The sequence below is a fragment of the Coloeus monedula genome, assembly GCF_965178545.1.
Source record: "Coloeus monedula genome assembly, chromosome: 3".
NCBI classification, from domain to species: Eukaryota; Metazoa; Chordata; class Aves; order Passeriformes; family Corvidae; genus Coloeus; species Coloeus monedula.
Window position 1 is genome coordinate 76,059,200 of NC_138783.1, and position 1,153,433 is coordinate 77,212,632.

General features: G+C 36.7%; 2 protein-coding genes across 2 annotated transcripts in view; both read left to right on the forward strand.

The window, feature by feature from the left end:
• Nucleotides 1-354,185: 354,185 nt before the first annotated feature.
• On the forward strand, nucleotides 354,186-968,901 carry GPC5 (glypican 5; the record flags this gene model as incomplete). The annotated part of the gene is made up of 8 exons (XM_082277454.1): nucleotides 354,186-354,351; nucleotides 369,112-369,273; nucleotides 453,244-453,938; nucleotides 471,427-471,560; nucleotides 475,640-475,765; nucleotides 554,202-554,322; nucleotides 678,849-679,011; nucleotides 968,744-968,901. The coding sequence occupies 8 exons, from the start codon at nucleotides 354,186-354,188 to the stop codon at nucleotides 968,899-968,901; spliced, it is 1,725 nt and encodes a 574-aa protein (XP_082133580.1).
• Nucleotides 968,902-1,087,857: 118,956 nt separating this feature from the next.
• GPC6 (glypican 6) overlaps nucleotides 1,087,858-1,153,433 on the forward strand; it is a gene marked incomplete at both ends in the record, with an annotated part of 751,009 nt that continues 685,433 nt past the window's right edge. Inside the window, one exon of the mRNA XM_082278450.1 lies at nucleotides 1,087,858-1,088,239. Coding sequence (XP_082134576.1) covers nucleotides 1,087,858-1,088,239 — 382 coding nt within the window. The remainder of the gene's footprint in view (nucleotides 1,088,240-1,153,433) is intronic.

Sequence of the window (1,153,433 nt, forward strand, 5' to 3'; positions counted from 1 at the left end):
AAGAAACGTCAGGGTAGGAGGAAAAATATGTCACTCTTGCAAGAAACGAAATGCAGAATTAAACTGTTTTGGTTTTCCCTATTTGCTTAAAACTGAGGAAATTGGGATAAGTGCCTCCTTAATAGTGATTCCAGAAAAGTAGCCCTGCTTTACCTTTCACATAAATGTCCATGTTCAATCAAATGTAGAACACATACTTTTCTGATTACCTAAGGATGAAGATGACAAATATTCTTATCTTTCTTCAACTACTTAAAACACATTTTCCCCCCATATTAATTAGAATAAAGTTGATTTTTTTTCCAAGGTGATTCTCACTTTATGGGTCTATAAAGTGGTCATATAACTAAAGACTTTAATCTACATGTCTTGTTCTCAGAAGCATTTTTCTTTCAGGCAAAACTAAGCGGCTGTTCCAAACAGCCTAATTTCTAATTACTCCATCCTGAGTAAGAGGCTGTTTTATTCTTATCAGCAGAATTTTATTAAAAGTGAATCTGCAATCTTCAGCAGACAAGATACATTTTCTGAACTCTGCCTTCATCACCAAATCAGAGCTGATTTATAGAAAATCGTGCATGTCTAAGGTACTGAGTATTTTGTTGAAAAGACCATATTGCAAAGTGATGACACCCACATCATCAAGGACAGAATGCTACTAGAGTTATATGCTGCCAGGCACCACAAAAGACACTGCTGGCTGAAGCTATACTGTTTACCATGTGATGTCACACTGGATATAATGTAACAGGATCTGGTGATACGATCAAAGGATAATATTAGTCCTGTCCCTTTTTAACTAAGGAATAATTCAATTCCTATGTAGACAAATGAGGCTGAATAGATAGTAGTTTATGTCCTGAAATTACTGCAAGGAAAAATATTTCATGACTGTCTTCAACTCTTATTTTATGAATAGGCATCAAAAATTGGTTTGATAATTGATATTTGCAACTATTTCTGGGGTTAAATTATGTATTTAGAATTTGCTTTTTAATTACCTACCCTTACTTAAAATAGTCATCCTGTTAAACCTAGAAACATTCATTTTAGGAGAATCCGTGCTTAGAATGTCACTTGAAGAAATGGAACTTCAGTCTCTGTTCACTTAACAGTTATAATTCCAGTTATAAAGGGATCAAATTATCCATCCATGTATCAGCTCTCCAAGCTGATACCTTTTCACCTTTTCTTTCTGAAAAGCACAGTTTTCTTGAAATGAATTACTCTAGCAGTATCATGCTTCTCTCAGGTACTTGCTTACTTCATATATTGCAACATAAAACCTTAAACCATAAAGCTGATTCTTTCTCTTTGGTCTCTATATAAATTTTGCCTTGTGTTCTGTGCTTACAGCTGTAGAGACAGTATTCGATGTGCTAATAATACAGATAGCAGACACCAAGAGCTTTGTTGGAAACAGCTTCACCATTTTACTGAGAAAACAAACTCCTTGGCTTCTACTGTTGGTATCTCTCGTTCTGGAAATGACTCAATCACAGGAACACAAACTGAAGTACTAACACACGGTGGCAAAACTGTAACTTCAGTGAATCTAGGATTTTTTTTTTTTTTCACAGATGATATTTTTAACAATCAGACAATTCAGGGCATAGCTCAAGGAACAGCATATGAAAGAAACTGTTGTTAATGGGCAACCTTAAGGGGAATCACACAGATGGGGGTGTCTGGGGCATGGGAAAAAACCTGGAAGGGGAATTGTATATGCTGTTTGGCCCTAAAACCAGCAAAAATGTTACTGGCCCATTTATTTACCAATAGAGACATAGCCTTGAATTACCTTTAGCTCTCAGTTCCCCAGATTTAAGATATTACTATGAAAGTTTTTTTGCAATGCATTTTGTTATCTACTTAGAAAAACATACCACTTAAAACAAGAAATTTCATTATTATGCTCTTTAAACCAGCTAGTATTCTATTCTGGAAAATCTAAGTTTTTCACTATATTAAGGTCTCCCATTTTCAAAAACTTTTTCAGCTCAATTTACCCCTACTTACAGATTTTTATCTCCTATCAATTGTTGTTTAACCCCAGCTGACAACTGAACACCACACAAGCTGCTCACTCCCTCCAGGATGGGGAAGAGAATTGAAAGCATAAAAATGGGAGAACTTGTGCACTGAGATAAAAGACAGTTTAATATTAAAAGCAAAATCCGTGCACTCAAAGGTGTTCAGCCATCTCCAGGAATGTTGTGCTTCATCACACATAACAGTTACCTGGGAAGATAAATCCCGTAACTCCAAACAGACCCCTTCCATGAAACTCTCCCAGGATATATACTGGGCATGATGACCTATGACATGGAATATCTCTTGTGCCAGTTCTGGTCACCTGTCCTGGTTATGTTCCTCCCAACTTTTTGTGCTGCTCCTCACTAGCAGAGCATGAGACACTGAAAAGTCCTTGGCTAAGGGCTGTTTTGGCTTAGAAACAGCCAAACATCAGGGTATTATCAACACTGTTCTCATACAAAATCAAAAAACCCCAGCACTGCAGCAGCTACTACTGTCCCAGACAAAACCAGGACAATCACATCACCACCAATGCACTGCCTCTGCTCTGCAGATGATGCCAGCTTTAATTGGTTGCTTGCTTTTCTCCTGACAAAAATCTCTCTGGCCTTCCTACTGAGGCCATGTCCTAGAGCTGGCTGATAAATTTAATGTCTTCATAATTAATGTATTTAATGTATGTACCTTCAGTCATCTCTGAGGGCCCACTTTTATGCAGCTTTTAGAGTAGATCATCAATACATACTTAGAAGTGGACAGCTCGAGAAAATGGATGTTTTTTTATGTAATCACTAAACTAAAAATATTAATAAGCAAACATGATATGTGGTGTTTTCTTGCTTTTTCAATTGTTTTGTTTTTAATTAGACAGGTACCATAACTATCTCTTTATGTTTATAAGCTCATAAATTTATAGGCCCCAAGCAAAGGGGTACATGGTAAACAAACTTAAATTACAGCATAAGTACTTAGTGTATCTAAATTATTAGCATACGACCACACCTGTACGGTCCAGTCCTTAACATACATTCTCGTTGTGCTGTTTCTTGTGAGAACAGGTGTAGCTAAAAGACAGAAACTGCAAATATTGTGGGATTAGGTTTATTTCAGACTTTTTAAACTAGTGTGTGAACATGTTTATAACAGTCATAATCAATAATTCCTTTTACCAGATGAGAGTAGCAACAGCGGTATTTTTTTTTTTAGTTTTCCAACAACTTGCCACTACTTCATTTATAAGTTACCTAAAATGTTATTACAATTTATGCCCGTACTCTGGTTCTTGGTACTTCTCAGTATTTAATGTCCCTGTTTTGTTTCTCTAATAGGTTTCCTCCCATATAAAGCTTTTTTTTTCCTTCTCAAATGTACTGGATCTCTTGGTCCAATACCTGTAGTTCCATTTTTTCTGACATTTTCTTTTCATCTACATAATTGATTTACTGTGAGACTTATCTAACATTAAGAAAGAAACAGAAGGTTTTATTTCTGGGGCTAAACATTTAACCTTATTTGTAATCTACTAGCTTCTCTATTACATGGATTTTTCATAATTTGATCACAACTAGCCAATTCCAGACATCACTCTGAGCAAAAAGCCTGTAATTACATATACGATGATATGTTACGGAATATATAGAATTCTAAAGCATTATTGTTGGCCTCGAAGCACTGTTATTTAAGGTGGCTCACACCTGTAACTGTGAAATAAATATGTAGTCACTGCACTAGTTGATGTAACCTGCCATATCAGTTCTCCTTGTTAAAATTATCAGTGTGAAATGGAATGATTCTTGTGTAGACCAGAAAGCAAGGAGAGCTATACAAGGATAGCTTAAATTTCATGTGAAGTTTGTTTCAAGTAATTGAATCTAACTCTTTTTTTTCTGATATTAAGACACCTAAATCCAATTATCTACCTATGGGTCAGGAATCTTTTCCTTCAGAAAAATAAAGAGAAGAATAAAAAATGTAAAAAAAAAAAAAGCTATTTCTACTCTCATGGGAGAAATATGAGGTATTCTGGAAGAAAACTTCTGTCCACAGCACGCCAGATATGAGAAAAATGTGGATTTATATGAATATTTAATACTTAGTACTACTGCCAAGTATCCTACACCTCATACTGTGTGATTACAGTGTCTAATAATTTTCCTAGTTTAGCTCTATGAATAGAGAACATATTTCTTAAAAATAAAAGTTTCTTTAGTGCTTTTCAGAGTGCAGGATGTATATCTTGTTTTTTAATAAATAATTACATATTCAGAAACAAGTATGGCTCTAACATTTTAAAGGAAACAACTAGAGGATATTTGCTTAACTGCTACTTTTCAGATCCCTGTTTTAGGTCAAAAAAATTACAGCCAGTGCATAAGTACATTGAAAGTTCAGGTACTCGTATATATCTAAAGTAAAAAGGCAGCAATAATACATATTTATGTATATTTGTCATCGCTGTGCATAATCAGATACTCCAACCCTCTTGGTCAAAGCTGGTAGTGGTAAGAAAAATGTAATATGCTCTAAATATATCCAGTGGCTGGCTGCTTAGAGGATATTGATGAAGTAATTCCTTTCACCTCTGGGGAAGGCACATGAACCACCTGTCATCACTGATAACAAATAAAAAAGGCTGTCTGGGATGACAGAGGTAACAAGATTCTCAATTCCCTGAAGCTAAACAGAAGTCTTTGTATTCTGTGTTGCTGGAATAACTCAGTGTACCCTATACAACTGCACCTAGGAGAAAGGACTGCTGAGTTACAGGGTATACTTCAGTGTTGTGGTGCTTGGTTTCCTGCATTGGTTTAGCAAGCCGCAAACCTTCCTGGCGAGCACTGCGGGGCTGCTTCGGGGAGAGCGGCTGTTCCGCTTCCCACAGTCCTTCCGGACAGCCCCACGCTCCTGCTCCGGCCAGCCATCGGCTCCTCAACACGGTGGTGATAAAGAGGCGAGAAGGGTCCCTGCACGGGGACCTCAGAGGAACTTTATTCACACGACGACGAGCCGGTTCCCAGAGGCAGAGAGACCCCGTGGTCAGGGATCCGGGGGTTTTATATGGGGATGAGGGGGGCGGAGAAAGCCCATGGACTATTGGGCTCAGGGCTAGGGGCGGTACATGGGCGGAGTTGGGGTACTGGAACCAATAGGGAGAACCCGAGGGTGTGGCCAGGACAAGGGGCAGGGAAGGGGGGACAATGTGGGAAAGGCAGACGGTTTAGTAAGAAAAGGAGTGGGGAAATACCACACTACGCTTCAGTTATTTTAAAAATGAAATTATTTATAATAATTTGGTAGTGCAGGAAATGGAAGCTGGAAAATTCCCTAATCACAAGCCCTTAGAGGGACACTAGATGCATTCTCTGCTAAGCAGAGGCAAATTGAAAGGCAATACAGGTTTCTAGACCAGTAATACTGTATTGCCATGGCTAGGAATGGCCACCTGAGTGTGCAGGTCCTCCCTCAACACAGAGGCTAGTCACACTTGTCTTGTCTGAACCTGTTGTGAATGTTTGCAACTTTACTTATGTTAGCTGTGACAATATTTTTTCTAGTTCCTTTCTTTTTCTAAAACAAATAATACAATTTTTTCTTTCTCAGACTGTGTCTTAGTCTACCTTTGCTTATTTCTATATGTTAGGTTTAGTTTTTGTATGAATAGTAGCAGTAAGCATTTTCTCTTTTTAAAGCAAGGCTACTTATGACTGAGGTATTGATGTTGTGCAGAGAAATACAGTCCTAGACTCCTAGCAGAACCCCCAGGAACTGGGGACACACGATGTGGAGGATGGAAAACACGCAGAGGATGATGGGAAACAGGGACAAGGCTGACACTGGCCATCCCACAGTTGTAACACACTCATGATGGGTTAAAGAAATGCACCACATCATAGTGTAAAATTGCATGTAGCTTACAGATCAAGAACAAGGTTTACATTTTATCAAATCTATAAAAACCAGACAAAGGGAAATCCTAGAAGGTAGAAAAGGAAATGGCTGACATCATTATGCTCTATTCAATCAAAGAGAGATGCTGATGATGCCCCAAACAGATTGTATTGACCTTAAGACCCACAGAGACTGTGGAAGAGTGAACATAGCAAGAAGAGGACTGGACACTGGGATGCACACACCGTGTGTATAGCACTGTACTGTCTTTATTCACTGTGTTTGGTACAGACACTGCCTATGTTCTTTGAATAAAAAGTGCAGACACTTGTAGTAACTGTTGGACTAGATGATAAAGGTCTTTTCCCACCTTAATGGTTCTATAATTCTGTGATTCTAACTGAATTAATCAACAAAAGTACTTGGAGAAAGGTGAATACTCATTGCAAATTTAGTCTTAAGTATATTGCTGATTTTTCAATTTTAATTTCTTCTATTAAGGGAGAAAATAGTGGGGAAAAGATACTCAGATAGACATCGTACTTAACAGAAAGAGACGGAATTTGAAAACAAATAGAAAATATCTCTTTCATTTACATGCTGGTTTTTTTACAGGGTTGTGTTTCTCCTGACACTAGATTGATTGCATAGACTTCAAATATTAAAGTTTCTCTTTAAAGCAAATGAATAAACAATTTATCTTGGCCATGCACAGAAAACAGTTATGAACATTTTTAGAAATCATATTTTCAAAGTGATAAAGCAGTCACTAGAAAAAGAAAGAATTTTTATCCCATGCATCAATTTATACTATCAAAATTAGAATATTTCTCACTCTTGTCTGAAAACCATGGTTTCTTTAGATAAAGGACTTTTTCTACCACCAGAATTACATATAGTTATACTCTAGACTTTAATTAAAAAACTCGTGTGTTACTCTCTTTTTTTGGGTGGACGTAAGTTACCATATGGCTTTTCTTTAAATAAGTATGGTCTGAAGGATTATATTTTCTCCTGACAAACTAATACACAGTCTGAGAAATTAAGGAAGTAAGTTCAAAAGGTGTGCAAATAAATAATTTCAGTGTTCCACCATTCTGTGTAACATTTCAGTTAATACTGGAAAAATATAGAATGCTTTAAAGTATTAAACCTAACATAAAATAAGAGTACAAGCTGGTAGTTACTTCCAGCAGAGTTCAATACCTTAATCATACTCAATAATATTTTGTTTTGAAGATAACATCAATAGAAGAAAAATAACTAATTATTTAAGTTAATTGGTGCTCAACATGTGCAAAGCTTCCACACTTTGGCCCTGCATATTTATTCAGAAATTAAAGAATATAGCAGTTCTAGAAATATTGGATTAAATTTATCCCATTAGAAAAAAAATATTTTGAAACTTTGAAAAGTTATCGTGGGAACTGAACTTCTGAAATGAAGGTATGACACTGTGTTTGATTTAATAGGTAGTGCTTATCTTACTGGAAAAAAATGGAAAAATAAGTTTCTTCCTGTTGGGTTTGATTATCTGGACAAAATAAGTATGCTATTTGCAGGCATCACTTGGATTAATTCTGCAAGTACAGATATTTTTTTCTAAATCCTTTGAGTTTCAATCTGTTTGCCTCATTTAGAGTGTTCTGTCATTGATTCTATGATTGTGTGAATGCTCCAGTTTCCATCCACCACAGCTCCATCTGTTATTAGAAGCAAGACAACTTTGGCCACTCTAAGAATGTAGAGTAAGTAGCAATTTAAGAGATAGTGTATAAATGTGAATCATCAATGTGTGGCCATAAAGACTTACCACCTTTTCTACCATGGATGTTATCAAATAGCATTCAAATGAAAGGCATGGGAAAAAAAAGACAGGATTTTTTTGTTCCTGGGAGAGAATGGCTTCCATCCGTGCCTCCTAAAATATCCGCCTAAAACAGAAGGATCATGTCTCTACCTATTAACATGCCTTTGACATGTTACTGGTAGGTCAATATTGCAGACTTCCTTTAGTTTTGTGCCATATCTGCCAACCCCACAAGGATATTTTTGGTGTTCCTTTGTATGACTTCAATAGCTGAATCTAATCCTTGGTCTCCACAGGGACCACAACATTTTAATTATAGTTTGTGTGAACTTCCATATGCAGTTGAGTTCGGTTCTTGATCTGGAACAGAAAAATATCTGTGACTGAAGACGTTACAATCTCTTCTATCACATATAGTATAGACAAGAGCAAACATGTCTGAGGTCTGATGAAATCATTGTTGGGTGAAAAAGAAGTCAGGGATGCAAGATACTTTTTTGTAAGTAAATCTGCATATGAAAAAATAGGAGCTATTCTTCTATGTCTTAGCATACAAAAACAGAAGTCTGGCAGCAGTGACGAGCTGGTTCCACTAAGCAAAAAAGCCCCATATATTATAAAAGGTATGTGTTCTTTTGACAAATGGAAGGTAACTTGGAACACAGGGAAAAAATGACTTTTTTTCCTGTCTTATTCAGAGTCCTGGGATTCTGAATTCAACCCTTTGATATTTAACTAACTTGCAGGGCACATGCTTTTTGGAAAACAGTCTATGGATTCTGTATAAAAGGCAATCCAATATTTGTATTTTATTTCCAATACTACCTCAGTTAACATTTACAAAGCTTTAGCCTCTAGGAAATACTTAGCACATTATTTAGTATGGAATATTTTTTTTTTATCAGTGTTCAAAATCATATACTTATTTTTGAAGATTCAGGCTCTAATTCCCCTTTTTTTTAATGTCAAATACAATAATTCTTTCAGGCATCTCATGATTGAATTTAAGCATTCAACTAAATATTTATTGTAGTAAAAGATCAACATTTAGCAGTTTCTGGGGGTTTTTGCCCTGTTTTTATTCTTTGAAGTACAGGAAATCTGCCTCTCTTTCATTTAAAAGAGTCTTAGTCAAACACATCTAAAATTTTTTTTACATATATTTGCTGATTATTACTAAGTGTTTATTACTAAGTATTTTAAGTGCCTAATAGACTATTTCCTATGGTCTTTTTCTCTTTCATTGCAGAAGACAACTATACAATAGAAAACTCATTATACAGCTCTTTTAAAAAAAGTAATTAACATTTTTACTGCTCTATGGAAATTATCATGTAATTTTTTATGTCATTTGTCCTACATGCATAAGTCATATTAAAAGTCTCTGTTGTATTTCAGATTTGGGATTGCTTTAATGAATGTTTACAATCAGGTTTTTGTGTGAAATAATTCCCTCCTTTGGATATTTTAGAAGGAATTGATTTCATAATAATGACATTAAACTTAGAATAAACTGTATAAATTTTATTACTGATCTATCCAGTGCTTTCAAGTCGTTTGAAAGAAAAAATAAAAGAGGATCTTTTAATATTATTTTTAAAAATATAAAAGGTTTCATAGAGCTCCAAAAGCAGAGCAATTAGTTAGTTATTGAGTTCACCTACAGTTAAGAAATGTAAAAATGGCATCTAATCAATACTCTTCATTGTTCAGATATATTATGAAGGCATTCAGATGCTTTGATAATCACTGTGAGCTTTAAATATATATGGAAAATCAGACAATTTTTAAAAGGAAGGTCTTGAAAGCCCTACATTGATATTAAAATAAGTAGAAAAAAACCCAAAAACCAGCAAAACTAAACCATCTTAGTTGCATCATTACAATGATATATAACGACTCACAAGTCAAGGAAGAGACATTTAACATCACACATATAACTAAAAGAATTTGGTAAAAGTATTTAGCAAAAAAATTAATTTGAAATAAACTGCTTTTAATTAGAATGTCTTGAATTTCTTTTCAGAAAATAATGATGCTTGCAGTTGTGGGAGCATCTATAGAGTTTATTGAATTATACAGTGCAGTGTGATACAACAGAATAACAGAGCTCTAGGATTAAAGCAGTAGGTAAAGAGAAGGAAACAGACAAATATGGATTCAGGAGGAGAATATAAGTCAGAAGATGATAATGAGATAGATATGAGTGCACAGGTGACTGGTCTAAGGGTCTCAGATTTCCTGAGAACAGTCAATGGCAAAACAGAGGCTAGTCAAAAAATTAATTACGGAGAAGAAAAAGTACATGTGCAGCATCTGGTAGTTTTGCACAGCTGCTACAGGGTCCTTTTGCTGATTAGAAGAAAAATACAAACAGCAAGTAGGTTGTTTCAATTTTGACTACACTACCACTGAATAAATGGGAATATGCTTTTCTCTTCTACCTTGCATCATTTATAGTTTGCCTCCACAGCTGGTGACTGAGAATAATTTCTGTACTATTTCTCCCAGTTTCCCTCTGATCTTTTATGATATGTATTCTATTTACTATCTTACTCTCTTAGATACATCAAGAAATGAACTAAAATGCCATACTGAAACAAGGGACAAAATTAATACTAGCAAGGTGAGTATTATCACTTGTTCACTGAAACTTGTGAACATCCCCCCCATTCTCCCTTGGCTTTGCTGTATTGTTTTGAAAAAACCATTTTCTTTTTCACAGGACAGGATGTCTCATTACATAGCAGGTGCACTTCTCTGCTTTGGAGCACTACATGGATAAGTGAGTGGCTTTGTAAGTCTCAATGATAGTTGCAGGTAAACTAAAAATCCAAATGATCCCTTCTATGCTTTAAAACTGGTTCCTTTCCTCTCATACCCTTCTGGTTTCTTGCAAATTACATGTTAGGGTCTTTCAAAGGTGAAACTTGTGTCTGGCTCATGAATGGTTCTGGTCCATGACAAATAATCAGAACAAATTAACTCTATGCACAATTTAGTGTTAACTTAGGTTAAATGTGAGAAGCTATAGAAATTAAACATGCAATTTTTTTTCATTCTCAATGTCTTCAATTGGGAGACCTATATAGTCATTTAGTAGCTGAGCAAGATGGTACAGCATGTAAAAGTACCTAATATGTACTCGTTAGGGGTTATTATGCCCATTTCTGTACAAGGTATAATCAGTAATGCAAGCTGAAAAGACAAGATTGTATTATTCTGGCTTGGTTTGAGCATTACAACAGTGATTACACACAGAAATTCATGTATTTGTACGTGCAGCTCTGTAGCTTGCTGAGTTCAAGGACATGATAAAATGGAAAGAGAAGTCATATTTAGTCACTTCACCGTAAAAATATGTAATGATATTGGAGTTAGTTTGAAGATACTGACTCATCAAGGATTAAGTGGCAGCTGTAAGTCCACATTTCCCAGTATTTATAACACTCAGTAGCATCTTTAACTGTTTGTTGATTTGTTTTTGTGATGAAAGCTGCATAGAAGGATTATTTATTGCCTCTGTGTTCTGTGCTGTTATCCTTTTTGCTCTTCAAACCTTGCCAGGCCAATTAATATTCCTTATCTCGAAGAAGGATAGTTCTTCTTATCCCTGAATAAATGTAGTTTTACAGCAGCTCCCAACACACCAATTATTCTAGAATACCTGTATGATTCCATTATATTATGGATAAGTGCAGACTTTGCTCTACTTATCAAACTCAAGACATTCAGAATATGTTATATAAAGCATTAATATAATACTTTTCATTTTCTGCCTCAATTTTTCTAGCTTATCCTTTTTGAGAAAAATGATTTCTCAACACAGCTGAAAGCAAAAGTCCGAAGACTAAATATCTTTTGAAACTGTAAGGATTTTTTGTTTTTCACAAGTGATATTGTCATTTTCTCTTTACACTTGAAGCTGAGCTGATGAGAATTTACTCAAGTAATTGACTGATGGGGAAAAGGGACCTAAATATCTCAAATCATGCACAGGAATGGATATCCAGCTTCACACAGGTGATGTCCAACCCAGTGACCTGGATTTTCAGCAGATGTCACATGGGTTTTCTAGACGTGTTTTAAAATAGATCTACATTAATATTTCATTACTGCCTTTCTTCTCTAATCACTACAGCTATAATATAAAACTCCAGTGTAGTGCTCCTTATGGCACCATATTAGATTCAAAAGTGTACCCCATTTCTCCAGGTCCTACAACTGTGACTACCTTCTCTAACACTAAAATATCTTGTCTCCTGTCAGGAGTGATGAGAACTGAGATTGCTTAGCACTATCACACAATAGTAGTACTAAGTATGTAATAAAACAAAAATTAGATTATATTTCGATACCTTTTAAATTATTTGAACTAATAATTAAGTGTGTGAATTGATAGAAAATGAAGATAAAATGCCTTTCTGACATGGGCAGAGCAGTGCATTTTGCAGAATCTGTTATGTGGGGGGTTTTAGGCACCATTTTACAAGTCTCTTCTCAGAAAACTGCCTTACAGCAATACTTACAAATAACAGTGGATTCACCCTAAAATGAGAAGATCTCAACTGAAGCACATATTCAATTTGTGTATAAAACCAGTCTGAACCACATTTTTCTCATTTTGAGAGTTCATAGAACTAATTTTATGTAATTAATTATTAATATTCACATGGTTTCAGAAATCTTAGAAAGCATTTTTTATTCATCGAGGTATAACTTGATATATATTTAAGTGCTGCTTCTTATAGCACAAATCATTGAAGAAGGTCAGACTATAAGATTCATTGCCCATTTTTCTAGTTCCAAAACATTTCAGAATAATTTACTGTTGTGACTTTTTGCTTACCTTTAATTTTTAGGTATCAGTAACTGTCTTAAAAAAAAAAAAAAAAAATCCTCGCAAGTTATTTCCTAAATTTTTTCACTTCTTATGACCAGATAAGGGGATGATAGGCCGGGCTCTGGAGTGAAATTCGTTTAGATTTGAGAGTTCTCTGCCTTATGTAAAAGCTTTTTAAGACCAAAATTATATATATTTAAAACAGCAGTTAAAACAAAAAAAATAAAGACCAAACAAACAAAAAAGAAAAATAAAGACACCACAGAAAACAGAGAAAAGAGTCTTGTTTACATATATTTTTTTCACATCACCATAATTTTACCAAATAATTTTTTGTGTGTGTGTGTGTCTTGATGGAAACTGCAGAAAGAAGCTTTCCTAATAAGATTCACAAAAGATATGATCCATCTCACTCAATTTAAGCACATAAATTCAGGCTGCTAAGTATACTGATTCATCAAGCTCCATTTATATTAAATGGAGAGACCTCTGTACTTCCATTTGAAAAATGAAAGGAATTCTATTTCTCTTGATTGTCTTTCTCACTCCATTTAATAAAGTGGACTATTTTATATTACCTCATAAGAAGAAAAAAAGCCATTTTAAAAATAAAACATTAACATTTCCGTCTAAAAGCATTTCTTTGTCATTAAGGGGTTTTTTAGAATTTCCTTCTGAAGCAAACAATTTGACAGACTGTCTTTATCTGTGTACATTTATATTTTGTTATCTTTTTTGAAAGTATTTCAGGATCCTGAAGACTAATCAGAGTCTTGATGGACTAAGTTAAAAAGAAAATCAAAATATTTTCGCACATTTTCTGTGTATGTAGCTGATTTGATATATACATCTCTGTGTAATATATGAACAACTTCAAAGATATATATTCACTTTTATCCTCTCTCTCTTTCCTGAAATAACTTGTACTCTATTTATCTGAAACAGTTCCAGAGAAAACTACAGAATTTCTGTTAATATATCCAAACCAAAGAGAGGCACTCCTTATAATTCTGATCTTTAATGTGTAACCACTTATTTTACAGCAGAATATTCCTCTGACTTCTATAATGTCTCTATAATGTTGTAAACTACAATGTGGGGTTTTTAAAATTTTTCTGTTCTTGCTCAAGACACTAGATATCATATCTAAAGGTTCATGCTGCAAAATACTAGCAGCAGTATGATCTTTTTATTCAGAAGAAAGTCCCAAAGTCACTTAAAAGCATGTCAATGGTAAAATAAGGAAACTTCTCTCAGTGACCCTAACAGAAAGCAAGATATTTTGTTCTGCATGATAGCTGCATTGTTGTATTCCATGGTTGTGGAGAGAGGTTCGTGTGGGCCATATTGCAGACTGGCATAAATAGGTATGCTACAATAGGTAGCCAAAATATTCAAGGTTTGGGTTGGGGCACAGAAGACTGACTTAAGTAAGGAGAGGACAGATAAAATCATTGATGGGGTTAGGGGTTTGCTTTCAATTTTGAAGAGAGTGCTCTTTTTGGAGACCTTGTGTGTTTTGAAGTTATGTAAGTAGGAGGGGAAGAGAGTTGACAGAAACAAACTAGGAAAACAAAGCTTTTCCAGTATTTTCCATTAAAGAAACAGAACACAGGCAGAATTCTATTTCAGTGTCACCAGCTACTGAAGATTCCAGGCAGTGTTCTGTATTTTCTGAATTCTCAGCACTGTCCCTGGGTGTCACTGGTGTGACAACTGGTTGGAATTAGGAGACATTTAAACAGTTAATTGAATTAATTGTTTAGGAATGAAAATATGAAAGCAATGTATCACTTACATGATTAAGTGGTGTTCTCCAAGGAAGAAAATGCAGTATGTCCCAGTGAGGATATTAAGGCTGAAGCATGGTCAAATTTATATGTTTATGGCAATCTGTATTGTTTCCATGAGTATTAACTTCTCCGTTTTGAGGGGTTTCAGTTTTAGAGATGAACTAACTTTTCAGAAAGAAAATTATCTATTTGGAATACTTGTGGTAGATTTTTTAAATTTCTTGTTCATTGAAGATAAAAATCATATAGAGAGAAGAAATTCGAAGCAGATTTGGTAGCTCATGTAGAAAGATAAACAGCTTCACTATGTCTTGAGCCATATTTCTAAGGAAAACCACACGGGATGAATCAAAATTTTTGAGAAAATCGAGTACATAGGGAGGTCACTTTAAGCAGTCCATCTTAGTCATTTACTAGTTTTGCTGCCTTTTTATTTACTAGTTTTGCTGCCTTTAAAAGTATTTTGCCAGGTACTTAGGTCTTTGTTCTGGGCTGAAAGGGTTAATCTTAACTGGCCAAAAGTTTAATAGTTCAACATTAGGTCTCAGAATAAAATATCATCTACACAATGCTTCATTTCACATATGAACAGATTATTTCTCAATGTTAGATTTTTTTCTTTGTTTAGTCTTTATCAGTGATATAGAGCAATAGTTCCTGAGTGCTAAGTTGTCACTAATGGAAGTAACATTATGTGTATATAAATATATAGGTTTTGTGTCTAAAATATATACAGTTTAGATAAGCAAAGTATGTAGAACAGAAATATTTCAGGACTTTATTGAAAAAAGGGGGGAAAAAAGAAAATGAACACACAGGAGAAACACTTGTGTCAAAATACAGCTATATGACCTGGACAGGGCAATCAGGTTTTATTAATTTGTGGCAATTAGGCATAACCTGTAGTAATAAGGAGAAATTTTTTTTATCAGAAACTGACATTGTTTGTTAATTATGAATCATCAGAATTTTTTTATATTTCAGCAAAAGCTTTTACAATGTCTTCCATTTGCAAGACTAATGTTAATTACTGAACAGGTTAATAGCTGTCTAGTATGTCTTACATTCAGTAATACTGAATAGAAATTGTTCTTATATTCAGAAAATAAATAAACTCTATTGTTTACAGTCTGCTTTTTGCTCCTACGTACCTGCATAGACATGGTACTCAGAGTAGCCATTACACTGCCTTTTGCATTAGTGAGGGTAAGGAAATACACATCTCATTATGCTATAATGCAGAGTAAAGTGATCTTGGCTCAAGACACGTGAAACGGTAAATGCTGAGATAGGCAGTGGGCAGGCTCTTGTTTTTGACTGGTTACTGCTTGAACACACTCTCAGTAATTTAGTTCTGACAAGTGCTACTGTCATCCTTAGGGTGGCAGAGAGACTAATTGCAGTAGTGAGCAAACTTGCTGATATGTAGAAAACTTCTTGGTTTTGGTCTTCTCTGTTTCATTATGAACCAAGAAGTTATTTTTAAAATGTGCAGGTTCACATTTTTTATACAAAGGTATCCTTCGACAGGTCCTGTCACAGTCCAAAACTACCTCAAGGTCCCACAGGAGTAATATACACCAGCCTTGTCTCTTTATATAATTGACTGTAGCAGTGAGAAATGTGTGAATGTGAAACAGCAAGCTTTGGAATCTTTTTTTTTTAATATAAAAAAGAGACCAAGTGCTCATGTGAAAGAGAAATAATTATATTTTTTCATCTACAATTAAAAATATATGACAACTAACAGTTGATAATAATCTCTCTACAAGAGCCCAAATTTTATCAATTTAGTCTGTATTTTACTCACTGTTGCTCATGCAAAGTGGGAGTGAGTAATAAATGGTGTTCTCACAAGTCACTCCACAAGTTCACTCAAGAACAAAACTAAAAAATAGAATAATATGATTAATGAATAAAATTATCTTGGGGCAAAGTTAAGTTGCATAGGTAATTTCACTGTGCTTCTCTATGCCTTAATATTTTTGTTAATTTTTAAGTACTCTTTTTTATAGTTTAATTTGTGGATAATTATAATGTATTTCAATAATAGATTGCAGAGACAGTATTTTTTGTTGGACTTTTTCATATAAATTATTCACATTGTTCAGCACAGGCTCTTACATTTAAATCTTCTCGAGTAAAGATTTTCTTTCTCTGAATTTTTTTTTTATTTTTACTTTCTGTTCTTCCTCTGAGAACACAGAAGATTGGGTTGGTTTTTTTTTCCTCCAGAGCTTTTTTGTTTTGTTTATCTTTACACGTTATTGCTTCACTTGAAAATGGTTTTACTCCTTTGGGCTTCTGTAACAACAAGCCTAGAGCCTGGCTGTAGAACACTTAACCTCTGATTCTGACCTTTCACACACAGGATGAAATTCTTATAAGAACTCTTTTCTAACACGAATTGTCAGTCAGGTAGAGTTATAACTTTTGCTGAAAAAAAAGAAAAAAAGTCAGTCTAGATTTTTTCTTGACTAAAGCAGGCTGCTGTGTTTGTCTCAGTGGGATTTAATACCACTTAGATTGCAAGTCTTAAAGTTTGTGCACCACATACCAATAGACCACTTGGGGAATAATTTTCTTTTTAAAAAATTAAAAGCTGTATCTGGAATGTAACCAAAGGATGGATCTATTTAAGAAAGAATTGTAAGGTCTTTTCCTTACTGGACATGCATAATAAACATGGAAGCTATTTGCAATCAGACAAATGGTTATATGTCTGCTACTATAATAATATTGTTTAAACATCTCTGCATTGATTGTATAGTCCATTCGCTAAATAAAATATGGGGGTTTGTGACTGAGTCTGGGAAGGGAATATTTCTTTCTTCTTGGCTGTAGGGAATAGAATCCCTGTAAATAAAACAGAACAAGTTTTATTCTGTGGGAAGTGTCAGGGTTCAGATTTTATGCCTAAGGCTCTTTCTTCTAACCCAAGGTGACCTCACCCAGACTGCATATAGGAGACAATTTCCAGCCTTTCCCGAAGCCTGTAATTTATCTGTGTGCTGGCATCCTGCTGTCCAGCACAAACCTAACCTGTTCTTCCCCACAGTTAAGAATACCCACAACCCCAGGCACGTGCTTGAGTTGAATGCTCCAACTTTTCTAGGTTTTCCAACAGGGGTATTATTCATCAGACAGTAAAGGGACCCACCCTTTAAGCAAAAGCACAGCTTCTTGTACCGGAGCAATGGTTTGTGTTAATTTTTTTCAGCATCAGAGGAAAAAAAAGCACAATAAACTTCAAGATTCACACAGCAGGGAGGAAGCCTTGAGTAATGTTGCTGTGATTCCCTCTGCAATGGGAAGGATTCTCTTCTCCTTTAGGGAAATTTGGTAGTACATCACAGAGGACTAGGACACTGCTTTTACTAGAGTCCACTTGTAAATTTTGCCTGCCTAGTATGATGTACTAGGCTATAATATGCTAGAAAAAAACCTGGCTAAAATAATCCTCAACACTCTGATTTCCTTTGGTAACTGAGAATAAAGCAGTGCAAGGAAGCAGCTGCCCCCAAATCAAAAATATTGTTCAGAAATATGGCATCTCTTAAAGGAATATTTAGGGCCTTGACATTGACATTACCATCCATGGTTGAGAACAGAGCACCGTATTTTCCAAATAAAGTGACCAGATCCTTCAGAGAAGGATCATTGGGTAACAGCAGGATAAGGAATCACAAAACACTGCAGATTTTAAACTGAGGGCTGTCTTGGGAAGCATTTGCAACAAGGTTGATGTTGTTTAAAAAAGAAAAACATTAATAATTTCATAAATAAGCAGTGTCATTAACAAATAACAGGGTGTGTTATCACAGGGTCAGCTATTATGAACTGTAGATTGAGACACAGACGTAAAAAGTTCACTTATAGATATTTTTGAAAGTCTATATATGTCATTGGCAATATAGAAGATTATTTCTCTGTCAAAGAGAAGGTTATTATTTTGTCCACAATTTTATCTCCTCTTTAAAGTTAATATATATTAGCTTTACTTTTAGGTGAGACATTTCTAGTGTCTTAGAAGAACTTTTCACAAATAAAATTCCTACCATTCTGGAGAAAGTACAGATTTCTAAATAGACAATAAGGTAGAACTTCACATTGCCTTACCTCTTTTGAAATATATGTGAGCTCTTGAACAATTTAAGAGTTTAAAAGAGCCAAAACCCCTATCTCTTTGGTAGATGTGTGCCACAGCTTTGTTTGCAACTAGTGAGAACAATGAGATGGAGATTATTATAAACAGCCACACTGAGAAGTTTAAACTCAATTTGAACATTAGTGACATGAGTCCATGGTTCATTTTATAATGTAGTGCCCAAGTCTGTGTAATTAAATCCTCAGGTGGCAATGGTAGCATTCTACAATGATATAAAAAAAAATTGCTGCCAATGTAAATTAGTTTAAAACCTGAGAGTCAATCAAAATACAAAATCTTGTCAGGGAGGTCAAGGCAGAAAAATGCAATTTTGTGTGCAAGATACATCACAGTTCTGACTCTTTCCTTAACAGAAATAGATCCTTTTTTTTTTTTTTTTTTTTAATTGGCTATGTGAATAGCATTGGTACCTTTTTTGTTTGTTCGTTTCGGGGGTAGGGGGTGGTGATGGTTTGAACATATGTGGACTAAGATTCCTGGGAACAATTGATAAGAAAAATAGGCAACTGAGGTTGCTTCATATAATGATAGAAAAAAACATGCAAAAAAGGGCATGGATTGGTGCTTTGCCAATTAGTAAAATAAAACATTTGAAGACAGATAAACATTGAAAAAGGGATATTCTTAAAGATAACCAGGAAAGACTAAATTAAAACTTAAGATGTTATTACAACTTTTACTTACTCAATACACAAAAAATCTACATTATCTGTATGGCAGGTGAATGCTTATATCCAGCCTAAAGGGTGTAAAATTAAGCACCTCCTTCAATTTTTGTGTAATACGGTTTTTATATTTGTATATATAATGTGTTACAGATGTATTTGTTTTAAAATCAGCTTCTCTACTGGTTCCCATAGACAAGACTTACACTGTCCACTAGATAGAGACTTAGGAAACTCACCATCACCTTGAATATCAATCAACAGTTGAATGAGTTTTGAATATCAGCATTTTTGATTTTCACCTACAATGACGACTAGGTACTTTATCTATCTACTTTTGAAGGTCTTGCTCCTTATACTTGTCCATTAATATGTACTAAAATCCTTTTTAATTTCACAATTTAATTTCACAATCAATCACATACTGCAAATAGATCATCTATGTTTAAATATGTATATGGATATATTTCTTCTCCAAGAGGCACTGAATGCTAATATTACTTTCACAGCCATGAAATATAAGGATCACTAAATATCTCTGGCCTTTAAGGTGACTGCAATAAGAAAGTCTTATTTTGACTCAGAGGCAATCATGGTCTGTTGTTTTTCTCAGCCTTTATTCTATTGTGAGTGTTTCTTTCAGGTGTAGTATTTTCTCTTTTCCACAATCTAATGACATGTTGTGATCTCTATATGATAGTATGATAAAGTGCATTGCAGATTCTGATTTATTTAAGTAAACTTAAGATCCCTTTATCAAGCTATTGCTGTGACTTTATTATTCCTGCTTTGCCTTAAAATTACTCAAGAAATATTCTGTGGTCCATTATGCTAAAACAATAGCTTTTAAAATGTGAGTTAACAATCCACACACTGTATTTTCTTCTCCAAGTAGGAGCAGCATATCGAAATATGTCCTCATAGACCTCTTCAGATCTGGATTCCCACAGACTTCAACATTATTATTCATATCTGTTTTAAACTGCTTTGCAGAATTGTTCTTGCTGTGCTCAGTTTGAGAGAATAATACACTTTCATAGTGTGTAAAACCTCTCTGCATAATAGTTGAAAAGAATTTTTTCTTGTAATGAATATGAAGCATTTTGGGTTTATTGCCAGTGAAATGCAGAAAATAAGTGTATTATAAGCATTTGCTTTTTAGGGGGCTGGAGTCAGGGGATTAAGTATCTATGAAATCAGTTGCATGCTTGGTGCCTCTACTCTGCATCATTCATTGCTGCTGCTTCTTCTGTTTCATTACATTGCACGACTTTTCACCTCATAGTAGGGATATTAAGTATTTCATCAGAAGTAGGGAAAAGATTTAGTATCTGCCTTATGTTGAATTCATTCTTTAAATTGATTCAACTAACAGCAATTTTAACGTAGTGAAAATCAAAGTACTTTAAAATTCTCCCAAAACCTGCCACCAGGGGGAGGAAGGGGTGGGGATGTAGAAGGGGGTGAGGAAGAAGAAAGTAAAAGAAAGTTTTCTGAACAATTTCTGAGTCAGAATCCAACACCTAAATCCATATTCTATATCAAGCAGTGGCATATCAATTTTCTTCAACTACGTGTTGGTACTGAGTGTAAGAATTGACCAGGGATTCTTATGAGCAGGAACTGCCATTATTGTTTTTCTCTCCAGTATTCATCTCAAAATGGCAGATCCTGCTTGAAATAAAGAAATGAAGAAATCACATATGTGAGACTGAAACTAGATAACATAAATTCATATCCTTATATAAGTTCTAGCTCTCCAGCAAAATACAGGAAAAAAAATTATATTTGGTAAAAAATATAATTGAAACATATTTAAATGTTAAGCATAATAACATTTTCATATCACTATATATTTGAAAATCTTAAAAATAAGTGAATAAATAATGGATAACGAGTATATGCTTAGGATTTTGAATCTGCAATATATCCTAGTCAGTCAGCTAAACACGAGAACATTAAAATTTACTCTTTCTTAAAAAAATAAGATTTTATGCAAACTTTTAATTGGCATTCATATTTTAAAAGAAATATAGAATATCTCCCTCTTTCACATAACATAAGGAACTTATGTTAGAAAGAAAGGTGTGACCTTTCTTTCTAGGTTACATTTTATAATGCATTCTAAAACATTATTTTTCAGCTGGATGGAATAATACCAGAGATATAGGGTGTTAAACTAAAGGGTGTTTAGAGAATTCCTTATTACCCCTCAGAAGATGAGAAAGCAGGCAGTTGGCAATTCCTATCCCTTGATAAGTCTGTTTTATTCCATGGTATTGCTTCACTAGACTTTCATATTTTGCCCCACTGCTACCAACTTCTCCATTCTTTAAAAAGAAGAATCTGCAATATGTACCTGTGTTGTCCTCAAATTCTGCAATAATTTACTGCTAGTCCCTGACATGTAATAACTTCCTCTTATGGATGCATTTGTTTAGGTTCTAGAAAATAGCTTTCATGTCTTTTAGTCTTCTACAGGGATGACAGTATTGCTTTTGCTCTTTAAACTATCTTGATTCAAGCTTCTATTCTTTAAGCTCTTTTCTTACTCGTAAGTCATCAGTGTATGGAATAAAGGACAATACAATATGAATGCTTTGGTTTGTTAGGGAGCAATGCAGTGAAACAAAGGATTACATTTCAAAGTCATGTTCATTTTAACATTTTTCTATGCAGTCTTTCACTAGCTTTATATTTATATAGCTATCAGCTGATCAAACTCCCCCAGGTTTTTTACTGCAACTAAAGGACTTGGAAAATCAGAGACACATGAGATGATTCTTCTCTTCTGACTTTATGCACCTAAAACCTAGGGAGCTTAGAGAAATACTTTTAACTGAGCAAATCACTCTAGGTTTTCTATTTAATCTTCTGAGAAGAAAAAGGCTTCTGTGCAGAAGTGTCATCCTGGACATTTATTTCTGGATGAAAACAAAATAAACCCATTCTAGTGGTGTGCTTATTCTCCACATGCTAAGAAGAGAATCTGGTATCTCTAGCTCAAAAGCAAATGTCTGACAGGGTATCTCAAAGAACTGGGTTATTTGTCAAGTTATTAAGCTTTATGCTTGTGGTTTTCAATTCTTTGGCTTATTTTTTTTAAGCTTTAGTTAAATTTCAGATAAGCTGTTTGTAGCTGCAGTTGATACATATGTGTTTCTAAGGGTTCTATATGTAGCTTTTGAGACTGAAACCAGTTAAAAATGTCAGAACATCTTCAGTGACAGTTTGATTTTTAAAAGCCTGTTCAGAAGGAAAAAAAAAAAATTGAATGATTGGTATATTTATATGTTTGTTTTCAGGGAATTATTTAATCTGTCATTAGAAAAGTTATTTCTTAATTGATATCCATTTTTCTTTGGTTCTAATTGTCATTTTTTAATATGTTCTTTAGAAGCATGAAATACATAAAATAATACATATAACTAGATAAGATGTTAATCTGATTGAAGGATAATTAGTGAAGATCCAGTTGTTGATCTGATACATGTCTGAAAAGTACTTTCTGTACACCCAGGTGTTTGGTACCCTTGTAACCCTTGTACCAAGGAATCACAGTGTTAAGCACAAGAATTTAGGTGATTGATACCAGTCTAACTGTAGATCTTCATTAATTTATCCTAGGTATCCATAATCATTTACTCTTGATCTGGGCTTGGACCTCATTGCCTCTCCACTATTTTTTGCAATAGGATGGCATTTCTGTAAAACATTTTTTTTGCTTGCTATCTTTTCCTGGGTTTTTTTTCCTGAAATTTCTGAAGCACACAACTAGCCCCAGTCAGAATGGCCTTTTAATTAAAAAAAAAAAAAAAAGAAAAATAAAATTAGGATATATCTTTAAAGCAGCTTTCTTTCTGGCTTTGTGTTTCAGAACTGTGTCAAGAAAAGCAAGGTCAAGTTGATGGTAATTAAAAGAAGTGAAAAATTGTGAGTTATGGGAGACAGAGAGGGGGATGAAATAAACAAGGGACCAAAAAAAGAATCTAAAATTTAAGGCTATTAATGGCTACCATATGAACCGTTGACTACAGCCCAGAACATGACTAAAATTACTAGACAATGAATAAAGATTTGTGTGTGTGTCTTGATTAAGATGTTTGATTACTAGATATAATTAATTGACTTTTTCTTATGTGAGATTTCTTTTTTAGACCATAAGGATTCAGACTTACATATCATTGTTTTTGGTGTGTGGCTTGTAGAGGATGGTACTTCTCTTGTGGTTAAGAACATTCCTAGGGTGTTTTTTTATAGGGAAGAAATATACAGTGAGACTTAGGAGAAATACTGAATGTGTGGGCAGCAAATTAGGAATGAAAGACCCAGAATTAGCTCTTTAATCAACAAACTAAGCCTAATATTTTGAGATAAAAGTGATGTCTTCTGAGTCACTGCCTGACTGGTAATACTAAAACTCACTATTCCACCAAGAAAGTACAAAGAACATGAATATCTAAGGTGTTTTAATTTATATGTCATAAATAATCTCAACAAGTCCTTGAGCTGTTTATTTAATTTTTTTTCAGAGTCAGGATAGAGAAAACTTTCATCTATGTCCATTTAAACTACAAGAAAGCAAGAACTCACTGTGCTCGCTCAAGTAGTTTCACTGACTTCATAACTTCTGATATAAAAAAGCTGAAAGACTCAGCAAACTTTAAGAGCTAAACCCTTTATTTATTCAACTTGCCAGAGAAGATTAATTTATATCATGTCAAGAGAAAACAGAGTGGAAATGTAAGGAAAGGAATAGCAGGTAAAGATTTTAGATATTATAATATAGGTGAACACCTGCCTGTAAATTAAAAGAGATTAAAGACTCATATTTGGTTTTCCTCTTCTCTTGTGTAAAAGGTCTGTCTTTTTACATCTGTGTATAAATTTGAGAAAACAAGAGCAGTTCTATATTATTTTACAACTGAAAAAATATATATATATACGCACACAGAGTGAAAAACAAAGAAAAAACCTGATTACTGTGACAAGTGCTTAGAAAACAGATAAGCCAGATGGCCTTTTAACTTCAAAACCTGTGTCTACTAAATTCATTCCTTAACAGCACACTTCATGACAGTGCTTAGTTATTGCACATTAAAAATCAGTATTGTGTTAAAATTTATTACATTGTCTTCTACAAAGTCTCGACACAAAGTATACAATGTGGCTTCAACACCTAAATTCTGAAATAGCTGTGTGCATGCAACTCCACATCACTGATGCCACTGCTGGCTATGGTTTGTGGTGGTCCTTGGTGAGAACAAGGTGATCAGCCTTGAGAGCTGTTGGCAGGATAAGTCACATGTGCATTGTTTTATCTTGTTTCTTCTACAGTTTTCCTCACTTGTGCCTGCTGTTTTCATGCTATTTGCTACTACAGTTCCTTCTCCCACCCTCAGGTGGGGAATCATCTCCTCCTGATGCGGCTTTGAGGGTGAAGGATATTTTTCCAGTTATCCTGGTATACTTCGTTGGAGGTCCTGTGAGTTTGCAGACCCTTGTGCTTATATTGTCCTCTGCAACTTTGTATTACTTGGATGCCTCTTACATGCAACTTCTCTTTTCCCCTTTGGTGGTCACATCATTCTCATACTTACATAAATTGCGGAATTCTCTGGCTCACAGTGTTATTCCCTAACAATGCTACAAAATGCTTGCATACTTGTTCCTTACTTACTTGTTTCAGTGTGCTTATATTTGAATTAGAATTAATTGCATGATGATCAATACATTTATAATTTCTAGATGTCACAGTCCTCTATTTTGGTTCCAGGTAGTTGTAATACACTGTCTCTGTGCCTGCTGTGGAACATACGGGCTTCTCAAAACAAAAGAACACCCTCTCCATTCTAGTTATCAAAGCTGCATAAAGCTTTCCTAGCAAAGGGGTTCCGGACAGTGTCTCTCTAAACCGGGTTGTTAGAAACCTCCAGCTTCTGGCCTTCCATGTTTAGCAAGCACTATTTATACCTGCTTCCTTTTTGCAAAGATTATTTCTAGGATTTTGTCTAGACCTTAATGTAAATTTTAAAGAACAAGCATAATGATCAGGTGTACAGTTCAGATGTGCTGAGGTCTTTTGTGCCTTTTTTTCATGTCACAAAACCTTAAATCTTTCTGGGTTGATAAAATATATCATCTTTGTCTATGCTATTGGGAACTGCCTCCTGTTTCTCCTAAATAAAAAGCTGATTATAACATTAGGGACGTTTCGGCATCGAAAGCCAAGGAGATTAATGTCTGCACTGAAAAGTCTTGGCTAAGAAAAGGTAAGTGATGAATGAAAGAGATGGGGTTGTTTGCAAAGAGAAAAGAGATTTAAATGGAATGCAGAAGAACTGGAAGTACAAATTAACTGTGATGGAATCTAATTCTACTCACAAGTTTTCTTTTAGTCCTTTTGGCACACAAAGTCCATAAATCCTAATCAGAAAACCACATTCTATAGGTTGTGTATCCACAGTAGCTAGGTGCAAAGTGATGATATCAGCTAAACTCTTTCCTTTGCAATTTAATGCAAAAAGAACATATAATTCCATCCTATAAGTCATCAGTAGAACTTTTTATATAATCAACTGAGTTTTCCCAAATTATCCATTGCAAGTAAATCAAGCATCTATCTTTTTTTCTTTTCTCTCATTTAATAAAGAATTGCAAAATTACTCTGATTTCTCCATACATGTTGGAGAATTATTTTTCAAAACTATTCTAGTGTGGGTTGAAATACATGGTATGGGTAAATTAATCTTTGGAATTCTTCACAAATTATGCATGTTAAGCGCTTGCAGTTGGTGTTACATATTTTTGGTATCTAATGACCAATTGCATTTAACTGTTTCCACTTCTCTCTGTTTTGTCTCATTTAGGTGGAAAGTAAATAATCAAAAGTGCAGAAAAATGCTATGTCCACAATAGAAAGCAATTTTGTACCATGGGACAGGCTTTGTACATCAAAATAAAAAAGGTGAAGTGCCTACATTGATAATGTATGAAATGTTTTATATACAATATGGCTTTTGCTTCCTCCAGGTTAGATTTACTCCATTTCACTGGATAAATGTCCCCACCATCCTCCTGATACGAAGATACCCAAAAGGAGAAATCGTTGGTTCAAACACTTAAATCTGCCCCAGCAGTGTAAGTGCATGTAAAGCTGATTTGAGACCAGATCTCCTGTTATGGTTAACTTCAAAAATAATCAAATACTTGTTAAGGAATATCCCTTTCAAACTGAATCAATGTTCAGGGATATCCAAGTTATTCACTTTGAAACCTCATTACTGCTCTTAGCAAACACAGTAATGCGGATAAAGATTTTTAACAGATGTCTGTGTTTTTATTTCAATAAATTTTGTCTATAAATGTAAGCTATTACACACAGAAATATAATAACAAACCACATTAACAAATGTTTTAAAAGCCCAACCATTCCTCCAAACACACATTATTTATAGGAATATTATTCTTAGCAACAAAGGGATGTGAAAGAAAAAAAAAGTGCAATTGAAACAAATATTCACAAATAATCTTTTTTTTCAACTTTCCATCAGCTTCCTTTTAGTTGTTGTTATTTTTGGTTCGGTTTCAGATATTTTTTAATAAATGTAAGGTTATTGCTTGTGATATACCAATAGCTAATTTGATTTCTGCTAGTTTAAAGTAAATTCTTTTTTTTTCTTTTCTTTTTTTTCTTTTTTTCCTTGTTTCTTGTAGGTTGGGAATGATTGGGGCTGTCTTAAGACTATTGCTTAATATTGTCTGCTTTAACCTGTGCTGATTAGTACACATATCAGTCATTTAGTCAAACATTGTAACTATGCCCTGAAAGATTAAGTGAATTTCCATGGTAGAATACATTTCTTTTCAACTAGAGACAGGTTTTATTGTGCTAAAGACACAGATGCATGTTTCATTATGCGGTTTCTCAATACTACTAATGAAATGACATTAGAAAGGCATCAATTACTTAAATATAGCACAAAACATACAGAGTACATCTACACCAGAATTAATTTTGTCCCTCCTAAATTGCTTTTCTGATCTAAATTAGTTTTTTATATAAGTAGCATTACTGGGATAATCTATAAATTAATAAATCATGCTACACTGAATAAATCCTTAAATGCAAAATTTTATTCAATAAAAATTTTTGTTTCCATGGTTTTCTAAAAAATGAATATAAAAAATAACGTGTATTTTAGTGACAGGGATAATGTAACTATTACAGCTATAGATGCACTCGAAAAAATAGTTAATATGGAAGCTTCCTGAGAGTATTTGTAAGATGCTTTACTGTATGAAGTTATGTTCTTTTCTTTGTTTCCTTTTGTTTATGAGTTGCATCCTTTTATGATATTTTTTCTCTGTTCTCTGCCCACGAGATTTATATTACTGGAATGATCTTCTGATATGTAATGTTATGTTTGTGAGGTACTTCAAGTTAAGGCTAGAAAAGATCGAGTTGCTAGTAATTTTAATGCCTGTGCAAATAATGCTGATTTAATCTAAACCCATTTATATTTAGAAAAAAAATCTATTTTAGAAGAAAATACACTTTAGAAATACTTATATCTAGGCTTCTTCCTGTGCTAAACTCTGTTATGGCCCTAGAATTCCTATTGTCCTTTCCATGTACTGCCACCAATAACTTGCTTCCTCTAGAAGTGAGGGGAAATCTACCAAATTGTTTCACTGAAGATTTGATAGTAAAGCGCATGATCTCAAAGGGATTAAGCTGTTTCATGAGAAAACATGGTATTTCCTCTGGAAGGAAATAAGATTAAATAAATGCACTCTTATGTCTTCCTCTGTGCAGTATAAAGCTGTTTAAAGATTATCAAAATTAACATGTACCCATAATTCTGTAATAAATCCACTAACGACTGTTTTGTTGGAGGTGGGTTGTTTTGGGGTTTTTTATCAGCCCTTCTGCTAATGACACTGAGGAATCATTCTTCCATTGGTTTTTGCCAGCTTCATGCTAGGTTTAACCTTGTTTAGCCTTACTTCTGTGTCCTATTTTGTTGTGTCAGCCCAGTGGCTTCTGTCTGCCAGGTTGTGCTGTTGTAGGTGTAAAACCATCTTGATGCTCCTAGGGAAATGTGTCCCACCTAACCAAAGCCATGTAAAATTTTGACAGTCAGTTTAAACTCCATCACAGTCATTGCAGAAAGAGAGAAAGAACAAAGCATCTATAATTCAGACTGTATAGCAATATATATCTCTGAGGGAAAACAGGAGTCAGTCTTTGGAAGAACCTGCTCTGCAGACTATCAAGGGAACCAAGATGATCATGCTAGATAAAATTCCCAGCTCTTACAAGATTAAAGTAAATGAGTTGAAATTGACTCTTTATTCCAAAGCAATCATAATTTTCTCTATTTCTTGCCCTAACTCTTCTCATGCCTCTTCATTATTTATTGTTTTCATTCTTAAATCTCTCTCTGCCCTTTTGCTATCTCAGTCTCTCCCCTTTGTCAGCTTTCTCCATTCTCACCATTCAAACAGATGATTAACAAATGCTGATTTTTATTTCCAGCAAAATTTCTTCTATCTCTGACCCTTGAAAAGTTTCCTAACTGCTGTAGTTGTTTAGTTGTTTAGTTCTTCCTAGCAATTTCATAATACGAAATAGTTTTGTTAATCTATTTGCTGCAATTTTTTTATTCTTCCTTCTATAATGCATTTATTTCTTCATTGCACTGCCATTGAAACTGAAAAACATTATGTATTTCTGGTCTCAGGAGCTCTTCAATTTGACTTAGTGACCTGAATACAATTTTAATATATTGAAGATAAGCATGCAAAAACTATATGTTTGTTGAATGGCATTTTCCCTGCAACATTTTAAGAATAAATGGTGGCTTAAATGTGTTGACAGCAGCTAATCTCGGAGGATGAAGTATGCATCCCTAATAAGCTCTTTACTCATGTTAAAGGAGAGTGAATGACAGGCAGTGCAAGATCTTATCTAAAAGGCAAAATACATTGCGGTGCATAATAATGCACGTAACAGGTCTGCTCACTTATGAGCTGTGGATAAATGCAAGAAATCACTACAATAATATGCCTGAAGACAGAACACTTACTCTCATTATGTGGGTGAGTGTGCTGTAGAGATCAATTAGATCACATAACTGCTGCAGACAGTAAGAATAGCAGTAATAAAACCTAAAGCAAAGAACATATTGCACAGTGTGCTGACAAGGTCAAATTGATAGTAGTGATATGTGGTGGCAGCACTGCAATAAGGTTGTCTTATACTGTGTGCATCTGATATTGGCTTTCATTACCAATATCCTGGAGTACAGTCAGAAGCTTACTAAAATGATAGTGATTACCCAAAGGGCAAAAGCAAATACGACAGGCATTTCAGTTCTTGTGCACCCTGCAAACTACATGAAGGCAGAAAAAATTGTACCTCATGCTAGATCTACAATGCTTGCTACCACTGGGATCAAATTGAGTTTACACTGCCTTTTGCTCATCTTTAAGCTTTAAAGCATGTCTACACTCAGTGAGTTTATTAAGATAGACCATCAGAGGCCATGATAGCTCTCTTCAGTACGAGTCTACAAGTATGTACTCTAAATCAGCCTGTAAGACGTATCATACACAAGATGTACTGTTCTGGAAGCTTCAAGTTAATACTGGGTGGGCACTTAAAAACTTGGGGTTGGGCCTGGTTCAAATCAACCCCAAATATTTGGATGAGTGTCTAGTATTTTTGCAATACATCACCTTCATAGCTTTTTAAAAACCAAACAATACCAAACCAAAACTAATCCTATGCTTTAGATGTGTTAAAATACCTTCTACCACTCCCTGAAATTCTTCTTCCCTTAAAAAAGAAGTAATTTAATCACCAGTAGCTTTAGTCTCTACTGAATAAGACATGCTCATAGACAGAAAGGTTAATGAAAAACAGAGTGTCCTTGGAATGATATATCAAACATTCCAAAGAAATGCATCTGGGAAGTTACTTCTGGTCTTATCTGATGTCCTCATAGCTCAAGCAAAATGTGAGTAAATGCATAAAATTAAGCAAAGAATTTTTCCATGTGGTATTTCTCTGGCTCATTTAAGCATTTAGGCAAACAGTAGGTTTTGTAATGTGGTCATGTACAGTGTTCCTGTCCACACAAAAACAAAGAGAGTAAAAGTTTTAATCCTTAAAATATTGAGGTGATATTCAAAGCAGAGGTGAACATTCAGAAAATGGGAATTTGTGAACTTGACTGCTCTTGGCTTTCCTCCTCATTACAACATTAAAATGAACAGCTGCTCTTTCCATAATGCATGACATTTTCTGGCTGTTATGATTCTTCTCTTTTATGGTGTTAACTATTCAAGGAATCAAGGCTGGCATAATAGGACTTCAGTGAACTGTGTTAGTCAGGTCTGCCCACATACTCTAGATCTTTCTGTTTGTGCACATGACACTGCTTTGAATTTTTGCCTGATTTCTCTGACACAGCTGAGAGAATTTTTGTGACTTCTTGTACAACTGTGTCATGTTGGGGGAAAGACACCTGTGAGGAAAAGGCTGGGTGTTGACTATGATTCAGACACGGTAGACGTGGGTAGGAACAAAAAGGAAACAGTGCTACTGACATTTGGATTACTCAGATGAGTCACATCAGGTATTCAGTTGTTGCAGAAGGAAAATCATAGAGTCATGGAATGGCTTGGGTTGGAAGGGACCACCTTAAACATCATCTAGTTCCAGCACCCCTGCCATTTAAACAGGTTGCTGAAACACCCACCCAGCCTGGCCTTGAACACTTCCAGGGATGGGGCATCCACAACTTCTTTAGACAACCTGTTCCCCTGCCTCACCAGACTCACAGTAAAGAATTTCTTCTTCATGTTTAATCTAGATATTACCCTCTTTCAGTTTAAAGCCATCAACTGTTCTCCTGCCAGTACATGCCCTTGTAAAAAGTCCCTCTCTGGCTTTCTTGCAGTCTGGCTTCTGTGTGTTTCATGCACCAATTTAATATTTTAAATAAAGGCTTCTCTGTACCTGATGCATGATTCATACAGACTAGAGGCTTCTGGAAAGCTGGTCTTTAAACCATGGCAAGCATATGCCACCTCTCCACTCAATGGCCCCATTTCCACCCTCAACAACCTCTTACCATGCAGCACTGCCATGGCTGTGGCTATAATGCCATCTCCTACTATCATACTCCCAGTTCCTTGTTCCTGTCAATCTCCTGTCCCTCGCTTCCTTCAAAAACTTATTTTATAAAAATGTGTGGGCTCTCTCCTCTGTCATTACTCAACTGAGGAATTATATTCTGTTTGGAGAGTCCTTGCTGGGTATACACATTCAGGAAAACGATTTCATTGTCATTATGTTACATGTTCTGCCTTAAACATGCTTGATATGCTTTCTGAATACTGATTAAGTTTTTAATTTACATTGTACACTTTTTCCTCCCAAAGGCTGGATTTCTCACAAGACTTCTTGGGAAACAAAAGCGTAATCTTAGAAAATACCACAGTAACTTGTCCTTTTAAACAACTGCCTAAGAATTTACTTTCACACTTGAAAATGTTCAGAAAAGTTGACATAAATTAATAACCCTTCTGAAAAACTCTAAGAACCTAAAATCATCTTTTTAAAAAATTTTAGTATGAATTTTTCAGTTTTTTTTAATCTATGAATGATTTTTGTAAAAAATTTACACATACTGCACTTCAGTTACTAAGCATAATATTTTCTTTTGCCCTGGGTTTTCTTTTTAAAAGAAGAAAAGCCATTTTCTTAACATGTGTCTTTTATTATTTTCTTCCTTTTCAGATTAACTGTAAACAGACAAAATCATTACTTACACAGATACAGCATTTCGAAAATTTGCTAATATCAGTTTATTAACAACATAATAGTACCCTAACATCTGCTCTTACACACGTTATGCATCTTTGATCAAACAAAGAGCCTAAAGATTTGTTGGTGCTTCAGTTATTCCATTCACCCTCCTTGCAGCAGCAGGTATGATTATGGCTAATGCAGCCTGCATCAAGATGACTTCCTTAATGTGCTGAGATTAAAAAGGAAAACAAAACCACATTCATCATGTTGCAGCTCTGAGTTTCTATGCTGAACAGGAAAACTTATATATGTAAGCAGTATTACAACGGTTGTAATTACTTCTGCAGTAAGAAATGTATTAACAATTTACTGTTCCTTATCAGCTGGAAAACCCTTCCTTACGAAACACTGCATGTGCTTTCATGAAGAACAGAACAAGAGAGACTCCTGCTGGTTCAAACTCTACAGAAATTAACACTTTTAAACTAATTTTCTTTTTTCTGTTCTTTGTGTACTTGCACTACTCATTTCTTCCATAATACTGAAAGGCTCTGAAGCTGAGTGAATACACTAGCCACTCTCCTGCAGCTTGGAAGAGCTGACTATTTGATTTTTTTTAAATTCCTGAGACAAAAAAGTAGAAGGAAGAAGGGCAGAAGTTAAGGGTGCATACAATCACACAAACTACTACATCATAGTTTATGTGGTTCTAATAGGTCTGTAGAAAATTATAAAGTTATTTATTCAATATATGCTGCTCTTAGTGGAGAAAGTGATTATTTGGTGCATTTATGTATGCATATACTTCTTATGCTAAAGTAAACTAAATCAAGCCATCAGGAAGTGCACAGTTGACAAAATTGTTTCATTCAGCTTAGTTCTATTCTCAGGCAAAATTTTAAATTATTGTGACAAAGTATTATGAGTAACAACTTTATCACATACTGTTGTTTTCCTCACAGGATGTTTGCTTTGTTCAGTGCATGGGAGATTGGTTGCTGCTCAGAGGAGGAAGAAGCTGTGACTGACTATTCCCTCATCCTCCTGCTGCAGTATGTCCATACATACTACACAAACCTGTATTGGAAGGAAGTTTCCACTTTAACTCTTTTTATAGTGCTCACCTCTGTATTTGAGGGCTAGATCTTTAAAAGAATTTAAGGGCTGGACAGACAAAGGTATTTAATATCCAAGTCCAATTAATGTAGTGAGAACTACACAGTGTGCAGAAATACTGGTGTGTCTTTGAGGACTACAGCTCAGGAGTGTGAGTATCCACTAGCATAGCCTGTACTGCACCACAGGGACTGCACAAAGACACCTATGGAAGCCTCAAATCCAGACTGGTATTTTGAAATAAAGGAGCAAACTCTCATGCAAAGATAGTAGTTGCACTCCGCAAAATACTGAAAATGACAGTTCACCTGAGCCACCTCAGAAGGATAAATTACTTCAGCAACTCTTGATTTTGGAGGCAGTAAGTGTTTCTGTCCCTTGCTGTTTTATGTACTCTACAAGGAGATATACTAATTACAAAATTAATATGGTCAAGTTAATTAATTTTTCCAGTTTCCCTTCAACCCTAGCAGTACCAACCTCCACTGCTAATAACGTTTTGGGGTGCCTAAGTATCTGCATCAAATTATGGTGTTTTGTCAACAATGAGAAGACTCTTCCCAATCTCAGCAACCACTGGAATTCAGTATTAAGAGTTTTCCCTATTATGTCAGCTAGGGTTAAAAGTGGGTTTTCTCAGAGATGGTTAACCCAACAGAAAATATAAATGGAAGAACAGTAACATTTCCTTTTATTGAATAAATTAGCAGCTATATACTCTTCTGTATATTGAAAACCCTTCTCTTTAAGGGGACTTGAATGCACATATTCAGAGCCCTCCTGGTTCTCACTGATTTCAGATTACAGTTGTTAAGATGAGACATTTCTGAAAATAAATTTTATGTACTTCATCTTGAAAAATGTGCCTGTACTACATTAAAGCAAAGGGAGAAATGTCAGTGATTTTCTCAGTATCACAGCACATATTTATAAAAGATTTTACCATAGAATCCTTTTTGCAGTATTTTTCAAAAACTTCTATAAGTCTGAGTCATCCTCTCTCCCTCTCTCCCTCTCTCTCTCTCTCCCTCTTTATCTTTGATGTCTTTCCTACCTTCTTCTAGGAATAGTAAAGGACTTCGCTAACACATCCAAGGTAAATGCAAGAAGTCAGCAGTCAAAAAGGAAAGATGATATAACACCATGCAATTAGAGTTGGCATTGAAGTGTGCAGGAACATCCAAATGTAAATGACATGATGCTGTCAGGTGAGGAAAGTCTCAGGCAGTCTCTGAGGTCACAGGCTTTAGCTCAGCACGATATATCCCAGCTGGGAGATCTGAGAGCACCTCCATGCTCCTCTGTTGGGGGCTAACAGCGCATGCCTCTTGTGAGGATGTACCTGCCACATCAGGACCTTCCTTGCAAGGAAGCTGCAAGCCAACAAAGAATGTTAAGGCAGGTGGTCCAACTCCCCAAATAGACAGCACTGCACCACACACAGCCCAGCTGAAGCTAACCTGATCTGCTCTGCCATCATGGAGGGTAACAGAGTAGGGGAGGATATATAGGAGAAGCCCACCACAAGGTGAGCATGCTCAGACACAATGTGCACTAGGGCAATAAGCTTTGCCTCTCCTGCAGCTCATTCATCTGAACTGACAGAAGGCCAATTTTGTTTCAAGATGCTGCTGCTGATTGCGTTTTAATCTGTATCTGGGAACCAGATACAGAATATAGTTTTGCTTTGTGCGTACAACTGCATGACAACTTGCTACAATATATGTTTTCTGAATAATTATTGGCTGTTCTATTCTTCAATATCATCAACTTTTTTAGCAATCAGTTAAAGTGCTAACTCACGCTGCATCTGTGGTCTAGACCAATTTTCAGCTACTCGATACCAGTAAATTATTTAAAGCACTACAGAGGACTTGTGTTTTCTTACTGCTTGACAACTTGCAATACAGGAGCCAAGGATTTAGTAAGGCTGGGAACTTCACAGCAAAAGTGGATGATTGCAAGCATTTTCCTCTGAAGTCTGAAACAGCAGGGTATAAGGGTACGTGCAGTAGACAGCTGTCACCTGCTCGAGTACATGTATGTTGCTTTGCCCTGGTGACACTGGAGGTGTATATCGGTTCAGAGAACTCATGTTTTTATTTAGGCTTTTGATAGTGTGCTATTTAGAGCTTCAGCTTAGCCTTCAAAGCAGAGATGAAGTTAAATGTATTTTACCACCTAAAGAGTTAGATGGGACATTGATGTATTAAGTTGGAAACACAGATTCAGGCTGGAAGACAAATTCATGCTAGGAAGTCAGGGGCAAGGGCAGGGGCAGGACAGTGGAAGGACAGAAACTCTCTTTGGTTCCTTTCACATCATTAAAATACGACATGAAGGGAGATTCCAGGTATAGTTATTTTATTCTTCATTTCAGAGAGGCAGTTGAATGTCTGCAGTACTATGAGCGAAAGGTTTTACTGATGTCAGTATTGCCATAGCTACTTCAGAATGTGCAGTAGTAAACTGATACGCTATGAGGATATAGCAAGGAACATGCTTGACTTTTCTGAGAGGTATTAATTAAGACCTAAGCAGAATTTCCCTGTAAGTAAAAAATCATTAATCTTAAAGTTTCAAAATCTCTGCTTACCTTTACCCAATCCATTAAATTTTCTGCAGCTGGGCAATGTAAACAGGTTCATTTAATAAAAAAAAAATTTTGTATTTCACAAAATTAAGGTGATTTTAAAAGTTCATTAATATTGTATTATGTATAAATTTATCACCACAGTTACAAGATAGTCTTGTAATGCTTTTTTACTTTTGCATGGTTGAGATAACAGCAAAAACTATTATCAGTTGCTAAAGCTATCTAAATGTAAATATGAAGCAGAGCTAGGTCTCTTATATAAGTGGGGACTATTGTTTGCCATCCGGAAACTTTTAAGAGTATACCCAAAAGCGTAAATATTTTTCTATTGCTACTGTTAGGCCTGATCTTGAAGTTGTTAATCAGAACAAATAGATCCTTTTCTCTACTCAGACTGGATGTAGCCAATATGGAGTATGATGATGCATGTGTTTATTAATCTTTGCCTTCCTCTGCATTACCACTTGGGACTCATTAAAAGTAGCAATCTGGCTTTTAAGTGGAGCTGTGAAAGTTAGATAATAAATGTTATTGCCAAAAACAATACAATGATGTATCTGTTTCTGTGTTTGACCCAGAGGGATTGGCATAAGTTTTCAAATTAATGTTTTTAAAATAAGTTATAGCATCCCTTAGGTCACCATAAATTTAACACTCCCTTGCTTCTGTTGAGAATATGCTAATTGCAGATTTTTTTGCTGATGAACATCATATTGTATAATAAATATATGGAAGTGTCAGTGGAGCATCCTTTCTTTTCAGCATATTTGCATGTAGAGGACATTCTCTAAACATACTCTTTAAACTTTATTAAGAAAGAAAAAATACGAATTGGTTCTAGATGAAATGATTTTATAATTATTTTGATTTACAATTTCTGAACAAAAAAATAATTCTAAATAATGTTTTTAATGCAGATGAATAACATATAATTAGTAAAAGAATTAGATTCTCCTGCCTCAGATAATAACATATTTGTCCAAAAATTGTATGACTGACATTGTTAGGGCAAATTTCAGGGAACAGTACTACTAAAGATGACTGAGTGACATAATCTAATCCAAATGTATTTTACTTCAGTGATGGTCTTCAAATATTTTTGTGCTGAAGCAAATATTCCAACTATATAAAGATAAAAAAATTATTTTGAATGATTTTTTTCTCACACCGATCACCAAAATTCTGAATATTTCATCCAAGCATGGAAATCTTAGTGATATTGATGTGTTAAATTTAGAAGAGATTGTATTACCTTCTGCATCTGCACATTCACAACTCATATTTTCAAATAAATCTGTAGTGATGTTTTCTATTACATTTGATGCACAATATTAGGGATTCTAGAAGCAGTAAGAGAAGATGAAATTTGTGATAGAAAGATGCTGGTAAAACTCAGACTTCACAAAAGCAGAAGTAGGCTTGAAGCTGGATTTTGAAGAGTCATCAGAAATTAGTGCTAGGTTTCAGTATGTGAGCATAAGAGAACAAAAATCAAAAATAATAGTTCTGGTTTCAGAGCGATTGTTTCCCATTTTAGACTTAAATTTTGTTTGAGAGAAAAAGAGAGAAAAAAATACTCTTTTTGTATGAGGAAAAGAAAAGAAAAAATCCACGAACCCAATACCCAGATATTATTATGTTTTGCACGATTTGTACAGTGCAACTTTTAAAACCAGGAGATTAAAAAAAAAAAACCAAAATAGAGGAAGGAAGTATGCTTTTTTGCTGCTTATTAGACTGTATTAGTCTGCACAGTTTTTAAAAAGGCTGCTTGCATCCTGTTTCAGGCAAAGTGCTGTTTGATAAATGAGTTTAATACACAGATGTTTACCTCAGAGAAAATTCTGCCTATATTTCAGAGAGGCTTTTGTGCATAAAATCTGTTTATCACATTTTCTAATACAGAATGTGGTCAGCATTTGTACCCTGGAAAAAGCTAAAACATTTCCCATTTTTCTTTACAACAAATTATTTATTAATTACAGAATCTAAAATAAATGTAACTAAATACTTAATGCACTGAAAAATACCATGATACTTTTATTTATACATTGCTTTGGGAAACTGATGTACATATGTATGCAGATGACAGCACCTTCCTGGCCACCAACATCCTAATCCAGCTCTCATTTCACAGGAAACTGGAGTAAGTGGGGGTTTGTTTGTTTTGTGAGGGTTTAGTTTGGTTTGTATTGGTTTAATTTTAATTTTCCTTTTTAATAATATAAGGCCAAATTCCTTCAAAGAAAGAAAGTTTTACTACAGAGAAGCTACTGTTTTTCTGATGTGTATGCTGTCATTTCAAGGGATGCTCTGATGACATTGACGTCTGAGAGTGATTGAATCAATGAGCAGACTTGGAATTTGCCCAAATCATGTTTTTCCAGAATTACCTATCACATCCTCTACTACTGCCATCCATTACTCTCTACTTTGTTTCATCTTCACATCACAGTTTGCGACAGGAACATGTTCCACAGAATCTGAATTTTGTGATTTTCCTTTGCAAAAAACATTATTGTTTTATACAGTTCCTGATCATATATACTTAGTGTAAAGTCCATCAAGACTTGCTCTATGTCTTTCAGTTATTCTGCAATAATTCAGTCATGGCTATTAAAAAAAAAAAAAAAAAAAAAAAAAGAAGCTATTTTACCAGCAATTCTTATATAAAAATGAAAAAGCAATTGTTACAAAATCAGGATATTAACATGGATGCCTTTATGCAAGCTAATATGTGAGAGGCATTGTTTTTGAAATTAATGCTAAGGGGACTACAGAATTAGAGATTATAAAAAGAACTGGACATTGTAGTTCTTGATATACTTGAAGCTTTATAAAACATTAAAAAATACATTTGTAAAACCTGGATGACCTAGTGCAGTTATTTTTAGGAGCTCTGTGATTTAATATTTTAATAGCTATTGACTTTCATGCATTTCAACCAATGCCATGTTCAATATATTTTTCAATAATGAAAATTTTTCTTTAATATTCCATACTTTAAAAATTTGATTGATATAAGACTGACTGTCAGCTCAATAGTAGTGGTGTGTAACATTGTAAAGTAAAGCTTTATTGAAAGCTTTATTGAAAGATTGATCGAATAATGGTGGGATTCTTGGGGTGCCATGGTGTGATTCTTGGGGTGTCCTGTGCCGGGCCAGAAGTTGGACTTGATGATGGTTCCCTTCCAACTCTGCATATTCTATGACTGTATGAAGCTGTGAGAGAGACAAGGCACAATGTGCCCACACAGTCACTGACTCAATCTCCAAGAGCAAACAGAGGGTCACAAGTGATGCCATGGCTCTGCTGGACTGCTTGGGATGATGAGTCTGGGTCTACTGGCAGCAGCAGTCAATGATGCAAATGGCATGTGGAGGTGAGTAAGGGTCACAGCAGCCCTTGGCCCCACTGGTGGCTCTGTGATTTGATACAGGCATGACCTTTATGGTTATTATGGGCAGTATCCTGCTGACATCTGCCAAAGGGCAAGGTGCCAAGAATGGGTACAAGCTGGGAGCAGAACAGATTGACAGTAGCCCTGAGGAGAAGGACTTGGAGGTCTTGTTGAATGAAAAACTTTATATGAGCCTTCAGTGTGCACTTGCAGCCCAAAAAGACAACCATCTCCTGGGCAGCATCAAAGGAAGTGTGATCTGCAGGTCAGGGGCAGTGGTTCTTGCCATATACTCCCCTCTTGTGAGATACCACCTGGGGTACTGCTTCCAGCTCTGGGGACAACATTAGATGGGCGTGGACCTGCTGGAGCAAGTCCACGAAGATGATCAGAGGGATGGGATATGCAGACAGGCTGAGACAGTTGGGATTGTTCAGAATACAGAAGAGAAGACTCTGGTGAGATCTTCTAGTATCCTTCCAGTGCCTAAAAAGGCCCTGCGAGAGAGCTGGAAAGCAACATTTCACAAGGTTGTGTAGTGATAGGATGAGGGTGGTGAGGCACTGGAATAGGTTGCCCAGAGAAGTTGTGGAATGCCTCATCACTGGAAGTGTTCAAGGCCTGGCTGGATGAGGCTTTGAGCATCCTGGTGTAGTAGAAGGTGTTCCTTTCAGTAGCAGGGAGGTTGGAACTAGATGATCTTTAAGGTCCTTTCCAAACCTCTATAATTCTATGATCAATTCAATAACCTTGCATATGTGAAAATCCTTGATTTTAATTTTGTAGAAATGTTTAACAGTGACTAATTGCGAGTTGATTATGTAAGACAAAGAAGGAAAACATAGGTATCAACACTGGAAAATTAATCTAATTTTCTGATAACTGAAAATTGCTATGCTCAATTCAGAAACTATGAACCCACAATAGGAAATTATTCATATAACGATATTTAAAAGTTCTGCTGTTTAGAATTAGGATTTCAAGCTGTTTGTTCTCCTGTGCTACGTTTAATAGCTTGATTCTGAAAATGCAGAAGTTAGCAGTTCCACTGAATGTAAAGAAAATATAAATATAAGTTGCTTGCCTGAATATATGATTGCTGAACTGTCTCTGAACATCTCAATTTTCAGGGTAGAGTGTGTTCACTTAGGTATGTGATATATTCTAATAGGAGACATACTACTAAATCTCTGTGAATCCACTTGAAAATTGAGATATGGTAGAAAAGGTATTTAAAGCTTTTATTTGTAATACTACCATAGTTATTATGATGAATAAATGGCTTAAGCTATTTGACCTTTTTTATGAATAGATGTAAAACTACTTTGTTCCTTAGCTAGACAAGAAAAATGACTTGTTTGTTTGAGGTTTTTTTAAAGAATAAGTTATTAACAGGAATATGTCTTCGCATAGTGTAAATGATTCAGTACTAAAAATCCTTCTTTTATGTGTTTTTGGATTCATACAGGGCTCAGAATTTGGCATATTTGGAGTTAGTTCACCATTTTTCATCATCCAGAATCTAGAAACTTTGAAGACAAAGACTAAGGTATCGCCAAACCAATAGTCTTCTGAAGATATGAGAAAGCATTCCTTTCTTCTGAGGACTTCTCTACTTTAAAAAATATTAGTCTGTGACCCCTGAGAAATATATATTTTTTTTATATTTGAAATGGAGCTCTTCCAGGGTTGCCTACCAAATTGCTCAGTTCAATTCAGAAAATATTCTGCTGGACATTATTTAACCATATTGCATAAAGTTCCTTTTTCCGATACCAAATTAATTTATTCTGAAACATCTCAATAATATTGATTCTGTAGCAGCTGATGTATTTTTCTGGCATGTACCTGGTTTTAAACACTGTAGGTGACTCATATGTTTTGGATATTGAGCACAAGCCTCAATAGAAATGAGGCTAGTACCTTTTCTTCATGCAGGTCTGGTAAACTGCAGATTACTTCAGCAATATTTTCCATCTGTGCCATTTCTTCTACTACAACTTGTCTGATATTATCAATCTCCTTATACCTACAACAGCTCTTTGGAATTTCTTAACATCACTATCCACACGAATGAAAATTGCAACTATCCTCAAAGGCATAGAATATATAAATGCTGTAGTCACATTTTTAGGTATATTGACTGCATTTTAACTTTTATTCCTCATTTTATTTTTATTATTTCCCTTTGCTTAACACAGTCCTATTGCTGTTGCTTCAGAAATCTCATCTGTAATTTACACTCTCAGATCACATTTATTTCTCATTCATTTATGTGTCTTCATTCCTCTCCCTTGAAAATTTATTTATTTATTTACTATTTATTCCCTTGAAATAGCCTCAATATTTTTATCTTTTTCTAGAATTACATAGGTCAAATTAAACTTACTTTAGAAGTATTAATTTTCCTCCAATGGCAATACACTGTCCTTGAGTGAGTCACTGAGGTACAGGTTCCCAGACTGTAATTCTATTATTTATTTAAAATTAACTTTACCCCTAGGTTTCTTTCCAAATCCAAAACAAAAATTCCATGGCAATAAGTCTTGATGAAGCTGTACGGTAAGGTAGTGCTTCTTCATACCCGTTTCCCTTGCATTTTTAAGAATTCAGCTCTGTAATGAAATTGCTTTAGCTGAGTTCATCTCTTGACACTACTGTTTTAGTCAATAGTTAGACTACAAGAATGTTTCTGGGAATATTAGAAAATAAAGCTAAAACCTGGATTTTGAACTCAATAACATGAATATTCAATACAGAACTGCAACCCCAAGAGTTTGCTTACTAGTTTGGTCAGTGAGTTCCAAGACTTGCATAACTGAAAAAATTCATTTAACACTGAATTACTTATTTTCCCTGGAAAAAAACTGGAGTAGACCTGTCAACAAAGGAAACAAGTGCAATCCATGTGTTCCTGACTGCGTTATACTCATTTATTGAGACAAAACCTGTTCTCATCACACCTTCACTATATATTTTATGTACACTGATATGTGAGAACTTAGAAGGGAATATTTGATTTATGATTTTCTGATCTATTTTGCTCCTGAACTCCACTACAAGTAAATTGAAAATGGAAGAAACAGAATCTAAATCTCTAATCATTGCAAAACACTCACCACAGGAAGCTGGTCAGCCACTAGGTTACAGGGAGGTTTTCATATTTACAAAGCCAAAGAAACACAAAGTTGTTTTTTTTTTTTTTCTAGAAAAGCAGCTAAAAAAGAGAAGAATTTATTTTGGACAAGAATTTGTTTTGGACAAGGCCTTCGAAATCAGGGCTACAATGTGCTGCATGTTTTTATATTTTCAGAAGACTGTGGGATCTTTAAAAATCATGTAGAGTGTCATTGGGGACAACACAAAATGGTTCAGTTGGATTTATCTGAATGTGTTTATGCAGTTCTGTTTTCAGAGCAATCACTGATTAAAAATATGCATTTATCTCTGAGAGGTATTTCTTTTGCTGCTTTCTGGTATTAATTAAGTAATTATTACTTTATCACATATGTCTACATTACATTCAGGTATTGAAATTAAGTAGCCACACGAAAACATGAATCACTTGTCACAAAAATAATCCTAGAAAAGATAAAATGTTAAAAAGAAGCTTTGAAAAATATATATATGAGGAGATATAAATGAGAAAACTCTATTTTCCTGTGTAACCTGCTCTGATCAGTTTTGAAACACTGTAGAAAGTTTTCTACACAGTTGGCAAGCTATTCACATGCCAAAAGTGACTGCATCTTTTAAGGGAAAGACACCTTCAGGTAGTTACTGTGCGAAACAAATCTGTCAGTAAAGCTCTTATTTCTTTATTGATTAGAATTCTATTACGTCAAAAAGAAAGACACTAAGATTCCAGAAGACTTTTTGTGACAGAAAATTGACTATAGCAAAAAACATGTATGGCAGGACCTAAAGAGATTTATTTTTATATGAGTTGAGGAATTAGGAGTTACACATAAGTTTTTTCACCACTGCATGCCCATGAACATGTGGTGGGTTGAGGTGAGGTCTGCTATTTTTAAGAACAAAGAATGATTTGCATGTGCAAAAGCATTAACAGTAAAGAGAGAAAATTAACACAAGAAATTTATAACTTGGCAGCAAACTTAAATGCCTTGATTATTATAATTAATGCTGGTGTGAGAAATATTCCTATCACCAAAGATATTGTATAAGTGTTTTTACAACATGGACTAATTTTAACTGCATCTTTGACGGCACAAAGTGCTTTCAGTATATCCCTGGACAATTTCCATAGGCTTATTTCTGTTGGGTTTGCTTTCCAGTGTACACTGTCCCACTTTGACCTTCTCACTGAGATGAAGACCATGTCCATTCCTCTCTTGTACTCTGACTACCCTCACCCATCACAGGTGTCCACATGCTATTTTCATGTATATCTTTCAACCATGTTTCGATGCCAATATTTCAGTCTCCCTAAAAAAAATTGGAGGACTAAGAAGAAAAAGCATCCTATAATTCATGCTACTGTGATCAAACTTCCACTACCTGCACCATTCAGTGGTACAGCTTTGATAGTCCAACTGAAATAAAAATGCTATATCTGAAAAGACCTGATCTGAATTCTTTTACTAAAATGCAAATCTCTAAATATTTTTAAATGAACAACTAAATAATTACTAAATAATTACTAAATAAACAGTACTCTTTCACATGACCTGAATATTACTTCAGCCCCTAGAAAATACCTAAAACATAGTCTGTATTACTTTAACTTTACAACAAACTTACTCAATGGTCATTATCTTTACTGTTTTGCTTTTAAAATCCTGAGCCCCTTGATTCATCATAAAATAAATTTTTGAAGCACAGAGAGGAAACAAAGTAGGCAAGCACTTTATTTAACACTGGATAATTTTTTTAAGAAAGTTTTATCTTGCTTGTTAAATTGAGAAGTTTTCTATTAACTCTGCTGGGAAGCCTTAGGGGCCACTGAAAGCTTTTTAATTGCATATTTAATTAGAAATGTGCTAGAGAGCTGGTGTTCAGCTTTTTCCAAAGCTCATGGCTCCTGACAAAATGTCTGCTTTTAAGCCATTTTGTCTCTTGAAATGCTTTCTAAAAAGTGGGTTAAACAGAAGAAGCTTTAATTTTGCCTATTTTCACTTCAAAGGGATTTTACTGTTTTATCAATCCTACTGTAAAACCAAGGTGAAATGACACCTTCAAAAGTCAGCATTTTCAGGTAAAATAAATCTCCTAAAAGAGCAAACTTTAAAGATTCTAACAATTTGTTTCTCTGCCTATCCCACCAGAGTGATGGAAGATGAAAGAAGGAAAGAAGAGGAGGATTATGTCTGGCTACTAAAGGTAGAGTTTGCAGAAGCAAACCACCAGCCACTTCATCCAGTAGCCAGTGTCTGGAGGTGAAGTGAAATAAATTCATGCATCATTGGTGGATCCATGCATCATGATAGTCCATGTATTTGATGACAGAACATGGCAAATATATTTAAAGGGTAGGAAATAAAGTTTGTTGGAAGTAACTTGATTTGAGGAAATAGAGTTGAATATCACCCAAGACTAGCTCTTAAGAGGCTGTCATTTAATTTCTGTCATCCATGATTAATTGTCAAGCTTATCCAAAATGTGATCTGTTTAGAATTTTTTCAACTTTACATTTAAATGCTCAAAGACTGACCTCTGACAATAATATGTCCAATTTTCTCCTGGCAACTTCACAATATTTTTCATTTATTTATTAATTAATTTATTTATTTATAAATGAGGAAGTTCTTTAGTAAGTGTTTGCGCACTCATTCCAGTAGCATAGGCTAAGCAAATGCTTCAGACTTGGCTATGTAAAAGAGAAAAGTAATTCTGGTTAGTAAATATGTTCACACAATAGGGAGAAGTGATATCACTATTAATATTAGGTGCAAGAACAGTACTTATAATTTAATCATGACCTACGCAAATTAAAATTACAGAGTTGACACAGTTTTATTAAATTAGAGTAGGGTGAGTTCATTCACATCTTTTGTTATGAAACCAGAGTTGGATACATTGATTAATTTGTCCTCCATTTTTAAGATTAACACAAGTAGAATTTGGTCTTGTCACTTCCTACACAAACCTGTAAAACAGAGGTGTGAGGTGAGATGAGTGCCATTATCATGAGTAATCCAACAATGTTCAGCTTTGTGTTTCCACACCAAAACCAAATAAAGCTGATTCTTCAGTAACTCTGTGTTTGGAACAGAGTCCTGAGAGGAAGCTGACTGGTTTAGCCTAAATCCTGTTAAATACTGATGTCACCTGGCAAGAAAAATTCTTTGAAGTAGTGGCTGATGGCCGTGACTGCACCTTCTGTTGAAAGCACCTGCTAAAGGAGTTCCAAGGTTATGATCAGTCCTAAACTCTTACTAGATTATTGTTGATGTTGGATGCACAGACAACCACAACAGCTGAGAAAAACTTTAATGCCAAGTGGCTAAGAGTGACTCAGCTTTTGCATTAATATCTTTCCTTCTTCTTTCAAGTTCCCAGGCAAAGCTAAACTTCTCTAATACAGTCTGTCTAATTACGTTTGCATATGTGGGAATCATTATATACTAGATATCACACAAGGACAAATTGAAAGAGCGCTCAGGTGATTATGTTTGACTTAGAGTTTTCTGAGAGAAAGAAAAGAAATTTGTCTTAGTGGCCCTTCAATCCAGGCTTCTACTGAACCAGTAGTGCTTCTACTGAAAACCCATTTGCAAAAATCCCAAAAGACTGAAAAGGCAAGTGCAATAAAATCAAAGCTATCATCTGTCCCTATAATTTTCCTTAAAAGCTGTAGTGAATTTGTTATCCTGCAAAAAAAAGAAAAAATCCACTGGGTGTTTTGTGTACCACAGCAATAGATTTAAGAATCAAATTCAGTGGTTTTATCTCAAATATTTTTAATCTAGATTGACATTTTAGAGATGAACAATGGAGAATGAGATACAGTTGAAAGCACTATGAATAAATGATAATGTTTTACTCGTTTCATATTAGTTTCAGATTCTTAAGCTCTTTAGTAACCGAATTAGTGATCATGTCTCTGCAGATACGCTTAATTCATAAGACTTAAATTAAGAAATATCTTAAATGGAGCAGGGCTGAAAAACAGTCTGGCTACTTGCCTTATTGGTTTGAACTGCAGACATATTTTTACCCAGTTTTGTAACATTCAGTTTTACCAGTAACAAATGAACAAAACATTGTCCTTACTGAAAAGCATTCTTCTTTCAAATAAGCCCTAGTTTACATCCAAGATAAAAACTCATAACTGGTGGGAAAAAAACAACTTAAAGTATTGTAACCTGTCATTTAAGGCTTCCCAGATGAAGTCATTCTCTTTAGAAAGAAATATTGTTTCTACGTTGGATGAAATCCGCAAGCAAAATCTTTGGAATATCTTCCATGGTTTGTTCATCAGATTTAAGAATATCCTATTTACATATGTTGGCATAACTCCTTCAGCTTATGAAACAGGCTGAACACCATTGTTCTCTGCTTTAAGTTTTTCCAACTATTCTGGATAAATTCAGGTTTCTTTCTTTTTTTTTTTTTTTTTTTTTTGCTGTCTATGAAGAGAGATGAAGACTTGTGATTTCTAATTTTTTTCTTTGTTTTTTTCCTGTGGGTCATAAGTTGGTTCCAGAGTTTCTGGAGCGTGCTTCTACTTTTAAGAAGTTTCAGGGAAGAGGTAGTTTCCTTTGAATGCTTGCTCATTGCTCAAGGAATGATTTGCTAATAACAGCAAATAAAAGACACTAAGGGCATAGCGGGTTTTTAGAAGGATGGAGTCTACAGAGGATTAGAGGACATCAAAAAAAGTGCAAAGAGAACTAAAATCAGATATGGAAGCTAAGAAAATCTGAAAGGATTTAAAATAGGAGGTGAAGCAGAGTGAAATATCACTACACTGCATTTTCAAACAAAGATTTTTATTCTCAATGACACTTTCTGTATTTTTCCTTTATTTTACTTTATTTTCTGACAGCACCAAGCTTTTGCCTCACAAAGAGAAAGGCAGATTCATTGAATCTGAGGGAACTCAGCAAGATTAGGAAGGCTTTCCTTTTCCGAGAACAGATGATTGTCTACATGTAGCAAGGCGCCTGCTCCTATCTTAGAGTTTCTCTAAGTTCCCATTTTGCACAGACTGACAGCTTGTGGTATGTAAAGTGGCAGTATTCCCACCATCAAGAGATCAGCAGGAGTCCTGCAAGGTAGATACTATCAATCAGTTGATCATGAGTCAGTAAGTGCCAAGGTTATCTCTTTGCACAGAGCCCAGCACTGCCTTCTTGCAAAGCAGCTCCAGGAGTCAACAGGAGCTCAGCAGCATGCTTCCACTTCCCCAACACATAATTTGTTGGAATTGCTAGAGAAATTATAGCAAGCTGAATGCATGTCTATGTGTGTGCATACCTTTGCATGCGTGTCTGTGTGTGCAGGTATCTCTATACACACACCTGTGCTTCAGAGTATGTTGAAATGGTTGTTTGGGGTTTTCCCCAATTAACTTTCTTGAGATCTAAACAGCTGCGTACAATCCAAGTGGCCTTTTTCTCTAATCATGCCCCCTATGTCTCAAAATCACCTCTGAATTCAGCAGATATCTGCTTGGAGGAACTCAGAGGAGCCAGTGATTTTTTCTTTGTCGGTGTGTGGATTATCAGCGTTGGATTCCTACAGTGTTGAATTGAGACAATGAGGTGCCAACACTTGAGTTTTAATTAATTTTGCATCTTGCCTATTTAATTAAAAGAAAAACTACCTAATGCACCTACCTAATGCATAACAATAGACAATTTACAAAATGTAAATAATAAAGTTGGTTGCAACATCTACAGTTGGAATAAGGCATTTCTGTTTTGCAGTGCCATTTTAATTTCTTCCATCTCCCCCTCTGGAGGTTTTGGATTTTATAATGATGCCTCTAAATTTCAAATTTAGTAATTTAGTTTTTCAGCTATACAGTCCCATTTTGATGATCCAGTCTCATGGAGGAGTGGTTATATTTTCCTTTACACTCAGCAATTGTGCTCTTTGCCTAGTGGATATTATGTATAAATAGATTGCTTTAAATACATATTTTTTGGTAGGAGATAGGACTTTTTAATAGATTTTTTTATTTCCTGGTGTGTTATTATAGGAAAATTAATTTTAAAACTTAGAAAAATGTTGGCCAAATAGACAGAAACCAATACTTGTGGTAGCATTCTAGTGCTTCATTTGTCCACTGTAGTCCTAAAATGAACGAGAATTGCATTTATATATAAAATATGAAAGATAAATATAATATGAATTGATTACTTTAATCCAAATCTGAATCTTTTAAGATGATTCTATTGCTCTTTCACTTGCTAATTCTCTCTCCTAGTTTCTCTTATCATGCCATTCCAAAGAATTAAATCAAAATTATGTATGCATATAAATTTCCCCAAACAGCAAGTGCTAATTATTTCTTTGAGTGCAAAGAGTTTCTGGAGGGTTTCTTGATGAAGAACCAGATGCTTATTGTGAAAAATAAATACTGTCTATTCTTGTAGGAAATTCCAAACCAACATCTAAAGCCTTGGGACATCTTTTTCCTGAACAGCCAAGAACTGCCACAGAAAATTCATTATTTTCTTATTGATTGGCCTCAATATGTAAGAAGAGACCACATGAAGGAACTGTCACCCTCAAACACATTCACTGTGTAAGTATTTGAACCTTGAAATGCAGTTGAAAGGGAAACAACTTTCCCCTTTCCTGCTGTGACTGAAATTTCAAGAGTAACTGATGCCCAAGCATCTTATCAGGACTAAGGACATTACAAAAGAGCACATCAAATTAATAATCTGCATCTAGTAGCACTACACAGGGTACTGAATCACACTATGAAATGTTACACTTCAGGACTTTGATCCTGCCTGAGACTCCATACAGAGAGTACGAAAAAAATATAATTGTACTTGAAAAGGAATAAAAGTGATTGCTTATGCAAAACAAGCCTTTAAAATTTCCTACTGTGACAAGCCTAGAAGCTGTGGTATATTTAGGAGCAAATTAATAGTGACATGGTCTTCAGACTCATCTGAATGCACAGTGGGAAGCAACATCAATCACTTTTCTTGCTTCTTTCCACTCTCTCAGTTGATTCCAAAACACGCATCTAATCCATTTATATCATAATTAACCCTGGCCTTCCCTGAAATATTACCCTTTTCTCCTTGATGTGCTCTGACTCCCACAAATGTACATTAAGATGCATCAGAGAACAGTATTTTGAGTGCAAAAGAGGCCACAGATATCATCATACCATCTACATATGAACAAGTCTATGGGAAAGAATATTTGTGATGTTACCTTAGATAAATCCCAGGATCAACCTGTTAGAACAGGTTGAAAGGTACCTTAAAGATCATCTAGACTAAATCCCCTATTGTGGGAAGGGACACCTTGCATGAGATCAGACTGCTCAAAACCCCAACTAATCTGGTCTTGAACACTTCCAGGGATACAGCATCAACAGCTTCTCTGAGCAATCTGTTCTGGTGCTTCACCACTCTCACAGTAAAGAATTTCTTCCTAATATCCAGCCTAAATCTATTTTCATTTATTTTTAAACCACTGCCTCTTTTCCTGTTACTAGAGGAGTTGGTAAAATGTCTTTCCCCATCTTCCTTATAAGCCCCCCTTCAGATACTGGAAGACTTTTGTGAAATCCAGGTAGACGACATTTGTAGTTCTTCCCCTATCTGATTTGATGGACAAGGGAAAATGAAAGGGAACATAATTTTATTCCTAAAATTACTTCTGTGTTGGGAGGTAGATCTATAAATTCTGCAAATTAGAATTGGCTAATACCTTACGACCAAGCAAAGACCTTATACCTAATTAACAGAGATGGGGAATTAATTGTGTGTTTGGGGATTGTTATTTATTTATTTAATTAGTATATCAGCAGGCAGGTCAGAGAAAAAGCACAGAATCTTAGAACTGTGAACTCTCAAACTTTCCAGCAGAAGCCTTCTCAAGTGTCAAAAAAGGCTACAAAGGTCCTTGGGAGGGTGGAGGGTGTTGACTCATCTAAAATCACACAAAATTTAAATCTAGGTGTTCAAAACTCTTTTAGTCTTATCATAAATGCAAAGATGGTTTATAATTACTGAAAGTTACTTGCAATATTAAGAGAAATCAGGTAATTTCTTAGCTGTTTAGACTACTCACCAGATCTACTGATAAATCTTAGTTCTCACTGGAACACCATTACAGACTTGTGGGATGCATTCTTTATTAAATCTCTGAATAAAATTCACCTATTTTGAAATGTTCTTTTAAGAACTTTTGGATTAAAATATTTATTTATTCTCTATGTCCCTAATCCATGTTTGAATTCTTTTTCTGTGCTCTTTTTTTTAAGATATATAAAATTAAAGGATTTCTATTTACTGTACCATCCATAGGGTATAAATCTTGTGATGTAGATCCTATGAATAAAATGTTATTGTTTTTATTGACTCATTATGTTTTGATTTAAAGCTTAACACATACACTGATAATTATTTCACTATGTCGAGTGCAATGTCAAAGCATTTTCTAAGCTGAAATGTGAATGTTATGCAAAATCCTTATTAGCCTCTATTAAAATTCAGCTATGTTAACAGCAGTATTTGCACACTCTCTAAGAATTTTGTTTCTAATCAAGCCTTAACAAGCCTTTATGTATTCAGAGAGGCTAGTCTGCAGTGCATGCATTCAGGACATTGCACAATGGATTCAATAATCTTTTGTACATCCAAAATAGAAGAAACAAATAGAAGAAACAAAATGCAATAAAAAAAAACCCAAAAACAGTATACTACTTTGCTAATCTAGAATGGGTTGTCATATAAAAACAGAAAGGTAAATAAAATGTAGACTTTAATAAATTCCACAAATATTTTCAATGTAAAAAATGATTTTTTTTCTACAAGTACAATGTTATTGGAGAGCATTCCATATTTAAAGGTGCTGTCTCTTGGCTGCAAGAGTCTGAGAAACCTCACTCCCTCCCCCAAAGTTCATCATGAACTGAAAGATGCTTGGAACCTTGCAGGTGCAAGCCAAAAGCAATTACCTAATACAAAATTTGTCAAACTTCCTACCAGGGATGATGGGGAGCAGTAAGATTTATTTTTATGCTGTGGAAAGTGTGCTTTGTGCTTTGTAGACAGAATCAAGAAAAACTGTTTGCCCTGAGGATCTTGCAGGCTGCTTACAAAAAGCTTTCAGTGTTGCACCTTCTGTGTAAGCCCTGAGGAGCAAAGATCTTCGAGCATTAAAGAGTCAAAAATATTTATAAACTATGTCTTCAAAAAGGTCAAGAACAGGAGCTGATATTGTAAATGCTAGATACCCCTCCTGTTCCAGGCTGGCAAAGGAAATTGAACATAAGGGACAAGAAATATAGAATCTGATATAAATCACAGAAAGGTAAATAAATTATGTCATTGGTTTCTCTGAGCTTTGTAAATAGGCTACAGTTACCTGTTTAATCAGTGTGTTGTTCCTTCTGTTAGTCCCTCTAGGGAGCTGGAAGCAGTTCCACATCTATCAGTAGACAACTTCAGGTTCTCCTGACTGATCACTATTTTTCTCAGTGCTCTGGAAATAAAAATGAATAATTCTGTCATTTTTCTTTACAAAATAACTTTTGGTGCCTTTCTGATCCTTCCAAAAGAAAAAAGAAGGACTTAAATAAATACGTAAGCTTCCACGCAAATTTTATTAACTTACATTGCTAAGGGCTAAAAAGGCAACTTCAATGTTCCTGAACATATATGAAAATATATTCACATTTTGTATATAATAAGAAAGGTTAATGCCTGTGAAACTAGTTGAGTATTTTACTTTGTGCTAGAAACTTCTATTTAAAAAGTGTAAGGCCTTTTCTGAATTTTGAAGTCTTAAATGTTCTTTACTTTTCCACATTTACACCATAATACATTTTTTTGAAACCCATACATACTTTACTATATTTTTAAATAATGTTCTATCTATCAGTTTCTTCAGTATTTGGCCTGAGTAAAAGATGTCAAGCATTTCATAAGGTATCTCTCTTTGCACTTTGCTATTGGCACATTTGTGAAGGAAGAGTTGAAATAACTTATATTATTTCAATCTGGATACAATTTTCATCAAAATAGTCTGAACAGTTAGAGAGAGGGTGTCTCATTTTTCCCCCTCTGAATCTGAAATTAGGAAATTTAAATACTTATATCATTTTCCCCTAAATAAAACTTTGACAGCTAAGTTCTAAATCCTTGTAAATACTTCATATGATCAATACTTTTTGGTTCAGTGTGGGAATTGAAAAATAGTATGAAACTTGAAGCTAAAATCCAAGGAGAAATATTTTACTCTAGATTCGTATTGTTCCTCCACTAAACAGCGTTCTGGACAAAGAGGGAGTAGTGTCTGATTTCTGTCTTAACGCACATGATGTCAGGGCACAAAGCTTATGGCATTGTCCTGTACCTCTTTTCTGTTTCTTCTAACCTTTCAAAGCTGAAGAACTGACATTCATTAAATATATGTTTTACATCAGAAGGAAAGTAATGGAAAATGGTTGATTCCAATAGCCTTGAATATTTTATCCTGTTACCATGCAACGCTCAGATATTAATAATGATGGTAAGGAGTTTCCAGTCAGTTAAGTAGAAGGAAAGAAATCCTCAAATCATAAGACATTTCCTACAGGTGAGACTTTAACATCATTATTTTTGAAATATGACCTTCTCAGCAGCATTTGTAATTTTACTTCAAATTAGAACTAATATACAGTCAAAATCAGTCTCTCAGTTGCTGAGCATAGCTATTCCATTCCATGGATAAAAAGGGAACATGCAAAATAATGTTGGAAACTTTATATCACAAAGAAATTCAGGTATCCTTGAATCCTAAATAATAATAAATAGCATCTATGCACTAGCAATGAATGTTAAATGCAGATTCATCTTGTTGTCAGACTTGAAAATAAGACGTAAAATGAAATAAAATAGAATTTACTCATATTAGGAACATTTTTTACTCTTCTGCCTACTTCTATAAATTAGTATAATAAATAGTGAAATAAAAACACCCATAGTGTTCATAAGCTAGCAGTTATTTGTTGCTATATTTCTTTTGTCAGATGATTTAACTTACATTGTGTTGTATTTATGATGTTAGGCTAAATCCTGACTCATAAGTTAATTGCGACCTTACAAGAAGGAACGGACAGACAACACGTTGGGAAGAAAGTAGTATATTCTGGAGATTGTGACTGAACCTCCTGTGGTAGTGGATCTTTAAAGTAGAAGAAAAACAGTTCAGGCTAATGAAAAAAAAATCTGCTTTGTGACACTGAAGTGATGGATTACCCCAGAGCAAGAGGGTAAACATTTCTGAGGTGCACAAACCACTTTCCATCTTCTTTATTTTAATTTCATCTTATAAGATTTGGTTCTTATCTCTAGAAAGAGAAGACCTCTGTAAGTATTCTCAAACATTAAATCAATTCAGATAGAGATTAGAGGTAATCATATCTCCAATCTGTGAGAATGACCTCATGTTCAGCTTGTAAAAATGTACTCATCTGAGTACACACCTAATGGCACTCATCCAGCTTCTGAGGCATTTATCTAACACATAAAGTCACATGAACTGAGCACTGAAATTATATTTTTGAACAAATGCGTATACATCTTTTGCCTGTGGCCCCCAGAGGCATAGCCATAGACTAAAAAAGACACCTGAAACAAGGACCCAAAACCTTTTTCACTAGCTGAGCCTTAACTGCTAGGAACTGTAGATCAGCGTATCTGTTCTCCTGCTCTCAATTTAATCCTATTATTCTTATTCAACAAAGAAAAAAGGCAGAAAACTCTTTTGTAGTGCACAAGACTAGTCTTTTAACTGCCAAGGGGTTTTCTTGGAGGATGGCAAAAAGTGACGTGGGGGTAGAATCAAGCTGTTACTCTTCCCAGGAGAATATTTTTACCAAGAATCACGCAGCAGTGTATCATCTGTCTTTGTTTTGCATTGACAGCCAGTGCAGCTGCTGGGCACTGAACTCAGTGCTGCCTGCTGTGCAAACATCTACGAATATTAGTTCCAGAAAGATTATTTTGAAGCAAATCTCCTGATATCCTCCACTCACTATGCTTTGTATCACAGAAATGGGTTTATTCTTTTAAATGAAACAAGAAAACACACTCCAGAAGAATGCCTAATGTGGTACTGTACCGAGAACTGGTGAGGTCACTCCTTGAGTCCTGTGTCCAGTTCCAGGCCCCTCACTTCAAAAAAGACATTGAGGTGCTGGAGCAATTCCAGAGAAGTGATGATGAATGGTCTAGAAGAGTAAGTCTTATGAGGAGCAGCTGAGGGAGCTGCCAGTGTTTAGTCTGGAGAAGAGGAGGCCCAGGGGAGATGTTATCACTCTCTACAACTGCCTGAAAGGAGCCTGCAGCCTCTTCTCCAGGAAACTACCAATGGAGCAAGAGGACATAGCCTCAATCTGCACCAGGGGAGTTTCAGGCTGGACATCAGGATGAATTTCTTTACTGAACGGGTGGTTAAGCATTGGAATGGGCTGCTGAGGGAGGTGGTGGAGTCTTGATCCCTGGAAGTGTTCAAGAAATGATTGGATGTGGCACTTGGTGCTAAGGTTTAGTTGACACATTGGTGTTTGGTCAAAGATGAGACTCAGTGATCTTGGAGGTCTTTTCCAACTTTAATGATTCTGTGATTCTGTAGATCAAATTTTCCTAAGGGGAACAAATTGCATCATCCAAAGTCACTGTAAAAATAGTTTGAGCCATCTAAGGGTAAATTCATACTACATAATAAATATTCTGAGGCATGCTGAACCAGGCTGTGGTGTGACTCTAGAATCAGATGGCACAATCAGACCTTGGCAGAGATTTTTGGAAGCTGAATTAGCTGTATCACCTATACTTGAGTGTCACCCAAGAGTAGGACCTCACCTGGCATTATGCAGTCATAGGTCCACTCACAGAGCAAGTGCCTTTACCACCAGCTGAGAATGAGGGCTGTGGTCAAATGGGGCAAGTGCCACCACTCCTTTATACCACTGTTGGCTGAGAAATGAAAACAGAGGATATGAGTAAAAGGTTCATTGTCACAGTGCAGGGAAGCCACCTGAAGAGCTTCTAGGCTATTTTAATATAGAAAAATAAGTGCACACATATATAAATAGCTGTATACTTATATAAAAATGATATATATATGTGTGTGTGGGTGCATGTATGTATATATATGTATATATGTATATATATGTATATATGTATATATATATATGCATATATATGTGTACATAAGTATATATATGTGTATATATGTATATATATGTATATATGTATATATATGTATATATGATATATAATTATAGATGTATCTGAACAGATGAGTAAAGAATGAAAAGTTGGCTGCTTATATAAAGTTATTCAAGGGATTGAGGATACAGCTACTATGAAGGGCATTATGATATAGTATAAGGCAATAGATAGAAGATGAAGTCAACTGTAGATCAGTGCAAAATGTAGCACATGCACAAAGACTATACCACCTTCATATGTTGAAAGCTGGGCCTGGTAATGAACATCACTGCTCAGAACCAAGACAGGGAGTTTCGTAAAAATACCAGCTCTGTTCTTGGCAGAAGTCAAAAAGACCTGAAGTAAAATGTAAAGAGTTATTAGGAAGGAATTAAGGAATATATATTCATTACACAAATATACATATATGCATTACAGCACTGTGAAGTTCTTGTCCCCTCAGCTCTAAAAAGGATATGGGAGAACCTGTCATGTTTTCAAGGGATACAAAAGCTAACCTAACCAAAGGGTATATTATAAAAACATGCAGAATGAGTGGTTTTAAGAGCATGAACAAGAACAAACTGTTCTCTGACTTTTCTCATGTAAATTCTAGGATGATGGAAAGAAGTGTGTGAACACTATATAAAATATTAAACTGACCAAATAGGAAGGCTTTATTATATTTTGAGTTTCTTACTGAACAGACTCTTTAGTCCTTCCTACACTGACCCTCATTGACTTGGAAAAAATTTTTAATTTACCCATGAAATTCTAAGTTGAGATTTATTTTATCAAATGAATGCACTAAGGAAAAGAAAAAAAAAATTGTTGTATATATTGCAGGCTTCTTTAGCAACCATCAAAGTTTCATATTGTGACAACTTCAGCTCCTGAGTATCAGAGATAACATATTGTTTAATCCCACAAAGAACAAGGCTCTGAAAGGGCCTCATGTCCCTTAAAGGAAAAAATATATGAGGGCATATAGTCCTGAAATAGTGCAGAAAGTTTGGTAGTCATCACTAGGTACTATTTATACTTGCTAATTTCTTTTCCATTTAGTATTAATTATTTTTAGTGTATACAATACTGTAGAATACTGTTCCCTTAATGGCAACCACAGTAGTCTTCACATCCATGTAGCAAGGGTAAAATAACCCTATTTTAAAAAAAATGTATTGTTTTCCTTGATGAAACCTCAGATCCATCCACACAGCTATTCAAAAATATTTAACCATACCTAGGCTTAACATTTCAATGATCAATCAGTTTGAAAAACAATGTCCAGAGACTAATTAAGGTGGAGTACAAATAACTAAATCTGTACTGTAACTCTCAAGACCTCTTAAGAATATGAATCTCTGGGAAGCTCAGCTTCTTCAGGTAACCAAAATTCTGCTTATGTTTATGTCTAAAGGCACTCTGAAATTGACTGTAATGATTTACTACTTTCTGGATCAAGTCTGTCTTCCACAAGAATCCTGAAAGCTTTTTATTCCTTTTTTTACTTTTTGCACTTTCAAGGTCAGAGGTTTAGAAGGAGAACAGGCAAGAGAGTGTTCACAGAGTACATTTATTGGATAAGTACCCTTAAAAAAACCCCAAATTTAACTACTGTTTTCCTGAAGAAGGAGTCCAGAAGAGTTATCAATGTCCTTTAGATAAGGATTTAGTGCTTAGGACATTCATCCAGTACAAGAGATGTTCTTGGTTTATTTCTCCTCTGTGTGAGGATGTTGTAATGCTAGGTTTATGAGGAGACTTAAAACGAGGGTTTCTATTTATGTGCTTTACATTTCAAATACTTAATCAGCCCTCGAAGCTGAATGCAAACTCCAGATGGCCCAGAGGAAAGTCGTAAGCACTAAATTACAGCCCTTGTTTGCTTGCTTTTTCTGTATTCCATCTCGTCTTCTCCAATACAGTCCAGAACTGCTTTAGACCAAGTGGAAAAACTTCATACAATGCAGATGGAACTCCTCACACTCTCATTCCTCATTCCCCAGCCTAACTTCCTGTTGCCTGGCCCCATAACTCCATCCCACTGTGTGAAAAATGTGAAAGATGTGAAAAAACAGCAAGGACCCAGGATATATATTCATTGGGCAGCTCAGTGTTTCGGTACTTGCCTGACTTGTCTTAGACTAAGATAGTTTTAGTCTATTCCTCCTGCCTGAGCTGTTTTAGCTTAAACTGTGTCTCGATACCGTAAAAGCCCAGCAGTCTTTGCCTAAGAAAAGTCCTGTTATGCCAGAGGAAAGGTTCTTCACCTTGCAAAGTTTAGCAAGCAGTTAATAAGCAAAAAGTAGATTGTTTTAAGAAAACATATAAAATATCATCCACACAGATGCAAGACTGCAGTGGAATAGGCCCCCAGGACCAATACAGGACTCCTCCTTTGGATGCTTGATGTCCTGCTCTGTTAACCCATCTCTTTTCCTGAGGAGGACAGTCTGCACTGACCTTAAAATTGAAGGAGTCTTAGGAAGGGTGAGCAGGGAGATAAGATACAGTAATTTGTCCTGTGTAACAGTTTTAAGAGCTTTATTAAACTCTTATGTATTCATACAGGCTATGGTTGTTAGTGTTTCTGTGTCTGGATTAGTATAACTGGTTTTATTATCACTAAAATATTAATTAGATTTACAATAAATTCTTACATACCTGTACGTGGATTCTATTTCATGCTTTAAAAGATTTTGTTTATAACAAAAAGAACTGACTACTGTCCAATTTGTGAAGAAAAAGTTTTCACTTTTGCTGTGGAAAGTTACAAGTTGTAATGACAAGTAGAAGATGCTAAATTTTCAGTGTGTGAAATACCTAATCCAAAATGGACAGGGTTTAAGACACACCCTTTCCTTCTTACTTTGCTTTTGTATTTCCAGACAAAGTTCATGTTCAATTTTTTGACCTTTTGCCAGTATACCATTTCTCGTACTTATGTTCTTGTGAGAAACCTATTCCAGCAGTTGGGAAACTAATATTTAAATATTAAAAATTTTTCAAGCAGCCTTTGTTATGATCTTTTCTCTTTAATGAAATGACCTACTGAAAAGTAGTTCTGGTTAAGGTTTTCTTTATTGACCTTTCAATGTCCTAAAAAATACACATGGTTCCAGAATACTCATCAAGTCCTCTGCTACACAAACAAATGTAATTTAATTACCTCATTTTGTAGTCTAAGATTAAAGGTTGGTGATAATAAATTTCGGTATAAAAAGAACATTCAGATACTTAACAAACATGTAAGTTAATTAACTATTAGTTCCCTTCTTAAGAAATTGCTTCTCAAAATCTGTTACCAGCAGTTAACAGCTGGTATATTAGCTAATGGGGAGAAACACTTCCAAGGACAAGGATAATATAAAAAACAGTATCTAACTTTAGTAGAGTTTTGGTTTTTTTCTGAAAACTGCTGGTATTGTACAAGGTAGCAAATATTCTGTAAAATAAGAGAATTTGGCAGCAAGGAATACTGCAATATATCTATGTAGCATCATTAAAAAATGTCTGGTTACAAAGACACAAATAATTTTATTAAATTTAAGATGGCCTCTTGTTCCAAATGTTACTATTTAAATTTATTGCATAATCTTGGGTATTAGTCTGATTCCAATAAGAATATTCAACTCTTTCACACACACAGAAAACGATTGTTTTCTTGAATAACAAATAGTACTGGTATTAATGCAGATATTGTCAAAAAGGTGAACTTATTATTGGTGTATATTTTATCAATTGAAAGTGAAGTGAATTAGAACTTGGTATGCTGAATTCATGGTTTGATGCATCTTAATGATTATAAGAAAATGTATTTTTTAAATTATTACATAAAAATCTGTTTTGAGTGTTCACATGAAAAAGAGGATAAACAGAAGGAAACACTAATGTTCCTTTTAAAACCCGTTTGTGATTTTGCTTTTCAATTTCAACATTTTTTATTTAATAAGACATTAAATATGTAAAAATGTAAATTTGTAATTTAATATGTAAATATGTAAATAGAGCTATTTACAAAGTTCTTAACCTATGGCATTACAGTAATACCATATAGGGTTTTGGTTTGTTTAAGAAAGCACACATTCATATAAAAAAAATAAATAAAGCTTCAATAAGCATTTTTCTTCATCTTTAAAAAGGGGGAGAAGAATTTTCAGATGTGAAAAGTCTAAGAAGCGATTTCAAAGTAATCTTGTTTTCCTGAAGTGAACAACTAGAGGTTTTCAGAAAGAATGTCTTGTTTTGCATATTTTTATCTGCAAGGTGGAAACAAATAGATGGCAATCCCTAGAAGCTTTACATCAGATTTATAATATAGTTGTATAATTCTGTTATCTCCAAGAAACCTAATAGAGTTACTACAACCATGGGATTGGCAGTTTGTTTTCATGAATGTTTAGATTTTCCTGGGGAAAAAAAAAAATTAAAGGACAGCAAAATGTATTCTATTAAGTAATAAATTATTTCATCTGTGAATTTTTGGCTCATATACCTGTATAGATTAAGATAGAATAGCCAAAGAGCTCATGTGAACATGAAGTTTGCACTATATAGTGCCATATATGTTTTATTTCATAGAATAGAACCATAGAATTGTTTGGGTTGGAGGGGACCTTAAAGATCACCTAGTTCCAACCCCCCTGGCATGAACAGGAACACTTTCCACTAGACCAGGTTTCTCAAAGGCCCAATGAATCTGTTCTTGAACACTTCCATGGATGGGACATCCACCACTTCTTTGGGCAACCTGTTCAGTGCCTCACACACCTCACAGTAAAGAGTTTCTTCCTACCATCTAATCTAAACCTATTCTGTTTCTCCTTATTTATTGGAGGTCTGATTAGGGAATGACAGTATGACATTTAACTTTCCACAGAAATCTTTGTGGTTCACAGTTATAGCTCTCAAAAAAATTTTAAAAGGCAAACATCAAAATAATAATATTTATAATCAATATTATTTAATCAGGCTATATTCATAAATTCAAGTGAATGCGATAGGTAGAATGCTGAGTCAACGACAGCTTGAGACTAAATAACCCAAAAATTCCTTAATAAAGCAAAGAATGGAAAAATTTCCATGTCTTAATTTTTGTTTCCAACACACTTTTGAAAATCAGTTTTACTTTTCTTTTGCAGCATGTCCTGAAACACAATACAGATTTTCAGTATGGCTTGTAAAATATTTTCATGGTGTATCTCCATAATCACATGCTCTGCTATTTCAACAGTGTGTAAAAACAAACAAACAAACAAACATACAAAAAAACTGTGAAAGCATTGTGATATTGAGAGAAGGTCTAAGTGACTCAATTCACTCTAGGTTTCACAACTGATAATTGATTTTTTTCTAGGTTCTACCTCTGGCTCATTCCTTGACATGAGCAAATTACTAAGGAATGCTTCAAAAAAAAGTCTGGGTACCTTGATTACTTCTAGAAATAAATACAAGGTGCTCAACATTAAATCTGACAGCAATGAATGAAATATTTTACCTTGTTCATATCTTAGCACATCTGAAGGCAGCAAAAATTTTGATAAGCAGTAAAACTGAGGGGAAGGAAGGAGAAAGGGTGGAACATTTTGAGTGATGACATTTGTCATCCCAAGTAACTGTTATTTATGATGGAGCCCAGCTTTCTGGGAGAACACTTGTCTGCCTGTGGGAATGGTGAATGAAATTCCTTGCTTTGCTTTGTGCATGAGGCTCTTGTTTTACCTAATAAACTGTCTTTATCTCAAACCACAAGTTTTCTTACTTTTACCCTTCTGATTTTCTCCCCATCCCACCAGGGGAGAGTGAGTGATCGGCCGTGTGGGGCTGAGCTGCCTACTGGGGTTAAATGATGACATTCCCTCTCTTTGGGAGTGTGAAATACTTGCAGAGATTATTTTCTCTGAACTGATTTAGACAAAACGGAAGAAAGATAATTGCAATCTTAATAGATATGCATGATACAAAGGCAAATACTTCTTAGGAAGAGATTTGTTACTGTATAAAACATACCAAGTTACCAATTGCTTTACTTATTCAGTGATGAAAAATTCAGAGAAACAATCCCAAGGTTAGTATTCCATAAACAACATGACTGACAATTTAACAGAGTGCTGTAACTCCTCCTAGCTCCATTGACTGTTAATAAAAAATTCTAATTTCCCTTCAGAGATAATTAAGAAGATAATTTCATATTCCATTGAAATTAAATTGGAAACCATGTGAAAAGACCTGAGAATAAGTGAGTTTATTTTATTGGGTTTTATCTTTATAATGGAATTTTTTTTATCTGTTCTTATTCAATAGTAATGTAATGAACTTGTATTAACTGTTAGCATCTTGGAATCTTGTACTATAGGATCTGTGTATATGAATTCATCTACATGTGCAGAGAAAAACAAAAGAAAAAGATAAAAGTTATTTTTCCAAGAATGGTAAATTAGGAGTTTGAACCCCAGATGGTAATCTTCACTGGGCGAGATGTTAATTTCTCTACAATATGGTCTTATGGGTAATAATAATAAAATTTAGCTTTATTTTCTGTAAATTTTCTAATTTTTTTCTCTGGATATCTCTGTCACTTTTGACAACAAAATTGCAGTGATTAGCTGGGACCAAATAAATATCCTGTTCACAGATGAAATCAGCATTGTTTTATTTGTTTTCAAACTCCTAGCAGTGCAGAGTTTTACCTAATTATTTTGAATTTTACCTAAGTAATTTGAATTTATTGCTTTGCACAGACATTTTCAGGGATAGAGCTGAACAACTTAATAGAAATTATAGGATTTGGGAATGTTCACTTTAGTTTAGCTGCAATATTCCACTCAAATGTGCAAAACAATGCCCAGTGTTATTTGAGGTTTTATGTTGGGTTTTTTTAGCATCTGCATTTTTTGTCTCCATTTTCCCTGTTTTACCTCAGTAAATGCAATATATCTGTGGGTGAAATATTTGGCCTTTAAAACATTCCAGTTAGAAAAGCCTACATAAATTTCAACACAGATTGAAATTAATCCGTCTCATCCTTCGTCCTTGTTCTGCTTTCCCTTATATCCAAATCACAAAATCACAGAATCACAGAATGGGTCAGGTTGGAAGGGACCACAGTGGTCCTGGCCCCCTGCTTATCTGGTCCAGCCTCCCTGCTCAAGCAGGGTCATCCTGAAGCCCATTGCACTGAACTGTGTCCAGACTGGCACAGCAACTTTTAGAAAGAAATGTTGGCTTTGGCTCAGCTGACAACTTGAGAGCCAGTGAGTTCTTTTAACACCTTATCTGTTGCTCACTATCTTTTTTTTGTTTTAAATATATGAGTCATGGATAATGTGTTTGAAGAAAAAAATTGAAAATCTCTGGTAAAAGACATGCTCAAACCCATTTGTTTGCATGGCTGAAAACATATCTGAATTAAATTGCAAATATACATATTTATAGACTAAAATTTTAAATAGCTGCATAACCTAACAAATCACATGACTTCAGACAAGATTTTTGCATTATTTAGAATAAATATATTTTCTCTGCTATCATATACAAATATGCTCTCTCTAATTTCATTTTCATTTGAAAGGAAAAGAAAACAGTTCTTGATACACACAAGCCCCAATGTATTTACTGATATACCTAAATACCTGATCAAAAATCCATCTGGAACTTTAATCCCAGGTCATCAATACCAAACATAAGCAGATTGAAATGTAAATTTGGAGAAATTTATTGATATTTTCATTTTTCCCAGTTAATCCTATAATTTATTCATGTCAAGATGCAGACAATTTTTTCTCTTTTCAAGCTGTTTACTTTACAGAATTTATCCTCTATTACATTTCAAGAATTTTGGCTATGGTTGTAACAGTAGTAGAATTTTATTATTTTTTTGAAAATCAAAAAATCCTTCCTAAATAGGAATTAATTATATCCATCCTGTGAAATGAGTGATGCACTGGGGTCTATTTACTCAGCATGGTGTAGAACTAAGCAGCTGTGTCTTGATATGCACAAACAGGTTTAGATGAATATCATTCATTCAAGGATTATGTTGGTATTACCTGTAATATCTGCTATACCACCTCTGAAATTGGAAAATGAGTTGTAAATAGAAGTGATCCAGTTGGAATTTATGGTCAGAAAAAAATTAACTTGTTTTCTGCTTCAGAAAGTGAAAATTTGACACCTTTAATGAGAAACAGTGATCAGGATCTCTTTCACACTTCTACCAAATGCAAGAGTAAAGCTATACGTAGATACATACTGTGGTAATACTTCACATTAAGAGAGATACCTTGAATATTGTGTTCGGTTTTGGGGCCCTCAAAGCAAGAAAAACATTGAGCTGCTGGAGTCCAGAGAAGGGAGACAAATCTGACAAAGGGTCTAGAGAAAAAGTTTTCTGAGGAGCAGGTGAGGGAGCTGGAATTACTTATCCCGGAGAAAAGATGCTGGAAAGAATGGAAGACCTTATTGCTCTTTACGAATAATTGAAAGAAGGTTGTAGCAAGGTAGGAGATTGGTCTCTTTTTCCAGGTGAAATGAGATGAGAAGAAATGGCCTCAAGTTGTGCCAGGTTTAGATTTATATGTCAGGAAAAAAATCTTCACTGAAAGGTGGCAAAGCATTGGAACAGGCTGTCCAGAGAGTGGTGGAATAAACAACCCTGAAAGTGTTCAAAAGTCAGATAGATGTGGTGCTTAGAGACATGATTTAGTGGTGGACCAGACAGTGCTAAGTTTATGGTTTGATCTGATGAACTTAAACGTCTTTTCAATCTAAATGATTCTGTTATTCCTTCTTCTGTGCTACTCTGAAACTGAAAAAATGCAAATATGGAGGTCCAATTGAAAAACATGCATTTTTCAGAGTGGGAAAAGACACTCATTCCTGAATTACATACCCTGAATGCTTTTTGGAATGTTTTTTTCTTTGATTTTCTTTTTACTTTGTTTTGTTTTTAAATGAGAATTGTTTTACTATGTCATGTCTGGGCATCCCTCAGACTGATCAGAGCTATGTTTTCATCCCCTGAGAGCAGAAAAGAAGTCTGACTCTGATATTTTTTGGTTTATCAGAAAAAGTAATACAGTGTTATTATCAGTATTTTCTCAGGTTTAGCTTTTAGGAAGTTTATATATAGTTTGACCATGTTTATGAGTTTGTATCTCAAACACAAATATAAGGAGAATACCTTCTCTTCTAAGTATGAAAGGGAACAAGGTCAATGCCATCACCACTGGCAGCTCTTTGCAGTTTTGCACTTTACCAGTACTATGTAGGATTTCAGAAAGGGCATTATTTTTCCAATGCAGAAACTATTCCAGTATTTCAATGCACAGTGGAATATGTAAGTTTTATTACTTGTACATAACTTATGGTTACATTATATCTTCTCCAACTCTGCACAGGAGAGAAATTGTTATAGAACAAGAATAATAGAAAACAGTAAGTCATAAATATCATTACTTTTTTATTCTTCTCACTGCTATATAAAAGAATTGCAGAGTTATTTCATGACTTATATATAGAAATAGTACAATAAAAAAATCAGTCTGATGGTTCTAAATTTAACAAAGTAATTTTAAACTGCCAGAAAAAAAAGCCTTGTTTATTCTCCAGTAACAATCAAAGTATTGAATATCAACTGCAGTATACTGGTATGAGAAAAAAAATTGGTGAGTAACACCATTTTAATACAATATTCTTAAGACTGTGCTTTCTGAATGCACTAAGGTCTCAGAAAAATAGAAATTTGTAAGGATGCCTAAATATTATATGCTGACACACACCCTACAGAACCAGTTTGCACAATAGAATGCTATTTCTTTCAGAAAAGGGTAAAAGATTGACAAGAAAATATAAATTTTAATATAGAACTCCAAATAAAAATTATTGAGATAAATGTTTAGAACTTCATGTGTGAGATAGGGGAATAGAATTGTTAAGTATGTTTTTAAAAAGTTGTCTTCATCATCTCAATTCTGCTGCTGCTCTCTCAGAAGTATTGAAATCATTGTTCTAACATTTTCAATTCTTTCTGGTTTTTGCTTCAGCTTAAGTATAACTTTTATTTCCTAACTCTTGTTTTGGCCTCTATTTTTCTTCTTACAGTAATTTACCTTCCTTTTATTTTTGAGTACAGTCATGCCAATTTTTGCCTGGTTTTTGTCCTGAACTAGATTTAAAAGTATTAAATTCTATGAGTAGTTACTTTTAATGCCATTAGTGGTGTGGAAATTTATTTATGCCTTTCTAAAACACACATATAATTAATTTGGTACACTCCAATTAGCTGTGTAGGAGTGTGGTGTCACTTGTCCTACGCAATGTTTGCAAGCTTAAGGACATCAAGAAGTCTTTGACTACCACAAAAAGTTTTAAACACCCTCTACCATAACATCTGAGCCTTTCCCCCTGCTTTAAGTATAAATGTTTACTATTGGTGTCAATGGTGACATCTACATCTGCTTTCTAATCACCAGGCCAAAGCCATAAGCCCATTTCATATCTCCCAGGGGGAGCTGCTGGCCTTCGAGGCACCTTGTAGTCAGACAAAAGTGTTGTGACCTGTCACTGTCTCAGGACTAGTGTGTGTTGGAGGACAGCTTGTATTCTTTTTAACTGATGCAGTGAGGGCTTGGCTGGTTGGCTCATTTTCTTCTGCCAAAGATCTATGCAGCTAAAAATAATTCCAAATTCATGGGATTACTTTGAATTTTGTTACTTTTTCTTACAAAACCATTAATTTTTCTATTTCTTGCCTTGTGTTCTTTAATTTCTAAGCTGTGTGGAGCAGGCCACTCATTCTCATTATGTAAGGCAAACCCCAAAGCCTGCATAGTACTGACAAGTGCAAGACCTACGTGTTTACACACTATTAGTTGAAAAGTACAGAGGCTTAGAGAGGCTGTGTCCTGTTTGACCCTGTGGTGACACCCAAGGCTAGGTTTTTGGTTATAATACAGTAATTTGGAAGAAGTTTCTTTTTTCCAGTGAAAACCTTCCTCTATTGTTTTCTCCTCATTGCAACTTAGTACTTATTAACAAACTTTGGGAAAACCTCACTACATATATTATATGGATCGAATAAAAGACAGCTGTTTCTAACAGTTATTAAATAAACTGATGTTCTACAAAGGACAAGAAACAATACCTCTTATAATGGAAAAGTAATAAAAGAAGAATTAATGCAAAAAAAATGTGTATCTATGGGTGTAGAATTAGTGCTTAGAAGCAGCAAGTCTTTCAGTATCTTCTGATGCTACGTGCAGTATGATGAGGCCAAAGCATCTTGTTTCGTTCACTGATTTCACAGTCAATAAGAGGCTCTGCAAATCCCTGTCCTAGGCAACATTTTACCATTCTCCTGAGGTGTGATCTTTTCCAGCTTGCTGTGTTTCTGATTCTCTTCTCATTATTTTGATATTTTTAAAATTTATTTGTTTATTTTTCTATGTATTTTAGTGACTGCATGGACTTCAACGAAAATGATTTCTCATGTCTTTCCAAAGTTCTTGGTAGTAACACAATTGTTGTGTAATATTAAGTGAAATATGTTGGGGACTCAGATAAGAGAAGATAATTAGAATTTCAGATTTGTATATGCTTTTTCCATTTGTTTATTAGAGGATTTCAAACAGCATAAGAAAAGTGAAGCAACAGTTCAACAATCTTAAATCTCTAGATCAGTTGGAGCCAGGAGCATTTATGTAATCTTTCTCTTCTTTCTCCCTAAAAAGCTTTTTATTCTTGGCTCCACAGAAATGATGGATAAAATTCCCCTGGGAAATAATGTAGAGCCTAGTCATTACAACGCATAATAGGTAGAGATTTCCATTTTTCTCTGTAAGTTATGTAACTGCTGGCTAATTCATACCTGTACTTTTTTATGTTTTCAGTGCAACTTAGCTGACCTTCAGGTGGTCTACTTAAATTTGTTTCATATCAGAGCTAGAGGCAAGATAAAAACCCTTATCCACCCATCTCCTCAGAATAAATACTTCTAAATACATTGGAAGACAAAATACCTGTGTTGGCAGGGTTGGTAAGAATCCGGGTTATAAGAAAAGGGAGAAGAAATTAATCATGTGAAACACTGTAGTAAGGCTCTCATAAGACTGAAACTCACACGTCTTGTGTGGAGATTCACAGAAGTAGCTTAATCTTTGCATCATAAACTTGCACAGGTTGAGATGTTAAAAGCAACACAATCTGAGAAGTTTTAGTTTCATAGAACTTGAAAGCATACAGAAAAGGCTGTGTAAGAACTTCAAATAATTGTACAAGTCTTATTTTGCAGTTCATTTGTTCTATTGTATTTGTTTGAGCTTTGTTTATTAACATAAAACATGTAAATCCCTGTGGATTATTGCGTTGTTGTAATTTTGCTGCCTTTCTGTACTTTTTAAGTCTTCTTCCAAATTTCTTTCTTGACACTAAGGAGAGCTCTGAAACCTGGATGCATTTTATCTTTGAGTACTCTCACATAGGAACCGATTGATATGAGACAACCACTTCAGAATTAGGTCCTGGGTGTCTGTCACATGACATTATTCTAGGAAAAACATGCAAGGTAAAAGCACTTGACATAAATACTTAATCAAGAATTAGAGTCTAGATGAAGTTTTACTGTGTTCCTAGAAAATTATTCTAGTTCACAATATAGAAGGTCATCCTTCAGAGGCTTAAAACATTTGAATTCACTTAGGTGTGACTACCAGCAATTCCCTTGTTTTTGCTCCCTCCATCCCTGAGTAGAAACTATTAATATTTACATATCACTTATTGCAAAATATTTCATAAGATACATGTCAAAGGCTATTGTAAATGCTCAAAGTGCTAAGTTCTAAACTACTGTTTATATATTTTAGAGGTTATCTGGAAGGTTAACTGACTCTGATTCAATTCTAAACCTGCTCTTCCTAGGGACCTGGATAGCCTCATAGGTCTCAGACTTTCCCTTCTTGTGGAACTGGTTTTGGGACATAGAAAAACACATATGGACTTCCTAATATACTTATATAGCTATTAAATTTAACTCTTCAATTTTAACTGTCTTAGCTATGTACCTATTTTTCTAATATTCTTTTCTATATACCACATATAAAATTGTTGCAATGGAAGTTCCATGAAAACACCAATAAAAGTGTCCAAGACAGTATTTTTAACATAATGCAGTTCATACTGCAAAAAGATAGCACTGTAATGGTCATTATTGCCTAAAACCATCTTCCTCTGAATTACAATCAAGAGTGCACAGCTTCAATATTTATATATTTTAATAGATATATATGATCTTCTTTCTGTTTTTCATTAAGCTTCCAAAAGAGCTAATGTTCCTTTTGCAATTCTGTTGATCTAATGAACTATAAAGCAGAGACTGTGGATTCATACCTTCTTTGGAATATACTGGTTTTTGGGGGTTTTTTTATAATGATATGGAGTATTTTCCTTGTTCAATCAAGCAAGAGACAATGCATTCAAGTGAGCAAATCTAGCATTTATGGCGGCCCCAGTGACCCCCCTTTGACCACTGTTAAGCTCTTGTATGGTGTTAAACAGGTCTAGTCAGGCACCTTGCCTAGTAGGCTCACTTACCAGTTAATCAGGAAATTCTTTTCCACACAGCCCAGGAACCTCCTAGACTTCATCCTCTCTGCTGTGTTGTAATTTCAGTGGGCATCTGGCAAATTGAAGACCCCCATGAGTACACGAGCTGGTGACGGTGAGAATTCTGCCAGCCATTCTGTAGAATTTATCATCTGCCTGTTCATTCTGGTGAGGAGGTCTGTAGCAGACACCTACCAGGACATCCACCCTGCTGCTCTTCCCCCTGATTTTTACCCACAGACTCTCAACCTTGTCATCATCATCATCATCATCGTCATTGATTTCAATACAATGAAAACATGTGACTAAGATGCCACTTTAAATTGCAGTCTTATTAGGAGAGATATTTTGCCCCATCTTCATGAATATTCAGATTTCATCTTTCAGTGCATGCTGGTATATAAGGCCTTTTTGCCCAATGAATGATTAAAGCCATCAGAGGTTTCCAGAGTAGTAAAAAAATCACAACAGTCACTCACATTCAAAACAAACACTCAACTAACATTCTGAATTCAATTTGTTTTGAGGCTGAAGGTAATGTGAAGAAGCATTACAGCAAGAGCCATGTGAATCTTGACATGTGCATACATGTCTTCTAAAAATCATATACTGTGCAAACTCTACACCATAAGAGCTACTAGATAACCTTACAGTGCTGAAGTCTACCTTTCTGATATCTTAGGGGTTTATTTCCCAAGGAAATTATTACATAGAAGATATATGTTTATAAGGTCCTAAATTAATTTATCAAAATTTAAATATGAGCACAATGTACTAAATTTCACATAATGCCAAATTACCTTTTAAAACAATCTTTACGTGATTACTTTATAATGATGTTTAAATTTTTAATTGCTAATAAGGGTGTAAAGGAGGTATAAAATACAAGGACATAAATTGGTAGGCCGAATAAAATCACCTGCAGATATTTTTCTACATTTGCTCACTAACAGATCAGGAAACACATTTAAATCAAGATACCAGTAAAACTAGCAAATCCTCCTTTTCTATTTAGGAAACTTATTATTGTCAGCAGTGAAACATATCACCCAATATGATGCTGTTTTTAAAAGCATATTTTATTGATATTGTTTATTGATGCATATAGAAAAACCACACACATCCTCATGGCAATACACCTATGTTACGCTCTGCCCAGAGACAAAACTGACTAAAAGGAAAGGCATTCAGTAACCCAGGCACAAAAACCAATACCAAGCAGTAATTGGAAATTATGTGTTTGCTTGGAAACTGCTGAGAATACTGCTTTGTTTCAACTGAAGAGAAAAATAAGGTAGGCAGTAAAATAGCAAAACCTTTTTCTTCTTAGGCACGACTGATCTCAGTTTGAAGAAACGGCAACAGAGAACATTAAACACAGTTCTTCAGCCTCAAAAATATCTCCCACAAATATTAGAAGACATCCTAAGATTAGCTAGATAACATAAGACAATTCAGATGGAGTTATTAGGTTATGGGTGCATAGATTTAAACTCAGATTAGCAATAATGAAATATGCCTACTAAGAATAATGGCCCTTTCAGAAAAGAGTATATCTAATCAAGTATGTTATGCACCATTGAGTTTTTGTTCAAGGGGCTTGCTGTTTAATAGCTGTTTGGTGGCATTTGGAACTGGATGCAGTTATTAAACAACGTAAAAAGCTAATTTGTTTCTTGGCAGGAGGAGTCAGCCCTTTTGCTCTCACTCAAATTCAAATAAAATGACCCTCAAGTAAAATAACTGCGGAGAAGGAGGGGATACGCATGTGATAATGAAGGAACTGACAGCCTATTATTTGCAATCCTGCAATCTTCTGTTGGAAAATTAAATTGAAAAGAAGTGTAGATATATTTCCAAGTACTCTGAATCTGAAATAATTCTGAGTAAAATATGAAGAATGGAGACAAAACCAAGAATATTTTCTGTAAAAAAAGGTTTGTTTTGCTTATTTTTCATTTGTCTAATGAGTGTATACTACAATATAGCTCATGATAGTACATCATAAGATATTACAACAATATAAAAACTATAGGATGGCAAGATTTCCCTGGCCTGGCACTTTTATTCAAGAAAACCCTTCCTGAAATTAGTTTAGGATGATATAAGAACAGTATTCATAAGATGTATGCAACTGGTTCATTAATGAATCCTTTCAGGAATTATGAGGTTTATTTTAATTTTTACTTGGTTTCACAGTATCAGGGTAGAGTCCAACATATAGATGCAATGAAATCAATAAAACAATTAGCTTTTGCTAGAAATAATGGAATTATTCCCAGTACCTTCTTTATAAAATAGCAAACAAAAATATAATTACTACAGACGTCTGTGAAAATCTGACCACTTATCCTCAAAGGTGGTCTACAAACACAGTTTAGAAAGTTAGGGTAGGTATTCCATAGCTGCCACACCACTGTCATTTATTGCATCCATTTTGGGAAACTTGAGGTTTATCTGACCAAACAGGTATGGATAAACAAGCAAACACACATCATTAAAATGTGGATGTGAGCCCACAGTGCCTATTCATTTATATTGTGTATAAAAAATTTCTAATGCCTAGCTCAGATTTTGTTATTCACATTCTGTTCAATAACTTCAGCCACAATGATTATGTCTGATCCTTCTGTGGACCAAGTCAAAGATGGACAGTTTAAATTGCCTCTGAAAACACTCATACTTGATTTTGATTTCTGAAATACACTAAGAAAATTCATAAATACTAATTTTTTTTTCTATCTGTATACTTAACTAAAGTGGGTCCATCTGATCTCCCTATGTACACCAGCCAGTTTAAAGCCCATACTGACAGGATCAGTCTGGCTTTATTGTAGATCTCCTGAGAGTACAGAACTGAAATTGTGTGGAAGGGTTTAGGGCTCTATTGTTGCATAAATGTGGATGGTCATATAAGCTTCAGCTCAAATCGGAACAAGTTTATCGTCGATCCACTGAGGCTTGCCCCTTGTTTCTCTGGATATATTTGCAAGCTAAATGGGGACAGATTGCTTTTAGCAGTGGTATGAAATTTTCATACTGTTAAATTATTAGCATTGCCCTTGATCCAGTTCTAGCCTGTCCTAGCTTGTGGTCTTGAACAAATGCTCAGGTAAGACAAAATTTGCATGTAACTGAGATTATTCTCAGTAGATAACTTGATTATGGCCACCCTGTTGGATCAACATGGACACAAGCTGTGCCCTGCAACTTATTTTTAAGGTCAGAGGACTGCTTCTGATCTGTTTTGTTTACTAGTATAGGTGTATTCTGTATGAATAGCATAGTGTCTGGCTCATTTTGGACCTTTTCAACTACTACTCTCAAAAGGCAGTATGGACAAGACTGTATCAATTTATACTCCATCCTGTGTAGTCCTCTAACATTATTCCAGGAGTCTTTGGGCTATGGCTCAGCTTTCCCTCGCTGCAGACACTCCAGACTAACATGCTCCCACGACTGTGCTTACATGTGTCCTAGAAGAAACCCATAGCCAAGTACCATGAAGACATTCAGACTTGGGGTCAGAGTTAGAGGATAGCTACAGGCTCTGTTTTACGTAGCTGTCCATTTAAGCTCAGTTATCATTCTTCTACTCTGAATTATGAGTAGGTGTGGACTGCCACCTCAGCCCACTTGTCAATGATATGATTGTGATGAGCATTATAAAGGACTTGAGTCAGTGATTTTTTCTCTCCATATTTCAAGATTCATATTTTAACTTGACTCTTCCCCTAAAATGTAAATGAGCACTCAAAATGTCAAGACTACAAAAAATTAAAGGTTTTAGAAAAATTCTGTTCAACAATATCATTAATTTCCTTTTGAATTTTTTAGAATTAAAAAAAATTCATAGATGTAGATAGGAAAGGTTTCTATCTTGAAGGAGCTGCACAGAGAAATTTCATGCATCCATTTCCTTTCATGTGTCAAACACTTTAGTCACACTATGTCTAAGACTACTATAGCATTATGCAGGTATTCTCATTTGCATAAATCCTTATGAGTCCATATGGGAAAAAAATACAGTATGATAACCTACTACTGTTACTAGCTTAGTTGATAGGATTTACAGCATAGTATTTTCTTCCCAAGTGTTTGGGAAGAATAGATGTCTCCAAATAAAATTCTGTCTGAGGTAGATGTGGCACAAAGGAGGTGATTCCACAAAAAGAAGGCTTTTAGCAATCACCAATCAGCAATTGTCCTGGAAGCAAAAAATGCCAGAACTGCAGACTCACAAAAGTCTGAATTAGTTGCCGTCAATGCCTCTGATGTTTTTTAATAAAAAACTGATGTTGAGGAAACCTGTTGAGGAGCAAGTGCTTATGGGATTTATAAGCATTGTTTTTGAGGCAGGTATCAGAAAGTACAGGCTAGTTTGGAAAGAGACTTAAAGCAACCCATGTACATAAGACAAAACCAAGCACACCATAGTAACCGTTCTATGACACAAAATCATTTCACATACAGCCTATTCTTAATTTTCTCAGTCCTTTTCAGTTTTGTACAATGCTTTGAGAAAATGTTTGGAATATTGTAAGACTAAAGGGGTAGAACAGTAAATGGTTTAGACTTTTTAATTGTACTGTTTTATGGGAAATACATAAGAATACACTCCTTCATTGTAAAGTATTTATCTCAAGAGGTATACATCCAAGATTTCCCATACAATAATGCATGGCATTTCTAAACATAAAACTTCCAATTCAATGCGTAAAGGAATTAAACATAATTAACCTGGAGAATACTTTTCTCAAATTTTCAGCGATTTTTGCTGAAATATATTTTATAATTTTCTCCAGAATTTCCATCTGAGTTTCTCTTCTTTATGAAGTACCAGCAGTGAATAAGCAATTTTAGCCACTTCAAATTCTAAGGAATATGAAATTATATCACTTTACATAGAAAATCTGGGGTTTTTTAAAACATGAAACACTTGGAAAACAGTTTCAAATTCTTAAAGGAAGAAATATCAATATGAAATCCTCTGAATGGTTCAGAATACTTACAACAATTAATTCATTTCATAATTATTTCAAAATATCAAGAGAGACCTTGGCAGTGAATGATGTTGTTTTTCATACTGCTATTTATCACAACAAATGAAGTCAAATTTGGAGAAAATCAAACAGAATCCTATTATTCTCATCAACCTGTTGTTTGCTGTAGTACCTACCTTAATTTTATTTTAGCACTATTCTGTGAATCCACATAATGTGTTAATTAAGATGTTAAGTGTGTTAGGCAATTTTAAGATTCTGATATGTTTAGTAGGAATTCAATGTCAGAAAAATGCAAAAGAATTTATAATAATTTTTAACTGTCAGTTCTAATATTTTTATGTTTCTATTTAGGGACGTTTCTGCCAAACTACAGTTTGAGATGCAACAAAATACATTATCTGATAAAAGTCACATTCATTTAACAGATTACTTGAAGAAGAAATTTGGTACCAGATACTAACGCCAAATTCTGGGTGTACTCAGCAGTCACTCTCTTAGGGATTCTATCAGTGTTTATCCCCAGAAATGAAATAAATAAATGAGGTTTCTGAAGACTTTAATTAGAATCCACCTGGAAAGAGAGAATTTTTTTCCTGTAAAACATAATATTCCAGGCTTTCATATCAGGTGGCAGCTAATAACACTCCCAGTTATAAATACTGGTCCTGAATCTGCTTCAGTCTGAGTTACATTTTCATACCAAGCACAGTCCAGTAGCAATCCTATTATAACTCTATTTTTCTTTTCTAGGTCATGCCCAAAATTAACCACAGACATAGCATCTTAGGATAGTGACACTGAATCCTATACACATAGTATTTAACTGTCATCTCACTGTCAGGATCATTTTGTACTGTCCTAAAGAGCTCTCTTCAAAATAAATGTGCCACAGAAAAGCCCACTTCTCAGCAGTGTGGGAGGAAACCAGCTTGTTGTCCTTCGGGGCTGGGCTAAGGACCAATCCCCCTGGGTTTTTAGCAATATCATCATAACTGTAGGATTCTGCTGTCTCTGAGACATACACAGTGTCATGGTATTTCAGTACATATCTTCCACGCCCTAAGGGAATACTCAAAAGTATTTCTTTCACTTGGCTTTATATCATCAGCAATTTTCATTTTATAGAGAGTTGAAAATAGGATTTTTTTTCTGGTGGCAAGTTACAGCTAGAATCCAGATTGAAGTATACAAAGATGTTGGAACACAGTACAAAATCTAAGTAAACTAGGTCAAGAAGCTTAGAATTTTTTTTTCATCAGGTTTTCGGTAATTTCCTGCTCCTTTGTGAATAAAATATTCTTTTAAAAAATGTAAAATTATTGATATTTTCTGGGTTTTTTTCAAGATAAATCTATCTTGTTAATGATTCTGTTCCACAAGTATTCTCTTTTCAATTTCTCCTGAGTTAAGGTGAAAGTGCTAGTAAAGTAAAAGACCATAATTTTTTTTAGTCTTTGAATCTTCAATCTGACCACTTCGACAGTCCTGTTATCAGGTTTTAAGTGATGATTTCTAGAAGCCAAAATACTTGATTTAGAATAATGTAGCATAACTAATAATAGAAACCAGGAATACATGGAATGCTGCTTTAAGTAAGTCAGCAGACTTCAAAAGCATCTAAAAAGTTGTTGCTACTGGATTATTTTTTTCATACTGAAAACTACTTCACACCTGTTCACCAGTCTTGAGATGACATGCCATATTTTGATACTGTTCTTTTCCAAATTAATTTTGCCCTCATATCTGCTTCCCTTTTATTCCAATGAAATCATGTTGGATAATGACTAATAAAAGCCACTAGGGAATTTAAACTGTAAACAAAGGAGATATTTGTGGGAGCTTTCGCCAAGACAAAATGTTAAATAATTTTAAGTTTTTCAGACTCAAGGGATAAACCTAATATTATGCTCCATTTTAGGTGACTGGTCATGTAATAGATGCCCTATCACTGTAAATAAACATTTTAAAATTGTAGATAGAAACAGTCTACTTGAGGATTTCACTTTCAGTCTGTATTCATGGTGCTGAAAATTATTAAAATGCAATAGACTAAGAGGTTGGCAGGAACAAGAAAAAATCTTTGCTCACGAATCTTTCAGAAAAGACAAAATTGCATGATTCTATTAACAATTAGGTAGAACAGGCATATAGGATTAAAGGTTTTAATTTCTACTGCATAAATATACTATTGTATCTATGCCTGTGAAACTCATTACTCCTGGAAGAGCCTTTTAACAGGAAAAATTAATGACTTGTACAATCAGCATTCACTCTTGTACATTCCTATCCATCACCCTCCTTTAAAATGTTGAAAATAAGTAAATTGTACATCTTGCAATTTTTTTTGCCCTGTAAGGTGTTTTGCAACTTCTAGAAACCTGTTTCAGGGAACTGTCAATCTGAGAGTGTTCTACTTTCACACAGAGTGAGCAGAAAATCTACATCCACAGAAGGAAAGGATACTAATAATGTATGTAAAAGAATCTGAGAGGGACCATGGGCAAAATTCTTGGAGATTATCAAGATCATTGTGACTCAGCTGTGGAAAAGTGTATTAAATATTTCCAGTTGTTTGTTTTTCTTTGTTGTTCAGTATTTACCCCTGAGCAAGTGCAGTGATACAGACATGTTATGCAACAAAGCATGCTATTTTAATTACAATACTTTTTCCTTTAGTAAAATTCCTCTTAATATCAGTATAGTATGATACCATAGTCATTTCATCTGAAATGATATTTCTGATGAAAATTTATTTGAGATTTCCTTAATACATTACCTCATTGTGTCATTTTTTTTGAAGGGAGACTATTTCCTTCTTTTAGATTTAAAAACAAAGTATTTAAAAACAAAATAAGAAGAACTGTCAATGTAGGAAGAACTCTGCTATGCTGAAAGGACAGAAATATATATATATATACAATGCTTTAATGTGCCATGATGTTTCTTTCCAGACCCCTTCTTCCTACATGCAATAGAACATGCTAAGCACAACCACCTTCATGCAGCATAGGTGTCCCAAAGGAAAAAATGAGGAGATGTAAGGAATCTTGTCTTTGTTCACATACTGCAGTTCAAATTAATTAATTAAGAATTAATTTTGAGTTGCCCAATAACCTAAACACAGTGCTCCCTCCTGATTTGTTGGGTTAGGAGTACACAAACATTGAGCAGCATAACAGATGTCCTGGCTTTGTATAAAAGAAACTATACATTGTATATTTCTGACAGTGTCAAGAAAATCTGCAGGGAAATATCTGGGCCATATGTTTGATGTTGCATATCAGGCAAGAACTGACCTTCTAGATAGGAATATTCAAGCCAAGAGCCTTAGAAATGTCCTTTTCATTTGCTTTACTTGCTCTGTATTCAGTATACAATAAGCATGCTAGAGGATTAAGAGCTGATATCTGTCACATGTGAGAGGCAGTAATAGCTCTCATTACATCTGCCACTGCAAGTAAAAATGCAGATTCAGCTGACAAACCATCTAAATTTGGCTGAAGGATGGAAAGCGACTTGGTGGATCAGAAATTAAAAATACTGCAAACTTTGGTTTTGTTACTCCATCTTAACAGAAGTCCTGAGCTGAATTCAGCAAACTACACTGGCACAAAGTCATAAAACAGCAAGTCAGGCCTATATATTTTATTATGAGAAAAGAATTGAATTCTTAAAATATACCCATAATCAAAGACAAGTGGATGTTTTGCAGAAATTCAACTTTAAAAAAAAAACCCATTGCCTTCTCCACAGTAATGTCACATAACTTTTTAACGCAGTTTGTAGAAGTGTGGTTTAAAAGGCTTACGTATTTCAAGTTGCCATAATTTGTCATAATGAGGATCCTACTGGGAAGAGTCAGGCTGATGGACAGTCATTATAAAGACCCTTATTTCCACTTGGCAAAGAGGTTTCTAAATGCTTCCAAATGAACAAAATGGACTCAGGTGAAAAAGAAAACTTTCTTTTAGAGCAATATTATATCCATTTAAATGGAGGCAACTGATTTGTTTCACTGAGAAATGTTAAGTCTATAAACATTCAAGTATATATCTACAATCTGACTATCTCACATTCAGTATTTTGTTGTCCTGCGTGAATGCTGCCTGAGGGGGTTAAGGGATGATGAGATACTTCTTTCTCTGGGTAAAATATTTCTTAATGCACACATAGATTATTAATGTGTCTTTTATTTCTTTCAACCCTTCTTTACACCTAGCAAAGAGAATGAATTAACACAAAACACACCAATTTACGGATTCTATTCTTTCAAATGACCAGAAGGACTAACTATAGGTAGACTATGTCTCAGGTTTCAACTGTAAGCAAAACCATCCCATCCTCCAACATGGTAAGAAAACCATCCCACCTCAGAGCTCCAGAGGAGAGTACAACCCTAAAAAGGGAGTAGCTTGAGTGACAGGTGCAGTTGTGGAAGCAAAGCAAATGGAAAGGCCAGTGTGTAGGCCTTAGCAGGCATGCTTGCTTTTGGTAGTATTGTGTCACTGTGTTTGAAAGACATTCCTGTTAAAAATCAGATTATAGCATAAGAGTGTGTTAGCAGTGCAAAGAAATCTAAGCCACCTAACTCTACCTAAGTGTGGCAAGGTAGGTTCAACTATAAACTATAGAACTAGTTTATAGTTGAACAATAGAAATAGTTTATTTTATTGACATACAAATTTTCAAGAGGCAAAGAATCAGCAACTTTTCTGTAAGGGTCCTTCAAACCAGAAGGAAATGGAAGAAGCTGTGAGTAACCTCCTGTGTAATGGGAGACGGCATTTATTTTCCAATTTATTTTCCAATTCCGTGCATATTCTCTTCAATAAAATGTAATAACCATTTTTATTCCTAACTACATAAAAATTTTAGTACATATTGGAGTTTTCCAGAGGGGCTGGAAGAGTGCAGAGTTGCTAGAGGCATGACTAGAAAACATAGGAGCACAATAAGAGGTGGGCAGTGATAGCTGCTAGAGAAAGAAGGACCTTCTGGTAGAAGAAACTATGCACATGTGTACTACTGGCAAAAGCAAGTACTACTAAAAGGTTTTCAAAACCTTAAAATGTAAATGAAGGTTGCTGCAGCAAGGGCAAGTCAACTAGATGGTCAACTGCTAGAGGAAAGACTATAAAACCATTATGATTATATACTAAGGATTAGTTGTTATTATTACCCCTCTTATTTATTTATATCTTTGTTAGGGTTTTTATATTGCTTGAATAAAAACATTATTTTTTAAACTATAATTCATGTCTGCACATAGAAGACTTAGCTATTTGAGTCCCAAAGGCTTAATATAATTATCCCAGGTCTGATTGAGCTGGTGTTTTAGAAGCAAGCCCTTAAATGTCATTTCAGCCTTTGTTGCTGTCTGTCAATTTTTGCCAGGAGGATTACACAATCTCTTTTTAAAAAAAGGATTATATCAAATTACAAAATGAATCCAATTGTCAGATTGATAATATTCTTTCTAAATTAATCCTTAGGCTCCATAGGAAAAATTTGGATTGTGGTAGTTCTGCTTATCTATTAGTCCTCAGAATAAAGAAGTGTTTTTTATTCAGTGGCATTTGATATAGGAAAGTTCCAACCATGTAACAGATGCAACATGAACAAAGTCACTTGCAGGTTATAGTGAATGTTGATACTATGGCTTAAAGGTATCCTGCCTGAATTATATGTTGATTAGGGTCAGAAAATAACCTGATTCCCAACACTGAGCTTTCCTACAAAAGACTTAATATAGGTATTAATTAAATAAACAATATCAATTCAAGAAGTAATCAAGCGGTACAGATTAATAAATATCTGCTGCTAAACAGAGAGACAGTATTGTATATAAATTTTGAACATTGTTCAACAATTCCTGTTGAAATGTTTTAAATGTTTGAAAAAAACTGCTCAATAGTGGTCATAGAAGAGGGAGTTTCAACCTAGTTGAGAGTTGATAACTTAGAATTTAAGTTAGTGATTTTTTAAGATTCCAGGATTAAATGTTAAGATTCCAGGATTAAACCTTGACGGGTTAGGAGTTACTTGTTTGTGAATTTGTAGCCATAGATGTTGCTGAAGCTGTCAAAGGATTTTAACAATGCAGAAGAATCACAAGTCTCTGTATCAGGTATGGTGATATTAAGAGGCTAGAGAGCAGGAATCATTGCACGAAAGAAAAATAAAAAAAACAACAAAACAACAACAAAACCCAGGATGCAAAACTGGTTTTTAACAAGAAATTGCATTTCTCATGTTTTTAAGATGATGGTTTCATTCATTTCTCTCACTGTTAGTTCTTCAAAAGCTATTTAAGAAACTGGGGGTCACTTTTCTCACCTTAATAACTTCCCAGAAGAATACCTCATAATTAAAAAAAGTCTTCCCATTTCAGATATTTTGGGTAAGAAATTGTATATATATAATATCAATAAGTAGACTCAATGGATAAATCAGGTGTCACAGAGATGTTGAAAATTGCAAAGGTTAAGGCATTGTTTTTGCTTCCTTGAAAGCCCTAGTTCAAAATTCTAGACTCAAAATTCAAAATAATTTTTAAAACACAAGCTAGACAAAAAAATGCAATCAGAAGAATACACCAATTATGCTCCAAATAAAGAGAGATTATATACCTATATATGGTAAGTCAGTGTTAAAAGTTTTTTTTATCTAAAATTATATTTCGAAGGCTTAATATTTATATGCTTATATCCCTCAAAGGGACAGATTCATGTCTGCTACATCTCTTGTAAAAATTTATCTTAATTCCTCACATCATGGTTCTGATTAAGCGCTTTTTCAGGTCTCAAAACTTTATTTAAAACTAAATCTTCAGATTTCTCTTCCAGTACTTTTTATCAAGCATCATTATGACTGTGATCCATGAAGCATAATAAACTTTTCATATTCCCAAAAGGGGAAATGCAAAATATGAATCTAAATTGCTAGCATGATGAATATCTATGAATATATAAACATTTAAAACTACAATGATGTTATAGAGAAAAATATATTTCCCTAGAGTATATATTCAAATAAGGAAGACTGGACAAAAGAGTTATCTCACAAAGAAGATAGGAACTGTGAACAGCTTTTGAATTAAATAGTTTCCCTAATCTGCAGCAACCTAATAAAGCCTCTTGATGAAGCCAATTGCCAAGACAATCTCTTCTGTGCCAAATCTGTAAGAAGTTTAGACTGGAAATAAGTGAAAGGATCTTCTTTCCTTTAGGAAGAATCCTTGCCCTTTTCATACTGCTATCCTTCTGTGCACATTTTAGTGGGCAGCTTTTGTCTTATCATTTTCTCCAGACCCCCATGACTTTAGAGCACAAGCTGAAACACTTGCTAAATTAATTAGCACCATAAGATGTTAGTCATAGTGAGGAGTAGCATAACACTCAGCATTTAGCGTAGTATTTGGGGTAAAAAGGAAGAATCCTTTTTTTCTCTACCCTATCTCTGCTTCTAGCACTTTGTTCTCATCCTTCTGTGCTTAAGGAATGTAGCTCTAGCTGGAAGAATTTTGTGCATATTTTCCTCTCCCTATAGATTCTTTTCACCCTACTATCATTGACACATAATCTGAAGCTACCCGACACACTTGTTTTGTAATACATATAAGTAAAGAGCAGTCTGGGTTTCTATCAACGCATCAAGTCCAAGATGATTTCTTATAAAACTGGGAATACGCTTTCAGAATTTTCTCATGTTCTCTAAGAGATGCTTGATCCCACTGAAATGAAAAATAAAAAAAGAAAAACCTTTAATTTCAATTGCTACAATTTGGACACTAGATAGATTTATTTAAGATACTGTCAGAAATTATTTGAATCACTGAATTTTAAAAATCATGCCTCTGACACTTGTAACTTAAAATACTTTTACCAGTTTGAAAATTTTTGCTGCTTCAACAAATATTTTCTATTGCTACTTACTGTAATCTTTGAGAAATTTTAATTGCCACCCCCTCTGCTACTACCTGGCACATATTTCACAGGTACTTCATGTGGTGGTTAATTCATAAACAGTTTCAAAGTAAAATACAATCATAAATCATAGAATCACAGAATGTTCTGATTTGGAAGGGACACACAAGGATCATTGAGTCTGACTCTGGCCCTGGGCATACCCAAGAGTCACACCACGTGCCTGAGAACACTGTCCAAATGCTTCTTGAACTCAGACAGGTTGGTGCTGTGAGCACTTCCCTGGGGAGCCTGTTTCAGTGCCCAACCACCTTCTGGGTGAAGAATCTTTTTCTAATATCCAACCTAAACCTCCCCTGACACAACTTCACACTGTTCCCTTGGGTCCTGGCATTGGTCACTACAGAGTAGAGATCAGTGCCTGCCCTCCTCTTCCCTTCATAAAGAGGTTGTAGACAGCAATGAGATCTCTCTTCAGCCTCCTCAAGGTGAAGGATCCAAATGACCTCAGCATCTCTTTGTAAATCTTCCATATTGTTAAATGTAAGAAGAAAAAGAGTGGCTGACATGTCAAAACTGATATAAGTTCTATCCATTAAAAATGCAAGTCAGCAAACATTAAGACGCAATCTAACACTTTTATATTATTAAACTATTTTGCATAATTATGCATATGCATAAGTGGCATGCCAGATGAATGTAGAGTAATATACATATAGCAGACACACAGCTACTGACCCAGAGTGGAAATTACTGAAATGTGCTGTAAAGTTCCCCTTCTAGTGATAGTTTTTCCCTGAGGGATGACACACGCTCATACTCCACATGATAGGAAATGCTGTGATGCTGCATGATCCCCAGAAAAGCCAGGCCTGTCTACTTCTAGCCCTGCCTGGCCAATTTATTACAAAATGCTTTAAAAAGTTACCAAGAAACACTCTTTTAGATTTGATAACTAAGATTTTTTAATTTTCTTTGTTCCAAAGATAAGAAAATTAACAGAAAATACCTTAAGTCCTCTACTAGACTTACAGCTAGTTTCCATGAATGTATAAAGATAAAAATGGAACACAATTTGAAAAAAGCCCCATAAAGTTATAAGGAACCTTATAAAGGATAAATTTAACACATCAATGGAAATACATCAGGACTGACAATTGTCATTGGCATTTTGTAAAACTGATTTGTTCTTATCATTTTTTCTTAGATGCCTGTAAATGTAACTTTATCAATCAAGTAATATTTTTGGAAAAATTATTAAAAACAATACTTATAAAATCTTTAAAAAATTATGAAAATTGCCTAAAATTATTGATCTGAATTTTGTGAAGTTAATTAGCCTTGAGATGCTTTTAAATATGAGAAGCATATATTGCAGTTATCCAAGATTAACCTGTATCAAATATCAAAGAGAATTTCACATATAGTCATATATATAATGTCAAACTTGTTGAGAATGATTACAGTAGGAACTTCTATCACTAAAGATGTCCTGACATCTTTTTTATCTCTGTAGCTTACAGTCATGATGGACTTTTAACTGATATATACATATGTGCAAAGACAATTATTAGTTGCTATGCACAGTGAGTCACATACAGACCTCAGTTTCCTTACATCTCTAGCCACTCATTGAGGGCACATGATGGTTGCACATGTCTGGAGTTAAGTCTACAATAATATTTCACACTTTGGATAAAGTGGGATAAGTGGGGTTATTAGTTTTCATATTATGTAGTGGAGCAAGACTTATTTTACTACGCTTAATAATTGCTCCATTTAGGACTCTTTTAAACATAAAGCCTTTTTTGTTCAGTAAGATGTGTTTCACTAAAAGAATGTGTCTCCTATAATTTTTATCAATCCTGTCATTCCCTTATTAGTCAAGCATAAACAGTCCTGCATAAGTTACATCTTAAATTATTAAGTTTTATTTAGAGCATTTCTATACACACTTCCATGTAATTTAAGGGCAACTGAATCTATTAAACTGCAAATTCTTCAAAAAATTGTGAGGAATTTCTTTATTATTCTTTCCAGGCAGTTACTAAAGGACTTCAGTAGAATTTTTGCTGGCTTTTTTTTTTTATTCCTTCTTTTCTTTTCCCTCTGGATTTTTTTTCTCCTGAAAGAACAGGACTGTTTTACTGCAGAAGACACAAAAAAAGTACTTGCTTATTACATTAGGTATCGCTTCTACCTGGCAATGACAATTACATTTGCTCAGGAGAGGTGGAGAGGATTGTTGGAATATTATTACGAGCAGTCATGTAACAGTTATCATAGTCAGGACAAAATAACCTGTTATTTTCCTTAATTCAATTTTGTTTTTTAACACCAGCTATTCAGTAGAACCAACAGACAGGGCCTGAGGGATATTATTTTCACCCGCAATATTTTCATTACAGGTGATTTGTAGTAGCCATTTATACTCACATCTCTTATGTCAGTCGGCGCATAAAATACAAGCACTTTGTTTTTTTCAAATTGGAATAGTTGCAATTTCTATTGGTAATATTTATGCCCTTTTTCTCAGAAAACCTACATTCATGTTCACAATCTTTCATAGGCAGAGCAGGGTTCTGAATATTGGCTTTCCTTGGTCCAATTCAATTCAGTACAATTCCACAGAATTCAATAGTTGTACCTACATGTGACTGCAGCACCCAGCTTGGCACTTTAATTAATGGAGATCACAAATGCCCCCAGTGTAGTCCAGCCTCATGACAGACACATCCATTAAGCTGGATTCCCAGCCTCATTAGGAGATATATTTTAGATATTGTAGGCAAGACTCAGTTCTCTAAAAATTGATTTCTTGCACATTTTTTCTACCTTATTGCATCCTGTCTGGTCTCCAGCTGCCACCAAGAAAGCCACAGGTCTTCCCTAAGTTCTGTATTTTATCTTTCAAACGTCTGCAGGTGCCTCAGAACTATTACGGCATCAATAATGATACTAGACAGATATGCTTAGACAGGTGAATCCCTCATGAGGCTATCTGGATATGAACTCTATTATTCGGCCTGAAAATTTCATTCCCATTCTCATACTGTTTTCAAAGAGATATTAGAGCATGAGGAGTTCACCCACACTTTTTCCGAGCACAGGCTGACAACACCAATGTTCCAATGACAGATAGTAGTGAAGGCTTTTAGAAAACTACAGGAAAAAGCTATATGATGGAAAGGGTACTGAAGTACTACTGGTAGAGCCAATCTCAATCTTCTTTACAAGATATTTTTAAGGCACAGATAAATCAAATGTCTCTGACAGTGACTGTAGTGATCCAGAATTAATGCCTGGGCTTGGGTTAGATAATATCTTGAAGTGCATTCGTGCCTTTCATTCATATGTTGCTCAAATTGTAGAAAAGAGAACGGCAGAAATTAAGATTATGGATTTGTGTTTGGTTAGGGTATTCTTTTCTCTTTGTTTTCCGGCCAAAATGAAAAAATCTTCATCAAGTATTTCCCACTCCTGAATAACACAGCAAGTAGCCCATAGCTTTGAACTTTTATAAAAATGTGAATAAAAAATTATTAAATTTCAATATATATATGGATATTAAATTTTACCATTATACATCTATAATATTAAGCTAAGATCTACTAAAAATCCTTACAATTTTTGAGAATCAATTGAGGTTGGTCATAAAAAAATCCAAAACTTCAAGAACAGATCTGATCATAATGGTTATTTACACACATCACTCCTGAAAAAGGAGCAGTTATTCACCAAACACTGGTGGGTTTTTTTCTTACTCAAACAGATACTTGGAACATATGTGAGCACAACAAGCATAATTTATTTCCTCATGAAAAAGGACTTTAAAATCTGCAGATAAGCCCTTTTCTTAATTCAGGCGGGTATCAAGACTTCACAAATGATGTAAAACTTATTTGGCCTCTTAGAGACAATATCAGCTAAAGAAATTTCTTTCTTCTCCTTGCCTCAGGGTGCCCAGCCCAGTTTTGAACACAATTACAGTAAAAAAACACCAGCTACCACACAAAATGTTCTATCTTTAAATATGTATAAATTCAGCTTCCTTTTATTTGTTTCTGGTCTGGCTTGTAGAAAAAAAAACTACTCTTTTCTCCTAGAAAACCAGTTGTGGATAAACATGGGAAATGCTTATAAAGGACTACAGACTTTTTAATTTGAACACGGTTAATAATTTTGGTCATGGTTTCACCATACAAAAAGGTAAGGAGAAATTTTCAATATAAGTTCTTACCTAAATAGGGAATCAATTAAGTAATCTACATCAGTTTAGCCACAGACCTGTCTGAACTCTTGATCCAGTAACTGTGTCTGGGCTTCAAAATCTCAGTTTTAAAATTCTCAATGGCCTTTATTCAGCCATCAAGCCACCCTCATTACAGCTACTTAAAGAATTAGCGAACTCTTAGGAGTGTGACTTGAGATTGTTACAATGTTCGCTACTGATTTTCTATAGCAGGAAAGTAATCAATTTCCTTCTCTCATGGACAATCTCTCATTTTTATGAAGTACTTTACCTCAAAAAAATTAAATTATGTTTCTATACAGTACCTTCATTTTCACTTAGAAAATGAATTGAATCAACACAATCCAGCCTTCACCACTGTAAACTGGGGAGAGGGGTGTCATGTTCTTTAATCACTTCTAGCTCAAGGTGTTTGACAGAGATCCACTTTACCTTTTTACTTAGTCAGTATGAACTACTCTAACAGAAAATATGCTTTTTCACTGTACTTTCTTCAGAATCTTCTCTCTGATATGATGCTTTAACAGTTAAAAGTGTAATTCCCACTAACACAGAAAACACCAGAAACCCTATAGCTGTATGTACTGTTAAATGGATTTGAGTTCCAACAAATCCTTTGCTTTTATTCTGGCATTGTTTTTTTAAGGGATGTCTACCTAGCCTGAAAGTGAGTAAAGCAACTTTTAAATAATTACAGAAACATAATGAAGAGTTTATCACCTCCTATGAATCTATATGCAGCTGTCATACCTGTCAGTAAACTGAATGAAACTCTTTTACAGAATTAGAAAACAAAATGCTATCTTCAGGAATTATAGTTTTCTTAAAATCTGGGTGTTTAGGTCTAGCTAGTGAATCTGGCATTCCTATCTGTGAATCAAAGAGATGGAATCTGTCTTTACAGCTAGGAAGGAAGGAAGGAAGGAAGGAAGGAAAGGAAGAAAGGAAAGAAGGAAAGAAAAAGAAAGAAGAAAGGAAGAGAGAGAACCAGGCCTGTAGTATTCCTTATGTGATATTTCTTGCGGTGTGGCAAACACACAGTTCAAAGGTGAGAAAAAGATTCTAGTGAGCCAAACAGTTATCTTCAGTCCTAATGGAAATAACTCATATTCCTACAGATAATACCAGAGATAACTCACTAAACACACAGTATTTGCTAAAAGAAAAAAAAGTGAGGAAACAGCTCTTAAGCAGCGTATGTTTCCACATGTGTCCTAGGTTACAATGTAAGGTGTAAACAAAAGCATGTATTCTATTATCATCTTCACAAGCTGTTAAAGCAGGTGGGTCATTGTTTGTGACTCATCCTTGATAACTCCCTCCAGAAGATATCTCTGTTAATGGGCAATCAAGGACCCACCACATGACTCACAGAATTACATCAACCCATTGTGAGATGCTTTAGCCAGGGGGAGGAGCCAAGCATTCCCACCTGGATATAATCTGGGGTTTGGAGCAGCATAAGCAGCTTTTACCTATGGGACTCCTGCAGGACAAGAGCTACTACTGGACCTTCAGGTGAAGACTAGACCCTTTTCTATAGGATCACCACTTCAACTGGATCACTTTATCTGGGCTGCTACCACCACCCTGAATAACAGGGTGTCAGGTTGTATCCTGACTCTGTCAGTGTTCTTGTACTACTGCATTTATTTTAATTTTCCTTTTAAATTATAATTCTGACTTGCGATCTCCTACTAGTTTGTTTTCAAACTAGCACAATGTGGTAATCTTAGCTGCCTTTCATGGATAGCATGCAAGTGAACAAGACAAATCCCTTTGTTCCAGCTACCCAATGTTTGCAAAGCTGAAAAGTATCTCCACTTCCTACAGCTTTTTGTCCATTCAAGAAGTCTCTAGTTAGGGTGTGTGACATACTGGGAGGTGAAGCACTGGGTATGAGGGTGGTTTATTAATGTGCAGGACATGAAGGAAGGATTGGAAGAAAAGATAGGAAGCCAAGGAACATGATGATAGAATCATAGAGTGGTTTGGCTTGAAAGGGTCCTCAAAAATCACCTAGTTCCAACTCCTGCATGGGGGGCAGAGATGCTACCTGCTAGATCAGGTGGCTCAGGGCCCCATCCAACCTAACCTTGAGCACTTCCAGCTTCTCTGGAGGCTCTCCTTTAGTGTCTCAGAACCTACTGAAGAGCTTCTTTCTAACGTGTAAGATCATGGATCAGCTGGACCACATGTAACAAAGGCACACATCACAGGAGCAGGCCAGAAGGAGACAAGATTAAAAGTGACAAGAGAGCAATTATGGACAATGACAATAGACTGTTGCAAATGGAGAAGCCTGAAGATATTAATATGTTTCTAGAGAACAGATAACAGAAATCTGTAGGAAACGAGATAGTGAATTTTATTGAAGATGAAATAATTTGGTTTTTGTTTAATACTATACTTCCTTACAGCAAAAATCCCTTCATCTTTTTATGACAATGCATTGGCCACTTCTGGTAACTAGTAGCTTTTGCAGGGCAACTTTATGTTTAAATTATAACAGAATGCATAGATCTGGATTATAATTTTATCATTTTCTTCTATCTTTGTCCATGATGAATCATATCTAATACTGAAGAGTATTTTATTTTGGAAAATATGTTCCTCTAAACAGAGAGTGAGGTAATAAAACAACAATCATTAGAGAGAAAGATAAAAGACTAAATCACCTAATGCATTGCACTGCTATTGTACCACTGATGCCTGAAAGGTCTGATTCATTTGTTCATAGTAATAATAGTCCTGAACAAATCAGTTTCTGTGACTGCCTTAGGAAGTTAGCCCAGAGATTGATTTATCTCTATCAGGAAATTTTGTACTCTTCATTCTAATTTTTTCTGTCCTTTGTCTCACTCTGTTATTCCTTATTAACCTCCATTTATCAGCATAAATCATTCCACTTTCTCCCTGGAGTTTTGTTTCCTGAATATTTGTAGATGCTAAGTCTTACTCTTTTCTCAAAACTAACTCCTCAGAAGTCATTGTTTATACTCCACTGGAAGTGATTGTTTTCTTGTACTCTGAACTCTGTCTAAATTGTCGGTATCATTCTGGAATGGGGTGGCAAATAGAAGAATTCAGCTGGAGGAAATAATTTCAGTTCTATGTTAAAAGAGCCACCAGGATGACTAAGGGGAGCATCTCTCATATGAAGAAAGGTTGAGAGAGCTGGGTTTGCTTGAGAAAGGGGTTGACCTCCAGAGATCCCTCCCAGCCTCAATCATTTTGGGATTCTGTGATTCTACAGCTTTATAGAAGACAAAAAACATTATGTCCTTTTTCTAGTACAAATGTGCCCTTGTACAGACCTTGAAGATTTTTTTTCATGTTTCTTCATTCCAAATTTTTCCTTCTTATTTTCCTACTGAATATCAGTGGTTTAGAACAGATAATTATGTCCCAATGTCTTATTTCTGGAAAAATATTACGTTGCTTTAATTTCTGATCTTTCTCATTTCTTTAATTGTATTGCTGTTTCACTGCCAATTTTAATGTTTCTTTAATTATCATCCACAAACTTGTACGAATGTGTTCTAGTTCACATTTAAATCTGAACTGCATTTCTTAGCAGTGAATCAGGGTGATCTTAAAATGTTCCTCTGAGAACTACCAGCTGAGACTAGAGAAAGGGCAGGAAACAACGAGTTCCATGTCATCTTGGGCATACTCCTGATCTTTGGTTGTTCCAGGACCTGAATGCCAATATGCACACAAAAGAGTGTTCAAATATTTTCTTTGGCAACTCCAAGAAAGATCATCTTAATTGGAGACCCACAGCATGAAGGAAGAACACACTTCTTAGCAGAGAGATTTGCTACTTTCTTACCCTGTAAAATATATATATATTTAGTTGACAGATTTGTCAGTTCTTTGTCTTCTCTTTGTCTATCCCTTTTCTTGACATTTAAAATAGGGAAAATATCACATGCAGTTTACTGTGTGTATATTTAAAAAACCCAAAATTACTTGGCATATGATGTCTTGCAGTGATGCATTCATTATTCTTTGTGATTTGGAACTAGCTTTTTTTTTATTTTTAATTTTTATTTCTGTACTAATCTTCCCCACTAGTATATTGCTAAAATTTTTTTGAGTATGTATCTCGATATTACTTTTTATGTTCATACTGATATAAATTGACCTCTGTTGTCTTTTTATCTATCTTCAGACTTGTCTAGGTTGCATTTCAACTTTTTCTAGAATCAAAGCTGAAGTCTCCTGGAAAATGTTGCAATGCATTCTATTAAAAGCCAGTGACAATTAAAATATTAGTGTTTGGAGACTCCTGCTTTGTTAAAAACATTTGGATAAAAATGATTTATTTTCCTTTTATGTTTTCACTTGTTCCTTCTTCCTATATACGTTTGTCTGCTCTTTCTCTAGCTTGTAAAAGTAAACATCTTACCCCCAGAATTCGGGTTGCTTTTTAACTCTTCAGTATTTGTCCTGTAGAGATACTGGCTCCACAACAAGGAAAGACACAGGTCCTTGCAGACTCTTTCTGGACCTTCTGTAGAAGAAAACTTGAACACATTTTCCAGAAGATAACTCTCATATGTTACTAAAGACCCTTCATCTTTTTTTTTCAACCTACCCTGTAAGTTGCCTGAAATACACCATGCTATATTGACCATGTGTCATTTTCTTCTTCCTGGACATTTTTTTGTCCTTTCCTCTGATGCCATGAAGATTTTTGCCTTTTCTTTTATACCCCTGTTATACCTTTTTACAACTTCTGTATTCTTACTGCTTTTTGCCTACATTCTTGGACTTGTTTGTTCAGCTAAGAGACTAAACATTTTAGAAGCTTCATAAGTAGAGGATAGTGTGCCCCAGACCCCAAGGTCCTCTCCAGAACGCATTCTGTAAACTTAGATAGAACCATCCAAGGTTGCTTGGGGAGGGGGCCTCATTCAAGCCTCTCATTGGGGAATCTTTGATAGATATGCTAAATAGTAAAACCTATAATGTTATACCAGATCTTTTGGGGGTGTGCATTTTGGCGCATTCCACCTGGATGTGGTGCACCTAAAATAAATACTGAGGTAAAATCCCTTTTTCCCTTCTAACTGTGTTTGACTCTTGATTTTAAGAACGGGAAAAGGCATCAGCTCTCTAGCTGACTGTAAAAGATACCAATTTAGCTTTCAACAGTATTTTTTTTTCTTTATATCCAGCCTATTTTTACTGCCACCTGTTATTCTGACTCAATCTTCCCTTTCTGTCTCATCTCTAATAATTTTATTTTTGGAGGGCTTCCCATAACATTGCCTTCTTCAGAAGCATTAAAAGCAGCTCACACAAGCAAAGATACAGTAAGACTTTTTAAGGCATTGATAAAACTTAGTAGAGGACATTTTACTTATTTAAAAACTCTTTCAAAGTAAAAATACAGTATTCATTATGTGAAAAATTTTGAGAACTGGCTGCTAGCCCTGTAATAGTCACCAGTGTGAAATCTTCATCAATGGGTGGTTTTCCTGTGTTCCAGAGCAGTAAATACATTTTCCCTGTTGTCAAGGAAGAAAACACAGTAACAAAAAACTTTTTGATGGCAAAACACTGATAAGAAAGGTAAAGAGCAAAAGAACAGAAAAGTCAGATGAATGAATCTGAACAAATTTTAACTCTTCAAACAGAATTAATTCCAGAAGATCATGTACAAAGCATATATTTAAGAACAATTAATAACAACTGATGGAGTATATATTCTGGAAATACCTAATTAGCCATGCAATAAACTGTTAGGTCAATGCTATACCCACACAGTTAAATGTAGTACTTATTTTAAAGCAGTAAGAAAGAGTACTGATTTTAGCATTATATGCATCACTGATGAGATAGTACAGAAAAAGTCTTCTGGATTTGCCATTTGTGGATAAATATAAGTTATTCTGTCGAGCTCAGTTATTGGGAGTTGATAAGAAGTTTCCTGGTATTGTTCCAATGCATCTATGACCGGAAAATTAATACTAAAGAGTTTTTTCTCAGGAGTGGAAAAGGTAATAGTGAATATACCAAACCAAAAGGGAAGCACAAGCAATAACTTTGATTATAATAGTGAACATGAGATGCTGTGGGTTTTTTGTATCTGCAAGTGTGTCATCATTTTTGTGCACAAATGTAGTAAAGGAGAGTTTAATGGTTCCATGCCTCTTTTGGGAGAGCAGTGAGATGTCGCTATGGATGTTCAGAGTCAGTTCCTCTCATATTGAAAATGACAAGAAAGCATAGAAGTTTAGCCTGAGGAATTATTAAGAGGGCAAAGCAGACAACCTACAAAGTAGTCTCCTGACAGTTCTTCACATAGGAAAGTATGAAATTAGACCATGTAGTTCTGAGTCACAGAATCACAGGATAAGCTGAGTTGGAAGAGACCCTCAAGCATCATCAAAGTCCAACTCTTGGCCCTGCAAAGCAACATCCCCAAGAATCACACCATGTCCTTGAGAGGGTTGTTCAAATTCTTCTTGAGGTCTGTCAGGCTGGTGCTGTGACCACTTCCCCAGGGAGCCTGGTCCAGTGCCCAAACACCCTCTGGGTGAAGAACCTTTTTCTAATATCCAACCTAAATATCCTCTGGCACAATTTCAGGCCATTCCCTCAGGTTCTGTCACTGTCACCACAGAGAAGAGATCAGTTCTTGCCCCTTCCCTTCCCCTCATGAGGAAGTTGTAGACTGTAATGAGGTCTCCTCTTTTTGAGGCTGAACAGACCAAGTGACCTCAGCTGCTCCTCATATGGCTTCCCCTCAAGGCCCTTCATCCTTTTTGCTGCCCTCCTTTGGATGCTCTCTAATGGCTTAATGTCTTTCTTGTGTTGTGGCACCCAAACCTGCACACAGTGCTCAAGGTGAGGCCCCCCCAGTGCAGAGCAGAGTCAGACATTCCCCTCCCTTGCCCAGCTGGTGATGCTGTGCCTGATGCTCCCCAGGACAGGGTTGGTCCTCCTGGCCACTGGGACACTGCTGACACACATTCAACTTTCCACTGACCAGGACTCCCAGGTCCTTTTCAGCAGCACTTCTTTCCAGCATCTCATTTCCCAGTGTGTACATCCAGGGCTGCTCCATCCCAGGTGCAGAATCTGGCATTTTCCCTTGTTGAACTTCATATGGTTGCCATGTCCTTTAATTTGCCAAGGTCTCTTTGCAGAGTGGTGTGAGGATTTGATTATGTTTTGCCTATGCTGAGCTTGGACTGTCGAGTGGAGGGAATCACAAATACACAGCATTTCAGTCTGCTTTATTCAACTGATTCCATGATAAGTTTTCCATCTTTTCTCTATAGTCACTTCCCAGTATCTCCAACTGAAACATGATATCTCTACATGTTTCTATACTTGAAGGCTCATATTGCTTTAATATTAGTTTTACTTTTGTATTTCTTTCTCAGTCACAGATTTCAGTGCAATTTTTACTCTTTGTTTACCCTAGTAATTTTAAAATCTAGTCTATTAGCCTGAATGACTTACATACTGGTTCCCCTTCTTGTCACCTTCCATTTCTCTTGCTTTCACCTTCTGCCTAACATGTCAACTCTTGTTCTATGAAAAATGAAGTAAAACAAAGATTGTGTTATGTGCCCAGAAAACACATTAAGATGTTTTTTCTTTAACTAATTTTGCACAGAACTTTGGTGTTTTTCCAAACTGAAGAAAACTCTGTATTTCTAAGAGAGGTCATCATATGATAATGTGGAAAGACCTTTTCTTATATACTACTAAAGATGGATTTATTTGTCTGCAGCCATGATTATGGGTGGAGAATGGAAGATGGAAAACGCACTTATTCCTGTTCTTTATTGCCACAACAAAACAAGCAGCAGTAAGGCCAGCAAGTCAGACAACAATCCTGGACATATCTATCTGGTGTAGATGGATGCCAATGGAAATTGGCATTCAGAGGTAGCAGTTTTAGTGCAAAAGTGTCATTGTAAGAAGAATACCATGTATGCACAAAAAAAATTGCATTCATAAAACATAACACTCACCTACCAGCCACCTTCATACAAAGCTGATCTTTCTTGTTTGTATCAGTCCATTCAGCACTGAATGAAGAAGTAGCAGAGCAGTAAGAAAGATTATGATCGTGGACTTCCAGAGGGCTACCTTCAGCCTCTTCACAGACCTGCTTAAAGGAATCCCACAGGATAAGGCTCTAGAAGAGAAGGAAGTCCAAGAGAGCTGGTGAATATTCAAGCACCACTTCCTTCAAGTTCAAGACCAGTATATCCCATGATGATGAAATCTGGAAAAATGGGTAGGATGAGCGTGGACCTGCTAGCAAATATCAAGCAGAAGAAAGAAATTTATGGGATGTGGAACATCCCACAGGACACATGGGAGCTCTATAGGAACACCATTAAGGTATGCAGGAATACAATGAAGAAGGTCAAGGCCCACTGGGAATTGACTCTGGCAAAAGATGTCAAGAACAACAAGAAAAGTTCTACAAGTACATCACCAGTAAAAGGAAGATTAGGGAAAATGTGGGACCACTGCTGAATCACGTGAGTGTTCAGGTATAGCAGGATACAGAGAAGTCAGAAGTACTGAATGCCATCTTTGCCTCAGTCTTTACTGCTTAACTCAGCCCTCAGGAGTCCCAGAGGTAAGAGAAGAAGGCTGGAGAAAGGAAGATTTATCCTTGGTTGTAGGGGGTTGGGTTACAGGTAAGATAGGCAGACTAAACATCTATAAATCCATGGGCCCTGATGGGATGCACCCATGAGCGCTGAAGGAGCCGGCAGATGTTTCTCTGCAGCTCTCCATCATCTTTGAAAAATCATGGCGAATGGGAGAAGTGCCCAATAAATGGAGGAATGGTAATGTTACTCTCATCTTCAAAAAGGGCAAGAAGGAGGACACAGGAAACTATTGACCAGTCAGTGTCACCTCCATCCCTGAAAAGGTGATTGAACAGATCATTCTGGAGGTAATCACCAAGCATGTAGAAGAAAAATGGTGATCAGGAGTAGCCAGCATGGATTCACCAAGGGAAAATCACGCTGGACAATCTGATCCTTTTATGGTGACATAGCAGGATGGGTAAATGCAGACAGAGCAGTGGATGTTGTCTGCCTCAACTTCAGAAAGGCTTTTAACACTGCCATAACATCCCCATAGGTAGGCTCAGGAAATGTGGGTTAGGTGGATGGACAGTGAGGTGGACCGAGAACCGGCTGAATGGCAGAGCTCAGAGGGTCATGATTAGCTGAGTGCGCTTGGAGTCAGGGGCATTCCCCAGGGATCAGTACTGGGTCCAGTCTTATTCAACTTGTTCATCAATGACCTGGACTAAGGAATAGGTTGTACCCTCAGCAGTGTTACTGATTATACAAAACTGGAGTTTTACTGATTATATGAAACTGGAGGCTGAAGGCTGTGCTGCCATTCAGCGGGACCTTGATAGGATGAAGAATTGGGTAGAGAGAAACCTAATGAAGTTCGACAAGGGCAAGTGTAGGGTACTGCACTTGGGGAAGACTAAACCCAAGTACCAGCTGGGGGCTGAACTATTAGAGAACATCTCTGCAGAGAAGGACCTGGGAGTCTTGGTGAATGACAACTGGCACTTAGCCAGCAGTATGGCCTGTGGCCAGGAGGGCCTGGGGTGAACTAGGAAGAGTCTGGCTGGCAGGTCAAGGGAGATGGTCCTGCTCCTATACTCAGCTCAGCCCTAGTGAGGCCACATTTGGAGTGCTGTGTGCAGTTCTGGGATCCTCAGTATGAGAGACAAGGAGCTACTGGAGAGGGTCTATTGGAGGCCACAAAGATGATGAGAGGTCTGGAGTATCTCTTATAAGGAGAGACTGAGGGAGCTGGGCCTGTTTAGTCTAGGAAGAGAAAACTGAGAGAGGATCTCATCAAGGCACATAAATATCTCAAGGGTGTGGGCCAAGAGGATGGTGCCAGACTCTTTTCAGTGGTGCCCAGAGATAGGATTAGGAGCAATTGCCATGAACTAAAACACAGGAAGTTTCACCACAACACAAGGAAGAACTTCATTACATTGGGGATGGCAAAGCGCTGGGACAGGCTGCCCAGGAAGGGAGTAGAGTGTCCCTCTCTGGACACATTCAAAACCCACTTGGATGCATTCCTATGTCCCCTGCTCTAGGTGACCCTGCCTTGGCAGGGGGGGTTGGACTGGATGATCTCCAGAGGTGCCTTCCAACCCTAGCAATTCCGTGCTTGTGTGATTCTGTTAATATCCTAATTCAGAAGTTTACGCATTGATTTTACCTTTTTTGGGGGGCATGTACTCAGTCCCTGGTGAAATCAGCAGCACCTTAGAATTTGGTTATTGTATTTCATTTAATAAAGATGAATTTAAGAATATGGTTAAAATACATGAGTGAACTGAGGTCTAGGATTGATTCAAAAATTCTCTTAGTGTTTAAAGAGTTTCACTGACTATTAAAAATGGTAGACATTACTCTGATAATGGTAGACTGTGTGCATGTCTCAATTGTCTCTATGTATAAGTTAAAAAAAAAAGTCATCTGAATGCTCTGAAGTGAAAACAATTGTCAAAGCAGAGGAGATTGGGCAAAAGGAAGATAAAAATTTTTATTGAAATAGAAATAAAAGGAGACTGTAAAAGTAAACTGTAAAAAAAAGGTTGCTGCTACATAAATCAGTGAAAACCAACTTTGAGATCTAGGACACAACCATATCTAAGGAAAATATAGAATAAAATTCTATTTTTTCATAGAACCATTTTGTCCTTCCTTTTTTGCCTTTTTTTTTTTTTTGTTTATTGACCACACAATTTCATATTACTCTCTTAGAGTGGGAAGTTTGGCTTAGTCTCTGACAAGACTATGAAAAAAAAAAAAAGAAAATATTTTATAACTTTCCATCTGAAAATATGGGGTGTCTTCTGTAAGTTTCAACAACATGCCAAAGATGGATTCCCAAGTAAAACACATTTGGAAAGACATTGAAGTACTGTTCCTGAATCCTAATGTGACTTCCACATGTGTCCCAGTATTTTTGAGTTTAAATTTGAGACCCTGATTAATTCCCAGTTTTGAATGTATCACGAGTATGATGTTCTGTATTATTACTACTGCTTCCAAAAAGCACTAATAATTCTGTTAGATTTTTCAAACTTTCTTGCTGTAAACCAGAACAGGCCAAATAAAGGGGGAAGAAAAACTTTCTTTAGAAACAACAACAACAACTAAAAATAGAAAAATAAACACAAAAAAAATCCCCCAAAGCCATGATTTTTCACTTCCTCTCCTATAGGTTTGATTTCTGAAAATACTCTAACAAAAGTTTTCAATAAAATTACTGAGAGACAATGAATTCTTGTTGGAAGCTTTTTTGCAAGAATTCAACCTTAAATCAATATGAGCATTGTGTCATATATGTCAGAAACTATTTATCTTCTCAATCATAACTATGAAATAAAAACTAAGCTTTGAATTATCACAATCAATGGAAAGGAGGTAAAACACAAAGCGGATAATCAGTCCCCAAAGTCATGCTCTGACTTTAGATATGTTGCATAAGGAGAAAGAACCTGAAAAGAAATTGAATTTATTACTTCTTGTGAATTCTTTGTGCAAATCCATCAGCTCTAAACCTTTCTCCAGATGCAGCTCCATGTTTTTATCTGGTTTTTGATTAGGTTTTTTTTGTTTGGTTTGGTTTTTTCCTAGTTAGTTAGTTAACAAATATATCAGGTACTATGTTGAATGTTTCAGCTAATTAGAAATGCCTGAGAATACAACCTAAAATAAGAAAATGTGCACTATGGGGCAAAGATGCCTGGTTTTACTGCCCTTCCAACTGCAGGTTTTATATATTGGGAAAAGTAGCTTACAACTGCAGCAGTATAGAACTCATGATAATAAAAACTTTAGGGCTTACAAAATGTCATAAAAAGCTCGTGAACTATTTCTAGAAACGTCATGAATTATTTATGAAGCAACTTTCAGAACTAGGTTTTCTGTTCTGCTTCCATTTATATGTCTCAGAGTCATCAATTTCAGTTTATTTTAACATATGAAAGACAATCTTTCACTTTTTCACTAGAAAGTAATAAACTTTGAGCACAGTTTCAATTAAAAAGAAGCCAACCATTTATGATATATACGTAAGAGACGGTTATTAATTAAACATAGAAATTTAAAAAGAACAAACTTTTAAGTGTTCACAGCTTCAAGGCAGCTTAAAATTTGTGAGAGCTTAAATGACTTATTCCTGTTTCATCTGAAAATTAAAGTTGAATAAACAATTTGCAGCTAATATTTTTTCCCTAGGAAAATCATCCTCCTCTTCTCTTTGAAAACTGAGTAACAATTTTTGGGTCCTGCAGTGAGTTGATCTTGGTGGGATTTCAGGTGTCCACCAAGCTGCTCTATCACTCCCCCTCCTCAGCAGGACAAAGAGGAAAAAACAGGGTGAGAATAAAACCCTTGTGGATTGAGACAAAGGCAGCTTAACAAAGAAAAGCAAAAGCAATGCTGAGGAGCAAAGGAAAAAGAGATCTATTCTCAACTTCCCCGTCCCTTCCTAGGAAGAAGGGCCTCAATATGCATAGCAGTTGAAGACAAATACCTTAATGACAAATGCCTTACTAACAAATGCCCACTCCACTCCTTTCTCTTAAGGTTTCATGCTGAGCAGATGTCATCTGGTAAGGAGCACCTCTCTGGTTATCTTGGTTCAGCTGCTCCAGCTGTGTCCCCTCTCAGCCTTGCTCACCCTCAGCCTACAGGCCATTGGAGGGTAAGTTAGAAGAGACAGCACTGATGCTGCTATGGGCAGCACTGCTCAGCAGACACCAAAACACCAGAGTGTTACCAACATTGTTCTAGTTGCAAACACAGAGCACAGCAGCGTAAGTGCTGCTATGAGGAAAGGTAACTCCTTCCCAGACAGACTCAATAAAGTTTCCTGATCAGAGAAATAAAAGGTTATATGCTAGTGACTTCCAATGTATTAGCACATGAATAAAAAGGGCAGAGTTTCTGTGGACTAAAATGCTACTACATTACACACTGTTAGTCAGATCAACCACACTCCATCCTCACAGCCTAGAAATATCTTCAAAAATTGTTCTTCTCTAGCAGAACTTTGGCACCAACAAGTGCAGCGACATCTCCATCAGACACAGTCCAAAGAGTAAGAACTGATCTAGAAAGTATGTTCATCACTGAAATGTTAGCATCTCCATGTATGAGGGAGTTTTCAGGTTGTGGCTTTGAACCATCTAAAGGAAGTTAGTGAGGGAATAGAGGACAAGAGAAGCCTGAATTGGAGAAGAGACGCTCCCTCTCAGTGTTTGTGAACTGAAAGGACAAACTGGTCAGCTTTGTCGTGGGAGGGATAGGAGGGTTTCTATTTGTATTTTAGTGCAGACAGTGTATCTCAGATCATCTGTCTAGATTCCCCTTTATAGAACATGGGGAGCAATTACAGCTTCTACAGTACAGCTCATCTCATTTTAGTGGGATCAGCTACATTTGATCAGATTCACTATGCAACAGATGCACATATTTCTCTCAATTGAACAGAAACAGAGCTAAAGGCAGACATCCCAACTGTACGTGTTTAAAGCCAAGTAAGAGGAATCCTGCCTGGGGTCTTCACCTTCAGAATGTTCACAAACTCCTAAGTTGTCTTTTAAGATTGGAAAAAAATTCTTAACTAATAATCGCCAGAAATTGTGGAAATTGTAGCATATGGTAATGAATCATCAGTTGCTGACTACTGTTGAGTCACTGCACATGTAAACAACGTACTGTTTACCACTTCTGGAAAGACCAATTGTTAATATCTCTTCAAATAATAAAAAGTTCTGGTAACAAAACAATGACGATAAATCACTGTATAATGTCAATTTTATGGGGTAAAACATTCCTGGTATGAGTTGGCTAAGCTGATATCACTGGCCAAAATATTTTTTGGGACTCAAATAATTTTCACCTATCTGTCACAATAAGAAAATATCAGGTTATATAGCACTGAACAGAATGCAGAAAGAAGCTGAATTTTCTAGCTCAAACACTGAATTCTCTGCCTTAATGCTGCAGTTATTTACCTAAATCTAGCTAGGTATTTTAAAGCCATTATAAGAAATGGAAGGGTGGGGAGGGAGGGAGGGAGAAGCAGCCAGAAGTTAAAAACCTATTGTTAAGCTTAATGTAGTCACCTTTCCTGCTCAGCACAGGATAGGATTTCTCCAAGTAAATACATATTCTTTAACAAGAAAAGCAAACTAGACCTGGGATTAATCATAGCCTATCACAGGTTGAAAGGGACCTGCTCCTTGCAGTGGGGCTGCTCTCCAGGCTGTTATCTCCCAGTCTGTACGTACAACCAGGATCACCCTGCTTGAGGTGCAGAATCTGGCATTTTCTCTTGTTGCATTTCATATGGTCATAGAATAATAGAACTGTAGAATCACAGAATCATAGAATGGTTTGGGTTGGAAGGGAACTTAAAGGTCATCTAGTTTCAACCACCCTGCTATGGGCAGGGATGACACCCACTTGGTCATATCATTGCTCAGCTCCCTAGTCTATTCAGATCTCTCTGGAAGGCCTCTTTTACCCTTGAGGGAATCCATAGCTCCTCCTATAGTATCATCAGCAAAATTCTTTGATATACATTTGACTCCAGCCTCCAGATCATTTACAAAGGAAAGAGAAATAAAAGGGGAATGAAAAGAATGAAAATAAAAATTTTCTTGATAAATATTATTTTTAAATGCTATGAAAAGTGAAAGTTTTAGTCTTTTGGTTGAAGAAAACAAAACAATGAAGTTAATTTATAAATATTACAGGTGGTGTTAATTTCATATATCATTGACTTAATTTCTTCATTTATTTCTGTAGTCATTTGACTGTACATACTATTTCAAATCAAAAGTAAGTCTTTACTATGACCCTTTTTTAAGACTCTGAAAGATTTGACAAAGGGTCTGTTTCAAACTGAAGTTACCTTCCTATATTGAAGTCTTTACTCCTGAAATGAGAGAATCAAATACCATATAGAGTAGGTAAGCCACTTCTGCAGGGAACTCAGTCCAGCTTGAGCATTCAGTTCTCAAGAAAAAAAAAAGATGAAACCACACAGTAAAACTTCTTTCTTCTACTCTCTTAAATAATTTTTTCACTTGGAAGCTTTTAGGTAACCAAAAAACTTTCCAGAAACAGCATCACTGCAAGCTTAGTAACTTACTCATATACTCACAAGTGGAGTTAGCTACAATAGTGCTAAATGATGATGCCTGCTAGAACCAGAGCTTGTCAAAGAACATTTCAAATAGTATTAAACTGTGATATCCTTCCAGACTGATGCATAAAAAGGATTGTCTGGTCATAAAAATGGAACACTGCGTGTACACGCTACAGTATTCCATGGATCTGCATTACATATTGATCCATCTCCATTATAAATAATAGGTAGAAATACATGCAAAATTTAATATGGAGATACAAACACTATAATAATGAACAAAGTTATATTTTGTTTTTATATCTCCATTCAGAATTGCAAACTGTTTTTATCCTTCCATAAAGGATAAAATTACTAGAGCATACTACAAGTATAACTAGAAAAATTCTAGAAGTTGATCTATTTGATTTTTTAAAAAATTTTTAAATTCCCTTTCAGTATATGGAGTCCTTAATATCAGGTGATAAGTCTGCACCATTTTGAAGTCCATATAATCCAAGGTCTATAAACTGTACTTTGCTCTAGCACTCTACTTGATGTCCACTGCAACTACAGAGTCTGAAATCCATACACTGCACAAGTTTTCTCTGCAATACTGCAACAGCCTGTAATTACTTCAGATTGTTTCATCAATGACTGCAGATCGCTTCTTCACAATACTTCTTTTTTAAATCCTGGCAAGCACATGGAAGTTTGTTTTCAGTATAGCAGCTTAAGCTGTAGACAGTTGCCAAAAATCTGCATATTCAATCACTATTTCTTCACTCTCTGAAATACTGCCAAAATATCTCTAAGACATCACTATAGAATTCTAATGACACTGTCAACCTGTTACATATAACTGACAGTTTTAACCTTTATGTTTTGAGAAACATTCAATAGTTTTTCCCATAACATTTCCCCAAAATAACTGGTTTTGTATTTCTGGATGATGGGCTTCAGCCAGCCTCCTGCATGCCAGGTTATTCAAAGCTGCAATATAACACACTGTTAAATAGAGAATTATATGACATAGATTTCACCATCTGGCATAGGAGCACAATATTTTTTACGTGTTCTAAAATTATTTTGCAACCAAGAATATTTCATTAGATAGTTGTTCATACAGACCTGACACTCTTCATTATATGAAAGTATGTAAAAATAGCACTAAAGTTCAGGCCATACACACTTTATGCGCATCTGTGTAAGTGTACAAAGACATTTTGTGATGATTCCAAAATACTTTATCTTTGTGGCCACTTAGACCTGTAAATACTATAGCTGCATTTAAATAACAACAAGCTGAAGCCTGCAAGTTCAATTTACAAGGAAATCTTGCAAGGGCGCAGCACAATTTCTTAGTCACAATAGTGCTAAGTATGTAGACTTCAGGTAGGGGGTGATCCAGACATTCTTGTACAATGTCATTAATACATTCCAGCTCTTCACTAACTTAGAAATTTTTCTGTTGGACTTCACCCTGTAGACTTGTCTTCTGATATCATTCCTAGTTGGTAAGAGGAATTAAAAATATGATTTTAAATTTTTTGCTAAGGTGAGGTTCTTGGGTCACATAAATAAAGTAACCCTGTGAATTTCAACAGAGCTCTATCAATTCAGTTCTGTCATTCACTTACTGAAGGAGTATATCTATTTACAAGTTTATTTTAATTTGCATTACCCATGAGCAAGGTTTTGCTTAGAAATCCAAAACTAGGAACAGGTTGTCAGTGCTTTTCATTAGCATTTAGTGCTTTACTACAGTACACTTTGGGGAATTACAGACTCCAAAAGTGGAATGTGATAAATTGCTGGAAATACTTTTTCTTGTGGTTTTAGTGATTGAAATAGATTTGTATACAAGAAAAACAGTGGTAGCAAAGAATCCAGGGAGAGTTTTCAAAAAAAATGCAAATTCACAGAGAGATGCCTGTTAGGACTGGTCAAGATAAACCTTGTAACTCTCAAGGGATCAAGTGAAAACCTCAGTCAGTGAGTGTTCATGCCCTCTTACAGGTAACTTTTCCTTAAATCTGTCTGACACTCCTTAAAAACGGTGAAAAACTTCTTTAAAAGTGAATTTTTTAAAAAGAATACCTTGATCTATTCTCTTAATTCATGAGAACCTGTTTTAAGCTCTATAATAAAGCAAGCCAACAGATCAGTCAAGTTACCCTGCTGCTCCATTGTCCTGACACTGCCAGACTGGTAGTTCTTCTCTTACTAACTTTGCAACAGTGACTTCTAATTCTGAGTAACCAGAGAGGAGGCTGAAACAAAACAATAAAAAAGGAACCATATAAGGAGGGAAGGAGCATAAGCTTCAGGCAAAAAGGCTTGAGTGGGAAATTGCTTTTGTTCCAGGAACCTGCTGTTCTGACGAGCCATTGGTGCTTGAACAGCTCATGACTGATTGTTCACAGAAGAAGCCAAGTCATTTGAACTATGAGTTGGCCATCTAAGAAGGAAATCTGACCACCAGATATGCTCAGCTGCTCGACTGCAGTGCAGGGACTCTTTCACCTCACCAAATCCATACACGGTAAACAAATGGTACTGAAAGCAAACAAACGTGATGGATCCTTATTGCCACCTCTAACCTTGTCAGCTTCTTCAGCTGCCAGGTGGATTAATCTAATCTGTGTATTTTACTGGAGCCTAACACTGCGGGGGTAAGAGCACTGTAACTGAATATATAAGATCAATCTTTCCTGGAACTGTTGAATTATCAGGACAATTACTTGCACTAACATCTCTGTGTCAAATTATGTGATAAGTGAATAGTCAGGAAAAGTGAAAGCAGAAATACTTCAATTTTATCCCTCTTCTGCCAGCATGCATATCTTATTTCTGCTAAACAATCTATAGAATACTTTCTGGTTGTCTACAGAAAGCTTAAGGTATTTTTATGTATCATTAAAGAATCTAACAGGCTATTTCCACGTGTGATGGGGAGGTCAGATGGGCCCAGTTAAAACTCATAAAAAACCTACTTCAGCTCTTCCAGGTACTTGGACTGAATCCGTTATGCTATTGGCTTTTTTATCGTCAGGCATTTGTCATGGTCAAGTGTATGAATGCAATCAGCTAAATGCTGCTTATCCTTTATACAAGAATAGTATTTGCTTAACCAAAGAAACTACAGTTAGAAGTCATAGACTGTGGTTTAAACAGAGGATAGTATGGTTTCAGCTACACCATTTTAGTGTAGTCTAATATTTTTTCTATAATCTTGAACCCTTAAAAAGAAAATTCTCAATGTCCATACTGAGGTAACTAACTTGAGTAAGAGTTCCAGCATTTGGTCCTCAATCCAAAATTATATTTCAAACTGTAAATGTTTGCTAATGGACTTGTCAAAACCCATGTGATACAGAAAAGGAGAAAATGTTGTGTACAAGCCTGAATTCCTTCTTCTGGAAAAAGGTCTTATGAACCTAAAGAAAATGTCTGAGAGAAAAATGCAGTGATGGACATTTTTAGCTAAAATATTATGTATAGATAAATATAAATCCCAAATCTATTATGCACAGCGTGTCTACTATCTATTGATAGAACTAATCTCATTTGGGCAGGAGGGTGGGGCCGGAAAGGGGTAATGCAATGGCCTACCTTCATTTTTTGTGAAAAATCTGTCCAGAGCTTGTTTTCCTTGGCTGAAGCATGGCTTTGCCAAGTAACTACTGTTATTAGACTATATTTCTTTCCTCTCTTTCAAATATTTTATCCAGCTCAGCACAAGCTTTAAGACCCCAGAGGAACCTAAAACTTCTAAGAGCTTTTGCAAAAATAAATGCCTCAAACCAAACAGCACCTCAACAGGTAAGTTATTTGAAGTTGGTTTCTCTCAAAGAGAATTTCATCTCTTAAGGAGAGCCAACATTTGAGAAACACCTTATATATGCATCATCCAGCTCAAATTAATAAATTCTCTAACATCTCTGTAAAACCAGGATAAATTCGCTCTTGTTTCTGATCTGAGAGACTTGCAAATATTTTTATTGGCATTTATTTCACCTTTTTTCATTTTGCAGAAATATGATTTTTTTTCTGCTTACCTAGTATACCTAGAAAGGACACAATTGTTTTCATTGCATAAGTTTCAGAATCACTTCACTATTAGTGTGTTTTTTGTTTTTTCTCAGTATCATTGAAAATATCAGAATTTATTTGGGATAATATTAGTCAACCAATGTTTCAGGAACATAAAAGGGAAAAACAGCTATTTTTTGTTGATGAGTTTTCTTCCTCCTGAGGAGGAAATTAAGTTGAAATATTTAGGGAGGAAATTTTTTCTGTCTTTTTCATGGTGATAAAAGGGTACAAAGCAGTATTACTAAAATAAGAGATATATTCTGCCTGAAACGCAAGCACAGGATAATCTGAACCAGAAGAAGGCATTGAAGAACAATTATTTTCTGCACAGGAGCTCAAAGAGACAAAGGGACTGTGTGCTTTAACAGATCCATGCAAGAAAACCCCTCATCTGTTCCTTTGTGCAGAAGCCATCACCTTCAGCGTATATACAGGCAATCGGATGAAATACAGGAAGTGGAAAGCTTCTTTTTCTCTGGCAAAGCAACTCTGTCATACAAGAGTAATGGTTTTATTCCTCTAAAGTAAAAGACGAGTCAGTCTTTTTCAGGTAGAGTGAAATGCTTTATTTATCCCACTCTATTTACTTTGGCAAAGGTAATTAACATTTTCCAAAAGTGAAATGCTTCATCATAGGTCAAAGAAGGTCCATACATATAAGACAACATGTTTGCAAAGACTGGACTAACCTCATCCACTTAGTTAAAAAAAGATTTTGAAATTAATGTCTTCATACACATTAAATTTAATATGTATTAGTGAATAGGGTTTCGTTTTTGCAATTGTTTTTTGGGAAGCTGAATTAAGGAAAAATTATATATTTTGAACAAAAGAAGAAAAAAATTATACTATTAAATTTCTCTTTCTCAAAGTAGAATAACTTACCCTTCAATCACCTTTATAGGTTTATAAAAAGTGTCCTGGATAATTCCAAGGAAAACCATGTTTTGTACGATATCAGTATTACAAGAAAATCCAGAAAAGTAAAGCAAGTGAGCCCCCTTGTGTCCTGCTTCTAATCTAATAAAACTGCCATTCAGAGGTTCTAATAAAATACAATGGAAATAATTACATTTTCTATAAGCAAGTATGATAGATAGTAAACAATCCTAAATGCTGATAAAATCAATATATAGATTTTTGGCATAAAATAGCATATCTTGGTTTTACTCATGGATTACATAGAAATACGTAGTTCTCTTCAGTCTCTAAAATGGAGAGTGCTATCTCTCAGATAATTCATGTTCTAAAAAGTCCCATTGATTTTTTTAACTGAAAATCAAACCTATCATTACATTTTCAGAATATTTTGATGACAAAAATAGTCATTTCTAGGTGGATTTTTAAACGGTGTTCTTGTGTCTGTAAGCCAAAACATTGCTTGTTAAAAATTTACAAATATAAATTTCTGACTTTTGTAGACAAAATTGTGCATGAAATTTTTCTGATACTATAATAAACATCATCACTGATAAAGTTTCTTTTCATTAAATACTTATGAACTGAAAAAATAATAAAAAAAATAATTATCTGACAACTGGCAGGGTAAAGCAGACTGTCTAACAAATCTACTGGGGTTTTTTTAGGTTTTGGGCTTTTGTTGTTTTTTGGGTTTTTTTGCTTTTGTTTTTTTGCTTTTTTTCTTGCTTTTTTTTTTTTTTTGCTTTTTTTTTTAATGTAACGTAAGAGAGTTTGCTGTAGAGAAGCAGATAATCCATAAGCAGTCAGACAACCTCAGGCAGAAAGCAAAATCTCTGGAAGAAAATGAAGGGAAAGAGAGAGCAAAAAGATTAGAAAAAGACTGTCAGGCCCTCAAGATGAATTCATAAGCAATAAGGAAAGAGAATTAATGACTTTACAAGATGAGAAAGTAGCTTATACATAAAGGAGAAACTATCATCCTATCTCACTTAGGAGAAAAATTATAAAAGCCTGGTGGCAGTGAGAGATCAATGCCTCAGCAGTGCTAGTTAAAGATACAGCTGCTCTAGATTCCTGAGCAATGTTATTTTCTCATGGGGAATAGGGGCACAAGAGGAATCAGCCACTCTGCTCTTAGCTAAAATGGTTGATCTCCACTTGTCTTTTCTCTATGCTTTCATTATAGTTAATTCTATGAAGTGTTCACAGTAAGCCACAGATAATAGACACCTTTTGTAAAGCACAGATCTCTCTCACCAAGGTTCCACTCACTGCATTAACAATCCCTTCCACACAACTTGAAAAATTTGGGATATTTTCCAAAGTAAAACACTTTAATAATTCATGGGGCACTAGTAAAACAAACAAGCGAATACCCTAATAGTTGGTTCTTGAGGCAATCATGCAAATATTTTGGCTCTTTCTTCATATTATATAAACATTCTGATGAGAAACTTGGCTGCTGTAGCCACACAGACCTGCAAAGGAAACATTCATGTCTCGAGCAGGCAGATCACTTGTTGTATCATGTTATAACCAAAGTAATCAAATTGCGCCAGTAATCATCTTATAACTCAGTTGCAAAGGCTTGGAAGTGTAAGGCTAGATGAAAGCAGAAAACCTGGCCTCTGGATTAATGCATAAACTGAAGTTACTACACTGTGAGAATGCGGAACTTTCTTCATGACCCCTTCTAAGAGATTTTTCTTCATTATTAATGCCAGGAGCTATGCTAGGGTGAGGATGCAGTCCCTGTAATCACCCTGGCTACGGGTGATTACAGGAACTGCGACCTCACCCAGCCACGGACTTCGTTACACCAGTCCTACGGTGAAGCTTCTGCTCTTGCAATTCTCAGAAACTCATTATGGCATCAGCAAAACACCTCTCATGTGAGCCAGGAATTTATCACTAGCCCAATTAATATTCTAACAGTCTAAGAGTCCACATAATCTAATTATTACAGAAAAGCTCATTAATCATCTTCTTACATCTTTTAAAGAGGAAATCCTTCTTAGATTCTACCTTTCTTTTCCCTAGTATTATGCTCCCCAGTCCAGTACTTCTTGGGGGCATTTTATGCTGACCATTTCTGTAGGTACAAAAATGTTGTTAGTGAGGATTTTCTTGTTACTTTTCTAAGTCCGTGAGAGACTTTTCTCTCTCACAGAAGAGGTAGCAGGGAATGTAAACAACCAAGCCACCTGCAACCTTGAAAAGTCTTGTTTATGGTATAGTAGAAAATATTTTGATAATGGATGTTTTAGGATTTTGGCCAATCACCCCCACGGAGTGGCTGATCCTTTGTCCAATTAGACTATGAAGAAAAAAGTCTATAAAAGAGTTCGTAAAATAATTAAATAAATCAATCTTGCTGCACAATTCCTGCCTGCTGGATCTTCTCCTCCTCCTCCTCCCTATGGCTGCGGGACACGGTGATATACCATAGGAACCAGGCCTGCAGTAATACATTTCAGCCTTCCTCAGGAAGGCCAGGGCTGACTGCAACGAGTGGGGCATATGCACAGGGTATGGTCCCATGACTACTGTCCTGTTTGGGTCTCTGAAGGTACATTTCTTTTCCCTTCCTGCCACTTCCTTCTGGAGATCCCTTGAGGGAGTGCAGCAAGTGCCCCTTCACCCCGTGACACAATGGGCAGATTTTCTCCCTGTTTGTCTGCTGACAAGAGATAATTAGTTTGTCTTTCTCAAACTTCAGACTTTTTTATGCATGATATGCATACCTTTCTTCCTAACAGTCACACTTTGGTTTTTTTCCCCATAACTCATGTGGTCAGGACTACAATTGTATTTGTATATGTATGTCTATACTGGATGAGTTCAATAAACTTTCTCCATAAGTGACCCCTCGATGACTCCTATGAAGAGCAATACCTAGATAAACATAAAATGCAGGTCCCACTACTCTGGCAGTCTAAGATTGTTCTCAGCTCCCAAATACCATCCATAGATTGAGGGTTGTCTTAGACCTGTTAAATCTTCTTTTTAGTGACCAACATTTGATCAGCCCTTGAATACTTGTCCAAACTCCTTTAATCTTGAAAGCTTGAATCTGCAATTCCCTTTGACAGTGTTCCACAGGCTATTGACAGGCACTATGCTTCAACGCTTTTCTAGTTCTTGTCTAGAAAAGACAAATTATCTTTTACCCACCCTCTTCATGATGCTCATTTTTCAGTTCTTTGCCACATACTTCCAAAACTGGGTCAGACTTTAAAATATTTAAGTAGATAGAAACTCTCGAGATATTTAGAAACTGTTTTGCATGTAAGTCATGCCACAGAAATCGCACTAGATGATTTGCTGTATCTTGATATGTCTAAACACTTACAAAAATCTGCTCAAAATGTGTAAAATGATGAAAAGCAAAAATGTACCTCACTGCTTTTAGCAGTTCATCTTACTTTAAGCTATCATAATGAAAAGGGCTTGCATCAGGCTGACTGAATTTACAAGGTGACTGAATGGTTGCTAGGATCAGAAAGACAATTCTTCTCAAAGAGAATACTGAGAGATAATATTTCTGAGCTTCCTTTCACTGTGGAGGCATGTTCTCTCCCCATATCATTTATAAATTACATTGATTTAAAACTGAAACAGAATCATGACCACTAGGTTATACCATGTCTTGGCTCTCATCCCCTGTCCTTCCAATTATAAGCTACCTAGGAATTCTGATGACTGTGGTGCCACTACAAAATATAACCGATACTGTTGTTTTGGAGATTAAGTGTTGTTTCCTTTTTTTTAATTTAGCCTGGACAGATATTTAGATCTACACATTGCCAATGCTGATCCAAGGCATAAAATCTAATAAAACTTTCTTTTCAAGAGTTTTAATGGCTCTGTAGCCAGCATGTAACTCTCCCTGAGGCATCATATGTCTAGAATCTGCCTTTTGTGGTTGTATAGTACTTTGTATGCCCTTTTCATGGCTCTGAATTAAGAATGATCTCATATGACCATTCCTTGTTTCCACAAGGAGTATAACATCACAAGAACTACATTTTAAGCTCCATGCACATTAATTCTGTAAGTCTCATTAACCTTTTTTACTGGAAAGTTTTTTTTGTTCTCCACTTTTAAGCCTTTAATACCATGACAAAATACTAACATAATTTCCAGTAACAGACTTTAGTAATTGTCACAAAATTCCACATTATCTAGGTAATTACGCATTCTGGTAGGCCATCTAAACCCCATTATTCTCTGTATCATATACGTAGCTAAACCAAATTTTTAAAATCTCTTTCAAAGAAACAATACATAGAGAATGCCACTGTTTCTTTTCCTTAATTAGTTTTACAATCTTAATTACACTACATTTTGAAAAAAAATAATATATACAAGCCGTTAACATGTTAGTCATTAAGAATGCTTAAAACCAAGTAAATAGAAGAAATCCTATGCTATTTCTTTTATCAGAAAGTAAATGGACAGATTTTTTTAAAGAAGTCACTAATTAAGCAGTGATAATATTTCACTTCTCTCTTTTCTTCGTAAGGTAAGCAGTGCTCACTGGCCAAGGCATTTTACCTTTGTACGCTATTTTCTGTCCTATGTACACAAAATGACAGGAAATAAAACAGAAGCTGAAGACATCTGCAAGGGCTGAATGAATTTATGGATATTTAGGCATGAAGAAAACCTGTTGGATCCCTGTGTTTGAGGAATAGGAACAATAGTGTAATCTCCAGATGAAAGCCACTGACAAGCAGAGAATTCAGGGGTCAACACTGAGTCCTGTTTTTTCAACATCTTTATCAGTGAACTGAACAATGATAGCAGTGCAACATCAGGAAAGCTTTTAGGGCCACTAAACTGGGTGGAGTGGCTGACAAAATAAGTGGCAAAGTGTCAATTCAGAGCGACCTCAGAAAGTAGGATCAATAGAAATATCATGAGGTTCAAAAATCATGGAATCACAGAATCATTTATGCTGGAAGGGACCTCTTGAAATTATCCAGTCCAGCTCCCCAGTTCAGGCAGAGTCAGAGTAAGTATATTTGCTAAGAGTCTTCCTTCTCTAGGCTGAATGGTGCCAGCTTTTAGGCTCTTCTCATATGAAAGAAGTTCCAGTTCCTTACCACAAAGACTTTATGCTGGACTTACTTCAGTAAGTCTGTCTTTTTCATACTCAGCAGTTCAGAGCTGAACATGGCACTCCAGATGCAGTCTCAGCAGAGCTGAGTAGAAAAGGACTGCCTCTCCTGAACTGATGGTAGCACTCTCCTTGATGCAGTCCAGGACACTTTTGGCCTTCTTTGCTATGAGAAAGGATTGATGCTGTCCACCAGAACCCTAAAGTTCTCTGTAGGGCTGCGAAATGCTTTCCAGACACTTGGCACTCAGAGCATCCTGGTGTCTGGCGTTATTCATCCCAGGAAGAGAACTGTGCATTTCCCTTCGCTGAACTTCACAAGATTGTCTCAGCCCATTTCTCCAGTCTGTCTAAGCCCCTCTGGGTGGCAACACAACCATCCACCAGCTATTCCTCACAGTTTTGTGTTATCTGTGAGAACTTGCTGAGGGTGTGCTCTGTCCCAGCATCCTGGTCTTTAATGAAGGCACTAAAGGGTTGTCCTCAGTATAAACCCCTGGGCTATGCCCCTAGTGACTTGCCTCCAGCTGGGCTTTATGATGCTGATCAAAACCAAGTGGGTCTGGTTATCTAGCCGGTTTTCAATCCACCTCACTGTGTACTTATGTAACTCAATTTGTCCGCTTAGATTTGAGGATGTTGTGGGAAACAGTGCCAAATGCTTTACCAGTCAAGGTAACTTCATCCAAAGATGAATTTGAGCAATATTCAAGTGGCCTTTCTTTTTTCCAGAACAAATGTTCAGTACTCTTTAGAATTCTGTTTCTTGTATTGCCCAAACAAAAGTCAAGGAACTTTCATCAATAGGTAATTGAGAACGTTTTGAACAAGATGTTCTTCTATCTGCAAAAGTTTATCAGAATTTGAATATTAGTATTAAACTAGATACGTATAAACAACACAACTTAAGGAAAAAATAGACCATTACTGTTCTATATATATGTGATTTTATCATCAATTCAGGGTGTTTACAATCCCATCTATATTAAAAAAAAGTACACTTCTTTCTCTTCCTTTTTATCCAGATAGAGGTGCCTTTCCAAAGGTCCAGCTTACTAAATTTCAGCAATGACCACCAAATTCTCTTTCCAGTTTAAGAATATACATGGGATGAGATTCCTGGGTAGACAGAAAGAGCTAACCCTGATTCCTACTGACACTGCACACAGTGTGTAATTCATGCAGAATTCACAGTCGCAGGATGTTGTGAACTCTAAAAGTATGTTTGAGTTCAAGTAAGGACAAGTAGACAAATTAATATAAGAAAAAAGCAAGTAGATAGGGCAAAATGGAATATCTTGCTCAGGAAAGCAAGAAACCTCTGACTTCTACAAATTGAAAAGTTTTATGATCTACAGGGTCAGTCTGTATGTCTTTTGTTGGTTACAATTTTTCTCTAAAAATCTGCTACCATCTCCAGTAATATCATTAATACTTTGTATTTTAATCTTATCAGCATCATGATTCATTGTTCTTATGCTTAAAAGAAGAAAAATAAAAAAGCATTAGGAGAGCATCAATAATCTTGTTGAATTCAGTAGGACTACTCAAATACTACGAGTTAAGAATGTTCATAAATTGAGCATGGGATATGAGCCTTTCTCATGTTTCAAGCACAAGTATTTATTTGTTCAAAAGCTATATAAGTAAAAGCTAATATAAGTAAAAAATTGTATAACATCAAAATTCTACATCATAGATAGACAGGAATTCCTTTTATGTTTTTTACAGGGAAGTACTTCACTTGACTTTAAATGAGTATGGTTGTAGCTGCAGTTCAAATCAGAAATTGATTATATCACCTCTGTTGAAAGTAAAAGGGTTTTCCAATGACTAGTTCCACAGATGGCTGAACTCTGAGTGGTTTGTACTGCTGTTGTAGGAATTTTGAAAACAATCATTATTTCTTGTTACCATTCTGTGACAACATTTTACACTGCCTTCAAAATAAAGACTTTGGTTGCCAGAAAGTGATTTGATTTCATTTTCCAATTTGTGTCCATATAATATTCAAATAGAGTACTCTGTTTTGAATAAAGTCTCCATTTTGTTACTGTAAAGTGCAAGATTATATGTTAATTAAGGTCATACATTCTGTTATTTAAAGAGAAAATTAAGAATGGTCAATGTCTTATGTTCTGTCAGCCATTAACTGATATCTGAAATCAGCACACATCTATATGGATTGATAAAAGTAGTTAAATCATTAAGCCACAAGCAATGCAAGGTTGCTTATAATAAGATTGACAAACCAATGAAAAATAAAATTTGAGTGTGAAAAGACAAGGAAAGAAATAGTATATTCTTTCCTAGCTTACCAGTGAAGTGTTAATAAAGGTAATGAATATGCATGTTGTTTACAGTTAAGCCTACTTATGTTATTTCAACTTGCTCAAATGTCAATATTTTTAATATTCCCTACTGATGGTAGTACTCATGCAGAAGGAAGAGTCATTGTATATTCAAACTTCAAGTCACAGAATTATTAGTGAGAAATAATTAGATAGGTTATGCCTTTTTTGTCTCAATTAATTTTTATGCTTTGATGTAAGTTACTTTCATCATCATTAATATCATTGCAAATTTTCATTATTCATAAACTATGAAATAATAAGAAGGCTTCATTACAACACCAATGCAAAATTACTCACTTCAGTTACCAGTCCATGAATGAATGATTCTTGGAGAATTCAAACTTCATGATAGATTTTTCTATACAGAATATCAAAACCAAGGTAGCACCTGTAGTGCCGTCTTTCTATTATTTGTACTTCGTTCAAAAAATAACAAACTGCAGGAGTACTTTTTGTAAAAAACCCAGATTTATATTTATATGTAATTCAGTGTGCTTTTTCATGTTCAGTTTCAGCAAAAAATTTAGTTCAGCATATATGATAAGTAAAGCTTGAGGAATACATTTTCTGCCAATCAGTGTGGTCATTAGAAGCTGATGGTTCATGACTAAGGTTAATAAAAAAGTAGGTCATACAAATGCTTCATCAATAGCTGAGCTTTCTCACTCAATATGAGGACATCCTCATCTAAATGTGCCAATGAATAAACATGACATAAACTAGACTTATCTTGTATATGAAACATAACTCATCAAGGACGGTGTCTGGGCCATATAAGTCTGCTTTCCTCCTGAAATCAGGTGTTCACTATAGTTACTCTTTTTCCTAATAGGGGGAAAAATCAAATTAGAGAAAATGGTGGTACACAGTCCACTTACTTACTTCTTACCTTTCTTTAATTCTCTTTAACATTTCCAGATGTAAAGTAAGTTTTTGGTTGAAAGTGAATGTATTCGGGCTCCTGTCACTTAGATTTAATTTTTATTGTATTCTAGGATGTTGTTTACTGCTCTAGAATTGTAACTTACATGGTTTTCCTTGATCTAGTAGGTCACCTATATTTTTCCATAAGAATCAAAACATGAGAAGGCAATTCAGAGGCATTGTGAAATGGAACATTACATGGGATTTTACTTTAAAGTATTTTTGGTTTGATCTCAACAAGAGACACTACCTGCATTTCTTATTATACAGATACTAAATTAAAAAACAGAAAAGAATTTGAGAAACAACCCTCAGTGGAGAAAATACGAGAACATCTGTTTCTCATGTGAATTCTTCATTTACTAAATTAGGAACAGATTTTTCTTCTGTTCTCACTTCACGGTACCTTCAGTTTTGAATATTAATCTACAGAAGAAGTATAGGCAGTCCTCAATCTGTTCTTGATGATCTTTTCAGCCTGAACAGGGAGGGTACAAGCATAACCTTGAATCCTCTTTTTTTCTGATACTCAGGAGAAAGAGCAATTTAACCAGACCTTGCACTTCATGCTCTCATTGATACTAGCAAATGAAAGGAATTGGTGTATGTACTTCTTTTCAAAGTGGAGAGCAAATGATTCCTTTCTCTGAAAGGGTGGTTATTAAATGTCCATGATCATAAGAAGATTAAGGGTAAATTTCCCAAATAATTTAAGTGCCTAACCTTTCAGGAGAGGTAGGATTTCAAGCAAACCTTCTTGACTACCTCTACTCCACCTAATATCCAGTATGTAATTTGGACAAGAAACTCTCCTTATATACTGAATAAGATACACAGGCAGCAGCACTTCAATTTCGTATTTTTGCTTTGAGGTGTAGAAAATGAAGCACTAATTCATTTGTCTTAGTGTCATCAACTTTTTGTTTTGGATGGTCAGTTATAACTTTTTAGCCAAATTTATTGGAATACATAAAAAAAAAACCAAAGTCTACAGCTGCAGTTAGCATTTTTATCAAATCAGTGAATGAGATTGGGTGGGAAAAAAAAGAAAAAATTGACATTTTAAGTTAAGATTTTTCACTTGCAGCTCTATAATCATTTGGCGCAGTAAATTATGTAAATAATTTCCCCTGAAACAGGCATATTGGTTTTCAATTTAAATGACATAAAGCAAAACAGGTTTAGATTATTCAAAATCCTGCCTTTTTTTTTAATTATTTATTTGGAATAAATTATCTTAGGTTAAAAAATACAGTAGTCTATGCCTCAGCATTTTTCTTTTGCTTTTGAAAGTTTCTAGTTTCTAGCAGTTGAGTAAGCAAAGCCAGAATGTTTGTGAGTCTCATGTAGTTGTTCTGTAACATTAAGTTGATCTAGTTCGTGAGAGGAAAAAGGTGCAAAGAATCAAAAGCAAACTAAATGAAAGCAAACAAGAAACACCTTTCTGTTGGATTATTTTCATGGAGTAATTCTAGGAAATTCTAACCCTTTTTCTTTAGTTGACTTTATTGTGTTTGTCCTGTAGTTCACCTTTTGAAAAGAAAAGAAAATATTTTCTTCCCCATTTTCTTGGTCTGCTAGGAGAATAGCCAAAGCTTTTTTTTCGTGTTTAGCAGTGTAACTTATACAGTCTTGGCATAAGGCTTTGATTCTTTGTTTGATTCTTTGTCAGCTGTTTTCTGCATTGTTTAATGCCACTAAGAAAGAAGAGGAAGCTTTAGTCACCCACTGAGATAGATTTCTATCCAGCTGGATCTCAGATTGACCAGAGACATTGGCTATCAAAGACAAGGCAAAAAAACTTGTCCTGGAACTGTCAAAAAATCTTCACATTTACAATCGATCCTTGAGGGAGAAACCTTTTTCTCTGTCTTTTTAAAATGTTTTCCTCTGGCCTTTCTTGTTAATATATGTTCTCTGATCATAGTTGACTTTGAAAACTGATTTGTGAAAAAAGGAAAATATTCCTTTTTGAGTAGGCTAGGAGCAGTTTGCTGTAACACAGTTAACACTTTTACCATTGAAGAAACTGCTAAGAGAAAAATGTAGGTTTTTAATTTGCTCCCAAATTACAAACTTACATTTAGAAGATCAATTAGAGAGGAAGCTCAAGTGGTGGGGTAATGCTAATACCAGCTGATACCGAACAAATAGAAATTTCTTGTTGAGCGTATACTATATGAGGTGACGCAGATACAAAAATAAAACAGATCACAGCCCTGCCTTGACTTAGTACTGATGAGGCCAAACATGAAGCACAGTGTCTTGTTTTGGGCTTCCCAGTATAAGAAAAGTATGGAACTGCAGGAGACAGTCAATTGAAAAGCCACGAAGCTTACTAAGAGACTGAAGAAACCTCCTCAGTGAGCAAAGGATAAGAGTGTTGGGACGCTTCAGAAGGGAGAAGAGAAGGATCAGGAGGAATGCCATCAATGTGTACAAATACCTGAGGATAGAGCCAGGCTCTTTGCAGTGGTGCCCAATAACAAGACCGGAGACAATGAGCACCAACTCAAAACCAGGAGTTTCCATATGAACATCGGAAAACACATTTTCACTGAGAGGGTGCCTGAGCACTGCAGCAGATGGCCCAGAGAGGTTCTGGAGTCTCCATCCTTGGAGATATTCAAAAGCTGTCTGGACATGGTCCTGGGCAATCAGCTCTAAGTATGTGCTTCTGTACTTTGGTATTTACCTCTCTTACACCACCACCAGCACTTAGTTATACAATCCAGGAGCTGACACAGCTGAAACACAGCCCACCAGAAAACAAAAGAAAAAAAGAAAAAAAAAAAAGAAGACATTTATTTTCTGCTGTATCTGATTCAGATATCTTGCAGCCACAGAAATCTTAGTGCCCAAAGAAAGAGACCAGGTGCTAAAGGAGAAGAGGAAAGGACCACTTAGCAGCACGGGTGCTAACCAGCTGTGAGGCAACACAGCTAGTCTTATTGTAGCCACAGTGGGACCTAACAGGCAGCCCTATCCTTTACCATCCAGCTCTTCCAGTTGTAAGAAAGTGTGCTGTGCAATGAGCATGTAGGAAGCCAGGAGCAGAGAATAAAACCATCCATCACCATATGAAAGGGTTTTATTACATCCCCAGACCCAAAAGTACTGTAGAGTCAGATGTAGAGACATCCCAATACAGTCAGCTTCACTTTAGCAAGGCTTATTAGTTCTGCCTCATTCTCAGCTTTGCAGGGCTCAGACAGCTTCTTGCAGAGCAAGTCAACTGTTTCTCCTAAGCTCCAGAGCCAGAAGGGCTCATTACCTGGGACACTGGAAAAATGCACAGAGACAGCTCTTGCCTGGCACTGTGACTGACCTAGTAAGGTTGCTCAGGACTTGGTGCTCTGGAGACCTAGGCCAAGAGCAGCTGACATTGAACCAGAGCTAATAAGCTGTGCAACTTTGAAACTGCTGGTGCATTTGGATCTGTTTCTGACATCCTCCTTCATGCTTATTTGAGGAGCACAGTGGAGTGGGATCAGTAGCTTTTAGACCTGAGCTGTCTGTGGAAGTAATAAACTTACAAGGCTTAATATATATGTAATGTATTGCAGCTCTGTAGCAGGGCATCTAAATCCCCTAATAGCTTATTTATTGTTTGTAAACTGGTCAGATAACTCAAACAAGACAAGATGTCTCACAGTGAGTTTTTAGGCACCATGGGGTTAACACTGGTCTGGCATGTCCCAGCTGCCAATAAACATCTTACTCTTGAATGAAATTTGGCCAGCTAAGCTGGATTTCTGACTGACACCCATCCACTTCACAACTGTAAAAGTCACACCAAACTTCCACAAAGCAGAAGTCTTCTATATATTTTCCTGGAAAAGTGTGGAGTTTCTCCCATGAGTGGGAATGCCTATTTCGCAATTGCTTCCCAAGGGATTAAGGGAAGGAGTCTGTGTCCAGTATTGTCATTTCGGTGGCAAGTTACATTTGATTCTTAATAAATATTATTTCTTTTGCTAGCTTTAGTATAGGTCCCTTGATATAGTGCACTATTTAATGTAATACTGTAATCCACTAGCAGTTCTTTTAGTTTTGTACTGTGTAGTAAGCAATTCTGATTCAGACATTTCATCCATTATCTTTTGTCTATTCCTTTGTCTTAATAAAGAACTCATCTTTTATAAATATATGTGATTTCCCATCATTAAAACATAATTAAAACAAAACTTAAACCATTGATAGACTGAGGCTAAGATAAGATCCTAGACTTCTCCCTCTGAGAAGAGTTTTAGAAAGCAAGAGGGTCTTCTCATCATCTCATGACTCAGTGGCAGGGCTTCTATAAAAATTTTTGTCGAAAGCTCCCACTCCATCCGTGACAAGGTCCTTTATAAAACAGGGTAAGCAGCCATTGCTGGCATCCCCAAATGCATACACATATAGTCAAACATGCCTCGAGCTTGTTTGTTTGGTTTGTACTCACTGCTTCTGTCCCTTTCCATCACACTCAACAGCGCTTGCAACCGCAAGGGCCCGGTGCAGGCCTGCTTGAGCTGATTCCTTGTTGTGAAGGTTAGGATGGGGAGACATTATGGGCTCATGTGCCATAGTACACACAATTCCCAGTAGTTACCATTTCCACTGCCTTTCTTTCCCTTTTCCATACCTGCCCAGGAGTGTTTCTTTCCATGTCTCCCACATTACCATTAGCTTGCTCCCACAGCAAGAAAAAGAGGCAGAGGAAACACCAGTCATAAGAAGTAAGAAGTTTCAAGAGAAGGAGTTAGGAAAAAAATGTAACAAAAGAAGAAGTTAAAGTGACAAATAATTGTATGCAGAGTGAGAAACCCTGAAAATGGCATCTGATACAAGCATGAATATGCTAAAAAGACCTTACTGGATGAATCTGAGAGAAGCTAATCCCATATAATTCCAGTATTTCCACTAATGCAAAAAGTCCTGATAAGGTGATAATGTAATTAACAGCTATTATTAATTTCATGCTTTTTTTTTTTTTTCTAAATACTTTTTATTAGAAGTTACTTACTTACTCCACATAATCCTCTTCTCTTGGTTCTCAGAGATTTAGTTTTTTTTACTTTGGTTTCCCCTAATCTTTCTAATTTCTTTTTAACTGTCCTGGGTTTTATTTTAGAAATACTCTGCTGTGGCTATTTTAACTTCTTCTTTTTTATTTTTTTATTCCGTGTTTTCCTATACCAATTTATTTTTCTATTCTTTCTCTCCAATAACTTTTTCTGTTGACCTGTCACATCCTTTGTCCTAGCCCTTCTTCAACCTCTACCTTAGAACCTATTTTCCCCTACTCCTTTTCATGTTCAGAAAGATCCAGGAATGAGTTAGAATGCCTCAAGAAATGGATATAGCAGTATAGATGAAAGAATAAGGTGTTAAAACTGACACAGACCCCTAAAGTTAGACAGTTTCCCCTAAAACCAGGAGACAAAAGTATACCTTAGCATTCACTATGCTGCACTAAAAAAAAAAAAAAAAAAAAGGTAAAAAAATCCTGTTTCTATATAATAGGAACATAAAATGTTCCTATTTATGTGTAGATCCTTAGGAACTGAGAGCAGCAACCTCCCTAAACTAGCCAGTAGGAGTGTATGAATAAAAAGAAGTTATGTGAAAATGTCTATCGCTGGGGTTTTTTTTCCACTGCTCCTGAGACAGAGGAACATCCAGACTCCTTGCAGTATGTAAATATTGTATCTGAAGCTGTATTATCCTCTCTTCTGCATTCAAGATTTGTCACCACAGAAGTCAGCTGATGTGCACTAGCATGTAGCCAGGGTAAGTAAAACAGTTACCTGAGTTTCAACAGTGTAATTCAGGGAGGTGTGACTTAAAGTAAACATATCCCAAATCAGCTGGAAAATGTGCCAAGCATATAAATGAAGGTAAATGGGAGTGACCTTCACATTCAAACATCTCAGAGGCATTTCTGAGGAGCTAGCAGCCCTGCCAAAAACATTCCCACTGTTCTCTATGAGTTTTTAAGTCAGACCACATAGGAGTCAGCCTACCAAATACATAGAAAAAGGCTAAAAGGAAAATGTTCATTCTCTATATGTGGGTTTGCAGGAAAAAGACATCTGTTATTTGAGAATTCATTGATCTAGAAGACAAAAGCAGAGAAAAATTCTGTGGTCATATGTCAGTAATGGACTCTCTTGTCTTTGACAGGTGTTGTTTCTATCTTAAACTTTGGAGTTGATTCCATCAGCAGGCTGGAAGTCATCAGCAAGGGGTACATTCACAGAGCTATTTACTGAGAAAGGATATGAATAACTAATGCAAAAGGAAGACTAAGTACATCACCATGCACTAGATTACACATCATGAGATCTGACTTCTGGGGTGACAGAAAATATCACTGGATGGGAACACACATGGATCAAGAACTCAGTGCACTCCTGAAGAACCATTGTATTTCAGGAAGATGCTGTTCTTGGGAAATAACTTGCAAATAACATCAAATAATGCATCCCCAGTAGGATATAAGTCTGCCTTTAGGTTATTGTAAACTTCTGATAACAGGTATCAAACAAAGAAGCAAGCCTACCTTAAAATTGCTAAATAGAAATTCCTTGTCATGAATAAATATTTGATTAAACTGAGTTTATTATATAATTTTCCATTTTCAAAGACAATGCAGTAAAGCAACTAAATTTATGAAGAATCGAGAGTAAGTTCAGATAAGTATCATCATTTAGCATTACATTAACCATAACAAAAATATAAGTAGGAATATATGGGTAACAAAAATTATAGTACATAATCTAGATTCCTGAATAATTTGAAAATAGGTTCAGGAAAAAAAATACCTATAGTAATTAATTTACACTGTTATGGTCAAGTTAGATAAAGTTATCAGCCAGGCTAAAACTGTGCCAGTGAGACTTACAAGGTGCTCAAGATGATGTAAAATAATGTCAGGGTCAATGGTATCTGGAGAAGATGTTAAATTGAATAAAATGAGCCATGAAAGGACATTGTTAACAGCCTGAAGCTGAAGAACATTATAAATGTTTTCAAGGGCAATGTTGACAGAGCACTCCCATTTTAAATTAACACTATTGTCAGGAGATAGTAGGCAAGGAAGTGAATCTCTGTGTTGTGATTTTTTTTTTCTTTGAGCACCTCTGCAGGAAGAATAATCAGTTCTCCTTACTGCTAAGTCTTGAAATTATTAAATAGTTTATAATACTTAAATTTCCAAAATGAATGTGCCTGTAACTATAATCTATAAGGTATTACTCCCTCTAATAGGAAAATAAAAATTAACACATTACAAAATAAAGATAGATACAACAGAGAGAAAAACTTGTAACATCACATAGTAGAAATACAGGAAAACCTTCCTCCATTCTTGAAATAGCTTAAAATAAATATTATTGAGTGCTGTTTCACAGGAAAAAAAAAAATAAGATTTACATTAGAAATGTAAAAGATGGCATAGAAAATAAATGGTTTAGCACTACTAACAGCTTTCTGTGAATGATAAAAGATATATATGTGTTACAATCTATGTTCTCATAGAGAAGGAAATATTAAAATCTGGTGTGTAGGTTGTACTTGTCACTGTTTACAGCAACATGAATGATGTTTTCACAAAAACCACCAATATTCTTACACAGTAGTTGGCAAGAATTTCCTTGGTTTCAATAGATTTAGACACAAAAAATCATTAGTGATCCTAACCATTATCCTTATTTGGATAATTGAAAATAAATATCTAGAAAAAACCTCACCCAGAACTCAATCTACACACATAAGTCAGAAAACCCCGGTCTTTTCTCAGTCACATATTCTCACTTACAGTGTTTAGAAGAAAATGCGGGGTTGAATTTATTCTGAAATACAGCAAATTACAGTTCCTTGCAAGAATTATTTAATATTGGTGTCATAGTAGCCAAATCATAGTCAAAACACCAGAAAAGTTAGAAAATGTTGTATGAGACCGTCGATAGTAGTAGAACAAAAGTTGATATTTTAAGGATTCATACACAGTACTCTGAAAAGGATAGTAAATACAGTGTGTTGTGGGTTGATCTCAACTGGCTAACAGATGCCCACCCAAATGCTCTCTCATTCTCCCTCCTCAACAGGACAGGGGGAGAAAATTAAACAGGTTAAATTAAATTGGTAAGTTACTGTTCTGTCTTAGTCTTGAGCTTGATGCTCAAGCATCAAGATTAAGACAGGAGAATTACTTACCAATTATTAAAACAGGAAAAATGGGAAAATTAATTTAATTAATTGCTAATTAAATTAGATTTGGACCATGAGAAACCAAGACAAATTAAGACCACAGTTTTCCCCCTTCCACTCCCTCCTTCCCAAGTTCAGCTTCACCCTTTCATTCCTGACTGTTCTACCATCACCTCACAAACAATGCAGGGGGCTGGGGAGTTTATGGGAGGTATGGTCATTTTTTAGGTTTTTATCTACCTTTCTTCCTCTGCATGCTTTTTCCCTGCTCCAGCGTGGGCTCTCCACAGACCACTGTTCTTTCAGGGTATATCCACCTGGTCTAGTCTGGGGTTATCCACAAACTGCAGTGTGAATATCTGCTCCACTGTGTTCTTTTCCATGGGTTACAGAGGCATACCCACTCCACAGAAGTCAGAGAAATACCTGCTTCTCCACTTGTATATGGGTATGGCTATGATCACAATATTTGTACCCTTTCTTCTATTGTTATTTCACACCCATATGCCAATTTGAGGCTTTTTTTCATAGCCTACTTATTTGGTATAACAATAATGTGCATGTAAACCCAAAGCAAGAAGCATTGACATTGAAATGAAGAAAATAAAATTATAACTCTGTTAATGGATATGAGGGGAAGACCCTGAGTAAACAAGGACCCTCAGTTCCTTCTCCTGTGGTATCTACAAACAATGGAAATAAAAACAATAATCTTTGAAATTTTGTATAAATAACTGTTTGCCATAATAATAGACTTATATTATACACTTTCCACACATAAATGCTCTATATAACTCATACCCTGGGACACAATAAGTATGCTTTTGCCAGATAAATAGCAGTTTTGGCTTTCGTTAATGATGACAGGGTTCACAGGACACTCATATATTGTTTAGACAGTTGCCCTGTTTAATGTAGCTATCACTGAATTCTTAGTCTTGAAAACTTTTATTAAAGTACCTAGTTTTAGTAGTGAAAAGAATGTTTTTATATTAAACTGGCTGCAAGATGAGGCCTGCCATACCGATTTTGACATACAATAAATAAAAATCAGTACGGAATACATATGGGAAGTTGCTGGACTTTCTCTGAATCCTTAACAAGTAACTGTGAGATTAGAACAAGTGTATGTATTTTGTCCAATGGCATTGTTCTTTGTGAGAAAAATTATTATTTTTGCTTAGTAAATATTTGATAATTATAATTTTATTATTTTATTATCTCTCATTCTTTAATGTCAGAATCATTTTAGCGGTTGTCAAGCATTTTGTTCTGTTTAATTAAACTACATCTCAGCTGATATTCTCAGTTTCTTGTAGAAAGCCAATAGACTAAGAAAAACATCTAATGTTGTGTTTGTAATAGAAATATTGACAAACAATTGAATACAAAGATGCTGTTGAGAATCTCTCTTTTTCTTTTAGATTTTCTCAGTACTAATTTGTCCTTTGTCAAGGAGTTTTGCAATAGGAAATAAATCTGAAATGTGTTCATTTTGATTTCAATAGAGAATTTTATATCAAGACTACAAAGGAAGAAATTAAACCAAGAGATAAAATCACATCATGGCAACTGGTTTTCTGTTCTTTCTACTTTTATATCATTTCATGTTATAGAAAAGACCAAAACAATATTATAAACTGAAACCAGCTAAGAACTCTGCAGATGTTCAGACTCTGAACTAAGTATGTCTCAGTAGTCTCTGGTTATTTTATTACACAAATTGAGATCTGAAATACCTTTGGAGGCAGAAACTTGTTATCCAAACCTTCACTGTATCATGAAGAGCCAGTAAAGATCTAATACTAGAACAGAATGATTAGAAGTCAGAAAGGTCTGAAGAATTCTGCTATTTCCTACTAGTCACAGTCTCTTTGATTGTCCCTTTTCTGATAGTTTTTGAGTATAATTTTGAACACTTGTTCATAAAGTAATGATTTGCCTTACTTTGTGCTATGGTTAGACTTGTGGTCTGCAAGCCCAATAGTCCATCACCACTCCAGGCCTACCTCACCCTTTCCTATTCTCTACAATTATTTCCAGGTGAAGCTCAAGCTGTAGCTCCTGATTCTGTGCATGATAAATGCACAAAGCAAAAAATTTTCCTGCATACCTGTATGGAAACATCAGGAGACCACAAGACAAAGCAAAAAAAAATAGTTAAATAGTATGAATAGTATGCAAGCATTGTACCAAGAATTTAATTAATTCTACTGCATGTATAAAAGGAAACCATGAAAACCATGCTAGTGAGCATTTTGAAGGCATCATCTCTATTACTGGCAGAGGTTTTTATGATTTTTTTACTGAGTCAATAGAATTTCACTGACCTGAGGGGCCATCATCTCATTAATCTGAAGAATACTTTGAAAAAACAATTTATTTACCAAATGAGATTTTCTTCTGGCATAACAGTGACAACAGGATTATAATTTTACACACATGGGAGCTGTATTACATCTTACACCTTTCTTTTAAACATGCATGTCCATACATGAATCATCTTAAATCTCGTAGGTTTTTTAAATCCAAACTCCTGAAATTTAAGGACAAGTTAAACTCTTTTATATTGATTTATCTATTTGTAATGGGTACAAAAGAAATCCTGGGAAGAAAAAGAGCTCCCATGCTTCCCAAAATCAACAATAAAAAGAAAAGGTTGAAATATCAGAAATTGAGCACTTCTTATATTCTTACTATTTGGTATTTTCAATCTTCTAAGTGTAACATATCTCGATGACAAAATTAAAACATTTCTGAAAAGCAAAAAATCAGGGATGTGAGTTATCAGAATATTTTAAATTTTGTTTTTTATTTTAACGTAGTTTGACGTGCAGTATAAATTTCACCTGATTCATACGTATTACTGGCCTTTTTTGGCTTTACTCTTGAATTAATCTTGGTTCTGTCCTTAAAATACATTAGAAATTAAAGATTTCCTGTGATTCTTTAATGAAGGTTTGATTTTAATTATATTCACTTACTATGTAAATTAGGTCTAAATTACTCAGTTTATTAATAACATATCTGGATATGCAAAATAAATGTCATTTAAATTTCATTAAACATGCTTGCAGTTTTGAGCTTTTACAGAAATGCATATTTAATTATGTCACAAATTAACAGATTGCTTTACTTGGTAAAACAATGCTTCGTGTTAACTGATTTGAACATTTACGAATGTGGTACAGATGTGGACACTTTTCTTCTCTCACAACTAATAGGAGGAAAAATCTATGAAGTCAATTTTCATTTCAAAATGCAAATTAGGCTACACTGATTTCCCCATTGAATTGCAATCTGTAATCATATTAAATTTATACTATGTTCCTTCATGCTTTTCTGAACAACATTTTCTGATGAAAACTTGTTTCTAGTGTGTGAATCAACATTTTCTAACAATGTTTCTAATTATTTTGATTTTTAAGAATCAAATATGTAAGATTTAATTTTTTCAGACTTTCAGAATGTTTGAGTTGCATTTCAAGAATTGAAAATAAGGACAAATTATATGTCAATGATGCAATACATACAGTTCAAAATGAAAAGCTAACAAATGTAATCTTCTGTTTGCTTATTGCAATAAAGAAAAGATGAAAGAACAGTAAGTCTTCCTATTTCTATTGCAGTTTCCTTTAAAAATCTGAACTCAGTTGATAAATATAACTTCTGGTTATATTCCCATTTCCAAAAACCAGAAAAGATGCTCAGAGAGGTAAAGAAATTTGTTTAATGCTTCAAGGGCAACTAGTGGCAGAACTGGCAGTAAAATACCCAAGTTCTTTAATTGTTAGGTCATACAAATGTTCTGCTAAAACAGGAAAACTTCCCTCTGATATACGCAGAGAAGGCTGCACTTTACATATTTGAATCTGTTCCAGAAATAAACCTCAATATTTTGTATATTTTTCTTTAAGCTTTATTCTGTCTGTAATGGGGAAGGTCTTAATTCTGCAAAGATTTTCACAAGGTTCTACACAGCATGAAGTACTGCAGGGAAGATATTGGAGCAGCTCACAAAGAATAAAGCTCAGCATATGTAAATCTTTTATAAGCAAAGCTATAGTTTCGGTACCCCAATCTTCTGTGCACTGCAAATTATTTCTTTGTTGCTTTTTATAAACATATTTTCAGAAAGTAGCTATGTTACAGTGAAATGGTAATTAATATTTAATTAATTTCATTTAATTGGAAATTGAAATGAGGTGTCTGTTATACATATCTGCCTTAAATCAAATGAGTTCATCATGATAAGTACTATTACACCACATGACTAAGGAAGGCAGAATTAGAAGACAGAATGAAATTCTGGTGAAATTTTATTTCTACTTTCAAAGCAAACGGAAGAAGCCTTACAAAGCCTTTATATCTCCATTACTAATATTACTGCAGAACTGATAAGAATTATTCAGCTACTATTATGGAGCAGGGAAGTGGGAGATAAAACAGCTTTTCTCCGTTCTCACAAAATATGTTCCAGTCCTCAAATCCTCCCATTTCTAAAAACTCTCCTGTTCCCTGATGTATATATGTGATTCTGCACAGATAAAGGAAAGTTCAGTCAGCACATGTCTGCCTAAAGCTCACTGTTTCAAACAGCTATTCAGTCTGCCTGCTTTTCCAGCTTAGTTGACCCTGTTAATTGCACCATTTCAGCTAAAAGTTAATTATGTCACCCAGGCATGATCAGACCTACTTGTTCTGAGAAGATGGACCCCTGCCTCTTGAAGAGAACGGTACTGAAACTCTGGGCAGACACTTGTTTTGTGGACCATGTTTTGGAAAAATAGTCTCATGGTAAAAGTCTGCAATGTGGGAAAACCCGTGTTTTCCCCCTGTGTTTGAGAGTGAAGATACGTACCAGAAAGGTGACCTGGAAGTGTCAACAGCACTCCCCTGAATGCAATTTACATTAGATAAACATTGAATTAAAGAAAAACATTTCCAGGGGTCATGATTTGTCTGTGTACTAGCTTTGTCTTTTTTGCCTTTTTTTTTCCCTACACCATGATACTTGGTTACAGCACAGCTTTGATTCAGAGTCAGATAAAAAACCAGCACAGAACACAATTTTTCAGTTTCCTGGAGGAATGCTCCAAAAAACTAAATCATTGTGTGGAAGGTGGGCAGTCCTGCCTTTATGCTGTTTTATTACATCTCTCTCTCTGGTGTCCCTCTTCAGAACAGGACTCATTTCCTACATGCTTACACGACCATTCTGACATGTCTGTGTTCACAGCAGTCAATGCAGATTGAATGACTAAGGAACAGTTACTCTCTGCTTTTAGATGTACCTTCTTCCTTCCTTGGACTTTACAGGGAATTTAAGTGGGATTTTTTTAAGTAGATTGAATCAACACCATTTAGGAATATATCTAACACTTTAGTTAGATACTAAACTTTAGTTAGTAATCATGAGCAATGATTACTTTCACTAGTCATATAAAACTGGATTCCAAGATTTCTTCAAGTTACAGAAATATAGATCTTCTTATTCTGTGTTTACAGTAGAAGATATACAGGTTTAACTCAAATTAGATTTTTAATAGAACCTCATAGCAATTACAGCAGCAAAAATTGCTGCTGCATTTAAGTGCTTAAGTACTTCTTTATTTAAGCAAACTAAAAAGTATTTTGGAGATCTATATACAGACAGAAGAGAATCAGAATATTGGAGTAGGCTTTTTTTTAATCTTTAGTTTTCACATTATTCAATGAAGTAAAACTAAACTTCAAAGGGTTGCCAAATTAATTAATATTTAAAATTAATTTTAGAATTATTTTTCCTAATATTTAATTTTGCCTGTTCCTCTACAATTTTGGCTATTGTTTTAGCTGTTGGTTGCAACACACTGTAAAACCTTGGTGGAAAACTCCTATGTGAAAGTAATCTAAATGTCAATAATCTGTATTTCTAGCTGCATATCTCTTTCTTGTGGTTGATATTGTTATGAATTTTAGCTGCCAGGAGACAATATGCTCAGAAATAGTTACTGTCCTTTTTACACTGGAGATTTACATTAATAAGTCTTTGCTTAACATCTTTCATTTTTGTTCTTGTCAGTTCTGTTGTCATTAGGGAAACGTCAGATAAAAAAAAAAAAAAAACCAAAAAAAACAACAAAAACCCCCAAATGTATCCTCTTAAAAATGTGAAATCACTTCATCTAAAAATTCTGCACAAGAATTTCAAAGGAAATCAGGATCAATTTTTTAGGTTTTAACAACTTAACAATTTCATATTTAACAATCAAACTGGACAAAGCTTCTAAGAAATTAAAGGAGCCATTACTTAATATTAGTACAGCTTTAGGTTCTACACCTAAAACTACATTTCAAGCAACCAATTGGAAAATGTGTTATGGCACAGCACATTATTAAGCATTCTTTCAGGTCCTAATAATGTTAACTTGTTACAGATGTTACTTTTGAAATATGTTATGTCAGAGCTGATTTATTACTACTATTATTATTATTATTATTATCATTGTTATTACTATTTTTTAAAAAGTGCAGATATTGCTCCTGTGAATTTTTCATCAGTTACTCTCTGGTTTACTTTGTGCAGGGTATGCTGTTTTACTTATTTCTTAAAGATAAGCTCTGAAATATGTTCCACTTACAGGAGATGCTGGTCACAGCCTGCTGCAATCCAGGAGAGCTCAAAGGCCATCACTTAGGACCATTGTCTATAGGGTCAGATGATGATTGGCCTTAGTCATCCTTAAATTTCCACCCTGGCCATAATCTAAGATGGTAATTGCTGGGATTTTTCAAAAGTGTAGTAGCAGCAATACTGTTCCACTCTGGCTATGACTCAGGAAAGCAACGTTCCAAGGCTAGCAAGGGATGACTGATCTCTCTCATCCCCTTCCTTGGTTAAGCAACAGAAGTTCCTGGTACAGACAGTGTTTCCGATAAGGTCAAGGGGAACAGCATCACCTGGGAGTCACTTATCAAGGCCAAGGCTAACAAGAATTCCTGACACTATAGAGCAGTCTGAGTTGGGGGGAGGTGGGGATGCACCACAACAGTGCCTTAAACTACATTTTTTGGACAAGATACAAACATAATTATATTCCCCTGAGAACTGATAATCAGAATCAATACAACTAAAATGCCCTCTGTGGAATAAAGGACAGTTACTGTTTTCACTTCTGAAATTAATCTTCCTCATAGTTAGACCCCTAATGGCATGTGCCTTTAATCACTGACATAGACCCTCTCCACAGACTTATCACTTGCAAGTGTTAGATGAGAGCAGGATGAGAATAGATTTCCTTAAAAGGATGGCATAGCCATCATGTATTCTGGATCAGAGCATATCAGTTCTGCAATGACAAAGTTGTGATCTAATAATGGCATTAGAAGGAATCAGGAAAGAAAACTCATTTATAAAATATTGTTCAAAATGGGTAACCCCAAAGGGGGGGCTGTAAGACATAGATCTTTGGCTTTGTCACTTCATTCATAACAGTCACACAATAAGCATAGGAGAAATCCTTGTGCCTCTGAATTACCAGTTTATGTAATTGCTCTCATACAGGTCCCAAAAGCTATGGTATAAGGGACAATGACAGCATCTGAATCAGGAGCTGAATGCACTTGACTCCAATTGTTCTACAGGAGTGGGATATAAAATGATCCTTAACTGACCCCTCAAAAGAATATAAATAATATAAAATGTATCTTTAGGTGGAGGGCATGGGGGGGTTGTTTATTTGCTTGTATGTATGTTTTTAAATCAAATTCTGCCCAAGTTACTGCTTTAGCACTTTGAGTACATTTGTTGCGAGTAGTTTGGTCTAAAGATTAAGACATTATTTTTCATTTACACACAGATTCACAGCTAATTGGAAGTGGTCACTTATTAATTCTGCAACACAGATGCAAGTTTTACAAGCACACAAGGAATACCATTTTCCAATATTACTGAGTGTCCAAGCTACATTATTCATATCCTGTCAAACATTTCTTTGCACTTTTTAGTAGTTTTGTCTTCATTCTAACACAAGAGTTCAGTTATCTCATGGAACTGGTCCTGGAATATAGAATCATTTGTTTTCAAATGGCCTTCTCCTGTTCAGTGATCTGTGTGAAACTAACCAGTAGCTGAAATTCAATTCCCGCAGCACAATTGCTCCACAAAAAGTGAAACTGTCATCACTTTTATCAGAGGGATTAGGCAAACCCTTAGAGACAGTGTTAGCACTGAGATAACTTTCTGTCAAGCAACTTACAATATTATTTCCTCTTTGTGTTACTCTGCAAATACATGGAGCACTAAAGCCATGAATATTGCCAACTTGTCAAACTACAAAAGCACTACAATAGCTTTCTAACTATTATATATCTGACATTAATTATCAGGCAGCCCCTAATCAACATTTCCATGCAAGGAACTGAGAGAGAACATAGAATGCCACACAGCACACTTCTGTGTTTTTCTTACTAGAATTACTTTTAGTATTATTTCTTGGGACACCAGCTGCTCCAAAGACATAACCCAGGTCCCATCTTCAGTGCCAGTTATGTTCTCAGGAGCAGTGCATCTGCTGCATCCCTCGTTGGCACTTCAATAGGACGTTTCAATAGGCTGTTCCTCCAGCAGGTGGTTTCCAACTTCCACCATGACACTGGGCTCTGCTACTGGAGTGGTCCAGTCATATCATCAGAGGGGGTTTTTGATATCACTGTCCAAAGATCTTCTTCACATATTTGGCTCCCTAGCTACCTACTTCTCTGGAAGGGTCTGAAGCCTTCTGTAACTCCGTACTATATCCGTCAGCTGCATGTGGAGTCCTTGGACATCTTAGGTATTTAAAATATCATTCAAAATAACCATTTTTAAGTAGATGGCCTCTCATCTTACCTGACTCTTCATTTTCATTTGAAGATTTTAAAAAAGTGGTTTTATTTGGTGCTTTCTTTTCTTATGTCTCTGCTTTTATGTTAAAATGAGGTTTTTGCTGTGGGATTCAGCTTGGGTTTTTTCTAAAAATGGAACAAAAACTCTTGACATTTTGGATGAAAAGGTATGGATATTGTGCTGGTATTATAATGTCAAAATTCCAGCAATAATCCTTGTCTTTACATTTTCCTTTCTGCTTAGTTTTTGATTGGTCTGCACAACTCCTGAAGGCTTGTGTTACCTAATCTAGAAATGTATTAACAGTTCAAAGCATATTTGCTTTCGGTGAAGAAGTATGTATCTTGAAGGCAGTTTATCTTATATAGGCTTAAAGATTGTAGATTTTTTTTTGATAGGTTGCAGAGCATAAAACATGCAATGAAAAATTACTGCAACATGACTTTTGAACTATTCTGTCAAAACACTTTATCACTCAGCTACTGGGACTAACTTTACTGCAGTGAATTAGCACCTCTTTTCTCTCTACTCCATCCTAAAGTCTCTTGATGTGAAAGGGTGAATGTTGCCAAAACCAACAAAGGATAGAAAGTCTAATATACAATGCAAGATACATCACAGTGACAAGTGCTATTTCAGCATCATTAAAAGGAAGTAATTTTCCGTTGTTGAAGTGCAGGACAGAACAATTCTGTAACTGGATAGCACAAGATAGCCTGAGAGCACAAGCATTTGATTTGTGTTCTTACCAATTTCTGACCTTAATAGTTGTGTTTGATAGATACAAAATTGTCTAGATACCTTTCATTTTTTATCTATCTAACATGAGTTTGGGGGGGGGGGGAGGTGTGTTATTATTTTTCTCATGATTCACAAAGCAGACATTATTTTTCATGCTTCTGTGAATCTAAATGAAAGTCAGATATCAGAAACTACATTGTCCGTGGCCTATCTATTTTAAATTATTTTCTCAGTTAAGTTACTGCAAACTAAATACTGTTACTATACACTATTAAATGTAAAGTATTCTGGATTTTGTAGCACCATTACAAAAAAGTACATGAGTTAATAAGGTTGGAAAAATACAGCAGGAGCGTTACAAGGCCTTCTGAGAAAACTAACCACATTCTGTGATTCCAATTTTTAGGAACATTGAAGAACCCAGGAGGAATGTAATAACTTCTCTCTGTGCAGAAGTCTTGGAGATCCAAATCTATAATAACTTTCTTTGTAAAATTCTCATTGAAGTCCATGTAGTTTTGAACCCTTATCAAGCAAGATTAAGCTTCATTGCCTCTTTATGTTTTCTATTCTATAATAATTTCCTTTTTTCCTTATTTAACAGAAGTACTGAAAGTGCTGAATTTAGACATTACAAAGGAAAGAGAAGTTAAAATGTTTGGTTCCTGCAAAGGTTTGGTAAATGCGAATATCATTACATCTGAGTATCAGGATCCTTACTTAGATGTCTAGAAATATTAGAGGAGTTATTCAGAACACTTCCTACAAACTGAAGCATTATGACTACTGTGGGACAAGAGCTTTAGGGAGCACGCTTTCAAACCTCTTGGTAACAAAGACTGCTGTGCTAGGATTTACACCTGTCAGGGAAGAAAAACTTTCCCAATGTCAGCAAAGCAGATATTTCAAACACAGTTGTTTTCATTTACAAGGAAATATTTCAAACCTCTGATGTGATCAAAATGATGGGAATGCTACTCGACCTGAGTATGATTGTTTTCTCAAACAGAAGGCAGCGTTCTAGAAATCTGCTGCCTCCAATGCTGTTACACTCTATCATGTGACATCAACAGCACATGTGCTGATGATAACTTGTGCAGTAACCTCAAAAGACTGCATACTGAGACTTTTTATAGAAGGTCTATAACTAAAATGCTCCATTAATTGATTAATATTGCTTTCTATCACCCTATAAATTGATTAGGCTACAGTATTTGTTTCTTGCTTACTGTGGTGCACTAAGCAGCTTTCTTCTATTTAGAATTAGTTATCTTTTTTTCTCCATCTTCTGGGAGGAGGGATTTTTTTAAATGATTTCTTAAAGCTTCATAGGAAGGGTAAGTGCACACCTGCAAAACAAAAAAGACACAGACATGGACCTTAGCAGTGGCGCATAATTGTCCACACTCCTGATTATTAGCACCGGCCATGTCATACTTTTAGCCCATGCAGACTAGCATATTCTAGATTAAGACAGAGGCAGGTTTGGGGTTATCTGTTGGAGCTAATCCTAATAGACATTTGAATTCCCTCCCTTATTTGGGGAGGGAAAGAAGATGTGACCATGATGTATGTATGTGAATTGAATGGATATGGGCTTACCATGTCATTTGACCCCATAACCAAAGATCACTTCCTAGACCATATAACTAGAATGAATTTAAAATTCGAGTACCACATTGCACATTATAAAATATCATTTCTATTCATCTTAAAATCAAAGAGAGTTGTGGCATAATCTATGATAAATTTGTATTCAAAATCAGTTATAATGAATGACAATGAGTAGAAAGAACTAAACTGCACCAGTGTTATTATTCCTGAAAATAAACTATTAAATAATTTTGTCTCTTTGCTCTCTTAGGAATTTGTTTGTATACAGATGCTGATTTCTATGAAAGTATTCACAATACATTTACTGAAGAGCTGAAATGCACAATGCATTTAATGTACACAATACCTTTACTGAGAAGGTGAAAAAATGTCCAATTTATGTCATGATTAGTATGGCATATACTAGCAAGTATGACTGCTGATTTGTATTAAAAATAGTCAAGTATACACTACAATGAAAAGACTATTTGAAATACAGAGGAGTGTCTTTGTAGCAATGGTTTATTGCTTTTATGTAGTTCAACAATATGCTGATACAAATGCAAATGCACTGATGTGTGTTATGGGGTGTGTTATGAAACCCATGTCCTTCTGCCCTCCAGTTAAATCTGTGATCCTGTTTCCAATTTATAATGATGAATTTGAGGTATCACTGCTTTCAGAATCTAGGGGGGGATTTAAAATTTTATTGTCGAAGAAATAAAACAAAATTTTCTGATATATCCTTTCATGATAATCTCTTTATGCTCTAATTGTCATTAAACTTGAAGTTAAAAAGTGTCAGGTTGAACTGAAAAAAGGGAATTGGATATGAAAGGATAACAGTTTCTCGTTTTTACTTCACAGAAGCGATATTTGTTGCCTCATTCTCTAAGGAGCTATGCTTTTACATCTTCAGTTAAAATATTGCTGACCATTAAAAAAAATATTTTCTGAGTCAGCTTTCTTAATTTCAATCCACTAATTGGCATGAATCAATAGAAAGATATGAGTTTTTCACAGCACAACTTAGCCAAAGCACTTTCTTAGTAAATTTATTTATGTCATATCTCCTCATTATGAAAACATTTCAAAAAAACGGTATAAAACCTGATAAATTTTGGGTTACTTACTATCAAATTCTGTACGATTTGATAGCAAGGTTGTATTTTCACAAATGTTATGGATACATTTAGAAAGCAGAGTAAAAGTAAAATGCCTATTACTAAAATAATAATAGAGGAATGCTTATTCCAGTTCTAAACAGAATGCTGTTTCACAAACCATTGCTTACCTAGCAAAATAAAATTACCCCTCTATTACTTCCTCAATATTTCAAATAATTTTCTAGGACGGTTTTGCTAAGTAGGAAAGTTTACAGCAAGGAATACCTCCAGTCAGTATATATAGGAAGAGAATCAGTGTTTTCAGGGCCTGGACTTCCACAATTCATTTGCATTTAAGCTGATGAGCAAATTCAGCAGGGATTTAGGACCAAGGGGATTAACTGTGACTGGTAATATGCATCTTCTTGCTTAACTTTTTGTTTATTTTTCTACAATGTTTTGTAAGAAGCCTGAGTCTCCACTAATCCTTCAGTATCTACTTTTGCCAATCCTTGACAGGGAAAGGATAAATATGAACGTAATAATTGGTGTCACTGGCACCCCCCAAGGATAAAAATCTGTTTCTCCTCTTCTACACCATAGGGAAAATTGCTGAAAAACTTGAATCCATACTAAGGAATTTTAAAGTTTTATAACCTTCATCAGTTTTCCTGGTTCAGGCACCATATTGTTCTGGCTATTTTTCCAGTTTGATAAGATTTGTAAATTAAGGTATTCTTAATAAGACTGGAAAAAATTTCAGAAGGATTGGAGATTTTGGCTGAAAAAGCAAAAATAAAATATCATTAAGCAAGTCTTTCCAAACTATGAACTATTACATTATCTGTATCCAGGAAGAATTCTTATCTTCCTTACATATACTATTTTTAAAGAAAATTCTTCACTTTTTTTCTTACATAGCATTTTCTTCATATATAAAAAAGTATACAGAAAAGGAAAACACGTATTTTTCTTGACTGTAAAAATGAACATGCCTTTTCATTAGTTGTGAGAATTTTTAGCCAATAAAGAAAAAATTTTGCAAGTGGATATAACACAATAAAGGTGAGGCAGCAGATAAAATGGGGACTCTTCAAAAAGAGATGATGGGACAGAATGCAATAAAGAAGGTTTGTGTTCCACAGAAAACAGGAGTAGTAACTGTTTTGACATCTATTATATTTTACACTGAACTATGAATTAGAGAATCTATCACTCTGCTCAGGGAAAACCCAAAGAGATCCAAGGAAGTGCCAAGGCTGAATAAAGAGTGAAGCATAAAACCTACATATTCCTATCCAGGTTAGGCAATGCGAGAAACAGACACAACAACAGAGATTGCATAAATGTTAATAAGCTATATATTAGGGAAAAAACTATGGATCCAGAATATTTGCGCATGAGTCTGCATGAGTAGAACATGAGAATTTCTATAAGGATCTGAAGCCTTAACAAGTCTTTATAAAACTACATCAAACAACAAAATGTAGAATCAAAAGGAATTTAGAGAATTCCCAATTCAGTTATTTTCCTGCAGACAGTATGCCATATGGCCAATTCCATAACATAACCTACCTCATTTTGCAAACTCTTAACTTTTCCAATTTTTGTCTTTCCAGCACTGTGCTTGAAAGGCTTTTCTAAAAGCTGACTCCTTTTACTATTATAGATGTCTTTTTTATTATCTTACTCTAGCATTTGTTATGATGTTTAATTGACTGGTTTAATTCATATCCAAATCATTCAGAAATGAAACAGCGATAGACAAATGTTCTAAAACCATCATGGATTTCGCAGTAAATGTAACACATTTGAGGTAGGTAGGAGACCAAGGAGGTGACAGGAAGTAGGGTGCCAACTGCTGCTTGGTCTCACATGTGGAGAAAGCCCAAGAACTTGACCTGGGCTGCATAATGGTGGCTTAATGCGCCTTTAGTGACTTAAGTTAAAAATCTCATTTATAAAATAAATAGGTAAACCAAAAGATACAGGGAGGAAGTGGCCTCACACATGAACACCTGACACTGCATCAATGGCTCAGTATGAGGCAGATTCCTTGTACCTATGAGAAAAGCCACCAGGGAAGACTTGCACGAGCATTTATAAAAATATTCATAGACACTCACCTATGCCTCACAAGTTGCACAGCAACTCACAAGGTTGTTTACAGCTGCACTTAATCTAGAAGAGTATTGAAAAATCCAATATTCATCCATTTGTGGATTCCACAAGTAGTCAACAAGTGTCCTTGTTAGAGTGACACTTCTACGCTTTCTTTCTAAGATAACTGAGTGTTCATGGTTAACCACATATTTTATCCATAGATCTCTTGTCCAGAATAAATTTGTCAGTTGTTTCGGGAATTCACATAAATGTGTCTGTGATGCTGCTCATACCCATCTTTTTTTCTAGTCCAAGTAAAATATTAAGCAAAATGATTCAATACTTGCAATGACTTTAGGCCTTGGCTGGATACTACTAGGAACATTAAGATTGTGGTGATGGGAGGGGAGACCTGTTCCAAACAAAGTTCTGCCAATGGTATGAACCTGTGATCTAATTCAAGGTTTCAATTTCCTTTTGATTTCTCCTGTGGAGTTTTATATATTATTCCTTTAATTTTTGGCATGTGTACCTCCAACTAAATTTTATCGCTCTATTTAATTAACACTGGAGTTCATCTTTGGAAGGTATTCAATCTTTACATTACTTTTACATAGTTGCCTCTTATAAACATTCCCACATTAGTCAACAAACATGGAAACTGAATCCTCAATATCTCTGCTGTGCTCTCAACAACTCAAAAAATCTTTTTATCTTTTTGCACAAGTCTCCCCATTATCTGTGCATTACAATTACGAAAAATGAACAAAGAGGTGTCTGCACTTTCAGAAAGCATAAACAAGACCATAAAAACCCAGAAACACTATTCACCAGTATCCTCTAATGAGGATTTAAGTTCTCATTTATTAATGGGACAAGTGATGCATACTAAGCTGAAATGTGTGATAAACAGGTAGCAACTAACCCTTTTAATCTGAGACAAATTCATTATACATTTTAAAGGACAATAAAAACTCTCTCATATAATCCATCAAAAGTTATTTTTAATTTATTCAGTAGGATGCCATGTTAATAAAACCCAAATTATTTTTTAATACCCTACAGCTTTGAGGTGTGCCTAAAGCCTTAGCACAGATATTCGCCTGATAATATAAAGTTCATGGTTTATTCAACCACATCAGCTGTTGTAAACCCTAGGTTGTCATTTATTTTTCAGCTCTAGAAAAAGATTTATAATCTGATTTTAAATGCAACAGGTATTTAGCCCTCAGATCTGTAGCAAAAACAATCAAGTCAGTACTACTAGATCCAGAAAAACAGGGGGGGAAATACTGTCACAATAACAAAGAAACAAAGTGAAAATAAAAGGATTTTCCGCCTTTTTTTTCTTTTTAAACACTTCTTCTGAAATCTTCAGTAAAAACATGAAAAAAAAAGTTAAAGTACATTGAGATATTACCAAAATTATTTCTTTTACTTATTCTTGCAAAGAACTGATGAATATGTTTAATGAGGATTTTCTTTGTCTCTCTAAGAGAGATTTGCTCAATGGAGCAGAGTGATTTGGAGAGATTTGCTCAAAAGTACAATGATTTGGAATGCATATTGGCATTCATCACAAAAATATGAGGATTTCCATATTTAAAATATACTTTTTCTTTTTTCATTAGGAATTAAGCCTCCATCACCTTCTCTGATGTCTTTGGAAAATTTTAAACATATTTTAAGGAGTGATTAAGCATTCTCTAAAAATCATTTTAAGAGGACAGCCTTTCTTAAACCCAGCAGGAAAAATTGAATTGAAGGAAAAAAGATACCTTTTCTGAAATAACGAATGTTTGGAGGTGACTAATGTTATAAGTCATGATTTGGAACCAGCAAGAGAGGTAGTGTACTATGAGAAATCATTACAGAACTTATGCATATCCATCACTGAGCACTGCACAATGCACATATGCACAATGCATTCCTTGGAGTCTTGGCACTATGATGTTAAAAGACCAGACATGCCAATTCAAAAGTATTAAACCCTCATATATTTATTTACCAATTTACTGCATTAAGACATTCTGATGAGTCTAAGTACATGAAAATCATGACAGGCATCAATGATTTCCTTTTTACAAGATTCTTACTCACACACTAGCAAACAGGCGGAAACAACAGGACTCTTCATGTGGAAGCCCTCATCCTGGTGCAGCAGGGCCAGTTTCCAACTCTGCAAAGTCCTGCTCTGCCTGGCCTCCCATAGCCATGTCCCAGCCCAGCCTTAGCCCAATCCTGTCCCCAAGGAGGTGAGCAAACCTCAGGGCTGAGACTGCCCCAGGGTCTGCCCTGGCCACTGGGGAGTGGGACAGGCCCTTGTTCCTCTCCTGACACCCCACAGGGACACCCCACTGCTCCCAATACCCCAGAAAACAACCAGCATACAAGGTACCTGACAGACTAATAATTACCTTGACAGGAGTTAATCTGTATTTTTGACTACAGATTTGATTTACAGGATTCATAAACCTGCAAACCAGAATTAAATAAGTGCAGAGTGTTTATGTTTGTATTTCAAAAGGGAAAATGCCTAGAGAGTCATCATATCAAAACTTTCCCAAAGCATGCTTTTTTCTAACATAGCTAGATATACTACTATAGAAAAGCTGCATGAACACTGACAGTAACTGTCATATTTTGTTTGGGTTCAGGAGCAAAAAACATGAATAAAATAACAGTATTTTCACATGAACAATAAAAACATGCTTAAACATCCTTTCCATATCTACTGCATGCTACAAATGTATACTTTTCATCTATATCCTAATCACTCACTCTAAGCCCAATCACACACTCTAAGCCAAATCCACCCATGTGAGCGATTCACCTGTTTCCTCAGGCTGACAGAAAGTTAATGCACAACAAACTTACTTTTCAGATATGCACAGTCACATTTCTCCATCTTCCCATGCATTTCTAGAAGTGCTGTGGTTTAATTAATACTCACTGTCTGAATATGTTTGGCTTCTGTGAAACAGCAGCTCAATAAACAAAGAAGTTACTGGACTTTTATTCACTTCCAAGAGGTAGAGGTTCAATAGGTTGAAAAAGTAATGCACAGCATTCATCATAATTTCTCACCATGACTCCAAATTGGATGCTTGCATTTAAGCTTTTAAAAAGTGATTTAAGGCCTCTAGGTAAACTGACCACTTTCCAAAGTCACGAGAGATTCTAATTATATTGCAGTACTATGAAATTCAGGTCGCTAACTTAGGAGCTTGGATACAGATATACAAGAAAAAGTCATAGAATGCACTCATAAAAAACTAGACTGTGACCTTCCTTTACCAGTTTGAAATAAGGAATATTTTCAGAAATTTATTGTACTTTTTTATCAGTCATGAATGAATTAGACACTCTGGTGCTGACTCCCCAGGTCAGTCAACAAAGAAAGCTACGACCATTTTAGTTACAGTATTTTCTTCAGCCAGTTAATAAATATATATTAAACTCGCTGATTAAAACAAGTATGTAACACCATTAGATTCGCTCATTAACTTCAGCTACTTCACAAGCATTTGCCATAAAATTACTTTTTCATCCTCATTTGGATAAATTAAGCAGATTGTTTTACTGTCTGTCTGTATGAAGCCATTTTCTTCGTCTCCAAAACTTCTTATCGTTCTTTTCAGAATCTACATGTATTTTCAGTCATTTTCACATGTGCAGCCAGAATACATTCACCAAGGGTAGAGGCAGTGATAATGACACCTTCCTAATGTTTTTTCTCCGTTATCTACTTGCAAATTTATGTTATTTAGAGCACCTGAACAACACATCTTTTTGAAGGATTTATTGACAATGTTCACGATCCAAGAGACATCTTTCTGTTTTGCAAATGTGATCACCATTCTTAGACTGAATCTTAGAAATTGTAAGCAACTTTCTATATTAAATCTCATCTTTAGAAGATTGGATTAGGTAAACATAATGCTTCCAGCTTTCCTCTGAACATCTGGGTGAAGACCCCAGAGGAGTCACATCTTTAGAAGATTAGATTAGGTAAACTTAATGCTTCCAGCTTCCCTCTGAACCCCTGAATGAAGCCACTGGAGGAGTCACGGGGAACAAGGATATCCTGCAGTGGAAGGACAAGTATTCATCTAAGCATATAGCAGAGAGTAGTAAATTTTTGCTGTATTAAATAGTTCAAATATTATATAAAATAAATCATGTTCCAAAGATCACTTTGGCAAAGACATCAGCATTGGGTTATCGCATTCTGATTATAATCTGTATGTAACACAAGACTGATATTCTGATACCCTCAAAACTTCAACTGACCACGTGTGGAAGCCTACAGCCTTTAGTAGATTTCAGGGAATGCACAGTATCAGGACCTAAAATTTTAAACTCAGCTGGAGCCATAATCAGTTGATGCTTCAGAGACGCAGCTGCACCCCATGTCCCTAACATGTCAGAGAAGTCTGTGTTTGATAGTTTCCTATTCTTCGTTCTCCTGCACAGAATAAGGAGAGAAGTAACAATCAAATCAACCACACTCTCCACTAAAAAATGTAAGATTCACTTTCTGATTGATTCTACTCTTATCATCCTCCAGAAACCACTGTGGCCTTAGACATTCTTCAAGTTTGAAATCAATATAAAAGCTTAGTGCACATAAGTATTAGTTCTTATCTCTTGCTTTCCAGGTTGATTATATGACAGTATTGCCAAGGCATCTTTCTTAGTGTCTTAATCAGCACATACGTACAGCTGATTCTAGTGCTATCTTTTGCCTTTTTTTTCCTTGGGAGGGCTGTTCTCATTCTTCTTTTTTCACATGTTTTTCTAAGTCATTCTGAATTGTCCTCTATTGCATACATGAGCTCTCTCATTTTCTGGTGAGTAATTTTATATACATTTTATGTCACTTTCCTTCCTGATTTTTTTTAATTACCCAAAAAAATTTTTCAAGATCCTAATTTTTTTTTTTCCATTCCTTTGGACCTACAGATTCACTAGTATTTTTGGAACAGGAGGGTAATTAAAAAAAAATGTTTTCAGAATTATCATTTCCTGGAAGTGATTAGTAAATGCAAAAGAAAAAAATTTTAAAAATTAAGCTAGGGTTTACATATCCATGATGGTTTTTAACCTGATACACCCATGTATTTTTGCTGTATTGCATTAGAATTGATGAATCTCTACGTCATGATCTATGTTAATCAGGAGGTAATTCTGTTCTTTGGCTTCTCTAACTTCTCACTGTCTTTTCCTATTTTTAAATCTTTTATTGTTATCGGTAGGCTTTCTTACCTTTTGTTGATCGTTTGTTCTGTATGAACACCACTATCAGACACAGGAGAAACTTCTGGCATCTTCTCACAGAAGTCACCCTGTAGCTACACGTTTCCTTACCGTGAAAATCCAGTACACTATGTAGGAAAAACAGACAGCTTAACTAGAATGTTATCTTAGGTACATCATTTAAAATCCTCAATTCAGATTGGCTAATATTTGGTCAACACAATAACTTTTACATGGAAATTGCACTGATAATAGTGGTGGAAAATGATGGCGGCAAAACCAAATAATACTGATATTTACTTTTAAATAGCATGAAAGAAAAAATGTGTTGCCCTTGCATAGAACTTCACTTTTAAATCATTTTAATGAAAATACATATTGGAATCATGATTCTCATAACCTGAAAGAAACTATATTTAATCATTAAACTTATCATAAAAACTTTTTTAATCTTTCTGGGAAATTTAAAATTCTGACTCCTTGGATCCTCCTCCCACAATTTTTTATGCCAAGGATTAACTCACCACGGACCTCTCTTCCAAGGTGAAGTAAATAGTTCCTCCTAAGGTGAAAACCAAGCATAGTACAAAGGACAATATACTGTAGAGTTGATTCTCAAGAACAGGAATGGATGTGGAACAAAACTGAAGCATCTGTATCCGTTCAATCCCAGCATTCTACAGAGTGTTGTATCTGAAAGGTCCGCACATATGCTTCATGCCACACTTTTGCAAATTCATTGCATGCCTTCAGTTCCATATTATATCAAGTTAATTCTAATAGGCCAAAAGATAGTCTCACATTATTTCAAACAGTTTTAACAGATAAAAAGCATCAAGACATTAAGAATTATAACCTAAGGCCAGAAAGGTTCAGAGAAGCCCCAGGACCAAATACTGTGTACACAGATATGACAAGTCTCTGCTAGACTGTTTTAGCCTTGCAGGGTGGGTTACACTGAATCAGTCACTTCCTGGTGGTGAAATCAAAATGTCTCAAGTCATAACCAAGTTCTTTCTTCCCTTAGGAAACCCATTTAAAGAAACACGTAACAGCAAAGAAGCTGACCAAGTATTGCCTTCTGTTATTACTACATTGAATCACTGACTTTCACAAAAAGCACTTAATATGAGTAATGAGTGGGAGGGAGGATATGCATTCTTCCAGGTAAGATGCAAAAGAAAAAATTTTCTATATTAGTAAATTTGATTCCCTTAGACTTTATGAATCCACTTAAACTCCACATTCTAGATGTCTAAAATTGAGTACCTATATATAGTCAGCTAAATGCATCTTCAAGTTTCATTCACTATGTTGACTAGGGACTTTATTTACTTCCATTCATGTGGGCATTTAGTGCCTGGTCATAGAGTCTGAGGAACAAAATATGCAGAGATATGGCTGGCAGATGCAGCATAGCACCAACAGAAGACATGGCTGTTCCGAATATAAGGTAAGAGAACAGTCAGGAGGATCTCCTGGGGCCCATCAAAGGGTATTGGATGCCTATATTTGGGCAAGTTAATTAAGTCCTTGACTTCCAATGACTACAAGGCCTTAGACATTAATTTGAATATAAATGCTTGTGTAAAATCCTCTTAAATTGGAGCCAAATTTGACTCTGGGCATCTCCACTCTGAAGTAATTTTGAAATCATTCATGCTTGTCCTGTTTGCATATACACTGGTGCCTAGACTAATTTCAGACATCTAAGGTATCCAGGACATCCACTCAACACTGGTAAATAGGGTGCCTGACTTACGGCAGTACAAAGCTTTTTTGGGAAGAAGATAACCAAGGATGTGCAAAATAGCATCCCAAATATTATTGCATCCTTTGGCAGAATAAAATCTTACAAAAACTGCCATAGGAACTCTGCTAATAACACCTGGCAGGATTCACCTAAGTTTTGCACAGTTAAGTTCAGTCAATGAATATAGTACCAGGTGACTGACATAGATCTGTAACATTTTCTTATAGCAATGACACTTTGCTAATTTAATTCTAATTCACTTAATTGTAAGTTTTATGACTAAAACCCCTCTGGATGTTCTATTCAATACAACTTTTTCATTTCCTTCCTGGAATTGTTAAAAAATTATTTTGCATACCTTATTTTCTCAGCTGCAGGTATCACATTACTGTAGGTTGAATTTCAGTAATACACTACATTATTTCTATGTGATCTTTATGTACCTCTAAGGGATGCTATAAAACATAATAAATGTGTTTGAATTATTTGGAAAATTTTAAGTGGAAACCAATGGAGACGACTAGAAAATCTTAAGACACAATTGAGAAAATCATAGAATCATAGAATATACTGAGTTGGACGGGAAACACAAGGATCATTGAAGTCCAGCTTCTGGCCCTGCACAGGACACCCCAAGAGTCACACCATGTACCTGAGAGCATTGTCCAAATGCTTCTTGAACTCAGACAGACTTGGTGCTTTGACCACTGCCCTGGGGAGCCTGTTCCAGTGTCCAAGCACTTTCTGGGTGAAAAACCTTTTTCTAACATCCAACCTAAACCTCCCCTGACACAATTTCAGGCCATTCTCTTTGGTCCTGTCACTGGTCACCACAGAGAAGAGATCAGTGAGGAAGCTGTAGGCTGCCCTTTTCCAGGTTGAACAAACCATCAGAGGAAATGGCCTTAAGGTGCATCAGGGGAGGTTCAGATTAGACACTGGAAAAAAAATTTCACTGAAAGAGTGGTTAGGTATTGGAATAAATTTCCCAGGGAGATGGTGGAGTCACTAACTCTGAAAGCATTCAGGAAGTGTCTGGATGTGGCACTTGGGGATATGGCATAAGGGTAACTATGGTGGTGCTGGGTTGACTGTTGCACTAGATGATCTTGAAGGTCTCTTCCAACCTTTATAATTCTGTGATCAGGCATAAGACTAGCATAAGTACAGTAGAGTAGATAATCCTACTGTAGATAACTAGTCTTACCCTAAATAGCTGTAACAACTTTGCTCGCAGACACTTGTGAAATAAAAACTATTATTTTCATTCCATCAGAATTAAATGCAGAAAAAGCATTCTCAGTTAAAATGGAGGGTGCTCATAGTACAAGTTCCATCAGATTAAGCAGACTGGTTTTAAAAAACTAGTGTAAATTCCATTTGCAACAAAGGTCCATGGTATACCACTTCTGAGTAAAAGTGTTATGCTCTTTCCCAGGTTCTTAGATAACTTACAATAGTAACAAATAGCAAAACTTTTCAATACTAGCAAAGATTTATTTTTAAAACTAAAATTTAAGTTATACAATTTGGACTTAAGCAATATTTAATACAGAGGGTGGAGTGGTGATAACATTACCAGGCTAAAATAAGATTTTGTGAAAATCAATGCAAGATAGTGAGTGATGAGGGATTTAGGCGTATAACTAGAAAGCCTTGACTCCTTGTGAGGCTTCAGAATATGTAATCCTGTAAGAATAAGGGTTAGATAGCATTGCTGTAAAAAACTTAATTATTCCCTGACTATTCAAATTACAGTAAGAAAACCTTATTCTTGTAATCCCTTTTAGTCAGGGGAGATCTCATTGCTCTCTACAGTTACCTGACAGGAGGTTGTAGGCAGGTGGGGGCCAGTCTCTTCTACCATGCCTGCAGTGAGAGGACTGGAGGAAACGGCCTTAAACTGAGACAGGGCAGACTCAGATTAGATATTAGAAAAAATATTTTCACTGTTAGAGTGGTCAAGCATTGAAATAGGTTGTCCAGGGAGCTGGTGGAGTCCCCATCCCTGGAGGTGTTCAACAGATGTCTGGATCTGGCACTGGATGATATCATTTAGTGATTTAGGGGTTGATGGGAGGACTTGATCTTAAATGTCTCTTCCAATCTTGATGATTCTAGGGAAATCTCACCGAAAAAATAAAACTGTCTCATATAACTTGATCTAGTCCTTCTCTCTGTGTCCTCAGCCTTTACAGAAAGAAGAAAATATCTTATTGCTGTAAAATCTCTGAAGGAAAATACAAATTAAGCACAATCAATACTTGATTATGTAACTCCTTTAAATAAAAATTTCACTGATATTATGTCTTATATTTTAATTGCATATATTTGCAAATTACTTAATCAATTTAGAAGAAAACTTGCCCTACCATGGAGACATTAATAACATCAAGTATTTCCAAAATACTTCATATCACTGACTTAAAAACTTACTATTTTGTTTTAGGCTCATTTATTATTTAAACAAAAAACAATCAAAAAAAAAAAAAAAAAAGAAACCAGAAAACCTCAAAACAAAACCAACAACCAGAAAATAAAACCTAGTCTTATTGATTTGAATTTACTGAATCTCTCAAAAGGAAATTTACTGTTCCATAACCATCTTGGAAGCCATTCATGCAACTGACAAAGTTATTGCTAGAATGTTGCAGCTTGCTCTTAGACAACTTCTTTCACAGTCATCTTAAAAGCAGGTTTCCATGGCTTCCATTTCCCCATAAATGAAAGCAGCAAGTCAAATAGCATTCAAAGACCACTCTCGCTCAAAAATAATTGCTAACACAGAAAATTACTTTGAGAGGTTCTAAACTTCATACCATCAATAAATCCACAAGTTTTCTCACATTTATTGCTTTTTTTTCTCTGTAGGCTTACATGAAATGTCAAGAAAAATCAATGTGACAAAATGAACTTGAATATAAAGATGAACAATTTCCATTGCTGTAAAAAAAAGTCATGAATACATACATACTTGAGAGCAGATTTTAGCTCACTGAATGTAAAAAAACTCCACCAACATTATGAATTTTCATGGACAACGAAAATGAAGCAGTAGCATCTCACTCCTTTCCATATTCCAGTCATTAAGGTGATATTCTAAATTGGAGTGCAGAACTGTGATGAAATTAGCATTTGACAGTAAATACCTTAAACACTTCCCTAAGCATCCATTGCTTCTCTGTGCTAGATATCTAAAGAACCTAAGCATTTGGTCTGAAACAGTGAAGTGATTCTATTATTCTTATGGCCAAGTTCTCAGAAGTCAAGAAGTGAAGTCTCTTTATTGTGTCACTGACTCCACATGAGAATGGTTGAAATGGAAGAGTGCATTGGCAGATGTTATTATACAGGATTGATGAGTGAATTCAGAGGAAAGAAAGGACTGTTCAATTACATTTAGAAGGCAAAAAGCACAGAACATTACCTATGAAGCTGGCCAGAATGGTTCAGATGAAAAAGTTGTCTGTTATGTATTACTTCTGCTGAAAATAGATGTATTTTGCTATGTTGTGGATTTTTATTACTCCCAGACACAACACAAATAACATGACTTTAAGATGTGCCTTGATTTCTGGACATCTCTGACATTTCATCTTCCCGTTTGCAATATTTAAGTATGGATCTGTTTACAGAGCTTTGATTTATTTTTCCACAATATTATTCTCCTGCTCTATAATTAACCTTTTCTTTAGCAATAGCAATTATAATTAAATTAGCATGCTGAACCATATAATATTTCATGCTAAGCCTACAACTGTTGACTTCATTTTAATTTGAATATAGCCAAAGTACTGAAACAGATTTTCCTCTGGATCATCTTATTAAAATAATTATAGGCATCTTTTAAGAAGTCAAATTTTAATGGACTTAAACTAACTTTTAATTTTAACATATGACCTTGCCACTAATATATTGCGGGTGGTGTGGCTCACCAGGAAACATCAGATATTTAAGGAATTGTATGGAATACAATTTTAATTATATCCTACATACTGTTATGGTGTTTAATTGATTCTGATTTTTAAAATCTGTTAAATACACTTTTGGTTTTTGTCAAATCCCTTATAATTTCTTGTTGTTCTTTATTTTTCACTTATAGCCTTCTTGACACTTACCTTTTCCACAGAACTGTTCGTAAGTCTGTGATTAAAACTGTCCCATAATGGTCCAGTGCATTTATCTGCTGAAAATTCTGTTCTGCTGCATTAGATAACAGTTCTTACTTCTTACAGAAGTCTTTAGTTCAAATCTATTTCATTTTATATCACCTCAGCCATGATCCACAGCTTCTTCCCCTCCAGAGTAATTTGCTTCTTCGCACGTTTTTTTTCCCATTCTACTCTCGTGAATGTAATATCTGATTTGAATAAACCCATTAATCCATTAGCAACTTTTTTAAAATATAAATTTATATTCCATCCACAGGTGAATACTATAATCCCTTCAAGCATTGGTCTGGCTGCCACATAGCAGGAAACAAAGAAATATGTGGGTTTCCTGCTAATTCCTAGATATGTATTCCCAAAATTGAACTTTTTTCTTATGTGAAATAATGTCAACCTTTCAGTTCTCCAAGACGATCCCAGTCATACCTCAGCTAGTTTATTCTTCTTGCCATGATAAAGTTCTTATATTTCAGCTTCTTGCTTAGTCAGACCTCCATTAAGAAGACCTTAGATGACACGTCACCTACTGACACGAAACACGTAATTCATCTGCCTAAATAGTAGGAAACACATTTTGGGAGGGTGATTCACCTCAAGTTGGAAATCTGGAATAGTTTAGATGACTCACATTCTATTTCTCCCATTCAGTACAAAGGAACAGTACGTTACCCAAATAACTTGAAAGCATTCTGCTTTTGCTACTTCCGCAGTAGCATTTATCTGCCAGAAACATCTCCACTGTGTCACAGGTTGACCACCTGCCAGTGTAACTGATGTGTTACGACACTTTTAGTCAGAAATCCAAAACACAGCGCCACACTGACTGCTCAAAAAAAAAAAAAAAAAAAATAGCCTTTCTCTCCAGTTAGAGTAGTTTGAATTGTAAAGACAGTGAAGAGAAATGTTGTCCTATGACCTAAATTTCTGCATCTGTGAAGAAAGAAAGGAACAGCTTTTGTGTTTCATGTTGCATGCCCACTAACATATGGACCATCTTTGCTTGTGCACTTGCTTCTAGTGGTAAAAGCTGGTGTTAAACAGAGTAGCTAATGTTCTCATCTCCTCTGCCCTTCTTTCCACCAAACATAACAAAGGCAGGAATAACCAGCCAGCTGTCATACTGAAAGCCAAGCAAGTCTTTATCGCTTCAAATATAAACAGTCATTATAGACTTCTTTTTAACTGGGCATGTTTTCCCTACAAACAGAGCTATAAACTAGGTACAATTTTATAATTGAGTTGTAAATCTTAGAAATTAAAAGAAGACATAACAGATGACTATAGATTAAACTTTCTGTGCATGTGTTTTCTCTCTCTCTCTCTCTCTACTATGTATCATTCTATCAAGGTGCTTACTAAAGTATCTCTGCTCCAGAAAAAAATCCGCAGAACTCTAAAATGTTATTGTTTTCTACTTTTTTTTTTTCCCTGCACAAATATAGTGTGCTTTGGGGGTAGTAGTGCTAATTGCATTTAACCAAACTGAGCCCTGTAATTGCCTTTTCTACTTCTTCAAATCTTCATTGGTCCTCATGACCAGCCAAAACAAAACAAAACAAAACAAAAGCAAACAAAACAAACAAACAAATGCCTTTCCAGAAGGTTTTCCATCTCTCTGCAAAAATTTCCCATCTACCTCCTTTGGTCATAAGTTACCCCTCTTTTTAAAAAATCATTTACTTGTCTATTACTACACACCTTATTTTTAGACATTTAGTTGTCTAGTGTAGCATAGTTTGTTTTGATACATTCAAAATAAAAAAAAAGTTAATTGGTTAAGAAAGGAAAAAGATCCTGCATGCAGTATGTAGGGAATTTACCTGCCTGATGCCCAAGCTATTCACCCATTTTAATCACTGGGAAGAGGTAGATATGTTCAAAGAAAAATTTGCCTGTACTGTCTCAGCTTTTTGTCACCCCCTAAGGATGACAATTTCTCTCTTTTGAATATAAAGATTACTGGAATGACCAAATAACTTGTAGACAGTTAATCATAACAGAGAACTCCTGGACTTAAGAATACACCTTCCATTATACTCCATCTGTTCTCAGAATTCATAGCCTTTAGAACAGAACTGCAACTTATATCTCAGTTCTTTCTTCTAAAAGTGACTCATTTCTTCCAAACATTGCAGGCACACAGAAGATTTTAATTCTATTCCTTATTATTTTCCCTTCATTTATGTATTTATACACTTATTTGTTTATTTATTTATCACAGAAGCATAGATACATAGTGATCTTTGATTAAATACATAATTTCCAATAAAAACAAGGACTTAAACCTGGAAGTCACATTCTAATTACTTAATGAAAAGTAAAATTATCTTGCCAATATGAATCCTAGTGATTTATAGCAGAATGTTATAATGTTATGATGTAACAGGGTGCTCTACTGGATAAAGTAGGTTTAACCAACCATACTCCAACCAGGAAACTGGACTCCAGGCTCTGGAATTGTAAGTCCAAGTATTTCTTCAGCTGTGGTACATTTTGTTCCAAACAGACTAGTAGTCCAGAACAAAGCACAAATCTGAATGTGAAAAAGACTGTGTTGGATGCTTCTGTAGTTGTTCTTATTACCTGAGTCTCCACTTGGCTCTTTTCACTGTCCCATCAAAAGCCTGTTTTATTAGCATCTGAGAATGCAGAACAGATCTGAGTTGGCAGACAAGGTATGCAAAGGAACAGGTTGTAGGTATTGCAGTAAGTGCATACCTATTATGCTGTACTAGATGTAAAATGTTTTTGGCACACTAAGATTCTCATATTAAAAATCTCTCTGTTTTGCACCAATAAATGTTTACACGGTCAATCAGCAGCTAACAGGCTTGGCATGCAGGCATTAGCAGTTTTGGATTAGGAAAACATGTAGAGGTAGATACTTAAATCTCATGCAAGTCTTCCTGTGGACCTAGCCAGAAGACATTTTTTAATATTTAACACATTGAGGCAATTTGCTTTTGCCTGCACTGACTAGCAGTTTATCCATTTCCATCTAAAATACTCCTCAGAATGTCTGATTCCTTTTGAAGACAAGCACAATAACCATTCTGCCAAATGTTGACTGAGAGCCAAGCTGGTCAGGATCAGTTTCTGAACACTCTTTCTAAAAAAAAGAAATAACATTTAAACAACTCAAGCCTCCACCTAGACATCCAAGAATTTACCAACATTATTATGAAGTCCTGTTAGCAGAAAAAAAGCTGGGAACTACAGATCGCAAATAAAACACTTAAAGAAACTGGTCCAGTTCCTGGTCCAGCACCTTTTTCCACTTTAGACTAAAAATGCAGCACCACATTCTCTCTAACTTGGTCCTTTCTTTCCTCACTTAAGGTAGTCTTTTCACCTGGAGTATGGAGAGGGACTCTGTCTTTGCAATCAAAGACAGTATTGGAAAGCCTCCCCTCCCTCAGACAGACCATTACTTTCTAGACATCACAGAATTTACAGACATGTCACTGAAAATTATGAACATACACCTTCTAATACTTCATGCTTCCACTTTTGGTTAATCAATTCATTAATACATATTAGATGGCACCCTTAAGCCAAACTGATGATTCCAGATATACCATCAATTATTATTTAGAATTTTTACAGTGGTCCTGTAGCTCCAGTGACTTGATGAAATGATTCTTGATTTACGTTAGAATGAAAAATTAAAGTCAGTCTAGGATACCAAGACTTGTAAAGACCAAGAGGACAAAACCTGATGGTTGTCAAGTTCTTCAAAAATTAACTGAGTAACAATGGATAGATGAAACACCATTACTAACTACTTTTAAGAATAATTATATAGCTTATTAGAACTGCTGGCTGTATAAATACTAGAGTTTAAAATAGCACGTCATACTAGCTATCTGCTGTAGAAGCTAAGAAGAATTAAGGAAAAGAAACTCAGCTTTTCATCTACTGTTAAGGAAACTTCCCACTCTGACCATTCACGGGGCTCCCTGGCAGTCACACTCCCAAGGCCAGACCTTCATTGCTGGGACCGAAGCCCCTTCCCAGCAGGCGGCTCCAGTGACCCAACAGGAACCGCGCTTGGCTCCCCGCTCGCCCCACTCACACAGCCACACCAGGTTTCCCATGGCAGGCTTGGAGGTCTTGTTCCATAAAGCCGTTTATTCCCCACCCAATAACACAGAAACAAGCCAACCAAGAAACCCCTGGGCTTTTATCCCCTCAGTCTCCCCATGCTTCTGCCCCCTCTCCGTGTCCATCCACCCCACTGGCATCACCGGTCTTCATCTCCTTTGTAATCCAAACGGTCGGTAATTCCCGGCTCCTGCTGTGTCTCTCAGTGTCCATTCACCTGGCTGGCACCACCCATCTTCATGTCTTTTGTTATCCCAAAGGTTGGCAGCTCCCAGCCTCTTGTCTCGGGCTCCCACTCCGAGCTGAACCCACATCTCAATGTGCATCTCAATCTGCATCTTGCAAGCCCAAATACCCACAATCATCGTGGTCCATTAATGTCAGTACAGATAACTCTGTATAGATTGGCAGATTTACACCAGCTAAGAATTTTAATTTCCTTTTTTTGCTTTCCCTGGTGTGGGTTGGTGGTTTGGATGGATTTGAGGTCACTACCTAGCTCTGCCTTGTTTACTTTCTGAAGATGAGCTGCACAGTACAATGAAATTATGCTGATATAAAAGTGACATCAGACAGCCCTTGGGGAAATTTCTTTCTTGTGTCACCCAGATTTAATTAGGAAAAGCTAGAAGATGGGGGAAAAAAAATCTTAGCTGACATTGATTGCCATTAATGTAGTTCTAAGACTATAATTCCCTGTGACTTGGTACTGAGAATAAAGGAAGTCATATTATACTTGATTATAAATCAATTTTAAGAAAGCATTTTATTTTTTCAATGTAATCAACTGAATAATGAAAAATAAATTAATCAATTCCAAAGTGAAAATGTTTTTGCAGCTCTCCCAAGCTCTTTGTTTTGCAGTATATGATACCATTTCTTTCTCTCCTTTTTGGTTTATTTTTATGTTTTAGGTACGTACAATATCTACAGAAAAGAGTGGCTAGTTTTCTTTTTCACTCATATGGAAAAAAGATGACACTGAGAAATTTATTCCAGTTCAAAACATTTAAATTTTTGGTTTCATGTAACAGCCTGATTAAATTCAACATTTAGCATTGAAACTCAGGGTAGATAATTTTTTAGTAATTATAGCTATAGACAAAAAGGATAAAATACAATCCTTATACAGTGATGGCCTCTGAGCTGACTATTCTATTCAGGGAGAAGATCATAAAAGTATAATGTGTGATTCTCTGAAAAGATGTCTAGTGCTCAGTAGTAACAAAACATTCAGCTGAATTTTAAAATTTTATATGAAAAATTACAGACAGCAAAGGAAAAAAAAGCGTCTGCAAATTAATATTGCATGTCAATATATAAAACTTTGTACAGCTCTTGTTCTTCCATTTCAAAATTGATGTAATTAAATAAATCTTCAGAGAGGAGAAAAGTCATCATCAACAAGGATCTGAAGGAATGTGGAATTAAGAATATATAGACTGGTAAAGCAAAAAGCAGAGCCCGTGCTGGAGAGAGAGAGAGAGAGAGAGAGATGATGCTGAAGTATTTGAAGTCATGAACATCACAAAGAAGGTGAAGTATATGTCTGTTCATTGTCTTCACTTTTCAGGAACTAGAGGTAACTTTCACCTGGCTTTTCTACATCATGGTCTCATACAGAACATAAGAAAAGAAAGGAAAAACACTGGGAAAAAAAACAATGAAAGTGGACTTAATTTATAACTTCTATACTCCAGTCAGAAGTAAATGTCACAGTAGAGCCACTGGCCTAGTTAATAATGAAATTTGTAAAAACTATACTTCTTGAGTTCATTCAAACACATCTGAAAGTCTGACCTCTTTGTAGGACCCTATGGAATCCAGATCAGAGATTTCAGAAAGTGCAGGGAATATGAAGAACTCATACATTAGAATTAAATTTTGGTAAGAACTGTTTGCAAGATCTTTCTTCTCTACAATCTTTCCCTCCATTTCAAAAGGAAATCACATTGTTCTTTTTCCATCAAACATTGTGAACATAACAAATTTTCACATCACATGATTTGACATAAGGTGCAAGAAAACTAGGACATACTAGATGAATGTAGTGTGGGAAGGACACTCTGAAAGAGTAAATCCTGGAAGACAGATCACAGGATTTTAAGTGTTTTGCTTACAGAAGCTATTTTTCCTTTTACTATTCCTTTATAAGCAGTATTAAGTGTCATGATTATGGTTCCCAGCTCAGTCTTCCGTGCTCCTGAGACAGATGCTGAAAGAATTCAGGTTACTTACATCACAATAATGTAACAGTTTCATTCTCCAATACTAAAATAGCATTTCAAGAATACGATATGTTTCATGTTATATGACTCGTGTATGAGCTGTGAGGCCTTTTAAGAACCACTTTATTTCATTTAAGCATTTTCAGTGTGGAAAAATTAATGAAATAAAACTTGCTCATTTAAGTCATTAAACCGAATAGTTTCTGCCACAAGCTAGAGTAGCTGCTGGATGGATAATGCAGTAACAGCCATTCCCATGGTTCCAAAACAGCAAGTTAAACATTGAGCAGAAGGGCTCTATTACAGGAACTCTCTTATCACATTCGAACACTTGTGGGTTTTACTTGTCAGAGTAAATTTTCTGCACTGTGTACCCCATGGACTTTACACATAAATAATCAAGTTTTTTAAAAACCAAATGGACATTTAATATAATATTGTTAAACAACATATCCTTCTCATTCTTCAACATAACTTTTTTTTAATTCTTATGAGAATCAATTCTTGTAGCTAAGCTAGATATCGCTCATTTACTTAGATATTCCCTTAATTATCTTACAACTTTTCGTAAAGACACTGAATTATTATGAACTGTACATAAAAGTGTATATAATCATTTACAAATGTGGTGCATCAACTTTATTAGAAATGGAACCTGTGTGCTTACAGGAGTTTGCCCTTTTTGGTCACTCTGCTACCTAGCAAATAATTTCTGCTGTTTTTAAAACCTGTGTGAACTTAGTAGCTTTGCCATCAGATAATTCTGGCTTGAGATTTGCTAAAGTAGGTCACCATGTTGTACGCTCTCCTTGCAAATTTTGCTGGTGCTAGTCCATTCAGAGCGGCAGCACCAGGGGCTTGTTTGCATGTTCAGATTCCAGTCTGTCTTCCCTATTTAAAAAGGAAAGCAAATCAGAGACTTAGACATGTGCATAGCAAAGAATCCTGTTGACTTGGTGTACTTTTTGAAGCTAAATATGTAATTGGGAGGAGTGAGCCATGTGTCAGTTTAACTAAATTTGTTAATCAGTCCTCTAGGCTATGTTATGCAGTTTTGAAGAAGGTAAGTTCTGCAAGTGTGTAAAGTTTCTTGGTGACTGAAGAAATGCCATTTTAATGCTCTTTCCCACATTCTTCTTAGGTTTAAACAGTTTAGGCTGATAACTTCAGTTTTGGGTAATCCAAGGATCTGTCTCTTCTGACAAATAAAATATGATAAAGCCTGGAATGCTGATCAGATCCACACAGCATTTACAAACTGGATTAGTCCCTTGCTCTGTTATGAGGTGCTCAAATGACTCGTCTGTCTCCAAGCAGGGCATATTCTGGAGTAAATTCATCCCACTCATTGTTTCAAAAAGTACAGCTTGCAGAAAACTGAACCAGTGCTGATTCCCTCTACCCTTAGTAGCTCTCCAGTGTTACTCCAAAATGTTTTGTTGTTGCAAACAGCCTGTGTGCCATAATGCCATTGCCAGATTGAAATTTTTAGTAACTGAATCCCTTCTTGAGTTCAAGAGTGGATTTCAATTCACTTAAATGTAGGTTACTGTGCTTCTACCATAATCAGTGAAAATCTAATAAGTACAATAGGTGGAATTTGGGCAGATTTATCATACCCTAAGATAGACAACTTTTATCTGAATATCCTTCTAGACTCATGATTGTATTGTGATGGGGATTATTTCCCTTTTGAAAACATGAGAGTCTAACACTGTATGAAATACTTGAAGCTTTTCAAATCACCTGCCTGATGCCGACTGACATAAGATGGGACCTGTAGGAAACCGATGCCTGCAGGTGGGCACGGGTCAGTGGTGCTCACAGTCAGGCAGAACAGGGCTGAACAGGAGGCCAGCCCTTCTCCAGCATCACTGGGGCAGGGGGTGATGGCCTCAGGAGGGAGTGATTTGGGAAAAATCTAGAAAACAGTTATATGATACTCATATTAACATAAGATATTCTCACATCTACTGATCAATGGAAAGTCAGAGATTTGCTGAAGTAAATTTACACATGCCTAGACTCAGATGATAAGATTTTAAGATGCATGTAGCCAAAACTTCCTACATATTTATTTTTCAAATCACTAAAAACATTCAGAGGGACCAAAAAGTGTATTCCAGACAAATCTGCCAGGAAGCTCTGTTATATTAATCAGTATCTTACACAATGACAGATCCACAGTGTTAATAGTTTTGCATTAAAACATTATTCGAATTCTTAACACATCCTTTAGGTGCTGAACAAGTTATTATGTTACAGCCAAAAAATAATTTTTGTTCAAGTACCCACAGGCAATGCAGAGTTAAGCAAGAAGCAGTGAATTGCAAATATTACTGAAATACCCACTGTGCAGATCTGAAGATAATTTATGGTTTAGAGAATACATCGAATTAATCTGAAAAGATGTAGAAGCAATTTCTGAAACACACATGAAGGGATTCACTTAATTCTAGATTCAACACTTAAGTGCTAGCATATGGCGTAACAATTTTTGTAACGTGCAAGTGCTGACTGTCTGAGATAAAGTCATTTTTTATTCTTCATTCATTAATTTCAAACTGCTTGAGCTCCTCAGGAGAAGGGGGACAATAAAAATAGCTTTTTTACATATGTCAATAGCGAAAGGCAGTCCAGAAATAACACTGGTGTTTTACTTGATGAGGATGGCCACCTCACAAACGAGATAGACAAGGCAGAGAAGCGTTAATACCTTCTTTGTTTCAGTTTCCAGCACTTATGATGGACTAAGAGGGCCTCAGTGCCCTGAGCTGGAGGACCAGAATGATAAACTCCCAGGGGACCCTGAAGTTCTGCAGGAACTGCTGCTCCAGCTGGACCCCTGTAAGTTAAGGGTCCTGATAGGATTCATACAAGAGTATACCCAAAGAGCTGGCTGATGTCTTTGTGAGGCCTCTCTTTGATTTCTGAACAGTGTTGGGAATCTGAAGAAGTCCTGTGACTGGAAGCTGGCTAACATTGTCCCAGTTTTCAAGAATGGCAAGAAGGATGACATTGGAAAACATAGGCCTGTCAGTTTCACTTCAGTGGCTGGTAAAATTATGGAGATGATTATTCTGAGAGTTATTGAAAAATGCCTGAAGAAAAACACAGTCATCCATTACAGAGCGCCTTCATGATGGGAAAATCCTGCTTGTTGAACTTAATTTACTTTCACAATAAGGTAACCCACCTAGCTGATCAAGGGAAGGCACTTGACGTAATCTTTTTGGATTTAAGTAAAGCTTTTGCTGCTGTCTCTCACAGTATTCTTCCAGGCAAAATGTCCAGGAAACAGCTGCATAAATGCATCATGTGCTGGGTGAGAAACTGGCTCACGAGTTGGACACAAAGAGTTACAATGAATGGGGTGACATCAGACCGGTGACCTGTCACTAGTGGAGTTCCACTTCTGCAACATATTCATAAATGACTTGGATACAGGATTTGGACAAACACTAAGTAAGTTTGCTGACGGCACTAAATTGTGAAGAGTTGTCAACTCCCTTGAAGGCAAAGAAGTCCTGCAGAAAGATGAAGACAAATTAGATGACTGGGCAATCATCAACCATATGACATGTAAGAAAGGAAATTGCCACATACTGCACCTGGGACAGAGCATGGTCAGAGCACCACTGGATGTATGTACAGACTGGGGAACTGGGTTCTGAGAACAGTGCCACAAAGAGCAGCCTGGAGGTCCTGGGCATTGATAAGTTGAATGTGAGTCAGCAGTGCCCGGACAGCCAGGAGGGCCAACCGTGTCCTGGGGTGCATCAGGGGCACAGCATCACCAGCTGGGCAAGGGAGGGGATTGTCCTGCTCTGCTCTGCACTGGGGTGGCTTCACCTCAAGTATTTTGTGCAGTTTGGGGCACCACAATAAGATAAGACATTAAGATATTAGGCAACATCCTAAGGAGAGCAAAAAAATGGTGAAGGACCTCGAGGGAAAGCTCTATGAGGGGTGCTTGAGGCCACTTGCTCTGTTCAGCCAGGAGGAGATCAAGGGGAGACATCATTGCAGTCTACAATTTCCTCACGAGGAGAAAAGGAGAGACAGACACTGATCTTTTCTCTGTGGTGACCAGTGCCAGGACCTGAGGGAATGACCTGAAGTTGTGTCAGGGAAGGTTTAGGTTGGATATTAGAAAAAAGGTTCTTGTGTCAGGGAAGGTTTAGGTTGGATATTAGAAAAAAGGTTCTTCACCCAGAAAGTGGTTGGGCACTGGAACAGGCTTCCCAGGGAAGTGCTCACAGCACCAAGCCTGAGTTCAAGAAGTGTTGGGGTCCCTCCCCTGCCATGGAGCCCTGGGAGAGGGACCCTGGGGGGGAGACACGGGATTTCTGTGCCCCTGCTCAGATTCATTCCCCATTGGTTGGTTTGGGTTCCCTGATAACGCCAAGGACCCTGGGGTCCCGTGACTGCGAACTTCTGGGGCAGAGCCCCGGCCATGCGGCTGGGGAAATAAAGACCTCTGAAACATCTACCACGAATCTGTCCATATATACTTCGGTTTCCACGGGACTCCTGGTTTGAAATATAATTGTTGCAGTAATCCCCTCTGCGACAAAGAAGCATTTGGAAAATGCTCTCAGGCACGTGGTGTGACTCTCAGGGATGGTTCTGTGCAGAGCCAAGAGTTGGACTTCAACGATCCTTGTGTTTCCCTTCTAATTCAGGATCATCTATGATTCTATGAGTTACAACTTAACATTTCTTTTACCTTTCGGTGTGTACATGGAGAAGTGTTTGTCACAGCCCAAAAAAAAGGTACCATTAAAAATTATAACTCTTTTCATGCCCAGCCTTATCATGGCAGTATTGAGTTAGTTGCTAGCTAGACAAAAACAAAACTGAGAAACCTTATTTTATAAATTCGAACTTTGGAAAGATTGACTTCAATATGAACTATTATAGAAGCTGTCATTATTCTAGTTTATTTCTAGCTGCAGCACTACGACTTTCATTTTGTAAAATATTGTGTAAATTTTAAAATTGAACATTTTCTGGTTGTGTTCGTACAGTGTCTATTAATCTGTAGTGCATTTTTTCTACTAGTTCTGGTACACCTTAAGTGGATATGATTGTATGTGAAATACTCTTTTTTTCCTTTTTATTCACTATTACTCCTTTATGTTATTTGAAGGCATTCTGACCTCTCAAAGTCTCAGAAAGCAGAACTTGAAGAACTTATAATAAGAAATGTCTACTCAATGAAAAAAAGAACGTGTCATTTTGGCAGAAGCACTATGTATTTCTGAAGCACTGTGTATTTCTGTTATTGTGTCACAGCAAGAGAACAGTCTCTTCTCAGGGATAGCAAGGGAAGGGAATGGTATTTTGCCTTAGAGCTTTCTCTTATGTTGATCTGTTAAAAATGCACAGGTTCATAAATATGTAAGATTATATGTGCTTGCAGGAATGGGCTTTTGAAAAATACAGCTATAGTGCTTTCTTTAGGACTTATTCAATGAGTTAAAAATTATTTCAAAGAATTATTCTAACTGAACTCCAGTTTTTGTCCAGGTGAGGACAAGTCTGGGGGGGGTCTTAATACGTGGTTATTAGACTCAATCGGAATGTGCTCTTTCATATATTAACTCTTAATTTCAGTGAAATCCATCAAATATAACCTCTATTTTTTCCTAAAATTAATGTTAAAGTAATAAATCTCATGTTTTTGTAAAAAAGAAGAATAAATAAAGCAACAACTTAGTCTTCCAGACCTTGGGCATGCTATGGAGATTTCGTATTGTCAGTATTTTTCCTTACCTTCCTCCTGTGTCTTTCCTCAACTTGAGTATAGTCTCGTGACTTTATCAGGTTGCCAAGTGATAGATTTTTATACCCTAAAAAAATTCTTCCCAGAAACAGCATAAAGTTTAGCTGGGAGGAGAAGTTCAGTCTATTACCTTTTTGACAAAGCCTTCCTTGATCTGCTTAAACTCACTCCTCTAAGTCTCTGTCCTGAGGTTAAGGTCTGCAAACTGCAAAAGCTACTTCACTGAAATGATTTAACTCTCACTTCTGCCTGTCTGTACATCCTTTTATGGCACTAGCATCGATCAGCATGTCAATAAGTATTTTTCCTGTCATTTGCACTCTGGTTGCTAATAACGGTATGTGAAAAGACATTACAGAACAGAATGGGATTTCTTTCATATCTAGTCATATGAGATTTCTCATCAACTTGAACCCCAAACATAAGATGAGTGAAACCTTACAAAGAAAACAGTCAGCTGGACAGTATAGTGTGTCATTTTTAGTAGCATTTTCTACAGTTTCACACTAGAACAACTGTGAGTGGGATGGGTGGGGTGTGGTGTGGCATAGATACAAGATACTAGCACAGAAAAAATGAAATTCAAAATTCTTCCAGATCTAAAAACATCTAAAGCTTTTTTTTTTTTTTTCCCTCCCTTTTCCAATAAAAGTGTGGATAAATTTTACAGTGATATCTTGAATCTGACCTCTGGAATTGATTCTTGAAATCTGAGTGGAGCTTATCAGAGATCTTGTTCTGACCTGGCTCCTCTTCTGTAAGCTAATAGAGAAAAAAATCAATAAATTAGTTATTTGCCCAGTTTTACAGGATTTTAAATATATTTCCTTATGCACTTTTTCATTTACATACTTCCAGGTGAGAGCAGTGATGACATTTTAGAGATATGAGGGTCTCTCAAAAGGCAGATGGGTGTTGTAGATCTGAAACTCACTGTCACAAAAATAGTTTGGCAATTGTCTCTGGTCTTGGCCAACATCTAAGAAGACATTTAAACTAATGTTTTCTATATCTGGTAACTACTTAATATAATCCATTTATAGATTTCAGTATACAAAGCATGCTAATATGACAAGCAGTCTTCTCTTTCACACCTTGGTAATACACAGTATTCACATTATATTAGAAACTTGGTCAATTACCAGGACTATTAACAACAGTTTTTATCTGTGATCAGATTGGGAGCTAGACCTACTTACAAAAGGCTAACTGACATTTACAGTGGAGTGATAATGTCACTTCTGAAAGATAAGAAGTGGCAGTGACTAATCCTTCAAGAAAGCTGCCAGAGCATATATTCAGGCTTAGCCATGAAAATCTGTCGAAAGGAGTTTTTAATCTGTGTATACCACATTACATGAATTTTCAAATCCAGATCTTATTCAGCAAACCAGCACATAAGACAAATAATTTAGTTTTTTTGTTGTGTTTGTTTTTTTTTTTTTTTTTTTTTTTTGTGGTTTTGGGTTTTTGGGTTTTTTTTGTTTGTTTGGGTTTTTTTGGGTTTTTTGGTTATAATACAGATGAGGTAGCAGTTTTAAGGAGCTCATATATGATACAGGTAGCTATGAACCTAATTCTAAACTCTTGGTGCACAAAGCATAGAGCAAAATATTGCTTAATTTCTACTCAAGTTTGTCTGATGCAAAGAGTAATTTCAGACTAAAAATAGCAAAAAAATTTATACCTTCCATTCCTTAATGTAGATAATAAAAATCTTAGAAAACAGGTTGCAAACCATCTTTTCAGGGCGCAGTAGCCCAGCAATCATTGAATGTCATTCTGTTTCTCTTCTCTTAATCAGCATGGACCATTTTGTTCAGAGGCAATGTAGCACAATGCTCTCAAACAGATCTTTGACACTACCTGATCTTAAACACAGGTTTTTAAATGTATTTCTGGACACTGCAGAATATGCCTAAACATCAAGGTCGCCCAGGGAATTTGTAAACCAAGTGAGAATCAATCAGATTTTTAATGTTTTCTTAAATAAAAACAGTATTTCTGGGAATTTCTTTCTTTTCTTTTAAACTGTCAGTTTGGGCAACTTATTATAATATATGATATTAAAGTGGACTAGTTGTCTGATACATAACACTGTCATTCTTTTTTACAGATTTTTTTTCTCTTGTAGCAATAAACCTTTTTACCAAACTGTATTTTAACACAACTATGTTGGCTTTACCATCACAGAAATGTGAATGGATAGTGTTGAAAAAATCATTGAGCACAATAAATCTTTTGAATTCTGCCAGCACTCACAACATTTCCCTTAAGTTTGGGGTTTTCTTCATTCAAAATGAAATTTCCTAGTCAGCAGCAAACAGCCAACACCTGGCTTAACACCAGATTGGTTAGTCTGGTTGTGAATTAAATCATGCTAACAGGTTTCTTCTTGTGCACCACAATAAAGATAGTGGACAGTATTTTCAGGTTCAGCACGTTCCCTTTGATGTTTCCTCATGACCTTCTGCCTCCAATAGGTTTCAATGCTTTCAGAAATATCAACACCACTGCAGAGTTAATGTATGTTGTAGTCTGCCACCATTTGTCTGCATTCAAAAAATAATTTTCTTATCTATTTACATTATATCTTACAATATTCATTACATTTTATGTAGTCTTGCAGGAAAAACTTCTTGAATATGTCATGTAACTAGAACTGGAAATGCTCCCTCTGCAACTGAGTTTATGCCATTGAGAGAACCATGGCTATAAGTTTTCAGCTTAGTAATAGGTATAGCTTTGAAGTCCCCTGTAGGAATATTTATGCATAGATGTGCCACAATATGAACATGAAAAAGACCAAGTTCAAGGAACCACAAAAATTCTGCTACAAGATAGTTGTCAGAAATTATGTAATTTTTTCTTTTTCATTATCACTGCTTAATGTGTTATTGCACAGGTGTGTACATTCCTAAAATTCCATAGGTTCTTTACTTAATTAAATTATTTTGGTGTACCTACTGGAACAGAAAGGCAATGACTTATGATTCTATACATTTTAAGTATGAAATGCTCTCCATGCAAATGGAGCAAAACTTATCCAATTGACTAAAGAGATACTGATAAATCATCATGTGCAGTGAAATGAGTTATTCAGCTCTCTGAGGGAGGTAATCTTAGAATACTGCTCCATGTTAAAGCAAACCTCTTTCAAATGCAGGGCTTTGCAAAGCCCTTATCGACAGCAAAACCCCATTAAAGGTCTCAATCTCAGGTAATTTCTTTTCACTAATGAAGATCATCCAATCATTTGGTTCATTTCTAAAAGGTTTGAAGAAAAGGAAATTAAGATTTCAAGGCAGATATAGTACTTGTACTGAGTAAGCAATTTCTAATGTCTAGATTACAATGATGCTAGCTTCACAATAGTTTTAAAAACAAGTCTTTTGGATCTTTTAGAAACTAATCTTTGAATTTCTCTTCTGTGAAATCTGAAGAATGCTTTTCATGACAAGTTCCAACTTCTTGTAAGACACAGATGATTTTCAAAATATTCATATGGCATAAACGAAATAATTTATCTGTTGACAGGATACAAAAAATATAAAGCTTTAAAAAATTCTCAAAAATGTTCCAAAACAATCAGAAAAAACATGGAGAAAAAAGAAAAACATATTGATGATTTTTAATTTTAGTTAAAACAGATGATTAGTGGATGCTTTTTAAATGAAAAATACATGAAAAATTATTGTTAAAAACAGCTATAACACTGATAAACGGTAAAATCTACACAAATAAGAGTCATATCATAGATACCAGTGTCAGAATAGGAACACAAACATAGGTGCAAATTTTAGCTTTTTAAATTCTTGGTCAGAAAGTCCAGTCTGGGATACATTTCATCTCCAGTCTGAGACAGACACAGTCAGGTATTTAAAGGTTGTAGCTGAACCCCATACTTGGAGCCTTCACTCAAGCACATTTTTAGGTAGGTTTGTTTTTGGTGGTTTCTTTTTTTTTTTAGATTGTAGGTATAGAATTTTGATTTGTTCCTTTCTAAGTAGCTTTTCATAGAGTATGGCTACAGATCTGTGTTCAGGAACATGGTATATTTTGTATCACGGAAAACAATACTACTGCCTCTAGAAGTCTCCAGCTCAAATTCAGAGTGTCTGCTAAGATACAGGTAAAATTGAGCAATGAGCACATATAGAAGCTTACACATATGCCCTGGTTTTGCAAATTTATGTAAATTTTTGTAAATCTATTCTCTCAGTGAAGTTAAAGGTGAGACTGGAGGGAAACAACCTCATCTTCTTCCTTAACCATCTGGAAAAATGTTCCAAAGGTTTTCCACCAATGTACAGAATTTGCTGCCACTTTACAACATATTTTTAAGCCAACAAAATAATTCAAGGAGGTAACACTAATAGAGACTGAACCAGGATACTTACTGAATTGCTACTCATGCACACCTACAACTTCTTTGCACTACTGAAACAGAAGATTTCATCCAGCTTTACTATATTACACCTTAATATCCCCTCTCACTTTCCTAAAACGTTATTAAAAGTGCCTGCCAGCAGATCCATCTCTTTCAGACTGGAGCCTACTCATCCTGAACAAGCCAGCTGATGGATTATGGTGATCTGCCACTGGCTGAGAGCAGCTACCTCTCAAGTCATTATGTTTTATTTACAGTGTGGTTTGAATTTTATTTTTGCATTTCTTATTAGTCATAAATTGATTTTTCAGGTTCAAAAAGAAAATAAATAAAGGGTAGAGCATGGGTTAAGAAACATCTTCTGTTTACCTATATAGAATATATGGAAGGAAACATATGCATGGTGCAATAGTAGTTGCAGTATTGTTGTTTAGGTATTCATCAAATTCAAGGAACATCGATCTTCTAACCTAAAAGATTACATAGAAAAGTGGAACATATAAACTGCAAATTAATCACCGAGGGGTCTGGGAGCCTGTAACTGACTCCAGCTGACATGTTCTGGTAGAAGAATGTACAGAACTTCCACTGTCATCCTACACATCCCCTGCAGCTCTGCCTACAGTGAGCACTGATAAACACGGAGTGTTGCACAGATTATGGATACAGCTTCTAGGGGCTATTGCTATGAGAATATTCACAACACAATTCTAAAACTATATCCACACATTCATTAGGGAGAAAAAAATGTTTATTTGTTGGCAATCAGAATGAGACCTAATGGTCTTCAGTTCCTGAAGGAACCCTACAAGAAAGATGGAGAGGGATTCTTTACAAGGGCATGTTGTAGGACAAGAGGGAAGGTCTTTAAACTGGGAGTGGTTAGGTTTAGGTTAGATATTAGGAAAAAAATTATTTACTTTAGGGTGATGAGGCACTGGAACAGGTTGCCCAGGGAAGTTGTAGATGCCCCATAATAACAACAAAACCTGTTTAATCATTTCTGTTCCCAGCATATACTTTAAAATCAACAGAAAAAACCTACCCAGGTAATCTAGAAAGGAACTTTTCAGAAACAATTCAAAATCTGGTTGACTTTTTCCAAAAGTTACTCTCTCTCTTTTTTTTTCAAACTATAATTTGGTTTTGAAATATGAAAAATTTTTAGAAGTGTTTTTTTTTTTCCCCTTGGTAGCTTTAAAAAATTGTCAAAGGGCATTTTTTCTGCCTTGTGGCATTGGACCAAAAATTCTCTTTACTTGTATTAGTCTAATAGAGTTGATCCTATGAAACTGTTTAAAGCTTTCCATAAGCATTTAACTTTTCAGAAATTTTTCAAATACCATCTAATAATCAAATACCATCTAATACTCAAAATTTTGGGGGTCTGTATTAAACTGTGTGCTGGGGAAACGATCTCCAAAGAACAATACATTATTATGTGGTTTTTCAATTTTGTCATCTGTTTCCACACAATGTTACACTTTACAAACCTCAGCCAAATAGATCTGCAAGCAAGGAAGCTGTAGTAAATGGAAATCACCGTGAGTCCAATGAATTACACACTGACACAAGAAAAAGAGGAAAAAAATATTTATATGCACAATCCTGCCTTCTTATTTTGAGACATAATCCAGCTGTCTCTGAAAGCTATAGCAATTTTTCCATTGTCTTCTGAGACTTTGGAATAAAATTTAATAAGCCTTTGGTACTTATAATATTGATAACATGCTGGTACCCAGGACTCAGATTTTCATAAATGCATGAAATCTACTTCCCTTCATTCATTTTTGAAACCAGGGGAAGTACCCACAAAATTAGATGCAGTTTCTTATAAGGATGTCAGAGTCTTGGCATTTTACAACTTAAAAGCAAGTTAAAAGTGGTGATAGTGGGTTTTTTTTCCTATTATTATTCCGTAAATAAAATATGGTCTTATAATTAGACACATGAGATAAATATACTATTCAAAATCTAGGAACACAAAAATAAGATGTAAAATTATGATCCTTCTAAACTAGTTATTACCTATGAACAGTGTGAGCTTGATATGAACAAATCTCTCTTAGATGTATAATGTCTTAAACAATATTTAATTCAATTAACTTTCATCCTCCAGTGCATTTCCTATTATACTGTAGAAATATCATTCTGCTAGATATGCTATTTACTGTTCAAGATTTGGGTAGCTCAAACAGTGAATTCTCAAAAGAAAATTATATAATCCTTTTATGTGCATTAACTTTCTAGCATTTGTTTAATCTCTCCAATCAGCACTGCTTCTACTAAAGAAGTAAAATGATGGTTAAGAGTGTAGCACACACAGACATGAGCAAGGGCATAAAAGAAAGACAGAAAGCACTTTGGAATTTAAGTTTTCCATTGTGGTTTGATATTTGGCTCAGAAAATCTGGGCCACTATTTCTTCATCACATACACTTTTATTTCCATGTTAACTAGTTGTCCTGAACAACTTTGCTACTGATAAATGCTAATTTCATAGTGGTTGCTCCATGGCTTACTTCTAGTAGTATACACAAATTTAAACTCCCTCTCTCTCCTGAAGAGCTTCTGATTTTTAAATTTTTTTCCATGAAAATGCATTGCCAGTCTAGTTCATTCTTCTTAACCCATAAATACGAGTGCAGTTCTGCAAGTTCAGCATGCATTACTGAATTTAACCTAAGACAAATGCTCCACAAGTATTATCTAGATAATTTTCATATTCTTCATGTTTTTCAGTGTGAAAGAACAATAGAGGCTGCCTCTGCCTTTCTCCTTGAATACTCTTTTAGCCTGTCATGTTATTGTTCATGCCTATAAATAAATTCTGAAACTTAAATGGTTTGTTAGGTTTATACCCTCAACCAGAATTCAAAAAAAAAGTTATAATGTGATCATAGTGTAATTTAAACCCTCAAACTGCTAACTAAAGCTTCAGGCACCTAATTCTATATTAAAAGCTGCCCTGACCCATCCAGTCTTTTTTCCTCTGCAAACCTACAGTCTTCACATATATCTCTTTTTTAAGAGCTCTTGTTCACCACAAATTGAGTCTACTTCTAGATTTCCCTGAGAAGCTCAGTTTGGAAGGGATTCTGTTGAATCCATCCTGCTGTACACAGTGTTTAAAATGTTTTACCACTTCAAAGAACTGATGTTTTAGTCTCCCATTTCCTAGGAGTTTGCCACAGCTGTCAGGCATTCAAGATTAGTGGAATGCCTGACTGACAGCAGTGCACATATGGGACACCTGACACCAGTTGATCCAAGGGATATCCTACGACATCATGTTCAGCATATAAAGGCAGATGAAGAAAGAAGGGAGAAGTAATGGCATTTGCCTTCCAAAGCAACCATTATGTGTGATGGATCCCTGCTTTCCTGGGGCCGCCTGAGCACCTGACTGCCCATGGGAAGTGGTAGTTTTCTTACTTTTCTTTGCTTATGTGCATGGTTTTTGTTTTACCTATTAAATTGTCTATATCTCAAATCATGATTTTTCTCTTTTACTCTTCCAATTGTCTTCCCCATCCCACCACAAGCAGTGAGTGAGTGGCTGTGTCAGGCTTAGTTGCCAGCTGAGGTTAAACCAGGACATTCCTTTTGTGTACAAGTGATTATTTATTAAGCTAAAAGGTGGCTGTAATGAAGTACAAGACTGCTCCTTTCACTGAGAGTGTGGGCTATGCACCTGTGTGGAAAACTGCACCTAGATTTCTGCCCCCTCTCCCAAGACTTGTTGATGGAGTCTGTGAAGTGTTTAGGAATGGAGAATTCATAAGGTCCTTCTTGCTAAACAGAGGCCTTAGAGGCTCCAGAAAAGATGGAGCCCTCTGTGATGACAGTTTATTGGATGTTTCAGAATGCACACTTGCTCTGTTACAGCTTAAAATAAATGTTTTTATAATAAAAACATCAATTATTTATGTTTGATATTAAATGATATCAGAAAGGAAGATAAGGTGTTTGGCAGGAAAAATCATCCTTCACGGTGCCAGAAACGGCAGTGATGTCTTATAGGTGCCAGAAAGGAAAATAAGAAAGGGACAACACAAGATGCCTCTGTTTTTCAGTAAGAGCTAGGATCTTGCTGAATGTTTTTTTTCTGCTTCAGAGAGTTGTCATACAGCAAACGTTCTTTTAGGTGTCCAGCAGACCAGCAGACATTGGCACATGGATTTTAGTAAACTAATCTGAACAAGGAACCATTCTCTGTCCCTGAGGGAAAGTGGCATGGAAAAGCATAGCACTTGGCTACATGTCTTTTTCAGGCCTTATGTCGTACATTTCTGGCAAGGAGACCTGGTGGTTATTTTTATCTATTTTTACCAGTTCAAAATCTCTGAAGAAAAATCTACAGCTCACTCTGAGATTACATGACACATACACTGAAGATCTGCAGTGTATCATAAAAAATATGTGGAGTTTGAGGATTCAAAGCCTGCTGGGATAGTGCTAGGGAATTAAACAGAGCAAAGAGACCCAAATGTGGAGCAGTGCTGTCCATAATGCCTTTTGGGAGTGCTTCTTGGCATCTTCTCTTGTCAGTTTGTGTTCAGACAAAATTTGAGTGAACACTTTGGCACAGCCAAAACTGTAACAGTGATGACACTAAGAATTCAGTAGCCAAAACAATCACAGGTTGGTGCAGAAGACTACCCCTTGGGGATATTTTTTTGTGATGGTGTTCCTTCTGTTTGTTCATGTTTTGCTTGGGTTTTTCTTAACACAGACATAGTCAGCAAAGGTTTAGTTGAAATCACAACAAAAAACTGATGACAGCTGTCCTATTTCAACTAGGAAGGCAAATAGAGTTCTTATGCCAAAGTAAATACAATTCTTGCTGATCTAGTAAAGTTTTCAAGCTAAGCCAGAGACTCAGTACTACTCGCCAGACACAGCCAAAAGAAGAGATTGGATATATAGAGGCAGCTACTGCAAGCATCAATGTGCTGGCCTTCTCTAATAGTGTGTAAGTCCATAGTTGTTTCAACACAAAGAGGTCCCACAGGCCTAAGATATTCTCTTCCAGTCCCTCTCTTCATGGTACCCTCAACCTTGCACTCTTTTTTGTACACTCTGTGTGTGATAAGTTTGGTCTGAATCACAGACTCAATCGTACCTTCTATAGTTGCGGTAAATTTAGCCAGATAAATCCTTGCAGCAGTGAAACAAAAGTAAGGTGCAAAGGTTTTCCAGGGAGACTTTTAATTCCATCTGAATTTAGGGTACCTGTGGGGATTAAGTGCATATGCCCCCCACTACAAACCAAATAAACAGAGCTGAAAGCATCTTTTTTCCAGGTTCAATGCGCAATGTTTGAAAAGACAATAGATCGTCTGAGTTTTTAGGACTGGCACAACAAATTCAAATAAAGCTCTTCAAATACAGCTCCAATATATATTGATTCATTACATGCTAAGCTGACAGCTGCAGTAGAAATGACCTTTGATTTTTGCTCTCCTGTTAGGTATTTTGGAAAATGGGAGATATGTAGATAAACAGTACTAGTTTTCTACCTCCCTTACGAGTTCATCCTTGTATTTTAAATCTTAATGTACAGCTTCTGGGGATTCTAAAAACATTCTTTATGACTAATCAGGTCTTTATCTATCACCAAATGCTTTCCTTCTGCAGTAACTGTCCTTGAAATTTGAAAAATTAAGTCTTTGCAGCAGCCTAGCTTAAAGTAGTATGCAATCCTTTTCATTTAGCATTCCCAGAAGAATTCTCATTGTTAAATTCTTGCCTTAAACTTCTTAGAATGTCTTCCTCTAACATCTCTCTGCTTTATCTCAGCTTGTTTTTCAGCATAAAAGAGTAGCACATATTTCAGTAACTGTTTGGCCCTGTTAACTAGGACAGCTTCCTATTCAGCTGGGCAACAACACACTTCTTTTGATTTATTCTTTACATTTCTCTCATTCTCTCTCATAAGTTATAAGAGTTGTTTTCTTTTCTATATATATTTATATACAGTTCCTCTAGACTGGGTGTTCTTTGTATTTTTTTCCTCCTCTGACAAGGAACTATCCATTTCAATTTCATTTTCACTTATTTCATTAAGCATAACTACTGTTGGCATTTAAAGCACTAGCTTACAGCAACAATTAATTACAATCAGTCAAGCTGCTTTGCCAAAGGACAAGAATTGCTCAGTTAAACCAGAGGAATAGACTACAAGGGCAACTAATACTGCATATGCAGGTCATCTGTTCCATTGCTTGAAACCACTTGTATTAAATCAGACTTTTAGCATTTTAGAATAAAATATTTTAGGGTCTAGAGACCAAGGCATATGAGGAGCAGCTAAGGCATTTTGTGTTGTTTAGCCTGGAGAAAAGGAGGGTGTGGGGGAAACTTTGTCACTCTCTACAACTACCTGAACAGAGGCTGCAGCAAGATGGGAGTTGACCTCTTATCCCAAGCAACAAATGACAGGACAAAAGAGGAAATGGTCTCAAGCTGAATCAGAGGAGGTTTAGGTTTTTCACTGAAAGCATGGTTAGGCATTGGAACAGGCTGGCCAGGGAGTTGGTGGAGTCACCATCCCCGGAAAAGTTCCGAAAAATCACCAGACTTGGTATATAGCACTATGGTTTAGTTGATATGGGGGTGTTTAAACAAAGTTTTGAGTTGATGACCCTGGAGGTCTTCTCCAAAGAGAAGTAAAGATTCTATAATTCTATTTGGCCTTCCACCTTTTCTGCTATTTTTGCCTCAAAGAAAATGAAACTATTACACTTCCCAGCACTCCTTCTGTCCTTACCAATAGCTAAATGCTTAGAAGTATATCAAGTGTCCCAAAAGTCAAAAAAAGTCACTTCCATTTTATAAATGCTGACGTGAGCTGTGTTTTTTCACAGAAGCCATACATACTCCCTTTCAAAAGATCCCTACACCTCACCTTCTTAATTCTTTACCATCCCAGGCTCCTCATGAAGATGTTGAATCCTGATCTGGTCACATTTGTTCTATCCATCTTTCCTGTCTATCGATAGAAGTGACTTCTTAACACTGCATGAATATACTCCTCCCTCTGCCCCCACCAAAACAGCAGTGAATCTGTGAATTTCACAACTGCTCTTCTACTTAGTTGCAAGAGTGTGAAAACTTTCCCTTTATCTAGGAATATTCTTTTGTTGTTTCTGCCTTCTTGTGCCACTCTTTTCTCCATTGATCTCCAAGGTTTAGATTAAGGAGCATTTCCTTTCCTAATCTAAATGACACCCAAATACATTGTAGAGAGGCACAATATAGAGAGCTAAACCCAGGATCTGGAAGACAGGAATTTGACCTATATTTGACTCAGGTCTATTCACGTTTCTTATTTCTACACATTTCATCGAAAAGTTGAAATCCAACTTCATGGATTGGTGATCCTGCTTGAGCAGGAGGGTTGAAATAAATTAATTCCTGAGGTCCTTCCAACTTTATCTATTCTATGATTCTGTGATATACCTGGTTTTTGACTACAGGTTTCTGTGATTTGACTATATTAAAAAGAAAAAAAATTGTCTTAAAGAAAAGAAAAATCAGTGGAAGACAATGATCTAGATGAAACCAGATGACAAGAAACTGAGGGGTCTGTACCTCCAAAGCAACAATATTGCACAATAAATTTCTCAAGTAGAGATGGATTATAACCTGCTTTCCTCTCTGTTTACAAATAACTGGTGAGACAGAATTTTTAGCTTTTGAGTGAGGTTACCGGTCAGCACATGAAGTGCTTATTACAAGAGGCCTCTGTATTGGAAAGCTTTTTTAAAGTGACTGGATTATTCCAAAATCTATTTCTAAGCTTTATGGGAATTTGGACTCTTATCCATCCAGTCCAGTCAATACCAGTGGGATGTCCCAGAAAGATTCCAAAATATGTTGTTAAACTGTGGTACATTCTAAGAAAACTGCAGCAGAAGGCATTTAAACTAATGCTAGTGTGGAAGAGGATGAGAGTTCAGAACTGTAATCAATATAATATGGCTAATGTGATTTTTTAAAAGCATTATAAGAGATGTTGCTCCTCCAGCTGGTTCCTCTTCTATCTTTCCAATCAAATTTTGCCTAAACTGGAAATGAGTAATAATTTAGATTCATAGTTAGCAAAACATAACCTGGGATATGTGTAAATGCTGATAATTTCTGTGTCATTCCTACAAAGTCTGTAAAATAAAACAATAAAAGCTGCAGAACTTTAAATGCTTTAGTAATGGGTCTTTTCTTGTTGATTCCAATAAAATAGTCTCCATTTAAAAAAACAGAATTGTGATTTTACTTTTTTAAGACTATTTTAATGATACTGTTTCTTCTATACATAGAGATAGACTGGGTTTTTTTCTTTCCTTTTTTAACCAGATTGCTTTGTTTCAGTGTTTCTTCAGAGTACAAGGAAGATACATTGTATTCTGTTCAGGAAAAATGCATTCAGTCTTTTCAGATAAGTGGCTTATATGTGGAAAGAAAGAGCAGGATTAAAGAAAAAAAACGAGGACAAGGAAAGGGAATGCATACTAAGTGGCCTTCCATCACACAAGAGATAGAAGAAATCTCCAAAGCCCGCACTTCAGAGGAGTAATAAAGCAAACAAGAGAAGAGTGCACAATAGTAGAGTACATAAATGTCATGAGTAGATAGAAATAAAGAGAAATTAATGAAATGTTCTTTTAGAAGAGACTGAATTATAAGTGCTATTCATATTTGTATTTATCTCTGAATAGAGCTTACAGGAAAGGCAAAGTAACAGGAGAGAACACAGAGGGTAATATAAGAACTCAGGCTGTTATAATAACTGTTCAGGTGGTTAAAAGAAAAGTCTGCATAGGAAAAAAACGTGAGGTTGGCCTACTCTAGTGGTGGCAAAGTTCTGAAAACAGTCGAAATTAATCTAAACCTTAATCAGGGCTATTATGAACCACCACCAGAAAGTTACAGAGAAGACTTCTGAAGTATTATGAAATGTTACAAAGTGTTTAGACTAATTTTTGAACACACGTCTATGCTGACTATATGCTATCACAAAGATATAAAACAAGATTATAATCTATAGAGACATACAAAATGCATGCTCCTATCTTCAGATGCATCACATTTCTAGGGGTCCCCTTTAAAAAATAGTTGCCATTTTGTGGGTAACAGGGATGTGACATCTTAGAGAGGATAAAGACTATTGGTCCCTAGATTACACTCATTCATTGACTAATTTGATCTCAAGCCTCAAGCACGCAAAATAAGGAAGAGGGAGTGTGACTAATTACTTACCATCTCCCCATACACCTGTCACTATTTGAAGAAGACAGACTTGGGAATGTCCATGCTTATGTCCTCCACTTATTAATGCCTACTGGTTTGTCCTATATCATCCTGTCAATGCTAAGAAAGAAAGTCACACAAGTTTTCAACTGGAAATGTCTCAAACAATCTCAGATTTATAAGAAGGGGCATTTCATGCACGTGAGGACATACTGACTATCCACAGTGATAAGTAGTAAAAGAGCAAGGCATGGTCCTAAGTGAAGTGACTTCAGCTGATTTGTACCCATATTGCTTAGATTTAGAGCCCTGTAGGCAAGTTTTATCTTGGAGAGACCCAGCCCAGCCCAAATCCAGGGAGCAAACTGACATTTGGGCAGCGAAGGCAGTCATGGCTCCAGTCCCTGACCACTTCTTATCTAGTAACACACACATACCCTGTCGAGGGCAAACCACTTGCTTTATAACATTTCATGTAACTGAAGGACACTTGTAAACAACCTCTTTAACGGTTCAGCTGTGCTGTATCACAGTGTTGTTCTCTCCTCTTAAAATCATAGCTCCACAACAGCTCTTTTTCCTAGGAATAAACCCTGTGCTTTTCCTTCATTGCAACATACAACAGTTTACAAGTCCATTGTTTTCAGACCTGTGTCACTTCAAAGAATTTGTAACTAACAAAAGGAGACCAGAAGACTTATATTTGAAGATACTAAAACAATAAGTTGATTCAAACTAGAAGATGAAGAACTAACTGGATCCCTACACTACATCCATCAGAGCTGGGTAGTAAGTTATGCTATGGTATAGAATTAGTGGCTTTGAAAAATTCAAGTGTCAATGTGTAGCTGAAATACAGAACTCTGACCTATCTGAAAGAAGGACGGAAAGTGTAGGAACAGGCTTTATTTTATGAGCTTCATCTGGAATTTAAAATGGACACAAAAGTTCTAACATTGGACAGCACTGAAGTAATCCTCAAGTAGAGCATCCTTATCTGAAGAAATGAAGTGGGCTACACTGTAAAGAGAGTGTCAGGCTTAAAAAGTCGATCTGATCAATATTTAAAGAGACAGTTTGTTTATTTATTTATTAATAGAAAAAGGCTTTTTAAATTTTGTCTGTAATTCATCAATATCATTGACACAGCTGTAATTCAAGCTCAAGTATTTTACCCAACAAAACATTTTCTCTGAACTAATACATATTTCTCCACGCAGTGCAAAGGAGAGTTGCCTCCATTCTTTTCAGTTCCAGTTCTCTAGATCACATGATTAATGATCTAAAGTATTGACCAAGACTCAGAATCTTGCTTTATAAATTCAACTTGGATGTTTTAACATAATGTTGTTTATATTCCAAGCACTAATAACAAAAATAACAAAAAAAAAGATGAATTATTGACCATTTTTAAAACAATAAAAGCTTAGAGAATGATTTCTTTTTCATGAGATATAACTGAATCTGTAGCCACATTTATTCATTACATTGCAAGCAAAGCTTCAATTTTGTTTACAACAATCATCCCATGATCTTCAAATAGATTATTTTTTAATATAAAAATATCTGTAAGTTTAAGTATTTTTGGGATTGAGGATGGAGTCTGGTTTTTTGACAATGACTTTTCTTCTCTTTTTCTTTTACTCTTTGTTTTGTTCTGGCTACTAATCTGGTGGTTGAACAGGTATCTTTTCTGATCTGTTTTCTATTTCCTCATGATGTATACATGTATATATATACATGTATATAAAAGCAAGGTTCTAACTTGACAAGAAAGTTGAATTTCCCAATGTCTTAAAAATATCATGGATTTAACTACCTGTCCATATAAAATATGAAAGAAAAGCAATTCAGTTACATCTCCATCCCAAATGAAAGGTGGGGGAGGGGAAAAAAAAGTCACACACATTATTAAAGAGATTTCATCACTGCAGATTTAATGAAAGATGCACCACACTGAACCCTAGCATTTCATTACTTACAAAAAGCTCCATACGCTTACATGAAGAAAATCAATGAGACTTAGACAGCCAATAATGCTGCAGGTTTAAAAAGTCTAGAGGAACAAAATTACTTTTGTTCACTCCAGACATATATACATAACAATGGCTTTTATCAATATTGTATTAATCTGTGCTTAAAAAGAATTCATTTCCTAAAGTGATAAGAACAGTGATTGTTTTCTATCAAGAGTGAAAACATAATAAAATGAGAGAGAAAACACATATTGCCAAAAAAACCCAACAGCATTTCTTTGGTTGCAAAGCAGCTTTCTCGAACAGAAAACTCAGTCAAGAGTATCTGTGGGATAGGGGCTGCATTTTTTATATCTGTTGTGATAAATCTCTTTTTTCTGTTTTTATACAAATCATTGTGTAGAACACATAGGTAGAGACCATCTTTATTGTTCTATACAAATATTCTGTACACAGAATACTTGGTAAAATGCTTCTTATTTTAAAGAAAAGAAGCTGAGAGACTTGAAATTCCTCTTGTGCTCTATGCTTTAGCTGGATTCTTTTGTAGTAGGTGAGACATCCATAGGAAGTCCACAGGGACAAGTTTTTAGGATGTTAGAAAAATCTGTTGAAAATTTTAGGTCATACCATGGAAACAATGTACAACTAAAATATTGATTCTTAACAGAAACAAAATGCATTTATCAGGGGAAAGTAAATAAATACTCAATGACACGAATAAGGCTATCATTAATAATGCTAATGGAGAGATATTTTATCTCTTTGCCTCTGCAGATAAAGTATTGTAGTGATTTAACACCAGCTGGGAATTAAACTTCAAATAAGCCATTCCACATCCCCCCAACCCCCTCCAGCAAGAGAGGGACAGAGGCAGAGACTGTGGGTTGAGATAACCATTTACTGAAATGCAATGGAATCAGGCTCAGTAACAGCAACAATATTAATAACAAAAGTATAAAAAGAGAGGGTGCTTTACACAAAAAAGGTGTTCACCACCTTGACTCAGTTGCCAGAGTCAGAGACAATGAAAAACAGTGATGGACAGACCCCTGGAAAGCTGGATCATCTGCATTGCACAGCACTGCCTGCTTCCAGACCGCTCCACTGCTCTGGTTCGATTGAGATGCAAAAATCAAATGTGCAGGGTAGTTCCTGCAGTGGCCACTATGCCCTGTAATAAATATTATGGCATTTCATATCCAGAGAAATAGATCCTCTCAAAACATTCTATAACTTGAGAAGGATACAGTATAAGAAAATTAAATCCAGAGGATAGGAAGCTAACTTCCTTTTGAACAAACTGTAGAGATTGGCAAAGAGTTTTAGCACTTCTAAATCTTATCTTGTCATCAATTATTCAATAATATCAGGATTATTCTCAATAAAGCTTTTTAAGCGCACTAGATCACTGAAAGTCTTAACCTATGGAGCTCACTGGCTACAACTTGTGTCCAGACAAATGTATAAGATTGCATTCTTCTTCAGCAACCTTGTTTAATTACTAATTGTATGGAAAATTTGGGTCCTTAAACATTGACACCAGAGGTGAAACAGGTAATCAATACAAAGACATGATTTACACTTACCACTAAAGTCTTCCCATTTACCCCCTATTTCGTACATTAGACTGGCAACTTTTCTGCTTCTCTGTATTTAGGAATTAAAAGTCACTATAATTTTGTATGACCTTATTCCTTGGATAAAGTTTTATGCCTGTAAATTTTATCCCTTTTTTCAGAGACCTGATTTATTTCTTACACTTAATCAAAAAACTGTCTTCACAATCTGAAAAGAACTGCAGAAAGTTTTCAGGACATTCCTTCCTTCTTTGGGAACTTGGTAAGCAACCATACTTCATTAAACTGATTCTCTCAAAATTACATGATGGTTTACAGAGAGTAAATCAATTGCAAATTCTTAAATTACACTAAAGCTTCTTCCTAAAAGAGCAAGAGAAGCCAACATAGTAATTTCCCCCTATTTGATCTGCAGTTTCCACATCCAGACAGTCCACTACATTACTGTTTCTGTATTTTATTCAGTGTTCATTTCTTGTTCCTCATTTCCACCTGTTCTTTTCTCTCATCTAAGTTTAGATTGAATATTAGGAAGAAATTCCTTACTGTGAGGCACTGGAAGAGATATCCCAGAGAAGTTGTAGATGGCCCATTCCTGGAAGTGTTCAAGGTGATGTTGGATGGAAATCTGATCAGCCTGGTCTGGTGCAAGGTGTCTATGCCCATGGCAGGGAAGCTGGAATTAGATGGTCTTTTAGGTCCCTTCCAAACCAGGCCATTCTATTATTCTATAGCAATTTCTTTTTATAACACTTCTACCAAAAGTTTGGGAAGGGTGCAGCTGAATATGTTCTTTACTGGCTCTGGGTTTGAACTTTTGCTTTAATATGAAGATATCCATTCTTTCACCTTCTTTTTTTTTTTTTTTCTCATTTATATCAAAAAGTTCTTTGAGGCATAAGCAGTTTCTCTAAAAAAAAGCAAAGCCCAGTGAGAATCACAACATCTGCCAGGGCTTATACACGCTGTTATACACCATTTAGTTAACACTAATTGTAACCAGTCCATGAGGCACAGTCGTTGATTGATGAAATTAATGGTCAGTTGCTGGCTGATAGTAACTGAAGCAGCAGGATTCATATATATCTATCCAACTACAAAACTAATGAATCACAAGTCACAGCTGCATTGCTACTACATGCTTAACAAAAATGTATTGTTAACAGGGCAACTGGGGAATGTAAGGGATGGCTGCTTTTTACTACCCACCTCTTTTTGAAGAGCAGCCAGGGCACTTGAAGGGCAGAAAATTGGCCTGTTTCCTCATCACAACAAATCTTTTTTTATCAATGGTACTTGAAGATAGCCTGCTGTTGTGATTTAATCCCAGCTGGCAACTGAGCACCATGGAGCTGCTCACTCACTCCTCCACTAACAGGACTGGGGAAAGGATCAGAAGAGTAAAAGGGAAAAAACTTGTGGGCTGAGATAAAGACAGTTTAATAGGGAAAGCAAAACTCATGCATGCAAGCAAAGCAAAACAGGAAATTCATTCACGATTTCCCACGGCAGGCAGGTGTTCAGCCATCTCCAGGAAAGCTGAGGTCCATCATGTGTGACAGTTACTTGAGAAGACAAATGCCATCACTCTGAATGTGCCCTTCTTCCTTCTCCAGGCTTTATATTCTGAACATGATGCCATCAATTTTGGGACATCCCTTTAGTAAAGCTGCAGTTAGATGTCCCAGCTGTGTTCCCCCCAACTCTTTGGTGGGATGTAACAGAAACACAAAAGGCCTTGACACTGTGTAAGCACTGCTCAGCAGTAACCAAAACATCCCTGTGTTATCAACACCGTTTTCAGCACAAATCCAGAACACAACTCCATACTAGTTGCTGTGAAGGAAATTTACTCTACCTCAGACAACATTAGCACACCCACTGAGCTGATTTCCTGCTTCTCTTTTCTGGTCTCTGTCTGCACAGAGGACTGGCCATAATTTTTCTGGGGGTAGCTCTCCACTTTTGCAGAGATGCCCTATGGCAGTGCACTTAACCAAAACACTTCTATTTCAGTATTTTTAGTGCTCACCTCTTTTTCTTACGAAACAAAAGACATCAAGACATGCCTGTAGAGATTCTGAGCACTGGTCTAGAAGGCTTCACTGGCATATTTTCAAAGGCAAGTGACTCTTCTCCACTAACATTCTTAGGAAGAAGTGCAAGTACAAATCTTTCTTGCATAAGGCGATTCCCACTTCCTGGAAAGTGGGATCTTCATCTGGGATCACAGCATTACTTAGTCAAGTTTAATAAAGAGTTACCAGCATCATCTGTTTAATTTTTGCAGGTATTTTTGGAATTTCTCTGTGGAAGTTAAACTTTTTCAGGAAAGAAGTGTCATTAAATATAAAAAAAAAGTTTTGAATACATTTTAGGTTTTGTTTTCAAACTCCAGTGAACACAATTAAGAAAGTAAATAATTCTGCACAGCTATATGCCTCCTGAGGATGAACAATTGGTGAAACTGATTAGTCAGTGAATTTCACATTTTTTCTACCTGCAAAAAGATTCCTGGTCTTTCCAGAGTCAGTCCTGCCTGATGGATTGAGCAAGAGGCATGTACACTATAATTTTTCACTACATTGGAATAAAGTGAACTTTCTCTAAATGTCACCGTTTAAATTTCATGGGGCATGAAATCTGCTTTTGAAATGAAAATTAAATCCCTTTTCCCAAATAAAAAGTCTAATCTTATAGTCAAAAACACTTCATATTTCCTGACATTATTAACTTTGGAGGGCTGCCTGTAAGATGATAAAACTATCTGACATATTAAAACTGAATTTCCTTATATAATTATGTTACAGAATATTTAAAATATAGAAGGTTCTAAGAATAATATTAATGTGAATTTAGCAATATTTTTGTTTACTAATGATAAATCTAAACACCCTTCATTTTAACATGCTAGTGGTAACACAAATACTAACATATTACTTCTAAAGAAAACTATTTTTGGACTAAAAATGGTGCTTAATGTCAAAAAAAGATAACACTGGAGTAATCTCAAGGAAGCTCAATATTAAATATACTACTTGCTATTGAAGTTACAATACATCTGTATTTTCTGTTTGAATAGGAGAACAAAGATTTTTATCACATTCTAATCAGTTGTAATAGCTCTCACACTTTATAACAATCCATAATTAATTTATTAATTACTGTGACACCTAAAGCCAAGGGTTTTTACAGTGATTTAAGAAGAGACATATAAACAGAACTGAAGATTTTCGAATGTCCTCAGCCTGGAATTTCTAAAACCCAAACAAGAGGGAAAAAATGAGAAATCTGTAAAACACTTACAAAAAAACCCCATAATATCTCTTTGGAGGCTACTAGGTCTTAAGAAAAATCATAAAAAAAATTTTCCTTTTCTTTAGTTTGGCTTTTGAACATTAGACTTGATGTTATTTCCATTTCAACAGTCTGTCGCATAAGCAGAACAGTAAGATAGACAGACGTATAAAAATCAAGTTTACTTTTTTTGTCGGTATATCATTCTTCCCTGATGCAGAACAAATACTGAAAACCTTGACCATGTGTTATTTAATATCTTACTTTACCGTAAAGCAGCCATATATTCAAGGATAAAACATCTTCAGAACATAAGCGTGAAATATCAACTGTGTTCACAGCTTCTTTATAGCAGAAAAGTATAAAAAGTTACCAGCTTTTCTTATAGGTACCACTAAAATGTGCTTTCAGATGTTTAATTGGAAAGGAAAAATAAGTCTGATGGTTTTAGAAATGAGGCTGAAATTTTGAAAACCCAGTTTTAATTTCTGAATTCAGAGCTCCTCTCTACTCACATATTTGTTAATTTTATCATCATCTGATCTACACTGAATTTTACCATTGTCTCAAGAATTGGCCCTGGATCAGTTCCTTCACATTCCAGCTGAGAGATCTGTGCTTTCCCTGACCCTTTAAACTTGCAAATCTTCTTTTTACCTTTTTTTGCAGGTAATGTATCTTTCACAGGTTTGTACAGGATAAAGCTGCACTCAAATCAGCCTGCTGGAACCAGGTGCAGCTCAAAAAAGCTTCTGCCAGCCAAAGAGTTTTTTATCTCAGTTGTTATCTCTTGCCTTGGGTGTAATGGGATCCATCCCCATTAGATGTTGCAAGCTCCCTCAGTTTCATTTTCCTCTGCCACTGAGGGCAGATGACACCATGCCAGCACCAAAGCCAGCACCATGATACATCACAAGAGGAAGTGGACAGTGGCACAGGGAGCACAGACCACAGCTGGGATTCCCCTGGCTACCCCCAAAGCCACAGAGATGGGTAGGCTGTGACATGAAAAGCAGTGAGCTGGTTGGTCCTACTACCCCTTTTCTCCTGTGATTTCATGCATGAGGTGATTTGTGAGACTTTATTCTGTTAACTGTCTGCCTTGACCCTCCTTTGCATTATGAAATTGAAAGACAGAAGTTTGGTGCTGAAAAAACAAGTTCAGTTACAGCACTGGTGAGTCCCCATACTTCCATGCACCTGTGCTGTAGAACTCAGTGTTGCCAAATGCTGACTGTCCCAAAGATCACAGAAACAGGCCTGTGGCAGCACAAGCCAAGAATGAAAAGGAAGGAAAAATAGAAAGCATCAATGCCCTTTAACCTTGATCAGGGTCATTTTGGGGTGTTTCAACACAGACCCTTTAAATATCCTCCTTGAGTTAGTACTGTCATGATAACTTAATTTATACTGTTCTTGTTTTGTATAATACTATTGTCTTAAATTTCAAGTGTCTTATATGTAGGCATGCACAGGCACACACACACACCTACCATGAAATGGTTTTTTGAGATACCCACTAGATCAAAAGCACTTGAGTCACTGCCTCTTGCAGGCACCCAATTGCAGTTGCCAGCTATAAAACAGCAGTAGTGAGAACTCTCTGTGAGAGGTATTTAATTCCAATTAAAAAGAAATAACTGCAGCATAAAATCATCTTTATCAGCTATTTAAACTGTCCTATACTTGACATGATTTGGGTAAGGACTGTTCACATGATCCCTTGAACCATCTGAAGCTTCTGTTGTCTTTAGGAATCAAAATCTAGAAGCACTCAAGGACAGGTTTAAGCATAATTAACTTCAGACTTGAAAAAGCTGTGTTCACATCTGAAGCCAGAGGCTCCTTTATTTGGAGAAGACACACTCCTAGACAATTCAAGGGACTTATCTTAAAGGCACCTTAGGAATGAATCACCCTTAGGAGGTACATAACTTTCTTACTTGGCTGACAAGGGAGCCTGGGCTGTCTAGATCAGATTTCAACATCTGACTTTCAGATGTTTAACTGAGGACAGATGAAGCCAAGCCCATTTGTCTGTGGGTTTAATTGTCACTATGAATTGTTACAATAGAAACACCTCAGTTTCCTGCCGTTAACAATCTTAAAGACACGGGTTACCATCCATTAAAGGAAAAACACTTTGTCCAATATCTTTCAAGATTTCTTATGTGAATGTGAGATTTGAAGCCTGCTATATATGCAGACACCAGACGTCCTTTTCAACTACCAGGAAAGGTAATAAAAGACAGCAAGGAATAGGGAAAGGCATTATGTCTACCTGAATGCTGCAAACCTGCAGGAAATGTAAAGTTGTTGCAACTGTGATACATGCAAAAGATGCATGTGGCATGCCACAGCATATCTGTAAAGAACGGTAGCCAAAAAATGTTTTGAAGATGTCAGATCAAGGAAAGTACATTCATTCCTATTTTATTGGAAGCATTTTTAAATTACAGTGCTGTCTCACTGTCATGAATATAAAGCTGTGACTTCCTCTGGTTTTCTATATCACTTCATGCAGATTTTCTAAAAATGCTTATGTGACAAATGTTTTCAGAGACTAGCCCTATCACAGAAGCTCCAGCTGAGCTTTCATGCAGGCTAAAAGCAAGTACTCATTTGAGCAGCACTGACTTTTATCACATTTATTATCTGTTGTCTTTTCTGTTGCAATCAATAAGGTGAATATCTATGCAAATGAAACATTTTCAGTGCTGAGCTGAGATGTGTATCCTGCAGGAGGCCACTGTGCAAGCCTTACCCATCCGATACAGACTGCAGCATTTTGCTTTTGAAACATGAGGTGTCTCTCAACCTGTAATATTCCCAGAGCATGCTGAATAAGGAAGTGAAATTAGGGCAACCCATACTTCACCAGAGTCCAGAAAATTTTAATTCAGTCTCGAGAGTAATAGATTATTTCTAACCTGATGTAAAAATAATCACTAAAACCTGCAATTGCTTGTTTTCAGGGGCATGGTGGAAATGAAAAGGGAAAAAACAGAGACAGACATTGTAAAAGAAGCAAATAAACAGATCAAACTTGAAGTTTCTTTAAACCTTCTGAGAGGAATTTCCATGAAACTGAGAAAGGAAACACTTCTTGATTTATGTTTTGTAGGATGTGGTTCCATTTCCTCTCTTATATTATGAGGAGTCGGAAAGACAACTTATCATCTTCTATGATCAGTCTGTGATGAGGGATCTTGCTTTCATTAGGCATGATTTATATCTAAAATTCTAAGTTATTGCTGTTTCATACTCTGCTTCTGAATATGTTCCTGTAAAGATATTAGTATTCAATGTTAAATCACTTTTTCCATATTCTTTGAGAACACAAAATGTCCAACAAAAGCCACTAACTTGCCAAATAACCACACTGTGTTAGATTCTCCACAGGCTCACTGAGTTCCAATGAATTAATATTGGATCACTTGAGTATATGATAAGAACTTTTCAATGGGGGGGTTGCCAATATTTCTTGGGTTTTTTCTATCCTCTGATTGATAGTTTAACTGCTGAAAACTGTTAGATTATACCAATGGATTTTCATAGCTAGTCAAATTAAAGTCAAATTACTGAATTAATGTATTTTAAAGTGAGTTAAATAGAAAACACATTAACAATTGTCCTCTATATTCTGGAACAACACCAAAAAGACAGAATTAAAGCTCTACCAAAGCCAGAATGATTTGCATTTTTGAAATCACAGCGTTAGTCAACTAAAATAAGAATTAATCTTGTACTACCTAAAAGTATTCCTCTCCTAATCAAATTAGGCCAACAGCATCTTATGTTTTACATCTGTTTATACTGAAAGAGAGGTATAATCTGTTGCTGTGTGTTTTTGTAAAGCCTGGCAAAATGAGGCTGTGAGCTCAGCTGGGGACTCCAAATGTTCTTGAAATATTTTTCAACATATCATTGATCATAATAATTGATAACAATAATAACAGTGAATAATTGATGCCAGTGGGATCTCTATACATGTAAGAACTCAGTAAAGCATTACAAAACATTCTTATAATTTATAATTACAATTCTAACAAGGAAAATTATAATTAATAATAATAATATTAATAACAACTAATTGTAATAGTAACCAAAATGGTATCTCTTGATGCTGCACTTATAGAAGCTCTATAAATATGTTTTCTGAAACCTAAAATAAAATTCTTTAAATGTCAAGGAGTTGGATCTGATGCCTAAGAAGATTTGTGTGTGCTAAAGTCTTCAACAGCTGCTTAAAATTAAATACCAAGAGTTTAAGGGTCTCCTTAACACTAATATCATAATTTACATGGCAACTGAGGGAAATAAGCTGTCACCTAAAGACCCCTATAAAACATCATTACAGAATTCCAAACTCAGAGAATACTCTGCAGGCATCTATATGTGTCTCTTCTGACTTGAATTTTACAACCAATTTCATCTTGTGCCAAACGAAAGTGGAGGCAGCTTCTCTCCTGTACCGGGATTTCCTTCCTTCTTGAATAAAGCCCATAATTTAGAACAACCATATTGAAATTCTGGCTTTATATACCTGCCAAAAGCCCAGAAAGACTTTTAGTTCCTAGAGACAGTGATGCTTCTGACAAGTGGTGAATGTCCCAGCATTGAAAGGGTTTAAAGCCAGGTTGAAAGGAGCCCTGGCAACCTGGTCTAATGGAAGGTGTCCTCGCTCACAGAAGGGTGTTTGGAACTAGATGATCTTTAACGTCCTTTCCAACCCAAAGCAGCCCATAATACTATGACTTTTTCTTCTGTGGTAGTGATGATGAGTTTGGTGTCAATGCATCAGTTAAGAGAAGGATCCTAAAAATATTAGTAGCTTCCCTTCTTTCCCTTCTTGGACTTTTCTTGTGTATTTCTTATTATTATATTTCTTATTATTTCTCTTATTTAGGTAGGGCAAATTTGGGTTTTAGTGAATATAGTTTATTGAACTAAAGCTTTAGTATGCCTACTTTTAAATAAAGAGGTATTCAGAATTAAAAATGTATATACAGGCAAATAAATCCAAACATATTTTTAAACACTATCCCCCTAAATTCTTTGTGAATCTAAAGTGTGATTTTGATAATCAAGGCCTGATTTCTGAAGACATTGAAAAAAACCAGAAAGTAAGGCCAGTCAATGGTAACTGGTGACGAAAGGGATATAGCCTCTTTCTAGCCCAGATTCTGCATTCCTGTTTCCTTTCCTGCCACTATCTCTTTAACTCAAAACATACAGAATGATCCCAGAGCAATACCAGGGCTGGAGTTTTGTCTCATCTTTGTCTAACTTCAAAACCACAGCCTTTTTTGCATTCCCTCTCTGGATCATTGCCCATATTTTATTTCTGTCACTGGAACAGCTTCCACTAGGACAGGAAAAAAAATATCCCCATCTCATCCTTGCAGTACCTTACATTTTCTATGACAGCCTGAAAAATGTGAGAAGCCAACCAGTCGCTACATCCACTACTCAATTTTCAGAACAGCAACTTTCTCTTGGCAATTCTGAAACTCTTTCCTGTCTTATCTCCTCTTCTTCCCAATAGTTCCCACAGTACTGGAAAGAGATACCTATAAAGCCAATCTTAGTTTTTCATTTTTGTTAGCATAACCATCTCTCATTTTTTTCAACAACTTCTGGATAACCATATTTTGGGTTTCATTGTTATTTTAAAAAGTAGTGTGTCCTTCTACAAATGCACGAGCAACAAGGATCATTCAGGCTCATGGTGAGGTCCTGGGACTTGGATTACATGTGCCTTTTAGGTCATGTCTACTATCGAATTAATTTGACATTTGCACATGTAAGAACAGGCTGACAGTCTGCTGTGAACTTAAGAGGAAAGGAGGAGTCGGGCAATTTGGGCTCACCCTGCCCTTAAATATAAATCAAGGATCCTTCCCAGATGCAGTTTAGACACAAACACTGTCTGCTCAATTGACTGTACTCAGACGCCATCCACTCAGTGTAATTGTCCTACCTAGCAGAACAGCAGTGCATAATATGCCTTACAAAAAAAAACAAAAACCCAAAGTAAAACAAAACCAGAAACCTATGTAAACATCTGAAGCACTTTCCAAGACCAAACTCAGAATAATAGTTCATGATGCTTTCAGATTCACCAGATAATTATCTTCTTGCTTGAAGGATGACCATGAACAAAATACATTCAAGAATTTAAATACAGTGAGCAGAATTTAATTAGCCTGACTCTGCTAATCAAAGTATCAAAGCAGATGGACTAGATCAACAGGAATCTGTGTTTAATTTGAAATAAACTGCATAATTCCAATTTATTTGCACAATCTCAAGTTAGTTCAGGCAGTAGCAATTTTATACATTAGTACAAATGGAGACACAGTTAAATATAGAGCCTAAATCGAGTCAGACAAATAAAAAAAAGAAAATAAAGAGAAACCATTGCACAGCAATCCAAAGCAAAAAAGCAGAATGCAGATTTGAATAATGCACCACAATTTGAATAAAGCACCAGAATATTAGTATGTATTTAATTAAGAAAAAATACACTCCAAGGACTAGGTCAAATTCTTTCTCTTTGGGGACAATGTTAATGCATTTGTATTTGATTTGGTTGACTGTCAGAAATTTTATGTCTGTGAGGCAACCAAAATCAGCAGACTTTTTTAAAATGGCCCATATTTTGATTCATCATTACTATAAATTACTAATGGCTGAGGACTACATTCTGTTAGCTTAGTAACAAACTGGATTACGTTTAAGGTTTAATGAAAGATGGAATTCATAATTCAAAAAAGAAATAAGGTTTTTCTTCTACCCTTTCTTATGACAAATCTAAGATCAGCATCCTACAAGCCTCACGAATGATGCTGAGATGGAAATCTAGACAACAATTATTATTTATTAGTTTTATTTCTTCTTAAGGCCATTTTATTGTTTATAAGAAAGGATCCAGCTATTTCATTATTGTTCATGGCAATGTTTACACTGTGATGACCCCAGCATCCCAGTAAGTAGTCAAGAAAGCCATAAATAAACAGAGATGAGAGACAACAGCTCAGCCTAAGTATCTCATGAAGGAAGGTTTAGCATTATTATAGACATCTCCTTCATTGTGTGGTTTTTGGTGGTTTGGGGTTTTTTTCCCATTCTATGGATGAATGAAAAGCCAGGATTTCTGAATTCAAAATGGAGCTCTTATTTTTCTTTATACAAATTCACTTCTTGTTCCTTATTTTATACACTCATGTAGGCTCCAAGAATTTTTGGTTTGTTTTTACAGTACTGCACATAACAGAAATATTGGGACTGTGATTCTTAGATTATATGATAATACAAACAATTAACTGTAAGAAAAACAGAAAATAAAAAATCTGATTCAGCTATTCTATTTTTCTTATGAGGGGTAAACAAGAGTTTTGCATCTTTGTTCATTAGCTGAAGAAAAACAATTAGACTGAGATTCCAGACTCTGAATGGCAGTCTAATGGGGGAATAAGGCACACAAATGATCACAGAATTTGCTATTCCTCTCTACTCGGTATTGCAAAACATTGGTAGCTGGATACAAGTACATTTGACTACAATTAACTATTATCAAGGATCAGATCAAATGGAATCATCTGTAATGTCAGTAGGAAGAAGGTGTGGTGAAGAGTGAAATTTATAAAGAAAGGGATAATCTGCTCTTTATTTTTAATGTAATTAGAGTAAAATCCAGAACAGGTTTGGATAGGATCCAACATCACTACTTAAATAGATTTCATTCTCGATGGCAAGGGTTCTCATCTATTCCATCCACAGTGGCAGTTGTTATACAAATTGGTCAGGCGGTTACCTATAGAAGAATTTATCGTGCACACATGTTCCAGTAAATAGCTTAATGCCCAGAAACAGCAATCATGAAAACATGTATCACCCTTGGCTAATCTGTCAATACAACCATCTGATTAGCAAGAATAGAAGGAACAATGAAAGAAGAAGAAAAAAAAGAGAGAGAGAAAATGGGATGCATTTCAAGATAATATACTTGCTTCCTACAGCAGAACTTTAAATAATCATTTGAAGAATACTGGCACAGTAAGACTGCAACAATTTATGAAATATAAATTGTATAGAGAACAGTATAGGATTTCCTTCAAGTTCTCATTGTAATTCTACTGATTTCATTGCAAGTCTGTTAAATAAGCATCCATCATTTCTGCATTAACACACGGGAGCTAAAATTTCTATAAATATGTTCTCATGAGACAATGGTGCTTCACCCTTTTGCAAAACACTCAAATGTACAGAACATACAGCTAGCAAAACCTAAAAGCCCTACCATAGGAACTAAAGAATCATCAGATCGCTCTAATTGCAAGCCATAGTTCTCAGAGTGTGCCCCTTCTAACCCACATCACTGCGCGCGTGTGCATTGCTTTAATTGCCTGAAATAAAGCCCTACCTCACACACACTTGTCTCCTTGGGAGAAGCTGACAGCACAAATATGCAGTGGATGTTAATTATTCAGTGCACTTACCATAAGACACTCAGGTATAATGACGATAAGCACAGTGTAAGAGCACATATAAAAAATAATAGAACAACCCACACCGCAAGAGTCTGACAAAGCTGGAATAAATTAAAAGCTGGAGCAGCAAGTAAGAATTAATAACTCTACTAGAAAAATGTTCTTTAACAGATTTTTAAAACCTATGTCCCTGTTTCTTTTCTATCATTCATATTAGCACTAACCCATATTGCTTTTCAGACTGATTGATTTTCCTTTGGTCTTTCAGAGTACTTAAGTATTATGTGCCTCTCTGAGGTCATCTGTGGCTCAACAAGACACATACAGCATCTGCCATGCGTTCAACAGCTGTGCCATGAAGTGAAATACCTGTGTAATACTTTAATTTTTTCCTTAAAATTCTACAATTGTAAATCTATTCTAATCAGAAGAGTGTATTGTTGCATAAAGGCACTAGAAGAAATTAAAACAGCTTCAGACAACGTATTGCTTATGAGATCTAGTGTAGTGCTTGTTATATATATGAAAACAACTATTCTTTTACAGAAACATTTTTGCTCACTCTTAACTCCAGGAAAATGAAAACATGAGAAATGAACAAGTTTTACTTCAAGGTTAATGCAGCAGAAATCATTTAATTCCAATCCATTCTCTTTCTAACCCGTGATTTAATTATTATGATGAATATTTAAGGTATTGTGAGAGTTCATCAGTACTTAAAAAAAATATTAGGAGGGAATAACATTTTTAACATGCAGGTGCTCCTAAACATTAATACAAATTTGTAGAAAATAGAATAATCCTCTAGTTGAGATATTTACAAAATTACAAAGAAATATGTAGTCTGCATCTGCCACCTACTGTAAGAAAAAAATACTGCTGGCCTCCTACTTGAACCAAAATAGAAAGATTAGATTGTCTTTAGATTAAAAAAAAAAAAAAAAAAAAAAGGCAAATATATAAACTAAATTCAAAAATTAAGACTAAAGATTTTAAAAAAAGGATTACCAATAAAAAAGGGATGAATTCATAGATGTACTATAAAAATATATAGATCTATAGATTGGAAAACATATTTTTTACTTGCTGTAATTTTAAAAATGGGAATTCAAACAGCATGAAGAAATTGAGCCTATAATTTTAGAGTGTTTGGCACCACTGGGAGATTGCATATGAGAAACAATTATAAGCATCATAGCAAAGGTATGAACTGTTGGACTTACTTTAGTGCTTGCATACTTCTCTTCGTATATAAATATAATTCCAGCTTTAAAATCTCATTAATGTATCCAGAAATAGTGTAAAAAAAAGTGACTCTGAGTTGTGGTGTGATTTTGTTGTTGGGCAGTCCCTATAGATATGTCCACATTCAAACACTGATTTCCCTATCATCTATACCATTTTTCAACTTTCTCTGTGGACCTGTGCTGAACTAGTCCAACTGTATATATGCATGTCTATAGGCTTTGAGGCCATGGATCTTTTTCTGACTGTCCTATTTAGCAGCAGAGACCAAATTTGCATGAACTGACTGCAGTGGCACACAGTCATCAGATTCTTTTACATAATCAGGCCAGTAATAACATCACCTGGGAAAAGAAGTGATGTCAAAGAGATACTAGTGCTGTATTCGTGGAGCTTTCTTTAGAACACAGGCAAAAATTTAGCGTTTGCTTGGGCAGATTTGGCCACATTCCTTATTGCACACCCATCCACGGACCCAGATCCTGAACAGGAAGAAGCTTCTTCAGTCATTCACAGGTTCACAGAATGTTCTGAGTTGGAAGGGATCATCAAATCCAACACTTAATTCAGCTCCTCCTTATGATTGCTCATCAGCTTTGGGGAAAACCAAGATGGCTTCCTTAGGCTTCAAAGACCATTTTTTAGAATCCTGTATGAAGAAGAGCATTAAAACAAAATCAAGTCAACTTGGAATAAGACTGTGACAAGCCCTCACAGAGGCATTGTTACTTCAGTGCTTCTCCTTTGCAACATTCAAAGCTAGACATCTTCATCTTACCACACAACAGAGACTTGAGTGCTACCCTTTAACAGATTAATGCCTGAAGAAAACCATCTGCGAACTGAATAAACTTTAAGCCACATTACAGATGTGAGAATTCTTTTTTTTTTAATCACAAAATATCCTTCTAATCTATTTCAACCAGGGAAGATAATATTTTTTCATTTTCAAGGTATCAATCTAATTTATTCAACAATTCTTATGCACACAATAAGTATAATTTTTATATTGTTCTTTGTGTACAAGGATGTCTCATGAATGAGACCTCTACCTTGAAAAAGACAATGATATTGAGAAAGAGGAACTTTTACAGAATGTGTTTCATTTGAAATATGTCAACTGTATATAGAATACATATATTTTTATATAAGCATTGAAGTTCATGTGTTTTTTTTTTTTAATATATTGCTCAGAAGTGCTTTTGAAATGTGAACATATAATGTACCATTTGGGGGAATTATATCAAAAAAAATGTAGTCTGTTCTTTTTCTCTTCTGCTCTTGGTTAACTCTCAGTTCTCACCCTTCAAGTCCAATTATCATGCTGGTCTCTTTCACTAAAATACCAGAATGGGCAAAGTTACTTTCATTACTTACTTATGTTTTCCTGGGAAGGAAAAAGACACAGGGGATTTTTTTTTTTTTTGCTAACACTGTTGGCAACAAGACAGGCCAATGCGATTGGCTGTTTTCAGATGGGTGTTTCATCCTCCAAGATGCTTGTTTTCCACTCCTGGATCAGGGAGATGCTGCCATTCATTCCTGGCACCATCTTCTTCTCTTTCACGGAGACTGGGGAATAGGTGAGTAGAGGATGATATACATCACACATCAGCTGGATTCAAAATGTAGTCTCAGGCCAGGCAGCTCATTTCAGTCCCACTTGCTGCTTCTTCTTGGGTAGTCGCTGTAAAACTCGAGCTCTCTTGTGTACTGAGTTCTGCTGAAAAAAAAAAGATATGAAGGGAAAAAAAAAAGAGAGCATACTAATGGAAAAAGGCCTATCTTTTGCTGAAAGATCCAATATGAACAGAGTGTCTGAATTAATTCTTTTTGACAAGAATCCCTCCCAAACATGACAGGAAGCTACATTACCCGAATAATGAGGGCTCCAGCTGAGGTAAGTCGGGGAAACGCATGGACTAGTTTATGCAAATACAATGCCTCATTTAACATCATAGAATATACTGACAAGTTCAAGAAGGCTCAGTGTTAATAAAAGCACATTAGAAGATGTTGAGTATATTCAAAATCCAATCACATTTTGCAATAGACATACCTGTCCTAGAAATTCAGTATAGTCTCTAGGGGATTTACTGTATATTTCTCAACAGCAGAGTAAGTACAGCATGGTTTAGAGATTTGCTACTATAAAAATGCAGAAGACAGTGACCTGTATAACTGCATATAAGGCTTCTATCCAAGTTTGCATTAAGAGGAATTTCTTTCTCTGACCTTACCCCCCTCCCTCTGCAGAAAGGGGATTTGAATTGCAGATAGCATCAGTCATCTCAATGCCACACTGTTAACCACCTGTGTGTTTCAGGTACTAGACACTAATTTCAACAGAAAACTACTCCTACTCCAGCAGAAGATGTGTCATCTAAGAAATAACCTTTAATTTTCTTATTTTTTCCTTATTAGGTTTTCCTTATTAGGAGAATTTCTATCTATGCCTTTTCTATCTGCTCTTTCCATTTCAGAAGAGCCCTTCCTTAAACACTGTGTGACACCAGCTGGCAATGGAACTTCAGTACTTGTGGAGAGAATTGCTCTGAAATCATGGCTGAATGCAGTTGAAATGTCCAGGGTCATGGTGGGGGAGTGCCTGGTTCTGTTCACATTTCAAGTGAAGCGTGCACATGGGAGAAACTACATATGACCAAACTTTTCTAACTCTTCCTACACGCAGAAACTTAAAAGACATTTGTCAATTTAAAGTAAGTCTCTCTTACTTTAAGTAAATGAAAACACTATGCATCCCTTTTTTTCCTCAAACAATAATTCCCAAAAAATACTTAAGATTTTAAGACTAGATAAAGTAAATATTTTTTTCATTTACCACTATGAAGTACTCTTATAGCACATATTGGTCTGGATGCGACCTACCATTTGGTTTTTTTTATTTTTTCAATCCACATAGTGAGCACACAAACACCCTTTCTCTCATACAGTTGCAGTATCTCCCTCAGGCAAAAAAGGTAGCTTGCAGTAGCTTGCTCAGCCCACTGCTAATTTTCTTAATAATTGAAGTTAAGCACAAAAAGCAGGAACAAGTGGATTATTCCCCATTAAAAACAGTGTGGTAGAGAGGAAAGTTCCATCTGGTTTTTATCTTCCAAATATTGATCCAAGGCTTACTGTCTCTACTTCTAACACAGAACTCAAATTTGTGTGCTGTGTGCATGTATAAACCTTACTACTGGTTTTGCCACTGAGACCTATTCTTGTTCAAAAAAGGGCTATATTTGGCCCAGCAATTTGCTGCAAATTATAGGACATGACTTATAGGGTAGCTGGTGACCTTCTAGACACCTCTGTCTTTGGGGCCTTTCTTCAAAATTGAACATAAAACAAGTTGGTAGTGCAAGACAAAAATATAAATAAATTATATTAAAAATATGTATATTTCTGAAGACTCCATCCCAGGCTGGCTTGTGGTTTAAATATGTCACTTAAATTAAACTACAGCTGAGGAAATCATGAGAAAAGGAGCAACCTGCTGAGTATCTTGGTGTCAAAAAGACAGGACTACGTTATAAAAGGACTCTTTGCTAACAAATTATCAGGTCTCAGGGTTACCACTGGAGACTGCAGCAAAGCCAGAGATCCTTTGAAAATAAAAATCTCAATTGTTACAATCACAAAGAGTGGACTAATTCCCTCCACTCTCTTTTCTCTAATCCCTGGTCAGTGAAATTTATTGCTTCTAGTTACAAGGGCAGTATAGCAGAATCATTCACCTTATGTTGTACTATGAGGCTATAAGAAAAAAAAAGGTCAATAGCTGGATTGTTCAATCTATTTTCAATATCTATTGTTAAAACAAGCTGCATTGCTACTTTCTCAGGATTCTTTAGAATCTCTTTGTGTATTTCATCAGATTTCAGATTAAATTGATTATCCCAAATAAAATACAAATATGAATCATGTTTTCCCACTGAAAAAGAAAGAAAAAAAGAAAAAAAGAAAAAAAGAAAAAAAGAAAAAAAGAAAAAAAGAAAAAAAGAAAAAAAGAAAAAAAGAAAAAAAGAAAAAAAAAAAAAAAGAAAAAAAGAAAAAAAGAAAAAAAGAAAAAAAGAAAAAAAGAAAAAAAGAAAAAAAGAAAAAAAGAAAAAAAGAAAAAAAGAAAGGGGAAAGGGGAAAGGGGAAAGGGGAAAGGGGAAAGGGGAAAGGGGAAAGGGGAAAGGGGAAAGGGGAAAGGGGAAAGGGGAAAGGGGAAAGGGGAAAGGGGAAAGGGGAAAGGGGAAAGGGGAAAGGGGAAAGGGGAAAGGGGAAAGGGGAAAGGGGAAAGGGGAAAGGGGAAAGGGGAAAGGGGAAAGGGGAAAGGGGAAAGGGGAAAGGGGAAAGGGGAAAGGGGAAAGGGGAAAGGGGAAAGGGGAAAGGGGAAAGGAAAGGAAAGGAAAGGAAAGGAAAGGAAAGGAAAGGAAAGGAAAGGAAAGGAAAGGAAAGGAAAGGAAAGGAAAGGAAAGGAAAGGAAAGGAAAGGAAAGGAAAGGAAAGGAATCTGCTTTGTGCTACTCCTGTGGAGAAAATCAATTATTGAGTTGGTGTATCCTTTCTCCTTTGGAATCTCCCCTTCCACAGGGACTGCATAGATGGCACACACCTACTGCAATTATTCCTAGACTGCAAAAGGACCCCCTTTTCTGTTGAGGATGGCACTACAGGGAGTACCCAGCTGATTACACACCCATATTTTAGAACATGAAGACTCTCAAGGAGAAAGCAATACTTCAAAATCTTCTAAGCTCATCATCTGTGCTTTGCTATCTGTGTTACAAAAGGTCTGCCTGGCTTTTAACTGAGAAAATTACCTATAAAATTCTCAGCATCGGAAAAAAAATTCATTTTACATAGTGTAGGACAGCTGCTCCTGAATTCCCGTGTATTTCATAGCACCCTCATCCATAGAATATGGTCTTCAGGTGCTACCTACCAAGGCCATGTGAAAAGTGATTCTGCACTTATCAGCCAGCAGAGGGGGCAAGATGAGTAAGGGACAGTCAAATAGAGAACAGGAAATTTGTCAGCTTTTTTATTTTTTAGGGAAAGCACAGAAGAAGTTATTAAAATCAGTTTTGAAAAGTAATTAGTTCCTTATAATAGTCTTGTCTGCTCTGTGCACGGTTATGGTAAGTGTGCAACTTCATGTCAGGCATTCTGCTCTGGCATGTGCTTCGTTCAATGAAAATGTAGACTAGAGGTGATGGATTCCACAGTAGATCCGTAAATCTGCCACATAAATGAGCCCACTTTGTAATGGTGTATTAAAAAGAGATAGCTCGTCCTGCACAGTCCCTTACATGTATTAAAACCTAGGTGTTTCTTCCTCAAAGATAAGGATTATGGCATGAAACATTACTAGTAGTAGAAAAAATGAGCAGAAAGATGATGTCCCTTGACAGGAAATGTTGTGTAAACCCTTCTGCCTCAGAATGAGTATTTCTAAAAGCCTAAAATTTGTCATTACTGATTAAAAGTCAATGACACAACACCGACAAAGACTGTGGCCACTGAGCACAAATGCAAAACTCAACACAAAAGAAGATATTATTATTATCATTACTGTTTTATTTTATTTTCTGTGCAAATGCTTAAACATAAAGCAAATCAGCAAGGGGGTAAACCACACGCAGCCTTACAGCAATGTCTAGCTATCTCAAAGGAAGTAATATTCATTATACAGCCCTGCAACCATCCAGCCTCCCCCTGCCCTAAGACCTGTCCCTTGCATGCATGATGCTCTGTTGTTGCAAAGGACACGGTTTGTCTCACCTAACCTGGGATGCCAACAGCATGAGCTGCTCACTGCAGATGCTGTGAAAATCCAGGGAGACAAATAGGCAATTCTTGAGCACAGTCCTTGCCATTTATTTCAGACCTGCAAATTAGGATAAGATGAGCTGCACCCTAGAAAGGGGCCCCGGGCAATTAGAGCACACGTAGGAGTCTGCATTTGGGAAATGAACCCCACCCACTCTGCTGCGAGAGGGCCCACTGTCCCCACACACCAGGCAGGCAAAGAGCAGAAGCTGAAGCACTGGCAAACTATCACAATGCTCTTATGGCTTTCATTAGGAAAGCTGGCTTTGGGGGGATTTTTTGTCCATAGTGCCTGTCTTATTTTTAGTTAAAGTATTCTAAATTCAATGAGCAAATTTGTCCCAAAACCAAAAGTAAAGAAATAAAAAAACTAATAAACCAGTATGATCTCCAAAACTGACCTACACTCTAAAGTTGTCTTCATGCTTCATCAAAGAGCTGCTGACTAGAATTTTGCTCCAAACTGGCTCATTTCCTGATACAGCTGTAGAGAAAGATTACAAATCTGGTCACAATTTGTACTGTCATTACCCCTCTGCAACCAGCACATTAAGGTTCAATTTACCTGCTATTGTGAGACTCAGAACATTTTAGCCACTATTTTAGCAAACTACCTTAATCACAAAAGTGATGGAGAGATAACAAATGAAAAAAGTCTGGGATTTGGGGATTCTAATGGTCATTTTGAACTCAGACTGAATCACAGCAATGTTAGAGTGGGTGAAGGAATTATATCTGTTCCTCTTATTGCAAAATATAAGAGCTGTGTTCTATTTTCAAGGGGGTTTTTTTAAGGACCAGAAGCTATATTTGATGTTAATGTTGAATTTCATTGGTTTTGTTTGTTCAATTTACCTGAGACGTCCAGACATTCCCATTTTCAAGTAGAGATTCTCTGAAGGGAATAGAATAGCAAGCAGCACCTTGTGTCATTTACTGATGGCTTCTTTTATTTTTTTTGTTCTATTGGTTTTAGAAGTTTATTTAATTTCAGACAGTTTATTCCTGCCTAATAAACTGGTCCAATAGCAGTGGCCTATAGTTGCAGGACTGGTTTTTTTATGATAACATCAAGGAAAACAACACTTATCTAAGAGCAAACACTAACACTGATGCACTCTACATAATATCTACCCATAAAGTCATTCACAGTATTTTTAACTACACAGAAAATATGTCTCTTTTCATACAGTATTTCACTTTTAATGCTCCTATGTTCATGCCTTTGAGTATGCAGAGGATAGAGGAGTTTTGGTCTAGTTCGGAGAAAAGAGATCCTGTCAAAGTTCTTGCTGATATGGCCACATCCCATATGGCAACCAAATTATTTTCTCAGGCTGCATGATTCTAATTCTGCATTTCAGTAGTACTCTAAAGCTGCACAGTTGCATAAAAGAGGTTAATTATATATAGAGTCTCTGAAAAAGCAGCTCATATTCTAAGACTTTATTCATTAGGGAATTTTAGCAGGTAGTTAACTGCAGGCACACTTTCTTTAATTTCATGGGGACTACTTGAGCATTTGAAGCAATATATCTCCTTCAGTACCCTGGTGAACTGGGACCTAAATGAATAAAAGGCCATTATGCAACTGAATGTACCATGCTTACTATATGTTCTTATAGAACTGGCTTCGAAGAAGGCAAATATTCTCCTCTCCCTAAGATCAGTTTAGTGGATGCTGTATCCAGAGTATAAGTGGACTTTTATAGCTCTTCTAAAAATTCTGGAATTGGAGTTTTGCCCTAAGGATAGCAAAATCCATCCATTGAATTTTCATGAGGAAAATTAAATCTGCAACAATCTATATTCTTAAAGAGGCATGTAAGGAGATTTTAGTTTTAATGTCAGTTATATGCACAGTCATATCTGTATGCATATCAGTCAGATTTAACTTTACCAGAAACAGTTACTTATTTAAATTAGGGCAGTTGCAATTTAGACACAAAACTACAGACAAATGCCACTAGGGCTTTCCTCAGACAAAACCTCAATACCAAACAAGTTCCTCTGACAACGCACCATGCACTCTGACATAGCACCCTTGTACAGTCCAGGAGTTCACATACAATCTCTGTAAATTTTTTTGGAATAATAACAATCCCACTGTTAACATGAATTATTTTGGTGCTGTTTAAGTATCAGAAAATCCTCACTGTAAGCATCAAAGAGTTAACTTAGGTATTCATGGCTTCAAAAACCTGTAATCTTACTGTTTGAACTCCTTACCCAGGTCCTGCAGACACATGTCAAGCGACCCATCATAGTCAGTTCTCATTGCCATTACCTAAAAGGATTCCCTGCTGCACAGCAGTCCTGTGCTGCAATAGGAATTGCAGGATACTGAAAACAGACTCTTTTATAACAACAGGAGCTTCATTTACAGTGCACACATACTGTAAGAGCAGTCCTGGGTTTCCTACCAGCATGCCCAAGCTTAATTACACCTGCTGTAGTCCTGAATCACCAGGCAAATACCTGGAGTAGTACTTCAGTGCCTTGCTGAATTCAAAGAATAGCTGAGATGGAGCCTGCAGACAACTAATGTGCTCCAAGAACAATGCAACATTCGTTTCATGGGGTGAACTGAGGGATTTCAAGGGAGCTGCCACAGAGACTACATATTGTTGAGAAGCGAGAGATACTGTTTTGTGTAGTGCTCTTCTCTCTAACACTTACACTTAAGCTTTTCAAAATTAAATGAAACATGAAGTCTCCTGGATTAAATTTTAACATCGGGGGGTTATTTGTTTGTCTTTTCAGCTGCTGGGTTGGGGTTTTTTTCAGTGTATGCCTCCATCATTTTTCTGCCTTGTAAATAAGTCTCTTTCCAGTTTACCTTCTTTCTGCAGTGTCCAATGCTTTCTTCATTTTTTGGGTGTTCATTTTTGCTGCATGGCACAAGTGAAAATTGGGGTCAGCACTCTGGTTTGCCTTCCAGTTTTTTTTCTGTAGTCTGAAATTTCTGCTTCTTTTGCAGTCCACCTTTCTTGTAATGCAAGGGTGGAAAGTCTCTAGCTCCTGGGCAACTTCTGACTCTCAAGACATTCAAGACACAAGACTTGCTACTGTCACAAGTGACACATCTTGCTTGCGAAGGCCAGTACCCTTCATGAGCCAAGGATGCTCATCTGGCCTGGCCTTAGAGAGGAGAGTGTCCCTTTCTTCATGTAGTCATTGCCATCTCCAATGTCCCTGCAGCTGCATTCAGCATCATTTTAAGGCTCTCAACCAAATAAAAATAATTATTTTCCAACTAATTTTTGAGAAAGCTCAAAAATCCTACTTTACTGTGTCCTTGTTTTAAACTGCCTCAACCATATCCCAACATAGGAATTTTTTCTGCTAGATCAGATAAACAATTTATTTTGTCCACAGCTTCACTTACATACACTGCTAAACTTCTCAGTTCTTTGTCCTGGTAAAACCCTAGTTCTGCATAAAACTTAACTGTATCTGTTGACTGAAATCTGTATTCCACTGAATAAAATAACTGTTGAAAATGCACTGGAGTAGAAATACAGACCATAGTGAAACTCACTGACAAGTTACACACAATTTCTGTTTTCCTATGATGTTTTAGACAAACGGTAAGGTACTCTGGCCTGTACATGACACATCTCCAAGACACAAAAAAGAAGGACAGACCATATTAAATCATTTTTCAAAGGTTTTTCTGGGACAGCAGACTAATAAAAGTTATATATTCTACAGAAAAAGCAAAGAAGGTGCTAGGGGGAACTCCATACAAGGATTTAAAAATCTAGGGATAAGGAACTAGATGGTTAGCTTGCCCTAACTTGAAACAGCTTCAAAGAATAAACATGTCTTTATGAATAATATAATATTCAACCATGTTTGACCCCACCACAAAAACTTATGCCAGGATTTCCCTTCGGATAAAAAGTAAACACATCATATTTTCAAGTTACCTTCCCCAGAAACTCAAACAGAAGCTATGCTATAACCTCACTGGGAAAGCCAGGCATCAGTCTGTGCATCCAAAATACTGCTAAACACTCAAGGCAAGAAGCTTGAGCAGTGGTGCTTCCATCACCTGAACTGCTTAACCCTTAGCTACAGAGGTGAGGTTTAAGCTGTGCCAAGTAGCATCCCCTGGGGCAGTGCTTAGGCAAAGATCAGTAGACATCACATGCTGTCTGCCATTCCTAATACGTAGTCTGAATTAGACTGCATCAGGCTTGGCTCCCTTCACACACTGTATCTCAACAGGACTTGCAGAGACTGAAGTGTCCCTGCTGACCCCTGTGACACATCCCAGACCTTGTAAATACCTTGTAAAAGGTATTCTCAGACTTGTGGTACGAAAATACCAGTGAACTGTCCTCATGTTGTTTCAAACACTCTGAACCGAAAAACAAAGAGAAAAAAAACCCAAACAAACAAAACACCCACAAAATTATAACTATTTTCTAGGAACAAAAAAGCATGGCATGAAGCCCAGAAGAGATGCAGAGCCAAGTGAAGTTTGGTTTCAGCCAAGATGTAACACTTGGCCTCAAGGCCAGAGGAAGGTCTCTTACCATGATTTATTTAGCAGTAGAGAAGCAGTCATTGCATCCTCCTATCCTATAATCCTCACATTTGCCAGTAGCAGATGTTAAGGTGAAATGTGTATGAAAAGGTTCCACAGGTACATCTTTCCATATTCTAGAAATCCTCTGGTTTAGGATTTCCAGGTTCAGATGTTGACTCCAGAACACTGTACTTGATAGATGATTTTGTTCAGTACTATTATTTGGACTAACACACACTTTCTGTTTCCAGAATGCCTTGTCACAGAGGAGTCCTATAACTTAATGTTTTGTCTCTGTAGAGAAAAAAACCCCAAACTTCCTGCCATTTTAAAATCTACTGTGCAATTATTTCATTGGGGGACACCTTGAATTTCTTTTCAGTAAAGAGACTTTTTCTACAAAGCTCCTTCTCTCTGAAACTCTTCCATATCTCGACCCACGTTGCCTTATGTTTCTTATCTTCCCTAATTTTGTTGTGGGCCTTTCTTGTCCTACTTAAATCCTGTGGACTTTACTGCATACATTAATCAAGATGTGGGTGATTGTATGTTGTTTTAAATATATATATATATATATATATAAAATAACATATATACATTGTATGTAGTGGATACACCATAGCACAATGATGTCCTTTCTCAATAGGCCTAACATTTCCTAACACTGTTCTGCATTTTGAGCCATTGAGCATTGAGTTGATGTTGTCAGAGAACTATCACAAGGTCTCCAGGACTTCTGCTAGTCATGGATAAATTACAGCTCAGTTGTGTACATATAGAAGTCACATCAACAGACTATCACCTTTTCTTTCTGTCCATTTTTAATAACCTGTAAAGCACATACCCAATAAATTAATCATTCATTTAAAAAAAATACTAAGGTACAAGAATTTATTATTATCTGAAAAATATTGATTTTTCTCATGTTGCCAACTTCATTGAACAAATAATACTTATCTACAGGAATAAAACACAAACTTTAGTTCATTAAATAGTTAAACTTCTAACTCTTTCAAATCCATCATCCTATGTCGCCCTGATGCCTTATGGCTGATTCTGCACTACTTTCAAACTATAAATCAAGAGCAGAATAACTCAGATAACATGACTGATCAACTCAATATACCAGCTTCTACTTACTCAGTATAATAGTGGTCATGGAGAAGCACAATTCCTTACCATTAATAGCACAGCTGCAGCTGCACCTATTTATTTCTCTGTATTACTCATAACAAAACAGTAGCATTTTCTGCCTCCTTTGCACTCATGCAAATGACTTCATAAGCAACAAGATAATGATGAAGCCCTCCTTTTTCAACACGCTCTAGTTTAATAGCCCCTGAGGCTGCACAAGACAAGATTTTTGTCCGACATAACTTACTTTTACATGGAAAAGACAGCAATCTATTAAAAATAAATAAATAAATATTTAAGGAGACTGTGTGAAGCAAAGATTTTAATCTTAAACAGGTAGGAGCAAAGAAGGAACTTTCTGTCATGTAATCAGCCTCCCCTGGATACTACTTGAATATCTTGAACTAAGCATTGCTGCACAGATACTACTTAAACAGCAAGGAAATAACAAAAATTCTGTGTGGCAACCGTTTCCCAAATAGAGGATCAAAGAAGTCTCTACAGACCTATACAGTGCATTCCTGACAGAAACAGCAACATAACATGTATTTAAAGCAACTGAAGAGAGAGAGCATCCAACTTTTACTCAAAACAGACTCATAATATATTTAATTATTCATTAAATCTTTTCCTTATCAAACTCTATAATTTCCTACTCTGAAACTATAATTCACATGTAAAATAAAAGGAAAGTTTTAGTAAATTGCAATTCAAATATAATTCTATTTCTCTTCTACTGAATTACACTCCATCAAGCAATAATTCTCTTTACTGTATCTTTACTTAATAACTCATTTTTCATATTATTCAAGTGCTTTCAGGGCTTTGGTATTGTATTTCTGGGGTTTGATTTTTTTCGTTTCTAATATAACCTTTATACAGAGTCTCCAAAGAATAAGTCAGAAAGCAGTTGGCACAATAAAATAAAAATGGCACCATATTGGTAAAGAGCTGATTTTTGGAGAGGGCCACTCAGTGAGATTTGAAAGTTATCATTATCCCTATAGGTCAATTAAATTTGGAACTTCTGAAGTTAGTTATACACTTTATAAGCCATTCCAAAGACGAGAAGAAAGACTGTTTGGAGCTTTAAGAAAATGTTGGTGGCATTTAAATGAAAGGCTACCCACATCTTTTCATAATTTTGTTTCAGCACGTTATCCTTGTGTAAATAGGACTACTAATTTCTTCTTAAGAGTGGTAAATACTGAATAGGATTTAAAAAAAAATCAGAGGAACAGCATTCTATGATTTTCTAGTTGACTTTATTTGGTCTCAAGATATAAAGGATCTAGGCAAAAAGAGTGGGTTTTAGTTCAATCTTTCGCCACTCTTTCTTGTAATATACAAATGAGCTATTGTCAACTGGAACCACTACTTGCTCTTGCAATACAATGCATAGCTTCATTATATATTTCTTAAAATTTAAAAGAAGGCTAAAAAAGGGATCAAAGAATACTGAAATTCCAGTGCTGAGGTCAACCCAGACATGCCCAATAAAAGCTAGTTTTTATTTTAGCTCACAACCTGAGGAAAAGCCCACTGCTTTTCCTTGATGAAGAGACGGCGCTGCATACCTGAGTACACCATTCACAGTCCTGCCAGTGGAGCAGAGCCTGGAAGGCCACCAGATGTGCTGCACATGCAGAACTGCAGGATCTCCACTACACTTCTGGATCAGAAGATGTTATATTGCTTGGTATATGACACTGATTGGTATACACCATTTGGATAAGGAGAACAGTTGCAATGGATTCCAAATCCCATTTTCTAGTGACCTTAAGGCATCCTTTTTCTTGCTGTTTTAAACACTATAAATTTGTGTTGTGGGTTGATGCTGGCCAGAAGCCAGGCACCCACAAAAGTTGTTCACTGACTCCCCTCTGCAGCTGGGCAGAGGAAAGAAAATTTAACAAAGGGTTCATGGGTTGAGATAAGAACCAGGAGAGATTGCTCATCAAACACCATCATGGGCAAAGCAGCTTCAGATTAGAGATATGAAGGGAAATTTTTACTAACGAAATCAGAGCAGAATAATGAGAAGTAAAATAAGCCCTCAGAAACACCCTCCCCCCACCCCTCCCTACTTCCCAGCTCTACCTCCTACCCCAGACATGCAGGGAGACAGTGAATGGGGGTCAGTTCATCACCCTAGGCTTCTCCTGCTGCTCAGGGAAAGGAGTCATTCCCCTGCTCCACTGCTCCCTCCCACAGGAGACAATTCTCCATGAACTTCTCTGACGTGGCTCCATCTCACGCGCAGCAGCTCCCTTCAACCTGCTGAAACAGGGCCCATCGCATGGGCAACAGTCCTCCCAAAATTGCATGGGTCACTCTTCCACTGGGTGCAGTCCTCCAAGGAAAGGCTGCTCCAGCATGGGAGCAGGGCTTCTCTCTCCATAAGTCTCCCATGTGGTCACAGCCTCCTCAAGGCATCCACCAGCTTCAGTTCGGGTACCTCCACAGGCTGCAGGGACGCAGCTGCTTCACCATGGTCTGCACCACAGAACACAGGAGGATATCAGCTCTGGTGCCTGGAGCACCTCCTGCCCCTCCTTGGTGTCTGCAGAGTTGCTCGTCTCACATGTTCTCACCCCACTCTTCTCTGGCTGCAGTTAGAACTGTGCCCTCACTTTCTGTTTTGATTTCTTCTTAAATATGCTATCACAGGCATTACCACCATTTCTAATTGGCCCAGCCTAGGCCAGAGGCACATCCATCTTTGGAGCCACCAGGGACTGGTTCTGCTGGACACTGAGGAAGCTTCTGCCAGTTTCTCACAGGATCCACCCCTGTAGTCCTCCCACTACCAAAAACCAGGCCATGCAAACCCAATGCAATCTGATTAAATCAAAATCATGGCAATGATTTTAAGCTGCATGAGGTTTTATTGTACACAAGAGGATATTTTCAGTCCATTGATGTTTAAAACTCTGACAATATAATACACACCACTGTTTTCATTGTCCACAATGACTTACAGGGTTTGGTTGGAGAAAGAACAAACAAAAGAATAGCTTCACAGTAGTTGTCTCTATGAATTTAATGGCTAGAGATCTATCCAGTGTGAGGCTCCCATGCTTCTGCATGCCTGAAGCTTTTCAATCAGTGGAAAGTTAGCAGTGAGTTTGTCACAATCTTGTGCTATCAGGCTAAACTAAAGATCCTACACCAATATACATTTAAATATTTCATAGAAAAAAAATTATACTGACACTGAACTGTGCCATAAATCAAGTCCCTCCAGATGGGAGAGAATTTTCTAAAAGTCCTTGCAAGGAGTTTCAGTGATAAACCGTGACTTTTCCTGGAGTTTCAATGCTGCTGGATAGTTGTTTATTAAGTCTTATCAGAGGAACAGAGCCACCAGCGTGACCCAGGTACAGCATAGAGCATAGAAAAGCAGGAGTGAAGGCTCTCTATCAAGATTTACACAGCCTTTTAAAGATATTTTAACCAATGGTTACTAAAAACATACATTATTTTCACTTTCCTACCAATTATTCAGTAACATGACTAGGAACTGCGGAATTTTCTATCCAATCATTCCAAACTACTTTTACTTCAGAACATGGAGTAGTAGAAGAAGGAGAAGAAGGTTTAGAGAACAACAACAATCCTTCATTTTGATATTTTTTACTCTTATCTATTTACTATAAAGAGAAGCCTAAAACCTCTAAATTTTTCACCCTGTGACAATCTTACATAGTAGCCTATCACCTAATTCACACCACTGTATTTTCTAGTTCTTGTCTGACTGTTGGTAATTTTTTCCAAGGTTTAAAGCTAAAACAGTGTTGTTCAGGGGGGTAAGAAGCCTTAAAAACAGGCAGAGAAATATTCTCGGCACTCTGGGTTCCTACATTATACCGTTTCCTCATAAGAGGGACAGTTTATTGCCACCAGCATTCATCCTCCTCTCCCTTCTGAAAGCATTTGTGCCACAACCTTTAGGAATGGAAAATCATGTGCAACCTGGGGAAATGCATGGTCAACTCTAAGATCGGGAAGAAGTCGCCTTTAGCTAGCTGTTACCTGATTATGTAAAAACAGACTCAATATTCTTATCTGCTGAAACAAGTACTACCTTTCACAGTCTTTCCCCAGGTGAAATAGTTAAATTATCTGACACCCAGTTTGAAAATTTAATATTTACATACTGGCATCAGGCTTTTCAAGGCATAGATTAACAGCAGAAAAAAACCTGCCCAGACATAATTACTATATTAAAAGACAGCAGGTAGCAAGCTTTTGGAAGCCTTTTTACTTAGAACACAGCAGAGGGTAAAATTAATTTCTCAATTATCTTAAGTCAACCTGTTATACCACATTTCTGAGTCACAGGTATACTTATCAACAGCATCAATTTTTCACTAGATTTCTCCATTTTTTTCAGTCCCAAAAAAGTTAGCTAGACCTACTGGTGAGCATTAATCACAGTTAACATTGTGCACTTTTTCAAAGTATACTTTTTCAAAGCCAAACTGTATTAGTCAGAAGTAGGAGTGAGAAAATGTATCAAGAGAAATTTTTTGTTATTCCATTTCCCACCTCCTACTCATCTCTCCTCTTAATTCCCATCTCACCCTTCCCCTCCTCTTCTTCCTGGAAAGAATCACATATAAAATTCCTCAAGTTCTTAATTAAATGGAACTAGGTTGATAGAAATGATCAAAAAATCTAATATGATTTACTGACAATTTTAAGATAACTAAACATACTTAAATATTTAGGCATTTCTGAAGCTGGACAATTAATTTTTTTCAGAACAAAACCCCATATCTCACAAGGTAAGATGACTGACATAGTACTCAGTATTTTGGAGGCTTATTCAGCACCTTGTTCATCGTAACAGACCAATTTAGTATTCTTTGGAAGTTCATTAGTATGTTCAAATGAGTAAGCACTTGGCAAACTAAAGTGGTGAACCACATAGTAATCACATTGTAATATCTAAAAAAGTGAAAACATCTGAAAATCTGAATTTGTCACTCTGTTTTAGAGAAGCAGAATAATAAAGATAATAAGCAATCTGGCTCTAGCAATCTTTATCTGTGGATAACTCTCATTCAGACCACTGGCAGTTAGATAACAGTAAAAGCCACAAAAAGAGAGAGAAACAAACAAATCAAAGTATTTTCAGAGGCACCCACAGGCTATCAGAGCTAAGATTTGCCAATGTTACCTGTGATAAAATCTCAAACTGTCTTGCATAACTATCACATTAAAGACTTCCGATTTCCTTGTTATTAATAATGAAGCTGCCATTAACATCTGAAGCAGAAACACACAAGAAGAGGAAAAATGTACCTCTGGAAGGAATTAAACACTTCTGAAGATCATTAGAGTTGATGTCAAGCTTTTTATTGGAAACACTGAGACTGATCTTTCAGTTAATGAAGCTCAGCTTTTGAGTTTGGGCTTGATTAATTAAGTCTGTAACTGAACAAAAACAGCAGCAATGAAGAAAATGTGCAGCCCAAAAACAGATTGTCAAAAAAACTGTCAAAAACAGTGGTAGAAAAGGCACAAACACTCTGTAAATTTTTTTGGAAATTCAGGGAAGTAGAATATCAATAAATTCAGTCATGATCCTGAACTTAAGTAGGTGGACTCCTGATTTCACTCTGTGGCTACACCTGAGCAGCTTTGTCAAGTACAGATCCAGGGGCAGGGCCCTGTATGGTCTATGGTTTTCATGGCTTATAACCACGGGTGCAGCCCTACAGCGTCCATTGTGGAGTGGCACAGATGTGTGGCCAGGTACCTTGACATAGGCTCACCCAGGCCATTCCCAGAATTTGCTGCTCTCAGCCAGTGTTTTCTGTGTTTATGCTTAGAGCTGGCACTGGAAGATTCATAACTGCAACAAGAACTGAAAATGACTCAGCTTTGAGACGCAAGTCTTCTGTCAGTTTTTCCACTTGTCTTAGCTGAGAGTGCAAAAATGCTAACATTCCTTTACCTTACCTTTAGCATGCATAATATGAAAATTCTGCCATCCTTTAATAAAACACTGAGATCAAAAAATGCAAACAACCATAGAAATACATAATCATGTTATGTAGGTTGTTTACGTGCATGAATGTCAGAGGTATCAATAAGAACATAGAAGGCACACAGCACTAAAAGCAGCATGTTTGCAATTGTAGCCAGGGAGCCTTTCTTATTGCATGCCTTAAATTTCAACAGTCATGAAAATGATAATGGGAGATGTGACAGTCTTTCACCTGAATAGAGATATTAATATTTAACCTTTTTTAGTTAGCAAAATTTTAAGTCTGAACACAGTATTTTTCTTCGAATTTTTGATGCGTGAATCTTCACATTTAATCATTTCATGGCTACTGATGTGAAATAAAAAACCCTGCTACTTCTGTTTCTGTAGACTTCTCCCATACATAAATATATGGATGTACGCACACCCCGTAGAGACAATCTTGTTACAGTACCAAAATCCATTTTAAAAAAAACAAAACAGAAGTTATAAAATAGAAACTGATTTTCATTCTTCAGGGCATGTTATAATAATGAGATTAGAAGAAAAACTTTTTCCCTTCGACACATTGTACCTGCTGAATGAAAGATTTCCTGTGTGAAGTATCTGGGACGGGGCCAGACTTGTACCCATATTTAAAAAGGGTAGAAAGGCTCACCTTGGGAACTACTGACCTGTCAGCCTCACCTCTGTGTCTGGGAAGATCATGGAGCAGACCCTCCTAGAAGCTGTGCTAAGGCATATGGAAAACAGGGAGGTGATTCCAGACATGCAGCATGGCTTCATCAAGTACAAGCGTGGGTGGACTAGATGGCATTTAAAAGGTCCTCTTCCAACTCAAACTATTCTGTGATTCTAATAATGACTATGCCACTCAGTATGACATTTTCTATGATCCTGATCCTGTGTATGAGTAAGGAAGATCTAAATATTGGTGGTTTTGAGGAAGTAACTTATCAGCTTTTGTTTCGCACATACCAAAGAGCAATTATTTGCAGTAGAGAAGAGTCTTGTTAAATAACCTCATTTGGAATACCAAATTTGTGTCCTGTGTCATGGGTTTTGACACAGAAGCCAAAAATTACTTCATGGGTTAGTATGCGACCAGAAAGTGGGAATAAGATGCTATGAGCAAGTGAGAACAGGGTGTTACATATACTGTTTCCCTGTTACTCTTTATTGAAAGAAAGGGTCTCCTTAGCTCAATTTTATTTCTTACTTGCATTTGCAATACTCAGACATTCAATGAGCTCAGCAATAAATAGTCAGTGGCAGTAGCTTGAGAAGCAGGACTGTATCTTCATCCTAATCTATGTTTGGCAATAGAAGCTATTAATTCTCAGGACACTTTTCTCTTTTTTCTCTTTTCCCTTCCCCTTCCCCTTCCCCTTCCCCTTCCCCTTTCCCTTCCCCTTCCCCTTCCCCTTTCCCTTTCCCTTCCCCTTCCCCTTCCCCTTCCCCTTCCCCTTCCCCTTCCCCTTTCCTTTCCTTTCCTTTCCTTTCCTTTCCTTTCCTTTCCTTTCCTTTCCTTTCCTTTCCTTTCCTTTCCTTTCCTTTCCTTTCCTTTCCTTTCCTTTCCTTTCCTTTCCTTTCCTTTCCTTTCCTTTCCTTTCCTTTCCTTTCCTTTCCTTTCCTTTCCTTTCCTTTCCTTTCCTTTCCTTTCCTTTCCTCTCTTCTCTCTTCTCTCTTCTCTCTTCTCTCTTCTCTCTTCTCTCTTCTCTCTTCTCTCTTCTCTCTTCTCTCTTCTTTTCTCTTCCGTCTTCCCTTTTCTCTTCTTTTCTTTTTTCTTTTTTCTTTTTTCTTTTTCCCAGAGAGACTGGAGAGCAGGTATCTGGTTCATACTAAAAGGGAGAAATATTACTTCCCTGCACAATTAATCTCATAATCATTTTTAGGGTTCTCAAGACTAAGTAGAAGAATTAAGGTAATAAACCATGTAAATGGGCATTATAGAAGTAAAACATTTTCAAAATCAGATAATAAAAGACTAGAAATTAAATGAAATTTAGAATTGCCATCAAATATAATAAAAGACAGGTGTTTAGCAATTAAAAAGGATGATCGTTGTAACTGGGGCAGCTGAAAATGGTAAGAGAACAGATGTTCCTCAATAGTACTTCCATATTAATTCTATTTTAACAAAGAATGTTTGATTTTCACTTGCTTCCCTGAAAATATTACACTACTGTTAACTCGTTAAAAAAATGGAAGCTAGTGATAATACTTTCATTACCAGTTTCATAATACTATAAAATTGAACAATAAAAATAATTGTGCACTGGTTTTACACATCAGTTAGGTGGCTATTGCATAGTTATTTGCTAGACTTACTGAACATAAATAATGTTTCTCAACTACAATTTCTAAAAAACCCATCAGATGGTGGAGAAAACAAACCAAAAATTCTTCTGGAGAATCATCTGTTGACGTAATGAATGTGCTTTCCTCCCTCAATCTTTCTGATCCTAGCAAGTCCTAATGATACAATATCTCACTTAATATTAGTCTCTTTCCAGAAGACATTTTAATGACCAGGTATTTTACATTATTTATTTTCCAATTGGTGAAATATTAAGAAGAATTATATTTGCACTCTAGCATTTCATAACACTAAATTCATAAGGATGATTCACATTTTTGTCTGGGTAGCTTGAGAGAGATTGTCTAATGACCAATGCTAGCCTTATATACATACAAACATACAACAGATATAAGGTTATATTTTTTTTAGATTTAACTTTTTATTTTTGTAAATGTCATTTTACACACAGCTTGAGTGAAGAGACATTTTTTTATATATATCATTTTTATATTCTTGCTTGACTACCCTACCACCAAAGGATCTGACAGCAAGCTGAAGAGAAAGATTTCCCAATTCTGTAGATTTATGCCTATATCTGGAAGTTATACTGTATATAATGCATTATAGATCACAGAGATAAGTCAAAACCCACTTTAAAAAATATGTGAAATATAATTATGAAAAATACACATGAAATAAAATATTTACCTCAAACTCATCTGTACCTGATGCAAATTTATCTCCTTTATTTCTCCCCTTTTCCTAATCTAATTCTCCTCTGCCTTCAGTGTCACTGCCTAGTCGGCTTTTAAAAAGCACGTGAACTGACTGCCAGGACTGCACAGACTGAGAAAAGGCCTGTGCTGTTCTGTGATAACATGATCTAACACCCAAATATTAAGTGAGAAAGTACAGACATCAGCTGTTGAGTCTATTGGTAGCTCCAAAGTGTTCCAGGTGGGACCATAACAACCATTTATTGAGTTTGCTATGAGCTGGCATTGCCAAAAGTACATAATTTTCACAATGTTCACAACGTTGTTCACAAATTTAAAAGAATTATGAGAAAACTGTATCTCAATCTGTCATTTATTTATTTTTATGCAGTTGGAAGTTATTGTACATGAACTAATTTGCAGGAAAAAATACTAATCTTTTTAGAAAATATAATAAACATACATGTTCAGAAGTAAAATACCCATATTGAGTCAGCCTGATGAACTGTATTTAAGCTAAATTGTTGTCACTAAGACCTAATACAGTTTGTATTTGCCTAAAATTCAGAGATTACAAAGCATAGCTTTTAGATGCCTCGGGGATGATTAAGTCTTATATACCACATGAAGAAAATATTGGGAGAAGGGAAATTATTTTTGTGTCAGTGTTGAACTCTTGTTTTTTAATTTCCTGAAATGGGATTGAAAGGTCCATTCTGAAAAAAACAGAACCAACTGATGTGCAGTCAAAGAATGGTATCAAACCATCAGCTTCTAATGCTGCCTTTTGAACAGCAGATAAAAGACAATTATAAGATAATGGAAGACAGGGAAATGTCAAAGAAAAGTGTGAATAATATAAAGCAACAGAAAAATTTGTCTAATAACTGAAAAACTATAAAGTGACATGGCTTTCTCAGTCTGCTGAGAAACAAACTGCATAATAAAATTTAGATGTATTTTTGCTTTCAGTAATTGAATTCACTAATAATTATTTGGAGAAAAAAACCTGTTCAAAGCAAAGCAACAGTATACTGTTTACATCATTATCAGCAGTGTAATTTGGCACTTAATTTAAACATTTAGAAGGGCACAAATTGTTTCAACTGCATAAAAAGATTTTTGGTGTGAAAAGTAACTTGGCACTGAGATTAAATTAATCTGTTGTCTAAGATTTCCATTTTAATAGGGCAATTTAAAAAGAGTGATTAATACATTTTAGTGGTTCTAAACTAAATATAAAGGACAAACCCAGCATATTTACATGACCATTTCCCATGTGTTTGGCATTCTGTCCATATAATTAATACCTCATTGAATTTAAAAGGCCTTTCGTGCGGTGACTTTAATGTGCTTCACAGTTATTAAAAACCCCCCCACATTTCATGATACCATATGAACCAACAAACATCCTGAGATGAAGCTGTTCTTTCTACTGAGTATTGATTTTACTGGTTTTGTACCACTGACCTAAACGGGCCAAAAATTTTACACTTGCAAGTTTCCATACAGTTTGTTCCTATTCAAATGAGTATCTATAACAAAACCACGTACTAGTGTGGGTTCTTCCCGAACTATCTTAAGGCACTTTACAGTCTGAATGCAATGAGAATGAGGCCTTTTAGCAACTGTATTTCAGCATGGTGAGTTAAATGTTTTAATGATTTCATACTGTTCCTTTCACTGTTCTCCATGAATACAAAAAAAGTGAGTCTATGCCAGAACAATATTTATTTTTCTTCACCATGACCCATTCACTTAACAGCAGGAGAGATACCTATAAGAGGTATTTGGAACAAAACTTACCTCTAGGGTTATGCTTTGTGTGGGGAATATCTTAATTAAGTTACATTGCAATATTGAAACTTGAGAATGAGGTCGTAGCCTGCTGTAGCATGAAAGCCTTTAATTTGCACACTTCTGTTATATTGAATAATCAAGGAAACTTTAATTGAGCACTTCTGAGCACTCTAGAGCCCTGGGTGTTCAGAGTTTCTATGCACTTATATTGTGCTCTCTGTGCTGTGGTTTAACTCTGCATAGTTATTTAGGAGCTCATTTAAGGCAATTAAAAACTACAGCTGGGTTTTTGTTGGACTGGCTGTGCTCAACCGAGTTGGGTAATTAGACTCAAATGGATACCTTGTACCCACTTCAGCCTCAGAGTTGCGTGTGAAGCAGAAAATCATTTTTTTCCTGAGTTTTTGCTCTTACAGAGAACAAACAAATATGTGTGATTTACAATAGGGTCATAAAATTATTTCTTCGTTGCTAATAACAATTCACACTAACTTGACATTTTTAAAAAAATCCAAGGTAGCTTATATTCAAAATATTTTGGCAGCTCTTGGTATTTCCTAATATTGGCTTAAATGCCATTTAAGATTCTTTGAAAACCTTACCAGTCTCAGACCTCAATAACTTGAAATGTTTTCTGGGGCTCATAAAACCACCTAAGTGACATTTATGTCAGTAGTTGCCTAGGTCTGAAAAGTAGGTCCTCAGGAGCCTGCCTCAGCTGCCAGGCATCCTCAGGGCTCCTGCATTACTTATGCAAACAGCTTCTGCAAAGCAGGTAGGCTGGCAGCAGAGCCTCTGTTTCCAGACATGGCCACAAATCCCCAGGCAACATCCTGTTCAGGGCCATCAAGAGTGTTTCACAGCTGTGTCCTACAGGGAGTTACAAACAACACACCATCCTACCTGCTCTTCCCCAAGCAGCTGGGAGGCACAAAGAAAGAGGCACTGAAGGGACATCTGTGCTACGTGGCACACAAGGATGAGGGAGCCAGCTCAAACACTGAGCCCTTGAGCATAGAAACTGCTCCTGCATTTACTCCCTGAACATGTTTTGTACCATCCCAATTCACTCCCCTAAAGATGAATCTGCAACATAGAGGGCTAGTGCTCGCTGGCTTGCAGGAAATCAGCATTACCCATCTTGAAAGGCCAGGGGTCAATTTTTGACTCAATAATCTCTGAGAACAGACAGTGAGACCCTTTCCATTGCACTGAGCTTCCACCAAAATGCAGCCAGGGAAAACAGCTGGGACTATATCATCCTATGATAGCATTCCGAGGCTTAATTCTCAGCTAAACATGAGGAGATGTAGAACACCCTCAGCCTACAAATACAACATATTTTAAGGCAGAAATTCCTTTCTGAAAGTAGTGGGGGGAAATTCATACAAGAAGAAAAACAAAAAGGAAAAAACCCCGATTTTTCAGTCTTGGAGTCTGCCCTTGAGGGGACAAAGATCAGCTGAAACACAGATGAGTTTAAATCATATTCCCCAGATACCACATATTTTGTATGAAGTGGAATAAATTCATCCAAGGAGCTGCAGTAGGAATAAGATTCCTCAAAAAACCCCATTGCCTGGCAAATAGACAGCAGTTTTAGAAGGCTGGAGTTGGAATTCCAGAACCTACTCCAAATCAGTCAAAATAAAGGCTTAAAAGCCATTTTCTGAACTTCAAATGTGACCATCTTGAATCCCATTGTGCTGCTTCATTGTGGAAAAGCCCGAGGAAACTGTTCTCCTCTTTAATATTTTCTGTTGATTAACTCATACATCCTCCTTCTCAATATAATGACCCCTGCTAAAATCATGCTCAGAATGTGATTTTCCCTATGCATGCTTACAGACACGTGTATCTCTGACCCTTCCAATGGCAGATAACTGCTTGCAGCAATTCAACACATTTCCATGACTAACTACACCAAGCACTGGAAATACTATGGGTAAGTTTTTCACTACTTGGATTTACACAACACAGTGTTGCTTGCCCTGCCCAAACTGTTGCAGCAATGTCACTATACTGCTTCTTGATCTGAGCTCCTTTATATCTTTCCATAGTAATGCTACCAGGTAGGCAGAAATTTATAAAAATAAAGCATCTCAGTGTCTTTATCAAATACAGGTTTCTATCTCCAGTTTTTGGAAGAGCATATATTTAGATCTAATAAAGGATGTAGACGCCTAGCTAAAAAGAGAGTCAAATATTGGAAGAGATGGCAAAGAGAAATATGGTAAGAGCGAGAAAAAAAACCCTTACTTCTAACTGCAGATTTGATGTGTTCTGAAGACAAAGATATATTGGGGTCTAGAACTAAAAACAAGGTAGTTGCAACAGTAGGACAGAAAGAGAGAATTTACTCATAGAATCCAGGAGAGGAGGCATGAGAATACCCACGTCTTTTTTCTTTTTCCTGTGAAGCACTTGCATAATGAATTTCATTGGAAAGAGAACTGAGTATTAAAGCTGATTTGCTCTATTGAAGAGGTTTAGACTTTCTGCTCCATTTAGTTATTCTTTATGATGCCAAATTCTGAAAGTAGAGAGCTGCAACTGGTAATCCTATTATGCAAGATAATATATGAGAAGTAAATGTCTCCAGTAAGTAAACTATAAAGGAAAACTATTTTTCTTTAAAATGTTCTTCAGTGATTTCAAAGAAATATAAAGAAGCTGTGTTCTCTCAAAGGCACAGAATTAGACCAATTTTATAGAAGTGGAACTACAAATGTAGTTTTGCTTACTCCTCCTGCTTCATACTTTTACTTCTTTTACTTCAAGAGATGTATGTCAATTGTACCAGTAGTGCACTTTTTTTTCTTCCTCATAGGAAATATAAAAAAAATTCTGATTATAGCCTTCATTTTCATGCTAACAAGTAAAAAATAAAAGAATACTGAAGGGAGATTAAAAAGGATATGTATGCCTCTGCATGCACATGCACTGTGACCTACTTAGTTATGTTAATAGGGCAGAAGTTTGCAATAAAACTGAGGCAGATCTAAAATACTCCCAAACTGTCATCAGTAACAAAGACATAAATCACTCAATTTATTTATTAATTTTGTACTTCAATAGCATCAGGTGTTTAAGTATTTACAGTTGTGGAAGTGTAACTACAAGTGCACAACCTCTTGGATTTAGAGATAACCAAAGAGAAGACAATAAGAAATGAAAAAAAATTCTGTGGAAAACAATCACAAAGGGAAACTTGACCTTCAGGCCAACAGATTTTTCATTCAGCAGTATAGTAAGAACAACGTGCATTTTTAATTGGCTTGTGACTCCTTTCCAATTTCCTGAAATTATGTTGATTGAGACAGTTAAGAATATAATCAAGTTTGCAATAGTAGCTGATAAATTACCTGTATTATTGTTATATAACATTAGGATTAAAATCTTAATTAAGTAGACTCAATTAAAAAACAGTTTGTGTATGCCTCTCTGTTCACCAATGAAAAAGGAATTTACCAAATGTGTTCAATGAAGGAGAACTTGTTTTGAGAAAAGTACTTAGAAACTTGATTTATGCTTTCTACAGTTTTAATTTTAAGGTCCTGAAAGTGGATAGTGCAAAACTTTAGAAGATTCAAAGTCTCTTTGCCTACAATTTAGTTTACTTCTCAGTCATGCCTGTCTCCTACATGGTTTAACATATTCATATTTTATTCCTGCTTGCTTTTGGCCTGTACTGAGAAGTGAGCTGCCCATTAAATAAACCTGGACATTTTTCATATTTAAGAAAAGCAAGCACTCTATATATTCATGTTTTTCTACTGGTTCGGAATCCATTTATGCATATTATTTAGTACAGGATGAGGCAACAGGATTGATATGCTAAAAAAGAAAGAGAAAGAAAGTGTAAGCCTTTCAATTTTACAAAATAAAGCATTTGAGAATAGTAGCTCCAACAAAGCAACTGACCTGTTCAGGACAGCAGTCAAAAATTTTAAATTACATACAATGATGCTAGGTAGAAACAAACAAAAAAAAAGAATGTAAAATCAGATACCAGCATAATGACAGTCTTTTGCTTTGCTACTCTTCACATTGTGCTACAGTAAAGTTATTCCCCACTCCTACCTTAGCCCTATCGCATCCAGTGGTCTAAGTTCCTCTCCTTCCCTGTCAGTGGTGTTAACTTCACCTGGAAAATGCATAATTGTGACAGTGAATTCAAAAGATTTAAACTTTCACATAAGAGTTCAGCACCAATGTAATTTTACAGTTTTTGAAAGAGCTGCAGAATAAAATCTTATGGCCTGCTCTTTGCAAGGTCAGGCTAGCTGGCCTTGGAATGTATTATTTCTAGGATTCTTCTTATCAGGATACATTTGAGACATCATGTATGGCACAGAGGTCAGAATTGTTTTGATCGCAGCTTTTCTTTCCTTCAGTAAGAATACTCTCAGATGCCGTGAGTCAAACCCTGTACAAGCCCAAAATATATCCAGACATGTTCACCAGAAATCCAAAACAGCGAAAAGTCCTTAGTGTATCTTAAAGAGCCATTGCTTTACAGACTCTAGGGAGCAGAGGGCCAGGGAACAGTCACATCACAATGTCATCAGTAAATCCACAGATATATCCACTGTGGCAGGTGATAACCTATCCACACACAACACTTTGCTGAGGCAGTGCTGCCTGAGCTCTGAGCAGATCTGCAGTTATTCTTCTCAGTTTTCAGAGAAGAGGTGGGTCAGCTCCAGTCCTGAAGTCTGTATTAGCTGTAACTTTATAAACCCATCCTCTTTGGGTGTGATGCCAGCCTCGTTGATGTCAGGTTTTTATAATCATCTCAGAATAACCCTGTACTGTCACTGAACTCACATCTGCCTTACACCTGCCCTCTGTACACTGTGTCACACTTCATGCTGCAGAATAACAAGGATGTCCTAAAAGGCCATATCATCATTGTCTACTCTTAACTATTTTTGTTTCTTCCTAGAGAATACTTTAGCTACCATTAGCTAATAGAGAGACTAAATGTAAAGTGTCTTCCCTCATCAAATGCAAATGTAACAAAATTCACAATTAGAAACCTGCTGAATTAGAACAGTACTTATAGGAAGTTATAATGATTTAACTGGAAGAAGGGCATATAACCAGGAGCCACATGTAAGACAGAAATAAAGGTCTGGCAGAATATATAGAACTCCTAGTTGTGAATGTCCCATAATTGTGAAAAAGTGAGTGAGGCAAAACACATCAATATTGAGAGTAATCCATGCGTCTGCAGAGGTAGTACAATCTCGCAGCTGCAGACTTACTTTTGTTAAGATGAAAGAATTCTGCAGGCCATAAGGGAAAATAATGGGTGCAAATACATGAAGAAAATAAATGGAAATAGCAAGAAGTGTCTGAAACTCATTAGTTGAATAACAGTTGAAAGTAGGAAAATTAGAAAAGAAACTTCTACTTAAATGTGCTATAGTTAGAGGCTGTGCAGGAGAGACTATAATGCAATCTCCACATTTTGAAATATACAAGAAGTCAAATGTACATTTTAAAACCTTTCCCCAGTCATGACTGTAATTCCCATTCTGTGCTTTTGTGTAGCATTAATAATTACTAAGAAAGTCATAGCCCAAGAGAGAGTATTTAATAAGCACATTTTTCAGTTCGTAGAGTCTTCAGGAAATGAACAAGAAAAAGATCAGTCTTTGGGAAATGGCTAAATACAGGGCTCTCTGTGTTTTCTTAAGATGAGCAGTCATCAGAGTGTAGATCTGTAATGGCACACATATGACTGTGAGTGAATATATTATTTTCTTTGACAGAGCTAGAAAATCCAATAACATTGCAATGTCAGGAACAATAGTTAAGACAAAAAAAAAAAAAGAAAAAATAAATTAGTGACAACAAAGCTAAAATTTTAAGTACAAATGTGGAAGTCCTAAAAGAAGTCTAGGAAGTATGATTAGAGTGATAGCAAAGCATTCAAATCCCTTTATTCTTATAATTTCCTAAGGTGCTTCTTTCTGCTTCATCTGAAGAAATCAGTATTTTATCTGGCAAAGTTTCCTTATGTTCCCCAACTGTCTTTAGAGGACATTTTTAGAGGGCTTTGAGATTGATAGCTCATCTATATATATATTAGCATCAGGTCTTCGTGGTCAACTAATGACAGCTGAACCAAATAAGTGACTACCCAGAATCACCAAACTATCAAGTTTTAAATGGCTTTGCTATTTTTTTCCCAAAAATACAAACATATTCCTCTTGATCCTGGGCAACGACTGATTTCCCCATCCCAACTTTTGGATTCCTACACTGTTAAAATTATTATCCTGCGTCAAATGCCCGTTAGGTCAGATGTTGCCACGGATGGAAGATGAGAAATTAGATCAGTGTTCTGGAGCTAAGGAAGAACAGGAAAAACAGTTAAGTGCCAGGCCATGTATCCTGCAGCCATGAGGTCTGGTACCCCTGTGATGGATGCAGGCTGACTGGTTTCCAAGGGTATGGCATGAAAACCTCACTTGACTTGTTCTATTTATCCATGTGTGGGGTTTTTGCCTATTAAAAAAAAATCCAAAAATGAGTAAAATGTGAACAATCACTTTTTTTGCTTAGCAAGCTGCTCTCTGCCCACTAGTCCTAAATTAAGTTCATCCTCTGAATCTTTTAGTGTGTCTTGCCTTCTCTGTGCTCTTTTAGTTGTTTTCTGCTCAGCAGGGGACCCTATTGGATTGCTTACAGTTGCACTTCAACTAGAAATACAGAAGAGAAGCAAATCTAATAAAAGTCCCAGATCATCCCTATAACAAAACTCTAAGAAGTTTCTTATTTACAAATATTATAGCCAGTATCATCTGATTTTTACCTCTTCTGCAGAATTCTGAGGTATTTGCCAGGTTTTTATCCAAGCAAAGGGAACAGAGAGTGCATATGTAGTTATTTTATGTGTAGATGTCAAGGTTTTGGCAGTGGGGGGCCACAGGGTTGGCCTCTCTGAAATGAGAGCAGTGACTGACCAATGCCAGAACAGCTGGCTGCAAAACGGACCCCCCACACAACACTGTTGAGCTCATCAGCCAAGCCTGTGGTGCCTCTGTGATGACATATTTAAGAAAGGGAAAAAACACAGAAGAAGGAGGAGGTCCTGCAGGCACAGGAGCAGAAACTCCCCTGCAGCCCATGAAGGACCCTTGCTGGAGCAGGTAATTCTCTGCAGCCAGCTGAGGATCTCATTCTGGAGCAGGTGGATGGATATCCCTGAAGGAAGTTATAGACCATGAGGAGAGCCCATACAGGAACCGAGGAAAGTGTGATGAAGGAGAAGGAGCACTACAACCCCCTTTGCCAGCCCTCCTGATCTTCTCTGGAAGAAAGGGAGAAGTCTGGGATGAAGTTGAGCTTGGGAAGACACAGTGGAGGAAAATTGTTGGTTTAACGTTTGTCTTTGGTTCTCACTCCCTGAATCTAATCTAATGAGAAGGAAATAATTTTTTGCCCACAATAGTCATTGGCAAATGTTCTCCCTGTCTTTACCTTCGACCCATGAGCTTTCTTGTCCCATTTTCTTCCATTGCCCCACTGAAGAAAGCACAGGAGTTTCTGGGTGGGAGTGTAGCCCTTATCCAAGGTCAGTCTACCACAGTTGTTCAACATGGTAGGCATGACTCAGGCCTTCCTACCCCAATCTCTTTTATGCACAACACTGAGACTGCAGAGAAATTGGTTGTCAACCAGTCACTCTGCTGCCTCCTCCACTTTTTCAACTGCCATGTTTGTTTTTAGAGCAGCCTTAGCACTTCTCCTCATTATATTCTCAATGGGGTTTTTCACCGTCTACAATTCTCCATAGATAATTGAGTCTAGTGGTAACATTCAACATAATTTTGAAAAGACAATGATTAGATGAGGTCTGCATTCAGAGATAGAGTTTCTCTATATTGTTTAAAATGGGATAGAGCAGAGCATAATAGTGCAAAGGGAGCATAAGGGTAAATAGTGTTTATAAGGAAATCTTCCATTTGGAAGAGCAGATGCATGCTTGCATGACATTAATCTATTTTTGTGATTCATGGACCATAAAATGTTTAACTTTGATGCCCTAATACATAATTTACTTAACCATAGAGAAATGTCTAAGAAAGCAAAGGTGATAAAAAGATGATTAAGAAAGCAAAGATGATAAATAAATACTATCTTGCATAATATTGTATAGAATGTATTTTTGTCACCACAAATTTACCTAAATGTTGTGAAAACAGTGCAACAGAATTCCTTTGGAGTGTCAATAACCTGATTCATTGAGCACATCTAATGCAGGTCTCCTCCCAACTATTACTGCAATTATTTAAAGATTAAGACTCCCTAAAGGTACACAATATGATAAACTACAATAAATCCTCTAAAATGTATGGTCTGAAGATACCCCACTGAACTACAGATAATGATTTATAGTCTGTTGGTAAGAGATGCAATTTAATTGCACATTGAAATATTCCTAAAGCAGCAATCATCATGTCACAGAGTACCTGCAAAATGTCAAACTCTAATTATTTTCATGACAGTGTTTCTCTAATTTGTCTGTGGTAATCTTTCACTCTGAAGGCTTATCCACAGAAAATGAAATATCAAAAAAATTATGCTCAGCTGTCATTTTTACCACATGCCATTTTGTCTAAATTTTGTCAGAATGTGAAAACAGGAAGGTGATCTGAACTGTTATGGAACTAATCCTAATTTCCTTCATACTTACCAAGCTACAGTTAGTTTAGAAAATTATGCCTATGAATTTAGAGGTAGATATATAGATAGAAGATATATGTACTTCAGGAAAAAAAAACCTCCAAATTTTTAACCCTGTGGTCAGATTCCAATCTGCTTTCCTGTATTTTGGCACCTCTGGAACTGTAGTGCTTTTAATGGAATTAAAGTATACATCTGCATACATCTGGCCAGAATGAAGTCCATCTTTCTCAGTTTCATTGGAGGAAACAAAACCAAACACATGACCCCAAAAAACCAACCAACCAGGCAAAAAAACCCCCAAACCCCTCAGCCAACAGCAAATTAGGTACTCTGTGAAATTCCCATCCCCTTACCTCAAACTCTAAATTTTCAAATATATTATTTTAGTCTATCCTCTTCAAGCAGATTCACTGTCTCTCTCCCTGTGCTTCTCTAGCTCTTGTTTGTGGTGGGGTCTCTGATGCTTTTTTTACAATTTGGAAGTGCCCCAGAGATTTTCCCTTTATCTCATAGTTGCCCTTTGATCTTTCCCTCACAAGAATACCTCCTCAGCTGGTGCTGCAGGTTCATGCTGTGATTATGTCTGGATACACTCCCCTCCGGTATCCACACAGAGATTGTTCTTGGCTGTCCTAGAGGCATGTTATTCACACCACTGCAATTCAAACAGGAGCCTAAGGGCAAATCTTAGTTTAAAATTCAGTAATTTTGAGTCTGAATGAAGTTATTACTCGTTCCTATATTCATGTCACATGCCTCCAAAAATCTCTGCTCATGGGCACAAACCATAAAGTTAGAACACAAGAATAACAAACCTGATAGGCCTGCAATCAGAAAGTATGGGGGAAGACAGGAAAGCTTATCTGAAGGTCAGTAAGAAAACTGTGGAAGAAAAGTTGAAAGACTTCACTGAAAGCAATGGTATTGTGTCTGGGCACTGCAAAGCAGTGCACATGGCTCTCAGAGACACTGGCCCTATACATACACTTTAAGTCCAGGAGCGACTTAATCACAATGTCTCAAAAGAAAGAGAGAATTAGTCCCCTTCATTAAAACTGATGACAACTATGTGTGATTTGCTTTTTAAACTATTCAAATAGTATATGAAGAACTGGTGGAAATGCAGAGATCTTTACTATACAGATATGCTTATAACAGTTTACACAACCATATTTCCAAGTAATTCCAGAGACAATTTATATTGTATTTCTCACTGTGTGCAATACAGCTCTGTTGCAAAGGTTTTAAATTTATTTTATGTGTAAAGTTTTTGTAATCAAATATAAGTAAAATTCCTCTTTTCAGGGCTTGATGCTTATGTGCCATGTAAGAATTTTGAGTGAAACTTTTGCATGATTTGTTACTGCTCTACCACCGGGAACCTTTGAATCATGAAACAGAACCACTGAACAACTGAGGTCAGAAATGGCCTATAAGACCATGAAGTCCAAAATTAACTGATCACTTTTAAGTCCACCACTAATCCACATCCCTAAGTGCCACATCTACATATCTTTTGAATACTTCCAGGGATTGCGACTCTACCACATCCCTAGACAGCCTGTTCCAATGCTCAACTGTTGCATATAGGTAAAGCCTAATAAAATGAAGGCCTTGTTGCCTTTGTAAAATCATGGTTCAGGCCTATTACTCCAGTTAGTAGAGAAGGACTGTGGGAAAGAGACATGTGGGAACCAACAGCTGGCCTGAAGGCCTCACAGGCATTGACCTTGACACAATCAGTTTGTACCCTTGAGAACTGCAACATCAACAGAAGCAAGAAGCAAAAACAACAGAAAGAGATGTGGCAGCTGCAGAAGGGAGGATACTGGCTGATATGTAGCAAGAGTGTGTGCACGCTATAGACAACCAATAATATTGTATTGTAGTAAGCTAACACCCAATGAACATGTAATACAAATGCTAAGAAATTGTATAAAAGAAGCTGTGTAGTATTAAAGGGGGCTTTTTGCTTGGAGCTGTTGGTGTGTGTATGTCGTGTCCATCTCAACACCGACACTCAACAACCCTTTCAGTGAAGAAATTTTTGCTAATGTCCAATCTAAACCTCCCCTAGCACAGCTTGAGGCCATCTCCTCATCCTGCCACTTGTTACCTGGCAGAAGACACTGACCCCCACCTCAATAGGTAGCTGTAGAGAACCATACGGTTCCTTCTGAGCCATCTTTTCTACAGGCTAAGTGACCCCAGCTCCCTCAGCCACTCCTCATAGGACTTGTGCTCTAGACCAGAGGAGGAAGTTGCCTTACTTCACATTTATCTGAGCCATGGACTGACTCAGCTGGACCTTGCAGGTGAGAAGAATGGAGAAAGCATCTTCTTTCTGTCTTCTACAGTGTTTTGGGCACTGCATTAGCCCACAGTGAGCTGCACAGGAATAGAAATGAATAGGCACAGAGAATGTTACCGCTGTGTGCATATTCAATACCACTGGGTATTCAAGGTAGCCTAGATACTAAACAAGAAGTTTGAGAACCTACCTTTTGCACATAAATTGCCTAATTTTCTTTGTGAGTCTTCCCCTTATTTCTTACTTGTGATACTGTTCAAAGACCTGGTCTTACTTCGTGTATGTTTCCTTATACAGAGAGAGCAAGTCCACATTCTCAGATGTATTACACAAATGGCTTTCTTATTACCCTTTTATGGATGAGCTACCATCGTAACCCTTAGAAGAAACAATTAAAACCAGTTTGAGGCAAAGGAGGTATGTTGCAAGACAAGAGGATACATCACTGAAAAGTGTCCTGTAATGTAATATTAAGCTCTAAAATTTATGGCTGTTTTCTTCCTTGTGGTGTTTTTCAATACACTTTTATTACAGGCTCTAAATTACACTCTCACAGGAAAGGTCTCTCTTTAAACCTTTAGGTCTGAATTGTTCAGATCTTTTCACACTGAATCAAACAGTTTTAAGCTGGCACAATCCTTGGCAGGCTTGTAAATCTTTCAAAAGATCTTATCCAATTACCTTTCATGGTCCACAGGCTTCTACAGTGTGATTGTTTCCTACCATGTGAGGAATTAAGTGCTCATGAAAGGTTAGGAACCAATAGAGTTGAAAAGTAAGCCAGCACATTTTTCTGTAGTTCATATACCATGGTTGTACCTTCAGAGACAGTGTAGAGATCGATAAAGAAATTCAGTCATGGTCAAGAACACTGATGGTTTTGAGTCCAGAACTCAAAGTAAGGCCAGAAGTTTTTAGTTTATTTTTGCTTCTGACAAAGGATATCAGAAGAAATCCAAGGCTGACTACTAGGGTTTTGTAGCCAGGGTCAGAAACCCTCTATACTCCAACTGAAAAAAAGATATTACCATCCTATGAGATCTGAGCTCCCTCAGAAGTTGTTGGGACAGAAGCATGTCTCCTCTTGGCGCCATGATTGCCGTGCTACACTGGATGTTCAAAGGAAACATCCCCTCAACACATCGCAACCAGCGCTACACTGGGTCACATTGATTACACAACAAGCCCAAATTGGAAAACCCAGTTCCTCAGGAAGAGATTATGGACTAACTAGAAGGAAGAGATTTTGGAGTACTGCATGAGAAGGTGACTCTTGCTCAAGAAGCCCCACCAAATAATGAGTTATCAGAAAGTGAAAAAGGCTATGCTCTACCTACTGATGGACCCTGTTGAGTGATAGGAAACCACTGGAGGTGAAAAGCTGCTGTGTGGAGTCCCACACAATGAGTCTTTGAGGCTGCTGAAGGGAAAGCCATCCAACTAGCCCTATAGATTGCTAAATTACCAAATTGGCCTGTACTCTATCTCTACACTGACTCCTGGATGGTGGCTAATGCCCTGTGGGGGTGGTTGCAGCAATGGAAGAGCAATTGGCAAGGCAGGGGTAGACCTCTCTGGGCTGCTGCATTGTGGCAGGACATCACTGCACAGGTAGAAAACGTGACTCTGAAGGTATGTTCACGTACCCAAATTCTGATATCCACATGCCCAGAAGTAGTGTCACTGAAAAACATCAAAACGATGAACAGGTTGTTGTCAAAATTGCAATAGCTCAGGTGGCCTTAGACTGGGAGTGGAAGGGTGAGCTACTTATAGCCCCATGGGCCCATGAAATATCAGGACATCTAGGAAGAGATGCAACATTCAGGTGGACTTGTGACTGAGGGGTAGACCTGATCATGGAGGCTATCAAAGAGGTCATTCATTAATGTGAAACGCGTTGCAAACAAGCAAGCTACATAAGTAAAATCTCCTTGGAAGCTCAGATATACAAATCTAAGGAAAGGAGGAGGAAGTGATGGGAGCATTTATTATTTACAATGCTTGCCTTCCGGAGAAACCGCTACAGGAGCTGAAGCCCTGCTTCCTTGGAAGTGGCTGAACATCACTTGCTGATCGGAAACTTGCTGCCTGCTCCAAGCTTCCCTTCCCCCTCCCCAAGACAAGCCAGGACCTGCCTCTGCCATGTGCTCTGAGCTCCTTTGTTCCAAGTGTGGGCAAAAACAAATGTAACTCAAACTCTTTAGCAGTGTCTGATTGGCCGCTCACCCCGGGTCCGCCCCCAGTGCTCCCCTTTCCCCTTCTCCCAGTAAAAGAAAGGGCCCGAGAGGGGGCCCGCGCTGTTTGGCTTTCATCCCTTCTGTGAAGGTCTGTGTGTCTGTCTCTGTTTGAAAGCTTCTAATTGCAGGAATTAGGCAAGCCAAAGACTATATTTCTCCCTCTTTGCTTCTACTGGTGGTATCAGCTTTGCAGCTACTATTGGCCGCTTTTAGAGCTACTGATATGCTGGATTGCCCGTGCTACCTCTCTAGGCTGCCCGAGGCTTTCTAAGGCATTGAACTACGAGTGCTAGCCGGTAAAAAGCTGTGAGTATTCCACAAGAAACAGAGAATAAACTTTTATTTTCTCTGCTTGTGAGGGTGCAAACTTTCACTTTTACTTTTGTAAACTGCTTCTCAACCTACGAGACATTTTCCACCTTCTTTTCTCTCCCCATCCGGCTGGGAAGGGGAATGATAGAGCAGCTTGGGCACCCAGCATCCAGCCAAGGTCAACCCACCACAACATCTAAGATCTTAAATCTTGTCTAGGACCACAAACTATCTCTCATTTTATCTGTACTGATCATAAACCTTGGTCTTTGTTACATGTAATATACCTTCTTTGGGAAAAGTGACAAGAGGTCACAGACTTCCTAGGGTTTTTAAATATGAAAAGGAATACAGTGAAGAGTGAAGAAAACCCTTCTTTTTGTTATTTTATATACTTATGTAACACCTTTATTAACTAAGGGAATATAAAAAATAAATATTTACTAAGGTATTTCTTAACATCAGAAAGAATTTTAGATGTCAGCAGTTTTAACCGCAGTATTTATTCCACTGACCTATAAACTGCAATTACGGCTCTCACAGAAATGGAAGAAAATCACTAAATCAGTTTCACACGTAGCATAAAAAATATTATTTCATCTCACCCTCTTGGCCAGGATTACTAGAAAAATGGTCCTTCAAAAACATTACACGGGTAATAAAATCACAGTTAAGAACAAATGAGGAAATGTGTTCTGTAACTTTGAGGGAGAGCTTAAAGAATTCTTTTATTTGTAATACAAAAACAAAAGGATATTGCAGTGAGAGAAATCCAGCTGCATCTTGAACCTATGTTAGTGACCTGTAACTAAGCTCTGACATGCTGTAATTTCAAATTGATATATATACAAACACATGTATTAAGATATACATATTCATTTTGTTAGGTACATATATGTTTATATATATAAAATATTCTCTTTTCTTGCACTTCATAGTGAAAAGGACTTATTTTTCAACTGAGGAGTTATATGGAATCAACTGATACTCCAAGACCTTTCTATGTCTGATTTTCAATTGTATCTTTTATAATTATTCATTTATATTGGCACAAGACAGCAGGATCTCGAAATGGGAAACTTCACACTATGGAACTAACTGAAAAGCAATCAACACAAGTAGAATTAGCTCTTTGTTAGTTCATTTATTTCAAACATGCTTCTGCTCTGAATAGGGAAATTAAGTTACAAGAAATTTTCCTATGCAGCTTTTAAAAAGCTTTCAATTTAACAGATTGTGTTTTATTGTATTGTTACTTCAACAAAACTTATACTTATTTCAAACAAGAGTGTAAAATGGAGGAAATAAAAGCTGAATATGATCCCAAAGTCTATAATTAGAGGGCTTATATATGTATAAGAAAAACACTGTTAGTCATTCAAAGAAAAGTATTAAGGTGGTCTGGGTTTCTGCAGAGTTCAACATTTCTGGGACTTTCATGTTTATAGGTAAAAAAATATTCCAATTAATGAAACTTTGTCCAGTTCAGATGCTGGAAAGCTTGTCAATGTCATGTCTTCCAAAACTAAATTGCATTTATAAACTCATCTGTCAAATAAATAAAAGGTCACTTCTTGGTTTACAGTAAGAAATTGCTAATTATTTAGAAGGAACTTTCCAGATCCAGTGGGAGACTAGTGCTGCATTCTGAAGAGAGGAAAGATCATTACTAATTCTGTTGCTCATGGTTATTCCACAAAATTATAAATTACAGCACAGAGCTAGAATGAAGCTGACAAGTTTTTTTCTATGTTTTATTTACCAGGGCTGTACTTTACATTTTGAGTACATTTTGTTGACAATTGCACTGAACTTTTTTTTTTTTTTTAATATTGTGTTTGACCATAACCTTGGAGCTTTTTACCTTGATGGATGTAAAGGAAAAAAATGGAATGAAGAAAGTTGCATGGGAGCACTCAATAGAGGTAATAAATTTGGATGCTTATCAGCTAGGTGAGGTATCCAAAAATTCTGTATAGAACAGCACTTCACTGAAATCACTTGCAAAAATATTTCACCTCAACTAGTAATGCCTATTAGAGCAGGAGCAATAATTCTGTGTATCATAAATGTAAACAAAACCTTATAAAATTTGGTATTTGTTAAAGAAAAAGAAAATGAGAAAAATATTTCACTTTATGAATTCAGAAAGGAACGTAATTTTAAGGATGAAACATAAATAAAAATACTGCTCTAAAAAGTATATTGATGCTTTTGTTCCTCCTTTATTTCCATCTCTTTTTGTACAAAAAGAAAAATAACAAAATCACTACTAACTGAGTTCCGTAAGCATTTCCCTGACATTTTCATAGGTTTGATTTTTTTAAGATTATTTGAATAATGATTTTTATTAGAAAAGATTGAAGACCAAGGAAGGGGCCAACAAGGGAAACATCACCCCTCTTCTTAAAAAGGTGAGAAAGGAAGGTATAAGTAACTACAAACCAGTTAGCATCACATCTCTGCCTGGGAAGATCATAGAGCAGAATCTCATGGAAGCAATGCTGAGACGCAAACGAGACACGGAGGCAGAATGGCTTTTCTAAGGCCAAATGTAGAACAGTCTCACAGAGAAAACCATCAGAATGAAGTGAGCAACTGAAAATTCTGGCCTATAGTTTTGATTTTGATACTTTCAGGCTCTAATTCAACTCATTCAACTTAATATATAGGCCTCAAGAGTAAAGAAAACCTCTGTTTATATCTTGTATCTACAGTCATTGTATACTACCTTTTCTGGAATGAAAAACGTTATGCATCCTCAAATCACTAAAACTTGATATAAAATCATGGTGCCATTCCAAAGATTATATTACCATGTCATAGTTATGTCAGTCATTGAGATGGAAAGTGTCTGCTCTTACTGTTAGCTTTTGCTAAGACTTGAACCATTTAGAGTCTGGTTTTCCATTCAGTTGTGGGCTGACAGTCATTATTGATGAATATGTATAAACTGCCAGCTCAAGCTATACACAGTTATGTCATGAGTAATGCTTCAAACCTTGAAGGATTAGTCATTATGAAGAGGGAAGGCACAAAACAAATACATATCTGTCCAAGCAAATGAGAGTTATTGCAGTTCCCAGTATAATTCAGAAAGATTTTTGAGCCTGTTCAACTTGTGAATGGCCACGTACAGCTCTAGAGGCATTCAGTGATGGGTTGGGTTTTTGGAAGACCTATTTGCATGATCCCTGGATGAGGGAAACAATAGATTCAGTCGTTCTTGAATTATTTCCACATTCACTTGGAAAACAAACAGATAATCGGTTTTCCCCAGAGACTTTCCCAGAAGAGGTACAGACCATTTTATTCACACCTTCTACAATTTCAAACTGAGCTTTCATCATTTTTTATTGTCAAGTTTGAATTAAATTCAAGATTAAACATGCATTCCACATTTTGCCAATATTATGACTGACTTGAGTAATTAATCTGTTGATTTTTTACTGTCTCATTTCATCTGTCTTTTTGATTTATTAAACTGTGACTAGTACAAAATAGAATAAAATTTATAAAATGTCAAAAGTTTTTAACTAAGTTCATTCAGGTAAGTTCAAAATAATTCATTTATTTAATTCTTAGTACTTCAGTGAAGATATGGTAATTTTTTTTTTTTTAATTTCAAAGTGTCCAGATCCTGTGAAGTCCTTATTCCATTCCTCATGCTTGTCGACATATATTGTTTAGATTTCCCACAGTTCATGTGAGTAAAGACTAATCTTCACTTCTACCTCAGAATCACTCCATGGTTGAGCTTGAACAGGACCTCTGAAGGTCATCCAGTCTAATCCTCTTGCTCAGTTCAGGGCAGCTAGAGCAGGTTGCCCAGGACTATGACCAGTAGAGTTTTTAATATCTCCAAGGATGGAGCCTCCACAGACTCTATGAACAATCTGCTCCAGGGTTTCATGGTCCTCACAGTGAAAAATTTTTCTTATGCTTAAATGGAGTGCGATGAATTTGAGTAATTCTCAGTGTGGTGAGTTAACCTACATTGTCTCCCAGGTTCTGACCAAGCCTCTCACTCCTCCTCAGCCAGATGGAGAGAAAACAATATTTAAAATCTCATGGGATCAGATAACCACAGGAAAATCCCTCACCTTTACAATTACCATCACCAGCTGCACAACCAGTTCAATATACAGGATCCATACACTCCTCCACAGTCCTTTCCCCTTTGCCAGAAAGATTAAGAATACCAAATATTGCATTAAAAAATAAAGCACTAGTAAAACGAAGATGGCAGATGTTCTAATTTGAGTGGCAAAGTTGTTTTAAATGGAAATGCTTTTGAACTCAGATGTTTTTAAATCAGAATCTGCCCCATGAACTAATAAATAAAACAAACTATAATTTCTATTTTTCTCTATTCTCAGTCCTTTGTTCTATTTTTTTTCCTTGTAAACTTCTGGGTTTTTTTCACTATCTGCACCACTCATTCAATAACCTTATCACCAAACATGGCCCCAAAAGATGCTCAAAGCAAAGGAGAAAGTGTGATATCTATTCTCCTTCAGTAATGACTAAATTCTCCTTAGTTACAGAGGAGCCCTTATGGAAAAAATCAGACTCTAGCAAAAAGTTAGAAGATGGAGTCAAGCATCATATTTACCACCATGAGCACATAGGAAGATCCGGTCAAAGGACAAAGGAAACAATTTGCAGGGATGCATCCTTGAAAACAATAGTTTGATAGTTAAGGTTTTCTACTTCTCCCATATGTTTAAACTTTGGAAATGCAGGAGTGAGTACATACTTTATGTCATGAGATATGCTTGAGTCATCCCCTTATAACCTAAAACAGAAAAATCAATGACAGGCCAAGATTTTCTTGCAGGAATCCTCTAGGATCATGCTGTAGGAGAGATGATGTACTGTCTTCTATGGAAAATAAAAAACACACCAAAAACCCCAAAACCAACTCACGGACAGTCCCATAATCCTGCAAGCATCCATGGGTCTTTTTGCCTCACACAGGAATTCATAATCTCCCTGTGATATTCTGTGATTTAGACATTTTTTTGTTCTTTCTACATAGGGTACTCCCAAACTCTATGTTTTCAGTGTATCACTGTATATTTCAAACAACATTATAAAGATACCCTTCTAAAATCCATGGTATCTTAAAATATTTTTATAAATATAGCATTAAAAGTAACAAGATGCCAAAGTCTATCTCTTTGATCATTTTTATATATTTGACAACATCACAGAAAATGAGTGATCTGTGTTACTTGAAAATTTATCTATTTGAAAAACTGTGATTGACTGAAAGGAGTTGTACAAAAAGAAACAAGCCAGAAATAAATCACATCAGACAGAAAAACCCAGAGGCTCAAGAAACCTTAAGAAATGAAAATGGTGAAAATTCCTTATTTGGGTTTTACTATTAGGGCAAACATCTCTGAGATGTGTACACTGTGTGTATAGCCCCATCTCACTGGCTGTACTCCTTTGGGTGCATCCATTTAGAATTAACTAATCTGAATCAGTTTTAATCAGCTCACAGGATTCAGGAAAGAGGTGTCTCAAAGACGATAATTATCATTAATAGGCAGAATATGGCATTATGTGAGAAGATGGAGGAGGGCAACGATATCTTGCATTCTTTCTATTTAACCCTGACAAAAGAGCAAAATTATTGGGTTTGCAGAGATGTGATCCAGATTCAACTCATCTACAAAATGTACAGGAGAAGATTTGAAACTTGGAGGTAGGGTTCAGGGGAACTAGGGAGAGTTCATACAATAAGCTTTCCTGTAGGTCATTACAGGAACTGAAAAAATGTCTTATTTTTCTCTGTTTCTAAAAAGTGTTAGAACTCTAAGAGCTTATTCTTTAGTACACTTGAAGAAAGGTCTCTCATTTACAGAAAAGCTTCATGGGCAGTTCTTTTTAGATATCTCTTACTGTTATTAACTTCTGTGTTGAACAAAACTGATTCAGCAGCAAGTCTTCTAGAAGTAAACTCTTTGGGATTTGTCTGTGTAGGATTTCTCACAAGATTAATTCTGGCTTCTTTTAGTGACTATTCCTTTGGTTTCTTGAACCTATCTTTAACTACAGATACTTTTTTTTAAAAAATAATACTCTAAAAATATTTCTCATTATTTCCAGAAGTTGAAGGAAAACTGACATTTTTAATGTCTACTTCCATGAGAGTTAAATGTGAAGTTCTTTGTTATTTTTTATTCTGAGATACCTTCCAATTTTTACTTTTGGATACGAACAGTTTAGACTAATTATGTATGTGCAAACAAAAAAAATAGGAAAGAAAATACATGCATTCTTACTCTGGACAGAAAACTATAGTTGTGAGGCTTTCAGGCAGGGTTTTCTACAGAATAGTAATTGCATTTATTTGATAATATTCTACTGATACACTTCAATATCAGAGACAACTATTAATTAAAAATACCAGTGCAATAATTCTGCTGTGATGCTGTAGAGACAACCCCACACACAGGAAGCTAACAATGCAAAGCTCAGAAGTACCTGTTTAGGTAATCATTACTATACTTCCTAGTGGCTTTCACAATTTCAAAGGAAAAACTGGTCAATTATTTCCATATGGGTGGACATGGAAATCTAGAGAGTTATGGATGTGTGATTCCTTCATTCCAGTACTGAGCTGAGTTTGACAAGTCTATTGCCAAAGGAAGAGTGATTCGGATAAACAGTCGGTAGCACAGATGGTTTAGGGCTTCATATTAAGACTTTTTGATGCCCAGAAGCACCAGATGAATGACATAAACTTCATTCATATGAAGAATAATTTTCAATATCTCTGGGGAACAAAAAGGGCTTTTATCCTGGCTAGCAAGGTAAATGCTGGCCTATTTCATATAAGGAATTTGCAGCTCTCAAGTGTCCAAGGATGCTCACGTATGAATAAGGATTTGTACAGTATCAGTTAAACCATCCAGAAAAAAACCAAACCAAAACAAAAACAAACAAAATAATTAAAAAAAAAAAAAACAAACCAAACAAAACAAAAAAAAACACACCAGGGAAATGAAGCACAGTCAATATTTTTATAATTTTACAAATTTTCTAGTAATTATGCTTCTGAGTATATAATAATAATTTGTAATACTGTAATGTCTAAAGTCTCTCTAAGCAGTTACGAAAGAATGAGTCCATTGTGTCAGGAGCAGTCAAATTTAAAACAAAATACAGCCACCATTCCAGAGAACTTTCTACTACAAAGGTTGAATCAATAATCTTTAATCCACTTGTCTTACCTTATTAACTCTGTTGAAAATATAGTAAGAGGAACTATGCACTTAGCAGAATTACACCAGCTGAGCTAAATTATCCTGTGGCATGCCAATCATTTTCTCCCAACAAAGAAATAACCCACTGCTGAAATGTCACCTGTGATCCAGGAAACTACTATCAAAAAATGAGGCACTGAATATAATACATCACAGAGGATAGAAGAAATCATCCAGGGAAGGATACCTAAGGAAGCACAAATGAATGTCACCAGAGATCATCACCTCCACCTGTCCTGTTGAACTTTTCCTCTTTAACCAATTTTAGCCTTGGATAACATTTTTTATTTCAAGCTGGACTTAAAAGAGATCCTGCTGATGTTAACAGGCAAATGTGAATTTTTTGGTTACTTGGAAGTCCTAAAGTGCAATGGTTATATTGAGTTTAAGGCAGATGAAAACTTTGTTTTCACTGACCATTTCAGTAGGACACATTTTCACATTAAGTATTTAAAATTCATCAAAACCAAAATGATAATACTATGAGTTACTTCTTTATATGATCTTTTCCAGATTACTTGAGACCTTTCCTGAATAGTACAAGAAAACAGTCACTAAATAATACATCCTCTTTCTCAGGAAAAACCAGTATAACATCTCAGATTACTTGATATTAATTATATCTCCTAATTTTCTGGACGTGATTAGAGAGTGGCATAGAACACAGTAATAAAACATGATAATTACATTTTACTTCCTTTGGATTTTTTACTTAGCTCTAGGATTTTGCTTAGATAAACTGGAAACCTCTCAGATTCACAGGAATAGATAAAGCCCATGATTTTTAAGAAGGCTATAAAAGTTACATGCAGATTTCATTTAAATTGAGGGGAGTTTTTTCATTTAAATTAATGCAAAACAGAATCTACAGAGGAGTAGGTTATCCCAATTTGCAAAATGGACCATACACTTCCAATATACATAAAATAGCATTATTTTGGAGAAATTCTTCAAAACTAGAGTGTATGTAGTCTGGGAATGCAGACTTTTGCTTTTCCAGAGAGAAGCAGTGGCAAAGACAGTTCATACATGGCCAATCATTTAAATCTAGGCTTACTCCTTGCAGCATGCTTTTGCTTGCTCATTATTCTTGTGAGAGTCTACCCTTAATTCCATTTATCTGAATATTTCAATGGACTTTAAACATTTTGAATATCCAGAAACGGGTTTGATGAGTTTCATGGATTTTCAGTCCACAGGTAATGACTGGACAGAGCTTTGATCTTTCCTTAACTGTAGATCACTAGTTTTCATCTACTTACTTCCAGTCTTAATAATCTGCCTTCATTATATCACTTCCTTGGAAGTTCATTCTAGAATTCCTCTACTCCTACTATGAAAATCTTCTGCTCATCCTTTCCTTTGGATTTTCCCAGTTATCTACAACACAAAATTGCAGACTATGGGCTATCTTCTTTCGTGTGCCTGGGTGAACAGTGCCAAGCACAGTATCCGTGGTCAGCACTGCCGTAAGTCTACTCAGCAGTAATAGAAGGTAAAGCCGTGCCTGAGTGCGTGGGCTACTTCCAACACCAGCAATGCAGTGTCTCCAAGGGTTAACAGAAGCCGGAGGAACCTAATTTAGCTCAATGAAATTGTGGGTGTGCTCATTTCCTGGTGCTGAGCATCCTCACTTGGGCTATTCCACTGAACACAAGGCTACATTGGGGGTGTCTTGTGATCAGAGCAGTTCTGGAGAGGTCAAACACCCTGCTGCAGTGTCAGCCTTTGAAACTGAAAAGCACAAAGAAAGCAGCAGGGAGCCAGGCCTCTCCTGCGGTGAAGGCGGCAAAACGGCCTTTGCTCTATATGTGCTTCATTTGATTGTTGCGTCTTTTGTTCTCCTGTTAGTGGGCTTGGTTCTACCCACCTTACCAGAGAAAACTAGCCTGATTTCCAAGAATTTTTTTGCTTTTCAGGACCAACAGGTTTGGGCATAGGTTTTCTTAGTGGAGTGAAAAAAAGGGATCTTGATCTGTTTTCTGTATCAAAATGTAGTTTCATTTTATTTTCCTTGAGGATACATTAGGATGGTACTTAAGGAAGAGGTAAAATTATCAAAAATTATACAAAATTGTTAGGATAATGTGTAAATTCATTACTTTCAGACAATGCATCTATTTTACAAAATGGAATACATACTGACATGTCAGGAAAGCTCTTTATTTACCTTAATGACCTGTGAATAGATCTGTGTGACAGTATTTGAACTCATTTTAAGTTTTTAATTTGAATTAATTGTCATTAACTGGAGTTTTCTGTTACCTTTGTAACAACCCGCAATAAAATCTCATGATGTGACAAGCCACTACACTACATTTAACCTTGTTTTTTAGTAAGGGCAGCCCTACAGCCAACCAACAAAGTGAAAATTGGTAAACCCTACTAGCATGGATTATGAAATGACTGATTTAAAAAGCCTGTTGCAAAATTACTGTTGATTTGCTGAAAAACTTGAAGAGCTTTACTACTTACAGTGAATTTCTTAAAAAAGTCTATATTTCTCACAGGGAAAAAAAATGTATAGAGGGCAGGGGAGGTTATCTTAAAGTAGATTTGAAACTGTTTTATCTAAGAAAAGCGATGGTTTTCTTAGTGCCTGGAAATTAAGCACCAGTATGGTAGCTTTTGTATTCATAAATGTAAAGCAAAAAGATTGATACTAACATTAATGTAATTCAGAAGAGGCAGCATTAATAAAAATAAGAATTAAAGAATGGAAATACGTTCTATCTAAACTCATTAATAATACGTTTTTGCTTTTAGAATTCTCCTTTAGAAAATATTAAGAGCATAATTCACATCTCTAACTGGGCAGAACTCTATATGGAAAACAAGGCAGAAATACAAATGGAAATGTATAGCTCATTTGTGGAGGGAGTGCCAGAGGATAAACAGCATATCTGGGGACTTTTCTTGGCCCTGGGACCTCTCTAGCGTGCAGGGATAAGCAGGGGATGGGACACCCAAGGAAGCCATCCTTTTTTGTCTTTGCTCCCCCAAATGGAAAATTTTGAAATGCAGCCACCATTGCAAATACTGTTTTCAAATCAGTTTGATTTGGGACCCCCAGAGTGAGAGGCATTAATCTGAATCATAAGTGAGCCAACAGCAGTATAGAGAGAAATTAATAATTGCACCATAAAAATACATTTGCTACATTTTTTCAGCTGCCAAACCCTTAAAAAATGACATTGCTTCTGACCTGAAGTAAAGGCATCTTGAAAGACAACTTGATCTTAGAATAGTACAGAAGACCCAATTAGCAAAGTATAAGTAACTTGTTCTTATGTGAAACTTTGAAAGTAAAACTTCTGTGTGTCCATTCATCACGTGTGCTCCTTTTACCAAATGAGAGAAGTAAGCATTTTCAGGAGATGATACATGTGATTTTAAGACAGGTGTATGAGAGATGTACTGCTTTTAGAGGTGACATTTTTCTCTCCATTGATCACCAAGATGATCTAGCATGAAGTAGATCAGTTTTCGATGTCTGCTGTGTAGATAAGTTGAGAAAAACTGTTTCTCAAGTTAGGTTTTTTCCATTTCTTTCTGAAATAAAATGTTCCAGTCCCTCCAATCACAGAGGAGTTATGAGAAATATTTTTTCTTCAAGACTTATATTTCCCTTTCCTGGCAATATTTTTAAATACCCATTTGCTCTTCAGGAACCAAATCACATAAATTGAAAAAGACAAAAAAAAAAAAATTAAAATGCTCAAAAAATAATTGAAAATAGAGAAACAGATTTCACCCAAACAACATTTTCTCAGCAATATTAGAAAGCCTCTGCCCATCTTTTTTGCCATGAGCATATTAACAGTTTCAAAAAAACAGCTGTGATAGAGTCCTAAGATACTGTGTTTGTTCCCCTCATTCATTTCAGAAAACATAAAGAATTCTTATCATGATGTTGTGCCTTCATAAAAAAAAACTAACTCTATAAAAATGGCAAGTCATATTGAATAGGTTATTCATTTATAGCTATCACGGATTCACTAAAATAATCCATTTCAAAATAAAAGTATGATTTACAAAACAAAGAAATGTAAAATATATGTTATATATAGACTTTTTTTTTCTTAATATATTTGTGAAAATGATGGTGAAAGAGAGCCAAGGGTTTTGGGGTTTTTTTTCCCATAATTTCCTGAAAAAGCAGCTGTGGAAACTAAGCTAATAACCTCAGGTGAATTTTGGTTGGTAGTGTAAAGAATTGTGTTGGGTTTGGCTGGGATAGGGTTAATTTTCTTCACAGTAGCTGGTATGGGGCTGTGTTTTGATTTCCTGCTGAACACAGTGTTGATAACTCAAGGAGGTTTTTGTTATTTCTAAGCAATGCTTGCACAGTTCCCTGGCCTTTTCTGCCTCTCAGCCCACTCCACCAGGCTGGAGGGCACAAGGATTTGTGAGAGGACACAGCTGTAACAGCTGACCACAACTGAGCAAAGGGAGCACAGCACACGGCTCGGTGAATAAACTAAGGGGAATGAGCTTTGCTTTGCCTGTGCACACAGCTTCTGCTTTACCTATTAGACTGTCTTTATTTCAACCCACGAGTTTTCTCATGTTTACCCTTTCTGTTCTCCCCTCCATCCCTCTGGGCCAGGGGGAGCAAGCAAACAGGTGCATGGGGTTTAGTTGCCAGCTGAGGTTAAACCACAGCATGAGGTTGTGTGGCTCTTGGTGGAAAACAGTGATTTTGACCATGTTTTGGTTTTAGCCCCTCTGGATTCCACCATCTCGTTCCATATCGGTGTGGAGTGAAAACAAGGTCCAGAGCACAATTCACATCTATCTTCTTGTCTGAGACTTTCTTTTGAAATCCTAGGACCACTACAGCAAGAGAAAACATCTGTTAAGAAGTTAGAAAGGTTTTAGACTGTCTTTTTCAAAACTACTTTCTAGTGACAGAGTCTCACAGGCACGTCAAACTGAGGTGAACAAAAAAGCTGTGGTTGGTAAACACAGCATAAACATACACAAAGGGGATCACAAAAACCTTTTCTGACATAGCTTTACACTTAAGACAGAAGTGTACTATAACAAAACAAAACAAAGAAGAAACAAACAAGTGAAAAAAAGCCATTTTCTGGCATTCGTTTTTTGGAAAACATGAATTTTCATATCTGAGGCAAACTATCAGACCTTACCTATTTCTTCTGTGGTGATCATTGCCATCCACATTTGATTTCTCCATGTCAAAGTGCTAGTGATAACAATGGGAAATCTTTATAGACAGCATTTGAAATTTAATGCAAAGGTTCCATCCATGCAAACTGTCACAGCTATAGATTAAACAACAACAAAAAAGTGTATTCATAACAGCTGGAGAGTTGCTTCAAAAAAATATGCTGTCTTTCTCTAAAAATTCCTTGGTAGCATGGATGAACCCTGTATTTCTTTAAATTTCTAAACAGATAGTTTTGCCCCTCTCTATGAACAATTTGAACAGTCCTTAAGGAAGAGTACCTTAAGGATCCTACGCAGATTCAAATCTACACGGTATGTCTCCAACACAATTTTTTAGGCTTTAACTACTAAATAATTTTTCTGATGAAATTATTTAGTTAATTTAGAAAATAAAAGGGTGCAGCTAGTTCCTTTTTTATTTCTTGATTTAGAAGGTTCATTTTACTGTATTTAGTGCAGAAGAATATTTCTGTTCTGACAAGTGAAATATCCTGAGGAAAAAAAATGTGAAGTACTTCATTTTCACTAGCAGAAGGCCTATGGCACTCCCCTAACCAAGATACTGCTTTTCTTAAAGGAAAAGAAAAGACAGGAAAAAAGCTAAGTCCGAAGAGCAGGGACTTTTTAATAGAATTTTTACAGATAACATATGCTGGAGTACCCTTAGCCTGCCTACAAGAAGGGAAGAATTTAAAACTATAAAATAGGGGAGTCTGAAAGGAAGGACCTTGATACTTACTTTTTTCTTTCACCGTACATTATTCTACCTTTTTCTTAGTCAGAGGTTGAATACAGATATACAGTGCAAACAATGAAATAGGTTGTCTTCCTCTTCCTAGAATAATCAAATTTCATTAAAATGTTAACACTGAATTTTAAATTTTAGAATTTAGACATAAAAGTAGTGATTTTTTAAAGTAAAACTATTTTGTAGATTTGACTGATTCTAAATTAGCCATTTAAAATGGGTCACTTAAACAGAACTTGAAAACTTTCAAAGAATCCCAGAATGACTGAGGTTGGAAGGGACATCTGGTGCTCAGCTTGTCAAACCCCCTGCTCAAGTAGGGCCACAGAGAGTCTCCTGTCCGGGACCATGTCCAGATAATTTTTCATGTCTCCAAGGACAGAGACTCCACAACCTCCCTGTGCAGCCTGTGGCATTGCTTAGTTACCCTCAAAGAAAAAAAAAAGCCACTTCCTAATGTTCAGAGGGAACCTCCTGTGTTTCAGTTTGTGCCCATTGCCTCTGGTCCTGTCAGCGGGCACCACCAAGCAGATCCTGGCTGTGTTCTCTACACACCTGCTCTGAAGGTGTTTATATACACTTTGATGAGATTCCCCTGTGCTTTCTCTTCTCCAGGGTAAACAGCCCCAACTCTCTCTGCCTTTCATCACTGTGAGGTGCTCCAGTCCCTTCATCAATCTTCTCTCCACTTATTCTTTAAGAATTCTAAGTTTATTAGCACAGTCATGCACAATGGGGACACTACACCTAGACACACGTGCTGAAGTGACCATACTACTTAAAACGAAATTTACTTCATTATATTCTGCAAATATTCATTTCTGCTTTATCCTTCAGACCTATTAACATATTTAACAGAGAAAAATTTACCGGAATCTTCGGCACACGTAATGGACAGCCATTCTAGCAGTTTATGTTTTACAATGTACTACCTTTTCCTAGCTCTAGGGGATTTGCCTTCTGAATGTTTCCAAAATGTGATCTTTTAATACAATTTCCTTCTGATCACCAGAATACTCCAACATTTTCTTCCAAAATACTCATTTGTTCTGCATATCAGTGGATGATCTGGTCCCTTCTTTGAACCTCACAGGCTGAGCTTTAGACAAAACCCAGAGAAGTAGCTTAACATGACCACTCATCTCTCCAGAAGTCCCACAGTAATAACTGGTAGAGAAGACGGTGTGAATCCTCCTATCAGCATTATAATATTTTTGGACTTTACAGCCTGTATAAGGCAGAAAGAAGCAACATACAAGTCCAATACAGAAACTTTGAAACTTTTTGGTTTAAAATTTAAAATAAAGGCCTGACAGATTAATAATAATAATAATAATTAATATAATAAATTAATAAATAATAATAGCATATTAGAACAGAATTAATTGCAATCAAAGAACTTCAGAGATAAACAGGAATTCGTTTACCAGCAATTTGTTATGATATTTTCAAAATATTTTTTAAAATCTGAGGATATTAAAGCTCAATCACATTGAGCTCTAAACATTAAAATTCCAGCTGTTAGGGGGTTTTTAATGGTTATTTTGTTTGCATTGTAAAAAAACAGATGAGGTGGTGATGTGTTTTTTCCTCATGCCTCATTACACAGCTAAGGTGTACATAAGTCTGCACTACTTGATGCTCTACCTGGCCTTGACCTGATTACTTAAATGAAGTTTTATTGGGGAAACTGTAATAATAAAGACTAAGCTGTGGCTCTGAAGCAGTCCTGCAGTGCATGACATTACAGGAAGAGAACCTCAGGGGTCTTTTTTAAGTGTGGTTTCTTTTAGCCTTGTATTAAAAGGAAAAAGAAAGAAGAAAAGTGATAAAACACTAATGCTTAGTATAAGAAATAAACAAATGTATAGAAATACACAATGACTTAAAGTTTCCAGCAGTGCTGCAAAGGTACTGCCATGTAAACATTGCCATCTAATGGTTTTTTTGAGTTTAGTAGGCAGAACAACTTGCCAGCATTCCCATGTTGTGGCAGAGTAAATATCTAAGCAGCATTAGGAACACTAACAAAATATTTCTTGGTAGAATCCTGCATTGTCCCAATTTGGAGAAATTACATGTTTATATTATTTTTATTGTGCTTGACACTGTTCTTACTTTAATATATAACATTTAGAGTTGATTTCAACATGTAACAATCACACAGATTTGTTTTAAAAGAAAACTGCAACCATTTCAGTATTGAAATCATAAAAATAAAAATATCTTTTGATACTGTAAATTAAAATATTTTTTTACCTAGGAATCAAGAAATAAAATTTCAGAATGGAAAATAAAAGTAGTACTGACAAAGCAGAAAAACAGGGAGAAATCTCTGAATTAGAGTTTTATGCCATTCTTAGCTAAATGTAAAAACTGAACCACAAGAACTGAAGAACTCTTACTTCTCTAGTCCTTTTGATCTCTAGCTTCTTATTATAGCTTCCTTTAATAATAAAATACATATAGGGGTGTTTTTACTTCATGATTTTACTTCAAGCTGATTTTGGCTATGCAGCAGTATTTTCAGTGTAGTGTAGTGACCTTCATGGAATTTAATGTTGAAAAATAACCTTTATACACAGCAAGAATTCTACAAAAGGAATATGTCTCTCTTGCACTAAGATGGCTGTTAATTAATAGAACAAGAAGCTTCCTATGAATCCAGTATTCCTGTCACAGAATCCTGTAAAAGTCTGTAGGGATGACAACATACTCTTAAACCATACAGTATTTTTTTTCTGCAGGGGAAAAGAAAAAAAACCAACTGTAGTCACAAAAAAAAAAAAAAAAAAAAAAAAACCCACAAGGATGATTGCTGTAATAAAGCTACAGGCCATGTTTTATTAAGCTGTAAACACAACCTTCAGCCACAAAATAAGCTAGCTGTCTTTATCCTACTCACCAAATAGAAACATTGCCAGACCCTATAAGATATCACTGAGCTTCTAATTAATAAAATTCCAAGCTATAACCTGTGCAGTTCAGGTAATGCAGAAATATCTAGTAATGATGTGTACTTGATGCTACTGATACCTATGTTGCAATATCTCAAGGAATCTTAACAGCAGTTAATGAAGCGTAATTAAGGATGACCTTGCTCTTGAGGTCTTGAGCTGTGCATGGATTCTAGTACAAAATTCCATCATAACATTTCCACCAAAGGACATTTCCACTAAAGCTCTGCTCTCCTTACAATGCCACTAATGTTAGAGAAATAAGAAAAAATATATACATATTAAAACAAAAACAAAAACAAAAAATTGGAAGTGGTTCATATCTGCCATGCCATAAAAATGAGGGTCTGGAAGATATTTCAAGAGACCAGAAATTATGGAGGCAGACCATTCTCTATACTTACTGTGCAAAAATGCAGTGAACCACACACCACAGTCTCACAGTGTTGCACCACTCTCAAATTTAGAATAACATTTCTCATATGAAAAATAAAGCTGTTTTTTTCTTCCAATTAAACTAGTGTCATACACTTTTTCTCTGTGTAAGTGATCATTTCCTAAAAATTACATCTTAACAATCTTCAAGATCAAACAGTGTAGAGCAGGCTTTCTCCCTGCCTGCTTCATGCTTTCCAAACCTTTCAGTATATTTTATTTCTATCCTGTGAATTCTGTCTAAACCATTTATGTCTTCTTTAACGCCAGGTGCTGAAAGTGGAATGGGTTCTCTGTGTGAGGCCTCTCCTGTTCTGGTCAGAGTGTGACAATGAATTCCTCCCCATGGTTCATGTGCAGTGTTGCTGCTAATGCACTTCAGAGTGGGAATTGAGTGTTTAGTGGCAGACAGCATGGATGACTCAGTTTTGTGTTCAAGCATGATTTAAAAATTACTTTCTCCAGTACTGTTGCCTATCGAGGTTTTCCTCAGATTGAGGGTTTTCCACCAGGCAGTGGGACAAGGGCTGGCCAGCCAGAGATCATTACAGCCCCCTGCCGGGAGCAGGACAAGGGGGAACACTGGGGCAGCCCCAGCCCCTGGCACTGGGCAGCTCCCTGAGGATGGGGTCAGGATGGGGATGGAGATAGGCTGAGGCCAGGACAGGACATCAGTTCAGCGAGATAGGGTCAGGATCAGCAGGAATGAGGCCAGTCAGAGACACGATAGCTCAGGCCTGAGCAGTTCCCAAGGGTGGGAAGCGGGAGCATCCCCACTTCTCCCTAATTTCTCCCAGCTCTTTCTCCTCCCACACTTCCTCAGCAGTCGGGTTGAAGGCCACAGACCCAAGGAGTATCAGAGCTGGCCACTGCAGGCTGCCAGCCCAGCTCCTGGGGAACAGGAAAGGCAGACATGGCCCTGGACACCGTCACTTTCAATCCCATTGTATGAAGTTTGTATGGCCAAGCTTTGGTAGCAGGGGGCTAAAGGGGTGACTTCTATGCAAAGCTGCCAGAACCTTCCACCATCTCCAGCAGAGCCAATCCCTGGCAGTTCCAAAGGTGGACGTGATGCTGGACAAGGCTGGGCCAATCAGAAATTGTGATAACACTTCCATGATAACATAGTTAAGAAGAGAATAAAAAGTTACTGTGCAGATGTGATTGTGGCCAAAGAGGAATGGAGTGAGAATATGCAAGAGGAACAGCTCTGCAGACACTCAGGTCAGTGGAGAAGGGGCAGGAGGTGCTCCAGGCACTGGAGCTGAGGGTCCCCTGCAGCCCATGGTGCAGACCGTGTTGAAGCGGCTGTGTCCCTGCAGCCCATGGAGGATCACAGGAATGCAGAGATCCACCTGCAGCCCATGGAGGAGACCCACACCAGAGCAGGTGGATGGCTGAGAGGAGGCTGTGACCCTGTGGGCAGCCTGTGCTGGAGCAGACTCCTGGCAGGGGCCCGCAGACCCATGGAGAGAGGAGCTCCCACTGGAGCAGTTTCCCTGGTACGACTTGTGAACGCATGGGGGATCCACACTTGGAGCAGCCTGTCCTTGAAGGACTGCACCCTGTGGAAGAGTGACCCACATTGGAGCAGTTAGCAGAGAGCTGTTGTTCGTGAGATGGACTCACACTGGAGAAGTTCAAGGAGAAATGTCTCCTGTGGGAGGGACCCCACACTGGAGAAGGGGAAGGACTCCTCTCCCTGAGCAATGGGAAAAACAATGTGCGATGAACTGACCATAACCCCCATTCCCTGTCTCACTGCACTGCTGGGGGAGGAAGTAGGGCTGGGAAGGAGGGAGATGTGGGGGGAAAGTGTTTTTTAAGGGCTTTTTTTACTTCTCAATATTCTGCTCTGATTTTGTTAGTTTGAAATTCAGATCATGTGTCTAATTCTAGCCTGTTTTGTGCATGACAGTAATCAGAGAGTGATGTCTCTCTGTCCTTATCTCAACTCATGAACCTGTCCTTATATATTCTTTCCCTTGTCCCGCTGCAGAGGGGAGTGACAGAGCAGTGTTGGTGGGTGCCCGTCATCCAGCCAGGGTCAACACACTACACCCACCTAAAACTAATTCCCACTTTGACCAGAAGTAACCAAAACCTCTTTTTTGTCTATGGCTTTGTGACCCTGCTGTGTGCGAACTTCATGGTAATTTCATCACCATAATAAAATTTTGATTCATCACCACCACTTGCTTTTTCTGCTGAGCAGAAAAAACAAGCTAAAGAGACTTGTTAGGCTGAATAGGGCATTTCTTCTTTTCTCTCCACTGAACAAGAGGGTTATGGTCACAAAGACAGAGGTCACCCTAGTTTGCAGACAGGAGTTTACAGAATTTTGACCAGTTTATCAGGCACCAGCTGCACAGAGGTGATGGCTTGGCAGGCAGTTTTAGCATCCTCTTGGGAATTACTCTGACCAGCAGTTCGGTGACAGGTATGTAGGCAGATGGATTTCAAGGTAAAAAGCTGTCCTGAAGCAAGTGTAGTTGCTAAGATTTGGGAGTGACTCAGGTGGGTGAGTCGTTCTGCCATCATAATCTCATGAGTCAAGCAAATAAACTGTAATGACTCATTTTGAAAACCCAGGCACTGGGCAACGACTGCATAGCTTATGATTTCATCCTTGTCAATTATTGAGAAAATACAAAGAGTGAATTCAAATTTCTTTTTAAATAGTAGTAGGTCACTGAATGTGAGTCAGTTAAATGATCAGTAATTCTGATATGTAAGAAGCAAAACCTGTCGGTTTGATGCCCACATCCTTTACTCAAAATCTTATGATCCCCCATGCTTTTCCACTAATCTCCACTGCTTTTTCTGGCATTGCCTGTGACCTCTCCAACCTTTACTCCTCACTTTGAAAAGTATGCATCCTTTATCCCTTCCACCTGTATCAGTTCTATATCAAGACTTTTTCCACTTCCCTCTCTTTATTCTCCCGGGGTTTTAATTAATCTCAGTTCCAAAAGCATTATTTGCCCTTTCCTGTACCACTCACACAAACAGATTTTATGAAGTCATAAACCCTGGAAATTGCATAAGTTTGCAATAAATATTTAATGTGAATTCTTGTTCAAAATAGGACAATAAAACTAAATGTTTCACGATTCTCCGGGGGTGTCTCGCCCTTACTGGAACGCCCTGAAGTGAAGCAGTCCCTTGATTAATGCTGCCATCTCGCGGCCGTCCGAGAAATTAAAACCCCTGACCTACTTAAGACCCATTTAGCTCTTTCATTGACTCAATTACTTCAGAGCAGACAACCAGTGAAGTGTGTAAGGAGATAGCTCCGAAACTGTCATTTGACATTACATTCTAGTTTCATGTGATGAATTTAGATTTTGTGCCAAATAGTGCACTTACTAGAAATATTTTGGGGGTTTTCTCCCATAAAAGAATATATAAAGACAAAACAAAAAATAAAATAAATCAAAAATTTGTTATTTAACAGGAATAAAAATGTTTATTCAAATGATTTGTATATATTTCATTTTCTCAAATATCTCCCAGCATCAGTTTGTAAGACAAAGGATTTTTTCTTATAATCTGTGAAAAGTAATAAAATTACAGCCAAATAAGTACCATTGACTTCAGGGGAGGAAGACCAGACCTATTTCAAAAGCTATAAAATAATTGCAAGGATATCATTATATTTTAGAATAAATCTAAAGCATGAGTGTTCCAGCATTTTCAGGGTAAGAAATCTGCCTTAACAATTCATGAATCAAATTCCTTTTCTCCCAGGATAACTTCATTTTTGTCTACACTCAAAGTTAGAATACTGAACAAATCTCTCAGGAGTCTTTTAATGGCATCTGCTTTTCTCCATTTATTTTACAGGTAGTTAAATGTTAGCTTTAAGACTGAGTGCTAAAACTTGATATGCCTTCCTCCATCAGAATCCCTGCTAGATTTTTTTCATCCGTGAAAGACTGTGGCATAGATTAAGAGCATTTGCCTACCAACCAGTCTTGCACTGCCTGCAAGTGTTTTGTGTCAGTGCATGGGATGGCAGGCAGATAGTTTGAGGGACTGCAGAGGGATGGAAGTGCTAAACTTCTTGGGCATGAACTGGCTGAAAGATAATAAAAAATTTACAACTCTGAATGAATATGAAAACTTGAGCAGAATCTATTCATTATCATTCTGAAGAGCTTATAATTTGTTCATTCCAAAACCTACTCATCACTAAGAATATTATTGGTCTTCCTCCTATATTTCCATGACAACTTCCCTAGAAATTCAATCTTTACTCCAACAGCTGTATTAGTAAACAACATAGACATTGCCAGTGCAGCTACTTGTCATCAAAAAGTCATCTTCCCTAATTCATAACCCTGGAATGGAAAGGGGATCTCTTTTCTCAAAGCCTTGTTTTCATACACTTCTGTAAAGTAAATGGAATTGCTTTATAGAATCACAAAATGCTTTAACTTAGCTAAAAGCCTGTTTTAGATATTTTTATACCTAGTCACAATACTGTGAATCATTATCACTGTGCTAAGCAGCTCCAAAAAATAACAAGGGTAAAATAGTTCAGTGCATTTAATAACTAGGCTTTCTTTCAGATACAATGTTTTATTTCTTCCTTCTTGATAACCATCAAAATAAAACTAGCATTAGGAGCAGTTCACAGAAAAGGGGATGGGGAAATGACCACATCTATGCTTAACTCTACCATTTTGTTCACAGTGATGAGAGTCAGCTGCCAAACGAGAAAATTGTTACAGGCTCAAACAGAGGACTGGATGAAAGCGGTGAAAAAGATCTCAACTCTAAAAAGTCTAGTAAAAAACATGCCATATTGAGAAGTTTATTATTTGCACAAGGATACTGAGATTAGTAGATGAATTAGTAAATTAGTTGAGTGTAGTAAATTACTTCCTAAATGAACTGAGGGTCTGGACAAAGTGAACTTCTACAAGTTATGCAGAAAGGGAAGTTTCACCATCCAGATTGAAAACAGGGGGAAAACATATTATTCCAGATAATTCTTAAAACTGGTTTCATATAACATTTTGGTTGTAGGAGCGTCACACTAAAAGCCAGGATCTGTAGATGGATTTCGAATATGGTGTAATGGGGATGTTCAATACTGGAACCACTATTAAAGGCTGGATTAGTTGAATGGGAAGTATAGAAGTAAAAAATGGTAGATCACATTCAGAGACCCAAACAAGAACACTGATACTCTGAACTGAAAATTTAGAAGCCTTAAAATGAAAGAGGATGAAAACCAATTGTGTTTCCCCTGATCCTATAAGTTGTCACTGTAGTATAACCAAAGCAAATATAATCCTTTCCAGCTAAGAAACTGTTCTGTTGTCCTGCTGACAATTTGAGGAACTGTGCATAATTGCAATAGATCTGTTGAAGAAAGGGGTTGTTCATTAAACAAAATTTCAAATAGACGTAGAGGAGATCACATGGGCTTAAGAGGAAAAGGAAAGAAGCCCCAAAGACCAGGCTTGCATAGTTTAGTGAAACAAAGGCTGAGAAAGGATATAATTAATGGCACTTTACTTCTCCTACTGGGAGAAAAGTGAACAATGAGACCTTAAGTGAGTATCATTTCTTGTGATTAAAACCAGATATATTCTGTCTATTCTGCTTTGCTTCCTTCCAGTGAGGAGAGAATTCAGGGGGAGAAGAGGAAGTAAAAGGCAAGTGGTTTTGGCCCAATGGAATGATCCCCGAGTGATCATTCCACCCAGCACCACTTTAAAATTAGTTGCAGTTTTCCATAAAGCTATTTTTTACACTGCACTACTGGATCTTGGGGCTTTCACTCTTCAGCTGTGCCTACCATGAGTTCAATCACAGTGTAAATGTCTAATTATATCAACTAATATCATGCATTCAGGCTGCAGATCTCTCACTAGTCACCTAAGGCTACCTTCAGAGTCAACAGGAGAAAAGTGGGATTTACAGGCACAGTTTATCTGCCTTACCATAAATTTGTGCTGCAACATCAGTTAAATGGCATCGCAGATGCTCATGCTGAATGATTAGCTGAGAAATGGACTTCTAAAACACAGCAAGCAAGATGAATCTTGATCTATCTTTCTAAAATACACGTTAAAACACAGGCTGTATGTGGTGTCCACATGCCCCAGACACCACGGACTCAGGAGAAAATGAAAGCCACTCTGTCTGTGATAGAGATAAAGAAAGAACTCAGAACAGCTGTGGTCTGAGCCATTTATTTAATGCATATTTTAGTAAGAGCTGCACATGCTAGAAGCAATTAACAGAAGTCAAAAAAAAAAAAAAAAATAGCTCCAGAATGAATGCAAGGACTGAAATTATTTTGGGAGTCCTTTTATCATCATAAGCTATCATCATGAGAATACAACTGGAATCAGTTTCTGTGAATCAGCAAATCCAAAGCAATGAATGTAGCTCTGCATGCACTTTGGGACCGCATTATGCCTTTTATAATTTCTGTTTACCACTTGGCATCCTGAAGTATCATAAAAAATCAACAGCCTTCACCATTCACTGTGTAGGGCTCTGAAATGCTGCAAAACACTATGATGAGCAAGAATGAATACTGCCAATTAACTTCATTTATAGAAACATTCTGTCCTTAAAAGTCCATTACCTACAGAATATGGGTTTGATATTTTCCTTCTTTTGCACACAGATTGCAAAGGGATGAACATTTTTCTGTGTTTGTAGCTGTGATTAAAAATTATTTTAACTTTCTTTTGTTAGTTGTACATAAACAACAATGTTAAAGGCTGTGGGTTGACAGACAAGCATGTAAGTGACAACTTTCCTCTGCTCTTAACAGTTGTTTAATCAATTCTGAGATGAATAATAAAATGACACTGAATAATATAGTCAGTTAATATTCTAAGAACTATGCATAACTAATAATTGCCCCTTTTTATAGTATATAGTATGTAGGTCATGGAAATTCTCATTTCTTGTTGGGTTTCTTTTTCTGAATTCAATACAAAACAAAATAATCACAATTATCACTGTGAAATCAGCATATACAACTACATACTCTTGTAGATAAAAGTGATTAAGTACATATATCTCCATGATCTGTTCCAGGATTTTTTGGGGGCCAGCAAAGCCAGATTTTCTGCCACCTTCTTTTCTACCTTGAGTAGCATATGAATTTGCTTTAGGCAATTTATTTTCCTAAGTTAATTTCTTGTAATGTCCAATGAAGCTCAGGAAGAGAAGTAATGGTTTTGTGAACACAGTGACTACCCAAGTCACCTGTGATACATTTAATTGAATAAAATCCCACAACCTAATAAAAAAGACAGCTATCCACAAAATGATACTCCCTGAACTTCAAAAATCTTATTGCCTTTTATTAAATGAACTGAATTAAGATATACTGCTTTACACAGATACAAGATATGACATTGTCTTGGTTTGAGACAAATTTGGAGGAAAACGCCTGAAATGAACGTCACTCTGATGGAAGGCAGGTTTCAGCAGACCCTCCCCCACCAGGTTCAGAAAGAAATTCATCGGAGGAAAGTGAAAAAAACCCTATTTATTTAACAAGCAAAGTGCACGCAGGCACGGAAAAAAAAATGAATAATGTCAAATTATAAACTTCTCGCTGTGGAGAAGACCTGGGTAGATTCAAAGTCCTTTGTGGGTGTGGCTCTCTCCTCTCCGGAGCTGGGGTTTGGTGTGGGCCCCTCCGGGCCACAGTGTAAGCCCTCCTGGTCCCTTCTGGTGTTGCTGAACAGTCCAGAAGAGAAGAAGAAGCAGCCAAAGCCCCAGGAAATTCCTTGCTTTAGCTAACGAACAAGAAGCTAGCTAAAAAGCAAAAGGAATGTAACTCTCTTCCCTGCTGCAGAAGCCGAGAGCTGAGGAGAAGAGCCGGTGAGTTATGTCTATTTTTTGAACACAAGCCACCAAAAGAATTTCACTGCCTCCCAACCCCTCCCCAAAAGGTACAGAAAGCCACAGGATTCATGTCTGGGCATAGCATCATAAAGTCACCCCACGACAGACATGCATCTGACTAGAATATGACATCTGAAACAAACAAACAAAAAATCTTAAGCACCCAGTTTTTTATTATTTTTGAAAAAAAAAAAAAGAGTTTCTGATATAGTGTCAATGTACCTAAGAGCTCAGCTGCCAAAATATAGCATGTTCTTGTGAGATACTGTGGTACTGTTGTAGGGCAGTATATCTCCATAATCAAAGTGACCCAGGCATGTAATTCCTCTGAGATGAGTAACAAAGTGCTTGTTTATGTCAGCTGAGGAGTTGATCTAATATATGAAAGTCATAAATGAAAATATTTAATTATCCTCTCCTAAGTTGTCTAGTTAACAATGGCCTCTTTTTAAAAAAAAAAAAAAAAAAACAGCAATTTTATTCCTTGCATTCATTAGATGAATGGTGTGTGTTTTTTTAAAAAGAACACTTGTGGGAGAGCAGAATACATCATACAGGACTAGTAATGCTCTTTCAAAATTTTCTAAAATCAGCAGCTCCTTAGTTCCAAAGAACCCAAAGACCAATTCTGCTTCTGATACCAACCCAAATGGATTCATATGAACAATTCTCCATATTTCCTGATCTAAGAGGTCAGTAGGTTTTTGAGATTTTTAAGAAAAATAGAAAAATTCTGAGTATGGACATTTTCTTCACCATAAAGTATTTGCTGATTAATCAGAAGAAATTTAGGGAAAACCCCTCAACTTTTATCTTGTAATTAAATTATTAAATAATAAATTATTTATATAAGAATAAAAAAAACAACCTAGGAACTTACATTTCAATGTTCTTAACTGACTACTAAAGCTATTGATAATATCTTGGATCCTGGAAGTTCTCCCACACCTACTTTACTTTTGGGTGTTATGCTAATTAATAAAACTCTATTTGATGTAAAATGTAATGTCTTGTTTAACTTCTGTCATTATTCTGTTACTTTTGCATGATTGTCCCAAATCTTAATGGTAGGTAAATGTTGGAAAAGGAAAGGAAAAGGAAAAGGAAAAGGAAAAGGAAAAAACAAAATAAACTCCAGATCAAGTCAGTCAGTTACAGTTATATTTCATAGGAGATTGGAGCTAAATTCAAAGAAAATCCCTTTTGATCTCCTCTCTTGTCCATGTTACCCTGCCTAAAAATTTCATAGCTAGAAACAGATACAAGTTATGGCTGATCAAAAAATATGGACCATGAGTTTACATGATTAGAAGAAACTTGGGTGGACTTATTTGGCACTTGGTTGGGAAAAGAGAAAATCCTTTCCTTTCTCAGCTTTTTTTCAGTTCTTATTTACAACTTGGAACAGCTGGAAAGTATGTTTAACACAATCAACTACAACTCTCCAATTTAACAATTAAATTATTATACCGGCCTTCCACATACAAAAATGGGATTTTAATGTCCTCTGAGATAGAACATGAAAATGAATCAGCAGAGGGATCCAACTAATATTTTAGGCCCCAGTGCAAAAAATCTCTCTTTTTTGTTTTAACTAGGAGTTTTATGAAGTGAAGACTTCGGAATAAAATACAATTCAGTTATCTCAGCACTGTTAACACAAAGTGCCAGCTTAGAGCAGACATGGCCAAATTAATAAAAACCTCACAGTTTGTCTCATGTCATTTACTCCATGGAAGCCTGGACCATTGTTTCAGCAGCTCTTAATAGTGCAACTTCCCTGCTCTGAAGTTAAAAAAGGACAACTTAAAAAGAACATGTGTTCCTTTTAACTCTCTCAGGACTTTAAACCAACCACAGGGACTTTGCTCTTGGTACAGAGACCAAGCACAGAACACTTCAGCTCCAAAGAGAAATATGTCAGAAAGTTGTGAGAACACCAGGATATCATGGAAATTGTTCTACGACCTTCACAACAGTGGAGACAAGTAACAGCTACTGCAATTAAGAAGTCCAGTGGAAGCAAAGTGACAGAAGTCAAACTGTGTACCCTTTTTGATCTCTGTCAAGTCCTGATGCAGAGATAATAAGCATGTGGACCAAATTCTATCACTGTGATGTTGAGTTTCAGGAGAAATTCACATTATACATGTCTGCAAGATAATAAAGACTTTGTGTCACACTGCCAGCATCAGCTCTGACTTTAAGGTAACTGTTTGGTCCATCATCTTCTGTGTGATGCACTATGAAAATGATGTTTTCATGGAAAAAGTATTTGTACACTGATAAATCTCTGCACACCAAAATAGCACCTCTGTTTGAGCTTTTTTATTGTATTCTAAATAAATATTAAGGGTATCATTTTGCTTTTTAAAAGAATATGCAAATCATGCTTTGTTAAAAATTGTGAGTTGGAAAAACTCTGACAAGTCAGAAGAACATGAAAAAGAGTATAAAAGAAATGCAAATTCCAAGCAGCTGTTTCAACATCTACCCAAGAAATTATTTTCACTTATTCTGATAATTAGGGGCTTCTTAATTGCTAAAAAATTTAACTTCAACTTTTTTTTTCCCCAATTCTATTTAAATTGAATCCAGGAATCACTCTATCTCATGTTTTTTTCTTTAACCAATTTTTTTATATCTTTTCTACTCCACTTCTTGGATTTTTTTATCACATGTAAATAATCAAATCTATCCAGAAGCACTAGTCATATTTATTATCCACATAATAACAGGAGAGTTAATATCTCTCTAAACCACTCAGTTGTGAGTACTGCTCAGTTATCTATCAAAACAAATATCTCTACTACTATCTCAACCTAACCCTGAGATCCCACAGCTGAGGTTCTGTGTCTAGTGCCTGAACTGTAGTTGTAGCTGCCAAGGATGATTTCAGATGTGTTGAATACATGAGCCTTCGTGGAAACACAACTCAACAATTTTGAAAATGTGATCTTGCACAGGCATTCGTAAATACTAAGAAAAAAAATGTATTTGCAAATACTTCTCAAATAACCTACAGTCTTGGTCTGAAAAATAGATTTTTCACCAGTGTTAATCCACAATATTTTCCTAAATTTAATGGGGGTGGCGGGGGGGTAAAGGGGGGCGGTGCGGAAGGGGGGTGGGGGATGGAATCCACCTAAACTCTCTCTAAATGGCATAAACCCTGAAGTTGCACCACTGACTGATGCACTGGATTGCCCTGCTGGCCTCCGTGTGTTTTCCCTCTGTCCCGGTAGGTGGCAGCCTCAAGAGGCGCTGGTTTGGAAGGATCGTCCTTTCCAGGCTCAGAAGGGACTTTCATTGTTACATAAAATATTGTTCAAATATCAAAATGTAAACGATTTTTTAAGACATCCACTTAAGCTGAACAAATTGATGAATACTCAGCCTCAGGTTACTGTCAATTATTTAAGAGAGTAACTTCCCAAGACAATTTATTACATCTGGTGGATTTCTGGCATGTGTCCACTTCACATATCCTGTGCTAAAGACACAGTCTGTACTACATCTCACACAACATAGTCAGTCTTACCCTTGAAATAACTAAATGTACTTTCAGCACTTCGTTAAGGGCTTTCAAGCTCATATGTAGACAGACTGGCCTTAAACGACACTGAAAGAATACTGTGGCTACTCTCTTAGCTGGAAAAAAATAACAAAAATTTTTTTTCCTATTCCTACACCAATTTTTTAAATCTTATTCAGGCTAAATAATTCTTGAGAAGAAACCACACTCTGAACTTAAAAAAAAAAAAAAAAGGAAAAAGAAAAAAGAAAAAAATATTAACAAATTAGCTTTTGCAAAGACTGTGGGTCTGGGAAGGTGGTGTGTTAATTCAGTGCTCCAGTGCTCCCACTCCCAGCCTGCAACAAGTATCTGATAGCAGGTTTTAAACTAAGGATTTTGTAAGTTGTGACTATGTCCAAAATCACATTACTGCTAATGGAAGCTTCCTACACACTCTCTGGATATTTTTTGATTTTTTTTTTCATTTCCTTGAAAAGTACATTATCTAAAGCACTTAGCACTGTGGTAGCTAATAGCAAGCGCAATTTAAACAGAGAAGCACTAGTGATGCGTAAAGCAGATCTCAGTTTGTCTGCTTGACATGATTCTGTGTTTCCACCATCTTTTCTCTTTTCTTTTTTTATGGTGTTAAATATTTTAATTTACACTGAATCTATAAATACTGTAAAAAAGCAAAATTACCACGAGAAATAGCTTATTTCTCAGTTTGGAAAAATGCTAAGATTTATGGCCATGGATGTTTCCTGTTGCCTATTTTAAAATTGTTAAACTCCACTGAGAGCAGAGATTTTTAGCATTATCAGTAAGAGAGCAGCCTGACCCTCTTTGTTTAAGTCCTACCAGCCTCAGCCAAGGAGCTCTATCCACATGGGGAATCTCCTCTTAGTTATACAGGGCATTACCTAAAAATCTTCATATACCTTGTACTATACTTTCTGCAGCCAAGCTACATGACTAGGAGTAGACTAAACCCCCATATTGTTAACAATCTGTCCGTTTTTACTTGATCTTTTTATTTTATCCCAGGGAGAACAGTTTTGCATGATATCTATGTGCCTCTAGACACACAAGCAGAGGAGACAAATTACTACATCACCTACAAGTAGCTCTGCCTTCAAGAAATCACGTTTTTACCAGAACTTTTAGGTTAATACACTTATTTTACATGGTTGTATGTATCCCTTGTTCTAGTACACAATTGTATCTCTGATCTTCTCATTTTCTGTAGGCATGGAAGAGTCAGCAATTCCTCCTCCCAAGGCCAGGAGCAATACCCCTTGCATGGCTCAGCAGAGGTGATAGTCTTTTACTGTGTGGCATCTGTCCATGTAAATCTTTGTAAAACCATCACATGAGCTGGGCTGACAGGCTTATTTCCCCCCAAAGAACAATGTATATCTCTTTAAAGAAACATAATCTGTAGAAGAGTGGAAAAAAAAGAGGCACAGAGAGAAAAAATTTCTTATTCAAAGGAATTCGACACTCTTCCATAGCATTCAAGAACATGCTTTGGTTCAAAGTGCAGTAATTAGGCTTGTATTGTTTAGTATAAACTATTTTCAAGTTATAGTCTTGAAAAGTGCTCATTAGCATCGTAACCCAAAAGTAAGTAGATAATGTCAAGATATGCAAAGATATTTACAAAGATAACTTTCCAGATAAGCTGTTGTTTCTGCTGAGAATGAATCAGTTTCAGAGTGTTCCCAACAGACACACACAAAAAAAAAACCCACACAAAAAAGAAAAACAAACAAAAAACCCCCAAAACAAAGAAAATCAAAACAAAAACCAACAAAAACAAACAAACAAAAACAAACAAAAAAGCCACAAAACCAAAACAAAAATAAACCAACCAACCAAAAAAGCCACAAGAGGAACAAAAAATCTTTTTTCAGTTATCTCTTTAATATAACTCAGCCTATTTGCAAAGGAAGATTGCATATTCTCCTTTCTTCAAAGAGAATAAACAAGAGGAGGCTACCTCTTTATTCATAAATCCAAGTCTGGCTTTTGGTCAGCTCTGAGACTAAAATGAGCTCTCCTTTTCTCTCTCTTGGCTTCCTCCTGCAGCAATGCTCCCACTGTTTCCCTCACTGTAGAGTTGTTTATATAAAATGTGTAAATATACTTACACATGGCTCTGGATGTGTATGCACATGCATTGCTTTGTTCATTTTAATTCAAATACAGTAGTGATCATCTCCATTTATGCAAAGTATATTCAGTTACTTGGGCCAGCTAATGTTCAATGCTGACCTATGACTGGGCACAAGTGTCCTAACACTTCAGGCACAAATTAAAAAAGGCACTTAACCGTGCCTTCAAACAGTTTGAGTAAGACAGACATTAAAAAGTTATTCTCTGCATGAGCCTGGCAGCAGCAAGTTTTAACATCATGATTTCGGGTCAGAAGGAGTTTGTTATATTATTTAGCTCTCACCTGGTGTCTTCATCTTTTATGTAGAATTAGTCATTTGCTAAGGTGATGTGTATGCATGCCTAAACTGGACACAATCTGGTGCACACCTCACCTATCCTGTCCTTGTTTTCCTCAGGTTTTTTTCATATGCTGCTGTGATGGTTTTATCTCTGTCCTACTCTTACGTCCATGTACTGGCACAGGAGTCACTGGCCCTTAATGCCAGGCATATGAGCTGACTTCAGGATGTTTCTCTTAGAACAGCTCTGCTGGAGCTGTCTTTACAACGCCATTTAAACGTTTATGCCTTCTGAGGAAGGATGATTCTCCATGGAATAATCTCCTGAGCTGTAGATTGGAATAGAACGAGACATGGATCATCAAGGGGGAAAAGGTAAATTATTGCTGTCAGCGTTGAAACAAACAAACGAAACTATAATAATAATAAAAAAAACCCCACTGGTAACTAGAGTGCCAAAGCTATTACTTGTGTAGTTGGGTATAGCATTGGGTCATTTACTTTTTAGGGCCTATTTTATTTTTCTATTGTCTTAACAATGCTCAGTCTTGGATACAGAATTAAACTACTTCCTTGCCAATGTTCTAGGCCTAGCCCTCTATTTTGATATTGGTTTTGATTCAACATCAAAGGATCTGAAAATATTTGAGTTTGCAAGCAATCTTGTAGATTAACCTAACTTTAAATATAAACTCAAATATAAAAAACCTTCCCAAAAAAATCTCCCTTCTAAATACTAAAACTCCTATAGTGGTAGGGGGTAGGGGAGATGACCAGAAAAATATTTACAACAAATAATTCTTTAGAAATCAATTTTTAAAAATGAATATAAAAATTATTCTGAACTATTCTGTTAAGAATACCTAAGTCAGGAATGAGAGAGCAGCAGACATATTTAATTTTTTTATATCCACCTTCACATGTTCATCTCTCCTCTTTGGCATGTCTACAAAAGCCACTTTCATGACCTTGTTTCAGACTTTAGTTCCACTTGTTCTATTGCTCTGCACCTGAGAACTCTGAAAAATTGATTAGAGGATATAGATGAGAATTTCTTTGTGTTTAGAAGCAGCAGCTTGACAGTGAAATAAAAAAAGAAGCAGATAATTAGCAAGTAATGAAGAAAGAGGTGGTAATCAGCAAGTTTTAATGCCCTTGAGCCTTGCTGTGATGCATGTATCTTGCATGTGATGCTGTATTGATTTTCCATTCTCACTTTCATAAGCTACGTACAGGTATTACTGTATTTCTGGGGACACACTGGGCTTCAGAAGTTTTGGAAAGGCAAGTTCTCCATCCTGTCAGTGATGGGACCAGCCAAAACACCTTTGCTATATCAAGTGGCAAGAGCATTTCTTTACTGGAAGAAGAATTCTTAGCAATAAACATCTTTCATTTTCTGACCACAGCTGATGTTTTTATATTATCTATCATACTACTCTTTTAGGAAAATCTGATGGAAGACGAGCACAACTTTTTCCTTCAAAGAACCTTTGTCATTAAATTCTGAGAACTTAAAATAGCTGCTAGATTACTGTGAAGGTCAATGAAACCCTTCACATTAAGGCATCAGCCTGTTTTTCAAATACCATTTTCCTGATGGAGTTCCTCTGAAATGCACATTTTTTTGACTGTTCTTATCTGAAAGTTCCCACTACACTATTTAATTTTAATTTACTTTTACTTCACATTGTTACTTAAAATATATTCTTCCTCTCTTTCACAAATAGGCACTGTTGTTGGAGGACAAGCAAGTTCACAGAAAACAGGACAAAGCCAGTCAGATTAAAAGATATAAATAGTTATTTAGCAGAATATCTAGCAGTCAATACTGAATGTATAATAAGCATAGCATTTAAGTCACTAAAGATTGTTGCATCAGTACAGAAAATTTTGGTGTGCAAACATACCATCATTTAATCCAACTGTCAAGGATGAAAAATTAAATTCTTCCCTTATTTGGGAACTGGAATTGCCGTATAGATAAAATTATGATTAAGACTATCCCAGTATCTCTTGCCATGTGTCTTGGTTTGAGACAAACTGGGGAAACGTCTGAAACGAATGTCTTCTCATGGAAGGCAGGTTTCAGCAGCCCCTCCCCCACCAGGTTCAGAAAGAAATTCCTCGGAGGAAAGTGAAAAAAACCCTATTTATTTAACAAGCAAAGTGCACGCAGGCACGGAAAAAAAAATGAATAATGTTAAATTATAAACTTCTCGCTGTGGAGAAGACCTGGGAAGATTTTCAAAGTCCTTTGTGGGTGTGGCTCTCTCCTCTCCGGAGCTGGGGTTTGGTGTGGGCCCCTCCGGGCCACAGTGTAAGCCCTCCTGGTCCCTTCTGGTGTTGCTGAACAGTCCAGAAGAGAAGAAGAAGCAGCCAAAGCCCCAGGAAACTCCTTGCTTTAGCTAACAAACAAGAAGCTAGCTAAAAAGCAAAAGGAATGTAACTCTCTTCCCTGCTGCAGAAGCCGAGAGCTGGCTAAAAGCAGGAAGGTGCTTCCTCCGCTCCGCCACAGGAACGCAGGGCAGTGTGTGTCCTTGAACACAAACCACTCTGAAAAATTCACCTGGCTTCTCTCCCCCCTCTCCTGAGAAACAGCTTAAAGACACAGGAAGGCACAGGACTCATGTCTGGCATAGGGCAGATGATAGGGGATACAGTATCATTCAGTCACCCCGGGGACATTCCACCCCTTATTCCACATCGTCAGCTTAATGCCCAAAGTAATATATTCTAACTCTACACACACACATTTATACATACATATACATAAATTATTTACTCTGTCTTTGCATACATAATTATATGTATACACAAAGAAAGGCTCATTTTTCATTCTGTAAAATGAGAGAATGAGTACCTTCTAATCCCACATGGTACTGGGAATTAGGGCTACTTCTCTACTTTAAATGTGACTTCAAAATCATAGATTGTAGTAAAGTAAGTAAAAGTATCCCATGTATGTCTTTAAGTTGCTGTCATCAGGCTTCTACTGATGGCATGTGTAGTTATACATATATGTATACATATATACTGTGTCCCTGTTTAAATAACAGGATGTTATTTATGACACAAAGTAGTCAGAAAGTCCAGCATCATATGCTGATTTCTCAGTGTTTTTACAATGTACTTGTTGAGCTTGTTTTTAATAAATTCAGCTACTTTTCATGAACTGAGACCAGTAATTTTTAGTGTTTCCATGTTCTGTTGAAAAATAACCATTAATTTAGTTACTCTAACTGTTGGATGCTATATGCATCTAGAATGCCCATTATCCAAGCTGTACTAGTTAACTAAATATGCTGTTTCTTCCTTTCCTATTAGCTAAATATACAGGATGTATGAGTTACTGACTATTTAAAGAAATGAGCAATGCAGGACAAGCTTGTGCAGTCTTGCTTAATTTTATGCACAGTTAATAAACCACACAGTTGTTAAAAGCTGCTATCTAGTTAATTGTGGAGAGTCCACTCTTGAGACTAGTACAAGAAACCATTCTTTTCATTTGTTGTGAATGCATTGCTCTAGGTACCACTGAGGACTTGTCAACAGAAGGGAAAAATTTAAACGAATTTCTAAATTTTTCTGAGTTTTGCTTGTTAGATTTTCTTTTATTTTTTCTTTGCCAAACTAATAGTGAAATCCTACATTTTTAAGGTATTTTGAAATAAAATATTTTTGTTATAAATTCTGAGATTTACAGAAAAATATTTCAACTGGACAAAAAATTAAAGTGCTTGTTCAAAGAATGTCAATACACAACATTTTTCTTTTCTTTAATAGGAGGAAGTCATGATTTCTTTTTGTCTAATATATCTGTAGAAAAATCTTGTTTATTCACCATTATCTAATTCTGAACATACAACACAGGATGCAACAGGAGTGCAGTACTGGATACCACCTGCAGTCCCCATATCATCATCATTAACTAGCTTATTTATGAAAAACAAACAAACAAAAACCCCTCTTAAACTCCTTTCTCCACTTTTTTAAAAAATAAATTACACTTATGATATTCTCCCATGTTTCAACACTTTGAAATCTAAATTACTTTTGTTGTCTATAGGACATATAAATGTAAATGACTAGCCTGTAGCTGATACAATGTATTCATTTTCTCCAGAGTAATCAAAGGTCTGCATTTATACACCAGCAGTGGTTTGGAGCTTTGCAGTAGTAAACTAAGATCTTCATAAAACAGGAAAAGAGAATCATGATTCTTTAATAGCCATGCAGCTTCTTCGAGAATATCTCTGGAAAGTCCCTTCTGTGAGTCCAGGTAATTGTCCATGCCTCAGTTCCTTCAGCATTAAAATCCAAACTATAGTTGCTGCTGCCATGATATGCTCAGCAGCAAGTTAAAAAGCCCAGATTCTCGTTTTCATCTCTACTACTGTATTAAATTTTTATTCAATGCCTAAATGTCTATTCAGAGTTAGTAAGAGTTTTGCTTCTGATTCAATGAGATGTTAGTTGTCTGTAATATAGTTGAATTGAAAGCCCCTGATCTCCTGGAGACAACGGCCAGCACTAATCAGATCCGGTGGTAACAATGATCTCCTGGCTGTGATTGACATGCCTCTCACCACATCCTTTAATCTTTCCAGGTTATAAAATCTTTTGGTTTTGAGGGTTCAGTTATGAAATTAAAGCTACAGTCTTCCTTTGTGTTTAGTTGGTTTAGTTGGAGGGGCTAACTAAGCTAGTTAGATACCCAGCTAACTAAGGCTGAGACTTGTTAACATCTTCAGGATTAACAGGGTCAAAATGTTTCTGAGTAGGTAAATATACCTAAATATATAAACATATAACTATAGATGGTTCAAAAGCAATCTAATGATCATTGTGGTACCAATGGAGAGAACATGCTCCACAAGACCATTTAAGTGTACTTAGCTCTAATTTATTAAGGACAATAGATAACAACCAATCATTGTTGTTTTCAACTAGTTCTAGTTACATTAATTAGGCATGGGGGCAGGGAGGAAAGAGATAAAGGTCTACAAGGACATGAAGAGGAGTACACCCAGATCTTGCTGGCAAGTAAACATGTCAGAAACTAAGAGTGAACTATAGTAAAAAAATTCTGAAGCTCTAATTCTTTAATGAATAGGAACTTTTCAGCTATGAAAATTGATGAAAAACAATACCGAATTGGAAATTAGCTGACTTATTCCATTGTAGTCCATAAACATAACAGCTAAAGGTTTCCATAGAGTCATTAACTCATAAATGCACAAACTATTCAGCAAAGTACACAGTAGTCCAGTAAACAGTTGCAAAGCTTCAGAGGCATAGTACTGGCAAACTACTATTGCTATAGAAAACTTAACTTGCATTCTCCATTTATCTTTATTTTAGGTTTACAATGCAAATAGCTTACAATATCATTTTCTATTGCACTTTCTCTCCACCACCCCCCATTCAACCTAAAAGAAAAACGAAAACTGTACTTAAAGGTGGTTTACCACAGCAAAGCATGCAAATAGTTTTCTATGGTCTCAGCTCACAAAATATTTGGGTTTTTCTTCTTTACTACTTCAAGTCTGCCTCTTAAAATGCATGTATTTCTCCCACTTAAACCCAAAAATATTTAGAATAAATTTTGAGATAAATTACAGATAATGCACAGTAGCTGCACCAATATATGGCAGACCCAAATGTTCAAACTAGATACATGCTTCCACGGTGAGTAGGTTGCAGAGTTAGACTCTGATGCTCCCCGGATTTTTTTTTTTTGGTGTAGTGCACAGGTTGCCTCCCCATGCACTGGAAGCTCAGCTTTTCCAACATGAGTTTACCAGTCATGAAGAGAAGCCTCTGTTATTGCACACACGGTACCACACATTGAACTAATGCCATCCGTGACATCACGATTTCTTGGACATGATTTTATAAAGCATTCAGCACTATTTCCATCTGGGAGTTCTCACAGGACACATTCTAGCTTAGCCTATGCCAAGCAGTGCTGCACACATGCAAATCAAAATCTAACAAATTATGTCAATTCAGGGACAAGCCCCAGTACCAATTCCTGACTCCTATTTCATGAACTATGACACGTCTCTTATGCCCTCTAAAATTGGAGCATAACTTAAGATGGTAAAACTTAATCACACGAACTGATATATGTATCATGTCATTCATGAATAAAATAAGGAAAAAATAAGGAAATAAAATCAGTTGTCTCTGGTCCATGTTCCCAGCACTTCTGGTTTTGGCCTCAGGATAAACAAAGCTTTCTTTGGTGTCTCTGGCTTGATCAGTGGTATCTTTTGCTTCACAGTGCACTGGTTTCATTGCTTTCATGTTAACTAATCACTAATTAATGAAGAACAAGTAAATCTACAACCATTAGAGAGTGCCTAAATAAAATAATAAAATCAAATCTTTAGACTGAAGTCTTCTTGAAGTCTTATTACACTTGTAAGAAAAGGCTTATTTTTTTCTGTTAAATCTGAAATACCATAACTGTGAAACTCTCATTTTACTCTGACATTTAGTTTTCCAGCTGAAACCAAGAAATCTACAATTTGTGAAAGAGAAATGAAAGTATTTTTCAGATCTTTTGCTTTCTTTATTCTCATTGAAATTCACAGCCCTGGAAGAATTCAGTTCCACTTAACTGCCTGCTATTTCTTCTAATCATTTTGCAAGTTTCCTTAACCTGGAATATCACAAACAGGAAATGCCTTGCCATTCTCTACTAAATGTGTTTTGGTATCTGGAGGCAATGATGTTGGCAGATAATACATCAGTGCAGATGGCAGTTGGTGTTCAATGCAAACCACAGGTCAATGTGCCGCACTGTTAGTGGCCATCATAAATTATTAAGAGGAACTACCTATGACACTTTCAGGATGTGTGTTAGCCCTACATGGAATGTTTTTATCACAATTCATAAATATCTTCTTAATTACATGCAAAGTGACACAATCATGTGCAATGATCTATAGCTGTTCAGGATTTAACTAGATATTATTGAAGGAACAGAAAAGAAAAGCCTTTCTGTTTTTTGCCACTTTAACCTTTCAGGCTGAAATGCTTGACTTAGGAAATTCATTATAACTGCTAAAATGAGTTCTTGACCTATGTGTGAAATGTACAATCTATCTCTTAATTTCTGCATGAAAACTAATTAAATGTAAATTGATAAGAACATTTCTGGTAATTCATATAAAAATTTTGTGCATGAGTTCTTCCAAGGCTGCCATTCCATTTCTTTTAGAATCAAAATGGCTTTTCAGTACCAGGAAAAGACATTTCTAAGCCTTGTATTGTGAGACATGTTGTTATTATAAAATAAAGCTTTGTTTGAGCAATAGCAAATACTCAGTAGGTTCCTAGACTCTAAATAGCTCAATTTTACCATTAATGCAATGCAAAACAGCTGCTGTTCACCTACATGAAAGGGCTTTCCAGATACATATCCTTGTGTAGTCTATATAGCATTTGGTCTATATGATCCCATGTCTGTATTGTAATCCGGGTGGATTACCTTTGATGTGAGGGACATCCTGAGTCTGATTGACTCAAGGGACCAACAACAACCCTGTAAACCTTTTCAACAGATTTTAGCACCAGCTAAATATTGACTAAATATCTTTTGTAACCATTCTTAATGGATAGAGAAGTTTCATCAGTTTGGATTAGTTAAAAAACTTTTGGTGTACTACTTAAGTGGTTGTTCATTATCACAGACACTTTTACTGCAGTTATATTCTGAGATACAGCCTCTCCTCACAGGGCAAGTAATCCACTTCCAACCAAGTCTGGTGACCATCCTTTAGGTTTGCCCCAGCCTGATGATGTCTTTCTTGTTTTGAGTGAACAACTGTATGCAGTAGTCTGTATGTGGCCTGAAAAATGGAAGACTAAGGGCAATATTCAGCCTTCTGGCTACAGTCACTCCCGGTCACTCTGCTCACATCTGTTTAGACACCTATCAGTACCAGAGAGCTCTGATTTTCCCAGAGACCAAAGTAAGGAAAGTCCTTTTGTCACATGAGCACCTTCTAGCTTGCCAAATACTGTCCTTTTTCCTCTTTTAGAAGACAGGGCCACAGTTACCTTTTCTCTTCATCGGACACTTCTCCCAGTCTCCACAACCTTTCAATTATCATTGAGTAATATATGAATATAAAATATTCCAGATGTTGCAGAACGACAAAACTCACATGAAATCATGTCTGGCTGGCAGATGGGTGCCTCCATATCCTACAGGAGGGAATTTCTGATCTCTACCACCCACCATTTCCTTCTGGAGCTCATGCTCAGTGAGTACTTTGAAAACTCTAGTCAGCACATCAAAATTTCTGTGTGTGTATATATACATATTTAAAGGCCTTAAGCTATGGCTTACATGTGTTGTTTTTGAAAATTAATTACAAAACCATGTTGACCTAAATTGACCATGAAAAAACAAGTTAGATCAAAACTAGGAGCCCTTGTCAAATTCAGCTCTGTGTGTGCAAGTCTCTTCTTCCACTTGAGTAAAACAGATAGCAATTACTTCACAGAAATGACACATAATTTGGGTTGAAAAGTTTTAACTAATTTTCACTTCAGCGATTTCACAAGAAAAAAGGAAAAATCTCATATCTCTGTTCTTTGCCAATGCCTGTGTTCTGTGACTAACTAATGGTTCTCCATGTGTTTCAGTTTCAAGTCATATTGAACCCACAATGACTAGCTTTTCAGACTTTTCTCCTGTCAGATTACTGATACCTTTTACTAAAAAAACCTGTCAGACTCATAACTTCAATATACCATAAAATTTTACTTTATATTCTCCGCAAATGGTGTTGAATGACTTGACTTCAAAGGTTTGTAGAATCAGCTGGTATTCTTTTTTGGTGAACATGGTATCAATCAAATACAAACACTTTATCTGCATAAGTTGTCCTGGTAAGATCTGTGACACAATTAATTAAAGGAACTTATCCACAGATACTGATATAGAATGAAAGATATCTATTTGATTGTGTGCCTTGTACTAATTCACATTTTGCAAAAGTATAGTCTAAGTAAATGTTGGCTATTAACTATTTGGTTTAATTTAAATTTTTCCCTCTTTCCCTCTTTAATGGTTTTAACATCTCTCCATAACTATAAAATCTCTTAACAAACACAAACCTGTTTTTACCACTTATTCAATATATATTCTCATGCTATATAAACTTTTCTAAACTTCTAGGGTTATTCTTTATTTAAATTGTAGTGTTTTCAAAATACAAATTTTATTTATTGCTCTGTCTCCAAAATAGGATGACATATATATTTAAATTGGAAGGAAAGAGAATGTTCCTAAGAGAAACTAATCTTCTTGGCTCCATAACAAAGCAACCTCGCTAGGAAACAAAATAAGAAGGGGGAAAAGCACCAAACAAACAAACAACAACAAAAAAAAAACTACAAAAAAAACCCTTTTACTAATTTCAGAACATTGAAGATACAGCATATATTACATTTCTCCTTGGTGACTGTGTATCAAAAATATTAAAACCATATATAACCAAAGAAGTCAACAGATTAAGAAGCATTCTGTAAACCACCAACACTCTGATACTTAAAATTTTCCTTCTTCTTAACCTTCTCAAGATACCTAGAGACTTATCAGCTGGAACATCTTGTAATCAATTAATATTGAGTTAAATTATTTTTTCCAGATAAAGATTGTTTCTATCACTCCTGGGATTACTAGAGGTAGCCTAAGTTCTAATGTCACACTATAATACATAACTGCAGTGTTAATACGGTCCAGTTTCTTATTATGTTTTTTCATTTCATATTCTATTTAATGATTGACCTTCAGGTTGGAAATATAGTTTTAAGACTTATTACATTTTTTCAGATATCATTGTCACAAAATAAGAGAAAGTTTCAGAAAGGAAATATGTTTAAGTATTACCTAAAAGATTATATATTCTATTAAACAGTTTATCATCTAAATAGGTAAATTTCAGAATCTAAATAATGGACTTCCAATTTTAAAACTTTCCCATTCATCTTCGTAACTGTCACAGCTACTGCTAATTATTTGTTGCATGCACAAGTTTATCCAGATGCTTATATGGACTTTAAATTGATTGTGCATACAGCATAAAGAATGCTTCTTAGGCATTTTCCTGGAAGTCATTATTACTTTTTTGCATTTCATCACTTTATTATGCTGGACCTATAAATTTGGCCAAGATTTGCCCTTAGTTTAATTTTCTTCAGATCTGAAGTACAGATTTCAAAAGGATAATAACAGAAAAACTACAAATCTTCCAGAACTGTACGGAATGAGGCTGAGCCTTGCCTTCAGTGATTTCAGTCTTTTGTGACTCAGAGAGACAAAAGACTCGCACAATGACTACAGCTAGTGACTGATCGAAGTCCCAAACACATTGCGTTCTCCAACAGACACGTTCTGTGTTCCTACTTGCTCTAAGGATAATAAGGAAAATAGGGACTGCTCATGTATAGGTTAATGTTAGAATTTGAAGTTTCTTAGCTCTCTCTCATTGCATTAACCCTAACAGCATATTCCCTTCTTTTACAGGACTACTTTTCTCATACTGTCCCTGCCCGGCTCCGTGGGTCCCGCGTGCCCCCACAGCCGCACGGGTGGGTTCAGCAATGCCGTCGGTACCAAAGAGTCCAGAAGGGCATTTGTGTGCGTTCCGCCAGCAGCATTTATTGCTGCTACGCTGGCGAAGGGTGCAGAGGCAAACACCAACGTGATCCCGCAGCTCACAGTTTTATCCGGGGGTGGGGAAAGGGCAGGACTGGAACAGGGACCAATGGGGAAGATCTGGGGGAGCGATGAGGGGTAGAGGCTGACAGCCAGCTGGGGAATCCAAACTGGGATAGATTCACATAACAGAACATGGCATCCTGGGAGAAGCCTTTCTGGTCACCCTAACCTAAAGTGGTTCTTGTGGTACTAGGCACTTGTCTTACTGAAAACTCTGTCCCTTGTAATGTGTGTTCACCGGCCACCACACTTTTCCTCTTTATTGTTGTAGCATTCAACTTGAAAATATGGAGTGTTTCGGTTTGTTTGCATACACTCTAAACCTCTAAATTCTGTCAATGGGCTTTGGATTACATCTTTTTCTCCCAGTTCCAACCAAATTTGGTGTCATACACTCTGATTTTCTAAAATATCCCTGTTCAACCAGCAAAAGAAAGATATAATGTCAGAAAAAGAGTGCGTTTTTAACTGAAGGGGTTTTGTTCCCTAGTCCACAAGATAGGCTTAAACAAATAAATAGAAAGAAGAACTTGTGCTGAAGAGCCTTTTCAATTTGCTTCAGTTCAGCTAAAGTGGCAGATGGTAGCTATCTCTGTTCTTCTCCCAGTCCTGCTCTCTGTATGGCTTCTCTCTGCTGTTCAAAGGAACTCCACACTCTATACAAATTTGAGAAAAAGGAATATTAAGGTGGTAGCTGAAAGAAGTGCTTTCACGAAAAGCAGGAAGCTGCTTTGCGGAGAAAAAACAAGCTCGTTGTTGATGGAACAGGATGGGGCAGGGGGCAGAGCAGCACAGGTTTGAGTGGCAACAGAATGCAGCAGAATTTGAGTATCACCCTAAAGCACTTACTAATATTTGATTAAGCCTAAATTACAATAATACTGAAATAAAAATGGATGCAAATGCTTCTGAGTCTTTTACTACATTAAGAACAATTTCTCACCTCACATGGTACTTTGTTGAACAGGAAATTCAGTTTGTGCATTTCCCAGGACCAATTGTATATTGATATTTTGAGAATGCTCATTTTATTTTAAAATAATCAGTTCCATATGATTCTTTAGTTCACTTTAATTAGCATAGTAAATCCAAATTAATGACATACATTCTGGTATGAATATCTAGTGGCTTGAAATACTAATTTCTCAGAATTTAAGTAACACCAGGTACCAATTTTAATTTATCTCAATTTAAAAAGAACTTTTTCCATAGATAATTGCATAGATTTTCAATAGGTAACTTCCACATTTTAATTTGTACCAAATTTATCCACTGTAAAACAATCAAATATTCTATTTCCTACTGCCACTTCACTTACAAACAGTTTGCTTCTGGCATATCTAAGGTTTGAATATCATTCAAATTCCACTGTGCTGGGTGCTGTGCATATGCAATAATAAGAGATCCTAAACTACCAGATTCCACTAAACATGGAAAAAAACTAAGAGGAGAACAGTAATTTATTGGTTTTAGATTACAAAATAAAATGGCTAAATACTTACGCAAAATGAATTTGCAAAGGGTTATGATTTTTAATTCTTTGGAATTTTTCTAATTTAGGAACAATAATGCTTCAAAGGGCATTTTTTTTCCTTCCATGTTCCCTTTCACTTAAAAAAAAATTATAGAGGAATTGGAGAACAGGATCAAAACCCTTATTTACTCTCTTCCTTCTTCCTCACTGAAAATTAAAAGGAGAAGTTTAATGCTCAAAGAGAAATGAAAGACAGGATAAGAATAAGAAGTGGAAGGTAAAAGTGGGATTTGAAAGAAATGTTTTTAATCAATTTTCCAGAAGAAAGGGAGGTAAAAGCATGGAAAGAACATTTAAAATCTTCACTTTGTCTCTGGTTGCTTTTTTCCACAAACATAGCTTCTTCTCTGAGATAAACAATCATGAGAAACAGGGAATCAGTAGAAAGACAAGCCCTGAAATCCTAAAAAGAAGTTATGATTTTGAAAATAAGTATATATCTCTGCTTCAAATACCTTTTTTTCTTTTACCATCGAAAATGAATTCAAGGTTAAAGTGTTGACTAGAATATTTTAGTGGAATTTAGCTCTCTCACTAAGTTTATACAGCTACTCTCCAATACCATTTATCTTTGCAGTTGATCAGGAGATACATACCTGAAGGAACACATAGAACTGCTTTAATACCCATCAATTGGAAGAGTTAGAGGAAAAAAACAACAAAGCCAAACAAAACAGGTTCATGTGTCCCTTTATGTGCTTTTCTCCATATGAAATTTCCTAATCATATGAAGAGAGGGATCAAATAAACAAATTCTGAAATAACAAAGCTTTTTTTTTAAAAGCTTTTTAAGGAAGACAAGCATATGTTACCAATATTTTTGTCTATAGTTTCATCCATAAAGAAAATTCATCCTTTATTTTACCCAAGCAATCTAAAGTTGAATCTAAAGTTTTATGAGGTTTTTTTTTTCTATTAGGTAAATATTTTTGTGACATATTATATAAATAATACTTTCTTTCCTCTCAATGTCAACAAATTAAAACAACCACTGGTGCTTAGAATCCCAAATCTCATTTTTGCTAGCACTGTAGTCTCTTGTGGCTAAAGCAGTATGTTACAAGACAAGGGCTTATATTCACAGATTCACAGAATATTCTGAGTTGGAAGGAATCCACAAGGATCATTGAGTTCAACCCTTAAGTAAATGTGTATGGGGATTGAACCCACAACCTTGATCTTATTAGTACCATGCTCTGTTCTTTCTGTGAGTCTTTCTCTTCTCTCTACCTTCCATAGGTAGGTCATTTTCCTAGTCCATCATGCATATAGCTCCAGCAAATATTGGCACAGTGCTCCATCTAAATTTCTATCTTAAGGAAACCCCTTCCAACAACAAAATTTACTTCCACTTTTACTTCCACTAACTTTGGAAGCTGCTCTGTGTTTTGAATGCTGGCTCCTATTTTTTCAGTTATCTACTCCACAAACCACTGTATTTACCTCTCACATCTATTCTGGATATATGGCAAAGGTAATGTCCATAAGCTTCAGAAACGCTTCCATTGTCCCTAGGAGAAAACATCCAGTTGCCCATATTTCAGTGTAAGCTTCTGAAGTACAGCAGGGGCTGAAAGCTTTTTCTTTATCAAAGGATAAACTTCTGCTTTTCACTTCCATCTGCGCTAGCCCACACTCCTACAGCTTACTTAAAACAAGTGTTTGTGATAATTTGATCACAAGATAAACTGATTCACCTCATTAAAATGGCAAAAAAAAAACCCTCCCTAACTTTGCAGAAAAGAAAAAAAAAAACAACACCAAAACCAACAAGGGCTGCATGGAGGACTTAGCCAGGTTAAAGATACAGAATGTTAAAGCCAGTACCAGGCAGGAGTAAATAATTCAGCTGATAGCAGGAACAAGTACAGGAAGGAATCAAACAAAAAATGAATCAAGTGAGCTGATAAAAAGGTACTTTTTTAAAATTTCTTTTTTCTTTTTCTGCTACTGCTAGCCAGTAATTTGGCACAAATGTAAAGAGAAATCTTACATTAAACTGAGCAGGCGTTGTCAACTCATATTTAACTTTGAAGTCTGTTTCTTCTACAACAGACTTAAGAAGGGATTGTATGTTCTATTTCCAACTATACAGGCTATCCTAAGAAAAGATATTGCCTCTACCTACATGTCACACCTTTTCTAAGTACAACTGACTACTTGATTTGCTGACTATGGCTCCTAAGGCTGCTTGTAGTATTCCAATGTAGAGATAAGACATTAAAATTGCTAATTTTTGTTGATGATGTCGGTTTCAGTTGAAGGCATTAAGTAAGACAGTAGCAGCTATGTTCTCCTTAGCAGAGACAAAGCCTCTGTCAGATTTTTTAGGATTAGGAACTGTGACAGTTTGCAGAGGCTAATCAGTACTGCTTAGGTCTATGAAAAGTTGCATCTTGTGTTACCAGTGTGTTAAAGAACCCCATGCTGATTGCCAGTTGCTAAAGCTTCTGTAAGGAAGCTTCAATCCCATCTGAAGTGTAAGAGAGGAGATCTGGAGATGACTAAGAAAAAAACAGGTGTAAAATGTTGAAGATGCAACTGAGGTATGGGGTAGTTTATAAATGGGGAGTTTGCTGAGTGTGTCAAATAATTTCAGAAGTCTTGGCTAACTGACACAACCTGACAGTTCAGCTCCTTACAGGAAACTGTTAATACATTTCTATGGTAGTGTGTGACCAAAACTGGGTCTTGGTGTCAGGCAAAAGAAACTGATGGCTCTGATCTCTTTGTCAGGAAGCCTTACTGAAGAGAAATAGTGACAGCCTCAATCACCTCTAAAATGAACTATTTTAACCAAATATTCCACTTAGCTCTATTGCCAAATTCATTTGACATGCTCAGGAAAGGTCACAGAGAAGACTGTGCCAGTGATTAATCCCACTGCTTTCCCACTATGCCATAAGGCCAAAATATTCCTAGGTCCTGACTACAGGAATGCCAAAGGTCGCTTTTTGGAAAAGCATGTTTGAGAATCACAAAATTGTTAGGGTTGAAAGGGACCTCTAGAAATCATATATATATGATTTATAAAGGATTTCCCAAAGCATCACAAACTCAGGAGAAGAGAAGGAAACCTCAAGCTTTGTTGATCTAGGAAAACAAACAAAAAGTCTTCTATGACCCAGAGAGAGTGAAAGAAACAGAGTTTTCAGATTCTGCATACTTTTTTTGCATGTGCAAAAAGTGCTGCTCCATTTGATTTGGTCCATTTTATCCATGTTATATCAAAACTGCAAAATTCATTGGTATGGTCTCAAAATTGCATTACTGAGCAATTGCTTAGTTGAGCAAAAGATACATGCTGGGGCCAGTGTTAAAGAAACTGAACCCATCAAGATTATGAGATAGTTTAGGTGACAGCTATAGTCTTTCTGCTTGCCAAAGTAATTGTTTGCTCTTGTACATCTACTATGCATTTGACAAACCTATTTTAAAAATATCAAATACTTGTATTTTCACTGCTTTCCCTGAGAGACCATTCCACAGTCTAATAAATTTAGCTGTCATAAAGTGAAAGACTAATTCTGAGTATTACCAGTTTCTTACATACAGTTGTGTCTACATTAATTCTCAAGCCTAAATTAGTTATTTTTTTATCCTGAAAAATTGCTTCAGAGTTTGCTATTCTAGCTCTGCAAGTTTTAAATGATACATGACTACATGTACATAACCTACATCAGGGACCAACTGGAAGTACTAAAGTTGGAACTACTGACTGTTTCCAAATATTGTATAATCTTGAGAGAATGAGAGGAAACACATTTTCTTTCAAAGGCCTCTGCAGAGAGAGCCCTCTTAGCATGTCTCAGATTACATCTCTGACATCCCTTTGCATGAGCCTCAACACTGTTTAACTTCCTTCCAGAACAGTACGTAGCTTGATGTAAATGTTTACTTTTTCTTTTTTTTTTTTTTATCAAATTGTATGCAGTTTTTTTTCCATAAATTTCACTACAGTGTTTTTTATAGTGTATTATATTTAATATATGTTGAGAGTGCTTTGGAAATGAAGTCCAGTCAACTGGAATGAATTGCTATTTCATATTTTATTTCTCTCAATCTGAAAATAATAGCCAAAAATTTATACACATATTCAATATGATCTTCTGTAAATCAATCTTCCAGTCATCCTTTAGTCAGAACAATACACAGAACAATTTTTCTTTTTTGTGTTTGTTGTATTTTAAATAACTTTGGTCATTCATTTTGTGCTTGACTGTTTTGCCTTTTATTATTTGGCACCATTACTGCCTCTTCATAATCTGGCATTATGACTTCAGACTTCACTGGTTAAATGGATTCTTTTTTTTTTTTTTCTTTTTAGTACACATATTGGAAAAGCAAACAAATTATTCTTTCATATGATCCTTTCAACAAGTTGGAAAAAGATCATCAGGAAATAAAAGGATTGATTTATGCTAATTTCTCTTTTGCCTTAATGGTTACAATCAGACTGCAATCTGAAAAGATAATAAAAATAGAAGGCTACCTGAAACATAGTACAGACATAGCACTGTGTCACTGCCAGCTCTTTGGAGCCTAGTGGTGTGAGAAGGTTCTAGTTTCTGATTTGATAGCAGCTAAAAATTAATACATTTCAGCTGGTCAGCTTGATCCAATTTTAGAAATTAGGGTCTGTCATGAAGTCCAGTTTTGGGTTATCCAGAAGGAGCTTATTCAACTTCAGAGGATACAAGGAGGTTCTATCAGCTGATTAGCAGCTGCCTCTGGTCATTGTTGGTCAAATCTTGAAAGGTTCACCATTAAACTGCTCCTTGCTTAAAAACAATTACACCCTTTCTGTGGTTAGTGAGAGATCTGTTCTCATACTTTAGTTCAGCAAATTAAAGTTACTAAACACATTTTTAAATACTCAAAATATTAGTTTTACATTAATACTTTCAAGTATTTCTGTCTTGTTCTAAATGGAGAGAATATTGTCTTATCACTCCACTGTGCCTGAACTGAACTTGTTCCTTCACAAATCTGTGGGTTTGAACCTATATTTCAGTATTTAGTTTAACTAGAGGAAACCTAATATGTTCCTATAAAATAGTATGTCCCAGTACCCTGTGAAAAATAGTAATTTAAACTCTTGCCAGTAACTGATACTAAGGTTAACCACCTCCTCAGGAATTCCATTAAGCTTGACGTTGATTGATATAACCAAACCAAATTTGAGTAAAGTAATGTAACAGGCAACAGATGATATTCACAGATGGGATTTCCCACTTGTGTCACTTTGGGGATGGAGCTAGTGTTATGAAAAAAATAAATCATACCATTTTTTAGATGTGTACTATAGGAACTCCCCTAAAAAACACTGAAACTGACTAGATTTTTGTGGCAGAATATTAAATCAATCCTTTTTCAGATAGATGCAACCTTTCCGAGGAAATCAGAATTTAATCCAACTTAATTTATGTATTTTTTGATAGTAATATGTCCAAACTACAGAGAAGCATTGAAAATATATTTAGCTGCCTTCTTTGACTACTTTTTTCAGTCAACCTGTTCACCCTCATCACACACTAATGAGCAACTGTTCCACTTAAACTGTTAGCAGATCATCTATAAGCAAAATTAACAACTAAAATTACATAGTTTAGATGTAACAATAGAAGAAATGTATTCAAAATACAACCCCACATTTTATTCTAGGTGTGTAAGTTAATATACAGAAAAGTTGATTTTCAGTGCTCTTGTTATGTAATGGTGTGAATGTAAATATGAATTGGGAATTTGTATCACAAAACCCAAAAGGTCATAAATATTTATTGTTCTTATTTAAATAAATACAATTGCTTATGTGAGTAGCTACAGAAGATAAGGATCCCAGTGTTCACAGTATTCAATAAATACAGGAGAAAATACATGGCACAGCCCCATTCCCCAGAAGCCAGAATAAGAGCATGCCTCATAATTTCGTAATTTTGAATATTTACAGTTTTATCAACAACACTGGTTGATTGATTGTTTTTGTTTTTAAAACCACGTGTAAGACAAGGACATCGACTATAACATTATAATATATCCTAACAGAAAGAAGCACATACATCCCTTCTTGCCTGACAGCTGAAACCTACATGTTCCCAAAAACTTACAATCTAGGACTTGTTCACATTGTAGTTTATGCAGACCCCAGACTTCCAATAAAAATGTTCCAGAGAACTTGATTAAGATTTACCTTTAAGATAATCTACTGGTTTTCTAGCAACAGTTGGTTTGATTTTGTTTTTTAAATCATTAACACACTCCAATTTACAGTGGGAATACTGGTACCAAAGAAAGTACCAAACAGGTGAAAGAAGGTACTAAACAGGTGAAAACTACCTTACCATTACTGTCAGCCATCTATGCAGATCATTCATTAATTCTTGGCAACTGCTCTTTTGCTCATATTCCAGCTAAGGTTACACTACTGCACCTGATTTGACTTTAAAATCCTGCTGCAGAGCTGTATTTTCCTTCTATCTGAAGTAGACTGACATACTGAGAGTGATTTACATTAGAAGTTATGCAATTGCTCTTCAAGCATCTGAAGAACTTTGCTATACCACCCTATGAACTCTAGAGTTTGCTTTTTCACACCTTTCACTGCTTTGTACAGCAGGACAAGTCTGAACTTTTCTGTGACAGAATATATGGAGTTTGATTTGCAACTGAATTTCCCAGTTTTATGACAAATGAGGTTTCACTGAAATCAGTGAGATCCAATTGCAACTCAAAATTGCTCTTTGCTGGCACAGCACCATTTGGAACAGGGAGGAATAGGCAGTAGATGACCTGTTTCTGGCTATGTTCACCTCTGAGGGGAAGCAATATGGGTGAATAGAGTACCCCCAGTGTACCAGTTTGAAAACAAACCAGTGGGAGGCACCAAGTCAGAATAACAATTTAATAGGGAAATTAAAATAAATAAAGGCAGAAAACACTGGTTCAAACTGACAGAGTCAGGATACAACCTGACACCCTGTTAGTCAGGGTAGGGGTAGCAGTCTGATAAAATGGTGGCTGCAGCCCCCTGAAGTGGTGGATGTGGTTCTGTTGAAGCAGTGATCCTGTAGAAAGGGGCTGCTCCTCTCAGAAGGTCCAGTGGTGGTTATGTAGCTCCTGTCCTCTGGGAATCCAGTGGAAAGGGTGTCTGTGGTGTTTGGAATCTCAGATTATATCCAGGATGGAACGCTTGGTTCCTCCCTCTGGGTGGAGCATCTCACAATGGGATGATGAGTCATGAGGCCAGGCATTGATGGGCTCATTAATCAGAGGATAGTCTGGGGGGAGGAGGCAAGGGAACACTGCCCCCCTGGTTTCAACAGCTCATGAGGGTGGTAATAGAATACACTGCAACCCAGGACACCCAGCATATGTAACTCAGAACTTGAACTGAAAATGGGTGTGTTATGTTTTACACACTTGACTATAAACTGCACCTGCTCAGGTACAAGTGGAGTTCTGCTTAGCACAGAAGGTACGCTTTAGGGGGAAAAAACCAAATTTGGGTTAGATCCAACTCACCTAAATCCATGCACATATTTGAGCTACTATCCTAGCTGTTATAACTAAGTCCCTAGAAATCAAATTAAATCTCTCCCAGTCTGATTCTCTTGCATAGAACCTTCTTTTATAAAACCATAATATACAGATTAACTTTCTTTTCAATGACCAAAGCAGAAATCTAGCAAGTTAAATTTTGGTGTGTGGAGTGTGTAATTGGAATATAATGTCTATAAACATTAATTTTATCACACTGAACCTTATTAGGTTTCAGGTATAAAATGGAGGGAAAATAGAAAAAGAGTTAAGTACAAAAGAAAAAGGGATGAAAGTGATAATTAAACACAACAGAATGAGAATGAATTAGCAAATGCTCTCAGTGTACTGTCTGCATAGCAAGAAGAGAAGACATGCTCATTTGAGTGAGGGGCTCATTTTGCAGCCCAAATGATGTTAGGGATATTCAGTAACTTTTTTGCGCAATGGCGTTGAAACTGGCACCAGTCATAGACAGTACTGCACTGTGCCATTGCAGCTGGGTAGGAATCCAAGTGCTAGCTTTTTGAAAACCTAACAAAGATTCTTTTGGAGTCTTTACATTTCAATGTAACTGAATTAAAGTACTGACACATTCCAGTTTATCTGTCATCCTTTCTGCCAATGCAGGAGCTTTAACAGTAATGGACATTGCATTTTCTCTGGGTAGTTGCTTAGGAAACATTAACATTTTCACTAATTTGGGGTTTTAATAACTACTATATCAACCAAATATGTTAGAATAAAGAACTTCTTTAAAAAAAAAATCAATGAAACAGTGAAATTCTGTGTATACTATACCTATCAAGAAACAATGATGTAAGAAAATTTCCCCTCTTCTTAACTATATCATAAAGAATTTACTATAAACAATTGAAAAATTGTTCTTCTGATCATTTTTCCCAAGGTAGGAAAAAAAAATCCAAAAGATCATTTTATTAATAAATTGTGGAAAAGATACACATTAAGGACAAGATTGCAACACCCTTACTCACTCTGAATAGTAATGTTGATCATAACTGGTTCCACTGTAGTCAAAGGGATTGCCTACAAAAAGAAGGCAGTTTTTATATGAGGAAGAAAAATCTAGATCTAGGAAAGTAATAAGATTATGTGATTAAAAATATACACAGATAAATATCACGGTGACATTTACTGTTTTCTACAAGCCAAATAATGAGAAACTCCTTCTGTAGGCAACCAAGAAATATTGTGACCAAACGAGAAATTTAGAGAAAAGAATGTATGTCATATACTCACCAAAGACAACACACACTCTCTATTTTATTTTGTTGCATCACAAAAGGAGTGCACAAGTATAACTACTGGGGGGTGGAACCCAAAACATAGACACATGTTCTTAATATTTTAGTCACAGCAACATCCACGTAGTATCTCCTACACATCAACCTGTCTTCATTCTTTAAATGATGTCATCACTTATCAACTCTCAGATATTATGTACCCATTACTGCTATACTCCCTTGTTCCACAAATTGGATTTAACATGATTTCTCTATTCACTCAAAACCCAAAATCATTTTCTGTCAGAGGGCTGTACTACTAAGGTTTGTAGCTTTGCAAATTTCAGAACTCAGAGGGACCTAATCTTATTTTCAAGCAATTTCAAGTGCAATTACAGTTCTACCTAAATATTTAAAATTGATTCACTGCAAATTGAACCTGTTACAGCTAGGTCTCAGTTTACAAAAACTAGATAACAGTTGCAAAAATACCCAAATCCTATGCAAATTCTTTGTGCGGTCCAAATATAAAAGCAAGCTCTTTTTTCCTGGAGATCTATGACTGTGATTTTTCAGGTCTGTCAGACTTTCCCACAGCTCATCTTTGTCAGCAATTTGACCAAAGTTTTCTTTGGAGGACACTTTTTCTAAATGACAAGTAGTTAGCCGGCCACCTATTCTATCTGCCTGTTTTACTCTGGAACCTTTTCAGTTGTGCTTCGCTAGACAACTAGAGAAAATCCTTACAGTGGGCCAGAATTTTCAAGGAATTTATTCTTAAAGAAAATACATCTCTGATCTTACTGTAAAACCAAGTAGAACAAGATACTTCATGAAAATGCAGAATCCATCCAACTTGACAGATGGGATACAGTGTAGAAAACAGTTTTGCTTACAACATCTTTCCAGTCTTGCTCTCCGTTTAGCAAATTTCAGTGGGTTTTTTCGGTTGCAAAAAAACAACACTTCATTAGAGGTCTTAAGCTCTAGGAAAAGCCTCCTCTTGGTCACTGTCTTGAGTTTGGCAATTCATGGCAATTCATCTGTTCTGCTTTAGGGATCACCCCTATGTGTTTTCTTTCACTCCTCTCTGCCATAAGTTTCCCACTTGTGGGAAACAGTGAAAGTTTCCCACTCAAGCCTACCCCGAGCTGTTGAGTGGCATTTTGGGATGGTGCTCCCTGGCACACTACCTTGGAATTAATCTTGGCACAATGTGCTCCACCTGGACAAGGCAAACAAGCATTCTGGCTTTTTTGGACACCTACAGAAATTTCTTGGACACAGCATGAAACATATATCGCGGTTCTGGATTTTTTTTTTTTAATGGGGAGAAAGGCAGTGTCAGATTGTCTTTAATTTTATTTTGCCTTCATTTTGGTATCTAGGTGGTTTTTCCCATTTTATATTTCCCCAGGCATTTTCCCTGAATCACTAATTCACTTTGGTTCAGCAGAATTTGCTTCCATTTTGTTAAAAGCACTCCCATCAGTGACAAAATTTCTGTCCCTTCTTGAGATAAACAGCCATAAAAAAATCACAAAACATAAACTGTTTCCATTCAGAAAAGAAACTGATGAATCAGTCACTTATTTGGTGTAATTTTATTTTTTTCTTTTAAGGGGTGTACACAGTAATCCTCCCTAGAGCTGCAAGGTTGGAACTATTAGCATTCCACATAAATGCTCACTTTCTTCAGTTTTTACTCAATAACAGATACATTTATCACAGAGGTTATGGCATGTTTTGTTACTTCCTTCTGCTCTTGGGAATTTTCTCTCTGAAGGTGTAATTCAGTGACAGATATGAGCCAGTTGTTACTACAGGAGGTAGCTGTGGACACCCAGCCCTTCTCCTCATTTTCTGCCTGCATACCCAACTGTGCAGGTCACATCCCTCTTTTACTACATCTCTGGCTCTTCCTGGAAATGCCCTTTTGATTGATTTCAGCCTCTGAAAGAGCCGAAAACTACACTTTTCTTTATCATGTAAATTTTCTGTTAATTTATCAAACAATCTGTTCAGCATGTCTGCAAAGTGCTAGTGGATGCAGAGAGGGACCACTGGGATGGGCATAGTCAGAAGCAGAACCATCTCACCACTTAGGTGGCAGTTGGATATTGCATTAGCTATTTTGCTGATGTGTATCTACACATGCAGCATTTCACTAGAACAAGTTTCACAAGCTCTACACCTACTTTATTTACATTTCTGTCAGATAACCTCACACTTGTATCCATTTGGGGTGCTGACATGCAGGTATGTCTGAACTGTGAACTCTTTTTGTTTTATTATTGGGAGGTGATTATAAGGGATTCTAAAACGCCCTTTGAATTAAAATTACACTTTTAAATGAAGGCCAAAGGCTTCATATGCCTCATTCAGAGCCTATTAATATATCCAAAATTTGCTGTGCTCTGACTGATGAGGCCAATAGTAGGTACATGCTACATATTTTTATTGATAATAGCCCACCACCACCAAAAAGGGATTAAAATAATTAAAATAGTAACCCCTAAAAAGAAACATGCGATGCCAAAAAATGGATAACAGCACCGACACAAAATGGTATTTGGTGGCAGTATAAAGGATGATTTGCAGAATTCTACTTGACTACAATATGAGATATAGCATCTCTCCCGCTTACTTCCACTGGGAATATTTTATCTCTGACCATGTTTTACAACCTATTCTGGGTTTGGATGTGGTCCCTTGTCTTTTATTCATTTTTGGACAATATTATTCCCTCCTTGCTGTTGTTATTTTCTTTGAATGCTATTGTTTTTCTTCTTCTGCCAGCTTTAGCTCTTGCTTGATGCTAAAATTTCAGTTTGTTTCTTTCTGTTCAGCAATAAAATACAGCATTTAGCTAATGTATTTGTGCCAGGCATAGGTGGAGAAAGCTAGCTGCAGGCTGCTTTTTTGTTCCCTGAACTCCTGATAAACTGAGGATTCATCTGCATGCTTTTGAGCTGTCTGCTGTTATGCCATTATGCATGAAACACAAATAGAATTTTGGCACATTCATCCATTGCTTATACTGTGTCTGGTTCTTTTAGTGCTTTTACTGATTTACCTTGTCATGAACAGGGTAACACTATAAAAATAAAGTAGATCTCAATATTCAGAAAGCCAGCATTTGTCTTGGGGTTTTGTTGCTGTTGTTCAACATTCTGTATTTTGTTTTCCTTTTTTTCCATTTATTTAAAGAAGGAAAAATAGCTGGACTTGCTACTAGCACAGCCTACTTCTCATTTAATAGGTGGTATCTTTCATTACATAAATTTAGCAACAGAGGCACCATAGTAGGACTACAGTCAAACATAGCAGGAATAAAAGTTCCCTATTCACAAAGTACAGTAAAACAGGCAGATTTAAAGTGTGATTCAACACATTTACAATTACTCTAGTCCTGAGAGATATATACTTCTCTCAAGTGGATATTCAGGGAGCTTTGAACAACTGCACTCTTAACTGGGCACTTCTCTCAAAGTTAGCTGGGTCAGTCTGTATTTTTGTCACTTTTAGAGACAAAATACGTCTTTGTCTGTTCCTTTGTTAATCAAAGTAAAAATCTTTTTTTACAATTATGTGTCCAGATCTTGTCCCATTATGGTCTGCCTGTAAAGAAAAACTCATTCTTGACATATGGAAGATGAAGTTTGCTTCAAAATAATCACATCAGGTAGTTTCTGTTCCATATCAGGAGCATGCTATTCCATTTTTAAAAATTTAATTAATTTCCATGATGTACTGAGTTTTAGCAATCCTAAATTTGTTTTCTACAGATTGATTGATACTTACATATTTGGCAGAATATTTTGGCAGAATATTTTCTGAGTAACACACACAGATCTCTGGAACACAATTCATGTAGAACTTTTTTAAAGTTACAGCTGTGGATTTCAAAGTATTTCCTAAATATTATTTGTGTCTCTTTAAACCTCTGTGAAAAATTAATCCTGTTTTACAGTTGAAGAAACTCAGGCCCAGATCATTACAAAAAAAACTTAAGAAACATATTCAAGTATTCAGACTATTAAAATAGGGGACTTAGAGTCATCAGATTTTTCATCCCTCCAGTAAGCAAAAAAGCAGCAACTGATAGCAACTCAATGAAAAGAAACTGAATTATTTCAATACATTTTATTTACTGTCTCTGTCTTATGTCAGAATAATTTGTAAGTTATTATCTGGCTTTTACTACTGGAAAGAGAATCCCTTGGCAAATTCTGTCTTAAAGAATATCAGAAGTTATAACATTTTCCATCACTCCTTCTAGGCAATCCTAATCATCTGTCATATATAATTACCCTAGAAAAGTGAGCTGATTATTAATCAACATCAATAGAGAGATGAAAGCCCAAATAGTGAAACAGAGGAAGAAGTTGCTGTCTGACCCAATGGGTTTGGGGTTTTATTCTTTAAATTAGAAATACATTGTCAGAATGTTTGACTGATTTCTCTTCCCTTTAAATGTGCAAAAAGACATTATTCAGAAAGTTTTAACATCTTTTTTTTTTTTTTCCACCACAGCAAATTTTAGTAATAGGGTGAGACACACTGTCTGTGAAATTTTGAACTATGCTGGTACAGACTAAGGACTGAGCTTAATCTAAACTAGATTGACTTTGCTGATGAGAAGGTCATCCTTCCCTTACTCCGACTGTCTTCCTTGTGAGTACACAAGGATTCAGGCATTGAGACAGCTCTGGGGCCAACACAGGCTCATTCCATGTAGTGTGAGGTCTCTGCCAGAGTAGCTCCCTGATTTGGCAATGGTCTTGCAAACACTCATACCACTGAAAGCAAAGCGGTGGAAATTCTGCTTCAGACTGGGGAGGGCAGACATCACTTCTAGAGGAGCAAGGCATCATTGTCTCATGAAATATGTTAGAGAAAAACATATACAATTCAGTTCAATATTTGCACAAAGCAACCTTTGATTTAAGCATCCAGAGTACACACAGTTAGCATGATTTGGGCCATCCTGTACCCTATGTATTTTTCTGGGTAGGAATAACTGTATGTAAACCTCTGACTCACCTGTGACCATTGTTGCCCTAGACCTGAGATTTCATAAAGGCTCTTGGCAAAAGCCAAAGGCAAGGCAGTCCCCTTACAGGCTCAATGACTGGGTCAAGTGAACCTGTATGGAAAGTATACAAGGAAAGACCCTTTCTGAGCTGGTATTGCAGAAAGATGCCTAGGATTTTCAGGACTGGTTTGAATCCATAGATTAAATCCGTAGTACAGGTCACAACAGCAGCTACCTTTCAAAGCATCTGCTCCTCAAAAGCTATGTCGTAATTTCACTAATTCCTGTGATTTTATCCATATGCTAGTACTGCACATAATGCTCCAGCACCCATCCTACATAATTCTTAAATGAATTGAAAATGTTCCATATACTCTAAAAAATTGGAAAAATCTCCTAACTAAGTATAGATACTACATGAGATCTTTAAAATATGGATAAGACTATGTGTATTTCAAGATTCCCTGTTATGTCAAAGATGACACAAGAAGAACAAGTTCTTCAAAGGGAATCTACAGGATGAAATAATCACAAAGGATTTTGTCAAGGGGAAAAAGATGTTTCTCAGTGTGTAACTATGTGACAACTATTCTAGCACTAACATAAACAATCCGATTTCTTAAGGAATAGTTTACAGAAGTAATTTCTCCTCTGAATATGGAGTAAGGAATCAATTCTTTATTAATCAATTCAATTTTTATGACCCTCTGCAGCAAAGTAATATCACTGTTATCTTCCTTGCCTTTTATCTTACTTACTACCCTTCTTTAAAACAAGTACTAAGTGAGCAAACACTTCTGTTTTACAGCATTTTACATTCAAAGTTAGCACAGGTGGAAACAAGTTTAAAAGATTCAAGACAGTACAGTATTATTTTCACAGCATCTAAGAGTTTGTATTCATCATAGAAATTTGCATATGGAAGTATCTAACAAATTTAGTTGTCTTAGTGCAAACCTCAGTTTAAAATAGGTTAGCAAACATATATAATGTACCAGTACCATTCTAAGTAAAATAAGGTGACTTCATTTAATGTAGGAGACATTACAACAACATTGCAGGCCAGATCTTCCTCAACTGAAACTGCTCTAACTCTGTTGCAGCTTTATTTCAGCAATAAAAAAATCCTTATATGTAGAGAGAACTTTTTTTTTCAGAACATATACAAAGTCAGGCTAGGGCAGATATTGAGTGAGATTCACTTTACATAAATTTAGTGTCTAAAACTAGTCAATAGAGAGAAAGAGAAGTTTTCTGGCTGAACCTGTCCTAAATGCCTACTTTAGGATGAAATTAATTACTTTTTGAATCTGCCTGTTTTTTCACAGGAAAGGATCGAAGAAGTCTGAGGTGACAGTTCCAATAATGGACGACTAACTCTCAGAAATCTAGTTTAGCCAGATGAATTCCAACCATCCCTTCTATACAGCCACCTCTGATCTATAGTTACATTTTACATAGTACATATTTTTATACTTCCCAATTAACAGTTTTTGGCATAATTCCCTGATCTAAGCAATATAAATGACAAAGATGGTGGTGGTAAAGACAGTCTGATGCTTTTGTTACACACCTGACTAATTCTGGGAGACAAGGTCTCAGTACTGATAGGAGAAGCCTGAAACTGGTAAGTTATCCTACAGGGCTCATCTAGCAGCTAGAGATCACCAAAGTGCTCCACCTTACGTGTGCATCCTTTCCTCACTGTCAAGTGCAAGGTTTTATTAAGGAGTACTGTGATGTTTACTTCCTACCTACTTCTCGTTCCTACAAAAGCTGGTTGACTGAGTCCTAAAGGCAAATATGGCATTCCTAATGCATTACAGTAAACATTTAAGGAGTTTAATAAAGAGGTATTGCATGAAGCATATTCGGACTGCTGACCAAACACCAACACCTTCTGCAGAAGATGCAGCACTGCAACATCACACCCTGTCTCTTTCCATAACACATCCAGGATTTTGCCACATAGCTCAGCTCCAGTGTTGCCTGCACTTGTTTGTGGCTGGACACTACAAGCAGGCTCCAGAAGTCTGAGCACACCACAGTAGTGTGATATATAACAATTTCTGAAACTGCCACCGTTCAAATTCGGAATTTTGCATTCCAAATAGCTAAGAGGCATCCTGGAGTTCTGTCTTTTTCCATTCTTCCTGCACTAGTTTCTTTGCCTCATAAGTATTTTTTCAAAAGAAAGATCTACAGACCTCCTTATGCTATTTATACTTTAGAGCTCAGCCCCTCCACTAGTCTTTTAACCTTCAGGTTTTTATCTCAAAGAAACCAGCTAGCAAACTCCTCTACTGCACTCTTAACTCTCACATATCTACATATCTGCAGCTTTTATCTGTTTGCTACAGTGAAATCAGGTGGCATTTTTTCTACTGTCTTCCCTGCTTGAGTCATCTTAAAATCTCTAGTCAACAGTGAGCTCATCTTCATCCTTTTGCCATCTCAAAGGAATGCCCACAGCTTTTCCACTATCAGTGTTCACCAAAGCCCAGATGTCTTGATCTCTGCCTTCCCTTTCCGTATTTATTAGCATCAGGTTCCCCTGCATTTCTCCTAATCAGATCCAGAAGGCCAAAAATACAAGTTCAACGCTTCCTTTTTAAGAGGGCAAATATACAGTGCTGAGAAATCTATCCCTAAACCCACAGACTTATCCTGAGGCAAAGTGTATGACTAACTTAAAAACATTTGCAGACGCGTTGCCATAAAACTGCCACTTCCGCCCCTTTTCACTGCCCCCTCCCATTTTTTCTTAGGGCCACACTTCACAGCTGGTTGAGCTCCCCAGATGCAGAGCTTATCCTCAGCATGCTCAGGATCATATCACCAGATCATCTCTTCATTTAACAAAAGTGAGGGAGAAACTACTTCTTTTGAGTAATTCCTCAAGAATCCACAGTGGAAGTTTCAGGGGAAGATACTATGAATAAACCTCCTGGGCTGATTTACCAATCTGTCAGATTCTGCTGAAACAAATGAAGGTTAAAGCCTTCCAATAAAGTATCAGTATTTCTTTTTATAGAGAAAAAAGTCAAACTCATGTATAGAAACAAGGATATCTCAAGTGTGTTATATGGCTGAAATAGTGTCTCAATTCATATATTTTTCAGTAGGTGCACACAGTATTTTCTAAAATGGTATATAAAAATATATAAGCTCCAGATGTGCATAAAACCCCTGAGTTTCTATTTAATGTTTTCAAGAAAATACAGTCCATCTTTTTATTATAGTATACTAGAACAGAAAAAGATTAAACCAAGTTTAAAATGTATGAACAGGGGAAAATACAAGTTTTTGACTGAGATGCCTGGAAAAATGTCTATTTTAACACCCTGCTTATATCAGTTGGTGTATGAAAGATACTACCTATCCTGACAGATAAGTTCTTCCTGTATTTTCAATCATCACTTCTACAACAGCATCTCTACCTCTAACATATTCTACTTAATTTTCCATATTAGTATTGCTCATTGTTTTGGAAAATTATTTTTGCTATATTGTATTTTAATTTGTGGTCAAACCAGAAAATGTAATGAGTCAATATGGAATTTCAAAGTCTTAATATAGAAAAGTAAAAGTCACATTTCCTACAGTAATTTATGTGAAAAATACTAATTTATTTGGGAAATCCTTTTACAGGTTTTCTTGATGTAAAAGCCCATGTGATCATTGATTATAGGCAAGTACTTATGCACTGAATGTATTATAACTGATTATTTTTTAACAAATTTACTTCTTCCAATTTGATAGGATTTCCTTAATTATATATTATGTTACACTTATCAACCCTGAAAAAAATTCAAGTGAAAAGAGTGAGTAATTTCACTTTAAATACCTTCTGGAGACTGCCAAATTCAATGTTTAAAAGTACTGCAAACAGATTGACAATATTTCTTGCAATCTATTGCCATCTAGAGGAAAAAATGTATGTTGGTACAAAAATATGAGGGTTTAGGTGCTATTTATAATTCCAACATTTTAGTGTGGAAAACACACACTGTGTTTTCTAGGCAAACTGATGTGCCATATTCACAAAATCAGATGGATATAAACGCATAAGCACAAAACATACAATAAGACATAAGTATGCAGTTGTTGAATACTGTATGTGATCCACTCACACACACACATTTATATATATAGGTATCTGTATATAAACCAAAAAAATATCATTGGGAATTTCAGTCTGTTGCAACAAATAAAACAGTTCCTAAATAATTCACTTTGTACATCCCAAACCTGTAACTGAATTGCTAATTAAGATTAAGTAACACTCTTTTCAGATAGTGGCACCAAAAATATTAAAATTTACTGATTAGATGAATAGAAATAATTGAGATGCACTGCGGGGTAGCTCTGTAGCTATGCAGTTGATTGTGCCTAGAAATAAATGGGATATATGAGTCTAATACAAATAACTGAGGGTATTAGGGCTGAGTTCTCTCATGTAATATATAATAAAAATATACAGTATATGTTACTGAAGCAGTTTGGATATTGAATTGATTAGGACTGTCAGGACTGTAAATTAGGCACTACACACTTTGCTGAATCAAGACCTCTATTTTCTCCTGTCATTCTTAAATATGACTACGGATATTTTAAATATGAACTAATGATAAAAAACTATTTTGTTACATGTACAGTTCTTTTGTATTAAAGGTTTTTAGCTGTGTTTCAAACATTAAAATAGTAAAAAAGAAATACACTCAAATATACAAGTGAGGGAAATGGAAAATGGTGTATAAAACCCTCTAACCCAGTATGAGGTCAATTAGTGCAACTCACATATAGCAAATTCCATTGCAGGTACTGCTTATCTCAGACTCCTCAAGTGCTGATAAATACAGACTGATTTGTACATGCCAAGCAGTGACCTTAGTCTTTCCAAAATGTGGCAAAAAATATGAATTTTAACTATCTCAAAGAAGCAAGAATGTGAACTCCTTGTATACAAGAAAAAAAAATGCACACACTAGCATTTGAGGTTCCACCTGAGAAGGAACAACCCGAGGCACCAAGGACAGGCTGGGGGCCACGCAGATGGAAAAGACCTGAGTGTCCTGCTGGGCACCAAACTGAACATAAGGCAGAGCTGTGCTGCTGTGGCAAAGAGGATTATTGGTGTGCAGGGATGCTTTAAGGGTAGCACTTCCAGCAGGTCAAGGGAGGTGGTTCTGCCCCTCCACTCAGCACTGGTGAGGACACACCTGGAGTACCACATCCAGTTCTGGACTCCTCACTCCTCAGTACAAGAGACACATGGACATGCTGGACTGAGTCCAACACATGGCCACAAAGCTGGTGATGGACTAGAGAATCTTTCTTATTAAGAAAGACTGAGAGAGCTGGGACTATTTGGTGTGGAGAGGTCTCAGGGAGTAACTCATCAGTGTGTACAAATACCTGAAGGATGGGTGCAAAGAAAACAGAGCCAGGCTCTTTTCAGTCATTCCCAGTGACAGGACCAGAGGCAACGTGTGCGAACTGGAACACAGGAGTTTCCCTCTGAACATCAGGAAATACTTTTTCACTGTGAGAATGACCAAGGACTGGCACAGATTGCCCAGAGAAGCTGTGGAGTCTCCATCCTTAGAGGTATTTTAAGAAGCCGATGTGGGCACACACCTAATAAACCTGCCACAGGTGACACTAATTTTCACTTCTGGTTTCTTTCTGAGACATACCCTATACTTATATACTCTGTATTTACTAATTTTTTTTTTCACTGAAGCAAAGCAATACAAGCATATAACTTTGTATTTCATCAGAAAATAAAGAAAATCATGCATTCACAGCAAGGAGTTTCATTGGAGGTCATTTTTCTCCTGAAAAACACAAAGTGATAAGAACTGATGTCTTCCTATAGATTGCTTCCTTGCATTTGAAACTGACTTGAAAATTAAAAACCAGGCCACAAAGAAGTGTGGGTCTGGCTATTTCAGCAGGAGACTAAGTGAACTTACACATTTTCAAAATAAAGGAAAATAAAAACTTCCCTTTGTTGGCATGAGTGCTGCATTTGGAATTTGGATGACCTCTGGACATCAAATTATTCCAGTTGTGTTTTGTTTGCTTTTCTTAAAGCTGTTATTTTTGTAAGATAATCAGTAGCAACTTAGGCAATAATATGACAATAGTACCTGTAACAGAGACTTCATTAAGTTTGTCAGTGTCTGTCTGTATTACACATTAATGTTAGCAAAATAAAAAAAAAGTAATATTAATACTCTAATTTTATTCTGTTTTCACTTTTAATTGAGAGTCAAGTAAATCAAATCTCATGTTTAGTTATCTAAAAATATATCAAACATGACATTTAGTGGGAGTTTTTACTGAACAAAAATTGAAGCTAATAGTATAGCTAGTAAATAATAGACTGCAAGAAAAATGTCATGAAGAAAATGACAAATGAAACTGGAAAACTAGGTTTTTTATACCATAAGCAGAGACTTACTGGTTGGTGATAAATATCCATTTTAATACAAACCAGCAGCCTATGAGACTAACAAAAGGTGCAATTTCTCTGAAATCAGTTATTCTAATTGTCAAATTTTGTATATATTTAGATACATTAAATACACCTTCTGTTACAATCTATGGACACAAATGACCACAGCACTTGCCTAAACTAGAAGACAAGAAAGTGAACTTTCATTAATGCTTGATAATGATTTGTTATCTTGCCTACATATGCTTTGGCACTGCTGGGAGCCAGCTTACACATGCCCTGACAGCAGGTTTGAAAATACTAGAATTGACAGGGGTTTTTTTCCAGAATGTTGTCACACTGTTTAGAAATTATGGTGATGTACAGTCAGTTCCTACTGCATCTACCATTGATACACTGAGATTTGTTAAAAAACCACAAAATTTGTTTTGATTGCTGTAATTTGTACACTTGATTTACACTTCAACACTGAGTGAATCTAATATCAAAGATTGGTTAGTCTTGGTAATATCCATTGCTTTAATACTACTGTTTTGTCATAAAAAACAAACCACAGCCATTAAAAGCATCACTTTGCCAAGTTTAAATAATCCTTGCTTACAAAGCATATTCTGACAGTCAAACCCAAGGCTTTCAGAAGTTACTTTTGGTTGTAGTGATGTGGCTGTTCAATCCTGAAACTGAGATGCTGTAACAGCATCTAACTAAAATAGATAAAGAATTAATTCTGAAAATCAGGGCCCTGTCTACAGGCAAGCAATCACATATATGGAAGAGATGAGGATAAGCACAAGGCTTGATAAGCTAGTATGTAGACAACGTGTAAATTCCTGAAAGCAAAGTTGTATATAAGTGTATATAGCCTGTGACAGAAGCACATTGAGAATAAGTGCAAGTTCAAACCTCGTCTCTGAACCTGCATCACTTCACAAAGTCTCCAAAGGCACTTCTTATTTCCTCATCAGTTATTTCAGGGATTTGGAAAAAATAAGAGATCTAGCATGCTTTATACATGTATTTTTTAAAAGCAAACTCATTATATTCCACACATTTCTTCTTTTGTCCTACCAAATCTAGAATACCATGGAGGTAATCTGTTTTGGTTTGGTTTAAGTTAATGCTGACTATCATAGTAATTAGTCATTTGATAATGAATAACTAGCTATCATAGAGGGTGCCAGTGAAAGAAGTGAAAGCCAAGAACATCCAATATTTTTCTAAGAAAAACTTTCTTTCCAAGAGTCCCAAATAACTTATGAGGTCTTATTCCCTCATAGGCTTATATTTCACTACAAGCAATTTTCCCCTTGTGGCTGTCCCTGCACAATTTTCTTTAAAGTGCTTCATGGCAACCTATATTTTGTTCCTTGGCTTCTTTTCTGTATCTTTCTATAATGCGTGTGCCACCTCCCTTTTGCACTGGCACTCTTCCTCTGCTGCTATATTAGCTGTAAAATTCCACCTGCACTGCAGCCCTCACCATGCATCAGCAATTAGGGACTGTCTGCTTCAAACTTACTGGAATCAATTGACCATAGTAGTCATTTTTCCTAGTAGAAAACCAATTTCCTTCTCCTTTGAATTTGGAAAAAAAAAAAAAAAGGCTTCAGTTTAATCTGAAACCTTGTTTTAGTTCAATTGAAGACACTGCAGAAGTATCTGCTCTAGTAAAGGCACACAGGAGAGATCCTGCCACTTCCTCCGATACTGCAATCGTGTTTAAAACAAACCCAAATCCCAAAGCCATGTTACTCATGGGAGGTAACACTGAAGCCCATTTTCCAGCTACATTTTAGTATTTTGCCACCTGTTGTCATTACGAGTATTGACCTCTTCAGAAAACAATCCTCTGAATTTCATATTCAACATGGAAGGGCGAAAGAGCAGTATCTTCTAGAGAGACAAATATATTAAAAATTATTGCTTATTTTATTGGTATTTTACTTAATACTGTATTATTTTAATTGCAGTATTTAAATGAACAAGGACAAGCTGGTTTCAATACTAGAACTGAGCTCACCCTTATTGTTACTTCCAAGTTATTTGACATTTCTGTGCACCATGAGAACTGCAGGTGACTGAGATCACCTTGAGTGAAAGAGAACATAGGACTGAATTATCTCTCTTTAATTGTCACACATAAAAAATATCAGATGAAAGAGACCATGTCAGAAACATCAGTTAATATTTTCAATTAAGTTTGAACACTTCATGGAAGCTCTTTACTCCTTAAAAAAAAATCTAAATTGACACTTGTAACAATTAAATCGAATCATGTCTTCTTTGGCCATAGCTACAGTATCTGAGTATCTGACCATATTTCCAAGGAAAAAATCAGGAAATGGTACAGTAAATTAAATAATTAATATTTCTTTTAGTGTTAAGATAGCCAAAACCGCTGAAAAATACTATCCTGTAAATTTTATAAAAACAAAAGCCATCACAGATTGTTCTCCAGTGCCCAGATTCCCTTTGCTGGGCAAGTGTTGGTGAGCACATTTCAGTAGCTTCTGTCCTTACTCCTCTTTGGTGAAGGCTGAAGTCAGGACACACCAGAACGAGCTCCTTGTTTGCACTCTGCAGGTGTGGAGAGACACAGTCCTTCAGTATGCAGTTCTGTGTATCGGTGTAATTTATACAGATTTATGGACGGAAATAAAGAAGTGCTCTGTCATCGGGGGTTTAGGTTTTTTTCAGGTAGATTCCAGCTTGTCAGAATTCTGAAGTTTTAGGAGTATTAATATTTTACACGTTTGTACATACTGCACAGCATGCACAGCTTAAAAAGAACATGTAATCTAAAGAACTTTTAGTGTACCCATAATAGAGTGGAGGATATAGATCTTTCTTATTCTATACATTTCCTACATATTCTTCAAAAAACACTAATATTTTTTTGCCTAAGAGAAATGAGCAAAACCAAAGTCAACTTTTAAACTGATGAAGTGCTAGAGTTTGGAGGTAGCTTCCATCCTGTAAGACTGCTGCTGCAGCAGTTACAGTTCTGAGTCGAATTGGAAAGGTTCAGAGAAATTATAAAGATCCCAATTTGTAACAGAATATTTCCACTTTGGAAAATAATCCACCTTTCTAACATTTTTTTATCATTCCTAAGAGCAGTAACACAAACTTTTACAAGTTTTAAGTTGAATGAAAATCTAGCAGAGAAGAAGCAGAAGGAGAGCTGTTTCCAAAGTGAAACACCTAGGGTCCATGGTGCCTGGGAATTCTTCCTTCCTGAGTCAAACTTAAAAGTCCTTTTACTCAGGATCTCAAATCACTCCGGGTCTGTCTGAAAAATTAAGAATCTACTTCCAAAATTACCAAAGAGATAAAGACGCCAAGTTCTCACTGTTATATACCTGGGGTGTGTGTCCCTGTGTGTGTAGGATGTTCCAAATGGCAGGACATCCATGATGCAACTACTTACCAAAGTATTACCACTTACTATTATCTTGAGCATGTTCAGATGAAAAAGCAGAACCCACCCCCTTTTTTCTTCTCGTTTCCTGTTATTGTTGCTGCAGCTGTATATTTCTTCTTCCATTTCACTTTGTGCCTTCAATAAAGAGCTAAGTTGTGACTCTTGCCTTAAAATTGTGTCAAAATTGCGAACGTTGGTTTTGAATTACTTTGCTACCTGAAGATTATTGTCAAAGTGACTGTTACTTCTTAGGAAAGGAGGTAAGAATATGTCTGTTCTACCTACATCATGTTCAGATTCTTGAAGTTCTAGGAATCTCTCCTGGGTTTGACAAATTAAATTTGGAGTGATTGATGAAAAAGTAAGTTGATGATAAAATATTTGATCCTTCTCAAAATATTTAAAACATCTTTCCTCAAAGTTTTTAACTAGAACAGGTTAAAGCTTCCTTCTTCTGAGGATTTTTTTTCACCTTACTATAGAACCATAGAAATGTGGGGAGATTGCTAATATCCATAGGAGATTGCTCTCATTTCCACTGTATTTACTATATTATAAATTTTTCTGGAAGATAAAAATATTAGTTTTAAGGCAAACAAAACATGCATTTGTAATCTTTTGCTTGCTACACAGCTTTTCAAGGAAGATGGTTACATTTCCTTCAAGACTGTTCTGTTCTAACGTAATCTCGATAATTCCACATTCTTCAGTTTACAATACAGATGTCTAAAATGGTCAACAACTGAAAAAACAGTATTTTTTGTTTCCCAGCATAACTGGAAATACATCTCTCATTTTTGACAGCTAAAGCATCCCTCTGCAAGCACACACCCATGCACAAATACACACATATATTATACAAATGAGAACATATTTAACATTGACATTTTAATAACTGTAGGAAAAGATTTCTGTGTTATACCTTTCCTTGCTTTTTTGGAGGTGGGGGGGTGTTACAGCTGGGACGCGGGGGGAGTCAGCGGCTCTGACCCAGGGAGAGGTGACTGGTCCAGGGCGATGGTCCCAAAAGGAATCGCCTTCCCGAGGCCCGGTGTGTTCCCTCAGCTGCTGGCAGGAGGGCCCTTGCAGAAGCTGTCAGCTCTTTAGTGATTATCAGCTTGTGATTCCAGCTCAGCTCTGCAGGGCAGCCTCCAGGCCAGACCAGAGAGACGAGAAGGCTCGTGTGGCTGGTTCCGCACAGAGGTAGCTTTATTGTGGGTCCCCTCCGGCGAAGGGCAGAGCCAGGGACGAGAACCCTCTCTCTCACAGGGCCCCATTGGGCTTGCTTTTATAGGGATACAGGGGATCAATAAAGGCCAATGGGTTACAGGGGATCTGGGATGGGAACAGACCAATGGGTTACGATGAAATCTGCTAGCGTCTCCTAAAGGATTGTGGGTTTGTCTTTTCTCGCTGTGACCAAAGTGGTTGCCTTTCCAGGGAGTCCTGCTGGGCAATTGCGAGATCTCTTATCTCAGCAGAGATCCCTCCAGGGCAAGGGCTGGGCATACCCCACAGGGGGGAAAGGGGGCTATTGGTTGGTTGGTTTGGTTTGTTTGGGTTCTTTGGGTTTGGTCTTGGTTGTTTTTCTTTTTTTGCTTTAGTATCTTCTTTGAATATCATCATACATGGAGCTTTTTTTACTGGTCTCAAATTAAAGTGAAGTAATTTGCTATAGAATGCTGTGGAATAAAATACTTAAGCTTCATGACTGGTTGAAAATAATTTCAAAAGGAGATAAGTAGTACTTTTTAGGGAAAAAGCATTACTATGTATTTCCTCAGTGATCAGGAACGTGGGATTTAGAAATGCAGTAACATTTGGAGCCTAAAGTAAAAAACATACCGCCTCCTGTTTGGTTACAGCTGAGCACTCAAAATCATTTTTTTATCATTCCTTCAACAGCTATGATTTTGCTTCCCTTCCAGAGTATTCATCCAAGGGGAAAAATACAACCCTTTTTAAACTTGGTCTCCTACTTCAAATACTACCTTCCCCTAAAGCAGACAAACCCATTGCAATCACAATCCCTCTTCTCATTTTACATTAGTCTGGGTCCACATTAACAAGCACAGTGTGAGAAGGAACCATTTTTTCTTTTACGATTTATTATAGTATTCTGAAATTCATATACCATGCATGTGAACCTCAAGTGCAATTCATGAGATGAGGCTGTTCTGTAAACTACCTTTGCAGTTGATTCTTTGTTAGGTGCTTAACAGTTGGTTCCTATAGCTGATATGGGAAAAGCTGACTGAGTTAAGAATATTGAGCCATGAGAGGATCTGAACAGGTTGTTCTCTGGCAGGTAGCTGCCTCTGGATCATGTTCAAACTGCCCAGACTAGGCTCTGAATTTTCACTTTTGCAGGACAAGAAGGGCAGTCAGCTAAACCTAGCAACCTGATTCTTAGCACATGAATTAGAAGCCTGTATTCTGAATATAATCGGTCATAAAAAACTAACACAACTGGTTCTTGAAGAGGCTTTGGTTGAAATTTATCACCCACTATAATGAAATATGTGTGGTTTGCTAACGTCAGAAGCTGGGATGACTGAGACAGCTTTCTCCTTTCCTCACAAGCCATTTTTCCCAAATGTTTTCCTTCTACCTGCTGTTACAGGATACAGTCATCAGAGTTAAAAACATTAATTCTAACTCTTTACGAGTCTATAATGAAGAAAACTCTACAGCTTCCTCCTAAGGCATCTCTGAGATCCTACAAAGGGTAATTCAGTACCTTCATTAGGAGACAGTCTCTCTCTGCTTACTGTAAGCCTAGATGTCTCTGCAGAAGGATCGAGACACCTCACAGTGAGTTTCCCCAAAGAAGTTCAGCAGGTGATGTTGGGAGAGAAATGTGACCAAAATAGGTCCTGACCCCCAGGCTTCACAGCACTTCTTTTTGTTCAGAAGGCAAAATCCTCTTCCCAGGGTGCAGTCTGGGAAAAGCAGGAGCATTGGTGGAGGGAACGCTCATGGTTAGAGGACTCACCTGGGAAATGAGGGGCCTGAGATGCTGGCCAGTACCCTTCAGAGGGGATTTTACCCAGTAACTCTGTTTTCCTGGAAGGTGCCTTAAGAGCAAGTATGGCAAGGCTGCTGGGTCACCCCACAAGAAACAGTATCATGAACTCAAAAGAGAAAGCTGGAGAAGAGGCAGCTTTGTTCTCCAATCTCTGTGGGAAAGTGGAAGCCCTGGGGTCTGCTCACAATAACTGAAAGGAGCAAGTAGGTTGTGACTGGTAATAAAAACAGGGTAAGTGGCAGTGATGCTAGGTGGCATGAGAAATGTGAGCCAGGGGGACCAGGGAGCATAGAGCAGATTGTGGTGGTTGTTACACAGCTCCAGGGGTTGGAGTAGAGGGTGAGTTTTGGCATCCCTGAGCTCCCAGGTGGTGATGGAGCATTGCTTCCCACAGCAAAAGGGTGGGTGATAAGAGAAGCTGTGCCCCCACAGACAGTAAAAGCTTTTCCTTCCCTATCCCAAAGCTTGAGAAAGATCTGTAAGCTCATTCACACCACATCATCAGCTTGTGTGGGGATTAAACAATTCATGAAGAGCCTTTACTCCAGTTGTTCTCAAGGGTTTATCAAAAAAGGGGGAACCATAACCCTAATCAGTAAGCATACACAAACTAGATTCTGAACAAAGTTATACATCTTGTTTACTTTCTTGAAAACTACCTTTTCCCCTGAATTGCATACATAGACTTCTGGATTAAAAAGAGATTTAAATAACTGTATGTAGTAGAGCAATTCTGTGACTTCCCTATTACAGAGGAATAAGGTATCATAAAACACCTCCTACTCGCCGGCTGGAAGAAGAAGAATACGTGAGGCAATTTTCCCCTTTCCCATGCATGTGGGCAGAGGGTGGGCTGGCAAGTGGAAAAAATAGGAGAAAGACTGATTGATACGCTACTGAAAAGGCAAAATAGACTAAATAGGACTGCAAAACCCACTATTAGCCCAGAAGTAAAGACAGACCAGTCTGTCTAGTGAATAATAAGAAGAACAGAAGTGATCCATTGGATATTTCTTATCAGACAGTTATCAGAAGCTTTACTTAAAACTTGAGTTTCTTCAATAAAATAAAAACCCTTCAATTTATTCAAGAATTATAAATGAGTTAAAAAATGCTTGTTTACCCAGCCACTCCAAAAATAAAAATTTGTAATAACTGAAGCAATATACCACAAGGACAAAATTAGTCCACCACACTTCCTTAAAAATCATTTTAGTTTCCAAAATTAATGTTCATTTGAGTAGAGTACTATACTGTAACACCGACGTTAGGCAGGATTTGTGCTGACTGATTGATGCCATCTGTTCGCGACTCGGATGTCACTTTCTCTAGCTTTCAAATAGGGAAAACAAAAAGCAAAACTAGCTCTTCCCAATCTCAGCTAAGGTATTTAGTGAATTTAGTTGAATTTGCAACATTTACTGAACCGTTTCTTTGGGAAAAAAAAATAAAATAGCACTGGTACCATAACGTTCAGTCACAGTTTAGCAAAAAGGACTCTGCAAGTTATCCGTGCTTTAAAGAGAAGGAAGCATTGTAATTAGCAAGTGTTTTGCTAACAGCTAGAAATGTACATCCACTCTGTAGGCTTGTTGGAACATAAACGGCTTTTTTCTCCCGACATCTGGTATCCATTAAAAAAAAAAAAAAAAAAAAAAAGGGACCCAGCAACCAAACTTTACATATAGCATCTTAAAGAGGCAGCATACAATGGATCACTCCCTTCCTTAAGTAACGGGGAACCCCCTTCCTGAAACAAACGGAATGAGCAGAGCTGGGGGTATGGGGAGTGCCAACCAATTCAGATATAAACCCGCTGTGGGTTACCAATCTGCTGTCAGCAGTGTGAGCCTGGATTATTGACACTCACAATTTGCAGGCAAAACTCCCTCCCGGCTTAATTCGTTTGATTTCATCTGATTCCCCCGACTTCCTTGGATCCCGTTTTCCAGCGGAAAGCCCGGCGCCCTCGCAGCCTGTCCCTCAGCGGGATCGGGAGCCGCTCCCTACCGCACCCGTGCAGGGCAGGGCAGGGCAGGGCAGGGCAGGGCAAGGCAGGGCCGTCCCGCCGGGTGCGGTGCCCCTCACCGCCCCGGGGAGGAGCCGGCCGGGCGTCCCGGCCCTCTCCCGGCCCGCTGCCGGGGCTCCGCGGGCCCGTCCCGCGGCCGCTGGGGGGCACCCGGGCGCTCGGCGGCGGCGGCAGCGGGAGGGGCTCGGTCGGGGCCGGCGGCTCCCGTCAGGGCCGAGGGGCGGGGGGTGTCCCGGGAGGAGGGGAGCTGCGGGGAGCGGCAGCCGGGCGGCGATTCCCGGCCCCCGTTCCTCGGCAAGTAGCAGCCAGGGGAGGCCGAGAGCGAGACCCGCGCCTGCCTGGCCGGGAAGCGGCCCCGCTGCCGGTGCTGTGCCCGCTGCCCGCTCGCCCCGACGCCGCGCTGCTGTGCCGGGAACAAAGGGCCCCTTACCGGCACTCAGAGGTGTCCCGGCCGCCACTGCGGCTGCAGAAACGCCTTGTCCCGGGTTGGGTCATGGCCAGAAAGCTCCCAGGAGTGGCGGGGCTGGCAGACACCTCTGCGGGGAAGGACCAAGGTCTGCACTCGCTATGGCGTCAAACTGCACCCCGGGCAGTGGGCTCGGGGCTGGCCCCAAGGAAAGCACCAGGCAGAGACCGTGGCGCGGGCCCAGAGTATCCCGTCACTGGCCGATCGCGTACGAGAAGGGTGGCCAAGAGACTGAGGAAAATTACAGTGCCCCTCTATTGCACTCTGGGAGCTGGCAGATGACAGGCAGTGGTGGGACCCCCAGGAGAAACTGGTACGGTAATGGGTGTCTAAACAGGTCGGTGCCTAAAACACACCCTACAAAAAAGACGGGGCGGGGGCGGGGGTGCTGGGCTTTGGTGGTCCTGGGAAGAGGAGGGGCCTGGTGATTGCTTCTAACTACTTGTAGGACTACTATGAAGGTGGCGGTAGTGCCAGATGCTGTAGCAAAAGTGCTACATGTGCAGGCTTGGGAGGTTCAGTCAGGAGGATTGTTCAAGACTATGAATACCTACAGCGTGAAATACGTGAGGGGGTAATTAACATTTTTAAATAGTTTAGCCCCGGAGGTGATGCTACATTTCACTGTGAGAGCTGAACTGTGTCTATGTATATAGCTAACTTTTCCTGACCTAACAGCACTACTATGAGTAGTTCTGTAATCAGGAATTCCTCTATTCAGCCAGTCACATCACAGCTGACTTTGGAGTGGGGTAACAGTCCTCCTTCGTGTAGAAGATTGGACTCTTACAACCTCCAGAAACCTTCCAGCCGTTATTTAGTGACTGCATTATTGGTATGCTTGTCAAGTTTGACATCTCTGTCTCTACACAAATTAAGAATATACATAAAAGGAAAAAAAAAAAAAAAGTAGTGTAACATACCAATAAAGTTTTGTATTTATGTTGTACAAAGGGTACAGTACCATACACAGTTTATTATTTTTGCACATTATTTCTGTATGTCCCAGCATCTGTAAATACTTTCATAGTTAGGTGAATGAGATTAAGCATTCATTTTTTCTATGTTGGAAGAAAATTCCTTTGGGACAAACCTTATGTCCTGGTTTAAACCACTTGGTTAAACTACGGTACCTTAATACAGGAATTTTTGGCTTATAGACATCCCTGTCCTTCAACTACTTATGAAATAAATTAGTTGACCCATTTGGGATCTCTGAAGTGAAGCGGGTGTTACGTTATGCTTCCTTAGTGCATGTAGATCTATGGATAGATAATAGGAGTAATCAAATGATAAATCTGAATCTAAACAACAGTGAATTTTTTACCTCAGTACCACAAAGGAACAGCATTACCAATAAGAACTTTAACTCCTGAGTACAGAGCCTAATTTATCAAGATACTGTATAAACAAAATTAATTGAATTTGTGATAATACTCTTCACTATATTCAAGTGGCCTCCTCCAGAAGCAGACATGAGTCTTGAACAACAAAAATTTAATTTAGCAAATTCCAGTGTAGTCCCAACATGTGTGGTTTTTCATGCTTTTCTTTATTTTTTTTTTTTTTGAAGCAAAATTGACTTTTAGTTTCCACAGAAACTTTAACTGTAGTCAAAAGTAGAAATTTGAAGCATTACTGTCGGCACCTACAATGAGAAATACCCAACTGCACTATTTAACAAGGAAGAAAAGACTAAGCAGCTGAAACTTTCTTATATTTTTGCAAACAGTGTTTAACAGTGATAGCTAAGAAATTTGGGTGTTTTTGTCATTTCACTGATTTATAAGTAATCAGTGCATTTCAACACATTAAAAGACCATCCCAGCTTCCCTGCATTTTAGCCAAGAAAAAAGATACTGTTTTGTAGCATCCAGAAGTGTGAGATTTGATGTGGAAAGTTACTTCTTTATGGTTCAGCAGTCATAGACTAAAAATACATTTCAATGTATTAATAAAAAACCCCTTATAATTAAATCTACAACTCTGTATATTTTTTCTCATTCTTCAGACATCTCATTTACATAAGTGACCTAACACAGTTCACAGTATTTGTTACTTCAACAAAATACCTGCTGAAATGTTTTTTCAGGGTTAGTGTCTCTGTGCCAGTTGGGATGACTGGAATTAAAAATGAACTCACACTGGATCTCACACTAAATAATATTTATTGTTGCATTCTACATCTTATCTGTGCTCTGAGCCCTCAGCTGGCTTCTGTCAGGAGTGCTGTGGCTCAGGCAGTTAACTTCATCCACAGAAAACCATGAATATCAAGTTTTCCTTGGGAAGTAGATACTACCTGCATGAGCTCCCTTTTCAAAATGTAATATAACTAAGCAAGAAACAAGTACTAACACCCTTCTCAGAGGTGAAGAATGGCCTCAGGGAATTCCTTTCCCAGGGATGTTCTCAATCCTCTCTGAAGGCAAAGTGGTAATAGAATAAAAGAGGTATGTCTGAATGACATTTTACTTCACCCTAATGACCTCAATATTGTTCTACAGCCTGTAGCAAAGCACAAAAAAATGCATGGAGGTTTTCACATACTCACGGAATGGTTGAGGTTGTAAGGGACCACTGGAGGTCATGGAGTTCAACCTCCCCGCTCAAGACATTGAAGAGGTCCCCTCTCAGATGTCTCTTCTGGAGGCTGAACCGGACAGGTTGTTTTCCACCAGGACTCCCAGTCCTTCTCCACAGAGCTACTTTCCAGCAGGTTGGTCCCCAACCTGTGCTAGTGTCTGAGCTTATTCTTCCCCAGGTGCAGGACACTGCATTTGCCTTTGTTGATTTTTATTCAAGCTCCATTGGTGGTGTTAAAGGTGGTGGTGTTTGTTTGTTTGTTTTCAAGGAAAAAACAAACCTTTCACACCAGCAACATGAATGGAGATACATGAAAATATCTGAGAGCACAGAATCGCCTCAGAGACAGAGAGTGTGGAAGGGTGTTAATCCTATCCACACACCCTCTGCAGTGAGCTGGCGTGGTTCATCCTTTGCAGATGGTGGGATCCCATTCCACTCAAACCTTTGGATGCCTTGGTAAAAACATCATTAATATTACCTCTCTCTCGTGCTGTGTAGACAGTGCACGTGCCAGCAACAAGCCTGGCACTGCAACACACAGGAACCAGATGTGAACACCAGAGTGGGTGTGTGCTGTCCTCAACTGGGATTTCACTGGCTGTTTCCAGCACCACAGAGACAGGCATACAGCAGCTCAAGCTAAACATGAAAAAGGGAGCATAGGAAAATGTTATCAAATCTTTTAAAAGATAAAAGGCCAAATTTTATGTTTTCCAACTTTAAAAAACCTGAAAGTTCTCAAGTATTTTTAGTGTTGTGATAATAAATACTGATAATAGAATAACTAGTACTGGTTTTGCATTGTACAGATTTGCTTTATCAAACTGCTGGTGTGGATATGTATTTGCATGCATGCCCAAGTAGACTACAGAGATTTCTGCTAAGGGCAATGTAGCGTTACACCTAAACAATGTGAGAACTCTCTGTAGAGTGAACTGTCCCCAAAACTGTATCTGGCTTTGTTGCAGAAGAAACTGGGCTTCTTTGTTTGGGTTTTTTTGTCCAGAAAAAAGACCATAAATGAGTTAATGCGTATATAGTGTGAATGATAAGGAGATGGGGGCTCAGAAGTAAACTGGGGAGGAATGCCATTTCATACAGAAGCAGGTGTATCTTTTGAAATTTAATTTGAGATTTACACAAGCATCCAAAACCAAATTTAAATCATGTTTAATTGTTTATATGGATTGGGGATTTTTTCGGCTTTTCAAAATGCTAGGGAAACATGAATGATAAAGTCTACACATAATTTTTATAATGGAATTATAATGGAGTTGGGCACTTCTGGAATTAGTCTTAGACTGATGCTTTTAATGACACTTGGACAGAGAGCACTTTCCCAGTTACACCAAATGGCAATTCTTGCTATTAATAATGTTGGAGTCTACATTTTTTTCTATGAGGATGTGTTTTTGAGGAAAGGCCATAAACAGAGGGGTTTTATTTTAGAAATGCTTCAGTGGTTACTTAATAATTGCAACATCCAGTCATACATTAAACTTTGAACAGCTTCATGATAATCAAAGGGTTATTCTTCATATTTCAGAATGTGCCAAAGGCCTTATGTTTAAAGCTTAAGAAATTAGTTAAACAATTACCACCTTATTGGTTTATTAAAAGACAATATAAATAATAATGTATAAACAATACATATATAAAAATGGAATAAATTAGCTTTAATGCAAGTATAATTTTAGATTTCCTCAGAATATAAAAAGAATAAAAATAGTTTTTAAATGGTAGAAATATTTTTAAAGACTGTGTTAAGTTTTAAGGCATGAAAATGGTGTTTCTGAAAATTACCTTAACAGTCCTTATTAATTATGTGGACAAAATGGTAATTAAGAAAGGAATTTTAGAAAAAGACATATTTGGACAAATTATTTCAGCTAAATTTAACATTGCACTGGTATCTATGTAAATAAAACAGAGTTAATACTCCCACTTTATCCCAGCTGCATTGAGAACATGATTATACTCCATATATTTGAATGCGTTACTTTGAAAACAGCTGGAAAGAGTACCAGCTCACATTGCTTTTTAAAATTCAAACTGTAAGACAAACTATTCTTTCTATGAATAGGTTACTTTACGTGTGATATCAATATCTACATTAACAAATTCAGGTTTTATTTTAAACCTTCCTAAATATGTCAAATTTTTTACACTTAAAACTTTCAGGTATACAAAAGCAATGAACCTTTGTTCCATAGTGATTTTTAGGGTAAAATTCCTCTCAGCAGATTGTAGACATCAGTCATGCAAACAAGTGCATCTGAGCTAGTCATGGTAGGCTCTCCTTGGAGAGAACTTTTGGCATACAATTCATCTGGCCAGCTTGATATGTGTTAAATTACACCAAAGAATTACCTGCTTCTTTCCACTGACTGCAAAGGAAAGGACTGGCACACATCCTACCCTTTGCCACCAGCTGTCCTTTAGAGCTTTGCCTTGTATTTAAATATAATCAACAGAGTAGATTCTCCCTCCATTCCTAAAAAGCTAGATTTATTGGATTATATATTTTGACATGTAACTGTTTCAACATCATTTTGATTTCTCGAAGCCAGAATAGCCATGAAAATACACCAGAATAAGTTTTATCTACAGTATCTTGGATTACTGAGTGTTAGCCTTTCTTTTTCTACTTGACTTGTTTGGGTTTTTCTTTCCATGATTTTCAATAGTTGTTTTGAAATATTTACAAATACTGTAAAGTTGTTTCTGTGGGTGTCTCAAATTGAAATCTTCATCACTCCAAAAGAACAAATATATACATGAAAACCAAAATTTATACAAAAACTGCTGAACAGGAAGATCCATGTATGTAGCTGGAACTTTGCTATATGAACAAGCATTTGAGAGTGTGTTGTACTAAATACTGAGTTTGGGAAGAACATAGTGTAACAAGAGCATGTTCCAAAGCTGCATTTACCTGGGGCTCTTCTGCATGGTAGATGTTACCACTATCTCAAAAACATACATAAAAACCCAGTACAGCACTCACAGTCTGTAATTTTAAGATACATCTCATTTGAATCACTGACAGATATATCAATTTACAGAATTTTACGTCATAACTTTACCTTGTCGGCAAAGCTAAAAAATACGAGCAAAACTATCTCAGATTGATAAAGTAAAAAATGGTTATATATATTTATAAGAGCTGATGTGAACAGTCTGCATCAACTGGTATGTATCAGGGAAATAACAATTCCTTGCAGAAGCCTGAAGAAATGGAAAAAAAAAAAAAAAAAGAAGAAGACTGGAAATTTAAAATGTAACAGAAGATTTTATTTTGTGTAAATGTGAAGTTGTATTATGGCATCTACTTCACCAAAACCTAAAAACTGCAAAACCCCTAGTAAAGCACTCATTGCCGTATTAACAGAAAAATGCAGTGATTAATATCACCTGAATTTTTAATGCAACTAGTTTTAAATAGATTGTTTAGAACTACTTCCATGTTTTTACAGCACTAGGAAGAGAGAAATCGTCAACAAAGTAAATCTAACTTTACAAATTAAACATTCATCCCTGATGGATGAGGGAAGTCTCAGGGGGAATTGGACTAGATGGTCATTATAGGTCCCTTCCAATTGGAGTATTCTCTATTCTATTCTCACATTATTCCCTTTTCTACTGTCTCCTCACAACTGTTTCCATATCTGAGGTTCTAGCTGCATTGTCATGGTCTGCTCTTCTGTTTTATCCATTTTATATCAGAATTATTTCAACAAAATCTCAAGCCCAGGCTTCCAGGGAGGGATAAGCCTTCATCTTTTGAATGATTTTCTCTGGTCCTTCAGATTTTTAGGAGACATGCTAATCAGGTTCAGCTGTCTCCTAATCAGAATGAGAAGCTGTTTCAGTCTTTGTTTTACAATACATCCATTCTGTTAATATTTTCCCTGGTGGAAAATCCTGCAATATTGGATGATTATAGCCTGGAATGTATTATAGAGGTAGTTAAAGCAGATGTGGAGTGATGCATCAGATATCAATTTGAAACAATTATTAAAACATAATTAATATTTTCATAGATAAATATATATCTCTTCTCCAGGCTGAACCTTTAATTTCCCATCCTTGCAGCTCTAAAATTTTCAGTAGCACTGTCATCTTCAAGTGACATCTTAATCAAAATACTGCTAAGAGAAACTTCCAAAAACTATTATTTAACTTACTAGCTTTCCTATTTTTAGAAAGCAAAATTATAGAACTGAAAAAGTGTGTGCAGTAACTGTTGCTATGTCTGTTTGGAAAAGTAATTTCATTTTGGCTGACTTTGCACCCTCTTACTTCACTTACCCTAAAATTTCTGTCTATCTTAAACAAATGGTTCTCCAGAAACCAAAGACTACATGGCTCAGTTTTACTCTACTTCAGACTCCTTGGAATTTGCACAGTGGCACTAGTAAATAGCTTTGGCTGAGGAATTGACAGCCTAATATCATGTTTATCTGTGAAGGATGCTTGAACTCATTAGAGAAAATATTGTGTATAGTACATTACAGACAAAACTTTGCCAACTAAAACCAAATTTTGGTTGAATTATTTGTTAGCTTTTCCTTTCCAATGTGTAAAAGAATGATCCCAGCAATTATGGACTGAAAATCTATTGAATCCTTATATAAATGTTGAGACAGATAAAATGGTGTTTTGTGAGTTAGAATCTCAGCCTTCAAACAGCACTGACAGTGGCAGCCCCTCTGAACCATTCTTTAGATGTCCATGATGAGCTAAACCTCTTGATTCTTGGTTTCTAGACAAAACTGAAAAACTGCACTACTGAAATAATTGTGTTAAAAACAGAGATCCACTTTCCAGCATGTCTGTTTCTCTGTGTGTTTCATTACTTTTTTCCTAAAGTACAGAATTTTATGAATGCAGCCACTTGTGAATATTTAAAAATATTTTAGGTATTCTGTGACATACAATAGCTAAGGCTACTGATATGTTGCATGCCATTAACCAGTGATTAATTATTCTGAATATGTTAAGAACATAGCTTTCTGTAATGCAATGTGTTTAATATGTCGGGGTTTTCCTTAATACTTAACAGAGGAGGTCTTTTTTTTATATGTTTTAAGTAGGACTTTCTACATAACTGCACTTCTGTTCTTTTTTTGGAGGTTGGTTTTGGTTTTATATTGGAAATAGTGACTCTATACTAAAGATTGCTGTTTCCCTCTATTTTCTCCTAGCAAGCCTTCGGAGGAAGGAGATGGAGAAAAAAACAGTCTTGGAAGGAAGCCTAAAATATACAGGGGGGAAGTGAATGGTATTGATATTTTTCTTTCTTTTTAGCTCTACTTCCCAACTCCTAGTATGGACAACTTCTATTATATGACCAGACACAAATTCTGTAATAACCTAAGATAATTAAGGAAACAGAATTGTTAAAAATGCTATCCCCTCAGTCATGCCTGGACCCTTCTGTGATGTCTGTAGTACTAAAAAACAGGATGAGGGGATATATGCTCAAGCACCACTAGCAAATGATCTCCTGTATAATGCGATTTGCTAGCACACAAGCTTCTCTGCTTTCGGTCCTTCATGAGGCTCTGTCAGACAATGTTTAGATGCTGTCTAGGAAATTCCACTGGACAGAGACTGTTCTCTGCTGGGCAGTAAGCAAGAGGTGATCCTGTGTGGAAATGAGAAATTATTTTATCTTTGTGGGTAGATTTGCTGCTGCCATCAGGACCAGTAGACCAGCCCTTATCCCTTTCATTTATTCATACAGCTGTAGCCTCAGGGTTTGCTCTAGGTCATTGGCAGCCAGATGATAACCAAATAAAAGATCATTGCTTTAATGGGAGTGCCATTGGTTTAATGGGCTTATGATCTGTTTGTTATCTGTGATTCTGCTAAAGTTTGCAGAAAAGCCTAAAGGAGGAAATGAGATTGTCCTAGCAAAGGAGGATAAACTACTCAGTGAAAGAATTGGAAAAAAGAATTAAAAAGTTAGGAAAGGCATTAAAAAAGTCAAAGGGGGATTTAGAATATGCCTTTAAATAACTCCCTAAAGTCTGCTCATGGTTGATCATAAGGGTTTCCTAGTGTATATGTTAGCCATAGACACTGAGGAAACAATTCAGCTACAGCCCAGAGTACTACCTTTTGGAATCAGCTCCAAGCTTTCCCAGGGACAGGAAAACACTACCATTTCTCCCAAGCCTCCACAGTGCTGCAGCCTTGAGCAATTTTATTTCCGTCTGGTACAAACGCATCCTCTTTTCTTCTTTTTTTTTTTCTTTGTCTTCTGCTATTATTCTCAGTCTGACATATCTGCTGTTCAGAGCAATTCCATCAAGTAGACCTCATTTTTCTTTCAGGTAGCTTGTTTGATTCCTTCTGTATCATTTATTTGCATGTTTCTTCTACCTTAATGATCTTCTAGTTAACAAACTGCTTGAAAAACTCATATAATGTTTTATGGATATTCTTAAAGAAGTATTTTTATATATGTGTGGTATATGTATGTGTATATACACACACCCCCCACAAAAATTGCCATTCCTAAACTTCTGTTTAAATCGTCACAACATAAACTAAGAAGATGATGTGACAAGCAAGGGGTCTTAATGACTACACCACAGTTTCTTCTCTGCTCATCCAAAGAGCTATAATTGCTGTCATCCAACTAGAAAGCAGCTGGATCATACACCTGGATCCACTAGATGGAAAATGTTCCTAGGTTCCTCAATTTAGACAAGTTCTTAATAATACAAATTATATTAACAGTATACATGAAAAATGAGACATGTTAGAATTGGTCAAGTTTTGCCTTCTCCTGCATATGTTTTGTAATTTTTTTGTTATCTTCTGCTATTGTGTAACAGATAATAAAAATGACAGTATAAATATTATTTTAATACTAAATACTTAAATTTAGTAACTCTAATGTTGTTAAGGTTTTTCAATGAGCACAAGAACTAATGAAATTTTAAAAAAGAAATCTGCTCATCTTTATTAGACACCTAAATGCCTTGAGTTTGTTGAAGCTACCTTTCTAAAGCAAGTGGTTAAGTTTCCTGTATGTTCAATAGTCAGACTTTTTTTCACAAGAGGGTGATTCTGCCTTGTTCAGTTTAACAAGCAAAGTTAAGCTAATTGGATTTCCTTATGGTATCTTCAAAAAAACCTAGCCTTTGTCATTGACTACCAGGTATTGTGAGAACAGTTCAGTAGCTTCCAGGATGGGATTAATCATACCTAATTTAAACTGTTTAAAAGGAGATTGTCTAGTCTAAGCTTATTGCATGCATTTCCATCAACAGCAAAGGTTAAGTCTTTTCTCAGACAATTCATCTCATCCTCTGGAAATGTCTTTTAGTTCCAGTGACCATGGATACCATATTGTGAAATAAAAAAATCATCAGAGAATGAGTTCAAACACTGGATACATACTTAAAATACTTAATTCTTTACTGTCTGGAAGTGCCTCAGGTTTAAAACTTATTTTCTGCTAGCCAAAGCCACTGTATAAGATGTGGAAGCAACTATTGACATTAAAATTGTTAAGTGAGCACCAGAATCAATTAAATTCTGAAGCTGAACTCTGTCTATCTTTATCAGATACCTTACACCTGGGTTTCGTGTGTTTGTAGAAGCAGGCCTTCTCAAAAAAGTACCTAAGTGTCCTGGAGAGTGAACAGTGCTATTAGTCAGGGCTAGTCTTTAGCCATGTTTCACTCAACACTACAGACATAGCCAATATGACTAGTCTGGGTAAATAACTCTCAGATGTCCAGTGATGGTGAGGTAACTCTTATCTAAGGTGTAGGTGGGAACAAGATATCCAAGTCAGGTAAGTTGAATTCTTGTACTGACAAGTTTGTAGCAGGCAGTGAATTGCTAGCCCTACCTAAGCTGCTTATTTGGTTTGATTTGTTTTTACAGCTCTTTCCCCTCTGCAGTCCCTGGCCTTTATGATGGGCTGAATTCATGCTGAAGATTTTCTTTTATGTATATTAATAGGGTCTTCTCTTCCCAAGTACCAATTTTTATGAAAACTCTGAGCTTACATACCTCTGGTACTTCCAGCTCTCTGTCAGAAGTAACTGATCAAGCAGAAAGTGACTGAAATTAAGTTAGTAGCGTATACATCCCATACCCACACAGTGAGTGTTGCCACAGGAGTCTTGTTTCCTTAGGGGATCATCTGAAGATGTTCTACTAATGATCAATAAAGGCAATGACAATGTAATGTCTTGTCCCTGGTTTGGGACAAGAATTTGAGATATTTGTTAAAAAATAAGTGTTCTTTCAATAGGTCTTCAGCTTTTATGAGAATGTATGCACAGTTGGTCTGATAATAATTTATCATTGCGTGTCAGGGTAGCTTGCTTATACCAGTATTTTTATAAACCAGGTTTATTAGGAAATAATTTAATAAGAAAATATATTGGAATAATAAAGCATGTTAAGCATACAGAAAGGCATCAGACCTAAAATAATAAATTTTTCCAAAAATTATCATCATCCACCTCCACCCTTAGAGTCACAGGACTGGTCATTCTGAAGGTTTTCTACACACATTCTCTTAGGCTGACTGTTCGCAAACTATGACAAATGAGAGCCCAACAGGGTGATAATAGACTTGAACAGCAATATATTTCTCCCAAGAGTTAGAGCAAAATGAAAGTTTCATAAGTATAGTTGTTTCATGTATCACTAAACACACACAAGCTCTGAAATGTGCTTTTCTCTTAGCTTATCATGCTGTGAGGTTACTGACTCTCTTTGAGACCTTTCAACTTCAGCTAGTGTCATTTATACCATTTCATAAGACCAAAGGCCAAAAATGTTGTAACCAGCTGGAAGCAGCAATACCCTTACATAAACAAAAAGAAAAATAACTTTTTTTTGTTTCCTCTCCTTCCCATAAAACTTCTGTCTAAACCAATTCATTTTAAATTCTGTTACCTTCAATTTCATGGTTTCTTCTATGCTGCCCTTTAAGTCTTGAATAAAATGTATCACTAAAATATTTCTGTAAAACAGCCTTTTATTCCTTTTGGCAGAATTCCATGTTATAATCAAATTTAAAATAAGATGCACACCAATTTTAAACTTGGTCTTTAAAATTTTCTGTTTGGACTGCATTATCTGTCTAATTGAACTGCTCTCTGAGCAATGCAGATTGTGGTGAAAGGTGCCCTCTAGCAAGATGGCATTTCTAATTGACTCATCTGAACTGTAACATTATTGCTGCCTTTGATTTGATTGTGTCATGGTGAGTACATCATGATGCCTGCGATCTTTAGGGAGGGTGGATCACCTCCCTAAATTTAGGATGTTATGAATTATGGGCTACAAATCTGTCATTTGCATACAAACAACCAATGGAATTTCTTCCTGGCATGGTCTGTTACTACAAAGACATTAGAGATGCTGTTTTAAGTCACATGTGCAAGCTGCCTGGAGACTATAATCAGGTTGACTAATCAGGTGGCGTGGCAAATTTGGCCTGTCATATGGTACATTGAATCCACTGTCTTTGTATTCAACTCTAATATTTTTTACTTACTGAGGAAATAAAATCTCCTTTCTCTTCACTTCTGTTTAAACTCAACTCATTCAGAAAAGTGGGTATACAGTTCACTAGACTAGTCAGTTATGTGTAAGCATCAGATATAGGGTAAAGCCTCAGGGTTTTATCCAATGTAATAACTAGGGGCTTTTATAAGCATTATTATATTGCATCTGCTCTTGTTTCAGAGCCCTAATTAAAGACAGAATGAAGTCTGTGTTGCTAATGGTTTGCCAGTTTGTGGCTCATTTGCTAGTTCTTCCTTTCCAAAATATTGCTTGCATATTTTGTAGTCCATGATTATGCAGAAACAAAACCACAGATGTTTGTATTACTGAGGTTTCCCTCTTCTAACTGCATACTCTCTTAAGCACATCCTGTGAAAAATCTATTTCTTGCCCATTCATTTCATAGTCACATTAGAGGTCTTCTAGAAGCAGCCTTTTATGGCCTTTTTTTGTGATTCCCCTCAATCTCTTTGCCTTCCATTCTTCATTTCTTTCCTTGCATGTCTCCTATCTCATTGGCATGTCTGACTTCTGGCAACATTGTCAAGACATCCATTCACTTCTGCTGCTGTGCTTCATATTCATTAAACAATCACTGGCATGATTATCCAGTGGCCAAACCTCGTCTGGATGTTCTTCACAAGGTCAAACTAGTCCCCAGTGGCACAGTCATACCAACGGTAGGAACTTTGGAACAAAAAAATACTTGTTGTCTTTATCCAAAGATACAATACAAGGACATATGAAATTTGATTTGCCTTCCATCTAATCAAAATATTTCTGTAGGGAAAGGGGGTTGAGAGGGATAATTAACGGGAAGATCAGTTTGAGATCTGACTGTAGCTGTGTAAATCATAGCTGGCCCAATCTTTTCATCTAGGCTTCTTAATGTAGAAAAATAGAAATGTAAGAATGGTGCATGCCAGTTGTCCTTAGCAGACAGGAGTCATTCATTTGAAAGACCATGAATCATTGCCCATAAAGGGAACTAGCTTATAATTCTAATGCATCTGCGATGTTAAAAGGATGTTCTGCTTCAGATCCAGTGGAGGAAAGGCTAACTATTCAAGACAACTTCTACGAACCTTGGGAAAAAATGTAACGGGAAGGGCTTTCAAGTTACAATGAAGTTACAAAGGAGGCTTCCTTTATCAAATAATTTCAGAACTCATGTATCTCTTACTGAGTTAGGAAAGCATGTTTCATCACTATGCAGAAACCGACTAAAGTGGGAGCAATGATAGAGCAACTGCTATGCTGACAAGAGGCTGTTGCATTATTCAAGGAGCTTAAGAAAATACTGAGTATGTTTAATCACACTTTTCTCATAATTTGTTGTTTGCTAAGGACTTACATGTATACTCTTAAATATTAACATAAATACTGTTGCTCTATATAAATATTGCTGTTCTCTCCATTAAGGCACTGTTGTTCTCTTCAGTTTCAAAATAATCTTAAAATACATTTTGCTTTTGCTAGCCACACTAGCATAGCTAAAAGCAAAAACTGAAAGGAAGTAGAACTGTGAGTGAAAGCACAAACTCGTTGGTACTACAGCTGCCCTCATCTGATATTAAGATTGCAGGTTAGTAACAAGCCAAATATTTCATAATATGCTCCATGATAAAGAAAAAAAATCTTCTTTTTATGAAAATTGGGTTCCAAACCACTGCCATTTTTTCAGAACAATTTCTATCAAGTTATGTCTTATCACATCTTCACAATCATTCAAGTTACAAAGCAACGTATTTCATTGCTTAAAGTGTAGTTCTTTGCTCACATCAAAGTTCTCCACAACTGATAATAAAAGAAACAATTGTAAGGCACCAGAAGGTCAGTATTTCTGCCTGTGCTCTGTTTCTAGAAACATACCTTGAACCTCTTTATCTTCTTTCTAGAGAAACATCCTGTCTGAGTAGTCCCAGACTGAAACTGTGGAGGTATAATTTGACACAATTCAGTACTCTTCATTGAACTCTGAAAGTTATACCATTTTCTCACCTCAGTTTGAAGCTCTTCAAAATTCTTCTATTTGAAGACAATAAATACACCAACATAGCACTAATAACCCTTTTGTTTCAAACTAATAATCCTGTTGTTCCAACCTCTAGAGACATGAATCCCAAAGATTGAGTGAGATGGGAATGTAGACACTAAGGAACTTGGAAGCTGGATCGTGTTTAGACAGAGTTTAGATCAAAAATAGTGTGTATATGCCAAAGCATAGAAGCCTGTTGTTCAAGAGGTATCTGGGAGGAGTTTGATGATCCATGATATATAAGTTATTGTGAATGTCAGACGCAGTGTTAACCTTTGGGGGAACAAAGTATAATCAAAGGTATTTGTGGGTTGCAAGGCTGAAAGCTACTTTTTTGGATTAGATCTTAGTGGCTGACCTGCAGATATATGAAGGCATGCTATTTTGAGTGGAAAACAGAATGAAACATTTGCCAGCACATAGTAAATACAACTCATGTAGTTTTAGGTATCCGCAATACCTAAACTTGAGCTAGTCAGGGTAGATTTCATTTATATGTAGAGGAAAGAAAAGGCACTTTTAGGAATTTATTATGCACTTCAGTATGTAAAACGTCCACTCTAGAAGGAGCTGTGCTCTATAGTGTGAAAAGGAAGCCCAGAGGACTACATCAAGTGTAGAGTCCTACAGTTTACATCTGTGTATTTACTAGGCAACTATTTGCATTTACTAGCAACACTGTTGGACTTGCCTTCACCTATGGTCAAAAAAGGTCTTGACTTATATTGGCTGACCACACCTCAATAACTAAATACTGAAATTATTTCTCAGTTAGTGACTGATGAGGAAATCAGTTGGAATTCACATTAAGTCTTTGGCTTTTTTTTGGTTCAGGAAACATGTAATAGAGTTTTTGTTTTGCTGTAGCTTTTTTATTTGTTCTTTTTTTTAATCTAGTTTGTGGTATGAACATGGGTAGATAGTACCTATAAAAAACCCAATATATTCAGCATGTTCACATAAATTCATAAGAATATTAGAAGGTAGAGATAAATGCAACAGATTTTAGAGGAAACTTAAGATAAGTTTTACATTGGATGGAAAAACATCAGGACAAAACTACTGGCATTTATAATAAAAGAAACAAACAAAGGAACCATTCTGTAAAAACACAGACTATACTGCTGCCCAGTTTGTGCAGTAGGATAAAAAATGGGCAGAATAGAATTCATTAAGTATTCAAGATCCACATCCAAAAAGTAACTTTATGGGGCAAAACTCCTGTCTAACTAATAAATGTGTGAAACAATTTTGAATGTACTAAGCCGGGCTGCCTTGGTGTTGATCAGTTTGACCTACAGTCCTATGAATGAGTTAAACGATCTTCTACACTGAGGGGACATTTTGACAAGAGAAGTGGAGGTGTCATATACCAGCACCATTAAGTTATGTGATAGCTCTTTTTTTTTTCCTTCCTTTTTCATTATTTTTCTCTCCAGAAAGCTGAGGATTAGATTCTTATTAAACTTGAGAACACAAGTCTCTCACTCTGTCTAGTCTCTCACCACTGACTAGTGGTGTAGTAACTTAGCAGTAGCAAAAAGCAGGACCCAGCACCAACACAGAATAACAGAAGTCATGCTTGTAATTACTGCTGTTAAATGTAATGTCATCCATCCATGTAAGTGTTCTTCTGGCATGTAGCTGTGGAGACACTTTGAATCTCAAATGGCTGCAGACATGATGGGTGACTGAAGATTTCAGTATTTTCAGGTGGCAGAACTTCAGCAACAAGAGTACCTCTGTCAGCAAAAAATGAAGATGCATTTTTGCATTTCACCTTTATCTCTGATGGTGCTTGCAACAACTCTATTTTATTATGTCTTGTTCCAACCCGATAAAGACAGGATATCCTTTCTGTGAAGCTTGGCCCTGAGAGGCCCCACATTGTCTTTTGTACCAAACTAAAGCGTAACATGCCAAAAGCTAACAATAACATAGTACATGATACACATACTATAACCAACTGGACACGAACTATGCTAACACTGCAGGAAAGTGGTCATTATAAAGAGCCCTCCAGAATTACAGACTTGCTGTAACCTGGAGAGGTTAAGCCCTGGTGTACTGAAGCTGTGCAGTCCCACACGCTCTGAAGCTTTAAGGCCTAATTTATTTCATTCTCCCACTTAATCATCCATAGGTAGAGATGACTCCAGCACTTTTCCTTTCAGTTTCTGTTTAATAAATATCAAAGCAAGACAAAACAAGCTTTCTAAGTGCTATTCCACAAACTGAATGTTACATATGGACTAGAATCTGGTTTGCCATCATTTTTTACTAAGTACTTTAATAATGATCCCATTGTATTAGATAAGATATATGCAGACCCATGCTTGCATATCTAAACTTATATTTCAAATCAAACAAAGAAAATTCATTAAACCCCAATCGAACAGTGTCAAGCACCTATAAAAGCAGAACAAACATGCAATCACCTATTTAGTTTCTACTTGAGCTACTGTTTGAAAATGAGAAAGTCTAGAACAAACAAAACAGTCAGATTTCTATTATATTTTAAGAAACATAGAAACATTTATGGTCTGAGAGCATTTTCCCCCTGTCATCTACATAGATTCTTTCACTTCATTTCACTTTTATGTGGCCTTTATATTCTGTATTTATAACTATGAAAAAATGAACTCCATATTCTCAGGGTATAGCAAAGCATTTGCTAGATCTTTTTTGCCAATAGTAGTAATTATTTCCTGATTAATGTTAGTTAATAGCACATACCCCTCCATAAATAAAGAAAGAGAAACAGTTACAGGCATGACATAAAAACTGAATTTCCTTTCTATTTGAGCTTCCTGATCCTCAGGTGTTGTTAATATTGATGCATAAACTGTGTGTTCTATTTCATCCATACAAAAATGAAACAATTTCTAAACTTTCCTGGAGTCATCCAACAGCAACTTAGAGAACTGCACACATTTTCACATCATATCAGTATTTAAGCATCCAAGTTATGCCTTCAGTTTCTCAGCTTTTCCTAGCTGAATATGTGAATCTTGCTATTTGCCTTTCATTTTCACTGGATATCTTTGCACAGAAATGGTATCTGGGTGCCAGTCAGGATACCTATACTGCTAGAACTAATTTTGTGGCATAGGTTAGCATTTCAAGGATTTATATGCAGCACCCAGTATCTAATGGTATCCAATACTTGAGATATTTTTTTATTCTCTATCCATTTCCAGCTAGGTATGTATGTATAAAGACAGAGTATTCAAGCAGGGTGTCCAGCATGTCTGAGAAACTTGGTCCTTAATGGGAGTCTGCCATATTACAAGCAGCAGCCTTCTCCTATTTTTTCCATTTTCTGGATTTAAAAGTTTTCAACTGTTACCAAATTGGATATGCATATCTATCTATCTATTAAATAATCATTTATAAAATATGAGATATCAATAGCAAATAAAAGATAAAAATTCACAAAGATGAAACATCAGTCAAAACCTAAAATTGTACTGAAAACCCAATTAAAAAAAACAAAAAAACAAAACACAGAATCAAAATACAGCCTCACAGAACCAAACCAAAACACTGATTCAAAGTAATATGAAATAATATTATTTTCTTATTTGCATTCACTTTTACAGCATCCAGGGCTTCAAGTTTTATTCTACACCCAGGAAGATGAAAACTTTTTTAAAAAGAAGGTTGAACTATCATGTGATTGAAGAGGGACCTAAAAAAAATACCACAAAAATTGTCTGTATTTCGTAAGACATGGAATCAAATAATGAGATAGCACACTATACAAGTTTGAAATTCTACTCTACTTAGCAACAATTCATAACTGGTGAACAGTTAATTTTCAAAATGATGAACTGAAAATACAGTGAATTTGGAGAAAATAAGTAAGCTCATACAGGAACTTTCATACATTTCAAGAAAATAGATAAATCAGAGATTATTGTGTGAAAGGTGTAGGAACAAGCAAATTTTGCATGTGTGAAATTAAAATAGATATATTTGAAAATTTAGCATTGAAAACCTTGAGAAGTACAGATTTGTTTACAATAAAATATTTAAGGATTTCAAAATAAACAAGATCAAGATATCAGGAAAGGCAGTGGCATCAACAAGACGGACTAAAGGTGTTGAGATAATGGATATTTTGTTAATGTAAGGAAAGATGACAAAAGTAAAAGGACTATAATAGATAATTCTGTTTACTGATTTTTAAGGTCAGGAACTTGTTTTAACCTCTGTGCTTGCAATGAATTGTATCACTTATTTGTTCTGCAGAAGACTTCTTATAAAACAATGGGGAAGCAGATGCTGGCTTTGAACTCAAGCAGAGTATCAAACCAGAATGTGAAAAAAAAGGGCTGTGTCTAAAAGTCAAAACATTTGAATTAACAAGACAAAAACACATTTAACTATTTGAATATTAAATTCATTACAAAAATGTATATATGTGAAAAGAAAAAAACATTAGCACTTCCTAGGCTATAATGATATTAAATAGAACACTATCATAATATGATGCCTGATGTCTTTAAATCTAAGCATATATGTACATACTCACATACATAATTTCCCAAATACACTATACTTTGGGATTTGTTTTCCATAAAGCTACAGCATGATCATTTGAGAAAAATCCAGCATCTTTTTTTTTTTTTTCCAGTGAAGAGCAGTAGAGATTAATGTCCGAGTGGATGCAAAAGTCTATGTTTGTTGTTAATTTTTATTGTATCTATTTGTGTTATAGATCCATAAATGCTGTCATTCTGGATCATTTGATGCATCTAGCTCAGTCTATTTGACTGTGTTAGTTGACAACAAATGTTATTACATCTTGTAACAGATGTTGTATTTACTCTAAAATAGAAGAGGAACTGAAAAAAACATAAAACAGAAAGAGAAGGCAGAATCCACCTTTCCCAAAGATAACTTCTTGAGATCCACAGGTCTGAACAACAGCACATGCCAATAAAAACATTTAGCTCTCTGTTGTGGATGTCTTTACAGCAGCTCTGTTGCTCAATTCTGGCCTGACATTTTCATCTTAGTTTCATTTCTGGTCACCTCTGCTTGTTTGAATCATGTTGTCCTGTAGTGGGGCATTTTTGACAGGATCATCCTATCTCATTTTTGTACTACCTTCTTACCAGAATCAAGGATTTACAAATGTAATGAAGCTCACCACAAAGTCCAGATAATTAAGTTTTGGGCTGGGTTTTTGGTGCTTGGGGGTTATTGTTGTTTTCCTTGTTGCTTTCATATGTATAAACACAAATAATTAAATGCTGTTTTAAAAAAAATCTGTAATTAAGTGGGAAATTTCTGGAAGACAGATTTCAACGGAGTTTTCCAAAGAGCTGTCTCCTCGTTTCTCCTCTCCCCTCAAATCAGCATATTGGAAGTATGCATTTGTACTGTAGTAATGAGGAGTTAATTTACAGCTCCTTCATTCCTTATTTGGAGAAATCCATATGAAGAGGGGAAACTATTTTTGCTCTGGAACATATGGAAAGAAACAGGAGAATTCACATCTTACGTTATCCATAATCTTTGAAATCAGAATAAAGACAAAGATATTAAAGATGAATGAACTGAACACCTTTGTATTTTTTGAAAGTATGATTAAATATCATCACATTTCTCCCACTGTTCTATTTCCCCTTATTATTATGATTACATCTACAACATTCTTATTCTCTTCTGTTGCCTATGAAAGTTGATTCCTCAGTTTGATAGAGCATAAGGTCTTGGGTTGTAATTCACTTTATATTGTCAGTATCAGTTTGACTACACCCTCTTCTATTCTGCAAGGAATTTGTTTTTATCTTCAGTCGTTCATTTGTTGGATCAAGTTGCTAGCTACCATAAGGTGTCAAAGTCTACTAAAATTATGTTACTGATAAATCTGTCTCATGTTTACTGGCCAGAAAAAGCTATTGAGAAGAGTCAATGTTACGTTAAATATTTTGCTTAGATACTGGGCTGCAGAAAAAGACAGAGTAGAGCAGAGTAGTGCAACTTTTTTTTTTCCTTTTGGTAAAGCACTATCTTAAAATAGTTTAGATTACAAATTGAAAAAAAATTAATCACTTGTACATATTGTACAAGCTCATTATTTCACATCGCTTATGCTTCTTATTCACAAGAGTTTGAGCTGATGTTCTCAGTTTAGAGGTTCTAGAAAACTTCTTCCCCATTGTGATAAAAAGTAAACCTTTTTGTAGCTGCTGTAATTGCATAGGCACATTGCAACACTCAAAATATCCAATTCATCCTATATAAAATGCAAGAGTTTAAGTTCAGATTTCTTTTAAGCTATTAATATGGCTTGTCTGCTGACCAGATAAGCTTATTGGAGGAAAGTTGACTGGTGTAACTGACCAAAGCTGAAACTGTTTTGTAAAAATAAAAGGTATGGGTAATTTTGTGTTCTGCATTCATCAGAGAAAAATGATACAATATCTAAGGAAATATTCATCTGTCTAACCACAATTATCACTGCAGATTTTTTTGTCATGAATATCATTTTACCAATAACATATGCATATGTGCATTATAAAAATAAATTTGTATGTTTTTTTTGTTTTGACATTACATCAAAATATAATTTTCAGTCTAAGAGACTGAAAGACAATAAAGCATGCTGATGATACCAGTTTGCAAATACAGCTATACAATAAATATTGTAAGCACATTTCTGAAATTCTTAATAACAAAGTAAAATGCCATGGTCAAAATGTGGCGCTCATATTTCTGATTTGTTTTTATTTGAGCACATAGGGAGGCAATGAGTGTATTAAAACCCCATCAGGAGCAATCAGGGCATTTAGCATCTTGCAAGTTACTGGTGCTCAGCAGTTTTGGGGGAAACAAAAAAAGCGCTTTGCTAGTGCATCCACAGGCTACTACGCTGCAGCGTGGTGCTGTGATACCTACAGTAGCTTTATTTGTGTACCAGAAACATGTTCATTATGCTTGGGCTAATTATAGGCTGAGAAGTCTTTTTGAGCGAAAAACCTAGAGAATGATGCGGATGGAAAGAGAGATGATGGAATAAAACAAGAAAATATTTTGAAGATAAGTAGAGAAAGTATAATTTGAGGCTTTTCTTAAATATGTTTTCATTAAAACACTTTATCTTACAAGGTGGAACAAGATTTGCTCGTTTTGATTAATTTTTTTTCTTTAAAAAAAAAAAGAAGTAGGCTAAGATATTTTTTGGACAATCAGCATTTCATCAGAGCTAAAAATAGAGATGGTAATATTGTTTGCTCATGTAGGGAAATGGTACAGCTGAGGTCAAAAATAGCTTTACCATTGCTCCAAAAGGAACATGACTAAGCTTAATTAGTGTGTAATTCTACAAAACATTTTTAAACATATATCTAACCGTCATAACTGTTGTGTTTCTTAATGATTACAATAAATTCATAGAGAAGAATGGGATATTTTTATTTTTTTCTCTTAATAAAATTCCTGTTTTACCTCTTCGTTTGTCTTGTATTTATTCCATTCCAATCATAATGTTAGGTCAAAGTATTACAAATTATTTGGCTTATAAGCCAAATTATTTAACATATTTTTAATTTTTAGTGTGTTTTTCCATGCCAAAAAAATCCAGTTTCTTCACTGTTCAATGTCTATATATTTTTTTTATTTTAATAAATCTGAGGTCATACTCCACTGATTGAACTTAACATTACTGCCAGATTTTTTTCATTGTAAAAATGACCAATCAACTGAAACTGCAATAGCTTGTTAATTTTCAGAATTATTAGATCTTTATTTTTACACACACACATGTACAACACTGACAATTCAACATTACAGGCTTCAATTTTTAACTTGACAGTTAAGAGTTGTAATACATTGTTGTTCTAACTTAACACTCAAACTCTTGTATAGCATAAGCAAACTAAAATTATGAATTTGTACAATATATAACTTCATTCACATGCTTTCTTTCATTTAAGGAAAGTCATCACTTAAAATATAGGTAGTTAATTTATCCTAAATAAAAAAATGAACATAGCAAATGCAATTGATTTGTTTTTTTGGTTGTTGTTGTGTTCAGCGACTTCAGAACATTGAAATAGTATGAAACTGTGCTCTTTGTTTATGTCCCTGAAGAAATAAGGAGCTTTTACAAATTAAACTCATTTAACAGCTCAGTTGATGACGGAAATAAAATTGAGAAAAGTATATCACAATATCTCACAGACACCCTTTTTTTCCCCTTAGGTTTCATGAATAAGGACTACATCAAGCAGATTTTTTAAATCAGTAGACTAGATATGACACGGATTATATGCAAGGAGCAGATCCACTGAATAAGCAGAGTCTATTTCTACAGGCATACTTCACACTATAAAAACACAGTCAACTTCAATCCTATTGTAACAAGAAAAACTTAATTTATTTCATTAGAAAAAACTGGGGACTCTCTCATTGTGTTTACAGATATGCATAACATTTAAAAGCAAAAGTTATGTTAAAAAGATATTACTTCCCAGAGAATTTGAAGGAGTCTCTTAATACAAAACAGTCAGTACATTTGAATAAACAAAGTTATTTTAAAAATTAATTCCTATTGTAACTTAATAAAAAGTTATCTGTCCTCTGAATATGAAAGTTATGATTTCTGTATTTTTAATTTTCAAATAGTGTTTGTCAGATCCTCCAGAATAGCATTTGTTTATTACTTTTTTATATCTATATTTTCATTCACTCATTACATTCATATTTATTGTTTCTGTATTTTGCTACCTTCAGATAAGCATATGAATTTCTTTAAAGCGTGGATTTATTTTGTTTTGAAAAACCAGTAAGATCCAGGTTAACTTTTTTTCAAATTTACTCTGCTAATAAACACTGTATGTAAAGGGCATGAAAGTGACTTGTAGTACATGAAAGCTCACTGAAAGTGGCATTTGTTTTGCTGTAGTTCAATATGTTAAGTTCCATGCTACATTTCAGCCCAGCTCTTGAACACACTATATTCAGTTAAGATAAATCTCTGTTCATGAGAGAATCTAGATTAGCTTCAAAGTAGTTGCAGACAGTACTGCAAAAACATAGCTGGAATATGCACAACTGGAAAAGATTTAAGAAGCTGACAAAAAGGTGATGGAATTTGTCTAAATGTAGTTGAAAACACATCTTTATTTGCATGTGATATGTATGTACCTATCTACACAAGTAGACTGCATGTCTAAAGTATATGTCACAGATGATGGTCAAACTAATTAATCAAAGGTGCTGACACCTTTTTTCTTCTTTTTCCCCGCTCTGTTACTACACTGCTACTGACCAGATCACTCTTGTCTAAGCCTCCATTTCTGGAAGAAATTGAATTTTCTTTCCTACTGATGCAATATGAATTGTAGAATAGGAGACACAGAGAATGGCAGGTTTTGCTGTCAGTGCAGTGGCAGCATCTATTATGTTATCTCATTTCTAAACCTCTCAGTAGCCTCCCTACCACTTTGAGTAGGAGAAAAGAAGAGAACATAATGAATAATCACAAAATTCAGCTAAATGTTGTCTACTCTATACTTACTGAGCACTATGGGCTAGGCAGAAATACCTTCCAAGCAACAGAGCACTCTCCTTAAGTCAGGTGAACTGACTGATACAGACATCTTCTTGCTAGTAACATCTAGTGAAAATCACCATTAGAATAATGGAAATATTTTTTGTTCATTGCTTGCAGACATCTAAAATGGGAGGTAAGCAATTCAGAATTTCCTCTTAAGAAATGTCCTATCATCTTTCTAGAGGCAGTGTATTCAACCCAGCTTGCAACTGTTGAAAATACTCACAGGTTGCTGACCTGACAAAGGATTTTAATCAATGTGCACATTGATGTCACCAAGAACCACTAGTCTCACTGACACAAAGCTACTGAGAAAGCTAAAATCTTGGCCAAATATTCTACAGGAGATTAGGGCAGGTTGAATGCTTATGACATCATTACCACTTCTATTGGTAGATACATGCATCCACACATATCTTTATTTTGGTATAGTCTTTTCAGCACAGTCTCACAATGAAGGGTAGAGTCACTGTGCTCTTCACTACATGCATATGAACAGCCATATACTTGAATTCAGTGACTTTTCTCACTATTAAGAAAGAATGCTTTTGAAAAGTCTACACACAGCTAGCCTACCTCCCCCGATAATGTTGGGAAAAAATGAAACTAATATATTTTCCTGTGATAAGTGGTTTGAGCTAAAGCTACATTAAAAGGAGAGAAAATAAACACCTGCAGTTTGTTCCTACCTTATGTCCTAAAATTATTTAAAATGAGAAGAGTATGTATATCCTTTTCATCTATGCTTTTTTCACAGTTCCTCACCTCAGAAGAAAGGATGTTTGCTTCACAGAGGTTCGTAAGAGCTCAGGATGCCACTGGAAAGGAAAAGAAGGACCAAATGTTTGCACAAGTGCTAAATAAAGGCAGGGGTGCCATGATGGAGAGCAGGCAGCTCACAGAGGCTGAAGAGCTTCATTCTCCATTGGGATGAGGACACGCTGGGTCTACCCAGATCCAGATCCCCTCCTTACAAGGGGTTGTTAAAGGATGTCTAAAGGTTGTTAAAGGTTGTCTAAAGGATGTTTATGTGTAACAGTCATTGTTAATACAGATGCTGACAGTAAATGGAAGTATAACGTTTGTCCATAAGCACTTATTTCTGAAGCATCTCAGTCCATCGTGCTTCCCAAATATTCAGGACTGTGACTGGACAGCAGGGTTATGTTTGGTCAACAAAGCCGCCAAATCCTTAAAAAAAAATTAGCATCAGCTCCTCTGAGGTAGTACTTTGATCCTGGTGCCGGGGTGGTCCTTTATGCACTGACTTATTTCAGAGTCAATGCCCTAATGGAGCAGAACACCTAAAGTACAATTTAACATCAGTACTGCAGATTCTGGGGACAGTCAGGGGTGTAAATTTCTTAAGTGCAAATATCACAAGCTTACAGATACTATTCTGAAAAACATCTATAATAATATCTACAGGTGTTACTGTAACATTCAAAAGGTCCCACTGAGCCTTGGTATTCAGCTCATGCTCTCACATGAACATAGGAAGTCTCTCAAATTCACAGTTTTTTCACCACTCATAATTTTCTCTTTATTACACAATAATTCCCTCTTCCATACTAATTCTCTCTCTCCCTTAGTCTATTAATAGCCATATTCCCAAATCCCTACAGTACATTATGTTGCCCCAGCCCTTCCATCTACCATAGTCATCCTTTTCCACTCCTTCATTGTTAATCTTCATTCTCTAATTAATCTAGGAGACAGGTGGCTGTATTAAGCATGTGAGTTAGCTAGCCCAGGTACAGGAATCCCTAAAAGATAACCATGTGTCTATAACCACATGTATTTTACTAATTGCTCTTACACATTGGTGAAGGTATATCCCATAATTATTTGCGTTTATGTGCCAGATTGATTCCTACACAACAGTTGAAAATCACTCCTATTGAGTGTGGAGAGGGAATTTTGGGGCAGGGTACAGCAGCCACTTTGATTTATCTCTCCTGGCATGTTCATTTATTTAGCCTCAATAAAGCACTGTGAGGCTTTAAACCATGCTCTTAGTAATTCTCAATGTTTGCAAAGCAAAACAAAAAGTATCTGCTTTTTGCATGGATGCCAAGGGAACAGAAGGCAAGAATTACATCTATCAGTACCTAGAAAGGCTGAATTATGGACTGACTTATTGAACATTTATAAAGACCATGTCAGAGCACAACTTCATCCTGGAGACATTCTGTCCCAGTTGCTCTCAACCTTTACCCCTCTTTTCAGCATCTGTTTTTAAACATCTTCTTCTTACTTTCCAAATCCTTTCTTACCACTCTCAACCCGCGCTTTCCCCCTCCCCCAACAATATTTTTAGATCCAGTTTGGTCTGAAGCAAATCCTGTGGCTTCTCCTATTTTCCAGCTGTTTGGTGTTTTTCATGCTACCTCCCTCTAGACTGTGTATTTAAGAGAACACAGGTAAGGTACTTTTCTCTTAGGAATTGTGAAAAGGAAAGGCAGTGAACACGCTGAAACAGTAAGCAAGAAAGAGAGTTTCAACAGCCAAGAAAGTAAGATTGTGAGACAGAGGACTGAACAGTTGAACATGAAGAAGCATATCTTCAGTCTTTCTCTCCCCAGTAATGTTTGCTTCCTATAGCTGAGTCTGGATCACAGTAACAGCAACATCTCTCCAAACTACTTCATAGTAGCCCAAAATCCTATTGGGGAATATTTCCAGTTTCTTACTAGCATTCCCAAGAAACCTAAGGCACATCTTGCAGCAAAACTTGGCTGTGTAAAAATCAAAAGCAGCAGAGGCTTTTGGCCAGCTTGAGAAAGAGAGGGATGTAAGGGTCCTCCTGCCTGAACCCAGCACTCCAGCCTCAGAGTGCACAAAAATTGAGCTGCAAAGGACAGAGGTAAGGGAAACACTGCTGCAAATGCAACACTCTCCAGTTACAAACGTTCCTTCTTTTCATGCTGCTTCAGCTCTTAAATTTTCATCTCTCCACAGTTGCTGAAAAATACCCACTAATTAGAGACTTCCATACCTCAAATGAAACTAACATATAAAGGGGAACATTTTTACAAGTGAAATGAATAGCTAGAGTCTGTGCAAACACTGATCTCCAGATAGGATAACATCCTAAACACTGGGAAATAAAATTAATGGTTGAATGATAGCAGTACTATGCTCCCAAGAATAATAATCAGATATAGATGTTTAACTACCTGTGACTGAGGACTCCTGTATCTCACCTCCCTACAGAGTACATGCCTCCTTCTAAATATAAATATTTGAAATTATGATTCATGTGTATTTGAGCATGCTAAAACGAGCAGGAATTTTAAAGGCTTGATTTAAAAAAAATTGTATGACTGAAAAGGATAATCTAATCCTAAAACCAAAGAAGCCTTTTTGCACCATTATGTTTACTGTTTGGCCAATTTTATGTAGTGTTTTTGAAACTGCAAGTGGAATAGCAAGAACTATCTCTGAAAAAATCAGTAATTCTAAAATGTTTTACTTTAGATGAGTTAATTTTTAAAATTTTAACTCGTTCATGCATTAGCAGTGGCAAGTAAATATAAAAAGATATTGGTAAATTTTTCATCCTGTTTTTTTCTGACTGAAATCTACTAAATCTGTCACCCCTGTTACAGATAAACCGTTTGTAATACTTTGAAAGAATAGCACGTATTTTTTTTTAAATGGAAATTTTTAAAGTTGGGAGTAAAATACCAAACTAGAGTACTTTCTGTTGGTCTGTCACTACTCATTTATTTTTTTTTTAGAAATAAAAGACCCTAAAAGCACCAAAAAGAATGCTGCAAATTCTTTTTAATAAATCTCACTCTAATTGAGTAACTGCAAAAAGACAAGGGGCTGACATCACTACTGTACATCTCACTAGATATAGAGGTTTAGCAAACTTATAAAAGTTTTATTTTTCCTTCAGATAATATTTTTTTCTTTTCTTTTTAATGGTAGCTCAATAAAGTAGCTAATTCCTAAGAATTCTTAGTAGTGTGTACTGCGTAACATACACATTACCTGTGATCTGGAGTGATGTATAAAGGGTACTGATTTATTCTATATTCTTTTTATCAATTTAAACAGAACAAACTGGCCTTTGTTAAGGTGCCAGTCTTGGCTTTGAACATGCTAATTTCTGTACCTTATTACATCAGATTCCTAATTTGTTACATGGGAATAGTAATTGCCATGTCACACTATTGTGAAGGTAAATATTATGATGTGATGGTCTCACCTATTGTAGTAAAGAAAAATAATATCGGCAGTGTTCTATAAAGGACAAACAGGTAAGTTTATACATGTTAAAGGACAGTGACCTTAGGGCCTTAATTTCTGAGTGTTTTTTTCAAGATACAGAACAGTATTTACTGTTTTAAAATTTTTCCTTTAAGGGAATTTAGAGTTGTGCCACTTTTTCCTTCAGAAAGCTGTTCTCGATTTAGTGGATTTTACTCCAAAGTTACATTCAAGTGAAGTTACCTGTAGAGCTATGAAACATGAAATACAGCAACATGTGTGCTTGTGGATGACCAGTGCACACAATGGCTTTAGAAAGACCATTCCACTGGTTTCAGTAGAAGATGGATTGGAGTCTATGAGCCCAACCATTTGAATCAGTGAAATAACACATTTTTCTTCATCAATAGCCTGTTTCTTCTAGGTGTGGGAAGAAGAACACAAGACACTTAGGTCCTGAATGCAGTATCCCCTCTGAATAAAGTCACTGAAAAAAACCACCATCAGTCTAGTCTTCTTCCTTGCTTATGCTTTTATTGGCTCCTCAGCCAGTGGAAAGTTTGGTATGCTGGGATGTTACTTTCCCTATCACTTCATTTACTTTAGATTCTGAGGAGGACACCTGCCCAGCTTTGCAAAAGCCATTTGGAATCTTTGGATATAAGACAAGGGTTGAAACTTTACCTATTCAATCAGTGGGACTATTGCCACTAACTTTGGCAAGGCATGGAGTCCATTCAAAGCAGCAAGAACAAAAATATCCTTCTATTTGCATCTTACTATCTTTTGTTGGCCTTTTTTTCCAAAACTTAGAGGATTTTAGGGGGAAAAAAAAAAAAGAAAAAAGAATTTTAAATTTTAGAAATGTTTTTGGGGCTGTGGGGGGGGGGGGGCGGGTAAACAGGATTAAAGGTGCAAGAAAGGGCCTCAGATGCAAGGAAGAACAACTTCAAAACTACTAAATCAAAATGTAAAACCAATTGCATTTCCCGTTACTGTGGTATTAAAAAGCAGCTATGGTTCTGAAAAGGTCATTTATCAAACACAGAATTGTAAAATATTTTTTTGTGTACATCAGTAAATATACATTTAAGAGGAAAAAAACCAAACCCAAACTACAAGGTGTGGATGACAAAAAACAGTCTACTTCTGTGACATTTGACATCATATACAAATACTAAAAAAAAATCCCAAACACAATTCCGGTTTATTATACTCCAAAGGTTCAAACACAGCGAAGCCACCTAAAAGATACTGTTGTAGGTTTAATGAAATGTATTTACGAGCTTAGGAACTACTGGTGTCCTATTCTGAAATCAAGACAAACTGAGAACAGGCAAACTTTTTCTGCTATGTGCCGAAGATAACTAGAATAATTTATAAAAACAAATATGCTACTGTCTGCAGAAATCACTGGACAAGAACATAACAGAACACCAAACAAACCCTCCAAGTGCGTTAGAAAGGGCAAATTCAGGCTACAGTTTTTCTGGTGTTTTATTCAGAAGGCAAAGTGACTTTTCTGTTTATAATGACATAAAGAACCGTAGATCAGTAAATGTTGATATATAAAATACCACTGTTGTGCAAAATAATATGATTTCAAATATAATATCAATAACTAAAGGCACGTTCACCTTTTAAAATACAGGATTGATCTAGTCTGCAAAATAAGCATCTATGTAATGGAAACGTACGTTGATGTCCCAGTATCATTTTCTATTAGAGTCCAGAAAACTGAGGCAAAAACCAGGGCCATAGGAAAACCTAGTCACACACTTCACTTAAGCACTTTGGCTCCTCATCTACTCAGCTTTGTGACAATGAACACCCATCCGTCCCACAGGTCCTGGCACTTTCTGCCGGCCCCGGCCGCGGGTCCCCGCCAGCCCTCGGGGCAGCCGCAGCCGATGGCGGCTCCGAGCAGGACTCAGCTCCCGGGGCCCGCCCGCAGAGAGCCAGCCCAAGACGGCGGGTGCCATCGGCCAGAGCCAAGCGTAGCCTCCGGGATTCCCACCTGGGGTCCGTCGGTCTCGGGTGGGATCCCCATCCGAAACCGGCGGCCCGGGATGCTGCTGCTGCTGCTGCTGGTCGCCTTTCCACACGTCTCCCACTCGCACCCTCGCGACTCGGGCTTCCTATCCTGCCTTTCCACTAGATCCAAGCGCAGGAGTTTCCCCCTGACAAGTGCAGCCACATGCGGCACCACCCCCTCCATCCCAGAGCTCCGCGTGGGGCCGCGGACGCAGCCAGGGCGGGACGGGCGCGGCATCCCCGCTTTCCCAACCGCGCGCAACTTCGCAGGGCGGTGGCAGCGGGCGGGCCCAGCCCAGCCCAGTCCTGCCCGCCCCCCGTGGCCAGGCCTCCCCCGGCCCTCCCGTGAGCGCGGGGCCACCATGTGCATCTCCCACCCCGTGCCTTCCTCCCTCCCTCCTTCCCTCCCCTTCCCCACCGCCTGCGCAGGCAGGATGCGCGCGGCACCGCCATCCTCCGGCGGGAGCCCTGCGCGGTGCGGTGCGGTGGGGCGGGCACCCCGCTCCCCCGCCGCGGCCCGGCCCCAGCAGAACCGCGGAGACAAAGTTTGCGGCGGCGGTGCCCGTACAGCGCGGGCAGGCCGGGCGGGCGGCGGGCTCGGTGCATGCCTGGTGCGTGGATGAATCGCAGCAGGCGGCGGCGGGCGGGGGCGGGGGCCGCGGCCGGCGATTGGGCGGCGCGGCGCTCGGAAGCACTTTGTTTTCTATTCTAATGAGGGCGGAGCGGGGCTTGTGGATATTTACGTTGAGGCGGGAGCCGCCGCCCTTCATTCACCCACATGGTCCCCGAGCCCGGCCGCTGCTGCCGCCGGGACCTGCCTTCGCGCCACTTCCCTCCCCCCCCGCCCCCCCCGGTCTCCTCCCCCCCCCCTTATCCGCCCCGCCGGGGAGCGGCGCGGAGCGGCTCCCCTCGACCGGGCCGGCCACGCCGCGCCGGGGCCGCGAGAGAAGGAGGAGGGAAGATGGTGGCGGCGGCCGCTGGCTGGTGAGTGTCGCTGCTGCGCGCGTGTCGCTGATAGGAAACCTGTTGTGAGGCGGCGGCGGCCACCCGGCGCGGGGGGCGAGCCCGGGGAGGCAGCGCGGCGGCGGCGGGGGCCGGGCGGGCGGCTCGGAGGCGGCGGCGACGGTAGCTGGTGGGGCCGCTGCGAGTGGCCGGGGCGGTAGGAGGGGGTGTGGGTGGGCGGCGGGGGGAGCCAGGAGAAGGGCGCATGGCGCGGCGCCTCCCGAGCTCGCACACGGGGCGGGAGGGGCTGGAATGAGGGAGATTTGAAAAAGCGTGCGCGCCGCTCGCCGCTGCAGTGAGTCCCGCCGCCCCCTTCCCGCCCCCCCTCCTCCCGCCGCGCTCTGGGCCCGGGGCGCCTCGCCGGGCCAGGGTGGCGCGGGGAGCGGCCGAGCCCCCGGGACGGGTAGGGCAGGGCGGCGTGCGCGGCACAATGGCAGCGGCGGCCGGGGGTGGGCGCGGGCGGGGGTTCTGCCCTCACGGCCCGCGGGGGGAAGGCCCGTCCGGGAAAGTTTGCGCCGTGCCCGGCGCGGCTGCGGGGGGGAGCTGGCGGCGCCAGAACAAAGCCGCACGTGGGGCAGAGGCCGCGGCGGCGGCGCGGGGGCTCTGCTCGCCGCCCACGCCCAGCTCGGGAACGGCAGCGGCGGTAAAAGAGGCGGCGGGCGGGGAGGGACGGGGGGGAGGGCGCGGGTCGGGGGGGGGGGGGGGGGGCTCTCGGGGAGTTCCCGGCGGAGGCGCTTTGTGCTCCGTCGCCCCCCGGGGGAGGGGGCGCGGGGCCCCGGGGAGGGGGCAGCGCCGCGGGCTGCGAGCGCGTCCCGGGCCCCTCCGCATGGGCTTTTGTTCACAGGAGGGGCGGGGGCGGCGGGCCCTTCTCTTCCCCCTCCCCCCCCTACACACACTTCTCCGCCGAGCTGCGGGACCTCCCGCCTCTCCCGGGCAGGCGGACGGGGGTCAGCGGGCGGGCCCCGCGCCGCCGCTCGGGAGCCGCGAGCTTCATTACGAAATCGGCGCGGCGGCGGCAGCTGCGGGCCCTCGGCGGCGCCATGTTGCTGAGAAGGGGGAGGAGGCGGGGGACATGGCGGCGGCTGCGTGCTGAGGCCGATTGTTCCCTGTTAGGCCCGGAGCCGCGTGTGGGCAGCGGCGGCCCGGGGAGCCGCTTCCCCTCCCCCCCGCCGCGGCCCCTTCCCGGTCCGGGCGGCCCCCGGGCGCGGGCGGGCCCGACCCTTTCGCGTCCGCCCGGGCTGCGGGCCCCGGGCGGGCGCGCGGGGGGGGCATCACGCCGTAGCCGGGCTGTGACCTCCGCGCTGCCGGCGGCGGCGCCCCCTGGCGGCCGGCCCTGTGTTCTCGGCGAGCACGTGCTGCGCGGTGCGGGGAGCGGGCCCGGCCCCGGCAGCGGCCCCGGCGCCCCCCGCCCGGCCCGGCCGCACGGGACGCACCCGGCAGCGTGCGAGGGATCCTGCCGAGGCGCGGGGGGAAAGACTTACCGGGAAAAAAGGGTGAGCCCGCGTGCGGGGTGTCGCACGGGGCGGTTCATGGCCGCCCGAGGGGGTACGGAGCGTTTCGCGGGCTCCACGGAGGGGTGGAGTGGGGATGGGGAGCGCTGGGTTTGCGAGCTTCCTCGGTGACTTTGTTCACGCCTCAGAAACAGAAAGCAAATAACTCGGTGATTTTTTTGCAGTATCCACACGTGCAGCTGGACATAATGAAGCTTTCTGTGGATGTTGCAGCAGTGTGTTTGCGAAGGAAGTTGGTTTCAATGGATGATGGTAAGTTTTTATTTTTAATAATTTTTTGTTGTTTTAAATACAGGGGTAGAAGCAGTTCTTTTGAGGCTTAGGCTTAGACTTCAGTTAGGACCACTAAACTCCACATAGTTCCTTGGTATTGGAGGCATGCATAGCAGTCCACAATATCTCATTTAGAGGAGGATAATATGAGTTTCCCAAGCAATCTTTTTTTTTTTTTTACTAAAGCAGCTGGACAGTGAGAAAGTTTTAAAAATGTTTAAAGTTGATATTTTGTATTTTTCTTTTTTCTTTAAACAAAGCTCCTTTTTTTAGTCAGTCTAGCAGAAGCTAGTTTTATCGTAGTTCTAAAGTATGATATTAAACTGGCTGTAAGTATCAGGTAAGGGAGACTTTGTTTACATGTTCCTTCAAGTCTATGTTCCTATTAAAGAAGGAATAAAATATGCTTTCAGATTTTGAATATGGCACTGTCCTGCTTTACTGAACCTCAGTTCATATGTTCAGTATAGGTGGGTGTAATTTGGCTGTGGTAGTTTATTTTACAGCCACCATTAGAACCTGCTTTTTGTTGCTATATAGACCAATATAAATGCCTTGGTAGGAATTGTAATTTGAGACAGGGTATCTGTGGCAGTAGCAGCAGATACTCTAACTGGACAGCAAAGCGAGGAATTGGGAAATTTAGGTACCTGCCACGTCATAAGGTGCTTTCTGGACTTCAGAAAGCTGATGGTAGGATGTGTTCAATCTAATTTAAAAATTCCTGGTGTTCTGGAATTGGGTGTAAACTTTGATTTAATACTTATTTGCCTTATTTTTTTTATTTAATTGAAGAGATTAGGTGGGAGCTCCCAATCAATTTCAGGTTTCTCTTGGAAGACTCAGTTATTTTTAACTTTTCAAGTTGTGGCATTCTGAGAACTGTGTGGGAGAAGCATTTATTTAATTTTCTCATTTGGGTCTTCTACTGTGAATTAGCATTGATTTTGATACTCCTTACTATTGCATATGAGTGTGCTGGATTGGGCTGAGGGGCTGCTTCAGTTTACTCTGAAGGATGTCTTCAGCCCAGAAATGTGAATATTTGTTCCAGAGCTTGCAATTCGAAACCTGATCAAATACTCACTTTGTTCTTTTCTTTCAGCAGGTACAAGGTAGACAACGTATCTTGAATTACTAAAAAAACGCTGTTTGCGTCAGAGTAATGTCAAAGTGCTTACAGTGCAGGTAGTGATATATAGAACCTACTGCAGTGAAGGCACTTGTAGCATTATGTTGACAACTGCCTCAGGAGATCTTGCAGGACTTCAGAGAATGGAAAGGTACAGTGTGGTGGTGTCAAGTGCTTTTTGTACTAAGGTGCATCTAGTGCAGATAGTGAAGTAGATTAGCATCTACTGCCCTAAGTGCTCCTTCTGGCATAAGAAGTTATGTCTTCATCCAGTCACTCAGGTTAAGACTGTAGATGTTCCAGTAGTTTTCTGCTTTGCAGACTTCTGTTAGTTTTGCATAGTTGCACTACAAGAAGAGAGTGGTTGTGCAAATCTATGCAAAGCTGATGGTGGCCTGTTATAATCTACATCAAGGACTCTGAATGCTTTCTGATGGTTATGGGATATTTTGTGGCCTTCCTTATCTTAACAGCAGTCTAGTGAATGACAGCTCTTGTAGCACTAAAGTGCTTATAGTGCAGGTAGTGTTCACTAATCTACTGCATTATAAGCACTTAAAGTACTGCTAGCTGTAGAACTACATATTAAGTGTGTATTAAAATTTATTTGTTGTTTAATTGAACACTGTTCTCTGGTTAGTTTTGCAGGTTTGCATCCAGCTGTATGATACTCTGCTGTGCAAATCCATGCAAAACTGACTGTGGCAGTGACAAATCAGTCAGTGAGTGTGGAAAAATTATACCCCTTTCTACACAGGTTGGGATCAGTTGCAATGCTGTGTGTGTCTGTGGTATTGCACTTGTCCCGGCCTGTTGAGGTTGGTGGGGATAGAGGCTGAAACACCCTTGTAGCTTTAAGGAATTTCTCCTTCACTGATCCATGAAACTTTTAATTTCTAAGTTTCTTTTTGAAAAAATGTCATGTAATTCTCTGTGTAACCAGGCTTTGGTTGTTTTGTATTTAGCTTCTTGTTTGTATGTATTGGATTTGTTGCTGGACAGTATGTATTCACTGAAATTCTTGAGTGGATTTTTTTTTTAAGGTTACATAATTTTCTATTAAACTGAGGTGGATGACTGTTCACAGTTTCTTCATGAATTTGTTGGGAAGAAATGGATCTTGAGTACCAAAAAATCTGGATGAAAGTCCAGACTTCTTCAGTAGAAGGTTGCTTTGTAAATTCAAATTACATGAAGGATTCAGCAGCTTCCTTTTGTAATGCTTCTTACCATATTGTAACTGCATTTTTTAAATGGTAATGGGGTGCATTTTTAGCCTTAGTTCTTCCATCCAGAATTTGTCAAATTGAAGAGTAACAAATGAGGTTACAGGCAGAGCCTTAATCATTTCATGAAATCTGTAATAAGTGTCCACTTATTGTGGAGTATCTACATTCATGATGTGTAACAGTGGTCAGCTTATAACTCTTAGCATGTGACACATAGCAATGAAATAAAACATCTCTTGAGCTTGCTGAAGAACTTACCTGAAGGAAAACTCATCCAAATAACTGCTTCAAGAAGCTGAGATGGGTTGTTTAGGGAAGATGTGGTAACCAGCTCTATAAGGAATAGTCACTGAAATCTGAAAGTGAAGCATTCAACACATCTTGCATTGTTGAACAAGATGCATAGTAGTAGTAAATTACACTCATAGCTCGAACGTTAATGGGTTTAGTTCTAAAACAGGCTTCCAGAGGACTAATGCTATAAATTCAAATTACTCACTTGCTGCTTGAACCTGCCAGATCTTACATAGTATTTTAAAGTAGAATAGAGTTCCTTTGTGGTGGGAAAATTTGGGTCAATGCTGCCCTCGCTCTTCCTACTTCACATTAAAATGGAATATCAAGCTAAATGGGTCATTCATAAAGTGTGTTGAACACTCTGTATTGCAATGCTACCTTGGCTTATTATCCGTCCTCTAGCAAGAAGCTGAAAATACATAGATGGCTTTGGCATCCTTAAACTTCTTTCTGAAGTAAGCAAGCCATGTTGGAGTTGTACATGCTGCTTGGTTTCTACCCCTTTTTCTGTCTCTTATCTATTCAGAAAGTATTGCTCAGATAGGTTTCTTGCCTCAAATACTCAATTCCCAAGCTTAAAAGTTTCTTCTTAAGTCTTGCTGATTAGAGGAAGCTTGTGTCTGTGGAGTCAGCAGATGAAGGTGTGTGTCTTGTTCTGATTCCTGGGTGCTCAGTTTCTTCAGTAATCTGCTGGTGATAGCAGATTTAACTCTTTCAAGTGTAAGAGCAGTATTCTCAAAAGTTGAAATGCAGAAGATGTTTTAATATGTGATCATGATTATACTGCCATGTAAGTATCAAATTTTGAAATGCCTGAAGATGTATATTACTGTTAGACAATGAAGCTTTTTAAAATCAAGTGCTTGCACAAGCAGTTTTTATGCCGGTTGAGCCTTGTCCATCAAGTGTGCTGCAGTGTACCTAGTTTTAATACCTTTTTGTGGAAACTGGCATTTGTTTGTGTTTCCATCATAAAATCTTTCTATGCCTGGACTCCAAAAAAATACCTTCTATGTGGTGCAAGTATGAGAAATTATTCTTACTTGTATGCTTTCAATACAGCATTGGCTTATTGGTTGTAGAACTGAGAAGTTTCAAGTTACTCATGGTCTTTTTGGAAAAAGTGTAATATTTTAATACTCTGTTTATACTTTTACACTTCAGCTTATACTTGATGCATCAGTAGTGTTCTCATTAAATGTAATGAGTAAATCCAGTCCTGTCTTACATCAGGTTCTGTGTAAACTGGGCTTTTTCAGTCATTCGAATGTTTCCTCATAAATAATTATCAACTCTGTACATTGGTTTCAGTGTAGCTGAGGCACTGAACTAGTTGACAGCAGACTGTAGGGAGAGAAGTAATGCTGCTAACTGGTTTTACTTTGTTGAGCCTTGTCTCTGATCTTCATGCAGAAGATGTGACTAGAGAGGAGAGGTTAGATGGCTGAAACAAGTGCCAGTTTTAAAATCCTGGAGAAATATGAAGAGGCATTTTCTGCAGATGTATTCAGCTTTTCTGTTAAAAATGTCACATGTATGGGAAGTGTATTTCTACTGGCTTTGATACAGGTATTCATTTTTACAGCGAGTCTTGCTAAACACAAAAATTCCAAACAGTATTAACACTTCCCTGGGGTTCTAGTATAGCACAGTAAGCCTTATAAGAAAAACCATGTCTGTTAACCGTAGAAAACTCCGTATACTCAGTATCTGAAAGCATGCTGGGAAATTAAACATTTTTTCACAAATTCGTCACTGGATGATACTGAAAAAAAACAGGTCAGTTTTTCAGAATTTACTTTCCTATGCTGACTTTTGAATATCAAAATTGACTAGTGAGGTGACTGTCAGGCACAGACATTTTGAGTAATAGCTTGTTTCATAGGCATTAAATGAACAGGACTAGAAGGGAGTCTCCCCTGCTGTAGTGGCATGGAGTTGGATTTCTCTGGCATAGCTGACTTTCTACCATAGAAAAATAAATGCAATGCTCCATCTTCAGTACGTCACTTACATTTGTGTAGTTCATAAGTGGTCTTGTGTATGAAGTCTTTGTAAAGGTTCACAGCTTTCTTTAAGTCTGGGATCATTGGAATTTGTTTCCATACCACCTTTCTCTTCCATATCCTCCCCCAATCATAGAATTCGTTCCCTGATGCCTTTTTTCTGTTTGGTTCTGGTAGCTTCATATGCATAGGCTGATAGTGTTCAGTATATGAAACACAGAAGTGTCATGGATCCAGAGCATAAAGCAGTGGACTGCATCATGTTGTGACTCTTCATTGAAGCCTTGCTATGAAATCTGCATTTCTCTGAAGAGCCAGTTTCTGGTAATTTCCTTTCCTGTTCCCATTTTTAGATGTCTAAAGGAAAAGATACTGGAGGGAAATAAAAGTGCTGTTCAAATTATCCATTTACTACATCCTATTTTTCTAATGGGTGTCTGCTGCTGTTGTGTGTCTTGTATCTGTGTAGCATCTGTCTGTTGATGGGAATAGGAGTGTTGAAGCTGGTACCTGTTAATGTAGTGCATGAGAATTGTCTGGAATATGTGAGACTATGCATGCATTCACACCCTGCCATTGCTGCGTGCCACAGGTTCTGAAACTCAGAATGTAGTTTGGAGCAGGGCAAACAAAAAATATTGCATACATTAATTCCAATAGAGTAATACAAGGCTGTTAAATACTACAGCTGGTTGAGTTCCTGGTGGGAGGAGAGCTGACTAGTAGGTAGAGACTAAGAGTTGCAAAATGAATCTTGGTTATTCTGGATTTTTCACTGTTGTAAGGAAGACAAAACTACCAAAGCCATTATAGCATTTCATTCTTAACTGTTTAACAAAACTTAATTTTGCCTAGTTCCCCTTTCAAATGTGTGAGCAATTCTGTGAATTTTGGGCTCATCTGTTGGGTTTTTGGGTGTTTTCATTCCTTGGGGTGGGGGTGTTAGGGTTTTTTCATTATGTTTAACTTGCTAGGATGACATGACATGTAATTCTAGTCTTAAATGCCCAAACACAGAATGCTTGATTAAAAAATTTTAATATTAAAAAATTATTTCAGGCTCTGTGAGAGTGGGTCAGGTTCTTTACATTGGTAACAAACTACAGGCGAGAGCTGTAAAAGCAAATAGTTGTGACTTAGGTAGCCTTCGATGGCATTTTATGACTCAAGGAGATTAGCACTGGAAGGACTGATTCCTTTGAGCATTACAAATTTGTACCAGGTTCAAACATCCACTTTAGCTGAGGGAGGCAATCTCCCTAGTTAATTAAAGGAAAAAAATGGGTTTAACGTGTGGCCAACGTGCTTTGCATGGAACAGTCTTTCCACAAGTTTTGTAAACACCCAGCTGAGACTTTGAACTGAAGAAATGATTACTTGGGTCATTGGTGTTTTGGTAGTATCTGGGATTCAGACTGGTTTTGGTTACTATCAGCTGGCCCAGCCAGTTAATGCTAGCTATCCATGTATAGCTTGAATTAATGGGGCAATGTTTGGAAAGAAAAAAAACCAGTCTGTGATGAATGCTTAAGTGCTATACAAATCTATATTGTAGTCAGTGCAAAATACATCTCTAGTGATTTTAGTTGATTAGAAGAGTGTTTGGGGGAATCTGACCTACAGGTAAGTGGTAGCTGGTCATGTCCCACTTCTAGCAGAAAAATTTCGGCCTATTTTGTCTTGGAAATAGTGTGAAACTCCGTGGGAGGTGGAGGGTGATCAAGGATGCAAGTAAAGGTAGGGAAAATGAAAAAACTGAATGGATGGTAAAAGAGTAGAAAGCTCAGTCAAGTCAGAATACTAGCATAACTTGGGTTACTTAATCTATTTTGTATGCTTTGTATGCTGCTCTGACTGACAAGAATGTTAGAGCAACTGTCCTGCTGTGGGGCATGTCAGCAGTTGGAACAGAAATGATCAGGAATTTAACAACGGATAAGATGCACAACAATAAGAAATCCCTTGGGTGACATGTTATAGAATCTTTGAAAGATTCCAGATACTCACATCTTTTAAGTGTATTTATGGGAGTCCTTTTTCCTGCTACAGAACAAATTAACTAGTTCCTGCTTATTGTACTTGATGCAGAGAGAAAGCTGCTTCTACTGTTGCAGAGGACTGGAATTTTTCTAGTCACTTCTCTGATTCTTTTAGAACTGTCCTCTCTGCAGAGATGTAAAATATAAGCACTTAGGAAGCACTGAGTCACTATTTAGTTGTTTTGATATGTGTGTTATTTTATTTTCTCACCCCATACTACTTTAACAAAGTCCTGTGTTTTATGTGGGAAATAACACTGTAGTTCCTGAATATTACTGTAATAGTTGGAAATAAAAGATATTTGTGTTAAACCCTGTAAAACTGTGAGTTAAAGTTGGGATTTTTTTTTTTTTTAGCTTTCCTAGTAGTTTTCAAAATACCAAAAAATGTGTTTTGAAGAACTTCTTTTGTGTATCTCATTTTCCACAGTCAAACTTGAGAACTTGGCACTACTAGGTGGCTGATGACTTTTACATTGACATGAAAAGTTTCATAATGAAATAAGAATGGCTTAGGGACAATTTTCTTAACTGCAGAAAAGAGTGTCAATGTGTGTGATAAGCTCTGCTAATAGGGTTTTAATTTAGGCTAAATCTTAAAACTTACTTAGCAAAAGCTTATGAAACACAGGTTGATTAAACAGTAATTGATACCTAGATTTTATGATTGGAATTACTCTGGGGTAAAGGTGTATGGTTGTGCTATATTAAATCATTCTTGATAGAACATAATGAGTGAGATACTACAGTTGTGGGATGTAGTTTCGTGCATCAGTGTTACCAGATGAAGCATAAAAACAAACCATTATTATATATCTTGTGTGTCTATCAAAACAACTGCTGCACTGGAAGTCATGAATCTCTTTGAAATTACATTACACTTACGTTCCCAAGGCTTGTGGAGGATTTTGTGTTAAGACGTGTTCCCTTTCAGCCATCACAAGGAAATTTTGCAGTATAATACTGCACAGGGTGCTTAACTTCCATGAACAAGTTGTGCCCTCTGAACTGCTCAGTTTATAATTTAGTCCAGTCTGAAGGTCCTACAACTGGTTTTTAGTGTTCTTCTGTATGTCACCAAACTGTGCTCTATTTGTCAGCATCTTCTGGTAGAGCTTTAGCTCTGATCTTCAATTAACAAATATCTGGTGCTTCTAGAAGTATTGGACTGGATTTGTGTGCAGGTGGGTGTGCTGTAAGAACTGATTAGGTGTTGGAAAGCTCAAATATGCTTATTGACATAATTATGAGAACAGATGTAGATTATGATTAACAATCCTACCAGAGGGTCTTGGAGTGTTTTCAGTGGTCAGCCGAGAAGCTTGAACACCTCAGACTTTGGGGAAAACTGGAACTTAGATGTGGTAAAAAAAATGGGCTCAGTCTATGTTCTTTAATAACTGGGTGCCTGTGGAAGTATTCAAGGGAGTTGTTCTTTCCAGTTCTCCCCATTCAGGTGTCTCGATTTGCAAGCTCACTGATCCCAGGTTAAATCGAATAGATCCTGGCAGGCATTTGAGAAGCTGCTCTAGCAGTGTAGCAAAAGGAGGTTTTGCTCAGGGAGATGCTTGAGCAGTCTGGAATATGGGTTATCCGTGGAGATCAGTGCAAACAAAAGTGAGCATGTTCTTTGTCTGGCCAGGTCTGAGTCAGCTCTTGTTTGAAGCTGTATTTTGAATGAGGATGATTCTTTTTACCTTTATTTCCTAGCAACTCATGTCTGAGGATTGTACAGATCACTTTGACAACAGATGTTCACTTGTTGGCATCTACTATTCAAAGTTATTTTTGTCCCTTTTAAAGGTTTGTTTATTAAATTCAGACTGTAATTAAACACACAGTCAGTAGAAAGATGCATTCAAGTATGTACTGCACTTGGAATCTGGAAGCACATACCATAGTTTTGTGTGACTGATGTGTTTCTAAATAGGAGGTTGAGGTAGATGTAGGTTAAAGTAGTATGTAGATAGATGTAGTTAAAAAGGGTAGAGTAGGGGAGGAAAGGGGAGAAAAATAATTCCTGGAAGAGAACCCTGTATGGTGGGGAGATTAGAACTGTGATCTCTCTAAGAAAGCTTAGAAAGTCTAGGTAACTGTGCTTGGTGTGATAGTGTTTTGCCTTTCTTGGGTTTGTAATACTGCAGTAGTTGTATTTATCGCAAACTTGCTTTCATTCTAAGAGTGAAATAAATTTTTGTGCTTTTTGTTTGGTGGGTTTGGTTTGGTGTTTTGGGGTTTTTTTGGAGGGATGGGCGGGCTGGTTTGTTTTCCAGAGAAGTAAGAGAGGTGAAAAAAAGCCTGCAGGACTTTATCTGCTGGACAAAGCCTAGACTACTCTTAATTCTTAACTTGTGTTAGTTCTAACATGGCACTTGAGTGTGCCCAGGAGTACTTTGACTTTTCTGAGGTAGCCCATTCTGCTCTGGTGATGTACTTTACATAGGGAAGCTGAGTGGTTTTGGGCAGAAGGGGTTTTTTTGGCATTTATAAGAGAAAATGTGGGAGTGTTAAGAGTTTTGAACTATACCATTATAGGGCAAGTGAAGAGTTCCCCTTCCTTGTACCATTGAGTTCCTTGGTTACAGAGAACAGAATCTTTATAGGTTGCTACTTCAAATTGGTGGTTCTCAATTTTTTTTTCTTTTCATAAAAATCAAAAACTTTTAACTTTTCACTGTGAGTATGAAGAGTGGTTAAAAAAGGAATCACAGCTTTGGAGAATACTTTCTGCAGTATTTTATGATGATGTATTCAAAGACTGTCCTGAATTCCAACTGAAGATGATGATACTCTGGTATTAACACTACTTTCTCTTCCTCACCAAATCATGAAGTTATTTCCTGGCAACATACCCTAGTATATCAAAAAGTAAGCCTTCTTGCACTGAGTGGATGTTTCTCTGGGTTACTTCAATGTAGCAGTTGTCAAAAGACCATGTCTGGACTCAACCTGGAATTTGAGCTCTGTTCTTCATCTACTGAGAAAATTCCCATGCAAACTTAAGCAGCATCACTGGCCTTGAAAGACATGCTCTTGAAAGACACTTCATGCTCTGACATACAAGTGGTTACCTGGGAAAATAGTTAATGGGAGCTGCCAGCAGCATTGTATGGACTGAGGTGTTCAGTATTGACAGCTGGGTATCTGCAGCCATGTGGAGTAAAGTTTGAAAATTATTTTTCCATGTGTACATGTGTAGTTCCACTTGCTAAGTGCTTCTCTAGTACTAAATTAAGAGCTTGGTCTAAAATGTATGGATCTGTAGGCCTGTTCCCTTTGGAGATAGGAAAGATACAGGATGTTAGGGATCACCTACTTCTAGAAATCTGCTGATTTCTAGGACATTTAAATTAGGTTACATTCTATCTTAAATTCTTTTGTAAGAAGCACGGGGAGCAAACAGGAATGTAAGCATGTTTTTACAGACATAGCAGAAGCAAAAGAACTGTCTAGCATTCAATAAAAATTTCAAGGATGTGCTATATTCGTAATACATATGAACTATGTATTTCAGAGTTCTTCTAGTGATAAACTGAGCCTTCTCTCCATAGCCTGACAGTGCTTGGAAAATCTGCCCCTTCTCTCTCCCTTATAAAAGTTAACTGGAAGGGAGCTTTGGCCAAAAAAAATCTAAACAGCAAATGGGTAAAATTAATTTACTAATCATCTTCTGGAGCGTTCTAATAAAGCACAGTGGAACAAAACCTAGATCAAAATTATATAAAAATATGCGTGTGTATTTCTTCCCTGTGTGGCTATGCAGGAGCATTCCTTGGAATTAGGTGGTCCTTGGTGGTGTGATAAAACCAGCTCCTGCTTGAATGCATGACTTTTAAAGTCTCCTGCTCTCCTAAGGTGGTTTGAATTTCTTGTTTATGGATGTCTGGTTTTGGTGTGACGGCGGCACTGCTGAGGAATACACGTGGTGTACGTAGCTTGAAAGCTGCACATTGAGATGCGGGTTGAACTCCAAGTGGGAGCCCGAGACAAGAGGCCGGGAGCTGTCAGCCTTTGGGATTACAAAGGGCATGAAGATGGGTGGTGCCAGCCAGGTGAATGGACACTGAGAGCAGGAGCTGGGAATTACCGACCGTTTGGATTACAAAGGAGATGAAGACCGGTGATGCCAGCGAGGTGGATGGACACGGAGAGGGGGCAGAAGCATGGGGAGACTGAGGGGATAAAAGCCGGAGGGGGTGGGGGTCCCTTAGTTAGGGGTTCCTCCTTGGAGGCGCCAGCTTGGGCTATTTCTGTGGTACTGCGCTGGGAATAAATGGCTTTATGGAACGAGACCTCCGAGACTCTCCTGTGGGAGACCTGGAGCCGAACCGGTGAAGAAACCTGGTGTGGCTGTGTGAGTGGGGCGAGCGGGGAGCCAAGCGCGGTTCCTGTTGGGTCACTGGAGCCGCCTGCTGGGAAGGGGCTTCGGTCCCAGCAATGAAGGTCTGGCCTTGGGAGTGTGACTGCCAGGGAGCCCCGTGAATGGTCAGAGTGGGAAGCTTCCTTAACAGCACTTGATAAATATATATGATGCCAGAACTTGAGCTGGTGTGTGGTGTGCTCAAACTACCAGAGTGCCATTCCATAGGGCAGCAACACCACTATGTCTGACTGGCAAAGCCGGGCAAGTGGTGATCTTTCATGTGGTAGCTGTAACTTGTAGAACTGCTGCATTAATCAGTAACTGAATCTCCCTGTATGATTTGTACACGCTGTCAGAGCCGCAGCTCTCTGCTCCACTAGTCTCCTCACTAACTAGAGATTTATCTCTATTTTACGCAATGGGAACATTCTCATCTATTGGCTTTTTATGGACCCAACAAAATCAGAACTTCCCTGGTGTCTGAGTCTCTGGTGTGATAAGTGAGAGGTTTGCATGTATATGGTAAGGATATAGACATTTATAATCTTGATTGATCCGACTGGTTTGTTCTAGTATCAGGGTTATGTTTGTCTTTTGCTAAGAGTTCTCAGGTTCTGTTTTTTAGATCTGCAAACAAATCTGAAAGTGCAGCATTTGTATCAGTCTTATAAACTTTGTTTAAACATTTTCTAGTCTGCTCTTTGTATAGAGAAAATTAACCTTTTATAGCATTTCTTAGGAATATTACAATATTAGTTTAAACTTGCCGTATTTTAGTCAGAATTTTAACAACTACTGGAGCTTCCAGGGAATGTTTCGGGGAAGCTTTTAGTAAAACTACAGATACTTGCTATTTCTCTGATTTCCCTGGACTTGCTTTCAGAGCTAGCCTTTCCCTAAGCATACAAGGTCAAAAAAAGTAACTATGCTCCCAAATGACATTTCTTCTTTGTCCTTGAGGGGGCTGAGAAATGGGTTATAGACAAACCAGGAGCTTTTTTACTTTCTTCAAACTTCAGGAATTGTTCTTTCTTCACAGCTGCTTCTTGTTTCCCTAGTCTATACTTCTTCTCTTTTACAATATATGTATGTGTTTCCCTATAGGTACATATATTTATTGTGCATATAAATAGATGTATGGGAATGCTACTAATAAACAAAAGCTAATATATATTTATATCCGCAAAATATAAGGCAAAGAACAAGTAAAATTGTTTGCTGCCTAATATCTACTAAAAATGATCAGGAAATGGAGAAGGAATCACTAGTTTGACGTGACATCAGCATTGCATGTGTATTTTCCTCATTCTTACTAGTGGTATCTGTGAAACTTAAGTTCTTACTGGAAATTTTTGTTTGGAAGAAGAAGAAAGTTTGGTGGGGTTTGGTTGGCTGGTTGGTTTGACTTCCTGCTCTTTCTGAAATCCTGAAATACTGGCAGAGTGAGCTTATCTGCCATACCTAGACTGCGAACATGGGAAGATGCCCAAATCCTGTGGCAATGGTAGGGGGTGCAATTGGACAAAACAGGGGGAGGATGTGGATGGAATCCCTTAAGGGATGATGAAAGAAAGTGTGAGCAGTTCTTCAAGTAGTCCTGAAGTCACAGATGGTTGGAAGCACATGAAGGGAAAACATATTTTTTCCTAGGGATCTGCTATTACAGTTGGGATATTGAGTGAACAGTTGTACCTTGCCACAGTCGTCCTTAACATACTCATGCAGGGGTCTTTCTCCATCAAGGAATTGGGTGGTTATGCAATATTAACAGAGCTAGGGTGGCTTGAATATCTAAAAAAAGTTTTGTGTCATGAAACATCTTATAGTTGATTTAATAAGCTAGTTCTTCCTGTGGAGTCTGCCTCAGTATATATAATTTCTTGGATGCTTGAGCTAGTATTTTAGAGTAGTGAGTGCAACATTGTGTAAGATAAATTACACCTGATCTAAATTCTGGGTTTCTCATAGCTGAACTGTGTGGTTGACTTAACCTTGTAGCTTTCTTGTTCTGTGTTCTACCTGAAGACGGCAGTGCTGTAGCATAAACTCTTCTTGTTCCAAGATGCTTTGCAAACTGAAATTAGCACTATATACTGTTGCCTACTGGTTAAAATTCTCTAACTTTAATGTGCTCATTTTTTAGGTGTTCCTTCTCTTGTGCTGATTGAATTCAGGTAAAAGTAGAATAGTTCAGTTGGAAGGGACCCACAACAATCACCTAATCCATCTGCCTTGGCCACCTCAAAAAAATTAAGGTGTGTTCCCCAGGGCATTGTCGCAGTGCCTCTTAAACATTGAGAGGCTCAAATCATTAGCCACCTCTTTAGGAAGCCTGTTTCAGAGTTTGACCACTTTCTCAGTAAAGAAATGCTTCCTAATCTCCAGTCTGAACCTCCTGTGGTGCAGTTCTGAGCTGTTCCCACATGTCCTATCGCTGATCTCAGAAGAGATGCACCTCTCTCTTCACTTTTCCTCAGGAAGCTGTAGAGAACAATGTGGTTGTTCCTCAGTCTCCTTCCTTCCAAACTAAAGAACATCAAATCCTCAGTCACTCCTCATAGAACATCCCTTCCTGCCCTTCCACCAGCTTGGTTGCCCTCCTCTGGACACATACAAGGACCTCAGTATCCTTAAATTGTGGACCCAGCGCTGCACACAACAGTCAAGGTGAGGCCACATCAATGCTGAATACAGAGGAATAATCTCTCTTGACAGGCTGGTGATGCTGTGTTTGATGCACCCCAGGATGTGGTTTGACTTCTTGGATGTCAGCACACAGCTGACTCACACTGATCCTGCTGCCATCCAGCATCCCCAGACCCCTTTCTGCAGGGCTGCTCTCCAGGCACTCCTCTCCCAGTTTGTCTTGGATGCAGAATTTGGTATTTGGACTTGTTAGATTTCACCCTATCGATTATTACTCAATGCTCCAATCTATCTAGATCCCTCTGCAAGGTCTCTTGCTCTAGAGAGTCAACAGCACCTCCAGTTTGGTGTCATCAGCAAACTTGCAGATGGTGTTTTCAACTCCACAGAATGTCAGAGCTTGAGACAACTGAGACACTTGGCTGCCTTAACTGAGTTAGCAGAGATCAATGACAGAAATTTATGGTTAAAGTAGGCGCTGTAAGGAAATGAAATAGAGGGAATTAAAACATACTTGGATCTGAAGACAAAAGTTCAAGATAAACTTCAAAAACGTCAAGGTGTTCTTCTAGCAGAACATGTAGGTGTTTTAAGAGTGTGCTCTGAAGTAATTCTGTTTTCATTTTGCTCATTAATATATTAATTACCTTTAAGTATTTAAAAATTCTGGCTATAATTGTTCGCAGTAACAAATGTATAAAATCCTTTATGAAGGGCTTGTGTGAACTTTTTATGAACTAGTGTGCAAGGAACTACATCTGCTGTGTGGTCATATGTAACTGTAATTTGAGTGTCTAATTGAAAGGAGAACTGGAAGAGCTTCTAGGGTATTAGGTAAATGTCGTATCTTTAGAGGTAGCAATGTAATAACTCAAGATAGATATCCTTTTTATGAAGTAGAAATTTTTCATAATTTTAATGAGATAAATATGATTTTGTGTCTTAAGTAATGAAGGAAACTCAGTAGTCCCAGAACTTAGCATGATGTGTTTTGTATTTACTACTCTGGAACAGAAGTAAGGTAGCTGTTGCTGTGTTTGAACAGTTGGTGGCTCCAATGCTTTGTAGCTATTACTATACATACTGCTGAAACAAGTTAGTTCAATTCTAGCTGTACCGAACTAGTTAGGAGCATAAAAGGAAAATTGGAATCAGGAGCTTAGTAAACAGCCAAGCACTTGCAACTTGCATTTTAAGGCACTAGGTAAATACCGCTTTTTTAGTTCTTTGATAAGCGTAAACTCCAGTATTGCTGTCTAGCTTAAGATAAATTATAAAGAGGCTCCTTTACAAAGTGCTAGTTCAGAATCAGTAGCATTATTATTTAAAACAGCATAGCTGACAGCATCCCTGCTCCATATTGCAGGATTATACGGTTAGGAGAGATGACAGCTATCCTGACCAAGAAAAAGGAGGGAGAGAATAGTCAATCTGTTTCTTGAAAAGAGGCAGAGGTGAGCATGTAGACAGTCTTTAAACTGAGACTTACCCAAGTGTTTATGTACATAAAAAGGGAAGTGCTTTTGTTTGGGTGTGGAAATAAAGGATTTAGTGAGTACTGGAGCTCGGTAAAGCAAGATGATAACTTCTTAACAGAAGAGCAGGTGCTACTTTTAGCTGTCTTTTCAGTCCTTGCAGGAACACTTAATAAACACAACACTTGAACAGGATGAAAAAGGTTGTGAAAAGTGTTAGTCCTAGAAGTCTGGAGAAAGTGTAAAGATAAATGTGTAGATGTGAGACCAGAAACTCCTGGTGATGACTTTTTCCAGCTTTTTGACCCCCAAAAATATGACTGGAGAGATGGAACATTACTCCACAGGTTTTTCATGTTCTAGAGAAAAGGAAAATGTAGAATTTATTTTTGTTGTCCAGTGTTGGAAAACTACAGTTTGTCTATTTTTGATGAAATACTTGTATTATGCCATCCTGAACTAGTATGGGTACTCTGTTACTGTTTTCTTTCCTGGCTTGTTTTTCATCTGGATTGTTATTACCATGCTTTGTTCTTGAAACTTCTGTAGTTTATGGTGGAAACAGCACTGCAGGACAATCACCGGGAATGCAGCCTTGCAGTACAGCTTGGCCTCCAAATCAGAATGAGGTAAAGAGCAGTTTGAGAAGACACAGTCAATGAAATCATACAGTGACCCAAAGTTACATGCAAGTGCAGTCTGGGTGTAGCATTTTGTTTCTGTACAGTTGAATGTTTGTTACATGCTGATGAAGTTCTGTTTGGGGCTGAAAAAAGGGAGGAAAGGATTTGAAGAGTCTTTATAATGTGCAAACTTATTAAGACCCTTCATTTTTATTTCCTTCTGTCTCCTGGAGGAGACAAAGGAACAAAAATAGCCCTGCTGATCAGAATTTTTTTTGTCAGTTTTGGTTGCTGAATAGCATTATATTGTCTTAGCAATATTTCATCAAACAACATATACTAGCAAAGTGAAGCAAAAAAAAAAGTATCAGTTCAATACCTACCCTCACTTTTTTTTTTTTTTAAATTAAGACTTTGGAACTAATTTCCTTATATTACTAAGTCATCTAAGACCTGCACTTGAAGACAAGGCTGGAATATAGTTAGAGATACAATATTTACTGGAGAACCCCCTTAGCTTTTCTTCTAAGCCTGTAAAATTCTTTCCAAGTATGTTCTGTGATCACTTTTCACTATTTTAAACAATATTTCTATTATTTTAACATTAATTGTTGATAAATTTTACTGAAACCAGGTAGTACCAAGATTAAACTTATATGCTTGTATTATCTACACAGTATACCAGAACAGCCAGTGGATAACAGGAGACTAACATCTCAAAGTATTTACATGCTGCACTGACTAATTCTTGTTCCTACAATGGACTCCTAAGTTGCACACATGTAATGTATAGCTTCCATGAAATATATATTCATGCTATTGGCAAGACAGGAAAAACAAACCACTCTGAGACCTTCATCCAGGACTAGTCAGCTCATTCATGGGGATCAGTTTGGTTTCAGTTTGTGAAAGATTTTGTGTCTATGTAGGAAAAAAAAGCAAGTCTTTTGTGTGGTAGTAAGATGTAGTAGGAAAATTTGTTGTACCTATGTATCTTCTTAAGCACACAATTCTTTTTTTCTTTAATGAGGACCTTGGTCTTACTTTTTCCAGATACTGGTCTCATTTTGCTGTTTAATACAAAATGAGAAATAAACTTGAAGTATGCTTCAAAAGTAGTTCAGGGATAGCAATATTCATGAAACCTTGTGTAGTGAATGGCTTTGGTATTCACATGATTTCCACTTGAAGATTTTTCCTATAACTAAGGCATTTTGGATATCTCATACCTATAACAGCAGAGAAATACCTATTAACAAATAACTGTAGGCATTAGGCACATAGGCATTAATGTCATTACACAGTGTGATTTTTATTTTTTAAAAATGAAATATAAGATTGGAAATTGACTTCATATTGTGAATTTCATTATCAAGTTAATAACGTTTTTGTGTGCTGATGGAAATTGTGTCCTGACAAATACAGACTGATCCATAAAAAGAGCACATGGTATGGTTCAGCAGGAGGTTCAACAGCCTTTGAATAGAAAGCTGTGGCTGTATTTTGTGTATTTATAATTCAGGAAAAGATTAGTGCTAGCGTTTTTATATTAAATTATTGGTCATGTGTAGAAAGGGTATCCCACTTGGTAGACTGGTGTTCTGGTTTTCCCCAGACCAGCTGCTACAACTACTACAGTGCATGTTAAGATAACATCAGAGACTTCATTGCATAGCCTTTGCACTTAAAAGTACATTAATATCTCACATGTTCACTTGGCAGAGGTGGGAAAGTTTGGATCTGTGTCAAGCAGACAGAGACAACCAGTCACTTGAATCTTGAATGTATGAATGGTATTAAAGAAAATGAAGGTGACTGCATTAATTTTCTTTGATACTTAGTCACATCAGGTGTAACAGAATTACTGTGTTGTGGTCTGAATTGGAGATCTGGTAGGAATTCTTTAACTTAGTGTGTTAATTCAGAGGGGACCTAGTGGTGAGGTAGGTCACCTGTCCAACACTGACAGCATGTAGCTGCTAGTAATCTAAAAATAAATGCCTGGGAGTTGTTACTAATGGAAACTTAAACCTTTACTGACTTTCAGGAGTGCCTAGGTCTGTGCTGATTTTTAAAATGAAAAGAAAACAAAAGATTAAGAGTGTTCCCCCCAGAATATCTAAGGAAGTCTCCATGGAAACAGTGTACCTAGCAGTAAGGAGAAGTACTTTTGAAAGTAAATGGCTGACTGCTGTGTTATGTTTGAAGTATAAATTATTAAATGAATAGAACCTTTTTGAAAATAGATGTGCAATTATCTTCTGGATACAGTACTCTGAAGTTAGTACTGGAATTTGGAATTAGTGTGAAGAACAGAAGCTGTGCCTGTGCAGGCAGGATCCCAGGTGCACTTCTGCACCCTTTTCCCTCTTACTTTAAGGGGGAAGGCAGTACTGCAGAGCTCGGGGGCGGGGGGGTGGTGGTGTATGACGGGGAGAGGACCTTTCCCCCACTCCATGTCCCCAAGCCGAGGGTGCACCTGCGGAGCCGGGGGCGGTCGGGCACTCCCCGGGAGCAGCGGCAGCAGGCACTCACAGCATCTCTCGGGTCTGCCTGCCAGCGGCTTTTCCTGGGTGACGGCGGCCGGCTGATTTCACTGGGAAGATGAAGAGCATGTGGAGAGTTATGGAGAAGCCGGGAGCTGGGACAGAAGGCATGATGGGACCGTAATGCGCGGGGGAAGCCTCAGCTGGAGTTTAGATTGGAATAAAAGTTAATGGAAGAATAGCATTTGCTGCGTGCTTGGGAGCAGGAGGAGCAATGCTGGTTCTGTGATTCCTGAAGATGTCCCTGCTCATCACAGGGGAATTGGACTAGAGGACTTTTAAAGGTCCCTTCCAACCCAAACTTAACTATGATTGTAATGTACTCCTCTCTGGTCGGCATCTGCTTCCCCAGTGTTCTCGATCTCATCTGCCCCTACCTGAGTTCTCAGCTGACAACTCTTTGTTGTTGCAAGCATGAAGTAATAATGCAGTTTTCTCATCAAGATTTCAAAAAGATTTTGTTAAAATTCATATTTTTTTCCTTCTTTAAAAAAAAAAATCAAAATATCCCAACCAACATTTTTGAGAATTTATCTCAAAATCAGGTAAAACTTTTGCAAGACTAGTATCAACTCTTTCAGCTCTACTTTTAATGAACCATTAGATGAATTAGACTTAAGAGGCGTGTGTGAAATTTTACTGACCTCACTAAGTTTATGGGATTGTTGGTAAGTGTGGCATTGTTATGAATGCAAATGCTGTGTAGCTTTTAGTCCTACTTTACTAGCTTAATTGTCCCAACCTAAAATAAGAGAACTGTTCAGGGTTGGTTTTTTTTCTTTTTGGTTGTGGGTGGGTTTTTTTTGTTTTTTGTTCTTGGTTTTTGTTTTTTTGCTTACTATCTATATAATCATTATAATAGTTCTGCATAACTGAAGAAAAAGTGGGTTTTGTTTTGTTGTTGTTCCTCCCCATTCTGTTGCTGTAACTTCAAGAAGTTCCATTTCAGTGCTAGGATCCCTGCTCTTCTCAAAGCTATGTAAAAATTAAAAGGATAGTATCAGAACCAAGAACTTACAGAGAGCATATATTAGACCAGAAATAGAATTTGGCACTGAAAGATGATGTGAACATACTAGTCAACACAGACGCTAGTCTGTGTTCTTAATCAATAGAGAACTTCCTTAACTACTGTGGTATGCATAAAAATAATAGTCAAAACACTTATTCTTCTAAATCACACTTCAGATCTTTTTTTACTATGAGGCAGCTTAGTAGATGTTTGAACTACTTTCAGGTACATGAGACAAAATGGAATATAGCATAAAAGTATTTGATCATTCCAGAACTTGGAGACAGATGCTGTAGTCCTTTGGAAGTGGAAACTCCTCTTTGCATCCTGAGATGGGACCACTTAGAAGGATATGCAATCGAAGCAAAGCAACTTGTGTTTGATACAATAAGGAATGTGAGAAAAGTGAATGTGGTCAAAGCAACAGGTTGGAAAGGGTTATTTTTGCAGTAGTTCTCTGAAGGGAAAGCAGGAAAGATGGCACAGCCCTATGAAGTGTTTTCAGTAGTTACAAGATGACAGTCCAAAGGAGAATGTCATTTGTGTAGATGAGAAGGAAACTTAGCTGTGTGCCAAAAATAATAGAAGCTTCATTTTAGCTTGCTGTGATTTAGATAAATTTAAGATCCTCCTCTGGCATTGCACCAGTGTTTCAGGTAGTAGAGTGGTACTGTTTGTGATTAGGGAAAAGAGGCAAAGGGAGAACTAGTGGAAGGGGTATTCTTAAGTCATCTTGTGCTAACAGCACAGTCCTTTCAACTCAAGTTCAGACTGAAGTTCCAGCCTGGCCAGTACAACAGGACAAGAACAGCAGCCACACTTTGGCCACCTGCCATCCCATGGAGGTACATCTGCATGGCTGTTATCAAAGCATTCCCAGGCACAATACAGTAAGGTGATAAGCAGTATACCACTACAGCAAGCAGCAAAAGCAAAATATGCTCACTAAAAAGCACTGGACTCAAAATACAGTCACAAAAGTGAGCCCCATGGCAAGTGCTGACCCTGCTCATTACTAACTAAACAGCACTAGCAAATATAAATTCAATTTAGTATATCCCAGAATAATTAGTTCATGAAACTTGTTAGCTAAAATACACATTTTAAGACTAAAATCAGGGAAGCTTTGAAGCATAAAACATGAAAATAAATTCAATCTCCTAATTAAGGCAAAAAGAATTATTTCCTTCACACTTCCTATGCTAAAGTTATTAACAAAAAATAAAAATCAAAAAATCAGCTCTCCAAATCCCCAAACAAACAAAAACCCATTTCACCTTTTGGGCTAAACTAGAATCTTACTCATTGTGTAAGAGCTAGTTAAAACATGTACATTCAATATCTTACCAAAAACCTCCCTTTTCCCTTAGCCTGCAGAGTTGGAGGATAGAGGTTTCTCTGAATTGCTATTAGTGGAAGATGTGAGAAAGTACTGGTTCAAATTGAAGCAATGGGGTTCTAGAGATTTCCCAACATCATTTGTTGCTGTAGGCAAACTTCCATGTGGTTGCGAGGTAAAGAAGATATCTGTAAGTAGGAATACTTATCTGTATTTCTTTACTTGCAAGAATTTTTCCCTGAATACTAATACTTTCTTTTCCTATGTTTACTGTGAGTGCTGCACATCTTGTATTAGGTGTTGAGGGTGGCATTTCATCATTCCTAGAACTTGCTTTACCATCTTTAAGTTGCTGAATAAAATCCTATGTTCTCTGGCTCCCATGCTCAGGTTGTTTTCCTTAGTGGTATGTTTCAATATTTTAAAGAAGTGTTTTGTTTAAGAAAGAGTATTTTACTGACTGACAAGAAGTTCACTGCCTACTATCGGCTTCCGCACAAGACATTGCAGTTTTTTTATTCTTTTTTTAAATCTAAACCAAATCTTTTTATTTGCAGTAGGACTCACTGTTTTCTCTACCCCCCCCCCTTCCCCTCCCTCCTTTTTCTTCATGGGAGGCCTAGAATGTCTTTCGCTGTAGTTTGCTTTATCTAGAAGATTGTAACCTGTCATCAGTGTTCACTCTTTATACATCAAAGTATAAGAACAGTAGAACAAATTCTGTTAAAGGACATTTCATATCATGTATGTTGGAGCTTGCTGACAGAGGGAAGTTGCCAAGCCCAGGAATACGATGATTCAGAAATACTAGTCCTCTCCCCCTCTTACGAACTGTCATTCAGTAGACTGGATAATGACATTGTTTTATTGCTTTGCTCAGTAGTGAAGTGGTTGATCTCTAGTGCAAATTTTAATAACTTATGTTTCAGTTTGTTAACTGTATTCAAATGAATGTGTGGAATAATCCATACTTAGAACTGGATTTGCAATCTTGTGTAGAAATTGCTGGCATGGATTAAAGTTTTCTTTTAAATTGAAAGCTTTATGTTTTACAGTGCTGAATGACCACTGGCAGCTTCAAAACGCACTAAGAAAAAATTCTGGCTATAAGGGGCAAGGTGTGACATTTAAAACTTGTGCATGGAGAGGATTCTTGATTTTGGATCAAGGAAGCTGTTCTAAAGATAACCTGATGCATCCCAGCTGCTTCCTTGGCTGCTCTAACAGTTCCCATCGGACTTCAGCTTGTAGACAGGACAGGGTTTTGTAAATTGGTCCCGTGTCACTTTCGCATCGGGAAACTGAAACATCTGAAGATGCCTTGAAGACTGCCGAATTCTTGGAAACTTTTCTCAGAAAAACAAAAGTTCAAGTCAAACTGAATGGCGTACCTTACTGACAGTGTGAAGCCTGTTGCTAGTAGTTCCCTAAAGCGCTAGAAGTTTATTTTTTTGCCCTTTTTTTGCGTGTTTATGGGTCGAAATTGCTCCTTTACCATGCCATCGCTTCCTGTGCCTGTGCGTTTCTCTTACGCAGCCCGCACTCCCAGCACCCCGGGTGTACGTGGGGGGATCTCCTCCCCAAACAGCCCATGCCCAGCCTCAGCCCCAACACAGGCGCTGGACAGCGCCCTCCCGCTGCCGCCCCGGGCGTGGGGGCCCCTCCTCGGGCGGGGGCCGGGCCGGGGGAGGGTCCCGGCGGGGGCGGCGGGCGGTGCCTCCCCCCGCGGCGGCGGCTCGGGGCGCCTCGGCCGCGCTCCCTGCGGCAGCTGGTGGCGGGCGCGGGCCATGGGGGGGAAGAGCCTCCGCCTCGGCTTCCTGAGCCTCGCCGTCCTGCTCCTGGCCGCCGCCTCGGAGGGTGCGGAGCGGCCGCCGAGCTGCGAGGCGGTCCGGAAAGTTTTCCAGCTGCGGCGGCTCGGCCCGCTCGGCGGCGTCCCGGAGTTCCCGCGGGCAGGTAAGGCAGAGCTCGCGGGGCAGGGGGCACCGGGAGCGGCGGGGCCGGCAGGTTTGAATTTGGTGCCGCCGGCGGCGATGGGTGGGTGGTGCTGGCGGCGGGGCTGGGCCCCGCGGGCACCTCGGGTCCTCCGCTGGCTCCGTAGCGACATCGGGGCTGGGTGAAGGGGGGCTCCCTGGCCCCTCACTCAAGAGAGAAAACGCTCTTCTCGGGCCGTGGGCACTGGAGCACCCCGACACCTGCCTAAAACCCCCTTGTGCCCAGCCACTTCCACTCCGTATCGCGCACAGCAGAGCGAGCCCGCTTCAGCTGGTGTCATCCTGCTTCCGGGCGGCCGTGGGCAGGCACTGGTCCATCGGTGCCAGCGCGAAGCCTGGAGGCTGGGGAGAGCCACCGAACTGCGTCTGGGGCTGCTGGAGTTACTCTGCTCTGAAATGAGAATGACTTACACGGCTGCAAGTGGTCGGGCTGCGCATTTTCTGTACTGGATATCTGCCTGTCGCTGTAATGGAATAAAATTCCTGGGAAAGTAGAATCTTTATTGCAATTTGAGTATATCTAGCATTTGTATCAATAATGAGATTTTTTTTCTTTTTTTAAGCAGTTACTGAATGACGTTGCAAAGCACGCATATAATAAGGTATACGTTTTTAGATTTGAGGTTTTGTTTTCAGGTTTGTGAGAACCTCAGTTGAACTGAGGGAATTAAAATGCAAGTATTTTTGTGATCAGCGATATAGGATGAGAAAATAACTTTTTTTTTTTACACATCTGTAAAGCGTGTTCATGTTTGGATGACAAGTTAACTAGTAAATGTGAGTTAGTGCATTTTTTGGCAGAAAATGCAACAAAAGCTGAATTAATGTCCCCCTCACTAAAATATCAATAGCTACCCTCATACTTTTTTTTAAAGTTAATCTGTATAGTTTTTATTAACTCTGCAAGTTGAGATAAGGCGTACTAGTTTTATTTTAAAGGAATCCCTCCAATATTAAATATGACAGATGATTCTTAACACAGTCAATATTGTAGTGTATAGTTTATACAGAGTACTGTATTTAGGTTACTAGTAAATTTATCAACATGCATTGTTGTCTTCCTGCATTGTCTTAACCTAAAGATTTTATAGTTGTCTTTGATAAGAAAGAAAATTAACAATTCAGTTGGAAGCCTGATGAGACAGGTACTGTACAAATGAAGGTGTCTGGAAAGTGAAATCTGAGTTAAAGAGATTAGGTTTTTTTTGTGCTGATTGTTTGTCTGAATAGTATCAGTATGAATGATATGGTATCACTTTATCTATGTTCTTCTCATTCCATAGCCTAGTGTAATTATTATGCTTTCTCTGTCGTTGTCATGTATTTTGATTACTATACCATTCATGTGTGTGGTAGGGATAGGGAGGAAATATGTTGACTCAAGAGAAAAGAACTATAGTACCTTATGTATGTTTCTTTTGCTCTGCTCCTCTGATTTCCTCCTTTCCCCTGTAATATCTTTTATACCACCACTCACTTTCTTCTTTTGATTTTGATTTTTCTGCATTTCCTGTTCGAAGGGAAAGCTGTGTTTGAATTGTAAGAATATAAAAGAATTCCTTTCTCTGCTGCTGCCCTTGCAAACAGTGGGCAGCAGGAGGTGTGGTACAGCTGCATGGTCCGCAGCCTTTCACTCTTTGAAGGAATTATATTTCTTTGGGCAGCCAGAGTTCTTGCTCTGAATAGCATTGATCTCAGATATCATGAAACAAATAATTGCAAACAGTAAAATCTATCCAGAATTGGCAATGACAAGAAAATGGGGATTAAATGAGCATTTTAGAAGGTTTAGGTGCAATTAAAGGTATTTCTAGGCTGAAAGCATAATGTGAAAAGAAATGTCACTTTTTGCTACTGATCTTCTATATTAAGCCTTCTTTTGAGGCAAGATGTAAAAATATTTTAAAACCTTTTCTGATGGCACTTAGAAATGTGTTTGTATACAAGACACACACATGCACCTATACAACGCACATTTTTTGTAGGTGTCTAAGCTGCCTTTGTAAGGTTTAATTTGGGTGCTGAAATGTGGGCATCTGGCAGCATTTAAATTTTCTTAGGGTTTCTGTAGCATTCCCAGTGGGGCTGAGACATACAATAACTCTGGGAAACTTTCTGGTAGTGCAGTGTGTGGTGGGTGGGATACCTCTGGCATCTCAGGGGCTCCTTGTGGGCAGCCACAATGCACAGCCAATGCAGCTTGTGGAATCTTGGAGCTACTCCGTTGTCAAATGTTGGTGGTGTCTTCAGAACAAGTTGCATAAATGCCTCCACTGCACTGCCTCTGTGTCTTTATTTTAATGATACCTTAGACATAACTTGTTTAAGAACACTTTCATTTAAATGTCTTAAGCTGAATCTTTGGGGTGGAGTAGGATCACCAGCTGAAAAACAGCAGAAATGCTGGTTGATGTACGGATTTGTATACAGTGGAAGTCAATAAAATTATAGGGCTTATATTGACGTTGTTTTCATTCCATGTATTGAAAAAAAGGCTATACCATTTACATTTCTTCTCTTCTTAGTAGGAATAAAAACTAAGAAGCCTTATATCAGTAAATCATGCAAATTCTAGTTCTGGAGATTGCCATGTGTCTGTATTTTGAATATATGTTAGCTCAAAAAACTACGCATTATTTTATATAATTAGTTTTGCAGCTATTGTATAAAAGTTGTGTATCTTTAAGGGAGAAAAATAATACCTGTGTCATCCTCTGCAAAAATGACACACACACATATATATATATATACGAAGGTGACGTTGAAGGATATGGGAACTACAAATTCGAGTTTGTGTTGTCATTCACATAGCGCAGGATATCATATGTTGAAAATGGTAACTAATAATCAAGATAAATTAATATATTTACCAATCCCCAGATACTTATTGCTACCCCTAGAAATCAAGACATTTGACTAATTGTTCTCAGTCTTTTGTAAAAGAGATTTGGGAACTATAGTACAGACTTGTGCTCAGCACCATCACATGCTTTATTGGAACATTTATCACTTTTCGTACTGATTTTAAATGTTAGTTGCAAAAATACTTTGGTTTTTTCCTGTCTGGTTCTGTGCTACAAGTACATTTTTGGTGGGACTGTACAGAATAACCTCAGTAATTAAAAATCTAAAAGACACTTTTTTGCTGTATGAAGAATGCTGTATGAAATATGCAAAGCATGAAATAAGTATAAAAAGGACTCATAGGTTAGGTTTGGAGTTTTTTATTTTATTTCTGTGGATCAATATGATTTGGATTATTTGAAAAAAAAATTGTTGTCTGCAAAATACTCTTTAAAATATTTTTATTTCGTATGTTCAAGGTATTATATATCCATTATGGTACTGTAACCTAAGCAACTTCCTTGAAAACTTACACTCTTTCACCCCATATATGCTAGTAAATCTAGAGCTTTTAGCTGATTTCAGCAGCTCATTTTTTTTCAGACAGATTAAATGGGAGCGCTGAACTCTTATTATCTTGGTTGCAAATAATATTTCTTCTCTGGTTTCCTTCTCTCGGAATACGTAGGACAGAGAAGTTGTGGATCCCCAATCCCTGGAAGCGTTCAAGGCCAGGCTGGATGGGGCTTGAACAACCTGGTCTAGTGAAAGGTGTCCCTGCCCATGGCAGAGGGCTGGAACTAGATGTTCTGTAAGGTCCCTTCCAACCCAAACCATTTTATGGTACAATTCTAGCACCAGCAGAATAGGATGGCTGGTAAACCATTCACTCTTGCCTTCTTGACAGAGAGCCTCTGGTATGTATGTCAGTGAACAAGCTTCCAGGCTTCTGTTTGCACCAAAAAGCTGAATTCTGTGGCTTATTGAAAAATGTTACATTTGCTGTCGCTGTAGAATCAAACAATTCCCAGTGAAGTGGGGGAAAAAAGTGCTGAAGATATTTTTTTCTCAGCAGTTTGGTTGGTTGGTTGGTTTCTGTGTGTTTGCTTTTTTGGTTTTGAGGTTTTTTTGGGTTTTTTTTCAGGACCCAATCTAGGCTTCCTATCAGCAAACATTGGGAGATCACGTGTGCAATTATGAGAACAAGAAACGTAAAAGAGTGAAGACTGTGATTAGTATACATTTTAATGCAAAGGCTTTTTGATAGAGAACCATTATGAATATGAAATTGAGTAAATGAGAAAAACTGTGCTAGAAGGATGAGATAATGTCAGAAGAAGTTGGTCTGTGGTGCTATTGTTAAGTCAAGTTAAAATATTCTTGCTAATTCCCCTTAAAGTAACAATAGAAGTCAGTTTAAATCTAGCAGGTTAGTTTACTGCAATTCCAAGATCATATTTGAATTTTAATTTGGGTTTCTAATATAATTTACATTCGGGTAATTTGTATTTTGGTTCTACCTCAAGTCAAATTAGTTTGGTTTTTTTTCTGTTTGGTGTGTGCAAACAGGGACACTTCTTACTCTGTTTGTTTAATGGACATTCAGAGCTCTGGAAAAGGATTCAGTCAGAGACAGAAAGTGAATTGCTCTGTCAAATCAGTTACTGATGTTCATTATATCACATCTGTTTTTGTAAGGACCTCTGCCAACAACGTAATTTTGTATGTGTGTCAACATTTCACCTCTGAATCCACAAAATGATCACTGTTAAAAAAACTTGACAATGTTTTGAGATTAAAATCAACAAAAAAATTGGCTCAACTATGTAGCAGTTCCCCTATCTCTATCTCCAATCTTTCAGTTTCTCTAGGAAGTCATCAGTGCTCAGTAGTCTTAGGACTTGATCTGACTGGGTTGACCTGAAAGGTGGTGCTGCTCAATAGAAGATAGAGGACTGACTCCTGACTCTCATGGTGAGTGGAATAGACAGGTTCATGTCTACATTGCTAAAGGCTGGTGTCCTGTAGAAGGAATGGTCTTTCCTCACTCAATGGAATTTGCTCTTGAATCTTCCTGAGAACCAATATGATGCTTTTGTAACACCAAGACACTGTAGGTTCCACTGCCCTGAAATTCAAGCAAAATGGGAAGGCTTTTGGACAGGATGAAATGTTTTGCTCTGTGAGCTGTAGCATGGGTGTATGGAGGGATGGCTTCACCTTGCTGGGGTGCCTCCTAGTAGGCAGGAGGATGATCTTGGACTATATAAGGAAGGAGCCAAATTGTACTACAGTTGTCTGGAGTGTCCTTTGAAGGCAGTGTATAGAATGCACCATCTCGTGAAGTGCAGGTGAGAGAAATACTGGTGCCTTCTGAACGGAGCCACAGAAAGAAGTGAGGTGATAGTTCAACAGTGTCAACAGTCAGGGCCAGGTGCTCGAGGCTGATCCCCATTTCTTTTACTGAGCAAAACTGAAGTGCTTTGCAACAATCATAACGATAGCAAGTAATGCTTAACCAGAGTGGTGCTTGTAACAAAAGTAAGTTAATAAATATTAAAGGATAAGCATGAGAAGGACTCATGTCTGATACAGGTTCCAAATCCATTTTGAAATAAACCACGGATTTGACAATTGCTTCCAAGCCATATGGCATTTCTGTGCTGGCTTTTGAAAGACTGTTTGTCGTGACAATCCTAAATTCTGGGATTTTTCAGACCTTGGATTTGATCTCTTGGAAGTCTAAGTATACAGGCAGAAATTTACCACACATCTGGCATTTTCTCTTCCTGGCAGTTAACGTCCTCATCCTGTCAGCATTTGTTTATATCAAGGTACTGAAAATAAGGATTTGTACAGCTGAGACCATGATTAAAAGTTTGAAATCAGGTCCAGATAGGTAAGCTTACACCTCAGAATAATTATGTTTTTCTTCCCAAACTGTCTTGCATAGATTCATCTAGATTGTTTTCAGTTCTAAAACCTTTCCTGTACCGTAACTGTTTACATCAATATATTTTTATTACACTCCCACTTATTTCACTTCTAGCTGTCTTGTGATCTTGTCTCAAAGTATATCACAGTGTAGAGCCATCAGAATTTGGTACTGAAAAGAGCCAATATGCCTTTTTGGAGTAGAAAGTGTTTTGTCCCTCTATTTCAAAATTGGTTATTGACAAAATAATTCTTATGGAAGATGGAAAGTTTTTTAGATGTGAAAACTCAGAAAATAATTGTGTGGGTTTTTTAGTATTGGTTGTACTGAAATGGATGGACCTGTTTCACTTTTTGGTTTATGTATCTTCTTCTGAAACATCTGTAAGCTGTTTCTTGTTCTCTAGATCGCTAAAGAAACAGCTACAAAACCACTCTGTGGGTTTTGAGCGACAATTTAATTTTTAGTCATTTGGGTTCTTTGCATGTTGTATTTGGTTACTTTTTCCTGGTCATTGAAAGCAGCTGTGTTTAATGAGCTGGATCAAAAGTAGGTCAATAAAAATACTGTATATGTACGTGATTAGCACATAAAGTTAAAAGTATAAAACAAAATTCCCTTAGGGTTGGGAAAGAGATCCACGTTCAAAAGATGCTGCTTAAAAAAGTGCTTTTCATAAAATCAAGGGAATAAAATAATACTGAAGAGTCATCTGAAACCATATACAAATATTCATTAATATTCATTATTTTCGGGTTTTGCTGAAAGTGTGTGTGTCTTCTTGAAGCTATACTAAAGTCCATAAAGCCTAGATAAAATTTCAGATTAGCTTCTGCTTTGCAAAAGGCTAGGTTTAAAAGCTAAGCATTGCCTAACAATTGTTTAAAATACTAAGAGTTTGGGTAATAGAGTTAATCTTTAGCTTATTTCATTTTAATATTGGACAAGTATTATGCATGTCTGTGCCTGTGTACACAGGAAACTGCATGTGAGCAGTTACCCCATATATTATTAGTTAGTAACTAAAATGTAGAAGTTGAAAGGTCATGTATATTGGAAAAATGGCGCAGTGGGTTTGTGGAAGATCCACTTTACTGAAGCTCATAGGGAAAAAGGAGAACTGTGCCTTTGAAAAATGAAGTTATTCTTGTGAAAAAAACATGTCAAGTTAGTAGGAGAATAAGGAATAGCACTCACAAGTTCTAATTTTTGCTTGGTTTGACAATTCAGCTACACACTTTTTGTTATGAAATTGTGGTTTGTTATATAACGATGCCATTGTCTAAAATGTTGCTGTATGCAACACAATGTTATTTGTGTTTCAGGCAATGTGATAATAACACTTGGCCAAGTTTTCTTACATTTTCAGTTCCAAGCAGAGGGAGGACATTCATATGTAATTATTATCTGCTAAGATTTAGAGGGTGAGGTAGGTCATCTTATATAGTTGGCAGTGGGGTGGGGTATTTTCCCAGTTTTTAAATACTCGGTAAAACAAAGCAAAATCCTTCCCAAATCCACACCAGCAATATTCTTCATTTGGAATAGTTGTAAGTCTCCTTATTTGGAGACTGGTATATGGTCTCATATGTAAGCTATATTGAAGTTTGAAGATGGAGCTGTTGTATTGCAGAGACTTTTGTACTGTACAAAATTGTATCATGTCTTTATAATAAATCACTCATCATAAAACTGTAAGTCCATAGTGATGTAAGGGAAGCAGAATATATCTGCTCAATAGTTTTCTTTTTTTCAGCCTTTCCAGAGTTATTTTCATTTTATGTAGTGAGTTTATTGAAGAGCTTGGTACTCATCCACTGTGTTATTGTCTGGAGTAGTGTGAACCCCTTACAGTTAGTGATGATGGGGTTGAAAGCCTCTGGGTGAGGATTAGGGGGATGTAAAACAAAGGAGATGTAGTGGGGGTCTTGCTACTGACCACCCAGGCAGGGTGTAAGCGCTGATGAGTTATACTATAGGCGATTAAAAGAAATTTCACAATAGGTAACCCTTGTCCTTACGGGACATTTCAACATTCCAGATACCTGAAAATATTTGGGAATATCGTGCTGCTGTGATAAGCAGGTCTTGGAAATCCTTGCAGATTGTAGGAGATAACTTCTCATCACAAGTACTCAGCCAATGAGGAAAGATGACCTCTTAGACTTGCTATTTTTGAATAGAGGGATCTTGATCTACATTATTTCATGGGCACTCTGCCAAAGCTGCTGTTCATTACCTTCTGTGTGACTAGATCCTTCTCTGATAGTTTCAATCCAGAGGAGTGCCAGGCTTGGTTGATCTGTCTAGTTCCTGTGATAAGAACTTTTCCCCAGTCCTTGCCAAAAATCTTGCTTGAATCCTTCTGTGAGGTTTAAAATATCTTGTAAGAACCAGGGTCTTGCTTTAAAGAAGACTCAGTCCACTTCCTTTTCCTGACTTTTCATGGTATCAAATTCATACCACAATGTCATCCTCACTGGGATCTTCTTTGGTCCTGGGTCACCTTTTGTCATAAACCAGCTTGTCCATTCCATACCTTCAGTGATTTTCTTAACATGAAGAGCAACGTTCTTTCTTTTCTCCTCATCTTTACTGACAAGTTAATATCTATCCATTGATGCACAGTGGCCACTCAAGTTGTTTCATCATGTCTCAGTTATTCCAGCTGTATCTGGTTTTTCTGGGCATGTGCAGAGTTCCAGCTTTGCCTATTTGTTTTCCAGTGTTAAGGTTGTTATAGGAATTGTTGAATACAGCAGGTGCTGCTCTCAGAAATTCTTCCTGGGAGCTGAAGCATATCTGGATGCACTCTGAGAGTTCAGTAGTGAAATTCACTAGTGAAAACACACCCTCCCTATCCAAATTAAAAGCACTCATCCACCACTGTGGTGCTGACAGGTTAAAATTCAGGAGCCCCCTTTTCAACTGCAGAGAAGCAAGTTGTGAAATGAGTGCATGAATCTTCATTGAGACACTGCATAGTTCTGTTTCCTTTGTATTATGTTTTCAGCTCGTGAAAAAAAGCAGAAGAAAGTCTTACTGTAGACAATGCTTAATTAACCTAGATTAATTTCTCTTTTTCTTTGTCATTTCCTTCTAGTTCAGGCTACTGCTGTGTTTCTTATTCTGACAGATTTGTTGGGCTCTTATAATCATACTTAAAATTTTCTGAGGTTAGGAAGAAAGTAAGGCTATTTAGGCATATTAGGCTTCAAAATATGAAATCAAGAAACAGGAAAATTGCTAAGAATTGTGCTAGAAAATAAATATTTATAAATGTGTAAATATATAATTATGTTTAATATTTATAAAAGAGAGGTGCCTAGGATGAGTGGATCAGTGTTCTCAGGATGCCTTGGGAAATTGGAAGCGAGAGGAGTATATTGAGAATATTTGCTTCCAGTGTCTGGTAGAATAAAAGGATTTGGAAGCCAAAGTGATCCTGAGGAATCTCAGCAGTAATTGTAAACTGAAAGAGAACATTGAAGGAAGAGTAGCGAGCTCTTTTAAAAGTAATGTAGGATCAGTGGTTATTTCCTGGATATCTAGAAATTAAATAATCTATTTTGTGATTTTGTCTCTGTAAAATGTATGCAGCTTTGAGGGAAAGTCACATTCAGGGTTGTTCTGAGTCACTGTTTATGTCAGTTTCTTCAGTAGGTGCTAATCATGTTTCTTTAGAAAGATTTGTGTTGGGCAGGGTCAGGCATGAATTTGACATATAGTAAAATTTCTAATAGCCCTTGAGTTTCAGCAACATAGGAGTTAACAATTTAATCCAAATGTTAGTGTGATTAGATGAGTTGTTGAAATTATGAACTTGTGCCTAACTGTTCAGTTTGTTTCTTGAGGTCATCTGATTGCACAAAATACTCTCTTAACAGGGTATTCCCACTGCAGAGTCCCAAATTGGATGTACCTAAATTAATGATACATTAGTTATGAAACATAAGTTTGAGCAGCTGTATTAATAATGATGTAACAGATGCCTCAAAATTCATGTGTGTGAGTTAAAAAAATACCTCATTTTAGATTTCCAGTATCACAAGTGACCTCCTTTCCCCAATACTCTTTCTTCCTAAGTCATGCTGGTTTCTTTATGAAGATAAAAGACTTTACTGGAACAGCAAATTTTGAATTTTAATAAAAAAAAAAAGTGCTGCAAAGAATTGTGAAATTGCTTGGTTTGTCAATGTGAGACCAATAAACAAACTCTAATACCAATTGAAAAACTCTTATTGGGATTGGGTTATATGACTAATTCTTTCTTTTTGAGTTCTATGCTGATTTGTTTGAAAGTTAGGAAAAAGAAATGATATGCTCAAATAACTTTAAAAAAGTTGAAGAGGGAATCTATTTTTAAATAAGCAGGCATAAATTAAACATCTTCTTTTCTTTTTCTAGAAGACATCCTAAAGAACTTGTGCAAGGGATTAGAGAATATAGTAAGTCTGAAACTGGTGTGGCACTGAAATGTGTCCAGAGCAACTTAATAACTCTTCTACTATCTTCTCTCTTCAGTGTCTGTTACATGACTAGATAGCTGTCTTTTTTCAACGGTAGTTAGTTGCTTTGTGTTACATGCAGAAGATAACATTGCGTAACCAAATAGGAAAAAAGGCTGTTTTAATGCAATTCTGTGAACATGTTCTGTGAGTTCTATATTTCTATAACATTTCTATCAGTTCTATAAACATTTTTCCTCCTGATGTTTGTCAGGTGTATCACTGTTGGCAAGCTACAGGCTATACCTTGGCTTATCTTGTACTGTGATATTTTTTGTGTGATAAACTCTTTGGGAATAATGAAAAAACGCAGAGGGAAAACTGTGTTTCATACCTGTGGCTAGACCTTCCTGGTATTCTGAGTAAATGTTGCTGCAGGCTTATTTATCATTCCTTTAATTTTTTTATAGGTTGGTGGTATATTAGTCCAGTTTGCTGCTTGTTGTTTTAACAGTTTGCTATTTTACAATTCCCATCTACTGTATTTAATTTTTAAATTAATTAGTGTTCTGGTATTCTGAGTAAATGTTGCTGCAGGCTCATTTATCATTCCTTTAATTTTTTTATAGGTGGATGGGGTGGTATATTAATCCAGTTTGCTGCTTGTTGTTTTAACAGTTTGCCATTTTAAAATTCCCATTTACTGTATCTAATTTTTAAATTAATTAGTATTCAATAGATCAGCAAATTTATCTAATTATGAGTGAGAAGATTTAAAAGGATTAATGGAAATCTGCTGTGTTTTATTTCTGTAAACAATGTCAGCTTAGACCTAAGTTTTGCATTGGAGTTACCACAGTTGAAGTTATATGTGTTTTATAAACACGTAGCATAACTCATCCATGGAACGTGAAGTAGTAGCACAGATTTAATCCTTATATTTCTTGATTTGAGCTGTGCACTACTAACCTCTTCTGTTGACCCCTTCCCCTGAGTAACCTGCTGTCTCTTCCCAGAACCAAAGTGTGCTGAAGTCATCATCACTTCCCTGATAATAAGATTTAACTTTTAAACCAGTATCATAAGAGCTGCAGATGTAGGTTGCAGAAAACAAACTTTCCTGTAGTTCAGTTGCTCCTTCCCTGCTTTTTGTGGAGTTTTAGCTGCATTGCAGCAATTGCCCTCTGCAGACAGGCCTGTACCCAAAAGCAGCTAATCTGCATTACATTGCTCTTGGGTGATGCTACAGTTTCTACATCTGCTTTGATTTATATCTGGGTCTGTGATTCGAAATATTGTGGGGCATGCCATTGTTTTGTGAGGAGGAGTGGGATGAGAGGAGTCTTGACTACTTTGGGAGTAGGGACAGAACTGGGAATGTGGGAATGCAGGAATGCAGTAGGGATGGTCTACAGTGCAAGTGCCTCAATGTGGAGAGCTGGGAGGTTGGAGTCAGTTGGGTCAAAGGATTGAAACCTGGACTGGAGAAGTGTGAGGCATGCAGTGCAGATAGTGAGGGTGACTCTATACAGGCAGTCACGTGGATTCTGAGAGCAGTGGTGAACAGGATTTTTAATATTCATAATGAAAATCATTATAAGATGCTCATTACCTCCTGTTTCTTAGAGGCAGAAACTTTATTAAAGGCTGACTCTGACACAAAGCACCTTATTTCGCATGCATGATGTAAACACTAGAGTAGCTAATTAATAGATAATTTAATGGCTTGTTTTTTGCGGCTTTATTTTCACTCTTTGCTTGAATTGGAATGTCAGAGGATGGAATATCAAGGTTTTCACATGGCAGAAGATTTGTAAAAGCAGCCAGATGGATAAATTACTTTGTAAATTGTAAAAATGTGCGTACTGAAGAACATAGAAATTATATTTTAAAATAAATTATGAGGATAAATAGCCTTCAAAAGCATTAAACTATATGAGGAAAATAAGATACATTGTAGCAAATATAGCACTTAAAAAAAAGAGTTTCTTACTCTCAGAATTTCAGTGATTCATCCCTGCATTAGAGTTTTAACTTTCCATTGGGATAGTGGAGGTGTTCAGCTTCCTGCGCCGTGGCTTGTAGGTGTACCAGTCCCTGTGTGTTAAACTGCTATTGGAAATCACTTCAGAGTGATTTACGGGGGTATCACTTGCTTTAGTTAATTTCCACATCTGGAGGTTAAATTTTTAATTTTGCACGCCACCATGAAGGCAATGTCAGACTTGTAGATTCTGTGTTGTATTCTTAAAGTACCTACTGCTTTTCCTTTATCATAATGATACTGCTGCTAATGTCAGCAAAATGGATTTACTTCAAGGCATACATTTTTATCATGGGCAGTAAACCGTTCTTGTGTATAGAGTCAAACTTTTGTCTTCATAAATATAGAATTATATAAACTCCCAAGTAGCACTCCTTACTAAAATTAATTACTTTTGCTTGGAAACATCATATGACCTAAAGCGTGAAGCAGAAAAGATCCTTTAAAAATTGAGAGAAATTCTGTAGTCTTTAATACTGAAGGTTCAAACATATCCTCCTTTCCACACCTGCTTCATGATGGAAGGAGACCAGGAATTGTGAAGGTTGAAATCAGTGATGTTAGAAGGAATTATTCAGCAAATCAAAGACCAGATTATCTGCAATTAGCAGGGGAAATTTGTTTATTTGTCATGGGAATCAGATTACCTCTGTGTAATATTTTAAAGACAAGTATTCATCCAGGATTCTGATAACTCCATTTTTCTTAATAGCCCATATAAATTACCTATTTCATTCTGGTCTCATGCTTTTCTAAATGTGATTTCTAAGGAATCTTCTGTATCTTTTCTACCTGTCTAAATATGTGCAGTGGGTTGCTGCTTTAGGATTGGGATTGCTGTATGTAAATAATAACACCTTTTCACACTGTGCAGCTGAAGTGCTTCAACCGACACATGGATAAATGGGATATGAGTTTGCTATGATGTATTTAAACATTTCACCATTCTTCCAGAATGCTCCAATCCAGTCATTAGTAGCTTAACATTTTCCTTCTTAACTTTCTGAAATACATTATTTAAAACACCTAATTTACATAAGACAATTTATATTTAGGGTACAAAATGTGTAAAGCCTCCCTTTCCCCATAATTATATTCATACTTAGAATGATTTATCAGAAGAAAAAATAGGAAAGATTATTTTAAGGGAATGTTAAATCTTGTAGATTTACTGGTAGAAAAATAAAAGTTTAAGTACTAAGAGGTGATATAAGAGCTAAATGTGGCTACAGTCACAAGCTATATGGATTTAAGTTGATTTTTTAGTTGCTTACTTTTTTTTCCCAATCATAGTCTTCCTATTTTACCTATTATGAAGAAAGAGTGATGTTTATACACACAACTGCAGGATTAGAATTTAGTCTACAGGGCAGATTAAAAAAAATTTCTCAATATGTTTCCTAGAAATCTTGTCATATCTGTCCGTGAAACAACATACTTGAGAACAGAATTTGGATTGGAGTGTTAAATGTTGTATTAATATAATTCAAATTCTCATATATTTTCTTTCATCATATGTTTGTTCCTTGTATTAGAAAGCATTGTTTAGATAACAGTATTAAAAAAAAAAAAAAGATTTTGAATACCACATGATAACAAAGAAGGTGAATAATGCTTTTTGTGCTTGACTGTGATCCAGTTGTAAAGTTATAAAAGAACTGAATTGCCCCTCTGGGATTTCAGTGTGCCCAAAATTTTGAAAAATACTCCCTTCTAGCAATGTCTCCCAACCTAGCAGGGAAGTAGGGAGTCAGTGTCATGGATTCATGGGAATGTTTGACATTAGAGAAAGACACAGGGAGATTAGACTGGAAGTTAGGACTGCTCCATGTAGAAGTTAATACAAGCGTTTTCATTACGAACCTGTCACGAATGGGCTTTCCACTGGTGTGTTTCTAGTGTTTAGAAGTAGTTAGCTTTTTCTAGTCAAGATTTAAAGAAGCACAAGAGTGCCAGCCATGAGCTGTTCCAGCAGTTCAGTATTCTAGAGGATCATAGAATCACAGAACAGTTCGTGTTGGAAAGGATCTCTGAAGGTCATCTGGGCTGCAATGAGCAGGGACATCTTCAACTAGAGCAGGTTGCCAAGAGCCCCATCTAACCAGATCTTGAGTGTTTCCAGGGATGGGACATCTACCACCTGTATCGTGATGTATAATGCATATTCAACATATTTTACCAACATTAGTTAGCACTATTCACAGCTGGAAAAAGATTACAGTGCCAGGGAAATTACATTGTATGACATTAATTAACTGTAATAAGTGTATTCTTCTCACAGAATTTTAATTAGTACCCCCTTCTGTTTACAAGACCAAGTGTTTTAAAGCTTTGGGTATTTTTTCAATGTGTCAATACCCATTAAAAAAAAAAAAAGCTAGCTGTTTTTTAGGTGTTTGTGTTTTGCATAATACTGTTTTATATTAATCAATGTAATTGCCTTTTCCTTAGGTGTTGATCTCCAGGTTTGTACTTCCAAAAATCCAACATGCTGTACCAAAAAGATGGAAGAAAGGTATCAGACTGCAGCAAAGCAAGATATACAGCAAGTGCTTCAAACATCAAGTGCTACATTAAAATTTTTAATATCTCATAATGCAGCTGCTTTTCAAGGTAAAGCTTTCTGCTTTTTGTTTCCAAACTTGTTCATACTTTTCTTGATTTTCATCTTTGGTTATTTTATGATGTAATGAAAGGTATCTATTAATTTTTAGCTTTTCCCTAAGCTTTTATGCTTTCAAATAAGGAGTATTAAATCATGCAGGTGATTGGAAACTGCATTGCTTTTGGAATTTGTGACTTTTAAAAACTTATATTTAAGAAACAGTAAGACATCATTTTAGTAAGATGCTTTGATTTTGATTGTAAACCTGTAACTTGATGTTCCTCTTTAACTTCTTTAATTTAGGCCATACTAAAATGCAAAATTAACACCTGGAGTGCTACAAAAGAGAGATTTTTGTTATACCATTGTTTCCACCCTCTATATTCTTTGTCTTTTTCTAGTAGACATACTTGGGTAGTTTGTTTTTGAGATTTGAGGTTCATTTTTGGGATCTAGTTTTGCAGACTTTTGAATTTCTAAATATAATTGAAAAAAATTGTAGGTTTGGCAATAGTTGTTTTAATAAACAACACGAAGTTACCTAATAAATAATAGTTATTTGGACTGGTGGTGGGGTTGCTTTTTTGCGATTACCTTTCATATAGTATTAATACCTTTTTGATTTAAATAGGCATAAGTTAATGCAGAAATTGGTTAGGAGCTGAGAAGATGTGAAAATAGTGGAGATATGAGGTTGTATGTGATTGAAAGAGATAGAGTTCACATGTGCTGAGGAAAAAGCCCTAAAGTCTTGTCATTTGTCTGTTAATGTGTACTTAGTAACCTTTATGACCACTTGATTCGAAAGGATAATGTGGTAACTTCATACAGGCTTGGGAAGTTGTCCTTCTGGTAACTCTCTTGTTTTTAACCTGTGATGCTGAAATAATTAGCAGAATGGGGTCCTGAAATGGGCAGCAAAGTTGACTTTGGAGTCCTGAAGCCTTCCCTTTTTTAAAATTTAGTCTGTCTCATGCTTAAAACAAGCTAGGGTTGCACTCTGCTTTTTGGGAGTTTTGCCATTTAGCCTGCCTAACGCAGCTGTCAAAGGGTGTTACAATCAGGGGATCATTGGTAAAATGCACAAAGAAATCTCTCCATCTCTCTTCTGCCTTTGTTCTTCCTTTCAATTTCTGTGTATTAGCTTTTTCTTGGTACTGTAAGAGTTAACCAAGAGTTTGGTACATATTATAATATGCTGTATTGCTTTGCTGACCTGGGGCTGTAGACTCTGCAGAGCTCAGTAACCAACTGTGCTTTACTTAAGTGAGGGCTGTTTTATTGTCTCCTCCTTTCTCCCAACCCAAGAGAAAAACCAACATGCAAACCCAAACTTTAGTTACCTAGATAATATATTTGTGCAATCCCAAGAATTTCAGTCTTCACAAGGTTGGGATTTAAATGACAGCTAAATGAAACTAAGTGAAATCAGGACCCAAAACCTGTATATCTGTTGCTTTTATGTCCTGTGGGCCTTAGTCAGTGATGTATTTGCATAGTGCGTGCAGGGTATATCTCATTCTTAGGTGAATTCTGCCTGAAAGACAAGGACATAAAGGCCTTTGAGGAGAAATAATTGTGGCTCCGTCGTAACAGTCTGAGCAGTTACTCAGAGTTTTAGGTTTTAGGCCCTTCTCAGCTAGTACACAATCAAACTGTGGTCTTGATAGCCCAAGGAGAAGCCATAAACACCATGTCAGAGGCTAATGTGAGATGTGTGCGCTTTTAATTCTCCAAGCAGTGCTAATTTACAGTGTAGAAGGGAATTCAAGAAGCAGTGATGTAAAGAAAGGAGCCTGCCTTTGTAGCCTGGTGACTATATATCCTCCCTCTAGAGGGATGGGTTCAGGACTGCTTGACAATTAGGTTTTAATTTTTTGTAAAACACTTGAAAGCAGTTCTTGTTGCAGGCGAGCAAGCCTTGCTTGCCAAACATGTAGTCTAACACTACTTGCTTCTCCCACTGTCTTTGGTCCATCATTTGCATTTAAACAAATACTTTTCGAAGCATATACTTAAAAGTTGTATGTTTTATATACCTTATACACTTCACATATTTTTGAAGTACATGCTTTAGTCTTTAGTAGTTCTGTCTTTATTTTCCTTTTAGGTAAAGAATTATAACTGAGAGAGAATGTTGCATGGATTCTGGTATTATTTAGATTTAAAACTATGTTTAACCTTGAAGTAATTAATTGTGGAAAAACATGCTATTGAATATACCCCTCATTTTTGAAGAATTGCAACCATTGCTAACTAAAATTAAAGCTAAATTATTTCAGATTCAGAATAATCAGATGCTGCTGATGTTTTTTCAGCTTGGAATTCTAGGAACACAGGAAGACATTATATCTGACTTGAATTCAGTTTTGACCCTGCTTTGAGCAGGACTTTGACTGAAGACCTCCTTAAGGTCCTTTCCAATCTGAATTATAGTATGACAGGGCGCCTATCTCACCATCAAATGTTCAGGGATTCCCTTTATGTTTAGATGAGGCTTGGCTGGGCAGCTAGGAGTGTGATTACATCTTCTGCTACTTTGGCAACTGGGCAGGTATCTCAGGAGTCACACAGAAAGCATGAAGGGGATTGTTGGGGTGTGTAGAGAAGGGAGCAGATGACATGGACTTTGCCACTGCTGTCACCTGCCTCTTTACAAAGTATGTTGAGGTTGGATGCCTTAGCTTTAAAGGGGTGGACTGGATCCCAACAGAACAAATAGCTCATGCTTTGTCTCAGTTTCTTACATATTCAGTAGAGAGAAGGAGGCAGTTAAAATAAGGGATCTGTATCTGACTCTGGAGGTCTTCAGAGATGTGTTTTCACTCAGCTTTAAATACAGTCTAAAGATGCTGAGTCTTCAGGATGACTAACTACCAGAGACTTTAGGGTGACTGTAACGGTGAAATGAGGCAGCTGTCTGCCCATCTGTCTGTGTGTGCATGTGTCTTTATATGTCAGTAAATTCGTCTATATATATTGACATATCTTCGCGACCTTCTAATGTTTGTCAAAATTCCATGGTTCTGTACTGCGGTAAGTGCTGCCTCCTGACAGTAACTATTGGCAATTTTCAAATATTGCAAAAATTCCATGTCTCTTAGGACATGTCAAGCTATGTGGTGCAAAGTGCTCCACTTGTGTACTGCTTCCTACTGAGTACTCTTTCAGTTTTTTCCTTATGTTTCAGGGTGTTTCAGAATGCATGTTTTCTTTTTCATTGTGAATCTGTTTCTTTTTAATACCTTTGAGGAATGGTAAAGGAACAGAAGGAGAGGTGATAATGAAGTTCATTAAGATATTAATCTAGTAAGTGGGAGATACATTATGGAGAGCAATAAATCATTTTTCCCTTGGGAAAAGTGACTAGAGAACTTAAGCTGTATGATAATTGTGTTTCAAGACAGTCATTTGATAGGATAACATTCTTGCACATTTCTGATTTCTAGTATTTCTTATCTTAATATTTGAGGAAGAGATTGTGACGGCCGTACAGGGATTGCTATAACATCTCCATTCCAGTAACCATAAACCCAAATCCTTTTTAAACCTTACATTACATGCTGTAGACCTCTCTCTTTCTGTACACACACACACTTCTTTTGTACAGTTCTTAGATGTTACTCAAAGTTCACACTGACCCTTGTCTATATCTCTAATCAAAAGACTAACAAGTGCCATCAGGGTTACACTCTAGTCACAATGCAGTGCTGGTTTTTGTGTAGAGAAAAAAGAAATCCCTATAATTACTAAAATTTAGAGAGGAATTGAATAGGCATCTAGGCATCTGGTGATCTGCAGTAGGATGGAATGCTGTGCAACAGAATAGCAGATCTTGTGTCACTTCACTATTTTTCCACAAGAGAGCTCATAACCCTTTAAAAAGTGGCCATGTATGACATAGAACAAGATAACAGCTAGTCTGGTTGAAAGGGAAATTTAGAGATAAGAATTTAGTTGTAGAGTGCAAAGAAAACGGACTTTCCTTTGTGCTACAATATTTGGCGACTCTAGTGCTGTGGCATGCTTTTTATAAATATGGAAGCATCAATCATTTCTGAATGGGGCTGCCTGTCGCTGAAACAATGGACTTGGCAAGTGTGTGTCTGTATGCAATAGGTAATAAACTGCACTCCTCAATACAGCATTACCTGACAATTCCTACTGTGTAGGAAAAATTTAATGCCTTTGCCATGTAGGTTCTGAAGTATATTGAATCAGACTTTCTTGATGCAGTTTCATGTTTTTTTCTGTGAAATTATTGCTACACAATAGATCAATTTCCACTTTATCCTAGAGCAGAATTAAATGAAGTCAAATTGTTACATCATATTGTTTGAGATCACAGTACAATTATTACATTTAAATAGGATAACATTTTAGTCAGTAGCTAAAGTAAATTGTATGAACTAGAAAATGTGTTGAAATCTTCTGAGCTGCTTTCTCTGGTAAGCCATAAGAAATAATGGAATTTCTGTTCATCTTTGTAAAATTAAATGTGCCCTGGCACTGATTCAATTGCTTTCCACTTGTGAAGTTTTCTGAGAATGATTTGAAGATCAGAAAACGTCCAGCTAGAGCTGCTGTATCTCTCATGGTTTCAAATGGTATGTTGCCCTTCAGATCATTTGCAAAATGAATGGCTTTGATGTTCCAACATTTTCTTCTTTCTCATCTCCATAATCCTTTATATTTTAAGTGTGATAGAAATAAGCCTAAATCTAAATACTGGTGAATCCCAACTTCTTTTAATTAAATGACCTGTAAGGATTCTACTAAAAGACAAAAATGTGGACAGGTTAAGAGACTCCATTTGTCACTCTGTTATATTGAGGGATGAGGGTCTCAAAAATATCTGTGATTCACCAGAGTTATGTTCCTCTTTCTCTGTTGTTCTGCAGCCCTTCCCCACAGCTATGATCATGCTTCCCTCTGGACTGAGGAAGTAAGCAATTTTAATAACGCAGAAGAATGATTATACCCAGTGATTGGTCTAAGGGACAAAGCTGTTATACAAACTTTATTAACTTCAGAAATCATCTATTCATATTGTATTTTGAGTCCTTTATAATAAAAAAGCAGGATAAACCATATGATAATGTAACTTAGATTTGGACCCAGTATGTCTATATATATATAAAACACAGCATTAAAGGGCTGCTGTAAATGCAGAAATCTGGAGATTTAGATTAATACCTAAAATTCCATTATTAACCCTGAATTTTATTTCTTTTATTGCAAGCAAGTCTTATCATTCCGAAGGGATTTGCTTCCACTCTATCTCATTCTTATCTTTAGATACTTATTTGCCTCCATGTGTGCTGTGCCTGTAGGCACTCCTGGGGTGTGTGTATATATATCTATATATGCACAGGGATTTAATGGGCTTCTGTAACAGTTTTCACCCCATCAGTCTTTTCTTAAATTGTAGTTTTTAAGTGTGCACTTGTGCTCCTGGATTCCAGTCTCCGCCTGTTTGTTTACTATCAATTATTTCTCCTAGTTACAATAATGTCTGAGTTACAGTTAAGCTGATGTTGGTGCACTGTTCAGTCTCGTTCTTGGTGAGTACTAAGATTTTTTTTTCATATTTTTGTTAGTACCCAGCTCACTACTGCTTTTGTTTATGTTTCTGTAGCACAGCGATCAGTGTAGACATATGCTAATTTAGATGTTTTTATGCTTTATGTTGTTCTTATGCATTAGAAAAAAAAAAGTGAAGTACAAATTTAATTCCCTTGGGAGAAGTGGCCATAGAAAATTTGCATTTTCATGGATGCCTGCTTCCTGCTTATTCTGAGAACTTTGGAAAACTAATAGCTGGCAAAATGCAGGAGTTTGAAAGAAGACTGAACTCCAGCAGAGAACGCAGTATAAAGCTGCTGGTTTTGAATGAATGTTTGGTCTTGTTTCAGAGATAGAATTGCCTGCAGCCTTTTAGATTTCCGAGATTTTCAAATACACATGGAAGTTTTCACTTACTATTTTTATTCTGTGTTAAGAAAAAGAAAAAAACCGAAAGGTTAGCAAGTCTTGTTGAAAGACAGAACTCAGAACTCAAAATAGTGCTGACACGATAGAGACTAAGTGTGAAAAAATTGTTGTTCAATAGGAGCAAATGCAAGGTGCTCCATTTAGTTGGGGAGGTACAGTGGAAGACGTATAGGGGATAGCTTGCAGTGGATTTGTTCTGTAGGAGAAGTTCTGGGAGTAATGACAGATCAAAAGATGACAAAAGTCAGCAGTTTCATACTGTTGTCAGGCAGAATATCTAGTTCATAGTAGCATAAGTATCTATAAGTATCTAAACAGAAAGACGGCAGAGATCTGTGAATTGAAACCTCTGTTTTGCGTTTGTAAACTGGAGAATATTGTTCAGTTTTGGGTAGTGTAATTGAAAGACATGGACCAACTGAAAAGAAGAGGGACAAAATATGCTCTGAAATATACGCAGGAGAAACTACATATAAGAAAGTACTTACCTGTACTCCTTTATGGTAGATAAAAACCAGTGGTGTCATACTGGAGCAAAGAAAATATAGGCTCAATATTAGCAAATACTTTCTGAAGACAACATTAAAATGCTTTTGGTTAAAAATTTTGGGGATTCTATGTCTTAGAAACAAGCTGGACAAGAAAACAGTTGCCAAGAATTCCTTGTAAATAAGATTAATTCTGCTTGCGGGCCAGGGGTTAGACTGGACTGCTCAACAGACTTTTCTTGGCCTTGGGTTTAAAATGTGATTTACAAAGAAAAGCTAAGTGATTTGAATGTTTTAACTAATTCTAAGATTAATCTGTGGGTGTTACGCTCTAGCAAAAAGGGTTTGTTCATTAATCTGTCTCCAAGAAGATTACACAGTTCTTTACTATAACATAATGGGACGGGTTGCTTCAGTCATAAAGACTCTTGCAGAATGGGTTTAAATTTAGAATATTATATATCAGTATTAAAAGAACATGAATTTGTTCATGTCTCGGTACATGATTTTTTTGCATTGTTAGTCCTACAGTGGAACTATTGTGTATAGAGCTAATAGATCTGTACACCGTCACTTCAACAGATACTTATGCTATTATGAACTACATATTCTACCTGAGAAATTCTAAGAATTTTGCAGTTTTTGCAGTACAGACAGTCTTTTTTTTAACCTTTTTTTTTTTACAATTTGCATCTCGGTGAACCTGACATACTGCTTAGAAGTGGAAGAGGTAAAACCAGTTTTCTTTCCCAACAGAAGTAAACCTAATGTTATCTGGTCTTACATGGAATTTTTAAAGGTAGGTATGTTTACATCTAGAGTGGATAAATCTGATTTTATTTTAAGTGACTTTTTAAATTAGAAAACCATCTTGTCAAAACAGCAAAACAGAAAAGTGAGGGAGGGTGGAATTGCATCAAATTGGATTTAATCAGACATTAAAATACATTATTGCAGAATTTAGAAAACCAAGCACTGACTTTTCCTGTAAATAACTATACCTGTTCTTGAAGTGGATGAAATATAATAAAGAGAGAATTAAGCCAGGTAATATGCAAAAAAGCACTGTACTGTACACATGAACCTGGGAGGAGAATTTTGCTCCTGTGGAGACAAAAACCCAAGGTTATCTCTAAGGACCTCAGGACTTGCCAAATGTCACTGGAAACCTATGGTTAGACAACTGAGCTGAACCCACTGTCACCCTTGCCTGTAATGACAGCTCGGACACTTAGCTAAATTTCACATATTTAGATACCTACCCTGAGGTGAGTCTGAAGCTGAGCTCCAGTGAGTCTATTCTACCCACCAAAGTAAGAGCCCTCAGAAGTTCCCTACTCTCTGAAACCTTACAGCCACCCTACCTGACAGCTCAAGGGTGTGAGTAAGGTTTGGAAACAAAAGCAGGCTTTTGAGCAGTAAGCTCACACAAGTTTCCAGCCTATCAACTAGTTGGAGGTGATTGCTTTTATCCTGATATAAATGAAAGCTGGCTTACTCCTTAGAGCATCCCTCCTGCTGGAGAGGTGGAAATGTGCAAGAAGGTTCTGTAAACATATTATCAAATCTATTGTTCACACCTTTACTTATCATGTGGCAATTTGCTTACATGCAAAATAAGAAGTGATTATCTACTTTTTGTTCTGTTCTTTTTGAATTAAGCAGGAGGGTATGTGTGCCATATGGTGAGGTAGGTGACAGTGATTTTAACAGTGGTAATGAAACAAACTTACTAATATAAAACAGGTCATGAGCAAGTGTAAGTAGCTATACTTTGATTTTTAAAAGAGCTGTTGATACAAGTAATATCCATTTTTTATTAATCTACAAATCTCATCTTGCATTAAAGGCTTGAATTTAGGTCTGTGCAGACTAGAGGAGTGCCATGATAGAGATCTGCTGATCCTTGAGTTCTGGAAGAGAACATTTTGTATTCACTATTTCAGTGCATTTGAAATGCATATGCATTGCAGGTCACAATCCAGCATGCTACAGATTTGCTGTCCATCAGCTGCACAGCCATTCAGCACTTGTACAGTAGCCATTTATGTAGGGGTTTTGGATAGTGTCTAAAAATACAGCAGAATTTACTGAGGAGAGTGGGCTATTTTCTGGGTTATCTACTTTGCAGTGTGTAACTCTTCCCTGTTGCAGCTGTCCTTGTCTGTATAGCTACATAATATCCACTGTGACAGGAGCAAAGTGAAAAATTAGCTCTGTAGTTTGGTGGTTAGGGTACTTCTGTGCCACAAAGGAAGGGTGCTGCTCCAGTGAGTATTTTTAATTAATTGTATAATTCATAAATACAGTCTGCACTCACAGGCCTGAATCACTGTAGAACAAGTGTTTTTCAAGATATGTAAGAGCTCTGGGCTGGAAATACTTCTAGTGTCCAGATCTCATCAATTTTGTTGCCCTTTTCAGTGAATCCTCTAAGGTCACCAGACCTTAAAAAAAAGGAATTTGCTGAATGGGAGACAATTAACTTAAGTTCTCTTAAGAAAGAAGAGAAATGTATCTAAATTTCAGTGGACATTTCCCTCCACTGCTACCACTGTGATAGCCACGGGCTGGCTGCTTGTGAAAATGAACTTGTGCAAAGTACAGCAAAGATGTTCTGCAGGTACAGGTTTATGTATTATGTGGCTGAGAAGATTTCTTTCAAATCAAGTTGATGTGTTATTTTTAAACTGAAGTATGCCAAGTCTTTGTTCCTTATTTGTGTAAAACACATTATGGATATGTAAATATATTTACTTATTGCTAGGTATCTGAAAATAATGAAATATTTGAAGTATTCCTTGTTCTTTATGTTGTGCCTATGAGGTCTTTTGAGTTTTGTAAGATGGAATAATTTAGTTATAATTTACAAGATTTGTAGATGTACAGAGAAGGACTAGAAATTTGAAGTTATAGCATGGCTTTCCTTTGTGCTTCTGTTATGTCATGACAGTTTTAAACTAAAATAGTTTTCAAACTAATTTTCTTTGTTTTGCCAAACACAATTTTAATGTCATGTTATTTTAAACAAATTGCTGGTAACATAAATTGCCTCATTATCACTAATGAGTAGTTTTTTTCACTCCTGATCTGTTACCTAAAAGTTGCAAGACAGAATCCTATAAGCAAAGTCAGGCCTGGTTCAACCATATTAAAATTCTATGTACATTTTAATTTGATTTCGGCTGTGTGACTGTGTTATACTGAAGCTATTACCTGGCTCAGTGGTCCCACAGACAATTTCCCTTTCTCATTCCGATTTTATTGTAAATGATTGTCAGCATAGTACAGGAAACTGCAAATTCAATTTTGATCAGTCCCATGAGGGACTTGATTCTTCATGACTTATTCTTGTTGTTTTGAAATAAATTGAAATAGCCATCTAATTTAAGGGTTTCCTTCAGAGTAGAGGATTAAAAAATCTGTAATTTGTTTTATGCAAAGTCTTTTTCTTTATTGTGTTATTAGGTAGAAGCTAATATTTAAGGAAATTTCGTAGTGATTACTCCCTTGAGAAAGATTTAGTTCTTCATTTAATATTTCCATTTTATATTTAATGGTTTATTAAGCTGGCTTTTTTCTTTCTTTCTTTTACATCTGGGGATCATAAACCTGCTGTTTTCTTTTAAAGATAATGTTTTTTTGAGTACTAATTATAATTTAGGGTTTAAAGGTAGCTCTTCCTCCACTCACTGCGCTTAGTCCTTACTGTGAGGCAGATTAATGACCCCTTTGGTTTAAAGAACTTTGATTTTGCTTCCTCTTTCTGTGCTGTGTTACTGTGGTACAACCTAGCCAAGAACATGGAAGATGAAATAGTGAGAAGTTAGAAGGGCACCATGTAGAGAAAAGGTAACTGTCTAAGAACAAAATGGGTTAATGACATAGTTCAGTGTGACCCTTCCTGAGACAAAGGCGTTAACAGTAGATCATTTGGATGAGATTCAGGGCTTGATTCAGCTGCACAACAGGCATCTATCTAGTGCTGTTTTATCTGTCACAGGGTGTCCTTTCTGTACTCCAGGCCTAACACTACAGCAAGGTGCTGATCCCACAGAGGATATCCTGCAAAACCTTGAGAAAAACAAATGACACTGTATTCTGGGCGAAAGATTCAAGTTTACTCTTTCAGAATGTAGAAGTCAACACTGCAGTGTCTACATGAGAGGTAGGGGCATTTAGTCCCATAATGTTCAAAGGAAATGAGATCAAATATATCTGTTTTAAATGGAGTCAAATAACTCCAATGATTACACCTTTTTATTTATATGAACTGTATATAGTGTATATGCATATTCTGAAAGTAAGGGGCTAAGTTATATTGAAGCCCTAGACAACATCACTCCTGCAAAACAGTTGCTGGAGCCTAGGGGAAAAGAGATTAAAAAAATTGCAATTCAAATTGCTGCTTTTCAGGAACATCCCAGTTTTTGAGTTAAGATACAGAAGGGACAAGGTAGTAGGGTGAAAAAAAAGTCATGATCATAGGTTTGTTCTTGCTTCTAACTACAGATTTGCTTCACTAGCTGAAATAGTTCTTTGATACTCGGCTTCTTTTCCTGCAGTTGCTATGGTTCCTAATGCAACTGGAACAGGAACATTCAGTCAAAAAGGTTTGGGAAGATGCACAAAGGTGCAAGCTTTTTGCATATTTTCTTAAAACTTAACACCTTTTGTAAAACCAGTCAAGGGATCCAATACTAGTGACATGAATAATTAAAAATATCCATATCAATTAAAGATCTTTAAAAAATATCTGAGCATTAGCTTATGTCTGTGCACTCATCACAGGAGTGGATTAAAGAAACCAAAGAAACAAATCTGAAATGAATAAATTCTAAAAAGCCAATCTTTAGAGAAGCAATAAGAGAAGTATAAAATAAGGACATTAAGCAGAAAGAAGAGAAAAGGGCAAAATAGGTGTGTCTTTTTAATTTCTTCATTTCTCCAGAACTTTACAATTTCAGTTCCCTCACCTGCCCAGTGTACAATTAAAACCAGCAGTTCTTTCTTGAGAAGACCACAATCTAAAATGACAGAAAGTATCAGAAAGGAAGGTGAGAATCAAAGGCAGTATTAAGAATAAATCAACTGTTTTTTGCAGAGAATCCAGCAAGTTTCTTTTCTGCTTCTCAAATGAGGACACTACTCTCCTTATGTAATCTAAAGAAAAAAACTTTGGGTTGTGTTTAGGAGACTGACTCCTTTCTTCTCTGTTTTATCTAGCTCTGAATTTCAGTGAAACACAGTACAGCTAGAAGCTGCAGCTGTAGTAGCAGTAGTTCCCCAACCCGACTTATTTACATGAAAGTATCTTCTGTGGCTCTGAAAGAAGTCCAGCCTTGGCATCTTCTCACTGCACATGTTGAGAATTCAGAACAAGTGATAGTTTTTAACTTACCACACCTGAAAATGTAAAACCTCATACAGTGTGAGAACAAAATTACAACATTTTCCTGAAAACTTAAAAATGAAAATTCTTAAGAATTTTTAAGAAAACTCTATTTGATGTTGTAGGAAAATGAAACAAGGAAAATATTCTAAAGAGAGCATGTCAAGTTTAATTCAAAGTTTAAGTAGTTTCTCAAAAAACCTTCTTACTTGCTTCTGTTCCCATAATAATATAGGAAAAGGTGGTATTGGTTGCTCTTGACTCAAAGCTTTAGAGCATGGACAAATTCTGGGAAAAATGTGCTGGTTTGTTCTACAGCTCTATTTTCCTATTTTCTATTTTTCCTTTACTATGTAGCCTTCAGAAGTTGACACTATCTATTTAATATGGAAATGCAGTGTTAGTAGCATTCTTTTGCTGTCCTTTTGTATCCACATTGACAAAGTAAATACTCAGCATATGACCCTGGTGAGCTCCTAAGCAAATCTACTGTGGTGGATGCATCTTCTAGGCAGGGTGATCTCTGGCCACGAGGAGGTACTCAGCTGGCTGAGATGCATTTCCAATATCCAGGCAAAAGCAGTATCTAGGCCAGTGCATCCCCATTTGTTAAATACACATGGGCCAGATGGACCCAGGTGAGAAATAAGCCATACATTTTAGTAGTCAAGGTGATTAGCCACTGGAACAGGCTGTTTGGAGATGATGGAATATCAACCCGATCTCAAGTCCTTCAGTTCAGGTTTAGCATCCATCAGCTTTTGAAGATGCACTGCAATCAAATGCCAGCCACTGCCTTATTTTGTAAGAATTATTTTGCAGGCCCGAGGTGTGTTACAGCAGTCAGATCTACAATCCTGCTCCAGTCTTAAAAATGGTGAGTGTGAATGTAGGAAAGCATTCATCATAGTACAGTCTGGCACTAGAATGATTCTTTGAAAGATGTATAGTGTTGATTTAATCAGAAAACTGAATGAAATCTATTCCACACACTTCCCCCCGGTTTCTTTCTCATGCAAAGATTTAAGGAAAGACCACTAAGTTATTCAATCTCTCCAAGCAGCCTTGCAACTAAGTGGGATTTAGTATTGCATACCTCACAAAATTCCTTTCAAGTATAAATAACACATCAAGTGTTTATGGTTGATTTGGATACTCTTTGCATGCTTTATAAATTTTTAAGGACCTTAGGATCCATACATTTTTGTATCCTGAATGAATACTTTCTGGATGGCTAGGGTTAGGGTTATCAAGTCACGTTACCTACTGAAGTGCTGAAGTCACACTTACTTCTTTTAACTTCACAGGCTTGTACACCACTGACATTATTGCCCTGTACAGTCAGTTTTTGTATAGTTATTTATTAAGGGTTTTTAAAAAACAGATAATGGCCAAAATGTCTTCCTTTTTTTTTTTTTTGCATTCTTCTCCATGATTCATACTGTCTAACTGAATTTGTCTCAGGCTTTTAAGAAAGTAGTAAAACCTGAGATCCATTGATGAGACTTCAAACTATCAAGTTTTACAACAAAACAGAACTTTAAAGGTTTTGTCAAACATTTTATTACTTGATCACAGATGGAGAAAGGTTATGCATGACAACTACTTTATTTTTTACAAAACCGAGATACTTTGAGCATCTTGACATCCTCTAATACTGCTATTTCACCATGAAGAAACAATTCCTGCCTGTTCCTGCCCCAGTCATCTTCAGGTTATCAAAAGAAATCTGTAGCACTATGAAGGGAAAGAACGACATTCGGAGCAATCTTCCATGATGTATTATTAATTACTAAATGAGTCTATACCTTACCTAAGTAACATTTTGCCTCCATTCTGTAGCAGGCTAAAGCTTAACATGCCTTATTAAGTGAAACCAGGTTATTTTTACTGTGATTCTCTAGTGAATGTTTTTTGAGCTATTTTTTGGGTTTGCTTTCAACTATCTTTTTTGATTCATTACTCTGTTGCTATAGTAAGTATATAGGATTGAGAACATTCCTAGCTGAAGGAACTAAAAAAATGGTAGAAAAAAACCCCAGGACTTCTGTATTGTATAATTTATCATTAAGTATTTTCACTTATTTTTTTACTGGATTTTTTTATATAAAATAAGTTAGGCAGAAGTTTGTAGATGGGGATAACTTCTTTTATGATCTGTACTGAGTGGATAAACTTTCAACTATGTTTTTTGAACTCATAAAAAGTTACTATCCATATCTACAAATCCTAGTCTTATCTGTGTAGTTAGGCCACCAGAGTTATAAGAATGGTACAGTAGTACATAGCCTACTTTAGATGTAAGAAAATTAATCTAAAGAGAAAATTCTTGTACTCCATGCTGTCTCAAATAAGTTCTGCTTCAGGAATTTTTCTTTGAAAGAGTGTTTCCTCTTGTCTGCTCCCAGATCTGTTCCAGCACCAGTATCTAGTTGCCCTTTGAGCATCAAGTCCTGTTCTGTCTACTTGTTACTACCCTAGTAAAGTTATGCCTCGGAGGACCTTCGAGAAAAGCATTAAGTGAAAACATTTTTACTTGTGATTTATGTTTTTCTCTTGTCACTTCAATAAGTTTTCAAAAATTAGATGTAGTAGCTGCTTCCAAGTATTTACGTCGTGACAGCACAACAGGAATCTTTTCTAACACTTTAATTATGCTAATTTTTCTGCAAAACTTTGTGTTTGTTTCCCTCCCTTTCTGCTCAGGCGCCTACCTAGAAATGGACAGCAGGGGGACTTGGACTTTGCTCTCTTTTATATTTATGTATCGGTTTCTAAACAGACAGTGGATTCAAAACATAGAATGCTTCAAACACTGACAAGACATCCTTGTTCTGTGTCTTCAAAGCAGGGCCTAAACTCCTAGTTCTTTCTGCCTTTATCTATGAATTTTTGATGATAACGCTAGAGCGAGATTTCTACCTGCTCTCCTTCCCACCCTGAGAATTTTACATCCCAGGGCAGAGGATGGCTGGCTGACCTTTCACAGGAATAGTGAGAGGTGCTTGCTCCCACATGGCTTGTTAATCCCAAGGAGAAACCTCATCTCTCTCTTTCCAGACTTAAAGAAAATAATTTGAGGTTTGGAAAAATGTTTGGGTTGTTGTTTGGGGTTTTTTTTAGATCTATATTTATGTATTTGTACTTCAATCATCTAGTTGCTTTTCCTCTGAGTGATGTGTACAAAGAGTTAATCCACTTCTGTCGTGTTTTAATGCATCTCAAAGAGAACCGTCAATGTTTTAGGTGTTAGATATTTTAACAACATGGACATCCAGATCTGTTCTGTTGCTGCTTTTTTTTCCTGTCTGTGTACAGCATAGATATCATATTGTTCCTTGCCTGAGGAGGCCACAGACAACTGCTTGGCTAAGGATACAGCCAGGGTCTAATATACAGAGGAGCTTGAACAATGAGCTAAAAAGTGATTGAAAGGCTTGTTTTGAAGCTGGAGGGAGAAATGTGTTCTTCAGGGAAGAAGATTAAGCTTTACTCCCAAACACTGTGCTAGGAAACTCTAGCATATCTAACTTCAGGAGAATGCTGCAGTATGTGTACAGACCTTTTATTTTAACAATTTTCCTTTGTGTCTATGGATAACTTGGGGTTTTTTTTCCTCTGTGTGTGTTGGGGGGCGGGTTGTTGTTTGATTTGGTTTTGGTTTTGTTGGGTTTTTTTTCTTTAAAAGAGATTGGGGTCTGTCTATATGAGCTTTAGACCAATTTCACAAAATTAATCTATTGCAAAAATAAACTCCATTATTTTGCCAAGGAAACACAGGTGGTAGTCAGTCTCACATTAGATTCCTTGATAATGTCTTTGATAGATACACCAAGTTCCGCAGCAGAATAAAGTGAAGAAACAAAAACATATCCAGTCATAGAAAGATAGCAATTCATAGCCAGCTCACAGAGCATGAAGGGTCCTGGTTCTTTTTTAATGTAATTTTCTTTCTTTATATCAAACTTGCATGCATCATTCTCTTGCTCATCCATGTGCATTGCTTGTCTGATTTATCTGATGTTCCTCCTTATGCTCATAACTTTATATGTTTTTACTTTGGTTATTTTTAGTTAGTGCTTTCATTTGACTCTGAGATTACAATCAGTAATACTAAAAGAAAAGTTGTTCTGTTCCTGTGTATTACACAAATAAAGCATTTTTTTTTGGTTTGGTTTCCTAGGCACAAGCATTGATACTATATTAAATGGCCTGAAACCTCTTACCTGGCGTCAGGGGTTCTTCTGGAGAAGCACAGGTCTCCTGTGAATCCTGTGCCATGTCTTCCTATCACAGATACTCTGGGGCTCCTTCTGTTGCATTGTGTATTTATGGTTAAGTAGCATTAACCCATTCAAGTTGCTTTTGGGCAGATTTTATTGATATTACTGTTGATGGCTGTTGAACTGCTGGACAACAGCATTTTTAACACTGCTGTTTAGGAATTAGCTGAATGCAATGAGACAGGGAGAATAAGCTATTTTCTACTCAGGAAGCATGGAAAGCTTAGTATATATCTATAGTTTGCTGGGATGCATGCAGAAATCTGGCTTTCCAAGGAAGAACAAGGTACATGATACAGCTGCATCCTCTTAGGGTCTTTGCTGAAGTTATACGGTTGTTTTGCCATGTTAAGCAGTCAGCAGCCCCATAATGACTAGGAAACATCTTGATTCCTCCAAGGAGAGATTGGATGTCAGCACTAGAATGGCAGAGATAGGCTAATATCTAGTCATATATTTTTTGAAAATTTCCTTTTTCTGTTTCAGATATTGTTGCTCATTGAAATATGTAGGAGCCAGATTCAAATCCTGTTGGGGGAGTGTTGGACGATGATGTGGATCAAGGCTTGAAACATTCAGTCTGATATTCCATATGTAGAGATAGAATCATATGCTCCCTCTTTTGTGGAAGCTGGGGCTGTTGCTGAGGGAGCTGGGGATATTCAGCCTGGGGAAAAGAAGGCTCAGGAGTGACCTTACTGCTTTCTACAACTACCTGGGAGGAGGCTGTAGCAAGATGGGGGTCAGCCTTTTCTCCCAGGCAATCAGTAACTGGACAAGAGGAAATGGCCTCAAGCTGCAGCTGGGGAGGTTCAGGTTGGACATCAAGAGGAATTAATCAGGAGGAATTTCTTATCTGAAAGGATTATTAAATGTCAGAATGGACTGCCCAGGAATGTGGTGGAGTCACCATCCCTAGAGGTGTTCAAGAAATGACTGGATGTATAGTCTAGTTGACAAGGTCATGTTTAGTCAAAAGTTGGACTCGATGATTTCAGAGGTCCTTTCCAACCTAATTGATTCTGTGATTCTTTCAATGTTTAGTGTTAAGATATCAGAAACTCAACCTGATAACATTCATTGTTTCAATGTACTTTTTTTCTAACTAGACACCATTTGTTTCATCATTTAGATTCTTCTAATGACAGTACTTATGGTTACTGCATCCTTTCCCATAAAGGCTTAGAAGTCAAAAGAAACAGCATTTTCTTAGGCGTCCCTGAAACCCTTTAAAAAAAATGAAGAGCTCTCTTTTTAGACAGTGTGAGTATTTCAGTCAAAACTAACTTGATCAAACATAACAGATGATGGAGATTTTAACTGCACTTTCAAAAGACAGCTTTGTTGATAATGTGAAAGTTAAGCAATTAGTTTGCTTTCCAGACTTCTCAGCTGTTATTCACAAGGAAAGTATTGTGAGAAATTCTACTCTTGCCTTTGACCCTTTCCTTCTCACTTACAAATACATGAAATGAAAACCAATGTTCTCTGTTCTTTATAAATTTTTCACTTAAAGCTCTCTTAAGAATAACCATGGAGGATTGCATATAATGGTTTATAAATATAGTTACTCTAATACTTCTCTTTCAAGAAGAAGAATAAAGAAGACTATTCAAGAAGAATAAAGAAAACCATTGAGGTTACATTTGCTTCAAAAGTTAAAATTATTTGTGTTGAATGTCTGCAGTATCAGTCTGAAGGGAAGTAGTTTAAAGAAATGTTTTATAGCTAAACAGTTTTCTGTACTGTAGCTCAGAACCTACAAGCACAGTAATCCATCAGTTTTCAATTTATGTTGTCTTTTCTGGTACAGTAAAAGCAGGAGGTTTTAAAACATATGCTATTGTGTTATATCCTTTTTTCTTTTTTTACCAATTCTTAAAGAAAGGATAGGTATTTTTCCCACCCTCCTATTCATACTTTGAACATGTGAAGATCTTGAAGTCCAGGATTTATATTTTTCATCTGAGAGGTGTCAAATGAAAAGTACAACTCATTGAGATTAGTTTCATAGCATGGTGATTTGGCATTGAGTTACTCAAGACAGCTGAGTGATGTAATCATTGAGATAATTAATTCATCTGTTGAGGAGGTGCTGAAACACTTTGCCGAGACATGGCATCTGAATTTGTGATTGAAAGGTACCTATTTCTTACTGTTGTTCACTCATACTTAGTGATGATAAGTGTTAGTAATTTTGCTGAAAGTAGTTCTGTCCTAAAGTAGGCAGTTTAGCCCTCGGTGTAGGCTGTGGAGAGAAAGGACTGTGGGGTGCGCCAGTCATGACTCCTGGAGGTATCTTTCTCTATTAACAACAGAAAAATCCTAGAGCCATGAGACTCCTTGCTGTCTGTACTTAAGTGGAGTGCATTTGAGCAGCTCAATTAAAGATATCCACAAAGATATCAAAACCTATCTTCCTCCAATGTAATTTGGACACCTAAGTTAGGAGCCTAGCTTTCCTGAGTTCTTTTTTAGTCAACAGTGAGAGAGAAGTACTTGCAGAGGAAGAATTAGCTGGCTTCTTCATCTCCTGCCTCAGTGCCTCAATTGTTCCCTGAAGTTAGACAATGTCAATTGAGGTATCAAGTCACATTGATTTCAGTAAGAATTGGGTTGCCATCATGAATTTGAGTATTAAAAGACGTATTCATTGTCTTTAAGTATTTTGTTTTCTAACATCTATGTTCAAGCTCCTTGGGCAAATAGAGGTTCAGCAGATTCAGTTAAGAACATACTTCTCTCTGTTGGATTTGTGGGGTGCCCTGTAATCCTGATTTCCTTATTTAACATAGGTTCCTGAATTAAAGTCAGTGTGAGTTTTTGAAGCATGGCTTGAAATTGAATATTTTCGTCTTCCACACTTGCATACCTCCTTACTTTTTGCGTATCTGGGGTACTGGAAGGATAAAATTCATTCCAAGGCTTGTCAACCAGCTGTGTATTGGAGATCTCTTAACAAGGGTAATTAGTTTTGCCTTGTTTGACTTACTCCACATCATTTTCATTGATTTGTATCAGAAACATTTATGCCAAAGAACAGTATTCTGTTCAAACAGAATGGGATACCTTTGTCTGGCAATTTCTCATTTAAGTGCCAGTTTTGATCATGGGTATTCCTTAAGCTCTTTTTGTTTTTCTCTTTGTTTTTAGCATTAATATGAACTTTTAAGTTATTCATGTTCCTTCCTTGCTGACTTTTTGACAGTATGTGCTGTCCTCTGCTCTTTGTAATATCCCAACCACTTTTGTGCCTTCTTAGTGAAATACAGTGGGACACTAACACTGGATAATTTTTCCTGCTGTATTATATTTAAGTTGGATACTTTCCCTGATCTGCTTCATGGAGCAGCTGCACAAACAGTAGTGTGTCTGTCTGGTACTGGAGCCAGAGACTTGTGAAACCATAGCCTAAGTCATGGTGCTTTTGAGCTACCTCCAGTGCTTATAATTAAAAGGCAGCTATGATTACGTGTCTGCCATAACTTACGTTTCTGGTGTCTTTCTTATTAGAGTAGGTACTCACATTCTCCCAATGTAGTTATTAACCCCATCTGTTTTACTGAAAATCAAATGGGCTACTTTAGGTTCAGGGAAGGGAAGCAATAGGGCAGTCTTGTAACTTTCAGTGCTTTGTATAATTAATGCTAAAATGTATTGTTTAATTAAAAGGTTGACATAGTTTGTCTGTAGTATAGTATAATTCCTACTGAATATTTATAATCAAGTAAATGCATCAGAACTGTGTTCTACTTCATACAGATTTGTTTGCAAATTTTTTGCATGAGTTCTCTACAGTGCAGACTAAAAATATAGAGGTATTTAATTAATATACAAACTTCTCTCAAGACAATTGACAGAAACAATTCTAGTATAAAATGTGACAACAACACAAATTAGATCTGTAAGTTACTATAGAATTTCCGAATTCAGCTCTGAAATCCAGAAGAACTTAATTTGGGAATAAATGTTAAGGTGCATTGAAGTTACAGCAATAGAAGATCTAAATATTTAATTTAAAATATTTCTTCTATCCTGTAAAGTTGCATCCCTCTGAAGAAAATAGAGTTTTGAAGTTTAGCATCTGTCTCAGCTTAAAATAGAGATGTGGTCTATCCAAAATAAATATTCATATTTAAGGTGATAATTAATAATTCAGAAAGCAGTTATGAATCAAAAGAAGAAGGAATATATTTCCTTACTCTTGTATCTGACCAGCAAAATCTCAGAAGTGGGAATTAATCTATAAGTAATACTTGTTTAGAAATTAGCTTAAATACCATCAATTCTTTTTCTTTTTTACTTTTTTTTTTTCCCAAGTCTCTCCCATCCAACTCTTGCTTCACATATATGTCAGACATTTGTTGGGGACTTTTTGCACAGAATAAACTTGGAACTGATCCATGTTAAGTATCTTCACTTTTTGCATTACGATATAAAAGAGGGCTTGTATTTTCATTTTATCAGTAAATAAGCATACAACTGTTGTTCTTGGTCAAGTGGGACTCTCAGCAGATTTGTAATAGTCCTTAGTGATGTGGCACTCTGACTCTGCTAGGTTTTAGTGTAATTGATTTCAAAAGATTGTGTTTCTTATCAATGAGGAGTGTGAAACATGTCTTTTTCTTGGGAGCTGTATTACAAAAATGTGGTATAGAGATTTTAGAAGTGAAGGAGAAAAAGAGGCACATGTTTGTATTAACATTCTTTTTGATCCAGATGTCGCAGGTCCTTCTGGAAGTCTCTTGTTCCTAACCAAGCCTCTGCTGCTTGCAGATACATCAGCTCTCAGTGATTTGCAAACGAAGTGTAGCAAAGGAATACAGTGGGAAATCAGCAAGCTTTTGAACAAAAAGGAGCATAATTTATCTAGTGAGCATAGGGGTAGATTTATGTGGGAGAGATGGAACTCACAGACGCTCACATATGGTTGCAGAGGTGGGACATCACACCATGGCCATGCCTTCAGCACCTAGTTACTCTCACTCAGGGTGACAATACTATGATCTTAGGCTGATACTCATATTTTGTAGCTTAAATTTGAGCTGCATCTGTACTGATAAATAGCACAATGCCTGGGAGGAAGATTGAAATTATTACTCATTCGTGTTGCCCAAGCATTAGTGTTTTCCCAGAAAATGTTTGACTTGTGCTGTGTTGTGCTTGCTAAAATGTTCATCACAGAGACAAATCCCTAAAGGCCATTGGATGAGACTGTGGTAAGTTTGGCTGTGTTTACCCTGCGTAGACCTCAGACATTATTGTCACGACACGTTATGTTCTGTTCTATGCTATGGAAAGGTGCTGCAACTGACTGTGACACACCTTCAGACACTTTTGAACTGAAATGAAAAAGGAAATGAAAATTAGGTGCTGATGGCATAAGGTTCACCAGCTACTTGTTGGGCAGAACCTGTGCTTCAAAGGCTGTACAGGCCACCCAAAGCTTACCTGATCTCCAGGATGCCTCTCTTATTGGTACAGAGTCTGAAGTGGCTTTGGTTTTCATTTAGGCACCCAATGCCAATTTAATATGAGATCATCTCTGAGTTTTTCATATCTGAACATGCTGAGTTTTATGAAGAGCTTTCAGAGTATATAAAAAGTGGAAGATTGAGTGATACTAGTACATTTTTCATGTCTATCATGTATAAGAGCTTTTTGGTTCTCTGTAGAGGTCTGTACTTGAGGTATCAGCTGAAGAGGAAAAAGTATCTTGCCATGAATATAATTTTCTTAGAATCGCTTATACACTATGGCAATGAGCATGATAGATAGAGAGCATGACCCACTTCTTTTATCTTACTGCATTTTATGGCTGACATATTTTAAAGTACTCCCTTAAATATTTTTGTGTTAGGTCAGAACGATCTGGTTTCTTGCAGTTACTGCATACTCACCATCACACCTAAACAAATGCATTCTGTTGATTTTGTCTGTTAAAGTGTTTTTTTCCCTAGTCAATTGGCTGACTTGTAGTAATGCACATTAAAAATGTGGAATCCAGAACACTAACCCTTCTTGTCTGTGTAGTGTGCAAATTCACTCACAATGCCGAAATAGATTTTAGAGCTGCCATTCAAATCATGAATTATTCCCATAGTAGTTAAACATAAATAGAATCTTTTTGCTTTTTTAAAATTGTGTAGATTAAAATACATATCTAGCAAATGAATGAACATAAGAAAAAAGCAACATTAAAAAATATTATGTGATGGATTAAATGTAATAAGCTTAAGGAAGCAAATTTCCATTTTGTATTGTGATACCTTCAAGGGTTGATTCAGTTGTAGTGTTAATGTACAGGTTCTGGACTGTGAAATGGAAAGGATGTATTTTCTAAATGAGGTCAAGCCTGCAAGACTGAGGTATTCCTCTTGTGCCCACTACTGTTTCTACAGAAATACAGAATGCTTTAAGACACATGACACTATTTCCTGTGTCAGCTTGGGTGTCTTGCCCCACAGCAGTACTAATGCATAACTCTGTGATGTGTGGCTGGTTTGTACTTTCTGATTACCAGGGATAAGTTTGGGAGAGTCACTGTCATCTTCACCTGCTGCATGTGAAAAAAAGCATCTTCTTCCACAGATCTATTCATATAGTTCCTTACTTCTGGTTTTTGACATTTGAAGCCCTGTCCATACTGTGACAAAATATCTCACTAATATGTGTCAGTAGATCATCTAGTCAAACATTATGTTTTTACATCTATATTGAGTTTAATAAGTAAAATTTAGCTAAAACTATTTTCCAGAGAGGTATCCAATTTTGTTTTGAAGCTGTAAGGAGGGAGATATGGAGCCATTGTTTTTTTTTGATAATTTTATTCAGTAGGTAATCGCACAGCAAATGAACATCTTTGCTGTTAAAGAGCCCTTTAATATCCAGCATTTTCTCCATATGAATGCAATCATATCATCCTCAATAATTGTTTCAGTAAGCTAATCAACCCACTAAGTGCTTTACTGTAACACATTTTTACAGTACAAAACTGTAAAACATTACTAATTTTAAAATAGTTTTACTGATGGAAATTATGTATCAATTATGTATACAAATCACCATAGCACTGTATACAGAAGTTAAATTTTCTCCATACTTCTTCTGCATTCTTAATAATACATACTTGTATTGGGATTTTTCCTGAACCTACCCGTGATATTTGTTACCAGATCTTACATTGCAGCTTTTCCTTTCATGATTAGCTGAGTGTGATGAGGGGTGACTGCACTTCTTCCTCCATAGTGTCATCTATGGTGTTTTTGTCCTAAAGACTTAAAGCTTTCACCTGCTGCTCAGTGGAGCTTTTGGAGAACTTGTAAGGAGCAATACCTGTAGTGTACAGATAAAGTTGCTCTACTCTGATCCTGAAAATATATAAAGTCGTGCTGATACTAATAAAAAGTTAAAGATGAAAAGTTGAAAATCCAACCCAGTTTAGTTACATGCAAATGAAATTATCATTAAGTCCAATAAACTGGTTTTTTTTTTCTATAACCAAGAAGCATTAAGCCCCCTGAAAATACAGAGAAGTTGGTGGGTTTAGGAAAGACTTGGTTGTAAGCCTTGTGCATTCAGGATGAATGCAAGATGGAATGACAGGATGATAATACTTTCACTGCCAATAGGGGCAGTATTTCCCATCATCCCTTCCTGACATGAGAAATGAAGTGCTCTTGCAATCCAGCCATCATCTTCCAGTGTCAAGAGAATGAAGAGAATTTCCTGGGGTTTTTTTCCCAGCATTTCCAACATCTTGGAAAAAGAATTAGCAGAAAAATGGGGCCCACATTCTTTTTTTTTTCTTAGTGTATGTGAGAAAAGAGGAAGGTCTCCATGTCCCATGTCAGGTGAAGAGAAGAACACAGAGAATCTTCAAGATTTCTTAGGCTGAAAATATTTAACAACAAATTCTGGCACATCTGGTGTATAAAAGAAATTTTGGTGTCCATATTCCTGGAATTTTCAGCAAAAGTGTTAGCTGAGAGATAGCTAAGAAACACTGTTGGGTTTTTACTTTTCATGTGGGCAATGGAGGAGTATACAGTTGAGGAAGAAATCAAGGTGGAAGTCAAGAATTTCAAAATATGGACAAATATGGAGTGCAAGGAAAGGCTGCCCTGGTGAGAGGCTACACGGGCAGTTGAACAGCTTTTAGATAGAAGCCTGGTCATGTGGTATGTACGTGGGCTTAAGTCTGTAGGCAGAGCAGGCTTAGATCACTGCAGGCTTAGCTCACTTACAGTCCTGAGCGGACATATCCTTCCACTCGGATTCATTCCTTCCAATTCTAGTCATGTAACTTGCGAGGTTAAACACAGTGGCCTTACTTGTTCAGTCCAGGGAGAGAAGTAGAATGGGCCCTTAGGGCTGTGGGAACATGACTAGTCTTTGTTCTGAGCTTGGAATAATCAAACAGGATGTTAGAAACTTACGGATATCACATGAGATACAGATGTTTGTGATGAATGACAGTGTGTGAAGCTGACAGAAATTGCAAATAAGAAATGGCTGGATTTCTTAGGTAGGTAAGCAGGAGTTATGGGAGAAATGGCTGAATGTCACAGATGAAGGGAGGGGAGCACTGAAGATCATTAGAGGTGCAGAGTCTTGCCAGGCTGGCAGTACATACCAGTTACAGCTACTTGGGTAATGGTATCAGATGTTCGGAATTTGAGTGTGAGTGTGGCAAAACAGGCGCCAAAGGGGAAAAGCTAGAGATGTGTGAGAGGAGACTGGGTGGAGAAAGGGACACCCAAGAGTGGTAAAAAGGAGAGCAAAGGTATGACAGAAGGGATAAGATGCTATTCAAGCCATGTCATGGATGGTGGCCAAGAGCACCTGTCAGACAGACCTGTCAGGTCACAGCAGATAGGGGAGGACAGTAGACTGAACCCCTGGTCCTGACCATACCATAAGTCAAACTTTTATGTCAAGGAGGACTGGATCAGGGAAGCATCCTGTGTTTAATCTTTTTTTCTCACAAATCCTTTTAATGTTTGCAGCCTTTTTATTGATTATTTAGGACACTGAATTCTGATGTACTCAATGGCTGAAAGATGTCTGCTTCTATGAACAATTATGCATCTATTGGTCTTGCATGGTAATGCCAAAACCACTCCTTTTTAGATCCCTATTACAAGTTTTTCTTCAAAGAATGTATTCTATCTGCATCTGATATATTAATCTAATTCCCATTCATTTATGCTTTTTTTTATTGAAATGAAAGTGTAGCCTTTGCCCTTAACTATTGCTCATCTTCCTTTTAACAGTGTGAAGAAAAGGCATTTATGCATACATCATAGTAAATTAAGAAGCTTTTCTTTTGTAGAGCCATATTAATGTCTTCTATTTATTAATTTACAATGCTATTCTAATTCCTTTGGGAAAATAGGATCTTTTATTTTCATTACAGTCTTGCTAGATCCCTTTATCTTCTGTCTGCTTAAATCTCCAAGGAGAATATTGTATAAACAAAGTCATATTTGCCTTTTAAACATTCTCATGGTCATTTCCTTCTGGAGTTTTTGATATTCTGTATTTGTTTGTCATATGCAGGATGGTTTAGAAACAATTTGGATCGTAAGCTAATTGGTATCTCTTGTAACACAGTTGTTTAGGAGGTTTTTTTGCATGTATATTGGGTTTTTAAATTTATTTTAATTTTTTAGATTATTTATAGTAACCTAATTGCTTGTACCCCCAGAGTCCTATTAACATTTAAAAAAAGAGTTTTGTAGGGATGATACATTAAATTGTGTATGTATGTTTTTTCTTTGCATGACTGGAGAGAATTCTTGAAGTATTTGTAACCATAGACTATTTATCTTTACAAAGGTTAATGAACGCTAGTTAATAACTAAAAAAAAAAAGTTTTTCTGGCATTTGGCATCTTTTTCTTTCTTCTGAAATATTACATATGCCAGAAGTGACTGTGATTTGGCTGTCTGTGGAGATTCATTTCATTTTTCAGTTAACAGAAATTTCAGAGAATAGCTGATAATTATTAAAGCCATTCAGGAGGAAAGAGTAATTGAATGTTACACTTAGACTTTGGTACCCATATATCCTGTGTGTATGTATTTTGTTGACTTTGACTGCACAGTGTTGGCAGTTGATAAAGTTTTCTTACTATCATACACACAAATCCCAACTCTTTATCTTAGATTTTCCCTTTAAGATAGACCTGTCAGTGTTTCAGCAGACTTCTGTTTCCAGTTGTGTTCAACCCATAATGATTAAACCAAGTATGTGTTAGCTCAAAATTTTATTGTTTAGGGATCATGTTAACTGTTTTCACAGAGGATAATTAAACCATTTTCAAATTCTTCATTATATTTTTTAAAAACATTTTTTCCTGAGATGATAGTCAAGTTTTCATGGTCAAAGAAAGTAGTGCTTGAAGATGAACTGATAGTGGCAATTGGAACTTAGCTTGTTACCTCAAAATTCATCAAAAATTCTCCTATCTTTTTATAGGTTAATAGGCATTAGAAAATATACTATGCATGTTCCTATATATAACAGAAGATAGAACTGGTGCTGTATGTTAATGAAAATGTGCTCAGTAAGGTGTGAGAAGTTACATTTATTACAATATTTTCCAGTTGCTGTGAGAATGAATCTAGACTGCGAGAGAAGATTTCTGAAGCTGGTAATAGTGTGACCAAATGGCTTTTAAAATGAGAGAGAAGTAGTGTAGCTTTCCAGAAAACATTGCAGAGAAATGAGGATGGTGTGAACGTGGCAGATTGTAGCTGTAAATAATATGTAATTTGATAAAAAATATGAGGACTTTCAGGTGTTGAATCAGAATAAAGGAGAACTTTATTTTCCTTTTAATCAAGAGTTTGAAGACCTACAAAGAAATCAATCCAGAGCTGCAAACTGTTGTTGATTTCTCTGTTCAGTCCTAAACACACTTGTCTTCTGTTGGAAATCCACTGCAGTAGTTTTCAGTGATTTACAGGATACTCCTGTTCTGTAAAGCTGGCTGCTATTACCAGTTAATGAAAGTGTGATCAAGTACTAATGTGTGCTCTAGAACCACATAAAATAGTATGTGAGAAACAGTTTTCCATACCTTTGTACTGACTCAAGTACCATGATTTTTCTGAGAAACCTACAACTGAAAGTCTGTTAATATAAAAGACGGTGAAAACATTGAAATTTCAAATGTCCTACATTTCTGAGTGTAAAATACCATTTTATTTATAGATTGATTCGTGATTTCAACCTTCTAGTTTGAAAAGAAGTTAATGTGTTCTTTTAATATGGGAGCATAGGTTATAGACACCCTGAGGGAATTCATTAAGGACAACTCAATGTAACCAGCCTCTCATCAAACAGTTTAGGGAGTTACCAGTGCAATGCAGAACACTTTCAAGGAACAAACACTTCACATCAAGGTGTAAAGAGAATCCTGGATATTTTTGTAGAAATGCCTAATGTTGTGCTACTACGGTGAGTAGCACATACTAGCACCGTGCCTCTACATTTTAATATTTTATTGCTTCCCTAGATGCTTGGATTTTGGTTTGCTTCTTTTTGTTGGTTTTGATTTTTTTTTTTTAGTTGTGGCTTTTTACAAATAAATAAAAGAAGAATGCATGTCTTTGAATTGTTGTAAAATGTTATGTAATTGTATGAAGGGTTCATATAAGAACATGTTGTCTGCCCTTTTGTTATATATTTTTCTTGCAAAACAGAACATAATAAATGAAGAAGCCCATTAGTTTGTTACTGGGAAAAGATTGTTTATTCTCAGGTGACAGATCAGTTTTGTCAGCAGAGCTTTATGGGAAGGATCACATGCCAGATACTGACCTTGCTCATCTTGGTGATCTAAGCAATATCCTTTAAAGCTCATAAAATCCTTCCGGTGGCAAAGCAGCAGAGTCTAATTATTCTATTCAGCCTCTCTGCCACCAACGAGGGAAGCATTTAAACAAAGGGGTTTTTTCCCCCCCTCTATTAAAAAAACAGTTTCCAGAGCATAAAGCAGAGTCGAGAGGCTCTACACCAACATCTTTATATGAGTATCTTGAGATAGAAAAACATTTTATCAGCAAATGAGCAAAAAAGGAAAGAAAGACAGAAGTGTTCCTTTTCTTTAGTACATTAGATTGTCAACAGCCCTTTCAGTTAGAAAAAGACAGGAGCCAGCCATGCTGTTACAAAATGAAATGAAATGAAATCAAGTTGCCATTTATGTTACTCTGGGAGCAAGTATTAATATTTTCCTGTAAGTTTCACGCTTGTGAGAACTATGCTGAAAAGCGAATTGCATTTTCTTTCTGTTCACATGTGATTATGTTTGCTATTTGCTAATTGGGAGAGTTCAGTGTAACTTAAAATAGAACTATGTTTAAAACAGGAGGTAATAAGGTGAATATTTATGATTTTGCAATTTATGTTGTTTTTGAAGGATACATTTTAGAAATTTAGAATTAAATTTCTCTTCTTTAAAGTTTCTGTATTGACCAAAGAATCATTTCATTGATTCACGTGGAAGTTAATTTACATTTCATATGTTTTGCTAAAGATTGTAAAACCAGAACATGGTAGTGATAGATCATGTTACAAAGGTTTTTTTGATTTGCAAGCACTGTGCAGCATGTTTACAAAGAACATCCTATATTAATATACTTTTTAACATAAGTACTTTGAAGTACATTTAAAAACCTTCAAAGGATTGTTGTGATGAATGAGACATTCTCTTGCATTTATATGCTGATTTGCAGTGTTGCAGGTGCTCATCTGTTAAGCCAGTTATTATTGTGAATTAACAAAATTCTGTCTGGTAAGAAAATTTGTGAAACCATGACTTCTCTTTCTATTACATCCCAGGTCAGTAGATGCTTATTAATGGAAAAAAAGCTAAGATGGCACATTAGAATGCATTTGGATTTCTAATCTCATGCTTTGATATATTTGTCCTTATTTCCTTATGTATTATTCACTAAAGGAATTATGTTTCATCCTACTGACTATATCCTGTTTATGTCCTATGATAATTTTCTTGGGTAGGGTACACATGTACTTTTTTTCTCTTAGTGGTCAGTAATGACCTGTTTCCTTTTGGTGTATTTTTGTTACTTTATTTAAGATTAGCCCCATGTTTAAGCTGTATATTTGTCTGAAATGAGAACTAGAAAATATAGTGCACTGTCTCCAAAATAAAAAATTGATCAGTCGCCACAACTTTTATGTCTTTATACATTAAAAACTAAGATTTTCCTTGAAAAGTAAATCGAATTTGAATATCTAAGTTTCTTACTTTCTTGAGCACAGGGAGTTAATGCTACACTGCTTCTTCCCTGAACAAGATGGAGGTTTTGTACACAGCTACAGCCACCACTAGTGACATTTTAGGGCTTAATAAATTTAATTCCAAATTTCAGTATCTGGTTTTTGGTTATGGAGAGTTAAGTGGCAAACATTTATGGCAAGTAGACATACTTAATAGAGAATTCTGACTATGGCAAAGAAGCTCCACAGAAGATTGGAACTCCAAAATATTTTTGTGTTCAGCATTTTCCAGCATTTACTAAATATAAGTTAAATCTCTCTGGTTGAACAGCAGCAGAGCTTATCTTATCAGCCTTACTGAAATATTAATTCAATATTTAATAAATCATTGTATAGCTCAGAGGTTTACACCTAGCCCCATTTGTGTGGGGTTTTAGTCATGTACTACCATTCCTGAGAATCACCTTTCCGAAGTCAGGGACATAACTTCTAAATGTTTTCTGGTCCAGGTTAAAGATGCTAAAGCATTTTCTCTGCATTCATCAACACTGTATGTTTATTAATGGCTTTCCACTTGTCACTATTGGCCTGTGGAAAGGTCAAGCTCCAGCTAAGAACTTTAAGTCTATGAAAATACAAGCTGTGTTTTTACTAATTAATCAGTAGCAGAGTATTCAGGCAAATGCCTGTGTTCTGGAATTGACCATCCCTATGATTGACAACTATGTCAGAACATAATTGCTTGTTAGTCCTCCAGCACAGTATCAAAAACTTCCTGTGTATACTTCTGCAGTTATTATGGTTCAAGAACACCTACTGCTGGAAGCCAGCATGCTGGTTCAGAGTGGATATGGGTCATTCCACACAAATTGTCTTCCATGACAAGGTACACAGCCATGTTTAATTCATTAGTAGAGATGAAGGTTAAGTGTTACAGATATCTGCAGTCTTGAAGTTCTCAAAATTATGTTTTTGCCTCTTCGATCAATCTGTGCATAGTCTGCTTTTAAAGAAACAATATCATACCAGCACATAATAATTAGAATTCTTGGAAAGTTTAGCTACTAATATTGGCATTTGGGGATTGTTGGTTTCTTTTTTTTTTAACCACAGAAGATTTGAAGCTGTATTTTAATATTGTGCTGAAGTGAGCTTTCTTCTTGTCTGTGATATCTAAAGGAAAGAGCTTTTATGTGGGATTTTTATCAGAAGCTGCATCTGATTAGGAATTGTGTTAATGCGAATTTAAGATTAGGTCTTTTCTTTTTTGCCTTTGCTCTCTGGACTCGCCATGGTAGAAATTGAGTACAATGATGAAATGCTCTAGTTTTAATCTTCCCAGTAAGAATCAAATGATCAAGCTGCTACCAAGCAACATGTTGGTCAATTGAATAAGTCTCCTAGACTTTGCAAAAGAATGTGCTGAGCAAATGTGAAGGTTTCACAAAGCCATTTAATAGCAAACTGCTTGCAGAGCAGTTCATTATTGTTTGAAGGAATCACTGCTGAAGTATAGGAGTCATATGCTTTGTATTTCATAAAGGCTTTTAAAACAATCCTCAATCCAAAGGTGAGCCTGACATTGTTCAGAAAAGATTAGGGAAATAGCATGTGATAAACCGTAGCTCAGAGTTTCAGTAATTTCAGTGGAATCCTACCATAAAAGTGATTAAGTCTTAAACTTAATCCTAATGAAAAAGTAGTTCATTAGCAATGGCACTACTTTATATCTGCTTCAGAAGTGAAGAACCAGTTATGGCTGAGAAAAGTAGGGGAACAATCAACTTGTTTTTTCTGGTAAGTTCTTGGAAGTCTGATATATTCTATTTATTCAGTTAACTTATATTTAAATATTAAACTATTTATAATGATCTAATTATTTGTCAGTACGAAATGATGACTTAGGTGATTCTTGAGGCTCTTAAGAGTCTAGGATCTGTGTAATGGTAAATTTACCCTGCAGACTGTGCCAAAGAGCTAGAAGAATAAAAACCTTGCATTGCACTGAGAGTGAGGAAAAAGAAATATGAGAAGTACTTTGGTTTTCCATCACCTCTACAGTGTATATAATAAGAAAGCAAGTAGCAGCTTGTCGAGAGTCTTCTAAACTTTACTATGTATAGGATCTGTAATGTTTTCTTTTGTGCATATTCTCCATTGAAGTTAGCTGACCCACTGGACATGACTCAAGTGGGATAAAGTTACACATTTTATTTATATTTAAAGGATGTGATCTCTGAATGAGAATAAAGAAAAGCATGGAACTGAAAGTATTTGCACTAACTTGAGGGAATATTAATAGATTCTCCAGGTATATAATAGCAAGAACATATACTTTAGGTCTTCTTAAAAATAATTATGTACTTTTATAGCCTGTAAGATTTTGATAATGTGGCTTTTCTGTTTCTTAGCTTCTTTATAACATAGTTGTGGATATATAAATATTGCATAATTGTAGCATCCCAACATTTTATCAGAACTCACTTGTTTTAATATTTCTGTATAATTCACAATTAATATTGAAACATAATACTCAGAAAATACAGTCTAGCCAACTATCATAAAGGTAACCAAATAGAATGAAGTTCATAAAGCAGTATTTATACTCAAAAATTGATCTTAATTATCTCAGTTAATAAAAAGTGACAAGGAGATTTTCATAAAGATTATTTTAATGAGATGTGTTCACACTGATAAAAAAAAACCAACTCGGCTGATAAAGCAAATAAGATTTTGCCAATGATGAAAATAAGTAAATAAAATACAATTGCTTTTTTAACTTAAAATGAGATTTGAAGGAAAAAAATATGATCAAAATTAGTTTAATTGGGTACTCTCACCTAGTCCTTAACTGCCTGTCAATATGACATGCAGAAGGAGTGATGACTTAAAATATCTTGCTTGTTTTCTTTGTACTTGAGATACTGAAGCAATGTGTTACTGTCATCTGCACGGAGTAATCTCTACCCGATTGATCTGTTGTCTTATTTCTCTATGTCTTTGAAAATGGTTGAAGCAGAGGTTTCTGTCACCGTTAAACTCTGCAGAGAAAACTTGGAACTTGTCAGGAGAGACTATTAGGTACTTGAATTATATATTTCACTTCTTGACCTTGAACCCTGAATTTATTTGTCAGCTTTGTGATTAGTATCAAAATTTGGACACAGCCAGTATAAGATACATGTGATTTCTTGTACTGTCAGTTAAATTTCTGGAATTGATGTTTGAGGTTACCTATTTGTATATATTTCATCAAAACACATTTATTCTTGTATATGCACATGAAACCTCTCACAGGTTATCAATATTAAATGCAACTTCTGACAGATTACTTCTGAAGTTACTTTGTCAGTCACATGTTGCTTGTTGTAGTGATTTGCTGGTTGGTTGGTTTTTTTCTGTTTGTGTTGGTAGTGGGTTTTTTCCCCTGTCGTATGCTCTTCTTGCAAAGAATCATTTCTCTCTGTCTTGGTTTAAGACAATTTAAAGGGGAACACTCAAAAATGAGTTCTCCCCCTTTGTTTTAACCAGTCTCTTTCCACCAATGAGGAGAAACTAAATACAAGTCGATATAAGCAAACAAATAACAATTTACTAAAAAGTGAAACTGCAGGGGGAAAAAAATAACAGTAAATTATCCCTAGATACAAAATTCCTAAATCTCACAATCTCCCCAAGATGAAAGAGACACCCAAAATGGCAGAAATACGCTTTTCCAAGATGGTGTCCACCACAGGCAACCGTGTGCAGGGAGACAGGGAAAACGGTGTCAGACCCTCCCCCCTGGCGACCTTTGCCGGTGACTGTGCTCTCTGGGAGACAAAGGGAAAGGATGGTGGCAAACTCTCTTGGGAATGTGGGAGATTACAGAGCAGTTCTAGTGGCAGATGAGAAGGGCCGGCATGTGTGGGGTCAGCGTTGCTGCCTGCTGCCTCCTCCTGCTGCCTGCCAAACTCTGCCGGTGCTGGTGCTGATGTGCTCCATGCTGTGCATGTCGGGTCTGGGGCAAAAATGGTTTGTCGGCGCCGACACAGGGTGACCTGGCCCCAGGCACTGGCTGGAATATGATAACATTTTGGGTTACCCACCACACAGTCTTGACCTGCAAGAAACATAGTTTCAGTTCATGTTATGGCCTCATTCATATCATTTTTAGGAAATTCCGAATTTTTATTGCAATCTTATGCCAAATTATACCAAAAAACAAGAAGCATAAAAAATACGAAACACAGGCAGACATCTGTCTGGTTTTGAGAGCATTGAGATACAATTCCTTTGAACAGTATATAAGTGTTCAGACGTATGTAAAAGGTTTTGGAAACATTTTGATATTACTAAAGGATCTATTAATCTAAGTAATATATACAGGGAGCTTTTAAAAGCCAGTGGTAATCTAGTGTTAATAACTTCGATATACATGGCATCAAATTTCACCTAGCAATTTTTGCATTGACATGTTTTTTTTGATCTTTACCATATCTTATAAAGAGATTTCTGTTCTTGAATGAAAAGCTTCAAATCATAAAGGATTTGTGGTATTTTTTAGGTATGTTACTTCAGTAATTAATGTCCTCAGTCCTGAAAAAGGTGTACTTTATTTCTCTTATTATTTAGCCTAGTGTGAGCTTGCTTCACTCAGTCTTTTCAGTCACTTACTGTCAAACATCTCTTACCCATGCAGGTCAGGGTAAGATACTTCGCCTGGAAAATTTTTGCAGACACTCTTGAAGATTCTGTACTTTTACCACCATTTTCAGGGGTTTGGCATTTGTTACATGTGTATATACATGAGGAAATAAACTGTTGTTACTGCGCTGGTGATGAGTGTGCTTGGTCTGTAATAAGTTACCATGACAACTTAGTGCAAACGTCCTGCAACCATAAGCCTTGTATCTGAGGATTTCAGAAGGTATAGCAGTCACTATTTATGCACAGTTAAAGCTGTAAAAATACGGAAAACCCTACGGAAATGTATTACTCATTATCATGTCATCTCTTGACTTCTTAATTTGGGCTGAACTTCTTAAATGTCTTACTATGAAGTGTAGGTTATAGAATTGATTTGATGTTGTCATTGTTTTCTGAATTGTTTCTAAGTTTTTTGCATTCTTCTTAAAAAGATGCCATGTTATTTTAGTACTGCTTTCACTGGGTTTATGTATGGGTGCATCAGTTCTGACTTAATATGATCCCAAGGACTGAGTTATCCTTTATAAATGCACTGTCATAAAAACAATTTGAACTCAGCTCTCTGTATGCCAATATTTCTAGGTCCCTCAGCATCAGTTTATTTAAAGATATTGCATTACCTGTCTTATATTCCTCTGACTCTGCATTTGGCAGTATATTTCATCTCTGTGCAAATAACTGCATATTAGCAAAAGATCCAGATTTAGCTGTATGATTGGCCTCACCACACCATTATTTGTATTCTCACCAATTTTATGTCATCTACAAATTGTATCAGCAAAGATTTTATCTTTTGTTCTATTAAATGCAGTTAGTCACAGCACAGGATCTTAGAGAATCTAGTTAATTTTAGTCATCCAAGAGGGGTATTTGCTTTGTTTTTACTTCAAGTGCTTGTTCTTGTCTTAGTTATTAATTCAAAGCTTTTAGGTTCTCATCTCATTTACCTTTGTGAACTGAAAGATCTTGGGATCTTATTATAAAATAGCAGTCTTGCCAAGAAGACCTATCTTACACAAAGTCACACTTCTTGGAACTAATTGTGATCTTATTCTTACTTAAGAACATTTTGTTTTCCCAGAAAAATACTATTTTGCCTGTAATCAATATCAGGTTAGTTAAACAATATCCAGTTAGCACATATAGCATTTATGAGCTCTTTATCTTTATTTTAAAAATAATTATTATTACAATGTACATGTTTTTGAATTTTTCAGAAATTCCGCAGAGTCAACTATTTTTGAAAGATACAAGTATTTTTTGAAAGATTCAAATTACTTATTCCAGAGGTAATTTGTAATAGCCTTAGATGAACACTATGTTGTTTTGTTCATTTAATAAAATTGAATACTTTCTTGTCATTGTAGTTATCATGCAGACTAAAATGTTTTTTTCAGTTACTATTTCTGTAACAGAATTGTCTTTTGCCTACCAGTTTTCTTGAAGGCTGTCAATACTTGTCCTTAACTCGTGATTGTAAACCAGTTTGGTGTTGTTCTCACAGGGAGGTTAGCCTCTCACAACGGGTCTGAGTTATTTTGTATTTTGTGGGGAATTGGAACTTTGTCCAGATTTAGGTATCAAAGCTTTGGAGGTCTGTATCTGAGCTAGGTGCCCGGGTACCATTTAAAGTCACTGGAGAGAAAGAGACACACAGCAACACATTCCTACTTTAGGAGCAGGTGAATGGTGCTTTAAACATCTAAGTTGTCCATATTGATCCTACAAGTATAGACTAGTAGGATTAGTTCAGGTGCAAATATTTACATCAGGACAGATGAATTTTAATGTGTTTCACAGTTTGCATGCATGTATACAGGGAGAGGCTCTTCTTGGACCTCTGGAATCATCAGAACTTAGCAGTGGTCAATCCACATAACCTGTTTAAGAATGGAGTGAATTGTCTTCTGGATCTACCTCTTTATTTCTTGTGAAGTGAATGTGTAGAATTGATTTAAATTAAAACAGGTTTTTTTAAAACAGCGGTATTAAACTTGGTGAGATGAAAAACTCGTCCTGTGTGGCTAATTTCCATCAAGGATGGACACTGTGTATTTTTTGCTTAAGACAGAGCTAAATCAAGTGCCTGCTATGAAGGTGGTTCTTGAATGAGAACCTAAACATTCAACTCTGTTCAAGTAAAATTAGTCTAGTGGTAAAACGTGGCACACAACACTAAGATATCAAGGTTCAGAGGTATCAGAATGAAGAAAAGTAAGTAAACAATATGTTGCTGTTGTAGTTCATGTTATGGAGCTGCAAGGGATACCATTCTCCTTGCTAATGGTTAAGCTAGAAGACTGCTTTTTCCTGTAATCAGATACTTTTTCTTACACTCTTCTTGCTTTAAAATACTCAAAAGCAGTCATCAGAGAGGGCAGAAGCTGTCAGAACATCGTTGCAAGTAGCTGTATAAGTAACTTTGATCTGCTTGGTTGAAAGATAATTACATGTTTGCCACAGAGAGGAGAGCCACAGTTTCACACATCCAGCAATATGTGAAAAGACACTCAGAGTCAGAAGATTTAGCAGATATTGCATAAGATTTGCTAGCAAAATATAGAAAGTGCCATTTTAGAGGCCTCTACAATACCCTGTCTGACCATTAACTGTGCCCTCAGAACAGGCCTTAGAGGCTCGTGTCACACCTGCCAGTCTCATGTGGAATTCACTCCTAAAACAGCTTCTGTTGTCACTCTGCTTTAGACAACTGAACATAACTTCTTGGGCTGCTTTATTAGAGATCCATTTTCCATTCCCCTGGACAGAATCAAATCCAACTGAAATAAAGGCAGAGGTTGGCATGTTCAAAATCTGTTACTATATAAGATGTAAATTATCACCTCTTTTAAGAACTTTGGAAAGATCCTGTATTGTGGTGTGAGGAGGAAAAATACGAACAACACAATAGGAGTATGCAGTAGTCATGAAATTTGACCATTGTGTGCTTAAGTGCTATTCAGCTCACTATTTTTCTTAATTCAGACTTGAGATATGTTGACTGCAATGGACAGGACAAGAGGCAATGGTTTTAAATTAAAAGAGGGCACTTTTATATTAGATTTAGGAAAAAAATTCTTTATTCAGAAGGTGGTGCAGCACTGGAACAGGTTGCCCAGAGAAGTTGTGGGTACTCTACCTTTTTACACACCCTGAAAGTGTTCAGGGCCAGGCTGGATGTGGCCCTGAGTGACTTGCTCTAGAAAATGGCATTCCTGCATATGGTAGGCAGTATGGAACTAGATGATCTTTAAGGTCCCTTCCAGCCCTAACGTTTCAGTGATCTATGATTCTCTATCCAGATTTAAAAAAACAAAATGGAGTGTACAGTAACTAGTACTGATTTTTGCATCTTATGGAAGTTGCTTATAATTTCTAGATTTTTATGGTACGAGGTCAAAGAATCCACAGTTTTCAATAGTTCATGCTCTGTTTTTCAGGTAAAGATTGACATTTTGAAGGTGAGGTCATCTTACTGCAAAATGGTGAAGCATCAGTTACAGTGTAACTTAGTTTGCTTGTTCTTGAGCATCTTCCCTCAAGCAGATTTGCCCTCCCAGAATTTAAATCTTACTCTTTGGAGTCAATTAAGATTAGAGTTGAAAGTTTAAGAAATCATTAAAGCAATCCAAAATTCACAGTTCCGGCAGCTGCAACTTCATTTTATCATCTTAATAAATACTGTGTAGCAATAGCATATGGTTAGCTTTTCAGCAGATAACTTAAAGAATGAAAAAATCATCACCTCTTATATCATTGTGTGGCTCTTCTGTTCATGTTTTCCAAAGTCCATCACTAACAGGTCTTTAAATAGAGAAATAGATAAGGACACTAGTAAGTGGTCTTATCTTTATACTTTCAAACAGATGCATGACATTGTTATGAAAAGTCAGTGCTATTGAGAAAACTGTGGTCACGTTATTTAGGCACCACATAAGAAAGTAAATTGTAATTTATCAGAACAGTGACTCCCTTAGGCATAATTAGTGTTGAGATCACAGTAAATCAATTGCTGTCAGTTGCTGACAAAGGTAATTGCTCTCAACTGGAAGCTCAGGGAAAAGATTTACTGTATATGCCTGCTCTTGTACTTCTTGGTGTTAAAGAGACCTCTGCTGCATATGCATTATCTTAAGAAACATTAAGAACTCTGTCTTCATGTGGCTGCTCTTTAAAAGCAGTAATGACAGTAAAACTTTGGCCTAGGACTTGGCTCATGAAGTTCTCTAGAAAAACAACTTGCATTAAGAAGCTTATGTATGTGGACGATAACACTGAGATTACTTCTCACTTGGCAAGAATTATTCAACAAAGTTATTTTTTAGTTCATGTTTGTGTCCTAAATTAAGGTTTTTCAGTTCATTATGAAATGAAACAAACACAAGGATTTAGCCTGTAGAAAAGTTGTCAAATGAATTAAAAATCAAGTAATTAAGGGAATTTGTGTCACACTTACGTAGCTACAATTCATTCTTGAGTAGCAAAAACAAACTTTGAAACCAATGAGATTTTTCTTCTAGAAGAAAATAGTGACATCTTATATTACTTTGATGTTAGAAGAATTTATTGTAAAAAATATCTGGGAAGGTCTTTGATCCACTTTCAAAAAAAAATTCCGAAGAGAGTTAGGAGCACTGAATGGCACACAAACATTAGTGCTCTCATTTCCTTCCCCTGAGCTTTTTCTTCTTTGTTCGAGATGGTTTCTGATTTTTGCGAGGGGGGTTTTAGGAAATTCAAATAAAACAAAAGCTGTGCATATAGCAGATGACTAAAATGAGGGAAAAAAACCCCTAGGAATCTCTCTTTTTTATCCTACTCATTGCTTTATACATTGTGATTGCTGAGAAAAAGTAAGCGAAACAAGAAAGGCTTCAACCCAAAGTAGCAAAATATTACAGATTGGAAAGAGGGAGATGTAATCCTTATTTGGTGGAAACATACAGTTGAAATTAGTTTAAATGTGCTTCATTATTTTGATCCTCAAAACTTTCAGTGGCTGTACAAATACTTAATCTTAACTGGGTTGTAAAGCCACTGTATATCTGTGCTTTTTAATTAGGCTGTATCTTCAAAATTTCCTTGATGCTCAAGATAATACATACATTGGTCTGAATTTTGATATCTTATTTGGCTTTGGAGAAATTATTTATGAATATGATAATTTCAAGCATGAATTTAAACTTTGTTTAGTTAAAAATAGTAATTTGTTAATATAGTGATCTTTTTTATTAGTTTAAGTGATTAACTTGGGATAGTATTAGTTTGTTACGGAGTTTTTTATCTTCACGATAAACATGCTGTTCTGCTAAACTTGGGGAAAAATCAAAATTTCTAAGATATTTCCCTGATTTTTTTTAGATCATTATGCGTGAATAGGGGTTGATTCAGATGTGTGGAAGATGTTCCATTCACTTTTTAAGAAACAGTTACATCTGCATAAATTAGATTCTCTCTTCAGCTGAAAAAACACGGTCTGTCTGTTCCAGTTCCAGAAAGATTAATTTTCCTTTGGTTTGCCTAGGATTTGACACCTATTTCTGATATCAAAATTAAGTATTATGGAAAATTTGGGTAATACCTGTTACCCATCCTGCTGCAGATGATGCCAGTTTCTGGGGCTTCCCTAGTGGGATTTGGATGCCTGTCTACCTAAACATCTATTGAAATGCTATTATAGGAAGAAGGAAAGTGTAAAACTCTCAGAAATAAGCAAATGCAGTGGATTGTAATTAAATGGCAAAAGAGCCTCCAGAGCAAAGAGGATGCTGCATGAATAGATACTCACAAAGTTAGGCAGACTCAGAAAGTAGGGGAATGTATTATGTTCTGAATTATTTTTTGTAATCCTATAAAAACATAAAAGGGATTTACATAAACTAGTTCCCATATTCATTTTCTATCATAAAATCAAATAAGTTAGTTCATTTAAAAAGTAAATGATCCATTTCAGGACTGGCCACTTGGCTACTGTGAGTGATAGTTAGTATTCATGGCCATCCTTTTAGTAAGTAACAACTTTTTAGTTTCCACAGACAACTGTACCATAGAAAACAACATCCCTCACACTCTTTCTCCTGCCTTTCCTTTTCTTTTCCTTCCCATTTCCTTTATTTTCCAAATATTGAAAATGCCTCTGGAAACAAGCAATAAATTTCATTACCAAGAGAACTGATGAAAAAATGTTTTGTAATGAGAATAAGCTACAATTTTCTTTTTTTGTTACTCAGACTGATCAGCAGTTTATTGCTAAAGCTGAGTGGAAGAGAGAAAAGCCATGCTTACATTATGAGGATCTTTGTAAAGAATTTCAGTTCCTTGCAGGCTTTCAGATGTATACTTCTAAAAGATTTTGATGATAATTCGTGCTATATTCAGTCAGATCCACATATTGTTTAGTAACACTACTCACTTTTTATTTTTCAGTATGTAACGTGATTACACAGTATTTTTTTTTTTTGTGTTACAGAAAGTACACTTCAAAAGTCCATGAAGATAAAAGCCTTTCAATTTGCTGCATCGTAAAAAATAATGGATTAGACTGCAATACAAATCCAATTCTCAGAGTTTGCTACAAGCTCATAGATTTTACTTGTTGGTGATTAATAACCATAATAATTTTGTATCACATTCTTGCTGACCTCAGTCTCCAGTGAAGCTAAAGGGCGTCAGGTTTTGTGAATAATACCACTGGAAGACATTAATACAAAGTTTCCTTAATCTTAGAACCTGAAAACATCTGCTTGAATTCTGTAGCATGTTGTGTAGGTTTTCAATGAAGGCAGCTTTTAAAAAATTGGCTGATTTTGCTCCCTGGAGTGGCTTTTGCTCCAGCCAGTGGGAAATCATTTCAGAAGGATTTAGATGGTGCAGGTATCATTGGTTTAATAAGAAAAAAGTAAGTCAAAAGTTAAAGTCAAGCACTTTTCCATTACATTCATGTATCTCTTCATACATCAACTGTTCTTTAAAAGTATTATACCTTCTTTAATTCTCTTTCGTGCTAACTTAATGGCAGCAGAACAAAAAAAAATGGGTGACACTGTAGTTGTTTTCTCAGTTATTACAGTATAATAATTTTACTGATGCACATTCTATAATATTTTCATGATCATTAATTTCACAGTAAAGAGTACTTTCTCATTTTCTCCTATCATTCAACAAACAAAAGGTACATAATTATTTACATTTTACAGAAAATCAGTCTTAACATTTGTTTTCAAAATGGTAAAAACACAGATTATGATGAAAATATAATAGTGACTTTAAAATACAATGTGCTAATGAGGCAGAGATTGCATTGGTGTAAATGCTTGAAGTTGCTTTAAATACACAGATTAATCTGCTACAGTACAGAAAGTTCTATTATATCAGACTTTTTTTTTAAGTAACATTTACTAGTAGGAGTCTGAAATACAACATTCCTCAAAATTCATAATAATTCCAGGCCACCTGAACGTTGTTTATTTGGGTCTTGGGCATCTGCAGTGTTCCCAAATCCTAGTCAACAGTTCAGTGTGTCTCTCTTCCAACATTCTGTGTCTTGACAAATTCATTAGGCATTTCAGATTTTGGCTGAGAATCACTTGTTAGCTCAAATTTAGTCTGTAACTGAAGAAGTGCCTATTCTAGGAAAAAGAAAGCACCTGCCTTACTCCACAGATGAGGAGTTTTGCAGACAGCCTGAAGCAACCTCCCACATGCAGGCCCTACTCCTCATGGGGAATTTCATCCATCCAGTATCTGCTGGAGAGACAATGCAGCAGGACATAGGAAATCTAGAAGGTTTGTGAAGAGAAACAATTCCTGACACAAGTGATAGAAAAGTGGATAACTAGACCTCATATTCAGGAATGAGGAAGAGCTCATTGGGGATGGGAACACAAGGCAACCTTGGCTGCAGTGACCATGAGATAGTGGAGTTCAAGATTGCAAGAGGAGGGAGCAGGGCAAAAGGCAAGATGTCAAGTCTGGACTTCAGGAGAAGAGACTTTGACCTCTTCAAGGATCTTCTTGAAAGAGTCCAGTGGGATAAGGTCCCAGTGGACAGAGGAGCCAAGAAAGCTGGTTGATATTTAAAGATCAAGTTTAAGAGGTGTCCATTCCACTTTTCAGGAAGATAGGAAAAACACGCTGAGAGTAGTTGCTGGCAAAAGTCAAATTTAAGAAGGAAGTATTCCAGAAGGTGAAATCAGGGACACATGACTCATGAGGAGCACAGAATTGCTGTCCAGTCTTACAGGGAAGAAGTTAGCAAAGCCAAAGCCCACTTGAAACTATGGAAGAAAGAGAAAGGCAACAATAAAGGAGACTATGAATATATAAACAGCTAAATGCTAACTAGGTGTCGTGGTTTGACACTGATCCAGTGCCAGGCACCCACAAGAGTTGCTCACTTACCCTCCCCTGCCACAGCTGGGCAGAGGAGAGAAAGAAAAAAAAGTTAATGAAGGCTCCATAAGTGAGATAAGGACCGGGAGAAAACACTTCAAGGGCAAAACAGGCTCAACTTAAGGTTGCAAAGTGAATTTATTGCTAACAGAATCAGAGGAGGATAATGAGAAGTAAAATAAACCCTTAAAACACCATCCCTCCTCCTCAGCCTCTCCCTCCTTCCCACCAGCTGTGCAGGGAGACAGGCCTGGGGTGGGGGTTTGTGGTCAGTTCATCACCAAGATTCTCTTCCACTGATCTGGGAGAGGAGTCCTTACCCTGTGAGACCATGGGGTCCCTCCCACGGGAGCCAGTTCTCTGTGAACCTTTCCAACATGGGTCCACCCTCACGAGCAGCAGCCACACCGCACCTGCTGCAGTGTGAGCCCCTCCCACAGGCACACAGCCCTCCCAAAACTGCTGTGCTGTGGCTCTCTCTTTCCGCATGGTGCAGTCCTCCAAGGACAGGTTGCTCCAGCCTGAAAGCAAGGGCCTTCTCTCTCCACTGGGTCTTCCCCTGGATCACAGCCTCCTCCAGGCATCCACCCGCTCCAGCACGGGCACCTCCCCCACAGGCTGCGCATGGATCTCTGCATCCCCAGTGGATCCATGGGCTGCAGGGCACAGCTGCTTCACCATGGTCTGCACCATGGCCCGCAGAAGAATCCCAGCTCTGGCGCCTGGAGCACCTCCTGCCCCTCCTTCTCCACTGGCCTTGGTGTCTCCATGTTGTTTTCCCTCACATGTTCTCACCTCCTCCTCTTCTCTGACTGGAAGCAAAAAACTGTGACTTTGTTTTGATTTTCTTCTTAAATATGTCATCACGGAGGTGTTACCAACCTCTCTCATTGGCTCAGTTTTGGCCAGCAGCATATCCATCTTTCAGAGCCATCAGAGATTGGCTCTGCTGGACATGGTGGAAACTTCCAGAGGCTTCTCACTGGAGCCACCTCTGTGCTCCCCTGCTACCAAAAACCAGGCTGTGCAAAACCAGTACACCCGGGAAAACCTGTACCTGCTGCTGAATGGGCAGTGGTCGTGGTGACAAAGGACGTGGAGTATGCTGAGGTATTCAATTTCTTCTTCTCCTCATTCTTTACTAGTAAGACCAGTGTCCTGTTTTGGCTGCTCCTCTCAGCATAGATGAAGCCAAACCGTGAGTACTGTGTTCAGTTGGGGCTCTTTAGTACAAGAGAGACATGGATATATTGGAGAGACTGCAGCAAAATTCCACAAGGACAATTAAGAGACTGGAGCATTTTTCATATGAGGAAAGGCTGAGAGAGCTGAGACTATTCAGCTTGGAAATAGAAGGCTCAGGGGGATGTTACCAATGTCTGTAAATACCCAGAGGGAGAATGCAAAGAGGAGGGGTCAGGCTCTTTCCAGTGGTGTCCAGTGACAGGAAGAGAGGCAATGGGCACAAACTGAAATACAAAAGGTTCCCTCTGAAAATGAGGAAGCACTTGTCGTGTTGGGTGGCCAAACATTGCCACAGGCTGCCCAGAGAGGTTGTGGAGTGTCCATCCTTGGAGAGTATGAAAGTCATCGGGACATGGTCTTGGACAATTGTCTCTGGCTGCCCCTGCTTGAGCAGGGGGATCAGGCCTGCTGAACTCTAGAGGTCCCTTCCAACCTCAACTATTCTGTGATTCAGTGATAGAACGAGCAGTTTTTAACTAAGTGTCCCACCATTACTTCCTGTTTCTCCAGCTTGAGGCAGAGACATATGAATTCTTTCAATTCCAACCGGAAAAACAGAGAAGTTAATTGTGGCCAAGACTATAAACTGTTTCAGTTTATTTTCTTTATATCCTAGAAGAGGTCTCTCATCCCTGGTCTGTCTTATACTGAAGATAAGTACTTTTAATATGTTTTTCTTTTTTGTTTCCACCTGGCTGTTTTATATGGGACCTGATCTAGTACAGGTAAGTAAAAAACTGTTTTTAGTGTGAATGCACAATTTTGTTTGGAAAGGGAGGTGTAAGGTTCCATTCCTAGGAATTATATTATTTTCAGAGTGCATGAATTCAAAGAGCAAAGATGCAAACCCAGTTCTGTCCTGTAGCATCTGGATTATGTTTCTCATTAATTGTATTTAATGTGACAGCAATAATTTTGGCAAGAGGTTAAATAATAAATTTAATTTCTGATTTCTCTAGGTAAATGGAGGCGAGTTACATTTGTTGCTAGTTTGGGAGCATTTGTGTGACTTTTTTTAGGCATTTCTTTGTATTAAGTAATAGTAACAAAAAAAGAATCAAATGACCAGACTTTAAAGAGATCAACAGTGATACTGTGGATTTATGACTATGTTGGAACCTCTTCAGACTCAGTCTTGTGGATGTCTAAATTGTAGAAGGAGAGTGACATGAGTTGAGAGCTGCAAATTTGGAGGATTTCCTGGTAGGGCTCTCTAGTCTCACACTTAGTTAAAACTCTCCAAAGAATTATAACTCTATATATATTTTATTATATGTCAGTTGCAACAGCTAAACAGCTAGAGATAATGAGGGAGTATGTGTTATCTTAAATGTCTTTGAAAGTGTCTAGAAGAGCTTGTGGAACAGAAATGACATAATATTTGGGGTTTGCAAAGATTATGGCATGGCACACCAAGCATTTAACTGTGTCCTTAAATGCATTCCAAAGTGGCAATATACATGAGACCATATTTAAATGCTCTGTTGTGTTGGAATTTTAATTCTGCCAAGTCAATGAACTTAGCAGTCTAATGTAAGAGTTAATGGAAGCAGGACAGGTAGTAAAACTAATGCACCTGAACAGAGTTGCTGGAGGTTTCCAGGTGCAGTTTGTAGTGTTGGCAGTGTTCAGCTCTCCACAAGGACTGCAAGGATGGTTGGAGTCCCTTTATCTGGGGTCTCTCAATAATTTTTAAGAGAAATTGTTCAAGAAAAATGAAGTAAGAGGACTGATTTTTGTATCTACTGTCAATCAAATGGGTGGGCTAGTAACACCAGCCAAAGTCCAGCATAGCAGTACTTAAAACAGCAGCTACAAAGAGGACAGAGGCTCTCTCTTTGTAAAAAGCCACATGGAGGTGACATGAGGCAATGGCTTCAAGCAGCATTTGGAGACGTTTCATCTCAATATAAGAAATAAAGATTTTACAGTGAGTAAATGCACTTTTTACAGATGAGTCCCCGTCACTGGAGGGTTTCAAGATTCAGTTGGACAGGGTGTCTGATAATCTGATCTAGGCTCCGTTTTCCACAAAAGGCTGAACCAGTTGATCTTTCAAGATCCCTTCCAACCTGGGCTGTTCTAGGTTGATATATCTTATTCAATTCTCTTTTTGTTTCTCTGTTCCTTTATTTGGCTTTATCCAAGTCACCATCTTAAGCAGAGTACACCAAATTAAAAATTACTGCATTATGGAACAAAACATGATATTTTCACAATTATCTGAAATACATACAGTACCTTCCAAAATGATAAATGGTACCATTTCTATGAGTTCTTTCCTGAGGCTGAAATGAAGAAACCTCCATTTTTCTTTTGTAAAGTGTTGTCTCTTTGAGGGAACTGAGAAAAGCATAGTCAAAGATTGTGAAGAAAAACATTTATTTTACACTTTAGTATTTGAATTTTTAAGTCTGAGTTTACCTTCCTTAAATGGCTTATGGCAATATACAATACATAACATGTACTTTCACATCCCTTACACAAGCTGAAAAAGATGTTAATGTTTTAAAAATATATTGTTAGACACTATTTTACATGGTTTTGCTCTTGATAATTTTGAAGTATCTGGAAGTTCAGAAGCTTATAATCATAGTGATGTTCTAAAAATATATTGTTAGACACTATTTTACATGGTTTTGCGCTCGATAATTTTGAAGTATCTGGAAGTTCAGAAGCTGATCATCATACATATTTACCTGAATTAGAAACCTTATTTTGCATGTATATATGATTTGATTTATTTAATTTATGCTAAAAAGATAAATGTCTATTTTCCCTTCCTCTCGCAGCAAATCACAAGCAGGTAAAAAACCACTTCATATATATTGTAACTTTTAACTTAAAATGGCATTTGTTAACTAAATTCTTTTTATCATTTTCACGACCAATCATTAACATAATATACTATAAATGTAAACTGCAAATAATTGCAACATTCAAAATTTTACACTGTCAAAAAGAGAAAAAGAGCAAGAACATTCTACATGTGGATGCTAGATTTCATTCCAGTCTGAATGGAAAAGGTTACTGTGTTGATAACCTGAAAAATGCTTTTTTGTCAAGCATTCAGAAAAGAAGTCATGAGACTAGAGACAGACACCAGTTTCTATCTCTTGAGTGCTTGGACATTTTACATGAGTCTCTGGAAAGAAAGTAAATGAGAGTTTTAGTTTTCTCCCTTTCAGCTTGGTGTCCTTGCAACAAATTATGTCAAGTTTCCTTTTCCTTGCTCTCTGTTGGAACAAGGATTGTTGCATTTCTGCCTTTGTCTCCAATGACAAAGGGACTGCTGCTGGATTGTCTGGAGCAGAATGATGTGTGTTAGGGCTGCTAAGGGTTGTTAGGTTTGTGGGTTCAACCACTAGTGAAGCTGAGCATGTGTCGCAGGGACACACGGATGTGGGGACACAGGCACTCACTGAGGACACCGACACGGCTGATCACACAGGCTGCCTCAGGAGGTCACCAGCAGAGCACATACACAACACTCTCCAGATTCACAAGCAAATGGACATTTGTGAGATCTCTGGGGTACCAGCATGGCCCCTTTACACAACTGGCACCTCTGCCTGGATCCCAAACCCTCTCATCTGCCCCACAGGTCCCCAGCTCGCCAGCTGGTGCAGCTGGGTGCTCACTGCGAACATGCAGCACTCACACACTCCTCCCACAGATGCCCCACACTAAGTACCAGCACAGACTCTCTGCCTGTCTGAGACCTCTGCTGGGACCTGAGGCCCCTTCACTAACACTCACACTGCCCCAGCAGTGAACACCAGGCACACAGGCTGTGACACAAACTCCACTCCAGCCAGTAGCTCTGAGCCCCTCACTCACCCCAGTACCTCAAGCTTATTTTTTACACATACACCATTCACAGTGGCTGTAGGATAACCCGCACTTCCTCTGTCCAACACTGATTAACAATACAATTATCTTGTTTTATACCCCTCCTGCCTACCCGTCTATCTGTTTCCTCCTGCTCCCCCTTCCCCTGCTCATTGCCTCACCATTTGACACAGTCGCACCAAACCCTTCCAAAATGCAGGACCCCCAGGTTTGCATCCTCATCTGTTGAAAAGTACAGGTCTTTAATAGCCCATCCAATGGTGTGACTGACCAGGTTTGTTTCTGGTTATTGTTTGCTAATGCTAATTGGCCTGGATTTATGTCCCTCCGTGTTTTGTCTCCCTTCCTTTCCTTATCCTTCCAACTGGAAAAATAAAGATTCTCACACTCCACATATCCTTATTAGTTATGCCACTGACACAGTTTGTTCCATGACCACCTTTACTATGTGTTGTTCGTGTCTTTATGACTTCTTTGGCCAGATACTCTAAAAAGGAGCAGGCAGTTGTTGCATGTACCCGGAAAAGAACATACACCTGAGATGGAGTATTTGTGTTCAAGCGGTATCAAGTTGAACGTCTAGATTAGAGTTGTCTTACTTGCTAGGAAAATAGTGTTAAATATTTGCATTAAAGCAAAATAATGTCTGACTAGCATCACTTTGCAGGAGATGTAGGTAGCTGCAGTGAAGACTCAATAATGAGGGTTCTTTCAGACCTTAAGGCTGGAGGAAGATGTAATTTAATTTGACCTTAGGTTGCTTAGGAGTATAAGAGGGAAACAGCTGGCTGTGTTCTTGTCTCAGGACACTTCTGACCTAGGATGTGGGAATGTCAAATTGTGGCTATCCAGAAAGCTGTCAGGACAAGTGAGGAAGTATGTAAAAGAGTGTATAAAGCTCTAAGAGTAAGCGGTGATAGAAAATAAATGCAAGAGCTCATTATGGCTAAAATTGCTACTGGATCACATTGAAGTACATATTTCTCCAAGTCTCCCATGCTACTGATACTGTGCAGAGACATAACAAGGAAAGTCTCATAAGAAGTTCACAGTGTAAGTAAGTGAGAAAGAAAAGCAAAGCACGAGTAGTAAATTTATTTCCTTTAAGTCCCACAGGTGATCACTGGCAGATGAAAGAACAAAGTCTTTTTCTGAATTTTGATCTAGAGTCCATTAGCCATATTTCATTATATGCAGGGTATTATTGTTATTCCATTCCACTCCTCCTGTTCTTAAATGAGTGATGTAATATAATATGAAATGCGGTAAAAGTTCGCCCAACAATATTGAGTCATTTACTTCTTTTGAAATTTTGTTGCATGCATATCAAAAAGTGATGTTTTAATAGCAGCATAGTTTGGTGTTCTGCATGTCTTTGTGGTAGGATTTTTACTAATCTTTCCTGTTGCAGCTTGGATTATGCCTGTCATGCTTCATGTAGATCAGCAAAGACATTCTTGTAATATTGTAGAATCCCTGAGCATTTCTTTGCGCCTTTTGAACTGCATTGGGCTGGTTTTTTTAGTTCTTTTGTTCTTCAGATTTTCTATTGAGCATGGAATTCCTTGAGTAAGCAAAGATTTTTGTTTAATACCCAGGGGTAGTAGAAAAATTCTCATCATTGTAGTTAACGGTGAGAATTTCTAGTAACGATTTGTGACTATATCTTTTAGAAAAAAGTCTTTGAAAATGTTGATGTTAGTAACTTGTAAAGAGTTAACTTATTATCAGATTGTTCTTTACATCCCAATGCAGCAATGTTTCAGTGCAGGGTAATCTGTATAAGTGCCCAGTCCTGTCACCTATAAGACAGAAGATGTTTACCTTCTGAAATTGCAAAACTGTAGAAATTCAGAATATTTATGATTAATACAAAATTATGTATAACAAAAGATTCTTAAACCAGGTGTAAGTAGCTAGATTGTAAGGTAACTGACTGTTTTAGACAGTTGTAGGCTGTTTGCATTTGACAAACAAGAGGAGTGTACTGTGACCATGAAAACAATTGGTTGTTAGCTCTTTCAGAGAGTTGTTTTTAATATATAAGTGAATTGCTGAAGGTTAAAATGTACAGTTTTCATTGTAGAAACATGAAGGAGAACTGGAATCAGTTTTCAGTTACTGGTAACATTTTGGGATTTTGTGCGACAAAATAGCCTTATTTTGCTGTTAACTTGTCATCAGCCATTTATCAGTTATAGTTTTAGTTTATTCTGTGATGTCCAGAGACCTGTACTATGTCATGGACCAATCTGTAGTGGCTGCAGTTTACATGCATTTGTGAATTCCTTGAACTCAGATGTGGTGCTTGGTCCCATCAGTCTGGCACAGGCACACTCTGTTATGGGCAAACCCTCAGCCGGAGTGTGGCTGGAAAGAGCATTAGCTTGGAGTCATGGGACTAAATCACCCTGAGTCAAATTTTGAATGATTCAGACCATTAGGAACACTTTATTTTGAGGTGGTTTTATTTACGTACTTTTCTAGAAAGAATGATGCTTTGCACTTGCGTTTCATGAAGGAATAGTGTGAGAGTATGGCTAATTTTCTCTACAGATGTAATAGTAATGTAAGATTCCTACCTACCTACCTCATCTCTTGTCTACATTCATAATTCTCTCTTTGCTTTTGCACACCTACAGAAAATCTATTGACCCTTGTGCTATTATTTATGTGTCTGTTTTACCTGGTTTGTCTCGTCTTCACACCTGTTTGAATCCTGTCTAATTGCCATCCTTAATGCATCCTCTCAGTGTCAATCCTATATTGCTGCCTCACAGCTCCATTGTTCTAGTTTTATAGCTCCTTCAACAGCAGCCTCTTCGCTGGTTAGAGATGTTACTTTGGTATTCTTTTTCTCATGTAGGACATTAAGCTGTATCTTGCCACTAAAATTACCTCATGACTTTGAAGAAAATATTAAACAAATCACATGAAATAAAAGATAAATTTGATGTCAGAAATCATGATCAAAAAGATGTCCTTAATGCTTGCACTGTAAAAGACAAAATATGGCTTTGAAGCCCTAGCAAGAGGACACAGGATACAGTGGGTCCTCACATCTCCACATGCCTTTGCAAAGTCACTGCAGCTCCAGGGCATTGCTGACTCTGGGGCTAATCTGTCCCAGTAGAACAGTCCTAGCACAGTAATTCTGCACACCAGGAAGTATCCATGAATAGTGCTATATATTTAGGTAGTTCTCACCTCTTACAGGCTAAATTCCTAGGAGAAACAAAGTATATTAACATTCCAAAATCTGTGTAAGAATGATGCTTAACATGTTGCTTTTCATCACTTACATACTTTATTGTAGTGGTAAGTTTTTAAAAACCACTGTAATTCTGTATTTTTTTAGTTAAAAGATGCTGCTCATTTATTTATAGCTTGCTTGAAGAATGAATCCATAATGGTTCAAAAAAGAATCTTCAATAACTGAAAGTTGATCAGGACTGAATGAACTCTGATGGCGTTTCAATGTCGCATTTCAGCCATCTTACTGTTTTTATAGTTCCACAGTCTCTTCACACAGGCCTTTTCAGCCATCTATATTTGCTACTATCAGCCATCCAGACTGCAGCTAATTCTGCAAGTACCTTTCTGAGTGACTGTCAAGTGGATAGCGACCAATAAAGCAATTACTGCATGTGCAAGCTTTCACCCTTTAACATGTAAACAGGAGACTGTGCAAAGAAGAAACCAAGTGGTGTTTGCTTACTTGCAAGTTGTTTCTTGGGGTACCTTTGAATGGACTCGGGGTCATTTATAATTCGGGGAAAAGGTAAGGATAGCAAAACATAAGAACAGATTAGTGGCACCTGGAGCAGTTAAGAGTCAATACAATTTTTACAAGAGTGTCAAGGGAAAGTGGAGGACCAGAGAGAAAGTAAGCTTGTTAATAAATAAGGTAGTTTAAATTAATGATTAATGACTCTTAAGTAGCCAAGTGCCTAAGTGATTTAAAAAAAACCAAACAACTCAGTCTTGGTGGGGAGAAAAAAAAGAACAAGGAAGGTCATGAGCAAACAGAAGCAGGATGGCACATCAGGATCTATTCCAAGTCTCAGGAGAGACACAGTTGTGTCATCTGGGAAAAAAAAAAAGGTATTGACTCAGGAGGCTGAGATCCACACCTGACCATGGCTTGCTTTTTCTTCTCAAATCATGCTCATGCTCATGATTATCTGCCAGTGCACACTGTCTCAGCTGTGCAGTGAGGAATGGCAGCTGATGAGGCACCGCTGCCTCTGCAGGGCCGGCTGGTTGATGCCTGGCTTTGGTTGATCAGGCAAACTCCCCCTACTGCTTTTCTCTGCATTATGGCCTGGCCCTTAGCAAATATGAGGGGTAAATGGCAGCTGGGTAAATGACCAAGTCAGACAGAAATTTGCAAACTGTAAAAACATGAATAGACCCTGTGAATTTAAACACAGTTTATTACAACTGTACTTTATTCTAAAAAAAAAGAAAATTAAGAAAAAATGTGTAGTCACTGGAGGATTAAGAGAGAAAGTTAAGGTGGAACTGATCTTCAAAAATTGAAGGGGCTAGGAGGGAAATGATCATTATGAGTTCTGTCATTCTAAATTAAATCCTTGATGGAAAGAAGAATACTCTTAGAAACAAATTAAAGTGTAGTAGCAGTTAGTTTAGCCAAAAACCCCTGTTCACTAAGTAAAATGATATTTTAATTATTGAATCAGATTACCAGAATGTTATTCATGTCATTGATTAAAAAAGAAGGAATAGGGGAATAGATCTGATATATGTAGATGTCCTTATCCCTGTTGAATACAATTCAGGCTATTGGTAATTGTCTGCTGAGTCCTAAGAATCTATAACAAAGTAACCAGAAGGCATCTCTCACCCTGTATCCACTCAAAGCAGTTCTATCTTGACACAAGCTAGATTTGCATCCATATATGAGTACATATATCTGCAAATAAATTAGCAATGTATATTTACAGTATTTGTCTTTTTCTGCATGTGTAAATATATGTATTTATGGGTTTTTTCCCTCTTCAAATATTTCTCAGGCTGTGCAGTTGGAATGGGACAGTCAGAATAATAATAATAAGTAAGAAATAACCTATTCACCAACTAAGGAAGAGCGTAGGATAAGACAAATGGGTTTATTTTAAATCAGCTTTTATTTTACATATTTAATAATACTTAAGTTTAGAGTGTGCTAGGTTATAAACAATTCAGTGGGTCTGAGGGAGGTTAATTTGGGAAGAAAAGGAGAAAGAAAACCATAAAACAACTTCACAATAAAATCTGAAACACAGCCAAGAGTGAGAACAGTTTCAGTGGAACTGTGTCTATTCTTCAGCATTAACATCTGTACAGTTATGTCAGATGGTTTGGTGCTTTAAAAACATTGAAACGACATTTATTTCTATAACATTTTCATTAATACTGAAAAATATTTGTTGAAATGGACACAACTTTTCTAGCAAATAATGCTGAAGGACATCTCTTGGAGATTTCACCAATATTGAGGAGTATTTCTAGGAATGATAAATATCCAGGAAATTCAAGTATATGTTTGAATTTACCAGAAATGCTTATAGTGCCAAGTTTTACAAGAATACACTGCTAGTTTTCTCATGAAGGCAGCCAAGTGTATGATATAGCGGTGAAATCACTGGATGCAGTCACTAGTGAGTCACTTATGGGTCAGTCCTACAGTATGACTGATAGGGTTTTTCTCTCTGTTTTATCTTTGAATTGCAAAGGCAAAATTAGAAATCATGCCTATTGCCAAGTCTGTAGTTGTTTCATCTTTAACAGATTCCAGGTACTCTCTTTCCATTTTGTGGGAAGTGCTCTTGAAAACCAACAGCAGTGCACTTGTTGATAAAGCCATCAATATTACCAGCTTAACCTCACTCCAAAGTACAACATGAAATATTTGCTAGGTACACTATTATACATATGTATCAAATGACTGAAAACTCTTCAGGCACTTGGGTCTTATTACCTTTCTTGATTACTATCAGTTTGCTGCATGTATAGTTCCTTCTGAATTTTATTCATGGGCTTAGGGTCATTACCTTAAGATAATGTGCATTCATGGTAATTAAAAACCAAAACAGACAGAAAGCATCAGAAACTAAAATAAATAGTAATTGTGTTTAATTTATTTAAAATAATTTTATTTCTTTGAACTGCTGCAATTTGATAATTAGCTATTAAAAATGCATGGAGAAGTAACTTGAGAAGGGATATATCAATTGATGTCCATACTGAAAATTGCTTTTAAACATGGCTGCTCTTGGCTTGAATGAGTGCACTTTCACTGGATAAAAATCTGTCTGGGTAGCTGGGCCTAGAGAGTCTTGGTGAGTGGAGTTACACACAGCTGATGGACAGTCGTCAGTGGGATTCCCCCAGGCTCAGTACTGGGGCCAACCTTGTTTAATATCGTTATCAATGATGTGGATGAGGGGATCAAGTGCACCCTCAGTCTGTAGATGACACCGGGTTTGACAGGAGCGCTGATCTGCTGGGGGTAGGAAGGCTCTGCAAAGGGATGTGGGTAGGATGGATAAATGGGCTGAGGCCAATGGCTTGAGGTGCAACAGTGTGAAGTGCTGGGTCCTGCACATTGGTCACAACCTCATGCAGTGCTACGGACTGGGGGCAGATTGGCTGAAAAGCTGCCCATCAGAAAAGGACCTGGGGGTGCTGTTTGACAGTGGCTGAATTTGAGTCAGCTTGTGCCCAGGTGGCCAAGAAGGCCAATGGCATCCTGGCTTGTATCAGCAATAGGGTAGCCAACAGGACCAGGGCAGGGATTGTCAACAACCTCGAGTGTTGCGTCCAGTCCTAGGCCCCTCACTGCAGGAAAGACGGTGAGGTGCTGGAGCGTGTCCAGAGAAGGGCAATGGAAGTGGTGAAGGCTCTGGAGCACAAGTCCTATGAGAAACAGCTGAAGGAGGTTGGATTGTTCAGCCTGAAGAAAAGGAGACAGCTGGAAGACCTTATCACTCTCTACAACTATCTAAAAGGAGGCTGTAGCCAGGTGGGGGTTGGCCTCTTCCTCCAAGTAACAAATGATAGAAGGAGAGAAAAGAGCCTCAAATTGCGTGAGGGGAGGTTTAAATTGGATATCAGGAAAAATTTCGGCTTGAAAGGGTTGTTAAACAGTGGAACTGATTGCCCACGGAAGAGGTGGAATCACCATCCCTGTAGGTATTTAGAAGACATGTAGATGTGGCACTCAGGGACATGGCAGTGCTAGGTGAATGGTTGGACTCAAAGATCCCGAGGCCCCTTTCCAACTGAAATTGTCATTCTATGATTTTTCTTTTCCTCTAAATAAAAGATACATAAACCCCAGTGGTCCCTGAAAACAAGCATTTTTAATAAACTTAATCATCTTCCTGTTAACAAATTTTAAAATGTCATTTATGCTAAATAGATCCCCATTTTTTATGTTTTAAGTAAGCTGATTGTTTCAGAGCTACATAAGTGATTTTTTCCTAAAATAACCCACAGAAATAATGGTTTCAAATTAATTGCTTTCCTCAATTTCTGTGTGAAACAAAAAAATCTCATTTATAATAATGTTATTGAGTTTATTATAAAACTGTTAAACTGCATTAACTTATTACAGCTTACTTACTACGTATTACTCAGAGCTAGTGTGTACAAAAAACATCATTAAGTCAGGAGATTTGTTTTATTTGTTGCTTGTTACTGTAATTTAAAATGAAAAATTGAGGAATCTATTCTGTATAACTTCAATTCTTGCTCATATGCAATTTGCTAAAATTTGTTCTCTGTCAGATTTTTTTATGATTCAGATGTGGGGCCAGAGGACACTATAATTTTGCTATAATGTTGCAATCAACATCAGCAGGCAGCTCATAGAAGTTAAGTTGTTAAAATTGACATGATGAGTTACAGTACTCACTGAAAGGTAATGTATTTTCAATATGTAATTTTATAACTGAACTTTACCTGTAGAGATTGCTCTGCAGAGAAAAAAAACCCCTTTTATTTGCCTTCCTAATTCAAGAACTGAACAATTATGAGTTTATGCATGATACATGTGCTGTATAAATTTCCTGTGATCCCAGTTTCTGATAGACACTTCATAAAACATATAGAAATTCAAGGGACCCATTTGTGCACTGAAAGATAAACTAGGCTTCCTTTTACTTGCTTAAACATCTGAATCTTTCTAGATCTAACGCTGACCTAGTTTTTTCATGAGAAAATCGGCTGTTGGCCAAAGTAGCTAGAAGATGTAAAACCCCCTGCAAGCTAAAGCTGGATTTAAACCATTTAGTTTTCTTAATCAAAATCTCTTATTTTAGGTTTCAACTTTTCAGCATATAATTTAGGTTGCATTTTTGGTAGCAGCTTGAAAGACTGAGATATAGGTGAAAAAAAGAGAGCACTTGTATATGTGTATTTGAATTTTGTCAGTATCAGAATTCAGATTCTAAATCTGAAGCACTACCTGAGTAATATGTAGCAGACATATGAGAAAAATACATATTGAATACATGCTGAAGAAAAAGGGCTGAAACATTAGTATAGCCTGAAAAGACAAACAGCTAATGATGACATCACCTAAACAATAGAGATACTTAAATTTTTTCTTTAAAAGATACCTACCCAGTGGACTTGAGAAGTACATTCACATGCAGAAGGAAAGAAACTGATCCTATACTTGGAATTTATTCCAAATTTTTTAGTAATTTTTCATCTTTAAAGCTCCTAATCATGCAATCAGTTCATGCAAAAAACTCCACTGAGTTAATGGTATTAATCAAGAGTTTTCAGGATTGGGACCCTAATCAGCATTTTCTTGCTTTCTCACTTTTGCAGCATGTGTGCAGCTAATTGGTGTTTTGACTGAGTCAACATACAAATGGTAACACCAATGAATCAAAGGAAATTGTTCTCATTAGAATGTGGAGCTGGAGAAGTACTGCTTTCCAGAATAAATATTATCCTCAAAAAATGTTCTCATTAAAATAAATTGCCCTTTGTGGCATAATAAAGTTTGTAAAGAGAAACATCTGGCAGAAACCTACTGTAGTGTAACATTTGAAATGAATTAATTTATTTTACTGTCATAAACTGCTTTTTGAGCTTCTATATATTTTATCCAGATTTAAATGTATCAGTATGTTGGTTTATATTATTTTATTATATTCAACTTATAATTCCTCTAAAATAATTTTATTCTGCACATAACAACCCCTGGAAAATGGGATATGTTGGAGTTAAAGAAACTTCAGGCAGGGTTTTAGACTTTGTGTACAGTAGCACATTTCATCACTAAGTATTTTACAATGCTTCCAGCATCTGGAGGCACTAAAGTGCAGGTGTCCCAGCGCTGACAGGACAATTTGCCTTACAGTAAGCAATAGAAAATTCATGTTCAGGAACTTAATCTGGAATTTCTTCATTGTATCCTTTATGTTTATTATATAAGTAGTTCCTACTCCTTTTATAGTCAATGGAAAAAATGAGGCATAGTCCAGATTTACTCCACTGGAACTGTACTGGATGTAAAGCAAAATCTAGAATTTGTATCTGAAATACACACCTACATTGAAGATGTCTGTCTTTTCTTAGATTAATTCCACCATGAGTGGTAAACTGTGATGGAAAGATGAGATAAAAGAGTGACTGAATTTTTACATTGTTGTGAAATGTGCTCAGAATGGTTACACATTTTCTGTCATGTGCCTGTAGTTGCTGGACACTTAAAATATTTAGTCCATACAGGTCATAAAGATACCAGAACAGATGCTGAGTAGGTATCTAAAGTGTTTATACACAGTAATAATATGAAATGTAAATAATGTAGAGTAATATAGATGCCAAAGAGATGGCCAAATTAACCAACTTAATTTTATACCTGATCTTGTCAGCATTTCTAACCTGAGCCTGCAATCATCAGGCTGCTCACTTCAGAAGCAGGGCAGTAGAACACATGTTGCTTATCCATCTATGTTGTATGCAGCAATGTTTTTGTGAATTAAGCACTGGTTCATAATTCTAAGTACCAAGAGAAAAAGAAAAACAAACAAAACACCACATTTATTTAAAAGAGAGAATGATTGGTTGAGACAGAGGAGAGAAATACAGAAAGATTTAAATCCAAAATAATCTAAAAGGCCAAACAGAGCAACACTTTCTAGACCCATCTGCCCTCTCAATGCCCAAGGATCCAGATGTTAGATGTTAACAGATGTTAGATCCATCTTTTAACTGGAGATAAAGGAGAGTTATTCTGAGGAAAAGCACTGTGAGCTTGTATGTTAAGCTCATTAAGAAAATTACATTACAAATTTCACACAAAGACACTATTTGTAACATGTAAATGAAAGATCTGATATAACCAGCATATATACAAAGACATAAAATTTCATATGCCCATCACAGTCATGGTATATTAGTTCAGTGTATAAGTGTTATAAGCTATGCAGCAATATGTTCAGATGTTGCAGAAGTTATACTTCAAAGCTGTTTTTTGAGAGAAATGAAAGGGAGTAAAATAACATTACGTTAAATGAAATAGAAATTTTCATCTATTATATTTTTCTTTTCTATTAAATTAGTCATCTATTTTCTTTCCAAATATGTCAGAAAAATTCCCACTTGCTGACAAAGGTCAAGAACCATGGAAGTTTCTCATCATTCAAAAGATTCATATAGTAAAATATTTCTTAAAAATAATCATATATGTCCAGATTCTAGATTACTTTTCATCCAATAAGTTCCTTTCATTTGCTCTGGGCAGCAAAGAAGTGAATGTATATTTTCTCAAAGTTGTTCTTTATCAGGCTACTCTGAGCTCTGCAGCCGGCCATGCAGGGAAATGAATAAGCATGACATTGATAAAGCAGCTGTGATACAAGAATTTAAAGGTAAAAGAACCTAATAAACAGCTCACACACTGAGGACATACATCCAGTTGTAAAGTAATAATGTTGCTCAAGGAAATGCCAGTGGATTAAATCCTATTATATATGTACATACATACATACATATGTATGTATAATGCTTTTTTTCTTTTGGTGACCATAAAAACTAGTTTAATGCATACAATTTTGTGCTCTTTGCACTTCAAAAATTACTTTGAAATATATTCCTGGAAGCAGATTTGGTCTTCTGTCAGTATTCCTCTATATGATATGTGCATGCTGCATATTCAGTGTTTGTGTGTAGATACAGAACATAAAAGCAGTTTTGTTGTCTCGTCCAAAGTCTATTTAAGTCAGCAGAATTACAGCAATTTGTATGGGCTCTGGAGACAGAGCCCTCTCCACCTGTATTTTTGATCTGAGTAGCTAGTGTATGCAAACCTTACTCAAATGATTCTTCCTAGGAACATGAGTAATTTCGTTAGAAATTGTGCAGGTTTCGGTTTGGGTTTTTTTTCCAATTCTTAATAATTTGACCTTGATCATAGAATCTTAGAGTTGTTAGGGCTGGAGGAAACCTCCAAAGAACATCTAGTCCAATCATTAATCTAACATTGCCAGGTCTGTCACTAAACCGTGTCCCTCCCAATCTTAGAAGACCTAAGGAGCACATCGAAGTCACTGAAGTAGTGTGAATACTTTGTTATGGGCATCCTTGGTAACAGTAAATGCTTCTAGCAGTATATGGCTTTATGTTCAAGCATAGTTTTTCTGTTAATCAAATTACATGAATATGAAAAAGTTTGAGGTTAATAGAGACACTTTTTTCAGTAATTGTGTTGGTTTAGAGTTAATTTTGTCACGCTTTGAATATTACTTCTGAAGGAAATTGAGGTATTTGAGGCATTTAAAAGGTAAGACAGTGATGTTCTTAATAATTTATTGGGTTATATTTATTGTTAGTATACTTGTTATGTCTTGGCATCAAGAACATGACTGTGTGACACAGAGAAATGAGGAAAGAAGAATACATATTTAAAGAATCTTTCACTATAAAACACCCCCCCCCAAATATGATATTGAAAATTCTGTTTGAAAATGTCACCTATGCTTAATGATTTGCCTGTTGTAGAGAAATTCTAGAAATGCAGTTTTGTGAATTCAAGATGTTTCTTTTAAAATGGCTAGTACAGAACAATAATATCAGATGAGAGACTGTATAATTTTGTTGTTTTGTTTTGTTCTGTTTTTAGTACACTGTAAGTAATAAATAGAATATATCCGGTAAAGTAATTTAACTAAATACTGCAGCAGGCTTTCATGAACAATTCTGATAATTGCTTTGGTGTTTTCTGACGAACAAGGGACAGGTGGAGAAGTTTTAACTTCATAAAGGGGTTGCCACCCTTTGATGAACTGTTTGCATACACAACTGATTCCACAAAGCACAACAGAGCAGTAGTTCCAAATGACAGTGATATAACAAACAGCATTGTGTTATCAGTTAATGAGGGAAATTTCAATCCAATATTTAGTAACAAATGCATAATGGAGCCCTGGCTGCTGCTGTTGGAATGCGAAACAGAACAGTTTCTGATGCACAGTGTACTCACTATCATTGGCTTTTCTGGGTGATACGCAGAAGTTGTGCTGTACTCCTGAGGTCCCGTAGGGGTTCATTCATTGGCTGTGTGAGTGAAAATCTGTTGTATTAATGTGACAAAGAGTAACAGGAAAGTTCTACAAGTCAGCCTCTGTAATAGGAAGGGCAGGTATCCAAGTCTGAAGGTGGTGACTTGTTTGTGCAAGATTGCCTTCCATATTTAATCAAGACCTAGGACACATTCATGGGCATACAAGTATAGATAATAACCAATTCTGTGTTCACATCAAAATAGGAAGATAATAATACATTTGGCTTAAGAAAAAAAATGTGATCCTTGACCATGTACTCAGACTGCAAGAATCTTAGTGATATTTTTATGATTTTTATGAACTTCTATGATAACCACAAAAATCAACCTATTTAATTCTGCCATGAATTCAACCACTTTTTAGGTACATAGCTTGACTACCAATGTACATGAATGGTTCTGAATAACATTTTAAAAAGAGGTTTTATAGTGCAAAGGGCTGTGATTCAGCTCATCTAATTATAGATGTTTTCAACATAGTTTTCTACAGCTCAGGTAATATTTTTTACAGTTGGGGAGAGAAATGGACATCTGCAGGTTATGCCTGATCTATTCCATATTAGTTGTACGTTTTAGAGTGGGTGGATTCATACAGGAGTATGTTCCACTGTATTTCTCTCCATAAAAGGGCTATACAGCTAACTCGTATCTTGATGCTTACACTGACGATGTAAGGGGAGAGAAATATTCTTCACAAGTTAAAAGTTCAGGATAGAAGTTTTCGGAATTGAGGCATTCTTCTGAGAGTGACATTCAGAATTCTGTGTGAGGTAAAGCTATCATATTCCCTATTAAAAAACATAAAAAGAATAACAACAAAAAAAAAGGAATAATGTGGAAAGGAGGTAAAAGCATGCACAGCAGTTTTATCCCAACTTGAGGACAAGTTGTGTGTGTGATCGCTCTTCATATCAAGATCACTTTATAGATGTTTAGAGGGAAGAAGAAGTTTTTAAAACTCATTATTGTCATGACTCAAAGCCTTTCGTGTGCCCAATCATAATTCTTCTGCCCAGAATTGAATTATTGCCACAGCTGCGCTAGAACCTTGAAGACTTCTCAATGCAGAGGTTCATTAAGTCTCACGTAAGTCTCCCTCTCCTGCTAGCTCTAAAGCCTAGGTTTCTGTAAGTCAAAGCCCCACAACTTGTATAATTCCCTCTTAGACAACTCCGAATTCCATCTTGTCTGAGACTCCAGCTCTACCTACAGTCCCCCAAACCTTATCTACACCAAGTCCCGCAGTATGTTCTGTCCTGAGACCTTAGCCTACTTTCTTGTGAACTCCCTTAACACATCACAGGGCTTCCCCATTTCTCCAAATGCATGCCCTCCCTGTGCTGATTGCTCACCCCAGGGCCATCAGCAGGGCTGCTCAGCTCCTCCTGACCCTTGTGCTGCCAGCATCCGTGTCTGTGCCCCACTGTGTTGCTGATAGCTGCTGTACTCCGCCATTGGTGTAACCATTGACTAAAATAATCTCCAGATTTGTTTTTTCCAGCTGAAATTCTGGGACAGGTAAGAAATACAGAACCACTACTAAGGAGAGGGAGCAAAACATCTGGGTCAGCCATGGCCCAATCACCCCCGTAATTATGTTCACGTGAAAAATGACATGAGTAAGAAAGAGGATCAAACATTAACAGTCAAAAGATCTTTCTCATTTCTTTATTCAAATGTTACTCACACTCACTTAACTGATACTCCTGTACTTAAAAATATTAACCACTTCATTCTTACCTGATCAAGTATTTGATCCTTTTTTCCTTTAAGATTTAACACAGTCCCTCGTGACTTGGTGAGGTCTCATTCATTACAGAAAACTGCTTTTCAGTATTTTGGTAGGTGGAGCAGTTTCACTGCAAAATTCTGATCCAGTGGCAGTTCCTACATTCCACTAGCATATAGTGATTGACGAAGACCTTTCATCATAAAAATCAGTAACTGTTCTTGATTTAACCTGTTTCTGGTCTCATTTTCTACAGGCCTTCCACATTCTCTCAGGTCTTTGACCTTTGGATCTTTTCACTAATTTTTTCACTCTTCAGTATTGATCTGTCTCCCAAGCTCCTCCCTGTCCTATGATTATCCGTGCTGAACGGTTCATTTTTCACGCATCCTTGTTATCAGACAGCTGAGCTCAGGTAGACCCTTGATTCTGAATTTGCTGGGCTATTTGCCAGGTCACGTGTCAACCTCAGCTTCTTATCTCTGTTGCCATTGTGACCAACAGTCAGCATTTCCTCATAGCATTTCCTTTCCCATAGTAACATCATCTTGTGGAACACCAGACTTCTCTCCTGATTTGTCATGATGGTACCAAGTATCCTAACCAGCTCAAGAATTCAGAAAACTATAAAGTCTGGGAAATGAAGCATTGCGTTGTCAAGACAGAATCTCTCAAAATGTTTTAGGTTGAAAACAACAAAGGACAAAACTGAACAGCTTTTGTCTAGCTTGTTTTTTAAAATCTCACTGATGTTTACTCTGCACTCTCATATGGCAATCTGTTCCAGACCATAGCTATTACTTCTAGTAAGCTTTTCTTTGTGCCTAAATTAATCTCCTTTTCCACAGTTAAAGCTTCTTACTACTTGCACTACCCACGATGGACATGAAGAATATTTTTTCTGTTCCTCTCTGCACTTACCTTCTATCATGCTTTCCTGTTTTAGGCTGGATTTAACTTTTATTACTTGTATGTTTCATTGTAAGTCATATTTAAATCATCATCTCTGATGACTTTTTTTGTTCTTGTGCCCTCTATTACTTCTAGGCAATCCACATACTTTAGGGATTCTGGTACCAAAAGTAAATTTAATGTTGCAGGGAAATGTGTCTTAAAGCCAGCTACAGCAGAAAGATTATTTACATATTTTACAGGCTATGTTCTCTTTTTTTTAATGCACTAATTGTATAGTCTCTTCCTTTGCAACTTGGCATAGAAGACTCATGTTCAACTTCATATCCATGAAAGGACCCAGATGTTTTATTTCTTGCAGGCAGTTATTCTAGAGTCTGGATTTGTGCCATTGATTACTTCTGCCTGAGTGAAGTATTTTTCACTTCTCTTTGGGGAAATTAACTCTGGTTTTGCAGAACATGTATCCACTATGTTCTGGTCATTTTGAATTTTAGTTCTGTCAGCAAAAGTGCGCTTACTGTTAGCTCCAGCTTGGCAATACCTTTGTATTTAGTAACTTCACATTTATTAAAACTATGCCAGTATTGCTTATTAAGGAAAATACTGATTAGTCCAGCAGTAGGTTCCCAGGAATCACAAATCAGAATATTCTTGTTTATCAGGGAACCATTTTCATCTCTCTTAGTATATTGTTTAACAGGGAACCGTTTTCATCTCTCTGAATATAGCTTTCCAACTGGTTTTGCATATAAGAGTAACTTAATTTAGACCATTTTAAGTCAGCTTATGAGAACTTAGAGAACATTATGTTAGTATCAGAAGCTTCAATAAAGCTTGCTTTTTCCTACTAAACAAGTAAAATCATGGTTTAGTCCCTCCTCTGCCCCCCATAGAAATTGGCTTTAAAAAATTGTTTCACTCTTACTCATCATCCCTTCTGCTGAGGCTTGCAGTTTTTTGTTTTCTGATATATTCCAGAGTTGTTTTCTAGAAATGAGGAGTAGTCTGACTGGTGTATATAGTTTTCCAGCTTTTTCTACTTTCCCTTTTTCAAGGATAGATAGGTATCTTGTTTGATTTTTTCACAGTCTTACAGAATCTCATTCATCATCCATGAGTTTTTGAAGTGCCTCTGAAATTACTTCAGCAAATTCTCTATACTCCCTGAATTTCTTAAGTTCTGAATGTTTTGAAGCCAACTAATGGGTGTATTCTCCAACCTGTTTCCTTTTTTCTGTCTTAAATGCATTGTTGTTTGTGTTATTTGCATTATCTGCCTGATTACATCTAACTCTGTTAGTGAAGACTGAAGCAGTAAATGCACTAAACATTACGGTTTTCTTAGTGCTATGACTTGATAGCTTTTTTCCCTATTGAGTAGTGGACCAGCTTTCCTTTGTCTTCCTCTTGCAGCTAATGTTCCTGTTGATCTTCTTCTTTGTTTATCTTGCATGTTTCTTGCTAGTTGTTTCACATCTTGTGCCTTCACTTTTCTCAGCGTGTGCATCCATCTGTCTTCTTTCGTAAGGTCTATGTCTTGTTGCTTTCTGTTTTGTGTAACAAATTATTATCAGTCCATCCAGAGAGATTGATATATAGTCTGCATTTTGCTGTATTACTTTCCCGAAAGATACTTGGTTAGTTAGAGATCGGAATTGTCTCTGATTTTATTTTTCAGGCAGTATTTCTTAGATGTGTGTAAGAATTATCTGTTCAGTCTTTCTGGTTTGTCAGTAGTGCAATAGCCCCCACCTTTCTTTCCTCAGTGTTATAGAAGATAATAGAATAACCAGGCTGTAATAGAAAACATGACAGTCACATATGACAAGTCATATACTTTTCTATACTTTTGGAATATGTAAACAAATGTGTAATATTAATGATATTTCAGACAAATTTCCTGTCTTCATTTAGTCATGAGTGTAGATAGAATATATATGTCTCTTGATGTATAAAACATGCTGATCAAATAATAAACAATCATCATAGCCTCCTTCTTATATAAGTAAGTATATTATCCTAACATTGCAGAAGAATAGAATGGGATGAGAGAAGATGGCTTCAGGTTGGGCCAGAGGATGTACAGGTTGGATATTATGAAAAATTTATTCACTAAAAAGGTTGTCCAGCACTGGAACAGGCTGCCCAGGAAAGTGGTATGTTACCATCCCTGGAGGTTTTTAAAAGACATGTAGATGTGGCATGCGGGGACATGGTTTAGTGGTGGACACTGCAGTTCTGCATTAATGATTGTACTTGCTGGTCTGAGAGGTGTCTTCCAAATGATATGATGTTATGGCTCTATGAAATAGAGGGAATTACAGGACTTCCCCAAGTCTTCACAGATAGTCAACATCTCATAATTTTGGGGATAAGGGAACTTGAATCTTCACCATTCCCAGTACTATTCAGTGATCCAAACTGTCCTGCATTACTGTGGGAAATACTGTTTTACTTCTATTTCCACATCTTCAGTTCTTAGTCCTAAATAACATAACATACATTTCAATCTGTCATCTCAGAAGACAGCTTCCCACTGTAGCTTAACTGTATTGCAGTACTATGAAACAGATTCTGCATAATACTCTATCATACAAGCATGTATGATGAGAGTACCCATTAGTTTTGTATGGAGTCTACCAATATTTCTGTTACTGAAATACATATGGCTCAGTAGTAGACCTTTACTTGAAAATGGAGCCATTTTTGCATGATCTAGAAGCTGTTGAAGTTTTTTTTACAAAATACTGTGCTGTTAACACCTATAAGAATCTAGTAGATCTGAGATTAGATAGCTTTTAATAGCATAAGCAGTCTAACCTGTTCACTCAATTAAATAAACCATTTCAAAGTGCTATTTAATTGCTCATTATTGCTCTATCACTGACAAGTGATTTGTACACTATTATTTATTATTGCACAGTAAGAAAACTAGGATTTTTGTTCAGATTTTAGCATTTGACATTCAGTGAAAGCAAAGCTTCTAAGTCTGCAAATCATCTTTAAAACATTAGATCAAGAAACTAAGTCTAAAGAAGCAATTAAACACCAAACATGGTAGTTAAACACCAGCTTCAGTGGGTTCCCACATTAAGATCTGACACACAAATTGCAGTGTGATGTGTGACAGACGGATGAAGCACAGTATTCTGTATCAACCTGTAAACTGGCAGACATTCTTGATGCAAATGAGTGAATAGGCTTAGTGTGTCCAGCAGATAACTCTTTCCTGTGATGCCAGGAAGAAGTCAAATTCTATTGAACAGTAATGGTCTTGATTACTCATTCACAAACTTACCTTTGATAGCAAATACCAGAAGCTGGAGAAAACTTCATTGCCTAGCTTCAGAACTGTAATCTGAAAACATGCCATTTCTCTGGTGCCTAACTCTGCAGGTGCTGCAGTTTCTAAATTCCCAAAGGTGCTCAAAAAGTGTACTTCCATAAATATGGAGAAACATATCAATTTCTAAAGTTTCAGCTTTTAACTTAACTGTGGTGGTGGCATACAAAAATTAGAGCCCCATGCCAAAATCTCTTGGATCCTGGTTCTCACAGAGTGTACTCGATTGGTCTCAGTACAAAAAACTGTAACAGCCCCGGCTTTTCTTGGAGGCTTACAAGGAACTGGTAGTCTTATTTTGTGTACTAATCTATAACACTGAACAGAGTATAAAAAATCCAGATGCACTGGCTTTCTACATGAAGGAATTAGATACATTTCTTTCCTAATTTTTAATACATTCAGCATGAAACTGTTAGCTGGAACTCAAGCAGCTTTGAAAACTTCTCACACTCCCTTCTCCAAAGCAGACTTCTTTCCTGCTTTCTAAATAATAGAACAAAACTGTTCTCACTATTAAGCCATATAATTGATTTCCTTCAGATAAGTGTACACAACACATTATTTGAAAATGCAGTATGTTTTTTTGTCAGCATTTGATCCATGATCTCTCTGACTAGCTCAGGTTTTTCCTTCCTGGTAAGAAGTAATCACCGAGTTCCATAAATGCACAACATGAATGAATTTCCTGTGTGTTTCACAGTCAAGGATCAGATGTAGTACAGCACAACAAAAAAGATCAAGGGCCAGTAACATCAATAAACAATGACTTCTTATCACTACGACCAGTATGAGATTCTAAGCTCAGTCTCCCTTCTGGCCTTTGAGATCAAACGTCAGCAAATGATTATGTGATAAAACAGAAGTAGGTGATCCCACACAGCATTGTTTTTCTCAGTGGAACTTAGAAACTGTTACTGGGTAATTTCTGTTCTGGTCTGAAAACTATTATCTGTGGAGCATTAGTGGAACTAGGCTATTTATTCTGTCCCATGCTGTACTGGAAGCCACTTTGGGACGTAGATGGATGCCACAACCTTGGCTACACTTACGCATTAACAATATATTATGTTGTGTGCTGTTTTCAACTGATGCTCAAAAGTAACTCTCAGAATATTTTTAGAACTTTAGTTTTTAAATAATAAATAATCTTCCTAAAGTGAGATAGAAGTGATTATCAGAAAAGGATATGCTTTGAAGAATTGGGTGAGCTGTTTTCTTCATCTTCCACTGAAGGGAGAAGTCTCTGCTGGCCCAAGTGTTGTTAAAACTCATAGTTCTCATCAGATTCTGGCTAAGTTAGAAAGACCAGAGAACACTGGTGTACAAAAAGGTTTTCATTCACCTCCAGCATGCTTGGATGCTGCTTAGAAATCTTTCTGTAGAGCTGGCTCAACTTCGTATACAAGAATACTTAAAAAATTTAAGTGCTATTATTGAATAATCAGTGAATTCCTACTTTCATGTCTTCCTTTCCTGGATGTTTTGATCATAGACCTTCTAAAGGAAATGAAGTTTATTTTCTGAAACAGGGAGTTGCTGCATACCTGGATTTTATCCTAAATTCAGGAAATTAGCTGGTCTTGCAGCCAGACCCAGAACAAAAAATATTCTGGAATCTTAGTGTGTATGGAGATGCAGGTATTTAGAATACTGGTTTTTAGGTGGATTTTTGGACATAAAGATTTAGTTCAGAAAGTTGTTTCAAGTGGGACTGCAGTGGATATAGTAGTTTGCTAGTAGAAGTATCTTAAAGTCAGCGCAGTGCTGACTTTTCTCTGCAGTGTTTCTTTTCTATGGGAAGTATTCTATGGGAGTATATCTATTTCTGTGGGATGAATTAAAAAAAAGTCATGTCAATCTGGTAGAATATTCTTTAGGAAAAAATATATTGAAATAGCAGTGTGCTACATCCTTACTGTAGGAATGGGAAATGGGTATTATTAAATTCTTAAATGGATGATAACTGACCTGTATATCAAGAAACACACATTTATTGAAGTTAAAACCAAATGTATTACTGGTAGATATAAAGATATTTAACACCTAAAGGTTCCCAAACAGTAGAGAATCTTATAGTAAAATAGTGTTCATTTTTTTATTTCCTCTCCCTCTGCCCCAGTGTATTAATTAAATTAATTTTGTGGCAATTAAAGATCCATGAGCTGGGTAAACTTAGCACTAAACTCACCTAGAACTAAACCTGATTGAATTTGCAGACTCTAAAAGTGGGATTAATTTAATTTTAATTACCTATAAAGTGGCTGAAAGAGTGTCTATTCAGTTGCCTCACTTAGGCTCAGCATAGTTCATGAAGAAAGAAAAGGAATTCCAGAGTTCAACTCATCCCATCCTAAGGTCGATGGTTGCCATAATCAGGATGAATTGCCCTGCAGAGTTGTCTGTGTGAGTGGGAACTGTGGCTTGCACAGTTAAAACACCTTTTTAATTAATCAGTAACCTTAGATTTGCCTCAGGGATAAAATAATGAGGAGGTGCCTGTCTGATTATCCACTGATTATCCAAATAGCTGAGGGAGGTGAAGTGTTTGACTTCTATATGGCTACAGTAAGGTGAAATCAATCCTGCTTTAAACTTTGAAAAAATGACATTTTGGCAATAATTGTCTCACTGTTTTGATACTGCAAATTACAATATTTAAACATATAGAAAGAAGAAAATATTGTCCACTTTATTTTTCCCCCATCCCAGAACACTGTTAGGAAGAATACAATTGCATTTTTGTCTTACCTGCCTATATAAACTAAGCCATACAGTAATACTTGTTTATTTACTTATTTATTATTGAAAGCTATCGATTTGGTGAGATTGTAGCAGCAAGTTATAAATGATACATAAACTGCATCAATGGATAAAAGACAGAATGAAGCCAGAACTTTGCAATTTTAGAGTCGTATTATTTATTGTGGGTTTAGAAAAGCTAAAACCAGTAAAGCCCAAGAAGCAGGGAGCATTCTACATGAAATAGAAAAAAAAAATTCTTTTATATAGGTTTTTTTTGCCTTTTTTAATTACTCCTCTGTGTCTTTTTTTGTATGTGCCATCTATAAAGACATATGACTGTAATATGAGTGCTCACAGACCTGTGTCTGCTCAGTGGAATGGTTTATGGTGTGGTGCATTTTTCCACAAAAAATATATATGGGTGTAATCTTTTCTCATGTAGATGAAAGTTTCCTAATCCTCATATTTTCAGTTGATCCACAATGACTCTTATAATGCTACTTCTTTTTTTCATGCTTCCTAAATGACCCATGATTATTGCTCATGCCATACAGAAAGCCAATTAATTTATGCACATGGAACCAAACCCTGCAGCAAAATGCCAGGTGAAAAAAAAAAAAAAGAATTGAAAAATCCTCATGATGGGAATAAGTCAGAGAATCTAAGAAACAGTTGTTTAAAAAAATGTTCTGATACTCAGCTTCACATATGTAATGTTCGTTGCAGCTTCAGAAGCACACTTCTGCTCCTTGTACACGTGCTCTGTTTTTGAGCCCCCTACCATGTAAGTAGTGGCATCTTTATTTTAGAGCAGCATTAAGATATTTTAAGGTATAGTGGTTTGCATTATCTGCCAGCTAGAAGAGAAAGGGATGGCTTCCTTGCTGTTTGCTCTGAGTCAAATGACCAATTTCAGGAGGCAGTTTCTCATCTTCGAGAAGGAGAGTCCTTCATCAGCAGCTACACTGGTTCAAATAGTCTTGAACCACTGAGAGCAATATGTAAGAGTCTTAAGAAAGAACAGGATGATCCTGTATCTCTGCTGTAAATGTCATCCCACTAAGACCCACTAAAAAAGAGAAGAAGGAAATTACTTCTCAGAACATTCCTGTAATATTAAATATGCACAAACTACCCATATGAACTTCTGGTCACAGAAGAAAATAGTGGGGCACTTGTAAGAGTCTCAAGAGACTGAGAAATTCCCTGGCTGTTCACCTTCCTCTTGTTTTCACAGTATGTTATTTGCTAATTTGGAAATACAGTCATTCCTGCATGCATGGGATTTGAGAATGGAGTATTTTATTGCTTTGTAGACAAATTATTTTCATGGTTATGGAGAAAGGTTTTACATCTTTTGTATATCCTGTGTTCAGAGTAACAGTCTGTGTTCAAGAGCTGGAATTATCACTCATCCCTTAGGATTAAAGTAGGACTAATTTCCATGGCTTTCTTTTAAAAGAAACATACCATTGGAACTGAAATGAAAATTTTCTTTCCTTGGATGGTGATGGCAGATCAGTGCTCTTGGTTTTTCTTCTCCCATCCCATTCTTTATAGATGGCAGTGTGGAGAAGAGCTGTGGTCTACTTCGTCGCTGCTAGGAAAGTGGCCAATTCAGAAAATAGTTTCATATTTGATCTTCTTGTCAAACTGGATTTGGCAGGGAGTTAAAAGGCATTTGGTAAATTGAGTGGAGAATAGGGATGCTACTTTCAGTCTTCAGTAGACAGCAATACACGATGTGTATTGCTTTTCTCTCCTGTACCTCTTTTATCTGTTTGATCTCTATTAGTAAAGGGTGAGGGAGCTCTGTGACGAGTTCTGAAACTATATATAAAATTCAGAAGTGAAATGAAAGGCACACAAGAGGAAGAAAACACTACAGCACTGCCCTCAGCATTACAGAAGGAAGATTGCCCAGAACTGAACATGTTTTCTGCTTTGTAACTGCATTTCAAACTGCACAGGTGTCAATAGATACCAGACTGCAGACCAAACAATGTGACTCATGTCCACACAGCTTAGGACTTCTTTCTAGAGCAGGATGGCAACATCCTTTTCATGTGCTGCTTGGCTGTGAGTGCACACTTGATTTTACATTACTTTTTTTTAAAATGCATTTTTTCAGTCTGCAATAGTAGGAAGGATGCACTACACCCACCAAAATGAATCCAAGGTGCTTTTTTATATGCCATGGGGTGTCAGAAAGATAAAGGGAATGGGAAGTTTTAAGGAGCAATATTGGAAGAGTGTGGAGAGTGCTGAAGCTTACACAGTTTCAGCTATACTGTTTTTTCAGAGTAGTCCCTGAGATAAGCCTGTCTGTAGAACCACACAGGCATTCTTGGAAAGAACTAGTAGGAGTGATCTGAAACAAATCTGGGAGTAAGCCATTAGTTATAGGTCCAGTGGTAAGTATGCATCTATAAAAGAAGATGCCTACACATTTATTTCATGTGACTGTTAGGTCAACATGAAACTAAGTGACATCAAAAAGAAGTGGAACATGATGTCCAACTTACAGAGGCATATTGTCCATCATCTGTACAGGTTGTATATTTTCTTTAAGAGTTCATTACTTTCACCTGAAATTTATTCTGTGATATAGGTTGCATTCATGCAGTGGAAGTTAGAGGAATACATAATTTAAAATATTTTATCTACTTGCAAGAAAATAAATCTTTGTGCAAATAAACCTCTGGGGCAAACAGAGTTTGATCTAATTTTCTACAGTGGGAATTCAGATACAGCTCTTCCAAGACAATAATATAGAAGCTGTAAGTAAGTTTGTAACTAAGATAACCAAGATATTCATGTGAAATAGCAAAACTAATAATGATTGGTATACTAGAGTGGATTGTTGAGCTTGTCACCATCAGCTCCCTCAATATAAAATGGAGAGAGGCACTTTTTTGGCATGATTCATGCCCACATAAATATTTTTGCGTGATTCATTTTCCCATAAACATCTAAAATATGTCAGATGAATCATACCTTAAACATCCCATAAGTTTCTACTGTTGAGAAAAAGAGAATATGATATTTAGCTGAGGTGGTAGCTGAGATGAATCACTACCCTGTATACTTATGTGACAGGTGTGATAAGCAGATGTGATCTTTATCTGCTTATCTTTATCTGGTTTTGAGTTTGGCATTGTCATTATTTAGTGAATATCAACTGCTTTCATTAATATTGACGTGCAGGCATCCAAAAATATATATGAACTGGAAAATATAAAATGGAAACCTCCATAATGAACCTTTTACTTTGTATTACAGAGGTAAAATGTGTTTTAATGGATGATATCACAATATATGACACTCCGGGAACATAAATCAGATTCTCATGCAGAGCCATTAAAAAAAGGAGGAAAGGGCAAAATGTTCCCACATGTCCTATCAGGTTCCCCTAGAAACAGTTTTGTTCAAGCCCATCTATCACCCATATTGATCAGTCTATTATCAGGTAAAGGACCCCCATGTACAGCTATGGAGCAGCATTTGTAAGATGTTAAGCATGTTCACTTCAGAATTGTTTTCCACGTGGTTTTCATTGATTAGTTTCTTTTGTCAATATACACATTCTGAAGTGCCCTAGTACTTTTCATTGGATTTCTAGAGGTAGTAAAAGACTGAAAAAGGTGAATGTTTTATTTTTTATTAAACAGAAAAGGAGGAAACTAGAGCATTTTAGACTTCTTAGCCTAATTTCAGTTATGGGGAATGAAAAGCTGAATTATTTAGGAGTCAAACACAAGAACATACCAAACAATAACAATGAAACTGTATTTACTGGTAACAAGTTGGATTAAACTAATCTAATTTCCCTGTAGGGAAATGGAACCAAAATGTGGGTCTGTGAGAAGTACAGGTGGTAAGTCAACTGGCTTTCCTAAGTCTCTTTATGATCTTCAACACGGCATTCACACAAATAAGTTGGGAACGATCTTGATTAAATTGCCATTAGACATGTACTAAGGTTTTTGTAAATGTCAAATTGATTGGTTAGCAAGTGTTCACAATCAGAATAGAAAAAGACACTTCAGATGTGGTTCTTGGGCAAGTACAGACACCATTTTCACTACTGTGTTGAATGGTGCAATAATCAATGGGCTCTCAACAAGTGAGGGAGGGCAACAAGAGCTCATGCCTAGACTGGAAAATAGAGCTAGGATTCAAAACGGGGATGTAAGTGGATTCTGCACTGAGGTAGGGGTAAGATTGAGTTGAAGACTAAAGAAGGACTGGCTCAGTAGTTTTTCTGTTGAAATGATGTATAAAGTTTAGTGTTTCCCACAGTAAACATGACTTAGAGAAGCCATGCAATTCTAAAATAGTTTAACAAAACATTTTTGAAGTACATAGTCAGGCATGGATGAATTTGGAACTCCTAAACACAGCTTGTCCACTTAAGCACATAATTTGGGCAATTTAGACTTTGCTTTGGAAGTATTTAGAGTTAAGTTTGACTACATAGTGGCAGAATGTGCCCCTGTTATGTCTAAGAGAAGTAAGACTGTTCATTGTAATAAAAAGAAGATAAAAGATTTTTAACAGTTTTCAGGAGTAAGATTCATCTCCCAGCTTCTCTGAACTAATCACCCTCTTTCTCTGTCTAAATAGAGGAGAAAAGCAGCATGATTCATCTTATTTCTATGTGGACATCTAAACTAGGTCAGATGAATCATGCCATCATCCTCTCTACTGTTAGCTGAGATGTAGACACATCTGCTTTGGAGATGCATTTGGTCTTTCGAGATGTCTGCTGTCATTTGGAGAGGATCTAATCTGAAATAACTGAGAGGAGGAAGAAGCAAATGGTTTGTTCTCATTGGTAAAAGCAAATGAGAATACAGTGAAGCACTGGAATTATTTTCTTGAAGGTTGTGGCTTGTCTGTTAATGTGCATTTTTTAAGAATAGTTTAGATGAAGATGTTAAAATATAAGGTCATAAATCTAGTTGAACCTGCCCTGGATTTAAAGGATGGGTTAGAACATATCTCAGGTGCCTTCTAGCCCTGTGTTCCTGCATGGTTTCATTCTTTAGTGATAGATATTCCAGTCCTATGTAATCTAGGATACATAACTGTAAAGGGAACAGGGAGGTAATGATCCAGTTTCGCGTGATGCAAGAAATGCGTACCCCTTGTCACGTTGCATGATGGGGCAAATCACTGGATGAGGAAGAAATTCCTGTGGGGTCCTAGTTTGGAGGGGACAGATATAACATCCATCAGCTACTATCTCCAACTCCTTCCTGGAAAGCATTACATGCCTAGAGAATGTGTGAGTCAGCAGTGCTGCAGCAGCACTTGCAGAAGAGGGCTTAGCAGAGCATCTGCAAACAGTGGCAGGGTGAAAACAAATAAAGCTGTACAGTAAAAGTAGATAATGTACTGATTGTATTCATAATATTTCTGAAAGTAAAAAAAGTAACAACATTTAAAAAGGCAAATTATCTTTTGTATATTTGAAAAGAACTTGGTGAAGTCTAAAGAGCATTAAGATACAAGTTTTAAGAGAATAATTTAATGATATTCAGCCCATACTCAGCCCATATTTTTGTAATTACACAGTAAAAAATTGATACGCATTTAAATCTAACATCGGTTGTTCTCTGGTCCATTGAGTGAGCTCTGGCTAAACATTAATAGTCATAAAAAGGCATAATGCAAAACAAAATCAGAAAATAATAGGTGAGATAATAATCCCATGAATAAAATGTGTTGGTATTTAATAAGAGAATTTTAAAAAATTTCACGGAGTAGTTTGCTTCTTGGAAACATTTTTAGGCTATAGAAAGAAATCCAGACTTAATAAAGAAATCCAGGGTTTGACTTCTTCTTGTTGCCATGATGTCAGAGAGCTGGACTGAGAATTCAGATAGGAATTCCTTTGTTCTGCTGCCTCAGCAGAGGGAGGGCATGGAGATCCATGGCCTGCAGCAGACGGAATAGAAGGGGTCTCAGTGGGACCTAAACAATTCTTTGATTCTTTCATTCTAAGTGCCAAAGCTGCTAGCAACTTTGGATCATTTAGCATGTATTATTTAATCCTTATTTTCTAAAGAATGTGTCACAAGTTGGTGTAGAAATCAATTATATTAAAATCAGGAGTCATACAGGATAAGGAAGGATGAAACAAAGTAGACTAGACTGTTCCAATCCATATCAATATTTGATTTTAAGATGTTATCATCAAAAGCAGCTACACAGAATATTCTGTACATCTGTCATTAAAAAAGTCCTTCTAGAAGCAATTGCTCTTTCCTGGGATTTCTCTAGACTTCAAATATTTTCTGAATTTCACTTAGATAAGTTTATGTACTGAAACCGTATGTCCTTTCCTAACCAGTTTGGAGAACTGGAGTTTTATATTGTTGACAGGTGCTATTTTCTGCTTGTAATTGTGAAAGAGCACATTTGACTGCCAGGTTATCCAGCTCCTTTGAGTTTCTGTCTTGTCAAGTGAGAAATACTACATTTGTTTACCTGTCTGAAACTTGGAAGTGCATGCTTCATTCCTTTTTATAGCATGTGGCAAAATAGGTACTGAAATACATGGCATAGACGAAAATGCTTTTTGTATCACCTGCATTAAGCAGAATTTTACACATATCAGTAATCACTAACAGTGATTAGGTCACTAATTGCTAATATTCCAGAGCTGTGCAGAGTGCCATGCAGTTTTTCTTCTTGCCATCCAGTAGTTACAGAGGAACATGGAACTAACTTAAGTACAATATAGATGCAGTCATAAAATTCATTGTTCCTGAATCTTCCATGAAAAACATGGATGTTTGTTTAAGAAATGCAGCCTTAAGGGAGTTTTTTTCATCTTTTTTTTTTTTTTTCTCAGTAAACATGAAGTTAAGCAAAGTGAATTGAAAGATAATAAATGCATCTAATCCCTTACCAAGCTCTCTGGAGGATCTTTGAAACCCATTACATGTAATCATGTGTTAAGTAAACAATCTCCTTAAATTCCTTTGACTGATTGTTCTGATAATTTTTGGTGTGGAATTCCTCAGACTGTCAGATGCAGGAATTCACCAAACCTCAACCAACACTTAGAAAAAGTCTGTGAGATTAAATATTCAGTGATACAAAATGAATATATTTACTTGTTTGATGTGCAAGAAATGTTGATCTGTAGTGTTGCATCTGCTAGAACCTGATTAACATTTCACTTTAACTTGTATAAGAAAAACCCAGCTTACTGAAGTTGAGTGTATATTGTCACCATAAAACTGGGATAATTGGGAAAAATAAATAAAAAGTCAGGTTTTAAACTTTTAAATAGAAAGACAAAAGCTTCATCTGATGTCAGTCATCATGATAGCTTTTTGGAAGTCTTCCTGAGGTTGTTCTTTCTTTTCAAGTGTAATTTCTCTGTGATTCCCTAATAATTATTTCCTCTAAAGTTAGCATGTATAGACATAATACTCCGGCAGCTCCCTGGAACAAACTACATATTTCATTCTAAGAAAAGCACATTACAGGTGTGAAGAGGGAAAAAAGATTTGCATAAATGCATAAGAAGTTTGTGATTTATCTACCATTAGGACCACTTTATAGAAGCATCATCATCTCAGCTCTTTATTTGTATGAATTGCAGTACTGAATTATATTTAAGGACACTTCCCTTAATATCAGTTCCTTACAAAATCTTAGGGCTTCACTGTCACGTTCTTTATAGTAAATTGGAGAGGAACAAGCACTTCCAGCAAGCACTTCATCTCAACACAAAGTAGTCATCTAAAGTCAGAGAGATGAATCATGACTTAGAAGTGCTTGTTAGCTCACATATATATAGTTTGAAATTATGTGAATTTATCCTTCTTATCAATTAATTTTCTGACCCTCCTATCTCAACATCATCTTGCTATAAATTCTGTATTTCTCTTTTCAAATAATACCCTTTTAATACATCTGAGATGACTTGCTGTCCTTATATATTATGGCAAATGTGTAAAAATGGTTATCTTAAATCCGTATGAATTTAATGTCCTTTTGCAAACCATGCACAGCATTTTATGTCAAAATATTTTCAAACAATTTTGTTATAAGATACCAGTTTTAAAGCTCTGACTCCCTGGAGTGCTCTGCTTGCAACTCTAAGCATATTTCGTTCCATGGTAGTAAGCAATATATTCAGAATTTAGAAATATTTTCCTCTGAGAAAGTATTGCCTGGGGAGCAATGCAAAATCAGAGAGAACATAAGCAGAATCCAAGAGGAAAAAAAAAAAAGAGGCTTGGTCGATCTCTGTTAATTGGTAGTTATTTCTTCTCCTGGCACCATACAAAACAATCTGCTCATGATGCTTCCAAAGTGACAAGATGAATGGTTCCATAGTCATAACTATTAAAAGGATAACACCAGACTGAAAAGAAAAGGGAAGAACAGTTTTGAGGGAAAAGTGGAATCACTGCTTATAACTAGATAAAATGATAACCTTGCATTATTCATTCATTCTTCATATGACAGACATTCAATATTAAAATATAATCTGTCAAGGTAGGATTAAATAGTTTACATTCCAGTTACGACTTAGGGGTAAGTTAAATAGCGAATTCTAAGGCTAGGGATTTTAAAATCAACTGCAGTAAGTTTCAATGAAAAGTTAAAAAATAATGTTTTGAATCAATTGTGATGATTTCCATTAAGTCATAAAAATTAATGTAACTCTGGAGAACTGGATAAAAAATAAATTTATTCCAACTTTCTTTTGAAAACAAAACAACAACAAAAAGCCAAACAACCCCCCCAAAACAAAAAACAAACAAGCAAACTAACAAAAACCAAACCCCCCTCTCCCCGCCAAACCAACCAAACAAAAGCCCACAAAAATACCCCAAGCGAATTAAAAGATTTGGATCATTTGGTCAAATCAGCTGAATTTGAGACCTCCTGCATTGTTGGGTCTTTTCTCAAATGTACACCTGGGAAGATGGAGAAGGGAAGGAAAACATACCTAAATTTGTTGATTTAGAAAGCAAATTCTACATGGGAAAATAGTTTGTATAAGGATTAGTAAGTAAAAATTAACACTGAGTGATGATATTAAGTAGATTATAAAACAAAAATGTGAAGTACACTTATCAATTCAGACTAGTGAAAAGATATAGCACAATAATGAGTGAAATTCATCTGACTTGGCTTTGGGACATACTTTCTGCATTCTACATATTGGTTAACTGGGGAGCGAGTTTCTTATGAGTCCTCACAATTTCATTGGGGGAAAAAAGGAAGACACATCTTACATATGGATTTGAGACAATTTCTTTTCAAAGTGCAATCATTCTTTTTAGTGTAAATAGTGCTTACAGCCTGAATTACGGATGATTGCTAATTCCTGTTAATATTCCAACTAAAGCTGTTGTATGCCAACTTTCTTGTGTCCTGATGCTAAAAAGACCACAAAAAGTTTCAACGCAAACCCCAACTAAAAAAAATTGAAGTATGACTAAACCAAACTCAAAATCACAGAATACGTAGGAAACTCCTTAAGTATATGAATAATATGCCACTGAACACAGAACAACTTAGACAATAGTCAACCAATTATAATTCAAGTTTCTTGAATGTTTATCGGTTTTTTTCAAAGACAGGTGAAATGAATTCAAGACCAAACAAGACCTGACAAACTATAAAGACTGTTATAGGTACTTTGAGCTATAGAAGCCTGAGGTGCCTCTCTATCATTTGGCAACACAAAGGTGGTTATGCTGCAGGTTTAATCTGTTACACCTGTTTTCTTACTGACTTCAGTGATGAGTCTGCAATCTATGAAATGGATTAATTTGAAATTTGTGTTAATGAGGAGCAATTCTAGTGAGTCTCAAATCTATTCTGCTGGCACTTACCCTATTGATCTCTCTCCCATATAACCTTCACAGGTAATGCCCTAATGAGTTGATTCTTTGTAATTCATTTATATGTCTTGAAGACATTATTCTTCCAGCTCATTTTTCTGGTATGGTAAATGATTCAGGGATTTTGCATTATATCTGTCACTATGTACTACTTTGTAATTAGGAATAGCTGCACTGAATTTCCCACCTATGCATATTTCTCTGTTTGGTGTATTTTAAACAAAGGTAGTATGAATGTAATACTGTGTGGATTAATTTCTTTTCCACAATTTTTTTTTCATAATTTTTGAATGCCTTTTGCTTACTTGGCTGTAACTTGCACCTGAGACATTCCCTGTGTCTCTAGGAGGACAATGTATGCAAGGTACATTTGATCATGCTATAAACCTTTAGAAGAGGGAGTGTGATGATTCTGGTGAACAGAATAAACAGAAGGAAAACTTACAAGATTGCCAAACATCAATGGCAGCTAGCAGTACTTTCCCATAGGATTTTTCAAATCAGAATAAATTTATAACGTTGCTAGGTTTTCCAGGTTTGCTTGGATTTAGTAATTGATTCCTGTATATTATCGGCTGATCCTTAAGATAGTCCAGGCTCATCAGTGTTGAATCTCCTCTGGACTGTGAAAGGCAGTCTTGCTAAATACAGTCATAAATCAAGGAGGATCTTAACCTGTCTTTTTATAATTTATTGAGTTCTGCATGTTACCCTAAGTGTGAATTGATTTATAATACGTAATTTAAGACAGTGAATTATTGCCAAATTATAAGACTTCACAATTTGTTGGCCTACTAATACGGGATTTTTAATTTATTACACTATCACTGCATTAAGTACCACATGTACTTTCAAAAGCTAGTGTTCAGCATTTAGGTGCATTTTCTTATCTAGCAGATTTACAGAACATTCATCTGTGTAAAGAAAGGGTAAACTTAAGAAAATATAGTTGTTTTACAACAGCATGGTTCCATAGAAATTTATTTCAAATTATTGTATAAGGTACCTATAGTATAAAGACACTTTGCCAAAACTATTAAGGATGAGAGTTGCAGAGCTGATTTAAAATCTAATCCAAATTCTGTTTCATTCTTTGCAATATTTCCGTTAAATCTGATTAATGTCCAGGAATAAAAAACTAGATTTCTATTTTGTTCTCTTTGTTCTAGTAAACAAGGCATGTGTGTACTTTTGATTTTTATTTTAAAGCCATTTATCCACTGGACTAATTTCTACCTTGGAACTTCTTTATAATTTAGAGCTACCCATGACTCTCAGGAGCAGAAAGGTTAAAGGAAGGGAAGAGAGCAAATCTTTTAAAGCAATGATCTTTAGCAATAGTTATTATACATCACTTTGTAATCACTTTGTTAAATACACTATTATCAAAAAATAATGTTTAGATACACTGGTATGAAGTATCAGCTGAATAAATGCTATACATAAAACAAACAAGTTCTCATGTACATTTTTTCCTGGCCTTGTGTTTTGTTCTTAGTAAAATCAGGAAGAGAAATACTACTGTTCTTTCAAAAAATTAATTGGTTAAAATATTGACAACCCTGAATTTTGATATAGAAGCATACAAACAATAATTTTAATTGTTGTCAAAGAAAAAATCGATATGTCATCTGTGGTAAACACTAGACATTATTAACAGTAGGGTTACATAAAATATCTATAGGATATTATATAGCAGTTAATATGAAGATCTCATAAATTATGGAGATAAGAGACACTGACCCTGAAGATTCAAAAATCATTTGATAAGAATAAAAAGAGCTTGTCTAGCTCATCTTAGTTATACTTAAAATGTATTTTATATGTATTAGATTTATAGTGATTGAAAACTCATCACTTCTTTTATGTTGCTGAATAATTAATGCTGATTATGTTAGTGTCAGCCCATAGATTTAAAAGATAAACACATTGCTACAGCTTGCAGTATTGAACCAGTATAACTTGATTTGTCTCTGAAGTATCAGAATGTGTTGTAAATGACATAGATTGCCATCGTAAGGTACTCACAAAACCTATTCAATATTGAAAGTAAACATAGGTCTGATTTGCTGTCTGTCAGCAAATTTGCTGAGAGCAAAACAAATCTCTGCAACAGCCACGGTTATAAAGTAGAAAATGTGCCAGTACAAAAAAACTGATTAACAAATTCTGTAAGAAATTATAAAATGACAATTAAACAACATGATGCAGAATTGCAAACACAAGTGGCCAGTATCATCATATCCTGCTTAGAAGGCAGAAATAGTCAGTAAATTATGTAGTTGATTATTGTACTCGTTCATCTGGGGGTTGCTGAGGCGCTAGCAATATAGTTCAATATTGGAGATTTGTTACTGTTTAGACCACATTGTAAAATCTATTGATTACCCATGTGCGGCATGATTTATTCTTTCAACTAATATTTGTGCTCTTGGTAATAGGATACTGCAGCCATGGATTGTAACAGACATTTTAGACCACAGACTTTATGGTTTCCATCTAGGAAAAGTACTAATAAAAAAGCTTTAATATTCTTCACATTTTATTTTTTAAGCCATCTCAACCATGGATCAATTTTACTTAAATTTTTGTCTTTGCTCTTCTGAGCTGCTCCAGGATTTTATATGAAAGGTTGTCAAGTTTGTGATAGCTAGATATCTAGAATTTAATTCAGTGGTCTCAGCACAGCCATCTAGTACAGTTTTAAATGCAAAATGTCCATAAAGAGCTTACAGATATGATACAAGACTTCCAGAACACATATGCCCTTTTGGACAGGCAAATAAAAAATGGCATCTACCATTAAAAATGCTATGAAACACTCTTAGGCAACTAAATGAAGTTTCTGTAGTAGGATTGCATGTTCTTTGCATTCCTTATTTCTCCCAGTAAAAATGAGATACAATATAGTTAGATATTTAGGGCTGTAATTTAGTTTCCCATGTATCTGTGCCTCCAGGGTAGCTGGGTGTCCAAACTGCCTCTATAGCTGGTGGAGATCTCATCCTTGGTTCAGGTGCCTTAAAGTGGGCATCTCGATCAGTTTGATCTACCCTGTCTGGTTTGCTGTGCCTGATTTGCTGCTCCAGAAGGAAATGGGTCTCCCATACATGCATGCACACCTGCTGACATGGGGTGCAGTGCAGGTGTCTCGGGTACAAGACATGAGGTACTGAGGTTGAAGACACACTCCTCTTGTTTATAGATCTATATCTGTATAAGAATCTAGCTCAGATATGAGGCATGAGGGGCTGGTGGAGATGTTGGGAGCTGCAGAGGTACTCAGCTGGCACCTTCTGCATGTTAATTCACTGGATAAACCCCAGAGGCTTTTCTGTGTTGAGTAGGTCTCCATTGGTGGCAACATAGCTTCATGAAGGGTACTGACTTCAGGAGTCTGACTTTTGAAACAAATTAATCCCTTTGCTGAGTCACTGTGGTATTTGGCATGTATGAATGACTATGGTGAAACTCACTTAAGGAGAGGTTCATATATGTATGTGACGTAACGATAAAATCCCCAAGAACCAGACAAGTGGGATGCAGCATTTTCTGACTCTTCACTGTGAGCTGTCAACACTTTTTTCCCCTACTCATGTGAATGCTAGTTAAGAAAAGAGAACAGCAAATTCAATTTTAAGAGTGGTGTGAAGTACAAAACTGAGACAGATAGCAATGATTTTGATTTATAAGCATGTATCTTGTTTTTATTGGAGAAAACAGAGACTGAATACGAAGTATATGCAGATCAGTTTAATATGTTTTCTCTGTGATGTTTTCACAAAGCATGTAGTTTCAAACCCACTGAAGTCAGCAAGAATCCTTTCACTGACCTGAACTGAATAAACTTTTTATCATAATATAAGGCACTTATGCATAGATATTTATTAAATACGGTTTTGCCAGTCTTGTATTTTTTACATTTATTCTGGTGTTTCTACTACTCCTTTCAGTCAGTGACTTACCAGCAGACTTCAGATTGCTTCAGAAATTGCTTGACATTGTTTGACATTATTTGATTCTGCCTGTATTTAACATCACTGTTTAGGTGGTATTAACTGTACCTCATGCTTTTCCTTACTTTATTTTTACAGTCTTAAAAATAAAGTCTTAAAGTCTTAAAAAGTCTTAAAAAACTTGTAAAACTTGAAGTAAAAGTTACTGAGTCATAGCCATTCAGTGTATAAAATGGGTTAATATTTGTAATATGTGTTTCTGTGTTTTTATTCTCAACTCTGAGCTAAGTGTCTTTTTGATCCATATATAGCTTCATTGCCTTTCCTGAAGTGCAACCTTCTCAGGCAGATCTAGGGAATTCCTCAATGTAAACATTCATTTTTTGTTTTGAAAACTGACATTTTTTCTTACCTGCAAATCATAGATCAAGTCAGGAGAGGATTTTTTCTGGTATACTTTTAACTGCTTTATTAAACACTACTCAGTGTATTTAAGGATTACCACCTAACACGTGAAATGCCGATTTGTCCACTCAGGCTTTATTCATTATGCAGTTCTTGAGGTTTAGGGAGGGATTATCCATCAGTTCCTGAGGAATGCAATTCTTGACCACACCAATTGCCAGACCAAACAGCCCTATTTAAAATCGTGTTCCCATGTGTGTTTGGTCCATCTGCTTCATCTGGAAGACACGAAATAAAAACTGGTCTTTTAACAGTTAAATTTTAATAGAATTGAAGAGTTGCTTATATTGTTTAATGTTAATTTTGCCCATCAATTTAGGATGGTAACAGGAATGACTTGGAGTTACTGAGAGCATTCAGCTTTTTATTGCAACTTGCAAAATGAGTCATGAGATGAGAGAACTGATGTGTTTATATACATAAACAGATGAAATAGGACTTTGCTGTATTTTGTAACTTAGTAACTCAGCTTACAATTATTTCCTGTTGTATCTTTTTTAGGCTGTGTTTAATGTAACCTGCAAAGAAAACATGGATTTTATTAATTGTGTTGTAACATTACTTGTAAGGTGTTTCCCTACATAGAAAAGACAGTTGACACAGTTTGTGAGAAGTTGGTCTCGTCAAAAATTCTAATGCAAAAATTCATTTGGGATATATATAAGTTGTCGTAATGTAACTGTTTTAACTTCTTACTCTAATTTCTTATTTTTTTAAACCTTAAAAATAAGGACTGATCGATTGATTGATTGATTGATTTATTGCAGAAATGTTTGAAATGCTTATCAGACTGGCTGAGAATTACACGAGCACCCTTTTCTGCAATGCATATAGAAACATGGCTGCTGAGGCTACTGTGCCTGTGCAGGAGTTTTTCACAGATGTTGGACTCTTCTTATTTGGCACAGACGTTAGCACAGAGGAATTTGTGAATAGATTTTTTGACACCCTGTTTCCAGTAGTCTACAACCATGTGTTGAACCCTGGTCCAACTGACATTTCACTGGAATATGGGGAGTGCCTCCGAGTGGCAAGAAGAGACATCAGGCCCTTCGGCAACATTCCCGAAAAGGCCATAGGACAAATGGGAAGAGCACTCTTACCCAGCCGGACTTTCTTGCAGGCTCTGAATTTGGGGATTGAAGTGATCAATACAACAGATCACCTGCACTTCTCCAAAGACTGCAGCAGAGCTTTGCTGAGAATGCAGTACTGCCCACACTGCCAGGGTCTGACACTGAGCAAGCCCTGCATGGGCTACTGCCTCAACATCATCCGAGGCTGCCTGGCTGACGTAGCAGAAGTTGATCTCCATTGGCGGGGGTATATCCAGTCCCTGGAGGAGCTCTCAAGAGCCATGAGCGGAGCATACAGCATTGAGCACGTGCTGCTAAACTTCCATTCACTTGTTAATGATGCTCTGGTACAGGCTCGGATCAACGGGCCAGAATTATCTGAGCAGGTAAGACGCTGGTTTTATCCGCAGTTGGGGCTAACATGACGGTAGGAAAAGTATCACTGATAGCTGTTATTTGTTTGGCCATTTTTATGGTGAGGAGCACATTTGTATCTGAGTTCAGCTTTATTTGACAATTTCTATGAGCACAAAAAATATTTTTCATGAATGTAAGAAAATTTTTTCATTGTTGTCTTGTGTGCACATAATGATAAATGTAAACAATCCTTATTTTAGATATCAGTGGCCTGCCTTAAGGAACCTATGACTTTGCATATATTATTTCCATAATTTTGTACATTTCAGAGGAAGCAGCACAATTCATTTGTAACAGAAATTAAGTCCTTCCTTACACTTAAGAGAAAAAACAAGTTGTATGACAGCTGTGTTAACTAAATGCATGAAGTGAAGAATTTTAGGATACTGCTATGGAAAGTGCACACTATTTAACTACACTTCAGGGAAAAAAAGCTGGTATATATGCTAACTTATGAAGGTAAGTACTAAAATCTGAATTTTTCCTGTATTATATTTAATCCACAATATGTTGCATAATTGTATTTTTCTCTGTATTCTTACATGCAGGCTTCAGTGACATTGACATATTCTGTGTTAAGTGCTGGATTTGACAGCTTGGTTTGGGGAGATGCCTTTAGTTTGATAGTACACACAGGTCTGAAGAGGGTGTCCCTGTGCTGTGGCATCAGCTGAGGTGCAGTAATAATTCTAGGACTGCCTCAATATGTGATTACCTGAAGTTAAAGCATTGTCTTCTGTTAAGAAGCTGATAGGACCTCTGACAATAAACAGCTTGACCTAATATAATAAATAGAGGATTCTTCATTTCTTACTAAGACCCAGAGTCTGATAAAATGGGTTCTTCATCCTGCTGCAATCAGTGAGTAACACCATTCATTTCTACAAATTTTCTATTTTATACCAGCCAGCTACATGAGCCATAATATCCTGCTGCTCATTCCTTGGGACAAGCTGTCATTTTTTTGGAAAAGGGTTTTTCACTAACAGTTTGACTCAAAAGTGGCTCACTGATATCTCTCTAATTCCCAAGTTATTTGAGATCTACAGTTGCCTCTTAGGGATATTCCCTGTTGCTCCTTTGATTTCTGTGGGATCTTTTTTGCCTATCATTTTCAGGAACAAGCTAGAACAAGCAAGTAAAGGTTCAAGGGACGGACTTGTGTTTCCAATTTCATCCTGGGTCATTTAATTTGAAAAGTTTTAGACTTGGATTTTCAACAGTGAATTGTCATTGGCCCAGACTTAAAAATCTCTCAGCACACTCAGGTTTTCAAAATGAAAGTTTTACACTCCAGAATAGTATATTGCACTGAATTTTAGTAAAAAGTTGAATGTGTGAAGAGCCCTACTCTTAGTGTTTTTGCTTAATGAAAAATCCATATTGATCCAAAATAACGTGCTTTTTTTTGACACTCCTGAATACACATGCCTTCCTACTCCCCTTCCACCATTCAATGTAAGGAATACTAAAATTTCTTATACTTGTTGCCAATGTGTTTGTTTGAAGATCATGTGTTTACCAATGTTACATTAAAATCATTTGATATAGAATCACTTCTCAACTTCAAAACCCACATACTTCATTTTTGACTCCAACTGCACCAGACCTAGACATCTCTTTCACCTAATTTCTCTGTTACAATTGACCAGTCCTTTCTCTCTTTGAGCTCTAATTTGGTCAAATAAGACTATAATGCAATGATCCCTTGAAACATAGTGATCTAGTCAGTATATTTCATATTTTCCCATTTATTAGGTATCAGGACTTAATTCTGACATGTAATAAATACAGTCTTTCAGATTTAAGAGGCAGAGGACATGAATTCCATTGAAATTGGCTCATTAATATTTATTTATCTTCAGAGTGACTCATGAACTGTTTCAAGTTTTGATAAGCAATTAATGCATCAGTGACTCTAACAGACAGGGAAAAGATGATTATGAGCCAGCAAATAATGGCTTGCGTAGGCACGCAGCAGTCTCTGCAGTTTTAAAAGAGAATTCCATTACATTTTGTGAATTTTAAAGAAGTGAACAGAGAAAAAAAAATTTAAATGTTTGGAAGTACCATATATAATTATGCAAGTGTTAATGTGAGATTCTACAGTGTATCCTGCTTAATGATATATGTAGTTGTGCGGGTTTTTTTTCATTCATGGGTATGTTTGTGTAAATAACCATATGTAAAGGATTTTTTCTAACACTTCACAGGAATATTTAAATCTGATGTATGTTCATGCTCTAAGCTCTGTGTCTGTGGAATGACCATTAATGCCTGTATAGCATGGCTTTCTTTTACAAAACTCTTTTTTTTCTAGTAATTTGCAGCTTGTTCCCTTTTCTGCTTGGGTCAGCAGAGCAGTGCTGCTCTGTCTCCATCTGGAATTCATTTTTCCCTTTCTTCCTCCAGTTTCAAAATCGCCCTTAATTCTTGCTTCCCACAGCTCTGCTGACTGAAAAATAAGTGCGGCACCCGTTCGTCATCTCAATACCTGTGCATTATTTGATGCTGTTCTGCAGAGTCTAGAGGAGATGTGTGGGTGGTGCAACTATTCATGGATTTATGTATTTTCACCTACATATTGTCATATATTTAATGCCACTTCTGTTCCTGAAGTCTATATATGTCCATTTATCTACTGGTATTGCTCACCCTATTTGTACCCTATGCTTTTTAGCTGGAACAGAAATTTCTTAGCAAACATCTCCAGGAATACTCATGCAGATGTAATGTAATAGAGGTTTAAGAGAGCTGCATCATAAAAAACAAGAAAAGTGCACATTATTAGGATAACCTGAAGAAGATGGTATGTAGTTCTTACACACTGGCTAGCAGCTGAAAGTACCCGTTGTTATAGAGCACTTTGCAGAATCATCCTGTGCTGCTTTTGTGCTCGGCTTGAGTTGCCACATGCTGGTCTCTGAGCTTGTGTATAGCCAAGGAAATCCCCTTGGAGGGCACTGTACAGCTTGATGAATGCACAAGAACTTTATGACACTTTTAAGCTGTACATACATGTAAAAAAGCCCCAAGCCAAAACACCACAACAACCAAAAAACAACCAAAAAACCCATGGAAATTTGTTTACAAGTTATAATGAATTGTTTCATGTCACCTCCATGCTGTTATCCAAACCACTGTCAATGTTAAGACAGAAGGACAAAGAGAGATTCTAGCAAGATTTACAAAGTTTTGGTATGGATGGAGCCTACCATCCCCAGGATGAGAGCATGTTTCCATTCCCTTTATATATGGATTAATGGAACCGCCCCAGGCCATGGAAGCCTCTTGTGTCACTTACAGTGTGATTCAACAGCAGTTTAAGCCAGTCTCACCCTGGATTGTCCAAGTCCTGCTCTGGCACCTTCCTCAGCTCTCTGTTGCCACCCCTTTCCCTCTGTGCTGCCCCGGCAGCTGAAAGTCAAGCTGGTTGAGGGAGTGTCTGTGCTCTTAGCCATAGTTTTGTTTTGGTGTTTGAAGGCTTGTGCTGCCACACATTGGGTAACCTGCAGGTGAGAGGTTCACTGGTGTGGAACAAACAGGATCTGAGAGGAGGGGAAATGGATCTGAGGTCAGGCAAGAGATGAAGGAAAAGGGGGAAAGGGGGAAAAGGGGAGATGAGGAGAGGAGAGGAGAGGAGAGGAGAGGAGAGGAGAGGAGAGGAGAGGAGAGGAGAGGAGAGGAGAGGAGAGGAGAGGAGAGGAGAGGAGAGGAGAGGAGAGGAGAGGAGAGGAGAGGAGAGGAGAGGAGAGGAGAGGAGAGGAGAGGAGAGGAGAGGAGAGGAGAGGAGAGGAGAGGAGAGGAGAGGAAAATTCACAGGGCTTTGTAGTTAAATCTTCCCTGTAAACTTTACATACAAGTATTGTTCTTGATTCCCAAAAGATCAGTGGTGTCTGAGTTTAATATTGAATAAAAGAGATGAAAAAGAATATTGATTCGTTGTTCATTCACTATTCTGAGCACTGATGATTTTGGGATCTGAAGGAAAATGAAGTATGTGACCATGATACCAAAAGACACATATCCATATAAAAATGTGGGAATTTGCAACACAACATAAAAAAAATAAGATCACACAAATTCTGACATTTCCTCATTTTTATTCTGAGAAATTTGTGCTACAGGTGTGGTAAAATTCTTGTATGTACTTTTGTATGTATTATAAGCCTACAAAAATTCAGAATGGGATTTTCAAAAGCACTGTGTCTTCACTGTGTTCTAACAGTTTCCAAACAGTTGTAGATAAAAATATCAAAATTCTGGAAGCTCTCAAGTCCTTTCATGTCAGTCTAATCCTAAATTACGCGTCTTCTAAAAAATAGGCATAATTATATTCTATTAAAAGAGACTTTTGTCTTTTTTTTTTTTTTTTTATCAGCTGTCTAATACTGGAAAGAAAGCAAGATCTTTCTTGTGGCATAGAATGGTAGCAGAAAGAATTTAGTAGACTGTGTTTAGAACTTCATTTTTCTTACTGGTTATTTTTGCTAGAATTAACTAGCTATAAACAACCAGAATTGCTATAATAAAGTGATGTCTTCAAAGAGGGTAAGAAAGACGACACAGGAAAATACAGGTCAGTCATCCTTACCTCTATCCCTGGAAAGGCAATGGAGTAACTAATCCTGGAAACTATTCCAAACAAATGAAGAAGTTGATTGGGAGTAATGGTTAACCTACTTGATGCCCTTGATAGGGCAGCCAGATTGATAGGATATGGTTAGAGGAAGGGATGATGTCTACCTCAACTTTACCAAAGCCTTTGAGACTGTCTCCTACAACATCCTTAAATATAAACTGTCAAAATGCTCAGTGAGGAAGACAGAAAAATGGATGGGTGGTTGGGCCCAGAGGATTGTTATCAGTAGCACAAAGTACAGCTGGAGGCAAGTCAGTAGTTGTCTGACCCCCAGGGGGTGATACTGGGGCAGATACTCTTTAATGTCTTCATTAATGGTTGGGGTGATGGAACAGTTTACCCTCAGCAAGTTTGCGGACAATACAAAACTGGGAGGAGTAGCTGATACACCAAATGGTTGTGCCATTCGGAGGGACCTTGGCAGGCTAAAGAATTGGCCTGAGGGGAATCTCATGAAGTTCAACAAAGGGAAATGAAATGTCTTGTACCTGGAGAGGAATAACCCCATGCATCAATAGCTGCTGGAGGCTGGGAAGCAGCTTTGGAAGAAAGGGTGTGAGGCTCCTGGAGCACACCAAGTTGACCATGAGAAATGTATTTGCACAGTAAAGAAGGCCAACAGCCTCCTGGATTTCACTGGGAAAAGTGTTCCCAGCAGTTTGAGGGAGGTAATCCTTCCCTTCTCCTCAGCACTGCTGAGATTGCATCTAAAGTGCTCTGTCTGGTTCTGGGCTGCCCAGTACAAGAAAGTTATGGAGTGACTGAAGCGAGTCCAGCCACAAAGGCGGATATGAGACTGGACCATCTTCGATATATGGAGAGGCTGAGAGAGATAAGACTCTTGAGCCTGGAGAAGAAGAGGCTCAGGGGGAATCTTATCAATGTGTATAAATACATGTTATGAGCCAGTGAAGAGGAAAAGGCCAAGCTATTTTCAGCCTTGTTCACTGAGAGGACAAGAGGCAATGGGCAGAAATCAAAAACCATGAAATTACATGGAAGGGGTTGTCCAGAGAGGTTGTGGAGTTTCCATCGTTGAAAATTTTCAAAACCCAACTAGACATGAACCTGGACAACAAGCTGTATCTGACCCTGATTGAATAGGGATGTTAGACTACATAACCTCAAAAAATCCCTATGAAATAAAGCTGTGATTCTGTGAAATGGTTTAGAAGGTGACTGCATCAGGGGAATTTTCTTACTGAGGAGCCAGCCATCTTCGACTCATTAGCTGCAGTAGGATAGGACCAGCATACAGGCATCATGGACAAGGCAGGAACATATCCTGTTCATGGTGTTCTTCTAGTGCAAGATGTGGGCATTGGCTTCATCTCGTGGCTGGTGAACATTGCCATGCAAGCATGTTGCTAAAACGGAATCTTCACAAGTCTATATGCACTGTCTCTTTATTTGACAGATCTTTGGTCAAAGCAAAAGGATGAATTGCTCCTTATACAACCTCTAAGCATGGATAAAATTCCCCACAACAGGGTGATAAAGTCTGAGACCAATGGAGTGATAGCCTGGAGGTTCTCAAAGGAATTGGGAGCCAAGCTGTATCTCAACAGTAGTACTTCTGTTCTCAAGAGAAGTGGTGGTATTGATGTAAGCTAGGAGGGAAACACTTTATTGTAAGGAGGGGAAATGAGTTTTGGTTTAGAGATTGCGCAGATACTGCCTGAATTTGATGTTGTAGGAAAACTAATTATATTGTTCCTGTCACCAAACTATCTATCTGGACTCAGCTTTGTATTCCTTGAACTTTCAGCAAGTGTGTGTGGTTCCCATTATCAATCTGTAAAAGACAACCCCCAAGTAAACCATTTGCCATATATTTCTTTCATACTTTAAAAAAAGACCAAAAAAATCCCAAACCCCTACCATTTTCAGCAAAGTAGATTTTTGGAATAAAATTGTGGAGTTCTGCCTGAAGCTTTTGGCATATGACTGTGCCATCATTACATTGCTGGATTTAAATTACTCGATACATTGATGAATTTAAATTACTTCACAAGATCAATAGAAACTGATTTGTGAAAACTGCTGAACAGTAATGGAATTTAAAGTCTAATACAAATCTGTTTGAAAAGAAGATTTGATATCTAAGCTAACACTGAGTTGAAGACCATTACCTTTCCTTTCTCTGCATTCAGATACGCATCCAGCTGTAGTTGTGAAAAACTACATCCTAATACAGGATGGCATATACATCTTTTATATACATATACATCTTTTCATATACATTTTTATGCATCTGTCATTTTTTTAATGTAGCATGAAGTAAGACTATTGCAGTCATGACCTCCATCAAATTCAGATTCTTGTAGTGTTGTATTTCACTTCCCCATTGTTTTATCATGGAAAAGCTCCTTGCATCTATCAGAAAGTTTTCTTCTGAAGCTAAACTGGGTTTTGTTCATCAGAAAAGAGAATGGAGAACTTTGAAAACAAAGTGAAAATCACCAAATAAAGTGTTTGTGGCTTGTTTCTAACTAATGAAAAGTTGTTTTCATTAAATAGTGGGCTTTATTCCTACCTCAACATACTTCACAGTTGGACAGCTCTTCCATCTTTTTGGTTTGATCCATCCTTTCTATATATTCCATTAGCTTGCATTTACTGAGGTCTGAAGTAATACTTTTATTTCTGGCATCTATACCACACACTATATATTAGTACAAGTCCCTAGGCTGGTTTTTTTGTGACTGAAATCAGTGTTTATCCAATAACAAGAAGATATCTGCTACAACATTTAACATAAAAATTGTGGTAATCACAGCTCAGCGCATTTTGTGTGTTGGAATGGCAGTTGTATGCCTGATGTTGCTGGATTATCCTCAAAACTTACGTCCTTTTGCAATTGGTCTACTTTTTTTCTAATGTGTAAAAACAGGGCTTGAAATCATGTCTATAATTTTGGCAGAGGCAGTAATACATGCATAGTTATGCACAGATTGTGGAAAAATGGGTGTATGATCTGCTCCTTTGATTTAGCCAGGCATTGTACCCAAATGCAATTTGGAAAGACAAAATACATACACATTGCTGGACATACACTTGGTAATACCCTGTTTGTCTTTTATTTTAAGGTTTATGATACACTGGGAAATGTGTGGCAAACACTGGAAGCATTTGTTTCTGTCAAGAACTTTTTAAACATAATAGCAAACATGAAGCCACGAAACCATGACTGTCTAAACAAAATCACTTGCTATGTTGCTCAGCTTCTCAGCATTTGAGTATATGGTGTCTCAGCTTTTGGTACCACTTTCAAGATGCATCCTTTTCTATTCCTCTTCTTTTTTTTCCAATTTTCCTTTCATTTATGGAAATGACAGAGGACCTATTTCTCACCTTTGGTGAGAAGACGTTCAAATCCAGTGTCAAGTTCACGTCTCACACTTTTCTGAAAAGTGCTTTCTTAAAATTCATTTGCCAAATTGCCCAGATTCCTCCCCTGTCTCTCTTAGGGTGGAGTTACTTGTTGTATGGGCTGCAGTTGCACTGGCAGAGTGTTACGGACTGACAACAATCCCAGGCCCCAACTCCCCTGCAGCACCTAGGGGACTGAAGGGCAACAGAAGAGCTGGAAATGAAGGAATGAGATTTACCTTGAGATGAAGGAGGGAGGAGATAGGAAGAAGGTGTTTCTAGTCTGAACTTTGTTTCCCACCATTGTAATCTCTTTTTAATTGGCAATATATTAATTAGTCTTCCCCAAGCTGTTTTGGCCATGACATTAATTGGTGAGTGATCTCCTTGTCTTTATCTCAACCCGCAGTCTTTTTCTTCGTATTTCTCTCCCCTTATTCTGTAGAGGGGAAGAAGTGAGAGAGCAGCTGGGTGGGCCTTTGATTCTTAGCCAGGTCCAACCCTTCACAATTATCAACACACATGCGTGGCTTTGGCAAGCAATGCTGAGTAGTGCAGGTTTACATGAGGTATGTTCAATCTAGACTGCCAAGTAAATAATGTAGGAATATATCATGGCATGCATTATGTATTGGTATTTAATGTGTTTTGAACAAGCCTGCTTCACAATTTAAAATTACTTGATTCTTATGTTACATTTCAATGTTGCTGCATTTCTTTTTTCAGATTGAGATCTGTTATGTCAGGAAAGCATAGGATCTTTAATATACCTTCCCTTTTTTTGTCTTTTTTTATAACAGAAGATTAGGCAAAATTTGGGCAAAATGCATAGATCTGAAATGGTTTTTCTCTTTCAATTGACTGCATGGGGGCTCAGAGGTCTGAAAAATGTGCAGTAAGCAGTCTGGGCTGCCATCACGTTCTGGGTTTAGGTGATGTGGTAGATATCTGACTCTGCTTTGGCACAATGGCAGGCTTGTCTCAATGTGCCCGCTGGGCATTTGGACTGAAGGTAAAGAAGATTCTCTAAGAGGCTGAAAATGCTGCAATCTGATTCTTCATATTTGCAAAAAGAGAAGAAAGGAGACTATTCTCTCCTTCCCCAAAGCTGAGTAGAAGGCATGAACAAGTGTAAAAGAACACTTAACAATCCTTTCTGTAAGCTGTGTATGTGTTTTTCATTGTGAAACAGAGTAACTGTTCACAAAGACAAGTACTGATCTGAGCAGACTTCTGGTATCTCTGTTGGCCTTTAAATCACTACCAGCCCTTTGTAATGAAAGAGAAAAACTTTGTTGAGGGCAAATCCAGAGATTTTGAAGCAAATGAGCTTTTTGGACTATTTTGGTCCCTGACATGATATGAACATGTATGAATAACTGACTGTCTTGTATGTCACAAAAGATCTTCAAAGAAAACTGTTCTTCCCAGGTTCAAAGAAGAGAGTGAGGAGGCACTGAAACACTTAATATACAGATACAGGAAGCAGAAACACTGATCTCATAAGCTGCAGTTTGGAATGGGGAAGAAACATGTAGGTCCTCTGAAATACTAACTAGGTAGTGGATTTTTCCCTCCTTTTTTCTGATGTTTTTTGACTCTTGTTAACATGAAAAGGTGACACTCCAATTATACAGAGTTACCGACAGTGCCTTATGCTAAATGAAATAATGCATTATGACTGTTAATTTAAGTGGACATGATTTTATTAACTTACACACTTTTGTTACAGAATTTTGCTAACAAAACTGCACTGCTCTTCACAATTTTGGAACATAAATTGCAGCCTGCAATAAAGTGTAAACACATTGTGCAGATATGCTGATGCAGCCAGCTTGTTTTGCTTTCACTAATTTTTTATGTATTGTAAATTGTAATATGCTTTTTAAGTGAGTTGCATGCCTGATAAAGGTTATAGAGCCCCAATTCTGCCTTCATTGACAATCACATTTCTACTGAATTTCTTTTGGTTTACACAGGTGACCCTGCATAGTCTTAGACCTAGATTTAAAGAACAGTTCTGCCTGTGTCCTACAAGACAGCGAGATGTTAGCTCTCTTGTGTCAGAGCTGTACTTGCTGGGAACGCAGAAATAAGGAGTAATAAAGTATATTTGAACCACAAGAAAGCATAAATAAATCCATCAAACCTACACACAAGCAGCTGATCTTTGGAAAGGGCTACTGCCGGTTTTATAAAATTTCTTTTCAGAAAAGAACCACAGAGTGTTTTCACTGAACATAAATGAAACACCTTGGCATCCAGTAAAGCAGACTTGGATCAGGAGAGCTGGCAGCCTCTCATAAGAAGCAGTTTTTGTTGAACTGCCTTTGAAGAGTTTGAACTGGCAGTGCTGTGTTCTGGCTACAGGGTAACTTGGCTGAGAACATTAGGATTTCCCCTGACATTCAGTCATTTAAAGTAAAAAAAAAAAATCATTTCCTTCCCTTCCAGCTCCATTCAGGAGGAGAAACTATTTTTACTGCCAGACTTGCTGAGTGTTAATCCCTCATGAATGGAGCAGCAGAATTAAAACCATTTACAATTTTAGTAATTAAAGACCAGAAGACACAAATTAAAAGTATATTAAGAAGCTCATATTTAATGGGCTCTTAGATTTCGTTTTGCAATCCTAACATGCAAAATTATGAAGGAAAGCAGAGATCATTAAACATTGAAAAGATATGAAAACAGTCTCAAGAACTTGGACAGGAGTACCGATTTTGATAAATGTAGTGGTAGGAGGAGGAGATGAGTCTCAATCGTGAAAGCTGGGGACTGTGGCTCCTAGAATCCAACAGCTTGAACAGCAGTCTTTTACAAAACCATATGAAAAAGTTCTGATTATAAAAAGCTGATTTGCAAACTCTTTGCATTTTTGTTTCTTTCCTTGATCTTTACTGAAGATTTTGTAAAATCACAGGATGGTTTGCATTGCAAGGGACTTTAAAGATCATCTAGTTCCACACCCCTGCCATGGACAGGGACTCTTTCCACCAGACCAGATGTTCAAGGTCCCATCCAACCTGGCCTTGAATACTTCCAGGGATGGGGCATTTCCCCATGGCAGTGGTGCTTCATAGTGCCAAACAAAGTGGAATTATTAGTTCAGTATCTCCAAGTTGTACTTCAGTTTATGTATCACAGAATATATATAGATATATGTATTTTATATATCAAAAATTGTATTTTTTTATATAATAAAAGTATAATTTTCCGTATACTTATATTTTCAATATGTAATCCTTTCTTTTTTTTCCTGAGGAGGGTACCACTGCCTTGCTGGTGCGTGTGCATTCTGTACATCTGCAGTTTACATTTATTTTTCCTCTATACCACCTGGTTGCATGTGATACAAACTCTTATATTTCACAAGTTTTCTTTGAATTGGATTTGTCCTTTTTGAGCTTGAAACCACTTCCAGCTCTATCTCTCTTGGATATATGATTGGAAAATTATAACTGCACATTTTCATGTATCATCTGAAATTTCAATTCCCATTTTGAATAAAATTTCTTTGAAAATATCATTAGCTGGCAAGTCTATTTAAGATTTGTCTTGCAGGGGATTATAAATTGTTTAGTAATTTGAGCAGACATTATTCTAAGTGTAATCTTCGCTCTCTAATTCTCCTCCTGCCTTTTGTTCAAAGTGTTATACTCTTCACTGGTCACGGACGTCTCCTGCAAATTCTGTAAAATGCTTAAGCCTAGGTATGAAACTTGTTATTTGCCACTGTAACTCCAGAACTTGCTTATTTCTGTATGTCTGAGACATATTGTTAGAGTCAAGTATTCACAGATAAAGAAGACAAAATTTGCAGAGAAAGTAAAGAAAATAATACAGAATTTTTTCATGGTTTTCCTGGGTTGCAAACCCTGGTGGTATTCCACCACTCTTTCCTGAGACAACCGCACATCAGCATTTTTCCTTTTCTGAAGGAAAAATAGATATTAGTACCTCATGCTTGATCTCCTTGTTTTCAAAACCTTGGATTTTGTCTCAATAGGGAATACTTTTAATCTCCCATGCCATGTGCATGGAGAGATTATCTCATATATCAAAATGCATTTTTCTTTGAAACAAAAGTTTGACATTAAATGAGCAACTCTTCAAAACAAAAACAAAGCAAAACCAAACAAAAAAAACAAACAAAAAACCCCCAAAACCAATAGAAGGCTGCTGAAGTGCTTGGGAATACTGAAATGCTGATGCTCCCTCTCGTGGTGTAGATGAAATAAAACAAACCAAGGAAACTATAATAGTTTAATGCATTGTTTTCCTTGATCAATATGTTTGGTAGTTTGATTAGTAATCTGGTGCTGGAAATGCTGGTGACTCGTCAAGAATCTGTTTCTAAAAGAAAGAATTCTATTGTGTATTTCTACAAAAGAAAATAAAATTAACCACAATTTTATTTGTAACCATTGTGTTTCCAACCAGCCTGATGATTCATTCTAGCTTTGTTTTAGAGTTCAGCTGTCCATTTGCTCACAAGTGTTTGGGGAGATTTAACAGTAAGAAGTGTGGCAAATCTGTGGTCAGACAACTAGAACTGAAAGCCACCAGACTAATCACTAACTAGAAAATGAATTAAATAAAATCAGATTATGGGTTAGCTAGTCACTGAGACTATGCTGTGCATAGAGGACAAGGGGAGAAGACACCTCTCTGGGTACAACACCTCTTGAGCTTTTACTCAGATCTAGCTGGGAGCCAGAACCAGGAGTCTGAAAATTGCTCTTTCCTTTATGTTTAACTCTTTCATGATTGTTTTGGTAAGTTTAGCAAACAGTGTAAGTTTTTGATACATATGTGTATATATCTCTAGAATTTCCTGTAAATGGGGTATGTGTCAAGTGTTAGCTAGATTGATCCAGTCTCCCAGACCTGTGAGGCATCAGTGTGGCCATAGTCCATGCAGGCATTTAAAACTTGAGCCTACTGAGACTTGGAAAATCTAGTTTGAAGTGCAACACAGGACAAGCTTTCAGTTTGCTTTAGTCATTTGATGTAAAAATAATTTCAGTAGAAATGATGAGGTAGAAAGAACCATTTGTATAGTGGGAAAAAAGAGCAAAAGCCACAAACCAAAACCAAAACAAAAAATGTGACCGATTTCTCATAGTGAGCGTCTGAACTTAGAGGACAGTGTCTGACCATTATTGATGTGATGCTCCTATCATTGTGCAGTCCTGTTTAAATACAAAGGTTTGTAATGCTCCAGTTTTCCAAACTGTTAGTAATTGTAAGTAGACATTCTAAGGAATCTCACCAAGCAAAATCAAACTGCCGTAAAGTTCATGTGTGGCACTAATTGCAATTTAACTGCTTGGTTATTACAAGAGCTTTTAATTAACTCAGTCATCATACTGTGGCACACAAATTGTGCATAATAGCAGCATGCTGACTACAATGACAATAGGTTTGTCTGAGCTGTGAAAATCAGGAGTTTTGTAATTTTCTGAGGTTTCTTTTCATGCCCTTAAATATTGTGTGGTATTTAAGAATATTTCAAAAAAGGAAAAAAAAAAAGAAAAAATTCTAGCAAGTTGCTGAGGCTTGCCTGTTTTAAAATTTTGTAGAAGTCTTTAATTCTTCTAAAATTCAGCGAGATGTATCTCACTGAATTATATTTCTGACAATTTTTCAGTTTCACTTTTCTATTTTTAATCCCGTTTGAGGTTCATTTTACTCTCCCTTTTGTTTTTGAAGCCTAGAAAAAAGCTCAGTTTGTGGAAACTTTAACAGGGAATACCATTCCAGTGAAACACATTCTGATCAGATATTGCTGCAAAATGGTCATATATTAGTTCGTTAAGGTAGTGAGACCATTGCCTTTCTCTCAAAGTTATGATTCCAGTTTCTCAAGACTGGCAATAATAGCACTGAATGATTTTTCACTTGGAAGGTTAATTTTGCAGTCCAAAGACTAAAAATTAAGAAACAATGGAGCTAATGGACATAGTTGTAGTCCTTCAGAAAACATAGAAAATACAACTGAGTGGTGTTACACTTAGCACATATATTTCTTTCTGTAGATAAAAAAAGAATGCATAAAAAAAATAAAAAGCAGGCATTATTATGGAAACTATATTTATCTGGGTTTTAGATTATCACCAGCCCTTTACTGGGAAATGAGATACTGGCATATTTTGATTATAAAATATTTGGCTTACAGTCAGAACAGACACCTGAAGGCAAGACAAGAGTACATGACATTTACATGTGCACAAGTTTACTGAAGAAACCAGGTGATAAGACTCTGCTAGTGAGGGAGGCAAAAGTAAATTTGCCATGCATATAAAGTTAATGGTTTAAACATGGCATAAAAGTGACAGTACTGAAGAGTTAAAAAACCCCAGGCTAGGTTCAGCCAGGTGAGCAAGATGAACCAACACCACACAAAGCCAGGGGTCCCAGAGATTTAAATATCACAGATATAAGAAAGGTAACAGAGATGCTGACATCACCATTGTAAATGCTGAAGTAGCTCATCCTTCAGAAACTATGTCTGAATAAGTAAGTGACTGCTAAGGAACTAATCTTGTGCTGCTTCTCTCATTAACAGAACTGAGTTCTCAGCAGTATGATTACTGTCATGCATATCTTTGTGAGAATGGCAGAGGTGTATGTGGTGCTGTGCAAATGCTTTTTATTAGAATTTTCATAATTTCCCAACCCTGGGGAAAAAATAAGTTCTTAAAAAGACCTTTCGGATAATTAACTAGCATTTAATGTTATTTTTATATATAACGTTTACCCAAGATTAATTTTTAAGAAAGATTTTGTATTTGAAACTAAGGCTTGCATTTACATGTGTCAGTGAATGGAGATTTCCTAGTATTGCAAATGTATTTCTTGAGACATTGACTCAAAGAGAACAACCAGAGAAAGGCTGTTAGACAGTATTTTGAAACAACTGTTTATGTACAGCACATATAAAATAAGTATCATCCATATTCCAAGGCACTATGACTGTAAAAATTATTGATTTTCTTTTTTTGTTCAGTTTAGTCAGAGCAAAATATAATGAGACTTTACTCTAAATTCAAGAAATATTGAAATCCTGTTTTCCTAGTGAATTTGAATGCATATAGTGGGGTTTTTTTAGTTTACTGTAGGTGGAGCCAATTTATTTATTTTGGTCTTTCTTTTTTTTCCTTGACCTGAAGGACTGGTACTCATCTGCTCAGGGGCTGCAGTAGCCAGCAGGTCATCTCCACCCTGTTTCTCCTCTCCCCACAGGCTCCCACCCTGCAGTCAGGCTCTGAGAGTGCCTGGACAGCAAAGGTGCCTTGTTCAGATATGCCAGGCACCTGAGACCTGCAACAACCTACACACCTGACCCATGCCTGTCATGAGACAGAGCCTCCTTCCCAAACATCTGGATCTGACTCTCACTCTCACTCTCTGTTAAACCCTTTTTTTTTATTCTTGGTAAGACAAAGAGTAGTTCAAGAGTGTATGGCAAGCTGGAACTGAGGCAACTCAAATCAATCAATTGCTTTGGCATAAAAGCTGATCATAAGCATAATGCTCCCTGTGTTACATCAGTGAGCATAGAAGAATGTGATCAAATGAAAACATTTTGTGTCTGTGGTATATCTCCATTATAGAGATATATGGCATAGAGTGGCTGATAGGATAAGCTGCAACAGAGGCTGCCACTGAAGGAGCAAACTCACATAAGGATGCATGAAGCATAGAAAAAGTGTAGAGACTTACGAGAGGAAAAATGGGGAGTCCAGTTAAACTGGTGGAATATGCTTTAATGTGTTCTGAAGAAGATGTAAGGGGGGAAATAGTGTGAGGGATGTTTGAAACTGAATTTAAGGACAAGAAGGAATGTAGTAAGATGCTGTCCAAAGAGACACTGCCTCTAAGAATAAACGGTGAAATGAATGCTTTGAGTGATGTTGAAAGTGTGATCCCTTAAAGGACATTAGTCATATGTCCAGAGATAATTGTTTTGCAGGTAAATTCATGCATGTCATTTGAAGGGAGTTTAAACTATAACTTGGCTGCCTGAGTTGTGACATGTGAACCACAGCCTAAAAGGACTACTCAGTTTTAACTTTACCCTCAATTTCAAATCATAAGGTGCACATTAATTCTTGTGTAGTAATAATGCTGATTCTTTCTTCTTTTCACTGGCCTAAGCAAGTGCATTCAATGAATCTTTCATTATCACCAGTTGCAACATGCATGGCAACAAACTCATCAAAGTTAGATGTGTTTATTCTGTTTTGAATTTTAAATGTATTTCTTACCTAGCTCTAGCAGTTCTTAGTTGGAAAGATGGTCCTTAAGACTTGCACTACTCTCTTTAATGCATGATGATAGCTTGAAAATGAAATTTATTTACTCTCTCTGTTCTTACATGTGGGAATATAAAATGCAATAGGAAACAATAATCCCTGTTGTGTAGCATACACGTTCCTTCCTTCACATGGTAGGATTTTGAGTATGTTTCTGCTTCAAAGTTGGATGCCTGTCTTAGAGGCTGCATTGATCTTTTCTCTCCCTTTTTCTCTGTAAAAGTTCACTACCTTTTGACTACCAAGTTTTCATAAATCACATACAGTATTAGTTTTTTCACCAGTGCTAGCTTACACAAATGCATGCTGTTCAGCCTGCTTAGTATATCTTGTCTATTGTGATTACAAGCATAACTATCTCCTATTTAATAAATATATATATAACCCTAATTATTTTTATTTAATGACTAGGAAGAACAATGAGCTATGAATGTGAATGAATGTCCTCTGTCATACAAATCACTCAGTATCACATTTTACAAAGAAGAAAATGAGAGCTCATGTGAATTTTTATCTATTGACATCAGAAAGCTGGATGTAAAATTATTTGATATTTTCAACGTCTGTGCTCCAATATCATTAAATTTACATCTTGAGTCATTACCTTAACATCTTGCAATGTTGTAATGCAAGTTTCCACTATGCTAACTGTTCACTATATGCTTTGTGTCACTGGGCTGAACATGCCATATAACATCAACCCTGAAAGAAAGCACAAAGTTCAGTGCATATTAAAAATGTGATTGGGATATATTACAGATAAAATGAAAACATGCTGCTGTTCACCACACATCATATTCTCTGAGGTTATGATATTGTCTGCATAATAATACACTTCCCTTATGGGAAAAAAAAGCCACAATCAATAAAATACATGGTGACTTTCTTATACACTTGGTATCCCTTAGAAAGGAATGCTTTTATTATTATTTTTCCTGACTAATTATGTGTTTGCTGCATTCATTATGGATACAATGTTACAAAGTATGATAATTAAATATGCTTTTCTTAGCTTAGTCTTTCTTTCTCATTAAAATGTATTGAAACTGAATTGAGAGATACATAAGAATTGTTGCTTACATGTGTTCTTTCCTTCTTCTTGTGGCTTTTTTTTCCTTTTAGGTGAATAAAATGTGTGGTCCTCCTGTAAGGAAGCCTAAAGAGTCTCCAGGTTGCTCCTTTGATCAGAACAAAGATAATCAAGTGTTGAAGATGTTCTCCAGAGACAGTGAAGGAACACTCACCAACAGAAGAAAGTAAGACATTAGTTTTACAGCCAGAAAGAAAGAATAAAGTAAGCCATTAATTTTACAACAGAGTAGATTATGCTCAATGCAATGGCATGTATTACTAGAGAATAAAGTCTCCAAAGAATGAAACATTTTAGCAACACAGTTACATTTTGGAAAGGGTAACTTCATGACTAGTTTTTGTTTTCAGAAGTAATAGAGACATGACCAGAGTCACTTGGTGTGGTTAAAATATTTATGAGAGTGGATAGCATTGATAGAAGGTGAGTGTTAGCCCTGTGTGTAATTTTTAAAATTACATTTGACTTTACATATCAGCAGGCATTATTAAATCTGACAAAAAGTATCTGTAGCTTTTTACAGAAAATTATTTGTACAAGCTGATAAGACAGAAAAAAAAAAAGAATTATTTTCTTACCTACCTTTCTACTGTAAAAAAGGAGACAACTAAGCATTTGGGACTAAATCTTGAAAGCCTTGTTCAAGCAAGACCTGCTGATTTTTTTTTTTTTTTTTGGCTTTTTTGCTGGTATATAGCAAACTGAAGTGACTGCAGAGGCTTGGAGATTTCATTTAAACCTGGTTCAGCATTGCGGTATGAACTTTGTGTAACTATATGAGTTAGGTGTTTGAGCTGTCATTATGGTCTGTGGAAAGGAGACCTCATTTTAGTTGTCCACACATCTACAAGCATCCAGTGCCACTTAAGGATATCATGGGATATCCCAGCTGATCTTCTCCTGCCAAGAAGGATGCAGGTGTCCCATAAGTTGTATCATAAAGTTCAAGCCTGACAGAGTTCAAGAAGTGTTTGGACAATACTCTCAGGCACATGGTGAGACTCTTGAGGATGGTCCTGTGCAGGGCTAAGAGATGGACTCGATCCTTGTGAATCCCTTCCAAATCAGCAGATTCTGTGATTCTGTGATGGCTTCCAGCTTTCTGCAGGTACCTTAGGTAGCTGAAGGAAACTCAAAGGCCAATCTATATTTAGACAAGTTAATCAGATCTTCAATGACCGTTAGTAGTAATAGCACTGCAAGGCATTAGGAGTGTTGCAGTTAAGACTAAAAGCTTCATTATGCAAATGAAGTACAAAGTTAAAATCAGAAATTTCATTTCTGTAATAGTATTTGCTAAAATACAGAGAAGTTTTCTTTGTCCTCTTTTTCCTCACATTTCACTTTGTAGTGCACAAGAAAACAGAAGTGAGAGAATTGCAGGTAATAACTGCTCACTCCTGATGTCTGGAGAAGAAAAAATGTCTCTAAGCTTCAAAGGCAGACCATTCTTCTCAGTGTAAGGACCTTCTGTTACTAAACAGTGGAGAAAAAAACACAATCAGAAAAACAAATACAGGTTTTTCAAAACATTGTGGGAACAGAAAGATATGCAAACCAGAAGTTTGCTTTAGGCAGCACAGAAGTTTTTCAGGGAATACCCATTACATGGCTGCACGTTTGTCAGTTACATGTAGCTAAGCAAGTTCTTGATGTTTTCTGATTGCTAACACTCTGCAAACACAATACCATATTCTAAAAATCTCACTTAGATCAGGACTGTTCCGTGTTTCAAAGCACGGAACACTGGATTGACTGGTGACAGGGAGATTGCCTCAGAGACCTTAGGGGGCATGAGTGGCAGTGGGCAACACAAAGCAACACTGTTTTCCCTTCCCTTCCCTCTCACCTACCTGAGATTCTGGAGACACTTCATGGCATGCAAACTCTGCACCAAAAAGGGGAAGGGAAAGAAAGTTTGAGATCCACTGATGCAGATTTCAGTTTAACAACTTCTTAGTTTATATCATCTGTAGTTGCTACCTCCTGGATCACCTCCTTCCTTATTAGTCACAGTCACTTTACATTTCACTTTATATTGCCATAGCAACTGTTAGAACCTCACATGCAAGTGTGACTTCAGCAAGTGCTTGCAGCCTGCTTTTAAGGAAGTGCTCTTCTCTAACTCCACCTTATTTACCTCCTGTGGTACTTCTGTTTTCCAAATGCATGTCCAGATGAAAGTTTACATTTTCAAGTACATTATTGGGCTGCCACTATCTGAACTTTTCCTGAATTATTTTTACCATTGGACCTAAGCTGATACTTTCTGGTACTATGTGGTACAAGAAGAAAATGAAATTTCTCTGCTCTTTTGATGCCAAAAAATTGTTAGATGAATTTTAAAAAATCTAAGCAGACCCTTCCATAGCAACATAGAAAGTATATAATGCTTTTTTCTCCAGAACTTCAGACAGCTTCTAGTACAGAGAATGAAATTGTAAATAACCAGCAACAAAAAAAAAGGACATTTCTCAATAAACAGATAAAAAGTATCTTCAGCTTCCACTGACTGTAATTGTGCATTTGTGCTCAGCTGCCTATCGTTACATACTATCTGGTCTAGAGAAAGATCATGTGAAAGTTGACATTCATACCATCTGCCCTTCTAACTACTTTGGTCAGACATCAACAGGGGCTGAAATCAGTTATTACTTCTCTATTAAATTTAGCTTTGCCTCAGGATGTATTTACTAATAAACTGAATGGCCTTTCTGTTAGAATTCAGTTTGTGACAGGATAATATGACAGGTATATTTATTTTTTTTTATTTATTCTTCAGAAGAAATTCCAACGTTCGCTTTGAGAGGACTCTCTAAACACTACTTTTCATCCAAAATGTAAACACAGAGCATACACAAAATCAAAATCAATCCCACTCAATGGGATTTAGAGGGAAATTGCAAACCCACTGTGCACACTGGATTCAATTTGGATGTGGAGAAATAAAAGATAATGGCTATTCATGGCTAGGAGAGTGTGGATGAATCATGTTTAAAACCTAATGCACATAGGCAATTATATGATGCGTGGTCAAAATTGACCCTACATGAGATTTTTCAGAACAGCAGTTTCAGAATTAGTAGGGCACTCACATCACCTTTAATAGACATAGTAAATCAAGACCACTGTGGTTTGTGTAAAAGATGAGCCCTATTACATGAAAGAGCATATGACTTTTTAAATGATGGACTGTATATACTCACTGATGTTTTACCTGTTTTAATTTGAAGTAAACTATACTTAACACTTAGTTCCTTATAGAATTTTAGGCCTGTGGTGACTAAATACAGGGAAATATATATTATTTCTGGCATTTTTTCACAACTCCAGACATTATACAAGAAGTTAACATAAAGTGAAGCTTGCTGGGTTACAGAGCAATGAGTACAGCATTTGGTGGTGCTTTTCTGTGTGCCTGCAGGTCATAGATAACTCAGGAATGTGTCATGTTCCATTCCAGAATGAATAAGTATTTTCATTTTTCACAGTAGGAAGGGGTCTCCCAGGAAGAGATTTTCAATACATAAACAAACAATTTATATTAAATATCACAATTTTGTTGAGAACATACCAACTAAAAAGTAATTAATTTGTTTTGAATTAAGTAAAAAACCTTATCATTACCTCTGGGCATCTTGAAAATTATTTAAAATAACAATTCATAATTTATAACCTGCCAGCACAGCACATGGTAGAACTGATATAATATTTCAGACAGTTATTTTAATCTTTACTAAATATTTAATATCTACATCTTCAAGCCATTTTACCTAAATCTTGCATTGCTGCATAACTTTAACTAATATTTTTTGTAGTATTTGTAAAGATATGTAAGGGACTTCTTGTTAGCACTTTCGAAAAACAAGAGACTTATTCATGTGCACCTTGGTTTTGCTGTGCTTTTTTTTTGGAGCATTTTTCGTTTATTTGTCCAACTGTAGCATTGCAAACTGTATCACTACTACGCAAAAAAAATTCAGGTTGAAGGAAAATAGTTCCTATTCCAGAGCATAGGTAAAATAGGGGGTTTTTTTAATTTAATGGGAGTATCAACTCTGTAAACAAAGAAGTGTATCTAGAAGAATCAAACTCACCTATTGACAAATCGATTTAAAATATCACTGGAACCAGTGGAGAGTAATGGAATGAACACATTCCTTATCTTGTAGAAATCCACAGCAGCAAGACGGCTCAATGTTGCTGGTTGACACTGACAGCTCTTTCTCGTGTTCCTGTGTGCAGGGAATTTATCAGCCACCTCCGGCTCTACAGAGCCTTCTACGGCGGCCTGGCAGATCAGCTGTGCGGGAATGAGTTGGCAGCTGCCGACGGACTCCCGTGTTGGAACGGAGAAGATGTCGTAAGAAGGTACCTTTCTGACTCACTTTGGTCCTCTTTCGTTCACAAGTCGTGTTGCACTAAAACAGCTTCTGTTCGAGTCGGGTGTGGTGTTTCCCTGTGTCCGTGTCATGATTGGTTTGAAAAATAAATAAGCATGGGTTCCCTTCTCTCAGGCTTTACGTGTACACAGTAAATAAAATCTCCCTGCATCTCTGTTTAGGAAAAACAGAAGAATTCTAGTGTTCTTCAGACATTTTTCCTTCGAATTTACGGCACCTAAACATACACTGGAAAAGAGGCTGGACTGACATTTACAAAATACAGTTGGATAAAAAGGATATGGATTTTTGTTTGAACTTCATCTTTATAAAATGCTCCTTTCAATGCAGCATGTGGTAACAGACTCCAGCTTAAAACCTTCTCTGGCTGTGAAGTATTAAGTAATCTCTTAATATATATAGTTTCCCATGAGAGAGTTAAAAGTTAGACATGAAGATAAAACATTTCAAAAGTGAAACACGTATTTTTTTATATATGCAGCAGCTTGGGAGACATCATTCAGCAGCAATGGCAAAGAAGAGATAATAAACAACTGCAGTCCTAGATGTGTGTCTCTGGAATCAATATATTACACAGGTTATAAAACACTAGCATTTTTGGATGGCAGAAAGATTTTCAGAGAGCTGATCACTATGTTTTTGCTTTATTGCTTTGGTCACCCAAACAAGTATTTTTCTGAGCAGGAAATCCTTTCCTTCCTGATGACAGAGACCAAAATATTGAAAAGTTCATTGCAATTATTTGTAATAAAAATCATGATGTTAATGTGGTGTGTATTTGTAGGTAGTATCAAAGGTCATATCAAAGAGGGCTGTGAGTTAATGAAGTGGGAGATAGCTGGTGCCAAGTAAAGGCAGCAGTGGACAATATGCACCTTAGGTATCTCTAAAAAGTTGGGTAGGAGCTGTCATATATTGATTGATACCTAAGGAAAGTTAATGGACATCTTTTCAGCAAACAGCTACAGGCCCACTTTTCTTTATCTTCTTGGGCAGTCCTGTGCTTTGGCAGCCCCAAAGTCCAGTGAGTGGTTGACTCCCTTGTCTCACTGGCAACCTTTGTCCAGAGATTTCAACAATCTTCTGAAGATGCCATGTTCCTTCTTTAGGTAGCTGTATTTGAGATTTAATCTCAACTGCACATCCTTGCTTTTGTTTTTCTGCCCATCCCCTGGTTGATTTAAAGTGTTCCTACCAAGTGTTTCAGTAACAATATAAAGTGAGGGTCTTGTAATTACAGATTTCCTAAGAACAAGGTTCTTCTACCATTACTTTTGGCTGCTTATATACTTACTATTCATATATTATGTATTTTCAAACCTGTATTATATTGTATGGTACTATTATATTGTCTCCATTATTACATTATATGATTATACTTTTGTTTTGTTTATACTGTTATACTGTACTGTTTGATTTTGATTGATTAGACCCTAGAGCCCTGTTAGAGGAATGAAACATTCTCCACATTCTCTAAATTCATGGTGTTTTTAAAAAGTATTTTAATATATATGCTAATATATATATATAGGCTATATATATGCTAATACATATGCACTTTTATATATATCTATGTGCATATATATATATATACACACAATATATTTATTATTGGATCCACCCAAAGATATAATGGGTGACAAAAGCACTGTATCTTAAAAGTTAGGAATACCACTTAAAAATTTCCTTAACTAAAATATTTTGTCTTTGTATCTATATTAGTGTATATATATTTATATTTTTGGTCAGTAAATGTGAGTGTCAGCTTCCTGAAAGAGCTGAGATGTAGAGAATAGAAGTACAGACCGATGATTAAAACAAGAAGAGCAGGATACTCTGAATTGCTCTAGATTATCAACTGGAGCTGAGACTTGCAGATTTGTTCCTACACCTCAAGACCACTGATTGTACACTAAATACATTGTGGTACATTATGTCCTGTTTCAGTATCTTTATGAAGGCACTCAGATCTGTCCTCTTCCATCCTTTCATTTTGCCTTCTTGTTTAGTCAAAATGCCCTTCATTCAATTTTGTTTATGTTTGTTCTCTTGTTACTGAAGGGGGAAATCTTTCCTGCAGTTTGACTGAGATATGGGGTTTTTTACTATTAGTATTATTATTACAGAAGTGATGATCTAGGGAGAAGTGTCTATTATCTGCTTTCATAATGGCTAGGATGCATAGCAAGCATTTGAAATATATTCTGCTTAAACATTAGCAAGAGTTTTCTAGTGACAAGGGTAAAAATAAGTAGTTCTGTTGTCCAGTGTCTGCATGAAGAAGGATTTTTAAGAATAGGCAAGGCAAGGCACTGAGAAATGATGCAGCAGAAGCTGATTTTTCTTAGAGATATGGAGATAAATTGGATAGCTCCTTAAAATCTCCCTAAGCCCTATGATTCTGAATCTAGGATTATCTAAATCCTGTGTTGCTCAACTTCTCTTGCCATGATCCCAGGATACTGTGACATTTTAGAAGCCATAGTGACCTGAGCAGGCATCATCGCTTTTCTCTCTAAATACTGAAGAACTGTACACTCACTCACTTTACTTTTTTTGTTCTCCCCTCATCCTGCCTTCCCACTAGTATAATAGTAAATAACGATATTGATGAACTCATTAGTGCATCTCACCAGTGTTTCTGGCACTGATGGGGAAAAGTTTGTATTGGTCAAATTAGTTAAAGACAAATAGATTGTATCCGTTCTGAGATTCTTCATTCTTTCCATCTGTTTTTGCCTTCTGTTTCAAAACCATGTGCCGTAACTGCTGGTGACTGGAAGTTTGGGCTTGACATGAGAAAACAATATAATGAACTATGTATTTCTGGTGTATCAGGACCTGAAGAGATTTCTTGGACTGCTTGCTGTATCTGTGTTTCAAGCTGCAAGTAGCAAAAAGCCCTGGAGACAAAAGACAGATTAATGGAAAAAAAAAAATCTTTGCAGTTCTTAATTTTCCTCTTTGTGCATCTTTCTAAAGCAAGCAATTTGAGGGTTTTAACAGCTATCACATTGTATATCAGTTAAATCTTATAACCTTTTCCTTCTCTAATACTATCCAAGAGATTATCAAGCCTGGATGGAAAAAGGTCAGAAAATGAAAAAGGGTATTATTGAAATGAAAGCTTATTTAACAGTTTACATTTCATATGCTTCAGCTGTTCCATTTTTGGTTTAAGCTTTATTTTTTTTTTCAAATCACAATACCATGGAAATATGGCCCTTGATTCTGCAATTCTAGAAATTGTTCTGGATCTAGCATTTCACAGAGTCCAGGCTCACGCTTTCATAAAAACCTCAGACCGGAATTCCCACACTCCTGTATTCATGCCTGAAAAGATCAGTAGTGGCCAGGACTTGTGGAAGCAAGACATCTCAGAGGAGTCTTCAGCCCTTCCACTGTCTTACCCAATTGTGTGACTGCAGTGGCCTTGCATGAAATTGAAATTCAAAGTTCACCTTCAAAGGCATGGCTGAGTGTCATGATGAAATACCTGGAATTTAGTGTTACAGGATTCATTAGGTTCAATGGAAAAAGAGGTATTGAAATTAATAAGTTATTCACTATCAAAGCATATGAATTTGGAATTTCAGTGGCATCTTAGCATTAAAGCTAAAATAATGGGAGCTGTGCAAATAGACTGAGCTTGTTCCACTTCACAAACATAAAGAGGTTTAACTGAGATTTATACAGCTTTGGTGATCCAGAGAGCCTGGCTAGAATGTGAAGAGAGATAAATTAAAAATACACAGAGGAGAGCATAATATGTACTGTACATCTTGAGACCAGTGATTTAACTGAAATAAAAATAGATGTGAGTGAAAAATATAGTAAAATTATGTGTGTTGAAGGATTCACGACTAATGGAGATTATTAAAAACAGCTAATCAAGTTTTGAAGGAAGAGTTTCATATAAAACGCATATCTGAAGTATCCAAATTAAGAGAAATTAAACAGCATGATTGATTTTAATTGCTGAGCAAATTGTTACAAAGTGATTATAATAAGCATCTCTAATCAAATATAAACGCTTAGCTGTAGCACAGCTCTTAGGCTGGGAAAATTTTCTCTTTAGATTCTTAAATATTCTGAAACGAGTACAATCCTGATGCTGTTCTTATCCAACAAAGGAATAGAAATGGTGATATAGGGGAGATTAATAAATTGATTCTAATTTCCTTCTGTTTGAACTAATAATCACTTTTTAAAATAAGGAAGAATGTAAACTGTTGTCAAAGGCACCACTTGACATCTATGCAGAGGATTTGTTTGAGTAACTTAAAGTGTAGGAACAGCCCATTATGGCTCTTACTGCTTAGCCTAATAGGCTGCTGCCAACAAGGGCCAGCGACAGATCATAGAGAAAAAGCAACTGTAAGTTTGTACTTCCTCAAAATATGCAAATTTGCAAATGCCTGACCCGGAACTGTGAGCATTCAATCTTCCCATGAACTCAAAAGTCTTCTCACCAGTAGCTTTCCACAACAAGAGAACCAGAAGTTTTCAAATACCAAAGCAGAGTCAGTTTAAGAGGGGCTTATGATACATATTTCTGTGTCAACATAGAAAAGACATGAAATGGCATATGTTCCCTTCATTTATAGTAATTGTGGGGTTTGTTCCCTATTTCACCATGAGTTATAACAATAAAAGTCATTCCTGCTTTAATATTGTTAATATCTGTCCTCAGTATACGCTTAGATAAATCTCATGAGGCTTCAGGATGGAATGGATTTCATTACATAAAATCAGCAAAATATGTGTTGCATTTGATAACCTCAAAATAAATGTTCTACTTTTCCTTTTGTTTGTCTGAGCAAATATATCATTTTCTGTAGTGTTTGCCCTAGAATCATTGAACTTGTTTGTCATGCACAGCAGAAGTTCTAACACTGGGTGAATTAATTTCTATTCGGTCGGTAATAATTTACAAATTGTATTGACTTTTAAAATTAAAAACATTATTAGCACCATGTTAAATAAACTGTAGCATTTATAAAGTCACAGGAGACTGTTCAAAGGTAGGCATGAGAAAGAACAGTAACAAAGGATATTCCAAGTTTGAATTATTGCATCATCATACCTTCATTGTGGAAGGTTTTGGTCTTTCATATCATAAAGTGTGGTAAAGTAGTCCTGAATTCACTTGGAAAACCTTGAAGAGTCATAGATGACTAATATTAAATTGTGATGCCTATTTTTCTATGACTGTGTAAAATGAAAGAATGAAGGCAATAAAAATAAAAATCTATTGTCTCCTTTTTTGTAAGGGTTAACATTAAAACCAAGGAAAACTCATGCAGAAGACTTTGATGCATAATTCAAAGATAAACCTTGCATAGAATAATTAACTATGAATCATAGTAGATTATACTAAACAGAAAGTTTGGGCCCCATTGAAGTTCTTTTAAAAGAAATATGCTCTTAGTGATTTCAACTTAGATATAGAGGTTCTCTTTCAAATAATAAGTTTAGTGGTATTTTACAATGAGACTTCTTTCACACGCTGATACTCTGAAGCATTTTATATTTCTAAACTCAAGTTATTTATCACCTCTAGCCATGGAAATTTGGTGCAGCAGCTCTCAATGAATTATTTAAACAATATTTTGGGTTATGAAATATTGTCTATGAGGTCTTCTTTCACTGTAATGCCCATAGCAGTTTTCTATAAACTCTGCAACTTTACCAGTCCAGAGAGGAAATTTCAGTGTAATGATGTTCAGCACCGCATCATTTACAGATGTTCCTTTCAACCTTTGTATTATTATGTAACATCTGCTGAAGGCTTTTCTCTTGGCAGCTATAGGTCAGATTTTCATTGAGCATCCTGCACTGGCTGTGAAAGTATGCTATTGAAACTTAGATTGTGCTGAGGGCTTTGCTTTTTTCATTTTTACAGATGACGTAGATACTCAAGCAGGGTGACTTTAAAGATCTGGAAATTGGTTGTGAGTCTTATGTGAAAACCACTAATTTTTCCTATGAGTCTAATTGTAAAAGTTTGCAGAAAGCTTTTCTTTATATAAGAAAAATTTGCTTTATGTAGTCCTATTTTGATTAATATTCTATAGATTTTTATGTGTATGGATTGATTTTGTTACTGTCATTTATATAATACAGATGATAAAAAGTTGGTATTCATACAGTTTTATCAATGCATTCAAAAAATGAGTTCGTTCATTACTTTTTCTAGAAATAAACATTATTCTTTCCAGTTTTACCAAATTTTTCTTGCTGCTTTTATAGTCAAAAGAATCATTAGATCCTCTGTAATGAAGTAAAACTAACCTGCCATTCACGACTGTGAGGCTACGAGCATAACATATCGTTATGTCCTTCTTAATAAAAGTTACAGTCTCTTATCTTCTTTAGCAGCTCAGCTTCTACTTGTATTCCTTTAGAACTGGATGATTGGAAGCATAAATTGGTTTATATTCATTAAAATTACTATTTTGTTCTGTTTCTGTTGTAACACTGCATTTTTAAGGTCAAAGATTTTAGCACTAGTCCACATGTGGGCTCTCAGGAAAATTAAGCTGCATTAATGAAGACCGTGAATTTAGAAATCAGTGATGTTAGCTCTTTTTTTTTTTCTTAGTTCCTTAAATAACCCAAACTGAAGATACTTTAATTCAGAAAGAATTTTAATTTTTAAAGTGTAGTATCCCACACAGAAATTTAATGAGGCAACCCAATTAATGCCTACTGCTATGAGTACTTCTGTGACAACTCTCTCTGAAAAAAAACTGAAACAAAACGCAGTGAAAAGGACATAGGTGCACACATGTATGCCATGCTGCAGCCTTAGTACATGATCCAGTCAACATTAGTGTGAATAGTCACATCCAAATCTGAAAGGTTTCCATGTTCAGGTAGCACCTAAGATATCAGAAGTTACTATGAAGAACAGATCAAAGCAGCTGAACTAAATTGTTAGATTCATGCAACAGAAGACTGTGCAGATTCTTCCCAAAAACATGCTTTATACCTGTGAGGCAGAGAAAGGAAATAAGAAGCATAAAACCTAGTCCAATCTCACAGTGAGTTGTTTTTCTTTCAGAATAAACAAGACCTCTCTGCTACCAGCAAGACCTTCCTTCAAACTGTTAGGAATCTTTATGCATATTTGAGAAAATCCCTTGGATGGCAGGGTTGCACTCTAGTGTTCTGTGTAACATGATGAAGCTTCTCCTCTTAAGGAGTTTGTGTCATGTTAAACACATTTATGTCTTATGTTAATAAGAGCTGTGTTGAAACTTGTGTTATTCTTCATCATATCTACTCCAGGTATTTGTGTGAAGAAATGCATGTCTGAATGGGCCTCTTGGCCTCTTTTTCAGTGAAGAGTTAAATGGACCCTTGTAGGATGCAATTAGTTTAGTCTTCCAATTAGTTGGATACAACTTCCTAGGACTTTTTTCTCCCCCTTGTCTGTAAAGGGCATCAGTCTGAAAGTACTGGTAGAATTTACATTATCAAAGTTTAAAATATCTAGTAACTCAAGCTCATACAAAGGGTCTATGCTGAGACAAAAAACTAAAATAAATCTAAAGACTAAATATTACAGCTGGTAGACTGATCCAGAACAGCTATGCTTTGAGTGTTTTGAGATATTTCACTTGAAAACTAGGTATCCATGTTGATCCATATACTGCAAGTGATACCATATAACACTGTTGATCTATTTTTACTAATACTGATCTTCTGGTCAAAGTGATGTGTTAAGCTCACTGAGCTAAGCTGTATAAAATAATCATGCAAGACATAGCATCAGTTTAATTCTTTCTCAGTACCTTAGGTCAAGGGTGAAACATGTTCTTGAATAAGGCACAAAACCTTGTGTTTCGCATAGTTTCTCAAAGTTTCAGTTTAAATGTTAGATAAAATTGGAAACAGATTTGGAGAGAATTAGAGTGTTCATGGAAAGAAGATCGACTTTTCCTTTAATTTTCCCTCCATTTCCTTAGCCTGTTTTCACTGTAGGTGATGTTATGGTATCTAGAACTCCAGGTTTTAAGTCTCTAGTCATAGAATCACAGAATGGGCCAGATTGGATGGGACCACAGGGGTACATCTGGTCCAACCTCCCTGCTCAAGCAGGGTCATCCCAGAGCACATCTCACAAGATTGCATCCAGAAAGTTCTTGAAAATTTCCAGTGAGGGAGACTCCACAACCTCTCTGGGCGAGGTTCAGTTCTTATAAACAATTACTATAAACTGTTATTAACAGTTCTTACAACAGTTCTAAGAAAGTGTTATAAAAACTGGTATGTTCGTGTCCTTTTTGCAAATATGTCAATGACAGTATATGAGAGATGCTTATGTTCCTGTATAAAATAGGTTCCCAGCAATCCTTTTTTTAATATGTCTCACTTTCATACCCTGGTGTCTTTAAAACAGCTGAATCGCACATTAGTACTACAGTTACAGATGAAGTAACAAGCCTATCCTATATTACATCTACCAAAAATGCATTTTTTCATTGTTTAAGTAACTGTTTCTGGAATCTACAAAGATAGCATGGCAGACAGGTAATATTATTAAGTGCAAACATCAAAGCAACTTGCCCTATTCTACTTAAGGAAGAAAAGTATATTAACAGTGCCTCCTGAAATCCTTGTACAGAAGATGTTTAAAATAAATAAGAAATAATTAACAAATCCTACCAATGTTTTTGATATAAGGATGTTTCATTTTCCATTGAAAAGTATTAAACATGGTCAGTTAACACACTGCAATTCTGAGTGGGGGAAGAGCAGCACTGAATGGTGCAGGGGTGCTAGACAGCAGCTAACAGAGAGAGGTGGCATAAACCATTACAGGGGGTTTTGAACAGGAATGTCTAGAAAAATCATTACTGGCTCTGTACAACATATATTTCTAACACAGGAAATATTTTACTATGATCAAACCCAACAAAAGCTCATTCTGGAAGACTGCCCTTCAGCCTTTTGACAGCACAGACTGTATTCACAGAGATTCGCCGTAATCATTTAATTTCAAATAAATATTTTAATACAGAGAGAATTAGTTTTTCAAACGAGAATTTTTTACCAGTCACTTCAAGAGCTCTGCTCTTCACTTCAGGGCTCTGCTCCCTCTCTGTAATTTTAATTGCTTAGTAAAGGAATATATTTGCAGTGAAAAAGAGTTGAATCAAACAGCCAGAAGTTGTTTATTTGCTTTGACACCTGTGAAGAATTTAAAGTGAAAATTAATTTAGCTCATGTTTCAGTCAATATAGTTAATTCTTTCAAATTCATATGTTGACAATGCCATATATGAGTGTACAAGGAAGTGTACAACAATTTGAGTGTACAACTTTATTTTTTAGGGTGAGATTCAACTGACGTCTATAGCTATGCAAACATAGGCATCTAATTTGGACTTGAGTCTGTGCAGTCAATGGAGAGAGACACATCTACTTAGTGCTAGTGGACCACTGTAATCACTTGTAACTGTGCAGCACAGAGTGGTTGCATAGCTTAGATCATCTGAATCTTGTCCTCAAGAGCATGTAAGTCTGATGGTAAAACATCTTTTCACCCTAAGGGAGCATTGTCATGGTTTAACCCCAGCCAGCAGCAGAATTCCTCGCATCTGCTTGATTCATCGTGTGTGCTGCATCTACCACTTGCAGCCACTTGCTCATTGCCCCTGATGCCTTGAAGTGGCTACCTGAAAACAGAGACATGACAAGATGAAGAGAATAAAGCAGGTATTTATTTGAAGGGCCTTCAAAGGTACACCTTGGGAGTCAAAAGCCTCCAAGGGGCTCCACCCAAGATGGACGCTGGGTCATGGGTTTTTCACACTTTTATAAGTTTGGTCCATTTGCATATCAGGGTTAATTCTCCAATTACAATTTCAGGTAATTAAGTAATTACCCCAAGTTCTCTTTCCAGAGACTTTAGTTTACATATTTTGGGGCCTGGGACAACAAGGTGTCCTTGAGTTCAGGCCCAGAGAGGGTTTGTTATGTCTAACCAGAAAGAGAGGACAGTAGCTAACAGTCTGTATGAAGTTTCAGAGTTGCACACTAAGCAGCACAGAATCTGAAAAATATAGAAGTTAAAACCTAAGGCATCACCCCAACAGCAGGATTGGGGAGGGAATCAGAAGAGTGAAAGCTAGAAAACTTGGGGGTTAAGACAGTTTAGTAGAGAAAGAAAATGCCACTCACAAGCAAAGCATAACAAGGTATTACTTCACTGCTCCCCACGGGCAGGCAGGTGTTCAGCCATCTCCAGGAGAGCACATCCCCATCACATCTAACAGTGACTTGGGATGACAGAATTTCATCACTCCAAACATTCCCCTTCCTCCTTCTTCCCCCACACTCTATACACTAAGCATGATGCCCTATGGTCTGGAATATCCCTTTGGTCAGTTTGGGTCCCCTGTCCTGGCTGTGTCTCCTCCCAACTTCCCCAGCTTCCTTGCCATCATGGCAGTACAAAAAGCAGAAAAGGTGGTGTCTCTGTGCAAGCCTTGCTCAGCAATAACAAACATCTCTATATTATCAATCCTGTGTTCAGCACAAATCCAAAACACAACCTCACGCCAGCCACATGAAGAAAATTACCTTTACCCCTGTTAAAATCACCAGAAATGCAGAGACAATTCAGAGCATGTTTCATGGCTACCAGAAAGAAACTACAGAAATGGGTCACTTCTACCCTGTGCCTCAGGGAGCTGTTGTTACAAGGGCACCACTGTGCACCACCCTTAGGTGTTAAAAAGATCAGAAGGTAAAAAAACCCCAAGTTTTCTGGACTCCAGCTAAAGCTCATTGATTTGCTGTTCCCTGCTTCGTGTCAGAGTCCTCTAGGCTCTGAATTCCTCTGTAGAGAGAGCCTGTGTGGCAGATGCTTCAACAGTGCCATTGGAACAGTTCACAGTGGTAGATGCAGCACACACGATGAGTCAAGCAGATGCTCGCGACAAGAAAAACTCTGGTCTCAGCTGTGTACACAAATTGTACTGGAATACCTGAAGAGAAGCCATATGTAAAAAGATCCTAAAGTTGTTGTTCAGATGAGCACTTTTCTCTAATAATTGCATCAATCCCCAAAAGGTTTAAACTATTTGGGATTTACACTGCCCATTTTTCCATAAATATTAAATAGACCTTGAATAAAATAGATTACCATTTCATAGAAAGAGAACAAAATCTTTTTCTAGGTACAGAACAACTCATGTCCTAGAAAAACATCTCCTGATAAATAGGGAGTGTGTTTAAGTTAATTTTTCTCATATGTATGTGTGTTTGAAATAATTCTGAGCTTATGCACTTGTGTGGATGTGAGAGTAATGTTCCATCACCTTCACCTGTCTGCTGGAAATTAAGAGATACAGATATATACTGTACTCATGTAATAGGAAATTTTGTCAGAGAAAATACATTGTGTATTTTAAGGAAATCAGAGACATAGTCGTTGTGGGACTTTTTAGTCCTTTTTAACCTTGTGTCTTACATTTTCTTGCTATAAGTTAAAATTACTTTAAAAATCATTCATTATAAAAAAATTGCAGAACTGTAGCCATGGTGTGTGTGAAAAACCACTTATGAGAAGTCAGCCTTAGTTTCCAGCATATCTAATGGTAACTCTAGTTTACATTTCATGACACTGTTATGATGAAAGAGAAAAAAATTGGATTGGGGGGGGAGGGGGCTGTGTTAATACTTGTTGAACTGCACCAAGTCTGATTAGCCCATAATCAATCACCTGTGTTCAAAGCTGCCTTTTTTTTTTTTTTTTTTTTTTTTTTTAACACACGTTCACAGCATTGCAAAGTGAAACAGCAACAGGAGCAAAATCCCTTGTTTTGGTGATCCTGTGGAGAGAGCTGTTCTTGCTGTTATTGTATCCTACGTTGCCACCCAGTGGAGAAGACTGTAACTTCTCCTGGTCACAATCCTGAAAATGGGAAGCCTTATCACAGAATCATAGATTGTCCTGAGTTGGAAGGACCCACAAGGATCATCGAGTCCAACTCCTGCCCCTGTGCAGGACACCTCCAGAATCACACCATGTGCCTGAGAGTGTTCAAACACTTCTTGACCTCTGTCAGGCTGGTGCTGTGACCACTTCTTACCCCCTGGACAGCAGCCCTTTATTCTGCAAGCAAATACTTGGGGGTGGTCTTTCTGGGGAAACATTGACTGCTTTTGTTGTTTTCAGTTGCTCTGGTGTTTGCCCCTTTTCCGTACATATTTGCTGAGCTTGGCCGGTGTTCTAATGCCATATAACATGGAACAACAATGCAGTTCCATTTACATTAATGTAAAAACTGATCAACATGGCAGTGGGTCAGAGCTGTGATTTGCAACAGTGCCTTGTATTTTAGGAAAAAAATTACAATATTTTTGACTTCTTTCATTATGCCATGTGCTGTTAAAATCTCTTCTAACACAAACATCTTTTGGCCTTAGCTGTGTTTAAACAAGCAGCTCACTACTTTGAGGAAAGAAAAACAAACCACCCAAACAGCGAACCTGTTTTCCACTTCATATTACTGAATTTTCTGACTCATTCTGTACTTATTTCAGCTAAGTGTTTGCAATTGCTGTACAAAGCTAATATAGGCAAGGGTTGGCAGCCACTGGTATTTGAGTAGTGAATCATGAGGAAATACTCTGAGTGTTTAACAAAAGGAGGACAAAAGAGAAGGTTGAATTAGAGTACAGAAAAAAAAGGAAGGGGGCTGATGACTCTGAGGAAGAGAGATATGGATGGAAGACAGTGACCAGTAGCTTCCATATCAGAAGCAATCCCTGAATAGCCATCACTTTGCCCTGGTCCACAACCCCAACAGCATCCAAAGGAGACCAAACTCAAATAGAGAAAGATATCTGGTAAATCCTTTTTCTTTGGAAGTTTGTAGTAGGCCATTGCTGCAACAAAGGCCAACTTACCGAGCAAACAATTTCAAAGAGTTCTTCCTTTCTTTAGAAAGATTAAAACCAACAGAAACTCAACATCTTCAAATTGTCCCTCACATTTTCAGCTGAAAAGGAGCCTCCTTATCTAGCGTATTGCTTTCTATCTCAATTTTTCAATTTCTTCCCCTGAAGACTTTATCAGGAGAGGGAAGGAGAGGAGGGCAGGGCTGATTCTGCCCTCAAATGCTCATGGAGGGTGTTTAAACTTTTGTGAGGGATTCTGCTTCTTTAAAGCCCCCTCAACATTAGCATTCTCCTTTTATCAGTCTTTTACTGATCAAACCAAGTTGTAGCAGATAAGGCAGAAACTTGGGAGGATGTAAAACCTATGTCTCTGTATCGTCCTCATTGTTTGCAGTGTGAATAAAGAAAACCAAAAAACATGCTATTATGTATCATTTTCAGAGTAAAAATGTGCATGAACTGCTACAGTTCAGTAGTCCAATGGGAAAAAGACAGGTATATTTTTTCCTCTTTGTGTGTAGAACTTTTGTTGTTAGTCAGGGCTCAGAAACACAGAAGAGCCTGCATTAGGAAGGGACCTCTGGAATTATTGGTACAAACTTCAGTAACAAGTCAAAGCCGTAAATTGGGATATTCTGGACAATGTCAAGCTGAGTAGCATTTTCAATGGCAGATATTTCACTAATTTTTATAGCACCCTATTCCAATGTTCAGCTGTTCAGGTGCTTTTTCTTTTCATATATCTAGACAGCATTTTCCATGAGTAACTTTTACATGTTACCTCTTGTTCTGTCACTGTGCATCCTTGTGAAAACATTATACCCTCCTTCTCTGTACCTATAATTTAGGTATTTTTATAAAGTGTGTGGGGAGATCCCCCCTTAGCCTGGTCTTTCCCAGGCTGAATAAATACAATTCATTCATCTTCTCTTTATATATCAAGTTCTCCAGCTCCCTTAACATCTTGGTGGCATCTTAATGGATTCACTTTTCAGGCCCATAAAGGCCCATATGTTGCTGTGACATTTGCAATTATGGTTTTGGTTTGTGTTACGTTCTTTTTTTTTCCCTTCAATGCTCTATCTGTCTTCAGTGTAATTGGGGGAAGGTAACAACTGCATACTCTGAAATCCACTGCTCACCCTTAACATGACCTCTGACACACTTTGGACATAGATCTAAGTATTTCTCTAAGATCAGTCATTTTATTATTCTATTTTATATAATTTCCAGAACTAGTTACATAATTATTCAGCCTTCAGACTCTTTTTATTCTTATATATTCCTTAAGATTGCAATACAGCATAAGGTTGTGAGATTCGGGCTTAATTTGTTTTGCTTTTCTCCTATATTCCTATAATCAAAGCTGTGTAAATTGTGGCCAGATATTATTAATGTTTGATATACAGATGTATATACCAAATGATTGATAGAGAAATTAAACAGTCAACAGCTAAGATTTAGGAGAGTTCTCAGAGGAGAAAAAATTTCCCACTAATTTTAAATCCTGAGTATATGCAGAAACTGGAGAGGGATTCATTCCTCCTAAATTATGGACTTGTTACTCTCTTTCTACTTGAAGAAGCAGATACAGATGCATCTACAGTTGCATTTTAATTTGGATCAGCAGTATGCTTTTGACATAAATCTCTCAGTCATTTCCAGTTACTTCAGTTCATGTTGTGGAACAGTCTTGGGACAAATAAACAGGATTCCTTTTAGATGAAACTAAACAGTAAGCTGTGCCTGAAGATCACATCTAACACACCCTGACTACTAATGGACATTCAGTTTCTTGGGATTAAAATAGGTCTAATCAAGTATTCGCTTCCCTACAGATATCTGTAGTCTAGATATTGGACCCTAAGCATCGAGGAAAAAAAAAGTCTTTAAATTTGTGGTTATATAATTTAGCTACTTGCTAATATTGGATGCAACTTGGCTTGTTATGGCTCACCACAGGGAGCTGTGCATGTGTGTGGGAGGAAGAGAGACTAGTAGGAAAACCAGTGTACAAAACCTGGCAAACAGGCACATGAGGTGAATTGTGTGGATTTCATTAAAAAAAAGGAGGGTCAGTGTGTGATATATTTGTATTCAGCCTATATTGCCTGTTCATTATTCTAAGACTCATTATTTTAATGGATTATATAACAATTAACACTCTTTTTTTTAAAAGAACCTTGTTGACACTTGTATTCAGAAGGGAATTGTTAAATTAAGTGCTTGATATAAAGGCTTGTGATTGTTTGAAATAATCATGTTTATGGCAACACAAACCTCTAATGAGGCATGATGAACTGGGACATCTACTTCAATGGAGGAAAATAAAGTGAAACACTTTTCCTCCAAACAGAGTACATGCTCTGTTGTTTCAGTGGGACAATCATCACGTACAAAGCAGTGTATTGGGATGTTTGTGAGCCCTAATTGCCCTGTCAGTTACAATTAGAGGTGTTAATGTAACTGTGAAATGCTACAAATTACTTGTGGCTTTTGCTCCTTATGCATTCTCAGCCTGTCTTGCACAGAAGGATATCAGAATGACTGAGATCTCTTGCTGAGCCTGTTATTAAGGTTTGCTTGTTCTGCTCCCTGGGTACAGTTACTCACTCAGTGTGGATTCAGTATTATGGGTGTAAAGATGCCTGCAGCAGAATGGATCCTTTAAACATAAAGGGAAAAATGTTCATGTATTAGGCATTTCTTCTGAAATAGCTGGAGCTGTAACAGCAATTTTTATTGCTATACTGGTTAAAAAATTACAGTTTTTAACTGAAGTTGTTATTGGTATGAAATAATATAATTTTCAGAATCTTACAGATGCTTACTGATTTATAGGGTTTCGACATTATGTTTTTATTATACTTAAGGAGCAGATGTATTTCAAAATCCTGCTAGTGTGGTTGTCTAGGACAAAGGGATATCTCAGCAGGATGACACAGAAATGTTTGACTCTTGGAGGAAACATGAACTTGAAAGGGGAGATCTGAGGTCAGTGTATTTGCCAGTCCTCTCATTTCACTAAGCAGTATCAAAAGGTTATCTGGTCCAACGCTAATAAATAAACCAAAGGGGACAAATCAAATGAACACTGTGCTACTGTACTCTGTGATAGACAGAGAAAATGAAGAAATGCAGGATTCACAGAAGGGTGGCCAAATGCTCTTTGTAGGTTGGATTTTATTTTCTTCCACTACTGAAAACTACCAAGTGCAGTCATTCAGTGAACTAATAGACTTACTTCATCTTGTTTTGAAACAGCTGCTTTGCATTTCTGCAGTCTTAGAGATTGCATTGTTTTTTGAAAGGGCAAATGTCTCTGACAGTGGATTAAACTCCCTAGTGCTTACTTCAGGGCTGGAAAAAAACCTCACAGTGCAAGATGGTTTTATCCTATTGCCTGAAGTCTTGGAACACTGAATAAATTGTACACAGTCAGGGACACTTCAGTTTCATCACCAAGTGATGGATGGCTAGGTAAAGTGGCAGATATGTTCAGTTTTGAAGTATGTATACTGCTTCGTGAAGGAATTTAAAATATCACTCATCATTATTGTTTGTTTTTTTGGATTAAAAACTGATTACTGAAGCCCATTATTTATAAGGTAACATTTTAAATGGAATTAATCCAGATGAAATAGTTTGTCGTTAATATTTTTTTTCTTTTACCTGTGCAGTACAAATATCCTGGTAAAATAAATGTAAATTTTAAAGACTGTTAAGTCTGCCTATGCTTATAAGGGGAGATGTCAGCATTTGAAAATATTTTGAAAATAGGAGAAAAGTCTTTAAAGTCTTTATTAGTCTTCAAAGACATGAATGATTTTCAAAAAGGCTTTTTTAATTTTCTTGGAAATTTTGAAATTTTTAGGGCAAACATGTTTTGTATATTAGGGAAGTTTTTATCTTATACCATTTTTCTCAGCAAAACAAATGAGCAATTGGCTAAAATTATGTAATGGTTAAAAATCGTAAATACATAGTTGTTTACAACAATTGTTTAAGCCATGAGAAGTAATGATAAAATTGGCAGCTACTAAGACTTTGTTTTTTGCATATTGACAGGTATAGATTCTTGTAGAGATGTAATGACCCTGACTATGTACCTATATTTGTGTGTGTACTGACACATGTGAGATAGGAAAAAAGACAATTCTGTAAACTGAAAACATTAATGTATTCTCCAAGCAGACTAAAAAGATTGTATCACTAGTATGTGACATAGTATGTAAATGAAATCTAACTTGATACTCACCAACAACAATTTAATTAGATAGATGCCAATCCCGTATGTGTGCATGTGTGTCAATTTAGCATAGTATTAAAGACCAAGTAGCAAATTTGTCAGACCTACAACATGTAATAATTAAAATTGCCTAATATTGTAACTTTTTATACCGTAATAGCTTGATTTTCAGTACTTCCTAACTGTAGAAAGTGTTTTGAGGGCTGGACGGCAACACTAACACTAACACCACAAATATAGACTATGAAATATTTTTCTTGCTGAAGGGAAATGTTTCTCAAATTAGAATCTCTGCATGCCTGGCCTATGGGAGAAAAAGAAAGCTGATCCTTTTTCTTTTTAAAATATCTTGGGGATGAAGCTTTCATGTTTGCTACTTTACATTTCTAGTCTGGTCAGAGAAATGGATTTAGAGACTAAAAAAATACATTTTAATGCTGCCCCAACATGGTGGATTATATGCTTCAGTTCCTGGTCTGCAAACACTGGGAATAATGGAGCATGGTTTTAACCTGGGCTTTAGTCATCTGACTTTGGGCTTTTTGATAGGCTAATCTCCTAAACAGCAGCCAGAGCTGGACAGACTCTGCAGGAAGGTGATTGGGAAGCCCTGAGTTAAGCTTCTTCTCTAAGCAGCTCTTTTGGAGAAGCAGCCACAATTCTCCCATGATAACATATGAAGCCTTGCCCAAATCCCTCCGATTCATCTTTCTTGAAGGCTGCCTTTCCCTTGACTTTATCATCTGCTTAACTCAGACAAGAAAAAGACATTTTGGAAGGTAAATGCAGTCAGAGAATTGTTGCTGAAATCAAAGGAACTAGTTATGTGTGTAACCACACACAAAAAAGTACTTGCAAAGCTGGGGTGTTAGATAATGAAATTTTTGAGGAATATGCCCTCTGTTTGGCAGAGTTATTTGTTAAATAAATAGTAACCAGACAGCACTACTTTGGCAACCAATAACTGTAGTATTTCTTTTCGTGTTTGTGTTTAGATAAAAATGTATTTATGCTGAAGCTGTTGCAAAGAGTGACTGAGACTTTAAAAGTGGCATAGTCACTCAAATATTTCACATGTGCTTTCCACCAAGGGATGACGTTTTATTTTTGTGTAAAGGGTCTTATGATAAACAGAAAGAACTATGCTGCTGTGTTTCACAGATATGGCTGATTATTAAAAGAATTTTCATCTGTATTTTCACATCAACCTGCAGAAGCATAAAGACATTAGTTCTTTTTATTTAACACTACTTGTTCAGATACTGGACAGTTACACTTGACCCATTTCTGATCTCTAGAGAAGAAGGTGATTAACTGCAGTTTTTGCTCCCTTTCGTGATTGTAGCTGTCTAGAAATAAGCTATAAAAAGGGCTATTCAAGGGAAAGAAAGAAGGTCAGGCATTCAATCAGGCTGTAAGAGCTGGGATTACTGTCAAAATCGAAAATCTTTTCTATAAAATAATAATTTTTTCTGTAATAGTTTTTCCTATTATGAATATAAAATTAGCATAGGTTTTGTACCAGGTTTTTTTTCTCATTTGAATCTGTAATTCAACTATTAACCTGCTGACAGAAAGAGCAGGTTAAGCTGTGGAAGACCAATGGCATCCTGAAATAGAATGGAAGATGTAGCATTGGTGATTTCTGGGTTTTGGGTATTTGTGTAGGATCCCTAATGGCTCATGGAATGGAGAATAACACTAAATTTTTAAAATTATATTAGCATAGCGTGGAAGATACCTAAAAAAAAAGAAATTTAATGGGGATAACTGCAATGAGCAGCAGGTAGACAGAAATAAATGTTGTGTGCTTACTGGGTGAACTGATTAGGTAACAGCTCTCCAAGGAAAGGTGAAGAAGCTGTGCTGTATCACAGTCAGAATGTATTCCAAGAGAGATGTGCTGTTGGGAAAGAGGCAAGCATGTATCACAGGATACCAAACAGTTGTGTGTTTTCAACTCTATCAGCACAAAGAAAGGGTCAGCCAGAATAGGATGGCCAGCCAGGGTAAGGAGGGCATGGAAAAAGCAAGTTCCTGCTGAGAGCTGTTTGACAAAGTGTTCGTGCAGCAGTGTTGGGCTGTGGCTCACTCACAGAGTTTGGGGTCTGTTTAGTTGCTAGTTCTTTTGTGTTGTTTTGTTATGATATTGGCACCATAATGCTGACCAGTGTTCCTATAAAAACAGAAAACAGAGAAGGATTACTGTGGGAAAGATATAGAAAGAAGTAACAATGGTTGTCAGAGATAAATGATGATAGTTATGTCTGAGAAAAAAATTGGTGATCTATGGAGGCTTCACATATCTCAGGTCCATCTAATTTATTCTGGCAGCACTCCATTTACTCCACATTAAATTAAGTGTCTCCATAAGGGCATTAATAGGCAATGGCATTCTCTCTCTGCACAGGCAGAAGTCTTCTCTAAGTTCTCTGATATGCACAACAGTAAAGGTGCAAATTTATGTATTTTGGTAGTCAGTTACTATTATATGGGCATGTGCACAGGACAGAAATTGTTTTTACTTCTTCACATTTCCTTTGCAAAAGAAAAAGCCAGGAAGCATCCTGCACTGTCAGTGATTCCTGATGAACAGGACACAAAGTCCTTTGAGGTCAGCTATGGCTCAGGGATTTTACAGCTGTATAGCAGATGAGTATGCTAGGGTTGTCACATGGTCATAGGATGCTTGCAGGGGCCTCTGGAGAACAGTCTAGCTCCCTGCTCAGAGCAGGGTCACCTAGGGCTGGTTTCTCAGGGTTCTATTTTGTCTCACATTTTCCTTAGGCTTTCTTTTGCCCCTGTAGAAACTTCCCTTCTTATTCTTTGTGACTCTCTCCAGATGTAACTCCAGGGGGTTTTGACTTGCCTCCATCCCTGCACCCCATCTCTGTATATGTCCTTGGTGCTTTGACCCTACTTCCACCTCCTACAGACTTTCTTTTGTGTTTGAGGGTAGTCAGATGCTTCTTGTTCATCCATGTAAGCCTCCTGTCTCCTTTGCTTGATTTCCTGCACAAGAAAGTGGACTGTTCTCAAGCTTGGATGAGATGAACCATCTTTTTTTGGACCTTTTCTTTCCCCAGAACCATCTCCCATGACAATTGTACAAGCAGATCTGTGAACTGACCAAAGTCTACTCTCCCTTTCTCTCCCATTATGCAGGGCTCTTGAGAATAGTAGAAAATATGTTTAAAGCTACTTGGAGGCCTTTAAAGTATCATACATCGGAGTTGAGCTTCGTGCACTGCTACACAGCTTGCAGAATGTTGAGGCTGTGTCCTGTTCTTGTGCCACCATCTACCTGACTTCTAAATTGCATTTGTATACCTCACATCCATTCCTGGTTTTGGACAGTGTGTCCATATGGAAGCAACCATCTTCTCTTAGCCTGTGTGTGGTTCTGCTAAACTAAAGAAGCTCTTCCAGGACATACGTTCCCTGCTCAAAGGAGTGCAATATAGAAGGTTCCTAGATGAGCTGGCACATTCCCCCTGCGCTGTATGGAGATGCCATTCCCTGGCACCAGCATAGCTAAATATTAACTCATACCTACCAATGTTCATTCTGCTGTTGCATTCGAAGGTCCTGTTTTCATGGCTGCAACATTTGGTAGCTCACTGTGATTATGTGATCAAGTACACTTGATAGGGGAAAGAGTTTCTGTTAAGTACATAAACCTAATCTTGGGAAAAATGTAAATGGCATGAAGTGTAATGATATAGAGCTCTGTCATTTAATTTCTGACTCCTGCTACTCTACTCATATTAACCACCCGTGACAGTCTCTGGTACAAATATCAGACGTGATGAAGGCAAACTGGGTACAATAAAGTAATGTTTATGTTTCCATTATGAAATAATATATATGTGGCATGAGCTGGCTGAGTTTATCTAAAATATACCTGTTTGGCTACCTGTCAAAGCAGTTTTAGAGCACTTTAAAGATTCTTCTTTTTGTTTTAGATTAAGTATCCATTTCAGGACTCCAATACCATTAATTTATCACAAGCTGTTTAGTTACAATGCACATTTGGTTCACAAGAGGAATAATTCCTTTTTATTATATTGATACACTTGACATAATTAAAATCAAGATTCGGATTTTCTTTTCAAGCATGTCCTCCTTATTTTGTAAGCTATGAAGGAGACTTGAAAGTGACTAAAGTGATAAATCCACAAGTTAGGATTTTTTTCCTTAAGAAGCTCGACATCTCTTTCTTCTTGTTAAAATCTTGTCCTTTTTGCTCTTGCTGTAACAGAAAACAACATGAGTTTTTCTCAGCACCTTTGCTAGTAAGTAGATGACATACATATGATTAATTAGACTTTTTGAATTACTGTTGGTAAAAATATTAAAAGACGAAGGATCTTTGAAGGCAGATGAAATAAAAAATTATGGAATGTAAATGTCAGTCTCCTTGGGAAAGAAATACTAAATGTAGTAATTCATATGAAGATTCAATTAAACTTCAGAAGGGGTTCTGAGTACTTTCTATGTAATTGGAGAGAGTTAAGTTTACAGAGTAGTAAAGTATTACCTGAAAAATTTCTAGCAATGGAAAATTATGCCCAAATCACATGTCTGAGAATATTAATATTGAAGTTGGTGATTTGTCAATCTGTGGGCAACAGCTTTTGCACAAAAAAAAAATCAATCTGAAATGTGCTCAAAAGATTCCTACCAAAATATTTTTTGTCTGAAATCTTTTAAGTTTTGAAATGTTCATATTCCTTTGTTTAGTCCATATTTTTTATTAATTTAGGATCTTTTTGGGGTATAGTGCACTACATTACTCTTTGTATTTTGCTATTATTATTTCAGTTTTAAGCTATAGGTTTGTCTTCATTCTAGAAGGTATTATCAATCACTAATTACAAAAGCCAGACAAGCAAATATTGAGTGATAAGATTCAGTTCTTAAACTCATTTTCCTTATCTTCCTCCCATTCATCTTGCCAATGGAATCTATTCCTTTACCTAGATAAAAATAAAATTCAATACATAATAATATTCCTGACCATTTCCCCTAAATACTAATTATGGTATCAAACAATAAAGTGCAGAAAAGAAAAAATAAAATCAAATACCTGCAAATTATCAGTCTCTACAATGTTCTTTTCTTCAAGTGTATATGAATATTGGGAATGACTATAAACGGTTGTAGAGCTGAAATAGCAAAGGGTATAAATTAATTATTTGTGCATAAAAGTAGCTCCTTACACATTTATACCTGTATGTAAACTATTTATGTATTATTTATGCTTAGGCTTGTAACTGTCAAACATACAGAGTGGGGACCTACACTGGGTTCCATAAATTTTTGTATGAACTGGGTTTAAATCCATCAATTGAGCAAAAGAGTTAATAAAAATGCCTCCCAGATTCCCATATCAGGTGTTTCCTTCCTCCCTGGCAATGTCATAAAACCCCAGTGCACCTACCGGTGTTGTGCAGCAGTCACAAGGGTTATCTTTATATCAACCTACAATATTTCAGGCTCACCTCACTGAAGGTTTTGGATGGAGTACAGCTGGACATGGCATCACCTAAGTTTACCTAAATAAGTTTACCTAAAAGGCTCACATGAAGACTCTTTAATTAACTCTCCATAACTGTGCTGAATAACTAACCAAACACTATTTGTTCGAAAAAAAGTGGTACAAATCAGATGGATCAAGCAGAACCAGAATGGTTATATACATACATATATATATGTATATATATATATATATATATATGGTCCAACATCACTGACTGGCTTCCAAAATCCTTGGAGTAGGGTGGTGTGTTCAACAGGGTGCCATGGCGTGATTAAAGCCCAGGCCATTTAAAGCAGCCCAGTGTCTGATGATCTGGTTGGTGAATCAGCTGTGGTCAAGCTTAGCTCCAGTCATTGGATGGAAGTGTGATGAGGAAAAGGCACAGTTTGAGTTGGAGCAGAACACAGGTTGTGTGGCAAAACTATAGGCTGTGATTTAGTGAAAAAACAGAACTGGAGACTATTACCATGTTGTAGCAGGCAGGAAAAACTGTGCATATGAAGATTTTTCACTACTGCTCAGTTAGGGGGACAAAAGATGAAAGATACCATGAGACAAATTATTAAAAGTACAAATGGACTAACTGTATAGAATGGGGGAAGAAAAGAAAAGGAAATTCATTTGAATAAAGCTCAGAAAGTCAGCATCTGTGTTGAAGACCATTGTATAGTGGCATCAATTCTTTAAATCAGTTTAATTGTCTAAAATGTGGCATCCTTTCATGGCTTTAACTAGCCTGCTGCATCTGAAACCAGGGGTCACATCCATATTTTTTAAACTACAGAAAACTCTGAGTAATTAATTAAACTTCAACATCTTGTGGAGTTAAACATACATAAGCTGTCTATTACTGTTTTCTAGGGAGTATCAGAGAAAAAATAAATGTAGGAAATACAGAGGCTGTTGAGCAATTTTCATAACTAAACAATCAATGATAACTACAAGTGCAGCCAATCAAATATTTACCCTTCTCCTTAAATATTTGTATGAGATAATATTTCATAATGTCTGTTTTCTTTCTTCCTGTTCAAAGATTCCTAAAAAATAGGAAGAAATGTCCTGGTATATATTTCAGCACTCATTTGGTGCATTAACTATTTTTTATTAGCCAGGTCAGTGAAAGCAGAATTGTGCATTACCTTGAAAAATGAGGGAGTTTCTTTCCTTACTGATCTCAGTCCTGTTAATTTCCTTATCAGTTTGTGTCTTTCAGATGTAGACTTTTGACAGTCATCTCAGCATTTTAAGTGCCTATTTGCTCTGTCTGGTAGCATCAACTTTTGCCCTAGAGCTTCATGAATCATTGAAAATGACCATTCAGTCAACTTTTAAAAATATATTGTCAGAAGATTTTAAGAACATTGTTAGTGGTTCTGACTATTTTACGTAAATATAGTAAAACACATTCCACACAGTAAATTAAGATGTCTTAGGTTAATGTAATTGTTCTGTAGATTTGCAGAGACAGGTTTTTTTCAAAAGGTGTAGAACACCTAATTCTTTCCACAGCATAGTCAATTCTTGTGTGTCTGTCTTTTCTGGAAGTCTTTTCCTAAGCATGAATTCTTGAGTTTTATAAGAGTCATAATTTTTGCTTGGTTTATTTTTTTCCTTGTTTTTTATTTTTACTTTGTAACCTTAAGGGTACCCCCATGTGAATATTAATTCTTGTCATATACTACAGGTGTGGGAAATGGGGATGCTGAAAACATGAAGTGCAGCTGTCCCAGTGAAACTTGGGTCTGACTCCAGCCCTGAATAATATATTCTGTCTTAGCTGGGTTTGTTCTGATTTGAAGCAGTCCTTGATGATGTCAGGGAAAGCATGATAGAAGGGAAAAGGGAAGGATGCATTCCAAAAGTTAAAAAATTATTTTAATGATTTGTGGCTCGTTTATGATAATTTTCCTACAGTATCCTCTAATGTTTCTTTCGTATCTGAAGAGCATGCTAACGACTGTGCCGTAAGCTGCACTGTGGAATTCTCCAGTGTGCAAGCTCACAGGGATCGCCCTTTTTCCTTTCTGCTTACAATGCACGAAATTCACAAGAGAATTGGGAGAGGGTACTCAGAACCCATCTGTGCTTTCACTAGCATTACCTCCAAAGCACCTTTATTAGTAACATAGTGCAGTCATGCATTTTAAAGTCTGGTTTACCATTGATCACTTGTTCTTTTTTATTATGTCTTGAAGCAATTCTGTACATTGATATGGTACCTGTCACTCTGATATCCAAATACTAAACAATATTGAATGCTGCTAGGTCACAGTATAAGTAGCACTTTAATCTCTTCTTCTGTCATGAGAAACGGGGACGGGTTGTGTCTGTGGTTTGCTTAGTTGCACTTTTTAAAATAGCAGCATCGCTCTTAGGGATGCAAGCTGGTTTGAGGTTGTTTAAGAATGTAGAGTCAGGGCATTCTCAGAGAATATTTTGTGGATAAAGATGTGACACAGCTGGCCTTTCTGTGACCAGGGATTTCTAGGCCCTCACTTTACCAAGGAAAGGAGTTCACTAGTTTTCTTAGAACAGTTGCATTTTGCCATGTTATCCTCTAAAATCAGGCAGCATGGCATTAGAAATACGGCAAGTAAATCCCTTCAGTGAGTCTTCCATGTCAGTATCCCAGTAAAGGAAGGTAGGTATCATCAGGGAGATTTGTGGAAATCTCGTTATAGGAATACCTGAAAACTGAGCAATTTCCTGTTTTCTTGCAGTGACTTCACTATTCTAATAGCAATGAGGACAAACCTATGCAAAAAGAAAAAAAAGTGTGTTAAACCCCATGTCTGTTAAATAGTCTCAAAATGGAAAGGTGGTGCTGTGTTTTAAATGTGCTCTTGTTATTGAAATCTCATCTTAAAATTAAAAATCTATATACCAAAATAACATTAGAACACTTCATTGTATTTTTAGTAAAATGTTAAACTGCTTTGGAATGTTGAGGGCAGCTGTTCTGGTACTTTCTGTACCTACACAAGGCACAGATAAATGGACTAGCGAAATGTGCCCTGGGGCAGCCTAAAAATTTATAAATGGCATATTAAAATGTTGTTGGGGGAGCAAAATGGTTACTGATACTCAAATGAGATGTTACTCAAAAATTCATGTTATTTCTTCACAGTCCAACCTGTGTTGATCAGTGCTGATGGGATGATACCTATAGGAAACAGATGGAATCATGCATGTATGTGATAGAAAACATTAATTTAGGCATACTTTCTTCTGTAGATAATGTAATCCTCAGCATGAAAAATAACTGTATGATTTGCCCTTATATAAGGTCCCTCCTTTGTCCGATTTACAGAAATTTTATGTACTTACTGTAAAATAGCTCAGGTGACTTAAGGTATAGAAAATAAAAGTTTTATTTTAGAGTTGATTATGTTTTTTCTTTGAGGGAATTGAGAGAAATAGAAGCTATGTATATCCCGTGCCCTACATTTTGAAGTCTACAAAATTATTTTTAACGGTGAAAATAGTTATTTACTATATTGCAATTGAAAACAGAAAGTAGGATACAGAATACCAGCTAATTCCAAGTCAAATTAATTTCTAATCCATCACTTTAAATCCACATTTTGCCTATGAAAATGGAGAATTCAGTAGTTTTTGAACAATTTGATTGAAAAAAGCCAGGATTAAAAAAAACTACTGAAAAGGCTCTTTGAAACCTGAAGATAAATAAAAGAAATGCACTAAATGAGTAGCAGAAAAAGTCAAGTTTTCATTTGCCTGTACTCACAATCTGAGATTGAATTTCAACACCTTTTGATACCTTCAGCTCTCGGTAAAGTCAGTGCAAGTTTCTTATAATTGCACTGCAGCACTACAAATGGGACCTTCCAAATTTGGTGGTGAAGTCTGGAAATACAAGTTTTATCCTTAAGCAGATAATTTTAAAGTCAACTAATGTTAAACCTCTAAGAGGGTTGGAAGTCAAATGAATGCACATTAGGGAACAGATTAACAAATCACACAGACTGAGAAGAATCTGAAGTAACTAAAAAATAAGACCCTAAAGATGTTTAAAAAAAAGGGAGGAAAAGGAAGATCACAAAGGTGACAAGAAGTCCAAAGAAACCACCATATGTCATGCAGTAAAACAGGGTTGAGCTGAAACTTTTAAGAGTTGGATGTATGAGACAGGAGAATAACACCAGGAAATAAACATACAGGAGAAAAGGAACCTGTCAAACAGATCAAACATTAATTTACCTCTGAGTCACATACTTTCTGCTGTTTGGAAAAAAATACTTCTCTACATTCACTAGAAGATGGAGAATAAGTCTCCCTATTTGCTCAAATGCATCCCTCCTCTGGCCTTAGTTGTATCCTCAGGCATATACAGGCATCTCAGCCTTGCTAATTCTGTTGAAAATATTTTTCGCTACTCAAGCAAGGCTGTCATTTCTATCCCCCTGCCAGCTGGCCCTCTGCTGATATATTGGAATAACCTGTCATCTGAATGACAGCTGGCAGTAAGAGGACTTCTGGTGATGGAGTTGATTACTAAGCCTCATTGACAGAAATAAGTGGTTTTGCTCAGTCTTTCTTCAGCCTTCCTTCCGGGCAGAAGAATAAAGATAAATATTCATTGACAGACTTCGAGTTTAATGAGAATACTCAGCCATGTGGGTTTTTTTTTTCCCTTGTCTTCTCTCTTTATTTTAATTGATATGATTCTTGGGCACAGTTTCTAAATCCTTTAAAGGTGATTCCTTTCTCTGATGCTGTTTTTATCCTATAATAATATATATACATGCTATACTATATGTTAGAATAATACAGTCAAAGTTACTTGGATTTTTTTTCTTTGTCTCTGAAACATAGAAACAAAGCCTGAACTGATACTATTTTATGCTTTCAGACAAAAAAAAAAATTCATTATTCAAACTATAATACAGGGTGTATTCACAACCTTTGAAGGCAAGAAGTGACAATGGAAGATAAAAAGAAACTATATACTCTTTGCCACTAAAAGACACTCTCAAAAACATGCAAGCAGAGAGCATATTAAGAAGGATACGGCTGCAATTATCAGTGGAACTTTAGAGACTCTTTTCAATTACTTCAGCAGCTGATTGTAGATAAATTAATCCACAGATAATAATAATTTGAAACTCAGCAAAGCTGTGTGTTCCCTTGGCTACATATCATACTGGCAAGCATTGCATCAAAAAAAAACCCAAACAAAAACCTGGTGTATAATTTTCAGGACTTTCTTCTTCTAAAGAAATGTCCAATACATTTATTTTTAAAACTATTTATCCTTCTCTCACATTCTTCTTCTCTTTCAAAAAATAGTTAATTCTTTCTTTTAACAATACTAGATTTCTTAAAAACCTTTCTAAAACTGAAGTGTTCAAGCAAATTTTTTGAGATGAGGCAGGTGGGAGAGACCACTACACCCCTTAAATCAGGATAGTGAGGGAGTCAGACCACAGATAGCAAGGACCATGCTGCAATGCAGAGGATAAACAGTTCTTAAGAAGGCTTAACTCCGAGGAAGTCTTCAATGGCATCATATAAACTGAAGTGAAATGTCTGTTTTTTTACAGCATATACTTGTGAAGACTGAAATTTTCTCAGGTATTTTTTAAAATGAAAATAAAAGGTTTGGACACATTTAATGAGTTAATATTTTTAAGATCTTGGGTGTTTTTCTGGGTATTCAATACAATGTAATCATAGAAAGAGCAGAAGGAGAGATGACAATTTGTTACAATGCTCCTTTAACAGCTTTCAGATTTGGTAATAACTGCTAAACCCAAAATACCCAAAGCTTTCCCAGAACTATCAGGCTCACTTAGAAAACCAATGTTATTTCTCACTCTCTCTCTCATATATAGTTACTTCAGATGCTTGATGACTGGAAGGAGTGTTGATGTTGCCAGCATGACTTTAAAAGGGACATTTGAAACTCTAAGTAAGGACCAATTTTTAATTAATTTTAATCACAGAACTAAATGTGAATAAAAAGGTATCTTCTAAACACCAGTGCACTTGCACTTATATGTTGTAAAAATATTATCCTTAGTATCAAAGACTTTTATTGTAAAATCACAGAATCATAGAATGGTATGGATGGGAAGGGAGATTAAAGATAATCCAGGTCCAACCCTCGCTGCCACGGGCAGGGACACCTCCACTAGGCTGACCAATACATGGGGCAGGAACTATAATCCCGAAGAAAGGATATATGGTTAGAAAAGTCTTGGTCTTAATCTTGTAAGTATGCATTGAATCATTGTACAGCCTTTTGCAAGTCACTTTGCCTTTCTCTGATTCCCCACAGAAGAGCAACATCACTTACTGAGCTGCCTTATGGGGGTAAAATGAACATAAATTAAATCATGCTTCTAAAGTATTCTGATAAATTATCATCACTGTGTTAGTTATCATGAGGATAATCAAAACTGGGTGAGCAAAATTTTACAGAGCATTGTCAATTGATATGAGAAACGACAGGATAAAATTTGTCATTGGATTCTTAACTTCATATACCCTTGTCAGACTTTGCAAGCAGACTCAGGATAACGTGTGATATTTCTTATCTAGACATAGCAAGCTGAATAAGGAACAGATTGTCAGCTTAATATATGTATCACAGTAGCCCCAGGGCAGAGCAAATCTTTATGGTCAATTTATGAATGCCTGAAAGGTTTAGCTAGGAATAAAATAATGCAAACTGGCAACCTTAACTGTACTGTAATTTCCCAGTTTAAAATCTTTCTTGTTAGAATGAATCAGTTTGGCAGTGCTAGCACAGAATTTATTGTATTCTTAAACCCTCAGAATAGTCATCACTTTTGCAGTTAACACTGAATTAACTTTTAATGCATTTATTCTATTCATTTCAATAAGTACTTGTACTGAATTTGTATTGTCTCCAGTCACCCTCAGGGAATGTTAGATCTAGATCTGTGGTCCAGCTTTAAATTAAACAAGCTTGTACACACACATAGATACTACAACAAATAACCAGAATGGTTTTACCTTTAAGATTCTCAAAGAAATAACTCAGCATAAGAAAATAATTGTTTGTAAGTGAATTTAATGATCGATGACATGTAATTCAAAGTAATATATTTATCTCACTTTGTAGATTGTTCCAGCAGAAAAAGAAATTGTGTCTACAGTGTTTCAAACAGACAGTGTTTCTGTCTTATCAGACCATGAATTTGCTTAAAAAATGAAAAGCTGTTCTAGTAGGCAGATGTATTTTCATCTTTGTCAATACTATATTAATTGTATTTACTTTTTTTTCCACTGTGATGTTTTATATGGAAGCCATCATTTTACAGGATATAAAAAAAGGTGTTAAGCTTCCCGAAATTAATATTGGGAAAAAAATTAAATCAAGCCCATTAGTAGATTGCATTAGCCTGTAATCTTTCTGCTGGGAGAGGAGGCTATGGACAAAGCTGTTGATACCTAACCGAGAATGAAGGCATATAGCAACTGGAAAATTGCTGGATAGTTCTCTCTCCTTATATTCTCACATTGGCCACATCGTGGAGCTACAGCTAAATGAGTCAGAGACTTTGAAGCACCCTACCAGGTCCACTGAAACAGCAAATACATAATTGAGACAAAGCATTAGTTAATCCACAGTGTGTGCAAGTGCATTTAAATTTTATTATGAATTTTTTTTCCTTAAAAATAATATGCTAATAGGAATGCCTTCTACTTTTTCAAGACTGAGATAAAACATTCTCTGGAAAAATAAGATACATTTCAATTTTTCTCCTGTCTCATGCAGCTATAGTTTGAAACTAAGGCACGTTACCATAAGTAAGCAGTAATGGAGTACCATAAGAAATCTTCCTTATTGCCATCAGTCTACGCCCAGAGAAAGAGAGTTAAGAGTCTGCCTTAATTGCTGTAGTTACTGAAATTGCAGTTACTGTTCTCACTCAAACATTTGGTCACATTTTTTAAGAGGCGTTAATAAATTTTCCTACATAATGTCTTAGGTGGTCTTCCAGATTTGTTTGCTTTTTCTTGTTATCTTTACCGTTTTTCAGAGCATTACTGATTTTCATAGGGTATACTTAAGGTATTTAAACAACTTTAAAAAAAATAGACACTTGAGTAAATTTTCAGTAAAGAAGCCAGGGCCCTGGCTCAGTATCCAGATTATTGACTGAAGTGGTAAAAGCTTGGAGAAATTTCTGTCTTTAAGGAAATGCCACGTGTTTGTTTTCAGAAAGTTCTGGGGTTTGATCTGGGGCTGAATAAAGGATTCTGACTTAACAGACTGGCTTTCTGAAGTATTTGCCTTGAAAAGTCACTTCTCCCCAGGCTGACTGCTTCAAAACAGCCAGTTGTCTAAGCAAGTCCAGTTTGGCTTGAAGTGGATGATTTTGTAAAGATCCCAAAGTACTCAGATATATTTTCTCTTGAAATAAAGAACTAGGAATTTGGGGTTGTTTTTTGGGGTGTGACTTTCTGCTTTTTTTGTTTATTTGTTTGAGGTTTTTTCCTCTCTCATAGGACCTAGTAGCTACTTTTTTCCTGGTTTTTTTCCTGTCTTCTTTTTCAAGAATCAAAAGTGAGCATAGTGGTTAAAATTTGTGAAAACAAAGGGGGGAGCTCTTGCTGCACTGGCAGGTGCTGCAGAGAGACTGCTGCAGGAAGGTATCTGCTGCTTGTTTAAAACACATATCAGAAGGGGAGATTTCCTAAAGGGTTTTGGAGTGATCTTCTGGCCACTTCTCCTCTAACCCTTGCCTTGCCCATGCAACTACAGGTGAAGTTACTAAAAGATTTGTGCTTGAAGCAACATTTTAGAGCAAATGAAAGCATGCCATTCAGGACAGAATTTTTCCTCTCTTGGATTCCTTCTTGTATCTGCAACTTTGTAAATATTGTATAAAATGTACATACATATGTAGAATTGAAAGCATTGGATTTGATATTCTTTGTGATTTGTCATTTTCTTTTTTGATACACAATATTAGTAACAGAAAGCTTGACTCATGTTTGAGAACAGCTTTTTCTATACAAAACTTAGCATATATAATGCAGACTCTGTTTCTTAAGTGTATTTATCTTGATTGTTAGGTTAATATATGAAAAATTTTAAACTCTCAGTAATTTAAAAGGTCATGGCAAATCAATCCACAGTTAAATGGAAATTCATATTGTTTTAGTGTATTTTTTTCAGAGCAGTACAAGGGAATTTTGAATGTACAACATAGTACATATGCAAGTGTGGCATCTAATTCCCTTTGGGTCTGCAGGCTGAAAATATAGCTCTCTTTTTAAAGACCAGACTATGGAACAGCTAAATATTTGCAGTTCAAGAGGCATTTACACTGCAGGAACACAGAATGCCATCCATGTTTGTATGTTTCCTCTTCAGTCCTGACAGGTTCTTAAATGTTTAATGTGAGATGTATTTCTTCTGTCCTTAGGAAAAAAAAAATCACTTTCCCTCTGCTGCTACCTCCTTTAATAGAATCAACCTCCTTTAATAGAAACAACCAACCTGGAAGTATTGGGAAATACTTATTCCTCCTAAAATACATATATAGTGTTTTTAACCTTCAATTTTAGTTATCTCCAGAAAATAAGGCCTTCTTTTTTTGTTGCTGTTATTGGTGGTGTTTTTCTTTTTACTTAGGTGCTTCTGTTATGATTCCACTGACAGCTCTGTCACTTTCTGCAGCTCCAAGAAGAGCCTTGTATCTTTGAAATTGTCATTACCTTTTGTCTGGATGCCAAGATTTCTGCCACTGTAGTCTTGTGATGCAATTGCAGTACCTTGTACTGCCAGCCCAGAGACTCCTGATTATGGGGAGTGAAGCTCCAGAATGTAGCAAAGGTATCAACATCCTTATTTTTTAAATATATTTTCACTGTCTGGTTGGTTACGGGGGCTTCTGGTAGAGCAGGGACTCAGCCTACTGCTGGCATGGAGTTAGCCAAGAAAAAAGCCCAACCCAAAGCCCTCTGGATTTAGCAGTCTTCTCTAGCAGATTGGAACCAAAGGTGAAGGGAAGGAGAAAAGGGAAGGAGTGATGCCTAATAATGGTGATGGTCCCTGTATGCAGCATTGAATCAGCTATATATTCAATGCCTTCTTGAAATGGATGAATTAGAAACACCAATATTGTTATAGACATCTACACCTATATTACATGCAAGGACTGTTTCACCTGGAGAAGAGGTGACTGAGAGGCAGTCTTGTCAATCTTAGATATCTCAAGGCCAGGCAAGAGTATGGAGCCACACTCTTTTCAGTGGTGCCCAGCAACAGGACAAGGGGCAGCAGGCATAAACTAAAACACAGAAAGTTTCATCTGAACATGACAAAAAACTTCTTTACTTTGAGGGTGATAGAACATTGGAACCAGCTGCCCAGCAAGGTCGTTGAGTTTCCTTCCCTGGAGATAATCAAAATCTGCCTGGATGTTATCCTGTGCAACCCGCTCTAGGTGATCCTGCTCTAGCAGGAGGGTTGAGCTAGATGATCTCCAGACTCCCCTTCTAAACCCAACCTTTCTGTGATTCTGTGACATGACTGCAATTCACTGTCCAGTATATATGTTTGTATATATACTGAACTGATTTAAAACTAGGTGGTGTGGAGTCCAGGACACATTGGACTGACAGGAACCTGGGTGAATAGTCAGGCTTCTGGCTGCAAAAAAACCCCACTACAACCAAATTCCTGTCAGGATCTCAGTCATCTGAGTATAGACGAGCTGTAGAATATTCATGGTTACGCTAAATGGTAGCATTATGTTAGATAGTTATTTGCTAAAAAGCACCACGTGCAGGTTACCCTCCTCACACTGCTATTAAACATGATTTCCTGCAGAGTACTTTGTCATCCAGGGGGAGTACAGCCACTGTTTGGAGGAGGGCTGTGTCCATTCTTGCAAAGCTGAGGGAATGATGTCTGCAGCCCTAGTGCCTTCATCTGTATGTCATAAGAAATAATGATACTGATAATAGTTGCCTTGCATATGGCATATACAGTGGGAATGCAGGGAAATTACTCTTACTGAGGATATTACTGGTAAGTTCACTTTTATTATTCTGTATTTTTTAAAGCTTGCTATCTTTTAATTTCAGAAGGTATGTGGTGTTGTATTTCCCACTGATTCATTTATTAAATGCCTCTCACATTGTTTCCCCCCCCCCACTTTCCCCTGCCCCTCGCCCTGGCCACTCCCTCGGGTCCTCCCTATTGGTTCCTGTACCCCAACTCTGCCCGTGTACCGCCCCTGCGATCTGAGAAATCCCCCCTGTTCCAGGGTCATGCGGTCTCTCTGCCTTGGGGGCTGTTGGGACAAGATGTAGCCATTAAAAGTCCTCTGAAACCCTCATGGAGAGACCCTTCTCGCCTCCTTCACCGTCACTGTGTTGTAGAGCTGAGAGCTGCTGGAGCAAAACCGCGGAATTGTCCGAAATGGACTGCGGGAGGGTGACAATGGTCACACTGCCCTAAGCAGCTCTGCTGAGCTCTCAGGGAAACCTGCAGCTTGCTAAACTAAACCTAGCATTACGACAAAGGTCCTCTCCCAAAAATTGCCAGTCCAGAGTTTGTGTATCTCCCTTTTCAAAAGACAAGAAAAAGCAGGTAAAAACCAAACTTGATCAAGCCAGCAGCTTTTTGCTTCCCTTCCAGCCAGATGGTACTCATTAGCAGTGGACCAGCTTAAAAAATTTCCCACTGCATCCCTTTTTTCTCCCCAACAGAAATTCCACCCAGTGTAGGTTTGAGAAGATGGACTGCACAGCCTTTATGAAATATTATGGAGTGTGTTAGATCCAGAAATAAAGGGATCATTTAAAAGGGAAGGAGTTCATATGTGTGAACTGCCTTGGCAGCCATTTCTTGTACGCATACAGGAATTCTTTCACACCCATTGCTCATCATAGCAGTGCTGCCTAAATTTAGGACAAGAACGGTCTGCAAAGTGAGTTGCAAGATATTAGTGAATTTATAGATCTAAAATAAAATTATATGCTCTGACCAGTGTCTGGATAACTTATGTCTAAATACTCTTATAGAAGCTGACATGTACCTCTTCTGCTGATAGTTTTCTTTTTTATTTATTCACCGTGATTGCTCGTTTGGTATTTAAAATTTAGAAACAAGTAAGTTTAAATTATTGTTATGGGCTATACCAGTCAGTTCCCTATCCAGAAACTACACTTCTATAAGTAGAAGTTCCCCATTAGAATGGGCTGAACTGGTATCCTTTAAGTCCTACTTTCCAGCTGACGGTTTCCAGTGGGGTCTGACAGGAGAAAGTGGATAAAGCAAAATGATTTTTTAAAGTTTTGCACTAGGGTTTCTGTGAAATTAGGAGTGCTGGCCAAGCAGCACTTCTGGTCACATGAGCAACCATTTTAATATGTTTTTATATGTTTATCTGTACATATTTATTTTTTATATGTGTGTATAAAATAACTAATGCTCAGGAATGTGTCAGGGCTTTGGAAAATTCTCATCTCTCCTGTTAGGTTATTAGAACAGTCCCTGGAAGAGTTTTGATTTATATCAACTGGCACTTCCCCAAGCAATTCCCAGGCATAATTTGGGAGTTTGAAGGTTCTAGGCACTGTTCCCAATAAGCAATATGCTGCAATCACCCTGTTTTGAAGGCTGGGAGATCTCGCTAGCATAGGCAAGGGCTGCTTCACACCTGTTTTTCTTGGTGTCAGGAAATGTTCACAGCACACAGATGTCAATTTAATATAATACAGATAGATCACATATACCAGAGAATGAATTGAAATATTCAGGCTCTCTGTGTGTTGGACACTCACCATTTCAAAGTAATTATCTTTCCTTCAATTTTCCATCTCCCAAACTCACACTGTCTTTGCTGGAGAGTTTAGGGTTTAGTTTGCTCATTTTTTCATTAAAGCAAATGATTACAGTGAATCCTAAATTGAATACATCTAAACAGATGCATTCTGAATTAGGTTCTGAATTGAGATGTGGCAACACCATGTGGTAACAGCATCTGTGGTGTCAGTATTAGAAAACTCAAAATCTTTTTTGTCTTTTTATTAGTGGTACAGGGAATACAATTGCATGATGAAAAACTGATGTTGTATGTTTAGCATAATGAGCTCCTTTTCACTTCCAAAGTTTTTAACCCATCTCTTCAGCTTCTGAGCTATACATATAGAAGCAAAGTAACTGTTCACATCTGCACTTTGCTGGAAAATGCCATGCTTGCTATCCTATGGCATTTTCCTGGACATTCTTTGGGAATGATCAAGCAAGTCAGCAAGAGGATGGACAATATGCCCTTTTGTCATACCTTGTAAACATTTGCAATTCAGACAAATACTAAATTGCCCTTGAGAACTTACAATTGTTTGTGGCTTGCACGGTCAGACAAGTATTGTTAGGTGGTCATTTATCCATTAACTGATTTGTCTTCCCAGAGTTTCAGTAAGAGAAAAACAATATTGCTGCACTCAACAAATGGAAAATAGAAACATTAAGAAATGAAAAAGTTTTTCTGGAACTATACAGCTGTGCTACACCTGCCAACACATTTCTGGAATTTTAACAAGAGTTTAAAGGAATGTGTATAGTGTGTATGTGTCTGGTGTATCAGTTCTCTTCTTCAATGACAAAATCCTCCACCCTCCATCTAAATACTAAGTTCCAGTCTAACTCTCATGCTTGAGCCTCAACTGTGCCTTTGTTTGCACCCTTGCAATTCAGCTTTACTGGATGTAGTGTACCATGGTGTTACGACCTGCCCCCGAAGGTGAGAGTAGCTGAGGTTCCTGTTCACAGATCCCTTGGGGCAGATTTGAGTGAAACCACCCTGAATGATGGGTGTTTATATACATAGCACTACCCCAGCTCCAAAGGGTCGTCTTCTTATCATCCTTTTCCCTTACCTGGCTAAAAACACAGGTTGTTGCTAAATGAAGCTGTGATCATCCTCTGGTGGCAGGAGGGAAGCTCCTCTGCACCTGAGCTGTTCTTGTGCACATCAGAGGTTTTGCTACCACACACCCAGAAACCCTTCTCCTCCCCTTTGGCTGAGAGGCTCAAACCTGGCCTCAGCAAATGCTTTTGCAAATGGCTGATTGTTTGAGTCACTAACCTTTAACATTTCAGTCGCTCACACATGGGTGTTCAGTGCAAACTGTGAAATAGAGGTACACAGCTGACTCTTAAATTTCTTGTTCTATTCATTAATCAGATACTGAGTTTCAGCTTCAGTTTCTTGGGGTTTTTTCTCCCTAAATCCTTTCTTCACCATATTTAATAGACCAGACAGATTATTTGTAACTTCCCATAAACTTTATGCTGCAGTGAGCTCTATATCCAACTGAGATGGCTGCAGTTTAGTGATAACCAGGTAGAAATTTCTTTTGCTGCATCTGCATTTGTAATAGTTTCCTGCCTCCAAACAATGTTACAATGTACAAATGTTACAAAAATTGGTCACCCTCTGGATGACCAATTCTCCTATCTTTTGGGGACCAAACAGTTAGCCCTTCCTCTGGCTGTTTAGTGGTTATTCCCATATCTAGGTTGTGGTCTTCAGCACAGAAGAAACCCAGGTGGTACAGCCAGTCTGAAACAGCCAAAACATAACACCAAAAGACCTTAAATTTCTGCTAACCTGCTCCCTGTCTTTGGCTGGCAATCCAAAAGACAGAGGCTGCCCATATTTTGCTTTTCAGTCGTTAAATCTTTGGGTGACTTTGTTTTGATAGCAGTTACAGGGGAATGTCTGCTTTGGAATTACCTGCTCATAACACTGAGGCAGCAAGAATTTTCCTGGTGGTATTGAGATATATCATCATCTAAATGACTCCATGCAAATACACTTTTGCATTTTTGTTGCAGTGGCACTTAAAAACAGAGGGTCAAAGTGAAATTTATGTTTAAAGTTCAGATCTTCAAGATCTCTAAGATGAAGCAAAGTGATTTCCCTGGCTAGCAGGTGAACAGCTCAGACAGATTTAGTGTCATGGTGTCACCATTTTGGTCTCCTCCTCTCTGTGAGTGAGCTCCTAACTCCTCAACCAGGTCAAGGTAGCCATTCTGCCTTTTTGGAGAAACAATGTAAATAAAGGCTCTGGCTTTGGACCCACTTTGGGAAGCCAACACAAGAAGCCTAGGATGGGAGCAGGTGACTTTGATCATGTACCCTTTTTTTGTCAGCAGCAGATGTGCTCTATTAGTCCTTTCATAACCTTAGTAAGTTCTATTTAAAGTTGATTAGTCCATGTTCCAGTTTTTCATATTTGGAATACTATTATTAACTGTGATTTACTAATGGTGGATAGCACCTTCATTTACATTCTTTTTTTTTTTTCATTATTCAGTTTATCTTTTCCTTCTATTTAAGTAATTCTCTTTTCCTAAAGAAAGAACTGATTAGACAGGAGAAAAAAAAAGTATTATCATCCAACTTAATACCCCGTTATAGTTTACAGAAGTATATTTACTCCTTCCATCTTAGATTGTTGCTGAGATTTAAAAAATGAAATCTTTCTTGGTGTATATTTCTGTCTGGTGGTATTAATCCTCACTTCACCATCCTCCAACTGTACTCCAGCATTCTGATGACTGGAATCTATCTTTCCAGTTTGGTGATGATGTTTGGCACTGTACACATTTTTTTCCAAAGAAAGTTGGATGATAATACTTTTTTTTTCTCCTGTCTAATCAGTTTTGTTTCCCTTTCTTTGGGATCCCTTTCTCTAATGTCCTTGTCCTCAACTAATATATTCATGTTTTTCTTTTATTTTCAGATGAATTCTCAGCTTCATACATCTTAAATCCAGGAATATTTTCATTTTCAGTGTTCTCTAGTCCTGTTTCCTTCTTTCTCTCCTTTATTCCTTTTGTTTCCTCCCTCCCTTTTATTGTTTTTTGTTATTATTACCTCCTTCACAGCTGATGGTTTGCGTCTCTTGTGTTCCATGTTAACTCCATTTTGGTTAATAGCATTCTTCCTAATAGCACACATACATGTGTTTAAATACATAGTTTCTGCATCTAGGCAAACAATTACTGAGCTTTTATACTTACCAGGGTTGCACCAAGTAGTGGTGTCAAACACAGGATCTGACTCTTACCTGTTTATCTGACATCATGGAAAGTTCACCCAGGCTTTAGATGTTCCTAAAATTTCTGCAGAAATCTTCTAGTCAAACTGTTGGCTCAGTTCCTGACTGCTCTTATTATTCTCTTCACTAAAGGAAAAATTTAGGTAAACAGGGATTTTTAAAATATTTATATGTATCTGCAATGCAAAATGTCTAAAATTATTTATCTAGAGTTTTCCTTTCTTTGTAAGCTACAAAGCTGATATTTTATCAGAGTGTATATATATATATGGATTTCTGCTTTGAGTAGGAGTTAGCTGTATCCTTTACTGTTAAACACAACCCAGAATGGAACAAAGTATTTCATGAAATTAGGGTAGTCCAGATGATTAGGATTTTAAAATTTTTATTCTTCTAGTTTTCAACCTCCTGCTATTAGCATTTGATGTAGTAATCAGGAGTCTTGCCTAATACATGTGTTGTTTTACTACAGCTTCTCACAGTAATGGCTGTCTGCTCATAGTACCTACCAAGAAATGAGATGTCCTGTAGAGTTACCTAGCTAGAAGTGTAAGAGCAGGACTTTGCATTTGCCTTCCTTGAACTTCAAGGGATTCCTTCTGTCCCATTTCTCCAAGTCAGGGAAGCCTCTGAATTGCAGCCCAATTCCAACCTATAGATTGCTCTTCCACAATTTGACATCACCCACCAACTTGATGAAAGTGTGTTTCCTTCATTTGTTAAGGTCATTAATAAAGCCATTAAACAGTATCAGCCCCAACTTTGACTCCATTGAAGTGGTTTTCAATTAAATGTTGTTCTGCTGATCACAACTCACTGAGAGATACAGCAAATTTTACAACTACTTTACAGTCCATTTACCCAACCTATATCTCATCAGCTTGGCTATAAGAATCCTGTGCCAGGCCATTTCAGAGTCTTTGCTGAAGCAGTTTGTACAGCACACTTTGTTCTCCGCTACCCACAGAGCCACCACGACAGGTGATGACCCCAGGAGGGTCAGGCCCAATTTGCCTTCCCTGTACCTGTGCTGCCTGTTCTCAGGACTGCCTTCCTTTCTCCTGTTTCTGCCCACTCAGAAAAAAGGTCTGTGAGTATAATGAACTTCAGAATCTTTGAAAGCATATCATGATGCATCATAAAGACTGTTAAGTCTATTTACATGAATTTATTTAAGAATGTACAATCTCAGAGCAGGGAGAACACTGCAGTTTACATTCATGCTTTCAGGTTTCTGTTATCTCAGTTACAGCTTCCTTCTCTCATTGGACCTTGTACAGGAGGCAGTACATTTTCAATGCCAATTCCACTAGAAATGCAAATAAAGCATAGCTTTTGGGAGTGAACTAGTGACTACATCTGGATTCAGGATGATATTTGCAGAAATAAAGAGTTGCAGTTTTTGCAGTACAAAGTATATCTTGAACAAAATTTTAGTGACAAGTGAGATAATGGAATTCCCTAGGGGGTATAATGAAAGCGAAGAGAAAGGGGAAAACAAAAAGGGCCGTAAACCAAAATCCAAATCAGATTGGACTGCATCTGTCTAATCTTAAATCAAGAAAAGTGAGCAGAAGAAGAACCTCACAAATGTTTGGATGATCTGTGAATGTAAAAGCAATGCAGGGCTGTGCCTGAGGATATGAATTACACCTCTAGGATTTTCCTGGCATTTCTCAGGAAAACTGTAGCAGAACAGTTTACCTCTCATAAGATTTTGGTCAGTCTGTCCAAATCAAACAAAATATATCATCTGGGGACAAGGGAACAGTTTGTCTTGTGCAGCAAAATTCAAGGAAGTAATTTAGTTTGCAGAGGAAGGGGTGGTGTGTGTGGAGGGGGTGTGTATGTGTGTGTGTGTGGTGTGATGGTGATATTATAAGAAAAAAAACCTAATTCAGTTTCTGCCAAACTGGTGAGAGTCTTTTATTTGATCTCAGTCATGGAGGAACTGATCTCCAGTGGTTAAACTATTAGTATTCCAGTCTTAGTCAGTGAAATAAACATATTAATTAATATCCAGGAGAGAACCTTCATAGATTGAATTAGATGCATTTAGGAATGCTTTTACACATGTCTGTAGATGGCATCAGTGTACTATATGCAAGGCAAAAATAATTAATTATGATGGTAAATCTTTCTTTCCTGACTTTTGTGACCAAGTAATCAACCTGGACAGTTGAGCAAGTGCTCCAACATCTAGGATAGCAATCTTCTGAAATAGAATACAAGTTAAGAGGAAAAGCAATGCATTCTCTCTTGTATTACAGATAAGGATGGACTCCCTCTATATTGTTGGAGTCAGCATTTTTCATAAACATTGTCTAGCAGGCACTCAGAGAGACATTCAAGTTCAACATTTATTGATTTTTCTCCTGTTGGGCTATAATAGAAAATTCTTCCTGGACTCTGATTTACAAAAGCAGAAGGTGGACTTGATGTTCTAAACTAGAATATATGTAAATATGTTTTTAGAATCTAAGGAGAGAAGAAAAGCTGCTTGTGCTCTTTCTACCCTCCCAAAAGTAAATATTTTTTGCAAGAAGTGAAATATTAGTGAAGAATGTTTTTAAATGAAGCTTTTGACAGTAGAGATTATGCTGAGGTAGAGCCTATATTGCCTGCCCCTAAGCAGGTTCCAGGCATCAGTCTTTTTCAGCAGCAGCTGAGAAATGTCCTCTGCAGCACAGAGTATATTTTACCATCAGGTGGGAACTAGTGACCTGTCAGGATCTGCACTTTTGACCTGCAGTACAACAACAGAAAGATTTTCAAGCTTTATAGTAGGCTGAAACATGACACTTAACCTCTTAAGGGCATTGAACACAGGACCTATAAAACTGTGACTTAGAAAAGTATACACAAATGTGCAGCTTATCTTAGATAAATCTCACAGTATGGAAACTATGAGGTGGAGAGACTAGTTTTTCTTAAGCAGAGGCCAGAAGCTGCAAAACGCTGGAATAAATAATCAATCTTTTTATATTAATTATATTATTTGGAGAGTCTTCAACAATCCTGTAATACTTTCAGAGCAGGGTCCACAGTATTGTCATGGAAGTGTTCAAGGCCAGATTGGCTGGGGCTTTTAACAACCTTGTGTAGTGGAAGGTGACCCTGCCCCTGGAAGGGGGGTTAGAGCTAGGTGGTCTTTGAGGTCCCTTCCAACCCAAATCATTCTACGATTCTATGACAGACAAGATGACTGGGATCCCTGTATGATCCCAGAAAGCAGGACATACTGTTACTAAGTCTTTTAAAGACATTCAGTAAATCTATTGCCATATTTAGGATGAATTCTAAGAGTGGATATCTGTAATTGTGCTAAACTCATATTTAGTGAACTTAGACAACTCCCAACTAGCCAGATATACGTACATAGACCTAGAAGAGGTCTGCTGAACCTCAGCTGTGCTCTGCTATCAAAAGCAAAATCACATAATCACTCCTGCATGTTTAGTAAGCTTTATGCTGCAAGTAGTTTGACTTTGTAATCTCTTCACTCTCTTGAAAAGCTATTTTTTTAATTTCCTCATTCAAGTTATTTCCAGGAATATGTCCTTGGCATATCAAAGTACGCAAAAACACAGTATTATTGATGCACAATTCAGTGATAAGAAACACTGATAGTTTTTGAGTTTTGCTGTCTCCTGTGCCTTTAGCTTTCTTTACCTTAGCGCTTTTTTATTATTATTATTATTTAATTTCCTTTGCAGACATGGACTTCATTATCATTTTTCAATAATAAATACTCAATGTTGTAACATCACTTAGTTCTAAACATGAACTTAGTTTATGTGGCTTCAGTCATTCTTAGTAGGTTAAAGTGAATTTTTTTGCTGTTTAAGGTGGTGATTTTTAAAATAGTTCCCTCAAGTAGAAAAGCCATAACTTTACTGGGTTCACCTGTTCTGAGTGACCTGAGTTGTGTCCATTCCTTTTTCCATACAGGACTGAACAACATTGTTTAGTACCAGATTTTCCTAATTATACTTTCATATAGTTTTTACCATTCTGAAATGTCTGAATAGCCAGGGCAACCTTAATCTGCTCTTTCTTTTCCCTCACGTGATGGTAAACATCAATGACTATAATCTATCAGGGGTATGGTAGAAGGTGAATTAATTCTAAATAGTCAGCATTTGCTCAGTGAGTTGAGGCAGTGCAGACTTTATTTTTATTTTTTTTCATTGTACCTTGCAGATGCTTTAGAATTTTGAAAAACAAATACTACACCACTTTCTCTTGAGTACTGTAAATACACCTGCTCGGTGTAGTGGCAACAAATGCCCGGTGGCTTATACAGAATACCATCTGTGTTGTATAAATTTGTAATAAGCAATTTGGGGACAGAGATTGCTGCAATCTCAAAGAAGAAAATCCCCATATGATCTCTGTGCACACTCCAGCATAATGAAAATAATCAGAGTGTTCCAGTCACAAGTTTCAGAATATTAGAAGAAAAAGATTGCAAAATGTGTGTCTATTACTTTTCCATTCTGGTTTTACATTTTGTCACAGCCTTAACCTGCTCACAGCTACCAAAATACTATTGTCCAAGAGCCTGATTTTTTTAATACACACAGGATTTTAAGAATGTCACCATTCCAGAGAAAGAGGGCCTTTGGTCACACTGCCAGCCTGCAAAGCTCATAGGGGATTTATCAATACATCCACATTTGCCATGGAACGCTTTCTCAGCTTTCTCTTTAACAGCTTTATTCAAATCACATATTTCATCTCTCTATCCTCAGATAATGGGCTGTTTTCACAGGAAAGTAGCCAAGGTCATAGATTTTATTTTCTTTGCTAATAAAGAGTATGGAATACCCTCAACACAACAAGCTAGGTTAGTTAATGACTTGGTTTAACCCCAGCCAGTATCCAGGCCCCACGCAGCCACTCGCTCACTCCCTCACCAGCAGGATTGAGGAGAAAATAGGAAGAGTAAAAGCTGGAGAACTCATGAGTTGATGTAAAGACAGTTTCATGGGGAAAGCAAAAAATGCACACATAAGCAAAGCAAGAACAAGGAATCAATTCACTGCTTCCCATGGGCAGGGAGGTGTATTCAGCCATCCCAGGAGAGCAGGACCCTACTTAATGGTGACTTGGGAAGACAAACACCACCATTCCAAATGTCCCCCGCTTCCTTCTCCTTCCCCCCGGCTTTATATACTGGACATGATGTCCCATGGTCTGGAATATCCCTTTGGTCAGTTTGTGTCACCTGTCCCAGCTGTGTGTCCTTCCAACTTCTCATGCTCCCCCAACTTCCTTGCCAGTGTGGCAGTACAAAAAGATGTTGTCTCTGTGTAAGCACTGTTCAGCAATAATGAAAACATCTCTACAACCCTGTGTTCAGCACAAATCCAAAACACAGCCCTGTACAAAACACAGCCATGATGAAAACTACCTCAGCCCAAACGAGCACAGCCAAGAAGAAAGAATTTGTACAGCCAAGTAAAAAGAATTTGCTGTAATTGGACTTGGTTCCCATTTGGTGTAAACTGGCAATGGGGGTTTACACCATCACAGAAAATGCCCCAAGTACAGCCAAATTCTCTCAAACTTCCAGATTGGTAGTGACCCAGTAATATTAATAATGTAGCTACACTAACTGGGGTCACTGAACTGCCATGTCTAATTTTGCCCCAGTCATTCATCCTGCAAAGATCATTTTCTTACACCATCCTTTGGCTTGGTCAGTCTTTATCAGTCTTTATGTCAGGTCCTTTATGTCAGGTCCACTTACTCAATCACATCTCAAGTGATACTTGTATTCATTACTGCTGATGTTCAATTTTATCGCAAAACTGAATATGCTGATTCCTACAGGATACCAAAATATTTAAATAAAGCATAATTGGCAAATAGGATTTGAATTAGGATTGAGGGTCCATGCATCTCATTCACTGTTTAGAACTGTAGCGGTTCTGCTGCTGTCCACTCTCTTTCTGGTTGTGAGGAAGTCAAGGGGAAATGACATTAAATGTTGTTGGTGTCTTCATTGCTCATGCTTTAAATTCCAGATTCATGTTGACTTCTATGTATTTTGGGTGTTTTCTTTTGCTCTGTCTCCAGCATTTTGCTGTATTGCTGATGTGAGTGTGTATGGCTTATAAAAACTATGAGTGCATCTGAAAGGTGAATAGTGTGACTATTTGAGTCTTTGTCATTAGCAGTGAATAGACTGTCTTGGAATACAGAAAATAGATTCTGTGTTTAAGTAGTTGTTTCTATAAGGCTTTGGGATGGGTTAAAATTTTATCATAGCAATGGCAGGACAAATCCTATTTTTTCATCTGTTATTATCAAGTGACGATTTTTTTCTGTTTTCTGACTGTTTTGCTTTGATAAATGGAAATAGGTCAAGCTGTATGAAAATAAGGCTGAGCAGATGGTGTCACAATGATTTAGTAAAAAGAAAAATTTCACATGTTCATGTTTGCACAGCAATATCCGTACTATCTAATGGATTTTCCCTCTGCTTCAAGTTGCCATCAAAAAAACATTTGGGACTGAAGTGACAAAAAAGATCTGGATCAGTCTCAGGCCCATGTTTCAGCTCTTTCATGCTTTTCCACAGTTTTGAAAACCGAGCCAATTGAAAGCTGCAATAAAATGGAAAATATCTAAGTGGATTAAATTGGCAAATCTTCTATTGAGAAGCTACTGAGTCTACTACTATATAAATTTTCAAAGGTCTTCAAGCAGCTTCTATTAGGTATTCCTGGTCATTTTCCAAACTAAAAGTTAGGGTTGTGTGACACTCTTGGTTTTGCATGGCTTTTAATTTTGTTTTTACAAAACTTTATGTTCTAGCTTTTGCTGTCTTCATTCAATGATCATGTGTCTAGGGAATGAGGAATATCCACAAATATATGGATGGGTGATTAGAAAGGAGACCAAAGTTCAGATCTATCAGCAACCGAAATTGACTTCACAATTCACATATTTATTTATTTATTTATGTTTGCATTTTTTCATATAACCTCTTTAGTTCATGTGATTATTCTTAACACTCCTCGGCATCATTTTCCAAATATAGATTATATTTTTCTCTCAGTCTTCAGATGTAGAGCTGAACTGATTTGATAAAACAGAATGAGGTAGCAATAATTCAAACGAGTTTCTCAAGTGCAGTATAGAGGATTTGACGTGGTTAGTATGATCTATTATCAAGCTGTTGGGGTTTTTTTCTTGTATGATATTTGCTGAAGGATAGCATCAAGTATAATAAAATCTGTGTTAATTCTGGGTACTGATGAAAAGTTATCTTGTTATATTTTGAACAGAAAAGAAGCTTTATGGTATTCCTATCAGAAATGCACTCATCCTTTGAACATCTTCCCTGGCATGAACAGCTTTTTAATTTAATTGGCAGATCAAACTACGCATTTACCAATGGAAAAGGTTACTGTACATCACATAAATTAAAGGCCACCTAGCAACATCTTTAAGAATGAAGCTTGGTACTAAGTTTATATAGGATTTCAAAAATTAATTATTTTAGCTGACATTAATGTTTCAGTTATGCGTAAATTATGCATTAGAATGTAACTGCAGAACAGGGAGAGATCAACTCTTCAATTTTGGTGGAACGTAAATTACATTTACACTCATTGAAAGTCCCTTTAACCCTGCCAGTAACATGTAAATGGCCTTCAGTATAAATGAGAAACAGGCTCACAATGGAATTTTGTCATAAAGAGGTAAAAGCTTTGCTTTTTTTTGTTTAATTTAGAATCTTAAAAATAATTCTTTTTAAATGAGGAACTAAGTGTACAAAACCTGTTAATTGTTCAGTGGCTGTTTTACTTTCACATACTAAAGATATTTAAAATATAACCTTTAAATACTGTCTTGCACTGATAACTAAGTCTTTTCACTTTCCCTTTCCCTCTTAATTTATGATTTTTAGTATTACTACAGAATGAGTATTTATAACATTGTTACGGAAAGAGTACTTTAAGACAGTCTTTCTCTTGTAAGAACCCCATTATATAGCCCTATACATCACTCTGAAAGCATTATTTAGGAACCAAGAAGGCCAAATGGAGTAGTACAGTACTTCATTTTAATGTGTAATTATGGAGTTAGAACTTAATGTGTAGCCTATCAAGTGGTTATTGAAATCCATCAGGAGTTTTGTTATTTTTTGGTTGCTTGCTTGCTTTTGTTTCATTTTAATGTGAGAGAGGGCATTTTTTGTTCTTGCAAAGATTAAACTAATTTGAAACATGGCTTTTCCCAAGTTTGTGTCCTAAGGATCACAAAGTTTTGTTTCTTTTTTCAGTGATAAGAATTTATAGATCATGAAGGGAGGACTACATTGTGAGGCCCTTTCAGTGTGGGACAAAGATTTTAAAAACTGTATTTATTTGTTACACCAGTTGAAGAGGAGTGTGTCTCTTGGCCTGTGAAAGAGAAAGAATCACAGAATTCGTGTTAATAGTTGTGGTCCTACATACTCCATCATAATGGAGTAAATACATTAATTTAGAACAGACTGAAATGCTTCTTAAAATTCTTCTCAGAGTTTTAAGTAAATGAGAATATACTGTACTGATAACAATTTTAAATGGCTTTCCTAGGAGACTATAGTTTTGCCAACTCTTCCATTTAATGTGACTCAGAAGATTTAAAATTGGTTATTCAACGTGCTCTGTACCACATTTTACAAATCATTAGTTTCTCAGATGAACAAGTAAAAACATCATTCAAAATTTGTGTTTGTGGACAAAAACAATATGTTCTATTATACCAAATTATATACCTAAAAAAACAGACATTTTTTGAGGATACAGATCTGAAAGAGTTGATCAAGTAGAAATTTTCCTCCTTCAGAGAAAAACCATGGCTGAGACCCATTTGGTTGTCTTGGCCTGAACCACACTCTCACCATAATATGGAAGATATTAATATAATTTTTTTTCAAGAGTGTACACTACCCAACTGGTAAAAATATTATCCTAATTTTTATTACAGAGAGAAAATAAAGTGCTCAGTGTTAAATCTCCAGTGACCTCCCATTATTTAAAATGCATATTTTAATAGCCTGGTGTTTTAAAGCATTGCCTGTCTTGTGAAGTAGTTAGAAATACTCAGGAGTACCAATATTTTTCTCCGAAGTGCCAAGAAAATTCATGATATTTCGAGTATTTACTAGACAATTATCTATCTATTTATCAATCTGTCCATGCATCTAAAATAAAAGCTGAAGATTCATTGCACAAATATTTTCTGTCAGATTCCATATAAGATTATTTTATTCTTTTAATTAAAAGTTCATTCCATATTTTGTCTTTCTGGTTCTCAGAATAAAGCCTTTCTTCTGTCAATTTTCATGAGCACTTTTTTATTTCAGTTTTTAGTCTTGTGGGAATATTTTCAAACATTCGAAGACAAAGGCAACAACAACTGTGAGTTAAAAAACAGCAGGTATTTAAAGTAAATGCAGACATCAAGCTTCTTTTAAGTAGAATGCACACACTTTACTTGTACCCTGGCTACTTTGCAAAGAAAAAAATGAGCAACAAGGAATTCATCTGCCAGCAAAAGAACTGAAAAATATTTCAGTTTTTCAATGTAGGAGGAATGCTATGTTTGTGGAATGTGGTTATGCATATAGAATTATCCATTAAAGTAGTCTGAAACAAAATATGGATGGAGCTTCTCAAAAAAACCAGATGAATTAAGATACTCTCTGACAGGATTGTTGCTAAACTTCTGATAATAAAAATGGATTCTTAGTGCAGGGTTGGAAAATACATGGGTTTTTTAAATCACAGATTAGAGTGTAGAATTCAATGAATCTTGTCATAAGTTCTATGCAAACCACATATAACCATGCCTTGCAACAGGAAAAGTGAAGATGGGGTTCTGCAACAGTAAGTATAGTAAGCAAAGAGAAATGTGTTCTATTTAGCAGAGAGGACTTTAGAATTAAAGTGGAAAATTCAGTGTATACATTATAGTTTGCTTTATGTGTCATGGTATTTGATTCATTAATGTTGCCCAAATGCTTTTGGATTCTGCATCTGAAACACAGATGTGATGCTTAAGCAATGTGGTTAATGCTGCCTAAATTAGAAGGCTGTGCTCACCTGTTTTATTTTCCCAGAAAGTGAAGTGCCTCTGACGGCCTTTAAAAAGTAATCCAGAGGGCCTGGGGTGAGAGATTTCTTCTCCTGATTGTGTGTAACAGAGCCTGGAACCTGCAGGACAATCCCAGGCTTCTTTTCTCTCAGTGAGGAGCCGGGCAGCACTAGACCTACAGAACATTTCTAATGATGAGCTTAAGACAGCTTTAGAATTTAACCCTGAACTAATGAACAGTATAATTATATTTCATCTAAAAGTGTAACAGAGGTGGCCTCCAGGTAGCTGTGGTATTTTATGGAGAGGGATATACAAATGGGAGATGAAATGGGAGATGTTGAACTATGGCACCTCAAGGTAAACAGCATGAGCTATGCATAAGGTGTTACTACTCAAGGCTGTGAAATATTTATACTTACGGACAATTTAATTAATCAATTGGAAAATGAGAGATTTACACACGAACGTAATAGTCTATAGAGTCCTTTGTTGGACTGATTAAAAATATATTTATATATATAGATATGTATTAGATTACTTGGTTTGAGACTTCCTGTCATCTATTGTTCATTTTTTAGTACACAGTAGTATGATATTATCTTCCAGATGGCCCTAAATAAGGAAGCTTGTGAGTGGAATTCTGTTTGATATGACACTTAATTTAGGTATCTATATACATGTATTTATTCAGTTTTGACTGTTCTTTGCAAGGAGAATAAAGGTTATGTTTTAGACAGAAGGTATTTTCATCCATATAAAAATTATGATGATACAACTATGACTGAAAATTTTTGAAAAAAAGTGTATTTTTTATAAGCAAAAAAATGCAAAAGGGTTGCAAAGCAGCGGTCAGTAGCAGAATGTGGGCTTAAGAATATAATAGAGAAAAAAGCAAGTTCAGGAGATCATGTAATGACAATAGGAATGTAAAGAAAACCTGAGGGAGTGGGTTAAAAATGGGTCATCTAGGCAGGAAGCAACTGTTGTGCTCTATGACCATATTTCTTTCCCATGTGGTCAGAAATTCAGAAGGAGTTCCAAAGGCTGCTCCTGATATGTAATGAATAGGTCAAAGGACAAAAGAAGCCTTTATAATTCTGCACCTCATTGTAGTCATTGCACCATCAAAGACTTCTGATGAAAGATGGAAAGTTTCAATTGTTCTGTAAAGACTGGAAAAGGTCTCTGCAGGCATCTCAAATTAATAGAACTGGGGGAAATTGTAAGTCTGCTAAAGATAAGATTGCAAACTCCAAATCCTTGCTAAGGAACAATTCAAAACACAATTTGACCCTGCAGGATATAAATATTCTCTTTTCTGTTTCTTTTCCTACCTAGCTAATTATGTATCACCTTACAATTTGACATGGCAGAAGCCAAAATCTATTGTGATTTTCTAAAATGCATATGAAGAGAATACAAATGTCAAGCTAGGAGTGTGTGTCCTTCTTTATATAATGTAATGATACTGTGGTCCTTTTTTCAGTACCCAGAAATCAAAAAGATATGACCAGTGTACAGAGAATTCAATTTAGTTTTGACTAATTGGATGTGAAAACAAACTTTTGTGTTGAAAGATAAAAGATTCTCTTCAATGTATTGAAAGGAATGTAAAGGCAATGAAAGTAAGAAATGAAATATATTCCCATTGAGAGAGATAACCTGTTATAACTTACAAAAAAAATGAAGGAATTTCATTAAGTAAGATACTGTTAACTGGAGTAAAAATAGTAGGGAAAAAACCCTATAAAAACAGACTGTTCTTAAATTCTCTTTTTCAATGGAAAATACATTTTATGTATTTTATGATAGGCCTATCCTGTTCTTTTTTCTTTGTTTGTTTTTCCTTTTAAACACATTTTTTGTGTTTTATCATTTTGAAATCATTTCTTTCAAGATAATTTATTTCAATTTAGGTAAATCCAGAAAAATTCTTTCAAATTGCATTATTGGCCTGGTACAATTCATGCTGGTCTTGTCTGTAAAACAGATGGCCCTTCAGATTTCTGCTGGATCTGTAAATGCAGAATAAAAGATGAGACAAAATTCAGATACCTGCATAACCAACAGAGCACACGTGATTTCTTTTGAGTTTCTAAAGGGAAAGCATGGGGTAGGTGTCATTAGGGTAAAGAAATGCTGTAGAGTTGATTTGCAAATAAGACATTTTTAGATGTAGATGCTACCTTAAGTTTTGGCAATATCCCAAATAGTTTTTTCAGTTCTTAAAAATTTTATTGCCAGTTGGATTAATTTCGTTAATCTTCCAAGCACTGGAAATGAAAAGCAGATGAATCCATGATGTGCCCAATTATCTACTCCTTAAATAGCTCTATTAGTTGAAATAATAGCCAAGAATACTTGATGACTGTTCTGTTGAAGCTGCTTCTTTATGAGGAAAAGATGGCACACTGGAACAACTTGTCTTTCCCAAATGAGTCTTCCAAACTTGAATGTGGGTCTAGAAGATCATTCAGTAGCTATGGCCTTTGCATAGTGAAGAGGATAACATAGGCTTTTTGAATTATACTGGATGACACTATGGTAATTGGACAAAAAAAGTCCAGATTTTAAAATAAAGTCTTTTGAATTTCTGTACCATTCCTAAAAGTTCCTTCTGTCACATTTCCTGTTTGAAATTCAGCTACAGATAGTGTTGCCACACTCTCATTGGCAACTGGTATGACTTTAGAGTGGCAAAAACCAATGCCAAATTAGCCTCCATACAGTATTCAGTACTAAACTGGCTACCAGATTGGAAATTATTATGGAAATTACCAAACAAGCATTATGGAAACTAGAATTCTTAAAGGCTGGCACTCTTTTTCAAAATTGTTTGTCAACTGATGAGTCTGCAAAATTCAGATTATTGCCCTTATTCTGTAAAATGGCAAAATAACAGAAGGAGAAGCAGCTGGAAGAGGAGGAACAACAGCAGGAGGGATCATAAAAACACCAGTTTGGGGGTGATTTACACCCTGCTCACTGGCTCCAACATACTACTAATTGCAGAGGGGACTTGAAAGGAGAACATGAGCATGAGAAGAGCAATGGGAAGCATTAAGCCATGACCATATGTAGAAATGTTTTGAACTGACAGGTGTTACAAAACCATATTTTTATAATGATCCTCTTGGGTGCCTGTTCTTAGTCATATCTTTTCGCAACATATCTTAACTGTTCTTTGCTTGGTAAGGTTGGGATATATGCTAATGAAAACTTACTGTAATTAGAAGTCATAATTATCTGAGGCAAAGAAGTCTCAACAACTCATGATTAATTTTGGAGCATAAGGAATCTCTATTTCTTTTTTTTCACAGATTAAGTAAAAGGAGTTTTCCTTGCTTGTAGGATGTGCTATTCTTTTGGCTTAAAAGCAGTAGGGTTTGTAGGGTAGTAGAATTGATTTTGCATGTGAAGGTACTTTTTTTAACCTAACCTCTGTTTTACTTCATTTGTATTTGAGCCTATAATGTGATAGAAGGTGGAGGTTGTAGTAAGACCTTTCTACCTTGATGGAGTATACTGATACATAATGAAGACAGCTGTTCTCAGCATTTGCTTTTGGGACACTGCTACCTGGGAGAGCTGTGAGAGTGTGTCTAAGTGGCTGCAGTGATGTTCACTTCTGCTTGGGTTTGTCACCCTCATGGAAGAACCTGCTTTAAAAAGGACTTAGCATCAAGGTCATACAGGCTATTTATGAGCTTGGTCTCAGCGTTGGTAAAACCTCTAAGAATTTTGTCTCTGAAGTTGATGTCAGAATTTTACTACTCAGACCATGGACTCCATTTATCTGCAGTGTCCTGGATACTGGATATCTTTCCTCTTGCTTTTGCCTTTATTTATGAAAGACTGTGTCCATTCTGTACTAATTTTCACCCAATTTAAATTTCACCCAGATGTCTGCCCAAAACCACACCACTCAGAGCAGCCTCAGGGGCACTCCAAAATAATGAAGATATATGAGCTTCTCAAACTCTGCTGGTCCTTGAGCGCTCCTAAGAAAAAGTCAGCTATGCTTACAGATTTGGTTGTGTCATACAGCCTTCCACTTCTGGAGAATGTAAGGTGCTAAGGGGGAGACTGCTAGGAGGAGGAGGAGAAAAAAGATGAGAAGAAGAAATGTAAGAAGACTGTTTGGACTCTGTAAGGAAAAAGGACAGGACCCCACATATGTTAGAGAAGGCATATGAGGTGTTTGAAAGAAAAATTCTATAGCAAGCAGTCAGCTGAGCTAACTGGAAAAGGCTGACAGAATATTTGCTCACATGGCCAGAAGCCAAATGATTATCTGGCACACCACTGAGGATAGGATTTAATGGTCCTTTAGATAACATGTAAATGTAATTTATTTATTACAAACATAATAAATTTAAAAAAAAGAGACTGGAAAGCAGAAATACACAAACACATAAAATGTGAGGTTTTCTATCCTGAAGTATTTATCTGAAAGTAATAAAGAAGAAAATAATCAAATTAAGATAGAAAGGCATGGGAGTATCTGCCTTTCTTGGCAGCCAGTGCTTCTAACAAAGGATGCAGAGGCAGCACGTGAGAAAACAACCAGATTCAATCACCAGTAGATCCTTGCTTGGACACTAGCAATTTCTGTCACCTGGTATATGACTTTAGAGACAGAGGTGGAACATGAACTATCTGGAGCAATCTGGAAGATATACTTTAAAAAAAAAAAAAAGGGAAGAAACAAGAAACAGTCCCTGTCAAGTCTGTTCCCAGACACTAAAGAAGGTTCTTGCAAAGTCTTCTCTCTATACTTGGGTGAGCAAGGAAACATTCTTCACAAGCTGCAGAACAGAGCAGTTCCTGTGGATATAGGCCATAGGCATGGCACAAGTGATGGAGGAGCAATGGGCAAGAATATGCCGATTTTACTGTGAAAATCAGAAATTATTAAGGACACTCTGAATAACAGCTCGTGATGGTCAGGGAAGCATTCCATCCATTCAGAACCTCTTTTTTTATTTGAAACTAAAACACATATAAAAGAAGAAAAATAAAAATCCTGGGGTTGTTGCTCTTCAGTTGTTCAGCTTTTTTTGACTCAGGCATTGAGGTGTGAGTACCTGAGCACCATACAGACTTTATCAAACAAATAACCTGCCACAGATCTAGGGTTGCTTCTTTAGCAAGCAACCCAAACTGCAGATTGTTATATTATTATAATTTTATATATATATATATATATATATATATATATATAAAATGTGTTTATACTTCAGTTAAATATTCAAGAATATCTACTTGGCTCTGCAGGACTTAATGCACTATGCAGAAATTTGTTTCATGTTTGTTTCCATGGTTTGGAACTGCAAACTTGACATTCACAGTGTGTCCCATGAGTCAGAATAAGCTACTGTACAGCTCAGACATAATCTGCATTTTATTTTTGCAGCAACAACTGATAGAGAAGGCTATTTTTCTTGAGAATTTAACTGAGATATGTCTCTGAGCAAGAGAAGTGGATGTTTTTTACTCCCTTGCTGACTTGAAGTTAATTACTGGCATAGCAGCATGCATGAATTGGCTGTGACAGCCAATAATGCCTTCAACATCTAATGAATGAATAGAAGAGTTTAGTTTGGTAGGCTTTTAAAGGGCATTACATGGCATTTGAGCACGTTTTCATAAGAGAGAATTTTCCTTGAAATATTAGTTTTCTTTTATGCTTTAAAATGTCTGCGCTCTTCAGGCAACAGTGTTTTATGGATTTCTTTATATTAAACCTTTAATGTTACATGAGTATTATAATTTTCTGAAAGGCATTTCCAGTGGTCAGTATTTAGCTGATCCATGTTGGAGTCAAGCACATTAAGTCATTCAGAGGCCTGTACCGTAGAGAGTTTTTTCTAGGTCATAGAGTTTTATTGTCGACAATCACAAAATGTGGTGTGGTTGGCAAACCCTGCATTGGTTTTTGAAATTACTGTGCTACCAGTATGTTCCAATCAATGAGAACCTCTGAGCCATGAACTTTATTGATTTCTATTCTCCTGGGTAACATGAATGGCCTTCTTTAAGTCTTCCAATTTCACTATCAAGATTTTTTTTTCTGAAAACACAGCTTAAAAGAATGACAGGTTTATTTATGCAGCTTCTTTGTCACCCAACTCTTGCAGAGCCTGAAACAAAAGCAAGTGCTGCAATAGGAATAGAAATGCAACAGTAACCATATTTTTGATTTTGAAACCATTGGTTAGGACACTTTTGCAGTAGCTTCTGACTTCTGGAAATACATAACATCAAATTAAACCTGTTTAACCCTTTTTGAAATGTTTTATTTTTTGTTCCTTGGAATTTATTGTAATGTTTTCATTACTTTGAACCAAAGAAGTGACGAAACAAAATTCTAGTCATGCTATCATTTTTAAATTAAAGATGTTTGAATAGCAAATTTCAACTTCACAGCTCAAACTCAGTCAGTAGTCTAGAGAACCATGGCTATCTGTGGAATGAGCAATTTAATGTTCTGTACACATGATTCAGTAAAACTTCCTTCTCCATTTGCTAAACATACACTACGGAAGTAACAGCCCTGTAAGGAGTAAAATTTAACCAGAAATACCATCTGGATTGTGTCTGTATCAGAGTGATGAAGTGTCTTCAGTGTTTTCAAATAAATATTTGGTTCATGCTGAGCAGGAAAGGAGCAAAAAAGAAGGTAATGGATAATAGAATGGCTTACTTTTTTCTTTTCTTTTTTTTTTTTTTTTTTTTTTTTCATTGAGAAGGATATCATCGCTGCTAAAACTTAATTATTTTAGATCTTTTCAGTCCTGGAATCCGGCTGATAAGGAATTACTGGAAGAGAAATTGAGTGAATTAGCTTCCAGAGTGCCATGCTTCACAGATGTGTGTATGCAACTGTGCTGCTTCAGAGGTTCACATTGATTCATTTAGAAAAAAATCTGGAGATAGCTACACATATAAATAGATGTATCCACCAGGACTTGGTGAAGGTCACAGAAAGTTTGTGACAGAGCAGGGAATTAAACTAGCCATTTCCCTTAATTCCAGATCAGGTCTATAATCATGAACTGCCTTTGCTTCGAGGAATCAAGTAATTCCCTGCCTGTGCCAGAGATTTTCTGCATCACAGGTTGGTTAATAAATTTGGCTCTGGTCCACAGAATTTATGTGCACATGTAAGAAGCTGTGATTGTCAAAATGCCTACCTCAACACCAACAGTAATCAGAAAATTTAACAGGGAACCAAAAGTTCTGCTTCTGTGCATAGGCAGAATTATCTTAGGCAATTTCAAGCTGAGCAGCTACGTGATTATCTCATGTCAAATCTAAGTACTGATCATTAAATTAGGCTTTCTTCTCACTAAATCCCCTACAGGCCCTATCTGAAGGCATGTTCTCAACACACCTATCAAACACTTTCTGGATGAGATCCACACCTAACATTATAATGATAGCCAGTTTCATTTTTAAAAAAGGTGGTAAGCTCCACTTGCTCTGTTAATTAATTCTCTTAAGTAATTGTTCCATTGCTCAGCATTGCAAAAAAAAAAATCCTATTTCTAGTTTGGGAATAAAGCAGTATTTTCCCCATTTACTGCTATAGTTTAGTATCACATCTTCAAGCAAAGATCAGTCTTGTTTTATTTTTGCTTTATGCTGTATGTAGGAGAGCAAAGATCCAGTTTGCATTGAATTATTTAAGGTCCTCTAAATTATTGGCTGGAACACATTGTGACAGTGATTTTAACACTGAAAACTGCTTGCTATAAGATGTGTAAAAGCAGCGTATCTACAGAAGTTTTTTAATTTTCTATAACTGTAGACTTGAAGTAATGCCACAGATATAGATGTTTTTCTGTAGATTTTGGATAAGAGATATTTAAAATTTTCTTCAATTATGCCATGTTTTTTCAAGTATTTTAATACTACTTTCCAGCAGAAATGACAGCTGTTCTTATTTTCATGTCTGTCTTTGGCTTTTAAGTTCTTATACATACCAGCTTTGCTTCCCTTGCTCTTAAATTTTAATTTTGTTCTAAAATTAAAATTTAAAATATAAAATTACCTTCTATTTTCTACTCTCATTAGTATTTTACTTATATGATTCTAATTTCAAATTACTTTTATGAATATTTTAATTTAGAGACACGAATCTACCTAGAAAAGTTTTTACATGTACTTCTCCCTCTTTGAACCTTTTTTTCCCAAAGGTTTATTTAAGCCAGAATGTTTTGTTTATATATCTGTTTTCCTACCTAATACTCACACCTGCTCATGGACCAAGTGCAATCTTTAGAAACATGAATACACAGAGCCAAGTTTCTTTAAACCTTACAAGTGACTCAGCCAAGCGAGTAGAGTTCTGCTAGAGCTTCATTATCTGAAAGTGCACAGAAGTAGAGTAGCGTTTATGTGAAGTAACATATGGTGTTGGCATGAACTACAGTGATTGTACTGACAGCAGATAAAATTAAAAATTCAGGAACCTGGGCCAATCAATTCATTGGTCTGTAAATTACATGATACTGTGATGAATTTTTTCCCTGCATAATATATGGTTGCACTTTCTCTTCTCCGTTGAGTCTTCCTATTAGAATCAGTTATTTTGACAGCTAGAAGTGATTGCTGAAGTGCAGCTCCTGTACTGATGGTACTGTCTCTCTTTTTTATCATAACATACATAACACTTGCATTTTCTTTAAAGGGATTAATGCAGTTACATATTCTAGAGGGTGTACACTGGCCATCATTTGCTCACAGAACTATCTGGAAAATGTCTATTACTTGGTAAAGGATAAGGACCAGATGAGAAATAGACTTTTTTCCTTACTTAGAATTTTTCTTTTTTTTTCTCTTTGCTGACAGATAATTACTCACAGAACATCCTAAGCTCCCCAGAAATGCCAGTGTATATAGGGAGACACCCATATGGAAAAATGCTGCTCAAAATGGAATTATGCTGCATTCTTTCCTAAATGACTGTCCTATACTGATTAAACCCAGCTACGTGTAGTCCCTGAAATCCTATTAGGCACCATGCTACTTGAAATCCAGTGACCTGAATCCTGAACATCTCATTTGTCCCTTATTCATCACATCTTAATTAAAAGACTTGCCTGTCTCCTAAACAAGGAGTCTGTGTCCTCCTGCCTCCTATGTTCAGTGGTGTCAGAGCCCAATACTGTCCGACCAGGTTTTTTAGGTATTTTACACAAGGACACCTTAATTTTTAATATCAAATTTACTTATGTGAAGATAGTTGGCATTACGTGTGATTTTGACTTAAGAAACTAATACAGCAATATTCTGAAATCACAACAAAACATAACATAGTGATTGAAATATACAGCTGAACCACAACACAAACATGATTGCCATTACTGATCTGTGTGTCCTTACTGACATGTCATGACACCATATGTGCCCAATTTCCGTGAAGGAGCTTGTGGATGAAAGCCAACTCAACCCCATTTCTCTGTTCGAAGTTCCTTTCATTAACTGTGGAGCTTTAATAATTTTTGTTGGGTTGATCCACTGTACAGTGGTCTGGCTAGCTCAGGAAGACATTGCTCTCTCCTAATTATCACAGGGAAGGCTGTTTTACAGTCTGCAGACCCACTGGTACAATGGATATCTGCAACAAAGGTCACCCTCCTGTCCCTGCCATGCTGAAATCCATTCCGTGTTCTCTACAGTGACTGGTGACCACTCCTTACCTGCTTCCCTGAGCTCATCTTTCTTGCCTGCCCCCTTCAAGTCTTCCATTTTGGTGGGGTGTCAGTTGTCTCAAGTGGAGAGATAGAGACTCTTAAAAAGCTGAATCAGACTTACATGGGATAATTTTCCCTTTGAAGTTTTCCCTGTCTCTCTGACTACAGAGGAACTCAGCAACTGAGCAAACAGTATTGGCACTTTTAGACAATTCCTTAGGCAGAACTAACCCAGGCCAATCTATGTACCCCCAGATAATGATCTCCCACTGGAGAGCTGTCTAACAGCTGCTAAAATAATTTTTTTAAAGTGGATCAAAAGTCTTTTTTTCCTCTACATTATAATCACTCTGACCGCTTTATTACACACTTGGTTCTGCTAACATTATAGCAGGCTATCCCAAGAAATGGTGTGTAAAATCCCACTTTGGGGATTTGATCAAGTGCCATAATTTTAGCTTGATAGACATGTATGTCTTTTCATGAATATATGCATATGCATTCCCCAGGTATGGACATGTTCACTGTATGTGTGGGTGCTGAACAATTCGTGTGCATGCTAGATGATAAAAATATCATAGAAATGCATCACAAGATGCGCCACACATTACATTACACTGTAAGGTGTGTGAAAAGCATAGGGAATTTTTGTATCTCTCTGCATTGAAATAGATGCATATTTTATTTGGTACTTTTCCTGGGATTATTCAGTTAAACAGTAGTGAAAATCTGCTAGCACTTCTTGTTTGCCTACTAAGTGTGAAGAAGCTGATTGGTATGAACTTAAATTATTTTGCTTTAAACCTAAGGAAATCTAGTCAACTGGATGTTGTTAATATAAAATCCACAAGTTTACAATAAACAGAAAAAGATTGTTGATTGTTTATTATGATCTTTCATACCACATTTCAAAATGTGGTATGTGCAAAATACGCATTTTGAAATGTTTGCTTCCTGCTTATGTAAGAAAAAAAAATTCTTGTGCTGTTTATTCCCCTCCATCCAAAAGTATATAACAGCATAACAACAGGAAAATGACCTCTTTGTATGTATTGGAAGTGGCAGCCTCATTAGAATTAATATTAATGAAGTTCTTGACTGATTCTGATTAGGTTAAATAGAACTATAAACTTTTGCTGCATACATCTTTTTTTCAGTCACTAAAGTTATTGTAAAATGTCACACATTTCTCATTACAGAAATATGAAGTCATGAGTAAACATTATTTTGTTTGAAGTTACTATCTTCCATAAAAAAAACTGTACACAGCAACAGACAAAATCTTCTCAAGTTCTGTTATTTATGCTTATATATAAAGTCTTGTTTTCTCAAGTTATATGGCTTGACAAAATGGGTTTTCATGATGGTATAAATATAATTTCTCATAACCACCTATACCATATTTTATCTCCTGCAAAATTTTCATTTTCCAAACATTTGTAAATCATGTAAGTATGAAATTATGGAATTGCATTCACATTAGTTACACAGGTACAAGTGCATGACTGTTTTAATGTAAGTGCCTTCCAAAGTGCCCACATGTGAAACAGTCTGGATATCAGGTCCACACCTGCTAATGAATAAGCATTTTTATCTTTGTGTCTCATCCTCAGTTAACATAGTCTCTCTGGGTACAAAAACACCTGCATGTATAATTCTTCTATCAAATACACATTTTCTAGTTTCCTAGATCTCACTGGGACTTAATTTTTCCTTCTTGCATTTCTGTGTAGTTCACAGTCTTATTATGCCAACGAAGGTCTCTTGATATATGACGTATTTATTCAAACACTAGCCACAGATGCTTTCAGAGATTTTGCCATCCAACACCTGGCGGTGCAAAGTGTGATCATTTTATGAAGTGCTGGGAATCTGACTTACTGCAAGTCACAGCAAATCTTCCTGGCCTTTTACAGACAAACCTACACTCACTTCACTTGTGCTTGGAGCTGGCTAAAGGCCAGTGAGATTCAATCTGAAAGCTGTGCATCTTTGTTAGCACAGTGCTGTACTCTCATTAGGATTACTAAAGTAGCTGGAGCTCACATCCCTTGGATCAGGATTGGCTGGCATCTATCCAACTTGGAGCATGGGCAAAAGAATCTCTCAAAACCCAGAGGTTTTGAGAAAAACCCTGAAAATTTGAGAAGTCTCCATATGAAGGTTACACAAATACATAAAAACAAAACAAAACAAAGCCCAAAACCCAACAACAAAAACAAAGCAAGAAATCCAAGGGCTAAACTTATATCTGGTTTATGTCTAATTGTTATTTAAGTGCAGTCATGATTTAAATAATAAGTAAAACAAACCTGTCTAATTCAATGTAGGTGTTGGAAATTGCTGCATATATTAATATTAGTGTTAGTTTACAACTATGGCTAAGCATGTTAGGTTTTCCCAATGCAGTTCAGGAATTTATAATGCTGAATTTTTTTTAATAAGGTATGATGCTTGTAATGTGTTTCTTTGCAATACCCAGAGTAACTAGAATGACCTGTTTGGAGCAGGTACACACACTGTGGGAGATTTGCACAGGTCTGAAGCAGCAGCTGTTGGCCAGCTGTGGTACCTGACAGGATCTCAAATAGCATATATATATCTGAGGAAGAGAAAGAGTCCTTCTGGATACTGCCGATCTTCTAGTGAAAGGAAAAGGAAATACTCAAGTGAAACGAACTAAAAGCTTTTCAGAAAGAGTTCAGCTGTTTAGAAAATCAACCCCTAGCCCAGTGTGCAGCTGAGTTTATGGTCCATGCTGTTTGCAAGATAAATCTGTAAGTGTTAACTTTAGAGAACATCTCAAAACTCTTCCGTGTCTTCTTGATTTTATTTTGCTCAGGTCTGTGGTGAGCTGTTCCTGGCTGTATTCCAGATGCCCACCAAAGCTTCTCTATCACTCCCCTCTTCAGCTGGACAGGGGAGACAAAATATAATGAAAGGCTCCTGAGTTAAGTGATTTTGATGATTTAGTGAAATATGTCTCCTGGTACTATTTATTGATCACAGTGTATGGTTAATAATAGTTAATCAGAATGAGGCACAAACTTAACAGAAAAAAACCTGTTAAATTCATTAAGATGGTGTTATCGTTAGGAGCAAACTGGCACCCCCCAAATCAATCTACAGTTAATTATATATATATAAATTATATATTATTATATTATGTATTATATATAAAATATATGATATATTTACATTTACAAAATTTAATTAAAAAACAAGGAAAAAAGCAAATTTAGTATAACCATGCCTGAGAATAAAATCTTGGCCATATATCTAAATTTTATTGAAGATCAAATTTTTACCTGAATATTTGGGAAATAATTGATGTAATTATTATCTCTTTTTCTCCAGGGACAAAAAAGCTTCTGTTGATATTCAGATTTCTGTCATCTCATACGAGTTTTAGAATTACAAAACTGCGTTCCTCCAGAGGAAAAAAATTTAACTTCATTCCCATGGTGCACTAGCCAGTAGTTTTAATTGCTTTTTTTTTAATAAACTAGTGAAATTCCAGATAAATAGTGGAATAATTGTCCACTGTTTATGTCACAGCTTGAGAACTGAGAAATTTAAGTTCACTTCTGTGCTTTCTTTCAGTCTCTTCCTTCAAATTAATCTTTTATCAAAGGTATGTTTAATTTTTAAACTTTGCCAAAGATCTTTAGCAGAATGTCTAAAGGACTCTGAAACTGTTTCTTACTCTGAACAATGGTTTTGAATTCATAAATTTAGATGACACTTGCCAAAATTCATTTAAGACAAAAGAAAATTGGGGTCCCAGGGCAAGATACGCACATACCTGTCTTGGTGAGCAATGTACTCATTTGATAATATCAGAGGCTGTTTAGGAAGTCCTTGTTCTGTCTTTTGGTTTATAGAATTGCTGTTGTATTTAAAAAGCACTCCAACAAATAAATTAAAAAGCAAAACATGGCACCTTTTTGTTTCAATATTTTTCTAAGGTGTCTGAAACAGTGAGATTACAAAACTAATCCTATTTGCAGTTGAGGTCTGCATTTTCACTATCTGCCTGGACGGAGACCTCTTTGAATAGACTCATTGAAAGTTCAGGACCTTAAATTGAAAATTCCTTTGAATGAAGAGCATAAGATTGGGTCTTGCTTAAGTCAGAGAATATAGATTGCATTAATACCGCTCTTTGTGAATGCTGCAAACCAAAAAAGAAATATTTGATGCTCTTTTGGTGACTCAGTCCTATTCTGAAAACAAAGTAGCAAGATCAATGACCTGAATAATGAGTATTTCTGAGATGTGTCCTGAATATTTTGACCCAAGTCTTTTTTCTTTATTTGACTTTCACTTTGTTCCTTCTACATTGGTTGAAAAGTTAAATCCTAATGAAAAGTACATCCTAATGCTCACTCAAAATTAAGTAGGAAGTGGCCAAAAAAGTTGAACTAATAGACTATGTTACCATATTATTCACAATATTGAGCATATTAGGATTTTGCCTTATTGTGTGTCGGGCTCAGCAGTTCAGATGAAATTGCTGTTTCCATGCTGTGTTAGGGTGTTTACAGCAGACTCATGGCAGTATGAAATTGCTAAATCCCAAATGGGAAGTCGCCAACTTTTCCCAAACCTATTCCAGTGCTTCACAGTACTTGTGATAAAGTTTCCCTAATAACTCATGTTTTAGGCTTTCATCTCCTTCATAGAAAAGCATCTGTTGTACAGTTAGTCAAATCAGGCCTTATGCTATAGGGAGGATACTTAAAGGGAAAGAAAAAAAGTATTTTTTCATTTGTAAATCAGTATTTTTAAATGGTCATAATACTGTTGTTTCAACAGTTATTTTGCTGACAGGCTACATGCTTCTAAGGAAAACATAAGATCAGGGGAGGAAACACCACAGTCTGAAGAATGGCCTTAAGATGTTGATACTAAGGCCCCTGTATACAATAGTTCTAGCTCCTAGAGAGGGGAGATAATTGTCAGTAGCACTGATTTAAAAATATAAAAGCACAACCCTCTGTACATCAGAAGTTTGCATGGCTATTCATGCTGCTCCATCTCTTTATTGCTTGACTTTATATGGCACTTCCTCTTTAAACTGCTTGCCAAGTTTTTTTTTATCCCTGGCTATTAAAAGCCTATTTCAGAGATAAGCGAGCTGAATTCTAGCTCAAGCATCAACCTCTTTGGGCTTCACAATTTGAAGGATTCAGCTGTTTTATATGCAATAAGCAATTTAAGAGTTATCAGAGCATGTGTAATGGAATAGGATGCATTAAAAAAAACCAAGCCCCAAACCAAACCAAAACAAAGCAACAAAAAAATGGAGAGTTTTCTGCTTCCTTTAATTCAGCAGTTAGAAACATACTACTAGGGTAGGGAGTAGATTCATTTCTAATGACTGAGGGTACAGGGCTGCTGCTCATCTCAAAATCCACAGGGATAAAGGCCATTGCAAGCATCAAAACCACAGTTCTTAGTCTGTCTCACTTATATTTCTTTAGGTTATATGGAATAATTTGAGATTCATGAGTTGAAAAAAATGTTTCAGGAATGACCATGGGCCTCTAGCCTAGTGATTACGATGGTTTGCTAGGAATTAGATGTCTTAGTTTCTCCTGTCATGCATATTTCATCATTGTATCCAGGAACTGTAAAAGAAAGAATATGTACTTTTATGTAAATATCTGGGAACTTTTATCTTTCTTCATTTCCTCCCCAACTATTTACAATAAACCACAGTCCTTTTTCTCTCTGATCAAGTTAGTCTATAGGTGAATGACCTACTGATGTGACCAACACTCTGTTAACAGAGAGGAGAATTTCCTGTTAGCAGCTCTTTCTTGTGTTACAGTATGAAATAAATCTGAGGCACATCAATCACTTGAATCATTATGTTTAATCCCATCAGCTGACAATGAAGTAAACTCCACAGAATCGATAGAATTAATATAATACAATCCACTGAAGAGAAATATTTTTAAGGTGCCTTGAAATTTGTGTATATTGACAAACATGAAGTGATGTTTAGCTCAAGAAACATATTAATTTCTGTGACTGTGCAGGTGATTGTGAATCCTTTTTTAAAACTGCTGTCTCTCCAAAGATTTTGCATAAGAAATTAGTCTGTGGTTCTCCTGACATCAGCCAAGGACTTAAAACTTATGACTAAAATGTCACTGTAGCACTCTTGTAGTGTGGAAGACTTAGTTTCCAGCTGCTTGTTTACTGTTACATCAGGAATACTTAGAGACACAAATGAAACCCTACTTTCCCAAGTCTCATGATACTGAAGCATGTTTTACCTCTCAGTGAAATTCCTCACTGTTACAATGCTTTTAAAATCAAGGCATTTTTTCATAAACATTCTGACCATTTCATGATACAGAACAGGGATACTTGAGTTTGGCTTATTATGTAGATCATAACAAATGAGATGTCTGTACATATACATACATACAAATACATAACTATACAGAGGAATTTTAGATATATTTTTGCAACACAAGGTTCTTTTAATATTTTCAGACATGCAATATTTGCTTTAGGGTGCTGCTTTCCTGAGGAATGTTTTTGGCAACACTTGGACTGCACTTTCTTGTCTTCCTTTGACAGTGTTTCCTATACCGAAGATAGCCTGCTTGACTTACATTATCCTTGAACCCCTTGTTGCCTACTTGACATTAATTTCTGTAACCAAGGCAATATCACAAGTGAAGTTAAAAATCAAATGTCTAAGAATAGCCTTATCTAGATTGATTCTCTCTTCAGACTGCATACTAAGCAGTCACACAGAGCTTCCAAACTTATAATAGATGATAGAATTCCTCTCCTCTTGATCCCAAAGGAAGAAAGTGGAACCCTTCTCTTTCTTGTTTCCAGGATTTCATTACAATCTATATCAATTTCTTATAAGTTTTGTCCTTCAATTTGTCTGGTTCTGCTGAATATTTAAGTAAATTACTTAGGGCTTCTTTAGAAACAGAAGGGAAGATAAAAGCTCGTCATTATCTGTCCTGTTTTCTAGAATGCACTGAACTGTGTGTTCCAGAAAAAAATGCCAAGTTCTTTGACATTTTATTGATACTCAGGTATACAGTTCCCATTACTGAAATAGCTGGACATATAATATTTAGCTCTTGTCTTTTCATAGAGTCTTTCATGATACAAGTAAGAAGAATTCTGATGACTTTAAAATGCAAAACTGAAAAACAGAGAGATTAATAGGCTTGCTTCAGGAAGCTTACCACTTCAGCAATGAGTACCCCAAGGGTAATGCAATCTAATTTCAGTTTAGTTATTCAAAAATTCTGTATTGTGTCTAGACTGGTTGTTTAGGAGGCATGTCCAATGGAGAGGACAAGTCATCATTTCATCCTACACTAGTGCTTTATTTCCCACAGGAGGCCCTTCTTTTTTCTTTCTCTTTCCATACTCTGTAGGCAATAGATGCTTAGGCAATAGATGTCTTATATTTACATAGCTCAAAATAGGTAAGTGGAGTACAGTTGCTAATAATTTTGTAATATTCCTTCTTGTTATGGGGGGAGGGCATTCTCAGGGGAAAAATGTGTGATATTTGTCTAAAAGCTCTATTATATTAAGATTTGATTGAATAGGAGTCACTACCACATTTCCATTGTAATTTTGTCACAAATAAAGAACAATTACAGTGATTCATGTGACAACAAAACTGAAACAATTGTTTTAGGATGTGGAAATATGATCTTCCTATAATTCAGTTGAAATATTTTTATGACTATGGTCCTGTGAACCTTTTCCCACTGAAGAGAAAATAAAGTATTTACATCCACTCATTAATATCTAAAAGAAAGCAGTAATTAAATGTGATAATTGAAATTTGTAGAAAGAAGACACAAGGAGGGGTGGTTGGAAAGAAGGGGAAACACAAAAGTTTATTAAAGCTCTTAAGCCTCCAGTACACTCCCTGCCTTTAAACACTGAAACATTAGCTATGTCAGCTTTCTTAGCTCAGTATGTTTATTGAGTGTACCCACAAAGGGTAAAGACTGAGTTCATCTTTTTAAAGAAACATTAAAAGATGGCTCCACATTGTACATGAATGCAAGAACCATTGGGCTGAAATGTTGTGGACAACACTGAAAGATCCTTGAATGTGTTTGTATCCCTGCTTATGTCCTCTGTGCCATGATATGCTTTGTGTACAGTGTTTACATTATTCCTATTTTGTTAGATATTAAAGATGTGAATCTAAAACATGCTTTTGTGGTACTGATAGGATTTTGTATAACAGAATTTGAAATTAACTACACAAGTCTTAATAGGCCAGTTCAGATAACTGCATAGTGACTTCACAGAGTATCCTTCAGCCTTCTCCAGAACTTTGTTACACAGAAGTTCAGTTCATTACTCTGCTACTAATAGCTTCTGAAAATGAAGCTCTTCATGCATATGCCACTGTCTTTGAGTATTTTATTTAAATCCATACTCTTTGTGGCTTGTCCTGAAATGCTTTAAAAAATATTCGTCATGGCTCTCATGGAGGGTGAAAAGCATCAAAGGTTAAGGCAACTGTACTTGTCTTTGGTATAAGGTTAGTTAAGCACCAGTGCAAAATGAAAAGTTACTTTACTGTAATTGCTAAAATATGGCTTTCTACAAAATGCTTAATTTCCCATAAAGATTAAGTAACACTAGCACATAAATGGCATTATAGTGTAATGCTTGGTTCTATTATTTAATAAAATACAGCATGCTGTAGAACTTCTGATACATAACTCTGTATTTGCTCTTCATATGAGCTATTCCCTGCTCTCTGAGAACAGGCAATGCAGGTAGTTTGCAAATCAGGGAATGAAAATGCTTCCAGCAAAGGTGCTGTGAATAATAAAGCTGTGAAATGAAAAAAAGTTATGGGTTAACTGCTGAACAAACTTCTAGTTGCTGAGAACAATTTTCTCCAATCCAAACTGTGGAGTAATCCAGAGGACTGATTTTCTTTCCACACAGATGTATATGAAGTAAGTACATTTGAGTAAGTGTAAAACTGGTTTGAATGAAGAGGAAATTACAGCCAATGTCTCCTCAGGAAAATGTTATATTCTCCAAGACTTGGTAGTACTGAAAATGGGAACAGATTACATTTAAGTGTTTTATCTGGGGGAAAAAAACCCAAACTGACAAAATCAAAACAGAAAACAACAACCAACAAACCAATCCACTCCCATCCTCCCATGCCCCCCCTCCATTACTATTAATCACATAGATTTCAAAAAACATTTAAGATAAAAGAGTAATCTGTTGTATACGTGTCACCGACTCCTAGTTTGCATCATCATCATTCATCCACATCTAGGTAAATTAGGAAGATACAATGAATCCAAAACCATGGAGGTGGATTGGCTGCTTACACTGATTTATTAATAATCCACCAATATTTTGCTAACTCTGAGTGTACTTGGACAACAGAGAAGGACAGTAAAAAGCAGCTTTTTTACCACATGGGATTTAATTCTTTAGAATAAACAGGAAAAAATCTATCGAATGGCTCATGTCAGTGAATTTGCTGAAATAGCACTTCACTCTTAGCATTGCACAGTGACTTAAGTTGATTCCTTCATATGACCTTTATTTGCTGAATGACCTTTTTTCCTTTTATCAATAATCATATTCAAGTTAATTATCTGCTTGATAGTCCTTCACCAGAACTTTACTCTCATTTTGTGCTAATTTTCCATAAATTACCTCAGAAAAAATCCCAAACCAGTCAATAACAAAGAACAGATTGTGAAAGTGCACTTTTGACATCATTAGTAGTGGTGTACTTCTTATGGGGCTGTGAGATAAGTATTGACTGTGTCAGGTATCAGTCCCAAAATTATCAGGTGCATTCCAGGTTCCTAGAGGAGGACCCTTTGGTCTCTGCACTGAAGCATTGTGTTGGACAAAATATGATATGTCATACTTCTGTCTTCAAGGTTTGGTGTCCTACATAATGCCACAGTTACATGACCCTTTTGTTATTTCCAAGCAGAAATATTTTAGTATCCTATAGGGGAAGCAGGCTTCTCAATTTTACACTAATTAGGCTTGACAGCTTTGTCTTTCCAAGTTGCTTGAATTGTTTTTCCAAGGTAATTCCTTTTGTTTCTCCAGCTATTTGCTCTAAACATTTATGTGCTTGCTTATGATAATTAATATCTCTCATTTCCTTGCTCCATTAAATGAAGGTACATTGGAATTATTACGGTTGTTAGAAGATTTCCAGAATACTACAAGAAGAAGGAAATACTGTTGTCCTCATTTATCTAGATTTATTGCACTTGCATATGTCTGCTGTTTAGTTATTTTCTAATGTAATAAGAATTTATTTTCTCAATTTTAAACATGTGACTTGCCCAAGGCACCTAGTTTAAATGAAATATCTGTCTCAAAGCTCCTCTTTTCTCTTCAACAGACCTTGCAATTACTAGAACACATTTATTTGTTAAGGTGCATTACAGACGTGTTTTGTCACACTTTTTGGGGCATTGATTTTGCATCACATATAAGAGTAGTGTCTCTGTCCAGAAAATAGTTACATACTGTGGGGATAGGTACAGATAGATAGCTATTACAGTAATTACCATTAGTTGACAAGAAGACTAATTTCCGTGGCATCTTTCAAGTGAGAATTCTTAAAAGTTCTGGAATTTTTGAAACAGTATAGAAATTAGATTTTGAAGTAACATAAAACATAATTCTCTGATGTTGAAAACATGGTATCGATGTTTTCTTTACAGTAGGAAATAAGAGCAGTTTCAGGGAAATGTATTTAGGGTTTTATAATATTGAGTCAAAATTGTTCCAGAATTCTTTCAGCTAGTGTGGACTAATTCATTCAAAGTATCTCCAAGAAAAGGAATAAGGAAAATCAGCAGGAAAAGATGGTAATTTAAAAACAGTGTATATAACCTTAGCTTGAAATAGATTACCTTAACAAATTAATGCAGATTCAGGCAAATTAGGTGTATTTCAAAACTGTCTCAATGTGCTACTGACCAATTTTTAAATGTGAGCAGAATTTATTTGTTGTGGTAGAAAATATCTTTAAATAATGAATTTTCAATGTGTAGGCTACAGCATTTTTTCTTCTGAAAATTTAGCTGTTGATAGAAGTTACATTTTTTGCAAAAAGGATAGTCTGACTTAACAGACACACATCCTGTAGAAGATTTCACATGCATAGTAAAACAATCCTTCTAAATACATGTTCCATTCATAACAACTGGAGACAAGTTGATGCTTTTGAAAGTCTCTAGAGGGAGACCTGTCTGCTTAAGGAAGCCTTTGGGACATCATTAGCACTTCTTATTGCTTATTAAGTACTTATTTTTAGATGACACAGCCAATATCAAAACTATGACCAACTGGCTTCCAATCACATATTGAATCCTTTCAAAAATGTTAGTATTCAAAAAAAGATCATGATGGAATTTTGGGGGTTTATGAGCTTTAGAAGAGCTAAAAAATGTTTTGTAGGATTAGAACATAATGGAAATTATTGATGATAAAAGATTTTGTACTGTACAAAGTGAAAAACAGGACTGGGCCACACTTGGAAATTCATTGAAAGAAATACTCTCAAAGACTCTATAATACTTTGTTACATACTTTAGTGTTATTTGTTTTATTCACATGAACCTAGTTTCAAATAAATTATGTTAAAATGAAATATCAGTTTTAAAAAGAGTATTTCAAAGACATGTCACTTAGTCTTCAAATGTAGAAAAGTCCGAAGGCTGATCTGCTATTTTTTTTTTCCTTTAGTAAGGCAGGTCTGATCAATGCTAAAAAATTAAATACATATTTTTATTAGCCATGTTTTAGCCTGAATAATTATAGGAACATATTTTTTCTGAAACACAAATTGTACAACTTTTACTCAGTTTGTTTTCCACACTTCATGTTTTCTGTAACAAGTGTATATGCAATCTGGTTTCTCTATGTAGAGGGATTCCTTGCGGAACAGGGGCATGTGATACCCCTGGAAAGATTGGACAACCCAGGGTTGCTGAGGAAAAACCCCTGAACTGGCCCCTGGCTGCAGGCAAGCCTGGAGAGCACCTGGCTGCAGGCAGCCTTGAAAGTCCTTGGCAAAGCTATAGACTGGTCAGCTCCCCTGCGGATTAGAGGCCGTCTAGAGGGACTGGGCATGAATCTTTGCAAAAGTAGATATGAGCTTGTATAGTTGAACAATAAACGGAGAACGATGCTCAAATCGTATCGGTGCACGTGTCGTTACTCTGGCCAGCTCTTCAGACTCGGTCCCAAAATCTTTAAACATATATCTAATTGCAGGTCTAAAAAGAAACTCTCATTGAAAAATTCAAATACATTTTATTTTACATTTTATTTTATTTTACGGAAATTTTTTATCAGTTAAAATATATTGAAAATATGTAGGGCAAATGGGTCTGTCCTAGAATTAGTACAAGTACTATCTCTGATAGCTAAGTGTAAGATATTTTTTACAAACTTTCTGAAGCTAATTTTGCAATATCTACTCTTAAAAAACTACGTAAGACTAAAAAGTAGCCAAGACATCTGGCTAAGTTCCAAGTGGTTTTTATTATTGCAGTGATTCTTTGATTCGTTCATCTTTGCTTATTAAAATTTACACCACTGAACACTCTTACTCATTTGTGGCTGCATATGTTTATTTTTTACTAGTATTCAGGTAATTGTTAATTTCTCAATTAACATTACCCAGAATTTTGAAATGCCCAGCCGTGATGAAGATGCTAGCAATAGCAGGTGTAAACCAGTAATTATCAGCAATTGTAAAACAAGCAAGCTGAGAAGGAGTTATTAAAAATCATATCCCATGTCTGAAATAAAACAAAATGTAGTGGGCACACTGTGCTATTTTGCTGTTTTTAAACACAATGAGGCTATATAAATACAGGTGCTTGCATGAAACTTGTAAGTGCCAACAACCTAAGTTCTGAAGTAATTTAGAATTCAATTAATGTGAGAAGCTGAACAAAACAAATCCCTTAACAAGGCCAGTACATGAAGGCTTACTTTTAAAAACTAGAGGATGCAAAAAAGAAAATCCATTTCATGAAGGAGGGAACATACTGAAAAAGTTGCATTTTGTTTACTGCATCAATGCCAGTTAAAGGAAATGAAAACAGGAAGGTAAATACAGTAAATAAAGATACTATTTTAAAAGTTATTTGGTCTCTTGAGCATTATATTCTCATCATCTGGATCTTCCCAAAGAACCCAGCGGAAGCAAACAGTTACTTTAAAAGTAGTTCCCTGGAATTTCACTGCTTACTTCAAACAGTCAGATGAAAACCAGCATTGCATCATTTACATCAAATTGCTTTCAAATGCAGAAAATTAAGTTGATGGAGAGACACTTCTCCATTATTACCAGATGAGGGGTTAGTGGTTGTTTTCTGTTTATTGTCATGGAGATTACTCTAATGCAGTAAGATCTCATTTGAGATGAAATGTGAAATGAAGATGAGAATCCTAGTGGCCACAAAGTGATTAACAAAATGAGCTTTGTCAGGCAGTGTCTCTGTACATCTGCAGCAGCTATGACCCCACTGAACCTTCTATAGCTCTGTGACTACCTGACACACACCTTTCAGGGGTAAGGCAATGTACCCTGGTGTAAACACTTCACAACCAGAAGAGTTGTCTCAATTTCACGACCCTGTAACTTGACAACTTAATGTAGAAATTCCTGAGTAGCTCTTGATGGTGTCAATTGAGCCTAGCACTCAAAAGCCCAAGAATCACACAGAATCAGAATTAAGGTTGGAAGAGACCTTCAAGATCATCTAGTCCAACCATCAAACTAGCAGCATGATCACCTTAAACCATATCCCCCCCAGTGACACATCCAGACTCCTCTCAAACACTTCCAGAGGTGATGACTCCACCACCTCCTTGAGCAACTTACTCCAATGCCTAACCACTCTTTCAGTGATTTTTTTTTTTTTTTTGATAATCTAATCTGAACTTCTCTTGGCACAACTAAGGCCATTTCCTCTTGTTCTTTAACTTGAGACATGGCAGAAGAAACTCTCACTGCAGTCTCCTTTCAGGTAGTTGTAGAAAGCAATGAGGTTCCCTCCAAACAACCTCAGTTACCCCAGCAGCTCCTTTTAGGATGTTTTCTAGACCCTTCATAAGCCTTGTTGCCCTTTTCAGGACATGTTCCAGCACCTCAGTGTCCTTTTTGAAGTGATCACCCAAAACTGAACATAGGATTTGAGGTGTGGCCTCACCAATGCAGCATACAGAGGGACAATCACTGCCCTGGTCCTGCTGGCCACATTATTCTTGATACAGCCCAGGATGCCATCGGCCTGCTTGGCCACCTGGGCACACATTGGCTCATGTTCAGCTGTGCATCAGCCAGCACCCCCAAGTCCCTTTCTGCTGATCATCTCTCAAGTCACTCTTCCTTGAGCCTATGGTGCTGCATGAGGTTGCTGTGAACCAAGGGCAGGACCCAGCACTTGCCCTGGTTGAACCTCATGCTATTGTCCTCAGCCCATTGTTTAAGTCTTTCCAGATCTCTCTGCAGAGCCTTCCTACCCCTCCAGTAGATCAACACTCCCACCTAACTTGGTGTCATCTGTGAACTGACTGAGGCTGCACTTGAGCCCCTTCTCCAAACCATCGATAAAGATGTTCAACAGGATGGAACTCAGTACTGATTCCTGGGGAAGATCTCTGGTGACCAGAAGGCAGTGACAGAAGGTGATGGTAGCAGTTGAAAGAGATACATCAGGATGAGGTGACCAGCTAAACTTGATAAAGTGTAGAATATCACCAGGTCTCTTGGGAGAAGCTTGACTGCCAGTGCACTTAGGAATGTTCTGGACAATAGCTTTTCTGTCTTAGTACACCTTTTGTTACTTTAATCTCCCGCTTGAAACATGGCCAAAGTACCTAAAAGTAGCTCAAAAAATAAAATCATAATCATAATCATAAAAAATATGATGTATTAGTTGTCATCACAAGGTAATACAGATTGTTTTGTGCTGGAGGGATATACATGTACAGATCTTCCTGAAGCAACACATGCAAAATGGCTGAATCATACAATAATTGATGTATTTATTACTTCTAATAGCTTTTCCAACTGCATGTACCAAGAAATCGGTGATAGCCAATAAAGCATGATTTTCTCTTTTATCAGAAATTTTGAAAGAATCAAAAGTAAACCCTACCAATTTTATTCATAAATACAGTAGAGAGTAATAGGTAATTTATATGAATATTCATATATTGAGCTCAGAAAATGGGCACCTTGTTATCCATCACTTTAAAACATGTTTATAGAATACAAATATGTTGGTTCTTGGGTTTTTTTCCTAATGCTGATGAAAATGAATAGTACTTGGGGACCAAGTCTGCCTATTAAAGTGATGTGATACATTACCATGCTTGTACAGAAATGAGCACAGATGGCGGGTCTATTATTTCTCTAGCAAGAAATTTGTCATTTTTTTTTCCCCAGGATTCAAATCTGAGCAACACTTGCTTAAGTCAGGCTACCTCTGTGGGGATCCTTAAAATATTTTTCCCATTACTTGTACATTAGGAATTAGAGAAACAGAAAGTGATTAATGCCATATTAAAACTTTAAAATGAATGAAGTCTTTCAAACCAAGAGTCTGAGATTTTCATATTTCCCCCCACCTCCAAATAAAGGGAAACATATTTTGCATGTAAATGTGAGTCTGCAGGGATGAAGTTTTGTGCATCATGCTCAAGATTCCCAATAGCCTGTTTAGCTTTGACAGATCATTTCGTTTACATTAGAATATTTGCAGATGTTAGATTTATAGACATTTGTTAATTAAATACAATTATGTGGAGTATGAAACAACAACTTAAAAGTAATTTATAGTTTTTGTATGCAAAAGATACCTTTTCAAGCAGAAAAATAGTAGATTAAACAAAAAGATGTTGACTTCCATAATTTTGCTTTTATGATAAGAATCAATAAAGCAATACTTCATAAGGTTTTGTCAATGCCTTATTATACACCTGAAGAAAGAAGAAAGGTTTTCAATCTGCTTTATGACTTTATGACTCAGAGCATATAATTACAACAAACTCAAAGTTAAATGAGAGCTTTTAATGTCAGTTGGTCAAAGCTGGATCAGCTTGCAGTGAGAACAAATTTAATATGGGTTAGGGTTTCCATTAACAAGAAAAATGCAAACATATATATTAATTTACATCAATATATGGAGTGTACTCACATTTGGGCATTACATGCTGTCTCTACATTCCTTCCTCCTCACACTCTTCCCCTGCTCCAGGATGGGATCCATCCCATGGGAGAAAGTTGTCCTTGAACTTCTCTGTCGTAGGTCCTTCTTACAGGCTGCAGTTCTTCACAAACTGCTCTAGCGTGGGTCTTTTCCACAGGATGCAGCACATCAGGAACAGGCTGCTCTGGCATGGGTCCTTCAGAGGGTCACCTGCCAGCAAACCTGCTTCAGCACAGGCTCCTCTCTCCATGGGTCTGCAGGGCTGTTTCTCTCATTCTCAATTCATCTTGTCCATCTCCTCTTGTACAGCAGTTTTTCCTCCATTTTAAATCTGTTGTCACAGGAGTGCTACCACCATCACTGATGGGCTTGGGCTCGGTCTGCTCTGGAGCTGGCTGGCATTGGCTCTGCCACACATGGGGGAAGCTTCTAGCATCTTCTCCCAGAAGCCACTCCTGCAGCCTCCCCTGGGCTTTGCTTTTGCCAAGCAAATCAAATACATTTCGGGCAAAATATTCTTCCAAATGGAATTCCATTTAAATGAATCTTAATTTTTGATATTCAGCTCTTCGTTTTCCATATGTGATGGTTGCTCCGTGTATGTTCCTGGGAGGGAACTCACATCCAGAACCTGGAGGATGAATTTCAAGACTGAAGTCTCGGAATACAGGATTAAAAACTCTCGAAGGAGTAAAAACGTTAAAAAGCTAGAATAATAACACATCACTTCAAAAGTATAAGGATTTTTGGAGAGAAATATCAACTCCTTTAAGAGTCAAGGTGGGAATGTGGTAAATATCTAGTAAACTTGATAAACCAGAAAACTTTGGAATGTGTAGTGATTATACCAGTACTGAGTCCAAAGGGTTGGTATATAAGGATTGGTATTTTCTCTGTTGACATAATCTTGTATGTTATTTGGGAGCTTCTGGAGCTTGTAACAGACAAAAATGTCTAGAGAATGGGATGAAATGTGTCAGTTTTCACAGAACTGGGAAATTTGAAGAGTTTTCGGGCAGCCAGGGTGAAGGTTTGTGGTGGTGTGAAGGTTTTAGGTGGAAAGGTTTACTGTTCTGTTTGGAAACATTGTGGAGGATAAGGAGGCCTGCAGGCAGCAGGAAGCAGGGAAAATAGCAAATTCGTTTTGTAAGCACCAGAAAGGATTATGCAAGCTGTTGGTGAGAGAAAGGTCAGTAGTGAGAAGGAAGGTAGAAAGGTGCTAAACAGCTCAGAGCAAGTAAGAACAAATAATACCAAGGTTATTTACACCAGTACCTAATGATCTAATATTTGTTCAGTGCCAATAGACTTAAAGATGTGGTGTTATCAAGCACTAGTGTGCTACTTGTCACTGTTTCAACGCACATCACCTCTGCTCCAGCTTCTTACCCTTCCCCACTCTCAATTGAAAAAAGCTGAAGAGGAATTTAGAGAATGTTAACTCTGAAGAGGTTGGAGAGCACGATTGGAGCTCCTAATATCAGGTCCACTCACAAGACAGCATTACTTTGCCAGCTACTTTCTCTCATGTGAAAGAAGGGAGTCATTCCTACAGCAACTACCAGCTGTGCAAGACTTCTGATTTCATTGCAGAAATAGCTGAAAAAGAAATGATATCCAGTCTTGAATGAGTCATTGCCAAATAATTCCCAGGTGAGCTAAATTAATAAAGTTGTAGTCTAGGGAAGTTTCAGCTTCTGTATGATTTATTTCTTCCTGCATGGTTAGAGAAATGAGTGTCATTGAATTAAAAAAAGAGAAAGGGTATTCTTTTTCACAGTTATGCATTTCACAGGCAAATGTGCAATAGTTGGGTTTGCAGCATTTGAAAAAAAGGTGTTAATTGAAGAATTCTGAGTGACAGAAAGTGAGAACACAGACTTTGCATGCTGTGAAACAGAACAAGACCGCTATATAGAAAGGATAGACATAACCTTCAAGATTTTTTATAATGTTATGGTATGAAAATATATTTTGATATTGCATTAAACTAGTATGTTCAGTTAAACCAGTTGTTTTTTTCTGGTGAGTGCAGCACTGTTCAGCTGGAATTAATTCCTTATTTATTTATATATTTTATTTTATACAAATGACTGCCAAAGAAAATTTTTTAAGGTTTTTATGTTTGCTTTTACTTTTTTCACACTTAGAATTACCAGATTTGTTGACCCAGCCCAAGCTGTTGCATTAAATAATGGCCCAAGACTAGCAGGCAGGCTGCAAATTTTGTACACACCCCTATACAAAGCTTTTCCCCATCACTTCAAGCTGGCAAACAGTTCCATTGCTACAAGACAGCACAAAAATCTGTCTGCTGTGAATCAAAATAACACCTTTTAAAGAATATGAGTCATTCATATATTCAGTGTGTACACTTCCTTAGGAATGAATATCCGAAATGTCGTTTAGGGTGATATTTAAATAAAGATAAAGGACAAAATATTGTTGTTATGTGGCAACCTTGTTTTATTGAACTGCATTCATTGTTTAGCATATATACAAGCTTTTCTGCAGAGCTAAGAGGACCCGTAATGTTTTTCATAAAAGAAATTCTGCAAAATTTGAATATGCTGTCTTGTCTATGCTTATATGTGGATCTAACAGGCAAGAATTAGACATTTCTTTACTCTGATAAGGTTATTTCCTTTCTTTTTCTTACAGCATAGCAGCTGGCAAAATACTTTTGAGACAGAGACATGTAGAGCTATCCTCTTATAGAGTATGCAGAAAAAGTATAGCATATGGAGAGTATTTGCATAATGTACAATATCTGTGATGAGAAGGTAGATATTCAGTCTTTCTTGCATAACTTGAGTATTACATATAATATGGTAACTTGAATGAAGAATTGCATCTTAAGCTACAGAATTCTGCTTGATGGTTAGTATATTTACTGTATTTTGAATTTTGATGTATTAGAAACAATGTTTTACTTCACCAGTTCTTTTTTGAATCAACTTATATCTGTTTTTCATTTCTTCTTTTTATATATCTATATATCAAGTATGATTTGGCCTACTCTTACTTAAATAATTTATGTAATGCTAAATAATTTATGCACAATTTGGCTGTTATCCTTCAACAAATATTCTGTCTGCACGTGCACTTACACAGATACTAGGAAACTTCAGTTTTATTTCTGATCATACAGCATGTGTAGAATGTGGAGTTTGTTTTAAAAACCTGAATGCCGTACATTTCAGCAGTCTTCATGCAGTTGGTATTTAGCAAAATCAAAATGGAGGAAAGTCTTTTTGCACACATGCAAAAAGCCATACACAGGGCTGAATGCTTCATGCTACAAAATGTAGATAACCTTCCTTATTAAATTTTGCAGTAAAATTAAAGCTCTAATAAATAACAGAACTTTGTGGAATGTAGTAATTCTATTTTGTTGTATTTCTTTTTTGTGAAAAATATGTGCACAAAATTAATGCATCTCATTAAAGAGGTATGCTGGTGCCATGAGAGATAATACAAACTGGAAGATGAGTCTCTGAGAGTAGAGTGAGTTACTAAACCATTTTTATGTGTGTTTCTGTATTAAACTAGCTATACGCACCGTGTGGTTGGCAGTGGAATCAAAGCTCAGTCTGCAAATCCAGAAGTAAAAGTGAAGGGAACAGATCCTGTAATAAGTCAAATTATTGACAAGCTGAAGCATGTTATTCAGGTAAGATGCTTTTTCCTATAGATACAGTGTGGTTCTAACTACCACTCTAGTAATGAAAGTATTAATTTACTGCACCATAAAGGCTAATTGTTAATTCAAGTTTCTGCTGAGTACACAGCAAAACACTAGTTGCTCTCTGTCTCACTTCAGTTATTCCAAATGATTTAGTTAAAAGGCTTGCAAATGGTAGATAAGTGTAGGAAGTGAGGCCCTGGCAGCTGGGCCATCTGTACCTGCAAATACCTCAGCTCGGCATTGCAGTAAGCAACAGAAGCACAAACAGTGTGATTTAGGGATTTTAACTGGGTGCATATGTTTAAATAACAATAAAACATAATTTCCCTCTTCCCTCTTTACTAAGTCTGGGTTCTTTCTTAACTTATATTGCTGCAATGTTTTTTCTTTAGATGCCAGATAGAAAAACAAGGAAGCTTGAATGAAATTACATGCCTGCTAAACGGGTTGGTGTTCATTACCTGATGTACATATCTGTGAGTTACTAAGTTTAAGGCTTACAGGAGTAAATTCCAATATGGTTCTGTACAATCATAATACTGTAATAAGTTTACAGGATTACAGGTATCTCTGGTTACATGCTGCATTTGTATGCACAGATAGCCAGAACTGGAGGACAAAAACATCATTCTGTTGAAGCCAACAGCTTCAACTTATTTGCAGCTCTGTATTTCAGTTTAAAAATGTAAGTTTTCGCTCTGATCTGAAGACTCAGTGATATGAAAGGTTCTACTGACATTTCTTGTCCATGACCCATCTAACCCAGTATCCTCTCCTCTGCACTGGTGAAAGGAGAGGCTACTTAGGGAGACCATGAAGCTTTGCACTTTTATGGTCTCCACCTCCTTTCTCTACCCCATTCCCCAAACATGAGAATTAGAGATATTAAATGCCTTCTTGCCTAGTGCATTTAGTTCTGTCTAAGGACTTGCTCTAATTCTGTTTATACAACTTCTTAACAGCTTTTAAATACAGTTTCCCACATGATTTCTGGGGTTGAAATATTACTGATAGCTTCACAGTAAACCCTCTTGGTTCTTATATCTCTAATTGTGAACAATAACTCTTCTCTGACAACAAAACAAAGAGTGATGATATAGAAAAAAGAAGAAAACCAGAAAAATTTCTTTTTCATCAGTAGTGTTGTTTTGTGGGAGAACTGGCATTAGAATTGAAGTTCAAAGGCAATTATTATTCCTTCCTTCTTAAAAGAAATATCTTTTGTATCCCTCCAGCTTCAGCATCATGCTTTTGTCTCTGTCCTTTATTAAAACGGTAACTACAATGGTGGGAAAATAGTGCAATTTTGCCTACAAGAGATGGCATGATTTAATTAATAACTACAAAATACTGTGCAAAGATAAAACTTTGCAAATCTTACTTGGTTAAGCTCCAAGGTCTTTTATCTATCAGGAATGCCTTCCTCCTTTGATATTAAAACTTCACTGTAGAGTTTATTGTGTTGGTTTCCTCTAGAGACTTGGAGTTGTGTTGTTTTCTCCTTGAATGAGTATCTAAAAGAGTTGAATAGAGTATTTCCATTATAAAGTATTTAATTTTGAGAGCTTACTTGCCCTTGTCCCTAAAAACTTGAGTAGATCTTGGGAAAAAGAACATATAATTTACATACTGAATTCTTACTAACCTCCAAATATATTATCTTTCTGTGGGATAGCTTCTTTCCTTGTAGCTCTGAGTATGAAAATAGGGTCAAGGGATAAAGAGAGCATCAAATTCCTTAGAGACCTGACATATAACTGCTTTTCATCAGGGAAAAAAAAAAAGGGCTGGAGAAGCTGCAGAAAAAGCTTTCTTCTATACTATTTGCCATTTGGGAAAGTAGGATGAGGAGTGCAAATTAGAGATTCAATTACAAAAGATCACCTTTTTGTCCTGTGTGATATGAAAAGAGATGAATCACATGTTAAGCTTATGATGGGCAGAAAATAAGGGGAGATGAATGGATTGTTTTGTTGCCTCAGAGATAGAAAGAGTCATACTTAAAGCTAACACTCTATCCAAGCTGTATTACTGAACTTCAAAATTTTAAATAGCTAACTTAGTAGGAACAAAATGTATTTGTCAAGTTTTTCAAAACTAATCATTCCTGAAATTAATAAAACTATATACTTTAATTCAGCTTTAAGGTGAAACAGATTTTCAGGTTGCTATTTATGGAGGAAACAATATATATTTTAATAGAAATCACATGTTGCTGTAACCTTGCTAAATAAGTACATTTTCGTTACTTAGTTGTGTTTTGTATACAGCCATTTTCCCTCCATAATAGGAGAGAGGAAATTAGAGTGGTAATTCAGCTTTACTTGACTTTCCACATCAGCTTTTAAACATTTCAAGATTCAGGATATCAAAATAACATTTCCTACTGTCTCATCATGTCATGATATGGTCCTTCCTTCTCAACCACTGTCAGAGCTCTGTGTATCTGTGGTAAGTACAGCCTGATTTTCTTTTCCTTATAAAACCTGTGATGGTACCAAGGCCTTCAGGACTGAACAGTCTCTACCACTTAGTAAATATCAACATGCACAAAGAATCAAAAGTTTTGCTTCTAGTACTTTTCATAGTAAGAATGGTGAAATGCACTGAAATGCAATTTAATCAGTGATAACCTATAGTATTTATTTGCAGCAGAGGTGGAATTCAGTTCTTTAATCAGATACCTGCATTTCAGTGTTTAAGTTTCGCTTATATGTAGTACAACTCAGCAGACCATCGAGAGCTGTTCATTTGGCCCTGTGTAAGTGTATGCATCAGGATTAGAAGAACAGTAGTTCTTTAATGTTGTACAATATAAAAGGAGTTTGGGTACTTCACCCACATGTTAGCATCTGCACTGTGACACCTGCTGTTGGTGTCAGTTCTGAAGGATTGTCAGGTTTCTGAGCCCTTTCCAGAAGGTTGTCAGTTTCAACACACAAACTATTTTCAAAACTATTCTCGAATAACTTTTTATATAAAAACTAGACACATATAGTTTTCTAAAGAGAAATATTTAGCATATACAAAGATATTTTTACATATATATACAAACTTCATTTTATTCTTTTGGTTTTGCAATTTTTAAAAAGTATGATTAAACTATGGAAGTGCTAATATCAAGAAGTTGGCCAGTTTTGCATTTAGAATGCGTAATTTAAGACAAATTGAAAAGCATCTCCTGAATAAATTTTGTCCTTCCAAATCAGAAAAAGTCATTCCTTCTAGTAAATCCAGAGTATAAAAACTCTGTTAGGAAGCTTCATTGTTTTCTGATACCTTATTTTATCTTTGCCTTCAAAACAGATGACCACTTTTATCACCAACTGCATGTAATTTCCCTTCTTACTTTCAAGATTCCAAGCAGAAAGGAAGTATTTTGAGGTGTAAAGGGAGAGCCCATTTAAGGGAAGGTGCAGTGAGCTCTCTGAAAACCAGACAGCACATATTAACCATAAAAAATGACTAAATATTATTAAGTAGCAAAAGAGAAGATATCTTTGAGATCCCTTTCTGCTCATGTTTAATGTTTACTTAGGAAAACAGATTAAGACCATTCTATCCTGCATACAGAAAAAGAGTAATTTCTTACTATCTCCTCTGTTTTTGTCAGTTGGATATACAAAGGCATAAAAATCCCAAGCAAAGAATTAGCTTTAAAATATGTAAATATACAATGCTTAAACTCTGTTTTCCAGGTTAATAACTTTAACTGTTAAAAACTAAACCCCTGAAATCAACCCCAGGTTGCATAAGTGACAGTATCTCTTTTCAGCAGGCTGTGGTTTCTGGGCAGTTCTCCTTTGTGAGAGGCTCTCAGTAATCCTCCCTTTTCTGTAAATAGCAGATTTACAAAATAATCAATAGAACTTTTTGATTCTGTTGGACCCCGACGGCTGTATTCTTTGCCCTGGACTCCACAGGTTCATATTCACAACAACAAAGTGCAATTAGAGGAACTGATATGAACTCTGCTGAACCAGTCAGTGCTGAATATGGCTTGACAAAGTCACCATCTTCTGTAAAACTCCTTACTTGTACAGACTGGTGTTTTGGAGAGTTTTAAATGATGGGCTCTTCTTCATTCATTTATCTTCACAGCAGGCAAATTACGGGTTCAAGTGCATATTCTTTTATGTACTGCAATCTGCAACTATCACTCTAATAGGTAATCAAGATAAGCAAAGTCAGTTGCATATGGCCTAAATGGTATTGGGAATTATTTTCCTTTCTTCCTCAATAATTTAAAACCATGATTAATTAATCATTCCTGCAAGTACAAATACTAAGGTTATGAAGTATGATATTCTGGAGCTGTGATTACAGGCAATTGGACCTCGGTCATTTCAGTGTGTTTCTTCTTTCAGAAAGTAATCTCAAAAAGATACTGCTTTTGAAAATAATAGACATTATTTGTACCTTCTATTTACAGTGTAAGTAAAGTCTTCCTAATTTTAGGAAATCTTGCCATAGCAGAAGATACTCCTATGTCTGACCGTCTAAATTAGGCAGACCAAATCTCCCTCTGGAGATCTCCAGAGGCACCTACCATTAGTGATGATACTGGAAATTTAAATGCTTCTATCAGGATAAATTATTACCATATTCTTGGTGCAGTAAAAGGTATGTCTGAACTTATTTGGAAAAGATCCCATCTTACACTGCTATACCACCAGAGTGCTAGCTGATATGCACAAAATAATATTTACTTTCTCCACAAAGGGCTGCAAACTGTCCCCTAATGGAATTGATGCTTACATTCCTTAAAAAAGTAAATGCCAGTACTTCATATGACATTAAATGTTGGTGACAGTCTAATTTTTTCTTTACTACTTGTCATTATTATGGCATGGTGAACACTCTGTTTCACCATGCTGCCATTTGCCCATTTACATGTCTCAAAAAGGTTGCAAAAATAGTGAGATGAGATTTTGTTTTGACACTGATTTGGCATGCTAACAACTAAATTTTCCATCTGCATTTTTTAAAGCTTTTATCAGTGTACCACAGCACAGGCAAGTTAATATGTGTTTTTGTAAGAGCTGTCCAAGTATGGATTGGAAATGGGGATGGAATATATTACCTGAATCCTCACCTGCTCTTACAAAGAACCATGTTTTGAAATTATTCATGCAGAAGGTGTGGCACTTGGCAGTTGTGCCTACTTACTGTAGTGTTACAATAATCAGCTAATAGTTAAAACCCCTCTGTCTCTTAAAAGAGTTCCAACACCTGTATAAAAGTCACAAATTAGACATTTTGATGACTTTTTTAATGACTGAAATGCAATACTTTCTCATGGAATGAGAGAATTCTCAAGAGTACAGCATTAGACAGATACTTAGTTTGATACACTCAGCATGCTCTTGGAGACTCACTTTCTAAACTTTTCTTTCCCTTTCTTTTTTTAAATGCTTTTTGTTGATATAGCATAACCTGCAGTTTGTAGCTTTCAATAACAGGTAAATGGGAAGCAAAATTTCAGTGCACTTCATGCAGCAGCTATTCAACTTTCACTGGTATTAGAATTGCTTTCAGCTGTGTTTGCTCCTAAACTGCCTATTTATCTGTTGTTGGACTAGGAAAGACTTCCTCACAAGTTTTTTTTTGTATTCATAGTACAAATGCATATCTAAATGTTAATTTTGCCTTAGATTTTGTTTTTATTGGTTTTTTTTTTCACTTTTTAGTTTCATCCAAAGTTAGAACAAACCTGCAGGTACAGAATAGCTCAGTAGAGCTCAGTAGGTTGATTGTGTTAATTTTTTCCCCAGTGATTTGTTGGCACACCTTCTGGTTTTATTTTGGTTTTAGTTTGGGTTTTTTGTTTATTTGGGTTTTTTTTTTATTTCTGGAAGTAATACAATGCTACTGTCTTTTTGAAATCAAACCCTTGGAAAAATTCTGGTTTTGTCAAGGCATGACAGGAGAGTACTAGTGATGTCTCACATTGGAATATTCCTACTTGACAAAGAAGTCTATTTCTTATTTTTTGTGTGAGCTGTTTCAGTCTTTTATCACATCTATGGAGAGCTGGTTTATCACATGGTATTGACCTGAGCTGCCTCTGGCTGCTGGCTGGTGCCAACGATATACTAAATACTTGATTATTACCATTGCATGTCAAATATTGGCAGAATTCCTGTAAAAATATTAAGCAGTTAGAAATGAGGTGGAAAGTTACTTTCTGAGTTTCATACTCTTCCCTTTAAAATATAGTTCAACTTCCAGCCTCAAAAGTACACAAAACAGTGCGGGATTGCTGATGCTTTTGTATCTCTTGAGAGTCAAAAGGTTTTCTTCACAGTTCTGTGACGATAGTGAAGGAATGTTGCTGTTGAGATGGATGCAACACGCACAAACCACACCAACAACCCCAGGCAAAAAGCATCTCTAATTCTACAAAGCCTCTGTTATATACTTTTCTTGGCACCCGTGCTGTGTATCTATTGGCTCCTAAGTTACTACATTACAAATTGTTGGTTACCTACAACTAACACCCATTCTAAAACAAAAACCACCTCCTGCAAACAGCTGTGCATTCTTCTTCTATTGTTTTGGTTTCTTGCTTCTGTTGATGCTAAAATTCTCATGGGTACAAACTGAATTCTCATGGGTACAAAGTGATTGTGTCCAAGTTGAAATCTGTGAGACTTTCAGTGCAGCTGTCAGTTCCCACAAAGGTATAAACCCTTTTTGTTGCTCAAAAAGGTGGTCCTTCTGTATTTGTAAGTCAAACACCAAAAGTTATATGAAAATTCTGAGATGACTGTATGTCTTGGAAAATTATGTGTAAACTCAAACCTTTATATAGTTTACAGGTAGAAGGCAGAGAAAAAAAGTGATTAGGAGGGTATGCAGTTCAGCTGATCCATCTCCCACTGTTGGGATGCTCAAGAGATAAATTAAAAAGAACAGTCACCAGCCACATAGTCCTTCTGATCAGTAATTTAATTAAAACACCAATGATAATTTCCCCAGCTTTTGTTTTTCACTAACTGGATTACCAAAGCTATTAAGGGCTAATCAAGGTCCCATTCATTTAGAACAAATGATCATTTTTTTGAGGTATCCTTTTTAAATAGGATTTATGCTGAAATGAAGAGTCTACATTGCACAGAGCTTTCTGAAATTGTTTGTTGTTCAAATTTGTATAAAACTCTTAATAATGGGCTAATAAAAAAGTCCTTAATATTTGATTTTTTGCTATTTTTCTTCTTGAATTTCTTATAAAGCCCTTCACAGTGCACAGTGAGAAAACATATTTGTTGATGCAGCAGGGAGATACTGTCAATTCTTATCCGTTTTGTGAGGAGAACAGAAGCAGAGAAAATAAAACAGCCTTTTCTAGCTACTTAGGTGGATAGTGACACTAACTGAAGTATTCATTATGGTGCAGATCCTATCTACAAAAGTCTATTCTGCACCTAAATTGTTTGCTGTTATAGCTGGTAAAAACTGCTTGTGTTGGGTTTTTTAGCAAAACAGGACCATTGTTCTACCTCCTCATTTTTAAGTACAGTATTAAGGGAAGGAGAGTTTTGAGATTTTGTGGAGCCTAGGGTAGCTCCACATGCTCCTCATAAAGACCACCACACCCCATTCACTATTATAATACATACTTCTGAAATCAATATTCTTATTTCATTAATAACAGAGGAATATTCTCAAATTTGACAGGCTTGGAACAACATGTTTGGTAAAACGAGAAGAGAAATGTAGACTGGTATCAAATAAGGCTTTAAAAGGTTTAAGTAAAGCAGGATATAAACTCTCTAGTCAGAAGTGAAAATCAAATAGTGGTTCTAACTTATGAAACCTGACACATATCACAAAGCCATCCCATAGTTAGCTTAATTGACAGCCTCTTCAGAGTAGGGGCTCAGCAACTAAATAGAATAATATCACGTAAGATGGAAAGTATCAACAGAAATTTGAGTAGGAACTTCCTGTTAGTACTAATTAATGACAGATATAATCTGTCAACATCTCAGTAACATTAACAAAATACTTTGTATTAAAGCAAATACATTAAAAAGGAAAAAGAAGAGTGGGACAGTAACTGGCGTTAACAGTAGGTACCATTAAGATGTAAGTGCCATTTACATGATCCTGTGGTAGTGGTTTCCCCTGCACCATGGAAATTCGGATGTGAGCAGTTCCACTAGGCTGATATCAAGGGAATAAGCAGGGTGGCTGTACTTTGTGGACATTTGTGTATTGGTGCTGGCTGAGCACTCTGTCCCACCTTGGTTTGCTGGCTGTGGATTGTGTACAGGAGCAGAGATTGTTCAAAGATAGTGACAGTTCTGAAAATGTTGAAGGATACAGTGGGAATGCATTGTCTCTTGTCAGTCCTAGTGTCACAGCTGAGGGGAATGCTACTGGGGGTTGGGCTAGATGATCTTTAAAGGTCCCTCCCAAGTGAAACTAGTCTATGATTCTATTGACTCTATGACTATACTGTGTGAACTCATATGCTATTAGCAGCAGGTAATACACCTGGGAAGAGCTGTCATAAATGCTATGGACATGAAAAGATGCTGTCAACAACTATAAAAAAGCACAAAGGAAACAGGCTTCTTTATCATCAGTGATCATAAGACCATTTCGTAGGATATGTGCAACAGTCATTATGCAAAACTGTGATATCTAAAACAAAACAGGTACCACAACAACACAAAATAACAAAAAAAAAAAAAAAAAAAAAAAAAAAAAAGACAGAAACATTTCAATAATTAACTGTTAAGGGAAAAAAGTTGTTGACCACAGACTTTCTGGCCTGAAAAGCAATGCATCCTTTTTGAGCATGTTGAATGTTTCCTATTTGAGACAGGCTATTTGCTTTTGGTCTCAGTCCTGGGAAATCCTCGGAGGCAGTGACCTGTGGAGAGCAATACAGAGCAAGTCATTTGCTGCAAGCATCATCATAATTTGTTACCCTTGCCAGTTTGTAAAATAAGCAATGTGTTCTGTAGGCACGAGAAATATCAGTCTGGAAGGCAATCTGTTGCTCTGAAATCTTATAAACAGAAATCTCATGTTATCTATGAGGGCTGTTTGTTGCCTAAAGAACTAATCTGCTCTCTGGATGTTTCAGAAGTTGTAGAAAGCAGCAGCAGAATGCATGGAGCATTCAAATGCTTTTAAACCCTGTGGGTCTGAAATCTATGTGGATAACACCACCAGTATTTTAAACTGTACCATATAGTTTAAGGTCACAAATTTTGCTCACCCCAACCCTGGTTTTATCTTGAGAGAGTCAGTCAGCAAGCAATTGAAGAATCAGTACCAAAGGTGAAGTATTTAATTTGCATGAAGTCTCAGCAAAGCTGTTTAGGACTATGGATTAAAATGAAGTGCCAGAAACAAGCTGTGCTGTGCATTTTTTAAAAGTTTTTGTTTCAAGACAGAATGTAGAAAAATACAAATATATATTCTGGCAGACTATGATTATGTGCTAGGTTTGTGGGTAGGTTTCTTAACTTCTCTCCAGTACAGAAATATTACACTGCTCTGTTTTTAACTGACACGTTTAAAAAACAACAAAAAAAGAAGCCTGATAAATATGCTGATTCTGAATTCCTTCTAAAACAAGAATATAATAAAAATGCATTCAGAGAAGAAAACTTATCAGGATATATTATATATAGAACAAATAATAACTTTGATTGTAACCTGATCAAATATACATTTACATATTTCTTTACAAGACAGGTTAGCTATTACTTTTGAAAAATATTTTTCAATTTTTGTCTTTAAAAAACCAAACCATTCTTAATATAATTTATTAAACTGATTGTGCACTCTAATTTATTTAATGTGTTCATTTCTTTAAATGACTTTTCAAAACCTTACATCTTAAAAGTAATATTACCTTATTTGTTGGCTTAAAACCAGCCTGCTTACCAGATCCTTAATGCTGTGTTGTGGCCTTCTTAACTCTTGTCTGTGTCTGTTAAGCTTCATCTTTAAGAGCAGACAGATGAAAGCTTTGAAGAAGAGCTAAACATTCTGCTGCCAAAGACCCACCCTAACTTGTTTGCAAAGTTCCATCCTTGTAGGTCATACTTTGTAAAGAAAATGGAGACACTTCTTTCTCCTTCCTTCTCTGGAACTGGTGATAATTGTAGCAAGTGCTTTCCTGGTAGTGGGACATTGGTGGGACACCTCTGCTTCTTCTTTTCCCTGCGCTTTTCTTTTTTCTCTCAGTGAGTCATTCAGCTTGATCTATGGACTGTCTCACTGATGTAAACAGCTGTAGGAAAGAAAACCTCCAAGGAATGAACAATTAATTGAATCTCTAAAGAGAACTCTAAAGAGAACCCTAAAGCAATCCTGTATCTGTAAATTCCTAAACACAACATATAGACTCCAGTTTTTAATGTATGGTAATGTTTTGATTAGAAAATTCTCTTCCTGTAACTCTCTTGTCACTTCAGTTGAGCAAAATCATTAAAAGTAATCACTATCCTCATCTAGTTTACTTGACATGTGATTACTATATAAATTTTCTCACAGGTACACTGGCCTATAGTCCAGCCTGTGTAAACGACGAAAAATTTTGTGAGGACTAGAGCCTTTTGCTGATAGAGGTACTGTAAGCTAATTTTAGAAAAAAGTGTTTTCCTTTATTTTCTGCCTGTTAATGGGATGTATATTTGCAGTGAATACAGAACTGTCCTATCCTTCTTCTATAATCCTTTAAGTACTATTTTGCCAGGTCCAGTTTCCCCTTTTCAGCTTCTTATTTCTGCTTTCTGACCCTCCCCAGTTCCTTTTCTTCTTTTAAATAATCACATGATTTTCACCTAATTCCATAAATATTTCCCTGTCCTATTCAACATTTAACAGGTGTCTGAACTTCTATGTTTCCCATTGGTATGCAGGTCTGGGACAATGACAACCCAGCTCAAAAACAAGAATGTTGCTTCCCAGTCAGTCAGGACTATAACTGAAAGAATTAATTTTAGATATCTGAAGTAAGGTCTTACTGTTAGGTACTAACTAGTCCTGCAGGAAAGCAGGAGAGAAGTGTATTACAGCCTCTGTGAAAACTTTTGCCTTGATTGTGGTGAAAGATAGGGAGACATTTTAAAGTGCAAATAATGAATGACTGTGATAAAAATACAGTGATAAGATTGAAAGAGGCTGCAAAATTCCAATTCTGTTACCTCGAACTGTAATTTCCTTCTTAAAGTGGCTGCTTTGCCCTAACTCTGCCTTGAAACAGACCTATTTACTCAGGTCTGTGCTAAATTTATCAAAGCATACAGATCTGTGCAAACAAAAAACTGCAGCATAATATGTCAATAAATGCAACAACATTACTTTTTTAGTGAGAATATGCAAACTTCTCTACCAGACCTGTAGAACAGCAAGACTACTGTTCATAAAACTATCCGTCATTACTTTATTTCTTCACCCCCTGATTCAAACACCCTTTTTATATACAGAAATCTAACAATCTGCTTTCCAAGTAGGTCTCATAGGGATTTTGAAGAATCAGATAGCATCAGAACCACGGAGCATGGCATTCAATAGTTGCATGGAAGCACTCTGGGAAGTGTTTTTATTTATTGTAACAATTTAATCCATTTCATCTGTTGGATTTTATTTTCACTTTCCATTTGACTCTTGTTCTCTGTCTTTTCCTTCGTTAGAAGTCCTCCTCTAAACTTCTGACCTCCATGCCACAGTTCAATGTTACATATAGTACATACATACAATGTTACAATAGTACATATATTATCATAGCTGTCAGTTTTTCCCTATTCTTCCATTTAAGAACTCTTTTACAGCCTATTTGAAGTCTTGTTTGAAGTGCCAGACATCTGGTTCCCTTACAGTTCAGCTGCAATTAGTTCCTTCTGTAACAGCTCTCTTAATTTCTAATGTCTACTGTTCTTAATTAATCAGATTTTTTGCTTCCTTGCACTTTTTCTTCAATTTTCGATTAATATTGTTCCTCTACTTCTGTTTTTGGAGCCATGTGTGATTCTGAAAGTGTGTCAATAATGTTACCATGGAGGACTTGGGCTTCAGTTTTCTTCCTAACAGTTTAAATGTTGTCTTCAGAACTTTTTTGATTGATTTTGTATAAATCTACCTGTACCCTTAATACTTTTTCTTATCCAAAAATTATTACTTATATTATCTAGACAACTCACAGTGTTCACCATAGCCAGGTAATGTACTGTGATCTCTTTAGTTACTATATGTAATATTGAGAGTGCATTTGTTCTTGCTTTTATTGCTTATACTGGCATTCTGTGCAGATCCTTCAAGAAACTACTTGATTTTATTTCAGCCCTTTTAAGGAAGTCTTGTATGAGGAATATGCCAAGATCAGAGTGTAAATTTGGGATTTAGCTGGTGAAGTGTGTACATATCCATTTAGATACTTTCTAGAATATACCATAATAGTCAAGGAACAGATTTGTCTCCTTTTGCAGTTCCAGAGCACTGGGTTGGTCAGATTTATGTGTATGTTTCTCGTAGTTAAACTCTGCAGGTGTTGTAAACAGACACTTGTATTTTTGGTGTAAGTAAAATAAAATCTCATAAAATAGTCAGTTCTTGGGAGCTTATATGTGTAGAGGTCAACTCATAAAACATCAGTTTTAAGAAAATTGTTTTCATATACATTAATAAAAAGATGTGTATCTTCCTATCTAGGAGGAAATCTTTTCAGTTAGAAACTTTTGTGTGACAGAAGTTTTATCAAGAAATAATGGTGTAGGAAAACATAGCAAGTAATAAAAATGACAGTTTGGGGGAATTTTGAGGAAACATTTATTTGTAAGTTCTAAAGGAGAAAAAGTATTGGTTTTAAATGAAACTTCTAACTGAAAAAATTATCTTTACTTCATATACTTTTCATTCCTTCTTATGTTTCCTATTTAATTTGGTTTCTAATTTTTCCTAAAACTGTTTTTTGACATAAAGGAAAAACCCCTAGAAATAAATGATTTAATAGAAACAAAAAAATAAGAGAAAGTGTTAATAACTGAAATATAGGAACAAATAAGAATCTACGAATATTTCAATTCTATTTTATCTTTTATTAGCTGTTTGTATAACAGTTTCTCTTAAAAAATTTTTCCCCTCAGCCATTCTTTTGATTTTTGATTCCATATTCAGTTTTAAAAGACTTCATTGAAGATTTTTAATTTTAAAAAATGGCATATCTTAGTCCCATCTTATAATGAATTGCATCTCAATATAATTATCTTTTTTGTCTGTGTTTTGGTTACTACTTTCAAAATAGCAGGAGACTGCATTTTCTTGAATATTCCAGAATTTTTATTGGAAGACCATGTGAATCAACCCAGAAACTTTCTATCAAATTTCTGGTGAAGATTTCAAATAGTTTTTTTTTTTTTTTTTTTACTCATATCTGATCCTAAGACTTCATTAGTGTTGTGTATGAAATTCACAAAATGTGCTGCCATGGTATCTTGTAGTGATTTGAAATTCTGAGTTCTATTTTTCTTTCATATTCTGTGAATTCTTAATATTTTCAATCTTTTCATGGCTTATTGGTCTCGTCTTTGTTCTGCCACTTTTTCTGTCTACTCAATTAATATTTGCAGATTTCTGAACTGCACAGTCTGCATTTCAGGCCCTTAGCCATACTCTCTAGGGCCCCTGAATACAGCAAGTTGCGTTTGCCCGTCTCCTTATTCTCCAGGTATAAAATCTTCCACCTTGTATTTTACTGTAATTTAATGTAAGAATGGATAGCATTACCTCCAATGGTAATTCAACATTGTGTCCTGGAAATGTTATTCAGAACCATCCCACATCCCCTGTACTCCAGTCATCAACAGGTCTCATCTTTAGTAAACCCCCTTACTCTTCGTTCCTTCATCAGTGGGATGAAATGCAGCTTTCCTCATGGCATTAATGGCCAGCTGCCTCAGATCACCCTCCTGGCTCAGATTATTTTGGAACTGTGGGCAGTGGTGAAGTAAAGGGAAAGAAGTGTTTTTACAAGGACCTAGAAGAAAGGTGTCTGGGTAAAAAGGTCTGCAAAAATAAAGAAATAGATAAAAAGTCGAGCAAGTGGACTATACTATTTTTCATCTTTAGTTGTCTTAGATGTTATTTGTAGCAAAAACCATCAAATAATTTTGAAGAAATGCTTTAGAATTTTTACTGCAGACAATTCATGTCATTCCACTTTGCTGTTGCTCACACAAAATAATTTAATTTTCTTTCCTGTGTCTAAATAGGACTGAGAATACTCTGAGAAAATGGAAGAGTACTGTTTTAGAAGCAGGATTCATTACTGTGTATTTACTTTCTGGATTCTGCTCACAGTAGTGAAATTTAGGGGATTCGTCTTGTATTTTTTGTTTAATATTTTAGGCAATTTTTTGGATATAAAAATTGAGTCTGTTTACAGGGAGCAGCACCATAGAATGCAGGAAATCATTTCATTGCTATATATATTATTTTTCATATATACAGAACTATACCCTCATTTGATATTTCAAGGCAATTTTCCTTAAGAAATTCTGGTATTATAGATCAACAAGGAATGTCACCTGTGTGCCCCAAGATTGTGCTCTTTTCCTCTGTACTTCTATATTTTACAGGAATGTGTAGCTCAGATGAAGACTTCATTTTATAAAATTCTGTTATTTTTTATTCTGCTCAACTTCTTTGTCTTTTCCCCTTCCTCTCACTCTCTCTCTTTTGTTTGCCAATACATTTAAAATAATAAGAAGTTTCAAGCACTACAATGATTATTTTCGAGTCTTGCCTTTATTGCTTTCTAACTTGTATGACAGTTCCATTATTCAGGCTGTGAAATATGCAAGTTCCTTCAGGATAGGAAAATAGTATATTGGTATTGTTTGTATTTTTAGAAAAACACAGCATAACATGAATATCTGTCATTACTTTGACACTGAAAGCAAACTTGTAGCCTGGGCTCAAACCTAGCATCATTTAAATCTTAAGTCCTCTAAATTGATTGCTTTTTCTGTAACAAAGGGAAAAAGACACCTCTAGAGGCAATTCAGGCTTGAGATGGTGTGAATCATACTCTAGAATGTCTCATTTTTCTATTTTGGCATTCTAGAATAACAGTGCAAACTGAGGTACCTTTGTTAGATATATTTGGCCAAGGATACAGAATTTACTTCATTGTGGGCAACACTGAATTCTGTTTGCGTTCATGTGGACCTAAGGCAGCTGTCTTTAAAGAACAGATTGACTGCTTTTCAGGACCAAAATATTCCTGCAGGTTTCTAGAACCTCTTAGCAGCTCCCCAGACATGTAAACTTCATTAAAACCCCCTGATAAGCTAATTTATTGGGAGTAATTTGAATCACCATAATTAAGTCAGGATATATTTTCAGGACACAAAATTGTAGCAGAAATGCCAATCTGACAAATGTCTCAGTGCACTTTTCCTTATTCTCTTCAGAGTTTTATATAGCTGGTTTGGGGTGATTTGGAGGATTGTTTTTACCAAGCTGTGATCTATTTTCAGTATGAAATTAGGGATATGAGATCAAATCTGCTAAGGTAATGATATTGAGTACAAGGTGTATCTGAATTGTAGAAATTCAAGTTTAAATGTCAAAAAACAAGAGGAAAACTAATATAACAAAGTGAGGATCCAAATCAAAATGGATAAGCAAAAATATAAAGTCCTAGTGAAAATAAGAAACTTCATGGAAAGATGTTGTTAGAAACTGTAGGGATTACATTAAATTTCTAGAAGCCAAGCTGACTTAAACTCATGGGCAAGAGTAAAACAGTAACAAAAATCTTCAGCAAGATAAGTAAGAAGCCTCTTTGAGAGAACTGAGCTTCAGTACATCTATTTAACTAAAAAAGATGATGATGATTATGGAATCTAAAGGGCAGTGAATGGCAAGGAGGTTTTGGAAATAAAATGTAGATGATCAAGTAAAAAATTTTAACTCTCAGTTCATGCTTCCATGTACCAAAACATGGACCACACAACCATGAATCAATTTAGGGAAAAATGAGGAGGAAAGGAGTAAGCAGAAAATGTGCTAAGAGACAACATGTGTTTACAGAGAGCCTGAGACAGAGCAGTATGATATCCTGTCAGCAGTATAATTCCTTGTCAATATACCATGAAACCATCATGTTGTAGAATCTTTGCTTGAAGGAGTATCGTAGAAAAATTTCAGTGGGTCGGTAAGGTGGCTGCTAAAATGTTATATGAATTAAGTTTGACCTAGTTGGAAGAACAAGGAGTATAAAGCTTGTAGTTAAGAAATTAAGTTAAAAAGAACAAAAATAGAAAAAGTGTCACCATCTAAAGAACAGTTATTAGACTGCAGAAAGATTACTAGAATAGCCCCTCAGAGTTTGGCATTGCAGCCAGTATTAAATGATCTTGGCTTAAAAAAGTGGTGTTTTACAAATTTGGAAGTTAAAAAATTTGGCAATCTGAAGAAAAGTCAGGTAATATAGAAATGCTTAAGGGCCACAACAATAGAACTAGAATGAAATATAAAAATGTGCAACGAGAGCTTTGGCTGGACAGGTTTCTTGTTACAATCAAGAAATTCTGTGAGGTTGAAACCCATCAGCTGGAGGCAAATGAGGACACCTGAGTCTAGTAACTGATCAAAAGATGAATTTGAGCCATTTCCCAGTAATTTGGATTCATAGAAGGCTGATTTTTTTCACAGCTGTAGGTCCAGAAACAGGTTCTTATCACACATTCATGTTCTTCCCAATAATTTTCTATACAGTATTTAAATACGTTGACATATGCACTCAGGGAAGGGTGGAACATAACTGGGTTTTATTATTTTGGGTTTTTTAAATCTATTTCAAGCTTATTCTTGAATTACAAACTATATAAAAATGAAATTTGATTTTTTTTTTACAAATTCTATGTGCTAGTTCTATAGATTTTTATTTTTATACCTTATTCTTTAAAAGCTTGAATAATGTTATTACTAATATAGTACTGTATTTCAGTGTAATTGGAGAACCTGTGGATATATATATTAACTGTTTATTTCATTAATCTAGTTGCATTATGGTATTACATTTCCTAATTTCTTTTCAGAGTCTATATTTAATTTTAGTGTTTCATATTATCACAAGGAAAAGATGGTAGTGAGAATTTATATTTTCAGTTCTTTCTGCTTCACTTAAATTCCTAAATATTTCCAAACCATCTGTAAATATTAAACTGTTCTGTTCTAAAGTTGGTTATGTTAGCCTGATCCTTGAAAATAAGAGATTAAAAAATCTCTTATCTGCTTTTTCAGTATTAACAATGTAAAAAATGTTGGGTATTTTTTAGAAAATGAGGATTGTGTTGTTGTGATGAGCTTTTAATGAAACCAAGTAGATAATGGCTGGGACATAGGGAAAAAGCAACACTGCTTTAAAAATTACTGTAATAGTATTTTCCACTTTCTGTTGAATGCTTCTGAGATACACTAATCATCAGTGCATCAGTTGATCAAGTGATTTTATTTCAGAGTTTATTGCCTTTATAGGATCAATAATCCTACTATTAGTAAACTCAGTAGAACTAAAAGGCTCAGAGTATTCCCAAATTCCACACACTTCACTAAAATATATTAAAATTTTTATTAACATTGAATATCTGCTGAATTTTTAATAGTTGTGTAGATTCATTTTAGCCATTTTCTGCTCTACTGATATTTCTACATCTAATTTCACAATTACATAATTTAAAAAGGTAGAATTAAAACATAAGGGACTTCCTTCTACCTTGAACTTTCCATAGGAAATTATTGCAATCAAAAATATTTCATGAAAGCGTTTTGAGAACATTTCATTGCTTTTGCTATCCTGATGGCATTGAACATTTTAGACTGTAGAAGTGGAGAAATTTGAGCCATGTTTTTTGTAAAACTCTTGTAAACGACATGAGTCTTTGCAAAATGAAAAAGAAAAAAATTGATCTTGCATTTATGCCATGACTAGGTAAGCCAATATATATTTCTTTCCTAGCTGGATACTGCAAAAAGGCTTCTAAACAAAAATCCTCTTCTTGTTGTTGTTGTTATTATTGTTGTTGTTGTAGAAATAAAGTTACTATCTTAGAAAAAAAAAATCTCTTAAAGTCTTAAGGTACTTTCCAACACTTAATTATTTGGTTAAGCAGTTTTGAGATATGAAAAAGTAGAAACAGGCTTTGAAAAAGATGTTTAAATATTTATCGCTGGTGTCTTTTTCATTTGTATCAGACTTGATCAAAGATCTTTGTTTTTGTCACCTATTTTATAAAGTTTAATAATAATGAAAAGGGTTAACTACAGTATCTAGTTCCATTATTGGCATATGACATATGGCATTCAGGTATTGTTTTATTTTTTAATGTGTTATGATTAATGCAAACCTGGGTTTAATTTTTTTTTTTTTTAACTTGTGTAATGCTACTAATGAATTTACTTTTACAGGAAAATATTAAAATGACAATTCTGAAAGAATAGTTTTGGATTATGAGCTACTCAACTTTTGGAAGCTTATTCAATTATTATTATGAATACTATAATGAAAAAAATTTAATCGTATTTTTTGTTTTGATTAATGGCCATTTTTTTCCTCAGGCATAGATTTACACAAGTATCTGTATTTTTAATTGTTAATTATTCTTGCCAAAAATATTTTTTAGTGTTTGTATTTTTATGTTTTTTTTCAAACTGCTGATGAAATTTTTGCTTAAAAACATGCTGAAACTTAATGCAGAAATCCCTTTGCCATTAACCGTCACTAAGATACTAGTTTGGAAAATTAACATAGAATTAGCATAAAATGACTGGTTTTGCAGACTATTCTCAAGAAGACCTCTGATCTAAAATAAAAGAAGAGACATTAAAACCTTTTTCTTCTTTGATTTTTTTTTGCTAAGTGCTGATTAGCTTGCACATATTGGGACCTCTGTTGAAAAAAAAATTTTGCAGATGGATCTACGTAATCACACCTCCTTTATCTTATTTTTTCTTAAGAAAATATATATATGAGAGAATATATATGACATTAATACAAGTCAGTTATTATTAGATAATTCAATTAATATAATTATTGGTTTTATATTTAAAATTTTGACTATGAACCTATTATTTGTAAAAAGGCACACTCTTTCCTGTTTATTCACAATTAATTGTCTACCAATAAGAACAAATTCAGCATTTCTTTTAATTTCTGATTTTAATGGGAGTTTGATTTAAGGTGTACTCAGTAAGACAACATAATGTATGTGTTAGAAAGAAGTAATAAAGGACAGTTTTCTTAACAAGATCTGAAAGATGGGAAATTGTGGGTTCCTAATTGTTTGTGAGATTTGTTTATTGTCTGTTAAGTTTTGCTCTCTTTTGACATAAATTTTAATTTAACCTTAGTTCTTTAAATGCCATAATTTAGCTGAAATGTATATGGTGTTTACTCCAAAATGATTTATACTAACACTTCTTTCTCCTTCCCTTGGTTTGTTTGTTATTCTGAGGTACTCTTTAGGATACTAAATCTTCTTGTGTTGTGAATTACATGTTTCTGCAGTTTGAATTTCTGTTGGGAATTTTGGTATGGATAGTATTAAAATTTGGAAAACAATTGGTCCATTAACATAAAGTAAATGAAGTCATGACAATGTTGATTAAAAATCAGATAAACCTTGATTTTTCTCCGCTGCTATATATTTAAGGTGGGCATATAGATGCTAGTGAGAAAGTATTAGATCAGATTCAAGAAGAGTTATGAGAAATGAAAACTACAAACCAACAGCTAAAAATGGGCTCTTACATACCACAGCCATCCTGCCAAAAGTGTTGCAACTGCACAGCAATACACACAAACCAAGAGCAACTCGGGCTGAAAGCATTGGAGCCTGAAGACAAATTATCACAGAATCACAGACCAGCTGAGGGTAGATGGGACCTCTGGCGATCGTACGGCCCAACTCCTCTGTTCAAGCAGGGCTACTCAGAGTGAATTGCCCAGGACCATGTCTAAACAGTTTTGAAATACCTCCAAGATGGAGACTCCACAACCACTTCAGGCAACCTATGCCAGTGTGATCACCCTCACAGGAAAAATTGTTTCCTGATGTTCAGAGGGAACCTCATCTGGTTCAGAGTGTGTCCTGCCACTGAGCACCATCAAAAAGAGCCAGGCTCCCTATTCTTTATACCCTTCAGGTATTCATACACATTTATGAGTTCTCCTGATCCTTCTTTAGGCTAAACATCCTCAGCTCTTATAACCTCTCCTTACACAAAATATAGTCCAGTCACTTAATTACCTTAGTGACACTGCTGTATTCTCTCCAGGATCACCTACCCTGACTTGCTGACAACACTTGTAAAGTAGCCCAAAAGACAACTGGTGGTCTTTGCCACAGAGGCACATCACTGGCCCATGTTCTACTTGGTGTCCACCAGCACCGTCAGGTCCTTTTCTGCCAAGCTGCTTTCCAGCTGTATGGTCCCCAGCCTATATTTGTGCCTGGAGTTATTCTGCCCCAGGTGCAGGACTTTGCACTTTACTTTGCTGAACTTCATGAGGTTCCCATCAGCCCATTTCTCCAGCCTGTTGAGGACCCTCTGAATGGCAGAAAAACCCTCTGGCATATCAGCCCCTTCTCCCTGCTCATTGTCATCAGCAAACTTGCCCATCAAACACTGTCCCATCATACAAATTGTTAATGAAGGTGTTAAGCGGGACTGGATCTGGTACTAATCCTTGGGTTACACCACTAGTTATTGGCCTCTAACTAGACTGTGCCACTGATCCTTGTTTTTATTCCCAGACAGACAATTTTCAATCAACTGTCATTGATTATACAGTCCTATGACAGTGTGGCTCTATTACTATAATTAGGTCCTTCAGTTTAAATATAAAATGTTCTCACCAAAAATCATTACATTTTACTATTGCTATATCTTTGTTGTGGTTTTGGTTTTGGGATTTTTGGTTGGCTTTTTTTTGTTGTTGGTTTTGTGTGGTTTGGTTTGGGTTTGGGGTTTTTTTGAGGTTTTTTTGGGTTGGTTTTTTGGGGGGGTTATTTTGCTGTTGTTGTTGTTGTTGTTGTTTGGGGTTTTATTGTTTGGAGTTTTTTTAATGACTGATTTTGATTCATGTTTTGGATCAGTATGTAGCTGTGAATCATGAGTTCCTATAGGCATGTCTTGGCAGCATGTTTAATTGCACTGTATTATTAGAAATGAATCTGTGCACTTGGAAAATAAATAACATGTACTTGAACACAAAATGTAACTAATTCAAAATGCATATAAAAATATTTGGGAAATAGTGAATATAGATACTGTGCCTTCAGAGAGGAAAATAACTAGGTCAATCTTCAACCTTTAAACTCCAAAACTAACTGTTCATAAAAATTGCAGTTCCATCTCTCCAGTCCATTTCACTCCTGTCTCTCCCAAGTAGAAGAAAACAAAAATATCCAATGCACTAGTAATAGAAAATACTGAGAAGCGTCCTCCAGAAGTGTTTAGTATAACAGTTGTCTCTGCAATATGCTATCTGACATGAAGAGGCAAAAAAATGCATTAGTAAGTGTTTACAGCACAGTTCTCTCCTAGAAATATCCAAATAAAATTAAATTGCTATCTTAAAAAGTCCTTTATTACAGTGACTACAGAGAGAAGTCTGTTGCTGTATTAGCAAGAAAAAAATAGGGTCAAATGAACAGTAGAAAATAAGTGAGAAAGTGAAACTATTATCAAAAGACCTTTGAAAGTATTCAATCTGAAAAATCATTAATTCAATACTTCATGCTCAGAAATTTTCATAAAATGTGCATCTATTTCAGCAAAAGAAGAGAATTTTATTCTTGTCATGCCATTTTTCTATTCTTTTTATCACTTTTTAAATGCTTTTTTGATAATATTTCTGAAAGCGCTCAAAATGTGTGTCTCATTTTATATAAGTTGTTAATGGGAGACCAAGCAATGGTGAATACTGAGGAAATATCCAATCTAACCAAGCTATCAGCAGCAGCAGCAGCTTGCAGAGTAGTCTGCAAGGATGAGGCCATGATGTTCCCAATAAAGCCTACTGTCTGTGGAGTACACAACATAAAGTCATGGGAAACACAGGTGAGACAATATTGAGAGGTGGGAAAATTAACACCTGTCCAAACAGCATTTGCCAGCTGGCGCACCATATTCTTTGATTTAAAGTTTGGAAGAACCCTTAGACCTGGAAAGATTATTTTCTCAGCTGATGTCTCCTAATAGTTTGCCAAAATAACAGAGATCTGCTGTCTGCAAGAGTTTTGTTAGACCCTTAATTGAATCCTCTGACTTACACATCTGCACTCTATAACTTTTGTATTTCCATCCATCATGCAGTCTATACATAGTTTTTCCAACTAGTTTAGCTGACTGGAACAAGACTTATAAAATACACTGGCAGTGTAGAATAAAGCAAGCGATGATCTTCATAGAGTTCTTGGGTTTTTTTGGGAAAGAAGTTACAGTAATTTTATTGTTGGCTATACATGTGTGTTCCAGTGCATTTAGAAGCAAAGAATGTTCTACCATTTATCATAGTCTTCTGTAACAGTACTGTCTTTAGTGCTACTGTGTAAAACCCAGATAGAGTGAAGCTTTTTAAAAGTAAACTCTCTAAATATCTTTTCATTTTCTTTGATAAGCATCTGGAAATGATTCTCTTGTTTTAACCCAAAACTGCTTCTAAACAGGTCATCCATGGTGCCAAATACAAGTTATGGTAAATTTGGCATTTTCCAAATGTCTCCCATGTTCAAGGGAAAAAGGAATCGTTGTCATTTTTGAAATTATGTGTGATTGCCTGCAGGAATATGTACTTCCAGGGTATGAAGAAATACACAGGGTTCTCTTCGCCTTTTTCTGTAGTTTTCTTATGGTACAACAGTGAGGTGCTTGGTATTTATGACTTTTCCCTCTTTGAAACAGAGGAAGAAGGGAACAGTTGTCCAGAAAAGTCTCATGCCATTGTTTGTGCTTGCTTATGAATTTGACTGCATATTGATCTTGTTTCACTAGATTATACTATTACCTGTCTAGCTGATCTGGAAGACAGAAACCCACATAAATAACTGGCTTCCTCCCAAGCCTAATCATGACCTTATTGATAGAATGCAGTAGAGAAAACTTGTAGTAACCATAAAGCAATCTGGAAAAGCAAAGAACATACTTGTTGCACTCATCACAGCAACTGAATTATTATATTCCTTCATCTTCCTTACTTTACTCTGTATCTGAATTTAGTAAAGTTAACACACTTTGGTTGTTTTCTGAGTGTGGCTGTTTGCCAGGATCAAGTTTTCTGTGCAGGTGCTCTGATGTCACAGTATCACTGCTCAAGATTTTGAAGTAATATCATACTGGATTTTTTAAAAACTATATTGTCTTTAAAAAGATTAATTTCTAAAAGGGACTAGTTGATCATCATCAGTTAAGTCAGTTCCAGGAAACAGATGAAATATCAATTTGTAAGCCATGAGTTCATTAATTATTACAATATGTGCTATTGTTAACGAGGTCTTATGATACAAATCTATTCCATTATTGATATATTCTCTTTCATTAAGCTAGTTGTCTCATAGGTAATTATGGGGAAAATGGCAATATATACAAGCATGGAAAAAAATCTAGTTAATATCTGTTTCTGTATAGGTTTTCTTATCATTTTCCATCTTCTTTTTAGCAAATTATGTAAGTGTATACACTTAAACACATACATGCATACATAAAAAAACTTTATACATAATCACTGAAATATCCTATATCATATGTCTGCTTTTGTGGGTAGAGATAAATAGCTATGGTGGAATTGTCCTCTGCTTGAAGGTGGCAGATAACAGGGGCCTCTTTTGTCTTTTCTCTAAGGAAAAAGAAACAAGCATTATCTGGAATTTTATTAGTGCTTCTGTCCTGTAACAGTTCCAGTCCAATGGCATGAAAGTAAATTAGTTTACAGAAATTTTTGGCACAAAACTGTTATCTACTCCTGTAGTCTAACATTTCCTGAATAATTATTTTTAATAAGAGAAAAAAATCTAAAAAACAACATGTTCAGCTCACTATCCAATAACCTCCATTTCAATGACAGCTTTACTTAGCAAGTCTAATAATGTTTTGGCCCTTGCTGAGATAGCATTTATCTCTATAGGGAGAAAAAAAAAGAATCTCAAAGTCCAGTAGGGAACAACTTTATGTGGTCATTCTTGTCAAACTAGGACTGTGTACAGTGGAAGTGTTTCACTTGCTGAATGCCTGTCACAAATACCTCAATTCATTTCTTTCTTGCCCCCTAAACATTGTTTCACTTGCTGAAAATTAATTTCTGCAATAGTTCTCTTTTCTGAGCTGCTCTGTCTGAAATGGAAAATGTTTCCCTTTCTGCTTGTTTACTTTATAGGTTCCTGCAGAATTTCTTACATTAGGTTTGATTGTTGCATTTAATTTCAGGAAGGCTTTAATTCTTTTAAGATGGCTTCACTTTTCAGTCACTCCTAGTTACAGACATTTAATCATTCACCTCAGTGCAAACAGTCCATCAAGTTTTTAACAACAGAACAATGACACACAAAAATGGAAATCCATATTATGAAAGAGGCCCTAAATCAACCCTTACTGATTAATTTCCCCTTTATTCACAAAGCTTAACTCATTCTGACTGAATCAATCAAAAAGCTATTACCTTCATACTTGCAAGTGTTACTTTCAAAATCAATAAAAACTGAATTTATTTTTAAGATGCAATATATTACCAAAATAAAAGTTCCCATTTACTTAGGCTGGAGATTTATCAAAAACTGTTACAGTTGGTAAAATCTTGGAGTTTGACCTGTGTATTTTTGGTGGTTTTTAATTTTCAACTTCATCCACATTTTCCAGTTTCATTTACTTCAATAGCTGGTTTGCTGTTAATTCTGTGAAAGTGTTTTTATTGCTTCTGTACATGAGGGCATTTTCTTTATGATTTCAAGGGAATTCTTTCTGCACCATATGCTATGTTTTAATTCTGTTTTTTAAATAAGGCCACATTGAAATGGTCTAAGTTTGAGGATTAATGGGTAAAGAGAAGAACTTACCTGTCTTGCAGAGCAAAAGCAGCCAACAGGCTGACAAACCTGGTGAGGAGAACTTTAAACTACATCCAGTAGTGGAGGGAAATTACAGCTCAGTTAAGTGTGGAAGCAGTGGACAGAGATGCATAGCAAAGGGTGCAAGGTGACAAGAACAAGAGATGCTCCAAGAACAAGAAAACGGGAAAAGAAAGCTCTCCTGAAATATGCACAAACGTACAACCTTGGAAACCAGCAGGAAGAACTAAAGCTCCATGTGCAGATGCTGAATTGTGACATTACTGGTGTTGTAATAAATGAGATCTGGCAGAATAACTCCATAACTTGAGTGCTGCAATGCATCAATACCGACTCTTCAAGAAGGGCAGGCAGGGAACTCACATGAAGAATACTTCTTTGCTTCCTCCTCGTAAGATTGTAAATTTCACTATCCTTTGGTATTCTGAGTTGTAATTGTAATTAAAAAGAAAACGCTTTTATTTTTGAGAATCAACATGTTATGCTCAAATGTAGTTGAATCCCAGGAGCAACAACATCTTTGTCTCTGAGCTGTTGTCTTGTGCATCCAAGTGACTATATATGGGATATAGAAACTATGTGGGGGAAAAACAAAGTTGTAACATAGGAACAAGCATACCTGATGCTAATGACGCATCTCATTATGCTGTTAAACAAGAGAGTGACAGAAACCCACACCAGTTGCTCCTTTGCTCTGCTTTGTTCAGACATCTATATACTTTTTTACTGACTACTTCTTTCCTGCATTGGTCTGGTAGGCTCTTAAAGTTAGCAGTATTATTATTGCTTTTGCAATTTTTTCACATTAGGAAATAAGAAAGATGAAAGTGAAGAAGACAAGGACAGAATTTTGCTTTTTTCATGTAGTGAGAAAATTAGTAATAATTTATGGCATGATGTTGCTAAGCATGGAGAAATTCCTTATTAGGAGGGATTCAGGGAGTAATCTTCTGCAAGGGGTTGTAAGAGAGGATGTGGTAGCAAAATATTTATGGGATACTGAAAGGAAGGGGTTGTGGGTAATGTGTGGCCCAAAAATAAAAAAGTATTTTAAATATTTAAAAGCCTTGTTCATTCCCTCAGAAAGGGGAGAATGGAAAGAAAGAATAAGAAAAAATATTACTACCTTAAGCTATGAGAAAGCCAAGAAGGAAGTAATTCATCACTTCAAAAAATGAAAATATCTTAAGATTTTTGCTTTGGTTTTTGAATTGCTTAGCTCAGAAAGATTTCTGAAACAGAATTACCTCTGTACCCTCATGTTTATTGAAGTTTCTTGCAATAGCCACTGTCACTTGGTGGAATTTATAACATTTCTGTAGAACATCAGCATTTGAGTCAAAAGTTGGTATTTTAAAAATGCACTGCTAGAGGTGATGCATGATGCAGTACCCTTCCGTGTTACTTTAGGTATGTGTGAACAGTACGAGCTCTCACACAGTTGGTGAGTAAAAGCGTGCCAAACATTTATTATGTTTCAAAGACAAAATATCGCCAAAAGATTCACTGCAAAATTTGCCCATGACAAATTTTTCTTCCATTAGAGTGTTTTTCTGAGAAATAGTTTTTCCTTTACAAAAGAGAAGTATTAAAGTCTTATGTGTATGTGTATCTGAACCATCTTATGAATCAGCTAACAGCTTTCATTTAGCAAACAAGCTGAGCTCTTAGGCAGTGAAGTTCCTTCCAGCATGCTAAACACAAGTTTTCTGTTTTTAAATAAACACATCCAACATCCTAGCCTCAGTATATATGCCTTCAGTATAATTCCATTATATTTAAATATATTACAGATAAAATATTTATATAATAGGAGTATATTGAATTTAAAAAATCATATCTGTCTGCTTTTATTGCAAGAGGGTGGGGAAGGGCAACTATGAGTAGACAGTTTCTCTCTTATTCTGATAGAATCACTTGCAAGGCAAGTGAGGTAAATTCTTGTGACAAAAGGAGCAAACTTGCAGAAGCTGAATTTCAAGCTCTTCAGGAATGGATTTATTAGTGCTGTCATCCTCTGCTTCCTCCTTAGCACACATCAAAGTGGTTCTTCTCCTGCTACACAGGACGTGGTTCATGGCTGCTGCTTCTACTGTAGGTGTTCAGAAATTAAAGTTCTAGATTTGCACCTGTATGTCCCTACTGCTGTTACTCCAGTGAGGATGGCAGTTTTCCTTCCCTATCCAGAAGCTATTTTACTGAAATTTATTTCACTGAAAGGAAACTGTATGTTTCTATGTTCACATTCATATTCAAGGCAGCAGAAACTCAGGCAGCACTTGACTCACATTTTGAAGATCTTTCAGTTTTTATTTTTAAATAGAAAGTGTAGAATTTAGTGCAGTTAGTCATGCTTATTTTAGAAAACTACCTTTTAAACTCAAAAAAATAAGATTCTTCTGATCTTCCTAGAAGACTTCCTACCAGATATTCAATTTCATTGCAATTTAGTCATATCAGACTCCAACTGGCCTTTTGGTGGATTCTAAGAGGCACAAATTAACAGGAAATAGAGACTTCACTAACATTGCAATCCTTTCCTTTTCCATGACAAATTCTGAGAAACAAAAAAAGCTTATTTTCCATATGAATTGCAACTTAGTGTTTTTTTGGTAAATTGAAACAGGAATAATTTATACTTTTTTTTTCCTTTGTGCATCTATTTTGGTTTTTGTTTGGTTGGTTTTTTGTGGGTTTTTTGTTGGTTTTTTGTTTGTTTGCTTGTTTACTGTACTGTCTTAACACAAATATTGATGTAGGTTTGAAAACTTAGTTTCCACTCAAGAAAGAATGCTTTTTCTTATTTTTTTTCACACAAACTCTACCTCCTAAATTTCTTACCTCTAGTTCTTTTGTCTTTCACAATTTCTTGTTTATTATGACTGCCACATTTTTTTCAGTCAGCATTTTCCAACATGTAGAGGAAATACAGAAAGTGATATGATGAAATTATAAAGTGATAAACATGTATGTCACATACATGTGCAAAAATCAGGACTGCTTTAGAGAACAATGTTGTTTTCCTATTTGTGTGCCTGCCTATTGCTGTGGAAAACGTTTAATCTAAGAGAAAATGAACTATATTAAATTTGTTTCAACTCTAGTTCTTTTTAAAGGCAGGACCACAGCACAGATTCTCCTAAGAAAAATAAACTAGTCACTGAGGTTTATTTTTAAAGTAGACAAAATGCTGTCATATATGTTTTCCTTCCCATCTGAATGCTGTGCTGATTAATTTTAGTTTTTACAATACTAACTAGATCTTAGTATGGTTTAGTGAGAGCAGACTGCTCATTTGTGTGCAATCCTTCTGTGTCCTTTAGAAAACATTATTCTAATGTCAATAATATACTAGTTTCTTTTATATGATGCCACGTTTACTATATATAAACAAATTTCAAATTTATTTTAAGAGCCAGCAAAGTCTTGGCTTCTCTATTTATTAAAAAAAAAAAAAAATTACTCTCGGACATATAATGGCTTTGGTTCCTCCTGTGAGGAGTAGTGTCTGAGTGTCTTGGATCTTACAGGATCTATACACATGCTTGTGCAGTAGAATTATGGAATATGCAACAATTAGATGAATTCTTAGAGTCATAAGTTTATACCACTGAATAAGCAATAGCAAAACCATGAATTTAGTTTGTACATATGGGATTTTAGCCAAAGTAAATGAATCAGTGTTTTAATTCACTTGGGTTCAAATTTAGACATGTCATATTTAACAAAAGAAAATCATCAGCCATAAAGAAGCAGTCAGGCACGATATTAAACATCTGAACATGTCAAAATAATCAGCATGTAGTTATGAAGTTTCATTCAGTACATCACTGCTCTACAGTTATTGGTTTGTGTGTGATTTGTACACGCTTTCGATAAATTGATGTTGGGTGTGGAAGGCAACCTTTACTTAGCTTTTGTCCACTGAGCTAGGGTATTGTTTGGACAACATTCTCAGGCACATGGTGTGACTCTTGGGGTGTCCTGTGCAGGGCCAGGAGTTGGACTCAGTGATCCTGATGGGTCCCTTCCAGCTCAGCATATTCTTTCATTCATTGATTTTATGAATAGTTCCCCTGTTTCCTCAAAGGCACACTCATGTAAAGATCCTTTTTTTGTTGTTGTTGTTATTTATTGTTATCCATGGCCATTAGGTATTTACAAACAGTTTTTTTACTCGTCGTATTCCTCTGCTGAATTTTCCAACAAACTAAGAGTCTTGCATATGTTGCACATGCACATGCAAATCAAATTGAACCCTTTATTCTATGCAGCTGTATAAAACAGAATTCAGTTCTAGGTTATTTATTACTATTCCTTTTTGATCTCGGTGCCCTGCTAAAACTTTAAATTTTGAATTTTCATAAGCAGGCAACTATTATTAGTAAGTTACTTCATGAATGGTAAATGGCTTCACTACATTTCCAAACCATGTATTTTCCTGTCAATACTCTTTGCAGTGTGTTGTGCTCTGCCTCATCAGAAGAAAGGAGAACAGCTTATGTAATATTAATAAGTAACTCATTTATAGATAGGAAGTTGGTAATCTTTGAATATTAATTGGAAGAATTCTAAAGGAACAATTATAAAACAGACACAGAAAGAAGATTCCTTCCTCTAAGTGTTGAATAGCATATTATTTTTGGACTATAAATTATTTACATGGAGTAGCTGCTTAGAACCAGGAAACTTTTATCTTTCAGTCCTTGTTTTAAACCTGATCAGCAAAATGACATCTATCTTCCCATTTTCCCTAGAGTCTGACAGTCATGAAAGCACAGCCATTTTCAGGCAGATGTTTGCTGCTGCTAAGATGCATTAAAGCATGGACCATTAGCTGAACTGTTTTGTAAGTCATCAAAGATTCAGATTGTTTAACAAATTGATATCTATGCAGAAAACAAAAGACAGAGAAGGTCTGTATAATGCTGCAGTAGTTCTTATTGACTGTCTTTAACATCAACAAGAAGTGCTACATTGGGCAGAGTACGAACAGAATGACAATGGGGCTTGTTTCAAAACAAGCTTGAAACTGAATGAAATCAATCATTTATTAAAGTAATAGATCCCCGCACTACATCTCCCAAATATGCTGAAGCAGGTGGGTTTTTTTCTGCCTACTCACATCTATTGCTGTCATATTTAAATGAATTAAAATGTAACTTAAGCTTTGCATTGAAACACATCCTAAAACTATAATGTGATGCTTATGTGTGTGTGCTGCATGCAGTTTACAGCTACACAGGCAAAGTGTGACCTAAAGGTAAATATTACAAATGGAAAGCTGAATAGTAATAACTAAATAGCTGAATGGAGGAGAAACAAAAGAGAAAAAAAAAAAAGCAAAGGATCTGGAAAAGAGTAAAGATGAGTAGAAGTGGAAAATATTCACTGAAAGGCACATTAAAAGTGTGGCAAAATGCAACAATAGGTCTAAAGGGAAAAATAGGAAATATGAGATATATACTAGTAAATATTTAATGGAGAAAGACAAGCAAGAAGAAAAAACATTGGAAAAATGGAAGACAGTATATACCCCAGAAATTTAAAACGGAATATACAAACGAAGAAAAGAAACAAACAAGGGAGGCAACGTGGCTGACAAGACCTGTACAAGAGAGGCAAGGAAAGCAAGAAAGAAATAGTTAATGTTACTCTGTCTGCATGTATCTAGAGATGAGAAATTTCCTAGTTACATGCAGACTAGTTACATGTATATGTATATGTATATGTACAAGTCATTTCATGGTATCAATTATGACTGTATATAGTTTAAGTCTTTAATGTCACAGAGTCATAGAATGGGTAAGGTTGGAAGGCACCACAGTGGGTCATCTGGTCCAACCTCCCTGCTCAAGCAGGTTCATCCTAGAGTACATGTCACAAGATTGTGTCCAGACTGTTCTTGAGTCTCTCCAGTGAGGGAGACTCCACAATCTCTCTGGACAATCTGTTCCAGTGCATGGTCACCCACACAGTAAAGAAGTTCTTCCTCATATTCAGGTGGAACTTCCTGTGCATCAGTTTCCACCCATTGCCTCCTGTCCTATTGCTCAGCACCACCAAGCAGAGACTGGAAACATCATCTTGATACTCTCCCTTCAGATACTTACAGACATTGATGAGGTCCCCTCTCAGATGTCTCTTCTTGAGGCTTTACAGGCCCAGCTCCCTCAGCCTTTCCTCATAAAAGAGATGCTCTGGGGTCCATTGCCCATTGCAACCATCTCCATTGCCCTCCACTGGACCTGTTCCAGGATCTGCCTGTCTCTCTTGTTCTAAGGGACACAGAACTGGACACAGTACTTCATATGTGGCCTCACTAGGACTGAGTAGTCCCTTGACCTGCTTGCAAAGCTTTTCCTAATGCACCCCAGGACGTCATTGTCCTTCAAGGACACTGCTGGCTCATGGACAGCTTGTTGTCCACAAGCACCCCTAGGTCCTTCTCTGCAGAGTTGTTTTCCAGCAGGTCAGCCCCCAGCCTGTGCTGGTGCAGGGGGTTTTTCCTCCCCAGGTGCAGGACCCTGCATTTGCCTTTGTCGAATTTCAGATGGTCCTCTGCCCATCTCTGCTGCCTGTTGAGGTCCCTCTGAAGGGCTGCACAGCCCTCTGGGGTATCAGCCACTCCTCATAGGTTTGTGTCATCAGAGAACTTTCTGAGGAGGAATCTGTGCCTTCATCCAAGTCATTGATGGATAAATTAAACACTACTGGACCAAGTGTGGAACCTTGAGGGACATGATTTTTGACAGGCCTCCAACCAGACCCTGTGCCACTGATTACGACCCTCTGGGATCTGCCATTCAGTCAGTTCTCAATCCACCTCACTGTTCACTCTCCATTCAGTCCACATTTCCTCAGTTCATCAATGAGGATATTGTGAGAGACAGTGTCAAAAGCCTTGCTGAAGTCAAGATAGACAATATCCACTGCTCTCCTCTCATCCATCCAGGTAGTTTTCTAATCGTAGAAGGCAATTAAGTTGGCCAAGCATGATTTACCTGTAGTGAATCCATGCTGACTCTGTGTTCTCCTCCTTTCATCTGTGTGGATAGAGATGAGGCTGACTGGCACGTAGTTCCCTGGGTCCTCCTTCCTGCCCTTTTTGAAGACTGTCCTCATAGAATGTCCTCATGCAATTGCCTGATAGATCTCATAGATAAACTTGTTCTGCCAAATGTTTTGACAGATCAGGGTATTTTCATGTCCTGACATTTTATATTTCTGAACCTCAAGTATAGTTCCAAGTTGTTTCCATAGGAGCATAACTTTGTAAAAAATTGGACTGGTTAGGAGATTTAAAGAAAAAAACTTGGACAAAGGACCAAGTGAATCTTTGCTGTTGTAGTTTAGTGAGGGTATTGCAGTCATGCTAAGCTCAGCAATACTAAACCAAAATTTCCTCTTTCTTCCTCTAAGCTTTGGATTGCAGCCTGTGACTGGTAAATAATATATGTTCACTCTGGACTTATTCTTGTCTTATCTTTTAACACTGTATGGTTTTTCTTCCTTGTCTTTTTGGTACTTTTGCTACTTCCCATTATTGTAGATAAGGGGATAGATGTATTACCTTGATTAAACATTCATTAATGTTGATAGCATTAATTAAAACCACTTTGAATTTTACTGCTACTTCAGCAGGAATAGAATGGGACCCCTTATACTAGTGCTATGCACACTTTATTTACCTTAATGGAAAAATATTTTTTAAAAGATATATACTTAGCAGGTTGCTTTTTTCTAACTTAGAGGCGAAAGAAACTAAACATTGTGTAAATATTAGGAGAAAAGCTAAGGCAGGTATGGGGATGGGAACAAATTACTGTTCAGGTTTGCAGAACGGTGTTCTGTCCTTTCCTCTGTCTTTTCAAATCTGGACTATTTCCACTGATCCAAATATGTAAGTTTAATCAAAACCCATGTTCCACTTATCTCCACATACTTTTTACCCTGCATACTATGCTAAAGTTTCTTCAAGCTGCCTCTATCTGCTGCAACAGTATCTTTCCTCAGTTAAAAATTATTTTGTACCCTTCACATCACTCCAGTCCGTGAAAGTTTATCAGTCATACCATCCGTTTAAAGACAGCTGCATTGTCAGCTGATTTTCTCTTAGATCCCAGATTTCTCTGAACAAAGTTTTCACTGATGTCAAAGGCAAAAGTCCTGTTAATTGCACAGAGAAAGCTCCATTCTAAATAATTTTGTTAATGAGTGATTAAGTGGTTGGGGAAAGTTTCCTATGCATTTTTAAAGATTCTTAGTCTAATTTTTTGCTTGAAAGTAATTCTCAAACTCCAATAAATGGTCTCACTAGACAGCTAGTTTTTTATAGCAAGCATCTTAAGGAAGTGCACAGAGAGACTTTCTGTCTAAAATGTCATACTTCTGGAAAATTTCAAAAGAAAATGAAATAAGAGGAGAATCAGATGAAGTGTAGTTGTAAATGCAATTAATAAAAAGTGCCTTAGAGCAGATAATATGTGTGCATATGTGTCAACATTTATTTCATTTCTATAGAAAAAAACTAAACCAAACAATGCCCCTTAAACCTTACACAAGTTTTAGTATGCTTTCCTACAGATTTCAAGATCAGTGACTGAGTATTTCATTGTGCAAATGACAAGGGCTGTACACTAGAGGCTATATATCAGGAATTAATTGTCACTTTGCAAGCAAATGAGATAACAGTCAGGCTTGCACAAAAATTACAGTCTCAAAAAAATAAATGATTCCTTGGAAAGCATAAATGAACTGATAATCAGGCAGCTAGAGATTAGTGGAAAGAAATAAGCTCCTTGAAACATCTCTACACCCTAAGAGAATTTTAATAAGATATTACAAACTTCAGTAACAGAAAACCAACCACCAAAAGAATGGAATCTGTCAGAGTGATCATCTAGTTGTGTCTAGAGAAAAGCTGTGGAGATTTCTCACAATTTTTCTTGTCCCCTATTTTAAATACATAATTGAAAAGCAAGTAAGTTTCTTAGCTCTACCAGAACAAGATTATTTTTATGTTTCCATTCACTGAAGATTTTATTATTCTGGCATAAACTCAGGAGCTTGTCTAATAGTAGATGTGTCAGAAGAAAGATATAAATTTTATGGCAGATAAAAGAAAACTTGCTTTGTTTAACATTTGCAATGTCATCATGCAAAGTCAGTTAGAAATCAGTATGATTCTATAATTACTGAAACTATTAAGAGCCAGATTCAGAGTCATGGAGGCTGGATACGAACCTCTTTCCTGATTTGGTAGAAGCTGTAAAACCTTCTACAGAGCTAGTTAACTGAAACAATAGAAGCCTTGCCCTCAACCCCAGGTTGGTATCACTTCCCACAATAAACACATAGGCAGGCACTTACGGAAGAAAATTGTCTTTGAGCGTTGATTTGCAGGACAATAAAAAAGGAAGGGCAGAAGAAACGGAGAGAAAAGCCAACAAGATTGCAATGTAGGGAAAGACAGAGAAGAAAAATTTTGGACCAAGTGTGGCCTGAATGAGATTTATTGTTTATTATTTGTAAATGAACAGGTTTGCATAAGGACTGTTTGATCCCACACAGCCCCAGTGTTTGGGTAACCAAGTAGTCAAAAAGGACAGTACTGATGACAACTGTAAGATTCAGTTTCCATGGAGACACTGCATGTGCTTCTACCTTGCTGAACAAAAATGAAGCAGAAAATGGAGTATGAAGAATTCAAATACGTCCCAGAAAATCTAGTAGGTGGCAATAACTCCAAACAAACTCATTCTTCATGCAATTTAGAACATTTCCTTCATCTCTTCTGTTATGTCTTTCTTCAGAAGTTGTCCAAATCATGGAGTCATAGAAACACAGAATGGTTTGATTTGGACCTTGAAGATTATCTAGCTCCAACTCCCCTTCTGTGGCCAGGGACACCTTCCACTACCCTAGCTTGCTAGAGACCATCCAACCTGGCCTTAAAACACTTCCAGGGATGGGGGACCCACAAGATTCTGGGCAACCTGTTCCTGTGCCTCACCCCTCTCACAGTAAAGAATTTCTTCCTAATATCTAATCTAAACCTACTGTCTTTCAGTTTAAAACCATTTCCCCTTGTCCTGTCACTGCATGCTCGTGTAAACAGTCACTCTCCAAATGAAACCTGGGTTGTTAGAAACAAGTACATGCCAGCTACTCCCAGTTTGAGGATTGCTATATTTATTTAAAGTAAAACCAGTGGCACAGGAAATTAATGTGCCAGGCTGTGAATTTGAATGCCTGAGCAACCAGCACACGGTCTTTAATAGCCAGTAATTTAGGAATGGTAATCTCTTGCACAAGGATAGATGAAGCCTGAGGGAGAAGTTACTGCAATCAGTCCACTCAAAACTTGGCTGGGAGCATTGTAGTAGGTAACTTACAGTCGGAGATGAAATCTTCATTGGAGCATCAGTTATAAAATTCTAGTCACTTCAGGACACTCATTGTTTTACCAATGTCAACCAGAAAACCAGGCTATCTATGTCAGGGACTTACAGAACTGAGAAATAATTGGGAGAACAAATCCTAGAGGGGAAGGTCAACAAGGAAGTTTATTTTAGGATGAAAAATTGAGTCAGACCAAATACATAGGTAAGATTTAATGCTTGAAGCAATTTGTTATATTCATAGTCTCGAACAGAAGGACTTGGCCAAACCACACAACTTTTGAGAAAAAATATAGAATGTTTGAAGTAAGTTATACTGATAAAAATCAAAACTGATAAAATGAGAATTTTGTGTTCCATGAAGCAGGTTTTTAGTGTTGGACCTTACCCTGAGAAAACAGACCAGGATATCTTGTCCACATACATGTTCTCAATATATGATCTGGATCTAACCATAAGTTTAAGTTGCCTAGCCAAATGTTGACCATTAGAAAAAAAAAATCCTGAGCTAGAAGGTCTTAGTTTCTCATGTAACCTGATACTAATGGGGACTTACTAACTGCAGGCAGCCAACTCAACGTGGACATACGTCTTAAGAGAAGCAAAAAAACCCCTAAAACATTAAGAGTGTAGTAAACTTTTTGTTGCAGAGTGAACCAGCAAGGAATGCAGTGATGAGTGAAGAAGATGGAAACTAATGCCCGAGAATGTTACAGTTACAGCTCTGATGTCAATATGGAAGAGGGAGATTTAGAAGCCACTTATATTGTGATAAGGAAAAGTAATGCATTTAATTTGTAAAGTAGAGGAAGTAGGCATTAATCCAAATGCTAAGATAAGCAGTTCACTGAACTGAAAATTCACTAATTCAGCTGATGTTTTAAAGAGAATTTCACAAGAGACAGGATCACTGCAATTACAAGTTCTGCTCAGCTAGCAGAGCTTAATGACAACTTCACACTGTAAACCCTCCCCAAAACAGCTGCCCCCTTCCCCAATAAAACTGCAGAAGGGACGCAAAAGGGGCAACCTTGGTGCTTACAGAATAACCCCTCTTGTTCATAAAGGCTAAGAAGCAACAAAAGCAGTTTTGTTTTTGAATATGTAAAATGTTGCTGACACTGGTTCAAGTATGTGTACTGCAGAAAGCAGTGACTAAGGCATCACAAACTGTATCATCCATTTTTAGTCAGCATAAAGAATGACTGATGAAGTTTTGCAGCTACCTTAAGGTGTCTAAAAATCTTGGATGCTTTTCCAGTAAATTCTGTTGTAAGAGTGCACAGTGCACAAATTAACAGTAAATAAATAAATTATTACATAAATAATGTGATTATTTATGTGTCTGTATAGCTTGCAAATAGGGTCTTTATGCTAAACTCCTATCTTCTCCAACATATTCTTAACATATTCATAATTCTTTTATCTTGGTAATGCTGAGCACCACAATCTTACCTGAATAAACACCCAGCAACCTTTTAGAATTACACTACAGTATAATGGTAACTTTCTTAGTATGATTAGAAAGACATCTATTTAAGATTAAAAAAAAAAAAAAAAAAGAATCTCTTAATCCTTTGTAAAATCTGCTCTTGCTTTTGCATAATCAAATTACAAAATAATTGGAAAAACCATATTAAGGTCTAATTTTTTGTTGTTGAATTTTTACATAAATAGAGCCCTTGCATAGAAAAGTCTTGTTTTGGGCCCAAAAGTCCAAATACTTATATTATTCACTCTAATTCCATTTTGCAGCCTAAAGTGAGACACAGAGCTAGTAATTAAAAGATTCAAATATACAAAAAATAAATTGGCTACTTAGTTTGGTTTCATTGTCATAAATAAGTGAAAGACAAATTGCATTAATACTGAAAAAAAAATAATAAGCTTCTGAAATTAAATTCTAATAATCTAAAGTGCTTATTGTAGTATTTTTTTAATGTTACATTTTGTAAAATCTAATAGTGAGGGGGTTTTAATGAGTGTTTGGTGAAGAAGACTAACTGAATCCTGTTTTTCTGTTTTTAAATCAATATTCAAAGCACACCTAAAGCTTAGACATTTAAAGTTATAAAATTTACAATTGAAGGCTGCCTTTTTTAAGTCCTCTAAATAAAAATTTGGTATCATCTTAATTTATATCTGTCATCTGATTCTTAACTTACCCAGGCTTCCCAGCTGTAAAAGATTAATGGCTGCCTCATGAAGTGTGTATATAATTCCCAAATATGAATAGCTAAAATCCCACTTCTGTCTGTTCCAAATCCCACTGAAAATATTTAGTGAAAAACTAGTAAAACAACTGATTTACTTGATGGAATAAAAATGCATAATTTTTGTAGTGACTTTACGTCAGTCTTGTCTATGGCTGTGACTACTTAATCACCTGCATTGGATATTTCTGCATCACAAATACGATATTAATGTGCTAAAAAAAGTCTCAGGCTAAGTGTGAATAGTGTGAATAGTATATCTGACCTTGATGTCTAAGGCTGTATCAAATAGTGTTAGTAAAACAGTTTAGACTATTGTCTGGGACTGTAACCTGAATAAAAGGGTTTCTCCTTGCCTCCCAAACCCTGGTTTTATGATGGTACTTGATAATGAAAGAGCTTCATCGTGTTCCCGAGTCTTTTGCTGTAGATGATGGGGAGTAGTGTGAGGGGAAGTCTGAGTATGCCACTGTTCTGATCCCACTTTTGACATCAAAATGATAGTAAAGTATCACTTTTGATACCAAAATAATATTATGATACACTCAAATAATGTTAGGGTGGAATTATTAAAAGATGCCTCTTCCCAAATTAAGGTACAAAGGAGACCATATGCCAACATCAATAGTGCGGATTTTATTTAAAAATAAACGTGAGGTAGAGACAGATAGGAAGAGAGGGGGAAGAAGAGAAAGAATGAATAAAAGAGAGATTAAGGAAAATATATCATCACCACATGGGTTCCTGCAGCATGCCATTGGTCCTTCTTCACCCTGGTCTGCTCAGTGGTAGGGCTCCCCAAGTGTTCTACTTGAGTTTCTACTTTTATACAGTCCAAGTCCCGGGTATCCACAAGGTATATGTGTCATTCCCATAACTTGGGATGGCATGTGTGTAAGCAGTTGTTTCCTTTTCTCACAGTTTGCCATGGCTGGAACTTTTGTCTGGATAAGTTACCTAGAGCTGTCTCATCAGGCCTGCCATCTTCCTTTCGTTGCCATCTGTGCTTTTCCCACAGTATGCACAGTGGTATTTTGTCTGGTGTGCTAATTCCAAACCTTTCACCTTTGTGTAGGCCTGAAATTAATGCCTTCCTCTTTTCCATCTGTGCCTGTTGTGGTGGTTTATCTTATAGGAACTTCCTTCTTTAACGATCAGTTGAGACATTTTTACTGCATTCTTTAAGTCCTGACAGCCACGGAATTCACCTCCTTTGCAATTCAACCACTGAGACAGTGAAGCTCAATTCTGTTGTTCAAACACACACTTTGAAATATCTTAGCCTATCTTAGGTACCTGCATGTGGCTGGCAAATATGGCATGGGACCCACAGGTATCATAGGAGCAACAGCTGGAGGCCCTGCAGGATAGACTTTCCTGTCTCAGAGGACACTAAATCAATACCTGTGGTCAAGTGAATCGAGCCTCTTGTCAGCACACCAATAGTGTCTAGAGAACCAGCAGATCAAATGTCAGTGTCTGGTTTTAGAGTGACACAAATATCTCTGTAGACTTTATTGACTGTATTTAGTGGATATTCATTGACTGTGATGATAGTTTAGATTCTTATCTTAGAGATAAATACATGCCTTGGCATGTACATTTTCAGCTGCATCTGAATCCTTGCATGAGTGAATTTTCTCATGTAGAAAATGGAGTGAAAAAGAATATTGTTTTAGCCATGGAACACATTGGTTTCTCCTATCAGTCTTCATGTTTTGCTCCATGCTGTAGCACAAGCAGGTCTTTTGGCACACAAAATCTTTTTGGTTAAATTAAGCATCTTGAAAAAAATTTCATTTGTGGTCTGGGAATGTGAATGGTTCTGTGGCAAGAAGCTGGAAGATGCAGGTTAAATATTTGCTTCTATCTCCTCCTTCCTTTTACTTTCCCTAGGAAACACAAAGAAATTTGTTGTGTATTAACTTGCAGCTAAGTTTTCTTTTGGTTTGGGTTTTTGGTTTTTAAAATGAGTTAGCAGCCTAAGCAATCATATATCTAACTACCACTCCCAAAGAGAACTGAGTTAAATGAATCTTAAGCAGATGCAAAAAGGTGAGTTATTAGGCCATTAGCCTTAAAACCCATGTCCTTATATATTACTGCTGCAAATAATCTGTGAGTGAAAATGAATTGCAGTGTTTTCACTAGCTAAGCTTGTTTCATTCATTGCTAGTAGTAGAAAACCCCCAAACCACGCACTGACATGTACTGGTTTGAGTACTATTAAAGAAACTAAAAATTTAAGTCAGTGTCTCACTTTTATGTTGCAAAAAAAAAAAAGTGCATATAATTATGTTTTGCAGATAGGTCATACCCACAGAACAGGTAGCCATGCCTTTGCAAGCAGTACTCCTGCAAAATGTTTAGCAGCCTGAGATAAGTGCAGGAATGTTTACTGCCATCCTTGAAAGGTTAAACAAAAGTGTGTACAGGAGCAACAGGAAACACTATTTTTCACATTTAAATGTGTCCTTGAGGAGACCAATACTACACCGCAGAGCTGAAGTCAGTATTTTAAAGGAGTGTGGAAACATACAGAAGATACAGAGAAAACTATTATGTTTAGAAAAGATAACTCTCAGTTAGAACCTGCTATTTAAGCATAGTTAGCCTGGTATTTAAAGCAAAGAAATATGGAGGATGGTTTGGGAATTCTTTTCCTGGTTTATAATAATTTTCAGAAGGAAAATCTGGAAATTCAGCTTTAATCTGAAATTTATGAAAAATAATGATGGGAGAAAGCTGTCAGACACGTTTTGAGGAGAAAATAATGTTTACTAGCAAAGGTGGTTGACCAGTGCAATAATATGAAGATTAACTCTTCATACTGTGAGATCAGGAAGTCATGACTAAATGGCTTTGTGCCTTGTATGCTTCAGTCACACCATGGTGGGTTTATTCCAAGCTCAAGTGGATGAGTCTTAAAAGCCTGGTTAAATATTTTTTTTAAATGCAAAGCTATGCATTTTTTTGCTATAACTACTGGTTGTTAAAAATGTAGAAATGCAGTGTGAAATAACTCATCCAAGGAGATATGCTCTATCTTTGTTTTACTGCAGTTTCCTTTCCTTGCACTTCAATTCTCTCAGCATGTTTTCTCATTATCCAAGAACCATCATTATCCTATTGCTAAATTGTTTAGATTTCTCAACTTTTAAGAGACATTTTGAGGTCTGTGGTCCTTGAATTGGGGCTGTCTACATTAAGTGCAGTAACCAAGAAGGCAGGGTCTCCTGAAAGGTTAATTTAAAAGCCTAAGCAGTGGGAATCAGAAGGAGAGCTGTCTGAATTTGTTCGGTGTTATTTTCTTCCCAAAGTCTTTTTACAAATGTTTATAAAAAAAATATAACCCACTCCTCCCTATACCCCCTCACCCTTCACCCTCTGAAAGCCTATCACAGCACTTTCCAAAACATTGGCAGGACCACTGAAAAATTTTTAGCAAATCTCTTTGTGGCAATTTCAAAGTCCAGTATTGCTTTGTCTATAGTTACCATAATACGTAAACTTTTATTTTTCCTGTTTCATCTTTTTTACTTTCAAGTAATATTTGTAAAACTAACTAGTATTCCTTCCTCCCTTACCTCATACTGTATGTGTAATTACTCACCTATTTTGTTTAGAGGTGAAAAAAAAAGGAAAAAAGTACTCTCAACCACCACCACTTTTGACAAATCCCACCTTTCTAACATTCCCTTCTCTCTGGCATCACAGTTTTGTCATACACTCAGTTTCTCTTCTATGTGCTACGTGAGCTTGCACTTAATGCTCAGATAAGTGGGCTAGAATGGAGTGTCATTCAAAACTACTGGCCTCCCAAGGAGAACCCTGCTAGTCTATAAAATCCACAAGAATGGTGATTTGAAAAATGTGGGGGGGAAAAAAAAGTTTAAAAAAGTAAAAAGAGTTAGATACTGATAAAAAACTTTAAGTTTCAAAAATAATTTAAAGTAGGAGTAGCTGTGTTTGCCCCAGGGGGCACTGAGAACATGAAAACATACATTTTAGAAATGGCTATGGAAAATTCAAGGAGCAGGCAACTTTATAAGACACCACCTGTGTATTCAGCAAGCATGAAAGATTCAATTTGATCAGATCAAAAAGCACAATGTGGATGACACATAAGGTATGCCCTTGGGAGTTCATTCTGTTTGACTACAAGGGAACAGTTTTTCATTAAGGTTTTTCATATCCACAGCTAACTGCACACTACAACAAAAACAATAACTGAGTTCAGATACAGAGTTAGAAGTTTCAAGTTGTTAAACTTCTCAGATCAAACCATTTCATCTTTCTAATGGTTCTCCTGCTTTTTGAAAAAAAAAAAAAAAACAAAACCTAAGGAAATAGGAAAATAAAAAGAGAAGGAAAGTCCGTATTTATGGTGTCTGTCATCTGTTGAAATACTTTGTGAAGACAATTTTTTTGTAATTTCTCATTTATTCAGCATATCAATGAATGATTATACTATAACCGAAGTATAAACGTGTTTGCAACAGTGAAATATTTTTCTTTTTTCCTGGGAGATGCTACTTTTTTGTTCTGTGTTCATTTTTCAAAAGGAAGAAATATTTTGAAAAAAAAAGAAGAAAAAAATTCTTAAAGAAATCTTTCTTTTTCTGTCACAGCTATCAATTATAGAATCATAGATTTGTTTATGTTAGAAAAGACCTTTAAGATCACTGAGTCCAACTGTTAACCCACACTGCCAAGTCCACCACTAAACCATGTCCCTAAGTGCCACATCAACATATCTTTTAAATACATCCAGACATGGTAATTCAATCACTTCCCTGAGCAGGCTGTTCCAGTGCTTGACCTCCCTTTCCATGAAGAAATTATTTTTAATATGAAATCTAAACCTCCCCTAACCCAGCTTGAGGTGATTTCTTCTTGTTCTGTTGCTTGTTACCTGGGAGGATGGACTGACCCCCACCTCAGTACAACCTCCTGACACGTAGTTTAGATGATGATGAGGTCCCACATGAACCTCAGTTTCTCCAGGCTAAACAACTCCAGGTCCCTCAGCATCACCAGTGCTGAGTACAGGGGGACAATTACTGACCTGGTCCTGCTGGCCACACTATTGCTGATACAGGCCAGGATGCCATTGGCCTTCTTGGCCACCTGGGCACACCCACTGGCTCATGTTCAGCGTCTGTTGACCAGCACTCCCAGGTCCTCTTCCGCCAGGCAGCTTTCCAACCACTTTTCCATCAGCCTGTAGCACTGCATGGGCTCGTTGTGACCCCAGTGCAAGACCCAGCACTTGGCCTTGCTGATCTTCATACCATTGCCCTCAGCCCATAGATCCAGCCTGTCCAGATCCTTCTGCAGAGCTTTCCTGTCCTCTAGCACATCAATTTGGTGGTGTCTGCAAACTGACTGAAGGTGCTTTCAATCCCCTTGTCCACATTGTTGGTAAAGCTATTAAACAGGACTGCCCTCAGTACTGAGCCCTGGGGAACACCTGTGACTGTCTGCCAAGTGATTGTAACTCTATTCTCCACTCCAGTTTCTTCAGGAGAATTCTGTGGGAAACGGTGTCACATGTTTTACTGAAGTCCAGAAAGACAACATCCACACCCTTTTCCTCATCCCCTAAGTGGGTCATTTTGTCATAGAAAGGGCCAGGTTATCCAAGTAAGACTTACCTTTCATAAACCCACACTGAGTTTATGAAAGGTTCAATGGTTGACTTGTTCTCTTCAAACCATAATGATTCTCTATTTCTATAATCCCATTCAGACCCATAGAATTGTTGTGTGCCTAAATGGTGCAGCAGGTCACTGATAATTTTATTTTGGATTATGGGATCTTCATTCTGCTCTCATCCCTGTCCTCCACCTCAGAGGGCTGGGTATCCAGAGAACGATTGGTCTTACTATTAAAGACTGAGGCAAAAAAGGCATTAAGTACCTCAGCCTTTTCCTCCTTTGTCACTGTTTCCCCCCACATTCCCCAAAGGCTGGGGATTATCCTTAGCCCTCCCTTTGTTGCTAATGTATTTATAGAAACTTTTTTTGTTGTCTTTTAGGGCTATAGCCAGAATAAGTCCTAGTGAGGCTAGGGTTACTTTTGACACAGAAAGACAAAGGACAGTGTCTCTTTTTGTCATGCGTAAAATTTTCCAAGTTTTCATTGCTTAATCAAATTCAGTTTACAGTTAACTAGCTACAACAGAACCCCAGAAGAATAGAATCTGTGGTACTAATAGGTTAAATTCTCTAGGCAATTGATATTCTTAGAGCTGGAACATTTATCAAAAACTAAAACTATTCTTTTGGTTTTTTGTCTTCTTTATTATTTTTGTCATGGTTGACTTTACCTAATGTCTTTGTTCTTTTATTGATCCACAGCTTTGAGTTTCCTCTGGGCATCATGGAGTGAATGTATGCCCAAAGAGTCAAACTAAAAGGAAAACACCATTTTCTTTTGATATTACTACATTTCTTTTATATATTCTTGCTGTCTTAACTATGTATATAGTTAGCTGAATCGTGTGGTTTCAGGCTGCACTACATAAACACAGAGGGATGGATCATAAATTATTAAAATCGATGCATCTCAATAGTCTATAAAAGCAATAAATTATTGTACAATTTTATTAAAAATATGAAATGACTGGAAAACAGTTACATTTCTTATACTGTACAGCAGATTTAATGGACATAGTCTTGTTGATTTCACTAAGACCTAGACCAAGGCCATTGGGAATATATGAGCATAAGGACTGTGTTTGTGTAATATGTATTATGAACCTAATAGAAACTTTTATTGTATATTATACCATCTGTCAGCTCTTATTTATCCTTGCATGTATTATAGGGAAATTATTCCCTTCCATGTTAAAAACATGGGGAATTTTCAGTTGTAAAATAAATAGCGTTTTTTTGAAGTAAATCAAACCAGAATACCACAGTGCTTTATTTTAAACTACAGTGATTTCATCAACATCCCTTGGTGATCCAGCACAAAATACATATCTGAAATTTTCCCTGCTTATTCAATATGTTGCAATATAATAAGGAAAGTAAACACAGTAATTGCTTCTGACTGATGTGCTTTCAGTTTTCATGTAGTATCTGATAGGCTCACTTGTGGCATGAGGAGTTAGCAGCCACTGTGAGCTGGCAGAAGGGGGTTTTTCCCCTCGCAGGCTGACACGAAGAAGCCCGGAGATCAACGCTGAAACCCCTCTGGAAGGCGGCTCTCAGTGCCCAACACACAATGAAGAAGGGGTAGAGCTCCTCACCCAAAAGGGACTGTATCTTCCTGTCACTGTTACGCGTGCACACCGGCAAAAGCAAAGAAGAAAAGAGAGTGGGCTCTCCAGGTGTTCCAAGCAGTTTTATTCTGCTCAAACGACAGGGACGAAGAGGCAAATTGGTAGGAGGGTCCAGGGATCTTATACTGAGTCCAGAGTAGGCGGGGAAAGGAATCTCAGCCAATGGGATAGGGACAGGTAGGCGGGGTTGACAGCAAGGAAACCAATGGGAACAACACATAGGAAGGACTTAGGGAAGGATCCAATGGGGCATCAAGGAACAAAGAACTTTCTAGCACTGATACATATTAAAGAAGGGAAATGAATATACATAACCTCATACATAAAACAGGGAGAGGAAAACATTAACCAATTGGGAGAAAACATGCAAAAGACAGAGCAAAAGACAGAGCAAGAACAGTCGTGGGTTCTCACCATGACTGCAAGTTACGTGCTAAACTTGGGTTGCTGACCACCACAGCTGCTTGTCTGAGTTCTCCTCAGGAGACAGAGTGGCTGGAGTCACCTGCACTGCCACCATGGCATATGGGTCAAGCATGCTTTAGGGGAGGTTTAAGCATTCTAGTGCCTCAAGGGGACCTGTGCAAAAGCTTGAGAGGGTCCTGAAGAGAGACCCTTTGTAAGAACACAGTGGGATTGACTTACACTGAAAGAGGGTAGGTTTAGATTGGATGTAAGGAAGAAATTCTTTACTGTAAGGGTGGTGAGGCACTGAAAGAGGTTCCTCAAAGAACCCGTGGATGCCCCACTTCTAGAGGTGTTCAAGACCAAGCTGGATGAGGCCCTGAGCAACCTGGTATGGTGTAAGGTGTCCCTGCCCATGGCAGGGGAGTTGGAACTAGATGATCTGTGAGGTCCTTTCCAACCCAAACCATTCTATGGTTCTACAGTTATGACATGCAGATGAACGGTACCACAAAACTCAGTATGGCTATCCCAGGTCAGTCTAGAAGGCCTGTGAAATCCCATGTCCCCCATCTCCAGTATTACCTAAACCAAATGCCTAAAGAAGAGCGTTTCCTTAATACATTCAGCTGCAGGGTCATTTTTACACATTCGATAACCATTAGATTCCATTAACTGGTCACGTTTTCCTACTAAATCCATGTAACTTTTAGCATTCACAGCACTATATATCAATTAGCTTTACAATTCTGTGCCTCGTTCCACAAAGTACCTCTTTTGTTTGTTATGAAACTGGCTTCAAATGACCTTATTGGATGTTCTTGTTTCTTCCTTTTGAAAAGATGAAGAATAGTCTGTTTCAATCCACCATATCTAAGCCAGTCATTTTTTGAATCTCTATAGTATCACCTCCCCTGACATTATATCGTCTCTTTATTTAAAATGCCTGCTTAATCAATTGTTCATAGTACAAAATTCTTTGCTTACTTCTCATCAAATATCTATAGTTGTTTTGGTGGTTTTCTTTTTTCAGATAAGAATGAGCCAAACTGAACACAGGTCTAAATGTGAGTGTGACTTTTGAGTTTAGATGTAGTGAACAATGTTCTCTAAGACTCTGGGTTTTTGGGTTTTTTTAATAGATTCTCAATAATTTCTAGCATTTGGTATGTATTTTTGAGTTATACTATTTATTGGTTTGGTATTTTGATGGAAATAGCTGTCATAAGCCCAATGTCCTTAACTGGTAATGATCATATCAAACCCTTTTTGTCCTAGATATTGTTAGGAGTCTTTTTCTTCCACGGTATGAAACAATTTACATTTATTTGTATTAAATTTCATGAGTTATTTTGTTGGCAAACCACTCATAAGGTACTTCCACAGGTTGTCACAGCTGAGCCCTGACATTATTATTCTGAGTAACTTTATAACATGAACCATCCTTCATCTTTCACTCCCATGCTCTTTTTGAGGCATGTATTCATAAAGACGTTGAAAAACATAACCATAACTTGGGTTGGCAGGGTCCTCCAGAGGTCAATTCATTCAGCTGCCTTCTCACAGCAGGTTTCATCAGACCTGATAGCCCAGAGTAACAGCCAATAGTCGTGAGTACTTAAAAGGATGGAGGTAGCACAAGCTCTCCATGCAATCTGAGCCAGTATGTAAACATCCTCAGGGCAATTTCAGTACTTTGTATCTAATAAAAACTTAGTGTTTTTCAACTTCTGTCCATAGCCTCTTGACCTGTCACCAGGCAGCTTGAAGAAGAGTCCAGTTGCATTGCCTCTGAATCCTCTGATCAGGTAGCTGTAAATAGTAAGGTCTTCCCTGTGCCTTCCTTTCTCTGAGCTGAAGTCTCCCCTGGAGTGTCACGTAATCCAGTTCCCTGTCCATGTTGGTGGCCAAGGACACCTGACTGCTGAGTCAGTACATACGTGTCCTTCTAGTTCTGGGGAGTAGAAAACCAGGTACAGCATTCTAGGTGTAGTCTTACAAGTGCCAAATAAATGTGAAATCTTAATTTCCTACTCTACACGTTAGACAAACTGGCTTTGTACTCTAATAAGGTTGTCCTTGAAGATTAGCAAGCTCTCCTGGGCCTTTTTGCCTTCTGGGACAGTTTCTCGAATGATTCTACCAAACAGGCCCCTAAAGGGGCTACAAACTTCTCTTTTGATGTCCAGGTTTGTAATTCTGCTGTTTTGTCTTGCTCATTCCTCTCAGGATCCTAAATTCCACAGTCTCATAGTTGGCACAGCTGAGATTGCCCTTTTATCTTCATAACATGAATCAAGTTTTCCTTGTTTGGGGTTATCAGGCTGTCCTGGGTTGCTGTGTATTCTATTACCATCCTCATGAGCTGTTGAAACCAGGTGGGGCAGTGTTCCCTTGCCTCCTCCCCCCAGACTATCTTTCTGTTAATGGCCCATCATTGTCCTGCCACATGACTCAGAGATAACTCCCTCCGGACTATCTTCTGTTAATGAGCCTAATCAACACTTGGCTTCATGACTCATTACCCCATTGTGAGATGCTCCACCCAGAGGGAGGAACCAAGCATCCCAGCGTGGATATAATCTGAGACTCTGAATACCAGAGACACCCCTTCCCACTGGATTTCCAGAGGATAGGAGCTACACAGCCACCACTGGACCTTCTGAGGAAGAGCAGACCCTTTTTTCTACAGGATCACCACTTCAGAGGACTGCAGCCACCATTCTACCAGACTGCTACCACCACCCTGCCTAACAGGGACTCAGGTTGTATCTTGACTCTGTCAGTTTGAACCAGTGTTTTCTTTTAGTTTTTTTCCTTTTCTTTAATTTCCCCAGTAAATTGTTATTCTGACTTGGTGCCTCCTACTGGTTTGTTTTCAAACTAATATACAGGCCCAGCAAAACATTCCCCCCCCCCCATTCAGCTCATTGGTTTCCTGCATCAATAAATTATCTTGCATACATTCCAGAAGCTTCCTGGCTTGTTTCCACCCAGTTGTATTGTCCTTCTAGCAGATACCATGGCTGTTGAAAGTCATCCATGAGTATTGAGGACTGTGACTGTGAGGCTTCCTCCAGCTATCCAAACTAGGCAACTTTGACCATTCCCACACATCCTGTTGTTGCCTATCACTATAACTGGATCCCAGGGAGAAGAGTTGAGCACCACCCTCTCCACTTTCTCTCTTCAAGAAGTTGTAGAGAGCAATGAGGCCACCCCTCAGCCTCTTTCTCTCCCAGCTAGGCAAGCCTGAAGCTGCTGTTCCAGACATGTCTTCAAGTGCTTTCAGCAGCTTTGCTGCTCTACTCTGGACACATCCAAGGACCTGAGTGTCGCTCTTAAATTGCGGGGCCCAGAACTATGCACGGTACTCCAGATGAGGCTGCACCAAAGTTGAATAGAGAGTGATAACCACCTCTTCTGATTCTGGTTGAGCTGTATTTGATTCACCCTAGGATGAGGTTGAAACACCCCTCTTGGCTGTTTCCTTCCTTTAGATCCAGCCCATCCCTGCTAAGTTACACTTCTTCAAAGATGGTCCTGTAGTCACAAGAGCCAAAGCTCTGCTCGTTACATGACCACATAGTTGGGTGCTGACCAGTTGGTTTAGCCCATCTCTGCTGAAGCCTTTCCTGCCTCAGTGAGAGGTTTGAGGATAACAACACCTAGGCCCACATCTTTCCACCCCGAAGCTCTGTAAATGCTCTTGATATACTCCAGGTTACTTCCGGCAATACGATTGGTGCCTATGGTAAGGAAGAGGTAACTTTCCATAGTCTTTGCAGGGGGACTGCAAGGGGCTTCACTAATCTTGGCCCTAACAAAAAAATCTCCCAAGTCATGGGATCTGGTTAGAATACTGGTCCTTCTGTCACCTCTGCATGAGGGAGTCACATTAACTACAGCTCACCTTTTCTTTTTCATGCAGACATGATCTATGACTTTGCAGAAATCACACTGCCTTTTCCTATAGCAAAAATACCACAATTCAGAAATAGACCTCAAAATACCCACATGAATTGTGTGTGAGTAAAAGTGGTGAAAATAAGAAGACTTTGTTTGCCTTTTTTTTAAGAAGGTGTCTGACATGTAACTAAAGCTTGTGATTATTTATTAATAGATTTTTTCAGCAATGTTCTTCAGTAATAAAAGTGATCTATAATGTATCAGCACTAACAAACTGTAACACAATTACTAATTAAACACAGCATAAACACATCAAATAAGGAAAAGTCCTGGTAATAAACTACCATAAAAGATTTGGTTTAAAGTGAATTCTGGAGAAACGTGTTCTAGCTCTATTTCTGATATTCAAGTAATGCATTTTCTCTAATATAGAGCAGTTATTCTGGCATAGACAGAAATGTGTCCCTTGTTGACATTTTACAGACTGTAAGAACAAAGGAAAAAGAACGTCAGAAAAGCGGCAGAAACCCCAGTGATGAATAGGTAGAACATTGTACTCTGTAATTTGATTCTCTTCCTAATACTCAAGTGTTGGCTGTCATGGGAACATTTATAACAACCCCATTTAAAATGACCAAGTAAGTACTACTAAAGAAGCACGTCAAAACAATATTTGGCTGCTACTTGGAGAACTGTGATTATGTGACTCTACAAAGCTTGAATTAAATAATTTTGGGATAATCTGTAGTTGTCCAATGCCCTAATAGTAGTCATGTTTTATTAACTAAACTCTATTACTGGCTATATATAAGAGGAGAGAACTCAAAATGAGTCCTAATTTCCTCTCCTTTGTATTTGTATGGGAATTAAGATGCATGATATAAAGCTTCTATTTATGGTGAGTAGATAAATTGCATCATGTGGGCTATGTGGTGGCTTTACCTATGAGTAAGATTAAAAGGGAAGAGAAATGGAAAAGAGAATGATTAGGATGGAATTAGTTAGTACTTTATGTGCATATAACAAGCAACATTATAGTCTTTACCATTAAATAAATTAGCACATGAAACAGGAAAATCATGGTTAGTTTTTACTCTTTTAAACAACAGACTCAGAAATGACTGCTGTACAACTCCTCTCTTGAGTGTGTTAATCAATATGAGACAAGAATCATGCTCGTTCTAACTTAATAAATATTTCTGTTTGTATGTTAATGTGTGGAGGAGGAGCTTCACATGTTAATTATATAGGTACCTTCCCTTCCACCCCAAATACTTAGACCTGATCATTAGATTTAAGCATTCTTAGAAGAAATGTGCATTTAAATCTATAAGGTGGAAAAAATATGTTTCAATGTTTTCCAATGTTTTGGAGATCTTCATGTCATTTACATTCTGGATTTAGGATAAAAATGGGCCATATAGTCTCTTTCATACAAGCGGTCATCCTGTGCTGCCAATTTGCTCTGAATTAAAGTAATATTTTCTTCTGTGAAATAAAATGCTTAACCAAAATCTAGCTAAGGTCTTTGCACTGGAATTCATCAGTAGGAAAACAGAGTCTTCTGGGAGATTCGGTGAATATGACTGTTCGAAGACAGGACTGAAAATGAGCAAGAGGTGATAGTGAGTGAGAGGGTTTCAAGGGAAGAAATAATGTTCTTTGGTGTTGAAAGTATAGAACAGAAATCCTGTATTATGGGGATGTCTACTTGGCCATTTCGTGGACTCTCATTTTAAATTTTATTAGATAATTATAATACATATGCAGTAGAAAACTGAATTATATTAATATGGCAGCCTCAATTCTGTTTGTTTGTGCAACTGTAACATTTAAATAAGGTTTATTATGTATAATTTTATATACAATACCAACTCTAAGAACAGGTGAAATACCTGACTGCTAGCTCCAGAGAAGAGCTAGTATTAAAAATGCAGCTTCATAAATGTGGAATATTTATTTAACTTTGCAATGGAGCCAGTACTGAGAGAATTGATGAATTAACAAGAATGATGCATTGAATTATTTTAGCATTTTTCCAGAGTCTTGAAATTTGCCAGGAAAAAAAAGAAATATCAATTACTGCATAAAAAATAGGCTAAAAATATCTTTGCTTACAAAATTGCAACTTCAGGTTCATTGTGCACTGCAAATGTAATAGAAAACACAAGCTTTACTTGAAAGTGTGGATGTAAATTATGTGGAAGCCCACAGCTGGCTGTCATTTTCTAGTGGAACTTTTTGAAATTAAGAACCATTGTTTCGAAAATGAACTTCTGAGGTTTGAGATTTCGGTTTTGTCTTCTGGTTTTTTATGTTAAAATACCAATTAATGTGGACAGTTATTTTTCTATAGAAAGCCAAAGCAAGTGTTTGGAGACCGTAGTAATAGAATACAAGACTCTCCAAGTCAGTGTATTTTGTACTGTAGAATAATGTGCTGTATACTGATGGAGGTGCCCTTGGTTAAGAGTGTATTGTGTCTGAGATATTAGACTATTGGAATTCAATCCTTATTTCGTCCACAGATTAATTTTCTTCTCAATTGGCCCCATCTCACTAATAAAAAAAAATATAATTTTAATGTGCTGAGCCTATCTATTACAAGTATAACATTTATTATGGAATATTAAGTGCATTTAAATATAATTAACTTAAAGTGAATTTGATAATTAAGGTAAGTTTAAATTCAAGTTACATTTTACAAGTAGATTGATTTCAGCACCAGAAAATAACCCATTTTCAAGGTTTTTTTTTACTTAATTTTGTACTAACCTCACACTAGACTGCAAAACTCTGTATTTTGTCTCTTTGCTTAGTGAAACCACTTGAGTTGCTTCAGAATTGAATATGATCCAAAAATTTTAATGGAATAATATTTATGTGCTAATAAAGTCACAGAATCATAACAGTCATGCAGGCAGAGACATCATCATTGTCTATCAAGGCGTATTCAGCATTGCATGTTCATAAACATGAACTAAAGTGCAGTAAGCTGTAGTAAAGCATGCTTGGTTAAAATACTCTCAGTAGAGAATTCAATCAATCAGCTCTTATCTCTTCTGAGAGTAAGTTCTTTCCCAAACAGCATGACTGTGTATACAGAATGTTTTCTGAAGTGGTGATTGTGAAATGCAGGATGGCTGCTGTAATTGCCTCATTGTTCAGCCTATGTCACAAAATTATGCTCATCATACACCATAGGTGCCTCTGTGCGTATCATGTGTGCATAACACTGGGCTTCATTCTTTCCTTTCACATGTGACATTGAGTATATTTCTGTGCTGGCACTATTAGAGCTGTTCAGATAGGGATTAGCAATGTATTGCATAAAGGCACACCGATGAAACTTTTTTTTATGCAAAAGTCATGTGAAATAACACAAGAATACAATGACTGGAAGCACTCCTGAAATGGTAATAGGTGTGTTTGGGCTTAGGGCCAGGTTAGTGATTTTGTGATGCTGTTTCTTATCAGTTTGTCTCTCTGATTTTCTCAGAAAAGGAAAGTATATAGGCAATTTCTGTACTTTGGGAATTTCTAGCAGCTACAACAATGTCTGGAGAATTATTATTGGGTGCTGTAAATCTGAATACTTGTCGCTGCTCAAGTTAGTGCTGGAGTGAGCTGCCTTCAGGTAGCCTCAGAATCTACGGGAACATAAACCTACCTTATACCCATTTATTCCCTCAGCCATGCCAAATGGAATAAGTAACATTTGCTTTCCTGGTACCCTGGTATCTCTACATCATGGCACACTAGAAGGTTACATGAGGTGCAGTAGACGAGAATGTAGCAAAGAAGTGAAGTTATACTGCCTGTTGTCTCAGTTATTGAGGAGAACGATCCAGACGGGGATTGTTCAGAGTATCTTCCTGTGCATGTATTTTGGAAGTTCTGGACTTTTGTGCTTAAGGTTTTGCTATGTGTCATTTGTGGAGCACAGGGAAAATTAGATACTCCTATGGCACATTCTGAATTTAAAATCCCTCCTGCATTCTCGCACTTTCTAGTGTCATTTGTTCAGGATAGACTCAGCTCAGACATAAGCAGATGCAGCTGTACAACTGTGTGGCTGTGCTTAGGACAGGTGATTGGGCAGCACAACAGCAAGTGCTTATGAACTATAAGGTTTTCAACCCCGAATTTTGCCAGTAAGGGTGTATTTGGTGCCTTCTTGTCTAACCTTTCTAAGCAAAAACAGAGCAAGATTCTTGTCCACTAAGTTTAGCAGCTCATTTTGTGACACAGAACCCTGTATTTTATGGTGAAGACTTTAAATTAGGTGTACACACTCTGCTCTGGAACAATGTGTCTCTTGAACCATTTATTTCTACTGATCCAAGAGAAGTTGGTATATTCCTTAATATTTAGATTATTTAAACTACTGAAATAGTATGATATTATTAGTAATTGTTAGTGCAGAACAGATGTATGTTAGGCAATGCTGATAAAGAAAATATATTTTCTCATGAGTTGTTTTTCTAACTTACTGATAGTTATCTCTCAACTGCTCCTGAGAGTTCTATCAACATTTCACCTCACTTCCCTTTCTGTAACTGTCTCACTTTTCCATACACTCTTTGTTTTTCTGTCCAACACAAGTAGAAAGTGAAGGCCCCTCCTTTTATAATCAAGTTGTTTATGGGTTTGCAGATATAGGCAAAAGTAATCAATAAAACAAATGTGTTTAAGTCTCTTTTTTGCCCTTTTATGACTTGACTCCCTGCTATTTCTCACTTCTACCTGAAATCAATGATACATTTTCTATTGATTTGCTATAACAGAGATCTAGCTGCCTGTTAACAAAGTGTAGCATATTGAAGCTCAGTGAAGTGAAAGCATTGGTTTAAGAGATGCTGTCAAAAAAACCCCTTTATTTTCCTGTAAGTTTTTTAAAAGAAAAATAATTTTATTGTCATAGTTATATGCTTGTAGAATCATTTTAATTAAAATGTTATTTAATTTTATCATGTTGCTGAATTTAGAAACAACACTTGGGGAAAAGATCTTACTGTTCTTATCCAGAGTTTGGTTTAAGTTCAATGAAGTTAGTAAGCTTTTCCTGTGGACGTGAATGGTTTCAGATCCATTAGATTTATGGACTTTCTGGAGTTTATTAAGAATCTTGTGAAAACCAGAAAAACTATATGAAGAGGCTGATACTTTTAAAATATCAATTTTAATTTCCCTAAATTGAGACAGTCCCAGGTTAACACTCACTGTAAGCCCCAGTGTTTTTAATAGTCCTCAATCAGGTGAGCCTACAATCAAATGGCAATGACATGATTAGACAAGTAGTGTCTAGTTGAAAGGTGTAACTGTTTGCTTTACAGAGAAACAACTAAGGTTAGGTTTGCATTATTAAAAAATACGTTATTCATTGAAAAGTAAAAAGGGAATAATTAGTGGATAAAGTAGTTGAGCAGCATGTGCAGTGAATAAAATATTACATTACTTAACATAAATATTGTAGTGCTTAATTAGGCTGATTTTTCACTTTTATCAATAAAGGAACTGACAAATTAATAGTCTACAATACCACTATTAATTTTTGAACATTTGTTTACATTCCTTAAAAAACAAGTTAGAAACTGCCTTGAAAAAGCATAAAGGTTTTACAAATTCTTTCACATTATGTCCACTGAAAGTGCATATTCCCTTTTCCAGTAAACATTACTGGAAAATGTTACTAAGCTGGCAATGAAGATTTGTATGTCCTTGTAGCTCAATGATCTTGATCACTTACTTAGAGGTAACAAGACTTCCTTTGAGAATATATATTTGTTATTGAATGACCACCTCTTAGTCTTCATCCACATCCAATACAATAAAGAAATTGTCTACAAGTATGGATCATTTACTACACATCCCATTTTTATGCATCTGTGATGTTTTTTCTCCCTGTGATTGTTTTACTGAGTTTTCCCCCACACCTCGGCAAAATTAAAAAAAAAAAAAAAAAAAAAGGAGGGAAGAAAATAATGGTTTGGGCTTTTTAATATGTGAAGAATAAAATATTGTACATTCATTTTTAATGCCTTCAACTTTGTTTTACTCATCACCTTGCTTGAGCTTCTGATTACTGCTGACTACTGCTTAAAGCTGGGTAGGCTTTGAGGTGATGGAATCTAGATCCTGTCTGTCAAAAGCAGGAATTTCTTTATCTCTGCTAAAGATTTGGGGTGAAAAGAGAGAAAGATGGGGGAGAAAATCAAAGGAAAACAAAAAATAAGAAAGTTGGGTAAGAGAGGAAGTTAAGAGGTTCCCAAAAAATCAAATTAGAAACTAAGAGACACAGAGTGAGCTATGTTTAATATGTATCTCTGTTGCCCTAGGGGCAATTGTGATTGATTTTAATCTAGTGAGTGATATTGAAAGAACTCCATTTTCTGTAGTCTGACTTCATGCTAAAGAAATACAGGCATAGCAGAGAGACAGGAAAGATATGAGGACAGAGAGAGATCTCTGACTATGTGAGACTTTACCTCGAGTTCTGTGTTCAGTTTTGGGCTACTCCCTCCAAAAAGGACACTGAGGTTTTGCAGCGTGTCCAAAGAAGGGCTACAAAGCTGGTGAATGGTCAGAAAATGTCCTGTGAGGAGTGGTAGAGGGAGCTGGGGTTGCTTAGCCTGGAGAAAAGAAAGCCCAGAGAGGGGACCTCACTGCTCTCTACAACTTTCTGTCTGGAGATTTTAGTGAGGTGGCCTTTTCTGCCCCATCCCAGGTGAAAGGATGAGAGGACATGTCCTGAAGTTGCACCAGGGGAAGTTCTGATTGGATATTAGAAATTTTTTTTCACTGAAAGACTCTCAGGCATTGGAATTAGTTGTTCAGGTCTGTGGGGGAGTCACCATCTCTGGAAATGTTCAAGAGGCATCTGAATGTGGTGCTTGGGGATATGGTTAGGGGTGATTATGGTGGTGCTAAGCTGACAGTTCAACTCTATGATCTTGAAGATAGCTCCAGGCTATGTTCATGGAAATAAAAACTGAAAATGTAAGAATTGGTACTTTTTTTTGCATTTATGGAATAGAAAATACTGTGCAGGACACATGGAAGGCATTGAATAGCTTGCAGATGGGTAGGTCTATATGGTAGTTCAGGTATCAAGCCAATTCCAATTCCTGCTCCTGGAGAGCTGTAGTCATTTATAGAGGAGTTTAGCAATGCTTAGTACGGGAACAGTCTGTAACAACTGAGCTGCAAAGAAAAAGAGATGTGTCTATAGAGGTTCTAAGGAAAATACAGATAAAGTCAAAGAAGCTAAAAATCTGTGAAAATCAAAATGAAAATTAGTATTTATTTAAGATAAGTGGGTTTAATAAAGAACTACTGAAGTTCTAAACCTAATACCTCAACTGGAGGGAATTGTTTTTTGCACGAGGTTGTGTACAAACCATAAAAATATTAACGAGACTACACAGATTTATCCTGTAAGTGTAAATTCTGTTCTTCAGTGCTGAATGAGTTGAAGAACTGGACTTGTTTTCTATTTAAGAGTAATATGAAGTTGTGAAAGATGTGCTATGTGAGATTAATGTTCGACATGTTAGACTGAGAACATGCTTGTATCTCTGTCACTCCATGATGCCTTACTTTTTTTCCCCTCAAATTTCTTGGTCAGAATACTGAGGTGTGGACTGTAGGGGGGGTGATTACACCACGCCACAGCTTAATACAGTGTTCAGTAGACTTGTTTTGCCAGTTATTTCTGAAAGATTGTGAAAGTTGTATCTACATTTTATCTAAAAATAGGGAAAAAAGGAAAACCAACTTCATGTACACAATATGAACAAGCCCTTCTGCTTTTATAAATAGCTGTTGGTGGTAAAGGGAAAATTGAAAAGATTATCTTTCCTGCTGTTATGAGTAACTGTATTCTCATAAAGAACCTTCACAGATCAGTTTCTCAATTCTATTTAAAAAAAGTTTCAATTTCCTTTTGAGGCAAACTGATCCATTATGCAAGACGCTTCACCACTTGTTCATTGTGAAACAAATTACGGTATTCTACGTGAGATCTGCAGGAATAAAAGAACCTTTTGCAATGTACATGATAGCAGCTTTTTGCAGGTTTACGTCACATCAGTACATTTGTCCTCATGTAATTCACAGATTCCAGATATCAAACAATGCTTTATGATTTCTAAATATTCACTTTAAAAAAAGAAAAAAATTAACTGAACCCAAAACTTACTCTGAGAGAAAGCATATAATGGCAAAGATCACTTAGTTGATCTCTGCATAAGTTACTTAGACTGCACTTTTTGCCCTGAAGCTTTCTTGGCCAAATCTTGTTCTGAATGAAAGAGAAATTTGGTATGTAGTAGTGAGAGTGAGAAACAAGCAAGCTAAACATTTGTCTAAATGAGGATACAGATCTAATTTAGGATTTAGAGGAATCCTAAGTAAAATTAGAACCTTCCTCCTGCACAGACTTTGCTGCAGAGAACCACTGCTTGATAGTCAGCATATATTTATTTCTCTAGAGTTGATACTCTTTCTCCTTACTTTTTTTCTCTTTATTTCTGCACACTTTGTTGTCTACATTCCCTGTAGTTCTAGCCAAACTCTAGGTTATCTAGGTGCTTCATTATAATCAGGAAGGTTTTCGCTTGAATGCACAACCTTTATTTCCTGTTCCTACCTCACTTAGTCCTGGACAAGGAATTCCCAAAACCATGGCAGTATTAACTCTCTAGCAAGTAAATAATGTCTAGCTACTACAAAGCTCCTAAAGTTTTGTTTTTCTAGCAGCAAATGGTGAAAATATAGACTTTTTATGTTTGCAGATTATTTTTTTTATGAAAGAAAATAGGAAAAAGAAGGAAGAAGAGGCCCAAACCACCTTTTTCCCCTAAGAAAGAAAAAAAAAACTCCACTGTACTATCACGCAGGAATTTTTTCCTGACTCTCAATACACAGCTAAACCAGTTTCCTTGCTGAGATATCCACATAAGAAATTTTAATATCTTATTGTTTTGTTTGAATAGATGATTCAGAGATTTTAAGATGACAAAAGAATGATTTAATATAAGCTTTTTATTATTACACCATGCAAGGCTGAAATGAAAGGTAGGTTTTTTAATAAATACCTCTAGAACTGGAGTACTTTATTCTAGGGAAATCTAATTTTCCCTTGAGTGGTAATTATGCATATAAATATATACACTCTTATAAATGATCATACATGCACACATAAATATGAGTGGATATTAGAATACATATATGTATAATTCTTGTCTGAAAAGACATATATATATATTTATATATGTATAAGCTGTGCTAAATTGGCAATGATTTCACTGCCATCCGATCTTATCACATATACATTTTTCTTGGGTTTGGTTGGGTTTGGTTGGGTTTTTTTGGTTGGATGTGCATTGCTTGTTTTTTTTTTTTTTTTTTTTAATGAAATTGATGTGAAACTAACAGACCTATACTTACCTTGATTCACCAATTTCAAGTTCAAAATGCTGGGGAGAACATTAGCTGGTCCAAATTCCCCAGCCCTTACACTATAGTCTACCATTTATTGAAGTATCAACACCAGTCATCCAGACTGGTCTTTAATCCATATTTTCAATGTTCTTCCCTGCAAGTTAGTTTGATTAGCTTGCATATGTATTCTGTCTTGCCTACTACAGACTTTCAGTTTGCAACATAGTAAAATTCAAACCCAAAATTTTATTATTTTAAAAATAGCGTCTAAACTGCATTTAAAATATTTATCAGGTGTCATCTAAAATAATTTTGTTTACTGATGTGATAGAAAGTATTTTCTTTTCACTTACAGTGGGATATTTCACCTGGCTTTGCTCCAAACACAGAAATATTCTTTTACTGTTTTGACATGCTGTATTATGTCTGATTGATGAATTTGCCGTCTGTGTCAAATTCAAGTCAAATATTTGTGTTATAATATTTTGTTTCCATTGTAGTGTACAATATTAACTTTAATATTGGCCTCAGAACTTTCATGAATATGTTTAGTTTCCTTTAGCAATTTCTTGTATTTCCCAGTTGACAATGTATACACATGGCTGTCAGCTTCTTCATTTTTCCATTGGTTATATATATTGGTGTCATTAAGACTGAACAGAATGCAGCCTCTGTAAGAGTGTTCATTGCACATTTCTCTGGTCATGTTTTCCCTACAGAAATCTTGGAGAAGAAGTATTTGTTTCTATTGATAGTTTGAAATCTCTTACCAGCCTTCCACAAAGGCAGAGTATTGGAATGCATGGGTAACTGATATGCCAAAGGACCCTACAGAATAGCTGGATGTAGGATCAGTGTTAAAAAGCATGTGTTTAAAGAGCACAGTAGCAATTCATCTTCTCCTGTCTACTCAGCTATCATTATTCCACATGTTCATACTTTTCGGTTTTAATGCCCTGATAAGTTTTGTAGAAACAGGTAAGATAAAATCAAACGTTATTATGACTTATTAAATTTTAAATTGTTGTGGCTGGTGGCTGTGGAAAGTGTATACAATCAATGGTAAACTATAAACAAAAATCAATCATTATCTCATAACCAATGATAAATTGTATTTCCAATATAGACAAATGTGTATATTCCCAAGTAACAGTCTGCACACAGTTTTAATGCGAGTTGATAAAATGAATTATTCCAGATAGCACTTGGCTCCATAAGAAAAAGAAGGACAAATGTAAACAGAAGGTTTCTACTCAGTTGTGATAACACATACCATAATCTTACTGTTGGTTTTTGATTTGCTCATTTTTCTGAAAAATACTGTTAAAATATTCTTATGTGAAACTTCTGAAAATATTGAAAGAATTTTTTGGGATTTAACTGTCATGTAACACAATGAAGTCATTCTGTATAAATACACAAGCATATATTTTTATATGCAAGAAAATTTAAAGTCAATGTAGTAAGTAGACATGTATCATGTATCACAGATTTTAAAGTTATGATTTAATTTAATTGATTTTCCAATATTTCTGATTAGGAAAAAGTAAAAGCAAAAAAATTCAGGGTCTAGTCGTGGTAGCCCTTTGTGCATAATGTGAAATACAGGGAAGCCTAGCAGGAGAGTTTGAGAAATCACCAGAAGTTCTAGCTGTTAGAAACAGCAGACACTGTTATTATAGCTTTATTTGAGTGTTTATCCCATTGATTAGTGATGTATTCCTGCAATTTGGTTAACTGTATTATTTTTAACAAGTAAAATACCAGGCATATTTGTTATATTATTAGTACAATAACCAGAGAGCACTATATTGTGCAAGAATTAGGTTGTTATTGTTTCTGGTTAAATCATAGTTGTGTCATAAATGATGGAGAACAAAGCAATTTTAGGCAGACTAGCAAAAAAAAAGGGAAATGGACAGGACAAGTAAAGAACTTAAAATATTTTTTTTAATATTACCAAGTGCATTTTAGACAATTTGAAGCACATTAGCAGAGAGGGAAAAAGAGAAAGGCGAGAAATAGCAGTGGGTATAAAACAGAGAGGAAATAACTTTTGGTGTATTTTCTTGTAAATGAAGTCTTACATTCTGCACAGTGATGTCTTCCATTGGGATTGATCTGATTAACTTAGTATAAAACATCCTGTTTCTGCTGAGATTTTCTGCTGGTTTCCATCTCCTCATCCTGCAATAGGTTGCAAGTCTCATTTTCTTCCCATGTCATATCTTTCACCGTAATTTGTGTGTCTTGGGTAACGTGGGACTTCTTAAGTAGTACACGACACTTAGTTTAGATACTTGAGCCCAAACCACTGGACTCAACAACACTACTGTTTTATGCCTTTTTAGATATATTTTGTAAAAGAATTTATTCTAACAACACCAAGAAAAAAGTCATCAAGAACATGGACCAGCACATTATATAGAAAGAATATTCAGAGCAGTTCACAAGACAGTACTGACCCGCAAAAAAAATATTTTATGAATTGCAAAACAGTCTTTAGTTCCAGAGATTTCTGTAGGACAGAGTAAATATAGAAGTGAAAGCCTAGGCAAGGAGAGAAAGACACAGAAATGTGCTATATTGTCTTCACTAGTATCAAGAAGTAAATAGTTAAAAAAGATGGTTTTTTTTACAGTGAATTGGAAGGATTTGATTTTATTTCCAACTTTATTTTCATAAGATTACAAAAGAGAATATATAGAAAGCCAACAAGACCAAAAAATTAAAAGACATTTTTCACTATAGTTAGTGAAAACAAAGGTAGTCATTAGGTCTGAATATATACCTGAGATCAAAATCTTCTGCAATGAGTGATATCAGAGCTACCAAAGACAGATCTCAATATGGAAAATTTCTTACTGCCCATTTTTTTTATATCTCTCTGTCTATTGATACCACAGTTTGTTTTTATTCTTGAGGCCAGAGATTAAGCTGGAAATATGGACTGTGAGGAGTCTCATACAGTTCAGGAAGGAGAAGTGCAAAGATCTACACTTGACAAGAAACAACTCCAGGCACAGTACTTGTGGAAAGCAGCCTGGTAGAATAGGACCTGTGTGTCCTGGTGGACATCAAATTGAATATAAGCCAGCAATGTGTCCTTGTTGCAAAGCAGGTAGCCTGGTATCCAGTGGTATCCTGGGCCATATAAGGATGATTGTTATCAGCAGGTCAAAGGATGTGATTCTTTCCCTCTATTCAGATGTGAGGCCACCCCTGGAGTCCTGTGTCCAGTTCTGGGCTCCCCAGTACAAGAGAGACATGGACATATAATAGCTGATGGCTAGTTTGGCCAAGATGCTGAAAAATACAATTTCCTTGAAGTATTCATTTTATCCTTTACACTCTTTCTAGTGTAGTTTAGATAAATGTGAAACAGTATTTTAATTTGAAACAATTAAAATGTTATTTTATATATATATAGATATATATATACAGAACAAGCTAGTGCAGGATTTTTTTCCATCTCAGTATATTTTGCTGAATCCACAGGTTACTTCAACTATATCCATAAATTCCAACTGTTAGCCCCAGTCATAACAGCACAACTACTGTGCAGGGCCACTCTAATAAAGCCTCTCTGCGATACTCCTGCTCAGTCGGCACCACAAGTAGAATCTGCTCACTGTGTTTCCCCTTATCCCTTCTTCAGCCATAGTTCATCTTCTTCTGTCAGAACCAGTTCTGCTTGCAGTTCTAAAGACTGAGAGGAGCATTTTTTTTTTCCTGAAGTGAACAGCAAATCTCTGCAGTTTTGTTCCAAGATCTCTGCATCAGATGATAAAGCTGTTAGCAAAGCACTGTGCAAAGTCCTGTAAGAAGCTATAGTCTAGTTCCCCAAATCAGAGTTGGTAATAGCTTTCTTCCTAATACTAATATTGGCAGCTAATAGCATGCAAAGTTACTTGAGTCCGCAAAGCTTATACATTAACAAAAATATCATAGATAGATCCAGGGTGACATTTTTAGTCTATAAATTTGTTTAGATATATAAATTTATTTTCTCAATAAATTTATTTAGATTCTTTTTTTGGGGCTCTTGTTCCAATAGGAATTTTGAGAGCAAGGAGTGATGAGCAACTATGTCAGTAAATGTATGTATATCCATCCCAAACACATGCATTGGATCAGAAAGGTAGAAAAAGTTCTGCCACCCAGAAGTTTAATAATTTACGTAGCCAACATGAAAATCAATATCTCCCTTCCAGATGAGGAAGGGAACACAAAACAGAAAGGAAAGAGAGCTCAGTGACTTTGTGACTGGGATATTTTCCCGAAGATAGAAAATGCTGAGTTTGATTCAAATGAAACAGGCCATTCAAATGAATCAAAGCAAGGATTTTGAAAGCAAAGATTAATTTCCTTGTGGCTTGGAAGGGGAATTCTGAGCTGATGCTGCAACTCCTAAATTTTATGTCATTGGACCTTAAGCAAAATATATATCCTGTGAATACTTAGGTGCTTCAGAATAAGATCTATTATATGCAGCACAGAGACTAAAGTGCCTCAAACTACCTAGAGCAGAATATGTACACTGACAGTACTGTGGTTTCAGTCTAGTCTTTCTCACAGCCTAGGGAACCATATTTATGGGTTGTAAGTTTGCCCTGGAGTTAATGCTTACCCTGTCTTTCAAGTCAAGAAAGAGAAATGATCATTTCTTTCTTCTAAGAGACAACTCAGCCTCTGTGGAGGTCTCCTGTGGGGATATGTAGGCAAAGTTATTATTTAATCCTCTGGTTTCCAAACACATTGCAACTTGCAAAGATGAAAAGGTATGTTTAGCCTATCTGCATTTGAATGACATGCATTTCAATAGAATTACTCATCTTTGCATACTCTGGCATGCAAACTCAAGAAAGTGATTGTGCTTCTACAGTCATAAATACTAATTCTTTTGTCCAGAGAAGTGTGTATTCTTTTCAGAGCTAGCAGTTAAAAAATAATTCACAAAGCTTCTCTATGTCTTGAGTCCTAGATTTTTTTTTGAGTACTTCATGAAACAGAAACTCCTGGAATGGGAAGGTCTTGAGAATACTCTTTGTACCCTGTACAGCTAGGTTTGCAACAAGTTGGTATCATAAGTTCCTGAAAAGTAATTAGACTGTACATAAATTACCAAAAATTCATGATACCTCAGCATTTATTTTTTTTAGACTTTTCTACAGTGGAAAGTAAGATCCCTAAACAAAAAGAAATGCATATACACCTGACCAGAAAATGAATGATGATGGATGTCAGTACATGGCTTTAACTATAACTGATATATGCTATGACTGGCAACAAGAATTTCACTTTTCTGATATAAACCAGTTAGCTCACTGACATTTCACAAGAATGAGCATTGTACTATGAGCAATAGTTTTTCATAAATCTTGTCTGTTCTGCTAAGCCCTTGGATAACTTCCAGCCATCTGGCTGGCATCTTAGCTTCCATGAAGACACAATTCAGCATGATTGTGCAAGAATAACTGCTCAAGAATTACAGTAATTAAAGTATTAAATATTTTGTATATAAGGGGAGGGAGGGAGGGAAGTTTGGAAACTTTTAAGAAAGCAAATATCTTTCTGGGAACAAAAAGACACTGGCATCAAAGAAACTTACCAAGCCTTTCTTTTTTCTTCTGGATTTTTGGAATCCCGCAGATGTTCTTCAAATGGATACTTTTTTCCAAGTTCATAATTGTGGAAGAGCTAATTACATGAAGAGCATTAAAGATGGTCTGCAGTATTCTCATTACATAGTAGGGTTAGATATTAAAGTAATGTCAGTCTTCTAATTTTATTAAGCAGTCTAGTATTTTAAAACTACCTGACAGGAGGAAGTTAGAGCTTAGCCTAATGCAGAGGGAGATGTAATTTGCAGACAACATCAAGAGTATTCTTTAAAAAAACATTAAAATGCATTCAGTCTTGCTACTAATTTGGTTTATTGAAACCATTATCAGAAGTATTAACTTGAAAGACAGTGAAGGGGCATTGCCCTTCAGTATTGCAGTTGGTAAGGAAAATGGTCCTTTGTGTTAATACAAGGTAAAGAAAAAAGTGTTCTTTGCAGTTTGCTTTCTCAGTGTGTGTGCTTTGATTTTTGCATACTGTTTTCCATGTCATCTACATTTTAAAAAAATTGCTTTATTTTTGCTAACATATATAGTGCTAACACTAAGAAATGCTTTCCTAGTGCATTTTAATACTAAATTCAGAATCTATCCTGCCACCCCCTCCCCCCCCAAAACAAAAACCAAGCACTTCCATAAATGGAATGTTTTATTAGTAAACAAGACCAAAAAGAACAATGACTGCCTTGAGGGTGCCGTTTCTAGGCACTGCAAGAAACTGAGCCTGGCAACAGCAGGAGTGGGAGGCTGGAATAAAAGATATGCCATCACCAAGGCAAAGACAATTTTTGGCCAGTCTAGCAAAAGTGTTGTAATTCTCTCTCTCTCTGTGTGTGCCACAGTCAGTACAGTCCTCATTCTTCCAATGCATGTAGAGTCTTCATTCGGAACAGCACAGTAGGCACAGAAATGAAAAACTGGGTCTGTATTTGGTTCTGCTCTGATTCAATGAAAAGTGCTCCACTGAGACAGTGTTTAGTCTGATCATCTGTGTTAAGATACTCTTTTCAGCTGTAGAATATGTCTTGATTGTAATCTGTTGCTTTGGGGTTTTGTTTGTTTTTTTCATTTAAATATCTCCATTAACACTTTAACTGCTTTATTGCCTTTTTATTCAAAGAATGACAAGTAGCTGAGGTTGGATGGAGTTACTGGAATCATCTAGTCTGACATGCCTGCTCAAAACAGAGCCAGCAGAACAGGTTGCCCAGAACTTTGTCTAGTTGGATTTAAAATATCTACAAGGATGGGTACTCCAAACCTTTCTGGGCAACCTCCTCTAGCCATTGATCACTGTCACTATAATTTTTTTTTTCTTATACTTAGATGGAAGTTACTGAGTTTCACTTTGTGCTTATTGCCCCTCATCTGTCACTGGGTGGTACCAAGAAATGTCTGGCAGCATCTTTTTTACTCATCCCCATCAGGTATTTGCATACTTTGATAAGTTACCTTTGAGGCTGAGAAAAATATGCTTTAAACACAGTAAGAATTTTTCTGTGTTTTCTATGCTTTAGGGATTGCTGAGGTAAAAACAATTTTATAAGCTCATCGGGGCAACATATTTGATCACTTTATCAAAATCTTATGAAAAAATAATTTAAGAAATACAGATGATACAAGTTAAAATATTTATATTTTCAAAATTAAACACATTACCTGAAGATTTTTTAAAAGTAAAACTACTCCATCTTTTTGAAGTTTTAAAAAAGAATTTTTTTTGCTTTTCTGAAATGAATTGCTCCTCTTCATTACAGTTTTAAGAATTCTGAACATAGAAAGATTGAATTAATACATTCTCTCTACTCCATTACAGGCAAAATATACAAAACATATTAGAATCTGAATCTATTTGTGCTTTATTAAAGCAAAAATCATACCGTGATCCTCACATACCTGTAAATCAGAAGAAAAAGATAAAGTTAACCAAAGTTTAGGTTTTTGTATACCAGTATGGACACACATTGCAAGTGCAGGAGATTTATAATCATTATTACTATTTTGGGGGTTTGTTTGGAGTTTTTTGTAGGGTTTTTTTGTGTTTGAGGGTTGCTTGTTCTTTTACAGTTCCATTTATTGGAATTTTTTTCCACACAATTATTATTTTACCAGACTGTTTCAGTATTCTGACAAGGCCTCTACTCTAAGTTTCTATTTTGATTGTTTTTATACTTGCAAAAGATTTGATTCAAAAAGTACTTCAACATCAAAACAGCTAACCTTTACCATATGGCTTCTGGAAATTTCAGGTTAGAGATAGCAGATCTACAAAGTACAGGATGTATAGGTAAGAAATATAAATAGGGAAGATATGCACCCTGAATGGGAGTTGTTGAATCAGCTCTGTAGGTGAAACCATGTAGCTGTGTATACTGACTTGAAGCTAGCTGTATGAGAACCTGTTGAAGACTAGCTAGTTAAAATTGTCATAAATTTTGTGTGGTATATATATTTGCAGTTCCAAACAAATCCCATCTCTGTCCATCTTTTCTACTAGGCTCAAACTTATAGTCTATCTGTTTTGCTGTCATATCTTACATATCTTATAGCATCAATTAAAGATCACCCACAAACACTTTTGATTAGGTCTAACTTAACGTTGACTGCGTCAAGCAATGCAGTAATATCCATCATTAGTGTTGGTAAGAACTTGGTACATAATTCATCCCAGTTAACATTAAAAACTTAAACGTTAGTCATCCAAGTTGTCTTTACAATAGCTATTACAAAATGAGCCTTTTTCAGGTATAGATGACATTTAGGTCACACAAATCCCATTTTCAAGTACCCCTTAAGCTTAAGGAACAATTCAGCAAGGTGTTCAGCTAGAACCCAATACTAGGTTTCTAAGGAAACAGCTGGATTTTTTTGTTCTTTGCAGACATCCAAACCCACAAAATCAACTTCTCCCTTTTAAATTCCATTGTTTTCCCTCATATTTTTAAAGCATATGTTTGAAATAATTCAACAACTCTTTATATATTTAGCTGCTGGCTGGTTTCTAAAACTCCTTTTATGTGGTCATCCAATGTTTTCTCACATCATTTTTCCAAATAATTATTTCCTAAGTTGAGTGTTTACACACTGCTCTCTCCTAAAGACACCATCTTTCTGACAGTTCAGGGCAGTAACAAAACAAACATAATAATATCCTAATTTGTTCTTTATACACATGCACACATTTGTCATAATCTACAAAAAAGAAGAGTAAGAACGTGAGCTTTCATGAGTCCACTGTGATCAGCACTCACCCTGTGCCATTACTTGTACATACTCTTTTTCCTGAGTTGCTGAAGTCTTAAGTAGGAAATATTTAAAACATTTTTCTTCTCTGGATAGAGATATTGAAAGCTTATGCATAAGAGCTTTAATGCCATCCCAAAACATCATTTGCTGTATTCTCCTGGGCATATTTCACATTGCACTATTCAACAAGGACCTTCTCTAATTCTACAGTAGTGCCATATTTTTGCACATTAAAAAAAAAAGTGTTTGGCATTTATTTAAACAGTTTAAGGCTGAAAATGTCTAGGCTTATGTTATATTGCAAGTGCATGATTTGGTATTGAATTCTTACCTTACTTCATAAGATTTAACCTTATACCTTGTGCATTTATTACGAATTTTCTGCAACAGAAGAGAAGTTGGTGTCTTTATACATTTGATGTCTATGTGTGTAAAAAGTACAACTGCACATTAGCATTTAATTTCCTCCAAATGTCTACCAGTTAAAGATCCCTGAAGATTTTGTGTAATTTGTAAGTGAAAGCTGGGAGCTTTCTCTGTCTATTCTCCACATCAGAGTTCAATTAAACATCTCCCCCATGGTTTCCTTCACCTGCAAAAAAAAAGCATATATACCTGACCAAGAGAAAAGCAATCAGCGTCTGAAGTAGGTGCATGTTGGTTAGGTGGATATATATGTGAGTGTGTAGCCCAGCTGTCATTCCTCACCCTTACTTCCAGTGAAAATATATCTCCTCTGTTTACTTTCACGCATTGAATCATCCAGAAAAGCATTTTTTTCTGTTGATTAAAACAGTTACATCTTTCTTCTTTGAGTGTTGGAAGGTCGTGGACAATTTTTTTTCTTTTGTATTTGTCATATGCTTTTTTAATCAACAGAAAAACATGAAATGCATTTTCAGCATGGAAGTACAGCACTTTCACAGATTAGCTTTATAACTTCAGATACTGAAACACAAGTCAAAGTTGTGAAATGAAAATTGATCAAGAAAAGATATATGTATTTTAATTTACGAAAACTGTAGTATATGACAAGAAATTACAAGTTTTCAGGTCAGAAAGCTTATCCATCTAAAAGAATAATCTGATTCAGCCAATAAGAAATAAAATAAAACTTTTAAGATGTTCAAATATATATCTATATGAACTATATGAACTTGAGGATTGCCATATAGCACTGGCAATCACCCAAGCCACAAAATGGCAGAGAATTGTTTACTATTTTGTTTTGTGCTCTGGTGGCATGACTATTATATACAGCATTTTGGAGTTTGAGTTCAAATGCTCTGTATGTGAGTACAAGTGCAGAAATGTGTGTATAAATATATGAAAAGAACAAAAAGAAGAAATTAATGTAAATCATGGGTGTTAGTGAGTTTAAAGATAGCCTTCAGAAACATGTAGTGAATATGATGAGGGTGGGAACCCTGAAGCTGTGAGTGGAAAAAAAGAGAATTATATTACAAGCATATTTTTGTATTGAAAGAAGAGGGCAAATTTATAACATTGCACCAGTACTTTTCAAAAACATAAATTAGGTGCAGTTGGGGACTGTCCTGATACTGAATCTGGACGAAGACTTGAAATACTGAAATCAGATACAGAAAATGGAAAAAAATTAAATTTCTGGTTTGAATTTTTTAAAATGAGTTGGGTTTGACTTAGAAAACAGTCTTCAAAAAGATCTTGGCATACTTTAGGAGATTAGTCTGCCTACTGGAAAGGTTATTATGTTGCACATGCCAAACACTGGATTTAGGTGCTAAGGTACAGTGGTGATGTTTTCTTTCAAAAAAGTAGTCAGAGATGTGGCTTGAACAATGCCTGTTTCCCACATTCTCAGAGATGACATGCTACCTGAAGGTATATTGAGGCAAAATACCAGGAATCAAAGGCTAGGAGCAAATTTATGTTCTGCTGATTGATCACTGCACGTCGTTCAATGGATACTTTACAGTGCGGAGTCTTACTGTTCCCAAACCTTCCTTAGACACAGCTGCTTTTTTATTTTGGATATCATAATCTTCAGCTTATGATATCAAATTGTTATAATATCAAATTCTTATTTGGTTAAAAAAGAGGAAAATATACCATCACTGCTCAGTGGGTTTTTTTGTAATGTCCCTGCAGAGCCAAATAACCCAGTGCCAAGTAATTTGGTTTCCCTACCAGTTTTGCTTGACATCTGTGTATCTGATGGAGATTTATCAGTGTGTTTCTTAACCATTATTGAGTAAGGGGTGCTTGAGCTCTTTCTTCACCTCAGGTCTAAAGGATGAAAGGATCTCATGTAGAGCCTTTTGCAGCTTCTTTTGTGATTTTTTTCTACAGGACAGTTCAGAGTTTAATGTAACCAGCTCTAGCATGAACTCTCCCTCTGCCCTCTATGTGAGTATTTTTCAGTATTGTGTTCCTTTCTCATTAACAATGTCTGTGACAACTTCCTGGATTTGATGCATTATAATAGTCCTCGGCAGCTGAGGTAAATGATAGCAAACAGCATTTGATACATCTCCAAAGTACATTCTGTTTGTTTCAAGGAATGGGATGAGACTTCCAGCCAAATTATATATGTCCTCAATAAACATATAAGAAAGTGGCACAAATTCACCTGCTTGTATACCTTACTTGTTGCTTTGCAGCATAGTTATTTTTGAAAAAGAAAACAAAACCAGCTCCATTTGCCATTTGCTTGAAACCACTTCAGATTAACAATGTTGTGTTCTCTATGCCTACTTTTAGCCTCTCATGCAGTGAGCTACGTATGAGACAGAAATAGACGGTAGGCCCTCTCCGTATGCTTATAAGACTTGAGTTTCCCTAAATTATTTCAAAGTTAATGAGCGAGTGAGAGGAATAGAGAGGAATAGTTATAGAGAGGAATCCTGTTTTGAGTTGAGATTTACAGAGGGGAAGCAGGTCTTTGCTTCACACAACAGTAGTGTGAGAAAAGGAAGGTGCAGCTGAGTGGCTGCAGGAGCAGTGCAGGACTGAGAACAAATGCCTTGTATCAGGTGAAACAAAGGTCACACATGCTCTCACTCCCTTTTCACTCAGGGCAGTCTGTACTCAGAAATTATAAGGGCCTCAAATTACTTTAGTCATCAAATCACAGCAGATCTTAGAAATCTGAACAAGGCCTCTAAACTGTCAAGAGGTAAACACTCTTTGAACCATCTTTTTTTTTTTAATCTCACTTCATAGAAAAGAGCAGATAACCTATAGAGTGAAACTCATCTTTTAGGAACCATGCAGGTTTTTTGACAAAAAGTATGAAGTCAAAGTGCTGAGATGGAGCAGTATGGTTCTTTTCCATTTTTCCATCTTATGAAAAATGATCCAGACACATTATGTTCTTTCCTTGCCAGCTTCCTTTTTTCTGCCCTTACATACCAAGCTGTCATTTTTACAATGGGAAATGAGAACATCCCCAGCTGTGGGAAGACAGGAAGCCTAAAGAAAGGCCAGGAGAAGGTGTGATGTTGTACAAAGTGTACCATTTTCTTTATCAGTGAAGAACCTGCAAAATTGTTGGCAGAAAAATTGGAAATTAGAAGGCAGGTAAGTATTCATGATTTAAATTTTAAAATATCTGATGACCTGTAAGACTTACTGTGATTGATATTGGGCATTTTTTTTATCATTTACATTGGCAATATTGATTGCAGTTTGCAGACTTTTAGTCTGAAGGATTAACATTTGCCAAAGTTATTAACACTAGAAAACCATCATATAAAATCGAACACAATGTGTACGAGATGATAAGGCCAAAACTCAATTTTATTATATTTGAGTAGTTGTAATCCACATACCTAAACAGAAAAATTTGTGTCCTCTGTAGAGTCCAATGAATACTCTTTATGCCAATGGCACATTTTCTTTCTGTCTTGGTCATTTTTTCTATCCAGCTAAATGACAATCTCAAGTTTTATGCTGTGTTTGTGCTGCCATTCAGGAGGAAGTCAACATTCTGGAGAAATGGACTGACATAGCCCTAACAAAGGGAAAGACATATTCCTTTACCTGGCAAGAAATAGCCCCATACACCAATGCATGCTGAGAGAAGGCCGTATGAAAAGCAGATAGCCAGGAAAAGAACTCAGGGTTGTTATGTGAAAAAAGGGGGGATATCCTCATCCCTTAGTGTGGGGAAATTTCCTTGACCCTTAGTATTCAATTTGTGTGTCAGGTCTCCAGGAAAGCCAAGGGCCTTGTGTACAACCAGTCTGCCAGAGTTCCTTCACTGCACAGTCCTTCAGGATCAGAGGGCTGTTTGACCTGGGGACACACACTACCTCACACATCACTTCATGACCCCTCAGCAGGTCTTCCCACTTTATTCAATTATATCACCCACCCCAGTGCCTGCCAGAGCCATTGAAGGACTCACACTAAAAGTTTACAGAATAACACTCTTTATTATTATAAAACTGTGATAGGTTAAGGTTTGGGAATTGTTGGTGATGACATCTGATTGCAAAGACATATTCAAAGCAATAGGCGGACAAGCTCTAATTCCCAATAAAAGTACTCAGCATGCACAGAGTATGGTTCTTACTCAATAGGTGTCCCTGTGGGGGAGGGGACAGGTTCAGCCCATTGACTGATCCCAGCACTTATGGTGGAGTCTCCCCTAACTTCCCCCCCACTTTTATATTATTTCTTTGTAGGTGGAGCTTGAATGACTCTAGTCATGCATACCTTTGTTAGTGATTGGTGTAAAATTCTCTTGCTTCACTTTTAAAGATAGAGTCAAAAATAATAAAGTGAGGGGTGGTCACACCTTGGAGATGGGTAACTTTGGGATGAAGGTGTCCATAAATATTAAAACTAAGCCATAATGTGCCAAGTTTATCTGAGAACAACAACTTCTCCACAGCTCTTGACTCAGCAGCAACACATCTCCAATCTCCCCTGGTTGAGAGGTGCTATGTGGTTTCTCTGATGCAAAGTACCTTTGAGTTCCCATCTCTGCAAAGACTTCAACAGATCCTCGGCCACGGTGTTTCTACTCTACCCTCTATTCCATTTCTCTTAGCAAATGCTTGTTATATGGTTGTACGGGGAATCATCATGGAACATGCCAACTGCATTCCATCCAGGGAGGAAAAACTGTAGTATTTTACCCTATAATTTCCATATGATTATAAATTCTGTTTTGATATGAATATAACTTCTCAGTTGTCTCTAGTTTTACCCCCCATCATCTAGGGGAAATAGGAATTTCCCTCTTAAAATCAGGAGATGCTTTTGTACTGTGAGGATAACCGAGCACTGGCACAGGTTACCCAGGAGGTGATAGAGTTCCCATCCTTAGAGGTATTAAAAATTTGTCTCAACATGGTCCTGGGAAACATATTCTAGGTCATCTGCCTGAGCAGGGAGATGGACCATTTGAACTCCAGTGCTCCCTTTTAATAGCAACCATTCCACAATTCTGTAATTCTTGAACAATATTTTTTCCTAGTAATTTCCTAATAATTCCATCATCCTGTTCGTCTTCTTCAGTCCAAGAATCAGTCTATCAATAATTACTCTACCATCACTTTTCTATCTGCTACAAGCTAACATAGATCCCAACGTGACTTAAAAGCAGCTTGCTTTTATTTTTTTACTTGATATTTTCAACATTTCCATTAGACTTTTAATTCCCCTGCTCAGTCACCATCTTCAACACATCTGAAATTCTTCATAGTGAATGTTTTGGCCTTGACTAGCTGATGAAGAGTTGAAGAAATATGTGACTACTGAATATTTTAATACTTAATATTTCACCATTTCTTAGCTTAATATACTTAAACACACAGTTCTTTAAAAGTTGTATATCCTTCCTATGTTAATCAAATTAACCAACTCCAATTTTCAATACATTTTTCAAATGATGATAATATTCTTTGTGTTTTTAAATGGAAATTTGATGTATTTCCAAATTGTAAAGGTGACACATACTTCTAATCCTATATTAAATTCTATAAAAATGAATTGTTCTTCTGATTTTGCTAACAATTATTTTTATAACTTATGAGTGTAGTATGCATTGTTGAAAAGAAAATGTACTTACACATAGAAAGACAATTTTAAACCATTAATAATAACGCTAAATAATACTAAGTGGCACTCTGTCTCTGTACATGTTTAGCCAAAGAACAGTTGCATAATTTAACCATAATTTAAAAAAAAAAAAAATCTTGAAGAAAGGTTATTGCTTTCTTTAGGATTAAACATTGAATTTTAAAAAGCCCAGACATCCTTGTACCTGAAAGAAGGAAAATTCAGTTTATCTTCCAGGTACAAAGAGAGAATCAGCTGAATCTTGGTGTCTTGGCAATACACACTTGCTCTGCCTCTGAATATGAAGAATTAATCACTGCTGGTTTTCTGCTTGTTTCTTGGTTGTTTTTTTTTTCCCTTTCATAGTTGAATAATAGTTCAAAATTGCTAATGAGATCTGCCACTATCTAATTAAAAGCAACACAGTTAAATAATTTCTTCATACTTATTTTGATTTTTTTCCAAGTGCACAGGAAACTTATTCCCAGCAATTGCATTTAAGAATAATAAATTCTATGGAATAATAAAATTGGAGGGGGGGCAATGTATGTTTATTTGTTTGTTTATTCAGATATAGTTATTATTTGAGCATAGCATGAGAGGAAGAGATAAACTAATGAGGTAAACAGCACACAGAGTAATTTGGGTAATCCCTAAACATTGCTTTATTTTATGAAATGGTATTTTTACGCAAATTTAAAAAAAAATTCTTTCGTTTTTCCCCTGGAGAGCAAGAAAACATACAGCCACTAGTAAAAGATTGCTAATGAAGACATGTTCAGCCCAATGCAGTTGTTAAAACTATAATTTTATGGTAATTTTTTTAAAAATACAAGCCATCACCTGATATTGCCACCTCCACTGTGTGCTTGGTTTTGGGATGTTGTGGGGTTTTGTGCTTGCTATGTTGCCTACTGCAAGTTTGCTATAGTTGGCTTATTTATCATGCTGAATTCACTTAGTGATCCTACAGACCTGTGTTTTGGCTCTGACTGATTCTTTATGAATAGATCTGAGATTCTTATAAAAGAAGTGTTAATGGCCATACTAAAAGTACCAATGTAACCATTTTGTGAATCTTTTGTTCTCTTCCTTCCCTCCCCCAATTCAATTAATGAACTGATAAGATGTCTCAGCAAGATACAAGGGTGGCCTTTTTTCCTTAAAACTTTCCATGATGGAGTTACCTGAAAAAATCTAAACTAATACTTGTCTTCTAGGCAGGTAATTGGTCAGTAATATATGCTTATATACAAAGAGAACAAAATTATACAGCTTTTAAGCAATCATGAGCATCAAAGACTCAACATCAAGTGCATCCATTATCTGCAGAGCTAAGGCTTTATACTAAAAAGTTGAGGTTTAATGCTTGAATTACTTATTTGGAATTCAGGAAACATGAATTACCAGTGTTGAAATTCACATTGACAAAGGCCTGAAGACCCTAAATGTAACTTAGATCAGTCTAAACACATAAATCCAGGCTGTTCTGATAGGAATCCTTGCAACATGCATGTCTTAAGAACCTAGACCCCACAGAAAGATGTCACTTTAGATAGATCTTCAACATTTCTTTGTGGCTGATTTCTATGGCACAGAAAGTTTTTGGTGATTTTCTGCCTCTGCCCTATACTGAGAGTTTAAGGCCTCATGAGGAAGAAGTCATGGAATTCAGTACACCAATCCTTAAGGTTTTTTATGGATCAGTCCTCTAGGCAAGGATGATTGATCTTTCACATGTACTTACTGATAGGAGTACTCCACCACGTCCTATTCTAGTAATGTTTAGCTGGTTACAGAATCTCATTAGGTCTAAATCAGGATTTCTGGAATGTGGATGGTAGAGGATTTTTCCTGGTTTTTTTTTCCATTGCATATCTTTTATGCTCTTTGAGGCAGGAATTTTGCAGAGTATGTATTTCATTTTTGTATCTGTAACATAAGAGAGTTCCAATTCTGATATTTAAAAAAAATATTTTGAAAAAAATTTTGAATTTAAAATCTGACTTACATTGTTTCATCTCATTGTACCTTTGGCATTTATTGCAATGACTGAGTGCTAAGTGGTAGCTTGAAGTTTCTGCATTATACTTGTAGCTGAGTTTGTGATTAAAGGAACCTGAAAATATCATCAAACTTATCACACAGAATGTAAGTTATCATTCTTAAGAATAGCTATTATACACAGTGAGATTCTGTAGAATAATCCTTGTTAATGCCACTGCTTGAAAGGGGCACCAATGTAATTATAAGTGTGCACCTGTGGGGTTTATTTGTTCATTTGTTTGTTTTGTTGGGTTTTTTTAAAATTATTATGTGTTGGTTGTGGGGGTTTTTTTACTAGACTGGAATTTAAATACAAAGAAGCACAGCACTCAGTTGTGCACAAATCTTCAGTGTGTTTTTTACTTACTACATTTTTTCTTTTAAGAAAAAGTGTTTAAGAGGAAAAAAGAAGGCTTCTGCTATAAATTCTACTTATATGTCAAGGCATCTAGAAGAAACATGCTGTGTAGAAGAGGTCTCTCTAGAAAACTGAAATAGCCTGAGGTCAAAACTTTCATTGTTAGAAGATTTGGTATGATTCATTGACATTTCAGTGAGATAGATATGTAGAAGTATCATTCTGTCTTTGAGTTTACAGAGACTACAACAACTCATTAAAGAAAATCTGCACCAAAAGGAATAAAGCTGCCAATTTTGAGAGCAGAAAAGGGACCTTGCACATTGTATAAATATTGTTAAAAAAAAAAAAATACTTTGTTCTCTCTGGTCATGGAGAAGGAAAGAAGGGAGTACTTCCTTTCCCAGATTTGTTTACCTTCAGGATTTGATAATGGTGATTTCAGGTCTCTTCAAAGCAACATGCCTTAGTTCATTTGCAGAAAATAATCAGCTCAAATCCTGAAAATATTTATTTTATATTTATTAAGACTCCGTATTTCTCTGTCTCAGTTTCATTTCAGTTGATTTCAGTAAATTGAAAACATGAAAATCTAAAATAAAACTACATTTCTGCCCTTTACTCATAAGATCAAGGTTTAATTTTTCTTTAAAACGATGGAGATAAGAGCAGTTTTGGTGGTGATCCACAGCTGCAGCATGTTGAATGGAGTGATGGCCAAAAGCATTCTTCCAAAATTGCAGAAAATAATATATATAGCAGGAGATCTATACTTACACCAAGGGAAGATTTTCCATAAAGTAATCCAAGTGTCTAAAAAGCACACCACTGACATTCAATGGGACTGAAACTCCCATAGTCTGATTTGGAAAAATCTGTATAATATGTAATTTTTGTAAATTTGTCAAAATTACTGATTTTAGAGTAAAATGGCAAATCCAGTTAGTGGCTGTCAACATTTTGATCTGCTCTTTTGTGCATTACATCAGTACTTTTTTTTATCTAGTCAGAAGGCACATGCTTTTTGTGAGGACTAGTTATTTCTTCAGTGTTCACAGAATTAAATATCTTGAGGAGCTATTTATTCTGGAGAGACCTCTGTTCTTCAAAATTTGCTAGGGGCACTTGGTGATCTCTTCTTATACTGATTCTGAAAGCTCCCATATGCTATGTTTATTTCTTCCTTAAAAGCAGACTTAATTTGTGCAAAAAGCTCCTGTAAGTGGATTGCACACGGTATTTTTTGCATTTTTTAGCGTTGTAAGATTTTGATAGCCTCTTTAGTGTACCAACTTGGAAAAATCTCTCTAGAAGCTAAGGATAAATATGAAGCTTTTGCCTCCAAATAAATGCAATCCTTTTAATTTTGAGATGTCTCTTTAATATATTTTATACAATATTTGCTAACTGATTAATTAAAACTGCTGAGGCTGGGTCCCAGCTGTCTTTAGCTAAGGGGTTGTTGTAGCTGACTGCTTCACTGCACAAATTGTTTTTAAGGGAAATGTTTTGTTATGATTTATTTGTTGTTAGCTGTCATTTAAATAAAGCAAAAAATGTTTTGTGACCTAACAAGCAAACTGAGATTTTTCGTGGCTGTTTTTTTTGTTGCTTTGACTTTCCAAACACAGAATTTAATCAGGACACTAGGCAGGAGAATTCTACAATAGAAATAACTGAAATTTTTCTTCCAATTTACACATGGAATGTGAGCCTGCTTGGGCTATGAAATATCCTACAGGCTGGCTTTTACCTCCACTTCCTTCTACATGATGGTCTCTGACTATTTTCCTTCTTAAAACATATGTGAAGCCCATGGCAATTGAGAGTACCAGCATGTGGTAATCTAAACTGAACTTTAAACCACTAAGAAGCCTGCAAGAGTAAAGCACAGAGCTGTAGTGAAATTACAAAATAATTAGTAAGGAGACAAGAGTAAGAATTCAGAAGCTTAGCTGTGACATTTCTCTCTGGCCCCCAGCAAACCAATTGCTGTAATGTCATCCTGCATTTAGCTTCTTTGTGATTAAGGAATTTTACATTTTTCATATTTATAGGCTGATATTGTAGAACAGATTTGAAGGCTATGGGTTATAGGAGGTCAGTTCAAATTATGTTATGAGTAACAGGTTTCGTCCTGAAAAGTCACATCCTCAGTTGCTAGGTACATTCCCAGGTTTTCTTCTTTTTTCCTACTTGTTGAAAAGAAAGTTGTAATATTAGTCTGAAGTTTGGCACTACAAAAATAGAATTTATCTGAAACAATAATAATAAAATCATTACTAATAGTTAGTAATAAAATAAATGCTATATACCATTTAGCAATTTAGCCTAATTTTCCTATTTTTAAGTGTAGGTGTGTAATCACACCTGTAAATGCCAATTATATCCCTTTATTTCCTTTTGTGCAGACTCAATGAAGGCAAGAATCTGCCTATTAAATTAGCAGGGTTTAAATAAAGACCTTAATTGTAAGTAAATGTATCAGTTAACTTCTGTAATCCACTTTCATATATCACAATCAAATTAAAGTGTTCTCCAAATAAAGCTTAGCTGATATGAATACCTGCAATTATTTCAACAGAAAGACTGTGATTCCCCAATGATTCTGTTATAATATTTTAATTGCTGTGTCTATTCACACTGAAATGTGTGCACTGTTTTTTTCATTATGAAAAAGTCTCTGGTAAAAATAATTTTTGCATACTGACATAGATTGAAACTGGGTTGCAACTTAAATAATTCAACATCACTCTCTTATAATCTCATTTTCGCTGTTCCAGAGGTGATAATGCAAGATATGTGGTTCAATGTTTTCATAAACATTTACACTAAGACTTTGTCATGGTAAAAGGTGAATTAAAAAGTGAGAAGTGGAAGGAAGTAATCTCTTGATGTTTGGTTTAATTTCTTTTGACAAATGTCTAAAATTTCTGGGTCCCAATTAAATTACACAGAAACTGAAAGTCAGAACAGATGTTTTACTTCTTTTTGTCCTGGTTCCAGGCAGGACAGGGTTAATTTTTTCAGTAGCCCAAGGAAGTACTGTTAGGACACAGAGGTTATTCTATACCATCTACTTCACTGACAGGGGCAGGGAAAGGAATTCTCTTCCATGGAGGAGTGGTTCCTCCCAGTCCAAGAAACATGGTGGAGAAAGCTGTCCAGTATTGTCTACTTTCAGGGGGTTTTTCCCCCATGTGAATAGTTTTTGGTGGGTTTTTTTGGTTTGTTTGTTTTTGGTTTGTTTTTTCAGTTTTTTTTTTTTTTTTTTGACCTTCTGTCATTAGTATTTTTGCTGCTACTGTTTGCTTTCCTATCTCACTGTGGTTTCTACTAAATTGTTCTTATCTCAGCCTGTGATCTTTGTCTTTTGTGCCTCCAATTGTCAGCTCCTTCCTGCTGCAGTGGGAAGGGGGAGGGCAAAACTGGGGAGGGAGAGAAAGCATAGTGTGGTTTTGGAGTCTCAGTGGGGGCACTGAATTGAGGACAATCATTCCTAAACCATGCTGATTTGCAAGTAAATCTCTTCTTTATGTACTCATCTAAAGCATTACAGGTCTTTCATATGTGAACTCGATTCTATTCCATGTTGATACCTAAAATTACAAAAATTGCATCTTTTTGACACCAACAGAAACTTCAGTTACCTGCATGATATTTGCTCAATCTTTGACTACACAACTGTGATCATTATTTCTGTAAGAAAATATAGGCTAGAAAGGTGTCATGTTGATCACTGAGTTCTGACGCCCTCAGTCCACATCCATGCAACAGATGTCTGAGTTAGGAGATCTCACAGAGCATTCATTCCACTCTACATGGGACATAATACCATATTGGAAGTAAATATTTTCTTCCCAAAAACTCTGATGAGAGTAGCACTATTAAATCATTAAAAACAATAAATCTATTTCCTAACCTCTGGAAGCGGACTGGGTTTCTTATAATTGACTGAAAGTCTCTGTTAATTCAGGAAACACACTTATATCTTCTGATGCTTGTCTTTTGTAGCAGTAACTAAATATTAGAAATTATACAGCTTTATGTTATACTGCAAGTTTTGGTGAAAACTTGTACTAGTTAGTTTTATTATTTTTTTTAAAAAACCCATAAATTTTAACAATTTTAACAAAATTGTGTGGACCATTTCAGTTTGTCCACTCAAATAGATTTCAAAGAGCTCTGCACACTCTTCCAGGTTCTTTTATTCAGTCATTTTTAAAGCATTTTCACTGTAAACTGACTTTATTTTCAAACCTCCCCTACATTAAAACTGTTATTCAGTTATCATATATATTTCCATTTAAAATTTGTTTCACAAGTACACAGTTCTTATTCAAAGACGTTTCTAACTAAGGACTTGTTACATTGGACTGGTCTGTCCAGCAGATCATGCACTGAATTCAGATGAGAGCTGAGTGTGAGGTGTTTGAAGTCAAGGGCTGGTGATTGACATTTCATCATAAAAAATATATACTTACAAGGATGAAAAATTGAATTTTTTGTAGGTTTTGTGGATGAAAAAATCTTTGTAAGAATTTCTGGAACAAATCAGTTGAGCAAGGGATTTCAGAGCTTTTGGGTTACATTTTACAACAAAAAATTTTCCTGAAGTTATCTAATTTTATGTAAAATCTAATTTCATCATTAAAATGCAGGAAGAATGGTAGTATTCTAAACATCTTGATGCTGCTGTTATTGTCCAAGTGCAGTGTTCAAAAACCCAAGCAACAACAGTCAAATGAGGATTAAAGTTTTTTTGGCTTCCACCATCATTTCAAATACCTTTTTAGTAGAGCATAGATGTTTTCCACTGCCCATAACAATCTGTTACTTACTTAGTCAACAAACTAAGCAATGCATTTGAGCTTATTAGTATCACTGTGATTTCAGAATGATTAAACACCACATAATTGTCAATGGACTGAACAGAGTTTTGCACTTGAAACTTATATTTGGCTCTTCCTTAGGCTTGCAATGAGGTGCTGATGCCTAACCACATTTTCTGATGCCTCTTGGATATGTAGCCTAACTAATTACTATTTAAAAATTTGTGACTAGTGCACCTCTTATCCCACCTTTCATTGGCCTGTCACATTTTAAGTTGTTATCAACTGAAATGGCTTCTAAACGAGACAGTTTTTCCCCTTCCCTGTCCTTCACAGCTGGTTGCTTTGCACCCACAGGCATGTTAACATGACCACGTGGTGAACAGGATCAGGCAACTAACACAAGTCAAACCTGACATATTTCGCAGATTTCTTTTAGCTGTAGTTAATTTTCAGATTCCACTTCCTGCCTGGCTGTACAAGCTCAATGAGGGAAAAAAAAAAAAAGGGAAAATCACAGACATGTCAGAGGCAAGATGACATTTTTTAGTAGCAGTGCAAGATGATGATTGCAGTGCTTGTGATACTGGTGTCAGCATGGAGATTTACAGGGTCTGTATTAATTTCACTTTCTTTCCTCTTGATTTTTACTGAATATACAATCAAATCAATTTGTGTTGGGACTCAGCTGCAAAATCAACAAAAAGGTAGAACACACTGCTGAAAGCAGAGAGGAAGGGTCAGTGTGGGACCAAGGCTTTTAAAATATTCTTTAATACGAGCAAGCCATGAGCTCAGATCTATCTTGCACCTTTCTTATTTCGAGTCTTGGAGGACAGAGAAATCTGATACTAGTTATAAAATGAAGAAATAAACTTGGTTTCACATACACAATTGAACCTGTAGACTTCATCCAGTGCTGTACAAAAACAGCAATAAACCTTGAAGCTGCTCAGTACAGAACAAAACTGTCCCATCTAAACTAAGTTTTAAAAGTTCAGTAATCATAACAGAGATATAATTAGTTCAATAAGAGCTCTTATAAAGAGCAGATAGCAGTCCCTTAAAGGCCTATCTTTAAACTTCAGTGTTTTCATTTCATAGAAAGGCCAATGTCTTTGTTTCAAAGGTGACTGATGATGGTGTACCTGTAAGTACTATCTCGAAATGGTGTCTTTCTGTATGACTTTTGACTACATATATTTACAGACACTAGATGTAAACAAGCAAAAAATACATCTCTTAATGGTGTTTAGGTTCCAGTGCAGATGTTTTGTAAACTTTGTAAAGAACAGAGAAACTGATTTATCAGTTCCTTGCTATCTACAGCTTCAGCAATTTTGACAGGATGAATTTTTATATCCTGTGTCTGTTTAAGACTTTTACTGAATTCATACATACAGGTTACATACAGGATCTTGCTGAAGAGAAATTTCTTTTCTGAGGATGTCATTTCTCTGAGAAATGGGTGATAAATGCTAATTACATAAAGCAGACTAGACTGCAATATGTAGACTCTGTGATCGTAATCACCAGCATAATCGTGGGGTTTTGCATATTTGAGATTAGAACTGGTCAGGTTTTAGTGTAAAAAATGCAATAATTCAGTTTTGAAAATGTCATGTCAAATCATCTCTGACAATGATTAAACACCATTTGCTTTGCAAATAACCAGGAACAGAATTACAGTATTTATCCTAGACAGCATCATTTGAAACTTATAAAAAAAATAAATCTAGCAGTGTGTTTAGAAGAGCTACTAGCTATGTTGGGAGAGAACAAAAAATGTGGCAGAGAAGGAAAGGTAAAGCTCCATAAGATTATGCTTTTTTTTTTTTTTCCTTTTTTTGTCTGATAAGTCCTTACATCTCAGAGACTTTGTGAGGTCAGACTTAGCTGAAGTTGAGGCTTATCCACCAATCTTTTCTGTAGATTTTCAGGTTAAGTGACTAAAGGTTTAAGGATAATTAACTAAGTTGGATCATTTTCTGCTTTGCTTTTTGATATGGGGCTCAAGTCATTCACCCTAAAATTAATTTAGTTTTCTTCCCTTGCTTCAGTCTGGACCAGCTGTTTAATTTCTACATTGTGGGCACAGAGGAGAATTTTACTCAACAATGCCTTGGCAGGGAGCAAGTACTGAGGTTAAGAGAGGACCAAGGCACTAGGTTCTACAGGGTGAATTCTGATGCTTTCCCAGGCTTCATGACTATTTCCTGGCATCTGAGAAGCTCAGCCCTGGTGGTCACTGTCCAACGGAAAAGATATTCCAATTCAAATCTATAGAAATTTAGGGGGGCAGGAAATAAAACCTCTAAAAATTGCTATCCTGTATAGCTAAGTATATATGTTATATCAACTTTTGTCTGGCCTTTGACTGTAAAATCATTGCCAAAGCCCTTCCAAAGCCTGTAAACAACTGTGATATAAATGAAGTTTCACAGGACATCCAGAGGCAAGACAGACATGCAGACACTGTGACCTTACTTTGGCAGTCAGGCTGATGTATCATGTCTGCTGCAGATAGGCAAGTTGTGCCTTCTTTCCCCTTCCCTTCTTAATTTTTTCCCAGTCAGACTGGCTGATCCTGCAAGTCAACAACAGATTAATTAGTGCCTTCATTTTAAGCTACACTAGCCTTTTAGAATGGTTTATTGCCAATCAGTTTGCATTTGGATACTACGTGCTGTCTTTTCTTCTCTGGAAAATTGTGTGGCTCATCTCTTTCCCTACAGTTATACTTCTCTGCGTGGATGGGCAGTCTTCTGGGAAGGTGTGAGCCCTCAGGGCTGAACATTCATATATTTCATGGGACATTCGTTTCCCTTCCTGAGTATTAGGGAGATGGCAGCAGTTGCTCCAGTCTTTATTAAGTTGAACGAGGTATTTTGAACTCGTGCATATGGTGTGGTTCTCCAGACTTCTTTCAGAAATAAAACAAGGTGCAATAAACCATGATAACCCTCATGGTTTTAGGGATGCAGGTTTCTAAAGTGTCCCTAGAAGCCCTTCAGCATTGAGTCAGTTGCCTGAAGGCATATATCCATCTTTAGCCTCACAGGATTCAATAGTGGCTGAAAATTGCAAGTATCCAGACACGGATATATGGCCCAAAGCAGCAGGAGGGTAATGTTCACAGTGCACACTGACAGTCTAGTAACACAGAGACTGATGTTTTTTGAAGGAGATGGAAGCAGACAAATCTCTGTTGGAAGACCTAAATGCTGAAGGAAACCAGCTATCTTGAATCTGGTTGTAGATCGTGTCCATATGTACCCTAATGAGAGTTGAGGAGTTCAGCTTGGACAAAGCTGTCTGATGCTGTGGAAGTGATTAATGAAAACCACAGAAGTATGGAGTCATGAAGAATAATTTTTAGACTTTGATTACCACCAGGTTCATATTGAATTAGGAATTAAAATATCTGACAGTTTGCCAGAGTGGGGAGCATTTTCTTATTTGTCAGGTGTTCTTGGAAAGTGGATGTTAATGCTGAAGAATGTGTATTGGCTCCTAGGGAAGGACCTTGAATGTTGCCATTCCTACTTTAAAGCCTTGCAACTGATGTTCTTCTCAGAACAGTAGCACAAGATAAGATCCCACATGTAGGTACAGATACAGATGTCCCTCGTGCCAGATCTCCTGTCAAGTATAGAGGGAATTCCTGACAGGAAGGGTAGTGCTCTGCTGTGCAAAACGAAAACTCTGCTGTCTCTTGGAGTAGGCTTGGGATATATATCTGTCACGGGTTAAGGAGATGGATGTGTGTTAGGACAGTGGATGTGGGATGCTAGACATCAAGCTCTAGCATGTTTTGGGAAGATAATTCTGTGGATGAATAATGAATGATGTGGGTTCTAGATGGACCTCAGATGTGATTTTAAAAAGAAAAAGGGTAACCTAAGTATTTCAAATGTAAAAAGTTGAGCTTCATATAAGCCTTGGCTGTGGCCTCACATTATCTAATATTGGTTTTGGTTGCTGTGGTCATTTTCCATTTATGTGGCTCTTATGATCCAGTTTTAAGGTTCTTAGAAATGCCTCTGCCTGAATTAAGGTGCAAACGAGACCATATGCCAGTGACAATAGTAAGGGTTTTATTTGGTGGTAAATATGAGAGAGAGAGAGATAGAGAGCAAGGAAGAAAGAAGTAGAAGATAGATGGGGGGGGGGGACAGAAAGGATGACAGGGACAGAATAAGGAAAATATCACCACTCCATGGATCCCAATGTTGTTCGTTGATCCTCTCCAGCTGGTCTCTTGGTGGTGAAGGTCCCCCCAGAAGGCACAGAGTCCCATGGGTGTACATGCTCAGGCTGGGTGGGCATGTCCGGCCATGTCCCCCTGGGGTGGGGGTCAGTCTCTCACAGCAGACTCTGGGTCTGTTGCACCACGTGCAGCCCTGTGGGGCCAAGCCTCTCATGGGAAAGTCCCATGGATGTGCCCTGTGGGGCTGGGGGTTCCACAGCTGGGCCAGTTTGTGTAATGGGAGGATGGGTGTTTGTTGCCTCTCACCAGAGGTTGCACCATGCACCCAAAACCTCCTCCTCCCCCTCGGCTGGGGGGAGTCTGTGTAAGCCTGGCTGCTGTGAGCTGTGCTCTCCCCCACCCCAAACTCAACCAGGGATACTTGCAGCTGGTGGCTTTGGCCTTTTGTGGATGCACACCTTTCCCTCAGCCTGAGATGATTGAACAATGTGTTTCCCTTTTTCTAATCAACAGTTTGACTTTCAGTTCAAAGTCCCACTCTTCAGGGAAGTTTCTTCAGTTGTAGCTTCTTCATAATGAGCAAAACTTTATATCAGTGTTTGAGGCATGAACTATTTTCAGTCTCTGACAGTGGCCCAGAGTAGTTTTTCTCTGATTACACATCAGCAGAAAAGAGTGTAACTTTTTCTTTTCTCAAGACCACAAAGGGAAGAAAAAAAAGTAAAAAATTCAGATTTGCCTCTGTAAAATCATATTGCTTTATCTGAAAGGGACCTATTAATGTCAAGTAAATACTATTTATTTTTGGGACAAGAGTTTTAAAAACCTTGTTGTGATATAGAGAACAAACTGTATCAATAACAAAAGTTACTTGCTTCAAGCATAAATCATTTTAAGATCATTATTTTTTCTTTACAAACAATTTTAGCTCTGTTGTGTTTCTCTGAAATGATTAGATGATGTGTTATTTTTAATCAGATCTGCAGTTTCATTTTACTTTGTGTTGAGAGGATGCAATCAAACATATAATAGACAATGTCACATTCACATTAATGATGATCCAGAAAATTGAGGCATTTTACTCTGTAGTTCAGTTGTGTTCTGTGGTTAAGCAGTAAAGTCTTATTTGAAATGATAATAATTTCAAAGCTTTCTTCAGGATTTATGTGTTTGCCAGTAATCTTGACTTGATGAATTGATAATCAATGGTTAAAAAAAATACCCTGAGCATTAAGATTATTTAAAGCTACTTGTATATCTCTATTCATTTAATTTAATGTACAGTGAACTGATGAGAAAGGTGTGCACAGAACATCAGAAAAAAATATTTTTATGAGAATAAGTAAGAGGAACTGAGAGAGGTGAACATGAATTTAATTTACTGAATAAAAATCTTGGGAGAAAATCTGTTCCTCTGCAGTTATGGTAATGTGAATGGGAGTTATTTACATATATTAGGAGGCCTGTTTTCCCCAGAGATCATACACCTTGTATCAGTTTCTGCTTAAATAGGCATCTTAGAGTAGTTATTTCTCCTTATTCAGATACGGGAAGGCAGAGAGGAAAATTAATTTCAGATGGCTTTAAGCAAATGCTAGAAAGGTTAACATTCACAGACTTCTAAATATCTTCTGGGCAGCTGACATTTTCAAATACTAAGCTTTTTCCTTTAGATGAGTTACAGTGCTGGGCAGAAAGCAATGGATGTGTGAAATGAAATATGCCATTCAAATACTGAAAAGAAGGAGAAAACGGCTTGTAACTATTACAGAGAATAAAAGGTAAAATTGAAAGCCTCTGCTACAAGCTGAGTGTTCTGTTTGAGGCATTTCACATGGACCTGATATATTTTATGTATGAGAAATACTTGGAAACTTTTTTCTTTCACTAAAATACCTCCAAAAGTAATTTATTTCTAGATAAGGAAATTGCCTATTCAAATGAGAGAAAGTCGTGGTTTAAAATTCCACAAAACCACATTGCAAGATGAACTTGAACAGCAGGCATTGTTACCAACTGGACTAACATGTCTGAGTACCACTTTGGTTTCAAGAGGAAGCCAATCTGTTAATTTCTTTGCTTTAAAATGGAATTGCCTGTAGGGTGCATCCCTACAGTACAGAAACTGGGTATGCATTACCAACATGCATTCATGTACATAACATACATAAATATTGTTCCAAACACCAGATTGTTGCTGGAATAAAAAATTAAAAAAGGAAGATATTTCTTACTACAGTACAGATACGTGCCCATCATTGGCCTAATTCAATATAAAGTGATTAGCACTTTCCCAACAGCACTGCAGCAAAATATTTTGAATAAATCAATTTGTACCATGATTCCAGTTACCTTTGCAACACAAAACAGGTTTTGCCTAGAGAAACATGACTATCCAAATGTTGATATCTCCAGTAAGATGGATTTGCTAATCAGATGTGAACATCTTTTCAGCCTCCTACGAAACTAAAGCAGTTTTAGTGCAGTGGTGGTATGTTTATCAATGCTCTTGATAACTTCTGTGCCTTTTAGCCTTCTTCAGCCACATTTAACAAAGGGATAGATGTCACTCAGCAGTGGGACACTGCAATGATTTTGACTTAATTTATCTGTGTACCATGAAGGAAGAAAGGGAGCTAGTACTACTGGAGGAATGTGCTGCTAGATGAAACTGAGGGGATTTTAGGGAGGATTTTGTGATGAAAGTCTGCTAAGTTATGACAAGCAGGGGATAAGGATGTAGGGAAAATCTGTCATTACTGTTGAATTGGGAGCTGCCAGAGGAGAACTGAAGAATTGCCGTGGGGTTGGGTTGTTTTAGAGGATAGGATGGAGGTGAGATCTTGTTTAATTTCAATGAAAATAGGCAGAGGAAACATGGGGGAAGGTGGATATAAATCTATGACATACCAGGTTTAGCCACAGTTTTATGATTAGTGGGACAATTCAGTAATGTTTAATTCATAAGACAGTGATAATAATGACAGTGGCGATATCAAGGAATCATAGAGTGGCTTGGGTTGGAAGGGATGCTAAAATCATCTAGTTCAACCCCATGGGCAGGGACACCTTCCACTAGACCAGGTTGCTCAATACTGAAAGCAGTAAAAAAAAATAAAGGTGAATTTCTCTCCTACATTCATGAATTGGAATGCAATTATAGGTGTCAAATCTAACACATGGGCAGGTCATTAGGACCACAACATAAACTCAACTTGGCATTTTATTTCGGGAATGATTAATCCGTATTTTAAACATCACCGCATAAAAACACAGCCTTTGTAGCAAGTACACATAGCAAGTGCACGCCAAGTATCTTCTCAGCCATAATTCCTAGGCTACCAAAGTGGCCTTTTCATGTACTCACCCTGCTCATTAAATTCTTTGCTGAGCAGTAGAAGCAGTTCCAACGGGAAACTGAGGAGCACCATACACATAGGATGTGGTATCACAGTCACAGCCTAAAAGTGGGTGGGTTCTTTGGTTACTTATACAAAACAATGGTTCTGATTCCTGGTGATGGAATCTTTAAATTCTGGGAAAATGATGGTATTTCACACTCCTCTTTTTCTCTGCACATTTTCTCTATGAGTTGCACCTTCTGCCAATGGATATCTCCATGTTTAGTATCAAAGACACCTCATTATTATTGTGAACACTGTAGAGAGCCCTGTTACCCATGCTGGTATTGATTCTGCTGGAGGCATAGATACCTTTGCTGAATTTGGCTCTGTATGTCTTTTCCAGAGCTCCATTTCTATTAAAATCAGATGAACCCAGTGAGAAGAATTTTGTTTTCTATAAATTCAAAAATGCTTCCAATTATTTTTTATAGGAATCTGTTTAAACTGTTAAGATTATGAGACCAGACACAGCTTCTTTCCTTCCTTGGTATATGTATCAAAATTAAAGATAAATCATGTTGCCTATAGATGTGAGTAAAATACAATTAATAGTTATCAAGACTTAATTAATTCATAGATCCCTTCTTTTTATGGCTAATCATGATTCAGTGTTTGTGTGTTGACTTCTTAGAGATTAAAAAATCCAGGTTTTGGCTGTGATTTGACAGTATGTCAGCTAGTATTTATTCTTCACAACAGTGCTTCTTTTCAACAGCGCTAACTGAAAGGACAAGATCTGATAAATACATATTTTTTAAAAAACATGTATTTCACATACAAGGTGAAGAATACCATCTGTACAAAACCTGAGAAATACTCTAAACCCCATATCCTCTAAGCTTTTTAAGTACATAACTCATAGCAATAGATTTAAACATACACTTAAATATTTTGTTGAACTATGCTCTAAATATAACTGAGCATATGTCTAGTTCTTGGGAGCAGGAGCATTAAAGAGTGACAGCAGGCTAGACTTAGAAATTGCATGCTGTCAGAACAGCATAGCTCAGTGAAAATAATATACAAGTAACACCAAAGCAGGGTTGTGTGACACAAGCCTCTGTGGATGTTGTTGGGGACTGAAAAGGAGAAGTCAGTCAAAATATTTTGGTCCTATGGCAAATAGAAACCTACTGAAGCTGAAATATTTAATAAAAAAGAGTCCAAGATGAAAGTGAAAGCTCCTGTCAGTAATCTTCACTTTAGTGGAAAATAACCAAGGCTAATCTTCAGCATTAAAATGTTTTCTCATTTTTCACTGCAATAAAAACAAATCCTTTCATGGGACTCCCATGTTCACCTTCCTGTTTGTGCTCTGCTCATCTCAGAGAAGCCTGGAACCTCAGTCCACATTCTACCTAAACACTGTAGTTGCCATCTCATTAACTATCACAGGGTTTAATTTTTAAGTTCCACAGTGAAATCTGACTAACTTCATTGTTTTAATTGTTTTAGTAGTGATTTTGTCCCAGAAGCTAAGGTTTGTTATGAGTTTAGCATTAAGTCTAACATATGGTTTATAAAATTCAAGGATATGAAATTGAAGTCTAAGCTTGAGCATAGTAGTAGTCTGCAGCTAGAGGGCAAGGAGTGGTCAATTTTTCTTCGACTCCAAAAGTTGCATATTTTTATTTGTTCGAATTTTCCTGCCCCTTTTCCTTTTGCAGATCTATTTTTCTGCTTGGATTTCCTAATTAAAGGTATCTTACTGCCTCAAAGTTCTCTACATTCAGTCATACCTGTACTTTGTCAGAATTACTCTACTCATCTGTATTGCTTGAAAAAATATTATAAGGAGACATGGGGCTGGACTTTGCTGTGCTTGTTTCTAAAATTCTTTCTGAGATCAGTGAGAACTGATGCAGAACATGCAGCATTGGAGATAAAAGGACTTTAGCTCTGCACTTGCTTTAAAGCCCTTTCAAAGTTGCCATAACTATGCTGAGATTATGGAGATTGGATACATGATCTCTTACGCTGAAAGGAATGCATTGTCACTGCATATATGAGATCAGTTAGTAACTGTAAAGTGTATCCTGCATAGTTTTAGGACCAGATTTACTCGTTTTTTACACTTTTAGTTCAGCATATATCTCTCTTGTGCAGGCTTTCATAAGGCTTTTTTCCTGTGCAATAACCACTAGAATGTGCTTACAGCTTAGCAGGATACTATCAATTTTCAAATCCTTCCCTGAATTTTACTGCTACCTTTGTCAATGGCACTGCAAAAATGCTGAAATTTTATGAGACTAAGGGAACAAGAGTTCTCTTTGGGATAGGTTTTTATTTCTTGAAATATATATTGTATCAAATTAATAAAGTCTTGTCTGAAAAGAATTCTCTGTATGAGATTGAAAAGGAATTGGCATACAGTGAATGTACTCTTATTTAATTTTGATTTCTAGAGCAGTATTATAACAAATTTAACTCTTAATTGTCTTAGCATCTGATGAAGGATTTCTTCTTGTCATGTTTTTCTACATTTTGTGTTTATAATTTTATATTTCTGTTGAGTTATTATAGCAAGTTTATGCTATCTAATCCCTCTCTTGTTTCTGCTATTTCTATTTCTGTCTGGAGTATTGCATTTGTATGTTATCTGTAACAGTTTAGGGAGATTAGAGCAGTTGAGACACTAAGAACCAACATGACCTTTTAAGTTTTATTTTTGTTGGAAAAGAGTGCAATATGCAAAACCATAAAACATTATTTTAGAAACAGCAATGACTTCAAATTGATTTATTTTAAGAATATCCAAGATCCACATGGCTTTACAAGGGGAGATTCCTGCTTGTCAAACCTGATTTGCTTCTGTGACAGGGTAACCCATGGCCTTGATCTAGGAAAGCCAGTGGATCTAACAATTTTGGACTTCAGCAAAGCTTTTGATATTGTCTCTCACAGTATCCTTATGGACAAAATATCTAGAACTCAGCTGAATAAGGGTGTAACACAATGGGCGAGAAACTGGCTCACGGGTCGGGCACAAAGGCTTATAGGGAATGGAGTAACATCAGACTGGCATCCGGTCACTAGTGGGGTTCTGCCGGGCTCCGTCCTCAGCCCAGCTCTCTTCAACATCTTCATTAATGACTTGGATGTGGGACTTGAAGGGATACTAAGTAAGTTTCCCAATAACACTAAAGTAGGAAGAGCTGTCATCTGCCTCCAGGCCCTGCAGAGACACCTCAACAAATCAGAGAGCTGGGCAGTCGCCAACCACATGAAGTTTAACAAGGGCAGGTGCTGCATTCTGCACCTGGGCTGGGACAACCCAGGTTGTATGTATAGACCAGGGACAGAGGCCTGGAGCAGCACTGTGGAAAGGGACCTGGGGGTCTTGGTCAATGGCAAGATGAATGTGAGTCAGCAGTGCCCTGGCAGCCAGGAGGGACAACCATGTCCTGGGGGGCATCAGGCACAGCATTGACATTTGGGCAAGGAAGGGGATTGTCCCGCTCTGCTCTGCACTGGAGCGACCTCACTTCGAGTGCTGGGGTTAGGTTTGCGTGCCACAATATAAAAATGGCATTAAGCTATTAGAGAGCATCCAAAGGAGAGCCACGAGGATGGTGAAGGTCTTGAGGCAAGCCATAGGAGGATTGGCTGAGGTCACTCGGTCTGTTAAGCCTGAAGGAGACTTAAGGGAGACCTCATTGCAGTCTCCAGCTTCCTCATGAGGGAAGAGGAGGGACAGGTACTGACTTCTTCAGTCTCATGACCAGTGAAGGGATTCAAGGAAATGTCATCAGTCTGAGTCAGAGGAGGTTTAGGCTGGGTATCAGGAAAACATTCTTCATCCAGAGGGTGGCTGGGCACTGAACAGGCTCCCCAGGGAAGTGGTCACAGCACCAGCCTGTCTGAGTTCAAGAAGCATTCGCACAACACTTTCAGGTGCAGGGTGTGACTCTCGGTGTGTACTGTGCAGGGCCAGGATTGGCCTTGTTGATTCTGATGTGTCCCTTCCAAGTCAGCATATTCTATGATTCTATGACTCTCTGATTTGGTGATCTTTTTTTCCATTATAATTTGTACTTTTATCCTTTGTCATTAAAAATTGTTCTCATATTTGCAGGTGGGTTGTGAATGGCGCTGATTACTGGACTGGGATAATAGGATCATAATATATTATATAGTGTGAGGATGCCTGGAATGTCTTGATGTCCAGAAACTTTGAACTAACACGAAATATATATGCCCAGAATGACTTGTGTGTGTGAATAAAATTTATCTTTGAGAAGAAAAAAGAACAAAAAGTATTTATTGTCTGAGTGGGAGTGTTAAAATTTTTGCTTTAGGACATAGATTTTTTGGTGGCTATACTAGCTCCCATTGAAATCAATAAATAATATGCAAGGTAATTTGAATTTTTGATCTAATTTCTTCTTAAGGATAGGCTAGCAACCTTCCTTATTCTGGTTTTGATGTAAAATGGTGACTTCATTTTACAGTTGTCACATCCATGATTTTTTAAGTTAGAAAGACATTGTTATGCATTCAAATGTGATTGGAAGGTCTATTTCGACTCTCAACAAAGAAATTGTCTTTGCGTAAAAGCTATAGGGAACTATCTCCTATGGTCACATATTTTGTATGATTTTTCCCCTGTACAAAAAACCCTCTTAAAAACTTCAGAATTCTGCAAGCAAAGATTAATATTTCTGGGTTTTAGCTTGGAGTTCAAAGTTCAGACTGGACAGATTTCTTGGTTTTGGTATATGCAATTACAAGCACTCTAGTTACTAACCTACACAGTATCATGATTTTAATTCTTTCAGTGAGTTTGCCCACATGTTTGACACCAGGCTTATGTGTTTAGTGATTATATGTGACAGCAATTCACTCATTTTCTTCTGGGTATTTGAGCACTGCTCAAATTTGGGGTTTCTGCCTTTATTGGTTTCCAGTAGGTGGCATCAATGCCTAATAAAGCTCTGTGAACCTTTTATAGTCGGAGTGCTTTTGTATTTCACTTAAGATAAAATGTTATTTTAGTACCAACTCATATTACTAATTAAAAAAAATTAAAACATTTTGCTTGAATTGTGGCTTCTCAAAATAATTTTTATTTCTCTTCCTGCTAGACTCTAGCAGTTGTTTGAGTAACAAAATTCTTTAAAAAACCTTGTAATCCATCTGGATTTGTAAAACCAGATCTGCCCATTCTCAAATAAAACTCTTTCACTTCACCATTTTTAGATGTTTCACAGTTATGAAACACTAAATTTAATGGCAAAATTAAAGCAAACAAAAGAGGTAAACATTTGTAATTTCTAATTCAAAATTAGAGGTATGGAAGGAATAAACTACAGTAGTTCATTATATTGGCTAGAAATTTTGATTGTTTCTTATTTGGTCCAGACAAACTTTTAATCAATAATATAGTCACAGTTCTAACCCAATACTATCATAGACATATTACTAGTGTATAGTGCAGACACTCTGGACACTTCCACTTCCTTCCCCTAACATCTCTGACATTAGATTGCTGATTCTCCACCTGATTAGTAAACCATGGCCAAACACAACTAAGCTTTCCCTTCTTCTTTTTTTGAAATCACAGTTAGTCATAGATTCCCAAAGAATTATATGTACAGAAATGCTGAACTCCAGTCCCTCTATCAAATTTGTCTGGAATTCACTAATGCTTTTTCAATAATTTAAAAATTATTAGGGGTTTATTGGCAGATAGCCAACAAAACAACATAATCTCTCTTTTTTTCCTCCAGGACAAAAGAATTCAAGCTCTCCAGTCCTTGGGAAAAAATTGACATATGCAAATATATTTCCCTGAAAAAACACTTGCAAATGATTAGTTTTCATATTCTGGGTGGGACAGGTCCTGATTCTTAGGAACAGTATCCTGATTGGATTATGAAGTTGTAGGAAATGACAAAAACATATGGCATCATTGATTTATAAATCTTTTATAAAAGCTAGTGCTTCAGCTACCTGACAAACTTCCTAGTACGTGTAAGCCTTGAAATGTTATTACAGGAAACACATCCATATGATTCCACTGCCTATATGGAGAAGCTCACCTTAGTTGGAGGCTGTATCCCTTAGATAATAGAGATATCAGTGATTAACAATTGCCTCTGTGGAGTTCTTGATCTCAGAGTCTGGAGGTGCTGACTTCTGGCTGTGGGATTACATACCTTCCCAGACATGATTACAGCTATCAGTAACAAGGATGTGGCAGGAAGTTAAATGGATGGATAGGGTATCAGTTTGAAGGGGTGGTAGGAAAAGGTGGTGACAGGGTGTTATACTCCTAGCTGGGGACAGTAAAATGGAGGCTTGTTCAGGGTCCTAGTGCAGTTAGAGAGTGCAGGGCATGAAGGTTGTTGTTTCCTAATGCGTGGGAAAAGGAACCAGTCTGGGACTCATATGCTCTGTACTTTGCAGTACCAAGAGCTGTGAGCACCAGTGTTACATAGGAAGACTGTAGTGTTTACTGTAGGCTCATAACATACAGGAAAATTTGGAAACATGCATTAGAATTATTTAATCTAGCAAGCCTTGCTTTTATAGCTTTTGTGATTGCTTCATGGTTTGGTATCTGAAATTTTTGACATGGTGATATTTAATCCTTGCAGTTTCCGGTTTTGCTAACAAAGCAGAATAAGCCAAATGGTTGTAAAAGCTGCTGGTTACTTTATAAATGCCATTCTAAGTCCAACTATTTCAACTGTTACTCATGAAATAAGAGGAATTTCTCAAAAACTGTGGTAATAGTAGCCCTATCTATTTCATGTCCTGAATCCAGAATAATGCAGCAAAGATTCCATAAGGAGTTAGATTTGGAATACAACATGAAGCAGAGACTTCAAAGAGTGTTATTATACTCCTAACACGCATATTCCCATACACAGTGTACTGTGCAGCTACCTTGTACATGATGAGCACTTAGGAGATAAACTACTGATAAATAATGAAAATCCATCCTCAAGTATGTGCAAGGTCTTGAGTGTAATTAGGAATGGGGATGGCACTGGTCAGAGACAAGTTAAAATAAGGATGTAAAAAGGAAAATCAAATGAACACCAGATATTATACTATAAATGTCATGCGGTAGCTAGCAGAAAAGACACGGTAATTCTGTCTAGTGCTCTTATGTGATAGTGATTCCATCCGAAAATCAGTCAAATGGGAAAATGTAAAGTGAATATGGTAATACAGAGACTGATTACATTGTTCAGAGCAAAAATAGGTAAGTGAGAGAACCTCACTGAATAATCTGCTGGCTTATTCTCCTCCCTTTCCTCCAGCTGGAATGGATTTTGATTTTCATTTTGTATTCTGTATTTTATTTTTATTTTTAAGTTTTGTTCAAGGGAAGCAGTAAGAAACCTTCTTTCATTTAGAAGTGCAGAAACTGTGATCCTGCTGGGGAAAGGTTCCAAAGCTCAGCTTCTGCTCCCTTGGAGCACTGGCTGATTGATTGCTCAAAGTATCTGTATAATGGTGTTAGTCTTCTGGTAGAACAGCAGACTAAATCAATTAAAATTCACAGGAGTGCTATCTGTTACACAAGACAGATTTATACTTAAAGTGAATTAAAAGACCAGATCTGCTCCTCCATGTCTTTGAAGATACTGGTAGTAAAATAATAATAATTTAGAAAGAAAAAGCTACTTAGTTTGATACAGGAAAAGTAATGCAACTAGATAATGGATTATTTTAGATTTCTTAAGAATTAGACTTTGTGATCTTCTAAATGGTGATCAACATGATTATATGAACCTTTTTATTGACCTATATTTCACAGTGTTGAAGAACCAAGGAAAAAGTAGAATCAGAGATATATTGTCAGAAGTTCAGTCTTTTAATCCCAGGGATTATTTGAGGTTTAAAATGAACTGTAATATATGGCAAGAAAATCCTGAATCCTATGGTTTCTTGGCACATCCCTGAACTAAATCCACATATCAGGAAGACTAAATTTGGAATCTGCCAATGAAATATGGAAACTATTCTCTACTGAAATTGACTATGTATACAGTTTCAAGGAGGATATCTGGAAGAAGTATGTATGTCGTTGAAGTAAACGTATATTCAATGTAATTTCTGAATATACCTTACTAGAGTATTGGCATGTGGAAGGCTGTAAGCACGAATGTGCTCCACTGAAACCAAGTCTGAGTGTATTGTTATTGTGCACAAACAGCAGCAGTATCACCTGCATTGATTCAGAGTCTTAAAACAGAATAAAATTAAGGCAATGACTGTGTTTATATGCTGTAAAAAGATTTTCCTACATCTGTAGCATGATGTCAACATCACATATCACCCCTTTTCATCTGCAAGGATAGAAGGCAGTATGGCCAATGTTAATGCTTGAGTCCAGGAAATCAGAAGTGTTCCCACATTACATAGTCTTAATATAGCCTAAAAGTCAGCAGACTGTGTTGAGGAGATAAGATAACATAAATAAAACAGCTTTGTTCTCTTCAGCTTCAGCTTGCTTATCTGATAAAGTATAGGTCAAAAAAGTGATTAAAAAGTAAAGATCTACAGTGTTCAACTGCTGAGACAGCACATCATGCCATTTCTTAAAGACAAGCATATATGACATGTAGAAAGTCTACACTCTTTGCATATAAACAAGCATCTGAAACACCTAATTGGAATACCTTCTTAAGTAGCTGTCATTCAATAATCATAACTTTGTCAGTGCTTTCTATCACTGCTTATTCTTGTTAGTTGTTGCTCCTTTAAAGAGGAGGACATGCTTCAGAGCATTCTCCAATGCTTAACACTTCCATTTCACAGAGTTTGCTTCTCCATTCTTTGATGTCAGAGTGTGTGCTCTCCATCAGTAGTGTAGGGATGAGTGACAGTCCCTCAGCTTTCCTCTATCTTCCTGAAAAGCTCCTCAGCAATCTGTCCAAGATGGTACCACCAGATGCCCTGGTCCCTGGAGCTATCCAGGGCTCCTCCTCAGCAAATAGTCAAGCAGGGAATCTGACAAGATGGCTCAGGCCCAGCTTCCCATGTGTCACTTCTGCATTGTCTGGTATCACAAGATGGTGTGTACATGTCTCTCCATTCCCTACATTGACCTCTAGCTGCTCCACCACTGGGTACATCCCCTTAGTGGAAATTTGACTGCACAATTTGAGACAGAGTGACTGGTATTTCCAAACCTCACAGGTGAAGTATCAATTCTTCATGCCTGATATGATTTTCACAAGGTAATTCCTCTCTGACTAACTTCCATCTGTTGCTTTCTTTGCCTCCAGCTTCTGCTTGCTACTTGTTTCCCTTTTTGGGAAGCATCAAGTGATATGTTGCCATATTTGCATCTTTTACGTTCATTCCTGGTCTCAGCTTTTTACTTACTTCGCTGGTCTCAGCTTGTAGGAGAGGAGCCAACAAAAAATATCATTCTTTGTACTTGCTGCTTTCCTTTTTTATCAGATTAATAATTCAAAAAACCCGAACCCACAAACCCAAGCCCATAACAGTTAGCTCAGCATGCAAACCACACCTGATCTAGATAATATTTCTGGTAATTATGGAACTCAATTTTCATACAAATGGATCTACCTCAAAGCTTTTTGCATACCTTCTATCAGCTCACTTAACACTTTACGTAGTGCCATATTTCTAAAGAACAGAATACTTTCCTAACTGTGGTGGCAGCACTGGGCATAAGCACTTTGTCCGTTTTTTTCTTTCATTTTCTGTGTGAGAGAGTTTGGATTTAAGAGCTGCTGCCATTCTGTGTTGGCAGATGCCAACAGGGGGTTTTAATAAAGCAACTTTGCAAACGATTTTGTTCTTTCCAGGAGGGGTCTTCTGTGGGTGCAGCATCCTTTTCCTGCTTAGGTCACTGGTGGCATAATTCTAGTGCTACCTTGATGCCAGCAAGATGCTCAGTCGTGTGGTTCTTTATTGTTTTGAATGGATAAAGTGGTGTGTTTTCTCTAAGTTACAGTTCCTGATTCTGTGTTTCCTACATTCGTCTCATAAATTGTTATGTAGCATTATGCAATGAAAACGGAAAGAGAAAGAGTTTAACTCTATTCTTAAACATACAAAGTTTAAATGTTCACAGTTTTGGATGCAGTTAATGTTTAAAGTATTACTTTATTCAGTGGAAGTTGATTTTGCTAGAGACAGTTTTATATGGCACTTTGTGATGGTCCAAAAACTGATGCCAGATTAATTTTTCTTTCAATTTGAATACTGAAATACAAAATATGAGACAGACATATCCTTTTTTCTCTTTTTTTTATTATATCATAATCCTTTTTAATTTTCAAAGTTTACATGTGAAAGCCATTAATGAGGGTGTTGCTTGCATTTCTGTGTTTGACCACAGTAAATGAGACTTTTTTCAAAGTGTATGTTCATGATACCTGGGAGGTAACTTGTTATACCATAACTGCTAACACAAATCCAGAAACATTTTTCTTTTCCTGTTGTCTAAAAATCAGTGATTATTGAAAGATAAATGTCAAATTCATTTATTGAGCTAAGTTAGAGGGCTCTCATTACTGAAAGCCACTATAGGTGCAATGCATAAAGTGATCCAGTCTTTTAGCCAGATCCAGTAGCACAGCTTATGACACAGAACATTTCTGTGCCATCTTGCAGTGAAGTAAATCACATAAACTGCTCATGAATCAATTATTTCAGAGGAATTATTTAAAGCATGATATGACTCTAAAAGTAGCATTTTAAAATGTCATAGAGGCCATTTAGTGTATTTAATCACAAAATAAGAAAGAAATAAATTCAGAATAGATTGTATTCTCTAGGGTGGTTCTGCACACAATTTATTTCAATGCTTAAATAATGTCATTTTCAAATCCCTTTTATTTGATTTTCATATTTTAGCATCTTTCATATATTTAATGTTTTTGAGTCTTTGGTAAAACCTGTAAGATGACTATTTGTGAATAGCTTAACTGTTTTTCTTGATCTTACTATATTATGAAATTTACAAAATCTATTAGCTAAATTTTAATAGGTTATTTACCTTGTATGCTATAAATGAGCAGAATATTATCACCAATAACTGTGTAACCAAGGCCTTACTTATAACTTTTAAAATTATCTTTCCACTTTGTTAGAGATAAAATAATGATTAAATGGTTGCACTTCCGAGAAGTTGCATTCAAACAATTTATATTCCCCTACATCATCAGCAGCTGTAAGTCTGTGGAGTTAAAACAAACTCAGGGGATAGTAGGAATTTACACTCACCAAGAATAAGGTTCAAAAGGTTTAGGCTATTCATTGCTCAAGCTGATTTTTCAGTGGTATAAAGGGTTCAAATGCTTATTTCATCCTGCAAGTACTTGAATTGTCGCATTGACTTTGATGGCAATATTCAAGAGGTTAAGCATGTAGAAAGGTGTTTTGCTATTGAAGGGCATGTAGACAGCCTGCTTAAAATCAAACCCTTTGAAATACCCTACTGAGTGACTGTTTTCTTCTGGACTTGTTTCCTTTTCTGCCTGGACAGATTTTGCCTTTCAGTCATGTTGTTAAGTACAGCAAATGTCACGGTAGGCAATTTCTTCCTTTAAGTGAAGGACTCAAGCTGTAAGTAGAACTTTTATGCTAAGTTCTGCATGAGTTAATAACTGCATTTGTACCTAAATTCTGTATGGCCCAAGTTATATTAAGAATTAAAGCTCACAACACAAATGAATTTTAATGGGAGTGTTTTACCTCAGATGGCCATTTCACTGTGTGGTTTCTGTCAAAATGAAATTGGGTCATATGTCTTTTTCATAAAAAGCTATTATGCACAAAAACTTTTAGTTTTAGGTGGCTATTTCTTTCATCAGTGTAAAGGGTTCTTGGTGCTACACAGAAATGTGGCTGTCTTTCTGTGACTGAGGACCCCATTATGCATCATTAAAGGCAATGGAACACTGGTTGTGGAATTTGGATTACCATTCATTTGTGTTGTTTAAGGAAAAGGCAGGTGGGACTTTTTTACTCTCTTTCTCCTTTCTTTCCTTCCTTTTTTTCTTTCTTTCCTTCTTTCATTTGTTCCTTTTTTCCTTCTTTCTTTCACCCTCTTTTCATCTCTTTCTCGTTTTCTCTGTCCATTAGTCGTATTTCTAGTCCCTCTGACAACTACCACTCTAACGTTACTGACAAGATACTCGTTAGTGAAAATACTTTCATTTATAAATGCCAAACATATTTTAACAAAAGCATAATCATATTTCATGTCTTGCATTTCAGGCACCACCACCCAGGAGTAGACTTGTTTGGAAGGTCTACTTGAACTTAAAAGAGTACTTCATCCTGAATGCTAGCAGCACATTCTGTCTGCATTTTTAATATTACAACTAACATCAGAGGTTATCCTATACCTTTAAAAGATTTTTGGTCATCCCTTACAGATATTGCCACAGTTTATATATGGCTGCTTTACTTTTATACCAAAATGGTGTTTTGTTCTGTTAGTTACTGTATGTGACCAATAGCAAAACAAAGAATGCGAAAAATCAGGATTTTAATATTTTGACCCATTTTGATAGATTTTAGTCTGGTTGAAGCATAATTGTGTTATACGTAGGAATAATAGGTCTCAGAATATATACTACTGGATCAGATGAAGTGTTCTTGGCCATGCAGCCAAATATCAGAATCATCCAAAAGAGGTTCACAGAAAGGAGTATATGAACCTTCATTACTCCCAGTCCAGGGGAGTGCAGGAACTTTTTTCTTCATTTTTGCATTATGTTGAATCATGATGTGCAAGTATGATTTTTTTTTTTACTAGGACTAGTCAGAAATTTGTTAGAATAATATCAGTGAATCTAACTCTTTTTAAAAATTATAAGCAACTTAACCCTTATCCAGTTAATTCTGGTATTTAATTCAGACTTTTTGTGTCATGTAGGTGCCTGAAGGGATAAATTAATAATGTTTTCTTGAAAACATTTCTCCAATAATGCAATTGTGACTGTTGTAAAATAAGATTTATTTCTTTTTTAAAACTTCAGTTTAAAAGCTGAAGGTGGACAAATTAATATGAAGAAAATTGCAAAGTATTCAAATGAAGTAATTCCCAAGACCTGCTCTTTTCTTTCAGTTTTCTCAACAGGTAAAGTCTCCAGTGTAAATTCACAAATGTTGTGGTTATGCATCTCAAGGCATTACTGAAAGACATCTGTGTCTGGTCTAATCTGTCTTCATCCCCCCCCTCAGCTTTGGTTCTTAATCCAAATGCTCAAAAGCTATTTCAAATACAAATGCTCCTACTGAGCCACTTCTGTGCAAATGTTTGCCTTGTATTTGTGTCCCCATGAGCTTCTAATTCATATGTCTGAAGCTCAGTAAGGTGCTTATACTCAATGATATCTATATCATCAGATGCTCTATGTACTCGGAAAAACACAGTATAGTAAGTCTGTTTGTATTCCCAGCCTAAAAATCAGAATGTAATGTTAGTCAGAAATAGGCTATCTATACTGACAGATGTAAAACATAAAAATATATTAAAATATAGCATCATGTTTATTCTAGCCATAGATCAGAGCAGTTCCTCTACCTTTTAAAGTTCCTTCTATTTTTTTTTTCTTTACCACGAAATAATACAATATTAATTTATCTTTTGTAAAGGACATTCTGTTACATTGATGGCTCCCAAATGGCTATTTCTTCAGTGCCAAATGATTAAGAAAACCAGAAAAGTCCTTTCCATTTAAATTTGTGGTCCATTGAGTTCGGTACTCTTGCTCTTACAGTAGCACTAGAAGACACCACTTAAGGAGAATGTGATTCTGGTCATAACCTGTGCTCTGTTGTACTCTGCCTGCATTCACAATGATTGTATTACAATTCTTAGAAGACACATTCCTGCCTGTCCCTTTTGATATGGGCATGTTGCCCATTAGAACTCCTCACCTGTCACTTCTACAGATATGTGTTTCTAGCTTTGTATTTCAGACAAGAGTATACAATCCAAATCAATTTTCATTGTACTGAGAGATTTAATTTTGAAAACACCATATTTCTTAGCAGTTTTCACAAGAATTTTTGCAACTAGAATTCCGACTACATTTTCCTTCAGAAATCCTTTCTGAAGAATGTTTTTCCTTAGGCACTGCATATGATGCCTGCTGAGTACAAGAAACTGTAAGAGAATTTTGATGTCATATGTAAACCCTAACAGAGTATGCGGTCATGTCAGGTCAGTTTTGCTAAATAAGAGGTAACAGCTATGTTCTCTACACAAACTATTTGTGCTGTCTTCCTTTCACATAGATGGCCTCTCGATGACTGGTCTTGTACTCAGCTGTGTACTGCATTGTACTGATTTATAGTCAATGCTGTCTGTGACGACTGTAAACAGCAAATATATGTGTAAATGCTATTTTCATGAATGTATTTTTTACGTATGTGAAACCCAATCTTTTTCAAATACATTATTCAAGATTGCTTCACTCTAGGGAGAGTTTTGTTTTGTAGTTTTGTGATTCACCTACATTTGGCTCCTTGGATCTCTGTGGACCTCAGGCAGGCTTTATACCACCAGGTACCACCGCATCGTCACATGCCACAACCAGAAAAGTTGTCCCATGTATTTGCTTTTTAATGAATAAACCCCATGCATCTGATGGGCTGGCACAGCCTCCTCATGCTATTCTGGACACAGAAGTTAAAAAACTCCCATGAAAGAATTGTTATTCTTTTGTTATAATTGTTATGTTAGAGTCAGAGCTTGCTTAAAGCAAAATGAAGCTCACAGGAAGGTTTGGTTCTTTGTCCTCAGCTAATAAGCATTGCCAAGGTCATAGACATATCTATCTTTCAGATAATTTTTCAATCATTTGGGAGATTCTTTGTTTGCTTTTTCATGTGCTCTGTGAAAAGACAGGCTTCAGCACAAGCTCAAGTGAAGTGGTCTGTCTTTTTAGTCACAGGGCAGGAAGGGAAAAAATTGCAGCTGAGATGCTGGCAAGGCAAGATACACACACAAGTTGCCCGCATGATACTGCAGTGCTTCAGAATGGGTCAGTTCTCAATGGGACAAGAAAACAATTCTGTCAGCCGTGACAAGCAGCCTGTGCCCTCTTCTAATGCCTTGGGCCTTATACAATCCTTCTAACTGGATATTCCTAAAGTGCAGATAAATGAGGAAATAGTAAAAAGCAGAGATAGAGGTTAAGTTTAAAATTTTTATCTGCACTAAACCAAATTTTTTTGCCAGGTCAGTTTCCAGGGTGTTTATCCAGAATCTAAGTGAGCGATCAGATGAATTCATATGAATCCTTGTGTGTTCACATTGAACTGTGCATACATCATAAGACAATTTGGTTGCTTACAGTGGGGTTTTTTCTGTGCCCTGTGCCCCCTTGAGCACCAGCAGACAAGTAGAAAAGAAACCTTAATATCTTGGAATGCAATTGAGAATATACAGAACTCTGGAACGGTAACTGTGGAGCTTATCTGTTGTTTGCCTCTTTCCCTCTGCACTCAGGGGGGAAATTGCTGTTGGAACATATGTTTCTCCTCTAAATAATTTTTTCAGTAGCAAGATCGCCAGTTGTCCATACTTTTTCCTTAAATGAAGCAGATGGATTAAAGGTCCTGGAATTAGCTTCACTGATCAAAATTAATAAAAAATACATTCTACTCTGCTGATTTCTTTGGCTTTATGCCTATAGTCAATAATGGCTGATAGGGAAGTATTTCACTGAGAAAAATATGAATCATGAATTCCAAGCTGAGTTGTGCTGTGGCTTACCTGGAGCCAAACAGTGAATTTGAAAGAGAAAAAACTTATTTGAAAGTGAACTCTCTGGAATTTCCTTGTGTTTTGCATTAAAAGTTTCACATAACTCAATTTTTAAATCTGTCTGGGGAGGTTGTTACGTGTTTTTAGTGTAATGTATGTCTCTCCATGATTCTTCTCATTTTATTGATTTTTATTTCTGACAATTACTTCTAGTCTGAGATCTGCATAGGAAATCATTCATGTGCTTTTACAGAGGATAGATTTCAAACCATTATGCTCTTCTCTTAAAACTTCCACTTTGTTGGACTACACCTATTTCACACATTTGGAGTTTGATTCACAAGCCTCTGTAACCTGATTGATTTTAAAAAGTTTTGTATTAAGCTTTTTGCTTTTAATTTTTTTAGGAATAGAACCTCAGTGAGTCTAAGTGTTGCAATAAAGAGTATCAACATTTACAGTAGAGTTGCTATTCAAATTTACCATGGCCCCTTTTCTATGAATTTGAGGTTGGAAACTGGGCAGTCTAATTCTGGGTTTCGACAGCTGTGTGATAACTACTGAACATCTCAGTCAGCTATGTGTCAATATTGCTTTTATAATATGGGATTCATGTTGATATGTGAAGTATCAACCTGCTAGATTGGATGGCTGCATCCACACGAGGAATTTGCATGGAGAGAATTCAAGTGCTCACATTAGACGAACTACAGTTTATATTTTTATCTTCTTTGGAAGTCATGGCCCTTGCCAGCTGATACAGGCTAGATGATATTCTAGAGGATATTCTGCAGCATTCTAGGGAAAGTAGGAAAGCTAATGGCTGGGAACTGAGCAATGGCCACATCTTGTTTATTAAATGGTATGGATGGATTTGTGTGGTCTTCAGAACAGAAGTAAATTGCACAAGTAAAACTTTGCAAGACCCTGACTTGGTAGAAAATTCCTAAACTCAGGAGTAAATTAAGCATCAAGACAACACATATTTTCCAGTCCTCCAAGCATTTTTTGTTAGTCCATACAAATTTTTCAGGTTTTATTTGTTTTAGCAAAATTCATTTCATAGTTTCCATGGCCGTCTTCGAAAGTGTTCTGCTTATTATCTGTGCCAGCATTAAAATGAGTTCTCAGTGTGTAGACTACTTAATATATCACTGATACAGCTAAAATTCAGCTTTGTCAATATAAGGTGCGGGGTTTTTTTATATTTAGAAAGGGAAATAATACAAGTGCTTAGTATCAGTGTTCAGATACTAATTTTTCATAGTATTATATACATGTTGTCATTGTCTATACTGTCTCTTTTTGCCTCATATAAAAATGTAATAATTTATGTACATGGCCTGCCTTCAAAGCCAAGGAAATACAGTAGCTCTGAATTAAGCTGCAGTCTTTAATATCTTCCCATGATTTCCTGGAAGAAGCAAATAACTCCTGTACTTACTTTGTTGTTGCTGTTATTGAATCTCTCTGCATGCTGATTGTTTTGCAGAAAGACTTTCAATAGAGTGTGAGTTGGTTTCAGGAAAAATGAGATTATGCTATATTTTTCAGCTGTGAAGTTAAAGATTTTTGTTGAAATCTAAGAATTGCTTGATGTTAATGTATTTCATTTGTGTTTTGGGGGTTTATGAACTGTGAAAGTGCCTGGCAGGAATGCAGCCAGCTGTTTTTTATTCTGTTTTGCTTCTCAACAGCTTTTTCTGCTATTAAATCAGACTCCTGGAATAAACACAGTGTTTGCAAGGGTTAAGACAAGCTTCTCTATATGTTTTGTTCCAGTAGTGTGTCATACTGATATGTTTGGCTTAATTTTTATAATCTTCATGTTACGGGAAGAGAAATCTGAATAGCAGGATAGCAATTTGCCACAGAGATATTACCAAAGCAAATTGGTGGTATTTTAAAGATAGATAATTGCATTGAAATAACAGAATAAAATTAAAATATATGGTCTTTCAGATATTGGATCTTTAGGCCTTGAAGAAGTACTATCTCCATTGAAATAATTATTCCATTGATGTATTTGGCTGCTGTTAAGATTTCTTTTTTTCCTGCTAGCTTAGTGTTCTCTTCAGGCTTTTTTTTTTTTTTTTTTTTTTTTTTTTTTTTTTTTTTTTTGTGGTGATGATGATTAACAATTCTGAGCTAATATGCTAGACCCATTTCTGTTAATTCATTCATGTCCAGGAACATTTTGTTGTTCCTACAGACATCACTCTGCAACTTTGTGAATGTAAGTAGTGGTTGTTTATCTATCTAGTGCGCTTGACAGAAAATGTACATAATTTGTGTATTTCCTTCAATAGTCCACATCTACTATGGACTCTGAAGGTATTGGTGGGCAAATGTTAATGGTTTCAGAGCATTCTCTAGCAATCATTTAATGAAACAACCAAAAAAATGCTGTATAATCTGCTAATATCAGCATTTACAATGTAATTGTTTGAAAATGAATGTTGTATAGTTTTATGTCTAATTAGTTTATGCTGATTATCACAAAACACTTAAAACTGTAATAACTAAACAGAATAATTGAATTATTGAAAATTAGGCCTCAATGTCCAAACTATATAGGTGAAATTATGTTCTCTTGGATCACATATTCCTCTGAATTCTCCTGATAGAAAATATATCTGCTCTAATAGCTGGCCCTCATTTCCACAGTCCTGACTTAATGCTACTTGCAAGCTGTGAATCAGTGAAAAGTGATCTGGTAAAAGAGACAGTGGCTCAATGAAATTATAGAAGTAGCAAGAGAGTGAAAGCAGATGGGTTTTTTTTCTGAGAATAAATTTTATCTCAAAATATGGTGAGCTACTGCAAGCTGTGTTCTTTGCCACATTTCTGATTATTCTCTTGGAGCTGAATATTTGAATGTGTTTTGTTTGTGTTTTTACCATGTGTATACTCACAGTCTTCTGTGAGTATAAATTGGAGAGTAAAGGCTTTTTGTTTAAATGCAGTAAAAAGTGGCAAAACTGATTTACTTTCTTCCAAATTGTGCCTGTTTTTGCAAGTCAGGGGAAGAAAATCAGGAAACTGGCATTAACAAACCATGCAATCTATGATTTTTTTCAGGTTAAAAAGAACTATGGAAAGGTTAATTTCAGATGAGTAAGGCTGTAACGTAGGCTGGAACACAAACGTGTCTCTAGGACCTGTGTAGCATATGTAACCTACTCTGCTGACATTTACATTTAAATTAATTAGGTAATGGGTCTTCTCAAAATGATATATCAAATAAATTATTAATTCTATATCTTATTTGGCCAGATAGTAACCCTAATTTATGTTGATTTCATGATATGTACCAAATAGTGCATAGTCTAGATTTGGCTTATGAAGACAATGGTGAGAGTGTGTTCTAAAGGAATAAAAAGAAGTTTTAAGAACCCTAGCATTCTTTTATGCTATACTACAGCAAGAGTGATGGTTCATATAAAAAACAGTGTAAAACAATAGAAGTATACTGAAGAATATCAGGGGCTAGCTGACATATACCGTTTGATACATGACAGAATTGTTAACAGTTTGCATGAACTTTTCATAAATACAGATTTGTATATGCATGTTGTCTTGAGGTTCAGGCCTGGAGCCTTTGCTTATTTGTAAAAAAAGAAAGGGAAAAATTTGTCTGAATTTGAATTTCAAGATCAAGCATTGAAAGTAATTGATCTGTGGAATGAAGGTCAGGCCAGGAGAAAGTTCATGTGGCTCACTCATTTTTTTATTATGTTGACTTTGTGCTGCCATCTTTTATTCACTGATATACACAGGGCTCTAAAAGAATGTGGAACTTGCACAGCCTTCTGACCAGATAGGGATATCTGCTGTGATCACAGCCATTCTTCAGGATTTTGTTAATCTTCTTTAAACAGTAGATAGACCTCCTCTAACCCTGAAAAAAACCCAACCCTAAAAACCCAAAAACCCAAAGGTGAGAATCTAAATAACAATTTCCAAAATGAAGCTTTCTGCATCTGTGAAGTTGTCTTACCCTGAAGACCTTCATGGCAACCACAAAGTTTTGCTATTGCAGATACAGAAATAAGACATCTCTCTGTGCAGCTGTCCTGGAAAGCCCATTTTAGCAATCATTCTCAAAGATTGCTGAACACACATGGACCGAGAGTGAGGTGTCCTAAAAAAACTTTAATGCAAATGCCTAATGTTAGGGCTTGTCAAGTGCTGCAGCATCATGTCAGTACCCCAGGTACAGTCAGTACCAAGGCTGAGCACATATTCCCAATATGCAAATGTGTATGAACACACAACAGGGCTATATGCAACATGTCAACACAGAGGGAAAACACAGTGCTCATGTAGACACAAACTGCACCAATTGCCTGATTCTGTTTCTGTTCACTTGTCTAACTGGTCAGGATGAAACCCTGTTAATGGAAAATACATATATATATATATATATATATATATACATATATGTATGTATATGCATTATATATATATATGAACACATATATATATGTATTTTTATATATGTGTATATATATATATATGTAATATATATGCACACACACATACACAATATCACTTCAATAACTAGCCTTTGGACACCTAGCTTGTCCAATAACTGAACTTTGATGTCCCCAGTTGCTGGCACTTGAGCATGCTATCCCACCCCCAGGCTCATTAGCCTGACTCCTTCTGGGACACATGCCCTTTGCCCATCCATATATCCAGACACACAGACTAGGGATCCTTTCAGTTACTACCCCTAGGCACTCATCATCTACCCATCAGTCTTGGATCTTCTGGTCGCTGGTGGCCTCACACACTGACATGAATGTGCCAGTGGCCTTCTGGCCCCTCCACTAGCCAGCTCATAGACCCTCTGACCTCTCCAGTATCCAGCCCAGACCTATGTTTGCTTCACTACCTGGCTCCCAGACCTCTTACCTGACTTGACCTAGTCCAATCCAGCTATCACACTCTAACATATGACATCATCATATCAGAATATCAGTGCAATCCAGTGCCTCCATCAGAGAGAGAGGGACCGGCGTGACTTATGGTCCCCACATGAGCTGCTGACACGCAGATTGTTATACACACAAAATGTAGGCTCTCACCCCAAATAACACTTGGAGTTAAATGGAGCACAGGGCAGGCTGTGCAGGTCATATACAGAGCATAGCCAGTTAAGTGTACAGATGAGACCCTGTTTGAAATCGACTGGCCCTTTTCATCTCTTTGCCCCTCTATTTTCCCATGCTCGCTCCTCCTCAGAACCCCTTGATCTCTGCCTTTCCCTATCTTTGGTTCTGCCTCTAAGCATCCCATATTAGGCTTTGTACAATCTCAAAATGCACTTCCCCTTCATCCTAGAAGCGTCTCACGTTTCCTAGGAAGTAACTCCTTCAGTATATGAAGTGATCCATGGAGATCCTTCCCCATAGAGTCTGGAAGACAGGTAACCCACAGTCCATCAGTTGAGGCTTTTATGGGATGGCTGGGACAGGGGCTCATCTCTGTCTGGCTTATTTTGTTTCCCCTCCAGCCATTTTGTCTGTGTGCTCCTTCAAATTTGTGGAGATGGTAATTTAATAACTTATTCTAAATGGTACAGTCTTTAAACATTGATCTAAGAGAAGAAGCTGCTGCTTTTTTCCTTCTTTCCCCTCAAATAATAGTTCGATGATTAAAGTACAAGTTGAGAAATCCTAGTTCAGCTTATTCCAGAGAGAATGTCTCTAAATCAAAACGACAGGATCTTTGAGGAGGGAGAACTTTATTCTTCAGTTACTATAACTTTCAGGTCTTTAACTAAGAGGTTACAAATCTCTGATTTCTCTTTAGCACTTTGGGTCCATAAAATATTAAGAATTCATTCTTCATTGATATATTTTTGGTAAGAATATCTTGAGAACATGTCTTTCTTAATGAAAGTAGACTACAGTATAAAAGTTAGGGTAATAGAAGAAAATATGGATGTGATTCACTGTGGACAGGGTGTGGATTTCAGCCTGGGTATCTAATTTTTTGTATGAAAACCTTAATAAGTAAGTTATTGTATGAAAGAAAATAAGTGATATCTGTTCTTCTCTTGACAGAGTTTTAAGATAGGGTGAGACTTGATTATATGAGCTTGATATAATTGATAATATGGCTTGATTTCTGAGCCATATCTTTTTCCCTAAGGCTCTGCTTGTAGGAATAATCTTTGCCTCTTGGGGACATTTGCCTCTTGGGGTGGAGGTGAACTTCCATCCCTGGAATTGTTCAAGTCCAGGTTGGATAGGATTCTGAGCAATCTCCTCTGGTGAAAGGTGTCTGTGCCCATGGCAGGAGGATTGGAACGAACTGATCTGTAAGGTCCCTTGCAGCCTAAACTATTCAGTGACTCTATGATTGGGGGTTAATTTTTCTCCCGGGCTGGAGCACAACAGCTGGCAGCCCCCAATACTGCACTGTAGTGTACCAGCTCACATTAGAACTTCTTTGCTTTCTTTGCAATTTATAGAGCAGTAAAGCCCAGGCCTGCATGCAAAAGAACACTACAGTAAAACAAAAAATCAAATTTTATTGTATGTGATGGACTGAAGCTCTGTTATTATAAACAGAACTGTATTTTACTAGCATTTATACTATGCATATCCAGTTGATTGTATGTAAAATCTTGAGTTGAGCAACTTCTAGGATTGTAATTTATTACACATTCAATTTTTCAAAGATATAAAGAGAAACGGGAACACTGAACTCTAGAAAATAAACCTCAGACTTAACATTTTTATGTATTTTGTCTCATATTTTATCAAAGGCATTCTGTATTTTTTGACATTAATACTTGATCTCTTAATGATTCCCATTTCTACATAAATTTAAATTACAAAACCATGCAGAAATGAACACATTGCAATAACGAAATCTGTATCAGGTTAAGTACAATATATAAATTTTACTAGCATTTGAAACAAAATTCAGACTCCATCTGTCATATATTATCTCCAGAGAAGTAAGGACATGCACATAGGTAATTGGATTATGAGAAACTGAAAAACACCCAAAGTGCCTTACACAGAGTATACGATATTCATTCTTGGCTTTAACAATGTTTTTTTTTTTTTAATTTTGTATGAAAGATTTTAATGGTAGAAATTCATACTTCTAATAAAATGAAAAATGTATAGCTGCATTGAATAGGAGTTTTCAGTATTTCCCCAATTAGATGCTCTATATAAAAGAAAATAAGATACAATAAATCTGGCTCAGCTCAAAGGAATTTAAGATGTTTTTATATTTCATAAAAGCCTTAGAATGCTGACTCATCCATTTCTGATGTTTGATTATTGGCATACTTTGTGTGAAATATTTCTGATGCAATGAAAAGAATTGAAATCTTACTGTCACTGTGCTAAAAAAATGTATAAAACTTGCCATAAAAATTTCTAGTAATTGTAAGGAAAATGAATATAACAAATAGCTTTATAATTTACTCTCAAAACTTTTAAAATATTTTTTCTCTACCTTTGAGGCAGTAGGAAGACCGACATCAAATGTCTGACATTTATTTTCTTTCCTTCCTTGCTGATTTATCCCTTCACCAGATTTTCAAGGAAGAAATTATCACACCCTCTTGAAAGGACTTAGTATCCTGTCACTTCATGGCTACAGTTTTTGAAGTTAAATGCCAAGTTTTCTAATTTTCACTTTGTTGTTTCAAATGGCTGACTGCTCCCTCCATTTTCTGCAGGAGAGTAGTTTGTGCCAGAATGAGCTTTTAGTGCAAGAATCTCGGTGGGAAAAAATTAACCTTCTTTGGAATATGTAGCACCATATAATGCTCTTCCAAAATCAGCAATGCATGTCCATGCATCCTTGCATGATTTATTTTAGGATGAGGTCAGGCTTTTGAAGATGCTTGTTTATTTCCAAAGACAAGGGTCTTTGTTTTCTTGACTCTAAAAGATCTAGTGACTCTAAAAGGTAACTAGTACCACTTAAATAGCCTGCAGGTGTTTAAGTTGAATAGAAATGTCCTACAGTGGAAAAAAAAAAAAGTAAACTTGCACAGTTTTTCTTTTTGTTGGTTTGGTTGTGGGTTTTTTGTGTGGTTGGTTGGTTGGTTGGTTGGTTGGGTTTTTTTGAAAAACCACATTAGCAGCAAAGAATCTGACTTTTGACTTCAATAAACATCTTACAGATAAATTTAGGCTGAGATGAATTACCCACTGGACTTGCCTGTCTTTCTGCACAGACAGATGCCTAAGTTTAGATTTCTAAAGCTACGTGAAGTGACTCGCACCATAACAACTGAAAAGATGTGTAAGCAGATTTTCTGACTTGTGTGATCCTTCAGTCTTCACCTTATTCATTAGTTTAAGCCTACCCTTGGACATCTCTGAAAAGCTCAGATAATGTGTTTCCTATATGGTAGTTCTTGTAAATGTTGCCTATTTTCTACTTGTTTTGGGTGTTTTGTTAATAACCAACTTTTTCACTACACGGGATTTAAATGAGGATTTCTGAGTTCTACATAAGATTCACGTGTTAATGAATGGTGTTGCTGGATTGATCCTGTTTTTCTGCACTGTTCTTGGAGATTTTAAGGTTTCTATTGATATCTCCCCTGTAGTGACGAGAGAAGATGGGTGATTATGAATAAGCAGCACAATGGCAATATTTAATAACAGTGAGCACATGGGCTAACACAATACAATGTACTGATGAAAAAGTACTCTGATTTCCACAGTAATCAAAACTGTCTGTAATCTATGCAATATTCATTTCACTTTAAAAAGAAAATGGTTCTTTTATGTCTTCAGATAACCTAAACAATAAAGTAGTTATTAAAATGGAAATCCTGAGTTTGCATGTGCATATGAAAGGATTCAGAAAAGACAGACTAATATACCTGGAACTTTTGTGTGTGCTAGCTGTAGGAATACGTGTGACTTTATAAATATTTATACATGGTTCAAAGCCATCTGTCAACAATTAAAATATATGTCACATTTAATAACATAGTCTGCATAGATTAGGATTACTATAATTAGACCATTGCGCACATATTACAGCTGCAAAATGCATGAGCCAGGCTTTCTCAGGAATTTCGAAAAAGGCTTCCTCTATTTTATAATATTCTCCATGGTATTTGATTGCATCTGAATAAGTAATGCTGCAGAGAAATAGCATAGGCAGCTACTTGAACTTGAAGCTAGCTTTTCTGAGAAAAGTTATAATCTTATCACACATACAAAGACCCAATGGGATCTAGAGAATTGTTCTATCAAATCTTTCCGAGAAGACTTTGATTGTAAATGGTGCACTTCTTTATGCATCAAGAAACCTGTTCTCAAGTAATGTACAGGTCCCCTCCTCCACCACTTTCACATTTCAAGGATACCTTAATTCTCTTGAAGATTTTGAAAAACAGGCATGATGCATTTTGACAAGACTAGGCAATGGGAACTATTTTAAGAATAGTTTGGAGGCAAAGAGGATTTAAAAATACAGCCCTTCATATATGATAAGTCTCAATTTATGCAAAGCAGCCTTACTACACGAATATAAACCAGAGAAATATAGTTATACAGAAATCATGAAAATAAATGACAACTCAAGAATGGGGACAAGGGGCAAATTGTGTGGCAGGAAAGCCTTGTTTTAACCTTATTGAGAATTCACTTGCCTTCTGGAGAGTGCTGGCACACAATCTCAGGGACTGGAAAACTTTCAGTGTAAGGCTTGAGTGCAGCATAAATTATGTACTAGAATTTATACTGGCATTCTGTCTGAAGGATATATTCTGAAAATGAAAAGAGTATATATTGGACCTTAAGAAAAACTTGATAAATAATGCAGAAGATTCTGGATATGTGTTTTTGCTGTGGTATGTTTTGTGGCAATCTCTTATTATAGGATGGGGCCAAACAAAGTCACATATAAGGACTGGAGGTATGCCTTTGTAATTGATACTTGGTCTCACTAATATAAGGAGATTCCTGGTTATTAGTTATATTAAGCTTCTGCATAACATCTTCTGTATTGCAGGGTGGGGAGGGAGGGGACATGGGACATCACAATATTTTTGCACAGAGAATCTGTCCTGACAAAAACTGTTCTGTAGGCAACATTGCTATGTCCATGATGAGATAAATGAGTACTGAAGGATTTTGTTTCACAGTGATTGAGTTATGTGTTAAATTTTACAGGTGTCTACTGTCACATCATATTCTAGATCAATTTAAAATGCTCTGATTTAAGGGAATCAGCAGCTGCTGAAGAGGGAAATGCATTTTTAATGTTTCCATTTTTTAAGTATATGGGACATTTTTCACTTGCATTATCTACAGAGCAATGGCTAATGCAAAAGTAAAGGCTTCCTTCTGTTTTATTTTTGTATTTAACTTGCTTTCAATTGTTTCTGGGAGCGTACTAGTTTTATGAAGTTACGCAATATTGGCCTTGCTGTCAGCTTAGTCTTCATGAATTTTACACAGCAGCTGTTGCTTTTTCTCAGTCACTTGAGTCCACTGATGTGAGGAGTGGAAATGTCACCAAGTAAAAGATGAAAGTAGCTTTATCATGCTGCTGGTGAATAAGGGAAAGCAGTGCGTCAGTCACCACTGCTGGTGGGTCACCTCCACTGCCTGTCTACTGAATTCCGTTCTCTGAAATCAGTTCTCTGGATAAATCACCAATTTATCCACTCACAATAGGGTAGCAATAGAAATGTACCTCTAACAATACGGTCACAATTTTGCTCATGATGGCATCACAGATTATTGCAGTGCAGCTTTTTCTATAATGTCTTCTGAATGGCCCTCCAGAAGAAATGTCAAGTAGCATATTCTTATAAAGTGAAAAGTGTTCCAGAAGGTCCTGCTTCTAAATGGCTTAATATTATGCCCTTTCACTTGCAGATCTGTGAAGCATAAGAAGAAATCAAAACCTAAAATAGCCTATCTGTGATTTTCATAATCTATCATGATGTTTAATTCACTTCAGCTGTAACTTTAGACTTCTGTTTCTACTGATAATGAGAGGAAACAGAGGTTTACAGATTATTAACTCTTAAGTAAAAAACTGTGTCAAAGAAGTAAAAAGAAGTTCTATTTTTGTAGACTTAAGATCAGAATTGACACAGACTGGAAATACACAGATGAACAACTGATGTCGTAATCTGCTGTAGAACCCATTCCTAGCTTATTTTTCAGTAGCAATTTAATATAAACATGTTGAAGTATGGAATAAACTTTTTCTTAAAAAATTAAAATTGAACACTTACTGTTTTGCTAATGTCATGATTTTTATTTTTAAGTAACAGCCAGACTCATAACAGACTGATGTTATTATCAGTAGAAATCAGTTCCTGATAATGAGTTAATGATCGTGCACTTATGTCACTATATAGGAATATCTTGGTGAATTCTCTTCCATTTCACAGCTTCTTTGGTATGTGTTAGTTTCTTATTTTATTTGAAAATCTGTCTTGTGTAATGATAATCATGGGATTATTGAAACTGGCTTTAATTATGATTAATTCTCCATATGATTTTCCAAGTTGTAGTTGTTAATACTGAAAATGTTTGGTTTGAAACTTTCTTTGAGAAAATTTAATTCTTTAGTTGTAATCAGCATTTTCCTCAGAAATAATTTGATCTTTTTCTTGCTAGAGTATATTTATACAGAGAAGGAACATACAGAGAAACAATGAATTTTATATCTATAGCATCTAGATAATGGTTGAGATTCCACTGTGCTTTTGTCCAGTTGACCCAGTTGTGCTATGAGCTGTGTTGTTACCAAACAAACAGAAAATGCACTGCCTGGCTAAAAGAATTAAGAATTTACTTGGAAAACTTTCTTTTGTCATTATTTCTTTTCTATAAATCTCAGTTTAGACTCTGGCCTTCGCTCAGCTGAATAACTCCCAGCTTTAACTAGGATTATGGTTCAATTGTGTGTGCTCAGATGCCTGGAACCATTCCAGCTGCTCGGTGTTCCTTGGCCTCCAGCTATTGCTCAAGAAGCTCTTCTGCAAATTCTCTATCACTCCTCTCTCACTGTGTAGTTCTCCAGAGAGTCTAGGTCATATCAAAAAGCAATAGACAACCATGTCCACAAAACTGAATTAAAATTCTAACATGCAAATTACTACTGAGGACCTTAGATGCTTTACTTACAGAAAAACATGTAAATGTTTTGGCATCTACACTGAGGTGCATGATTCTGAAGCCCAACACCACCCACAATCCTGTTATGTTTGTTCAAATGAGCTTTATCTGATCACAGTATGCCATGTTATTTAAGTCAATCCATTTTCTTATTTTTGGTTAGACCTCAATCATTCATGAAACCACTCGATATTAAGCTGACTAGTAGTGATTCACATATTCTGTTCCGGAAAGACAGAATTTCAGTCTACTATTACCAACAAAGAAAACTGTCTAATATATGTCATATATGTCATATATGTCTATCTATATCAACCCTTGTCAAGGTAGAAGGGTCCAAAAATTCAGATGAGGATGAGGTAAAGGGCGATTAAAATTAAAATTATTTTCAAATTATCTGAAAACTTATTTGTAATATCTAGTGGAGAGGGTTATAAGCAATAACCTTCAAATGAATAAAAGGAAACAGATGAACAGAAAAGAACAGTGACATAAAAAAATACAAGCACATGCATGGATGGGTGAAATGGGCAAAGAACATTAGTCTCTGACATTAATCATATATAATGTGACTTTGTTCTGTTATTTCAACTACTAGACAGAAATAAGAGTACATGCTGTTGTTCTGGGGTTTAATTTTGCTCTCATTTGTTACCTTAGAAATGTCTAATTCATTTACTTAATTTTCTGAGGATGATTTAAACCTACAGTGAAATGCTAGCAAGACATGCATTTTTACAGATGGGAATACCTAAATATTTTTTAAACACATCAATTTGATAGTGTGCATATCTGTGGCAGCAGGGATTGCACCAAGGGATAAGAGCCAAGCTTTTGCTCTTGTATTCACTCTGAATGAGTAACAGCTGGAAAGAAAAGTAATTGCTCATGATAGAACTCAATTGAGAACATGAATAGGTGGTGTTAGCTGTAAAATGCAGGTATAAAGCAAGATTTCTATATGTAACAAATTAGGAAAAGGGTATTTGTGAATGGACAATTACATTTAGGAGCTGTATCTATATTGCTAAGTAAAAAGAGGATCAAGGGTGAGAACATACTGCTCCACATCCCCTTACAAAGGTGCTTACAAATACCCTCTTAGTAAGTGATTTATCTTAGGGAGAACTGGTTGGGGAACAGATGTAAGTTACAAAGACTGAGAAATTCAATATCTATCACTGTACCTTATTGCCCAGTTCTCTTTTATTTGGCACTGTAGACATCCCAAAAAACTGCATCTGTTAACTGTATTAAATAAAAATGTTCAGGAACAGCAAGTGTCCTATTTCCTACAGCAGAATAACCATATCCAGGCTGCCTACTCAGAACAGTCTGTAGACTATGCTGAGGCTCAAATTGGGGTCAAGCATTTTTGTGAAGAGTGCTAGTTAGGTACGTTCAACTCTGTGATGGCCAGGAAGCATGCTAAGGATGGAACAATATGTTCAGTGTGTGCTTGTGCTTGAACACATAGTCTCACTGTGTGGAATTGTACCTTCAATGAAAATTGCTAGTCATTGCTACCTAATTCAGCAATTAGATTTCTTTGAAAATTTTGTTCTCTTGCTAAGTGATTTTGAATGAGACATAAATAACTACTGAGAAGAAATGTCTGGATTTTGAAGTAGTTGTATAATAATAAGCTGGGGTGCTTCTTATTTCCACTATTCAGGCAGCAGCTGATTTGATCCTGCGTTAGTAAAGGTATATCAAGAAAGCACAAAAGGTAGGTTAGAGCTGTGTTGTGCAGTGCTGGCGCTTAGCCACCTTTCTAATTTTTGCAGTTCAGTTCAGTAAGCAGAATGAATGTCTATTTCTTTGTTCAGCTGAGTTAGCTTAGACTGGAGAGAAATATTGTGTTACTTCCATCAGAATTTCAGGCTACTGGTGATTTTATGGAGAAGAATGGGTTTTCAAACTTGAAACCCAGAGTTGTAGCCCTGGATCTAGGCAGAAAACAGTGGGTTTGATACAGCACTGTATGTATTGCTTGCACTTTGTGTATCATCTCAAGGATATAAAGGCTATATCTGATTAGAAATCTCATTCTCTTTTTGAAAATATCATAAAAAAAAAAAAAAAAAAGAGCTGATGTACTTCACACAAAGCTACAGCTTTTTAAGCTTTTCATTCAAAAAAATCCCCACAGGGCACTATCATGAGGGACTATGAGTTGCCATACCAGTGATCTAAATACCAGTCTCCAATATAAACTGGACTTCTAATTTGGAATGCACATTTTTGCTGAGGAAATGAAACCCTGCAGGAAATTCTGGCCTACAGGTGTATGAGTAGTTTTTCTTAAGAGATCACCAAAGGAAATGCTGTATTTCTAAGTATTTTCTGTGTAATGCTAAGCAGAGAGAAAAAAATTAGCAGTTTATTCCTCTCATTTGAAAGAGTTCAAGGTAGTAATAGTTCTAGAAATAATTTTTCTGGATTTGACTTGATTAGCTAAATTGGATTCACTGCTGGGGTCCTTTGAGATTCCCTCCAGAAGTACTTATGATGTGCACATAAATGAAAGAGAGGAAATACTATGACTGAGCTTAATTCACAGTGAACTGCAATAGAGCATCAAGATATTTTTATTGAAATACAATACAATAAAATTTATAGAAAATCCATGTTTCCCATGAAGGTATATGATGTAGAATAAGTGAATAGAATACTAGATTTTATTTATCACATCAGTTTCAATAGTATAAACATAAGTTTTATTGCCTTTCAGTGTTCATCATTCATTAGACATTGTCCTTGTTTCAGCAGGGATAGATTTAATTTTCTTCCTAGTAGCTGGGATTATGCTGTGTCTTGGATTTGGGGCGAGAATAATGCTAATAACACAGTGATGTTTTACTTGTTGTTGAGCAGTGCTTACTCTGTCAAGGACTTTTCCTCTTTTCTTACTGCCCTGCCAGTGAGCAGGCGGGAGGTGTGCAAGAAGATGGGAGGGGACACAGATGGGACTGCTGACCCCAGCTGACCCAAGAGATATCCCATGTCTTACAAAATCACACTCAGCATACAAACTGGGGAGAGTTGGCCAGGGACTGGTGGCTCACTGCTCAGGTCATCAGTCACTAGGTGGTGAGAAATTGTATTGTTCATTGCTTGTTTTGTACATTCTTTTATCATCATTACTATTATTATTTTCCATTTCTTTTATGTCCTACTACACTGTTTTTTACCCCAACCCATGAATTTTACCATTTTTCCGATTCTCTCCCTCATCCCACTGAGGGGGAGTGAGACTGTCTGGTGTTCCTGCTGAGCTAAACAACAACAGAGATTAAATCACTTGCAACTTCCTGCAAGCTAAAAAATCCAAAATAGAGTACATTCTTGCCATTTCAGATTTACATATATGAATTAATAAATTTTTGAGAGGCAGAAGGGACCATTTTGGTTTTTTACTTCAAGCTCATACATAGCATGTCCTTGAATCTCTGAATTAATTCATGATTTAAGACCAAAACCTGTTTGATCCAGAAAAAAAAAGAAAAATCAACAAACGCCCTTACCACAACTGTTGGTAATTATTGTTTATTATTGAAAAATTATTTTAATATAGACCAATCTGAATATTTTTAAATGTATTATTCTGGTAGCATAGATTTTTTATGATTCACTTTGAATGTTTAAATAAAAAAAAGTGATTTATTTGCTATTTTCATATACTTTGGCCTGCTGAATCTGTTAAATCTGTATTTGCCATATAGGCATTTACAAGGTTTATAAGGCTGGTTAAATAAATTCTTGAGATCAAGGGGTTTTTCTGAGGGCACTAAAGGATGAGCTCCTTGGTTAAAACAAAAGCATTTTTTGATTCCATTCTAATCACTGAAATAGAATTCACTTCTGTGCCATCCTTTCTGAACAAAGGCAATGAGAATGGGATTTAGGAGTAATATAACACCCCGAATCTGATTCAGTATTCCTATTTCTGTCCCCAAAGATATCCCATTAAAATCTTTGGCTAGAACATTGCTTGTGGTAATTCATATTCTTCTGGCTACCCAGGACACCCACAATTAATTTACAGAACAGAATATTTTATCTTTTAAAATGCATGTAATACAATATTTAGACTTGCAAATTTACTTTTGTCTGTATTTTATTATAGTATGTGTTTTAAAATTCACTCAATTGCCTCACTTGCCAGATGAGATTTTCTTAGTTTGTCGCTTCTCTTTGTTGTTTAGTAGTTCTCCACTTCTTGTGGCAGTAAAAGATTTATCATTAACACTTTGTTTTTCATTTTGCTTTCCAGATTCATCGATAAAAGTCTTAAATAATCTTGAAAGTTTACCAGGCCCTATAGGACTGTACAATAATCATACATCCTTAGTGACAATCTTCCTAATTATACTTAGACTCTGAGATTTGTTGAGAAGCTTCAAGTACCCTCATAGGCGTCTCTGTAGCTGCTGCAAGCAGTTCATTTTCTTACTGAAATGTTACAGAGCAGTGAGTCATATATTTACAGAACCCTGGAAGTACTTTATTACAACAGTGTAATTTCTGTAATGCAAATATTTTCATTCTAAAAGGTGAAATTTCACAGAATTTATTAATGGTACTTTTTGGTATTATAACCTTGTTCAGAATTGCTTTTGGGTAAAAGAGAGCATTCCACTAAGCCATCAATGAAAGTCCTGAGAGGTATTTGGGCAACGGAGCACTGAAAGATCTAAGAGGGAGGCCAAACTTCCCAAAGCTATGTAGGGAAGCTGTGAAGATGAAGACTCCAAAGGACCCTTCAGTTGACTTACACCCAAATCATTCCCCCGTGCACATGTACCATAGTAGTGGCGCACAAACTTTCTGGGAAAATAAAATGCCACCAGCAGAGGACATGCTTTTGATACCAAAGTCTTAGTTCAATAAAATTTCATCAACATTGAGAACCAGCAAATCTGCAATGCTGGTGTATCTACTGCAGTCTCAGAACACTGGTGAACTAACCCTTGCCATATCTCATTCAAATTAACACTGTTGCCAAATATATTTGCTGCTACTTCCATTGAAATTGAAAGACAATAATGTATGATTAAAGCATGGGGTTTGGGGTTTTGGGGATTTTGAGACAAAAAATTGATAGAATGGAAAAACCTTTGGACAAAATAAGAAGAAAAAAGATTATTTTAGACTGTGACACAACGGGAAGAACATTCACTGTATTTTTTTGAGGGGCAGATAGTATACAGCTAGTAACCCTCCTTATTCAGCTGGAAGACCCAGTAAGAATATACAACAAAATTTTCCAGTCATAACACGTACTTATTTTCCTCTTAAATAATAGCTTTATAAAAAGTGCAGCATGAGAGAACAATTCTTTTAAACAACTTTTATCTTTGTAATGTGAATCAATTTATCTTTGAAGAACTACATGGATTTCTGTTTAATAAAGAATTTATACTAGATCCAAGCCTTGCTTAGTAGAGAACCAGCACGGAGATTTGTGAACTTATATGGAGACAGTATTTCTTCTTGTACAATTAAGGAGACTGAAGAGAATAACAAAGTCCAAAAAACGAATGAGCTTACTCATTATTTAATCTCTACTTTTTCAAGTACAGTGAAAAGTTTGGAAAAAGTTAAAGAGCACTTTTTCAATGTTGAACCTACCTTTAAAGCAATTAAGTGGGATCACCTGTGTTTTTAGGTTTCTAGGCAGAAGTCAATAATACATAATAAGAAGAAGAAAAAGAGAGAGGAAAGAGAAATAACTAAGTTGTGCTGAAATTTAAAGCAACAAAATATAAAACCTTATTAAGTCTATATATTTCTAAGACTGAAACAGATATAGAGGAGGATGCATGTTCTCAGGCTGAAAAAATGTGTGTTTGTATATATATGTATATATATATACACACACACCAGATATATATATGGTATATATGGCCTATATGTATATGGTATACTGTGGAAACTTTGGCAAAAAATTTTGTTTGAAAAACTGTCTTGCTGGAAGTTCATGCCCACATTTATACCACAGAGCTCAGGGATAAAAAGTACCTTAACATACAACTGGCCCTCGGAATGTGTCACAATATGATTTGGGGTGAAAAATAAGTGTGCTGTTTAACTGAGTGTAGTTCATTAAACTGCCTGTGTTTTGTTTCAATAAATACTATTATGGTAGAAGTATGGCATGGATTACACAATGAGCAGGGAGATGAGCAGCAGTACAAATGAACTTTTTTTCCTCTTAGCTAGGTAGTTTGTCTTTCAGGTAGCATATAAATGTCTAATAAAACTTTTGAATTAAAAGTGCAGCATAAATTGGTCCTGTTGATTCCGTGGTGAGTGGCATTCTCCTGTTCTTACACAGTGGCAAGTGGATCTTATAGAACCATTGAGATTTAGCTGAGTGATCTTGTTGTAGTGGTGATTAAAATATTTTTTTGTTGGGCACTGTATATCACTTAACAGATTAAGCAGTCTGGGAAGTGACTCCATAATCTGAAACTAAAATCATTGTATTTGTTGAAAATATGAACCCAGTATCTTGTTAAACAACAAAGCAAACACATTTTTGAAGGTATAAAACAACTGTGTCTGTTTCTGACTAATTAGTAGCTATTTCAAGGAGAAAGAACTATCTGATTATTAAATTAAAGAATCTGAGCCAGTGAGGTTTTGGCCAGTGTAAAGAAGTCTTCCTAGATTTAAGCATGAATAATGCACAAACCTGTACAATCTGATATTTTGGATAAGATAAGGTTATAAGAATTATTAACATTTGTAAGCACCTGGTTTTTAGAGGCTGTGATGTTCATATTTATCTGACAGATAAACTGAAATGAATCTGAATGGGGAAGAGGGCATACTGTTTGTGTATGTAACAGTTGTACCTTGTGTATTTAAAAATTGGATGACAGCAGTTGGACATTTGATAAATGAGAGAGATTAACATTATTCAGGTGATTGCTCAGCACTGCTCAACAGAGTGGAGAAATATATTAAACTTTGAGATCTCTACTGTTTTCTTATAAACCAGGCAGATATCATTGGCCATCTCTACAGTGATAAAAGGACACAGAGAACCAGTTTATTTACTGGAACCAAATCACTTACACTGCTTAGGCCAGTATCAGCTATCCCTCTGCTTTATTTTAGGTCATCTTTATTATTTCTCCAAGGCAATGCCTGGATGTCCTTTGGAAATAGTTCTCTCCATGTTAGTCCTGCCTCTGACTGTACTAGTTAGGTCTGCTGTTCCTTGGTCAAGCAGTTGATATCATCTCAACATATTTTTTTTCTTCACCTTCTACCAGATTTCCATATGACACACCCAGAGCAGACAAGTATGTTTTGGGTCCACCAATATAGAGCTGCAACACAGCTCACATACTATTTCAGATATTTCAAACCGAAAAATTCACATAAAATAATAAATATATCTTAAGTCTCAGTAGACACCACATGGGTCTTTAAAAGATCCAGGTTCTGCTGTTAAGTAGCACAGATTCTGTCTGCTCTAAGTGGGCCTATAAGAAAGGGGGTAACAAACATTTTAGTGGGGTCTGTTGCAGTAGAAATAAAGGCAATGATTTTAAATGGAAGGAGGTTTGATTTAGACCATGTATAAGGAGGAAGCTTTTTGTATTGAGGGTGGTGAGACACTGGAACAGGTTTTCCAGTGAGGTGGTAGATGACCCAGCCCTGGAAATATTCACGATCAGGTTGGATGGGGCTCTGAGCAACTTGGTCTAATTGAAGATGTCCCTTCTCATTGCAGAGGAATTTGGACTAGATGGCCTTTAAAGGTCGCTTCAAACCCAAACTATTCTATGATTCTATGTACTTATGCATTACACTTGGCCTCTGGGCCAGAAATTGGTACCAGATCTTCTTTTATAGTGATAAAGAAACAGTTTTGTGGGGTTTTAATTGAAAATTAACTATACATCTCCAAATACCATTCTTTTAAATCTATCTGTAAGCCAGGGTAGAAAAAAAAAATTAAAAAAAAATCAGAATTCTCATTATGTTGATCCTGAAATTTCCTTTTCAAATCAGGTAATTACTAGGGACATACATGAAATTCTGGGTAGTCACTGAAGCTCTCCATATGTACTGTTAACTTGCATACTATATCTTCTCTTCAGCTGTTACAGGGCAAATCATTTCCAAAATATGACAAATGGGATCTCCAACAAACAGGCAGTGGTGGAGGTGTAGATGAACAAATCAGTGGTGATTGTGACGATGAAGATGGTTGTGGAGGATCTGGAAGTGGAGAATTCAAAAGAGTCCTGAAAATTACAGACTGTAAGTCCATGATTCTGTTTCCTTCATGCATTTAAACAATGAGTTGGCATATTTTACACTAATATATACCACTGAATTATCTTGGAAAAGGTGTGAAAAGTTGTCTGTGTAATGTTTCCAAGATTTACAGGAATAGGCCTGCAACTGAGCATGGTATCAATATGAGTATCGGTTTCATCATAACACATTTTAAAATATACTTGGCATAATATAGACTTAAACCAGTATTTTAGTAAAGTAATAGGTGTAAAATGACATGTCCCTGTGAGTTATTACATTAACATAAGAGATTTGGCAGCTAAAAAGAGAAACTGTACTAATTTTTAATGGAACTATGACAAAACATGAGGTTTAGTGCTGGTAGCTGCATTTCATAGAGAACTATTGGAACCAATGTACTAAAGCTCTCAAGAATAATGCCGCTACTGGTTCTTATACATCTTTCTATTTTTCTTACTGTTTTGTTTTTATGTAGTGTGGGGTTTTGTTTTGTTGCATTTTATTTTTGTTTGATTTATTCTCTGAAACACATCTGTAACAATTTTCATTTAAAAAACCTGTGCTTGTGCACTTGAATGGCATAGAACTCCAGCCATGAGCAAGGTAAGCTAATTACTTCTCTGAATCAGGACATCTGTCTGCATATCTTATTTCCCTTCCCAGTGTAGAAATATCAGCAGAGATGGTGGCAATAGATGAATTCTTTCATCTAAACTGCATTTTTGCATTTCACATTATGTATATTCACTGAATTTGAGGGTGATGCATGTTTTCAGGCTTAGATGCGAACCTCAGGTCCTTTTTGACTTGACAGTAAAGAGGCAATTTAAAAATGTGTCTGCGGAGAAGCTGTAGTTGCCCATTTCCTTTTGAACTGGTGGACAAATGAGACTGAGGGCATGCCTTAACAAGTCAGTTTGGAATCAGCCTAGGATCCTCTTGCACTGACACTTAGTCCATACATTTTCAAGTTCTACAAGAAATCTAGATGGGATTTTGAGCAATATCCAAAAAAGTTTGGACACTTACTTCCTGAGAGTGCCCTTGGAGGTATAACTTTGGAAAAAGAAGTTAGGAGTTCAAACATTTAAAACCAGATGTTCTTTGGAATACTATATATATAATATCTATTTGATAATGACACTCAATGGTATTGAAGGACTGTAAAATAGTCTTAGAATGTGACTAGAGCTATTAAGGATGTATTAAATGATGAAAGAATTTCAAGAACAGTATATTTTATTTCACTCTCTTCTGCTGCATTAGAATTTTCTTCATATTGATATATTTAGTGTAATCTTTTCAAAATGTCAAAATTATAATCAGCATTTATATTCTCTTTATACATCTTCTAAATTGCTAGAATTGTAAGCTATGTGTTAGACACAGTGAAATTTGCATGTAATTCTGTTTCATTTGAACTTTTTCTAAGATATTATAGAACAAAAATATGAATCCATACTGTTCGATATTTTGACTTCTGCATAAATCTTGAACATGCTGGCATGCATTTCTTATTTGGAATTCACCTTAAAAGTTGTCTTTAACATATACCAGAAAGAATCCTACTTTGTTCTGGGGCCTCAGATATGGACTATCCAGCAGAACTGTTAAAATACTCAATTTTGTAGATTTTTTGTTACAATATAGGTCAAGAACATATTTTTTTTGCAGAAATCACTTGTATCTTTAAGTATATGTTTAAGTGTATGTTTAAGATAAATGAAACAGGTTCTTGAAAAATTTTTCTATTGCATCACAGTGATATATGAGTAGGACTGGGGGAATTTAAAGTGAAAACCAATATATTTTAGTAAGAAAAAAAATGATCGCCTCAAGATTTAAGATTTTATGTGAGAACTAGAACTGAAAAATATAAACATAATAAGAATTTAGGCTGATTTTTAATAGATATATTTTACATATATTTATGCAACATATATAATTTTGTGTAATTATCTTAGCTTTGGGTGACTGGTATTAATTAAAAGCTAAGTCAGATTTTAAACTCCTCATTTTTAAACTGAAATATTACATTCACGGTGAAGATGTTGCTTACAGCTCCTTGAAAATATGTCTGACTGTCAGCTAAGCCTACAAGTTGACCACAGTTTATTTGATCCTCAGCATTAGCTTCTCTATGGGTCATACAGTTGGTATTATTTTCCTTTATCAAGAAAACTTTCTGGATTCTTTTACTTCTGGACAACTTTTCTTTCTCTCATAACCAGGAAAGAAAGGGGGATTGCTACATATTTTTTTCTATAGTAGAGTCTAGTCACAGCCTATTCATAGCCCAGGCTCATTTTTTGGTAACTTCTGCAGACATTTTCAACAAGGAGATGATCCTGTGTGCAGCAACTTAACGATCTTAATAAGATATTAAAGTATGATATGGAACCAGCCCTTTTTTGTATGCTGCTGTGTATAAAAATAAAGTGTAAAGACACATCCGCCTTCTTTTTTCATGCCATATCCTTGCCTTTTGAACATGTGTCTGATACTCAGAGCCAGAAGGAAAAGGGAGGAAGGGAGGTGATGTACTTCTTCCAAAACAAACTTGTACCTATTTTATGTGTACACATAGCTTGTGAAATGAAAGATTACTTGTTTCCACACACAGTGTTAGAGATAGAATTTATTTCATTTAGTGCTGAAGACAAATGTGTGTTGACAGCCTTTAGGCTTTAGAAAGCCAATTATGACTTTTGGTATTTGTAACTCAGAAGTGATAGCTTTGCATTACAAAAGTGTTTAAAATAAGTTGTGTTTTGAAAAAATATAGTTTTACTATCAAAGAGTCAATTATTACATTATATTCAATGTTTCCAATCACTACAGTTGTGCTGACTGGTTTGCTCTTTCATAAGTACTTTTAAAATATGGTAAATCGGTGCAGTTATTTGAAAAAATTGTACTAGAAAGGATAGTGAACTTTAAATATATAAAATAAACAGTAGTATAAAGTCTTGGCACTTCATTTGCTGGTTTTATTCTCCTCTAACCCAGGAGCTCCCACAGGACTATTTCACGCTTCACAATGAATTACCTCTTCAAAACCCTCTGCAGAATGCAGCAGTAATAACAACAAATACTTATCACCTACATATTGATTTGAATCTGTTTCCAAATAGCTCTGTGAGGAAGGACTAATCCCAATATCATTCCACTGAGGTTCTCAATACCATCTATCAAAATTCTCATAGTACTTTTAGCAAGACCACTGATTCTCTGAAAAGTGCTCTATCACTAGTTTGTCTTTCCTTGCTCATTTTAACATGCAACACACATGTTTCTTTATTGCAGCCAGAGATCTAGTTCAGGGCTCAAATATGCAGACATGTCTTTGTGTTTAAGATATATATGGGCAGACCTTGTCTCTAACTTTTTAAAATTTTTATCTCACCTAATATTCTTCCTCTTTGAAGAAAGAAGTCTCTGAAATGTTTTATTTCTCAGGCTTTTTAATCTGTAGATTATTATTTTCTTGTTCAAATTATGCTATAGGGGTAAAATAGCTTGGAAAAGGCTTTATGTTGTGATCTCTATATAAATAAACCAGTCTATGTCTTGTGTGACATTATAATGTGTTCTCAAGTCTCAAACATAATTTCTCCTCTTTCTGCTCCTTCACCCACTTCAGTATAGTTGCCTTTCTCATTGTTAAATCTGATTCTGGTGGCATATTCTGGGACCAAAACTACTTAAAGCTGGCAATAAAATCTCCATTATGATGTTTGCCATCTGTTAAATTCTTTTAAACTCTCATCTGCATTCTGTTACCTCAGTAAAGTAAGACATCCCTTATGTCTGAGTAGGATTTCAGGTTTTATTTACACACAAGAGTATTCTTCCTAATTCTGAATGTTAATGTGAGGTGTTATTCAGGTGTCTTTGGAAGGGCTACATGACTTCACTGTTCATAGTTCACTCAGCTCAGAAAATCTCAATTCTATTAAAAGTGAATAAGAAAAATAAAAGTTCTTGCTGTGAATGTCACCCTTGGTCTAAATATTACACTCACTTTTAACAATAACATTCTCATAGGCTATTGCTAATTGGAAGACTAGAAGAATCTCACCCTTCCTTTTCAGCTAAAGACTGTCATAATCTGAGCTCTTTTCTCTCTTATCCTTGTCTTTTGTGGGGCTGAAAATCTTTTGAAGAAAAAGATTTATTGCAATTAGTTCATTCCCGTAAAAAATTTGCATTTCCAGAATTAGTATTTTCTTTCAGCAAGAAGATACATATTGTCAACACATATGAAGTTCAAAGATTTTTCTGTGTGCATGATCAAGTGTTGGCACGAAAATACATAATGATACAACTTAAAGAAAGCGAAAGGATGAACAAGTTCCAGCAATTTCCACCAAAAAAAAATCCCAAAACCACTTTTGGATTCCTAAGCATAGACCTTCACCAGCCAATGAAGCTTGTACAGGTAAAGTTGCAGGATGTATAACGATATGAAGCACAGTGGTGGCTTGACCCTGGCTAGATGTCAGGTGCCAACAAACTGCACGGCACTGTGGGGGCTGCTATGGGAAAATGAACTCCAGCTCAGCCAGAACCAATACAAGCAGTGAAAGAAAAAACAAAATAATTACATTTAAAATGCCTTGTAAAAACTAAGAAAAGTTACAAGACAGCTTTCTTATGCAGTATTTTGCAAAAAGGTGTGACCTGCATAATGATATTATGCATTGGAAAAAAATAAAAGATGATATTTCAATTTTTTGGTTCTTTTCTATTTAAAGAGTATCAGCTCTCTCTCTTAACACAATGTTTTCTCATAAGTCAACATTTTTACTTCTTGAGTGATGAATTTAACCTGAGTAATGGATTGAAACTATACTGTCAGGTTGGATTGTTAATTGAAAAACAAATAAGGGGAATGGTTATGTAAAATTTGCTGAGGGAGTTTACACAGAGACAGAAATAAAGTCAGATAATATAAAACTTCATATTTTGCAATAGTGTATTTTTTGCCTTGTATTAACATGTTACATCCACATGAAGATTTTTATGACAGAGGCTACCAAAACACAAAGAAGCACAATTGCTCTTCAAAGGTTTTAAGTTATCCTATAGCGTTTAATGAGCACACTCACTGGTCTAAAACAGCACATCAGAGCAGTGCAATTATTACAAATGACCTCCATTAATTACATGGGGTTATATTTTGCTGGAAATTACCTTATAATAATACTACTAATTCTGAAGTTAGCAGAAATCTGGAGCCTTTTACTGCATGTATTATTTCATTGAACAAGTGTATAAATATTTGCACTCACAGTTACCAATAAAGAAACAAACTTCCGGCAAAGTACTAACGTTTATTGCTTTCTCATCCATTCTTTTATATTTCCTGAGGAGAATGAATAAGATAAAAGGTGTTATAGCTATTTATCAGGATAAAGAATGTCCTGAATGTTTTTTTATTTCCACAGCAGTAGAATGAAGACAAGCCATGCCACTCTTACAAAAGTGCTATTGTACAGGATCTGCCTGGTTAACAAATTCTGATTTATTACTTCCTAGTTTTTAAAAACTTCCAAAAAACCCCTCCTGCCTACTGCTTTATGCCTTCCAAACTTGAGCACAGAGGATATACTCCAGCATGTCCTTCTCTGCTCCAGATTCTGCTGTGAAGACCACAGGTCTTCAAGAGCTCCTTTTTGGAATAAACAGAGAAATACAGAATATGGCATTGTGTCTTCAAGGTATCATGCAGGTTGTGTATCATCTGAACTGATATGCTGTACATCAGAATAAAGTTGGTATCTTGGTGGAGATAGACACTTTATGTGGTAATGGATTAATAAAAGAGTAATTTATCGGCCTGGAGAATACTAAGGCTCCAAATAACACCTCTCCATGGATTTAGGCATTTCCTTCTAACTTTTCACCAGCATGGACATCCTTCAGGCTATTTCCTTGGATAGAAAGAGGGGAAAAAAACCCGAATTCTTGTGATTGGTCTTCCAGATATGAAAATGCTTTTAAGCTGTTTCAATCAACAGGCTACATACTGAATGAAGAACTAATACAGCATTTCCTTATTTCACCTAATTTTATGCCAAAAAGCACAGAAGCAATTACAGAGTTACAGAAAGCCAAGTACAGAGACAGTCCTGGCTCAAATTGAGCTGACAGTGAATAATATGTCAAGTTTCCTACTGTGGACTCTAAGATTTAATTCTGAATGGTACTCTTAAGGAAGGTGGAGAGTAAAAACACCTTCTACATGGAAGTTTTTGCCCTACATAAGGCAAGGCTGTAATTCCTCTTTCAAAATGGGATGGATTTTTTTGTGAGTTCCCTCATTTCCCACTCCTCCTCTACAAGGATCTTTCAGACATGTCTCAAAGACAAACCACCAGCTATAAACAGAATTTTGAGATGGGGAATACAAACTGTTTCTTGATAAATTTGTAAGGTTAAAAAAAGCCGGCATTCAATTCTATGAAATGCATCGAGCACCATCACTAAATGCCAGTTCTTCTAGCTAAGCAAGAAATGGTTAATCATATCCATTCCACAAACACAGTATAAAATGTGAGTATAAATGCAAATGGTTTATGTGATACCACAGAAGTTGTGTTATTTACCAATCCAATCCCACAAATGAGCCAGTGGAAAATTGATTAAGACTAATCCTTCAAAAAACACCATACAATCCCAAGTACATTGTTTCCTACCTTTACCTATCATAGGTCTGTCTCTCTCGGGTGCAAAGACTGTTTAGTTATTTGGATAGAGTAGGAAAAACTAGAAGATAACAATCAGGCTAAGTCTCTACAGCTGTGTTTAAAGCCATTCAGCTAGCATATAGACTAAAACCAGAATAATCACTTCACTTGTGTCTGACCTGAATTTACCTCTTTTAGCCTTTTTTTACCAAAGAAACTTTTAAAGGTTCATGATTCATCCCATTAACAGACAAGAACTTTGAAAATTTCATCAAGGGAACAACTCTTAAAAAAGATAACTGTGCCTTCATGTATTTTTTTTTATACAAGACAATAAAATCTCTACTCTATATTAGGTTATATTTATTTTTTCATGTGCATCTGATATATGCAAAACCAAGTAAAAATACACTTCTAGTCAATGCAAAGTATGGTTAATTGGAAAATAATAAGGGTAATAGGTTTGAAATTAGTTCTGATTGAATTCTTTCTGAGTAGGCATCATTTCAATGACTTCAGATGAGATTGTCTTTTTCAGAGAGACCATGTAATAAGTTTCGTTGAAGTTACAAAATTCTAATTGTATTTTTAAAGGCATTACCTTATAATAATATCACCAGTTCTGAAGTTACCAGAAATTTGGAGCCTTTTATTTTACATTTCATTGAACCAATGTCACTATTAAATTTTAATAATTTCTGATTATTCATTGATTATAATTCAATAAATAAATATTTGTTATTCTTTAATATGTTCTTTGAAATATGTTTCTTAATAATGTATTAAGGATATGAAGAGAACAGACCTTCTGAATAGTCACTTTCATCTCCAGTTGCCCTTAGGAGTGGTTTTATTATGCCAAGGAGATCTTTCTGTAGGAAATTCTTCATAATTTTGAGGTTTTCTTTTTAAATCTGTCCATGTTTTAAGTTTTTTTTGGCAGTGGGAGGGGAAGAGCAGCATCTCAGTCTTGATGTTCCATTTCCCATACTGTCTGTGATAGCTTTTATTATCCACTTTAGATGATTCTTTTGCTCTTCCAGTTTACTTGTACTCTACTGACAAAAAGCCTCAAAATGAGTTGCCTTTTTTTTTTTTTTTTGGTAGAAATTAACTAGTTTTATTTCTTTGAGTGAGAGAAAATATAAAACTAACCTCTATGTAGTTTGAAACTATTATCATATTCTAGTAACAATTCCTTAAAATGATCAGATTAGCTACTTCAAGTTTCCAGTAAAAGCTCTACCTGTTACCATCCAAACTCTAAACATGAATGTTGGAGGACGGCTATAGCCTACTGTGTATTTCTTTTTTCTCCTTAGAATGCAATCCTACTTTAATAATGATAGACACAGAGACAGAGTTTTTCTTCAGGAGCTAAAAAATTTAGACTTCTTTAACAGTTATGGTAAAGAAATAGACATGTATCACTGAAAATGAGTAAACACATGAGGGCACAGTTTATTAGGCCTACATTAAGCATGTCTGTTAAGATGAGAAGAATTTTGCCCTACAATCCTTATTTATTTCAACTGATTGTAAAAGGACAAGCTTCAGTAGCTCAAGTACAGATATCTAAGTTAGTTAGAAAACTCCTTCCCTAAGTTAGGTCCTTTTGCTTTCACTCTGGTTCTGATTTAATTTTGATTTTATTTTTAGATAAGGGTTAAATATCTTCCAATGTGTATCACAGTCTTATTGTCAGTGTCACTCTTGACTTCTTACAATAAAAAATAGATGGGTACTTACAAATACAGCTAATAAGACCTGTAAAACAGAATTCATGCTGTCTGAAAGGTGTGGTTTTCTGGGAGAAGAAATCATTCCTGTTTTCCATCATCTATGATGGAGAAAATGGTTACTGGTGCAAAAAGAATTGGGAATGTCTGTGAATCCCATGGTGTGTTTCGTTATACAAATGGTATCTCTTTGATGTGTTTCTCCTTTTGGATTTTAACCACAAAAATAAATGTCAAACTACAACAAACCAAAACTTTCACAGCCATTACATAAAAAAGGACTTATTTCACTGAATCAAAAAGGAACTGTAAAACACTTTTTAAATCTACTTATGAAAGAATCGGTCCTTTTTCAAAGTTTTGAATCAGACTGTTATCTTTCTATTTCTTAAACAGACAGTAACCATGATAAATGTCACACTTTGATTGACTCAAAGGTGATTTATAGTCAAAGGTAACTCTTCAGCCTGTCATGCATCTCCAATCTTTATTATATTCTTTTAAAAAATCAAAGTGTGTGTGATCTCCTGAGAGTTCCCTTTGCAACATGTGCAGAGACTTAAATTAGATTAGTTTCATATTTGCGTCTTCTACTATTAATGATTACAACTCCAATGCCTTGGCTAATCTGTTTCTCAGTAATTCATGCTCAAACCATTTGCTAACTTTTAGATAAAAAAGAATCACTTAATTTCTGTTTGTTACAGAAACTTAGCACTCTTTTTTTTCCCAAAAAACAATATATTGAGTGACATACAACCCTAAGAAAGATCTAGTTCTTAAAATATGCAAAACTTGTGTGAATTTATATATATGCACACTTATATAAATCATCAGAAGTTCCCTAAAAAAGAGTGAAACTATTCTAAAATACTTCAGTTATGATCTGTATTCTGTAAAATAATGTATCTGGAAGGCAGCAAGTGGACTTTCCTTTTCTTTTGTTCTTTTGAAGGGAAGCGGTTAGGCACCGGTATAATTCCAATCTGATGTAGGAATGTGATGACTCGTTACTAGAATTAGTCTGATAATAGGCAAAAGTACTGATTTTAAGTTTCTGGAATGAAATGTATGAAAAATTTTTTTGCTAGGCAAAAACTGGAGCATACACCTAATTGGAGGGGTGGGACTGTTGCTTAGACACACTATCATTTTAGCAAATCATTTTAGGAGTCTGTTTCTGTATGTGCTCACTGGTTTATTTTGACTGTATGAACTCTGTTTACAGTGACTGTAGCAGAAGCTAGCTCAGATTTTACACTCTAGATTACCTATATTTAGATAAATTAATCTGGACATACATTCCAGTTGTTGAGTTTTCAAATGTTGGCTAACTAGAACAATTTTTTCCAGATATTGGCCAGTAGCAGTGAGGTTAGATATGTTTAACATGAGTTATTTCCTTACTTAGAGCCCCATTAAGCAGACACTTCTCAAGGCCAGTAGATGTGCTTAAGGAAGGGTAAATCTCCCACTTCATTGTGATATACCCAGTTGCAGAAAGAGAGGGTTATGCCACAGCTTAATAGACACAGACTTCATCAAAGCATCCTTTGTGTAACTATGTAGTCACTAGCATTTTTTATGTCGAGTCCATTACGTTTCTGAAACATGGATCTTTTCTCTCATTTGGATTCCTTTCTCAAGTTCCTACTGCCTGCAGTCATCCCCAGGCAACTGCTTTTACAGCACAAGCTGAAGTTAAGGGCCTCCTGAATAGCTGCTACATTCCTCATACAGGCATATGATTCGGGCTTGTTACAAACATGGAGAGATCATATGGAAAGATAGGTCAGATTTCTAGAAAGGGCATGAAACCCTTGTTTTTTTATTATCACACAGCACCTGCAGGATGGCCGGGGGATCAGACCCAGCCAGCACCAAACTGATGTCCTTTTATGACCAGGTGACCCACCTGGTAGAGGCAGGAAGGGCTGTGGATGTTGTCTATTTGGACTTCATCAAGGCCTTTGACACTATTTCTCACAGTAAACGGGAAAAGCTGGCAGCCCATGGCTTGGACAGGAGCATTCTTTGCTGGGTTAGGAACTGGCTGGATGGCTGGGCCCAGAGAGTGGTGGTGAACGGAGATGCATCCAGTTGGCAGCCAGCCACCAGTGGTGTCCCACAGGGGTGTGTCCTGGGGCCAGTTCTGTTCAATATTTTTATTGACAATATGGATGAGGGTATTGAGTCTACTATCAGTAAATTTGCAGATGACACTAAGCTGGGAGCGTGTGTTGATCTGTTGGAAGGTAGGAGGGCTCTGCAAAGAGACCTGGAACGGTTGGATGGATGGGAGGAGTACAATAAGGTGAAGTTTAATAAATCCAGGTGCCGGGTGCTGCATTTTGGCCACAATAATCCCCTGCAGCATTGTAGGCTGGGGACGGTGTGGCTGGACAGTGCCCAGGCAGAAAGAGAACTGGGGGTACTGGTCGATAGCTGACTGAACATGAGCCAGCGGTGTGCCCTGGTGGCCAAGAAGGCCAATGGCATCCTGGCCTGTATCAGGAATAGTGTGGCCAGCAGGAGCAGGGAGGTCATTCTTCCCCTGTACTCGGCACTGGTGAGGCCACACCTCGAGTGCTGTGTCCAGCTCTGGGCCCCTCAGTTCAGGAAGGACGCTGAGGAGCTTGAGCGCTTCAGAGAAGGGCAAAGAGGCTGGTGAAGGGCTTGGAACACAAACCCTATGAGGAACGACTGAGGGAGCTGGGGTTGTTTAGCCTGGACAAAAGGAGACTCAGAGGTGACCTTATCGCTCTGTACAGCTTCCTGAAGGGTGGTTGTAGTCAGGTGGGGGTTGGTCTCTTTTTCCAGGCAACAACTGACAGAACAAGAGGACACGGTCTCAAGCTGCTCCAAGGAAAATTCAGGCTGGATTTCAGGAAGAGGTTTTTTACTGAAAGAGTGATAAAGTTTTGGAATTGTCTGCCTGGGGAGATGGTGGAGTCATTGTCCCTGGATGTGCTTAAAAAAAGATTGGATGTAGCCATGGTTTAGTTGAGGTGGTGTTAGGGCATGAGTTGGACTCGGTGATCTTGAAGGTCTCTTCCAACATAGTGATTCTATGATTCTGTGATCACTAATGCCCTAAGCACTACGGACATGATTCAATCAACGTAATTTTAATTCAGGGCCAAAATGTCTCTGAGACCTAGCCTGGAGAAGCAAAAATATAGCCTTGAGAACAGGGATAGGATGTAATAAAATGTCTAAGAATAAGAAACTACTGAAGAGAGGATTTTTTTGAGGAAAATGTTTGATTGAGATGTGTGAATGAGAACAAGTCTGAATAGAGAAGGATGTAAGAGAGAAATGCAGAAATGTGCTTGTATACTACCTTTACTGTGTCTCTTCCACCATTTTCAGTTTTTTCCCAATGTTCATAGTCTTAAATAGAAATGCTCATACATGTAAGTCTCCATCTCCAGGGCCAAAGAGTAGATCCTGTGACCAGCTTTGGGATGTGAGAAACACAGTTTCTGGCACTTGCACAGCTGATAATGATGTAGAAAGTACAATACTCTTAAGAGAATCTTATTGACTGTAACAGTGACATTTGGAAAATATGTCAGTTGCTAGAGTGGAGACAGCTAGCTGTTAAAAAACACTATTTCTGAAATGCCAGGGAGCAAAACCAGAATATGGTAGTTGTTCTAAAAGGAAGGAGCTACATATGAGCTAAATAGCTGCAAAATAATAGTTTACTACATATTGTGTCGTTGCCTTACATATATAAGCACTGTCATTAGCAAAAAAAAAAAAAAAAGGAAGAGACTATTAGTTATTTCCTAATAAAATTGTTCAGCAAAAGCTAGTTATAGACAAAAATATTGATCATATATTGTGACTTGCAGAAGACCTTGAGATTTATTAAAACATTTATTGTTTTTTAAGGGTTTGCAAATTAAAGGTGCACATCAGGGATTTTGTATTCAATAACTGAAAATGCTTGCTCATATCTTTAAATGAAGAAAATAAGGAACTTGAATAGGTTTGTTTCCAGGTTACAATTTGCTTATCTCTGGTAGTTCCAAGACTTAGACATATAAGACACCTAGACACACCTCAAATATAGGCAAACTAAGAGTACTGACTATCATTTGCAAATTAATTTAGCTGAGAAGGTGGTCTCTGCTACCCACTTTGCCCATCCTCTGGAGCTGTATTTCTTCTAGCCACTATAGTTGAACCACAAATGAGGCTGTTTAATACAGACCAAAACTTCAAGGCAAACTGAATGTGCTCCTGCTATATATTAATACAGATGTGGTGGGTTGATTTGGTTGGTTGCCAGATAGCCACTCAGCTGTTCTCTAACTCCCTGTCCTCAAGAAATAGTAAAAAAAGTGCAATAAGACAAAAGCTTTGTTGTGTCAAGATAAAATCAGGATGATCACTTACCAATTAACATCACAAAAATGAAAAGACTCAACTTTAAGAAAGTTAATTTCTTTCCACTTAAAATAGAGTCAGATGGTAGAAACCAAACAACTTCACCCCCATCACCCACTTCTTTTCAATCTACTTCACTGCTTCATTCCAAGCTCCTTTGCCTCCTTCTGACACCGAGTGGTGCAGGGGTGACAAGGAGTGGGGATTGAAGCCAGTTTGTAACAGTTCCTTTCTGCTGCCATTCCTCCCCACATTTTCTTCCCTGCTCCAGTGTGGGTCTTCTCCAAAAGCTGCAGCTTCCTTCAGGGCACATCCACCTGTGCCAACATGGAGTCCTTTACAGGCTGCCGCGTGGTTATCAGCTCCTCTCTAGGTGCTGCAGGGAAGTCTCTGCTGTGGTGCCTGGAGTACCTCTTCCCTCTCCTTCTCTCACCTTGGTGTTCACAAGGTTGTTTCTCTCAGTTTCTCTCACTTCCACCACCCTTACCTCCTCCTTCTCAGTGATAAGTAGAATTTTGCCCTTTCTTGAATACATTTTCCCTGAGGCACCGCAGTCCTGACTGGTGGGGCTAAGCCATGCCCTATGCAGGATTTGCTGAATCCTGCTGAAAATGATTGTGTCACACATGGGGCATCCCAGTCTCTCCTCACAGATGCCATCCCTACTGCCAGCGCCGGGGCACATAAACCCTGTGCAATTGCACACTGGGCACTGGTGTGTCAGATGCCACAGGTGAGTCCTCTTTTCCAAGTAGGAATCACTTTTGGAAGTAGGGCCAAGGGGACAGGCAGAGCTTAATCACTCTCTGTTGTCATAACCCAGCTGTCTGGCTAGTCCTATGGACTCAGCTGAGAGTCTACTGCTGCACACACATGCAGTGGTTTGGCCTGTCAGAGGGCAAAATCTGTTAGTTTTTCTACAGTTCTGTCTTCACCACTTTACCAAGTGTTTGCTTGTAGATCTGCTTATGTACACTGAGGACTTCAGCTGCTCCCGTTCCTGTGCCAAGTATTTTGATAGATTCAGGATTAGGTCCTTTGAGACAGTCACCAGCTACCAAAATCCCAGTAGCTTTACGTTGTGAAAAATGGCTCCATGATTGATACCGGTGTTAACAACTTCCACAAAAAAAGGGAAAAATTCAATAGATTCTAGAAAAAAATGTAACTTCTCATGACCTGTGTTCAGAACCTGTGTGCCCTTTAAGGCTCTTACAAGAAGACTGAGAAGGTTACTGCTTCTGCTTCTCAAGATTCACTTCTTATTTGAATGCACTGAGCAAGATTTGTGATGCATAATAACATAGAATATATCGTAGAAAAGGAAAATATGATATATAATTAAAAAGATTGTGATTAAAAACTATGAGCTCAGTAACATTTTTATGAAGTTATAAAGTAGTTTTCTAGTAAAATTTCAAATGTAATATTCAGTTCATTAACAACTCTCATCATCCCCAAATCCATAAACATTAATTTATTTTACTGTGTAGCAATTTCTAAGAAATGTAAGTCATAAAATGTAAAAGAAAATGTTTAGATATGGATTCAAAAAGAGAACAATCAGATTTTATTTCTCTTCTACTTAGTGCTATCTAGTACTATCAATTGCCTTTTTCCTTCCTTTTTTATTGCTCCTTCCTTTTTCTAATTAACTACCATTTGTCATTTTATGTCAACTGACATAATTGTAAGTCATTATGTAGGATACTAATAGCCTTAGAAGCAGTTGCCTCACACATAAAATCTTGTGTCCAAATGGCCACTTAGCAAAGAAGTGGATTTTAATTTCTCACCATTCATTACTGTTTCAATTGCTCTAAACAGAATAATTGAAGAACAGCAGGTGCTTTTTATCTCAGTTCTTTAGTCTTGTTTCTTAACTTACCTTTTTAAATAGCAATGTTCTGTCACAGCAAGAAGGCAATTAATTCTTCTGTATGCCAGAAGATGCCACTGTAGCACTCGCTTACAAACAGTAAAGACTGATGACAGGGGAGAAGGGCATGAGTATTATCAGATGCAGTATCTGATAGATTGCACCTGAGAAGGTATTGCTGTGAGCATCCTAAAAGTCACAGGGTCTTAATCCGGTGAGAGAATGAGATTCTGCAACATTTATTTATTTTTTAAATAAGTAAATGTAAACAACTACATATTGTGAATTAAAGGAAATAGTTATTTTATGGCATAATTTCATTAATTATGCAATCCTAGTCCTGTATTTGCCACCTTGGATATTTATGTGCTGCAGCGGAGTACCAGACACTAATATGAGTACATGTTCTTTTTCCAAAGGATTTTTCTAGAAAGGATTTTCCTGCTGTTTAATATACTATATAAATCACTTTGAAAAAATAGTCTTCTTAGGTTGCTATTTCATTTTGTTCTGTATCCAGTTAATCGCAGAGAGGTTTGAGATCATCTGTCTACTTCAGTGTCATGGTTCTTTTTTTCTTTCTTTCTTTTTTTTTTTTTTACTTTAAAAATTCTTGTAGTGAGCAGTCCATCACTAGCTTTAGAAACTAGGTTTTTCCCTAGGTGATAAAGAAACAGGGCAGCCAGAAAATATTTCCCCAGAAGGTCTACCTAAAAGGATGCTTTATTTTATTTTGATTTATTTTATTTTAGGAACAATTTGAACATTTTATCTGACAGCTATGCTACTTGCTGGTGACAGGGGAGAAGAGGAAGGAAGGTTACTGTGTAACACTGTGATGGTCCAAAATGTTCAAATTGATAATCTATAAAGAATTACAATAGGAAGAAGCACTTTAAAAAGCACTTGCTTTGAACAAGCTCTCTATTAATTAATTGTTTGCCCTCAGGGTGCCTACATAAGAAAGCAAGCAAAGTGTGTGTGCACTTAAGCTTTCCAACGGGACACTGAAATCTACTGTCAAATGTGAGTGCCATCAAATGGACAACCAGAAGAATGCTGTTGTGAAATTTAAGTTGTGCAGGGTCTTCTGCTAGAAAAGGTGGAAAAAATATTACTCCCAAGCATTGTACAATGCAAATTATATCCCATGTATTATCAATATTTTCCTTTTTTTCAGTTAATATTTAGAGACCTCATGTCTTGAGGTCAAGCGGGTTTATCAGCTAGGTTTTCGAGTATGTGACTTTTAGTGACTGGTCAGCAGAGAGATGTTACCTCATTTACTTTAAGTCCTGGAGTCTGACCCTTCAGCCAGTTGTTCACCCATCAGGTTGTGTGCATCTCTCGCTGTATGCTGGACATTTTATTCACAAAAACGCTGTGAGAAATAATATCAAAAGCTTTTCTAAAATCCAAACCACCCTTGTTTACTGCTTTCCCTTTGTCCACTGGTCATAAGTGATGTGCTTCCACATCCGGCACATCTATTCAGCTTGTTCGGTATACTCAATAGCTTCTCATCTAATAGAAGTATAGAATAGTAATCATCTCTTTAGTGAAACAACAGAATTTATCATCAAAACTTGGAAGTTACCGTAGGAATAAAAGCCTGATCTCTGTGCCGTGGCTTTGGAAGGTGTGGTGGCCAGTTAGCCTGTGGCACAGAGAACAGAGAGAGCTCTTGGTACGACAGCCTCTGGTGCCAGAGACTTAGCGGTCATGGTGAAAGAGGCTTCTCCCAGGATGCTTGTTCTGTTCTGTTAATTCAGTTTGGATTCCCCGGTTGCCTGTCAGCCTCTACCCCTCATCACTCCCCCAGAGCTCCCCACTGGCCCCCGTTCCCTGGTCCTGCCTTTTCCCCACCCCCACATAAAACTGTGAGTTTTGGGCTCATGTTCGTATTTGCCTCTGTACCCTTCGCCAGTGTGGCAGCAATAAATGCCCCTGCTGGAACGCGCACAAATGCCCTTCTGGACTCTTTGCTACCGACTGTAACACTGAACCCACCCGTGCGGCTGTGGGGGCACGCGGGACCCCACAGAGCCGGGCAGGGACAGTATTAGAAAGGCACATTGAGCACCATCAGGTGGTGGGGAAATTGGGGCTGTCTTTTACACTGAAATTTATGCCTTCTTACCTATCTTCATGAAACACTAGCTGAGCATTTTGTCCTTTCGTTCAAATTTCTCAAGAAATATGTAGGGAGGAACCAGAAAGGATATTTAGTCAAGTGTCAGTTATTGAACTGTTGATTTCTATGAGGCAAAACAACAACTCACATATCTGCCTATTATTATTTTTGATTAAACATCTTCTATCAAAAGTTTTTGCTGAAACAAATGGCTTGAATACACCTATGAAATTGGTCTAATAATAGCAAATGGTCAGTTCTATGGACTGAACATTAGTCTTCTCACTGGACCCACCAGTAAAATGTTATGTAGTAATTACACTTTGAGACTTTTTGTTTTGCTTAGTACCATTGCAAAACTTTCTTCATTACTTCTCCATAGCATCTCGTCTTTGCCTCTTTTTGTTTTGTGAATACTAAACATACATCCTAAAGTTGAGGCTAAAACATGCACTTATATTTTTAACTTATAGTTGTATAATTAAAAGGTGAAATTGCACATTAAATGCACCAGCAGAGTGCATTTTTGTCAAAGAAGGTAAAGTATATAAAATGTGTATCCCATCTGTTACAAATGCAGGGTCTTTTCACCAGTAATTACAACAATTTTATCTGGAAAATAGGACTTATTCTACCCTAAATACAATTAAAAATAACTGTGAATAAAGGTATATTTGGAAATGAAATAGAACCCACATAAAATCTAATTTTGATATTAGCAAACACGAACTCATTTTCTGCCACAGTTTTCCGTGGGTTTCATGTTTACTGCTGTTCACATGCATTATTCAGAAGTACCAAATATTAAGTACCTATGAAACAAAGCACAGTGTGGCTGAGGCGTTTAGTATGCAATAGAGAATTTTTGAAGACCAGTGATACAGCCAGTGAATATTATGTCACTGTGCACATCAGTGTTGCAACAATAAACTGCTTATTCCTGTTTTGCTGCATTGAATTCATCTTTATCTATAAAAAAAGGATGATGGATCCAAAATCATTTGTGATGAAGCGTTTAGTCACAGCTGTGCCCACATCTTGTTTTGGAAAACATCACTGGTAAATATTGTGATAAAATGTTGAAAGTAATAAAATTAAACACTTTGATGGACCATTCCTGAATATTCCTTTTTATGAAAGAATCTAAATTTCTCTGTGTAGTGAGTTGACTGTGCCCAGATGCCATGTGCCCACCAAAGTCACTCCACCATTCCTCTCCTCATCAGGACAGGAGAAAGAAAATATGAGGAAAGTTTTGTAGGCTGAGATAACGACAGTGAGAGGTTCCTCACTGATTACCATCATGGGCAAAGTGGACTTGACTTGGGGATACTATTAAAATTTTATACCAATGAAATCAGAATAATGAGAAATGAACCCAACTCTTAAAACACCGTCCCCCCCACTTCATTCCTTATTTTCCCTACCTCTCTTTTCACCAGCAATGCAGGGGGACCAGGAATGGGGGTTGTAATCAATTCATCATGTGTCTCTGCCTGTCCTTCCTCTTCAGAGGAAGGACTCCTCACAGGATGCGTGGGTCCCTTCCATGGGGTGTATTCCTTCAGGAACAGACTGCTCCAGCATAGATCCCCCATGGGATCACAAGTGCTGCCAGTAAACCTTCTCCAACAGGGGCTCCTTTATCCATGGGGCCACAGGTCCTGCCAGGACTGTCACCTCCTTTAGGTATCCATCTGTTCTGGTGTGGGGTCCTCCACATGCTACCAGTGGATACCTGCTGTTCCACCATGGACTTCCACAGGCTGAGGAGCACAGCCAGGGTCACAGGGTCTGCACCATGGGCTGCAGGGAAATCTCTGCTCCGGCACACAGAGCACCTCCTCCCCATCCTTCTGCACTGACCTTGGTGTCTGCAGGGCTGTTTCTCTCAGATATTCTCCCTCTTCTCTCTGGCTGCTATTGCAGTGTGGTTTTTTCACCCTTCTTAAATAACATTATCCCAGAGGTGCTACCCCTATCACTGATGGGCTCTGCCTTGGCTGCCTTGGGACCAGCTCACATTGTTCCTGTCAGACAGCAGGGGAAGCTTCTGGCAGCTTCTTACAGTAGCCAACCCTGTAGGCTCCCTGCTACCAAACCCTGGTGTGATGCAAACCCAATCCATACTAATATTTTATTAAAATATAATAGAAATACAAAGCAGAAAGCAAGAGGACATGAATGTACTTTTAGTTAAATTTTGCAGTGTGACTGGGAGTGTTTCATTTCATATACTTTGAATTTGATAATCAGCTCAACCAGTAGTTTACATACAGGACTGAAGTATGGTCATATAGCATGTTTTATTAAGGTTGTGTGAGGCAATATCTCACGGCATTATGTGTGGAAGCATGCTGCTTTTTAAGACCATGATCTTTCTCTTTTTTTTTGGCTGTTTGTTTTAAAAGGTTCAATTTTCAACAAGAATGCATTTTTCCTTTGACTTTTTCTTTGCATTGAAAGATATCCTGTAAGTGAGTTCTTAGATTTTATACAGTTTTTTAATCCAGTAATTAAGTCAATATTTTAAATTGTAAATATAAATTATTTGGTTGAATAGTATACTTAGCATACTAGAAGATTTACCAATTAGTAGGTCATGTAATCCTCAATCTCGAGAATGGTCATTCTCATATTAAAAGATTAAAAAAAAAATTCTCTAACTGTCTATACTTGCATAAAATATCAATCTTTTTTTTCTCTTATCACAGAAAACTTGCAATCATTAATATGTTAATTTTCCTTATATTATCTGTGATTAATTTCTACTGTGATCTAAATATTTAGTGAGTCTTTCTTCAGGTTTGTTTACACTTTCACAAGGAATATAAACTGACACTGAAAGAACCTTTTTTTTTTTGGTAATTAATGGAAGTACATGTCTCATTATTTTCCTGAGTATAGTAAGAAGCAAATAGCAGATTTTTTTGTTTTGTCCATAATTCAGAACATCTGTCTTCAAAGTTCTTTGTCCCTTAGTTCTTTTCTGAAGTATAGCAGTATTTTTCCTCAACATATCCTTTGCTTTCCTACTGTCTTCTCTGACTGTTCCTGGCACAGAAAATTTCAGTTTCACCCATCTATCTGAAGCCAGCTACTAGCTCTCTTTTGCTCTGGACGTAATCTCAGTGCTGTCATGTTATGCACAAGGAGTCCCTCATGCTGCTTTAACAAGGTTTCACTGAACATACATTGCAAAAATTAACAGCTCAAAAATTGGATTTTGAACAGGTTTGAATTTCCTCCTGAGTATTTTAATGCATTTTGTTTCCTTTTATTCCACTTTTATTGTTTTAGTCATTTAAAATTTTACAAATTCTCCACAACAATAAGCAATGCTAAAATATATATTATAGGACATCTTCCTGTAACCCCATAACTGATGAAGCTCTGCCTTTAGAAGGGCAGCAAATATCCAGAAACTGATCATTTGAGCCAGCTGACACAACTTTAGCTGCCTTAATCCTTTCTAGAGACTTTGGGAGCAGAGAGAAATACAGCCCTGTTCATAACCCTTACTTTATTTATTCCTATTCTCAGGTTTACCTTTGCAATCAGTGGGAGTAAGGACAAGAAAGGAGGAAGGGAGTATTACATACTGTGGTATCACCATGCATTTATACGTGGGCAACAAACCCAATTCCTAAGCCAAAGTCTCCATCTCCAGCTTCAGTAAATATTGGTCTAAAAAATTTTTATATTGATCATATTGTTGAATTCAGTGAATATAGAACACAGATATCTGCTCTCTTCCTTCTCTTAACCTGTATAAACAAGAAACCAGTTTTCTCCTGAGAAGTTTAAGAACTGAAGAAACAGCTAATGGATTTCTGCTCCTTTTTTCATACTTTTCTGAGGCAATGAAGAATGAAAAACTACTCAGAGGCTGGAGACTGGTTTTGTAAAAACGATCAGATCTTGAATTTTTCTTTTATGCATATTTACATGAGCCATACAGTATGTAGAATGAACAGCTTGTTTGGTCTGAGTACACTTTTCTTTACAAAAAGCAATCAAATCTTTTTTAGCACATTTAATATCAAACATTGATTTCCTCACTAAATTCATTTCAAGTACCAGGCTCTGATTCTTTAATTATGAGGCCCAGTAAAAATACAAATGAATAAACTACTAAAGATTTAATTGAATCAACTGTATTTATTGGATTTATTTTATTATTTACATGGGAATTAATGTACTACTTATAGTAGTGGTTTTGCAGCATATATGCAATAGCATACATTTACTAACAACATACATCCTTTTTACTTTATATAGCTTAGTGAAACACACAGAAGTACTTGGTATGATGCCTTATAATAAAAGTAAGACAGTGCCTTTTTTACATGAACTAGATCCACACTGAACAGGAATGTATTTTTTAAAAGAAGGCAGTCAAAGACTGAAAACAAGAGTGGCCTTCTATGTACTCTAAAATTATGTGAATCAGCTAAGGCCATATGCTGTCTGATGAAACTATGTAAGACAAAATGATGAAAAAAATAGATAAAAGATTATTCTGTTTTACTAGCTGATTATTGAAAGGAAAGCTTGTAATGTTTTTAGTTTCTAGTAAGGTTCCTGTATCATGGTTATCATCATAGGGTCAATAATAACCTTAAGCAACATGACATAGTCTGTCACATCATGTTTGCTTTTCCTTTCTGTCCCCATGGATGAACTATGTGTGTACACTGGAACTTTTAATTCTCTGCAAACCAAGGTCAAAGAATTGTGTCTCACATGTGAAGTGTGAGAAGCTGTGCTTCTGATGCCCTTTATCCAGCTTGGCTAAGGATGTCAGTAAGACTGATGCTACTGAGGGGCCAGGCTAGAACTGCATATTTTCTTCCAACAGCTCTCCCATGCACCAAATTAAGTTCTCTATTGTGCTGTTTTGGGCTGGGATAGAATTAATTTTCTTCACAGTACTTTATGTGGTGCTGTGTTTTGGATTTTTGATCAATATTAATAACGCAGCAATGTATTGGCTATCGAGCGTCAAGACCTTTCCTGCTTTTCACAGCGTCCCATCACCCCATAGGCTGAGGAGGCACAGGAAGTTGGGAGGAGCCACAGCTGGGACAGCTGACACTAAGTGACCAAAGGGATATTGCGTGCCACGATGGTGCCATGCTGAGCAAGGAAAGCTGTGGAGGGGGAAGGAAGGAGGAAGTGGGGGGGACATTCAGAGTGATGGTGTTTGTCTTCCCACTGTTGAATGGAATCCTGCTTTCCTGTAGATGGCTGAACACCTGCCTGCCCATGGGAAGTGTTGAATAAGTTCCTTGTTTTGCTTTCCATGTGTGCACGGCTTTTGCTCTTTGTATTAAACTATATCTCAATCCATGAGTTTTCTCGCTTTTACCCTTCTGATTCTCTCCATTGTCCCACTGGGGAGGGGTGAGCTAGCATCTGTGTGGGGCTGTGTCTGCTGGCCAGGGTTAGACCACACACCTGTATGAAATTTTATCTATTTACTCCCTCAGTGAATATATTGATCTTTGCTTATTTTCCACAGCTATTTACTATATATATAATTAATTTTAAAGCTCAAAGACTGATAGGAATGGATGCATGGTTTATAACTGTGTTGTCATTAAAGAGATCTTTTCAATGGAATTGGGCTTAGTGCAGTTTTCTCAGTTGAAAATAAAATCATACTTATCATCAGTGTATGTATGCATGTATGCAGGGCTTAAAATAAAAATGCCTGAGGTATATTAAGCCTACTATCCATCACCTCTTCACAGGACTTTACAAAGCTCAGTGTACAGTTTAATATTGAAAGAGAAGATACCTATATGCTTTTAAACTCTCGCATAGCAGAAAACTGATCAGAGAAAAAACTACATTCAGATGAGATCATTAGAAATGAGAATGGGTAAAAATGGATATGAGGAAGTACTATGGCCACACTAAGTGATTTCAGAGAAATAAGTGACAGGAACAGTCAGTGAGTTTCCTATTCAAAACCAAACCCAACCAAACCTCTCAAATGCAGTGTGGTATGAAATTGTCTAACATTCATAATTAAAGAAATACAGTCTTGAATTATATATTTTTGGTTTATTTTTATCTTTTCTGATAATATCTGTAGAGATTTTCAAATTTTCCCTTCCAAAGTGTTAACATTCATTGCCTACAAAATTAAGAGCTGATCTTTCCTTGGTGAATAATTGAAATAAAATGTCTACAAAGGAAAAAGCAGAAATAGAAGATGTTAAATTAGTAAGTGGTGGCATTTTTTTAACCAAATCAGTGCACACTTTTCTTTTAGTGACATTTATAAGCCATAATTGAGTTTTAGGAGCTTGACATATTATCACTTTGCATCTGAGTCTTAGCAGGTCTTTTTAAGAGTAGGCTGTAAGCTCTTCCCAAGTACAAGACACTATAACTTGTTTGGAACTTGACTAATTTCAGAAACATCCTTCCTCTGGCACATCATCTTTTATAAGTCAAGAAGAAATATTCCAGGTGGATCTGCTACCAATAAGGAATGGTTCCAAAGAAGAGAAATGCTGGCTTTTTAGCAGGAATCTTTGCTTTTTCTAGAGAATGCAATAACTTTTCATTATCTGGTCTCTAAGCCTTTCCTGTTTTATTTATTGTCTTATTTGTTTGGGCTTTTTCTGGCCATTTATGTAACACAGAATGTGAAACAACTCACTCATACAAGTGCTTCAATGTTGTGAAAAGCATTCTAGACAGAATACAGGCTTTTTCTACTAGTAAATCACTTTATGGATCTCGCCATCTCACCTGTAATTCCAGTATCGATGTTGGTTCTTCAGGGACTATTGTGCATGCACACATGAATACATCCAAACTAGAAATTAAATAAATGTACTTCCTTCTGTGTTACCCCTTTGTTTTATTTCAAGTACAGTAAAACCATGCCAGCCTTGTACTCCCATGGTATTAAATCATATTTCCTACTTTAAACCTCTGTAAATCACCTGATGCTTCAAAGCCTTGCATCACTTATCTTACTCTGCCTTATCCTTAATAAATAGTGGTCTGTTTTCCAGACTTTTACTCCTATATCTTCCTTTTCTGTAGCACCCTTTCCTATATTCCAGATTACTCTTAAAAAAATAGCCCTTTTTCTTAAATCCAATTGCAAGACTTCTCCTGAATCTCTGCCCATTTGTTTTATCTTGGATTCGTGGTGACTGTTCTGCTTTTGGCATTCTGACATTTTTATTTTGCTAAAGCATGTTGATTTGGAGAATCATAGGAAGGAAGAGTAAGCCTCTTTTAATTAATCAGAACATGAAAAGGAATAGAACCACTGCTAAAAGACACCTTATCTTCAAATTTATTTGATTAGATAAATTAAATTTCATATAGTTTCATAATTCTTAAAGACACATATGGTAAACTTCAGTGACAAGATTTTACTTCTGTAATTTCTGAAAAGTGAAGATAGAGCATTGTTGCACCTGCCTATATGCTGCATAATTAAAATATAGGAAGACCCTCCACAAAATATATTGGGTAATAAATATTGAGTGTAAATAAGCCTTTTTCATTATCCCGGAATTTAGGAATAATACCTTGAATATTTAACAATTCTCAGATTGAACATGCATATTTATTATGGTAAAGTCCTCTTGTCCATCACCAAACCTAGAGAGTATTAGACAGATCAGTTTGAGGGCAACAGACATCTCCAAAATGGAAGTAACTGAGTTCATCTTATTTTTGTGTATTCCATTATGGTCTCATCCTTACAGAATTTTTAAAGTTTATCCATATCCCAGAGAAATGTCTTCAAATACATGAAGTTGTTGAAGTCCTGAATTAAATCTCAGTGTACACAGTGCCACTACCATATTTTTTTCTAAGTAGCAAGTTCCAGAGATAAAAAACATATTTGTTAACAATCACACATCAAGAAGTACAAAAACTTATTTTTAGAATGGAACAATTAAGTGAGCATGGATAGTCTGAAAGGACATACAAAATGTATATAGGTATGAAATAATTCAGGTTATTTAAAAAGAAACATGCTTAATTTTCAAAGCTGTGTTCAAAATTAATAGTCCTATTATACATTATAACTTGAAGAGCATTATATATTCAATCTTTCTTTTTTTTTTATTGAACATAAGAACTGCATCAGAATAAAACTGAAAATCAAATAATCATTAAATTATTTGAAGTTGTAAAATATATAAACAAGTGCATTAAAATTTACAAATAAACATAAATTTAACTATTTTTTTTATTTGTGTATCAGAAGCAAAAATTCATAAATGGGGAAATTTTTATCTTTTAGTTTGTAGATTTTTTCTTCTGTTATAAGGTGCTGGGGATTACGTCATAGAAATTTGATATGACAAGCAATACTCTTCTTTTTGTACAAGAGTTTATAATTCAGTGATTTATTTTTAAATCTATTGGCACAGATTAGGAAAAAATTTTGCAAGTTTTTTTTTTAAATGGTAATTTTTTTCAGTATTTGTTCCCATTTTGCCTTGAGTGTAGCATAATGTCTATGAGCTACAGGTGCTAATCCAAAAGGAAGGACTGTGTAATAGCAGACTCAGAGGTATATGTCAAACTGAAGCCAGTGAAAGAATTTTGTATTTTCAGTTGCAAAGTCTGCTATAGACAGATTTCTTATCACTTGGATCCATGCTGATCTGTAGATTTGGTAGACTTGAGGACCTTGATATAACCTGAGTTTTGCAAACATTTAAAGAAACTGAATTAATTCTGACTTTTTCTAAGGTTGCCATGAACTCATATAATTTAAATATGAATGAGATGGAGCATTTGCTATAAAGCATTTTGCAGGCTGAAAGAGAGGATCTTAATTTAATATGCTACATTTAATATCTAAAAGTTCTCAGCTTGTAAAATTCTTTTCTTTCTTTCGATCCTTTAAAAGGCTAAATGAATGGGTTATTCAATCACTGGTACTATAATTGTCTCAGATTCTATTACACAGAATTTTCTATTTGCTGCTTAATCTCTGTCAGGATTCTTTTCTAAATCCTTGTCTTTGAACAAACTAGCTACATTTTTTATTATATTTATACAGCTCTTAAAGCACCATTAACTTGCAAAGAAACCAAAATAATGTAAATATATTTGAAAAGCTACTTTTCATGAAAAAGAAATATTTCTGAATTAAATAAAAATAAATCCTTCCTAGACCAGTTCTCTGGCTGTTGAGTATTGCCACTGTATTATAATAGTCTTACTGATGCTTTTTCCAGTTCTCAGTTGTTGCCATTTCTGCTGATAACGAGTGGGTTGCCTAGAACTTGAAATAAGAAAAAGTAGACTTGGATGGACATGTTTAAAGAAACCAGTTTAATATATTGTCATTGCCTTGAACCCTGAGCCTTCTTGCCTTCCTTCTATTTCCTCTCTGTCCTGTGGGAGAGTGAGAGGCTTGGAAGGTGTTTGGATATTGCTGAGGTTAACCCACCACATATACATTGTCAGATAATTATACCTATACTCACCAGTTATAAATGCTACAGAATATCTAGAACCCATTCCAGTGACATTTCCATTAATTCTTTTTATCTTCTACGTAGCTTCTGTGTCATTTGTCCCACAAGAAAAATTCTGACGTTCTGCATGAGCACGACACATTCTTATCACATGATTTAATGATGAACCCTGAGTTATTAAAGAGTGACTTAAGATCCTACCTATGTTATTCTGTGTCTTTGGCTACAGGGAAAAGATAATTTTCTTGCAGTTTTTAATTGGCTTGCTAAATAAATAAGGCCATGTGCTATATCACTCTGGAACTTAACTCTGTGTAGCCACTGAAAGTTACTATGCCCTCATGAATGCCTACAATATAAAGATCTTTTCCCTGTGTTGTAAAAATAATTTCCAAAGATGAAATGCAGCATACTATCAAGAGCCCTAAGTTTTCATGCTCAGAGAGAATGGATTTTTTTTCCATTTATCAGCATTTTTACTAATTCTTTTCTCAAATACATAACTGAAATACAGGGTCCAAATTTTATTATTAGCAAGCTTATATATAATTAATCTTTGTTTCAAGTAGAAGAGAAAATATGAAAGATACAGGTTTTTTAAGATTCTTTTCTTGTTCAAACAATGGATATAAGTGATATAAAGTGGGATTTGTCTCAATGTAAAGCTTAGTTCATAAATCTAGAGTAATCTAGGTTCACTTTATATTCTATCAAGAAAGTTGGATAATTCCAAATAAAGTTTTCTTGATCAAAAACTATGTAATTAATAAAACCTGGATTAATTTTTCCCATATATAGCTATTTTTCTATGATGACAAGAGAGAGACTCTAGATCACTCAGAAAACTGAAGAATATCTAAATATATTCCCATTAAAATCCAGCCTCATGCATAAACCTGATTTTCAAAAAATATCTTAGGGATTTTAGACAAACTTTTCTTGATTTCTAAATGCCCAAGTTTTTGGTTTTCTTCATGGAAGCTAGGATTCTTATAGACTACATCCTCAGAGATAATTATGTGCCTATGTATGATTTACTTTTCAGGAAAGGAATCAAATTTCTTTTGAAAGCTGTTATGTGGATTATCAAGTACTGTATAGTGAAATAATAAGAAACACTGGAAATAATTTTAATTTCTGATGAACCAAAGGCATTAAGAAAACCTTAACCTGCAAAAGGGCTGAGTTAGACTGATAAACAGATTATAGATATGTAACATAGAAATGCATTTTTAGGAAAGACTTGGGAGATTTGAATTTCCAAATATGTGATGAGGTTAGCAATACATAGCAATAACTATGACTACTTTTTGCTTATTGTTTTTGGTTGATTTGGCACTTTTCTTTTGGTCAAAAAAGTTGATGTTGGTAAAAGCTACCTGCTTGTAAAGCACTGGCTACTGGTTCAGTTAAGACAGCTAATAATAACCTATACTTTTCCACCAAAGAAAAGTCTCATTTAAAAAAAATAATGACTCTAATAACTTGCCTGCAGTTCACTACATAACTATGCAAATAACATTTCAGTCTTCTTTTTTTAAAAAAACTATGTTTGTTTTTACTTTACTAAACTCTGATAGTGGGGATCCTGGCCAAGTTTTCATTACTAACATCTGAGAAGTCCTTCGAGAACTCAGTGTTTATGTAAATTTTCTTAGCAACACTGGAGAGCTAAATCTCAAGTACATTCATGAGGAAAATTCTAAGAACATAAGTAAACAGTTGGAAAATTGTTAATATCTTGAGACTGTTTCATGTAGTATAATAATGGCTGTATGTCATTTTCTTCATACTTTTGGTATAATTTTTCATTTCTAGTCTCACAGTATAAACATGCATGTTTTCTGTCTGTTCCAGTAAGAACAAGTATTACAAGAACCTAATAAATCCAGTCTGTTCCATTTTTTATCCTGGACAATGCCAGTCCCTGCTCAGAACTCAAAGTACTCACATAATTGATTGCAAAGAGATTTCCAACTTAAGCAGGAAACAGTCTTTGCTTCTTTGCAAGGATAAACTAGGCATTAATATTACAAATGTAGAAGAATGTTTTACAACCTCTGAGGGAGTCCAACAGATTTGACCAGTTTATTATCTGCAGACTTTTAACTGTCTAAAACAGTTCCTCAAAGAAAACAGCTGTGTCATACTTAAAGAGTCAGGATGCCCAATAGAGGCAGTGGAAAGAAACATACCTTCTATGAATAACATGAGTTAATTGAACTATGAACGAAATAAACACTTAAAATGTGTTTATTTTTCCACAGTATTTAATTTACTTTCATGTATTTTTTAACTAAATGTTTGTTGAATGCAAACCTTAGCCTCTGGTGAAATTATTTCTTTACTTACATAAATGTGATGAACTTAAAGCATCTCAAAAATGTTTGCATTAAGTTTTGCAAACCAGTAATATGTAATTTTTCATTTTCAAAATCACTTTCCCATTAAAATATCTATTTAAAAGGAAAATATCAGACAATGCTATGAGATTAGGAGACTAAGAACATTCCTGGGTATCAGTTAAACTGTAGTCAGATTTCTTTAGCTTTTACTCTGTAACCAGCAAGTAGCCTCTTTGTTTAAATCAGAATGGGTCTTTTGGACAGAAGCTTTATTGTATTTGCAAAGGTTTTCTACATTGTCTTTTTTTGGATGGGTGCAACTCACTCTTTCCTAAACCAAGTATTTTTCTAAGTCTTGGCACTTTCCTCAAGTTTTCTGTTTTAAAGTGAGTTACTTGCGTAGGTGCTCCTTTAACACCCAAGCACTTAACAGCAGTCCTCCACCTTGTGGCTGGACACACAATTTCTCAATGATCCTGTCAGTTGAATAAAGGCCCTCATTGCTCTCACAGGATCCTTCTGGACAAAATGTCCAGCCCACACTAGATGAACACATCATGAGATGGGTGACCGGCTGGCTCAAAGGTCTGGCACAAAGGGTTACAGTGAATGGGGTGACATCAGACTGGTGACTTGTCACTGGTGGGGTTCCATAGGGCTCCACCTTATGGCCAGTTCTGTTCACCATCTTCATAAATGACTTGGATGCAGGCCCCAAAGGTATGCTAAATAAGTTTGCAGATGATACAAAAAATTGGGAGGAGCTGTTTACTTGAAGACAGAGAGGCTCTGCAGAGAAAAATTAGAGCACTGGGCAATCAGCATCCATATGATGTTTAACAAGAGAAAGTGTGGGATTCTGCACCTGGGATGGGGCATCCCTGGTTGTATGGACAGACTGCGGAGTGGGATGAGAGAGCCATGGAAAGGACCAGGGTGTCCTGGTCAATGGAAAGTTGGATATGAGTCAGCAGTGCCCCAGCAGCCAGGAGGGCTGGGGTACATCAGGGACAGCATCGCCAGCTGGGCAAGGGAGGGGATTGTCCTGCTCTGCTCTGCACTGGGGCGGCCTCACCCTGAGTATTGTGTGCAATTTGGGGCACCAAAAATAAGAGAGATATAAAGCTATTAGACAACATCTAAAGTAGAGCTATGAAGATAGGGACAGGTCTAGAGGGGAAGCTGTAAGAGGAATGGCTGAGGACACCTGATTTTTTCAACATGGAGGAGACTGAGGGGAGACCTCATCACAGTCTACAACTTCCTTGTGAGGAGAAGGGGAGGGGCAGGCACTGATCTCTTCCCTCTGGTGACCAGTGAAAGGACCCAAGGGAATGAAGTGTCAGGGGAGGCTTAGGTTGGATATTAGAAAAAGGTTCTTCACCCAGAGGGTGGTTGGGCACTGGAACAGGCTCCCCAGGGAAGTGGTCTCAGCACCAGCCTGACAGAGTCCATGTGCTCTCAGGCACATGGTGTGAATCTCGGGGCTGTTCTGTGCTGGTCCAGGAGCTGGACTTCAGTGACCCTTTTGAGTCCCTTCCAACTCAGGATATTCTATGATTCTAATGTAAGTGTCTGTTCAAGTGAATTGAAATGTTCATGCTTTTCACTAGCGGCCTATAGTAGGTATAATTATTACTAGAAGCATGAGTGCTCTGTAGAAAAGTGAAGAAATAATATGAAGCACCAGTCTTTTAGCTTGTTGTCTCTTTAGTGCAGTGCATTATCTTCTGTATTCTTCTTTTAGGATTAGTTCTATTCTGGTGCCTCTCATTCTGTCTTGACCCAGCTATGCTTTGCAACAATATTGTGAACCACTTTAATGTACTTGTGCCTTGCTTACATACTCTTGCTGCACTCCAGCAACATTGGTCTCTCTCTGTGTTCATTCTTTCCATTTTGTAGCCAAGTGCACCTGCTGCCAAGAGTTCTCACAACTGTCTTGTTGTGCTGTCAGCTTTCCAGTACTTGTATTGACTGCTGTAAATCTTCAGTAGAGAAGGGAATATTTAATGTTAGATTACCCTGACACTTCTCAACAGTGATCTGAGGCACAATACAGATCAGATAATAGATTTTGGTTGCTCTTTTCAAGGTTACTATTTAATCACTGAGCAAAAAAGTGAAGTATTTCTTTGCATTTAGGTATTATCATCTACATACTATAACACTAATAATGATAAGTAGTCAGACAGCAATAAGACTTCTTTCAGCCCCAAATGCATTTGTTGTAATCAGGGAAGATAATTTAGAGTGAAGTGGTGATCATTAATCCAGGATTTCTAAACTGTCTGAAGACCTCCAGCTGCTGTGAGAAAATGGAAGGGTTCTTTTACTGGAGTAGTTCTTTTACTGTAGAAGCTCTGCTGAGATGAAATATTTGGCAATTTCCCTTATTTGGTTATTACTAAACATATAGCCCTGCTGGTTCCTTGTGGAGATGTGCCCTATTCTCAGTATGACTGCTTTGTATCACTCCAAGGCTGAGTACTTTACAAAGCTGCATTTCTCCTATCCCTTACAAATTGTGTCATTAGATTATTTTTAATGCTATTTTTCTTTTTGTGGAATTGTTTGTGAATTTATTTACATACTATCAGATGCAGGTAGATACTGTGCTGTGAAGGGACTGACCTTTGGCAACATACAACACAAATGGTGAAAATTAAATTACCTTTTCCTTTCTCAGTCTTATAAATCTAATGTTATTAGTAGCTAAGGCAATGAGATCCACTTCAAAAATATTACTTTTATCCTGCCAGTGTCTTTTTAACTTTGTATTTTGTGACTTTTTTTTAATCTGTATTCATACCAGAAAGTCTTGTGGCCTTTCTTTTAGGTGATTTTTTTTGGCAGTGAGTTTAATGCAGTAATTCAAATGCAAACTTATAAAATAGCCAAAAATTAAGAATTACTCTAAGCAGTGCCCCCTCTCCGATATTTGTGAGGTGCTTACAATATTCTTTGCTCTTATACAATGCATAAATAAAATGAAAGGAACAAGTTTATAATTGTAAAGCCCCGTACTTCTACAGGGACAGTGCAATGTAAATCTCATTGAGCATGACTGTTGTTGTGATATGATATCCCAACAGAAATCAGTGTCCTCCATACATAATATGGGACTTAAACTGTGGGAAAAAGACCCTGGAGTTGCAACAGGCACAGGTCTGTGGTAGCATATGTTTAAGCAAAAGCCACAGACTCACTGAACTTTCATGTTAACAGGAGGACAAAAGTGTATCACTCTGAAAGAAGCTCCCTGGTGCAACTGTTCACAACAGAGAGATTACTGTGCATTTTGCTTTGGCAAGTTGTGTTCTTTGCAACAGAAGAGGTCTCTTAACAGAGACTTTAGGAGAGTACAAAATAGGACCAGATCCTTTGTCTTCTCCTCCTGCCCAATGGAAGCCTTCTAAGCGGAAGTTAAAGCATCCACTCCTTGGACTCACTGAGTCTTTAAGGCCATATTTAACTCCTTTTAAGGTAATTATTCACTTTATTTATGTTGAGCTCTTATCTGTGTTATGGTATACGGTACATATAGGATGAAGCTTTAGCAGCTTGTGAGGATCAATATGGCAAAACAATAGTATTAATTCTGAAAAGCCATTTTTCCTTCTGTAAAGCATTACATCTTTATTGCTATCTTTCTTTAGTGTTATTATTCCCTTTTTAAATGGTTAATTAAACAAAAGATATGATTGGGTTTTAAAGCTGTTATGGTCAACCATGACAAAATACCCCTTGTACATACGGACAAGGGGTATTTCTTAAAATCTGTACATTTTTTAAAAGGCTAAATGCCACTGCAGATTATTTGCTGGCACAAAGTTGTAGACATGTTTAGAGGACTATGGATAATTTAAAATACTTCTGACAATTTTGAAATAACATCAGTCTGTCATGATGAACCTATTTTCATTCAAAACCAGGACAAACATAAACAGGCACACTAAATCTTAATGTATTTATATGTTTCCAAAGTGTAAAATAATTTTTAGACTACCATACTTATCTGAACTCCTTTTCTTTCAAAATCTGAAACAGAAAGAACACATTTTTCCTGATAGTTGAATTACTAATGATTTCTCTTTTCTATGCTGAGCTTCAGACTGAGGAACATGTTTACCATAGAGTTATGAACCTGTGAAACCAAGGGCTACAGTAAAACTGCTGATGCAATGTTAACTACAGGAGCATGAACAACTTAACAGTTATTTTATTCATGATGAAAATACTTTAAAGGACTTTTAAAGACATTTGTAAAGGTAGCAGACAGAGGACTGCGGACCAAGACTATGAACTTAATGCTCTCGTAAACTGCAGCAATACCTTTGTTTAAACTATGACCTTCCTTCTAGTTTTTCCTGATAATTATTTCTCCTAATTGTTAACCTTCTTGTATGTTTTGACCGTAAGTAAATTTTTATTCTACATAATGAGAATTCTTTGAATTCTTTACATCTGCTTGCTTGGTAAGAATACCACAACATGTATATCTGTGATTCTTGCCTTATGGGACATAAGAAAAAAACTTACACATGATAACTTGAATAACTTAAGGAACATTATTATGTTAATCGATTTGTACTGATCCAAAATAGTTATTCTAAAGGGAAATTAAACTAAAATTAGAGAGGAAAGAAAAATGAGAACAGTGTCAGAACAGTTCTGGAGGGAACTGTGTGGTCAGTAAGGTGTTTGAGTTGGGGAAGAAAAGGAAAATGGAGCAAAATGAACCATGATGGGTGGGAGATTTTGGATACCCTATTAATCAGTCTTGGAAGTAAAACCAGAAGTAATGTCCTTTATTTTTTTCCATGTCTTTATTCCTGAAACCATTGGGTCTGGGAAAAATCTTTGCTGGCAGATGATGTCAGCTTGTTTTGATGCATATGATCAGTCACAGGATTGATACAAAGAAATACTTCCTTACTGTTTCTCTGTATGGATTTCAATGTACAGTCCCAGGGACAGTGGTTATCAAAGTAACACAAAGACAGAAGGATGTAGAAAAATGTACACATAAGATATAACCAATTCAAATCTGGTTAGTCACTCTCCTCACAAGTTTTAAAATTGATGTTTCTCCAAAAATTCTACATAATTTCTCCAAATATATCTTTTGCCTTTACTCACCTTTCCCCTTGCCAGGATTTTAATTTTATTACTGAAATATTAGTATGGTAAACTATAATTTAGGCCACTTTGCTCTTCTTTGTAACTCATTAACCTATGCAAAACTATTTTAGGTGTTGATTTCTTTACTTAATTTCAAAAGAAAAAGCATAGTAAAAGATTTCAGAAAGACTGGCAGCTTTTCTCAGAGTAAATACATACATGTCAGTGGCATAAGTATCAGCTCTTCTTCTCTGTATTGCTACTTCAGAAATGGATTAATTAAACTTGAAAACACCTCTTTAACTGGTGTGGCAAACTTTTACTGATGCAATCAGGGCCACCATATGTATACATGTAATGTGAATAATTTTGTGGGGACAAGATGGAGCTAGATTAAGGCAGCAATAACCCTGTGCCTATTTTGATGTCTTTCTCCAAAGAAAGGAGAGCAAAGTGTTTCTGGTCCAAAAAGTCATACACTTTCTGCATAAAAATCTAAACACATGGGTGGATTGGTGAATGGTTGGTGCTACTATGATCATAGATTATCAGCCTTGTATGGCTTTCATAAATCCTTTTACCAGATTTTTGATACAGCAAATTTTTCCTTCTCATTTGCTTGAGTAGAACATCTTGAATCAAGACCTTGCCTCTGTGTCTGCCCCATTTCAGCACTTTGGTACTGGGAAACTGAAAAATGTTGGAATCATCTATTGGGCAGCCTTGGGAGAAGAAGAGTAGGCTTTTGTGATGAAGTGGTTCCTCAGGAGAGAATGAGAGAAGTGCATGTCTTGGAGATGCAGGAGGAGGTGAAATGACTTCTGGGAACAGAGCTGCCTGGGGAAAGAACTCCCACAGCCTGAGGCCTGGCTAATACCTCTGAAACCTGTCACAGCCATGTGACATCTCACTTGCCTTGAGCAATGCTTAAGCTAAAATAGGAAGCACAACCAGTATATACTACATGGGATGGCAGAGCTCTTAGAAAGGAGATGCAAAAATAAACAAGCAAGAGAAACAACCAGAGAAAAATTAAAACCAGAGACAGAGGCCTAGAGAAAGAACATAAATGATGAGCATTGAGAATAAAAAATAAATGCAAAGGCTATAAAAAGAAAGGAACAGGTGTCTAAAGAAGGTCAGAGATCCAAGCAGGTGTGAAAATCCAGTCTGCATTTTGAAAAAACAATTTTTTGTCCATTTGAAACCCTAGTTTCTACATGGTGATGAGGAAATTGCAAACTCAAGATTGTGCTTTTATGATAATGACTGATTTGCATGTTACCATAGATTAACCCTGTAGGAGCCTCAAACACTAATAGGCTAATTTAAACAGCAGCAACAAAAACCCCAAAACGAAACAAAAGTAGTAACATAAATGAGAAGTAAGTAAGAGAAGACAAGAATAAGGGGGCTTTAGGTCACTTGGATTCACAGACTTGCCATTGGCAGATATCTCGGGTTGCAAGGTACCCCTTTTTGTCTTTTAATTATATGAATGAACATAGGATGACAGACAATTTTGTAGAGTATTTATAGTTTCAAAGGTCTCCTAAGTGCTTTTGATGCACACTTACTATTCTTTATTTGTTCTAAAAAAATCTAACAAAAAGCATTTTTGAATACTGAAACATTTTGGTAAGAAAATGTACAGCAGAAGCATGTAAGATAAAAGGATAATATTTACAGTGGATGGGGTATCAAGTATTGCATTTGGTATTTCTCAATTGATGTGTTGTATTAAGCAAATTCACTTTGTTCAGTGTCTCAAATGTCTCATTTTCAGTGTACAATGAGGAGTTATATTTTCTTTTCATGAAATAAATCACAGTATGATTTCTCAGTTTATACTTTTTCCCATCCCATGGGCCATACTTTTGTATTCTCCCGTCTCTCCCTCCATCCCAACAACAAAAGGAACCAAAAACCCCAAATGAAAAAAAGAAGGGAAAAAACCCAACCCTTCTGTAAATGGGTTTATTTTCTAAATTGATAATTTTAATATATTCAAGAAATAGAAAAAATTATACTTTCTCAGATTTAAAAATAAAATTAAACAGCAATACCTTTGTCAAAGACCGAGTTGAATGTGTCAAATTAGACACAATTACAATACGTAGTTCCATGTCATCTTGTCTGTCCTCATGTTAATGTAGAAATGTTTCTTAAAGTGTATATTAAATAATAAATCCCATTTGACTTTAATAATTTTAGTAGTGTAATTCCTACTCCTTCTCTTCAGGGATAACAGCATAGCACAGGAAATCTCCTAGGACCTAATTCTGCCAGTCTTACCCTAAAAAGTAATTTAATCCACCATAATCCCATGGAAATAATTTTAAGGATTTGCAGAGAAAGGTGCTAGTCAAAATTAAAAATCTGTCCCATACAAACAAGTTATGACTGCCAGTTTTAACTTTCTAAAATAATTTTACTTTGAATGTGTACTCTTAATTCAGAATGTGTTGTGGGAAGAGGAGGAAGACTGTTTATTAACCTTGATTATTTACAAATCTCCGTAGTTTTCACTTCTGCAAATCATAGGTAATCAAGGTGCTGTAGTAATAGTAAATTCTATTAAAAATCACTGCTCTTCCCTTCTTATTGATTGGCCAAACAGCTTACTTCTCTGATTAAGGTTTACTTTCCTGTGTGTGGAAATCTGAAAGAAAAAGAATTATCTCAGTCATTTCCAAAACAGTGAAAAAATAAGAGAATTTTTTTCTGCTTGCATAGAAATGTCTGTGAAGAATTTCCACAATTTGAAGCAGTTCATGTGTTCATTATCAACCCATCCAGATCTGACCTATGTGAAACACTAAACCCTTAAAATCTACGTGGTAAATTTCAGCAAAGTAGCACGAGTTTCCTGGTGGTGTACTGTTAATATGCATGCAAGTGCAAAGCTAATTCTCCACACAGAGCATGATCCAACTTGAGTAGAAATACTTACAAATTTTTTTCTAGGGGAATACTTGTTGGATTTGAAACAGGAGACCAGAACAGGAGACAAGATAAGATAATTATACTTGCACTTCTCACTTTTATTACTCATTAAATGCTCATCTTCTTCATTTGACAAGGCAGGTAAGATATAGTCTCCCATTTTATGAATGTTGCAGAGGCATTTCTCATGTTTTGCCCACACTATTTCTGAAATGAAGATACTCATTCAGAATATTTTAGAGGATCTGTTGATTATATTCCTTTTCAAAGCCAAATAAACATAATTGACAAAATTCCGCCTTTTAGCAAAGTTTCTAGTTTTTGAACATCATATGATGTACAGAGAAGAAGATACCCTCAAGTCATGACCCTGTTTCACCAGTGGGCTTTCTGGAGGAAACAAATGTGTTAAATGCTCATTTAATTCTGCTAACATTCCAACACCCAGACAATCTACTTTCTTCTTTCAGGCTTGAGTCCTTGCTCCTAGTTTTCCTCAGTACAATGTGTAATTACTTTTAAATTACCACAGTGATTTCCTTCAAGAACACCAAGTGGACCATACCTCATATTTATCTGTCCCTGTAGGGGACATGTGGGCAGAATTACACTTTACCAGTATATGCATTCCTGTTCTGCACTAATCCAATATGAGATATTTTCCCAGATGCCCCCAAAGAACTTAGTATCTCTTTCCATTTTAAACAGAGAGCAGACATTTCGAGTTTTCTTAAACAGGAAACTCGTTTGGAAACAGTAGGTATTTTCATTTTCAATAGCTATTTAATTCTCATTTTTCTTGAATTTCTAGTCCACCATAATGTAATCTCTCATTTCAGAGGCTTTCTTGTCAAAGCCTTAGTAGCCATGAATCAAATACTACATTATTTCCTCACACAAATAACAACTGAAGTCATCAGTGAAAGAGAAAGCAGCAGAATGAAAAGAAAGATTGGAAGGATAGCAAGTTAGAAGGTTAAAAACAACCATGAAAAACAGCATAACTACCTGTGACAAATTATAGAATGGAGCTCAGAATCTGGCCTTCTCATTCTACAAAATTAAGAGAGCTTGGCAAGAATTTTTTGCTGCAGAACTGAAAAAACTAAGTTTAAGGTGGTCCTGTGCTTTTATTTCTAAAGAGTGCTAAAGCAGAGCAATGCTGGCTTTACCTGTCTTTTTCCTTACTATGAACTGTATTTTTCCATTTCATCATTTTTCAGCCATGGGGCCTTCAAAATAGCTTTTCATTAAATTAAATAGTATGTGTTGTTTTGAAGAAATTTATTTAATTATACATGGTTTTAAAATATAAATACTTGTAGCCCATATTTTAAAGAATAACTGGCATTGACCATAGATTGATTATTGCATATTCCTGCTTTGTCTCCCAGGAAATCCAGAATTCAGGTGGATCCTGCAGCCCTTCCCCAAACACATGGAGACATAAAATTAACCCACTTGTTTGTTGATCAAACTGGATTAAATAAAAAGAAAAAAAAGTGTTTCTGAATTACTTGTCTTGGGCCCAGAAAATAACCTGCTTGACTGCTGTCATCCAGACTCAGTTCAATCGAAACTTACCTCTGGAGTGTAGCTTTGTTACAACCGATGACAAATGATCTAAGGGTATGAGAAAGACAGATTTGTAGGCAAATATAAAGTCTTTAATTAGACCTATTTTTTAAAATATGAATTACTTAACATGTGGCTGATACAAAACCTACTGACTTCTGACCTACTGTGTTCCCAGTGTCACAGTTTCAGATTTGTAGAAGCTAATATGTAGCCAGACATTGGTACTATCTTTCTTGGTGAGGACAGACGGTTCCCTTCTTGGAATATCCATTATTAAATAATGGATATTATTTAAATATCCATTATAACAATGGGGATTTGTTTTCTCTGGAATGTGAGTGCCTGTCTTGTACTCACATACTTGAGGGAGCAAACTGAGGCCAACATGCTGATCATGTGAGTCTAGTGAAGACTTAATTTTGCTCAATGGTTCACTTGTGCTGGATCAGCATCTATCCAGAAGTCATGTGAATATTACAATTCCTGTCAGAGAACCAGCCCAGTAACTGCTGTTGTTTATTCTGTTTCAGATCTCACATGGCCTGAGAATTTTCTTAGCCTCCCTCTGGTGAGTGAGGATACATAAGAAAATCATGTTTTGTTCAAAGTAAAGGGGAAATGAATAAGGCTTCTAACTGTTATTGGGAGGAGCTAAATAAAATAAATAAATAATTATTATTTGCATATTGAAGATAAGTTAAAGAAAATAATGCTTGCATGATTAGTTAATTAAATTTTTCATTAATAGTGGGTTTCATTCTAATCAATTAAATTTTCATTAATAGTGGGATTCATTCAGTAATAGGGTGAGCTGTCCTGATGCTGTAATGAAAAGAAAATTAAATTAAACTATTTCCACTTTTACATGCAAGGAGTGCTCAGAAGCAAACAAATTGCAATGTAGTTATTAGCTCCTTCCTGATCCAGTTACTTCCTTTATACTGTATTGTATATAGAAACAAATTAAAATAATGCAATTGAGATTTTTGAAACCAAGCACCTGGAAGTTAGGGAATAATAGAAGTGAACCTTAATTTTTGTCCTGTATGCTTGAATGAGCTTGAATGTGCTAGGATCCTGTGGAAATGCTCATAAGGTAGAAGCTTACTACTCTGTGCTGCAAGCTTTTATACTGTAGCATTTCAGAGCAATTTCTCAACACTTAGTCCTTCAGGAAAATAATAAACATTTCCTATGTGTAATTTAAGAGTAGTTTTGCCGTACGCATCACATTGCTTCCACATATATAACAGCAATATCACATCTGCCATCTGAGTATCTGAACCAAAGGACTATCCTAGAAACCAAAGAAAGATGGTCAGAAGAAAGTTTCAGTCTGTCCTAAGTTTTTTTTCTCTGTGCTGAGATTTAAACAAGCTCCAGCTTCCCGAAATCTGGATGCAAACTGACTGTGACCTATGGCATTGGGAAAGAGCACATTGTTCCTTTTTTGCCTTGCTACTCTCCCTTTTATTTTATAGTTTATTCGGCATAGTTACTATGGTTTTACTGGAAATACAAATTGAATCCCTAAATGATGTATTTTGTGTTGCTTGGCATACAGGTACCTTTTTCTCTTAGTACGGGGACTAGAAAAAAAGATGGCAATTTAACTGTTTGCATCTTAGGAGAAGCTCAAAACATGATGGAGAGAACAGCATCTCTGTAAGAGAGAATCTCCATGCAAAACACAGAAGATTTTCACACTAGGACTATGAGGTGAGGGTCTAAGTCGAAGGTTCGTGGTTAGTTCCCCAAGCAGCATTGCAGTAAACTGAGAAAAATGTTACTGTGTTCTTACTTGCTGCTTTGTAGAAAGAAATGGTAAAACAAGATTCATCATTAGGCTGAAAAAGAGGGAAAATAAAGGCATCACTTCTAAAAATGGTATTAAGAAAGAAAAGAAATATTTTTTATTTTAAGTCCTGCTGGTAGATACACCTGACAACATTCCTTTGATTTCTCTGGAGTGTTTCTTAAAAGTAGAATTCTTAGTTCATACAAACAGTGAGAATTTTAGATTGTTTCTTGGCTTTCACTCTTATTTACCGACATTAAATATATACCTTGGGAAGGAAAGGGCAGGAATGCTGTCACTACATGTCTGTATGTATTTCACTTAGATATCTAAATTAACAACCCTAATTTATTGCAATGTTAATGGGGCTTTCATGTGATTTCAGCTGTGACTCATCATTAACTTTTTTTGGTGTCTCTCCTCTTGTGAATCTCTGTCCTACCCCAGCTACTTCTTCCTGCCCCTGCATCAGTTCTGTTCTGGCATGGACATTTGTGCAGCTGTGCAGAAATCAAGACTGGGAAATTGACTTGTCTGAAACAACAACCATTCAAATAAATTTTTCTCCAATGCAATCACGCAGCTTTTCCAGGTGAAGGCAGGGCACTTCACCCAGCTAAGCAGACAAGAGTAAGGGGCAGATATTCAAATTACCACTGAATGTAAACCTATATTTTTGGGGCACCTAGGATAAATCTAGAGATTTCTGATTTCCTAGTAAAGTCAAAATGTGCCAATAGTATGCTAAGTGTTTGTTATTAGCATTAATTTATTATATACCTAATTGATCTTGATATTACTTCTAGAGGCTCAGTAAAAATAGATATTTTTTTACACATGGAAATTTTGAATTATTCACCAACTCTGGACGTGGTGTAATGCCTAACAATTAATTTCAGTAGTTAAAAAATAACATTTTGTCTTCTTAAACTAAGGTCAGCATTTTGTTTAGTGTTACATATACATTTTTAAACTCCCTAAACACTCTTCTGTTAAATGTTCAGAAAATGCTAATTCATAAAATCTCTGGTTAGAAGAAGATATTTTCCACTACATTTCAAGTTTATTACATTACTTTTCGTTATTGATTTTTGAATTTATTCATCTTAATTAAAGAAGATTTGGTACACTAATTCTTATCTTTTCATTAAATGGAAACACTAAAATTTTCAGTGTCTGGTATATAGTTTATTCTCCATGATAATGGTATCATGTGAATATTCCTTTTCTGTAAGGATGTTTTAGTGAACAGTCTGTTAAACTGTCTTGCATCCATTTAATTCATATGTGCTGAGAATCTTTAAAACTTACTACTTGTGATTTTTCATGGTACTTCTGTACCAATGCAGCCAGCATAACAAATATAATTACCCCTGAGCTTTCAGCATTATAATTCCTGTACTCTAATTTTATGATTAGTTAAAAAAAAAAATAACATTTCAATGACTTTTTAAGAAACATAGAAATTTATGTAAACAATAATGTATTATGAGGAATGATAATAAGGGGTATCTTACCTTCCTCATTCAAGTTTGAATTACTTTGCTGTTATTAACCAAAATGACACTGTACAAAGAAAAAAAAATAATAAAGAAAATACTGCCCTGTATACTGGAAAATAACTTGAAATTATCAATTCAGAATGCTGAATGACATTAACAGTTTATCACTATTTACCTGTGAGAATATTTATGAATCCAAACAGAATTGAAGCTGTGTTTTATGACTTGCTCCATTCTGAATGCCAGATCATTGAAAATCTAATCTCATTGCTAGAAATATCCATTTCAAATCCATATCCTTGTAGCTATTTTGATACTGTGTTGAGCAACTTTCTGTGACTTCCAGGATATAAAACACTTGAGCTCAGTATTTAAAACATCGCAAATAAAAGTGTAGAGCAACAGAGAAGGAAACAGATAAAGAGAAGGTAGTTCAGTATGCTTGTTATTATAATTTCCAATATGCTTTTTACTATAAAGAACATGTTTTCCCAGTTATACTGCTTTTTGAAAAAAATATATTAAAAGGTAGTATGGAGCCCCAACATTTCCTAGATTGTAGTCTTGACATTGCAGTTGGCCCTATGTAATCAAACTTCATTCAAAGAGTAGCTTCTCATGAAACAGACTTTAGTTTTGAAATGATATATTCTTTTCTGGAGCTTCTTTGGCAGTATGAAACTGTATCTTTCAAAAACAATCTGCTCTGTGTTGATGCAGCAAGCTAATAAAAGCAAATAAAAGTTCTGTTTATGAAGGCATATGGCAACCCTTATTTTTGTAAGATAACAAAACTTGCTATGAGGTTCATATATAAATAAAAGCTTAATTCAAGGAAAATATGAACAGTTGAGAAGAAATAAAACATGGAGTGGCTTAGATTTATAAAATCTGATAAAATATTTTCTATATTGAAAATGTGGAAATGGGAACTATTTCCTTTCCTCCCTTCATGATTCATATACATTTATATGTTCCTGACTAAATGATGAGTATATATGTTCTAATAGCCACTCACCTATTAATAAAACATATATGATATGCAAGTTGAAATAAGCAGAATTTCTTTTCCATGGCACTAAATCTTTTTGCACATTGTGGTTAAATTAATGAGGTGTATTAGGACTTGACCACCGGAAAATAGAACCTAAATAAGCAAAAGCCAGAAAAGAAGAGGCTGCTGGACTAAATGCTTCAAAAATCTTGGTCCATATTCCCATCCACCTGTGATATGGTGATTATTTTGTTTAAAGAACAAGCAAACATGCATAGTGGATTGTGCATATGGACACCATTCAATGATATCTTCACTACTATGATTTCATAGCGTTTTCAGTTCCAGTGCTACAGGCTGACTTGATACCAGATGCCAGTGGGTATTTAGGCCCATAGGAGCATGCCAGAGGAATAAGGTAGGCCAGTTCAATTTCAGGATTGCAATCTGTATTTAAAGGTTTATGTATTTAGGACAAAAATATGGAAAATTACAGAATTATTAGAAGAGAAAAGTGGCAGTGAATAAAGGGGTGAAAATAAGTGGGTAATGGGTAGAATTTAAAAAGAATTTATCCTTCAAAATTAGGCTTTTTTTTTTTAAACACACCAATTATAAAGATTATTCTAATTAATTTCTTTTTAACAGTCACAGGACTGGTTTACAGTATTTAAAAAGCAAATTCTTATTTATCTAGTTGAACAGTACACTGAAGAGAGGGATTTATTCATATATTATTAGGTTATTGATATTGCAAAATGTAGTAAAGCGCTTAATGGAAGGAAGAATATCAAGCATATATTTTATCCAGCATCTTCTTTCAATCTGCATTTTATCAAAGTCAGTTTGTGTATTACTTTTTTTAATAGGGATTTTATTATAGCAACTGGAATGCTTATTGGGAGTACTTGCTCTAAAATCAAAAGACAATATTACAATGCAGTTAGAATGCATGTACTGCAAGAAATTAAAAGGAGATTTGTTCTTTGCTTTACAACTTAAGTAATCTATACTGGAAGAGGCTGAAGAGGTTCATGTTCTTTGGAGCTGAAAGTTCATTGAATTCATTGTCATTTCAGCTTCCACTATCCAACTGCCGAAGCCAGACATTTATCATGTGTCCAGTGGCAGAGGAACACAAATGGTTTTCTTTTCAGTGTAGCTGCTATGACTCAGGTGCTTTTCCAAGTTACCAGATATATGCAGTAAATCATCAGTTCTAACATCTCCTGAATCTTCATCTTTCTTATATAACATGAAATTAGAGGCCAAGAACTTAACTGAAATTTAATATGAAACTTGACTTTGCAATACATGTAGCTACAGTGGTATTGGATAAGTAAGGATGCAAAAGAGAACTGAGCTCTGTCCTGTGCCTACCTATTGAACATCTCTTGGTAAAGTGATAAGCAATGCTGTCATATTAGCATGTGACACACTCCACGTATTTTGAGAATCCTCTTTGTACTTACATAGTTAAGACTTTGTAACCATAGTTAAGACTTTGCTTCAAAGTAAACTGCAGACCTGCAAGTAACTGCTACAGGAGCTCTAAAGTAACAGGACTGAGCAAACCACATCCCTGCTTTACTATCTGGTGTATATTATGATTCCTCACCTTTACCTTACCTAGTCTGGTAAAAACTCCTTAACTCATGCAACCCAGTTCAGACGTCTGTTGAAGAATGAACTGGACTCCAGCAATATCTGTTTCTGTCCATGGACTGTACAGAGAACTATCGCAGAGATATTTACAATGTAATATGGCCACAGTTGCTCAGATTAAGCATTTTCAAAGTGATGACATAAAAAAATATTAGAACGCTCTTCCACTTAAGGAAGCTTTTAATCAGAATTGAGAGAGCCAAAGGAACACTTTAGACATAAAATAAAGAAAAAACGTTTTAACTCAAATGCTAGCTGAGGGCTGTAAGTAACTGAGGGAAGGAACCTGAGAGTTACATTTGATACAGACAAGCAGTGACATTACCAAGTGCCTTGTGGTCTAGACCTTAATGGAAACACAAAATGAGTTTGCAGATACACTGTTTTCTTTCTACTTGAGGGGCAATTTGTAAGGGAAGAATCTACAAGCAAAGAAGGAGTCTGAGAAAAGGGGATAAGAATGCTTTGGGTTTCTTGAAGGTAAGAGGAAACAAATTTGATGAGTCAAATTCAAGACCTCATAAAGTCAGCAGCAATATTCCCATTTACTTCATTAGGAGTCAGGATGAACAGAAATATGAACAGAATATGAATAAAGGAAGATTTCTCCAGTTTTGTGATGTAGCCTCTTATGTTTATGTACAATCTGTCTTCCACAGGGAAGGGCTTTAGAAACTTCATACAATAAATAGAGTTCATGTTTCTCTGAAATGCAAGTGCATCAAAGATGAAAGGTATAAACTTTTCAGCACAGCAATCCAGCAATACATAACTGTTTACTACAGAAAACACAAAGTTGTTTCGATGACATATTCTGAGAACAGTGGAAATGTCCTTAATAAACTCAAGTGATCACCTTTGAAATTCTGCTCTTGAAACAGTTCCTGAGCTAATGCTGTAATTTACATTGCTGTAACAGCAGATTCAGAGAGAAAAGAGCCTACTGAATGTCAACATCTCTTCCTTTATCATGTTTCTTTTTCTATAAAAGGTGTGATTCCACTTTTTTTTTTTTTTTTAAATCTATATATAGTTTAGAGCCAGTTAGTACCTGGAGTTCCTAGAGCCACTAAGAAAATAGAGTTGTGCCACTTAAAATATATTTTTTTACTGGTGCTGTTTAGGGTATATATCTATATAACTATATATCCATATATACCCATATATTTATATAACAATATATTTATCATTCAGGCTGGACGTGTCCATGTGTGTATGTACCAAAAATATATCTATTTTTTCTCTCTATATGGAGAAAAATGCCCTCATCTTTTTTTTTGTAGGAAGTTTTCGAACTGATGTATTGTGTTAAAAAGCACCAAAACCATAGATTGAGGTCAGCTGTTTCCTCCCTTCCTTTCCCTTTCACTGAAAAAGACATGAAATATACAAAATGCAGACTATGAAGCTCATATAAATAAGCCCTTGGTGATCTGGTATATGAAGCTTCTTTTTACAAAAGTAATCTGTGAATTTTAAAAAAACAATAAAAAAACCCATTAATTTAAAATATTATTGGTATGCAGCTATGACTGTGTCCTAAAAAATTCTTTTAAACTGTGGCTATATTAATAATTAAATATCTGTGGTTGATATTTTATCATATAGGTAACATAACTTGATTCCTAATGAATCAACGTGTTGCAGTTAACCATTGTGTGCCATACATAACTACTACTTTAGTAAATATAGGATTCACCCAAACTTGATTAGATGGATTATATTTTGTGTAGAAAAAATTGATTTTAAAATACACTTGGAAAAGGGCACAACAGAATAGCTTTCAGTGGCTTCACAGAACTATAAACCGGCTGATCAACTTCAAGTAGAGCTTTGGAAAGTATGAAGTCATGCTGAGGAGGGGACATGTTTGATTTCAAGATCTTAGGAAATATCTGATTGCAATGCTAACTCCAACCAAAATAAAATGGAAAGTTTGACTCTGTAAGACTCACTACCTGAAAAAACTGATTATAATTTATTTATCTAAGCTATTACCTTCACTATAGAACATCTGTATTTTAAATTAACTGTATTATTTTGTAACCTATAGGCATAAATAAGTATTTCAGAGAATTATTCATCTGACATATTTAACGTCTTATGAGGAAGACAAAGTTTTAGACCAGTACTTGGGAGCAAAGATCTAAAATTCTTACCTGTATGATGTGGGGCAGATTACTTGTACCCTTAATTGTTATCATGCAAAGCACCACTGCTTTCTGTTCAGTGTTTTTGTAAAATGTGCTGTGTATTATCACCATATACTCTAGAAAAGTATGGTTTTGTTATGGTTTTATTATTAGAATAAGTTATTAGGATAAGTAGGTTAAAATACAATTGTTTGCCCTTATCTTTGATTTATATTTATTTTCTGTTCCTTCTACATTTTTCAGTGCCATTTGTATATTTGGAAAATATTTGGCTTACAAAGCTAATCAGCTGTGCCTCCTTTGGTTATAATGCCATGGTCCATGACCTGAATAAAAGAGATCAATTGAGGATTAAAACAGTCAGATCACCCCTTCTTTCTCACACCATTGATCTCTTCATTACAAAGTACTTTTTCACACGTGCAGCTCCACAAACTGTCCTAATTTAACGAAAAGTTAGCAGATGCCTTATCATCCTGATTTTTAAATTTACTGTTATTACTTACAGGTAAATTTGGATAAAAAAATATTTTCTCAACTTAGTTGCTGCTAGAACAGCTATTTGTAATTACACTTATATTTACAGATACATTTATTATGCTTTTTGAAATATTGAATATAGCTGTCTAAGAAAAGATACAAAGCCATAAGTGGCTTATATTCAGTGTTAGCTAATTGGTTAAAAAGGAAATATGATGGTTGGTCTTCTTTGATTGTAGCTGTACCCTACCCAGTGTTGCAGAAAAGCTCCTGAAGATGTTGGCTATAAAACTGAAGGAGTTTTTGAACATCCACATTCTTCCACTCAGTGAGCTGTTAAAACTCAAGGAAAACAGTTAAAACCCAAAAAAAAGGTAACCAACCACTGAGCAATATGGCATTGCCTACCCTACTGCAATTTCAGATAAAAACAATATCAGCTTCAGGGGAAATCATTCCATTCAGAGGAAGCCATCCCTTCGTACTCTGTACTGTTACAGCTCCAGCTGCAATTAAAGGCTGCTAATTTGGAATTGTATGGCTGCTGAAAGGTTCTGATTTGGAAATTTTGTCTGTAACAAAATATTTGAAATATTTCATTGAAGATGGTCTAATTTTTGTGCCAACACCGAAATAAAGTGAAATTGAAATTAATTGCCAAGTAAATATTAATAAAATTGCTAGATAGAACACTACTGACAAACACTTTTTAAGAAAATAGTACCACTGGGATTTTAAGTTTATAAATTCTTTATTCAGATATAGTTTACTGGAAATATAATTACATAAATATTAAATACTTTTTAAAACTAGGTACTGTTTTGGAATTGAAAATATAATTTTGGGGTTTTTTTGGAAAACTATATAATTACTGTATTCCTTTTCTTCAGTGAGAGATAGCTGGATTAATCTTAAAATTTGTATTTAAATTAAAACATTGAAACTATTCTAAGGAAGTTTTTATTAATGTCTTCTGACTTTGAAGAAGAAACTTACTACTTTAAAGAAAATAGATGTAATGAATATTTTTCAAAAGGCTGTTAATTGGAAATATGTTTTCCCTACATTTAAATGTTTGAAGGTGAATCTCATTTTCTGAAGGATGAAATAGCAAAAATAAGAGAAAAAGAAATTGTGATTTCTTCAATAAATTCAGAAATATTTGCATCATATGCAACCCATATAGGCATTCATAACCATTTTACTGAATACGATTTTTAAAAATTGTATTTGACAGGATGTTGTGAATTCCAAATGTGTGTTTATACAGATTATGCCAGATTGACACTTTAAAATATTAATTAGCTGTTCAAACATGTTGCATATCAAAGCACATCTGGTCTGTGGCAAAATCTGAAAAGAAATGGCACATCAGCTTTTAAGATACATTGATAGGGTCACATAGATCAACTTGTTCCTATCTCCACTCAGGGAGTTTCATCCGCATCTCATTTTTTATGACATAATTTGCATTTTAGGAGACATTATAGTGTATGCTGACATGCCAAAATTTTCTCAACAAAAAGTTGTTATCTGAGTGGTGAAGCTTCAAGACTGGAATAACTGGAGCTTTTCATTCCTGTGCCAAGGGGCTTTAAACTTCCATCCTCATGAGAGTCTGACCATGTCTAGTCTCAGGTTACAGACTACACAGGCATATGATGTCTTTTGTTAAAGCCCTGCCATTGCACAGCTGGCAATCACGTGCAAGGGGCAAAACTGAAATCAAGGAACAGAAGTCCTGGTAGTTCTGCTGGATAATGTAACTATTCTCATGGGAGATGGAAAAGCAACGGGTTTGTTTCTGTTCCCACAATGACTTCTTTGTCTTTCTAGTGTGTTGGCCCTGGCTGGAGGCCAGATACCCACCAAAGCCACTCTATCACTCCCCTAAGCAGCTGGACAGGGGAGATAAAATATAATGAAGGGTCCATCAGCTGAGATAAGGACAGAGAGAGGTCACTCACCAAAAACCATCATGAGCAAATCAGGCTAAAATTAGAGGTATTAATTGAATTTATTACTAACAAAATCAGAGCATGATAATGAGAAGTAAAATAAACCTTGAAAACACCTTCCCCCCACCCCTTCCTTCTTCCCAGCTCTACCTCATTCCCCAATGGTGCAGAGACACAGGGAATGGGGGTTACGGTCAGTTCATCACCCGAGGCTTCTCCCACTGCTCAGGGAGAGGAGTTGTTCCCCTGCTCCACTGTGGCAACCCTCCCACATGAGACAGTTCTCCGTGAATTTCTCCAACATGAGTCCATCTCAGGAGCAACCTCTGTGAACTGCTGCAACATGAGTCCACTGTACAGGCAACAGTCCTGTCCAAACTGCTGCAATGTGGGTCACTCTTCCATGGGGTGGAATCAGGAACAGCCTGCTCCAGTGTGGGTCCCCCACAGGGTCACAAGTTCCACCAGAAACCTGCTCCAGTGGGAGCTCCTCTCTCCATGGGTCTCCACGCACCTGCCAGGACCCTGCTCCAGCACAGGCCTCCCACAGGGTCACGGCCTCCTCTCAGGCATCCACCTGCTCTGGTGTGGGTCTCTTCCATGGGCTACAGGCGGATCTCTGCATCCCCATGGACCTCGATGGGCTGCAGGGGCAAAGCTGCCTCACCATGGTCTGCAGGGGAATCTCAGCTCTGGTGCCTGGAGCACCTCCTGCCCTTTCCCCACTGACCTGAGTGTCTGCAGAGCTGTTCTTCTCACATGTTCTCACCCCATTCTTCTTAGGCCACAATTATGACTGTGCAATTTTTTTTTCCTTCTTCTTAAATATGATATCATAGAGGTGTTACCATCATTTCTGATTGGCCCAGCCTTGGCCAGCAGTACATCCATCTTTGGAGCTGCCAGGGATTGGCTCTGCCAGACATGGAGGAAGCTTCTGGCAACTTCTCACAGAAACCACCTCTGTATTCCCTCCACTGCTAAAGCCTGGCCATGCAAACCCAATACAGTCTTGTTCATCCAAAAGCTCCCCAATGCAGTGCATAAAAGCACACTAAACACCTTTGTTGTGGATCAGATGAACCACATACTTGCTATCTGAGAATTGCTCTCTTTGACCCTACTCCACTTAATTTTACATAAACGCCTTTCCAATTTAAGGTCATGATAACTAGGCCCCTTAGAGGTGCATCAATTCCCTTAATCCTTTCACTTCCTTAGATCTGGAGTTATTTTCAGGACAGGTAAAACTTTTAAGTGAAGTCAGATTTTCATGTAAAATGGAATTGCTATTTTACAGTGATTTTTCAACTGTGGAAATCCTCATAATATATTGAACAGGAAAATGCATGACACATAGGTATAGACCTATCTGGAATAGGACTGCTACTATGTAAATACTTTGGGGAAAAGTGGTAAATGATAAAGCAGGTTTGGAGGTAATATGCTACAAGATGATTTGATACAAGCAGATAAATTTCAGACAATGTCTTTATTATCTAAGAGTCAAAATTAGGTGCTGGGATACTAGAAGTAAAAAAGCCTACCTTTAAATAAATATTTCTTTTTGAGATTATTCAACATGAAGTGCTAAGAAATTGATATGAATTAACCCAAATTTTTTCTGATCATTCATTGAGATTATAACAATTCCCGTGTTGCAACAGCCTAGAAATAGAGAAGCAAGAGTGTTATTGACAAGGACAAAAAGAAAGAACAATATTTTCCTTTACAAAATTCAGCACTACCAGCGCATAGCAGAAAAATTTCAGATTCTCATAGCTAATTAGCTGTTACATTAATAACCTGTCCAGCAGTAAATAATAGAGATTTTGAATTAGTCTATATTTTACGTGATTATAGTAAATTTTAGGTATTTTGTTAAGGTTTGTGCCATAAATTTATTAAATCAGATTTGTGTTATCACTTAAATGCATTTTTCCACTTCGTGAGTGCATTAAAGTTCTGCTAGAGTAAGCACTGATTGACAGCTTTTATAAGTTTTTTATGTCTGTGAAAGATGAACAATGGTGCCTGTAAAATGTGCCCTGCTTCCTATGCAATGTCCTTCCACAAATCTGTGAAAACATTTCATAAATGCTTGGAAATAAATGGATACTTGAAGAAATAATTCCTAAAATCGTTGAAAATGCTATTCTTAGTGTATTTCCTTTATTGTACCTTCCTTCCTCTTTTCTATAATATTCCAACTTTCTTTTCAACAAATTCCAAGGAAGAGTAGCCAGAATTCATGTTTTATGAAAGAAAGATCAGTGATCGGTCAAGTGATTGATTGAGCTGTACCCCAAGTAAAGCTCCAGACTGTAGTCATTCATAATGAAGTAACTAAATGTAGGGCCTTTATTCATTTGTCCCAAGCTAATCAGGTCATATAATGTCTGCATGTGGGCAGCTGAACTGGGTTCTGGGGATCCCCTGACCTAACTCACCTACAGACAGTTTTGTCATGGTCCAGCTGCTGTAATTACGGTGTTTAATTCATACTGAGATTCAATTTTCTTCTCCTTCTGCTGGTCCAGAAGTACACAGACTTCTCACAAGACTTCTGCAATATGTGCCAACCCCAATGGAGGTTTTGGATGCTCCTGACTTCTCAAAAGGTGTTTTTGTCTAGGTACAAGGCAGGTTTATAAACTTTTATCTGAGGCAATGGAGATCAAGGGCTTAGTCCACTCTCCAGCCTGGAATGGGCTTTGCCACTAAAGGCAGTGCTATAGGCTAAACGTTGAAGTCTATTCCTGCTGTCATCTTCCCTGAAAAAATTCTGTCTGTGCAGTGAACAAGCAGTAAATCTGAGGAATTACCCTTGGGGCAACAATCTCCTACAAGTATGCATTTTTTTATTTCCTGAGAGCTTTCTCTTGACTTCTACCATCTTATGCCTGAACCTTTAGCTGACACTAGAGGCAAAGGCGAGCACTGTAGAGCTGGGAATAGGCTGTTGACCACTGAGAAGCACATATGGTCTGCATGTTATTCAGATGAAGGACTATAAAAGAAGCACACACACTACACACTCTGCCACGTGCAGTGAAAGGCATTACCTAAGATGAGCACAACTAATTTACCTTTATCTTCCTTGGGCCTGTCTTTCTGCCACAACTGAATTTTTCCCTTAAGCATGTAATTTCATCATTCTTTCTGTTTCTCAAAAGTACTGCACTGAATAGTGAAAAATTGGACTTCAATGTATCTAAAGGGTTTTGACAGAGGCAACATGTTTTGAGGGGATATAAGATAATAACATAAATGCTTCTTCCAACAAGCATTAAAAAGATGCTTCAAACAATAGCAATTTCTCAGTTCAGATGAAATAGGTGAAATCTTTGAGAACTAGTAATAAGAAAGTAATTAATTATTCAACACCCCAATAATTTCATTAACTCTTTATGTGTTGTGCCACATATGCTTAGAAATGCAAAGAGAAAGTAATACTCAGACTAACAAGTCACAATTACGAAGGTAAAATAAGTCCTATTCAAGGAATTTTATTTCTTACTATTAGGAAATTGAATATACTTCATCACAGTGGAGTATAAAAGCTACTTTTAATTCTGTGGTCACTATTCTCAATGACTGTAAATTACTCCTTGTACTTTTTTGAAAATAGATCTAGACACAGAGTAATTTTAATTTTTTTTCTTTTAGTGAATATGCTCCCTTTTTAAAAGAGTAATTTATTCTTAGGGCACTTTCTAAATGGCTGCAAATTGCAGTTACAATATGACACTCAGATTATTAATATGATATTTTCTGCTTATATTTATTGAATGTTCTGAAATGGGTGTTCCTGGTGAGAAAAGTGAAAGAAAACCTTACTTACACCACCAGGCAGAACTTCAGAGCTAGTTTCACTACTAAGAAACTGAAGAACACCATCAGTTTCTCTAAGGTATTAGTATTTTTTTTCTTCTACCACAAGGAATATTATTTTGAGGGTGCATATTAATGTTAAAAGAATTTTTTTACTCCTGATATGGTGAATGTTCCAAAAGTAGCCTAGGTTCTTCTGGAACAAAAATATTTACCATTCAGATTATTTACTACCTATCTTGGGGTTAAGGATTTGTTGCTTGATTTTTTTTTCCTCCCTTAGATGCTTGGTTTGAAGAATTATGGCTGAAATGTATATTTTTTTCTCCTCACTTTTTTCTTCTGCTCAAGAACTAACTTGCAATATATCACAGCTGTCATTGTAATGAGAGAAAAAATCATGATGCAGCAGAACTCAGTCAATTCAATTATATAGAAAATGCAGTGAAATTATTTTGATAGAAATGCACCTGCTGAGGCTGCCTGCTAGGCTAGTCCACAATTAGATACTGTGCAAAAAGTTATTAAAAAGTTCATTTAGACAATTTATCTCTGAAGGGTGTCAGGGGAATATTTCCCTGAAGAAAGGGTCAAAACTCTGGAGAAATGTTCATTTCAAAAGTAAAGGTAAATTATGCAGCTGTGTCCTAATAATGATGAAGATACACACTGTCTTAAAAATAAATTCAAAGGTTTAAAAGATTTTGTAGATGGATGGGATCAAACCACCCATGAACTACATTGCCTTGGTCCATAGGCCTAAGAAAAGCATCAAAAACCTGAGAATTTCTTGAAAAAAAATTGTTCGGCTATTGGAATATCTCTAATGAGTGTTCCACTGGCTTTGGATTGCATTGGTAGTAATAACACAACAACAAATGGCAAAAGCAGCTTTCTATAGAGAATGACCCAGAAAAAGGAGTGAAGGCATATTCTGCTTTCTCTGAAGAGCCATACTGTTAGCATTTTGGAGTCAACTTCTCCACCTCAGGAAGAATAATATATTTCCCTCTCTGAATGGCCTTTTGATGCAGCTCTCACTGTTCCTGGTTGGTTTTGTCGCATCAGCAACTGAGGCAACAGTTTATTGAGCTAACACGAAGCAAATGCTTTCCATAAAAATATTCATACTTGCAATTAGTTTATCACACTTTGCCCCTTCACTTCCTCAGAAAGCTAATAAATCACTTCTGGAGCTTAGATCTTCATGACTGCTAGAATCATTACTCTGTGATTTTTTTTATAGCTTATTTTGCTTACAAGTTAAGACAGCCTTGTGCCATTTTTCTCCTAAATAAGAGTGATCGCTATAACAATAGGACACATTTGTACAGTTCATATTTTAAGAACTGCTGATTGTTTTGACCAATGTTTTATAAAATTGCCCTGTTTCAGTAGTGGTTCTCAGGAGTGTGAAAAAGACACACAAATCATCTTCTCTAGTATGTTATTATAAACTTCATGTTTTAAGTGAATTTTAATATTGTCACTGTAAAAGCTCATTTGTACCTTTGGGAGTTGTCTTAAATTTTCGAGAGTATTTACCCATGAAGGAAATATCAGGAGAAAATGGTATTTTCTTGATGCTGAAGAATGACAATTCACTTCTTAAAGCTGGACAGCAGATGGCCAGCGTGCCGTTGGCATTACTCCTCTATAAATGCATTTATAAAAATCTAGGAAAAGATATATACACAGAGCTTTTTAGTAACTTCCCCCAAATAATTATAGTAGTGACCAAAGAAGGTTCTCATAGAAGACTTTCTAGATGACATCTTTTCATCAAGTATATTGAATAAATGAAATAATATATATATATAGAGAGAGTAAAATTTTAAGTATAGCAAAAATATTCTTTGTATGCTGTTTATGTAAGAATAATTTTAATGTGATACCTAAAAGGAACACAACTGGCAACTCAACATGTTGTCTGCAGAAACCATGTGGTATGCAGAGAAGTCAAGAAAAAAAAAATACCTTGATTTATTTAGAGAATCAAACTATGTGAATAGAAGATGGAGTAGGGGTTCATACACTCTGCTCTGAAAGGCTTCTCAGAAGAAGTTTGGTTCCAATTCAAAGCAAACATGGCAAGTATTTGAACACCATCTTTTTTTGGTTTTTTGCCCAGATGTTGGCACAAAATGATGCTGGGCTTGCAAAAGCTAATGAACTTCAGAGACTTTTGTCTTTGGGGACTGCAGTTAAATAAGAAAGGGTTATAACTTCTGGCATCCTAGAATGCCTATCATGTGATGTATGTCAAGCCCTATCTGAGATTTGCAGTTCATTCATATCTGTAAAATATCAGGGTGTCCCATTTTCATACACATATCAAATATTTTAGTTTACAATTGAAAATGAGAAATATCCATTATTTAGCCTTGTTTTGTAACAAATATGAAGGTGTAAAAAACTGAAGAAGATTCAGGAATGCTAATGATAGGCTGAAAAGCCTTATTTTCACATAGAAAAAATGTTGTATAACAGAATAATAGATTCATAAAATCATTTAAGCTGGAAAATATCCTTAAGATCATCGAATTCAACCATTAACCCAGCACATCCAAGCCCACCACCAAACCATGTCCACAAGGTGCCCCATCAATCTGTTTTTTAAATACCTCAAGGGAAGGTGACTCCACCACTTCCCTGGGAAGCCTGTTCCAACATTTTGGTGAAGAAATTTTTCCTAGTATCCAATGTAAACCTTCGCTGTTGTAGCTTGAGGCCATTTTCCATCTTGTTCTATCTCATGCTATTGTGTATATGTAGAGAAGACATTTGAGTAAATGTTTGTGCATATACAGAGCTCAAAACTATTCCCTCACAATGATGAAGGAGACTCAAACTGGCCAGTGAAAATAATTATACAAATACTATTAATGATTAAATCATAGTTTCAATCATATGAATAAATCAATTAGATTTCATGGCTTTTTATAGCATAATATATGCCCTTGTGTTCATGAATAATTGATGTAAGCAACAACAACGATGACAAAAACAACAAACAAAGATAGATAATCCTTATAAGATATGTTGGTTAATTCCTGAAAAGGTTAAGAACATCAAATTTTCAAATATCATGACCTGACTTTAATGACCCAGTAACAGGCTGACATTTGCAGTACCGTTTTTATGTAATAACACATCACATGCAAAGATCAGCAAGTGGAATGTAACCGCTTATCTCAAAGGAGAAAAATAAGTAATAATGGTGCAAGAGAGGTTAATAACAGGTACAGGTCCAGCCTGGCTTTTATCAGTCTCTTTAGAAAATGAACTGGGAATTTCTGTCAGCTTGATTGGAAAACAGAGAGGAGAAATAGATACATATGGGAGACGTCAGTCAGAGTGGAGAAGACTGGTCTGTGTGAAGGTTGTTTGCAAGGTTACCTGTTCTGACGCAATGGAAAGCTGGAATTTGCATCTCAAAGCTTTGTTCCTTTCTCCGCATAGTGTCACATAAATTGTCCGCCCTGGGGTTTTAATTTCACAGATGTCTAAGCTCATTTAGAAATTAAAGTGCAATAATCTGTGATCCACACTGTATCTCATCATTCTGGGTTTTTTTCTCAGCAAATGTTACATGGTGATTGTTTTGTTTACACATCAGAACTGTACTCAAAGTTATAGGCTTGGGGTTTGGAGTTTTTTTGGTTTAATCTATCTGTGCTTTTATGGGAAAGTTAGAACATTACATATTTTTTCTCTATTATTTCTGTTTCATTTTGGGGGGAACTTCAGATTAAATTTTTTTTTCATGTTTTATAATCTGTGTGGTTTTTACAATCCCTAATGAGTATAGCTGGATGACAGATGCTTTATAAAGGTTTTAATTATCTCCTTTTTTCTTTTTTTTTGTTAACAGAGATATTATCCTCTAAGGTATTGGCTCTCAGTTAAAGAAAAAAATCCATTTTACTGTTCAGTAGACTTTTCAGCAGTTTAATTGTACTGTGAATCCTAGTAAAATAGTGTATTATTGATTCACTGAAGGAAATGATGTGATTCATTTTTGTTTTACACTATGTTTTTAGATTTCAATAAAAATGTAAACATGCTTATTTCAGATTGTGATTGGCAGGACTGAAGACAGAAATAAGCAAGAAATTCATCAGCAAAAATTGAGTAAATATTAACATTTAAGGATACAACTGCAATCTCCCCACATTAGGGGCATAATTAAAAAAAGGAATTAGAGATACAGTTTGTATATATAGGTAACCCCATTCCAAATATCTAAGGAAATAAAGATTCTTTGGAAATTTCTCTAGAAAGTCTCTTGACTTTGCCTTTGCAGATCATGTGCAGCAGTTCTAGAGTGCCTAAAACTGTCCTGCCAAACAGATGCCTTTCTTATTTAAAGCTAGTTTAAACAACCCTCTCTCAGCTCTGGCACCACTTCATGGAGCAGACATGACCTCTCTAGTAATCTGGTCTGCCATTCAAACTTCATAAACTAAAATTACATCCCAAAAACATAATACAGGTCGTGGAACTCCATTACAGTGCTCAATTGGCATGCTTCATTTTCTGAAGGGTTTCCTGTCTCACAGAGTTGCACAAACAGACCTGATAAATGTACCACTCCAGGTCACCCTCTAATGTCCCTAGACACCAAAGGCCCTTTATATGTTTTAATATGGTCTTAAAAATAATATAAAACCAAACATTACAGCGTTATCTATAAGCATTCTAATTAGCCCTTTTAAACTGTGTATGTTTGAATTAATTTCCTTTCTTTCTCCTGTCTATGCTGTTTGTTGATAACTGGCCAGAAAATCTTATTAGATCAATGGAATTGCAATAAACTACAATACTAATTCAAAGCAGCAGTGAAGAGCATTGTATTTACTACTGATTTACAGTTAAATTAAAAAAGGTAAGGATACAGTGAAAAAGGGATGTTCAAACTGAATTTTTATAGCCTTGTTATTACTAGTAAATTGTCTACACCGTTCTTGCATATCTGCAAATATAGTTTGCTTAATAGAACCTTTCCCTAAGAAAGAACAATGAGTAGTATTTATGCCCCTTACAGTATGATTATCATGAAATGCACCATATCAGAGGCAAATTGCCCCCAAGCCAGAGTATTGAGACACCCCATGATTTCCCCAGTATAAAGGCCTGGAAGTTCTTCCATTTCAGTTGCTACAGCATAGCTCCAGGCAGGGTAGGAGAGGAGGAATAGGAGCACTCCTATACATTTTGTGGTAGGTATTTTTCAAAGCAGTATCTAATTACCACTGAGAGTGGTATTCATCTCACTTGACTCCAGTCATCTGTATCTGATCTAATGACTCTTGAATATCTTTTCTAAGGAAAGGAATAAGCATTGCTAGGGCACATCTTATTCTCATATAGGCATTTAGGGCTAATTTGAGGTCTTTAAATGTATTTGAGATGCTTTAAGGCATCCAAAACTTAGGGTTGGGCAGATGTTTGAAACTGCTTTCCTGATGCTTCCAAAAAAACCCCAACCCCAAATATTATAGGTTCTGCAACAGAATTTTTCCCTTCTGGCACATCAGTGGAAGACCATGTGGTCCTAGCCCAAAAGTCAGTAGACTTGTTTAGGCAATTTAACTGAGTCCTTGGAACTGAGGTGAATAACTTCCTAGTTGAGCACGCTTCTCTCCATTGTATGTGGAAGGAGCCTTTGGAGTCAGCTTTGGATATGTATTTCCATGAATCCTACTTGGAAGCTGCAAAATGACCCTCCTTAATACTACTGGATTTAGAGTTAACCTGGAGTATGCAACTCCTCAGTTACAGTCCTTGCATTCCTCAGAGTTACCTTTGCATTTCTCCCTGACAGTTGATCAGGACTATAATAGCACCAGGGGCTGAACTGAACGGGAACCTGAACAGGACCAAACTTCTATATGAAGTTTTCTATAGTGGTGATGTGGTGGTTCAGCAGGATAGTGACAGTAAAGGGCTAAAAAATGGTAATCTTATTCAATGTGAAAAATAATACTTGAGGCCACAACCTGATAATAACTGCTTCAAAGGCTTTATTTTGAGCACCTCAATTTTTCCTTGACCATACTGAGAGCTTAAGACTCCTCAGAGCACAGAATTGTGTTAAAAAGGCTTTTAATAAAATTTGGAGCAGTGGCTTCTGGAAGATAATAGTGTTCTAAAGTGCTATTGGAAATAGTGGAAGAAGATTCTGTCTCAGTGCTGTGAGAAATGAGCTTAACTTACCACAGGATCCTTCTACAAACTGAAAAATTATTCTGTTTTCTTTCAAAAGATTTCTTGCATTTGAAGACAGGAGGCCCTCTGGGCATTAATGAAATATTGAGTACCATTTTTGTATTCTTTGGGTACTTATACTGACTACAACAGTAAAACCTACTGTAAACTGGATAATTCATTCACTACTCACCATGGGCAGGCAGGTGTTCAGCTATCTCCAGGAAAGCCTAGCTTCATCACATATCATGGTGACTTGGAAAGATAAATACCATCACTCAAAATACTCCTTTTCTCTTCTTACCCCGTCTTTATATGCTAAGCATGACACTATATGGTGTTAGATACTCCTTTCATCAGCTGGGGTCAGCTGCCCCAGCTGTGTCCCCTCCCAGTGTCCCTGCACACCCCCAGCCTGCTCACTGGTGGGGTTGGGATGAGGAGCAGAAAAGGCCCTGACTCTGCAAGCACTGTTCAGCAACACCTAAAACATCCCTGAGTTAACAACACTGTTTGCAGCACAAATATGAAGCAGCCCTATACTAGTTACTATGAAGAAAATTAGCTCTGTTCCACCCAAAACCAGCCTATGTAAAACAAAAAGATAGTATTACATATATAGCATAGCACAGTCCTGAGAATGTGCTACCATTCATTTCAGCAGGACCAGACAAAGACACAGTGCAGCATGTTGGAATATATGTATTCAAGTATTTTATTCAGCAAATGAAGAAGCAGAAATTGCTGTGACAGAAATGTACATGCTGTGGCACAGGGGCTAAATGAGACCGGGCCACTAGGATAGCATTTTTTTCTGTGTAATACAAAACTTGCATAAGCTACTGAAGACTTTCTCTTTAAAGGGAAGAATTCCCCTGTATCAGAGTATGTATATGTACAGTGTGTATATGTTCTTCTGTATATACAGGGTATGTACATGTACCAGGTCTTGTTTCCACATACAAGATCCCACATAGAGCCTAATAGCATGACAAGTTTATCCCAGTTCGCTAACAGTAGCTTTCCATGAGTAAGAACAACAACCGTCAAAGGCATTAATTATAATTCCCTCCATTGCTTATCCTTTGCTCCTCCACAATCTCCAGATTTAAATTAACAAAAATCACAAAAACTTTCTACTTTGTACTTTTCAAGTACATTATGCAAGTTGACAATATTCCCTTCTTTTCTTTTCACACTCTGTAATAGAGGTCTCTGCAAAGATACATTTTAAATGATGCCTACCAGCACTTCAAAGCCATCTCTTGCATGGTAGACCTAAGTTTAGCTTAATCAATGTTTGATGTAATGAAAATCTCTTGACAGAAGCTGATATGCTTAGAAATAAGTCTCTGATGCTTCATTATATATTCACAGAAAGGTGAAATTTGTAGTGATTATGCGCACCTCTGAAATGTGTCTCATTGGATTAGCAGCTATAATTAGCATTCACTTTTATGAAAGTCAGCTTAATAATATTACTTTCCCTACCACAGGTAATATTCTTCTTGGTAGTAATATTTTATTCCATGAGCAAAAATAAAGAAAATACTATTATTGTGCAGAATAGCATGTATTGTATCTAATTTATCTCTATTTTAAAAAGCCTAGATTTTCTGCCTGAAAGCCTTTGCTGATCTGAATTAACTGTGCATATGAATATGCATTTTTCCCAACACCACCCTTAAAATTTTGGGGAAACCAGGGCTCCCCAAAAGTAGGGAATCAGCTGGGGACACTGGAGGCAGTCAAAGGCTACCTTATATTCCATTCACGATGCATTGGTTTTGTAGTGCAAATTTGTATCCACCACCTCTTCTGGTAGACTGGTAGTACCAGATTTTTTTCATGTCTTTGCATGAAGTCCAATCTGAGGTAATAATTTTTTATATATCAAAATGTGGTTTTAAAGAAACCCTGTAGAACTATGCCAAAAATAATTTATGTGATGTAACCAGCACAATGCCGTTCTCCACCATTGCCTTATTTGATGGTTCATAGTCATTTTGCAGTTAACTAACCCAAGCAATATTTCTTTTTTGTTTCTCTTTAGTCCTTATGTATTTCAGTCAGTCTATACCATTGGTGATTTTCATTCAATTACTATTAGTCATACATCAGAAACATCTGGTTATTTCTGTGAGACATTTCAGTCCTTCTCTGTAGTGATGAGAATGCCATCAGTGGACCTCATGAGTATGGTCCTGTTCTTTGTGCCAAGGTCATTTAATCAAAAATGTCTAATGTTTTCAATCATAAGAATGATTGCTGGGAAACTTAGCCAATCAATTCCTTGTGGGCAAGGATTTGCATACATATGGCACCCAGTTGTCTTCTTGATGTGTAATCTACCTGTTTAGACAGATCAAATGAAATGAAGAAGACTGGTAGTACTCATATTTCCAATAAACCAGGAATAATAGATTTTTAATTAACTCCCACTATAGAATGAAAATTTGAGGCTGTATTTAAATTATCCTTTAAAGAATATTTTTCAGCATCATAACTTCTTTGTGTCTCAGAGAGTAGGTGAAAACACAGAGAAATGCTGGGGGCTCTATGTACTGTGCACATTTCTACCTGTGCCATTCAAGTGTAATGGAGGACCAGATCAGATACACAGCACTTAATTGCAATCACAAATATGTTGGGCTTTCTCTAAGTTTAAAAAGGGGAAATATTAGCTACACTCATTTCAATATGAAAATAATTGTCTTTTTCCAGTGTTCCCATCAAACAAGTTTGTATTCAAATGTACAGACTAGCAATGCTTAACAAACTTTTTGATTCATATTAGACCCCACACCAAAGTGTTTCCTTTAGTAAGGTGATTACACCTATTACTGTGGAACTCCGAGATTAATCTCACTTTTGAGGCATTTTCATAAAAACTCTATTAAGAACAGATGTTTTTTCTAGTCCCTTTACAGGCTTTCATCTTCTAGAAAATCTCATTCCTAATGCAATGCTATAAAATTGTATCAACAATTAATCTGTTATAAAAATCAGTTAATATAATTTGTCATACCAGGAAGTGTCACAACCCACTCGTAGGGGCTGTGATGTTCCTTATAAATTCTCATGAGGCTGAACAAAGACACCGGACCACATGTTGGGGAAGTCTTATGTTTTATTGTACAGTCACCAAAACTTTGGCAACCAGCCCACTATTTAGACTGAAAAGGTGTTGGGTAACAAGCCCATAAATTCTTACAATAGACTTCCACAAGTGGTGGATAGCAAGCCCTTTATTTTGTCCGGTACACTTCAATAAGTTCTCAGCTCCCACCACAAACTCCTCACACATCTGGCTCACAAGCCACAACACACCATTACACGGGCTCCCCACCCCCACAGCAGAGTCCAATATGGACTATGGAATAGAATATGAGAGCTGTGCTTTGCTCAGGCAAAGGAAGGGGAAACATCACAGGATATCCCCAGTCCTTAGATCCTGCATTGGTGCTGCTGCATGGATGGTCCGGAGTTGGGGCAAACAATGAGACGAAGAAAGTGAAAGAGAGGAGAAGAAGAAGAGAGAAAAAAGATATGCCATAGATAAAAGTCAGCAAGGAAGCATCTTTCTAATCTGCGGTTTTTTATAGTTAATCTGGTGTTGCTGCCTGTTCTGAGCTTCTCTTCCCCCTCCCCAAGACACTTGCCTCTGCCACGTGCTCCTGAACTCCTTTGTTCCAAGCAGGGACAAAACCAAATGTAACTCAGACTCTTTAGCAGTGTCTGATTGGCCGCTCACCCCCTCACCCCGGGTCCACCCCCAGTCCTCCCCTTTCCCCCTTCTCCCAATAAAAGAAAGGACCAAGGAGGGCCCATTCGCTTTGGCTTGCACTCTTTCTGCAAACATCTTGTTGTCTTGTTTCTTTTTGAAAGCTTCTAATTGCGGGAAATTAGGTAAACTGAAGACTATATTTCTCCCTCTTTGCTTCTGCTGGTGGTGTTAGATTCGCAGCTGCCATTTTGCTGCTTTTAGAGCTACTGAAATGCTGGATTGTCCGTGCTACCTCTCTAGGCTGCCTGAGGCTTTCTAAAGCATTGAACTATGAGCTTAGCTGGTAAAAAGCTGTGAGTATACTTGCTCAACCTGGTGCATGCCTCTCATGTAAATTAGACTTCTCACATGTTTTCTGTATTAGGCACAGCCACCCCTTCTCGAAATGGGGAGTGTGGGACTGAGCACCAGTCTCAAAGCAGAGCAGGAAGTTGGCTCAGAACAGCACTGCCCCACCTCCATAGGCCCCTCCCTTTCACTCTCCTGTAGCAATACTCAGAATTTTTGAGACAAAACATGCTGAAGTCTGGTCCTCTATAGTAAGTTACTGCATATTGACAAGGGTGTATGAAATAAATAACATTTGACAAAAAACAAGCTGTTTGATTGTTAAAAATAATTGTTTGGCCCTTTTTGCCATATAAAGGCCAGAGGATTTTTCACTTTCCATAGGAGCCTTTGCAGGATTTTAAGTGTCATTTGCTCAGTGAACTTCCTGTTATTTGTCTTCTTTATTATGTCCTGTATTATTCTGTTTTCAAGTCACTCCATTGTACTGTATTTTTTGCCTGAAAGAAATTATAAATTTCTGTTTAATGTGAGTTGCCATATAAGGATATATCTCTAATACTTAAGAGATTTAAAGTCTGCACCAAAAAAGCAGTCTTGAAAGAGTAAAGCTTTAAGTAACACTTATGAAATAACATTTAGGACAGTGCTTGTCACTTTAGCTCAAACTCTAGAAATGCCTGTGCTCTGTGAATAAAAAAAAAGATTTATGGAGTGCTTAATCATATTGAATTGGGAAATAGTTCTCTATCTCTTCTCTGTAAGGCATTTCTGGACCCCCTGGAACACCAGTGTTCACCAAGGTGCGTTTAGATTGTGCATTAAAGTTTCCATATGGAAAAGCTCAGCTCTTATGATCTCTGTGAACAGCTTGTGTTACTCATCTCATTAGCAGCAAACAACTCTGAGATGGCCAAGTTATGAAAACACTGGTATTTCACTATCAGGCACAGAGGATTAGTTTCAGGTTATCATTTTAGAATTAAAGTGGGATCTGAATTTCAGTGCCTGATCCATGCTGTCACTTGTTTAATTGTAATTGACTATAGCTTAATATAATACACTAGATAATTAGATGACCATGTCATGTAACAGTTTCTTTTTGCACTGCATATGTTCAATCAGTTAAAATAACTGAGTTGCTGGAAATATATTCAGTATATACTCACATTAATCTCAGTTCGGTAAAAAAAAGATAAATCCTTGTGTAAATCTGTTTGGTATTTTTCATTTCCAGAATCCAAAATGTCCCGTTTTCTACATTTCTGGGTTGTCTTTTTTAGTATATTAATCTTCATATTTTTTGGTATCTTTAAGAATACTTCCATAATGCTTTTCTTTTGTGTCAAATGCTATTTATTTCATATACCCTTATTAGTATGCAATAACTAACTGGCATGGCAAATTATATTAGCTGCCCTTTACAATAATTTATTTCTAAATACCTGTATAGTAGTGATGTCTATATGATTTCATGTTCTCCCAGTACTGCTTTAGGGTTTGCAGAAATCATACTCCTCTCAGGCATTGCTGGCTGTTGAAGACACTTGTCCTGCATGACTTAAAAGGATCATTGCACTTCAAAATCAGTGAACTCCTAAACCAGTACATGATAAGTATATATATAGGGTTTGGGTTTTTTAAATTTCATGTACAGCTTATACATTAATGTCTATGAAGACTTTTTTTTCTATTAAAGTGTACAATGACATTTACAGGAAGCATGAATTGAATATCCTCCTTTTTTTTTCTTTTTTTTGCTGTTGCTTTCTGGTACAGAACAAGTTATGGTGAAATTGACTTTCTGTCAGCTTAATAACTATTAATGTATTGGAAGCAGTGAAGCATCACCCTACATGATCCATCGTTAAAGGTAAAGTTGTTTTGCAGGAAGGTCACAATTTATATATTCTCCATTCATTTCTTTCATCTTTGAAGAGGAATCATTGAGCGTATGTAAATCATTATGTAAACATTGAGCATATTTTTGAATTCATAACAAAACTTTATGTGTTCTCTGCTTAAAAGTTTAAACTGGTAAAATTCATAAAGTTTTCAGCAATATAGTGAGGCAATTTAAAAAAAAATTCTCTAGTGACTGATACTTTTAAATATTTTTTCAACATGGAATGTTTCAAGTCAATTAAATGAGTCTATGGAGACATCTAATGATATGCTTATTTAATTATATTCTTTAACAATTATATTTAGTATCTCTAGATTTTCCCAAAGTAAAAGGGGTCTGAAATCTAACTTGGATCAACATTATTCAGTTGGAAATATAACACTGCCAGACAGATGCAGTTGTAAATTCTCAACATTTTGGAACAGTTTCAGAAGCAAAACCTTTATTAGGTCTTCAAATTGATTGCCAGCCAAATGCATTCCAGGTTCCAAAAGGCAAGGTTCATCACGGTTTGCACTCTCCCTAGATCTGACATAATCTAAGTGATAGAAGAAGAAAAAGGACTATGACAGAAGACTTTTGTGATATGTTTTGTAATTTAATTTTTCAAATACCTTCATTAATCCATATCATAATTAATCCAGAAAGGTAGAAACAAACTTCAAGTTGGAATATAATAGCAGTGCTACCTTTGGCTGGCAGCCTTTAAATAAAATTTCCTGCAAGCTGCTATAAAAATGACCAATTTTGTTTAAATTTCTTGTTTTGAATTAATCATAGACTATCAGTGTTCCAGGATAAATGCAAGCATATGTAAAATGGTTTGAGAAGGGTGAAAAATCTGATTTGTCCTTGCTGAGATGAGCTATTTGTATTCATTTACTGGGTTTAGGCAAAAACTTGTAAGTTGTCTTTTCATCTTTCCACAGAAAACACAGCAATATTCCTTTCTATTTTCTGCAGACTGAATGCAGTAATCTCACTTCTCTGGTTTTAAATCCAGCTCAGTTTTCAAGTGCAGCTGTTTATCATAAAATGCTTGTTAATGTGCAACTGATAACTCCCCAGTGGATGAGATTATTGAAAAGTTGCAAGAGAAAACAAAGTTTTCAAATAAAACTTGTTCTCTTGCTATAGAGTTCTGTGAGATAAAACATTTTTTTTCATAACTTCTAGAACATTTTAGAATGCCTTGGTTTAGGAATGTTAAGAGCTTTCTTAATTTCTTATGCTATAAAGTAGTTAGTCTTTAAGGCTTTTCCTTAATAAGTAGTTTTAAAGCCCTGTGTTTTAACCAAGCAGAACCTTCCCACAGTTTAAAGATGCACTATCACCACCACAGGAACTTCAGGGGAATAGCCATCAGCAATTTCCTTAGGAAGAATCATTCACTCTGTATCTGGGCCTCACATCTCTTTCTTTCAATGGTATATGCCTACTGTGCACCAAGGTCAAACAGCTAGAAGATTGCTTTCACTCCCACATGCAAACTAGAAGGGTGCAGCAGCTGCAGAGTTGCCTGCGCTTTTGGAAGTTGTTAGAATAATATTAACAATATCCAACACAGAGCAGTGAGCTGCCGAAATGAGTTTATTAGAAATTGTGAGGACGGTGACAGGAGTGTTTGCAATGCCTCTCCAGGGACCTGAGTCAGCAGATAATATACAACCCATATTCCTTGCCTTAGTGTAAGCATTTGAACCTTTTCAGAGGAGGAAAGTAATGTTTTATTTTAAAACTGCCTCAAAAGAGTAGGTGAGGCAAAAGGTACTGGAAGCACTCATTTGCTCAGCAGGTGCTGGAGATGTGATACCAAAAGTCGCCTCTTCTAACACTCAGGCGAGTGTGCTAGCCTCACTCTTTTGCCCTTCCTATTCTGTCTTCAATACTTTTAACTAGATTTTGCTCCTACAACTAAGAAACTCAGCATTTTCCAACTAGAAGTAAGCTTCCCAGGTATTCCCAGCCAGTTCATTATTACAATTATTTATTATATTGCTTCTTATACCAACCAGTGTCCGGTTTTCTTTCAGTAAGAAATAGCAGTGCACTACTACCAAGAGTTGAAGTTGCAAATGTCTCATAAAACTTTGATTTTCATGTCATATTTAGGGCTTATTAAATGTCAAGAGACATGATTTAATAACTTCTTAAAACTTTTACCTTTACTGTTTCTTTTTCTTAGTTACTGCTGTGGTAATAAATGGTTTACAGCAATTTAATTAGGCAGACTTTTTTCTATAAGCATTGCTCACTGAACTTCATAGTTCTATGAACTTCATAGCACTATGAAAAATATATTGAAAAATATTTGGTTATAATGTCTCCTTTGGACTAGTTTAAAACTAGTTTCTGCCTCCCTCTATGTGCACTTAGACTGCAGAAGTAAGAGAGGGAAGACACATGGCAATCTTTCATTTAACAGTGAAAATTTGGTAGTGGTTCAATTTCCCCTTGATCAATCAATTCCATCAATCTACATTTTAATACTTCACACAATATAACCAATTTCTGTGACACTGCATTTCAAAATGATGTATTATTTTTCATTCCTTTTTATTTTATCTTATCATATATGGCCTTACTACAGTTTCAGAGATTTGTCTTCAATACTTGTTCTGACTTTGAACAGTATAAGACCTTAACTGTCTTCATTCTCTTCTTATACTGAGAGAGTATTTTAACCATTATTTTAACCTGTTAAACCTTATTATAGCTTTCTTTCCTCATCAGAATCCTTAATTTAGCAAGGTGTGACTTTCATAACCTGTTTGCTTCTACTTGCAGATAATTTTACCTTGCCAGAAAAGCAAAAATAAGTTTGTAATGAAGTCCCAGAAATTCAACCAAAATCCTTAGATTTTGGACATTGATGAAATAGAAGATTCATACTGAACAGTTGTGGAATAACAAGGAAGAAGAACATTCCTCATTTGTTAGCTTAAGGACAGAAAATATCAAGCACGAAGGAAAAAAATGGAGCATTTATAAGAGATAAACACACTGAACTAAACAATGTTTGAACAAATAAACCAGTTTAAAGGGAATCCAAAGTAAAATGTTAAAACAAAATCTGTAGCAGTGATACATTTATAAACAGTTTTATTTTGCTTTCTCCAAAAGTTCCTATAAAGGAAACATATATAAGTTGACTTACAGGGTTTCCTCAATATATGATGTTCAAATATTTTTGAACATAAACTTCCATTCAGTGTGAACTCTAAGTATTTTCAGCTTGACATCTAAATGGCTGATAAATGTTTCTTCTCAAAGCCCTTCCTGCTTTTTTAGTGTCTAATTGACTTTTATTTTATGTCCAAATAATGAAATAGCACATTAAATGCAGGGAAAAGAATGTCCAAACTTCTTACATCGCAATTTCCTTTGCACGAGATGCTGTTCCCATGTGAATTAAGACAAAATACATACTAAATAAATCAAAGACATCATTTCCTCAGATGGAACTGCAATATAACCATTAATAGTACTCCAGAATTGTTATTGTAAACAAATGAGTTTCTCTTTTCATTTACCATTCTTTCCACATCTTTATAGATGTCACAGCAATTATCAGTGTCCTGAATACAGCTATTAAACATTCTTCTTGTTTTTCCATGTTTTTGAAACCCCAGGAACACATATAAATCTATAGTGCTTGTTTGGCCTTAAAACAATGACTTCCATATGTTCAGAGCATACCTAGTTAAAAAATGGGATGTTAGGGATTACCCTTTCTAAGACAAATTACCACGTATAAAAAGTGATCCTGGCTGCCCCTCGACATTCTGCTGCCCAGCCCAGAGAACCACACCAGGTTTATTTTACTTAATCTGCCAATTTTTCTCACTTCAATTTGAGTTACAGTTCTTTAGTAGATAGAAATATTAAGCTTTAATTCCAATGTAATTAGCTGTACGCTTCATCAGAAAAGTGTTTCTCCAAGACAAGGCTGCATAAAGTAAATTAACTTGATTACACCTGGATTAGAGACAGAATCATTTAGACTTTTTCTTGATGAGAGTCAAAGCAATTCCTTCCAGGTATGAGGGAAGCTGATATCTCATGGTATTATTTTCCTTCTCCAAACTGCTCTCAGGAACAGAGCTTTGAAGACCTAACACAGTCAATGATTTCGCAGGTTCATTTTCTTAGGGAAGAAGTGCTATTAAATATGAAAAAAACCAAATACATAAATTGACTTAAATATAAGCATTCACTAAATATTTTGTCTGTAATATAGCACATTTGGTTTGCCTTAATCTCTGTAGACCTGCTTTCAGGAAGACAGGTAAATTTTGTATATGTGGTTTTTCTAGCTAATTTTCCTCCTTTAGAATTTCCTCCATATTACCACTAATCTGTGTTGCATGTGATAGCTTGGTTATTGAAAAGAACATGGAAATATACTCTTTACTTGAATACATTTTTTCCCTTCCATAAGCATTTTATTAGGATTGTAATGAGTACCAGCTTGAGTGCTTTAAGAAACTTTTTCTTATATACTGATCCTTGACACACATGAAACCACATTGTCTTGAATCCCTATTTATCAGAGGAAAGGCCTCCTCATCCAGTCATTCACCAAATAATTGTATGTGATTAGCAGCCAGATTAGCCTGAAGCCAGTGCTCTAGTTTCTCTAGAGGCTGCCACTCACACATGCACCCACACAAACCCAAGCCCTAAACCAGGCAAAACTCATTTTAAGTGCTGAAGCTAAAATGAGAAATTGAAGTAGTGGGATGCTTTTTCTAGTTGGTAATACAGGAGGGAAGGACTAAACCTGGTTCCCTTAAATCCTGCATGACCTGCACACTGGATAACTAAATTTCCATTTGGGTCCCACCACTTCATTCTATTTACCTTCTAGTAGCACCTAACCCTTTAAGTTCTTACCAGAAGGCATCTACGTCACTGCCACAGAAGTGTCCCGGAAACCAACTTCCAATCACTACCAAGGAGCGCAGGTGTAACCTGAACCTCTTCAGCCCAGATTAGGTGAGGGTCCCCAGTGGGTAACCAAAATATCTGCTGCAGTAATTACAGCAGTGACGCCATGAGAAGAGTCCAAGTCTTGAGTTGCTAGAGTTTGAATAGGCACAAAGACTTTTTGAAATCAACAACAGCTTTAAACTGAATGAGGGTACATTTAGATTAGATATTAGGAAGAAATTCTTTAAGGGTGGTGAGACACTGGAACAGGTTCTCCAAACAAGTTGTGGACTCCTCATCTCCCCCATCCCTGGAAGTGTTCAAGGCCAGGCTGGACAGGGTATTGAGTAAGCTGGTCTAGTAAAAGGTGCCCCTGCCCATGGCAGGGCAGTTGGAACAAGATGATCTTTAATGTCCCTTCCAACCCAAACCAAAGCCTATGGGTCTATGATTGTATGATTCTTACCTGATGTATGTGGTTTTAAAAGAACAACAGCTTTAATAAATAATTCTCATTGTGGAGGAGCATGTCTCTGCATTTACAACTTTAGTGAAAAAGCCTAAGCACTGCTGCTAAAACCAAAGAGCACTTTCCATAAGGTCAACATATTTAAAGACAGATTATATTTTGGAAGTTTGACACATATTATATAAACCTTTGTCTGGAGCTTGTAGTATTCTATTTGTCTTTTGAAGTGCCTTTATTGTTATTTATCTTCTTTCATTTTAAATAGGATATTTAAATTTCAGACTCTCATAGAAGGGTACGTTTCATGAGAAGTATTGTTTCTTTTAAAGGCATTTTTTTTCTTTTCTTCTTTTCTTTTCTTTTTTTTCCTCTGCTCTTATAGTTCTACATAAAACTGATACATCCTAAAAATAATTGTTCAATTAAAAAGATACGTAAATAAAATAATAATTCTCTTTATTAATTAAATGGAGAAGTTTATTGGTTTATTCGTTACATAGGTTTGCTGGCCAAATGGTCATTGACCAAACAGTCAATGCTTTTCTTCTCAAAAGTGTAAGTCTTTTAGATATTAACATATTAATTTGTACTCACTCCTGGGAACTCTTCTGTGGTTGGTTTCTCATGTTGTATGGGTCTTGGACCTGTGAAAAGTGTTGCTTATTTCACTAACTCTCTTGGCTTTGTTTTATTTAAATTGGAATTCTCTTTCAACACTGTCACATGTTAAGTGATTTGAGTAACAATCAAGTCTCTACAGCTGAATGGAGAGACCTGCATGCTCAGAGTGTGAGGGTATCTAAGGGCAATGTAAGGACACCTTGTTTGTGAGGCCAGATTGTGTATGGGCTCCTCAGTACAAAGAACCATATGAAGTAATAAATTAAGCAGCCAGATACACAAACTAAGTACCAGAATATAACAGAGACACTGGAAAATCCAGAGCTCTCAGATCACTGCCTGATAGGCCTTAGAAGGAATCAACCAAAGCCTTGAGGAAATCCAACTGCAACTTTTTAACTGGTAAAAAGTAGTCTCTTAAAAACCTGTCCTGGGATATGGGAAGGGGTTTGTTAGATTGAACAAAACTATACTATGGAATGCTTATGGGAAGGACCAAAGGCAAAGTAAAGGAGAGGTCAAGGTAGACAGAGGACAATGAATATGGGAGCAGAGGGGATAAAGGTATCCATGTGCATGTAAACAAACTGCTGATTGATGCTCTTTTGTCTTCCTGTTGAACTCTGTTTCTAACTCTTTTCCCGTGTTTGATAATAGAAAACTTCAAGCCAGAGTAGATGTTAAGTAGGCTAAGAGGTCTGGCTTATCACATAACTTTAGCAAATAAGCAGTGAAGCGCACAGTATGACTCTTGAGTCAGAAATCATTATCTCTTCAAAATAATTTTGATAATTACTGGTTGGAAGGAAGAGCCCCAAAATAGTTTCTAAAGCTGAGAAGTGATCAAAATAATTTATATGTGCCTTAATTCTCTACTTCACTGAAGTCCCATTTACCCCATTTCAATATCTGTAAGAGAATCAGACCTCACGTCTAGAACTGTTTCACAAGATCATCAGTTCCTTTTCTGCTCGTTTGATTCCCTTCCTTTTATAATACCAAAGTCCATGTAAGTTGCTGGTTGTGAAAAATGTAAAATAAAGTTTCAATCTTATATTCAACGTATTGCATGTAATTGGGAAAATGGAGTTCCAAGGATTGTCATCGCAGCCCTCATTGTACAGGCATGGATGCACAAGGGACAGCACAGAGGAGTTTTCTTGAAATGGAGGCTCACTTAGATTTATACTCTGAATTTGCAACTGCAAGTCTCTGAAACTCACTCCTACAGATACGTATGTTCTCTGACTCCTCTTTTTCATCGAAAAGGCAGCCTTTTGGTCTTTGCACTGCCAAAATGTTGTGTGGTAATTGTGGATACAGCAGTGTTTCAAGAGTGGGTACCTGAGTTCTGTCTCAGCCTAAATCAGGAGTGGGTTGGAAACTCCCGCTACAGGTTAAGGTGGGAGCCGCCTCTTTATTTCCTGTTGAAGCCAAACCTATTTGCATACAGGAAGTTCAGATTCACAACATCCTGGAGAAAGTTTCATGAGGCAACACATTTCTGCATCTGGGAATTAGGACTTCTAGCTGTGCCCGACATGAGCTAATGTTTTCACCACTATTCCTTTTTCATCACTACTCCTTTGCACATTTAATATAATTTGAATTTTAAAGAAGAGTTTGGTCTATAAACCTCTAAAATCATTCAGAGTCATTAGTTTAAGACCATGATCCCAGTCTGACATTTTTGGATAATCATAGAATCATAGAATTTTAATGGAAAAGAAAAAAAGGAGTGTAGTGCAAAGATAGAACAGTTTAGATGTTGCAATAATATCAGCTCTGTCTGAATGAATGATGATAACTTATTAATATCCAGTACATTTCAGCATAATAGTAGGTTAAAGAATGCAGTACATCTCAAGCTGAACTCCAAAAGGGATAAATACGTATCATATATTATCAAGCACAGCAAGAAAAAGTTAACCATTTAAAAATAGTAATTGCTTCTATGCAAAGAGACAGGCAATAAGTAATTTTCTAAGCTTTACAATTAGAGATGACTTAGAGAAAGTCACACTTCTTACTTCACTTCTACAGCTTGTCCTAACAGCCAAAATAAAATGCCTAGGGAAACATGTAAACATGAAGAAAGTATTGCTCTGAAGAATTCTCTTTGCTCTGTCATTCTTTTTTATTGTGGTAACCTCAGGGTCTTTTGATTTATGCATCAATGAATATTTTAAAAACTTTTGAGCTAAAAAGGACCCATCAACTGCATATTTTGGTTTTTAAAATGGTGATTTTTAATCGAATTGAAAATACTTATTTTGAGATTGTGAAATGTACAGGGAAAAATAATTATGTTCTTTTATTGTGGAAGCACCTGATGAACATCACTGGCTGCATGTAGCCACAAAGATTATGGTAAACTTTGCAGCAATCCCCTGTTAATAATCCTAAACATGATAAGGAAAAGAAGAGTGGGAGACTTCAGGTCTATTTGCCACTTTCATCTTCAGTCCTGTAGCAGATCCTCTGGTTCTTTAGTGTCCCTGTCACAGGCACCACCAGGCAACACTGAAAACTCTGTTCAAGTCTAGACAGTCATCATGCACATTGCATTTGTCAGCTAATAACACCCATTTCATTGGCTGACAGTGCTTAATGCACTGTGCTCCTAAGTGTCCTGCTAAGTCTCACAGGCCATGCAATCACAGAATCATGTAAAAGACCTCCAAGATTATCAAGTTCAACCATTGAAACTCCTACATTCTTAAGGCTAATCATGAGACTAAGTACAACTCAGTCTTTAGGAGAGTGCAGCTCACTGCTCCCATTAACATCTTTCTAGAACTGGAAACAGGACTTCTGCCAGTCCCTGATGAATCCTTCCCAACTGGGCTTCCTTTCTGCCTGCATGAAGTACATTATCACTTCTAAGTCCAGTCCAAAGCCTTTTTTCAGGGTTCTTGGGATGGGTTTGGGGAAATTTTTGGTAACAGGAATTGATCAAACCATACCATTCTCTGCAGTCAGATATTTTGGGCACTGTTTGGTATAATATAAAATATTGACACACATGGATTACTTTTCAGTGCCTGTGGAAGGAGAATAAATATACTTTGTTACCTGCACTATTCAGCTACATGAAAAATGGCCTTTTTCTCAGGTCAGCAGGGCTACTCAAAGGACTGGAAAAAGGATCACTGAGATGATAACAATGCACAGCTAGATGTGGATGGACCTTTTCTGCTGGTTCCATACAATGATGTGATGCCACTAGTCTTTGTTCAAGGGAGTACAATGACTACAAGAAAAAAAGCAGATTCAGAGTGATTTTTTTGGTAGTATTCTTTTGCAAATTTGTTAGAGCTAGTTCTGGGAACTTCTGCTGGGATTTAGCAAAAGCATTCACTGCATGCCACATTCCCCTTATTGCACACGAAGGAAAAATTGCAAAGTTGTGCATTGTCTTTCAGTGGAATGAGCAAGCTTCTGACAATGATGAGGATTTAACAGAGTGCTGAGATCACACATCTTTTACCAAAATTTAAGATGCATTGCTTTTCTGTTTGTTGTGACTTACAGAGGAAGATAGGAATGAGATAGCAACAGCAATGTCTAGGAGGTTGAACACATATCAAGTATTTGTTACAGTTACCTTTTCCTAGACAGGCATCTACTTTCAAATGAAAAGTTTATTATATATATTATAAAAGTATATTATGTAAAATCCACTAGAAAGAATAGTGAGGGGGTTCTTTTGTTTTTTTGGGTTTTTTTTAGTAAAAGGACTATAGAGTTTGTATTTTGAAATCCATAAACCTAATTTCTGAAATAGTGCAATACTTTTGTACAAGAATTTTAGAGTTATGTTTTATTTATTTATTTATTTATTGTGTGCACTCTGACATAATAATTCATTAATAGAATCATAGAATATGCTGAGTTGCAAGGGATCCATCAGGACCACTGAGTCCTTCTCCTGGTCCTGTGCAAGACATCCCAAGAATCTCACCATGTGCCTGAGAGTGTTATCCAAATGCTGCTTGAACTCAGACAGGCTCTTGCTGTCATGACTTCCTTAGGGAGCCCATTCCAGTGCCCGGTCACCCTCTGGATGAAAACCTTTTCCTGGTATCCAACCTAAACCTCCCCTGACTTCGCTTCATGCCATTTCCCGGAGTTCATTGGTCATGAGAGTGAAGAGATCGGTACCTGCCCCTCTACTTCCGCTTGTAAAGATGTTGAAGACCACAGTGAGCTCTCCCCTCAGTCTGCTCTTCTCCAGGCTGAACAGATCAAGTGAATTCAGACATTCCTCATGCGGCTTCCCCTCCAGACCCTTCACCATCCTCCTTGCCCTCCTTTGGACACTCTCTAATGGCTTAATGTCTTTTTTTATATTATGGTGCCCAAAACTGCCCCCAGCACTCAAGATGAGGCCACCCCAGTGCAGAGCAGAGCAGGAAAATCCCCTTGCTCAGCTGGCTGTGGAGATACAGCTAGAAAGCCGAAGTGAGAGCACTGCTAAACTCATGTCAGAAGTGGACGCACTAACACTGTTAAGCTGCAAACCATGGCAGGCAGCACGGCCTACCATGAAATAGCATAAGGGAGCGGCATGCTTGGTATGTACCTCTGCCGGTTAGTGCTAGCTTCTAGTTTTGCAATGTTATTAAGAAACATAGATATGGTTGTTATAGTGATTGTTGCTTATATAAGAATCTATTTTTACTTACTGCTGAAAAGGTATAAATACTCAGCTCTGTATCAATAAAATCAGCTTATTGCATCCAAGCAATCTGCCCCATCTCTTCCATCGCCGACAGTCACACGACAGCTGGAAATGCTGTGCCTGATGCCCCCCAGGACAGGGTTGGCCCTCAGCTGCCAGGGCACTGCTGACTCACACTTAACTTGCCATCAACCAGGACCTCTAGGTCCCTTTACATGGCACTTCTCTCCAGCCTCTCATCCCCTGGTCTATACACACAACCAGGATTGTCCTGTTCCAGGTGCAAAATAAAAGGGATGAAATAGGAGGAGACAAAATGCTTGAAAAAATGTTCAATGTATTTTTAGTTCTAAACTGAAATAATAAAGTAGAATTCATAGTAACACTAGACTCCAAGTATGAAGGAAACTCATCTTTCTAGAGCAAACCAGAAAATTAACAGTGTATTTCTACACTGATTGTCATAGAACAGATTGACAGATGACATTAAAATCAGATTTGAACATGCCTAAATAAAACATACAAGTAAACAGTTTATTTACAAATCGTGGAGTTATTTTTCTGCATTTGAACAGTCATTGAATCTTCAGATGTAAAATAATTCATTATTATTTCAGTTTTGATCCATCTTGCATACAGTACCTTATCATATAGAAACCACATATGTCATAAATGAGGTAAGTTTCTCAGTGAGAAAACACTGGGGATCTTCCTGTAATGTTTATTTTAAGGAGACTGAAATTAATGGTTCTCTTGTGTAAATAGCATCACTATATTTTCACAGATGAATCCAAGTGTGAGGTCAAGTAGTTAAGAATTTCACTTATGAAAATAAACAGATGCATGATAATCTCATCTGTTTCCAATAGAAAAAAATTATTATTTATTTACAGACCATCTAAAATTGGATTAGAAGATCTTTTGGATTATTGTGGTTTAGGAGAAGTAGACTCCTTGGGTGATCCAAGAAGCCAGTAGTGGGAGAACATGCTGCCCCTATCTGTAGGGCTTTTCATGAAATCCAGTCCAGGTCAGCAGTGGTTAAGTATGTAAATTTATGTAAAAGGAAAATGTACTTTAACTTCATTTCTAGAACTGTAGTATAACACGTATTTCTTCAGGAGCTCTTACAAAATGAGTGAATAGTCTGCCGTTTTATTCACGGGTGATTGAGAGTCATGAGCCACCTAAGCTTTCTTCTGCGCCTGACAGCAACCTTACTCTTTTGACCCTTTTGAAGTACTGCTTTGCTTTGGAGCAAGTAGTGGGACTTGATGAGATTTGTAGAGAAAAACACGTGTTTTCCGGGGCCAGCACTATAAATATTTGAGGGGTTTAATGAAGTCTAGCTCCAGTCTAGTGTGCCGCCTCCAGTTCAATTTCATCCTGACTTGAAATCAAGTAAAAGGGCTTTGAAAAAACCCCAAAGCTAATAGTATTCTATCCTTCAGGTATCTAGGGTATCATCTCACCCTTATTCTCAGAGTGAAAGAGCGAGAAGGAAAAACAAGTCAGATATGCTAGATACCAGAACTTTTCTGCTAATCCTTAACTCGAAGGGGTAGGAAGACTGTGCAATTTCTGAGAAAATCTCATTGTAAAAATTGGCAGAGCTGAATGAAAGGAAGACTTACGAATTTATTTTGTGATATAAACACTATGTTTCCTAGAGACACATCTTTACTGAAGTCTTGAAGTCTTAGTATGTCAGCCCTTTTTCCCATTTTACTTACAACTCTCGTAGGTTACTGATAGTCATTAAAAGTAGGTCTGCAAATTTTCCAGCATTGTACTTCTCTACACTGTTTAGTTTAAATAAAGTAAAAATCAACAGGTTGGTAAAATTGAATGTTTTGTGTCTCTAAACTGGATAATATAAAGCTAGCTGGGAGAAAAATGGTTCATAGCATCCAGCTCACTGATGTTCAGTAACCTACAGGATATATTATGAGTTTATTGAGTTAGGAGATAAAACTTGTAAGTCATTGTAACAGAGGGAATATTTTTATTCACCTTGTTTGAATCTGATCAGCAGAATATCTGCCAGATATTGAAAGAATTGTCTTTAAAACAGCAGAAATAAAACACTTTCTAATCCTTAAGGTGCTGTAAAAAGAGTTCTGAATGCATCTGTTAATGTTCTGGGCACATAATACAAAGGGGATTACTTTTTTTCTAATACATAATAAAAAAGAGAAAAGAAATAGAATGAAATTAAGAAGAGAAGGTAAGGTAATAAAATCAAGACACACAAAATTATTTCCTTATCTCTTGGGAAAGCACAGGAACCCTAAGGAATAGCACTATTATTTTATAACAACTGCATGTTGATTGCATGTATATTTTACATATGCACTTCCAAAACCAGAAACAACTTCAAAATTCTGTCCTTTGGTAATCTGTGATCTATAGTAGTTTTAAAAAATATATCAGTATATGAGAAAAGGCATACCAAGGGCATGCTTTATTACCTGAAAGTTACATATTTGTTGCAACTTATTGCTGTTAAGAGCAGTCTTTCTAAACCAGGGAATGAATTCTCTGATGCCTGTATTTTTAGGCCTTTTTTTTTTTCCCCCAATGTATTGGTTGTTGCATTTATGTTTTATTAACAAACAACTGGGAGCAGGTACTGCTCTGTTCTCAGCAGATACCGAAATTTCCCCAATCCATTTGGAAGTTCCCTATCAAAACAGGCCAGGAAATTGGCTTTATTCTCTGTCTTCCAACAGCAAGATGCAATGCAAGAAGTGAAAAAGTGTCATGGGAGGTAGGGTCCCATAACTCAGATATGCCCAGCTGTAACTAGGGGTTGTTGACTTCTACTCTAGCAGTTCATGGTGATATAACTACAAAGAATGAATGCTATTTTTTAACCATTGATTTGTTACAGAAATATACCAAATTTATTCTAACAAAAAAGGGTTGTGCCACATGTACATAGAAAGCTCAGCTAGAACTGAAACAACTTGGGCAGTAGCCAGCTCTAGTTGCCTTGAGGGCTGCTAGCAATGAGAGGGCTCCATTTGGACCCTGTAAGGCTGCAGAGTTTCACGTTATCAGAAGGCTGTGTCATATTTTGTACTTGGCTTCTAACACTGAAGTCAAAGTGATGGAAAAAGTCACACCACATTTTTCCTACTGTTAAATCACCTGTAATTCATATCTTTTAAGCTACCTTGCAGTTCTTAACTTTTTGAAGTACAAAATCATATAAAACACTGTTTAAATTTTTTACTCTTACATATCTCCTGTAAGATTTTACATTACAAGTAGATAATAGATTTTATTTTTGCAAACTCTACTTTTTGGCCTATTTATGAAGGATTGAATAAGAATACATTTGTTTATTTCAGAAAAATTAGGGTCTGGTAGGAAACTCCTTTTTTTTATCACCTCCCCCTGAATCTGATGAAAAGGGCAAAGTGTTGAAATAGCATCCAGACATCTCTTGCCAATTGATGCTTTAGTAACATTTTGATCAATGTGTCTGCCTCTTCATCCAGGAGCCATAGGAGGCAGGAAATTGATAATTGGTGATGCAGTTCAAAAGATCACATGAAACTCTGTCATAGGAAAATGAGCACTTTCTGGTTTACTGCTGCTGTGAGATCTGCTTAAGAGATATGTTCTCAAACTAAATTGCAAAAGGCTTTTTTGTTGGTTTTTTTTTCTTTTCTGTTTTGAAGTAGAAGTCTTTTTCATGTGTTTGGCCTTGTTCTCTATTGTTTCTCTGGATGATCTGCTGTGTGATAAGCTGAGCACTTTCCTGACAGTGAAGCACCATGGATACGTGTTAATCCATAAACCTTAATTTACAGGCATTTCCTTAGAAGTGTTGTTGATGTTTAGTTATAAACAATTAATGTTGTAACTGCTCAAGCACTGCACATACTCTTTGCAGTTATTTCTTTCTCTTCGATCAAATTTTCCTTTAACAATGTTTTTCATACATAAGCCCTAAGTAGACTAATAATATTTAATTGCTGCACTGCTTACTCTCGTGTTTTGTTCTACTGACTGGAATTATAAAGAGTTAATAAAATTTCATTAACTAGAACTATTTTCCATGAACAAAAAACTCACTTTATATATATTTATATATATATACAATTTTGGACGTTCTTCTTGCATTACACTCAGCTGGCTATTTGGAGAAATGAGATTAGCTAACATGATTTAAATAAGGAATCAGTCTTGGTTATATTAACTATTATTATTGGACATTTTTTATTTTGGGTTGAGGGTTTTTTTTTGTTAGGTTGGGATTTTTGGTTTGTTTTTGGTTTTCTAAGGTGTGCTCTGAAGAATCAAAAGAAAATTAGTTAAAATTTGTTAGAGACTGAGTGGTGATAGAAGGTGCCTTAATGACAATCATTGTCTTAAATTATCTAGTGCACGGGGGATTTACATGGAGCACCTCTCAATGTTCAGGTCCCAGTTTAAGATACTACTAAACTGGAATTTGAACACTGAGTACATGTGTGTGTGTGTAAAAATATTTAAATATAAGTCATACAATGAAAAGCCTTACATGCGTATACCTCTGCCTACACCTGCACCTAGAGCTAGACCTAGGCCTGTTTTACTCTAGAAAATAGCATTACTGTTTTATTTTTCACTGTTCTATTTAAAATTATAATAAATTTAATGTTCCTTAAGTAACTGAGAGTTGCATCAGTGCAAATTAATGTAAGTTCGTTGGAGTACTGCACCACTGATGCTGCTTACTTTTCCTCAAAGACACAGGAGTAAAGCACAGATAGTTACTGGCTTGGGGATGAAGAAAACCAACCTATGCCAAGAACATTTTTGCTGTTGGTACGTCAAATCATAGAAACATAGAATAACCCACAAGGACCATCGAGTCCAACTCAGCCCTGAAAAGACCATCCCCAAGAATCATACCATGTATCTGAGGGCATTGTCCAAACACTTTGAGGGCATTGTCCAAACACTTCTTAAACTCTGTCACGCTGATGCTGTGCCCGCTTCCCTGGGGAACCTGTTACAGTGCCCAGCCAATCTCTGGGTGAAGAGCCTTTTCCAGATACTCACCCTAAACCTCCCTTGACTCAGCTTCATGTTTCCTCCAGTCCTGTCACTGGTCAGGGTTAAATATCATCTGGGCAATCTGGAAGACAAAGCAATCCCCTAGGTTTTAAGTCCATGGCAGTGTGAGTTTGTATGCTTGTATTTCAAAATTACTTGGAGACAGCCATTGGTTTTAGCACTTTCACATCATGAAACATTTTCACATCATGAAACACCACCTTAGAAGTGAGCCATGGAAACTCCCAGTGGCTTTGTCTCCAGAGCAAACCTAGGCATTCAGTTTAGAACAGATAGTTATATTTGGACATAAATGCTGTCCTGTGCTGCTCAGTTATTTCAGTGTGTTCTTCCTTGAGTTATGTTGTACTCCTACACTTGGATGTCAGACATTAGAATTGCTTTCACTGTCTGTTTCATTCTTTTCACAGTTATATAGGTTTGCTCTGCAGTTATATGGAAGAAATAGACCCTGTCAGAGGATGGTTATTCCTCCTAATTATCTTAGATTCTCATCTTCAGATTGGATGAGTCACACTCTGAAGGTGTATCTCTGTATTTTTATAAAATTTAAAAAGCCCAAGGATGGGTTTAAAGTAGGTTAATAATTCAGCAGCTAAATACATGTGGGATTCATTCCAGTGAAGGTAAAATAAGCCCAGTTAAGGGTCATTATGTCTCAAATCTGTTTGTAACCTTGTTGTTATCTGCAGATGGAAAGATTACTTGGGCCACCACATGTCAGGTAGAAGTCAAAATGAACTTGCTGACTATATTCTGCAAAAAGATGTGAATGTTAAAAAAATTCATACCTATCAATAAATGTTGTCTTTAGAGTTCTAGTGATGATTAAACATATAAATTTTCCAACTTCATCAGGTGAAAAGATGAAATCATCTTTCATTTAAGATCTGAATACAAAGTCCTTTCTAAGAAGCAAAAACTTTAAAAAAAATATTATATCTAGTTGCAATTTCTATTGTATCACAGATACTTACAACAATGCTGTTTCCTTTAGATTTTGAACTTCTCACCTTCTAACAAAAGTTTTATACACAGTTCTAAAAATTTACAGTCAGCCATTATTTTCTTGAGACATGTAAAAAATAGCAAGCTTTAGCTATGACCTGGCCTCTTCATTGCTGCATTTGTATACCTTTGAGTATTTTTTTTGGTGCTCATTGTTTTTGGGACAACTTCTCATGTGAATTGTAGGATTTTTGTACTTGTAACTTGATATGAGAATGTTTATATCTCTACAGTTCTTTATATAGTGGTAAGAAATTTAAAATATATAAATACACCTTTAAAATACACAATTAAACCTAGTTATGTTGTTATGTTGAATATATATTTATCATATTTAAAAGTGACACTTTGAAAAACAGTCAAGTTCACTAACCCAGATAGTTTTGTCAAGTGATCATTCACCACATTTGCTATAGATGCACATCCAAGACTTTGGTCACAAAACTAAGATGTGGGATAAATGGTGAGCTGGAACCACACTTCAACCTTCACCAAGAAACTAAGGTGCAAACCCATGAAATTTAAAAACAAAGAATAAAGAATCATTATTTTAAAATAATTTCTGGATTTTGAGGGAATGCTTACCAAGGAATTAAAAGTGAATGGCATGTGGAAGGGACAGAAATGTGAGCTATGCTCTGACAGCAGTAATTGTGTGAATTATATAGGCAAGCATATACTACAGACAGACTGATTTATACTGAGATCCTGCTGAGTTAAGAATAGTCTCCTTCAGCTGGAAACATCTGCTCTTCCCACTGAATCCACAAGGAACCTAATGAAAATGCTAGCATAATGACTTACTTTTTTGACAGCTACGTTTATCTAAGGTAAGTCCTATCAAAGACAAGTAACATACAAGGCTTCCTGAAGATGAAAGAAAGCTCTAATGTGTTCACCTATCACTCAGTTACATAAATAATGACTTTCCCTTCCCACTTTAACCTCCACTATTCTTGCTGAGTTTCTAAATCCCCTAGAATGTCTCAAACTAAGTGTTGATTAATAACTCTGCAAAGTGTGTGTTGAATTTTTTCCTCTCACCCCGCCTTGATATGGAGCAACATAGATTTGCCCAGAAAACTCTTGTCACCCATCTTTAACCAGACAAAAAAGCAAGATAACTTGGAGCAGTGTCATTAAATCCCATGTCCAGAGCCAAAGAAAAGCACCATGAGACAAGGGTATAGAGTTTGCTAGAAAAATTGGTTGTTTTCTTAACATTTTTTGTTCTCATTATTTTTTTTATAACAGGTCTTTTTAACAGGGGTCCTTTTTGAATGTATTACTCAAGGTATTAGACTGAAAAGGAATAAAAAGATGGTGGTTTTCTGGTTTTTAATTTAAATAATATTTTTTTTGTCAGCAGAACAGAATGCTTGGGTACCATTTGTCAATCTAGCCATAATCTTATCTCTGGGATAAAACTCAGAGTTCTTAAACTACAAAGAAAAGCACAGAAGGGTCTGGAGTCTTCTTATAACAGTACATTTCTCTCCAAAGTATCTAATGCTTTGTCTTCCCAGTTATCTGACTCCTGTTTGCGATGGGAGCATTTATGTAATTCTAACCACCATAACCACATTCTGACAATGACCTGGAATTAAAATAACTGATTTATATTTAAAAATGTTATATTGATTATTTTTCTTTTGATGTATTCATCAGTATGGCAGATGTGACTTTCTTCTCTTTCTCTCTTCGACAGCTCACTTCGTTAATTTACTCATTTTTTAGATATTATAATTTTGCCTCTGCCTATGTAGATATCTTAAATTAACCAGGAAAATTCACCACTAAGCTTAGCATTCATTTCTCTCTCTCCATTTCACTTTATTTTTAAATTTCTCTGGTGAAAGCATGAGTAAAAGATATATAGACTGCATGTTTTCCTTCCTTCCTTCCTTCCTTCCTTCCTTCCTTCCTTCCTTCCTTCCTTCCTTCCTTCCTTCCTTCCTTCCTTCCTTCCTTCCTTCCTTGGAACAGGAGGACTTACCAAGCTGCTGGCCAGGGTCAATCCACCCCACCCTGCTATAGTCAATGAAGTTCAAGAGTATTAGGGTGGGATTTAGTTACCTGAATATGCCATTTGAGATGCCCTAAAGTATCCTGCCTGGACCTTGCTGCTTCTCTGGAGGAGTATGCCATGCCTCTGCTGTCTTGTCTATCACACCCTTCTTTCCTTACCCATTCCCCCTCTTCCAGCGATGCTGGGGCTTTTTTTTGCTGGAACCTAAGAAAATATTAACAGGTGTGCACAGCACAGTTTGGAGAGCTACTCCTTCATCCCTAAAATAGGTCACCTGAACATGGAGTCTTTGGAGTCCTTTGAGCCAATGAGCCGGGGTACTGTGGTCCAGTGCCAGATCTCAGATATGAAAAAGAAGCTATGGTGACAGTCAAGCATGGCCAATTACACAGTGTGCCTCTATTAAAGAAATGGAATAGATCCCCAGATGCCCTTTGACTGTGATAGATGCACAGATAATTAGTGTATAGTCAACCTCCAGGCACTTAGATGTTGAATGCACAGAATTGAACCTAACCTTGTATATACTCACCATCCATCTAGGAAGAAGACCTGGCTTTAGATTGCCTTTCATTATTTGATACTGGTTTTAAGGAGAGAACAGCTAGAATTAACTATGAGATATAAAAACTACTTTACTAAGGCCTCTACAAGGGGAAACTTACAGCACTCTTTTTTCATTGTGTGCTGATATACGACAATATATACAGCATAATGAATTGGGGAAAAAACCTGCAGAGGATGACATGATAACTATGCATATTTTATCTACATAATCTATGTCTGTTCTCTGGGCCACAGAGTGATTTTAAATTAATACATTAGAATTTACTAAGATTCATAACGGAAGACTACTCAAAGCATCTGCCCTTTGTTTAACAGTGCATTGAAATCTTTTACTTTAATTCAAATGAACAAAATAAAATCTGTTTAAAAAGGCAGATGAGAAGCATTGACTTTGGTAACAGGTGAAGGGGATATAATAGGAAAGTAAAATTTACTGGACTGCTTCTCTTTTACCTAGAGAAAGTCCATGCTAAATGTAGAGGCAGAAGAATATAAACCCAGGAAGTTTTATGAGAGAATGTGAGGGAGTAGGCAGAGGAAATAAGCTAATTTATTGAAAGATCACAACGACACGGCTGAATAAAGGTGTGTAGAAGGGTGGTCGTGGCAGAATTAACTCATATCTTCATGACGAATAAACCAAATAGAGGTGAGACAGTAGGAACCTAAAATTTTTATTCACACAGTAAACCAGTCTCTACATGAGTAGTAGTATGATATTTATAACCTAGAGTCCCTTTAACTTTCTGAGGACTAAAAGTATCCAGACCTAGTTAAGATATGAGTATGTACTTTATTAAATAATACACCAGAGAAGATAAAATGAAAAATTAAATTAATTTATTTTAAAGGCACATGATTTTGACTCAGATTACCCAGAAAGAAGGAGGAAGAGATGAAATGTGAAAAAGTATGATACACTGGACAACAGAAACTGAAGTATGCTGTAAAGCACATGACTGTGAGGAGAATATACAGAGAGACTGAAATTACGGAAGGGTTTTCTTCAGTGAGATCAAAACCTAGGAAGTTAAAAATTGAATGTACATAAGAGTGGATTAGGCAAGCAAATTACCATGTAGGTGAGTTGTTGAAACAGAAGCAAGAGCACAGAAGACATTGTTATGTCTCCATTATTACCCAAATGACTAATAGATGGGATTCCTGACAATCTTCCCTGAGGATTCAGAGTCTGTTCATGGACTGAACTTTGATGTGCTTGACTGCAGGTAAGACCCTACTTTTTTGGTCTTTTTAGTCAAGTGGTATCAAAAGGAATTAACTCTTGAGCTGGATGTCATAGAGAAAAATGTTATTTGTCTTCAAAAACCAACATCTGTTTGTTTGGAATGCCTTCTTTTTGCTAGACTTACAAAAATTTAGCAGCATTTTTTGCTGAAGAAAAATTAACCAGCATTCATGTTCTTTTTCCTCCAAAATGTAATTACTGAATTTCTAGAATATAGACTTCATCTGTGGAAGGACAAAATATGTACTATTAAAAACACTTTAATTGGCTAACTTGTAGTACTGTACAGTCTGTAATTCCATGTTGAGTACTCAGAGCTTTTTGACCTTTGGAAATGTAGCTCATAATATATCACAAAACCTCTTGCAATAATTCAAATATTTTTTTGCCGTTTGTTTCTTTGCTGTGTCCATGTGTGCACTGGTAAATGTTAAAGTGTCTTGCTATAAGGATTGCACTCAGATTTCATTCTCTGAAGTGTGTGAACAGATAGACATTGCATTATAGTGCTACTACTGACATTTCAATTCAGAGCCAAGGCCACCAACAATTTCAGGCCCTGCTGTTCTGTTAAATATTTGTCAGTGAAAGAGACTGAGGATTGCTTTTCATATTTCTTGTACATGCTGAGCTACACCAAAGGCAAAATGTCAGGTAGAAACCAGAGCATACCCTTTTTCTGATAGCAAAACTCTTAGCTTGCATATAGAGACTGTGGCCTTTCAAGAATATGCTGTTGCCATGTGCCCTGTGATCCTTTAATTGAAAAGCAGTGTAGGTAGATAATTGTGCAGATTAGAGACAGACGCATGATGTGTGCCAATTATTCATGAAAAAAAATGGAGACTTTGTATAAGAAGGGGAATAAAAACAGCCTGATATAATCATAGTAGAGACAAACTTTCCAGATAACTCCCACATGAAATTAGAACTTGTAACTTTTAAGTGACACAGTGGGGGCTGGTTTATTGCTAATGCTTTTGAATAGGCCCTGCAGGGCTTGTTCACTTTTAGTTTCTTGGTAAGTACTTTGAGCATAAATGGAGCTTAAATGAACTGGCATGATAGACTCTCATTTCTGTAACACCTGTAAAATTTTCACTGTAGTCATCCCCTGCTCTGTCTCATCCTCTTGATAGTCCTGTGTGTGACAGTATAAAATTCAGAGACAGGATTTACTTGTTTATTTGTTTAAAAATCTGGAGGAAGTGGAGAACAGGAGTTTCAGAAAGCAAGTTATTTAAAAGTAGTAACCACAATCTACTCAATGGACTGATAACCTAGTGAACAGTTCTGCTTTCACCGGCCTTCAGCATTTCAGCTAATCACAAAAACAATTATCAACACAGTCAGCCATAAAAATCAAGACACACAGATAAGTGTGTCTTAATGATTTGTGGCACTGATAGCATTCATGACTTAAGACATGACTGATATTGAAGTGGTTAGACATAAGCTATTATTTTAATTTTCTTTATTTTTATTTTAATTCATTTCTTCATAAATAACTTCTCTCCATCATCCATTAAAAGAGAAAAGTATGGGGTTTTTTTCTTTCTCTTATGGCAAGAAGACTGATTTTAAGTGTTTGCTCTATCAAGGAAGGATTGAGTGAGAAGCAATCTGAGAGTCTCACTGTGACAATTGGGAAAGCAGCTGTGTGTGAGATAGGTTTGGGGGGAAATGGAACTCTGGAAAAACCCAGAGATTTGTTATGTTTCCCTTTGGCACAGTTTGAATGTGTAGTTCTCTACGTAGAAGGGGAAAGAAAGCTTTTTCTCCTAAAATTATGCTGTAATTTTGGGAAGAAAGTTGGAAAATTTTCAGATGCCAAGAAATATACGTATTGGAATTTTCTGAATATTCCTTTATCATTAACCATAGCCAACCTCCAATCCATATTGCATCATGCAGCTTTGGGGAAGGTCATCTGTTGTGCTTCAAACTTCTTTAGACTGCCTATGATATAGAGTATCTTTCAGTGTTTCTGCTTTGCTAAAGCAGAAAGGAGGCCATAGATAGAGGAAACACACTTTAAAGTTAATGCTTAGTACAGTAACTTCATAATTTGTAATAATATAAAGTGCATGATATGCTGACATAAACAACCTCTGTAGCTGGAAACTAAGACAGTGGCTGAATTATTACAAATAATGAGTAATATGTTGAAGAAAAAACATATACCTAAAATGATGTTATTTTCCATGTTAAAAACCTTTTGAAAAAAAAATATTTCTGTGTGGGTCTAAACTGGTTAAAATCTGGTATCATATTGTAATATTTGAAAGTTAACTGAATGTGAATATGAATGTGATATGAATCACAGTGGAAGAATTTAAGAATAATGGGATTGTATAACAGCATTTTATTCTGGTTTAGAATACTTTGCTTTCATTTTATGAACTTATAAACTGCAACTGTTAAACAAACCAGTGATTAAAGCATATTTTCCAGAGGACCGTGATAGCTATCGGGTCCCCTTCACATAAATTGTTTATCTCTCATTTCCTTCAGAGGTAGTTGTTTAAAATGAATAGACACAATGAATTATTGCCTAGACGGGAAAAAATTTGTCATGTGGTGCACCACACTGTTTTGTACCCAGGCATTCATTTAAACAGACATTACAAGATTTTAATGTGTCTTCTGAGAACCAGAGTGATACATGTTTTAGGTTGCATCAAAATAGCTGCACATTTGTTAAAACCACATTATCATATAACTAAGCATTGAACTGCATATTTTTAGGCATTTCTGATTGTTTCATAAACAATCTCCAGGATATTTACCTTGTTTTCAGAATCTAAGGAACAAAAATTTTTCATATTAAAGACAATTACAACTGTGCAATATGTAGATGAGAAAAAAGCACTCAAAGTCTCTGCTTATAATAATTTTCAATGTGGTCCAAGTATGTGATGGTTTAAAAGCTGTTTCACCCCAAACCCCTCCCATTCTACTCTCAGTGTTTGTTTCTAATATACTTATTGGTGTGTTGCTGTAATAACACCAGTTTTAAATGACCTTCCTTTCATACTGATATTCCTGTATGTGGCTGTGGTGCAACAGGACCATCTTGAGGGTGAAAAATCTAAACAGAAACATAAATACCAATGTGTAAAAAGGAACCTCACATGATGTGGTTTGGACTATCATTCTTAAATCAGAATTATGGAATTGTTCATTTTAGAAGAATCTCAGGAGCTTTCCATGACAACCTGCTTAAAGCAGTACCAGCCTTGCTGGTAAGGATGGTCAGGGTTTCTCCTTGACATTCAGAAGAATTCAAAAGGTCTAGGTTTCTCTAGAGTCACTAAGGAAATGTAGGCCAATTAATTAATTGTCCAAGATTTGGTGAGATGAATTTCAAGTATTGTCTCAGTACCAATTATTGATTTAAACTATTACCAGAGTAGCTTTCATGCTTTACATTCAGCTTTACATTCAGTAGCTTACAAAACACTCATCTGCTAAGGTAAAAACTATTTCTATAGTTCTATGGAATCTCAGAAAAAATATTTAGCATTTAATTTTTTGTCTATACACAAAAAAAATCTGATTTCTTTGAATAATATGTCAATGCTGTAAAAAAACAGTTCAAGCAGTGGTTGATAGCTTTCCAAATAAGTTTTCCCATTCACTTTTAAAGTAATTTGAAAATTATATAAAAAATTCACTGGTTTATTGAGTCACATTGCATTTCAGAGTGTTCTGTTTTATTCTATATCATTCTGTTTGATCTTATCAAAGAGCAGTGATGTTCAAAGTTATAATGATGTATAGTAGAATTGCTGTAGTCTCTGAGGAAAAATCATGGAGATGAAAAATTGACTTCCCACTTGCCTACCATAACCAATCAAATTTTAATTAAAATTGTTTTAAATTAATTGACTTCAGTAACATCTTTCAAATCTCATATCTGTGTCATAGATACGTGAATTAAAGATAATCTTGTAATGTGGTCATAAATAGTACTTTCCAAATACAGTGCAAGCTCTATTTTTACCATCTTCTTTTCTACTGCCACAGGTAGAAAGTAGCATTTCTGTGAAGAAATTTATTAGTATGAATGCAGTGAAAAAGATCCTGTGGGAAATTGGTTTTGAACTGTAGTACATCCATTGTCAGGAATCACATATTCACAATTTATCTTTGATAAATAAATATTTACTTCATTCAGGTAAGTAGGTCTGTCAAACTGCAATTCTTAGGACTAGCACTTGTGAAAATTGGCTTATGCATACACAAATTCACTGGAGAGTCTTTGTTCTTTTTTTCCCATTATATTATTGAAAATAGCAATGTTTGACACATTTGTGCACAGAGATTTTTATGTTACCTGGCACTATAAAGGAGCTGAAACATCTGTTGTTAGAATCTAGTCTCAGTTTTGCTCGCATTGTGAAAGGGCAAGAATGACTAGAAGAGCCATTTTTACAATAATAAGGGTAAGAAAAATGGTTCATATTTCTACTACCTTGAAGAGCCTGAGTATTCAAATAATACCAGAACATTTTTTAGCTGAAATAAATAAATCCATATCACTTTGCTGAAAAATAAACATATATATTTACATGTTGAGAGAGTATACTACGTGAGGGAAAAATAACAGAAGTATTCAAGGCAGGCATCCTGTTTACCCAAGTGAAGCTTACTCAGAACAGGATTTTCAATGTTTTGACCTACATCAAGTTTTGTTTACACTAGGTGGGAATGAAAGGTGGGTGAAAAAGTGAGAAGGCTTGCTCTGATGTTTTATTTTCTTTGCATACTCCGCTGAATTTTTATCTCCTGGAATGTGCTTTTAATGCACATTCGACAAATTTTGACAAACGATTTCTGGTTGGTAGGTTCTTTAGGGATGGATGCAAGATGTAGAGATAAAAGTTTTCTTCTTCTTCACCATAACTGTTTGAATCACAAAATTCACTACTTTGTGTGTACTGGACTGCAACATTAACTGACAATGTGAGGTATCAGATATAGTTTAATAGAAAATTTCCCATTTTAAACTTTCATGGTGAAACCAGAACATGCTTTATAGAAACAATTAACTTAAAACATAATGCCAGTATCCTACATTTTTGTTGTAAAATAATAATTCTGACCCTAATTTTCATGTATTTTTTATCTTTTCTAAACCAAGGAATTACAAAACTCACTTGCAAATAACTTCTGGCCATTCTAAATACATCTGGTTTTTTTTAAGATCAATATACAAGTATGAGAGAGCACTCAAATCCATGCCCATAGCATAAAAGAAATGTTGGTGGTTTTTTATTCCTTGATCCACACAGAGAAGCTTGAAGGGGGACCCAAATGAGATGTGAAAAGCAGCAGAGATTTTGTTCCAAATTGGAAAATGTCACTGGAAGACAGTGCATAACAGATTGACAGACTGACAAAAGAACTACAGCAAATGACCAGGACCACATGCTAATCACCTAACATTTTTAAACATTTAGTGGAAAAAATAGACATGGACACTTTTGCTTGAAACTGTCCTGGCAGTTGCCAAAGTACTGCCACAAAAGTGGCAAATGCCAATTTTTAAAGGGAACTCTGAAAGAAATCCTGAGACAAAAAAAGCCTGATGAGTTTGTTAAGAAAGATGTAGAGACTGTTTAGAACAGTGGATTAACTAGCAGACAGACTAAAGTGATACACTGAGAAAGAGCTGAAATGCCTTTTGTAAAATGAACCATGATTCATAATATCCATTATATTAGAGTGCTCTTGGATTAAAAAAAAAAAAAAAAGCTGATAAGTCCCCACTAAAGGCTTGTAAAAAGTTTAGGCATGAAGTTTTGAGAACAACAAAAAACACAGGTAACAAATGGTTAGTTTATCTAGATGAGGAGGTTGTTATGGATCTGGATGTAGATATCCCATGGTGTTCATCGTATTAATAAAAAGCTTCAAGAAAAGCATGAATATTGAACTGAACACATTTATTAATAAAAAATTATTCTCATGGTTGACAGATGCAAAATGACTGCACAGTACTCAATAACTGGTGATATTACTCAGGAATTAGATCTTAAGATTTTTATAGGCAGCTTTCTGAAACTAGCAGTGCTCAGTAGGAATGAACATGAAAGAAAATAAAATACACAGAATAATTACGAAGTGAATGGAGTAAAAAGCAGAAAATGTCCTTAAGGATCTTGTGTAAACCCACTGGATGAGTGTAGTTAGGGAACTTCTTCCCATATTCCCATTGCAAATATCTATATAAGATTCATAAAGGCAGACAGACCATCAAAGCTATGGTGTGTCTTCTTCACATGCGATCAGTAAATACATTACGATGAAATGTGTGGCTGATCTATAGTAAAACAAAGCATTTCCCAGAGGAAAAACATGCCTTGTTTACCCTAAAATTAATTTCTTTGTGCTTGTTTTTCAAATATCTTATGACAGCTCTTTTGTAGTCCATGTTTTATCCATGATACGAACTTGCTATAAACAATCAGTTTAAAAACTCAAGTAATAGATATAAATCTTGCTAATATAGCTATCCAAGAAGTAAAATAATTTTAGGTATTAAAGTAGGTCATTTGTAAGAGACCATTTTCCTTAATTTTGTAGCAATCTCTAAAGAGGTCTCAGTCTAGCTTTTACAATGTGCACAAATAACTCAAAAGCTTTGGTAGACCAAATTTGCACCAATACCAGAAGAGCTGATGGGCCACCTGAAAGTTGCTGAAAGAAAAAAATTTAATTAATTTGTTTTGTTGTAATGGGTTTTTTGTTTCTTTCTTTATTCCTTTCATGATTTTCTGTCAGTTTCATGCTAGAACAGAATAATCCAGGAGCAGATGAGTCACAAGGATTTCAGGGCTTTAACAGATCATCATTTTATTTCCAGAGAAGACTGAACCATTTTCAGAGAAAATTGTGCCATGTCTGTTAAACATTCAAAGAAAGCAACTAGCATTACTAACTAGATCAATGCTGTTTGATGTGGGTATTTATGAACTATATCAGCTCTTGAATTGCTGCTTAAAAGTGCTTATCAATTATTTTGTCACTTTGACTAATATGCTATCTATCTCTAATAGCAACAGTTATGTTTTTAGCTTTTCAGTGGTTCAGCCTTTGTCATCACAAATATAAAGTACAAATGGTATAGTGACCAAACCCAGCCTTTGCCTCACTCATTTATCCTCATTCCACGTATTAAGGATATCAACACTTTTGTCAAAGGACTATCCCTCCGGAAAGAAAACTTCTAACAGAACCACAACAGTTAGAAAACTGATAAAATGGATAACAATGTGAGAAACACAAGAAATAGAATTTCAGGAATATCCATGTAACTCCATGAGTTGATGGACAGGAAACTGACCTTTGATAAGGTCAAGTTTCACCTCAGTCTCAAGGATATTAAAACTTGAGAGAACCTTAACAAAAATATGCTTCCTATACTCATGCCTGGTTTAATACAGGAAATGGTTTTCAAGAGTTCAATACACATCGTTTTCATTCAGTCTAAATCAGTGAAAAAAGAGCACCTTAAGATTGTAGGACCTTAACAGCAAAGAGCCTGGACATTTCTAGATAAGGTTGTCTAATGATTTGCATCTCAGAGAACTAAAAAAAGCATCAACACAAAATTCAAGGATGATCTCAACAAAGAGATTTTGCTTACCATAGAGTCTCTAGCCTATAACTGATTTTGATAGGCAGAGAAAGGCATTTGTAAGAAGAACATAGAAACTTGTATTTATTGTGCTTTCTGCATAGATGCTTTTGTAAAGAGAAATATTATCCATGGTGTTGTCAAGACTGGAACTTTGCTGTGAGTCAGCTGATAAAGTAGTTAGAAATTAACTTTCCACATCTCAAGTACTGTGTTCAGTTTTGCACCCCTCACTAGAAGAAAGACATTAAGGTGCTGGAGGGAATCCAGGGAAGGGCAACATATTTGGTGAAAGCTGCAGCACAAGTTTTATGAGGAGCAATGAAGGCGATGGCAATTTTTAGCCTAGAGGAAAGAAGCCTGAGGGGAGACTTCGCTGGTCTCCTGAAAAGAGGTTGTAGTGAAGCGGGTATCAATCTCTTTCCCAAGTAATGAGTGAAAGGATGAGAGAAAATGGCCTCAGGTTCACCAAGGGAGGTTTAGATTAGGTATTAGAAAAATTTCTTTACAGAAAGTGTTGTAAACAATCGGAAGAGACGTGACAGGAAAGTGGTGGAGTCACCATCCCTTGAAGTGTGACTCACAATCCAACTTTGTTCTTTTTTTGTGTCTTGAAACTACTTTTATACCTTATGATTCTGGGACTTGAAGTGGTGTATTTGTAAATAGAGAAGTTCTTATTTCGGGAAATCATATTGCAATGTAACACTGATTTTTCTTACATAGAAAAAAGGCAAAGTCTGAGAATGAGTTCAAAGCCTGAGAATAATTCTGGTACAAACACATATTGTAGACATGAAGGATAATCTTCAACTGGCCAAGTGTATCTCTCTACAAAGTATTCTTTTACCTATGAGCTAATCATCTGGACACTCTACAGGCAATGGAAAGAAACAGGTTGTATGGGGCATGATTCATCTTCTAAAGCAGACTTAAAACTCTGATGGTAGATGTATGAGAGGTATCTTAATCAAGCTTATTACAGGAAATTGCCTGGTACACTTTAATATTATAAGATAAGTACAATTAAGTTACTGTAATTGCTGAAGAATATGTCTAACTTCTTGCCAAGAGCTATTAGACTTCAAATGATCTTAAATTTAACAGCAGTCCAGTTGTTTTAAGGGTTGAAAGAGCCATTCTGCCTAATCAGTGTCTCTCCTAAATTTTTTTCTGAGGCAGTTTTTAGAGTTTACTTTATGTCAGACTGTATTCAAAGGGCTCCTTCTGCATCCTTAATTATCAATTAAAAATTATTATCAATTATTATCAAAGCAAATTATCCTTTTTTTTTTCATGGTGTGCAATAGCACCTGTTCAGCTAGGTGGAATAGGAAAAAGCTTTTGTTCCCAGGGAAAATTAGAACCCAAAATTGTTCAAAGTCATAGAATCATAGAACATCTCAAGGTGGAAGGGACTCCCTGCTCCTGGCAGGACTACCTAAAATTAAGTCATATGGCTAAGAGCATCATCCAGGTGTTCCTTGAACTCTGACAGATGTGGTGCCATGACCACTTCCCTGAGAAGCCTGTTCCAGAGACCAATCCCCCTCTCTTTGAAGAACCTTTTCCTAATGTTCAATTTGAACTTTCCCTGATGTAGCTTCATCCCGTTTGCTTGTGTCCTCTCACTGATCACCAGAGAGGAGATCAACACCTCCTGCTCTGCTGCCCACCTAAAGCGAGTTGTAGGCTGCGATAAGGTCATCCTTCAGACTTTCTTCTCCAGGATGGATAACCAGCTGATCCTCATAACTTTTGCCCTAGAGACCTTTCACATCGTGTTTGTCCTCCTCTGGACACATTTTGCTGTCCTTATATTGTCACACAGAACTGCACACAGAACTTGAGGTGGAGCTACACCAGTACAGGGCAGAGTGGGACAGTCACCTCCCTCGACTGGCTGGTGATGCCATATGTGATGCACCCCAGGTCACAATTAACCCTTTGGCTTTCTTCCTCATTAATTACTTAGCAATATAGACCAATGATTAAATTACTGGGAGTTTTTCAGGGCGCTAAATACAGTTTAGATTCAAGCCAATAATCTTCGCATGAAACATGCAGATCTTCACTTCTGCTGTAAATATTGGTTGCTTACCTGCTTTCTCTTTCTAAAAGCATTGCTAGTCAGGTATCTCTGTAACTATAACGCTACAAGCTATAAAACATTACAGAAAGTTGCTAAAGAGAGAAGACAATAATTCAGTCCTTCTTTTGTCTTCAGATTTTCTTTTTCTCATACCAGTATGTCAAGCTCATGTTATCTGACTGTGTTTTCTCTTTCTTGTCTGGTCCTGAATACTTCTATCTGTCAGAATCCTGCATGAGTCTTTGTGTTACTTCTTCTTGCAAGTGTCACAGGACTACACTGTGATTTTAAGTGGGTATAAAAAAAAATTTAAACACTGAGGAAGGACCTGGGCAGTCATCACCGTGTATTTGTAACGAAGAAAGATATGTACAAATAAGTATGTAATCCTGATTTAATTAACTTGAATAGAGGAGAAAAAGGATTATTAAATAATATCAGCCAACTGGAGCAATAAACTGAAATTTAAAAATTATGCTTACCACTAACATAGCTTCATATTTTCTGTCAGAGGCACTTGGTGCTACTGTATTTTTTATAGGTATGTCTATTTTCTTAACTGACTCATTAGTAAACTTCGCTTTTTTAAAATTCCAGCTTTCTCAATCTCATAACATATTTTGCTCAGAAAAGTTGATCTTGCCTTGTTGTAAAACCACTTTTGGTTACCTGTATAAAAATGAGTCTCAGGACCAGAACTGTCGTGGCAAGTATAGAAGTTTAAGTTTTGTGCGGTCTGTTTTTTAGAACACTTGAAAAAGACAATTTAAGACCAGAACTTTTCTTTTTTCTTTGGGAAAAAAATTATTGTTTTTTTCTTTCTCTGTCTACCCTGATAAGTAGCTCCTACTTTGCATATAGTGCCCAATCCTGTACTCCTTATACAGTAAAACGTCTACTAACTGTACAAGACTTTTGTCTGAGAAAGGGCCATAGTTGTGGTGCTCCCAGAATTTACAAGCTGTTTGACATTGTCTTATAATAATTGAATTACGCTGTTGACTTTTTTAATAAACACAATCAATCTCTTTCAAAATGTAATGGGTTTGGTGTGGGGGAGGGGTTACAAGGTGAATGTGCTTCCACTTCTTGATTAATTGGTGTCATTACTGGTTAACTGCCCTGATTAAATATCTATTTAAATACTTCATTTTAGAGCCGGAATATCATGTATTTTTATGCACCAGTCTAATACCCGTTTCATTTGGTTTCTTCACAGTATCATAACTGACATTTGCACATTTCTTTAAATTGACTGCCTTTAGCATGAAAGTAATTTTTGGAGGCTATGTTAAAAATTAATCTATATTTTAAACCCAGAGCGTTGGTGCATGATGATCCCTAGAGTACTGACTCATTTCATCTTGAGGCACTATTTGGAAACAATCTATGCATATCTGTACATTCCTTGTACTTCTGAATCCTTTGAAAAGGTGTTTATTTCAGTAAAGAGTGCCTGTCTCTCAGTAACAATAATTCAGGTAACTTATCTCCTCAAACAGTCACCTTAGTCATAAATATAGAACTTGGAAGAATTAATCTGGATATGATACCTCATGAAATATAATCCTTATTCTGTGGAATTCAGTGCCAGGCTGAAATATATAAATGGTTTGACACCATTTCAAAGTATTCATGCTTCTTCCAAAGCTGACTTTTTTAAGAAAGGCTATCTATTTATGAGCATTGTATAGAGTTTGATCTTAGCTCAGTGCTGAATTTTTAATGATTCTTCTCTGGGCAGTGGCCAAATGCTGTGAGATTTTTTGACTTCTTTCCCTCCAAAAAGGTCTAATTTGTAACATGATTTTATGGACCAATATTGAATCTCTTTTGAAAAGTAATCACTTGTGCAAATAACCCTTTCTACAGGGATTTGAATACCTGAGCAACACTTCTAAGTCAAAAGGCAGAGATTAAGGAGCTCAGAAAGGATGCTAGGAATCTCTGTGGGAAGCAAAACCTCCTCTATTATACTGCAAACTTTTTGGAAAACAGACAAGGACTGACAAGAAAGCCTTAGGTTTTGGAAAGAGTAGGAATACAGATGGGATTTTGATGGTCATAAACTGACAAACATATGAGATTATTAGGTTTATAAAACCAGGTGAAAAGCATTAGAACATTCAAGTTTTTACATAATGAACCAGCAAAAGGAGAGAATGAGAAAGACTGAATTTCTGAGGAGGATCCTGTCTCATTCACAAAATATGTGACCATTTGCATTACCATATATTGTCATTTATGCTGACTTTTAACTGTTCATTACAGAAAATTATTATGATTTTTCCAGTCAGAGAAAAACATGAAGAAGGAATCAAAAATCTGAATTATTTGAATAGTAAAGAAACTGTTTGTGTCAGTTAAAATGAAATAATTTTTTTATTTCAGCTTTAAACATGAAATGATCTAAAAAATTTGAAATCTTGTGTTTTTCTCCATGATACCCTCAGGCTATGTCAATATTTTCTTCATATTCTTTTAGCCATATAAGTATGTGGATACATTCTACTGTGGAAAGAAACATTGTCAATCCCTATCATCTGCCTATCTTTTATCATAAAAACATGCTTGTAAATGCAGAAAGATATTAACTTGATATATATTGATGTGTGTATATATATAAACTTTATATATATATATATATACATGCATTTGCTTTACATAAAGAAATATGGAAATATTATATATTATATGTATATATATATATAAATATATGTAGATTATATACACCATAGAATATCTGTATCTATATGTGATATACTTGGTATATATTTCTAGATGAAGCAATGCATGTTTGCATTTTCTAATCAACATCCTGAGAATGAGCTCCCAAATAAACCAACTACTTAACAGCAAGTATTATCCAAGCAAAATGAAATATTTTTTCAGCCAATTCCTTGCTGCATACCTTCTGTGCTGATGCTTAACACAAAGGACAGGGGACACTGCAAACACATCGAACAAAAATGGCAATGTTGTGCTGAAATGCACTAAAGGATAGTTATGCATATAAATTGTTGTCATTAATTCAGTTTCTGAAATCGATACAATTGCTCCCTCCTGAAACACTAGAGGTCAAGGGAATTGTATTTACTAAAATAAATTGAAGACAATTTTCTTTTCCTATCAGGGAAAAACTTCTATTAGCCAAACGCAAAGCAGAGGGGAGCAATAACTTTCCTTGATAGGGAAACATCCTGATAGCCCATGTGAGACTTGCAGAACTTTAGCTGTTATAAGCTTCCTCATCTCTATATTATTTACATTTTTATGCAGGCTGGTAAAGTGTTACTGTTTTTCCAAATAAAATGTTCTGCAAATGTCTGAAAGGTTTTAAAGTTGTCTGCCTGTCATTTAGATACTGTGCACACTTAGCTGTTCTTCATACTTGTTCTTTTCACAACTTACAGCTTCTGGAAAAAAACCCAATGTATATATTCTGGAAATATGCTATGGCCTAAAAGACCACCAAACAGGAACATTCAGCAGTTGTCTTTATGCTAGGGGTGTAAAGGGGCCATTTTTGTCTGAAGTCCTCAGACTTATCCAAAGTGTATTTTACTTATATTTTAGAATGTCTCTTCTGACACCAGAAAGTATCAAAGCATATATTTCATTGATTTCTCCTTTTTCCTCAATTCCCAAGGAACCAATAAAATGGTATGTCATGGTCCTAGGAGCTTTGCAGTTATTATATTTTTCTATAACAATGAAATTATTTTCAATGCAAAGATATGTTCCATGATTATTTCAAAAATACTCTCATCTCGTAATAATATACTTAGAGCAAAAGAATAGGAAATAAATTATTTCTTTAAATGGATAATATACTTAACATTTTAAATACATATTTTATTAATCTTATCTTCCAAAACACTCAGTTTCTCTAATGCATCATATAGTGTAACATCTATCTATTTTCATATTAATTTACAACTCAAGATTTCTGATCCAAATAGGAACAGATACAATCCTTATTTAATGTCTATGTAGGTTAAAATTCCATGGCCTTTGATGGGAATTTATGTTTGACTGTTATGACCTTTTTCTAGTGGAATGCTTCCTGTTCTGGAAAACAAAGCAAAGCTACCACTACCCCCACACCTCAGACCACAAAACATCTTCAAGTCAGGGGTCTTCAGTTATACTCTTCTGATGTTGCTTTGGTTGTTATTTCTACAAGGTTTCAGTATTATTTACTTGTACTTCGTATCTTAACCTTATACTCGCCTTTAAAGACCATGCATCTAACTTTATGCTAAGATAGTCTGATCCACTTTCAAGCACCCAGTGTTTGAGAGTATCTTTTTCTGGAGCCCAGAAAAAAATCAAAGATTTAGAACTACTGGGTTCCATCAGGCTAAAATGTATTAAAACAGGAATTTAGTTGGGAAATCTACTCTGAGGAGAGTAGAAGTAAGAATGCTAGGTGGGAAGAGAGCTCTTGAATAAATCATTCCAAATTAATAAATCTCAAATGAGTAGATCCCTCTGACAATCAGACATAAAATTCAACTGCTGTTGAATTACTTTTTATTACTGATAACATGGGAGACAAATGCATGAGGAGATTATGCTCTAAAAATAATACTGAAAGAACTTAACGTATTTGTTTTAAACTGAAGAAACCCAAAACAAGAGAAAGTAATTCCAGAATCTGAGCCAGGATTTTCATGTGTGATTTTTGTGCTCAGTGCCCAGAGCCTGGCCACAGGCAGTGTAGAAGGAAAAGTACTAAAATAAAGATTGCCTACTCTAGGTGTCTGAGCAGTTGGAGATCAGCTCTGCAACTCAGAATCCTACCACCTTCCCAGGTTTCTGCTGTCAGAGCACATTTTCTGACAGCCACAAAAATTAACACCTGATTTTAACTTTTGCTAAAATGGTGTCCAACTTCAGTACTGAGGGAGAAGTTGGGCAAGAGATAATGCTTCAAGTAGGAGGCCCCATTTCTCATGTTTTTTAAGGAAAATGTTTATTTAACTTAATAAAACTTCTTCCTTTTCCATCATTTGTTCATGAAATGCAGCTGGACCAGATGACCTCCAGAGGCCCCTTCCAACATCAACCATTCTGTGATTCCATGATTATGTAGGCTTTAGTTCTGTCAAAGCAGGTATACAGTTCATATTTGTTATTCAGGACATAAAAATAAATACCAAACCTTGTAATTCAGGTTTGACACTGACACTAAGGGTTTGTCATGGACACTCCACACATTTTAACCTGCTGATAATGTTCCATTTTTTTCTTCCATCTTGTTATTTCTGCAAGAAGTTGACATGAAAATGATTGAACAATACTATATTAAACAAAAAACTTATGGAATTTTGCACGAAGGCACCTCATTGGATATACATGACCAACAGCCATTTAGGGCTAGTTTCTTCTCCAGATTATAAATACCTATGCAATGCAGCCTTAAGTATGAGCAAAAGTAGAATTTATTTGGTTCATTCTAAAGAGAAGACTTAGTTTTTTTTCATCTCAACACCGAGACTGTATTCTTGAATAAATATCCAATTACCCTAACAAAAGATTAGACAGCTAGTTCACATGGAAATCTTGCACATATATACCTAAACAGGGGTGGTGAAAACATGGGACCAAATTACTCCTGTTGGCTGTATAGGCAATGGGAATTATATAAAAAACCCCATCTGTTTTATCCTGAAGAAGGTACCTGGTACATGTCAGAAAAATGCAGCTCAAGAATGCAATTTGCATTCTCTGTAGGGAACCAGCCCAGGTACAAACATCCTCTCTGTAAATCTACAAAAAGCTGAATGGCTGTTATTTGATAATTAGACCAAAAGTCATATATCTGGTAAACTACAAGGAAGCACATACTGTACAAAATATCCTTGCTAATGCTTGAAGCACAACATTATTACCAGGCAAAGAAAAAACAAGCAAGCTAACAAAACACCTGCAGTGTATGATAACCATTCCATTTCTGAAATAAAAACACTTCAGCGTAAATATTTAAAACACTAATAATTTCTCAAGCTATTGTTCAGGGGATGCAGCGTGTCAAACATTGTTCAAAATTAAAGAAAGTAAAATCTGAAAGCAATTTATATGTGTTATTTTTGATAGATGCTAACAACAGGGACATGGTGTTTTTTTTCAGAGTAATTTGTTTGATGCTATTTCAGCTCCTTGCTTTTAAAGTGCCTCATCTAAAGTGAGTACTTATTACAATAAGGCTATTTGCTGTACCCAAGGTCAAATCTAGAAACAGGTCTTTGCAAGATTAGTCTTAATGTCTGAAAGTCTCTCCTCCTTGTGCAAGCCAAAAAAATGTCTGTGTTGGTTTTCATATCAGCCAAAACATTTTCATCTTTCCTATATGTGTATTCCTTCACTCATTCTTTCCTGCTGCTTTCTTCCTTCTGTCGTGTTCTCCCTCGAGTCAGTGCCCTATGTACTTCAGTATTCTCCACTTCTCACTTACGCAATTTCCTTTCTCGTATGACTTGGGTGACTTGCATCTGATATATGCTGTGCAATCTGGAAATCAGTGCCCATGTATTCCTATCTGAAATATGTCCCAGTTCTCACCAAAGAGCTGATGTTAGATATGGAAACAAAGGCAATAAATTTAAGGGGACTAAATGTATAGAAATGAAAATTACCAGTGCTGGCACAGAAATAAAACTAAAGATGTGCAATGCTCTGAATTCAGTTTTCTCCAGAAAAGTGAATTATATCTTACTGACTATTCTGACACAAGTGACATTTGAAACCAAAAGGAGTTTGAATAGAATAATTTTAAAACCTGGAATATTATCATATGTCTGAAGAGTAGAAAATGTTTAAAAATCAGGAAAAGCAATCCAAGCAATCTCACTAGCCTATCCTCCATAGGATTTAGATTACATTAGGAAGAAAAGAGTAAAATTCTGCACTGATTTACAAATATAAATAATGCCAGGATAATCTAATTTTTTATATAAATATCTATATCTATATATATATCTTCCTCAGCTGAGCCTCTGAAACAAGAAAATGCAGCACACTTTATCATCCGTATTTCAGCAATATGATATACTGGTGCCACATGAGATTTCATATCTCAAGGTGGAAAAATGAGGATTAATTAAAATATGACATTAGTAAAGAGCTGAAAATAATAGTGATAGCAACTGGTCCATCAGGAGAAATACAGAGCTGAAATGTTAACAGTGGGGTTAACAGTGGGGTTTCTTAAGACTACCCTTTAGACTGAGGTTACGCAATTTTTTCAGGAAAAATTTAAAGACAATATACAGTAAAACACTGAGGAAATTTCTGCCCATGTTGGAAGCACCATTTATATATAAGAAAATAGGAATATTACTTTCCTTGAGGACTGGAGCAGTGACAATATCATGAAACTTAATGATGTTGAACACAGGACTGGGACATATCTACAAGGAGGATGCTTTGCTATAAACAGACTTTTTCAGCTGGAAATGAAAAAATCAGACAAAGATTAGGTATGAAGATTAATCTGATGCACTAATAAATAGAAAAAATTGCAAAATGCAATCTGAAAGTTATTAGAGGAAAAAATGGTATTAAAATCTTGTATTTCTATTAAAGACTGTAGTACAAGGCATTGTATTCATATCATCTAGCATCCCATGTGCACTTCTGCTCATTCTTATTTAAAAAAGGTTACTTTTAAAAGGATGAGATGCAGAAATGGTTTTTAACAAAATCAGGAGGATGAAGATGATTTTATTTTATAAGAGGAGAGTAAATGAATTTAATTTACTAGTCCTACCAAATTGAGAGGAAATATAGTTACATTACAAAGGCTTTGGGGGAATAAACACTGGGGAGAGAGGAAGATGTTAAGATAAAGGGTGGTGTTGAATGAGAACACGAATTTGTCACTGATCATGAATAAATTTAGTCTGGAATTTTAGGAGATGGTTTTTCAGTGGTGTGGAAGCAAAATTCCAGTATTTCTTTGCAGTAGAAGCAGTAGCAACTGGAAATCTAAATCATTTCCATGTGATCCCTGACAGATTTTTAATGGGTGTACCTGTAACACAGAGGAACTATATTCAGCAATCTGTAAGATCATTTAAAAGCCTATGATCATGATAAACATATAGAAAAATTACCCCTTTCAATTAAATTTTATATATTTCATTAGAACTGTAGCATAGTAAATATTGACGTTAAGAGTACCACAATGACTTCATCACAGTTCAGATACTGGAAGAGAAAACAATTGCTGAGTGTAATGTTAGGTTTTGAACCAAATAATGACCTTTTTAATCTTTTATAGAAGCTTCTCTGATTTCTTATTCTCAGAAGACAGTAAACCTTAATATTTATTTTAGAGCATTCCAGTATGTCTGCAGTCCTTGTCTTGCCACCATTTAAATTAGCATAGATTATGCTAAAATATTCTTAATACATGCTGTTTACAGGAATTAAACTTCTTAATGAAAGGCTAATTTTAAATAACTAAGATTACTGTCATGAGCTACGTAAACTGATTTTCCTAGATAAACTGCCAAAGTTGTTCTTTGGAGGCTGCATTAAAAACCTATATTGTTAGCAAGCTGTGAATGAAAAATAATTACATGTATGCTATGCAGAGGAAAAGTAATCTGGTATTTATTACTCTGTAGGCTGATGAAATTGGGGAGGATAAATGAATGTGTCGAATAAAATATCACTTAGCAGAAAAGTATTCAAAGCAAATCTCTACTAATATTAGCCTGCTTGAAGACAAATTTTTCTGGGAAGAAATAACTAAACTGACTAACTAACTAGCTAACTCAAATTTTAGTTATGGAACTCAACATTTCTAAATGTTTTTTGCTGCTTCTTTGTTTCCTTACTTATAATGACAGCTCAGTTTCATATGAAAAAACAAAAAAAGTACATTTACTTGCTTTTGTCAAACCAAAATTGCCTATTTCTGTTGATGAAGGGCTTACTTAAAAGTACAAACTCAGTAGATCCCTACTGCTTGACATTCATGGAACTTCATCCTACCTAAATTTTGACACCTAAGTGGCCACCTATTACAGGAGCCAGTCTCCTTCTGCCCTGTCCTTATTTGACAAAAAGCTTGCTTAACTTTGGAATTACTCATTCTTTCCTTTGAAAATTAAGTGGCAAACAAGCGAATGGGGAAAAGTCAGACTTTAGGTGTTGATTCAGCAGAGTGCTAAAGTACATCCCAAAATGCTTTACCAAGTAAGACACAAATGCCTTAAGTTATTTAGGACTCTAAGTGCCCTTGAAATCCCTGGGAATTGCACAGTCACCTTCCTTTATGGAGTTCTACCTTATGACAGATAGTGCAAAGAGATAAAATACTTTAACATAAGGCTGAATTGCCTTAGAGTTATGTGGCTCCCAGATGTAACAGATCTATAAAGCTCCTTAACATAAATGGCTTAAGAGAGCTGGTGAATGAACATCTTCTACATAAAAAATTCAGGCTGCAGGTACCCCAGGGCAGATGCTGTGTATTGCTTAATACTATTTAGATAACTGAAAAATAAGTCTTTGAACATGCAAACGTTAGAGCTGAAAGCATAGATTTTAAAATATTTGCAGTAAATTAAGTTGGGGGTTGTTTTTGTTTGCTTGATTTTGGTTCTGGGTTTCTTTTGTAGTCAACATGAATATAATTTTCTAAAAAAGTACAGGGTTTGTTAAATCTAATCATAAATCTTTATCCAAGAGGCTAGAAATCTGTTAATCACTACTTAACAGACTCATTTCATAATTTGCTTGGTAATGACACTCAGAAAGCATAACACAAGTACAAATACGGTTTGTAAAATCAGTTTAGAAGTGTGCACTCATGGCACATGTAGTATATATGGTGATATCTGGAAACAGCTGTTTTTTATCAGACACCATATTATTTTTAAGTGTATTTGAGGAGTAGTTAGATTATTTACTGGTTTCTAAGAACTGGTGAGTCAAAGGAAAAAAACTCAAAGTGATAAACAAGATTAATTACATTTTATAGTTATATATATATATATATATATATATATATACACATATAGTATTAATAATAACTAACCCAGATTCCAAGTGTTTAAATCAGGCATAAGTTTATTAAATATGCAGAAAGCCTAGAAATACAACACAAATTTTCTATGAAACAACATCTTGAAAGTTGAACAGTAAATTAAGTATATCTAAATACTAATATAACAACACTACATGTATTACTCATAGTATATGTACACTGGCAATGTCTTAGTAAAGAAAATATGCAACACCCACCTGACCATTCAAAATTTTGGTTAAGTTTTTTTCCCCAAATAAGTATTTTTCTTTTATTGGTTGAAAGGCATCACTGTAGCCACATGTAGTAGACTAAAAACAAATCAGTTTCATAATATAAGGTGTCAAGGTGAAATACATGCCACAGCTTCTTATAATGCCTGTGAACTCTGAACGTGTTTTTAATTGGAGCCATTATGCTCAGATTTGCCTTCAAGAGAGAAAAATATCCTCTTTATATTTTTACCTCGTTTCTCCCACTGGAGAATTTCGGTATCTGCAAAGGCCTAGAATAAGGTAAAAAAGGTGATACTGACTACTGATGGATATTTTCTGTTTATGTTATTCGGTTTTGGGAGTCCAATTTTCTGAGTGCTCTACACCACTGAAAATAAACTACTCAAGGGATTGCCATAGACATTTGGTTATTCCTGTGGCAATGCCCCAAAAATGCCAGACAGGACTGAATTTCCACTTTGCATTCTGACATACATGCCGCCCTACCTTAGGCTGTGGGCAGGTTACTGTGGTTTTGTTAAAATGATTTAATTGCATCTCCTGATCACTGTTGTTCCTGAAAGCACAGTTGCCAAATGTGGGTTTCTTACAGGTCTGTTGCTTTACAAATAAAATGCATTTAAATAAATTACCTTGGTAGTGCTCTGATAATTTTAGATAAACTCTCTAAACTACAAATACAACACCAGTCCTGTTGATAATATTCTAAAAATCATTTTCTATCAAGAATTAATGACAAGTTTGAGGGGGTTCCAGTCCAAATTTGAGGTATAAACCATATGTCCTTGGATGACTTGCATCTTAATACAGTGAAGTGTCCCCACAATCTGAGCTGCCTTTCAATATTGCCTGACAGATAGACTCAAGTAATGAGTTACAAAATATTTCTTATTCTCACAGAAAGATAATGAAATCTAAACCCGGTGTTTCTCTAAAAAGACATTTTTTAAAGAGCTTCTATTTTTCAGTTTTGTTGAAACAGATAACTATGAAGTTATCTACATTATATGATACGTGTGATTTGAAGGACAATCTTCATTCAAGCTACCTTGTGATCGGCTATAATCTTTTGGACCAAATTAAAAGCATTTTCTTTACTTATAAACATGAGAATTAATTAAAGCATTGTACATGCTGTATAAAAGTTTTGAAATAGCTAAAAAGTACCTTTATTTTTTCTCTAAAATAAAGTGCTTTTGTGCAACCAGGCAGTACAGTTCAAAAAAAGGTATTTCGATTCAGTACCAAGATACATTTTGTTCTGCAAAATAACAGTGAAGTGGAAAAACATGAGGATATTTCTTTCAGATCAGATATATCTATTTTTACATATATGGATAGAGTTAATCTGTCCTAATTTCAGCCTCCAAAAGTATCAAAACTGTAGTCCTCAAACATATTTATATTTTCTCAACAGAAAGATACAGTCATTTCAAGAATAAATTTCATTCCAAGGCGGTTAAAATAAATTACCGACTGAAGATTCTTCTCCATGAACTGTAAAATGGGACTTTATCAACTTATTCAGACTTAAACATCTAATTACTAGATATATAATAGTATATAATTATTAATATATAATTATATATATATGAGTACATGTGCATGAGTGTATATATTCTTAACATATAATTTATTGGAAATTCCTAATAGATAAAAATCTAATTCTTATAGTAAAAAATCATAAAAACTTTGAATAAAAAAGAAAATAACAAACGGGTGTATTGCAGGTGTTTTTTCTTAAGTTCTTTTCCTAATAAACTCCTTGTCTTAATAGTCTCACAACATAGATCTTTGGATCAAATGCAATCACAAGAGGATAGGTATAAAAGACTTCGAGAAGTAAGAGTACCTGTAACTATATCAAATGGCCCATCCACTAAAATGCCCTCTTCTCTTTGTATTAGAAATCATCATGATACACACACTCCAGATAATCAGCTGTATTAGATTTATATCACAGATCAATGCTGAAAGTATTTTTACTTAACTTCTAGGGAAGATAAAAACATCTGACATGGATTTCCTTTATACCAAACAAAATATTGCTCCCTGTTTCAAGTTGTGTTAACTCTTGATGGGCTGTAAATATGGTTACATAATTATCACTTCATGTTGTAAAGTGTTGCTTGAAATGGCAACCACAAAGGGAGTCTGCAAGGAAATTTATAAGGGTAGTCTTACCAGGAAGGTGCTGGGCTGGGACTTTGAGTCTTTGGTTCAGTTCCAGGGTCTGATGTAACCTGAACTGTGTGGTCTTTGGCCACAACTGTAGAAACGGAGATGATACTTTTCTGTCACCATTGGATTTTGTAACAATAAATGGACTAATGTTTGTGAAACATGGAAATAATACATTGCTGGTGGTCATGCAAAGTAATAAATAGAATGTCAGTTTGTTAGAAAATGATTCAGCTCTAATCAAAATAAATATCTACACGAAAACCAGGAAGCAAAATTTCAAAATGTTTTGTGTGTGGTCTAAAGAATATAGACAGCATAGATGGAGTTAATTTGGTTTTATATTGTTATCACAGAGCATATAATTACTATAATCCTTTGTCCTATCTACTACTGAAAAAAGAGTTGCCTTTGTTTTGTATAACAGTGATGTTAATAATAAGGTTTCTTAACTGACCTAACTGTTTTAGCACAGGAATAGAAATTTGGTATCTCTTTAAAGAGCTGAAAGCAAAAGATCCTTAAGAGATTTAAAATGTTTCTTCACATTATGCATATTTTATACATAAAACTGCAGGGGATACTTGTTTAAAGCTTGTTGTCACAAAAGGCGGTGAACAGAGTGAAAGAACTGAACATTTAAGAGGGAAAAAATATTTTATGCGAAAAGTGTAGCACTGAGACACCTTTTAGCAAAGATATACTCCTAATATAATGATGCTTGCGTTGCATTTCAAGTAAAGCGGTCCCTTTCACATGACAAAGACCTGAATGACACAGAGAGAAATGATCCCATGTTTCTGTAAAAGCAAAAATACCAAACTTCTCACAAAGAAAATACAGGCAATTTTCTTGTCCATGAGCATCAGAAATGATGAAGCCTATTTCCTACAATTCTGCATCTTGTGGTTGATTGACTTCCGTTGTTGGCTGAAGTATTTATAATGTGTCTTATTACAGCTGGTGGTGGGGTCCGAGGCTGTGACCCAGGAAGAGATGACCGGTCTGGGAAGATGGTCCTGAAAGGAATCGCCTTCCCGGGGTCTGGTATCTTCCTCTCAGCTGCTGGCAGGGGAGCCCTTGCAGAAGCTGTCAGCTCTTTAGTGATTATCAGCTCCTGATTTCAGCTCAGCTCTGCAGGGCTGCCTCTAGGCCAAACCAGACCGGAGAGAGAGACGAGAAGACCCGTATGGCTGGTTCCGCACGAAGGGAGCTTTATTGTGGGTTTCCTCTGGTGAAGGGAAGGCCAGGGATGAGCTCTCCTCCCTACAGAGGCGAATTGGTCGTCTTTTACAGGGATACAGGGGATCAGCAAGGGGACCAATGGATTACAGAGGGTCTGGGACAGACCAATGGGTTACAGAAAGATCTGCATAGGGCCCCTCAAAGGATTGTGGGTCTACTTTTCCTCACCATGAAAGTGGTTGCCTTTCCAGGGAGTCCTGCTGGGCGATTGCAAAATCTTTTATCTCAGCAGACATCCCTCCAGGGCAGTGGCTGGGCATATCCCACAGTGTCTCTGGCTGTATCTAGATTACATCTTATCCAGAAGCCAGGAGGGCCTCAAAGACTGCAGGCCTGGGGTCATTATCAGCCTCTATCAGGGTTATGTGCTTTCTTCACACTTTCATCCACAGAGATGAAATCTTCTTATGCATCCCAAGACCCCATGACCAGGGAATCAAAATTCCAGGGTTATGTGCCACTGTGCATCAGAGGTCAACTGAGATGTATCCTAAAGTATGAACCTTCATGAGGAAGGTATTTGTGCATGCCTCAGCTTTTCCATCAGAGAGGCTCTTCCTCCTCACTCCATTTCCTACATTTACAAAGCATACAAATTATATCTTTTTTAAAACCTTTTCGACATTTTTGGTGAAGCTTGGATTGGATTTAAAATTTACTGAGGACAGCACAGGGATTTTAAACACACACCCCCACACACACACACACCCCCACACCCACACCCACACCCACACCCACACACAGCATAACTGCATGTACCTAGTTTCTATATGACACCAGTCTTCAAAGCTGTGTGAAAAAAACATATGTATCACTGTGATCAAATACTTGCCTTCCTTTTTTTACTATTCCTGAATTTTTGGGGTAAGAAATTTCACATATAGGTCTAACAAAAAACTCCATGTTGCTCCAACCAGAAAACTAGTCATACAACTGAGCAATACAAAGAAACAGAGTACATTGGAACATGCAAATCCAAGTATCCTGCTGACCGAGAAAAGCATGAGTATGTAGTTATCTGCATCAGAGAAAGTTCCTGCAGGAAGTATCAAGTCTAGAGACAGACTTTAATTACATTTATTTTAAGAAATAAACTCAAAAAATCACCTACTGTGAAATTGTTCAGATGAAATTCTTTACTGTCTCATTGATGGATAAAATTGATTTTAGGCTTTTTAACACAAAGACAACAAAAGAAACACCTGATTATGTTTAAATTACAGATGCTTATGATATTGACTGGAGTGGTGGAGTGCATATTGTGGATTTTTACTCAATTTCACCATTTATTACTTAGATGCAGATTTTTCTATTTACAAGAACAGCTGTGATTTCTAAATCAAATACTCAGTTAAATAGGAGTGAGCACTTCTGGGAAAGACAACTGCTACGGTAATGCAATTCCATGAAAGATGGATGGAGTGTTTGCAAGCACTTGTTAATGTTGTTGAAACTATGGGAATATCAGATGTTTGTCATAGAGACCTACCAATGAGTCAAGAATTTCCTGCTGGTTCATAATTTCTTAGAAGGAGTATTCCTTGTGTTAAGGCTTTTATTTATTTATTTATTTATTTATTTATATATTTAATGACAATTCTTAAGAAAGTAGACAAATAAAATTAAATAAAATATGAGCCTTCCTTCCCATTGTATTCTAACTGTAGAAATTAGTAATGATAAAACTTGTAAATGCTTGTAGACAAAAGGAGATAAAGAGTAAGCTCTCTGAGAAGGTGGACATCTGGAATAACAGATATGAATTCTGCTGATTTGGCTCTAGTCCTGATGTTTAAATCCAGTCTGGTAAATGCAGTTAGGTTTTATTACTATCAAAGGGAGGTTTTGAGGAAGTACTTGAGTCTACAACCAGAATTTGGCCCACATAATCTAAAACAGAATATAAAGTGGAGGAATAACAGCAGAGTTTGAAAGTGAGATGTGAAAACTGTTCTTCATTCTACTGATCTAACACACATTGCCAAATTCTAATTAATTTTAGTAGAAAGTGAGTTAGTGAAATGCCCAACATGTTAAACATCGTGCTAAAGTGTTTTAACACTATTTTCAGTTTTAATGTTGTTCTTTCTGCCAGGGGAACAAGAGTTAAAGTCTAAGGAAGGACAGCTATTTTATTTCTGCTCAGAAAACCTTTAAGCCCTTTCCCCACAAAGGAAGAAAGTGAAAATGAAAATTGTCCATTCCCAGGAAAATAAGGACTGGGAAATATAGTGTCACTGCCCAGTTCTCACCAGATTTTAGTGGGGTTAACCCTGAGATAAAGACAGGGAATGTGTTTGCATAGGTCATGATGGATTAATTTCTCTCAAAGGTCAGTGCAAAAGCTGAGTTAGGGAAAGCACAATAGATTGAAACCTAACTGATGTGATAGAAAGCCCCTATGATACAGTTCATTGCCAAGAGTAAGAAGAATGTGCTGAGGCCATATATTTTCAGGAAAGTTCTCCGCGTAGAATTACAGTCTGTGAATGTCCAGCCTCTGTCGCATTGTTTCCCTAATGAATTCACACATCATGTGTGGTACTAAGACCAACTATAGTTAAGCTGCTATAAATTACAATGGAGTTCATGGGATATGATTTACTTGGCCTTGTTAATGTCTCCCACAAAAGTTATAAATGTTTCTAGCTTTTCAAGCAGTTCTGTCTGCAAAAAAATTCCTCTTACTGTTTCTATAATATTCCCTCAGTATTTTCATTTAGTCTCACCCATTGGTAGGGAGTGGAAAGTGTGTGGAAGCTTTTTGAAAGAATGATCTTAGAAAGAAGGGATATTTTGGATCAAATCTGCAATGACAAATGTACTTTAAGATTCTTTCTGTACCCCATCCATGAACACCATCACACTACATCACCTTTGCAGGTAAACCAAAACATGTAATTCTTAATAGAAAGACCAAAAAATGTAACTCAGTGTAACTGTATTATACATAAGGCTTTAAGATACAAGAATCTAGGATTATGCTCAGTGCAGGCTTATATGGATGTTATCTAAATTTCAAAATAACTCCATCCTTTTCTGTGCTTCAGAATGTAGGGGGAGATTGATCTGTCAAATTAAGATGCTCAGATTTTGGTGTATACATGCAAACCAAGTGTCAAAAACCAATGGAGGTCTGCAGCTTAATGAAGTAGCCTCAGCTGGGATATCTTATTTCATCTGAGATATCCTGAGGTAGCTTTTTAGACCTTAGGTTGACCTTAAGTAAGCTCCAGTCGCCACCTCAAGAAAGTTAAAGAATGGCCCATGCATCCTCAGCAAAACCTGTTAGCCGTATGTGGAGATCTTGAAAACTCACAGATATCTCAGATATTGCTATATTTAAACATCAGCCTTTGATGTAGAACAGGAATGTGTCAAGAAATAAGTTTAGGATCTGAATCATCATGTTTTCTGCTCAAATGCCTTATATTTTGCTTATGCTGAGGACACCTAATGCAGATCAACAGGATCAGGTTCCAGAAAATGTTGCAGTTTCTGCTTTTCTTTTTTCATGAAGATGAACAAGGATTATTGTTGGGGTCTCCTCCCCTGCCATGTAGCCCTGGCAGAGGGGCCCTGAGGGCACAGACACGGGGTTTCCCTGCCCCTGCTCAGCCTCGTTCCCATGGGTTGGTTTGTGTTCCCTGCGCGGGCAGAAGGACCCTCGGGTCCCGTGACTGGAACAGTTCCTGGGAAGAGCCCCGGCCATGCGGCTGGAGAAATAAACATCTCTGAAACATCTATCAAGAATTTGTCTGTCCATCTATATTTCCTTTCCACGGGACTCCTGGTTTGATATATGCATGTTGCAGTATCCCCACTGCAACAGATTATGATGTTGCTCCTCTTTTATATAATAGCTTAGTAATCAGAGGAAAGAGAAAAGAGAGCCTTCTGCTTCAGCATGGTCTTCAGTATGTATATAGTTGGGTCTCCTAATTCCTCCCACTATGCTCTGACCTCCAACTGCTCATGGTGCACTCCCCATCCATCCACTTTAGGATATAACACATGATGAAACATCATGATGGCCAAAGAGTTTCAATATTGCCATTAGGGAGCTCATCTGACACTTATTCCAGATAATGGCAATTTATATTGCTAATTATGAGAGGGTAAAACACCCTTTCTACATTTCCCTTTTGAAAGAAAATGTCCACAGCTACAGGAAAGTGTTGCTGATGTGTATTAGGCACTCTGACGAGTGAGAGTATCTAAGGTGATATTCATTGGCCAAATTTATAGTGCAAGTGTCCACATTGAAGTCAGTTACCTGAAGTTGTCTTTGCTGTTAACAGGAAGAAATATATTGGTCTAAGGCATAGTCCATCACCTGATTAAAAAAGATATATATATAAGTAGATGGTGATAGATAAGTCATTCCCAAAATAAGATCCAGTCCATCTAACATTAGAAATCAAAGTTAGGAGAATAAATTCTCCCTCTGGAAGCATTAAAGGGAAACCATTAGACTGAGTGTGCAAGGAATGAATAATTGTCTTCAACAATCTTAGGCCCCTAAAATCAAGGCACAAATTAGGTAATATTCTTCTCCCCATTGTTACATCTTAATGGAATCCATTTAGATGGGAAAAAAATAGCGAGATTTTGTTAATTTTCTCTATTTTCGTTTGTTTTCTTCTTTGCCTTTGTTTCGTGAGTTCTTTTACTCAGAGTTTGGATTAAAAGGCAGTAGGCGCTAGGTTGTTCTTCAGACTTAGATGTTTATTAATTCTTATCTGTGGCAGAGCTGCATGGGATGTGCCTCTTAGTTAACAAGGTGGAAAATGGCCCCAACTTCTAACTTGCAAAGTCTTTTAAGGTCCAAATCACCCAGTTATGGAATGCCAACTAATTTGTTTTTACTTATAATCTGATAACTATTCATGATCCACACTGCGGGTTTTTTGACCCAATACCAGAACACCCAGATTTGTGAAGAAGAAGGAGAAAAGAAGAAGAACAAATCCACACCCAAAATCCTCCATATTGTTTCATATATCCCAGAAACCTAAATTTTCTAAACCCAGGGTTCCAATAAAATTTTTTAATTGAGGCAGCTCAGGATATGTTCATAAGCATAACTTGAAGTTTCTTAGAAAATTCAGTGAAATATTGAATTGAGGGTTTTTCTTGTGAATAATGTTTTGGATACAGATTTGGACTTTTGGACTCAATTCTTACTTAGGCTTTTATTAGCTGTCACCTTACTCTCTCAATACACTATAGCAGGAGCTTACTGACTACTGCAGGATTCTATATGACTGACTGCCTAAAATATAAGATGTTGATTTTAGGTATGATGTCCTTGACTGGATATATTTCCAGTATAAGGAAAGTGATATGAAAAGTCTCAGTCACTGAGGAAAAAAATATGAGACTATTACATACAAGTGAAAACAGAAGGCTCACATCAAGCACAGCTTTAACTATAAATTTTATTATCGTATCAAGTAGGGTGTTTTGTCCTCTAAAAATAGGAATAAGGGTATCAGCTTCTTCCTCTGGCAGTTACTCATGAGTCTGATGATAGAACACTGACTATTTATATATAAGGTTCTTTTGGAGGGTTTCTTCAAAGGCTCAGTTGCTTGTAAGGGTACTGAGATTTGCAGTAAATTAGAGCTGCCATGCCAGTCTGTTTCTATGATGTTTTGCCTTGTATGTGTACACTTGCACAATAAGCTGAACCATAGAAATTTTCTCTGTCTCTTGTATTTTAATAACCCTTATGAACTGGACCTGCAGTGTAGGTTTGAGGCTGTTTGTTGTCACAGGTTGGCTGTTCCTGTAAGACAATATGAGCAACAGATGATCAATTAATATTTACCCAGCTGTGTATCTTGCCACCGACAACCTACTTGCAGATTACTAAAACAAGTCTTGAGTTGCATAATCATATTCTGCAAATAGTGCATCTTGTTTTCCAAAATACTCAACACTGTCTTACAGAAGTGAGGAAAGAGTCTATTTCCCCAACTCACAAGTGTATTAAAATAATAGATTGGACTCCCTTTGATTTTGTATCATGTTTGCAAATTTTTTCTCCAAATAATTCTGCAGTGAGGAGGCTCTTTGCAGTAGCTGATCTTTTCTATAAAGGGGACAAGGTATTAGATTCACCCATTTTTTTCTTAATTCTCAGTATGGAGCACTGACCTGATAAATTAATTTTACCTAGATGTTGACTGGCAATTCCTTGTGTACCCTTGAGGATATATCCTTTGTGGTGATACAAATGAAAATTGCAAGCTTCCAGTACAGCCAGACCTAAACATCTGTCCAAGTAATACAGGAAATTATCCATCTCCTCTTGTTTCTAGTAGTTCTGGGTAAATTCCTGAGCAGAATTTTACTTCTAACACCTGGAGTGCATTTGTAACATTAGATATGGCTCTGTTCCAACAGTACAAATACATCATCTTAGAGAAGTTCATGCAGCTAAATGTAACTGCTTCTGATAATAAAAATGTATCCACATTTTTATTGGAATCATTTGTGTATACAACATTCAAGTCTGTGGATGTTGAGATTAACTATACTGTTATTGAGTGCCTTAGAAATGTTTTCTTTCACAGTTGATTTGGCCCCAATGGAAGATTCAGCCCTAAGTGTATACTTGGAAAAAATAACATCTGTTCCTGTAAAAATAAATTTGAGAAAAGGCAATTAAATAACATAGAACATTTGTGACTATGTTAACTCCATGAGGAATTCCTGATAGGATCAGGACCTTTGTGACATAACATTATGATGATACATGAAGTCTTTAACCAGGAATTTCATAAAGACTGAGAGTATAAGTCGTAATAAAGAGGAAATATTTCAAAGGAGCATTCATCCAAACAATTTTAATGTTAAAAAACTGTTTAGTCAGAGAAACAAGGAAGAATTGAAATATCATAGTAGAGGAAAAAATATTATTCACCTTCACAGAAATTATAATTTACAAAGAACATCAGATCCTCCTGATAAATGAACTCAGGAGTGTGTGTCTGACTTACAAAGAAACTGATTCATGCCTTTCAAAATAAGTAAACATTTGAAAATACCTTAGCTTCTAAGCTTACTTAATATAATTACAACACCTATGAAGTTGAAATTCATATTAAGAAATGGAATAGGTGAACGTTTTTATCTCATATGGAATTTGCACTGGTATTTGATGGTAAGAGGAGATAAATTTTAGTATATCATGAAGAACTCTGACCCAGTCACTAAACATGAAGTTTATATAAAATGTTGCTTTTTAGAGCTATAGTTCAATCTAATAGTTTCCTTACCCTAATTTAGATTTCAAAAAAACAGATTCTGAAACAGTAGTGCTTATTACCGAAGATCTCAATTTTGTAGCATATTACACACATGATTAGCTTCAAGCATGTAACCAGTCATGCTGCATATAAACACACCAGTGTGTGTATGCCAGGTAAAGACCTGAATGAGTACAGTGGGAAAGATTCTTAGTTAAGATTTGGCACAATATGCTTGAGTATAATATATGTTGTAGGCATATTTATGTTCATAAATACATGTCCATAGCTAGAATTTTTCCCAGCTAGTTGAATTAAAAAAGCATATTGTGTAATCATGGCAATCGAGCATCTCTTTCCCATCTTTGCTGTTTAATTCCCTCCTGTTTATGAGGAATAAGACTTAGATGGGCCTAAAAAGTAGGAATTTCTAAAATGAGGGTTAGATTTATACTCTTCAAAAAAGTGTTCAAATCATGGGGTAGGAGGTGAGATTTCACTATCTAAGTGTAGGTCACTAGTACCACTTTTAGTGTCTTGGTGTATGGGCATGACTTACTGTAGGTCTATGTCCTGTGTGCTGCCTGTGAATATCTCAGACAAAATACATCACTTCAAATACATCACTACAAAATACATCACTACTAGATACCTATGATTAACTGGCTGAAATAAGCTCACTATTACACAAGTACCTACACTGTGGACATGTAAATTAAAGCAAGACAAATTGTACCTACAGTTAGAGAAAACTTAGACTATGAGGAACAATCACCTCAAAATGGTTGTGGGTGATCTCAAGCAAGAGCCACCTCTGTTGCACATACTTATCCTACTTAGATGTTTATATGATGTATAGCATTAATGTCCAGATGGTACAGAAAATAGTATTCAGTGCAAGAGTCACTCCTGAAACAGGCAAAATGAAGCTGTGCTTCCATGGGTCAACCAGCAGCAGAGGCTCTTGTTCCTCCTCTCTCTTTCGTTGCTCCTCCCCTCTCTTTCCTTGCTCCTGTGTCCTTCCACTTTCTCTTCCACTTTTGCAGTTTCACCTTTTCCTCCATGAGAAGTATGTGCAGCCTCTGCCAGGGTTTGCTCAAAATTACTAATTCAGCTGAAAAAAAATCCAGTTTTGACTTTCCACTTTAGTTTTCAGTTGATTTAGAGGGATAAGAAAATGCATGGAGGAGTCCAGAAAGGGTCAGATACAGTGGCTGAAGTGGAAAAGGAAAAGGAAAAGGAAAAGGAAAAGGAAAAGGAAAAGGAAAAGGAAAAGGAAAAGGAAAAGGAAGCAAAGGAAGGGAGCAGAATGGGAGAGAGAGGAACAAAGACTAGAACAAAGGATGGAGCTGGAATCAGGAAAAAGGAACAGGACTTCCTCTTTTGTCATCAATAACTCATCTACCTAGATCATATGCACATGAAATCAGAGCCTTTTTTCAACCTATTTTGTGAAACTTAGTATTCGTTGGCAAAGTAGAAGGAGAAATGAGATTTTTTTTTTTTTTATAACTCATTGAGGAAACATTAATTAGTCACTAAATTACAGGAGATGTTATCTAATCTAACAAAGAGATATCCCTAAGCGAGTAAAATAATGCTTACTTTAATTAAGAAGAATAAGCAAACTGTCTCTTGAATAAGGAGGAAATAAAAGTTTCAGATAGAAAGATTAAATTTGTCTGGACCCTTGGAGGATTTCAAAAGTGAGATTGGTTACCACAATTCAGCAAGAAAATCTAATCTATAGTTAATTCAAAAAGTGTTAGTGCAGAAACAGGGAATGCCTACAAGCCATGAATACTGGCAGAAAGTCAGATGGATAAAGGTGAAACAGAGTGCCTTTCATAGATGTCTGTAACATTCTGTTTTAGGTGTTGTGGATAATATCTTCATTTACATCTGATATTAATATTGTTTTAATTAGTAATAATTTTACTGTAATTACATAACAGCTTTTCCAATTCAAGGATCTGAAAAATCTATCAATGATGCTTGTTGGACATTTGACCAAGTAATTGGAATATAGGTTACTCAAACAAATAATTTGCAAGCAACTTTATCTAATAGAGTTTTCACACAACTCAAAAACAAAAGCAACAAATCTAGAAGGTCAGAAAACCAGCGATAACTAGGAAAACAGAGTGGCATTAAGGACATGTTGGGTTTAACATTTGAAAACGAAGGGTCCTCTAGCAGTTTTCTTCAGACCTTATTTTTCTTTCTCAAATTCAGAGAAGAAGTGGAACACAGGATTTGGAAACACTGGGATGAAGATTAACATGCAGGAACAGATTGTCTTTCAGCTTAGCGCTCTGCGTATTTATTAAACTGCAGTGTAGATGCTGTCCTGACCTCTGAAGAGAGGTCTTTCAATTCTCAGGCAACTGACATCTTGATTTTGCTGTGAAAACCTATAAACTGTACCAAATTCCCAGGAACAACACTACACCCATTGTGAGGGAAGCCAAAAATCTTAAGATCATTATTCTTTTTCATTAACTGCAGCAAGAAATATCTGCCAAGGACTTTATTACAAAGACTCATGTACCCTACATGGATTTCAGGATACCTAGCACATCCTTTTCTTATTGAAAACATTTTCTGTTTCAAGTATTGAACGATGTCCAAGATTTGTTCAATCAAGCCAGTGATATCTAAGAATTCCAAGCTGAAAACCAAGGCTGATATTTGCGCAATTCTGACACTTAGAAACCTTTCAAAAAGGGAAATTAATTTCTCTAGGTATAAAATTTCCAGGAATTCTGGTAGTAAAGCCTAGTGGAGCTACAAATCATCACAAACTCTGTTACCCCTTCCTGAAAATGAAAGTCAGCTTCATTTCAGCATAACTTCTCCAGTGTAGAAGTATGTTTGTCTTGCTAGTTTTGAAGAGAAATGAAATTAGACACAAGCAAAGCAAGGAAGCATGCGTGTTCTCCTTAAAGAGAGGATGAAAGAACACACCTGTGAACAACACATTTGTGACAGGTCTTAGTACCATCACTTAGAATACTACTGAACACATATTGATGCCAAAAAAAATATTAAAAATTAGGAATATATAGAGTATAGGAAAGGAAAGGTTTTATTATTACTGCTCAATAAATATTTTTTCAAATAAATGGTCGCATGTTTAAAGATTAAGATAATGCTGATTAATGGACTTAGATGAAAATTAGTTTAATATTCAGAAAATTTGTTTCAAGCACTATATCCAGTCCAAATAAATACTTGTAATACTTTCTGAGTAATTCTGCATCTAACCATTACTTATAAAATGTATTTTACATATATAAAGAAATAAAATAATTTAATGGTTTGGGATTTTCTGGGTTTTTTTTTTTTTTTTTTGAGAAACTAACCTCCATGATTAGGATTATAATTTAATTTTACACAAGGAAGCAGGTCAAAACTAAAAAAACATTTCCATCTGTTAGGGAAGTAGTGGTATGTTTATTTATAATCCTTTTTATTCTTTAGTATTTTTATTTTATTCATTTTCTGATGTAATTTTTCATCAATTGCGGTTTCCATTCTGCACCAAGAGCCAATGTTTTTACAAGTTATAGGTCAGCCCAATATATTAAAAGGACATATAAGTTGTTCTGTTACATCATAGAACTAATTGCTTATCTCTTGGTAGTCAAACCTTGTATCAATGGATGCTTCCATTCTTCAGGTCTCCATTCAGAAGCTAAAAGGATAAGCTCACAAACTTCTGTAGTTTCACAATCCAGTTAATTATATTTCAAATCAGCTAATTTTTTTTATCATTTTGTAACATGATTGGTTGTAGTTTGATCTTTTTCCTCATGTTGTGACTCCAGATAAATTTCTGAAGTATACTAACTTTTTTGGTCTAAAAAAATGAAAGTATATAGTGCTTCTCAAAGGCCTGAAACTAAAAAGGACCACTCTGTGTTCTCAGCTTGATCCTTGGAGTGTTTATTCTTTTCATTCTAAACCGTCAGTTGATAGAAAGCAGAAATAACTGAAGGCACAAGGAATTTAGCGCAATGCTGTGTTTTTCTTCTAGATGAATTATTTAAATAATATGTTACTAATCTTGTGTTTCCACAGCAGGCTAAACTGATGTAAACACTGGCTGCTGCAGTCCCATCCTCTGCTGCATCCTCTCATTCATGTGTTCCACCTCCCTTCTTGACCTGGCTTTGGGGTTTGCTGGGCCCTTCATTAGCCTGTCTTGTGTTCAATTACACAAAACTCCCACAATTTGGCTCTCAGAAGAAACCAGTGATAACCAAATTGAGTCCCAGAAAAGATTTATCGACTCATACTTGAGATTTCAGTTAGTGCAAAATTACAACAGCTGGCAGCTATTGACTCATAGTCTGCATCAGACTCTTCCTGGTTGCTCTTCTCTCCTCTTGTATTTTCAACTCAATGGGATCTAAAGTCAATTTAAAAGTACCCTGTCATTATAGAGACTTATCTGGATCTCCCAAACTGTGGTAAGAACTTAGCCTAGGAAATGAAATGGTGATTTATATAGCAGGCTATAAAACACAATGTTGATTAGCAGACTAGTTCATTTCATTCAAATGAGATAGCTTGCTGTATCATTGATATTTATTTTACCATTTTTTGTGACACACCATAACAACCATAAAAGCTCACTGAACTGTTCATGTTAATGAAATGGCAAAAAAGTGCACATACACAGTTATTAAAAGCATTCACACAAACCCAACTATACACATGTATTTTTATATATGAATAGCTATATACACATATAGATATACATTAGTACAGCAGGCTGCTGTTGTCTCAATACTCATTGCATCTGAACTGTGCCTGAACTGTGCCTGCAGTTCTTAGTGTTTGAGGACAAAGAAAATAACTTCTCACAGTGTATTGGGTTTGCCTTTGAAATAATAGCACAGAACTATTGACAAAAGGCTCACCTAACAGCAGAGCTGAGATTAGGTGCTGAGGGTTATTGTCTTTCTCTAGTCTCAAAGCTATGTGAAATGTCAGTTAATTGAAAATGGTAATTGTTCCACACAACATCAACAGTTTCATTCCAGGAAATGTGCTGCTCTTAAATTAATAGCCATTGATCCAGAGGTATTTCATGATTCTTCTCCATCGTTTTCTCAAATTATCCAGCTATCAGTCCTTGGGAGAAAACCTATTTCACCATTTTTATTGACCATTCTTTACTGAGTGACCTGGCTTCCTGTTCATATAGACTAAAATAGGCCTATCCATCTGAATGTTTGTCAGGCCCACCAAGACACCTAACTTTGAAAATACCTACTACTTTTTATTATAAATACTCAGAATGAAAACTGTTAAGTAATAGTACAAAGCACTTACATGGTTATTACTGATTAATACAACGAAGTACTCTCTCATGCTGGGAAATTGCTTTTGTGATAGTAAAAATAGTTCCTTTCAATAGTGCATTTCAGTAAAACTTAAATTCCAGTTTAATTTCTTAGGCAGGTTATTTGGGTTTCTTTGTTTGCCGAAGGAGTATATTATTTTTACAACCTATTTGAATAACAAGTAACAATATGTCTTTGTTATTGCACAGAGAACAATTGCAAATGCCTTTGCACTACTTAGCTGTTCCTTTGAAATCTGAATGGAGAAATTAAGTGGTGCAAAGGTGTTCTTCCATTGAGGAGACAGTTTACCTTCCTTATGTAGTCATAAAAAAAAAAATCAAAAATTACTCTTTAGATAAGCAGTTGGAAACATTTATATATACAACTTTTAATGCTTTCTGTGTTTGCAGTTTGGTAAATTATTGTCTAGTAAATTTAAAATTTAATTTCAAAATAAATTGTAAATTCTATCAATTAATTTTTGGTAGTACTGAATAAAAAGAGACATATTTTTTCAAAGTTTTCATTTCCATTTTAACTTGGAACAGTTTCACCTTCACTGATATATTAGTAAACTGTTTATTTATTTGTAATGTTTAGATTCCAAGGTGAAATTTACATATAAAGAATGATGGCAAAAGTGTACAGAAATATAAAGTTTTTAAATAAATGTATATTAATATCAGTTCTGCAGTGGCCCAGAAAATGCCTCCTCTAATCTCAGAAGAAAATATTCTACTTTTCTCTCTTCAAGGGCTTTTTCTTACAGAGGGATTCAATTTAATGTAAACTGAAACAGTTGCCAGCAGGAAACAAAAAGCAGTCTTGTGTAATGTAACATACTTTTCTATTGTTTCAAAAATAATAAGCTGGTTGCAAAGAGTTTCTCTGTGTAATCTTAAGTTGCTGTATTTTTGTCTTTTATTTATTAATAGACAGTTTTATATTAGAAATGGAAAAGGGAAATCTGATTAAGGTTTCTAGGATAGCTACAGTATAAAATCAGTTGAAATTAGATTTCCACATAACATACATAATGAATTCGGATATTATATACCAGTTTTAATGCTCAATATGGTTTATAGTTAATAGAATCAAAAGGTATGTGAGCCAGGGAATATTTTAAGAAAAATTTACAGCAGCTCAGAGGGAGTGGAAAAGATCCCTAAGCATATGGTGCTAAATAAATGAAAGTGAAAATGACTTTTGTGAAGAAACATAAAGGAGTCGAAAGAACTAATTACAAAAGGTAAGCACGTTTTTGCATCATTTATACTTCTGAAAATGAACACATGCACAGTTCATCCCATTTATTGTCATTTTGTACATACTTTCTCTTTCAGTGAATTTCAGCTGCATAGTTAGAAAGTAAGAGTGAATCAGAAATAACTGAATAAATGATTTGGTGGTTATGCAAAGAGTAGTTGTGGTCATGGAGGCAAAAGTTCCTCTTCTATATAAATTTTTCTTTTTTTTTTTGGGTCTTGTGTCAGCGATTTATCTCCCTGCTCTATTTTATTCTGTTTCAAAATCTAAGCTTGACCATTGTTTCATTCATTTTCTGGTTAAAAAAGACAAGGAACAAGGATCATTTGAAATTATTGAAACTTCAACATCCTCCCTCATGTGCCACTCTAAGTTCATACTATTCCAAAAGTTTACCTGTTTTTTGAGAGCTTTTGGAAATTTAGACCACTTTGGCAAATTTGTACACCACTGATACCCAATTTGAAATATCTGAAAATATTTGAATATGTAAGTATAGCTCTAAGTGTGTTGCTGTCATTAATAGCCTTGAAGATCACAGCCATTTCCAGCCTTTGGAGGTTTATCTCTTTAAAGCTTATATTAGCAGCTAAAGGCTGTCTTTCCCAAAGTGATTTCACATTAAAATATCATAAAAATAACATTAATTATAGAGATGAGGATTACAGATGCAGATAACAGCTGAACATTGAAAGTTCTAAGCAAATCTGTAAGACAGCAGTAATGACTTAATTAAAACAAAATGCCTCTGTATCTGAGCACAACAATAAAGGAAAAAGAGGCAGTCCCCAGTAACAAAAACATGAGCGATTCAGCTGAAGTATATAAGAGTAGTGTGTAATAGATTGGCTCAGGTAAGTCTAATTTATGCCAACCTTAAACATTAGCATTCTAATAGCTGCCAGAAATTTAGAATATGTTATCTTTTGAGTGCCAGATAGTTTAGAGGGTAACTACCAATTACCCATTATCTGAGTCATATCAGAAATGACTTAATGTTTTATTTCCTCCCATGGCCAAGCTGGCTCCGATACCTCTGCAACAGACTTCGTTAACTCTGCTTCCTGATTTAAAGGGAAGCTGGCCTTTCCCACTTATCAAATGGACTGAAATTACCTCAACAGGGAAAAAAAGTTGTTGCCAAGAAGCAGAGTTACGTCGAGGTCTGTTAACACCAGGTGATTTTCGATCTGGTTCATATGACCCATATTTGGCCCATGCAAAGGTTATCTCCAGTCCAGGTTTGGTTTTAAGAAACCCTTATATGTCTTATTCTGCACATTCTGAAAATTCAAGCATTTGTAATCTATCTGCAATAATATTAGTATTTTAAAAAATACATTAAATTCCTGTAACAAAGCATAAAGGCATCCATATTTTTGCTCCCTGGTGTGGAGGGGATAAAAAACAGATTCTCCTTATGTTAACATTTTCTGCACAGTCTTTAGACGGAAAAAGGCCACAGAGCAATTCTCACTGGAAATACAAACAGCAGTACTCAAAGTTGTTATAATAATCATAAATTTACCACTTCTGCCACTCTGCTTCTGTCACAAACTGTGAGAGCTGATTCAAGAAAGTGCCTAATACAAACTCGTCCTTTTTTTAAAAAATCACATAACATTTGCTTTCTTTTAACCATGCATTATCCTCCTGCTAATGACAAAGAGAAGGAGCGATAGCCTGACTGAATCATGGCAGCAGAAGGCTTTGGTTGCATTAGTCCACACTGTATATGCTGTCTGTAAGTAAAATTGGGTATCTATTTTATGTCTCATATTGATGTTGGTCAAGTAGAATGGTTATACTATAGGAATACCCAAAATGGCTGATTCTGCATGGATATGCATTGCTTTCATACAATCATTAAAACAGTAACTTAAAATCATAGAAATTAAGTGGAGTTTACATCACTTTGATGGCACTTTATAGATGCTTAATGATATGAGACTAGAAAAGGGATTTTTAATTTGCATGTAGTGTACATGTTACATTTCTCCATGAAATGGAGACTTATATTGAATATTACTATTAATATAAAAATCTGTATTGACCAAGGAGTATTTTTAAGTGAAAAGACTACACACTGTATCCAACTCACAAATTTTCACTTTAATGATATTCATACTTTTCCTTCCCTGAAATATTTATCTTTAATGGAGAAAAAAAAAAATTTCCTTTGCTTATATGTGTGTCTGCCTATTCAGGTTTTCATATTATGTTCTGAAACTATTAAAAATTATTTTAGTGTGGGAAATGCTTAATTAAATTTGCAAAATATAATGCAATTTTCTTCCCCTGCTATAATGAACTTGACTATTTTATATGAACGTCTCGCTGAAAAATGTCAGTTCAAAATTACAGAAAATGTTTTAATGTAAATGAGGAGGTACTTTCTCTTAACAAAATAAAAATTACAAAAACAAAAAAGAACTTTTAGTCCATTAATTTTCATAAAGTTTGATCTTGCAGTCATAGAAGTCATACATCTAAACTCATACACAGTTACTTTTAAATTCAGAGAAAAGCTATGTAACTAGGTGAACATAAAGGAAGTTTAGATCACTAGCTGGTGGAAATAGTGCAGATGCTGCCTAGACAGCTAGGTCTGCATTTAGATAAATGAAACAGCAAATTTTAAAGAAATATGAGAACCAAAAAATATTATTTTGACTGCTGTCTGCAGATTGATGAGAAAGAAACCAGATGTGTTCAACATCTGCCAAAAAAAAAGAGAATTAGTTGTAGCACCCATGAATCAGAGAGAGACTGAATATGCAAAATATGCAACATCACCACTGTCACTGAGAGCTCCCTCTCTGGAAGACACCCACCCTTAAGTAAACTTTATTTTTCCGTCTTTCCTCTTCAGCACAATTACTTTGCTAGGGTATCTGAACTGCATGGTCTTTTTCATACTAATTTTCTTACATTTTATATCGAGAGTGTCATCTTATTGAGAGAATAAGGGTTTTGGTGCAGTACACTCTGATAGAATATCAATTAAGTCCCGTTCAATGGCTACTTCAGAGTCACTTCATTTTCAAAATATCACTGAAGCATAAGTTAATTAAATTACATAAATTTCAGTCAGTGATGGACGAAGTAATATTTGATATAAATAGCAGCAATTTTTTACTGAAATTCCTATTAGGAAAAAAAATGTATGATGATATATCACCAATGTAATTAACAGTCTTTTTATGAGTCATGGGGGAAAACATATCAAAAGTTAGCTGTTCCTGGGCAGGTAAGCAGGATCATTGCTGCTTCTTCTTTCAGTGCCTGTAGGGCAGAATTCAGTCGGACAGTAAAATTTAATGATGTACAGTCTGATATTAATTGTGCATGTACTCATGGGTTACAGTAAGGAGTTTGTCAGAGGTGGCAGCTTGCCGCAGGTGTTTAATGTCACATGATTCATAGTAAATGACTTGAAGCTCCCAAGTATCTACAACTAAAAACAATTCTGTTCTCTGTAAGTGCCCTCCAGAGCAGAGTGGCTATCTGTCAGCACAAGAGAGTGGGTAGCAATTGACTCCAGTTAGCACCATCTATGAGCAATTTCTCAAGGATAAAAAAGTGATAATGGCCAGCTTTGTCATTAGAAACCATGTTCTTAGCACTGGCTTAATTTTTAATATTTTCCCTTACCGGCAGTATAAAAAATTAGCTTCCATTTTCATCATGTGTAACATAAAATTGCAAAAACCCCCCTATGGCAGACTTTAAACACAGCAGCAACATTTTTAAGCTTTTTGGATGTGTTTTCAAAGATAGAAGCTCTCTTCTTTTTCCTGCTTATTCCCTTAATTGAAACTGGAAGGTTTTCCTTGGGCTTCCATGCACATCATACCCAAAGAAAATGATGGGGAGGGGGGCACTGGACATTTTGCATCACTGACAGTGCTAAGCACATTTGCAAATTCAATCTTTTGAAATTTTACAGTTGATCTAAAACCTTCATGACAACTGTCATGCTTCTAAAACTTCTAGTTCAACTTCTTGATTCCAGTTCTACTTAGAATTGAGAAAAGCAGTAACACAAAGCTGAAAAAAATGGTAGAAAGAGATCTAGTACTTCGAAAAATATCAAGTGTTCTCTATTTTTTTAACAGGAACTATAAAACATATTCTTACTTCACATGATCTATCTTGATCAGCCTAGCATGGAACCTGGAATAATTTACTGTAAAAGATCCCAATTTCTAATTTATCATTTTAAATTTAAAAGAAACTTACAAGCATACACTAATTTTGAAATCATACCTTTATATTCAGAAACAACACAACTAAGTTTAAAAACATGTCAAATGCTAGCTGGGTTTTCAGTGTGAAAACTTCTAAAACACGTTAATGGTTAACTAGATTTCAGCAATGTGTCTCTCTAAGGTGGACAAGGACACCTCGTTCTTCAAACCATCACTTATCCCTGTCATCCCAACACTGGCAAGGAGAAATACAGTAGATCTGCAGCGTCTTTATCACTCAGTGTCTGCAAAAGCATCACAAGGTCAAGGGATGTGATTGTCCTGCTCTACTCCATGCTGGTGCACCCTCACCTCCTGTCCCGTGTGCAGTTTTGAGCACCACGATAAAAGAAAGACATTAAGCTATGAGAGACCATACAAAGGACGGCAACAAAGATGGTGAAGAGCCTCAAAGGGAAGCCATATGAGGAGCAGCTGAGGTCACTTGGTCTGTTCAGCCAGGAGAAGAGCAGACTGAAGGGAGACCTCATTGCAGTCTACAACTTCCTCATGAGGGGAACAGGAAGGGCAGGCACTGATCTCTCCTCTGTGGTGACCAGTACCAGGACCCGAGGGAATGGCCTGAAGTTGTGTCAGGGGAGGTTTAGGTTGGATATAAGGAAAAGATTCTTCACCCAGAGGGTGGTTGGGCACTGGAACAGGCTCCCCAGGAAAGTGGTCGCAGCACCAGCCTGACAGAGTCCAAGAAGCATTTAGACAATGCTTTGATCCTTGGGGCTGTCCCGTACACGGATAGGAGTTGGACTTTGATGATTCTTGCTTTTCCCTTCCAGCTCAGGATATTCTATGATTCTATGACAGTATGATAAACCTCTGTATCAAAACTGCCTGTCACATTTGCAGTGAGTTAACGTCAGTGTCTCTGAATAGCATAAATCTCCTTCTCCAACTCTGCACCATGTGCTTTCATTAGAGTTTATTTGGAGCCTGTTTGCCTTGCTTCCAGTGGAAACCTAGGCACCAGGCATCCTCTGAAATCTAGAAATCTGGCAGATCTCTTCCCAAAGATCAATGCATAAAGCTGACATTCTTTTAAGACAGGGAAGGTGCTGAGAGACTAAATTGAGGGTCTCAAATTTAGGTGTGTGAAGCTGAATGCCTCTGCAGCTGTTCAGTCACAAGATTTGCAAATGTAGTCTCCAGTCAATGGGAAAGGAAAAAAACAATACCAGAAGATGTTTTGGAAGCCTAGCTCAAATGCTCTGAATTGTTCTGACTCTCCTGAGGAATATTTTAGCAGTTAGTGTAGTAAGAATAAAGAGAAAGATTATTGAACTGGAAGCTTCCTACCTTTGTCTTAGAAGGAAAAATTTAAGGTGAATATTGTACTACAAAGCTCTTGCAACCCGAGCAAACAGATTCATGTTTTCCTTTTAATGGGAAGGCATGAACTGGTGCTACTTCTTATACAGCACATGTAATTTAGGAAAGTTTCCTCTTTCAGCTGCCTCAATAGCTAATTGGAAGTGATAAACCACTCCAGAGATTGTAGGTCTACTAAATTATTCCCTGGAGAGGTGACTGGATGGAGAGGAAAACCTTGGTAATTAAGATTGTGAATTAGACACTTCAGTTAAGAAGATTGAACACAAGCTAAGGAGATTTAAAGAAAAAAATAGGGTAAAACATTACAGCTAAAAAAAGGTAATCATACTGTATATGAAAATATACACATCAATTGGATTCTCTTTCACCCTAATGGAAAAAAAATCCTAATACAAGTATAATGAGTATATGTTAGAGATCCTTCAGGCTGCCAAAACTTTTGAAATTATACTGTATGTGTACCTAATTTTTTGCCTGATTTGTAAAATACCTGTTACTGGATATTCCATTCATTCTTTACTCTGAATAGGGTCACACAGACCATTAAATCAGTTGCAAAAGGGTTATGGTCTGAGAAATAGTGGAAAGGTAAATAAGTACTGCTTGGTCTTTGCTAGTGAAGTTAATGACATAAAACATGTTACTTACAGATTTTGTCAAATTTTAAATATGCAAATACACACACACACACACACACATTTAAGAAAGGGTCTTTTTCAATTTGAAACCAAATGTGACCTTTAAAGAAAAGAGGGGCTGTGGGAGAAATGATTAATGGTCTTAATGAATATGTAGAACAGGCAAGCTGGAAAGGTTATAAGTTAAATCATTTTTCTGCCTGTAAATGCAAATAGTTCTTTACACAGTTGGTTATGCAACATTGATGCAGGAATACTTGCAAATATTTTCACAAATCCTATTCAAAAGCCACAAAATGCCAACACATACTGTTGGTCAGTAAACGGGTTGGAAGACACAGAGGGCAGTGTGCAATTATAAGCCAAGAGTCAGAAGGCTGCTGTTAGGAGTGAGAGGAGGCAGAATAGAGCCAAGGAACTGCAAAAAATTATATACTAACATATTAGAGATCTGTGGATGAAAATCTTGACAAAGTCTTCTTTCATAGCTTCTGCTTGCTAAATTTCTTGTGCTACTCTGTTGCTGTTGGAGAACTTGTTCCCTGTAAACTCTTGGAAGTTGTATGAAGGTAAAAGCCTTCTTTATTCAATGAAATACTTATAAGTACATTTTTGATAAGAACAATTTAGTGAAATGAACAAATGTATTTTGACTGGATCTTCTTTTGCTCTAATACTGTTTGTAGTGTTTATAGACAGGTTTTGCAGATGTGCTTGTAATCTAATATCAAAAGAGAAGCAAAATGTTGTATAAACCAGATGTACCATAGAAATGAACAAAAAGTAGTTGCTACATCAGAATCTGGAGAAGTGTATGACAACCTCAGAAATATTCTGAAGAAAGGAAGCAGAAAATAGTCTTTTAAGGCACACTTTAGACTCGGTGATCTTCTTATAGTCTTCTTTACTCACAAAATACAGCAAGAGTTTAAAGACAATTTTGTAGATTGTCTTAAAGAGCATACACATTTAAATAATGTAATTTGGAAGATACTGACTATGCAACTTTCTCCATGCTAAATTATCTAGATCTTCCATTAATACACTGATTCTCTTAATAATGAGTTTACTCTGCTTGTATACTTCTAGCTATAAGTTTAGTTCAGTGTACCTGAATTTAGCAGTTGGGTGAGAAAGCAGATCTTTCCAGAAGATAAAACACAGTCTGAGTGCTGTGTTTAACCTGACCATGAATTTTCTCAGAAGTCTTCCAGGCAGTTTTTCTTTGTAAAATGTGGTTCTACAGTCACATACTCTACCATTTACAAAGAGTTGGAAAAACAAATGTAAAACTTCTCTGGGTGCAGCAAAATCAGCTTACAAAGAGATATTACCTGGGAACAGGTACCAACTGGTCGAAAAAGACCAGATGGAAAACAGAAGGCACTGTAATCTAAATGTCTAATTGCAGATGTTTTTAACAGATGTATTCATGACTTTGATCATGTATGATACATCCTTACCAAGCACACCTCTTTGAGTGGTTAGACTACTATTTCATCTTTGTACATTTGCCTAAAACAACCAGTCCACTCTGAGTAATAAACCTAATAAAATTTGAGTAGAAAACTTACATATGCAATTTATTTCCCTGGTTTCTTAAAATTTTTGTTCCATTTCCCTAGTGGTGAATTTTTCCACATGACCAAAGTAATGTGAATTTTTCATTGGATCAAGATTTCCCTGCATATAAAAGGGGCAAATAAATATTCACAGGAAATTTATGATGTTATGAAACTCTTTTCTCTTCTGAGCATCAAAATGAGAGAACTGTAAACCGTAAATCCATTATAATTAATTTAAGAAATAATTTAGAAATTATTTAATTTTCTAATTAGCTAACAGAAGTGGAACAGATTTGAGTTGATGTGAGATGTTTATTTAATAGAATCAGTTCTTACTCTTTTAAAAATTCTTTAGCCATTGCACGTGTTATAACTTACTGTAAGATGTTCATCCTGTCCTTAAGCATCCAGAGGTCTGGTTGCAATGTATATGCAAAGGCTCCAAGAAGAAAATGAATCTATGATGATCCTCTATTATGATGACAAGTAGAAATACTATACTTCTCACTGAAGTGAGCTTGTACATGCTTTTACAGTTTGTGAAGGATTTATAATGCTTGGCTGAACTTACGTGGATAAAGTAGGAATCACTCTGAATTTTATCTGAAACCTGAACTGAATTTTCTGCTTTTCTTTCTTAGATTGACTCAGAGTAGATTTTCTACTCGATACATATAATTAAAAATCTATATCATAAAGTTATAAGTCTATAAATGTTATGAATCTGTAGTATTGTTGTGGTTTATACTCATTTTGGAATCTATGTGTTCATGCTTCCTTTCATTACATGTTTTTAATGGCTATTCAGCAGATTTGCTGGTTGAGATTTGGTGGTTCAAGTTTGCTGATATCACAGTTAGAAGAAATATTGTATAAGCCCTCATAGGTGTATCAGGGTACTAACAGGAAATGCCAGAATATGTCTTTCAACTCTGGATCTGTATATCAGTCTGTGTCCAGGGGTCCAAGTAACTGAAAATCACTTGAATGCCAGCAGATTTTACCTGTGTTTTGCATTTTGCTAAACAGATGGGGAGCAAACTCCCTGTACTTCCTTCCTGAAAGAGGCATAGAGGAAGAATCTAAAAATAATCGTATAAATGAATGGCATTTCTGCTTGAAACATTTCTGAGAGAGCACTATACACAAGCAATAAACTGGTATAACCTACTGCAGATGGTAATTTAAAGAAATGATTACATTATTAAGTAGACTCATCTTCCCTTCTAAAACTGAATAAGGAGGTCACTGAATTAGTTTTCTTTAATGAAGTCTGTGACAGGTATTTCTGACAAAGAGACAGTAATATCATCAAAACCAAATATTAATATTTAAGACTTTTGTTTAAATCTTAGTCCTTTTTTTGCCTTTTTTTTTTTTTAAGTAGCGATCTGTTTCCTGTTTTTAAGCAATTGGCAGACAGATTAGTCTCTGAAGCTATAGGACCCACTACCATTTACACCTTTTTTTTTAGTAGGGAAAATTTAAGGTATGCATTTCACAATTCAGTGAATCGTGTCTGTTTTTCATTTGGTTTTTTTCCGCTTATTACAGAGTTCTTGTTTCCTCCACCATTCCTAGAAGTCAGGTCCAGGGGCCTCCAGGAAATACATCTCCACTGCTGCCCTGATTGATTAGGAATTAAACAACATCATCATTGTAAGAAATTCTTTACTAGGAAGAAATTCTTTACTGTGAGGGTGAAGAGGTACCGGAACAGATTGCCCAGAGAGGTTGTGGGTGCCCCATACCTTGGACTATTCAAGACAGGGTTGAATGGGTCTTTGAAAAACCTGGTCTAGTGGACAGTGCCTCTACTCATGGCAGGGGGGTGAAATGGACTGCCCAGGGAGGTGGTGGAGTCACCATCCCTGGATGTATTTAAGGAAAGACTGGATGTGGCCCTCAGTGACATGGTCTAGTTGACAATGGGGTGTTCAGTCATAGGTTAGAGTCGATGATCTCAAGGGTCTTTTCCAACCTAACTCTGTGATTCTGTGCACTGGATGGTCTTTAAGGTCCTTTCCTTCACAAGCCATTCTATGATTCTATGATCATTAAGATCTTGGATCAAGATACTACTATGCAAGAAAAGACAAGGTCTGTGCCCACTGTGCCCTTCCAGAATACCTCAGAATTTCTGTGGCCCATGTTACACCTTTCACAGAGTGTTTTTGAACACTCAGCTTGTGCTTTGCATCACTTGTAATGTAAACAGAATATGCTCTGAATTCCTTCTCTGCCATTTGCAGCCTGCACATTGTGCCAGTTTAGTTGTTCACCTTGTGTCGAAACTTAGCTGATGGGTCAGAAAATACAGCCAGTTTTTCTTTCAGCTGATCATCAAGAGTGGTGTTTGGATGGAATTATTTTTAGGCAAATAATATTTTAAAATTAATTTTTAGCTTATTATCTATGCCTTAGTGTACTTCAGTAGAACGCGTGCTTACTTCAGGGATCCTTTTTGTGCCTTTAAATCTCATACTGAAAATATGCAGCCCCTTTTAGAATCATGAACAGCATAGGAAAGGGCTTGTTTCAGGACTAAGTTCATGGATGAATAGATTAATGCTGAGCAAGTAGGGCTAAGCATTTCAATACTTTTTATCAGTTGGAACCTCATTACCTTTTTTGAAGATGCAAGGCTTGTTTCAGAGTTCTGATTTAATTGTTATTTTTGTTACTGATTGAACCTACGACTTACCTATATTCAGCTTTTTGTATGTGTGTGTTCCTACTGACTTTGAGAATTCCATATCTGGGACAAGTTCTCTCACATTAAAGGCTATATGAAATTGTAATAAAAGAGTAAATGTGCCCCATGCATATATCATACATTAGATACTTTTATATAGACTTACCTATTTTGTATCCCACGACTAGGAGGCATAGATAGCTTCATGATGAGTTCTATAACAAACAGAAATAACTGGATATTTTCTGAGACAGCTTTCAGCAGAAAATCTATTTGCTGAGCCCAAAATGATTTCATTCCTGCATCTTATTACCATATTTACTTCTATGGATTGTATAATAATCCTCTGAAGTCGTTCTTGGTTACATTCTTGCCTAGCTACCCTAGATCAGAAACTCAATATTGGTGTTTTTTAGTCTTGGGTTATGTCTGGTTACTACAAGTTTCTGGTTTGTGCACTCCCAAAATTTTGGATCTGTGACCAGATCTAGGCAGACCAGCTAGCAAAATAATTTTGGATAAGTATGCCAGATGAACTGCTTATAAGATGCCAGAAGAAAATATATCTAATACAGCCAGGAATACCTGAGTATTTTCTGTCATGGAGATGGGAACTTAAAGTACTTGACAGACTTAACCTTGGCTCTGGGTTCTGTCACAGAGAACTTGAACATCAAGAAATTTCTCTGATTTTCATTACATTATGGCAGGTTTTTTGTATTCTCCCTGTAAGAGGAGAATATATTTACACAGTAAGGAAACTGGACACAAATTATATGGAAAATGCATTAATCAAGTAAAGTCTAATGCCCTGATCAGTCAGTGTTCTACTTGAATACAATGACGTAGGTATGATTATGACCAGAAATCACTGAAAAGGTAGAAGAAAAGTATCACAATATTTGTTTTGACCTAAAAGTTCTGTGTATAATGCAATTCTTGCAGTGAAGAAGCAGAATGCTTTCACTAAATTGAGAAAGATTTTGAGGATGGACAGCTCTTTGTATAAACAGATTAGCAGGGCAGTAGCAAACATCTTCACATTATCAGGATTGCCTTGACAATGGAGAAGAACTTATTGCAGTCTGTGAATTTGAAATTGCTTTCCTAATGTTACTTTTCAAACATACCTGTTTATCTCTGGACTGTAGGAATTAAAATCACACTACTTAATAGCAAAGGTTGATCTGTTGATTTACTTGAGGGATTAAAGCCAGTGTTACTATGACTTTTGCCATAAAAGGAGGAGCTGGAAGAGTAAAAGAAAGACTTGCTACCCTCAAAGTCATAACAAAGTAATCTTAAAGGTACTATAGTCATTTCCATAATAGCTTTATTGGTCCAAGTTTAAAGGAAAAAAATGCCTTTCTAGGATTGACAGTCCACTAAGAATTCATTACTTGTTCACTTCTCTAATTTTGACTGCCACATTTTCTAGCTTGCTTTCTCTAGGGTGGTTTATTTAGAAAAACTTTTGATGTATGAAGAAGTGAAAACTTGGTCTTACACATGTGGCCTCAACAAAAATACCTAATTATGTCTGATCAAGAAAAATACTTTTGATGAAATAATAAGAAAATGAAGCCCAGAGATTTATGTATAACAAAATACTGTACCAACATGTAGTATTTAGGAACCTGGAGTGGGATCCATGAAACCAGATACATTTCTCAAAATCCTTGCCCAGGAAGACTCACTGTAACTATGTAACTCTGGCACCTCATGACATGTTAGCACAAAGAGGCAGAGGTGTGACCCATGGTCTCCACTCACACTATGAGGAGACTGGATAGAAAGTAGATCCAGTCCAAAAATAGGTACATACATTACGCCAAGCCTATGCCTGCATATAGATCCATCAGACTGGCCTTAATAGGTCACTGTGGTGGCTATCACCTGCAAGAGTGCAGCTACAAGCCATTTGCAGACTGAAAATAGCTTGTCTTCCACCAGCTTGGTCTGCTGTCATGTTAACTCAGCTTGACTCATACTGATGTACTTCAGATAATCCTTTTAGATACTGACAGATGGTTCTCTACATTCACTGTGTGGCCACAGAAGAAGGATCAAAAGGTCAAGTCCCATGCCTCCTTCAACCCAAATCTGCAAATCCTACCTCTGCACCCAGAATACAGGCTGGGATGGATACACACTTCAGGTTGAAGCTGGGCCATATTGCACAACCAACAAGGACACAAAAGTCTGGACCAGTGAGGAAAAGAAAAAAACCAAGAAAGCGTAAATATTTCACTGGAGACAGGCCTTGTGGGCATACGAGGAAGAAGAAAAGGTCCAGTGTTGTGACTGTTTCTTTTAATCCATTTATGAATTTTATCTCATGGCTTTTTTTGTGGAAACAGTGTAAGTAATTTGACACAGCAGGAATTGAGGCACCTGCACAAACTCAAAAAAAATGTAGTTGAAGGTGCCTGGATCACATTTTTAGTGTTAAATTTCACGTAAGTTGCACTTCAAGATCATAACACAATATTGAATATAGCTCTAAAATTCTTCTGAATAATATTGGGCTCAGAAATTATTTTAATGTTATTTATGACTTCTGAGTACTATTCCCTTTTGCTTTCCTCCCCAAACCACATATGCTTCTTAATTAGGGCTCTTCTTTCTAGAAATTACAAACTCAATTTAGTTTGGCCTAGGATTTCGATTTTTAAGGGAAAAGGTAATGTCCAAAGTTATTACTCAGTAATATATACAGAAGTGGTAATTTGATGCTAATGACTATTTTTTGATAAAAATTCTTGTCATTCCTTGAAAGTTACTATACTGCTTTTGGTACCTATAATTTAAAGGCCTCTAGTCTCCAAAGATTTATTGTCATGATTAATTTTAAACATCTGCTTAGGTCATTGGTTTTTATGAGGTTACTTGTGCTCAAAGTTAAGCATGTGAATATTTTATGTAAGAACAAGGCTGTGACTTGCTACAGCCTAACAGGGTTAAATAAAAAACAAATTTTAAAAAGTTTAAAATAGAACAGTTGCAAGAGCTACGTTACAAGTGCCCCAGTAAAACGTTATTGCAATATTTGAAATATTTTAAAATAATATTACTTTTTTAGAAGTGCAAAAGCCATATTTTCACTATTTAAAAAATCAAATAAAAAATTGAAATGTAAGTGTAAATATGCCAAGGTAATGGGTACAAAGAAATGGGGTTAGTCTAGGAACTCAAGATTTCTCCAACATTCGTTTGGTCAAAATAGGGTTTGCTGTTATATATACATAAATGCACCCATACATATGCCTGTCATAAAAGTGAACATTTTGTTTACTTTTATTGCTTGTTTTTTATTAGACTTATTGTAGGTTAAGTCCCATAGTCAGCTAAGCCCTGCACAGCCACTCACTGCCCCGCAGTGGGATGGAGGAGAGAATCAGAAGGGTAGAAGTAAGGGGGCTCATGGTGTGAGGTAAAGACAGTTTAATAGGTAAAGCAAAAGCTGCACACACCAGAAAGCTGAAAAGAGGGCAGGTATAGATATCAGGAAGAAATTCTTTACCGTGAGGGTGGTGAAGCCCTGGAACAGTCTGCCAGGAGAGGCTGTCCCTCACTGTAGATAATCAAAACCCACATGGGTGCAGATCTTTGCCATGTGCTCTAGGACAACCCTGCTTGAGCCAATTTGGGCCAAATTACCCCACTGTGGTCCCTTCCAGCCATACCCATTCTGTGATTCTGTGAAATGAACAATTCCATATCTGCCAGAAAAGATTCTACGGACTTTTTAGAAACGTCTTGGGCACAAGCAAAAGGACCTGTCTGGGAGAGTTTCTGTGATTGCCAGCAGTGTCCCCAGGGTGCTTATCAATACATCTATCCATACAAACAGTGCCTATCAATTGGTCTAGGTCTTGGTCTAGCAAGAGCTTCCTAGAGTAAGGACATGATGGCAGGGTTTCTGAAATTCCCACCTGAAGAGGTTCTGTGATAATTTGTTGACTGCACTCTTTGAAACCAGATAGCAGCTCAGTCAGCCACCTTGTCTCACATCAGTTCCTTGTCTCATCTTTGCTCACAATAGATGTGAAGTTCTGAACCACTCCAGGAATAGACGACTGAATCTGCTGGTTATGTGCACCGGCACAGCCCTGACATACTGGGACACAGTGTAACTGAATTTTCTTTTTATACAGCAATTATTACTTTCATTCTGTAAATTCTGCTGGAGGGTCAGCCTGTTTACAAATAGCAGTTTCTTTTCAAAGAGGCTGGGGTTTTTTTTAATGCAAACAAGATAAAAAGGTTATCCCCATGTAAATAGATTCATTCTGTTTTTGTGAAAGCTAAATTAAAGTATTTAAGCTTTAATGTCTTTCAAGCCTTTCTTAACACCATTTTTCCCTGTTTCTTAATAGGCATGTGAAATCTACTCCCAGGTAAAATAATGAGCTACAACTGGAGTTACAGCAGTTGGAGGGATATCCTTCCACTTCATTGAGTTAATCTTTATCAACTCTGGGAAGGTCATTCCTGACAGATTTTGTCAGATCTGTTCTTAAGGGCTGCCAATCTTGAGTCTCTACAATTTAGTTCAGTAACCTGTTTACTTCTTAGAAGTCCTTTTGATAGAAAATCTTTCTCAAGGTGTAGCCTAAAGTTTTCCTCCTTTATTTTAAATCTGATATGTTTTGACTTCTCTCCTATGGACATTGAGAACAGAAGATTTTACACACATTAAGGTAGTTATCCTGTCTTCAGTTTTCTCTTCAGGCTATAACAACTCCTCTTATGAAAACTCATACTAAGCCATAGGAGTTGGAACTCTGACACTCTTATGGGACTTTTTCTGGATTTTCTCAAAATATACCCTATCTTTTGTTCTGCAAATATCATGAACATGCTATCTTTACAATAGAGGATATATATTTTGAGAATAGAAAGCAGATTTCTAAAAGGTTAAATTTCTAATGAAAACTGATTGAAAAAATTATACGGATTTTCACATGGGAAATCATCATAAAACATACGGGTAAAAATAGTTTTAATTTTGTGGGTTCTTCCAAATCCAGCTTTGAGTTTTATTCAGTATGGCAGAAATTCAGGGAACATCATCCTGTAGTCACAGATTCAGCAAAATTACATAATCATGTACATGAAAAGTACTGTGGGAAAGTTTATATTTCATTAAGCAGGTGGACTGATGAACTGGTTCATTAAGAAATTGGCCAAGGGCTCTTGGGTTCAATATACCAGTGGCTGCCATGCCCATTGGTTTCTTTTCATATCTTGGCCATCCTTGCCAGCACAAAGCTTGCACATCCCCTCTGATCTTTCTCCCACAGTCAATTGCTGGTTGTACTTCATGATGTAGAATTGAAGTATAGAAGGAAGGAAAGCTAGAGGAAAAGATTTGCTTTGATCCCTTTCCTGCTCATTTTCTCCCCATTGCTTGGGATCACAAAAGCAGCAGCACCTTGCACAGCAATGATATTAGGCACAGTTTTTTGCACGAAACTCTTACAGAATACTTATTCTTCAGCTAGGGAAAGTTCAATTTATACTTGCCCTGTGTGATATATTTTTTGTCTACATATCTGCAACTGACCAAGAATGATTTTTGTTCTGATCCGGTATCATGGTTCTTTAATGTTATGTTATATATTTGTTTTAATGATGATTGATTTTGTATCATTGATTTTTCCATAGCAAAAATCAGTCTACAGCTATTGCATTTCTTAATATCTTAATGTTATCCCTTCTCTCACTAAATGCCTTTCCTCATTCTTTGGTTATTTTTTGTCTTTTCTCTACCAACTGATCATATTTTGCATTTTCCCTTTTTGCCATTACCTCTTCTCTATTTTGTCTCACAGATAAAGGAAAATAAAGACACAGGAAAGTATTTCCACTTTTTACTTGGGCTGTTGTGTTTATGTAAGTCTCTTGCTGTCCTTATTCTTCATCTGTCTATCTTTCACATGCGTTTTTAGGACAGTGACTGTGCTTGGTTTGCTGATGCTGCTAATGGTTATAACAACATTCCTGAACTTTTATTTCCTTAATCGCAGTTCCTACATTAGAAAAAACACACTAATAAAATTCCCACACTTGTACTACCCCTTCCATCTGCTATGCCACTGAGATTCCACTCAGATGGCACTTTGAAAAGGTATTGTCACAATGCATAAAATTCAGCAGGAACCAGCAATAATTAGGTTAATATTATTTATTCCTCTGATTACAGTACTTTTCTTATCAGGCTGTCAGTGTTGTGATAACTTCTTGTTCATGTTTTCAGACTCTCTGCTAAGATGGCTTTGAGCAACTGAAAGAATATTTTGTGAATGTATAGAATTAGAAGGCAACATGTGGTCTTTCTGTCTTTTGATAATTAGCCACAGCCACTATAATGTCCTTCATTTTACCTAAAAGTTTGTCCTTGAACAAATTCTAGATCTCTTCTGTTCTCATTGTGCTTTGTGATGATCTTTGCCTTTTCATTGATTCAGCACTTACCTTTGAGCCTTACATTTCAAATATGTTGAATTTGCCTTTTATCAGCTTAAAAATGTGAGTCTCATGCATATTTACATTGCAAGCTGTGACAGCTCTGGAAGAGGTCAGTTGTGTCAACTGCTCTATACATCCACAAGAAACTCTATTATCTCTTGAACAGACACAGCTTTACAATGTGTAAAACTAAGCACATTTTTCTGATAATATTACCTTCTTATTTTGAAACTCCTAGTTTGGGTGTTTAGTTTTACAGTTTTAAATAAGAATGGTCTTAAATTAATACTGAAAAAGAAGAAAAGTAAAGTTTGAATGAAAAAGTCTTTCTTCCACTGTAGTTTTGTGGCTGTGGCCAAGGAACAGTGTTAGCTTTAAAATTATAATTGTGACTTCCTTTTCATTGTAATATCAATTTTTCTAATTATGGTATGATATGTGCAAAAAATCTTAACCGAAAAAAAAAACAACAAGAAAGTCTGGTCAGTCAGATATTTCGTAGGTTAGAACCTGATTCAAAACTCTTCTTTGCAGTACAAGGACACAAAATATTTGTATTTCATTGCTTTTAATTTCATCTTCTCTTTTTTGTAGCTGGACTTGGTCTGTTAACTCATTTTAAAAATATGCATCTCTTTATGATGATCGACATTGGGGTAAATTATTGGTGAGATTGGGTTTTGTCTTGAATTGGCTTTAAATATCATGGGAAGAGTCACAACAAAGAAAACATTACACAAGTTCAGTAAGTGAACTCAAGCCTGACCTTCAACATTTCAGAGTAGGAGCTGCATGAAAGAGGAAAGATGAGGCTAGGACAGCTGTAAACTAAGAAAGAAGAAACAAAGCAAGGGTTTACAAACATACATGATAAAAATAACCTCTAGTGGGAACTGGTTCATTTCTTTTAGAGGAATCCTAACCTACCCATAGATATGTTCTTAAAAGAAGTTGCAAAGTGCTGCTGGCACTGTTTCCTTTGCTGCCATTTTGCTGGTTCCTATGATCACTCAGAGTGCTATTGGTCACTTACTCTGATATAAATATTTTTATCTGTTTTGCAGTTCCAGGATATTCTTTTTACAGGGCCAAGGTATTTACTATATTACAAAAGAAGTTATGCAATAATATTTTTGGAGCCTTATGCTGCTCTGATAATGACAGGCTGAATCTATCCAGAAGGAGACTCTAACATCCAATATAAAAAGGGAACCCAGCCCTTTCCAATGCTGAAAAAAATATTTAGAAAGTAGAAAGAATGGTAATTTATCATTTATGACAGCATCTCGCAAACATTTTAAGCGTTGTTGTAGAGCTTTAAATTCTATACATAAGTTAGCAATGAAAAACTGAAGTTACTATCTTCAGAAATTATTAAGGGAGATATTTCAATGCAAAAATATAGAAAAGGAAAGAAGGCAGCACATGACATTTTTACATTGAGTTAAAAGAGACTTGTGACAACTTCATGAAATATTTTGATAGAAGGAAGAACACTTTCGTCAAAATGTTTAATTTTTTGAGTTCTTATTAATACATGCCTCAGTCTCTTGTTAGAGTCTGAAATATACTGTTCCATAGTCTAGTACAGCAGAATTCAGACAGGATTTCTGTGAAGTGTCACATGTAATGTCGCATTTTATATAAGATTCATGTTTGAGGAAATTACCTTCATTTAAATATTAGAACATAGTCTCTACTAGAGGAAAGAAATTATTATTCTTATTCAAAATGAGGTGCTTGAAAGGACACCATAGGAACATCAGCAGATATTGTTTCTTGTGTCATGGAACCTACATATTCCCAGTGTTATGTCTTCCATTTCTTCATCAAAGAAAAAAGAGAGGGGAAAAAAGGGATTTTACCCAAGTTTTAGACTAAAAAGTTACTGTGTTTTGTGCTTTTTTTTTCTGATTTCCTTTGGAGCCTTTTTCATTGCAGGAGATGCTAGGAAACAAGTTAACTAGAGCTGAATATAAGGTTCCTACCCAAGACTCTTCACTGCACTGGGCCACCTATTCTGCCTCCATTCATATTCTCAGAATTTTATCAGAGATTCTTACAGCGACAGGGAAAGATTCAAACGGATTTTAAAAGCCAGCAATAAATACATGAGCATATTTTGACTCTTACATATCTACCCAAGGTATCATCCTGTCACATTCTGATCTTTTTGGCTTTCTTTATTTAGCAAAAGATAACTAGACCTGGTTTTTGTTTCAATGCTATTAAATCATAGGGTGTAGGGTTTAGTATGCACAGGAAGAAAACAGATGTACTTGAAACAAACCAAGGAAAAATGTTGCTTTAAATATCCTTCATTATTGTGTATATTTTAGAAAAATAGTATTCAACCACATTTACAGACTCATTTGAGCAACTTTTAACACTTTTTCATACTGAATAACATTGCCCTTGGTAAACGGTGTCAGAGAAAAGATCACTGAAGTAAAGGTGGCTTTCATTATCTGTAATGATAAAAATCTGGTCCTTACACATCTGTCATTTGTTCTTAAACTATTTGGTATCCTTAATTAGTACAACAAAAGACTAAACTTTAACCTTGTTTTGTAGACTTTTCATTTTTAAGGAAGTAGTTCTAAATGGTCAGAAAGCAGGCTGTAATTGCCAATCACATGCACACTGTACCATAAAAAACACTGAAATATGGGCCAGCGGCAGATTAAGAAAGGCAGCTACTTGAAAGTCAGTTCTTCACTTCTTTAGCCTTTATACACACTTCCACTAAACTACATGCTTTAGGGGAAAAAAGAAAAAGTAATTTTTTTTTGTTTTGTGCCTGTGTTACAAAGAAAGTGGAAATGGTATTGAAAACCCTGTAGATATGAGGTAAGGGTTCCATTTGGCCACTGCATCCTTTCTCTCTGTTTGTTTCTATATTTTTCATTCGTATTTTTTAATTTTCAGGGCACTTTGAAATGCACAACTCAATGTGAATTATTCCTCTTTTGGAGTTTCTGCAATAAGACTGCAGTGAATCTTGCTCTTTGTAGCCCCGGCCCTATCACAAGGCAGAGGAGTTTTATTTCTTTGTGTGTGTCAATTGAAACAATTTATTTGAAGACTTTGAGAGTGAAAGAAAAAGCTAAAAAGAGGCTAATAAAAGTCAATATCTTCCCTTTGAGCAATGTCAATCAATTTGAGTGAAATAGATTCCCTGCTTGTTCAATAAGAAAATTACTTTGTGTCACAAATGACCTGGAGAATTCTTGGGTGTCATCATTATCAAGAAATACCTGGTGTTTTAGTCTAGCATTACTCGTTTAATTGGCAATGGCTTCTTTGTATTAAGTTATCTGTTTCAGACAATTTAGAAGAAAATACCACTTTATTAAACTATGTCAAACTGAAAGATAAGCAGCAGTTTCCATGACAAAAAGTGCTATGGTAAATTTGGAATTATTTGGCATTAAAACAGCATGGTAAATCGATAGTGTGTAGTGGATGTTTAATCAACTTGGCAAAGACATGGGTTTGAAATTTTTGTAATACTTTTGTAATAATTATTGTAATACTCCAATTCAAAGAGAGATTCCATTATATGCTTATTCTCTCTTATCTGGCCCATATTTTAGTGGTAACTGTAGTAGTAAAAAATAAATAGGAAAATGTAAAACTACTTAAAAGGTCTTTTTCATTTAAGTGGTAAAAACATTCAGCTTGTACATTGAATGCATTTTTTCTGACAATATTAATCATGTAAGTCACAGTGAGACTTTAAAACAGTAGAAATATTATTTTTTAATTTTTTTTTAATAATAAAATATTCTAATGAATAATTTGTGTTTAGGCAATTTGCATCTAGGTACTAAAAAAATTCTTTTTAATGTAACATATGGTTATGATATAGTTAGAACATCATGCTACAGTGGGCTTCAGTTGGGGAATTCTAAGGACTATCTTGTCTAAACATCCATAACAGGCTTGTTTTATCTGGCTTCTGATTTAATTTTTTTTTTTTTTTTTTTTAAGTTCTAATTTTCAGTCTTTAGGCTTGTTTTTTCACTCTTTACTGATCAATAAAAACATACAATCACTATGCTAAACAGTGTTAGAAATGGTTCCTCTGAGGCCTCTAATGAGATTTTTGCTTGTTTTTAAGGCTATTTAGAATGCTTCTTAGCTCTTGTTCACACCAATCTTCTTAAGGGAGACATGTTAAACACCCACACATTCTTTTCTATCCCTACCATAAATGTTGGACAATTCACACACTACAACACACAGCTTGACTGTAATTTGGTCCCTAGCTGATGGCAGGCTCCAAAGATCTTGTTTCTGCCTAAAATCTTTTGAAAAATGATCCTCTTCCTTCATAGACAACTTCTCTGCTAAATATTGTATTATTAATACTGGTGTGGAGGTAGAGAGGAAATAAAATGTCTGGCAAAATTTCCTTATAGAAAGTTGATACAGGATAGCGTGCCTGCTTTAAGGAATTAATAAATTTTATATATGGACAATTGCAGGGAAGATTTGAATTGTCAAAAATACTTGTGCCTGTTGGCAAAGTACAAAAATATATTCTTAGATGACTTAGCACTTTATCTTCCTTTCTTGTGGTGCTGCATGAAGGATGTTTTATTCTGGACTATGTGATTACTGTTGTCCTTCTGCTGCGTTATGCCTACACATTAAAGACAGGGAAAGACAACTGACCTACACAAACTTTTTTCTACAAGCCAAAAGTAGGTTAAATGTCTCCAACTTCAAAGCACAGTTGAAAAGCATGGCATTCTTCACCCACAAGGCTCCAGCTGTTCTTCTTATGGCCACACCTATAAAGACTAGAAGTAGATTAATTAGAAATTCCTATTTTCTCAATCACTCCCCATATAAGGAAAATTCCAAGGTGATGTTTCTAACTCATTTTTCTCTTTACCATTCCCAATGTCTCAAAAAGCACTCTATTCTGTCATTATCTTCTTCACTGAGAAATATGGATGCAGTTTGCTGCACAGGTGTTGTAAGTTTCAACTTATGTGCTTTTCCATAGGGGATGACAGAAGATGGGGGTTGATCATCACATAAGTTAAATGAACATTCCAGAAGTTCCATTTGCTGATTCTGCTGGAATATCCTACAGTGGGTTCAACATCCGTAGAAAATGTGTCCAACCATTCATTAATTAATTTAGTGCATCTTGTGATAACATTACTTGTGATGAGTTAATTTGCTATTGCTGTAATGTTTTAAACGCTTTGGTAAGATTTCCAGAGTAATTCAGTATTAATTACAATATTAATTAAGTGGATCCATGTTGCTGAGAATCCCCTGATACACTGAGTATTTCAGTATATTGGAAAACTTTGACGTCCTCATCAGTGAACAAATACCTTATTCTTCAGAAAAATAACAGTGGAAAAGGAAATAAAGAAGTCAGTGCAGAGTAAGCCTTCCTCTCTTACATGCTCTGCTTCAGATGTTCAGTTCTTAGGAGTAGGCATCATGTTGCTTACCTGTTATGACAATAAATTGGCATTCATTGCCGAGTTAGAGAATGTAGTTCAGTTCTGTTGCCACAGGGTGTGCAAGCAGCACTGCTAGGACTTACTGACACATAAGGGACCTTTCAATGGAAGCAGAATGGCAGGACTGGCTCTGTTATTCAGTAAATTTTACAAGTGATGATTTTTTTGCCATGATTAGAAGCAAAACAGAGGAAATATATTTTTGTTTTCACGTTGTTGAGTTATATGATAATGCACCCCATGCTCTTCACAACTAGGACAGAAGTTTACTGTCAATCTAGAAAAAAAATCACGACAGAATTAAACTTGAAATAATTCAACTGACGTTTGCAAAATGGTGGCCTGAGATTGAGTAGAGAGCTAAGAAGGGGGAAGGATGGAGAAGGATACTCTTGCACTGTTATTGTGTGTTTTTAAAGAATTTCAAGGAGCTATTAATATGCAGAACAAAAACTCTGTCTTTATTTTACCTGTCTTTAGGGACAAGAAGCAAAACCTAACCAATCAAACAAAATACTGTCACTTTGTGCAGAGCTATAAAGAAGAGAGAAAGTGCTTTTCCAATATGCTGCACCTACACTTCCAGAGAACTGAGATGTGCTTGAAAAGAAAAATCACTTTAAGTAAGCTTTTTGTGGCTGTTGTACTAGCATGTCTCAAACATTCTTCCAAAGCAAGCCCCAAAGTATGGCACACCACTAAACCTAAATTTCTATTTCAGTGTTTATTTTTAGATTTTTCAACTATATTCTTTCCTTCAGTACTTTAAATTAACTTTTGTAACAAGGGAATAATATCATGTTGCTCTGTTACATTGACTCCATCTCACAACATAAAATGATAAGAAATTGAATATATAAAATTAAGTGACTCAGTTAGTATTAGAAATTGAAGGGTGACTCTGAAACCTGCCATAAAAAATAAGATACCTTTGTTCATTCCTTTTGTTAAGGCACTTGAAATGCCTTCTAGAAGGATTAACTGCAGGATAAGATTTACAATCTCTCTAGCTGAAGCTTGGGAATAAAATAGGAATTATGTTTTCAAAATATCTGAGTATATTATTACTCTCTGCTTAAAGAAAATAAAGTACTTGACAAAGGAGAGATGGTATAATGCAAAATGTTGAGGTCAGAAGACATGGAAATTCCAGGAACCAGAAATTAATAAATTGGTGGGAAATCATGAAAAGGTTCCAAGAGGAAAATCACAGATCTCTGAATGCACCTGGGATTCATGGCAGTAATGATAAAAATTTGAGAGCAACTGCAGCGAAGACAAATGCAGGTGGACAGCAATATTCCCTTTATCAAGCTGATAACAGAGATGGAAGCGAAAATATTGGAGGATGAGGGAAAGATTCTAGAACAAATAAATCAGAAAAATAAAGTGTGATTTCTAAGCTCAAAATGAATTATATAACACTGAAGAGAATAGGGCATGGAAAATGGACTCGGGAGCTGAAAGTTCACGTGGCGATGCTAAGTAAAAAGAGCAAGGATTTAAAAGTACTTGTAGAGATTGCATGCTAAACAGCTGTTTTATTTTGGTTTGATTTGATTGGTTTTTTTGGCTGGTTGGTGTTTTTTTTTCTTAAAGGGACATTTGTACAATCACAAAATTACAAAATAATGAAGAATGTTGGCAAGGAGTTGCTTGCTACAACTTATTCTTTATTAAGACGGCTTCTACCCAGGAGTCTAAAAAAGACATATAGTGAAGCTTCTTCATTTGATTGACTCTAAAGCCTCCCTTTTGCAACTATTATCCTGTATTTCTCTCCTATATATCCTGTAGAAACCATTGCATGTCCCTGTGTGGTGTGTAAGAGTGCTATGAGTCATGCAGGTGAATGAAGACTATATCATACAATATGAGAATGTGGAAGGATCTAAGAAAATTCTCAGGTAACAGGTTTAAAATAAGTGACTGTAATAGTTTTTCCACTCAGCACCAGGCTTTCCAAAAAGTCAAATAAGGTTTCAACGAGTTCACGGAGAAATGGTTTGTTTGTGACCATCAGACATCACATTTCAAATAGATGTTCCTTCTGTAAAAGACACATGCTGTAGTTTCTCGAAAAGGAAGAACAAGGCAAGCCCTGTGCATAGCCTGTCTTATGTTCTTCCATATGTACAAATTATGGCCTGCTATTTTTTTCCTATTATAGGAAGTTTTCATCATTAATTTCTGATTTAATTCTGTTCCTTTTTTTTTTTTTTTTAATTTAAATGAGCTCTGTTTTAACGGTGACTGATCTTATGTTTAAACACTTTTTATTAACAGGTCTTTTTGTATGTCTGGAATGTCTCTCAATACCTGTGTTTAGGAAGGAAAGGCCTAATGTCTTTCACAGGTAATATCTGAACTCTCTAAAAGAAGAGCTAAATCAGGTCAAGCTATAAAACACAGGCAGAAACATGTTTCATTAGGTAATATTCATAGTTCTAGTATTAGAGGAATATATAGCATAGAGTTCCTATCATTCCTAGAAAGATTTAAATGTACATTTGCTATTATTCCAAGGACAGTGAAATATTTAGTTACACAATAGACAATTGACATTATCCCTGCTCCACAAATTACTGTTTAGTAATATAAATTTTTTAAAAAGTGTTTCTGAAGGATTAATGTTAAGACCAATAATGAGCTTTATATCCAGATTGCTTGCATAAATTTAGATGAATGGCTTTCTTAAAATAACAGCAAAAACAACAAAACAAAACCACTCCCATATTTTTTGGGTTTGGATTGTTTTTATGTAGTTTCCCTCAGTAAGAAAGAGCAAGTTTGTATACTCTGAAAGTGCCCAGACTCTACAGCCCAAAAAGTAAATGAAAAATTTTATCAGGCTCAGTAAAAAGTTTCTCACACAGAACTCATGGTCATGCAAAACTGAAGTGAACAGAGCGAAAAAACAGTCTAACTTAGCATCTCATTTTATAATGAGTGTATTGCTATAGTACAGAGAGAGAATTCTTTTTTTCTAAAAGAATACCTCATTGGTCTAGCTCATCCTTTCATTGTCTTGTGGAAAGATCAGTTTCAACATAAATCTTAACAGGTAGATAAGGAACTTGACTGTACATTTTCAAATTATAAAACTATAAAAGAACCAGATGTTCCCAAGAAACATCTATTTCCCTAACTTTTTACATTAAACATTCATCTTTCATTATGCCAAAAAGATGAATGGTTATCTTAATAATATTTCAAGCACCAAAACAAATATACAATCTCATTCTATGAAAGGTGAAGCAAAACGATAAAGGATACGCTTTGGAATTATACTGTAATGTATGCAAATATAAACTTATGAATTTTTGTATGATGACTTTTACTTCTTTTCCTACATTGTCCTGGAGAGCTAAAAGCCAGTTGTTTGGGGTTTTTTTAAGTGATGTTATGTCGCTGTTGTACCGGAGACGGCGAGAAAAACTACATGGACTTCAGTCCAAGAGGAAATGGAATGATTTATTAATTTCCAACCTCGTTTATATAACCTGGTTTGCTTGAATGGCATAAGGTTACTGGTCCTTTGACCATCCACCTCTTAGAATGATTGGTTAAACCCTACAACACCCATTTCAAAATATTTCTTCAGTCAGTATCATAACAAGCTGCAGGTGGCAAGATAAAATATTAGTTTACAAAACCCTCTCACTGTTTAGAGCTAGTGTGTGTGTGAGAGAAAGACTTTCACACAATGCTGGCAGAAAGCTGGAAAATTTCTCTGCATCAAACTTTCAGCATCCACAATATTATGTTTGTAAATATCTAGGGAGATAACAACATATTTCAAGTTATTTTCTGAATTCAAAAGAGCTTTAGATATCTGAAAAAAGAAAAAAAGTATTTAGATGTAAATCTTGCATTAACTTTCTTCTCACAATCACATGATGAGGAATATTACAAGCTTTTGGCTGAATTATATTCATACTGGTGTTCCTTCATAACAATAACCAGTAAGATACAAAAATCCTAGTAGCAGTATTGGATAGAGAGACTCTCTGGTGTCTCAAGTTGAGTACTTGAATCATAAAGAGTTCAGGAATGCTTTTAGGTCCTGGTGCATTACACCATTGAGAAATATGGGGTAAAGTTCTATCTGTAGGTGTCTTCCAGTATCCTTTCAGTAGTCTTTCCTTTTCAGGAAAAGGCACATATATGTGCAGGTCCAGTGTTTGAACAAGTAGTGCTGTCAACACCACAAATGTCACTGTTTGCCTTCCTTGCAACTCTGTCTACCCATACATAAGGCAGGATCGGGAATGTGTATTCTGAGAAACAGAGGTCTGAGAAGTCAATAGACCCTGAAACAATGTGGTATCCTTTCGAAACAATGGAATCCACAAGGTGACCTCCTCTGACCTGTAGAGGGTAATCTTAAAGATAATAAAACTGGTTTGAACAGAACTTTAAAACAGATGCTTGGTCAGAAGTTTGGACTGGTTACCCTACACTGTAGAGCTTTGTATTGGGTGTGGGTGGCAAGGTTTTAATAGCAGGCGGGCTAGAGTGATCGCGGTGAGACCCTGTGCCAGATGCAGTTATTGCCAGCTGCCTCCACAAAACGCCCACTGCAGGACACAGCTGGAGCCCATCAGCCAAGTGTGTGGTGCCTCTGAAAACACATTTAAGAAAGGGAAAAAATGCCAGACAAAGAGCAATGTGATGGAGGTAAAAAAAGGGAGAAACAACAGTGAAAATGTCAAGGTCAGAGAAAGAGCTGAGAAGGGGGTGCTCCAGGGACCAGAGAAGAGATTCCCCCACAGACAGTGAGGGAAAACACAATGAAGAAGGTTGTCCTACTTCAATCCATGAAGAACTGTGCTGGAGCAGATATCCACAGTGTGACTAGTGGACAACTATGCCAAACACATGAACATTTCCTGAACTCCCTGGAAATACCCCTTATAAGCAGAGGAAAGGTGTGAGGAAGAAGGATGGATGAAGAGGTGCTGCAATGAACTGGTTATAATGTCCATTCCCCATATCCCAGTGCCACTCAAAGCAGAGGGAGATAGAAGAGTTGGGACTGAACAAGTGCAGCTGGATCTGAGAAAAAGATGGGGGGAAAGTGTTTTAAAATTTGCCTTTACTTATCACTATCCAAATCTCTTTTAATTGCCAATAAATTCCATTAATTTTCAAAAATAAGCTGGGAATTCACCTTTGGTAACATAGCCAGTCCCACTCAACAGGCCTGTTTGAGACTGTAATATGACATCTTAAATTGCCGTGCTCTTTTTCCAGAGAGTGGGCCAATTTACAGAGGAAGTGTTCCTAGATCATAGAATGGTTTGAGTTGGAAAGGACCTTTAAAGATCATGTAGTCTGACCCATCTGCCATGGGCAGGGACAACTTCCACTAGTTCAGGTTAGTCAAATCCGCATCCAACCTGATTGTGAACGTGTCCATTGATAGGACACCCACCTGTTCCAGTGTTCCACCACTCTCATTTTAAAAAATGCCTTCCTTGTGTCCAATCTAAATCTACTCTCTTTTAATTTAAAATCACTGAGCCTTGCCCCACCACTACAGGCCCTGGTATAAAGTCTCTCTTTGTCTTTCTTATAAGCCCCCTTTTAAGTGCTAGAAGGCTTCTATAGTTTCACCATGGAGCCTTCTCTTCTCCAGCCTAAATAACCCCAACTCTCTCAGTCTTTCTTCAAACCACAAGTGTTCCAGCCTTCATGGATAATTTTCACGGACTCTCAAGTGAAGTCTATTTTGCTCATCAGTAAGTCATACTCATTTGTTTCTCTTACACACTATTTTCTCTCCCTGTCCCATTGAGGAATGGGAGTGAGAGAGCATCTGGGGTAGTATCTGACATGTTTCTCTGTATCAGGATATTAAAGCTAGCAAACTACAATGCCTTGTTCTCCCACACATTTCCATTTATTGCATTTAGATAGTATTGTTTAAAAGTACTGATGAATCATTTTAGTAACTTCATTCCCAGTCTTAAATACAAGTGGAAATCAGAAGGGGGAAAAAAAAAAAAAGGAAAATAAAACTGACAACAATGAGAAGGTTAAAGTTCCCTTTGTAAGGTAAATTGTAAACATTGTTCCCTCTGGATGAGATCTATATGTTTTCTGAGAGACGTCTTTCAAGATCCTTCTACCACCACCTGTGCAGTTAGTACAGACTAGCATTATTCTTACATGAGTAAAGTATTTTCTTGATATATCAGCATGTTTTATTCAAAAGCATTTTACATCTGTCTTGGTTGTCCATTTCAGCCTATTGAACATCAGTAGGTGCATTCATTGACACACTATTTGAATTGTTTTTCCTAGGCAGCATTTATGATTATGAAGAAAAACCAGATCAGGGATGTGATTTTCTAGTTGCTGAGTAAAGAGCAGCCACTTAAAATCAGATGGCTATTTTTGGCTACAGCTCAGTCCTTGTTATTGTATGTTTTCTTTTAATTATGGTTAAATTACTACCCCTGGAATCTACAGTAATGAGCAAAATGTTGTGAAATGCAGATTTTTTTACATTATTAATCTCATCTAGCAGCTCTGTAACACATTAATCTCTGAATAACCTTCAATTTACACTATAACATGGATTTTAATGGTAGAAATTAGATCTGAAAATAGCTATTTGGTTTCCTATTTCATGTAGTCAGTAGGTTGTTCCCTAAAGAATATTTTCCAATGCTTCGTCTCATCTAGAGTTAAGTGTACTGAGCAATAAAGCTTCTACTACTTTCCTTTGGAGACTGTGTCACCATGTAATGGATTTCACTACTGGGATTCTTTACCCTATTCAATTGCAGCAAAATATTTCACCTTCTCTGAAACAGGAAAAATGAAAAACATAGAAAAAGCAAAAATATTTATTGGCTAGAAGCTAGCAATAGGGCTCTCTACAAACCAGAGATGTTACATCTCTTAAAATCTCATTCCTTCTACGGTACTATTTTAATTTCCCGTGATATGAAACCTGCTGTTGCATTTTTAATCACATTTTCCTAAGGTAAAGGCAAATCCTACCTGTTCCCTTTCTCTGTATCAGTTAGTTGTCATTTCACATTTCTTGTTTGTAGTTGCAAGATTGTCTTGCCCTTGAGAATGAAGTGCTGAAATAGCCACATAACCACCAAATTTCCTTAAGTCAGATTTATTAAAAACAGTGAAAATGGATTTAAGACAAATAAGTGTATCAAGATGTCATCACCTTTATGAGGCATTATCTTCTTATTCCCCAAGGAAGGAACAAACTTACTTAAGCAAGAGAACAAGTTGTTATTTTTTAAGTTAATGGATCAGGGGCAAGGGTGAGGATGGTAATTACACACACTACTAGGCCACTGGCTAGAAAATACCAAAATTACTGACAGATACACATACCATTCCTAACATGTTCCTGGCACACAGCATGCAGAATATTTTGATGAGTGCTTGGATTCAAGGAAGTATATATTCTGGGTTGTAAAACAGTCTAGGCACTGTCAAAAAATATTATATGAGGCTACAGGAAGGGAACAGAGTAAGGTAAAAAGCAGCTCAGGAAACAATAGAACTGTTTACGTGTAATAAAGCTTAACTAGCAAGTTAGAGTGTTATGGGGTAAGAATACATAAAAATTGCAAGGAAAGACAGACAGACACATGAATGCACACGCAATCCTGGACAACTGCACGTCAAAAGAATGAAGGGCTTCTGCAATAGGCAGAGAGAGGGAGAGCTGCTTCTCTTGGAGCAGGCAGCAAAAGAATGCAGCTTCCTCACTGCTCCAGATCTCACCAATTCTGCTGAAACAATTCCTGTCATAAATACTTCTTTCTCCATAACCCCATTCCAAATCCTGTCATTGTACACAATATTTGTGCTTTTGGCAATTTTAGCCTTTAGCCTCTGCCAACAAGACTGCAGTGTGTGCTGAGGGTGTTACTTTCACAGGCAGGTGCCTTATCCTGTTGCTCAGCTATTTTTTATTTTGCTTACCTGCTTCTTTTCTTTAGTATGCTGAAAGGAGTCTTTTCTCCATTGTCAGTGTTGTACATCTTCAGTGACCAGTAATTAGTTGACCATCTGGGGATTGTTTGTAGGTCTAGGTCCTCTGTTTTCAAATACGTTTTCAAGGCACTTGCTATTATCCCGTGCTTAAACTCGACATCATAACAAGAGACATCTGGTACTAAGTTCAAATTCACACAGCCACTTCTCATAGCAAGTTGGTAACATGCTTCAAAGGTCAGGACATTCTTTGCACAGTTGGCATAAGTTTTCACTTGCATTTTTACTGGGCCACTGTACAGTGTCCCTGTTCTGTAAACTAGAATTCCTTTTATTGTTGAATGTGTGGATGGTAAGAAGGGGGAGGGAGATAGAAAAAAAAATAAAGTCACCTTCACTGCCAGTGAGTGCATCCCTTGCAAATTTAAAAAGATAAATTTAAATGGCTTTTCAACCTGTCTAATCAGATCAAAATGTTGTGGTTAAAAGATCTTTAGCTCTGTTCTTGGAGAAGGCAGTTTCTTCAGGCTGAAGTTTTCTATTCTACACAGTTTTGTACCTTGTTTAAGAAACTAGGAAAGAGAACAGAAACATATACAGTTTTCATTTTCATCTTTCAAATAGTTAAGTCTTTTGTTTTAGGATAATTTTGCAATTAAGTACAGATCAGACTACAGAATAGAAGCCTTCTGTGTCTTATGCATTTTCATAAAGGTAATTAATTTTTTTATCTTGTTTGGTGGTTAAGTAAAAAAACTCACAGCATCCCAAATAATTATGTTCCAGCCTTGGTATTTTGTAGCTATCATTCAAAATTCCTTGACATAAAGCTACTTATGTCAGTGAAGTTACAGCTAAGGTAAATGTGCATGTCTTATTGTCTACTTAACAATTATGTGGTCATGAGTAGATGCAAAATATATGTCTATGGAATATAATTCCAAATGCATCAGTTCCTTTATTTTAAAATCTATTTAATAAAATTTTCCTCTAGAAATCTGATTACAGCTAGTTCAAGTAACTTTGGCTCCTACACTGTGCTGCTAAATGCAGCAGGGAAAATTCTGGCATATTCAAATTACTTTTCCATGAATATTTATATAATTTAAATAATATTTTAAAATGTCATATCTGTTGGAGAAATTGTTGTTACCTTCACATTTACATTCCCAATGTACTTGGATATTTGTGAATCCTTAATTCACTGAATGGCATTTCTTTTCAATATAACCAAACTGCTAATATAGAATACAGGGTGGTTTTGTTTTGTTTGGCTATTTTTTTTTGTATGGATATATTTGCCTCGACTTTCAGGGGACTTCTTAAAAAAAAATTAGCCTGCTATAAAAGGAAACAAAGATTTGTCAATGAGGTAGGCTATGACTTCTCTCTTTTATCTGAAGAAGGGAGTTATGCTTTATACATTGCAGAACAGTGTGGATAGTGACAGTTTAGTTGTGGCCTTGAATGCCTAACACTGCTCTCAAATTGAAAGAGAATTACTTAACATGTTAACCTTGTAGTGGTGCAGGACTGCTGTAAGATATAGTCTGAGCACACCAGGCATACCAGATTTTATTAATATTAAATGTGTTTAGGACATGGTTCTGTGGGAGTGAGATTGGCCATGCTTTTTAGCAGAGTGAAATTATGTGTTATGCCTGCAGAGACACAATCTCTAGGATTTATGATTAGCATAAACTGCCATTATGACTGTTCAATTCTAGACTGATCTGGCAAAAATTGCATGTGTTGGATAACTAGGTCCCTGAAAAATCTTTGGAGCAGAACTGCTAATTTTCTCACTCATTCAAAGCACCAAAACAGTTTGAGGGTATTTTGTTCCTGAGAATCTTTTAGAATCACAGTCAGAAGGATTGAGACACCACTGACTGGTATCCTCTGGCTATCAAAAAATACCTCTAAGCCTGCAAAACACGTAGTATGTCCTCATGCCATATCTCCAGTGTTTCCTTCATGTCCTCTGTTTCATGCAGTAAAACCTAGCTTGGCAAGATTCATCACACTGCTCCCACAGCAACAGAACACTTGGAGAAGAACACAGAATTATTATTATTATATTTGAAGCTTGCAAGAGACCCAGGAGAAGTGCTGGGTGACAGAGAAGTACCTAGTCCTAAACAGGAGGCTAAGATGCTTTCCACAAGGTTAAGGTTGTGTACTGGCAACTACTTGTAGCATAGAAGAGAGGCAGAAGCTGTAACCATTCAGAGTGCTCTAGTGAGTGGTTCTGCCTACTGTGACCCTATGCAATCTTGCTTCTTCAACCTCTAAAGAAAGTCTTAAGAGCAGCAGCTCTCCAGAACTTAACATATGTGTTTCATAATGTAGCAAGAAGGCAGGAAATTTTGAACCATTACTTATTAAAACTCCCCTCTGATTTTCTCATTGGTGTGAATAAAAACCCTAAAGCAACAAAAACCTGATTCTTGTGGTTTAAGACCAAATCACAACATGAATACTAATTGGCTGTGGATACCAAAATAATTTAATCATAGATATGTGCAACTTTATGAATTACACAGTGTCCATGTTCCATGGGAGTGACAATGCAGATGTGAAGCCATGAAGGTTAGTGCAGCAAGCCCCGCCATGTGATGTGCATTTCTGGGACTGGGCCACAGGGTCTGAGGTGGTGGAGTTACGGTCCCAAATCCTGCTTCAGAGTCATGCATTCCCATCAACATTTCACAGGATCTCCTTTTTCTGTGTCCCAGCTGGAATCTCTTCCTCTGGCTTTTCTGAGTATTATTGAGTGTCCTCAATTGGAGGGTTGGGTAGTAAATATCTCATTGACAATTAATATGATGAAATTACACTCTTTTCCCAGTCTGCTGTCACTGTTGTCTGCTTGTTCTGGACACTTCAGGGCATGTTTGCATGTGATGATAAACAGGTTGCTTTTATAGTTTGGCTATCTGTGACACAAAGCAAATATTCTGCTGTTTGGAACAGACAGATTGTTATATTTTGTTTACTTCTACTACATAAAAGAGTTGGTACACTGTTTTATGCTACCAGTTAGGCTAACTAGACTAAATTCATGAAACTTACCTGGGTGGAAGGGAAGAAGAGAGATTGTTTCTATATGAAAAATTTTGAAGGCCTTTTCTTTTTCTGAAGCAAATATATGTATGTCTTTCTGTGAGTTGTGTTCCCACCATCTTCTGTCCACAACACATAGACAATTCTCTCAATAAATAGAAACATTTGCTGTAAAATGAACCTGTACATTAAAAAGTCACTGAATGTGAAGCTTTCTGACATTCAGAGCTCTTTCTATTGTGGAATGCATTACTGAAGATACTACTGCATATTGCAATGTTCCCAGCTTTATAATGGTACATCTGTTAAAGTATTTTATGATCAAATGACAATAAAATTTGAAGTTGAACAAGTTTTCTTTTAGTTTTTAAAAATTAACCTTTATATCCCATGCTTCTTCACTAGTTCCACTTGAAATGTACTTCTAATCAGCAACTTTAATTAGGCAAGACATTGCTTTGGACATTTTTCCACTTACCTGTATAGCACATCTAGCATGGAGGACTCATACTTTAGTGTCAAAAAGTTGGTATGCACTAACATTAAAAAAGGAGAACATTTTATGAAACTGTATAAGAAAGCATAATTTTCTCAGTGACTTAAATATTTGTCAAAATTAAGAAAAGTATGTTGATATAAGCTCATACATATTAGATTTGAAATACAAAAGTGCTGACAGAACTAGTGTTCAGCAATTTTAAGAAGGTAATTTCCTAATTTTGAACAACAGTTATCTAACACATTTTCTTTTAATCACAAGGAACTGAATTTAATTATGCAGGGAACCCAATTTTTTTTTTATATAAATGGCTTTTGCACAACTGTTCAATCTGCTATAATATATAACATTAGTTAAGTTGATAAGGTAAATATCACACAATTCTTTTCTCATTTGCACTCTCTGATACCACTTTATGATATAAACTGTGACACTTCAGTGGAAATGTTGTCATTGTGCCATTATATTAAATCCAGTATGATTTTCATCCAACTATAAACAGACCCTTAGACTGTTAGTCCAGAATTTTGATGGTATCTCTTTTTTTTTTCTCACTTAAACACATGGTGCTGATGTCTTCTTTTTAGAGTTCAAGGTATGCAAATTTTATGCAAAAATATTTGAAGTATGGGAAAAAAAATCAATATGGTCTGTATGTGACTAGTGAAAAATGTAGTGCCTACCAATCCCAAGCAGAAAATATTTCTGCAAATAGACTTAATGTTCAATTTCATCGCAGTGGTATGAGGTATCCCATCTGGACTCTTGGGAGTTCAGAAATCATAGCCATTAGTGTGAAATATGTAGAACTAAAACCAATCCAAGCAGAGTTATGATTTAGTCTTTCTGAAAGCTAGAAGATTTTTGTTCTTCATTTCTATACTCATATGAAATTTGACAGCTTTTCTTGCTAAATCAATGGGAATTGCAGTATCAGGGCAAAAGTGAAATAGCTGGACTGAGCAGTAAATATTTTGTTCCCTCAGTTTTTGTGAAAGTCCAGTTATTGATTCTAAAAACAACAACGACAAAGTATTTTTTCTTCCCCAAGGACTAGTTCTAATACCTTTCCATGTTATTTCTATTTACACACTGATTTTCAGAGACCAGTCACCTAAGTTTTAATGTAAATACTAAATGAATTTTTATTTCCTGAATAAATAAACCTAGATTTCTCTCATTTAGAATAAACTTCAATGTTATTCTTTTTAGAGTGAATCTACAAAACAGGTTTTGAATGCCTGAAGAGGAGCAGAAGGGAAAAGTAAATAATGTTCTATCTCTCTGAAATAAAAAAAAAAACATGAATAAAGGTATAAGTTTTATCAAAATATTAGACCTCATGCATAATATAAATGCCATCGAGGAGGACCTGGACAGACTTGAGAAGTGGGCTTATGTAAACCTCATGGAGTTCAATAAGGCCAAGTGCAAGGTCCTGCTCCTCACTTAGAGAGTCACAAACATGCATAGAGGACGAGTGATGTGGAATTGACAGCAACCCTGAAGATAAGAACTCGGGGGTATTGTTGTATAAAAAACTGAGTACGAGCAAGAAATGTGTGCTCACAGCCCAGAAAGCAAATCATAGCCTGGGCTGTATGAAAAGAAAAGCAGCCATCAGGTGAAGGGAGGGGATTCTCTCCTACTCTGCTCTTCTGAGGATCCACCTGGAGTACTGCATCCAGCTCTAGGGCACTCAGGGCACGAAAGACAAGGACCTGCTCAGTTGGGTCCAGAGGAGGATGAAAAAGGTGATCAGGGGTTGGAGCATCTGCTCTATGAAGACAGACTGAAGGATTTAGGTTCGTTCAGCCTAGAGAAGAGACGGTGCTGAGGAGACCTGATTGCAGCCTTCCAGTACATTAAGGGGGCCTATGCATAAGAGGGGGATGGACTCTCTGTCATGGAGCACAGTGACAGGAGAAGGGGCAGTGGTTTCAAACGGAATGACAGCATTTTAGAATGGACAAAAGGAAGACATTATTTTACGATAAGGATGGTGGGACACTGGAACAGGTGAATGCCCTCTCACTGTGCTCAGAAGTGTTCGGGATCAGGTTGTACTTGATTAACCTGAACTAGTGGAAGATTTCCCTGCCTGTGACAGGAGGGTTGAAACTAGATGACCTTTAAGGTCCCTTCCAACCCAAATCATTCTAAGATTTTTGTGATCTAGACATATTTCCACTCTGAAATGGCCCACTCCCTGGAAGCAGATGGAGCATGGCAGTTTAGAAGGTTTCTTCACAGTCTCAAACAGGGATATCAGGCAGCACTGGCTAGTTACAAGAAGTGAATTCTCAGCTGTCATTTTTCAGAAGCTCTGGGGCTGATGTCTCTAACTGGCCAGGTTTGGAAGCATGTCAGAACTTTAAATGAGTTTGAAACAGTTCTGACATAAATACTACCAAGGATGCCATTACCCACAAATTTTTCAGGTAAAACAGAGGAATAATATTAGATATCGAGCTCTTGGAGAACCCAGTGAAATATCTCTATAATTTCAACATTGATCAATACTGATACCATCTGTCCTCACAAACGTAATGCTGCAAGTGGCAATCATACCTCAAGATAGGATGATCTGTGCTGTATTATACCTACCTTATCTTTTTTTCTTCTGTCATCTCTCCATCTATAAAAGCAGTAATATATTTCCAAAATAGAATCAGAAATAGATGAAAATTCATTGCATCTGTACAAATTTACCATCCTATTGTTACAATATTTACTGGAAATTTAGAATACTCAGGAAGAATAAAAAATATATCGTAATACAGATGAAGATATGTATTCTCTGTATTATTCAAAGCAGCAACTAACCTTTTAAAAGTCTGAGTGTTTTATCATTTAGTTCCTCATAAAATAATGCATAAGGAAAATGGAAGCATGGTTATTTTAGCACAATCTTAAGAAAATAAGTATCTTTTTCTGATATTTTAGTTTTGGAAGCTGGGTTGTTTGGGTTTTTTTTCACAAAATATTCAACATTAAACTCCATAAAGCCACATTCCATTATGTAATTCAGATGCTCATCTTTCTTGTCGGTAAATATTTTTTGTTTCTTTTTTATGTTTCTAGGGTCTGAACATTTTGAAACTTTCTTCCATGAAAGGCTACACTACAAATAGCATTCATGTGCAGAACTGAAACTTTACACGTATTGGAATAAATGTTTTCTCAGTATGTAATTTTATAGAACATATAATTACTGTTGTTGCTCTTCCAAAGTGATCATGCCCTGCTCTGTTGGCATCTAAAACTCCCTTTAAACCCAATAGGCAGGAATTTCCTTTGAGCATGTAATCTCTATCATCTATCTGAGCTAAACATTTAGATAAAGATTTTAAGCAATTACAGTTCGCTTCCTTCTGTAGTTTAAGAACCCTAGTGATTTCTTGGCAATTTTTGTGTGTGCTCTCTGAAGTTTTTTTCCCAGATCCTTCATTAGCTTCAGAAATCATAATGTGTGCTTTAGTTTAAATTGTATGGCATCTAATTTATTGCAGACACAGTGAATATGGTACATTAATGGGTAGATTTTATAACCTTGAAATAAAAGTACATGTCATGCTGGGTTTTTCGCTTGTCTTCTCTAACAGTTTCTATCATTTGCATGCAATTTGGGGATTTCAGTATAAACATTCAAACAACTTCCTGATAAACTTTGTGTTGATAATGCCTACCTGATAGGGTCTAAATTTTATTAGTGTAATCTTTCCGCTGAGCATAGGATTGACCCTAAATTTCATATTGTATTTATTTTGTATCCCTGTTGACTCTATAAATAGCATTAGAACCCCTGGAGCCATGAAAGATGTGAGTTTTAGTTTTGTTAAAAATATGACAAATTTTACTTCTCTCACGGTGTAGAGAAATAGCATTAAGGACCAAATGCATTTTCATAATAATAGTTGTGTATGTTTGTGTACAAAAGTACACAATGAGAAGAAACTCATTACACTTTTAACCTTTGCATAAAGTTATGAATATAAAGCAATTTAGGACACAAAATCTCTTCAACTTTCATGTTCTGCCCTAGTATCTGTTCAAAAGAAATTCAATCACATTGTGCTGCTGCTCACACACCATTCAGAAAGCATATATTTTAAAAACACTTCTGTGTCTTCTTGGTGATGAAAATAGTTTGTCTGATTCTTGCAAAAAGGAATTACCTACTGGATTGTATTAATTCATCTGCAGACATGCCAGAAACTGAATATAATGGATTTCAACACAGTTCCCTGAGGAAAAACTGCCTGGCAAAGCATCATGCATCAGACTAAATATGCATGTATGGTAGATTTTCTATTCCTTAAAATGTCTACTCTGATACATAAAATTCCCTGGCTGTGGAGAATATGTCATAGGTTTATCAACAAGGGGGTTTGTTCCTTCATCTTTAGTCTTAGAATGCTCATTAGGTAATTCTAAGATTTCAGTATTTAATTCACCAGGGAGCTAACTAAGGTCATCAGCAAATTAGTTGAAATACTTTGGGTTAACCTTGCGCACCTTTCAAGAAAAGGTTTGGCCAAACTCTTTATTTTTCAGTATACTCAGGGACAGTCAGGCTTCCACAATGAGTTTTGGGGATTTTTTCCCATTAAGTTCTGAAAGTCTTTGTCCAACTGTTTGAATGTATCACCAAGAAGATGGTGATCAGATATATAGTGCTTGTCTGTGTTTAATTTGAATAGGGAATAAACTGCAACTCAACTGAGATGTGTTTTTGAAATAATTCCCTAAATATAAAACACTTCTGAAAGCAGACAGAAATTTTCTGTGTGGATTAAGGACAAAGGAAAAAGGCTGGAGGGTCAGCAGGGGGCTCTTGCCATGGTAGGGTCCCTGACTTAGGAAGACTACAATGACCTAGCCACAATAGAAGAAGAAGTACACAATAGTGCAGACCTCACTGAGGCCTATTAAGACCAGTGAGCTTCTTTCCAGACTTCCTCCTTTGTCCTCACCCGTACTTCAAAGCTATATCTCTCAGAAAGAGCATTTGCTCCTCTGGGAAAAGACTGTTTGGTCTTTAAGACAGCCACACCACTCTCTTGTTTTCTGGAGGCTACAGGAATGATGTAATTTACAGGTCAATGGGTTTTAGGCAGACCTTTGGTCTTAAAAACCTTTAATCACAATGCTGCAGTATTTTGTGGCCAGGAAATATTTCCACGTTTAGCTCCTGTTTTCCTGGCACTAGAGAAGGAGGATGCTAAAGGGGGGCATTATGTCATCTTCTGTGCCTTGCTCATGAATGGGAATAACCTTCCTAAACCTGACTGTTAACAACTTGATAGCCCCAAAAAACACTCTGGCCACATGGTTCAAAGTAATCATCCTAAGACTTGGTCCTAGGAGCTTCTAGTAGAACAAATATGCCATTTTGCTAATTAGCAAAATACACAGTGATTAAATTTGTAGGTGTCTTTAACAATGCAAAAATACAGTTTAGAGACTCATTGCATTCTTGGATGTATTAGGGTTTTTTTGAGTTTGAAATTATTTTTGCTCAAGTGAATCTCAAGACTATATGCACAGAATGAACTAAATTCACACTGAGACTAAGAGCAACAATAGAACTCCCACATGGAAATCTAAATTATTGAACACAAAGAAGAATGTTTTGCAACTTTGATTAGGGAATTGTTAATCAGGCCCATAATAGAATGTAGGTCAAAAACCAATTAAAAGAGTCTGACTAGAATTTATGGTTAGGCAACCATTAAAAACATTGAGTATTAAAAAAATTAAAAGATGGACTAGATCCATAAATATGAATTCTTTTTTTTTGTGCTCTGGATACAATGTGACAGTTTGAGCATCAATAAAGCAGTTAAGTTAGCGATCAATTACTAACTTCAGGAACAGAGAAATTGTTTGGTGGATAAAAAGCGTATTCAGCCTTTGACAAATACTTGGCTGTCACTATCGTTTATTTGAAATACCACTGTAACAACCCTACCTCTAGCTTTTATTTTTTGTATCTTCCAAACAAATAAACTGTGTATGGTGTTTTTAGTCAGGCTTTGAAGTTCAATCTGTTCTGGCAAGGAAGTGGTACTTCACAAATAGTAAAAATACAGATCCTGCTTTTACTTACTCTGCAGAACCATTCTCTTATTTGAAAGTCTGGCAAAACAAATGAGCAGTTGGATCTCTGGTAAAGTTTTGTAAAACTGCAACAGTGTGACAATAAAAGAACATAACAACAACTCCAGCACTTCAAAGTGCACAAAAATTCCAAAGAAAAAATATGTATTTATTTGATTTTCTGATCAACAAAAAACCGTTATTTGCATACCTCTTCATCCCATCTTCACTTGTATCTCCAATAAATATAATTTCATTTTATTAGGACCTTGTTTCAAATATTTTTTTCCCAGTCAAACCTGACTGTTTATGCATAAAGCACTTAAAACTCTGTCTTTAGATTTAGCAAACACTATCCATTTCACTTTAAAAAAAAAGCCCAAACAAACCAAAAACCTTATTTTTTTGTTTAGTCAAAATTTTTTTGGAAAAAATGTCAAGGAGAAAAGTAGTGTTTGATATTAGGAGAAGGGTATTAAAGTGGGAACATTCTTTTAAAATAAAAATTGAAATCAAATTTCAGATTAATACAGATTAAGAAATCTCAAATGTAAGTGAGACACTGAAGAGATGTCATGCATGAACCATACTCAGTTTAACAGGATTACTGATAATGTTATGCTCATGTTGTGAAGAGAAGATTTCAGAGGAAATTAAGGCAATAAAGTGGGTGTTAGAAGAATTTCAGGGCACAATGTATGTCTCACCTCTTTCAGAATAGTTTATTCTTTCATAAAAAATCCGATAAGGAAAGGTGACAATGTCATCCCCTGATAGATATATTGTGGCAGTGAATGTATGAAACTTCAAGAAAGGTTGCGTGTTTTAAAGAAATAAATATGCTAGTAGGAAAAGAGATACTGTGAAGGCAAAGGGGGAAGAATTGCACATCTGTTTATCTTTTAAAAATAGTTTTGATGATAAAATATAGTATTTCTGTTACTAATTTTTAATAGATACCTGTATACTTTTATATTCAAAATAGAAACCTGAGGTGTTATGAATATACATGTTCTTCACTGAAATAGTCTGGGAACCAAATCAAACCTTCTGGAGAAGGTAGCTTCAAATGAACTTTTTAAGAAGAATTCATATTTTTTGTACTTTTGGACATGGCCTTACAAACACCTTCACAAAATTTGAAATCAGTGCAGCACAAGTGTTTTAATTTGTGTTATAAATAAGGAGACACAAGCATGATATAAATGGTCTGCTTTATCAAGAATAGAGTAGACTGGAAGCTAAAGGAGGGGGTTAATAGCATTTGAGCATACTGCTGATAGATAAAGCTCATGAGGCTTTTTTCTGGCCTTGAAGACAGAGGAAAAACATATTTGTTGTGTTCTCCCTCCATAGTGTCTAGCCCTGGACTGCCTCTGGCTCCGAAAATTACAATTATCTTTTGTGTGTATTGTTTTTAATAAGGTAATATGAATACTCTCTTGTAGCTCACCACAATGAGATTTTTCACAACATGAAACTGAGGGCAGAGTAGGCATGTGAAGGAAGTTCTGGATGTGGCACAAGACATTGGAACAGCTGAAGTTGCAAAGACATCTGTAACAGTGTTGGAAGTGTTGCTGTCATGGTGACAGGATGACATTTTTGACCAAAACTGCCCATAGATGGTAATTTCCTCCAAATAGATTCCCTCGAACTGTGCCTGAGCATTGCCCAGAAGCACATTGATCAGAAGGACCAGGACTAAGCCAGGAACTTTGGCTGAGAGTCCCTGCTTGATGTTCCTCCTTCCTCTTTTATGTATGAGTACAGACATGACTAAAGGGGTTAGGCCTAATCTCAAGGACCTGCTCCCTCAGGCTCCTCTTTTGATTAATGAAGAAAGAGTTAATAACTTTTACAATAGTTTTCTATTCTGAGTCTCTAGAATTGTCTGTCTTTCTTCATTGAGTGTAAGGAATAGTATTTGCATATGTTTTTCCACCCTTCTGAAGTGGCCTCAAGACATAAGTAAATTATAAATGTAAAAAGCATTATGATATTGACAAACTTAATTTAAATTTTTCATAAAAATCAGATGGGAATAAGTAGATTTTATAATATCCTCTATTTTACCTTGAGGGAAGCAGGACCATATTTACATTTTTGGCTAATTCAATTGTTACAACTAGCAGGCCAAATTTCAAGGAAGCTGTTGATTTTTATACCACGTTTCCAACCCCTTATCTATATTGTCACTACAGGTATGATGCCTCGGACAATTTCGACTAGGAGATACCCAAGTTACTAGACAAGGTCTTGAGTTTGGGCATGACAATTCCAGTAATTTATGTAAATCAAAGTAAAGCATGTAGAAATATAAAATATTCCACACCATTTAAAGATGAGAGATGTCTGTGTGTATCTACGAAGCTTCTGGTATTTGGTTTCTTTTTTATAAACATTAACTAATGCTAAATAAGCTTGAAAATAGCCAGTTTTCATTTTAGTTCTCCCCTGTGGTGACTATGAACTTGCCTTTTATATCCCTCCAGAGACACAGCTGGAAGCCATTGTGGACACCCTAGAATCTCTAAAATGGCACTCAAATCTTATTCTTAAGCAACTGAGCTTACTATTGGATTAATTTGATTTACAGTTAGAATTTTACAGGAGATGCCAAACAGACCACAGCAAGCACCAGCTCAGAAAACAAGCTATACATCTCTATTCATCTTTTTTAACATACATGAGTTATCCAAGGGAAATATTTTGGTTACAACCTTCTGGTCATATATGTAAATTTCCAAATGAGATTTTGGCTGCCTTTGCCCTTATAATAAAATTAGAGCTGTTAAATCACACAGTACTCTGTTGTTTTTCATTTTAATATATTAACACAGAATCACATAATTGTTAGGATTGGAAGGGACCTCTGGAGATGATCCAGTCCAACACCTCTGCCAAGGCAGGGTCACCTAGAGCAGGAGACACAGGAATGCATCCAGGTGAGTTTTGAACATCTCCAGAGAAGGAGACTCAGTGACCCACAGAGGCTTGGCAGCCTGTTCCAGTGCTCTGCCACCCTCAATATAAAGAAATTTTTCCTCATTTGCAGTGAAACTTCCTGTGTTTTAGTTCATGGCCATTGCTCCTTGTCCTGTCTCTGGGCACAACTGAAAAGAGTCTGGCACCATCCTCTTGTCACACACCTTTGAGATATTTCTGTGAATTGATGAGATCCCCACTCAGTTTTTTCTTCTCTAGACTAAACAGGTCCAGCTCCTGCAGTCTCTCCTCATAACAGATGCTCCAGACCTCTCATCATCTTTGTGGTCTCCAATGGACCCTCTCCACTCTACCTCCTTGTCTTTCTCGTACTAAGGAGCTCAGAACTGGACACAGCACTCCAGATGTGGCCTCACTAGGGCTGAGTAGAGGGGGAGGATCATCTCCCTGGACCTGCTGGCCACACTCTTCCAGTTCACCCCAGGATACCACTGGAGTTCCTGGCCACAAGACCACACTGCCAACTAATTGACAACTTGTCATCCACCAAGACTCCCAGGTCCTTCTCTGCAGAGTTGCTCTCTAGGAGGTCAGCCCCCAACCTGTACTGGCACTTGGGGTTAATCCTCCCCAGGCAGGACACTACACTTGCCCAGTATTCATCCCTGGGGAATGCAAATGTCTACAAGCCTTCAACCAGATCCTACTCCACTGATCACAACCCTCTGAGCTCTGCCATTCAGCTGGTTCTCGGTCAACCTCACTGTCCATCCATCTAACCCACATTTCCTGAGCTTACCTTTGAGGATGTTATGGGAGACAGCATCAAAAGCCTTGCTGAAGTCAAGGCAGATGACATCCACTCTTTTGTCCTCATTGATTCATCCTGCTATGTCACCATAAAAGGATATTAGATTGGTCAGCATGATTTCCCCTTGGTGAATCCATGCTGGCTACTCCTGATGACCTTCTTTTCTTCTACATGCTTGGTAGTGATGATGCCTAGGGTGGCCACCTGAAAACAGAGACTAGACAAAAACAAGGGAATAAAGGTAGGTATTTATTTGAAGAGCCTTCAAAGGTACACCCTGGTCAGTCAAAAGGCTACACCCAAGATGGACCCCAGGTCATGAGTTCTTCACACTTTTATAAGTTTGGTCCATTTGCATATTAGGGTTAATTCTCCAATTAAAACTTCAGTTAACGATGCAATTTTCCCAAGTTTACTCCCTTTCTTAAGATGTTAGTTTACACATTTTGAGCCTAGGACAATCTGGGTGTCCTTAGAGAGCAAACTTGGAGAGGCCTGTTATGTCTAACCAGCATGAGAGAACAGTAGTTAACAGGCTAAAAGAAGCTTCAGAGTTACAAACCAGGCAGTACAGAATTTGAAAAATATAATATTTTAAAATATTAAAATAATTTAACTATTAGTATTAAAATTTGAAAAAAGTTAAAACCTAAGGCATCAATGGCCTCCACAATGATCTGTTCCATCACCTTTTCAGGGATGGAAGTGACACTGACTGGTCAGTAGTTTCCTGTGTCCTCCTTCTTATGCTTTTTGAAGATGAGAGTAACATTTACCTTCCTCCATTCATCGGGCACTTCTCCCATTCTCCATGATTTTTCAAAGATGATGGAGAGCTGCAGAGAAACAACATCTGCCAGCTCCTTCAGCACCTGTAGGTAGACCCCACCAGGGCCCATGGATCTATGGATGTTTATTCTGCTTATCTGTCCTGTAACCCAATCCTGTATGACCAAGGTGAAATCGTCCTTTATCCAGCCTTCTTCTCATTTTCCTCTGAGATCTGGGACTCCTGAGGGCTGAGCTCAGCAGTAAAGACCAAGGCAAAGAAGGTACTCAGCAATTCTGCCTTCTTGTGTTCCTCGTTACCAGGACACCCGTATGATTCAGCAGCGGCCCCACATTTTCCCCAATCTTCCATTTACTGCTGATGTACTTGTGAGAAGCCCTTCTTGTTGTCCTTGATGTCCCTTGCCAGACTCAATTCCAAGTGGGCCTTGGCCTTCTTCATCACATCCCTGCATACTCTGTCAGTGTTCCTATAGTCTTCCCACATGGTCTCTCCCTTTACCCACATCCCATGAATTTCTTTCTTCTGTTTGATATTTACTAGAAGCTCCCTATTCATCCATGCAGGTCTGCTGCCCCCTTTGCTTGATTTCTTGATCAAGCATTAATACATTGGTCTTGAGTTTGGAGGAAATGGTGCCTAAATAATGACCAGCTCTCTTGGATCCCTTTCTCTTCTAGAGCCCTAACACATGGAATTTCTTTGGGTAGGTCTTTAAAGAGGCTAAAGTCAGCTCTGTGTAAATTTAGGTTTCTAGTCCTGCTTACTGCTTTGCTTCCTCCAAGCAGGATCTTGAGTTCCACCATCTCACAGTCACTACAGCCAAGACTGCTTCAACCTTCACATCTTCAACCATTCCCTCCTGGCTTGTTAGTATAAGATCCAACAACACACCTCTCATTGGCTCCTTCATCACTTGCACCAAAAAGTTGTCTTCAATGATCTGGAGGAACTTCCTGTGTGTCAAGCCTTGTCGTCCCTCCAACAAATATGAGAGTGGTTGAAGTCCCTCAGGAGAACCAGGGCCCATGACCACGAAGATATTTCTATCTGCCCACAGAAAGCCCCATCAACCTCCTCTTCCTCCTGATCTGGTGGACTGTAGTGAACACCCACAACAGTGTCACCCATGTCAGCATGTCCCTTAATTTTTACCCATAATCTCTTATCTCGTTTGTCTGTGCCTGGGTAGAGCTCAATACATTCCAGTTGCTCTCTCACATAAAGAACAACTCCACCACCTCGGCTGTCTGACTTGTCCTTTTTAGAAAGTACACGGCCATCCATGACAGCATTCCAGTCACGTGAGCTATCCAACCATGTCTCTGTAATTGCAATGAGATTATGGCCCTGCGACCTCACATAGATTTCTAGTTCTTCTTGTTTATTCCCTGTGCATAATGTGTTTGTGTACAGGCTTTTAAGAGAGGTAATGAAGCATGAAGGTTCCCTAGAAGGGGTGTAAGAGGAACCCCCTTAAGAATGTTTTTGCTCCCTGAATTCTTTACCATACCATTCTTCTGTGCCTTAATTAGCTTAGTTTATTCTATTATATTTATACTATTACCTCCTTCAGCTTTCTTGACAACTGCATTTTTGTTGTTCAATAGCTATTTGAGTATGTATCATTACCTGTAAGAATCCACAAATTACCTTTCTGTTTTTACTAACTATTTTTAAAAGTCAGCTTGAAGTTTTGTTACAAAAATCCTGGAATATATGTGTAGCTCTTTCAGAAATAATTATACTCCCTTTTGTAGGTGTTACTCCCTTTTTAGACAGCATGGTCTGAATAGATAAATTGGTAGTTTGACCTCTAACTGTCACAGTGTACATAGGCTAAAGAGAAGGTTGCGGAGTATAGATCACCTGATTCAGTGGGACTGAATTTTTTCATTCTCAGCAAACATACATGTAGGTGTGTTGACTCACTGAATTATTACTCAGAAAAAGTACAAAGCCAAGGCACGAGCAATTAAGCTTCGTGTTTCTTCAGTGAAGAAAGCAATGAGAAAATTTGTGATTCCTTAACACACCCTTATTCTTATGAAAATCCCCTTACAATTAAAACTTAGCTTGACAAATCAATAAGTATAATTTATTTAATATTAAAAATATAGGATATAATACCTACAACATTTCTGTTACGATAAATTAAATGCAGAAAATTTTAATTTAAGATTTGATTATCAATAGCTGTTTATGATTTAATTTTCAGAGATTGATGTTGCTATACAGACACAACCACACAATTTAATTTGCAGATCATGTTCATATCTCTTCTGAAGTCTGTCTGTATCAATACTGCTCAGTCAGCTCCATCAGATGGTGCACATTGAATCTGCCTTATCCTGCTTACTTCCTCTCCTACAAACAGAGGAAGGAGAGGGACCCTTTCACTTCTTAGGCCAATATGCAGGATGGTGTCTAGATTTGTTAATGTAAAAAGGATGGATCTGAGCCAGAAAGTTTCTCTGGTGCCTATGAGTGAGCCCAGAGAAACATTGCCTATTATTCTTCCCTCATGTGCATGCTTAGAAAAATTAATATTTTTGGATGTAAAATATGCACATGAACAAACACAAAAGGTCAAGTATACATCTGGCAAATGGAAATAATGTAAATTTAGCAGCTTGGATCCATCTAAATAATATGTAACTTGGGGATACTTTGTTAAAAAAATATCCTTTCTCCTCAGTGTTATGGAAAGTCCCAAGTCACAGTACGGTATTATTCTATGGACTCTTAAGCTTTGCATTTTCTGAGTTAGAAAAGCAGATAGACACCTGTAAGGCCTGAAATAATTGCAGAGGTATTAAATCAAAATTTCTTAGCAATGAAGCATAGGTAAGAACAAAGAGGGCTACCTATCTGCTTTAATGCAGTTATTCATATCTATCCTACTTGTCTTACTATACTTAAAAGCAACATGCTGTAAAAATAACGATTTTGATTCTGGTTGATGCATCGTATGCTCCGCGTGTGTTTTAATAATATACATGCTGTAGTAAGCTATAGTGCTACAAACATGCTGTGAACAGTTATGATCCCTGTCCTTGTCTGAAGGTGGTAAGATCGGACACAAATTCCAGCTGTTAGCGGCCCATGCGGAACCAGGATTTTAAGCATTTAAACAGGAGTAGCATTGCAGAGTTAAGGCCAATATACAACTGGCTCTTACATGAGTACGCTCCTAACTTCATCAGTATTGAGTCACTCCCCATCTGTGTTCCTTTCTTCTGGAATTGAAGTGCACATCCTTGCAGCATTGTTATGCTACCCCCACCCATACATACACTTTTTTTTTCCCCCCTGTGCAAATTTAAATATCTGTACATAACCTCATGCACACCAACATGTGCCTATGAACCATGGCACATGCATTTACAGGCAGAAATGGAAAAGCGATTAAGAATCCATATAGCCTTAGAAAAATTGTTGTGTAAGACCAGAGATCAAAAAAAAGTGTAAGTTGTTTTGTAGATGTAATTTTTCACATCATCCCACAGATTACTTAACCAATCACTTTTACTTTTCTATGTATATTAAAAATCTGATAATTATTGTAAAAATGTTATAGTAATGCTTAGGGTGAACAGCTTGAAGCTCTCAGGTTTTTAACTGCTGAAGATGTGATAATGTTATTCTTGTATTCTGAATCTTGTTTTGTTTGGTGTATTTTTTCAAGAAAGCTGCCACTATTTGCATATAATAACCATAGAATTTTATTTCTGCATCCTGTACATTGTTTAAACTCTTTCATTTTTTTAGAGTCTGTGGCCTAGGTCTCTAGCTATAGAGTCAGCAGAGTGTGTCCCTGTCATAAAACCAGCTTTGGGCAGACATTTTGGGTGCTATGGGGTTACCTGCCCATGTTTAGATGCGTGAATCCCACCTGCGTCATCAAAACTCTTGCCCTGTTTAGTCAGAAACTAAAAAAGCCTGTGTCCAGAGACTCTCACAGGAGTCAGCTATAGAGTCTACCAATTTCCTAATTTAAAAAAAAAAGCACAGTTTTTCTTCAAAAGGAATTGATCTTATGACCCTGAGCTTGTAGGCATATTTTATTTACTTTTAACTGTTCTTCAATGAAATATCTTATTGACTTGAAAGGTTTTGTCTGGCAAATTAGTCTTTCTCTATTTCTAAAAGATTCTCTGATAAAGTTTTGTTGCTTTCTGGAAAACAAAAAGGAAAAATATTTCATCTCAAGTCATTTTTATGCATATTAGACTGACACTAACTCACCTTTGCTTTAAATGCTAGATCAAGGCTTCAGAAGCTGGTGGGAGATAGCATATTGTTGAGAAAAATGAAATACTGTTGAGTGCAGAAGAGTTCACAAAGTCTGCTGATGTACAACCCCTGCAGAGGCATCACTCTGACAGCTAAATGTCTTCCTGAAAGAGGACTCCTGGACATCCAGCCTTCAGCCATTCCTTCCTTTCACTGCAAATTTAAGTCTGAACAAACATATTTTAAGATATCACGATCATATTTTTTTTAACAAGAAACATATCTGATTTTCAGTGGAAGGAAATATTTCGCAATTTTATCTAGTACGACAGAAGACTGGTCACCTTATTTGCTTAAAAGTCACAGAAACAGAATCATAGAATGGTTGAGGTTGGAAGGGCCCTCTGGAGATCTTCTGGACCAACCCTCCTGCTCAAGCAGGGCCATCTAGAGAGGCTTGCCCAGGACTCTGTACACACAGGTTTTGAATATCTTCCTCTACGGGAAGCCTATGCCAGTTCTTAGTCACCCTCACAACCAAAAAACATTTTCTGATGTTCAGAGGAAACCACCTGTCTTTCTATTTGGGCCTGTTGCCTCTGGTCCTGTCACTGGCACCACTGAAAACATTAATCAGATCCACCCACAGGCCTTCTATTCTCTAGTCTATACAGTCTCAGCTCTCTCAGCCTTTTTTCATAGAAAAATACTCCAGCATCTTTGGCATCATCTTCATGGCGCTTTGCTGGATTGCTTTTGTTTTGTCCATGTTTCTCTTGTAGTGGGAACCCCAGAACGGAACACAGGACTTCAGGTGTGGCTGCACAGTGCTGAGTATAAGGGTAGGATCACCTCCCTTAACCTGCTGGCATCACCACTGGCCTTCTTTGTCACAAGGACACATTCCTGGGTCATGTTTAGACTAATGTGCAGAAGGACACCCAGGTCCTTTTCTGCCAAGCTGCTTTCTATCTGTTCCAGCATGTACCAGTGACTGGAGTTTTTCCCCCCAGGTGCAGGACTTTGTGCTTCCCCTTGTTGAACTCTATGAGGTTTCTGTTGGCCCATTTCTCCATCCTGTTGCTCTGGCTGGCAGCATGTCTCTCTGACACATTAGGCCCATCTCCCACTCTGATGTCATTATCAAACTTGCTGAGGGTACAGTCTTACCCATCTTCTGGATCACTAAGGATGTCAAACAGGACTATACCCTGTGTTGTCCCCTGGTGAACACCACTATAACTGGTGTCCAGCTGGACGGTGCACTGCCAATCACCACAGTTTGGACACAGCCACAAGGTTAGTTTTCAGTCCATCTCACAGTCTGCTTGTCCAGCCAGTACATGAACAGCCTCATGGTAAACAATGTCAAAGATCTAACCAAAGTCCAAGTAGTATCCACCACTCTCCCCTCATCTACCAGGCCAATCACTTCATCATACAAGTTTTTTAAGTTGGTCAAGCATGACTTCAACTTGTTGAATCCATGCTGACTACTCCTGATGATTTTCCTCTTGTTAATGTGCCTGGAAATTGTTTCCAGAGTTAGCTACTCCATCATCTTCCCTGGGAACAAGGTGAGGCTTACCAGTCTGAGTTCCTTGAGTCCTCCTTCAGACCTTCTTGAAGACAGGGGGTGACATTTACTATCCTTCAATCTTTGAGCAAAATACATTTTTGGATCTGGACCTAAATAAATGTGCTCTGTATGGTCTTAAAAAAATACAGTATAATTCTGAGCGCAGTATGTTCAGACACTAAATAATACAAAGATTAATGTTTTGTAGGCATCACTTTATCATAAATGAAATTTATGTTTGGTGTGCTAATTTTCATTTCAATACTGCTCTTGTTACTATGTTTCCAAATTATTATCTGCAGGTGGTTATGTGTGTCACTCAATGCATTATAAGAAATCCTGAAAATAAATACATTTAGAGAGTGCTGTAGTGTCTTGTTACCTATGAAAACTACACTTCATTTATTTATTTCTGTAATTAAATCTGTATAAAGAACAAAGCTAATATATAGTCCTTGCACAGTACAAGCTAAGACTTATTTTTGCAAATGTCTACATATGTGTTCAGTAATATTGCATGAGAATAAATATTTATCAAGTATTCAGGATTAATTTTAAGGGTAAATTAAAAGGTTTTTTTCCTGAACAAGTACATTCTGAAACAGCCTTCTCATCAAAGTAGCAGAAACAACAAAGGCAGTTGGATCAAAAAGAGTCTAAATGTTTTTCAGATTGACTAATGCAACTGCAGGCATATAAAGTACAGAACTCAACCACTCAGGACAGGTTCTTTGCTCTTATTTACTAGACTTGTGCACATATATGGTAAATAGATTTATCTTTGTTTGTCAGTGTTTGTGGGATCAGAGATTTAATACCTGCTGGATAGCTCATTTTTAGGAAGCCTGGTCTCTTAACTTCAAAACTAAATTTGAAAATTTGTCCTTCCTTATGTGTGTAGAGATTCTATCTCATTACATCTTGTAAAACACTTTTCAAACTACTTCCAAAATGAAAGTATACAAAAGGTTAACACAATACTTATTTTTAGCTTCATATTCATATGAAAAAATGGCAATTTGACTGTATTCATTGTGATTTGAAACCAGATAAATAATGAACAGTTCAAGTGATAATTACCTTATTTCAATATTTACAGAAAACTGGCACTTCATCATCATCAAAGCACATTGAGAATTGTCTTATTATCTACACAAGTGCCTGGTTTCTATAAATATTGAAATTTTGTAATTATCTCTAGCACTATTTCTTCCTTATCTACTTTTCAGAATTGAGCAAATAGAAATATCATTTAGTTATTAACATTTTCCAAATATGTATCTAGTTTCTTTTTAATGAGAGTCCATATGTAAAGAAAGTAAATTGCAAAATAAGGTCAATGAAATTGAATGAAATATCTTTGTATCCGAGGCATTCAAAAGAATGAGTTAAAACCTTGTTATTCAAATAGCTAGATTTAGCCTAAGTCCATTTCTAAAAGGCAAGACGTCTTCACTAAGAGACCTAACAGACAAAAAGGAGCCATTGACATATATGCATCATGAAATTAACCCCTTTTTTTCTCTCTAGCACATATTGAGCCAGGTTGTGCAGAGCCATTCAGCGTGTTTTGCTCAGTCAAGCAAAAAGATGACATTTCCCCAGGTTGTTATCCCTTGTAAGTCCCTTTGGGACACAGCAGACAGGACCAGACTGAACCTGTCTGTATGTTGCAATTGTGTTTTTCCCCTATGTTAGTTTATGATCACACTGATCTGTACCAGATTATCAAGAATTAATCTGTAACAGAAAGGTATAGAAATCTGTTAAACGCTCATCCTTCACAACAAAAACTCAAGTAATGGAATGCTGTGAAAGAATCTCTGTATGGTCTTCAGGGAACCATCCATACCCTGAAAATAGGGCACACGTTACTCCACATCAGTATTAGGTACAGTTTGTTGCAGATCTTTTCAGTGTCCTAAATTCAAAATCTCTTTTATTTTTGTCAGTGTGTTTGGGCATGCTTTGGAGTCTAGCTCTAGTCTGGAGGGATCTTTAGACACATCTGTACTGCATACAAATCAGGGCCTATGATAGGCCCAAACATTGTCCACTGTGGTTGTCCATATAATTTAATTATTTGCCTGCTCCTCATCAGGTTTGGCCCAGGTTTGCACCCTCCAACACATGCTGGGGCAAACATGTAGACAATGCTCCTGAGAGTAATTTAGATTATTTGCTTCTTTATTGCTTTATGTACTTATTCTCCACATGCATTAAAATTTTTAATGAGACTGATTGGATGGGACCCACTTTATCTAGCTTGAGATGTCAAGTGACTTTATTATCTTAGCATAACTGAACTGCAACCAGGAGTCCTTTTTTCAAAGAATATATGTGGAATCAAAACAACTAATTCGTATGTAGATGTAAATGACATATAATATGTATTTTGAGGGTGGATAAGATTGATCCCACCCTTCCCTGTATTCTTAGCTTCTTCTTTTACACTTTTAGTCTCATTACGATATATACAGTCATTAGAGATGAACATCCTTCACATCCTTCAAAAAATTCTTGATCATCTGCATTATAAATGAGTTCAGTTAATCTGTACTTCTCAAATGTTTCCTCCCCTAAAAAAGAATCACTTGAAATAAAAGAAGTATCTGATCTTTTTTACCGCATTTCACCACACAGATATAAAAGAACTCTAATGTTGTCACAGCAGTGCTGATGTTACAGCAATTCAGCATGAAATTATGCCTTAATTAAGACCACACAAGATAACACTAATTCCCCTCCTTCTTTAAGATTCAAGTACCTACAGGCCTAGATAAGACAAATGTGCATTCTTGGCATTTATTGTATCTTTCCATTGGAAAGAGCAATGTAGGTATAAACCCCATTATTCATAACTCAGTGATACGTAGCCAGTCCAAGCTGTCTAAAGAGATAAAAAAAATTATGGAATTATTTTCCCAAATTGCTGTCATAGTGGAAATAAATTCTAAGTCCTTATGCAAATATTGTACTGGTGAAATTGGTAACAGAGCTCAGTCCTGGGGCCAGTCCTCTTTGCTGTCATTTAATTTTAAGTCTTCTACTGAGGGAAGGCTGAGAGGAAAGTTACTCCCCTGATTATTCAATACATTACAGAAGATAAATACTAATGTCAGTCCTGTGCACTTTTCAGCAACAGGAAAGCTATGAAATCCCTACATTTTCTTCAGTGGCCTTTGAGGCGAGACAAATTAAATCAGGAAGACATAATTTTGACTTAATATATGGTGAGAACAATCAGAGGTGCAATTTGTAAAAGTAAACTAGAAGTGAAGAACACAAAGGGTGCTCTTTCTATAAGCAATTCCTGCTATTAAAAATTACTTAAATACATAAAACCAGTAACATGTCAGGTCTAGGATAGTTTAAAAAGGAATAGGGCTGAAAATATCAGCACTATGAAAAAAAATACATATTACATTTTTGCAATACCCCTTTTTTATAAATAAATCTGTAATTTTTATTCTATAAAACAGCAACACCTTTCTCAAATTGTATGTAGAGTAATGAAGCCTTCCTTTTCTTCTTTGCCTTGTTGTACCTGTTATCCCACAGTACCAGAGACACACATAAAACAGGCTCTAGACAGGAAGTAGAAGATGGAAAATAACATGAAAACCCAACTCACTCATTAATGTTATGTCTTGCATACAACAAACATAGTAGCATACAGTATAGTGTTTGCCCCTCCCTGTACTCCTACAAATTCCTCGCTTGTTGTAACCGCTGGACTCTGCCTAGCAGGCTGCTGCAGCCTGAGAGCTCAGCGAGGGTTTCCTAGGGCCATGCCATTGATCGCATCCCGGAGTCCATTTCGGACAGCCCTGCGATTTGGCTCGGGCAGCCAGCAGCATTACAATGCACTGGATGGTAAAGAAGGTAGAGAAGGGTCTCTCTTGAGGGTTTGAGATAACTTTAATTACATCTTGTCCTCGAGAAGTTCAGAGGTGGAGAGACTACGTGGGCTGAGTGCGGGGTGGTTTTGTCAGGGGCCCGGGGGCAGTCCCTGGGCAGGGTTGGGGTACAGAACAAACAGGGAGAAACCAAGGGAGTGGCCAAGGCTAGGGAGGGAACAGGCCACCACACTCACTCTTAATTCTGACATGCTCTTGTCAACCAGTGGCAAAAGCTGCCGTCAGACAAGCGTCTCTGCAGAGCCTTGTAAGTGGGGCCTCACAAACAGCATTTGAACACTTCAAGGGCTTGGGCAGAACAAAGATCTATCTATCGCCCATGGCAGGCAATCCTATCACAGAAATATAGTCCTGAAGCACTTTCACAGCATCCCATTCCTGAAATTCTGTATCCACCTGAATCCACAAAAGACTTTTCCAGTCCTACTAATATACAATATCTATAACAAAGTGTAAAAGCCATAAATTATAATGTGCCATAAAAAGAGACAGGAACTTGTGGGTATATTCAGCAAAGTCACCTAATATAAAATGACATATTCCAGATTTCCATATCATTTTCCAAGGTTCTCAAGGCAGTTTTATAAATGTTATGGGTTTATTACTTTGGCAAGTGAAGACTGTATGTTCAAATAAAGAACATTGCAAACATTATGAGTTTTTATACGGAGTCAGAAGGAAGTATGCCAGAGCATCTTGACATCAGAATCTCAAAATTTAACAACATTATATGTATCCTTCAGAAATGGAAAATTGGACTCATACCATGAAAATGATGACGGAAAAATTATTAGTTTTCAAAGTACAACTGCACTATCTTCCTTGTTACAAATAATTAAAAAATGTGTTCTAAGTTTCATATTTAAGATTTCCAAAATAAGGAGTATTAATTTCAAACAATTTTGCCATTTTAAAATGTTATACAAGAAACAGTACTGACTTAACTGCAGAAGATAAAAGGCTTAAATAAGAAATAGATATCTCAAAGTGTATTAAAGGATTGTCTGTCAATGACTTAGGAAAAATTAATATATTTATAAGCAAGCATAATTTACAACAGGTTTAGAGAAAGGAATAATTTTAACATCTTAACTACTGCTAATGCATTCTCTTTATTTAAAAGATGCATATTTCATTATAAATGGCTTGCTGAATTATAAGATGGCTTTTATATCTCTTTATTTCATTTTGAATGTGTTAAGGTTTATTATAACCTGCCAGTAACTACCACAACTATCCTTAATTCACTTTCAGAAAATGCTATTTTCATTACATATTGCTTCTAAGTATATTTAAAGTATTTACAATGAATTTTGAAATATGAAAATACATTTTATGTTATCACAATGGGATTTTGTGTCAACCGTAAGTGCACTGTAGATGTTTAGAATTAAAGTTTTTATGGGTTTATTTTTATATCCTTTTGCAAATTTTTACATGTTACTAATACTGTAACTGATGTGTGAAGGACTGGCTGAAGGGCAGAGTCCGAAGAGTTGTAGTGAATGGAGCTACATCTGGCTGGTGACCAGTTGCCAGTGGCATTCCTCAGATCTCAGTCCTGGGGCCAGTCCTCTTCAATCAACAATCTGGATGAAGGATCTGAACATGTCATTAGCAAATTTGCTGACAATATCAAACAGGAAGGTGCTGTTGACACTCTTGAGGGACAAAAGGTTTTGCAGAGTGATTCTGGATACGTTGGAGCATTGGATTATGACTAATGGGATGAAATTTAACAAGTCCATATGCTGGATTCTGTACCTAGGACAGAGTAATGCTGGGAACAAGAATAAACTGGGAGAACAGAGGCTGGAGAGCAGCTCTGCAGAAAGGGGTCTGGGGTTGCTGGTTGGCAGCAGGATCAGTGTGAGTCAGCCGTATGTCCTGGCAGCCAGGAGGGCAAATCCCATCCTGGTGTGCATCAAAAGCAGCATCATCAGCCTGTTAAAAGAGGGGATTATCCCTCTGTATCCAGCATTGGTGCAGACTCACCTCGAGCAGTCTGTGCTGTTCTGGGCCCCACAATGTAAGAAGTATGTTGACGTCCTTGAATGCATTGAGAGGAGGGCAGCAGTTCCGCTGAAAGGACTGGAAGTCATGTGCTGTGAGGAGTGGCTGAGGACTTTGGGATTGTCTAGTTTGGAGAAATGGAGGCTGAGGGGCCACCTCTTTGCTCTCTACAGCTTCCTAGGGAGGGGCAGTGGAGAGGGAGCTGATCTCTCCTCTCTGGGATGTGATGACAGGATGTGTGGGAATGGTCAAACCCTGGATCAGGCATCCTAGAGGGGTGGGCAATGCCCCAGTGTTTAACAGGCATTTGCCCAATGCCCTTTATAGCATTCTTTAACTTGGTCAGCCCTGAATTGGTCAGGTAGTTGAACTAAGGTGTTTTTGTAGGTCCCTTTCCAATTGGAACTATTCCATTTATTCTATTTTATGCTATATATATATTTATGCTCTGTATAATTTTAATATAATTCATACTGCTGATGAAGTGTAGAGACTGACCACTTTATCCTCAGGGAAACACACAGGATGTATTTAAGTTGCTTAAACATTTGAGATGCTTTCACACATGCTGTTAAGCATCCAGCTGTGAGCCCAGAAGAATACAATTCTGTTGTTGGTCTAGGATAGTATCTGTTCCTATCTGAGAAAATGCTTCTGGTTACTTCAAATGGCATGATATTCTTTGGCTTATGTATCTGAATATCCCACTCATTGAACCATTCCCTTACTCCTCATGGAGGGATTCCTTGAGTCTCTGTTGACTGTAGTGGTGTTTAGACACGTATAGCTCACATGTAAATATCTGCACTCTTAGCAGGGCAGGTTGAACCTCAAGCCCGCTGCTTACCACTGAGTTATTTTTCTATGATTGTACTCTTTCATGTCAACTAGAGTTGAAGTCAGAAGATGTTTGATTCCTTCGTCCCCTGAATATGAGGTTATCATTTATTTCTCAAATGCCTACTATACAATGTATTTGACTGAAAATTTGGCTGGGTTAGAGTGATTACCTATATTAAACTACAAAACTTTATCCCTAAAGCAATCCTATAGGTATAAAGTGATTTGAAGAACACTCTAGGTGAAACAGTTCACTCAAGACAGTTCAAAAGAGAGAAAAAAAAGAGTTTTATTCTTTCATTTTCAATAAATACCTCCATTGCCTTCATTCTTTTTTCATAGCTGTCTTGTTAGGTTTTGTAGATTTTAGCATCACAGTGGCAATTGATACTAGGACATCAAAAAAGATTAACCAAAGATTAAGTTGGCATGGGAGCTTTTTTCCATCATGTACTAAAAGTAAACATCCAGAGGAAAAACCCAACAGCATATGGTAATACTTCTTCAAGCCTACAAGACTTCCTGAGGCAGAAAAAGTTTGTATGGATTTTTCTGACATGAATTTGTCTAGTCTTCCTACAAGCCTATTTACATTTTTATCATCCACAATACTCAGTGTCAAGGTGATGCACACTCTATCTGTAACCATGTTTTGAACCTGACAGCTGACAGCTTCATTTGATGCCTACTAGTGCCTTTGCTGTCAAGGGGCAGAGAACAATAGATCAGTTCTCTACATGCTCTATCATTTCCCCCTCAGTCATTTCTTCTTCAAGCAGAAGAGTCCCTGACTACTTATTTATTCCTTGTAAAGACACTGTTTCATACTTCTCATATTCTTTGTTGTCCTTCTTTTAACCTTATCCAATTCCTCTCTATCATTTTTTTTCTGGGTACTTCAGTACATAGAGTAAGAAAAAATGCTTTATGCAGCTTTATAATAACATTCTCTGTTTTACTCTATGCTTCATTTCTAAGAACTCAGTAATTATTGTTACTGAGATTCACCTAATATCTTAACAACTTCTCTGGTATAACTTCAAGATAATTTCTTCAATTGATAGAAATGGACTCAAAAGGAAAGGTGGTTCTTTGCCATGAACAACACTTTATATTAACCTACACTGGCCGCATTTCACTAGCTATTTTCTTCCCTAATCCTCTAAGATTCTTTGGTGGATTCTTCATAGTTGACCCTGGTCTTTGCTATTTCAAATGGCCTTAGTAACATCAGAAATATTTTCACTTCACTTTTCACCTATTTTCTAGGTCATTTATGAGTATCTTGAATGATATGTGGGCTAACACAAAGTCTTATGGAATATCATTGGTGTCCTCTACCCACAATGAAAACTGGCCATTTACTACCATTTTCTCATTCTCTTTTATAACCATCTTCAAATATTTACAAAGACCTGTTACTCTGTAGTTTACCAAATAAATTTTTGTGATATACATATTAAGCCAGATCTCCTTCAGTGCTTGCTTGTTATAACCCCAGAAAGTCAGTTGTGACAACATAGGGGTAAAATTCTGTGTGTATCCATCTCTAAGAAGTGAGACTAGGTGATAAAAGATCTTGGCCCACAGCTTTGTGAAAGTTTGAAGACAGCAGCCATCTGAGAATGAATAAGAATGTGAAGGGCATGAGCATAGGGGATTCGGTGACTGTGGCTAGATTGTATTTATAAACTAACAAGCTCATAAAAGTATTACAACTAGTACATTTTAATATTAAAATGAAATAAAATCATACTGAATCCTCACATTTTCCCCACATGTCCCAGAAGGCTTTCTACAGAATGAATACAAGAACAGCTATGAATCAAGTATAATTCTGGCTGCAATAAATAAGATCAACAAGCAGCCCTTAAGGGTAGCTCCAGCACAGTAGTTTACCATCTTTTTTATTAGTTATATAAACAGCCTCAAGATATTTTGTCATGTGATATCCCCCTGGAATCTTTAAAAAACCCAAAACCTTTTAATCTGCCTGTAAAAGCTTGTAATGTGTAGCTCAGTCTTGCAGCCCTGTGCCTTATCTCCATGTACAGCAAAGGCTAATTTGTCCCCTTTAAGCCTTTCACTGCAACCTGATGCTCTCTTAATCACCCCCTGAAACTCTGGTCTGTTTATCCTCTTTTACAGAGACAGGTGCAAAGGATTTTATTAATGCAATACCTTCTTAAGTGCTGTAGTTTATCCCTTACTATTGATCCAATGGTTTAAATCTATTAAGAGGGTGCGAACAGACACTTTATTCTTTGCTTAATAGAATCCATTCTAGACAAAATAGGACATAATATTCTGTCCTCTCAAACATCGTCTTTTTTCTGTAAAACCTGAGACCAAAAGCAGATTACAGAACATCTAGCTGCCATGTAATTTTGATCGATGCTTGTTTTTCTGTTAATCTCCAAGTAATTTATTCAGATTTTTAACATTCATATATAACATTTTTGTAACACTTTTAATATTAAAAATATGACTACATACCAAAAATTTGCTGAACTTTTCATACAAGCTATATGTTACACAAGACATGGACATACTGGAGAGATTGCAGTGAAGGGCTACAAAGGTGATTCAAGGTCAGGAGCATCTCATTTGTGAGGAAAGTCAGAGATGGCCAGACTGCTCAGCCTGGAGAAGGCTTAGGGAAAATGTCATCAATGTATACAAGAACCTGAAGGGAGGGTGTGAAAAGAACAGAGACGGGCTTTCTTCAGTGGTGCCCAGTGACAGGACCAGAGTCAATGGGCAGAAACAGAAACACAGGAGATTCCCTCCGAACATCAGGAAACAATTTTGATTGTGAGGGTGATTGATTGATCACTTCCACATCTTTCCCACATAGGTTGTGCATTCTCCATTTTTGGAGATCTTCAAAAGCCTCGTGGGCAACCATCTCTTGGTGGCCCAGCTTGAGCAGAAGGATTGGTCCAGATGACCTCCAGAGGTCACCTCCAACCTTAACCTTTTTTTTAATTCTGTGAGAGTTAACAAAAATTCAGTCTTTTGTAATCTAAGCATGTAAATTTTTTTTTTGAGAACACTCAGAAATCCCGTTCATTCAAGATAATATTAATTCTTATTAGTCTGGAGAAGCCTTTGTGGTTTCCACATGAGTTATGATACATAGCAGAGTCAATCCAAACTTTCAGTGTGTTCTGCCTTGGAAAGTAATTCAATGATAGCTTCCTGCCATGAGCATTTTAGCAGCTAAAGTAAACAAGCATAGTAAGAGACAACATTAAAAAAGACAGGTATAATTTTTCTTTGGCTTTTTTAGTACTAATAAATAAAAGTAATGAGGCTTTGAGTAGTATCTAACTCCTTGCATGCTTAGCCATGGAAAACACCAAGTCTTTATGACAATGGCAGTAGAACCAGCAAAGCACACTGTCTCCATTAACAAGACCTCAGGGATGCAGGCTGGTTCACCGCCTTTCTTGATGACTTTTTAAGCAGTTGTTCCAGCATGACTGTCAAAGAGTGATGCATCTATGTGTGTAAAGGAAGAGTGTTTAGAACAGTCCAGGATATTCTAATGAAAAGAAATATTCAATCAGCAGCCAAGAAAAATACTAGTGTGCTAGTTACACATTCAGTGGAGATGTATGGGAATATATGCTTGTTTGCATAACAGAGATACATCTATTAAAGTGAAACAGTCCACACACACAGCAGTAGGGAAATAGTTCTACCATAAAATATCTATGGTTTGAAAGCTATCTTTTTTTTTTTTTTTTTTTTTTTTTTAAGATATAAATTTGCTCTTTAGAGGTGAAAATCTGGTCCTTTACCTAAGTTTCATGTTGTCCTGGTTTGAGACAAATTCAGAGGAACGTCCAAAATGAATGTCCTCTGAAAGAATGCAGGTTTCAGCTGCCCTTCCCCCACCAGGTTTGGAAAGAATTTTCCTCTGAGGAAAATGAAAGGAAAAAAACCTATTTATTTAACAGAGACAATGCACAATGGCAAAAGAATAATGCCAAATAATAAAACCTCTCACTGCGGAGACAACGTGGTAAATTTTCAGAGTCCTTTCTGTGGGTGTGGTCTCTCGCTTCCTCTCTTTGGGGCTGGGTTGGCGCTGGCCCCACCTCCGGGCCAGCAGTGTAGGGTCTCCGGGTGTGTTCCGAGCAGTTCCAGAAGAGGAGAGGCAGCCAAAGTCACAGGGAAAAAAAGGTTTAACTCTCCACCTCTCTCCAGAGAAACAGAGCCAAAAGCTGGCTGAAAAGCAGGAAAGGGTGCTTCCTCCACTCTTGCCACCGCAGAAGCACACAGAGGAGATAGACTTACCTTGGAGCACGCTCTGCTTTGAAAAGTTTGTCTGGTTTTTTTTTCTTTCTCTCACACACGGTTTTAAAGACACAGAAAGGCACAGGAATAGTGTCTGAGCATAGAGCGGCGATAGGGGATGCACATCATAAAGTCACCCCAAGACACATATTTATCTAAGTTTTCCATGAGTTTTACAATTTTGTTTGTTCTATAAGGAATTTAACAACCTCCACGTTACATTACTCAGGAAAAAAAAAAAAAAAAAAGAGTATTTCCCCTGAAAGAGTAGTACTCCCTTCCTGTGAGACAGGAGGAAGTTTACAGTCTCTTGCACTTTAGTACATGCTCTGAATGAGGTTATTATACTGCTATTGGCTCTGCAACAGACTGAAACCTTAAGTTTCAGTTAAGTATAAAATAGTTCACTTTAGCTTTCGTGGTGGACCTATATTTCTGAAAGACAATATGGTGGTATTTTACATTCCTGCTGTCTTCAGGAGCTCTGTTATTTAAAATCCTCTCAACATCTTGCAGTTTTACAGATGAAATAACCATATGTTTATACAAGTGTTCTCAATACCGGAGAACAGAATGGCCTTCAAGTACAAACAGAAGAAGCTGAATAAGATGGCCGAAGAAGGTCTTATGGATATATTCTTCTTTCCCCTCTCCCCTTTGTATCTTCTTAGCTTGCAGTCTGGTTAATGTCAGTGTGAGCTGACATCAAACAAATGACACATACCTACTGCTGTGGAGTCACCATGTGCCAGCTGACTGCAGCTGGTGCCAGCTCTCACGGAAGGCTATAGAAAGACTCCTTCCAGCCTATTTCTCTTTAAAATGTGGGGTTTCTGTCCTGTGAGGATTCAAGTACTTTAAGCAAAGCCCAAAAAGTTCCAAAATAATGTTTTACAAAGACACTGCAAATCTGAGTCATTAATACACACAGAATAAAACATGTGAAGGCTTATGCATGAAGCAGCTAGTGAGAAGGATTAGGGAGGAAGCTCAGGTTGTTTTTCTTTCTCTCTCAATATCCTTCTTCTCAGGTTTCCACTTTTAACTCCTGCATGATTTTTTTAGGGTGCTGACAAGGCAGTGCGGGTGCAACTATATGAAATCTTTTTTCACTAATGCAGGAACCAAGCATTATATCCACTCTTTTTTTTTACCAGATGTCAAGGGTATTTTGTTATGCTAACAACTATTGGAATTGGAGGGGTTACTGTCTAGTGTAATTGCAGCCTTCCTCCATTCTGTTATTGCTGCCAGTTTCTACTGAGCCAAATCAATCCTGACAGCTGGCCAGATGCTTCTTGTGCCAGTCAGCAGGACTCTGGTCTCAAAAGAGCATCTGGTTATAAGGAAATTTTGCAGCAAACTATACAGTCAATCTTGTTTTCTAAAAATATCAACATAAACACTGAAGAAAAAGTATTTAGTAGCTTCACTAATACACTGTGTTTTTTAAATGTGGGGGTGAGCACTTGACTTTCTCACTACAAATTCTATTTATATAGCATTAATGGAGAGTAGTAAAAAGCTCTTTTTTTTTTTTTTTTGTGAATAAGCTATATATGTCATATCTTTATGACAGTCTGTGCAGTCCACAGACTCAAGAGCAGCTGCTTAAAGTGCAAGCCAGCAGCACAGAACACATTTATCCTAGTATTTGTTTCATGAGGTCACAAGTTATTTTGATTTGGAAGGTTTTTGGGACATAGACTCTTCAGATGCCTTAGACTTTTTTTTCTACTACCCTATAATTAGCAAATAATAGGAGGGTTTGGGTTTTTTACTGATCAAAGCAGTTAGAAAAGTACAACACTTTCCATAGAAGACACCAATGTTCTCATGCAGTTTCTTTAGACAAACCTGCACTTATTTTCTTGCAGTTTATTTTCACTTTGCTCACAAAACCTTTTAAGGGAATAATGAAGAATGAGTTGTTTCCTTATTACCTTCACTGCATCTGCTTGATGAACTAGAGTGTTTCTTAACACAGAAAAAATGCTAAGTATGGATAGGCTGTCTAGTTTTTCACTTAATCGTTTTCTTTCCTCAATGGAAGCACTTGGAATTATGATCTAAAAATATATCTATTCATCCAAGGACTGAAGAAGAGGGGATAAAAGTTCCATGCAGGGTAAAGCCTATTTGCTGTTCCTAGTGTGTTGGCCCGTATGCAAGAGATATTCTTTGGATGCCTCTGCATATGCTGAAACATATTCACATATGTTTCTTGCAAAACTAGAAAGCAGGTACAGCTGGTGAAACCCTACTAAGCCCTCAAAGAGGCCTCCCACAGCCACATTCATTCAGTTGTTCTTACAATACCACATACAATGGCTTGCTCTGCTTTCATTTTCTGTCATGAAAACAAGCTGATATAGTCTATATATAAATTCCAGCATCTGAGTTCCACATGCTGGATGGAGTTGTTCTTTGCTGAGGATATTTCTGTTGGGGAAAAAATGATGCCACAAAGTCAGAGCATTTCTGGTGCAATTTGTTTATTGAATTAACATGATATTTCTTTCAACAAAAATATTTACAAATTGCAGCCTACTTCCTATGAAAACTTCAGGTTTTCAGCTTTTCCCTCTTTTGGACTTACTCATTTTGGTGGTATAAAATATCCTTTAGAGTCATTATACTAAATTATACCTCCACTAAAGAAACTCCCATAGAGTTCACATGTATGGTGCACTTGAGCTAAACGCAGTGGGAAAAGGGGTGAAACAAGGAATTAAAACTCTTGGATTCTTATGGGACTTCTCACCTTCTCAGTCCTGAGTTATTTGAGCTTACTTTTACCATATTCAAAAGGCAGTTAACATATGTCCCCATTTTTTTCCCCTTTAGTCACATGGCTTACACTGAGAACATATGTTAAGTGATTTTTTTTTTTACTTTCTTTTGTGTTGTAAGTGCTGTCTGGTACTAAACTTTATATCACTATATAATGGATTCCTCACACTCACCATTTTTTCCAGTTAATGGAATGTCCTGATTTGAAAAGTTTAAATATATCTTCCATTTACATCACTTCAGAAATAAGGGCACAGGAGTTAAACATCCTATTCACTTAACTTCATCTTTATTTCTCCATTTTCCCTTTCCAGCTGAAAGCCTGGAAATTTTACATCTGTTTACCAATGACCACACACCATTTAACATGATAATACCAGCAAAATAGATCTCTCTTAAGTGTAATGCTGTTACATATGTCAGAACTGAGCAGCAGTTATTATTACCCTTACTTTAAAGGTAGTGAAATTAGCTCCTGGGGATAAATTCCTTTTAAGGATCAATTAGTATATATCTCTTTTCTTTGCCATTGCTAGTGCAATCTGCTGTGACCAGTGAACAGCAATTCAGAAGACCTAAACATTGGCCCAACTTTTCTACCTATTGTGCTGGGAAACAGTAATTAAACTCTTTGTATTCCCTCTCCTCTTTGGCAAAGTCGTTTGAGCTTTTATCAAAAAAAAGCTCCATATGTGCTGTGAATCCTCATTCTGAAGTTAGCAGGAGATATTTCTGATTAAATATTTTGCCCACAACCCTCGTTCTTTCTTGTTTCTTCAATGGCCCACCTCTGTGCTACCCTTTCTCTAGGTTTCCTGCCCATCCCACGACTGATCATGTTTAGATCAGGGCCATCAGCATCCAGAGCAGCACCAGCTGATTGAAAAGCCTGGTATTGCTGCTATGGAGACCCAGTTGAGGAAAAAATACTAATTTTTTGATGTCACTCAGAATTGGAGGAAGATCTATGTGAATGGACTAGAAGGCAAACCAACACAGGAAAAAAAGAGCACCTGTGACTTGATCCCGCACTTGAGGAGGTTGCGAAGTACGGACACATTGCTAGGAATGCTATGCCAGTTACCTGAGAAAGCAAAGTGCTGGGAGGACAGTTTGTAGTCTTGAAGAAATCCAAGGGATCCTGAGTAAGATGATGAACAGAAAGTTTCAGTACTGCTGTAACCAGTCAAGTATGATTGACACAGCTTTCCACTTTCTTAACCATTTTCCAACCTCTCCTCATGACCTCAACTAATCGCAGCCATTTTGCAAAGTGTGTTCATTGAGGTGGCTGGGCTTTCTGCATGTATTTTTGGCTCTCTTTTCCCCAGGACTGTCTGATTCTGGTGGAGCATCATGCTTTCTTCCTCCCTTGTTCAGACGTCTGATGTGAGCATGGAGGCAGGTTTCTCTGCTGCTATCACAAGTGCTTTGGACAGCAGCAGACAGGCCTGCTAATTTTCTTCCTGTTTGTGTCTTTGCCTGCTTTCTAGAAGTTCAGTAATGATCTCTGCTCCACATAGCATTATCAACATGCATGAACAGAGCACTGATGGGGATTATAACAGCGTTACAGCTGTGCACTTTTAGCATTTGCATGCAACTTCCTGCCTATGGATATTTTGCATGAGAAAACAATTGAAGTAACTTAGAGAAAGAACTAGAAAAATTATCTGAAAAATCAGAAAAAGGTTTCCCTTTTGCTGGGCAAAGAGCTTTCCAGGATAGCACAAATTGAAGTGTAATATGTTCTGTCTTGACAGAAGTCACTATGTATAAAGCAAAGCTTAACTTTTGCATCTTGGTGCTCATTTCCCTAAAAGTGAGGCTCACGTAGAAAATCAGATCATTTCAACTTGACTACCAGTTGAATGACAGGTAAAAATATAACCATGTTGAAACAATCATGATTTCAAACAGTAAGTTTTATTTTATTTTATTTTCAAAGGCCATTTCAAATTCTAGTAAGTGCTCATTATGATTTTTATTTGTGTGCTCTTGTTTTGAGCTACAACTCATAAGAGAATTTAAAATGGTAGAACAATAAGGATATTTTTTTTGGTAGATATTTAAAAGCAGCTCTCTGTCCAATTTTCAAGTGAAATATTTCTGAAATGCGTGATTTAATATAGAAAAGGTTTGTTTATATGTGTTAAATGATTTTTATATTAGCTCCTTATGTTATTTCATGACCCTTATGCTATATATACAGTTATTAATTAATGCCTAATATTGATTTTCATTTTGCTTGAAGAAGAAAGAAATCTTGCAGAAAATGTTGAAAATATAGCTAAAACATAGATGAATAGGCAGAAGCTAAAGGAGTATAAAAAAATTCTAAAAACAAGTTAACTGTTTTCAGTCAGTTTCTGTGCTTTATAAACTTACGTAACCATGTGGTATATAGAACTAATTAATTACAGTCCTACTTAAGTTTGTATGTGCCATTTTGTATTAGCATAAAAATTTTGGTTGTTTTAATCTCAAAATTAAATTCCACTTTAAAATGAATTAGGATTTGTTGGCCAAAGAAAAAGCTATAAGAAAATAGAAGTGCTATAAGAAAATAGAATAGTCTCACATCTAACGTACACAAAATATTCCATTGAATTTAATTTTGGTTTACTGCCACGGATAAAGAGGTTTGGCTTTCTGTAAGTGAGGGAAAGATAATGCCAGGCAGAGAGAGGTTTGCTGAGGAGCATCCATATTCTTGGTATTGTATCTCACTTTCTGTGTCTTGCTGGTTTATGTCTACCTCTCATGGTTTTTTTTAATTGAAGACTTTTTTAGGATGTGACTTCTCAGGAAGGTAATCCATTGTAGAACTGAAATAAAAAATTCAATGCTGAAGCTGTCAACACAGTCATAATCTGTAATTATGATTATGTAGTCAGACTGGAGTGACTTGTTAAGAACCATAATCCCCATAAATAGCAGGATCTAGCAGAGCACAGTGGTTTAAAGCTGTTTTAGTCAAATAATTAACAGAGAGAAACAGGCACCTCCAAAATGTGGTTCACTTGTGTATGGCCACCATGAGCCTACCAACAGCAAAGAGTAAGAACAGAAGCACTTCTGACATGGGGCTGACCCAGGCTCTTCACCACACCTGTAGCCACCCATCTATGGAGTTGGTGACAAAGCTTCAGCTTCTCTGATGGAGACAGAAGTCAAAAACCTCTTCTAATGCCAAACTGCTGTGGTGACAGCATTGATTTGGGGAGAGGAGGCTGGAGGCCTGAGTTTCCCAGAGAGATGCTGCAGCCACTGGCTGGTCAGCAGCTAGCTGTAGACAGTAAAGAATTCAAAAGGTATGGAGGCAAAAAGGGAGAATAAAAGCAGTGGTCAGACAGTATTTACTCTGCACCACCTGTAAGCCAAGCCGAGTGTCTTCTTATGATCCTATATCTGTTCTGGACCATAGCTTATTTCTATTTTTGTTACTTTTTTGTGGGGTATGTAAGGAAAAATAGCTTCAGCCCAGCTCATGGAAACAAATTCGAAAGCAGGAGTGCTTTGAATCTTATGTCTACTTTAACAAATGCTTTCAGACATGTTTCTATCAATTACCTGTTTCTTATAAATCAAGCAAGAAGTGCATTTCCAATTCATATTCAGATATTTTAACACATCAGACCTCATCAGGATTCATCTCATCAGAGAACAGAAATATTCCATGAGACCTACCTAATCTATGCAAAATAACTCAGAAACTTGCTGAAACTCCTGCAAATGATAGAAAGAATCATATTCTAATTTTTTTGTGTGTGTAATGATTTCTGATAGTTTATATCTTTAAAAAAAGTTGCAAATGATTCATACAGCAAAATGGTGACACTTGCTGAGTATGTTTCGTGAGTTACTCATCCATCCTAATTTAATATGCCACTTCATTAAAGTCATATGTTCACAGATTGTTAAAACAAGAATTTAATTATTAGGAAAAAAAAAACTTAGCAAACCATACATTTTTAATACAATGCCTTACTATTTTTTCTCAGTAGGAACACTTTGCTTTCAAGAAAAAAATTTTACAATTTTCCAGAGTTTGTTATTTTTGTCGTGATTCATTTCACCTGACTTTAGATGTCTAGATTGCCTAAGCTTTTACAGCTAATGGAAAGAGCAATTCCAAAGCATCCAAGGTATTTAACCTATCTTATGGGTACTTCTCAAGATGACCTGAATTACCTTGTAATTTTCTCTACATCTCAATTAAATTTGATTTTTAGATGTAGTTAAAGTACATTCCTGTGAAATTAATGAAATATTTTTTCCCCTGTTCTGCAGAAAGGCTTAACATGGTCTCAGTTGTTAGAGGCTGCAAGAGTAGGATAAGAAATATCTGTGGTGTGTTTGACTCTGCTTCTCTTTTCCTAAACCCACAATAGATAAGATAAACTTATTTTCCTTGCACACTCTTCTAGGGATGTTCATCTATATTCAAATGTAAGTTCAGTTTTCATACTGCTCCAATAAACATGGTTCCTGCAGAGTGGCTTTCATAAAGCTTATAGAGAAGCTGGGTCATTCAGGAGTGCCACGTGGGAGGACAAATGTGTATTCCAAAGGCTAAATATATATATCCCTAAATCATAGGAGAGAGATAACTCCAGCAAATTATGTGAGAGAAAAAAGCAGTCTTTCATTCCTTAATGTAGGCTTGATCTAAAGCCTTATGATGCTATATTGAATCTTTTAATATGAGTTTAATGACAACCCAGACATAATTGAAGAAAACTTATTGAACTGGAACCCAGCTTCCATTTTCCTGCACAGCAAGAGCTTACAAAGAAGATGAAAGGCCTCAAGCAGAAATTTATCTTAACTAAAAGCATTGTTTTCCCTTATTAGAGTTTAGTCCTCATTTTATTTGTTATAGCCTTTTCTACTATAATTGAAAAACTAATGAACATTAGGAAACAAATTTAAGTGATTGACTCATTTTCTCATGGAAAAGGGATAGAGCTTTCCTTTAAGGATCTCTGGTTGTCTTTGAAAACTGACTGCTGTAACTACTAAGCTTCTTACAGTTGTTGGAATAACCCTGATCTTTGGATTGTTACGAAACAGCTCCAAGCAACTGGAACTCCTTGCTTATGTCGATATTATATCTATTTACTGTGAGTTCAATTCAGAGACAAAATTAGAGAAGACCAGACCCAATTTCCTGTTTTTCACAAGTTTAGTATATTTCAATACCATAAGGGTAACTGGCAACCTTTAGTTCCAGAGCATGTTTTCCAATGATTCTGCTGCTGCACACCAACTGTAGACAGATTTATGTTCCAGTTTGGTATAGTGACAGAGGTTAATTTTTTATAGACATAATTAAAGAATGTTTTTCCGAAGGTTTGTAAATTCATAAACACTTCACGGTATATAAATTTATTTTTTTCAACTGTAGCTAACCTGAATTATCCAACAATATTTTATAGAATAGGGTCTGTTGACCCACACTGGACTTTGATTCTATGAAAAGTGCAGCAAAGGCTGTCATGAGATTTTACAAGATAGTCATTATGCTTTGTAGCATTAAATCGTCTTTCTGGATATGATTTTTACATTGTTCTGTTTCCTACCAGCAAACCAGTGGCTATATAGTTACATCCATTGCTAGTAAAAGGAACAACATAATACTAGGTTTATCCTAGGTGTATCCTTGGTGCTGCAAATGAAATTATATCAATATAAATCTAGTTTATCACCAGCATGAATTATTTTTGCATTTTTAATTTAGATCTTATGGGATAGTATTGATAGTTGAAAATGCATTATCTCATGTCAATGGTAAGATTCCGTGTATATGTATTGAACTGATCTTAGTTCTATCTAGCAATACATAACAGTCTCTGAATACTCCCTAAAATTCTGATTATCTGCTTGTTTTAAATTTTAATATTTAACATCACTATACTTACTTTTATATACTCATTATATTGGGATAGTAATGGTTCGTGCTGAGAAGTATATGAAAAGATTAATGGGTTGTGACTCAGTACCTGCTGAGGCTTCAAGCAAAATAATTTATGCATTCTTAACACATTTAACTTTGAATTTGCTCCCCAGCAAAAACTATTATCTAAGGTGAAAGCATTCATTGACTTGTAATGGTAATAATGCTATCTGGATGTACAGGTAATAATATGCATATTATTGGTATTCAGGATAAGATAAAGGCAGTAAAAAAATCAAAATATGTTGAGGCTAACCGTAAAGGTCAATGGGAAAGAGACAGTCTTTTACAAATACATCGGCAGTGAAAGAATTTATATTAAAAGAATAAAGTAGTGCGGGAAATTAAATAAATGGTAAAAATTGCTGCCATGGTATTTTTATTTGAAAATTTTCTTCAGAAAAGAAGTAATATGAGTAATTAGGAAGGAAAAAACTGCCTGTAAAGGTAAGATTGAACATGTGAAAATCAGACAGCCGGGATGCTGTGTTGCCCAAGATGTTTATATCGTTGTTTAAAAGGTGGAAGAGGTTTTCAAAGCTGTGGACAAATGCTGTCCTACTCTGTGCAAGTCAGTGACAACCAAGAGCCTTGTGACTGCATGTTTTGGCATAGTTACTAAGTGTGAGATCAATAATGTCTTTTCAGCCTAGAGAAGAAGAGGCTCAGGAAGGTTTTATCACAGTTTCAAGTACTTAAAGGGCAGCTTCATAGATGACAGAGGCTCTGTCTTCACAAGAAGCCACGTGGAGTAGACAAGGAGCATGGGTACAAGTTACCTTAAAAGAGGTTTCATCTTGATATAATACGGACATTTTTTATACTGACAATAGTCGATCACTGGAACAACTTCCCTAGGGATGTGGTGAAGTCCTCATCACTGGAGATTGTCAAGACATGACTACAGAGGATGCTAAATAATCCCAAATAAGCTCCCTTTTCCATGGAAGATTAGACCAGATGGTTTTCCAGGGTCTCTTCAGAGAGGGCCATTTTGTGGTTTTATGATTTTATATCTGAGGAGTCATGGACAATGAGGAGCAGTAGCAAAAAACTAAAGGCACAGCTAGGTAGTCTCCTTTTTGCTTTTTCTTTTTAAAAGTACAAAGAAGTGAACAGCATGGACACATGAGTCCCACACATGTGACTTCCATTCCAGTAATGCTCTGGACTGAGAACCCCAAACAGCTTCAAGACAGTAAGGTTTTGGTAAGCAAGCAGCATGAAATTTTAGAGTAATTTTATTTTGCAGACTACATTCATTTCTTATACAGAATTTGTGGGTAAAGCCTTCTTATTTTATAAAATTATGCTGATCAGCAAAGGTCATAGCTGACAAAAAAATTTCAATCACAGAGGAGGGAAGAGTTGTGACATGAGAAATAAGTCTTTTTTTCATGTATGCCATACTATTTTAAAGAATTTGTTTTCATGTATCTGTCCATAAATTAGTTTTTGTCATTTGAATATGTGGTTCCAACATTTTACCACTGATCACAGTGCCTGCAGTGGGTACCCACATCTTGGTCTCAAGAGAATACTTACCTGTCTCTCCCATGCCTTATGGTAGCTCTATGTATGCACCACATTTACAGCCCTGCTCTGGATGTGAGTCTAGCAGGGAATCTCTCTGAGGGGAGAGAAGAATTGTTACACAAATCATGTCCAGTCACACCCGGAGGCTTCATTCTGAATCGATCCAGAAACTAACGCAACCCTCAAGATACATTAATAGTGTATTGTCTTCTTATTCTCAGGCTCTTCACAAGAACACCACAGAAAGAGTTGCCCTAGTAGTCAGAGTCTGCAGCCAAATGACACTGCTGAGAACAAGACAGTAGCCTGTTCCGAAAAACAAGATCTCACTCCATGACAATTCACCTTCCTGCAGATCTTTGGAGTGTGTGCTTTCAGAAAGAATCTATAAAAAATATTTAGAAAAATACAAAGGATTCTGAGGGAGAAAATATTTAAGTCATTTTGACTAACTTAGGAGAAGCAAAAAGACTGGATAGACATATGTACTACACAGAAGGTACATCTTGGGTTATATGGCATTCTTTAGTGTGTGCCCCTTTCTTATGGTGGTGAAACGATAGCTGGTATGGAGCAATCTAACTGAGGCAAGGGCTTTGTAAACACCAGCATTCTATGAGATGCATGTCTTCCATTTCTGCTTTTTGAGTATTGCTTTCAGGTAAGCTGGGAGTATCTTGTGTACAAGGCACACACAGTTAGCCTGACACATTGGTATTCACTTGAGCAATTGCCTGTGAGCTGCACAGATGGCCAGAACACATACAGTATGCTTTATGTGTTCTGGATGCATTGCACTGATTGCATATGCTCAGCAGTCTGTTATTCAAAACATTTAAATACTTGGCCACTGATCAAAGTTGCAGCTACTGCTCAAGCCAGGTCATTGATGCTCAGTAACCCTGGAGGAGTGTTCTTCTCTAAGTGGTCTTAAAGGAAAGGTTAAAACAACTTGCCCGCTTCTCCCTCACAGGGAGCATGACATGGTTGTGAACAATAAGAACCTGTGGAATCCACAGCTTCAAGTCATAAGGGACTGGAGGGGAGGCTGAGTACTCTTGAAGAATCAAAACAAATTTGCATGTGAACCATTGTGACGTGGACTCATAGAATCACGGAAACACAGAATGGGTCAGGTTGGAAGTGACCACATTGGTTCAAATGGTCCAACCTCCCTGCTGAAGTAGAGTCATCCTAGAGCACATTGCACAGGATTGCATCCAAGCACTACAAAGTACTTGAGTCTCTCCAGTGAGGGAGACTCCACAACCTCTCTGGGCAATCTGTTCCAGTGCATGGTCACCCACACAGTAAAGAAGTTCTTCGTCATGTTCAGGTGGAACTTCCTGGGCATCACTTTCTCCCCATTGCCTCTTGTCCTATTGCTTGGCACTGCCGAGAAGTGCCTGGCTCCATCCTCTTGTCACCCATGCTTTAGATATTTAGAGAGAGGATCTATCTGAATTGCCTCTTCTCAAGGCTGAACAGGCCCAGCATCCTCAGCCTTTCCTTGTAAGATAGATTCTCCAGACACTTGACCAACTTAATAGGCCTCTGCTGGACCTGCTCCAGGACCTCCACATTTCCCTTGTGCTGTGGAGCCCAGGACTCATTTCACTTTCTTTAAAGTACTAGACATTGACACTACTATATCTATATCTCCAGAAGAAAATGCAAGAGGACACTCAAAGTGACACTCTAGAAATTGGTACCTCTCTCAGCAACCACAAGAGTACTCTAAGACAACTTTAGACCCCAAACATCACTACCTTAGCTAAGTACTGAAAATAATGATGGTGAATCTGATAAGATATGAATAATAAAATCCTTTGTAGCTAAAGTAGAAAAGATTTAATTTAAAAAAAGAAATATGGAACAAAGAAAAGGTTCTTTGTTCTCTGCGTATAGGAATAAACACAGAATATTCCGTGTGCAAGCACATGGTGCCTTTTTATGTTGCTCTGAAGTTCTTAGAAATGGCCTCAGTTGGGATGACTTATTGAGGAGAATCATTGCTACCCTGAAGAACTTTGGTTAATGTAGTGTAAAATAATGAATGCTACTCATCAGTTGACTTGATAAATTTGGTTCTGATTTATTTATAGCAAATAGAGAATGAGGATTAAAGTACCTAACACTGTAATTGAACTCAAGTCCTTTTCAAAATCCCTGTGAGAAAAGCACCACTGTACCTTTTATCTATTGTGATATAGTCTTTTATTATATCTGTTCTCCACTTCACAGTTGTTTATTAGCTCCCTGTACAACTGTTTACTGTTCAGAATTACTTCAGGTGCCTTTCTAAATAAAAGTATCCTGGCTTTAGTGAAAAGAGAAAAAAACCTCACAGAAGGCTGTCATGTGTGTAAGGCATTTTAAAGAAAGATAGTGAGGCAACCAACACATCAAACATATTGTTATGGATATCATTCAAATCAATTTTTAAAATATTCCTAAATTAATAATGAATATAAGTCCTAAAACTAGGAAATTAAGGTAAATAATATTGTGAAATCTTTTATTACCTGTGATTATCCCCACTTTGAGTTCATTAGCATTTTAATAATAAACCTGTATTTCAATAATTATTTTTTCCCTTCTTAATTCGAAAGAACACTGTTGATTTTGAAGACTGATGATTAAAGGAATAATGACTTTTGTCATAAGGGCTAATTCTTCAACTGTTCCTGTAATTACAAGAATGAAGTCTTGGCCATGGCAATTTTCATAAAGGTCAGACTAATTCGCAGCCTAAGAGCACTGCTTTACTGGATACCTTCATTTATGTTTTTTGAAACAAGCATTGTTCGAAAAGTCACTGCTTGTCTCTCCCTCTCTGACATACTATGCAAAACGCTTGCAAAGGGCAAATTAAAGACCTGCTTCAAAAAAGCTAAGGGTACAATAAAAGTGGAGTTTTATTCTGCCTTGTTCTGAGGAAGATTTTGCCTCCCCTACCACTAATTTGAAAGGTGGCCAACGGTCCTAAAAAGATACGGATTCCCATCCTCTATCCTAGACACCTCATTTAATACTTTACATGTGTTTTAAGAAACAAAAGCATTTGGGGTTTTGAGCACCTTCTTTTGCTGAATCACTTTTCCGAGGCTGGCTTGATCAGAGACTTTTTTTTTATCAGTTCTCCCCTTCTAATCAACTCCCTGGCTAGGAATGTTCCAGGGCTAAATTTTCTTGGGGGTACCAGCAGTTATGGCTTTTGCCCACATGTAGAGGATCAACAAAATTATCTTCATCTTTGCTTTCTTTGTATGATGCCAATTATAATTTGAAACCTATGATATGATTTGAAATCATATCTGGAATTCAATCCTGAATGGAGCTGTGCATGTCTTAAAAACTGAATTTTACTTCAATGCCTATTGGCAGTGGTTCTTAGGGTGTTTGACATCCGATAGGAAACACTTAGCTTTATACAGATGGGGAAAGAAGGCTGCATATGATAATATCCCATAGGACAGTTCTTAATTGCAATCTATACTTTTATGTCTTTACTGAATATATATAAATCCCTTTGCATAGGTAAATCTATTAAAAGGTGACCTGCTAAGTTTTTAATTAAAAAAAAAAATTAAGTTCTGCTGTCCCCCACTGTCCCCTTTTTATGATCTTCAGGTAAGAGAAAATAATGCATCGGGGATTTGTAATATCGTAATTACCTTTTAAATGCAAAATTAACACCTGAATTGTCTGAAAACCAAAGAGTTCCTTATAAAAGATAAGTGAACAACTACATAAATGACTCAGTTAAAGACCAGCACAAGGAAACAGAACATAAAATCATGGGTTTATACACATGGGTAAATTGTCAATTTACCTATCTATATAGCAGTATATTTTGATATGAACACTTGGAACATCTGAGATGAAAAAATTCAAAAAAATTTTTTGGGTCTTGCTCAAAATCTCAGAAAACAAACAGTGGAAAAAGGATTTCTTGACATCATTAAACTTTTGATCTGTCTCTACAATATATTTTTATTCTTTACATGTTGTTCTGTGCTGCAAATACTGTTTATGTATTTAGTATTCTTTAACAAATAAAACAGAGCTTTTGGAACATAGAACAGAAAACAGATTTTTTTTCACCTGGGATGTAGAAGTAAATCTGCACTTATTTATTATATCCCTGGATTTGTGCATATGGTGTTTGTTTTTGTAGAGTCTTTCAGCTGAAGTGAAAGGCTTAAAAATAGTTCCATTTAAGTCTTCGTCATACCAAACACAATGTACTTGAACTTGCTTAAGAGAAGAAAGACCTGGAGCAACAGGTTTTGCCACTTGTAAATCACCTCTAAACATGGCTGCCCTTTGTTTCTTCCCCTCCTGGGACACACTGATTATGCCTATTTAATACCTGATAAAACACGTTAGAAACCTGTCTTTAGCGACCTGAACTAGTCAGGCCAGTTGAACACAGGTATTGTGGAGAGCCAATGGCTGCACTGAAGCAGATGAAAACTGGTTTGAAATGCTTTTTCTTACTTGCCACGTAAACAGTGAGCATTTCTCATAGCTCAGATAGCCACCAGTAAAAAAGGGAAAAATTTGGTATTTAATCCCCTAGTCTTTATTTTCCTTATGGCTCCCTGTATTTTGGCTCTTTGCCAGTGAAACATTAAAATCTCTTGTTCTAACTATTTTTTTCCCCGTGCATACTGCGTGAAACCAAGCTTATCTGCAGCCAAATAACGCAAGAAAGAGTTTCAAGATACCAGACTTTGGGTGGAATCTTCCATTTTATTTGGCAAGTTACGTTGGTGGAAGTTGGGGTGACAGAGAGCTGCTGGCTCTGTGTGTGCATATGTTTTATGAGAGAGGAAAGGGAGGTGGCTAAGTAGCAGGACCCTGGCTTGCTTCCATGGTAAAGCAGGAGGTAAATCTGGTACTGTCCAATTGATTTGCTCAAGGTGTTTGCTGGAAATGGCTGCTGTCTTACCTATATATTTCATAGCATGAACCTTGTATATTTGTCAGAAAGATTATTCTGGGTTTTCACAGTGCAGCATGAGTTCTTTCCAAAAACAACTGTCCTAGGTCTCCAAAGCAGATGGTGTCATCAAAGTTTTTATTGTGGGCTCTCACTAATTTTGTTTTGCATTAAGTAATAAATATTATTTCAAAACAGATGTTTGAAAAGGGGTGGTAAAAAAAATCCAATTTAAAATGCTATAAGTGTGTAACTAAAATCCTTTGAGTCAGGAAAGCAATCAGATAAAAAAATCAGCAGTAATATAGGGATAATATGACTCTCTTTTTGGATTCAAATGGATCTTCAAATGGAGACCAAACTCAATTCATCTTCTCATTCTTCCATTTGCTTTCTTAATGTTTTTCAAATAATTCACCCTAAACCTACAAGAGATGAGGAGACCTGTTTTGAATGTTGTGCAAATTAACCAGGGGTTGCATAAGTATTAGTAAGTTTCTGTGCAGGAAATTCCCTAGATGTGAATATTTCTAATGGAAGCAGTGATTGCTGAAAAGAAGCAAAATGGTATTTCAAGAAGAACAATGATTTGGTTAAGGCTTTGAAAGAAATTAATGCAGAACAAAGAAATAAATGGCTGTACGTGTCTAGCTTCTCCAGGTGCCAATTAAAAATGCATATAAAATACATATAATACAGTTATTTGTAACAACTGAAAGTACAGTTCTACAGAAGTTTAACATGATTTAAAGTGGTGCTGCTGCAATTTTTTCTTCCCTCCTGCAATTGTTCTTGAGTTTCTGACCCTGCTTTGCAGTTGCTGACATTCTTTTGTCCTTATTTGTGGTTAATTCAGAGAACTAAAGTAGAAGAAAGCCAATATCTGGGTGGCAAAAGAACACACTGTGAAAGGCCAGAATTATAAGCAAAGTGTTGTGTAGGAGGAAGATCATCTTGGAATAATCTAATGAATTAAATTATGGTTTAGTTTTATTAAAACACCTAGGATTAATTACTGACACGTTACCTTAGGAAGTCTCATCATCCGTTGTAGGGTGTGCCCAGCCACTGCCCTAGAGGGGCGTCTGCTGAGATAAAGGAGAGTGCTCAATCTCCCAGCAGGACTCCCCCGGGAAGGCAGCTACTCTCAGTTACAGCGAGAAGAAGACAAACCCAGAATCCTCTGGGAGACCCTATGCAGATCCTTTGTAACCCACTGGCCTTTACCCTCTGACACCCACCCCCTGTATCCCTATAAAGCTAGCCCTCTGCCCCTGCGAGGGGGATAGGGCTTGTCCCTAGCTTCCCCTTCGCTGGGGTACGGACCAGGAGTACGAACCAACAATAAAGCGACTTCGTGTGGAACCAGCTACACGAGCCTCTCGTCTCTCTGGTCTGGCCTGGAGGCTGCCCTGCAGAGCTGAGCTGGAATCACAAGCTGATAATCACTAAAGAGCTGAGAGCCTCTGCAAGGACCCTCCTGGCCAGCAGCTGAGGGAAGACACCGGGCCTCGGGAAGGCGATTCCTTTTGGGACCATCTCCCTGGACCGGTCACCTCTTCCTGGGTCAGAGCTACTGACCCCTCACCAGCAGTAATAATCTAGGACACACTAAACTTTAAAAAGTGAATGTAAACTTGATATGAAGAAAAATCCTACATGGTTGTGAAAAAATAACCATGCTTTTTCACCATATTTATTAACTTTTATTAATAGAAAAGATGAAAAACAGTAAGTAAGATTTAGATATTTCCCACCACTAGAAAATTGGTGGAGGAATTGAAATTAGGAAGAATCATTCCGTTCTAAAACTGTCATTAACTATAATTTTTATATTATTAATAAAGACATTTTTTAAAACACTGTGGAAAAAAAATTTAAAAACATCCTACACTACACAGACGGTTGCATTGATTATTAATTATTATAACTGTTATTATTTGCTTCCATTTAGAAATTTGTTTAATTAAAATAAATCTTCCCAGTTCTATGCATTAATATATTATGTGAACAGCTTAAACCCATTTCTTATTAGTAGAAATGTAATACAGCATTGAGTATTTAATGCATTCAGTGAAAACTAGTCATGAAGTTGAATGAAGTTATTCTGGACATATATTGATATGATGGATTGCCAATGAACACAAAGAACTTGGAATTCAGCCACTAAAATCCATCTGCAGAGCATTAATTTAGTTCCTAAAGGGGAAACCTGGGAACTCCTACCAAAAGGGAGTCAGATGATTCTGTGTGAATGAGGACAACTGAAAAACGATTGATTTTGCTGTCCTTGAAAGGAAGGACTTATAGCTTTATTATACATCTTCGAGATGGCAAGAATTAAGAGTTTTTCTTGTGAACAAAATTTGAATATTTCTTTAGCTGCAGTTGCATGCAGGGAACCACTGGCAAACTCAGATAATTTAGATGTTTGTAAGCAAAAGACTTGCCATTTCTGTCGGTTCTTTTTCTGTCCCTATTCCTTTGGTTATCGGAGTACCTTCAGGGCTGCTCCACTTCTGACTTTTCCCTGCTGCTGTGCTCAAGGCGCCTTGAAGGGTACCTCAGGCAGGGGTTCAATGCCAGCTGCCTGGTAGATTCCCAGCAGGAGTTATTCGGGATGGTGACATCCATATTACAAAGTAAAGCTTGTGCAGAACCCTAATTTCTCTCAAGACTACAGAAACTAAAGTGTATTAAGCCATTAATTTAGGAGAAGTCAATAATTCTGCTTTCCTGGAATCTCCAGGCACCATTTATTTTATTCCAGATACCTTCGCTCACTTATTGTTTGCATGGCAATGGAAAGTGTATTATTTTTTTAGTTTTAGCTCTTTGCTTTGGTCTCTAAGACTTAGTATTTCATCTAGGCTACTTCAACAGCCTCAGAAAATGATCCAGTGAAAAACAAAGTAAATCATATGCTGAGTAAATATTTTGTTCAGTAGACTTCAGGCAGGTCTGTCAAGAAAACATGCTAAACTCATCTGACACAGAGTTTTAGCTACCCAAAATTCATCAGCAGAAGAGCAGCTACGACTTCTCATCAAGTATGTTCTGATACAATCAAATTCAGATCTTTTTTGAATATTCCACCTTACTGCTACTGGAAGTATGAAGCATTAGTCATCAAGACTGATGCAGAGAAAAGTGATTAGATTCTATAAGTCAGAATAGTCACAGTTTCCACATTATCATATGCATTCTTACATGTGAATTTCTTTTAAAGCTGCTACTTCAGTACTAAAACAGTACTGAAGTTTGAAAAAATCTGTTATTTCATTTTGGTTTCCATTTATTACTCACAAAAGTACTTGCAAAGGAGAAAAAAAATTATTTTTATTAGGACTGAGAGAACAGAATGCAAGATATTTGTGGGATATTCTGTTTTACTTTTCTGCCAATAAGATGGGACACGTGATGAGAGATTTTTCTGTGCTTTAAGTTTCTCATCTGAAAAATTATGATGATCATTCATAGGAAGGTTTGTTAAGCACATAGTAATGGAGAATGAGATACATGGAAAAATGACTGCTACTTACTATGTTAAGGAATTCTAAAGGAAATAGTTGAATTTTTAAGGAATGTATTTGAAGGCTATTTGGAAACTCTAAGACTCTTCTTTCCAGTGCACTAGTTGATTGACCAGCATTTGACCATCAAAGAAGATCTAGTTTTATTTAGGATTCTTTTTCTAAGATCTAAACATTTTGTCAAAATGTGTCTGCAGAAAAAAATAATTGTAACAGATGAATACACACTAAGAAATAAAGTGGATATTTAAAATATTGAATTAAAAAGAAGATATTTCTACAGCTAATCAGCAGTAAGTGATAATAATATTTAGGATGTAAAGGGTCCTGAAGGACAAGTTATATTTTTTTCTTCTCTTTGTTTGATTTTTTAAGTAAATAGTTCTATGGGATTTGAAATGTTTTGGTTTTTTATGTGTGACATTTGTCATGGATTTTTAGAGGGGTGAATGAATACACTGTTATCTAAATATTTGGACATCAGAGTTTTTTATGTATCTGGTCCCTTATTACAACATGAGAACGTGTCTGCAGTAATACAAATGAAACAGACATGAGATTTATGAAGATGTAATAAAAATACCTTGGTCTTGTCCCAGAAACAAAGAGAAGTCATATATCTAATCACAAAAGAATACAAAAGAATAATTCTCCTCAGTTTGCCCTATTACTTGAAGTACCTCCAATCTTTGAATCAGTTTCTATCAGAATACATATGGTCTTGATGCAAGTGTTGGCGTTTTTTTGTTTACAAAATGCTGCCAGAGTCTCCAGTGGACCACTTACAGATGTAGACAACTGAGGTGAAATCTGCATCTGAAAACCACTCAGAAAGTGTATTTATGAAAGAATATACTTGCTCTGCTACTGGTAGTGTTTCATGTGCAAGAAACTATTTCACCAGTACTGTAACATTTTCTGTGTCTTCCAATTTTTTTCTAAGTAGAGTTCAAGGTATGGTATTCTGCCCATAAAACCTTTTACCTTTGACTCCTAAGTACCTTAAAGACCTGCTCTGTCTCTTTGCTTTATGTCAGTAGTTGAGACCAACTGAGACATTTAAAGTGACAGCCTCTATATTTAGTTTAAATGTCATGGGGCTGGTGACACTTTGTCCTTAGAGCAAAGCCATAGATTTCTATGATTCACTTCTCCTGTTGTTACATCAGAATTAATTTTAGGCAGACTTCATTCACTAGCTGTATTCGGATGGAGCAGGATGCTTAGGAAGACTTCTAATCAACTGGGGAATTCTTTTCTGTCATTTGCCATTCTTGCTGTCAATCTATATTGTTATGAGACATGCCTTCAAGAAGTCTTGCTGTATTTGTGCCTACAATTTTTTCCCCTCCATTGGGAAAAAGAGCAGCTAAACTGGGAAGTTGCCAGGACAGCAAGAATAGTCTCCTAAATGGGTACACAGAGCATATTTTGAGACCTCTGCTGAATGGAAAAAAAAAGCAGTAAAAAGCATTTTGTAATTTTAAATATATAGAATAACTCAAAATATTCTCTGCAGTAGGCACAGAGGATGCCTCACAAAAATGAACCCATCGCTTCTATTTTGATCAGACTTCCTTATCTATAATACATTTTAGTCTCTTTTACACCTTCCATTAGACTCTGGAATATATGAAGCTCACCACCATGTGAAATACTTTTCGTGATGCCCACTGAGCTATTTTAGTTATACTGTTTAACTTCAGCTGAAATACAAGAAGAAGGCAGGTTACAAAGGAGAAATTCTCTATGCAGCCCATCTCTTATCACTGTGTCTATTGGGTTGACAGTCCAAATCCCATTAAAGTAAATGAGGATGATGTGATCAAAACCTCACAGGTTTAAAAGGTTATCTTTGACTCAATTTCTGATCTGCAGTTTGGGAGAGGCATGACTATATGCTTTGTGAGTAGGTCATTTAAACACAGCCCAACTATCTTCTCTGTCCACTTGTGTAAGTCAACTAAGTTTCACTTGATGTGATTTAACATAATGAATCCCAACACAAACTCCGGTCAAATTTATTAATGTTAATTCACCCCAAGTAATTTCTACCCTGCCCTTAGAAGACTTTGACACTGTAACTCCTCAACAGTTAAATGGAAACAAAGTTGAGCTGGGCCAAAACTGACGTTAATAAATCTGTCTGAAGATCTAGCAAGTCACTGGAAATATATAATGTAAGATTATGCTCAAAAACTGCAGCAACTATTTTGGCTTATTAATGTTTTAGTTCTATTTTTCTTACTTTTGACATAATTTATTTTATCCTTTCATTTTAACTGGTTATGTACATTTTAAACAAATTTGCATGGACTCAAAAAAGAAAAAATAATTTCTTCAAATTCCTTTCAAGTTAACCTGGGTCTTCCCTTTTGAGTATCTTCTGCATGCCAATAATCAGTTTTCTCTTCTGTTTTTCCAGTGGTTCTGGTATAGCTTGTTAGGCAGCAGAAGAGGGGGAACAGCAGTGAAAGAAACTGTGATAATTTTTCTTGTGCTGGTGATCTAAAATTATGGAAACTACAACCAGAAAGGTTGAAGGGTTGTGTAAAAATAAGTTTATATATCTGTATATGTGTATACATACATATTTGTATAGGCTCTCAAAAGAATCCAGAAAACGTGTTTTCTAATATTTCAGAAAAAAATGTATATATATACAATATTAAAAGTACATTTTAATATTATAATTTTCAATTAATTATGTATCATACACATACTATAAACTGCAGCTGATAAAAGATACACTTATACTGCCTAATGACTGCATTTTGAATCATGAATCAATTTGCCAGTGGAAAAAAAATGATTAGTTTTTTAAAATACCCAGCATAACACAAAATTATGGATTTTTGGATTATAGGGAAGATAGTACTGAAATTGTGCCGCAATAATGCATATGGGCTTCAAATGCAGTTACAGGAATATCTGCATGTATTTCTCGTCTGAAAGACACTAGAAGGTTTACTGGAAAGTCCTAACATAATCACAGTACTCTAGTGGTTAGAAAGCTTTTTCTGATTTCCTCTTTGAATATATCTTATGCATAGTCCAGTTTTTGGTTCTTCAGCAAAAGTAAATCTTACCTTCTTTTGAATTCCAAAACTCTATAGACAGTAAATATACCTCATGGGGTTTTTTGTTAGTCTAGATAAACTAAATTATTTTACTCCTCATCCAGACATCCAGTCTTCTGGATCATCCAAATTTTCATTCTTTGTAGCTATACTAATCTAAAGGTGTATTTGTTTACAGCACAAGTAGTTCTCTGTGGATTAGTGTAACTGCAAAGTGCATATGGGTACTACCTACAGCACTATGCTTTTTACTTGAAGTAATAACATTTCATTCTGCAGCCAATAGAAATAATACAAATAAGTTCTAAATCACTCAAAATACCTGTGTCTCTACTGTGACAATAGAGAGATAGTAAAGCAAATAAAGTAATAAATTAGGCATGTCTTGATATTTACAAATGTAGAAAATTTAGGAGGTGAGTACTTTGGGTACTGAAAAATGACTTTCTCAGGCCTAACCAGACAAGGTTTCTCAAAACAGAGATTTTAGCACAAAAAGCGTCTTGCTCCTATGTTAGGATGCAAATTGCATCTTATCTGCAAAAAAGTCAAAAAATGCACTGTGCATCTTTCAAGGTTAATTTTGTTGTTTCCTACCCAACCTTATGTTGGTTTGATTAAAAAAAAAACACAAACAAAAAATGATTCATGCAACATTTTAAATATATCCTTACTCAAAACAGTAAGGTAGGATAAGGATTTTCTCAAAATGAAGGAAAAGTAATCATTAATGAATAATGTAAAATAACCAAACCTATACCTATGTTGGAATTTATTTTTTCTCCAGACAACAAAGTGTTGAAAGAAAGTGGTTCTATATCAAGCTTAGTGCTAGAAGATACGATTCCCAAGATAACATAATTTCTTTTCATTTATTATCTAAACTGCAACAATATTTTTAAGCTGTTTCTTGTTAGAATCCATTCTAATATAAATTATCTTATTCTAATTAGCCCTATTTTCCATGCCATGTGAGAAGTAAGAAATGTGGTAATTCACAATTTTTCTTTAGAGTAGAATAAAGACAGCAGGATTTGTCACAAAATAAATTCCAAGATTCCATAGTTTATAATCATGAAAGTCAACTTACAAAGAAATTATTTTGGAAAATGCCAAAGCAGTTCCAGCTCTAAATCATTAGACTTACTGTCAGGAAGCACATTTCATTCATCATATTTTGTAAAACAAGATATCAGACCTGTACTAGCTCAGCAGTATTCTGATGACAATCACTAATGGTTTGATTCTGGCTCAGAAAGTTGTTGATTCCTAGAAGATAAATGAGTCTTCAGAAAGAAAGAAATGAACATCAGTGACACTCCCTAAACCAATATGGTTGTCTGACCTATGCAACACAACAGGAATTGTTCTTCACATTTGCTGTCCACCTCCCACAGTAGAAAGCTTCAGGGAATGATAATGAAGTGTATTTTAGGGCAAAATTCTTAACTCTGCCGGTGGGATTCATTAGCAGCAACACGAAAATCAGATAACTGAAATGGGTTTAAAACTGTGGGAGTAAAACTGTCATTGAGTCTCAAGGTTGTCAGAACGTGCTGGGGATAAGTATTCCACAAGAACTTTAATCTGATATTTCCAAGTATCTACTGCAAAGCCTGTTCTAAGTATTCAGGAGAAGAAAACCTAAAGCAAAACCAAAAAACCCCACAACAACGACAACAACAAAACAAAACCACCAAAACAAAACAACAACAACAAAAAGAAACAGAGTACAATTTCATGTTTGGTAAAAGTGACAACACAGCCTGGTTGACGTACATTTAGTATCATAAAAACACTGGGCCATCTGAGCCAAGCTGCTCATAGACATGCACTTAGTGTTCCCCTGTGGCAAGGACAACCAACCTGCAGATGAAAATGCAATCTCACAGCAGCCTACATAAACTTGCATCAGGTTTTGTCCTTGCTACAGGTTTTTCTGCTTCCCAGAAAGAAGAGGTACCATCATATGCCATCACACTTTCTGATTCCCCAGTTATGTCTGATGTCAACACATGTTAAACATCCAAGGTCTCACATCTTCTAGGGTACAAGGAATTATAAACATTCTACTCAAGAGAAATAGGCACAACAGGCATAAACCTACATATCCAAAATGGAAAGATTGACCTCAAGCTGCTTTCCCAAGGTTGTGTATAAAATCCATGGCAGAATCTAGAAAAGAGGATTGAAATATTGACACATTTTTAAACAGTGGCAAAGATCAATCATCTTTAATAACGTTACTATTAGTATTTCGTAATAGCTCTCCTCAGTTCAGTCTTGGGTCTTGGTTTTAGATTGTGTATGACACAGTATCTAAAATCATTATGCAAAAAGGAAAAGGCAGCATACACAGACATAAACTGAATTGCAAGTCTGGAAGTCTTCCCAAAGCTGATGTGGGAATGCCAAGGTTGTCAAAACCTGATGATGGGATATTAAGAAATCTTTCATCTTATATTTCCATGCTAGTATTACTAGCATGGTGTGTTCTAAACATCTAGGGAAGCCATAAACACATGCAGTACAATTTTGTATACCATAAGAGTGACAAAGAGTAGCTACTGCATTAAATTAATTGTGAAAGCATGTTTTTCTTAAATTTTCTAGGTGTTACCAAGCACAACCTTGAATGTCAGTATCTTAGAAATCATTAATTGCACCCTATGCTAAATTATCATCTAATGTCAAGGAAAAAAAAATCAGATTGCATGAATTATTCATCACCTCCAATTCAATATGACTGCTGTTCTAGCTGAGTGTTAAGCACTTTTGAACAGTATCATAGAAGGTGAACACTTTTCTATAACAGAATACCAGAAACTTACCTGACCTTTATAAAATACATGTCCCAAAAAATCAAGAAGATATACCTCAGGAGAAAAAATGAATTTAGGACTAAAGATATTAACTTTGTTAATAGGGTCATATAAGTATTTGCATAACATGTTTCAGATGAAATCCACTCACATAGGATTAAGACTCTCAAAAAACAATGTTAGAAATCTCTTAATATATGTCTTTCCACTCTCCCAACAATTTCTTCAATTGCGTTTTCAGTTAAGGTACAGAGGCTGTTTGCTATATGCCCGTAAGTAGACTAACATCTTGTTTCTGGGGATATTCCTAGAGCAATTGTTGCTGCTACCCTGGTTTGGTAGGAGATTTTGCCTGTACTTTGCTGAGGATGCATATGTTGGAGGAGAATGGTGAATTGGGCTGCTGATTTTTATATCTGCACATTCTTACAGTAGGGATATTTCCCAGAGTTAAATGTTTGGTGTCAATTAATGAAGGTGTTACTTGGATAAAACTCTGTTGTCATGTGACTACTCTATAAGCTTCCACATTTCATACTGCACACTTCAGAAGCTCATTTGCCTACCCAAATATACTTGGGTTCACAGATCTTACTTTCTGGACTGATCATTTAGAGGTGCGCATGGAAGGAAAAGTTAATAAAACAACCACAGCACAAAAAAAAAAAACCCACAGCAAGAGACTCTTGTCAAAATCCAATTACTGAGTGAAAAGTGGAATTTAAAAATCCAATGACTTGATGATCTGAAAAACGTATGGTGACCTGATGAACTGAAAAGCCCATGGTGACGTGGTGACCTGAAGATTTGAAATTTCCTATCGAAAGTAAGATTATACAACTTGCTTTCTTCAACATATTTTAATATTTTTATTTAATCTTTTTTTAAAATTTATATTAGTTGGTGTATACTATTATTGTACAGGAAAAGCATCAGATGTCCTTAATTCACCATAATAAACACTGTTCCAGAGAAGCTGCCTTACATACTGTTTAGAAAGTGACTAACTTCCAGCTAGCCTATGAGTCTGCCAGCTAGGAGGAAAAACTGTAGGGAAATAGAAGGATACAGCAACTACTTTATGAAGTATGGCAAGAATCTTTAGTCCAGGAGAAAGTAGCACTGTCCCACTCATGCTTGTGTTCTTTCTGTGTCACTCTACACATTACTCATGCTCTGAAGCTTTTTTCCTACTAGTTACTAGCTATCTTTTAATTCTAAATTAGTTTATTTAAAAGTTGATTGTAAATATTAGTGTGATAGAGTTCTTCCTTTGGATTTCCAGATACCATGTCCAGCACATGATATTTGCTTAATAAAAAATAGTGAAACACTGTTGTGAACCTGAAATTTTAAACAATATTTTCATACAAGTTTGGACTAGGAAAGAAACCAAGAGGTTCCCTAAGACATCACTTCCACAAAAAACTCAAAAATCACGTATTCCTAAATATGGGAGATATATTTAAAGAAATAATTTTTTCTCGGGTTATTTTTTCTTCACTTAAAGCATTGACACAAATCTATGGTACCTTCAGTTTCCTCATGGATGCACTCACTTATGCTGCTAGGTAGAAGAAACCCAGGGAGTGAAATTGAGCATTGGATGCTTGATTGAACCACTACTTAACTGGTAGCTTCCTCTATATTTAGTTCGGACCACTCTGACCATTTTTCTTGGGGAAAAAAAAAAAAGGTTTAGAAGAGAACAGGTCTCAGCAGTTTAGGTAGAAGTTAGTAGTATAGAGGTGTCAAGCATGTTGCACTTGACTCCAAGCTTCAGGACTCATATCTGCCCCCTTTCCTTTTTAGTGGAACAGACAGAATCTATCCAGATTCCTAAGCACAGCTGCATATTGTAAACAGCAGTCTGAAGGCTAGGTGATCTCAGCCACCTATTCATCTCACAAACAGAAGTGACTGAGGAATCTTGCCTGAAGATAGACAAAGATGTCTATCTCTAATTTAGTGTGTAAAACAAGGTGGGAAAATTTAATTCCTAAAATTATATGGTACAGCCATACATTGTATGTATTTGTACTGAAAATTTAGAAGTAGTGCTAGAGCTTCAATGAAGCTCAGTTTGCAAAGGAGAGAAGAAAGGAGTCAAATTGCATAGTTCTTTAAAATAAAAAAAAAAGAATTAAAAAAATACAAAATTAGTATAATGAAATTTCACTTGCTGCTATTTTATGATAATTTTTTCATTATCTGCTTAATGGAATTCTAGTTTGTGAAATCCTTCCTTAAAAATTTTTAATGAATCAAACAGACACATAAAATGAAGGAATGTCATTCAGACAATAACCAGGCACTGCATGATGTATTCTGGCAAGTTACTGAATCTGTTTTAGGCAATTGTCTGAGACCTGGGTTATGCAGCATAAACTGATAGCACATCTGCTATGGTTTATAGCTATACAGATAAATATTTATCTACAGTAAATTCTGGTACACTCTGAAACTTGAACAGTGTGGAAGTAAGAGTTCCATGGTAAAAGGAAAGTGCCAGAAAATACATTAATGGGTGAATTTATAGCTATTTTTTACTTTAAAAGGTCAAGGGTTTAAAACAGCAGGCATATATGAAACAAAAACATTATGGTATTTCAAGTATACCCTGAAAATAGAAACATCATGTACACTGGTCTTTGCATGAGAATACAGCAGTTCTGGCTGTCCTGGTAGATTTTCTGTACAAAAGAGTAATAAAGGCATTCAGTTAAAAAGGAATCTGGAAGCTCCAGAATCATGGGAATTGAGTGCAACTCCTGGCACCTATTATTATGCAAGAATGGTTCAGAAAGGTAAAGAGTATCTTCTTACACAATATTGAAAAAAATTACCAGTATCTTTACGATGTGTTTTTTCTCTATGTTTTTTTCTCTAACTTATAGATATGAGTACACAGAGACTTGAAGCAGGCATCCATAAATAAGTATCTGGTAAAATCTGAGATGCTTCAGGGAAGGTGGGACAGCTGCATAGGTCTATCAGCTGTGACATAGGAGCTGTATGAGAAGCTACCACCACCAGAGACCATCTAAGGCTGGGCAGGCTATCGCTGAGAATCTCACCTTTAACCATCACCTCTACGTGGGCACCTGAATTGAGCCCAGGGTTAAGACATTAAATAGCAATACAATAACAAAAAGCAAAACTTAATGGAGTGCAAGTTATTTTCTTGAATATAAGTGTCTTGTGCATTTTTACATGTTGAGAGTTGTCCCACCTAGTTTTCATCTCTAGAAAACTGTAGGTCTCCTATGGCTCCCAGCTCAGGATTTTGTAGATATATAAACAGCTTCCTCAGAGATCCCAAGCTGGTGGACACCTATGCCTGCACTGTAGAACACAATCCCTAAAATCATAGTCTTAGTATAATATTTTTATGCCAGATCATCTCTGATGGATCTTATTTCCAAACATTCTGTTTTTTCAGGTGGTCAACTACTTATCTGTGTTTGTGAGCTCTTTTCTGAACTGAAACATCTCTCCAAGAACTGGAAGTGATGCATAAGTATCCCAGCCACTACAAAGGTTTTAAATTTTTCTGTGTTTCAAAAATACAAATAGTTGCATCAGAGACAACAAGAGTTAGAAAAGTGAAAAAAAAAAAAAAAAAGCACCAAAATTACCTAGAGAGCTTTTCTATTTCATTATCCAAAGGATTTCTCATCAGTATGCTGATAAGAAAAAGACACAGATGTGTGTTTCCCATATCAAATAGTGCTTGTTATTCTGTTCTTGTGGCTGCCCCAGCAACCAGTGACCTGTGTGAGAACCTGTGCTGACAAGCTCCACAGGTATCCAAGCTTAATGTAGCTCCGGAGTGCTTTTAATAGATAAGCATAGTCTATCTGTTCTGGCAAAGAAAAATAGGGCAAGCAATCAGACAACCATTTTCCATAACCTGAGTGGAATATTTAACACAAGTCAAGGGTAAAGAAAACAATCTTCCCAGAACAATGCCTTGAAATTCCACTGAAAAAAGAGCATCTGTGTTTATACACATTTGTATATATATATACATATACATACATACATGTGTGTATATATATGTGTGTGTGTGTAGTATGTATGCACTTATAATAGGAATGAGAGATTGCTCCTTTGTTTCCTTAAGTATATTATTTGACAAAACAGAAGCCCTTTCTACATAATAGTCTAGATATTCCAACTAGTAAAATTGCTAGGAGATATCATATAAAACCAGAAAAACATAATGACAAAAAAGTGTTGACCCACAAGAAAATGAAATTTTCTTTACTCATTCTAGCTGTCTAGAAATGAAAATTCTAGTGCTACTGCATAAGATAGCACACAGAAAAAATCTCATAAGATTTTATTTTTTTAACACATTTTCCTTTTTATTGAGCTTTATTCCCTTTTTATTGCCAATAAAATCTACAGTACGATGATTCTGGTGTAATACTGTGTATTGCAAATTCACTTCTTCTGAATTGCTTTTTTCTTTCTGTTGATTTATAAACACAGACAACTGAGAACAAAGTACAACAGATCTTTAAAATTTTTTTGTTTAATTTATTATCATTACTTTTTTTAACCCTAAGTTTTAAAGTTTTACCTATTAATCCTCATTTGCTATGTACTTTTAATCATGTTTCTGTAGGGAATAAAGTCTGTGATCATTAATTTAAAAGAACAGATAACAGCTTACTAGCTTATTGGTTAGAGAAGCTCTAATCACTTTTGAAGTACAAGACATCCTGAAAATTAGAAAAAATATCTCCTTCGAGCAATGAAGCTGGAGTACCAATAAGCTGATAACACAGAAAGGAACAAGGAGTTGTTTGGATGTTCCCATTCTCTCTGAACGGTCATCTCACATGACATGATCCATATCTTACTAACATCAGTATGAATGTAAGATGAATAATTCTGTGGAAGTAGATATTGGCACCCCATCAAGTTTTGGAAGTGTTACTGAAGGAAAATGGTGTAGGGAGGAAAAAAAAAGAATGAATAAGCATAGAAAAAAAAGCATACAGGAATGAAGAATTAAGTCAGAGTGCAACTGAAATCAATCTTACGATATAGGGGAAGACTGACCAAAGGTTCATAATTCCTGCTCTCAAATGTCTAAAAATCAAGATATTTGAAAGCTATCAAAAGGCTCTAATGCTTCCTTGTAAGGTGGGGGCTACTTAGGTCTTCAGAGCTGTAAAGATTAGACACTAGATATGCTTTATAATGAAATCTGAAATTATTTACACAATCATCACTTTCAAAAGCTAGATACTTATGTAAAACACTAGCTATTAAAAAAATTATAACAATACTATGAAGGATGACAATATTGTGCAAGTTTGTTTAAAAAAATGGACAAAGAAAAAAATATATGGGGTGAGTTGGTAGAATCCCTTTGCTGCTGCAATATGAAAATCAAATGGCATAGGAGAGTGTTCCTTAAACTCACTGTTATTCATGCTTATTTACTTCCTCTGTGGAAGCTATTACAAAATAATTACAGTTTACTATCAAGATCTGAGATATAAGAAAAAAAGGTGGGAATAGAAATTTGTTAAAAAATTAGGGTTTTTTTAAATTCAAATATTACTTTTCTCTCACATTTTATGATCCACACAATATTTCAGGATCCTTTTCAGAACTGCCATCAGTGGAACATATTCTAAGATGATAAAACAAGGATACATTAAGACTGATATGTAAAACTGAGCCTGAAGCCTGCCTTTGTTAAAAAAAAAAAAAAAAGATGTGCTTCATGTAATTCTCTTTACTTGTCTCATTAAAGTGGTGATAAAATTCCACTCTGCTGAAATCAGATAGAGTTTTTCCATTCTTTTCCATGTTGTCAGCATTTAATTTACAGGTTCAATATCCACTGTATTTCAGACAGAGAGTGTTGGCTCAAGTTTTCCCTTTACTCTCTGTCCCATCTCCTAGAGATTGCTGTTCTCTTAAAAGAAGGGGAAGATGATCCTGAACTACTATAGTCTACAGAATAATATATCAAATACAGTGGTCATGAATTCAGATTATCCTATCCTTGCATACTTTCAGGTTTTTGAAAGATAGTGGCTTAAGAACTTTATCTATTTCCAAAGGCATTGTAGCACAACAAAACTTCCACACCATAAGAGATAGAAAAATGGAACAGTGACTACTATAGCTTACTACAAAAATTAGGTGTATTGTAATCCAGAAATAAAAATAACCAAAAATAGTTAAATTAGTTACTTTTTTAAGCCTGAAAATATTTTTTTCTACTTTTCTGTACCAGCTTCACTTCATGTTGGTTTTGAGCATCAAAAAGAAAAGAAAAAGAAGACATAGAGAAATAAAGGGAGGGTAGGAATCTAGGAGAAAAATAAAATTTTAAAAAAAAGGTGAAAGTATTCAAAATAAAGAGATAAGCAAAGAAATAATTCATACTTTGAAACAATCAAATTTTTTAAAGGAAAAATAAAAACCCGGACCACAAACAAAGTCACTTTCTTGTCCTAAGCTGCAACTCTGAGGGGCATCTAGACACATTCTATGTGCCCCAACATATGCTGGTACATGATTTGTTATACACTAAAATCCAGCAGTAAAAATTTTCTTTCCATGACGTTTATTTTAAGCATAGAGGTCCTGAAATGTAATCATTGTTCTCTGGTGACACTTTCAAGGATTTGTCCTGTCTTCTTAGTCATTTGTCACTGAAAGCAAGGTAGCAAGGTCTGGAGCAAAACCCATGATGGTTTTGTGCTGTTTTCCAGGAGAGCATTTAAAACAGAGTGCATATTCTCTAGATAAATATTCTAAGAAATTTCTATCAGTAAAACCCCCGAAACATTTCAAGAGCTCATTTGCTTATGAGTGCAACGTCCACAGGAATGATGGAGTTTATGTGATTGGCTGCAAGGGGAGGGAAAGGTGCCATCAGTTTGCTCCGTGGAAGGTTTATTCAGCCAGCTTATTTCCACTGCATGTGCAACCAGGCTCTCTTATCTCCCTGCCTGGAGCACACTTAGCTTTAAGCTGCCCCTTGTTACTTGTTTTTTTTCCTGTAACAGTTTAATCTTAGGTCATCCAGGGGTCGATCCAGTGTATATGTTCCTGAGGTAGGGCTGTAAGCCATATGGAAGAAACAATACACCAGTTCATGGTTATGGAAAAGCACAGTGTACCTTCTTCGTCTTATTCTTCCTTTCAGCTTTAATGACAGAGAGGAAGCTAGATTGGTAAAAGCTACACATTAGGCTTCTCCTTGGGGAAGGAAGTGGAAAAGTGAGATTTTGTGCATGAACAAAGGGATTCAACTAAAACGAACTAACCGATTTTTTCCCTTACTTACATGGAAGTCATAAACTTCTTATAACATGTGTTCTTAGGGATTTAAGATTCTCAATGTAAAAAATGTGTGTAATTAGTAAACCCCATAATATTTGATAAAAAAGGGAGCGATTTTGCTAGATGATTCTGTAGATTATACATAAAAGAGTTTATCACATAATATCACTTCATATGAGTTCCAAGAGATTGATGTATTCTGTGGGGCAGAACTGGACCTGGATTTAGATCCTCTTTTGACATATCTTTCCTTAATAAACAGGCAACTTTGTTCTGACACAATGAAAAAAAGAAGCTGTGTCTCACTACAAATTTGTCTTTCAGCTACATTGTATAACACCTTCAAATTATTTTTTGAAGTTTTTTCTCTTCTGGGCCACACCTGAACAAATATTGTCATTCTTGTTGTTGACATTGGAGTTCCTTTTGATAAAATGCAACTCATCCTACTTTTAATTGTGAAACCAGTACAAAGAACATTTTGCTACCATTGCATCTTGATATTTGAAATTACACATTCCAAGCCACATTGTGTGTGAGCTCATTATGTTCAGAAAGAGGAAAATCTATTTACTTATTTTTTCTCTAGAGGAATTATTCAGAAACCGGTAAAACACATGCACTGCCCAATTACTTCGTTCTCAACCATAACAGCAACTTTTACTTTCTTGTCAATAAACTCCCTGCAAGCAATCAAGTCACTCACTTGGAATAAATGACGGGTTGACCTCTGATAGCTGTGGATGAAAAATGTATCAACACAAAGATATCACTTATGCTTCAGGAAGTCCCTGTAGTGGAGATTGTTTAAAGGTGGGAAAATGGCCTGAAAAAAAAGTATCACACTTTCAATTCTTTTCCTAAACTTCATCTATAAACCATTATCAGATGAACGATAATGAACTTTGGTTCTTATAAAACACTATGTGAACTTTGGTCTGACCTACTTAACTAATATTTTTTGTTGAGTGATTTGTTCTGTTTTCAAGCTTCTGTTCCTTTATTATTTAATTCTTAATGTAGTACCAGCCAGAAAGAAGAGGGAACCAGTCAAGAGGAAGAAATAAAATCAAGTTTTCTATGGTATCATATAAAGACTAAGAAATACAAACTGATACTGCACATATTAAAATGTACTCTGAACAATGAAAGTGTCAATTGACCACACAGAGGAATCTGATGCTGTTTGACATAGCTTAAGGCATCCTGGGCACCACAAAGGGGTGGCAGATATGATACAGGGATGGCCTTTGTCCTTCTGGAGTTGCAACTCAGGGTCTAGGAGGATAGCCCAGGGTAGCCCAAACAGCTCTAGGCATCTTTGGTTAGGCAAAGCGATTGAGTCTGTTGGTCCAGCACCACCTTTTGCTCATTTATCTCGATGAACTTGGAGCTTTACTCTACAATCTGCCACTGAATAATTTCTACTGGAGCCACATCTTACAAGTTTAGACGTTTTTTTTGAGTTTTAAAGCTTCATTGATTTACTGTAACTCTTATCTGCAACTTCACCTCACCTGTATATTTCTATTATCACATCCACAGGTTATTTCAACAAGAACACTGTATGTTGCTATTTAATTCTTCATGACAAGTGCAATACCTGGCAGTCCTGAGAAGAGATTCATGTAGGCATTTCAAATAAGAACCATCTTTGATGAAGTTGTGGTTTTTTGTTAGAGGAGGCTGCACTGATCATGGAATCAACAATCAATTTTCATTTACTATTTTTGTTTCCATTAATAGATAATAACTCTGAAATTATGCTGCCAAAGCTAAGCTCAGTTTTAGACATTTCTGATAGACTCAGATATTTCTGTACTGAGTCAGACACTTGCAATTAATCTATCTTTACAGAGAGGAACTTCAGAATATTGTGTAAATGTTTTATATAACTAACTTTATTCCCCTGAAGAGAGAAAGAACTACATTACAAATCTGATATTCAGGATTCTGAAACACTTTTTACTTTCATGTTAAATTTCCCCGTGGTTTCCTTTTCTACTCTATTGGCTTTAATTGTCTTTTTGCTCAGCTCAAAACACCATGAGCTTTACGACAGACAGCATCTTCTAGTGACAGTGTTGTTTTGTTTACTTGAATAAAAGGTGGCATTTATGTTCTATTAAAGGAAGAAGAACAGAGGATAAAAAGAGGTTTTGTTTGCTTGTTTGCTTTGCTTCCATTTGCCAGAGTCTTTTCCAGGATGCAAAATACAGAACACAGTGGTAGAGACTGCACTAACGCTATGTGGTGCATTATGAAAAACCTTTTATCACATTGGAAAATAAAGGCAGGAAATTGTGTCACAGTTTATTGGACATAAAACAGTCAGCCATCTCACTGTGATTGAAGGAATTCGGTTTATAAGCTCGGGTTCTTCCAGATTTGTGTGCCATGATCTCTGCTGGAATGCCTTGAGCACCAGGAAGGCTGACACCCTTTTGTGTCTCTCCCATGGACTAAGGGAAAATATAGCATCATGAGCCAATTCCCTTTTCCTTTTATCTCCTTTTATAGAATCTTCTTTTCTTTCAGCAAACAAGCAATAATACCTTGCACTAAGACACTGGACACTGCCATTTGAAATGTCTGCTGCACAAGCAAACAGAGTGGAGTATATACTGTTTACTCACCCTCTGCTGTGCATTTATATGTGAGGTCAATGATGAATCAGACTTGGGCATAGAGCTGTTTAAATCTTGTTTTTTAATGCCAGCTTACTTAATACTTGGTTGAAAGACAAGCCAAAATTCTACCATTTCAGGACTTATCAGAGCATTACATTAAGTTAACCTCCAGCGCTATTCCCCATGAAACTCTGATAAGCACGTTTTAATAGTTCACAGTCAGCTAGAGTAAGATAGTCATAGAGAGTTTTTCTCAAGAAATTAATGTACCCTGTAAATCAATAGCAATGAAAATACCAAAGAAGAAGAGTATATGGAATTCACTAGTTCTGCTTTAAAAGGAGGTACAGTCCACTTTGAGTAAGGATTAGCCACAAAGTTTATCGGTATTTTTACTCACACTCCACTGCTTTAGTTGGTCAAGTATAGTGAACCACTGCATGCTGCCAAGGTTTAAAGAGGGAACAGCTGTATAGATTTACGTCTTGCTCAAGAAATTGGATCTTCTTCTGAGGCATTATTTTCTAAAAATTCTACTTTCCATCTATCATTATTTTGAGAAAAAGGGATGGCTCTTTTTTCTGAAAACTTTTGAAAAGCTTTGCTAGAGAATTTGACAAGTCATAGATGTGACTGTCTACTCCACATTTGATTCAAAATAATGTTAAAAAACAGTATCAAATTAATTGTCTGAGTTTTGGTGCCTTTTTGATGGAGAATGTACATGAAGGTGTGCTACACTTTTTCATTTTTCTTCCAAATAACAGGAATATCTTGCCCTTTGGGGGCAACAGTAGTTCATGGACTAGGAGTTTTCCATTTTATTAATTTAAATTATCAGTGTGATAAGATTATCCTTTATTTTCATTCATTCAAAGTTTTGTTATGCATGTACCATTCTACATCATCAGAAATAAATGAGAGCTTTGCAAGCAACTCAACTGAAAAATTTCTCTTGAGACAAAGTTTGGCTTCCAATGACTGTATCAGCACAGGGGCTTGTATTCAAATTAAAATACAGCAGTAGCTTTAGTTTCTAATGACTAATGACAAACTAAAAAGCTAAATAGACAACAAAGGGAGCATACAGGAACTGTTAACCTGACAATATAGAATACTATAACCATGGATTAAGTTCTCACAAACTTTAGCGTGAAAACAATTCTCATTAAAGCATCCTACTGATGTAAGGGATTTTGTGTCACATGAAAGTTAGGTATTTATTTTAATAAAAAGTGAGATGGTCATGATTATAGAACCTGGAGAACTAAGGAGATAGAAATATCAGGCTCTTTATATTTGGACATAGAGCCGCTGTCCCTAGAAGAGGGTTTATATATGATCATGTTCTGAGTGACAGTACTTGTGTTATATGAGGCAAAAAAATAAGAGTTTATGCACCTCCCTGGGCTTAACTGCTTTTTGTCATGAATGTGTAATATTGCCCAAGCTGTTGTAACAGTATGGAAGAGTAGAGATAAGGGATTAACTACGTAAAGTATCACCTTCCCCAAATAATTGGCTTTTGGTGTTGAAGATATATTGATTTTCTTCTTAATATTTCTGTTCTCTTTTTTTTCATATTATATGAGAAGAACACTTCTCCACACAATTTGTTTGACATATTATTCTTGTGTTATACTCTATATAGTGTTTGTGGTTTTCTACTGCCCTATCAGTACAGTAGATTCAATTACAGAAATATTGCATGCATAGCTGAACTAAGAGTATATTAAGCATAGAATAACTGAACCAGTTTCATATTGTAACATTTAGAAAAGCTAAAAAATAAAACTTTTCCTATTGGAGGAGCACCATCAATGATGTATAAAAAAGAAACTTGGTGTGAAAAAAAGGTTCATAACACAAACAGGTTTTATGGTAGTACATAAAGTTGGAACATAAGCATAAATACAAGATGGTGCAAAACCCCAAGAATGTGAAAGTACATTGCCTTTTATTCTAAAAACAAGTAATTCTAGTTTGTTGGGAAGAAACATCATCCATGCTCACACTGCATAACAGAGAGCAGTGCAAGAGCAGCTGAGCTAACACAGACCTGATTGAATTTGTTAGGCTCAGTGTTACAAGGTAGACTTAGCGGCAAGTACCCTAAATGTGTGGTGGCTGCACCCTGGTAAACACACTGAATCCAACATTACCTGGGCACTACACCAGCCTACGAACATGTCAATGAGTATGTTGCTTGTACAGCTTCTATGTCAATGAAAACTGGCTCACAGAGCAACAGTTTTTTATATTTCCACTCCAGGGTGTCTTTCTCTACTTTTTTTGCCAGTAAGACTATAAACAGATTGGTCCAAATTGAAACGTCACATGAAACTCTTGCACCAAGCCTCAGTGCAAAATTACTGTAAGTTTAGATGATATTGTCCTTAAGGAACTGTTCGTCCCAAAGGGGCATATTTCCGAAGTCCTAGTATCTACCAAGATGGATGTAGTCCAAAAAAGAGGGATTATTTTAGGTACTTTCCCAGGAATTTTCATCTTTGAAATAGACAAGTAATAGAATTTAGTCTCTAAATTCAGCTCATCCAATACAAGGCCAACTCTCTACAGCAGCTCTGTTGAAGAAGTATTCCAAAGTAGAACATTTATAAAATAAAAGCATGGATGCACTACCTGGAGTTTCATTTTTGTATGTTTCATTTTATATATAGCCATGTATTTATTTATACAGTCAAACATATATAGAAAAAATTCCTAAAATGGAAAAGTGGGAAAATGGAACATCATTAATGTTGAAGTAAAACAGTGTTTGTATAATAAACATAACAAAATTGAATCAGTGAAATAGAGGAATTAATTGGTAGATTTAAAACAGAAGCAAAAGTAAAGCTTCCTGTTCTGGTTTTTGCCTGTAATAAGGACTGTGAAAGCAATTTTGAATTAAGATATTTTTCCAGTTTAAATTCAGGCATTAAGAAAGATCCATCAGTTGTTCTTACAGAGCAAGAAAGACTACATTTGTCTCCCCATTCCTGGACTGCAGTGCTCCTGTATGTACCACTGGCTGGTTAATAATGTGAGAGGACTCATTCTTTCTGAAAAAAACCTCAGCTTTTTGTTAAAATAACCAGCACTGAAAATACAAGAAGCTTCTCTCTATGTTTGCAGTCAGCTTTCTGTTGTGTTTGCTACAAAATCATTGCTGCTGTAATTTGGGAGGTTTCCAGTGGGCAGGCTGTAATTGTCTGCTTTCTGCAAACCCTGTCATCCTCCAAAGAAAAAGAGGTCATTACATCCAATCTCTAACATGCATTCTGGTATCTTTCCCAAAAGGAGAAACTTTTGCAGCCAAAGCACTTTGGTATTTTCCCTTGTGTTCAAAAAGAGAGCTAGTAAAGCCTTTTATTGAGGGCTCTGCTCCCATTACATGTGGCCAGCAGTGTGAGGCTGTGCAACACTCCGAGTCTAAGCACTGGCATGGATGTTGGAGGATGTCCTAATGCTTTATAGCTGGCCTCAGATGTGCTAGATATGCTTTCAGACCAGGGTACTGGGATGTGAAGGCAACTTAAAATCAATTGTGCCCTAAAATGGAAAAGGCATGATGATCAAGCAAGGAAAAGCATAAAACAGGGAGACAGAAATTGACACTGAACAGAGCTGCCTTTCACTCCTCTAAGGCCTTCCAGAGAGCTGGATCTGCCCAGAGTTGTGACAAAACAGATGAACCAAAAGTGCTCTCTTCATCATCATTTCCCTCCCCTGAAACTTCTTCCTCAAAGAATGAAAGTTCTGTGGATGGAGCTTTGGTCCAATCCTACCATGGCCATCATTTAATCATTTTCAGAATGCAGATATGAGAATATAAGAGTTTCAACAGGAGTACCACTGAGTTCACAGCCTTGCCCATCTACTCTAGTAACTATCTCTTGAAAGGGTCCCCTATGCAAAGTTTAGCCAACTATGAAGGACCAGAAAGTACAGTGATGCTTGCCTGCATGAAACAGTCTGCATCTCTGGTGATCTGAAGCAGTCCAATGTTGTCTCTTAATATTTTATTGTTGATAATGTGCTTTCCTTTCATGGGTTTAATAATTACTTAACATCTCGATGAGTGCAACAGTTTATGTATATATATATATGTTTTAAAGTCTACTATCATGTCAAAAATCATGTTGATCCTATTTCATCAGCTAAATAAGGACTTCCAATTTAATGTCTCATGTGAGTGATTTTATTTCACATTATTCTCCAGCTCCTTCCTTCAATGAGATCTAGTATATTTAAATTCTCTTTGCACAGAAATCACTCTGTAGAAATCTTTAATAAAACTGGTTTATTTTCTCTACCCCTATGAGTTCTACTGTACCCTTTGCACAAGGAGGAGTCAGAAGTCCATATATTCAGGATTCAAAAAATTATTATAGAAGGGTTATTTCAGCTGCTTTTATGTTTATTATCCAATAGTTCTTAAAATTTCATTTTTTTTAAACAATGAACATGAAAACAAAATATTCATATAACCATTTTTAGTAAATCATAGCTCCCAGACCTCTCTGGCAGTAGCTGGTTAGAATCAGCCATTGTATATAGTTTGGCTTGCTTTCCTATGTGTGCTAATTTGCACTAATCAACACTGAATTTCATTTGCCACTTTATTACGTAGTCAGTCAATATTTTGACATCCTTCTGCATGTCTTTACAGTATTTTTTTATGTTTATGATCCTGAATAATTTAAAGTTGTCAGCAAATTTTATTCTCACTACTTACTCTCTCTTTCAGATAATTAATGAGTATGATGAACAACACATACTAGGAGAAAGAGGGACTTAACTTGAGTGCCTATTATTAGGAAAATGACTGCTTATTTTATGGTTTGTTTCCAAATATTTTATCTGGTGTGACTGATATAATTAGAGGTTTTTCTGTTTGGTTTGGTTTTGTGTATTTTGTGGGGTTTTATTATCCGTTCTAGGATACTCTGAAGTTTAAAATGTATGAGGCTAATATTTGTTTAGATGATTTTTTAGGAAGGTCTCCTTCTGGAAAAACTTTGTTGACTTATCCCTTTTCAAACATAGCTTTCATTGTGATTTTTACAATACCTTATATTCTGGGAAAATGCTGATTTTCTATGCAGTGTCCTGCTGTTACAGCAACATTTAAATAGATCGGAACCTTCGGTTCTCAAGACAAAATGTTGTACAACAATAGTTGATAATTACATGGCATTTAAGGCTTCAGTCCAATGTGTCTCAACTGGTTTAAAATATATGTATTGAATCATCCAGTTACAAGACTAATGTTTTCTAAAATAATACAGCTATCCACTAAGTATAGGTATTTCTTTCAAAATTTTCTCATCAAGTTTGAAGGATGGTAAAGGTCATCTACCACTATGGATATCCACTGGTACAAGTACTGAATACAAAATTGTTTAAAGCTATGATTTGCTTACTGACAAAATAATTCCTGAACACCATTAATAATGTTGTTAGTCATTCATCTAGGAGAATATTACTACTAATTTCTCTGTACTTGTACTAGTTGTCTCATAACTTGAAGTGGTGTAGTGGGTTCAATGTTTGCAGTGAAGACTGCATTTGAGTAGATAGAGTCAGAGTACTTCTCTTCAAAGTGAATGGTAACATGTGCTTGTTTAAGTCATGGTTGCTTTGTAAGCACCACAGTATTGGGAAAAATTAGTTATCTCATTGAGGAGGGAACAAGCTAAGAGGGAAGGGATGTTCTGTTCCCATATAAATAGCAAATAAAACAGAAAAGAAAGATATTTTAGGAAAAACAATTAAACACAACTTTTAATTGTAAGAACACTGGAATAGGTGGCTGGAGAGGTTGTACTGCCTCCATCATTAGGCAAGTCACTCAGGAAAATGATTTAAGGATATCTGACTGTAGCATGTGGCGAAAAGTTCAGCTATATGATTATTTGCATTTCCTAACTAATCTTTTCCAGTTCTAATATAACTTTTAGTCACCCCCCTGTAAGGTCTACTTTTTGTATTAAGAGTAGAATTATCACCTTAGGATAAACAATTTACTAGCCTATTAAGAGGGGACCATGTGCATGTCACGGCTTCTTTTATCTGTAAGACAGCTGTAATCATGTCATATCTTCTATTTGTTTTGAAGTTCAATTTTTTAGCATTTGTTTAAAATTGCATACATTAAACTTTTAGAAACTCTTGTTCTGTGCATGTATTAAGCAAAAACCAGTGTTTTGTCACACAGCTGGAAAATCATAGACTCATTTTAGTTTTGTATGTTTTGCAGTATTTTCTCACAGTAATAGACTGTAGATTCCTGAACTGTTTCCCCAGAAAAGGCAATGCAAAATCTGTTTCAAGTAATTTTGGTGTGGGCTGAGCTGTCACTCAATAAAACATTTAGCAAAGTAAAATCCTTACTTGAATGAGAAGTCCAGAAGTCTTTACTTTGCATTTCTCCCTACTAGTTTCACTCTAGTATTCCCTTGCAGAGAGTGGAATTCTGCTCAGATACCTAAATTCATTTACCTAAATGGATATGTCACCTACCACTTGAGATGTCACAGCAGTTCTAAGATATCTACACAAGCCTGGCAAAAATTACATGAGTCATGGGAATTCTGCAACCTTTGAAATGAGCAGCTGAAAAGCCAGTCAGGATATCTTAAGGCATCTCAAAGCATTAGGCGTCTGTGGTTAGACATCAATTATCCCACGATAACTGAGACATGCCTTTTTGGGTCTTCATTTTATCACAAGGTTGGCAAACAACAGTCAAATGGAGATTTCAACAGCTGATAGAAAATCACTTGCTGAGTTTTGCTTTTCTTGCTTCTCACTATCACTCTACTTATGCTAACAGTTTTTGCTTTGTTGGTAGTGCTTTTGCATTTCTCTACCAAAAAAAAATCTTGTTTTCTGCCACTTACACTCTTCTTTCTTGAATTGTTCTTTGTTTGAGTCCAGGTGCCTTTTAGCACACAAGCTCTTAAGTATCCAAATATCCACAATCATTTGCAAGGTGCAACCCACTTTCACAACATGTCTGTGGTGATTTGCTTGTTAATTATAAACAGACATAAACAAACTCATACTCCCTGTAACTAGCCCATGCACTAAGAGTTTACAGGACTTCTCAATTTGTCAGGGCACAAATAGAAATGCTCTTAGGCTTCTGGATGAAATAGTTTATGAAATTATCCTCCACAGCTGCTTGTTACCAGCCTTGCAGCTGAGACAGCATAGCTGATCATGTTAATTTCGAGTCCATTTTTGTGCAGAGTGAAATAGATTAGTTTAATCTAACACTGAAGCTTTTTTAAACAGATTTACTCCTTTGCATTGAAATGGAGGGTGTTTTTCTAGTGAAGCAGCTGTGACACAAATCGTTATTGTTACATGGAAAGGGGTAAAACTAAGAAAAGAGGAGACATTTGGTAAACAGTACACTTCAAACTGAGATTTAGTAAAAATTAATGAAAGTTTTGTTTTAGGAAAAAAACCCCTCTGATTTCTTATATCGTTTGCCGCATGCTCTGCATTGTGTAAAACACATTTTCTGTTTGATTAAGCAAATTATTCATTTTATTTAGTCAAAATTAACTATGATTTTTTTCTCTGAAGCTCTCCTAGTCCCAGCATTTTCTTTACAGCACTGACATTTGGAAAGTCACAAAATAATTACATCAGAATGTTTTTTCACAGCTGTAAAAAATTGACAGTAGGTGGCCTGAACAACTAGCCATGAATTGCCTTGAAAACATGTAGCAGAACAAATAAATCCTCTGGGAAGAAGCCTATCACTATGGTTCCACATTTCTCATGTTTCTTCTTTCCCTCTGGCTGGCTTGAAACATGTTTCCTATGCTGAGGCTATATATTCTATGGCTCAACTTTCCCATCTATGATCAAGGAGGTAAAGGGAGCTGATTTCCCTGCTTGCTTTTTTCCTGGTCTATTACACAGGCTCAGTGACTTCCCCTTGGAAACTGAAATTCAAATATTTTCTGTTCAGAAGGCATTAAGTGCTGTATATATTCTCCTACTCCCTGTACCTGCATATGTTTGTATTCAGAAACATGAACAAACACACCTTGGCAGCAAAGGCAGCACCATTGGACACCACGTCTGGATCTATGTAACAACTAATATAATTTGTATTGTGAAGTACTGTGGACTCCAGTGTGAGTATCCCTCATGCACCACAGATACCCTCTGTCTGTTTTCCTCAAAAAAACCCCAACACCATTAAAATAGTCCAGTCCTTACCAGTTACCAGCTCCCAGATGAAAAAGTCAAGCAGCTGAAGGTAAAAGGGCAGAAGGTATGATAAGTGCAGAAAATACTTGGATGTGCTTGCAGCTACAGCCAGTGCTTCATGGCCACGATTAATTAGGTTGGGAGGGCTGCTGGATTGCTCTCTGAGGGATATCAGCAGTTACAAGAATGCATTATATCCAGTTGCTCGAAGCCTAGCAGACTATGTCCTGCTCTCAGATATATGTGTTTTGCCATCTGGACTAAGACAATGCAACATACCTGGGCATCAAACCATCAGCCTGTAGGAAACACCACCTGCTTCACAATTTATGGCACATCCCGTGGCCAAATGAATCAGCAACTGCAAACACCTCCAATTCTCTCATGCATCTTTGCTTTCTCAGAATACTGAAATATGATGGAGGTGAGTTATGTAATCAGGAGCTCCCAGAGCTCTGGGAGAGACACTACACCTGGTGAGCTGGTTTTATGAGAGTCCACTGTGACTGATCATGGATATTGCTAATGTGACATCATCTTTGTAGATACAAAGTTATGGGGTTTAGTCTATATATTAGTGGTCTGAAAGTATTTATGAGAAGCTGGGAATTTTACAAGAGTACTGGGTCCAGAAGGCTGTGATTGACATAATTCTATAGTGTGTACATGCTGAGGATCTTGACCATTTTTTTCTCTGAAATTTTATTTCTCAATTTCATTTTTATATGAACAAAATAAATTATCTTATGTTCACTATAACTACTTAATAAGAAAATAATATCAGGAAAAATGAGTGGTTAAGGTGATCTAAACACTGATTTAATCATGACATGGATCAGCTAAGTGAATAGGGGTTATTGGAGATCCCTTACCTTTCTTCTTCACTTTTTTTCACTTTTCTAAAGCCTTGGAATAGAAAATAAAGGTGTTAGACTGAGACCAAGCCTAGTACAATGCTAGGGTTTTGGGGGGAGGGTTTTATTTTTTAATGAAATTACTTTGAGCACTGCTGGGGTTTGCCTCTTCATAATCTTTGGCAGATAAATTACAAAGGCAACACTAATATATTAAAGTATAAGGGATGTGAATACCTTCCTTTGAAGTTTACTTCAGTGACCTCAGGAATGGGCAAGCAAAAGGTTTTCCTGAACACAGCTATTTTTCTCTTCTAATCTAGTTTTTTTGACTTCTAGGTTGCATCCACTCTGTGCTAGTCCAAGAATAAAGAAAAACTGTCTTTAAAATCAAGCATCCAGTTTTGGTATACCTTTGAATAAAAGCACCCTAACCATTGTATTCTGTTTCTCAGGCTTGTAAAAGATTCTGTGATGGAGCTTTGATCTTGAAATTTTACTTTCCCAATTTGTCTGTCTTCTTTCATTCTAAAATCAAATGCAGTTATCAGAGAAGTCCAAGGTTTCTTTTCATCTTGGAGATAGAAAAGAGCTCAATCTGCATCTAAAAGCATGCTCAAGCCATACAGTTTGTTCCCATAATAGAGACAGATACTGAATTATGCAACAAGTTCCCAGTGAGCAATTACATTTTAATCACAGTAAAGATTTTTTCTGCAAAGACACTTCTATGGATGATTTATTTCAAAAGATAGGAATTGTGCCCATATAGCTTAACTGGGAAAGTGTTCAACTTCCCCAGACAAATTTCCTGGCAGGAAGATTGTTTGAGGAGACTAGTAACTAATATTTGAACCACCTTTCTTTTTTTTTATTTCCTCCTTTTTTTTTTTTTTTTTACAGTAAATCTTTAACACAGCATGACCTGTGGTAGATAGGTCTTAGTCTGCAGTTCCATTTGGTCACTCATAGCTTGCTTTCTTGGATTAGAAACTCCATGAATTATTTTTACTTTTCATAAATGGATTGTGGTGTTTACAGTATTTGCCTTCTGTGCTGCTAAATTGAATAACCATATAGTACTTCAAAGAATGGCTGAAAATAGAAGTAAATTATAGAGGAATGTTCCAGTGCATTTGCTATCAAAATGAAAGTCTTACTGTGGGTAAATACATGTGGTATTGTTCAGAATTAGTGATTTGCTGATCATCCTACATTAAATATAAATTTAAATACATTAAAAATTTATATAAAAATTATAAAAGTAAATATTTACATTCAAAAGACATGAAAGATGTTTATAAACTACATCCACCTATTTAGGATCTGACTTGAGATAAAGTTCAAGCTTTGCTGTCGCAGTACTACCTGAAACATTTGGTAGGTTCAGCCAAAGGAGGAAAAACATAAAAGAGATGAGTGCATCCAAAAAGAGATGAGAACCCTTCTTTTATTGGTCTTTCTACCAAGAATTTGAGCATAGTTTATAACTGGTATTTGTGTTTTGCTCGTAAACAGAAATCCTCACATTCAGTTGCTTGCACAGTCACTGAAATTCAAAAGATATTTTTGGCTTTGATTGGAAAAAAATGTCAGACTATGGTAAGAAACATGCCAAATGAACCAGTCCTTTGCACAGGACATCCTTTTCTAGCAAGTACAAGCAAGCTTGCCTGTGATTGTTTAATCTGTCTCTGGCATTTTTGCCAGCAGAAAGGAGCAAGCTGTGAAATGGTTAAGTGCCAGCCCCTTACAGATTTACAGAACACATCCCAAAATTTCAGCTGCATTCAGGAAACCACTGTCTGGTGAATGTTCCTCATGGACTTCAGAATTCTGCCAGGCTGTTGCAGCATGCGCCTCCCAGAGGCTCCAGAGAGATTTCCATTAAGTGCTTTTTAACTAGCATAGGCTGCATAACTAGTTACCTGAATCCATTTATATGGCTATTTAAACAAAAAAATAAGTAAACAGATAGATGCTTAACATGGATCGATGCTATGCATTGCATAACTATGCAGTTTCCATCACAAAAGGAGGATTCGGGACTTAACATTTTATGACCGGTAACCAATTTTATTGAGCTCTATAAAATCTAAATGGATGAAGAAATTTTACAACCTGGTCTGCAGGATGCGTTCAGATCTTCTCTTAATGCTGAATATTTGTAGTGGTTTTGTACAAGGAAAAAAAAGTAAAATAAAAGCTTTGATAGTTACAAGGCCTAGTTGTTAACAAAACACACACTAGGACATTGGGGAAATCACTAAATCACTTAGCACATCTTGTTCCAACTCTTTTGTATCCTAGAAGAGGTAGTTTGAAAGTGCAACATAATAGATATTATTGTGGCATTTCTATCTAGAATAATTAACCTCATTATATAATATTCAGTAATAACCTGAATGTAATTGTTTATGGGTATTCAGTAACTTCAGGTCAAGATACTTTTAGGAGTACATGTTGATCTTGGTCCTTTCAAATATGATTGTCCAGCTGTTAGCTGAAGTTTTTACATTTTCTTAATCTTTAAAAACCTTCAATATCTCAAAGTAATACCCAGGAGTAAAGATAATTCTTTCAGTAATCTATATTATCCACACTCAAATTTTATTGTGTGAATAAAATTAAATAATTTTCATCAAATCCCAGCTGCTGACTAAGCCATACAATAATCTTTTTTTTTTTTTTTTTTTTTCAAATACACAGCCTGATGTATAGAGCAAGTGTAATATAACAACTCAGAAATGAGATGGCAACCTACACAGAGACCTCACATCTATTTATGTCATTTCTTGACTATTTAAAGACAATGTTATGATTTTTGTGCCACATTCTCTATTTTTGAATGCTTGAGGTTGTCAATATGAAGCTGCACTAAAGCTGTGATGAACGATTTTCCTGATGAGACCCACAGCATTTGGTGTGCCAAATAAAAATAAGCTAAGTAAACAAACAAACATTATTAGTTCTAAGTGTAAACAAAGTGAGGGAATTGAAGCAAACGCACTCAGATATGTTAGCAGGGTTTGCTATGAAGAGGAATGTTGAAATTCTAAACAGTATTTTTTCTCCTGTTTGCTGAAAGTACTCTAGCACTTATTTTGCCACTCGTTTTTTTAGTCTATCTAAAAATCTGTCTCATCTGGATTTTTTTCTTTCCTCTTCTACAGTCAACTTTTCCATCTTCTTTTTTAGAGCCTCCATTTTGAACCCTTAAGCTCACACTACCGTGACAATTTTCCTTCCTAATCCTTGACAGTAAAGCTATTCCTTCACTTAATACAAATGTATGAGCATACCTACTGTACTCAGTCAATGTTAGCTCAAAACTTTGAAGACAGAAAGTGGTATGTAAAGGCTTAGTGCACTGTTCAGTACAGTCAGACTCCATTTAAATAATGCACCCACTGTATTTATAGAATAATTCAAAGGGGCTTGGACCCCTGAAATAACAGAAGCACTTTTTATTTTCCACCATCCCAATCAGGATATGTTATATTATTATAGGTAGGCTATTTTATTTCACTGAAATGGGAGGAAACCTCAAGAGTGAAGCCAACACAAAGCTTGGTATTAGCACAAACCTCTATCAGAGCTTTGTGCTGTTAATGGCATAAGTAAAACAGCTTCTCGTTATGCTTTCATAATATGAGACTTTTAAAAGGGAAAGGGTAAATACTACCTTCTTTATGATTAATAGAGATTTTCCTGTTGAACATATAGGGGTAGGATTTCACCCCAAAGGTTTTGTTGTGGGAAATTACCTGATTTATTTATGAAATACATTTTCATTACAAGTGTGCTTCAGGTTAGTAAATATGAGGGCTACAACCAGAAGGAAAACCCAGAAGGATGACCCTACCATGTACAACAATGCTGTTACTTTATTACATGAAGAGTATGAGCATGCTACGTCAGAAACTACAAATTTTGATCAGCCTCATTAGTTCTGCATTGTTTTTCCATAGTTGCTATCCTGTAGCCTAAGGAAAGGGATATTTCAATAGGTTTTCTTCTAAAATTAAAAGGTAAATAGTTATTATTTTCACTTTAGATTATTCATTCTTTTTGTCCTGTCAGCTTGTGAAGCCACAGTCCCCTACCAGAAAACTTGCCCTTACCATGGATTGCCTTTTGGCCCAACTCCTGCTTTATTTGTGACACTCCTGGCTAGTAAGGCCTTTTAAATTTTATCCACAGGCACACAACAAAGGCAACTAGAAAATCACTCTGTCTCTTCCCCTAGTTTCATTGTGATCTCATAAATATATCTTAGACATGTTTGTATAGCATCTGTACTTTGATAGGAACTTTTTGGAATATGTACTTTTACTGAGCATTTTACCATTTCAACAGATAGCATCCCTTCACTTGCAAAGATTAGTTAGAATGAAGTCATTATGTCATTAGTAACAGCAGCTTTGATTAACACTTTACAGTCATGAAAATAACTGCATGGATTTCATTTAAGGCACAGCCCCTCCCCCCAAAGAGTCAAAACTCCAAGATACATAATATCATACAGACATGTAAAACTGCTGTGGGAATAACTTGTAATAAGAGATAGACTAGCCATTAAAATTAATTAACTTAGCAATTTCCATTGTGATTTCCCGTTTTTATGTAAAAATTAAATGCCTTTACTCTTTGGTCACTACCTTAGAATGGAACAGACCATAGCATAAATTCCTCAACCACTGTCAAGAACGTGCATTAAGCTCTTTGCTCAAGAAAAAAATGTAAGAACAAATTCAAAACCTGTATACAGAGAGATCATGAAAATAAACACAGTCATGAAAAGCTGGTTTTGTTCTTTGTTTGTTTTTTTAAAACGAAACCTATTTTTCCAGTTAATTTCCCAACTATTCCATGCCCTGAAAATAATAGAAAGAAACCTGACAATTAATGGATTTACTTCCCTTTGAATTCTAAAGCATCAATTTCTCATTACTATGAAGGTTTAAAAAAAATCACATGGCTTTGTCAGAGGACTTTTTGCTGGACCAGCGTTTTGGCACTCTGATGACACAGAATTATTTTCCAGCACTGCAGATACTGCTTGAAGGATTTTGAGATAGCTTATTTCTTGTACATTTTCCCTTCTAGTATTGCTGAATTTGTGAGCAATTTGGATTTCAGAGCCACTGTAACATCCAAAAATCTGTTTCTGGGCTTTCATTATGAGATTAGCAAGACTTTTACAGATTGTTAATGATGCAACTATGTTATTGCAAATAATACAGAGGTATTGAATCGTTGACTTTACAGTAGCATATGTTTTCTGATACTCTTGTGACTTTCTCTCACTTAAAAAAAAAAATCTGCTCAGATATCCCAGAAATGGTTGTATTTTCTAGAAGAATATGGAGGAGGAATGTCATGTTTCCCATTCGTGTTCAAAATCACTTTTACCTACTAACATCCATGGAAATTGCACAAAAGTACCTCGCACAATGGCCAGGACCTGGTGCTGTCGTCCTGTAAATAATGTGCCTCAATCATCAGGTGTCAGAATCAGGCTCCTTATTTATGGTTGCCCACTCCTCCCAGACTGAAATGACGCCTGTCTGGAATAAGAAAAGGCAAGCATTTGGGCTCTGCACATGCAGTTTAACACACTCTCAGTGACTATGAATACAAGTTCTCCCAAGCTGAGAGAAGGTGTGGCAGAACACAGTTTTCTGCTTCCAGAGTGCTCACCTTAACCAATTGGCCTAGGGATACTTCTAACAACTGATTTTTAATGCTGATGTTTGAAAAATAAATAGTCTGAATTGACTTCTGCAGCTCTGAATTCATTTAGAAAAAGTAAATTTTTCCAAGCTTGAACTTCAGCTGGGTCTGGTTCACGATCCACACACACTGACAGCAACAGAGTGTATATTCTTTACTGGGAGGCAAGAAGCATTATCTCAGGGACAGGATAAGTGCAAGTATGACTTCTGAGCTGGGCTGTGGTTCTTCAGCTCAAATTGCATAGAGAGAGGCTTGTGTCCATCCTAACAGAGACAAATGTGTCTGAAGTCTGTCTGCACTACCCTTGGGCAGAATATGATACTCATAATGTCACCTTTAAAGATTTGGGATTGGATTCTTCCCTTTGTGAGAGTTAATATATGACAGCTATGGCTTCACTTAAACTTTTAGAAATATGGGATTTGGGAAAGGATAAATGGGATTCATGTCAAATAATGTGAATAATTTCACTCAGAAATCATGAGAGTTGAACTTCTAAATGCGAAAAAAGGTATTGAAAGAGTTCAAATTTATTTACAATGTGAAAAACTGGGTATGTGTAACTGACATTAGGCAGAATCACATGGAGAATTATTGCTACATTAAAATTGTCAAGATAGAAAGTGATGTCCTATAACCTCACAGAGTAGTCTGCTTTTGGTCCAGGACCATTTAAATTAGCTTTTTTGGGGGGTGAAACACAGATGAGAGTAATCTAATTCAAAGAGGAAAAAATTGGAGGGGAAATTACAAATACTTTTGAGGTAAATGCTTTTAATAAAAGAACTTCAGAAAATTATTGTCTTGGTGGGCTGGAGGAATTGCTAATGTGGTTGAACATAGATTCAATTACAAATTTATAACATTCGCTCTTCTCTTAAAGGAAAACCAAAACCAGGAAAACTTCTTTGCTAAGGAAGCCAGGAAGGAAGGAATGATTATAAATAATTTGATTTTTTTCCTTCCTTCACTCATATTTAATAAACACTTGCTGCAATTGTGATCAAGGTTTCATTTTTTGAATAACATCTTATAATGAAGTATTATGTAGACAACAGATACTGCAAGAACAAAATCAGGCTCAGAGAAAATAAATGTAACCCCCACCTTTTCTAAAGAAAGCATTTCTCTTACAGGGTTGCTGCATTTAAAATAAAACATGCATAAAACATAAACATATGTAGCAATATGGTAGATATTAAATAAAAGATAGATCATCATTTGTTTTCAACTTTCTAACACTAAAAATCTCCAGCAAATTTTGAGGTACTACAAATATACTGACACCTGTAAAACTAATCTCACTGAGTTGTGTCATAAGTAGCAAATACTCATTATATTTTAGTAGAACAGCCTGCTTAACTTACAGAAATTTCATATAACCTTTTTCAAAACAGAAATGAGTCAAGATTGTACACTTAGTATTTTTACTAGAGAATATATTTATAGCTAAAGCTAATTTTTTTTTTATAAAGCTGCAGCAAAACCTTTGTATTTTAAAGTTGGTGAATACAAATTCTTAGCTATAGTATTGCACACATTCTTTTAACGTACTGTAACACTAAACACCTAATAAATAAAGGCTCATTAAATACTCCCAAGCAACAGCAATGACAACAAAAAACCAACAAAAAAGGCCAGTCTAATCGGGGAGATCTGCATGTTTTAAACAGCCAGTTGAAGGTCTTGTCCATCAATGTCTATTTCAGTTCCGAGGGCACCATTGACAAGCAGCTCTGTGCTTCACTAAGAGACACTGGTCTGTGAACTGATTTGGAGGTCACCTGTCATTTTAAAAATGCGATCAATACAATCCTGAAACGGTCCTCAGATTCAGTTAATAAGTTAGAAAGGAATAGGTCAGTGATGCCCCAGTGAGTTGCCTGTTATTTTCTGAAAGGCTTTATTTTTTTATCAGTGTACATCAAGTTCCCTTTGTGCTTTTATAAGTAATGGAATTTGCATATTTTCACACTGACAAAATCCCTGAAGAAGACATATTAACACGTTCTTTAATAAAATATGGGTGAGATTTCCCATATTTCCACATTCATTAACTTGTTTTTAGTTCTAAAGGGAAAACAAGCCCTTTCACTGATTGCTTAATGGTTTGTCAGTCTTACACCAGAGAAAATAACATGAATAGCAGGAGGCAGGGGGAACTTAAATGGTATTTCTGATTTTATTTTTGAAACCACTAAATTATACAGGTAATAAATGGTGTTTAAAATAAAAAAGACAACGTCTTGCTTGACCAATTGTCAAAATCATTATTTTCTTGATAAAAACAATACTTTCTTTTCAGCTGAAAAAGTTAATTTAATTTAAGCCCTTTGCATGAAAACATTATTATTTCTACTTTGTGACAGGAGGAAATAGAAGTTGCCACAGCAGCGATGAAAAGTGGTTTTCCACCCATGATGTCTAACCATTAAATTGATTGCTCCACCTATTTTTGTCTACCGGTGGAGATTTAAAAATTGCACATATTTTCTTGAAAACACAGAAACTATTTTGTGGAGTACTGTTAGAAAACAGCAGCAGAAGTTCAGCAAACCTTACTGGGGGGCCATATCTCAGCAGGGGCAGCACAGGTGGTCCCAGGTGAGCACAACTGAGAGCCCTCACTTCCCACTGGCTCTGGGTGGCTCAGCAGGATCCAGACATAAGAGAGTAAAAAATGAGGGGAGAAACCAAAACACGGTGGAGCCCAAACTGTGGAGATCCAAAATGCAGTGTGCCCTGGACCACTGGAAGATGCTCAAAGTAGACACACTGTGTTCTTCCTGATCTTTTCCCTTCCAAAGATAAATGAAACAAACACATGTACATGTCATCTTGGCAGATGCCAAAACACCTCACTCACAGCTACCAATTAGCAACAGCCTGTCTTCCACCTGGAATGCAGCTGTCTCCTCTTAAATCCAACAAGATTCCTCCTCAGCAACTTTTTAGCGAAGTCCAATCCTGTACATATCCATCATCCCTCATGTCTTGTGGCATTTGGTCTCAGCCATTTGACCAGTCTTGAACTCTTGCTATCTAGGTGCTTTGCCGGATTGCCTGCCATGTATCAAAGGTGGGAATTCACTGTAACATGTTGTCAGAGTTCTGCTTGTTCTGCAGAGTTAGCAGTTTAATGCCATGGAAGAAAAATGGCACACACGGTGTGTTTGTCACCACTGCTGACTTCCCCGGACTCTGTCCCTCAGATCGTAGGTCTTCAGTCCCAGAGCTGGATCAACTCACGTGACCTCAGCAGTGGCTTCATGCTGGGGTTTTCCAAGGACTTTTGCTCAGTCTGCCTTGTGATGCGGTGCCTACCAAGAGGTGAGCCCAGGGCGTGATCGTCTCAGTTGATGAAAATGTTCCCTACATGTGCAGGAGACTGCTGAAACAATTGCCAAGGGCTGCAGGCTTTTTGATTCAGGACTACTTGTACACTGCTTTCTAAGCCACTTCAAGCTGTCTGGCACTGTATTGAAGGGATGTAAGATTTCAGGACTGGTACTTTTGTTCTGACTTCCTTGGCTTTTTGTTCATCTTTTCTGGATTGCAGCAATATGCCCTAGCTGCCTCAGGGTTTTCTTCAGATGTGTGTATCCTGTGAAGGATACCTTGGCATCCTTGCTACTCACTGGATTCTCTTCATATCCTGTAGATGTTACTTTTCCTTTGATGTTTGTTTAAGATAGAACTTCTCTGCTCTGTAACATTACTGGGCATTTCTCCAAAATATGACCAGAGACCAAGTCTTCAATATAGCTGGGAATGAAGCAGCACCCCTTCATTTTTCTATGGAGTGATCTTGAATCTATGCACATCTTTTGATCACCTGCAAAGTTTCATGCCCTTTCAAGGCTACCAGGTACCGTTTGATAATTTTTAATAGCAGAAGTAATTGTTCTTCTTACATTTCCCAAATAATCATCTACAAAGACAGCAGTAAGAGCCATGGGATATTTCTCCTGTCCTATGTCTAACTCTTCTCACTTGCAGCCTACTCTTCTTTTAATGATCTCCATTTAAGTTGCAATTCAAATAAAAGGAAAATAAATTTTTTAAAAAAACATAAAAATTCACCTTTACTGAAAATTATTTTCTTTTGAAAACAGTTACTAAGTCACCTAGACATTCTTGCAAGGAATTCTGTTAGGAAAGCAGACTGTGGTTGCCTTGTAAGAAGAAAGTCGTGCTCAGATCCCAAACCTCAGGCTTCTGTACTTGGGAGAGGACAAAAACAGTTACCCCATGAGGTAGTTTTGCCTTGCTACCCCAATTAGATCAGAACCACACACCAAGAAGGAGGAGTCAGACTCATGGCCAGTGTTGAATAAAAAGAAAAACCAAAACCAAGGCTTTGGATGGTGGATACAGTATATCCATATCAGTAAACATGAGACTCCATCTGGCAACCCACACAGCTGGCTAACTGGCTTCATTTAAACCTGAGCAGGGATTGTGTTGGAAGCAGGGGCTTGTGTTGAAAGCTCTTGTTCACACGCAGCAACTCAGTGGGTAAGTTTTGTTCCCTTCTTCAAGTTGTGTGTGTAAGTAAAATTTCGCATAAATTAACTTACTATTCTAGTAAGAAAAAATTAAAATCAAGCTAGTGGGGTTTTTTAAATTTTCTTCTGAATCTACTGACACCAGTAGTAATTTGGCTTCCATAAGGAGAAAAAAGAATAGAATATATAGACTGACAGTTCAAGTGAGTTTTTTTTTTCATTGTCATAACATTGGCAAGAATATATTGCCTCGTGCTTGTAGATCCTTAGAAGTTGGGTAGTGCTTTTTTTCTTTTTCTTCTTTGTTTACTAGATAGGCAAAGCTGAAAGCCATATTATTTTTCTGAATAGATGGATTTCTTCCAGTTTCAGCTGGTAACTTTCTTATCTTGAAAAGCCTTTATCAGTTTCAAGAGCTGTTCATGTTGCTAAAGAAGGAACCTTTCTTCAGGTGACAAAACCAGACATATTCTGTTTGTTACAGAGAAAGGAATGTGATTTATATTCTCACCTTTTTGTACTTGTTACATTCTCTGCTGTTAAAGTACAAGTACTTTAACTGTAGACATTTGCTCTTTCTGTATAAAATAAAAACCTATAGACACACTTTCACCACAGAATTCTTCTGGTGTCAGTTAGTGGTTTCACCAGATAAAAAGTCAGGACAAAAAGAAGTGTTCCCTAAAGAGAGGCAATTGCAGCAGGAGCAACATAGCAATACCTCAGCCTCGGACATATCTATTTAAATGTACTTGAGCCAGACTGAATTCTAAAGATGCAATAAAGCTGTGCAACAGCCAAAATAGCTGCTAAGGCAGGCACAAGTGAGAGGGAGGAAAAGGCGTGAAAAAGCCCCGAATGACATTGTTATGGATTTCTCTGCAGCAGCAGTTCTCGTGACTCTGACCCTCAATATCGACATTCGAAAATATTCTGAAAGACCCACTCGTGTAGTGCACTTACACCCATCTCTACCTCTTTTTTTCCCTCCTTTTTCCAGTACCTAAAATATACTGACAAATTACAGAGTTAATAGTGATTTGTGATGAGCCAATGAGCCGTTCTCAGAGCAGTTGCAAATCTATTCATGACTTCCTGGTTCATGGATGTAAACTCTTGCTCAAATCTGAATACTTTATTCATAAATAAAATTATATGAGATGGAGAGAAAATAATTTAGTTTGGTTTATTAAAACTCCAGGTGGCACAGTGTATTCATCTACAAATACATTTCAGAAGTTTGTCTCACAGGGCACTGTGTGTGTATGAGAGAGATTATTATTCTAAAAACAGCATGTGTCAATTCAGCATGGATTTCCTGGTGTGAAGCATGGGGATTCTGATTATTGTTATGGAAACTTGGAGGCTCTTCATCCAGTCATAGTCCTAGTTAGACTCATCCTTCCTTTGTCTGTGTCTGGATGACACCTAGATCATATCCAAGTGCAATGGTGCATCCCATACGGCGTTTTATCAGGCAGCTGCACCCACGCTGCTGTCAGCGTGTTTTCCAAGCTTGAGCTTTCCCTCCTCTTAGTCATTCCTGAGCGATATCCACTCTCATGGGTCAAAACTCCACCACAGAGCTGATGCAGCCAGCTAGGGGCTTGTAGGGCAGGTGTTCCGTGGGGGAGCCTAAGAAACCCTTTGGCCTCAAGAGCTAAGAGCAATGCTCAGTTGGAGAAATTATACCACTGTTGTTGCTTTCTGCTGGCTAAGTAGCATATAACATGGAGGATCTGAATAACTTCCTTGGCACAATAATATTTCCTAATAGTAGTGTTTTAGTTGGCATAATATAAACATAAATGCAAAAAAGGCTGTAGGGGGAATATATTATTAGCCAGATGCTACCCTTGAGGAAAAGTTTCCAGAAGACAGAAGCTACCCTCAGTAAGTGGGGTTTGGTTATTTCGCTGAATCCTAGTGAATCTGGACATGCAAACAACATCACCTGTCCATTATAGAACTTAAATATGAGCAATATGAGATTTAAATGCTTCTTTCGTTTTTTTGAGAAAGGTCAAAGGCTCTGGCAACTAAAATAAATACTTAAAATGGAAAAATATTTGCAGTTATTAAGTAAATATCTTTTTCAGGATGTTTTATAGGTTTTTTCCCCACTCTTAATACTGTGCTCACTTTAATTCTGCATTTGACCCATTTAGTCTTTTTTAACCGTGTTGTGCTTTGCATCTTCTGTGTGACATCCAGCACTAGGTGAACATTTCCCAACTTCCCAAAGCAATTTCCACTTTAAACATGTTTCATGAACATTAACGTTATTTTACAAAAGTACTTTAATGTTTTGTCTTTGATTTTCAAGACAAGGTGCTTTTTGTTTATTTGGTTTGCAGGTTTTTTTCTTCACTTCTTTGAAGCTTTAATGAAGCATCACCCTTTCTTTTTTATCTTTTTTTTTTTTTTAATTGGAGAATTAATAGACTGGCAAAAGGATCACAGGTACTCATTTTATACATTTTCTAAAAAGCTTTGTGATGCTGGCTTACTAATTATCCTGGGATTGTTCTTTGCTTTTTTGGAACCTCATTTGTGGGATACCAAGAAACAAGCAATCTCAGCACAAGTAAAATGAGTTACCAGACCATGGAAAATTCTTTTATTTGGGCTTCATCTGTTATGTGTTGAATATTTCTCGTGATCTGCTGAGTAACTTGTACCTCATTCAAAAGGAACTGAAGATGCTGCACATTTTGCTGGACTGATCATTTCTTTGTGAACCTTTGCCACTCTCACTGAACAGCATTAATGACATTCTGGCTGGGGATTTGAACTTACATTTGATAAATATTTTTGACTAAAAAAGTATTTCTAGGCTACTTGTAACTTGCCAAACAAATCTGTTTAGAAAAGGAGGGCTACGCTCCTTAGTCTAGCAGCCCAAGGTGACTCATAGACTTCCTGAATACAAATCAATGCTTTGGATAGGAGAGGATGGGCTTCAGGATTCACTGTCAGTCAAACAATTAAACAAAGCAGATGTTGGATGACACTTTGCATTTAGCCTGGCAGTTTGGGGTAGCTGTCTTGCTTTTAGCAAAATAAAATATACATTCATAAATGGAATTGAAAAAAAGGAAATGAACCAAAGAGTATCCCTGTGTGCACACATGCATTTATTCCAAGGCTTCTGTAGATTATATAAAACAAGTGTTACTGTGCATATGAACCAGGGAGCTCATTTTCCTTTTCCATTTGTCCAGCCTTGTTATTTTGAAAAACAATGACATTATACATTATTAAATATATTTCAGGCACAAGTGTATCAGTGTATGGTCAAAATATTGCAATATGGTGAGATTGCTTCAGGAAATATATATTCAGGTAAATTCTCCCAGATAATAGTTTATAAACTATTGTGACTTTAATATCTGGCATTAATGTACCTGAAAATGTTATACTTTAGGTTGAGTCAGCTTCCGTTAAAAGATGTTTGTGGTACAAAAATAATACATAAATCCATGATAAATGCTTTTGGGTTTTGTTACCCATTTTGTAGCAATATAAAAATCCCATGATTTTATTTGCAGTTTTTTAATCTTTAATGATAAGACAAATAGGGACACAAGTTCTAACACTAATGCAAATAAAGTGATGACATGTGGAAGATAAACTCCTAACAACCAAACAGGTTCATCCCTCATGAATATATACCTTAGGGCTGGCGACATAAAGGTCTGTCCTCATCGTGTGAAAATAAATCGGAAGAAAATCCAAATCAAGCTGTAACTAGTGCGTTCATACCGCTGCACTACAGGGATTTCACTTAGGATTGCAGTCACATTAGGTTCCCAGATAGGCAGTGAACAAATAAAAGGCACTGTTGCCTAAAAGCCTCTTTTATGACATCCTAATTTGCACCGTTGAGGTCTTTGCTACTTCCCATTAACTATAAATGTAGCCATGGGTACTACACTGATGCCTTAGGGTTTTATGTTATGTTCCACAAATAGGTGAAATGAATCAGATCAAAACAGTGAAGTGCATGGAAGTGGTAGTGTGTTCTGAGATATCTGAGAATATGACTTATACAGAGCATTTGCACATTACTTTTGGGAATCTCAAAAGCCAACAGGGAAGCAGTTCAGCCCATGCAGTCATACAAAGTTTTGGCAAGCTCTGGAGAATACGGCAGAGGCCAGGGGAGTAAAATGAAAACATCACAAGAGCGATCTTATCAAGTGAGCACTGCAGTGCCAGAGCAAGTACTAAAATGGTGGAACTGATGTTAAAAAGTGAGGAAGAAAAGCAAATATCAAAATGCTGCAGAATGTGACATCTTTAGGAAATCTTTAGTATGTTTACTTTGCTTAATTTTGAAATGAGCAGAAGTTACAAATTTGGAGAGGACACACAGTCCACATTGAGAGAAGACCAGAAGCAATACAGGAAAGATCTCCTTCATAGCTTCAGTCAGGAAGAAGGTGAAGGAAACCTTCAGAGGACATGCTAGAAGTGACTGGCAAGGGATTGCTATTTAGGTTTCCTGACCACTGAGGACAGGGCTAAAAGGTTAGAGTAGGCAAACACGGATCTTCAAGTCCCATATGAAGGAAATTAGATCTAGGATTTGGCTTCCTACACAAGTGGTATATTTATAGAAATCTTGGTTTTATCAGTACAATTTTAATACTACATTGTGTAAATCAATTAGTCAAAAAGCCTTACTTGCAATGTAACATACCTACTTCAATATCATAGATTTGTTTTGAATTAACAGCTGCAGGGTACAATATGCAATTAAGAATACTCTGTGTGGATTTGCCTTGAGACTGTGAAGAGTTAACTCCCTCTATTGACTTTGGGCATGATTTCTTAGTTCATTTTCCTAGTATTGATTGGATTGATATTTGGTTTTTATGATTTCAGAAATTTTGCTGTTTGCATTAAAGTTGGCAATATTTTCCCCTTCCCTGCATCACCCACACTCCCCCACCTTTACTCTCAGCCAAAGACTGATCAAGAAAACACTCTTTATATGGAACATCGGTCTAAATCTTCTGCCTTAAGAGAATTATCCTCAGGAAAAAAAAACCAGAATACATAAAATTTTTCTACCGTCAAATATATGAATCACCACTAAACCTGTTAATTTTTTTTAAATTTCTGAGTCCACTCTTTCCCTCTGCCAACCTCTACTTCAAATATGAACCATAATCTTTTGGAAGTGTTGATTTTCCGCTAGTTATATTCATTTAGCTGAATCCAAGACAAATGCACTGTCAATAGCAGGAATGTTGCACCCAAGCAATATCCTTTTCACCTTTGCTGGGAGCTTCAGACCTCGGATGTTTTAGCACTGTGCCTAAAAAGCTGGTCTCCATTTCCCATTGGCATGATCTTACTTTTGCTGTTGCTGCCAAGGGCAGTACATAAGGGTCTTCATGGGTGTCTTGTTGGGCTCTCAAGAATCAGGGATCAAGGCTGAGCCCCTGGGAGCCCCTGGACTATGGACAGAGATCCCAGGGGAGGCTTGGTGTCCACAGAGACTCAGTACCTACTTTCACTGCCATGATCACTCTCATTCTTCACAGAAGCTTCTCAGCCTGGCCAAACACTTCTCAAAATCTGTGTGATTCCTTTCAGCCACCCCTCACCACTGGCCACTCACTTGAGCTCTACATCTGGTCTGCTGCCACGGATTCCTACTTTGTTCCCAAGAAGGCAGAAAAAAGCTTTTTTGGCCTTCGTGTTAGGGAAAGCAAAACTCAATTGTTTCTTGTGGTGCTGAAAAAAAGCCTTTTACTGACTTTAAAACTAATTGATCTGAATCTTGAGTGATCACTTCAAGGTCTATTTTAAAATAAACAGTTTTCAGCAGACTAGACACAAGTAAAGGATGAAAGGTTTCAAAAAAAAGTTCATCTTGATTGAACAAAACATCTATAATTTATAAAACACTTTGCTAGACAGGTAAAAGCCCTTTCTTGGGTGTTTCAGATGCCATTTGGCTATTAAATGATAAATACAAATGTCAAATTTTCCAGAAGTTCATTTGTTATTTAAAAATATGTAAGCAGTCTTCCCTGAAAGCTTGGGGAAAAGCTCTTCACACTGTGAACAATTTTCTGGAGCAAAAATACTATGTCTCAGAAGAAAATTCTCAGCTTCCAAAATGTATCTATGGTCTCACTTTTACAGTATCCTACATTAATGATCCTAGATCAAATCAATAATTTTATAAAATCTGACCAAACAGTCCTTTGAAAGGTTCTGCTAGTGAGGAAGGGATATACTGGGACATAAATCCAAAGAAATCAATAGATAAATGACAAATCATTTCAAAGGGGCAAGTACTTCCTCTTAGAAGTCAGTCTAAAATCTATCTTTGGAAGGTTTTATTCCTTATTTTATGGGAGGAAGCATTGATTCCTTAGACAGTGCTAACCCACAGAATTCCCTGTTATCTCAAAATTGTTCTGTGATTTTGAGAGACATGTAAAAAAAAGCTGAAAATTCTAGTTGAGTAGGAGAACTAGCAATAAAATAATGATGGATCAAGTCTCAGAAAATAAAGCCTGATTCAGCTAAATTGAGTTAACAGCAGATGGAAACTTTTCTGGAGAAGATTTTCTGTGTAATTGGGAACAGGAGTCAAACCTTAATTGTGCAGCATCCTCAGTGTTGGCAATACTTGAGACAATCCACCTGGCATCTTTCTGCTACATTTGCCTAAAAGGAGATTAATCTGCTTTTTAAATGGATCACATTGTTTTGTTATCCCCACCTTTTCTTGAGTGAAGAAGCTTTACCATGGTATTAAGCTATATGGATATCCAGACATCTCATTGCCAATTAATCAGTGTTTCTGCACCTTAAGGGTTTACTTTGATATAAGTAGTGCTCTTTAGTATTGAGGTATATAGCGAAAGCTAACAAGTTCAGCTATAACATCTCTTTTTCAGTCTTTCCCCATTGACCATCATCTGCAAACTCTTCACTTTATTCTTCTGTCTTTTCAGATGTTGTTTCAAAACAGTTTATTTCCTGCAAACTTAACATTATATGGGTGAATATAGTACAATTCCAGAGACTGGGAGCTTCTGGAGGTATAGTGCTTATTTTATACTGCATTCTTGGAGCATTTCTGTAACATCATGTTTATAGAATCATAGAATCAAGTAGTTTGACGTGAAAGAAATATTTAAAGATCAGCTATTCCAAACGTCCCCTGCCATGGAGAGGGACATCTTTCAGTAGATAAGTCTGCTCAAAACCTCATCCACCATGGCCTTGAATGTTTCCAGAGATGGAGCACCCACAACTTCTCTGGGCGACCTGTTGCAGCCTTTTACCATCGTCATCCTAAAAAATGTCATCCTTATACGCAATTTAAATTCACCTTCTTCAGCTTAAAACCATATCCTCTTGTCCTATCACTACACACCTGTCTTGTGGTGACTTTATGATGTGTATCCCATATTTCTGCCCTATGCCCAGAAATTAATTCTTGTGCTTTTCTATGCCTTTAAACTGAGCCTGAGAGGGGGAAGGAAAAACTGAGAAAAACTTTTTCAAAGCAGTTTGCAGCTTGTTCAAGGTCACACAGAGATGGTGACTTTCCCCAGCTGCAGCAGGGGAGTGAGGAAGCACCCGGCTTGCTGCTGCCCAGTCAGCTTTTGGCCAGTGGTTCAGCTGCTTTTTCTCCGGAGAGAGACTGAGAGTTGAACTTTTTTCCTTCCCTGGAATTTTGGATTTTCTCCCTTTTCTACTGGACTGCTTCAATATCAGAGCACATCGGGAGGACTTTCCACCGGGCACAGAGGGGGCCTGGCCCTGGGCCAAGCCCCAGCTCTGAGGAGACCAAAGGGAGGACTCTGACACTTTCCCAGGTTTTTTCTCCACAGTGAGAGATTTTTAATATTTAGCATTATTTTCCTTTTCCTGTGTGTTTGTGAAAAAAATAGTTTTTATCTCTTTCACTTTCCTTTGAGGAAAATTTATTTTTCCCCGAACATGGTGGAGGAGGGGTGGTTATAGCCTGTTTTCTCTCAGAGGATATATTTCTAAATTTGGCCAAACCGGCACAACCCTTACAAAAAGGCCCTTTCCAGCTTTCTTGTTAGCCCCTTTTAGGTGCTGCAAGGCTGCTCTAAGGTATCGATGGAGCCTTCTCTACCCGAGGCTGAACAATCCCAACTCTCTCAACCTGTCTGCATGGAAGATGTATTCCAGCCCTCTGACTCCTTTGTGTGGCTCTCCTCTGAAACCATTCAAATGACTCCATGTCTTTCTTGTACTGGAGAGCCCAGGACTGGATGCAAGAAGTATTTAAGTTCAAAACAAACATTACTTTTTGTTCAGTTGCACAACCTATATCTTGTGTGCCTCAGTTAGCTGTTTTTAGGTATGGATATTGAAGTATGAGGTGGGCTGTTTAATGCTCTGTCTTGAAATATGATCAGGACACAAATGTACTACACCATCTGGCTTTGAAAATTCAAGCCTGGTTTTAAAAACTGTTGCCAAAACCACCGTGTGGTGCTATATAGTGCCACAGCCTCATTGTTTTTCTGCTATGGAACTTGCTTTCCCTGACCTATAGAGCAGGAAGAGAGCAGACAGCTCACAGAGCTGCATCTTGCCTGTGATACTTGGAGGTGAATGAGGCTTCTGTGGAACGAATGCACAGAAGTACCAGACCACTGGGTGGATGGATCTAGTTCCAGATCTTTACACGGATTTCAGAGATTTTCCAGTTTCTGAAGTGTCAGAAATAGAGCAAGGATTTGGATGGGAGAAGAAACCACTAAGTAAAACTCCTCACCTTCTCAAAAAGGTTTTCAGAAGAAATATAAGTGGTTCTGAATGATTATTTCCAAGTTATACTATGAAATGCTTATAGATGTTGCAGCAGATTCGTGAATCCTAACAAGGATGAAATTAGAGCATTCTCCATTTTCTTGTTAACAGGGAAACTGAGCAGTACAAAGTAGATCTCTAGCTGATTTTTTTCTTCTTTTTTTTTAATTTTGAATCAAAACCAGGTTTTTCATAGCAATTCTCCTTTTTTTTATTGAATATATATTTGTCTCTGCCTGCGAGATTTTAAAAACCCCCACATCATTAACTGAATTCCTATAGGAGTCAGCACCATATGATGTGTGAATGCTGAGCTGCAAAATGCATCCCATGAGCAGCAGAAAAATACATTCTTTCAGGTACCTTTGCCCCTGTTACCCACCTTGTTCAGATTCGTGTTTCTTGCACTGTGAGACTGGGCTCCCTGGGGCAGGTATTGACCTCTTCCTTGCAAAGTGTCGGCAAGACATTCATTGAAAATTAAGTGAAAGGAGCATCTTTTTCCTTTCTTGTGGGATCAGTTTTACTTATGAGGAAACAGAGAAGTATCTGTGTTCTTTAACCAAAAAACCAAGTGTATTTCTGTGCTTGCCAACTCTTAAATAGAAACAGATTGAAAACAAGAAGAAAAATTAAACTGGTCTCCTCACATGTTTTTTTTAAAACATCATCCCAAAAGAAGCCATTCATTTTGGTATTTTTACCAGCATAACTCTTAACTTTTTCCTAAAAAAGTTGCTTATATTTAGTGTGTGGCTTGTCACATTTTTCATTACTGCAGAGGCAAGCCTAGCCTCCATTAAAAGTCTGGGAAATCCTGTGTTATCAGATAAGGTAGGTTATCACCAGTTGCAAACTGCAACATTTTCATCCTGTTTTACAGTGGCAGTTTTCCTCAGAAAGCTTTTTGAAAGCATTAAATTCTCATTTGGATATACCTAGACAGATAGGTAAGGAGTTTTACCTTACCTGCCAGTATCCTTTCCCAGTCTGCGCAGTATTTGAGACTCTCAAAATAGGGTAGGACACATCTCTGGTAAGATGTAGGTGAGAGAGCAGAGCTGGAACTCTGGGAAAATGTACCAGTGGCACTGCTGGGGGTCAGCTCATTGTAGCATCTGTAACTGGGAGTGTAGTGCCATGCTACAGGCATATGCCCTTCAATCCCTACCAAACAGACATGGAACAGGCCAAGGAATCAAGGGAATAATCAGAAGGCAATAATCAGGCTCTGTTCTTTCTGCCCCTTATATTAATCCAACAGCAAATAGCTTCCATGTGCCTTTCCTATGGCAAAGTTTGAGCAGGAAAAAAAAAGCCCCAGCAGTCTCTCTAAAGCATAACTGCATAAGTAATGATGTAGTTTTACTCACTACCTGTGGCTCTGCTCAGTCACCACTGAACTTTACAGCATCTTTTGTGTGTTCCTTAAAGGTTATGCTTTTTTGGGGTTCTTTTTAGCAAAATGAATTCCAAAGCAGGACCCCTTCCTCTGTCACTACTCCCAGTGGTGGAAAAATAGTTTAGCAAAAGCCTGAAGCACATTCCTGCTCTTTCGTCCAGCTGCTTCTGAGCACTAACAAGCATTGCAGCTAACGGACATCGAGTGCTATGATATATGATGTCTTTGAATCTTCAGAAATATTAATGTAGCTGGGGAAAATGACACATAGGGCCTCACCACTAACAAAATATGAAATTGTACCCTATGAGAAAATAATTCGGAATTTAGTGTAATAGAAGGAACTTGTTTCAGACCTTTAGTCAAAATTCTGCAGTTAAATGATTTTATGGGAAGTCTGTCTTCTTTATTTTTACTTTTCTTAGTGTCTCTCTAATGCAAGTGGAGTTTATCCCTGTGTGCTGATATTAACATATGTCAGTGGAAGTTATCAGTTGTTTTTTAGTCTCAGTACCCTGCACGCCAAATATTTTTCACTTCTAAGAAAAGCACAGCTCATCAGTTGCAGGACCCTGCATTTGCCTTTGCTGAATTTCAGGTGGTTAAAGTGAATTAAAGTGGCGTCAGCAGTCTGTATTGCTGAATTTTTTTTAATTCAAAGTGATAGGTAGTAATTTCTAATATTTTTTACCATAGCTAATAATAGTGACATTTAGGATTCAATTAAATACCTCAAGAAAGCATGAATTTTCAGAAATACTGAACTCTACCATTCTGTAATTGGTAACAGGATAGATGTGGATAGAAACTGGAACTCTCCAATTAAGCATCTATTACATTTAATGCATCCTGTGGATAGCGGGAGAGTAGTATTGTTTCACCTCTTTATTTTAGAAGGACTTTTGAAGTTATCACACAGGAGTCTTATAAATAAACAGCAGAAATACTGTCCGGTTTAAACCACTGTTATAGGGACACAAAATTCGTGGAAAATTATTTTAGGAAAGAATGACTGTAACTCCTTGTCAGAGTAAAGAAATGTTTTGTGTGTTATCCAACACTCTGGAATATTTTTCATTCATGGCGGTGGAAGAAAGAACACCTTTATTAAATTTTCAGATGCTATGAAGCTCTAGGTGTGCAGATACTTTGGAAGATAAGATTTTTTTTTTGTAAAAATGTATCTGTTTTAGTAATGTTCTTAAGTAAAATATAAGTCATCGGTGCAACACATGAAAAAACCACAGTCCCCAGTCGTGGCATAACCAGAGATGTTTATTAAAAGAGTACATAGCTTCTATAATATTTCACTATCAGGTAAGAAGAGCGTGAGCCTGGATAGCCAATAGTATAGTTGTTAATAAGCAAGCTAAGCAATAATATTAGTGATCAATTCCCTAATAGCAACATCAGACTTTTTTCCCAAAGATAAATAAATGCTTGTATAATAGCTCTCTCTGCAAACTACTGTGCACCTGCGACATATTATATTTTTAAAAATTTTGTTACATCTTTCCTGCTTTGACTGAATAGTCCTTTCTTTCTAACTAAATGCTCTATGTTCTCTCAATTACAAGTTTCCTTTGTTTTCTTTCCCTACACAGCAGGAGGAAAGGATTGTATGGTGACAGGGAAATCCTGTGATAAAAATGTAAACCAGGAAATAATGTGTTTTGCATAAAAGGACCTGAAGGTTATTATGGACTACAAAATGAACATTTGCCAACACTTATTGCAGCCTTGTGAAGAAATAGGTTGTCTGTTGGGCCGTACAATCCGCAAAGCCACACAAACTTTTTGAAAATAACTTTCACTTTACTTCCCTTCCAATCATTTACTTTGAGCAATGATCCAAAGAAACATAGAATAAGATCTGATTGGAAGGAAAGTGTAGTCAAACCTCCTGCCTAAAGTAGACTCTCTGCAGTACTCTGCTTCTAACCAGCCTCCAGGTAAAGTGTGACCTATTAGCCCAGTCATCCAGGTATTGGTTTTATCGTCCTGGGTTTTCACTACTCTGAACCCAATAAGGTGCAATTTTAGGAATGGACATGAGCCAGATGGGCTTGGGAATATTGGGAACCAACAAGCTGTAGAAAATGTGACGTAAAGAAAGAAAATTAAATATTTGGGTTGCAGAGTCAGAGAAGGAAAGCCTGGAAGTTGCTGTGATAAGAACTTTCAAATGTGTTATGGTAGCCCACAGAGGAAATGTAGTGAAGTTAGTGCAATCAAATTCAAAGGCCTTCTACAAAAGGAAGGTGATTTCCACCACTTCCCCCTACCTGCTTCCTCCCCTCCCCACCCTCCCAAGTATGTCAATATATCAATAGATTTCTTTTTCACACTTCTACTTTCATAAATTTCATTCATTCAACATGCTCTCATACTCTAAGTGGTCTGTTCAGGATCACTTGTGTGCAACAGAGAACAGGGTATAAGTCCTTGTCCAGTCTTTGTTTTCCTCTATTTGGTGGCAGCAAACCAATTTTTTAACAGATCTTTCATGCACTGTAGGAGTCAACAGCTGGATGGTCATTTCTCTCAGAATCTTGCTTAACTCAGCTTCCCTAATTCTTAGGCCACTTTGCTGCCCATTGTATGTTTTCACTTTATTGGTACACCAAGTTTTTCTGATGGGCTAAAAAGGAAAGGATTGATATATATGATATGCTGTAAGCTTGATGGCATCCTCCTGAAGCTCATGTGCAGGTTCTTCACTGATGAGATATCTGTTATCAATACGGGTCACTCTTACAACTCTGTGATGTGCAGTTTCTTTTGTTCTTTTTCAAACACGTATTTGCAGTCATACTTTACTCATGAAGACCTCCAGACTTCTCTGCATAAAATCTTGACAACAGGTAATGATAAAATTGCATTTATACTCACTGTGGATAAGGCAAGAATTGATGGGCTTGAAGTTGCAGCAGGAAGAGCTAAACTATACATTAGGAAAAAACCCAAAAGCTTTCTATAAAGGCAGCCCTAATCCAGATTGCTAGTGAGGTTGTACAACTCTATCACTGCAGGGTTTGAAAACCAGTTGTTATGGGTTGACCCCGGCTGGAATCTAAAGCCGTCACTCAATTGCTCACTCATTCACCTTTCAGTGGAATAGGGGAAAGAGACAGAAGGGTAAAACTGAGAATAACTTGTGAGTTTAATAAGGGAATGAAAATGAGTGGGGGAGTGGGGGAGTGGGGGGGGGGGGGAGGGGAGGGGAACCTCACAAAACAGCAAGTGATGCAAGAGCCTGTTGGCCCACTCACTGGTGGAAACAGAGGGAGAAACAGAGAAAGCATTGACCTATGCAGACACTGATCAGCAATATCTAAAACACTGGGATGTGATCAACACTGTTTTGGTCATGAATCCAAATCACAGTAGCATAGGGGCTGCCATGAAGTAAGCTGACTTTATCTCAGCCAGATCCAGTACACCACTTTACACAAATATATTCAAGAGATATTTTACATTTAGCTGTTCTTTCTTCAGGATGCAAAGATTGAAACAAACTAAGAGTAACACATAAAATCACAGGTACAACTTGGCTCACATCCACACAGCTAAATACTCTTTCACCCAAAAGAGATGGTGGCTGTGCCCAAATTTATGGGAAATATTCCTGCCATAAGTTATCACTGGAGCTATGTCCAGGCATCATGTGGAACTGTAATAGCTGGCAAAGACCAAAACCATTAACAGGAACCATGTTAGAAATTAAATAGCGTGAATAGTCAGGGACTAAGCCTTTTACTTAATTGTATGGACACATCTTCAGAGTTCCTACCAAGCTGCTTTACTATGAATATAATGCATTGACGTAAATATTTGTGTATTTTTACCTCTTTTGATAAAAACTAGGTGGGTTGAATAATTGTTCTTTTGCCAGAAGGAAGGTCTTTACTTTAATACCATGATAAATTGTCCAGTGGTAACACATGGAATAAAATAGTATTCTGGAAACAATTTCTCATTAACAAAAAAGAAAAAGGAAGCAAAAAAAACCCCTGGAAAACAGCTGTTTCTTTTTCACTCATATGGGAGACAAAGTATAAGTAATTTTTTATGTCCCCCAAAAATGTTTGTGCAGAAACAGTACAGCCCAGAATTCCTTCTAGTGGCATGTCTGTACCTCTGTGCATTCTGCAGGTAGTATTGACATGTACCTGGGAATTGTAGGAAAGAAATCCCCTCTATGCATCTGATATGAGATGATAATTACACAATGTTTCTTTAAGTGTAATTTTTTTTTAGGTATAGTAATTTCCTGCAACTTTCAGGGGGGAATTAAATTTTAATCTGTTCTAAATATTTTATCCATTGTGCCCATATATTTCTAGACAGTTCTGTTTGAAGGTTCAGACTGTTGTTGTTTCTAAAACGTCCTAATTTCACATAGTGAATAGGACATCAGTACAGCACATAGAAAAAAATAATATGCAGTACATTAACAAATAAGGTCTCTCCTCCTTTAACAAGTTAAGTAAATCTATTTTTAAGCAGAGGATGTTTATAATATTTTAATATTTCTGTTGCATATCAAAGAATAATAGGTTTATCACACTCTATTAGTTTGGCACATGCATACAAACCATCAGTTTTCACTGATTACTTTAATCTCCAAAGTCTGTTTTCTTTGATTAACATGCAGATCTCTATGTAAACTAGTATATGACAGATTAATTAATGTAATTTCATCTGTAACTTTCTATATTTTGCCTATTTATATTTTGCAGTTTAAAAAAAATATACTCTGCTGAACCTTGTATTAAAATACAGCTTTCTATTTCCTTTGAAATTCATCTCCAGCTCACTTTAGGTCTGGTTCATCTATTGACTTTATAGGTGGTCTGTTGCTAGGAGAAAGCACACAAAGGAATTAAAACACTAGATATCATTATTTAAAGGCAACTTACTTATTTTAAATAGTAAAAGATTGTGTACTGCCTATGTGTCAGCTATGCCAATAATATAAGTAAATATTCAGATCAATGGTCCTTAAATTTAAATTTCCTGTTATTTTATTTGGGACTTGATATTGTCTAGCGGAAATACCATTTAGTTATTTTTCTACACTTTTTTAAAATCTACTTTTCCATAATATGACTTTCACAAAGAAAGAAACATTAAGCCTCATTGAAAATGTTTGATTGTGTTAAAGTGACACATATTCCCTGTGGATCTAAAAGTGTACTTCACTAGCCCAACCACATAGTTTCTCATAGAAAATAATTGTTCCAGTAGTGTAAATGAAATTCAACTTGAAATTCACTAAAATTTTCTCAGATTTGCAGTTTTGTCAGCTTGAAATTTTTACTTTGCATGGACTTGTAGACCTTGATGAATTAAAAGCTGAGTGTAGTTTAAATAACTATTGGCAAAAGCAGAGGAAATAAGGATTGGTCCTGTTAACACTTCTCCTTTAGGGTACAGAAAGCCATGGAAACCATTGCATGTTGTTGAGAACTTTTGAAAGACAATTTTTTAAAAATGAAATGAACATGCAATAGGTTCCTTAGTGTGGATTTAAATACAGTTGTCTTATAACTCCCAGCCACAAATTCCCATTTCTTGAGAGAACAACCTGTGACTTATGAGAGCGTCATTAGTAGCAAGTTCAGAAATTACTTCCCTTACGTCAGGTTTTTAAGACTTTAACTCATTATATGCATTTTAATCTTGTTGGAAATGTAAAGTTTTCTTTGCTACTATCAAATATGACAATGGTGATTGCAAAAATGTAAGTATTCACAGACAATGGCAGTCTATTTAATAGGTTAGTTACCAGATTTATAGCTGTGACATACATATTGGTGCATAGAACCCAGTGTACATTTTGGGGTTGTAATACACAGCTGCATAAATTTATTTCATCTCTGTTCCAGTGGACATCAGTGGATTAGGTAATTTATGAGAGAAGATTAAAAATATGTTGTTTCCCCCAAAGGTTTTGGAATTTTTCTACTTCTACAGATAAAACTGTAATTTCTCTTGGTGCCCACTTCTCTGAGAATCCATGCATTATTTACAGGAAATATTTTGTCTTTGTACTCCATCGTGATGCACCTGTTCCTAAAAACTCTCTACACTTGTGGGGAGAGAGGATTACAGTAACAGAATCTGTAGGATCAATGCCTTAACTACATGCTTCACAGAAAACATGGTGTGATTTTATATGAACACTTAAGCACCTGAAGCTCATGGTAGGGTCAGACACAGGTAGTAGTTAAAGCATAAACGTGAAAATAACCACAAGGAAATTAAAAAGGTACGAGAGAAAAGGATAATAAAGCTGTGATATGTTCTGGTACCTTGGTATCTTGGAGCTTTGCTTGAGGAGTTGTTTAAACAATTTCTGGGGAAAAAAAACAAAACCGAAAAAACAAAAAACCCACTCAATTACATCTGTATTAGTAAATTAAACTTCACTGGTCTGATTAGAAGATAAATATCAAGGAATTGTAAAGTCAGATGAGCAAACTCCTCCTCCTTTTTACTCCTAGAATAAAAAGGTGTTAATCATCCCTCATGTTTCGAACAGCCTGCCTTGCATTGTCTTATTCAAATGACTCCTAGGTTCTGTCTAGAAGTGTGGATCAAAATCATACCATGTAGTGTGCTAGCCATTAACTGAGGAGAGATAGATGCATGTCAGTAATCAGACCTGTGCTTTTGGTCTGTGTAAATTCTGCTATAAACGGAGCTTGGCGGATCACGAAAAGAAAGTGTGGAAGTAAGAAGATTACTAGATCATGTGAAGAATGTGAGATAAAGATACAAAAGTTTTCAGTACTTCAGTACAGTTTTCAGAGGTAATGACACAGGATAGGGTAAATTATTTGTTTCAGATATGCAGACTTAGTAGACCTTGATATTTGGTGTGTGTTAGTGCCTTCATATAAAGTAGATCACACAACTCAAGATACTACCTGAAGCAAACTAGTTCTTTGTGGGAAAAGGAGGAGTAAAAACTTCTGCAGTTAGGGGAGGATTTGATTTACAGCCCTGGAAGAAGCTAGGTCTGGCATAATTGTCAGAGATTTATAGAACTTAAGCAAGAGAATCACAAACCTATGTTTCTATAGTTATAAGTAAAAATAAGTGTTGAGGGTTACGGTGGCAAGTTTTAAGTATAATAATGTGATTTTATAGGTTAAGAATTTAGATGTTGTAAAAGAAATCTCTGTGTGTACGTGACTTAACAAGTCATTGGTTAAGATACAGCTGCACTGCAGTGAGAAGTACCACAGGTGATAGGTCGTGAAGTCAAAACAAAGTTTTGTTTTAAGTGCTTATTGGATTAGAAAGTTATAAATTACCATGTAACCTTCTGTCTTGTGACTATTCACATTATTCTAATTTACTGCAAATCCCATGCCTCGAGTCTGATGCCTTATTTGTTATTTTAAGCAATAAATCCTGAGTAATTGCGTAGTCCCATCTCTCTTAATTGAATAATCTGACAGGAGATGCAAAGATTGGGATCCAATAGTTCTTTATTTTAACAAACCTCCAACCCTTTCAGAAGGAAGCGTTTGTTTCATACAGCAGATATTAAAAACCTTTTCTTCTCTACTGATGTCACCTGGATTTCATTGGATTGCTTGATAATCCTTTTTTTCTTTTTTTTTTTTTCTGCTATGTTGACTTGCTCTTAACTCCTAACAGTACACAACGTACTGTGTTCCCAGAGAGCAACATAAGGGAATGTATGTTGCTGTACAAAGTTATTCAGGGTCCCTCAACCTAATCTACTTATCGTGTGTCTCCATTGACTAATAGTAGATGCTTAAGGAAGGATTTACAAAAACAACAAGACTAAAATGGTCATTGATCATTTCCTGGAATATTTTCCCAGTTCTTGTCAGTCAGCAGCTCAGGGGTTTCTTGAGACAGAAGTTGTTGCTATCAGTAGTTAGCAAAACATTAATACACTTTCACTTAGATGTCTCCATGCAACTGCTTAGCTATGAGCTACATGTCTAAGCTTTAATTATAGGTAATGGACTGAAATATAGTTAATGAACTGTCTAGTCAAGACAGTCAATAGAACCTCAAGAGAGATTCAGTTCATGCTAAAGTAAACATCCAGTACATAAGCATGAATGCCTGGTATACTTGAAGTACCCAAGTTTATCTCACTGGCTCTGGTCAAGAAAGGAAAGGCCTTATTCAGGTTTAACATTCACAAGTTTCTAGGATGTCTGAAACAAAATTTCAAAGTTAAAGCAAATAAGCTGAGGCTTTTCTATTTTATAGTTCCAGCTGAACTTTCCTGCAGCAGTTTTACGCAGCTGTGTCTTGAACTTTAGTAATTCATGTAGTCCACAGCACCCCATTATCCCATGGCATATATATTTTGTGCGAGGACATATTTGCTTTTTTTCCTTCTTTCCTCACCCACCTTTTGTTTGTTTGTTTGTTTTGGGGTTATTTTTGTTGTTTTTTTGTTTCTGTTTCTTCTTACTATGTTTTGCATCTAAAACCTCTTTTTCAGCAGGATGATTGAACCTTTGCTATCTATTCAATTAACAATAATTTTGTAGATTGCCTAATTTTCTAGTGAGCTCTCCAGCTAGTAGGGCTACACAAGGATAACCGCATCTAGAGCACCCCAGACACAATTTTTTTTATAAACTTTGAAGGACATCTTGCAAGTTCAGTTACAATTTCCCATATAACTTAGTAGTCCAAAAACTCTGCTTATTCCATCTTGGTCAATTTCCCACTGCTTGATTTTTGAGACTTTATTGTCTTGCCAAATTCTAACTGTCTTGGGATCTTTTACTTTTTGAGACAGTCCTCTATATTGTCTCATGCACTGTCTACTGTCTACTGTCTGCCTTGAATGAAGCTACTTTCCTTTTAAACACACATTTAAGTGCTTTTCTGAAATGATGCCCAAATGGCTAGTCTTCTCAACCAACATGTTTTCTTTGTCTAATTCTGTTCTCTCACTTAATTTTTTTTTCAATAAAAACTTCATTACATTCACAAGTGTTAAAGATAAAAATACATTTTAAATTAAACTTAAAATAAATTAAAATTAAGTTTTTACTAAAATATTTGGCATAGATTAAACAAAAGTTTTGGAACCCATGCATCTTTTGTGGTAATTCAAACTAAGCAAAAAGTTTTGTCCTGACTCTTTAAAGAAGCATGTATCTTGAGAACAAGATTGACTTTCCTGAAAGAAAAAATATTCTGGACAGCAAAACTTAATGAAATTAACTCAGGCAAAACATTTGTCACGCTCATGAAACCTTGTTTTCAGGTAGTTAAAAAACTCAAAGCAAAAGCTGAACCTTTAAAACCATGAAACCTCTAATGAAGAGGAAAAGAGAAGTTAAAAATTCAGAAAATCACTGCTGCCAAGTTTTGTACAGATCTAGTAAGAATTCATACTGTCCTTTGGACGCCTACACCTCAAACTCCAAAAAATATTTTTGGAATAGACTATTTTAGTTGGAAGAGACCTACATTGATCGTCAGCACTTCTTTCTCCCCTTCCCCTCCTCAGGAAGCTGTAGAGAGCAATGAGGTCACCCCTCAACCTCAGTCTGTCCAAACTGGACAAGCCCAAACTTCTCAGCTACTCCTCATAGGACATTCTTTCCAGCCCTTTTGCCAGTTTTGTTGACTTCCTCTGGACATTTTCAAGGACCTTCACATTCTTCTTTAATGGTGGGGCCCTGCACTGGCGCTCCAGGTGAGGCTGCATCAATGCTGAATACAGAGGGATGATCACTTCTTTTGACCATCTGGTCATGCTGAGTTTGATGCACCCCAGGCTGTGGTTTTCCATCTTGGCTGCCAGAGCACTTATTTTCTCTTGCTGACTAAATATCTGAATTGTTGCAATGAGCACAGAGCCATTTCATTCATGTTCATGTACACAGACTTAAAAAAAATAAAGAAACACATAAAAAGGATAAAATAAATTTCAAATGAAAAATACCTTATGAAATTATTACTCTGTGTTGCCTAAAGAAAAAAAAAAAATGAGACATCAAGAGTAAATGCCATGTATATAAATATGTATATATGTATATAGAAGTATGCATAGATACATGCACATATGTATGTATACATGCACATACGTACATATATACATACATATTTAGGTACATATATTTAAGTAGCTGGGTAGATACCAAAAAATCTCATTGCCAAGAGAGACAAAGAGGCTTCTTTTTATTAAATCTGGGTATTTTTTTTATTCACCTTCCTCTGTGGAATAAAAACTTGGAGAATACTAAGGGCCCTTCACAAGAAGTACTCTTTACCATGAAGAGGCAGAAAGCCTTAGAGATAGATCTTGCCTGGCATTTTGAACCAAAACTTTTCAGAAAATAATGTACAGCAAAGTGTAATGAATAAATCCTTTAGTCTCAAATGAGATATTCCCTTGACCAATGCTGAATAGATTTGTCACCTAACATTTTCTTGTTGTAGCACTGAAATCAATATAAACACTTTTCTTTCACATAAGTGTCTAAATTTAGCAGGAAAAATGTAGTTCACTTTAACTGGAAGTATTTTACCTTAGATTTCCACATGCAAATCTGATTCTTCTGGATGAATAAAACTGAGAATAAATGTATTTTTCATATGTCTAGGACAAGATTACAAAAGCAATAAATCACAGAAACTCTGTGCAGCTGCAAAATATCCATTACAGTATATAAAGACCTGTTTTCAATTCAATTTTGAATATTTTTGTCTTTGATGATGCAGAATTGTGATTAGCCATAGTTTTGAAGAGTACCCTCAGTAAATGAGCAAAGAAAGTTGGCAGCAAGGGCTTGAAATATTTGATAAATAGTAGAGGTTCCTCCATTCAAGTATATGACTGGGGCAGATTGAGAAGTATTTTAGACTTTCAGAACAGAAAAGATTCATTAAAAGAATAATGTACTTTTCCAAAACACTGACCAAATATTCAAGCCACAGTGCACATAAAAATATTAAATTAGGAGTTCTTCTAGTCTCCTATTTCTCCTATAGCCTTCTATTTCATCTTCTGAATACTAAGACAATAACAAGTAGAAAACCCATACAAATTTAGGGAAACCTTTATTATAAGTGCGCAAGTTTCCTTCCATGAAAGTTCTGTGCACTTTTCATCCTCATAAGAGATGAAGTTGTATTATTGAGAGTAATACATCAAACCACACTAAATTTTTGAACACTTATTATTACTGTTCCATGAAGGTGGACTAGAGTATAGAAAAAGAAAATTTGTGTAGCATTATTTTTTTCCAATTCTCCATCTGGGACAATCTTTGTCTTTTTTTCATTCCTGTAGCATTAGAGATGTAACAAAGTATGATGCCATCATTCTAAAGCCATGGGAAAGAATGCTGTGTTGATTAACTCATCTTGGTGGCTGATAATGAAAGATGTTTTCTTGTTTCTTGGTTTTGTGTTGAAGGTCTAATCTTGGGAATATCATCATATCTATTTACTACTGCTCTGTAGTTTGTAGTTTTATTTTGTTGTAGTAGCTCATTTTTTAAAAATCTTTGCAGTAAAATGTTTTATATTCCATTACTTAGATTCAATATCAGCTTCATTTAAAATTTTATCAATTTTTACTGGAATTTTTTCAGATTATGAACCTGCTTAGAAGTAGGAAGACTATGAGAATTAGTCCCTGTAATTTCACTATGAATGTTAAGATGTTGTGGCCATAGGAATTTGTTGCTATATGAGGTTTAGCTGCAACAGTATTGCTCATGTTGACTGTTTTACCACTCTGTTCCTGAGAGAAATGCAATCATAATCTAGTTTCTTCCAAATGTGCTGATATTTCAGCCTGTGACTTGTTTACAGGACAGGCTGACCAGTTAGGAAGATGAAAAATTATTACTTCTTTTTCTGGGAAAATATCAGTCAGTGTGACAGGGTAAATGATAGTTTGCATATGAGAAGTTACTTTTTTCTATGTTAAGGCAGGTTTCATACTACTACTTTTGAAGAGCAATATGAAAACCATAAACCAATTAAAATGGGCATGAAATACTGTCATTAATTTTCTGAAATATATCATTCAAATATTTCTTTTAATTTAATTTTATTTTACATTTTATTTGAGAAATTAAGCATTCCTCAAGCTGTAATAAATATCAGAAACTAGGTGATTTATTTATGGAAGTGTGCTACCTCCAATCATTTTATGGGAAATCTAACTTTATCATCCATATTACTTTCTGAAAAGAGTGTTTGAAGATTTGCCTCGTTGCCTTGGTTGTGATAAAGACATTTTCCATTGTAAATGCTATTGTTGAAAGTATGATAGAAACTGTATCACTGGAGTTTCATAATGGTTTAGAAGAAAGACAGAAATTGGAACAATATTTTACAGATTAGAGCTCTGTATAGGCTGATGGATGCTAAGCTTCAAGTCTCTATTGTATTTAGGGCAGATAAATGAACTTGGCTTTACCTCTTTCCAAATAATCTACCTATTTATATTTGTCCTGGCATTTATGCCCTTGATGCATTTTTGTGGAAAAAAAAACCAAACAAGTAGACAAAGCATAGAATCAAAGAACAAAGAATCATGGAATCATTTAGGTAGGCGAGGATTCAAGTTCATTGAGTCCAGTTAACCCAGCACCGCCAAGTCCACCACTAAACCGCGTCTCAGAGTGATACATCTACATGTCCATTAAATATCCCCAGGGATGTTGACTCAACCACTTTCCTGGGCAACCTGTTCCAACGCTTGACAACCCTTCCTGTGAGGAAATTTTTTCCAGTATCCAATCTCAACCACCTGGTGCAAATGGAAGCTATTTTCTCTCCTCCTAGCACTCATAACCTAGGAGAGGAGACTAACCTCCATCTCACTACAACTTCCTTTCAAGTAACTACAGAATCATTTAATTTGGAAAAGACCTCTAAGATCATCAAATCCAACCTTTGAGTGATCACCACCTTGTCAATGAGACCATAGCACTAAGTGCCATGCCCAGTTTTTTCTTGAACAGCTCCAGGGATAGTGACTCCACCCCACCCCAGGCAGTTTGTTCCAATGCTTAAGAACCATTTTTGTGAAGAAATTCCTTCTGACACTCAACCTGAACCTCTCCTGACCCAGTTTAAGGTTTATGTCTTCTTGTTCTGTCACGAGTTGGGAGAAGAGGATGTCCCCCGCCAGGCTACAACCTCTTTTCAGGCATTGCAGAGAGTGATAAGTTCCCCTCTGACTCTCCTTCAGGTTAATCAACCCCAGCTCCCTCATAAGTCCCTTGTCATAGGACTTACACTCCAGACCCTTCACCAGCTCTGCTGCTCTTCTCTGGACTCACTCCAGCACCTCAAAGTCTTTCTTGAAGTGAGGGACCCAAAATTGGACATAGTACTCAAGGTGTGGCCTCACCAGTGTTGAGTACAGGGGAAGAATCACTGCCCTGGTCCTGCTGGCCACACTATTTCTTATGCAAGCCAGGATGTCATTTGCCTTCTGGCCTCCTGGGCACAAGCTGGCTCATGTTCAGTGGTTGTCAACCAGCATCCCCAGGTCCTTTTCTGCTGGGCCTCTTCCCAGCCACTCTGACCCAAATCCATAGTATTGCACTGGGTTGTTGTTGACCCAGGGGCAGGGTCCAACACAGCCTTGTTGAACCCCATACAATTGGCTTGGCCCCAAGACCTTTATAGTTTTTTCATAGCACAGTAAAGAAAAAATTATAAATCTGGAATTTTTTTTTTTAACAGAATATTCTGGTGGTAGAGACTGCCCTACTTACTTTTTTGGTCCACCTTGAGTGTTTAGCCAGATTTTTAGACATTAGTTGCCTTAAGTCTGTTCTGTCTGTAGGGGAGAGTTACTGCGTATTTTATAAACCTATCCTTAGATTTCTTTTCTCCCAAAGTAACAGACTCAGTTGGATTGCAATGAGCAATTATTCCTCCTCACTGAGTTTAGAAAAAGGCTCTTGTCCAATTTCTGCTGTTGGCAGACAGTGTCCAATTCAGGCTTTCCGTCACAATTACAAGCATTCAAACTGGGTGCATTTTTTCAGGCAGATCGGTGTCATTAATTGTCACCTTGCAATGGCACATAAGGAACTGTTACAAAAGGCACATAATGGAGGAGATTGACTCGTACAACTACAAAGGAACTTCCAAATTTCAAATCTGATACAACATCTAAGTCTTTAGGATTCTTCACACTTGACATGCATGTCTGACAAATTAGTCAGATCAGTACTAATGTAAACATAGTTTTCCTTAATTTCTGAGCATGTTTCATTGTTAAAAATAAACTTGAATTATTTATTAGAAATGAAAACTTGAGAAGCACCTTTGTAGTAAGTTGTATATACAAGTGATTACTTATTCAGGATTGGTAACACTACTTATCCTTGCAATAATGGACAACTTTAACCGAATTTGTGCAGAGAGAAAAAGAGCAGCATGTGAATTTGAACTTAAAACTCTTGGGTTAGATAATAAGGCTTTGTCTATATCCATAAACTAAATGTGCACAGGACTCTTAAATAGCCCTAAAGCCAACAGGACAGAAAAATCTAAGCCCTTTTTCCCTCCAAGAAAGGGTGACCAGATCCAAAACAATTGCTTACATGTCTCTGCTTCATGATACCCTACAGCCTGTGACTGGAAATGGGTTTGGAGAGACCATTGGTCATAGACCATTATGACAATTCAGAATTGCAAATCATCTTCTTTCAGTAGCCTAAAACCCTCCCTCACAGTGCTTAATTAGAAACAAAGATGTAATAAATCAGTTCAGCTGAATTTACTTTGATTCTTACTTTTTTTTTTTTAACTGGTGGACTTTTCAGTCAGATATTAATGCTCTAACATTTTTGATTTTTTGCATTTTACAATTGGTTTTTTTTGGTCTTAAAAATAAGTTGAAGAAAGTACTCCAGAACAAAAAGAAATCCTGTAGCTGTTTTCCCTCATTTTTCATACAGGTACATACAGTGACTATCAGTGGGTCTTGAAGTGAGTCTTGAAGTGGGTCTGCAAAAACTCTGCTGTTTCAACTGAAAGATAAAATGAGAATGAAGTTAAAAAATTTACTAAAGCAGCTGTTACACAATCCCACTGTGTCTCCAATTCCAGAATATAAGTCTCCTTTCTATTTTTGGTTTTGGTACTTATTTAACTCAGTGGTAACTGATTTTGGTTGCTCTCTCTTTTCAATAATTTTCTGCAGTTTCAAAAATTAACTCCTTTTTAAAGTATTACTCTTTTAGTTTCTGCCTTGTTCCCACTCTTTCACCTTTTCCTTTCTTCATGTCAAGGTCAATTTGCCCCACCAGCTGATCTACTCATTTTCATCAGATTGCACCCTATCATAGTTTGCTGAGCTACTTTCTTCATTCACCAACCTGATTTTCATGTCAGTCCCACCATCCCCCTTTTCACTTTGTTCTTTGAACTGAATGGTTTTTTTCAGGCAAAATTTCCAGTTCTCCCTGTATTTTCTTCATGTTCTAAGTTCTTCCTTCCCCTTCCCTAGTCTCACAGTCTTTATAGAAGCAAATTAAACCAGTGAGTTCCCTTCTCAACATGATATTTGTTTCCACTGCATTTGAACCAGATTTTGTCTCTGCCACAAATTTAGGCTGTCTATGCCACACTGTCATAGAGGGAAGGCCACCCTTGTTTTCACTGATAGTGCTCTAAGAATAGCAGTTTTGGGACAAAGTCTAGAGGAAAGTTTCGAACTTGTGCCCATGTTAAACAGGAAGCAAGGTCAGTTACCTGACTCTAATGCAGGGAGAGTTTAGTCATAACAAGGAGAACTGGAGAAGAATGGATTCTTCAGAAATATTAAGGAAGAATATCACTTTTCTACTACATAAGAGTACTCAAAACTATGTAACTGGTCATAGTTACAGATTTTGCAGTGGGAAATTTAAAAAAAAATAAGCAAGTCACTAAAAGTCTATTTCTTTAGCCAGTGAAACCCCTTCATAACCAAAATTGACTGATGATCCCACAAGACCAGATGTAAATGAAAAAGGTGCAAATGTTTGGGAATCAACATATATCTTATTGGGTTTCTCTTTCACACATATTCAAATAATATTGTCTGAGTATTTACAAATTAATAATTGAATTTTACTTCATTTTACAGTAAATACTCCAAGATTTTTGGATATAAATAACCCAATTCTGGCAAGAATGAATCTTTTCACTGTTAATGACTGGTCCAGAAAGCCTTAATTACAGAAGATGTTGCCAACACCAATGAATATCTGATGGCAGAAAATACTAAGCTCTTTTCAAGATAGATATTTATATTCTAGAATTATTCAGGATACACAGTCTTATTTGATAAGTATTCAAGAAAGAAACTTTTTCTCAGTTTTAATAAATATCTGAAATGTGATATCTCAATAAAGGCATTCTGTTAAAATGAGATGTACACTTAAAATCAGCATGATTCTAGTAAAATAGTGTGCAAGACAGTGGAAAATGAAATAACTTTCACCCCCTGCAGAGATTAAATTTACAGAAAATATTGAAGAAAATACTATAAACACAGGTTTGACCTGTGTGTAAAAGCAATTGGAGCAGAAATTAAAGATGCTCACTTTGTTCCTATTAGTCCTACTATCCACTGTTCTTGATGCACACAATATTTTTACATGCAGTATAGAGGAAGAAAGCAGGAAGTAAATTGGTTACTGTAATAGATGTATCACAATGTACTTAAAAAAAAAGAAAAGGAAAAACAGATGTTTCATGTGCAGGTATAAAATTCATAATAATAATAAAACTATCAAAGATGTGCAATGAAGTGTAGATTAAAGAGCACAATCTTGTCATTACAACATATGTTCTGAAGTTTCATGAAATAGGATGGTTTAACTAGACACGTTCTCATGAAAACAAGGAGAGTGAAAAGACCTGTAAAAGAAATGGTTTTTTTTGTTCTGAAAGGTACAACCTGTAGAAGGGGATGAATGCAGCATTAATGTGCTGTAGGAGTTGTAGAGTTGGACTGATGCCCTAGCATCCATTATCCAGCTCTCTGCAACTGAAAGTCACTTTGATTGAAGGTCATTTTGACCAAGATGCGGGTCTTTAACACTTCTTGGAATTCGTTCTGGTAAAAACAGTGCCAATTCTGTTAAACATAGTTTTATTTTGATTAGCACTAAAATGAAAGGACTTCCTTCAAATATCTCATTCTTTTCCAGACTTTTTTTGGATTGGAATAATTTCAGTTACAGATGGAATGAGCAGTCCCTGATTACTGTGCCTAAAAACATGTCCTCATGTACTTCTGTGCTAACTAGACACAATATAGTTGTCTAGAAAAAAATTACTTAACAGGTAATGGTATTGGGATAAAATCCAGATGTCAGTAACATATGTAGATCATAATGTCATTTTTCATTTTATCGCCATCACATACCACTTAGGAAGTGGCAACAAAAGCTGAGTTTCTAATATCAGTGAATAACCGTAACAGTGTGATGTGTGATTTATAGCAACCGATCATAAACCATAGACATAGAAAAATTATATGCATACATTGCAATCCAAGAATGAGAAAAATATGAGCTAAAAAGATATGAAAGAGAATGGTTTTGTTATGTATGAAAAGTCAAATATTCGGTCTTCTTGTACGCACTTCCATATGAATGCAAGTGAATATCTTCAAATTATGACACAATCTGAAAAATGAAGAAAAATAGGTACTCACTTTAGCAATTTCAGACAACCAGCATATTATCTTCTTTCATGACTTAGCAAATGCTTCATCAACATCCATTGTAATCCCATTTATGAAAGCTAAGTACAGCAGCAGTCAGACAATCACCAGAGCTGCACATTCTCCGTGACAGATACTGGATCTGATAGACTTGGAAGAAATTTAGAAACACTTTGCTTCTGATATTTGGATATTCATCTGGATGATACATGGCTTTGTTTCAATTTTGTCATTCAAAGAAATTGATTTGTCCACAGGCAAAGAGCAAGCCTAATTATAAACTGATCATGTCAAAGAGCAGGAATATCTATGATACCTCTAAATATTGGTAAACAGAGATGGACCATACAGTGCCAAGATGACAACCCAAACCAATTTTGATTGACACCAGAATGGAAGACAATAACAGTGGGATTCTTCTATGTCTATACTGATAGAATATAACATCTCCCAAGGTACATGAGATTATCCAAGACAGGAGGCCAATAGGTACAACACAGATCTCACAGAATGTCACCATTCTTCTCAACTGACAGTAAGTAGCTAAGCAAGATACCTGGCAGTGCCTGAAACAGTCCTTACTAAACGTAAGCAACTGAATTACATATGTGTCTGCATTCAGTAGATGAGTGGTTTTGCTGGTCTGCCAGACAGGTAGTTCCACAGCTGAGATGCACAGAATAACAGAAAGGCCTTAGGAACTTGTTTATTCCCCAAGGGAATTCATCCCTTACCCTAGTTTCTCCCATGAAGTGTGGTCCTACATGCCAGGATTTTTCCACAGTACTGTGCAAAATGCCTCCCACTGTAGCTTGCTGGTCTATGCATCAAGGTCTCTATTGCAAAAACACATGAGGAATGTGGAAATCCATAATCTGTTTTGTTCTGTTCTGAGCTCCATTTAGAATTCATGTCCCATCAACTCCACCACCATTCTTTCTATCTGCAACAGCCTGCTTGGAAAAATTAAAGTACTGCTTATGAAATATCAATACTCACTCACAAAATGGCAGAGAGTGAGTGTACAAGCACATGTACTAGGGAAAAAAAAAAAAAAACAAACCAAAAAAACCACAAAACCACCTAGCAATGAATTGCAGACAAACAGTAGAGCTGGAGCAGATAGAAAAGCATGTATAAATGTAAAGCATGTATCATGTTCGGGTTCAAATGGTTCAATCACCAAGAGGATTGCTTAAAAGCACTAAGTCTGGTATCTTTGTGCAGGAATTTTGAGAGCTGAAAGCTCTTGCTAGAGAAGTCTGGCAGAAAAGTACATCCTACTCTTTGGCATCGAGATATGAGAAAAGCCACACTGGTTGCAAAAACTTAAAATAATTTCTGAAGATTCTATTAATTCTAATTAATCTAATTGATTTCTAGTTGTCAATCATTTCCCTTTTTTTGACCTATTATTTCACTCTATTCAGCCCCAGATATGCCCACAAGAATGTGTTTATTTGAACGAGGATTTCCTCTTATGTAGGAACTTTGCCCTACTGCATATGCTGACACTTCATTTCTTCTTATTGCATTTACTGGCCATCACGATTTTCTCTAGTGTCTCTGTAAGTCTGAGAGATGATAAAAAAAATCTCCTGCACTGAGAAGAAATGCTTCAAGAAGTTGTTTTCTCATCTGGATTCTTGGACAACCTGCAAATCAACACTAATCAGGAACATTACTGGGCCGTGGAATTCAGAGATTAATATTGGTAAATTGTTTGAACAGTACTTAAAATATATTTAGCCTTGTACTAGTTTGAAAACAAACCAATGGGAGGCACCAAGTCAGAATAACAATTTAATGGAAATTAAAGAAAAGGAAGAAAAAAGTAAAAGAAAACCCTGTCAAACTGACAGGGTCAAGGTACAACCTGACACCCTGTTAGGCAGGGTGGTGGTAGCAGTCTGGTAGAATGGTGGCTGCAGTCCTCTGAAGCAGTGATCCTGTAGTAAAAGAGTCTGGTCTTCCTCAGGAAGTCCAATGGTGGCTGTGTAGCTCCTGTCCTCTGGAAATCCAGTGGGAAGGGTTGTCTCTGGTGGTCAGAGTCCCAGATTATATCCACGATGGGATGCTTGGTTCCTCCCTCTGGGTGGAGCATCTCACAATGGGGTAATGAGTCATGAGGCAAAGTGTTGATTAGGCTCATTAACAGAAGATAGTTCGGAGGGAGTTATCTCTGAGTCATGTGGCAGGACAATGATGGGCCATTAACAGCAAGATAGTCTGGGGGGAGGAGGCAAGGAAACACTGCCCCACCTGGTTTCAACAGCTCCTGAGGATGGTAATAGAATACACTGCAACCCAGGACAAGCCTGTACCAAACTTTTCCAATAAATTCACAGGTATTAGGTTCGGTGTGCTGTGCTGGAAATGCAGGAGTTACAGGCGTCATGGGAGAGACCTGTGGACATGTGAGGCTAGAAATTATGCACATAATGCTGGGCTTTTTTGTAGATGCACACCTCTTCCAGCTTAGTAGCTTCAATTTATTATTTTTGCTCTGTTACAGGGCCTTCTTTTGGAAATTTGTCCACCTTAGCCTGCAATTGCCTGCATTTTATTCAGCAATTGCTTTAAAAACAGTGGCCTGTAGTCAAGGCTCCAAGGCAACTTTACCGTTCACACTGCTTTCATTATTGGTTGTAAAGGTGCCTTCAATGCTCAGGAGCTCTAGGCAAAATTGAACCTATAATTTGGGATAATTTTAAAGTTGTGAAGTTCTGAAATTTTCAACTGTTCCGCTGTCTCCCCTTATTTGTACAATTTTTGTAGTGTGGATGGACTCCTGTCCCCATTATAAACCTGGCACAGACAGGAGGCGTGGCTGGGGCTACTCCTGCTCTTACTGGGTAGCCAGCCTCTGTTTGCATCTGTACAGAGAAGCTCGGCAGCAAGCACACAGGTACCTTACCAGATTTCATCTGTAAGTATTTGAAAGCCTATCTTCTTCAACAAAAACCAACAAACAAACAAACACAAACAAAACAACCAACCAACCAGCCAGAAACCCAACCTCAAAGCAAACAAAAATGTAGCACTTTTTTAAGCTGAAAAACTATTAAACTTGTATTCCAGTTTAAGTGGGGTTTATATCCACTTTCATTCACAACTGAAACAAATGGAAAAAACTTTACCCAAATATCTTAATTTTTCAGACAGGTATATAATTTGCCTAATGTACATGGGTAGTCCCAGAAGGCAAGTTATACATAGATTTACACAATTACCTGGATTAAATATTAGAAACCCCTCCTGCCCTGAGAATTTTCCTCCAGATGCTCCGACATAATTACATTCAGTTGAAAGTATCTGTAGTTGTACTGTTGGATAAATTGGTTTATTGCCTACTTTGAAATCATTGAATATTATTCCTGTTTCTTCCTCTGTGTGAATCCTTAATTTTATATTCATTCTTGCCAGAAACAAATTGAAATAGATGTGCTGAATACATGGATATGAAGCAGTCTGCCCAGTAATAATTGCCTCATGACAGTTTTGAATTCTTCCAGTTCTTCTCCCTTTGGGATGCTTTAGTGGTTTGGATAGCGTTCATAAGAGAGAGACAAAGTACTGTCTCGAGCTAGATATTATTAGCGCAGACTTGATAAAATCTAAACATTTTTGAAACAATTGTTTTCTGAATAATTAAGTGGATTCTGAAAACTTCCAAACATTACTGATTTTTACTACACTTAACAGTTTTTAAAAGATCATAAAAGAATTCCAGTCTTGGAGAGAAGTCGGCTTTGTACTGACACAGGAAATATTTCAAGAGCAGAAGATATTCAAGTTCTTTTTAATATACTGTTTTTCAATATTATCCATCCATAAATAATTACATAAATGGTGCATATAAATAAAAGTTTTCTTAAAGTAACTTTTCAGCTTTTCTTTACATTTTGCAGAAATAATATAGTCAGGAAATTCTCTTGTTTAGATTTCAATATAAAACAAAATGCAAACAGTCTCTAAATAAGTAAATAAACAAATACCAGCTGTTAATAATTCTTGTACATCTACTAGTCATTGTTGTGCAAAAAGGAATAAATTTGGCAAGGAACTACAAAATAGATTCAATAGAGAAATTTTTTTTTAAACTCTCTTGAAAAAACAACTTTTCTGTTTCACTAAGCAAGCTTTGCTAAAACTTCTGCATTTTCACATTTAGTACTTGGAGATAGCCAGTATATCACTGACTTTGTAAATCCAGTCTTGCCATCAATGGTACTCAAAAGTGGACATAATCCATTTTATGGCGTACTTAATGGCACATGCTTTGCTTTCCTTGTCTTTCTGTGAATGCAAAGGGACCACTGGGCTAGGATTTTCTATTTAGTCTCCTGAGTGTCATGCAAATATGTTTGGTCAGTACGTCCCAAAATAGCTGTACTGCATCTCTATGGGGACAATGTTGTAGGGGGGTAGCCATAATTAAACCAAGCAATGCGAACATGAGCAAACTAGGTTACCATGCTAACCTTGCACCTTCTCAACATATAGCATCTTTAATACTAACCTTGATTTTATAGCCATTTTATTCCTTTTTGTTGTTGATGTTGTTTTAATAAAGAAGGTGGTTATTTCTTTCTCCTTCAAAATATCTGGAAATATGCCTGAGAATTCTAAAATAATTAATTATGTATTAGCATAATGAGTCTTCTTAAGCCAAATGATCACCTCTAGTTGCATTTCAATTTGAGCCAAATGTTCCAGAAAACCTGGACTACATTATAAATCACAGTTACGCTGGGACCACATTATACTGGAAAAGATATTTTAAAAGAAATAATAAATCACATACCTTCTGTTATACAAGCTGAAAATGTGGTTTAGAAGATTCAGATTTGGGTAGCTGTGTTTTCTTCCTTCATAATCACTCCACAGGGCAAAAATGCTGAGTGCAGCCTAGCTGTAATTTTAATATTGTTATTGAACATTTAGACCATGAACTATTTTAAGATACTCCTTTAAAGGTAGACAGAAGGGTGTAGAACAGTGACACAATAGTGATAGAGGAAGGCTTCTCATATTTAATCATCTTTTTCTCAGGTTCTTATCACCAATAAAGAACCTGAAAAATCACCTGCACTCCCAGAGGCACAATATCTTTCCAGGGAAAGTATTTGCACAGAGGAACACTTTGAAAAATGTCATCTGAATACAAAGCATGGGGAAGAGACAAGGTACAGAATTTCTAGTGCCTAGGTTGTGCTTGGGGACTTGGACAGTGCTGAGTGTAGTGCTTCAGGTAAGTGTCTGTCAGCATTCAGCCAGTAAAGCCTTATTTTCATGAATTTATCTCTTTAGAACTTACGAATTCCTTTTTATACGAAAGTGCTCCTGACAAAACAATCTCTTATGATAAGAAATATCTTTGAAATATGATTGTCACTTGCAAATTATAAAAGTTCAACAAAACATGGCAAAATGCATAAATGTAAGAAATTTATAAATGTAAAAAATAAATATTGAAAATGTGTCCATTGTTTTCAATTTTAAAAAAGAAAATACTTCAAACTACTCCAAAAATAAAAATCACCTTCATGAGTCTGGTCAAGTCAAGTTCACCAGTTCAGGTTATTCTTTTTGTGAGCATTTATATCTGATTCCCTATAATTAGAGAGTTTTCGGTTGGAGAAATAATGTGGAAGTCTGGCTAATAAGCATTAAATCCAGTTCAAGAGGATTTCAGTCTGCACATAAGTTATTAAGTCTACAGCTAAAAGGATTCCATTTTGATCATTTGGTCTGATTTTGTGCATAATGCAGGCCATTGGATTTTAGTATATCAAGATATCCATACACAGCTCAGATGTGTAATCTGAAAATATGCTTGGGAATGTATAATTATTTGTCTGTGTGTCTCCATTTTCCCATTTACTACTCCTTTTCATGTCAGATAAAAATCTGAATGAGACTGACTCACTGTCTCTAACATGCTATTTTGGGTGGTGCACTTCAAGTGTAAAACAAAACACAGTTTTAAATAACTTAACAGTCAACATAGAATGAATCTGTAATACTTTATTCTTGCATTTTCTATGTGCCCCATTAAATAAAAAAATCTCTTTTACTCATGGATTGTAAAAGAATACTAAGGTTGCAATTCACTAAATATAGAAGTAAAAGAACAGGGTTTTTTACATTTAGAACTAAATCAGTCCTTAAAATTACAATTTTATAACCATGCTGAATTGTAGTTCCTTGGGATTTCTATTGATATATGGTGTTAAATATATTAGTTATTCACTGTCTATTTGTAAATCAGACCACCTGTGTGGAAAAAAATCTCCTTTATTTATGCTTCCACATTCCATATGCAGAGAAAGCCACTAAAAATAGTTTGCATCTGGCAAGTTGATCACTGTGACAATAAAAGGTTTAAACAGCAAGATATCTCTCTGCTTTCAGTAACATCTAGCAATTTTTTTCACTGTGTGTACACCATTTCATATTTTCAAGCATTATGAATGCCACGCCTTTCTTTTTTTGCTCTGGAAAACTGACTACATTATTACTAAATTTGTAATATTTAAAGTGTCATGGAAAGCAAAAAACATCCCTGAGAATGCAGAAAACTTACACAATTTGCTTTAAATAGTCAATCTTTCAGACAGGGTTTCTCCCAGGAAAACTCTTTTTAAAGTAATTTAGTACTTACTTTTTTAAGATATAATAATACATTATATATATATGTTAAGATTTTTTTCCATCAACAAAAATTGTAACAGGGATGTAATTCCTGATTATGTTTTTTAAAAATTGAGATTTTTTTGTTTTATTTTGTTTGCTACAACATTCTGCTTCATACTAATATGTGTAAAACGGTACTTGTAGAAGCCTACGTCTTGGTTTATCACAAGCCTTCATTTTTTCATAAGACATTTAAGGTTCGAACTAAGGAATAGGCTCCCACAGAAAAGACTGGGAATCAAGCAAGAGGCACTATACTATTTACAACACCTTAATCTGTATTTAGTCTCAATGAAAGGTACGTCATACTACAAGTCAGATCTAGACTGAATAGTTTAAAGAGAAGCCTGAGGAGCGCAAAGATTACAGCATGGGATGATTGGATCAAGCGGCAGGTGCACAGTTCAGTGAGATATCAGCATGAATTTGACTAAACAGGCTATTGAAACCGTCTTTTGTTATGTGTTCCTGCCAGGAGTTGCTGTGGGTTTTGCTCAGATGGATAGGCATCTTCTTACAGGATTGTGTTCCCTTCCCCATTCAGTGGAATCATCAAGCCAGTGTAAGACACTGTAAGTTCCCCCTCAGAGAGTGTCCTACCAGCTATGGCACATACTCTCAATGCCAGCAGGAATTCCCTGGGTCTGGCTTTATAACTACCTGCCTCTCTTCTCAAGCCCACAGCTGGTAATGCAGTAAGAGAGGGCTGAGACGGCTGCATGCACCACAAGGAACGGAGGAAGACTTTGCTGTGTGAAGGGCACTGTACCAACTGCCCATCCAAACTGCATTGCCTGTGCCCTATTCAGAGGCACAAGTGGAACAAGAACATTTTGCAGTATCAAGCATCCCTCTGTAAAGTGGGTGAGGTCTCAGGGTATTCCTTGGAAGATGAGGGTGCTGAGGAAATTACACAAATTAAGTGTAAAAATCAGACAGCTGCTACTGAGGTTTAACCATGTTCCCTATTCCAAGACTTGGTGGTCCTGACTGGCCTCACCTGTGGTTCCCACCCGTGCCTTCTTGGCCCAAGAACCCCATGGCTGCTCTGTTCTCTGCACCTAGACTTTTCCTGAGCTATCCTGTAGATACAATTATCTGTAGTCCTGTCCCCTGAATGGTCCCAAGCCAATGACAAAGAAGCCTCTTCTCCAGTCCTGTTTCTGGCCCAGCTTCCCGCTGTTGTTCCTGACTGGTATTCCTTGATGGACCTGGGTCTGATTGAGTACCTCAGTTTGCCTTGGTATGATTGAGCAGTGCTCAGAAACTGGTTCCGTCACCAACCCAGGATTTCTCAGGTGCTGAGGACTGAACCCCACCAGCACAATCATGAGGGTGCTAGGGTCACCCTCAGTGCCCAGGTAGACATAGCAGTAACCCCTGGAAGAATTAAGCCCACCTTTCACCTTTCTGCAACTCTACTCCCAAAATCAGATCTGTTTATTGATTTATTTCTTGGCAAAGTGAGGAGACACCATCTTGATCTGATGTCTGGGAGGGTGTTGGAATTTGATACTCTTCTCCCTGCTACACACATTGAGAGTCTCTGCTGCTCCCTAGTTCCCTGCTGACTGTGGAAACTGCTGGAGCACGACCACAGTGTGCCGAACATGTCCTGGAACTCCTCCTGTGTGGAGAAGCATGACATGATATAACTCATCCGTGAGATTGAAGGAAAAAGAGGGGGCACAGAGGAAGAGGGCATACCACAAGGGAAGAGATGTCATGATTACCACTTAAGCTTACATGACATTCCCAGACTTCTAGTTTTATTGACTTATTAAAAACCTACAGTCTACATTTTCAGCACTTTAATTCATCTGCTTATTCTGCTGAACTATTTTTGGAGAATTGCCTTTGTTGTTTAACTTGCATTAGCTTTTGAATGCATTCATTCATTTTGTTTCAATTCTACCTCTTTAGTCATGTAATTATTTCCATCTTTTTATGCTAAATATCTAGTTTGTGTATGTTCAGTCTTGGTCTTCTTGCACTGGTTGTAGATGTTGATTATACTAGTTCAGTAGTCTACTTTTCTTAATGTTTCCATTGCTGCTTTAAGTTGTGGCCAAATTTGCCAAAAGCTTTTAAATATATGTATAGAATTGGTAAAATAAAAAAAGAACCGTCTAACTTGGCTAAACCTAACTTCCCAAAATCAAATGCTTTAGAGTAAACAAGGAATTACTTTAACACTTGAGTGTGCAAGAGAAGATCTAGGTAATTAATTCACTTTTTCAAAGATGTGTTTCAGCGGGGATACTGTAACACGCATTTATCAAACCAGGAGTCGCATGGAAAGGAAGTATATATAGACGGATTCTTGATAGATGTTTCAGAGATGTTTATTTCTCCAGCCGCATGGCCGGAGCTCTGCCAAAGAACTGTTCCAGTCATGGGACCAAGGGTCCTTCTGCCCGCGCAGGGAACACAAACCAACCAATGGGAACGAGGCTGAGCAGGGGCAGGGAAACCCCGTGTCTGTGCCCTCAGGGCCCCTCTCCCAGGGCTACACGGCAGGGGAGGGACCCCAACATCTCACCCGTTTTATTTTAATAAAAGGAGAATGAAAACAACTGGATAAACATAACAAGAACAGTTTCAAAACAAAACAAGCCACCCTCCTGAGTCTTTAAATGTCCAAAGAGATTCTGTGGAACATCTTAGGGCTGACAGAAGGGAGACAGAAGTCTCTGAACATACTTTGTGGGGAAACTGAGGCAGGAGAGGGTTTAATTTCTTCCCTCCCCCTTTTCATCCCCCACTCGGCATTGGAAAGGGATTTTTGGGGAAACAATTATCAAAGGTATGGTTTTGTGAGGAAAACCATGGATGAAAAAACGGATTGGGAATACACTGGGGGTAATAGGACATAGGGTAAAAGGGAAAGGTGGGATTAGGAAAGGGAGACTGTAGGGGGGGCTTACAGTGGAGATATTGTCTAACATGACTACGATTTTTTGCATATATACTGCCTTTTACAGGAACACCATCAGGCCCAGTGACCTGCGATGCTTGTAACCCTTTTCTATCTTGTATAATTTTGAATTCCACCACCTCTCCATCTCCCAAGCTTGGGATGCATTTCTCAGGGTTATTCTTTTTAATAGCAGTTCTATGCACGAATATGTCTTGCTGGTTGTCACACCTTGTTATAAAACCATAATTTTGCTTAACATGATACCATTTCACTATCCCTAAGATCTTAGTTACTATGATCTTTTCCTTTTTCCAAGTGGCTGCTGTTTTCTGTCTCGCTGTGTCTTTGCTCTCTCTTTCGGTTGCTCCCGTGTTGGAATTGTCGGGGCTGCTGGTGCCTGCGCGCTCTTCCCGGGGTCGCATTCGGGGCTGCGCGGGCCGGGCCGGGCCGCGCCGCTCAGTTCTCCGTGCGTCGCCTCCTCTGGTCGCAGCTTTGCTGCCGCTGCCAGGCACTGCATCTTGGCTGGGCCCCCAAGCGACGACCCCCCCGTGCCCTGCTCCAGCGCGCGTCTCGGCTGGGCGCGGCTCCGTTCTACCGCCATCGCCGCCGCCGCCGCCCGCACGCCGCCCCTCTCGGCCGGGCGTTCCCGGGGCTCGCTCCACCACGCGCTGCGCGGGGCCATGAGGGCACCGCCGGGTCCCGCCGCTCCCGCCGCTCCCCGCTCCGCCACCGACACTGCGGCTCGCGTGGCTCCACCCGCACGCGGGAACTGCCTCGCTGCTGCTCGCAGAGCGCTCGGTGCACGTGGCCTGGGCCGCACGGTCCCTGCGCCAGGCTTCCCTTCGCCAGGACACAGCTGACATTGCTCAACAGTCTCGGAAATTATTCTCGGAAAATATTCTTCCATCGGCATGTATTTTGACTCAAATTTTAACTGTGTCCAAATGGCCTTCCAAACTCCTTGGTAAGAATTAAATCCCAAGAAACATAGAAAAAGTTCTTAAACAACCATGCCAGGAAGTGTTTCAGTTCTTTTTGAGCTTGAATCAAGCTAAAATTTACAAATCGTTGTTCAAGAATCTTTTTAAGATAAATGTCCATATGCGGCTCTGAAAACCAAGAGTCTTCCCATGGTTCTTTCATAGTTTAGATATGGAATAGCAAAACAAAATCAAGCAGAGAAATCCAAAGTTTATAGGGTTTACTCACACAAATCAGTCGCTTAGGGATCGGGGATTGTTCTGCTCACAATTCTCCACCATTGTTACAGTGCGGATACTGTAACATGCATTTATCAAACCAGGAGTCACATGGAAAGGAAGTATATATAGACAGATTCTTGATAGATGTTTCAGAGATGTTTATTTCTCCAGCCGCATGGCCGGGGCTCTGCCCAGGAACTGTTCCAGTCACCGGACCGAGGGTCCTTCTGCCCGTGCAGGGAACACAAACCAACCAATGGGAACGAGGCTGAGCAGGGGCAGGGAAACCCCGTGTCTGTCCCCTCAGGGCAGGGGCCTCTCCCAGGGCTCCATGGCAGGGGGGAGGGACCCCAACAAAGATGTAGGGTTTTTTCACTGTAAAGTGAACTTACTTTTTTTTTTTGCTTTAGAATCCAGGCACTCTAATTCTTCACCTCACACGTATGCTAATTTTCTTCGGAGCTACCATTTGGAGTCCCTCAACAGAGAAAGATCCAATTGCCCTGAGAAGACACCTTACTTCAGGACTGTCCGTACTGCTAGAAATGGGTGTCATTTGAACCAGGTTTTGCTTTGTCTTTTCTGAGCAATCACCCAAACTTATGCCATGACCTTTAATCTCTCCGTAAAGCCCCAAATCCTTGGTGTCAGACTGAAAAGCAAACCTGTGGTGGTCTGTAAAGCAGTCATCTCATTATTCAGCTTCCATTTTCTGGAAGAAGACTATTTAAAAACAGAAGTAGTTTCAGGGCACAAAGAGCTATCATGCTTTAAACTGCCTCATATCCAGGCTTTACTCCATGGAATGATTCCCCTCCCTATTAACTCCCAAGAAATGATACTTCTGCTAAGGTAAGCACATCAACTTGAAAAAACCTCTGGGTAACACACTCTGGGATGTGAATTATTGTTCTCAGGAAGTCTGGCATACATTTGTAGGCTTTTGGGTAGAGGCTTCTGGCAAAACCTTCTCTGCTTCACTGTGGGATCTGAATCCAATCTTCCTTCTCTTCATCTACAAGAAGAAAAAAGTGAATATGTTGTGTGCCAAGGTCATTGTTATCATCTCCCCTTCTTTTGCCACATGCTGATGCTTCAAAGGAAACAGGAGTGAGGTGGAGGAGGCGGTCTTGGTCTGTGGGTGCAGTGTATCCCCTCAGTTCCCATGACTCACCCATGCATGGAAAAAGCATTTTTAGCATTTTGACATACCTTTTCACTGACAATGGTACAGCCCAACTTAAGTGCAAACTTACAGTGTCTTTAACTTACAGTCCACACAGAATTACTTTAAATAGAGGTCACCTTTCTCTCTTCTCTTCGCTTTTCAACCCTCATCCATTATTTACTCAATTCTTTCTCTCTTGGATCAATATCTTCAGGCTAAAAACTTAAACTGTGAAAGTTCAGCTGTTTCTCATCCATCTGTATTCCTGTTCTCTTTGAAGAGCTGTGTTGTGACTAAAATCCTGTTTTGAAAATATATCTAAATTATCAAATTAACCAGAAATAGCAGTTCTGTTTCTTTGTTTATATTTAGGTTAATTAATTAAGGTAAAATAGATGGGCACCCGGTTAGAAGAAAGGACCAGGCATGGCATACGTACTGTTAAGAAGAAACTCTAGAAGCCATATAGGTTTTCTTTTTATTTTGGCTTCCCAAATGTCCACACTACCAATATGGGAAACAAATAAACTTTTTCCCCTCAATGTTTCTTTTCCTCTTTTCCACATGTTATCTTTGGACCTGATATTACATTACTCGCATTGCTGCTAGCCAGGAGACTGATATCTTGCTTTTGTTAGTAACTACTTTTGTCCAAGTCAATGGTCAGCTTTGCTAGGCTGTGGGAGCATGGGGTGATCAGCAGTTACTTTCTGTTCAGGGAGGGATGCTTGGGAGGAAAACCGAAGCAGCACTATTCATGTGTTGCTGAATTGGAGCTGTATATTTGTGTGAAACCTGCATATTGATATGAATTCTGCAAGGCCAGCTTTCCTAGGGAGAGGTAAAACTGCTGCAGATACCAGGTTTGTTCTTTGAATCGCCCAGTGGTTATCTCTGAACTTACATAAGACACATATTTTGATGTTTACCTATTTATCTTTAGTGACTTCAGATCAAAGATCCTGTACTTGTGGGATGCACTGAGACACAAGACTTCCTATGGCATTTCATAACACTAAACACTCTGAAGGATGCAGATCAATATTCATCAGGAAGCACCACAGAATTTATCACTGGCATTCATCTTGCCTAAAAGAAATTGAAATGCTCTGCCAGAAAGAACTGTCTCTGAAACGAAAATCAGAGAGGAAAAAAATTCTGTGAAAAACTGTGGGTTTTAAAACTTCATAATCTGGTTAGAAAACGCATTTCTAAGAAGACATTGGAAAGCTGACTCTTTTCAGTCCTATGATTTTGATATGTTTTCAACACAGTAGCTGAGCTAAAACATGTGGAACCAAAAGTAAACCTAGAGAGGAAGAGAAAGCGGCAACTGAGTAGAATCTCTATGTTGCACTTTTATTTATAAGGAAACAAGCTATGCTTTTGTTTAAGGTGAAGGAATGGAGACAAGGACATCTACTTTCTTTACTGCTCCACACTTCTTTTTTCTCCAGTAATCCAGTCTTTGATGTGGGATTGAGTCAGATATCAACAGCAGATTTTACATTTTCTCAGTCTGTTTCTGGGTGCATTACAATGTTATGATTAGCTGACAGCTTAAGCTCTTTTCCAAATTATAACAGCATGGTCCTTCTTCCTCTTGCCAACACATAGCAGATCCCACTGTGGGGTGTTCCTAAAAGTAAGATCAAGATGCAGTAAAACCAACTCATCAAGAAAAATCACAGATCTAATCACTCACCTTTGGGAACAGGTTCACAAGGGGGCTCTTAAATGTGCCACCACATGGCAACAGGTGAGTTTAATATCTCCCACCTGCAGGCATGATAAGGAAATGACTGTAAAAAGTTCTCCCTTAAATAGTTTTAAAATGTGTAATTAATATGTCATTAAATTTGCTTTTCAGCAAAACTTAAGAACTACTTAATGTATCAGTATTTTGGGGATTAAGATAATCTACAGGCTGTGTTTATTTTAACAGAGAGTGGAATGATTGGAATTCTAGGTAGACTGACCTGAAAAAAAAATGCCAAGTTACTTGAATATCTTGACAATGGAAATCATTTTAGTTCAGATTTATTTTCCACAAAAATGTTTTTATTTTTTTGCTACTTTCATTTTAGAAACAGCATCCAGACAAACAGTAGAATAATGAACTGCTACAGTGAAATTGGGCCATAAATCAGGGGAATCTGAATGATTAAAAAAAAAGTTGAAAAACATTTCATTTTTTAATGACCCTAACTGGTAACATTCTTCCTCAACCCAAGTTCACACATTAATTTCAAGAGTTTCAGTTCAAATTCATCTCTTTCTTCTATATGGTAGTTTTTTATAAGCCAGAATTGTTGATTATAAATCTCCTACAGCAAAATGAAAAAAAAAAACAAACCAAAAATAATATAAAAGAATAATGGGTAAATTGTTTCAAAGGACAGTAATTTATATAGGACATCTGGACATCTGACTCACAGGAAGGAAACTAGTACTAATCAAATGAAAATTTGGAGAATGAAGAATTTGCTTGCTTTTACACAGTCTGATTTATGGGACTTTAGCCGTATTTTAATTTTTTATTGATTACAAAGCCTTTGCATAGGTTAATGATAAAGGTTAAAACTCCTTCAACAGTGAAAAGGATTGAAAAGATGGATTTCTTCATTTAAAACAGGCATTATTGGCAATACTGATTCCAGCACCCTAGAGCCTTGATCTTATAATGAACATTCTTATAATGAACATGGATTTAGAAGCTATTGCCCAAGAAGGCAATAGGAATAGATCTAATGAAGGTTACTGTGGTTCTCTCTACCTCAGACATAGTTATGTTTGGTGTCTGCATGGAAAATAAACCCAAGTCTTTTAGACACCTAATACTTGCCATTTTATCAATATAGTTTTAATATATATGCTATTTATGCTAAAACTGACCTACAAGTAAAAAAAAAGTACATATTAGATATTTCAACAAATAATGTTATCACTTTTTGATTCTTAAGAATGTGAAACAAATGGAAATGTTTTGGTTTGTGACACCATTTGTTTGTGTTACATTAACTCATAAAAGCTTTGTTTTCTCAATGGAAATACTGAGTAAATTAATGTATAATGTGAAACAAATGCCACTGTCAACTTTGAAAGAAAACTTTCAAATACTGGACTAGAGACTTAATGTCTGCTGCTCTTTCAGTTAAAATGACTTGCCAGACTTATCTTAAGATCATTGGTTCCACTCTATTTCTTGTGTATACAGATTTCATAAAATATGGGCAGTAAAACATGATGTGTTGGATTCATTTCCTGATACATTCTTAACCATGCAGAATTTTCTTAGCTAATACCATTAGGCAGGTTTCTTAATTGGTTTCTAACAATAACAGGAATACTATTCCTTTGTATGTGAGATTACTTGCATCTTGATATTCCCTGTACAGTTAAAATTGCTATTTGTGTTGGTTTGCGTACTATTACAATGATTGTTGTAAAAGTAAGAGAAGGAGGATTTTAGATCAAATTATTTCCTCCAAATAAGTGCCTATTACACTATATTTCTTCAGTGTTTATGCAGTTGGCTTGGCTTCTAAGTGAGTACGATCTCTCTGTTCCACATCACCTTGTGGCATACAGCTCAGGTTCAGCTTTTTGGTACTCAAACTCTCCTTGGGATCTGAAACAGATTTCATAGGCTACTTTTCTTAGGAACAGCCATGAAAACTCAAGCAATGACATCATTTCAATGAAAGAAATGACTGGCCAATTGCAGGGATGAGGCTTATGAAGACATTGGGAATTTGCTGCTAGGTTTTATATCACATTATAGAACCTTCCTATGATACTAAGCAACACTCCAAATTTAAGTGATTTCACTGGCCATGTCTACGTTGTCAAGCTTGTGAGTTGTCTCCTGGTTTCAGTTCTTCTTACCCACATTGCATGGACGTTTGTTCACTCCATGGCTGAACATTAGGGAAAATTATCTCGGTCACTCCAAAATAAACTTAAAGTTCTGTGGATAATTCATTCCAAGGACTGCTTCCAAAAGGCAACACAAACCAGACGTTTGAAGACTTGGGTTTCTCTGCCCTACAGAGTCCCTCAAAAGCAGGCTTTTTATTTTCAAAACACTTTCCCTTGCCTGGATATCATACCCCAGAGCCTGCAATGCGTTCCTTCAGTTTCATGTTATAAAAACACCACCTGGCGGGTTGCAGCACAGCCCTCGTATTTATTTCGGACACTTTGAACTAAAACCAACCAAACAAATTGATAACTGGATCTCTGAGCCTGGGGGATCACTGTGTGTGGCTTAAAAGAGATGCAAGGCATTGTACTATGTAGAGGAGATTTGTTTAGCAATTTCTTCTAGGTATTGATGTCCCTGGGCACAGCAGGCATAAGCCACTCAACACCACTTTGCCTGAAGGATGTCCTTCTGGGACACATATTTAACTATGTAAATGTAGCTGCAATGACGCTTTCTGTACTTTAACAGGAAACACTTTCATGAAGTACTGGCTTCTCATAAATGTTTGCACACATCAGCTATTGACTATTTTCATGTCAGTATGCAGCCCTTGATCCTGCCCTTCAACACCAGATACTGAAACCAAAGTTGATTAAAGGCAGGGGTTTAGGTATAAAACTGAAAATATACTACTGCAGCTGAAAAAATATGAACTTGATAAATATTTCACTTTTTGAATATTTATTTTTCATTTTCCTACCTAGAATTTCTAAAATGTAATCCATTTTTCATAGCTACATGATTCGACATTTAGTTTTAGTTTTCCATCAAAGATATTAAGCATGATGGTAGGGGATATATTGGGAAACATTCACTGGTCACTCAGTGTTGAACCTGTTATGTGACTAAGTGTAGGGTTTGCCTGTCCAAATTCAGACCAAATATCTACCGCTGAGTATTCCACCTCCTTCTGCATTCTTCAGTCATTGATTCACTGTAATACAAGCTGCTGTAACTAACTAAGTTGTGTAAATAGAAGGGTCAAAAGTCACTGGAGATGCTCTAAGATGTCCAAGACATCTGTAAAGGGTTTTGTAAGAATCTGGTTGCTTTTGGACAAGCAGATGTATGCCAAATGTGATATCTCTCTTCCCTAAATCTAAAATGTCTGTAGGCAGCTGTGTTTAACCAAATGTACCCAAGCTGAAAATGTAGACTTAGCTACATATACCAAGAACTAAGCAGAATTATTTGCACCTTACATAGCATCTCTTAGTATCTTCTTAAGCTCATCACTTCAGCATCAACATACTGCTACTTTATGCTGCATTCAGGGTAGTGCTCAGAATTGCTTAACATTTCTGACACAAACTGAACCATGTAAAAAACACAGCAAACAGACGAAATTTTGCTCTCCCAAATTTCGAACTCATGTGTGATTTTAAAAAGAGTGTACTGAATTGTTTTTAATGGATGTATTTTAAGCACTCTGGCCTTCATATTTAAAAGTAATCTCATACAAGTGAGAAAGTGTAAGCACATTTTTGGCTTGCTGGGTTTCCTTTCAATTTTGGGTTTTCATTGCTTTTGGTTTGGTTCCTTCTTGCATAAAGCAAAGTGGCTGTAGAAGACTTTATGAGAATCATTCACTCCACTTTTATGAAGATAATCAATTTCCCTGTGGTCCAAGATACGCATTAATCACTGGATGCTGTAAGTTAGGGGTCCCAATGGGCTGACTATTTTAATTTTTCACTATATTTATTTTCCTCCCACCTCAAAACATCAGGCAACAGTCGCAGGCTGAAACAAATAGTGAAGCAGAGGCATTACTGTTTTGTCAAAATCTATTCATTTTGGTTTCAAATGTTTGATGCAATGAAACTGCACCCAAATTAAGATTTTAGACCTAACAGAAAGACACAAGTTGATAGGAATAAACACCATTTTACATCATGCAATTTTATTATAAGTGAAGGCTGTTTTCTGTGTAATTCATTGGTTTCATTGATAGGGCATTGATAGGGCAACACTTACATTTATGTTCATGTAATAGTAGATTGTATAACAAAAAATTCTCATTTGTTCTTAATTAATAAAGTTGAATCCTCTGTTCTTTCGTCATAACTCTTGTAGCAAATGGAGCCTCACTGAAAGACAAGTCTGAAGTATTAAGAAATTCACCTGAATAAGCTGATTCATAATTCATATATGGCAAACATATGTGTAATGCTACAAAACTTATTTTGATTTAAAATTAAAACTTAAAGATCCCCAAAGCTTCATTGGAAAAATGCTTGAAAATTGTGACATTCCTTTATCCTCTGTGGATAAACTGTGAATTTTTCCTTCATTACATGAAAACTATACAAAAGAAAGCAAAGATACATTCTCTCCTAGTTTGATTCCTGACTCAATTCTCAGCAGAAATATTTCATGTATCTCTTACTATGTAGTCAAAGAATGGCAAAGCAATGTAAGTTCATTCCCCCTGTAGTTTGTGTTAGTAGTGGGGGGTTTTGTTTGTCTGTTCATGACTAGTGCTGAATTGTGAAATATTTAACATTTATAGAATCACAGAATTGTTGAGGGAGGAACCTCTGCAATCATCCATTCCAATGACACTTCTCTTTTCCATTTCACTTAAACTGTGTAATGGAGAGGGATAAAGTTGCATTAAATTATAGAAACATATTTCCTGAAGAGAGTGAATACACACACTGGTCTATGTGTACTATAAAAAGGGCATATAGAATATGTTTTCCTTTTAGGGACATCCCCTAGATTTTCCAAGTATAGATGCAGTCATAAAGACATGAAAGCGACCTCCAGAGATTAGTCCTTTTCCAGGTAGCCTTCATAAGAGAGTTTTCACACAACTTTTTCTCCCCTCATTAAGACTTCATGGCCAATATCCCATCAACTTCACATGGAAGAGTCTTTGAATAATAATAATAGGGGTAGTCTATTGTTTCTACTTTTATTTCTAAGCACTGGATACTCATAAGTATTTTGTGACATTTTTAAGAGTACTGGCTTAAATACACTAGCTGGAGCATGGTCTCCATATACATATATTCAGTATATTTTTTTCTCACATATAGCTGTTCAGTAGAACAGTATATAAATATTTTTTAAAGTAGAAAATGGACGTTTTCATAGGAACCACTATGTATAAAGTGAAGTATTTCTGAGGTATTTAAGTACAACTCAGTGATTTAGTTATCTGTGAGTTAGTTATATTTTGTTTAGTTTTGAACCATTTTCATGATATTGGGTAGTTAGGAATAAAACCTGGCAAAAAACTCCAGTGAAATAAAAGGAGGAGACATTCATTAGGAGCTTTAAAAGTTCCAGATGGCAAAATATTGGCCGGTCAAATAAAAAGCTTTGGGAGCTAATATGTCATTTTAATTTATGAAATGCAAATGCAAGGTAATACAAAGTAAATACTTTTTTTTTTCCTTTTTTCTTTTTGCTTTTTTTTGTTAAAATAAATTAATGCCTCCCCATGATCCTTCTCATAAATTTAGGGACAGAACTTCAGCAAGTTCTCAGTGTTTTACTCCACAGTTCATGTTTTAAAAGATCCTGAAATTTCCATTGCATGTGATTTAAATAATTATTTTTTCTTCTAAGAAGAATTTTGCCTACAACTTCACAGTGCTGACTTTTAAAAGCAATATTCCACATTTCTTTTACATCTGAAATACTGTCCCATCCTTTAAAAATAAAATTTTTCCTCATATTTGAGGCTTGTAGGAAATTCTGAATCCATAAAGGCTGTATTTTGAATCTTGCAGAACATCATAAGAATGTTGCACAAAGAGAAATCCAGTTCTTCCTCTTCTCTAAATCTTTGTCTGGGTTTGTGTCCAAGGTGTTGTCGACAGAATCTCATTTGGCACCTTCAGTTTCCCTTGAAAACCCATATTAATTCTGTTATATGCTGCACAGTAGACAGAAGATAATACAGAGAGGTGGTTAAGGTTAGACTACTCTCACACAAACACTTTCTGGTTTGGGTTCAAAATAGGCCATTGTCAGAGCATGTTCCGTTTAAAACCATTAAAATTATTAAATTCCCAGCATGGCCCTTGGTAGGTAAGCATCTACTGCTCCAAAGTCATAGCCTGTTTTTGTAATATTTTGACAACCTCAGCAGAAAACTTCTGTGTCAAATGAAAACCTCCCATGACTATAGGTTTGACTTTTCAAATCAAGGCTAAACACTCTTGCTGATTATTTGAAGGAAATCGTATTGCTGCTGTAGGTATTCTGAAGAACACAACAGGTCAGCTGTCAAAGCTGCCAATGGCATTACCTCTCACAAGTTTAAGTATGTTTAGAACATGTTAAAAAGCTTTAGAAACACTCTGCAGCTGTTATACTATAATGAGATGCTGTAATATTAAACACAATGTTTACTGAAATTCTTTTGCTGCTTATTTTTTTCTAAACCAGAGCAGGACAATACTTTAAATTGCAGCTATTTACAGAGTTTCAGAGCTGATACTGGGGGCATGTATGCGATACTTGTCAGCTTTGCTTTATGTAGACTTATGCAAACATGATATTTGGATTTTAATTCCCAAGCTATTTATGTTATGCTCTGATGAAATTATAAATTTCATCAGAAAAATCCCTCTGAATCTCAGATGAGATTTCTGAATTTTACCATTTTTCCAGTTAAAATATTAGTTCTAGTATGATTTTAATACTAAACTAGACAGTTATCAGAGATAATTTGAAATACCTGGGAATCTTAATTGCCTTTTCTGTAACATAATTCCAGATTCAGACATGTGAAGAGACTAAAACCAAAGAAATTTGCTTTATTTCTGGTCTGTTCTGCTACAAATGATTGAATAGCTCTCATATGCAAGTATTACTGCTTATGATATATGAAAGGTGGCATATATTTTTAAATCCTGATGCATAATGGACGACAGAACCCACTAATTTAAATAGAAAGGATAGCCTAGGTGTAGTAATTAAGTCTATAGTTATATTTACTAGAACTACCTAAAAAACCCCAGCAGCACAGCACAGTTCTGTTCAAATAGGCTATTTTAAAGGAGTGGTTTTCTTTTCAGTGATTTTTTCACCAGATGATATCTATATATATTTTTTTGGACCTCTTATTTCAATAAGGTCAGAGTTGTGGTGTGGACTTATAAGACTGAATAGGTGACAGGTTTGCTGTATGGTTACACTACAATTCTAACAATGTATTAATTTAAGATCAGAGATTATATATAATGATTTATGGCATTTTGATTGACCAAAGGAAAATACATTGGTAGGTTTGAACATTTTTTTATAACACTGCTTTCATGGGAACTTCCAAAGTCTGCAGTTTTCAGTTGAGGCTGGAAAGAAAAAAATTCCCATCAAAAGAAATCTCTATTTTCCATAGTACTGTAAGTTAAATTTTCAGATGTAGAAATTACACCTGACTGTCCAGTCATTAATTAATATCCAATCACATTGTCTTCAGATTTAAAACACATTCAGCTGAAGCTGGTTATTTCTTCAACTGCCAGATCTAAGAATATTTTTCTTCTTTATGTTAATTAGCTTTTATAATTGATATGCTGCATAAGACCATATCTTTCACTACTGTGAAAATGTATCTGTAAGTATACTGGGAAAAATCTACTTTGCTATACCTATAGCACTTACTGAACTGCTTTGTTGTGTAGACGAGAGCTGAATTTTTCACCATCTATTGAAATTAGTCTTTTTAAATATGAGAAGACCTCACTAAAACTCTGAAGAAATTATGCAAACAATTTTTTTTGCTTTTGTTCTACATAAAAAACTTCCCTGAAAAAAATCCTTGATATACCTTGATAGTGATGATCCTCTCAAAATATTTTCAGTGAAGCATTGAGTGACTGCTGTTTTTCTAGACAGGTTACAGAATGTACACAATGAGGAAAAGTTGTATTCCCTTCTTCTCAAAATGTGTTGTTACTTTTCCTTCTTGTATGTCTACTTGCATTGTACTCATACAGCTAATTTCCACTAATTCCAGGCAAGAGAACTGGATTAATAAATCCACACAAAATAGCAGGGTATGCTGCCCAGTACAGAAGCAAAGAAGACAAATTCAATCTAGCAGGTTTTTTTCAGAAAACATCCAGCAGGTTTTTTAAGACAGCATGTTTGACTTTAGCTGACTCTTCCCTTAATGCTTTTTTTTTTTCAAAGCTGCAGGAAGTACATAGAGCAGGAGTTTACAAAAAGCAGCTTTCAAGCTGTTTTTAGAGAGAAGAGTACTTTTAATGCAAGCACGAAAAAAGTTATTCTTTTTGAGAATGACTGTCCTCTGCAGCTTCTGTTAAATCAGCTTAACAAAGAAGATAACACCATGACTAAACTATTTATATTTCATCATAGTCCCTTTGAATAATAATAAAAAAAAGATTCACTAGTTTATTCATTTTTCCTAATGATACAGAAAGGAAATAAGTATCTAAACAATGAATACTGATTCAGAAACTCAGACTGTAAAATCAATATATCAGCTCTGTAGAGCTGAGCTTCTTTCTAATGCTGCTGTTCTAGCAGTAGAGTTTACCTTCTGAATTATATATGTATTGACCTAATTATATAAATATTGACTTTGCTTTATATGAAGCTTTTTTTCAGTTTCAGTGTAATTACAATGTCAATATTTGTTGTATGTAATAACACTGAATTTAGACTTGTTAATTTTGATTGATAGTGGCATGCCACAAGTTATTATATGGGATAAGACAGTTAGTCTACAAGTATGCGTAGTAGATACAAGCAGCTGACAATGTTACCAAATTTCGCTGTGTCTCCAAGACCTTCTGCTTCCAATGTTTAACCAGGCAGAAGAACTAGAACGGGTGATTACATCCTTGTTCCATACAAAATACTGTTTTGAGGTGGAGAAATATTTACCTTGGTGAAAAAAAAGTACAAATATTCATCTGGGAACTCAGGGAAAGAGTTCCTGTTTAAATTTAGCTTTAGAATTTTTTCTTATAAAGTTGTAAAGTCTGTTTAAATTGTGCCAAAGTGGAGGTTTTATATAGCAACAACTATATTTTGCTGCATACCTTCCATGAGTTATACATTATTTTGCAATAATATTGGGACACATACACAACCAATTTTACATTAAATTATTTCCTTTTTTCTTCAAAAATCCAAGAAAGATGTGAGCAGTGGACTTTTAGGTACTACTGGGACTTGCAAAACTGTTCACTTCAGTCTGCAAATGTTTGTTGCGATATATTTCTACAAGAACAGCTTTGTTCAGAGCTGGCAGACCTCAGAACTGCTTTCAACGATGAATAGCCATATATTATAGTGCATGTTTCTAGATGCAATTATAAAAGATTTTGAATTTGGCAGTAACATTAGAATTAGAAACCAAACTGTGACAGTCTGTGTGCTGAGGATATTTAGATTTTTTCTAGCTATAATATGTTGCCAGTAGTGACACAGCATGCATCATACTGTATTTTCTTATTTGTCTCAGCAGGGATGCCAGACAAGACGAACCTCAGTGACGTAAAGCAAATCCATCAAACCAACGATGGCAGCACTTTAGACACAACTGGAGCAGGATGTACAGCAATGGCCGATTATATGACATTTATGCTGATTAGTTTGGTAATACCATTTCTCAGTCTTTGGTAACTGCTTGTTTCTGTCTTGATATATGTATCCCATTGTCATCTATTTATCTCTGCTCACAAGCCTGGAATAAGGGATCTGGTGAATATAGCAATATTTATGGTCTCTTTTACAAGATCAGCCACTGATCTTAGCCCTGAATATTAACGAAGGGTTTTATGTAATATTTTACCTATGTCTTTTTAAACACCTATATAATCACAAAAAGTCATGTTTGCTTTTTTAATATTTTATGTTAAAAATAAGTTGTCTATCATAATCTTTCTCTTAGAAGCAATTTGTAAAAAAAAGAGAGTATTACCAAGTTTGAAGGGGTCTTTGGAGATCATCTAGACCAAATCTGCTCATAGCATACTCACTTTGTGCAAGTTGCCTAAAGCCAAGGTTAGGTGGTATTGGAATGTCTCCAAGGATGGAGACTCTGTTGAATCCCTGGCCTCTTTCAGTGCTTCAGCACTCCAAGCAGATGTTTTTTAGCTATTGTATTTTGGTTTATGCCTCTTGCCCATTGTGCCCTCTGAGTCCTGTCACTGGGCACTATGAACAAGAGTTTGGCTCCATCTTCTTTGCTCCCTTATCAGGTATCTATACATTTTCAAAAGATCCTGCTCTGCATCTTCTCCAGGCCAAACAGACCCAGCTGTCTCAGCCACTTCTGGTGTCAGATTTGTTCCCATACCTTGAAAATCTTCATGGCCCTTTGCAGGAATCCACCCACTGTGTCCATGTCTCTCTTGTCATTGTCCTTGAGAGCCCAGACCTGAACACAGCACTGTAGATGTGTCTCACTAGTGCAGAACAGAGGGGAAGCATCGCCTCCTTTGACCTGCTGGTATTTTTCCTGATTCAGCCCAGAAGGTATTTGGTGGTCTTTGCTGCAAAGGGCACAATGTGGACTCTTTTTCAGCTTGATGTCCCTTAGGACCACAAGGTCCTTCTCTGCAAAGCGGCTTTTCACCCAGCAGGCACCAACCTGTACTGGTGTATGGGGTTATTCCTCTCCAGGGGGAGGATTTGGCATTTCCCTTTCTTCATCTTTCTGAGATTCCTATCAAGCCAATTCTTCAGTCTTCCAAGGTCCCTCTGAATTCAGAACTATTTTTTATAGTTCAGAAAAACTATGTATTAGATACTTTATAGGTATATGATAGCTGCATTTTATCTAGGGATAACAGCAGGATTAGGACACAATGTTGGATTAAGGTATCTTAATCTATATGTCAACATACAGATATTTACTTATGTGCTGTATATCTCTAAGCTGTAACTGTAGTCATTGGATTCAATTGCTAAAATACCAACGAGTACCAGTTGTGATGCTCAAAAATAACCCACCCGGTGTCCACTATTGCTCTGAATGGCCTCAGGTCTTTCTCTGGACAAGTGGCCACAGGCCTTTGTCAACAGAGTTGTTGAAGCCCAGTGCATTTTTCAGCTCATATGAAGACAGACACCTAAAGAAGCAACTCAGTTGCCCACACATAGGTGACTGGTGCCACCTAAGATTTCTTGGAGTATCCGAGACATCCTCATGGGACTGCAGGGTGTATGGGATGTTCCAGAGGCTTCCTTAAATGGGAGCCATGGGGAGGGGCAGCTGGCAGCTAAGTGGAACATCCTTCTTTATCTCAAACAGATCTAGACATTCACATGTGGGCCCATGAATCCTACACCAAACCTTCACCAATATTATTGGTAGCTTAGATACCTGCTTGCAGTGGTGACACACGAATGCAAACCTGAATCACAAGAATCCCAGCTCAAGTTCTTATGCTTCATGAAACGAGGCAAGCAAAAGTGTTCCACAGTACTAATGGTACATTACATATTACTCTTACAAAATTTGATTGTTCTGCCGTGACTAAATCCATGTCATTTGAACCAGAAAGTATTTAAGAATACTTTGTAGTTATTTTTCCTTTACAGTCTTTTACAAGATAAAAAAAAATGACCCTGTAGTATTGTATGTATTCATACAGTAACTAGAACTCCTCCTAGACAAAAAACGTTACTCTTATATGAGACTAATATAAAGAAACATACATAAATATTTTTATTCCTAAACCTATATGTTAGTTGTTAACACACACAATATAGCACATACAGTATAATGCACACAGTATAACAAATAGGTAAAGATATATAAAGGTTAGCAAAGCAATTCCATGCCCAGATAAACATCATTAATAGGCATGTGTGCCAGTGTGTACATTTTGCTTGACCTCTTTTTTTTCTTTGCAGATTTTGTAAATCAATCTTTCAAATTCCCTTGTCTTGTTTACTTGAAATTATGACGTTGGTAATTCAGGGAAAGAAAATGTGATTTCATTCTTTTCCTTTGTTACATCAACTCACACAAGCAATCAATCCAGTCTGGCAACTTTTTTTTGAACAATGGCTAGTATTAGTCACTTCAATGAAAATGGAATAAATCTTTGAAAAGGAAACACAGAAATGCAGAAAAAATTCCACAGTTACTCATTACTTAGAATTTTATTTATATCCTGAAGGACTTGGTTTCTATTCCTAACTTTTGTGTGTTATTCAAGACCTTACAAAGGCAGGTAGTCAAGGAACAGTAGTTTATTCTACAGAATTGTGGAAATACAAACCTCATTTTCAAATACTGATAGTAATTAGTCCTAAGACCTCCTCAGGTATATGTGAATTACTAGTCTGTAATACTCCTCTCTTTTGTTTTTCTTGGCCTGTTCCCATTATCTTTGACGCTGTACCTACACAGAATCATTTCTAAGACTCCTGGAGTACAAAATTAAGTCTCTCCTTCCCAGACACATTTGAACAAACTAATAGTAAATATGAATAATAGTGGCAAGTCTGGAGATTTCTCACTTACTACTCTGCCATGAGACCTCATTCACCCTCCTGTTCCATCTATATCTAGGCATCACCACACACTCCACGTCATTGATCAGACTTATACATCTCCAGGCTGCATCAAGATTTTTTCATTAAATCTGCCATGCTATGAAGAAATATTCTAGTTTCTTAAAGAACTATTATATAATCATTAAAACATGTCAGAGCAAGGAAAAGGGAGCCAAGGCTCTTTGGTGATCTCTCCCAAGGTCACCTTACAAGGGAGGTACCATTGCATGAAACTGTGGAAACCTGCAGAATGTTGTATAGCTCCACGTTTGGAAGTTAGGACAAAACAAAAAAAAAACCAAACGAAAAACCAATGTTTCTGTGCTAAAGCAAACAATGAAAAGAGGAATAGCACTGAGAAGAAACATGAAGAATGTTTTAGAGAAGCCAAGATGAGAAATAGGAAAAAAAAAGGTTAAGCTGGACATTGTGGCAGTAAACTATAAAACCACCTGCATCCACATAAAATGATGGACCGTATGCAGTATGTACGTGAGTCAATCCGGGTCAATTGCCTGGGCATGTAGAAGCTTTTCCCAACATCAGGTCACACAGGCTCCACAGGACTGAGCTGAGTTCCTCAGATGACCTCAGAAATGACATGTAGGTGTTGTTTCCTCTGTTTCCTGTCATTTGTTTATACTTGGCCATTTTTAACAGTCTAAATCATCTCCATATTTCCCAGAACATTTGGTAAATAAGATTTTGGCTTTATTTTGCCTTCTTTTAAATAGTCTTTTAATGTATTATTACTGTTATGGTGTAAAGTAGGAATGCTTTACTCAAAGTGCTCTATTTCTCAGACAGACACACTCAAAAGCTGATCATACTAAAATGATAATGGATACCAATATTACAGTTGTGTAACTGGCCTCAGTACATTTTTTTTTTCAAATAGCAACCATGAGGTGAGAGAGCTTGGTAAGGAATAATTTTTTAGAGGACAGTCTGGTTACTTACAATAAAATTCCAGGAAAAGAATAATTCCAAAAAATACTACGGTTCAGAAATCCAAAATATTTTTATTTGTTAAAATGAAGATATTCTTCTTCTACCCTGAGATCAAGAGAGACCTTATATGTAGCACACACCCATTTCTTAGGGAAGTCTGCTGCCTCCCTGGGTAAAGCCCTCAGATCATTGCCCATTACTGGTTTTTCAGGAAGCCCGAGGTCAATCAAGAAAGATTGAGGTGCCACAGTGTGTCCAGAGAGGCGCAAGGGAGCTGGTGAAGGGTCTGGAGTGTCTGAGGGAGCTGGGATTGTTTAATGTAGAGGAAAGGAGGTTCAGAGGAGACCTTATCACACCACAAATACCAGAAAAGAGGTTGTAGGAATGTGGGGGTCGCCCTCTTCTCCCAGGCAACAAGTGATCGAATGAGAGGACACAGCCTCAAGCTGTGCCAGGGAAGGTTCAGATGTCTATCAGGAGGAATTTCTTCATGAAAAGGGTCGTTAAACATTAGAATGGACTACCCAGGGAGGTGGTGGAATCACTATGCCCAAAGATATTTAAAAGACATGTAGATGTGACACTTATGGACATTAGGGTTAGCATGGACTTTGCAGTGCTAGGTCAACAGTTGGACTCAAGGATCTTAAGGTTCTTTTCCAACCTAAATGATTCTATAATTCTTGACTGTCCATTTCTATTTTCTGTAGATGTACCTGTGTTTTTAAATGTACTTGTATATCCTGGGGGAAAGGTACTGACTGAAATACTTGTTGTCATAACTAATGTCCTAGCACTTTAAATAAACATTTCAAGGTGACAACTTTTCCTAAGTGTAGCTAGTGAAAGACATCAAAAAGCACTTGTGTTTCCTTGGAAAAAAATATCGTTGTTCCTTTCATGACTAATAAAAAATTATGCATAATTACAGCTATGTAAAATATTATGTCTGTATTCCTCTCTTTCTATAGATATATAGATGTACATATAACTTCTTTGTTACTTTGTACCTGTATGGTTATATGCTAAAATAATATTCTTGTTCAGATTATAACAGGGTTTAGATTAACCTATTGAAGATTTTGGATTAACCTTATTATTTCATATAATCTTCTCAGGATAATGAATTAAAATATGTAGTCAAAGCTATCTCTACTTATTTTCTTTTATATTCAGTTCTACTCTGAAATAATTGTGTAAGCATTAATCTTATTTAGAAAATGGTGTGCTTTTCTATGTGCTCTGAGTCACAACTGATTATAATAGGAATTAAAATAAAAGTTGTTTCTAACTATATTACACTAAAAAAGTTAGTGTGACTCTAGAAAAATCCAGATTTTCTTCTTGAAAATCTCAGCAAAATATTACTTAAGCTTTAACTCTTTATTCTTTCTTCCTGGCGATACATGAACAAATTTTGCGAGAAAACATTTGCATATCTGGCAGTTAGAAACTTTATCTTTTCCTTTATTTTAGTACTTTTTAATGTAAAATGCTAGAGACAGTATACCTGGTACGCCATGAGGCTCTTTTCCAGTTCATATTGAGGAGGAAGCTCATGCTGAGCTTCTGCGGCTGGGAGGACTCGGTCGATGCATCTCATCACCCCTCGCAGTGCAGAGGGCTGTGCTAAGATCACCTGCTGTGCATCCCTAATTTAGGTGTCACAGCGAAGTCTCTCCAGGTTTATCAAGCAGTTTAAATCAATTGTTAGTCTCTTGAATGTAAGTCACATGGAGGTCTTTCTCTGTGGCAGTTTCTGATTTTCCTTCTCCTCTCAATGTCACTCTCTTTCCCATTTGAGGTGGTATAAGAGTTTACAGGATCATTCAGTGAAATTGGTCAGAGTATTTCTGATTCAAAGGATGTTCTTGATCCAGTTCACCTTGCATCTTCAAAGGCAATGCCACTGGTGTAATGGATGGTATAGCCATAGTGCTCATAGAATTTTGGCCACACATTTATAGCAGGCGGACACAAAATTAGGGACAACAAAATGCTTGAATAACACAAAAACATACTGCAAAGTTCTTTTCATAACTACATTATGTGTGAGGATTCATACTTCGGTATCTAAAGCAGGATATGGCCATTAAAAAAATCATAATAAAGCCTGATTTTATTCATACATAAGAGATCTCTTTTGCTGATGGGCAAAAACATACTGCTCAATACATACATCAGCGTGCCTTACAAAGAGCCATTTCTCTTCTCTGTCCCCTGTATCTGTCTTTAGGGGATGGATATGTATAGAATGTGCTTTCCTGTTTACTTTCAGTTCACTTTATTTGTAAGTATAGCTAACACCTTTGTGATGGGTGATAAAAATATTCTTCATGTCTGTTTACATGCCTGCTTTTTGGCAGATGGAAGTGTTCATGAAACCTGTGTATTTCACCCCTTGTATTTAAAAAAAAGAAAAAGAAAACATAGTTTTATCAACTGAAAAAAAATATTGAATACCAGGCCTTCAGAAGGGTAAAAAGCAACATCATCCTGAAGCATAAAAGTTGCTTGCCATGTATCTCTTTAGCAAGCTATAAAAACTATGGTATTTTTAGTTTCAGAGCAATAGCAGACTGGAAATTAGCACATGGGCCAGCTCCATCTTTTAGACATTTGTGATACTACTGAATTCCACAGATATAACTGTAAACATAGCTTGACTTTGTATTATCTACATGCAAAATTCAATTGATACACTTCATACAGTAAGATTGTTTTCAGAAAAGCATCACAAAATTACAGGTAATAGCAATTTGTATTTCTCTGGTCTCTACTGGTTATATGTACACCATAAGAAATAAAAAATTAATTTAGAAAATAAAGATTTATATTGTGAAGTGTTACCTCTGTGACTCTTAGGAAAAAGTATGAAATATGTCACTTTGTGATAAATGTCAGCATTTCAGTAATCTAAATATCATGGGAAAGAGGAAATTACATAGTTTCTATCTTTTTTTATAATTTTATAGTGAGCCACTGTTCGTATGGGTCTTAAAACTGGCAATTTCAGACTGCAGAAGAGGAATTATGTTGGGTTGTCAGTATCTGGGGTCCTTCAAAGGGAGGAATGTGACATTGATGCATTATTATTTCTCACTTCAGGATTCACTTTGTCGTCATTATGTTTGCTGACATACTTTTATACCTTTGCTCTTCCTTCATTCATCTGTTGCTCCAGATTACATCTGAATCTAATATATATGGTGCCATTTACATATGTTAGATGTTACCTCTTGGTTCTCTTTGTTACCCTTAAAACCAGTCTTTTCCTGGTCCAGAGCTGCGTTTCTTCAAAGACCATGGGTCACTTGTTTATAGCTATGGGGTCTCCAGTACCAACCCTATGTGCTCTCCTTTGTCACCCCATGACTGTGTTTCCTTCACACCACAATCTCTGCCTTCAGTTCTCTGCTCTTGCACTAAGCCTCTATTTCTCTACATTATAACATTGTCTTAGAGTCATAAATATCTGATTCTACATGGAATAACTGTGTGTTACTGCTATCTATGTAAAACTATTGTTGTCTGATTCAAAGATAAATGAAAGTAAACAAAATTTGCCATAGTCATCGGGTCAGTCAGGAAAAAACCATCTTGTCACAGCTAAACTGAGCAAAACAAAGCTGCAGGCAAGTAAAGAAACATTCAGACAGCCAGTCTGAGGAGTGCCAGTCTGGAGGGCTTGAAAACTCTGTACAAAGCCAGCAAGGGCCACTTTAGCCATGCAAATGCCATGTTCCAAGGCTACACAGTTACACCAGGATGGCCTGAGACACCTGCCCCTTTCTGGTGCTGCAGGGAGGCAGTGGCCTCCTCAGCCATGTCCTGCTCTGTTCCTGCCAGCTCCCGGCAGATGCCTTAGGCCATTTCAAAAGGTAAAAAACAGCTTCAGTGTGGCCAGATCAACTGAGCCCTCAAGATCAAAGGGTCACCTTAAAAATGTGATTCCTCCCATGCTGAGAAAGGAATCTAGGATCACATAAGTCCTTTCTGGTAAAGAAATGATTAATTCAAGGATATTGAATTATTATGTGAATTTACAAGAGATAAAATTTACTTTTATCATGGGCTTCAATCCGGTTAAGTCCTTCCACCTTCTCCTTCTAGAACAAAAACTTTTAAAGTGTCACCTCTCTTCATTACCCGCACAGGGAATATGAATACTTACCCTAGCAGGACTGGTCCTCTACATCACCTGATACTCAGGCACCATCTGGACCTACTGTATAGCCTTCCACAGTAGCAGGGGCCTAAAACTGTTTAACCTGTAGCCTTGAAACCAAGTAAAAATAGTTATGGGAGTGTTAATTTCTTTTTAATGTGACAAAGCCAGGGAAAGGCACTCTCCATATGTTTCTGGAAAACTACTGGAATTTCAAATCATATTTGAGAGTTTATAAACCCATGAACATACCTGCTTATCTAAGCAATGATCATTGCTGTTTCAAATGTAGATATGTAATAGCAAAGAAAAAAAAAACATTCTGTACCACAGGCAAGCGAAATTTGCTTGTGTCTAATAATATTGTATCTTTGGTTTTATCTTAATGTAATGCAAAAGCTTGAAGCCAAATTTACTGATTGCCAATTAATTTACTGAATGACTGTCTTGGTTTGAGACAAATTAGGAGGAAACATCCTGAGATGTACATGTCCTCTAATGGAAGGAAGGTTTCGGCAGCACCTCCCCACAGGTTCGAAAGGAATTTCTTGGCGGAAAGTGAAGAAAAGCCTGTTTATTTAACAAGCAGGGTGCATGAAGGCACAAGGAAGAAAAGATGAATAATGTTAGATAATAAACCTCTCACTGTGGAGAAGACCTGGTAGATTCAAAGTCCTTTCTGTAGGTGTGGCTCTGCTCTCTCCATGGATGGGGTGCAGTGTGGGCCCCTCCGGGCCGCGGTGTGGGGCCTCCCGGTGATGGTGTTCCGGACTGGAGCAAAGCTGAACAGTTCCAGGAGAAGAAGAAGAAGAAGAAGAAGCCACAGTCCCTGGAAAACTTCCTGCCTCAGCTAATGAACAAGAAGCTAGCTAAAAAGCAAAAGAATGCAACTCTCTTCCCTGCTGCAGAGCCGAGAGCTGGGGTGAGAGCAAGCGACTTATCTGTGTTTTTGAGCACAGCCGCCGAAGGAATTCCACCTCCTTGCCCACCCCTCTCTCTCGGATCTAGCTTAAAGGCACAGGACTCATGTCTGGCAAAGAGCAGGCGATAGAGGATACAGCATCATAAAGTCACCCCAAGAAAACGATCAATACAATTACAGCCAAAAACCAAACCAAACCAAACAATAAAAAAAGAAAAAATTCAAAAACAAACTAAACAAAACAAAACAAACAAAAAGAAACCAAAACCAAACCAAACCAAACCAAAAACAAAACAAAACAAAAAAACTCAACATGACATTATTCCAGTAGTCAGAAATCTGTGATGGAAGTCCTGAAAAATCTCATTCCTGTTCCCTAAGTGGTTTCTGCATTTTAAGTGTAATTGTTTCCAGATAAAATCCTGAGTCCAGAGAGAAGACAGTAAGATTTCATACTCTCTGTGAACAAATTATTTTCTCAGCTCTGATGGTGGAGAAGCTTTTTTGTTATTGCCCCTAAAAGCTATTGTTGTCCTCCTAGAATGTATCATGTCTGCTCTTGAGTTGCCACAGCTTACAGCCTAGCAATTTGCAGAAACACATTAGGGTCTAAATTGCTGTGGCAAGGACAAACACTCGTATCACTGCTGGAAAGACAGAAATCTCTAAGACAGAAGAACCAATAGTTTCTCTGGACCTAGTAGAAACTCTCTTTAAAGTTTCAGAGTTCTGAGTGTTGAAACTCTAGCCAAGCACTGCTTTCCCCTGAAATTAGAAAATTATAATTGTGTGATAACTTACTTTAATATATATACACCTGCCTCTATACATAAACAAGCAGCTAAGGATCAGCAGCACAATCTTTTTTGGGTTTGGGGGTTATTTTTTAACAAATGGTTTCTTTCCTTTAAGTCATAAGAGGATTTTGGAAGAGAATCTTTCTGTTTTAGAAACAAAAGGCAACATACAACTGATTGAACACTCAGGAAACAAAGACGATATAAATATTTACTTTTGCATTTTCATCTCTCAAGCAATAGCATACTTCATAGCTATCTCAATCAGGAGTCCATGTACCAATCTTTAACAAAAAGTATTGCTTGTCTGTGCATGAAAACATCTGGTTTCAAAGACCATCATTTGACTCTGAAAAAGATCCAATGTTGCCAATATCCATTGTTCTTATTTTTCCCAGTTGAACTTAAACAACAGTGGGCAAAAGTAGTAATTAACATGCAAAACAATGTTGCCCTAAATGTTTTTTATATCCCTGCACAAGTATGAACTCTATCTGTTCTCTGCCAATACAGATGAGAGCACAGATGTATAACCACTAACTATTATGTATATAGTTCATCCCCACAACGGCGCAACCATTTTGTTCTCTCTCACATTATACCCTATTGCTCTTTTTGCATGCTAATTTTATTTACTATTCTATATAGTTGTCAATTTTAGCATTTTTTTCTAATCCAACTGTAGAATAGCAGATCAGGTCAGTTTCTTTGTAGGTTTCTTCATGGCCTACTGATGAGGTATCCCAATGTTATTAGGCTTGCAGAGTCTACTTCAAAAATTTATGCTTAAAAAATTATTACTATGAGGGAAAGACAATCATGACATCAGGTACCGGATGTTGTTGCTGTTATTGCAATATTCAGCCTTTGCTTCCAGACAGATACTTTATTTAACATCAATTGGTAATTTTAATTGACTTCAGATAGGAAATTAGAAGAATCATCTAAATTCATAGAACTGAACTTAATCATTAGATTTCCTGATTAGGCAAATGGGAAAAGTAATAAAACCCCAAACCCAAACATCATGTTTTTCAGATAGATCTGGATATTTTTAGGGAAGTAATTATATTATTTGGATTGCCTCAACTAGTGGGGACCTACATGGCATGAATCAGAGGTCCCTCCCAGTCACAACCGTTCACAGCTGCTTTCCAAGTCCATGATCCAGCACCCAGCTTGCAATTTCTGATCCTCCTACAGTGATCATCACAGGATATTTTATTGCTCAAAAGTGCTTAGAAAACCCATTATTAAATAGGTATCAGACCTTTGATGATAAATCAAATAAGGTTGAGGAATTTCAAATAGTTCAGATAGTATTCAGTCTCAGAAGGAAGATAACATTTATTCATCCATTACTAAGTGGCTGGATAGGTTACACTCTCCATATATCCATCATACATATTTTTGCAGGCAGTAATGTTTGGCATTTCTGTTTCCATACACTATTTTCTTCATCACAGTAATCTTTTCCACTTTCACTCTACTTTGATTTATTAGGGTGATACCACATATCTTACCAGAGACCCTAGCCTCTATCCTATCGGAGACCCTCGAAAAGAAAGACAAATTTAATTCTGTGATAGGCCAACCTTTTCCAGGGAATGTAGTCACAGAAGCCAAGGAACTGATAAGGTGATTATGAGATATTTCAGCTGTAGCACAATTTTAGGCAATTAAGGAATAGCACCATCTGCTTTATTTGATAGCTTTCTGCTGGACTACACTGAAGAACACTGCAGGTTTAGGCACTCTGTGACTAGTACATTATCTGATTGGCAGCTTTAGCAAAGAGGCTGAGGTTTGAACAAGCAGAAGCTGAACTGCATCAATATCTACCACCGATTCTTCCAGAATGGAGCTGAAGAAAAGTTTTTGACAGGGTAATGTCCGGAAGGCTGCAGTGCTGCTGTGTGTGTTTGTTCAGTGTCTAGATAAAAGCCATTAGATTCCTGCACTGTTGTTATGATCTCAATAGAAGAGATGCCTCTGCACGATTTAAGGTGCAAATGAGACCATATTCCAAAGTCACCAGTACAGGTTTTATTTAACAGTAAATGCAAGATAGGGAGACAGAAAGAAATAGGAGGGGGCTGGGGAAGAGGGGTAGAGAGGGAGATTAAACAAAGATACCACCACCACAGGTGGCATTCTGCTGGTCTCCGAGTTGTTCTTCTGGAGGTACCATGTTTATACAGTCCAGGTCCTGGGCATCCATGGGGTGTATATGCCATTCCCATAACTTGAGATGGCACGTGCATAAGCACTTCTTTTTCCAACAGCTTGTTACAGTGGGAATTTTTTGTCTGGATGCTAACCAAAACTTTAACTCCATTAGGCCTGGAATTAGCTCTTTCCTGCTGTGCATTATGTGCTTATCTCAAGTTCCAAGGTGGTGGTTTCTATTATAGGGACAGTGTTTTGAGGCATGCAACTGCATTCTTTAAGTCCTCACAACTGTCAGTCTGACACATTTCAGAAAAAATGGCTTGTAGAAAAGACCCATAAACCTATCAAATGCTAAGACAAAATTAAATTTACATTTCATGAATGTTAGTAATTATCATTTCTCAAACATTGCTAGATGGTTTAAAGAAAATGCTCTTGAGGATTTGTGATCTATGGCACATTGCATTGAAATGGCTTTGCATCAAAGCCTGACACTGGCTTTTCACCAAATTATATCTTTGCTATATGATGTATGTGCATGAAGACTCTCTCAGACTGTGAGGTTAAAAACAAACCTAGCTCTGCCCTTTATTTCTCTGCCCTTCAGGCTGTATCTCATTTTTTCAAAATTCTTCAAAACAGTGAATCTCTGAATAGAATTGAATTTGTCAAATTCAAATATCCCTTTTAATGTTGCCCTACACTTTATGACACAGTATGTACATTGTGAGATCTCTTATTCCCTTTTTCATAGCAAGACTCAACTTGAAATAGAAATTCCATCGTGCAGTGTAAGCAATATCTAGTTTCTTGTGCTGACAGCCTCTAGTAGATAAAAATTCCTGTAAGACTCCCTCTTATCACCTCGAAGAGAAGAAGCTATCTTCCCTCCTCGATACCATACAGGCACGTGGCCCAGGTTAAAATGATGAAAAGAGTCATTTATGACATTACTCCAATCCAGCATCCAGGAGGCCACAAAGATGTTATAGCAATTATATTTTCTGGTGATTGAAAATGATTGTACCCATAACTTGCAATGTGTTATATGGAGTCCTATTAATTTCTAGATGCATGAAGTTGCTAAAATATTATGTGTGGGGTCTGGGATTTTACTGAACTTATTAAGTCTTTAAACACAAGTATGTAGCACTTGGTGGTTCCTCCCATGAAAAGACTGAAGTTATTTATTGTGTGTCTGTGGTGGAGATTATATTTAATCCTTAACACTGTGTGCATTTAGTTGGTACTCAGTATTTGTACCATACCTCCTGATCTGTTTTATATTTCATGTTTTAATTAAAACTTTGAAAGCATGATGAGGTTTCTCTCTACCTTTGAATGTCAATTTACATTTATGTTAGGGCATTCTGAATGAGTGAACATCTTAGAATATCAGAATATTCCCCTACTCCCAACTACAACTAAAAGGTTTTTGAGAAATAAAAGTAAGTTTTAAGAACTTTTATCCTCTACTTCCTTTGAAAATAACTTAGAATAACAGGATCTGTGTAAAAGGTTTCTGGCCCCCAGGCCTATGCACACTAGATCATACTACACTAAGGCTTTCTAGATACCATTAAATTGGACTTCCTCCAATGCACGAGGTGCAGCCCAACTCACGCAGCCTGTCTGTTCTATCAGCAGTGTATACAAACTTTCAAAGGCATGTGACTTTTCACTGGCATGCCTGAAAAATGAATGAGTGTGAAGGTCCATAGTTACAAAAAAAGAAATGTCATATTAAATTACAGTGGTTTTTTCTGTCTCCTTTTTCTCAGAGAGGCAGTAATAACTTAGCTAACAGTGAAGTTAAGAAGGCTCTTAATTTCGAGTTATTCAATAGATAAAAAAATTTGAGTTGTTGAACAAAGACTTTGAGAAATCAATTCTAAAAGGAAAATTCTTATTTCTTTTCCAGCAAATATCAAAATATCACTGATTTGGACTAGGTTTTTTCCTTGCTCAAAGGAAGCATGCAATTTACAGAAAACTACCATAATAAAACTTACATTTTTAAATCTTTGAATGAATAGCTCATCAAAAACCTTGCGGGAAATGTAAAATAAATTGAGCTTGTAGAAGAAAATATAGGAATCATCTCACCTGATCTCATTCTTCCAAAAAAAAAGTATTTGGTCCAAGCTTGTCCAGACACTCTCTTAGTCATCTGTGAGATATTCGCAGGACCTGTCATTTTAATATCAGCTTATATGACAGGAGAAATGAACTGCCCCCAGGAGATGCACATCTTCTTCAACTCGCTCTAAAAAGAGCTTTGATGACTAAATTACATAAGGTACTGAAGATTTTGTGTAGCAAATAACAAGACATCCCTACCTCAGGCATCCAGCAGGAGTGACAGAAGTAACATTGCTTTAATGAACACAAGGAATCCCAAATATAATTATGATTATTAAAATTGTTTTTACTTTATGGAAGGAAATTAAACTAATGATAAACATAAAGTTTAAAAGTTTTGATGCCTTTCCAAGGTCTACAGACTAAATAAAAAGCATTGACCTAACTGCATCTATGAACAGTTGTTTTCCAATGTGCTGATTAAAGCCAGCCAACTCTGCAGCTATATCAGCCCCATGGCAGTAATGACCTGGCAATAGGACTTTGGAGTGGTTATATTCATGAGGCCATGATTGGAACTGGAAAAGAAAAAAATTTGGAAACCTGGCCTTCCAGCTTCCAACAATTAGCTTTGCTACAAACCCAATTTGACAGGAGCACACATAAATTCAGCTTTCTGCTACTAACTGTAAACTTCAAAAAAACCCAAGACATTTTCAAGGGATATTAATGGAGATGGTCTGGATCTAAAAGGAAAGGTTGGTGCATTTTAGATCTTTGCTAATGAAATTAATGGACAAAGCCATAATGTTTAATGGATTAAATATTACATTAGCAGTCCATTTCCAAAGGATTGATGAGTTCCTTGCTTGTTTCAGACACTATTTGCAACTGGCAAGTAAGATTGGCTAACAATCTGAAGAATCTGAATGTCTGATTTTGTTTTCCAAAATGTAATATAAAAAGCACCAAATCCACCACAACCAACAAAAACAAAACAGAAATAATAAAAGGTTTTTGCTCATAAAGTTCTGCTTGAAGCAAGACTACAAAGCAATGTTGCCCCAGGATATGATTCAGGCTCACAGATGCCTTATACAAAGGCTAATGAGCCTGTTGCCAGTACTGAAAACACTATTTGCCACTGGCAAAACTAACAGTAATTCTTTATTACCGCTAATTCGCTGGCTATTTTTCTTCATTCAATAGCTCATAAATTCCAACAGTGTTGCTTCTAGGGAAATATCAGTTGCTATGAAAAAGGCATGTAAAAATGTCATAACTCTAAGTGCTTTTGTGACAGGATATTAATATTTGCAATTCATATTTATCATTGAAGATAAGGAAGTTAAACTTTTCCAAAATATTGAGTCAAGAAAATCCGTTTGCTTGGATATAGAAATGAGGAGTAATGAAGACTACATGGAAATCCAAAACTCATAATATCTTGAAGTGATTTCTAATTTAATTCCTTGAGAGAAGGAAGAAGAGCTAATGGCTTTCCCACTTTAAACACAAAAGTGTTCCTGAAAGCACCACTATACAAATATCATCTAATAATGCTCAAAGGGTAAATAAAACATTTATTTCTGTAAGACATATTTTTTTCAACTATTACTACCCTTATTGAAGGATAATCCCTCTTAAAAAAAGACTATAAAAGTTAGTGGCAGGAAGTTAATTTATATTGAATAATTGTTTTACCGGGACAGTGTAGAAATGAGCGAAGAGAGGTATTTGCATTACCCTGTGTTGTATCTCCAAAAAGCTTTCTCTGTTCAACAGTCAAGATCGGATAGCAAACATAATGTGAATTTAATGATACCTACTAAGCAAAAGATTTTTTATTATAACAGCTTGTTTTAAGTCTCAATTTGGAGACCCATCTCTGACAAAAAGTACAGCTGACAATGTATTTTCTTCCTTAGCATAAAAGTTACCATATCTCCAGGGAAATTTTTTTGTGACATATATTAACAGCTGTTGACAAATGGGAGAGGTGGGGGAGCAGGAAGGAGAGGGGTGGGAAGGAGACGATAGAAGGGAGGAAGAGAAGGAGAGAGAGGAAAACTGAGAGAATGGATGGGACAGAGAGCAAAATAGGGAAAGGGAGAGATGGGTGAAATGAAGGGAGGAGGTAAGGCAAGGCAAGGCAAGAAAAGGCAAGGAAAGGAAAGACGACAAAAGGAAGAAGAGGAAGGAGAAGAGGAAGGAGAAGAGGAAGGAGGAGAGCAGACATATTCAGCCCTAAACCATATGCCCAAGTGTCACATCCAGACAATTCTTGAGCACTTCCAGAAACAGTGACTCCACCATATCCCCAGGTAATTTATTCCAATGCCTAACACTCTTTCAGTGATTTTTTTTTCCTATTGTCTAATCTGAACCTCCCTTGGCGCAACTTAGGCCGTTTCCTCTTGTCCTTTTACTTGAGACATGGCAGAGTAGACCAACCCCCACTTGATCAAAATAATGATTTCCTTGATTTTAAAGCTAGTGACATTTTACAGGCAACAGTAACTTTTATTTTCTTTACATATTTACACTGTCAGAGAAGGCAGTAAACCTCCATTTTCCTTTTTCTGCTGCCTTCAGAGGCAGGATAAGCCTCTTAATAAGAATATGCTCGCGACTTCTAAGTTTTTCCCTTTAGTATCTACAGTGGCTGGCTAATGTTGCGAGATATCAGGTAACATGGCCCTGAAAGAACATATTGCAATAAAAAAGACATTTAAATAATACAAAATAAGGTCTAATGGCTTTTAAAGAGCAGGTAAGTCTATATTTAATATTTTGAGGATGAATTTAGCATATGTATTATACTTCATAATCCAAACTCCTGTAAAAAGCAACCGCAAAATCCTATAGCTCCCTAATGAAAGGGAAGCACAAAATTCTGACAGAAAATGCTGCAATAAAAACATTTATCCTTGGATGATAGGTAAAAAACCACTGTATTATCTTATTTTCAGGTAAAATGGAAATTTTTGTTGAGTTGCCAACATGTTAAGTAAGCAGTGTGTATTTTGCCTATTTTCTGTTTACTTGAGTAAAGGCTTTTAAAACGTTTGTGACTCCTTTTGTTTGTGTTTCCTGCACAGAATATATTGAGAAAAGCAAGCTGTGTTAGATAATATGGTGAACCCTATAAATTCTCTCCTTTTTGTGTAAACAAGATGTCTAGAGATTCCTCTAAACAGCCGGTTAAATGGAGATCCCTGATTTGATTTAAATCATACAGGGTCAAAATGGACTACCTGGAAATGCATCATAAGTGACACTGGTGAAAAATACTGAAAGCCTTTCTTTCTCCGGGGTGGCATCAATTTTTCCACTGCTCAGCACACTTCAGTACATTCATCCCCAGATCTGTGCTTCTTGGAAGAGCCAAGTGACCACATGGCACATTACAGATCTAATAAATCTAGCTAAGGATCATCAAGTTATTTGTTTGTTTTATAATACAGTTTTCTGGTTCTGAAAACATCTGGGTCTAGCAATGAGGACAGTTTAAATTTTGCAGAGAAATTCTAAATCACTATTACCTGCATCACTTACTTTCAGTCCTACTCTGTTTTATTGCTGATATATATCTGTCTTTATGAGATTCTGAAAAAATTAAATTTAAACCAAAATGTGGTGTTTGCAAACAATGAAAGTATGTAGTGTTTGTGGGCTTTTCTTCCTTTATTTTTTAAATATTTTCTCTTTCAAGTGTCATTTAGAAGGAAAGTTTCATTCTGATTGTAAAGACAGAAGTTAGAAGCAAGCAGAAAAATAAAAAGACATGGATTATTACACAGAATATACACTGCCTTCCACCAAAATAAACAGCTATCACACTTAGGACTTCCAGGACAGCTACCCTTTCATATAACATCTGAAAAATATTACTAAATTTTTTTTTTTAATATGACTTCCGATTTGTCACATATTCAAATGATGTGCATGCAGCTGCTTCATTAAAAACTACATAGCATCAATTTGTTATATATTTTCCATCTTATGTGTAAAAACTATAGCTTAACACCTTTGTCACGATAAGCATTTCTTCAGTAGAAAATAAGCGCTATCAGTACGATATGCAAAATTAACATATCGTGATTTTATTCTTTAACATATGACTCAAACAAAGTCAACAAATACTACAGCATGATAGAGTGTGCTCTGCTCTCTTCCTGTCCCCACTGGCAGTGAGGTTCCCTGACTGCCTCAAGCCCATGTGGGACAGTGTCATGCTGAAAGTGCCACCCTCCTCCATGTCTGTAACAGCACATTCCCTCTGCCTTCTGCATTTTGGCTTAGCAAGCAGTGAGGCAGATCAGTTTGTTGATCCCCTGGAAATTCAACCAGCTAAAAATCAACACGTGGTTTTGTTTTCAGTGCCACTTTCCCTAGCAGCAACTGCTTGCAGGAGCAGCACTACAGACCTAGAACTGCACACTATCCCCATCTTAGAATGGGGTAGGTTGCAGCTTGAAAAATTAGGTTAATGAAGGCACTCACAGATCTTAAAAGATGGGAAATTGGACCCTCATGGCTTGTAAATGTAGGAATCCTTCAGTGATAAGTCATTTTAACTACTTCATTGTCAAGTCAAAGTGAACACGTCAACCATCACCACAGCCTGTTTAGTCAGCTGGCACCCGTGGTGCACTTACCATCTCTGGCTCTTGAAGAGATAAAAGTGTACACACATAACATGTACACTGACAGCCACACAGGACACTGGGATTTCTGATATATCTCCACCTAAAAGGCAGTTTCTTGCACAATGTGTGGAATTTGAGGTCTTCATTTACATTACATAGGGAAATTAGCTACTCAACAAAATCTGCAGTCTTAAATGTCAGGTCTTATAGAAAACTTAAATTCCTATTTGAATATTTTACTCCAAGAATCAAGAACTTGGTGTTATCTATAATTTGCTTCTTTTGTCATTCATCATATCAGCCCCTTAGTAGAATGCGGTATAATTTTCTTATAGAACGCCTTCAAAACCAAAGGGAGGAAAATGCATCACACCTAAAGTTCTCAATGGTGTAGCTATTTTCTGTCTTAAGGACTGTGATCTCTCCATCAGCTTCTATCTTTGGAAGTCTGACGTGCTGCCAGTAAAATTATCTTTTGTTTTGTCATTTGGAACTTCTTTTTTATCTTTCTGCAATATGGTCACTGACTACCCTAATTTAATTTCACATTCACCCTTTTTTGAAACACTCTGTATAACTCCACCTTCTCTGCTATCTCTCACTTTTATTTCTTTCTGTTAACATCAGAGAATCTTCGTTCTGACACAATCTACCATGCACATTCTATTAAATAACATTCTGCGCTGCAAGAGCAAGCTGATAATAATCTGCTCTGTGACCTTCTCCTTTGTCAAATTGCTCCCTCAACCCCACTTACACTGTGAGAACTGTTCTCCCTGCTAAGTGTATTGTTATGGGCTTTCATTGTCCCTTACATGCATTCATTGCAATGAATGTACCCTAATGTTCTATACAGCAGTAGTATAATGAATATATTTTTTGCATTTCTTGGCTTTCTCCATGGTCACTGAAATCAGTATTTTTTTTTTTTTTTTTTTTTCTCTCCAGGGATTCAGTGCTTCAGTGAGTTTTGAATTAGGACTCTATGTTGACTTTCCATGAACAGCAGCTTTGTCTTTTGGATATGGCATTTGCTCTCAATGTGCTATTAGACACTGGGCATGTCACCAGTGTGGTAGGGTAGGCTGTACCAGTACAGGAGAAGGAAAAGGAAGGGAACAATTCTCTCCACATTTTGAGTGAAACCCTGTTAAAGAAATGGATGTACTTAAAGGAGGTTTATAAAAGTCTTAGAATATAAAAAAGGGCTGCATAGTTAGTAAAACAATCACTGAAAGACTTTAACACCGCAGCACTTTAGGACACTTTAGGAGAACACAGTTCTTTAAAATGTAAGCATCTTCTTGATAACCAGTCTGGTACCACTGGGTCTCGTCAGCTGTTCATTAAGTAATGCTGTTATTTTAAGTGTTGGTACTGATGGTATTCCTATAAGTGCTCTTGTTTGTAACATTTCCCCATGAAAAAGAGAGGTGTTAATGAGGAAAAGGCTGAAAGGAGAAAGAAACAGGAAGCAGAAAGGATAGTTAATAAAAATGTTAATAAATAATAAGTAAATAATTACTTAAATAAGTAATTTAATCGTCATGATTTTATCTGTAACAATTCCTGCCTACATCATCTAGAATTGTCTACAAAATAAGAGGTTGTGCCAGGTATCAATTCCTAGCATATATCATCAATTTTTAATATTTATAAATGTTTTAAAATGCATTTTGGGGAAAGGTAAATTTTATATTATGAGTTTGCCTGTTTCAGATACGCGTATTTTAATGAGGTTTGAGCTGGCATTTGGTAAACCTTCCTTCCTTGAAACTTTTCTTACTAGAATACATGATTTTGTTTAGTGCTTTGTCAGAATACAATTTAAAGTAAGCACCAAAGTGAACTTTATTTAAATTCAGAGCAATTTCAGACCAGGCTTATGTATTAGGTCAATAGTGTAGGACAGTTTCTTCCTCCTCTACAACAGCTATCATTTATTTAAATTGAGTGTAAAGTAAAATTTATTGTACCATGTGTGCCTATAAGCAACCTCTAGTGAATATGATTGTTTATTCAAATCACTGTGTTTTCCTTGTCCATTTTATTTTGCACTCTTTTGGAACATTATAGTGGAAAAATTTTCCTGGAGAGAGACCTAGTTAATATTTCATGAGACAGATGAATTCCAGAATTCTTTCTGAGCTTCGCAAAATTGAACATGGGAAAATAAAGTTGTTAGGTGTAAGAGCAGTGGAGCATTTTTTCCAGTCTGGTTTGGAGTATGAAATCACATGGTGCTGTTCTGGGAAAGCTGATTTTAGTCACTGTAAAGTGCATCATTATTATTCAGTCTGATTGATCAAGGTAAGGATATTCACTTCATTTAGATCAAATAAAGTCACAACCAAATTATTCTGTACACAGTCAGGTGCCATCTATCTAATCTAAATAAATCTAATACACTTTTCCATTTTGTTACAAAAAAAGGTAGACTGGTTCCCACAGCTGAGACTTAGTAAGTGAATGATAAATAACTCAAAGATTTTCAAACTGTATGAGTAGGAAAAAATAAAATAATAGGAGAAAAAAGAAGACAAATCTTGCAAGTTACATGGAAGAAAGTAGGCATTTCATATAATTTAATTTGAAATATTGCTAGTATCAGGTAAATTAGACATATTTTCTTCTGAACTGTTCACCAAGTTTTGAAAGCAGATGGAATATTTTGATATTATCAGAATGACTAGCTGAGAAATAATACAATTGGGCTATTTGGAGACAACCCTAATTCATTCCATTATTTTATTAGACAGCTTTCATAGAGACTTAACATGTTGTGCCATTTGGCTTTGTATATGAAGAGAAAATTTCAGGGCTCCTGAAGTGCTGAGTTGAAAGACAAGCCTGACAGAGTTCAAGAAGTGTTTGGACAATGCTCTCAGGCAGATGGTGTGGTTCTTGGGGAATGGTGCTGTGCAGGGCAGGAGTTGGACTCAGTGATCCTTGAGGGTTCCTTCCAACTCAGCATTTTCTTTGTGATTCTGTGATTATGACTGTAACAACTGAGAGGAAGTGCAAAGCATGGTGAAACTACTGCAGGTGTTTATACACAGGGATGAAATTGCTAACATTAATAATATTGTTACATGCATTTATGGATGCATGTAGGAGTAAGCATACATTTTCTTATGGATATTTAAGGCAAGGAAGGCTTATTTATGCTTATTTATGCTTCCCTGTTTTGGTCTGGAATATTCAAGAAATAGTTCTCCTGTTTCCACTGTGAGGAAGATGATCTGAGTTTGACAGGGAATGGATGCAAAAGGTCCAGGAACCAACCTTATGAAAGCTATAAGGTGTAGCTGGTAAAATGTTAAAGAAAATTAAGTAGTTCAGAGAAGCACAACCTCATTTATTCTTACCTGAAACATGGGAAAACAGGAGAGAACAATCCTTGATACTTTATACCAACCAGACAGTAAAGGTAAACATCTACAAATAAAAAGCCTATTTGAACAACTAGCTCATGATTACTCTAGAAAAGTCAAGAATAACTGGATGACTGATTTTATTTAGTTGTGTGTCCTGGTGTCAGTATGGATACAGTTAATTTTCCTCCCGGTAACTTCTATCTCAACCTACAAATCTTACTTTTTTTTCTGATTCTCTCCCCATCCCAGTTCAAGGCCAGGATGCAAGAAAATGGATGTGTGGTATTCAGCTGCCTGCCATGTTAAATCATGACATTGGGATACAGATGTTACCTTCCCCCAACACGGACAACTGGTTGTGATCCTTGCACATAATTAAATTTTTTAATCTATGGACATCCTTTAGTATATCCCATCCCTCATCCCATGCAACTTGCCTTAAAATCAGAGAAAAATCTAAAAAAAAACCAAACAAAAAATCACGACACAAAAAAAGCCCCCCTCAGAAAACCCACAAAAGCAAGTTTGTATAACCTATGCAAAAATACCCCAAAATAAGTAGTTCTGCAAGAGCTGATCAATGATAGACATGGCTTATGACAGATATTGTTTAAAGATTGACAGTCTCTCTTTATTTAATATTTCACTTAATAAAGATGAATACATAAATCACTTTCTGAATTATTTAAATTTTCTTGATTTTAGCATGCCATGAAAATTGTTGGATATAGAGCTCCTATTAAAGGACTTTTTCATCAGGTTTATCGTTCTAAACTTGCTGCAGCAGCTGCTAGCACTACCAGTGAACAGCGAAATTGAGAACGATACAGCTGATAGGTTTTACCCTTTATCAGCCTCATGCTAATTTAATGCAACACAGAATATTATTTGCATTACTTCAAAAGTAAAAAGATGCTCCCCCATGGGATTACATCACTATTAGACATTTCTTACTCTATTATGTTTGAGTCAACACAGCAATTGAAACAGGGATTGTACAAACTTCATTTGTGATAATAAACTTAATGAGCAGCACTGAAAAATGTCTGAAGAACTGAATTATGATGACATAGTATTTTCCAAATAGAGCTTTGTATTTTTTTGTATGTGGTTTCGTTAAAGACACACCAGCTCATTTGGCATGAAATGGAAAATAAGAATACCAATGTGCATTTTAAACATCTGTCATGGTAGGCAATCACTGGAAGGGAAACAATCTCTAAAACACATATAAGATGCAGAATTAGAACACTCAAAGTTTTTTCTTACGAAATAAGATGGTTATACTGTTTTGTGATGTTTTCTGTTGCCATCAGTAAAATTCCTCAGTTTTACTGTGTATCACTAACAGTGAAAGGGAGGAGTAAAATAAATATAGATTTATTTTGTTAAGAAAAGTAATTATAATAGCCCAGTTTATTTAGTACCAGACAGAATGCTGAAAATGCTAGTATGCCAACCAAAGTGAATGGCACCTAACTTGGTCATTACAGAAACAACCCCAGCAAAAGCCAAAGAAAAAGTCTTACAAAGCTTTATATGTACCGACTAGATTTTGCCTGGTACCCCATGATTCTTATGGATCCAGACCTGACAGGGATCCTCTGGCACTGAAGCTATCAAAAGTTGAAAATTTAAAAACACTTTTGGTTTTACTTTTCATAAACTGTAACATACTTTAAAAAAAATCCATTTAATGTTTGGTTTGCAGCACACTTTCTTTTTGCTTGTTGTGTCTGACAGTCTTCCTTCTGTCATTCCATTTTCTATTTCGATATTTATGACCACACTCTCACTGTCCTCCTCCTTTTATTCCCATTTCTGTCAGTCTGCTGTCTACACACATAAGCACATCATCACCTATTTACTCTGAATGAAATAACCAGCATGGTGGGCCTTGGGCATGTCAATAATTCATATTGCACAGCAAAAAGGATTTGATAAATACTTGTGATCTCTGCAAATCACCTTGAAAACTGGTTATATCTAGGATGATAGAGATCAGAATGACCTATGAAACTGCACTTGGGGACAGAAAGGTGAAAAGAGAGTTTTCTTAGTGTGAAGGACAAACCCATATTTTTTTATTTCTTTTGTAGAAATGCTCATGCAACTTCACCTGGTACGGCTTTTTTCTGATCACTTCCCATGACCAATATTCTATTATTTCTAAAATATGTTATCCATTAAAGAAAAAAAAACAAACAAAAAACCCAAACAAACACACAAAACCCAACAGAACCTTAATATGGAGAATAATTTCAGACTGCATTTTTTGCCTGTGATTTTGTTGCTGGATGTGTAAATCTTCATTTTTTCTACAGCTTTGCTCCACAGAACTTTGACAAGGCTGTAAGTGAAGAATCAGCATCTCTTGTTCAATATTGTATGCTTCTGAAAACTAGTTATTTGTTTTCATTCAATTGTTAAATCCATTAGCTAATTTTCTTAACACAAATTGGTCAGTGTCATGCAGAATGTGCTGAAGACAAAGAATTCTTGAGTTGAATACACACAAGGTAGTCCTTTTCTACTGAAACAGCAGAAGGTAATAGCAGATATTCAATGGGGAAGACTCTAAAGAAGCGGTTGTGGATAAACAGAGGTGTGATCTGTGTGATCTATAATGATCTTCTAAAAAAAAAAAAATTATATGTTATAAAGTAATAATCACAGTTGACACTATTGATGGTAATCACAAAAGCAAAGCTAAACAGTATGAGGGAATATTTTTTTAAATTTGCTTCTCTGATTCAAGGTTGAGATCATTTGGCACATGAGCCTTGTTATTTGTTTCTTAATTACCTCTACCCATATTATACTGATAAAAGTTTTGATCTACAAACTTTTCATATAGTTCATCACCAAATTCCATCTCTGTCAAGCAAATAAAAGCCATATCTACACTACTGCACAAGACAGCTTTTCTCTGGTTCATGTGTCTTGGTGAACTCCCAAGCCATACCCCAGCCACATATTAGGACAAATTACCAGCATGTAAAAGCCCTCACCTGTACTCCCAGTTACACCAAAGTGGACTTTGTCTAGGATACCAGGCTTAGGAATGCAGCAACAGCAAAGCTGGTGACAGCCACAGAAAGATAAGACAATGACCAGTGCTGAAAAAAAGCCAAAGCTTTCTTTTTTTTCTGCATACACACTTTGAGTCTACTGTAAGAGAGAGTGAGAGCAGGACCACTTCAGAACTTCAGATTTAATTAGCCTCAGTTTGAAAATCAACAACAAATGGATGTAGCGTGACAAAGAGCAGAAGTTAATCTGTGCTACAATACAGTCAAGACCTGTAGCCCAAGGGTTGTCTCCTGTTAATAAACTAATGCCTTAGACTGGTTCACAAATTTCTTGGTATTTCTGCAGTGCAGACTTCCCTAGTGAAGGTATTCCATATGCATAAAAGATGCTTTTTATTAAGTAAGAAAACATTTCAAAGAAGACACACCGTATCAATGTCATACCTATATCCCTAATTTTGCTGTAATTAGATTAGTTGAAAAATAATTGTGTCCAGGCCCAAATTTGTCCTATTCAATGAAGCACAGTTATCATAGTTTTTAACCTAATATTTATTTGCTATTTAATATCAGATGCCAAAACACTTATGTTACTTTTTTGTTCTAACACTCCTTTGATTTTATAGCATGTACCAGTTTGGCAAAATTTAGAAATATATCCTCTGAGAGAAGGCAGGTTACAACCACCTCTCCCCCACCAGGTTTGGAAAAAAATAAATTTTCCTCAAAGGAAAGTGAAAGAGATAAAAACTATTTATTTAACAAACACACAGGAAAAGGAAAATAATGCTAAATAATAAAATCTCTCGCTGTGGAGGAAAAAACCTGGGAAAGTGTCAGAGTCCTCCCTTGGTCTCCTCAGAGCTGGGGCTTGGCCCAGGGCCAGGCCCTCTGTGCCCAGTGGAAAGTCCTCCCGATGTGCTCTGATATTGAAGCAGTCCAGCAGAAAAGGGAGAAAATCCAAAATTCCAGGGAAGGAAAAGCGAAGTTCAACTCTCAGTCTCTCTCCAGAGAAAAAGCAGCTGAACCACTGGCCAAAAGCTGACTGGGCAGCAGCAAGCCGGGTGCTTCCTCGCTCCCCTGCTGCAGCTGGGAAAAGTCGCCATCTCTGTGTGACCTTGAACAAGCTGCAAACTGCTTTGAAAAACTTTTGCTCAGTTTTTCCTTCCCCCTCTCAGGCTCAGTTTAAAGGCATAGAAAGGCACAAGAATTAATTTCTGGGCATAGGGCAGCGATATGGGATACACATCATAAAGTCACCCCAAGACATAGCATGACATCAGATGGTTTGTTGGGGCAGTTGGGGTCAGCTGTCCCGGCTGTTTTCCCTCCCACCTTCTTGTGAACCCACAGCCTTCTCGCTGGCATGGCTGCACGAGAAACAGGAAAGGCCTTGACTCTCTATAAGCACTGCTCAGCAATACCTAGAACAGATTTGTCTTATCAACACTTTTTTCAACACAAATCAAAAACATAACCCCATACAAGCTACTGTGACGAAAATTAACACTAGCCAAACTAGAGTTTGGTGGCCAACACCAGCACACCACTGCATAGCAGGTACAAATATAATGCTGCATTAGCAGAATACAATTTTTGAGTGTACACAATGCACAGGGACTGTTGTTATAGTCTACCAGTAGCTAAGTATTTCAGACTTATTAACTTCTTTGTTTATCTTCAAAGGTAGTTAGGAAAACCTAACAAGAGCATCGTTTTTTCTGCTACACAACTGGTAATCTTAGGGAGCTTTTTTATATTTAATTAACACATGTAGAAGTATTTAGATAATTCTGACATGAATTTTACAGCAAAAACTAATGACACTAGTTGTTTCATTCTTGCTTTTTTTGAAATAATAAAAACGATAACAAACAATCTTAAGACCTCAATTCATAAGTTTTTGATTTCCAGCACACCGGCCCAGATTTTGGAACATGTAAGTATATGAAAACTGAGCTACACTGCCTCAGTATAATGCAATTCTGGGAAGCTATCCAAATTTGGGAATGCTGTTTTATGACCAGCACATCAAAAACTGAGAGATAACTCAACTCATAGGCAACTAAGAAAAACATATAACCAAGGAGTTTGAAGCTGAGATTTTGTGTTCTATAAAAATGATGCAAGAGACTTTCCTGTTTCCTTACTAATAGGGCCAAAATTTGTATTCTTTGAAAGACCCTTTTCCATTTACAGTTGATTTATTAATGGGAAATACAGTTCAAACAGCCCTTTATGTAGCCAAGACTTCCTCTACATAAATATTAAAGATTTGTGGACAGAAGCACAAGACGGAGTGGTGTTGTCTACTGTTTCAAATCTGCCATAGTAAAGCTGCAATTAAACAATGTCTCATTACTTGCAAAATCTTTCTGATCTAACAGTCTTTCTGCTTCAGTAGTTTACTGATTTCCTCTTCCTGGAATCCAAACATTATTTGAAAAGAAACAGACAGACAATTTGTCTTTGCAGGAGTAGATTAGGGAAGCCATTTAGAAAGGATGAACTCCAGAAGTGGCAGATTTGAGGGTCTAAAATAATATTGAAAATTGCTTTCTAGTGGTGTTTATGTTCTCTGGCTTCAAGAACATGCAGTGCAAGATGATGAGTGTCAGCAAATAAACATGACACCTCCAAGGGGGAATCATGAAATGGCAGTAAAAACACCTGGTAAGTACAGCAGTACCCAGAAATCCCAGAACTTCCAAATCATAGATTTGTAACAACTGAGGAAGTAGCAAGATATTAAATGTGCAGCCATTCTTTCACACGTCTGTAGCAGGTTACTTGCCATGGTAAATAAACTGTTGTTGAGCTTTCTGCCTTTCTGATATTCGTGCTTGTATGATACCCAGAACACAGCCCCACATTTCCAGTTACATTACCATTTATGGAGCTTTTATCAATGAAGCACCTTAAACAATATACTTAGCTTTAGGTACAATGCACACTGATTGCCAATGGTTGTCTTAAAATTGTCTATTTAATCTTTAAGCTATTTCTTGCAACTGAAAGGGCCATTTCAAGAGTAAGGTTCATTATTACAGATGGAAGAAAATAATTTAATCTTCTCAAGTACAAATTGCTCTGTGCAGATCACCCCTGTCAGAAGTTGAAATGCACCACACAGCTTTTATTATTTTTGCTGGCAATTGAGTGATAAAATCCAGGCTTAATAACAGAGAATAAAGTCCTCCAAAACTGTAAAAAGACAGAAGTCACAAGAACTCTGTACCTAAATATTTTGGAACAATATATTGAACATAATACATGCATGCGCATGCAAAATCCAAAACACAGTAACCTCCAATAAGGATAAAATCTGAATTCCTTCTTTGGGGAAATTTAATAGAACAGAAAAGAAAAAAACAGTTGGATGAACTTGATTCAAAACATCATTCAGTTCTTGTCACGGAGTTTAAATTAAATTCAAATCAATTTCTGATCTCATCTTCTCATCACATTCTATGAGGGCATTTTGAACCTGAGGCTAAAATTGATGGAACCAACAATTTGTAGAACAACTTGCGTTACCTTTAAGAAGGCTTGTGCATATCAAAACAATCAAAAGATAAAGGGCTAGGGACAGAGACAGACAGGAGAAAAAGGTAACAGGGCAAAAAGCTCTGTATTTTCTCTTCTTTGGTAATGTAGTTTTTATGTTAAATTTCATCTCCCCAAAATAAATGTCATTTAAAATATTGAAATGACAGACAGGCAATGAGAAACTGTGCCCTGGGAATATGACTAAAGCAAGAGGTGAGGTGGAGCAAGACAAGGAGACGAAGAGAAGAGAGGGAGAGGGGAGAGGAAGCATGGGAAGGTAAGGGTGGGGGGGAAAGGGAAGAAGGAGAAGAGGAGGAAAGGAAAGGATTCTTTCTAATTCTGCTAATTCCGTTTCTAGTTCTGCACATAGCAGCATACATCTAATAATGTTACTTCATGTACTATTTGAGGCTGTAGAAGACACTGACCTAATTAGAGAGGAAAATCAGGAATAAGACATCTGTATGGTGCATTTCAAGGTTAAAAAACTGTTGCAGATGCTACACAGCATAACATGCATGGAATGTCATTTTAGCAATATAATTCAAACAGCAGATATTATAGTAAAATATAAAGTTAAGTGTGCCAGTTACAATTTGAAAGGGACAGAAAGAAGCTGAACCTGAAGACTTTATTTCCACATTAATTTCTGAGTAGTTATCTATATACTGCAGCCGCTGTATATGACTACAGGATTCTGAATCCTATGTTATCTTTGAATGTTCTGATAAGCAAGGTAGAGGTGGTGAATAATTATATATAAATCCATATGCCTTTTTGTTAATTACAAAGTTAGAAAATGTATTTATTAGTGAAAATATAGGTTGCCATGTGGAAGATGCTTACATCACTAAAGACAATTGATAGTAAAAGTTACAGTAGAGAAGGAAAATGTGACAAAGTATATGTATCTCAGAAATGCACTGCAGAATGAAATAAGGAAGATAGCAAGTGAACTGAATATGTTAATGGCAAAGAATATAAGTGACACCCCAGGTGTTATTTTACATCAGGACTCTTCTTTCCCTCTCTTTTCCAAACTTTTCTTTAAAAAACACTCATATGTACAGTTTCAAGATGCTGAAAGAGGAGTCCCAAACTTCTCTTCTGGAAAGGACTTCAAGATGCAATTACAGTAGTCAGGACTATTAATTTTTGTGGACCAGTCAATGTTCCTGAAAAGAAAACACTTTTTTTTTGTACTGTGCACTTTGCTTTTCTTCAGGAAGGTTGTTTTTATGTTTAATTTTATCTCCCATTCACAGTATTAAACTTATAGATGGGCAAAGAGAAACTGTTCCCTTTAAATGGGTAATATGGCAAATTAAAAAGAGATAAGGTCTCTTTTGGCAATTTGGTTGATTTACAGTGCCTATCTGACCCAATACAGAAATTTTTGTTTCTTTGATTTTGCATTTACTTTTTCCATGAAGAAAACATATGGGGAAAAAATTGGAAGTCACCCAGACTCTTGTTTTCTCCAGATGTTGCTCAGGAATGCAGAAGAAAAAGAGAAAGAAATGGTGTGCTAACAATAAGGAAATAATTTACAAACAAAAGAGCCAAAACCACCATTCCCATGAAACCCTGCTGCAGAAGTTTGGCCTGGATACAAACTTCTGGGTAATTTGAGATTGAACAGTAACTTCAGAAACACAGAAATAAACATCAAAGTATACTTGAAGCCCTAGTGTTAATCATGTTACCAATCTCATTTATATTTTTCTGTTGAAAAGCTTTAATGGGAAAGAAGCTGTTACATTCTAAGAGACATATTTTAGGCAGTAGATTCAAAAGCAGCTGAGCTTACTCAAAATCACAAAAATGTTTTGCAAAGTTTTGCAATAACTAGTGCTAGGATACAGAAGGAAATGTGGCTATGGGCAGAAAAGAAGTTTGAATCACAGTAGAAGCACTGTCCTAGTTCAGCACAATCTGTAAAACCAAACCTTAAAACAAATAGAGAACTATTTTATGAAAGTGTTTAAAATGATAGAATAACTACAAAAAGTATGAAAAATTATCTCATTCAGATTTTACACAGTATTACCCAAGCTAAATTTGGAGTTCAACCTCAAAATCAAGGCTTAAAGACATGGTTTGCAACTGAGTTGCACTTTACTCTTTCTGTCCAGTAGAATTTGTAGATTTCAATGCAGGCCATTGGTAAAAATGCTCCTTGTTGAATCATCCTTTCTTTCTGCTTATAAGAATGGGCCAAGGTGATGAAAACTTAATGAGTCCATTTTATGTTCCTAAGTTAGGTACTACCATATTTGAAAAGCAGATGTTACTGTGAGCCATGGCGATTCTGATAATCTGACTCTGCTGCCTAGGTTCTTCATAAAGTTAATATGGAGAAAAAATAGCTTTGATGTTTGAATGTTTTGGGAGTTAAGCACCTAAATTAGATTACTCAAATGGAACAATCTGGGCAAACACCTCTAAGAGATTAAAATTCAGAAATCCTAAAAGTTATTAGATCTCAAACTGAAATAATGTATTTTGGGGGGAAAAAATTACTTCTTCATGGCTGTAAAAAAGATTCTTTCATATTACTTAGGAGTTAAAGCATCAGTGAGGGACATGTTATTCCTTCATCAAGGTCTGCATCTCGGTCTTTTCTCGGTACTTCAAGCTCTGTGTTTTGGGATATACAGGTATGTTGCTTCAGTGCATGGGATACTCCATTAATTCCTTTGGTCTACAGACTGCTAGACATGTCATCACCTAAAAAAATCTATGCTTCAGTTTACTTGAGCACTTCTTAAAATGCCTACAGCAATGAGAGAATTTTAAAGCAGATCAGGCTATGTCTCATGGGTAGACAGTCTGTGTTGTTATCTAGGGCTGTACCATCTACATTTGACCTCAGTGCAGTCAGAATCACTTTGCCTGGACATAGCCTACTGGAATGAATCAATTTGTTAGCAAAGCAATTGACAGTTCAGAATTCTTCTGCTAATCTGGAGCTGCTCTGAACCTTTTTTAAGATCTTCAGCAATTTACATGGAATCTGATTTGTATTATTTATCTTTTGAGAGACTGGAAGCATTAGCAAAAGAGTAGTCAATGTCTCATTTTGGCCTGATCCTTCTACAGTTGTTTTCTATGGATGCTAAAAAAGCTAGCAGAAAAATTTTCCTGCTTGGCTCTTGTAGTCTTTGTTCTCATGCAAACTAGCTGAGAAACGGTTTGCTATTTTGTAAACCAAGACTTTATCTCACAGGTGCAAACTTGTTAAGCACAGCTTTGTTATGGTACACTGAAGAAAATATTTTGAAATAGGTGTTATACTGTTCAGCCAATCACTCTGGGAGGTGGTCAAGCACCCAATAATATGCCACTCCTGCGAATCAAGTTATATAAACAAGGTGGTAATTACTTAAATGATCCCATTCTATCCTGGACCTGAATTCAGTGTCGTTTTTTCACCATCCCTGCGGACAACAGCAACAGTTTTCCTTACCAGCTGCAAGAAGAAAGGGAATAAAATTAAAATCTCCCATGTTTCTCAAAGATTCTTCTTACATGGAAGATGAAATCACACTCATATAGGTCAGAAAAGATCTCCAGAGGTCATGTAGTCCAACCTCTTACTCAGAGCACATCCAGCAGGCCATGCCCAGTTGATTTTTAAATATCTCTGAAGATGCAAGTTCCACAGTCTCTCTGGGAAGCCTATTACAGTGCTAGACCACCTTTATGGCATTTTTTTCTTACATAGAAAGATTTTATTTCATTTTCTTATGCTGTGTTCCAACTTGTTTTATTTTTCTCTTGCTTTCCATCTGCACAGCTGAGAAGTTTGACTGTCTTCTCTAGTTTCTTGCATGAGGTGCTTGTATGTCCCCCTTAGCTTTTCTTCTCCAGGTTCAAAGATCCTCATTCTTTCAGCATTTCCTTCCATGGTACATGGATCAACCTCCTCAACAATCTTGGTATCTCCCTGCTGATCTCTCTCCAAAATGTCTTGACTTTATGTCTTGGCCTATTCATGCATCTGCAGTTCTTCATTCAAATTAAAAAAAGAAAAATCAGTCTTTTCACTTAAATCTCGGATTGTTTACCAGAAAGACATTCTGCTCACCACTCCCTCTAACAGAACAGGGGTTAAGCATGCTTGATTATTGCACAATGAACAGATGTCAAAGAAATTTCTTGGAGAAATTTTCCCACTACGTATTTAGAACAAATTATGCTGAGTTAGTAACTACACAGGATATTGTATACTTTTATTCTTCTGATTGCTACATAGATATAGCAGAATAAAATAATCCCTACATACATACATATATGAACAACTTTAATTTGAATTTTCCTTTTATTTCAGTGCAAGTAAGCTAGAATAGCTCAGACTCCCTGGAGCCAAAGTTTAATGAAGTGCTATAGCTTAGGCTAGTTTCATTAATCCTAAATTTAGCTCTGGTATTAAACACTGAAACAATGGGGGTTTTTTATACCATCATATCTTAATTATTGCTAAATAAATTCTTTGTACCAGTCTACACAGAATGCAAAACAGAAAACAACTAAAAAAGGCTCCCTTTTACAAGTCAGAATTCATTTTAATGGCCACATTTCTTTAAATCAAGAGTCTACTCTCATTTTGTAAGATTTCTGGATTTTAAATGCCTGGTGTATTTAATGAGGTCTGAGACTTCATAAATTTTAGAATGGAATCATACAATCACAGAATTATTTGTGTTGGAAGAGACCTTAAATATTGTCTGTTTCAACCCCCCTGCTATGAACAGGGACATTTTTGACTAGCATGATCTAGTGGAAGGTGTTCCTGCCCATGGCAGAGGAGTGGCAACAAGATGGTCTTTAAAGCCCCTTCTAATCCAGGCCATTCTATGGTCTCTTGTTCTTGTGACAACTTAAGTGAGCCATATACTTACACGGTTAAAAAAAATAAGTCTGGTCATCTAGCCTTCCTGTAGGATTTGTTTAACTTTCCTGTGAACAATATCACAGTTACCTATTACTCCAGTGAAATGCAGCAAGGACTTGAGGGGTTTATAAAATAGTTCATTGATGTTTTTTAAAATCATATCTAGACTGTAGACCCTCATAATCATAATAATTTACGATAGTAACTATGGTGTTGTCTTATTTCTTTTGACTGACTCTACCTCTATAATTATTACCTCCATGAAAGTAAAATTTTAAAAAATAAAACTCCCAACATTTTGGTAAAATAAGTTAGCAGTTCTATATCCCAGATGATACTCCAATTTGAACAGTGGTTATAATGCAAACCTCTAAGTATCGACTCTGAATTAGGTATTGTATTGATAATACTAAATGTATCATCTATCATATCAGAAGATCTTCAAAGAGCTCAGATAACTATAGGAAATTCCAAAGCTTGATTAAAATCTTAATATTAGTTGAGGGTGGGTACAAGGTTTTACAGTAATATGTAACAAAAATGTTTCATCAGAAAAACAAAACATTAAAAAAATTTAACAACGCTGACTACATTGTTTACTACATCTGACTCTTACCGAAAACATTTGTGTCACTGTTATCCCCAGAGAGACAGCAAAATCACCATGAGTGCAGGTCAGATGATATGGCCGAAGCAAGAGCTCAGACCCCTTTAATGCCAAAACCCCATCTTTTATAGCATGGATTGCAAAAGAGAAATTACATGATTGGCCACCTGGCTAGCCACCCACCACAGTGAGTGGCTGAGCAATATAAACACCCATTTCAAAATATTATTCTCACAAGACTGAAAACAATTCCTCTGTTCTCACAACAGCCTGCACCTGTGGATAGTTTACCAAACCGTCTTTCTCTGTTTCTCAGTTAAAGCATGAGAAAGGAAAAACTTCACAAATGCTTCAGCAGCTGGAAAATTCCTCTGCTCCTGCCTTTTAGCATCCACACATTTGTATACTTGGTCAAGCTTTGTCTAACTTATAATGGCAAAATCTCTTTTTTCCTATGTTGCATTCTTTACTGGACAGAAATTCAGAGCACTGCCAAGTGATAACTTGGTCATTTTGTGCAATGGAATGTCTATCCAGTCATTTCAGATGGCTAGGCTGAGAAACATCCCGTCTAATTCTGGGCAGATAATCAAGGTGCTCCCTCTTTAGCTGACGATGATTCTTTCCATGATTATACCTGAAGGGAACACAAACCTGATGTTAAGAGAAAATACTGCCTTTGGCTCTTCTTCAGCTCTCTGGACAGAAAGGAGGAAAAAAACACTAAACACAAAATATAGTATGATCTGCAGGCAAGGCTTTGCCAAGAGAGCTCAAGAGAGATCAGTTTCTAAGACATTAAATTAGGAAAACAATATGAAGAGAAAAAAGAAATATAATCTAAGTTTAGTGTTCTGGCACAAGAGCTTGATGAACTTGGATATTAATGGACAACTCAACTTTTCTTAAAAAAACTTTTCAAGAGTGTAGTTCATATAGGAAAACAGTGCATCTTCAAATGTTCTTGCTGTTAAGGTCAAAATGAAAAAGCTCTAACTCAAAGACAAACCAGTATTTCACAAGACCAAGAAATTAAAGAAGGCATAATAAATAATGGAAACGCTTTGTTACACAGAAGTTTCAAAGCAGTAATTCTCAGACATGAGACAGCAATCCCTTGGAGAGAAGCAAACTTCATTTTTTAAATCACCCATTTCTTCACCTCAGATTTCGAAAGGACAGGTCGTTAAGTACAGAAGGAAGACATTGTATTGCAGCTATTCCATAGGGATTATATTGCAGCTGCTCCCACCAGAGAAACAGCTAAAGCTGGTTGCACAGTGCTAAAGCTCAGTATTTAAACTTTGAAGGCCTTAGTTCATTGAAGTCAATGAGGAAGGTGAATGCTTGATAATAGCTAAATATTGGGTTAATGATTCATAGTTGAATATATATAGTTAATTTAAAGGATATTGTGCACTGTATATTATACTTATTAAAATTATGAGAACTGTTGCTATGAAGATGTTTAAATAATATTCATTCTGAAATGATCATTTATACATCTAATTACTGATAAAGGATAGCCAAAAAACATTCAATTAATTGAACTGCTTTATTTATGAATAAACTCTTTATTTATGAATAAACTCTTTATTTATGAATAAAGCCCTTTTCTCTGCCGCTCTGTTTCAGAGGTTTCATGGAATTTCAGTGCTTTTTCTTTTATTGACAGATGTATTTTGAGATACAATAGTAAAACGTAAAGTAAAACATTAAAATTACTAGTATTCTATGGACTGTTTACTTGATTTTAATGTAATTATGTCAATTTTATTTAATACAATGTTAGATGGCTTTTTTTTATTCTGCAGAAACTGCTGTCTTATTATTTTCAGGGAAAACATATGTCAAGAGAGATTAGTACTAAGAAGGAAATTTGTAAAAAGTAATTAAACAGACGAAGTAGTTGTTTGGGTTTTATTCCCATTTCTGTTTCTATAAATATCTATGTTTTTCAGAGCATTCTGTCTCACTACACTACCTGTTTGCTCTTGCTTTTCTCAGTCTTAGAGTGAAGCAAGCAAATAGGACTGAAATCCTTTATATGAGCTGGCTGTCATGTGATAGTCTATTGTAGACAGCAAATAATACTGGTTAAAATGCCACTTTTGTAGGAGGAACAAGAAGGCAGCTTCCAGAAGTATCATACAGACATATTATCTTCCCTTTCTCAGGGGTTGCATGAGGGTCTCTATGCAAGTGTCTCTTATTTGAATATTGAAAGCTTGCAAAATAAATCTCTCTGTAACTTAACATAGTATAAACTCAAAGTTCATGATTTAAAATTAAATAAATTCAAATGAATTCTAGGCTAATTCATTCAAATAAGTATTAGTCTGTAGTTTCCATCTGAACAGGCCCTTTGAAGAATTTGAGCCGCAGTGGCTAGATTTTGACAGAAGAGTCACTAATAGAATTTTTATTCTCTTTAAAATAATGCAAGTAGTTCATATAACACTGCATCCTTTCATCCATTTTAATACACATCCTAATCTCAGTTTTATGATTATGTACAACTGCACATGCTGAGACAAGTCCTATTGATTACAACTTGTTCTATTTACAACATGTGTCTTAGGTGCAAATGAATATATGCAGCAACAATTCTTATTACACATAAATTCAGTTCCAATTCAGAAGTTTTCTTCCGACAGCTGTTTCCAGAAAACATACATGAAGTTGGCTGAGAGACAGCTGATAAGGAAACAAGATGTCAATACAGAAAAATCAATTTGATTGAAATATTAAAAATCATTAAAAATAATATATGCATTATATGCTCTTCATATATTTTCCCATCTTTTATACTATAAGCATCCAAGAAAATTTATCATTCAATCAAATATTTGAAGACATTATTGTTATAGTTACTTGTCCTCTCCTGGTATGTTTCCTTCTCTTCAAGTATTGGCAGTTCTGCAATTACTGCAAACAGCATTCATGGCAATGAGTGATCTGAACCTTTGATCACAACTCTGATTGCTGTTCTTAATTATATATAGATATAATTATTGCATCTATAGAAAAAGACTTGCAGTTTCATGCAAGATGAGCCTAAGACATGGATTTATCTTTTATAAGCAAAGCTCTAACAATCTAAGGCATTCAAAAGCAGAAACATCAGTGATGTCTGCCTTTCCTGTCTAAAGAAAAATGGCAGACTCACTCACAGGCAAGAAGGCAGGCTCACTTCAAGACTTGGGGAGGTTAAGGGCTAAATTCTCTAGGAAACCTTGGCCAGGCACATGAAGAACAAGATATCAGGAACAACTCATATGGCTTTACCACGGGCAAACCATGCCTGAGCATCTGTCTGGCAGGGGTGGGACCAGTCAAAACTCTGTACCTCCAACCACTCCCCTGCAAACAAGGTGAAAATGGCTGTGTGAGAGCCTTCTGAGGGGCTAAGGTGACAGCCAATCACCTTTTTTTATAGATAAAATAATTTAACTTTTAGCATAATATCATGTGTTACCATAAGAGAGAGAAAACTGAAACTTGATTTGCAAGTATATGTTTCTGATTTACAAGACCCAGTAACCACAGAGGTTGTATTTAAGCTATTTGAGAAAGTATATGGGAAGACCCCAATCCTTTTACTGATCACTCCACTGATACAATAAAGTTCTCCTTTATTAAAACCTGCTAAAAGTTCAGAAGCTATTTCAGATTCAGAAACAAAGTCCCATCAAAAACTTTTTCAAGCTAAAAAGTAATGAAATAGAAAAGCCTGATTTCCCTCTCTTTTTTTCCTGAAGTAAAGCTGAAAGAAAACCCTATCTTTTTTCTGCCTCATGTTACAAAGTCTCCTAAAATATGCTAGTCTTGATGGAAACCTTTTATGCAGAAACCTTTTGTGGAAAAGTGCAAAAGAAAGTCCTTTTCCTCATCTTTCAATATTAAGCATGGGTTTGAACTAGAATTAAAAATGGAGAAAATTCTTATCTGTGGGCATCATTAACTTTTTGATTCCATCATTAGTCCCTGTAATTTATAGGTTTAAATACAGCAGGAATTCCTGACACATTTTGTCTGATCTTCAGAGCTACTGCAAAAGCAAAACCAGTGTTTCAGAAAGTTCCACTTTGTTCTGTGAATGAGCCTTTCCAGGTAACTTTGGAACACGTGATCAGAACATAAGACAATTAAATTCTGTTCATTGTATGCCATAGGTAACTAAAAAAATTGAAATATTGGTAACAAAAGATAGTCTTATCTGAAAAGGTATTTTCCTAATGGACTTTAGCAGTAAAATCACCAGTAACAATTTGGACATCTGAAGATGTGTCAGTACCTCAACTCATTTCAAGAACTTCCTCACCTCCAGAATGATGTAATCTAGGAGAAGTCTCTTTTCAAAATTTTTACTTTCTAAGGACCTACACTAAAATGTACATATTTATGTAATAATTTATCAAATTTTATATAGAATCTGCATAAGCATTAAAGGAAAACAATTGTTTTTAATCGTATATAACTCAGCAATGCACTCATGTATAGACCTGATTTGTAAGAAAGAGGTATTACTTATAGACTTTGTCTATATTACTTGCAAACTTTTTATCTTATATTGGATTTTTTGGCATTTTATTCATCTAAGAGCCAAAAATATTTCGTTTGATTGCACATCTCAGTGTATTTCAGGTATCAAAAATGTTATGTCTCATAGCAACTCCATTGATAGGTTGTCCCTTCTGCATGTTTGTTAGGTTGGAAAATAAAGTTGACTTATTTCATACAGACAGAAAGTCTCAAATTAGACACTGGAGGCAAACTAATATCTTGAGGTTTCTGGCATCTCATAGCTTTCCGTGGGATGTTTCCTGCCTGCAGGCTCTGCTTGGTACATGGTACTCTTAGCATCTGACACATCCTTCTCTGACACTTCATGAGATAGTTGCACATCAGCAGCATGCTCTTATGGGGACTTTTACCACCATCATCAACTTCAGGGCCAGGCAGAGTCTTATGGTGCATGTGGAGTTACTCAGGTCCTGGGCCTGTCATTGTTCCTCTCTACTCCTCACCAGGCCTGAGTGGTGATATAACAACCAACCTTAGTCTGAGCAGTATTCGAATTCTAAAACTTGGAAGGTTATTTGGTCACACTGCAGGCACAGGGCGCTCAGGGTACAAGGAATATTCTTGGGAGGCTTGGGAGAAGGAAGGGCTGGTGCTTCAGCTGTGAGGTAGGAGCAATTCCCATGAAGAAATGTCTAGCTCATTTTAGAAAGGACTTAAAAGGAAAAAAAAGGCGAAGTGCTCTCTACTAAGGGACTCAGGGAATCAGGATGGCTTCCTGGGGCACATGATGAAGGGGACAGAGATTGCTACAGCTGGTACAACTGCCTGGAAGGAGCCTTTTACCTCTTCTTGACCCCAGACCTATGTCTGAAAAATGGAAACAATAATATTGCCCTATAAAGGTTTGAAAAATGCATAATATCTGACAGATACTTGGAAATCATAGCGTTATTATAACAAAAGAAGAAAGTGCTTCTAATGGTGAACAGTTATTTCCTTTTCTGAGTTGTCAAACTATATAGGTCTTAGGTACACTAAGTCATTAGAAGTCCTGTGTCTCCTTCTCTGTCTGCATGTTTGGTTTCCATTCTGAAAACCAGCATAAGACAGCGGACTTTTGGTAAATATATATGACTACTTTGAACGTCAATGGATTTGGAACTGGGAAGAACTCTCCACAGAAAACTTACAATGTGCTATTCAGGAGCTTAGAACACTCTTGTACATGTAGTAGGTGATCATATGGCTCAGCTTCAAGATATTTTGGGGAGAAAGTGACAGCCATAGTAAGGCTGGGCTCCACAATTTACTTTTTTTCCCCTCAGCTAGTGCAAAAGAAAAGATAGGAAGCATGATAATCTTTAACCCAAATCTTGAAACACAAAGACTTTCAAAGGAACAATGACAATTTTGATGCATATTGAGAATGCACAGATTTATTTCAATGACTCACTTCCTGGCACACTGAAAGAAATTATTTCCTGTCAGGAAAGATCAAACAACTTTTTATAGAGAATGACAGAAGGCAAATGCAAAAAAAAAAAATTGCCTTGCAAAGTAGTGTATCAGGGTGCTCCTCTCCCCACACCAGCTAGAAAAGCACTGCAGGAGCCAGGAAGAAAGCACCTGTCTTTAATAAAAAAAACACCCCAGATATTTCCTTTGGATAATTAAATAATTAAATTAAGTAATAATAACTACGCCATTAAAAAATAACATGTTACCAGTGGATTTTTCCCACATACTACACTGAGATTTATAAGAAGCAGCTGATGTCTAGGTTAATATAGCAAATACCAACTCAATGACATAGAAGTTCCTTCTTTGCATCTCATAGAAGTACTCTATATTGTGACATCTGAAAGAAATATTATAAATGGAATTAGTCACAAACTTGCATGTGAAATTTTTTAATTTAAAAAGTCATGATTTATTGAAACAATCTCTTACTAAAATTGTCACTGAATTTTATGGGTAAAAAAAATTATGACTGTTAAAGTTTTACAGCTTTTTAAAATCTATTTTGTGGCCTTCAGAAAAAATACTTTCAATATTAAAATATAAATGAATTTATTAAGTGAGAAATACAAGCCAAAACTAAGAAATGTTTTAGAAATCACTGAAGCAGAATGTATTGATTAATCTTTACATATGTTTTTCTTTCTTGCACATTCATTATGACATATTTCTCATATATTTAGTGTTTCTTTCCAACTCAGATGAAAGCAATTTAGTTCTTTAAAAGTGGGCAACTAATGCCATTATAGATGCTCTGATATTTTTCCAGATTGTTTCATGGAACCAGAATCATGTAAGGAGAGGAGCAGCAGATGGGTACTTGAAAGAGCTCTGCATGTCTACCTTTAGGAAACTGAATCCTGCTTTTTGAGACCCTGTAAAACAAAATTACTTGACGAACATATGAAAACACATCTTCACATTCAACTGTGCCACTTCTTTTGACTTTTGTTTACTTGTTCTCAGAAACCAAGTGTAAAGCTCCACTCTCCTTAAGTCTAATGCTAAAAAACCAAGGGAATTTGCATAAAGATTACCTACTTCTACTCTGATCAAGTTACAAGAATGTTTCAGCTGTTTGATTGTTTTTAATAACTTCATTATATTGATCCCAAGTTTTGATGGGTAGGACATGCAAGTGGAAACTTTAACATCACACAGTTTTATTCGTTACAAATTAAGAGCAAAACAGGAACTAGGGAGAAAAGATAAATGCTTCTAAAGAGTGTTGCTCTGAATTTAGATGTCATATCTATCCATACTCTGATATTATTAAATACAAAATTTGAATACACAAGGAAATCAGATACTGGACCTTTCTTTGTTGTTTATAGCAAGAAAAAGCAATAAAAATATTTGCACTAAATCAAGTAAAAAAACCCCAAACCAAATAACTGGCATTTTTGTGCTTAGTGGTGTGGTTAGTGTTCTGATTCTCAGTTCATAAACTATGTTTTCCTTATGAGTACCTGAAATTAAAATTGGAACACTTTAAAAAAATATTTTATGCTTACATTAATGCTTGCTACAAATCAAGACTGCCTGAGACCAATATTCATATTTCAGCCATAACAAAGTGGAACTAAATACAAATAGAACATTACCTGTAGAAAATTGTTTTCGTTTTATCCTTAAAGCTACTTTGTTTCAAGTAGCTTATCTTTTTAAGGATTTATCTAACCCCAGTTTTTAACAGATCCTTTCTTGGATACATATGTGTTTCAACTACAGATATGGACACACATATACTGAATCAGCAAGACATCTACTGCCAGTGCAATCAGAAAGAGTTAGAACAGTATCCTTGCAATAACTGGATCACTCAGGAGAATAATGTAATTGCAGAAACCAGCATTATAGTTCCTCAGAGCTAGAGAAAATAAGAAAACCATGAACAAAATATGCAGAATTTGTTAATATTTTTTTCTTCCCATTCCTTGGATAAAAAATAATTTTTGAACCTTTAATTTTTTTTTCTTGAACAGTTTGAGAGGATGCAGTGAATTATGCACTAAAAAATGAAGTGCATCCTTCACATTTGTTTGATTCAAATTAATGATTGCTCAAACCTAAATCCCAGATCTTAATATATTTATCTTCACTTTACATAGAACTGCAGCTTGACAATGTAGTTTCTAATCTCTATCACAACCCACATTTCTGTATCTTAGCTTTTAGCAGCTTTGAACAAATGAGAACACAGCACAGCTTTGAAGGGCTAATTTATTTTGCAAACTGTACAATACTGATATATTCAGAGACCTTCTCTAGTTCTGAACTAATAACAACATGAGACATGTATTTCCAAACAAATATTTTTTTTTTGGAAATACAGTGCCTTTCCAGTTACAAAAGCATAGTTCCAAGCCTACTAGCTTTTATGACAGGCTTGACATATTATTAAAAATAACAAAAATCTTGAGTGTGTAATAAAAGGGTAAATGCTTGACAATATGCAATATTATATCCATAATGACAAACAAATGCTTCTAAAAATGTACTGGAACTGAACTAACTTGTTGAAGAACTTGAAGGTCGGTTTCAGACAAGGGGCTTGATAAATGAAAGCAGTCACATTGCCCACAGAGTTGTCCTGTCATACAAAGTACGACATTCCAGCACTCTAACACTTCTTTTCCAACAGAATGCATCCTTGATTTGTCAGGAGTGTGACACACTCTATTAGAAGAGGATACTGGTGTCTTCACAGAACAAGTTCTGCTGAGCAGCCTGCAGAAGTGTCACATCTTGTTAGAACTGCTACCCTGTCCTCATGTCTCATTATGCATGGAATACTATACTGGAGGGTATCACTTAATGAAATTAATGCTGGAAATGAAACAAAACAGAAGATAATTGCATGACAATGACACAATACATCTGCCCACTTTAGAATATGTTACAAAGTGAAGGTACATCTCTCGTTATTTCAACCAGCTTCACTGTATTATAATTGTTTTTGATGTACTTGCAAATCACTTTAAATGGCTGCAGAAAGAACATTTTACTTTTGTTGCTGAATTTATGCAAACATGTCTGAATTTACTGTTCTCCCTTCCTTCTCCTTTATATTTCTCTGTCTTTTTAACCTCCTATTGTGACTTTTTAGACAGGTTTCTTCTGGTGTTTATATTCCTCAACTTGTCTGTGCTGGCTTAAAAAATCTGAGTCTAAAATGCTTTGGAACCCACTCCTACTACTCACAGTATACTAAAAACTAACAACAGAAAGCAAAGGAGAATATAATGCAAAATATAGGAATTAAGGGTCCACACTACTGTTCCAGTCACACTTAAGCTGTTCTACCTGATTATTCTACATGGCTGTTTCAGAATTTGTAATTCTTGAAAGAAGGATCTGTCACAGAGGTGTCTGCTAGATAATATCTAAGACAATATTCAGACTGACTTTAGTAATGTCAGAGTGTGTTACTAGAGCTCCTAAACAAAGTGGCCTTCATCAAGAATAGCTACTCTTTGCAGCATTTAGGCAAGGAAGTATCCTCCAGCATCTTTAATGCAACAGAGGGATCCTGGGGGAGTACAAGGAAATCCACTAGTTGCACAAAATGGCTTGATTTTGTATGGTTTTTCTAAATGACAATTCCTACTGCTCTTGGTTTAGAACACAGGGCAAAAAGAACCATTGGTCTGACTTGAGAGAGGATTTATTGTGTTCTTGTGAAACCCAAATTCACCCAAATAATGTCCTCTTTCCTCTACCCCACACTCAATTGGAAAGATTGTATGGAAAAGACATGCACAGACAAGACTTTCTGTTGGAAATGCAGCACTCAAATGCCAAACAGAAGAGATTTACAAGAAAAAAGGGATCTTGACTTCACAGTGTAGTGCTTAAAATACTTTGTCAGGCTGTGGAGCCCTGGATCATGCTCCCTGTTTTGTGTTCCACATTTAAGAGTCATTGATTTTAAAAAACCCACAGTAGTTTAGAGGAGTGTTTCCCATCTGGGTTTCATAGCCACTAGGATGGTTAATAATGCTTTGGGGCCTTTAGTCATGAAGAGGTGCAACGAAGTATTCAGGGACTGTTGTTAAATAACAATATAGGTTCTTTAAGTTTTAAACTTGGATCCTACATGGCTCAGTCCTACAGAGATAATAATTTATGATAGTCATAATTTTTGTTATCATCATGCAATTCATTTCATTTTCCCCTTAGCTCAGCACTCATGATTATAACTTTTATAAAGTAATTTTAGTCAGTATTCTGCAGGATCTTAATTCACAAGGGCATACAGGGATGGGGAAGAGGATGTAATACAGCACATAAAAATTCCAGCTATATTTTCCTTGGTTGTTTAGCTCTCTTCCTTTTCTACTCAGTCAAGATATGTATTCTGCTGGATGTTTTTTCTCTCTTTGTCTTAGGTATGATGGGAGGAAAGTCATTTCACAGTGTACAGCATATTTTCATCTGTTGTTTTTCAGGTAATGAATGAAGTTATGCACACTTGGCATTTATTCAGCTTGCTCATATGTGTTGGATTGTACTTTTTGAATAATTCATTATGCTCCTTACACTCCGATAGACACATCAGAGTATGTAAGGGAGTCTGCAGAGAGACATGCAACTGTTGACGAGTTGCTATCATCTGAGCAGAGGTTATGAACAAAACGGAGTCTCTAGTAAACTAAACATGTAAAAATGGTGCAGAAATGCAAGATCTTTGCTATAGAAGCTATACATCAAGGGACTCAAAATATGAAAATTTCATGATACAATTCTGTTAACAGAAAGGTCATAAAATATTAGAAGATGGCACTACAGAAACACTACACTACAATTGTTAAACAAGTGCCTCTCAAGGACAGCTTTTATTTAATCAGAAAAATAACTACTGTTCTAAAACTACAAAAATTATCTTGTGCAAAGTTGGATAAATGGTTTTCATCTACATCATATAAAAAAACTAAACTTAGCATGGGATGCTCAAATTTTATTTTTGCATTTTTCCATTTCAGTTGTTTCATTGCCTGTATGTGAACACATACTGTTTCATGAACTACTTGCTCAGATTCTACAGATCACTGATAATACAGAGACCATGAGTTGAGAAATAGCTTTAGATTTGGCTACTCCTGCACCTTCTTTCATTAGTCCTACTCAGATAAAGTGCTACAAGTAACACTAGCTGCTGTAAATCTATAGGAGTTATTCTGGTTTTTGCTAGAAGCTGTCTGATGAAGCAAGGGACCAAGATCAGTGTTCGGCTAAATTGTAATTGTATACTGCCCATCTTCACACAGACACACAAATACACATGCAGGTATTTCACAATGTTTTCTCTTGAGTTTTGATGGAAGCTGATTAGTTAAATGGGTGCTCTCTGTGGCTTGGTCCTGAGACATCAATGAAGGTGCTAAGGGCTTAAAAGATGCAAAATGCATTCATATCATAACATATCTGATCCCATGTCTAGAAGTGTATTTCTGCAACCATGAAATCTGGGATTTTTGTTACAGACTTCATTGGAAACTGAACTGTATTCTTATACCAAAGTAAGGAAGGTTAGCAGAAAGATTGACGTTCATGCGAATTCATAGATGACTGGAAACTAATAATTATTTCATTCTATACTCAATATATTATGAGATGGACTTTTGTACTGTTTTAACCATTGTGCTAGAAATAGCATGACATGAGGGAAATATTCCCTGTTAAAATCCCCATAGAGCTCATTATAAAGATGAAGTGATTACGATACTGAAAAAAGAATGAAAAATTAGTCTGAAAACAAAAGTGAATATCACATGGGGTTTGGCCTTATGTTTTAGGGCTTTTTTTTAATATGCTTTTTTTTCATTATATTTTGACATTTTTGTTACTTGGTCATCACTGGAAACTTATTTGTTGTACCACTGAGAGAATTGTCATAGAACTCAAAGGGTTGAACTGATGTTTTGTGGGAAAGTGGATTTTCATGTTGCTCTTCAGTGAAACTTTTATTTGGTAATTCTATAAGACATGATCCTTACTGCAGTCATGACATCAAAATATGAGAAAAAAAAAAGAAACAATAAAAGTCCTTCAGAATTTTCCAAACACAAAAACACATCCTAGGTGGTAAGGGCAAAGTATTTATAAGATTTTTATTTCTGTTTGTGACTTTGGTTATGAAGTCTTGGACAATTGGCTCTAGGTGACCCTGTCTGAGCAGGGGGGTTACACAAGATCACCTTCAGAGGCCCCCTGCAACCTCAGTTTTTCTGTGATTCTGTGCTTAAGAACTTTAACCATATTTATGTTTGAATTACAGATTTTTTTTATTATTATTTCTCTTTAGTTAACGGTAAGGACAATTCAGAGGAAAATCAAATTTGTGTCATTCACTCTGTTTGTTCAGAAAGATTTGAGTACCTGGGGAATGTAGCTGGACTCGTTGTGAAGATACCTTTCAATTCCATAAGAAATGGAGTTTGGTATGAAACAAAAAAATGTTTTCACTCCAGCAAAATAGTGAAGTATTGTTCAATGAAGTGAAATATTTATGAAGTCCAGAGTATCCCTGTCACATTCTCTTGCTTTAAACCCTTATAATGATGTTACATAAAGTGACTCCTGAATTGCAGCAACATAGGAGAAAGGAAAAACTCTTACAATGCATTCATAAGATCTTTGGAAGCCAACCACAACCCTCATCTGCCTTCCTCTATATTAGTGTCGACTTTTGTAGGCCAAACGAGTTCACGTACTCGTTATCATAATGATTTTTCAAGATATTTTGATCATGAATATATTTTTATACATACATATACATATATAAGGACTTAATGACCATGTGAAAAAAAGTAAAAACATTTTGACATAAACTATCAACTCTGAGAATATTTTGTTCATTTTCAAATGCTTTCTATTCATTTCATTTGAAACTTGTTTATTACATTGCATTACAGTCACTTGGTTATGAATGAAGATTTTATTATGCTTAGTCATATCTATATCAAATAGCATTTTTTATTTCCTATCAAAATTAATTCCTTCTAATCATTAAAGAGCTATTATAGATACTATATAAATTTGTACTAACATATTAAGAATATATTCTGTGTAATGTAGTAGCATACTCAGGCACAGCATCGCCAGCCTGTTGAGGGAGGTGATTGTCCCAATCTACTCTGCCCTGCTACAGCCTCACCTTGAATATTGTTTTGGGCACCACAATACAAAAAAGACATTAAGCTCTTGGAGAGTGTCCAAAGGAGGGCAGCAAAGATGGTGAAGGGCCTTGAGGGGAAGCCGTATGAGGAGCAGCTGAGGTCACTTGGTCTGTTCAGCCTGAAGAAAAGGAGACTGAGGGGAGACCTCATTGCAGTCTACAGCTTCCTCATGAGAGGAACAGGAGGGGCAGACACTGATCTCTTCACAGTGGTGACCAGTGCCAGGACCTGAGGGAATGGCCTGAAATTGTGTCAGGGGAGGTTTAGGTTGGATATTAGAAAAAGGTTCTTCACTGAGAGGGTGGTTGGGCACTGAACAGGCTCCCCAGGAAAGTGGTCGCAGCACCAGCCTGACAAGAGTTCAAGAAGCCTTTGGACAGCGCTCTCAGGCACATGGTGTGACTCTTGGGGTGTCCTGTGCTGGACCTAGACTTGGACTCAATGATCCTTGTGGGTCTCTTCCAAATTAGCAGATTCTGTAATTCTCTCATATTAACTCCAAAATACAAGTATTGAAAGATTTTATGTCAATGCAAACCATATACTGTTACATATACATATACAGCTGAGCAAGCATAGACCTCAAGCGCCATTCCAGCTTCTTTGGAATAGTCCTCCTGGTCTACAGACACTTCTTTAAAAGTGCATGAGCTACCCATAAATCTCATATCAGCTAGCCTTGTGTAGATAGCTGAAAGGCCCATGTTTAAAATGGTACTTGGTGCCTGTGTGTAGGCACTCAAATCTTATTCTAAAATTATTATTCACTTAAGCACCTACCTTTCCATCACAGAGAGAGCTGGTATCATTCCATCAGTTGGATCACTCTGTAGACTATTGGCTGAAAAGCAGTTGAAAAGACATTGGTGACTGAGACCATTTGAAACACCATACTTTAATCTGTTCAACCTTTACCCTTGTAAAGGACATGCGACTTCTGTAGACCTTGTGTAAGATTTGTCAGTGCGTGTGACATCTCAAAAGGCACTGAGAGCCTCTGAGTGGGCCCCTGAATCAAGACAAAATCTTCTAAAAATACAGTGGTGTCTTGGATGCTAGCTTGCAAGTGGACACCTGAATGTAGGTGTCTAAGTCTTTGCAGCTTGTCCACCTTAGGAGTTGTCTTACTTTCACTATAAAAGAGAGCACAAAACAACTGTTTTAAAATTGAAGACATTACATTTAATGTCCCTACAGTGCACAGTGTTTGTGTTACTGTTGTGCAGCCATTGGCTAGCAAGTCCCTATGAACTGAAAAGATAGCATCAGCTCACACTACACAAAATTATCCTTAAGACCAAAATTAGAGTAAGATGGAAAATAAAACATAATCAAAACTGTTGTTAAAACTATCTCTTTTGCAGAAGAAAACTTTGTTGTAATTCAGTCTAAATTGAGATACTGTTAATTACATATCCAAGACTACAAGAAGCGTTAAACATAGAGACCTTCTCAGCTACTTTACATTAAACTTCTCAATCACTATGCCTAGAACTCCCTATTTCTATCTCATGGCATTTGTGCTTAACAGCATCTTCTATCTGTTGGGTTAAAAGCAAAAATACTTCTTTCCTTTTTTATTTTAAATTATCAAAATATGACATTTAATTTATCAATTCATATTTTGAAATTCTTGTGCAATTTGAAGTTGATAGAAATGTGAATCTTTTATTCATTATGCTAGATAGTCACCACCTTATATGCACCACAACTAAAGTATAGTAAGTACCTGCAGCTGTTTTGTAGCAGATGGCTATAGTCAGCATCTGATTTTTTTTTACTGTTAGCAAGTGCACAGCACTTGATTAAATGGCCCAATTTAAAAAAAAAAAAAAAACAAAACACAGACCATTTTAGAAGTTATAGTTTGTCTTTTCTCTTCTTTTGCCTTACAATTGCCACATAGCTTCATTGTATTATTTTCTCATCTTAGTTAAGATTTTTTTGGCATTGGTATTTTTCAAGACTCCTGCTTGATAGTTTTTAAATCAGCATTGTATGCACCTCCTGCAGACATTCTCTCCTCTGAAGGGAACTTATGCTGATATTCTTAAGACTTTGTTTCACAGCTTGAAAAAACTTACAGACATTTCAATCTTGTTTGGAGAAGAGCTGGGAATCAGGAAGGTAATAATCATGTTAGATTTTTTCCAAGCACACTATAAACCTAAAAATGATCCATTTGCTCTGAAATATCAGAAGATTAGTCCAAGCTACCTTACTCAACTTCAACCCCATTCCACTTGGAAGGAAGGTGGGACTCAGAGACTATGAGAGGTTGCTCTACTATTAAAAAATAGTCTGTAGTCAGCTGTAGATCAGTAAGGAGAATTAAAGCTGATCAAAACTATATTGTCCTCATAACTTCTATTTTTTTAAATAAAGTGTGATAAACAACTACCTATACAATTGTGTATCCTAATTTTATCTCTCTAGTTTCAACAACATCTTTTATAATAATATTAAAGTGTTTTTGAGAATTCAATTATTCCTCCCCATCCCACCCAGCAGACGAACTAACCTAGCATAGGGAGAAATCAAAATCAGGACTCCATTACAAAAGCTGCCATAATAAATTTGGGAAGATCTACTTTAAAAAACAGATGTCTTACTATCACTTGGGAAAAATTTGGTCTTTCTTTTAGTTAATTTTTGAGAAAATGACCTCTAGAGTTCCTTTCCAAGTAAATAATCCTACGAATCTGTGATTCTAAAGCCTGTTTTATCTTTCAAGGAGTTTGTGGCTTAATTGAGCATGGATCACAAGAGCCCATCCTGGAAATAAAGTAAGGATCAGAGCAAAGCAAGACAAATTACATCATGCAATGGTCCTCACATGCAAATCGGGGAGAATGATTACATGGAAAGTGAGCTATAAGTCTAATTCGTTCAACTGGAAAATTATGTCAATAACTGTTCCCTGCTTAATTCAGGGTTTATGCACAGTTGAGAAAAGGGCAGACTTGAGTGCAAAGTCTTGTGAGAGGGCTACTGAGAGCTGTCAGGGTTGTTACTTCACTGACAAATCCACTGAATCTCAAGACTACTACTTCTAATTATGTAAGTTCCCTGGCAGAAACTGCTTTTATAATTGGGTGTCCTTAGTACAGGCTTTTAGTAACTTCTTTAATGTTGTGTGGGTTAGAAACCGGGCATGCCAAAAGGAGATTATTTTCTCTTCTCTTCATACCATTCTTCTACCAATCTTCTTTAATCAAAAGTGGACAGTTCAAAAATCCTTCAGACCCAGAAAGTAAGACCTAACTTTGATTTAATCTGCCCTTATAATTTCAAAACATGATGAAGGGAATGGAAATATTTTTTTCCTTTAAAGTACCTATCATTGCTATGCTCTTATAATATCCAGGACATAGTTTAGTATCTTGCACAACAATACTAAACTACATTGATCTGCTAGCATTGTATCTTTCCATCACTGTCTAGTTAAGAGTAAACCAAATAATTTCATTCAGTAGGAGCAGACTGTTACTTGAACATGCTTCTCTGAAATTGTTATGGGTGCTTGAGTGATAATGATTGGATGACCTACCTACACTCTAATAATGAACAGACTATAGAAAGTAATACAGCATATTAAATTGAGGATATAAATCTCTTTCTATTACTACTGTCTTCCTCAACACTAATGGAAAGTTCAGCTTTTTATGGCAGCTTAAATAAGAACTGGAAAATTATGAAGCAGACAGGATTAATTGAATGCCCAGGAGATATGGCTGTTGCTGGTCTGCCTCCTCTCTGTTGGTCTCCTGGACTCACCTTACAGTACATCTCTGCATTCACCCTTTATTTAAATCACATATTTGCGGCAGACTTGGATCAAGTTTTTTAGGTCTTTTTTGATAAGATTAATTTTTTACAAACTTCAGGGGCCATTCTTTTGTTGACATTACATGTTTGTGTATAGAACTCAGAATTTCCATTTAGGATATGTGCTCAGTCTGTAACTATGACAAATCAGCAGTGTCAGACCAAAAGTTTTGTTTCTCAAAAAACACAAAAGGTTGTGGAAGTTCTTTGTCCAATACAAAACTGTGTCTCAGTCTTTTCCTTTAACCTCAGAACTTAATGTTCTTGCATTTACACTGAATAATATCCCATCCGATGTGCATATAAATTAACTCTGTGAAAAAAATATCAATCTGTGAAATTTAAAAGAAACAGCCATATTCAATGCTGTCAGTTTACTATCATATAGAAGTCTTTCTGACCTTTTTTTTTTCCCTGGCTTAATTTGGCTTTGGTAATAAGAAATAAAGGTTTTTGTTGCCTTATTAAACTCTTTTGTTGTAGTATATTGACTTAAGGTTTAACACCCACAGTCAAGGTAGAAGTTAATTACTATTCAGTACCTTTAATTGCAAGCTACAGTTCTAATACTTCAGGACAAGGTAAAGCAAATAACACTTGTCACCAGTAATTACAGCCAGTTTTCACCACCCTGCCTTAAAGGCACTGAGCTGCTACTTTCTTAAGAGGTCACAAAAGACAAATGACCAAAAAGATAAATGACCAAAAAAGATCACACTTCTCAAATATTCAAATAATACTTCACTCTTCTTTATCCGCAATTATGCTTGTGTTCACCATTAAAATTAAGACCAAAAAAAGCCTTTCTATTCTTCTGTTGCTGCACATTCCTGGAAGTGTCCAGGTAATCTACTCTTGCTTACTGTTTAATACTCACATACCTCACCAAGGTCTGCATGTAGGAACAAGTTGGTGGTTGCGATTTTTTTCTTCTTAACAAACTCCCATAAAGACCTAGTAGGCAAAGTACACCCTTGTAAGAAAAATACACAAGAGAAAAATAAACAGAAAGCTGTATAAAATGAAATGGTCAAAGGGAGACTGGCATAGTTTCTCAAATTCACAGATACCTCTTTTTCTCCTATGCAGCATTTGTGAAAATCATCAGGAAGTAAATGGAAGAAGAAAATTTACATCAAGCTGTTTCTTAATTGAGCTCTAATGGATCTCCTTCGAGACTCATCATAACAGAGAAATTCATATGTAGTCTGATTTGCATCTGTGCACTGAACTGGCTCACAGGTGCTTACCTTTGCTGTCTAGCAAAAACAGACAGTTTTTAGTACTGGCTTGCAATCTAAATCTTCCTCTCATCTCTTCTAAGCAACACAGCCCAAAGCTTCAAAAATAAGTTTGCTGATAACTCTTAGTGAAACATATTTCCCTTTAATATCTGCACCTAAGAAATACAGTTTTTAACCTTTCCTCACAAGGTTTCTATGATGTATAGGTGAGTTGCATAGTTAAGAGTAGAAAACAGAAAGCCAAAAAATATCTGTGCTAAACAGTCCCTACCATCACCACCAGCTTTAGCTCCTTACTAGTGATTATAAATTGTCACTGACAGAAGTGAGTGTGTGGTTTCAAGGCCAGTGTCCAGTGAAATAGAGAACATTGTAAATTCACATTTACAATGTATTTGCCATTTTGTTGCATGTGTGGGTGTGTGTTCATTGCACACACAGTAAGGTGAGTGGATCTTGAAATAGACTGAACTGAAAAATGTTCATCCTGTTGAGAGATGAAATACAGCAAAAGTGATAGCTAGAGCTGATACTGTAATTGAAACCACTCTGTGCTGAAGGACAATACTTTTCTTTTGTGTGCTGAACTTCCCTCACCTAATGACCACAAACTACATGAACAGCCTGGAATTATTGGCACCTTCCTATGAGGCTCTTAGTTGACTTTGTTCAGATCATTCAAGTAAGGTATGGTCTGCTAGGACAAGCTCTTAAATGCTGCTGTACATAAAAGGAAACCTACCTAGCTCTTGGACTGGTCACTGCTCATTCTCCTGGGTCATTTCTTTCCCTCGAACTTTCACTGGCCCCTACTGCTCAGCTGTACTGAGAGAGGAGTTAGTTGTGAGCCAGTTTAAAAGAAGCAGGACATATGGGCAGCTTTAGAACAAAAATGTCCTCTTCTTATATGAGGTCTTTCGAGTACTTTTCTTCAAGCTTCATTATCTAACTTTATTTTGAGATGATTTAGGTACCTGAGATGTTCAAATCTACAGTTAATACTTTGTTTGAAAGGAACTAATTTCAGTCCATTAAATAATCCCTATGAGAGTCTTTATGATACAAACATAAAGCAAATGTTCAGAAGAATTGCTATACTTAAATTCATTTCATAAATGTAGGACTAACAGTGATTTGGAGTTGTGGAGCTCATAATTTATATATATATATGTATATATGTATATATATATCTCTAATCTTAAATATGTCATATCTGTATATTCCTTTGATTTTCTCCAAGTTTTTCATAAAAAAAAAAAAAAAAAAGAAAAAATGTGCAGAATTGTCTTGGGTCAGATTACTGGGGAAGAACACACTTGAAAGTGTGGAGAGAAAGGCAATCCTTGTTTACCTAGACATTGCAACTGTAATTTTGTTAGAGATGCAGAAGATCATTATAAGTCAAGCAGGAAGTATTTAAGTTAATCAGTTTATTGAAAGAGTTTTCTTCAAATGGATTGTCAAAAGCAAATAATAATGTGTTTTAACTGCAGTGGACAACAGCAGTCATAGGTCTGGAGAGCCCAAGTATTGAATCCCATGAATAGTTTTCATTTAAGTAAAAATAAAATCACAGAAATGGAGATGCAATCCAGAAGTTTGGAACTAAATTATGTGACTGCAAGAATTTTGAGAGCTTGTTGTCATCACAAATAAATGAGAGTGCTGAAGGTGTTAGCCCCAAATCCTGGCAGTAATCAAAATAGAATGTGTTTCAGGTAATTCTAAGGATGTATTATAATGCCTCTGCCAATTCAATCCTTAGATAAAAGATATCATATTCATTGTTTTCTTAGTGACTAAAGTACATAAAAAAAGACAACTTTCACCTTCAATAATGTGTACCACAAACATGTTTTCAGAGACCTAAAAGTATCTTGTTTCTCTTTCATCTTGCTGACTATATAGAGACGATCATGCATAAATTGTAAGGACTTGGACATATATCAGATTAAGAGAATGAAGAGATCCTTGAAAAATAACAGGATTTAGGAGGGCAAGCTAGTCTCAAATTATGTCTTAATTTTAACATCCTGTGAGTTTCCATGCATCACCTTTGCTGTGTGAGACTCTTCAGCACCCACAGCAGGTTAAAACTTGTGTGGTGCTGACTGTATATCAGATGTGAGCAGAGGAGAGATACCAACAAATCTGAGCTGATGTCTTCATCACTGGTTTGGTTACTCCAAGTGCTTTATCAGCAGAGCCCCCAGCGTACACACAGAGCATGGCAGCAGAAAGTGCTTTTCTGCCATCATAGTCACACTAATCTGCTTGATGACATAAACTAAGTATGACAAAGACTCTGTCAGCATAAATGTCTCTGCATAAGGTATTTTTCTGACATAACAGTGTCAGTAGGGAGTGAGATTTTTTTCACACTCTCAGCTATGAAAGCTCTGTTGATTAAAATGTTGAGTGTAATTTCAACTAAGACTGCAAGACTAAGAAATCAACCTTAAAATGTCTAAGAACCTTTCTCCCTTCCATCTGCCCTGAGAAAAAGCTGAGATGGTAGGAGTGGGATTTGTGACCCACAGAAGGATAACATCAAGATGAATTTTTTTGTGGGCCTGTAAAATTATGTGATTGTGTCACCCTCATTCAAAGATGATGTCAAGGAGTTTGGGAAGAACTAAGTAGTGTTTTGGGAATGTAGTGATGGTAATCTGTGATGTGGTTATCAAGATGCCCCTTTCTGTACCGTGATGTACTGGAAAGTTTCTAGGAAACTGTCCATATAATGTAAGCTCTTTTCCACTGCTTTCCATAGGACACTGCTGGGCCTGTTGCCATTGCTCTAAGTACACTGTCAGTAACAGTACTCTGTAGTATAAACTGAATTTATTATGAATAATAAGAAGAAATCATTATAATGAATGATATCAGGAATTATAATATTTCATATCTTTCCATTCTCAGTTACCAAAAGTGTGTACTTCATTGGGTACATAACAATATGGGCAAATAATGTGCATTATATAATGCGCATAGAGGTACATAGAGACCTAGACACATACATACTTCTATATTATATATAGTATCTGTAAAGATGTGTGTATATATACATATATATACATATGTATATAGATATCTATCTAACTCATGCCTCGAGATGCTAAGATTTAGATGAATTTTTAAACTTATTCAGGGAAGCATAAAATGCAATTTTGCTGGAAAAACCCTTATATTCTACTCCCTTAAGTGACAGATTCTGATGCCATAAGAGATACTCTAATGTCTGATCCACAAAATTTGTGCATGTCAGCTAGTGAAGTGTTTGTTTATAATTACCATTACACCCAGATATACAGTCTTGTACCAATATATCCAAGAGAGTACAATTTTTTCACAAACGGCTTCTTCTCATTTGCTACATTTAATTTTAAACCTGTAAAGTATCCCACTAAGATGCAATTGAGAGATACCTCTGCCCAAATTAAGGGGCAAATGAGGCCATATGCTGAAGTCCATAGTATGGATTTTATTTAACAGTAAATGTGAGGTAGAGAGATAGAAAGAAATATAAAAGTAGAGGGGGTGGGGCAGGGGGGAGAGAGAAAGACACAGAGAGGGGGAGAGAGATGGGGAGAGAGAGTACAAGCAGAATATGGTTGATATTCTTCACCCTGGGCTTCCTGGTGCTGGTGGTCCTGAGGCTGTTCAAAACTTTTCATATTTGTACATTTTTGAAAACGAAAGAATTAACAGCCAAACATTTCTGTTATTCTGTTGGTTGAATGATTTCCTCACTTCGATTGCTAATTAATCCCCCTCATTTTTTCTCTTCTTGTGAGTTGGTGGGTTTCTGAGTCAGTGGGTCTGAGCTCGGTGGTCATGATCTACCCCATGTGAATTACTTTTCACCCAGCCTGAACTCATTTCAGCACAGTTGCTGAGCAGGCTTTCCTTGTGGCCCATAAATTCTGCATTCTTTATGTCCATTGTCACTGATACAATCTTCTCTCCCAGATTTGTCAACCTTCCAGGAGGTCTGAGATAACACTCGGACAATAGTACCACCTTTATCTTGTCTCAAGTTCCCATCATGGTGACTTAACTTACAGTTCAAGTTCCAGGCATCTGTGGAGGCATATTCCCGTAGGGAGACTTCAGTGGTTGCAGATGCCACCTGCCCCAGAACTTGGTGTGATCTTTGTTTGACCAGTGATATGTGTATGAGCAGTTGCTGCTTTACACAGTTTGCCTCAGTGGGAATTTTTGCCAGGATGCATTACCCAGGATGTGTGTCAGAGACTGAAAATAGTTCATGCCTCAAACACTGATATAAAGTTTTGCTCATTATAAAGAAGCTACAGCTGAAGAAGCTTCCCTGAAGAGTGGGACTTTGAACTGAAAGTCAAACTGTTGATTAGAAAAAGGGAAACACATTGTTCAATCATCTCAGGCTGAGGGAAAGGTGTGCATCCACAAAAGGCCAAAGCTACCAGCTGCAACTATCCCTGGTTGAGTTTGGGGTGGGGGAGAGCACAGCTCACAGCAGCCAGGCTTACACAGACTCCCCCCAGCCGAGGGGGAGGAGGAGGTTTTGGGTGCATGGTGCAGCCTCTGGTGAGAGGCAACAAACACCCATCCTCCCATTACACAAACTGGCCCAGCTGTGGAACCCCCAGCCCCACAGGGCACATCCATGGGACTTTCCCATGAGAGGCTTGGCCCCACAGGGCTGCATGTGGTGCAACAGACCCAGAATCTGCTGTGACAGACTGACCCCCACCCCAGGGGGACATGGCCAGACATGCCCACCCAGCCTGAGCATGTACACCCATGGGACTCTGTGCCTTCTGGGGGGACCTTCACCACCAAGAGACCAGCTGGAGAGGATCAATGAACAGTGTTAGGATCCACGGAGTGGTGATATTTTCCTTATTCTGTCCCTGTCATCCTTTCTGTCCCCCCCCCCCATCTATCTTCTACTTCTTTCTTCCTTGCTCTCTATCTCTCTCTCTCTCATATTTACCACCAAATAAAACCCTTACTATTGTAACTGGCATATGGTCTCGTTTGCACCTTAATTCGGGCAGAGGCATTTCTAAGAACCTTAAAACTGGATCATAACAATGTGCCAGCCAGATCTTGCCTCAACCAGGCCTGGCGTTGGCACCATCCTGTCACTCCATTCTGTGCTTATCTCATGGCAAAGTGCTTCTGTGGTAACAGTGCTTGAGACAGGCAACTGTGCTCTTTAAGTCTTTACATATCCCTGGAATAATTCTAGCAGAGTTCAAGCATTTTGCCCTCATTGTTTGCAATTACAGTTCATATTTAATGGTTCTATTAAAAGGCATTGCTTTATTCATAGCATTCATTCTGATTTTCAATTTTCTGCCTGTTTGCCTTAGACTTCAGGTGCTTTGTATTACCTATTTGTATTTATTTAACTTGGCATGGCTGTTTTATCTGCAATTCATATACACTTCATTACTGCAATTAGGTGACTGAACTTATGAACTTGAATGTATCACATGGGCAGTAAGAGATTTTCTGCCTTGAGTGTTTCTTTCTCTGCGTATTTTCTCCTAGACTGCATATTTATTGCCTGAGTAGTTGTTATCTTGATTGTTACTGTCTTGAGAGTCTTCTGAAACTATTGCCAAATGTTCACTTACATGAAGATCTGGCTTCTGATTCCTGTTCACTAAGCACTCCTCACTTCAGACAGTGTCCAGTTGTATAGAAGTCATTTTTACTCTCAGACCATATAAACACATATTGTCTCCTTGCTGGTCATCTCTCTGGCTCAGTGTCTCATGTATCACAGGTTACAGAGGTAAAGAGGTTTTCAAAAGTAGAACAGGAAATTTCTGCATTCAAAATACTCTATTACTTAGGGTACTGCCTTAGGAGAGGAAAGAAGAGACTGAGACTCCTCCAGGGAAAGCTGTTATACCAAATGCGGGAACTTAGAATCTTTGTGAGTTATTTCACTTACTCTTATTCTCTAGAGCATGAATAGTGCAGAATAGACTAGACTAGAATAGAGTAAGCTAGAATGGAAATAGAACAGAATAGAATAGGTTGGGTTGGAAGGAACCTTAAGATCATCTAGTTTAACCCCCCTGCCATGGGCAGGGACACTTTCCACTAGACCAAGTTGCTCAAAGCCCCATCCAACCTGGCCTTGAACACTGCCAGGGATGGGGCATCCACAGCTTCCCTGGGAAACCTGTTCCAGTGCTTCATCACTCTTATACTTAATCTGGGACAAGCCTTTGCTCCTTTCTGTTGGGTGTGGAAGGTCCTTCCTCAGCTGGAGGATTTGCAGCACTCTCCAGAGGAAGCTACCTGGTCCCTCCCTGGCCTAAAGATGACAGTCTAAATACCAAACCTCTGAGGTCTAAATCATCACCTTGTGACAGATTCCTCATGAATGTGACTAGTTAGATAAATGAATCTCACCTTTGACTGATAGAATATATGATAGATTGTCATTTAATGAGACACTTAACTGTAGTATTCATCCAGTTAAATTAATATATTGTTGTGAAGAAATTATTGCCTTTCAGGAGAGATGTATGGTCTTGAATACAATACATAGAAGGCTTGAGTAAAATTTTTATTTTGCTGTAGCAAATATTCAATCTGTAACTTCTCTTACATTTTTTTCATGTTGTATTTCTAGATTAAAAATGGGTGTTTTATTAGTTCTCCTCTATACTTAACTAGTGTAGTAGTTTAGATAATACTGCTTTTATTGTTACTATATTATTACGGTATGCTTATCAACACTCTTTAAATTAGCAAAGGCTTAGCACTTACCCAGCTCCAATCTTTCTTCAGGGATGTATAGGTGCCTTCTTTTTATTAGGTTTATCAATGATTTTAACATCAATAAAATCTCAAGTGCACCAACATTAACACTAAGTTAATGCTGTGGCCTGCATTTCAGGTCCAGAACTAAAATTACAGAAAAAGACAAAAAGGGTCATATTAGTAGTTTTAGAACCTGGGGACAAGAGGAAAAGGGAAGGGCTGTCCTCTGGTCAGCTGTTCCTGATGTTTGAAGTCTGTGGAAACTCCTGCTACAGCTCTAAAGCACATGAGCACAAAGAGTATATACTATACATTACTCATCCTCTGAAACAGAGCTGAACGAAAGTGTCCTCCTGAAGAGCTCCTCACATGAGAATGTGTAATTTGTATTTGCACAACAGAGCATAGTACAATGCTAGGCAGAGGCTGTGTCCCAGCTAGTTCTGAAACTGGCTGGGTTACCTTAGTGTACTTATGGTGCTTCCGAGGTCTGATGTAGCATAAATCTGCATTCAGAGTATGATTCTGCACTGTGCAGTCACATTGCAACATTTAGAGCTAGCTGAGGTGTTCATAACAGACTGTGGTATTTCTTCCTGTAAGCTTGTCTTTAAAGCCCTAGAAGCTTGGACTGAAATCAATTCATCTGAGATACTTGACACCTCTATTGGCTATAATGACAATGTTATGCTATAGTGTGATAGTACTGCTGAACGCAATTTCTTCCTAGAAAGTAGAAATGTCAGTTCTGTGGATGGGCATTGCTCTTGATTCCCTAATGTGCCACATTAAGGAGAATGTTACAGTGGTTAAGTCCACTGCAGGAATGACCAAGGAGCCACAGAGCCCCAAAACAGTGGAGGTCTGCTGGTGGGCAGGCTCCGAGGTCTAAGACCACCCGCTTTTACCCTTTTTAAGTCCATGTTCTAGATAGTTCTCCTTTCCTTGATACCCCACTGATTGCCGGGTCCCTTGTTCCACCCCTTGCCTTCCCCAGTGGTCACTGTCTTGTCACCCCACGCCCTCTCCATCCCCTGGCCCCCAAATGATAGGTTCCGATGTTCTGCCCTCCCCCAGTGCCGATCCGGATAAAACCCCAGACCCCTCAGTGTTCTGGGTTCTTTGTTCCTGGGTCCCTTCTAGCGGGGACCTCAATAAACCCCTCGGAGCTCCATACAAAGGACCCATCCCCCCTCTCTGTCCCCAGCGACGCTGCAGGAGCTGTCCGGCTCTGTGTGTGTGGCTGTGAGTATCTACCAGCTCCGGAGGGTCGGGGGTGTCCGAGCGCATTCGCGCAGCACCCCTGGAGTGGCTCCGGCGGGACGCGGTCGGGACGGATGCGCCGCTCTTTCCACCCCCGCCACGCGCAACGTGTCAGGATAACCTTGAAAATCAAGGGCTGATAGTGTATGGGTGGTTTCCACACTGTGCAGTTAGAATTTGAAAAGAAAAACTCATCTAATAGCTTCCCTATAAGTACAATCAAGAAGATTTTTAATTATACTTCAGTAATTTCTCAAGAAAATGCAGATTGTCTCTTTTTCATGTGCCTGTAGCTGTGAGATGACCATTGCATCAGCATGTTTTATATCATATTTAATAGACCTTATTAGACTCCATTGTCTGTCTGTTTTGACCAGTTACAATGCCAACCTCACAAGAGTGCTTTCACTTGTATCTTCTAATCCCAGTGTTCTGGATGGTGGCCTTGTTACAAATTCTGTATGTGAGATAGTCAGTATTGTCTTGCAACAGTAAAATTTCACAATTCACTTTCAGTACTCTCTCATTTCTTGTAACAATTACTTAAATAAATATTCAATTTCTAGAGCTATCTGTGGGATTTTGATTTATTTTAATTCTGATGGAGTATTGTTCTCATTCCACTAGTGCTGGAAACATAGTTCATAAATTTTTGCTCCAGCAACTGGAGTTTCTACACATAATCTTAAAATGTAATACTGATGATCATGTAATAGATTTTTGCATGCATGATTTCAGGCATTAAATAACTTAGCAGCTACTGAAACCTTTACAAGAGTTTCCCAGTTGTTTCTTAGAAAGCCATGCAGTACCACTTTTAAATTAATATTTTTCAGGAACCTGAATCTCTTTCAATATTTCTAAACATTGACAACTGCTGTCACTTGAGACTATGTGAAACATTTGCTCAGAGTTAGCAGACAAATGTGAAGGTGGAGGATGTGTGCAGGCCTGTGCCTCTGGAGTGGCAACAACATGCTGAGCATCATGTTCTCTGATTATAAAAATAGCTCCAGATACATACTTTTAAGCACCTGAAGCAGTCCCTAGCTGATGTTTTGCCATGCACTTAAAATAATCGAGTGACTGTATTTTCAAAACAAGATTTAAGAGTTTAAATCTTTCACAATTCCATACATTGAAAAGCATTACCATAAAAGAAATTTTATGGGCATTTTAAATTAAAATCTTTTTTTTTTTTTTTCCTACAGATTTCATTCAAATATGCAAGGCAATGTGTAGCAGGGTCTTACGTAAGTATATGCATTGGCCACTTCCTGGAAAAATATGCACAGATTATTTCTGCAGAGAAAAAAAATTATGTATCTGAAAAAAACCAAAATTACACACCTTTGAAAATTAGAGATAAAAATAATGTATCAAACAGTAACCATTTAAGTCTGTGCAACTGCACTGGTACAGGGACAACTGAGAACAAATTCTTTCTTGTGAATGTTAGTTGGAAGGTGATGAGATGAATTATGGATTAAATAATTATGGTTAAATTCTTCCAGCAATTATAAAAAGTCCTCAGAACAACAACAACAACAAATTCTTTGCTACAATGAATTCATTACTTGATCTTGATGTCCCAATTTTGCACTGAATTAAACTTATCGTTCACTTAGCACTTCTGAAATGAACCATTTATACCTGCAACAATGGTCTGTAATTAAACTATTCCATGATCTCTATTATCTGCCTTACAGAAAGGTTCAGGAGAGTAATTAACACTCTTCACAACAGCAAAAAGCGTTATTAATCAACACTAAAATAAGCACCTGGAAACAATTGTAAATTAATAGGTTTATAAATTAATAGGTTTGTAACATGGAGACCAGTAAAATTTAGCAGCTCTTTGAGAATTTACAGTAAAAACACTACACTATTTTTTACATTCCTAATAGAAAAGGTAGACTTAATTAGCAAAGGTGATCCTAATAGCAAATTAGGACCTAATAGACAAATGTCTTGTCTTAGGTACATAGAGAAACATTTCTGACTTAAAATTTCAACACAAATCTGAATATTTGGTTTGATAGCATTATCTCACCTGTTTTTTTGGAATGTTTTATATACCTTTCAATAGTTACGTGGGATTTATAATATTTTTCAACCAGCCTGTAGATACAACTGTAGGTAAAATGAATATATCAGAGAGCCCGAATTCTAACTTGACACGTCTAATTTCTATTATAAAATTAAATTTTTCTAGGTTTTTACATGAGGTCATAGCATTTTTAATCTACATGGTTTGGGTGGGAGTTTTTTCTGAGTTCTTTGCTTGGCTTTTCTTAGAGATTTTGTAGAATGAGGGCAGAAGGTAACTACTGTCTACTTACTGTAGTTAAGTGCCCTTCCTGTGCTTTAATGCTACCCTGAGTTCATTGCCCCTGACATGAACACGAGCCATTGTTCCATTAATGGCCTTATTGGGGAAAGGCCAAGTTGGTGTCACGGGGCTGAATTTGCACAGGGCTCTATAGCCCCTCTCCCTTCTAGAGGTCGGGCTGACTGTGCTCAAAGCCAGTGTCAGTGTGGTGCAGCTGCCTAATCTTGCAACAAATCACTGGGAGAAGACTTTGGGTGGCAGAAGGACCTCACAGAGGCCTTGCTGGAGGCCTCTACCTACAGCACTGAGGCTGCACCTCCGCTCAGAACCAAAGTCCTGGCCTTTGCCTGAACGAAGCCCTAGGCATGGCCATGCACATCTGCTGGCTCGACTTCATGTCTCCTCAGACTGCACTTCTGCAGATGTCACAGTGACTGCAGGACTTGTCTGACCATGGGGACAATCAGTGCTCCTGCTCTGCTCTTTTTCTCACATGCTGCTGGGCAGCTGTCCTCCCCAGCAAAAGCCCACTGCTCTATCCACCTCTTTTTGGACTTTGGCACCAACGCAGGGAGCAGAAACAGTGACATGCAGAGAAGCCACCATTTCTGCTCTCACCACTCCTCTCTTGGATGGGGAAGTTTTCCTTGTGCAGGTGAAGAAGGGCAAGGGCTTAAATGCAGCTCCTGAAAACGAAACGAAATGAGGAATGCTCAATGGACTATCTGGCAGGTAGTTAAATCACTTGTCCAAAACTGCAGACCACCTTTTCTCTCCCTAATGATTTATCAGAACTACTACTACTTCTTTTTACCCTTTATTAAGATCTGTGCTTATTTTCTCAGCTCAGGATAAAACAACCTGTTACAGTTGTTGGTACAGTGTTGTCATCCTCTGGCATTCAAAAATCATTCTGAATTGCAAAGTAAAAGTAGCTCTTTTAGTTCTCCTTTTGCCTTCAGTCCTCTTAACTTATGTATTAAAGCTTTTCTATCCAATAATTTTTTAATTTCATGTTTTCTTGCCTGTTTTCAGTTGGAAGCTCACATTCTCAGGTAATCATGCAGAAGTGAAAACACAGGAAAAGAGAAGATTTGCCTTTATGAAATCTGGTGAGTCTGAGTAATGGTTTCATGGACTTTGTTGGTGTAGCAAGTTTGGAAAAATCCTTTACCCAGAATTATACAATGCTTCCCCATCTCCTCTATGCCATATTTTTAAGATTAATTTTATTTTCTATGAAAAAAAAATTCATTGAAGTACTTGGCCCTGCTATGCACTGGCATTCAGTTCACACAAGGGCTGATACTGTAAATGATTCTGTATTTCTCTGAAATTCAGTTTGAAGCCAGATCAGCTGAGTAGACAACGTTTATGTAGACCAGCTGATTATGATGTTACAAGGGAAACTATTTTTGCTTTCACTTCACATCACACATGAGTTAGCAGCAGCTCTGCCAGTCAATGCAAATGTCTTGGAAAAGGGTGTAAAACTGGCAGTTCGTACAACAAAAGTTGCATTTAAAAATGTCTGTCTGTAAGCAAGAGAAGATGCACACAGAAACTAGATGTTAAATAGGTTCCATTACATTTTTTTTAGCACACAATGTATCAATTTTATCTCCCTGGAGCAGTATAAAAAGAAAACTTACAATGGTTTTAAAACCTGGACAAATACTCTAGATACAATTACTTTGTGAACATTATTATCCATTAAAAACATGTTATCCTGAACAAAGCATTCAGTCTCTTTTTGTTGTTTTGCGTTTTTTTTACAATAAAGGTGTACATTTAACATAGGTTCATGTTGTTGTAATTGTGTTTTTATGAACAAATAAATAGTTAAACATTTACTTGATCACAAGGACTAGGAAAATTAATAAGGTCAACAGCATGTCTCCCACAACATCTAGAAACTCCTTCCTCCCTCATATTTTATTTTTAGCAGTGACTTTACTCCAGCATCCTGGCATGCTTTGAGAGATCTGGGTTTGGGTGTTCAGGACACACAGGGGACTCAGAGGTCCACACCAAGTGCACGCTGAGTAGGGACAGGACTCAGGAACTTCCCATGATGATTCACTGGTGCACCCATTTTCTGCAATGCCCCTGTTACCTGTAGGGTGTTTGTCTTCTGCTTAATCCAAAGTAGCTGAATATCAGGGTTATTAATAAAATACTATCTTTTGTTTTTCTTTAGAGAATTTTACAGGTTTTTTTCTATTCTGTATTTTAAACTTTATTTGTTTTTGTCTAGAAATTACCTAAAAGCAATAAAATACTAATGTAGAAGTACAGTTGAGAAATGATGGGAATATTTATTTCATTTGATTAATACTTGAACTCTTTTTTTCCTTACTACAAGTACAGTCAATGATTAGGCTCTAATGAGTGCAATCTGATTTAATATGGACAAGGAAGTTTTTGGAACTGTAACTTCTAAAATTATAATCTGACCAATATTCCAACTTTCCTATGATCTCTTTAATTTATTTTTATTACCAGAGGAGTTGTTCTGTTACAATAAAAAAGTTTAGGGACAATTTAATTTCTTCTTTCACCTGGATATCTTTAATGATTTACTTCCTTGAAAAACAATCGATGACAGTAGATACAAATGAAAACCATTAATCTCTGTATAATGCATGCTGAGTTTGGACTTTATCCAGGAAGTGTCTTACTTAAATATACTGGTCAAGACAAACGTCTTGGAAAATTACTTTTACTGAGGTTTGAATACAACAGAATAAGAATCAGCTGTCCCATTTCTACAAGTTAACAGAGAAGATGTGTCTTTCCAAAATATTCATGTCTAAATTCAGGTTTAAGCTTTATATGTAAATATCTTTCCACTTTGCCCTAATTATCCTGCTTTCATAAAAAATGGATTGGTAAACCGTTAACATTAGTAGCAGCCGAGATCAAGACATGTACAGCAGATGCAATAATGCTCCTCATTGCAAATAATCATCATCTAGATGATTGTATTGAGACTTCTCAATTCCCTGCATGCTACTTAAGTCCATTGAATAGGCCTGCACTTGAATAGGGTGTTTGTGGGGGTTTGGGATTTTTTGTTTGTTTTCTTGTTTGTTTTGTTCATTTGCTTTTTCTTTGGGATTGGTAATTTTTTTTTTTTTTTTTTAAGATTTTTAAATTTTTTTTCACTAATTTCTCTCCTAACTCTGTAGATCAACATAAGATATCTCTTTCCAAACACCTTACATATTTATCCCATGGATACCTGATTTATGTGGGATTTTCAGGGTCCTGTGATAGAAATGATCAAGGGTTTCTGACTTAAGGCATTGCATCTTTGGGTTTGACGTTGTGTATGGACGTGCTGGCATTCCCATGTGCTGTTCCACACATGCTTTATGCTGTCTTCCTGAGAGCAAATGCAGGAGGACAGTATATGGGCTTTGGCAGAGTGCAGTGCTAATGCAGTTCGACTGTTTCTGGTGTATGAGGTAGGCCTTTCAAGCTGTGTTGGTTGTTTTGTTTTTTTTTTTTTTTTTTGATTCACAGATATTTATAAAACTAAAGTGGCCTTGGGGTTTTGCTCTTATTCCATTTGCAGCAGTCTAACTTGGACTTACAGCAGAAAATTTATACCTACACTTACTACTTTTTTTTCCTAGCCAGTGTTTTCATTCTTCCTCCTTCCAAGTGTACTCCTGACAGCCTTACAGTCAATTTTTCAGTCAGGAAAGGCCACAATGCCTTTCCACAAAATTTTTCTAAGAGTCTGATCATTTGTTTGAATGTGAACGAGTCCTGGAATTTCTGTGAATCAATATGCTTAGTTCCTCCATGCAGCATCAGTAATTCCCTAAGTTCACTGAAATCTGACCACTTCAAACAAAGAACATTTGGTAACATTTACAGAACTCCTTTTTTATTCATACAATTAATTTAAATTGAGTTATTTAAGGTTATTCTCTATTAAATCCTTACAAGGATATCCAGATCAGTATAAACTTAGCACTGCTTCATGTTGATTTTTAATGACTTAGCAATGAAATCTGCCAGCTGTCACAAATCTGAATAGCCAAGGCTATTCAATACTAATACCATTATTAGTTGCATTTGTTCTCCAACACTGTATTTAGGAAGTTAAATAGTTCTGTAATGATACTGTTCCTAATCCACCATCTGTTGAATGATGATAGGTCTTTATACAACACTTACAGCAAAATTAATACTGAAGTCTTCTATCATTATTTAAAAATTGCTGTTTCTTGAGACATCAGCCATACAGTTTCACAAACATGTCTTTAGAAAGATAAGAGTGAGAAAACAGCCTAAAACGTTTGAGAAGATTGCAAACAAATCAGACACTACAGTAGAAAATATAAATCAGGAAATGCTGGTGAAAAAAGCTAAAAGACACAACCTAAAATACAAAGAAACCAAGTGGGATTATCCAAAAGCCCAATAACAGAGATGTAGGAATCTAATTCTTGTAACAGCAAGTGGGATACTTCATCTTAAATATGTTAGAAAGAAAAGGAGAGACAGGGCATGTTCCTAAATAAGCTAAGAGACACTGAGGAACTTGAGGAAGTACTTCAAGGATTATCTGCTTTTGTATTTTCTTGCCTTAAAGTTTCTTTTGTAGTATTTTCTTTAACATAATGATATGTTTTATTTTTAATCCCTGTCAGGCACAGAGTAATTTTTTTGAGATCTGAATACATCATCTGGGTAAAAGAAGAATGGCGGCTGGGTAAGCAGAGAACTCATTCTCCAGTTGAGGACTGATACACTGCTCAAGGGTCTTTGCCTAATTCATTTCTTTGTGTGGTCTCAGGCTTATATGAGAAAGGAGGGTTCTAGAGGCCAGGCACATCTGAATCCAGTTACAAAGGATCATTTTGGGGTGGAACTTCCCAAATGTCTAAGTTGTGGAGGGCTTTTAAGTGTTTTGACAGACAAAAAAAGTCTCAAAATTACTGTGATGTATCCAGTTCAATGGACAAGAGCAGACTCACAAAACAAAACAGTAAAATCTCCTTCACTATTCTTTATTCTTTTATCCTCCAAATATTTTCCATTATTCTCATATTCTGTGTGCTGATGCTTCTAAGGCAATTAGGATTCTGGCAAGAGTTTCTAATGAAAGGAAATGTTTAACAGAAGCATCAGTTGGAATGAGTGATAAAGGAACAACCATATTTTCAAGAGCTAAATATTTTGAGATCAAAATTCCTGAAATAAGCTAATTTGTCTTCAAAATATGCATAAAATATAAGCCTGTACTATTTTCAGGACTCAACCTCTGTGTTAGACAGATTTCCTGACCTGCTGGGATAAAGCAATTACCTCAGGCTTTGAAGTCAGCTATGAGAAAATTTTTAAGGATTCCATAGTCTGGTGGAGACATCTGGCTGGAAAACAGAAATCAGTGCAAATTTATTGCACTAACCTAAGAAATATCTGAACCAACAGCCTCAAAAAAACAACTGATACTTTTTGAGGCTGAAAATAGAAACAGAATGTCTGTAAATACAGTGGATATTTAAACCCTAAAAATAAATGAAGTTATTTACTTCTTTTGAATTGTCTAAACCATCTTCTGTTAGGCAACGAAGCCACCAAGAATAACTCTTCAGTAAAATGTATTTTTTTTTTTTTTCAAGTTGTCTTTTACCTGTTGTATTGGATCTGGCAGAGATGGAGTTAATTATCCCCACAGCAGCCCTCATCCTGCTGTGCTTTGGAGTGGCACCTGGAAAGGTGATGGTAACACACACCGGTGTTTTGGCTATGGCTGAGCAGTGCTTGCACAGCATCAAGGCTGTATCTCCGACTTTACTCTCCCTCCAGGAGGCTGGGAGTGGGTAAGATCTTAGGAGGGGATGCAGCCAGTACATCTGATCCCAAATGGCCAAAAGGATATTCTATATCACATGGTGTCTGCTCAGCAATAAAAACTAGGAGAAGCTGGGAGGCAAGGCAGATGGCATTTGCTGTTATGACAATTGACTTCCAGAACAACTGTTACGTGCACTGGAGCCCTGCTTCCAGGGAAGTGGTTGGACATCACCTGCTGTTAGGAAGAACCCAATCATTTGGGTTCTCTTTTTACTTCCACACACAGCCTTTGTTTTTGCTTTATTAATCCGCCTTTATCTTGAACCATGAGGTTTTTTCCCTGTTATTTTGTCCTCTGCCCTGCCCTGATGAGGAGGGCAGTGATACAGCATGTTAGTGGTCCAGCCAAGATCAACATACCACCATCCTTTTTGGCTCACAAACAGGGACATGAGGAATTTGAGATACGGCAGAGGCAAAGGGTGGAATGTACTTGGGTTTTGTGGCAAGATTTTGGTAGCAGGGGGGCTACAAGGGTGGCTTCTGTGAGAAGCTCCTTGAAGTTTCCCCTATGTTTGACAGAACCAATGTCAACCAGCCCCAAGACAGGCCCATTGCTGGCCAAGGCTGAGCCCCTCAGCAATGCTGGGATGACATATTTAAGAAGGGGAAAAACCCTGTGCAATTCAGCCAGAGGAGTGAGAACATAGGAGAGCAACAGCCCTGCAGATACCAAGGTCAGCGAAAGAGGTCAGACAGGAGGTGCTCCAGATGCCAGAGCAGATTCCCCCACAGCCCGTGGTGCAGACCATGGTGAAGCAGCTATGCCCCTGCAGCCCACGGAGGGCCATGGTGGAGCAGAAACCCATTTCATTATCATACTCTGGTTTAATTGACAGTAAATTAAATTAATTTCTTCAAGTCAAGTCCTCTTTGTCTGTGACAGTAACTGCTGAGTGATCTCTTGTCCTTATCTCAATCCATGAGACTTCTGTTCTGTTTTCTTTCCCCTTTCCAGTTGAGGAGGGGAGTGATAGAGCTGTTTTGGTGAGCACCTAGTATCCAGACCCCTGAAATCTTTCTTCCTTTACATTTATTAAAAGCAGACCAAATTTATTCATAAAATCCTCCTGATTCAATGATTTTCAGACACAATAGGTGGGATACATAAATCTGGATGATCTCTCTGTGCCTCGTTTATAAAGTTAAGCCTTCATATACCATTTAAAATAAATAAACCCCCATTTTCAGGGAGTTAAAACTTAGTGAGACAGATTTCACCTTTACTGATTAATTTGGTATTTGTAAAGTTTTCCAATTTCTCTTTTACATTTCTATTAACATTTTGTTATGGTGCTTAAAACAATGTATCTTGATTTCTTTCTTTCAAAGAAAATTAAGTATCAGATGATGCCATCTGGAAAAAGTAATTTTCAATTTAATCTCTTTACTCCTTTACTTACTAAAAATACATTACAAACTGTGCAAAGGTACCAAAAAAAAACCTGAAAAAACAAACTTCACATAAACCCAAAACAAAAAGCCCAGACTTATTTTCTTGATCTGCAAATACACTAATATGGGAAATTGAAAGGTCTTCCTGTCTTCATGCACAGAGAAAACAATCATTTTATCTGAGCAAGTGTATGGAAAGATGAGATTGTAGAAGTAATCTGAAAGATTCCCTCTTTACCTTCAGATTTTAAAATTTCTTCAATCCTTATCTTAATCCTAAAATTACACCCTTTTAACATTCACTTCCCATATATTTTTAACTTGACCCATTTTTTTCCCACCATGAATGACTCATAAAATAAATGTTACTATTTTTTTTTATAGTTATCTAACCCATTTCCCTTCTGAAGCTTCTACTGACACTCACTGATTGTGACAGGACCATACCAGAGCCTTCAAAGAGATTATTTCCTTTGGGTGGTAACCTCTTCAGAAGTAGAATAGCTTAATTTCTACTTTTTAATTTAGTGATTAACTAAATAAGAGAGAAGTTGTTTTAAAGGTTGATGTGAAGTCTTGGAGTTGGTTCTATTTCTACTGAAAAATTGTTCCAATGAACAATTAATTGTTAAAAATTTTGATGGAAATTCTTTTTTCTTAAGGGGAAAAAATCTAGTAATTCAGTTAAACTTAAAAATATTCATAAGGTGCTTGTTTAAAATCTGTATTTGGTGTGATATTTCAGTTACATGATAACTGGCATGTTATATGTGTGCTTCTTTCTTTCAGATAAAAACTATTAAATGGACTTCTCTAGTGGAACTTTAGATCATCTATTTTTCCTTTAAGGTCCGTTTACACAGAGAAGAGTTGATATGCAATTAGGTGTTCACTTAGAGCACCTTTGAACTTATCACCTTGCTGTCTTAAGTAAAACAACATGATAATAAAAAGGTGTCATTTTTTTCATGCTGCGCATAACTGGTAGTTACAAGAGAGGTGCACAGGCTAACAACTCTGAAAGAATCCTTATTTTCTGAAGTGACTCTGTTGACCTTGAAACATGGTGAACTATCTCTAAAAAGCATTATGGACATTTAAAATAAATGTTAATCACTTCTGAAAAATCTATGCCTTATTATGAAGTGATTAATGTGTTTTCTTGAAATTAAAACTTTTAGCTCTCCATATCTTTAATTTTTAACTGTGTATGTATACTGTGTCAGCTTTTAGCCCTACTGATTCAAATGCTACTACTAGGCTGAGACATACAAATAATCTAATATAATTTGATCTTTTAAAAGCACCATTCATTTTTAGATTAAGAAGAGATATGTATTATCATCAATTGTAGAGGCAGAATGATATAAACCTCTGACATTTGTAACAAAATTGTATTCCTCTGATTATTGGGAAGACCAGAAATAAAAACAAATTTTAAAAAAATGTGGCAAAGTACTTCAGGGCTAATGAATTCACATCTGGTTTGAACTAAAACCATAAGTTTTAACTCTGCAGTAATTTTTAATGAGAAATTGTGTCTAAGTACTCTGGTTTTAGACTTCACAAAAAAAAAAAGAAAAAAGAGAAAGCAGATAAAGAACATAGACAAGGAGATGAACCCAAGATGGTTTAGTAATACCAGCTTGCTTACATGGTTAACTGGTCCTAGTGTATGAAGATCCTTTTGCCAATACAAGAGAAAATGGTTTGTGTGAGCTAAAATGGTTGATAATTTTCCAGTATACACTGATTCTTTTTCTCCCTTTAATGATTTTTTCCCTTAATTGCCCTAAATTTGAATGATTCTCTCCAATAAAATGTAGATACCTTTTTGTACCAAAAGAATGAAAATGTACAATGACGATACAAGCAACTCTTACTCGCTGACCTGCAGGTAATATCTCACAGAATAAGAGGTGAAGAGAGAAAAGCTTGAAGTGTACATAAAGACTGGAATCAGGGGAAGGTTTTTGACAAGTCTCTTACATATTTTACTGTGTGTTCACTTTTGTTAAAAGGCAAGTCTTCAGGGAATATCTCAACAGTGCTAACGAAGTCCAGTCCCTTGTATAATTGATTGAAAAAAAGGCAGGATCCTGCTTTGAATCATCCTCTGGAAGAACCCAACTTTATAGACTAAATTAGCAGCTGAGAAGCCTTTGTCTCTCTTCATTGACTATTAAAGAAGAAATGAAGATCAGTGTCTCTAAGCACAAATTAATCCTTAAGAAGACCTTTCGCTTAATTGAATCATGCCTCTAGATGATGTCACAGCGCAGGATGGTTCCTCAGAGGTTCCTTAATGCAGGCAGCCCTGTGTGACAGCTGGTTCTAGGGACAGACTTGCAAAGGGAGGGGGTAAAGTGTGGAAGGCTGTATCATGGATTGAAAGGACAGGAAAAACCCAGGATACTTCAAAATTATGAGAACAGAGTGCTTTGGAAACACAGGACTCATTCAGAAGCACAGGAATTTTCTTGCTTCAGATTGTCAAGCCTTTCTGCAATTTTATTCCAGTCATGTAGAGAGAAACAGGACTGTGAATGTATTTTTTCTAAATAACCAGTATTGTACTGAAAAAATACACAACTTCTTTTCCCAGAGGATCTAATCAAATGTAAATTAATTGCATAGGCTTATGGAAAATATTTTCAAGACAGTTGATAATCTTAAATTCGTGTTCAACAAGATTTTATTAACTTGGAGCTGCATTGAATGTTTTCTTTCATGATTGGAAAGATTAAAAACCTCTGCTTTGGATGTTGTTTTCTTCTGAGACAGTTGGAATAGGATGCATTTCTAGTCAGTGATACAGGTATTTGGGAATGCACTGAACATGCATTTCATTGCTCACAGAGAGATGAAGGCTGCTTTCAGATGGAAGTAATTTTTCTCCAGTGGCACTCAATTCTGCATTTATATGAAAATACAGGGGTGAATGTTTGATGTCTATAAGCAGTCTTAATAATCTGTGTCTCTGATACAGATACAAGGTGTTTTATACTTATTTTTCCCTGCTAGTACATCCTGTCAAGACACTCACTAATTACTTTCAAAAAATAAGCATTTCACTAACAGCAAGGTCACATGCGTAGAATTTTTCACATTTGGTTATAAATGTGCTCCTGCAGGCAAGCTATAATGCATGACAAATTCACCAGGTCACTGTATCCATGATTCACCAGCCAAAATACCTGGCCTGTGGAACCATATCATACAGGCAAAATTTGGGAAGTTTTGCTTGCCAAAGAGACACACTAACCAGGCAGGTTATAATCAAGTGTCCCACCATATCAGGCTATGGCTTCCAGCCACCTGCTGTGTGGTGAAGCAGAAGCAAAATGTCAAGCCTGCAGCACTCAAGGACTTTGCTTTAAGCTCTTGTTTCTGCAGCAGCTAGGACCCCCCACTGCCCACAAGTGAGCTTCTCTTTCTGGCTGGAAACAGGATTGCATTCTGACATCCTGAAGTGCTCCTATTGCACATTTTTGCTAAGGTCTATTAGAAAGGCCATTTTATGCCAACAGAATAAACTCTTACAATATAAATTATATTCTATTTAGAACACATTTATACCTATTTAAACTCTTAATTGCACAGGAAATAATATACATTACAAAATTATGATCCTTTTGATATCATCTAATAAAATACCAAGTAAATCACATTTCAGTCTTAAGACATCTAAAGGATATAATTAATGTTGCTAAAAGTTAATTACAATTATTTCATTGGTGTGGGACTTCTTACATTAGGCAGCTCTTTATGCTCCTCAATTTGCTTAAAAACAGGGTATTTGCAGCTTCACCAGTAGGAGAACATTGTAGTAAGCAACAAAACCATGTTTTTAAAATGAAATTTTTTTGTCAGGAATACTTACACAGACATCATTTTGTTCTAACACTGTTCTTTAAATGGTGTGTGTGTGTGTGTGTGTGTTATTTAGCCCAACAGTAAACATATTCTTATAAAGACTCCCAAGTCAAAATTTCAGTTATTAGTAATGGTTATATTTATGACAGTATTGTGAACTTTATTAATGTCTCAATTTGACTGCAGTTGATCTATTAATCTGAGTGTGTAACGATGGATAATACTGGGAAGCCTTGCACATCAAAAAATAGTCTTTCTCTAAAGAGATAATGCTCATGAGTAACTAAGATCAATTAATTGAAATGTAGCACAATGACATTTTCTCAGCTTATTAATGAACATTGATTTGTTTAGCAGCTTCAAACATCTAGTTCCCAGTCCGTTTCTAAGTAATTAAAAAGCATTTGAATAAAGGACGGAATTTTTAGGCTATGAAAAGGAAAACAATGGACTAAATTCTCTGGATATGTTTGTATGACTGTAACTGAGAAAATTTAAGAAAATAAATTTAGGAATAATGGATATGGAAAGGAGAAATATAATGTGATATATGATTCTCTGCTGCTTTATCATCTATATCCCTAAGTCAAAACAAGAACTGTGAAAATGAACATATTAAAAGTAGCAATCTGTCCCATTTGTAAATTCCTATGTTAACATTTATATTAGAGAAAATCACTTTATTTCTAAGTATTAAATTGTAACAAACTTTAAAAAGAGTATATATCAAAACCCTTTCTGGATTATCTTCACTTTTCACAGCAGCCACAAAGCACATTTTAAAGAATTTATCAGCAGAAAAGAAAATAAATATAATAAAACCTGAGCATGTCTCAGTGGAGATGAGTAAAAGTTAAGTTAATACAAGAAGCATTACATTGAACTAAGTACAAATTCAAGTCATTGCATGCTGGAAACACTTGAAAATATGCATGAGAACCACTTCAGTCTCCACTGAACTGCCTCCATATTTCTGTCTCTTTGAGCTACCTTGACAACGGTGGAGACATTGCTCTAAATCTGGGCCTGTTACCCAGTGTGCAGAGCCAATTCACACACCAAGGAGAAGTGTTTCTATTTTTAATTTTAGTTAGCACAAAGCTGGGTGGTAACCAACAAATTGCTAACTCACTTATTATCAAAACCTTACACTATTTATATACACTTTAACAAACAAACACATCTGCATTTATTGGTTGCAGGGTACATAACTCTTATTAATTAGCACTCAAACCCCTATTTGCCAGCTACATCTCTCACTTCTCACACTAATTAGTTTTCATATGAAGTTCTTTCTTCTGTTTGAGTCTGGGGTCCATTTTGAGTTGGGAGTCAGTAAGTCAGTGGTCACAAACTCACCCTTCCATGCTTGCCTTTCCTCCAGCTACTGATCAGTTCTGCTCCACACTGCACCACACACTCCTGGTGGGTCTCATTCAGACAGCCCATTCGTCTTGGGGTTGTTTTCACTTTTCCTTAAAACAAAAGATTAGCCAAGCACACGGACTTCACAGTGCAATTGCTTAATCATAACTGCTCAGCTATAGCTACTGATTACCAACCAAAAAAACCTGCAAAGTTTGATTCAAATCTTTAGGGGTTCAAATCTTGAGGGGCTCGATATCAGAAATGCTCCCTTTGGTACTACTGTTGGGTATCCATTCTCATAAAATTGAAGTCAAAACAATCAGGACTGTTGCTGACCTCAAGATAAACCCCTTGCAAGCAACCATTGCCATGCACATCAAACAGGGTTCTTAAAAGGGAAGACAATAAAATTGCACATATCTCTCTGTACTCATCTCTGAGCCATGATTCAACTCATCCTAATATAAGGGTCAAACCAGATTAATTCTTCCTAAAAGTGTTTAGCTTGAACTTAGACATCCAAAATTAAGGAATCTAAATCTCATCTTGTGTGAGTTTGAAAGATGTTTGGGCTGTTCTTGTTGCTGAGTATCTACCAACAAAGAAGCTTTTTTCAGTAGTGAAACATTTTGTCCTCGTAGGTAGGATACGTCTCACTTAAATTTAGACAACTACAGCTGAAGTAGTTTGCAATGCTTACTTAAGAGTTAATACAGATAAATAGGCATCTTGAATCAGAGGCATTGCCTATGAAGACAGTCTGGACAAGCAATCAGATGTAGACATCCTAATTCACTTATTTGTATTTGGAATACATTCCTAATTGCAGATACAATGTTTGCAGTGACAAACAAAGGCATGTCTCTTTTCTTTTTCTCTCTCCTCACAAATTCTTATTCCTCACTATATTATGAAGATACTTTGCAGTCCTATTAAGGGTGATTAAATACTAGTTTAAGTAGATAATCAATGTCTGCTGAGACAGATTACCTTATTAAAGAGAAATTTAATTTTAGCCGTCTTCAAAAACTGGGACATAGTATAGAGTAAAAACCCAGGGAAGCCATCAAGGTCACATTCAGAATGAAATGCATCAGATCAAGCATAAGCAGAAATAACTACACACAAACAGCCCAAGTAAAAGTAAAAAGCACAGACATAGGGGTAATTTATGTATCAACACAGGCAGAGCAGGGCCATGTTTTATGAATCTCTTGCTTAACTTTAAGTGACCTCTTCGCTCTGCAATTAAATTATCCAGAAAAGAAGAACATTTAATTCATTATAAGAGGGAATGATTTTTTTTCTATGCTAATGACAAGGCTTGTACTGAGACATAACCAGTTACTTCAGCTGACTGCTTAAATTCCAACTCTTTTCTTTCTCTCTGACTAATGGAAGTTACATTTTTCTTTTTTTTTAATGTCTTCAGACATCATCTGATATGTTTGTTTAATGATGCCAAATTCATATGGCATTTTGCTCTCTCTGACATACAGGTGACTCCCAAAGAAAACTTTTTAATGAATCCCACTTTGTGCTTAAAAAGCCAACACCAAATGATGGGTAAGAATTGGTGCACTATGAAACTGGACAAACCCTGACATTTTCTTTGTTCATAATCCTTTTGTGCCTTAATAATATCTTGATAAGGACTGGTTGTATGGGCTAACATGATAGTCAAAGCTGCCCAGACAGTATCCTCCTTGACTCTAATTGTACAAAGGAAAAGATCGGATCATAGAGGATGCACCAGAAATTCAACTCCCGGCTGATCAGCTGGGGGTCATTGGCAGGTCTTTGCCTCTCAACCTGTCTGAGCCCTCTTCAAGGGATGAAAACTTCTGCAGAGAGAAGATACAAGATCACAGAATCATAGATCCATACAATCATAGAATCATTTACATTGAAAAAGACCTCAAAGATCATTGAGTCCAACTGTTAACACTGCCAAGTTTACCCTGAAACCATGTCTCTAAGTGCCATATCTTCATGTTTTTTAAATACCTCCAGGGATGGTGACTTCCCTGGGCAGTCTGTTTCAATGCTTGGCAAACCTTTCAGAGAAGAAATGTTTCCTAATATCTAATCTAAACATTCCCTGGTGCAACTCGGGGCTGTTTCCTCTCATCCTATCACTCAAGACTTGGGAGAAGAGGCTGACTTCCTTACCACTATAACTTCCTTTCAGGTTGTTGTAAAGAGCGATAAGGTCTCCCCTCTTTTCTCCAGGGAGTTTTTGGAATTGATCATGGCTCTGCATTCAGTACCTCGAAATTTCACTTCCCCAAATTCAGATCTCTTGTATACCTCACAGCTTTGTAACTTTCACATCTGCAAAAAGGTGTGGCAGCAAATGAAGAAAAAAATCAGGAAAGGTATCTGTGTCATTCTACCCATACACCACCTGAGATTCTCAAGTCTTTAAAGCTTTCCAAAGAGAGGTTTCAGGGGTAGTGGGAGAAGGGAACACATCTCACAGGACAGGATGACATAATTGCTAAACAACTGAATTCCATAGGCTACCTGCAGACTGATACTGCTTAAAATTTAGAAATAAGAAGGCTGTTTTTCTTAAGACAAGGGATGGAAAACATGACCACAGATTTTAGTCTACAGCTTCCCCACATATTTTGGCATAGATCGCCAGAGCCTCTGACACTTTTAAATGAACATAAAGCAACATTACAAAAATCCACCTTTTCTCGGACCTTCGTATAATAAGCGTCCTTCTAGATCATGGGTAGAAACTTTTAAAGGCTGAAAGATAGAACAGATATAATTTTTTGTACCTGTCTGCTGCTCCTGTTCCTTATTTCTATAGGGAGACGTATCCTACCTGCGCCTCTATCTGCAGAACTACTGCCTTTACACTGATTTACATGACAGAGAACTGTGATAAATGGCAGACTCATTTTCCTTCAATCACATGTACAGATGGGACAGAAACTTTCCTTTTGTAGGCTTAATGCTTGGAATAATAATATGTTATTTGAATCATACCAGTTTCACAGAATAATATGGCTATATATGGACTAGAGTACAGACATCTCCCTCTACTCCTTCTCCCTCAAATCCATTATCTCCAGAATTTATCCCTTTATTTTTATATACTTTAGTTATGTTGTTAAGAAGATGCAGACTGTGTCTGCTTTTATTAGGCAGAGGATGGGAGAGAAGGAAAAGACTCTATTTCAACAACAAACACGCACATAGAATGATTTTTCATAAAGTCATCAAAAGGAAATACTCGAACAGATTTTAGTATCATTTATGAGTAAAAGCATGTTGAGCAATAGACAACTGTGGTCTGTTGTCCAACAAGTGAATAAAATAGAAGCAGATGGCAACACATTAACTCTCACGTGCTTGTTCCAAGGCGCCCAGCGCCAGCTGCGCTCCCCAGAACTTCCCGGTGTTGACTTCCTTCTCCTTCACTGCCACATGCCACCTAGCGGCTTCACGCTGAATCGCAGCTCTAAAGCTCCTCACACCGAGAGCCGCAGCGCAACACGAGGACACGCGCTCGCTTCTGAATGCTTAAGGATGTAAAACTGGCCATGGAAACCACTAAATGCAGAGCGTGAAGCACAGCTTTACTTTGAGAGCAATTTCTCTCCCAGGCCTCTAAGGACAAAGAAGCAAAACAAAAAAATCAGATTTACCTGCCTGAAGCAAATTTTTGTCTTCCAGGGTTTGTGCCTGTGGAGCACTAAAACAGGGACCAGGTCATTCAGACATTAAAATAACAACAACAACAAAAAAGCAAGACAGCGCGTCTGCTAAAAGATCAAGGAATAAATTCAGTCAATGTCTAAAAATAACAAATATTCTCTTCTTCTGACTTAGACCTTCTAAATATTTTACTTAACTTTCTCATTTATCAACATATATTTTAAACTTTTAAAAGTCATATTTTTATTCATAGGAGTTCTGGGGTTTTTTTTCATTTTTACATTATCAGAGAACATAAAAAGTGGTGAAGAGCACCTCTTCCTGAGTGCACTCTAAGGCCATGTTACAGAGATGTTTTGATTTTTGAACACAGCATCACATTTCTTACATAAAATAGTGGGAGCACATTTTTTGTTGGATAAAATTAGAGATGTTTAAAAATTATTTTAACTGCTTTACCAGTAACAGCAGCCCTAGAAACTCACTTAATGGTGTCATTGTAATAGCTTTAAAATAAAAACTTTTGTGCTTGAGCAGGTAGTTCTAAGAAGAAGAGATGTGGTGATCTCTGGATTCTTCCTCCTTAGGAAACAAAAAACCACAAACAAAACAAAACTATAGGGTACTCGTGATGCTTATCAAAATACTGTGTCTGCTTTCTCTCAAGTGTATTTTGACTGAAGATTGCCTGAGTGGTTCTTCATTACACAGGCAGTCCAGACATTAGAGATTCAACTTGACTTTATGTAATGCAGATCAGAAAGCATTTGATGGCAACTTAATATTTGAAATGCAATGAATAATTCACTATGTGGATCCAGAACACCATTTTCTAACTCGCTACGTTAATAAAATTAAAGTGCAAAGAATTATCATCTCAAGACAAAACAGGGTACCAGACCAAATCAAAATGACATTTATCATACACAACTGTTAAATGATCTTGTAAATGAATACTGCAATATATTCTCTTTTGAGGGCATGTTACTGTGTGACTGGTAACATAATAATTATACCATGTTTGCCTATAGTATTTTTTTCATCTGATAACTCCTGGCCTGCTACCCTAGAAGAAACTTCCCTAAACAGCATCAGGGAAGCTGAGGTCAAAAGAAGCAAAGACTCTGTTAATGATTTCCCTCTTGCCTGATTCACCAGCAACTGTATGATATTCAAACATGTATTACAACATGATTTAGAAATTCAAATCTGAAATATATTTTTCTGCTCTGTGGATTTTTTTTAATGTTCATACATAGCATGGCTTCACAGTTTTAATGATACAAGGCATTTCCTTGCCAAGCAGCTGAATGCTTACACATATTCTAGGCAGCACACCATGAGCAGCTGTATCCATTTCCTATGTCCTGTCAAGATCAAGTGTAACTTCATTTGAGAATTTGATCACTTGGTCTTATTTGCACTGGATAGGACCAACCAAAATTCCTTTCATGATAGTATTTAAGCTCAAGTCTTCCTCATCTATAAAGCCTAAGATTTACAAACATACCTAACCTGCAATTCTGAGAGTATATAAAAAATTCTCAACTATCTAAACAGAAAGCAAGTTTGTAATGCTGAAAACAAACCTGGACTGGTGCTACAGACCTAGACTGGTGCTCTATCAGTATTGACAAAAGAAAGAGTGGGGGAAAGGCAGTGTGGTGAACCTTAGGCACTGACAGCAAAAAATTCAAATGCTCATTTAATTCCGAGGCTAAATATTCTCCCACAACTGTTGGTTCTCCTTCAGCCTGTCATGGGTATCAGCCTTGATAAATGGGAGGATAGAAGTGATTCATCCTTCCTAATGTTGTGCTCTACAGCTGACCTCAGCCTCTCCTGAGAGTTCTCAGAGTCTGCTGAATTTACTGGTATAACCTACGGTTCATAACTAAAATTTCGAAATAATTTTTTGCTGCAATTTAAATATATTATATATATGTATCTCAGTGAAGTGATATCAGAGAGGGTAATGAGGGCAACAAACTGCATTGTGAAGGGAATCTGCCTTTGAAAGGCTATTTGTTCATTTGGTGTTTAAAAACCATCTGTTTTACAGGAGAAGGCAGCAGCACACAGCGTAATACACCACAGGCTGTCAGTTCTGTGTTTACTAGACAAGGACGGTGCCAGTCTAATTTTAATGATAAGCTGTTCTGGTCGAAGCTAGACAGAACAGCTTCCTCCAGCTTGTTTGCAGGTGTGGCAGTTTGGAGAAAATCTCTCAGGGTTCAACAAAGTAACAGAGTTGTTAATAATGTCTTCCAGAAATCTCTCAGAGAAAAAGGAGAAAGCAGAAGAGAGCAGCTTTGTGCTTTCATTACCAACTCTGGAAGGAGAATAGGATCCTGAGCTCCTTGAAGTCTGTTTACCTAAATATTGAAGTGTTTTGCCAAATGGTAAACAAACTGTGGCAGTTGTTGCTTGGGATCTGTTATTTTTTGGTTCATGGCAGCAGCATTGTATCTCACTTAGGCCCTCAGAGGGATGAAAGGTAATAACCCCTGTAACAGTGTGAAGTGCATGTCAAAGCTATCAAGGAATCACTATACTTGTCTAAAAGGCAAAGTTCAGACTTTTTTACAAATAGGTAGTAGGTTAATAGCCTGATTCAGGCCATCTATTTTTTCCTGACTCCTAAAGAAGAACTACATGTTGTCTACACTGGAAAGCACAAGGGGCTAGGGAGCAAACTCGAGCACTTGCTCCTGATTATCCCACCGCATAATCAAAACACCCCACTAGCGCGCTATTCAACTGTACCAGCTAGCTTTTTTCCAAGATTAAACCTGAGCTGGAGGAGGGATACAGTCAATTCCCAAAGACATACGGGCAAACCTATACTAAGATCACTTTCCTCCACTCTTCATGTCCTCCAACACAATCCAAGGACATCTTTCAGTCTCAAACATACCCGAAAGCCCTTATCCTTTCCCCAAGGCATGCAACCAACACCTCATTAAGACACCACTCTGGCTGGCTGCATCACAGCCCTATGTTAATTCAGACACTCTGGTGGAAACAGAAGTGTGGGCAGTGCAGACTGTAGGTGTAGATTGTATGCAAACTCTGTGGTACTCTATCTTACAGGACAGTCCAATCTTCCCTTTCACAACACTAGCCATGTCCAGGACATTTAAAACACTTTAATCAAGCTGCACTTAAGGAAAATGATCTTGCTTGAGCTATGTTGAAGTTCAGTGATGGAAGTGGAAGAGCCTAAATGGCTTTTTAGTCTCTGGTGCTTAGGGTAAAACTGGCAAGCTCAAAGCAAGTTCGCTTGAAGTCTAACACAGCTAGGCAGCACAAAATACACAAGTGACACTGAGTAAACAGAATTAGAGCAGTGTGAAGAAGGCACATCCTAAAGATCTAAACTTTGTTCAGGCAGCAAGCTTGGAGTTAAGGAATAATGTGCTCTGCCACTAGTGACCAGTTACATAAAACTTGGATGTGAAACTTTAGCAGGCTCTGTGCTAAAGAAAGTATAAATTGAAAACGTGGGTCGTGTACGATGCAAAGACTTTTAAATTAACTACTTCTAGGCTGACTCGTTATTAATACTCAGTGTTATATCACTGCTATGTATCACTGTACATACACGTTAGTAATCTAACACTGAACAAAATAATATAAATCAGTTGAGAACTTTAAATTAAATCAACATAACTCAAGCACAAGCATGAGTGGTTTTTGGTTTTTTTAAATGCAGTAGTTTAATGCAGTTGAGGCAGAGAAAATTGAACAGTAAAACATAGCAGGGAAATAGTGTATTAATTATGCATTTACAACTTATGATGCTTACTATATCAAAACAGCAGATTTCAAAGCACAGTAAAGAGCTTGTGCAACAGTTTCACCCACCTTACCTGATTTGTGGTAGCTGCTTGTATAGAGGCTCTTAGCTTATGCTGAAGTAACTCTAGCTAGCTTAGCCTTGTTTCATTAACTTTGTACACAGTGGGAACTTTTTTCATGGATTTGAACTTTTCCCTGACACCTAACTTTCAGATTAATGCACAGCACTGAAATATCACAGCCAGACAGTTACAAAAGCCTACCCAGATTTGAAAATGTGAACATTATTTTAACCTGTACTGATGGAAAGAAGAACTCATGGGATCACACAATTTTCTGTTTATCTGGGGAACATAATAAAACTGTATGATAAAGAAAGTTAAAAAAAAAAGAAAATACAAAAGAAAGTGAAAAACATCCATATGCATATGCTGCATGTATTTTACTAAACCAAGGGATATCTTGGTAAGAACAGTGCTCTCTAACACTGTCAAAACTCCTTCACGTTATGAAGCTGTCTTCAAGGACACGACAGAAGGATGGGATGCCGCCTAGAAGGACAAACTTGAGAAGTGAGCCCACAATAATCTCATGAAGTCCAGTGTGTCTAGTTACAAGACACTGCACCTGGAGTGGGACAATCCCAGATATGAGCAGAGACTGGGAGAACAAGTCATTGAGAGCAGCCCAGTGGAGAAGGTTTTGGGGCTTGTGATGGATGAAAAGCTGAACATGAGCCTACAGTATGCGCTCACAGCCTGGAAGGTCAATCACATCAAAAGAAGTGTGGCCAGCAGGTTAAGCAAGGGGATTTTCCCCATACTTTACCCTAGGGACACCTCATCTGAAGTACTGTGTACAGTTCTGGGGTCATCAGCAAACCAGACGTGGACCTGTTATTGCTGGTCCAGGGAAGGGCCGTGAAGATGATCAGAGGGATGGAGCACTTCTCTTATGAAAACAGACAGAGAACTATGGTTGTTCAGCCTAAAGAAGAGGAGGGAGAGACCTCATTGCTGCCTCCCAGTACCTTAAAGGTTCTTATAAAAAAGGAGGGAGACGAACTTTTTATATGAGCAGATAGTACACTGGACAAGGTGCAATGGTTTTAGGCACGTTTAGATTGTTAGGAAGACATTAGGAGGAAATTCTTTACTTAGAGAGCTGTGAGGCATTGAAACACAGAGAAGTTGTGGATGTCCCATCCCTGGAAGCATTCAAGGCCAGGTTGGATGGGCCCTTGAGTAACCTAGTAAATGGCATCCCTGCCCAGGAGGGGGATTGGAGCTAGATGATCCTTAAGATTCCTTCCTACCCAAACCATTCTATGATTCTATGACCTATTGAGAATCCTTTACTTCCTTCCCTCCACCGTCTTTCACCAAAAAGATTGTAGACAACAACAATAATAAAAAAAGCAGTTAAACAAAATAAACTCATATAAAAAATTCTTAACCATATGGGAGGGGGGAAAAGAACCCCACTATTTTCAAATGAATGCAGTAATTCTAGTTTCATTTTTATTAAATATTTTATGAATATCCCTTTGTTTCATTCTTTCAAAATAACAGTTATTTCCTGCTCAGTTTATCCCATTTTTGCAGATTAGTTACCTATTCTTTCAAGTCCTACTCATTTGTCTGTCTCTTGAAGAACTAGAAACTGTCTCTTCTGAGCCCCATTAAAGCTCTCTATTCACAGTGCTCTCTGTGTTTCATGGTGCAACCAGTTTTGAAAGGGTTGAAAGAAAAAATGAAAAAATGTCCTTGATGAGGGAAAATATTCCACTTTGAAGTATGAGATGGTTGTGCATGCAGACCTTTATTTTATGAAGATGGGTGGGAGATGTAAGGCAAGGGGTATTATTTTCACCTGACTAATGATATCCAAATTTTATTTAGATCTGTCACCCTCATCAATTTTTATTAATAGCAGAGAGAAAGAGAGCTGCAAAGAACAATGTAGCTCACCCTAACGCAGATATTTAAGACAAGCCAGATTAATCTGAAGATGAATATTTCTTTCCATCATCACCAAAAATGAATTTAGGATGGCTACTTCCAACTTTGACACCTGATTTTCAGACATCTAAACTGTGAAAGATGCAAACATTGCCTTTAGAATTATTCAGTCTTACTGAACTGATTAATGTCATGCTGCTGAGGGTGCAGCAAAATAACCACTCCCTTGTGTAAGCCTTCTGTAATGTATATAGTCTCAGTACTTTAAGTAGCCCATTGTTTTTATATTTTTTTAATAATTTATTTAGGCAAGTCAGCCAGTTACCTTTTATACTGATCTCTACAGCTTTGCTTTCTTGTCCCATAAATGCAGTCTCTTTTTTTTTTCTGCCAAACTACTCCATCTGACTGTTTCCAATATCTGGCACCTTCCTCTTAGCATCTCTCAATTAAAATGCAAACCATCTTCAGATCATAATTTAAAAAGGCATTCTCTCTCCAATAATCTTAAACTGGCCTCTATTAACTACCCAGAGAAGTTTTGAGTTTTCCCAACAAAGCTAAACTATTAAAAGATGTGAATTAGAACTAAGCTACTTATATTTTAAACATGCATTATTTTAACTACTTCCTGTTATGATATTAAAAAACATTTTTAGAATATAACAGCACTTTAATGTTACCTCTGTAGAACATTTCTGTAGCTGTTCCTTTAAGTAAAATGGACATGGACCAAATGAAAATATTTATGTCTAAGCAGAACCTCACAAAAATATATTATATATGACTAGGAAAGGAAAAATGAGCAGGGCTTGGAAGAATAACAGCTACAAGAGATATCACTATCAGAAATAAAATTAAATGTAGACAGGAACATCAAACAACAATGTTGTATTATAAATAACCATGTCCCTAACTGAAACCATAAATCAGACTTTACTTATCTTTAATCTCTCTCTTGAGCATTGTAGATGTAGCTTCAGCTGCCTAACTACAGCCCTGACTGGCATTTGATCCCTGGGACAGTCCGGTCAGCCTTGAAGCAATGCATTCCTCTTCACATTAATCCACACCTTGGACCAGATTTAGGCTTCATTTCTACTCTAAGCCGTATCTCTTCCCAGGCTGCTTTCAAATGACTTTCCTGGTTCACCTCGAGGAAAATTTTGAGACTGTGCATTCTGCACGGTTCCTCAGCAATTGTCATGCAGCCAGCACAGTCCACCCTGGCACCGGCCCATTAAGGCTCCAGTCGTGCCTCCAAGGTCTGCCCCTGCCTGCATTTCATCTTCAGCTCCCACTTCAGCCCAACTGCCTCTGCCAGTTCCATGAGCCTTGAAGGTCACTTGGTCAATAAAAAGATCAAAAGTGAATAATGAAGCCTAAATGTACAAAAAGGCAGCGGAAGAAAGCAATACAATTGTATGACAGGAAATAACTGACACAACTTTTGCCAGAGAAGCGGATATAATGCCAGTTATAGCTAATAAATAGATGGCTGCCTTTATTACTTACAGATTTCTTATGCATAATGTTTCTAAGTTGATGCCTTTCTTACCCATCTGCAAAAGAAAAAAGTAAACAAAATGACTTCATTTTTTTCATCTCTCACTTTCATTAATGATCCTTTTTTTGCCTTGAAAAGGGCAATATTGGCCAAAAATATTCATTCTAAGTGCTCTTGCAAATCATGTTGCCTGCTTCTGAGTCCCTTATCTGACTGCTCATTCTTAGGTCACATATAAGCTATTTGTCTTTCAGAAGACTATATATGTACATTGACCTGCATTTTGTGCTATCTGGAATACCTACCCATCAATACATTCAGGCAACCCCCACTAAAACTGTTCAAAATATCTCTGTTTCTTAGCATTGTTAGCAATGCTTGTTTTAAACTGCTTATAACCACTAATTATTGTTGAAATACACCTAATTAAAAAATGAATTATAGAAATAAAGGAAAGCTGGTGCACAACAGAGTAGAAGAAAAATCAAGCCCAAAGATTTGTCTTCTGTTTTGCATTACCTATTTTAAAAACAAACAACACTGACATGCCTTCTTTACATGGAAAAAAGCCTTTGGTGTAAAATTATTTGAACTAGTTGCACCACAACTTGAACAGTACTACACCTATAAATAACCACACTAAAATTACGCCAAATTAAATTAAATATAAAAAAAATTCTGATTTATGAAGTCTCTAAGTAGTGAACTGCTATAAAATCATAGAATAGAAATCTATTCTATCAAGCTAATAAGTAAGAATGAAGTATGGGAAATAGAGAAATATAAGATGAAGAAAAGGATTAAATATACTACAACTAGCTTCATTAGTTCTTAATTTAAATTGATAAATACAATATGTACAGATTTGAAACAATTATTGCCCCCAGTATAACAAATAATAGTTGGTAAAATCTGGGTGCATAAGCTGTGCACCTCTTTCCGTTTTTAAAGACTGCTCTCTACAGTCCTGCCTAATCTGCAATCTCATTGCAGTGAAAGCTCAGAAAAAACAAGGAACTCCTGGAGCAGGAGGCCACAAAGATGATGAGGGGTCTGGAGCATCTCTTATGAGGAGAGACTGAGGGAGCTGGGCCTGTTTAGTCTAGGAAGAGAAAACTGAGAGAGGATCTCATCAAGGCACATAAATATCTCAAGGGTGTGTGCCAAAAGGATGGTGCCAGACTCTTTTCAATGGTGCCCAGCGACAGCATGAGGAGCAATGGCCATGAACTAAAACACAGGAAGTTTCACCTCAGCATGAGGAAGAACTTCTTTATGCTGAGGGTGGCAGAGCACTGGAATGGGCTGCCAAGGGGGTCACAGAATCTCCCTCTCTGGACACATTCAAAACCCACCTGGATATATTCCTGTGTAGCCTGCTCTAGGTGACCCTGCCTTGGCAGGGGGATTGCTCTAGATGATCTTCAGAGGTCCTTTCCAGCCCTAAAAATTCTGTGCATTTGTGATTCTGTGAATGAGGCAACAGAAGGTAATAAATATTAAATCAAGGTATTAGGTTTTGAGGAATGTTTTCAGCAGAAGTCATATGAAGAGCATGACGTCGATGGAAGAACTTCAGAAACAAATGTAAAGAGTGGCAGTTCTCAGTCTTCAAATCTTACAGTGCTGTGGATTGAAGAAAAAAGGATATACAACACCACTTAAAATCTCCTAGTTTTGTCAAACTAAGTGCAAATGAGAAAAAGACAAACCATAATAGATACATACTTCAGCTGCATTTATCAAGAAAGAAATCCAGCATCAGGATTCCCCTGTGGATTGGCACATGCTATGACTTTTGGGGATTCTATTTAATTTTATTCTGAAGTTAACTTAGCCATTTGCTTTCCTAAATAAAGTTGTATCTGCGTTTTGTGTATCTTCTACATAACAGAAGACAAAGACACTTTCCCAGTGTGTTTCACTATTATTATTAACAAACATTTATTCAGTGATTTTTTTCTGCATTTTTTCCTAAAGCAATGTAATTGCTTGCTGCCAGCAATTAAAGTACTTCATCAGTAGTTGGTTTTAAATAAAGGAGCACAGGAATAAGCTTTTGATGCAACTGAATACTTAGGGCTGGACACAATCTCAAAGTGAAGTGGAAGAATTATTCCAGGAAACTGAATGCCCATTAATGACACTTTGACAGCAAGAATGTGGGTATTTGCTAAATATGTAAAATGAATCTTCACTTGTCCCACATTCTATGCAGCAGATGACTTAGTTCTGAAAGACTGAGGATTATGTCAGTGAAAATAAAACAGACTGGTCATCTGCAGCTGTATCCCTAACTTTTGCAAAATATTTTTCTGCCTAAACACAAGTAGAAAAATAAAATATTTTTTAAAATTTTGCTTAATTAGCAGAAAGTCTTGAATTGCTATTTGAGACAACAAACGTCAAGAATATCTGAGCCAAACAAATTGCCATATTGGAGAACTGAAAGAGTTAATCCCATAATGAAAAAGTGTATGTAGGATTAAAGCAAGATTGCACCAAATTATTTGACAAGCGAACAAGAGTCAACTCCTGAACTTGGAACTTGAGCATTGTATTTTCTGTCTGGGCCTTAACATCCATGACTGCTGAGTGCTCATTCAGTTCATTTCAGAAAATTCATGACAAATTACTAATTCAGTTCTCTTACAGGCACTTTTGATAGATGAATAGGTTTTATTCTGACACAGCCATTGAAATCAACTTGGAAAATTGAAAAAAAGAGTGCTTTTGACTGTCATATCGACAGTTGTTCTCTGATGGCTCCAATTCCAATTTGCAAACATCTTTATTGCAGACCTTCAGCTTCCCTGCTATTTTATTTTGAAGATTAATTAACAAACACACATAATAAATGCATAATTTAAAAATGCTTTTGCTTTTATGTTACTGTAGATATGAAACTCGAGGAGAAAACCATAAGCTTATTGTAAATGTTATGGAACAAAAGGGTAAGCACATACTTAAATGTCAAAAATTATTCTCAGTGTGTCTCAAGGCAGTTTTAAATGCCTGGTTTTGTTAATGTGATTAATGTGCTACCTTTGAAAAGATATTCACAGACAAAAAGTATGGCAATAAATTTGGTTACAAGTATCTAGAAATATTTCTGCTTTTGTTCTTGATTTCCATTAAAATAAGAGGTAGTTTCCATAAACTCTACCTATAATCCCTGACCAACACGTCCTTTAAAAGTTCCAGAATGCAGATTCTGTAGTTTCCTCAGTGTTTAAATTGGGATATTTTCATATTGTAAAGTAGATCTCTTAAATTAAAATTAAATCCCACACAGTCTGTGTACTAAACAGATGGAAAATGTTTTTCTTCACATCTAGCACTCACAATTGTACCTTAACATGCTTGCACTGCATTACGGGAGCATTTCATTAAAGGAGTATTACAACTGCAGCCTTCTGGACTCTCTCTAGCTGGTGTTTATCTACTCTACCGTGCAGGTGAAAGCACTTCTGCCACGACCACACAGAAACTCCACCAAAAAAGCAGAAAGGGGTACCTCCTGTGCCATTGGGACAGTTTTCCTATTTATATTGCCTGATAATAATGATAATTACATCTTGTGGAATTGCATTACCTTAGTTACTGTTGTTTAGGTTTGATCCTGATACATTTTTGCAGAATGCTACCAAGGCTATCATTCTTATTTTGGTGAAGTAGTGCGGAATTTAGAGAACTGTGCCCTGTTTGAATTCAGGATCAGTTTCCAGATTATTTATGCAATTTACCAAGAAAATTATGGATTTAAATCTTATCCAACAGTGTGCTTTGAGAAACTTCTAGGTGATAAAGATATATTCTCTTCTATCATCAAGTGTTTCAAGACATTCAAATTTAAACACTTAGTACTGAGAATTTATTTTTCCAAAATGAAGTATTTAGACAATATTCTAAATAAGGGAGATAGAAAAGAACTTTTCTGAAATAGTGAATTAATATGTTGATGTATGATCAATGTCAGTGCTCAGTACTTAATTCAGCAAGAAGTGACAATTTGGAGTAGTCAAAATAATTTGCTAATTTAGACTAATTTAAATAAAAACATTCAAATATATATTTTCAAAATGAGTTGTTCTGTCTTCAAACAAAAACAATTATATGTCATATTTTAAATTAAATTTTAACATATTGTTTCTTTTGAATATTTATCTCCATTAAAACCAGAAAGAGCTCAATAACTTGAAAATGAAATTAATACTTTCATATGACAAAAAGAAAGTGTATGGCATTAGTCAGATTAGCATAGTTATCGTGTTTTAAAAAGAAAAGGGAAGAGGCAGAGCAGTTTGACCCATGAGAAATGTATTTCCCACAGCTATCTGGAGAAACATTTAGTATTAAAAAAAAACATTTAAAAATCCTATCTTGTTTGAGTTAGATATTATATTTTCATTGTCAGATCACAGTGTTGAAATCAGAAAAATTCCATTCACATTTTTAAATACTGGTAATTGTAAAATTAGTATTTTAAGAGTTATATACCTGGCCAGAAACCATGTCAGATAGTTTAAAGAATATTTTTAATAACACAGTTCAATTATAGGATCAAAGATTAAGGCAGACATAACTAAGATAATCCTTCATTTTCTTCTTCTCAGTTCTCCCAATAAATAAATAAATATTCTGCTACTGCTACCCCAGGATAAATGTCATAGTTAATCAAATAAATGTATAAGCAATTTTATTGGAATAAATAGAAAAAAAATATAATAACATCAGCCCAGTGTGCAAACACTGCCGCACCTTTTGTGGGGAGTCTTCTTTAATTATGGACTGACTGTTCAGTCCTGGACAATGATAAATAACAACCAGTTCACCACAGCAGTGATTCCTCATTATCCGTTCCTTTCATTCAATTTCCTTTGGTCTGAGAACTTGTCTGAACACTCATGCAAGTATCAGTCCTTCCACTGCCACCACTAGAGCAGCAAGGGCTCTTTGGCAAATGGCAGCAGAACTTTTCCCTCACACAAGCCCTGTCAGAGCAGTGACCCAGCCAAGTGGGTGGCAATCCTGCTGTGAGACCCAGGAGTCCATCAGCTTCCAGCTGCATGTCTGGGAAAGAGTTAGGCACCTTCATGGCCCTTACAATTGCCATTGGACAATCATCTTTTGCTAGGTGCAAAAAAGGAGACTTCTGTGTGTTCTAACAGTTCTTTGGGTGAGCAGCTAGGACTGCAAAATGACCTGGGGAGCTATACATAGCTCAAAAGCACTCACAGACATTGCAGTTGGTCAACACATTAGTTTATGCATTTTAGTTTTATAATTTCAAGACAGCATTATGAACTGCCAGCAAAGTTCTTCTGCATTTCATAGTTTCAGATGTTTGCAAGATGACTGCAGTGTTCCACTCTGGTTACAGTGAAGACAGGAGGACTGCAGGAGCACTAGCCAGTAGTATGACAATTATCCAGAACTTAAAAATTTGCCACAATTAGTTGTGTGGTAAGAGCAGATATTTATCATTATTTTAGGGGACAAGTCCTAACATTAAAAAAAAGCTTGACTACAGGTTTTCATCACAACAACAAAGGTTTGACCGTGACCTGGGACTATACATTTACTGTATAATATACAGTTAATATGTGGTTATTCCAAAGAGGAGCAATCTGGGAGCTTAAAAACATGCTGTACCTCTGTGTGGAAATTAATTCAGCAAGAGTCTTGTTGAATTGATGTGCTGTTCTTTCCTGAGTACTGCTCATGCTGACTGCTTTGAGTTGTTCTAAGGAAAAGACAGAGGACCATTTATAGTAAACCACCTACAGAAATAGACACTGTGAAATCATGAAATTTAATTGCTGAATCCTACATTTTGCTTCTTAGATTTCAACAGCACCTTCTCTTGAAGATACCATGAGCTATGTAAGAATTTGTGGCTATTATCAACAGATCTTATTCCCATACAAAAGCAGAGCTATTTCCCATTATGATTTCCTCCTGGAAATACTCCCTGCAGGAGGGTAAACATATGGTAAATGTGAAAAAGTTAATTGACTATATATTGGCTGTAAAAGTTAATTAGCTGCATAGTCTTCCATATATTGGTATTTTAACAATTTACCTTCAGATGTCAAAACGGATGCTTTCATTTTCCTAGGTCTGTTACCTCAAAATTAGCTTTCAAGAAAGTTCAATGCAATAAACAAATCTTTCTGTCCAGCGACTGTATGCACCTTACAGAGTAGTTATACTCTTTTTGCCAGTCATCCCAGTGAAAAGAAGTTAATCCTTGGGATTCTTGCCATCTGATTGTGAATGGTCAGTCAAAAGCTAACCTGGAAAAAATATGTTTTAAGCCAAGTCATTTGCCTGATGAAATTGCTTGTCTGGCCATATAACCATAAGAGCTCAAGACAAAAAGGAAGGTAGTGTCAGACATGATTTGTGTGGCCCTAATCTGCCAAGAAGCCACAGTTTAGTTCTCATATTCTATTGTTATGACTACCTGTGCGCAAGTTTAAATTAGTCTTGAACCCAGGCTTTGAGCAAGCACCAAAACATGGAGTGTGTGGGAGAGACGAGAGTTTCAGCTCCAAAGACCCCTTAGGACAGTGCATCAAAGACCAGGCTGAGATATGCAGACACCTGGCAAGGGTCACAGCCACACTCGTTTTCTCCAATTCTCATACTGTCTACAGATACAACACATGGCTAATATCAGGCAGAAAACTATCAAACTTCTTCATTAGAGGCCCAGTACGACAAACGAGATTTTTGAAATACTGGGTAGCTGAACTGTCTGTAGTACCACACCCTTTGAGAGTCCTTTAGTTATGCTTCTGTGAAGGGCTCCTTATGTAGGAAGATGTGGATCTGACTGAAGATGCCAGATACTTGAGAGTGAGGTGCTAAATTATCCAACACTGTGCCTTCTACTGGGTTTAGGCCTTACCTTTGTCCAGAGTCCAAATTTCACTACAAGGTTGGCACTTTTAAGTTTGGTACCATGCTGAAGGTCCAAATTCTGGGCAATGCTAACAAACACAGTTAAGACAGAACTCATAACTTAACCCTTGATCATCTGTGGCACTTATGTTTTAACCCATTCCTTCCTGTCTTTTATGGACTGCTCCAGCTAGCTGTTTCCAATAAAAAACTGCTGTAGAGACAGATAGAATCAAGCAGTCTTGAGGCAAGACAGTCTGCATCACTTGGCTCTGAGGTTCTTTTTAAATATTATGATGACATTATTATTACAGTATGATAATCAATTGTTTCTCTTTTACTTACTGGAGCCTCTGGACCTGTCAGTGAGACCCCTGAGATCTTTAACTAGCAAGACATGGACAGCCTAGAGGAAACCTGGTAAAATTAGGTCCAGGGGAAGGTTCTTTACTTCTCACTCTTTTCGGAAAATGAAAGGTAAAAAGAGGCCTGTGATGAAAAAATTGAAATTATTTTTGCATCTATAGGGGTTTTTTTATGCAAGAACCTTACAGTAGTTATAAATTTCAGGTACTCATGCAACTTAAATGTGGAAGTTCACATTTCCTCTGTGGCTAAGGGCTTAGAAGACATCTTGTCAATGGCAGGTCATGTGCTAGATCACCACACACTCTCCCTGATGCCAGCTAACTAATAATTTCAGATGGAATAAAAAACACTGGAAAGTACAAGTTCTTAATTTGGACTTGATCTCAACCTTCATCAAAGATGGAAGTTCATTTGTAATAAAATTTGTAAGAGTTAGTAGGAATTCCCCTCATGATTTCTTCAACTTCACATGTATGATTTTTTTATACTATTGATAAAAGCTCCTGCAGTTACTTTTCAAATGAAAACATCCTCCCATCAGAATCTGAAAACTCAAAGACTGAGCATCTTTTCCATTCCATTAGATGCCTGAGTTTTCATGAAACTGAGAAAAATAAACGACTATCAGTAAATGAGTACCATTGACTACCCATCGCTTAACACCACTGCCTCTAGTCTGCCTTAACTGGCTAGCAATTGCATGATGAATGCTTTCTGCAGATTTTAATTCCTTCTTTCTATGCAGATTATTCCCAAAGAAACAGTAAAATTTTCTAAAGCACGTTAACTCTGTTTATTTCTGCGTATTTGAAACAATTCTCATTGGATCTTAAATGCAATTCCAGTAAGCTTTTAAAGAATTTACATAGCCGAGAAAATCTTCCTTTTTTACTGCTCCATTGGCGAATCTCAAGTAGTGTAAAATGATCTTGTGATAGTCAAACAAAGCACTGACCTATTTGTTCCATGTGTGTTTGTCTTTGGCGAAGAGGTGATAGAACAGAAACAGTTGAGTAAAAAGACAAATCTGGACCAGCATCAAGAAAGGCTTGTTCTTCTTAAGTCAGTATGAGGCAAATTTTAAATACCCAGGTGCAAAATTAGGAGCTGGCCACCTCTACAAGCACTTACAGCTGGGCACTACTTTGTCTCTATCTGATGGTTTCACCATCAAGTTGGCTTTGCAGCAGCAGCACTTTAGATCCCTGCAAGCCTGGTAAAGTAGATGTGATTTAAACACATCTTATACACAGATCTTACCAAAGGCAAATAATTTTCTTTTTAAAATTATCAAAACAGATGTAGGTGATCTAGTTTCCTGTCCTTCCTCAGAATAAGGAGCAATAAATCCACATCTTAAAGCTGCTATTAAACAATCAAGACAGAAACTAGTTTCCATTCTATACAATGAGGCTGTGGCAGCATAGAAAATAAAGTTGAAGAGGCTGTGGCAGTTGAAGAATATAAAGTTCCAGGGGCCAGAAAACAAGTTAATCAATGTATTCACTGTGAGATGATGCTCTGATTTCATTTTATCTGAGCAGGGAATAGAATCCAGGCTTTTTATTTTGTGGTTGAATGGTTTAATTATTTTGTGAATAAAAGTCCTGAGAAGTGGAAAGTGTGTCACTACCATGTTCTCCTGATCCGTCATTAGCTCACCGGAGTCTTTCAGTCTGCCAACAAGAAGTCTAGTTATGACCTTTGCAAAATACTGATTAAAAAGCCAAACCAAAACAAAAAATCCAGCCAACAACCAAGAATGCAAGTCCCTATACCCTGATGCTGTATGCAAACACAAAGCTCCTAACTTTGTGAAAGCTACCTGTCCTACGGATAGGCTGAGAGAACCTGTATATCATTCTCTTATGAATTGCTCCTCACAAATGCACTTGCACGAGCCTCCAAAATGCTAAAAGCCACAACGTTTAGATTATCTTGTATTTGTCAATGCTTTTTTTAAGAAACAGGGGCTGGTTCTATCCTTCCCATGAGTGATGTGAAAGATCTTGTGGGTTTGCCAAGTCAATCTCCAACACGAAGGAAAGATCTCCTTCTACTGCCGGGATGAAGTCCTCAGGTACTATCAGTTGTTTGTGACCTATGTCAGGGTCTCAAGAGAAGCTTTTTAGCACCTCACATGAGAAGATCAATTTTATCAATCTCTCCTCAGCTGGTACACATTTACAGAGGGCTACTGAGCCTCCTTACCAAATCAGGCAGGCAGACAGGGCAGGTAGCCTCAAGAATATCTAAAAAGCCCACGATCAAAAATCTTAGCGGATACTAGACTGGGCAGAATGGGAGAGAGATGCAGATCAGAAATGTTGCCTTAAGAAACCAGAAGCTGTGTCATAGGGGAGTTATTAGTAAGCATTTACACATTTTTCCCAGAACATGACTGGAGTTAGTAACATTAGATACAGCTGCTCTGGTGCTTGGATACTTTGGCACCATGAACTTCAGCAAGCTGCCAGTGGACTCTGAATCTGGTATTTATTTCCACGCCTCTAAGTCCAAGTATAATGGAGCTATTGATTCTTGCTGGTTTTGCATATTATGGATAAACATGATCTTATTATAAACTGCAATTTATTTGGTTTAGCTGTCTTTCAAGAGTGGAAGGCAGTCAAATACTCTCACCCCAAGTCACCCAGCTGTAAATCTGAAAATATAACTTGTATTTATGCTGAGAAACACTTGCACATTCTTACATCTGAGAACTTTAATTGCTGTAGTATTACTACTTGCCATGTTGCCTTTTTAGCTCCTATTTGTTGTTTTATTGGTAGGGAGTAGTGAAATGGCTAGGAGCATTGAACATAAGTTCCTAATGCTAACATCCCATAATCACTAAAGGAAACCTCTTTAGACCTTATTCTAGTCTTTGTTCTCTTTTTGCCTATTGTGTTGTTCAAAGCAGCTACGTTTTCCAAAGACATATGTAAATATAATGGCAGTAATATTGATTCTCCATTCCAAATGCTTAAGTACCATAATCACCCTAAGAAACATCTTTAGATAGGAAAAGATCTCTGACACACCCAATTTGATCTGAGGTAGGTAGTCTGGGATTTTTTGGCAGTTCATGATGAAAAAAAAAAATCTGAAATAGCGACATTTCATGGATGTCTAAATAAAACACTCTTGTTCTAAAAATAGAATGTGCATAGGCAGACTCCACAAAAAATAAAAAAAACCCCCATTATTTCAATTCTTGTTATGTTGACAAACTGAAAATAAGTCACACTCAAGCTAAAATTGTTTAAGTATTAGTTAGGGGTAAAATCAATGCTGGACTGTGAGCAGCAAAACCCCAGAAACTCAGAACTAATTTGTTTTGCAGAGTTGAGGAAAATGGAAATCCGAAATAAAGTGTAGCTTATCATAGGTACAAATTTGTTTTATTTCTTTTTTATTATTTTCCTTTTACTGAGATGCACAACTTTTCCAATCTATATTAAACCTGCTAACCTTAGAAGCTTGCAGAATTATTACAGCAGACTACTTTTTTATTTATTAATACATTTTGAAGTAACTTTTTTGGACAAGAAAGTGGTATCCACTGATACCACTAGGGCTCTATTTGGAAGTATAAAACTGTCAGACATAGGAAGGAACAACTTTCTTGTTCGTGTACTGGTTTATCATTCCTTCTATTTATAGCTTGGTGAAAAACTCGTTCTATTTCCTCATAGAAAAATGAAAATAAAATTCCAAGGTTACACCTATGAGATGACACATTTGACATGAAAGGGATCAAGCTGTGCTTTACACTCTTCTTGTTGAAGAGTTTTGGGATTCCTCACAGTTAGGATCAACAATTTTTCCAAAACCAGATACTGGCACTAAGACTGAATTCATGGTGGCACACTGCCGATGCAAGTTTGCATGGTGCACTGATTGTTCCCTGTGTTAAACATACTTGGTCATGCTGATTTTTTTCCAGCTCCTTCAGATCTTGATGTGATGTACTTACTCCTGTATATTTCATCTTTTTTATTTTATGAATTATGATGAACAGGGAATTGATAGAACTAAAATAATAGACATAAGAAAGCAGGAAAGTAAGTTTGATTTTGAAGGTCAATCATATGGCCATTTAAATTTTCAATGTGTCTTGATTTTAAAGTTTTGATTCAAATCTTCAAAGGAATGAAGATTTTGTAGTGATTTTGTCATTTCCAAAGGACAATCAGTTTATAAGTCCAATATTCAGCAACCAAGACCATTACCCTTTACACAATTTAACACATATGCACAAAATTCATAGTTGAGTAAAATGTTATCTCCTAGTTTTTCTGCACTTCTACCTAAAAGCAGTGAATGAGAACTTCTGTGAATATTTCCTGATGAGTTTGTTCTGTGTTCTGCTTGTTCCATGGAATTATTTCAATATAGATATTTTTTCATGTTTTTCTTCAGAAAGGAGGATATTGCTACACACTGAACTCAGAATTCAGATGACATCTAGCTGCTGTAAGGATTTGGTTTATTTTATTTGAAGAGTAAACTGTGCTTATCCTGTGGAAGATGGGTTTTGTCAAAGAATTTCCAATGATTCAAAATCAGTTCCAAATGGGAGGAAAACAAAGATTTAAAGGGATGTTAAGATTAATTTTTTGTATGTACTATCCCCACATATTACAAAAAAGGAGATTCTGGGTTTTTTTATATAGAGTGAATGTTTGTAATGATGTTTTCTGCTTTCTAAAGATAGAATCAGGCTAATCAGCTTGCTGAACTTTAATTTATAATCTGGTGATGTCCATTTTGCATATTTAGATACTATTTGCATAAACAATGTAGCTCTTATTATCAGGTTTTCCCAAAAGATTACAAAAATACTAATTAATCTAATTTACATGTGGATAAAGATAGTTACCTGAGCTTATTTTCTATTTTTTTCCTTTTTTTAACCAAAGTGCCTTTTTTTTTTTTTTTTTAAGATTCCCACTGCCCTTACAGAATTGTATTCTAATAAGCATTGTTGTTTGAAAGTTTCAAAGACAGGGCTCAATTCCCTAAAAATTGATTATTCTGTGATTATATTCTCTGGATATTGACTGATATGAGGCACCCATTCAGATGAGAATGAAATCTTGTAGTCCTGAGCACTCCTGGCACTATAAATAGCCTCCTTTTGGTCTTATATTCTCACATGCTCATAAAATGAGAAATATGTGGAACAGGTTAACCCTACTGCTGGGTTTGCCTTTGAAAACTGAATTTCTCTCTTTTTTTTTTTTTTTTGCTTTTGTGCTTCTGCATATCTCTATATTCATGTTTTCTCTTCCAAAAAGGAAATGCAAGGCTATATTAAAATTTGTGAGAGCGAAAAAGCGGGGTTCGATAGATTTAAATCCCTGGGTGATTGACAGGTACCTTCTCCGCATACTGCATCACTGCAGTCAATGAGCTGGAGGGTTTCAGAGAGAGTGAAAACAAAGATCATACCCAAAGGATTGCTTCTCCCAGTACCAGCAATAATAACCCTGAGTTTTGTCCTCAGGCAACACACATGAAAACGAAAACAAAAACAAAAATAAAAAGGAGTACATAAATTATTTACCACTATTAAACATTAAAACAGCAAAGGGTTTTTTTCAGGGGATTTGATGTGTCAATAAAATAACAAAAAAGGAATAACAGCGTACTTTGCTGTATACTCCTATTGACATCCAAATGGAAGGGAAAATGGCAAGGACAGAATTTCTATAGATTGCCTGTGAGTAGTTACTTGAGTAAGAAATGCGGGTGTAAATTAACATAATTCTTCTGTTACGTGTTGTAAAACCTTTTTCCATTGGTACACAGGTCACATTGTCTTGTGGGTTTATGGGATCTCTCACTGCTTTCCCAGGTACAATAGAATCATTATGCCTGAATAAGCAACTTTTCCTGATTTTTGGCTTTTGCTGCATCTCATAGATATGAAGCAACGTTTACCGTGCTGCAGAGGTGGAACAGTTAGCTGCACAGGGCTAAGCTACATCCAGTACTGTTTGCAGTAGCACCAGCTACAAATCCCTTCGTGTCAAGTTTGCTGATTTTGCCTACCAGGACAAGATCTCACAATTGTTATTTTTGGGTCGGACCTTCTGTACCATCTCTTGTACTGTACTGTGCATCCTCGTGGTTACTGTTATGGTCCAGGTCTGGCATCTGAGATTCCACAAGGATGCTGGAGCAGGCTGGTGAGACATCTTTCCTAATGCCAGCAGAATCGAGGTTTCCTAAGGACCTGAAAAGAAGGCAAAAGTGCATTTCTATCTTATCTTTCCTTAAAGATTAATTTATTCTTTAGACCATGTTCTTTTTTTTTTTTTCCAGACTAGTTCATACGGCATTCTGGACAATTAAGCATGAATCAGCTCATTCTTTGACTTTTCCTTTGCCTTTAAAAACAGCAAACGTGTTTTTCAGTACAGCTTTTTTCAATCTGGAGTTCATAATTCCTGTTGCTTTCCCGAAAATTCCATAGGCTCCCTCCAATACCATGTACAGTACCATGGCATTTCAGTCTTGGTCCTTCAGAGGTGCTGTGCTCTTCTACCTGTTTCATCTCCCCCTGCCCCAAATTTCGCCAGAATATTTCCTTTTGCTGGCATTTTTTCAGGAGGAAAGTGAGGAGTCAAGTTTTCAGCAGGAACAGGTCCCTGAATAAATAGGTATGCTGCATTATTTCTGATGGACTAGTACTCACTGGGGTAGGACGTGATGGAAGAATGATCAGGTTTTGGCAATTATGTTGCAAATAAACTAGTTTTCTAGTGAATTATTTTTCCATGTGGAATTGCGGAATAGCTCCATGTTTATAAAGAAGCTATTACCTTATCGGTATAATTTACTAATGATTTTTCATTTAGTTTGATGTTGAATGAAAAAAGCTAAAATTTCTTTGGTTTAGAATAAACAGAGATTGTTTTATTAGAATAAAATCACAGAAAGGATTTTAAGATGTCCCAAGACTGGCTTTATTAATAAGCAATCCCTTTTCATGCAGCAGATATATTTTACATTCATCTGTTGTATAAAGACTTATCTCTGGAGAATTGTCTCAGCCTGCTTATTGGTCTGCCACTTGTCTCGTGTCTTAAGTACTGTCCTGATTTCAGTCAAGGACAGAGTGAATTTTTTGCAGTAGCTGTGAGGGGGCAGAGCCTGGAGCCCTGTAGGAATAGCCAAGACCCTACCATTATTCAGTGTCACCGTAAGTCATTGCCATGGGCTGGGGAAAGGGACTCTCTATCCCTTCCAAGAAGAAGAGCACTGGTCCTGACTGGAGGGAGCGGTTTGGGTAGCATGGCTGTGGTAGGGTCAAGCTCCACACTCTCTCTTTTGTACACTTTTGTTATTAATATTGTTGCTGTTACTGTTTGTTTTCCTATCTTATTGCTCTTTCCACTAAACTCTTCTTATTTCAACCCGTGATCTTTGCCTTTTTTGTTTCCAGCTGGAGCAGGAGGGGAAGCGAGTGGCAGCATGGGGGTTTTTTTAGCAGCACTACTAAGTTGGAGAATGCCATTCTTAAACTACAAGTACCTCTGTGAAGCTTCAGTCTGGACTACAAGGAAAAAAACAAAGAATTTGAAGCCAAAATAAGAAGATGAATAGTATATTGTCAAATACCAGCAGGGCAGAATAAAATTCAGTTTCAGTAAGATTAATCTTTTCCTGTTATTTTTAACCGTTGTTTTAGTCATGGTTTAATTGATTAGAAATTTAAATTTTTGGTTCTTTTCTACATTATATACGAAAATGAAAACACCAAAGGGAAGAATCCTAGGTTTGTTATGATTTTTAAATAATATTATTTGAAAAAAGAAACAACAAACCAACCAACCAAAAAAAACCCCAATGAAAATATCGAACCAAATCACAGCTCCATGACTCCTTGGAGGAACTACAAATGTCTTAGTAATGTAGTTTAGGTTTGTTTTTTAATGCTAAATTATAATGCTTTCCAAGTTTTGTCCTGTTTTGAGCCTTAAGGTTGCTGCAGGGTAGTACATAGCAGCACAGTAACTGAGGCGGGTTAGACCTTCAGTCTGTTCTCTGAAACTCTCCCTGACAATCCTGATGTTGTCAGACATTCCTGGGAACTTGTCATTATCCATGTCAGTCGGACTGCAAGCGCTCTCAAGAATGCAAATCCATTACGCCAGCAAATAATGCTCTGCTTTTGAGTGTGGATGGTAGAGTCACGAGTGCCCCTGAGCAGCAGCTGCAAGGAGAATTACTAGAAGGCTTTGAGATACTGAAATTCCTAGCGATGAAACAGGAACTATGTGTCTGAAAGCCAGAAAAAGTGCTTTGGTCCTTGAATGAGAAGCATGGTCAAAACTAATAAAGCAAGAACAGCAGTGTTAATTTCACATTTTACACTGCCTTAATTTTCATTTCATTTGCTCAAAAGAAGAAAAAAGGAACAAGTGAGAAAATTTCTGGAAATTTCAAATTCAAATGAATTATATAAAACTTGAAGGCTGCTTAGGCCATGAGAAATTATGTACATGTAAGCTTTTCAAACACATCTAGTAAGTATTCTTTTAAGAGAAAAATAAATAAAAAATTAATTTTTTGAATAGTCTTCTAGTCTTAAAAACATGAGGCACCTCTTAGTGCCTTATTTCCTTATTTCAGTATGATAATGTCATGCATGCAGTGTGTGACTTGTACACATGCACTTTCTTGGAATTTAGGCAGAAACCATGTTGTCAACTTGTTGACAAGTTATTTCCTACGACTTGGTATATGTTGAGGAGGATGCATGTGTGGCAGCCAGAGTGAACCTTGAGCTTCAGAAAAATCGTTGGTATGTTTGATTTACAAAGTTTGAGAGGCTCTACTTGGTCTAATGAGATGATTTAATAATGTATGTTTGCAATCATACCCATGAAAAACACAGCTCTGTGTTTCCAGGTTTCCTACCTGTCCCAATGAAAAATCAAGTCCTTGGTTTTACTCACTACAGATCTTGTGTATTTTTACAGAATTTGCATTATGCAAGTAGGTCACCAATAACCTCAAAGTTTCTGTGCTGTTTGAATCCTGTTGTGTGAATGGAAAATGGAAATTCATTTGAAGATACACGATTTGCTAAAGGGGTTTGGAAAAATCATGAAATTATGCTAAAGTTTTGTGCTGTACTGCATCCTTTTTTTATTCTTTCTCTCCATTACTGAAATAAGCTTGAATGGTCAGCATGGTAAATTACTTGAATCAGTTAATATTAAATTTCTGTTAATTTAACTACTTCATAACACCACCTACTGATTTTTATTAAGGTCAGTTCATATTTTTAATTGTTGCTTGATTAACAGTCTATCTCCCCATTTACTAGATCAACTTTGAACTGTCAGTGGAATACTCTGAAGTATTTCAAAGTACCCTGGTTATATCTTTTAAATCCCCCCAGTCTATTTAACTGAATCCACAACATATTTTATGTCAATAAGTGACAGTCTTTATAACCTCACAATACAGTCAAGGATAAAAAGTTACATAGATACGAGGTAAATTGATTTGAAATATTGTTCTATTATGGCAAGAATGAGTTACTGGTGTTTCTCTCAAGGGTTTGCTTCTCTGTGTTGTCTTTTGCTACTGATGTATTTTTGTATTATATACTGCCCAGTGAGTTGTTTTCTGTTATCTTCTTATTACTGAAATATAGCAAGTGCTGAGTTAAAATTTTATCATGTCGGACTGCATCAGGTAAGTGAATAGTCTCTTTGTTGGTTTTGTTATACTGACCACATATTTGAACACCAAATTGTAAGAATAGGATAAAGAAATCCCAGCCTCAAAAAGTAGTGAATATTTTCTGAAAAAAGTGTTGTCTCAAAAAGCAGAGAACCTGAGGCTGACCAGGTGGTTCAAGTCTGTCTCTTCGAAGCAGACAAAAGGGAAGTGTTGTTGTTTAGGATAATAAGGAGTAGGTGTGGAAAGATGTATAACAAGTTTTCTGATTTGGGATCGTTGATCTCTCTAAAAAATCTTTCTTGTAAATTTTTTAATGCACTGATCATCACACTTCTCTTCTGCTAATGGGTTGCTTTGTAAAACCATATTTCATAAACTGATTAATCTGATAAAATCTGTCTTGTGAAGCATAAGTACTTGCTCTTTTAACCTATTACTTTTAACTAACTCTAAAAAGGTTAGTATGTGAATATGTGACACATTAGCACAACCTGGTACTGCAAGCTGCAGCCACTGAGGTTACAGCAGGGACAGATGCTGCCTTGTGGGGGAAAGGTTAGGGAGGTAGGGTATCTGTGTCAAGAGGATGCTCCCTTTGCTGGACCACCCAGGGCAGGAGAAGATAACCTGTGGTACAGAGCTTTGGGTGGGAAGAGGAATTGTTCCCTCTGCCATTATAATGGCTACTGTCTATCATGTTTTTCTCCAGCTTGGCATTTGGTGACAAAAGAGGAGCTGGGACTGCTTCCTGGCTATGTGTGGAAATCCAACTTACTTTAATCAGGATGCATTCACTTCAGTGGGATGTATGCATGAATCTGTATTTTCATCCAGGTTTTCCTGGGTAGAACAATGGGATGCGAGCCTGCCACCTGCATCTTAGTAGCCCTTTTCTTTGTTCTTACATTGTTACACTTCTTTATTCCAAAGCATGATCAAAGTTTCTTTTGTGACGTTATGGAACTGGAGAAGGACATCAGCTGGGAGAGCAACCTATGCTGGTGATCCACAGAGTGGAAAGAGCATGAAAGTAAATGGGGTGGAAGTAATGAAAACACCTTCGATTAATCTTCACCTTGAGGCAGAGTGAGATATATGATTACATCCTCAGGAAGGATGAAAACGAGACATTTAAGAAAGATTTAAATATCTAAAAAGCCATACCTAACAGAATCTGTCCAAGTTCTCTAAAGTGTACACAATATGAAGAAAATAAAACCCACAAAGACACTCAAAAGTGGGACATCTCACACAAAAAACTATAGTATGTCTGCCAGGCAAAAGTATGAGAAAGGAAATTGAACTGGTTTTTTGCATGACAATCACTTTGTATCGTGCTGGATTGAACAGGTACAAAAAACAATGCCAAGAGCGTTCTGCTGCTGGGGTAATGTTTTCAGTCACTGATGCTCTCACCTGCTTGCTGTGAGTGTGTCAGAAGACTTCACTGCATCAGGGAGAGAAAATGGGCTTACATCCACCCTGATAAATCACATGCATATGAGAAATTCTGTTTTCTGTCTGTAACGAGGACTACTACCACTGGCAGTTTCTGCCACAGCTCAGTTATATGCAAATGAAGGCTTAAAAAAGTGAAAGCAGGAAGAGTGATGCCACTGTAAAATTTACATTCTGTATTTCCTGTATCACAGAAATGGGAAGTAATCATTGAGACTTGTTCCTGTGTTGGAACTCTGAATGATTTGTAAGCTGGGATTTGGTATACTAACCACCTCAGATGAGTAATAAAATTGAGATGATTAAGTACTATGTACTTTTGTTGGCTGCTTTATATAGGTAAATATTTGTCAGTAAAACTGTCCTTTTCCAGCATCTGCAGAAATATGCTGTGACTCAAATGGCATTATTCTGCCACCCACAGAAAGTTTTTTCTCAGACATCACAGAGATTAAGATGATAAAAACAAATTCTAGCAATAAATATGTTAAAGGAACATTTCTATTGCAAGGATACTAAAAGTTGAATCAAAAGAACTTCTACCTTAAGCACCTTTTTTTCAAAGATTATCTCCTTCTTTGCTTTTTCTATGAAGGTCTAGTAAAGAAAATGATTTATTCATCCTGTATAATATTACTTTTGAGGAATAAATGTTTTTTCTCCATTTTTCTCCTGTTACCCAAGTATTTTATCTCTTGCTGTGAATATTCATTTTATATATTTTCAATTTCAATATTAAAATGAATATTTTTATTAGTCTGTCAACATTTCATTTCATCAGCATACTCCTTAGTGAGAAGTAGCATCTTGAGTGAGTTTAAGACAGTCGTTTTAAAAGGACTTTTTCCTCCTGAAAAGAAAAGCTTTCTTTGCTTTCTTTAAGCTGATGTTGATGAAACGGATGTGCTCTGTACCTTATGCTTTGTGGCATTCACAGAATACCATATATAAGAAACCAGAAAAGGAGATAACTCTGACATGATGAAGGGTGGCCCCCAGGAGGAATATTCATTCCACACACATTACGTGCAGTCTTTTCCTTCACAAAGTACAAGATAGGATAACAGATACTGGGAGCTTTATACAATGAAATACTTATCAGTTTTCTATTTTGTGGGATGATTTAGGTGAAAATGTCTGTCTTCACTCATCAGCTGCAATCACAAACATTCTGGATTTGACCATTTGGAGATTAAGATGTTTTTTGTGACTTAATAGATAAGGTGAAGTGGAAATACATGGGGTCACAGTATGGGGTTGTAGAATATGTCACTAATGTTTTGTTAGCAATCATTTAAACTGAGGTCACTGTCTTCCTATTTAGAGACTTTGTAAACATCATCCTCCCCTACTGAGCCTAAATATCCTAGTTCCTTTGGAAAGTAACTATCCTGTAAAATTTCCAAGTGCTAATTCTTTAGCCAAGATTTGCTAGCTGCAGAACATCTTGCCTACTGCTAAACTAATACCTTCATAAATATTTCCCTGGTACAGGGATGATGGTTATTTTACACTGAGAATATTTTTTCAGTGATCACTGTCAGGAGAGATGGGGTCTGATTAACACTGGTCACCTTTGCCAGCTGGATCTTTAATCACAGACTCGGCAATAAACAGAGAAATGTAATCAATAAAATTGCAGATACTATGAAGAAATATAGGTGGGGACTAAAAGTCTATTGATAAAATCTGGTGATTATTTCTCATCAAGACTTTAGGCTGTTATCTTCTTTACCTGTAGCACTACCCAGCAGAACTGAGTGGCCAATTATTAAAAAAATTGCAAAGAAAAAAACCTAATGAAATAGATTCTCTAAGCTATGTTTCTTAAAACTTACTTTTATTTACTTGCTGTATCTTTTTTTCTGTACGTATTTCTTCTGCTTCTTACCATGAGATCATTTGGTAGACAAATGAGTTATGCACAATAATTTGAAATTTGTACCATTATTCACTATAACTTTATTGTAGCTTAACATTTCAGGTAACCACACAGCCTTTCCAGAAAGTGATCAATTACTTTCATTTAACAACGATATTGCATATTTGTTTTGCTTTTCAATTAATAATTTTTTTCATCCTGTTACAGTACATAAACTTTACATAAAACCACAATTCCCCACAATTTATAAAACCATTCAACTTGCCTATGTTATCTTAAGCCTAAAATTTCTTTTTCCTCCCTCATTTTTTTGTAAGTCTTGGAGAAAAGAAACCCCAACCCCAAACAACAACAACAACAAAATCAAATAAAACTCCCTAGTATTAAATGTGGTAAATGAGATTTTGACTTCCAACTCTTTGTTTCTTTTCATAGAAGTTGCGTGAAACTGTCAAGGATTTTCAGGAAATGAAAAATGGATACGTGTCTTAAGTTTGACTTCTTTATTAGACAAAAATTTAGTAATAAGTCTCTCTATGTAACAAATGCCCAAACTCAGATCATAATACAAAGTATATGTGCATGATATATAATACGTTTGAAAACTCTAAACCTAAAGAGCCATTTTAAAGAAGTTTATCATTCAAATCACCTTTGAAACCGAGGAATGACACCATTTTCGTGATGATTTGGAACACATCCAGTATTTTTTTTTTTTTATCAAATAGGATAAAAATATGATAAATATGCCTACAGCTTCGTAAATTCATGGTGAACTGTCATTTTTTTTCCAAAAACAATTTATCATTGATAATCTAAACTACCAATTTGAGCATAAACTTCTTAGGGATGAGCATAGTTTCTATAAAGACAATTACAGGCATATTTGCAGTATTCAAGGCAGTATTCAATACCTTGACATTAATTATCTTTAAAACAATATCCTATATATTTTAATATTCAGAAACCTTACACTATCTCTGCAGGTGCGAAGTGGAATTCCTTCTCAAGTTATCTATGATTACTGCCATAAATACTTAAAAAAAATGAAGTCAGTTGTGGTTTTCAAATTCAGATTATCTGCTACTTTTATGAGAGAACATAAACATATTTCTAGGAGCTCTGCAAAGGTATTTCAGGGATGAATTCAGGATGACAATGGAGTTAGTGAGTGAAATCTTTCTTATCCACCACAGTAGAAAATGTACACTGCATTTCATCATGCTCATTTTCACTCCAGTAATCACCCTGTATTTCAAAATGCCAGTGTAACTTTATTACCAACTGACAAAAAATGGAGAAGATCATGTGGTGGACAGTTAGCATAAGGGGTATGGAAATGTGCTCTTCAGCTAAATATTTGCATGTGCCTTACACATCCCTGGTGTTTTGACTTATGTTTTTAAGTCTCCTGCTTAATCCCCGCATTTTTGCAAGATGTGCGTGGTTTAGTATTCAAGTGATGTTCAGACATGTAGATTACAGATATAATGCAGAGAAGCTCTGCCCCAAGCTTCTCTGACAAGATGGTATGAAGTTTTTTGCATGCAGATTTAGTCCTTGAGTAGATGCACAGAGGGGAGTTACTAGGATTCATAGAGGACATGGACAAACACAACTTCAGGGGCTCCTCAAAAGCTCTTGTCTGTAGCCCTGTGGATTAGGGGCATGACACTTCTTCCCTACCAGAAACAAGGGTTTCCAGCTGGACTGGTTTGGAACACTGGTTTCAAATAATCTGAAACAGTGCACAGACTCATTAGGAAGAGGAATGTGCAAATTCTGCGATAGCAAGGAATCTTTTTGCATTTTCCTTAATTTTTTTCTTCACATATTTAATTCTATTGTCTGGTTAGATATCAAAGGTGCATTAGCCCATTCTATACATGCCAATTGTTCTAGTTGTTACTATCCACTGTTTAGCAATATGTTTTTTGCCTGTTATTACTTATTTGAGTTTTCTCTGGCTATTGATCTGGAATTTTTCAGCAGCTGGAGTCATAAGACCTCAGAAAATCTAAACTGAAATCCAGACAAAAGGACTCTGCACATGGATGGTTTATGTATGCCCAAATGCAATCTATTGCACATGGCCAGACTGACTACACAACATTTAGCATATTCATTTAAACATATGCAATTTGCATAAATCTAGTAAATTACAAGTAGGGACAGTATCTGCAAGGAAATCAATTGCCATAGTTCTACTGAGATCAGAGTAATTTACTATTTTTTTTGACTCACGGTTTCTGGAAGTGCTTTGCTTGGTTTTTCAAGCTTTGCTTGGTTTTTCAAACTTTGCATTTAAAAAAAGGTACATGATGAGGAAAAGCATCATAAAACTATTCTGTAACTCTTCTCTGGAAATAGCAAATCTACAAAAGTATAGTGTATGTGCCAAGATACCAAGGCTCACTTAAACTGACATTAAGACACCTGTGGTTTCTAAGGAGGTCTCCAAAAGCACTCTTAAGAATTGTGAGTTTTTTCAGCTGTGTATTTTGCAAATATTTATTGTGGTAGGATTTATATTCATTTTAACTTAAAAGCAAGCAGCAGGAAGCCTTTTTAGGTAGACAGAAGAGCATGCTTATGAAGGAAGCATAGGAGGGGTATGAGCTAATGCTTTTCCTTGAGTAGATAAGAGTCCAGTCACTACATGTGCACTGAAAGACAGCAGGAGCCAATAAAAAAGTCCAGAAAGAAAAAAAAATACATAAGACTGGATTGATTCTAGGTGTAGACATCACAGCACTGTTCTTCTGCTCAACCTCAAAAAATATATGCACCAGTTTCAGTTGTCCCAAGCCAGTTTCATTGTTCCAGTTTCACAAGCCGCAAGAAAGGAGCCATTGCTGTCATGCTCACGACTCCTATAGCTGAGACCTATCCCATGGAAGGACAAAGAAAGATGGAGCTGGGTGCCAAGTTATTTTCAGAAATTTTCAGATTTTTTTTTTCTTTTGTAGAACTTTATTTCCCAGCCAGGAATCAGAATATCACATTGAGGACTTGGAGTTATGGAATAATATATGTTATAAGGGACCTCAGAAAGTCATCTGGTCCCACCCCTACTGAAAATAGCAATACTAAAGTGCAAGAATTCCAATTTTTTTTCTAGCAATCATGGAAAACAATACACATAGGCTTAATGACTTTCTGCATATTCATCAATCTTCATATACAGAACTCCCACTGGAATTACAGATAACACAGAAAAATCTTTTACATTTTATTCAGTTTGTTCTAAAGGAATTGATACCTGACTTTCTAACTGCAGAGAAGCTTATCTTCAAAGATCTGAGGCTGAAAGTGACTCCACAGACAAAAATTTCCAGACTCTCTCTTCAGCACTTCTCTTTTCTAGGGAAGGAAGGGAACAACCCTATTGTCTTCACAATAACACAACCCTAAGACTTTGTCAGATAACTAAAATATGTTAGTCAATTATCTGTGCTCTGTCAGGTTAGGCAAATGGACTTTCAAAGGCTGACTGGAGGCAACTGGCCACCTGTCATGCTGCCTTACATGCCCACGGGGTCTTACACTCCTTAGGTGTCATTGGGGAACAAACCATCTGTAAGAAGTAGGTAGATTGATGGCTCCTATACAAATATTCATCTCTTTATCTGCTTGGTTCCCACAACCTCTCTACTGTGTTTTATCTGCTTTAGAACCGATGTATTTTTAAGGGTCACAGTTTTGTACTTGCTGCAGAGGAAACTGCAGTAGGAAATCAAAGTGTACTTCCTTTTTTTTCTTTTCCCTTGCTTTCTACAAATAAACTCCTGCCCTTCCCACTCTTAGCACTTTTTTGAAATCTTAACATTAAGACTCTGAGCTCTGGAAAAAAAAAAAAAAGAAAGGTGGTGATATGGTTATACAAATGATAATTTTGCTGACAGAGGTGAAAATTATCAAAGGAAGATAAGCTGTAGCATTTTGATGAAGGGTTCATGTGAGGGTAACGAAAATAATCTCCAGAGAAAAAGTCATTCTCCTAAAACCTGTGAGCCTGGAAATAAAAATAAAGTATCTGAGTTGTTTAACAAATACACATTTTATAATTAAAGCCAGTTACTGTCTGAAGATTGGAGGGAGGCTGACTACAATATCTAAGTTTCACAGAAGAGTTAAAGGTAATGCTGGGAACTACAAAGCAGTGCTGAAGAAGTACAGGAAAAGCTAGCCGCCACTAAATTAACCAACAAAGAATTGAATAAGGACAGATCAATACCCATAACTGATTTTTCTGTATCAAAATTATAAATCAACAGAACTGCTTGAACATGAGCATTGTTAAGAGAATACGGTCCTTTCCTTTGTAATAGCTGCAAAAAGTTTTTTGAAGAAAGTGGGGTAAACTTTGCATGATATTTTTTTCTTTTCCCTCCCTAAGATTGGATTTGTAGCTTGCTGAACAAGAACATAAGGTTATTTACCTGAACAGTGTGCAGGTAAATATAGAGGAGAGTTTCTGTGAGCTTTCCTTAGATGAAGCAATTCTTTCATTCATTTACACATGTGGGATTTAGTGTCCTGAGGACAGAAAAAAACCCCAAAACTAAAGACTTTTACACTGATATTAATAAAACTGTCTGAGTTTTGCCATTTAAAGGTCAAACAGACATGAGCTGTGTTGAATCAAACAAGAAAATACTTCTGGGACTTAGGAAAGTTTCCCTTCCATGGAATACTACTCAGTAACAAGTCAGAGGGACTTGAAAAGGAGGGATGAGAGGGAGGAACTGTGTTTTCCCATGAGGCAAAACAGACTTTTGGAAGGAAGTCACTGTATTTGTTGAGCCAGTGATCTTGCAGAACACGGTAATTCCTGTGAACTGTCCTGACTGTGGGAAGTGGAAAAAGAGATAGGTTTTGACAATGTCTGTAACACTTGCAGGGTGTAGTTGGTAGACTGAAGGTTTATGAGGGATTTACAAGGCATGCACATTCAGTGGGGCACATTCAGTGGGGCACTGCTTCCTGCTGGAGGTCTGAATTCACTGAAGGCACGTCAGAAACTGCTACATTTTTCTAGATCCAAAGATATAAGCATTTACTTTATATTTAGGTTATCTTCTGTTCTAGGCACCTAAGATTAAAAGCAAACTAAGAATGTAACACATGAATGGTCGTACTGGCTTTGACCAGAGGGTAGACCTAACAGGCTGTTCCTTCTCCAACAATGGCCCAAAGCACATGCCAATGGAAACTACAGGAAAGGGCAAACTTCTACAGATACTCTCTCATCTTGAGCATTTGGTTGCTCAAGTTATTCCTGAGCCAGAAGTTGGCTGTGTATTCACCAGTTCTCAGATAGTTTCTTTTCCATTGCTTTGTCTAGTCTCTCCATGGACCCATGTAAATCTGTATTAAACATCCACAGGAAAGAGACCATACTAGCAGTTCTTTTACATGCTATACAATACACTATTTTGATTATGGCATGTCATGCCCACCCCATGACAAGAAGGTGATGACATAATTCCATTTAGAGTACCAAGGAAAATGAAATTATATTACTGTGCTTGAGGTGTATCTTCCTTTAATCCTCAGGTTTCTTGCCTGTCTTTACCTAAGAATGTGGCTTTTCTTCTCTCACAGAATTTCAGAACACGTGTGTGTACAGGAATGAATGCACGATTGCAACCTCCTCCCACCCTTCATTTGCTGATATTCCTAAAATATATTTTGGTTCAGAAAACTAAAAAACCCAGGAAGACTGACAAGGTAAGCATGCCAAGAAATAAAAGAAAATTTACTCTCCAGTAAAACTGCAGCTATTATCATAATGCATATTCCAAGTCAAGATTAAGATGTCCCGTATTTTTGCTGAATGTATCAGCTTGTGTGACTCGTTAGGCTCCCATTCATTATGGAAATAGACCAGTAAATTACAGCTTTTGCAAATGCAATCATTATAGCTGTAACTTACAAAATATATTAAGCCCTTTGATCTTTGTCAGAGAACATATCATATACTTTTAAACACATTGCTCGGAAATGGTAATTTAAAAACTATAAACCTTACATTCACAGCTTTAATGCATATATTATGCTCTACATTTATATCAGAAATAATGTCCATATTCTGTCTATTGCATAATATTGCCTTAAATTTCAGCTGAACAGAAAAAAAATATGGTACTGCAAATTGATAAAGTATGAATGAAAATTGTCACCAATGAACACCTGTGGGTTTTTGCATTACTCAGATCTACAATCTAAATAAAGCTAGGTATTTCTCTTGTAATAACGTATTGCAAATTCAACGTTGTTAACTCTGTGCACTCTGTACTTCAGTATTTTATATATCCAGGTTTAAAAGTAAATAATGTTTCTCAAAAATATTAATCTAAGTCAAAATGCTGTTTGGAAATTAACACTGTTTTGGCCTTTGTATATCATGCTTTTTTTGCTTCAGTTACTTTCTAGTGATAGTAGGATGCTGAGGGAAAGCAAGGATGAAAAGATGCTTAGCCATTTTTAGGAATCTTTAAAGTAATCTTTACAGTTTATGATCAGAACAGATGTGACATCTTATTTATGGACTAACTAGAAAGGGGAAGGTTCATAAAAGTATATGTTCGAATAAGAAACTGATCTCGTACATATTTGTTCTTACAAAAAATGGCATTTGCTCTTGAAAGATCTAGTATAATGTCAAAACCCTGTCTGAGCTGGAGACCAGTTGCTTAGAAAGATAGCATCATAATGGCATAAAAGAAGCAGTACATAATACTGAAAATGCTATACCTTGGTCACTGTAAGATCTACACAAGTATATAAATAGTTAGATTTTGGAACTTTACCAACAATTATTCAAGCTTTAAAAATGTTTCAGACTCCAGTGAAATTGAGCATAAGTACAGATTTTGCCTATGTATGTGCACTTTAGTCTGATGGTTTCACTGTTTATTGTAATGAAAAGCTATGATCTTAAAGAATAATTTCATTTTTCCTCTGGTTTTTTTGAACTGGCATTTTCAAAGGAAATACAAAGTGAAGATATTTTACTTAACAGATAATGCCACTATGGTCCATTTTTAAAATTTAAAATGGGCAGATTAAATGGCACTACCTTAAATAAGTAGAAAGAAAAAATCAATTAAAAAAAAAAATAAAATTACTGTGAACAGCCCTGGCTTGTTTGCTGTAATCCTCACCTGAAAGGAGCAATGGTTCTGTCCAGACATTTTGACTTACCGAGTCACTTGCTGTGCTTCCAGAATTTGTTCACAAAAGGTTTCATAAAATGAACAGCTAATATAAAAAGCTGCTGATTGCCCAAAATAGCATAGCCTGCAGATTTCAAGAGCAACCACTACTGCTTATTGCTTATAATTAATATGACATCACTGATTACCACTTATAAACCTTTTTTATGGGAGCCTAAACTTCCTATATTATGTGTAACTGAGCATATGGAATCTTAGATCATTTTTTTGCCTTCTGTCTCTGAAAATTTTCAGAGGACAGAAAGCTAGTCGTATTTCATTATTCTTTATATTTAGAAGGTCTGTTTTCTTGGCCAGGAGTCCAAAAATCTTTTCTAAGAGGACTTACCTAGCAGCTGTGTTGACAATTCTATTTTTGAGTTCAACTTCTAGAGCAAGATGAGTTTTTCACACCTGTGCCTCTGGAGCTCACTTTTTGGAAAGAACTGGGCTTTGCATTAATTTTGCAGCAAATGCTATTCAGTACTAAGAAAAAATCCAAAGTTTCCCCTTCTAGCACAGATTGATAAAGAAGAGCAGTCTGTGTTGTGTGGAGAAAGTTTTTTGATGAAGGCTCAGGACACAACATGAAAATCAGTTAAAAGGCACCTTTTGACGCTGCAATATATCCCTTCATTGAACTGCTCTTTGGAAAGTTGTATTGGGACAAACTCATAGCTCAGTATCAATCAAAGTGTTACCTCATCACCATGAAATTAACCATTTCTGGACTTCTAAAGAACAACATCCACCTGGAGTGGACACTGTAGACCTAAAAAAAGAGTAAGTGTCTTCATATCTGTCCTCCTGATTTTACAGTAAAAGGATTTCCCTTTGGGTGTGCAGAGCCTGGAGTGTGAGTGACTTGGTCCTCAATATCAAGGATGTGTTCTGTACTCTAAGTAAATACATTGGCAACCTGTGTGCAGATGCATCTTCCCCTAAAATTGAGGCAAGATACTAGAAGCCCCACCACCCCCAGAGCTACGGCTTCTGCAGTGCTGCAGGGCTGGTGGTGTGTACAGAGGCAACTGTCTGCCTGCAGAAATAGCTGCCATTTCACCAATGGAAATTCTATCAGACGTTTGAGAATTTTAGTGATTGTTTCCTCAACCTGTGAAACATTCTTGCTAGAAATCCGTTATGTGAAAGCTACAAATCTATGGAGTGCACAGGTTTAATGGAGAATTGAGAAGTCAGCTTCTCTCTTTTGTGAAGCTGAGTTATGGAGCATTTTGACATTTGCAAAGCTTTATTGTCAAGTCAAGTGAAAGATGCTTTTGTCTATGCAGTGCCCTTAATACCCATGACAACAAGGAGAGTTTTTTGATAACACCTGAAAATAAATCAGTGTATCTTTCAAAGTAACATAATTTATCCTGTTTCTAAAGGGAAATAATTCAAAACCATGAAAAAAAAAGGAATAAAACTTCCTTGTACAATCTCAATCTCATGCCTATGTACTACACACTATAATGTTTAAGATCTATAATCTTGTTTTCCCACCATGTCCTTGAATCGTTCAGAGCTCAAGATGATAGCTGCTTTGCAAATGATGCAGCAATTCAATATTTATTTTTTTCCTTGTTGTTTAGAGATTCCATAGCCCTTTTACTGCACACCTTAAAACTGTCTCAGCCATGTGAGATATTCCAGTGGATGAAGGAAATAATGCTGGCTACTGCTCCACTTTCTACTGATGTTTTTATTATGATTGGGCGAGAATGGTTATTTTCAGTATCTTTTTTTTTTTTATAGAAGGCTAAAAATCATGTATTTTAAATTTTTGACAGATCTTTAGGAAAAGCTTTGCAAACAAAATCAATTGGTAGAACTTGACATGAATGACCATCTATTTGGAATAATTTGAGAAAAAAAAAGCCCACTTTTGAGAAACCTGGCCAGCAGATGCATTGCAAAGCCTTCATTCTAAGCAATCATCTATGTTACTACATTGAATGTGTTTGATGAAGGGGGGGTCTCCAAGAGGGTAAAATATTGATTTTCAGTCTGACTGCCAAGTAAGAAAAACATTAAAAACTTATTTTTAAGTGCTATTATATCTTTCCACAGAAGTACAAAAGACACAAAAACTTTCCCTGGTGATCAAAATATTCCATATAACTAAAATAAAATGTTTCATTTTCATGCTTATGCAAATGAATTGAATAATTGAAAAGTGTTCCATCTCAAAATTAATGTAGGAAAAGCCAGCCTTTTACCCAACAATTTAGAGGTCTGAGCCCTCATCAATGTACAACAACTCAAAATCAAGTCCATCTCTGCCAGGTTGGTTTAAGTTGGAAGACACTGATCACCATGTCAAGGAGAAGGAAGGAAGACTTTAAAACAAAATTAGAGGTTTTTTCATGAGTTGTGAAACACACCAATTTTACAGTTTTATTTATATGGTTCAGCTGAAAAAGGATGGGTATGATATGACCACCTCAAACAGCCTCCTAGTGTGAGTCCTGAAGTAGGAGAGCTTTTAGCTCATGCCTATGATGTGCCTAGCAGAAGGTGTTATGTTTCTAAGGGATTGCTAAAGCTACTGACTTAGAGTGCGTTCCGACCTGGGCTTTCTTTGGAGCTCTTCACTTTGTAGAAAATTAATTACATGCATACTGAGAACACACAATGATTCTCCCATGTGATGAGTAGGAGATTTGTTGAAGCCGTGGAAATACCTGTGTTTAAACGTGAGCTCCTGGGAGAGCCAGGCATTCCTTCCACATTCAGGACTACAATGCAACTGGCTGTCTAGGCTACTTACATCTGAGGCAGGATTCAAAGGTGGAAATGAGCCTGACTTTCCTATAGCAAGTTTCCCATGTTATGTAAAGGTTATACCATGTTGTCATTGTCTTATGTAAATGTGCTAATAATACTAACAATGGATTGAATTCAACTGGTATTTGTGAAAAATGCAGGGGTGAACATGCTCCAATTTTTTCCTGGCAGATTTACATTTTTCTTAAAAAAAAATTACCTAGAGGCACCCCTGAATTAATCAGAAAACCTCTTTTTCTCCTTTACGATGATTTGTGCACTTCAAAACAGTTTGCTGATTTTCTTATTTGCATATTTGAATCTCTGTCAACTAACTTTCCTGTGGGTTGGAGAAACGCTGAAGAAGATTGGATTGTGGGGGCGTCTGTCATGCTCAGTATGTGGTAAGCTAATGCTCCTCTTTGACCGCAGCACAGAAGACGGTTGGCGCAATCCAGAAGAAATGAGGTAAGTGTAACAATTGTTACACCCTTCTGATCCTATATTGAGGTGAACTGTGTGTATCTTCCATGTATCTTACACACCCTGAGAGCTTACATATAGATCTGTCAAAACTTTTCCACGCAGTAAATAAACAAAGCTTGTCTAACTTTTCAATAATACGGGGCACTAACATGTACTAACAGCTTGTTATTTGTAGTGGGCCGGTAAGACACGGAGTTCTCTATTTGTAGGCTGTTATAGAGGGGTCTACTTGCATCCTGTCCTCTGGCAGAAGAGGTTGGGTGATAGCACTTGACACTGTTACCATACACACAAACACTGTTCACACCCCGTGTACACAAGCAGTGTCAGAGCATCATCACTCGGTCGAGGGGGGCGGGGGGGGAGAAGGAGAGGGAGAGGAAGGAATGACAGTGTGGGAGAAGTAAAACAGGAAGGGAGGCTAAAGGAACACGCAGCACCAGGTGGGACCAGGCTGCGTACACTGGCCCAGACCCAAAACTAACACTGCAGCTAATGTGACATCACAGCAGTATTGGCACCTAATAATTTCTGTCTAAATTTGAAAGTATCTTGAATCATGATGAATTATGTCATGATACTGCTCTGTGGCTCCTCACTGATAAGTCAGTCTTCAAGTTCATGGTCTTTTATCTCTTCTGTCGGCCTTCTTCACTTCATCCTGGGTCTAACATGTCTCTCTAAATACTTTGGACAAGCTATCACACTTCTCTACAGTACTCCTGAAAAGCACTGCAAAATCTTTTAAAACTCTTAAGTTTGGATTTTTCTATCAAATACTTTACAGAATATTCTTCTCTCTCCCCGAGCCAAGACCAATTCACCTTGCAGGAATTTTCTTCACGGCCCCCACTCAGTTTTTTGCAGATGCTCATTTGCAGAAAGAAAATTTATGGTTTTGTTCCTCTGGTCTCCTCTCCTAGGTTGGCAGGAAGTATCCGGGTCAAGGACTGTCTTTCTTGTTTTCTCATTCTTTGTGCAATGCACAGAAACATCTTTCCTTCTATCTCTCCTTCAGACGATGAGCTAATCCTCATTCTAGCTTGTCAGCTCAGGTATTTATGTGAGCAACAAATAATAATAAACGGGGAAAAAAGTATTTAAGGGGCCCAGTCCAACCGTGGCACTACAGAGAGCAATACTGCCGAGGAGTAGTACCTTTTTGACGTCTTGCTAGCAGGGAATTTGTAATTTTGGGCTAGGAGCGGCTGGATTTGTGGTGAGGAGGAAGTTTTCGGGGTTGAGGGTGCTTTTCCTTCCTTCTGCCAGCAAACAGCGATCCACGCCAGGATTTGCTTTCTGCTCCTGTATTCTGTATTTCGGCGATGCAATGTGTAGCACGTTTCTCTCTCTCTCTCTCTCTCTCTGTGTATGTGTGTGTGTGCGTGCGTGTGTGTGTATGTGTGCATGTGCGGCTTTCCCTCGCTGTGTCTTGTCTCCGGGATTTCTCCCTGCCTGGCTCCGGAGGCTGCTCCAGCGCTGCGCGGAGCAGAGGTTTCCCCGGCTCCCGTAAATACAGGCACACGCATCCAGTGCACCACACGCACGCACACCACACACACACACACACACACACACAGAGGCACACAGGCACGCTCCGAGCCGCTGTCCAGTCCATCCCCACGCCGGCTGCTTTCCCCACCGTCTCCATCCAGCCTGGCAGAGGCGGCAGGCACAGCTCCGCGGCGGATCGCGCTGACGCTGCCCCGGGACTCCGCTCGCAGCAACGCGCCCGCGGTTTCAATCTTCACAAGCTACAGACAGATTTTTACCCTCTTTTTTCCTTTGCCTTTTTTGCTTTTGGTTGTGGGGTTTCTGGTTGTGGTTTTGGTGGGGTTTTTTTAATTTTTTTTTTCTTTCGGCGAGCGAGCGCTCTGCGTTTGGAGAAGGAGCCGGGGGGACAAGGCTACCGCTCTCCTGCCCCCGCCGTGCGCGCATGTGTGTGTGTGCGCGCCTATCTCCCCCCCGCCTCGCAAAAGTTTGCCTGGGCGGCCGGGGGGCTCCCGGGCCGCCGCCCCCGCAGCCGGGGGGCGCGGCGGAGGCGCGGCGGGGCGGCGGAGGCGGCGGCGCGGGAGTTCCGCGCCGCGCGGGAGTTGCGCTCCGCGCCATGCCGGCGGCGCGGGGGGCTGCGCGGCGCTGCGCCCTGGCGCGGCCGCTGCTGCCGGTGCCGCCGCCGCCGCTGCTGCTGCTGCTGCTGCTGCTGCCGGCGCTGCCGGCCGCGGGGACCGAGGGCAAGGCGCGGAGCTGCGGCGAGGTGCGGCAGGCGTACAGCGCCAAGGGCTTCAGCCTGGCCAGCGTGCCCTACCAGGAGATCGCAGGTGAGGAAGGGGCCGGGCGCGGCGGGGATCGGGCAGGGGCCGCGGAGCGGGGACGGCGCTGCCGCCGCCGGAGCGGGGCCGGGGATCGCGGCGGTGTGTGCGCTGCGCGGCGCGGAGAGGAGCGGAGCGGCTCTGCCGACCCAGGTGGCATCTGCGGGCTTCCCGGAGGAGCGTGTATGTGTGTGTAGATAAAGATTAAATAGACACAGAAGCTAAGGGGGTGGGGGTTAAAAAAAAGGGTGAGAATGACGGGGACGCAGGCAGGCTCAGCCGCGGATCTGTTCTCTGGCTGAAACTTCTTGAGAGTTGCAGCCGGGCGGCGAGAGGCAGCGGGCAGGTCCGCAGTGGCGGCTGCCCCCGCTGCTGCCCTGTGCGGGGGACAAAACTTCGCCCTCTGCCCGCGGGTACAGGGCATGAAAGAGGCGGCGGAGGAGGAGGAGGGCGAGGAGGGCAGACCTGCTCCCCTCCCGCACCCCGCCGCGGCCCCGGACCGGGCGGGTCGCCCCTTGGAGGCGCCGCCGGGCGCCTCCGCCGCAGCGCGGATCGAGCAGAGGCACCGGCTGCCGGGGAGAGGCACCCACACACATCCACACACACCCGCCCGGCAGCCCCGGCAGCCTGTTACTTGGCTCTTCGTCTGCTGAAACATGCCTACAACAGGTTATATCGCAATCCGCCTACGAAGGTGTTGGGAATGGTTTTTTGTTGTAATTCTATTTCCCTACTTTCCCCTACAACCTTATCAGCATTGCATCTTTATGACTAAATGAATAAAAATACGTTTGGGGCTGAAAATCATTTAGCAATCTGAGAGCACCACAAAAAGAGAGAAATCATACGTGGTGTCATGAGCCGGGACTGCTTAAATCGGACTGCTTGAGCCCTCAAGAAAGGTTTATGCTTTGCCACCGGTACTTTGCTGTTAGGTCGTGCTATTTGTAGTGAATTAGATGCTCCTCGGTTTGCTCGCTTCCTCTTTAAAGTTGGAAGCAGTAGATTTATCTTCCTTGAGGTGAAATAACGCCACAGTTATTCACTGTGCAATATTTAGCACTTTACATGAGGAATGATAAATGTGGAAGATCTCAGGACAGAGAGGCTGTAGTTCACAACGATATGGGAAAGGTTGTTCCATGTTGCACCTTCATCCCTCAGGCTTACTGATTCTCTGGTCTTTCTGTGCTTTTTCCTGTAATTTATATTCAGGTTGCTCATCAGCTATATGAAATCATGAAATCTCTCTTGTGAGCAAAAGATCCTTTGAATATGTGGTCATGCTTTCCCTTTGCTCACTGTTAACACCAGAATGGTGGGATATCCTCTGTTCCATTAAAAGAGAAATTCCAGTAAATTTCAGACTTCTAATAACTTTGGGTAAACACTTGTTGCTTTCAGCTCACAGAGAAGTTTTATTGTTTCATATATTTTCTGAATGTACAGTGCAAAGTCAACATGCAATTTTTAAGCAAGCCCAGCATTTGTAAGTTTCTGTTGACATGTATCTGTACAAAAAGACTCAGAGTAATTAAATATTTAGTAGCAGTTCAATCCAAAATTACTCCACACTTTCCTGCTAAGTATCATAAGTAACTCGACTTTTATGATTATGTACATGATTTATGGGGGTATGAGTTATTTTTTCTGAGCTTCCTGTTGAAGTAGTTTCATTTTTTGTGGTTTATCTGCCTTTTTGCTAGTTGGTGTATCAACTTTTGAGCAGTTCTCTTTGTAGCTGTTCAAGTGAGTTGTTGGAAGGATAGGATTGTTTCTGAGTGTGCTGTTCTTGTATAGTGCTGCAAGGTGGGGTAATAGCTGTTCATGCAGCATGGGCTCCTGTTAATGTTAAAGCTCTGTATTTGCTACCTGGTGCAATGTTGGAAGTGTAGTTAAAGTAATCAATGTACAGGTTTGAGAAGCTTTTTTCTTCTTTTTTTTTTTTTTCATTCTGTCTTTTTCCATCATACTGATGTGGTTAAGGAAGCAATTTGTTAGTGTTACAGAAGTGTAGTCTGTCAAAGGCCTCATGTTTTAAGGAGTTCAAAGAATTTAATTACCGTCATATTTCTGAACAAACATGTTTTCAAAAGATTTTGCATCAATATCTTGATAATATGATGATAAATAGTAATACACAGTGTGGTTTATGTGTTTTGATTTAACAGTAGTCATGTTTTTTGTTGTCGTTTGTTTAAAAGCCATTCTCTAGCTACAACTGTTGAAATGTATAAACTGAAGACTGTGTATGTACTGAGGCAAAGTGTGTATGTACTGATGTAAAGAGCTGAAGAACCTGTTTAAATTATAGAGGCTATGGACATAGAGGTATCTCTGTTGAATGGAACTGCAATGCAAGAGACTTGTTAGATAATTTCTGTAATGTTGTTTATACTGTCACTCACTTTTGTACAGAGAAGGCAGAAGTTACAGATTTAAAAAGTTAGTTTTTGCTCTGTAAGGCAAGGTTTTTCTACAGTATTTTGTTATACATGAAATATGTTGAAGTTGGCAGTAATGTGACTACAGTTGTTCACTGTACTTTTACAGCAATGCTAAATTGTTCTCTGTAATTCTATAGAACTTATTTGTAATCAGCCTTCTGTGTCTGACGTCTTGTCTGATCACCAAATTCTGGTGCTGTGACCTTCACTGGCTTACATCACATGAAGTTGTTTTCTGACATAGTTTAGCAAAGTAAGTCCTCAGTAAAGGAGCTTTGCCTGGGAATGGGGGGCAGAGGAAAAATTTGAAGTATACTTAATACACTGCTGTGGGCTTAATTCTGCGCATCAGTCACATGCAGGGCAGGTAGCAGGAGCTTGCAGTGTGTGCTGTGCTGTCCTTGTAAAGGGCTCCTCTCTCAGAGCTGCTGTGGAGTATCCTGTGTGTTAAAAAGAGTTCTACTGTGAGACTCAGGTTGCCGTGACCCAGCATTCATGAGTGTTAGTGGAGCTCCTGAGGACTTTGCAGGAAATATTTTGCTGTAGGAAAATCTGTCATTTGAAAGTCAACACACAAGAGAAAAATCATAAAACGTATCTTTTGGCAATACTTGTTTAACTCCAATCATGCCTTCAGTAACTTGTATCAACTTAGAGGAAGCCATGAAAATGAAACATCAAAGTTAAAGTTGGATTGTGCCCTTACCTCAGAGTTTTCTGAATGAATGTCTGACTGTTTAAAGTAGTGGATGCCTCTGATTTGTGCTTTTCCACTTCCAAGGTGAAGGGTGTGGGGGTTTTGTGTGGTGTGGTTTTACTTGGGGTTTGTTTTTTGTTTTGTTCAGGGTTTTTACTACTTACTGAATAACAGTTTATTTAGATAAAGACTAGAAGTGTTCTGCTAAAGCATCCAACAGTAAAGATGTTGAATTCTAAATGCTGCGTAAGAAGTATGTGAACTTTGTGCTCCTGCACAGATGATAAACGAGGTGAGATTCTGGCGGCAGAGTCACCATAGTCAAAGGAACTGAAATGAAAGCAGAAGCAAACCCTTCATTTTGAAGGTCAGGAGTCACTTGAAATTGTGCTTTGATGAATAGGCTTTATACTGGCATAATACAGAAGTGTTGACTGAAGCGAGCAGGCATACATAACACAGTTGCTTGTAGCTTCTAAGTGGTAATAATAACAACGTTAATAGTAATAATAATGTTAATAATAATGTTAATGTTAATAATAATACCTCAGTAGTCACCCATGCAATTGAGCTATTAGTCCATGTCAGATGTTCCCAAGATACTCTTGCTGAATGTTTTGCTTTCGTACTCTAAAATGCAGTAGTAGATTGACAGAATAGGGAAAATCCTCCTGACTGAGTCTGTATCCAAGTACTTGTTCATTAATAACTTGTTTTACTGTTTCTCTTCTGCTGTCACTGAGAGCTGTGTGAAGAAAGTGCCTGTAGACCAGGAGGTACATGGGGATTCACGGACACCTTGTGTGGTTGCCTTAGCAGTGTTAAAAAAGGGATAGCCTTACAAAAATAAATACTATATTCAGTGCAAATTAGTGAAGTCTGTATTGGGCCACTAGACGTTAATTCACTCCTGACCTCCATGATGGCAGTGAAGATGGACATGGAATTTCATGTAAACTTTATACTTTTTGTTTTAGCACTGTTGTAGTTGTATCCTCCACATTATGTGTGACCCCTCTCACCTCTGTTTGCAGTTTCAGTAACTGCAGCATCAAGAGTCTATCTGGTCACCTCTCCTTATGGCCTCCCTTATGTTTCAGTTGCAGGTGCATGGTGCATGCTAATAAATTGGCATGTGCATGTTGGTAGGAGGAAGAGCAGCTTTCCTAAGACCTGTCTTTGCTGTCACTTCTGTACATATTTATTGGTTGTTATGTGACTGATGCCATTAAAGGGAATACAACTTATGTATGCACATCTAAAACCTGAAGGTGATGTTTGTAAGATCAGGGCCTTTGAGAAGAAATAGCATGTTTTTAATGCTTATAAATAATTCAATTTTGAATGAGAATTTTAAATCTCAGCATCTGGAGTTTCCCAGTGTGACTTTATGCTAGAGTATCTTGGAAAGAGGGGCTTCAAAGTAGAAAAGGCAATGCTTTAATAATTAATGTAATGATGAACTTCAGTGTATTGTCTCTCATAATCTCTTTGCTTTCTGTTGTCAGTCTGATTTATAATCAAAAAGTATACCTAAAGCTATAATATTTTCTATACTTCGAAATGCTAATGTGTTAAACTGTTCCAATGCTGTATTAGTACTTGTTTCATCATATGCTGTTGTGAAATACTCCTGAGATTAGGTGGTGTTCAGACACCACAGGTCAAGCACTATGTTAAAAGCCCAGGCCATTCTTTTTATATTACTGCAATAAAGAATATATTCATTTCATTTATATTACCACTTGGCTCTCATAAAAGGTCAGTTTCAGCTGAATGTACAATTACTTGCAAATGGCAAATCTTATAACAAGTGATCAACAATAAAAGCTTTTCTGGGTAATTTGTGTTTAAAACTACTACCTGCCATTTCTTTTGAATGACTTGAGCATCTTGCAGTATCACTTGGAGATCTCTGTCTTATTCCCCACGATACATGTAAGAAAACTATGCATGCTAATCTCCCTTTCTGCTTTAGTAAAGTAAAAATGCATAATTACATTAAAATTTCTAGTTGAAATAACAGGCTTGGTGCTTAAAACTCCATTATGGTATCAAAGTATCAGCACTCTCATTACTAGCAAAATGAAATTACTTTTCCAGTGAACTATGACTGTATGCCCCCTTTTGTACCTGGTTAATGGGTGCTATCTCCCTGGGAGGGGAACCTTCATTCTGTGGTTTTGACTGTTCATGCTACCAGGCATAATTATTTTAGCAGCTTAAATATGTGTAAAAGAATTAACACTTCTCCAGAAATTCCTAAGAACAGCATATAAAGGTTGGTGTTTAAAGGCAGAATTGTTATTATGGTAAAGAGAGAGAATACATTACAAGATGCAAAAGGAATTTAAAATGCGTTGCAGATGGCAAGAAAACATATGCTGGTAAAATTCATAGCACTTTATTCCTCTGTATGTAAAAAAGGCCTAAAACCTCCTGAAACCAAGATTTGCTTTCTTCAGTACTTACTGCTCTAGACCTCCAGCACACATCCAAAAAATGAGCTTCCCTAATAAGAACATTTCTAGCTCTTGTTATAGGAGGCTGTCAGAAAGACCACCAGCTCCCTCCAACGAGCTTCTTTCGGCTAACGTGACCTTTTCCTTCCAGCAAAGTGAAACAGCAACACTTTATTCTGTTGAGCGACTGTGGAACACAGAAGACACGCAGCATTTGGAGGCAGGTGCTGCCAAAGATGTGCTGGAAGAGGTTTCCTCTGACTGCACAGGAATTTGGGTCCTACTGTGACACGCGTCCAGCAGAGCCAGTCTCTGTGGGCAAAGTCAGGGGTTATGGGTAGTGCTGGTAGGGCTGCTGTCCCCTCCACCCACTGTGAAACCTGAATGTGCAGGGGGAGGCTCTGCAGCACAGCCTCAGCCCTGAGATGGGCTGGCCGCCCGTCCTGGTCCTGATTTTCAGGGTTGGGGACGGGAGCTGCTTTTGGTGCAGCAAAAAGAAGTAGCCAGGGCTGATACTCCTAATGCAAACAGCAAATTGCTCTCCAGCTCGTCTGGCCTGTGAGGTCTGTCACCTTGTGCTTCTAATGGCCTTTTAACTGTGTCTCCAGCTGAGCAGCAGATGTAAAGGGTACTGAGCATCTCGAGCTGTTTTTTTTTTCCTCCTGAAAGAAGCATTTCTACAGATGGTCGACAAACAGTGGAGCCTTGGACCTGCTCACTGACCTGTTGGGCTTAAAATAGCAGGGCAAATCTCCCAGAATAAGTGGAAATGTTGACTACTTTTAAATGGTGCTGTGCAGTGGCATTAAATAAGGTATGCTTACAGAATAACACATAGTATCTCTGTGTGTGCGTGTGTGCGTGTGTGCGTGTGTGCATGCAGGGGTAAATTTATGGCTTTTACCTGGAGTGGCTTCAAAGTCACATTTAAGGACTGAAAGAGCTAGAGAAGTTGCCCCTTACCAGAATAGGTGCCTGCAAACCAGGTTGAAACTTTGTTTTATGGGCCCCATCTGACCAAAACATGTGCAAACACACATGAATGCAAACATATGCACAATAAAAAGCTACACAGGGCTCACTTCATGTATGTCAGAAAGATCACAGGCTAAGTCAACTATGCTAGTCCTACTGTTTGGGAAGTCCAGTTAGTTCAAGCTTGATGCTTGACTAAGCAGTAGGTCATATAACCTGCCATGTAAGTCAAAAGCTAGACTTTTGTGTTGCCAGAAGCAGTTTCTTTGCCAGTCTGTGCAGCTCTTGATATGTCTGTAATGGTAGCAACATATTTCTCTGATGTTTTTAGCCCTATCCCTCTGGCTTGTGTGTTGAGTTTCTAATGTACTAGAGACTGCAGGAACACCTTTCTGACATTTATATGAGTCAGCCTTCCTTGGAGGGAAGTCAGTGCATGTGAGGCTTTCATACATCTCGGTATCAGATTGTAGTGTGGGATAGTGGGAGGATGCATGTGGATACTGCTGTGGCTGGAGAACTGTGGAGGTGTGTGGAAGTACTCCAGACCTGGCAAAATACAATCTGTAAATGCTTTCCTATGGGTCTCATGTCAAATGTCTGTGGATGGCTTTTGAGCTATGGTTAGTATCCCTTATGATCTTGTGACAGTGGTGAGTGATGGTTACATGGCCAGGGAGGCTTGTGTCAGATCCTGTGTACATGTCCTGTAAGTTGTTTTCAGTTCAGGATTCAGATTTCCCATCTTCAGGAAATGTTTCTCTGTGATGCTGACCTGAACTAGAAAACTAACCTGATAGCTAATCCACCAAAAACGATCTTGCAGTTGCTCAAGATGGTATGTGGGAATGTGTACCTGAAGTCACAATCTGATGGTGTTTTTCAGGTAGATGTCTTACAATTCTGTTGAAACTGCTAGAGAAATATTGTCCATCTTTTCTCAGGTGTCACTGAAACACAGTGTGGCAGTAGTATAGTGTTAGCAGTATAACTGAGAAGAAACTATTAGCAGCTGAACATTCTTGGTTATTGTCCCCACTTCTGTGCCTGGCTTTCTAACTGCATCACCAAAATTTTAAAAGCCATACTAGCAAAGTTGTCTGTTCTCCAAAACTGAAGGAGCTGAACACTTGTCTAGGATGAGGAAGTGTACTGAGAGGGCTTTATTACCTTAGGGAAACTCTTGTTTGTTACCGTGTCAGTGTGTGATAGATAATGGGGTCAGTTTAGCGGGTGTCTGCTGATTTTATGGCATGTTGAATTTGGGGCTTAAGAGGCAAATGGATGAAGTTTTTAGACCTCATGTTTATATACTGCTATTTATCACTGTTTTCATGTTCCAAATCTTTTCTACACCTGAGGGTGCCCGTTCCCAACTCTGTGCACCTTTGACGTTAGACTCATGCTCACAGTAGCGCTGAAATAGAGATTGTTAAAAGCAGTGGCAAAATGCTTCTTTGTGTGTCCTAAGTATCCAGTTGTCAGCCATCAGACTTCAGATGCTGAACAATTTCTAAATGCCCTCCAGTTTCTTAGTACCCTTGTTTTTAAATGAGTGCTTTTCCTTAAGAAGGTTAAACAGTGCAGTGACAAATCAAAGGCAAGGGCTGATGTGTCCAATGTCCTGTGGCTCAACCTGATCTGTTTTCTATCTTTTCTCTTAAACTGATGTAGTGTTTCACGGAGAAAGGAGCTGTAAATACAAAACAGCGACTTCATCTTCTTCAGTTACGAATTGATTCACAGCATAAACACAAAATGTAAATATTTAGTTTTCTGATACTAGCTTTTGGCTTTACAACTTTAACACATAAGTTAATACTGCATATGAGCAATTTAGGCTCCCTGGATGAGAATATCTATAGATCACTTAATCTGTCAGCACTATCTCTGTTGTAGACAAATATGGAAAATACCTCTTGAACAGTTTCTCATTCAGGCCATTTTCCCTTTAACCAATTAGGGTCATTTGCAAGTTACAGTATTCTTATCTGGTCCAAACTTTGCATAGCATGCATGTATTTAAAGCTGTTTCAAAAATTCGATGCCAAAGCTGACTCACAGTAAAACCTTCCTTAATAAAATAGTTGTTATTTTGTGTTGGCTAGCAGTCCTGTTGCAAAATAAAGCAGGGAGGACAGATAATGCAAATCAAAATTGCAAAGTAAGTTGTGTTGGCTCAACAGAGGTTTAGGTGGTTTTGAGCAGAAAATCAAAATCTAATTTAAAAATGAAGGTATTTAAAAGAATGGCACAGGGGACGTTTATTTATTGAATTGGTGACAAGCAGGAGCAATATGCCTTGATCTTTGCTATTCCAAGAGATAGTCTTTGTGCTGACTATGGCCTGGCAATGAGCTCTGTTAATGGAATACCTGGAACATAACTAAAATGCACAGATTAAATAGAAACACCTGTCTTTGCCATGTAGCATGGCAGATGAAGTGGAAGGACTCCCAGAAAGGACTTCCTGAAACTGAATGCTGAAACAGTGATTAGCTTGTTCTTAAAGCTGATCTTCAGAAGTCCTGTACTGTTCTTTGAATGAGAACTCCAAAGCCTCTTTCTTCTTTAACTACTGAGGCAGCATACTAAAAGCCATGTATGAATTGATTGTAGTCAGATTGGCTCTGAGGCACATGCATGGTTCTGTTATTAGTTTTTTGAGTTAAAGACCACCCCCCCCCACCTGATTTTTTGCCTGTCTGTCTCCACTGAATGCAGCTGATGCAAGAATTTGATTGAGAATTAATTGCAGGGGTTTTTTTTACAAAAGTAAGTAGAGTAGTAAATCGAATTTCAAAATTGCAATTTAATTGTGAGAAGCACTGAAGAAATGCAAAGAAGGAACAGTCCCATCTGCAAAGAGGTTCCATTTTACATTTATGCCAGTATTTCTTCATGAGACTTACCAAATCATAATGTCACAGTAATGGACTAACTGTTTAAGCCTTTCTCTGTTACATAAACATCAAATGTAATACAAATAAATCTGCTGCTTAAGTTTTCAGTTGTCCTTTTAAAGGAAGGCCAGCTTCCTAGCCTGGTGAGATTCAACAGTGATTGATGGATGGTTTGCGGATGCATCTTTTTACCTTGTTAATTAGTAATTTAGAGTTTGAGTTTGCTTTTTAAAGCAGCTCCAGCTGGTCACTGTAAATCATTGTCTAGAGGACAGTCTATGCTTGGTACAGAAACTGGCCAAACCACAGACTCTTGCCACCTCATATACCAAAATCTGGTTGCTGGTGAATACTTAAACACATAAATACAGATCATTGCTGAAGTAAGGCTTTTCTGTATCTGATGAACATTTTAAAATTGCTCCTCTCACAGTCTGCCCAACAGACTAATAATGCTGTCTCTTCAACCTAGAGGAACACATGGACGTATTATGTCCACACTGCATGGACATATGTATATACATTCATAAACCTGTGTACCCAAACAGCTCCTTACATTCAGAAAGTCTGCTGAGATTGTATCACATTCTGAGATACATTGTGACACTGTGGCTAATAAGTGGATTATAAGTTTGTATTATAAGTAAGGTCCAATTGTCTTTTTAATATTTGCATAGTTTTCCTGTCATTGTTCGTCTTTTTCTTCTTTGAGTGCTCTAGAGTAATTTCCATTTTCCAGTGATAGGATGGTCACTGCCATTACCTCCATGCTTAGTGGACCTCCAGCTAAATCTGGTTTTGACCAAAGGGGAAACGTTACAGAAGTTCCCTGTCCTTTTCAACTGCAAGAAGAACAAAAATCCAACTCAAGATGAAGCAAATTCTATACTTTAGAATGGATTAATCCAGATTTTATTCTGTAATGCCAAACAAATCTGATATCAGTCCGTAAACTTCAATTGGGTTAAAGAATCATGTGTGTCACTTTGCTATTGATTTATATACCTTTAGGTTATTTTTTATAGTCCTTTCACCCTCATTATTACGTTTATTGTACAGCACAGACAATAAACCTTTCTAGAAAGACTAATGGCATTGGAAAATTAGGATCATCATCATCATTTTAATGGCTGATACCCAAGTGCTCATCTTTTTGTTCCTTTTTGTGGCTTGCCTGACGTTCAGAGCCGATCAACCTGTTGCATCCAGTGACTGTTCCAATGAGTCATGTGGAAGGGACTGAAGTAGTGCAATAAAACTTCTCAAAATGGAATTTAAGGTTTCTATACCTTTATGTTAATCCAATAGAGATATGGAAGTAAAATCTTAATTAGTTCAAATGGGCGCATATGAGATGAGCTGTTTAAAATTTTCAACAGTAAGCATCTTGGGAAGTTGATACTAAGAGCTACCAGCCACATTTTCTGATTAATACATATTTGATTTTTGACACGCTCATATGAAAGGCAAATTTGTAAACATTACTAATATTTATTCCACAAATATTTGTCTCATTTTTATTTCACCGTGCTGCAATCTGCAAGTGCTAATCATTGGAACCCTTTGGAGCAAAGGAACTTACCAAATTGTGTTAGATGTAACAGGAATACAGTATTCAAACACATTTTTGTAGAAAAAGTGTCTAAGTCGATCTAATTTTACAAGTGAGCTTCAGGCATGTCTTTCAATAGTGAGGAGTTAATTTGTAAAGGCAAGTTATAGAATCTATTCCAAACATTTTCTCAGTTCCTTACAGGGAACTTCTCTTTTCGAAATCATTCTTTTCCATTCTGTCCAGAACACTTCTTGTTTATGCTACACAGACACATACATACATCTCCATTTCAAAATAAGAAAAAATAACAGGTAATTCAGTTTTTAATGTTACTCATCATTGCTGAAATACATATTGCTTCCACAAAGAATTAGGCCCTCACTGTTTTTACTGATGCAGTCCCTTATTTTAGGCAGCTTCCTGCCTTGCAGGATAGTTTTTCATAGAGGTGCTTAAGGCTACAGGATACAATGCATGAGGGAAGTTAGTCAGAACAACTGAGTGATCAGCCAGTGAATGTGATGTAGGAGAAAAGCCCTGTGCGTGATGCTTGCTGATGAGTGAGAGAGTTGAATCCTCACTCCACCTTTTGAGAGAACATCTTCAAGGCCCTTTTTTGGAGGGATGTGTGTGATCTTTCCTTTTGAAGCAATTCCACTGTGCATAAATAGTATTGCATAGTGACAAGAAATAACAGGAGAGTGGAGAAGGACATTTTTCAAGGGCATGTAGTGATAGAACAAGGGGGAATGGCTTTAAGGTGAAAGAGGATAGGGTTAGATTAGATATTAGGAAGAAATCCCTTACTGTGAGGGTGGTGAGGCACTGAAAAAATTTGCCCAGGAAAGTTATGTATGCCCCATCCCTGGAAGTGTTCATGGCCAGGCTGTATGGAACTTTGATGAACCTGGTTTAGTGAAAGGTGTCCCTACCTGGAACTAGGTAATTTTCAAGATCCCTTCCAACCCAAATAATTCCAGATTCTATGATTCTGTGTTCATTGAGCCAGAGAGGATGTTTTGTTTTGTGCTTGTTTTTTAGCCCGTCAGGGTTAACTATTGGAAGTGCGCATGATTGTTGTTGAAGTTGAGTTTTGGGTAGGCTGTAGTTCGAAAAATGGTTTGATGATTCCTCAGACGTGCATGAAACAGAATGCATTATTGGAAGATGTTTTTATTTTCCTGCTAGTTGGAGCGGGTGGTGGTGCAGAACAGTTCCTTATATACCCTGCTAAGGGGTTTAAGATTTTGTGTTCTATAAATATATATATTTTAAGAATAATACTATTTTAAGAATAATACGGTAAAAAGAAACAAAAATATCCCACGGAGAGTCAGCAGCAGAAATCTTGGTGTTGTCTGTTGAAGATGAAGCTATTCTCCTAAGGTGTTCCACTAAGGTTAAGGTACAAGAGAGAGGTCTTGAACATCCCGTGGGTTCTGTCTGTTACCAGTACCAGTTTTATTTGCTTTATGAGCCTAGACAGAAACTCAGCACTGGGAATAGTAACAGCTTTAAAACTTTTTCCTGGGGAAATTGTTTGACTTTAGAAGTACCTTAGAAGGTTGCAAAGGTATTGCTGGCCAACAGGCACAAAATAATTTGATATAAAATTGAGCTCTGGGTTGCTGTTGGAAACCACCAAGATAATGAGTCAGTTTTAGAAAAAGACAGGTTCATTATTTTTTAATTGGGCTGCTCATCAAAAATGCAAGAGGTGTTCCAAATATCACGAAGTTTAAGGAAATTAAGTTCTGATGAATTCCGTATACATAACATGATGAATCTATCGATTATACACTGCTGACCCTCATAAGTGAGCCCTTCCTCCTTTTTAAGTGTCTTCTCAGGTGAGAAACAACACAAACATCAATTTAAGCAGTATATAAATGCAAACTGAAGTTAGTACTTAAAATGAAACTTTAACAAGACCAAAAGCATTTTGGCAAGATTATTTCAGGGAACAGCTAAAATAAATGAGAACAGCTTTCCTTTGTGATTAACACCATTATATTCTCATTCATTTAGGACATTATATTAATTCAGGATATTATATTCATTCAAGACTTGCACAGCAATTTTCAGAGGAGCTGTGTCACAACAAAATGAGAAAAGCAATAAAAGACACAGAACTAATAATACATTTGATATTGAGAGAAAGCAGGATGCAGAGTGGGCTGGGAAAATTGGGGCATATCTACATTCAGCTTGCTGCAGAACTCTGATGTAGGAAGATGTAGGAACTAAAGAAGCATTTCTTGTGCAGTTACCTAGACATAACTGTGACAGAGGAGGTGGGTATTTGGTGGAATGCTGATGAGTGGATGGACTTACAAGGCTTTCTGAGATTGGTTTTTTGCTTTCACTTTCAGTATAAATTCTCTCCTTGTTGCCATCAATCCCAAAAATAAAACCAGGATCAAAACTCCCTTTCTAAGAATTTTGTAGTCTTTTGATAAGGGCTTAATACTGAGCTCAAAAGTGAGCATGACACTTCTATCACTTATCTGACTGTGTCTTCCTGAGTTACTAACAACTGCAGCAGTCTTGTGTGATGTCTTCTGGAAGTCCCTCCCCTTAGTATCTTGCCTTTCTCTTCCTTTGGCCCTTCCCTGAACAACCACTAGGTTTTCAGCATCTCCACAGCCCCCCTTAGCACATGTCAAAAAGCTTGATGCAGTCTCAAAATGCTCTTGCCTCTGCACCCATCCTGTCAGCAGTCCTTTACCTCTGTACACAGTTACCCTGTTCCATTGTGCACAGAATGCTGGGTGGAAAGTTTCTTTCATTGACTTCTTTTTTTGTTTCATATTGGATATGACAGTCTCACCAAGAAATCATTCTCCTTGGGCATTCATGAGTAGCTGACTCAGTGTCCTCTAGTTTTCACTGACTAGGTTACTAGAATTCTTCCACCTTTATTGTTTCTTTGGTCCTTGACAGGAGTTAGTATTTATGTTGCCTTTATTACAAAAATAACCTGATGATAAATTTCCAGCAGCTTCACTCCATGCCACTTTTTTCCCAGTTGCTTGATCTTTTTATTGTTTCTTTTTGGTGTATGCCCATGTCCTGGCCCTGCCCCCACTCCTCTCCCTTCCCCTCCTGCTTTTTTTAACTTGCACTTAGTATTTTGCTTCTGCAGCTTCAGACAGTAGTTTTATCTGCAAGTTACTCAAAAGAAGATACCATTTAGTGTGGTCTTCTTATATTTATGATTTAGCCTCCTTTCAGTGCCTTTTCTGTCAGCCCTTTTTTGGAACACTTTGTTACTAAAGCCTGTCAAAACTGTTTGATTTTAGAAAGGCCAGGACTTCTTTGTTTGCCCAGAATTTTATTTCCTGAACTATTTATTTTGGAAGATTATTTTCTTAAAAGTTAAACCATATGTAAGAAACTTCTGGGGATATGGAGAGGAGTCCAGTCAGTTCAGTCCTTGGGAAGGAACAAAGCACTGGGGAATGAAAGCATGAGGCACATGGGTTTGCTTCTGCAGAGCTATGTAAAAATAGAGGTACACGGGCTGAGTTTAGCAATATCTGCTGGAAAAAAAGACACAATAACTAAAGTAATCTTCTGTAATTTTAGCGTGTGTTAATGCAGCAATTTTGCTTAAATTTGGACAGTATCAGAATCTTGTTTAAAAACTCTTAATTTTACAACCCATCTGTAACTAGTATTTTATTCTTAGACTGTGAAAATTAAACACAATGGAGTTCCTGTCCTTCTTAAAAAGGGAAAACCACTAGCTGTCCATCCACATTCCTGCCACAGTGGAGGCCCCAGAAGTTTTCTGCTAAAATTCTCATATACTCAAAAGAGCTGCAGAGGCATCCTTTGTGAGCCAGCAGATGAGGCCTCTGGGAGGGCTTCAGGTAGGAGATGGCAACAGCTTCTCAGTGGTCCCCTCACTCTGCTGTGGGGTGAGTCATTAAAAAATCATGGAATGTTTTGTGTTTAAAGGCACCATAAAGATAATCTGGTTCCAGCCCACCTCTCATGGGCTGGAACACATTCCACTAGACCAGGTTGCTCAGAGCCCAAACTGAACTGGCCTTGAACAGTTCGAGGGATGGGACAGTCACAGCTTCTCTGGACAATCTGTTCCCTCACCACACTCTTCCAGTATCTCATCATCCTCACAGTGAGGAATGTCTTCCTAATATCTAATCTAATACTGCCATCTTTCAGTTTAAAGCCATTCCCGCCTTGTCCTATGGCTACATGTCCTTGTTAAAAGTCCCTCTCCAGGTACCCACTTTAGGTACTGGAAGGCTGCCGTGAGTTTTTCAGGGAGCCTTCTCTTCTCCAGACTGAACAACCCCAGCGCTCTCAGCCTGCCTTCATAGGAGAGGTGCTCCAGGCCTGTGATCCATGGCCATCCTCTGGACTTGATCCAGCAAATCCGTGTCCTTCTTAAGAGTCACTGCTGTAATGAGCTTCCCTGGCATCTTGAGTCCAGGTGGCTGCACTCCAGACACCAGTGCCCTGAAGCCCACCTACAAATGACATGGTGTGGCCCAGGTGGGTCAGGATGCCCTACGTGACCTGACTTACATTGAGCAGCAGCACCTCTGGCCTTATGAAGTATTTTAGTACTGTCTGAAGTAGAAGAAGGTATTGGATTGGTTTGAATTTGGGTAGGACATGACTTCAAATAAAGATGTTAGGAATGAGAGGTTTATTACATTTTTTCTTCCCCACTTTTGGAGGAGGGAGGAATATTAATAGCAAGCAGCAGTACAGATGTATTTTTGCTTCTCAATCATCAGCACTTTGGGAAGAATACAGGCAAAGGACAAAACAAGAAAAAAGCAGCCACAAGATAGAAATGGCGGTATGTGCTGAAAAGCACTGCCTTTGCCATTCTGCTATAGTCAGAAAAGTCAAAATCCACATCAAGAGTACAGGAATGAAAAATGACAGTCTCCTAGATTGAAGCCTGACAAAATTGCAGTGAAAATAAGCTAGCTCCAAGCAAAGCACTGCTTATCTACCACTTACCATGATGTTGACTCTTAAGATAAAAAGTGTGATACTGTATTTGGGGAGTGGAAAATTAATTTTTTTCATTAGCATGGCAATTTTTAATGTCATTATTTCATAATTACTCCACAAATTTTGGAGTAGAGACATCTAGCATTGCCAGTAGCTTTTTCATCTGACTGAATAGCACGGAAAAGGAATCAATATAATGAAATCCAAATACAAAATTAATATGAAATTGCCAAAGATTTGGCTTTTTTTGTTTGTTTTGTTTTGGTTTGATTTAAACAGATACACAGCCTTTGAGAAAATGTGCCTTTTTTTTTTTAATTTAAAAAAAATAATAAAAAAGGTATGGTTTCATAATAATGCATGGAATAAGTTTTTGCTACCTAAAAGTGTAAAACACCAGAGGCAAATGCAACTTCAGTCTAAATCAGGACTGTGGAAGCACATGTGTGTGGCACCACAGGGCTAACTGATATATTTACTGCTGCTTTAATCTCCTTTACTGGCCTGCACATGGCCAATAGGCACAAACTTTGTTTTTTGACTTTTTTTATGTTAACTGTGCTTTTAGTAGCAGTGAATAAATCCAAAATTAGGAAAGAAACACCAAAACAGTTTTTTTAACAGTGTAAATAAAATGTAATTTAACATGGTAGCATACTGTGATTATAACCTGATGTGAAAAGTACTATATCAGCAAAATTATTCTTACTTTATATTCTGGGGTTAACATTAAATAGTGATAAGGACTCAAGGACTGAAATTGTGAAATATAAATTGTTCATGATCCCTTAAATAGTGGTGGTACCCCTTGCCACCCTTTTACCTGTGACTAGTTTGCCTTTATAATCATGATGTAAAAACCCCACATGGTCAAGATACAGCTATTTTAGTAACTCAGGTAGGCAGAACAGCCTGGAGTTTTGTTCTTTGGCATCGTGCTGTAGGGCAAGGAAATAGTTTATTTAAAAATGAAAAATCCACTTACTCATTCCTTGCAGAAAGTTGGTAGTTACCACTGATGCAGATTCTGGACAGAAATTATACAAATACACTTAATGAACCAGTTATTGTGATGACTGTTGCTTAAAACCTGTTTCTTACACTATAATTCATGAGCAGATATTGGTAGAAAAAGCTTTACTTTGAACAGAACCAGAGCTGGAAAAAAATACAGGAGAGAGAAGTCTGTGAATTGGACAGAGAGGTTGGTTCGGTAAAACCAGAGATTACTTTGTATTTCTGTATGATGCTAGGGACAAGTAAAAGAAATGGATCCAAAAAGAAATGTACTTGAAAGCCCACTGGCAACAGGATCAAAAGGAAAGCAAATGGGAAATAAAGAGGAGGGTGAGGGAGAAGAGGTGCTCCATAACAATGTGCAGCAGCCTGTGGAGGGAAGTGGAGGTGAAGGAAGTGTCATGTTGTAGCTTCCCTTCAGATGTGAGTCTTAAATCTTTTTTTGCATTTTTTGCACATGAATTCTGTAGAATTTTATTTGCTTTCAAAAATCTCATCAGACACAAGTGCTTGTTGGAATATTTCTGACAGTATTCCTAGTGTTTGAACTTCATAGTTGTCATTAGTTCTTTCAACAAATATTCCATGCTGTTGCTTTGATTTTCATAATTAGTCACTCTCAATCAAGTACATTTCTCAAGGACTTAAATTGTGAAATATAAATTCTTCATGATCCCATAATGAAAAGGCAGTTTTAAAGGTTTTGATTCTCAATATATGCTCCAGCTAAGAAAAGAATGTGACTATGTGAAAAAGAACAAGGAGTCATGCTCCAAAATACTTCCATTTAAGGATAGGTTAGGGAATTTTTTTAATACCTTCTTAAGATATTAAGATGCCAGTCAATGCCCAAATACTTGAAAAACTTGGAATTGATTTATGAAAGATAGAAGTCTGTATCTTATTTGTGAGGTGCATATCTATATATCTGTCTGTTTATCTATCTGTCTATCTTATCTAGAGGTGATTAAAGCAAAGCTGTTCATTTGTTGGTATTTGTGAAACAGTATTTTTTTACTGTATGTGTGACATCAGAGGGTCTCAGCATAGGAAGTGATGTGTGATTCTAGCAAACAGAAAAACAAGCAAAGTGAAAGGTATTGTTCTACCCAGAAGTGAAGGCTGTATTGCAAGAGTTTTATTGTGTGCAAATCCAGTAATACACTTATACAGGAGCTATGAATATGCGGACCTCCAAAAGGTCTTAGAAGGATTTTGTGAAGAATTTAGATACTAACATCTTAGCAGTTTGAGTCAGTGTCTTCTTAAGAACCCCAAGACCTCTGTAAAAACCCCATAAAAAACCAGCTCCCCTGCCCCAGGCAGTTGTATTGGCAGTTTTGGGGCAGAAACTTCAACTTGCTACCGTGAGAGAGGAGTGCTGTCCTCCTATGTATGTTCATCACGCAAAAAGAAGTGTTTGGCACTTTGAATCCAGCTGGATCTAGGCGTCTGCTTAATCAGGTTTATGAGCCTGTTATTGTGGTGTACAGATACCCTGCAGTTTCCCTTGGAAATATATAGATTCCCATAGTCTTTATGTTTTCTTTTTTTTTGTTACAGTACATGACAAGAAAACAGAAAACATGTGTCCTTTTTTTTTTTCTGTTGTAGTTACTTGTAGTAAATGGAGAAGGGAAGACTTCTAATTGAGATGTTCCACATCATTCCCTGGAATTCAGGGAACACACCTGCATTAGCATTTCGGTATGAATTAGGAATGGGCTTTGGAGTTCCCCATTGTCCGTGCTTGGATTCACATCATAAAGTGGTCTTGAGAACACAATAAGGACTTTCTGAGGGTAACGAGGCAATGTGCTTCAACCATTTTGAGATATTCAAATTCCCAGGCCCAAATCAAAATAAATCCAAACCCTTTAATAAGTATAGTGTGGATGTCGGTTTCTCATCAGCCATGCATTACCCTAAGGAACTGCTTCTATTGAACTGCACTGCTTGCTGCTGTAGGTGCAAGCATGGATTTCTTCAAAGCTTTCTCTCTTTTAGCTACAGGGTGAGTCTGGGTCCTCAGCAGAGGCAGTCAGAATCACTGTGCTGCAGGAAGGTGCCTAAATTTGAGGCACTGAAAGCTCATATTAGCTGTCTAAAAGTAGGTGATAAAAATACTGTTCATAGTGTTTATATCATAAAGTAGAGCAAGGCAGTGCAGGCAGCAGCTGTGCATCACTTCTTACTTCAGTCCCCTCCGGTGAGTTATTCTCCCTTGGGCAGTATGTGATGGGGATTGCACCCCATCTGTGCTAATCCAGCTCTTGACTGTTTGTTGTTTTAGAGAGACATGATAATGTTACAAAAAACGAAACAATAGAAAATAGGCAAACCCTTCCTTTTTTTTTTTTTTTCAGAACACACCCTTCTCCACACCTGCATTCAGCTGTTTGTAATCACTAGGCTAGTGCAAAACAAATACGTTGATCTGGTACTAGGCCTACTAAATAAACTATCTAAATTGTTACTAGCATTGACTCCTGTTTTCTAGTATGTTCTCTCAAAAGCTGTTTGGTAAATCTTGTTCTGCTGTCAATTTAGATATTGTTTCTCCCTCCCAGAAAACACAGACCTCTCAGTTCATTCAAAGAATACTTTGTGAGTACACATTTCTCATGTCAAGGTCATAATAAATCAAGTATGGAATGGTGCAGACTTCAGTGATGTACTTTTCTAGAACTTTTTGATTCTCACAGCGTTTGTAGCATATATTTCTACTTAAAACACCGAAAAATACTAGCTCATAGCTAAGATCAAGGAAAAACAAAAAGACAATATGCTGGCGTACTATCAGAAGTTTAGAATTGTAACATCAAACATTAAAAATCTAGATAATTACAATTGTTGCAGGAGCTTTGTTTGGCTCGCTTGTACCTATGAGTAAGGATAGTCCTAGAAGTATACTCATGCACAAATTCTCATACATGATCCCTTATTGTACTTAGACAATGAATTATTTTCTCCCTCTTACACTAGATCTTATTCAAATTCTGTTCTGAAGATAAGCTATAAATATTCTCACAGCCTCTTTTCTTACAATGACTATATCTGGAAACTTAAATCCTTTTATTTTCACAATTTGTCCTGAGATATTATTTTCCTTTTACATGTGAGAAAGAAATACATCTTTAAAGATTCAAATGCTCAGCTTGTGTTGTAAAAGTACTTAGCGTTTTGTATTTTCAGAGCATCACTAGCACTGGCTTTAGCTGCAGTCTCCAAGCAGATCTTCTGTATAACAGGCTCTATTGCATCTGTTTTTGGACACCAGAAAGTGATTAATGTAAATGGAGAATCATTTGTGAAAGTCTGGCTGAGATACAGGAACCTATAGGAAGAAGCATGCTACAAAGCAGTTCTCCATGGAAATGCTCTTGCCGTGATACTCATGAGATTATCTTTTTCTCTAGCTGCAGCTCTCATCTCCATTCACTAAGCACTTGCCAAGTTTGGCAAAATAAAAGGCTTTTGTCCTACAGACTGAATACCACCCAATCTTGCTCACACTAAACCTGCTTTAGTCCTATACCAGTGTGATGCAGTTTCATGCAGGACAGTAGGTATTATTTTATTGTATGAATGTTGCCTTTCCTAACTTCTTTCATGATCTTTAAACAAGACTCCTTAGATATGTATAAAAGTTACAGTGCAGGTGCCTGAATTTACACTTTTTTATTGCCATGTCATCTTTTTGTATAAAATTCACTCTACATCTGTTTCGCTGTGGTCTTCTTTCTGCCCGAAACACATCTTGGTTTGTTTAAAAAAAAGTCCTTTATGGATCTTTTGTACTTTGATGAATTTTCATGGTATTCTTATAGTAGCTTAATGGAATTGTATTAAAATGTATTAAAATGAACAGGGAATATGACGGCATTCATTGAAAAATGTGAGCTGAGATGCACACTTAAGTGTTCTGTGACTTTGGCTGGTTGATAAGATTGGAGGATGTGCTTCAAATGATACCCAAACCAGCACCACTGCATACACTATGGCACTCTTGCCCTGGTAAGGTTAGGAGGAACCTTAGAAGGACATTTACAGGAAAGAAACCAAACACCTGGTGTAGAGTTTGATTCTTTTGAGCATCTGACTTGGATTCAGGTCTGTATATGCCCGAAGAGGATGGTTTGGGATTAGACTCACTGGTCCTCTTCTTCATGAAGTCTATTCTGCTGCAAGATTGTTTGTCGCTGAGGGCCCAAGAGACAAATAATGTGGACGCAGAGTTTGCATGTGGGAGTGAACTTGTCAGCAGAAAGACCAGGGAAGGCACGGTTGAAAAACGAATGTTTGGTTTATGTCTGAGCTCTTCCAGAGAGGGGAAAACCACAGTTTCTTCAGATCAAGTGGCAGCTGCTGAAGTGCTGAAGTAAGTGTATTGAAGTGCCAGGTTCATATGGGACACAGACTTATTTTAAACACTCCACGAAAATGAGAACAGTTCTTCAAAGTTGAAAGCTAGAGCGTTCATTTATTTCAAACGTTTCTCTTGGAACGATTTAGTAGACTAGACTCTTTACTTACTATTGAGTAGTTTATTATTGTTTCTGTTTCCTTCTGAGTGTTGCCTTGGATATTGTACTGCAAAGTTCAGAACTTCCCTGAAAATTCCAAGAGAGAGAGAAGCCTGGCTTATCTCCTTCTCCTTGCTGTTTAGTGAGGTTGCAGCTGTGATTGAATTACATGAGATGAGCAATTGGCAAGGTTTAGGAGACATACCGTATCGTGATCCCCCTCACCTAATGCCTTTGACTTAGTACAAAACTCTCGTGTATTGCTGATTACCACTTTTCCCATTTCTGCTTTAGAAGCTTTTTTCCTATTATTTTTTCAGCCTTGAGTTTTTGTTTTCAGCGTTCTCAGGAACATTTTTCATTATACTGAAGTTTGCAGCATGTAATGCAGCTTCGATCCATAGTACCATGACCTTGCACCAGCCAACAATGTGGTGTCAGTAACTGGTGTCACTCAGCGGCAACAGATGCTCCTCCTTCACCATAGTTTTACCTGTCTCCACAGAAACTGATAGCTCAGATGGATTTCCCAGAAGCAGAGCTTTCGTGTTGAAGGCTTAATTTCAAATTATAATTCTGAAATGTGTGCGCTGCCCACATCTAATTCCATTTGTGCCTTCCCTGAGTGCTGAAAAAATTTCATCTTCTCTCTTCTCTCTCCCTTGTCTTCTGACATAATTGTAGTAGCTGCTGCCCCAGTAGATTTCAAGAAGCATACTAGAGGCAAAAACCCAAGCAAACAAACAGAGCAAAACAAAATAAAAAACCACCCTAATACATTTTTTCCCTTTAGCTTCCATCCTTAATCCCTGTAATCATATACAACTGAATATAGGCAGAAACATCCTGAAAAGGCAGAACTAAATCAGAACTTGATGGTTTACTCTAAGACATGTATACAGCAGACAGTATTCCTAAAATAAACTACAAATCTATCTGGTTTTGGTTTTTTTAATTCAAATTTCTTAACCTATTTAATCTTTTCAAAGATGAAGTTAACTCATTGTGGTCTTTATATATACTTTGCTAAGTATACCATCCTGTTGAGAGTGTGCAAGATGTGCACTGTAAGGTTACATAGTAAATAATTTTCTCTTTTGGTCTTGTTTCTTGTTGCTTAATAATTCCTAAAATTGCATTTTGTTTTTAACAGCTACTGGGCATGAAGAACAGTAATCAAAGGGTTTAAATTGACTATTAATACTAATGAAAGTTACAGCAGTCCATGACTGTCTGTGGTTAAGGCTCTCCCTTCTTGCCTTGCATATGCAGTACTCTGCAAGTAACTACTTTGAATTTCATGTGTCATTTCTTTGCCAAGTGATTGAGTATTGTGAGATCATTGTACGGCTCTTCAAAGGCAGTTTTATTTACTCCTGTTCTGGTTAATTCTTTACCATCACACTTTCTCTTCACTTACCATTCTCATTTCTCAGATGCTAAAAAAGAAAGTTCAATGTCATGAGACCTGGAAGAAGTCGATGGGAATGCTTCCTTCTCTGTTGTGAATACTGACCATTTTATTTCTAACATGCTTCCTGTCTGCTAGCCTGTTGCCAAGCCAGAAGACACTCTTACCTCTCCTTGAGGCCACGATAGTCAGGTCTAAGGTTCTTTTAAGTATGTTACCTAAAAGAAGGATTTTGGAAATTCAATTGCTCTTTGCAAATCATTTGCATCTTATACACACTTTATTTACTCTTTCAGAGAAGTAGTAATTTGTGAGACAGGACTTACTATCATGCATTCAACACTTTTATGTTCATTTGGTTCATCAGGCAAACTTCTATTGATAAATCTGATACAGAGGTTGGGATTCCTCTTTTGGTGTTTATTAAATTCTGAGGGAGATTAAAAAGCCACCTCTCATAGATCTGCAGCCTTTCTCTGACACAGAGCTTGATTTTACTGACAAAACCAGTTGCATTATGTGCTTTCACATGTTCTAGACTAGTTTGAAGTGGAGTACAAGTTACAGGAGAGAGAGAATTGGAGACGTTTGAAGAATTAGGAAACCACTGTTTTGTGGACTGAGCATTACCAGAGGTCTCATTCTTCATTCAGAGGCATCTTATGTCAAACAGGAAGCTGAACTCGTCCTAATCATGATTAGGCATAAGCAATGCAACTCTTTATAGAAAAGCCAGAACCATGCACTAATCACCACGAAAAATAAACATTGTTTTTAGAAGACCAGTGGGACGGATTTGTTGTACCTACTTGAGTTAGCGCGAGAGTAGTAAGTGAAATTGCCACCCTGTGTTCCAAGCACATTCAAAGAAAAGCTTTTTTCTTAGAATTGCCAATATCAAGTTTAGCTTTAGGATTGCTTCTTTTATTTCAAACCAGAAAAGTTAAGAACTTGGGACATTATTCTTGCAGACCCATGAAGATCACAGTGAGCATTCCAGAGATACCACTGTAAGGAGGTCCATTTGTCTAGAGAAGTATGGCCACAAACAAACATCTTTTTTGAAGCTAGAAGCATTTACCAAAAAAATGCAGGATCACATTATTAATTCAGATGAATACTTGTTATAACTAATCTGGCATTAATTTTGAAGTAAATCCAAATAGCATTCTTCCTTTCAGGTAAGCATCCAAACTTTTCTAACAGCACTATCAATCTGACACAGAGAAGTCATGACTTCTGTTTGGAGATCTGTGGGAGTGAATACATGGCTATCAGTACAGCAATTTACTGTTTCTGCTGTTGGTCAAACCAAGTAGAGGAAAATAGAAATTGTATATTACATAGAAAGTTTGTTTTGAATTTCCATACTAGAGTAAGAACCTGCTTTCCAAGCGAGATAAATCTTTCCAAGCTCATAACTGTGAAAAATTGCACCACCGTTGATTTATGGACCTCAGTGTGATGGAAGGTAGAAATGTATTACTGTGCTTACTTGGAGGTTTTCTTTCTTCAGCAACAAAAGTCCTCAGATCAGAAAAATCTAGAAATGCTGTGTAGAAATACAGAGATTTATGTTCTGAAGTATTAGAAATCTTTTCCTTTTTCCTAAGGTTATTTGTTATTTACTAACATTGAATTAACTTTGCTGTGAAAGTGCTGATACCAGGCCAAACTTCAGGGAGTGAGACATGGTATCACTTGTTTGATTTTGCCCTCTTTTTGTAGGGACCAATCTGTGTCACCCTTAAGAGGCTTGGGATTTTCTAAGAGAGGGAAATATCATCGGTTTTCTGTAACTTAAGGTTTCCATACTTTAACCCATTTATTAAAAAAAACCCACAGGTATGTGAGGCCCATTGAATAGCCCTACATCATTCTAATTCTTTTTAAGTGTCTGAAATGTTGGCACTAGAAGACTTATGCAGCTTTCAAATGTATGAAACTTGTAGATCTGCTTTCTCTGTTCTGAGGGGAATTTTATGACAATATCCAACTGTGGTGTGTTTGCTTGGTTGAAGTTTTTATTACATGGTTTGGATGTATGGTATTTTTTCCCCTGGACTTCCACCTTCCATCCTTACTCAATAATGCAATATGTTAAGCTGGGGATTTTGTTAGCCAGCATTAATAGTAATATGCTTTCAGTGTGTTTTTATGTGGCTGCATTTGAAGTGCTGATAAAAAGTTATGAGTTCCACAAGATGAGGACATAAAAGATGCAAAATTCAATCCTCTACCTCCTGGTCTTTTAACCACAATATTATCTGAATCAAGGACACTATCATTATGTGCCATAAGACCTAGTATTTTTAAAGAGTATTTCCCAAAGTAATTCTGACAGATTTGACAGATGTAATCTTTTTACCTGGTCATCACCTACCAGGGGTTTTTAAACACTTACTTATGTCATAAGAAAATACTAAAAAGGAGGCCTAGCACTGTAGATACTACAACAACTATCATGGTGGTCTGGGCTCTAGATGAGCCTTTCTCAGGAGTATTGCAGCACAGGCCAGTGAAAAAGCCACTGTGCCTACCAGACATTACTGAAAAGCAATTGCTGTGCCTTGCCTGTATCCTGGTACAACAGTCAGGGATGTGTCTTAGGCTAATGCAGAAAGGTTTGTTGTGAAGGAGTCTAGTTAAGGCAGTTTAAAATAGTCTTGGAGCAAGATGCTTTTTAAGCACTGTGTAATTGGTGTTTTCATTACATAGCCCTCTATTTTTTTTAAATTATTTTATTTTATTTTATTTTATTTTATTTTACTTTACTTTATTTTATTTTACTTTATTTTGCTGTAAATGCTAAACCCCAAATATATAGAGAACACTGCTATAGGATTTAGTGGCCCTAAATCTTTTCCCTTAGCACCAGCACTGAAATTCATCCTTCTTGCTCAACATTGTGATAGAGCTCCCCCTCTCCCCCTGCAGCAGTCAGCTGAACGCTCCTTCCCTCCTGGGGAAGAAAAAACTCTCCTTGTTTTGTTCTTTCTTCTGTGCTTATTAACTCTTCCCTTGCAGTCTTTCTTTTCTTGGGCTTCTTTTCTGCCCTCTGGTAAATATAACCTTGATCAGCATCCAGTCAGTTCATTTCCGGAGAGTCTTCTCTCAGCTTAGTCCTCAGCAACTTCTGTAATGCCAGCTCATGAAAACGCTCATTGTGCCTTGTTCATAGTCTAAAATAATTCTAAAATCGTTCTTCAGGCACTGTGGGACAGTTATCCTCATTTTCCCTGTATTTGTGAGGGTAAAAGGGGTCATGGAGTGGGATCAGATATCCCTAGAGGGTGGAATCTTCACAGTCACACCCAACTTGTAGGGTTTTGGGACCACTTGACAGCCCTTGTATATACACTTCTCCTGAACCAAAATATCTTAGCCCAATCCTAGCCAGCAGGACCACATAACTCTGTGATTGAAATGCTCCCAACCAGTCACTGAAACTTAGGAAGAGATATCTATAGGTTTGCATATGAATATACATATGTATCCACATATATATCTAACTAATTATATATATCTATATATCTAACTGTGTATAGAATCGTAGAATCATGCCTCTTCTATGAAGACAGGCTGAGCAAGTTGGGGTTGCTCAACTTGAAGAAGAAAAGGCTCTGGGAAGACCCTAAATGGTGTTCCAGTACCTAAAGGGAAAGCTGGAAAGCTGGAAAGGGACTTTTTACAAGCGCATGTAGTGATAGGGCAAGGGGAGTGGCTTTAAGCTGAAAACAGGTATATTTAGATCATGTATCAGGAAGAAATTCATTAGTCTGAGGGTAGTGAGACACTGAAAACGGTTGCCCAGAGAAACTGTGGAAGTCCCATTGTCACCGAAAACCAGAAAATAAACTCTCCAACCAGACTGTTAGGTTAGAAAGCTGACAGTACTTTATTCAGCACTGAGATACATGGGGATCACTCCACCCAACATGTACACCAGTTGTCAAAAGTTTTAATTATTTATACATTTTAGCAACCAAAGGAATTCGTGTTCATTGGAATTAGTATTCACTGGATACAAGTTCTCATAGTAGATAGTATTCTATCTTCTACTGGTTAATGATTTTCCCACTTCTCATGCTAATTAGTTCACATGCTCAGTTTCTCTCTTCTTTTGGGTTGGTGGGTTTCTTGGGTCAGTGGTCTGTGGGTTGGTGGTTGTAGATCCCCCCTGTCAGAATAACCTTTTACCCACTTAGAGCTGATTTCAGATGAGCTTCTTCCTTATTTTGGGAGTCCTACCAAATGTCCTTGTTGGACATAAATTCTGTATTCTTTGTGCCCATTATCAGAGTTGCATCCTTCTTTCCAAACTATGTTAACCTCCTCCCCAGGTCTCAGATCACTGGAGCATGTCAAGTCCTAAACTTTAATTCGTTGTTCTAACACATGGACATCACTTCAAGGTTGCTTTGTTGGCTTCTATCTGTTTCATGGGCTAAATCTTGCTTCTTGTTGATTAGGTCCCAGCATTTTCAAGCAATGCTGCATAGACTCCTTTTTAAAGAAATAGAATTATTTGGTAACACCATCCCTGGGAGTGTTCAAGACCACACTGGATGGAGCTTTGAACAATCTGGTCTTGTGGAAGGTGTCTCAGTCCATGGCAGGAGGGGTTGGGACTAAATAGCCTTTCAGGTTCCTTCCAACCCAAACCATTCCTATGTTTCTGTAATACCTACTTCATCAAAGGATAGGGTTTTCACCTGGGATGCCTGTGGCCACAGATCAGACACATTAGGAAGGACCTCCCTCACCAGGCTGAGAAAATAAATGGCTAAACCCCCTTTTTTTTATGGTGGGAAATACATCTGAGAAACTCCTCATTCTTTCCTGGACCTTCTTTCCCCTAACAAAATTTTTTTATGTAGAAATCTTGTCTGCTCTTTCTCTGATGATGGTCCCTTGCAGTTTTTTTAGTAGGCAGTCAGACTTCCTTGCTGATTCCCAAAACCAGCAAAGAGTTTGCTGTAGGTTCAAAGCTGGCTCCCTGCCAAACTTCTTTTAAGGGACGCAGGTGCAGTGCTTCACTGACCATTACTGAAAACAGGTTAACTGTGGAGGATGGATCTTCTTTAGTAACAAAATTACCAATTTTCAAGTACATAAATTCTTTGAGAAGAAATGGCTTTCAGCTGCAGTGAACTTGTGAGCAGCAAAATGCATACCTGTGATAGGGACTGTGCAGGCAGAGTGAGTACCGTGATGTGTTGTTTTCTCAGTGTAATAGTGTTTCATTCACTGGAGCAGCAGGATGGATGCTACAGCTGGTGACTGCAGAAGAGTGTGAGGTTAAAAATTGAGTGAAATGTCTGAGGTCAGGTAATGGGACTGAGGTCAGAAAAATTAGATCTAGTTAGACCAGTTTTTTGCTAAAAGGCTGGACGGGATTTAAAGGATTTAAAGTTCTTGGGGCGGGGGGGTATAAGTTGTACACATCTCAGAATTTTATTAGCTTCTTTTAAGCCTTCTGTCATACACTAGCTCAGCTTTTAAGTATGCTCTCTACTTCTGTGCTGTGTGCTGGAGAGATTTTCCTCCATATTGACAGGAAGGTATTGCAAAATGCTTCTTCTTTCCTTCCTATTTTTTGTTGTGCTGATTCTTAAAACATTCCATTCTAAAAAAATGTAATTTTTATTCCCTGGATGCCTTTAAAATAGTACATTGTGGGGCTGGACACTTTTAAGTGTTTCAGTACCTGTGTACCACATTCTTTCATCAGGAATTTCTTCTTGTTTGTCAGGTCACACATGCACTGTTTTCTCTTTAAGGACTAAATAGAATGTCTTTAAAATATAAATGTAGTGGGACCTAAATACAGAATGATACATTAATTATATACAGAATTAAGACTATGCTTAATAAGAGCAATCTTCCTTGCTTGTTACAGCCTCTCTGAAGATTTCATTGCTCTTGCTTTTCTGTCAATACAAACTCTCTCCCTATGAATTGAAGCTTATCTGCAGACCTTTTACAGTTTGCTTACATGGAAGACATTGTCTCCAAGTAAAAGCTACTGCTTTCCTCCTCTGCTATCCCTGAGCTAGAATGTTCTGTCTGTTTACTCACCATGAGAAAAATGCTCTTTCTTCTTCTCTTTGCTGAGACCCGTGGTGATGACTACCCCTGGCACTGAGGAAGAGGTGAAGGAATTACTATAATTTCTTCCCAAGGTTCTTGGAGTAATGCTTCAGTGGCTGCTTCAGAATTGTGAAGTTGTGTTCCAGCAGTGCCTGATGGAGACACATGTGCTTAATTCGTTAGAGAACCATTCCTAAGACAATTGATAAGGATTTCCTTGGGATCAGTGGACTTAATAATATGCTGCTCGTTCACAGAAAAGTGAATTTTGTGCCTTTTCTTTTGTATTAAAAATATAATGACTCAAGAGAGGTTTTAAGCATTGGCATAATACGTGGGTTTGGGGTTTTTTAGGTCTTTATGTATCTTTAGCTTTTATTGCACCTTAGACAATGAAATGTTACAGCAAGTGTGAAATCTCAGACTGGAAAAATAAAAAAAATAATGTAATAGCAAAACCAAGAAAGTCTGAAGGTGTAAAGATTTGTGCAGTGTACATAAATGTTGGAAAAAAATTTAATCTTGATTAACTATCAGTGATGCCAGTGTTGTATCTTTCCATATTTTATTTCTGAATATCGATAAATCATTTTAGCGATTGGGAACCCTTGCCTTCAGTCACTGTTTTGCTTCTGTATATTTCTTGGGAGTGGTTCAGTGAATTAGGTCCTAAAAGTTCATCCATTTTTGTCTGGTAGCTTTTCAAACCAGCAAGTCCACAATCACAAGAATACACGAGGAAGTTTCTTGAGTCTGTCAAGTTAGTGCATGTCATACTAAGCCACTTGGGAAACCCACCCTGCATCCCCTCCATGTTTCTTTAGGTTAATGCTGGTACAGTTCAGCTGATTGCAGTAGATGGAGAAGAATTGCAGGGCTGTTGTAAAGGCTGTGGTTTCAGCCAGTGCCTCTCTAAATGATAATGTTACCGGACAAGCAATATTAAAACAAGGCAAAACAAAGCAAACCTCCTTCTCCACCAACAGAAACCATTTAGGAACACAGATTTCTCACAAAATTGAAGTGATGATCTAATGGCAATTTTTACAGCAAGGCAGGGGATAAAACATACCCTAGGTCTACCTTTAGATCCCTTTCAAAACTGCTAGAGAATATATGTAATTTCAACCGCATTTTCTGCGACTGCTCGCTGGGAGTAACTGCACTTCTTTTAAATGGGAACAAACTCTATCCCTTCATATACATGTGCAGTTCCCAGAGAAAGCAATGTCTTTATATAAAAGTGGTTTCTTGAAAAGGTTTTCATGTTCTGAGAGGCTTTGAAAGAAATGGTTGATGAACCATTACTGGTGACCTAAAAGCTGTGCTTTCAGGATGGAGGTTTCAAAAGCTCTTATTGAGGACCTCCATAAAACTTGTGGGAACAAAAGTAATTCTGTTTTTAAAATCTGCCCTAAACCTGTGAGCTTTCCAGGTACTATGGAAGAATGTGATTGGGCTGTTTTCTGCCCAAGAAAAGCCTGTGTGACCCCTACTGATATGCCCTTACTCTGTCTTGGGGCATTTCTGCATTCTGCAAGCAGTGCAGAAATGGGAGTTGCGTCCAGCATCCAAGGACTGTCATAAAATTAAAAATTAACAGTTGAACTCACGTGGAATCAACTCAATTTTCAGTTGTCTGCTTCTGTCCTAACAAGCAAAGCGTGTCATTCCTTCATGAGAATGAATATCTACCGTAATTGCTTTAATTAAATGGTACTAGATCAGTCGTCATATAGGATCAAACCCACTGCCATATTATACATTCAAAGGCATACAGACATTCAAAAGAGCCCTGGGCAAAAGTTGAAACTGTGGTCTTTTCTAAATTGTTATTTGTTATTAGCGTCATCGCACAAAGCTCACTGTGCCGCCTCAAAATATTGCAGACTGTCATTTCTTCCTCCTGAGCCTCATCTCTTGGGCAGCCCTGGGCTGTATTTATGAGATGGGTTTTTGTTCCTGGTTTGGTGGGGTTTTTTTGTTCATTTGTGATTTTTTTTTTCTTATTTAAACTTCTCAGTTTCCTTTTTCTAACTTGAAATGTGGTCATTGCTATAGAGCCAGTGGAGTGCATAGTGGAATGGCCACTTGTGGTTGGATTGAATAATATCTGGGAGGACAGGGTGAGGTCCATTTATAAATTATAGCAGCTTGAAAATCTTCGTGTGTAATAGCTTGGGAAATACAGCAGATGTATTGCCCAAGTTCAAGAGCAATTGATTAAAATACTATCAAGAGAAACATACTTACGAGAGTGCAGTAACTCTTGAGTCAGTGCTTAAATTCCATTTTTCTGACTGCTGGATCCAACTGTTGTCTCTCATTTTCTATATGCATCATAAAAGCTGCATGATTGTGTTGCTGTTTCTCCCAGCCTGACAAAACCTGGAGCCTTTGTCAGTGACACTAGGTTTCATCAAGTTCCAGATAATAAATGTATCACGCAATGAAAGGAGCAATTGGTACCTGCTACATAGATTTTGTAATGGTGGCATCTTTCATTGCTACGCTATGATTTCCACAAATCTTTTAATTTCTTCTCACACTACCTGAAGTATTTTATCTCCTGCATTATATATTGGGTTTAAAATACTATATTAATAAGTATTTAAATATTTTATAAACATATGAGCTTTCCAGTTAATATTGTTCTTGCTCTTTCTGCTAGTTGACATAGATTGTTCGCTCTTTCTAGACTGGAGAACACTCTAATTCTTAGGATTAGACACATGGGCTCCAGTGCTCAAATGGGATCCACAAAGTGCAGAGGAGGTTCCATGGAACTCAGTAAACCTGTTGCTTAAGCATGGGGGAATGATGCTGGCTGTGGACTGCACATCAGCACCCATCCCTCACCTATCTTTCCTTTCTAAGTCAGGTTGAATTGAGTATGCAGTAAGTTAAGCACAGTATCCTACTGTGCTAAGTGTCCTAAGCTCAGTGTCTGTAAAAACCCTGCCTGCAGATTCCTCTTTCAAGTGCCACTGCCAATGTCACTGCTTTTATTCCCAGAAAATATATATTTTATTCCAAGCCTTCTGTACTTTTCATGACTGCTAATTTTGTCTTTTATAATGTTGTTATGTCATCTATTTCTTTGGATGGCCTTTTTAAGGAGGCTGGAAATAAAGTTGCCTTTGCCGTCATGAGAAGAATTTTAAAGACCCAAGAACTTGAAACACCCACAAATAATAAGATTTGGCTACTGAATGCTGAGCATAGCCACTGACTAATGTTTAAATATCAAGATCAGAAATTGTGTTAGCAGCTCTTTATCTTGTACTTGAGAAAGTATAGGCTACAGGGGTGAGAACTGAGGGCAGGACAGCATAGCTGCTGGGGGGCAGACTTGGAGTCAAGGGCTTTAAACCTGCCTTTAGGAGCTGTCTAGTTCCTTATGCTAACCAACTACTGAATACATTTCATAAACAGTTATCGCAGAAGGAACTGGAGCATACTTCTCTCCCACACAGCTGCTCTACCCTCGAAGCTACAGAAGTATGCTCTTTGTTTTTTCTTTCTCCTCTTAACTAAGGAAAGGCTGGAGGGGGCTCTTTCCCAGCCAGAATAACGTACAACCTATTTGTGGGGACACTTGCCAGGGAAATCATATGTTGCAGATAAAGCTTCAGCTCTCCCACCTCAAAGAAGCAGTGAATCCATTAGACAAGCTTATGTAGGGGACCTGAAAAATCAGATGGATTTTTACCAGTGCTGCCTGAAGGAAAAGAGTGATCCCAAGCACATTTTCGAAAGAAGGAGTTTCTTCATCTTAGGAAAGTTGTTTAGCTTTTATATCTCTGTAGAGATCTAGAGAGGGATAGCACTTAAGATATATATGGGTCTCCTTTGCTAATTGCTGCCTACTTTTGGGCTACTTCAGCACAGTTCTCTGAGGTTAATTGGATCCTCCATCAGCCTGGATTGAGCATCTACTTCTGTCATAATACAGTGTACAGTGTGAGGAGCTGTGCCTCCCATACCTGATTTCTCACTCGGGTCACATAGCCTGATGCTTTGCATAACCTGCAGAGTAGCAGGAGACAGGCTGAATTGCAGTAGCCTGAAGAAAGGAGCTGAACTCTTATGTCTGAAAATATCCTAAGTATATCCTTGAATCAGAGTATATCCACTGAATCAGGATCCTGATTTTTTTTTTTTTTTTTTTTAATGCTATTCTGGCTGAGATGTATATCCATCCATAGCAAACTTAAGTCTTATTGATGATTGGGATGCTCTTAGTTATTCCTTATGGATTACACCAAGGCAGTCTGTTCTTGTATAATGCCTGCAGACTACAAATTGAAAATCGGCTCAGCTACATTCAGCTACTGAAAAACAAGGGGAACCAGCACTTTGTTACATTTTTAAAAGTGTTGGTTAACACTGTATTTCAGATGTGCTTGATCATGATCCAGTGTGTCATAAAAATATCTAATGAATTCAGTTCTTCATGGAAGGTAGGCAGGAGATTATCAACTTGATTTTTATGTTTCTTTTAGCTAAATGCTGGCTTCTCAGCATTCCCAAACCTGGAAAAAAATCTGTGGATGTATTAAAGGGAAATTTTAGGCACCCAGGAACTTTCAAATAGTATAAATAGATTGCTTAAGTAAACTTTTATCTGAGTTCAGGTCTTCTGGATTACTGTCTTGTCTAAAGGCAACTCTGTTTTTTTACTGAGGTGACTAAGTGCTTGATATCCTTCTTCACTTCTTTTAGGTTTGTTTTTTTTTCCTTTTGGAGTGACATGAATTAACCTTAGACCATGCCTACAAATGAGTGAATTAATACCTAGACTATGCTGCTAATGGTGTTGCATTTACTGCTGAACTAGGAAGGAGAATTAGGTACCTTGGTGTCTGGCTGTCTGTGATCTGGCACCAAGCTTAATTGGACAGCAGCAGCTCCTTGAATTAACAAGTCCTGCTGGCAGCACGCACCTGATTCCCAGCATGAGCAGAGGGGATGCAAGGGAAAAAAGATCTGACAAAAAAAAAAGTTGCTGCAAAACAGAGGGAAAACGAAGCTCATTTTTTCCCATTCTTTTTTTTTTTTTTTTTTTTTGCCTTGATAATTATTAGGTTGTGATCAAACATTAACTACATTTCAGGAGCTGCTAGCTGAGAAATACTTTCTACATTTTGAAAATTTTTGGCAGAAGTCTCGGAATTTGTATCTGTCTTGTGAAATCTTGGAACAGAACAGTCTTATTTATAGTAAACACTAACAGAACATTGGATATATAATGAACAATTATGCTACTTTTTGCAACAAAACTTTTCATACCACTTACTCTAGTCGATGCATGCATTTTGACAGTGAATCAGTGAGTATTTGGTGGTGTTTTTTGAAGTATTTTTGACACAGGCAAGGAGAAATTATGGCATAGATAATTATGCTAGACCATCTCAAACTAATCACTCAAGAGCTGTAAAAATGGTTTTGGTGGGGGAGTCCCAGTTCTTTAACCATTATGTGTTTCCTTGGCTGTGGAATATAGGAAATGAAAATGATTTTCAGCCTTCTGTCATTTTTATCTGCATGAAAAAGCTGAATCATTCAATATGTTTAGTTAGTAGCAGCTAAATGTGATGCTCATAATCACCTTCCTGTATCTGTGTTTGTGTGTAGGACTTCTGAACCTGGTAAAACTGTACATGTATTTAAATGTAGGAAAAAGCTGTCCATCCTTATAGTAACTGATAAACTTTCTATTCCATCTATTTACTCTTTTTTGCTACAGTATGGATTTTGTATGCTTTTGGTTTTCATTTAAACTGTTCCTCATTTTTGTTTAATTTTCCCCCCCTCATCAGCCTGGTATCTTGGCTGTCTAGTTAAAAGACAAAAGGGCTAAAAGAACCAAAATTGAAGAGGACCAGTTTCTTGTGGATTTATGTCCCTTGGTTAATAATTGAATTATAGACGTCTTCTTTTATCTCTGAATATGCATATATTCTGGTGATGGTATGCCGGCTGCCACACTAGGCAGCAGAAATGGGCTGATAAGATTGTTAGCACCCTGCATGTTAATATGAGGATCCTGCTCTCTCTCTCTTCTCTCCAGCAGCTGCCGCTTTCAAAATTTATAAGAGTGTAACTATCTTTGAGATTTCTATCTCCTCAGTCACATTTAGTGGAAATCAGGCTACTTAGTTCAAAAATTACAAGGAGAGGACACACAGACTGTATTATATTGTTGCTCAGTCTTGTTTCCATAGGAAACCAGGCTAAAAACAGCCTAAAAAAAGTCAGCTTTATCTTTGGCCAAAAAAAATCGCCTCCCAATTTGTATGCTGTAGATGGTAAGATAGTTGAGGATACTCCAGAGAAATTAAGGTAAATTACTTTTATTGTATGCCTAATCACACATCACCTTTTGTTAAAAAGAAGCTTTTTACCTGACCAGGTAGGTAGGAGTCATCCAGCTATGGAGAGCCTTTTCTGCCCAAATGTCTCCATGCTGTCTCTCATGGATGAAGGCTGACATGTTGTTACGTGCATCTGTGAATAGGAAAAGTAGATGAAGGAAGGGAGGACTACAGAAAGGTAAAACATTGTTTCTTCCCTACCTGCTGTTGAAGGAACAGGTAAGTCTTTTCTTCTGCCTGCACTCTGCCTCTGTTCAAAGCTCCATTTCCCTACAGGTGTGCAGGGAACATTATTAAACTAATTGGAAGTACATTATGAAAGAAATCGAAGGTGCAACCTTCCAGTTTTATACTGCAGCAAGAAGAAGCCTTGCTTGTAGGATTTAACTGATATATAAGTCAAAATGAAAGAATGAATATTTGGCTAATCATAAAAGAACTAGCAAAACCCAGCATCCCAGAGAGATGCATGATTCAGGAAACAGAAACTTAAATGAATAGTTTCACCTTGAAATAATATTATATACAGAATAGTGTTGAATTGTTTAATAACATGACTTCAGACATCTCATAGCGTATTTTCAGGAAAAAAATTACCACTGCTTTAATGGTAAAAATGAAACGGGATTAAAAAGCAGTCAAAGTCTATGTGCCAAGTACAAATAAATCAATAAATTAGAATACCTTAACTTGAACAGTACAAAATTTGAAGACTTTTGGCTTGGCAGGCTTGTTGAAAACTTCTCTAAGTGCTAATTTGTTGTCTATTTTTTTCTGGGAAAAACATTTTTTTTCTGGTCTGATAATGAATTATTGAGTCTTTGGGTAAGTATTGGTCACTCAAGTCTCAAAAAAATAACATACATTTTATGTCCAGTACATGTAACAGGCAAGCTGTACACAGACCGATTACTACCCAAAAATACGCGCAATCTAAAGGCTTAGGAACCTGAAAGCATCCCTGTATTTTTTAGAAATTCAAATAATGATTGTTTCTATAGTAATACATTCGGAAGTGTAAAGTTCTGAAAATGACCTCGTACACGTAAGCAAAAACTCTCTTAAATTGAATGCAGCCATAGATAACCCATCTAGTTGGTATTAGATGGGCTGAGTGCATAGGTTGTTTAAGGGTTAAGCATCAAGCCTCACGTGAGTTACAGTTACCTCAGCTCCTTCTGCAGGCAGTGGAGAGAAAGGGGCATCTCCAGAGTGTGGCTCATCCCGTGCTAAGTGTATGACTGGCATAAATGTGGGGAGAAGTGAAAAAGAGAGATAATCTCATTCTGAAGATAAGGAGTATTTTAAAAATTTGTCACTGATCTTAAAGCATGTGATTCACCTTCAGAGCAGGATTTGAGACACGTGGCGAGTTGTGTTGTGACATTTGCAGCATATCACATACAACCACATTAAGATGTTTAGGCAGTGGCATAGGAACTGGGTCAGGTGAGGGGATTTTTTTTTTCAGCATTTTGAAAATGGACGAAGGTTATGACAAGATGCAGGTAGGGTATATCTTTCTCTCCACTTTGCTCAGAGATAGTTTGATTGGCTTACTGAGTTCTAAAAAGCCTTTTTCGCTATTATTATTTAATCAGGCTTAGTACTAGCACATACTTTCAATGGCAGTTTTACCGTCTGAGGAGCAGAGTCTGATTGCTGATTCCCACAGTAATGTATTCAAGAGATGATGTTATGACAGCCGCCATTTTTATTTCATTGATTGAGGACAGTAATGAGGTCAAAATCATACATCTAAAACTGGTTCATTTAAGCCTCTAATGAGCTGTGTGATATGAAAACTTTTTCCATGTCTTACAGTATAGACACTGTGCAGTAGGAAAAATACAGATAAGCAAAACATCTGAAAGAAGTGCATAATTTCTAAAGGCTACTGAAGTAGTAATGTTTTGAATTTTTTAACCATCCTAGTAAATCTGTGGTTGGTCAAGGACTTGTGGTGCAGTAACATGAGGCTGCAATGCCACGTTGGCTTGCAGCCAGAAACGATTTGCCATCATCACCTGAGGAAGGTATGTGCACTGAGGCACATGTTTATGGAATCTGTTGGTGCCCACTGGTTACACTCTGTATGGTCAGGGGTCCACTGTTTGGAGACCTGGGAGATGCTGATCAGAAAGCAATGCTGTTTAGATTTGCAGTCTAATTTAAGATGTGATTGAAGAAGTAGAAAGTGCTCCTAGGAGGACAACTGAGGGCAGGAGGCTTCCAGTACCAGGGAAACAAAGCCATGAAAACTAGTGCTGTGCAGCAGTATCACGTGCATGTTTTTATTCATTTACTTATCCGTGTGCCATTTTTAATTAGTTTTCAAAGTTTACTGTAAAATTACAGGCCCTTACTTATTTTTATCCATTAAGAGACAAGTGTGTTAATCTACCAAATCAATATGTATGTTAATTTCTCAGGTATATCACTCATCTCTTATGGGATTGCATTCCCTTGGTGTGGAGTTTCTGGTGGGCTGGTATGCCAGCTATCGATACTAAACTGGAATACATAAACTTTAGTGCATTGCAGGAGAACTCCAGATGTGTGTTACTGTCCTAAGCTTGTCTTGAAACAACCCTTCCCTTGGTTTGGTACCTTGCTTCTTGAATGTATAGGATGTAAAACGGTCTGTGAAATTAATCACAGATAAAAGAATTGCAGTTCAGCTTGATTTTGTAGGCTAAAATCTGCATTTATTCATGCAATGTCACAGCTACCCAGGAAGTTTGGTCTGCTGGTCCCAACATACCGACGGTTTCATTCACGTGTTCCAAATCTCATGAAGAACAAGACCAGAAATTAGTTTTATTTAGTTGACAGTTTTTTATCTAAAAAATCTTAAAAGTAAGAAGATACTAAAAGATCAGTATCTTTCCATTCTTAATAATCATAATAAGATTTATTAAAAAATCCCCAAAACCAAAGCAAAACCAACCACCAAACCCACAGGCTTGAAATTTCTCCAAGTAATAACACTGTCAATATTGAATCTGCCCATATTTGTCTATAAAATTATTTCATATGTTTTTAACCATAGTATTTTATTCTTTATTATCTTGTCTTCCTGTCACTGTTTTTCCCTGTCTTCTAAGGAGATCTCAATCTCCTTATCCAAAGTTTTTTCTATCAGTTTGATCTGACATTTTTCTTTCTCTCAATAACTCATCTTTATACTTTTTTTTAAAAATGTGTTTCAGGTAGATATTCTTGACACATGTTGTTTGCCTCTCAAATGCCAGTGTGGAGAACAAATTAAAAACCATTTAAATTCATGTTGATAGATGAAGGTCAACAACTGTTTCCCTCACCTATTTTCTTTGGCTGATATACTGTAATGCAGATTAACTGTTTCAGCACTGGGTTTCAAAACAATTCCATTATGTTCCAATCCTGAAACCTGCTTTTTGCATTTAAAAAAAAATCCCATTGAACCAGTGCCAGGTTGATTGTATTTAAATCTCAAAGAGGTCTTCTGAAAGACTGTCTTGCAGTGTAGAGCCAGGCTGTCACTGCTGTTTGTGTTATACATGCCTCACTGATTTTTGTGGGACCACAAATAATAAGGCATTGGAAGATTTCTGTCCTTATGCAGCACACCAGCCATTATTACAGGACCATTCTGTTTATTTCAGCCTCTTCCAGTGCTTCCTGCGTCCAGGTTACCAGCCTGACCTGCCACAGAGGCCAAGCAGCAGTCACCCCCTCTCCTCAGGAGAGCCTGGATACAGAGCAAAAGAAAAGGAAGTAGCCAGTACCATTGTGACAGAAAGCTACAAGACCAGAAAAAGCCTTGCAGTTTTGGTGGTGACGTTCTTTCCCCGTTGCCAATTTTTCTTTTTGAAAATTTGTTAATATTTGAAGATAATTTGTATCTTTGTCCCTGGCTCTCCATGCCTGGAAGAGGAGAGGGAAAATTATGACCATTTTGAGCCAAGCTCTCTCCAGGCCTGAGAAGAGGCCCAGGATCATTATGGATGAAGGTGGGTGTGTTGGGTGTGGATGTAGATAGCTTGAATGTTCCCAGGTGTGGAGCATCCACCACTACTCTGGGCAACCTGTTTGAGTCTTCACCACCTCATTTTCAATTTATTTTTTTTTCCGTCTATCTAGTCTGAATCAACTCTCTTTTAATTTAAAACCACTGCTCCTTGTTCTATTGTTACAGGTTCTACTGAAGTCCTGATTAACCACAGTGGCTTTGAATGAGGGCCCATTCAGGCTCTGAGGGACTTCCTGGAACATCTAGTTATCAAATTCATTTCCACAGTGTGTGTCAGGAGAGAAATCTTCCAGAAGAGTTTGTGTTTTGTTGAGAGGCAGTACTTTTTTTCCTAGGGACCACAAAAAGCAGCTTTGTTGACACATTTCAGTTTGCTGCTGCTCCAGAGTGTGAAGTGACAAGTTATCCGATGAGACCAGAGAAGAAATTCATAAAGCTATTGCATAGCAAATCTTTTCTGCCTCTCCCGGTCTGATTTCAATCTGGAATGGTGTCCGTTTCCCGTGCTTCAAGTGTCGGAGGAAAATAACTTTAAGGGATGGGACTATGCAATTACACAAATTTATTGTTTAAAATAACAAACGCATCAGTCGAGGCGTGAGATTTTACAACACCTCCGAGTAATGGCGACTAGTCACAAGATTTAGGGTTACATCGTAATTTATAACTTTCTAATCCAATAGGCACTTAAAACAACACTTTGTTTTAGATTAATGACCTATCACCTGTGGCACTTCTCACTGCAATGCAGCTATGTCTTGACCAATAACTTCTCATGTCACGTACACACAGATGTCTCTCTTATACCATCTACATTCTTAACTTAAACTATATAAAATCACACTATTATATTTTAAAACCCTTCACCAAAACACCCAGTGTACAATTTTACTTATAATGATAGGAACACAAGTTTGTAATCCTTTTGCCTAAAGTCCACAAATCTCTGTCAATTAAGCCAGACCTAGTCTCTTCCAGGGTTGTAAATCAAAGCCTCCTTTAATTGCAGGAGTTTCTACTCCTCTGTCTCCCACAGAATGGAATATCTGAAAAACTGTTGCATACTTAAACAACAAACCTCAACCAGATAATAGGTTAAAGATTTTTTTTTTGTTGAAAATGTATTGCAAAAATTTGAAATTTCTGAAAATAAGGAATTTCATAGAAAATGTCAAGCAATACAAAGGCTGAAACTTCCCATCTCCATTAAGTAGCTCCAAGAATTTGCTTTTAGCCATGTCTCTACAAATAATGAGAAATAGCACAGAAGATTAATGACAGTGCCATTATCATAGTGCTGATTATAATTGGATACACATTAGAATAGCTTCACACTGTGATTAGCTGTTCAGATTAGGATTATTAGAGGTTTAGAGTTTTTGAATTTTGCAAAGGTTCACTATGGTAGTTAGTTGCTTTCTGTGACATGTTTTTCATTGGTTTACCAAGATTTAACAGAGAGAAGTGAAACAAAAAATGTTCATCCTTTATGCAGACTGCTGTTATTTCATTTTCTGTTTATACACTTATAAAAGTGTCATAGTAGTAGACCAATAAAAAACCCTTTTGTATTTTACAAGTTAAAGACATTTGGAAAATTACTGCATGCCAAATCACTCTTAATAGCAATATGTACTAGTTGTAACAAGATTATTACAAGGCTTCTGTTAATGATTAGTCCACTTTCCAGCTCCTTTGAACTTGCTTTTAACATGTGGATATGCATATAAAAATTGGTATTAGTAAAATCTTTCTTGGTTTCTAAGAATTGCTGGAGAGAGAGGGACTAAGAGAGACAGGTGGCTCTAATATTGGTGCAGTTTGTATTTGATAGTCACATGTCCTCCAGCACTGATCTGGGATATAATTTTTTAATGTATTCAGCATAATACAGAGTAGATGTTTTTTAATAAACATGGAAATCCTTTTCTCAGATGTTTCCTTGCAGAATTTTAATTTAGTTATTAGTAATTCCCTGAATCCTTTAGAAACCAGTATTTTGTAGCTACCGTTAATCTCTATGACTCTCTCTTCAGACTCCTGTTTTCCAAGGGGAATTCTGAAACCTAGCATAAAGTTTTAACAGCCTCATTGAAAAACTAGTACTATACAATACATTTAATTTTTACCTATCCTCACGAAAGCGATACTTCATATGAAAAAGTATAATAAACTGTAATTCTTTAGTGAGAAGACACTATTCTTCTCATGCAAACCCACTTTAAAATGGAAATACAGTCCTTCAAAGCATTTTCGTTAATAGTTTTTTGTAATTCAGAGGAGTATAGGGAATGCATATGAGGGGCAAAGAAAATTTTAAGCATTTGCTAAACCCCACTGCTGTATTACTAGATCCTACCTCCTGAATAAGCATGTCCAGTATCTACCACAGCAGGAAGATTCTGCAGTCCCTTTGGTAAATACACTGTTGTATTTTAAAAATAATGAGCACATTTTGCCCACTTACACTTTTTTATCCTTCATGCTTACCCCATTGTCATGGTTTAGGAATGACAGTCCAAGACACAAGCTGCTCCTCCAACCACCCTCCTGTGGGACAAAAAAGGCAGAGATTATGGGTTGAGGTAGAGCAATTTACTGGAAGCAGCAATGAGATAAGAAAACAAACGGTAATAGCAACAATAGTATAACAAAAGTATACAAGGAGAGGGTGATTTACATGCAAAAAAGGCTCACCAAGCCTGGGACAATGAAAAACTGTGGTGGACAGGCCCTACATGATCGATTGCAAGCCATGCAGCTTCTTCTTGGAAGTGGGAAAGTCCCTTTCTCCTGCCCCTGCCCATGACACAAGATGTTACTGAACAACACAAAATCTTGGCCCTGCCCACATGGCTCCAGGCTCCGCCCACTCATGCCCCCTCACCCTGTCCTTGGCTGAAATGAAGACACACATTCAACCAGTGTGGCTATCAGGCAGAAGTATTCCAAACAGAACGCATTATGAAAGATACAGACTCTTCAATTTGATTTCTGCTCCAGGTGTGCCCAGCTTTTGTTTGGCTGCCTTTTTTTTTTGTTTGTTTTGTTTTGTTTTGTTTTGCTTCATTATCATGTTGCCATCTCCTAATCTTCTGGGCTGGGTTTCATAATGAGTCACCTAAAAGGTGAGCATCCTCTCTAAAACAGTAGTTGAAGGGGAAAGAAAAAGACAGACATCTAGTATGTGTGATTCATCCCACCCAAGATTTCAGTTTTAGTTCAGTATGAATCATGAGCTAAAGATACTTTCCACTAAATGCAGAGAAATCCTTCATGACTGGCTGAGGCCAGACATCTTTTAGATGTCTGAACTGGATAAGTTATATATGATGGTCTGTGATCACTTGTACACAAAGACTTTTTCATGCTTTGGTTGGTCACAAAGAGCGTTCTCTTGTGCAAGAAGGCCGTAGATATACCTGTGTAATGTATTCTGCCAATGAAAAAGTTATGCAAGAGCCAGAGCATCATTGCCTTTATTCTTGCATCTCTATTCCCTCTTCACAAGGCCAAGCGGCACCAGCAATGCTGGAATTAAGTGTCAGTCTACTGAAAACATGATTACGGTCAGATTTTGAAATAGCACACTACTCCTCTAATAAAATAAATTTTTCTGTATATAGGGTTTCCCTCCAAAATTAGTCTTGGGATAAAGTGGTGGATTTAACCTAACATGACAGCCTGCAAAGGGATACATGGGAAGATAGAATCCTGCTGTCATTCTGAATAACTGAATTTAATACAAGGAATCTGCATCTAGAACTCTCTGATTGTTTTCACAGTTTTCAAAATTTTCAGTCCTAGTGGTGCCTCATGTTGTAGAAACATTTATGAATTTTCCCTAATGCTTTATATATTATTACCAACCTAAAATACACTCTTTTAAACTTAAATAATGGTTAGACTGTGTAAAATAAAGTTTTAACATTGGCCAATATTGAATAAGTTACTAAAATTTTTATTTTTTTTTAACTCTTGGAGAGCTCATTCTTGTGTTTATGAGCCTGGCAGCTTGTTTAAACACTGCCAGATGATTAACTAGCTTCCCAATTAAAATCAGCACTTGATAGTTAAATGCTGATACTAAATTGATAACCACTTAACGATGTGAAATGACCTTGCAGGTTCTATACATAGAACAGCCTTCCTTGTACTTGATGATGACATTATAAAGTATTGCTGTTTTAGAATTTGGTATATTAGAAGCAAGAATTTTTATCTCAATATTGAAGCATTCATTAGATATAGGAAGAATTTCCTGTAGAATAATCTCCAACCATAAGCATTATTCATAATATTGAAAGTATGAAGTCTTCACAGACTTCATGACAAAGGAGTTACAGAGGACAAAGTTGAAGTCAGTGCGTACTTTTGTGTTGTGGGATATAATATTGTAGATTATAACTGTACGTGCTTCAAGATTTGAATAGAGAATATCATTCTTTTGGGCAATATTATCTATAGGTTATTTAAAACTTGTACAAGTGAGTACATCTTAGATATCAGTTAGCCTTAGAGAAGCTCATGATAAGGTAACTTTAGAAATCAGCGCTTAAAAGTATCAACTTGTTTCTTATATAGCAACCAAAAATAAGTCCTATCTATCTTGCAGTAACAAGAAACAATGATGTGCTGGTGTTTCCCTTTAATCTGGAAAATACTGTCATTCCCACATTGAAATGGTCTCTTATCTGTACTATTATAATTTCCCACAAGTTTGTAAATACTTGAAGACAAGCACACAGTTAAAAAAATCTGTAGCTGTGTTTCTTGAAGCTTTTATGCCCAGATGATGGCAGGAGATCAAGACACCAAAGCTTCGTGACTATTGCCTGTAAAGCAAGCTGTGGGAAATCATGATCTCTCTGTAACCACAGTCATCTGCACTTGTGAAGTAAAATACACAACCTTAAACCAGGGGCACTCAACCTTTCTAGTTGGGCAGACAATACTTACTATGGGGCCCTAGTGACTTCTGTCAAGAGGCACACATTAGGTGAACATTAGTAGAAACTTGGACTGAAGAAGGCTGAAGAGCTGGCAATGTTCTCATGGCCATAAAATATGGTAAATTTTTCGTTATTCAGGTGTTCGCTTAAACCCCTTTGGAGTAGGTGGTGTCAGTTTTAGCACTTAAGTTTGACATGTGAGCAAAGTATTTTTTTCTGTCTTCCATCACTTTGCAGGTGCCAGCTTCTGCTGCCAGACATTTTTATGTGGTGTCTTTTGCTGTTCACTCATAGAATATCTTGAGTTGGAAAGGACCCACAAGGATCATCAAAGTCCAACTCCTGGCCTTGCACAAGACCACCCCAAGGATGATTGGGTGGTATAGAATAGCAATATAGCCACACCCACACAGTTCTAGGCTCCGCCCTTTCTCCACACGTTCAAGGAAAACCAGGATCAAACCTTACATCATACTTGATCTGGGATTAATCTTGACAATCCCAAAGGACTGTTCTTGTATTTCCAGTACTCATCTGTACTGTTAGCTGTATTAACCTTTAGTCAAAAGTAGTATTCTTTCCTCATGTATTTGTTCCTCCAGAACAGTATCAGAAAAAAACCCCTCTTCCTTTAAAGTATCCTTTGCACTTCAAATTATTGTCTTCAAATTCATTACAAGATGTGTAAAATCCTTCATCGCAACATTAATCCTTTCATGGTTTCTTCTTTCTGATCTATTCCTTTTACATTTTTTGTATTTTCTTAGATTGTAGGTATAAACAGAAGTTATAAATCAGGATGTCCTAATCATAAAATTATACTAAAAATGTTATTGTATATAAGGCATGTGGAAGAGACCATGTTTTTATCTGTTAAGGAAAGTGTCTGTTGGCACCAAAGGCCAGTGTTTTCCTGAAGGCTCCTTTGTTTCGTATGTGTATTTTTACAGTAATAAATGAATAGATTCACTTTTGATAATATAAGAGGGAGAAGCCAAGGTAAAATTTAAAATTCTAAATTGGTTATTTTATGGTATACCATCATGAATTTAGTTTCAGCAAATTACTGTGACTGTTTTACGTAGGCATGGCATACTTGCTAAAATGTACTCTAGTTATATGCTGGTCTAGATTTTGTTGGGTTTTTTTTTCTTTATAAATAGTGCTATTTATAGAAATTGTATTAGTATATAGCTGTATTTTCATTTACACTTGATTTACTGCATTTACTCAAACTGACTAGGTACTTTAAACATGTAATTAAACAGGATCCTCTGCTGTGTGCAATTTAAGCAAAAAAAACTGATTATTTCCAATCTTCTTTAGTAAATATGTGCAAGTATTATTTTTCAAAGTGTAAATTGTAACCCTGAAAAAGTTTTTTTTAAAAATATTTCAAACCTGATATTATGTAGGTGTTACTGCTTTAAAATATGTTATCTGTGAAAGGTGAACAAGTAAAATGCAGCAAATCTAATTTCAAGACTGATGCATTATATTTATATTTATTTTTTGTGATACTTTCTGTTCAATTATATCAAACCCAGACTTTTCTTGGAGATTATACTGATTTTCCAGGAATTCAGATTACATTCTTTAAGAACCAATTACTCTGAAAGCATTGACCTGTTGCACTGACCCATCCCTTTTAGAACCTCCTACTTTTTTTACCTCAGACTCAATTTGACCTGAACAATACAAAACAGATTTTATATAATGATTAAGAGGAAATTGCATTGGGGGAGGGGGAGGATTGTATTACCTGAAGTGGTAGTAAGGTAAATAAATACACAGCTGATATGTCCTGTTAGCTTTCACTGCTTCATGATTTATGTCTTATGGCTTCAAAGAAAAAAAAAGGCACAAAAAATGCCCGCTAGCAAGACCAATTAAAAAAGCCTATAACTGCGAGTTCAGTTCAGTTACTTTCATTGTATTGTACAATAACAGTAGTTGTTGGTTGCAGTTAATGCTCTTAGGCAGCAAACACTGATCTGCCAGCATCTCTGTTGGTTTGATGTAAGGCTGAGAACACAACTGTTACTTCCAATAACTGGAGGGAAGTTAAAATTCGTCATTTCAGTCCCTATGAACTATACAAAAGGAATTTAACTTCGCAAATCCCCCTCGTTTGGTTTGGTTATATAAAAATAAAATAAACACTGATTTTCTTGAATTGCTTAGAGTTGTTGCAGGTTTTCCTTTTTCCCCAACTGCAATGAAACACACTTGTTGACATGGACATTTGACATGGGATTTCAAGCTGTCATGCTAAACAAAATGGTGTGTCAAAATGCAGGTCCAGGATGATGGCTGGTCTCTAAGGTTGGTATGGCTTTGGCTTACAGAAGATACTAAAGCCCACTAGAGGGCTCACAGTGTGTGAAGACACCCAGTTTTCCTATCGAGTCTACAGCTTTCCTGTACTTCCCTGCAGGACATAACTGAGCCGGGAAAGAACCCACTAGCATCTGGAATATAGGCATACTGAGTACAAGTAGAGAGCTCTCAAATTGTTTTAAGGAGTACTACCAACTACAAATTCTCAGTACTTTGGTGTGTGTACCAAGCCTCTGTAGTACCCTTGTACAAATGGCGTTCCCTAAGGACCAGATTCTGCATGCACTGGTGCATATGGCATTTTCCCTTGCCAGGAGCAGTTCAGTTTTCTGCTCTGCCCCCTATCACATGATTGAAAATTCAATAAAGACTTTATTCAGCTTCAGAACAAAAAAATCTGAGTGTGAACCAGAGGTCCAGGCTTCTCGTATAGAAAGCAAACTTTTTAGCAAACCAATCAGCATGGCCAGGAGCACTAATTGGGCTCCTGTAAAGTTAACACACTGGATATGATTCAGTTGGCTGCAGTGGTCCCGTTTGAGATGCCCTGTTACAGATGCTAGTTCAGCAGGTTACGTATATCCTGCCTGCCTCAGCCTCACTGGAGTGGTTTGGATTGCTATAAGACCTCTGAACGGAACTCCTGAGGAGGCAGCTCAAGTAATTGCCTTTGGTCAGCTGAGTAAGTCCTAGGGTTGGGTTACAAATTTCTAGACATTATGACTGGTAGAGTATCTATCTTTGTGTAGTTTTTAACTAAAGCTAAAGCGATTTCGTATAATTTATTTCTACCCCCCTATTGCTTTCCACCAAGAATAAATTATATATATGTTTAATTTATAAGTATGTTTGGTATAATTCAGTCACTGTATGTTATCAGAGCAAGAACTGCTGCTGGTACAGTGAGAGGACTGGAGCTCCTTGTCCCAACTGTGCTGGGCTGTCTTCCCCACAACTAGGATGAAGATTACCAGTTCTTTGGAGAAGACTTCCTATTTCATTCATGATGGCTATATGCTAAACAAGTGCAGTAGGCTTGTCAGGACTGACAATACCCTAATACCTTTGCATTGTATATCAACATAGTTTGGCTCTCTTGACAAAGAAAGTGCATCTTTTGTAGTCAGAAAAGCCCTATGTATCCTTTGAAAAACATTATTTTCAAGCCATTATTACCAGAAGAATTCAAAATCATCAATAACTCTCTGCTTCTATCTGAAAATTGAAATATGATTGTTTGGAAAATCTATAAATGTTGATAAATATCTAAACCTTGATATATATATAGCATCTCATGTGGAAAGGCACTTCAAATATCAAAGTGAGACACAAAGAGCCACGGTTCGTTTGTTCCGATTTATACTAATGATACTATTTTCATTTTTAATGCTTTTTCTTTACAATTGGCTGCTCTGTACTTAGAAGGAAACAAAACTTATCTTAAGTATCTTCTAAACAATTTCCACTTGAGGAAGAAAAGGATTTCTAAGCCTTGAAAGAAGCATTTGGAAGCACATGAATGAAGAACTAGAATAAAGTCAGGATAATCCTCTGTCCTTTCTCATGCAGCAGGTCAGATTAGAGGATCACTGAGATCTTTGTGGCTTTATAATCTATGATTAACATACTCATTTTTAACTGTGTGCTTTGGATCAGTTCTTTGCAACAATGCATATAAACATGTCTTCATTTGGGGCAGGTGGAGACAAAGCAAGGGGTGAAAATTAGGCAGATGTTGAAGTGTTTTGCAGACTGGAGCTTGACTCCTGACATGCTGAACTCTCTTTGTCTTTTAGAGTATTTGCACTGAAGTTTTTGTGGTTTGTTTTTTTTTTTTTTTTTTTTGAGTGGTGGTCTTCATACCTTGCACTTTATTTAGAAAAATAAAAAGAAGTAAAAGTATTAAGGTTTTAGTACTTTTTCTTTGTTTAAAGAAACAATTTTATGAATTAAGAAATGCATTAAAATAAGTTTTATATCGGTGGAATAATTTTTTCTCCTAGGTTTGGGATTTTAAAAAAATTTTTACATTTTCATAGAATTGTAGCATAATAGAAGTTATTAGAAGGGACTTCACAGGTCATCTGGTCCAAACTTTCTTGGCAAAAGCACAATCTAGACCAGACGGCCCAGCACCCTGTTCAGCTGAATGTTGGAAGTGTCCAGTGTTAGGTCATTCCCCACTTCTCTGGGGAAATTATTCCAGTGTCTGATTGTTCTAACTGTATTCTCAGGGCTCATCCGTTTGTAGGGGTCAAGCTTCCACAGCAGTTCCCAAATGAACTCCTCCTTCACAACGGTGGGTCTGTGATTGTGTCATCCTGGATTTTTGTTCTCAAGGTCTGGGACCCAACAGAGCTGGCAAAGACAGAAATGAAGAAAGTGTTAAGAACCTCTGCCTTTTCAGCATTGTTGGTGATTAATTCACCTCTCTTGTTTAAAAGCGGGTCGGTATTTTCCTCTGTTTTCTCTATTTTCAGAAAAAAAATAAATGTATCACCTGTAGAAATATTCTAAAAGTTCAATTTTTCTTGTGGAGATACAGTAAGAGAATGTAAATGATGGAAAAATAATTGTCAGCCTGAATTCTGTATTTCAGGATGTAAATTAAATCTGTGAACAGTAACAGGACAATTAAGTAATATATCTTTATGTTTCTAATAACCTGTTAAAGTTTTAAAAAGTAGTAAACCTCAGGATGTTATTCAGCTTGCTATCATTCTTAGTTAACTAATAAAAAGGTAACATTTAACTGAAATATACTGACCTCTGAAGAACATACCTTTTACAGTTGTAATGTGTGACTTTTAAATACCTCCCTGGAGGTATTAAAAGACATGCAGATGTGGCACATAGGGATAGTTTAGTGATAGACTTGGCAGTACTGGGTTAACAGTTGGATTCAGTGATCTTAAAGGTCTTTTCCATCCTAAATGATTCTGTGATTCTGTGACTAACTCTCCAGATGTGTTTTGGGGTTTTTGATTCCATGCCAGCTAAAAACAGTAAATTCATAGCAGTGTGGTGCATCTTGAAATGTATCAAGGAGAGAAATAAAAAGTACATAGACCAGTAGTGAAAAGGACCTACAGCTTCCTGTAGGAAGGATTCATCTTTCCATCTCTTATCCGTGCTCCCTTTGGTACTGTAGTTTACGTCTCTCAGAATGTTTCTATTACAAGTAGAGTTATAAATCTAATTCATAGACAGTGATATGATCAACAAATAGCTTTGCATTTGCAAAGTTTCCGCCAAGATTTCTTGCACTGATTTGTTATTCATGCACTCAGTACTTCCGCATAACTTTTTTTGTGTGCTGTTGTCATCTGTCTTCAAGAATCTCGGATGTGCTTGGTTTACTGGGTTCTCAGCCATTTTTCAGCTGCCACTCTGGCCACTGCCAGTGTTTTCAGTTACCCAGATGCTACGAGTAGGATAGCTGCATCTATTCTGGTGAAATACACACTTTCTGACAATTTTTGTCATTTCTGCCATCACAGAATTCTCTCACAGTTTTGTTTCATTTCCATTGGTCTCCTTTCCTGCCATGTCTTATTTTTCTCCCAGTTCTTACTGTACTTTATCCCTTCTGTCTGCACTTCTGCTTGCCACAGCCCTTTTCCTGAAACTTCATGTCCTGCTTGCTTGTTGGATAGTCTTGCATCTGTGTACCATTTTGTTCTCTGCAAAGCCAGCTCTAACTCTTGACCAAAAACCTGTTGACTAAAAACTAAACCGACAGATAATGAGCAAGAGAATGAGCAGAATTTGTATGAAAGTGTAGGTGATTCCAGCTGGCTGGCTGATTCGTAAAACCACCCTGTGAGTGTCTTAAGACATGATGGTAATGAATAGTTTTTGAGGGCCTGTTTCTCTCTGTATAAACAAGTTCTGGGTTTTGAGCTGGTGAGCTGTATGGTTGTCAGCTGAGATGCTATTTAGGACTGCGCACAGACAGCAGTGGGAAAAAGAAAGCATAAAAGCAGCAAGAGAGTTTGTCCTGCATGTTTCTATCTTTTGGCAAAATTGCACTTTTACCAGTAGTGGTGTTGATTTGTGATTCTTAGCAAGTGTACATTAGCAGTCCAAAAGTCTGCTTCAGAGTTAAGGTTGCCAAGGGCACTTTCAGCTCTTGTGTTCAATTACTATAAACTCTCATACAATATAGTAGTGTATTTTATAACACCAGAAAATGATGAATTAAAGTAATGTTGAATTCAGCTTATGAAAAGCACTTGCAGGTATGCCCCAAAATAATCTAAGGCTACCCTCCTGAATAGACAGGTAGTTACTGGAAAAAGCAGTAGTTGTGCAGTAGTACACCTAAGTAGCAGTGGAATTACTTGTGTTGTATGTCAGGTTTTTGAGTTCATCATATGCCTCGTTCGTTATCCAACTTCCATTCACAGCACTGAGTTCAAATATACTGAAGAGTGGGGGATTGGTTGAAAGGAGTTTGTCAGTGTTGTGAATGAATGTGGAAGCCTGAGGCTTCAAGTTATAAGACACCTAAATATGAGTGTCTGCAAGTGAACTTTGTGAGCAAGGGTAGAATTGGACTCAGTTACCCCACTTTAGGTGTCTAATACTATTTGAGCTGCCCTGTCATATCTGAGGCAGGAATGTAGGGCTGGTGAAGGTGACAAGGCCCAGATGGAGATTGGAGTAGTGGACCCATACTTCCCCCTGTGTCTTCAAGAACATCTGGGGCAGAATTTTTATTGTGAGTGGTAGTTGAGGTAGCTCAGTTTATCCCAATGATGGGAATCTAATAAATTCTGACGAAGCTTACAGGTCTTTGTAGAGCCTGTGTTTTATCATCTCCATGCATGTGTTAAAGGTGCCACACAGCTTCTCAAATTACTTGGAATGCCTACATTGAAGTATTCAATTTTGTCCCTAACTGTTTATAATGGTGGGAACTTGTTCATATTTAGACACCTAAATGTATAACAATGAAGAACTTAAGTACAGGGCACTTTCAGTACTAAGATGTCATATACTGAAAAAAATAGGGTGGCATGTTTAAACTGAGATGGAAAACAAACCAGTAACATGAATGATTCAGTTCTCTGCAATAACAACATCTAAATAGAGGCAGTTAAGGAAAATATTCTTGTACAAAGGAGAAGTGATGAAGTTTGCAAGGGCTGTTTGATTCAGAGACAGAGTAGAAGCCATACTGAAGAGAGTGACTTTCTTTTAGCTTATGCCTAATGCACTCTTCCTCATTTCACATAATGATTTCTTTTCCCATGATTTTTCTATACCATTCTTCAGCATCTGTAGTGGAAATGTTCTGACCCCATTATTAAAGAGGGCAGAATTGAGGTTAACGTTGTTAAATATTCTTTCTTGGATTTTTCTAGAGGCTTCAGGATATTTTAGTTCAGATTGTGACATTATCAGGTGATGCTGACTATGCATTAGCTGATGGGTTAACTTTAGCCAGCAGTGAGATGCTCACCCTGTTCTCTTGCCACAGAGTCCATCCCCTGCAGCCTCTAACATGTACACAAGCCTTGGGACCTACACCCTGTACTGTCAGAAATAGCATATTCCTTTTTGTGCTGATGAAGGAAATATTCCCTCTGTTCCCTGTAGTTGTTTGAAAATTGTTCTGATGGCCAGAATTAACCCTTTTTCTACTTAGTCTTTTATCTCTACTTAGTTTTTGACCTTCCTCTTTTGAGGTGAGGAAGTGGTGTGAGTACGTAGGGGTTGATGAGCTAAAGAAAGGAGACAAGGAAATTACTGAGTGAGATGAGTGGTGACATACTATGTGCAAGAATGGAAGGGAAAGGGAAATCGTTGTGACAGGTGCATCTCACGTGTGCAGACTTATTCTCCTCTTCATACTGTCCTGTGCTGTGCTGGCCATACCCATATATCCCATGAAGATCCCATGCTCACAAGCATTTAGAGAAAAAAGGAAATTTGGGGTTCTTTCCTCTAATCACAGAACAACAAATGATTCTCACAAGAGATGCTGAAACCAATGCTGAAATTAAAAAAACCATTACTGACAAATAGTATTTCTAAACTTTTATTTTATTTTATCCATTAACAAAGCTTCTTGCCTGTTTCTCAATATTTGTAGTTTGCCAGAATTACCTGAAAGCAAAGGCCAGTTTTGATGGGCCTTCAATACACAGTATTTTTGAAAATCTGCTTCTTCATCTTGGCAACAACCATATTGGCTTTGAGTGCTGCCTCATAGCTTTGTGGGGCGTCTTAAGTCAGGTCTACATTGATAGAAGAGTATGATGTTGCTTTATCAGTATTGTTACCTGTCTGGCAGTGGAAAATTATTGTTAATGATCTCTATTGAAAGTGCTTTTAACTTTTGAACTGTCATAATGCATCCAAAAGTAGCATTTCCTGTCCTAGATGCAGCATCATGCTTGAAGTATGTGTTTACTTGGTCATTTAAGCTTAAATTTAAGTTCTCGATTTCACTGAATTCCACTGAAATTCTTATGTTGTATGACTATAATCTGCAGTTTCTATTTTGAGTTGCAACCTTGAATTTAAACCCCTGACATTCACATTGCTCTAGGTGTACCGTATACCAAGGAATCCAAGTTTTCTGTACAGTTGACCCATTTCTTCATCGCTTTATGTCTCCAAAAGCTTTGGATTATCTACAAATGTTTTCTGTACTGATTTTTTAACCTGTAAACATGTGTTCTTATCTAGAAGCTATTGGGATGGTGTCTGATATTGCACTGTCATAAGTACCTAGAAAAACACTCACATTGAGGAAAACCAGAATAAAATATAGTGATATAGAAATGTGTTCTTCCCCTACAAATATATTTTATCTATTTATGTGTATAATTTGGGTGTGTTTCTTTAAAGCATTTTCCTATATTTATGCAGTTTTTCTGTGAAGGATTTTGTATTTACATAAAAAATGTCCTTTGAGAAAAAAAAATCATAAGACAAATCTGGATTTTTTTAATCATCTGTTTAAAACTTTAAATTTTGGATTCTTGAATGTGTATGCAATACTGAGTACTAGAATGCCGGTGATCTCTGACAAACGGGACAGGGGGCCTGGACAAGCATTCCAGGAGCTTTTATTAGTTTGTCAGTCTCACATACAGAGTTGAGACAAAGTTGGTACAGAGCTCACGCTGTCACAGAGGCATCCCCTGATTTCCTGGTTGCAAAGCATTCTTAAAAGCTTTTTGGCCAATAGTGTGCTTCTAAAAGTTACAGACATCTGTCTTAAACAATCCTTAATAAAGCATGTACATCTATTGTACACAATAGTCACTTGTTATGCCTTATGTAATAACATACAACATCCCATTTTTAAGCTTAAATTTATCTCTCTAACTAAATATACTTTTTTGCAACTTCAACATCCATGTAGGCCAAGCCAAAGAACTAACCATTGTCTTTTAATGTCCTTGCTGCTTATAATTGTATCTTCTTCTAATTTTACCAGGGAAAGCTGAATTCTAAATCCCTTGCTTTTTTTCCTGAGGCCTGCTTCTATTTCTCACACCTAAAATCCTTTCCACCTTTTGTGATTTCCCACATAGAATAGTTTGCATGTTTAATCATCTTCTTTATTGCATTAAGTTGGCTTGCTGAGAACAATAGTTTGTTTATGTACATGTGGGAAAAGGGATAAAACCCTTCATTTTGAATCTAGAAGGAAAAAAACACCAAACCAACTATGTGAGTACAGCTATAGCATATTTGCTGGTTGTGCCTCAAAATACATATTTTCAATTACATCTTGCACTAGGGTATTTCAGCATCAGTAATATAGTTATTCATACCAGGATACAGCCTATGGTCTCAAGTGATAGCTGGCATTTTCTCCATTCTCTCAAGAGATAATACAGAGAACTTTGGTCATTTACTTTTCACACAAGCAGGATTTTCCCATCAGTAGCTTTACAAGGTTATCTGTTTATAATATACCCTCCTCACTTCTTGAGCATAATTTTGCTCTTAATGATAATGCTGAATCTTCTTTTAAGGATTGTCATCAGCTTTTGTTACAGGAGTTTTAAGTAGGGTAGTAAAACCTAGTGATGTGGTCACTGTCGTATACTAAAGCCTAGAGTATGACAATTTCTGCCTGAAGTAAAATTGGAAGCTTTATCAATGATGATGTTTTGTAAGATAAGATGGGTTTAATTATGTTTTATAAGCACAAATGAGGAAAAAGTGTACTTGTTAACTACCATTTCATTCCATTTATTCACTGCACTTCCTCCAGTGTACTGTATATATTTCACAGGAAGCTCTCCAAAGACAATATTTTGAAATTAATTATTGTTATGGCTTAAGCTTTTTGCTTTTGAAGAAATAACACTTCAGAGAATCCTTGGACTTTCCAAGGGCACTGCACTGTGAGGTCCTGTGATGCAAGGAGGTTCGCAGGACAGTAAGAATGTAGATTGTGCTTTTCCATGTTTACAGACCCTTTAGAAAGAAAAGATCAGTGAAACTGTTACTTAGCATCTGGTGCTGGTCTGTCTAAATTGTGTCCCATGGGGGTAATTCCTATTCCTCCTTTTCAGCAAAGAACTATTTTGTTGAATTTGATTTTTCTGAATTGGTGGTGCACTTCTTGGTTTACCTATTTTCCCTTTCCCCCATGAAAATGCTGGATCCATTAACTGTTGTTCAGTGAATACCTTTGATACCCGTTTTATGTTCTACATTGTAAAGCTTGCAAGAAAAGGTCTAAAATCCTCAGAAAATATAAACATTTTTAGCAGGGATGAAAAGTCTACTAGGAACTAACAGTAAGTTAAAGCCTTGATTTTTCTTCTTGTAGTTTGGTAAGTGGGTTAAATTTTAAATTCTATCTTCATGAAATATTCCCAGTGTATAAGTTTATACAGTGCTCTTCAGAAGAACACTACCTTTGCCAGAAGTTCAGCTTCGGTTGCCTAAGGAGTAGTGATGGGAAAATAGCAGGAACTCAAAACAGAACTCTTCCCACCTTACTTTAGATGGCTGCATCAGAGATGAAGTGTAAATGACATTTAATGGAAAGAAATAAACACATCATTTTTAGCAGAATTCCAGATTGCTCCAGTTGATCGCCATTAATCTGCATTAGGATGAGATGCCTTCTTCTCTTCTGTGACTGGAAAAAGTGCCTACGATGAATTCCTTAAAGGTAAATGTGTATGGCATAAATATTGGGACAGATAAATTCCCATTCAGAGCTTCACGACGCTTCATTAATGCTAAATTATATTTTGCATAAATAGAGGCAAATAGACATACATAACCTATATTTTTGTGTAATTTAGGGAGATGTTTTTCTTCTTACTAAAAATTTTATTTAAAGATGAGTGCTTCTGAAAATCAGTTTTCAGCTTGTTTATGGGAGGATTGATTGAGTTGAGCAGATTTGGCATTTAATGACAGAATAACTTAAAGTTGTAATATTTTAATTCCAACCTAAGCCTGCTTGGTAAAGTACTTTAAATATGATTGGAATCCAAAAGGAAGTTATTATTAAATGAAATGGAAGTGTTTTAGTGACACAGAAGTACTAGGTAGTAAGTGACAGAGTATGGATAGAGAACTAAACCAAGATCCAAACTGTTTTCCAGAATATGTAAAAGATTACAAGCTCCTGAGTTTCAAGCACATATATATCAAGTTAAATGCAGTATGATTGTAAAAAAAATTAGGAAAGTTTATATTACTTGCATCTTCTGAAAACTTAGGGCCATATGTCAAATCTATGTACAGAAAATGATGTTTAGCTTTGAATTTGAAAATTTTAATTTTTATTTTAAATTACTTTTCTTCTAACATACTTTTTTGAGAGAAATAAGTGGTTTTTATATGGAATAGTTTAAATTATAATGTTTGAATCAAATGCAACAAATTAAATTCTGTGATACTATCTCATATTACAGAAGGTAGTAATCATACTCTTCAAACAGGAACTGTGCACCAAAACATGTTTTAGGAAAGCTCAGCTCTTAAGCTTATTGGCAAAGCCATTCATGTAGATACCAGAGAGATCATGTTTTTAAAGTAAGTTTACTTTAGTAGACATCTCCAACAATTTGAAATTTCTTGAACAAGTTGAATTTAGTGTTCCAAGTTGACAAATCCCAAGAGCAGCAATTTTCAAAATGTCTTCTGGCTAAATACGAAGCTATGGTAAAGTCTCATATATTAATAATTAAGAGTTCTTTATAGAATATTTCTAATCTACTGAGAATCATCAGAACCCCTTCTACAGGGAAAAAAATGCTTCTCCCAGGTCTTCCTGGCTGACCCGGGTAAACAAGGTATGAACTAAAACCCATGGAAGTTATCAGAAGGATTCCCTTGTATCTCAGCACCTTGGGTTTGGCTTGCTGCGTCTTGACTTATCAGAACCAGTTGCATGTTTTAATTAAGGTTTATTAAATGGCAAGAGGCAGTTCTGTGCAATGAAGAGAACGTAGCATCATTACTTCTTCAGCATGGCCTGTTTTGCTGTCCAAATCATGCTGTGCTTTTTGTCTTTCAGGAGCTCTTTCCAAGCCAAGCAAAATGGTTGTAGTGCTGATGGAGGCATTGGTTTTCTCGTCAGACTGGGATGTGTCAGCTTTTGGAAGAAGGAATAGACTAATGTGGAGTCTTACTTACTTCTGTACTTCATTTGGACATTCCTTGGCCTTCTGGTTGACATATGACAAGCTTCTGGGTTGGGAAGGAGCTTAGGTATCTAAATCAAACCTGGCATTGATTGTTCATGTTCGATTTTGTCTCTTTTAAATCACGAATAATACAACAGCATAGGTTGGGACCTCTAAGGACCATTTGGTCCAACATTTTTAGCAGAATCACAGTTTGCTCCACTTGATCTCTGTAGACCTGTACTACTGATCCTTATCAAAACCACTCCTATTGACTGATTTTTAACTACTACTTGTTGAAAAGACTGAGGCTGCTCTCTGGGGCAGCGTCGAGGATCTTTACACAGAAGGGTGATTTGGTAGCATCGTACAAGATTGTGTAGCAGCATGTGGCCATGCCACCATCGATCTGAACCCTTTGTTGGGTCAGCTTTGTGCCCCAGCTGATAAGCCTTAGTTCTCCATTGCTGGTCTCCCCAGGCAGATTGTCGCAGTTGCAGCACTCTGGTGGCAAAACCATTCTACTTCTGGCACTGCACCTTGTGTGACCCATGTGGCACCTGGCTCACACTAGTCAGTGCATCTTCCTTGATAGTGGTACCTTCAGCTGCTGTCTGCCTACAGCTCCTAAGAGATTTGCTCATTTGAGGTGTGCTCAAGCATCTGTCTCTCTATCTGTCCATCTGTCTATTCGCACGTTGCTCTTACTGCTGGTGAATGTGTAATCTTCTAAGCCACTATTATTTTCATTAACAATTATGTACTGTAAACTGGCAATTTTACATAAATTATAACATATATAAATAACATACATAAATTTATTACATAAATTATGACACTGAAGGACTTTGACAGATCTAGGATCCAGTTAACATAGGAAACATTTATAATGCATCCCAGAGAAGTTTTCAGTTGAAGTAAAAGACCAGAGAAAAACTAACAAATCTTAAACCCCTAACAATATATGTATATTTGAAAATAGATATAAAACTGATTTGTAGCTAACTATTCTTTTATGACTAGTGAATGTTGAAACAGGAAATAACACACTAGTAACAATCAGAAAGCTGATTATTAAGCTTATGTTTACTGTAAAATGCAGGATTATGATACAGCAAGGCAAAGTCTAAAAGGTAAACAGCGGTATCTAATAGTGTTGTTTCTTGTGATTAATGTGACATTCTGGTGGCTGTAATATGCTCCATACATTGTTTTGGGGAATATTTGTGTAGAATATGTAAAGTACCCAACAATATTGTATGGAAGTAGCTTTCAGAGGTTATTCAGATCCTCTTTCTTATATATTATTTATTTTTGTGTGCTTTTATTCATTGCATAACAATAAATTTAGTCAATATTTCTCTAAATGAATTGCAGAATAATAACCAAAAGATTTTTTTTTGTGGTGACTAATCTATGAATAAGAAAGATGTATTTATTGAATTGAGTTGCAAATTGAACAATTATCTTAAATTATGAAAAAATATTATGTTTTATCAGCATAGTTTACCTAGAAATTGTGGAACACTCATACCTGCTAAACAGAACATTCCCTGCATCCTTAATACAAACAAAAATATCCAGCACAAAACTCTTTGGGAACTGAAATTAAAAGACTGGTGCTGTGTGATGGAGAAAAAAATTTATAGGTTATAAAATATATGTTTACCTGTGGTTTTATTTCTTGATTATGTCATTAATAAGCAGGATACAAATAAAATTTTCTTCATGCAGTCTGGGCTAACAAATGAAAAATGTATCTGGTTAGGGATCATTCTCACCCGCTCTCCCAATATCAATCAAAGGCTAAACATTTTTTATAGAATCAGATATGCTTCCTAATAATTGTTTGCACGTAGCTGTGCCCTTCTTCACTTGATTTGTGTGAAGGTTCTAGCATGGATCTTGTTCATACATGGCCTGACAATAAATTGGGTTAAGGATTGAAAGGGGCATCTGATCTCATTGATAAAAGCTTGTTGGTTTTATTAACAGCTGAATACTTCCGCTGCTTCGGATGAACGCTGCCTTAGTTCCTAGGCCATTTTACTGAAATGAATAGGCTTTCCTCCTGACAGAAGATGACAAATATGGTAGAAAGCAGACCTTAATTTTGCCTGATAAGATGAAAATCTATCATTTATTTTATACTTATTACTCTAATTCTCCAAATGTTTTGGGAAATAGCAATAAACCATACATCCTTTACAGATTTTACTGGTGTGTATATATGCTTTGCATGTATATTTGTGCAATTAGCTGCTGGCAGTGGGCAGTAAAATGGCTATTACGTACTCTCCTTTCATATGGGTATGAATTTCAGAATTAAATTTAGCTTATTGCAGAGGAAATGTGCTGATCCACTGGCAGAAGTGTGCCATCTATACCAATGACCGTCGGCTCCTCAGCAGAGCAGGGGCAGTGGTAGTGCTGGCACCTGTGCTCAGCAGAAGCTGCTGTGGTGGCCAGTAGTAACATCTGAGAAGCACAGAAACACTGGCAGGAGGAAAAGAGAGGCTGGGCAACACAGAAACAGTATTTATTCCCAGAGAGGAAGAGAGATGTTAGCATGGCTTTTTTCATTACTATTATTATTTTTCTTCTGAGATCTCACATGAGAGGAAGAGTTAAAACATACTCAACCTGGAAGCAAAAGGAAAAGAGAATCTACTTAGTTGGCACCAATCTACAAAGGGATAGAAAATGTATTTTAAGGACAGAGAGCAGAACTTGCTGGGACGTGCACATACAGCCTCTGATATAATGCAGGTCTCTGGTTCAGGAGCACATGTGAAAACCGATTCACTTACCTTAATATTGATTTAGCCTGTACTGTGTAAGTCTTGGCCTTCAAAAGCTTCTTATCCTTTTTTTTCTGAACCTACTTCACTCTCTTTTGTCAGAAAAACATTCCAGTCAAAAACACACCTAATTTATGCAAGTAACTCCTGAAAAAGTCCCCTCCATCAGGAGTTCTCAAGGCACTAACCTCAGCTGCTGCTCCCACTAAATTCATGAAACTGCAGTACTCTAAATCCCCCATCATCTTTCTCTTAGAGGAATATGAAAATGTATGAGTTTTATTTGATACTGTTCTAATATTTAAGATACTTCTGTGGAAATTCCAGTTTGGACAAAAACTTGCTGCAGTATTAAACAAATGAAAGAAAGCACATCAGAAATTACGTGCAGCTCCAATGAAGGGGATAATAGTTTATCCCCATCCACACAGGAATAATAGTTTATTAGGCTTCCGTAATAAACTTCATAGTGATGTTACTTTTTAGATCATGAGTTGAACATTTGTGATGACAGTACTTACAGTATTTGTCAACAGAAATCCTGCTGTGATGCGTCCAGACAGGCATGAGGCGGAATGGCTCACAGGATTAGAAATGGGATAAAGAACAGTAAGCTTTGCATTTGTAATTCAGGAATGTTGTGTTATTAGTACCTCTTATTGGTATCATAAAATTTGGGTTTTGGGCTAATTTGCTGTAGAAGCTATTGTTTGTAAGCAAATACTCATATTGCAACTCATAAATTTCTAAGGCAGCTGAGATCATTAAATCCCAGAAATCTAAAGCTGAAACTGTCTTGAAGAAATCACCTAATTCATCACCTCTACTGAAAGCAGGATCAAGTACATCCATATGTGACAGATGCTGGTGTATATTCCGTTCTTAAAGTGAGAAAGCTTTTCCTGAGATCAAACATAAATCTTCTTTGCTGCAAATTAAGATAATCTCTTGTAATCTGCCATGGTCCCAAGGAACAATTGATCATTGTGTTTTCTACTCCAGCTTCTGCCTGCTCTACTCAAACACCTCTCTCCTTGCTCCTTCCCGCTACCACTTCCTCTTGGCTGCACCTCGTGGGCTCCGTTTGGCTTTTCCTTCATTAAAATTGCATGTTTTGGTCTTTTAGTGTCTTCTTGTTTTCATTTTGGCTCTTCAGTTTGTCTAGACTAACTTGCCCCAAAACACTTGACAGTTCTCTGGAAAAGGTCCACTAGTGATGAGTAGAAGAAAGTAAATATTTCCAGTATCTCATATGAAATACTTGTTAGTTAACAAAGCCAAAGTGACACTGCTCTTGTTCTGCAGCAGTGACATGTACAGGTAGTGATGAATCATACATTTAGGGAGCCATTTTAAATCCCCAGACCCTCTCTATCATTCTGCTGAGTTTCCAGGCTGTTGTCATTTGATTGTTTCGTGTTGTACTTGACACCGTGCCCCTAACCCCCCTTCTTTTTAGTATCACACTTGGGACTGTGACAGTAGACTTACTTGGCACACCAGGTTCACGTGGCATTCTGGTTGTCTGCAGGATTTTGTAGAACCTTCCCCAGAGTCATGTGAGCACTGTAAGCAAAGTCTCCTTCATTCTCTGCTGAATGAAGCTGCATCCAGGGCAGACTTGGGTAGCTATGGTTGCTCACTGTCCACAGCTCAGTAAAGAAACACCCGCAGCATTTCATGTGTTGTTTTCCAATGTGTTTTGCACCATCTGAGGCTACACTCACTTGTACCATGTAGACATTAGATCTGTTTGAGATGTCCTGTTTTCTGCCTGGCTTCCAAATGCTAGATCTTGTGGACAAGCAGGATAGGCTGCTCCTAGTAGGTCTGTGACAGATCTATGAGCCTTGTCTTGTGTCTGGAGACTTAACATATGTCAGCATACCTGACCCTATTTAAAAGCAAATAATATTTGCTATGAATGGACTTTTGTTTCCTCACAGTGTCAAAATATACATATGTATAATTTGACAGATTTGGCATGTTTTCATATTTTCCTCAAAAGTGGATCGAGAAAGAAGCCTTTGCTTCAGATTTCTTTTCTTACACCTTTTATTAAGATCAACTGATAAAGGTTGTTCGAAGACATTATTAATTTCTTAGAGTCACATTATTTCAAAATAAAAATTATTTGGTCTAGATATTAGAAATGCACTTTGTATTTTATCTCCCCAGCTGTATAGGGAAATCATCGTATACAAAACATGTCACTAACTGAACTGAATTATTGTTAGACTGCAGTGTCTTATGTACAGAGCTGTCACACAAAAGTAAAAGACTGAAATACTTAATACGGTATAAATTTCTGTTTTTCTGACTTTAATTATTCTTTACCTTTACAATGGATTAAGTGCTTTCAGAAAAGATCTGTTCAAACTATGTGTAATTCCTGCTTTGTAAAGAGAGTCAGCAAAGTTGATAGGGATAATTTTAGAAATGAAGCTGAGTGGCTCCGTTTTTGCTGTGAAAGAGATGTAGCTTCAATAAATGAGAAAATTTAGATGTGGCTTGTGGGAAGAACCTTTTGATTTAGTTGAGGCAGTTGTTGCTGATCTTACAGTTTAATTTCTTAATATAAATTGAAACATTTCCAGTAATTACTTATATGTTGATATTAAACCTTTCACTGAAGATAGTAATCATATTGATATAAATACATTGCACAAGGATAGTAATACTTGAAGTAGCTTATTTTATGTTAATCCAAAATGAATAGCTAGAAATAAGTTGAAAACCATTCATTTTTCAAAGTTATTTGAAATAATAGGGATTGTTTGAACCTTTTTTATCAGTATGGCTCCAGAATACATGCATTAATTTTAATTCCCTTTGAAGATGATTGCCACAGGAAATTAGCTTTTATTATTGAATTGGCCTTATGCAGCTGAATAAAGCTTGAAAAAACAAAGATCAAAAAAGAAAAAAATTACTTTTCCTACTCTACCTTCATTTTCTTCTCCATTTTTTTCCAATGGAAATCATTGGTTCACTTCTGGTGACATTGCTTCCTTCTGGCTGAGCAGTGTTGTTAAAGTATATTTGGGATTAAATGAGCTAACTGTAGATTGGGTAGATACTGCTGAGACATAGAAGTTGGATTCTTTTAAACATTTGAATGAACTCCTATTATTGAACCTGAGAAAGTTTTGTCAAACGTCAGCAGTTACCATCCATATAAAGAAATTTTTACCTTCCCAAATTACTTTTGCTTTCAAGAGTTAAAACTCCATGTAAACTAAGAAAAAAAATGGCAGAGGGACATCTGAAGGTAAATTCATACTGTGCTTCTTGGTATGTTTTAAGGTGTGGCTGAATTTTATTTGCAGTGTCTTTATTGTTTCTTCAGAGAAATGAATGTTTACAGACGTTTTAAAACACCTGTACAACAGACACAAACCAAAACATACAGATTGTTGTCATTTAGCAAATTCTGAGGACCTTTCTACAATGTGCTGGGGAAGCACTAATGGAAAAAAAAAAGAGACCAAATGTAGTTCAAGGGCCATTTTCTGGCTGCCTTGGCAGGCTCCAGTCCTGATTTGTATTCTCTGAGCTGTAGCAGAAAAGTGTGACTTATGACTGATGAAGTGGCTTAATGTTGCTGTATTCAGAGATTTCAAAAAATAATTTTATCTATGGAGGCACTGGATTGCGAAGTCTGCCAGTGGTGGTGGTGGTGGTGGGGTAGAGAGCCCTCTAGGATGCACCACATCCAGACAGAGAGTTAAACATCACAGGCTGTCTTCAAGTTGCTGGGTCCAGTCTCACCCCCAACATTTGTTTTGACTTCCATTATTTATTAATTTCCAGTGCTTGGCAAAATCCTTGCAAAATATTTAAAGTTGAACATTGGTGAGGAAAAAGTAATATTTAGTTTTACAAAGAAAAAAACCCATCTTCTTATTAAAAAGAAAATAAAATATCTTTTTATTGCAAGGGTAGTTACGCATTTTAGGTACGGGTGCTTCAGTTTTACATCCTTAGTGTGGGATTATGCTGTAGAGGTTGTGTTTTTAAAAAGGTATTTCAATAATAAAGTTTGCTTTCTTTCTTACCTACTTCACACTTAGTTAGAAAGTTAAGTTTCTCTTTGCCATAACAGGAATATTTTAGTTATAGATCCTAAACTTATTAGCCCCTGGCAGGTATTGCAATTGCCTGGAGGAAATTTTCAAAGTGTTTTAAAGTGCAGTGTTATGAGTAGATGGTTTGCAGTATCCCAGTTTCCTTTTTAAGCTTGAATCAGAAATGTTTGTGCAAAAGAATATATGTTAGTTTACTTGTAAAGCAACTGAGGTTACCCAAGTGGAGGAAAGGCAGCTGACAGCCTGGGAGGCACAGCCACCCTTCAGAGGGGTTTCACCTAGACCAGGTTGCTCAGGTGTCCTTGCCCATGGCAGGGGGCTGGAACTAGATGGTCTTTAAGGTGCCTTCCAACACAAACCATTCTGTGATCTATGATTCTGGCTGCAGCTGTAATTTGATACGACCTGTAGGACATGACAGAGAAAACAGGCTTTCAGCAGTGTGTAATGGACAAAAAGCAGCTGTCACAAACTGCAATGCAAACAATTTCATGTGAGTATAAGGAATAACAATAATTTAGAGCAGAAGTGGTTTAGAATAAGAAAAAAACTGAACAGGGAGGCGGTAAAATCAACTTCAGTCTATTCCCTGGAGAATTTGAAAGTCTGCTGACTTGAAGCATTGAGCAATCTTATCCAGTTTTTCCATCAAGTGCTGTTTTGGGCAGAAGCCGGGGACTAATCTCCTCCAGAGGTCCCTCCCAGCCTCCATCTCTCTGTGGTTCTTTGAAGGCAGCTAGCAGGAAGCCTCTAGAAAAAAAAAAAGTAGTTGAAAATATGAAGGGGGTTTGCTCTCACTTTCTTTAACCTGCTTAGGGAGGACATAACATGATTTATTACATCAAGAAACAGAAAGTGCAGATCATAATAAAACCAATAAATTATACGAGAACAAACTAGTAGGGCTGATGAGTCAGATCTCAT